The following is a 1,153,433-nucleotide window of genomic DNA, read 5'->3' on the forward strand; positions in this document are numbered from 1 at the left end:
GAGCATCTCCAATTTCATAGTGGAAAACAGCAACTCCCATTCTAGCTGGTAGCATCTACTTTTTATTTTACATGAGACTGGACTATTCAAAACAGCTCATCCACTGTGTCATAAAACTTCATAATAAATTTCACTATCTATAAAATGTTGATTAGTCATGCAGCAATCTGTAATAAAATCCCATAAATGCCACAAAGCTGCACCCTGCTGATTTACATTGCAGAGAAAAAAGAGCCCAATATAAACTTCATGCTTTATTGTTGCATTATTGCCACATTGACAATTACAGCAAATTTCTTTTGCAGTTATTTCAAGGTAACATCTGAACATCTCCTGTGCTTATATGCTATTGCAATGTATTTTAAAAGTATCAATAACTATCAGTAAGAAATCCAGTTCACCAGTTATGATTATTTTGGAAAAGGCAATGCTTTGGTAAGGACATCTATGTATAAACATGGATACCTCCCAACAATATATAGCTTTCATACAGAGACGTTTTCTAATCATGTACGAATTTCTGCCCTCTAAAAGCCACTAAAGCTATCTTAAGAGCCATATCTCAGTGTATAAACGTACATATCTATCTAAGTAATCAAAGACAAAAATCAGGTATTGTCTATATATGCTGTATATATTGCATTAACAATCAGGAGCAGTAGTTTGTAATTTGAGAGCATCCATGCTCCTAACTTTTACTGTCAGAATGGAGATGGAGTATGGCTTTCGAAACCGTTTCTACCTATTACAAGACATGGAGCAGAGGTACCCAGCCCCACCTCACCATGTGCCTCCACACTGAGGTTTAGTCTTCCACTGCAGCCAGTGGAGCCAAGAGTGATCCAGCTCATCCTGAAAGGCTTTGGTCAATGATGCCATACCTAAGCTCTGCTGACTCTCCTGACTGCACCACCACTGACAACACCAGGCTCTAGATACTCCTTCAGGCACAGCACGAGGCAGAGCTGAATCCCACCCAGCTCCCCCTCAGGCCAGCAGGTACCAGAATGGACTGTGATGATCTGCTCCATTGCTGACACAGCACACGGACAGCTACGGCTGCACCACCAGCTGCCTCCTGTCCTGCGCCTGCAAACATTCCTGCCAGCAAACCATCTCCTGCAGAGATTCCAAGAGGCTCACAATGCTACCCTTATGAATGAGTTGCTCAGGTGTGAATCACTTGTACGCTCATAAGCAGCTACAAACAAGGCCTCTGCTGCACCAACATCAGAAACAGAAAGCAGATTTGAAAAGTTACGCATATTCTAATACAGAATAATTCTTACAAACAACACTCGTTCCTTAAGGCAAGTATGGTTTCTAATCAAATTGAAAATAAGGACTGCATATGTAGATTGTACATCCTTCCTTGGGTTTAGAATAAATATGTCCATGAATGTAAAACATCATTTCCATTTCAAGCCTACGAAGAGATGGAAATGTCAGGTGCCTCGCTCCCACATGAAGTGAGTTGCTCCACATGTGAAAAGGGCCATATTTCCCATTATTTCGTTGCTGTTGTTTTAAATCAGCTACTCAGGAAATAATTATTAAATCTACAGAATTTTTAAAAAATAATAATTTTTAAACTTTCCTCACTGTTTTTTTTAACCATAAATGAACTGATAAAGCCCCAAGTGACCCTAAAATATCACTGATTTGCCAGGTGAATGGCTGCAACATTAGCTCCCACTTTTTGACCTCTTTAGAAACTTTATAAACCTGGAGGCTACCAAAGGCTGTATTGTATTTATAGTCAGTTAAAAACAGAAGGACACTTTAAAATAGATAAAATGTATAAAATTTTTTCCTGGTTTTTAAAGACGTGAGTTACGGAAGGAAAATGTTAGAGCTAAGTGATTTTGAACTGACAAACCACATGATTTAATTATCTGGTAAAAATAAAACGATTGCTCTATTTGGAAAAACTTTCTTTTTACTCCCTCATATCACTACTGTATTTCAGAATAAGAAGTCTAGGAAAAAAAATGAGGTACAAAAGAGATTGGATCATAAACATATTTACTAATGTTACCTCTTAGTTTCAGAAGGTGATCTCAATCCTAAATTAAAAAGGATTTTTGACCAACTTATTTTAAGTTCAATACAGAGGTCATGAACTCCTTCAGCTTGTTATTGGAATGTGAAATCATCACCTCAGAAATACAGCCCCCAGTGAGACCCATGAGATTACAAATTAGTTGTCTACAGCAGCATTCTTGTAATTCTGATTTCTCTCTCCTCTCCATTCCCACAGACAACTAGAGGGAAAAATCTCAGCAAGATTGTGCGAGTGCAGAGGAGTGTAAAGAAGATTTAGCTGGATCTCTGCCCACATGAGAATGTATGGTGGCCCTATCATCATCTCCCTGGTTGAATCCAGAGGGCACTGGGGTGTAGCAGTGCAGGATACTGAAGGCTGCAAGGGTTCTACATAATCAAGGCATCCACTGACTTCTGTCTCAACACACCCAACAAACTCCCTCCAGACAATAAAGGTACCAGTACAAAAGGGCTGTTCTTCCTTACTGGCTTAGCATAAAAACTACATTAACTATCTGCTATTGTGAGTCCACAACTAAAAGTACAAATTTTAAGCCCATTAATCATATTATTCATAGTGAAGTTTTTAGCTTGGCAATAAGAAAATCTTATAAAAAAGCACCCCTGATCAGCAAATACTCAATACAGAATTTTCCATCTGGGCTAACAACTGAACAATGTCTTCATTCTTATTAACCCTTGAGAATTAAAGTAAAAGAAACAGCGTATTATTTTAGATGCCAATTTTACAGATTTGACAGTGTGAATACTAAAGGGTTTTTGTCTTCTCTTGAAAACATTCACTGAGAGCAGGTTGGCAGCGATCCTGACAGGGAGCTCATTTGCGAGGCTGGTGGATGTGCTGTTTGACGTGCTGTGGGTGAGGAAGCTTTTCCACAGAAGGATGCGGTTTCTGATGAGCCACCTGAGCTGCAGCTGGAGGGAAGTCTTTATCACCCTGTTTGAAGAACACAGCAGGAAAAGTTTAAGGAATCTTAAAAGTGTACTTTCCAGTTCAAATTGATGTAAATTCTAAAAAAATGTGAAATTCAGATAGAAAAGAGTGTTGCATGTTACTTTGGAGTCCCCCTGCACAGATTCTATTTTTTTATTCTTTTTTGCCAACTTCAAAATTTTTCTTATGCAAGCTTTACTTCTTCAAGTTACACACACTATCCAATAAAAAGGTATCTTAATATGAACCTAGGGAGGAAAAAAAATATATATCCTCAGATGTGTTTGGTTTCCAAAAAGCCACTAGAAAGAATAGAATATTTTTAAAGTAAGTTAAGGCAGCATGAAAAATACCTGCACAAAAAGACGACCGTAGGAATCAGAATTGTAAAATGGCCTGGGTTGGATGGAACATTAAAGATCATCCAGTTCCAACATCATGCCATAGGCAGGGACACTCTCCACCAGACCAGGTTGCTCAGGACTCCATCCTGAGGGATGCAGTTAAGTCACCCCAAAGCCTTCTCTTTTCCAGGCTGAACAATGCCAGTTCTTTAGGAAGAAAGCAGGATCTAAAACTACTTATGATTCAAATCTCAGGGACGGCTGGCTTTTAAGTGTAACATGCTCTTTTAACCAGGTCTGCTAGTGTTAGCTCTCAGGTGCTGCTGCTGGGCAGTCTCAGTCCAGGTGTAACCCATATGTGACCTATTTACCATTGCCATTTCTAGGGTCAGTCCCATGAGGCTTTCAAAAAGCAACAGAAAACAAAATACTATCAGTGTTCAGTGACAGGGGGACAACAGCACCACAACTTCCCCCTTCAGAAAGTGGGACAAACATATCATATGCCAGAAACTCTGGGCATTCCACTGGCTCACAGGGCAACAATGTTACACTGTTTTGTTTTGGTTTTGTTTTAATCAGGATGTTAACTTGTTACATTTTATATTTTTTTCTCTACTCCAACTTGCTTCCAGTGTTCAAAAACCTGGTCTCCTCACACTCGACATTTTCTGCCTTCTCTCCCCTGATGCTGCCAATTGCCCATTCCTTAAGGGCTAAGGAAAATGGCATCAGCTCACTCTTTCCACCTATGGGATATGACACAAGCACAGCATCTTACCGTAAACCACACTACAACCTCCAGTGATGTAAGATAACCACCACATAAAGCCATGACAAGACCCTGCCACAGTGCACAAATTACTGATCACAGGATTAATAGCTAGTTAATACTAAGGATTTACAGGTCCTGCCTGCTCTTAAAGTCCAGGGAATAACACCCTGAATGCCAAGTACCCCAAGGCACATATGGCAGCCGAAACACACTATCTTCAAGCATGTAACCTTACAGGCAGGAGGGCTGCTCCTCATCACAGATCAAGCTACAGCAGCAGTTTAATATGCAGCCACTTCCAAAGGAAATGAATACAGTAATATCTAGCTTAGATATAAAAAGATGATCCAATAAACTTAAAGTGCTAAAATTCAAAGAAAAATATTGGAAATTATTTCAATGGATAATTTCAATTTCACACAAACTCAGAAAGAATGCTCAAAGGGCCTTACATGAATATAGAAAACACAAAGCCTCCTCTCACAAAAGAGGAAGGGGTATGAAAAAGATTAATTTTGCTCTGATTGGAGGTAATTCTGAAAAGCTTACAGTAATTTTGCTATGACTGAGAGAAATTTACTGATAATCTTACCCTAGCAATGACACCGGAGATGAACACCGCTGGCTTAGGTGGGCTGAAAAAAAGAAGAGAGATTATTTGTATCAGTTATTTAGAAAAAAAAAAAAAAAAAGGTGGTATTTTTGGAAACTGATTAATATTTCAAATAGACAAGACAAGACAAATTTCCTCTTCAAATGACTACTGCCTTAGTAGTACTTACTGCAGCCAAAACCAGATCTTTAGGTTTTGGCTGCTATTGCTTCACATTGATTGTGACAGCAGTAAGAGACTAGTCCAACAATACTGCTTCTTAAAGCTGAGTCTTTGTTTGCATTAGTTTCTTAATCCTCAAATTTTATACATAAACTGCCAGCAGTACTTTAGGCTTAGTGCATTTGTATTGCACAATGAAAACTGTAGCTGGACTAAAGTCACTGCTGTGTTAGAGAATAAAATAAATTTCAAGTTTACATCTGTCAATTGAATGAATGAGGATTCTGAGTCTCAGTAAGAGCAACGCACTGTACTTTAAATCACAGATTTTCAAGCAGGTAGTCTACTCTTTTTCTTTTTCTGTTACAAGAAAAAGAAATGTGTCTGTAATCAAACAAGTATTAAAAAACATAAAGCAAAGCCTTTCCTGGTTTCTCATATGCAGACCCTCCATCCACACCAACAGGAATAGACTCTCCACAGCCAGAGTTCTCTGTAGCTTGGTCAGCACGAGCCATTGGTTTCCCTGGGTCACTATCTCCTGAACTGACCACCTCTACCTGGAGGCCACAGCACAGCCACATCCAACTGCTCGCCCTGCTGGCACTGCCAGCGTCTGAATTACAGACACTCAGCAACCTTAGTGCCTCAGGGCAAGTGAAACCACACATCTGCATGGAGTCTGCACAAGTGTTGGGACCTGGAGCTCCAGAGAATCTCCACAATAGGGGTAATTCTCCTGTAAGAAAACCATGTAACGTGAGGCACTACAGAGGGGAGCGGAGTGGGGAGCTGAAGGTGTCCCTCCCCCTGAGAACATCTGTAACTGAGGACTCAGAGCAGGTCCATTAACCTGGACCACAAGAAGGGTTCTACCCTGAGATGTTACAGCTCACGAGGCTGGACCAACGCAAAACACACACAAATCAAATGACTTACTAGAGGAATGATAGTGATTACTATGATGCACTTTACAACTACATAGCTTGTAAAAATTTATTAACATGATGTTGTGTGAAGTTAGGATAACGAGCAGCACAGTATTAGACTTGTTATACTGAACTCATAAATATTGCCTGGGCACTTTTTAAGTCCTGGTATTGCTACTCAGTCTATGAACAGCCTGGTTATTTAACAAGGCTCAGCAGCCCTCCTAGAAATTTTTAAAAAGCTAGAAAGACAAGGTTAGAAAAAAAGGAGAAAGGAAGGAAAAAAAGGAGAAAGGAAGAGAGTTCTGCTCTAAAATACTTCCATGGAAGAATAACAGTGGTATTTCCTGCCATGAGAAATAACATTTTAATAGCTGTATTAGACTTCTTCAATCCAATTTTCTGTCAGTACAAACTAATAACGAGCAAAGATCAATAGCAAAACACTTCCATTTCATTCTAATTATACTGAGCCAATTAGTATGTTACAGTCTGCATGAAACCTACTGGATGCTGAGTAACAAACTCAAAGAAATAACTCTGACTGAGAAAATACAGATGTACTGCAGTGTCTCAAGGTAAAGTTCACACACTTATACCATGACATCATAAAGGAAATGAACAGTAAATGAAAAAAAAAAAAAGTATAGCAATTTATTCTTCAACTATACATGGAATCTGGCTTTAGTAACACTCAGAGAAACTCTTTTTTGCTTGACATTGTATTATTAACAATACTGGGCAGTGAAAAAGTCAAATCAGATGGATGTTTAAAAAATATTCTTAACATGACCTTTCAACGTTCATTATGCTTTGATGATGTATGAAATTCCAATCAACATTTCCCCAACACAGCCTGTATTTGCTGAATGTGCCACGAGCTGTTCACCAACTACCACCTGCTATGTGGTCCATAATTCTTGCTTTAAAAACAAGTGCAATGCTCCATGGCTTTGGCCAAAAATTAAAAGCACAAGGAATCTCTTGCATAATGGTAATTTTGAACACATCTTTTACCATTGCAAATTGCAAAAGTCTGCTTAGAAATCCTGGTCTCATGTTGAAATGTCATGCTATTAATATTCACAGGACCCAAACTTGCAAGTGAAGTGTTAAGTCTCCCAAGTACATGATAGAGCTGGATAGAGTTAGAATATTTGGCAGATTTCTGTACTTATTTATTTTAATTGTATGTTCTTTTGTCTCAGGAATTAGGCTGAAGATTCTGTAAAGATCATTGTCATTTTCAGGTAAGCTAAAATCTAGTCTGAGGTTTATGCTTCAGGTAATACTTCAGAAGCAGCTAGCACATCTTTATAAAGAAGACAAAAGTCAGCAGTACCATTTTCCTAGTAAAAACTACATTTTTCATACACAAAGCCTTCATCTTGAACACCATCATGACATAACATATTCAGCCTTGTTTGTATGCAGTGGGCTCTGTGACTGTCTCTAGTTACACTGCCTTGGAAACAGGACACTGATTAGGGCTCTCCCACAGGTGTGTGGTAAGCACCGAAACACCTGACTTAGGGTTCATGTGGCACATTCTAGGATAGTGCTGACACCCAGAGAACAACCTAACAGGAAATCAGAGTTGCAAAAGGAATGTACTCTCAGATGCAGCTGGAATAGTTTTCTCCTTGACTTTCCCCCTTGTTTGTCATCTTCATGGATTTTTGAGTGGAGTCTCCCTGCTCCATACTAGATTTCCAGCTTTTAAATGGAAGAACTAATGGGAATGCTGACCTGGCTTCCAGCTCAAGTGCCTCTACCCTCCATCCAAAGATCTTACAGAAACCCTGGCATTTGTTTCTGGCTGCCTCAAGTTTCCATGATCAGCTGTATGTGCACACAGTAATGAGGCTTCACCTCTCTATTTAACTCATTACACAGGAAAAATGCTTTGCTCCTACAGAAGACACACCACCTTAATAGGAAGCTCATTTCAATGTATTAATTATCCTTGTAGCAGGGAAAAAGACCAAAAGCTGGCCAGAAATTAGCATGATTGAGCGCATTGCTATTTATGTCCTATGTCAAGCCACTGGCTTTCCTTGTATTTTTACCAGATTACATTGTTTCAAAAAAATCCTTAAAAAAATTAATATTATTCATTATCTTTGATGATCTATAGAACCAGAACCAGGCCACAGCATATATAATCACACATCTATACTAATGAAGAATTTAACAGATCAGAGAAAGGCCTGGATAACCAGTCACTGATTCATGCTTTAATTTCATTCCTAATGAGAGAAAGCTTTCCACAGATGAACTTTGTCATAATAAATTCAATCTCTACTGCCAGACTCCCAAACCATGGACTTGTGGACACAGATTAGCTGCCAGGACCATAACTCTGTAATTGCACTCTGGGACATCTACTGGGACTGCAATGTTGCAACATCACTCATTATCTTTCCCAAGAACTTCCTGAAAATAGTAACGAAAATGGAGAACGGGCACAGGCTATCATTGCTACATTTATAAAACACGTTTAAGTGCTTTAAATTCTATTGGTGTTTTATACAAAGCACAAGTTACATTTCTAATATTTTGTAAGCTGTGATGGTTGTTCTGAGGATATACTTAATCTGATGAAAATCGGTTTGACAGATGTTGTTTTGAAGTTGCAGTATTCCTTTGTCTAGGCATCAGTAAACAAGAAAGCAAAAAAAATATTTTCTGACAAAACCTGATTTTGTTTATACATATATGTGTTTTACAGCTATTTAATGCACACATTTATTTAAAGTTAATGAATAGTCACAGCTGATACTTTGTAAGGAACACAGTTTTGTGTTTGCCAAGACTAGTTAGTGTTTGTGTCAATACTTTCAGGGCAAATTCTTATTTTGTTATAACATATGGAGAAAAAGAACACATCTGTTAAGAATGAAGTGTTCAGAGAACTTACCCTGATTTTACATGTCCAATGCTGCACCTGTTTAACATCAGATTCTCTACTGGATTCATTTGTCCTGACTGTTCAAATAGAATAGATTTCTATTATTCCATAATACTTAGCTTGAATAAGACCTTTATCTGACATGGAAGGTAAATCACAAAGAAGATGAAATAACTTGAAAAGATCATTAACTAGATGAAATGAGGCATTAATAATACTAAAATCTTATGCCTTCACCTTAGAGGGATTGGTTAAACAAAGTATGACAGACATACTATAACGACAAACACAGTGACACAGGAGGAGTTACTGTGAAATCTCCTAGGGGCCACACAACACACATTGGACAGATGAATATTTATCCAACTCCATTAAAACAGAGAATCTGACTAAATCAGTTTTCTAATACAAAAGGGAAATTTACATTTATCTGTATCTCTATCTATAAATGCAGTGAACGTGTGCACATATGTGCAGAGGCTGTGCATGTATGCACACAGAGATGACACAAATTCACAGCTGTTTCAGAGTGGTCCCAAATGCAGAACAAAGCAGAGCACATTGTGGGGGAAGGATGAACACCTGCAGCCACTCTGGAGTTTGGTGCATCCAAATTGCCCACTGCATCCCTTACCTGATGGGATGGATTGGATCTAATGCTGGCTTCCAGCAACAATTTGAACAGCAGATCCAATCTGGAGGAAGGACTGTGAGCACTGCTCACAGTGCAATCCAAACCAAAGGGCTCCATTCAGAGTTGACAAAACCAGGAAACACTCCCACACATCGTTCCTGTCCACACAAACATAAAAGCTCCTAATATGGGAAGTGGGTCTCACTGCAGCCAGACAGTGCAGAAGATGAGTGCCCATGTACACTGGTGATCAGAAAAAACAAAATAACATACCAACACAAAGAAAGAATGAGAAAAAGCAATAGTTAAAATAGTAGCTCACAGTATACCTCAATTAAAATATGGTATTCAGGTCAGGAACACCGTAAGTGAAGAACAAGAGCAGAAAAATAGATGGAAAAAATAGCTGAGAGAGCACAAAGAACTCACATAAGGAGACAGCTAAGAACTCTTTGCATACGGTATACAAAGGAGTAGGTAATATTGCTCTCATTTACCTTCTTTACAGTATAAGTAGAAAAGTGACACTTGCAGAGGACTACATTTAAAATTATTAATAGCAGATACATTTAAAATAGAATTAAATGTAGAACCTCCTCAAAATACGGCATCAATCTCAAAATTTCCATGATGCCAAAATTCCAAACAGGTTAGCCAACTTTAAAAAGGACAAAATTACATAGATGCAAGGTTTTGTTAGACTGGATGATTTTTTTTTGTCAAAATATGTTAGACGAAAGTTAAATCATTAAAACTGCATTAAACTAATCTTCTAGATGGAATGATTCATATTTATGATTAAAGAATGGGAATGATTCATATTTATCTTTTCATATCAGGTGGAATTAATGGTATGTCTTATCACTGGTGACCACTTTTTGTTCTTTTGAGTAAGCCTGGCAAACAGATACATGGAATCTATACGTGTTTTTCAAAGACTTTGGAACCACAAATTACACAATCTTTTTTAACTATCCAAGAATAATGGTGGAGTTTGTGACTTGGTGTTTCCTTGTTTTAATCAAATCATTCACTGGCATGTACTGTGAATCATAGTTGGCCTATAGCTGTGGAAAGCAAAGGACCAATTTCTGTGTAAGGCATGGAGAAAGCAAAGCAGAAATTCCTGCAAACCAAAGAGATTACAACACAGAACCTGGAGCTGCACCCAGCTCCCTGACCCTTCAGGCAAAGGCAGCACACAGACAGCATACCCTTGCCTCTCCAGCACCCCAAAACAGCAGGGACTTGAAAAATGAGCAGAACCTTCCACTGAACAGCTTGCCCTTTACTTCCCTGCTCACTTCCGAAAAAACACCATTCACTTTCCTCACTATTAACATAGACAAGCAAAATGAAAGCTGTGTATGAAATACTATGACCTGCAGTTACCCACTGATCCCCAAACTGCTCCCTAATGAGAGCAAGTTTTGAGGGTTTTTACTTTTTACTGGCATTATATTCACTCCATGAACAGGTTCTCCAAGTATTCTGAGCAGAATTTCCTTTTCAGTCAACAAAACTTTAATCCTGCCCTTCTATTTCTGCAACTGAAAGTATTGTGCCCAGTTGTTCAAATCATTCACCTTAATATTCAAGGTTGTTTGGGAATTTGTATTTTCTGGTTATGAAACATGAACGTTAACTAGTCTTAGTTTCCATCTAATGCTTCTCTAAAGATGTCCAGATATGTCATTACAGGGGTGCTTATTTGAATTTACAGAGTTGCATTTGATTTTGGCATTGTCTGCAAAAATAAATTCCAAGATGATTAAAACCACACTGAGATGATTAAAATCACACTACTCAGCAACAGAATAAAACTAACAAGCACCCTGCTCATCAGCTTGCTTGAACTAATTTCCTAATGGTTATAATATATTTAGGTTATTAATTTTCTGGACAGAAAAGTAATAATTAGTCTGACTGACTACCAGAGGGAAATGTTTTAGCTGATTGCATGGAGACATACAGTATCTGATATTCTATGATAATTTATTGTGTTGAGGTCATTTATGTGCCAGAGCTTTCAGATCTTTAAGATCATCCACAGGATGGCACTGTTGAACCTCAGAGTCCCCTGTAGATGAAGCAGGGAACAACCTCAGAAACATCCAGGTGCTGCAGCAAATACTAAAACGAGTAAAAAGCAGTACTTCCCCTTGATGACAGATCTTGACGAAACACACTACATACACAAAAATACACAACTTTCTTACACATACCTACAACGGGTGCTACTTTGGGATACAACTTTCCTGCTCTTGTGTCTTAGGCTGTGCCCCGATAAACCCCAAGAGAATGCAATGCCCTATCAGAAAATTTTAATTACTATTTGTTTTGCTATTCACATACAAGAAAGTCGGGTGTCCTGATCTTTTAATGAGGTGGTAAATGACTGGCCATTACATTTAATAGCAACTGATTGACATTCATTATTCTTACATTCACTATTAAGGCACTGCAGCATATGGCCTGATTAATCTCACCAGCCTCTCATTCATCTTTTGTTTTAGTTCATGTATAACCCATAAAAGGAAATTATTTAAGAAAGAGATCCACCATCTCTTATCTATACTGTGGTACATGATATTGCTATCAGAGAATAAATTTCTCTTTCATGCTGCCTTCTGATCACAAAATGAAGATTTAAGTATTTCACCTTTTCCATAGACTCGGAGGATTTAGAAATAGTCCACAATTCTCCAATTGCTGGTTGATTTATAAAGGTTCCATCCTGTTATTGCAGTATCTCCATTAGCTCTTCGTGAACATCAATGGCCAACTTTTCACATACAGCTACTGCAGCATTAGCCCACTTTTAGTAATCTGTAACTACTTAACTGTAGAAAAAAGAGAAGTATTTCTTCTTCTTGAAGTAGACATAAGTAAGTAAGTGCTTACATAAAGTAAGTAGTGCTTAAATGGTGACACCACTCCAAGGAAACTCTAAAATAAAGAATAAAATAGGGTAGACTTCAAGCATTTGCAAAATTACCAAAGACCATGGCTCAAAAGGAAGAGAAGACCAAATCTTCCATGTGTATGCCAGGTGCTGAAGTGCATCCCTGTGCATGTTCCCATGACAGCAATGCACTTCCATACTGAGAATATCATGACCATGGGCCTGCACTGCAGTATCTTGGCTACAGAGATGTAGGAGCCAGTTGTGGCACTGTTGTACTCCTCCATCTCTCAGCAGATGAAAGATGGAGTGCAACTGGAAGAACAGCTTGATGCTGTACTAGGAATACAGGATGTCAATGCAGTGAGAAAAACACAAGAAAATAGAAGCTGAGAAGGTGAAAATCTTATAATTTCTGCCCAGGTGAAGCTGTGTTTGTCTCAGAGCCACACAGCAATTGCCCAAATTTCCCAACCTCTCCTGTTAAGAGCTCATTACCTGAATCTTGCTCTCCAGTGTTCCACAGTATTAATCACTCAGTAGATGTGCACCTCTCACTCTCCTACTGCTTTGAGCAATTGCAGTATCATTTCTCATTATCCCCAAAACCAGTGCAGACATGAAGTCAAATATGCAGGCATCTGCACATGCACAAATACTACATCACCATCCACAGCCATGCAACTGTAGTGAGGAGCATTCTTAACCCAATTTTACACTGTGTATTCTGAATGGTTTCCATTCTACACTCGCACCTTACTGTTATGTGAAGCTCTCCAAAACAAATGTCTCTGCCCAGAGCACAAGGGACCATGAGGAAGTTCTTGACCATTTCTACAGACCACTCCTGGGGAAGCTCTGAACACGATAAAGGATGTTGGAAGGTCATGAAGATACTCTAGTAGTATCAGATCCCAGCTGAAGATTGTGTAAGCTGACTGTTCTTGGCCAAAAACTCGCTTTAGTTCAAACCCTGCCAAAGTTATCGACACAATTTTCCCTATTCTCCAGTGGCAAGTGGAGCCATAAATCATGTCATCCAGACATAGAAAATGTTCTTTAAGTATGCAATTTTATATTCAGAGCTCACACAGGAGCAACAGAAGATGGAATTAAGAAATGTTTTTAACTTAACAGCTTACTTTTAATAGCAAGAAACCCCCTAGTCCCTAATACGCTTAGCCCAGATAGGTTTTTACTATGACACAAGACAAGGAACAAAGTTCTCTCAATGGGATTCAGACATGGGTGCATCTTTGTTTAAATGAACTTGTTGAGGTGCAATTTCTCCACAGAGAAGCTGACCTCCATTGACCTGAGAGGAAGCAATCACACAATTCCTCTACTACGATTACTATGCCTGTGCTGAGAGGTGGTGGTTGGAAAGGCAGCCTCATTCTCCATCTAGAAACATCCAGTCAGCTGAACATTATCAGAAAAGTCTGTTTCTTCCTTACATATTAATTTTATGGGTTTAATCTGGAAGGTCAATATCAGACATTACTACCATCATCTGCAAAACTTCCACTGTCAATGGGACTGGAACTTGGTGCTATGAAAATACACAGAAAATAACCTTCAGGAAATCAATAACAATAGGATTCAAAGCATTGCAATCTGAAGGATGTCACGAGGAGTTCTTAGACACTAAGCTTTCACTCTGTGTGAAATACATGTCTAGCTTTGTAAAGTGATAATAGAAGCCATGACAATTCAAATGGATAACAGATCAATGTGCTGTTAAATCTGAATATAGTACTAAAGCAGTACCCATTCATTTCAATGGGATGTAGAAATCTTAAAGCAACTACAAACTCCTGAATGTCAATACCAGTAGTGATTTTTCTGTTAATCAAGGAAGAATGACTGCTACTTTTCTAATTCAATCTCTTAGATCTGCCACTTCCCGGTGTTCTATTTGTTTGAATGGCTTTAGGAACAGCAAAAGCAGTTCATTTCCTTAAAGAAGCACCATAGCACCTGCAGGATGGCAGCTGACTACCTGGCAGCATTACCTTCTACCATACAGAGCATGGTTAGACTACATTTTTTCTGTTTGTGATGCACATCTTTGCTTCTTTGGGACAAACAGATCAGCCTCTCTGAGGAAGGAAAATAAAACATGCATGCACAGTCTCATCTGAGCTTAAATTTATTAAGCAGCAGCAGTACTACTGGTACTTTATGCTGCTAGTTTGTACTAGTATTTTATACTGGTCATTTCCGTGCACAGCACAACAGAAAAGAACAAAGATAAACTAAAAATTACTCATTTTACTTTATCCCCCAGCTGGTGGGACAGTTCTAGCTAGAGTACTGTCTAAAGCTACGTTTCTATCCTTCTAGCTGGACGGCGTCCTCAGCAAGAACACAATTATTCCTAAATAACTGCCTGGTGGCAGTACCTTTGACCACTGCCTGGATGTTGTAACAAATGACAATATATTAATGGGAACTGACTTAAGAAATCATTACCCTACTCACCTTTGAAAAGTGTACCTATCTAAGTATCAGCTTTGGTTGGATTAGCAAAAATAACAATACCATTCCTCTGTATGCTTCAAAAACCCGTTTCTGTCGTCCTGTGTACATTTGGACATAGAAGCATTATAATTAATGGCTTTTTATTTACTAATGAAGTGGGACATGCTTTGTAAAAGCCTATTAACTATTTACATGCTATGTAAAAGCCTATGCAGAGATCTCTCATGACTCAGGTAATTTTTACTTTTATGTAGTTCAGTGGAGTCCCAGTACATTAGTGTGACGATTAATGAAAACATACACCACCATAATCAGATTTTCAAACAATTAAAAAGTGAAAATAGCTATTGTCACAATAACTACACCATCTATCATACACACAACCAATTTGTAAACACTACTTTTCATAACTTTACATAATGTGGTGTGACTCACAGCTTGTTCTTTTCAAATTTTCCTATTTGAAAGAAACATTTTGTAAATAGGAGCAATTTCTTCTACAAAAATGTATTTTCTATTATTTTTCTCTTGATTCCATTACATTTCCTTATTTCCCCTCCCACCTTTAAGACTCCTCAATATCTGGGACATAGAGCTAAACATGTATGGAATGCTGACTATTTTAAAAGTTCAGTATTAAAACACATCCCTGTTGAGTTTTCATTACAAAAGCAAGCGGTTAGAGGGAGCTCAAGATCTGCAGGAGCAAGAACCAGAGGAAATTTTTCAATGGTACTTTTTTTGGCAGAGGGTACAGGGGAGGTAATGATCCTGTCCTTCTCTAACAGCCTTTTAGCCCCCAAGGACTTGATCCCAAACCAGTAGTTTCTGTGGTTGTTTTTAATAGCAACACATTAACTGTGCAACAGTGGCAAGTTACTCACCAAATTCTTTATTTTCTATAATGTGATGACTTTGGATAATATATTCCCAAAGTCAGTGCTTTCCTGAGAAAACATCTCTGTAACTTGTAGCATAATCACTTCACATGTAAATACATCAGGAATTTGGAACTTGTAGCAACCAAATTTTGCTGCAGGCTGGAGTGTAAGATGATGCACTGCCTGATTCAGCTGAACTCTTCTGAATTCACATGATCTTAGACACAGCTGAAAAACTTTGCAACACAAAGTCTTAAAAATACTTTAGAGGAACAACAGCACCAATTTAGATCTTATAGTTCTTCCTTTTTTTTAAATCAAAGACTCAAGGAGAAGACAGAAAATATACTGCCCTGGGATTGCTAAGTCAAAGGACACAGGAGAAGATTCAGATGGTTATCTTGCTTTCATCAGAAAAACATATCATGAAAGCATGAGAGACAGTGTAGAAATGATATTGACAGAAATGCACGTGTCTGAGAAAGGCCTCAGATTCCATTAAGGCTCTATATTCTGGTTTGATATCTTACAATGCAGACAATCTTAAAAAACTGAGTCCCCCCAAAAATATCCAAGTTTTCATTTAACTGAAAAGTAGAGGTATTATTTGAATATTTTATTCAGAAAAGAGATGCAAAACACAGAATAGCAAAGGTCAGCAGAGTGCAACAACTCGAGAAGCAGCAATAATGTATTTTGGCCGTCTATCTGTTGTCAGTTCTCAGTCTCTGAGCGACTCTCAGAGCACCTACTCATGGCAGGGGCAAATAAGTCATGAGGCCAGACTGCATTTGAGGCTGCTCAGACACAGAAAGCTGTGGTTCAGTGAAAATCTATTCTCTGAACAGGGGCTGAAAAAACCCCAAACAATTGCATTACTAAAGGTTTTTTGGTAACAACCAGACAGCTGTGACCTCAAAAAGCTCAAAATAAGAACACAAGAAACGAAATTGATGTCTGAGGTACTTACTGCTTCTGCTTGTATTCACATATAATCCTCCTTTTACATTATATTCTGAGATCACATTTAATAAACTGATACATGTAAATTTTTGACCAACGAACAAGTTTGCATACTCCTTTCACATCAAACGCCTACCATTCATCCTGTGACCACCAAAAAAAAAAAAAAAAAAAAAAAAAAGCAAAAAGAGCAGGTGTAAAGTGAATGTCCTTAATTTATCAAAAGGACAAATAATTTTCTAATTTTCATCCTCCATATTTATGGAAAAAATCTCCATTAACCAACATGGCATTCCTATTATTAACCTGCACTGTCAAGAGAGGAGACAGATTCTCTTGTGTATTCTTGCTCTGAGTACTTGCTGCTATGACATTAAAATTGACAGAAGGGTATTGGGCTCCTGTCATATTTATTTAAAATCTTCATACAGAAGAAGCCCACAGAGACATACCCTAGGCACCCAGATGACAGCAATGCTATTGCTGCTACATAATGGCCAGCTGCAAACTGAAGTTTAATTTCATTTTTGCCTATCAGAGGGATCTCTTCTAGCTACTTCCAGTTGTAAAAAAAGGTCCATAAATATTACAGCACCAATCCTCATTCGTAACTGTAGCACATCAAAAGGAGTAGAAAGTAAAGCATGCAGGAGCTTTAAGGGAGAATAGCAAGTTTTGTTGTGAAGCTCTGCTACAGAGAACAGCAACACTTCCTGATGCAACACAGAGGGGATAGTAGCACAATCCAGAGCTCAGAAAAAACATGGTGCAATCATGCAACTTGATCCGTGAACAGAAGTAAGAAGAGAAGGGCCCAGTCCTCCCAGGTTCAGGAGTTTATTCAGTACTGGGCAGAGGTACAGTACGAAAGAAAACTGCAAGGAGAGGGAAAAGAAAGGGAAAGGGGAAGGAAGAAAGAACATCCTCTCCTTTGGCCATACTGCTAAATATGCATCAGGAAAAACTTCCTAAAACACAGTGGAAGTGTAAGCTCCTATGACGGGCCCAGATAAAAGGGCAGGAGAGATATCCAGGGATATGCTCCATGTCAAGCACAAGCTATCTTATTTGTAGACAATAGTAAGGCTAGAGAAAGCCCATGAAAAGACAATGCAAGGATGCCACTGATCTGCCTATGAAGTGTTTTGATGTAGGCACCCCAGGGTATCAGTGACATGTTGCCATGGACTTCCCACCTCATGCAGACAAAGGGCTCGGCCATGACCTTGTTACATAGCATACAAAGGGACACAACACTGGTGCACAAATATTCTTTCTTCTCCCCCTTTTCTGTGTGGGTGGGCTAAGTATAATCACATGCATGCAATTCCCACCCCCAATCCCCTTCCCACCACCAAACGCCTTCTCCCCAACACCAGTTTTATAGTTGTGACATGTTGAAATGATCCAAGTGTCTTGTAGCCAATGCAGAGATGAGGAACACAGCAATTCTTCTGAAAGACCATTAAAAAGCAGATTTGCAACTCATACGAAGAGCACCAATAAGCTATCAGCAGTAATGAACTACCAAACATTTATGGATTAATTTTGGTACCTCTGCTATTTCCTGAAGCCCAGTTTTCATACAGACCACTGGAGATCCTCAATCTTTTATGAATCAAAATATTACTACTTCAGCAGTTGAAAGAGGAAGGCCACAACTCTCCACAACAGAAGAAAAATGAATGGAGAATTTCCCACTCTCTGTATCTGCCTGTGCTGGCATGACAGACCACACTGTGTGACAGAAAGCAGCTACCTAGCATTATGTCAAAGAGAGAGCTATGATCACCCTTGGAACTGGCAAAGTCATGCTGATTTTAGCCTGCATTCACTTTGCAGAGCTTCAAGTAACAGTAGGGTGTTAACACCGAATGGAAATACTCCAGAAAACATGAGCAAGCCAATTCACTATTACAGAAGTCCAGCCTGAAGTAATTCCTGTCTTTCTCTAGGTCTCACTGACTGGCAAGCAGCCCCTCATAACTTTCTCATAAACCACTCAATACTCAGAAAATTTCATTTTTTATTTCACCAAATGTTATCTCACTGTCACTCTTGGCACATGAAGCAATTTCATCATCTGTTACCATTTCTCTTAGGTATGGTAATCTTGAGGAACAAATTAATTAAAAGCTTAAACCACACTGACAGGTGTGACTTCAGTAGCAGTTTTTTAATCGAAATGCATATTTAGAACTTCAGGAAGGCTGGTAATTATTTCAGGTAGGTCAGGCTTTAGATCAAATCAAAATATTAACATAGCAACGTGTAGGTGTAATTTGGTGATGTTTATGTCCTTGGAAAATCTAAGGAAACCTATTCAGCATCTCAACTATTGTGCACATATCGCAACAGTTTCAAATGCAGTTTGTAAACTTGAACTCTGGCTACTTTCATTAAAATACCCTGGTGCATTTTTCAAAGGGCTCAGGCCTTCACAAATGTGACTGATTTAAACAGGGACACCTGTACCTCTGGAAACTGAGTGAAGATTATTACATACAGCACTTGCACTTGAAAAATCACTTCTGAATTTTCAGTAGAATGTGTGACTGAGCCTGCAGAAACACTATCACAGAAGCATGAGAGAAGGGAACTATCTGATATAATCCTCAGGGAATATAGGAAAAGAATTTGAGCACAAATTCTTTGAGCATAAACAGGATAGTGCAAAAGAGCTGGATGTTCACCTTCTCACATGTGCTTCTTTACTATTAACAAATTGGATGTAATGACGAGGAAATACAGTATTGTGCAAAATGTGGACTTGACAGCCCAAGAAGATCCTAATCCTTTTAATCACAGAACAGGCAATGCAAGCAGAGGCCAACTCTAACATTGTTGCTAATGTGACCTTGTCCCTGGACCTGCACTTCAGTTTCTTCCCTAGAGGTTCATCTGGCTGCAGCTCAGGCTCAGTTAGCAGGGCTTGTAAACAGATGCCAAGCCACAGATAACAGTCCCATCACTGCAGCCTGTGCTGGGTCAGTGCTCAAAGCAGGCTGTCTCTCTGGAGGTTCAAATGACCATGGCAGCTGTTTTGCTCTGAAGATCACCAGCTTTTTCTTCCTTCATGGAGCATTTCATTGTGAATGTATATTTTTTTTTGCATTTATCTGGTACTAGCAGCTTACTGATCAGAACTCTGGTCACTTTAGACCAACACAGCTGTAGAGATAACCGAGAGCAGGTTCCACATTGTCTCATCTGATCATTTATAAGATGTGGGGATGACTATACAAGCCACACTCTGAAAAGGCTAGATGGCTCTCCTGGATCATCCTGTCTCCAGTATGTGCTGCTTGGGTGGCTCCTCCTGGATAGCAGCACAAAGGACAAGCACTTCCTCTAAGATCCCTCTTAGTATAGGTCTGCCACTACACTTCAGATAGAAATTGAAAATCAATCTTAGATTGTATCACTTCTTCAACCTAAGAGAGTCTTGGAAACACTCATTTCTAACCTATTCTCTGGATATACAATTTACAGACTTCATAAACCAAAACTGTCTTCAATGATTTGAGAACCAAGAGAGTCTAGACAGTCTAAAAGTCTAAAAGACAAACAACACTGAAAAAATGAATAAAACAAATTACAGAACTGTAATTACAGAGCACTCCACAACAGAATCACAGAAGGGTTGAAGTTGGCAGTGACCTCTGGAGATCATTTGATCCAATCTAGAACACAGGCTGCCCAAAACAATGTCCAGGCAGCTTTCTATTATCTCCAAGGATCAAATCAAGACTCAAAAATCTCTTTGAGAAATCTGGGCCAGTGCTTATGCTTAGCCACTCTCACAGGAAACATCTTTTTTTTTTTTTTTTTGACTGCTTTTCAGAGAATACCTCCTGTATTTCAGTTTGTGCTCATTGTCTCTGGTCCTGTCACAAGGCACCACTGAAAACTGCTGTCTCCCTTTTCTTTGTGCCCTACTTGTAGGTATTTATACATATTAAAAAGCTCTCCCTGGCTCTTTCAACCCTTCTGCACAGCAAAGGTGATCCAATTTCTTCATCATTTTTGTGGCCCTTTACTGAGTTGACCCTCTTCATTGGCTCCAACTTCCTCTTGTACCAAGGAGCCCAGAAGAGGACACAATCCTCTGGCATATCAGCCCTTCCTACCATTTTTATGTCATATGTAAACTTGCCGTGGGCACAGTCTGCCCCATCACTTGGATCATAAATGAAGACGTTGAAGACAATTGGACCAGATCCGGTACTGACCCCAGGGGTACAGTGCTAATAACTGGTCTCTAACTAGACTTCCTTCAACTGATCAATTTTCTCTGGGCCCAGCTATTCAAGTTTTCAACTGACCCCACTCTGCTCATCCAGCCCATGCTTCATCAGATCCTCTCTATGGAGATCTTTCTGCAGACAGCTGAAAGGCGGCCTGTCTGAAGCTTAGGCAGAAAGCATCCAAGGCTCTCCCCTTGTCTATCAAGCTGGTATTTTCATTGCAGAAGTTTATTAAGTTTATCAAATATGACTTTGATGAATCCATGATGACTTTTCCATCACTTTCATGTCCTTCTAGTACCTGAAAGTAGTTTCCGCAATTACCTGCTCTAACAGGAAATGAAGTAATGAAGTGAAGGCTGACCAGCCTGTAGCTCTCCGGCTCTTCCTGACTGCCTTTTCTGAAGTGCTTATAAACACTGGGAATTTTCTTATTATTATTATTCCAAGAGTTTCTGTTAGGTGCTTCAAGAAAACAAAAAAGTTATTGTAAGGGTGGAAAAAGTCAAAATTATGAATAAGCTATTTTATTATTCAAAAGATTTTAACTTAGCTGAATCTTTTAACTGTCAAATATAGTTCCATAAAAAGCATTCAAAACTTTTTGAGACATAGACATCAGATTATGCAGTGATTATTCTGAAATAAATACCAATGATAATTACAGAACTATGAACTCTTGAAGTAATCAAGATACCCATATTTACATTTTATGGTTTAGAATTAACCATGTACATGTACATTCCTCTAGGAAATACAGCAGATTAGTGAATTTCAGCAGGATTACATTTTGCTATAGATACAGTCTTAAAGGTTATTATCTACCAAAATAGTTTTTACGTAGTGCTATTGCACAGTAGAATTTGATTTCCTCCTTTCCTGCATTTATGAAGTCAACTTCTACATAAAACAATTCAACCATTCTAATATAATCATCTAACAGCTGAGAGACTTCTGGGGTATGGAAACTTCAGGAATTATTATATGGAGACATATTTGAATTAAGCAGCACATGCAACACTAAAAACATACTGTACCACTGATACAAAGTCTAGACAAATCTTGAGCTCCTAAAAATGGAAGGTTCATGTAAAATTTCTAGAATGTAGACAAACTGGAAAACAGTTGGCCTCTGAAGTCAACACTTCACCTTCACAGAAAATGTGTGGATTAAGAGACATTAAAAGCTTAACAGAAGACTGGTGAACTTCTGACTTGGCAGCAACTTAGTCAAATCCCATGAAAGTTAACTTGTAAACTGCTTTTTTTCCCCTGTTAGCCTTTTTACCCTAAAATAAAGCTGTCCAAAGGTTGGCTGGTTGCTGTTTAATCCCCTTTTGTGGGAGACTAGAATCATGATAGAGGAAGCAAAGTCTCTGTTAGAGTTACCAAAGTAAAATATAAGTAAAATGACTTTAAAAATCCAGTGACACCCCAAAAATAATTCTGCAACTGCAATATGTAAACAAAGGCAAACAAATGAAATTAGATCCTAGGAACTGCCTTTTATTTTAGTGGGCCTGAGATGCTTCATCCTGTTCAACCTTGGACACAGGAACCTGCAACATTCCCTTTAAAAGGAATACCTAACACCCTTGACATCACAGTTTGCTTTGGCTAACATGAATTCCACATCCAGGAAGAAATGCACATTTCATATATAAGGCTGATACCAAAACTTCAAGTAACAAGCTTATCTTACTCTAAGACACAGGGCCAATCTTTTTTCTATTGAAAACACAAAGCTTGTAAAAACATTTTTTTCCATTTTTACAATGACATAGATATCTAGACCTTAGGCTTTCTACTTGTCTATGTACCCAGGTCTAGTAATCTAATTAAAAAAAAAAAAAATCCAATGCATATCTAGATGGCTATTCCTGTGCTGTAATTTGACAGCATTACTTCATTCATTGCAGACAATTTCAACTATGAGAGCTTCATCCAAGATAATGTTTGTCTTGGTAAGAAGGAACCCCTTATCCATGGCAAGAAGTGCTCTCCAAGATGCTGAGCTGTTTGGTTGCAGCAGACTGATGATAATCTCACATGTTCTATATTACTATCCTTTGTATTAAAAAAAAAAACCCAGCAAAATTACCTCTCCCTGGATACCTTAAGACCAGCAAACTGATTAGGTAAGGGTTGTTTTCTGTGATCAACTGGTTCTTGCAATTCAGCTAAGGGAATATAAATGTAAATAAAGATCTTGAAGAGGTGCACAGCAGAAGTTACAAGGTGGGAGTCATAGGACATTACTTACTTAACATCTATATGTAATTCAGAACATATTACCTCTTAGCTTATTAAAAATTCATCCTGATACTTCTTGAAATATTCCTGTGTGATTGATAGCTGAATTGAAACAGTTCCAACCAAGACTTGACTTCCTCCATAGCAATAAGGCTGTCTACCCTCTTGCAGGTAGAAGTATCTACTCCATAAAGTTCAGATCCTCTGGAAAACAGGGATGTAGCTTAAGTCTTTGAATAACTGTCTTCAAGGGAAGATCAACTGCTCTGCCATACTCAGAGTGAAAGCAACTTTAATAAGATGTGGAAACGCCACAGCCTATCAGGGACTCTCAATTGCCACTTGTTTGTCAAGAACATTCTCTGTGGCATTTGTGCATGTGGCAAAAAAATGAGGTGTTGAGGCAACAGTCCCAAAAATGGGAACACACTGTTCCAATGATGTGACACAAATTAAGCAAGATGTGCAGGAATCTTAGGGCATGAAACAGAAGCCTGAGTATTTCAAATATATAAAGGTTCACAAGACCAAGAGGTCATCTAAATTTTCAGCTCTGTGAGGAGGTCTAATGAGATACACCATCTGTGCTTGCAGACAAGGCATTTCTGCTTGCAGGTATCTGCTCTGCATGGCTAAGGCGAAGTAAATACAGCTTCACCTACACAAGATTTGTCAAAGCTTCATGAGTCAAATGAGACTGTCCTGCAATTTTGGCAGACAGCAATATCCCCAAAAACAACACATAAAACACCAGCTATTCTTTATCACCACTGCTTCTATTTGTTGTCCCTACTATACACTGTTACAAAGGAAAATCCCAGGAGATCCAAGGGCAGAGAATATGAGCTTCACAGACCAGGCAGGCACAGATGCAGACAAAAAAAATATAAAAGATTGGGATTTGTGAAAAAAGGGGTAAAGACACCTAAAGCTAAACGGGAGAGAAACCTGACATAGAGTGATAAGTTATGAAATATAGGCTATAGATGATGAGGCTGATGAAGAGATCAGACTAAATTTTACAACTAATATAACTAATTTCTCTCCAGTATTCCTGGTGAACAGCAAGCTGAAGCATTTTCTAGTAGCCTATAAAGCTGGCTTTATTTTGTGCTGGAGATTAACCTGCTCTGCTGACACTAGACCACATTTGGAATAATGTATTCAGTTCTGGGCCCCCAAAACATCAGTAAAATAGTGGGAGCTCAGGGAGGGCCATCAGGGTGCTCCCAATGTTGGACCACTTATCCTCTGAGGAAAGGCTCAGGGAACTGGGTTTGTTCAACCTGCAGGAACAAAGGCTTTGGGAAAACCTAACAGCAGCTTGCCAATGCTTGCAAGGATGTTACCAAGAAGATAGAGCCAGGGTTTAAACAGTGGTGCCTGGCTGCAGGATGAGAGAACAGGGATAAGCTGAAAAAGGGGAGCTTCTGTGCAGAAAAACTTGCCATGAGGACAGTGGAGCAGAAGAACAGATTGCTTGTAGGGATTGCACAGCCTCCATCTCTGGAGATTTACAAGACCTGGCTGAATAAAGCCATGAGTATTCATTCTGGTCTGAGCTCTGCTTATCCCTGCTTTGAGCCTACACTAGAGATCTCTCTAGCCATCTCCAACCTGAGTTAACTCAGGATCCAGAGCCTGGACTGTATCCTTAGATGCCATGGTTTGCAAGAAGCTTAGAACTTTAAACCAGGCAATCTGCACCTAGCAATTGGTTTCTCATAGTGACCAATTGCAAAAGTTTAGCAAAAGTGCTAATGACTAAATGAAGTTCAAAGTGATCACCTCCCTGCTATTCATCTCATCAACAGCTCTTTGTCTTAATCTGTCCTCATCCATTATAGGAATTGGATGAGAGTCTCACCAAAAGTCTCACCGTGGCCTTTAGTGTCAGCACACACCTGAAATCACCTTCAATTAACGTACACTCCCATCTAGCATGTAACCAGTAGAAAACAAAATTCTGCTAATGGTATGTAAATTGTTTAAAATGAAAGAGGCTGGGAAACTGAAAGAAAAGTAGCATGAAGGGGTGTATGAACCAGATGTTACTTGCTGGAATTTAGATGATTCTATTCAGTTTGTCTACTAATACACAGAACTCACAAATTGCACTGAATGTTCAACTCATTTCTCTTATGTTACCCTCACATAAACCCTGTCTTTCTTCAGCAAACAAAACAGACCTCCGGTTATCAATGAAGATTACACAAGAGGTGCCCTTGCTGCAACAGCTGGAAAGGGTTTAGCAAAAAAGCTAGGGAATACTCAAGAAAGAAGACATCTAGAACTAAAGGAGTCTAGTAATTTCTTAGAAAATATCCCAAAGCTATACTCAGTAAATCACATAATCAAACTTTTCACAGATTAAACTTTCTTCTTTTTCTTCATAGTGCCCAACTTGAGATGTTCAATTCAATGAATGGCCAACTTGAGATGTTCAATTCAAGGAAAGGCTAATGCAAATAAAGGCAATAGGAGCTATAGCTGGAAAATACCAAGTACTACATGCAAACTAGCTGTTCTAATATGACTGCACCTTAGGGTTAAGCTGGCCAGCCCATTAATTATACTCTCTGCACTTTAACTTCAAACTTGGCTTCTTTATACTTGAAGAACATTTTAAAAATAAACTGATTCTGAAAGCACCACTTACAAGCACCATCAAAAAGCCCATAAGGAAATTATTCAGAGACTGCTGTGAAAAAAGATTTTTGAAATGTAATAAATAGGAACTAGAGCCACAGAAAATTCAATGGGTGTTATAAAAAGTTGGGCAAGCACCTTCTTAATGGCATCAATTCTGTGGAATAAAGCAAGTTCTGAAGAAAACCTGGAGAATTGTTCATGCAACTAAAGTTTGTCAGTGAATATATAGATGGAACAGATTTGACCCCAATCCTTAGGTTTTAGGGGATTTGTTTGACTGTATAAAGTCATAATGTTATTTCAAGACAACTTTTGCACATATGGAGCTTCTGAATGGTATAATTTCGGTGTGATGGTCTAATAAGTAACAGAAGTTAAATCTGAAACAGTTGTTATTGAATTCTCAAGTCTGAAAGAACTGACAGGTTTTCTGCAGCCCCCACTGCTTTTAAAAGAAAACACCAAAACAAAGGTCAGTGAAGGTTAAGTTGATTTCTTTTTTTTAAGCTTAGTTTAGGCTGCCCTAGTAATATTACTTAGGTTGAAATCTTTCTTGCAGCAGGGTAAGGAAAGGAGGGAAAGCTTTTTTTGCTCTTCTGAAGATTGCTTTCACAAGGGCTGCAGGGCTGCATGCAGCTCATTAGATGGTAAGCCTGCATGGGACTTAATCTCCAAGTTTGCCTTTAACAAGTGAAGTTGGAAAACAGATTTTCATCATATTAATCATCACACTGGGGAAGGTTAGCTACTTAAGCCAGAAGGGTAAGTGATAATAGTAATGAGCCCTCTGCACTGGCTAGCACTGCATGAGGTAAGCACACTGCTGACATCTTGTGTCTAGTTCCTGGCCACAAAGGAGAATGAGTGGAAGTATTAGGAGCAAATACATTTTCCTGCACTCCCTTCTGTTTCTCAAGTTTAATCCATTCTGCCATTCTAGTAAATCTTGATTTTGATTGCTTCCTTCCTCTCCCTCTTTCTATCCAGATCTTTATTAATTTCAGTAGGCCTATCACTCAGTATTGTGCCCTATCTAGAACAGTTCAGGGGCCTCTCTCACACTCAAGACAATCACCTTCCTGTTATCTTTTCAGGTAATAGTAATATTTTCTTCCAAGAGTCTCCTATTCCTTGACCCTCCCTTCTTTGTCCTAGAAAGAGATTCATCCCCTCAGGAGCTTTAATTCCTTTCCCTTATTATCTAGCTCTGATAAACTACTGCTTGGAGCCATTAGTCCCTGGATATTTCTACAGCAAGGATCCTCTGCTGATTTACATCTTGTTGCAGGATCAAAAAGGAACTTCAGAAAACAGAATATTTCCCTGCTGCCACTAACCACTACCCCTCCAGAGGTGCCAGCAGATTGCAAAAAGAGAGAAAAAAACCCAATTCCTTAAGAAAGAAACAAATGCTTACACATATTTAGGAGTCAACTCAACTTGAAAGCTCTGCTAAAAATCTTCCTGGTACTGTTGCGCAGTTTTGGCTGCTGTCACAAGGCAAGAGCCAATAAATGTTAAGTGACTTCTTCAGAAAATCAAAACAACTGCTGGAACAAAGCAAAGAGAAGAAACTGGTGGCAGCAGTAAAGACAGCTGCCTACAAAGACAGTACTTAGCCCAGATTCGTGCCTGAAGTCCTACCTTCCTGACAAACCACTGCCTTTTCTTTTTCAAAGCCAGTCTCACAGCAGTGTACAGCAAGCTGCTTTTAATTTCTGAGAGAGAGACTACATTCTGTGTCTGCCCAAAAGGTAATGCCTAATTACACCAGTCTGAAGCCATAACAATAAAACTTTGATGATTCATACAATTGGTTCCAAGTTTATCTATGTGATTTGCCAGGCAGTTATTTTCAGTCTTCACTTTGATCAGAGAAAGTGACCTTGCTGTCCTTTTAATATCAGCTATAAAATAAGCTTGCAATTAGTTCTTTAAAGTTCAAGTGTTTCTAATGAAATCTCTTATGACCAAAAATGCAAATTAATTCTTTAGTTCTACATCTCGGTAGTTTAGGGAATTCGGATTGCTCTCTATCCCGGATATACTTCAGTAGGGAAGAAAAACAGGATAAACATACTAATGTTACCAGAGCTAGCAATATTTTTATGCCTATGTTAATTAGCAAAGATTATGAAACAAGAGTACAACAGTTTTTAAAAGCATTTGATGAAAAGAGCACAAAATCTTGCATTATTTGTACATAAGCAAAACTTATAGGCAGCTGTTCCTAAAAAATGCATGTTTCAGCTCTTTCTTTCTCATTAATTCAAACAACAGTTAGATAATAGAGCTGAAAACGATTTTTGGTACCAATGTATTTATCATGTTTCCCAGCACATCAAGCTGTCAGACTAACAATTAGTTTCATTTCAAATTAAACCTGACAAGCAATCCCTTGGTGACAGAACACATACTAATTCAACTAAAACACATACCTCTTCTCTTTCAAAATACTGCTTCCATCAAGTACACAGCTTTCTTGATACTCATCCTGCTAGGTGGGACTGCTCTTCCTGTCATTCCAGAAATTCTTACAGCGAATAGAGCAAACCTCTTAGTTACCCTCAGGCAAACAAAACAGTTTTCTCTGCTCCCTAAAGAAGCAGATGTGAAATCCAGACTTAGGTGTCGCCATCATTCACTAGTGACCCTGCTAATAATGTACAGGAAACAAAACAAGTTCTCCTGTATTACCCTGTTAAATAAGGATGGCAACCCCTCTGAGGAACTGACATTCAATAAGCAAAATACCCTCTACACTTCATTGCTTTTCCTCAGACAGATTCTTCATCTATCCATGCCCTTACCCTTTTGCAGCTGAGCTCTACAAAGTGCCTTCAGGACTGAGGAACAATAGCCAAAGTCATGCAATGGGAGCACTTGATGTTTAGCTACCAGAAACCAAAGGACACTGAAGGACAGCTGTCTTCCCATATCAAATGAAAAGAAATACTCAAAGAAATGCCAGGAAAACCAGCCTTGAAGATTCAGTATTTTTAATTCAGTATCAGTGAGTGTTCCCTTTCCATCACAGCCTCATCTTGCCTCAGGAAGAGGTGTCAGACATACAACAGCAAGCAAACTGCACCAGAATCTGCTTATAAGGAAATTTTTTTCTACTGTATCATATGGAGGCTGGTATTTTTAACGAAAATGGTTTATACATAAATGAGACCATAAAAATTGCTACTATTTTTTTTCAAATCTTCCACAGCTCTTGTTTGCAATAACACCAAATCTCTACATCAAATGTGTTTCAGTTAAACATTCTTTTTGCACTTGGACTTTGAAAAGTACAGTCATAAGCTAGTCAATGGTCTGAAATTCCCTCCTCTCAAAATATAAAATAACATAGGCACTGCCTATAGACACAGAACCACCAAATGGTTTGGGTTGTAAGGGCTGTTTAAACATGATCTAGTCAAACTTCTGCCATGGGCAGGGACATCTTTAAGGTTGCCTTGAGCAGTCTGCTCAAGGTCCCATCCAACCTGATTTTGAGTACTTCCAACAATGGAGCATCCACTACTTCCCTGGACAACCTGCTCCAGCACCTCATGACCCTCACAGTAAAGAATTTCTTCCTAATATCTAATTTAAATCTACCCTTTTTCAGCTTAAACCATTGCCCCTTGTTGTAATTGGTCCAATTAAAAAGTCTGTCCCCATTTCTATTGTAAGATCCCTTTAGAAGAGGAAAAGCCACAAAGAGGTATCCTGGGAACCTGCTCTTCTCCAGGCTTAATAACCACAACTTTCTCAGCCTTTCCTCACCAGAGAGGTGCTCCAACCCTCTCACCATTTTTGTGGCCTTCCTCTAGACCAACTCCAACGGGTCCACATCCTTTTTATCTTGGGAGTCCCAAGAGCTGGACACAATACTCCAGGTGGCTGCAGACGTAGGTAAAACTTGCCTTCTGGGCTGCACATGCATATGTTCAGCTTCTCATGCACCAGAATCCCCACAAGTTCTTCTCTGCAGGGCTGCTCTCAATCCATTGATCACACAGCCTATGTGATGGCAATTGTCCCAACCTAGGTGCAGGACTTTGCACTTGGCCATGCTGCTCTTCACCATGTTCACACTGGCTCCCCTCTCCAGCCTGTCAAGCCCGCCAATCAATCTCAACACAATCCTTCTGCTCACTCAGGCATCAAGTGCCAAATGATCTGGCAAAGCTGATTATTTTTTTTAAGAGACTTGGAGTATGCCAGGTTTTCATAACCTCCTCACAACACTCTTGCAGCATGTTTTGTTGAGGAAACTCAAGTTCAGCAGCTGTGTTTATTGCACACCAGGTAATGAAGAACAGAACTATGAAGGACTTGCATTTAAAACCCAAAACTCCACAACTGATCAATGAACTTCAATAAGAACCAGCAGAGATCTCAACAGAGCAGTGGCATAGATGCAGAAGATTACTTCATGAATATTTTAAGGAACTGTGCAGTGGATACTGCTTCTCAGTGGGCCCTGACAGACCACACAGCACCACCTGCACTGGGGGTCAAAGATCCTATGTTTAAAGACAGGTAAAAAAAAAAGAAAGTTTTTAAAGCTGGTGCCTCCACACCTTTGCTTACCCTAGGAGTGTAACACCAAATCTGACTACCTTGCAGGGCTCCTCAATAATATCTTGTCTCATGTCAGATGGCCTAAGTACAACCCAGCTTGCAGTCTTTAAAATGTGCCTTAGGCCCTGAAGAATTTTTCCATATATTACCCAGAGCAGGAAACAGATACCCATAGATAACAGCTCAAGTGGCCTCTAGGGCAAATACCCAATTGCCTGCAATTTCTCTTGGATGATCACAGACAGGTGGGAACACAATCCAACAGTTTTCACAACCAATTTTTTTTTCTCAGAGATTGCTTACAGAAATGAACACTTATGCAGCTTCATTTTTTTACTATGACAAGATCATAAATTTAAGTTTGTACTTTCTAATTTACAATTGGGCTCATATAAAGCAAATCATTCACCTCTACGGAAACACGAGAGAAGTAGTCAACTTTGTCACCTCACAAATTTCTTTTCTCCTCAAGAAGGTATTTCAAATTGGAGTTAGAGGGTTAGCAGTATAGTCTGCAAACACAAAACCACTACAAGCTTGTTCCCGGCTAAGCTGAAAAGTAAGCACAGAGCTCCAATGCTCTGTAGATAACCTCAGGCAAGAGATTATTCCTCCTAGCTGGTGGAAGTAGGTTATTTCTCACTCAGGCTGCAGCCTAGACTCCAGTCATTTTATTTGTTAACCAGCACAAAACTGTGTTAGCCCATGTCCAGGGCTTGCAACAGCAGCAGAGCTCCCACCGCAGAGAAGATGCTTAACTGTTTTACTGTCTGACCTCACTGACAGCATGCTGTCCCCACCTCCACCCTTCTGCCTCTCCCTACCACCATGCCAGAGACAGGAATCTAGTCAAGACACAAAGGTGCCACATGAATATTTCTGACAGTAACAAGACTGCCATCAGCCTGAAAGTGTTTTAATCTGCAAGGCAAAGCAGGGATGACAGTGCAACTGAAGGGACTTTCATCTTCTATTTCTCATGTTGTTGTGGTATTTGATCATAAAAAACCCTCCTTATCCATAACTCGTGGATTAAGACTGAGGGAGATTAGCAAAACCAAAGTAATGCAGGTTCTTGCTCATCATGACCCTTATAGGAAAGAGCTGTAAACCAGGGCGGTCCAAGAATGGAAGTGAACAGGAAGGACAGCTCAGACCGACCTTCCAGCTTCAAGCTGGGTTTACACCGAGTGCTTGTGACCTTCTTCCCAAAACACAGTACCATCCACAGCCCAGGTACCAATGCCACTCACCAGCCTAGCTGACAGACTCTCAGTTAATTGCCCTACCAGTGGAGAGGAATTCCAGAACGGCATCAAACTCTGCAAAATTTTTGGATTAAAAAGGCCACTGAAAATTTAATAGAAAATGGTCGGCTGATGGCTGCTATATACAGGCATACAAGAGGTTTCATGCTTTCAGAAGACTCCTCTTGCCTCAGGAAATGGTGCTGTTGCTCCAGTTTAAAAATATTTACTTTTGAACACTGTTTAAGAAGTGTTTCTGGTCCCAGCTACTGCATGGGCACATGACAGACACCAGTTCTGATCATCTCCAGCTTGCCTGCAATTACCAGACGATGAGTGCTACCACAGAAGTCAATATTTATGCTGCCAATACCACTCCCACCAAATGTGAACTCTTCCAGGACATTGTATCTAAAAGAACATCTCCTACAAATGAAATATTTCAAGATGCCTAGCAGCAGATGGACCACAGACTTGCATCTTAAAAGAAAACCACCAGGGCTGCAGGGGCAGGTGGGTGAAGAGAAGTTTATTACTGAATAGGAAAAGTCATGAAAACCAAGTACTACACACTGAATTAAAGCAACTTGACTCTGCATAAAGATTTTCCAGGCTTCTTTCCATAAAGCAATACTTCATATCTTCCAATGGTTTACTTTAGGGAAGTGAAAGTAAAAGATGTATGCACAGAATCAAATTAAACTTTTACATCAAAACCATACATATCTTGATATTCATCCAAAGACTGACTGATCTTACTAAAATTTATTTGCAGAGTCTGTGCTAGTTAGACTAACCCATGGTACTTAAATTTTTCATCCATTTTTACCAAGTTGTTTTCTCAATTTTCATCTGGAAAAACACAAACATTTCTCCACAGAAGTCTCTGCCAAGAATTTTTTTTTTCTGAGAACACTTACATTTCCTTCCTTTTCCATATTTCAAAAGGTAAAACATGATTTTTAGGTGGGGTTTTTTTCCCTCCTCTTTTAGTCAAGCTTATTTTGGCAGATCATGAATCACCAACTAACACTGCAACTCTTACCTTCCTTCGTCTTATGAAAGAAAAAAATCAAACTGCAAAATGTATAAATTGAGGCTCTTTTCCTCTCTTCGCTTTTCACTCTTTTCAAACACTTCTCTTACTCAGTTTCACTACATAAAGCTTTCATGAGAGCACCACTTCTTCCCAAGACATCTCTCTATTGAAATAGCAGCTGATCTTAACATTAACTCGGGCTCCAATCAGCTGGACAGCGTGGGACCACATACTCCCCTCGCTGCCTCTCAGGGGGCAGCAGTCAGTCCTGCAGCAGTCCTGCAGTCAGGGCAGGAGATGAAGATGGAGCATGCAGACGTGTGCTCCAGAAATCTGCAGTTCAGGAACTTCCCAAGCCAAAGGCTGTGTCCTTGTATTGTCTTATAGCATCAACTGCATTCCGTGAGTTTTGTAATCCAAAACCTCTTTTTGCAGACTTTACTGATGCATTTCTGGAGTTCCTCACCATTGGTGTGGCATTTAACTAAGCAAACCAGATATTTACCATCAGCACACTTGAAGATTTCCCTGTTTATTTCCAAGGTCACTGACAACAATCAACTCTGTTACTGTTGCATAGATCAAGTAATATGTCCACCATTCCCATAAACACAGCTTTTGTTTATTCATACAAATCCCAATGCATGACTGTTTGCCCAGAAGCTTGGCTCAGCACTGCCTTCTCTACTGAAAGGTGTGACGCGCTATGGAATCTCCTGGCTGTAAACACTCACTGAAATTATGGCACACTAGACATCAACTGTGAAGATTCTGTAACTCCAGGGTTAGCAAACATCACTAAAAAGGTTGTGAAAACACAAGGGGGATGCCTGATGGAAATTTTGCTGGGAGGTTCTTTGCACAGACACTTTGTCCCATTTGATAATAATATTTTTCACCACATTTTGTAGTAATATAATTAAATTCAAATACAAACAAACAAATGCCACTTATCTCACAGAAGCTATTTATTTGCCAAGGTTTCTCTCAAGTATGTACATAGAAATAGCATAGAAAAGGAAATACTAAAAACAAGCAAATAAAGATTTTTTTTCAGCAATATGAATACTATTTTAGATTCAGCAGATGAATCTATTACTTAACAGCTTTGTTTCCATATTTTTGCATGCTATCTAACAAGTGTAATAGTATTAGAAAATATTAGCTGAGGATTTTCTAGTGAGAGAATGAGTGTTTTTTAAGGTAAAGTTACTGTACAATACCCCGAAATAGAGGTTTTATTTGTTGGCTAAATATTTAATAGGATTGGTATTAAAATATGAATCAATGATCAAGTGAAAAAAAAAACAAAACAAAAAAGTCTATTTGGCATGCACAGAATTCCAAAAAAATGCTAACAAGGCTCCTCAGTAGATAAACTGAGTTATCATGGGATATGGCAGAAGACACTCTTGAGAATCACAAACTGAAAATAGAGCAGAGGAATAAATCAAATATCATGATGATGGAGGTTAACAGTGGGATCCTGTAAGAAACTTGAAAACGGGTCTAAATAGATGACAATATATGCTAATGTTAGTGAATTATTCAAGACAAAAAAAGCCTGAATGTAAATAGTTACAAGAGATCTCAGAGGAATGACAGAACAATAAAGGGAAAGAAGAAAGATGGCACCATGATAAATGCAGAAAACACACACTGAGAAAAACAATCCTAACTGAACCCACATGATGATAGCCTCTACCAGAGTCATTAAACTCAATAACAAATGTTGGAATCACTGGGAAAAGATTTTTTAAATCAGCAGCTTAATACCTAAAAGGCATTTAAAAAGACAACTGGAACACAAGAACAATTAAGAGAAGGAAAAGAAGCAGAAAAATAAAACGATGTCAGTGCATATGTCTGGAGCAGGCTTTCACCCTCCACACTGCAATTCTAGTTATGCTCCCAAAAAACGAAACAAAAAGATAAAAGAGAACTCAAGAAAAAATATACAATAGAGAGGAGAATGTAAAACAAATACACTTATTCAGTATTTCTCAGTACGTAATACTTGAGGGACACAGGAAAAAGTTACCAGGCATGCAAAAATAAAAACTTTTTGCAGCACACACTACTTGGACTGCAATGCTGCCTTTTCAGGAAGGAGATCATCAAGGTGAGAAATGTCCATATGGTCGAAAAAGAGAGAGAAATAGGAACTAGGTCGAATGGCAGTAATTTGATTAGCAAGTTCCTAAGGAGTAATCTGGATTGCTAGATGCTGGGGGAGTTTATTGGGCTCATTGTACACCAATTCTTCTTGCACATTGCCCCAAAGGATCACCTGCTGGGGAGTGCTGCACAGGCAGAGTTTTGTGCTGGCCCTGCAGAGATATCCACACTCTTAAAAACTGAAGAGAGAGATTATAACAAGGTTATAACTCCCTCTTTCCTTCATTGTATTGCTACTTATTTATTGTTTTAGAAGACATGGGAACAGGCATTTCAAGACAGGGAGAAGTATGAAACATCCAGTGTCTTAAAAAGCTATTATGTAATCAACCTACAAAAATTTTTAAAAATCTAGAAAGGAAGACAAAATCTGGTGCATTAACTGTGAGCAGTTATCTTCCCTTTTCTCCTCCCATGGCAGAGGACAACAATGTGCATTAATTTGGCAATTTTCTCTTCCCAGTAAAAGGTATTAAAACCTGAGGGGAATTATGAAAACAAAACAAAACAAAAAAACACCCAAAAATCTTCTAACTTACTTGGTATGCAGCGATTTCCAAAAATATCAGTAAGATCTCTCATTAAACTGAGTTAGCAGAGATAAAGCAGAGAGAAATGGCAATAGTCAAATACAGAAATGACACATAAATGGCCTTAAAACATATGACTATTACTTATCTATTCCTGTTAGAACTACACAGCTCGTAAATAGCAGATTTATTTATTTCTTAGTCTGACACAGGACATTTTTATAAGAGAGCCAAGTCCTGATCATCAGACCAGCTAGTCTGTTAGCTCTGCATAGGAGGATGAAAGGTGTACAGGTCTCTCAACATTAAAACTCTTCTCAGGAGTTAAAAAAAAAAGAAAAAAAAGAAGGTGATTTAGGAAAATACAACAGGATGAGAACAACTGGTGACCACTAACTAATAAAGAAATAATTTCAAGGGTCAAACACAACACAAAACAAGAATTTGAACTAGGAAACAAGGTGACATAAAGAGAGATCTTCCAAAGAACAGCAGAAGGAATAAATAATACATTATCATCAGGAATTCAAGTTTCTCTAATAGTGATTGTGCATAAGATATGAAGGAAAAATGTAGTATTAAATTTCAAAGGCATATAGAGGTAATCCAAACCATCCCAATACAGGGAAGGAACCAAGCCAACCAGTGTTATCAGCCAGAAAGCCTGTGCTTGGAGAAAACAACAGAACAAAAAGCTCCACTCCTCAGAAGCTTTGTTTTGTTCTGGCCTTTTTTTCCCTATTGTAAACTGGAAGAAGAATAAAATCTTTCAAACACACCAGCAGAAACAGAATTGTGTAATCTCTGAAAACAGAGATTAATTCTACAGCAGTTTTCAAAGCAAAAAATAAAAATGCTAAATTTAATTTAGTCTAAAGTCTCTTAAATAGCCTTATGTGGAAGAATTTGAGGTAATGCTATTAGTGTCACTGTTGATACAAAACAGCATACACATGGCTAAATACACTATTCCTCTAGAATCACTGGGTAGCATGATACCAGAAATAAAGGAAGAATCACAGAAGTGAAAAATACCCAGTTAAACTTACTAAAATTTCATTCCATCACCTCCCATACAAAAGCAACATTTTAACAAACAAGCCAAATTGGGTTGTCCCTTAACTAGTTGATTAATTCCTTAGTGCTCCACAAAGTCAAAACATTAATACATTACATGCAAATAAAATTGCTCATTAGCAACAATAATATGTTGCACATGAGCACATATGTTAATAAGATGCATGGAAAAAGAAAAGATTTAAACAAAAATAAAAATCTCGCAATGGCACCTTTCATAAGTAGCATAATGCAAAGTACTGTTGATCATCCTGACAATCACTAAACAGTAAACACAGTTTACCACTGCGTGTTCTAAACACTCATATGAGGTTGAAGCCTCAGGAAACTGACCATCAGCACTGGAATGCAGTCAAGCTTATTAGCAGCATTCAAGGATGCACACAGTGAGTAATGAGATTTTGCTTACTGAATTATTTTGCACATTTTTGGTAGTTCCAAATACTCTCAAAAGAGACACTTCAACTTAAACACTTCTAGCAAAAAATCCAGCCTAGCTCTTCCATTGTAACACCCAGAGCTTTGCATTGATTTTTTTATTTAAAGAAAAAAAAAAAAAAAAGAAAAAAAAAAAAGAAGGCTTTAGAATAGGGTTTGGAAAGCAATGGGCAAACACTCAACACTCAAAGTACCTGGATCTCAAGGACTGTTTGATTCAGTACTGCAGTGTGAGGTGTAGATGAAGCCGGACATAACTTAGAGCTAGCCTAGTACTTAATTACAGCTCTAACAAGCTCGGGGAAAAAAAAAAAAGAAGAAAAAAGATAAATTTCAAGATTATTAGGGAAAAGAACTAACCACTTTGGTTGTACCCAGCAGCAACAAAGCCAGCTGCCCTTTGAATACAGTACCAGCTCCAGGCACTACATATATTCTAAGGAATAAGTCTCAGAGAAACTGAAATTCACCAGAACCAAGATGTGCGTGAATGTTGCTAAGTATTTTTATTAACTGTCATCTATTTAACATGACGTCTGTGACCAAGATGTGGTCATTAAAATGTTACACTAATATCACAAGGCAGCAAGCCTACTGCAGTGAACACTCCCTCAAAAAGCAATGTAGCGCAGTGAACAGGACTATGAGCTGCCACAGCAGACTAAATAAAGCTCTAATGATGACAATGTAACAAATGCTTTCAGTGTTGTTCTTATCTATCTCCCATGTATCTCTTGCTTCTAGTACCAGCCTTCTGGGAGCAGCTGGAAGTGAAATAAATTCCCTCCTGTTTGGAACAGCGACAGTTAAGAAATGATAATTCAAAGCTTACTTCAATATTAAGCTACTTCAAAGTTTGGTGCCTGATGCAGCTGAGACAGAAGAAACTTAAAGGAGACAAAGCTGCTACTGGAAAAAGGTCCCCCTCCTTGGCACACAGTGTCAATTGCATGCACCTCCTACTAATTTTCAGCTCTTGGTGAATTCACTTCAAACACAGGGTTTTGATGCTAAATATATGAGTAGCATCTGGTCCTCTGCAAGCTTTTTATAGGAGAAATTCATACCTTTAGCTTTAGAAATACTCTCAGTGTTGTTTAACACTTAAATAATAGAGATTTGGGCTCAGTTAGGACAGTGAAATGGCTTTGACTGTACTGGGTTTGAAAATTTTTGTGCTTTGTAACGCCTGTGCTTACAGACTGCCATAGTCACCTTCATCCCATGCATTCTAATACTTCAGAAAGATATTGACAGAAAAGAACTAGCAAAAATACCACACAAGCTATTAGTTCAAGATCATTGACTTTTCTGTACTGACATGGAATGCTGTACTAACTAAGCTGTGCCACGGTACAGACACTGCTTCCCATCCATTTTCCTCTCATTTATGACTAAGCTGTTCTCACCTTCCTCATCACACAGAATGCAAATTAAAGGCTTTCATTCTTTTAAAACCTTTTTTTCTTGGCTTGGCTGACAATTCAACTTAGCTTTCCAGCTAATTTCATAAGACAGCATATGTTTTTTCAGGACAGAACCTGGCTCTCGCTGAGCTGGATGGTGTTATCTTCTATTCCTTTGAGGGGGAGAAATATCAGATCTTTTTTAGTTCTTTCACACATGCACACAGTACTTCAGGAATGTGAAAAGAACTATCCATATAATGTCATAACTGGCACTTATACTGATGGATTTATCAACTTACTGCTTCAATCATCAAGAAATACTGGAAGCATAAAACAGTCTTTCAGAAAACTCTCATCCTCCTATATGAGAATGCTTCATTCATAATCTTGCCTAGCTTTTTCTCCATTCCCTACATTCACAGATATTTTCAGTTCTTAAATGGAGATATGCACAGCCTATTTTCTTGCTTTACAGTAGCTGTGCATTTAAAAATCAGTATTACACTTTCTATTCTCTGTACACTTAAGTCTGTTACTGCATAGGCATTTGATAGCATTCAACAGAGGTCATAGCAATTACTTTGCTACTTCTCAAAGTAAATGGTCATCTGCAGAATATATTGTCCTGAAAAATCACATGAACACAGCTAATATTGTTTTCAGGTTTTATAACTAATCAAAGTATATATGTATAAACTTCAGCAGATTTGAGCATCGGTTAATCGCAAAAAATCTAAACAAAAGATTGAGACAAAAAGATGAATAATAAAGTAGAAAAATGCATTGAAGACAATGTCACTAATGTAAAGAAGAATAGTGTAACACTATTAGGAAGCTATTCACTTAACTGTGAGGTAAATTTAAGTCCAAAATAATAAAGATAAGAAGGGGAAGGGATTTTAAAAAACGCCAAGCACTAAGCACGGACTCTTTTTTGGAAATAAAGGTATTTTGGAGAAGGTAGGAAGCTATTTCCCTAACTGTGCTATGTTCAGTGTTATGCTTAATAATATTACAAAATTATGGTTGCAATTCTTTGACAGCCTTTTTCCAGCACAACCTTCTTCTAACCTTTGGAATATTTAGCCAAGTAAAGAAGAAGTTAGTCACACAAAGCATTAATATGACCATTGGGTAACACCCAACATTTTCTGCAATTTGTATCTTTCCCAGAAACCACAAGCACAGTATTCACAGCCAGCTTGCTTTTCCATTGCATTTCCACCAGACATTTCATTTTTAAGACCAATTGCCTCCAAAGCTCCATATCCGAGTAACAGGAGTTTAAAGGCCAAAGACAGGAATAAAAACCTCTGAGTCATATCCATTATATCTATACATTAAGCAAATTTCATTTTTTATGTGGTGAAATGTAAAATGACAATACAATCTATGAACATAACCGCTTTTGTGCAACCTTATCAGCTCATGGAGGTGATGCAATCAGGCCGCAAAGAGGGGAAAAAAGAGATAGCTAGAAATATGGTGGAAAAAATTTGAATTCTGTCCAAGAAGAGGATGACAGATGCTTTTACAGAGTACCAGTTCATTCCTTCAGGGCTTCCTCCACTGACACAATAGCCCAAGGGACCTTTGAAGCAAAAGGGGACTCAGTCAGTCCTCCACCCACGAAAGCTGCACATTTCCTCTCCAGAAACTTAAGCAGAAGGTATAGCAGTCTATCTGTCCTGACCTGTGTCTTTCTTTTAACCTTAAATATTCATCACACTGAGTCAATGCCTACTTACATTTCCAGTACTTTGGTTTTACAAATATATGAACATAGGTAACGAGGTCTTTTTCAGCTTTATGTCGGTGAACTTCATGGGAGGAACACTAATGGGTTATTCACGCCAAGTATTTATGGAAGTTCATTGCTACACATTCACATTTATATGGGTTTGGTTTCCATGTTCTACAAGCTGCAAAGTTTTTGTGGGTTTTTTTTTTTTTTTCTTTTTTGTTTATATATAGAACTCTGAACATTTCCCTCTGTCAAAGTCCTCTTGACTCTACAACAAACTACATCAGAACCAGCTGGACTGGAATATCTTCATATGTAATGGAGACTACCTCCTAAAGGATGTGCATATAAGGGAACTGAACACATAATTTCCTAGGTCTTAGCTGAAGAGAAGTTATTCCCAAGCTAAAGGGTCAGAACTTTGACTCTACACTTTGTACCCCAGCTAAAACAACCAGAACAATAAAATACAAAGAACAGAAATGGTTTCAAACACTTCCATATTCAGAATGTAAACAGACATACAAACCTTCCCTAATGGATTAATTATATAACCAAATTATGTTTTTTTAAAATTCTGTCCGAAGTTTGGTCAACATGGGTCATGAAAAGGCAAAGACTAAGAATATTTTAATGACAGGACAATCTTCAGTGGCAAATTAAAAAAAAAAAAACAGAAATAATGCCTGTGACTTATTTCTTGTCAGTTGCAGCAGAGCAAAGTGAGGGAAAGGAAAAACAAATTTACTCTTGAATGGAAGTATATACCCGCAGCCAAGTTTTTGAGATTTTCATTGCACTTCCGAAAGAAAAAAACAGGTTTAGCTCAACTTGCATATTCAGACTTAACAAGTAACACTGAAGGATAACAGGGGCCTTTGACAACTCTTCTCTCACCATGTAACTAAGTCTTGAGAGTACTCTTTGACATACAAACACCCATATGCTTCATTAGCATAATTTTGTTTTTGAGTCAACAATCTAAATTACTCTCTTGTTTTTTTTTTCCTTTCACCCGATGGATGAAAGGCAAATACCCACTTAGTAAAAGTCAGGCATAATTTTGGGTTCACAATCTCCAGGTAGGCTTAAGAGACAAAACACATACAATTTACACATATATAAACTACACTAGTGTGTTTATCTTGAGTAATTAAATGATCAGTGGGTAATTACCCACTTTGTTTCAGAAATATAACATGAGAAGGCAAGAGTCTTTAAGACATAAAAACCTTTGCAGTTTATCCTGTTTGTTAAAAACAAGCCAGTTACTTTAAATATGTTTTTAATCCAGATCCTGATAGATAATTACAGTTTCTTTTTCTTGAGATCCCAGAGTGACAATTAATGAATCTCTTGTGCAAAAGTGAACATGTAGCTCTCAATACAAATTATCTGTCTTTCAGGAGTATTTATTATGTCTAGAGTCAGCTGCTGGCACAGGAATGCAGATGATACTGCAAATCTCAGTCAAACAGGCATTAATGGGCTTTTAATAAAGCCTAGGACTTTGAGTAGCCTATTTATTCCAAATAATTTCTATGACAACATACAATCCTGAAAAATGATGGTTTTGATTCATAACCATATTTCTATGTTTCACTCTCCTCTAGAATCACAAAAAAAGCTTCCAGCAGCAATCAGTATGACTGTCAGTCAATAATAACTGCAACTGTATCCAAAAAACCAAACCAACACAAGTGTTAAGAAATTACAAAACCCTAAGAAAAATCAGTAATTCATCAGTACAGAAGTTCAGCCAGACAGAATCCTAGCCCTGAACAGGTTGATCAAAGTCACTCATCTTGAAAAGAAAGTGGGCTGAGGATCTTACCACGCAGTACAGTTTAACACTGACACCCTGACCATGGGGGTGCCACTGGCTTTGGATGCCACACATATCTATAGTTCACCTACACCGAACTGTGCAACTTTCTTTCATTGAGCCTTCTCCACCATATAATCATATCCAGACATTCCTTTTTTAAGTAAAACTATATTTGTACTAGACACATAAAATTATTTCTGCTACAACTCAAGGCTGAGACCTGCCCTGCAGGAAAAGTTTAAATTTGTGCAAACGGTCTTATCACATATTGTTTTAAGGGATCGCAAATCACCACCCTGACAAGTCTCCCTACAATTTCATGAAATGGGAGGTTGTCGTAATTTTATTTTAGGAAATAGAATTGAGTAAAATACTTTGCAGAGTAAGTTACAGTAACTGGACTGCAAGTTGATAAACAACTGAGAAAAAGAAACATCAAAGATCTACCTGGTGAATGTCAAAGTCACCTTTATCATGGCACAGTTAGCTATGTCAGGGGTGTTTACCTATGTCAGCTTCGTTTACATTAAGACTAGAAACACTAATCCAAGTCTTTTCCTGCAAGCTGCAAAAACACCAGCTGTCTCCAAAGCCACAAATAGTTCTACAAACTGAAGTTTTCTTGCTCAGCAGCTGCTCAGATCTGTGCCATTACAGGGAGGCCATGTGCTCTCAGAGTTCCCAGAGAACTCTGGGAAAGACTGAGTTCTTCTTATTCCATTTTCTGCCAGTTCCACAAATCTGAGTTCAGATAAGTTTACAATGAGATTAAAGTAATGACTCATCCTAGCCTCCCCCTTCACACACAAATTACTCTTCTCTGTTTTTCTTATTTTCTCACCCCATTGTCAGCTGCCCATATCAGCTGACAGAGATTTCATGAAGGGCTGTTTGCTTCTTTTGACTTCAGATGCAATGGGACTAGAGATTGCATCAAATCAACAATACCACCTTCCAATGGCAAATGCTAAAACCATGACAAGTACAAAGTAAAAAACGCAGATGTTTCCATAACTGCTTAACAAAGGGATATAAATTACCAGCTAACTAAGCCCCAGAATACATATATATCGATGCTGGACAAAGTAGCAATGCTCACTTCACCCCTCTTGACAAATCCATTTCCCGATCAACCACCTCTCACGCACATCAGAAATCCAAAGGTTTTCAAACAGCACCATGAATCATCTGGAACAGACTAGCAGACACAAACTCTGGGGGACTGCACCTTCCAGCACAAAAGCAGCTTATGCACTGCAAACCTGATTTAATTTTGACTAGCTTATTCTGTCTATGGCTAAATACCTTCTTGCTCACATAGCTTGTACTGCCACCAGAGCTCTGCAAGTATTCCCAAAGGAGCCTACAATAGACACATTAAACCCTTTCCTTTACACGCACAAAAGGCTCTCAGTTCTACCAGGAAAACAACTTCTCTTGACTTGTAAACAAACTTATATTATAATTAATATTAATTCCCACCTAACTATGCTTTTTATGTCCTCCTGCTGCTTTCTTTCTCAAGAGGATTTTGATCAAAGAAATAAAATAGTTCAGCTAAATGCTTTCAGTCTGATACAGACTCAGAATAACTGTATGTATAAGTGCCTAATACAAGCCAATAATGTATCCTCTACATGAAAACTAAAGCAAAGGGCACACTCAAATTGCATATTTTGACAATCAACAGATCAGGTGGACAGAGAAATGGATTTTGAGGTGCCACAGCTAGTTAATAAGATAGTTCCAGAAGTCTTTAAACTTTCTCCTCTGTCTTAGAAGCATAACCTTTGCTCACAGTATTAAAATACAGTTTGTTTTTGTTAGCATCTACAGATCAAGAATGCACCTCTCTCCCAGTCATTCCAGCCTAGCTGCCTAGGCTTTGTTTCTCACTGGGGATTGGTCTCAGGGCATCCCTGAGGTGATGCTAAACTGACACACACATTTCAAGGAGACATCCAACACATGTCAACTAGGGCTGATCCTTCAGTCCAGATGACCAAACTAATTAATCTCTAAAACACACACAGTGTGAACATAAAGTGCTGAGCACCCGCTGCTTACCCCTACAGATGTGCTTCTTCTGTGTCACAGCACCTGCTACAGCAAACACACAGCCACAAAAATCAAGGTTAAATTTTAACTTTTCCCTGCACTATTTGAGTGAAACAGGGAAAACATAATCTTGTTTGAAGAAGGGAATAAAGCAGGTGCTGTGTTGTAAGAGAGGCTTAGATGTGTGAACAGGCACAAGAAGTCTTGTCATTTGGATCCTAACAAGGCTCCTCGCCATGAGGCTGGCGCGCCAGGGAAAGACAAGCAGGTATACAACACTGTGCTGGGACTGGCTGAGGTGGTAAATTCTCCCCACAGCAGCCCTCACAGTGCTGTGCTTTGCACTGGCAGCTAGAAACACCATGTAACATAAAACACACCAGTTTTGGCTACTGCTGAGCAGCACTTACACAGAACCTAAGCTGCTTCTCCAACATTATCCTCGCACCTGCAGGCAGTGGATAGACAAGATCTTGGGTGGGGACACAGCCAGGGCAGCTGACCCCAACTGACCAAGGGAATATTCCATACCATCTGCTTAGCAATAAAAACTAGGATAAAGGAGAAGGAGGCAGGGAGAATTAATTATTATGATGTTTGTTTTTCAGAGCAATCACTAACACATACTGAAGTCCTGCTTCCCAGGAAGTGATAGACATCATATGCTGATGGGACATAGTGGATACATATTTTATTTTCCTTTGCTCTCATGCATGGCCTTTGCTTTTGCTTTATTAAACTGTCCTTATCTTGACACATGTGTTTTTTTTCATCTTATTTTCTCCCTCCTCATCCTGCTGAGTAGGGGAGTAATAGAGCAGCTTGGTGGACACTGGCTGTCCAGTCAAGGTCAACACACCTCAAATAAAAGGATGTATCCCTTAACAAAGTTTAAATTGACCCAAAGATAAAATTTCTTACTTTAGAAAAAACTTGGCTGCAATACAGGCTCTTTCAACTTATGTGTCACAGTGCAGAATTACAAGATGATCAACTTGGTTGATGAAGAAAATTTTAATTCTCCTGCCTGGTATTTGAATTTATTAATTAAAATTACTTTTCCCTTCTCAGAAAGGTGTTTCCTATTCAAGTAAATAAACAGATTTGGGTTTATTTCTAGACATTTTCACAATGCTTATTTATTACCATTATTTTACGTGTAAAAGAAATATAATCTATGTCAGTCTACTTACCAAAACACCAGGAATGGTTCTCTGGTTTGTTTTTTTAACTTGAGCAAATAGCAAGGACAAACCCATGCCCTAAGTTAGTAGATAAACATTTCAGGTAAATACAGTCTTGGCTGGAAAAAAAACCAGCTAGCTGAGGAAAGCAGCACAAAACCAGGTGGCTTTTGTAAGAACAGAAAAAGAGCAACAGTCCATCGAACCTCCCTGCTTTCATTTCTAAATGGCAGTAATCCGATAAATCTAGTTAAAACTGCTACGTAACTGCAGTCTTAGTATCCTCCACCACCAAAACTGATAGATTCCCATCTAAAAAGAAAAGCAAATAATATTAATACCATATATTTTTACTTGTCTTTTCAAAAGCACCATAATGTCAAACACCGAACAGACATAGGATTAGGGGCCAAAGGGTAAAAGGAAACACCCCGCACACAGAAAGACCTTCATATATGGACTGCCTGCTTAATACCTGTGTCCAAATATGCCTAACCTCTATGTTCTGAACAGTCTGAATTGAATTATTTTAGGAAAGCTGAGATTTTACCTCAATTGTACTTTTTTCTCCAGCCTTCTCTTACACAGCAGGATCCTTTAAAGAAGGCTCAGCAATATGAAAGTTCCCAAATTCCCCAATTCTCCTGAAGGAGCATCCAACTTGCTACTGCTTTATGATACAAAAACAACAGCACCTTTGGTCTGCTAGTCACAAAGAAAACAAACTGGTGACAAGGTCCAAGGTCATGGAAATTCACTGTAGCACATGCTCAATCAAAGTGCTCACCTGCTGGTTTCCCAGTCTTGGTCATCCTTGTCTTTTTCTTCTTTGGCATCTGAATTGTGTGGGTGTTTCTGCACAATCCGCATCCCACCAGCTTTCACTGGAATGAAAATTAAATAGATAACAACAAACCTCAGTCAAATCTGCGTTAAGTGAAGAATGTAAGGATGACCCACCCTGCTTCCCTCCTGATACTTTGCATAGTAATGTAATAGTAAACACAGTTTGAAAAAGAGGCACAAAGTGTTAAAAAGTGGTAAGCCTAAAGAACAGCTACTTCAGGACCACATCTGCCATTCTCTTTCACATGATGCTGTATTTGCTTATCCTGAGAAGCTTCAGCTCATTTTACCACCTGCTTCCAATGACATTTTAGAAAACTCAAATTCTGTTTTAATTCCCCCTCCACCCCATACAAATTTGCAGCAATCAGAAGAAACTGAGGCAATGACTTGCATTAACACTACATGAAAGGCCACAAACCAAAGAAACTGACTTGTCGTTTCATGTTAAAAACAACATCTATAATAATGGTATTTACACAAAGAAGTACTTCACAAATAGCATCATAAAAAGCAAAATTTAGGAGAACTGTTAATTTGCATTAAGAACAGAGCTTTTTGGTTTGCGAAACATATGAGCATTTACAACATTTTAAATCCTTGCATCATTTAAATTTTAGAAATGATGCAAACATGAAAGCAGCCCTTTGAAACACAAAACAAGAAGTGAAAGCAGATCCACTTATGTGCATGACTTAACGACTCCAAAGTGCAATCTTAAACAGGAACCAAGCCAGGCTTAGCACTGCAGCTACTAAGCAGAGCAACAGACAGGTTGCTCTTGATCTGCTTTCTGGTTCAATAGTGTACTTTTCTTTTTATTCAACAATTGCTACACATGCTTATAGGACAGCACAGGATAAGATGACGCATCTCGTCAGCTTAATTTGATGGGTTACACTGCCATCAGCAACCACATCAGAAAACCACTATAGTGGTCAGAAGTCAATAAAACCACTTAGAGACACACTGGTTTGTCTTTCACAGTGCCTTGACACAGCATCTGCGGTGAGCCCTGGCAGAGGTGTCACAGCTGGAGCGAGCAGGGTGCCACAGCAGCAGTCAGAGAAGCTGCAGGGACAGAGAGGCTATGCTTCTGACAGCCCTCCTGTGTCCTGCCACAGAGGGAGCAGGGCACCTCACAGCTGTTCAGTGCTATCCCAGAAACCTAGACATTCGTCTAATTCCCAATTCTTAACCAGGACAGCAATGGAAAGGCCACTGCTGTGCATACATTTTACAGCCTAGATGAAGGAAAGCAGGAAAGAGAAAGTGACCTGCTCCAGGAGAAAGCTCTTTGGCCCTGTCTTTTAAAAACAGATTTTAAGTTCTGAGTGATATTTGAATGATAAACTTCTAATTCAATAAAGGTCATTAACTAAAGACAGGCAATCAACAGACAAACTCAAAGAAATATCTTTTAAAATCTATCAAAACTGTGTCCTCTTATCATGCACTAAAAAACCCCAAAACCAAATCACTAATCATTTTGTGTTCCCTCTCCAGCGTAAAACTTTAATTGGTGAAAAATGTTTCACATGGGACAAGGAAAGAAAGACTACATTTCTTTGTAGAAAACGTTTCTGTGTTGCCTGAAGTGAAGCAAAAATTAAAATTCCAATTAATTTTCCCTCATTCAAGCTCCTTAGAAATTTTTTTACAAAAGCAAACAGTTATGTCAAGTGCAGTCTTCTTTTAACATCTCAGTTAATCAAAGTACTGCTATGCTTTATTTACATTTATTTATAAATTATTAATTTATTTTAATTATTTTCTAAATTTAACATCATTGCACAGTCAGGACCTTTTACTTATTTGTTTCAAATGACTTTTCATGGAAGATGCTGTCTCCACAGCAACATCTGCTGGGGGGGTTACAAACAGTTCTGAACAATACACACAATTCCATGTCCTTCAACATCTAACAGAAAACTGGAGACAATGACACCTGAAGATTTAGTGCTAATTTAGATCTAAAATGCCTCTCCTCTCACATTGTTTATCATCAGGCCATCAGCCACTCCTTTTCTCTTTATCTGTCCCTGGAAAAAATACACAGCTAACACATTCAGATTTGCCTGTATGCAGAATTAAAAAGCAGGGATTAAAAAGCAAATAACCAGACAACTAAAAAGGCATAATAGTGTCTAATGCAGCTACTCAATTTTAAATGTGATTTTTTGAACTAATATCGTCAGGCATAGTATGTACAGCTTAAAGTACTTTGGTGCATAAATGAATTATATTTAGCAATCCAAGGTTACTGTGCAGAAGGAACCAGCAAACAGCTGCAATAATCATACGTATTTGTGAGACCAGAAGTGAAATAATTAGATAGCTTTCTGTACATATCTGCCCCCCATGACACAGCATGCTCATACCCAATCCAGTCAGGGGATTTAGCTTAAAATGATAAATACTCTTGCAGTATAATTCACCTTCCTTTTCAAAAGGTATCAGCTAAGCTACATTACCTCAGGGTGTGACAAGAGAAGAACTGATTACATCCACGAAGTTAATGAAAAACCCACTCAACACTTGTGAGATTTTTCGCAGGAGTTAGGAGGAATCATCTATTTCCTACTTGCTCAGCATTAACTACATAATTCGACAGATGCTTACCATGGTGATTTTGTCACTTAAAAATCATCCTTAAAAGAGCTCAGATTTCCTTATCAGTAAATAAAGGATTTAAATAACTGATAAACCACCTTCCAGAACACTGTCAAGATGGTAGTGTCCAGAAGTGGATAGTGTCAAACGACCCTGTGTTGGGATTAGGAAGAAGGCAGCTCCTGTGCTGAAGAACAAATGCAGAACTCAGGTGCTAAGGCAGGAGAGGATAGGAAATGGCTCCCTGGAGTGGTGACAGACAAGTGGCCCTAAGCCTTTACTAAAGGGTGAAATAAATAAGGGATCATTTGCCAGCACACTCAGAAGACCAACAAGTATCTGCTTCACTACTGAATACAAGTTTTGAATTTTAATTCTCATATGTCACGTTTTCCCCCCTCAAAAGGCACACAGGACTACCTTGTCAGTCCTGTGAATGCCAGCCTGTGTTCCTCATAAGGGTATGACTACAACTTCTGGAAATATTTCAAATAACTGTGTTAATCAATTACCACTCAAGATGATCTGGAGTCAGGAAGCATTCTACTTTTTCCTTCCTGCCCCCACTGTTGGACTCCTCTCTGTTTCTGAGACTGAATTCTAAAATAAACCCCACTGAGTTGGAGTGAGTACTGAGTGCCTAGAGAAGCACCACAGGTCAGGGATGCCCTGGCCCCAGCTTGCTCAGGATGCAGACCTGAGGCAGTCCTTCCCAGGGAAACCTTCCAGCTCAGCCCAAATCACCCACTGGTCACTACAACTGGACAGGAACTTTTACAAATCCAGAGTACAACCAAGAGTCTTAGCAGCTTTCCTTTTCCTTGAGTATGCATTCAATATTAAAATAAAAACTTATTTCTTATGTAGTGTGTAATATCATTCCATTACAACGATAAGATGTATGAAAAGGGAAACACAAAATATGCCATTGTACAAGATGAAGGGAGCATACATTAGTGTTAGAAGAGGAATTATTATAAGCCTTCATTTCACAGAAATCTCAGCTCAGAGCTATTTTGGATGTACAAAAAAGCACCTACTATTTTCACAAATCTATCATAAAACAAATTCACTATTAACACAACCAACTTCCACAGTATGTACTAGATGAACAGCTAAAGCATAATTACACTGATCTCTTCAGAGGAACTGTACAAACCTACTCAGCAATGTATTATGGGCACACTTGATCTGACAGGCAGATATTTAATAAAGATTAAGTTAGGGCCCTCTTAAATTTCAGAGGGGAGGTCAAAATCACTTCCTGCACTGAGGTCTTGAGGTTTCTTTCCATTTCATTACCCTTTGTCTATTCAAGTGCCTTTTCTTTTCCCTATGTGAAAGATCAATGCAGAGAGGAATGCAGTGCTGTCAGTAAGCAAGGGCCAATGGTGCACTTGAAAAACGACAGATTTGTCAATTTTGCTTTTAATTTGATGACCCAAATCTTCCCAAACTTACATGTCCAACATACTCAGTAGGGTAAGTCACATCTGTAATTACAGGTCTCTTTACAGAACTGTACGCAGCAAAACCTGAGCTTTTAAGCCATTTATCACAAGAGATTCCCTATTCACACATTTCCTTTGAAAGAAATTTGCCTTGTTATTTATGAATAAAATTCCACCTGCAATAATTTTTTTAAAGAATTTCTTACTTTCATTTTATTAAAACTTGTTTGCAGACTGATCTGCTGCATTATTCCAATATTCAATGATCTAAACAAGCTTGAGATAGAGGATTAAAACCTATCTTCAGCCACTAGAGTATATACTCTTGCTAGTCATAACACTTCTTGTGGATTTTCCCAGTGTTAAAAGACCAAAGTGCCAAACAGTTTAGAAAAATCTTCTTCCCGAAGCGACTTGAAGATATGGCAAAGCATTGGTTTTTTTTCTGGCCTCAATAACAGACTCAGTAATCACCCTCCTTCCAAAGACAAATGTGTGTGCATGATCACAAAAAATAGGAAAAAAAAAAAAAAAACAAAACAGGGATGCCTCAAACGGCACATAGTTGAAGGTGTTCTTCAGTTCATATGTGGACCCATGTTTTACAAAGAAAAAAACTCAAACTGAAACATTCTGATGGCAAAGGGAACCTGTACTCTACTCCAGTTGAGCTTGTACACTGTACATTGCTAGTTTCTCATGTGGCCTAGAGAGGTTCACTTCAGGTCTTTCAAAAATTTTTACCAGTTTCAAAAGACAGGTTTTGAAGCAAAACTCTCAAACATGGAACGACATCAGAAAATACAGTTGCAAAGCACATTCATTTCATCAATAGTGTAGCTGGAAGACAGAGCTAAACCAATGTAAGATCTTAATGATCCCTCCACTCTGAAGCTGACATGTACCTCAAGACAAGCCAGCTCGAGGAGCTAGAGCAACAAAAGCTGTCAGCACTGAAAAATGATGCTTTGGTTTGTTCCCTGAAGCAGCTCAGCCAGAGGCCAGGTAAGAGCTAACGGCCATGACAAGGGAGGCTGCAGGACTGGAATGACTGCTCAGCCAAGAGACTGACTTACCTGCACTGCTGAACTGTATCTGCCACGCAAAGCAAAGCCATTATTTCTCACTTCTATTTAGAGGAATTTCAGGTCCTCATTATAAAGAGCACAGAACTCAATTATGGTTCAACAGCTGTTTACAAATTTAGCTTTAAATCTCATCAATTGCTCTGAAATATAAACTAGTCATCTCGGGATTTTTTACTGAAACACTTAAAAAAAAGCTCACCACATACTTCACAGGGGAACATTCGATGACATATAAAGCTGCTGATGCAGGGACCAAAGTTCCCCTTTCTAAGAAAACTTTGTAAAAAGCAAAACTAACAGTACGTGAAGGAACACAACTTCGATTCTGCGAGGAACTGACCCCACTTGTATACAGAGAGGAGCTACCATCTGTGGATACCGGCAGATGAGCAGATGGCACCTCACTGGAGGTGACACACTGCAGCTCCCACCGTGACCCTCCACTCGCACACAGCAGCAGGACGGAAGGCGATGGAGCTCCTTTGCTGGGCACTTCTCAAGCACCTTTACCTGTTTCCTACCCTGCCAGGCCCCAGAATCGCAGCCAGGAGCGCGCAGGATGATCTGGCACTCACACCGCGATGCCCACAGGCAAAATGGATGCACAGAGCACTGCCGGTTTGCAGTGTCTGCTCACACTCAGCGTACACTCTGCCGGACCAGCCGCGCAAGCTGCGTGGGGCAGAGACCGCTCCCCTTCCCACCACCACCAGCCCCAGGCGGGGTTCCGGTGGCCTCCGCCGCCTGTCGAGGGCGGGATGCCGGAGAAGACAACGCTGTCTGCCTGCCGGGTGGGAGCCTGGAGATGCCAAGCTGCACACACCCGATGAGGCTTTGGCCACAACCAGCGCTCTCCCCGGGGAGAGGCAGAGCAGGGAGCGTCGCCCCGTCACCGGGAGAGGCTGCCGGAGGGCAGAGAGCGCCGCTGGAGGTGCTCCCAGGGCTCGGGCGGGGATCCCAGCGCACCTCCCGCGGCCGGAGCGCCGCATCGTGCCCGAGAAGTGAAGAGCGAGGAAACCCACCGGGGCTCGAACCTAGCGGGGCTCACACCCCGGGCTCGCATCCCCGGCAGCGGCGGGACCCGCCCGAGGCCGCCCTCTCCCTCCTCAGCCCCGGCGCGCCCAGGAGGGGACTTGGCGGGGAACCGCGGCCGCCCCGGCCCCCCCCGTCCCGTCCCCCGGGGTGGCAAGAGAAAGAGCGGAGAGACGGGAACCGGCGGCCGTACCAGCAGGAGGGTGTCCGGCCCGCGTCTCTGCTTTCTCTTTGGGAGGCGAAGACATTTTTACTGTGGCAGCGGCCCCGCTCCCGCTCCCGCACCGGGTACCCGCACCCCAACACGGCCCGGCGAACACGGCCCACGCCCGCCCTGTCAACGTGGCCGCCGGGGGGGCGGTGCCGCGCCGGGCGCCGGGCCGGCCCCGGCCGGGCGGGCGGGGACGTGGCGCCCGCAACAGGCGGCGTCTCCCGTGCTGTGGGGGCCGCGTAGGCAGCTGCTGCGGCCCGATCCGCCCTGTTGGTGAGGGAAAACGGCGCGGGCAGTTAACGACGTGGTTTTGAATCCTCTGCACTTCCAATAATACTTGTAATTAGTGACTAATTTTGGCAGTCTGCGCCTTGCGCTTTGTTGTGTTCTGCCAAACCGCCTATGTGTGAAGCTGCATAAAGAGCAGTGCAGTTTTTGGCTGCGGTAGCGGCAATTTTCTTCGTGATAGCTGGTATGGGCCGTGTTTTGGAACTGTGCTGGAGACCCTGTTGATAACTGGGGGCAATAAGTGCCCACCTTGCCTTTGCTTCAGACCTCATTTCCTTGCTGTTTGAAATTACAGAGCAGATTCACATAGTTTTAAGAAAATTTTTAAACACCTGAATCAGCTTTTCCAAGTCATGTGGAAAGGCACAGAGCATAATATCTGCATTAGTTATATTAGCAGCAAAGTGTAAACCATGCTGGCCATTCTGGTTTTCTTTTACAGTTTGAAATAAGAAAGCAAGTACCCCAAAAGATGAGCGTATGATGTTTGAAAGTTGACCCTCCCTGCCTCCGTAGTGGCATAGTAATATTTCATCACATATTTGTAATAGGGAAATTAATGTAATAATACTTTATTTATTTGCTATCACTCTATGTAACATCTATATTATCATTGCAAAAATATATGTGATGCGTAAATACGCATTTTGGGGTTTTTTTGCAACAGTCCAAAATATATTCACGTCATGGCATCCTTAACAGCTTGAATGAACAAATGTTGTAAAAATACTGTAACTAAGTTCTTACATTTTGCTGCTGGGTTGTTTCAATTTCTTACACATGCAGCACATTAAAGTCTCAGATTGTATTTTCAGCTCTGTCACCTTCCATGTAGCCTAACACAAATTACTCCAGTTCCTTTTCTAGTCTTTGTCAAAGTCGATCCAGATTATAATTTTTTTCTAGAGTAGTATTAGGAGATTTTAATGCTTTTTTTGGTCTACTTTCCTCTGAATTTGAACTAATTTTCACTTTTTCTTGGTTTTCCCAGGTTTGTTTGCTTTGGATTTCCAAGTGCTGATTACCGAAGTTGATAGAAATTTTTGCTGTTGTAGGTTTAATCAAAACCAGCTGTTATAGAAATGAAATGAAAGAAAAATGTGCTATATTACATTAGAACACCTGCAAGTTAATGATTTTTCTCTAAGAAACAGTTTAATTTAATTTCCTATTTAAGCACAAAGTTTTAGTACATGAAGGTGCACTGAGAGGAAGTATTACATCAAAGATGTCCTTTGGCTGTTCTTGCTACAGCCAGCAACATTTCTTCATGTTATGAGAATTCACGTCACCATTAACACAAGTATTTGTAGGAAGGCTTGCTGTGGCTTCCCAGCTAAAATACAACATCCACCTTGAGTATTTCTCAGAGACACAGGGCTGAAATTTCCTGAAAGTGCAGCTATGTATAAGGTTTGGAAGCTGGGATCTCAAGGCAAACCATACCAGTGCAGAAGGAGCAAGAACTGGAATATGGGGAGACAGATTGGAACAGTATAAAATGAGGAACAGGAGGACTTGGCCTTAGTGGATGTCCTGGTTTGACACTGGTGCGATGCCAGCGCCCCCATGAAAATATACTTTTTAAAATAATTGCTGTGAGATGTGATCAGGAACAGAGCAGAGCAGGCCCATCTTAGTAACTAAGGAAAGAACTTTATTAAACTACTACTACTACTAGAAAAAACTACAAACACTAAATCCTGGATGAAGACTTTCTAAAACACCCCTCCTCCTCCCACCTAATTTCCAAACAAACCCAACAGTGAGACGCCCCCCAGGATCCTGATCAAGTTGCCACCCTTCAGATAGTCGAATACTCAGTCTTTCAAGGGAGACAGGAGTCTCTCCTGTGCCACAGACCCCCCAGGAAACACAATTGCCACCCTTGTGTTTCCATGCCACACATGGCAACCACTCAGAGAAAATCTGCCATGGTGACACTCTCCTTTCCATGTCACAGTGCTCTCACCACCGTGCATGGACAGACTGCTCATAGGGCTCCTTTAAGGATGCTTTGCCATGGACCAAAAGAGACAACAGTTCAGTTTCTCATTTTGGGACTACAGTCCCCCCCATTTTCCCCTGGGGCTGAGGGTCTAAGAACAGAGGTCGTCTTCTCCTCTTCTTCTTCTTCTTTGAAGATAGAGGGCTTCTCCACACCTTCTCTCTAGTCCTCTGCTGGTAATCACTGAAACAGGTCTCCTGGCACACCAACGCACCACCCTAAGTGCAGCTTCTGTTAGGAGAATTTGGTTCAGTCTATGGCTAACAAGAAAAGTCCAGCCACAAGCCACTCCATCATCTCCTTTCAACTCAAGAATTTCTTCTTCTATCATCTCGGATCCCAGACTGTCTCTCTTCTACTTCAAATCAAGAAGGAGTAATATTTTACAAAGCCTTCATTTCCCAGGAAAGGGTTAAAAGCTCAGACTCCCTGGACGGCTGATATCTCTGCCCAGCAGCCGATTCCCAAGGCCAAGGCTGGGCGCCTTTCCCCCCCCTGCCTTCTCCTCCGCGCCGGCAAAGTTACAGGTACCGTCCGGACTCTCTATCTCTTCCCTCTGGGGGGGGGGGGAATGACAAAGACATCTCCGCTTCTCTCCACCCTTCCGTCCACAGGAGCTGGCTCGGTTCCAGTCCTTCTACCCCTCAGCTCACCTCGACCAGGCCTCATGGCTTCCCCTCCCCCACCCAGCCCCATGGCTGGGCAGGGGAGGTCTGCACAGCACCTTGACCGGAACCAAAGAGAGCGAGCTCTTGGGAGTTCTTGCTTTTAACCCCCTGTGTTCTCAGAGGCGTATCCCTATCTTCAGTGGTCACTTCAGGTGCCAATATCCAAACTTGACCACTGATTGGTTTGACCCAACTTCCTGAAAAAAAAAAAAATCACTTCCATGTCAAACCACGACAGTGGACCAGGAGACAAGATCAGAATAGGGGGTGGTGGAGGGGTAACATGAGAATTGTGAAGCATGGCAAATACCATGGCAGAAGGAAAGAAATGTTTTCCCTCAAACAATGAAGTAGGAACCAAAACTGGTTGAGTGAGATGAGGATGAGGATCCCGGGGAGAAGGGAGAGAGGACTGAAGGTAGGTCAGGCAGGAGCAAGCATGCAGAGCATCAGGCTTGTGGGAGGGAGAGGGGAGGATCTTTTCTGCTTTCCATGGTCTGGAGCTTCTCAGACTGACCTCTCTATAGATGTCAGTGCACATAATTACTGCTTTCCTCAAGAGACAGAGGTCTGTGCCAATGCTAAGTTTCTATGCTTGCAGAAGAATTATAGAGGTGTCCGTATGATACTGTAGGATAGAATTTAATTTTCAGATATTGTTCTTAAGTTGCTGCAAGAAAAGCAAAAGGAAGACAAAAATCCAAAATTAAAATAAATACATAAGTAAATAAAATGAGATTTGTAGAATCAAATACCTAAATGAGGAGATGCCGTAAAGTTTGTAAGTGGTACTTCTGTTTTGTGAAACAGTTTGATGGTTTCTTTGGCAAATGTAAGGCAACATGCGTTTTTCCAGCTAGTGGCCATAATGTTAGTAATAATCACAGCATCAGAGAGTCATTAAGGATGGAAAAGACCCTTAAGATTATCAAGTCCAACCATGGACTCAGGACTGCCCATGGAAGTGTTCAAATATGTGTGGATATAGCACTTGAGGACACGGTTTAATAGTTCACCCTGGGCAATCTGTTCCTATACTTTACAACCTCTTCCATGAAGATATTTTTCCTAATATCCAACGTAAACCCCCCCCCCCCCAGGAGAACTTGAGTCCATTTCCTCTCATCCCATTACTTGTTACCTGGGAGAAGAGACTGGCACCCACCTGGCTGCAGCCTCCTTTCACAGGTACTTGTAGATAGCAGTAAGATCCGCCTCCTTTTCCCCAGGCTAAACAATGTCCTGCTCAATTATGCCAATGTACAAGAAACAGAGAGGCATTCTTAGTGACTGGCAGTAAAATGCCAGGATTTTTCAGTCACTTAGTCATTTCCAGCAGGCCGGTTGTTTGTACCAGCATGCACAAATGGCAGCAAGAGTGGGAAACTTCATCGGAAAACAGGCAGAGGTTTTACAAAGTGTTGGCTGTGGAGTCACTTCCTTTGCCAATTCAGCCACGCCTGGTGCTGACACACTTTCCCCAAAGACTGTAGCAAAGGCAAGCCCCTACTGGAAAACGAGTGAATGACAGCATCACAGGACATTGAAAAGTAGCAGCACACTGAGGGAAGAGTAAATAAGACATATTGTTTAGGATATTTCATGTTTTAACATGTTTTGAAGATTGCTGGATGTTTTAGAATAGAAGTATTTTTGTGGAGGATTCCACCACATACCTCTTCAGTTCATGGGTAAGAGCTGGTAATAGACATCTTAAGTCTCTGTGACATTATCCAGCACAACCAAGAAAGAGAACTCTCCAGCTACTACTAATTTTAACTAAAATAGCAAGCAGAAAGAAGCTATGTCTTTTGTGGTGATGGTGCAGGCAAAAAAAAGCCAGCCAGCCAAAAATAGGAAAAAGCACTTTACAAATCCCAAATGCCAATTTAAAAAACAACCTGAAGAGAATTGTTAGGAAAGTATGCAAAAGCATGCATATAACAGCTATTTTCAGTGGCAGTTGGGCATTCGTAGCACTTTTAACAGTAATACCAGGTTCTTATTTTTTGTCCTTTATAGCCCAATGTTCAGTAAGTAAGTCTCTTTTAAAAATAAACAGTCTGTTGAACTACGATTAGGACACCATTTTTGTCAGTTTTAAAAATGCTCACCAGTACTAAACAGATGGCTGTAGTTTTTGGTGCTTTCACTTGGGGCCTGCAGCAAAATTTTGTGTTCTTTCTGAAAATACTGCCACACATAGAAAAGCAATTTTTGGGTTCAAGTCAACAGGAAATTATAATAGTGCAACCTAGGGTCACTCAGCATTTAAAAGACAGCTAACTGCTTTGCCACATGACTTCTGCTATAATTTCCAGCACACATATGCACATGCATGCTGTAAATCCTGGGAAGTACAATAATCTGCTCTGTTTAGCTACAGGGTAGGCAAAACTCTTTCAGTGAACAGGGTTTTGCTCAATTTATAGACAGGCATCAAGTCAGTGAAAATTACCAGCTGATTTTGTTGGTGCATCCAAGACAGTTTTGCCTGAAAGCAAGAGTTGTTTTTGAAATTTTGATTGTTGTATTTCAACAATATATTTTAAAATTTTGCTATTTTTAAACATTAAAAACCATGGGTAAATGAAATTATTTTCTCTTTTTATCTTATTTTTCTTTTTTCCCCTCCCCTGCCAGTTATTAAAAATACCAGGTATCCACATAGTTCTAATCCTTTGTGACATTTTTAGGGTACCTTAATTTCTGAGAAATGATAAAACAAACCAAAAGGTTTACTTAGGAATTTGATCCTTCACTTTGACTTTTTGAGTTTGTAGATCTTTATTTGTATATGTTGCCACGTACTACTTAAAAGAATGGGCTTAGTCTACTTAAAAGAATGGGCAGTTGTGAAAATTCCTTGCTTTTTTGCTTATGTGGAAATACGTAAAGCTTTTAGCAAAAGTTAAATAATGTCATTTTAGTTCCGTCTCACGTCTGTGCTAGACTGAGAAAAGGGTGATGGGTTTAGGACTGTGGTTTGTTAGGAAATGTTCAGAGATTGTGTAGGGTGCCACCTAAAAAGATGATTTTATTTTAATGTGCAGACTTGGGAAAATAGTTTGTGTAAGAGAACAAGCAAATAAATTTGATGCAAGGAGTAATTTGCTTTAGTAATGATTTTCTACCCTTCCCTTACCAATTGTCATTGCACAGACTCATTAAAGTTACTTAGGTTTCAGTGTTTGCTGGTTTCTCTGTATCTTGATGATCTGATTAATTCCATGTTGTTATTCTAATTGTACTCTTATTCTGACAAGAAACTCATATTTATTTGCTTTCTTGATTTACTAATTCAGTTTTCCAGGAAAACCTATATAATTAATTATTTTTTTCTTTAGAATTAGAATAAGTTTCCATTGGGTCAAACATAAATTTGTTGAGTGTTAAAAGTTTCTGAATTGAATCACAATGTAATTGTAAGGCTCAAATGCTCTTTTTTCTTAGTGTTTTATAAGATTTTCTTGGACATATTTCTGATATAAAGTATGCTACAGGTCTTTCTCACAAGAAAGGTAGAATGATGATGCTTTCAGAAAGAAATGTTGGAATGTTACATTGCCATTCTTATATTATATTGTCATGAAGTTCAGACTTCTAAGCTGTTATCAAATATTAAATCAGCATGAAAAGCAATTTCTCAGTATGGTGGATTACTACTGAGATATGAATCAAATTCAGGAGGCTTGTAGCAAATTAAGAAATTGTTCTGTATGCCTTTTTCACAAAAGCAGTCTGTTACTCTGTTTATATCTATCTTAGCTACAACTACTTTTTATATTTGCTCCTCCCCACTCTACAATAGTATTTTACTTGTTAAGTTTTAGACATGGTGCATGTTTGAGTGACATAATTTGTTGTAGGTTACTTTTCTTTCAAGAACAGATTGCTGTTTGCCATACGGCTGAACTAAAAACTTATATTGAGTTCACATGAGAATTCTGCCTTTAAGAAAAACCCAAATGGAAACCGCTATCACAATACATCACATCCTCATATTAAGCAAAAATGTATTGCTTTTCATTAAATGAAAATGAAGTTATACAAAAATGGCTTTACCACTATATACTAAAAGGAAAATAAAATAATAAATGTGTGTGAGTTTCCAGAGGCTTTGCCTTGCAAAATATTAATTCTTCCTCCAATGCAGTGCACTGCAGTTCTGCTTTAAAACGCTACTCATGATGATCCTACCACAGAATCCTATCACATTCTGATATGGAAAATTACCAAAGCAATTTATAGATTCAGTGGAAGAAAGGTAGAAAGGGGGGAGGAGGCAGAGGAAAGAAGAAAGAGAGAGGTGAAGAGAAAAAAAGAAGGAAAGTAGGGAGGGATATGTCTGCTTCAACAGAGAAAGTAACTTTTATCTTTTGGAGTTTTTTTTTATTCAAAAAGACCAGTGTTCTGCATAAAGGCCATAATTTTCATTATCCACTGCCTTAGAATGTTTAAGCAGAAGAACAGAAAATTAATTTGCCAAGACCAAACTAGTGGCAGAGATGAAAACAGAAGGCACTGCCAGTGCCCCTTGGGGCACAGTTCTCTCTCCATTGTCTCATTAATCTGGGACTTACTAAAGAAACAGTGTATTTTATCATGATAGAAAATGGGCACATCAGTGCTGCCCACTTAGAGAGGATCTTGTTCTTCTAGCTCTGTGGATGACAAGGCTTCCCTCCACCTGAGATAAATGTGCAGAGCCTCTTGCAGTTTTGGACTTTCATCACAGCCTCAGGATCAGTGTGAGTGGGGGCTGTGATTGCTCCTGGGAGTTACTGGTGTTCATACCAAATAAGGCTCAAGAGAATTAGATGTTGCACTCAGCAAGTGGGTCTTACCCACTTCTCCCTTTCTTTCCCATCCCATTCTGTCTTTCTGATTTGGACCTGTGCAATCTGTGCTTTTTCAGAAAAGGACAGAATTAATTTTGGTTCAAAAGTGAAAATGAAAAAAAAAGTCAAGCTGTTATAACTTCTTAGTGTTTACAAGAACTTTGGATTTGGGGGGGGGTTCTACATTTTATTTCTGAAAACAGTTAACATCAGAGTGGGGGGGGGGGGTTGTGGTTGTGATGGAAACTAAGAACCTGGCTAACAGCAAGCCTTGCAGTAAGCACTTAGTACAGAACTGATGGTTGCTTACTGTCCATATTTCATATTTAAAGTCAGATACCATGGTAAATAACACCAAACTTCATTGATTTCAGTATCTTCAAGTTCTTTCTAATATTTTACAAAAACTTTGCTGGCTTTAGGGGGAGTTTTGTATGTACACAAGTAAGTTGCTGCTAGCTTCTAGGAAATAACTTCTTAAGATTGTGGGTTTGACTGCTGCAGGTGCTAAAGGCTGCCATTAGCACAGCCTCATCATAGGTCAGCACCTTTCAGTACCTCACAGCGTGGTGTCTTTTAGCTTAGATACAAACAGCCACTCCTAAGGCAGGAGTGAAGTTGGTACTCAGTTTCCCACAGCACCATACCTGACACAGGCTGTGCCTGGCTCTGCTTTATCCTTCTGATACATCCAGACCTATTCTAAAAGACACATTTTCTTCTGTTAACTTTGCAGCAAACATATAAATTGCAAATTTCTGGTCTTTACACTCTGCATTATTTATTATGTTCCTTCCAGAGAATGTTAAGTAAAATACAACAAGAAATTATATATTGTGGTGTATATTTAGTCCAAATGTATCTTTGTCTAGAGTAATGTAGTAATTTTTTAATCTTTGAACTGATCTGAACACATACCTCAATTGTAAATCTACCCAATAATTTTCCTTTAGAAACACTACTTTATGTTGCAGAGAGAAGTAATTGCTAAACAGCAAAATCCTTTTTCAGTTGAATTCTAGATGCCAGATTTCTAACAATAATTCTTCACTCTTATTAGAAGGAGTCTCAGTGTGTCAACATTCTTATTGATGTTTTCTGCTGAATGCTTTGTTATATACTGAACATAATTAAATGGAAGTAGACTGGTATTTCATCACAGCTCAAGGGTATAAGGCTAACACATTTTTTTCCTGTTATCTCTCCAGTCCTCTTTCTTCTTACATGAAAAGAATGGAAAGTATCAACATTCTTTTAGTTTGGGAAGTTTTATGACCTCTCCTTAGGAAGCTGTAGCATTTGAACAGTGGTGGAAGGGCTGTTTTCCTTTTCAGTTGTGTGCCAGAATTTTGTTAGTTTTAATGAGTATATTTTCAAAGTACTTGCTGGCTGAGAGATAAAGGTTATAAGATGTTTTTAATGTATGTATCTATATTTTATTTTCTCTTTGCACAAAGATTCATTTTGTTTAGCAGTTTTCATTTTTTCCTGCTGTCCAGATTACATAATTTAAATTCTTCTTTATTTTTCTTTTTTTTTTTTTTTGTTGCTAGTATTACAGTTTTTTATACTTTCCACAGAAATCTAGTTTCATGTTCACCAATTAACCTGCGTTAAGAATTTATCAAAATATCATTAGGATGTTTTTCATGCTTGTGCTGTGTCAGTCTGGGATGGTGGTAATTCTTACCACAACTGCCCTTACGGTCCTGTGTTTTGGATTTGTGAGCAAAGCAGTGTTAACAGTGTTTGGCTGTTGCTGAGCAGTGCTTGCACCGGCATCAAGGCTTTCTCTATTTCCCACTCTGCGCCCCTCAGTAGGTGGGAGAAAGGGAAGTGAGCGGGTGTGTGGGTGCCTGGCTGTTGGCCCAGGTCATCCCACCAGAGTGCAGACTGTGGGAAGCTGAGTGCCAGCTTCACCGTGTCTTAGGAGAGGCTGCTTGTGCCAAAGATGATCGCCCTGTCAGGTACTGAAAGGTGCTGGCCTATAATGAGCCTGTGTTCATGGCAGCTCTTTAGCACCTGTAACAGTCATCCCTACAGTCCTAAAAGGCTTCCAGGAAAATTTGTTCCCCAACTTCTCCATATGGGGCTGAGTGGCCTGTTTTCTCCAGATCTTCCTTCTTGTCCCTCTTGAAGAGGGATTTGAAATTTACTTTCTTCTGTCTTCAGAAACCTACTTGTGATTGCCACACCCTTTGAAATGTGATAAAGAACTTGCAATGACAGCAGACAGCTGTCCCAGCACTATTGAATGCACCCCATCAAGTCTCATATGCTGGCTTAAGTGATTCCTAGCTCTGCTAGTTACCCCCCTTTACCATCAGTAATGCTTCAGTTGTATTGACCATTATTAAGTTCCTGGCATACCTGAGAGAAGCACATGTCAGTAAAAACTGAGGAAAAAAGAGCATTAAGTGACTTACCTTCTCTATATCCTTTGTCAATGCCTGCCACCACATTTTTGTGTAGTACTGTTCTTTCTTCCCTCCCTTTCCAGCTAAAACCTGAGGACAATAAAATGCCAGAGGCTTTCCACTTCCCATTTCAGTGCCTGTGCTGCACTGTGATGAATTACCAGAGGCAGTACCAGCCACCAGGCAACATACTTGCATTGCTTTCTTTAAGAAATACTGTCCCTGGGACTTGAATCCCAGCAAAATTGGAATAATGATGTTGGTCTGGTGAACTACCAATTTAGTGTTACAATTTGCAAGCCATGTTACAAGGCCATAGGGAAAAATGTCTGATATTGCCAGGTCAAGGAAAATGTGTATCAACAAGCACATTGAGGGTCACCACCATCATTTATGGACACTGTGCAAGGGTAAGAGGTAGCCTGAATGGATCATTCTGAATTCTTCACATTCTTTTGTCAATATCTGTGATAGAGGACGGAAGGTTCCCATAGTCCTCTTTTCAGAGACCTCATTTATTATTTTTATAGGCCATTTCTTTCCAATTCCACTGATTTTAAATCCTCAGCTGTTACAGTATTCCTGGTTCCCCCTGAAGGACAAGTCTGCTAGAAATTGTCTCTTGGAGTCATCCTGAAACAGCCTCAAGTTTACACGGGTTACCTGGGAAAGTTCTGCCTCCCCAGACTACCTCATCCTTCTGTCCAAAGGTTAGTGCTTCTTCCTTGCCTTTATCATCTACTCCTTATCATCCTGCTTGCCTTCTTTCATGGCACAAACTTATCTTGGTTTCCAAACCTGTGTCTAACACAAGTTTGAGAGTTTATAACCCTAAAAGAAAGTGCTCTGCACTGAAACTGAACTGCACTTCTGCTGTCATTAGCAGCAGCCATAAATCATGTTCATGCTATCATCCCCTATACATCAGTTAATTCCTGTTTAAATTCAACTGCAGGTTAAAAATGCATCCTTCAAAACCATCTGTTAGGCATGCCTCCGCTTCTGTAATCCTTGTTGCTGCCTCTGGCCTCTCCTTTCTGTGCTCTCTTGCTATCTGTTTCCTGTGCAGCAATGAAAATAGCTCCATGTGGTCCTCTTTCAAATATCTTTACAGAAGAATAACCAGTCCTCCATGTTGCTACTAGTTCCAAACACCTGATGAAAATCTCTTCACCAACAGGTTGTTCTGGAAGAAATGCCCTCTTTCTTTGCCCTTCTCAGCCCCATGTGCCAGTTAAATGCATGTTGTTTCGTCTGCTTCTGTTCACATAACCTTGGATTTTGGAGACAATCCTGGAATAAAGCTCTGCTGCATCAAACTCACCCTCAGCAAATGAAATATATATGATAACAATACAGCTCCTTTTTAGTCTCATGGGCGTTTATCATATCTCATGACTCCCAAGTCTGTAAGGAAAAATAAAAACCCAGTGTTGAAAATACCAAACAAAAAATCTCACACAATCCCCAAATGCTTGCACTCTGTCTCTTGGAGTGGTTTTTATGGCCTATTGCTCATACTCCTTGTCCCACATGAGCATTTCTGCTGTCCCTTCAGCTCTGCAAATGCTGAGAATCCAGCAAAGGTAATCTATGCCTGGGGAAGCTTCATCTGTTCCTGCAGAGGCTTTGGAATGCTGTGGCAATGTCTCAGAAGTGCCTGCATGCTGCACTGACCACAATTAGCTGCATCATGAACCTGAAATGAATCAAACCCTGTGCTACAAATATGTGTCAGCTGGGGAAACTCTTCAGACATCCCATGCCTGACTTATTCTGTGACTTCCCTGAGCTCAGTTGCATCAGGGATTATATCTGACAGACAGATGTGGCACAGTCCATTGTTATGTTTGTACAAAACATGAACGAAGCCTTAGGTGAAATGAAACTTTCTTATTAAAGTGTTAATATACACTGACTTCCAGAAGTATTTTCAGTTTTGATCAGGTAGGAAGAGAAGTGCATCAGCTGGTGATAAACTCATTAACAGTTTGCTAATACTGAAGCCAATGAGACAACTATGTCTGGTTTGCCAGAAATAAAGCAGCATTTTCAAAGGGGCATGGGAAATTAACACTCAAGAAAAAGGTCCAAAGTGAAGGAGCACTTTTCGTTTATGAAGTGAAAGTTAAAAATTTTGTGGGAAGATATGAGAAGATAACTGAGGTTAAAAAGATAATGGCATGGAAGTTTCAGGGAAACGTGCAATTGCTACTCCCCGTATGGAATGCGGCCAGCATGTCCGACCTCCCCCACACAATACAATCCAAGGGGGACTAAAGAGATGATGGAGCAGAGTGGAGACACCATGAGCAGGCTCTGCCAAAACCTTTGCAAAGGAGAGAACTCAGTGGTACTTTCCAGCTGATAAACCACACAGCAGCTGAAAACCAAGGGAGATAAAGGAAGATGTTCTGCTGTTGCATCAGCAAGAGTGGCAAAATCTTGGACTGACCCATGTCCCCCACCCAAGCTTATCTCAGGTACTATCCTGAGATATCTAGCCCCAAGATATGACCACCAGTCACCAGTAAGATGTATGACTAAAGTCACCCAAGCTCCACCTAAATGGAAAGAAATAGTGTAAAAGATAAGAGAGGCAAGTGGGGGAAGACTCCAGCTGGGATCAGTTGAGGGGCTGAACCTGTCTTCTCCCCCACAGAGATGCCTTTCTGGTAAAGAATTGTATTCTGTGCATGCTGAATGATCATCTTGAGACAGCCTTTACTGGGGATTAGCACTTCTTAGTATGTTACTTTGAATTACTATATTGCTTTGAGTATATATTTGCAGTCAGATATTATCACCAGCAATTTTAGAACCTTAATTCTCACAATTTCATTTATGAAGAGTGTAATTCTGTAAACTGTTAATGTAAGTATTTCAAGGGTTCTGGCAGTCACTGGCAGTGGGTAAAGGTATGGAGACCCATGAGGGGTTTCTCTGTTTGGTGTGTGACCCTGAACAAGTCAGTGTCTGATCTAGTGAACTGATCGCTGAAGGGTACCCCTATGGGGATGCTGACAGGCTGGCTGGGCACAAGGTCTGAGCATTCCTAGGTCTTGGCTTTCCTTGACTAATCAAACACAAAGGGTTTGGCTAAATCTCTCTTTTTCATCTGGTAGAAAAGAAATTTCATCCTTAAAATGTGTTTAAAGCAATATGTTATGAAAGGTAACATTCTTTCCTGAGCCAAGATCCCCTTCCGTGACCTCAGCCTGAGGATGTTTTCAGGTTTTTCAAAACTGAATCCTCTGTCAAGAGGATGTGAATTTCTAGTCTCGGCTGCCTCATGATGGGTGAGAAGAAACTTTAGAGCCAAAATAAATAATGACTAACGATCTGCATGCATTTTCTGTTTTTTTTAACACTCAGATGTCAGAAAATTCTGCAAGCACCTATTTTAAATTCTGTGAGCAAATATTTTTTTGCCTTTTAGTTTAGGCTTCAATTAAGGGTGATTTCAAGGTAAATAGCTAATGACTTAATCCCATAGGTGCAGCTAACCTTAGAAACAGTGTAGTGTAGTGTAATATCCTTGCAATACCCAGCAGCCTGTACTTTTTTTATTTTTCCATTTTAGAGCTTGTCAGACAGGGATTTAAGTGGAAGAAACATTGTCTGGTGACTTCAGCTAGTCAGGAAAGCACCAGAATAGTGGAGGAGGATATTTAACCTAAGAATTATGCCAGTTTCAGTGTCAAAGCATTTCCTAATACTGAATGAAAATATTTTTTTACATGTTGAGTTTCATAAAGTGAAAGGCATGAAGCACTGGGAGAAGCAGTCAGAAAATTGTCTGTTATAAATATTTGAACTCTTGCTGAGGTATCTTTTCTCCTTTGTCCTCCCTGGTATAGCTAAAACTAACATCTCTATTCAACTTAAAGAACCAGGTCAATCAACTGTTGAACACAGAGTGTTTGTCACCTAGGGAAATGAATAATTAATGTAGCTTCACTAATCTGGTATCAAAGGGAAGGAAATGTAATAGCAAATAGGCCTATGTGTAAGGGAAAAAAAAGGAAATAGCAACATTCTATCAGCTCTGCTTAAGTGATTCACACACATGAACCTGAGCTAAGGGTGCAAACTGAAATGCTTAGTGAAAATAGGCTGACTGAAAAACTAGAATAATTTCTTTTGCTGGGGAAAAAAAGTGAGATGAAAGAAGAAAAGGTTTCTGAGCCTGTTCAAAAGAAAGCAAGGAAAATATTTTCAGCTGAAGATTTTGGACTTAGAGAAGAAATCACTGCTGCCTGCTTGTATTTCTGTAACTTCTTCAGTATATTTTGCCTCTGAATGTAACTTAACCAAATCTAGAGGTATAAATCCATTTCATTTTCTATTCACTGTCAGAATATTTATTTTTAATGGTTCTTTCTCTATTAAAATGTAAGATGTGTTGGGGGGATGGTGGGAGAATATTCTGAAGATATTCCTAGAAGCTTGGTTAAATTTTTGAAAGGCGATGCTGTAGTCCAAATGTTCAAAATTGTTTTAGAGCCAGTACAATTCACAGAGAAAGTGTGGAAAAAGAAGAGTAAAAAAGGAAGCAGGAGCTGGTGAACAGGAAGTGTAACCACAAGAATATTTCTTGAGATCATTGAGGTCCCCAGAAGCTGCAGTGAAATTTATGCAAGTTTCTGTTTTACGAAACAACTGAAAAACTGAGCTTCCAATCAGAAATGTGGAAAGGATGGGGAACTCAGACTATAATGGAAAAATACTCTAGGGGACTGTATATACTTTTTTCTTATTTCACTGTGTATATTTTAAAGCCTTTTCTCCATGAGAAAGTTGCACCAGTCTGTTTAGGTGTGCAGTTTTAAATAAATAAGATTGATATTCCTAATTAAGCTGAAACTGATTTCTTCTCTCTTTAATTCAGGACAATGAAAAACTTGCATAAGCTATATAGAGTAAGAAGGTCTACACAAGAATCTACATTTGTTAAACAAGGTTGGTTTAAAACCGTGTTTAAATTGAATTAATGTATTTTTCTGTTGTGAGGAAGGCTTCCTGCATGTGTATTGTCCCCATGAGAGGCCAACCTGATGCAAGTATTTTACAGCTGTTGAGAAACAACTGAGGATTCACCATTTTTCAGAGAAGCACTTTGAAAAAGAAGCTGGAAATAATAAAATTTGTCTGTCTCATAAAAAAGTTGCAACAAAAAAAAGTCAAATACCAGCACCTCAAACAAACAGGAAATTCCACATACAGCACAAAATTGGATGACAAAATCAGAAATTAAATATACTGAAAGACAGAAGGGCCTGTTCGCCAAACACCTTTAAGGAAAGCATGATCATTCATAGAGTCAGAGGAACATCACATTTAGCTTGGTGAAGGAACCAGCTGACAAATTCAGAGAATTCAAAGCATGTCATGTTTATCTCTCTGAAAGGTGAAAGAAGAGTTAGTGGCACATCTTTGTTTTTAACAGGTTGAAGCTAAGTCAGAAAGTCTGCTGTGTTTGCACGTCATAGGCAAAGGGCACACGCAAAGTCATGTTCATCCCTGCTCTGTTCAGCACATAAGAGAACTGCATTCTGGACTTAAAAAAGATCAGTGTTGCATTCTGCTGCGAGGTGGGTGGACCATAGGAAATCTGTTATGAGAGAAGGAAACTGAATTCCTTTCTCAAAATCTTGATATGGAGATTTTCTCTTCTCCAGTGGTTCATATAATTTGTGAAAGCATAGTAAGCCATAGAAGGGAGTCTGGCTAGAAGACTCACTGCTCAGATGTAGGAAATAAAGCAAAATATAGAATTTGAGAAGAAATAAATGACAAATTTTGCAATATTTTTAATGAAAAATTTCCTCCTTTTACAACCATCTGTATGTTGCAATGAGGTGACCATGAGAGAATTATGAAAAGATAAACTATATGAGATTCTTTCAATAACATAGAATGGCAGTGAAGGGAGAAAAGCAATTCTGGTAATAAATGTAAGCTAAGGAAAGAAAGAAGGCATAGCTGAGAAATAAGAGAATCCATGAACTAAAAATACCTAGTGGTAGTAGTAGGAGACCATTACATGGCTGACTGCAGACTAATTGCATTTGTTCAGTCATTGTGAAAATGGATACAGATGGGATGCACAAGTTTGGAAATATCTTTCTGCTAAAGAGAAAATAAAGCACATGTTACGTGATAAGCCATTACCTCAGATGATGTTGGAGAGAACTCAGAAGATCATATGACTAAAGTATTCTTTTCTGCTTTAGCAGCTCTTGTAATTAAATTTACTAGTTCTTTTTTCCCAACAAAAAGAAATGGAGGATGATGATTGGGTTAGAAAAAGGAGGCCAATCTTAACTAATGAGATAGGTTTTTTAGTCTGCTACTGGGTAAAGCTTCCTTGCTTGAATCTGAACTTAGTTTCGTTAAAGTGTTAGAATTGGTTGTAGAGATTCAGCGGCTCAATGAGTGTTTTCCATTTTCTTCACTGCTGTGGTATTGCAAGTTCTTAGTAGGATGCCTTTGGAGGCACAGTCCAGATTTTACAAGCTTTTTCTAAGTAGAAACAGCTGGGGAAACAGCTGATATCAAACTTAACAATTCCTCAGAGGTCTGAATACATTCCAGATTAAAAAGGAGAAAAAGAAAAGCCCAAACCTATCTATCTTTTGTATCTGATTTTCATATACTGATAATACAGCTAGTGGCAACTGAAACTCACAGCTGTTACTCCTGACTGCTCTGATTTTATTAAATGGTTCCTGGAAAGTTATTTTGAGTCCCAGCAAATTTTGTATTGGTCAGAGGGAAAGCATAAAGTATAAAAAACTCTGTCTCCAGCTGCATAAACAACACAGTCTTAGTTCTCAAAATAGCAGGAGATGGCTGATGTATGCCAGGGAGGAAATCTGCCTTGCCAGTTAGTGTCCATCATTTCCCACAGTTCAGACAGATTTGCCACTCAGAGATACCAGGCAGCCTTTGGGCCAGATGGCTGGCACATCATTCTCTGCAGCTGAGGAAGGACACGTGGTACCCTTCTCTGGAGAAATCATGAGAGGTACAGGGCACTGTGTTTCTCTGAGCAGGGTGACTGCGACATTTAGCGTGAGTCTCTCGGAGAGCTACTTCACTCTTCCTCACAGGTAAATCAGCTTTACTGCATGCACTTTTCACTTTATTTGTCTCTTAAAACACCCTGACACAAAACTAGTACATGGTGGTTTTTTTGCAAAATGCTTTGAGGCTGATGGATAAAAGCAGAAAGAAAATGCAAAAGACATTTTGTGAATAGATTTAAGTCTGAAGATTAAAATACTTCTGTGTGGTGAGCAACTCTGAGGTATTTATGGTACTTCTTTAGGCTCTCTCAATTACCCAAATAAAGAGGAAGTGTAAGCCCTTGAGCTCTGGTAATTTAGCATAAATTTTCATTAATTTTGACTAAATTGCTACAAACTTACACAAGCCACATTAAGCCTGAAGAACAGGAAACAGCAGCAGGAAGGACCTGTCAGAGAAGACCTTATGGCCTTTGAAAAAGATCCTAGAAAACCATAGAAAAGATTAAAATTGCACCACAGAAACTCAGAAAATTGAATTGCCGGGGGAAAACGAGCTTGTGAAGAAAGGAACAATAGGGAGGGGAGACTGAGCCAGTGATAGTAGTTTCAATGTTATTTAGAAGAAAGAGGAGGTCAGACAGAGCAGTATACACCAAAGAATTGTGTCTGGAACTTCACAAATCAGAAGGAAGAGCTCACGTACTTGCTAGCAATAATCCACTTTTTTCACATTTAGCTGACAGCAACAGGGAAGACTGAAAAAGCACTCCTGCGGGTATATAACTGAGAAAGTTTAGAAAGCATTGCTATTCACTCTGAGAAAGATGGATTTTAAATATTTAAATAAATTTAAATGCAACTGTTCTGTTCTAAGTCAGAGAAAATCCACAAGTGCATCAAAGATGTGTGTGGGTTTTGGTAGCAGGCTTTCCAAGGAAAGGACCTGAAAAGCAATTACCTGAGATGTAATACCTGTCATGTCTGAAAACCAGGTGCTTAAGCTGGTATAACAAAGCCATTTTCCAAATATGTGGGTTGTAGCTGCAAAGGAGAGGCTCTAATTAGTCTTCACTGATGTGTGTCCTATGGAGTCCCAGCCTCAGCAGCCTTTGTGTGTTCCTCCATCTGAGCCTACAAATGACTAAGCAGAGATGCCTATAATAGGTACATTCCTAACAGTGACTCCAGAACCATGGCTGGCCAGGCCAAAAAAGAGCCACACTTCCTGGTTAGAAGCAGGAAGGGTAGAGCAGGTTAGAGAGGTTAGAGGTTAGAGCAGCTGTGTGGATGGCATATGTGCCTACAAGTCTGGTTCTCTGTACCTTGATATCAGAGGTGGCCCTAAGCAAGTCACTTACAAATAATAATTTGGAGAGAATCAGATGTATGCCATAATGCCTAATGTCACAGCTCTGAAGTTTGACTTATGCAGTTTGACATATTTACCTGTGTGGAAGCTTTTGCTCAGTAACAGAAATCAAAGATCCCATTTCCTCTGAAAAAACAAGTGGAAGATTCAAATCCACATCAGTGCTTTTCTAGGAGAACATTCTCAATAATGAACAGATCATTATCCCAGTGAAAGGGAGTAGGACAAGTCGACTGCTCCTGCTGGGACATGCCTCTTGGCTATACTGGCTGGAGCACACTTAACATAAGGGTCCATGTTATATTTAGACACAATTGTTCCCCTGCAGCTATGTCTCTACCAATGCATTGAACAGGGCTAAAGAGTCTTCTGTGGCCATGAACTTTTGTACATCTGTCATGGCTGGCTTGACCTGTGTGTATTCATGACATAGCAACTAGCCTTAAGCCTCCTCCCTGGGGTGTTTCTGTGACTCCAGGATGGAAATATCAGGTTTCTGCCTACCTTTTATTTCAAAGTGTCCGAGGCAAGGAGAGGGCTGAAAGGCAACTGGTTATTGCTGAAACATAAGCCACATGCTGCATGCATTATGATGGGGCATGACAGTATATAAAAATGGATTCGATTGCACAGTCCCGTGCAAGTGCACTGAAGGGGACAGTGCAGGTCAAACAGGTGTGGTACAGTCTTGTCCATGCTGCCTGGTGTTCTTGGTCTTTGGTTCCGCTGTCACAGAGGCTGTGGGTAGGTGTGGGCAAACCTGAGTTAGGGACTGTGCTAAGCAATGCGGCACAGGTGGGCACAGACTGCTCTTGAACGAGCCTCCAAATTTTGTTCTAATAAGGTACACAAGTGCCGTCAAAAAAGGATCAGTCCATGTACAAGAGCAAAACTTCAAGCATCTAAGTAGCTTGACTGCTGGAAACAAAAATGCTCAGTGGAATAAAAAGGAGCTTTTAAGACTCAGGTGCTTAAATTGTTTTCAGGCCTTTGTGTACCTCAGCATATCAGCAGTGAGGGTAATCACATGCCTGTCTGCTCAATGTTGTGAGGATGAATAACATACCGATTTTACAGGATTCAAATAAAAGAAAAATGAGGGCCAAACAAGGACTTTGAGCAGTTTGGCCATGAAACACAGTTTGACTGCAGTAATATCCTTCAGTTTTGAAGATTCTCTCAGCTCTGTCAACTGCACAATTGTAAATTGGCCATAGTATTGTGTTTAAATTTTCCAATTCCAGATATCTCTGTAGCATTTGAATAACCACTGAAGCAGTAGTATGCGCTTAAGCCCTTAAGCCATGTTCCTCTGATCCGCACTGCTGATGAGGATACCAAAAGTTGATATATGTAATTATTCTTGCACTCCCTCTTTTCATGTGAATCTCCTATATCACTCACCAAAGTCCTCAAAGTACAGCATGGCAGCCTCCAAGGTGCACTGAAATCCCAGGTGAGTTGGGCTGTCTCTATTTCATGCTATAAGCACCATGACAGCACTAGGATATAGAACCCCGTTCACCCTCCAGAAACTGGAGATTCATTGCAAAGTAGTGTGTCCTTCCCAGGCTAGGCTTAGTTCATGCTATTATATGCTGCATAACAATCTCTCTGATGCCAGCATTTGAGTTCTGTCAGAAATCTCAATTAGTTGTTTTTCCCTCTGTAGATCAGAGAAAACATTTTAGATGTCCTTTAGTGTTGTTTTTGCAGTGCCTTGAAATCTTTACAGACCCCTTCTCCTTCAGGCTTTGGTGCAGTTCGTGTAATCTGTTACTTGTTCCAACCACCATTCCCTGTGAAGGACACACAATAGAAGAACCGGGTCTTTTGCCCAAGCACATAGCATGGAAATACCTTTCTTATGAGGACAGGCTGAGAGATCTGGGTCTGCTCAGCCTGGAGAAGAGAAAGCTCCAGGGAGGCTTTAGAGCACCTTCCAGTACCTAAAGGGCCTGTAAGAAAGATGGGAAAAGCCTTTTAGTAAGGCCTGTTGTGATTGGACAAGGGGTAATGATTTTAAGCTAAAAGAGGGTTGGTCTAAAATAAATATAAGGAAAACATTTTTTACAGTGAGGGTGATAAAACAGTGGAGCAGGTTGACTGGAGAAGTGGTAGGTACCATATCCTTGGAAATATTCAAGGCCAGGTTGGACATGGCTTTGAGCTACCTGATCTACTTAAAGAAGTAGATCTCCATTGCAGCGGGGTTGGACTAGATGACCTTTACTGGTCCCTTCCAACCCAAATTATTAAGGGTTAATAACTTGTTTGAACTGGAGTCAGTGGACTGGACTGCAGGGAAATGGCAACTCTGGTTTTGAGAGCTACAAGCTCATTTCCAAGGTGTTGTACAGTTTACTTCATTTGTAAGAGTACTCTAACCTGTTCCCTGGGCACCCTGAGCCTGTTAGGAAGAACATTGCCAGCAGGTTTCCTTCTGCTCAGCAGCAGTGAGGCTGTGTCTGGAGTGCTGGTTTTCCCAGTATGAGATATTGGCATACTGGGGCAAGAGTGAAGAGCCAAAAAGACGATGAAGGGACTGGAGTGTGTGGTCACATGGTGAAAGGGTGAGAGAACTGGTACTGTTCACACTGAAGAAGACAAGGCCCCAAGAGGATGTAGATTAAATGGAGTCAGATTTTTGTCAGTGGTGCCCAGGGACAGGACAAGAGGCAATGGGCAGAAACTGACACACAGGAAATTCTACTTAAACCTGTGAAGAACACTTATTTTACTGTGAAGCTGAGGAAACACTGGAATGGGTAGTCCAGAAAGACCATGGAGTGTCCATCCACTGAGATATCTGGACATGACCCTGAGTAACTTGCTGTAGGTGACTGTTTTGAACAGAGGGTTTGGACTGGAGAGTCTTCAGAGGTTCTTCCAATTTCAGTGATTGTCTGATGCTGTGATTCTGTTTTATCTGTTTCCAAGGTATACCAGGGACACTACAAGAGATGATGAAGGCTGTGAAGTGCTTAAATACTTCAGTAATAGTGTGAAAAAATTACCTATAAAACCAAGTTTTGAAAACATAGTTTTCCCTGGAGAATACTGAAGAAAGGCTGGTGATGTCTTCATGCCTAAATACATTGCTCTTTAAAGTCTGTGCAGTTTCAGGTGTTTTAAGTACAGTCATTTGCTATTTGCTCAATTACAGAGATACAGTTCAGGCTGCCCAGGCACATTTAAGAGCTGTATCAGGAACTTAAAATGAATCAGTAACTAAGCGTTTTCCATCTTTGTTTTTGTCTTGTTTTAGCAACCATATTGCAGGCTGCACTGCCTAGATTCAATTCTGGTACAAAGGGAATTTATTTATTCATTTACTTATTGTAAGAGGAAATTGACTTTGGTGTGTATGTTAAATAGCACAATAGAAATATTCCACAGTGGGAAAAGCCTAATGTTAAGATTCATTGTTCCATTGTTTTCCTGTCATGGCATATTTAATCGTTGCCAAGCATTCTGGTACATTTTTGTAATGCCAAGGCAGATTCTCAGTGGAATGGAGTTTTTATCTATCATGTTAATGAATGGTTTAATAATACAGTAAGAAAGACTACTCAAATAAAATGCTTTAATGATGGATGTCAGAACAGTTTCTAGAATGGATTTGTTTTAACAAAGGCGAATGTGCTTTCTCAGGCATCTGTGGGATTGCTACTAATAAAAAGAAGAAGCGTCATTAAACTGGTAACATCATGTACTTTTATCACCCTTACTTTTTTCTTTTATTACATTTTACTAAATGTTTTTGGAACATAAATTGTAAAAAACTTTTTTTGTCACGTTGATCAGTGGAGTTGAAGAACTAGTATTCATTGCAGTGTTCCTCACAGCATGTTCTTGTAGCATGTTTTTAAATGTATCTAAGCCTCACACACACAGAAGTTAGAACACTGCTACTCTGTCTATTAGATTGATGTTCCTTGGGAATAATCAATAGCAAATTATGATATTATAAAAAATGCAATCAGTGTTCTGTATTTGAGAGAGTGTTATAAGCATTTTTGTCTTTGTTTGACTAGCAAGTCATGGCTGCATTTTAAAACTAACAGGAATAAAGTCTCTAAAAGGTAATTCAGATTATTACCATAAAGTAGTAAGCATCTAACCTTTATTACCCTAAGATACTTAGCACCAAACCTTTATTCCTAGTGTTTCTGTAAAGCTATAATCAGAAAAGTTATATTAATTTTTTTCTGATGCCAGGAACAGAAAGAAGACAGGTATGGAAAGGAGAAGTCCTGAGTAAAAGTAGAAAAAAGAAGAACAGAATTAAGGACACAACAGATACAATACTGAAACTCCTTATATTATAAAATAGCAATTCTTGTTGAATGCTTTCTCCTGTAATGTCATACTAATCTCTAATATCTTGTAGAAAACTGTTTTATTTAGCAGTCAATACCTGCACAATTTGTTTTGCTTTCTGAAGTAGAAAAAAAAGTTGTAAATTACATGTCTCTTTTATAAAAATATATCCAAGCTTTTCATGTCTTGTCTTGTGTATATCCTAGGTAATACACTGGGGAAGCAATCTTTCCTCCATGCATGAAACTCTCATTTAGGAGCATCATAAACCTCAGATTAAATTATTTACTCAGTCTCTCTGTGTTTTTGCTGCACTGGAACCATAGAGTTGCAAGCTTATATTAAATATATTTCAATTCAAGCTGGAAACTCTGCCAGAGGCCAGAACTTGGTGCATCAGATGGGAGAAGCAAGCAAACAACCCAAAATCTGATTGTGTACTACTAAACACCTAGGATAGAATTTTTATCTTCACTCTTGCTAAGATCATTATTAGACACGAAGCAAGTGACATAAATGCTTCTGTTCCTAACATTTATGTCTTATTTTTGTCCAAAAGGAATTTTTGGAAAGCTACTACAGGTAAAAAAATTATCTAATGTAGTATATACATATAACATGTGCACATAGGTACACATATCAGTTACATTTGTATTTGTGTATGTATATATATGTAGATATATCAAGTAATACACAAGCAGAATGTGATATCATTTTAGTCAGGCATAAGAGATTATTCTGAGAAATTTTCCAAATATTTCATTTCATTGATGAAAATAGGCATTTAAAGGTCAATTGCAAATTGTTTGTATTCCTTTTCTGTGTTTTTTTTCTGCCTTGACAGCTGTACTCTTAAATTTTGACAAGTTTCCAGGGGAACTAATGTCTGCAAATGTGACTGATAATTGAATAACACAAATTTATTTCCTAATGGTACTAAGCACAATGCACTTTCCTGAAATATTTGTCTTTAAAAAGTTAGTCTTCTTTCAATTCTATAAAATAAATATAGTTAGTGTTCATTATTGCACAAGTTGTGATTTGTCCATTTTTCTACCCCTCTAGAAAGCTGGAAGAAGATGTTTACATACAGGCCCACATAACTGTTTGGAAGGGATTTAGATATCTAAGCCCAACATGGCAACCAACATTATAAAGTTACCTTTTTTTTTTTTTTTAATATATTACTGGTGTATTTATGCTTATGAACAAACTTAGAGGAGTCTAAGTAATTTCAGGGCAAAGCCTCTTCAAACCTATTCATGCACAGTCTTGGGTAGCAGCCCTGAGACAAGTACTTGGCCACTTACTTTGCCAGAGGGACCTTGGCACAGGCACTGCCTAAATGCCTTAAATATTTCATTATATGCTCTGAGGTCAGCACTGGCTGCCATTCTCCTTCACTGCCACTCGCTTCTCCTCTTCTGCTCTGTGGTTAGTGCATTTGACTCAGCAATTTGAATTTGAGTCCCTGTTTTTACTTTCCAGATGCTGGTTTTAAGAATGCAGCTGTGGCGAGACATACATTGTATGATTTGCATCTTTTCTGTATTTAAAGCTTCTCCAAACTGCCTTGTAATTGATTGAATAAATTAAGCATGTCATCTTGGAAATGGGAAACTTTTAACAGATTTTATGATTTCCTGTATGGTATCTTATATATCCAGAGACCCCGAGGTTTCTTTCATCCAAACAGGTTCCCTGAGAGCAGGAATTATTCCTGCTTTACTGTGCTAATCCACAAATGCTGTTTTCCTTGGGAAGGTCATTTTCCATGACACCTCAAGCCTTGAGCTGCCAGCTAAAAATAGCAACAGGGAGCCCAGAAGTGCCAGTCATTTTTGCGAGGCAACTTCTTAATAATAGATTGGCTGCAGGAGGTACAAGTATCTGCAGAGCGAACCCATCTGCATCCTCTAGGGAAGGATGGGAAGGGAAGACAGGAGGCCTGTGTTGGACATGAGAAAGCAGCAAGGTCGTAAAAGAAGTTCATATGGCATAACTGTGGCACAAACCAAAAGCCTCTGGAGGTACAGGAAAGGTCAGCTGGTGGCAAACAAAGAAGGGTAGTGGTTGCTGCTTGGCAACTTAGGAGGCATCAGAAAAATAAGCTGATTGCAAGTTCATACAAACACATGGAGGCGATTTTCCATGCATCCTATAGCTCACCTTCTAAATGCCTTTTCCTTAGATGGTATGAAAGCTGGAAGTTTCAATGAGTTAAGGGTCAGCTGGACAATTCTGTAGGGAAGAAAATTAACTCAAAGTTAACAAGTACCAAGTCACCACACCTGGCTCAGGTAGTCACCGAGTCACAAGCTCTGGAACACTGGGAGAGAATTTGCTGAAACAGAGCATATTTTTGCAATTAGCATCTTGATATAGGCATTTATGTAGAATCAAGAATTTATTGTTAGTCTAGCTAATGTTTTAACAGTCTACTTTAACAGTCTACCGCAAAAATTATATAGTTTATCCTTATTAATTATGCCATTAAAATTGTTATGCAAGAAAATTATTGATAGCTATGCATTTTTTCTGGTGTTGTGTTTCATCTTTCTGGTGTCCCTCTAGGTGTCAAAATTGAGATTCGAGTATTCCTCAAGATGAATGGTGAGTCAGAGCAAATCATTAGCATCCTCAGCTCTCAGTTGGGCACCATAATGGGGGTGTCCCTCTTTCACTCCTGGAGTTTTCCTGTCACAATCACAACCTGCCTCCTTCTTTCTGCTTCCCAGCCACACAATGTGCCCTCCCCCCTCCCCATTGCCCCAGGAGTCCTATTTGTCCCACAGTGACTAGGTAGGGGTGCCAGCCTCCTGTCCTGGGTGCTCTCAGAGTGAAATCAGAGCAGGGGTGGCCACAGGCACGTGGCATTGAATGATTGCTGCCACCGTTAAGAACAGCTCATGCCAAGGCAGGACACACACTTCCTGGGGCCCTGCACTGCCAGCTCCAATGCACAAGCCTCTGGCCATTTGTTTGACGGCAAACCCAAAGTTTAGTGAGTTGCAATATGCTCATCCTGTTTTGATAATTTTTTCCCAGTTTTGGTCATCGTCACAAATAAGACACAGGTGGCTGGACTTCTGGATCAACCTAGTACAGCTGCTTTTACCTGCCAATGCAAGACTCCTTCAACTTAGGGCTGAATATCTAAAGGAAGGAGTCATGAAGGTGCCATCAGATCCAGAAAATCCACACCAGATCCTTTTGTTTCTCCATCCCTAGTCAACAGATATTTTTCAGATCACTTCCAGTCACTCTTGAGTCTCCTCTAGTCTCCCCCATAAAAGGTAATTTTTCTATGAAAAAAAAATTATTTCCTTATAATGACAGCAAAATAAGTTTTCACTTCCTCTTTGCACAGAAAAGTTCAAGTATGTCCATAATCCAAGGGGAAATAATCAGTGATCTGCTGCACCACTTAGAAATACACGGGTCTATAGGGCCAGATCGGATCCTCCTAAGGGTACTGAGGGAGCCGATGGAAGGGCTCAGCAAGACACTTTCCATCATTTACCAGGAGTCCTGGCTGAGCGGGAAGGTCCTAGATGACTGGAGGTTAGAAAATGTGGCAACCATCTAAAAGAAGTGCCAGAAGAAGGATCTGGGAAACTACAGGCCTGTCAGCCTGACCTTGGTGCAGAGAAATGTCATGGAGCAGGTCATCTTGAGTGCCATCACATGGCACATACAGGACAGCCAGGGGATCAGGCCCAGCCAGCGTGGGTTTAGGAAAGGCAGATCCTGCTTGACCAATGTGATCCCCTTCTATTGCAGGGTAGCCTGCTTAATGGATGAGGGAAAAGCTGTGGGTGTTTTCTGCCTGGCACTTTGGCACCACTTCCCACAGCATTTTCCTGGAGCAACTGACTGACTGCTCATGGCTTGGATGTGCACTCTTCGCTGTGCAAAAAATTGGCTGGATGGCCACTAGAGAGTGGTGGTGAATGGAGTTAAATCGGGTTGTTCGTCGGTCACTAGTGGTGTTCCCCAGGGCTGTGGTTAGGGCCAGAACTATTTAATATCTTTACAAATGATCTGGAGGAGGGGATTTAGTGCTCCATCCATCAGTTCTCAGATGATACCAAGCTGGACTGGAGTGTTGATCTGCTGGAGGGTGTCCAGAGAAGGGCAACAAGGCTGGTGAAGGGTCTGGAGCACAATCTGGTGAAGGGTGGTGAAGGAGCTGGGGTTGTTTAGCCTGGAGAAAAGGAGGCTCAGGGGTGACCTTGTTGTTCTTTACAACTGTCTGAAAGGAGGGTGTATAAGGTTGGGATTGGCCTCTTCTCACAAGTAACAAGTGACAGGATGAGAGGAAACTGCCTCAAGTTACACCAGGGTAAGTGTAGATTGCATGTTAGGAAAAATTTATTAACTGAAAACATGATCAGGTAATGGAAAAGGCTGCCCAGGGAAGTGCTGGAGTCACTGTCCCTGGAGGTATTTAAAAGATATGTCTGTGTGGCTTTTAGGGACATGTTTTTTTGGTAGGCTTAGCAGTGCAGGATTAATAATTGGATTCAATGATCCATAAGGTCTTTTTCCAACCTAAACTATTCCATGATTTTATGACTACCTCTGCAAAGCCTCAAGCCAGCTTTGCCTCAGGTTAGAAGTATAGATCCACATGATATCTTTAGTCAACAGTCATCATTTATTCTACTCAAGCAAATTCCCTCAGAAATCAATGGATTGAAAGCTTTGGAATTTGCAATAGTTGCAATAAAAATTTTGGTTACTAAATAAGCCTCCAGGCCATCCACAGTGCTTTCAAAAAAGGTGTGTTTTTCCTCACAATTCTAAACTTGCAGAAATCTATTCTATGGTACAGAGGGGCATATGTCAAAACAAAACTACAGCCTATCAATCTACTTCATGAGTAAATCTTTTAGAACATAAAATTTTACTAGTGCAAGAAATTAGAGAAGGTAGGGAAGGGGCATCTGCCTCCTCCAATGTGCAGGACAAGTCAAAATTGTCAGTGCTCCAACTTTGCTCCTTTTTAGTGTCTTTTGTCATTTTGTTTTTATTCAAACAGCGCAGTAAGTCAAATCCTCTAGGTGCAGAGAGATATATAGCCGCATGTCCACTACTGTTCCTGCAGGCCTCCCAGGATTCTAAGCCATAAACAACATAATGCTGCTTTGATACTATGCTTTAACTCCAGTCGTTTGCTACATTTTTCTCCAATCTTTGCTATTCTTGTTTAAAATCAAATTTAAATTAAAAGCGAGGGAAAAGAATAGCTCAACTTTTTAGTTATTCCTGGACTGTTGTCTAGAATTATGCTGTCAGACTCAGATCAATAATCACATCTGACAACTTCAAGTGGAGGTTTATTCTTGACTAAGGAGAAATAAAATAAAAGTTGGTGCAGACAAAGTTTATTTGTAGAATGACCATTTTTCTCTATTACCCTATATAGAGGTGTCACAGAGATAGACTGCATAGAAGACTCTGAAGATACTAAAAAGTCCACAAAGTGACAAAGTCCTTATTTATAGAGAGTTGAAATATTTCCCAGAGGTCTATCTTAACTGCAGCACCCTTTTTATCCCAGTGTAAACAGACCCTGATTTTAAAGGTAGAAGCCACTAATATGCATTTAAGTGATCTTCTTGACTTCTCACAGCAGAAAATTTCTCTTTTTCTTTTTTTTTTTTTTTGTTTTGTTTTGTTTTTAGCAGCCAACAAATACATTTCATTTTCAACACACAATGTGGGCAGAAGAAAGGCTCGGGGCACAGGTGCACCTGGCAGAAAGGACAGAATTTTGCTTTAGTGATTAAAATTGTACCCTATATTTAACAGTAGTGAGAAAAGCTCAGCAGTGAACTTCCATAAGGACAAAACTCTTTTGTCCTGTCTAGACAATTTTCCAGTCTATAAGGGGTGTAGATAAATTAAAGTAGAATTTATAGTGGTATTTAGATTTTTTTTCTTACAGTTAATATATAAATTTTTCACAATAATATTCCAACAAGTCCTGCATTTTGCTAACTACAAGACATGGGAATGCTACAATTACTATCGCTCCCACTATTCAAGTATTTTAACAGCTGACAAGTGAAAATTGTAATCTATACTCCCCATGGGGATAGTTTTGCAATGAAGAGTAGTGGTTAGGTTAAAGGGATGGTTAATGCATTTCTGGAATTAACATCTTAAATGTTTTGAAACAGCAAACACAGACACATTTCTTTTAATGATCTTTATGTTTACTGAAACCGATGCCTTGTGAAGGCTGACTGAAGCTAGAGGAAGTTAAAGAATAAAGTAGGTATTTATTAGAAGACCTCAATGGATACACCTTGGGCAGCACAAGAGCCCAGCCAGGGCTGCACCCAAAATGAACCCAAAATGGTCACAAAATGGATGAACGGTCATGGGGTCTCACACTTTTATAAGTTCTGGTGCATTTACATATTGGAGTTAATTGCCCAATTATAGCTTTAGGTTATGAAGTCCCATCCTTCTTGTTTTTCTCTCTTTAGTCCACATTGTTTATGCTCTTGGGCCTGAGATTTGGATCAGTTGTCCTCGGTCCCCAGCTAGAAAAAGGAATTGTTTTTTCTCCCTACTCTGTGAAGAGAGCTTAGTATCTCCTAATATGAATCTCAGAAGTACACAATAAAGCAGTACAGAATCTGAAAAATATAAAAAAGAATCTGAAAAATATAAAAGCTAAAAGCTGAGGCATCAAAAGCCATATACATTTTTATTTTTTGAAAGCATTTTAAAGTTTTCCCGTAGTTATTTGGTGTTTGTATAAACATTAATGTTTAAAATCTCTTCCTCATTTCCAATGCATCTACATAAAACCTTTTTTAGGGCAAGTCAAATTTGTGAAATCTTGTGCTTTTTGCATTCAACATGGTGAGAACCAGCTACTTTTATTCTGCTTGGTAACTGAGAAGAGCAGTTCCTATATCAGGAAGCAGGCAAGAATTCTTTCTTCTTTTGAGGTTATTTAAAAAACAATTTATTTTTCAATCACATGCATGCACTCAAGTTAGAGTGAGGCTCCACTTTAAGGGAAAGCTTATGAAGCAGAAATAGATCCTATATCCTAAAAATATTTCTAGGCTAATGCTTTAGCCACATTGAGATTTATGTTTGCACTTTAGGAGGGCCTTAATGTCAAGCAGATGGAGGAGTTCTTGCAGGATTGGACAAAGCTAAGATAAAAGCCAAAAAAACTCATAATGATCAACAGAGGGGTGGGGAAGGCAGGCAGAAAAAAAACTGTAAGAATGTGGTAAAAGAAAACATCTGTGAGAAATAAAATGACTGGGGTTTATTTTAATTTTAATTGAAAAATACCAGATATAACTTATAGAAAATGCTACAACAAGGAAAAATATAACATTATTAATGAAAGTCATATTTCTGCTATGAGTTTTATCAAAAGTTGTTACAAATAGCTGTCCTTCCTCTAACTGAATCTATATTTTTGTTTTTATTTTCTAGAGTCCTGGCAGGTACACAGAGGAAATCACAATCACACTGAAAATTTATCCATTCAGGAAACCTGTTGTAAAACAGATGACATTGGAGATGCCCCAGCTAAAAGGCAGCCAGTTCAATGATTGCAGCACGTTCCAATATTTGAGGTAGTCCAACTGGAAATAAACAAGGTACTGATCCTCCATCTAAAGAATAGATTCACATCAGGAGAAAACACTTGTGCTGATAATGTCTCATTTTGCTTACCTGTGGTAGAGAAAATTGAATTCGGAACTGATGCTAGAGAGAATGTCTATTAGAATTATGAGAAAAGGAGAGGCTAACACACAGAAGATTATTCAGACCCTTCTTAGGAAAAGGAGTATGAATGTTGTCCAAAGACTTCAGGGTTCAGCATACATTTTCGAGGGAAGAAGAACTACTTAAAAAATTGGACACATAGGAGAGATATTCCCTGGAGCATTTTACCAGGATTCAAAAGAGAGCTTCAACTGCATCCCAGCACAATCTGGAGAATGACCTACATGTTTTTCTGCCCAAGCAGGTAGTCAAATCAGTAGGTTAGAGGCGTGTTTATTCTCTCTCTAGTAGTTTCATGTGAAGTAGAGCTACTGTCACAGAAGAAACAGAATCTGCTTCACAATATTGTAAACCAGAATGCTGCAGCCTGGTGTCTTTCAAATTGTGGTATGCCCAAAAAAAATGAATGCTCCATTTTTTTTTCCCAAGAAAAAAGTTGCAAAAACATTGCTGCAGCAAAATATATTCTTTTACACAGCCCTCATCTCCAATGCAACACACTTTGTTTTGGTAAGACTTGTACTTCTTTTGGGATTTCTGGAGCCAGATGGTCGAAATATTTTCCTTCATAAGAGGTATATCAAGAGAAAGTTGAACCAAAAGATCCCTTTTTTTTTTCCCCCTTCCTTTTTGGTTAGGTAAGCTATCTGCCTGGCAGAGCCAGCCTGCTGTCTTGTGTGGATTCTTTAGGTGTGTATCTCTCCGTCTCCATGGTTTAAACAGAGAAACCAAGCCTGAAAAAAACTGTATACTGCCTCATTGATGGCTTCATGACACAAGTGTGCAAGATTTAAGAGTATGAGGAAAAAAGTTTTGACAGGCAGATGTTAGTGAAATTACTTCAGGCTCTACTGGAAGGTCCTCTGATGACAAAAATGTTGCCTAGTTAAAAATTTTATAGATATTCATGGTTTTCTTTGCTTACATAAATCTACCTGGAAATCTTGCAGTCGAGTTGAATTTATTGTGCAGAATAAATCTTTATTCTATTTTGCAATCTATCGTACATTTTTAGCATATGTATTTTGTAAATTTAGTGCATAATTTTTAGTGCATCAGTGTTCAGATGACTAGAGGCCAAGATGTTCTGATCTCACTATAAACTTTTCATTAGTTTGTCACAAAAAACTTGTTACTCTAAAAAGAAGACACTGAACACAGTAACACTAACTTTGCCTTGATGCTTTTTGCCCCCATGTCCCATTTTTCCAAAACACACAGCAAAGTTATAAAAAATTGAAAAGTAGAACTATTAATGAGTCTCTACCATTATGATGGGGTTTTTTTCTTTTCTGTTTATCAAAGAACCACACTGTTTTTTTTTAGCATAGCACATTTCCTTAAAGCATCTAATCATTAAAATGTTGACTCCAATCAAGGAAAGGGAATGAAATGTTTAGCCCAACTTGAGTCAAAACCTATTGAAAAATCCCTGCCAAAAACACAGTCTAATGCTGCATTCTTTGACCGTGCTTTCTTTCTGAGCAGTCAGCCTGTAGAGTTATCATTTCCAGCCAGATCTCACAATTCCCAGAAGATGGCTGCAGGAACTGGTGAGCAGCTAAAATGAGCATCAAAGATAAAATTACCAACACTATAGTTGAAATGGTGTGTGAAAAACTGGAATAAAAAAAGGTAATTAACTTTGAGACTACTGCCAGAGCAAAGGCTTCATAATGAGCTGTGCAGATTATTCAGAATTGGGGGATTTAGTTTTGTTTCTAAAATAGAATGCAGATTACCTTTTAAGTGTTTTCTTTTTACAGTCTTGTTTGTGAGTAATCCCATGAACAGCTGTTTAGCCCAACACTTTGAGCAAAGAGCCCAAATGACTGACCTGATGTAACCTCTCTCCAGCTACTACTGCTCATCTAGACTGTGATCAGAGAATTCCGCTACAATGCAATGACTGCAGTTAAGTAATGGATTATTTCTCTCCCCAGTTTTAGGACTTCACTGAAAAAAAATGTAGTGAATAGCTAGGCTGCTGCCAAAAGTAAAAAATACCTTGCTTCCTTAAAGGACAAACAGGAATTTATTAATTATGCCTGAGATGTGCAGGACAACATTGCAAAATAAACACAACGGATTTTACTATATGATATTTCACATGCATTTGACTCTTTTATACACACACTTAAAACCTTTGGATAGTGCAATTGTGTCCTCACGGTTAAGTCAATCTTCTAGATATTGGATTGTAAGGACATAGGCAGTAGCTGCACATGTATATTTCAGAATTAATTCTGCTTTTACTGTCCAAGTCAAGCTGGAATTTGAGAGCTGTTCCAGGTTATATTATTACCACACCCCATTATTAGATTCATTGGTGTCAGGAGGTAACAACAAATTCAGGCTTCTGAAAAGAAGCAAGTTTTAGTCCATTTATGCTACAGGTAAAGGCTTGTGAAGTGTACCAATTTCTGCCACTAAGGTAAATAGGGTATGAATATATAGACAGACATTCCCTGGTAACCAGATATTTTTTAGATGGATCTGCCCAGCTGTTGATCATCTTAGCAGTAGAAGGTTTATATAGCTGCTCAAGAGACATGAACAATTATCATGTGAAGACAGAACTCCCTCAGAATCCTCTTCACCTTCTGCATGTGTTTATACTGAGCTCTCAGTCATTGCTGCATGATTTGGTTTTTGTATATGGAAAGTTGGTACGGAAGTCTGACTTCAGTGTCATGTAATTTCCCCTGACATACAAAGGCCAAAATGAGAATGATGTGACACTTGTATTAATAAGGACTGGGAAATAATTATTTTGGTTTTGCAGTTCTTCAACCTTCTGCCCTGCTCTTCTCGTGAGTGAGTGAGTGAGTGAGTGAGTGATTTTAAGGAGCTTACAAACAGCTCCATTTAGCTGAGAACCTGATCCATGAATCAGGTTTCTGAATTAGCCCAGGCTAAGAAAGAACAGATGAAAGATGAATGGATGGAACAGAACAGTTGTGAAATTCTCCTTTTCCTTCATTGACTTAATAATGGGTAATGACTTCCCAGTCTGTTCCTGAACCATTTAGTAGAGTAAATATGATGACATATTTCTAGCTAATCAGTAATTATTATCTTCATATTAATTGCAGTTCATGAAATGTAGTGAAAAACCTCAGTGTGTTGATGTGTTGAAGAAACAAGGCTAAGCCACTCTATGATTTTGAAGCTTCAATTACTTCCTTGTTTTTTTGGCATATTATTTTGGGCTAGGCATATAAAAAAAAATAATAGCACAGATTGATATGGCTCATCCAGAATAGCAAAGCTCACAGTATAACCAAATTTTGACACTAAATACATAATATCCTAGTAACATCCACAATTGGTGTAAAGAAAGAAAAAAAAAAAAGGAAAAGTGTCTTGTCAGAAAAGGAAAGAACACAGAGTAATTACTAACTTGTTCTACCTCCAGCATCTAAATGGTTTTTGTTTTCAGCCTTGATCAGTTATTAAGAAAAATCAAGTATATATTTGATAATTCATTAATATTAAAATTAAATTATTTTGTAATGTATCATTAGTTGGACATTTAATATGTTGTACATACATGGGGTTGAAGGCAGACATATATATGCTAGGAGAACAAAACAGATATTTACATTTTCTAGAATCACTCTCATGCATCAAAATCATAAAGAGGCAAAGTTGAAGTACTGTAAGCTAAAATAATTTATTTTATAGCTAAAGTAATACTTGAAAGATAAAAATATTATACTGTAGTGACAAAGTCTTCTTTTCTGATAAGAATTCTCTCAAGGGAATAGTTTGTCATAGGAGATACTGGCCACTTCAACAGCACTGTGCTGACTGCTTCCTTATTTCAAATGAAATAAGTCACTGAGGTCTGACCAAGCCTGCCTGCCCTCTCAGGACTCAAAAGGATGAAATATGCTGTTTAGCTGGAGTAGCCCCTGGCATTTACAGTTTTTGCAATCAACAAAGGCTGCTTCTGCCAAAAAGATTACTTTCTGTAGCCTAGCTAATGCCTGAGAGCCTGTGTAGAACAATCTACATCCTGCAGTACACACACAAGTCGTGACTGCAATAACCCAGAGAAACCCTCTAGCACTCATAACTTAGTGAAATCTTGTTTCAAGCTAATCTGCAACCAGAATGAGATCATCATTTTCACTCTCAGATGCCCTGTTCCTGATAGAGAGTGCTAGGGACCAGACATGCACAGCTGAGGCAGCTTCAGGCCAATGTGCAAAATTCTCTTCTGCAGAGAATCCCTGTAATGAGAATTTAGAGACTTGCTGGACTTTCTGCTTGGAGGGATATTTTCTCTTGAAAGAATTAATTCCTTCCTTTTGAAATACTAAAGCCTCTATAATGAAGTAATCATCAGAACTGTAAGTCAAAGTGACAGATGGTCTCAGCTGCTGTGACCCTATAAGTAATATATTCAAGGATATCAATGAGCAGCTCTTATTAAATGTAAAACTTAGAAATGGAAAACTTCTCATCGAGTTGATCTATTTCCTGTAGTTTTCAGAGGCTTCAAAATGGAAATTCTACTCTGCTCTTTTGAGACCCCACCTGGAGGGCTATATCCAGCCCTGATTGCCCAATATAAGAAGGACATGGACCGGCTGGAGAAAGTCCAAAGGAAGGCCACAAAGATGATCAGAGGGCTGGAGCACCTCTTCTATGAAGACAGGCTGAGAAAGTTGGGGTTGTTCTACCTGGAGAAAAGAAATTCCAGAGAGAACTCTGAGCACCTTCCAGTACCTAAAAGATCCTACAAGAAAGCTGGAGAGGGACATTTCAAAAGGGCAATTTTTATGATCCAATTATTAAGAGATGCTTCTGCCCAAATTAAGGTGCAAACAAGATCATATGTCAAAGTCAATAATATGGATTCTATTCAACAGTGAATGTGAAGAGAGATAGAAAGATATAGGAAAGTGGAGTTGGGAGAGAAAAAGAGTCAGAGATACAGAATAAGCAGAAAGGTATCCCCACCCCATGGATCCAGGTGATATCCTGTTGGTCTTTCTTCTCCTGCCCTTCTAGGTGGTAGGGATCCCCAGGTCATTCTTCTGGGGTATGATCTTCATACAGTCCAAGTTCGGTATCCACAGGATGTAGATGCTGTGCCCATAACTTGGCATGGCATGTATATAAGCAGTTTCTTCCTTTCCTACAGTCTGTCACAGTGAGAATTTTTTCTGGATGCATTAACTAGAAGGTGATAAGCAAAACTGACCTCTGCTAGGCCTGGAATCATTGCCTTCTTGTTGCAGGTTCCTCTTCTCTGTGCATATCTGAAGTTCCTGCTGTGGTGGTTTATCTTATAGCAAATTCCTTTTTCAGCCTTGATAATGTTTAAAGGCAATTGTGATCTTTAAGTCTCTTACAGCATGTAGTGATAGGACAAGTGGCAATGGCTTTAAACAGAAAAAGTGTTGGTTCAGATTTGATTAGATATTGGGAAGGAGAGACACTGAAAGAAGTGGCCAGAGAAGCTGTGGATGTCCCATCCCTGGAAATATTTAAAGGCAGGTTAGTTGGGACTCTGAGTAACCTGGTCTAGTGGTAGATTCCCTGCCCATGGCAGTAGAGCTTGAACTAGATGTTCTTTTAAGGTCTTTTCCAACCCAAATCATTCTATGATTATGTTAAAAAATGCCTTCTTACCCAGTACATGCTACCTCATCATAACGGAGGACTTGTCTTGTGATTCCAAAAGCTACAGTATTTGAGGAAGTTCAGCTATGGCACAGGGTCTTTCAAGAACATCAGTTTGTAGGTTTGAAGTTTTCCTGATCTGTCACTGATCAGAAAGATTTGAACAGCAGTGCAAATGATATCAGAAAAATCCCATGTTCTTTGCTAAGATACTGAGGTTTTATTTTTGTGCTCATTGCTTAGAGGCCACATTTTTAGCACTCTTTGATGTGCCTGGATTTTATCTTGCTACACAAATCTTTGCTCACAAACTCTGAGGAATTCTCTTGGAGAAAAGACCTACCTAGCAAAAAGCCATCAGACCCTTGTTGCAGTCTAACTGTGAATTTATATTCTTGTACTGACAGTTTTATTTAGTAGGCATTCATATATGAAGGTCTCAGAGTAACTTAAATGTAAACCTAAGAGAAACCTAAAGAGAAAACCTAAAGAGAAACCTAAGAGAATGTGCATTCCAAATCAGACAAACCCATTGTAAGGAAAGGAAATATTTTTATCGCTTTACCTAGAAAACTCCCCCTCCCCTTTCTCTTTTTTGGTGTGTGTCAATCTTTCTTTTTTAGTTTAGGAATGGTATTCCCCAATTTAATATTCCTGCCAAAACACTCCAAAACATGCACTGCTTGCTCATTTCCCCTTGTCCCACCCCATTCTCTTTCCCACTGAGGCAGGACTGAGAGGAGAATTAGAGGCACAAAAGGTAAAGATCACGGGTTGAGGTAAGAACAATTTATTGGAAACAGCAATGGGATAAGAAAGCAAACAGTATCAGCTACAACATTGATAACGAAGTGTACAGATAGGAAAATGATTCACACACAGTTGCTTGGAAACTGTGGTACCCAACCACTCCCTTTGCCACCCTTACTCAACTGGAAGTAACCCTTCCCCCCGCTCCCAGCAATGATGTGAGGGAGTACAGAATAACCTCCAGGTCCTGGCCATGCCCCTCCTGGCTACTGCAGAAATTAACCCTGCCCTGGTGGGAACCAGGGTGCTGTCAAACACAGAAGAGCTCTGCACATGGAGCTTACTGTCTTCCTAACACTTCTTCCAACTTTTCAAATTCAACAGGGCAGAAGATATGTAAGTGTGTATCACCCATGTTCCTAACATACCCTTGGGGTGTGATATGTGCCATGAATATGCTGCAGGCTCCTTGCTCCCTGACTGTCTGCTCCTGGCGTCTCTTGAGCTGGACCCATCTTGACCCATTACAATTCCCCTGGCCTGGCTCAGTGGCTTCCAGGGAAAGAACAATCTTTTGCTCCATCCAGAAGTTCCTTCTGACTCAGCCTGCAGCAGTCAGGGCAAGACTGTGGGGTAATAAAATGCATGTTATGTAGTAAACCACAAACACGGCAGATGTCAACGGCCAAAGCTACTCACTTCCTTCACTTGTCGCTCTGTTGGTTTTGTAGGTCTTTGCACAAGAAATGGCATTCATTAATAGATTCATAGAATCTTTTAGGTTGGAAAAGACCTCTAAAATTATGAAGTCCAAACAATATTTTGGCACAGCCAAGTCCACCATTAAACCAGACCACAAAATGTCGCATCAAAACATCTTGTAAATGCCTCCAGGGATGGTGCCCACCACTTCCTTGGGCAGTGTGGTCCAGTACTAATAAATATTAACAGTGTCTGTTAGAAATACTGATCCTATGAACGAAGGACACCTATGCTAACACATCTGCAACAGAGACTTCATTCACAGAAAAAGAGAGGAGCAAATGTTCAAGCAAACTGTACATAAGCATCTAGAAGATAATGAAGTGGCACATCCAAAATGGACTTCTTAATCCATCCAGAATTACAAATCCTGTGTATATGGAGGAAGCATCAGAGTTCATATATCTTGTGTTTCAATAGGCATTGCCTTCCATTAGTCTATAATTAAGTTAAAGAAACATGAACTCCTACATGAATTAATTTTATGCAGGGGAAAAACTTTCTAGAAAATAAGACACTGTCAGAATGGGAGATATGCAAAGCAGCATTCCAGTAAGGGCTGATCTGTGTACAGTGTTTCATAAAATTTTCATGATTAACCTGAGTCAGGAAGTTTGGGGACAGAAAGTGGGACAGTAGAAACAACAGAGGGGAAAGTATGACTACTGAATCTGCAGATTATGTCAGACTAGGAAGGACCTTAGAGAGCAAGTTTAGGATTCTGGATAATTTTGTTGAATTGGATGAATATTCTTCAAAGAAGGCTGCTTACCATTAGGAATAAGAAGCTTAGTCAGGAAAAGTCCTTTATGGTAACATAGCAAGAGTAAGAATTGGCAAGAAATCCTTCTGTGGGGAAAAGAATTATAGTGAAGAATATAAGTCAGCAATGTCATGTTATTGCTAAAAAAAAAAAAAAAAGCAGCCCTAAACCCTCTATACTGAAAGATAATTTATATTTTTATATCTCTACATATGGGTAGAGAAAGAAAGGATTATATCTTAAAAGACTGAATTCCATTGCAGTCAGCATTGCCAGGGTCTCAGCAGGACGTCTATGTCCACTTTTGATGACATGCTTCAAAACAGTTGAGCAAAAAGGCATTGCAGAGAGAACAATGAGAGCACTATAAAATATCACCTACAGGGAAAAGTTAAGTCAACTGAGGCTATTTAATCTAGAGAGGAAAATGTCAAGGAGAGACTTAATAACAGTCTTCAGATGTTTAAAGACATTGCTGCTAAAAGCAAGTGAATAAGCTCTTCTTTATGTCTGTAATACGCAGGGGGATAAAGTAATAGGTTTAAACTCAGGAGGAAAGATTCAGGTTCCACTTCTGGATATCAGGCATACTACACATTCCCACTGAAAGAAGAAAATTTAAGAAAATGGAACTTGATTTATCTCAGCAAGGTGACTGCACATAATAGGGACACAGGGAATGATCAAAACTTTCCCGACGATTACTGAATTTGATGCTACTCCAAGCTGTGATGTGGAGAGAGGAAAGGTGAAGAGTACAGTGTAAATAACGTTGCAGAAGAAAGATTAAAGAGGAGAATTAGGAGGAAGTAGGTGAAAGGAAGCAAAGAGAAATAAATTAGGTGGTAAGGGAAAGTAAGGATGCACCCAGAAGATAAAAAGTTGAGGATGGATTTGAGAAAGAGAGAATCTTGCACAGAAGGTCTAGTCCTAGATGGATCAATTTAGAGGTCTGGGGTAGAGACATAGAGAAGTGATCCAAAATACTTATTGCCCCCCAGATTCTTCTAGATAACAGTGCTTTCTAAACACTTCCACAAAGCCCTCTGTTTGCATTCTTCTGTGCTCAGGAATGACTGTAAAACCACCTGGCAGTTTCATCATTTTCTTCCTAGTTTTCTCACAGCCCCAAGATTTCTCAGTCAGTGTTCTCAGAGGCTGACACTTGGGCAAACCCAGCCCTTTCTGTGCTTGACTTTGGGTGCTAGGAACTAATTACTTTGGAAAGTTTAGTGACAAGCATCATATAGAAGCACTATTCTCCAGTAGGAGTCTGGGGGATAAAGTACATTTCTCCATGGCACCATTCTGCTGGCTCATACCTTCTTTTTATTCCTGCAGGCTCCCTCTTTATTCACCCCATACTTCCCAAAGGCTGCAACATGGGAATCAAGGGAGCTGTAGGAAACAATGTAATTTGATGCTTGACTACCTCTTCCATCTGCAGCCTTCAGACACTGCACAGCAACAAAAGCCCAGGAGTTCTGGCAATAGCATGCTGGTATCTTCTACTGTTACTGCAGTATAAATATAAAATAATCATCGTAAACCTACAGAGTATAGCTAACACTACTTGAAGTAAGGATGTATAAACAGCACAGAGATGGTTGCCCCTTTTGGGCAGGTAGTTATATGCTCCCACTTTTTCTGTTGCAATGGAAGGGAATCTCTAGCCATGATGATTTGTTTGTGAATGCTAGTGTCAGTGACAAAATAACAGGGAGGAGAACTATCAAACAGCAAGCAAGAGGGAAAAAGTGTCTGAGCAATTTGCTTCCCATGGCACAAAGTGTAATGTTGCATATTTGAACAGCCAAATATTTAAGATCACACAGAGGAAGCATTTAGAGTTGGAAAAAAATCCCAAGTTCATTTAAGAAATGTGTTTCCCCCATTAATGTTTTCAGCCACATGTCTGTAAATCATTTATCAGCTAATTCTCTGCAGGTGCATTGTCTTAGAAGTACAACTTTCCCCCCTCTCAGCAACACTGCTTAATTTGATGAAAAATGTTGTCATGATGAGCTTCAATAATTTCCCTCTAGCCAATAATTCATTGAATTACAGCCAGACTAGTGCAACTTTATGAAATTAGAAAGAGCCCCCAACAAATTCTTCTGTGAGAAAAGGAACTGAACACTCTGGTGTTTAATTGCCTGGGAAAGGGGTAATATGGCTATGACACCAATTTAAACAAGTCACAGACCTGCTGCAGTTCTTGGGAGGTGGGGGAGTGTTGCTGCAAGCCAGTGTTTTTCACCATCTTAGAAAAAAAGTTATACATGAAATATTCAGAAGGCTCCAGTTTTTATCAAGCCTTCTTTATCATGCCTTTTTTTCCTTTAGGAAATGTTTTCTAGCTGGGTTATAATTAGGGTTAGTATACTTTTTCACAGCAATATTCATAGGGAAAAAAATCCTGATGGCATTAAGATCTGTCAAGATGAAGAGAAACTCATGAACAAACACCAAACAAGGTAAAAAGGTCAAACTAATAGCAAAAAAGTAGTCTCTGAATCTTGTGTGCAATAATGTTCTCGAAGACTGAACACAAAGCTCCACTTCTGTCATTTCTGCCCTTTTTGGCCTGCTATATCCTTACTTTTAAAATTATTTTCTCATCACAAGGGAAGAGAAAATTAAACTGGCCAACCCTTGGGTCCAGGAACTGTGCCTCTCACCACATCCTTTGTACACTAGAATAGCATCCCTAGTGTACAAAGAAAATGTTCTAATGAACTTATTTTCTCCCTCACTCAGACATAAAAGATAGTTTTCCTGAAGTGAAGCTGCTGTTAGAAGGTGCCATTGAAGTAAAGCAGCAGCAGGCAGCAGGTGACCATTATTTCTGAATTCCTGAGACAAGAGGAAATTATTTTCTTGTTTTGTACAGCAGACAAAATTCAGAATTTGAAAACAAATTTCAAAAGTCTTACAGTATGAATCTATGCTCCTGCTTTCATTTCATTCAGAAGGTTCTCTCTGCTTTCATTTCTCTCCTAAAGAACAAACAGTATTTTTGTTAAGGTTTCCTCACACAGGGATTCTGAAATCTCAGCTCACAGTCCTCCTTCACTTTTTCAGAAGGAATTTTCAAAATAGATGAAAGTTCTAGAAATAATTTGTCGGATGTCCCAGAGAATTTCCTTCATATCAGAAAGTGGGCAGTCTGCAGTGAGAATAAATTGTGTCTTGATTTCAACAGAATCATTAATTGATACATTATCCAACGCTAACTCTTCTTTTTTTTTTTTTTCCTTATGTTGAAATGATGATTTGTGTTTACTTTATGCATATTCAGCAATCCTTAAAAAACAAGCTATGTCTTCTACCCTTCCCAGCAATAGAGAACCATGTTCCATGATTTGACAAAACCAAATTACTCAAGGCTCATTTCACATAGGTAGAAAGAGATTTTGAAATCCCTCAACACACTGCTTTTCATGTAATCAGACAAATTTTTATAGGGAAGATTGTTCTTGAGGAAATAAATGTGAAATAACAGTAAGCAGCAACAAAATTCTTGGAAGGATGGCTAACGGGAGCTGTCCTGCATAACTGGCTACTTAAAGGATGGGAAGCTGAGCAGTGTTGCAAGACTGGACAGTGGTACTGGACAAGACAGTGCAGTGCTTCTACATGCCAATGGGAAGAGAAAAGTAGGGGATGGATGAAGTGACCTCAAGTTCTGTGCCCTCTTGTTTGCCTTGCTCCTGCCAGATATTTTCCCTGGGTAAACAGCATCCAAGAGCTCCACCATTTCTCCTGGGTGTTCTGAAAGCTGGTGACCAGGATGTGCCCTCAGTATGGCTTCACTATTCCTGCAGTGCACATTGGATCAGGGTTTGGAATTATATACTTGCAGCGAGTGCAAAAGAGCTGTCTGGCGTGTGGAGGTATGGATTGCTGATGTACTGCTTTGGACCAGCAGGCCAGCTTGTACTCTATGTGCTTCTCTTTAGGGAAGAAAAAAAGTGTATCAGGATGGCTTCAGATCACTAAGCCAGTGTTGGAATTGAGTCAGTCATTTCTGTGCATATTTGAATCGGTTACCCCACAGTTCTTTTAGATTTTGTCACTTTTTAATCTATATGACATGTTTGGTTGCCTGCATTGTCTTTGGTTACGTACTGTGTAGATGCTGAATCCTGTATATATTACATAGTTGTACTGCTGTGCTGGACAGAGATTTGCTGGATGCACTTAATATTGCCAAAAGCAATTTCAATACTACTAAAAACCATTAAAATGCAAACTGCAGGTTCAGTTATTACAGGAGACAGTATTGTGGAGGTTCTTGTTTGTGCAGAGATGGCTAAAAGTTCAGTATAACATGGTTTTCATGTGAAAACAAGAAATTCCTCTGATTTTGTGTGAGCGATTAAATTTTAAAGTTTTGCTTTCTGGTTGGGTGGGAATTTCTGTTTGGTTTTTTTTGTTGTTGTTGTTTTTCTCCCCTAGGTTTCACTAGAAGGTAATTTCATTCATTTAGGAGAACCAAACAAAGCAATGGTGCTGACAGGGGTCTGCAGTCAGAAGGAACTGAGCTTTTGTAGTCTGCAGGAGAAGAAAATAAGGAGCCATGTAATAGCTGCCAACAATACTTCAGGGAAAGTCACAAAGATGAGGAGACAAATTCTGCATAGCAGGCACAGATGATACAGCAGGGTGAAAAGGCACCAGTTGTATCTTGGTAACTTCAGATGGAATTTGAGGAAAAGAGGTCAGTGCAGCACAGAAACTGCGTACCTGGGAACATGGGAAACCTTGAAGATTTTCAAGAACTGGCCTAGCAAAGCCATAGCTGACCTGCAAATGAGTTGCTGACACTTGTGCTTTTAATGACATAATGGACTAAATAATTTTTAGAGGTCCCTTCCTGGTAACGTGACCATGATGCTTTGATTGCTTACCAACCTGTAGTGCAAATCAGACTTTTTGTACTATTAGCAATTGTAAAGCCAGTCTAGATCACCTATCCACAGGAGGTATAAGCACAATATTAATTTCCCAGAAGAATTATATTACATTTTTCCTGTTAAGAAACATTCCCACAGTTCATTTTTCAATTTTACCTTCCACTTCAGACACTTTAGGCACAAGATGTCCAGAATAAGGGTGTTTTCCTGAAATAAGGACATACATAATAGCATTTCTGCCTTCCCGAAACAGAAAAGTTAATATTGGCCTTCTGTTGATTGTTGTTATATTGAACAAGATTAACTAAGCACTGTTGTTTTTTTGCATAATGATAGCTACTAGCAGTGCCAAAACATCTTTCTCCACTGTGTCTGTTGCTACCCATAGTAAGAGTGAATCATTTCCATAATAAATGGGCACCCTAGGGCAAATAATGGAAGAAAGGGAGTATATATAGTGGAAAACAGAGGAAAGGACAAAAGCCATGATTCACCAAACATAGCAGAGGATGGGGGAAGATGAGCTATTAGATAAATTATGTTCTCTAAGGTCTAAATAAGTACTACCAGAATGTAAACATCTTCCAATAATTGTTAAAGCTGGTGTTGGTTTTGTTTTTTCCACTAATGAACAGAGTGGAATTTTCAGAAAATCACGTTCTTCAGCCTCCCAGGGAAACTAGACACTTTCATAATGCTTTTGATGAAGTGTCCTGGATCTCTGCCCCTGCTGCTTGCTGCACAGGCTAAGAAATTCCCAGTTCTTCTTTCAGAAAGAACTGCAGACAAGTTTTTGCAGCAGTTTTATTTCATTCACTGCCTTTGAGAGTATATATATATTGCTCATGGCAGAGGCACAACTCAGTAGCAAATTACTGAAGTCACAATTTATGTTTGGATTTTCTAACAGCAGAGTCATGCCTGACTCACTTATAAGTGTAGAGAGAAATAATATCACAAACAAACAAACCTGTGGATGTAAAGTTCTCTTGCAGTGTACAAATACAGGAAAGAGTCCCCGGTGAGTCCTGAACTGGTTTGTTTCTTGGGGTTAGCTGATCTAACAGATTATTTTTGTGCTGTTCTATGGTTCCTGTCAGCCAAGGGTGAACATGAAGGCCAGACATCTCAAATATTGTTTCCTCCTTTAGGAATTCCAGATTGTGTTCAAAGCTGACCTCTTCACTTCTACATGTTGTGGCAAAATGCTGCCTACAAGGCCCTGAAGTAAGAGCACTTCAGCTACCAGTGGTGGGTGCATTACAAAACCATCCCACAAAACTGAAGAACAGCACAAAGAGTTTTGGACATTAGGAAGATGATGGTATGGATGCTGTAATAACATATACAGTCAGATGTTCTCACACATCTTCACAATTAAGGAGAAGTTTATACAAGACTTAATGAGAATATGGGAATTTCTGCTTGTCTAATATGAAGCAGAGCAAAATACATTTTACAAAATACATGTGCCCCAAAACCCTTCTTCAGCTCACTAGTTCCCATGAGATAACATATAATGTATGTCCAGCTTTGCAAGACAAGTGATTTGCATTGGTCTAAAAAGTGACTGGAAAAAAGTCATGGTAGGAACAAGCCATTCATGGCTACTAACTCCAGAAATACCTGTTGTGGTTCAGGAATCCCTAGAGGGATAGCAATTCAGTTGGATGTGCTTGCACTCAGAATCGATTTACACTCCAAGCCTTGTTATTGGCATAAAGGAGTAGTTTAACGTCAGCCCTACTAATATTTTAACAGCCTAATAGTCCAAATTACTAGTGCATTTACAATACCATGCACTCTAAGTCCAAATTTAATATAGAGAAACCTCATGAGTAATATGTGGATATTCTCAGTTCAGTCAGGCAAGACCCTGGGAGACAGTTGGGAAAGAATGTAAATAACTCTCTAATCTCTCTTGTTATTCACATTTTTTATAGATATGTTCTGGTGTGAGATGTTTTTACTCTAAGACCAATGAAATTAATCCGCATGATGTTCCCTATAAATAGAGAGTTGCATTTGAAATAAATCGGAGTTTAATTCTTTGCCTTCTAACTTGGAGTCATTTTGTTCCCATCCTGCTCAACGGCGACAGTAATACAGTTAAAATTGTTTACAAGAAGATTTATTGATATCACCTTCTTTTCTCTGATGCTCTGAAGAACCTTCCAAGGGCTCTCTCAGGTCCAAGGTCAAGGAGCTAAGTTTCCTTCATAAAAGATGGAGTAGAATTGCAACAAGTAATCAGTGACCTGATGTATTTACTGTGAGCAGTATAAGGATGACCAGGGATCTCCTTCTTCTCAGCCTTGGGTCTCTTTGGAGATATTTTTATATAAAGTTTTATCACAGCCTGCCTCCTTCTCCCTGTTTCCCAGACAAAGTTTGGAGAAGCTGTTTGTCCCACAGTGACTACATCCTGCCCTGGGCACACCAAGAATAAAGAAAATGCAGGGATGCAACAGGCACGTGGCCACCAGTCAATTTGATGCCACAGCTAAAACCTGTATCCTTTTACTTCTTAGTGTCAAAAGTCTTATTTACAGGGTCACAACTAAAAGAAAATTTTAAGAAAATACTGTCATTGTTGTATGTTATCTTAGTTTATAGCCTCTTCTGTGTATGTTTGCTGTTGTCTGCTGCTGAATTGAGGGCCTCGGTGTAGACAGATGCCTGGCTTGCCCCACTGCAGCCCTCTTTATGTCTCTATAAACAGAGGTGGAGCCAAGAGCCAGTATCCTGTCAGCTGTACATAATGCCAAAGCCTCTTAGCCTTCCGAATTTTTAAAAACACCACCTAAAAAGCATATCTTTAGCAGGGATGCATTGCAGTTTGTGCTTCCTTGAGTATGAGAGTCTGACAGAACACAGGACACTGGTAGATCTGAAAGGAAGAAGGGCAGAATCAGTGAGATGTGGGAGAGAGTTTACAGAGCTGTGGGCATTTTTTGACCGTGAGGAGCATGATATAATGCTAAACGTGTGGAGAGAGACCAGGGAAGGTGAGATTAGCACAGGAATGCTGGTAGGAAATATGAGAGAGCTGACAGGGTGATGATTCCTCATGCAAGCATCATCTGATATCAAGAAGAGATCCATTACACATTTTAGTAAAGTCTTCATTGTATACCTTATTGACTCATCATAGAGTTCCTATTTGGGTACCCAACAAGAGTTTACATCTCTCAGCTGAAGATTGATAAATGCAATTGTAAATTATGTAATAAAATTATGAACTGAAAAAAAGAGACTACATTATGTCCCAACTGAGTCCTTTCTTGGTGCCTGCTGAAAAATGAAGGTTTTTGCTTAGGAGCAATGTATAATTTCAATGGTAAAGGTAATGGTTTTTCTTCATTATTTGCACTTTTGCTGTAGTAGTTGTAACGCACTTTTAAAGCATAAGTTTTAGAAGGTGATGACAACACTTGTTCCAAAACCTGAATCTTCTTAGCATCTCTCTCCTTCCTTTTCCTGTGACAACATTACCAGAGTGGCCAGGCATTTTTGTCCTGCTGCATAAACAGGAGTAAACTTCTTTATGGAGTAAAGACAAGTTATTATTCATTCCTTTGCTAATCTAGTCATTTCTCCACAGAGAACGATTTTCATGTTGCATTTTTTCATCTTCTACAATGCATTGTCTGGGGATGCATCCATCAAAAGAATGAGCTGGAGTAGCCCCTGTGAAATCAATGATTCAGATTTTGTGAATTTTTATTAATCTGACCCATACTGACTTTTTGATACATTTTATATTAAAATTGTGTATCGAATGCAAACATTTATTTTCACAAACAGAATGATAAGAAACTTCTGTCTGAATGCTTTATATGAAACATGTTATTGGGAACTTGCTGAGGTTATTGATCCAAAAAGAGCAGGGTAATAGGTCTGCATTTTTATATACTGCATATTGGATTCATAAGCCAATTCGTCTAAACAACCTGCTTCAACGGAAACAGTGTTAACTGTTACTTTACCTCTCTTATTAAATTACTTTCTAAATGAAGTATGTCTGATTAAATCATTTTAAAGACCAAACAAACAGTTCCAAATTTGATTAATTTGCTATTCATGAGCCACACTGAAGTCAGAAGAGGCTTTGTTTAGCAGTAAATTGATATTAAACAATGCAGGTTCATGTTCCTTCAGTATCACTGAAAACCCAATAGAAAATATGCCTTACTTAAATAGACTGACAAATAGACTGAATAGACTTATTTACACTGAGAAAGAATAGACTGACAAGTAATTAATAATCACATTTATTAGCTTCTTCTTGCCTGCACTGTAAAAAGTTAGGAATATTTACACTGAAATAATTGTTATTGCTGAGATGGAAAATTTGTAATCAATAGAAGAAGAGGGCCCATACTTGTGACAGTGTAATGCACTCAGTGGCGCTTTCCATGCTCACTTGAATGTCTTTGTGTTTGCCTGGTGTTTGCCACAATTTTGTCCTTTTCTCCCTACGTGAATTTAGCAACATATGTTTTTTAGATGTCCCTATCTAGGACAAGTATCACCCTTCATTTTATTAACCCTGTAGGGTAAGATATAAGGTCACACCTAGTGACTACACTGGCACTAGATATTACTAAACACAATCATAGAATTCACACTTTACCATTCTAAAATACATATCCTTGGTTTAAGGACAGCTGTTTAAGCTCCCTTCATAGTTAACTGGAAAGAAAATAGGTATCTCCAGAAGTCAATTCATTTGATACCAAGATGAATTCCTCTTTGTTAATGGGAAACTTAAATAACTAAATAACTACCTTAACTAGATTCCTCTTAGTGGCTGCAGCTTGATGGGATGTGTCTCATCTCTTTGTCTAAAGAAGGAAAAGAGCTAGAACCTCTACAGTCTGAAGTTCAATATGATGCATATTATTCTTGATGGTGAATGCTTGAAAATGCATCACTGATAACTCACCCAGAATTGCAACAACAGGACACTGAGGTTGCTATTTATAGTGAAGCTTATTATAATTTATCCTCCTCTGGTTGAGTGACCTTGGGATTTTTGCACATCAGACCCTTGAAATTGCATTTATTGCTTGGTATCTGACAAGGGAAGGAGACCATCTACATGCTCTAGTTGTTAATGTGGGCAGCTACAGTTCTCGACCTCTTCATTTGGCTTTTTACCCTTGCCCCGTGGCCACAGCAAAGCGTTATGACAGTCCCACTTTGAAAGAAGGGAGGAGTTACTGAGTTTCAACCTTGCACAGGTGCTGCTGTCTGGAGTGTCTTCTGTCCTTTACCCACCTCTTTGTAGTTCTTGTCTCTTTCCATCACAGGCACCATGAGCAAAACTTTCAAGGCAGGGTGTCACAACCCAGAATATGGATATGAAGATATAAGCATGGAAAACATAAAACTATGGACAGTGCTGTGAGCTCCCTTTATTTTGATCAAATACTCATAACCTCCCCCTCTGTTCCACAGAGATAAACTTTTGTTGTTGTTTTCTATCCAGAAGGTTTTTTTTTCTGTAAACTCATGCTATTTACCACTTAGTGGAAAATCAGGTTTCCAGGCACTTGCACATGTAGATGAACACATTGACACAGTGGTACAAGCTAAGGTAAGAGGGCATGGCTGTGGTTGGCTTAGACTGCCATGACCTCACAGCTGCAATAACACCTTTCTTGTGAAGGCATTTTGTGTACAACTGCCTATAGTTCTTAAAATGCCAATGTAAACATAAGAAAACCAACATAAATAGTCCTGCCAGTGAACCACCAGTAGCATCACGAGGTTAGACCTATTTTATCCTGAAGTTTCTCTTCTTTGAGGCAATTTTTAATTGAGTTTATAATTTCTGGGCATTCTGTAATCATTGATGGCTGTAGTCTCAACACACCAGTGCACAAGATGAAGTAATTCAAGCCAATTTCACATTTATATCTGATCTCCAAGTGATATATCACTTTTATCCAGAACTGCAGCATGCAACTGCAAAATGTCCAATTAATTATTTTCGGGCTTATGTAGTGCTTGTGATTAATACCCAGGTCTGAAAGCCAGGCTTTACATTCAAAGAGAAAGCCTTGGTTCCCAGAAGTGATTCTAATTCTCACAAGCTAAATGATCAGGGCATAAAAAGCAGTTTGTTCCCTGAGTTCCACTGTCTGATTTAAATGCCCCCTGCTTGTACACTGCTGAGGAGAGCAGTCACTTCTGAGAACAAAGGACAAACTTCTGTAGGGCCATCTAAGGCTGTATCTAGCTATTTTTCACAAAGCTTTCTCCAGGACCCTCAGCAGAAGACCCTTATGTTCAAAAAAAAAAAAAAAAAAAAGAGGAAGAAACTCACAATATACTTCCCAGCTGGCTCTTGGGTATGTGAACCTGAATCCTTGCAAATACTCCAGAGACATTATCTGAAAACTTGCTTACTGTGAAAGCCACTATGGTCTTATTGTTCTGTTCTGCAGCTCTGATATCTGGATATCTGAAAGGACAGCCTTGCACAGGCTCCCTCCGGCCAGATCATGCACCTCATTGTCCCCCCTCAGAGAAGGGGAATCTCTCCATCATCTTGTGTCTCCTGTTTTCCTTCCACACCGCTAGCATTCCTAGGAAGTGATGTTAATATCTACATTTGCTCTCTATTCTTCACACAGTTACACGGATTAGCACACTAGAGGCTTACAAGTAATACTAAAAGTTTAGATTTAGAAGGGTTTTTAGTCTTTTTCATTTCACATATCACTCAGTTATTTAATACCTCAAAATTATCACTTTGTTTCTTTCCTCTTCTTCAATTTGGAATAGACAGTGTAAAAGAAAATAAACTCTTGTTAGTTCCAGATCAACTCCCTGCATTTTCCTTTGTTGATTTAAATGGTATCAATTTCTTTGTCTTATGCACTGTGTAATACACAGTGTCTGTGGACTCCACAAATTATTTTCTGTAATCTCTGCTGAAAGGTAAACAGCTCAAAGTGCAGCATTATCTTTCCAAGACTGACTATTTCATTTTAAAAAAGCATATGTATAGATAACCAAATGGTAGGTAGCATGGGGCCTATTCATAATATAATCAGGCAGTTTCAATTTTGAAACACATTATTCCAACAGCAGCTTCCATCATTAATAAAAAAGATATTCCAGTTGCTGCTGGATATTATGCTATCCACGTTCTCTCTGCTTTGTGGATCAGTGGAGAATTCTTGACTCCAGGCACTTCTTTCCTGTCCTCTGTAGTTTAAGAAGGTGTCTGTCAGCAGCTTGTAGGCTGCATACAGAGAACCAAATCTTCAGTGGTTGTAGTTGCTGTGTGTTCTGACGGCAGTCCTTTTGCTTTCTGCCTCTCAGGAGATCCATCCAGGACCTGCGTAGGCTGCTTCGTATGTATAAGTTGAACTAGACAGACAACAAGGTTTCCATATCTCTGGATGCTCTTCAGCTGTTGTAATTATATCTAATTCCTCTCATCATTATTTTGAAGACTTGCATTATTTTCAAACACCCTGCAGTTATGCTCCTCTGCATCTGCAAATATGTTTCATAACAACTTCAAATATGCAGTCATGTTGGGAAGGAACTGTGACCCTACATTGTTCTCTGTTTTCCAATGTACCATATTAAATGACAGCTTTGAATTTTTCTGTGAGAGCCCAGATCCTTGATCTTTGAAAAGTCAGGAATCATGATTTGAGATGAAAGGAAATCAGTATTATAGGTTGAATTTATAAAGGTAGCAGACCATTTGTATTCTGTCTACTGTAGTACATATGAAAAGTGTATCCTTGTCCATCTCACATGACAGCAAACATGCACCAAATTGCATAAATGCATAAATGCATAAAAAGCATTTCTTCACTTTTTTCCTCACTCTTTTTAACTTATACTTTTTATGTCCTATATTTACCCAGCTCCCAGTAACTCACTCTAATCAGAAAAGGTCTTTGCATTGTTTGGTGTGCACCAACCCAGCATGATATTAAGAGTAATAAATGTATTAATATTATAATAAATTAAAATAAATATTAAATATATATAAAATCTTAAATGGATAAGGCTTTGTGCCTGCTGCTGCTGCATGTGAAAGTGAGTTTACAGCAGCAGTGTATGGCATAGATAGAGACAGGTGCTCTTTTGCAAATGCACATGACTCTGCTACCATAAGAGAAATGAGCTTTAAATTTACAGCAGCACATAACTTGTCGTGGCTCCATGGCACAGATGCACATCCACATGAGACAGTTCATTGAAGCACCTTTTAGACTATGTCTAATTTGCCTTTCTCATTAGCCAGGTTACTTGTTTGGTCATTGCAGCTCTAGAATGGTACATGTTTATTGTTTTGAATTTCAATTTCCAAACAAGGTGATAATGCTACAAGTAGATATGGGAGACAGTATCCCAAATGAAAAAAAAAAGAGTTTATGAAAGGAATCCTGAGATATTTCTTATTTATTTATTAATCAAAATCGTTGCTCTGTTCATTTTAGCTTTGCATTAGTGGCAAAGATATGTATTTTCTTAATAGAATTTTTTAACTCTTAAACTTAGAAAGAGTTTGATGTTACTCATTTGCTTTAAATATACATTTGATACTATTAAGAGCTGGATGATTACTGCTTGATACATAGTCCTAAAACTTCCTCTGAAGAACAGTGTAAGCATAGTTCCAACATTAAGAGGTAAGAGGGGACGTGTTTCAGAGATGTATTAGTCACATATTGGTGTCCTGGAACCTACATCAGCAAATCTTGTTCTGGGCTTTGGTCTTCTTCATAGCATTATGAAGCTAAATATTTTTTGCACTGCTGAAAGCCATTTTTAAACTTTTTGTTCATTTGTTTTTCTCAAGAAAGGTGACACCTTTTAACAAGTAGGCTTACAACCACAGAGCACTTTAAAGAGAAAATATGCTGCACATCACCTAGGCAGAATGCTTAGCAGTAATGACAGTAGGTTACTAGCAGGCTGCAAAAGCATTCCCATATAACAATCTGTCCAAAGACCACAAAACAGTGACATTTCACTTGAAAGTAGACCTTTCAGCTGTAAGTACGTTAATCATTATTCTGGAAGGTTGATTTGACTTATTGTGAGTAAATTTACAGAATGACCTAACCAGTTTTCCTGTCCACCAATCTGTTATTCCATATGTCCAAATCTACATCAGAGAAGTTTTCAGGAGACAGCAACACAATTTGTATGCTGAGGCATCCATCACAGCTGGGTCTGAGCTCTGCCTCCTGAAATATTTGCACCAGTGCCCACAATTGCCTCCCTCATCAGTGGCAACCAAATGAGCCTACCTATCAGAGTTGTTCTGCTGCTCCAGCTGAAGGGAAAATGCGGAGTGGTAGTCAGAGGTCTTAAAATTTGTAAACTTTCCTTCTGAGCCAGCCAGTTGCCAGAGAGATGATGGAAGGCACACAGCCCAGGAGCTACCCTAGACACACTATTAGAAAGCATTTAATGGTACTGGAGATGCTGCAATCTCAACAAACATCATATGTCATGCCTTGGTCTATTCTCTAAGAATGAAGACGTGATAAATGAGCAGAAGATCACTGAGACGCAGCAGTGCCATTTGCCTTGCTTTTTCAAGGTACTGAATGAAAGTTTAGACAAGTAGCTTCCTTGGAAGTGGATATATGTGGTTCCAAGCATTTACAGAGCTGCCAAGGGCATTGATTTGTGTGTCTATTTGGCCCATGGTTAAGAGGCCTATACTTGGCAGAGATACACATAATTCTTTGGTTCTTCCCCAGAAAACTGATTAAAAACAACCAAACCTTCCTAAAATAGTCTAAAATATCAATAAAAATACCTTTGTCCCTGTAATAGGACAGGCTATTCTTTAAAGCCAATCCCTAGTGTGCTCCATGATGATGTTTAAACAGTTGCTTAAAAATGCCACAGGCAAGCTAGGGAAGGAAAGCCAGCTGAGCCAGCTGCTTATCAAAGAGCAGCCTCAAAACAAAAAAGTCCAACTAACTGGACTGGAAACTACTTTTAGAGAGTTCTTCTGATTTTGGCCATTGCTATTTAGATAGAAGAAGGCTGTCAGTATTGCCTCCACTCAGAGACTCCTTCAAACAAAAGAGCAGCAGATGAGTGGAAGTCAATTTAGAGAAAAACAGTGTGATGTGATGTGATGTGATTGGTTTGCTCCTGAACCAGATAGAAAATTTCTCTTGCTCAGTACCTCTTGCAAACTGCTGTCTAAAGAATGATTTTGCATATATTTTTGAGTTTTTATGAAATTTACATTTTGAATATATAATTCAAAAATATGGATGCTGAGCTTTATTTATGCTAATAAACAATATATAGTTCATAAATATGTGATACACCATATATACGTGATAAATTACAAAGCTCAACAGAAGAACAAAAAAACCCCAAAACCAGCCAACCAATCAACCAACCAACCCACCAAAAGAAATCCAGCAAAACCTCAAACACCTTTGACATACTTTTCTGCTTTTCAGGTTAGCATTTATCAGTGCTTTTATTGCTTTCAACCTTCCTTGGAAAACAATAGTTGAAGTTCACTACAGACTATGATTTCTAAGACTCAGATAAATTCTCCTCTCTCTTATTCTCCTGACCTTATTCTGTGTGGTTTTGTAATTCCATCTTCCAAAAATTTATATGGGTCCTTAGCCCTTAAAAATGTTCCTTACTTTCCTAGATAAAAAGTTGCTTCTAGGCACACTTTCCTTTTTAAAAAATCACTTTTGCATATTCCTACTCTGTCTTGATATACACGTTGTAGGTGGGCGAGGCTGGAGCTTTTTGGGGCAATATTTATTGAAACCTACTCATAAATTTCATATTCTTGTTCTAGCACATAATTATTTCAGGAGATACATGCTGTGATGAGTGGTACAGTGTTTGTGAGAAGCCCTATCATCTATAAAACCACTTCTACAGGTAAAAAGCAAAGTAGAAATACATAGACATGTGTGCAGCTCATCCTGATAGACCTACTTGAGGTCTTGATTGGCTTGGAAGAGGAGCACTGGGTTAAGGACACTGGTAGGAGACTGAATTAAAATGGAGAAATGAAAGCACCTCTCTGGGCTGTGGGTGGTGAGCACCTGGTGTTCATTGCTGTGGGATATCGTGGAGGCAGACATGGTCAGCAGGTCCAGTGGGGAAGGGCAGCAGTCAAATTCAGGGTCTGCAGGTCCACACACACATGTCAAACAGAACAAGCAGGGCTGCACACCCTCTGGAATTTCTCACACTGTTCTCATTGATGGAGGGGCATGAGGAGGGTGGGCTGTAGATAGATAGTGGCATTCATATCCCACCTCTGTGAGACTGTTAATCTGCACCCATCGGGCATTTTATATATTCTTAATATATAATGTAGTAAAGGTAATTAGAAGATCTCAGTACCACCAGTTAATAAAATGTAGGCAAAGAGACAATTTATTGCATATTCAACAAAGTGTAAACAAAGAAATAGAAATTGTCTTGAATACTCTGAATTCATGGAAATCACTGTGAGTGACACAAAGTTAAGTAGATCGTCCAGCTCAGACATGAGCCTATCCACCAGTTAGGGTAACATCAAGAGGAATACTTGTCAGCTAATCCCTGAAGATAGGAACTGATTCATTCTGTATATAACTTGTTAATCACAGTATGACTTGGGTTGGTTTGCTTGTTTTCTGGCAATGTTTCTCTTGACCTTGTAGAAGAAGGGAATTAATTCACTGTGTATTTCTGTCACTTTCTACAAGGGCAAAGATGTGGCGTCTCTCTGTGTTTTCCCGGTCCCCGGGCAGCTCCGGCACCTAGAGCGGTACCACCTCCCTCTGGGACCCAGGATCACCACGTGTTTCCGGACTCGTCTCCATGCCGATGTCTGGGCGGGGTTGCCAGCGGATTCCTCACCACTACGAGAGAGAGACACCAGTAGAGTGGAGGAATGCCTGGATTCTCCACGCGTGGAAGGCTGAAAGTCCTTTATTATCACAGGGAGCTGCGCTGAGGCACCGCGACCTGCTCCCAGCTTGCACGTGAGGAAACACGGCCTCGGGCACTCCGAGGCGCAGGATTATATTGGGGAGAGAGCGAGGAGAACAGGGACCCTCCCATCCAATGGGGGCAGGCACCGTGTCAATGACGTGGACCACGGCACCCAACGGGGACACGGCCGGGCCAGACCCCGGGCTCTGGGGCGGACGGGGGATGGGAATTCGGAGTGAGAGGCACTGAACCCTCCGGGCAGGATGGGAGTGGTCACAGTGGAAGCTCTAACAGCCAGGGACCCGGAGTGAACAGCCGCGGGGTGGGGGGGAAAGGGGAACAGACACAGGGGGTGCACAGGGGTACACAGAACACGGCTAGCTAACAGATCAGAGCCCCTAACCTAAACCCCAAACCGCGATGCAACACAAAGAATTTAAAGGAGGTGCAGTGGAAGGTAGCTTCCATAAATGCAAATGCTTTTACTTCTGCTTCCATAACCATGGCAATTAAGAACTCAGGAAAGGCTGGTGTTTTCAGCTCCTTCAATACACAGATTTTGGCTCACAAAATAAAGCAGGTATATTCATGAACTTCTTGCATGTAAATGTTTTTTAAGTGTGTCTCTCCACTGGTCACGTCTGCCAACTATTGCTCTTTCTTGTTATTGCCTGGCACTGTAGGGAGTAATTTTTCTTTTGCTTTTATATTAGACCAGCTTGAGGACCCAGAGCTGAGCTCCATGCTACTGAGAGACAATGAACCATGACCAGTGAAATCTCCAGTAGCACATGTGAAGTCTTCGATCCAATGCTTGGAAAATATTTTATAATTACAAAACAGGAGTGAAACCCCAGGGTGTGATGGTGTATATGGCTTTGTATGAATACACTAAATTTTTCAACTTTTTACCCTAGTAGAAAACCAGGCTTTCAACAGCCAAATTGTTAGGAGTTATAGGGATTTATTGCTATTTTCTTTATGATTCTAGATATCACATTTAAGAAGGTAAGGTAAGTTATAAATGGCACTTCTAGCCACTGCATGAAAGAGAGGTATTTGGGGTGAGTTCTTTTCTTTTCTTTTCTTTTCTTTTCTTTTCTTTTCTTTTCTTTTCTTTTCTTTTCTTTTCTCTTTTATTTTTTTAACTTTGAATTTCTAATTTAATAAAGTCTTGAATATTTAGACATGTTTTGCTGTTCTGCTTTTCCTCCTCTCTGTGTACCTCCTATTAAACATGGGTACTGTGCTATGAGAGGTTTTTGATGTGGGCTTTAGAAGTTACTGCACAGTAATGCTGCTGATAGCTGTTTCTAGTGCTGAAACTCCACATTAAAAGGGAGTGACTGAAAAATAACTTAACATATTACTTCCACATGAAGTCACAACTATAAGAAATGTTTTGATGGAACTTTGTCTATAAACCTACTCTCCTACCCTAGTTAGCATCCAAAATTCTTGGGAATCTGACATACTTTTGTGTCAGGTCACGCCTAAATCATGCAACAAGACACTTCACACATCCTTGCAGGCCTTTGTAGATGCAGGTGCCTTGGATTACAGGATTAGCTGTAGCTAATTGTGGTGTCTGTGTTTGACCCATGTCTCAGGACCTGACTGACAGCAGTAAGGGTCAGCAGTAAATTCAAAGTTTAGCATTACTAATAAAACACTGGCTTTCATTCCTATCCAGAAACTGGGGGAAATGAAATTAAACTTTCAGTTCCTCAATGACCTAATCTTCCTCATTTGTGAATGAATTTGCTTTATAAAAGAGCAGAGCATAAAGGAAGAATATCCCCACAGATACATTTATACAAGGCATGCTCCATGGATCTCTTTTATTAATCTCTTCTTTCCATCAGATGCCAAGAGGAGAGGCTGTTCTACCTTTAAAGACATTACCAACTTCAAGCTCCTGTGCACAGAATCTGTCTGCATTGACAAGGAAGGGGACTGTAGCTGCAAATGTAAGGAAAAAAAGTGTTAGCATGTTCTTTAAAAAGTATCCATCACAACTGTGGTCTCATCAGCAGGGAAGCAAGTGATAAACATACTTGGCCTGGTAATGATGGATGGCTCCTCTGTGTAATGCTCAGGTACAACTGAAACATTTCAGGCAGCTCACCTCTGTCAGATCTCTCCAGTGATCACTGAACCTAGAGTGCAGCTAGGGGGAAAAAAACCCAAAACAACACCACAAAAAAAAAAAAAAAAAAAAAAAAAAAAAAAAAAAAAAAAAAAAAAAAAAAAAAGCCCACCTGGAAAGCATGAATAAGCACTTAAAATCTGAGGAAAACTGAATCCCTCCAGAAGCCAGGAGGACACCTTGGGGACTGAAAGCAACCCCTTCAACCCCTTGTTCGGGGTCTGCAAGCAGCACCTGCCAACACAAATGACACAGAGGGTGTCTTCAGTTTTTAATTCTGATCGTTTTACTACTTTTCAGTTAACTAGGTAGGTTTTACTGACATGGGACTGGTATTGTCTGTGTTTACAGGGAGTACCAAAGGAGATGAAAACAAATAATTTGCAACTGGCTTAAGGTTAAGGGACATATTCTGCAATGTTGGCAACAATACCAAACAGTGAAAAAAGAAGTTTACTTTGGCATCCCAGTTACTGTCATCAGCCAAGGAAAGCAGCAGAGCGTACAAGCAGCACAAGCCCTGCAAGGGTTCAGCTCAGCCCGCATGCAGGTGAGAGAATCACATCAGACAAAGCCATTTCACAATGTCACAAACAATGTCACCTCCAAATTCCTGAAAGAGGGGGCAGTTAAGGTGGCTGGTTTGGCCTGATGGGATTTTAGCAAAGGCTGTTGTTTTGAAATTAGAAATCCAGAACCTACTGATGTCAAAGCAGAGACCATGAAGTTCACAATAGACTACTGCCCAGATTAGCCATTAGACACTAGGTAATGCAAATAAGTAAGGACGTCAATTTTACTGTGTGACAGTTTTTTTTTTAATCTTAAATGCTACTGTTGGATTTGTTTCAGAGAAAAAATGAGAAGGCCTTGTTATGACTCAGTTGGAATAGGTCACTGAGTTTTGGGGCCGCTCATGATCTGGGTGCAATGCTGTGAAAGAAAGTGCACTCCTTGATTAACCTTCAATGAGAGTGCAAAGACGGGGACAGGCAGTGGGATGGATGTGCCTGAGAGAAAGGCTGGAGACCTCCAGATATGATTATTGGAAGCAATGCTGCCCAGAGACACTTACAGAGCAAGGACATGTAAATTGAAGCCTAATGGGACAAAGGCCCTTCAGCATTTACCACCTTATGCTCAAAAATGCATGTGACAGGTCTCCAGATGGTGTACAAATGTGAAGAGGATTTGCCTGGACCTTTTCCTGCAGTGAATTCCCCAAGCAGCTTTTAACCTCAGAAAAACTCAGGTTCATTACAATACTCCACTGCTCACATTTGTGAATGGAGACAGCACAAAGCTACAGATAGGGCTGCAATCCCAGACAAGGCAGAGCCAAGAAGATAGAGAAGGGTAAAGTCCTGGCAGGATTAGTGAGTATTCAATCAAATATGTGCTGTTTTTTCAAATACCTATAAGATTTTAACTGTCATAATTGAGTTGGGAATATTCCCCCAGCTACTTCTCAATGTATCAGTAGTGGAGTTGATTTTTTATAGACAAAATTTTCTTGCTTTAATTAGTCTTGAAATGTTGGCTTCATGACTGGTTTTCAACTCCTGCCTTCATTCCATACTACCTTTCTAACAAGCTCTTCCTCCAAGCAGCCTTCATCTCCACGTTGTAAGACTGTGGGTAATTAGCTGGAACTTTGCTGAGTTTATGGAAATCTTGTAAAGTGAAGTCATTATAATAGAGTTCAGTGCTTCAGGCACTTGCTTTTATTTGCAGAATTATTGACTTGATAAAAGAAACGGATTTTGACGAATTGATGGCGGTGGATACTTGAAAATTTCTCTCCAAAATGGTCTCTTAGTTAAGTGCAGAATACATTCCCTTATTTAAGGGCCACAGTGATGTTGTGGGTGGGACGTCCAAGGATATAGTGACAAGTAGGTACCATTCAGCTTAAGTAATAAAGCACACACTGCTGTTAGTTATCAGGCCCCAACAGTGGCTAAACACATGTAGTTGCATCTTGTTACCACTTTTTGTGGGTTCAAAATTGCCTTTAATCTAAAAACACACAAACAAACAATTATTTGCCTTCTCTAGTTTATTCAGTAGTGATTTGGGTGGTGTAAGGCAGGTGGTATATTTGAAAACTGAAGAAATTCAATGTTATTAATAAAAGACAAGCTTACAGGCCTCTAAAAATTGCATCTTCAGCTCCCTCCTACAAAAAGTTCTATCTCAGGAAGAAAAATCACTCCAAGGCAAACTGGGAATCTGACAATGCAGCTGTCTTCGTAGACTGTCTAAAGTGAAATTCTTTGATAGAATAGATAATAAAGGAAGGGGCACAATGAAACCAAAGAAAAATTTGGTATGTTTGCAATAACAACCGGCTGATGGAAAAGCTAAACAAGTGCTGAGTGAGTCAGAGTCTGGGCTCAGAGGCATAGCAGGTGTTAATGGGCTCCAGTGACAGAAGAGACTTTTGAACCAAAAGGTATGAAGAAGTCAGGCCAGATAAGGATGGCTGCCTGCTAAACTTCCACCTTAATGATCAGCTGATGTGGAAAGAAAATGAAAGATCAGCTCAGGTGCCATATTGGAAGAGGAATTGAAAATTAATATCTTGTAATTCCTAGTAATGCTATCCAAGGATATGTAATGGTGTTTAAATAAGAGAATCTGTAGAGCCAGCTTGTTCATCTGTCTTGCTAAGAGGGTTAATGTTGAGAACCAAAGGCAATTAATCAGTGCATGTTCTAAAATCTGTTTATTTCCCATGGGAATTGATTTCAGACTTGAAAGTCTTAGAGTCCTTATGGCTAAATAAAATAACTCAGTGCAGCATTTGAAGTATGCAAATAGTTTTATGACAATTGTAGCTCTTTTTCTTTCAGCAAAGCATTTGCCAACAGGCTATGAATTTGAATTTGTTCCCAAACCAATTTCAACATAATTTTAGCATAATTTTTGTCAGCTTGCCATGATGAGTATTCATTGTTTATTTGTGCCATATGAATATTCATTCAAGTTTGCAATGATGTTTCTCTCCACTGATTTGGCAACAATCACATAAGCAAATAATTTATTGAAGATGTAATTTTTAAATACATCTTTGGTCTGAAGTCTACGAAGAGCACTGCAGCACTGAGAAAGTTTTTCATCCAGACACTCTCAAAAGTATTTGTGTTAGTGCATTTGATGTTTGGCTTTTGACAAAACTTCATGAACCCGTCATCCTCAACTTGCCACCTCAGTGCTACGGCACAGACTGCAGTCACAGATTTGCATAACTGCTGAACTTTGAAGTACTGATTTAATAGTTTATTCATGGAGTGAATAGCCTACAATATACATAATTTAAGATTTTGTAAAGCATCTTGTGGTGCCTATAGGCATGGCTGTGTCAAGTGTGATGCTTATGTAATATACAAGTTTTCATCTAAGGCTCTTAAAGGCAAGGTTACCAAAAGGGATTTCAAGATAATATAGCATAATGAGGATTATTTGTTGGTTATGTTTAATGCTGAATATTTTAACTATCCAATTTCCTGACAGAAAATAAATTGATTTTCTAATGGAAATAAGAACTTTTCAGTTTTCTATTCACTTCTATCTCCTTCTTTACTTCCATATTTCATTTTATATTTTAAAACAAGAGAAAAAATTAACTAAAAGAGTATTTGGGTAGAATATTTTTTTGGCTGTCATCACATTTTTTATGTCTCCCAAGCCCACAAAGAAATCATGAGGTAATTGTGGCACTTTATCTTCTGACTATAAATTGATAATGACATGCAGAGGCTCAGTCTTATGGCAATCTTCTAAAAAATATTTTTTGTCTGAAAAACATGTTGATAAAAAGATAATACAAGCAATCCATAGGTGCTCTAAAGGGCTAGTGAAGTTTCTTTGATAAAATTCTCAGGAAGCATATTGTGAACTTCTCTGCAGTGATTCATTCCAGAGCTATTTTCCAGTTTACAGTTTCTCTGATTGTTTGAGTAGAACAAAACCTGGGAACAGAATAAAAATAAAGGAACAGTAGAACTTTTCCACCTTGGAATATATTTAGTGTTTGGAAAATTGAGAAATTTATCATGCAACTGGAATGGCATGTTTCTGTTTTCATAATTGCTCTGCATGAGATATTTGTAAAATAGCACATTTTGGGTGCAAACCAACTGCATTACAGTTGCTATGTTATCTTTTATCTTTTGCCCACTTTGTTGGCTGTTTGGTAAAAAGAAAAATCACTAAGCCTTATGTCCATGTTCATTGCCATGCTCTGAAGATAAAAAAAGGGGCAATGGGCATTGTTTATCTTCATTTGCCTTTTACTTGGATTAATGGAACACATTGTTTAAATTCCTGCTCAATATCCCACTTTATCCTTAAAGCAAGTGGCAACTGGTACTCAAAGTATGCAGTAGGTCTGGAAATGGCAATCAGACATCTGCTGTGTGTGGAAATGAAGGGGAGTGTGTGTCTGTATATACACAAATACCTAAATACACACATACGTATAAAAATGTGCATTCATATATGCATGTATCTGTGCACACATGCATGCACATGCAAGTATGCATGCATATTCTAGATTTTCAAAATAAACCCACAAATTAACCAGCTAACACATTCTGCTTAAGAGTTTTCTCTGATTTCACTGCTAATATTTCCATGTGAGGCTTTTTGTTTTGAAAATAAACAAGTATTTTCCTGTCTGTACCTCCCCCACTCACATTATCTTCCCAGACAACATAGTTTCTCTTCTTTATTTTCCATTTCATGTTCTTTCTCAAAGGAGAACCTCTGACTCCTCCAAAATCATAGGACTCTGACAGCTGTCTGCTCTTAACTGATTTTTTTTTTCTCTTTGAAATACAGCATTCCTGGCAGCCCAACACCCTGTACTGTAGCTGCATTGTAGTTTTATATTCTTCTCCACCCTCCACACCCATTAGTCACATTCTCTTCCCCACGGTGGATTTCTATGTTTATCTTGCTCACCATGATGAATTTACCCTGTGCTGGTTAACGATGTACTCACAGAGTCAATTCATAAAACTAAGTTAGGTATTTATTAAGAGCAGTGATGGAGAGGTGCAATTGCACCTGCCTTTTAGCAATGTGTACACAGACTTCAAATCATGCCTTCCTCAGACTTGGACTCACCAATTCCCATGCAGCCTAGTAGTAGATTTGAAAAATAGCTTGTAACGGCTTGGATTTCTCAGTTATTCCACTATCAGTTTATCACTGTCATATCTGTATGGCACTGCTATAAAGCCACCTGTGAAGCCATGTCTATTTCGTATTTTGCATTGGGGCAGTTGGCCTTGAGACAGCATCTCAAAAGCATTATTTTGGCCTGTGCAACTAGAAGGGTGTTTGTAAGATAATCTAGTTAATTAGCTCTGCTAGAAATCCCATCGATGCTCCTCCTTCCAATAAAGTAAAACGTCTTGGAGGGAAGTTTTTCATCTGCTTTCTAATAGAACCAGTGAACATTTGGGCAATATTTTATGTGTTGTTGTATGTGTAGGAAATGTGTCCTGGAGGAATTGATTGTAAAATCTGAGGAAAAACTTGCCTGAAGCAATGGCCTCCCACTTATTTCATGACAGGTACAAGTTAATAAGGAAAAATATAACTGCACTCCTGAACTTAATTTAGTCAGCAGTGCATGGAGCAATTAGCAATACCCAAACTCTTCCCTTCACCAAAAAGAAGAGGAAAAACCCCATCTATTTGAAGTGGTCTGAGACAATTCACTGAGGGTAGGAAGTGAGTGACTTCTCCCAGTTGTCCCACATGATTGTTCCGAAAGAGACAGCAAACTGGCAGCCTGCTCAGATGGATCTTTCAGTCAAAAACCATGTAGGTTTTTTTTTCTGAAAATCGAAATTATTATCTTTTACACAGTACTTAATTCTTAAAAGCTTGTGTTCAGAGCGGTTACTAAAATCTATTTCTGTACAAATGATGTGAGACTTTTGCAAGGTGATGAAAAAATATTTAATTACAAAAGAAATCTGAGAACTCTGTCTTTTCACAATTATATCAGAGCCTCCAGAATTTCATTTACCTAATTACCATCAAGAAATGTTTCAACAGTTTTGAGTGTAGGGTAGAAACTAGAAATGATAATTGCCCTGTTTTATGTGTGATACCTTGCAATAACCAGCAATTTTAAGTTATGGGGAATAAATAAGCAAATGAAACTGAGGCTGTGTCCTTTGTCAAGCAAAGGCCCTTTCTGGTGCCTGCTTCCCGCCTCTTCTTATTGCTCCCATCAGAGTTTGTTCAAAAACTGATGGTGGATTTCCCCTGCCTTTGTGTGGTCCTTGTTTGGAAGGGACATCAGGATGTTGAAGCATCCTCCTGCTGTGAAACAGGAATGTGACCTGGGCCAGCAGGACTGGAGCATAGCAGAGGGTTTGTAGGTAATATTAAGTGCTCTGTCCATTATTTTCTTGTTCTAGAATTGATCTTTGAAATCTTTATGGTCCAAATTTCAATCTGTGATGTTTTCATGAATCTGTAGATAACATGCTTTAAGATCAAATTGGATTGGTTCATTACCCATATCAGAATTGTGCTAAGTTAGATGCTGAAATAAACACTCACGTACCAAATATGCCTACACACACACACACCCCATGAATATATATAATATATATGAATGACAATGCACAATGCTTTAATAGCACTCTTACAGCATTCTGTTAATTTTATTTTCACTTCACCTCTGCATGCCAGCTTTAACTTTTGATTTCAATGTTTTGCCTTTTCTTATTTCAAAAAAACCTACAACTTTGTTGTAATATTAACAGAGCTGGGCTTGGGGGTTAGATTTTTTCTGCTTTTTTTTTTTTTTTTTTTTTTTTTCTTTTAGAAAAGAACTTTTACCTTGAAAGTGAGTTTATTATTTATAGATTCCAAGCCAGGTGTTGTAAATAGACATCAACATGATAATATAAAATGGAAATAAAATTTAAGAGACCAGAAACTGTTCCTGGAGAACTAGAGCTAAATCTTTTAAATATTTCAATTTTTTTTTGAGTAATAGTAAACAAAGTTATATTTTGTATGTTGGTTATATAGTCATTTTAGGACTGACTTTATGAGGAACCTGACTAAGTAATCCCCTAATAATGAAAAGTCAGTATTTCTGATCTTTGTGGGGTTTTTATAACCAAAAAGCATTAGGTTTGAGACATCATTATTTCTTAAGAAGCTCTGAAATGATTGTTGCCCAGTCGGGAGTGAAGGTGGCAAAAAACCCCCCAGCTGCACAAGAGACCAGACCACAACAACCTCTCTGCTGAGGCAGCAGTCCTTTAATGGAACTTATTGAGTGGTGCTAATTACACAATACTTACCCAAATCTAATCAGGAAACAACCATCTTTGGGTGACTGGGCAGAAACAGTTTCCTTCCCTGCAAGTTTCTTAAGGCTTTGATTCAGGTGGCTGACAGCAGCTTCTAGTGGAAAAGGCAGCTATTTCAAGTGACAGCTCTACTCCATACCTAGAGCTGAGCAAAGTAATTTCTATAATACATAGAAAACAGGAATGTCAACTGACCCTAACCAGATGAGTCTCACAAACTGTGAAAAATTTGGAGCAAAATATATAATTGAACTCCGTATAAAATAAAATCCCATCCTGTGGTCAAATATGTGAGAAGTTAAAAATTTCAGACAAGTAGAACTTGTGCCAAGAGGATGTTATCTGTTGTCAGTATAATATACATCAGATGTCAGAGAAGGGCCTGCTTGGTGAACCTGAAAGCTATAAAAGTCTCAACAGAGAAATTACAAGATGCTTAATGGAACAAGGTCCAATATTACAACTAAGGTAATATAGAAGCAACACAGGAAATTTCCACGACACCCATATGCACTCAGCTGAGCTGTGGTGCCCTGAATTATTCCAGGCTGGATTTTTGTTGTTGTCTCATCTCCTGCTCATGCTCATGCTCATGTTTGCTATTAGTCAGAAGAACATTACAAAACGGGATTGTCATACAAAAGTTTTTCAGGTCTTAAGTATAATATCTGGCATTTGGGCGCCAGGGAGTGTACAAGATCAGATCAACTTAAGGGAAAATAAAATAGTTTTAAGCAGAAATTCCACTGATTTACCTGGAAGTGACAGGAAACTGAGGCCCCTGTTCACTGTCAGGGCATGGAGTCACATTTTGCACTTCAAAGCCCAAGCGGGAAGTTAGGACTTTGAGCCTGAAAATAGTGCACAGTCCTGTGCAGCTTAACACCTACAAATGGTCTTGTAAAACCTTGGGTCTATTCATGAAGGCAGTGATACTCACATGCAGAAATATCTGCAGCATCAAGCCCAAATGATAAGTGGCAGTCCCAGACGTGGTACTTGTAATTCCCATTTCTCAGGCCCAGTTCTAACCATCAGAAGACTTAAAATGAGAAGGCCTGCTGTCCTAATTGTACACTGAATTGTGATCTTAAATTTTGTAAAATTGTTTAAATCATAATAAAAATAAAACCAGATTTACACAGCTTCCCCCCTGCCCCTGAAATCCATCTTATTTTTTTCCTCACTGAAAAATGTTTAATTTTTGTATTTTATCACAGTCTCTCTCTTTCAGAGAATAATACGTGTTTTCAAATTAGGAAGACTTGGACAATCCTTTCTTGCTGACTATAACAGGAAAAGGTCAGTCTTGGCTTGGGTTCTTTAAAATTTAAGCTCTTGTCCATTTCTATTGTTGTTGTTGTTAAAATATTGTAAGTATACATCCAAAATCTCCTAGAGGTGAAACAAACATCTGGTGCAGGAACTTCCATGCCAACATTTAGCCTCATGGCAATGCAAATTTAAGCCCAAATTTCAACTCAAAATGAAAAGGCAGAGGGACAGCAGGGATTCAGGACTTGTCAGGTTATGCTTACCTGTTAGGTTTCTTTCTATCATCTGCCAACTAATTAAAGTAACCTTGTCAAAAAATTACATTAACACTCAGGTGACATGACAGAGCTTTAGATGTTCTTGTTAGAGGTTATCCCATTTCTCTCTTCTTGGCTGCAAGTAGCCATTGCACACAGCTTTCTGCTGCCACACTGATATTATTTTCCATTGCACCACTGAGATATTGCAGAGATGATTAATCTTTCTTCTTCAGAAAGCCAGCTTCTTTTTTCTCTCTGCTTTCTTGTTGAATTTTATGCACAGCAGCTAGACAAAACAAGAGTTGCACAGTGGAAGGATTTTGGTCTGTAGAAACACAACATAAAGAGTGAGGATATGGTGCCCATTTTTGCTGGCATTACTACAAGCATACTGTGCCGCCCATCAGCTGTTTGGTAGAAGATGTATTTTATGAAAGAGGGTCAGGGAGAAATTTTTCAAAAGAAACTCATGTTTGCTAATGAGGTCTTCTGAAAAAATATCTGTCCCTGAAAATTATGTCTGAAGCTTTAAAGTGCTGAGCATTTTATAATTTTTTTAATGCTTGTTAGGTTTATCTGTATGATTTGCATTACCTTGATTCTTCATCCATGTAACTGTGTTTTGCCTCTTACAGACATTTGGGACTAAGGAATTGATTGCTGTCTAGAACACCATCACAACCTGAGAAAAATCACTGAGACAAACCCATTGTGTGGGCAAGAGGGCATCCTACTGCATACACCTGATCCTCATTTTCCACCTCTGATGTCTGTGATCTGTTAAATTCAATCAACAGAAATGGTGCAGAGTTGGAACTGTAGGTTGGTTTTCTTCAGAAAGCCCCCAGTACGGATATCAAAACTGAATTGGATAATAGAGTAGATTGTTTATGAAAAACTCAAGTAAAAGAGCCTGTTGAATTGAAAAGATTGGAACAATCACTTACATTAGTGAAAATATGGCAAGCAAAAAAGGAAGCTGAAGCAGCAGTGTCAGCTAAAAGTAGAGTTATCAGTGAATTTAATAGCTCTCCAGGGAGGAGGAAGACTCAAGACACAGAAAAAAAAATTGCAAGCTCGTTGAGGCAGGGGAACAAATGATAAAGGATACAAACACACTTGCTTATGTAAGAGTTAAATAAGGTATATTGGAAATGAATGCTGAATTAATTAGCAAAACTTGGAGCAATTATTTTGTAAGAGTACCACATGAAGAGAATGCAAGAGAGGAATTAAATCATAGAAGTCCAACTGGGGTGAGACAGGCTGTATTTAGAAGGAGCAAGTCAGAAAAACAGGTAGGAATATCAAAGTGATGAAAGTCTCTTGATGAAGTTTTTTTTTTTTTTGCTGAGGTGACTTGTTATGGAAGATATGTTTGATTGTTTTCCTAAGTCTAAGAAAGTACTAAGCCAATGCTGTAAAAGCTTAGCAGAGTATCTATTTAAATGTGGAAAAGTGTTAAGCTCAGCACAAATTATTCAAGTGAAATGGTGCTGCAGAATATGAAGGCTTGGCATAGATTACTGGAAGCATCTGTAGAGAGACTGAAATTTAGATGTGTTAGACAATTTCATGACAGGAGAGAGTGGAAAACTTGCTGTATTTATTTTCTTGAAAATGCAGAGAAAAAAGACAGCTACTGAAGTGGTTCTTGTAGAAATAGAAAAGGTGCACATAAGAGAATGAGAACAAGCAAGCTGGTTTGGAGAACTTTGTATCTGTTACCTTCACCAGAAAAAGTGATCAAAAGAGACAAAATATGAGGGGGACTACCACAGAACATGCTATCAGATAATGAGATGCAAAAGCTTGTGATGGCATTTCAGCTAAATGTTAACTATGGCAACACTTTCTTACTTAGACATGAGTTAGGGTGATTGTTGGCAAGACTGAAGCCTTGGCAGGAAATGAAAAGCATCCTCCACAAATGACAGCAAAGGACAAGACTTTAGAGGATGCAGTTCTAATACCTCTTTCTGATCACTTTTTCAGTGCGCTTTAGCTCTGTAGTGTAAGTGCAGCTCAGATTGGCTCTATTCTTTAAAGATTGTATAGAAAATCAGTGTGCTATAATTTCTGGAAATAATGCCATATAGTTGATCAAATGCTAAAATATTTAAGTTCAGCTCCAGACAAGCAGGGGGATTAAAAGAAAAAAAAGGCACAACTTCACAACTTCATCTGAATTGTATATATGCACCTCAGGACTGTATTAGTAGGACAGTCCTAAAATAACAGACAAAGAGACAATTGAGAGAGAGGCCATAGATTTCACATTCAAACAGGATTTAGAAACAAGAAAATTTTTAAAAGATAGTTAGTTACAGGCATGGTAAAAGATCATGCAAATGTTGCTGACTTCAACCAAGGAGAATCGTACAACAGAAGAACAGTGGGGATTTTTGCCTCTTTTCTAAAAATCTGTCATAATCCTAAAATGCTGTATTGGGAATACAAAACACAGGGGAAATGTATTTGGCATCTTGAACACAGGCAAATAACCTGTATTATAGACATGTTCCTCTTCTTGTCACAGGACAAATGCAGTCTCCACATATGGGAAAAATATGTCTAGACAGACAGTGGGGTGTTGGTGTCTGGTTCTCCCACCAGCCTTTGGAAGCCATCAAAAAGCTTTGTTCCAAAACCTTTGGTGCCCAAGCTTATGATCACATCGATCCAATTATGGCCATCATTCAGGCTGCATGTTAAATTCTTCATAAGACTGACATCATATTGCCTACTTTTGCACTTTTATGACTGGACAAAAGGGGCTGCAAGCTGCTTGTAAAAGCTGGACTTTGCAAATAAAGAGTCCACAACACACAGCAAATCCTCTATTTGTTCTGCATACTGCCACCAAGTATTGGCTTTGGGATTCTTATTTGTTTTGGGATGTGGTTTTGTGTGTGGGTAATCCATGCCCTCCCAGCTCTGCTCTACAGATACAGTGTGGTATTCTCATGATGAATTTATTTTACAGATATCTGTTGTCAGATAAAAGCCTTTTGAAACAGCGTTCTCTCTTCAAGCTGTTAACCCTGTGACTAGCTACCGCCTTGTTAGTTCTCTAGTACGTCATTTATTATTTTGGATTCTGTAATTATTTTCTCTAACATTAATCTAGCTTACAGTTGCCATCAAAAACCATGGATTTTGCTCACACTGTTTTTCTGCAAGAAGAAACAATTCTTTAATATGCAAATCAGAGCAGCAAAATTAGATGAATGTAGTCAGCATGCCCTTGAAGGAAAGAAAGGCTTTCATGGAAGACTCAAGGTTGCAGTTATGTTCCTAAGAATGATGAAAAAGCTACTTAACCCGTTAGAACAGATAAGGGGAAAATTGTTTTCTCATGAAAAAGAAATTATTCTTGTGTAAGATATAAACAAAAAATGGGAGCTAATTAGTGGAAGGGATGATACAAGGAAACTGAACTGTCATTTCTCTGAAATGCTAGAGGCTTCTCTTTCTTATTTTATTGGACATGATGGACATTCAAGCTCTAGTCAGCATTGTAAAACAACCTGCCCTCATACACACACTTCAGGAATCCATCTGGAAAATATCTTGACAAAAGAAGCCTTCTTATGCTAACAGGTGTTAGATTAGGCAAATACAATTAAGTGTGGTTACATCACTAGAAAAATATTGTGAACCATAAGGTTTGAAGCTTGTCATATAATATGGTCATAGAGATTCTTCATAGTTTGCTATGCAAACCTAGGCAAAGAAGATTTTTCTAATGAGTGCAGTTTCCCTTCAGGACTGAAAAGTAATATTGACTTACTGAACCCTCTTCAAGAAGTCCCTGTGCATGTGTTTTTCAGAAAGCACATATCTAGATGAAAAGCTCAGCTAAAATGTATGTTTGTCCTTATTCAGAACTTCTCTTTCCTCCAGCCTATACCACATCTCTGAAATCCAAACCAAGAGATGTTCCCTGCAACATAAAATGGTTATTGACTTTGACTGGATTAGTAAGTGAATCCTGGAACTAAACTTGACCCAGGACAAAAAGCTCTAGGCACCCTCTGATGTAAATCCAGTGTTAGGATCTCATTTATGCTTTTATGAAGAACCTTCAGAGAGTTTTATAAAGGATAAAACTCCGATGCCTATTGAACTTTATGACTTGATCACACTTCATTCTTAATGCCTCCTGAAAGCAATAGAAAGCCAGTTATGCATTATTTGATTATCACTGTAAGGCTTCAGTGAATTAATAGAAATTGCAGATAAATAGCCTGTTTCCAGAAAGATCAATATAATCCATATTGTTCTATTTAGCTCTATCAACATTAAGGAAATTCAATAATAATGCAAATCAATTATCAAGCACATAAAAAGAACATTCATCATCCTTTCAGGGGACAATAATAATGGCATAAAGAACACACATGAGAACAACAGTATTTGATTTCTTCTATCTACACTGAATTCTGTCTATATTTTAAAGCATCTGTGCTAATCAGAGTCAGCTTCATCAGGCCATAGGAAAAGGATATTCCATTCTGCTTTTAGAAAACTGAGCTCAACAAGAAAGGTTGGATATAGCAAAATCACCACCTGATCAAGTACAACTTTTTCATTGTCTTGTGGAGGTCCCCTTTGCAGTAATTAGTCTTCAACAGACATCAACAGGACTTTTGTTCCACACGCTACTGAGTCCTTTCCCATCGTATTCCAGCAGGAAGGAATGCCATGTGGCGTTTTCCTCTCCTGAAAGTTTTTGATTTTTTGATTTGCCCAAGGGAATTTTTCTTTTCTAGCAGAATGAAACAAAACCAGAATTGAGCAGTTCTGTGACTTTGACAGCTGAGTACTGATTGAAGCAGTACTTTATTAGAATAATTTTAAGGTACTCACCTATAAATTCACAGTTGTAAATGTGCTAGGAAAAAGTAACTCCCCTTCTGGTTTTCATGCTGGGACAGACATGGATGCTACACTGATTTACAGGTCTTGGATACTTCATGCTGCACACCAACAACTTGGCAACACTTCCTGATTTTTGATGTAGTTTTAGCATGATCTCACACATGTGAAGAACAGACACACATTCAGACCTAAGCTCATTTTCCTTGCCTAAGCTTTACAGGCTTGAGAAATGTCAGACTAGAGCTCCTTCTGCCCAGAGCATTCTCTTTTGGTACCTCTGCACTGAGGGGAATATGCAGTGTCTCCTTTACATATCTGCTGCGAACCAGTTAGCATCCAGTTCCTATTACAGGTTGCTTGGTTTGTGGGCACACCCATGCTCTTTAAGTGGTATTAGCTTGGTCTTGGATGCAGCTCATGTCCTCCTTTCCTCACTCATCACATGCTGTTCATGCCCTACATCTGCAACTGTTTTATTGGTAATACTTTACCCCTCCAGTATTTAGATGAGTATTTTTGCTCATGCTGACTGCTGACACCACACAATTGTGCAAGGCTAAGCAAAACCTCAGCTAAGACATACAAATACTGAGATGGCCAAAGAAAGATGGATAGCAGAGCTGCTGCTACAAAAGTTTCTAGGATAATTTTTCCATATACTGCTAAAATGGGTTAAACCCCAGACAAATCCACACAAGTTTTGGGGCTTAAACAATTCTGTTTTTGTTATAATGATCAGAATTTACCGTAACCGTACAAATGCATGATTGCCATTAATATAATTTTTGTTTGACAGCCTTGCAGACCTTGGAGTGTCTCTGTCCCATCGTCTGAGTTCAGTGAAGCCTTGGTTCACCATGGCTCTCTTTAGCTCTTGTACCTCTGCCAGTGCCACCCATGCATGGGACAAGCTCTGCTGCTGTCCTGCTGTGGCCACTCAAACTGTGCCAGAGGACAAGCTGCTGCAAAACCCTTGGCAATCCCATCTCCTTTGGGGAAGAGTGGCTGGTGCCTCCTGTCCTGAGCAAAGGCACTGAAATTCATGTCCAGCAAACTGCATGTCTAGCTTAGCAAGCAGCTGTGCAAGGATCTGGCAGACTCAGTGCATGTCTGCCTCTTCTGCAGGCATGTTGCCTTTCATCCTTTTCTGTGACAGACGGACCTGTTTTTTCAGGGGGCACTTTAAACCATCTCAAGGTCTTTGCCTTACAAGTCTCCTCCATTACATCAAACTGCTTTGACTTTGTTGAGGCTCAGTTCACTTCACTTCTCGGTGGCACTATTTAATATCTTGCTTATTGAACCAGGAACAGGAACTAGGCAAGTCTGCAAGGATGTGGGTGGTAGTAAGGCGAGCAGTGGGTACATTTAAGGAGGCTGCTAATAAAACACTGGCTTCAGCACCCTTAGAGGTGCTGAGGGGAAGAAAATTAGGCTGAAAGCTTTACTGCATGCAATAAGCTGAATTTCTCCCTTTGCCATGGTGCACCCTTTGCCACTGCAGTACCTCCACAAAAAAAAAAAGGAAGAGCTATGGGGCCATTAGACAGTTTTAGATGCTCCTAGTCCCATGCGGTGATTTATTTCAAATAGGCTGGGGCAGTCACATCTCCTTTCTGCTCTTCGAGCCCTGAGTGGGGTGGACAAAGGTCTTGGAGCAAGGATCAGGAGTTCAGTTGTGACAAGACGCAAAGCTGCTGATTTGCTTCCCAAGCACCAACTGCTCTGCTGAGATTTCAGGAAAATATTGTTGGCCTTTCAGTTGGGTTCCAACAGTGCCTAGACAGATGGTCTTATGAGAGGCAGTAAGTGTCATCAACAAGGAACAGAGTAAATCCCTGAAAGTAAAAGACTCACAGTTTTTCTAGGATAATTCATGATCTCTGGACATGGTATTGGAAACACAATAAAAGACTACATAGTTCATTTCCCACTTTTTACATTCCTCAGTCCAGCAGGTCAGGCTTAGTTGTGACTGAAGTTGTTCTGGTTTATAAAACTAGTTTTATTTTTAAAATCAAAGTTAATACAGCAGACAAACATCATACTTAAACTGTGGCATGTCAGAGACAAGATGAATGACAGCCATCATTTGTCACTTTATGCAGCAGCTACACAATCTTCCTGTCTTTTAAAACCTCTTTAACCTTAATTTTGCTGATTTGAGCAGTCATTAATTAACTATGTATAGTATACACTGCTGATAGACCTGGAATTTCACAGTCTATTAGAGTACATAATTCGCATTTACATCACAGTCTTGTTGAACCAAATCATTATCTTAAACTACACATGCACATAAAATTTTAGGAAATCAAACCAACTTGTCTCCAGCTGTATGTTTTTCCATTATCTTTATTAGTGTCACTTTTCTTTTCGCTTATTCAAAACAAATTCCAGAGATGGTTGCATCAAAAATGTTATTGTCCTAAACCATATTAATAAAAGCAAAAAAACAAACAAAAAAACAAAACAAAAAAAAAAAACCAAAAAAGGCACAAGACCTCCAAAGTACAGAGCTTAGCAATGGGAAGGATAGCTTACACTTTACTATGTAAACAACTGTAGAGTTAAATCTCCTGGTCTCTGGTTCCCAACTTTACATTCCCCTCTTGGTAACCGAAAAGCCACTACAGATGTCCATATGCTTTTCTCCTCGGTGGGGACTGTGGAGTAACCCGTGGTGAGGATGTCCCTGCTCGGGCAGTCTGCAGCCACCTGCCCAAACACTGTCCTGCTGTGTGCCCGGCCAGCGCCACGCTCAGGGCAGGGAGCTGTGCCCAGGCTTTAATGCGCCAGCAAGCCATGCATACTTAAACACCCCTTTATATTGTTCAGAACATACAGTCTAGGAACTGAGTTTTTTGGTTTTTGTTTTTTTTTTTTCATTACGTTACAGATAAACTGTGAGTGCAAAAGCAGATTAAGCTGCTGACATGCAAGCATTGGCTCTGCACCTGGGTTTTGGTAATTGGAGAGGACCATAGCAACTGCTGCGTTATTACAAAGAAACCAAAGAGAACAAAACAAACCCAAAAGGTAAGCTCTTAAACTATTCTAACTAATTCTTTACTGTGAGGGTGGTGAGACACTGGTACAAGTTGCCCAGAGAAGTCATGGATGTCCCATCCCTGGAAGTCTTTAAGGCCAGGCTGAATGGTGCTCTGAGAAAACTGGCCTAGTGGAAGGCATCCCTGCCCACAAGAGGGAATTTGGACTAAATGATCTTTAAGGTCCCTTCAACCATTTCATGATTTTATGAAGTGTTGCATTGCTACAAAAAAGACCAGAAGAAAAAAAAACCCAAAAAAAACCCCAAACAGGTCACCTCTTAAACCATTCTAACTGAAAGTAAAGCAAAAATCTGGACAGGAAGGTCCCTGGTTGAGCTGCAGGAGCAGAGTAAGGCAGCAGTGCCTGGTCAGCTGAGTCTCTTGAAGCTGCAGCACCCTCAGCACTCTCTGGCCAGCACCAGCCCCTTGGCCCCAGCTCACGTGCCCTGCCGAGGTCTAAGATGCTTCTGCCCAATTTTGCCTACTGTGCCCGCCCTTGAGCCCCACATCCTCCTGCCTGTGGTGCTCCCACAGGCTGTGGGCTGCCCCACACGTTGGCACAGCTTGTCCCTCTGAGCCCTGTGGTGGGGCACAGTCCTCAGGCAGCCTGTCTGTTCCCAGCAGCTTTGGCACAGCTCGCTCCTTTCACTCTCGCCTGTGCGCTGGTGCGTCTGTGCAACAGGAAGCCGACACTCTCTTCTTTCTTTCCCATGATGACAAGCCTGCAGTGGTAGCCAGGGTATTGGAAGTGGTGGCTGTCACATTTGGCAATGCAGCTGCTATTTGGCATATTTTGATTTGCTTAATGCTGCTACAGCACTACAGTGGGTGGTGCTCTTGCCCACATCCACAGACCTTAGGCAGAAACAAAAGCAACACAACATATTGCTCAAATATTGCATAGAGTGCAAATTCTCCTCCCTTCCTGCCACCCCAGTAAAAAACTCAAACCCAGGGTAGCTTAAGGAAAAGGTTGAGAGGGTTTGGGGTGGTGATTTTGTGTTTGTTTATGGTGCTGTTTTTCTGAGGGAAAGAGTAGAAGGCTTTTTCAAAATGGACTTATATCTGCTAAAGAAGATGTTAAGCTTCAAATGGTGGTAGAGGCTTTTTTTCTCTCTCTCTCTCCCTTGATGACAGAGGTAATAATTGATAGTGTCTGCACACAATAGCCTGAATTCCACAAATTTTCTCTTCAGACTTCATGTTATTAAACAAGTTACTGTCTCGATGTGTAGTTATCAACATTTTCTGTCTGTGTAACATTAATGTAAAATAAATAGATTATGTAAAAATCAGCCCTCATAGCCAGAGTTATGATTTTAATTGAATTTGTGAGAAATAATGAATCAGCAAACCACTACCATTTTGCTTTCTAGGTTTAGTGGCAAGTTTCAGATTTTACCTGCTTGGAAAAGAAAGGCATTTCAGCATTTGAAACTACTCATCCAGATACTGAAATTAACTGCAACTATTGGTCACTGTGAGAACTTTTTACCTCTGTCACTCTCTGAAAGCGGTGAAAGTAAAAGTGCAGAAAGGTAAAGGCTCTAGAGTAAATTTTGTCAGACAGGTACTAGCAAATAACTTTTTCCTCCTGTTAGCTATTAAAAGGTTGCAGCCTTTGATATGCTGGCAAGAGTGACCTTGATGTGCACATCCTTTGAGAAGGTTGTACCAATTCTTCACCTGTTGTCACTAGGGCCTGGTGAAGCTGATGGAAATCTTTCCAGAGACTTCCATGGGCTTTGAAATTGGATGCAAGCTAAACATTTACAGGTTGCAAGAGGTTAGCATGTGCTTTCTTCTGGCAAAGCAATACCAATGCTCACAGAGGAAGGAAACTGTTTTTTAAATTGCATTAAAGATACTAAAGCAAGTTTGATTGAGAATTGGGTTTAAGAATATTGAATTGAATTGGCATGGTGTCCTGCTAGAGCAGTGCACCTGGCTAGCACCAGTACCCATGCATGTGCCTTGCTGGACTTGCAGAGGGCTGAAGTGTGCTGCTCTTTTGACTGATGTGTCCCAGTTGAGATGGTGCAAAACCCAGGGGGAGCACTTGGAAGGAAGAAGTAGAAATGTTTGTGTTATGTGGAACTGTTTGGTTTAGCCCTCAGAAGAGCAGAGCATGAGTTGGAAGCAAGTGCTCCTAACACAGGTTGTCAGAAGGTGTGCGATAGCCAGTACAGCTCTTGTCTTCTCCTTTTGAGTTTCAGAACAGCCTGGAAGGTGGGGATGCCCCTCTCCTTCAGGTATCAACCACAGGCTTCAGCCCCTTTGCCTAGGGATGTAACTCAAATCTCTCCCTTTCAGCCTAAGTGTCTGAAACTGGCTTTAGGCCACTATTTGGAAACTGTCTAGTCCTTGGGAAAGAGCCAGGACTGCACAGCTCTTTGGCAGATGTTGGTGCCCATCTGTCCTCCAGGGAAAATGCTGGACTTCAAATTGAAAGTGGCTGCAGCTGCTTGACAAGCTCAGCCCTGGCTCTGGCAGCTGTCAGACACACACCTGCACCAGGTATTTTCCAGCTGAGAGAAAAGAGCCTTTGTAAGCTGGGCCCTTGGTAGGATTGGCCCCCATGTGCACCATGTGTCTGCTAGGGGGAACCTCACTCTGCCACTGAGGATGGTGGGGCAAGGGGCAAGTTTGCAAAAGGTGGCCTCTATTTTAGCTGATGTTTTGACCGAGTCTGAAAGGCTTGGAACTAAAGTTCTTCCTCAAGAGTCATCCCCCTCCCGTCTCCTTCACAGCAGTAAGCAGTCTCTCCCCACATGCCCAACATCTGCTGGCTGAATCTGGAAGTGCCCAGTGGTGACCTGTGACTTCTCTCTGTTGCTCCCTCCCACTTTTCTAGCATAAAGCTTTGCATCACACTGCTACCATTAAATGTTCATTACATTAACTTGATGGTAATATTTGAAGATCTTGCTGCATAAAATCTCTTGTTGAGTCAATTCCACTGTTAGTAATTACGGGTGTGGATCTGTCTTCATGCACACGCTCTGAGTGTATTTTTAGGCCTTTCTGTTTCCTCCCCCTGGTTCAGATTGCCATCTCCATCTCTCCCACTCATGATACAAGCAATAACTCTAAACTCAGGGATCTTTCTGTCTGCTGGCAGGAGAGGATGAGTAACAGTGACAGAGGAGATGAGAAAGCCTCCCGTGCCATGCACTGGCGTGCACAGCCTTTGCTGTGCCAACGCATAAAAAAAAGTCATAATTTCTGATTTGAGTTGCAAGTCTCCTGGTGAGATGCTTCTGCAAGCTTATGGAACCCAGGAAATTAATGTAATGCACAAGTAAATTAATGTTTTGCTCTTTGTTTCTTGGCTATGGTCAATGTAACCTGTGGCCAAGATCATATATTTTACAGCATGTTCCTATCCAGTGGCACCAGCCTTGAGGTTTTCAGGTTTTTTCTAGGGGTGTAGATAAACTCTCTCTACTAGCGGTGGCAGCTGAGCCCTTGCAGACATAATTAGGGGTGAACTGGGTGCTCTCAAAAATATCTTTCCCCTTGGCTGGTTGATGTAGAGCGGGTTGTGCTCATCAACCTTGTGGAGAGGGAGGGGACAGTGACTGACTTCAGAGCTGAAAGTTAGGTATCCAATGAATATTTGAAATACCCAAATCACAAGGATCTCCTTGCTGTGTGAAGCTGGGTAGCTTCTATGAAGTCAACTTCTGAGTTTAAACATACTGCACTATGACCAGCAATTCTCCACAATACAGTAGGATTTATTAATAGAAAATACGTCAATATGAGTTTGTCTTTGTACATGTTAGCAACATGTACAGTGAAACATTTTTTTTTCTCAATCTATATTGTTATAGTTCTTTTGTGTTATCTGACATAACCATTTATATTTTGGGCTTAAATATGTTATTTGTCAAAATGTACTTTCAGTGTTAATATACCTTTTAAATCATAGTTTATCTTTCAAATATTGAATTCATATTTTTTTTTTTTCAAATCAATATTGCTCATGTTAGTGCAAATTTGTTAAATCTTGAGATAGGTTAACCATTCCTTCCAGACCATAAACAGCATTTAATAAAACAGTGAGATTTATATAGCTCTACACAGCTGAACAAGATTCTAATACGAAGCTTGTTAAAAAAAAAAATCCGACATTTTACAGTACATCAATTGCATTTTATACATTTTTTTTGAACAGTTTTGTTTCTTCTCTATTTCTGTGTGTGATCTAGTACAAGAATGAAGGGAACAGCAATAGGTAATGATACTTTCCTCAGTATTAAAAAGAATGCATCATCATATATATCTTGCTCAGTATGGCGGCGGTGTTGTATTTCCTAACCTGGAAAAGAAACCAGGTAATTCAACACCTTCTCAGAACCCAGTACAGCAAGAGTGAACATTACCAGTTGGAGCACTTGCCACTACAGAAAAATGGAAACAAACCAACACAAAGTATAGACAAAAGGTATTTTATGCCACGTCATCAATCCAGAATCTCTCACTTGAGCAACGGTCAACATTTGACTCCAAGTAATTCCTAAGAGGAGCTGAAAGAGGGCAATGTGGGCATTTCAGTAGTTTGAAGAATGGAAATATATCCAACTTACAATAATCTCCTGTCCTAAGAACTTTGAACAGAACGATGCATCCCCTTGGCCTGTTGGCAAACCTGTGCCTGGAGAGCTGCACCAGCCTGCTGTTTGTCAGGCAGTCAAGAAGAACTTCCAGTTGCGAGTGACATTCTTTATTAAAAAAAAGTTTTTATACTGAAAATGTGCTTTGTTCAAAAGAGCACTGCAAATGTCACTTATTAAAATCAATGTAATAAATAAAATATAAACAACCTGTGTCCAAAACTATGAATAGTATTTTTATCTACCTCACTATACATCTGGCCCACTGTGCCCCTCCCACCCACCCTTTCTGAAATGTTTTAAAAATTTTTTTGCATGCTATTTTTTCCCCTTGTTTACTACAAAGAGCAAAGGTTACATATCGTACACTGGGAAAAGCTGCCCAAAAGATTAAACTATAGTCCTAGATTACCAATAAACCAATTCTACATCACAATACCCGCCTGCATGAACTACTTGGGCTGTGTCCTAAAGAGCAGGTGATGACTTGTGAGAGACTTCTCCCCCTGGGCACAGCCAGAAGTGTGCCAGGTGATGTTAAAACTATTACAGTGACTAACCACAGAAATGTCTGCAGCCTAAAACAAATTCCTTATTGGCAATTTAAGCAATTTACAACTACTCCATTAGTGGTGGGTCTTATGCTCTGAAAACTGTATGCTGAACTGTTTGTTGCCTGAATCACAGAAATGAAGAAATGCTTCTTTTTTCCTTCCAGCGTTACACGAGCTAAGATGAATATGCCAGCTCTTCTGGCCTCCTAGCCTATGTAGCTGTTCTTTACTTTTAAAATTAAAAAAAAAAAATCTCTGTGCCTTACACTTTTTAGAATTTCACTTTAAATGCAAAGAAATGGTCTTTATTATCATATTTGAGGAATGTGTTCTGGGTATTGAGTTTTATTTTTGGTATGGGTTAAAAGAAATGATTGTCCTAATGGTTCAAGAATTGGACCCTTCTGTAGTCTAAAGAGTTTGGAGAGTCCACATTAAAGTCTGATGGGTCTTAGTTTCTCATTCCCTCAGGGAGATGGCAAGATCCAACTCTGCCTTCCTTGAGCACTTACTGGTTGGTGGCTGGAGAGTAATGAAATTTCCTCAAGAGGAGATCAAAAGATGTTATTTTAAAGGAAATGGCACCTAAGGGTGATGGAGTTGGTGATAAAAAAATCAGCTACCCCTCCCTTTGTGAGTATGTGGCCTAGCAATGTTGAATTGCTGTTGATGGTTACGGAAGTGAGTAAGAGAAAGCACATACTGGAGTTTCCACTGTTTAAAAGAACTGAAAATCAAAAAAAACCCTGAAGCTTAACAAGGAGAACATTGGATGAAAAGAAGTCTTACACCACACAAACACACACACTCAAACACACGCACACAGAATACTATGCATACGTGGACACACACAAGTAAGAATGTGTATTTTTATGGCAGGTTCTTGGAAATAGACATTCTTAGCAAATATGGATGACAGATCAATTGTAATTTATTTTCTTTTAACACTGTATCATCATAAAGAAAACTGGTATAAATGAAAAAAATCTATTTCAAATATCTACATCTAAAATTTTAGGCAGTGAAAAAGCACTTTGTTGACAAGGAGTGTGGAATGATGAATGTTAATTGTCAGAAACTGCTGAATGCCTTTTTTTTGAGTTGCCACAAACAAAGTCACATATCAGAACAAACAATACTGCTAAATATTCCTTTTTGTTTTTTTTGATTTTTTTTTGAATTTTTTTTGTTAAAACGCACCGGGGAAAAGAAAACAAAAAACTGGAAATTCATACATCTTTCAAAATTTGAAATTGAAGCAATATTTAGAACCATAGATGAAGAAACACTGTGGCATTGGTGTAATATACACAATGCACTTTTTTTTTATCTGTAATGTACATCAAATACTTTACAACAATGCATTAACAAAAGGCAAGAAACATCTTGCTGTACAGAGGAAACCCCAAATGCAACTTGAAGCCTAGATTCACAATGGATGAGGATATTAAACAAGGTGTGAGAAGCTGTTCCCCATAAAGTATGTACTCTGCTCAGTAACTTGTGCTTAACTCTTGACCCAGATCCACTGTCATGTTCTTCCTCCTTCCTTCAGCCACGTTCAATATACAGCACTGAACTTTAGACTCTACAGGCCAACAGTAAAGTTGCCCCACACTGTAAAATATATATATGTGTATATATATTTCTTTCTAATTACTCCCAGGTTTAGCTTTCATATCTTTTAGCCTTCTAAAAAAATCTCTTAATTTTTTCCATACTGGTTATCTGTGCCTTCCTATGGAACAGGCTTTAACAAACTAAATTTGCAGGAAAAAAAATGTCTCGTGGTATGCATGCACATGCACAGTTCCTGGAGCTTTTGTATCTGCCCAAGTCTCAAACCCAGGAGTCGGGAGAGGCTGGATAGTGGCTTGTTTCATAGTTAAGTTCACTATAGGGACGAGCAGCTGAGTAGAAGTCGACGTAGTTGCCAGTTGACTTTAGTCCCAGGTGCATGTTGTATTCACTTGCAGGTGGACGATGATGTACTTGGTCCTCAAAGAAGGACTCGTCATAGTTTCTTGTTGAATTCTGAAATGACTGATATGGTTCATAATCTTTTCTGCTGGGCTCCTGTGGAACTGGCTGTGTTGAAACCTGAAAGACAGTAATATCCACAGCTTGTTAGATACAACTGATTGTAGGCAACAGGATGGAAGGAGTAAATCTCATGTTTCTCATGCTAAAAATATAAAATTGTGCATTATCTTAACTTCTGCTCAAAGTACTGCTTTAATAGTGAATTAATTCTACAGCTCTGCCTTGTAATTTTATTTCTTTAAATTTATTTAATAGCATTATATAGTTCATCCAGCATAGCTTATACTTTATTTTTGTAATTACAATCTGTGTGTAACTTGCAGCTGTATAATGCAAATATTGGTGACCAAAACTCATCCTTGAAGAATTAGAATATAATAAATTTACACTCCAAAGATGCTAAACATTTTGCAGCTGCCTTTGACTGAAGTGAAATTTAGAGGAAGAGGTAACACCATATCCTTAAAAACCATTTACAGTCTTCAGGGCACTGATATGAGAAAAGTGCCCTGAAATGGGTTGTTCTGCTACAGTGAAGCAGAAGCATCATCTTAACACCTCCTCAACAATTCATATTGACAATGTTGTGTTGTTGGTACATTCCAGCTAGTTACCTGGAAGCTGGAATGTTTATTATAAGCAGAAAAATAAATCTCAGATGGTCCTCTAATCTAAAGTTGCCATACTTTTTTTCCCAGACATCCCTAGTGAATCTCTGATTTTATAGTTGGGACTTTATTGAAATCTGATATGTATAAACACATGCTGACTATCCTAGAAGACTATCTTCTGCTTCAGGCCACCTCTGTAAGTTTGGGCAGACTTTGTGACTGCAAAATGATGTCGTCTGTCATTCCTCAGATGGTTATCACTGGCAATACCAATGCTCAGACACCGATGTGAGAACACTTTGTGGATCCTGATGCTCTGTACATGTTAGTAATGTTCCCTCAAGATGTCAGGAACAGTCACACTGCTATGACCCAAATTCCTTGATATTTGTCCAGAACAAATACCTGTATTGCACTCTGTGCAGGGATTGAAAAAGGCTGCCTAAGTTCACTACTTTTAGTAGTCCCACAAGTGATGTTACAAGTTTTGGCCCGATATTACAACTGCAGAAATGAGTGTAACTACTCTAGTTTCTATTTCTAGAACTGCTATCAAGGAGTAAGTGACCTTCAGGACCTCACTTCATTTCCCGTATTCAAACACCGGTGTTTGATTTGGACACAGGAATTCTACATGAAGTAATCAGTTTATTTGTGATGTTTTAAAATTTCTGGTAATTTTTTTTCCATTTCCATATACAATGTTGCACCAGTCTTTGGCACCAGTTGCACCAGTCTCTGGAACAGTAACATTTTAGTCTCTGTACTTACCTGATTATGTTTGAGATCTTCAGCAGGCGCACCATACGAATTCCTGTACAAAGTTGAGATTCCAGTGTTCTGAGCTGCAGAGAGAGAAAAAGCAGGTTCACCAAACATACCTCTTTGGCCTCAAAGTATTAAATACATCATTATATACATCATACCAAGCCTGTTTTCTATACACCAAAGTCTTTAAAAACACCTGCAGACTTTTCCTTCCACTGAACGGTCATCATCTTTGGTGTAAATACATCTCTTAGGTATTCATTTATTAATGGTAGCATGCTCCATGTCATGTTCATAACAATCTTGTGCACTTCTTATATGCATCAACAAAATATTTTCATACAAAGCTACCATTCAGTAATAAATTTCAGGTTATAGATGGGCTTATGTAACATGTGCAACAAACAGCAGCTGTAAATATTGAGATTAAGAAACATTTCAGTTCTTTCACTTCAGTTGGACAATTGTGGATTATTAATCGTACAGTCATTTTGCTTTCTCATGAAATCATTCAAGCATAAAGTGATTAAATATAAGCGACTAACAAGTTGTGTAAAAAGTAATATGTAGTTATACTGGAGAGGTCTGGCCAAGATAGTCTCAAATACATGACTGCCGTCACTTTCTTCTCAGATGTCCTACTACTCAAATGCACAGACAAAACTGAGCTAGAAGTTTGAAACTGGAAGTATTTATAAAGAGAAGGAGGATAATATACAGTCATTGAAAAATTTATTCCCAACCCCATCTCAAAAAACCCCAAATGAAAAGATAAGGGTTTTCCTTGTAAAGCTGACTCCGCTGATTTGTCTGTTTTGGCAATGTAGCTGAAGCTGAGTTTGCTGGTAGGACTTGAAAGACTGTAGTTATTTCTCATATTTGAAAGACTATGAAGGTAACATTTTGCGTGGCTGCTGCACACTTTTCATGCATTATTATCTTTACAGACATTCTAACGAATGGCTGAATGCTGCTATGAGGACTCTTAGTATAAAAGAACAGGCTGGAAAGTAAAAATTGAGTAGCTGTGAATCAGAGTCACGAATGGAACTGAAACATGTGGCTCATGACTACTCTCAGGTCTCTCTGAAATGGCAAAAAACCTGGAGGCACCAAGAGTGGCCTTTAATACTTTCACAGCTCAAAACTTGTGATGGCAAGCACTGAGCATCAGAGCTGAAAGCTGGATATGGGATCCATGCTAGTCGTATCACTAGGAAGAACCATGTTACCGAAGACGTAAGCACTTTTTCTTCCTTTGGCAATGTGTAAGCATGGACATCTGCATGTGAAACTTCCTCTACCTTTCCTCTCACCATTGCACCCTTTCTGGAGACAGGAATGGCATGGCCTTCAGCCAAAGCTGACTGCAATACATTAATTCTGGTCTTCACATCTGCCATGGGTTCCATGCTGAGGGTATAATTTTTGTCAGTTTGATGCACTGCTCCATGTTGCTGCTTTACAGATCTCAGATGGTTTTTCTTAAATACCTGCACTATGTGAAAACAGAATAAAGACAGGGGTTATATGGTGGCTTGATGAGCTCTAACAGCTGGAAAAAGAGATTTTTCATTTCATAACCATTAACTGGTAGGGGTGAAACTCCTCTTGTTCCTTGAAGAGCTGAATGCAATAACTAAGAAAGTGTAGAGTCCTCTGTAGGAAATGGAGAAGAACCCTGGAGGTCTCCAAGTGCAGCATGAACCATTTTTTTAAGGTGGCAAGATTATGAACTCTAGTGACAGATGCTGGTTGGGCTCCTCCAGTGGTAGACACTCTTAATTCTACCTGCATGCCAATAGGCTGTAACAGATAGAAATAGGTGAAATGATGGAAAGTAGCACTTGAGTAGTTTTCTTTGGTTGTCAGCATTAATGCCAAAGAGTTGATCTGCAGAGGTTCTCACTGTTCACATTACATTTTGTCACTTAAGGGAATTTTGAGACTTGACTGTTATTTCAGGGGGCTTCTTTATATTCCAGCTGCAGCCTCTGCTGTAGTGTTTGAAAATACCCCTCCTGATGAGTCTTTAGTATTAGAGAAGTTTGCATCAACATTGCTCTTTATGGTGCATCTCATGACAACATGACTCTCAGTAGTACAGCTGCCAGATCTTTCCTTGATATCATCTTTTTAATGCTGTTTTTCTGATTTTCTTGCTTGTTCCACAAAATGCCAGATTCTTCTCAAGATTTAAAGATACTCAAGTGTTTCAGATATCCATTTTGTGAAGTCCTACTTTTTGAAAATAAAATATTAAAGTGACATTCAATGTATCGGACTGTCACAGATGGAGGAAGAACTTCTTGTAACCATTTTGCTTTTATGAATATATGTGCCAAGATAAGTGGGTTTGAAGTTTTATGCATACAAGTTTCTAGTCAGACATGACTGAACATACTGAGTTCAGATAGGTCAATGCTGTTTCATGGTTGTTTGATGTCAAGAGCAAAAGACTGGTATAAGGTGCAACTGTAATATGAGGGTATTATAAAGAATCTGATGAAAAATAACAAACTAGACACATGCTAATTTGTATGTTGTTCCTCAGGCAATTAGACATTAGGAGGGAGGTCATGACCTTTCCATATTGATATATAAAAATATGTGGTACATATGTGCTGCTATTAGCCATGACTATTATAAACCTAGAAATAGTTTAGGGTTGGTGTGTAGCTGTCCAGTGCACTACTGTGACATTTGCACTGATGTGCTCACAAATGTCACATACCAGACTGAAATTTTACAGTCTCTTGCATCACGTATTCTGTGATGGAAAATAGATAGTTTCAGCTTATGAAAGTAGTTGCAAGTCCTGTGCTGCTGATTTCACTGCAGTGATGGGGATACAAATTCAAAAGTTTAAAATGAAAAAAAAACCCTCAAACCCTTAGTAATCTTTTCTTAAAGCAATAAAAACAATGAGACATAAAATGCTTCAAAATAAATGCCAGGAGTTCAAGAATAAAAATCTTGGCTTAGGCTAGCTTGGATGTTGAGGTAATTCTGATTCTGGAGGAAATGTTAAGTCAAGCAATGTAGCTGCTAGCAGTGAATGCAGCCCTGCTCCAGTACCTGCTTCTGAACATGCAGGTGGAATCCCTGGGAACTCCATTCCCACTCTGCCATGTTTCAGTGACCAGTTGACTCTTGCTGTCCAGAAGCAGAGGACAAATATACAAGAAAGGAGAAAAGGAGCTAGATGAATGGACAGATATTGTGTGGTTAATATCCGATTGTTCCTGGTAATACTGTATATTTACGATAATAATAAAATTGTAAAACAAATAGAAAGATAAGTCAATGAAATATTTAAAAAAAATAGCAAGAGAAGGGAAAGGAGTGAAAGGAGTAAGAAACAGAGATATTTCTGCAGCCACATTTCTTCACAGAGACGTGAGAACTAGCTGAAAATTAAATTAATAGAGGAGCGATCAGCGTGTGTGTTTATGTGCGTATTTTATGCAGTCTCTAAACATCAGTACATGATAATACTGAAAAGGCACTTTCTGGTAGGCAAAATAGTGAGCATTCTAAAATGAATACTATGATCAACCTGCAGTACTTTGTGGTTCAATTGCATACAGGACATTATAGAAAAACACATTTCTTTCTCCCTTCTGTTCAGTCTTCTAGGTGATACTGGTTAAAAAAAAAAGTCACATAGTTCCTTACAGCAGTTTTCTTTAAAGATGACAAAAACTGAAATGTATGTTACTCAGTGGTTTACGTGACAAAGATGTCATTGACCAAATTCATCCCCATATATCCCAGTCACTTGATTAATGGTTTAACATTCAGCTTTCAGATTTTGGAAGTGCTTATTCTGAACACATTTACAGACACTTTGGAATAACAAGATACTAGCTTTTTGCCCTTAGGAACATAAACTGACAGTAAGACAGGACAGCTCAGCTGGACAGGTAGTCATCCTCATCTGGTATCACACAACCTGCTTTTTCTGCTATTAGCAGCAAGTCTCCATTTAAAATAATTTAGTTCAACACAGTAAAGGAAAATGCTTCTGTACCTCACAAATCTTAGGTAACAGAGACCATTACCTGTCACTACAACTGCCACCTTCCTGCACAGTGAAAAATGAGGTTAAGGGCATGAGAAAAGATTACAGTGCATTATTGTTTCTGAAAGTAATAATAATAATAATAATAGTAATAATAATAATAATAATAATAATAATAATAATAATCCTGACCACCTGTAACACCTGATGGTGTTTTCTTTTGTGTTACAAATATGCATGGACTTGCCAGTAAGTTTAAATAACAAAAGTATTCTTGATTAATTCTCCACAACCAAAGGAAAAATAAATTAATCAGAAGTTTTTTTTCTGCTGTTGGAAGAGAAGACACAGCATGTTGACTGTGATGTACATATTAGTTCAGTGATGGAACTAAAAAAATAAAAGAAAGAGAAATAAAGGAAAGAGTCCCATGATGGTACACAGGAACCTTATCTTCCCTGGTCTGAAGGAAAACACCATGCCATAAATAACACTATCACGTGCACTAAATGGAATATAATAGTTTTTGTCTTAAAAATATACTTTAGGTGACAAAATTTTATAATTGGTTATTATTTTCTACAGAGAAGAGAAAATGGACAGTACATATAAAAGGCATCATAAACCTCTGAAGAGGGCAATGAAAACTTTGATACTGTGCCTCTTTTTTTATCTATCCTCATGAAATCAATGTAAGTTATCATCTTCAGCCAAACTGTTTACTTCATAGATTCTCCATTTTCCCCAGATGTTTCCTGACAAATCCTCAGGATGGCAGGAAGCCAACATTCCTACTTTGAAAATCTATCAAAAAAACCTTCATTTCAGTCCCAGCTCAAAGGTCATAAAATTTTTCAACTACAAACTGAGAAGAGCTTTGGAGAAGACCATGGAGACAGTCATGGATAAATTGGAACTACAGCTGAGGCTCTACGCTCTGTGTAAAATCCGTAAGTCAAAGAAAGCTTTGTGTAATACATCAGCTTGGCACAAAAGTAGAAGAGCAGATCAAAATATGTGTGTGCCAGGTGGAACCTGAGAAAACCTTCATCTAAGTCCCATCCATGCGGATGTATCAGCTACAATGCACTGTCTGATAGACAAAATGAAACACAGACATCACAAGAAACTTGCTACATGAACTTGTATTAGATCACTCAAGCAAAGACAAAATGTCTCACAAAATCACAAATACTGACTTTATATATTTTTTAAAATCAAATATTTATTATTTAATAAGCTACAACTATGATACACAAATTCCGTATTGAATGTTGACGAGCAAGACGCCTTCTGTCATTTTCTTTTGTTCTTATAATGGTGCTTAATTTGAGCTTAGACCAAACGTGCAGAGATATGGTGATCTGAAAGAGAGAAAGTTACCTGTTAATTCCACGTTTATTTGTACATTGGTCATGTAAAATTGTGAAATATTACACTTGTTTATTTGAATTAGTTCGATCTTTTCCCCCCTCACTGAGCTCAGGAGCTCGACAGACAGTTGATATCTGAGCATTATGCTAAGAGTTTCAAGTTTCCTTACTAAAAGCCCACCCAAATAATTGACAGAAATAGCCAAAGTACAAGACAATATTAGAGGAAAACACAACGGAAAAATCAAAGTGAAGTAAAGGTTGCTGAGGCAGTACAAACCTCACAATCTGAAAATTATACTGTGAGAGAAAGGAAATAAGGGAAGTAGGAATCGGAGAAGAAAAACACCACAGTAAAAAAAGAAAATGAAAAGGGATGTGGAAAAAGAAAAGCCCATCTTTTTAATGTGCAGAGAAACAAGACTACATGCAAGGAAACCCAAATTTTCAGCATGGAGACACTGTATTTTGGTGAACTTTATGATATAATTTGCTACTCTGAATTTACAGATACAGCTAGAATTTACAGATACAGCTAGAACAAAATACTGCCTTTTCCTTTTCAGCTTGATGCTCTTATTCCTGAGATTCACCCTTTATGGATCCTTGACAAATGGCTGAAAAAACTTCAGTGCTGTCCTTCTCAATCAACCAAGTAAGGGCCACTGAACTGTTATAGAAAACTACCTCGTGCAGCGACTATGAAACACTCAAAACATTACAGACACATAAAATGCAGTACCTTGACTGAATCTTCTGCACTTTCCCCACAGAAGTCATCCAGGACACTCCTTATTTCTGTGGTTTCCAAATGCTCTTGACCGTCATTCTTCTCTTCAGATTTTCACCTTCAGGCTAATTAACATTACATATTGCATTTTCACACAAGTTCCAAGGCTGCTCTTTAGGTCTGGATTACATAATCACATATAACATAGTAGATAACAGTGTGAGCACCTTCATATCCTGAATACAGCCTTGAAAGATGGATCTTATGGATGGATTGATGCTGAGTCACTGTGTTCCTGGTGAGCAACCCATTCTGTCTCTGAGCAAGACCTCTACAGAGGGCATGGGAGAAGGTAACAGGCATTCAGACTTCTGTGATTTTTTGCCTACCCCAAGGCAGCATTTGGAGAAGAGGAGACTGTGATGCTTGGTACTGAATAAAAGTGACAAAAAGTTCAATAATGGTTATATCAGCCTGTACAATGGTGATGGAGACCAACATGTATTTTGCAAGAGAATTCAGGAAGAGGTACAGCACTGGGAAAAGCACTCAAAATTTCTTAATTACTGAAATGCTATGAGATTAATGAGCTCACTGGGGAAGAGAGGCCTTCAGAGAAACCTGAAACAGATGCTACAACATACAAAGAAAATTACTGCATTTAAATCAGCCCTGCTAAGAAAGTAACGCAGATAAACTTTACTAAGAGCCACAAATTTCCTATGAATACTGACATACAAAACAAGGCAACTCATCCTGGAGAGCATTCCCTGCAAAAGACAGATGTTAGGGAACATTGCACAGGCTCAAATATACCAGTTAATTCAAAGTGATCAACCAACTTCCTTCTAAAATGAAAATAAATGTAAAACTGAAAAAGACATGCAAAATTGGATTTAGAGCCTTTCTTCTGTGAAGAACCATGCTGTTCACAAATCATTTTCACATACTCTTGTATTCATTCAACTATATCTTCAACTGTGTTTCTCAAGGTGGCTAAAACTTGGGAATTAACCAAAGCATGTTGACTCTTTTCCACAGTGCAGGAAGCCCAGGCATTCCCATAAAATCAGTGCTCTATCACAGCTGAGTTTTATACATGCTATGCAAGCAAAATCTCACCTGTCATGGTGTCTTTCCTAGAAGTGTGTTCTCCCTTACTCCCATGGTAAGTGGCGTTAGTTCCAGTTGATTCATAGTCTGTTTTTCTTTCTTTTAGGCTGATCATTTCCCGAGGTGAGGCTGGGGCACTTGCTAGATAACAAAAATGGATTTTTTCTTTTTTTAAACATATATGACTGAATGTAGGGTTTAACTCTTGAGTAAGCATTTCAGTAAAGTTTGTATCTCTTAATTTTCTAACATGAAGCTGATTGAAGAAACACTAGGATATTATGGAGGAAAAGAAGAGATGCTCTTATTTCAAGGGCAAGGCAAATGTGTTCATTGGACAATCAACTCCAAACATAATCTTACTTCTGAATGTTAAATTTCTTTTTACTTACATCCAACATCTAAGATCATCACTATTAAGGAAAAAAAATGTACAACAGTGTTTTTTTTTCTCCTTTTGCTTTTCAGTTTCTTTAACTTGTCAAAACTTTCTGGTATGGGCACTTCCATTTTTTCCTTAAAATAGTTACTTTATTTCCATTGAAAAAACTGTTAACTTTCAACTGTATGGGAAAAACCCTTATAAAATTGTTTTCTTCCCTTTTCTCTTGAAAATAAACAAACCAATTAAATTATTTGTATGGAAAAGGGGAGAAAAGAAAGCCTCTTTCCCGCTAGAAAACATATATCAAAGAATGCCTAACAATTAAAAGTAACTCAAATAATTTCTCTGTCTTTAAATATCTATATGTGTGAATAACTGCCCTTAGAGCAACAACTGCTACTTTAGGCTATTTTTATTAAAACTAAGTCCTTCATCACCTATACTCATGGTACAGCTAAAAGGAAGAAAGGACAGGTAACAAAAAAGAGAACTGGGTTTTATACTCAAGTCTCACACACTGGAGAATGTGGAGGTGATCACTGGCACTGATCATGAAGCCTTAGAGCTTGCAATGCTTAGGAAAAGGACAGAAGCAAAGGAAAAAAATAATGGCTTTCAAGTAAACTAACTACAATAGATTTAGGTGTTGGTAAATGAAGTGCACTTTCCCTGTTGTGGAGGGCAGGAGAAGGAGCACAGTGTGAGTGGCAGAGCTCCCTAGAGCCTTGTAAGGGCACAGTGGTACAAACATTACTAAAGTGCTGGTGCTTACCCCCACACACTTCCCTGCCTCCACCCAGGTATTTGATATGTAAAAAGAAGCTCAAAACCAGTAACAAGGCCTTTGTTCAAGAACGAGGAAAAGAAAAAAAAATTAAAAATGTAATACAAACTCTTTGAGAAGCTTGACCTTGAGGCATATCTTTCATCATCTCTGAATTACGTTACATTTTTTAGTTGAGCAACAGTGAAGTACTAGCACTCATCTATGGAGCAGGGAAGCACAAGTGATGTTGAATTCTGCTTCAATTGGTTTTGCTGGCCCTGGCCTCTGAATTTACAGAGCAAATGCAGGACAGATGTTCTTTCTTATGAAGCCATTAGAATTGGAGATTGCTTTTAAACTGTTTGCCAATAGTGATGTAAATCTAAAGCTGATAATCCGGCAGATATAAAAAACATGACGTTAAACTACCAAATCAGCTAATGGCAGCTTGAGTCTAACAGGGAGCAGGCCAGAATGCAAACCTTGAGAAAGCTGCTAGCAGAGAGACACATTTTGTTTCACGTTCTTTGGTAATGGTTATAAACACTCTGGTGTTTTGAAAACATTGACTGATACAGATAAAATCATCTCTCTCTGTTCCCTGTGGGAATTCCCTCGCTCTTTCCATGAGAGGAAAGCTACTTTCTGGGAAGCATTAAAATGCAGAAGCACCCTCTTTCAGACTTTTTACTGGAAGCAAAGATGAAGACTTTGGTTGATGTTAGACTGAAAATTGATATAATGTTTTTCTGCTCTAATTCTTAAAGGACACAGAAAAGTCTGTTATCACCCAGTACTAGGGATGGATGGGATGGTGTGAGTTCGTTTATTTTTAACTCTTTACCCCAAGGTAGGATCCAGTATACCAACATAATTCTTGACAGATTTTAATATGGAACTTAAGATCTCTAAGGACAGAGCTCACATAACTGCTCCGAGCAGTCTGTTCCAGTGATTTCTTTCCCCACTGCTAGGAAATGTCTGACTCCTTGCTGCTCATTATTTTCATTTGTCTGCTATAAAAGCAATAAAAGTTCACACCATTCCCCTCCACAGCTGGCTGTTACATGCTTGAAGACTTGGTGTATAACTCTTCCCACTGTCTCCATCTCACGCCCCTTTTACTTGAGTTAAAAAATTACAATTCATTCAGTATGTTTTCATATCCTAATTTTTCTACCTTCCAATTCATGTGTGCAACTGACAAAAATCCCCAGATAATTTCTACAGAACTTTAGAAATTAGGAAATGTCACCTAGTCAGACATTCTCCTTATAACTTATTTTTAAAGGATTGGTTTTTTTCCCCTTTGAACATTACCTCTAATTTCTCAGGATCACTTTGAATTTCAATAATTCAAAGAACATGAGTTTCTTCCAGGTTTATGTCACCCACAAAGGTAATAGGTAACTTTTGCGTATTATCTGGGTCATTACTAAAACTAGTGAAGAGTACTGGAACCAAGCTAGGCTCTAAGCACAGCATTCTGACATTTTGGCAATAAATTTCCTTGTGAATGGTTTTCATTAAGTTTTTTATTTAGCACACAGGATGTTTTCTGAACTGTTGGCTAGCTTGCCTTAGTCTTTTCCATAAAAATGATGTGTGAAAGAGTGTTACTGATCATAGGATATTGTACTTACTGACTTTTCTTTCTGCAGATTCTTGTAGCAGGAATTCATATGGACTTAATAAGAGCAATTGGTATTGATCAATGCTTGCATTTGATATGGATACTACCAGACATACAGCAACTTATGTTATTACGTAGAAATAGGTACTCCTAGAGTTAAGTAATATCTTATGGTCCTACTACCTTTGAGCTGTTCAGGTTCTGATTATTTGTTCCAGCAATTTTCTAGACTGACATTGAGCTGACTGGTATGTAATGACATGAGCTCTTCTTCCTTCAGAAACAGCCACTATTGTTTGTGCTTTTCCAGTCTTACGGTAACTGAGGATAGCAGTAAAATTTCATCCAAAATTTAGAGTAACAGAAGTGAGAAGATGGTCCTGGCAAGAGACAGAACTAATATCTCAGGGCCAGACATTTCAAGTACCTTGCACTTACAGTCAAGATGAGATTTTAGAGAAGAAAAAAAAGAACAAGAGCCCTTTATGGACTTGTGTAATGGCAGATTTTAAAAACAGAACAGCAGCTCTCACTGTACTTATGGCTACATTTTCACATCTCCTCAATTGTTGTTCTGCAGGACTAAGATGCAGCTTCTAGATAATTAACCAAATAATTTTCTTAAAAAACAAACTATGGCATAATGGTAATAATAAGTTTGGCAATTTTAATCTTAAACTCTTGGTGTACCTATGGAATGACAGCATTTGATTGAACAAGCAGCAGAAAGGCCACTGAAAGACTGACAGTGGACTCTGTTTATCTTGAAAATTTTTCACTGGGAATGGCTTTATCTAATGAAGGTATGTTTTACCCTGGAGTAAAGTGAGGCAAAGATTACCCTATTTCTAGATAGAAAAACTAATTTGCACTATGGCATTAGTTGAGATACTTAGATTAGTTCATTGTGCAGATCATACAGAATTGATAATAGCTGGTGTAAATATGCTATCAGTGTTAGGAAGATGTGTAGACAAATCTGTGAAACTTACATATGCATATGTATACACACGTACCCAGAATAAAAGTTGACAAAAAATGTAATGTGGGTTTTTAAATTTCTGCTAGAGTGTGCAAAATGGCCATAAACCACATAGTGGCTTTCATGACTAGCAAAGTGAGCACCAGAATTTCCTGGTGCTACCAATGGATGCCATTGCCCTGAGATCTAGTCAGGTAATCCCCAACAAGAAAGCATTTTGGGAGAATTTATGACAAAACATTATGGAATAATCCTTCTTCTGTAAAACTTTACCAGGTGCTAATGAAAAAAAATTAAAAACCTATTTTGAACAGGCAATTTGGTGACAGTAAAGAATACACTTTGTGCCCTTCCACCAGAGTGAACAACAAATCCAGATGTCAGGGAAAATGGCGGTGATGGGATTTTTACCTCTGGCTTTGCTTCGGCCTGGCCTTACCTGAGCGGTTGTTCGGAGACATGCGCACTGGAGAGATGGAGGGCGTGCGGGATGAGGAGTACGGTCTTTGCCGATCCCTTTCTATTGTTGAAGATGAGGCTACAAAGTGATACTGTGACCATCCATCCTGCAACACCAAGAATTGAGACAAAGGTCAGTGAAAACGCCACATGGTTCCCCGCTTTAAGCAGGGTATTTTTCTCTGGTGTTTTCACTACGGATACACCAGCAGGCTGCTGTCTTCCTCCTGCCACTGGATGGTAAATATAGTTAGTGGTACAGGATAGGATGTGCTGACTGTACTGACACAGCAAGATTAAAAATAAATGTAGAAAGTTCTATAAAATAACACATCTCAGAAAGACTCAAATTACTAACACTGTTTTAGGCTATTTGTTTAATAGCTCTGCCTTTTTTCCCACGCCTCTATTTTCACATTGCAAACAGCATTCTGGCTTGAAATATTTTCCATTTTATAGGGAGGTTTTGGAATAAGTAGATTGGGAAGTTCCAGGATTATCAGACTGCACATCTATTCAGCTTAGTTATACTAACTGCCCTTTTGCTCATACACAAGAGAAAAAGAATCAATGCATTTTCCTTGTTCCAGTTTTCTTCAAGGCATATAGAATGAAATTCTATTCCTTCTATTTAAAACTATGTTCATGGTGACGTATTAAAAAATGCAAGAAAGCAATACAAATACTAGAAACAGCTAGTTCAAAAATAAAAAAGGAAAGTTTAAATAATTAATGTTTTATTTCTGCACCATAATGTAATGCAATAATCCAAAATAATGTACATCACATTTTAAAAACGTATTACATATAGTCTGAAACTATCATGAGAGCATAAAATGACTTCTGACAGTGGTCTTACAAAATGACAGCATTTCAAATGCCTTCAGTATTGATAGATTGCAACTGTCTTTATCAGTGCTTAATGTTAAATCTAAATCAGTAACACTGAGATTTCCCAGTCTCACACAGCTTTAAAAATACCCACTTTCTGTTGGGCTCAGTGGAAATTGAGTCAAGCACCAGGCATGGTGCTAAACAGAAGTTTTGCAACAAAATGCTGAAAAAAATAAACACGATAAAACATTCCCAAAAACCAGTTGGCATTTTCCTCTTGCTCACAGAAGAATAATTCATGGTTGGGGTAGTAAAGACTATTCTCACCCCCTAACTCAGCTATTCCACACATCCAGCAATGAATCCCACACATCCAGCAATGAATTCCACACATCAAGAAAAATGCCTTTGCTCCAGGTATCTATCTTATTAATTCCATCCACAGAAACCATGGGCATCTGGATCTCTGAAGAGAAGATGGGTTGAAAATCCCCTTTCCATGAGACTCTTAGAAAAGAGAACTCAGAAAGACTGTGACACAGCAGGACAAAAGATACACTTCTTGTAGAGGGAAATTTTATAAATAAATTAGGACAGCCAGAGGTGACACCTAACTATGGGTGCTGAATGAATGTACTCCTTATGTAATGCATTTTTACAAACACGGGTGTATCTCAGCTGCAATTTCAAAGACAAAAATGAGGAAGAATGAAATCTGGGCTATGGCTTTTACAGTACAGTCAGGATTTCCCTGGAGTCAGCAGTGACTGTTTGTCCTCTATCACTCATGCTTAGGACACTTCACTGAACTGCACCTCATATTTAATCACAGTCATATAAGAAAATGTAAGGCAGAAATCTTGTTAATTAATAAAAAAAAACTTGAAAAAATAAATACTTGATCTTTTATACCACTTCCTTAAAGCAAAATTTTCTAGATACAACATTTCCAATCTATATCCTGTCTCCAAAAAGAAGTTTCTACACAAACCGTATCCTCCAAGCTAGAGGGAGGGTTCATGATAATGGAAGAAAAAATTCTGTGAAGCCCTTACTTCTTAAATCAAATTGGAAATTACTATACATTATATGTACATATATATAAAATACACGTATTTTAAAGAAGACATAATAGTTTATAGTTAGAGCTATAATGAATAGCTTAAGTCCAATAATCTTATCCAAGACTACAAGTAACACATATAGGCTTAATTTTTTGTCTCTGGTTGACAATAATTTGTGCATTCATTTCTCTATCATGAAACTGAAGGAGCAAACATGTAAGAAGCCCATGCCTTTATTCTGATGAAGAAAAATTGTTCTTCTTTCTCCTTCTCTGGGGTTAAGAATTTCTTACAAGAAAGGTGACTATATCTCCTGCTGTTGTAGTTTTCTACAATAGAACTTATTTCTGTTAAAAATAAATTTTCTTTTAAACAGATGGAAGAAGGGGAAACTATGAAGAGGGCAGACTTTAGATCTGACAAAGAGAAAAGGGATGCACTACTCATTACTCACTGCCTGCAAAAGAAGAGACATCAACCATGCTCACATAGAGCAGGGTAGAAATGTTTCCAGTTCTGTGGATCTGGATGCATACGTGGCCAAGTATACTCTCTTTTTGCATTCTTGTTTCCCTCAAGTAAAATGCTGGCATACTGTTCAGAAAAAAAGTGGCAAGAGTCTTCCCCTTTCTTCCTGTTGCCTATTCCATGGGTATCATATACATTAACACCTGCAGCCTGGTTCTGATGAGAAGTAGATGAAAATAATCCTTGATACCTGCACCATCCCACGGACTGTGCAGGATTGGCACATGGCACCAGTTTGGCTGTGCAGGACAACAAGTACTTTGTCGATGTTGCTTCCTCAGACACAGCACTGCGAGGTGCCCGAGCAGCAAGGAGAGCTGCTTTGGGGCACTAGCAATCTTTTCTGCAGTGGAGGTTTTCTCTTCTTCTCTTCCCTGCAAATTTTCATTTTTCTCTCTGGTGACAGTAGTGCTTATAATGAGGTCTTTAAATAAATTCTGCTACAAACTCTTAAGCTGGCAAGCCAAAACAGTTCAGTAAGACAAGTGAGGCAAACAACAAACTCTTAAGACAAGTTTAGTACTGACTTGGCATTGCCTTTGATTAAACAAGGCATACTCCTATCACTGTATGACAACTTTCACAGTGCTTTTCAACAGACTGTGGGCAGGTCCCAGACCTCACAGTATTTCAAAACCCTAATAGTTTCAAGTTACTTATCTTTAGCTCCGTTCTGCTGCAAGGAACAAACTTCTTTCCTTGTAAAGGTAAACAGTTTATAACAAATTTATTAAAACTATACCCATTAACAATTCTAAAACCTATTAGTATTAAATATTGAAACTAATTTTTAAGAGCCTAAAGGGGGTATTTTCAATTTAATGGCTAGATAAATACCACCTGACATGATGGCTGCTTTCATTAGTTTGTTTCAGGTCTACTGCCTGTAATGAAATTTAATTAAATTGACTTGGGTACTTAAAGGTACAGTATACAGCAGTGTCCTGCAGAGAAGAAAGCTAACTCAAGACCAAAGTATGTGAGGCTGAATTTAAGAAACCACTTTACTAGCCACAAATGTGATCTAGGAGAGGAAGAGTAAGACAAAAGGATTTGACAAATTGGAAAGCAACTCAATGCAATTCTGTTACAGAATGGATGTATTTGTGAAATGTAATGTTAAATGTATTTTGTTAAACTAATTAATAGGTGGCATCTGCACACTACAGGAGGACAGAGAACACCTAGAGTACAGAAATACCATTATACATCCTTCCAACACATTTTCCACTGGGCATTTGTCTATATTTTGACTATACTGAATATATCCATTATACTATTAGATCAATTATATTTCATAAATTCCAAATGTTAAAGTTTGATTTAAGTGACGTGCAGAAACGACATAATCCTCTTGGACAAGCTGCAGGATTAAAATTGGGATGGGAGTTGGATAATTGCTATAGAAAATGAAAGTGATATTGTAGTCTCTCTGAACACTTTTTACTGGGCTTTAGGGGTGAACAGGTTCATTATCTTCCTGCTCAACTCTCAGTCATTTTGAAAATAAATAATTTTCATCAGGCCCATGTGAAAATAATTATTTTGTCAGGGTGACTAATTCCGCCAAACACCTATAGCATGTGTCTCATGAAAATATAATTTGTTTTTTCTTTCTTTTCTGGATATTCTCTTCTGTTTAAAATGCAAGGGTGAAATAGGAATCAGATTTCTATTGCATTTGCAAGAATTTCAAGTTTTCAGAAGTCACTGGTAGTGGAGTCTTTGATTTGAGGAGAAGTTTTGTGGAGGTGGATGATATTAGACACACCATTTTCTCTCTTGTAGTACAGCAACATTGTGATGACTGAATTAAATTAAGTCCTGGTGGGAACTGACAACATGTTGACCCAACAGGGAACCAGAGCTCCTGCCTGAAGAATTCACTGACAATAGAGGAGTGAGGTGGCCAAGGAATGTCCAGGAGTCAGGAAGGGTATGGTGCCTAACCTGGATACCTCACAGCATCCACTCAGAAATCCCACAACAGTCTATGTGCTAATAGCCATGCAGCAAAAGTGAAAACAAGCCCTATCCTCTGACTGATTATGCTGATCAGCTTCTATAAGACACTGAGTTGAAAAGCACTGAGTGCTCTAGACAAACTGTACGATGTATGATGGCTGTGTGATGGCTCAGTATCTTTCAATGTTGAAGAGCACAGTCTGCTCTGACTCCTGGCCACAGGTGTTTGAACATTGCCAGGAACAGAGAAGAGCAACTTCCTGTAAATGGAAAACTCCTACTAGAGAGAAAAAAATAAAATGATACAAAAAATCCAATAAAAAAACAGCTAAAGCCTGAAAAACTATAGATCATGTGTCCTGCTTTTCTGAAATTTACAACCTTGCCAGCATGCTACTTCTTGCTTCAGGTCTGATCCTCTTGTACCCTAAATTAATAGACATTTTACAGACAACTCAAAGCACACAGGACCAGACTTGCTTCGTCATCCTACTTCCTTATCCATAAGCCACTTTTTATTGGTTCCAGGATATTAACTGAAGTAGTAACTGTTCTTGTAGTGGTTATAAGCTGCAGAAATGTGAAGTTTTGGTAGACAACCTCTTGCAGGGATCAGTAACTAGACCCACTGTGGTGTTAGAAGTAGGTGACACAGCAACAAGGCAAAGTGCCTGTAAGTATGTAACATAGGATCTACTTGCTTTGAAACTCAGCCAGACACTGCTCTGAGCTGCTGGCATTGCTTCCTTCACAAGCCAAAGCACCAATGTCAGGTTAAACGAAACGTCCTGACTGGTGTGCACCAGTGTGACGCCATCTCCAGCAAAAGATAAATCTGATGTGAATGAAGTCAAAGCAGAAATTACAACTGGATCAAATAATCTACATACATTGCCATATGAAAATAATGCGTATGACTGGACTGTGGTGAGAAATCTGAAATGGTCACAGGGCTGGGGTGATCCACGTAAATATCTCACGGACCTCTCACATAGGATTTCCAAAATAATGCATTTTTTACGATCACCAACAACCACCTGTAATTATTATTATGGTTTACAATTTGGGATCATATTATTTTGTTTTAATAAAAGAGAAAGAATAAATACATTTCCCAATGTTTCTCAAAAAAGATACAAAGTCAGCCCCGTGGCAGTAAGGGAGGAAGCTAACTAGTCCCCACCAACAGAAACCGTGCACCACTGGAGGGGGTGACAAGGAAATGTGAGCTGCTGAGAAAGAGATGGTGAGACAACTGTTCTCTAAAAAAGCCCCTGCCTTTGTACTTGAAGAGTATTTACTTTGGAAGAGAGATTTCAACTAAATTCTTACAGCTTCAAAAACTCTAGAAACACTCCTGAAAAACAAACCAACTAGTTTTAGATTGACTATCTAATTTAAACCCAAAGGTGTTTTTTAGTTTTTTCATTGAATTTACAAATTCAATTTGAATTTACTCTGTCAAATCCTATTAATAGTAAACAACTCCTTAAAGAATTGTTCTTTCTGGATTTGCCTGTGTTGCTTCCAGAAAAACTCAAAACGACAAAAGAATTCCTGGGCCTTGATCTGCTTTACAATGTATTACTTATAAACATTATTTTACTGCCATCAGTTACTCAACAATTCTAATGAGTATTTTTATTCCTAGGATTTTATCTTTTGCTTCCAAAGAGGTAAATCAAGATATATTGTTCAAGAGAACAGACTGATCTTGGAAGATCCTGGTGTTCTTCCTGCTTACACGTCTGTTTGGTTTAAATCCTTAATTCTGGAGTAATTTCAATTACTTCAGAAGGGCTACTGACTCCAAGTGTCGTTGTTTCCCCTCCTTCCTCAAAGAGTTATTAGCCAAGTGCCCAAAGTCAACAGACTCAAAGTGAAGACATGCATCACTGAAGCTCATCTTAAGTTGAGGATTTTAGTATTTGTGCTTATAGTCTCATTTCCACAATTTACAGAAGCCAGAAGATTATTTTTAGAAGAGAAATTAATCAAGTTTCGGGGCTTTAAAAATATTACATTAATTTGGATAAAAGAGCAGGAGTTGGTGACAGGATGAGAAGTTAGACAAAGTGGTTAAAGGAAAGTACAGCTTACTTCCCATGCCTTTTCATGATGATGACGAAGCCAGTTGTTTGCTGGTTAAAGGTCATCCTGAGAATACCACCCCTGTGTGAGCCTCTGAGGAAGGCCACCCTCTCCTCCTCTACACAGACCTAACAGGGGGGAGAGGATGGAGACTCTGCTGAGAGCCCCATGGAAGCGGTGCCATTGCTTGAGCCAAGGCAAAGCGCAGCTGCAGCAGGGCTGGGCAGGGAGGGACCAGGCCGGGCAGGTGGCAGAGCTCCACTGGAGCAGCCAGCTCTCCCAGGGACCCTCAGTCCCCTGTCCCAGTGCCAGATGCTGGGGCTGCCATGTTGCTCCACAGCTGGTGCAGCTGTGTGACACACGCAGTGCTTCCATCTCCTATCCGGTGCAGCGGGCTCGACCTCAGCACTTCTTATCTTCTTCCTCTGCATTTCAGTGTACAAATGGCTTTTCCTTGTAAGTGACCGTTTCTGCATCCCAGACACAGCAGAAGTTCAATTGCTTAAGAAGCCGAAAGACAAACAGATATTGAAATACGTATTTAGGGCAGCATGAGGCTTAAAGAAGGGCTCCTAGTCAGACAGTCATTAACTGCAGCAAAACTGTCTGGCACTGGCTGAGGATTATTAAGCTTTCTGTAGGGTCTTTGAAGTGTCATTTTCAGAATTGGTGGTTAAACTCATTTTTTTCAAAATGAGATACATACCTCCTAGACTCCATTTCGGCTTCTCTGAAAGCAACGCTATTATTCTCCCACTGTCAACATTCCACCTCAAAACAATCTACAATATTTTCTCTCCCTGTTTTTTTCTTCCATTGCAGTGCAAGGGGTACTATATTCTTCTGAGAGTATCATCCATTTTTCTTCTTTCAAAATAACACAGATGGCCTTGGTGACTTTTCTCTTTTTTCAAATGCACTTTTTGATGTGCATTGTTATCATCTTCTAATCACAGATCTTGTACCTTAATTTTACACCTCAACCCTTGATTTTAGCTATGAAGAGACACATGATGAGGGAGAGATAAGTGCTAATTACTTGCCAAATCTATTCAAGTGAGAAACAGCAAGGAAACTATCCCCGGTGGTTTGATAAAGTGCAAGTCTTGGATGTTTTAGGCAATCAGTGAGGCATTGCTTTACCTATCCATAATTAATTATTGATTTCCTGTTGTGTGAATTGCAAAGATGACAAGACCTAATCTGATGAATAACATAGCTGCAAGAAAAGAGAATTGTATGTGAGGCAAAGCATGAAGGACAAGACTTCAGATATGGCAGAGTTCATTATTCATTTTGCTAAGGTTATATGAAGCCAAAGAAGAAAACTTTAAAAACACTGCAATAACATGAAATACATTTGTTTCTCAAAGCATCATTTTGCCTCTTATACAGAAAAAAAATTGTTTTAATATACTTTAGAGGAAATGAAGGCAGTACTTGGCCCTTCAGCTAGAACTTCTGTTGTTCTATTTTCTCCTGCAAAATGTATATAAGCTAAAATTTAAACTGTTAGAATCACAAAATAACTATTCCTGCTTGTATCTTGTATGTACAAAAAATGTGTACAGTGATTTTTGATTTGTATTGTAATTTTCATTCCAGTAATGCAATTCCACCTATCTTAAGATGTATATGATCTAGAAATGCGAAGTCTGGCTCTTGGCCACAAAATTTCAGGAGAGAGACAAGTACTACTTTATGTTCAGGGTCAGTTTCTTAAATCTACCGTCCTTCCAAAGGCTAGAAACCAATCAACACCTCTTACTCTGACTTTTCATGCATTAAACCATAAAATCAACCAGATACACCTCTTCTATTATACCTGTGAGTGTAAAACATGGAAAAATCATTATCAGAGTGAAATTTGCACCATTCTCCCTTATGGTAAAGAACATGGTATATTGATGATACTGACTGTGATCAAAAGCCAAACTTTGGGAAGTTTGTGCTCCCCAAAGAGCAGCAGTGCAGCTGAAAACAGATGATCATTTTGCTCAAATGTGGAGCTGTCTGACATAATAGAAACCAGTGTCCCTTCAGAAAACTCACTGGAGGAACTCATGCTGTCCTTGGTTTTAGGTCAAAGGTTTGTGCATAATACACTTGAATCAGAGAGTTAGAGATCCGAGTGATTACTGCTAACCTGTGTGAGTTTAAGGATATCCTGCTTTGAGTATGTAGCTCACCAGCACACATGGACATTAATAATAAGAAATGCACTTTTTTTTTTAGTGATACACCTTTAACAGTTTCTGATTCACTATGTAAGTATTGTTAACTCAAAGAGAAACATACTATTGGACCAAAGATCACAATTCTCAATTTAGAGGATCTTCAACTTTCTCTAAAAGTACTCTGTTCAATTAAAAGTAATAAACCAATTCAGAAACTTCCAGTGAAACTTCTCATTTCTACTTTTTGCAGGAAGAAGTTAGCTACAGCTCTTTCATCAAGACAAACTGTATCAGCAAGTAAGGAAGTAAAACACTCAGAACAAAGCACACATACTACAAAAGAGACTCCTTTCAAAATATAAGGTTTCTTTCTTTTTTAAAGTCTGAAATTGCAGACATATTTAGGACATTTTTGAATTCTGTTAGCATTTTTAGGAAGAGAATAAGGAAGAAATGAGAAGGACTTCCTAGTATTTTTTCCCCCACCCATTATTAGATCATGTGGAACATCAAAGACCTGAAAGTAGGATATTGATGCAGCAGGTTAATATTTCATTGACCTTTGATTGAATTAACATGTACTGGCCATACTGAATACACACTTTTGACCTCCTTGTAGAACCCAGAAGAACGAGGATGGTGATAGTGCAAGTACGGCAATACAGCCAGCATCAGCAAAGACACCCACTGTTATGCATTGACTATCCCAGCTCAACTATTTACCTCTGAGACAGAAATATGCAGTGATTGACACAGGAATTAATTTACTTCCCTGCCCTCTGTGCTCCATGAGTGTGCTATTACTGCAAGTAAGACTTCTACTGATCTGACTCATTTGCAAAACTGTAAGCAGCCATCCAACACCATCCAACAATCCTGTTCAAGTCTGCTGAGAGGAACCGAGTTTCTCATCCATACTCTTAACTGCACATCTACTTTGATCTGTGCCTGATATGCAAATATTAAGCATACAAGTTAATTCAATATGACATTTTGTTCAGAATGGTAGAAATCATATTCCTTAAATGAATTTTGGAGAAAAATATTGACATCAATTAAAAAGAGTTTCTCTTTGCATGTATCTTTAAAACACCTTTGACAGTCTTTAGAAAGACGTCTGGTTTTTTTTCAGTATTGTACATATGAATCCAGGTAAATATTGTTTGCCATTAATTAATGTTTGTATTACTTTTAAAATACTTAATACATTATTTAAAAGGACTAAAAATGTTCCCAGTACCAAAATATATGTAGTTAATTTTCTTAGGTCTCTATATTCTATTCAAATACTAAAATCCAATTTTATTCTGAGGTACCATACTTTTGAAAAAAACATCTGTAGATGTGACCTATGCATAACCTTCTGGATTCTGGATGCCTCCTAATAGGTCTACCCTAAGGATATTTCAGAAACTTCAGTTATACAATTCCCTTCAGAAAGAAGGCTTTAAGTTATAGATACTGACTCCTGGGCTGCATTTAAAATTTTCTTTTCTTCAGAGAAGTTCAAAGGGAGGAGTACTTTGGGGACAGACTTTACACAGTATGAGATTAAATTTCTCTCTTCTAAATCTGGACATAGCAACCTTAGAGTGGGCTTGAGTTTTTAAGTGAACAACACCTCATCATTCCCTTATGTATCAGCTAGAGCTTACCATGAGACCCAGCGTCAATGCTGAGGATGCTTTAGTGTCACATATATATGCTGCATCCTAGAGAATTGTTTGGATAAACTTTGATTCTTTTCTCATTTGTTTAGCACCTCTTGAATCTAGTAGATTTTGGATGAGAACGGTGCCAGCTCCCATGCACTCCTTAGTGATTATGTGGAAGAATTACTACTAAATTTGGTTGTTGAATTATTGCTTGCTACAATGCTCAACGCTAGAGGGAAGTAATATCATGCCCTTAGCGCCCTCAGGGGAAAAGCAACAGTCAACCATAGCTGTAGATACTTTTTAAGTGCACAACTAAAGCCATTAAGGTTTATTTCTTTACACATTCCCAAGGTGTCTTTGTTTGGACATAGAATCACAGAATCTCTTGACTTAGAAGGGACCCGTCAGAATCATTAAGTCCAACTCTTGCTCCTGCACAGGACTACCCCAAAAGTCACACCATGTGCCTGAGAGCATTGTCCAAACCCTTCTTGAGCTCTGTCAGGCTGGTGCTGTGACCACTTCCCTGGGGAACCTGTTCCAGTGCCCAAACACCCTCTGGGTGAAGAACTTTTACATAATATCCAACCTATGGGTATTGTGGGCATCATACTTAAAGGCAGAGTCCTCTAAATCTACTCTGTGGTAGTGTTCAAGTTTTACATCAACACAGCCCGTTTGTGTGTACATGTACATAGAGGTATTTACCATCAAACACACAGATACGTTGTCCAACGGACACACAAGTATTTGTAAAAAAAAAACCAAAAAAACAACAAAAAAACACCTTTAGTTTTTCTCTAATTCTGCTCAGTTATCATACCTGACTTATTTAAAGATGTCATTCATTATTGAAATAGTACAAGTAAGAGCAGGTCAGTCTTCATGAAAAATGATCATTGGCATTGAATTTTCATCTTAGATTGCTAATAATATTTTCAATATCATCATAGACATGGAAAATGTTTTAGAGAGAAACATGTAAATACTGAAATATAACTAAAGGAATGGTAGGTGATACTGCATAGTAAAAAAATCTTTGCTGAGGGCATCACAGAGATTTTGACTATGTAAAATGCAAAATTAGTACAATAAAATATGCTTATTAATATATAGTAAATTTTGGAATCTGTAAGGATAAAACATTTGAGAACATCTCCTTCCAACAACTGATGTTGAAACACATGATTTGATACTCCTCCATGTGTTGCCATTGCGATATAGGTAAGAACATGAATATTTTGCATTGTAAAATGTTTTCTACTCTCTTTAGGCCATGCAAAGTATATTTTTATAATAGTAATCACTTGCTATCTTTCTAGTAGTGTTTGAGATTGTTAATAAACTGAAAATTAGAAGGACTACAAAAAAAATTACTTGAGATGATGAAAAAGCCAAGGAAATCAGAACATATTCACTTGACAACACAAGTGAAATGATAATTACGGGCATTAAAAGGAAATCAAAACAACATTCAGTTTCACTTAGCATTCTGTAATAATTTGGTCTTTTTAAAAATTGTTCTTCTTAAAAAAGTAGCCAAAAGATTTTGAATGGTAGCACAGCTAGGTGAAAACAATATGTGTTTTGACATATTACGAGATTTATCTCTATTTTTAAAAATTCTGGAGTGGTTTTTACATCACTTTTTTCCTGTGTGAGTACTCCTGACTACTTCTGCATAAGCCAAAGAGTTTGCTTCTAAATGCCAGTTCAATTTATTTGCACAATTTCCCCTTTAGGATTCGTGATTTTTCTCATGATATGTAAATTCCTATTGTATGAACAAATAGGGTGCTATTCAAGCAGGCAACTGGCAATCAAAAAGCCAGAAATGTTAAAATTTTCTTGTCAAAGGTTTGAATGATTCTTAAAAAAACAATCCCTGGGAAGGTTTATGCAATCAAAAGAGGAAGTAATTTAAATTGTGAGTTTATATGGTAATGCTGCCTAGGGAAAATTATGTTGAAAAACTAACATCAAGGTAAAAACGAAGTTCAAGACTCTCATATCATTGCTCACTGAAGAGGTTCTCGTGCCTCTAAGAAATAATGTGAAAAGATGATCATACTGTTCTTTTCTCTGCAGCAACTACCTGTTATTTGCTGAAGAATGCAAAATATGCCTTAGCTTTAATGATGAAAATCTTCGTACTTTTGCGTGCATTGGGATAGGCACACCTATCTGACATCAACACTGAAAAGTAATATTCAGCATAAAATGCAGAATTAATAATGCACACACACACAAATCAGTAATGCTAACTTTTTCTCTAGTAATGAATCCAATGACAATTTCAGGATTCAGTATTTTGCAAGATTGCCAACTGATAAAGAGCCACATTTAAAATGCTCAACTAAAGGCAAATCACATGTTCCATAAGAAAGAAAAAATGAAAGTATATATTTGTAGACTATAACTATTTTGCTATATTGGTTATAGAATCTCTTTCTACTAAAATTAATCAGACTATGCTTTAAAAAGGCTGGAGAGTATTTTACTTTGGCAAAAAATTTCCACATTGCCTTTATTTAAAGTCAAATTAGGACTTTGCCTAGTTCCTAATTAACAAAAGAAAGTAATGTAATATATCAGAAGATGAAATACTGGGTGTTTTAACTATATTCCTGTTAGCTAAGATGAAAAGGATTTGCCCTAACCTTGAAAGATATTTATGTCTGAAGTATTTAAATGAGGTCTTCTCTGATGTCTTCTCTTTTCCAGGCAAACTTAGTGCAAAAACCCAGAAAGATGAAAGAAATAGCATAGCTACTATGTTCTATGGGGCCAGGAAAAACATGCAAATTCCTATTTCCTCTAAATATTTTATCAGAGATAATATACAGACATATGTGTATGACTATATATATATACACACACACACATGCATAATGCAGACATAAACACAGTCACTCCATGGACTTACTAGGTTGTTGTGCGTATGTAGAAGGTATTTTGGTTTTGTCATAATGCCACAAAATAATATGTTATTATGGAAAAAATATTAAAAGGAAAAAAAAAAGAATACACTTGGTTAAGTAAATGGAATTTTAGTACCTCAAAATAAAGACTGCCTCTAATAAAAAAAAAAAGAGCCAGTTGTGCTAATTCTCATCACCTACAATTCTGTCTGAAGGAAATGTACATTATCACTCTTAATAAGTGTACGTTATCAATCTTAATAGAGACTTTGAAAATTAACATTTTAAGAATTGAATTGACTCTTGGACATACTGATTTTTCTATAGATGTGCCAGTTTACCTGGGGTCCCCTTATTGAAATGTCCAGCCATTGCTTTTTTTCTTAAGAGATGCTATTTTGCCAGAAAACAAAGCAATGTGCTTGATAAATTTAAAATGCTGCTGCAACATAGCGCTTATCAGCAGCCTCCTTTCCTTTGAAAGGCTGAGACAATCAGGAAAGAGATCAGAGAAATGCTAGAAAGATTGTCAGGGAACTGGATGTAATGCACTTGTCCCTCTCACTGCTATGTGCTGTCCTCAGGAGAGTATGTGCAAGGAAGGTGTGCGGAGTTCTGGTCTCTCTAAGTGAAGTGAGCCACTTTCCATCTAGAACCTACAGGGTTCAGTGAATTAAACTGTGCAACTTAAGAACATATTCTCCAGTTAGGCTTTGTTACTTTTGATTCAAAGGTCTCCTGAAGAACCGCTTTGGGTACAAATCTCAGTATGCATGAAACACAACAATTCAAGACTGGTCAGCTGACAGCCAGAATACCTGGGTTGGGGAATAGATTCTGGTTTCTTGGCTCTGGGAGAGAGTATGCTGAGCGTGCCATGACCCAGAGTCGTGGGTTGGTGAAAATCCTCTGTCATCAGTCACACTGAAGCTTGGGGACGCCCACTGCCATAAATCAATCAATCAATCAATCAATCAGTCAATCACTTATTAATCAGGTACTTGCATTTTCATAGTTAATATAAAATTGGGCTCTAGACAATGCCTTCTCTATAATGATACTTTAGCTTCATATTACTGAATGGGGTTTATCTTAAATTAATTCATCCTTTTTTTAAGAGGGTGACATATTAATCTGAAAAAGCTTTTGCCAATTGTACAGAAATAAATTAAGCCCCGCTGAAAGATCAGCACTGCAAAGTACATATGCTCATGAATAATCTGAACACATGAATAGTTCCTTCAAGTCAAGCCACTATTTCTGAGGAGTTATTATGCTCTGGATTTAGAATTTAGATCTTTAATGTAGGGTTTAAGTTCTGCACAGACCTTTTCTCTAGATAAGTTTACCTAAACCAGCTTCCTTTTGGGGGATGTCTGACTGATAATAATAACCTTACCAGAAGAAAATCCAAATTATGTGTCCCAAGTTTACATGATCGGACATTGTAATTAACATTTTTAAAAGGTGAGTAGGTATATTTTATTTAAGAAAAAACTTTAGATTCTAAAAGTCCTTGAGACTAAGGTTTGGAATTTTAATGCTGTCGATTTTCATGGAGCATTTAGTCATAAAGAACTTCTCATAAAGCCATCTTCTTATTATTCTGAAAGTCACATGAAAAGCAAATCTTCTTCTATATCCACATGGCCTTAACTGCTAAGAAGACTTCAGGCAATTCTATGTAATTTTTTCCTAACCAATGACAGACAAGGCCATCTTCAGAGTGACTCCATTAAATGCCTATCACAAAAGCATCCCTGCTGTAAATGGCACAATACAAGCTGAAGGACAACTGCCCTCAACAGCCTCCTGGGTTTCCAACATTGGGTGGTATTTTTATTCAGATGGCAGGCAAATGGGACAAACATTTCTAATATTCCGTGCAGAACAGAAACCTACCACAATAAATGGGAAAGAAAAATATTTTCTAAAAATTCATCATGACCTCTGCTTACACACTGGAAGACAAAGTAAATGTAAACATAATGATAGAATGTAAACACATTTTGTTGGAGCCTAAGTGGTTAGGCAAAGCAAACCAATTAACATAAAACATACTCTTCCTGACAGTTCCTCCAGCTCTTTAATACTACACACATTTAATGCTAATTGAAGCTTGTTTTTAGCTAATAAATTTTCTTTCATGTTAAGCTCATTTAGCACAACCCTTTTGCTCCAATTTCCTCATGTAATTTAACAAGCTATCTGTATTTAAGAGTAGTTGGCTATTTTCTTGAATATTGACATAGAGAAGAGTTTGCCAGCTAATGGAAATTTGCTCTCCTATAGTCACACCTGTATTTTCTCAGGTGTCCCCAAACATTCAACCAGTGAATATCCTAGAGACTGGAGCAGGGGACAGTGATACTGAGTCAAAAATAGGTGCCTTTAAAGAAGCCACAAAGTAGCTCCTTGCACCTTGGTTAAGAAGCTAAGCATAAATGGGGCAAGATCTCTCTTTCTGGATGCTGTAAGCAGTACTCATTTCCCCTGCTAACTCTGTAATACAGGTTGCCAAGACACTTGAAGAGGAGGGATGTACCAGGAGTTTGAAGCATAGGAACAAGCTGTGGGATAGCTCCTGTACCTTGTTTTTCCAACATGTTGAGCCACTGACCCACCCATGGGGCCTTTGGCCATGGGACCATTAAGGATGTTTGAAAATCAGATTTTAAGTAATTTGGAACAGACTCATGAAAACAGAGACAGATAAATGATAATTTATGAATATGTGTCTTGCTTGTAGAAAACAAAGAAGTTTGAAAATTATGATATTGTCTTTGGGAGACCATATTTCCTCCACCGATGAAAAATGTGATCACCTCCTTTCTAGAAATTAATCACACCAAATAATCTAATCACTGTCTATATGTGACTGAACCTGAACTTTGTTTTCCTCCTGGTGGACTTTTTCAGACTGGATTTCTGTACCAGCTATTGCTTGTAAATGAAACAGTATTTCCGATGAGCTCTTGCATGATGAAGGACCTGCAACTTTTGGGGTGGCTGGCAATTCCTTCATTTCAAGACTAAATTAATTGCTTCCTCTTTGTCTTTCAAGTATTTTTTTTTCCTACAGTTTTAGGACCAGAAATATTTATGCATTTTATAACTTTTCCTTGTTGGACATTGTTAGGATAGTGCCAACTTAACCACACCAGGGAGCAAAACTGATTTTTTTCCCTCAAAGCACAAGCTTACAGAGAACTATCTAACACTACTGCCTCACTCACAGATCTGAATGCTGTTTACTTTCCATGTCTTTTCCACGTCAGCCCAGCCTAAAGAGTCTTTGTGTCCCACTAAAGCCACAACACAGCTATGACCCGGAAATCCCCAGACACTGGATAGAACCTGCCAGTGGAGGCTACAGGTTGTGGCACGGCTCTGCAAACACAGTGCATAAGATATTGTGGACTTAAAGAGCATTCACACCAATCCTCAACTCTGGATTTCTGTCAGTGCAGTTTATTTCCTGCTGGCTGTAGGATGTTCCTTGCAATGTTGAGCAAAATTAGAAAAATGAAAGAGGTTTTAGTGTTTTTGCTGATCCAGTCACACTTGGACTAAATATATTTACTGCTACTGTATCAGCAGTAAACATGTATTGCCTTCTTTACCCATTAATACAAAGAATAATACTTCTTTTTGCAACTTCTTACTTTATTGTGAAGGTGTAGCTTTAAAATATGTCACAATTCAAACTATTTGGCTACATTGTTTCTCAAACAGAAGATAGGTGCTGCTGCTTTCACTTAACTATAATGGTATGCTTGAAATTTCCTTGTATTACAATACAAAATTGTGTCTCTGTTGGCCAATTCTTTGAAAGCAATTGTATAGATACTTTGGTATATGGGAGCAAATTGCTGATGCTAATGCAATGGGATTTACCTGCACTTCAAAAAAAGGCTGTGCAAGTGCAAGATACTGCAAAGTGCTGATCGTTATTACACTCCACATTCACTCATTTTTACTGGTACATGTATATTTTCATGGAACAAAACAAAGATTGCATTGATCCAGTATCTTTATATTACATAAGTAGCTGACTATTAGTATAATGCAAACGTCTCTAATTTTCCTATCACAAAATCATTGCCATTGCCTTCAAAAAGTGGTTAAACTCAGACAGCCGGTGTAAGAGTCAGCCTGTTACAGGCAAGATTAATAAATATTGTAATTTGATAAAGATAACTGTATGTATTTCAATAAAAAGGAGCATTTAAAGTTAACTATCTGAACATTCTGATTAAAATAAACCAGACTTATACAAGGCTTAACAGCACATATAATGGCATGTAATTAGTATACAAATATGTAGCAGAGACTGATCTTCATTTTAAGATTTTGGGTAGGAATTAAGTAATATAGACATAAATACAATTCTTTTTCTGATAATATACATAATCTGTCTGCTGTGAGTGTCCCGGAAGCTACCTCTAAATCTAGCCTGTCCTATTTTCCATATCACAAGTATGTATTTGTGGCCATGGAAAATGCTCCTGTAAGCATGCAAGGTACTTAGTACCTGAATATGCTTAGTATGTAAGTAAGTCCATCAACAGCAGTCACACCAGCAGTCAACAGTGTCCCTTAGGTAGCAGTAAACTCAGCAGCCAAACAGCACAAACATTAATTACCTCCTGCATGGAGCAACCCCAGAAACTGCTTTTCCATCACGACACATATATACAGACAGAAGGTTGGACACGAGCCAGATATTGTAAGAACCTCAAAGAGATTACGGTGCAGAACAGCCCAGCCTCTACAGTGCAGCCACCCACATGCACAGAAGTCAGGCTACGCACACTTTCAGTGTGTTACTGCCTTGGATCAAGAAAAGCCTACTCATGTTTGTTCCCACCTCTTAATGGGACAGTTGAGGACCAGCTTGTGACTTGGAACATGTTCACATATGGTATCCCTAGGGCTGCCAAGGATGACTGAAAATACTGGAAGTGAACAATAGGAGAGACTCAATAATCATCTTCCTCACTCCTCAGACTTGACACAAGCAGGGATGAGGCATGCAAAAGAACAGCATTTCACACAGAAGGTCAGCTTCTGCCAGCTTGAGATTTGGTGCATACATTTCAAGTAACTAAGCTATTTTCTTGTGCAGAATACAACACAGACCACACCACTGTGAACCTTCCCTACTTTACAATCCTTATGCCTCAGCCTTAACTAGGACCTGAACTGAAGATGCCACATGAAGTCTTAGCTCTCTCTGATGAGATTCCAAATACAAGTATCACTTACATAAGATGTGACATTCCAAGCAAGAAGACATTGAAGAACTAAATCTGCAGGCTCATACTCAAATGGAATGTAATTAATTTTGGAAATATTGAGCAAGAATTACTGTAAATGTTTTCATTTACTAAGTAGACACTTAAGTTAAAAAAGCTATATAGAATGTTGTTTCACAGTGTTTTATTACTCTACTGCAACTCATTTTCAAGAGGTTAGCAGGCCTGTGGGAATGGCATGGTACTATGGACTCAACAGACTGAAAACCAGGTATATGATGCCACTGTCTGTTGGCTGATTAGAAACAAAGCTACAGGTTTCTGTCCAGCTCCACATGTAGCTGGTCCCTAAGCACCACTCCTTCAGATACTCTTGTTTACAATCTCATGAGGAAATTTGGGAGCTGAAGGGCTGGAAATCTGGTATCTCCTCAGGAAAAGTTGAGGAGGTGTAAGAAGGACTGTTCCAGTAGGAGAGCTTACATAAGTTCAACGTACAGAGGATTTCACTCTCCAGGGCTGTCAGATCCAGCACCTTTTGTATGAATTTATTTCAAAATCAAATTCACATCCCATTTTCACCATCACTCATATTTTCAAAGGGCATTTTTATGTTAAAAGTAGAAATTAAGGAAAAAAATAAGAACTCCAAGTATCTGAAACTTTCAACTCCAAGTGAATTTCCAGTTACATAAACAAATGTTTTGGTCTAAAGTCTCTCAGCCCCCAAATTTGGGTAACAGTATGAAAGATGATAAATCTAGAAAAAACCCAAGCCTTACCTTCTTGTAGAGACTTCTCAGGTCTCTGTACTGCCACATACTATTGAGGACCTGAGATGCTGCTTTCACCACTTTAGGCGAATGCCTGTTACATACATACATTAAAAATGGAGAAAGAGAGAGAAAAAGAGTGAGAAAGAGACTGTTAAATAAAGGACACCATTCAGTCCAATTTTCAAATGCATTGCTACGGATTTAAACCCACAAATTAAGTGTGTTTCAAGTATATCGTAAGATCTTTGCTTGGCATCTTGTGTTTCAAGTATATAGTAAGATCTTTGCTTGGCAATGTGTTTTTAAGCAAGGGCAATATATCCTATTTCTATAGTACTAATGAATCAGTGAGGGGAAAAAACTTGTGCATCTCAGTACACACAGGGATTTCTGCTCAAAGCAGAAATAATAGTAAGAGGATTAGGAAGTAGTAATTGGCAAAATTGTTGAGGACCCAACTGACATTATGTATATCTAAGATATGCTACAACTTTGGCATCAAGGACAAGAAGACAGAGCAGAATTTCTTTCTTTGCAAGCTGCTGAACTCTAGCTCAGTACAGTGCACTCAACTCATTTAGCTCCTCTCAGCAGTGGCCAAAAGAAACTCTAGATCGGTAATGAGCACTGGTTTTGAAATGCAGAGCCAAGATGCAGAAATACAACTAATTACAAAAAAGTTATGATTAATTTTATTAGGAATCCAAATGCGGACTAGGATTTTGCTCACGCCATTATCCTTTAATGACTGGAATGCAATGTCGTGTTGAAAACCATGTAACGTCACGTGGTATTTCTCTTCAGACAAGTTTTGAAAGAAGGTCTAAACTATTGTTACAATCAGCTGGTGTCATATATTCCTGCTGGAATAGGTAATTAAAAAAAAATCGAGGGTATTCATCTCAGTGAGGAAGGGTCAAATAGAAAAGGACCAGGAAAATAACCCAGCCCATTAAGGAAGCATACACTGTGCAAGATCAAAAATACATTTAAAGCAATAGAACACTAGAAAACCTTGCAAAGGCCAAAGTCCAGAGTGAGGATTGATGGAGTATGGGGCAGTCATTGAGGTGATTTATGTTTTACTCAGAAGAGGCATACGGTTTGAAACATCAAAGAGAAACCAGAAAACCAGCAGCAATCATAAGTTGCTGCTTTGGGCAGGGGCCAGGATTTGGTTCATTCTGTGACTTCTGAGAAGAAACACTGGTAGGCTGACATGCAAGCTGGTAAAGCGCTGTTATGACACAACTGGTTCATTAATACAACATTTCCCTAGTAATTTATTTGGTGCTTTTTTTCCACTTCTATTTAATTTCTCACCCAGAGTGGAGCAGTAAGTGGGTAATTGGTCAGTAAACAGGGTTTTGATAAGCCCTTTCAAGCATAATTGTTTTTATTATACTTACAGCTGTACTGGCTAGTGGGGTGCTGGTAAGCATGGGGTAACCAGGAAAATAACTGTGATAACCATTCCATAAGTACTGAGGAGAGGCAGGAGCTATGTGAAGCTGATATGGGCTTGGACAGTATAAATAACCTTATGAACACCAGTTCTCTCATGCAGTCATACAGGGAGACTGCTCAAGACCTGGGCATATTCCAAAGGCTATCAGGACCAGCCCCAAACTACGGGCACTGACACATATCAGGATGCATGGCCAGCTCAGTATCCTGCACATTCAGAAGCAGTTGATTCATACTGGACAAAATTATTTCATACAGAAGTGATTTACTGTACTAAAGTGAGCATGTCAGAATTTTCTATCAGTCCAACAACCAGCAATTTCTGTTTTCAAACAATGAATTACCTGTAAGAAACCAAACCAAACCAATAACACACAGTACTGACATTTCTGAAAGCTGAAAATTTGAACTTTTACTTAAGATGGGCATTTGCAGCACTGTGTGTTGACAGGTTTTCTTGTTCTAGAACTGTGTAACCTGTAAAAATAATAATATAGGACTGCAGGTCAAAGTACTTGAGAGGAGGGAATGGGTACCCTTCCGTGACTTGGAAGGGTATTTTGGGATTACTCTGCTCTAGATTAATTAGAAATACATATATCACAGTTATGAGGTTTATTCAGACAGGGAATTATGCCCTTGTATCCTCCTAAAACTGCCCATGATACTTCAACAATTCCAGACTCAACAGGTATTAGTATTCTTTACCAGATAATGAACAGGTAGACAAATGCATTACTCTGAGGAAATACACATTCAGCTTAAGAGAAATGGATATGAACCTGCTTGCAATGTCAGTACATTTGATCTAGAAAATATAAATAAAAATTTAGGTAGATTCAATAATAACAAAATACAGATATAAATGAATTGGCAGAGCACGGGGAGCTCCCACAGCTGGAATCACATACTTGGTCACACTACTTTTTACCCCTTACAATTTGAATGCAAAAATGTTTCAGTAATGAATTTGGTATGAAAGGAAAAGGGTGACAATAGAGGAAAAGAAATGTGATTAAATTATATTGTCAATGCTCCAATCACATAGGTGACCATAAGTTCTCATACCAAATGTAGGGTGCATAAATCTTTCCTTCAGGTTGTGGCCTGGCTTTGTGGGGCTCTTTAAGAGCTCTGATGCTGCAGTAGGCTGTGTGATGACAGCTCCGAGTAGGTGGACTGATGGGTTTTGTACACTACAGTGAAGGCTTTTTGTTTTCAAACTGCCATAGTCCCATTGCACTATACTTCATCAGCTTGACAAATATGAGAACCAGGCTATCTGTTTTAGGCAAAAGAAGGATAAAGAGTGAACTCTTCATGAAGAGTGTGTACATAGCCAAACAGACAAGATGAAACCATAGCTGTTCTGAAAATGTCACAGCTGTGTGCAAGACATTTTTTTGCATCACAAAGCAGCCTAAAGGCTCTCTCAGAGCAACCAGTCAAAAAATCCATGGATCTATTACCAAGCTGGTGGCAGGGAAAAGGGTGCTGTGAAGAGGGACATTGACTTTACATTCTTCACTCCTAGATCAAGAGAAGCTGTACCAGAATTCGGGTGCATGTCACCACCTGCATGTCACACCTTGTGCAGGGTGCAAACCAACCACTCTGATCCCTAATGTTTATCAGGATCTTCTGCAATTGCTTAGAGGTAGGGGTTACTGTAGATAATTACTCTTCCTTAAAATGCACATGGAGTGCACTCCCTTCACTGTGGATGGCATATCAAAAATAAACCAAAGCAGACTTTTGATATTGGCATTGTCGGTTTCTTGTCACCCTTCACACTGGGCATGTGATTTCTGTTGAAACAAAAGGATTCAACTCGGGATTGCATAGATAAGATAAACACATTCAGGGCTAGTAACAACTACTGGAGAGGTTAAAAAGGTGCAAGGTGATTTGCAAAACATACTTGTCTCCTTTACTCTTAGATATGCCAACCAGTTTCTCAATGCCGCCAGCATCTCGTAAGGCCTTGGCATTCTCCATGTTTTTAGTGATGACTTCATGCAGAGTGCAGCAAATGGCAGTAACGGTGTCATCAGACATGGCCTTGCTTGCTGAGCTGTTGCTGTTGTTAGCGCCTGGCAGCCGGTGGACCAGATCCCTCATGGCATACTTGCCTTTGTTGAAAGAAAACGAAGGGAGAATTCAGAAGATGCAGCAATAAAGGGTGACGGAGAAGTACAGGGAAAACACGCAAGATTAATAGCACCATTTGCATCATTGCACATCATCTAATTGGATACTGGTATTAATTTGGAGCAAGCCATATTTACATGATTGCATGTTCAAGCATTTCTCACATTATGGACCCTGCTAATACTTCCATACTGCATCAGTCAGAGACTTCCGATATGGCCACATCACATCCGTAAGAGAACGGAAGTGTGATGGTAAAGGCCAAGTATATGCACAAAGATATCCTGAATACCACATTTCACAGAATTTGGCAAGTCCTCATCTCCCACCAAACAACTCACTCACAGCTTGTTACCATAAATTGAATGAGTATCAATTGTTAAAACCACAACAGTGAACACAAACCCAATGATGCTGTTACTTGTGAAAAGGTCTTCTCTGAAGACTTCTTCCCTGTACAAGGTTAATTCCATTCTACATGCAGCAATTTAACTGTGTTTAGTAGTATTAGACTGTATTGCTCAAGAGGATACCATCTTTTTCACACAACCTTAGTAGTATGCACAGTTCTGACTAGAAAAGGAGCCTTTCTGGCATCTATTCCAATCTGGCATTTTGTAAGGATTTACTGAAAAAAACACTAACCTCCAGAACTTAAAAATCTCCCAAAATGAAAAGAATTTTTAAATGGTCATATCAAACATTTAAATAAAAAAAAATTCTGTACAATATGTCTGGGCTTGATGATATTTTTCAACCTAAGTGATTCTAAGATTATTATAATTTTGCATGCTTAAATAAACAGATTTCTTTTTTGAAATTGCACCTAAAAGTCATGCAGTACTTGTGAAAATTATAAAAAAGCAGCTTCTGAGGATATATATCAGGATTAGCACCAGCACAGATGCATAAGAAGCCTCACATCAGTTCTAGAGGATTGCTATTATGGCAAATGGCTGCTCAATCCTTCAGTGTGATAAAGAGAAGATCAGAGAAGGTGAAGGCCTGATGAAGTTATTACTGAGGTCAGTGAAACAACTCTGAATCACCTTCAGTGCAGATGTGCTAGGAATTTGCATTGAGCAATCACCATGAGTGTATCATGCAGGATGAAAAGGACAGGAAATTTGGGAAATATAAACATAATTAGTAATCTAATCTACATTACATTTTGTGAATGATCAGGTATGATTATTGTATATAATATGGTAATTTAATCAGATTTTTTTGATAACTTAAAAATGTTTACACATAGTGTTTATGCATACTTATTAAAAATCTAATTTCTGAATTCATAAATTCAGTTGTTTGCATCCATATTTGAAAGCAGAGGCAAGAGGAAAATCACATCTTTTAACTTTCAGACATTGAACAATTTTTATTTCTCACAATTTTGCCTGATGTGGTGGAACTACAGTCACTCATTTGAACAGAATATTCATAATACAGATAAAAACTTAAATCTCTGTACCAAACTGTAAAGGATTATCAAATCAATTTTATGGTAATGTGAAGTGTTAGAAAATACTAACTCTATATTATGTAAAAACATTCCTGATTATAGAAAGCATTAGACTGCCTACAAAATGTGTACAGTAGGATTTGAATCTTTCCAGTGTGCTGCAATACCAATACAAATCCTGTCCTCAAACATTTTTATTTCTTTGAACTTAATATTTAATTTACTTGCACTGTTACAATTTTAAGCAATATTATTAATATCAGATGTAGAACAGTTGCTAGCACCTCTTTCTTTTTCAGAAATGATTTGCTTGAGCAAACTGAAAATCTTTTTCCCTACACATATATGAATCACTGTTGCAGAAAAGTCTGAAATGCTATTTTCACCTGCATCTGTCTGCTCTGTGCAACATGAACACATTAACAGCCGTATATCACTTACATTGAGTACTTCAGTTTGCAACACATATCAAATTCAGCTGGTGTTTCAAAATATAAACTATGATTTGATGTTGCTTCTACTCCTCTAGCGCAGTGTCTGCCACTGGTCGGGACTAAGTGTAAGTAGATGAATCAGATCAGTGAGACTTTCTGCTTTACTCTGTGCAAACATCCAGAATAGACCAATATTCCTATTTCTTTTTCGACCTCACTTAAATTGCAACAGAGCATCTCAGCACCTCAGTCCTCTGGTGGAATCAGTTCATAATAATTATTTCATTAGCAGCTAAAGATTACATCCCAGAACACTGGGTGTAAGGAAATCTGGATGGCTGTCCCAAGCAGATTTCTTTCCTGGAACTGGTCTAGTATTTCAGGCAGTAGTATTCACACCAGTACACATGCCTAGACACACAAGATGCTTCTTGCAATAAATAAAGGCTTTGGAGCTATCAGGGAAAGCTCAGTTGGAAAACTAAAACTGACACAGTCAAGCGGGCTATAAGCATTCTGGACATGCTAATGCTCAGCAGTTCTAATATTTCTGCTGTGCACACCCTTCAGTTAGGCATGAGAAAATCAAGTCAGTATTAAATACTTCAAAGCAATAAAACAGGCTTTTTATACATAATGTGTAACAGTGGGATAGTAGAGCATTCCCTATTCTGAGCAGTTGTAGTAATCCCAGCACAATATTACCAATCAATTCTTAATGAGAAGCATATTTAAAATAAAATATATTCTGAGTGGGTTTGGTAGGGTTTTTTAATTGCCTTCCCCTTCATTCTCCCCCAAGAATTGCTTCAAGTTTAGCCTTTGGATAGCAAGTACCAGAAGACTCACATTTTGTAGATCTAAAAATCTAGTCACTGCATTTCATCTGTGGCAGCTGTGCAAGCTGGTCCAGTTCGGAGACCCCCTTACCAGAACCTGTAATGTCAATGCCAAGCCCCCCTGCCAGGAGCTGCCTGCTGGGTATACAGGCCTCCCTCTCCTTGCTCTGTCCCCAGGAGGCAGTGAAAAAACAGAACTGCTGCTTCCAACAAAGCTGCTCACCCCTGTGGATAAAGCAACTGACCACAATCTGACAGGCGTCATGGTCAAGGACATCAAAATGTCCTTCCAGAGTTTCAAACACAGGTGGTGCACCAGCTGGAAGAAGAAGGGAATGGCTGAGCTACAGAGTTGATCCAAGTCACTGCTTAGGTGGGTCTTAAAACCTATTAACAAGTTAGCATATTTTCTGTGGTTTAAGTACTTCGAACACTGTGTTAGCTATGTGAAAATATATTGAAAAAGCAGAGAATTTGCTTTAATATAGAATTAAGACATGGAAATTGAAAGTCAAGGACTATTCTTTATACTACAAGATGTTTTTCTAAAACTATACATAGTTAACAAATCACTGTAGGACATCCACAGAAAAAAAAATCCATCAGTTATGGGTTAACTTATCTCAGTTATGCTCCTACTTTTTTACTACAGACATGAAGAAGAGTCATGTTTTACAGCATGAGCTATAGAAAAACTTTGCTCTACAGTGGTGTGAATGTGAAGTCCTCCCACAGGTACTGTTGCACCAGTCCAACACAACTGTGATCCTTGACCTCTGCATTGGTGTGTGTTACATTCTACAGAGCGTTTCCACTTAGAATTATGTTTCTCCATGTTAAAAGCTTCTTCTGAAAGCAGACTGAAATGTGTAATGGAAACCAGTGTTGGAATGTGTGGTGTTCTGTCTCGCCCCTGGAAAATGTATGGTTTATTCCAAGCCTGTGAGCCTCCCCTGCAGTATCCTGTGTCTGTAATCCCGTTGGCCCAATCTGTTCCGCGCCCACTTTGAATCTCCCTGTTCAGTGTGCCAGGGGTACGGGTCTCTCGCTCTCTCTCTCAGACGGTTCTCCTGGCTGGTGCTCTCTCAGCCCATCTCTCCCCCTCCCCTTTCCCCCCTCTCCCTCAGAAACCATGCTGCCTCCCGGGGGTAGGACCCCCAATAAACCCTCATCTAATGAGCACCCTCAGAAGCCGTGTGGAGTCTCCTTGCCTGCCTGCTGCTACCAGCGAACTCACAGCCTAGGGGGGCCCCCCCGGGGACACCCTGGAGGGTCCCCCGAAATGCGCCAACAGGAATGTCAGCAAAATGTTATCTAGCACTGCTATTATCTAGCACCACTGGTAGGAGAGCTGGGAAATTCAGCTTGCAATACAAGAAGCCTCCCTGAACGGAAGAAGTGAGAACTGATGAGGATGCTGGGAAGAGAGGCAGATGTGTGTGAGGATTATATCAAAAATAAATAGCCTTGTTAATTTTCATTAGGGTCCATGAAGAACTACTTTTATCTATTTGATTTTTAGAATTCATTTTTGTATTTGAACAACATTACACATTGTAAGACCCAAAACTGATTTGATACTTTTAAAGAGGATTTACATAATATGATTAAATATAGCCAACAGCTTAACAAGGAAAAAAGAAAATGTATTTATTTGTCCAATTTTACTCTTAAAGGAAGGAAGAAAGACATAAACTAGATATAAGAGGAAAAGGGTTATCTTGTGGGTGCTTGGAAGAGCATTTTTCTGATACTATACATTTAAAAGTTATTTTTCTTAGATAAGACATCCATCATTTTCATATTAAGATGATTCATCTAACACCATGTACTAAGTCTTTGACTGTAAGATGATAGCATCTGCTTATTATTTCAACAGTGAAGATTTAATGTCTTTTTCTTTGCATGATAAAAGTCTCAGCACCTTAATACCTGCCTTCATTACTTAATTCAGGAAACTTTTCATGTCAGAGGATCAAATAACTGTCCTAACAGAGATTCTGCCTTCAGAGCCAAGCAGTAGAGCAAACTATTCTTCTGGTAGATTAAACCAGAGCAAAATCATCACGGATAAGGTTCTACTTCTGGAAATTCTTCCCTGCTATTGCCTTGAGACAAATTTGCTGCTGTTGTAACATTGTAGAAACCACTTCCATTTTCACTCATCTCTTAATAATGCCTTTGACACATTGGCAAATTTATTTAACAGTTGTGACATGGTTCCTAGTTTGAGAGTACAAGATTAGGAAAATTGACCTATTAAAGAAACTAGAAACCCCAAACAGATATTAATTCCAACAAAGACCCCTGTCCTAGAGATAGATCTTCTCCTATAATTGTTCACTACTGTCCCCCTCCCCAAAGATATCCACTAATTCATATAATGTAGCTAGCTAATATAAAAATGGCAAAATGCCATCATACTTTGTTGTAAATGTACAGCTATCCTATTCCAGAACTACCAGTGCCTGTATGTCAGAATATGTGTGAATTTTCTTCTCTTCATTCTAACATGTGTGCTCCACTTAGACATATGTGGTTTTGGGCACTTTCGCCACCCCACTGTTTTTAATATTACTCAACATCAGTGTTTCACACACTTATTAAAAGAACAGGACTGGGAGAGCTTTTATTATTACTTTCAATCATTACTTAATAAATGTGCCAAAACTGTCTACTTAATGTGTATGGAAGAGATTTTGGTCTTAAATCAGTGTATTATTCAACGGGTAGTCTAATAAATTAGAGAGCATTCATCACATGACAGCAGTGGCAGAAACATGACTATATTTGATGGTTCATTCCTGCACCACGCTTTCCCTGTCAGATACCACTGTTCTAAGCTGTAATGTATTACCACTACTGGCACCTGTGTAGCACCTGGAACTGCCCTCAGGGTTCAGATGTCGGTGTACCAGAGGAGCCCTCTGTGTACTTTGAACACTGGAAATTTTCTAGTGTGTACTGAGATGCAAGAGGGGGTGTAAGAGCTCATAAAAAAAGAATGATTATGCTTATTGTAATATGTAGCAGACTCTGGACTTGGGCAATACAAGTTATAGTGTAGGCATCAGAGCAGCAGTCAACCCCATTTCATTTCAGAGGGTAAAGGTGTGTTAGTTTGCATAAGGAGATTTTCTTTCACCAGTGAAAGACTCAAGAGGGAAAACTACCCTGAATTTTAAAGGCAAAATAGACTAAGAGATAAGAAATGCTGTCATACTGGTTCTTAGACCCAAACAAGTGGTTTTTTGTGGGGCAGAGTAGGAAGCAAGCCCAAGAAGATGAAGCAGGGTAATGCTAGAGCAGCTGAACCAGGAGTAAAGGCAGCAGATGGAAGGAGACACAAACCTCTATCTTTGAAAGCAAAAAAGACTGCAGTACTGAGGCTGAGAGACACTTGACCCACTGAGTAAATGATTACTCCTCAGACTTTGGGGAGCAGCAGGAAAGGTGAGTGAAGAGTAAGAAAAAATCCACCTTATGAGGCAATATTGGTTTATAAAGATTTGTAACCTTTTGAAAGAAGATTTATAAAAGAAGACAGAGCAGCACAACCTGAAATAAGCGTCATCAGACAGCACTGAGTTTAATGCCCTCTTGCTCACGACTAAATGACATGACTGCCTCCAGACAGGCTTTCCACTGCAACCACCGAGCCAGTGACTTTGCTCTCCACTCGACTCTGAAAGATATGGTCTGTAGCAGTGCCTACTGCAGGGTACCTTGCATGTGAGGGACTGCAAATCCCACAGCTTGCATACCGCAATGCTCTCTTCCCTCTTTCGGGGACCCCTCATTTGACATGACTTCAGCTGTGGACAGAGCATGTTTATCATACTCTAAGGTAGCATCTGCTGACAAACCCCCATGGCCTGGCCTGTGCTGGCTCATGGTCTGTGATACTGCTCATCACAACACATCTGTTTCTTATTCCTAAGACCACTGTGCATGAATTGTTACTGGAAGAAGAAAGTGGAAAAACCCTGGAGCAGTAGGACTCAAGAGCATGTCCCAAGTAGCATGAGCCCCACCACTTCTAGCAAGTGTCAAAGAATGGACAATTTTGGATCACTTTGGGATGGAAGTTAAAAAAAAAAAAAAAAAAAAAGAAAAGATCAAACCATTTTCAGGCAAATAGGGAGAAATTTATGTGTCCAAACAGGTGGGGGCAACATGGTTTCAAATTCCCTTGGATACTTGAGATACCTGCACAGTTAGTAGATCGATGGAAGACGCACAGGCTTCTGGAAAAGCAGATGTAAACAAAATTGGATACCCTTTGGTCCTTGAAGTTTAATGCTTATCTCTAGGCACCTAGATATCATTCTCAATGTTTGGCCAAAAATGTTGATTAGGTAATCAGGTCCTTTTACTTCTTATGTTAGTGACATGCACAAACATTTGTAACCTCTGGCACTTCAAAATAAATATGTATTGCACTACATAATGGGAACTGACTATAGAACTACAATTATCCCTATCCAAAAAAACTATCTCCTCAGCTCAATCGTTTATACAGGAAAGAGTGATGACTTAACTTAAACTAGTTTTAGTAAGCAGCTCAAGCCTCATGGGCTGGAAGCCACTGTTTTAGCTACTTCACATTAAGCATAACTTGCCAATTAAGTTAGGATAATGAGTATTTGAGCAAGAGAACAATACCAGATATAATTTCCTTGCTTTTTTTTTTATTTAAATTTTAAGAGTCCGTAGAAACTTATTTTTTGAGACTAAAGAAAGAACAAAAACCATTAAACACACATGACCTCCTGTGCCCCCAAGGATCCAGGTGCACTTTGCTCAATGGCTACTGAGAATGAACAAAGAATCAGGTGGAGGTCTCAGATTCCCTCTTCACTTCAGATAAATGATACACACTTTCAGTTTTTCACCATCTCTGATGACAGGCAGCAAGATTTCCAGACATAAGATTGGTATTTGGTATGGACCACAACAAAGAGGAACAGTATCTTCCCTGGTGCATTATATGTGATGTGTCAGTCATTGATTTTCTTTTTTAAAAATCTTTTTTATCAAGAATAAATTCAGCCATCAGCAGTGCAGCATATAAAGCCCTACAGGGAGCAGGAATAGTAATCTTCTACAGTTTTAGGGAAGAAACCCTCAAACTACCACAGAGTGATGAAAGCATGTAGAACACCAATAACTGTGTGGCAATGTCAGTTGAGATTTGCTTGTGAAAGAATCAAATATCTACAAGGGTAACCAATATAGAAGCTTTTATCTTTTGAAAAAGATTAAAGATGTTAGTTCTGTATTTTGCAAAAGGTATGAGGAGAACAAGGAATGACAAAGGGCACATCCATAACAAGGATGAAAGAGCAGCATGCATAGAAACTATTAGCATTGCACAAAGACAAAAGAGAAGCATTTTGGTATTTTGAACCTGAACATGCCATGGGAAATCACAACTGGGTGTGTTGCAATCACTGCTTTTCAGCAATATGCTTTCTCAGACCCTTCACAGATTTTCTTTCTTGTAACAGCATTTTAACCCAGTTACCCTCCTTCAGCCTCTGTGAAGCTTCTCTTTCTGCTTCCAGAAACATAACTTTTCCATTTCATATATTTACTGCCTCCCTCTGGCTGATTACTTTCCTTGTGTTCAACTCATCTTCTCAGGGCTACCCCCTCTCCCCTCTACTACATGACTAATAATTTTTCTTCCTTGACCTGCATCCCCTCGAAACTTTGAGTATTAACTATGAAGTTTTCATCGTCCTTTGCCACATCTTGTAAATCTCTGCAACTGCCTTGTTTGCCAAGCTTTTCCAATCTCTCCTCATTTTGGTTTAAATACCTACACTTTGATGGTCAGCTAGATCCTGCTTTTGTCACACCCCTGCATTCCCAGTCCCACCCCTAACCACCACAGACTCACGCTTTTTAATGCTCTGAACTAAAGGACATTTTAGCTCGTTTGCAAGCACAGATTTTAGACTCAAAAGTACCAGATGCTATTGCTCTTGTACTACTCTTGTTGTGTCCCCTGTATATCTCAATTCCACAGGCAGCTATTTAATCTGCTGTTACTTCTAATACTGATTTTACTCCTCTCTCAATGGAACTCCTTCATATTCTGGTTGTTTCTCACACAGCGAGTCTACAGATATTCAGATTTTATACCAGCAGTTATTTTAAACTCTACAGATGAAGAACTTCCAGGGTTCTTTGGCTGACTATAACCTGCTAATTCATGTTCTAACACATGCTTTAAAGGCTAGATGCATGTCTGCACTTTGCACACAGAAGCACTTCAGCTGCTCTGTCGGGGGTAATGCCAAGGGTAGAAGCACTGCATTGAGACCCTGCTGAGCATCTCTGCCTCTTCCATCTTTGCTGCTGTCCTTTTGGCAATTTTCATGGGATGCATGCTGCCTGCCATGTGGATTTCTGAAGAAACCAGATGTCCTTCAGGAGCGTATATGTTTGCAGCAGAACAGTCAGAAGACGAATACTGAAATGGATTTATGTGTACCATGGCCAAATGGATTTTCTGTTTCATAACAACAACTCTCACCCACCACAGTGGATGGCTTCTGCTTTGCATGTTCATCCATGTATCAGCAATCCTCCCTCTCTCATGCTGGAGAAACGAAGCAACCATCAAACACAACCCAACTCAAGGGTGTGCTCTCTGACTTGTAATTTGGTTTATGAAGATGAATTTGGGAAGAGGTGCAAGCATTAATTTGTTGACTGTTTCACCCATGCTGGGACTATAAAAATGAGTCAGTTCAAGTTCAGCTTGACCAGCCTAATTATCTGCTGACCTGGTATGCCAAACAACTGCTGGGTCCACAGAAGGAGAAAATTCTCCACTAATAAGATTCTATTTGTCACCCTCAGCAGTGAAGAAATCAGCATTTTTAAAGGCAAACAGCCAGAGGTATTGCTACTCTTCTGCTGCTTCTGCTCTCTTGGCCAGAAAAAAGGATTTGAGTGGTGGCTTTGGCTGTCTCCCTTGCAGACTTAGCTCTGGAGGGTTGTCTGAGAACAAAAATGGCAACCTAAGGTTTAATTGCTGCTGGATCCAAGGAATTTATTCTTGCATGTCTGGGTTTTATATCTAGAACGAATGGAGTCCATGTGTGCAATAACTCAAATAATTTCCTTTCTAATTAATTTTGATTGCATTTCCTGCCAGGTATACAAAGTAGACAACATGTGGAAAGGAGTTGTGAGCCTACCTATTGATTCGGGTAGTGCAAATATATCCAATTAACCAGCTCCTTTACAAGCCAACAGATTTGTTTCTTGTTTAGACTGCACTGTCATCTTTCCTTTCATCTTTCCACTAGCCCAAGGTAAAAAAGATTCTGCAAGGGAAGTGATTCCTCATTTTAATTGCTGCAGGCCAAGTTTTCTGATTACTGGAGCTGGTTTTAGTCCCTTGCTATGCTCTTCCCTGCTCCCTGCAGAGAAGAGAGCTTTTGGACGGCTGAATTTTTAAAAAAAATATAGTCGTTTAATTAATGCTATGATTAATCAGTGATGCTAAAATGCTTTGAAGAGTAAAAGTGCTATGTGAGTGTTGAGTGGAATTTTAGTTTTATCTGCATTATTTTGTGAGATAGTATAATATTTTGTTAATAGTCTGATTCAAGGGACTTCAAATTAGGGCATAATGAAGAAATAAAAATGTAATCTATTTTTGGAAAAGTAAGTTTAGGATTCCAGATCTATAGCCTGAACCAACACCCACTGAAATGACTGAGCCTGTCTACCAATGTTAAAAGGTATGAAATCAGATGCAGAAAAAAATATCTTTTCTTTTCCACTTTGGTTTTATTTTGTATCCAAAACAGTAAGATTCTGACAGGGGTAGTCAGAGGAAATTGCAACTAGACATTATCCTATTTTAAGTGTCCATGAAGGAATTGCAATTTATTTGCTACTCTTTTCTGCTTCTTAACTTGTGCTAGAATATTGCCTGAAACTCAAGAAGAAATTTGTCCCCATGGTATGGTCTGAAAGACTGATTGTTTTTGCATGCTTTTATATACAACACCATGGTGAAAACATGAAGATTCTTTTACTTCATATTAAGAGAAATAAAAGAGATCCTCATGATCTACTCTGTTATCAAAGGTTAAATAAAAAGCATAGATGTAAATGTATTAGCTGAATAAATAAAATTTTGGTAATATGGTACTGTCTTTTGAAAACAACTCTTCCAACAGACATCAAAACCACTTCAAGTCATACTGAAATGTTCATCTATTCTGTAATTACTTCAGTGTTCAAGTATTTCTTAAGTCATCACCATGAAAAAGCTACATGGAATACATAGGATAATTAATCTGTGCATTATAGCATTACAATACTGAGGATATGTATCAGCATTTCACATTGCTTTATTGGGATATATAAAATAAAATAATTTATATTGCAGTTACAAAACACTGGTTAGTTTCTAAGGCTCACTGAAATCATACACTAACTTTACAGATTTAAGTGGTTGGGAGAATGGCATGAGGGAAAAGAACAAGTAAAAAAGAACAGCATCAGAAAAAGTGATGGGTGTTAAAAATTAGTTTTTAAAACTTTAAAGACAATTAATCCACAAATGGGTAAGAATATAATACAGTATTTGATTTTTTTTCTCTGCAATTTGCAATTGTTAGCAAGTATCTCATGGAAACAGTGTTCATCTGCTGAACTACTAATGTATCACTATAACTAAACCAGACCATCCTGGTCTGCTGCAGTAATGAAGGTATAAGTACATTTATTAGAAACAGGGCCTCTCACAATAGTCATGCAGAAAGTGGACATGTAGTTGGTTCTACAGGTATTTTTTAGAGGTCAATTAATTTTGCAAATATTACTAATGTTCTGACTCAGTTAAATTCCTGTTCCCTACAGTATTCTGTCTTCTTAGCAACACAGCCACTGGAAAAGAGCAAACTATATTGTAGTTCTATATTTTAAATCACCTAAAGCTACTACAATGTAAGACCTGAATACAGTAAATATGTGAGAAAGAATATGTATGATGCAGAGTCAAAGTAGGTTCTGTTTTCTCATAGGAAGGGCAAAAATGCATCCAATAACCTTCTTTAACAAATGAGTAGTATATTTTTGTTTTGACTACAACACTAGCAGTTCTTACATTTCTCATAAAACAATTTCTCAGCTCTTCTAAGGCATACAGTTCATTATTAGTTGTCTTTAAAGAAACTGCGTCAAATAAATCCTAGTCCCAGCTGATCCATCAGAGTAGAGATCTACTGGAGCACAGTTCTGTTTGTGCTTCCTCAGGAGGTGGGAGTCAAACAGTTCATAAAGTGACTTGGTTTTGGGTTGTGCTACTGCTGATCCTTTCAAAGTAGCAGCTCCAGGTGTCACCTTCATGCTAGTAACTGATCAAGTCTTCTCTCTAGTGGCCCTCAAAGAAACCTTGCCTCCAGACATTCACTTGAGGTTGCTCAGTGTCATTAAATTGTTCCTTTTTAAACCCAAGTCACAGCTGCTCACCTATAACGCAGTAACACATGGCAGGAGGATTCTCCGGACTGTGTACCTACTCAGTTTCCTTTTCTTACCTCCATGGAGATGCAGTTGGCCACGTGGCAAGAGTCAGAGAGTCCATATGTTAAACTTGTTATGCTGGGCTTCATCTCCTTCTTAGAGATAGGCTGGAGAGAGGAGACCAGCTTAAGGCAAAGACCATAATCTCTTAGATCCTTCATGTTCACTGACTTCTGCAACATTGGCTGACCTCAGTTACTTCCAAAGAGAGGGGGAGAATTGGGCAAATATTGCAAGGGTCCTCCTCCCCCTCCAAATTTATGGAAAAGACAAATCTGGCAGAGAGCAGCTGACACCCAGGCTCCAGTGCCTAATTTTAAATGATCAGAGAGCTCTGAAAGACTAGGGAGGAGTCAGAGTGAAAATTTCACATGTACTCAGCAGCCTTGCTTCTTCCCTGAGATGTGGCAGAATATAAACTACACTCTGCATTGCAGGGGAGGGATGGAAGATCAGGCTTGGAGTGCTGGAAAATATTTGATATAACAACAACAGAAAAACAAGGCTGAAAAATAAATGCTCTCAGCTAAACAAAACAGGTAACAGGTCAGATACAATGCTGACCTCCTAATCACAGGAGATTCAGAGGACAGTATTACCAAAGGTAAAATATTTCTTGATAGACTGCTCCTCTGAAAACTAAATCTGCAGAATGTCATGTTCCCTTTGTGAGAGCAACCTTGTTGTCAGTGTCACCTTGAAAAACTTTATACACAATATATGACTTTGCATATTCTCACCCTAATAGAAGCATTTTCCTCTAATTAAAATTACCACTGATGATTTGCTAAAATAATCCTGAGTTATGAAATCAAATTAATGTATAAAACATATCACTTTAAGAGCACCCTGAGTAGCACACAATCTAAGAGATCCTGTAACTTTTCTCCTGAGAGGAGTAAGTAATGAGACAATTTATTTTTCTCATATTGCACATTAGATCCACCAAAGAGCAGGTAAACTCTGAACACCACCATGGCACATTCTTTTGGTACACAGAGCTTATGCTGCAAAATCTGTAAATTTGGACTAGGAGCATTTTTATCTTTCTTAAGGTTGCAGAGAACTTCTCAGAAGAAAAGGTTACAGCCTGTACCTTGAATAAAATACAAGAACAGCCATAAAACAGCAAGGTCACTCACTGATTAATTAATTGCCTGATCTCCCTATGTTAGAAAGATTAGCCTATCTCTGTTTATATTCCCCAAAGGACTAAGTGTATAAAACTGAAATACAACCATGAAAGAATGAGGCCCCTAGCACAGTCAGGCTTGATTGTGGACCTTGATACTTCTAGTAAAATTGAAATAAAAATTTATGCAAATAATTTTCTTATGAATGTTTTTTTTGCAATTATGAGTAATTTCCTTATGAGTCCTTATGAACAGTCAAGGTTGCCAGGACTCTCAAGATAATCTAGTTTAACCCCTCTGCTGAATGTAGGTTCAGCTCAGTGTTCTCTTATACTCACATGGAATTTCCTGTATTTCAGTTTGTGCTGAGGAACTCTTGTCCTGACACTGGGCATCACCAAAAAGAGTCTGGCTCTGTCCTCTTTACACCTGCCCATCAGGCATTTAAACAAAGTATAAGATCTCATTGAGCCTTCTCCTGTCTGGGCTAAACAGTCCCTGCCCCCTGAGGCATCTCAGGGAAGATGCTCCAGGCCCATAATTATTCTTAGGGCCCTTTACTGAACTTTCTCCAGTATGTCTGTGTCTCTCCTGCACAGGCGAGCCCCAGAACTGGACCTGGTGCTCCATGTGTGGCCTCACCAGTGCTGAGTTGAGGGGCATGATCTCCTTCACTGACCTGCTGCTAACACTCCTGACAGCCCAGGAGGCTGCTGGCCCACTCTGCTGCTGGGACATGCTACTTACTCCAGGACTTTTTTAGATTTGTCTGGGCAATGAAAGTCATGGCAATGTAGTGGGTACAGCAAATGCAAGAGCACACTGTTTAAGCCCTTACCCAATTCTGGCCACTAACACAAAACCCGTGTAACCTGACCCCTAAACCTTACCCCAGCACCCTTCACTAAAACCTAACCTCAAGCTCTATTGCAAAGGCCAAAACCAAACCTGCAACCCTTTATCTTATCCCTACCCCACGTCCTTGTTCTGATGGCAGCCCTGCTGTTCCTAACCCTAATCCTAGCTCTCACTGTGACTCCCACCTCCAACCTACACCCCAACTGCTTATCAAAAAGTCTTCACAGAATTCCAAACCCTGACCCAAAGCCCTTTAGTAACTCTAAAGGCTAATCCCCCTCAACCTCCAGCCCTAGACCTACGCAGATTCCCAAAGCCTAAGCCCTCCTTCTTGACCCTGCACATTCAGCCCCTCTTCTGAGCCCAGCTCTCAGGTGCCCGTGCCCAGGAGGTGGGAGATAGGCAGAGGTCAAGGAGGACAGAACGCTTCAGCTGGATCCCTGGGGGTCCTCATGCCTCAGCACTTCAATAGGCAGGACCTGGAGGCTGGCATGTGACGCTCACACAAAGGGTGTGAGAGAGCTAGGCCAGCAAGGAAGGGGTGATTTTGTGGCTGTAAACAAGTTTTGGGTGTTAGACCATGCTTGTTAAGCCTTTACACTAACTCTGACCATTAACCCCAAGCCTGATTCCTAGCTCCTACCTCTCCCTCACCTCCTACCCCAATCCCAAATTCTAATCCTTGGCCCCAACAGCACAAATGACTTCTGGATCTATAACAAAACCCCAAACCAAGTAAGCCAGTAGAAGTAGAAAATAAGCTGACACAAATGTTTATAATTGTCAAAAAAGCCCTGAGTTTTTTAGCATGATTTTGCTCTCATAGAGTTAAGCAGGAGCAATGAGGTAAGGCTTCATTTATCACTGTCTCAAGCAAACATTAGACTTCACTATGTGAGAAAATTGAAGATTTACCTCCAGTTAGCCCTGCTTTGCCTGCAGCTCAAGCTAGTTCCCAGCTTGATTTAGCAGAAACACCCAATTAAAATTCCTGCCTCTGAATCCAATATGATGCAATGCACTAGCAAGTGACAATGGTCTTCACTTTAACAACTATGCTAAATACTCTATTTAAATGGTACCATTAAACTAAATGGATATTAAATATCATAGTGCTACTCCCAAAAAAAATCCACTCAAATAAATAAAACATTTGTGAAAAAACACAAGAGAAGGAGAATATTAGTATTGGCATATCAGCTTTTGAGTGAGACACAGTTAATAGCAATATTGTACTGCCATGCATTCATTTAAACATGAGCTCCTTATCTAATAGATAAACAGCAATACAAAGCACATTTGCAGTCACATTTTTGATACATTTGTATCAAATTTATAACAGACAAAGGATACTGAAAAGATTCTTTAAAGATCATTAATATAAAGCACGCTCTTACCAATTATGAGATATTCTACTGGGTAACTTCTTATCTTTGAAAGTGACTGAAATATATCCTTAGTACATATTAATTTCACACATTAAATGTAAATATAGTGAAGAATATCTTGGAACCTGGCCCACTTTTGAGCTACGAAATCTTCTTCTGAAAGCAAATTAAAGTAGATGGATCTGTCATTTATGTTCAAGTTCTCTTTATCCTGGAATTGCTTCTCCTTTCAGAGACTGAGTCTGATAATGCTGTCCTTATAATTCATAGAAGTATTTTACTTTATGTAGGTACACATGAAAAAATACTTTTACTAACATCAAGTACATTTAAAAATTACATGTAAAACCAGAATAACTAAGATTGGAAAGGACTTTGGGAGTCTGTCTAACCTAACCTCCCTGCCCAAAACAAATGCAAAACCAATGCAATGCAAAACCATCATGAGACTACTGCAGATCAATAGAAAACTGTTAAAAAATACATGCATTATCTCATATGTTTGACATAATACACTAGAAGGCACATATAGCCCCTCTGCTGCTCTCTGTCAAAAAGATTATTATTTATAATGGAAGAAACATTTAAATATGATGAATGTGTGTCTTCATGTATGCACATTTGTTTAGTCTCTTCTCCCAGTACAAATTTTAACCACAATTTTAAATACATAAAGATGACAATGGACTGCGTTCTTTTCGATATGAATATATTCTGGGATAAAAAGGCAGCAAGAGTATGCAAGAAGAGAGATTAACTAATACAGAGGAGAAAATATGTATTTATTGACAGAACTGGGATGGAAACTAAGATGGAACTGGTGCAAATAGGAGGAAAAAATGTTTGGACGGTGCTACTCAGAACAGGTACTAATGATTCATCGTTGAAATATAAACATTTATCAAAAAAATTCCATGGAAAATGTATGAATTAATTTCTGAAGACAATCTTCTATCCTGGATCTATATCTATACTGTGTCACAGTCAGTTGTATGGATAGAGACAAGGACAGAGGGTGAAAAATGTTTGAGGACTGGTTTAGATTTCAGTTATCTTGATTTTGGAGGATGGACTTCATTAAAGTCAAATGGATAATATTATTACACAGAAAGCAGGAGATTATTATCTGCAGAAATACAGAATGAAGAACAATTTACTGAGTAGCAACTCTGGAAGAAAGGATCAGGAAGCCAGAGAAGATTATAAGACAGGCATTACATCATAAGACAGGTGTTACAAGATAGGCTGCTGTGACAAAGACAGCTATCCAGGAGTATATTAACGACTATTCCTGGCAGAACATAGAGATGATATGTTCCTCTGTGCAGAGCTTATGGAGAAATACCACAACTAGTCTGAATGGCAGACTTCAGGAAAGACAGGTACAACCAGAATGACTCCAAATGAAAGCAACAAGAGTAGCTAAGAAGACAGACTGAACTGATTGCCATCTCAGCTTTAACTATTCAGCTACTCTACCCCTTCAACCTGCAAACAAGGAATGATTCTGTGTTCTTTTGGTAATGTACTGCAGTGACACCATTCTTACTCAGTGTCTTCATACACAACATACATGGCAGAGAAGGCTGCTACTGGAGACTGCAGGTCACCAAGAGATGGCAGAAAAAGCAGACTCTGTGGACATATGGCCCCACTGCATGTTTAGAATGAAGTCTTCATGTGATCTACTTAAAGAACTGAAACAAAGAAAATTGCAAGTCAAGTGTCCAAAATGGGAAGAAAGAACGGGTTCATGTGGTAAATGTTATTGTTACTGAATTTATGCTTGCAAGCTGCTCTCACTGGCCATGAAATAGAGTCGTTCACCTTACATGTGAGGTCGATCTCAGTTTCCCATTTTTTATTCAGTGAGCTAACTTCATATTTATAAAGGGTCAGTTAGGACTGAGAAACAGCTTCCTTCAATGAGATAGTCTGGATCTCCAGGAAGGGACTTGTTCTGACAGGTTTTGGGGCCACAGTACATAAAGCACAGCTTCACTGATTTCAGAAATGTTAATCCATGAGGCCCTGACATTACTGAGGGGCTAGGAAGCATTTTACTTTTCTCTTTGACCAAGAATGGAAGGGTTGTTTTTTGCAGACTTTGAAACAGATTTCTTGCTCTAGTCCATCTGGAATATACCCTGTGGTACAAAAATACTAACTCCAGCCCCCATGGAGCTCAACACACCATTTAAGAGCTGTTAAATACACCTCTTGCTGTGGCTGCAACAGTGTGTCTGTGGTTTTCCTTCTCATCCTTGAGCGCAGAAGGGCTTATAGGAATGGCTTTACGAACAGCATTAACATTATTGGGTTGATACTTAGGATTGTTGAACCTGTTCACTGAAGGTATTGTATCCATTCCACTGTCAAACTTGGGAAGCTGTGTGCTTTTGAAACTGGTTGGTGAGAATTGGGAGATTTTGATGGTGACTGTGATTTATGTTGAACTTCATTTATCAAGAGATCGTGTTTGGGTTTAGGACTTCCAAACTTGTGCTCACAGGGCCTTGCAGCACTAGGTAAGGTTTCATTGTAAAGCAGTTTTAAGAACGAGTGAGCATTTTCTGATTCTGTTAGCTCCTGTAACAGGGCCTTTGTCAGGGAAGCTTTTCTGAGGATAAAAAGTGAACCACACCATGTCCTCTCTACAGGATCTGAAAATTGTTGGCTTATTTTGAGGTGGAGGAGGGTCAAGCACAGAGTTAGCTTCAGAAAGTGGAGGCTTGTAATGTGCTGGGAGAGACTGGACAGGACTATCAATTGACTAAGGTTGTGTATGCTGTATTTTGAAGGAGTAGGAGGTGGAGCTGTAGCTTGATGGATTGGCTCATTGCACTTTTTACCGACAGGTCTATCAATTGATATAGCATCAGTTGGTTTCCCTATAGAATAACTGGTGAATCTCAACTGATTCTGCAAATGAATTGGTTTAGTGGGCTCAAAATGATGGCTGGCAGGAACCCGCACATAGAGCTTGTTTTCAAAACTCCTGCAGTTAAAATATGATATCTGCTTTTGGTAATACCCTGCATCTTCTTCAGGATCATACTGACTTGAGACCTTTGCTTGAAGTCTCTGTGATTCAGGGCCCTGTAAATATACTCCTTAGATGAAGTACCCTTTTAGCTTGTGAATGAATGCAATACTTGTTGGATGATAATATGATCTTGCAAAAGGAATGAACTGCTTAACTTCCTTGTATTTGGAAGAAAGGGAAAAAAAGAGATCCAAGACAAAAATCTAGATGAAAAATGGCAGATTCACAATATGAGTCCCCAGATCCAGGTCTCTGAATATTTTCCTTAGATTTTTTAATTGCACAATTCCTTGAGTATATTTGACCACCATCCTTCTTTTCTTGCTCGCTGTTGTCTGCTCCCTTTCTTTCAGAATCACGCAAAGCAGAAAGCTGAGACATCTTATCCTCCTCCACTCCTCTTCATAATCCAGGGAATATTCTTTCTCTTTGTTCACAGCGTTCAGGTGACTTGGCTCCTGGGTCAGCTGCTGCCATGGCCAGATGGCCAAGTGCCTACTCTGACTCACCCATCCTACAAGAGTTATGCACACACTAATGGGCCAATACTCAAAAGCACTGCTCTTTCTGGGAATATTACTGTCTGAACAGCTCACCTTGGATACTTTTTCCTGGGTTCCCACTGCAAATTAATCTAGGCTGTGCCCCAGGACTGGTTACAAAGCCCATGCCATCCTAACTTTCAAATTAGTACCACTGCTTCTGAAAGTACTTCCATCGGTTTTGTAATAATGATGTGCTTTTTAGAAATCCTTTTAGTGGGTGACATCTAGACATTTTCTGCACACTAATTGTCTCTCACAATGACAAAGCCACACATGATTATTCACTCACAGTTATAGAAACCAAGACAAGATAGGCCAATGTCCAACTCAAGAAGCCACCTAAGACTTAGTGTTTTTCTCCTCAAGAATGATTGAAGCAAATGAACTCTTCCAGCTTCAAGATAAGGTTTTTTTAGTATTTGCTTTGTAAATAATTTCATTCTCTTACTTTGTTTACTTTGATGGCAACTGTACAACTGATCTCTAGCCACAGGGCTCCAAAATGCAGTTGTTAATAATATTGCCAGACTAACTGTCACTTATCTCTTAAGTTTTAAGTAGAATTTAGAATAGAATGGGGAAGGAAAGAGACAACATTTAATTTTCATGAGAATGTGGGAAGGGTTACAGTGAAGCTAATCTCTGACTCTTAATCGATTTTTGTATTGTTTGAAGATTGAACTAGAGGTGCTGATCTTTTCTCTCTCTTTTAATAACTTTGCCTCAGCTTTGAAGTTCCTGTAAGCTGAGCACAGCTTATCAGAAAAGTCCTAGTGAATGAAAGATGCTTGAACAGGGCCACAACTGAACGAGATGAATTTCAGTCTCCCTAGGAAGAAGCTGAGCCTTTCAGTATAAAGCATATACATATTCAATCCCAAGGCAGAAGAATGGATTTAACTACAGTGGATAATGCACAGAAATCCATCCTCAGAACCCCCTGTCTCAAAGGCTTTGCTTGTGATTTACTTGGTATTTCAGATTGTTAGTGGCTCACAAGAGAGAAGGAGACATGGCCTTTTCTTTGGAGCTTGATTTAGACATTGTGGTACAGAATTGTACAGCAGAGGATAACACCTTTAGCTGCTGAAGATTTAATACCAATGTAGAGAAATTATAAATGCCAGTTTGCCAGCCTATCTGATACCAGTATATTCCAAAGGACCCTGCTTTTGTCTGTCCAAGGAACACAGCTTATCTGTTTTGCTATTCTAATTTTCCAGTACGACATGAAGGAATTCCCAAAACTGGTTGTTTTGTTCTGTTTCATTTTGTTTTGGGAGGGAGGGAGGGAAGGAGGGGAGGAGGGAAGAAGGGGGAGGGTGGGTTTTTAGTAAAGCAACAGTTTACAGTGGTGTAATAATACTAAGATAGGCTTCATAGTAGCTGGATTCTAACAAAATAAAAGAACTTTCAGGCTGTGGGCAGACCACCAGTATGCAAGTGTGAAATTTATCATTTTCAGCCGCGTAAGCACTACTGGGGCAAGTCAGAGTTTTTCACATCTCAGGTCGGCTGCTCACCTGACTCATTTGAGTTTGTTGTGTTTAATTAAATTTGTCTGTCAAGGGAAACAGTAATCTTTTTGCTCCCCCACCTCATTTTGACAGATAAGTCAGGCAGTGCTGATTCAATGTAGATGTGATGTGTTAATGAGGGGCTGAATAGAGCCTAGAAGCAGGAGGATATTGTGTCACTGACTGCGTCATGGTGAATTACCACGTGTTGTGTTAGGGAACTGTATTTTCTTAAATATGCTAAGTCAATCGGCTGAGAACCTATAATTTTCATAGTGAAAAGAAATTACACTATTAAAAAATGAACTGTATTATATAATATATTTAACATTAATTTATTTCTATTAAATATACCTAAGGGGGTTAAGTACAACATTTTCAAAGCATCAAAGTGAATTAATTGGCATCCAACTCTGTTTTTCATAATAAAGTATTAGTCCTTTAAAACAGTCCATTTAATGCCTAAGTCATGACTGAAAACAGAAATTCAGTTCTTAATTTACCATCAGGCACCAAAGAATTTTACCCAGATGTTATTAACATGGTAAGAACCACTTCTACTTTCACTTTACTCTCCTATTTAATTAATTGATTTAAAGTAGACTTTCTCATTGTTTGGCATTGTATGGTGATTAGTACCTATGCAGCCTACTCACTCTATCTTAGTAATGCTGCTTTGTTACTGAGTTGAATCCTGCTTCTCAGGAACTTGATGGAAAAATTTCTTCTAGCTCCTATGAGATGATTAAGCTGACAGCAACAAGATTTTTTCCTAGTTGTTGTAATTGTATGCCATAATACAATGTGTGTTTTACATGAAGGGAGTAATTTTCTATATGCACGTGTACTCCTTAGCACAGCCTCTCTTCTTTTTTGGTGCAGGTTAAAGGCTGGAATAAAACCTACCCAAATACATATAAAAACACACTACCACACATATATATAGTGTTGCAGTGTGTATATATTCATATAAATAAAAATTATATTAAAGGCACTCGACATCAATTTAATATGCTGATATTTTAGCAGATGATATTCAGAGGTGAATTTGAAGTAAGTTATTATAAAGGACAGAATAAAAACACCTTAGTACATGAAAGAGTTCTGATTCTGTTTCTTACAACCATTTTTTTCCATTAGTCTGAAATAATTTAAAATTCATGTTATTGCTACACAATTGAATTATGTATCAGATCAGAATCTATTAGTCTAACTATATGTGGTTAGTTTAGTTATAGGCATCACTGTTGAACAGTAGAGAAATTACCCTTATTTCCAATGATTTGAAAGTAATCAATTCCAAAGACAAAGTTAAATGTTAGGAAAAGATTTTTCACCCGCAGGGTGGTTGGGCACTGGAACAGATTCCCCAGGGAAGTGGTCACAGCATCAAGGTTGACAGAGTTCAGGAAGTGTTTGGACAATGCCCTCAGGCACATGGTGTCTCATGGGGATCATCCTGTTCAGGGCCAGGAGTTGGACTCGAGGATCCTTGCAGGTCTCTTCTAACTCAGGATATTCTGTGACATTCCACAGTATTTCCTTTTTAAAATATGCAAGTACAGTGCCTTACTAAAAATGCAACAAATGGAGCTACTATTACAATTCTCTCTAGTAAATAAAGCAAACTTCTGTGTTTAAGTGAATTTAGTTACAATTATCCTATTATATCCCTGATTCCACAATAAGATGGTTATTCCCTGAAGCTTATACACTGTCACACTGAAACTGTGGTTTAAAATTTGGTGAACCTTGTCCTGAAGTAACTGAAGTATCTGCAATGATGTTACTGAGGTTACAGACATTCAACTTGCATTTATCTACTTCTAATTTAGGAATTACAGATTTTACTCTACGCTGCTTGAAATAACAAAAATGCCAGTTTACCCTTACTCCATATAGCGTCCTTACTGAGATTTTGACCAGATAAGTAGATGATATGGTGGGCAGAAAACTGGCCAGACAAAAGGACTTCATCGCCAGTATGAAATCCAACTGGCAGATGGTTACTTAGAGGTGCCCCACAGGTGGTGGCACTGGGGGCAAGACTGTTTTACATCTTCATTAACAGCCTGAAGGACAGGACAGAAAGAAAGACTGTGAACAATGTAATGTTGGGAGGAGTAGTCAATACACTGGAGGGCAGGACTGCTATTCAGATGGACAGCTGAGCAGCAAACTCAAAGTTCAACAAAGGCAAATGCACTCAAGATTAAATAAGCCACTGTACCAGCACACAGATGGGTATCAACTGGTTAGAAAGCAAGTTTTAAAAAAAAATTCTGAAACCTAGAAGTGCTGGTAGACAAGTTGAGCATGAGTCCAGAATGTGCCCTTGCAGCACAGAAGGCCAATGATATCCTGGGTTTTATTACATGGAGTCTAGCCAACCCAACAAAAATATGATTCTTCCTCTCACTCAAACAATTCTGCATCTACACTACATGTAGAGTGTCACATGAAGTTTTTTTTTTCTGCCCATAACAAAAAGGCATTGCAAAATACTGGAACAAGTTCAGTGGAGCATCACAAAGACAGCTAGGGGACTGGAACACATGGCAGACAAGAACTGCATCATCTGGCCCTTAAAGGAAGGTTATGGAGAGATCTTGCTATTCTTTTCTTCTACTTAATGGAATGGTGTGGAGAAGATGGGGTCAGGATTGTCTTAAAGGGCTCCACAGTCTAAGAAAAAGAAGCAAAAGACATGCTGGAACACAGTAAATTCCAACTGATAAAAAGAAGATTAATTTTGCTATGGTGGTGGTCAAAAAACAGAACAGGTTGCCCAGGAAGGTTGATGAATCTCCATCTCATCAGCTGGATAAAGTCCTAAGCAACCTTCTGTTACTGGACCAGCTTGACCTTTGGAGGCCCCTTCCAAGCCAAACAGATCCAGTAATACCAAATTTTGTCTTTATTGCACCTGCAGACTGAAGCCTTCACTAAACCTTAAAAAGTTACTTTATTTTTAAGTGTATTTTCCAAAATTACCCAGTTAATTTTCTAGACTTACATGGACTAAAGGAAGCACAATAACATCTAGTGACCAAAGGAATTTCATAGTATATGCAGCCCAGACTATTAGCAATTACTTAACAGCTGAGACCACAAAGACAAGCAATTTTAAAATTCATTGTTGTTTTCTTCCCTGCACATTGGTCAAGGTTTATAAACCATCAGCAACAAGGACGGTTTTATTTACATTTCTTTTTGTAAGGTAGGGCTTGTCAGTCTACTGACAAATCTCAAAACAATCTCTTTAAAGGTGATTATGCTTGCTTAAAATCTTCATTCTGGAATATTGGAGTGATTGTATCAATTATATAGTTCCTTTGATAAAAAAAATAAAGGCCTTCAATTTTAAGTGCTAACAACATGCTGTTTCCTTTTGTCTTAACCTGGTCTTTCAAACTGCACTACTCATATTACATATCTATATAAAAAACATGGATTTAAGCATTAATGCATCTTAATGCTTTCCATCATTATAAAATATCATACATACTACATATATAAAATTACTAACTCTAGGGGGTAGTCATTGAATCTTTTTCATGTTCACACAACCTCTTGCATAACACAGCCACAAGAGGAAGCAAAAGGAAAATGGAAAACACAGTAACACTGAAGATTGTATCAGTAATACCAGATTTCAAGTAATTTTATAAAGATGCCATGGAGAGATCAATGGGGCTTTGAAGCTGATTCTGAAGGTTCTCTAGGCTTTCCTTGGGAAGAAAACTACATTTCTTTACTTTTGTTTAATTGAGCCCATCGAGATATTAAGTAGCAGTATCACAGTCTTACCTTATGGATTTATGATAATAAGGCCCCTCAGCAAATTGATTATTCCCTCACTTATCTCAGATGATGAGAATTTGTTACCCTTTTAATATTTTGTAACTGTATTACAAAACTGCTGCTGTTCAATCCCATTAGCTACAAGCATGAAACAGCAGATTTTGATTTTTTAAAATACTGCTTGTTAAGTAGGGGTGGAAGTGGATTTTTTCTGAAACTTATTTAACCAATTAAAAAAACAAGAGCCCATAAATGACCAGAAACCTAAGACATAGTGACAGTGCTTCCAGCCAGTCTCTGACAGTGCTTTTCGAGAGGTACTACATGTGCATAAAGGTACAATATTCATAGGAAACACAAGCATTCATTTATAAAGTCTGCAGCAAAAGACGATTATTCTACTTTCTGTAATTAAGAGGATATTTGAAGTTTTACTAGTGTTATCTGAAACAAGGGCCTTTAACACCAAAACCCGTAATAAATGATGGAAACAACCAGGGTATGACTTGGTTTTTACAAGTGAAAAAACCTTACATTGAAGTACTTAATGAAGGCCAATTAAACTGTCAGAAAACAGAAGCCTCTGAAGATGGCAGGCAGAAACCAACAAGTATTGTGACTGACTGCCTTTTTTATATCCGTCAAAGACTAAACCAACTCACGTACACAGGTATTGTGGCACAGAGTGCATATAAGCCAACAAAGAACTACCATCACCTTCTGCCCCTACTGGGCAAGTGCTAAGAACCAGGAATATTGTGTAAGCACCTAATGGTCAGGAATACAAAGAGTAACTAAATTCAAATTAAGTGCACTGAGATTTAGTTAAAATGTCAGTCGTAAGAACTCAGACATTCACAATCTTTCCTAATTCTGCATTCTTTGAACACTAACTCTCTGTTATCTTCTACCTTTGCTGTCCCGGTTTCAGTGAAGGACAGAGTTAATTTTTTGTAGTAGCTGTGATGGGGCAGAGCTGTGTGGGTGTGGCCAAGATATGGTGCTATTAGATCCTTTCACTGTCTTGGGCTTGAGGGAAAAAGAAAGCCTGGACATGGACAGTCTGTCCACTGTTTTGTTGCCTGCCCTGACTGGAGAGCAATTTTTGCCTGTAAGACATCCTCTTTTTGTATCAATTCTGTATCTTTTTGTTATCAACTTTGTTGCTGTTCCCGGTACTGTCCGTCTTCTTATCTCATTGTGGTTTCCAGTAAATTGCTCTTATCTCAGTTTGGTATGTCTGCCATTTGCCTCTCACTGGAGAGGATGGGGACAGGGAAGCAGCTTGTGGTTTTTCACTTTAGTGGGAGCACTAAATTAAGGAATACCATTTCTAAAGCCTGACAGTCACATTTTAATCCAGTGAAAATGAGACTTTCAATGGTGCATTTTTTAATCTAAAAGATGATGACAAACATACGGGCTGCATATTTGCAGGTATTTTATTTCTGTGTTAGCCTAAAATTAGTCCTCCTAAGGACTATGTGGAAGGACATAGCTTAGGTCCCTGTAATCAGAATTTTCTACCAGTGTCACCTTTGTGAATGGTGTTCGGGTTTTGTCCTTAAAATTTTCCTTTCCAAGCATTCTGAAACATGAAGAAAACAACTTTGGGGACACTAAAACAGAAGTGGAAGTATCTCTCAAAAGCCACGCGAAGTGAGAGAAACATTGTGTACTGCCCACTTCACCTGTCAACATCTAACTTGGGAACTAGGATTGAATGAGATTTTGCAGGAACAACTGCACTATAATTTAGTGAATGCAAGGATGTAGATGCACAGAGAAAATTACTGTTAACATGATTGAAAGCCATCTATAGGTAGTTTAATCAATACACATTCATCCTTCCTTTTCTTACTGGTTTAAATTTTTTCCATTTCTCAGATCCACCTTCAACATCTTTTGAAACTACAGTGCCCCTGACCCATTCCCAGGGTCTTCACACATGAGAAGAAAACGACACTCCTTTATCAAATGCTAATTTCTGCCATGTTCTACTCTCTTGCACTGACATGTGTCATGAATGGGAATTTGAATTTCTTCAAAGAAAAGCACTTTTAGTAAAAAATGCCATATATGTCACTTCTATAATTTAGAAGTCACTTAAGGTGGTATGTATTTCAGGGGAAAACATTATTTTGAGTCTTACAGAGAATAAAACTAGTTTGCTGTTTCATCAATTGAAGTTGATACAGAATAGGCTGGAAACATGTTTTGATACACTTATCTATTACTGTAAGGCTGTCACAAAACCTGGATTTTCAAAACTGCTTTTCCATTCTCATGGATTTAAAAGTGCTTTTAAAATTACTTTGGCAGTTTCTGAAATTTGCATTTCTACCTCTGTATATTTCATGTGACTAAATTATACGCACTTTTTAGATCAGAACTCCAAATTTTCAAAAGGTAAGTGGCACTTCTCAGCATGAACATACTGAAAAATAGAGATGAAAATTAATATTAAACTGTTTGAAATGTCAATCTTCTGAGTGAGAAAAGGAGATAAAGTTACAATTTAATTGCTTGCTATCTTGTGCAGGAGAACAGAAACTAACAGAAATTGTTTATCTCAAACAAAATATAAGGTGCAGGTCAGGGCACTTTCTTATGTGTGAAATGCACATCAGAGAAGTGAAAAGGCACATCCCTTGGCTGTTTTTGGAGGTGGTGGTGTTTTTGGCAGTCACAATTAATCTAGGCTTTCTTGGGCCACCTCTACCAGATTTTGCAACTTTTATGACTTGCACTCAGAATTTAATCTTAAATAATACTGAATGTCGATACAAAATGATAAAACCTGTAATAAAGACTTCAAGGTTTATAAACCTTAAAGCACTCTATGGCATCATTTAACATTACCATCTAGAGAAGCTGTCATGGTGCAATACTGAAGATGATTCTCTTGATTACAGCACTTAAAATAGAAATACAGGCATTTTACAGGCATTTCCCCACAGTTTATTATACTAGAAAGAATAGCTGACCTATGGCTGGGTTGTGGTCACAATTTGTGAAGCATCTTGACCTTACTATGACAGACATAAAATGATTCTTTGACTTCGCATTATAAGGAAAAACAGATATGTGAAAGTAGTATCCCCCATTTTTCTAGATTTGAATGTGCATGCAATTATTTCTGCTGGTTTGGGTGACAATGAAAAATTGTAGAGCTTTTTCACTAATTGCCCTTGCCAAGCCTAACGACCTAATTAAAGGGGAGCAGGACAGTGCTTAGTCTGTATTACCAGAACAACTTGTGATGGGATACTATTTCCCTATCTTCAGTAACACTAAAGTTGGCCACTGGGTCTCTGGCCACTTCTCTAGGTTCTCAGACATGACACATAAGATCAAACTGACACTGTAAGACACTGTAAGATCAAACATTTTATGTGATAGAGATAAGTGGGATGAACACCTAGAGGTGCCATGTTCTTTCTACTGTTCAGAAGCCCAGCTGACTACTTGAAACACCATTTTTTCAGATATTTCATAGAAGAGAAAAATCCCTCCAAATCCAGACAGCTGTACTTAGGCAATAGGAAATTTCACATGCAGAAGAGTTGATCTAATTCTGAAAGTGCCTGATCTTGAATTTTTAGTATCTTGAACAGATACTAAAAAAAAGAATTCAATTTTACCAATGCTAGTTTTCCTCCTAAATCTCTTCACGTGAGAGTGTTATTTAATAAGAAATGACTGAGGTTGAAAACCTTTTCTGAAAACCTTTTCTAATCTCTGTAACTACCAGGTCTGCTTGTAAGAAATATATTTCAGGAAACACAGAACAAAAAGCAACAAGCCAGTGGCTAAGGCACATGAAAAGTCAACATCTCCTTGACACAAGGCCTTTACACCGCAATGGAAAAGCTACTTAACATTTAAAAATTTATCAGGTTAAATTCTCAGCTAGCTTATTTATACAACACTAGAAACCAGTGAGTTCATATGTTGCTATACAGGTGCTATAAAACATAGTATGTTTTATTAATAATATTAATAGTTTAATTACTCCTTTACTAAGTTAACTAGCATATTTTTGTTCATTGATGCAGAGTAAGGAGCACCAGTTATTAATGTATGACAATACATTTAATTTTGTAAATCAGCTTCCTCAACTTCTTGATGACAGCCTGTTCTCATTCAGGTATCTGTTTATCGTTTTGCACAGCTCAATTACCGAACACGAAAAATGAAGTGCAATAAAAACTGACACAAGTTAAAAAATTGCAGGATATATTATGTCTTCACCTTCCTCTGAATGCATGCCTGATTAATGCTTTCTGGATTCTTCTGCATTGCGAATTTACGTCCTTTTAACATTCCAGTGACTAAGATACTTTATACGTCAATTAAAAATTCAATTAAAAAATTCAGTTTCTCTCACTGTCAGCAGATGCATGTGTGAGAAGTTCAGAAATGCTCACATCTAAAAATAAGAGAAAGCTGCATGTAGGCACTCTTAAGGGGGATGAAAGTTGCATGTTTGATTTAATCCTCTCCTAACACAACACCACATTCCCTATCAATGTACCTTACTAGAACTTAGCTGTTGTTCTTGTAACTACAAAATTGGGAACTCTTTTCACTTGGATTTATTACTAATTCTGAAACAAAATGCAACCATGCTATAGATAGGAGAACCCCACGTAGCTGTTAATACACCAGAAGAACCATGTTCTGCTCCAAGAATGCAAATACTTGATTCTGATGCATTTTCAGTCTCACAGATGAAAAGCAATCTTTCCAAACGTTGATATCACACTTTGAAATAACATACCTGACCTTTCTTTGAGTGCAAAGCTGGGCCAGATGACCCTGTGATGTTTTTTCCAACATGAATTATTCTGCAAATCTAACAATTCATTAGAGTTGCAAACTCCTGATACATCATTCAGTCAAACTTTCTCAAGTTTAGCAGTAAAACTTTGAAACAAACACCAGGCACCCAAACAGACTCACATTGCTATGAGATCACAAGACATACACTGACCAGTTACACACTTCTTAGATGGTTTTCATCACTAAACGACAGTGATATGGTAATACAGGGTAGCTTCCATCTTATCACATTTTAGACAAAGTAAGTCACTTTTTGTGAGTCTCTCAGTCACCTATAAGGCCATCCAGTACAGGTATCTTATCTTAGACAATGACCTTCTAGACACCTTGCAAAAGTAAGCAGTTTCCAGCACCCATTAGGTAATAATTTAATTGATGTGCCACTGTTGAATTTTTCATGTATAACTGTATTACTGACAGACAAACAGTGAAAAGAGGATAATTCAGTACTGACACACAGTCCCGAACTCAGGAAAAATTATTTAAAAATGACCCCTGCTACAGGCCCTGTTTCAAGACCTAATTTAAAACATTGTGAAGGCAGAAGAAATCATACCACTAACTTTACTGATACGAAGCAAGCCTTTACAATGAGAGCCACAGCAAGAATGTTTTGATTATTACAACACTTCAACTTTTCCCATCAAACTCCATAGAATCTAGAGCTCTGAACAGACACCTGGATTCTCTAAACATTTTAAGGGTATAGATACGCAAGGACTTGTTTCCTACACAGTACAAGAAATCAACAAAAACCTTTAAGTGGAACTGTCCTCCTTTTTTCCAAGGATAAGTGATTAAAATACTCCCAGTCTCTACAAAAGGGAAAAAAAATATTTTATTTAACTCCAAAAGTGAAGACCAAGAGGCTAAGAGAAAGAATAGTGCTTTTCAATCACTAGTACAATATTCCTCTTAATCAGCACTGACCCAAAATGGCATTAGAAACCACTGTCAGGATAAAATGAAAGGGACAGAAAGACTTAAAGCACAAAACTGTGCATTGAAGTCTTATACATTTTACCTCCACCTCTGCTTTCTCTCCAAGGCTCGTACTCTGTGGGCTTACCACTGAACAGTACTAATATAAATTCCAAATTTTCCTTCAAGAGGAAAAATCCTGTATTGTACATATTTTGCAGTACATGAATAGTGACAAATTTCTTATCTGGGGCAGCTAGAAAAATCAGCTTAACTTGTTTGAAAGACCACCTATTGCACTTTAAAATACCACAGTAATTGCCATTTAAAATAAAAGGTAAATGCTGTGCATACACAAGAACAAGGAAAATACAGATATTGGGGATAGTCATCCTTCAAAAATTTCAGACAGGGATACTCTGTACCTGCTTGTTTAGGTAGAATAACAAGTCACATAATTTTCAATTAACCGTACAATGCATAATCTCTTTTGTTAAAGAGGTCATGGATAGCAGCAGAGAGGAAAATGCTATCTGTCTTTCAGATAAAAGAAAGATTTAGTTGGCCTGTTTTCCAGGACTGAATGAGGAATCCTGATTTGGAAACCTTCTCACATGCAGAGTGGGTAGAGGGAACTGCAAGAAGGGAGGCTGCTGCACCAGTGCTGGCTGGGAGACTCCTAAGGACACAAGTGTACAGTGCAGGCTCAGGTAGCCCAGAGAAAGTTCCCTGAAAGTCCAGAGGACTGTGTGGAAGGTGTTTGAACCAGAAAGCCATTGAAGGTTGCTGGGGCAGATTGCAAGGAAATCATTCATCCTGCAAAAGATGCTGTTTACAGGAGGTGGGTTTACTTTCAAGGTTTTCTGCCCCATCCAACTGATCCAAGTTTCTTCTGATTAAAGAAAAGAAACTGCACTGAGTTAGCAATTTCTGAACAAAATGTGGCTTTGGAGAATGCAAGTTCATAGGTGCACTCACTGTAGGGAAGACAGTGGGACAGCTCTGGCATAAGGTGCTGGCCTGACTGGCACTGCCAGAAGCAAGAGGTGTGCAGGTAATCCTCAAGTTAAAAACTGCATTCCCAGCAGAAAAAGAATGTCATATACTCAAACTAAGGCACCACTATAGCCCTGAGGAACACAGAATGGTGGGTTTGTTATTCTACTTTCCCTTACCTTTTTTTGAGAGAAAGGGACAGATGAAGAAGAGGGAAAGAACATGAGGATGATCTAACTGCACAGAGGTCATCAACACAGCGTTCAGGGGACCTGTGGGATAAAAGTGATTTTCTTCTGCCTAAGTGAAAGTCAAAAGCAAATAAAAGTAATTTTTGTTAACTCAGTGACTTCTGCTGGGGCTGCGGGGAGAAGCTAACGGACCCATGGAGAAGTTTAGCAGAGACAGAACCTGCTTCAAGGAAGGAAAAGAAGCCTTCCAAAATGCTGAGCACATGAACAGAAGAGGAAAAATGTGGTACCAGAGGGACACAGGGGTGCTCTGCAGCCTAGATCACCGAAACCAAGGAAGAACCTAACAGGCAATATCAGTAGTGGATCTTTCTCTCAGCTGGGAGAGAGAAAAGGCTGAGAAACCTTTCCCTTGGGTGCTCTCTTGGGAAGCAACAAAGACTGTGTACAATTTTATGCAAACAAGGATCCTGGAAATCAAGTGAAAATGAATGTGGTCTAACCTGTGACCAGGAATGCACCTGGGCAGTGCGTTCAAGGAGAGAAAACTGGGTGTTGCCTTATATATTCCAGTACTAAGTAGGCCATATTTACCATATTTTTGAGTGCAATTTCATTTTGGGAAGGAGAAGGATGAATATGTCTGCTGTCTTGGCCAAGGGACACAAGGCACATTGAAAAAGCAACGAAGAAGGAGAAAAAAGAAGGTCCTTTTAAAGACATGGAGCAATGCCTGAAATGAAACCCAGGAAGAAGACCTCACTATAAATAAAGAAAATGTTGCTATGGGGATGGCTCAGATAAATTATAAGAGAAGCCTCGCACCAACCTTTAGCAATATAACATCATAATTGATGGATCTGTGTGAAAAACAAAAGAGATTGGTCAATTCAATGAAGTCTAGTATGAAACTTCTGGCCATTGAGAAAAGGGTCTTTTTGTTTGTTTTGTAGCACAGAACAGGTGAGTTTGGATTTTAGCAAGCTTTCTAATGTATTTTCCAGGTGCCTCAATACTGATTTATGGGCCACTTGGCAGCAGCAGAATTAAATATATCATTCTCTGGCACATTTCTGTAAAAAAAAGTCAGCCGGGAATGGAACAACTGCACCACTGCAAAGAAAGCTTTATAAAGGCATCAAAAACCCCCCAACCAACTCAATTCTAGCTATGTAACTTTACTATATGTACAGTTGGAAATTTTTCCTTTAAAAAGGGTTATTTTATGGGGAAAATTCCAGCTCGTGAGGCAGACTGTGTCACCAGAAGAACCTGATGCACTAACAAAAATCAGAAAGAGAAAAGATAAATAGCATGTAGATTTTGCCTAGGCAGAAGGATGTTTGAGAAACTACACAAGTTCCTTTTGAGGCTTCCTTTGCATAACAACAGCTAAGGCATCCTGCAATACATATACAATACATGGAAGTGCAATATCACAAAAATGGATGGACTACAACATGAGCTGAAATCCTTGACCACTGCTGTTATTTAGCATTTCTAAAACTCAGCTCTATGATAGGCTCTATTTGATAAAAAATACTAGAGAACAAGACCAGTAATGACCGCTATTACTGTTTCTTTGAAGTTCAATGATGAAAGCCAAAGAAATGAACATACAAAGATCACAGCTGAAATGGTTCAAGAATTATAATCATAACTCCCCTGTCATATTGGCATGTTTGGACTGTTTTAAAGACGCAGCAAATTACTATTGCAATTTTGAAGTACAATTTCTCAGAATAACCTTACAAATAACATAAAGCAGAGCAGCACTGTACAGCTGTTATTAGCTGGCTATGTAAACAAATACATTAGGCTATTATATTCAACAGACTGTTCTCACAATTTTTTAATTTATCTTTGCTTTTATGATGTGTTATTTAAGAATTTAAAAAATATTAAAATGTTGAGGTTGTGCAAATTTACTATGCATAATTTTACAGTATTTTGAATGGCACATCAGAATAAGCTCAATTTAAATATATAGTGTTACATTCCTAAATGAAATTTGCAGATCCAGGAACATTAGTACAATGAGAGATTCCTCCCAATATGAGAGGACTTATTTCCTTGTTTTAACAACTTGTAGAGCACTTCTGTAAAGAAGCATTAACCCTAAGATAGCACTGGATGCAAATAATAAACATTATGATCATAGTATCTATTTATAAAATTCTGTAATTAAAAGCAGGGAAGAAATATGCTGTAATGATAACAAATTAACAAGTTAGGAAAAATTAACAGAAAATATGCTCTTAATGTACAGAAGTAAAAATAATTTGGTTATGATTGTTGAAAGTGATTATTTTTCAAAGACAGAACATGAAAATAAAAGCTCAATGACCCACAGTGTTTGGATGAATTTCAGCTAAGAAAACCCACCAACTGCCTGAACAAAATAAAACTCCCATATGTGTGCTTACTGTACGATCAGAATTCAGGGGCAATAATGATTTACATAAATTATTGTCCTTTTCCTCATCAGCGTATTTGTTTGTGAAGCAAGAATCTCTCAGTTGTCTTGCTGGAGATACTAATCGTCCACTAAATTTCTGTAACCTTCTTAAAATTTTGATGACTTCTTACTTCATGACTCCAAAGTTACTTGCAATAGGTAATCTGAGGATCAGCAGGGGGTCGTCTGCTTAGATCATTGATCTGGAAGATGCAAGTGCTACTGCCAGCCTAAGCATGAAATGCTAAAGAAGAACAAAGCCATTGCTTTTCTTACAGAGATTACAGCCTGAGAGATCAGGAAACATTGCATGATGTTTAATTAATTTAACAATTCCTTGATATATACTAGCAAGCTGTCACATAAAATTGGAATATGACACACTAGAGAAAGAATTAAAGAAATTGTTCTAGAAACGTGAGAATAATTTTCATTGTGCTCATTCTGCTGCAAACTGGAAAAAAAAAGTCCCCAAATCCACAGTATATATAAATTGTTTGGAAAGAACATACCTATTAACTCTTTATTTCTGACATCTAAGGCCATGTTTCGTAAAGCTGTAGCAACTGCACATACCACCCGGTCATTGTCTATCCGGAGCAGCTCCACCAGTATGGGCAATCCTTTCTCTTTGCGGACGGCAGCGCGGATGTACACTGACCACTGCGAAGACACAGGGGAGAGAGAGTGGGAACAAAGTGAGGAATCCACCACAGGCAGTGAGGCACCTGAGCTCACAACAGAGTAAGGGCTAAAAGAGGCAACTGGATGGAAAACTCAAAGGAGTAAAAATAATTGCATTGATGATGCTAGGCAACCACTTGATTTGGCAATCAGCACTCAGTTTTTTTATGGTGACAGAGAAATTAAATGATGAATTGACTTCTCTCCCAGCACACCTGGTTACAATTTCAGGGCCCAAGTCTCCAGACAACTTACTTTTCACCAGTGTTTTGTATGCAACATCTAATGATGCTTGTTTACTGCTAAGCTAGCAATATTTGTTTTACAAAATATGTATCACAAAGCAAGTTCAAGAGGTCTGGGTATTCTTTATTGTTGCCATAAGTATTATTTAGTCTACAAACATGAAAACACTATTATAATTTCTCTTGTGAGTGTTAACATGTTCAGAAGGAAGACTGAGGATTACTACATGCCTGGTTTTGGCAGCTGTAGTGATCCTAACTGGAATACTATTGTACACTGAAGTGTTAGCCATCCTCTCAAGAGCTGACCTGAAGGCAGTGTGTGCCTGTGCTGTGCCTGGCTGCAGGCATCACGTGGCTGCGGGATAAACCCAGTGGCTGATTCTAGCAGAGAAGACTGTAGATATCTCCCACTTGACAGCTGGTCATGACACCACTGGCACAGCCTTGTCTTTGTATCAAAGTGAGCAGTATCTTCTCATGTAAACATCCTTTTTATCTGACAGTAGAAATGATGAATGGAATTGTTTACTTCTAAAAAACCCTTTAGGAGCTCTAAAGATTATCATGCCAGTGAACAAGGGATCTGTGCAGTGTGCTGTGAGTAGGAGATCCATCCAGAGCTACACAACTTGGAGCTCCCAGCACATAAAGGGGTGAAAGATCAGCTATACTACCCTGTTTTCCACTCTGCTGCTATGTCCAGCAGTTGCAAAACATGTAAACAGGACAGCAGCTGTGACCTTGTGGGTTTAAAGTATATGGGTGCTGCCAAAGTTAAGCTGTTTGGACACCCGTGGATGTACAAGTCTCCTCAGCAGAGCCCACTTCAAAACAAGCCATCCACAGGCACACATCCCTTTCACTTCATGATCTCTACAATTTTCATAAAGTTCACATTCATGCTTCTTGTAATGACAGTTGAAAGGAAATTATTGAAGCTGAATGTCTCCTTCCTTTCAGCAGTGCTGTGGCATGGATGCTTATCTTGCCATTGTACCTGGAAGGTGAAGACAAGTTCTGGAAGGCCTTTGCTTTTGAAATATTTCAAGTATTTCAGAAACTAGGATGGTAAGTCTTAGGATTTTCTGATCTAGATGGCTCTTCTCTTTTGACAAAGACATCCCACTCTAAAGAATAATTACATTGCAATAGCATTACTCCATAGCCATGCAGAGTTAAAAAAGTCAGCACATTCACTGTCAACAGACCATGTTTAACCCCTGCATATGGCCTCTACTTACCACAGCTGAGGAGCTCACTTTGAAAGCATCTTTCTATAAGACACATGCCCTTTATAAGTTTATATAAGATACATGCCCTGAATAGCAAAAACCAGAATATATATTTATGATAAAAACAGTTGATGTGGAGATATACAAGAACTACAATGCTGCAATATCTGTAGTGCAAATTCATTCCAGGTGATATGATTCAGGGGAAATTGGGAAAAAGGAAAACAAACCAGAATTTAAAGAGTATTTTTAATTAATTTTCCTCTGTAGTAACTATGCATAACAAAAGCCAGTTGGCTGGACTTTGCTGAAGATGAAATTCGTAACAGTTATGATAAGCTTTCTAGTCAGTTAAGTTGGACCAGGGGTTCTCAGCATCCCTAAGCATAATAATGTGCTAAAACATAAATGTGCTGACATTTTGTGCTGCAAAGCAAACAGCTTAGGGGAGGTAAGCAGGACTCTTTGTTGATCTTACTCTATGCTCTCTCCTCCAGTGTCTTCCTTAGAATCAGTGTATAGGATGATCATCAGATAAAGAACTAAAACAGATCTTAAGGATCAATGAGTTTAACAGGAAGTATTTTGTGAAAAAATTTATTACCTACACATTAATTTTAATGAGATATTAAATATAAAGGTTGCTATGGAAACAACAAATGGATATTTCTAACCTTCCTGGCTTAATAACTATGTATTTACCTGCCAGTTAGATGCATTCTCACCTGCAGCTGGGAAATGAGCAATACCTGCTTGCACTTAAAAAATGCTGTATTTTGTACATCTCTCCCAGGGGAAGCATCTGTTGTGTCTGCTGTGATTACAAGGTGACTGTCAGCATGAGAGTTCAAGATAGCAGTGAGAATATTTTGAGAAAAAAGTGAGCCTGTGTGGTTGAGGTGAGAGTTCAGGCTAGCTGAGAGTATTCTGAAAGATGCTGTTGTTCACTGCAGAAGTGTATCACAGATGTAGCATCTCCAGAGTGGGATACATGGGGAACCAGTGGGGGTGTTTGGTTTGAGAGAAAAAACCTTATCTATGTCTATTCCATACCAAGGAAAATAAAAAATAATCCTTTAGATTATTCGCTATATTTAAAAATCCTTCATACTAAAACCTCAGTAAACAGTTTTCTTTTGATTTTTTTTAGTCACCTACCAAGAGAAAACATAAGCACTTGTTTCATAAAGCCAGGTTTACAACAGACTTCTTGGGATGTAATATTTTCATCATCCATTCCAACCCAAAACTTAAGAGGAACAAATTAGGGAATATTTTGCTTTTAAGCCTAGGGAGAGCAGGAGACATTGTAGGAGAAACACTGAAATAACTCAGCATAAAAAAAAAAGAGAAAATATAAACCTCCTTACTAAATAAACGGCATGCAAGCCTTCAGGATCTCTAATGAACCAATTAATTTGATTATAACAGTAAAAAATAGAGCTCCAAAGCTTTCAAAGGGGAAAGATCCAGATATAATGTTTTACAGATGCACATATGCACACATACATATAAAACAATGGGAGGAGGACTACAGAAAAGTTATGTAGGAAACCTCTCCTCTCCCCTGTGTACTCCTCTCCTTCCCAAGCTTGTCTTTTTCCAGAGGATGTCATCCACTTTGGGAAAAGTTCACAGACTCCTCAATGTGTGATTTGCTATCATTTAATCTGCTGTTTCAAGTCATGAAACTTAGGCAGAAAGAGAGAAATGCTTTTAATTGTTTCAAGGGTCTCTGGAGAACTTTCCATGTGGAAAGTGGTATGAACTGTCTGGTTCTCTTTCCTTAAGCTGCCAATTAGGATAAGTCTCTGCAAGTAATTACGCTGCGCTGTGTGGATTTCAGGAAAGCTCAAATTGAGGTGCCTCAAAAGGCTATTTCTTTCTTGCAGAGAATGGAGAAATTGATTCAGCCTTGTGTATACTGATGATCCTTCCGTTTGCCTCAAGCCACCGTGCAGTGCCTGCAATTCCACATTGTGGGTCAATTGCTAATACGAGCTCAATGAAGTATAAAAGTGAAGAGATGAAAAATCATAAAAAAGAAAAGAGACAAAGGGTTTGTGGCCTATCATTAAGCAAATGAGGCACTCGGTTAATACGCTTAATCATCCTGGTACTGCACAAATCAGTGGCGGTGTCAATGCTCAAATAGCTGTTCAGTTTGTAAAGCAAAAGCATTCCTGTGGGAACAGCAAACACTTCAGCAGGAACAAGCAGCTAGAAAATAAAATAAAATCATTGTTGTTGCATCAGGTTGAGGCTAAATTATCAGAGACAATCACAGGAGCCACAGTCTGTGCATGAATAAATACACTTTACCAATAACGGAATTTGGGGCCATAACTACTACACATCACTTTGAAGGTACACAGTAGAGCTCTATGTCTGCTTTCATTAGTAGCTCCCTTTTAATTTTCATCGCAGTAATTAGGTAGAAAAATAAAGTAAACCTGCAAATTTTTTTTGTTTGTCAGATACCGTCTGCACAAGTGAATGCCTCTAGGGATTTAAGATTATATTAGGCTGAAATTCAAGAAAAGAGTAATTACTCTAGATAAAACTCATTTGTATTTTTCAGAAAAATTGAGAAGCATTTAATCACTTAACTCCTGTTGATGTTTCATATGGTTTTCTTTATTTCCCTATGAAGCAGCAACACAGGAGACCAAACTGAACAATGAAGAAATTTCCATCATAAAATGAGAAAGAAAAAAAACCTACCAAAATCAATTCCCCCCCGTAAAATGCAAGAAATACCAACAACTGTATACACTTGACATTTTGAATGGGTTCACTTTCCTGCCATTGACATCAGTGTTCCCAAAGTATCTGCAGAATATTTTGTCCCATACTTCAGCTTTGACTAGAATTTGGATTGTACTGGTACAGTTCAACACTGTGACCCAAAAGACTACTGAGTTACTGAATACTAAAGGGAACTATTGAGACGTAAACTACAACATGAAAGCTAAATCAGGGGAGCAGGCATGACAAAGCAAACTAAATTATTCAGCAAACTAGAGCACCAGGAAGATTAGAGAGACTTGAGGTCTGCTAGGAAAGGCTTAGAAAGAGTCCATGCTAACAGCAGTAAAACAGCAGACCATGAAAGAGAATTGCATGTTCAATAATCAAATATCAATGAGTAATTAATGTTCATCTCTGTCTGATCAGACTCAATGTAATATACCTATCAAGAAAAAAAGAAAATATTTTTATATTCAAAAATTACAGATCTACTTTACTCAAATAACTCTATTGGGATCCCTAAGAAGTCACATGACCTGACAAAGAGCAAAGCTCCGAAATCTTGGTTAACTTTCTGCAGTTTCTGAAGAGAGCAGAAAGAGACATCCCATGGATTTTCTGCCCCTGACTGCAGTGCTCTGTTCTCAGAAATTATCCTATCTGGTATACTACCAGCAAGTTCTCTATAGCTTTGTGTGGGACAAGAGAAAAGTATTAACTGGTTACTCTTCTCTTGCTCCACAATCTTAGTCAAGCTTAAAGAGAAAGGAAAAAAATCCAGTGGTAAAGATACAAAGTTAAGTAAATAAACTAGATAAAATAAAACTGTGTTAACAGAAGTTATCTGAAACAGGAAGGCAAAACTGGTAAGGAACTGCCCTTGCACCTCATCATTCTTGGTTCTGCAGTACAAGTAGGTATTGTGTTTCCAAAATGATCTGAGAAATTTTACGATCAGTTTTCCAAACATTATAACTAACATAATTAAAAAAAAAAAATTGGGACAAAAGTGACACATCTCATGGGAAGAAAACTGCTTATAGTAAGGGATTACCTTGAACATGAAGCCACTATGAACTACTGTGCTCCCATTCCACACACAGATGGCAATGCTAATTTCCTCATGATATCTGTGATACAAGTGTTTGCAGCAACAGGTCTTGCTTTTTAAATATTGTCCTGTCCTTTCAATTTTGTTTTCTGTCCTCTAGATCTCTCTTTAATGATTGATGCTGCCGCATTTATGAGGTGTTTCTACCCAGGTAAGAATTCCTGACAGAACAAAGCATTGGAATTCCTGACAGAATAAAGCATTGCTTATTTTAAAAATTTACTTTGTTGATTACATAGTATGTTATAAGTGGTCTTCTGCATTCCATCACATAAAGATTCATAATACTACTATTTTGGAGAAAATGCAAGCAAGCCTTTTCACTTTAATCCAAGAAAACTTTCTCCTGGAACAGCCTGATGAAACTTCAAAGGGTTAATATGTAAATAACTAGTCATCAAAAAAGTCTGGCAAGGAACCCACAATATGTCCTTGCCTGATAAGAGAAGACTGATAACCTAGATGTCTGCTGCTTTAGAAAATAATTACTCATTATCTTCAAGTGTCTGGATGGTAAGGCGCTTGAAACTCTTTCTCATACTACTCTTTGAAGCAGCTGCACTGACCTTGTGTCTAAAATGGTCCCTTTTATGTTTTCAGTTTCCTTATCTAATAATTTACTTAATGGAGCTCTTGCTCCTATGAGAGTCCGATTTCCCTTGCATGGAATTAACAAAATAAATGTAGTTGCTTGTCTGAGGAACAAAGAGCGAGATAGCATCTATCCTATCTCAAGAGATCATGCCAATGACCCATAAACACATTCACAAGGGTATTGTACCTGTGTATTAGGGAACAAAGGCAGGGACATTCAGCAGTCTAACCAAAGAGCCTCCTCATTCCCTGCTGAGTATGATCAAACATGGAACAGAAAGGAGAGGTGCTAGAAAGAAGCAACCAAGGAATGCTATAGTTTCATGAGACTGGTACTGACCTCAACAGAGCAGCACTTGCTCTTCACGTTACAGTCAAAGGACAAGAAAGGAGGAGGGTCAGCAGAACTGCTACCTTGGGCTTGCAGAGGACAAACTTTGGGCTGTGTAGGAGACTGGTTCACAGAGTACCTTAGGAGACAGTACTGAAGGGCAAAGAAGTCCAGGAAGGCTAGACATTGTTCAAGTAGGAAATCTTAAAAGCTTGTTCCAGTTGTTGAGAGGAACAAGTCATCCCTTCTAACACACATTAGAAGATGAGCTGGTGGGGAAAAGCAGCAGCCGGGCTGAACAAAGCTGGAGCTCAGGAAAACATGAACTGAGTTTTTCCCTCCCCTTGAGAAGAAAGGAGCTCAGGATGATTACATGAATGTTCTGAGGTTTCAGGGAGAAAATCAGAAGGGCCAAAGTCCAGCTAGAACCTAATCTGGCTACTGCTGTAAAAGACAACAAAAATGTTTTATAAATACAGCACCAACAAAAAGAAGGCTAAGGAGAATCTCAATCCTTTATTGGATGCAGGGGGAAACACAGTAACAGGGGATGAGGAAAAGGTTGAGATATCTAATGCTTCTTGCCTTTGGATCACAACAACCCCAGGCAGCGCTGCAAGCTGAGGGAGAGTGGCTGGAAAGTGGCCCAGTGAAAAAGGACCTGGGTTGCTTCTTGACAGTGGCTGAACATGATCCAGCGTGTGTCCAAGTGGCCAAGGGCATCCTGACCTGTATCAGCAATAGTGATGAAAAGGAAGTTGGCCATCCTGTCATTAAAGCAGATGAGGGAGTTCATAAAAGCCTGTAAAGTAACTGAGACAGAAGACTGAGTGCACAGAAGGCACTAAGCAAGGCCCAGAGAAGGTGTGCAATCTGTTCTGACGTAAGCCATTGTGTTGCCAGAAGAAATATAGTAAATCTTGTTTCCTGGTTTTAAAAGATAGGTAATGCCTATGTAAGTAATGATAGTTTTTTTTTAAAGGATCATATGAATGAGGAAATTATTTTTAAGGGTTTGATAAAACTAAGGAAATGCCACTTGTGGTGACAACACTGCTTTACCAGCTGCATGTAATAGCAAAGGTAATGTAGGACTAGAGGCAGTAGGCAATACCTGAAACACAGGACTTTTGCAGAACCACGGGAATTGCTTTTCACTTGTGAAGGGGACTGAGCACTGGCATAGGTTGCACAGAGAGGTGGTAGAGTCTCCAGTCTTAGAGACATTCAGAAGACCATCCGGACATGGTCCCAGACAACTGCCTCTAGGTGGCCTTGCTTAAGCAGGGGGTTGGACCAGATGACCTCCAGAGGTCCCTGACAACCTGAGCTCTTTTGTGATTCTATGAGTTCAGAGCAACAGGTCTTGCAATATTGAAGCAATGCCTGGCAGATAAACTGACATCAGCCTAAATTCAGCTGTCAGACACATACATACAGACAAAGTAATAAGCAGATATCCTAATATTTCCTTTCTTCCTGAGAGGATAATTTTATTCAGAAGGGACATAACCTTGGATGCTTGACATTGTTAACTTGAGGACATTTTGCATTTAACTTTTTACAGTCTCAGGAGATTTAATGTGTTAATAGCCAATTGACCAAGGTGAAAACTAAAAAGAACTTGCCACTTTTTATTTTCACCATCTAAGGAGAAGTACTAATGCCAGACTACATATAAAAAGATCATCTTTTACAGGATCACTCTTGTAATTTTAAACCATGTAATTTTTTCAATCCAAGGCATTAAAATAAAAAAATTATATGAGATTGCAGAAAGAACTTCTGGTTTGAAGAGTTATAGCAGGAGAGATATTTTTAATAAGCAGGCAAGTGTCTTCAGAATAGAGCTGAGAGAGTCAGAAAGTCTCCTTTTTTCTTACTCTACATTTTTGCACAAATTTGGTTAAGCACAAATTAAGTGGCAAAGAAAAATAACAGAGCTCCCAGTGAAAGTTAATACCTAATGGGAAATAAAGACTTTGCACTGCTTCCAAAGCCATGTCTCAAACCTTATTTGTTCAGGGAAAACTCCAGCTAAGATTGATGCGGAAAGTGTTTCCCTAGTTTTATTATTTCATATTTCTAAGCAGCTTTAGTATTCAAGTTCGCATCAAGTATAATTACAAAAAGCCTATTCTTTGGAAAAAAAAATCATAGAGTGGCAATGAGAGGAAGCAAAGCCTAACCCAATGGCCAGCTTTTCACGTGTTGCTCCTTCTGCCTGCAGGATGTTCAGGATATCATGAGACTACCACGGTTATGATCTGATGGGATAAAATGTTTTGGGAAGCAATGACATCTCTAAAACAGCAACTCTTCCAGTCCCATGCAGCAGCTGAACGCAGCAGAAGGTGGTAGATGGGTGCAGATCCAGGGCTGATAACTGCCCCACTGCTGTCAGGTGGCAGCACTGTGCTTGGAGTGTGTATTACTGGCAGACACCAACCCTGTCAGGAGGTGTCACAGGTCACTGTACAGGGCAGCAGCTGGACCTCAGGCAATGTGATACCCTGGCAGTGATGTGGAAAATGTTAATTTGTCCACTCTTTCCAAAAGACTTATGAATTGGCTGTCTCCATAGATATTATTCCAGAAGGGCCAATCCTATTTTTCATAGATGCATCAAGTAAGCACATGAACAAAAAAGGTATCTCTGTGCGGATAATTTTCCATGACAGAGATGGTTCTTCTCCTTCATATTCCAATACCAGTGTCCTCCTTAAGTGATTACATCCTGATGCAGAACACTGAGATGAACAAATGTCCGTGTTTATCTCAAACAGTCTCTTCCAAAATGAGTTCTGCTTTGTATAGAAGCTGTCAATCTTTTTCAAAACCAGAATATACACCAAAGTCAAGATACACAGTCATAGATTATTACAGATTTGTGTTAAATTTTCACATCAAAAATATTCTTCCTCCTACCTGACAATCAGTATCCTGTTTTATTGATAAACCTTCATTTGCGTGGCAAATACATTAAGAGATGCAAATCTTACACCAAGAGATGCTTGGTGTAATAATAATTGCACTGACCAAACATTTCATTAGTCATTATAAAAAACTCTCAAGTTTTACTTTGCAGATGGGTAATATATGTCAAGACTTTAGTCCCAAGCGTTTCATTTTGACATAGAAAAATCGTCTGTAAATATAAGTATGTCCCACTTTTTTCTTTTATGTTAGTATTTATTAGGCTTTAAAAGGAATTCCTGCAACTGAAGCAGTGCTAAAATTGTCCTACAGATTATGTTTCACCATGTGCATGTGTTGATTTTATGTGTATGTATCCCTGAGAAACTATACTCCTTGAAATAATGAAAACTTTCAGCCTTTATGAGCTATTAATCATTAAAGCTACATACATACTGCTTTCTTTTTGTGCCTGAAATTCTCCAAAACAGTCTAGGGGATTTAGACACATATTGTCTGTTAATTCTAGTGGTAGACATTATCTAAATCCCTTGCATAACTTTTTATTTTTTAAAAATTACTCAGGCTTCCTTTTACCTGCTCACATTCTCTCCATAATAGCACTAGCTAAGCACTGCCTGTGTTAAAAATATTCCCTCTTGGCTACCCAAGAGGATTAGACAGCTTTGTACCAGAGGAACCAACAGGGTGAAACAGCTAGGAAAGAATTGTGCAAGTGTATCAATTGCATTGTATTTATTTCCAGAAGAGACTGTATCTTCAGTAGTGTGTGAGCACACCTGGTAGGCTGGGTGCTTCATATAGTCTGTGATTCTTCTGGCATTAAAATAATGCTAATTGGAAAAAGCCCACAATTGCTATTGCTATTAATATTAATAGCAACACTGTTTATCTTCACACAGTTTGCTCTTCTCTCTCTCAGTCCATCATAAAGTTCTTCCTGAAAGAATTCGAGTAAAAAAAAAATTCCATTCTTTATACAATTACCATTTGTGGAGGAACTAAAAAAATTAAAATCTCCCTTAGGAATAACCTCTTCTTTTAAGAATTTTCTATCTTTTATTTCAGTCATTTTATATCTGGACTGCAGCAGTGGAAAGGAGAGGTCAAAAGGTGGAAACATCAATGCTTATGTAATCCCCAAAGAGGATTACTCCCCTCACAAAAATGGCTAGTATGACATGTGAAATTAAGGATATTCATTCTGTGTCTGCACATCCCTTGTAATAGAATTGGTGAATCTTTAGAAAAATAGAGCAATATGAGAACAACTCAGCTTTTCCCATGGTATCAGCACAGATAGTATTAAAGTCCAAAACCAGTTTTTCTAAGCCAGCACTCACCAAAGAGGTCTGCAGAGCCTCCCTTCCTTTCACTGTACACTTCTGCCAACTAAAGGATGACAGGTATACAGTTTTATTAGAAATGGGAGAAGGGACACCACTTGGATTTTAGCACTTCTATTAGTCCTGGCAAACGTGCATGCATTGTTTTCTCATTTGGACCAGGGCTACACCCATTCCCAGATGGACAGACGACATTTATTGCATTCTGCTGCCAGGATTACACCATCTGAAGCAGTCTACAGCACGAGAATAATAAAACCAAAAAGATTTTCAGGCATAGTGCTTACATAGGACAAAAATCACTGAACAGATACTTTGTTAAATCATTTTACATGTCACTGAATGCAATAGTCAATGACATATTATAAGTCTGGTGGAAAACCATTATAAAAAAAAGCCCAAAAATATAATATGCCTTGGAAGAGCTAGTGAGTGTGCCAACCCAACTTTCAATAAAACTTTATGTGAAAAAGAAAGCAATTTCTTAGTGTCAGAGCTAATATTTCAAAATGAATGCCTAATTAAATTGGTATTTACATACCACATATGAATGCCCAACTGTTTAAAACCCAACAGGATACCTTCTGAGACATAACTTTGATCAGTGCATTTCCCTGTACATGACTGTTTTCACTGTAAATGAGAAAAAATCCTGCTGAGAGTTAATTTAAAATCAATGCATTATAGTTACACCATAGGATTACACAGTTAGTACTTTCACCCAATTAAACCAGTTTACCACCAGGAAAGTTGCCCTAAAAAGTAAACAAAGTTCAATGTTGAATTTTACTGATCTGTTCTAAACCTGCAAGTATTTTATTAAATTTTTTACTTGACATATTGCAAGTAATACATAATTGAAAAATGGTGCTTTCGAACATAATTGAAAAATAGGATTAGCTGGAGTAGATTGCCTTGATTGCACATTTCCTCACTCATTGTATATAATTAGTCATATTATGAATATATTTTAATAATGCTTACTTTTTTAAAAAAGTAGATGCTAAGATTACTTGTGTTGGTGTCACATCATTTATATCTTGCTCTGCCATGCCCTGCCTTCTCCTAAGGGACAGAATGTCAACCAAGTTTCTGCACTGACGAAACAATATGGTTTCATTTGATTGCCACTAGTGGCATTTTGGGCTCATTTTTCACAGCTCTGTCACCCAGGTTCATAAAGAACTGCTTCTCCTCATTTTCCATATTTGGACATTGGTTTTCAGTGGCAATTTTTCTTACTTGACTTGACCGATGTGATCTTCGCTGCTGTATGCTGACATTTGCTATGATATGACTACTTAGGACTTGAAATACTATCTCAGACTTGACTTCAGATAGTTCTATGAGAACTGAAGATTATTCCACTACCAGAAGCAATTAGATACATTTATATCACCAACCTGCTGTCAGCTGTAGGGTGGTTTCAAAACTGAAGAGGAAATACGTATTGTTAATATTCCTACCTTCCAACTCCCAGCAGCCAAGTTCTGCAGTGCCCCCGCTGCCCCCTCCAGCGTGTCTGGATTTGAGCACTCAGAAAGAAGTGTGAGGTAGGGTTTGACTATTGAAGGGTGCCACAGCATCTGGATTCCTTTGGGTGGTTCTGCACAGTCTGGGAGAGGTCCTACGCCATCCCACTGTTGGAAAGCACAAATCAGACTGTCAGCAAGGAACAGTGAAATACATTTGAGAATTGCCTCAGTTGAAACTATAACATCTGTGAAGGCATCTGCCCATAAACAGATGTTCTCAATTTTTGCACATCATGTGATTCTTCATGGAGGAACCAAATTTCCTACTCAGCATTCCATACAGACGAGCTATAAGATTGGCAGAAATCCCAATGTTTTAGCTAGGTGACATAACAAAACCACTTCTCATTGTATGTATTTTTTTTTGTGGGGGAACAGAAGCCCAATGAACATTATCTTAGGAGGCAAATCTAGAATTTGCATGGGGAGAAGAGATTTTCTTTTCACATCCTTCGCAGTTCTCCACATTCTCTCTCTTCCCATGAGAAGAAAAACAACACAGAACGCCACTATGGAAAATGAAATCATTCAAGGCCATAAGCCCTACGTCCCATGAAAGGCACAAGTGTGACAAGTCTTCCTCAATGGCACAACTTCTGGCTTCTCACAATGAGAGTGCAGGAGGTATTCAGCCAGCTGTGTGGTCTGAGACTCCAATGCAATTTGTAGAACCAGCCCTCACAAAACACACTGTTCCTCTCATCACATACAGAGTTTTGCCATGAAAAACAACCCAAGTCTGATATCCAAGATGTGCAATATTTAAACCTGAACAACTGGTAGGTTATTGTACAAAACCCACTCTTACCAGAAATAAATACTTTATTCCAGGAGGATAGGGATTCTCCTCTCCAGTGGAGCACACAACACTTGCGCCTACGTACGAAACATCTCAAAAGGAAAAGACGCACACTTTCTTTTTGACTTTTAAACAAAAGTAAGATGTGGAATGCACTTTCAATAAAATTTTAAATGGAAAACTACTTATATATTTATTGTATATTTTGTTTTGTACAGATAAAGAGATGTTAATAATTCATGGCACTAGTGCAACTGTTAGGAACAAGCCTTAACTTTTTAATAAAATATCTTTTCTAACACTTCTGACATGCCCATATTGTGTAACAGAATAAAAAGTAAACCTTTTAGTACCTTTGGTGAGAGGTTACTTTGTCTATATAAACAAAAAATCTGTACCATAACATTAAAGGTCTACTAAACTGATAGCATAAGTAAAATTAACTCTTGGTTTAAATTTGCAACAGTTAATTTAACTAGTTATGAGTGTACAGTAATACTTGCACTGGGAAAGACCTAGAACCTCTTGTTTTCAGTAAGTATCAACCATAATTTTACTTACACTAACTTTAAAAATAAAATACATATATTTTAAGGGACAATCAATCAAGTCTTCCCTAATAACAACTAACCCAATTTCAACAAGGTTTTGTGTGATTAATACCTTTAGGAATGAAACCCACTATTCTTTTCTAAATTAAATCAGAGCAAACACCAAAGCGGAAAGCTAGAGGAACCATTTCATACACATGAGCAGTTACCAGAAAGCAGCTCAGATGTGAAACTCACTACACTGGACAAATGTTATCATAGTTTCAAAGAACTGGCATGGCAATGCCCAGTGATGGTTGAGAAAGTAGAGGACAAATGCCTTCTGGAGAAACAATGGCTCCAAATGACACTATTATGGCACTGGGTCTTGGAAATTTTTAATGCATTTCTGCCTTTAAACCAATAGATTGTTTTCAGTGCATGTGACTCAGTTCTTCTTTTTCCTCCTTATAAATCACCAGCCTTGCTAGAAATGAGTTCTTTTCAGCTCATAAAAATTACATTAAAGTCTGCTTCTTATTCTAACTCTCAGAATTCAATCATTCACACTGTCAGACTTTTTTTGAAAACAAATGAGACACATATCTTACAGGTCAAATCTGACTTCACACCAGGTTTAGGTTTTGCACCTTAGTAAGTCCACTAATGAATGACTTGTGATGTCCAAGGGCACCAGTTCAAGTCTCCACTAGTCTCATTCCAACTTGCACCGATTATGCATTATGAAACTAAAGAGTGTTTGCACAGGGTGTATTATTTCAAGGACAAAGCACACGAAATGCATCAAATTTATCAGATCTACCCATATGAGAGGGTATATGCCTTTGTGGGGGTATGATTTTTTTAATGCTCAGCTATTTACCCTCATATGACCCCAAGGAGTACTGAAAATCAGCTAAGTAGATATAAGTAGAGCTCTATATAAATGTTCATGCTGTGCTGGTACATATAAAGCACTAGAAATTATCTAGCAGATAAATTAATATTTAATGTTGTTTTGCCATTCTGCCCAGTAATGAGAAAACATTAAAAAAAAAGGAGACAAATTACTGCATTTCCCTGCCCTTCTTGCAACTCACTTTCAGCATGATTGCATTAATTTATCATCAACTTTGAGGGAAGACCATTTTCCCAAGATGCTGTGTTGCCTCAGAGTCCATGTAATAATGATGAAAATCTTTGGTACCACACATGCACGAGCAGTGAAAGCACAGGAAATTCAGTGACCCTGGAAAATGTCCTGCAGTGCTCTCACGTGTGGTGTGTGAGCCCAGAGCAGCTGAGTGGCTGCAAAGGGAGGGTGTCACTGTTCACCATATGGTGCTGGTTTTGGCTGGGGTAATTACCTTCAAAGTAGTTGGTATGGGGCCATGTTTTGAATTGGTGCTGGAAACAGTGCTGAGAAGCCAGGGATGTTTTAGTCACAGCTGAGTAACACTGACACAGCCTTTTCTGCACCTCATCCCACCCCACGAGTGAGGAGAATGGGGATGCACAGCGCTGGGAGGCAATACAGTCAGGACAGCTGACTCCAGCTGACCAAGGGGACATTCCATACCACATGGTGTCAGACTCAGAATATAAAGCTATGGGGAAGAAGAAGGAAGGGAGGACATTTGGAGGGCTGGGGCTTGTTTACCCAAATCATTGTTATGCATCATGGAGCTCTGCTTTCCGGGGGATGGCTGAAGATGGGAAGTGCTCTTGCCTGCCCATGGGAAGCAGCGAATGAATACCTTCCTTTGCTTTGCTTGCATGTGGGGCTCTTGCTTTCCTCATTAAACTGCTTTTACCTCAACCCACGCATCTTCCCACTTTCTCTCTTCTTCGCCCCCGCCCCACTGTGAGAGGGCTGTGTGGGTTTGGTTGCTGACTGGGGTTAAACCACGACACCTGCTGACTCTGTGGAAGCCTCTTCACTGCAGGGCTTAGTGGCTTCTGGTGTCTTTTGTGTAGCTGAGACCAGAGCATGAAGCTGTAGAGCCCAACTGCTGCAGGGCACGCAGAACTGACATGGGTAAGCAAAGAAGCTATTGCAAAGGAGATTTACCTGATCTTCATTCATTTATTTCCAATTTCATAAACATCAATCGCCTGAGCAAAAAAAAAAAAAAAATTCCCCAAGTGGTATTAGAGTCAATATCTAAAATAGTGGTTTAAGCATGGCAGAAGTTGCTTTGCAGTTTGCATTCCTAAATATTAATGAGCTGAGGCAGCATCCTCACTCAGTAAACACCTCCACCCAGTAAATTACTGGAAGAGTTACTGTACTGTTGCAGCCCATCAGGAATGATCAGGAAGGTCTATTTGAAATAGACTGAGGCTGCAGTAGGAGCCTCTGAAAAAGAGGACAACATGTAATTACTCTTCCTAGCTTATACCAAGGAGAAAAAAAAAAAGTTATAAACAAATATTCCTTCCAGGCTTCCCTCCTTCAGCTGAAATTACCCACATATATTGTGGTTGAAGCTGACAAACCACTTGTTATGTGGGTGAGATACAAATCTCTCATTTCCCGAGACTGGTGCAAAAAAAGGATGAAAGTCAAGAAAAAGAAAAAGCCAAACACCACGATCTTTTAAGAACAACAGACTTGTGATAGTAAGACTACTCTAATAAAATGTCCAAATTTTCATAATTGTAAGGGACTTTGAGAGGAGAAAAAGATAACTTATCGAGATGCTTTCCTGTGCTGCACAATAGATTATCTACCACCACCTTTCTCATTTTAATGAAAGTAAATTCGTATTTATAGTGCAATTCTATTAAATACCTGGGAAGGCTTCAACTCAGAGAAGTATACTCTGCAGATTTTGGGATTTGTACTAACAACCTCAAATTGGTGGGGTTTGCTTTTAAATAGGTATCACATGACAACAGGTTTTCCTGTGATAACAAAAAAAACCAGCATTTTATTTTAATCTACTATATATGAAAACTTCCTTTATCTCAGTCTGTATGAAATACCACTACTAAAATATCTAGGAAAAAATTAAAACAAACCCCAGCAATGTCTAGAACCATCTAGACCTCTCTCCAATGATCCTAGACATTTGGGATAGTCTGGTAACACTGCAGCTATGCTCCTTGAAGCAGCAGTGACAAAATTCATATGAGTAATTACACAGCGCTTACTAAAACCATTTCTGAAATGCCAAAGACTTTTAAATTAACATGTCCCCTAAGAAGACACTGATATCTCATCCTGCATGTCTCAGTGGCTGTGGCAGTCTCTGCCAGCTCTCCCTAGACATGTCAGTCCAATAACCTCTTTTGGACACCTTTGTCCAAGAGGTGAATTGGCCAATGCTGTCAAGAGTAGAAATCAGAAATTCAGCAACAAAAATACACCCAAGTCACAGAGCTTAATTTCAGAATCCATGCAGCTGACACTAAGCAGGCAAGAATACCACTGTTTACATCAAGTCAAACTTCAGTTTAGATATTCAGGCCTAAATAAAGGTGGTGAATATAAATGCAGGTGTTAACTGACACAGAGACTACAGGAGCATGGTGGGAGAAAGCAGACCTCATTGCATAAATAATGGTACTCCTCCCAGTTTGATGCAACAACATTTACAATTACAGGAAAGGTATTTGAAATGCTTTCAAAATATTTAAATATATTGAATCATTACAGTTAATCTCAGATATTAATAAATCTAAATTGTACTTTAAATTGTACATTACACTCTTAAAATAATGCCTTTATTGAACTTTTGTTGTCAATGCTTTTATTTCACTTTTTACTATTATGCTTAATATTAGCTAAGAAAAAATATTAATTCAGTTTGTACTTTGCTTAAAAACAGACCCTTCCCAAATGAAGGGAGATGGGAGTTAAAGTTGCATGCCCTTCTCCTCTCCACAGAAAGCTGAAGCTAATTGGCTTTGCAGTATCTTCCACAAACTGACAAATACAAATTATATTTAATAACCCTGCAGTTTTGACTTTGAAGACAAATTGGCCATACATGACACTGAGAGGCTCACAGAGTATCTGGGAAGATGCTGTGTTGGCAAGCAAGAAAGCAGAAATGGTTTTCAAAATGCTCTGTAAGGAATCGCTCAAGACAGTTGATTCTTGCTACTCAGTATTTGACATAATCACCTTGTGCAAGACAAGGAAGCAACAAGTGGAAATAATATTCTTTCTGAGCAAGAATGCATTGGCAACACAGCCTTTCATCCCTAATCACAGTTCACATTATTGGTTAAACCGAGGACCTGACACCAATTCCAGTTTCTGTGCTTATTAGCTTGGTATGGCTTGGTAGAGGATGAAGCATACTTGGTAAAACAGTGGTCTCACCACATGAAAAGACATATATGGCAGGTTTATTTTTTATGCTTTTTGAAATATTATTGCCTTAAACCTTCTATTTCACACAGATAGAAGAATTTATAGGCCATTTAGCAAGCATGCTAAAGAGGTGTGCCAGTCAATTCTTAATGATATATAACTTGAAATGTTGCTCTTATACCTTAAGGCACCTGACAGAAGGTGAAAAAGAAGGTCAGGCTCATTTCAGAAGTGTCACTTCCAATCAAAAAACAGACTTTGCACTAGATTCTGGTTTGACAAGAATGATCACAGATGGGGAACCTGAGGTGAGCATGAAGCCAAGAAGTCAACCTGTTTCTCTTAGAGAAGAAAGGAAAAGAAATGAAATTGCGCCACATGTATACATAATGGGCCGTGTAACAAGAAATAAAGTAAGGATTAATGACAACTCCCTGAAGGTTTTTTTTTTTACTGAAGTTGCACCATACACCTGATTTGCCGTAACTGCTTTGTCATAATCCTAATTTTTTCATACAAGTCAAAGAATAAACCTGTGAGCAGCGAGCATGCCAGCTGCATGAACAGCATTTTCAGCAGTGGAAGAATCAGTTTCCATTTGAAGAGTGACACAATACCAGGCAGAGAGGTTGACGTCTACAAGGTCCTAGTCAGAGATGAAGGGGTCTGAGGCTGGAGAGCTTATTGGGGTGAGAGTTCAGTACCAGCTGATCACAGGTAAGCAGCAGAGAAAAACTAAGAAAACAGCAAAGAATTTTGGTCCTAGAGGTTTGAGACAGAAGCCAAGTGAGTCTCACTTATTTTTTTTTTTTAATCCTTAACAGAAGTTTTGCTTTCTGAGTTTCCAACCAGTGCCATACCTATATTTTACCACAAACCTTCAGAAGGTTTGGGTCTCTTCTAACATTTAATTTGTGCGACAAAGCAGATGCCTCAAGAACCTCTATCAGCTCTGGTAAAACGATTGTGGGCTCTTTTAACACCACCCACCTTTATTCTGAAATGTGAAGAACACTTGTCTCCTGTGATCCTAAGGGAACTCCTTAAGTGAAGTAATTTGAAAGGTGTCATTAGACCTATGATCTGAACAAAGACACATCTCTTACTTGATTCCAAGATATACAGAAGTTGCCATTATAGACAACTGATAGACAACTGATGTCATTACTAAAAAATAAATTCCAGTTTGTTCTTGAAAGGCCTTTGAAAGAAGCCACATTTTATACTATCACTCAATTCTGTTCTTTCCTTGAAGTAATTTACATGTGACTACACCTGAAACATTACTTAGAAAAATTGGGATACTTGCTCCCTAAATCATAAAACAAAGAAATTAACTTGTACTTTCATTGTAGGGAAAACCCATGAGAAAGTGACTTTAATATCAAGCTTCCCCTGTTTTATGGCTTAAGAAACAAACTCCCCTGCTCTGTGAGGGATTTTTTTAAGTACAGAAAACTGCATCTTAATCCATTCTTTGTTTAAAATTATACATGTTTTTCTTTTGTAACTACAGTAGTTTTGCTACTATTTTTTTACTAACACTTTTATCCAAAAATAAAATATTACCTCATAAATGCACAAATGGAGTTCAAGAAAATACAAATAATAATGGAGAAACTAAGTTACAGCGATAGTGTAATAGGGAAATTTCAAAACTGCATTCACTAAAATCTGAACAATTTTCCTCCACGCTGTTTTGTACATCTTATATTCTGAGAAGGACTGAAACAGCAATTTTGTTTATCCAAAAATCCCATGGGCTGCCAAAAAAGGAAAAAAAGAACTATACCCTGAACACGAATCTTCTAGGGACGTAAAATGTAGCAGCCATGGACTGGATATGACTCCCCTGTACTGAGGTGTTACAACTGACAGAGATGTGCTTGTGCCCTGGGCTTTGCCTGAAAAGACAAAACTCTCAAATATTAAAGGAACCACAAAGACTAAGGAGCAGAAAGAATAGGTCTTTTTATACAGTTGGACAGTTGTGTCCACACTGGACAAGCACCTCGGAACATACTTCTGTGCTTATTTTTGCAAAATAAATGGACAAAAAAGTTACATTTATCCTTATTACAGTTTGAGTTATTTTATGCTATTAATCTAAATGTGGTTACATGAAAAATACTGCTTTTCTTTTCCATTTTTGAGGGTAAGTTGGGAGAGCTGTTTCTGGCAAAGTGATCTTGCTGCTATTGTTTTTAGTGGCACCCTAGTTAATTTGATAATATATTAACTTGATAATATAGTTCAAGTCATTTGGAATGTTCAACAATAGCTGAGGATTATGGGATGAAGGCTCACAAGGCCCCTTTAAAATTCCTGAACTGAATAATACCCACATGTGAGACTTTGAATATGAAAAGATGAAGTAGGATGTCTGGATTTAAAGGACATTAGATGAACGAAGAAAACACCATTAGAAAAATATTTCTAATACTTGTAATACAAAGCAGTCCTGTGTACAACAGAATCAGTTCTGGAAAGACTAAATTTATGTCCTTGCCACAGAAAAGCCTAGTGATCATAAACCTGAAAATATGTGTGTAGTTTTATTATTCCTTGGATTAAAAAAATTATATAAAAGTCTACCGTGAGGCCAACACTAACAGCTCTGAGGAGACCTTTACCATGCAACATGCCGATAATGAGCGCTCATAGAAACAGACAAAAAATATCTAAGAGCAGGCAAAAGCATGCACATTGCAAAGGTAGTGGGCCAAAAGAGCTCTGCTCTTTGGTCTGGAGGAGCAGAAAAATGTTTTTAAGGGAACCCTTGCAGTACAGAGAGGCCCTATGGGAATACTGAAGGAGTCAACAGTACAGAGTTAAAAGTATGACTCTCAGATCCAAAAGTCACAGAAGAAATAGAAGAGGAACACTTAAAAAAGCCTTTAGATAGTGAGTGTGTGTGCATGTGCTAGTAAACAGAGCATCAAAGAGCAAGCCAAGTTGCAGTGTGACGCATTCATACCCAGACACGCTATTTTTTGCTCCTGTCCTTTGAATAACTGCAAGCACAGTGTGTGAGAACTGTTAATTCAGTAACAGGGATGATGACTTCTTCATGGAGTAAAATTAGTTTGCTTCAACACTTCTAATCTCACTGTAGCCTAACACAGGAATCCCAACAAAAGGCTGTAATAAATTCAAGTTATCTGATGATAGGGTGTTTAACCACAAGAGTAAGTGAAATAAAAGTCTTACTAGTAATGAGTGTTGCAGTTTTTTCAGTATCCAAGTTTTAGCTTAGTAATGTTGCTATAACTTTTCCATATTAACACTATTTGGCTTTAGGGACTTAGGAATATTTTCAGTACTGGCTGACATCATTTATTATCCTGTGCACTGAACTGCTTACTCAAATATTTTCTTTGTGCAGTCTGAAACAGAAGTAAACTACAATGCAAAAAAGTGAGTAAGTGTAGGAAGAGGTGGAAAACTACTGCTGCCAGCACAGGATGTCTGAAAAAGCCCATAAATCAGTAGCCATTCTTATTGCTATTTGTTGTGTGTACAGATACAACAGTGTCTTTCTCTGTAATATAATTGTCAGTATTCTCCAAATTATAAGTTCTTAATGGGCTAAAAAAGGAGAAAAATACACTTTAAAAATCAACCCACCCAAAATTATAGCCTGTCAAATAACTTGAGGAAGCAATCAAGACTTTGCTTTTCAATTTTTCTTTGGCAACAACATTAAATATATCAAAATATGAATGTTTTTTTAACATTCACTCGTATCACTTGATTCAGTGCTGTACAGTTTTCTTTCAATGTGTAGAGATATGGTACAAGACTAACTTTGAAGCAAGTGAGTGTATATATACAAGCCTGATGTTTGTTTGCATTAAAGCCTTTCTACACACACATGGCTCTGTGGAAGTACAGTGTAAAGTATATGCAGATTACACTTTTCATTAGAAATGGCCTCCTTTCAAAGGCCATTTTACAGTATTTATGGCATTCACAGTGTACCCATGACTACAGTTTCCAGGTGCACCACATAATGTACAATTTCTCAAACAAACATATTTCATTACTCCAGAGTCATATTCTACTTTAAGCTCTCAGCTAATTAACAAGGACAACAGTTTTGTATATTATGCATCATGCATTTAATTTCTAATACAGTGCATTAATTATTTAAATTTTCAATTATGGGCACTTCAACTACTCACAACGCAGCTGAAAATAACTTTCATTACCTGATCTTGTGATTTCTTTTTCTTCTTCTTCTTCCCCCAGCACCCTGAACTCTCTGCATCTTTTCCATTGGCATCACCACAGAGTAATCCATCAAGTTCATCTGTTCCCATCTGCTGTCCCTGAGATGTTTCTGCAGCTAGCCTGTATGAGAGGTTCCTCAAAATGCACACACAGTTTTCAACGGTCTGAAAAGTAAGACAAAAAGAAAAATACAGAAAACAAAACCAGGAGAAGACTAAAATCCTCCCCTTGCTCACTCTGAATACGAAGCAGAAGGAATTTCATCTATCTTTGCATGTGCATTTTCTCAGCACAATTCTTATGTGCACATTTCTGAGTTAATCATAGGTTAAAGAGATTCAGAAATTTTTATGGTAACAAATCAGTAGTCTTGACAATACTTTTCTGTGAGTTTTTTTGTTGTTCTGAATTTCACACTGGAGCCCCATGTGAAACAGATGTCAAGGTAAAAAGTGATCAAGAGAACCTGAACACTCCAAATGTCAGGAAACTCCCACCTCAGTGAACAGAAAATGCTACAAACAGAAAATGGCAATAGATCCTGGGTTTTGTCCTTTTAAAACCGGAAAGAACCTTTTTTTTCTGGCAAAAAATCTATGTAAATTGCCATAAAATTGGGATCTGAGTTCCAATTCACAAGTACTTGTAGCATGAACAGATGATGTTTCTTCAGTCCCAGAAGTAGAACTAGAAATCTGTCTTGCACACAGATACCTTGTGTGCAGCCTTTCCCTTTCATCCATTTATCCTACTAATAGGTTGAGCCTTCTGTAGAAGATGCAAGCAGGAATCCATAAATGGATGAGGCCCAGTGGAGGAAAATTCATTTGTAATTCAACCTAATTTCTCCAAGTCTAAAAAAGTTCAGTTTAGACATGAAACCTACTCATTTAGTTGGTTCAATTTGGTTTGATTATGCCTAATAAGAAGGATATGAGCTTAATTTTGTGCACACAAGGAAAGCATAGTTAACATGTTGACATAGTTAAACATAGTTAACATAGTTAAAGCCATTCTCTATCTATTTTTATTTATTTCAACTGTTCCTAATGCTCTATGGAGATAAAAAGCAATAGCCACTACATCTCAGCTCTTTTGCTCCATTAACCCAGAATGCAATGACTGTGAGGCTTTCAGCTCTACCATATTCTGCCATATTCACCAGTGAGGCAAACAGATGGGGCTTGGCTTACTTTCACATATGGCATGAGCTTTTGCTAGGTATGCACTCAGCACATGTCTTTTGTGATGACATGAAGCTCCAGAGGTGACATCAAATTCAGATTCATCTATACAGGAATATTTATATATCTGTTTTTTAACATAGATGAAATGTCACAATTTTGCAATACAGTTGTACTAATTTGAAGTTTCTGCCAAATATATAAACACATGTAGAAATATGTATGTGTGTGTGTGTCTATGTCTAGAAAGTGTTCTTAGTGCACCTTTCATAGCTGAAAGCTTTGCAAGCATCACAGTAACCATAATTATTTTTCAAAGTCTGCTGCCTCTTTGGGTTTTTTTTAACACAAATTTTTTCACTTTTGGTATAGTATGCTGAAGTTGAAGCTTTGCATTTGTTGATTAGAATACTAAACTCTAATTTTCCTTTTAATAAATCATAGTTTTTGCATTTAAAATTCTCATTTTGTGGAAAACATAAGCTGAGCCATCATGAGGACAATGTTACCTTAAACTAAAAACTGATAAGCAAACTTCCAAGGCTAAAATTCAATCAATACCTTCTCTATTAAGATGAACTCCTACAAGCCAAGAAAGCTGGTTCTAACCACACAGCTGGACAGACTTCACTCATCCTTCACTTTCAAGGATCCTTGAATTCCTTATTTTGTTCTCAGTTTCATCATAAGTGGGCTAAGTACAAGCTCACTAGTTTTTCTACTCCAGCTACTTTTAAGCTACTGTGAAGCTAATGAAGTTAAAAACACCCGTGTGTTTGGGGGCTGCTCTGCAGGAAGTGGGGTAGTGGGGGCTGGCAACAGCCAAGTTTGCCCCAAAACATGCTGCCAGGTATTGTGCCTGCCTTGTGGGTTGGTGTCCTTCGAGCACCCCTCTACTAAACTTCTATTGATGAAAATTTGATTACAGGGTAATGGGTTGTGAGATTTTTTGGGTGTTTTGAGGGTTTTTTCTTTTCTTAAAAAAATAAAGCCATGCTGTTAGCCCAGCACTTCATGCTATGAACCTCTCTTAATTCCTCTCTGTGTCCCCTGAATTCACAGGCAAATTTCCCCTATTTGATTCAGATGGTAACCAGAGACTGCTGGAGATTATTCCTCTCAACTCTATAAACCCATGGGCATCCACAGACAACTCAGTGAAGTATTATTTTGAAATACAAGTCCAGTGAGCTTTGAAACTTTGCTGCATAAAAGGCTGCTCTCCTGCAATTCCTAGGGGTTTGCAAATGGACCAAGGTTGCCCTAGAGCAGCAACTGTAATTAATTTAGCACTGTATACTGAAAGCAAAAGAAACTGGCCCTTTTCTTCTTCTCTGGAATACTTTAATGCATTACAAATCTTCAATTTGTAAATGCTTGGACTCTTTTCAATTAGGGAGTACCTTTCACCTTTGGAGAAGCTTGTTCATATCCTAGCATTTTAAGAGAAGCAAAGTTGACATAATGAGGCATCTTAACACAGTTGTTATTGAAAGCATTCATTGATCCTCTTCAAAGAAGAAATAATGTTGGTTTTACTGCAAAACTGCCTATTAATTGCCCAATTTTTTTTTGCTTGTTTGCCTTCTAAGCCTACCTCACTCTCATTAGTTCTCATACTGGATACTAAAAATCAATTTTAAGGTAAAACTGGCAAAGCAATGTAAGGAACTTTACATGGAATATGATATATTTGCTCTTCTTAAACCAGTATCATATTTTCTACTTCAATAATTCAATGGAGAGGATAACATGCTTACCTGTGCACACTACACAGGTACAAATACAATGCTTAGCACACTAAAATAATATTTTTTTTCTGCTGAGCATTTCTGCAAAGCTCAGCAGAAAAAAAAAAGGAAAAGATGGGCTGAATTATGCTTTGCTAAGACATTCCTCACAATGCATTAAAAAAATATATAATGAAAAAATATTGCCTATTTATTGTCCCCATGTATCCTGAATACCTGTATTTGCTGCTGAAAAGACAAAGACGACAAACCTTACTATCAATTTCACTGCTCCCCAGAGCAGACTGGATCACGTACAGCAATGCATCTGTCAGGCCATCACACTCCCTCATTCTTCTGCGGGCCTCCTCTCCAGCAGAGCTGACATTCCTGCAAGGCAACAGCAAGGGTCACTACCTCCACGGCTCCCTGCCCACTGCCCGCCTGAAACCTTCTCACAGTTCACATACAGATGAAACACATGTTTTCTTTCTTCCTCTCATCACTTCAGAGCTGTGAATAATGGAGACAGCTGCAGATGAGCTCAGGAAATGTAACGCAGAGGGGAACAAATGGAAGACATCAGGTCCTCTACAGGATGGGGCTGAGTGGCCAAGCAGCATGCGCCCACCTGCATGGGGAGACTCATGGCCCACTAAAATTTGGAGAAGGGCTGATAATTGCCTTCCTTCCTGCCTTCCTCCCTCTCCTCCTTTTTAAAATATGCATATGTACATATAAACCAGGATTTTAAAAGTCTAGAGGTTTTGCCAAATACATCTCCAAGGAACTGAAGATCCCAGTAGTTAGGGTTCTTAACTTGAGAGAAAAATATTATCAGAGCATAATATAAAACACCTGCTGTTGCTTGCTTCTCATTTTACATGAGTGTTTCCTTTTCTCTTTCATTTTGAGAGAACATTAATGCCTCAATCTTCTCTTTACATAGTTTATTTTACATTGCAAAACTTAAGGCCTCAGATTATTATAATAATATTGTAATTATTGTGCTCCTTAGATGGGGCCTCATGGCCTTCTGAACACATTTATACAAATCCAATTAAAACAAAATTCACTGCATAACATTGTGTCATAAAATTCAAAGTACTGATACACAAAGAAACAAATAAGTAGGAATGAGCATTTACAAACAAAATTTATATTTGCTAATATCAAGTCTACCAGAGAAAAACTGCACGCAAATTTGCATAGCAGGTTTGATTTTGAAATGGGTGAATTAGCAATCTCAAGAAGAGGATAAAACTTCTGAGTCTCCTTCAGTAGGGGAAGATAAGCCTTTGCTGATGTGGCTTGTCTGTAGTTCATCTCTCCCCACTACTGAAGTTTATACAAAGAAAGAACATAACAAGCACACATACCAGACTGTGCATTCAATGCTAATGTGTGGAAATGGAAGGGAGGACATTGGCCCTTGAATTTGGGAAGAAGGCAAGGCACTTTCTATCTTTTATGCCATTTTCAATGACCTTTGCATTAAAAGTGGAAAAAGCACAAGAATCTTGGTAAGGGGGAAAGAATTTCAGATGGAGGAAGATGAGAGGATTTAGGGCTACATTTCTTTCAATTCTTTTTCTGCTCTATCTACTTCATCCTGTTCTGCCTCCTTAGTATCTAAAAAACCCCACCATTTTTATTCCCTCAAAGCAACATTCTTATAACTGGACAATCCCCCAGTTCTTCCAATGCAGGTTCCTAACTGACTCTGCCCCCTAAACATATATGATTTACTATCTAGACTTGCATCCCCACACAGTCCTAATTAACATACAAACTGGCCCAATTAATTCAATACTGTTCCTTTCACCTCAGCAGACAGCTTCACAGAAAACATATAGCCCTGGTATTACTAGAATGAATTCTTGTATCTCTCTAGCAAACAAATTCTCTCTCCTTGAAACCCCCCCATTTTTTGCCACATTACACATCAGAAGCCTGCCCTTCATAACAGCTTGCAAGTTTTGTGTTGTCTGGTTCCTCTGGTCACTGAACTCCAATGCCTCTAAGTCTATCTCTCTGCTGCTATAAGATCAGCAGGTGAGGGGTTTTCCTCCAGTTCATGGGGAAACTTTCTTCTGTAATCTAGGAAGTAGGGTCTGGACAACATCAATTGGAAAAACTCTCTCCCTGTGAAGTGATGGAAACTTCTGACTTACCTTTGTGTGGCAGAAATAAGAAGGTAAAAATATAGAGCATGGTTTTCCTCAAATAGTGCCTGTGCCCTATATTTGCAGGGCTGGGGACTCCACCTAAAGTAGAACAGACCACCCCCTTTTAAAGGCAAGAGCTCCACCGATATTCCAAAAGGGAAGCACATGTAGGAAAACCAGAATTGTGGACTCATGGAAAAGCTCATTGTGGGGTACATAGTGAGGACAAGAAAATTATTTGACTTCTTTCTGAAATTTCATTCTCTTACCCTCTAGGCAGATAAAGTCAGCAGTAGGTAGATAAATATAGATGGAGAGAGGGCATTGAGGCACTGGTGCAGATTACCCAAAGAAGTTGTGGATGTCCCATTCCTGGCTAGTGTTCAAGGCCAGGCTGGATGGGGGCTTTGAGCAATCTGGCCTAGTGGAAGATGTTGCTGTCCATAGTAAGGTGTTAAAATTAAATAGTCTTTAAGATGCCTTCCAACCCAAACCATTTTATGAATCTATGACTATGATGAAGAAAGAAAGTTGTATCCAGCCCTACAAGAGCAACTGCACAAATTATAATAGAAGGATGCTGAGGAAGAGTTCTCAGCACAGCTTTGCACCTTTCTTTGCACCATTATGAAAAAAAAAAGCTGAAATACTCCTGAATCCTTTTAAACAGAGACAGACCTTCAAGTCTGTACTAGAATAATGTGTCCAGGCTTCTTTCTATACTGAGTGCAAGCTTTCAAAATAGACTGATTTAGACACCAATAGAAAGAGAGAGATATAGTCTCCCTGATCTTCTCACTGAGGTGATTTTTCCTTCTCTCTGTCACAGCCAACTGCACGTCACCTTGACTGTCCAGAGCCTGCAGAGACTGTCAGCCTCTCATTCTGGTGAGGAGTTCACCAGAAACTCCTCACCAAGACAGCAGTGTAGACAACCTTATAGTCCCTGAGCTGTGAACTATCTGCCTCATTCATTTCCAGCAAACAAAGAATATGAGGCCTTTGCACAAAGCAATACAGACACACCAGGGGCACATCTTGCACAGACAATGCATTTCCTGGCTCTGTATGGAGGAGCTGTTGAGTTGGGTTCTTCTGTTTATTATCCTTTCTCATTATGCTCCAGTTGCTCCTGTAATCAAGACATGGATATCCTGAATTCCCATGACTGCCTTTCCTTTTCTTACAAAAGTCACTGTTTACTTTCTGCACTGACTCGTAGCTACTACAGCCCTCCCAAGATATGGTGGATTTATTTACATAGGAAATAGATTAAAAACAAGACAAATCCAAACCTTGCATCAGCATTTTGGCAGAAATAATCAGTTGATTATTTCAAAATAAATACATCCCAATATCTAGCTAGTCTCATGTCACCTCTACTGAAATAATCACTGTTAATTATCCACAGAGGGTCTCTAATATCACCATGTTCAGGCTATGTAGTTCTGCAAAAGAGAAACAAGTTCCAGATTAAATGAGCGGTCAGAGAAAACACGCTGTCGTCTCAATTTTATTTCTCATTGTTAACTTGGACATGCTGTAGCTGTCAGTGTGACAGGGAATAAGACATGATTTGTCATTTCTGAATTTATAGGTCACTGGGCAGATGTTAAATTGGAACTTTAGTAGTATCTACTGATAGTATGATGTCCCACTAAGTGCATATTTTTCCACTGTCATTTTTCAAACACGTGAAACCATGTTTTCTTGATGTCTTACAGGATGTGGAGATACGATGCACAAGTTTTCAAGGAAAAAATACTTCTCCATCCTAAATGCAGCCCAGCTTGATCACCCCGTACACTTTAATTCTTTGTGTCAACTCTACTCATCGTATATGTGAGCCATAGGCTGTCGTTTTGAATCTAACAGGGCAAGGAGTCCTTCAGCCTGCCATAAACCAGGAAAATGAATTTCAAATAGAATCCAGTCAGGAATACAAAAATACAGAGGGCTAAAGAATAACTCTCAATTTAGTTAGAAGGTCACGGTTAGACCTCTAAAACCCAGTTAATGTAGACGTCTTTTTCTCATGAGAGAAACATTAGGAACAGATAGTCAGAGCAAGAGCTCAGACCCATGGCTCATCAAACTGCTTTTCTGAGCAAATGGCAGATTGACTTGGCTAATTACCTAGGAATGGAACTAAAATAATCCAGCATCAGTTTCATGGGAAAATGTGTCAACTATCATATCATCACCTGAAAACTATTATCAGGCACGATCCTCCATACCTAGGGCATGTCAGTCTAAGGCTCTAGGGATATGAAGGGTGTGATATAAAGGAGTGCACTGTGCAGAACACACCTGACTCCTGTTAATACTGGCACTTGCATTAGTTATTCAATGCAATTGTCAGGCTTTGAGGTAGGGGAAGATGGGTGGTGCCAAGCAATTTCTTTCTGCTTTAGGGTCATTTTTCATACACTCATACAAACTGTGGGAGGTTCAGAGCAATGTCCTTATGATTCTAGGATAACTAAAGTCATCTGCCTTATACAGGGGAGGGACATGAATTTCTATGGAAAGATCATCCAGAAGGCAAGCCACCTCTGGATATGCGAATATTTAGCAAGCTGTTGACACTACTCCCAGTGGCAGTTTTATCCATCTCAAAGACAGAATTAAAGCAGCTGCACCTGCCTTCCCTAAGCATGCTCAGGTCATGCCAAGTAGTAGCAGCTACTAGTCTGCAGATTGCAGATCTCATTGCAGTCGTGCTAGATAATGGTGGAAAACAAATAATCTGCAATTAGCAAAGGTGAAATTGAGACAGGTATTCCTCAAAGCCCGATGATAAAAAGAGAAAGTATGTTTAATCTAATATATGTAATATTTTTGCCATGGACTGATTTAAGAGAGGACAGACACAAGAAGGATATTAGCTGGAAAGCACAAGTTATCTTCGGCATGAAACTTCAGGGCCTTCCAAATATATAATTATTCCAAGCAGTTTTGTGTAAGAGGGACTAATCATAAAAGCCTCAATTTTTTCCATCTTTCTACATGTTATAAGAGCCACCATAAAAAGATTTTTCACAGCAAGGGGGAAAGGTTTATATAAATCAAGAACTACAGCAACCCCATTAATATTATAGCAACTGTGATTACGTTTGCCTGAGGATAACTAGCAAGGGAAAAGGCCTCAGAATACTGAGTTACAACTGGCACACTAATTAATTTTCTTTAAATTAAAAACCCAAACAAACAAAACTCCACCCTGAAACCGACCTCCTCTAGATGCGCTCTTTTATATGCTTCCTGTTTCTATTTTTATCTGATTGACTGAGCATTTCTCCTTCAGGGACCAAGCCTTGTCTTGGGGGCAACCTGGCATCCCCAGTCCCATCAGGAGATGCCCTGGTGATGATCCTCTGAGCTGGTCTGCCATGTAACACATGATCCCCTAAGAGCTATTGCTTTCCCTGTACACTCCCAGCTGTTTCTGTCAGCATTCAGGCTCTTTGCTGCAAGGGTCTATTACAGTAACACAGACAGCAAAATGAAGCAATTTACACCATGCATCCATCAAGTGTGTCCAGTGTTGTCAGCAGACCCTCTGAACTGTACAATTCGAGGGGCTTTTCATAGTGGAGTAGACCTCAAGTCACATTGGCTTATATGTAAGTACTTAGTGCAGCCTTTGGACATGGAATGTATAGGTTAGATGTAGTAGTTCTGGTTACTAATGTAATTTTTACACAAATTCTGATTATTTATCATTTGTACAGTAAGACTTTTAAAAATCATCTCTTATTGCTGAAAACTAAACTAGCTGATAAGACTAGCTGATTCTCAGACAAAATAGAAATTTAAACAAGGCAGTGAGACAAAACCTAAGAAAACAAAAGATGGTTCATTCTTCATTATTAAGAGTTTTTAATTGTTAGGTTTTCAGTGATTATAGAATTACCTTATAGTTTGGAAGTAAAAATAAATTAAAATAGATTTTTCAGTCATTGCCACAGATATCATTTTACCTTTTCCTGATTTGAATGACAGTTCAGTGCAGTATCACCAAATCAGAAAGATTTCATCTTGCTAAGTATTCTTAGCACCACTTATAGCTTTCTTTATCAATAAACCGGCTGTCAGAATTTAGCAATCCTGCATGTGGATTAAGTATAACATAAGTTTTGGAGAAAACTGTCTTGTATTAATTAGAATAGCTTAACTGTAGTTAAAGAAAACCATTCTGTATCAACAAAGAATTTGGCCTGAGGTCTTTCTCTCTTAGGTATCAATTTCACTTTAAAACAATTCTTTGCAATTAGACAAACACCTGACAGTCTAATGTGGATACAGTCTTGGTTATTAACCTTTCTATCAAATGCTATGACAATGTTATTTAGCTTTGGTTATTCAGTTGTACCTATTGTTTTCAAAGCATCAGAGCAATTAGCCTACCAAGTCAAGCACTCAACAGTGCTGCCGTTTACTGCTGTGCTTCTGCATGTCCAATCCTAAGGCTAAATGCATTGTTTTTAATGACTGCTCTGTGTGATTTGTGAAGCAGTTGAGTCCTAACATAATTTTTGCTATTTTAATAGTTTTGAAAGATACACAACAGGAAAGCACATGAACTGCAATAAACATCCTAAAAGTAACTGTGTCTGTAAAACAAACCCAAAACCATCTCGATTTTTCTGGCTTGAATAGTTTTGATAAGATGGCATGGTATAATCAACCATAGCTTCATATGAAAGAAAAAAAAATTTCTAACTACCCCTCTCCTCTTTTGCCATGTTTTCATTTGATGTGCAATTCTATTTAACTACAATACACAGAATTACACAAAATGTATTGAGGGAATCTTTTAAATTATGATATAAAAAATCCTACCTGCATCAAATTTCTGTTTTGATATTTAATTTCTCTGACACGTAATATTTGGTTTCATAAAAATCACTGCACTCATTAATGCTTGTCTGTTTATACAGCTTTTAATACACCATCCATTCATTCAGTAAGAGCTAAAATATTGTGTCACTTACTGCCCTTGGGAAGACCCGCTCTGGTACAGACTCTGAAGGTCATAATGGGAATAATTTAAATATGTCAGCATCAAGACACTTTTCTCCATTTACAATTGTCATGTTGCTAAATGGAGCTCTAGATGTGTCGAAGACTGCAAGAATGTAAATACAACAGCATCAGCTTTTGATGATCCAGCATTAAATACCAGGATTAGCTCAGGCACCTCTGTCCTACAGAGGACTCTGCAGCTCTTACTCCAGGCATGGACTGAAGAGCAACAGGACAAGTTTGTGGGGAAGGATGGCCCTGAGGCTGCCAAATGCACTCCCCGCCACCAGCACTCGGTGAAACACTTACATGGCCAGTGGGAGCATGCCCTGAGGAAGTATTACTGGTCTCATTCCATATTTCTTTCCTGGCTACCTACTCTGGTCACTGTGAAAACTCAAAATTACTGTGCCAGATACTTCAGCATTGGAAAGTAGTCCATTTTCATTTTTCTGTTCAGCTTGTTATCTTATTCACAACAAAACTGATCAGACATAAACGGTTTTCAATTAACCTCATTCTACCTAATGTGTTTCAGGTTATTTTCTTCAATTGCTTATATATTGGTCTGTTTTGATGTTCTTAATTACCTTTCTCTCCATTAACCATTCAAGCAATCTCTAAAGTATTATAATTCAGATTATTTGTACATCATTTCTATGTCTACTTTTCTTCTCCACTGAAAGATGAAGCCTCTATTTCTCCTGTTTAGGACTGTGGGAAAGTCTTTGACTTGCATGAGCTGCCCTAGCAAAAATACCTCCACAAGAATAAAAATATCCCCTTTTTTATTTTTTGTAGGCTATAGTCTCAGGAAAAGCTTGGCATTATGACTGCATTCTTAAGAACAATTGAAAAGAAGCAGATGAAATGCTTTAGAGTTTGGAGTAAGCATCAAAGAAATATACTATCTGTAAAAGGTAGTAATTTACCATGTCTAAAATATTATTCTGAGTGCACCAGCATGCCTTACACTGCTGAGATCTCTTTATGAAATTGTTTGAATGTTATTTCTTTAATATAATTTTAGCTGTAAAGAAAAATCACTCTCCTTCAGTCAAAATTACAACATACACAACAGATGGGGAAAGGATTTTCATTTGTACCTGAAACTTGGAAAAGGAATTTAGCTAACTTCTCAGAGTGTGTGAAGTTTCTTGCCATCCTTTGGTGTATCTGACCTTTCTTTTTTATCTTAAGAACAACTAGTATTAACAAATAAAAAAAAAAAAAAAGTCTTAGTTTTGACAGCTCTTTCCCCTTGACTTAATCCCAGTGTAGCTGTAGTGCTTTTCAGGAATACATGCAAGCCTCTTTTCTGTGCACTCAGAAATATTTCAAAGCCTGAGTTGGTCATGATAAAAGGGCAACTTCAGAATCCAACATGGGGCTAAAATACATTCCTGACCTGATGCCAGGTTTTACCTGAAATTGGTTAGTACTAGTGGGCACGTTCTACCTACAGAAGACATATTTGACTATAGTAATAGAAAAGGACCAGACCATCACATAAAATTAACAGTTAATTAAAAATATAAGCACTATGCTTTTTCTAACAGGCCAGTTTGCTTATTTAATGAAACTCCTTAACAACAACAACAAAATCTATGAAGAAGTTTCACAAGTATAATTTCTGTAATCAGAAAAAAAAAACCCCAAATCTAAGAGCAAAACCTATGAAAAACAGACTTTGGATTATACTTTCTTAAAGTTTGTTTAAATATCTTGCAGTCTTGCACTAATTTGTGCATCCTTTCTCCCCTCTCTCAAGTAATGATGAACTCAGTACTAGATTTTTGGTACCCTCTGGAGCCATCCTCTACTCCATTCTAATAAGGCACTTAGAACTGGGTCTCCAGCACGCTCAGAAGTCTTTGTGTAAAGAATGTCATTGCACTACCTCTTAGGAGCAAGAAAAGAAGTGATTTGAAGCCCAATATCTCTGCATTAAAACTTTCTCAGCCATTTGAGTGTCTTGCATTGCAGTGAGTCCTGCTGTCCCTAAATTCTCTTAACTGACAACTATAAAAGAAAAAAGTGCTTTAATGCGTAAATTGTAGGTCCCTGCCTTGGTCTCCATTGTGGCTCATACAAACAAATGGAACAGTAAGAAGTCAGTTAGTTTACCAGAAAAACCAGCCCATTTAAATATCTAGTGAATGTCTGTTACATGGAAAACAGTCCATATGCCACATAGACCCACGTGCCATACAAATTCAGTTTAAGAGCAACCAAACACATGTAATAAAAAGCAAAGTGCCACAATTGTCAAACTCCTTCTATTACATGATGCAAGAAGAGAAATCCGTGATTCAGGTATAAACCTAGTAATTTTACATTTCCAAATAAACAGGCACTTTGAAAGGATGGGAAACTGAAATGAGTTCTCCTAGTTTGATGATAAAGGGATGTGAATGCGTTTGCATGCAAACACGAAAGCTACATCTTGAAAAAATAAAAAAAAAAAAAAAAAAAAAATAGAACTTATTTCAGACTCAGTAGAGCATCTGTATGAGAAAAACTACTTTAAACCCTGGGATGGGATACCATGACACTGTAATTTTGGTTTCTCACTCTTTAAAACAAGTATTCTACTTGGGCTACATGACAGTTTAGATGGGACTTTCTAGTTGTATAAATATGAGAATAAATAATGGTATTAGAGATGAATTTTGGATTCCATTTTGACATAAGATTCTACTTTCTATGCTCTGATTTTCACTTTTCCATTGGGTATGCTGATTTTTAAGTTGACGTTGTTTTTACTAAACCAATCCTGAAAGTACTGGATGAGGTATTACAACATATTGCATATTCTTTTTACATACTTTGGTAGACACTTAAGCTCAATAAGTCTGTTTGCCTCTGCCCTTAAGTTTGAAACATTTAAAAGCATTATCAGGAATGCAGTTCTTCTCAGGTCTTATAAATCAAAGTATTGGAAAGTTATACTGCTCTCTTGCTTTGGTTTTAGAACTCAGTGAAAAAGATAATTGCAAAAATAAGACCAGAAACAATGTAAATAGGTATATTTAACAAAGTTACCAATCAAACAATCCTATGAATAAAGATTAGGTTTCAGAAAAAACACAAGCAATATGCAATCCTATCAACCCGGAGGAACAAACAAATAGAGTCGTGATTACTCAAGTAAGATGATTCCCTTAACCTACAAAGCAATCTCCCTGTCACATCTGAGTTTCAAGTGCCTTCCTGCATCTATTTTGCAGTCTTGAAAAGCCATTATCAGTGCAGTGCCCTGAGAAGAAAGGAGGGTAAATCAGCTTTGGTTGTTGACTAATCAGATGAGCACAATTATTACAACACCAATCAGTTCATTAGATTATTAGCTTCATCTCTTTTTGATCAGCTACTTAGAAATTTTAATACAGAGGATAAGAAGTCACAAAGCAGAACACTTATTAGAGTATCAGAAGTATGAAATGCTGCTCTGAAACAAATTAAGTTAGAGCACAGCACAGCAAAGTAGAAGACATGCTTTTCATCTGTGTGATTGCCCATGTTCTCAGTGAATTGACTGCTATGGACATTTCTCTGGCTGGAGTCTCTCTCCAAATCTGAGAAGCGTCTTTCTCCCTTACCAAACTAAAAATCTTTAGAAATGCTGCTGATTTGCCATTTCTCTCTGTTCTTTGTCTAAACTAGTTTGCAGCATGTAAGTTCTTTTACTGTCATAATCCTGTCATAAACGCTCTGTTACCAGCTCCTCCTTCTGAATTTTCAGTTAGGCATCTCAAAATTAATTTATTATTTGCTCACATTATTTCTTTCTAGTCACATAATTAAATGATACTGTTCCTATGAAATTGCATTTTCTTATTTCTAGAACAATCTCTACCCTCAATTTTGTTTTCTTTATGCTTTAACTTCATTAAAGACATCAAGGTATCTATGCTGCTTCCCAGTAATAGCATCTCAGGGTGTTATGAATTTTTGAGCTAAATACCTATAAAAAAATCTCATTATCATAAATTGCCTAATTGTAAAAAAAAAATAATGTGATGAATAATAAATTACAATTCTTATGCTTTGTCCAAATGTACCTTCAGCATAAGAAATAGATATGTATGTTCATGTCCTATTTTCCTGACAGTTAACCTGAAATTGCCAGTGAGCATCCTGCCTCAAATTATGTCACATCATCCCACCTCCAAACAGCTTTACGTGCACACTGAGGGATGGTGAAAGAACTGACCCTCTAGAGTGCCCTTCAGCCTAATGAGTCACTGTGCATCACTGCTGCTTAGCACCATGCTCTAACCAACTGAGCTAATCTCAGGGCCAACCTGTAAAAAAAGAAGGGGATCACTCTACCACAGCCCTACTTACCCCCACCTAGTCCATGCCATACAGAACAATGAACAAACTCTGCTATGAGGGGTACTGTCCATGCTCTGCACCCCTCTGGCTGATACCCCAGGGATGGCATCTGACAACCTGGATCTTCTGCCACAACAAACTTCTTACAAGATCCTACATTGCCCTGTTTTGATGCCTCTCTTGTATGCCACAGGAACTGCTCAGGAGGCAGATATTACTTATTGTCAGAGATTTAATTTTTCCCTTTTAATTTTAACACATACCTTTTGAATCAATTTGCTCATTCCCGTCAAACTAAATGCCAAATTCAAACTTTGCATTGGTGCCTTAAAATGCTTGTGAAACTCTTGCATGTGTAGCAGACTCTACTGAAACATAAACTTTAAGAAATTTAGAGATTTTAGAGGAGCTAAGATTTTAGTAAGAAATAAGCTTTATTGGAATTAATTAAAATAAATGGGTAGGCCTTGCTTGATGAAGTTAAGAGTTAGTAGTTAACTAATAATTGATTGCTTGTCAACACAATGTTTAGTTGGCTGGGTTTGTAATGAGGAATATAGAAACTGACAAATAGCTTTTAGGAACATAAGACAATTATGGGCCTTTTCTGTTCCGAAACCAACTACAGATAAGAAATGGGAGTTCTACCAAGGGTTCATTTGTCACATTTGCATTGTGCACAAAAGGTAGAAAGGTCAGAATGAGGAAGACTTCATTTACTTCCTCATTTTGGAACCCCTCCCCATGAAAGGGACCACCGACCCATTTCAAGGAACAAACTACGCATGCTTAATAGCTTTTGAATTGATTAGCATACGAAGCGAGGAATGGGATGCACCAAAATGATGAATATGTATTTGTATTTTGGGTATTCAATACTTGTATGGATAAAAGGACTCTGTAATCACCTGAGGGGCGCGGTGTGTATTTGGGAGTTATCCCGCATGCCGCCCGGCGTTGTAATAAACATACACTTTCTAACTTTAAACTGTTAGAGAGTTTTTGTCCGTCACAGGTGGACATCGGTGCTAGATCAATATCCATATTTCTTTAATAAATCACTACTTTGTTATTTGCTTGGCCATGAATTATACTATTATGGTTCAGATATTTCCCCCTCCCATCTGCAAAGACATGCATTTAACACATTACTGTATTTGTCTCATCCTGATTCTTCCTATAAATTGCACCAAAACACTCGTATGCCGTGAAAGAAGAGGACACTTCACCCTCAACCCTTTCTCTGCCCCAAAAATATAATTTTCAGGAGCTGTGTGTATCTGATTGAGTAAAGTTTTCTGCAGAATCATTATCTCCTTTCTCTCCTGATGAACCTTTGTCCATCCTATTTCCATCAAGTTTCAACTTACATAAGAGGACATGTACATAGATACATATTTCTTGGACCAAGAGACTGAATGTATTGTGTTCTAGAAACCCACAATTCACCAGCAATAAAAAAAAAAGAGTGGGGGAAAAATTATGCAAAGTGAATAACCAGAAAAAGTTGAGAGCTGGTTTCAAGTACAAAGTTACTGGTACTGTGACAAACTTCAGCCTCGGTCTCTAGCTAATTATTCCTATGCTGAGGAATTTCTGCAGTTGTTTTTACTTTTCAGTTGACAATAATTCCCTGAGCAAGAGATACTCAGCACCATCAGTACTTGCTGCCATGTGACCTGCTTTTACAACAAACCTCACCTCTAACAGTGCTCTGACTGCAGTGGTGCTATGCACGGGAAAAGAATCATCTTCTGTATGCTTCATTTGCCAGTCAGACCAAATTAGCAGAAAGATAATTACAGCTTATAAAGGTGCCTGTTCTTTTATGAACAAACACTCATTCTAATTTTGTAATTATTATTTTACCATTCTCATACCAATTATTTTACCATTAATTGTCAGTTACTCGAAAACATAGCTTCCTCTGAAACAGTGCAAACACAATTCCCTGAATTACAGTGAATTTTCCTATATTAGGTACAAAGACTGCAAATTTTTTAATAGAACTTTAGGAAGCTTAGTACTTATTTCCCAGCTCAGAGAAGACTTCCATTGCCAAAACCTTGCTGAAATAAATATGTTAGTACCAAATACAAGACCATTTTTTCTTCCTTTCTTAGCAGGTGGCTCTGGTAAAATGACACTCCATCAAGACAGTAAGTGCATGAATCGAGTATTGCAATACTCCAGTTCCTTGTTCCTGAGTTATCTTTCTGCCCAGAGCAGATTGTCTCCATGTCCCTCCTCTGGACTTACTCCAACAGGTCCATGACTTTCTGATTCTGGGGGCCCCAGAGATGGATGCAGCACTCCAGCTGCTCTCTCAGGAGAGTAGTGTAGCAGAGCCACCTCCCTTGACCGCCTGGCTACGCTGCTTTTGATGCAGCCCAGGATACCACTGGGCTGTAAGCACACACTCTTGGCTCATTTCCAGCTTTTCATCCACCAGAGCTCCCAAGTGTTTCTTGGCAGGGCTGTTCTCAGTGGCTTCTCCCAGTCTGCACTCACCTCTGTGATTGCCCTGACCCAGGTGTGGCACCTTGCAGTTTGACTTGTTGAACTCATGAGGGCCCACTTCTCAAGTTTGTCCGGATCCCCCCTGAATGAGACCCCTTCCTTCTGTTTTGCCAACTGCACTGCTCAGCTTCATGTCATCTGCAAACTTACTGAGGGTGCACTTGATCACTGATCTTGAAGGGCACCAGTCTCAAGACAGAGCCTTGAGTGGCACCACTCATCACCAGTCTCCCCGGAAAGACAGAGCCACTGACCACAACTCTCTGTCTGCGTCCATCCAGCCAATTACTTATCCACCATGTGAGGCAGAGGTATTGGAGGGGCCTCAGCTGGGGCTCTGCCTCTCTTCCCTACTGCAATCAGAATCAGACAGTGATTGCGCTTTGCTGGGCACAAGCGCCACTCCCTGTATCCTTGGGCTCTGGCAGCAGGTGTCTCTGATCACAGCTCTGGAAACTTAGCTGTGTAAAACCACCAGGGTTTAGAGAAGGAAAGAACTGCACACCTGCACTCCAGAAACACACCCTGGCACCAATGGGTGCCACTGAACACTTCAGGAACATTCATACGGACTCTTCTACCGGAGGAAGCTTTGGAAAAGTTATCTGTATTTCATGTGCAGTATTTATCCTGCACTAACTTCCTCTGGAGACACGGGATCTATCCTGAGAGTATTTACTGGGACAATTACTGAGGAACAATGATTCTGTAGTTCTTTGCTTTCTGCTATTCCACAGTGTAGTCAAATCCCTAACACAAAACTCTTTGTAGTAATCCATACCTGGCTTCAATTTAATCTGCTTAATCTGCCTGCTTTTCACCAAACATATCTTGACTCTTCCCTCACCATTCTACATAAAATGTTGCTTTCAGCATCATGGTATTAAGCCACACAACACCACTGTCATCTGTTCCCTTGAGAATCTCCATGGAAAGCAGCACCCTGGCAGATGGAAAACACAAGCTTCAGTGTTTTGCCACACTTCTGGGTATGTGCTGGGCTTCTCCAAATCCTTCATAGGCCAGGCAGTGGTACTGCTGTGATGGCTGCAGCCAAAGCCACTCACATGCATGTAGGTGAATGCCTGAAATTCAACCCACACCATGAAATATTTTCTCAAAACATGCGTAATTAAACTGAGCTGTTAAACGTTTTTAATTCAGGCAGCAAAACCTCATACACCTATCTTTGCTATCTGTTATAGCCTCTTATAGGAATCACATAATGACTATCAATATGCCTCCTGCCCTCTTTCCCCAGATAAAAGTTATATCACTTAGGTGTTCAATGTACACATTTATAACCCAAAGTCCACTTGAAAACTAGCACTACAACCTGCCTCAGAAGATTCAGGCAGTCTGCTAGGCTGTAAACTTGATTTACAAATCTGCCCTGTTAACTGAACAAAACATGACAGCCAAAAAAAATAGCAATGCCAGAGAAGTTGATCACTGCTGTAACACCAGAAAGAACAGCAGTAAGAAACATAAACTCTCAAAGTTTACTTTAAAGATTAAGTGCAACCATCTTTATTTATTTAGACCAATGGTGAAGTCACTCTGAACAAAGAGCAGAGAGTTCTGGAAATACTTCAGTATACAAGTTCAGAGAAGTCCAGAAAAATATGGAAGTATCAATGAGATTGAAAAATAAGACCTAAATGTCCCAAAGTTGTATTAGTTAAGTAAAGTGATTAACAAAAAAACTACTGTATTTCCTCTATGTCCAGTTCTTAAAAAATTGTAGTATTAATATTTTGCATAGGATTTTAAAGTTTGGTTGCAATTTCAAGGGGATTTAATGGAATTTAGAGACTTACAAATGGCAAGACACTGTGAATGCAATGGTCAATACTTTTTCTCTGCAATTTCATCTTGATGTAAAGAATACAAAAAGCAGTTTGCAACTGCAATTCTGAAAGTGTCTATTTAAATTAACATTCATTAAAAATGTCCAATATTGTAACTGCACATATCAATTTAAAGTACCATCAAAATACCACTTATTTGCTTATTTATTAAGAGAATGCAAATTAACACTTATTAGCCTATGTGACCATAATTTATAAAAGATTTTCAAATACAAATCTTTCTCGAGCTGTTTGGCTGACATTTGAAAGTAATCATACTTGCAATTGCTAATCAGCTCATTGTTGTAACATGCTGTACAGAGCAGTATAGTTAGAAATTCAAGGACTGAAAACTCACATAATACCCAAATTAAGTTTGCCTCTGCATCCTTCACTCAACCCCCTTTAACAGAATGGTTGTTGTATGTTGTTTACACAGTCACTTTTCACCCCTGTAGGACTCACTGTGTGTAGGAATCCACCACACACAATGGATTTATTTGATGTGAATGACAATTTCGCTTAGGAGGGTTTGCTGGGATTGTTTTCTATTAGCCTGCTCACCTCTGTCAGCAAGTGCTCCATGATCAATGCAAGGGAAGATGAATAATGGCCCTGACATGAGAAAGGAGGCTAGGGAATTCTGTTCTTTTCCAGATTTTGTCTCAGAGCTTGTACCTCCTGTATTCCCAGTTTTCCAGGGGCTGGACTTGAAACTCTGGAGTCACTCACATAATCTTAGAATTGCTGGTTGGAAGAACCATTGGGAAGTCATCAGAGTCCAGCCTGCTGCCTAAGGAAGGATTATCAAGACCAGATAAGGTCAGCGGTTTTGCTGGAGAGCAAAAGTGATCAAAGGATGGACATTCCACCACCTCTCTGTTCCAGTGTTGCACTGCCTACCTGGTAAAGCGCAACATCCAATCTAAACTGTGCTGCTTTAGTCAGGATTTACAGCCTGTGCTAATAAAACAATAGGAGTAATATATATCATCAGCACTCTCCTTTCATCTACATGGACAAACACTTTATGACAGAAGGCAATCACACTCACTAAACATGATTTGCCAGTGGTGAATCCATACTGACTGTTTCTCCATCATATGCTTTGAAATGGATTAATAAAAAGTCATAATTCGTTTTTTTTTTTTTTTTTTTTTTTTCTGAGGTTTCTGAGATAAAGGTGATCCTCAGACTATTTCTGTTCTCCTCAAAGCCAAATTTTTAGCCTTTCTCTAGTTCTCAGTCACCTCCCCGAAACACCATGTGATAGATGCTTCACAACCACACCAATCAGCTTTTTTTGGAATACTCTTGGGTAAATTCCATCCAGTGTCATGGATCCAAATACATACACACACACACATAAATATGTATATTCTCCAAATAGCCCTTATCCTGTTGATGCCCATGGCTGCTTCTTCTTGCTCTTCTTAAAACACACTGAAATGTACTGGAGTCCAGGAGCAGGATTTGCCTGATAAAACTGTGTCACAACAGGTGTTGAGTTCTTCACTCTTTTCCCTTTTATCCATCACTAATTTGTCTTCCCCATGCCTTAATGGAGTTCTATTTTCTCAACTTCTTTCTCATTTTAGGATACATATGCCTGTAAAATCCCCTGCTGTGACTCTTTATATCCCAAGTTATCTCCCGCTGGTCTTTGATCTTCCTCATTTTATCTCCAAATGCAGCTTTTCATATTCCTTTGTTGTTCTGGTTTCCATTCTGGTTTCTTCTTGTGCTTCAGGAGACTTGCTGTTTACCACCAAGTGAGTGGTTTGGCCATAATTTCCAGTCTTCCTGTATAGCAGCATTATTTGCTCCCAAGTTCCCAGCAAGCTGATTGCTTTTTGTTTGGTGGTTTGGTTAGTTTTGGGGAAATTTTTTTGTTTGTTTTTGGTTTTGTTTTAATTCATGCACAACTTTCTCCTCTGAAATGGATTCACAAAGGATTCAAAATCCACTGAGTGTGTGACTGCCATGGATGCCATGATGCTGCGGTCAGGAGGAACGATCAAATACCTAGGCAGGTACGTGTAACAACCAAATTTCAACCTGGAAGTATGCCACTAGAGTTGAGAATAACAACCTGAATGTATAGTACAGGCCCACAGGAGGTTGATATCAAATGAAATAGTCTGTACTGCTGGCTGAATGTGCTGATGTGAACCTGCTGCAGGGCACACATACTCAGTGCTGCAAGTTATCTTCCACTTGCACTGCCAAAATCATTCCTATTTCCTGCCTGGGTATCAAGGACTGCAACAGCAGTACTGCTTCAGGTGAGACAATAGCAGGAACTGTGCTGAGGCCCCTAACTTCATTTCACACTAACTATGAAAAAAAGCAGTGCAAACTCTCAATTGGCATCTGCTGGAAACCATTCTATTTCTCATTGAAGATTTTAAACATGAAAAAATATTTATTATTGATGAAGCAGATTAATAATTTGTTTCTTACTGAATACATGAACTTGAAAGAAGGAACGGCACAAGGACAGACCTCCAGCAGAGAGGAGTAAATGTGAAATGATTAAACAGGAAAGGCACGAATAAGCCTAGACACCTGCCAAGAGACCCATTCCCAATACTGCTGCATGTCTGCAGCAGTGAAAACTCCAGGTATTCAGATGTCACTATAAACATGATCAATCTTCTTTCTTTCCTTATCCAAGAATAAGAAGTAAGGAAAGAAAGAACGAAATGTTATTATTAGTACTATTCAAAACCAAGAAGAAAACGGGTGGGTAGTTTCTCTGTTATCCTCATAACACATTCTTGCACTTAATTTAAGAATGGGGGCTATCAGGTTAATTTAGATTATAAGGAACAATGGATATAAATTATTTTTACTGTATGGCAGCTACCTGTTTTTGATATATGAAGGTCAGTACATGACAGTTACCACAGTATTAAATAGAATCCAGTTCCTGCATATTTTTAAAAATCTATTACATCTGATACAAGCTGTGGTTTGCATTAGAATCCCCCAAATTGCACTAAATGGAAAATACCTGAAGTACCCTCATACAAAGTAAAATATATTTACTTTGCTGAAGTATAATCAGTTGAAGCTCTCACATATTTGTAGGGGAGGAAATATAAATAGTATCTGAGGATTATGCTACTTTCACTTTGTAAACTCTAATCTTCTAAGTTTGCAATATAAAGATAATTTACTATAATGGTCTACCCAAAACATTGAAGAATGGCTGTCTACATAACACATCCACTAGCAATAAAACAAAATGAAAGGGCTCATGCTATGAAAAACTAACATTTGTTTACATAAATTAGCCCCTATTTAGTAATTACACTGCATGTCTGCCATAAGGTCAGGCAAAATGTAACCCTGGCAGAAGCGACACTGTAAGCATTATAATCTAGACAGAGATATGTTGGAGAATTATGGGGGATAATTAATCAGTTAATGCTTTCCATGGTGTTTCATGATATGTGGAGCCATGACTCTTGAATAAAATATTTGTGTTAATGCAATCACTTTCCACTGCCTCAAAACAAATTCTACCAACCCCATTATTCAGACCAAAGAGTACAAAAAAAAAAAAAAAAAAAAAAAAAAATCTATAAATACATACAATCCCCTCTAGAGATGCACGTCTTCCTGTTTTATTAGCAAGTAAGTATGTGTTTTCATTACAGATAATAATATTGGTGAAGTGCTTAAAGTACCTACATATTCAGGGGAAAAAACTGTAAAACAAACTGATTATTTACAGATCATTGTATACACAAATGTTACATACATATAGCACTAGTATGCCTCTAAACAACCAGTAACTCATTTGTTTTCCTGAAATCTTTCAAGGTGGAAACACTGCCTATTTATGTACTCCAGTTTTTTTGATTAAAGCCCAAATAGAAGAATAATAACAAGAAAATAACTTGGAAATCTTTGAGTAATTAAGTGCCCAAGGACTCTTTTAGCTGACTCTTCTATAACCTAGGTGAAGGCAAAAACAAAACTACCAATTCTCTAAAAGATAAAGGATACCAAAAAAGCAAACATATTGTTCTTGTAAAAACAGTTAAAAACTCCCATGTCATTTCTGTATAAAATTTCAGTTATGAAAATGGTATCATTCATGTGAATTTCCCTCCTCCCTGTTTCAGTGCTGGTGATTCCAGTGGCAGCCACATTCCTGTTGATTTTGCAGGTGGATCCTATGCCTTGCATCTGGACCAGGTGTCCTCAGTAACCTCTGCAACCTAGTGACAGGGAAGGGTGACAGGGTTCCATCTAAGACTGGGCTAAGGAAGACTACGCTGTTTCCAAACCAGATTGATATCCAGCACAGAAGATACCACCCTAGTTACATCACCATCCTTGATGTAAATTAATAAAGCTGCACCCTCCTTCTTGAACTTGTCTCAGTTGGTTCTTCTCTTAAATGTGTCCCAGTTGATCCTTCTGTTGTGCACAGCAAATATTCACACTAACTCACAAATGTTTGGTTTTGCTCATGCTCTTGGTGAATAAAAACAGAAACACTACTCTCTGCTCCGCTCCCTTTATCACGTGGGCTATAAAAAAGGATGACCTCCCAGTGTGTTAACTAAAAATGATTGTCCTTATTTCTGTGGGTTTATGAAACTTAAATACTTCTGAGGTCATAAGCTGTGCCCAAGGCCAGGCAGGTATAGATCTCTCTCCTCACTGACTGCGAGGGCCCACCTGTGCAATCAGACCGTGAGCACAGGCAGCTGACTCTAACGCCTAAGTGACTACCATGAGTGCAAACAACATTATGTATTTTCTCATATTTGCACTGATTAAAAGACCTTCCTTCTTAACATTAAGTCTGGCAACCAAACACAGCAGGTATCAAAATCAACTGAAGTCAAACAATTTAACTAGTCGACTAAAAAACTTCCCCGGCACAAATCAATTATATAAAGCAAATACAGGGAATTAAGTAAGTATTTTGTAAATAACTATTTTTATTATCCATTCTAGTGGGTATTTTTACTTCATGAGTGGTTTAAAAAAAAACCTAAACTTAAATTTGTGTGGGCACAATACATATATTGTGCCGTCTCGTGACCATCTTTTTTGAAACACTTTCCAAATATTGTTCTTTTGTACACAGTAAATCCAATACAAAGATGGATGAATGACGGCAGGGGGAGAAGAGGAGGGGTTTCACAATATTACTGTCCTTCAAGAGGAAACGCTGAAGCTGGAACCAACTAACTGTAATATATGACTACCTGACAAAAAGAAATGAGTTGTGAATGTAAAAAAGCTACACTAGGACAAATACTTGAAAAGTACTTTGTCACAGAAACTGTCTGCATGGAGTGGGCAATCCTAGCTAAAAATGCTATTGTAGAATCATAAAATGGTCTGGGGGGTGGACGTGGCCTTATAGACCATCTGGCTGCAGCCTCCCTGCCGTGGGCAGGGATGCTTTCCACTATCCCAGGTTGCTCAAAGTCCCATCCAGCCTGGCCTTGAACACTTCCAGGAATGGGGCATACCCAACTTCTCTGGACAACCAGTTCCAGTGCCTTACCACCCTCACAGTAAAGAATTTCCTTCTAACATCTAATCTAAACCTACTCTCTTTCACTTTGAAACCATTCCTCCTTGTCACTATATGCTCTTATAAAAGGACATCTATCAGGCAGATGTTAAATGTTTTCACAGCACATGCTTATGCATTTAAAATACTGGATTATTAATTTTTTTTACTCAATGTATGTTCTTTCTCAAGAAAACTTTCCCACCAGTAATAAAAATGTTGAAAATGCTGTATGTGAAGCTAATTTAGGGACGATAGTAGGAAATAAACACCTGAAATACAAACACCCCAGTATATTTAACTGATTTTTGAAGAGGGCAGTGTGCCACCTTGTTTTCTGTATTAGACAGAAACCACAGAAATATTCAACTTGGATAAAATTGATGAAATTAAACTGAATTAGTGAAAAGCATCACTTGCTTTTTACTTCCATTTTTATAGAAGCATCAATTTACCCTTAAATTAACTGTCCACTTTACTAATCCTCTCCGAAAGGGAGGAATCCATTTTATTTCAAGTAGTGGTCTTCATTTCTCAGTGTGCTCTTACTAGACTGCCCTCTCTTCATCAAAAGAGATCAACGAAAAATCTTCCGATGTGCTAAAACTCCTCTATGGAGATTTGCAGTGATGGTAACAAGAATACTTTCTCAGCATACTCACTAGTCAATGTCTCACAAAATATGATATTCTGAAATGATCTTCTGCTTTTCCAGGTTCAGCTCAGACATTCTGAGTGGACTGCAAACTAAGCAGGCATGGAAGTCTGCAGCGTGTTTCATCACACCCCTCAGGAGCTGTATTTTCATTTATTTACTTACTTCATCAGGAGAGTTCTTGGGAAAATATTTCCCAAAGAGATAAAAGTTGCAAAGTTTGTGAATGTGATTAATAGGGACTGCAGCTCTCGGGGCTTCAATGCTACACTTACTGCTGGAGAGCATTTCTTACCAGCTCTCAGTAGCTCACCAACTTGCAGACATGGGGAATGCCATCAAAGCCTTCTCTCAGAAAAAGATTTGAGCACTGCTTCACCTTGGGTTCCTCGCATTAATTACTCCTGTGCCTGAAGTCCACCAGTTCACATGCCCACAACATTCAGAAAGGAGGTGATAAAACGTTTACTCTGTGATGTTGGCTGGCTTATCCAGAAGGCTGAAGCAAGCTCAGCATACTTCAAATACATCTCTCTAATGCAAATCCTCAGACTGAGCAGAAACCAAATGATCCTCCATTCCTAGGCAAAGTTTCTTCAGATTTGAAGCCATTTATCAAGAGACAAAAAGGGCAAGTACAGTCTGCCTTTCCTTCACTATTCAGAGCCATGTGTTTTCACATGTTCCTTTTTCACATTGCCTAGTAAAGAAAATAGTTTTAGGAGGAGAAAATCTAGTCAATATAGAAATCAAGTGATGAGCACCAAAGAACCCAGACTTACGGAGTGTTATTTTATTATCTTTGGTGAAACTGAGTGGGCATATAAACTCTGAATGACTGTGTTTCTCATCTTTCTTGGGTAAATAAAACATCATCCTCTATCATCAATCACCATGACCATGAGTGGTGCCATAGAATTGTCACAATCAGCTTTTCTCTCATGCTGAGACAAATAATATCTCTGTGGAGCCAGACTAGATGAGTTTTTCAAAGTATCCATTCAAAAAGAACTACTTAGCATTTTTGATGGTCAGCAAAGCCACAACAGAGGTACACCTTGATTCCCAGTGACACTTGTGGTATTCTTCTCAATGCGCCCAGACAGCCAAGAAAAAAATGGCTCCATCTCTTTATCCTCCCAAACAGTGACTGCATGAATAAGCTCTAAAATACATGTGGTACCACACAGGCTTATTCATTCTTTTCACATGTAGGTCTATAATTCCCAGAAACAGTAAATTACTTAAATAAAGGAAGAACACACTCCTGCCATAGCAATAAGTAAATACTTCTAATTGTATGACACCCAGTTAAGCTGTGGACATTTTTCCCTGAAATAACCCACATACATTCATATTAAAGAGAATAAAATATGTCAATTGAAGAATAAGAACTAAATTTCAGCTAGGTCCTCAACTCTCAACATACAGGTCCAGTATTTCTATTTGGTATCCAAACATGAAGCCCCACTGACCCGTGAGTGAGTTTCCTTGTTCGTTTGCTCAGGAACCACTTATATAGTATTTTGAAGATGTGTGTTGACAGATCACGTTTTGGCTAACTGCAAAATCAGTACACTGGGAGTTTGTTCTGTGTTTGAAGGCAGAACAGCCCTCATTTGCAGAGCAGCCCAGCATTTCTTTTGTCAGATAAAATGATGCACGAAGGAGATATGCCACCAAAGCTTCTACGTTTTTAAGTAGAGAAAAGTAAAAAGCGGCTAGAATTATGTTGTATTATTTTTCAGACCAAAAAAGACTACAAAGGGCATTCCATAATACCAGTTTAAAAAAATCAATATTTCTGCTTAAGATTTTCATTAGGTTGAGTCCAGAATAGACTTCCAGAGCTACAAAGAATTTGAAGCATCAATTTGATATGTTGAAATAATGCTTTTACCAGGAATGCTGAAGAAGCATTAAAAGCACTATTATGCTTCAGAGTGCTATTTGAATGCCATTGCTATAATTAATACAGTATGACCTTGTATAAACCTTATAAATTAGTTCATGAATATGCAAATTAGGAATAACTACACTGTGAAGAAAAAGTGGGGTCCTTAAATATCTGACACAACTACGCATTTAATTCTGTTGGTACTTTTCCCTTGACAATCTTCTGAATAAAAATATTACAGTAGTAATCAGAGGACACTGATCTATTCCTACTAAAATCTCTCTCTCTCTCCCTGAGTCTTAACATTAGACTTTTATTTTAGCAACATTTCTGAACAATTGCAGCATTCAGGAAGGAACAATCTCTTTAATACCTTGCAGAAATTCACCTTCAAAACTTTAGGCTTAATTGGGATGCAACTGTTGTGGCCTCTCAATTGATTTGTGACTCTTTTCTAGGCTGGAACCTAGATTCTTGAAAAGGTGAAATGCACATTTTCCTGCAGACTGACTTTTTTTATTTCCTGTGCTTTTTCCCATTTTGGCTTGTGGGAACTGCTTGTAGTAACAGTCTCTCCCTTGAGTAGGTTGTCTGTGGAAACACACAATTAATTTGAGTTTTGTCCTAACTTTCCATTCTGACAGGCTTCTTTCTGACAGAAAATGTGGGCTTTCTGATGGACAAAATTGCATGGTCAGAGACTGAGAAGAGGTCCTGGGTTCTAGAAAAGCATGGAAAGTACCGAGGTGTGTTGGTGAGTCCAAAATCTCTATATCCACCATAGTATCAACAGAGATGGACAAAACATGACTGCTTTGTTAACAGGAGAAGAATCACAAAATCAGCAACAACAGTCCAGTACTGTTAAGAAGCCAGCTGCATTTATACTCAACAGCAGATATTCAGAGCTTGCAGCAGTCAGTAAAGACAGAAATGTATTATGGCTTCCATATTCATCCTTTCCATATCTGAATGTATACAACACAAACACACCTACACTTATGCATATACATACGTGTATCAGTTTAGTTTCAAATATGTTTCACATACACGTGTCTACATATATATTTCTCTAGGAACTGAACAGATGACAAATAATACAGTCTGTGTCATTTATTTGATGCTGTTTTCATGTCTTATTTGGTCAGTATGCAGCAGAATGTTCTATTGAAAACAGAGTACAGAAGTTCTTAAGGACAGGAGTCAGTAGACTTTGGATGTTTAGAAGAGAACTGGAGAAGAAATAAGACAGTGAGACAAATGCATTGGATGTAAATCTCAGTGAGATAGGTCACTCACCCGCAAACCAGTTGAAAACATTTGATATTCAAGTTTCACAGCTAACTGATAGTTTTAACAGGGCAACTTGCTCCTTCCAGAAGTTGATCTATCCAGAAAATTCTACTGGGTCAGTTAATTCAAGTCATGTTTTAAAAGCACTTTTCCCTTTTGCTCTTCTACTTTGAGAGCTTGTGACATGTTCCTTCAGTTGAAAAATAATTAAAGGTATTTTGTTAAAGGTTTTACAAGTAAGAAAATATGATGTAAGAAACTTGGAAAGATATGAAGCTTTCTAAATAAATAACTTCTTGAATGATACTCCCATACAATTTCTAATGGATGAATGGGGTGAAGATAAATATTTTAACAGGTCTTTGATTTTCACAATTGCCCCTGTATTTTCAGTGTATGATTAAAGATTAAATACAACATGGAAGAAAGAAAAATAATTTTGTGTCAAAACGCACATTAGAATTTTAAAACTATAATAAAGTCTTTAAATTCTTTAAAGTCCTCAGATGATATTCATTTCACTTAAACTCATTTTAAATTAATAGAAGAACAGGATTCCAGATTGTACATGAGGCAAAAATTCTTGAATTTTTTTTTCTCTGCCATTTTTTTTCAAATAAATCTCTGGACAGGGATTTATAGTTTTGTAACAAGTAACCTTGACATTTCAGGTTAAGACAACATTATCCAGTGTCCCTCCTGTTGATTTTTACATTTCAGACCGGGGATTGCAAACCCCCTCCCATTAACAACCGGGATTACAAATTCAGTTTTCACCCGACTATCCCTAATAAGTTTAAGTGAATCAGAAACTACAAATCAAAGATACAGTGTTTCCCTAAAACAAGCAAAGAGTCACAGCTAAAATACAAAAGGAAAAAAAAGAAGTCTAACTGTACCAGAGCTTAATGAGGTAAGGTACTAGTATCTCAGTGGGGAGGCAACTAAATTGGGTGATTACTCCAACATGTCACACTGAGGTCTGGCAATTTCTGAAAGGTGACTATTTAGATTAAATTTGTAAGTGATAGCCATAATGCTGTATTTAGATCTTTGAATTATCTAAACAATTTCAAAGTGTTCCAGTTATTAATTTGTTCCAACATTAATTTGTACAATATTGTATTAAAACTACTTTCTTTTTTCAAATCAGAAAAGAATGCAAAGTGCAGTTTGTTAATAACATCTTTAAGGAAAAGAGAAAATAGGAGAAGAAGGCCTGATATTGCTGCTGCTTTTTAAGTGATTTCAGCTGCATTACAGGGTGACTGGACTTATAGGCATAAGAATATGGTTAAGAAAGATAATGAGTAAGCATGAGTACTAAAAACTGTAAGTAATAACCAACTTTTAAATTGAAAAATCGTAAGAAATTATCACCAAAAAACTGAGAAAAGCAAAGATAAACAGAAAAAATAATAATTCATATACTGTTGTGATAAAAACACAAAATAAAGATCTGACTATTCCTGTATAATGGCCATTAGCATTGTATATAGGATGGATTATATTACATCACCTCTCAGATATTATTTAACGTTTTCAGCAGTGAATACACCAGACAAGCAAAGTCACAGAAGATTGATAAAACCCTTGAACCCAAATCCTCCTGCCATATTTGTTAGCATTAAACTATGTAATACAACATGAAGTCTCTAAAATCTGTTAACATTAGATATTCAGAATTTCTCAAGTTTCCTGAACAACACTACTCTTCCTCTGATACTGAGCACTGTCACTAACATACAAGTGACTTCACTTCCCAATGCAAGTGAATTTTAACTGCGTCCCCTCAAAATAAGCTCAAGCAAAGAAGAAAAAGAAAAGGGCAGAGGACAACCAAACCAGAGTCTTAGAAGGAATTCTCCCATGGAAGATGACAATGGACTTTCCATTTAGCAGATAAGAATAGCACAACTTCAGCCAGCAACCACATTACATCTTCTTGATTTACCTCCCTTGTTCACTGAGATCTTGAAATGGAAATACAGGCCTTGTAACTAGACTCAAGTGGAAAGTGTGAAAGCTGTTCAGTTTATTGAGGGTGGTGGGTATTTCACCTGAACAGAGCAAGACTCCAACCATCTTCACAGAATCTTCTAATCTTTTCATTCTGACACTTGCTGTTTCCTCCAGCCTACAGTCCCAGTATATTACATGAATTCAACAGAAGAAACCAGTTACCTTCTCAGGGGTGAGCTTGCACTTTTCTCTCTTGCACAATCTCAGATTTGACATTTGCATAGAGAGAGATATTTTCAAAAGTGGGGAAAAGTAAGCAAGAAAAGTTACCACTGTTGTGACGTAGAAGTAAGTCTCAACCCTCTCCAAATGTTCTTGCTCTGCCAAAGGGCATCCACACAGACTCAGTGGGATGGAACTGTCTAAAGAAGATGGATGGAGGCCAAAACAATATCTGAAGCTATTAGAGAGGACAGAAAGATGCATTTGGGAAATAGCGAGGGTTTGATATCAGAAAGATATTAAAAAGCTGTACTATGACTGAAGGGCTTAGAAGGAGGACCAAGCTGCTCAGGACAGCAGTTTGAGCTGCTGCTACAGCTACCTGGCAAGGATTCTGGAGTTATAATTTGCACAGTCTTTTGCAGGCAGATATGAGCTTATTTTGCACGAGCTGACCAGAAGCCATTCTGCTATGACAGCATCCCATCAAGCGCTTGGTAGTAAGCCTTGCTGCAAAGCAGTGTGTATTCCATCAGGCAACGTACCCTTCTCACGTGGCCCCAGTCCTCAGGCTGACCCAGAGTGCAGGCTACAGTAAGCTCACATCAGTTTGCAAATGGGCGTGCACGTACACTCACAAGAAAAAAAAAGAAAGAAGAAAGATTTCAAGACCAGTGTGCAATGAATCCATCAACTAAGAGGTAGGAAAAACTGAAGTTTGCAGGATCAAGGATGAGCACTGGTCTCTGAGAAGAAGTTGAGAAAAATTAACAGAAAGTTGGAGCTTATGGTGAGGGGAGATCAACACCGGACATGCTCACTCAGAGAGGGGACATTGTGAAGCCCCAGATTTGTAACAGAAGTTTCTTTCAGAGGCAGCTCTTTAACTGAGACACATTAAATACTGGAAATGTGAGACTTTTAATACAGTAACAACTTCTGTCACCTCCTAGCAATTATGGAAACTTTTCGTTGGTAGTGATTTGAATGCAATGCAACACAATTATATCATAAACTCTTTTCAAAAAAAGTCAAAACAACTCAGGTACAAACACCTGGCTTTGGTCACATACCCCAAGATAGCTGGTATTCACAAACTCACACCCGAGTCGAAGTCCAATACTCCAGTACTGCATTTAGTTCCATATTTGAAATATGGAAGTTATTATCTCCTAGCTTTCATTCTCTTCTGATTGCATATAAACTGTCAATAATATCTATTGCTTTTCCCCTTAACTTTTCAAATATAACTTTGGAAAGGGAGACATTTCATTTGATGAAAGAGCACAAAGACAAAAAGGTGCTTGGTACAGATACATAAAAAATATTGCTATTTTACTTTGCCTCCTATCACTTTCTTTTTTGTTTAGCTCTTTAATGTATATCTGCTTTGGATGCAGCATACAACATAGACTGCCTTACTGACACATACTATTCACTATATTATTTTCTGTAATGTATGTAAAAATATTAACTAATCTATTTTCATGTCTCTGGGATAGATTACAGATTATTTTCTCCAATATAGCTAGAGAAAAAAAAATCTAGACTTAAAACAACCTGCCTATTATCTCAAAACATTTCATGAAAATGATATGCATTAGAATTCAGAAATTGCTATGACTCCACCTTTTAGTAAGATCTTGTCAGAACTGAAACTCTTCTTACACATTCTACTTTCATTCTCACATTTACAGTAACTTTTAGGAATGGACAGATTAAATTGCACATATTAATATAAATGCATCTTTGCATTGCATATACAAGTTTGGCATAGAAACACAAACATAACTAGTTATCATATTTGCTAAGGATCTATTTAAGTCTTTTGGTTGAAAAATGTTAAATTGCATGCTTTCTTATTGAAATTCTCATCTTCCCAGAGCATAAAAAAAATCTACTTTATATATTTATCATAACTCCAGCAATGGCATCTGGAACTTTAGGACATGTTACTTCTTGTGAGCATCATTATTTTTTGTACTGATTAAATTGGATGTAATAGTGAGAACATATCAACTTTATTCAAGCAGTTGAGGAAACAGGACAAATCTACAAGGGAGAAAATATTTGTAATATACAAGCTTGGATGAAAACGGCTAAGACAAGAAAAACAGAAAAACCCCAACAGCCCTTCTAAGGATTGTTTTTAATGACTGGAAGCTTGTATGCTAATTGATTTCCAACTTTAGGTTTACATCACTGAAAGTCATCATCTTTGATGACCGACAAACCAATTATTTAGTTTATAGATGACTAAGAATGAGGAATACCAATTCAAACAAAAACAAGATGATTAAGGTAGAGCAAAGGTTTTGAAGTACTCACCTTAGGCACCCAGTGGCATTGCGCAGCACCTGTGATGAATGGAGCTGTATTTTATGATCATCCTGGAGCGGAGAGTTTTCCCATCCAGAGTGAGGGATGATCACTGCATTGGTCAACACTGCAAGGGCATCCTGGATGATTGGCATTTTCAGTGCATCACAGGAGGATAGATTCCAGAGAACTCCTACAAAAAGTAAAATGACTAATAATTAACACTTCTCCAAAAGAAGTTTGAATGTTTTTTTTTGTTTTAAAAAACCCAATCCAAACCAATATATTTCACGGCACTGATGTGTTTAATTTAGCCGTTTCTGTCAAAAATAAAACAGACTACATTGTCGATGGGGCTGAATGACACCTGCAAACTTTTGCAGTGGGAATACAACTTTAAATAGGAAACATGTAGTCACAGCAGCACTGGAAATTTCTCAGAGCACTGCCTAAAAACTGAGCAGCTGGTTATGATAGAGGCCTATGCAGGCTGTAAAGCACACATGGAATGAAGGGGTATTACAAGGAATATTTTAGGGCTTGGTCTTCAGATATCTTCCTTCTAAGTAAAATTAATAAAAACCAGTAGCAGAAAACAGGATCTAATTTACACTAAAATTTTCACTGTTGATAGGTACACATTGAGAGAACAAAACCTCAGCCTTGTGATCTTCACTGTAATGGAAGTAACTGTCTAGGCTTGTTAGTACTTCAAGCAAAAATAATTTCTCCACAATCTGATACAGTAGTACTTTCAGCAAGTAATATTATATTTTGTACATATTTAGCTACACAAAGTTAGAGAACACTGTAATTTTTACATGGAAACAGCAAGCTTAATGGTGCAACTAACAAGGAGATTTACTGGAGTTTAAAAAAACCAAAATCTCTTCCGTTTCAACTTGTAATGTGCCAAAGAAAAAGAAGAGAAATCAAGAGCCAAAGTTTTCTAAGAACATCTGCAAAGATCAAGGTCACTGCAATTGTGCCACATACAAGGAAGGCAAGAAATTGTTAGGAGCAAAAGACACACTGCTTTCCATTCCCATATTTACGTATTTGTGGTTTTGCAGGAAAAGCACAGGTGACTTTTGTGCTGTGCCAAGCGCCTGCTGCTGCCGGGCAGCTCTTATTGCTGGGGGAAGCTGGAGGACAATTTGCTGTCCTAAAGAACCAGTGGTCTTTATTTTAGCTCAGCACCCTTCCAGGAGTAGCTGGAAGAGGAAGCTTGCCTCATCATGCCCCTTCCCTTGCCAACATGCATCCTCTTTGGTAGAATCTAATCCTACTCCTCCCTACTCTCCTTCCCAAAGGACAGTAGCCTGGCCTCACATCTGACCTTGAGTGGCAAAATTGAGCTTTGGTTTTATAACTACCAAAGTTTTCAACCAAAAAAGAATTACTACCTTCATCATCATTGTATATAGGTTACAAATACAAACACTACAAAAAATCCAAGTGAGTGTTGTGGGAGGAAAATGCTGAAGGAAGGCCTTAGGAACACAGATTCAGATATTTATAAATACAAGCAGCAAGAACACTACTTGCTCGAGATTTTCCTTAGCATTCTTTGCTTTGACAGAGCAGTGCAATTAACAGGAATCAACTTACATTTTTGGATTTCCCTTTAAAATTAATTGCCTCTATGGACAGACTTTCCGTTATACCATTTCATGTTTAAATTATTTTATATGTAACTGCCTGCAAAGGTAGTTACACAGTTTAACATAAAATTTTGATCAGTATGCTAGTAAAAAAATCCATTAGCATGATCTGCATGAGGCAGACCAACTTTAGCTACCGACAAAAAAAAAAAAAACAGAAATAAGAAAAATGTTCATTTAAATAATGTTCATTTTTTCATTATGAATTACTGCTTTAAAGGGAAAAGAGTCTGTTTGAATTCTGTTCTGAAATTCTATCTTTATAAAAAGGAATTCCATATTTAAAGGAATAAAGACCTTCATAAAGATATTTATACTTGCTTTTCTATGTGTTCTTACTCTTGGCAAGCTTTAATGGCACATCTACTGTTCTTGAAATACTTGGCATTTTTCTGGGTTTTGTCAGTAAAAACAACAATACCTTGCCTTCTTTTTTTTACATTTATCTAGACAGGTGTAAATGATGTGCATGGTATAAAAGCAGAGAATCAGAATGCAAATCTTTCCCCCTTTAAGGTTCCATTTAGTTCTTATGCAAGACAATGCGCTGTAACTTTGTGAAAAAGTCCTATTTAAAAGTGAAGCAGAAGAGAGTGTTTTGATGGCAACAAAACAATACTTTGGGTTTCAAGAAGTAGTCATGAACTGGAAAAGCAGAAAAGAATACAAAACAAGCAAACATAAGAGCCCGGTCTAGTAAAATGCTTAAATACATGTATGCCAAAACTATTTTCTATTCACTTCAGGTTCTTGCTAATTTAAAGTAAACTCATATAAACATCACAGTAGTCAGCAATAGTTGAGACTAGAAATATTCTTTAAACCCCCTTTCTCTCTGATTTCTCTAACTGGAAAATTAAACCTTCACAGCAAGAGGATGATGGGGTCATCAGGCTAAAATGGCTTTATACCTTCTCCTAAAACGATTTTAAATCACGGCAGAAGCGAGCAAAATTTAAGTCAAGGCAGAAGCATTGCCCAGTAAGCCTGATGCCTTCTTCCAAATTTTTACTCCTCACAGTTTTAAACAGTGAGATAATCCTCTTCCACCCCAGAACAATGTGTTTTATCGAATTGTGAGACTGAATACTACCAACCACATGAACCAAAAATTTTCTACTGACATGTTAAAATTTATTCTTACAAGCAGTGCAGTCTGCTACATGCTGAGGTTAGCATTCTACACACCTTCTTGTAACCTTCTTAATTAGGAATTTAAAATTATGAAAGGGCACTGGCAATTCACTTCTCACTGTTTTTGCTGAGGATAACCTGGAGCTACATTTGTGTGGGGTCTGAGAAGAAGATCCATTGCCTGGACTTTACAAGAGGGAATAACAATAAAATAAATCCTTTACCTGATACATCTTCCATTACAGAGACACCTTTTCACCACATGATTCCAAACATATTTTCCAAGCGTCTATTCATGACATGCCCTTTAGGGTTACGGTAAGAAGCTCCAGAATACTCTGAAAGCCCTGCTTGAACTGGGTTTCTGAGCACAAGAAGAAACACTGCAATTGCCTCAGAGGTGCCTTGACTGACCCCTGGAGAATCTGCATTGTCGTCAGCTGCTCACAGGAAGGTAAGGGACTGGACTCACCAGTGGCTGATGCCAAAAAGTGGGATCCACCCAACAACGTAACAGTCCAACTCAACTGTTTACCATCCATAGACTGACTCTTGTGAGAGGTATGAAATAAAGAACTAATCAGTGCTGAACATCTCTTAATCACTTTCATTCATATCTTATCTCCTTCTTGCTTTTAAAGCTTGGAGGCATTCAGATTAATCATTTTGTGTCCCTGTTTTCAGATCACTTTTTGGTTATATTGGAACACTTCTGGAAAGACAAAAGCAGTTCTACCAGACTGAACAAGTCTTTTTGCAGGTTGAGGTTTTTCACCCTTACATATAAAAAGTGGAAATACAGTGAAAAAGTATCTTGCAATCACATTTTAAATTTAAAACTGAGAAGAAACTGGTATTGAAAATATTCAGTTGATTCCAGTTAGAAGATGCATTTTGGGTCTGAGTATTAGTCTAGCAGACATCAGAAGAAGGATTCTTAGAGAAGACTACAGGAATGCTTATTCTGGAGATCTTACTGCATCAAATTGCATCTTCTGGAGCAGTTTATCAGAGGCCATGCAACTGCTATGGTCAATGGGTTGCTCAATTTATTGGAGCAGTCAGAGTGAAAACCCCATATCTCCAAATCAGACTGGAGCTCAAACTTGTGCTGATTAAACACTTCAGTGCATTTTTATGCTGGTGTTTTAGTTAGGAACTGGTATATGTATATCTATAGTCAGATACAACTCAAGCCACATGCTATCTTATAAGTCACATGCTGTCCTTATAAGCCACATGCTATCCTTATTCCATTCAAAGTTAAGAAAATAGACATCAAAGACATCTATGCAAAAAATACTATCATAACAAGAGAACATATGCAAAACCAGGCAAGTCTAAACAACCATTTAGCTCATGATTCAATGTGACCTCAAATTATGACATATATAAAAAACAAACCACTCAGAACAACTTAGACTACAAATACAAATGGAAACCAAGAAACTGAAGAGTCATCTTTTCCAAAAAGCATTGCCCCTGCCACTATGTTTTTAAAAATAAATCATATGGTAAAAAGATTGTAAGTAAACAAATACTGTTTGGAGAAATGAGACTTTGATTCTTCTGAATATGGGATGTTTAAGTCAACTTTCAATTATATTAAGATTTTGCTTATTTCATATTCTCTGTAAAAATAAAAATCCAGAAGTATTCTAATACATCCAGGTTCTCCTCTTCCATGATAATTTAATAGTTTGGTCATGGAGTGATGCAGAAAACCATTTGATAGTGCTGAGAGTCTGCATCCCAGAAATAGAGACCAAAGCATTGGCAGGCATTTTTGTTTATGTGCTGAAGGCACAGAAATACTACTGGCAGTTTCCCTTATGAACATGACAATTAAGATTGAAATCTGAGTGCTAAATACCCTGCACAGAAGCCAAGGACAAGGGATCTTTTGCTGGAATCCTTAGGAAAAGCAACTTCTACCCCAAGCTCCCAAGTGTTAGAAAAGTCATTTGCTGGCTGCTGCTTGGAGCCCCTGCTGTAATTGCAAGGCTGCTCTGCAGAGCTGGATCTGCTCCCTGGCAGCAGATGTGGGCTCCTGATAGATTACAGCAGTTCTGCTGCAGAGATGCTGAATATCAGCCACAACATTTCTTAATACAAAGTGCAGTAAGACTTCACAACCAGCTCAACTGTCAAGGTGAGAAACTGGCTCAGTAACAGACTTTCTGTAGGAAAGAAAAAGTGGGTGATTTGAAAAGCTCTGGCACTTGAACAACACAAAGCTTAGAAGGAATCTCCTTAAAAGCACGCTGTGAAAGTCAGTTTAAAATTGGCATAACAGATGAGAACTTTCACCAATTTTCTTGAAATATTTATCTGGTTTGTGAATGAGTGCCTATGCATACCTTGCTGTAATTCACTGGTTGACAGGCACAGAGGTGGTTTGCTATCTGTGTATAAGGTGATGTAGGAAAAGTCTGCACTAAGAAATACTGTTTCAGTAAAAGCCATGAGCAGGCAGGAGCTTATGGAATGCTAAGCAAAGTTGCAGTAGTAATTTTTTTTGCCTTTTCATCCACTCATAGCCTTACAAGGGAAAAGCTTCATCAGAGGAGAAGGATTATTATGGTGTGTTTTCTTTTATCGCAAAAATACAGCTGATCGTGACTACATAAATGTACAAGACTACATAGAGTATAAAAAGTATAAATATTTCCTCTGAAAAACTACTCCTTCCTTTCTCAATTGCAGCTCTTTCCATTCCAAATTTACATACTAGATTTTATTAAAACAAAAAGGAGGGGCCAATTTTAGCATTGATTAAGACCAAGTTCCACCCAAATGGGATTGCATTAACAAAAGAGTCTGTATTTCTCTCATGGGACTAAATTTTGACCTAAGGTTGCTCCTCTTTTTCTGCTGTACACTGCAAATTAACACATAACTGTGGAAGGGAAGAAGTGTAAGCCAAGAATGTTAGAGAGTTATTAGCCTTCATGTTAAACAGTAGAGGAAATACTAGAAGAGTTGACCAAGATTACTGTGGAAAGATCAGTGGTTTCTGCTTAACTTCCCTTCCTGGCTGAGGAAATTCAATGAGTCCTGTTAAACACTGAAGCCAAACCAAAACCAATTCATTCTAAGTGACAGAAACACAGAAAAAATATATCAACTGCTTTCAAAAAAGGTTTATCCTAACACATGACTAATAGCAATGTAATTTCAAATTAAGTACTTTATTAGAAAACACGGGAATCTAACAAGGATGGATATATATGAATGGCAAGATGGTTTTCAGTGCTTACACCTGTATTAGTACCCAAAATCAAAACATATGTTTGATAACAGACCCTAATACAGAGAATAAAAATGTTGTAACTAAAGCTGAACGTTAAGTTACAGCTCTAAATACCAAACTCCTTTCTAAAAAGAACCAGTTAGAAAGTTAGTCCTATCTATAAAGTTGCATCTATGTGCAAAATGAAAGGCTCGGTGTATAGTTGCTAAACAAGAAAAAAGGAAACATTTACTAATCAAATTGTTGCCTAAGAACAAGAACACTGTAAATAACATTAAATGTAAATAACATTTGGGAGGGAAGAAGGGAAGTTGGCCTTTGAACTTAAAAACAACAAATAAAATTTTAAAAAATAAATAAAAAAAAAACAATTACTGGGCATAGTGAAAACAGTAATTTGACCACAGAATGAACATATTTCACCATAACCTCACACTTTTATTTTGTAAATGAAAAGTGAAATATTCCGATCATTTTCTAAACAAAAAACTATTTTCAAAATAAGATTAAGGTACTTGGTGTGGCAAATCTCAAACATTTCAAACTACAAAGTTGTTTTAAACTGCAAGCATTTTAATACTCCATCATTCAGGCAGGCCCATCAAAATTATATGTCCAGCTGACTTCTTCCAAAGAATTACTACTTGCTGAAAAAGTTCAATGCAGCTCTTATGTCAAGCCATATGCTGCAACAGATGTCCTCTATTTATCACACCAGATTACCCTGTTTGATATTTTCTCTTAAATTTAAAATTTGACTGAAGTAAAAAAAGAAAAAAAAATTATGTAGTATATTAACAAGCAAATTATGAAATCAGTTTCACCGGTCCATGAATTGAAACATGAGCAAAACTTGAATGTATTTTCCATAAAAAATGCATCTCGCTGTACAAGAGAAAAATCGTTACTTCCCACTTAGAGAGAAAAGGAGAGCAACAAGGGACCACCTTGGGTTTTGTGTTGGTACTGAGGGTGGTAAATGCAGGACAAGTGAGTGTGAATTTGCTTGGGAAATAGGGAGGACGAAGCAGGCTCTGATGGGAAAATGGATGAAACCACCCCCAAGCAGACTGGTAAGAGAGAGGAGAGGGACTCCCCTACCAGGAGCATCGCACTGCTCCCAGCAGAGACCTCAGCACCCAGTGACTTGTTCTCCTCTGCCACATTCACCTCCAGGGAAACAGGCACTGCAAGCCTGAGGAAGGTTTTGTATTGCTGTGTAACAGTACATTCCCTTCTACCTATAAAAATCCTTTGGATTTAACACCTTACACGATAAATCAGTGCCCCAGCCTGTTGCTAAGAAAGCAGGGCATAAGATTTGAGAAAGTATCTATTTTAACACATCTCCTTATTTAACTGGGAGCAGCAGGGGGTGAAGAAGTTAATCTGATGATTCAGAAAAAAGTTGAGAATAACTCTTCATGAAGACAACAGATTCTATCAGTGGGTTTTCCCATTTTCAGAGCCAAAATAGTGACAGCATATTGAGAAAGGGGGCAAAGATTGTTTTATAATTAGACAGTGATGTTGTAATAGATATGGTATAAAATGATCCAGTTGAACTGTCAACATTGTTTGCCTAAGTGTTATTTGATAAGACAGCATCATTTCTGAAGAAAAATTACACAATTTATTAAATTACTTTTAGATTTGCTGGTACATATGAACTATAAATAGGATGTGTTTTGAATGACTCTGGAATTTCTTGAAGATGTCACAGTCTATAGGCTGGAAATCAGTTTCCCAACATCATATGAGTGTAAACTGTAAAACCTTTTACCTTCCTGTTTTGCAAGGAAAATGACTACAAAGATTTGGTATTTTGGTGAGTTGCTCCACACTGGGTTCATAAGAAAACTTCATAAAATGACAATTAATTCTGCTCTGAATTTGTCTGAAAATCACTTCCACATTTCCAGAAATGATGGCAGTATTTTCTGTAGGTGATGCTAAAATCTGAAATTTAAACTCTGCCACACTGTAGAATCATACTGTAAAGTACAACACACAGCTGTGCCTGGCCATAGCACATCCACTGACTATGAAATGTCAGCCTATTAGTCTGGAGAATTACAAACAGTACAAAATACAAGTTTTAAGTATTTTATGAAAATTATGATGATGCAATCGTGATTTTTGGAGACTATCTGTAAAACCTTAAAGTAACTGATGACTGGGGTGGAAAAACAGAGTTGCCATGCAGTCCACTAACCTTGCCACAGGGTTTGTACTACCTTGGTGGAGCTGTTTGAAGTTGCGTTGGAGCACTTGGACCTTCAGTGAAATTAACTTGAGCAGCTGCTTCTACAGACCACATACCTTCATATATTTTGCTTTTGCTTAGCTTTGATAAAGGTCTGTATTTAGCCAAATTTTATCAAGATAGCAGTAACAAGTAGTATTTCGGAGTTTAACAAACCCTTGGTTTTCTTTTGTTCCCCCACAAGATTTAGATGTAATGGTATAAAATGATTAACTAGCCTGTGCAACGTTTTGGCTGTGAGATTAAACACATTGTTTCAAAAGCAAGCTGAGACTTGCAGGGGATTTGACTGAGTTAGGCATTTTTATTTTAATTCTCAGTGGCTCACAGAACTCAGGGTAGAGGTTGAAGTGAGGAAGTTTGCTTAAAATTATCTCAAGCAAAAGGAGGGAGTCAAATTACTATGTAACCTCTGTGAACTTGAAAGGCTCTTGAATAAAGAAATACTGAAGAAACTACAATATGTAATTCCTTGCTCAGCCACTGGCTTGGATCCAGAGTAAACAGACAGGAATTTTCATTACACAAATAATCTTCTTTATGTTGAAAACAACTTTTATTTAAGACACCTAATTAGAAGTAAATTACTTCATAAGCTTTAATCAACTTTTAAAATTGATTGTGGTAGGATATTGTACTTGCAATTACATCCATTTAAGCAGGGAGTAGGAAAGGTCTGTTAGAGCTAATACCCTTTAAATCTCCATTTTGAATAAAAATAATTTTTAAAGTACAAGCAAACTTTAGTGCCCAGGTGAGTAAATTTGAAATTTGTTAATCTTATCCTAAATCTTTTGTCAGAAAAATAATTCAAGTATGTAAGGCACCTGCCTTTGTGCTTGGCAGAGTTCCTCAAAACACTTGTTTGAAGTTACTAAAGAGAATTCGCTTAAGTGCAGAGCAGACACTAAGCAAGAAATGAATGAACATATTTTCCTGCCAAAATCAAAATCATCACTTCTGAAAGCAGCGTTCTGGGCTAGCAGTTATCTAACTCCATGCTTAACCTTTCTAATTTCCTTGATTTGACAGGACACAGATAATAGTGGCAGAGGAGCTGCATCGTAAGAGGCACTTGTGTACTTTCTGCATTTAGCCCCTATCTCCATTTTCTTTTACTACATAGAGTTATGGGCCTCAAAGAATATTTGGCAGTCTTGTTCCCTTAGCTAAGCATATACTGACCCATGACTATGTCAACCTTGTAGCAGCAGTCTTAGAGCATGATTATGCCATCATGACAATTTAAACACACATATATGGCTTTTCATGTTGTCTGGTTGAAAAGCTTGTGATAGGCAGGATATGTACCTGAACCTAAACATGTATTTTTATAATCTGATTTTCAGTTTGTGTAATGCTGAAATAATCTCTTTGGTTCCAAGAGCAAGCCACTTTGTACATTTCTCTTCCTACCTATCTTTTTACATTACATATCAAAAACTGCTAATTAATTAGGCCTTTCTCTGGTCAGGTTTCCTTATACTTGCATTGCTCCATTATAAAATTTGAATACAGTTAAGAAATGGGATACTTAGTATGAGCAATACCAGAGCCACACCTAATATAAACCAGCAAAGGAAAAGGGATATAATAGAGATTTAAGGAACTACATCAAGGTGAAATACCGTAAGAATACAGAACTCATAGAAGAGTTTGGTTCTTCTTTACTTAAGGCTGCAGGAAAGTAATCTCAGAATGGGATAAAAGAGCTTTTATCCATGTTCAAGTCAAATTTCCAGAGAGCATTAAGGTTACAAATAGGTGCCACCTCCAAATGCATGTTTATATCACAATAAAATTTCACATCTGTGTTTACACACTCCAGTAACTAAGGTAATGTCAAGGGCACTTTTGCAGAAAACTATTAAATTATTAAATTAAACTGCTTCAAGATCCTAAGTACTAAACAGTCAAACCTTTGCCATAGTATCATTAAATAAGATTGAGTATACAAAAAATCACAAGTGGAATACCTTACAAAGTCCAATTAGAAAATAACATTACAAATAGGAAACGATTGTAGGCATGTGACTTTGACTTTGGGAACCCCCAACAGAAGAACTGCCATTGTATTAGGAAGTTAAAAATTCTAAATAATTGGCCAGAATTACTTTAAAAAATGAAATCCAATTAAATCTTCCACTGAAGTGAGCTTAAAAATCCATTTAAATAGAATACTCCCTTAATCATGATTTACATATCACTGCAGACTCACTAACTTACAACTACACAGATTAGCAAAGGCAGATGCAGGGCTCAAAGTGGCCTTCTGGAGCGACCTGACCAATCTGTCAATAATTTATGCACATGCTAATAATCAGCATGCAATCAAAAGGAGGTTTCACCTGCAGTACTTAACTCAGACCAGACAGATCTAAGGTGCACAGCATGTAATTGCTTTCAGTGACACTGAGAGATTATCCATAAGGTTATAAACTCTTCCTTATAAACATATGGCAGCTACTACACTGAAACAGGACTATGTAATAAAATTGCATAACATGGGATGAAAACAGGGAACCAACTAGGCCAAAACACAAACTGGCCACAGCTGAAATTAAAGACAACACTAATGAATACTGGAATCCAAAGTCTGGGAAGTAAATGAAATTTCTCCCTGTCCAGCTTGACTGTGGGCTAAGGACACTGGGAGACCTAGTGCTTCTTTGAAAGAAACATGTTGCACACAGTATCTTGTAATGATTTGTAGGAATGGAATATATGACATTTGATTCACGTAATAAAAATGTGAATGAAATACACAGAGCCAGTATCTACCTATCCATATTTAGTATATATGTATAGTGTTAGACAGCCTCTGCTTTATAATTTTTTTATGTGATAATTTTAAAAATTTATATACTTTCAGTAGACAATAGTTAAATCTCTGACACTTTACTGTCAACCAAAATGAGCAGTAGACTGGCTGCTAGCACAGGAAAAAACAATTTCTCCTGACTTTATTTATAGCTGCAGCTCTTTATCATCATGTTCTTTCTAAAAGTGGATTATCCACTTTTACCTTTCAATCAGAAATGGTATTTACAGATTTTAAACAGGTGATGCAGACATACAAGGGTCTGCTTTAAAAGGAGTCTTTTTAATCCAGCTACATCATTGTTCATAGACAGAAAATGTCTTTCTAGCTGTGAAGGATCTTGTTTGTCAAAACTGAGAATAGCAGTTTAAATAATTCCATCTGAGACAGGTACCCAGTTAACCAATCAAGATGATGGAAGAAGGAGCAAGCATAAGTTGAATCACAGAATGGTCTGAGTTGGAAAGGATCTAGCAACAGCTGCTTGACCTCATCTTTTGCACAAGGCATCCATGGGATTCCGCTGTTATCCTTGCTAAAATGTCAGATTTTTCCATGTATTTTTTTTCCCTGACAGTAAAACAAGTACAAAAAATTATACTATAGAATTTTGTGGAAGGGTTCATAATTAACTTCTTAAAGGCAAGAAAATCAGAAATCAGTTACTCATTGTCATTATTACCAAGTGGAAACATTTCTTTCTACCATCTGCAGGATCTGTGCTAATTCTGTACTGTGTTCCTCTCTATTTATATTTATTAGAAAAGTGTTAACATTTAATTATTTTAAAATAGAAGGTTTTTATTTTTTCCTGTTAACAGGTGCTACTGTGGAAACTGGCAGCACAGTGCTGGGGTAAAAGATGGCTATGTTAAGTGTGGTACATTCAGCTTACACCTATTCATTTTCATTTACAGACTTACATTGTGATTCAGGTTTTCCTTGAGTCTCTGGAAATTACCAGAGGCTGTAGGCCATGCCAACATCTCTATTTCTATCAGAGTATTTCACTTTTGCACAAATGTATATATTCATGGGTATACCTAATTTTATCCATGTTCTTCTAGTAAAAACCTGTAACTGTGGAAGTGTTTCTGTATGAATAATCTTTCCATATCTTAGGAAGTATTTCCTGGGCATTAACATCATTTAATTTCCTAACAGCCAGGCAGCACACTTCCCTCAGAGCTTCTTCATGGGAGCCTGCACTGAAACCATTTCCTTGACATAAGACAAGCCTAGAAGCTCTAACACTTTGCTATAAGGTTATGTTCGTGCAGTCCAAAAATTTGAGCATGGTAAGGTTTTCCAGTATTAGCCCAAGACCTCTGCTGCTGTGGAGGAGAAAGACGAGATAAGGGGAAAAGTGAAAAAATTCTGTTTTGGAGAGATTATGGCAGAAAGAAATCTCCGGAAAAAAGCACAAGCCACAAATGGTGCCAAAGGCAATCCTGACAATCAAGGAGCTACTGGACTAGAAAGCTGGTCTGCAGGTTTAAATACCCTTCGAAAACCAGTCTTGAGATTGCCAGAAATTGAAGTTATAATCTACTTAGAAAAGACCAACAAGAAGGAAGAGAATGTGCATGTTTGAGGAAGAAACTAATATTAGAACTTTCACTCTGCTGGGCAAGTGCTTCACGGTACTAGGGGCAGGCAATGAATGCTTCACTACTGCCAGACAAATTGAGCTGCTAAAAAATGTCTCCAGGCCATATTTCTACCCTTGCAGCTGGGTGCCTACTCAGAGTGATTCACACCTTCATCTTGCCACATTTCTGGACAGGTCATTTACACTTGACAGGCTCAGTTCCCCATCTGCAGGACAGAGATAATGATACTGCCCCACCTAAGAGAAGTGCTCTGCAGACAAATGTGGATGACTATTCAGGGGCAGCCATGTCAGAACCTGTATGAATTCCTAAGGCATGACCTCTGTGTCCTCTCTAAAAGTAACAAACAAGAGCAGCTTTTATATAGAAAGGATGCACAATGAACATGAGATGGAAAGGCTCAAGGTATTATGTTTACTCCCAAAACAGACATTTGTTATTGTTTTCTCTGCATCTCCTCCAGGCTGTGGAGCCCCTACTGAAATAATTACCTTCCTGCCACCTCAGCTCAGGAAGGCAGATGGAAAGCATGAGGAACTTCTTATTTTTCTGTATGCCTGCCACCAAGTCAAATCTTCTCATTACCAAGGGAGCTCCTGCAGGAGCTACTTTTCATTCCCCAGAAAGAACAGAAAGAAGGAATTCAGCTGTCACACTACAAAACTTTACCGAAATAAAAAGGAAAGGAGAACTGATTCAGACGTACGACTTTAGCCTGTTTCCTAAGAGACGCAAGATGAGAGCTGCAGCTATGAGCCTAGCTTTAGAAGGAAGCTTTGCAGAACACTACCACAAACACATCTGCATTTTGAAAGCAAGGACCAGTGATCTGCATTCTGAAAGGAACAAAACATCTGCCTTTCAGAAAACATGGCACTGTGTGCCAGGGCAAGCAGTGGCCTTCTGGGATGTACTGGCTATTAAAAACAAACAAAAAACTCCAATACAAAAAAAGGTTCAGGAAAAAAATCTTGAAATATCACTGACTTTGATTCCATTCCTCAGGGTCACCATCTTGGTCTTCTCCCCTTTCATACACGTCCAGTAGTCCTGATGCTTACCATCCCTGGGAGCTGCATCTACCTGTACAAAGGCAGGTTACTGCCCACCACTGGTGGTCAGTACCAACTCCTCTTGGTAATAACACTTTGAGGGTGTATTAGAAAAGAAACATCCTTTCTTTCTGTGGGAATTTGGGAATATTTAACAGCATACAGTGCAATGGAACCAGTATATATTTTTAAATGACCTAATGACATTGTGTGTTCCATGGGATGGCATGGGAAGTGCCACGGTGACTGCTGAGGTGTATTAGCAGTTTGCCACTTACTACTCAGAATAAATAGGCAGAATGTTCCCTGGAGCCAGGATACTGACAACATAACCAAGAGAGAAACAAGTATGCTGAATATGAAACAGTGGTTACACTTTATTAGATCTGTCAGTAATTCTGTCACTCCACAGGAGGCACGATCCGAGCTCATGTAACCTGTATCTCTGCCCCATTAATCCTGACTAACAAGTAGGAGGTGACAACTGTTGTAACTAAGAAACAAAATTACATATAAAAAAAATGTACATTTAATAAACACCATGCAATTGATTCAAACACCCTCGAGGAAGGAACCTGGACCAAACAAAAGGATGATAATCTTATCAACTGTATCCTAAATAAGGCCTGATGTACAAGGGTAAGTAATCTCTGCACAAACATAGACAATAACATGTACTCTGATGATTTGTGACAGAAATGACAAATCTTCTAACATATTTTAGTAGGAAAGTCATAATGAAAATACAATTGAAAACTGGAAAGAGGATAATGAAAATATTTTTGGTGTATAGTGTTAAATAATCACCAAATAGAATGAAATCACAAAGTGAAAAATAAAAAAATATTACCTCGCTTCTGTTTTACATATTAAATAGGCTAGCTTAAGGGCAAGGTGAAAAAAAAACTCCAAATATTTAATATCAGTCCTGTTTGACAGCATTCCTGTATTCCTGAACACCACCACCCCTCCCCTTTCATTTGAATTTCAGGAAGGAAAAAATCAACACAATCTTGAGAAGACCAGATCCTCCTCCATCAAGAAAAGAAATAAACTACCACTACCTGCATGCTCTGTGTAAAACACATCACATAGCATGCTATCAAATTTCAGACAAAAGGCTTCAGATGATAACGTCCACCTCTCCAACACAGTTTTCCACTTTCCTATCAGAACCCTGAGAAAGGCAGAAAACCCCTGAACAAATCCTCCCTCTCACAACATCACTACATGGGATATAAAAGCAATGAGTAACAGTTTCTAAGTAAATTAGGTGAAATATAGCTTCTGCCTGGCCAGCCCTATGTCACACAGGAGGGAGAGCAGAGGATTCCCACCACAACCATGTGGTGGGAATATCCATGTGTGGAACACACCTCCCACAAGAGCACTCATGGCTAACCAAGAACAAAGGGAACTAGCAACAACAGGCATAAACCATACCTACATTGTAAACTGCATGATATTGGAAGCCATTCATACATTACATAAATCCAAAGGGCTTGAAAGCTTTTTGTTATGGCAAATAAGATGGTAATGAAATAGTTACTGATTGGAGCAAGTGGCACGCGGCACAGAACTGTGCTTGCAAGGCTGTCAGAGAGTTCAAACAAAAAATATTGAAAAATTCAAACCTGTGACCAGTTCTCTGATTTCCAAATCTGTAGTCTTGCGGAGTAACCGTACTAATGCTGGGATACCACCACAGTTTTTCAGAGCTATTTTGTTGTCATCATTTGCCTTCCCATATACCAAGTTTCTCAAAGCTCCACAGGCACTACGGTGGACTTCTGTCATCCTATGGTCCAATAGGTCCACCAGTAATTGTATTCCACCTTGTCTTCTTATCTGAAACAGGCCAAAGTGATAATCATACAGTTAGGCAATGAACACTAGTACGAAAAAATGCTGTCCAATGTAATTAAGCTGCGTTTTATGCAAGCTGCAGGCCAGCAAAGGTGTGCTGGTAACACCACAGAGCTGCTACATTTCACTGCCTTGATTCCTAGTATTATTTCCGTGGGAACATAACTGTACACTGACAAACCAGAACTTCTGTAAAAGCAGCCAAAATTAGTCAAGAGTGTTGCCTCATCAAGGTTTCTCATGGTTCGGCAAGGTTTGCCTTGGCAAGAGTTCCTTCTGTGCTGGAGAAACGTAGCCTCCTTCAGACTGTAACACATCACAAACTAGAGAAAAAACCACAAGGCTACAGCAAACAAAAAAAAGCACTTCATGTCATAAAGTTTTTAGGAGTCCTGCCTTTACATTTAATTACTGGGAATGGGAAGAACTACGGTAGTCTCAGTAAGAATATTTTATCAACTAAATTGGGATGAGCAATGATGAAAGGAAAAGGAGGAATCACCAGGAACGTAAAGATAAGGATGAGAAATAAATTGTGGTAAGCTTGTTCTAACAATACTGAGGAACACCCTTAAGTGATGCAGGAATAGAAGTTTTATGTGTACCCAAAGTAGCCTAAAAAGTAAGTTTCTAATGTGGTATCTCATGTAAAAATCATTCTGAAAAAAGCACAAAAAATATTCGAGACAAATTATCAAGAAGGTCAGGAATACCAAGTACAATTTATTATGAAACCATTTCAAACAAACACTTCTTTATTATTCTGTGGCACTATTTGTTCCTCACAGAGTAATCAGTCTTGGATCTAATTTTAAGAAACCACACAGGTTCATAACTAACATCCGAAGAGTACAATGCTTTAGCTTCAAATTACACAGACAACTCTAAAAAAGTCAAGAAGTTTCCCCGTATGTGTAGTTGGCTAAGGCCCAAAACAAGCCAGGCACTTCAGCTGGCTATTTCACATTCAGGACAACAAAAAATTTGAAATATGTATGAAGCAGTTTTTGAACGCCCATGTGTTCTTGGGGCTCTGCAGGGGGAGGTCTTAGAAGAACAAAACAGTTGAAGTACAATAAAATCTACTAGGAATTCAAGCTTCATTTACTAACTTCAAATCTTTATGTAGAATCAATTTATGGCATTTTATGGATCCAACACAAGCTTAAAAAAGGTGAAGTGCTGGGTCTTGTGTTACTGTTACAACAAGCCCATGCAAGGCTATAGGCTTTTGGAAGAGTGGCTGGAAAGCTGGCTATTGGAAAAAGAACTGTCTGCAGCAAGCTGAACATGAGCCAGCAGTGTGCCCAGGTGGCCAAGAAGGCCAATGGCATCCTGGCCTGTATCAGCAACAGTGTGGCCAGCAGCAACAGGGCAGTGATCCTCCCCCTCTGCTTGGCACTGGTGAGTACTCAAATCCTGTGCTCAGTTCTACAAGAAGGACATTGAGGTGCTGGAGCAAATTCAGAGAAGGGCAATGGACTAGGGAAGGGTCTGGAGCACAAGTCCTGAGAGGAGCAGCTGAAGGAGCTGGGGTATACCCTGAAAGAAAGAAGGCCCAGGGGTGACCTTATCACCCTCTACAGCTGCTGGAAACGAGTCTGTAGCCAGGTGGGAGTTGGACTCTTCTCCCAAGTAACAAGTGGTAGGACAAGACAAAATGGCCTCATGTTATGTCAGGGGAGGTTTAGGTTAGATATTATGAAAAAATTGTTCACCAAAAAGGTTATCAAGCACTGGAATGGGTTCCCCAGGGAATTGCTGGAGTCACCATCCCTGAAGATATTTAAAAGTTGTGCAGATTTGGCATTTACTGGTGGAACTTGCAGTGCTGAGTTAATGGTTGGACTAAACAATCTTGATTGCTTCCAACCTAAATGATTATGTGAATCTATGATTCACTTAAAATAAAGACTGAAAAGTGATTCAGGCCTTAGGGTTCCAAAATTGAGCTATATGCAATTACTTGCTGCTAAACCAGAAGTTCCCGCTTTCTTCTTCAAGTTTATCTGGCATAATCTTATTGTTTTAATAACAGCAAAACAAAAAAATAAAACAGCTGTGTTATCAAAAAGCATATACACCATGATGTTACAGTGTTGAATTAAGATGTTTTAATATCTATACAGTTACCACACAGCTTTGGTCCAAATGCCAAAGTGACAGTGTTTAAACTAGGGTATTTTTCCTTAAATAGGCATTATATCAGTACTCATATGCAACTTTCTGAGCAATATGCAGGCCACCTCAAAGACTACAGCAGTTGGCACTACATGATGCATGGAGAGATATGAATGGACATTGGTAAAATATATCAATTTCAGGCAGAAAAGTTCACCAATTTTTTGAGAGTTTATGCTTCTGCTGCTCAGAGACACCATGACATCTTTCAGTTTAGAAATGAGAAAAGCAGGTCAAAGAGAAAAGGTGCTGCAATATATATCACTAGTAAAGTATTTTCCATGTGAACAGGATGACTTGCAATTGAATAATTAGCTCATTTTTGCGCCAGAAAAAATTTTACCAAGTTAATCTGGGAGAGGTGGGGGTTGAAGCTTGCTTGTTTTGTTTGCTTGGGTTTACAATCCATTACCATCTGACCTTCATATAAAAATACATTTGCTTCCCCTACTAACCAGATTTTAAAAACCAAGCATGCTACATGAAGAGCCACCTACATGACAAAACAGATGACATTTACTAAAGAGACTAGGAACAAAAATTTATGCATCAATTCTACAAAAGGTGAATCAACCACAGAGCTTCACACTTCAACCTCGGAAAAGAAACAAGATCTGATAGAAAAAAGAATACAGTTAAAAAATACATGAGTTGCCTGGTGTGATGAGTAATATCAGGAACGACAGAATGAAAACATGCCAGCTGATCTTTGTGAATTATATTTTTAAACCACAATATGTTGAATGAATATTTTAATTGCTTTGCTGCTAAAAAAAAAAAAAAGAGTAAGAATGAGAAAAAGTATTACTTTGTAGAAAAAATCATTCTGTGTGCTACAATTCAGCTAAAGACTCAGAGGGCTCTGTCTCCATTCAGAGGGACTGTGTGCCTATGCTGTTTTTCCCACTCTTTCCCTTGCACATAACCAAGTGGCATCTCACGCTCCTCAGCAGTTTTTCCTGTGGATGCTCTCAGGTGATAGGTTTTGCTATCTTCTGCTCATTTCCAAAGGGAAATGTGTAGCTCTGCTACAATGAGACAGTATTCCTGAGCTCCACCTTCCCTTTCCAGTCACAGTAGCTGACAGCACACTAGTGTTCAGCTCATGCAGCTCCTCCTCTCCCAGGAACCTGAAGCCAGCAGCACACTGAAGTGATTCAAAGATAGTTTCTTAAAAGCAAAGGTATTAAATATTAATCTAAAATGCATTTCTGTCAGAAAAAAAGGGTAATACAACAGAAATGAAACGATTGTTACATAACACTTTACATAACTTGACAAAGTTTCTTAAGTTTTACTGAAGGAAGAACCTATTCTTACCTGGGAAATACAAGACTTATTTTACAAACTTTCTTTGAATTTCCAAGCTCAGATATTTGGCACAGTAACTGTGTCATGCCAGGAGAGATGGAGCTGATTGTTCCCAACTAGGAGCCCAGTTTCTGATGCTGTTTTTTATCTGGACTACTCTCTTGCTTTGTTGGTGGTTTTTTTTTTTTTTTTTTTTTTTTTTTTTTTTTTTTACAACAGGCCTTTATTCACCACAAGTTTCACCCCATCTTTGTGCTTCTATCAAACATCTATAGATGTTTAAAACTATACTCTCCAGCAGGTTTAAGTATGCCTGACAAACTGTGAGACTGAGATGGATGTTATCAGGATCTATTTAAATGTATAGAAATAGAGGCAAAGGAAATGAAATTATTTGTTCAAGTCATTTAGGGAGCTAAAAGCCACAGCCTGGAGGACAATTCTGACCTAGTCTCCTGGGGCAGATCTCAGCTAAGTTAGTCACAGCTCCAGCTCCAGTGAATTCAGTACTGCTACTGCCAAATGTCTTTGCCAAGAATGCGGGGATGGATGGATAAGCAGCAATTTGCACCAATGAGGCATCAAATTCCAAATCCCAATTTGAAACTTCTGTCTCTTTCCTAACTTAAGACGAAGAAAACATTTCTTAATATAATATTTACTGACATATCAGTGGTCGCTAGGTTACATCTAGGAGGAAAAACATATGTCAGAGTCTGTTTGCCTAGTAAAAACAAACAGTGGAAAACCAACTTGTCAGGAAATACAGAGGACCAACTCTATTCTCACACAGACCAACCCCAAAGTAGCCACTTCTGAACTCAAAATAATGAGTTTCAACTCTCCAGCACAATTGAGTATGTCCAGTTGCAAATACCCATCTTGCATGCATTGTCTCCTTTTTACACCATCTTTTCTCAAAAATAAAACAAGAGGATCAGAGGAGAAGGATTAACAATATCAACAAGGCTGGTTGAATCCGTGTTGCGTTGTTTCTCACAACTCTCTTAATCCATGGATACCGGTAATTTCTGTAAGTTATTTTCCTTCCTTTTGCTCACTGGAAATATTTTGTGCATGTCTTTGGAAGACACTGTTAGAGAGCTGTTAAATACAGAGCTGTGATTAGAAATTTATGCCAATCAAAGTGAAAACTGAAAGAACAGAGATTACATAAATTTTGGAAAAAAATATATTTCTATGGAAGAATGCACAGAGCTTCTTTCATCTGAGGAATCACGTGGGTTTTTTTAGCAGCATATTTTCCTGCTGAAGTTGGTTCTCTGCCATTAATGTCCCTGTTTACTTGCTGGCCACAAGCACTTGACCAGCTTCATTGATGCCACAACACAGCCAGACAGGACAGGAATAGGTGCCAGACTCTCTAGTACACAGATTGATAAAAGTGCACTCATGTCAGCTTGATGACAGTCTTCTCCTCTGGCATAGTATGAAGTTTTTTTGCATTACATCTGAGAATATGCATTCATATCCACACTATGAAAATAAAATTTAGATTCAAGAAGGGGTTCAGGCTGCTTCTGGAGGCAGTGAAGATGTCAATTATGTTCCTAGTAAGGACACTTAATCCACCAGGAGTTGCATATGACCAGCCTGAAGCATATGTACTGGTAAAAACAAGTCAATAAGACATTGATAATATGTCTGAAACTATATCTATATATCTATATATAGATTATCTATATATATTTATATATCTTGATTACTGTAAGATTTTAGCATATGAATTCTTGATAGCTTGCTTTCCTAATTCAATACAACAGATTGTCTGGATGTGTGGAAGAAAATGAAATGTAGGATGTGAAGGGTATGTAGATACTTGGAATGTACAGGCACCTGTTTTGTGAGGACATCTGCTCAACGGCTGTCCAGCGTATAAACAGAGATGAGACAGGAAAAGTAATAAACCACACTGACATACACAAACCCTGCAGAGCAAGAGACAACACCAAAGACCAGGTCTGGGAGGTCACTGCTCAATGGGCTGCTGAAAGAACCACTCCAAGGCTTGCAGAGGTTCAGCCTGAGCTTCATTAACTGGTAAAGTGGGTACACAGGGAGGAATGAATGGAAAGGTCCTATGGTAAAGAGCATGCTGATGGAATTGTGGCAGTGTGCCAGACTCACAGGATGTTTAGCAGAAGGGCAAATAGAGGAAAATGGGGATGTTCCAAATGTATGGAGGAGGAAAGACATGAGAAAATAGAAAGGGCATGATGAAAGGGATTGATCATCTGTAAATAAATTGTGCTTCAGCATGTTTGTCTGACAACACCCCTCATTTGATCACTGCTCCCTTTTTCATCTTCTTATTAATCCTAATTGCTAACAATGGCATTACACTAGTGAACCTTTACCTGGAATAGCTGAGAAAACAGGAGATGTGGGAAAGAGCTATCAGAGACACTGTGGTATCAAGGATAGATACCGGTGAGACCAGAGTGAAAAAAATGCAGGTGAGCAACCTCTCTTCATACCAAGCTATGAGAAATCTGGCCCTGGAACCTGGCTATTGCTTATAGCTTTCCAACAGCAGAAGCAAAGCTAAAGCAAATAGATTTTATCTGGTTTGACTCTCACTAAGGTTTTGAACCCTATTTTGAAAAATATTCTTTGAAATCTGTGGAGTGAAAATTATTCTATTCCTCCCAGCAGCAAAGAAAAGAAGCAAAACCCTTTCTTTCAATCACTCCATAAGGGAAATTGCCTCTTGCATCCCTTGTAAGGCTACAGAAAGTAGAGCTAGAGATACAAAAAGAAAGAAAAGTGAAGCTTCAAGTTTTAAACAGTTTAGCCAAAGACTGTTAGATAATGAAGTATTCCAAAACAGCCTAAAAATAATTTTGTGACAGAAACCAAAACACCCTTCCTCTTCTATTTATACTAAGCAAGTGGGTATCTGAGATATTGTTCAAATTTTGCCAGTAGGTATAACTGAAACATCCTTTTCTGCATTTAATTCTGAATACCCTGCCTTACAAAGTAAAATATAATGGAAACAGAAGAAAAGTAGGAATAGGTAAAAAAAAAACTGTTAGACTGACAGGGTGATAAAGTGTCCTGTTAAAATAACACAGTCTCTTCTTCCCAGTAAGACATTAAGTGTTCCACTATTAACAGCTCCACATTCCTAATTAAAAGATTAATTAATGGTTAGATGCTTACTTTCCACATTTTTCTTAATAATCACTATTGAGTAACTCTTCATCCAAAGGAGGCAAAGGAAACCTAACAACAATCAATTTTTTCTACACATCATAGATAGTAATTGCCAGTTTAATTGACATAGAACACTGCATCATCTGCCACTTATTCTGTGACATTTCTGCTATTAAGAAAGCATGTTTTAATATATCAAAACACAAGTATTTAAACACACACAATTATTTTTAATGCCACTCTGTTACATATAGAACAGAACTAAAAAATAACTGTCTGCTAGCACAGGTGATTTTATGTATGCAATAAATACCAAATTAAAAGGACAATTCAGTTTAAGTCTGCTTCTGGAATTAGTAAGAATTGGTTTTAGTGTTGTTAGATACTTTTTTTTCCAACCAGCAGGGCAAGCGCTAACTACTTCACATGTCAATGGATTTTCAGCAACTCCACCACTGTTGGAAGGAGAAGCTGCAAGAGCCAAACCAAATTCCCAGGAATTTTTAAATGGTAGCAGGCTGTGTAGTGGGACACTCTGACTACAGCCACTCTGCTCATCTCAGGCTCGCTGTGTGAGCTGGCTGGTTTGCCCACACAGACCAGGGCACTGCAGCAAAGGCCAAGATGGTCGCACAGCAACTTGACTGCACTGACTGTTTATCCACAGTATCCATGAAATTATTGTATTTCTTCATGTTCTTATTGCAGTTACAAATTCTCTCAGTTATTTATCTTTGCCCTGTTTACATTACTAAAATGACTTCCATCTAACAGGGAAAGAACCACACTATTTTTTCTGGAGAAGGGTTTGGAAGACAAGCAGCCCCACTGCTAGCTAGTTTAAGAGGGCAGACTCCTAGAACTTGAAATGGATGTGAAGGGGAGAAAAAACTCATCAGAACCGAATAAGGGAATAATATTTAGTGCAGCACATCTCTTAAGAAAAAATATACTGGTTCAAACTTTAAGTCCTCTCCATTATTTCTTCTGACGTGCCTATGGAACAGCAGGTAGACAATGCAAAATCTGTACATTGCAGATGCACATGAGATTTATTACAGACAAATTTACCTGTAACATCACAAGGTAATTTAGTCTCATTAGTGAAGTAATTTGCTACAGGTTTAAAAAAGTGCTGAGCAATTTCAGCTGAAAATAGAGCAGAATGTTATGCAAATTGCTGCATTAACTCCAAAGTCTAATTTGTTTAAGGTATCTAAATCAGGGTGTGGATGTAGGTCCCATTTAAGAATGGCTTTCTCGTTAGGACTTTTTAGATCAGATACAAAGGTAACATAAAGCTGTGAACAGGCAAAAGATGAATAAATTCAACTACCCATATATATATATATATATACAATGTTCTGCTTAAAATTAAATAAGAATTGCTCCCTCTGTGTTAAACTGCACTGTGTGGAGAAGGATGGGGATCTTTTCTTCTGTGTCTATAGAAACCAGGTGGGTGTTTGGTGGAAAGGCTGTGTGACGTGAGGATGAAAAGCATGGGATCAATACTCAGGAGCTTTTTTTTTTTCGGGAGTTGGTATCTTGTGTTACTGAGTACAGATTTTTTTTTTTCCCTGTGTCTCTTAAGTGACCTCTTTAGATCTTGGGATCTATGTCTGGGGTTGACAGAGGGTCAAAACCATTTTCTGAACAGGAGGAGACTCAAAATCATGTTCTAAAATTGCCCTGAGAAGGTATGAATAAATGTGTTGCTTTCTCAGTCAGTAAGCCTTAATGTATTCTGCTCTGTGACACATCTTGTTTTTCATGCTTGGTAGGAAGGCTATACCTATTATAAATCAAAGTTTTCATGTGATTTTACAAAAAAAAAAATCCCTGGGTAGGCATGAGTTACCTGTAATTGTAAAGCACTTTAATACTTTCAAAAACCATTACATTTGAAGGACAACACAAGTATCCTACTCTAATCACAAAGGGCTAGTGGGATCTTCCAAATAACACTTTTAACTGCAAGCACAGAGCTGACCTTTAGTGCTTGTCTGACTGAGAAGGCATCAGAAAAGCAATTTTCAATCCCACTGTTGAAGGCAGTATCTCCTAAAATTAACAGATTGGCACTGACCTACATTATAAACTGAGGAACACACATAAATATGATAAAATACACACATGCCAAAGCCCGCAATAGGTATTGTAACTACTCGATATTGATTCAGGGTCTTTGTTTTTCAAAAAATGCACAATGCTAAAGAAGGTTCAGCAGCATGCACTTCATAGAAAGTGCAGTAGCAATATTAATTTAAGAGGCAAAGACATTGGCATTACTCAACCAATCAACTGATTTAATACTGTCTGACATTAAAGGAAAAATTATGATTAACACCAACAGTTTGGATCATTTACTTTCTGGTATTTAAAAATGATTAAGTATCTATTTGAGAATGAAGGTTTACATTTATTATTGATGAAAAGAACTGACATATATACTTCAACTAAAAACATGCTGGTATTCCTATAACCAGATACCTAGTGAAGTTTAACAAGATAAAGAAAATTAATTTTTTTTAATGTAAAGCAAAAGCAAGTTTTTTAGAGATAGCAGTACATCGCTTCTTAAAAGATTTTAACAGCAATAGAAGACATCACCTCAGTGATGTATGAAAACTTCTGAAGTTGCAGTTCACTCTATTCAGTTAAGGATATCATAAATGGGATTTAGTCAATGTGAACACAAATATTATCTAGGAACAAGATGGTCACCAGTAAGACCAAAGAAAATGATTTTTTTTTCAATCTTTTAAGCCCAAACAACAAAACAACTCTGACATTTCAGCTCTAATTGGAAATTCAAGAAGTTCCTTTTTTGATGCTTGCTGTAGTTATCTCAGTTTGCCTCACAGAATAAACAAAAGGCCTCTTCTCAGATTAAAACTACATTTACCGTTTATTATGTCAAGCATCATACCTGATGATCTCTGTTCACAGGATAGTCTATACTGTGATTTCAATGTGAGGTGTTCTCTTCTTAGAAATTATGTATTATCCTTCAAAGAATCTCTCAGTCACATGAGACTCACACGTCTGTTTCACACTTCTGTCCTGAAGTATTCTGGGAGCAAGCTACTCTCTCAAAAGGTAATGAACGCATTCTAACAACATCCCTCTTTGGTAGGAAGTTCTGCTAATAGAACCCCAGGCACATAAAATTTAAATCCTTGTCTAAGTTCACAAAGGCAGGCTATGACCTGCAGTTTAATAGCTTCAGTGAAGCAGAAAGCTGCACTGCAGAATCTTTCCCCCATCTCCCCATTTATATGAGTTTTATAAATTAAGTAAAAGTCAGCACAAGTAAACACCTGCATCATAGCTAACACACTTTGTATTACCCACAGATCAATATGCAAAATTATATATATATATATATATATATATATATATATATATATATATATATATAAGTATGTATTACATAATAAATGAGTGTGTGTGTGCATATAAATACATATATAAATATAAATATGTACTGGTTTCAAGGTGGGCATTTCTGTTTTAGAGCCTTAGGTCTTTTTATGACTCTAAAAACCTGTGCCTTCTGCTGCCAACATTCTCAGCAGCTTAGTAACAGCCATCTCTTTGTATTTTTAAACACATTTTGAAGATCAACTGCCAGTCTTTACCTTAAAAGTTTGGCAGGTCCTTTTGGCAGGACTATGATTTTCCTTATTGAAATAATTTTGCTGCCAACCTTTTTAGTAGAGATATGTTAAGAAAGCACCAAATTACAGATATTGATATCAATGTACGTTATTTTATTTCTATATATAGTGTGCAAAGTCTTACTATGGCTTGCTGGATGATGAGAACAGTAATAAAAAATATGCTCTACAATAGGAAAGTGATCCTCTGCATTCACATATCAGCCTAATAAATCAGAGAAATAATTGGCAGGAGAGTTATGAATGGAAAGAAATCCATGGCATACACAGTAGAGCACCATACTGCTTGAAAAAGCTGCAAATGTATTTATTACCCATTCAAAATGTCATACTGGCTATGTCAAATGACACTGTCTTTCAGTGAATTACTCTTCTTTCCCTACCACCGAGTATTTTCAAATACAGAAGATAAAGCTTTTGCAAATGTTTTGATACAAATACAACATGCTTTCCTCAGACCAGTGGAGAGAGGAACAGTACAGTGCAATGCTCTTTCTGTGTCTGCTGCATACCACAGAAAGTAGCACAGAGGTATTCATCTTGCACACATAATACTGCTTTTTTTTTCCCTCTTGTAACTGCATGAAAATATTTTTCACCAGATAGTCACATTTGAATTTTTTTGCTTATCAAATTCATTGCCTGAAATTCTCTTCTAGGTGCTCATTCTGGCTGCCCAGAGAGGAAAAAGATAGAAACCTTTAGCCAGTATTCCCATCTCCAGTGAGGCAGACATTGTAGGAGTGAATGCTAAAACCCAGATAAACAGGGAGTCTAGGTTCTTGTCTAGACTCACTCCCTTCAGCCTGCAAGAAGACCAGAACCAGGCCCCTAAACAGTAGCAGAACAGAGGTCAAATGCTGCATCCCAAAGATGTTTGTGAACAGCTGCTACCAGCTTCCACGGTAGTGAATAAACAGTGGAGTCCAAAGAGCAAAGTTGCAATATTCAAATAAAACATGGACATTTGTTAACTACTACTGCTACTTAAACATATATAAAATTTTGGCTCACTTTCACTCTAAATAATTGTTGCTATCAATATCATAGAAAAAACTTAGAGAGAAACTTCTTGGAAGAATGGGAAAAATACTGTCCTTTTGGTTATTCCCTGGAGAGGGAACAACTGGGCAGTGGGAGGGGAGAAACACAAAAGAAGTGTAAAGCAGTGTTGAGATGAAAACACCAACATACATTCTCAGTATTAAGCCCATGATTTTGTAAAATAATATTTTAAGTCACCTTGTAAATTTGTTTGATTCAGTCTCTCTTCAAGATGAGAAAGAATAATATGTTACAAAACAACTGAAAACAGGAAGGCAAGAAAAATGTTGAATTTTTGCTTATCCAGCATTAACTCAAAAAAACCCAGCCACAGCTAGATGTTCCATCACATTTATTACATAATACACTCTTAGGTACTTCTTTTTAAAATCATGCCACCTTACATGACTAAAGCTTTTTTCCAACAGAAATAATTTTGAAATGAATGCCATAAACACAAAGTGTTCATCAAGATCCTTAGAAGAGCAGAGGATTAGAAGACAAGATCTGGCCCCAGAAATCTGCCACTACTTTGTTGTGCAATCTTCAGTTAACTTCAGAATTTAATATCCTAAATCTGCCTTTACGCGTTATAAGCAAATGTTACTCCTGCGGGGCTTGTCATTAATTCATTTATTGAACAAATGGAACATTTTCCTAATCTTAAATCAAGTGAAATATATGCCAGGTACACAATAAATCATTATTATAATTCAGGCACACTATCTTGATGATGAAATCAAGAATAACCAGAGTGTAAAATGCCACTTTAGTGCTACAGAAAGCAGATATTATGGGGACACAGCACAGCACTCAGTGACAATCATTAATACTCAGTCTTAATCAGTGTAAAGACTGTGCACAAAGCAAAGATGGACTCTCTCATCACAAAAGAGAAATATCATTAAATGGTATTGTATAAATAAGATGGCAAAACGAAATACAGAAATGCATTCAGAATTGCTTTTGAAAGCAAGACTGTCATTTAAATACCAGATAGAAGGTATACTTTTATGCTTTTTTCCTGTGAAAAAGTGAAAAGGCCTACCACTTTATATTTTTTTCTGGAAGTTACTACCAAAATAAAGACAATATATTAGCAAGAAAAAATTAGAGTGATATACTTTCATAAATATTATTTAGCAACTTAGTGTTGGTCTCTAGATCAAGAAACATAATTACAGTCCTTTATGTGAAGTGAGTGAAACTGGGTTTTTATTAGCACTGTAATTAAGACCACTCATATTTAGATGGTCTTAACAGAGTTAACATAGACTATTATGTCAAGACCAATGTAGCCGTTTCGGCCTCAACTGTTCTAGTTAATATTAAAGAGGAAGAATTTTCAGCAAAACTGAAAGAGGAGAGTGGATATCATGGAGATGGCATAAAGGGACATCCAGAGCAGACATATGAGACACTTCAAACCAGCACTGTAGTTATTGAAATGCTGTCATATAAACTCTCTTGTACACCTGTCAATAGAGAAGAGCTTGAAGTGCAGATATCACTGCTTTGCTCAGGAGAAACAAATCATTTATATCCACCTGTCTTAACAGAGAAAGAGAATTCAATCTACTGACTGCTGGAATGAATAAAATGGAAGGGAGCAGAGTGATCACGAGTAATTACACAGTGCAGAATATGGGATCAAAAAAAAAAAAAGAAGAAGAAGAAAATAAAAAACAGGTAGCAGTAGTACAAAACAAGGGCTAGTCTACTACTAAATTTTCTAAAAGATTTCTGTGGAAAGAAAGTGGAACAAGCCATAGTTAGTGTATCCAAGTGATGGGATTTTGATCATGTGAGAATAAAAGGACATTAATTTCTATTTCAAACAAAAAGTGGACTCATTTTTCAGCTGTCCCAGGTGTTTTAGAGATCTTCCAATAGGACAGGGGAAAAGATATCTTCAGCCCCTATATCCTACTTCAAATTAGTGGGACTGCAAGAATACCACAAGATGCACGATGCCAGGCAAACTGCCTGCCCATACAAAGTGATGGAATAGAAAATTCCTTGTTTTGCTGGGACAAATTAATTCCTTGGTTTGCTTTCCTAGCATGTGTAGTTTTTGCTCTCCTTATTAAACTGCCTTTATCACATCTCTTGAGTTTTTTCACTTTTACTTTTCACTTTTTTCACTCCTCCATCCCACTGTGGGGAAGTGAGCGAGTGGCTGCATGGGGTTTAGCTGCTGGTTGGGGTCAAACCATGACAGAGGAACAGCCCTCACAAATGTTTTCATCCTGAAGCCACGCAGGAGTTGATATTGACAGATTGATGCCAACTTATAACCCTTAAGAAGAATAAAAGGAAATAATAATAATAATAATAATAATAATAATAATATAACATCCCCATTTACAAGAGTGCCCATTGTCATGCAGGGCTAAAAATGGGCCACAGGTTTGAAACTTAGTCAAATGCTTTCACTATAAACTCTTTTTATTTCAAGCACATTTATGTGTACAGCTTTTACTTAACATATTCGTTATTTGTGACACTCTCACATATTTACCCCTTTCTCTTCTCTGTCTGATGAAAATGAAACATGAGAGTTTTTTTTTTTTTTCATGTCACAGCATAATATGAGTGTATTTGAGCCATAGGTATGCTAGAGAAAGCTACAATAATGGATACTCAAATTAATCGTTCCTGTCACAGTTTGGTTTTGTAATTATCAACTGCCCAGTCGACCAAATGTCATTTAGCAATTACAGGTCAGTTATTTTACACTTGAAGTTACTTCTCATGTAAGGTACATACAATACACCAGAAATACTGTAACAGTGCAGCCTCTCTTGGCTGAAATACATTCTTTAAGTAGTTCAAAAGCTCTTTGGAAAACTAACATTAAAATATAAATAAACTTTGAGGTAGAATGAAAAGTGGCATTCCTCATGCTGAAGAACAAAACCCTTGATCATAGTGGGACAAGGAGTAGTCATGTATCTATTTGTATGCCTTGTCTTCCTTGTGTCACTGTGAAGAGTGAGACTCCCTGGTGTTGTTGATGGTTCTGAGTCGAAGTTACACCTAACTTTCTCTCAATGTAAAATCATATCCTTGATAACAAGATGCCAAGAGTGGAAAGCCTTGTTGCAGAAATTATTTCAACAATGCAAACTAAGACAATTTACAAAAGACAAATCAAAGGATCATTTCCAAAAATGCTTTGAGAGTGAAGTATAAAAAACCCCAAACAAGCAGATTTTGTCTTTGAATATTTGACAGTAAATAACCCATCAATAAAGTCTCCCAACCTTTACTGCAAAACTATATACCATAACTGACTTCTTAGAAAACAAACCAGAGATCAGTAAGACCCTGAAAGGTAAGTCTTGTAAAATCGTCAATGAGGGCTTAGAAAATTAAAAAAAAATTCAAAGACTGTTTCTGGGTATGCCACTGGTTGCTGCTTTACTTCATTTAAGTAAATCCTACCAGTAAAATCTACACAGAAAGTGCATTGAAAATGGATTGCTTGACATCTGCCTGCAGAGATGAATACAGCTGCCCAGGGGGATGGGGGCACAGACCCAAACTGTACTGCAGTAATCCAAACACAGGTAAGCAAAAGGATGAACGTCTTAGTGTTCATTTTAGTAATCAGGTACAGGCAAGCACCTTTTAATAAAAAAAAAATCATCACTACAACAGGAAATTCCTTGTGAAGCCATTGAGTGAAGTAATTTCTCAAACTGTGAGATTTTACCCATAGAATTATTTTAACATATGAAAATTATGGTTATCGAAGTACTAACAAAATGTTTATGACCAAACAGGGAAGTAAAATTTCTCCAAAGGTATACAGGTGTTGTCTGCACTAAAATGCACTCAACAAATGCTGTAGAGTCTCTCTGCAATTACTACATTACTTTTCAGTATCACCTGTGAGATACTTCTTTCATTGAAATGAAATACTATGTCTGTATCTTCTTGTATGCAGAGATTAAAGAAGTTCTTATAATGTGTTTAATGTAAAACTGACAGTATCACCAGTGTACAAGCCACATTCCAGCCTTTAACTGAAGAAATTTTAGAAGTAAAAGGAGAAGAGCAAGGCTATGTATGGGAAAGTGAATCCAAAACTATAATTCTTATTCAAACACACAGGGAAAAAAAAAGAACATAAAGTCATTGTGTTAAAAAAGACCTTTAAGATCAAATCCAACCATTAAGCCAGCATTGCCAAGTCCACCACCAAACTATGTCCCTTAAGTGCCACATCTACATGACCAGCCCCTTTACCAGCTCTGCTGCCCTTCTCTAGACACGCTCCAGTGGTTTGATGTCCTTCTAGTGAGGGGCCCAGACCTGGACTCAGCACTCAAGGTGCAGCCTCACCAGTGCCGAGTACAGGGGGACGGTCACTGCCCTGCTCCTGCTGGCTACACTATTGCTCACACAGGCCAGGATGCCATTGGCCTTCTTGGCCAGCTGGGCACCTGCTGGCTCATGTTCAGCTGGCTGTTGACCAGCACCACATATATGGGTCCCTTCCTGCTGGGCAGCATTCCAGCTTTTCCAGTAACTCTTCCCCAAGCCTTCAGCACAGTAAGATAATATGTCTTCTCTCACTATCCCTATGGAAACAGAGGGGAATCTTGTGGAACACTGTAGAATTCAAATCAATGTACCCTCTGAGGATGATGTGAGCACTTCCAATCACCATTCTGGATCCTTCAAATACTATGATGATTTCTGTCAGTCAGCATGTCTAAAAGCAACATTATGGACTGTTTCTCCATCACCCCATACTAAGTACAAGTATTCCCTGGGAGAAAACCATGTTAGGAACAGGCATGTACATATCTTTGATCATCAGGAATCTAGCAGTGCAATGGATGACATCAAAGTTACTACAACAATGCAACTATGTGTATCATAAAGAACATAAACAAGAGACTAATGGAGTTTATGTCCACTGCCTGATATGTGAACAAGTAGGGTACTGTGCTGAAAGGGTGCTGGGCAAAGTCTAAAGAACTCAAAGAAAAAGATGTAGAAACACCTTTAGTTTAATGAAAAAATGAATGTGAATGATGGGCTTCAGCGAGATGGGAAAACAGATGCTTTCAGCATGCAGTCACTCAGTTTTTACAACTCCATGTGATAGTGTCTGGACTGATCCTTTTCTTCTGAAGGGAGTTTATAGAAATGCTCTCCAAAATAAAGAGGACACTGTCCAATTCAGCAGTATTTATTAAGGATGCAAGGGAAGGCTTCAGGCAGGACAGTGCAGCAGTTGCAGTTCTTTTATTTGGCATCTTTGAATTATTTTCCTGAGACGAGAATCTCAAGTGTTGTGACTTTGCTGGCAAAAATTAATTTCCTAGCTTGAGGAAGGGAATCATTGGTGCCAAAACCCCTGAGTGACCTGTTACACCTCTGTAGCTGATGGCAGGCTGCCATTTTCCATGAGAGCAAAATGGTGTTGGCGTGTGAAACTGCACAATTCAATCCTTTTATATGGTGACCTCATACAAAGGAGGAAAATGTCATTATAGGAAGAAAAAAATGCTGTGGAAGAATGAATCCTGTGTTTAATAGAATGTGCTCTTTTAAAGAAATGTTCTCTGCAGAGTATTTTAAAATGCTTCTCCTTTCCTATATCCCCTGTCTGTTCCTTCTTGGCATCCAGGAGCAGCTACTCTGGCTCTTCTCACAATCTCACCATTGTGGGTATAAGAGCCTCTCCTGAGGAGAAAAATGCCATCTGAAAGGGTCTTCTTGTGCTCTTCTGTCTGATAGGCTTTTCATTTGCTTTCAAATATCTGATCAAAACTTCTTCCCTCCTTCCCTTTTCCCTTTTAGTTACATTCTTCACTGTCACCAGTGAAAGAATTATTTATATAAAAACTTATTGAAGTATTCTGAGATTCTCAATTTTGGAATTATTATACCTAACTGTAATGGGCTGCCTGGCAATTTTTACAATCTTTAAAAATTTGCCCCACTATGTCCCCTTCTACATAGGTGTCACCTTCAGTGGTGATTGGTCACTATTCAAAAGGAGATGAAAAATATAACTATCAAACAATAGCAAAAATAATCCAATTTCTTCAACTGCATTCCAACGACTGCTACACCAAATAAGCACCCAGCATAGGGAATAAAGTAAAAGTAGAGAATGAGAAGCACTACTGAGAACATGTATAGCACCTGCCTTGCAGTCAGCAAGACTCAAGGAGACTCAGGAGGAGCATTTGTAAAAAACTTTCAGATTAGAGCAGCAGTTACAACTGTACTTTGAAATAAAGACTTGCACTGAATGTTTTTGAGCAGCATAGAAGTGGCAGAATCTGCAAGAAGTAACACCACCATCTTTATCAATGGCCAGTGTTTATTTCATTTACCTATTGCTGTTCTGCTGTGATTAGGGCTGACAAGGGAAAAATATAAATTCTTCCAGAAATATAAAAGCTAATTCACTCCAGAAGCTGGGTTTATTCTGTGAGAAAGAAAATTACTTCTGATAACCTTAGCATCCAGCCTGGGACATCTTCACATAAACAGTTACCAACTTTGTTTGAAGTACTTTAAGATAGAGAAGGGGATTTGCAGACCTCATTGCTAAGTAAGACTGAGCGGGACATTTACGTTGATGCAGCAATAAATGCACATTTCCAGTGACATCACCAAATTCATAAGCACACCTCTGATCAATGTGCTCTTGAAATAACACCTACCATAAAGAACATGGTCAGGAAGAGAAAAATAGCTCTAGTTTCCCTAGCCATGCATCCAACATTTTTACCAAGCATCTTTTTCTCAGATGTTTTCTGGAGAGCATTTCCACTTCCTTTTCTTGAGGGGAGGGTTCAGAAGAAGCAAGGGGTTGGGTGCCACACTTCAGCCACAGAAATTGAAATATTTTAGAAGATAAAAACATAATGGTCAAACCATAAAAGATACTAGGAATCTCCAAAATGCATATAGTCACAACTGCTGTTTTCTATTTCTGTCTGAATTTTAGGTGACACTCTTCCAACAAAAGGAATATAAGGTACGCTTTTTATTGGTAGGACCAAGTACATGAGGAGAAATTTTATACATATCCCACTAATTTATGAAGAGTAGGAAAAGTCTGCCACTATACAAAAACAAGACTGGAAGACTGAAAGAAAGGTTCAGAGGGCAGATCATCAATCATCTTTTTGGGTAGGTGATACAGTATAAATCATGTTTAAAAGAATAATAAAAAAAGAAGTATTTCAGAACAGTTATTTCCAGAAACTCTGGATGAAATAGCCATTAATTGCAGTGTGAGAATTCGATGCTCAATAGTGACAAAGGTAAGAGAACTTTTTTTCCCTGTCAGGTAACTCCAGAGTTAAAACTTTAGCAACTGCATTACATTTCAAATTCAATACAACCAGATAAACAAACTAAATTGTTGTATAATATTATTCTTTCTGTGCATGCATGATCAAGTATACACTAAAGACTAACACTTAAAAAATTATCTAGTGAATTCCATTTGCCTTTTCCTCAGTGCCTGTCAGGCACACAAAATAGCTGCAGCTATTCTTTACTTACACATATTTATGTTTGTCCTTTCTCTAGGATTTGAAAGACCACCAAGATAGATTCTTATCTTTAGCCCAAGTCCTTTGCTATATTAAAGCTAGGTATTTTGTCAAAGAGCAGTTTTCTCTGCTTCAAAAGAATTTTATGGAATTTTTTTGCTCTGTAATCTCAATAAGAGATTGTAAGGAAAATATGCTGTATCTGGTGCTTTTTTCCTTGTGTCAGAGCTGGCAAGATTCCCTGCAATCATGTGCAGCAGGACTGGAATGCTGCTATCATGAAGAAGGAATTCAGTATTAAATGTGGTCATTCTCAGACCGAGGAGAACTGGCCACAACACACAACTGTAACACAAATACTTTGCAGAAAAGAGAATTTTGGTATCAGTTTCTATTATTTAGGTGTTAGTTCAACTCATAATTCAGACACATCCTTAACAGTTATCACAGGAGTTGTCCCGGGCAGGTTTAACAGGACTGCTCGAGTTCCTCTGGCTAGATATATAACTTTGAAGAATCTGAGATATCTGTTGTGATAGGTCCTTATCAACAAGATTTTGAACTCTCACAAAAAAGGCTCCTTGAGAAACTGATTCAGTGGAAGGTCGAGCAGGCCCTAGGCACACTACTGAGCCATTTGGGTAGACCCTGATCCCAACAAGCAAATACAGAAACTTTTAGAGTGCTCTGCTGAGGCATGACCTAAACACAATAGGACTTATAACAGAGGTTGGTACATAGATAGATACAGACAGAGATAAAACAGTTTGATAATGTTGGGTGCTTTAGGCTGAAAAGCTCCACAAAGCATTAGGAAAGTATACAATATGTCCCATTATTTTGTTGTCTCACAAATTCCAAAGTACCAGAAGTTTGAAAGCATATTCTTAGATGAACTGTTTTAAGAAAGGTACTTTGGTTTGCTTCCATAGCAGTTTATGTTATTACATAGTGAGGTGTATATAAAAGTCCTGATTAATAACAAATGAAATGGGGGAATCCTGGTTTTATCTGCTATCCTTTCTCACAGAAGAAGGTCATTACGCTGCCTAGTGCTCTACTGTTGTATTTACCTACCTTCACCCTTCCAGCTCATGAGCCTGAAGCTTACAAAGGCTGGTGTCCAAAGGCTGCTGGGATGGGTGAAATCAACAATGATCAGACACCTTTTTTCCTATATAGTTAGCAACAGAAATTAAACCATCTGCCTCCCTCAAAAGGGACAGCTACTTGAGGGGTCTCAATCTATGGCTAACAGGAGAGAGCAGAGATTGTGCAATGAGTAAATTGATCTAATAATTTAACTGCCTATCTCAGAGATTTATCAGTTCTTTTACTGAAAAACTTATTTTTGAATACTTATTTCTGAACTTATTTCTCTCAAGTACAGACCGAGCAAGCAGTTAAAATTTTCAGTGATACCTGTACCAGAGTCCTCTTCTCCAGCGCACAAATATTCCTCACTTTACATTCATGCAAATATTTTTTTTTTTACTACATCTAAGATGTTTGAAGTGATGTTTGCAACCAGTGCAGTTCTGCCAATGCCAGCAGACTACATGCTTACTCACTACGGAATTTCCTGAAGATGAAAAAGCTGCAGGGAAGGTTCTATAGTGGGATAGATCCAAGGAGTGGGTTGTGATGAGGGTGAGGAAGATGAAATACTGGCAAGTCAGCATCACTGCACAGCTCTGACAAATAAGCAGTAGCAGAACTTGATCTCAGTTTACCTCTACATGCCAGGCTAAAAGGGGCCAGTACAGGCAGAGATTTATGTGCACACCACATGTCCCTGATTAGCAGTGTCTCTGAGAGGGCCAGGGGAAGCAGCTGGGGCTGCTAACGGCTTCACTCATTCAATTTTAATTGACTGCTGTGTGTTTGTCAGATCCCTCAGAGCTGCCTTCCTTCTGTTTAACTTGTGCCGAAAGCTGTGCTGGTCCCATTAACCACAGGGAACAAACAAGAAAGAAGTACCTGTCAGCTGCAGGTACAGAACAAGCTCTATACTGATGTCTGAATTACATTTTAGATACAATCTGCACTGAATTCCAAGATCATTGACAAATGAGCACCATTCAAGCTGCAAACACAGCCAAATTAAACCTATTCATACAATTATGCATTAAAGGATGCTTTGATTTAGAAATTTCTTAATTTTCATATTCTGTGTCTGTATTTAGTGTCTGGATGCCTCTCAGAGAACCCTAAGGAAATGCCCATGTGTTTCAGAGAGATCAAGACTATACCACTAGCTGATTACTGAACAACTATGATACAATGTTTAAATGGTATGTAATCAATCAAACTATTCCAAAGAAAATAAACAATGAGTTACAACACTATTTTATGTTTTTTTTTTTTTTCATTTTGCAACAGCAACAAATGACTTAAATGAAAGCTTTAGTAAAATGGGTCCAGGCATATATCCATGATGTCTCTTTTAAGTTTTTTAAAGCACACATAAATAACTGTCGATGATAAATAGCAGACAGCAGCACTGCCAGAAAAAAGAGTTTATAAATCTTACCTCTGCTTTTATTTTATTGTCTCCGAAACAGAGGTGCTGTAAGTAGGCTGCAGCATTCGACTGTACTGAGGGAAATTGATGCTGTAACATCTGTATAACTTCTGGAAGCTCTGGATCCCGCCATCCAAACTCTCTGTGCGAAAGCAAATATAAAAGATTCATCAAAAAATCTGCTATTAGTGGATCAATGTGTCAACACTTAGGTCAACAAAGAAGACAGAAATGTCTAAATAAAATCTTTTCTGCCCCCATTATTATCAAAGCGAACATTAAAATCAAATATGAAGTTATTTGTCATTTTAAACTGTACTCCTCTGGAAAAAGAATTATACAAAATGTAACCAGAAGAAGTAACTTTGTGGAATTAGTTCTCTAACTGATTAAGATTTCTAAATAATAAGGCTATGTGAAATCTTAATATAAGAAAAGAAAGAAAATACACGCTCATATCACCACAAATGGTTTGTTATGAAATACTAATTTGTAAAAAAGTAGTTTTTACTTATTGCTATCTCTATGCAATACCAATTGCTATCTTATATAGAAAGCAATGGCCAATTTTGTGTTTTGTTTGAGGTTTTTTTTTTTCAGATACAGTCAAAGTAAAACGCTTAGACATTTCTGGCCCAACTTGACCACTCATGTCTTTGCACTTTACTTTAATCCTACAAAAAATGAAACGCCATTAGCATCACATAAAAAAAAAATATTTCAAGTATGCTGAACAACTCCTAGTATGTATTATGCAGCTTCCAGACCTGAACTTAAAATCAATCTGTCACTTCGGGTGAATTTTTCCCCTCTGGGTTTACACAAAAAATCATTCATGGAAATGGCTTTGGACTTCGTGTCCCTAAAACTAGAGATACACACAGCCTCTCTACATGATATACTTAGTTATCATATGCCTTTTCCCCAAGAGCTTATTTTTTGTGTCATATAAATATTTTGACCATCTTCCACATAGTGGTACATTTTTAAGCTAAAAGAGGGAAATTAGGGAAATTAGGAAAAAGAGGTGTCTTACAAAAGAGTTCTCTGTTGCAGTTACCATGATCATTGCCAAAAAAAAAAAAACCCTGCTAGACCTGTTGCACACTCCAGCTAAATATTTGGACAAAATAACCCTGATTACCAGTCTCCCTAAATTATAAGGACTTTTCTGCACTGAGGACAAGTATATGTCACTAGAGGAATTCACAGCATCTCTCCAATCTGTCCCAAGCACACTTTAAATACTACAGTTCTCCACGATATTTCAGGGAAGGAAGACTTATTTTACAATAATAATGATTTGCTACAGAACAGAGGGATTGTCTGTTCTCTCCTCATATATGATGCTTGTCAGATGGAGAGTTGTCACTACAGTTGTATCTTTATGGAGATTCAGAATAGGAATATGAGATGTAAAAAAAACACTAAGAATTTTATTGGTTATTTCTCCTCTGACAAAATATAAGTTAACTCATGAATATTAGAATTCACATTAAACATTTAATACAAAGAAACCATAAAGATGTAGTAATAAAACACATACGGACTATTGGAATGAATTTTTAGATAATATGGACTGTTAGAAATCTCTGCAAGAGACATCTGCATAGGTTCAAAAAGATTTTAACATTTAATTGATATTTTGAGAAGTCAAGAAAACATTGTAAAAGGTATCAGGAAAGGCTACAAACTTCAGTAGCCGAAGATTGTGAACATCACATTTCCAGCTTACCATGACTCTGTCAACAGGTGAAAAGGAAGGGATTCACCGAGTGCACTTTTTTTTAATGTTTGAATTTGTAGAGATCATAGAAACAATGTTATCTGACAGGGTAGCTTCCTCTTACATTTGCTTTCTTTCAATTAAGAATATTAACACTTCCCAACAGGTTCTTCAAACCTATTAGACCTGCATTCTATAGAAACAGCTCTAAACAAACCAAAGACATCTTCCGAATTTTTTGTTTAAACAAAAACAAGAAATGAAATCAAAATCTAATAACCTAACTGAAGACAAATTAATTATCCTACTTCCATTTCTAATTTATTCTCATTTTCAATCCTAGATGTCAAATGCAGGTGTGAGTATTTTGGAGATCACACAAAATATCAGTAGAAAACAGCCTGAATGACAAGACTACACTATATGTTGAAGTGTGGGAACTTCTACTGACAAATTCTCTCACAAAGGAAATTTCCTCCTTCTCAACATGCATACTACTTAATCCATCCAAAACCAAACTAAACAAAAGGCCCATTACGTGCAGTAGTACATTATGGGCTCTAACCATCTGCTCAGGTTTTTCTTCCTCATTTTCTGGAATCCAGAACAGAACAGTCAATGAAGGAGCAAAAGGAAAAAGGTCCCTTCACCAAAGGAACTGTTGATTGTTCTGAGGAACTTGAAGTCTCTACACGGTATACTTAAGTATGAAAACAAGGCTTTCCCTACTTTTACCCTCTCATCTCCCAAAGCAGTCAGCATATGAGTGAGGTACAAACACTTGTTGCAAATGGATGTGTGCACATTGGATGTAAGTAGAAAATCAATTCAGAACAGAAGCCCTTAGCACTGAATACTGAGTTTGTTAAGTACCCAGTTTTTGGAGAGATAATGAACAAAGCAGGAAAAGAAGTTTAAAAATTTAGCCCTTGTATGCACTGTCATTTAAAGCAGATGGTCTCTAAGATGACTGTATTTTTAGTAGTTTCTAAATGAAATACAGTAGCTACATAAAACAAACAAAAACTTCTGTCAACAGTTAAGTCTGCCTGGATAATTGTGATAATTTTAGCCTGCCTTCAGGGCAAGAAACAGTAGTTTCTAGGAGTCTAAATTTTTCATTTGACTTATATAAGTTTTACAGGTGGAAAAAAATGAGAATGAAAAAGAGGATTTTTCTTTTAAGAACAGCAAGTTTGCAGCTCTATTAACATTTATTTTAAAAATTTAAATTTTTTTTTTTAAATTTAGCCTTATTATGAAAAGTTAGAAAGGCTACTTAATGAAGTAATCTGGCAGACGCCTGGAAAAGGAAGGAGGACTGTTATTCCTTAAAGACAAAGGCACAAAATGTATGTGGAACAATTTGCATAGATGTAGGGGAACATCCAGGCCATGCCTCCAAGCATACATACCTAAATGACAAAAAATATGTATTAAAATACAGAGCCAAACAAAAAGTAATAACTAGTAGGAAAGAGCTAGAATTAAGTGATTTTTTACTCCCTACCAACGAAAAGCAGTATTTTACAGAGATAAGATTAAAACAAAGTAGAAGGTAAATGAAAAATCCAATCTACCTTGATTTCTGTGAAACATCTGATACTGTGCCACATGCAAATTGATAAAACTCACATTTAGTAAAATAATAAAGTGGAATTAAGCAGAATTTGAAATGACAGCGAACATCCTAAACAAACAATATCTAAGCCTGTGTCCTGTATTAAAACATCACCATGCTTGCAAAATCTGAGTGAGGCAATCCACACAGATGGTGAAACAAGCTGAAAGGCTAGAGTAAATCTGAGGAGGTGCATGGCATTTTGAGAATATTAACAAAGTATCTGTGTGGCTGATCTGAAAATGAAGAGTAATGTAGTAGATGTTCATGCAAGATCTTTTGCTAATCTGCCACTCGCCTATGATTTCCTTGGAATAAGAACACTAATCCACTTAGGTCAGCCAAAGGCTTCTGATGGCAGTGTGAGTTTGTCCACAAGAGAATCCCAGCTGTGCAAGAACTTCACAGTCTGTCTGGGAAGCAGCATTTGCTGTGGACTCAAAATATTTTGGCAGGTTGTGAAAGTGCATTTTTTCTAGGAAGCACCCTTATCTGCGGAGACTGACTGGAACACACCAAGGTGTTCTAGCCTTCTTTCTTTGATGGAAACTGTGCTCTAGGATTGTAGGATTGATCTAATTTTGAATCCTGCAGAAGGTTTTAGCTTGAAGTGGTGACTGAGACAGATGTTCAATGGATTACACCAGCCTACTGCTCCTGCAGTGGAAGAGGACCCAAAGGGGAACTCAAAGCTCTATGTAAACTGGCAATACATATGCCTAGAGTTATCACAAAAGGCTACATTGTATTATGAACAACTGAAGAGAATCAACAACGTGTTCTACACAAGACACAACAACTCTGACATAGAAGAAGTAGCACCTAGAAATCCAGGCTGACTTAGGAAGTGCAAGTAATGCACTGACAACAGGTCCTGCTCCTGCTATCGTATCACATACACGTGCCAGGAAGTAAAAGGGATGCAAACTAAAAAGTGATTGTTTGTAATACAGCTGGGTGCATTGGCTCTGTGGGTTCACTTAGAGGTGCTGCTGAACACAGAGGATGTCCTGCATCTTAATATTTGCTTTAATTATGCCAGAATTTTCTTCTTCAGCTACTGAAAATGCTGATAGTACACAGAAAAGCAAACCTAAAAATCCTATTATATATATATCTGCACTTGTTTTAAAGAGGCTACTAAATGACTTTGTAAAACACAGGTCTCCAGCTGGTAACTAAGCATACTGATTGCTTCTACAAAGCATTGAAAGAACAGGTGTGATGGCTCTGTCTACTCTCCAGCCATTGGTCACAGTGAATCTCACGAGAGCTTGGGTTCTTATTTCTGATTTACATTATTAGAGCAGAACATTCACATCTGATCAGCCAGTTGGCACAGGCAAGCACCGACACCCAGAGCTATTCCTGTCTCGGCAGCATTCCCCAAAGGCAGTGCTGTGAAGACGCCCGCTATAAAGAACCATATGCTTGACAAAGACTGAACTACCACCAAGCATTTATCAAAGAAAGAGAATGCACAATTTTTTATTACAAGACTGTTTAAACCAAACTCATCTGTGTATTCCTGGCTGTCTTAATATGCATGTGTAACAGTCTTAAGGAAAAGTTTTCACGTGTGAAGTGGTGCTCAAAGGCAAAGGCAATCTGAGCTAAGAATATTTCCTCAATTTTTATCTCATATACATTGTGCATTGCTAATGCCAGTCTAAAGGACTTTCTGTTGAATTTATGCCTACAGACATAGACCCTTCTGTTTGCTTCCTCCCTCAATTCAATAAATAAAGTCTGAAAATCTCTTTTCCCTCATTTCAGAAAGGAGAGCTATGAAAATGGTTTTCTAGTAGTACTAAAAGAAAACAAACTACGTGTAGCTCAGGATCAAACTCAAGGAGAACTAATCAAAAGCCCAAGAGAAGATCAAAGAACTAGCTTCTCTGTTTAAAGGGAGAAATTAACTTCTATTAAAATATTTAGAAGGCAATATACCAATACTACAAGAATCTCTGTCTAAGGACTTTTCTTGGTACATTTTAAAAAAACAAAGATAAGATGTTAAACTCAACTAGCAGAAGAAATCAAGAATACTTAAACACAATCCATGAAAAATGAATGTGATAGAAAGAGGAAGGAGCCATCTAACAGCTCTTAACGTTTCCTTATTTTCTTTCTGTGGTGCTCTGACAGCTGGTCAAACACAAGAGAACACAGACTTATTACACTTAATTTATTGTGAGTTAAATTTGAAGTGCTTCCTTGAAGTACTTTCTCTTTTTCAAACACTTCTCCATACATATGCATACATATAGCCAGAGATTGCCAGCCCGCTCCGAATGATCTCCTACAGTTTAAGAGGAGGCAGAACCACTATACTTGCTTTGAAAATGGAACATATGAATACTGGGTAGCTTCAGCACTCAATTTTAGAAAACAAAATAGATATGTCAGTCTCTCTTCCTCTTGCCTTGGAAAACCCTCAAACCCTTTAGCATACTCACTTCCCTAGTCAAACTTGATTAAAGGAGTGTACTGTAACAAGCAATTGATCATCATCCTCAGACCCATGGTGACATAAACAACACATAAACAACCACAAGATATACTAATAGTCTGTTTGGGCCTAATGCAAACCCCTTAGGACAGAAATGAACCCTTATCAGCAGACAGCTCCCTATGCTTCCCTTTTCGTCCTTTCAAATTAGATAAGCCAAACCTTACCGGAAAAGGAACAAAATAATCTGACATAGTTTAGTCTAAATTTGGAAGCACCAGAAGGACGACAGAGAAAAGGCACTGAAGATGTAACTTCTATGAACAAAATTGTTAAGTTGTTATGAAACAAAGAAATATGTTACTGTTTATTCCAACCTGAAAACTGTAGCCTGTGTGGTGTGCTCCCTAAGGCTGATCACAGGTAATCCACCATCATACAGACTGAATGTGAACATCTCACCAAACATGTGATTCTGAAATCATGCAAATCTTTATCATTTTTTTCTTCCCCTAAAAGAGCTCTTTACATTTTCTGAAAAGCTGCTCTTGTTAGAGCTTTTCAAATTTAACATGACTGTTTGTAAAACAGCTGTAAAAGTATCTGGCACTCCTGCCAAAAACTTGGATGTTGTTCTTGGGTTATGACATTTGCCTTGGTTTATGCTTTCATGTGGCCTAAACTAAAACTGCCATGCAGTAGTGCTTACACAAATTCAGAACAATGTGGTTTTTAAAATCTATTTGTCTGCTAATGAGGTGCAGAGAAGGATGTGATGTACCAGCTGCACAGGATTCTTGTCCAGCTCTGCCAAGCAGCAATGGAGATGCTCAGCATGTCCCAGGTCCTTTACACAATCATAAACCTAGGGTCTCAGGGTTAATCCAGTACTTCAAACAATCACATCTTGAATACAGCAAAGGGCTAAAACTGACTTGTACAATGGTAAATATACCCTCCTGCAGTTCTGCCTTTGTATCGTTTACATTTCCTCTGATAAGGCATCACTCTTCTGCTATTTAGATTTTAGAATTAAAAAAAACCCTAAGAGGTGAACAAGTGAAGAGGCAAGATGAGAACTACTTCAACATAACAAAAATGGCCTGGAGGTGAACCATCTTTAGATTTTGTGAGCATTTCATTTAAGAGGAAAAGATTTTAAATATGATTCAGTTGAGTAAAGATTCTCTAATGACACTGGACCATGTGATACTATTTACAGCTCCAGGTTACTGCCTTCAATACAACATGATTATATACAGAGGAATAAGTATTATCTACTCAAGGTTACACTCATTTCATTTATAAATGTCTTTTTAATGAAAATGCTTTTATGAACATTTATGAAATATTTTTTCACTCTATATTGGTACTGATCTATATATTAATTCTCTCACACTTGCGAGGGAGCTTGCATTCCTTATTCTTATGAAAAAAGTTGCCTGTACTGTGAGGTAACCATACCCTCAGTACCTGGTGCAATGTTATCTCTCCTCTAGACTGTGTTTGGAGCAGGGACTTCAGTGCTTTAGACTATGTCTTACTTTCCCATTTGTATCACTTGGTTTGTTTAGTTTGTTTGTTTTAGTTAGAAAGTGGTATTTGTCTTTTGGGGCTGTGAAGCTGAAAGTCTTGAAAAACTTGCTTTATCTGTTCCTCTGCAGGTATTTGCATATACAGGGACTGCCTCTGCAAAAGCAAGTAAGAGGCAAATTAGCTAAGCTATCACGATGTCTTTAAGCTGCCTAATTTATCTTCTTTTTCCCCGTGATAAATAACATTTTCCTGACCTCCAACTACCAAAGGGCCTTACAGTAGCTTAATAGATTGCAGCTGTGAAAATATGCCAAGTTAACCCTTCCCTGGGAGACCAGCTTACACTTGGCCTCCCTCCATCTACATGAGTTCACACATCACAGGGCAGATTCCAGGAGATTGTGAAATGTTATTCACTGGCAGCACCGCTGTTACAGATGCAGATATGCTTTCCTCATAGATCAGAAAGGTGGAAATGTAGGCAGGAGATTAGAACAGTATACAGACCTAGGGGATTCCAGCCTTGACTCTGTCATGGACTTACACTGTCAGAGAGAATTATTTACTTTAATGCCTTTCTCTGAGGTTTGGGAGGTTTTCCACCTCCACAGACTCATATATCAAAACGGTCTCCTTTTCTAGAACTACTGTTCCCACTCAGAGGCTCCTAAACTGTTCTGTATTTCAACAACAGGAGAAAAAAAGGCTTTTGAGACTCTGCTCCTACAGAGTCTCATACAGAGAGACGGCCATAAGAAATGTATCATTTCTAAAGAACAAATGTTACTCCACAAACACCTGATTTCCCTAGGAAAATAGCAGAAGCATTTTAGAGAGGAAGGTATTTATTTTATTTTCCTACATGTATGAGAACACCTAAACATTGCAGCTACAAAAAGAGAAAGTGACAAAAACCAACAGGAGCATTTAAATATTAGCCTAACAGCACCAATGTTAATGATTTAAACCACACTCATCTGCAGGAGGGGAAGCTGGCACACAAAATATTCCCTGGCAGGCTCAAGGCATCCACATTGTTTTTTGAAATAACCAGAACCACGAAAAGTTCCCAAAAGATTTTGAGGCATTCCACCTCTCTCCAGTCAAAGATTTTCAATGTTGTGCTATTAAGCAGAATGAGTTTCACAATAAAGGACGTGACAACACATGGTTTGTCTCTCCCTGCTGCTCTCTTTGTCTGATCAAGCTTCTGGCTCCAGATCTCAAGTTCGATGGCAGTGACAGGAAAACCGCTTCTACCCTTTTCCAGCAGGGATGACAAAGTCAAGCTTTTTAAGGTTTAGGCAAATCAAGAAACAATGAAACTAGATGTTTCTCTCATGTTCTGAAATGTAAAGCTTGGACCTACCACTGCCTGGGTAACCTGGAGACTGCCACAGGAAAGCAGTGACCACTAATACTAAAAACTGGGTGCTCTCTGTGCGTGCAAACAGCATAAAATAGGAGACTCCAACAGAGCATACAGTTTAGCACAAGCTGCAGAAATACTTTTTACAGTTGGGGTGGGGCACCAGGAAAAGGTGTTAATCTAAACTAACAGAAAGTCTTAATCCTAAATACTGTGTTATCTCAGTCCTTAAATTATTACTCCACTGAGTGCACTACTGCCTTGTTTTCTTGTTGCACAGCAGAAATCCAAACCATTCTCATCCCCACACACACATACCAGGCATCATTCTTATCTATGCAACATTTTCCAGCACTCCCTGTTTTCCTGAGCACAGCAAACTCTACATAATAGGCATTCATTTGATGTTCAATAATGAATAATAAACAGTAAAACTTAACAGTGACTCAAGATATTGATAAAAACACCATGAGTTGGTAAGGCCAGAATTTGTCCTGAAACACCAACTCTGGAAAGCCAAGAAAAAAGCTTATATAAATTTCTAATACTGAATTTAAAAAAAAGAGAAGCAAAAAACAGTATTCATTTTCTTTTCTTACAACTAGACTCCTATTCAGTCTTTTGGAAACACTGAGGAATTAATTCTGTTCACTAAAATTGCAAGCTGTACAATACTATAAATGCACTTGAAATTGCTTTTCTTGTCAAAGGGAAATACAGACTAATGGTTTTCCCATGCTGCCTTTATTTCAGTTTTCATTAAGCATGGAAAAACTGATCTCCTGCATGCTAGCTTGATGTACCTTAATGTACAACCAACAATACAATGCAATAATGCAAGACATACTTGACATTCATGAGACAGAAAGTTCATGGAATCAGTAACAAAGGAGTTAAATTGTTAAAAAAATGCTCAAATAAAAGCTGTTGGATTGAAGAAAAAATATCCAACATCAATGAGTAGTGATATTCAAATACTATTCCTACTTCCCATCACATGCTTTTCATCTTCTTCAAAGCTTTGTAGAAATTCTAGGGAACTCTTCTAATGCACTACATAGGTATCATCATCTTCATGCCAAGCATGGGTAAAGAGAGACAATGCTTACATGACTCTCTGATAGAGGGGAAAAAAAAGGGCAAAAGCTAAAAGGGCTGCTATTAAATCCTCAGTCCTGCTTTTCAACTGCTGGAACCCAGAGAGACTGATACACCGTTAGCTAACTGCAAAAGGTTTCCAAGTATATAAAAAATGAAGAGAATCTGGACACAACTTCAGGAGAGTGCAGGACAAGAAGAGACCTTCTGGGCTACCAAAGCCAATCTGTGACTGTGACCCTCCTGCTCTTTGGCATGGATGCTGCCACATCCATTGCTTAAGCTAAAGATGGCTGCTTGTAGCCATCAACTGACTTGCATTTATATCAATCTTGGATCCTGTGGATATAAACTAACAACAGTTTCAGTTTATAAACAATAACAACAATGAAAGAAGATCTGTCACATATTCTTTCAGAAAAAGTGCTTTTTTTGTTATTGGTATTGCTGTTGCTAACTGGGTATTTCCATTTTGTCCTATTCTACACAAAGCATCAATATACACAATACATGTCCCACTTTTCTGAATACTGAGAAAACAAGGCTGTACTTCAGCACTTAAAGGGGGAAGTAAATGGAGAAAGGATGTTTTCTAGCTGGCTATCCAGCGTGGTAGTGTCTTTGATCTCTGGGCTACAGCATAACCCAGAGAGTCTTCACAATGACTCGAAAGTCAGCAGAAGAATGATGAGTTTGTCAGTGGTTAAAGTACTACCAAGTGCTCGTCAACACCAGAGAACTCCACAACGCTGAACTGATGTATCAGCAACAAAAGCAGACTAAGAACAATGAATCCCAGCTGAAACCAGGAAGTGTCTTACTAAAATTAATGCAAAAGCTGAATCAGAAAAAAAAAATTACATGGACGATATTCAGAGCTTAGTGCAGAAGTAGGCTGTATCTTTTAAAAGAACCTAAAAAGAAACATCTCACATGTATATTTGATAGTTTTACCCGAGTAAAATCCAGCTCACAGAAAAACACCCTTTGAATGAGGAAAACTAGCTCCTCCCTTCATTGCCATCCTGTCAGGATGCAATGGGGATGTATGTCTTCTATTCTTGAGTAAAAGAATGAGGCTGCAGAATTTGCTGTACAGCATTTCTACAGAAACGTTTACAGCTGATCTGGTGAAACACTGCATGTATCTAATAAACCCACTGGAGACAATAATCATGGTACTGACTCAAGGCAATTGCCCTTATTAATGAATGACAGATATATTGCCAAGGATCTGTCAACTTGGAAATCAGAATCAATATCTTAAAGAGGCCTTTGAAACTTGACTATATTAAAGGAAAATATGTGCCTCAATCTATCAAAAATCTTTCCTCAGCCAGTAGAAGTACAGCTATTGACAGAAAAAGAATCAGTTACTCATATTTTACTCAGTTGCTACTTTTATAGTGCTTATTTCTATGCAACATGTTCCGGGTCGATTTTTCATCTGATATCCTAAATTCCAGTGCCCATTACTTTCACTGATGCAACAATTTAGTTGGTGAATGACACCTTGCAATATATGTTGCCAGCAAGAAGTACAGACTGTGAATCGTACCTTTCCCTTTTCACCTCAGAGCTGATTTCTTTCAGACTTTGCTAATCTTTGCCTCCATATTTCCTTATTGGAACTGAAAGGACAACACCACTCCTTCAAACTTTGAAACTCTTCTCTCTCTGCTCAACTGGTAGCATCAACTGCAGCTACAAAATCCTTCAAAGCAGAAAAAAAATTACGTTTTTTACACGTATTTTATCCTGCATTTTACATTTTTGGTCATGTTAGAAAAAATATGTATGATTTGGAAATTCATATTGCAAATTCTTGTTGCAAATTCCAAAGCCAATTTCAAACATGATGAAGTTCACAGATTTTCAGCTGTGTTGTTTGCATGAGGGAGGCTGGAATTGGGAAAAGTCTGAGATTATTTAGGTTTGTGTCAATACTTGCTGTTCATAAGTTTTGTTCTAATGGCAAATACAAATTCACATAGGAGCTAGTGTTCTTGATATAACTTGATAAAAATGAAACTGATAGCCAATTTCATTAAAACTCACTGTGGAAAAGCCATGGAACTGTTCTGCAACAGAGGATATTATATCTGGTATTATTTATTTATTAGGGGAGAAATCACTATATAGGCTATTGAAATTATTTTTCTCTGTTTCATAAAAATATGTCCCTCTTCTACATTTTTTCATTTCAGCATAAGAAAGATGATCACACATTAAAGCCCTGTAGGCAATACAGCACATGAAGTTCAGAGCACACCGGACTTCAGTTTGAGATTGCACTTTTTAATCACTTCTTTAATTTATAATGGAGTCTTGTTTCACTCTGAAGTCAATGGAAGGCATATTATGCTCAGAGGTTTCTTAGAAAAATCTCTGTATATGAATTTATATGCACAAATCAAATTACTGTGTTAGATTTTCCCAGAAGCTGATACTAATATACATTAAGGAGAATGTTCTGCAGCCTTCATTTCACACTTGCGAACACCTGAGACATCCAGCTATAAAGGGTATTCTTGGAGCATATAAAATTACATGTTTGTTTGCGAACACCTCAAGGCTTTCAGTTTTTTAGATGGGGGTCAAGTAATTCTGCCTTCTTTGGTTTTCAGGACTGTACCATGACTACACACTGCAGTACTCTAAGAGGTATTTAGTCAATGTATCTGAGCATGAAAGTACTTTGTTCTTTCCTTCCTAAAGCCATGCTAAAGACTAATGTCAGCTGGCTGAAAAATACAAAAATTAAAGTTAGATATACACAGAAAATGAAGTCTCTATCTTAATTTGCTACACAAATTAAGAGATCCAAAACAACTTAACTTTTGTGGAGAGTACAAGACACTGATGCTGTAAATGCTTTAGTACGAATTAGAGATATATAACTGTCAAACTGGCAAACACTTGTTTTGGTTGCATAATAGATATTTTAAATAGAAATAAATTTTGTTAATTAGCTACTTGTGTCCATTGCAAGTTCAGAATAGGAAAACTAAGAAAAAATTCCAGCAAAACAATAATTAAAGAGAGATTTGGAGTATGCTCCCCATTGGCTTTGCAATATATTAATTTCTCAAGTTTTTGTATAACTGATTATATCTTTTTTTAAAATTTTTACAAATAAATAGCAAAAGTAATTAGCTGCACACTATTAAGTTAATGCACATTTATCTACAACAATTCAATTCTGACTGTGAAATAATCTTTCTAGCCAATAATTACACTCCAGAATAATTAGCATAATTTCCGCAGCACATTCTTTAATAAAGAAGCTGACATAAGGGTTGTTCTTAAACACCAAGGATATTCTAGACAAGTAGAAAAAGGGAGACAGGCAGAGCTGCATTAAACACCTATTATGTTACCAAGATAGTACATATAAAACAAGAGTATGAATTCAATAGTCTCTGTACCATCACAAGCATCTCAAGATGCTTTCGCTAAAGATAAGCAAAATACTTGAAGGATTTGAGCTGTCTCTTGTCCACTTCTCTAAAAGTGGTTCCACATCCTTCACAGCTCCTTCCTCCCCCATCACTGCATCTCATTCCCCTCATCAAGGGCAGCCTGCAGATTATTCATTCTCCCACTCTGTGTATTAGTTTCCTTCAGAAAGAAAATGCATACTGTCTGGCATTTCTTACAGTAACTTAAGCACAGGCAGTCAACTTCCACTGATCAGAGTCACTGTACGTGAAAACACAAATCAGTCTACAGGCTCATTTAGTCTTTGATTTCCTAGTGAGGATTTAGCAACCGGGACACTTACGGACATGTATTTCCCTGGTACTACCACACCAAACTAGTTTTCTATGGCAAATGCAGACAACGCATATTGGACAATAGCACCTGAGTACTGCTGTGCTTGATATTAACACTGAGTTTAGAGGAGAAGCTCTGCCTCCCTCAGCAACCCTCTGATACAACTTGTTCTTCTCCTGCCAAAGCCCATGATGTGCTGGGTGTCAGAGTTATATATCTGGGCTACAAAGTGTAATCTCAACCATAACACAAACAGTCACAAAGTCTCTCCTGACAGTGAAGAACTAAAATTTAAAAAAAAACCCAAACAAACTTTCTTGTGTCTTCACCTGTTTCTAAATAATGCTCATTTAAAATTAATTGTTATCAGAAGTGCGCTTGGGTTCTGTGAAAAATTTTGAACAAATATATGCTGTTGGTGAGGATGTCCTTGTACTCCTCCATAGCTATGAGTGGTGAATTTCACCTGCGAAGGATTGCCATTTATTGTGCGAGATGATGAAAGACTCTAAGATTATCAAAATCAGCAAGTTGATTTAAAACCGAAGTTCTATGTTCATGTAACTTCATAAAGGATTTAAATTTAATCAGGTTTCCAAAATGCCTAAGACTCTCCTGAAAAAACGTAGACTTCAGCTTTTAAATCACACAGGCACTTTTAATAACTTCACTTGCTCTAATTAACTTTTTATTTTGAGGTTAGTACTATTAGGCAAGACCAGGACCAAAATGATCTCTGCATACTAATTAGTCATGGACTACTGCTGCTGCAACATAACATAGGAGATGTCTTAGAAATTCAACAAAAATTCAGAGCAACTGATTAAACAGGTCTTGGAGAAAAACAAATCAGCAATACCTATTTCAACTAACTGCTTTCTTCAGGATACGTACAACTAGGTAAGTTCCGCCTGATTAGAATTTAAGATAAGGAAATACATTCTAAATTAGGTCCTAAAAGAATTTTTATTCAGACACATAAATGATGCATCAACTACTGTCTCGACACTATATAAACACAGCCCGTTCAAGAGGTTTAAAAACGCAAGGAAAACTGAAGCTGCCCTGCGAAGCTGCCCCGTCTCAGGAGTGATGCAATCCAATATTGAGGGAGCCCTTGCTTTGGCAGAAGCAGGGAGGGAGGGAGTGTGACCATGGGTAACTAGTTCTGCACCTTCAAAATCTGCTTGACCTTCAGGCCCAGAGCTGCTTAGGAGGATGCTCCTGGGACAGGCAGCTTGGGTCTAACCCAGCACCAGCCAGGTTTACTTCCAGCTGCAGCTGTGCAGCTCCCATCAGTCTGCATTGCAAAGCCAACAACAGATGAGCCTTCTGTTCTGTTCCCTTTGAACTGGAGTTCCACACAGCAGAAATTAAAAGCTGGCTTGTCAGAAGACAAGTATTACCCTTTTTTTGAAAGTAAACTTTACTTGTTATCATTAGGATTAGAACACATGAACAATAAACATCGTCACATTTTTCAACAGACTGAATTACCTTTTGTAATAAAATTTTACTTTAGCCAGCTGTTTGAAATCAGGTTATCTATAAAGATAGCATTGCAACCAAGTTTATTAAAATATGCTAATGGTTTTGGCTGCCAAACTACAAGGGCCTGGCTGTGAGTCTTTGTTTGTCAACTGCACATCCAAAATGAATGCACCGAAAATTACTAGCCAATTTTGAAAACCTTGATCTGCTAGGTTTGTCTTGTTCTTTCTCTCTGACAGTTATTTACCTCTGCCAAATTTTCCTTGCAGAACATCAGAGGACTAAGAAAAGAAGAAAGCAAATCAGCTTCGCCTTCAGTCCCACAGCTTTGAGTTAGGAGATAGAGTTATGGCTTGAAGACATGAGATAAAAGCAAAGCAATATATTCACAGCCACAAACTCCATGAATTAAACTAAGAAAAAAAACCCTGTAGGTCAGGCAGAGATCATGCAGAGTAAGCACAGCAAGAGACAAGGAAATGGGAGGCATAAATATATTGTTATTTTTCCATGTCATTTCATATCTTTATGCATCTGGTTTGCTACCTATTAAAAATGGCCCTTCTGAAAGATTTCTGAGACCTTGCCATAAAAATCACTGACTCCAGGGCAAAATGTTATTATCAGTGCTGCCACAGAAGTGCAGAGTAGTCACCAGACCAAAATGGTTTTAAAGAGGGTGAAGATCTAAGACAAAAAACCCCATCAGGAGGCAGATTATTGACTACTATTTGTTAAGGAAGCACTGTGCAAAAAGAAAATGAGAGAAGCTTAGTAAAATGCAATTTGTTTCACATGCCTAAATAAGTTCTGTTACTCATTTACATTGTCAGGTGTTCTGCCCCAAAACTCAAATTTCCTTGCAATAGAATCCTCATATCCTAGTTCTGAGAATTGATGCTGACTGGAGAATATAGGCATAACATGTATCTAAAGAGAGGCTTTAAGAAAAAAATCCTTACTGTATTAAAAATAGTCCCAGTGTTTGCAGCTGCAAAATGGTAAATTACAAATACTCACTGTGGACAGCCCTTAATAAAATGACACCTTAGGTCAGCATTTTACCTGATCTGTTACCACATTGTTGATAAAATACATGAATGACTCTCACAGCTGAACAATTGAAACTGGGTTGTTTCATGACTGTTTCAGCAAGTTAGACTTACTCTTGATTTTTCCTGTGATAATGGAATTATGCAGCAATTCAGAGGCTGAAAACTTGGATTTTGGTTCACATACACTAAAGAGCAATTTAATGACAAATCTTGAACAGACCTGGGATGTACACACATTATAGCTGAGTATTTATGTGATACCAATCACCAGACTCACCAATACCTATCAGCCTTTACTGCTATCTGTTCAGCAGTCTCGATCATTTACCAACTGGGAAACATCTAAATACTACTCCCACAATCCCACCATCTTCCTTAAAAATACTTTCATCATCCACTACAACCAGATAAGAAGCTTACTTTGCTAGAGAATGCTGCTGGCCTTGGAACTGATTTCCTTCTGCATCAATAAGGGGCAACATTTTGAAGAGTCAAAATTTTACTTATCAACATGATTTCTCAGCACTAGATTTTGTTTTCAGACATTTTGATTTTTATATTGTAGACACATACTTAGATGGCATCTTTTATTTAATTCTAAGTGATAGCAAAATTAAAGTATCAAATAGTTTCTTTGCTAACTGTTAACTTTGTTAACTGAAATTCACTGCTGTGTATTTTATTAATTGCAATTTATGTGTTAATAGCTTGACATTGCATTTTATCCAATGTTCTTTTTCTCATAAATGGTATCTACGACCATAAAAAGCACAGCATCAGACTCTCAGGGGGTTGCTTCATGAGGAAAGTCAAACGTGAATGAGAGAGAACAAGCAACATGACAAGCGATTTTCCATTATCCTGGAGAAGACTTTTGAGAGTTGGAGAGCAAATAAGCTGTGTGACTATTTAATGAGTAATTAACTGATCTTGGAAGGAGGACAAGAGTTTTATACAAGTGCCATGGGGTATCAATCAAGAGGTAACATTCACCCAGGAAATAAGAAACTGAACTAATCAAGCCATTTCCAACCTTTTATTTGCAGTTGTGTTGAGTAATCGTTAAGAACACATTTATTAGCACATTAAACCTTCTATGTCTTTCCACGACTATCTTCAGTGCACGGTAAAACTCATGAGCCAAATGTTTCTTGAGTTTATTGACATACTGCAGATCTACTTTTTTCCTGACTTCTACAAATTTCAAAATAAGGACCTTAAAGGAAAACCTGCCCGTGACTTCACCATTGTGAGGTGAAGTCACGAGCCGTGCCCGTGTAAAACATAACCTCTGGCTGTTTCTTTGGTAGGCAGACAACTGCCCATGATCTCCATGTGCGACTGGACTGACAGGCAGTTTCTTACACATCTGAGTGTTAAATCAAAGAACTATATCACACTTCATTGTGATGATTTGGCATGAGCTAAAGACTCCAAAGCCCTGTTGAAACTCATGAGCAGGCAACAGTAAGATAAATAACCCTCCGTGACAACCACATGTCAAATGAACCCCAGAGAAGAGCACAGCTCAGCCAAGAGGCTGACCAAGCCGCTCAGCATTCCTTTGGAAGGAAACCTGTATCTGTCCACCTGGACTGTGACTGGATCAGGGTGTCCAGCACTTGGAGATGCACTGACTGAAGTAGCTGCTGAAATGACCAGTACTGTTTCAGCAAATCCCACTTTGTAAAGGTAACAGCTCATGGATTTTTAAAAAGCAAAGCGTTCTTAATGTTTGTAATGAAATACCGAAGTTAAAAGTCTGTGATAATTCAAGTACTTCCTAGAGCAGTGATGGAGGTAAAAAGCAATAATTATCAATATTTTTATGCGACCTATTTTGAACGAGAATGCATTATGATGTCCTAAAGTTCACTATTGCTGAAATTCAGATGGGGCCTCAGAAGTGAGAAAGATCATCCAGCACACAGCTCAGTGACAAGGACAGTGATACAGTTAAAAAAAACTTATGGTTCTCTGTGAGATTCATTTGACAGTGCTGGAAGCTAAGGACTAGCCAAAGGAATATACAGAGAAACGAAATAATTACTTGCTTTCTGCAAAGGCTTGGTTTAAAGTATATTCAAAGCAAACTGGCCTTCAAGTATCTGCTGATATCTTATTTACCATTTCAAAGGTGTGCACAGACATGGTAAGTAGACAAAAGAACTTCCAGGTATTCTCTCTTCCCTAAAAGAAAGCAAAACCCTTATATAACTATCTGCTCAAAGAATGTTGTCCTAGTACTGGTAGATAAAAGGACATGGAAAAGTTAACAATCCATCAGTGCAGAGCAGGGAGTTACCAGATTTAAACTCAGCAAGATCCACTGAGACAAGCAGCAATTAGTTGTGGAACACTGCAGTCAGGGGACAGCTTTCTGAGCTGAGGATGCACACATGCATGCACAGGATGGAAAGGCTGTACCAGCAGCTCCTAAGACACAAGAAAGTGGTGCCATAAAACACCCTCAAGGAGCACTGAAATGTGCAGTCAGGCTTGAAAATGCGTGCTGCTCAAAGGTTTATTCACTTAATCATTAGGATTTCTGCATTTCCCCATGACCTTCTACTCTAGCTTTTAGTCTTTAAACAGAATAGTCCCTTTCCATATAGAAGATGTGCTATTATTTCAGTAAAAGATGTGAAAGTAGCAGAGATGAATTTTCTCCTCTTTTAAATAGTGACGGATCTTAGGTACAGATATGGAAATCCTTAAAAGTTACAGACACACTTCCCTTTCTAAAATTTCTCCATGCACATTAAAACCGACAATTAATAGTGCTAGATCTTGTGGAATGCACTAGAAGATAATGAGGTCCATCTGTCCAGACACAGAAATAGGGGAAAAAATAAAGGATCACCAGCTTTAGCATCCATTAACTTCAAAAAAGCATAAATATGTACACTGGAGGTTAAGCAAAAGAAGTACAGAACCAGAAGATGTCTTCTGCACCATTCAACTGGACCCTGGAAATCTTAAGTTTTTCTAGAATATATTTAACATGCCTTTTCTATTTTAGAGGAAAAAAAAATAAAACATTTCATTTAGTTTATAAATGATACTGATGCTCAAATACTTTGTATATTTTTAAGCTAACTGAAGAACAGAATTCTCTGAAGTGGTCGAAAAACTGGCAGCTAATATGTACAAAAGTCTTTACATTTTCAAACACGGCCATATAAAAAATATCTTTGCAACAGGAAGGAGGTCAAGCTGATATTGCCACTGCACTGAAGAGCTGTGTCCATACAAAGCCTTCTAACATAGGCTGTTGACATTTGGGAACAAGTGAGCTGTGTCATGCTTCACAAAACAAGTGAGCTAAGAAGAGCCATTTTTTAGAAGGATAGCACAGCCTTGTATTTGCACTATTAGAGAGTATTCTGAATTTGCAATGTATCAACTGCCTGTTGTTGATACAACACGTGCTTATGTGAGTTTTATCATGGGTAAAACAAGATGGACAGTCTATGCAATTAACATCTCTATATGCAAACTTTTGTTTTATATTTAGATTCACATACATTCCTGTGACCATGAATTTGAATCAGGTTTGAGAAACTTGCACAAGGAGCTATTTTGCTCTAAAATGTTTCTTAGCCCTGGCTATATATGAAGCAGAAACCTGCAAACACTTGCAGTTCTTCACAATAAAATGAAAAGTCTGCCTATGAAACTTTTGCCTTCCTTCTTACTGCAACAGAAAGAATATAGAAAACTGATAAAATTAATACTTTAGTTCTTTAGAAAAAAAATACTTTTAAGGTTTTAAAAAACATTATCATTAAGCATAGTGCAGAATATATCAACATATTTATTTGAATCTGTGAGATAACATCAATTAAACACTGTGAGGCAGCCACTGAACTTGGCAGATTTTAAGCTTCTGACAGGTTACCAGGTATTTTTCTTAATTTTCTTCAGTTCAGTTGTTTGGCCATACAGCTCTCTGACCACCCAGTGCCACAGAAAATTCGGGATGAGTGTATTATATTACACTGAAGCCCCCAGTGGGGTAGCTGCTGGCATTCTGGCTTAATAGGGAAACATGGGTATTTTAACTGCCAGAGCGACTCAACTCTGAGCACATGCCATTCGTGCACAATGACATTCTGTCAGCAAACTGTACCACTGAGCAATCCCAACGTTATTAGATTCTTAAATCCTAATTTGTTTCAGGTTGACATGACATAGTATGTTTCAGCTCCTGCTGTTAGTGATATTGTTGCAATGAAGAAAAAAACCCCATCTGTATCTTCCCACACAGTCAATGACTGTGAGAATCTGTGTGCTAATGGATTTTTTTGCTGCTCTGGAGTGTGAAGACATTAAAATATATCTCTACCACAAACAGCATGAATGAGTATTTAGATTTTCTAGTAGGTTTGTTGTTTTGTTTGTTTGTTTGTTTGTTTTGCTGTTGCGGGGGGTGGGGGCATGGGGTAGCATACAAACATACATTTTTTTCTAAGAAATTATGTTTTTCCAAAATCTTCAGTTTTCTCCACAGGTTTAATTTTTGAACAGTGCTTTGGACTGTGTAGCTGAGTCACTGTATTTGTTAATAAATGGGATGTTTTAAATTAGACTGGCACTGTTAGGACAGAACAGAAAATGGCAGTTGGTCATGGAGACCCACAGACATGATTTAAAAGTCTATTTGGGACACACTTCTCAACATCATTTATGACTCACAAAGTAAAAGATGACTGATGTAGGACTAGCACTTCCTTAGAAGAAAGGACAGCATGTGGTAAATCTGAATAATTACATTTAATAAAAAAGGTCTAATTTTATGAGTTGGAGGAAAGATACTTTAGTTAAAAAAAAGTATTTCACTGGTGGGGTAGATTTTAAGAAGACTGTGAAGAATTGCATGTGGACTAAAACCTTTTACTCCCCCAGAAATTAAGGTTTACAGCAGCTCTGACAATAACTGTAGCAGAAGAATGGGCTCTGATTCTTGATGCATGATGTGAAACCGTAATTTTTCATTTGCATCTAAAAAATAGTACAGAATGTATAAATTAATTCTCTGCTTCTGCTACTTGAAAACGGCAATATCAACCCACATTATGTTTTGAATGGTTCAATAGTTGTCATCTGGGTTTTTGGCCTGAAGAACTTTGTTAGTTCATCAAAACCAAGATCTCTGACTGCTTATTCTTTGAAAGTTTTCAGCAGGAAGTTCTGATGAAGATAAATGGATCTGAAACAGGCAGATGCTACTGGAAAATTTGGGAAGCAATTCAGGACTGACTATCTCAAATGGTTAGTGTCAAATGACACTCTGAGTTATATGTTACAAAGTAGGAAAACCAGTTCTGGGTTGAACTACCAGGTCATCTCAGGCACTTCTCAGCATCTTGTTACTGGCCACTAAACAACCATTTCACAGAATTCATACAATGTCTGGGTTGGAAGAGACCTTAAAGATCATCAAGTCCAACCCATGCCCTAACACCTCAACTAAACCATGGCACTGAGTGCCACATCCAGTCTTTTTCTAAACACATCCAGGGATGGTGACTCCACCACCTCCCCAGACCGACCGTTTCAGAACTTTACCACCCTTTATGTAAAAAACTTCTTCCTAATATCCAAACTGTATTTCCCTTGATGCAGCTTGAGACTGTGTCCTCTGGTTCTATCAGTTGCTGCCTGGAGAAAGAGACCAACCCCCACCTACCTACAGCCATTTTTCAGGGAGTTGTAGAGAGCGATAAGGTCACCTCTGAGTCTCCTTTTCTGCAGGCTAAACAACCCCAGCTCCCTCAGCCGTTCCTCACAAGGCTTGTGTTCCAAGCCCCTCACCAGCCTTGTTGCCCTCCTCTGGACACGCTCAAGCATCTCGATGTCTTCCCAATTTGAATGGAATGATCCTGTTATCACCACAAGACCCTCTTCATGCCTCCTATTGGCTTACAATGCTTCATATGTCTATATGAAGTCATGACTTTTCCATATACATCACTTTATACTCACCCAAAATCAATTTAAATGGATTTCAGTGTGGTATCACAATTTCTTTCTTAAAAACTCCATGTTTTTTCTCATGCACCACATAGTATTAGTATGTGAGCTAATCAGTTCTGCTCTTGACTGCCTTTTCTATTAGTCTGATGCAAATGTGATACAGATCTGAGCTGCCTAGACCTACTTGGAAGACCATCTGGAACACAGGCATCCTATGAGACATTTTGTGGGGGCTAAAAGAGAAACACTATAGCCTTCAGTTTAGCTCTTTTGTTTCTGAGTGTTCTTGCTACTCTTGGATGAACATTATTTAGTCCTGGCAATCTGTTATTCCTAATTTAGTGTTTGCTCCCCAATTTTGCCACTGATACATTTTGAGATACTTCCTATGATAAGTTCTTTTTCTCTTCTCTCAGAAATGCTTCTCAGAAGGAGAAAAAGCCAAAGCTTTTCACTTGCTCTTCAGTCAGCAAGTGCTGGCAGGGAAATTCAGGAAGAAATAAATGTTCCTCTAGTGTAACAAACACTGTGATTCACAGGCTGAACTAACTATTGGCAAAGTCTGCACAAGAAATCTGACACCGAGGGCATTTTCACTGAACTGTTTCAATACATTCTTCTTGCTCCCATGCAAGCTCTTGTCATTTCTATGCTTTGTCTGCCTTGACTTCAGAATGTCTGACTCCAGAACAGAACATCATTTTACATGATGACAAGGGGTAGATTTCCAGGTTAAAAGCTGGCCATCAATTGGGAATGGACATATATATCTACATCCTTAAGAACTGCAAGAATCAAATCCGAGGCAGTGCGGGCTAAGGGGACAAGCACGTCAACAGGTAGCACGTAAAGATGTGTCTCAAAGCTACATGACCAAATGTCTCATCATCTCTTATGCAGTAGAGGAGATCCGGAAATTTTCTTGGCAAACCACAGTGTATGAGAGAAGGGGAAACCTGTAAGTCTTACAGACCAAGATTATCCTGTCATTCTTCATCATGAGAAAAGGAGTAAAACGAGATTGGCAGATGCTGTGAGTAGACTTAGAAACTTCTGTACTGCATTAGGGATGGTAAGATGTAAAACCCCACACCAGACTCACTGAATCTAGCAGGTTTAGCACATTATGTTTTGGACAATCCCTGATTTAAGAACAGCATTTTCATTCATAGCATAGTGTATATCAGAGAAAAAAGGATCAAATTTAATACAGTGTCTCAAAAATTAAATTTATCAACATTTTAAATAAAATAATTTAGAACAAAATTTAAGGCTAATTGTAAGATAGTGAAACATTAAATTCTAAACACTATGAATCAGAACTTCTTACTAAGCCAGAACTCCATACCAACCTTTCTTGCTTCTTGTGCTTGTTCATATAAAATTTGCAATAGTTACAGGGAGGAAGAAAAAACGTGCAAGATGGGTTGAAGCACTCTCAGCTTTCCACGTTCTTCTGTCTCCTCAAGGAATTATGCAGACACAGATCAAATTCAGCATGTAATTCTTGGCAAACTTTGCTGTATTAATAAGAAGCAGATTCTTTCCTGATAGCAGGTGTAATTTGAATTAACCACAAGATGGAAAAAAACCAAAACAAACTAGCTAAGAGAACACACATACAAGACTAAACATTTTGGTAGTTTCTGGAACAACATATTAAAAGAAAAATAAAAAAATATCTGATTTTCAGAGGAGCTACAGTCCCAGTATTGAGCTGTGCAAGCATGTGGCACTTCTAGAATGCAATTCCCTTTAAATGTATTGATCATCTCTATTTTGTAGTAGTTGACTTTAATACATTGAACTTTGGATTTGTTTTTTCTGCTTTTGTTGTTTCATTGAAAAGATGTCATAAACTGGATTGTGACAAGGTCAATTACAAAAGTAATTCCAATTACATATTTTAATTTTAGGTTAATGAGAAACTTCATAAATATCTTTTTCACAGCAATAAAAGTTATGTGATCTGCTTCTTCGTTATTTTCAGATTTTGCAATTTGCTTCTCCAATGAAGAGTAAAATTTGATTTAGATAAACACAATTATTTACATTTTTTCAGCAGATGCTTCTCAGATGAACTAGAAAACAATTACACTCTGCATACCCAAAGGAATAGCAAAATTCTTGCAAACAGCAACCCATACAGAAAATTTTAATTTGCTTTTTCTTTCCTGTGTTAAATTTAACATAGGTGCCTGTCCATCTTCTGACTAACTCTGAAGAAAACCTTCCTGCATGTTATCCTGGTTAGTTTTCAAGTCAGAAAATTTCTTGCAGTTAACCATAGAAGAGTCTTGTAAACTACTGTATCTAAAACATCATACCTCTAAAATATCTGATTTGCCATCCACTCTCATTCTTCATAATTTTTTCTTCATAATCTTTTTTAAACACATTATCAGTTTGAATGTAACTACAAGGATTTTACTTACTGACTTTTCTAGGTCTTTCATGTTTCCCTGTTCTTCTGAGGTACTGCAAGGCAGACTTCTAAAGAACTGCTTATGGCTTTTATTGTTATGCTTCTTCACTCCTTCTTTGGCTTTTTTAATATAGACATCTCATTTAGAATGATCAGGGACAGATATTATTTCAAAAAATATACATTTTTCCATAATCTAAGCCAAAAGATTTAATAATCATGACTAATCTAAAGCCTTTAACAAGCTCTTGGAATAGATGACAACATTCAAACTGAAAATATGTGAATTAATTTCAGACATATTTCATGTGACACAGTATAAAATGCAAACCTAAATCCTAACAGATTTCATATAAACTCCCCAAAACACTAATTCAAATTGCAATAAGAAACACCAAAATTACAGATGCCTATTCAGTTTTCTGTAGTACAAAAAAAACCCACAACAGGATAATCATAATGAAACAATGGTCATAGAAGATTTAAAACTGCTGGAAATTTATAATTGAAGTCTGAAACAGTCCTTTAGAAAAACATCCAGGCTACAAAAGAATAAATACAGCAAGAGAAAATAGAGTAAGTAAATGAATCAATGCTGTAAGTCTTGTGTACTGGAAAAGCACGTGTCATTTACACATCTATATGTCAAAGTCTGTTCCCTTGGAACATTGCTGAATCATTCAGTGTTCAGCAGCTACGTATCCTCCCTTACGCAAAACTCATTCTGACACAAAGTGTCTCTGAAAACACAAGTCATCTATCCTGCACAAATGGAAACAGAATAATGTATTTTTATACTGCAACCAAACACAGATATGCAACCACAGTAATGAGAAACAAAGTATGACGATGTAAGATCAGGAACAGCTTCTGTGAAATACCTGAAGGAGACCACAATACCTACTCACAGATTAGGATGCTTCACGTCAATTGCAGAATGAACTCACAAAACTGCCCTTAGTTAAACCGGGAATGTCTTAGAATAACGGAGCGTGCATTCACTTTGCTTCTTTTGGTTGAGGATAATGAACTGCTCCAGTGGTCCTAAGTGGTTAAAGCTATTCAGCCCAGTGAGACTTCAGCTCACCATTTCTGGGATCAATCCACTGTCCACACACAGAGCTAATATAGGGACATTTTGTTTGGATTTTTGTTGGCATTGGTCCAGTCAACAACATGATGCTCTTGCTAACAACTTATTTAAGAATCCTGGTGTCAGTTCAGATAAAATAATGGGAAATGGCTAGGGGCCAAATCTGGAGATACCTCAAAGAAGGTGAACACACACAAGCCTTGCCAACTCCAAGAAAGACATCAGAAAATGGGGTGACCATGTAGCAATACGCACGTTATGGATAAGGGTGGCAAGATAACCTCAAGCTGTGACCTGACTCTCCCTTGAGTGTGATTGATTCCTAATCAGAGGATGCAGCTAGTTTTGGTCTAATTTCCCTGAACTAGGAAAGTCATGGTCTATTTGTAAATAACTTAAAGTTACAAACTTTAACTTTGTCCCTCTTGCATTAATAAGAAATCACTCACATTTTTGTGAGTAAGATTAAAAAGAGATTTTTACTCAGTTATGCACTGCATGTGGCAGGAAGAAGGAAGAGAAGGAAGGTGCAGCCAAAAAATCTGAAATTAGAAATGGGGCCCTTACTGAAGGTAACATGAGTCTTAGTATAGAGCGAGCAGAGCTCCTGGAAACAACAGAGGAGGTGAGCTGAGAAGATAAATGAACGTTTGGACCCAGGGGCAATTCAGCAACATCTGGAAATCTGCCAGTCAAGTGAAACACTGTGATACAGAAACCATCTTAAAGAACCACTGTAACTCATCCAGAAAGAAAAAAAAAGATAGGGCTCCAGCAAGTAGATGTCTGTTGAACATCTCATGTACAAACACCTGAACTGTAGGAAGGCAGCCTTGATGCATCATGATGAAGACAGTATCTCTGGGACCTTATCTGAGGGGGCTGGACCAAAGTAACTCAAGAGAAACACAATCCATGTGTTAGAGGTAGTATTTACAGAGACACTGGTGAGCAATCTGCTCTCCAAACACAGAAACCAAGTCCTCTGAGAAAGAGGATGATCAGCCTGGTCAGAAGATTTTCAGGAAGTTCAGGAAAGAAGACCCAAGTGCAGGCTGAAGCCCATGCCATCACATGGCAGGACATGGCAATAGACCACTGATGGCTGTGCTGAGGCCTTTTTATCCAAACACCAAGTATCCTTCTGTCCTGGAACCAGGGACCTATGATGAAGGGAAAAGTGGGATTGGCACTGAGGAACTAGGGTTTTCAAGTCCAGACAGCACCACACAGCCACTTACTTGCTGGAAGCAAAGGTCATATGAGAGGCACAAAGGTTGTGGATCACCAGGGAAGAAGCACTGGGTCTGAGAAGCCTGCATGTCTGCTTTCCATGGCTGCCAGTAGCACAGGGAAAAGGCAAGAGAAAGATTTTAGAGAGAAAATCAAGGGAAGCTGGAATCAAGGTCTTCCATGTAATTATGTACTTGTATACCATACAGGATTGCAAATGGACAAATGTGCAAGGATACTTGGCTAAAAAGTAGGGTCTCCTATTCATTGTGGAGTGAATTCTCCTTTGTATGAGACATTTGAAGCTAGACACAAGAAGCTCATTTGAATCTTAAGGGAATCAACCTGTTAGCATTTCAAATCCAGAAGGTCATGAAGGAGCTTCTTACTGACTACTGGGGGCTGGTGGAAGGAGGGGTAAAAGATGGAGGCTATGGAATAGCACATGGTCTAGGGTGGGTCTTATACTGATGAATACAAACAGTAAAGCTCCTGCTTAAGGAGTCCATAACAGAAAGTGCAATTCTTGCCTCTGATGATATGTAAGCTCTTGTTTGAGCTCTTGCAACTGAAGATACATTCCGCAAGTGACTACAATGTTCTTTGGTTCATAATCCCAATGAAACATGACGGCCAAAATATCCTCCAGCCTTACTGAACTTCAGAGGAGGGAGCTACAGAAGAAAAGATTGTTTTCATAAAAGGGGTAGTGAAGATACTTAATGCAGTATTAATGCTCCCTTATAATACCCTAAGGAAAAGACAATAGTAGCATGAATCATCTATAAAAAGGAGCCTGACAATAGGGGGAAAATGAGCAAAAAATATGAGGAAAGTTCATTTTTAAGATGTGCTTCTGAGATCTTTGAAAACACAAGCCAGTGAAGTTGAAGAATGAGGATGAATCAAGAGCAGGCTTAGCTCTTCAGCTCACTACAGGCATTGTGAAATGATGTTGCTCTTTCTACATTGATTGCATCACACCCACAAGATGTGTCAGTAATGGAAGAGGCATTTGCAGAGAGGTCAAGGATAACAGCAATGTAGTATTTAAACTGTTTTACAATGTGCAAAGTAAAAAAAAAACTATGAATGGAGAACCTGAACAATATTTGTGCTGTTCTCATTTCATCCCAAGAGCTGAAAATAAAAATCAATTTACTGAGATAGATAAAATGTCTGGTTTAAGAATGAGGTCACATCTGAACTGAGACTTAACATGTACCTAATACAGTTTCCAAATGCTCAGAAAGAGCAATTCATTATTTCAGTGTAAGCCTAGAACAGGAGCTAGGTAATTATCTCACTGAAGGAGTAAATAAAACTAGACTCTGCCAATGAGGAAAGGCCTTTGGATATTCTCTCTTTCCTGGCACTCTCCTACAATCACTCTGGGCTCTGAAGCTGACCCAAAAGGCAAAGCCACCTTGACCTGCTGCCTTCCCAGCATCATTCAAAGGTTGTAATTGAATGTGCTTCTGGCACACATCTCCAAAAGTGATAAAATCTGAAGAGATGGAAGCACAAGCTGGGAGGAGGAAGAAGCAATACTACAAGTTAAGATGAGAGACACATTTAGAACTCTTTGCTGAACTAATCATTACCTTTTAATCTTTGTTGCATAAGGATATATAGAGAACAACTCTCTGGACAGTGACTAATGAATACTTGCTATTTGGTACCAAAGCATCAATTGTCAAATCTTCACAAACAAATTATTTACAAAAGCTGAAGATTATGAAACCTTTGAAAAATTTTTTCACTGCTGTGAAAAAAAAACAAGGGGAAAGGGAGAAATATGGGAAGCTAAAAGAATAACAAGAAACTCTAAAGTAATAAGTAATTTAGGGAATTTAGTCTCCGGATACTTTTCCTTTAGAGATTTTGTACGACTTGTATGATCATTAGACTACTGAACTAGACAGTTCATTAGTCAAAATGTCTCTTGTTCCTCAAGAGTCTCATGGCCAAGAACCAGTACCTAAATTCACCAAATCTGTTAAAAACATAGCTTGCAACACTTAAAAACTTTAATTGAGTTTATTATCACTAGTGACTTTGTTTAGTAAAATGACATCAGTGGCATATGTAATTTAGTGAATATAACTTAGAAAAAGGCTGAAACAAATGTCAACTGACCATCACCAATGACTAGTATCAAAAACATTTTAGCTACTTTTTCAACCCTCTAGTAACTAATTTTTATTGAAATCATGCCCATAAACTTTGTGAAACGCAAACATATGCTTCCAGGCAAATTACTGAGCCATTTTTGTGGATTTCCAGCACTGATGACACGTCTATCAAGGTGATGTTCACCAACATCAATTCAAAGCGAGACAAAAGACATCAAGATCATTATGTGTGATCTTGAAACATGAGTGCTATCTCTTGTACTGCAGCTGAGTTAACTCAGGCAATACCTTGAACCCTCAGTACAGAGCTGGCACACATTTCTGGAGTAGAAAAGCCTTAGTGATTTAAAAGACTTGGACCTTTTTGATACAGCACTTGATCTTCTGTATTTTAGTCTACTTTAGTTAAGTTTGTGGAAATTAACTGCACATACGTAAGCAAGTAAATCCAAGCTAAATTTTCAAAACCTTCTATTACACAGAAGCACCACGGCTGCGTGATGCTTGGTTGCCAGCCTGGGTGAAACCACAGCTTAGTACATTTTTATTTTTACCCCAAGTAAATCACAACACACAGAAACCAGAGAAGTACTTCTAACCTGGGTCATTGCTTGGACTGTTATTATTCTTTTCCTGTTGAATCAAGAAGGTGTGATCTGATGTCCAACCATAGAAAATGTGGAGAGGAGACTCTTGATGACTCCAGAGAAAATATCGCGATACAAAAATTCACCCGTAACAAAACTAGAGAGAACACTGGGTCCCTACTATTATTTGAACTGTCTGGATGATCTCATCCTGAAGGGTAAAAATCTTACTGATAGTTTAACATTTTCATAGTGACTGAGCAGTACAGACTTGAGGCATTTTGAGAGACAACTAAAAAGATTATAGAAAAAGTCAAACTAAGAGAGAGAAAACAAGCATTTTATCAAGCAAGTTTCTTAATCTGACTGGAGAAAAAGAATTTTTTTAAGCTGACCTCAAAAACTGCAAAACTAACAAAGAGAAATCTCAGGATTATCTGGATAATATTTTAAAATAACTGTGACAATCTACATTAATCAATGCATATGAAACTTATCTTTCCAATAATTATTTGTCTATTGTTATTGCAGCTGATCAATTTCTTTCACTTATTTATTATAGTGCTAGTTTTTTTAGGTACATTTTCCAACTTCCTCATGTATTATCCCCACTTAGATACAAACACAGCAAGATGTTTTAAGATGCCAAGCAACAGATCCTCAAAGAGCAGCTTCATGATTTCAAGCAATGCAGGACTGTATGTAGTGAAAATGAAATCACATCAGAAATTTATTATTAAATCTGTAATTTAAATGTGTTTTCCTAGATATACACTCCTGAACATGTAACTGTATGCATTGTGAATTAATTTTTTAAGTGAATGGTTATTATTCCAGAGCAATCCCTCTATAAAGTGACTCACATAAATGCTATGTTACATATACCATGTAAACATCTGTTCAGCTTACTATGTAGTCACTGTTTCTTGAAAAAAATCTTCAGAAGAAACTGTAACAGGATCATTGTAATGACTGGAATTTTCCTGCAGGATTCACTAGAAATAATAGAAACAATTTGGTATAAACAATGGCACTCTATCTTCATTTTCTGAATTTTCTATTTATTACCAATAATTTAACATTTAGTGAATTCATATCTATAAAATATGAAGCTAGCATTACTTGCTAAATGCTAGAAGTACTTTTTCAATATGCATTATAGAAGCAAAGTTTTAAGATACTGTAGAGACTAAAACCAGCAAGATACACTAGCAAATATCAAGCAAATGTCAAGCATAATCCCATATGCAGCAGAGGATATTACTTAAATATTCTCTATTTTTTGAGACTGGTTGAACAGAAATTTTAAAAGAACTACACGAAAACACAGGTGAAGAAAGTAAATCTCGGTGTTTCGGCTCTGAAATTATTCTACTATTTTTAAAATTGTTATTAAAGCATAAATCCCAAACCACTTTTCCACGCAGAATGAAAGCAATAAGGAAGAAAGTCAGGCATGAAGATACCTGTTGCTGAAATAAATTTCCCTTCCCAAACAGCAGATGTTAGATAAATGCTGGTTTCTTTTCTATCCCCCAGATTCATTCACCACAGTGTTGGCAGGCAAATACTTGCTGCCTGAAGGAGTATCAGTGCAAGAAACACTTGGCATTCTAAGGTGCTGTAAAACAACTCCAGTTTTGCTGCTCCTGTGCTTGTGCTGATGAACTTCTGCATGACAGATTTTTCTGTTTTCCTGATAACTGTTTATGTTTTTGAATATATTCAGATGGCATTTTCACACTGCACAATGGCCAAATTCAATGGCTGCCTGTAGCCTCTGTTCTGCGTAAGAATCCATAATACTTTAACCATGCTCCCAAGCTTTCCAGAACATCCTAGTGACAGATAAAGCCATATGCCAGTTTTCTTTTTTTCCCTGTGAAGTTTTAACTCAACCCTCAACCTGTGATTTGTTTAAGTGCAGAACTGATTATTTCATTTACTGATTACAAATGACTAAAAGCAAAAGGCCCACACTTGCTCAACACTGTCACAGATTCTAATAGTTTTCCTTAAATCCCAATTTAACCTGTTTTTCCCCTCCCTCACAAAGAGCAACACATCTTTGTAGGAAAGGGCAGCTCCTTCTCCCTTCATCCATTAGTGGAAGCCTTTGAAATACAGCTCTCTGCACTCCCATCCTGCTGCCAGGGAGAAGGAATGCCAAGGGTCTCTTGTAGTACCATTATGTCCTACATGAGTGTCTCCATCTTTAAATAAATAAATTGACCTCATTTCCCCTTAATTACATTAGTTTGTAATTTCCAAGTCAAATACTATTCTGCTTTTTTTTTTTTCCCAATAAAAAAATCATCGTGCTAAATCACTTTGTGCTCTGTCCTGACTGGTAAAGTACAAGATTCTTCAATTCATAAGGTGCCATTTATGCAAAGAAAAATATAAAATAAAACTTAACATATGTTTGCATTCTTTCCAAATTAATAATGAAGATAGAGAGTGGGGACTGCATCAAACTCCTGGCACCATATGCTTTGCTGTCTATCCATACATCGCTGTCTTACCTTCTAAGCAGTGTTTAGCTTATTTTTCCTTATGAGATCCAGCTTTTACTTTAGTTGCTTTGAATTTGTGACAGGGAGTACCAACTGTTACACAGCACACAAAGGCTCCTCTGTCCAATTTCTTCCAGATAGGATGTATTTTTCTAATTTTTCTCAGGATTAAAGACTACATTGATAATCTTCAATTTTACAGTAAATTTATGTTACTTGCATGAACTTTACACAAAGCATGAATGAGTTTCAGTTTCACTGGAAACCTAGTTGAAGCTTCTCAGAAAATTCTAGACCTGTGTTCTAAATACTGATTGATTTGTAAAACTAATTTAAATGAAGAAAATCAAGGCTAATTAACTGATTCATTTTTAGCAATTTATCCTCAGCTTTTGTCACAGGACAAAGATAGCATCAATCAGAAAAAATCTCAAGTTTTAATACTGAACAGATCACAAGCCAAGATTATTTATGTTAGTGTACCGAGTAAAAAGTTTGAGGAACTCACCACTGAGCTCCAGTGTAGCAAGGATGGGTACATGGGATGCAAGTGAGGATAGGATGTGGAAGGAGGAAAGCAGAAATACTGCCTGAACATGCATGAATTGAGATGTGCAAGTAATGTCAAGGGCAATGAAAACAGCTCTTATTGCAACATTAACACCAGAAGATGAACAATGGAACCACAAATTTGTGGCTAAACCAGTAATCATAGGCATGGACAGGATCAAGGTACTTGATACCTTCTGTGTTAGTCTTCCCCAGCAAATTCTCCCAGGGTTTTATGTCTGAAGAGTTCAAAGAGAAGAGACACCGACAGAGAATAGTTTGCAAATAGCGAAAGACATGACAAATCTGATGCATGTGATGGTGCTGAGAGCCTGCTGGTGACCCTGAAAGTCTGCCATTTGGCATGGAATGGAGATTAGCTAATCTCCAATTAAGGTCCTCAATAACAGAAGAAAAACCCAACTACACTGGTATTTAAAAAATGGCAAATTGATAGGATAGCAAGTCTTTCTCTGGCACCTGGAAAAATCATGGAGGAAGTTGTCTTGAAAGCCACTTCTAGGCACATGGATCAGAAACAAATCTTTGCACTTAATCCAAAATTCCTCTGTCCCAACTTGTGCTGCTGCCTCTTATCCTATCTGGGGGCAACTTTGAGAGCTGTGTGGACAAACTTGAGGTTGGACTGGAGGAACAGACCAGCAGGAACCTCATGACATACAAAATGGACAAATGCAAAGTTCTGCTTCTAGGAATAAATACCTGCAATGGTACAGGTTGGAAAATAACTGCCTGGGGAGCAGGACCTAACAGCAACCTTCCTTTATGTAAGAGGAGGTTACACTGAAGGTTGACCTAAGCTCTTTACTGAGATCTATGGCTGAAGCACAAAAGACCATGGTCAAAAATTGAAATGAGGGGAGCTCTGACTTGGCATAAAGAAAGGAATGTTCAAAATCAGAAGAGTTAAGCACTATAAAACATTGCCTAGGGAGGCAGCATCTCTGTTCTTGGAGATTCTCAAGGCACACCTAGACAAAGCCTTCAGTCATCTGGCCTGAATTCGGTGTTGACTTTGTACTGAGAAGACCACTGGATCAGAACTTCCCAAGAGGTTACAGGGTGACAGTTTCTACAATCTAACTAGCTCTTTTCAGGAAAGCACTAACCTGTCAACGAAAAATGAAGAAAAAACACACCACACCCCACAAACCAAACCAAACCAAACCAAACCAAACCAAACCAAACCAAACCACAACAATAAAAAAATCACCACCAGTAGCATAGCCACCTTCTATTTGGCTTATATAATGTTTTCCAAGCTAGTTAGAATTAACAGCGGATTTATAAACAGTCTGAGTGTTTATACACTGCAGATTTTTCAAAACAGTACTAAGTTGTTTCCACTTTAATGATTCAAGAATTTAATAATGTTTACTTCATGAGATAGAAAACATTTACTTCTTTCTATGATGGTGCATAATTTCTCCAGCAACATGCAAGTAGCAAATTCAGCCCTTCACCTGTTTAGATGTAAACACAGTGGCATTAATGCCATTTTTTCTGCTCATTAAGACAGATACAAAACAATGTTTTGTGTTTTTCTGTGCAAGATAATGGAAGATTTTCTTACTGTAGATGGTCTGTGCAACCATGTCACAATGTAACCATATGTATGCTTCTAGTTTTTTGGCCAGCACTGGTACAGAAATAAAACTCATTAAATGTGTTTTGTTTACCCTTAATTTCATAGAAGTATGTGCACCAATTCCAAAATCATTATTAATGAGCCTTAGCAGAAGCAAATCTCTTGAACTGATAATGACTAGTTGTGTAAGAAAGGACTATTCACATGAGAAAGGAACACCAAATACTTCCCATGTCAAATATTATACCTTAATAAGTACGTTTATTGTGTCTTTACATGATGACTGAACAGGAAAAGATTTAATTTGAATTTCTCTTTTATAGTTAAGCTACAGGCTAAGCAACACAAACTGCTTTTTCATACTAAAAATGATTTTAACAATCTAACCAACTTCAACCATAAAGCTACTGAGAAACTGTAATTAAAACTACTCATAACTCTTAAGTGACCTGTTCAAAGGGATTAGAGGGGCAGATGAAAACATAAAGCAGTTTAAAAATGTTTGTGCTTTAACAAGTACTCCTTTCTTAATAATTCACTGACTTCCTAAAAAAAAATTCAGCAGTGATTAATACTTGCCTATTCTCATATAAATAGGAAAGAAAACAGGATATATAAGATGATTAAGTCTTTCATTAGGAATATTTAAGTTCTGAAGTATTATTAAAACAACCTGACTTTATGATGTTTGAAGGAAAAAAAATACCAACATGTAAATTTTGTTTCAAATTAGGGCAAAATTCCTATCATGAATTTTCTTTGATTAGTGAATATACAGGACACAATAAAATTATAAACCAATTATCTTTCCATAATGAATTATTGTAAGCAGTTTATTTTAGAAACTCATAATGCACATTAAATATTAACTCAAATAAAGAATGCAAACTGATTATTATTTATCTTTTTTTATGCAACCAGAAGGTTACTTAGAGGTTTCACATAACATAGCTACAGATTTTCAGCTCCTGAAGCTAAAACATGCGTTACAGAGATATATAAAATACTCCAATTTAAAATTTGTATTTAGTAGTGTTTGTCCTTAAAATTACTTTTTAAATGGTAGTCATTAATTCCTTTTATGATATTTACCATTTAACTACTAAATACTTAGCAGCTTTGTGTTAGACATTTATACAATACTAAAGCTACCTAAGTGCTTTGAACATGTAAACTATGATGAAGTGTTACAATAGTATTCTTCAACTTAATTTTGACTTCTCTCTGCTATATGTCCTACACTGCTGCAGTAAGAATGAACCCAATATAGTTTACTAAACAGTGTACAAATTTTTATGTCAAAACTCTGCCACCAATTTCATCATTTATGGATGATGAAGGAATAGGATGTGAATTATGAAATGCCACCATCTGACAAACAAGTCTGGGACTGTCAGCTAGCTACAGAAACAACTACTTTTTCCTATGTGCCTTACATGTTTTCCCTAGTTTGCTCCCTAGAGACAAAAATATTATCAAGGATTTGTAGCTCTGTAGATTCACAGAATCACAGAATATGCTAAATTGGAAAAGACGTTCAAGAATTATTGAGGCCAACTCCTGGCGCTATGCAGGACATCCCAAGAGTCACACAATGTGCCTGAGAGCATTGTCCAAATGTCTTTTGAACTCTGTCAGGCTTGGTGCTGTGACCACTTCCCTGGGAAGCCTGCTCCAGTGCCCAAGGACCCTCTGGGTGAAGAACTTTCTCCTGATATCCATCCTAAACCTGCCCTGACTCAGTTTCTTGTAATTTCTTCAAGTCCTATCACTGGTCATGAGAGTGAAAACATCAGTGTCTGTCCTTCCAATTCCCATCATGAGGAAGTTCCACACTGCAATGAGGTCTCCCCTCAGTCTCCTCCAGGCTGAACAGACCAAGTGACCTCAGCTGCTCCTCATACAGCTTCCCCTCAAGGCCCCTCACCATCTCTGTGACCCTCCTTTGGACACCGTCTGGTAGTTTAATGTCATTTTTATACTGTGGGACCCTAACCTGCCCACAGGACTTGAGATGAGGCTGCCCTAGTGCAGAACAGAGCAGGACAATCCCCTCCCCTGCCCAACTGGTGATACTGTGCCCGATGCCTCCCAGGATAGGGTTGGCCCTCCGGGCTGCCAGAGCACTGCTGGCTCATGGTCAGCTTGCCACAGACCTGGACCCCCAGGGCCCTTTCAGCAGCACTGCATTTAGTTGCTAAAAGTTTACTTTAAAGAAACTTGCCTCTCTTCATTCCTTTTACTCCTAAAAACAGTTAGTGTTTCAGAATAAACAACTAGAAATGGTAAAGCAAACATGAATGAAAGGACAGCAGTTCTTTGCCAAATGTGAATACTAACTTCACATGTTAGTATGTTTCTCTAGGAAAAACATATATCCTACATATAATTATATATGTGTATATAAATGCATAACTGTATGTATATTAAAATATATGTATTCAACTATATGCTAATATATGCATATATGTATACACATACATAAATATACACAACTTCTTGCAGTACTTTGTTTTAACAGGAGCAGAGTCATCACACCCCGTGGTATTTTTGCATCTGTTTACTCTTTTAATATGCAAAACCTGGATTGCTCGACTTGATCTGTTTCCTTTCACTGCCATTAGGATTCATGCACTAAATTAATTTTGTGTAGTTTTTATAAATACAAGATTTTTAACAGGTGATAATTATCTGCCACAGTCCAAGCCCTTTATAAGGAAAGAAATGCGTTTTGATACTGAGTCCAGAGCATACACCAGATTTTGAAAATTGCTGTGATTTGGCCCCACAATCAGATTACGCCTACATTGAATTAAAAGCCCCATCTCTAAGGAAAGCCATATGTTGTGGTCCTAGAGGAAGGTAATACACGTCTACCTGAAACAGCAGAAAGGTTTATTGTATCTTTGTTTGAAGTGTTGATCACAGCTGCTGAGACTTGTCTTGCATGGAACACACAAGAGTCATTTAGGTTGGCCAACAAAAATTGGGCTATCTTCTACAAGACTAAATGCTACAGCAAATAGTTATTAATGCTGGCAGAAATGTTTTGTTTGCTATTTTTTTTCAGAGGGGTCCATCTAACCTCTGATTCAGCATTATTTGATTCACAGTCATGTTCTTTCTGTTAAAGGAAAACTGTGATCCACATATTGATCCATATATCCACACATTCCTTCACAGATGTTAAACTAATACTTTGTTACAGTTAAACTAGAAGGTGCAATTTCTCTGAAGTGAATACTATGTTGCGAAATAACTACCATACAAACTCTTAGATACATACTTGGGATGTGCTCTCAAATAGATTGGTCATGACTATGTATGAGACCGACAAATCCTGACAAAAACTGCAGTCGAATAAAGACATCTGTAAATGGTGCATTAAATCTCAGTTAATCTTAATTCTGTGGAGTCCTAATGGAGATTTGGCTTTTTCAACTGATGGTAATGTCAGCACAGAGTGGAATTTACCTTTCATTCTCAAAAATTACAGCTGATTCCTACATCTTTTGGTCATCCTGTAGTCCCTGTGACAAATGTCTGAGGGGCAAGCCTGAATGGTGACATTCTCACTAAGATGCAGGGGGAAAAGCTGTCTGTGGTCTTCCAAACTTGACCTGGAGGAACCAAATCTACGGCTCAGTGGGCAGCTCAGAAACCAGATCCAGTCACCTCTTTTATGTTTTCCTGTCCACTACTCTGGAGAACACTGCAACATTGTGTCTGGAACTGATCACCTATTATAGGCTCCTAATACTGCTCAACCCCTTGGAAAGCAGCTGTGATTCCTAACATTGTGCCGTGGCCTCCATGCCCTCACCAGCAAGAGAGGGTAGAACAATGCTGTAGCCAATTCCCCATCAGCTCAAATTCTCGAGCATAGAGCTGTAAATCCAACAAGTCCAAGCACTGGTGGCAATTCCTGTCATGGGACACTGACTCTGTATGAGGGAAGTCCTCCCCTGCCCCTGCCAACATCAAAGATAAACTTTAAGAAATGTAACACCAAAAACTACTTCACTGAAAAGCATGCCATAGCCTGTATGCAAACAACCAGATGGAGAAAGGAAGCAACTTTCATTTGCATAACGACTTTAACTGGAAATGCTTTGCAAACACAGCATTAACAGCGTGTACTCTATCATTGTTACTACAGTGGCATCCCCAAATAGCACCGATGGGATCTAGGCCTCGTTAGAAGATGTACTCTATAAATGTATATGTAGAGACATAAACCATACTTTTAAAAAACCTTTCATCTATTACAGAATATCATCTACCCCAACTGACTATAATGCAAGGAGAGGCAACAGATGGTTCAGATGGCAACTGCAAACAAATTTTACAGACAACTAAACTCCTAAATATATCCGTTTTGAGATCTCCGGTCGCACCTTCACAATTCATAGTGTGTAGCCCCCTTAACCTCTCTATAAAAGTAACTATAGACTCCCTGCTTCTAGTTCAACACTTTCTCTGTCAACTGGAGTTTATCCTTGCTCCCTTTATTATTCCTCCAGAAGGGATGGAAAAGGTATGGAAGTCATGGAAAGATATGGAAATGGGTTTCCCTTAGCTACTGCCTGAACTAGGAAAAGACTGGACGAAATAGCAGCTGAAGCAAAATTCACACTAGGGGTAAGGTAATGTTTCTATGTGGTCTTGCCTTAATATTGCCTCCTTGTGCAATAGTATCTGGTAGGGTCTTGACCAGCCTCTCAAAGGGTCAAGGAACTGGAGCCTCAGGTCACTGAGACAAGTCTGTTGCCATGGATAAGAGTGGCAGAAGGGCACCGGTCTCCCTTTCTCCTCATTTGGATATCACTGCTCCTGATGCCCCATTTTAGTGGACAGTTTCTGGTTAGTTATGATAAACTATTTAAGCTCTCATTATTTTCACTGCTACTCTTTACAAAAGACTATCTAAAACTAATTACTATCTTGTAGAGGAAAAAAAAAATGGATCTTTTGTTACCTACAAGGAGTATTTCTAGGTGGTCACCATGAGAAAAGTGCAGAAAAGCACCATTCTATTTTGAGAGCCCGAGTCTGTTCTTAGCTTTTAGAAAACTGAATGTCTAACAACTGCCTCATATATTGTGCTCTTTTCCCCAAGATAAAAGGAATGTGGCATGTTAACAGGAAAACACACATGTGGATGGAGGCTCCTTTCTGCCCTCAAAGTCAGCTACTACCTACACCTCTTCCTTGCAGCATGGACACAGAGCACTAATTACATGTAAAAAAGAGAAAAAGCACATACACCCTAGGTCCAAATGGTGTCCTGAAACAAGATTATGCAGAGCTCATTCACTATCATACCTATAAGAGGACTGCAGCTTAGTTTGGTTAATAATCTTCAGTCTAGTTTAACAATGGAAGGTTTTATTTTATCTGTCATTGTGAAAGTGTACACAATTTAAAACATATTTTTAATTCTGAAATGTTTCATTAAGTAAGAGTTTGTTTCCTTTAAGTCCAAGTTATAGGTGTAATATCTGTAATTTAATTTTCAGTGCTGTGTTCTAGCAGTATTTTTAAACTGAGATGTTACACTGATGGACATTTTCAACACTGATTCCTTGGGAGAAACACAAGCAGCCCAGCCTAAATGAAACAGATACATTAGGGGAAAAGTGCTCAACAACCTTAAGGCAAGCAGAACAAAAAAGTGCCATTCATATACACCAGTACTTGTGTTAGGTTTACCTGATTTCTTAGCAGGCGTATTTGGAATTCTATATACCTGAATTGAGTTTTAAACCTAGTAAATCATAACAAATTCTATCAAAACCTCAGTAGCTTTGGGCAACATTTTCTTCCAGGGGAAGCATTGTAAAGGATCAGATCTGACTCTGCCTCAGGGACTATTTGTCTTCCTGTGCCAGCCTTCCTAACAACGAGTTGTGTTCAGATTGCAGAAAGGTGCATTCAAAGTCACCTGAAATTTAAACTGCTTTAATCTCCAGCTAATTAGAAAAAAAAAAAAAACAGAACAATGGATAAAACAGGGAATTCAGATGGTATTTTAAAAGTGTTGAAAAATAATGATCCAGTGGGGAATAGAATGCTTTCACAAAGATTAATGACAGAACCAGGAACTGTGTAGGGACCAAATGACAGCTACTGATGTTCAAAGTGAGCTCTTGGTACGTTTGCCCACTGCTTGTTACTCCCAAGCTTTCCATCTTGTTCTTCTTTTTAAGAAAATCTACCCTGCCTTTGAGTACTCCATGTAACAATACAGAAAACAGCCAAGACACCTTTGCTCATGGAACAAAAAGTTAGTAAACACTCTTTAGCAACAGACTGCAATACCCAGAACAAACTGGTCCATTTCATATCATCCACACTACTTTCACTCCTAAACTCTAAAAAAACATTAACTCATCTCAGATTCTTCATGTATGTGTATGTACACACACACACACACACACACACACACACACACGCACTTGTAACTTTTTTCTGAAGGTCCAGTCAAACAGCTGGCAATGAATGAATGGTCATCCTTGGATGAGTTCATAAACAAACTCAGAATGTTTAGGTTGGAAGTGACAATCAAAGATCACCTCCTCCCACCTCCTGTTCAGGGCAGGGTAAGCTTCAGACTAGATTGCCCAGGATTTAAACTTGTCAGGTTTCATGTCTTGAAAACCTTAAGGATAAAAACCACAGCACCTCTGAGAGCAACCTCATCCCAGCTTGAGCCTCCATGTGGTAATAAAGGATTTTTGTATAAGGTCTACATCTCTCCTGTTTCAGCCTTTGCCTTCCTCCTGTCCTTCTACCACACAACACTGTGAAAACGCTTCTCAATAACATTGTCCTAGGCACCAGAAAAGACATCACCAAAGCTTTCTCCATGAGCTCCATTCTCTCAGGCTCTCCTCATGGGACTTACATTTAGCTCCCTGCTCATCTTCGGCGTCCCCTTCAGTGAAGTCACTTTGTTTTGTTGATGTCTCTCCTGTATCAGGTGAGGGGATGTGCACAGTAACTTACATGTGACTTAACAAGGACTGGCCAGAGACAGATCATTACTTCCCTTCTGTCCTGGCTGTACCCCTGTTGACACAGCCCAGGGTGCAGCTGGCTGTCCCTGAAGTCAGGACACATTGCTGGCTCCTGCCCAGCTTGTGCCTGCCAAGGTCACAAGTCCCTTGCTGCAGAGCTACTCCCAACCAGTCAGGCACCAGCCAGAGTCACTGCATGGCCTTATTCCTTGTCAGATGCAGGACTTGGCATCTGTCCACCTGAAATTTCCTAAAGTTCCTCTGCTAACCCATTTCCACAGCCTCTCTAAGTCTCTCCGGATGGTGGCCTTGCCCTCAAGGGTATTAACTGGTCACCCTAATCTGGTGTCATCTACAAATTTGAATACAGTGTTTTCTATTATTTCTAGCAAGTTATTGATAAAGAAATTAAGCAGGACAGGTCCCAGGATATTTCACCTGCTACTGGCCTTCAGGTAGAGGATGTCCTTCAATCAGCCTCAGAGTGTGATCATAAACCCACCTTTCCACACACTGAGTTTCTGTCCCATCAACACCATAATATTCTAATGTGGACAAAATACTGTGGGGGTAAAGCCTTGCTAAAGTCAATTACATGAGCTGCTATTCTTCCATTCTGAAATCTAGTTAGTTTATCAGAGAAGCCAACCAGACTGGTCAGGTATAGCTTACCCTAAGTAAATCTACAGTGACTGTTTCCAATCATCTTTTCTTTCATATGCCCATTAACTTATACCAGAAAAACTCACTACACTGGACATTCACTTTACAGTTCCATTTAATTAACTCCATGGGTACATTAATTAAAAAAAGTCTAATCTTTAAAATAAAAATAAATTAATATTTCTGATGTCATTGGATATTCTGTGTGGTGAACACTCACCCCAAATAAATCTACTGTTACTAATTAGTTTTTAGACATCGGCACAGTTGTTGCATGGAAGGGCTCTAATCTTTGCTAATCCATGCAAGGAATGTAATGCCTGTGTTGGTCCTCACTTGTGCAAAGGTCTAGTTCCCAACATTGCAGTAAATAAACCAGCTCAAGAAATCATAAAGAATACACAGATAAAACATCTTTGTTGGAACAAAACCCCAAAGAAAGCCCTACATTGTCTTTGATTTCAAGGAGAGAAATCACATTAGAATGAAGCAGCTTACTAAAAGGAAGTTAGGAAGAGCAGCTAAATGGTCTCTCTACCATTGGTCAAGATTTAGCAATATTTAGTACACTATGCTTAAATCTGAGAAAAATGAATAAACCCTAGAAAGAAGTTACCATGGCTAAAAAGCAGCAAAAAAGGCAGAATTGGAGATTAAGAGAAAAGTTTTCAGAAAACTTGGGATTGTGCTTAAATGAAGAAACAAAAGTTTCATGATATGGGAAAATGACTCAGGGTAAATTAGAAAAAAAACTGGGAAGTTATATTCACATTCTAACAGAGGTTATAACAATACAGACATTATAGGGTGAAATGAAGTTTCTACTCCCTGGATGGGATGCAGTCAGCATACCTGACTTCCCGCACACAGTACATGCCACAGGAAACAAAATGAAGGGTGGAGTGGAGCAGAGACACCATGGCCAGATTCTGTGGAAATTCTTGCAATGGAGGGAACTTGGTGGTACCTTGTAGCTGATAATTCAGCTGTCCAGCATGGGAGCAAAATATGTATTGCCGTTGAAACAGCAACCATGGCCTGATCCCAAATGTAATAACCCACCCTAAGCTATCCGCCTTTAAAGTACCACCACCCCTCACAGAGCATGCGTTCTATATTTAATTGACTATGCCTTACAATTTACACCAATCAGTGACAAAATTACATATGACTAGAGTCACTCAAGCTCCACCTAAAATGCAAAGTAATAGTAGAAAAGTAATTTGAGAATGGGGAGAAGTTAGGGAAGACTCCATCCTGACTTCTGGGCTGAACCCATCCTCTGTTCCACAGGAATGTCTACTGGATAAGACCCAGTAATTTATGTGCAGTGATTGATTTTTCTTGAGATAGTTTTTGTTAAGAATTAGAGCTTATCTGTATATTGCTTTGTGTAAGTTTTGCAGCCGGGTATTATCACTGTCAATCTTCAAACCTTAAGCTGTCACAATTTTCTATTATATAGAGTGGTATTCTGTAAACTCTTGGTGTGAGTCCTTCAAGGGCGCCAGCAGTGGTCAGTAAAAGGTAAGATAATCAACTGTGGACACCTGGGAGAGGGTTTCTGTTATGCTGTTGATGTGTGTGTCCCTGAACAAGATATTTAACCCACCCTCCGACCCAGTGGGACTGTTTAGTGAAGGGTCTCCATAACGCCATACTGACAGGTCAGGCACAAAGGTCTTGGCTTTCCTGGGGCGCTGACACACTCATGAAACACAAAGGACTTGAGAAGATCTCCCCTTTGCACATGACACATAAAATAACAGGTGAAATACTGAAAATTAGGTAGGTCAAAGGAATGGCCAAATCAGTGGGTGAAGAAGTACCTTCACACATATAAAAGCCAATGCTAAATGTTTTTTAGCAGCACATATCAAGATTTGAAAACACCCCTGAGAAGTATGTGAAGGAATTGGCTGATGCTGCCCAGCCAGTCTCCGTGATGTTTGAAGAGTCACGACAGTCAGATGAAGTCCTAGCTGACTGGAAAAAAGGAAACATGACACACATTAAAAAAAAAAAAAAAGGGTAGAAAGGAGGCCCTTGGGAACTACTGCACTGCCAGTCGCACTTCTGTGTCTGGAAAAATCACGGAACAGAACCTCCTAGAAGCTATGCTAAGACAAATTGAAGACAGAGAGGTGATTTGATAAAATCAGCATGGCTTCACCAAAGGCAAGACTTACCAGATCAATCTAATGGCTTTTTATGATGGAGCGACTACATTAATAGACAAGGGAAGGGTTCCAGATGTCATTTATCTGGACTGCTTTAAGGCCTTTGACATGGTCCACCACAACATCCTTTTCTCTAAGTTAGTGAGATATGGATTTGATCAATGGACTGTTTAGTGGATGAAGAATTGGCCAGTTGCCAACTGGATGGTTGACTCTGTATGGTAGCAGTCAAGAACCTGCTGTCCAAACGGAGATTGTTGATGAGTGGTGTCCTTCAGGGGTCCATCTTGAGACTAGTCCTGATTAATATCTTCATGAATGACACAGACAGTGGAATCAGCTACACCTTCAGCAAGTTTGGAGATGACACCAAGCTCAGTGGTACAGCTGGCACTCCTGACGGACAGAATGCCATCCAGAGGGACCCAGAAACCCTTGAACAGTGTTCCCATGGCAACCTCATGAGGTTTAGCAACGCCAAGTGCAAGAGGTGCGGACCCTGAGTTGGGGCAACCCCCAGTATTGATACAGACTAGAGGATGAACGGATTGAGAGCAGCCGTGCCAAGCTGGACTTGGGGATCCTGCTGGATAAAAGGCTGCACATGAGTCAGCAATGTGCACTCCCAGCACAGAAAGCTAATTGTATCCTGGGCTCCATCCAAAGCAGGGTGGCCAGCAGGGTGAGGGAGGGGATTCTGCTTCTCTGCTCTGGTCTGATGAGACCTCACCTGCAGTGCCGTATCCAGCTCTGGGGGCCCAGACGACAGAAAGGACGTGGAACTGTTGGAATGAGTCCAACAGAAATTATTAGAGTTCTAGATCACTTCTATGCGAAAATGCTGAGAGAGCTGCAGTTGAGGACCTCTTATTGTGATCTTTCAGTACTTAAAGGGAGTGTCTGGGAAAACTGGGGACAAAGTTTTTAGCAGCATCTGTGGCAACAGAATGAGGGGAATTGTTTTAAACTGAAGGAGGGCAGTCTGAGACAAGATCAAAGGAAGACATTTTTTAGATGTGTTCCAGATGAGGATGGTGAAACACTGGAACTGGCTGCCCAGGTAGATGCCCCATCCCTGGAAACATTCAAGGTCAGGCTGGATGGGACTCTGAGCAACCTGGTCTATTTGAAGATCCCTGCCCATTGCAGGGGAGGTAGATGGCCTTTAAAGGTCCCTTCCAACTCAAACTATTCTATGATGGCATACACAATAAAAGAAATGCAAGAATGAAATAAGAGAACCTCGAGCTAAACTGTGCAACCTTCTGCTTAAGATTTTATGTGCATTAAGTAATGGGGCAGGGGGAAGATAGAGGAATGCTAATTAAAAAATAAGAAAGTTGCAGGAAATATTTGGGGAACCACAGGCCTGTAAAAACCTGGCCATATTTTTAGAAACTATTTTATAAAACTGAATTAATGAGCACATGCAACCACACGAGCCACTGGAAGCTTGTGGAGAAGCCAAGGAGTGCATTGTTTTTCAAAAAATGAAAAAAACTTGGATTATAACAGTTCTAGGAAAGTATCAGCTTCATACTGTGAAACATCTATGAAACCAGTATGTGATTAGGAAAACAGTGTAAGACAAAGGCACCATTGTCATTATCTTTACTTGCATATCTGTGGTACACACCTTGAATGCCTGGTTCTAACCTCCCTCTTGCAACAATAATTAAGTAAACCTTAAGGAAAATAGAGAAGACTATAAGGCAACACTAATAATTAGTGAGAAGCTTCCATACTATATACTTCAAAGTATACAGAGAATGCTTCAACCTATAAAAGAAATGAGTTACAGGACGTGTGGTAGAGATCTACACAATTATGGCTGCCATGGAGAAGAGGAATATGGATCTCTTTTTTAAAGCTGTGTTCAGTACAAGAACTGATAGACATCTAATTAAAATATCAAGCACAGGTTTCCCAAGAGATCTTCAAAGAAGGTGCATAGAAGTTGAAAAACTGCTTGAACACAATATGGATGCAAAAACATTTTGCATAGTAACAGCAGCCTTGTTCTGTCATCTTCCCTGGGTGCTGGCCTCTGTCAGAGGGGATACAGAACTCAAAAGCCCTTTGAGCTAACTTAGAATCACAATTCTGAAGTTTCATTGCTTGCTCTTCCAGAATGCTACGAGTGTACAGACCTCATTTAAAATCTCAGATCGAAGTCAACAGGAATTTGAGAGGAGGGGAAATAAATATACATATATATATATGCCCCTTGCATGCTTAATAGTAGTATCAATAAATAAAAAAGCATGGTGACTTCAGAGCAGAAACTCTGCTATGAAGAAATTACTTCCTCCATTGAGGATGCTCCTTTGAAGAACAGTTGCCTCTTAAATTAAGGGGGGCATTTAGCCACCTTAAGGTAGCTGATGAGGCGACCTTGTTTCAGACAGACTATCAGCCTGCAAGGACAGACTCATCTCCTGTATTGCTGCATAATATTCTTTTTAATCACTAATATCCCGCCTTCAGTCAGCTACAAAAGTACAGAAACATCTGCCTTTGTATAAAAACTGCATATCTAGTTCAACTATCTCTGTTTCCCTGAACTGAAAGAAATAGACACAAAGCAAGAACAACAAGAAACAGACACTGCTTTGAAACAGTAATTTCTTTCATTTTTCTTCATTTTTAATAGCATTTAACAAATCTAGGCTTCAAAAAGTTGCACCATCCAGAATTTCCTGACCAGAGTTTTTTCTTTAGTGGCAGTGGCATTTCTGGCTGCAGCTGAACTCCCTAGGAGGGTTTTGGACTTCGAACAGAGTATGTTATGCCACTCTTCTACTCTTATATTTTACCTGGCTAAATCTAACTAAAGGATAGTTATAATTTTAGAGATAAAAACACCCTCAAGAACATTTTGCCTAAAGAGTATGGGTTTCATTGCTATTGAATGATGAAATCAAGATAGGCAGTCTAGAAATAAATGACGTATTAGAAAAACTGAAGTAATTTTAAAATGGATTTTCCAGCAACAATGTAATAAGAATAGAGGAGGCCACATAGCTAACAAGCTTCATAAGCAGTATCAATCTAAAAACCACTTTCCAGGTTGTACAGTGTGATAAAAATAACTGATGTTTTTGAAGTTTATAAACTACTTTAACCTATATAAGGTAAGAAATGCTCAGAATCGACACAAGCTGTCTCCCTTTTGGTTTTTATGTAAGTGAAGTCTGTAAGCAGACCACAAAAAAATATTGTAGTAGGAGGGTGTAAAAAAACATGATGGGGAAGCCCCCCCTAGGGAAGTTGATTTTAATACAGATCTTGCACTGTACTCTAGAATATCACAGTGTTAAGAAAAATTAGTACATTGTTTTATCATCTAAAAGCCCAGATGGCCACCAAGGAGCTGTTATTCAAGATAAGCTCTAGCATCCCAGAGGATTTTCAGTTTAATATTATGAAGTCAATTATGCATCTGAAAAAGTCTGGCAACACTTTTTTTCGTCTTAAGTCTAGTTCATCTTTTTTAATGTATGGAGAGATATGGGCAGCAGTAAAAATTAGCACAGTACAGTTCTCATGGATAATTTCCTACGTGCTATATGACAAATCTGTAAGCGTCGTGATGTCTACTTTTCAAATGAGATGATATTCTCTTGCTGTACAGAAAATGTTCTCAAGCATGTAACAAGAAAACAATGAAAACTGCTAGTTTAGGTTGTGGTTTGTTTTTATTTCATTTTAAATTCAAATCACAGTGTTCAGCCTTCTTATGTTTAGAATTTTCTTCTAATAGTAATACAGTACCTTCATGTCTACATCTAACCTCTGGCCAAAATGAGAGGTATATAATGAACCCAAGAAGGTTTTTGTGGAAGCGGGGCAACAAGATTTCATATGCATTGCAATTGCTTTTTCACCAGATGATCCTATAATCACACATGGCTGAACAATGAAACTACAATTTGGAAGGCTACTCATAACTCATTTGTAAAAAAGGTGGTATTCTTACTCCCAAACCTTTATGGAGACATAAAGCAGGTATTCAGTCACCATAAATCAAAGCAGACACAGCTGATAATCAAACTCTATCAAGTAATCTAGAAAACTCCAAAAACCCAAACAAACACAAAAATCCCCTAAGAAAAAACCTTTAAGAAGTCATGTTCACCATTGAAAATAAACCCCAAACAAAATACTCCAGGTCAAGCCCCTTATCCTACTGCTCTAAACACTATCTACACAACTACAGGATGAGTTCACCCTTTATTCTCCAGTTAAAGTTCTGAACATGAACCAGAAATATGAGATAATATTACTACCTGTTAGAATGAATTAGGATAACAGTACCTCAAGAAATTTTCAAGGATTATTTCCATTAGCAGATAAAGGGATTAAGGAGAGTAAGTAAATACCTCTGGGTCTGAAGCAACTGTGGCAATACCATAAATGTGGATCACAGCTTTGCATGCATGACTGTAGAACAAATACCAAGAACACATGAAAGGGATAATGTAAAAACCCGACTTCTCTCAAAGTAGTGGAAAACAGAACTACAATCTGTGTCCAAAATTAGTGCTTATAACTGAGAAAAGCAACATTTTCCTTCATGGGTAAGGCTGAAACAGGAAAATACCTGAACAAAAACTATTACATACTAAATCATGACTGCATCCACAAGCCAAACTGGACCAATATATGCTGGAGCTGCACAGCCATTGTGACAGCCATCCTGTGATATGACACAGGCTGTGTTCTGTACTAGACCATGTAAATATAAGATAAGGGATGTCACATACTTTTTTATTCCCACTTTTCCTTCTCTATAACTACTATCCATCACACCTTTTATTGGACTTTAAAAGATTAAGTCTGTTTCTGTGACAAACAAGCAGCTACCCATGTATCACCTCCCTTAGGACAATCTGCCTTCTGCTGAAGATGACAGTGGACAGTAAGGTGGGTAAAATTTGCAGAATCAGAACCAACCCAAACTAGAAATAATGTACTTTGTAAACACTATCATGCAATCAAATACTCTGGAAGTCCCAGAGATAGGTATCTTTCGTTCACATCAACAAACAGATTTTCTTGACAACCTGTGACAATTTTTCTTGGAGAATTCAGTAATTTCAGTGTATGTACAAGCTAGGCAGAGTTTATGCTGACAATTCAAACTAGCTTTCAGTTATGGCTGCCTCACTCACCCACTGAGATAGCAATTGATAGCCTCATTTCTTGGATTGCTTCGCAGATCAATTTTGGTTCTGCACATTGTTATCAATACCCAGGCTGCCTGGCTCAGGTTTGCAATGCATTATTTATGCTGCCTGTGTAAAACTAACAGTACTGTACATACATCTTTAGAGACAAGGCATCACCTTCAACACTAAGAACTTAAAGAGGGGTTGTAAACAGTATATTTTAGAAATTTATTGTGAATCAGATACTATACCTTCTGTTAGAGATTAGTTAAGACCAAGTGTCCAAACAAAAAGGGTAAATTTTAAAATAAAATTAAGAAAGCCATTTCACGTGAGCGCATTGAAAAATTTCCTTCTCTCAGTATTTTATATTCCAGATACTCCTCTGATACTCCCTACACTCAAATTCTATTAAACAAAAACTTAATTCATGTATTTGAAATCATAACTTTGTATCTTAGAATGCAAAGACTGAAACGTAATTTTAAACCTTCTTTATTGATAAAAAGCTCAAGAAAGGCGCTTTGCTTTCTGAAGGCATCTATATGCTTCTTCAACCACATAAAAATAAAAAAATACAGAAAAAAATTGAAATTTGTCTGAAATAATTTAGAATATTTAAACTTTTTTGTAAATTCAGAATGAAGGCACAAAGACAATTGACATAAAAACACATTAAAATAACTTTAAGCCAGCAAACATTTAGTAATGCCATATTTTACTACTTCACAGGTTCGTATCATCTTCAACTTCACTCATCTGTTGGAACGAGAACCCTCAGACCCCTCAGCCTTTTCTGTGGGGAAAGGCAGACTTCATCCCTTGTTCTTGTTTTCTTGCTGCAGTTACTGAGGCCATTGATATAACCTGCAAGTAACTGCAACAAGTCACAGCTTTCAGGTCAGCCTTAATTCTGAAAATACTCATTAGCTATCCATGAAAGAAAATTCCTGATCCTTGCTTCCCCCCCTCATATGGCATTCCATATGGCAAACCATGAATTGCACTGCTGCAGTCTAACTACAACTTGTGGAGGAGACGGGGCATGGAGGAAGGCAAAAAAGGCACACTCCTCTATGTGCCTCCAACTAGCTTGAAAACCAAGAGGGTAAGTTTTTCAATGATACATGTCCAGTAACTTCGAAAAATGAATTCGAGACCTGCTTTCCTGTGTTGTTTCTGGAAGTCTGATATATACAAAATGTTCCTACCATTAACTAATTAATATATAATTTCTCAGCAGCAGCTTTCTACCAGCCGTCAGAGCTTCTTCTACCAACTCCAACCAACATGGTTGTGCTTATTAGACCTGTTCTTATCAGACATCTTTATCAGACACTGCCAGCTAGAGAACTGCCAATGACAATCCAAATACAAACTTATTATTTGACTAAACAATAAGTCAAATTGATATAGCCTAGGCATACTGTGTACAGTACAGCAAGGAATAAGTCCCTCAGTGAGTAGGTGTCTCTTCCACCACCAGATTTAAGTTATAATTTGACCTATAAGCTATTCTGAATGATGAGGCATTAAAGCCTTACATTTCACACCTGAGGTATCACCACACTGTCTCTTCTACCCTTCCTAGCATGTAAACAAATAAGAGCTCAGCTTCACTCTCTCAGCTACTCACACCACTTTCTGTAAGCATAATAAAATTCTGCTCCGAATTCTTCCTCTTTCAGCAGAGAAGTTAGAAGTTATCCCAATAAAAAACTGGCCAGCATCCTGCTCTTTGAGAAGAAAATAAAGGTGTGCGCGTGAAACAGAATTCCCACTTGCATCAGGGACCACTTTAGAGTCAAAACCCACATGAGATGAGATTGCTGCACACCCTGGCACAAAGCACATCACTAGAGGCTCTAAAAATTGTTTAAAAAAAAAGGAGAAATAAAGGAAGAGACCAACTGCTATTCCAAGGGAGTGTTATTTGACAGGACACATGCATGCTGCATTTCCCAAAAACATTAAGAGAGGAAATCCTGAATGATGTCTTACACATCATACTTCAAATTTGAAGGTTCAGAAGCCCAGGAGCCAGAAATACCTCCTAGGATGAAAATAAGTAGGAAACAAATTCCCAGCTAGGATATCGCTCTTGGAGTTCACAAGCAAGTCTACTTTACTGTAGGACTTAAAAGGCTTTTCTGCTTCACCCTTTGACAAATTTAGAAGAAACACATCCATGTCAATCTTCTGACCATTTTAACTCATACTAGTTTTATATCTGCCACCCTCCTACATATTTTTAGCTACTTGTTGAAAAATCACTCAGCTCTATCTATCTAGTTCAAGTGTCAAATAGAACAGGAAAGGAAGAAAGTACCTATTCTAAGGACTTCAGAGACTCAAGTGTTTGGCTTGGAAGTGAGGTAACACATGAGGGGGATTTTTCACTTGACTCTTACTAGGTTTGTATTCTTGCAATGCTTCTGAGATTCCCCAGTGATACAAAAATAACAAAAAAACCCAAAAAAACCCAGACAATTTATTACTTTCCCTAATTACTTGAGGTTCTATGGAGACCAGTCTTATGTAAAAAGCTATAAAACATAAATCTCTATTAAGAACATAGAGAATCTGCTTCCTACCCAAAAGAAGGAAGTATCATCTTATTTAATGTAACATACAATCCTTTAAAATTATTTTACAGGTCCTCAGCAAATGCAATTTTGAGTCTAAAAATTAAAACATTATTCAGGGATAAATGTTCTTATAAAATTTTTAATAAAAAGCAAACAAACAAACAACAGTACCACATCAGTCAATAATTAAATCTCATTTGAAAACAAACAACTTCGTTGTCCTAAATGGCAAACCTATCTTTTTACAACAAAGAATTTGGTCACATATATGTGAAATATACAATAAATACATATACTTATTTAATATGAATATTATTATTATTACTCTATAAAAACTAATACCCTTAAATAGTACTAGTACTCTTTCAAGTTTAGGCAAATCGAGGTCTCAATCATGCATCTTCCAGGAGGAGCAACATCTCCTAGCAAGCAAATTAGCTAGGACTTGAACAAATCCTACTTATTCCTTTACCTCTTTTGAACTGGAAAGCTTCTTTCCATCACAAACTTAGCCATGAAACAAAGATAGAGAACTTCAGTCTCACAGACCAGCTCTGCTGGGGGAGAGCTTCCAAATACCATACCCCTAGTAAGCCACCAGCCTTTCCTAGACATACCAGCTGATGCAAACCAAGTCAGAACTCTTGTCACTTCAGGATTACACTACCTTGTCACATATTGTGGTTCTTCATATAATATGCCTGTGGATGTAATTTGGTGCAGGATGTGTCAGTCTGGTTAATCACTGAACTGGATTTGTTTTACTATCCCAGGTAAAGTTTTAAGCTACAGCAACTCATTAATGTGAAACCCAGGCAATATATTCCTCTTTTTTGAATACTCAGATTATTTTCATTTCTTTTTGACAAAGCATCCATATTAACTCTGTATTAGAAACCACGGAAATAAAAGAGATTCTCTGTAACTGGCCTGTAAATTAAACACTGAAAATGACTGTGACTGTTCCTTGAGCTGTCAGTGAAAACCATCACAAATACCTGAAATAAAATGATAGTGAAGTTTCCACTTTATAATCAAGGATATCCCAAGGGAATAAATAAAACTAGCTGCTGCAATTGAATTTGCATATGTAAAATTTGCACTTCCTGAGCTTGTAATTTCAGACAACAGAGAAGATACTTTGGACAGACCAGCATGAAGACCTTAAAGGATATGTGCTTTGACTCTACCTTAAGTAGAGGACACAATGAACATGTATCTTTTCTGAAGGTGACACAGGAAATACCATGTCCTTTGAACATGAGGGATCAGTGTGAAGAATGCTGGAGAGGCTGGGGTCTACATCAGGCCATGTGCTTATCAGCATTTCACAAAATCATAGCATCACTGAATGGTTTGGGTTGGAACAGATCTTCCACTCCCCCATGACCACGGGCTATGACCTTTCACTAGACCATGCTGCTCAAAGCCCCATCCCATCAAGCCTTGAACAGTTTCAGGGCTGGGGCATCCCCAGCTTCTCCTGGCAACCTGTTCCAGTGCCTCACCCTCACAATGAATAATTTCTTCCTAATATCTAAGCTAAACATACTGTCTTTCAGTTTGATTTACACAAGGAATTTCAGCAGCAGCCAAGGAGATTCTGCTCACGCTGTTCTGATCCTAGTGGTTCTTATAAACCAAAGTAATCTAACATGTCTTTGAATAAAAATCACACCCTGCTCCTGTGCTCCATCTCCCCACCTACACACACATGCTGTCAGCAGACAGATTCAAGCCAGACAAACATGGATTACGGTTTCTACACATACATGCTACATACATAAATTGTATTTATTCTATATACAGAAAGACTGAAGTTTCCACAGGAGGTCTTCCACTGTCCTGTTGTTGCTAAAAATCCTGTACTCTGCACTTTCTCTTTTCAAGACATTCCATGGCCAGCACGTGCTCAAGCTAAAAGCCCTACTTAATATTACATACATAGATATATACACAAAAATATATGTATATATAATAATAATAATCAAAGATTAGCAAATACCAGTGTGGAGTAGTAAAGAAAACAGATGTTTTTTTTTTCCAAGTTAGCTAACCAGACTTAATAGTTGTGCACTTAAATTGCTATTCTATTTCAAAGATGTGGGGTTTTCATTCCAGTAATCAAGCTTTCAAATCAAATTTTATTTTTACAATGGTATCACGGGACTGTTGAATACAGTTGGGTACATTTACCACATAGTTTTCATAGATGTTCAAGGTCCTTCAGAGTTCTGCCCTTCGCTGCAGTCTTTGAAAAGCTCCTTTAACAACAACCTTGAGCATGTATTTGCCCACATTTTCCAAAAATATTTTTGCAATTTTCACATGATATCCTTCCTATGTGCTTTCACAGCAAACCTGTCCAGAAAGAAGCTACTTATTCCTAATCCTTGGCATAACTAAACAATTTAACTGATCTTGTTTTTAATCCTGCCTTTCTTTCTCTTGTTCTTCATCAGACCAGCTTTTCACATCTCATTTCAAATTGAATATGAGCTTTTTGGAACTGAACATGTACAGCAAAATTAAACCACTGGACCATTTAAATGCTAGCAAGATGTGCAGAAACAGTGGCATCAATCCACATTTTTACTTTTGGTTTGCATATTAAAAGGGGATACTGGCCAGTAATTCTCCAGGCAGTTTTCACAGCCTCCATTCCAACTTGCATCTTCTCAAGAGAGCTGCATCACTATCACTATCACAGGCACATATTGAGAGAGATACATAAATCTTCACACCCAGCCTCCTTTTCAATGGGATCCTAAGAGAATTCAGTATTACAAAGCCTAATTTTTACATGGGTGTGGGGAGAATGAAGAAGAAAACGTTCTTTGCCAAAATGTTCTTTCCCTAAGGTAAAAGAAACAAAGGCAGAAATAATATTTTTTACAATATTACAACACTCATGTAAAAGCAGCCATCTCTCTTCCCTCTGAACCTTCTAAACACTCAATCAGTCTTTAAATTCCCAGAAAACATAAAAGCTACATTTATTAATTTTAGCTTTTATTCTTTTTTCCTGGCTTTTATTTCAAAAGGGCATTGTTTTTTTTCTGAATTTTCTAAATAAAACCAAACACCAGCATATGAAACTCTTACTTGCTCTATTAAAATTTTATTTGCTTTACTTTTTTACCACTGAGAGCTCAATCTTTAAGACTTACAAGAATATCTAAAACATGTCTCTCCAGAAGTTTAAAATTTTTTAAGCATGATGCATGACATCCCAACTGAAACAAAATTCTTACTCTAGAGAAATGCTGACAGTAAAGAATACTTCTCATTACACTGACATCTTACCATTTGAGTGATAAGTCATTAGACTGTTATTATCCAAGAAATGTTATTTTTCTTGTTTAAATCAAGCAGCTTTATTTGTCTGAAAGTATGAGAAAAACCCCATCCCTGAACTGCTTCTAGCTGTTGTAAACTTGCTGAGAGACTCAACTGTTATAAGAGAGCTACAGGAAAACTACAAGACCATTTTAAAGGAAACAGGATGAAAATGTTTTCTCCACATTATTTCTCATTGCATATATTTTGTGAACTTGACAATAGCGCCTTTTAAACATTTTCTCCCCCACATACAAGATTCATGAAGTGGAGAAAAATATACTGATAAAACTCCAGACTCTGCTTGTACTGTGAACAAATACTGAACTTCAAACTATCATCACCAAATTCTTGAACCTCACTAGTTTACACTGTATTCTAACAAAATGTCACATGATAGTTTTATCCTCTTATTTTTTTAATCCAAAACTAAAAAATTGCCTCTTAATCACTGATGATCAAAACTCATGGTCAATATTCAAGCAGAATAGAAGTTTCTTTGAATTATTGCACTTACTCCATTCAAAGTCATGTTACAAAGTAAATGAAATTTCCTCTTTGAAAAGACTGCAGGATTTAGCTTATATTGCTTATATTCAGCACAACTGGGAGCACTGTTAAGTTCAGCTTTCCCAAGAAGCCTGCAACAGAAAGGAACTAAATCAACACCACATGCGGAGAACTGCATTTTCCAAAGAAGTTTAAAATGTTAGAGACATGAGCTCATAAATAGTTTTTCTTTAAAATGTTTCTGAAAACTACTTTGTGCATTTAATTATCCTTCAGGCTATACCAAAGTTCTCAATACAAGTGTAACAGGCTACCTTCACTATTCTGCATATCTCAGCTGTCACCTACCAGCTCTATCATTTCTCTGCCATTCATTCTATTCTTATTTGTAGAGAGGCAAAATAAATAAAGACTGCTCTGAAATAAATTTTAGTGAGATTGATACATTTTTCCCAACAAACTCTATTTTGAAGGAAAACAGCTCCATCAGTTCTTCCCTTCACCCTTCCAAAACATCTTTTTTTTTTCCTTTTAGCAATGAAGTGTACACTGTTTCTCGTCACGTGATCTTGGGAAACAGCTGAGAAGCTAATTACTCCTACCCCATTCTTAGTGCTAACAACAAAAAAAAAATTCACAAGATGAACACTGAAACAGAATGAAACTTAGTTATGTTCAATATTAATAAATAATAAAATCTAAAGCAAAATCTGATTTTATTTTAGAACAACAAAAGCAAAGAAGATGTAAGCTCAGTATCAGACAGTTTTATGTTGATGAATATGATATGAAACAGGAATAAGGCTTCTGCATTCACACTGCAGTTATTAAGTTACTCTGAGAAGCTGTCTGCATTATTATTACGAGGCAAATCTGGCTTAGTAATAAACCTACTGTGGATTAGGAACTATTAGGCTCAGTTCCACTGCACCCATGTGTACAACTGAAATGATTACAGGCATATAGGAGGTGATAAACAGGCTTCTCAATGAAAGAATTTCCACTTAGCTGACTTGAAAACTGATCATTTCCAACTCATAACTGGAAAGGAAAAGGTGGAGAGGTGTTCAGTGTACATTTCTCCTGAATTTCTTTGTGGAAGTCATGCACACACACTTTTGAAAAGAGAAAATTTCATGCAGGCCATTTCCCCCTGTGCAAAAAGCAGCCCTTTCCTCCAGTGAAGCAGAACATAATTGTTCTAAAGCCTCTCTTATCAGACCCAAGAACTGGTCTCCCACATTAACTGAAATAATTTATATAATCTCACATACTTCAAATGAAGCTTTTGTGCAACACTTCTGTACGGTTTTGTTTTTGTGATCTTGTTTTGGGTTTTTTTTTTTTTTTTTTTTTTTTTCAGGAGGGGAGATTCTGGTGTGTAAATCATGCAGAAGCAGAAAGGTAACAGATGGTTACTGGAGCCATGCCACAGAAAAAGCAGCGGCTGACAGGATCTGTTATCCCTTCACAGCTGCAGATAAAACCTTGACAGTTTAGGATAAAATTTCATTTAAAAAAATGTAGCTGCTGACAAATGAAAAAACATCCACCGGAGAAGACTATACAAAGAAGATTTCATCTTGCAGAGATGATTTCATGCATTTAAAAGAATTTCTAAATACATGACAGAGGAAATGCCTTGCTGAAACAGAGGTTCTGCAATTTGGCCAACCATGGAAAACTCAGGTAAAGGCACAGGACAAATCAAATGCCTTTTCCCCATTTTTTCCTGAAAAAGCTAACAGCAAAACATTTAAAAGATCCCCCTATGTGCCCATTTATGTGCAGCCAGAGCTTTCCAAGACATTTGACAGCTATTCCCATGCAGAAAAATGTCCAGCTTTCTCTATAAAAAGGTATTGGACGGAATCAGAACTATACAGGAACCTAAAAAGCCATAAAAAGGGAAAGCCCTTAAAGGCCAATTTCTTGCAGGATGAAAACAAATTCCTTTTATTTTAAGGCCATAAATCTAGCTATGGTGTAATGTAACACATACTATGTATGTAACCACCAGATCATTTCACCAGAAAAGAGAGGCTGCTTCTCTCTGTGAACTGTTGGACATAAATTACAACTGACTAAAACAGTTCAAATATTTTGTGTCTTCAGCTGCAGTAAACTTCACTGGCAGCACCCCCTGTTGTGAGCAGGCCCGGACATCCTGACTCTCTGCAAGCAGGGAACTCCTGCTTCAGAGCCGCTGCTCCAAGTTCTGAACCAGAACCGGCACAGCAGCAATATCACACAGCCAACAGGAAAGCACCAACACCTCTGAAAAACAAACACCTCTAGGTTGCTCCAGGCTCACCCTTTGCCTAGACTCCTAGCAGCCATCTCCTGGTCAAGAAAAGGGACCACTTTTCACACTAACAACAACAACTGGAGTAAGTGAGGCTGATGGATCATCATAGATTCCGAGAGAGAATCATAATGAAATGTTATGCAGCCCTGGCTAACAGGAGTTGCTTTTACTAAGAAACCTGTTACACCTGTGCTGTCCATACTCATTCCTCTCACCAACACACACACACACACACACACACACACACACACACACACACACGACCACTCTTCTTAAGCTGCTGCTATTAGGCCCAAACTTTCAAACCAAGTTTTTACAATCAAGATGCTCAAATTCAGGTAGGTAGAAAGAAAAACGCAGCATCAAAAAGAATAAAACAAAAAATCAGCCTCTTCTTCAAAAAGAAATCTATGAAATAAATGCATCATGTCCTCACATGGAATGAAAAGATTATCAAGCTAACTTCAAATGATTTCTAATGAGTAAAAAATGATATTAAAATACTTTCCTTAAAACTGTGTAGCTTTTGGTCATTTCCTGACATAAATTATTTGTTTTATCTTGGGACAGAGTTTACATAGCTCTTTCTTTCTCCACATGTGCATTCCTTCTCTACATTTTCACCTTTGGTATGTTCAGGAAACCCAGATATGTCACTCTTAGCCCTCCTTTGGGCTAAGGAAACCTGTCCATTTCATTCCAGGTCTTCAGCTATCCAGATCCTTCCACTTCATTAAACAGTGAAGATAAACATGACCCCCAGATTATTAATGGTAAATGGCAAGCTAAGCAGCAAGTGGTCCCAACTGATGCTGCAGTGTCTTAAAGAAACTAACCAACCAAAACCAAACAAGTAAAAACCCCAAATATTTCACAGTAAGTTTAGAGACTACGAGTTTCCCTGGCAACAATGGCTGCAGTTTTCTATGGGATCAGTGGTATCTTTTGCTTCCTAGGAAACCGCTTGCTTAATGCTAAGAATTGAGGTGAATCTGTGAAGCTCACTTATTCATTGAGCTCCTGGAGTGGGGCAGTGGGGTAGGCTGAGAACGAACAATCTAAATGAAGGTGGTGAAGATTGCCAGGGACCAGAACAAATAAAAGTTGGAGTCTGGACTTCACATCAGGCTCTGGTCCCAAAAGAGGGCTATGAAGATGGTGAAGGGCCTTGAGGGGAAGCCATATGAGGAGTGGCTGAAGTCACTTGGTCTGTTTAGCCTGGAGAAGAAGAGGCTGAACTGAGACCTCACTGCAGATACAACTTCTTCATGACAGGAAGAAGAGGGGCAGAAACTGATCTTTGCTCAGTGGTGACCAGTGACAGGACCCGAGGGAATGGCCTGAGTTGTGTCAGAGAAGGTTTAGTTTAGACATCAGGAAAAGACTCTTCACCTAGGGGTTGGGCACTGGAACAGGCTTCCCAGGGATCTCCACAGGACACAGCACCCAGCATGAGAGAGTTCAAGAAGCATTTGGACAATGCTCACAGGCACAGCGTGTGGCTTCTGGTGTGTCCTGTGCAGGGACCATTCTACTTCGATGATCCTTATGGGCCCCTTCTGACTTAGAATATTCTGAGTTTTTGTGATCTTGAGTGAGCTGGCAGAGATAGGTCTAACATTTTAAATCTACATAGAGCTGAAGTTCTTAAAGTCAAGTTTTTAATTTATAAAAGCTAAAAAAGTTCTGCTAGAAACTAATAAAAGTTGTTGACCATTCTTTCCTTTCAAATATTTTAGCTCTGCTCTACACTAGAGATATTTTTTTAGCAAATGCTTGATGTTACTATCTTACAGAACGTTCTGCACTCTCAGTGTTAGCTTGTTTCCTGCTTATAAAATAGCTATGGCATATGACACTTAGGTCCAGCTTCTGAAATTAACAATATCTGCATGGCAATTTATCTCACAATTGAGGATAACTTTCAGTTGCTTCTTTTCATGAAAAAAAAATGTGACTATGCATCCTGATCTTATATCACTTCTTTAAATTTTCCCCCATTCATCTTCTCCATCAATTTCCCTCTTCTCGCTCACACTGTATTTCCCATGAAAGTAAAAGCAAGATTATCTTTGAACTTCAATGCACCTTAATAATTTAACTTATTCTCAATGTCCCTGTAAAAAGTAAGATCATTATTATCCATTTGGCTGATGAGATGTCCAGGAGCTACTACTGAGAAGCTTCTTATGTGGTTTATCTTGCCAGAAAATCTTAACAGCTTACATGAGCCCAGTAAAGCCTGAAAGTATGATTCTTCTCCTTGTTTTTAATGTCTGGTTGGAAAATACACTTACAACATTTTCTGGCTCTTACAGTCTGTTATCACAGAAAGGCACCACACAGATTTTGCATCTGTCAAAGTTTGCAAATGAGCCACAGGATGCTGAGCAAAACGTGTGGCAAACAAAGGCAAAAACTGCACTGAAACATATATTTGCCATTAGAAGCTCAGTTGTACCATGCAAAAACCAGAAATGAGCTATGAACAGTATGAAGTACACTGTCCACTTGTTTCTTCTTGGATGAATGAGGCCATTAAAATACACAAGAGATGAAGAGAGAAAGAGAGGGAAGTGTTTTGTTGCTGTTCTTCAAGTGGATAATCAGCACTGGGGAGGAAGGGAAGTTAGAAATAACAAAACTTCAAAAAGGAAACATCAGTCTCCTCTCCCTTGAGCTATTAGAAATGCATTTACCACACTATGTGGCTCTCCTGCCAGCATCCTCCTGAACACCCTGCCTCAGTCACAAGTACCTAAGGAGCCTTTCACTTCTCTCCCTTCAGCATAATGGAAAGGAATTACTTTCTGGTAGAGGGAGAGGATTGGAAGAGCTAAACTTGCAGATCAAAACAACAGACAAGGTATAATCTCTCTCAAAATTATACCCTGCATACTGCTAAATAACCTGACAAATAAAATGACTACACATAATCTCTTCTACTCTGCTCATAGGTTAGGAACTGTAAGCTCTCCTGGACATACTCATCAATCAAACTACATGGACCCGCACTGTCCATGTTACTGTAATATCCTGAAAGCGTGGTGTTCCATGAGCACAACAGAGCAGATTTTCTAATAATAGGATGGGATTTCTTGAAAGACAGGATGGTAACATTACTGAGTGGCCTTCTGCACTGTCACTAAAATGGTACCAGTCAAAAAGGAAAGAAAGAGGGTAGTAAGGACTTCATGAGCTAAAAGCAGAGTCACTTCATTCCTGTAGACTACAGTTCTAAATAGATTTTTTTAAATTTTTTTGTTTATTTGGTTCAGTTTGGTTGGAGTTTTTTTTACTACCAAGCATTTATCCTAGATAAAGAAGGTTGCTAAACAATATAGGGCAAATTCCAGTGAGAAAAAATAGCAAATACAGGTGGATAATTCTGTACATAGAAAACTGCATTTTCTGTGCTGTGAGATGGCTCCACCTGTGCCCAACGCCTCCCTAGCCATTTATAAACCACCTCAATGTAAACAGTGGAAAGACAGGAACTGTTGGCACATACCGCAATGTGCTCAAATACACACAAAAATAAGTTTTACAAGTTCTGGGTATCAATTCTTTACCTCACCATAAGCTGACACTTGCAAGGACCAGTTAGATGCTTGTTTATTTTGCCATGCTCAAGCTGGAACTTAATACTCACTGGGAAAATCTTTTCCAGACAAGGTTTCCAGCTAGGTCCCGAAATCTCAAATTAACAAACTGTAGGATAGTCTATGGATTCCATCCTCACCTATTTTAAGGAAGCAAGATTCATCCTTAATTATCTTCATCAGGAAAGGAAAATAGATTGCTGTTTATTTTATCATAGCTGCTATGCTTTTTAAAAACTAACTTGTGCACTCAGTAAAAATTTCCACCTTCCATGTAGAAGAGATCTGTATGAAGAATTGCAATGTGCTTCAGACTTGCTATTCTTGAATAGGGTGTATTTTTGTGCTGTTTAGACTCTTCAAATTTATTCTTCTGAGGTCAGTTTTTCACACTGAGGAGGAGTATAGATTAAATCCTGAGAGACTGTATGATTTCTGTGTAAGGAAAGTAAACCTAGTATTTCCTTCTTATATGAAAGAAATACTTAAACACAGACCATTGGTTCTACCAATACAAGGGGTCTGGCTTGAGTAAATCTCATGCAAAAGAAAAAAACCCAAAAACTTAGGGTGTTCACAGGACCTAGAAAGTTGAACCATTTACTTCTGGAGATAAGCCTACACTGCCAAAGTTTGCATTCTCTAATTCACTAAAAGTGTGTTTCCCATGGCTACCCTACTACCGCCACCTCTGGAGAAACCTTCCCCTTTACCCTTAATTTCAGGTAAGGGTAAGAGGGACCAATTAAGAGAAAAGGAGAGCTGCCTGTCATGCCTTGTGTCACATAAAAGCAGGAAGAGTATCTGTAAGCTCTGTTCTGTTTCATCCAGACTGGGAATGTGAACTTCAATCTTCTACACCCTGCATTAGAGTGTTAGGCCAGAAACCCACCAATGCCACCACCAATCCCTCGGGATTCTGAAAATCCCAGCCCATGTCTCCGGCTTGAAAACAGCCGTATTGCACAGTGCTGTCACTAGCTACACCACAGTCACAGCAATGCCTTCCATCTCACTAGAAGTTTCTTTCTGAATGGACAACCCTTCCCAAAGAATCTACCAGAAACGTTCCCAACAACGTCCCACCCCTGCAGGATTATACTGTTCTTAATTCCTTAGACTCTCAGAGTGCCTGGCTGCTATTCAGATTTACAGCAGACTAACACTATTAATACTGAGACAATCCTTGTAACAAAGTGAGATTAAGTATGTGGAGAAGACTCCTGCAGAAACATTTAACAGGCCATGCTCCAAAGTCTGTGTGCTAATCTCATAAGCAGTTTTACGGGAGCACAGAAATTAAACTAGAGTTTATTTTACTTCTATCATTTTTCCTACAGAAAATGAATGCTTTCTACCTTGTATTTTGCAAATGAAATATATTTCTGGGGAAAAAAAAAGAGAAAAAAGATGAGTTTTGAAACTTACAGTTCACACAAAATGTTCTGATGTAATTTATATCCTTTCATAAGTGAAAAGAAATCCAGTTTAAAAGTTTAGAAGATAGACAGCATTATTATTTTCTGCTTAGGAGGAAATTAAGGTCAGCAGAGGTAATGAAATGAGAACTTGATTCTGAAAATGCAAAACTGACCAGAAACATTTCAGAGTATTACAGTTCAATCATGCATTTCCTGGAAAACTTTTGTCTCTGTGCTGACTTACACCCAGACAGTTCTAAAGGTGAGAACTGCTGCAAGATAACTGGGTTTTATTTTTTTTTCTTGTGAAGTTGCAACATGATTCTCTAATGATAATTTTTTTTTTATTTTTAAACAAGAGCCCAATCATTACTGCAGTCTATTCTATAATGAATAATGGACCTTTTACAATTTCATTCACCAAATTATCCCACTTTTTCTGAATAAATACCTCTAAAGGTTCTGAAACACATGGGAAGTAAAGCCATAACAGAAAGTTTTAAGTGCAGATCAGTATAATTCAAGGCAACATGAAAATGGACAGTGAGCTCTGAAAATCACTTTGCTAGCCATGGTGGAGTGTATTACACGTAATTCTTTCTGCTACCTCAACTTTTTGCCAACTTCTTTGCAGAAGATGGCCTGTGTATACGTGTGTAAATGAAAACAAGTGGGAAGTCACACAACAGTGAAGAACACCTGGTGACTGGACATATCAAACCACACAGTTTGAGTTCATAAACCAGCAAAACCACTGCAACCAAAAAACCTCATCCGTATGTATTTAAATGGAGGATATGAAAATGTTCTGTTACTGTTGTGTAGCAAGTGTAACTTAGCTGCAGTGGTACATGTACAGGGTTTCTTCCTAGGTTAAAACTTCAAAAATTAAGTAATTTATACACATTTGGCAAGTTCTGAATTTGAAATAAAATCTGGAAGGCACACATACTGACAACTGGATCCCAACATTTCTATTTCTAGGATTCCCCAGTGATCCTAAAATTTAGAAACAGACAAAATAAAACCGAAGAAAAAAATAATAACAAAATAATAACGATAATAATAAGTATACACAAGCCACAGGTAATTTGCTGGTGCCAACAGACAGATTAATCTTCCTTCATTGAAAGTAGGCTGGAAAATATCACATTAACATGTATTTCTGATGCTTTAAAATACTCAAGACTTCCCACATTCACAGTTCAGAAGAAACCAAATAATTACAAAAAAAAATATTATGTTCTTTCCCTCCTTATACCACACCTTCATGTAAGAGATTATGGTATGAAAAAGTTGATATCACAGCCCTAGTGCATATTTCGTGTCCTTTTTTTAATGGAGTAGACATAAAAGAATGCTCTGAAAAATCAGTCTGTAATGATATGAACTTTTCCATTTCCCATATGCAGAGCTTCGGTATTATTTCTGACAGTAATGTGGGACTTATTTCCTTTTTAAACAACAAAGGCTCACTCTCCAACAGTATAGATGTGTAAAGTTTTTGCTACCTGTCTATAAGCTCCTATGAGCTAACAGTCTACCTGCATAAATTAAAAATTATCCCCTGCCACAAACTTTATTGTAAACATCTTAATCCCCATTTTTTTTAAGTTTTTGTCCTAAACTTTAAGTTAATGAACATTGAACTACATTTTATGACAGTTGGATGATGCAGAACAGATGTTGAGCTAAAATTTCATTTGCCAAATGTCAGCTCAGAACACGTATTTAAAATCAAGAGTATCAGTAAGACAAACTACATGGTGAAAACAATGAAAAAAACAATCAATTACATCAGTGCCTGCCAACCATTTTTCTGGACCTCCAGACAGAAATTGTCTGAAGATTCCAGAATATTAGGTTCAATTTTAGGACTGCTAATTGCTTATTAGGGTGAGTACAATATCTTCTGGATAGCTACTTTTTTATCTTGAGCTGAATGACACACAGGAAATACTAATCAAAAGCCTGCAAATAGTGTGCTTTTGTCTTGCAGATTTTCCTCTGCCACTGAGGATTTTTTTGAACCTCTGGTTGGGCAGGTAGCCTTGGTGTCTGAAAATTATGCCTACTATTGCCCTCTACAATTTGTGACAGTCATAAAACACTCCAACCAATCAGCCAACAAAAGCAGCAGTATTTCTGTAAGGACACTTGTGACTTCTCAGTTGACAAAGTACAGCTGCTGACAAACCTGTGTACTTTTTTCTTGCTGTGTAAAATATAACTGGTAACCCTCTGGGGGCATATAGCACAACTCAACACAGCCACTGAAAGCCTATATTGCATTTGGGTTGTTTTCCTTTTCCTGGTGGTATCTCCCACATTCTACCCAAAGTAATTTCTATCCTTCCATATTATTTTTTGAAGTATCTGGAAAGGCTTTCATTTTATCACTTCCATGCTTGTAATATATTGGCATTTTTGTAATCTATTCATATAAATCAACATGTTAAAAGCATTCTGATTGCTTTGTTACTTTCCTACAAACTCCTTTCAAATGTTCAATGTCTTTCCAGTAGCTGAATGATCAGCAACTGCTGTAGGCCAAAGACAGTTTTACAAGTCAGTCTGCCTTGGTGGAATATGGTTTCTGGGGATTAAGGCATAAACTAATCAAGTGTTTTTCTGACACTTCTTTATCAGAATTATTCAAACCAACATGCAGGGGAAGAAATACTAATATGTACCACACACAGCCTATGGATCAAATAAATTAAATCAAGAGTAATGCAAATCTATTTACAAAAGTTTTGTACAAATTTCCAATCCATCAAACAGTGATCAGTAATAATATTTAATGATCCCCTCTAAAGGGTTTAGGAAGTTCATTTTATATCTAGATGCCCCCTCACTCCTATTTTACCTACAGAAATCAATACTCATGAATGTACAAATGGCACTACAAAGAAACAACCAAAAAAGAAGCAAATGAAAAATACTAACATATATCCTATACATTAACAGTAGCAAAGTGATATCAAAGGAATTGAACAAGAATAACATTTTCTTAAAAAGATATTATGTCTAAGACCTGTAGAGATACTGTAAATATGTCTTTCCTGTTTATAGGGAATAGCATTTTCAATGCCATCACACTTCTTCTATGAACATTTCATATAGATTACACTCATTTTTCATCTGATCTAGTGCACTCCTAATGTAACATTCTTTAACTTTCAATTTAACACAAAGCAAAGATCTTTTTTCTACATGGCCTCTTATATTCTGGAATAGAAATGTAATACCACCGTTTCAGAAAAATACTTTTCCCCTCTCATTACTAATGTTTGGTTTGGCACAGGGGGAAGAAGGGGACCAATTAGATACAATTTTTTTTTCAAATTTCTGCAGTTAAAGCTAAGGGGAAAAAAGTAAGGTTGAAGACAGAAGTGTTTTCAACAAGTGAAACCCTGAAAGCAGTGATGTTTCTGATGTGCTGTAAAATGTTATCTGCTGTTCTATTCCTGGGTGGAGAGAGAAAGAACTGCTATAATGCTAAACAAGTAAAGAGTCAGTTTATTAATTATTTTTTTTTTTTAATTTTGAGAAAGAAGTTTCTTCAAAGTGTTACTTAAAAATCTCCAGCATTTTTGTTGCAGGCAAATTTTTGGACTCTCCTATCATTAAATTACACATTACAACTAACAAAAAAATAAATAAATCACACCATCATGCCAAAGAAAAACGTTAGTATAAACTAACACTTTCAACAACTTTAAACTCAAGTTATCAAAGAGAATTGCTTTCTTTTCCCTCAGAAAACTGAACAGGATCACAAAGTGTGTTGAAGATTCCAGCTACCATTTCTGTTGCTGTTATCATGGAAGTCAAATAATCTCCCAGAAAATTCTCTCTCTAATCTTTGTGCCTGCTTGGGCTGTAAAGTTTCCTCCTTGGACCTTCCCTAAGCAGACTAGGATGGTCACTAGCCACCTTAAAAATTGTGCTAAATATTTGAAAAGCATGCACAGCAATAACCATTTCTGCAAAGCTGTAATCATACATTCTGTTACCACAGACTGGCACTGCAAGCCTGTACAACACATGGGATGAAACACAACCCTGGTTACATGTTGTTTTCACATTGCTCAGTCTCACTGCACATCACCAAAATATCCTTTTCTGCAGCATTTATAAACATTGCATGTAGACAAAACCAAGAATTGCAACAACTTCTGCCCAAAAAGCAACTTGAAAATTCAATCCACAACAGCTACAGAGTCAATAGTCACTCCACTCTTCCCATTTCCAGAGAAAATTACTATTCTTAAGCTTTTGAGGGGTGGCACTACCGAAAGCAGGCTAAACTAACACACATTCAAGACCACACCTATCATTTCATTGCACAGAACAGCTCATGAGAGCTTTCCATGGTGAAGCATCAGGACAATGCTGTCATGCAAACAAAGTCTTTCGTGTACCATCACAGGTGTTTTTTTTTATATCCAACAGCAGAAACACGCAAAGCAACCCGCAATTACAAACCTCAGCGCGAGCAGGAAATAAAAGACAATGAAGAAGGTTTCACCCACCTGGGGTCTTTCTGAATGCTATCAATGGAAGGTGACCTAGCCAAGGTCCCTTCGGGTGGGATGGCTGGCCCAGATTTGCTGTATGGTGATTCAACAGAAGGACAATACTGCAGCTGTCGGTAGGGGTCTGCGTAATTGGAGGCTGGGCCGGCCGCATAGCTGGCCCTCTGGAAGGTCGCGGTTGCGTTCTGTGTGCCGTGTTGACTGCCTGTGCGCTGTAAGGGTACGGAGTCGACACCAGGGGAAGATGGGGCTACGACAGGAAAGTAGGGACAAAGTAAAAAATTGAGGACCTGTTCACAGAAATGGTTAACCAGGTCTAGGCAGAGGAAAAAAAAAACACACACACATATAAAACGAGGGTTCAAAAAGAATGAGAAAAAAAACAAACAAAAAGAAACAAGCAACATTGTCATTTTCCAAACCTTAGAAGGAAATAACCATCAAACAGATTTCTAAATGACATGCCAGTTCCGGACTAGAAGATCTTAATTCCAATTAAACAGATTGGAGAGGTATTTTCACCTGGGGTTCTAACTGCACTAACACATGAAATGAAGTGCAGAAGCAGCATGGGAATATTCAAGCTAAGGTTCACAACCACCACTAAGTGAGGCTTTTGCAGTTCTTACAGGGGTGGAAGTCAGTGAGATCCACCAACAGGAGGAGGATCAAAGTAGGCTCAAGAGTCCAAACTGAGACAGATGGGTCTCCAGCAGAAGAAATACCCAGCCATCCCAGATTTGTAGCCCTGGTATACATAAAGCAGGTAAAACCAGACACCTGCTACTGAGAATCACTGCATATGCTTTGTTAACCCATCTCCTGGAAATTCACCTTAAGACTTAGGAGACTGTTATTGCTAACTCGGTTTGAAAAAGAGCTAAGCACAAGGTGACCATGTAGATGTCTCAATGTATGCCAGCAGTGGCTGCACTCATACACTACAGCTCAAGATTAATACATTACCAGTTCTGAGCAGCTTAACCAATAGCTTTAAACTGGCTTAATGCTTTTGCGACTCAAAAATCTTATTAATCTCTCTTGTAGCCCATTATCTTTCTCTTACAGCACTGGGTAGTGGAGATCCAGTCCACTGGATTAAACATGCAGTATTTTTGAACCAAAGTCCAGTTAATGGCAAATGGATTATCACTGCAAGGGCAAGAGGACCAATACCCACACGATCTTTGGCCTGGAGACAGATACAAATTAAATGCTGGCTCTACTCAGAAGAAAATTTGGACTGTTTGAAGTGGCACATGAACTCATGGTGGTTGCCATTTCCTCCTGTCCCAAGACAACATGAATACTTTTGCCAAAAGGAGTGGCCCAATTCCAGGGCTATTTTTAGCTGGGTCAAATTCATATGCTAAACTGCAGACAAAACCACATACTGAAGAGATAGGTTTTTATAACAGATTTCTCAATCATTTTTCATTGGCATGCACATTTAAAAGTAAATATTTAATGCATCATAGGTCCATGAAAGGGATTTTAAGCATTTTATCTCAAAGTGTCAGCAAATGAAATACAATGAGCTTTAAATACAATTACCATGTTTTTGTATGACCTTGTTCTTGTCAAAATTACAATACCTGAAAATTTTAAATTTATATTGAATTTATTTACTAGTTTTAATTTTTTTTCTTATGGTTCTAAAGTATTTAATTTTACAATAGCAAATATCATAACTTCATTCCAAACATAAGAAAGTGGGATCACCCACTTATCTATTACTCCATCCCTGGAAGTGATCAAGGTCAGGCTGGATGGAGTTTGAGCAACCTGATCTAGTTGGAAGGGTCCCTGCTCACTGCAGGCAGCTGAAACTAGATGACTCTAAAAGTCCCTTCCAACCCAAACCACTCTATGTACTAGTGTGTGTGTGTGTGTGTGTGTGTATATATATATACACATATATATACACATACACCTTCTTAAGAAATAAGTAATAAAGACACACAAACCTTTTCATAAAACTGCATCAGTTCAAATACATTAACAGTATCAGAATATTTATACATCCCATGCACAAATCATGCTAAATTCAGTGTTAGAAAGTAAGACAAACACCACATTTTAACAGATAATACAGAGTTCAAAACCAAAATCAGGTACCTTGTGAGAAAAAGAGTAATAAAACAAGTTAGAGAAAATACTAGAAATATTTTCAAGTGAAAAAGAGAAGATGCAATTGCATACTGACATAGCATACTCTTAAGCACCGTCATTCCACAGAATACACTACTACCTTCTGACAAAATTGTATGGGGAATTGCAAAAAACTCTACAACACCAATACTGCTGAAAACAAGAACTACATTGTAATGTTTATTGCTTTGCAAAATATTCCACTGTATTTCCTTCATCTTCTTTGCAAGACAGTTAAATGAAAATTGTGTTTGTTTTTAAATTATTTGAAAAGTTTTCTTTGTATTTTCTCCTTTGTCTTGTTATCAAAATAGGTATTTATATAAACTGAAACTGGCTGTCATCCTAACACCTACAAGCTTATCAAGTCACTCTGATTCATTTCTCAAATTACCTTCCCAGCAGACTGTCACTTCCTTATGAATTTTATCATAATGAACACAGAAATGTCATATTCAAAATATGAGAATGAGACAAATCTATGACTTAAGCATTCACAATTGTGTTTATTTGGACAGTATTATCCAGATCAACTAAAAGAGAAACAAAAAACCCAAACAATTACACATTAGAAAAACCTCTAAGTTGACTACATCCACTGTCATTGACTGTAAAAGGGTTATGCTTTAGCAGACATTTTTACCAAAACAAGTATATGTAAAACTGAAGCAAAGTCATCTTCTACCAATACACTTCTCTTGCTTAAACAAATCCCTTTGGCAGCGAAACCTACTGAGTGAACTGTGGCTCTTTTAGGCTATGGCAAACTATTGAGATCTCCCCTCTATTTAGCTATTCAAACAGCAGAGTGATTATGTCTAATGAAACAGATTTAAAAGTCGATTTTCTCACCCAGCATAGTAAATATCTGAGCACAGGGCATCCAGCAGACCCATACCTGGACTGAACCAGAAAGCATTCACATACCAGGCACATTTGCAGATGGTCATGCAACCTTTTAACCTGTTTTCCAATTGAAGATACTTAGCCCTTTCTCTAACTTTTGCATTTGACTGTCCTATCAAATCCAAGCCAGCTACACTTTGACCAGAACCAAATCAGTTTAGGTGAGATTACAAGTACAGGGTGTTTGCCCCAGCAAGGGAAGAGAGGAGCAAAAAGTAATTGCAACAGAGCTATTTCTGGAGAAATGGGCTGTTTTTCCCTCTCCCACCAGCCTGAGATCTGGCCTGGTTGAAGCAGAATCAAAGTCAAGTGACATTGTTTCCCTGGGTCTACCGCTGACTCTATTCTGCCTCTACATAAAGGTAAAACCAAAACTCATAATCACACTGTGAAGAACAGGTTTAGTTTTGTGAAGCTTGAAGGTAAAGGTGTCCACAAAACCCGACCTTCCTCTGGTCTTCAAAGTCCAAAAACTCACAAGGAGATCAATATTAAAATCAAATAAGCAGAAGGATTAAAAACCTTATTTATCCTGTATTGTGTCTTACAAAAGTGACCACCCGTGAAAACACTGCTTTCAATAGTGACTGCTCCCCTCACTTTTTAGGAATTTACCTGGATATTCAGTGGATTCTGAATGTCAGGTAAGTTTCTGAAGCTCTGCTTGCTCCTTTTGCACTGGATGGCCTCCCCACGGTTCCTGCTCAGCACAGTGGCTTTGCAGAGACACAAGGAGAGGCTGACTGGCACCCAATCTCCCCTCCCAAGTGTCCCACTCCAGACATGCAGGAGGGGCTTGCACGGTCCATGGTTCATGCTGGAGGGAGAGCCATAGCACACACTCTCTGCTGCAGACAGCAAAGACCCAGTACAAAAAATTACATGCTCAGTTGTAGGCCAATAAATTTTAAACTTCAATGTAAGAACTGTCCTTGAAAAGGAGAATTTTAATTTTGGGTTGAGAGAAGGGTTTGACTGAGAATTTCTAAAACGAGAATTTTCCAAGTGAGCATTTCACACTGTGCAAATAAAGCACTACAGTCTCAGTGATCTCAGTTTGTCCCCTTAACATTTAAGATCTTGCTTGAATTTGTCATGTCATTAATACCTAAAAGATACTGTATCATCTCAGCCACTCACTACTCCAACCAAAATCACATACTCATCAAACAGAGTATCTGGGGTACCACACAGACATTTAGTATGTTCTTACAAATGTTTGCCTACGAGAAAGAAAAGCCCCTGTTAAATATAATGAAAACACTCTGAAAACCTGATATATGCCCTGATTATAGTCCTCTTGATTGCAGAAATAGCATATAGAAAAGCCAGTCTTTATAATTTTCTTTGGCTTTTACATATTATTAACAAAAATATCACAACTTCTATATTAATGCTGGTAATTTAGGTGTATCACTAAATATGCTCATAATGTGATACTCAGAAGCTGAATTTCATCTTTTGAATGTTCTTCTCACATCTGTGGCAGATGTTAGAAATCATTATTGTAAAAAGCAAGAATGCCTTGTTCTAGGCAGGGATACTATTGCACCATACCCGAATATCTTAAGGGGATCAAGTTTGTATATGAACTGCCAAAAAGTTCAGACTTTCTAGAAGCCAGAGGACATTTTGCCAAGTTAACATAAGAAAGATCAGACCTTCAGAAATTATAAACTCATTAATGAGAATTATCTTGCTACACCTGCTTCCTGAAAATTACCTCACTGATGCTGCTGTTTGATTTGCAGGTATTACCTTGTAAAATTTCCCTCTTATTATTTGATATTAGACATTCAATTCCTGTGCTAACCTTCTCCTAGTTTCTTTCATGGACATTTCAAAATTATTTTCTTTGTTTTCTCCCTTTATTTGTTTTCTTCACTGATTTGCACTCGCAGTTGATTTATACCCTCTCTTGAAAGTTGAAAATTGGATCCCAGTGAGATATCTTTGCAGTGCAAAGTATGTCCACCATCCCTTCATGAGTTCATAAACTATATAAATACAGTGCATTCTGTTGGCACCAAATTTATAGGAAGATTTATAAAGCAGATCCTTTTCCTACCTAATATACTATAAAAATAACACAGTGCATTCTCTGTCAATTATGAAAAAAACTCATCAAGCTTGGGACATGCAAACACTTTAACTCAAAATGCTGAAATGAGTGTTTTAAGGCATGTACCAGCCTTTTTGCCATAGAAGTTTAAGAAAATAGATTTTAATCAAGCTAGTAGTGAACTGGCAATTCAAAGGAACAAGCACAAACAGTCAATTTTAATACTGTTCAAGATGCATAGTATTACATATAAGAATAATAAATTCTACTAATAATAATTTGCTTTGATATCATTTTTAGAAGCATTTTTCCACATGGGAAGTATAAGATTTTAGAGAAATACGTGGTTGAGGAAAACTGAAAATATTTACTGAAAGAGGAGAAAAATCCCTCCCTGTAATTGGTATTAGCAACTACCTCTAATGCTGTCAAGATTTGATAAAGGCACTGTCATATCCTCTGCTCAAAATACACATGCACGAGGATTTTTGTACTTCAGACATGCAAAGTGAGAACAAAACACTCACACAAAAAAAGCAAACACTACAGGATTTCAAGATACAAGGCTTCAGTTTAGACTTAAAATATTTAGGACCTTCTGCAAATACCAATAGCACAGGAGTTCTGTGGAGGTTGACATCTTTGCTATGTAACTTCTCATACCCAAACCAGAAAAAAACACCGTGAAAACTACTACAATTTTCTGTTTCTTTTGTTTTCCATTTGCTCCTCCCTCACTTTTCTGCACTCTTTATTTTGTCCTATCTAGTTTTTCTTGCAATCAAAATTCCAGTTTCTCAATTCTCAGCTAGAGACAAATGAAAAGGACTTTTCAGCAAATCTTCCTTCGCATCCTCATGAGATGGGCTCTTCACCAGCCAGCCAGCGAGCCTTTGATTTCAAACACATCAACCCTTCAGGGCTTCCAGGATTGTTCTGCCTAATTCTTTCTGCGGGCTCCAGCTTTCTCCAGATGCTCCTATTTTGTGTAAATCAGGGGAAATACAACCTCCTTCCCTCCCATCAGCTTCCCCATGCTCAGGTCCGTTCTTTAAGCAGCTGGTCACGGCAAACAGGTCTCCCTGCTGCACAAGGTATATCTTTTAAGGGAACACAGCACAATGTACAGGGGAAATGCAAGCAAACTAAAGAAATTGATACAGAACAGGATGGTGCATAGCAAAAAGGCCTCTTTTCCACCCACAAACATCTTAGTCATAATTTCCTCAAGTACTGGTTACACCTAGCTGTCACACCTACTTATAATTAGTATGTCTACAAGCTGGTGCAAGTAGGTATTCAGTAATATTTTAATCATCAGATGTTTTCATGACATGGTGAGGAGGAAGCCTTTTTATCAAGGCAACATCCCTGTCTACCAGATACCATCACAGGAGATTTATATTTTTCTCACTTTTCCATCCCATCTTCAAAACCACAGGTGGCTGTTTAGCTGCTACGCTCCTACTGCTATGGGAAATACTCAGGGCCTCTCAGAATTATTTAATAGGCTCATTGCCATTGCTGGCAGCTGTAAAGTACTAATCCTAATGAAGGTCAAAAACATATTTAAAGTCAGTGTACACTCCAACCAATCATCTCCTTACCACTGCAGTATCTACACGCCATTCTTTTGCAGAAGAATTCCTTCCAAGAGAGAAACCAAGGAAACATCACCTGTGCTCTGTAGATTGTGTTCAATGAGTCTTTCAATACAAAAACTGACAATCTTTGAAGTCTGAAGAACTGAACTTGCTACTGCACTAACGTGTCCTTTCAGTTCCATTTTCTAAGAGTGCTCTCTAGATCTAACACTAATTGTAACAGTAAGACTGAACACTCCTTTGCTTCTAAACCGATGTTTTTTCTATAATGCAGAGTCAGTCGAAGAAAATACTGCTTCCTTGGTTTCTGAGCTATTCCTCTATTTACATTACAGCTGTTACCTGGTTACTGTGAAGGCTTTTGTCTATTTTGTTCCACTTCAGTTTGCCCACTCTGACATTGTGTCTTAGTTCCTTTTTTTTTTTTTTCTTGTAAGGGGAAGTTGTATCACTGCCACTGCCTGACCCTCAGCATGGAAAATCATGGAATGGTTTTCTTCATCACCAATTTAGACTTGGCATTTCTTTACTACTAATTATTTTACTTATGGGTTCATTCAGTGATTAGCTTGTGTCAATTTGAAATCGCCTGGTGCCGCCAGGGTTGGCAATAGAAGCAAATGACTTTATGAATGAAGTAATCTATAAAGATTTTTGTACTTCAAAGCGAATGTTAATGCAGAAACAGGTAGATGAAGTAATTGAGTGAGCAGCAATGGTAATAGAATTTGTATTTTAGAAAACTGTATTTCAGTTCAACAGATATAGTGGCTGAGATGAGTGAGTTCCTGCCCAAGCTAATTTTGTAACAGTGCTTAAAAAGTCTTTAGTGAAGCCTTAAGTCCAAACCTGAATGCAGGCTCTTCCACAGCCAGGTTTGTCACAGGCTTCACCGCTGTGCCCCATCTCACATCCCCACACCCATAACCTTCTCCAATTCTACATCCTTCCCTCCAGTCATTTACCACCATGAGGTTCCAGAGTTAGTGCCCAACACAGCAACACAGCCTACATCTCAAAGGCTGTATTTCAAAAGTACATAGTTAAAGCATAATTCTAAAATCCACCTAGTCCAAGTGGACACCAGGGTTTTATGCAGATATTAGAATTTCAACTATATATTTTCAATTATTTCAGATTTCCAACTCAAGACTGGAATGATTTTCTTCCTTGTTTACAACCAGAGAAGAAGCCTCATTTTTCAAGCTGTCAATATTAAGAAATATAACGCTCCTTTCTATCTCCAGGAACTGACTGGATTTTAAATCTGCCAAATTTTAATCTCACTAATATATGCAACTTTCATTCTCAGGCTCAGCTTCCACCATGTTTTAGTGATGCTGCTCTGCAAGTAAAAAATGGTGCGTACACACAATGTGATAATCAGATGCCAACTTTGGCTGCTGAAGACGTTGTTGCCAAAATCTTTTCTCAGATTGTGTCTTCTCTCTCTGAGCTGCATCCCTCAGTTTAGGAAGAACATGCAGTTTAATTCATTTGTTACATGAGCATTTAAACAGCGAAATCAACAACTGCCCTTCCAGAATTTGACATACTAAAATTCATCATGGGAATTTCCTCACTAGAGATAAAATTCAACCCTGAGCAACGGCACAATATAGGAGACATATATATCACTTTCCTCCTCTTTGCAGTAATACATGATTACATGATTTCACATTCTGTGCGTGGGACAAAATGACCCGGTCACAGCAAATCCACACAGACCACACTGCTGCACATAAATGAGCCTACTGCAACTAAATCTCTGCTTTCACTCCTAAAACAACCTCCTCTTGAAATTTCTGAAGATTCCTGTCCATCTGGGCCAGCATAAAGCTGAACACATGGATGAAAGTCACAGTTAATATATAAAATGATATATAAATAGTATGAGACAATAACAGATTAACAGACTGCACTGCATCATGCTACAGCCATCAAGCACATGGACATCTCCTTCAGATTTTGACTTTTTCTTATTTAGGGCACTATAATCCAAAGTATTAAAGTGGCTACTAAATGGTATTTCTTAGAACACCCTAATAAACTTCAGCTATTTTAATTAGTGGTTTCCACACTGGAATAGGCAGTTGTTTTGTTATTAAGGTAATCACAATGGTGCTCCAGTGCCAGACCACATGATATGATATGTTCACCTTAAACATTAACCTAACTTCTGCAAATGATAGTTTAAAAGTTGTTGAACACATTTAAGTAAAAACTACTCCATTTGTCTACTTGTACTCATAAAAACTACATGTGAACTGCTGAAATTATGACAAAGGGATGGTTCTAAAAGTAGCCAGTCTTATATTAAGAAAAAAGAGAAAGACTACAGCTTGAGTAAAAAAAAATGGGCTGGTGATTTTTAAGAGTGCATTTAAATGTAATACTACAGAAGGAATGATCCTCTAAAAAAAGATTTAGTCATCTTAAAGACATGACTGGGTAGTTACTTGAGGCACAGCAGTGTTTTTGTTCAGCAAAGATTTACAAGAACGAGATTTATGAAAGGTGTTTGAATTGAATTTTTATTTCATGAATGACAACCTTGCATTTCTATGCAACACTGAAGTATACCAATGAAAATGGATGTCCTGCATCATTAAAATCTAATGTGATGAATCTTTAAACAGAAACTACACCTGTACAGTAAATAGGTGACAATACACCTACAGTTTCTGGCACAAACACTGTATTTTCTCAGTAGTGGAAGAGTGGATGAGATTTACAGAGTAGGTACTCCCCTGAGCAAGATTTTATAATCACAGCTCTCCCTCAACAGGTGGCAAAAGTCAAGGGGCACCTGAGAAGTGCTCAGACATGTTACAAGTCATTCTTCTATTAATAAAGGAGGATAGAAGAATTAGAAAAGATATGGAACAAAATACAAGCCTCTGGATGTATCCTGCTCATAGGACACAGGAAAGAGGTGATGGATACTAACCATTCTAAAAGGTTTCTATTCTGAGTACTAAAATCTTGACTGTATTCATATGGATGCAATTCCTCAATGGAACCCAATCATGGGCTCAGTACTTTGAAACAACAACTATTTTATTTCAAGAAATGCTTCTGCACTATAAGGGGGGATATTGCTTTCAGATTACAGACAGGATTCTGAAGGATTTTAACCTCCAGCCACCTCCCTCTCCATTCCTGTCCACAGGATACTGCTCAAGTTGAAAACAGTGCATTTTGTTATTCCTCTGCCAAAATTTTAATAGGAAGGAAATAAAATAGAAAATTATTTATCACAGAAGAAAAAAAAATCACTTAAAAACATATATGCAAGACTATAACACAGGTAAGACTATATGAGCGAACCTGGATCTGACAAACAAAATGGGATTATGACTTTGTATTGCTTTGAGGTGATTTGTTATTCTTTATGCAGATTACTAAGGTATTTTCTGCTCAATTTACTTTGTACTGAAGATTTGTTCCCTGCTTGCTTCCTATAATTCTCTCTCCCAAAACAATGTTATCGAGTGGATGTCAGTTAGGAGTACAGGTCTATTATCACAACATTACCAAACTGAAAGAGATGCAGTCGCAGGAATAATTTTTCTTTTTAATTTCTCTGAAAACATTATGTCCTATAGCCAGAACTCCATGCTGTGTGATTTATCAGCATGATCCTCAATTAATCTGCAGCTGTGCCATCACAGCACATCCATGTACAGCAGCTTGTGACACAACAAAACAACCTGTCCCCCAGCCAGAAAAAAAGTTACTACCTAAGCGGAAAGAAGCAATATTTGGTATTTATAATCTAACTCTTTTAGATCAGGAAGAATGAAAAAATAAATGGATATTTGAGCATAAAGGTCAAAGGGTTTAATCTAAATGGGGCAAGTGAAAGCTGATATTTCTGTTGCTCCTCCTTTTCCCCTGAATTAATAATTTTAGGGACAAATAAAGAAAAATATATATTTGAAACCAAAATTCCCTTTTTATTTTAAATGAAATATTTGTAATACAGGAAAGAGCATGTAACAGGTAACTTTTCATTAACAGCTAGATGACATTCTGAAATTAATTACTATACCAATGTACTCATTGGTGCTCCCTGTAAGAACCTGACAATATCTAACTCCATGTATACATCACATTTTTTTCTCCTCTAAGCCCCTTTAGATTCCTTTCACTCATTAATCTGAAGTCTATGGAATTAGAAGTGATACGTCTGGTTAACTAAATTCCAGTTCCCTGCTGAAAAGCAATACTTAACCTGAGAAAGGATAACTGTCCATTAACTGGGATATAAAGTGCCCTTTGGAAAATGCCACTGGTGATATGCAAGGATCAAACTTCTGATTCCCAAAGCTGAAGTTATGTTTGCACGCCTTACAGGTGCAGAAAACTGTGAACTAAGCCCTCTGTATGTGATTCATCATGACATTAAAACTGCAGTCCCTCAATGTCATTTTACATAGTTTCATTTTATTTCATGCTGTGTTAATTTTCTAAATTTTCTTCAGCATGTTTAAATCATAAGACGGCTTCAGTGATTTGAAAAAGCTAATAACAAACAAGTTACTAAGGGACCATCAAAAAGATATATCTCCAAGTAAAGTTCAAAAAAACCCCACTCGTATTTGTTTCAGGTATCATCTGAATGTTGAGTATCAAATGCAAGGTACAGAAAACCTGTGGTATCCATACATGTTGGGGGATGAAGGGATTAAGAGCAGCCCTGACAAGAAGGACTTGGGGGCGGGTAAGAGGCTGGACATGACCCAGCCATGGGCACTCACAGCCCAGAAACCAAACGTATCCTGGGCTGCACTCAATGCAGCGTGGCCAGCAGGGTGAGGGAGGGGATTCTCCCCATCTACACTGCTCTGGTGAGACCCCACCTGGAGTCCTGCAGCCAGCTCAGCACAAGAAAGACACAGACATGTTACAGTTGGTCCAGAGAAGAGACATAGAGATGGTCAGAGGGCTGGAGCAGCTCTCCTATGATGGAAGGGTGAGAGAGTTGGGGTTCTTCAGCCAAGAAAAGAGAAAGCTTCAAGGAAACTTGAAAGGGTACCTGAAGGGGGCCTGAAATAAAGCTGGAGAGGAACCTTTTAGCAGGGTTGTTGCAATAGGACAAGAGGCAATGGTGTTAAACAGAGAGGATAGAAAGAAGGAAGGGGTTTTTTTACAATGAAGGTAGTAAGGAGCAACTGGAACAGGCTGCCCAGAGAGGTGGTAGATGCCCCATCCCTGGAGGCATTCAAGGTTGGGTTGGACAGGGCTCTGAGAAACCTGGTCTGGTTGAAGATGTCCCTGCCTACTGGAGAAGGTTTGGACTACAGGATCTTTGCAGGTCCCTTGCAATTCAATCTATTCTATGACTATCATTCTATTTTAAGCTATTTCATAACCATTAAAAAATCCCAACAAATTTCAAAGGTCAAAAGATTAAGGTTTAAAACCTTAAAAACTATTCAAGAACAGTTTATCTGTAAAAGCATACAGAAAAACACTATCTGTTTGTGATAAAACACAACTACAATAAAGTAGCTTAACTGTTCTTGAAAGAAGAGTAAATCACTCTAAAGGATTCAGATGTCTAAATTTTTCATATGTCAAATTTTTGAGTATTGGAAAATTACTTCACAATATGTAAAAAATACATATTGAAATAATAACCTCTAAAAATTTCAAAGATATTCACTACTTTATTACACATTAAGATAAATATTTACAGTCTTGTGAAGATTAAGTACTTTGGCTCATTTCATGCATCCTTTGTAGCCTCATTCTCCTTTTGTATGGGACAACAAAGCAGGTCAGAGATATGACAAAATGTTGAGAATCAAAGAAAGGCTAAGCTGGACCAGCATAAAAAAACATGCAGCAAATCAAGCCCTTGGTTATTTCAAAGCAGCAATAAGAAGCCCAGGCAACACGTTCCTCCATCCTTGCTGTAAAAATCTGTTAAAAACAGTCCTTGGACCTACTCAGCAATTACTGTTCCCACAGACCTCTGGCTCCCTTGCTGGCAAGGCATGGCCATCCCGCAGCAGAGCAGCACTCCCTCCCTGGACAAGGCAAGGTCTCTGCTTCACTGTGACAGCTGCAGAGGGAGGGCAGGACAGAGGCAAGGAGATGGTGGCCAGTGCAGCTTTCCAGAAGCCATTCCACAATGCCATTCCACTTCTGTCTACCAGGTCAGTGAGATGGAAGTTTGAAGAGGTCAGGCCTTTCATACAGGGAGGGAACCCTCAGGGAGCAGGGGAAAATGACATGAACCTGGCTCTGAGAGCCTGGACTGCCCCGTTTCACTTGTGCAAAGCAAATGAGGAGAAGGTCAGAGCCATTTGAACACCCCCAAGAACCAAAACTAGCAATGTCCCCTCCCTGCAAAAAAACAAACCCAAACAAAGAGTACAATTCATTTTGTATAGGCTGTTCCTGCCTGGGGCAGAAGAAAAATGGGCATTTGGCTTCTCCCTCCTACTTCTCCTTTAGGTCATGAATAGAGACATGATCGTGACGACAGACACCTCATCAGACAGAACAAGAAGACAGCTCAGTCACATTGTGAGAAAGCCATCAGCCCAGTGACAAAAGAAGGACTAGGTTTTCTTGTACACCTTCTCCTTGGACACTGCTTAAACTCCAGGACAGCAAAAGCCCAGGCTAAGTGTAGCAGGCATGAAGCAGCAAATGCTGCCACTGCCACCTGGCTCCTCTTCCCATCCCTCCAGCAGTATCTAGTCCATGAACAAAGACTGCACTCCAGAAACAAACACTGCTTCTACCCTACTAAAGCAAAACACACTTTGCAGGAGAAATGTATCCTTACTACAAGCAGCACTTAAGGTAGAGCATCCCTTGGTGCAGACACTTCCTTCAGCAAATGGAAGTAAGAGGCAGGAGTGGGATGGAAGGCAGAGAAGAGGACAAGAGCATCTGTCCAGATACACAATGACAATTCTCACCTTTGGCAGTTTTTCCTGAGCTACATCACAGGACAATGAAATATTGTGCTTTTCCCTGCCACTGGCAAATGGCCAGGAGCAACAGATAACTCTTTCCTTTGAAAAGCAGCTGCCTTGGCTGTTAACTGCTCTCCAGTCAGCATTCTTCCTCCACACAAAAACCCAGCTTGCAAATAGACATATTTCTGCTTTGCATCTGCCATCACAAATTCCACAGGCCTCTTCTCTTGGATCAGTACTCTGTGCCATAGTGCCCAGGAAGTGGTGCAGCCTATGGCAGCACAGCTTTTGGGAACAGACATCTTCAGAGGTGCTGGTGTACTGGTGGAAGCACTCAAGCATCACTGGGAGGAATCTCAGGGAGATGGACCTGGCCTGAAGGAATGGAGGCCGTCAGAGAAGCCTGAGGGCAGCCTGGCAGCTGCCTGGACACACAGGGACATTAGGCAGCTCTGAGCGTAGCACAGGAAATGCTGCAGGAGAGCACCTGCCACAAATACGTTCCCTGATAGGTAACCCATTGCAAGAGCATGCCTGATAAGCCCTGCAATATCCCACCCTAAGCGACTCTAAGGAGACAATACAAACTTTTACTGATTAGCCTTCTACTATCCAACCTCCTTTCAATAAATCCTTCCTTTCAGGGTTCTCTTTAATTTCAGCAGATCAATTACAGACTCTTCATTCTCCTAATGCTCTCAGAATGGTCTTTGCAGTACCTTGCATGCCCAGTCTTCATCAAGGAGGCAGCTCAGCTCCGTGCACCCAGCACTCCAATGAGCACCAAGTGGTTGTGTAACCACATAAAGCTGCTGGACTTTGAAGTCCATTCAACTGTGACTGAACTGCGTCACAACACCTTCCCCATGGTGACCTTCGGGCAACTGAGACAGAGATCATTCTCAGGCTGTGCATCCCGAGACCATTCCTAAGCTTTATCCAGGCTGCCAGGGTTCCCCTGATGCCAGCGAGATGCACGTAGCCTTCACAGAACTGAGGAGGACAGGTTCACTCCTCCAGTGCATCCGTGTCACTTTTGTAAGGTTGGGGTCAAAAGTATTTGCCTGCAGCCCCTGAAAACAGTGAGCGCTCTTAAAGCATGAGTACTCTGCAGGTTATAAGATCTAAATGCTCACAGTTCACCAGCAGCACCAGTGCTCTTACACAGCAACACTTGCTACATCTGATAAAGTCGCTTGCTGTAGAGAGTTCAGAACAAGCACAGCTCTCCCATTTCTCATTCCTCCTGCCCAGACCACTGGGAATAGTACTCTTTCAAGGCTTTTACAAACTATCTGGAAATTACATCCTTTTTACAAAAGAGGGCTCATCTGTTTCTCTGAGGGACCACAACAGAAGCATGAGCTTCCAGACAGTGATGCCAGCCTCTGGAGGGTGACGACAACTGTTCACACAGACCCCACAGCTGCCAAAACTGTGCTCCTGAGCTGCAGCTCAGCAGTGACAGCCCACAACCAGAACTGTGAGGATGCTTTGTCCTCAAGGCAGCTACAGAAATCCCAGGCTTGAAAAATAGTGTGATTTTGCCTGTTTTGCCTGGTTTCATGTTTGACGTGGATTAAATGTCAATAACTATAGACTAAACCTCTAGTTCAAAATTCTAATTCTGCAAATAAGCAAACAATCATTGATTCCATTCTGGCTGAAAGGCAACCCCTCCTCCCTCTTAATTAACAGGCCTCTTCAAATTCCATCAGTGTTCATGTAAACATCCCATCAAATAAGCTTATCTCTACTATATGAATAATTCAAAACCTTTAGGTTTATGAGGAAAATCAGTAACAAACCTGCCTGAACAAAAATTATTAGTGTTATTTAGTTGTGTTACAAATACAAGCTATAAGTTGCTATTCAGTAAATAAATTAATTTGCTTTTTGTATTGTGTCTCAGTACTCCCTCCAAGTACATCCTTTGAGGCTTCCCATTTCAAAAGGAAAATTTCACACTTACTGCTTTTAGTGCAAAAGTTTGGGCTGGTACTTTTTATACGAGAGAAGGCATTACCCTTTGAAGAGCAAAAGGGATTGTAAAGTTAAAGCTTAACAAACAAAAGAGCTTTTACAGCTACTGCTGTCAAATTTGAAACATTATTTTTAGCTTAGACAGCATGACAGTAACACACCCAATTATAACTTACACTACAGGTACAGGCTGGCTGGAGAATGGAACAAGACTAGACCTGGGGAGACAGACTTGTGAGTGTTTATGGCTGAAAAGCTCAACATGACCTGGCAATTTGTGCAGTCCAGAAATCTAACCATGTCCTGGGCTGCATCCAAAGCAGCTTGTCCAGAAGGGCCAGGGAGGGAATTCTGTCCCACTGCTCTGGTGAGACCCCACCTGCAGTGCTACATCCAGCTCTGGGGTCCTCTGCACAGGAAGGACAGGGAACTGTTGGAGCAAGTCAAGAGGAGGCTATCAAGATGATCAGAGCGCTGGATCACCTCTCCTGCAAGGCCAGGCTGAGAGAGTTGCAGCTGTTCAGCCTGGAGAAGAGAAGGCACCAGGGAGACCTTAGAGCAGCCTTACAGTACCTGAAGAGAGCCTACAAGAGCAGGAGAGTGACTTTTCACAAGAGCACTAAGTGATAGGACAAGGGGGAATAGACTTAAACTAAAGAAGGACAGGTTTAGATTAGACATCAGGAAGAAATTCTTTACTGTGAAGGTGGTGAGGCAGTAGAGAAATTGCCCAGAGAAGCTGTGGACTCCCCATCCCTGGAAATGCTCAAGACCAGGTTGGATGGGGCTGTGAACAACTTGGTCTAGTGAAAGGTTTGCTACCAGTGACAGGGAAGATGGAATGCGATGATCTTTAAGGTCCCCTTCCTACACAAACCATTCTGTGATTCTATGAAGAATTCATCCTATCTAAAGCTACCAGGGGAAATGTTCAGACACGTTTTCTACCTTCAGCAGTGCGTAGTGCAGAACTATCACCATGCATTTCATTCTCAAGTGAAATACACAAAAAATACTAAAGTTAAGAACAAAAACATCGCCCAAAAACCAGTGAGTATATAGAGCAACTTTAATTTAGTTCACGCCATAGAGAAATTTTAGCTTACTGAATTTTGCTTACTGAAGGTTCATTTACCTAGAAGACAAAAAACTCTTGAGAGGGCTTTATCCTCAGTTATGTAAACAATCTTGAATGCAATATGTATTTAAGGGCTCATAAAAGGGAAAGAATTGATGTCTATAGTAAGTAACCATTCTTGGTTACTTTCCCAAAGTAAGTGAAATTTTCAAATTCAGGAATAATGTTCTTTAAAACCAAACAAAAACCCCATAAAATCCCCTCAAACCCCACAAAGTACAACAAAACTTTAAAAAACAACCAATCAAACAAACAAACCAACCAAAACAAAAAAACAAACAACCCACTAACAAAATTAAATGGTTTGCAAGTAGAACTAACTTAAGTTTTATTTCCAATGGGCAGTCTTAGCTGCAGACAAAAAAATTCCAGACTTTGGACAACATCTTTAAGTTTGCATTCCCTTTTCTTTCTGTCAGATTTGGAAAAGCATGCATCATCTTCATGATTAAAGCTATTTTTGTTGTACGCAAAGGGTGTGAACTATGGTGTACAAAGGAGCGCATTGAAGTCTTAAAGCTCCCCACTCTGCCATGACTCATGCACACAGAGTATACAGGCCATGAATCCTTGGCACATATCATCATGGAGTACACAGTACTCTACATCCCTCATATCTTACACCAAATAGAAATCTAGTCCTAAAATAAAAAAAACAAAACACAACCAATCAACACTTAAGAAAACCCAACAAAGAAAAAAAAAGAATTATGTGCAAACTTGAACTCATTTCTCTCCTTTCTGTTAATTTGAAAAAAATTGTATGATCTCCATCAGAAAGGATATGTTCCTATCGGTATTTGTGTTAAGAGTCAAGAGTCCGAGAGCTGATCCAATCCAGCTCAAAACTCCCTCTGAGCACTGACAGCTCTTCAGCCTGGCTGTGTGAAAGACTGACAGCATCTGCAGCTGACAGCTACCAACAGAGCAACAGAGTGATGGGACTGGCACACATCCATCTGCTTTTATTTCCCCTGACCCCGATCATAGGTGTGCAGGGTGGAAGACATAGGAGGATCAACCCAACAGAAAGCTGGACTGACGGGGTCTTTCATCAGAGTGAACCTGCACCAATGTTCAAATCTGTATCCCAAGTGGCAAAACAAAACTCACCTTCACAGGGCATGTTTCTGCTACCCATATGACTGTGGGGTTTGTTTGTTTTTTTTTTTTTTCTCTTTCCTTTTGAAAACCCATCTCCATGTGTAACCAACTAAAATCCTGTGTCCCAGTTTAATTCATGCTAATTGTTATCTGTGTTGACTAGGTTTCCTTCCTTACTGAAGTGCTTTGAACAGTACTGTCACAAGATAGCCTGCTACTTCAGCACAGACAACCAAAGGGATATTTTGCAAGCAAAACAAGAAACCCTTTTCAGGGCATGTCTGGGAAAGTGAGCATCATATAGGCAATATGAAGCAGCCACAGGTGGAACAGAAGGCTTAAAGTTCAACAGAAAGAGTAGTTTCACTCACTACCACTGCCTCCACAGCTCACTGATGCAAGCAGAGGTTTTTCTCCCTTTCATGCAAAGAATAGTAATTTTTCCTCATATCCATGTGTGACTCTAAACAAAACATGAGACTGTGATAGTTTCTTTAACAGGAGGGAAATGGTGCAATGGTGCTCTTCAAAAAAGCATAAAGCTGTTACAAGTATTTTGCTAGATAATTCTCTGGCTAAATTTCCTTTTTAAGACTTCCTCTTGTACTCTGAACACCCAAACTTGCATTATGTGTAGGACACGCAAAAAAATGTCAGATTTTCCCTTGGAGAAATGGGTTTTTTAAAGAAGTTAAAAAAATTGTTTTAAAAGGAAGTGAAGTATCTTGCTCTGAAAAGTGCACTTAACTTTTCCTTGATGAAAATAAGAGTGATCTGAAAATGGACATAATCTTCCCCTTTGATCAACACAGCAAAGATGAAACACCAGAAATACTTACAATTCCTAAGGCAAGTACATCTACATCTGCTTTGGGCTATTTTGGCTGTAGCATTTATATACTCTAATTATTTTGTGCATTAAATACCATAAATATCCCTGTTGATTTTTGATCTATTTGTGGATTCCAACATACAGCTGTATTTCATTTCTTCAAGTAGGACTCTTCATTCTGCAAGTAGGACTTGTACACCAATGCATTTCAGGGACAATCATTATTATTTATGGATAAACCAGTGTTGCTAACAGCTTTTCCCTATGTTATCGTTCAATTTTATGTCTGTGTACCTACACCAAAGCATACCTCTGTGGGACAGAGGAAGAAAATTTACTTATGATTTACTTTGAGAGCAAGTGAACAATCACTTAGCTTTATGTGGCAGGAACTTTGCAGTCCATTTGCAACACAAAAAATACCTTTGTAAGCAAAAGAAATCCTAGTGATTTCTTCAGAGACAACAGATCTTTCTCCAAGACAACAGACTTGATTAATAGAAGTATCTTCTCTCTCTTTTTGAGTAAGCTCCCTCCCCAAATTAGCTTAACCTACTGTACATGTGGCACATTAAGTATTTCTCCCTTGTATGCAGGTATCTGGGGTTCTATTGATAGCTGCCATCTGCAAAAGGTATTTTATTTGACTGGCATGCACAGAATACATTTGGTTAAGCACATCAGGAAGAGAAGAAGAGTTAGTAGCAGAGAGTAAGTTACACATCTCATAGAAAGACAATCATGCAGGTTACATCCACCTACCTGTACTAGTGCGATATGTGCCTGTGTGTGCTGGTTGCAGAGGGTCCCCCTGACTCTGGCTGAGACTCCTCATAGGGGGCTTCTGATAAACTCTGTCTTCGTAAATAGGATCTATATGGTGTTCTGGAGACTGCAGGGCCCTTAACTCGGAGCCAAGGTGGCTGTGCTGGCTGCTGTAAGATGCCCGAGACCCAGCTGCAAACAGATTTATAAGAGATGCTTAAAAGGGAGAAAACAAGAGACAAATACAGCATCTGACTATTAAAATTTTACTTGAAAGTAGCATTTAATAAAAAAAAATCCCCAAACAATGCTTAGTACTATGTGTTTTCAACATGCAAATAGAAATAGCAATCAAGGGCAGCTACAGCTCCACTTAATCCCTTTTAGCTGCATCATTCAGCTGCCTGCATCTACACTAAAATCCCATTTCTTCCAAGGAAACTACATATTTTGGTGAGATAGATATCATGATTATCGTCTCTTCTTAAACAGAGACCAAAGCACCCACCACCTCCTCTCAAAAATAATTAAAAAACCCCCAACTCTTCCCCCCTCAAAAAAACAAAAAAAAAATCCCAAAATCAAACTAAATCCAAACCAACTCCCCACTCCCCATTAAAAAAACTCCAAACAAACGAAAACAAACAAGAAAAGGCAAAAGCTCTACAACCAAGGAAGATCCTCAACTAAACGGGTCCAGGATTTGGGGAGGTAGGAGGGTTGGGGAGAAAAAAGCAGCAGCAGTCAGAACAAGTTTCACATGTTATGCCCATAGCTGAAGATCTACAAATGAAATAAGCTGGAACTGATGAATGGATGTAGTTTCACATAAGGCTGATCATTCGAATGCTTCTCAAAATTGCAATAGAATGGTGTGCCTTATCAACATTTTGTCTTCAACACTTTGAAAAAAAATCAAGTTGCTAAGACTTTCTACAACTTAAATATCTTCTGAGAATGAATAAATTAAACATGCCTCCTAGAGAAGTCATTTTAAGGATATAGCTTATTTCCTTTTTTTGTAAATAACAAGATCAAACATGATTTTATTAAAACATCTTCTTATTCTACTATTAAAAACAGATTATATTAGAACATTTCAAAAAGAGACTTGTGTATTTCCAGCTGTGATTGAAGTTGTCAGGTATTTCATCTCTGTGGTCTGTTATTAAGATAGGCAAGAAGAGTCATGGGGATGCCGTACAAACATTACATATTTTGAAGGTAAGAATAAAGTAAAGTAGGCAATAAGTATGCAAGTGACACTTTGCAAATGTCAGATCTATACCACAAAGTGGTAACATGCTACTTAAGTGTTTAGAAAAGCAATCAAAGATACAACTATTCTGGCCCTTGCTGCTAGTTCTGTGAGGTTGAAATCCTGGATGTAGGTGATGCTCCTGGCTGAGCTTGTACTGCTCAGACCATGGGTGTAGCCATTCCTGCTGAAAGCCTCTGCCACAATCATTGTGTTTGCAGTGGTTTTGTTGCATAAACATGCATGTTTTTAGTGGAATGCCCTATTTGCATATTTTTCCCTTCAAACATTTTCCAGCCTGACTTGCCATTAGGACATTGCTGAAAGTCATTCTGTTGCTCCCCTTATTACAAAGTCTGCCAAGAATCCCAGATATTTTATCTCTAACGACAGCAATTATCCAGAAAGTTGATATTACTATTAGAGAATTAAATTCTTCATGGTCTGTATTTTCAAAGTGCTCTTTAGCCCTGCACCCTTGAGACTGATTTTCAGAACAGCTGAACTGCTTCCACCAAGGTCTAGTATCCTTCAGAGTGGCCTGAAAAACAGCCTGTTGTGATTATGTCCTAATTTCAATGCATATTTGGCTCAATCTGTAGTAGTCGAAAATATTCAGAAAAATTGAGAAGAGTATTTCAGACATTTAAGACATTTAACAGTGTATCAACAAATCAGACTTGCTACAGAATAAAGAATTACAACTTATTCTAGAAGCACTACTGTTCTTTTGCCCACATACAAGTTAACGGTGGTTTTTGAACAATAGATTTTCTTCCTAACTCAGCTTCCTGTAAGCCAAAAGATTTTTCCCATTGAACTCAGTAGCAGTATAACCCAGATATCAGCATGTTTCCAAACTATAATTCATACTCTGCCAATAGGTCTGCACTTGCAAGTGCTGATACTAGTCTAAATAGAAGCTTAATATTAATTTATTATGCTAATATTGAACAGAGATTTATTTGCAAATTATACACGTAATTAAGACTTTAACACTACTGTACTAAACAGTAAGCACATGTATAACCAGAGAAACTTCTTGACCAAAGCATTTAACCAATCTAACTTGACTGAAAACAATTAAGTGGCAATCTAAAAACAACTTCAACGCATCTGAGTAACAACATTTTGACTGAACATCCCCCCCAAGAAGTTCAAGAGTTAAAACCCTATCAGGGAGTAACTGCCACTATCCCTCTAACACTTCAAGAAAATGAAGATTTCTACAGGTAACTAAAATATTTTCATTTTAGAAACTAAAGCACTCTCAAATCTCAGAAATTAAGGCCCTTTTAAAATCATGCCTCTTAAACACCTTAAGTTTTAAGCAAAAATGATACTTTTCTATATGAAATTTTACTACATTATTTCCAAATTATCAGATATCAATATTTAAACACAAAATACTACTACCCTTTAAGGTTCCTAGATCTAGTTAAAAAGACAATAAATCAGAAGATTTATAAAAAGATTTAAAGCTTAAAATACTTTTTAATGTTGCTATTAAGTTGGTATTAAAAGAACTAAAACAGCAAGTTGATTTAAGTTAAAATTTCTTTTCAATTGCTTCTAGACGTTTTTCTACGTATCAATTTATTCAAGTCTCAACTGAGGAGCAACAGGTTTTTATTGCATATTTTATTTAAATATTAAAATCAACTAACTAGTACCTGTTATACCAAGAGTTATATCCAGGAAAGGTCAAACAGGTAACTTGGGATTTCAGACAACTGAATCCCACCCCATCTACACACTCAACCCTCCACCATATTCTGTTGCTTTGGAAGGCACTGGAGAGACAGTAGAGATAACTGATCAAAACAAAGACCATGAACTCAAAGAATTGATGTTACTGAGAAGGAGAGGTCTAACAGGACTCCTGCCTGTATCACGGGTTAGCAGCCAACAGCTACATTCTTTCCTATTCAAAGCCACAAGCTGATCTGTATCACTGCCTCCAAAAATTGTTGCATTAAAGCAGTTTAAAGCTCATAGAGGCTGGAAAAGCTACCAGGTCAGAAGGGAAAAGCAGAAACCAGTATGCTACTGGGAAGCAACAGAAGATAAGATCAGCAAGGCCCATGAGCAGTCTCGCATTAAGGAAGCTCATCGCCCTCAGAAGTGGTTTCCCCAAACCTAGAGGCATCATGAATGCATGGCTCCCCCCAAACTGCACTCGCCAAGCCCAGTTCTTATCCAGCTGCCAGCCCTTCACCCCACTAATAGCACTGCACCTCTCTGGGTTGCCTGAAATCAAACCAGTGATGTGCATCAAGGCCACACACCTTTCTCCTACATATTCTGAAATGGACTCAGCCCTACTCCCTGACTAGCCTGCCCTGACAGCAACACTGTTTTTCTTTCAGAGACATAATCAGGCATCAAGCCCATTCACAGAATCATCTGTGCTCAAGTTCAAAGAAAAGTTATTATTAAACTTTCAGTCCTGCTAATCATTATTTACAGATGATGTATTCAGCACCAGAGCATAGCCAGAACTCTCATGATCATGGTGGTCAAAAAGTGGGGTAGTAGATTAATTTAAAAAGCCCAAACAAACCAAACCAATCCAAAACCACCAAGAAGAACTAAACCATTACTTAGGGGTTCAAGAAACCATCCATTAATCAATTATTCCAACAGTCCAATTCTGTTTGACAAAAGACTGAGAAATTATTTGATTGCAATGCCAGAGATGCATCACAGCAGAAGGTATCTGTACAACTCTCTATACAGCTCTAAAATAACTGTGAGAGGCACCAAATGATGAAAGTACACATTCCTACATGGGGTATTTCCTCTCTTCCCACATTCAAGAGGGGCTATAGAAAGAAGACATGAAAAGGGCAGTCCTATCAAATTGGATCAAAAAGTCAATCCCCACTCTTTACACTTTAAAAATATCCACCCTAATCACTAAATTTTTCCACATTAGTTAGATACATTCCTCAGCAGTATAAGGAAATAGTTGTTTCCTAAGAAAACACTCTTTTCTGACAAAGTCTCACTTCCCACAGGAAGATAAATACTGTAATCAGACAAGTGTAACATGAGAGAAATACACCAAATAATCTCTAATTGCTCTTCAGAACTGGTGCAGGCTGTCAAGAAAATCAATACAATAGACATGTTTGAGTGACACTGTTGATCTGACAGTTTAGGTCAATAAAGGAAAACAATATATTGGCATTTGTCATTGCAAGAAACTAAAGACCTTAAAATTACTGAAATTAATGGATCACAGGTATTGCATATGCTCTAATAAATCTTGGGCAGCTTTTATTTGTGCCTCTTTTGAAAGGCTTTATAACTTGTCATCCTGCCTTGCTGAAGCTTTAAGAAGAAGCCCTACAAAGTCATGATACTTTCTAAACATCTCTAATAGGAAGAGCATACAGTACTGTCCTCCTGTCCAGGATTTAAGAGCTCCTTGGAAACACAAAATATGCAAGTGATAATCTCGATGTTAAATAAACCCATTAAGATTTGACCAGATACAACATTCAGCCCTCATTCAGAAATCCCTGATCATTAAATACATTGATCAAGACTCCTGTTAAACAATTGCCTTATGTATATGATGGAGGAACATCTTTAGTGACACACGAGCTGAAGATCAACAACTACTGTATTACCCCTTATCAAGTACATGTTAACAACTTGATTTAATTAATTAAACTTTGTTGCAACCCCACACCTTTCAATACACAGCAGACCTCTGGCTACTTCAGGTTCTAAGTACCAAAATCAGACTGAACGCACTACAACACTTTGCACTTAGAAGATACATCTTTCTGACAAGGAAGATTAAAGATCCACAGCTGGCTGCATCAATTCTTAATTTTAAATATAATGACAACATTGCTTACACTACAAGTTTAAAAAAAAAACATCAAACAACCACCAACCCCAGACTATGGTAAAATTGCAATAAGCCCATCATTGAGATAAGAGCCTGCAGGCACAGAATCTGAAAGAGAATCATAGGAATTTCGTGGCTTTGATATGTTGCATGCTTTTCAGAGGACTGAAAGAACTTTTTGATTTAAATAGCACATCACGGCTGAAAACCCTTTTTGACATAAGCTTCTCTTAGATGCTTGTCCTGAAATGCTACTGTGAAATAAACAGTAGCATAATAACAATGCTACTTATTAAATAAATAATATATATACAGTAGATCAGGTCATAGCTTCACTGCAATTCTGAAAACGCAACATGTGAGAAAGAGCATATGAACAGTGGGATTTTCACTCTGAACTCATATGTTATGAAACCTGTTTCACAGACACTAACCTATTTTAATTTACATAGTAAAGAAATTGATGTGAACATAAGTGCAGAATTAGAAGTGAACAGGAGGAGAAGTGGAGTCAAACATTCACAGCTCAAGTTTTGATATGGACTTTGTTTTGTGCCAGAAATTTAAGCAGAAACATCTCCAAAATGCCTGCCTGAATGTATGCATCTTCTTATAATAACATCGGAAAAAGAAAGTATGATCTACAAGTAATATGACTATAAATAAAACTAATAGAACTCAGATAAGGGAAATGTAACAGCAATCTATGATGAAAACTACTGTACCAAAGAGGAAAAAACCCTTCTAACCTGACTACTGAAAGTGAATACAAATTGTTAAGACATGACAGATGGTTAAATTAACCAGTAAGACATGACAGGCCATATGGCAGTACCAGCTAATGCACACCTTTGTACATCAGCTTGGGCCCCTAGCACACCAAAGATCTGCAGTCACTAGAACCAGGACACAGTCTCCAGTTAATTAATTTTAACTGAGTTTAGGGTTTTTTTAAACACAGGATTCTCACCTGTTTAGATTTTACTACACACACAAATGTATCAAATTTTTCCTTCCCGAAATACTAGAATGGAAGATTAACTAATGAAAGCTCAGAATTAAAACTCATTTCTGTTTTTACACTTTTTCCATTCTCACTACATCATTCTCTCTCTGACTCAGGACTATTTGTACAGATACAGAAAGAAATAATGCCCTCAGTGAATTGACTAATTACACATGACATCTTTCAACTGATATCAAACTCTGGATGTCTGAAAAAAGCCCCACGGAAATACTACTTTGGCATCCTCAGCCCACACTATAGAAGCTCACCACCAAACAAAAAGTCTGCCCCAATATTCAAGTCCCCAGACCTAAAAGAACAGCCTTGCCTCACCTGTCAGTATCTTAGATTGCTTTTCCTCAGGTTTTCTCCTTAAAAGATTGAAGTGCAATACGATGCATGGTCTGGAGTGTTCCTTGCAAACTCTCATTGCACTGTCAAACCTATTAGCGGTGTCACCGTCAGGATACTGTCACGTTCAGCTCACACTGTGGAATTTCCCAGACAAAATTTGTCCATTAACCAGATTAAGTATCTTAGAAAAGTCTCCTCAAAACAGATTGGCTTTGGCTGCTTAAGGGACACTGCAAAACCAACATCTGAACTAAGGCCAGCAGTTTTCACATTAGTGCTAAAAATAGAGAAGGGAAGGAAGAAAAAAAGGGATTACACTTTTATAAGTGTAATGAACAGGCCCCATATAAACTTTAAAAATCATTCAATAAAGTTTATTGTGTCTTATAAGAAGTACCCACATAATTTTTATCCCATTTAAACTAACCAAATATTAAGTTAATAAGGTTTTAACCAAATGGATTGGCATCCATTACATTTCTCAGCACGTCTAAAAGAAAAATAGAAATATTTTTAAATAGTCCGTGACTTTAGCCATGCAAACTAATTCACTGTATTCTTTCAGTTATTATAATTCTAAGAATCTAGGGAAAACAGAAGGACAACACTATAAATTTGTACCTCATCCCGAGCATTTTCTTCTTTCTGCTACTGCCCTCGCTCTGTTGAAAAGCACTCACCTGCTTACAACATTTTATCAAAAATAAATTGCTAGTGGAAAAGAAAAGTTTTACGAGGAGAAAAGATATAAGAGGCAAATATAGCCAGGAAGAAATAGCAGATTAAATGTGACAGACAAGTTTAGGTATATAATTCCTATTTCATTTCTCATCTAGGGTACTGTCAGTGAAGAAAAAACTAAAAACAGAAACTGCCCCAAAGCAACCACCATTATACATCAACAATTTGCCTTCAGCTGGGAAGGAAGTAAATGATTTTTTTTTAAACCATTCAGCAAATTATTATACTGGGTGTTACTTTGTGTTTGTTTGTTTTTTCACTCCCTTCTCTTAAGCTCTGCCTCTTCCATGCCCCTCAACCCTGCCAATTTTACAAGAAAAGGAAAAAGAAGCCCCATGCACAAATGGAAACAGATGCTGCTATCTGGTTATACAAATCACTGTTCCTAACTTTCCTGCTTGCTACCCACTTTGAGTGAGGGCTGAGTGCCTCAGCAACAGGAAGATGTTACTAAGCAACACGGCCAAGCAGCTCTGCAGAAGCTGTTTGGATAGTTCACCACAGCTACATGACAATTGAAAACAATATTAGGCCTTTGTAGCAGCAGAGATCTTTGAAGTTTTGCTTATCTTGATCTCAGAAAAGATAAAAATTTATTATTTCAAATTCTGAACGCTAATAGTTGTGTGTTGCACCATGGGCTCTAGGCTGATGCAGGGGCTGTGGCAATGCATTCAACTCAGCAAGCAAAGGAATGAAATACTGGTATACCTGATTAGACGTGCCCCAAAAGCAAATATCCAGAAAAAAAATCCCTCCATAGGATAGACTGTGAAGCCCCGCAGTGAATGCTTCAATGACAAGGACTGCAAACCAAAGGGAAGTAACAGTGCATCCTTAATTCCCCAAGGCTGTGTCATCCTTCTTTCACAAGGCTGCACCTAAGCAAACCTGGAGACCCAATTTCTGCTGGTTAAGCAGCAGTGTAGGCTAAACATCCAAAACCCCAAAGGTCTTTGGAGGGCTAGAGACCACTTCCAGCAGCATGAGTGGTTTGCTAAGAAGCACTACTGCCTCCAGCAAAACAAATCAGGCACTATTGCACTAATGCTCGCTGGTGAAAATTTAACTTTCGGATCGTGTTTAACACTGTGGAAAAGCACAGCAGCTAAAACCCCCAGCAATTCTGAAACCTTCCCCCAAACCGTGCATCAGCTCAGTCAACCTTAAACAGAGCAAGTTCTCACAGCAGCTCTGGTGCAGGGGGAAGGGGAAAACCTTTCCACATCAACTCCTCCCTGCACAGGGAACAGAAATAATATCTAGAGCTTAAATCCAACTAGAAGTGAAATTCTCAAGATTTTCAGAGAATTTTTTAAGGAAGGTGCTTTTTGGATCAGTGGCTCCAAACAAAACAAAACAAAACAACAAAAAAAAAACAGTCACTGTGCAACACTCTGGAAAAGGTAACAGAAAACAAAACTCAGGTGGGTAATGAAGTGTCAAGTCTGCCCAACTACACCATTGCTCAACTGGCTTTTGCTGGGCAACCTGAATTCTTTATCTAATTGTAATGTCCTTCCTAGAAGTTCACCATTCCAAGAGGTGGTTTTCCTGCTAACAGGGAGAAGACAAACATAGTTCTAACAAATCTTGATCGCACATGCAGCTTTTAAAAAGTTAAAGTTAATTTATTATGAATATTCTTGCTTTGAAAACCTGTATTCCAGTTTCTGACAGACACAGCTGAAATTTCAGACACTGCATCTGGAGTTTGCTCACAGAAAAGTGTTGGCAACTTATCTTTTGTAATTCCTTTTACAAGAAGATTGCACATTATTAGAGGTCTGAACAATAGTAACTTTCGGAAATTTTATCTGTAACTCTTTGTATTCAAGCTTGCCTTTTATTAAGACAACAGAGACATTGGTAGCATTTGTCCTTTCATGTAAGGTCATCTTTGATAGAATGTTAAACACTTTCTCCTCAGTGAATAATTACTTGAAGTCCTTGGTTTCTAGACTTCACCATGACATGAGGTATAAGTATGTGACATTCCAGGAAAAAAAAATAGAGTTCATGATCTTTGTCTTTTTCTCAATGCCAAATTCAAGAAAGGGAAGATATCTCTGGATATTCTGTGATACTCCATTACTCATCAAGTTTTCACTATCCATTTGAGACTTGTTGCATTTAAAATACGGGAGTTAAAACACAGACGTTTTATTAAATGTTTACGTAATCAATTTGAACACAATCTAACTAAAGAATTTCGTTATGCCTGTAAAGAAGTTTATACAAACAATTACCCACTTTTAGAATTATGCTCAAAATATTATTGTACCATTATTCAAGCTGGTTTTAGGTTGTTTCCATTATGTACCTATTGAGACCTCTTCTAGAAAACTTAAAATAATCTATTGCTAAAGACATTATAATCTAAAGCAATTCTAACAGGGATGCTCTAAATAAAAGAAATGCTGAATGTAGAGACAAAGAAAAGGAATACTGTTAACACCAAGACACGAGTAGCTCAAGGACTTAAAATTTATGCTGAAATAATCATTGCATCCCATAAAATAAAGCTCTCTTTTATTTCATTATTCTTACTAATACAGCAATCACTCAATAGCATGCATTTAGTATCCAACTTCCAAAGACTCAGAAAAATACCTTAAGTAAAACTTTCCACAATAAGCAACAAGCAAAGGAGGAAATGGATGGCTACAGATTCTTTTTAGCAGGAACTTATTGTAAGGAGAAAAAAAAAAAGAAAAAAAAGAGAGCAGAGAAGAAAAGAAAACAACACAGCAAAGCAGACTGCAATTAACCGCATAAACTCAGATTACTGCTGAAAAGCATGGCCAGAAAAGGACCTTAGGCTGAAAGAGTGATGTCACTCCAGCAGAGAGTCCATGCTAAAATGAAATGGCCATGACAAATGCTGCAGGTGACAAATGGTGAAAGAAGGTCACTGGCAAAAGGAAAGCAGATCTAAGATAAGGAACATAAGAAATGTGTTCACAGCAGTTTACAATAAACTACTGGAAGTGTTCAGCTTCAAGACTGGCTTTAACAGTAATTTCAATTAGAAGAATGTGATTCATGTAGTCCAAAGGTGACAAGCACTTGAGGCATTCTGCAGTGTCACACCATTAGTTACTGGTTATTCATAAATGCAAATTGACACTATTTGCATGTCAAATGGCTGCCCGGACTGTGAAGCCAACACTTCCATGGCCATATGGCTGGCTGAAGACATGTGCATCAAGTTTTGCCTGATTTTACAAAAGTGGTCCAAAATCTACTGCCGACTGAAAAAAGCAGTGACATCCAATCACAACCTTGATAAACTTCAGATAAAAAGAGTTTTTCAGCTAAACAGTTAATTCTGGATTCACAAGATAGGATCTTAAGCATGGTAGAACACAAACTAGATCACTTTGGAGGAGATGTTCAGTTATGTTCAGCATTAGCTGATTCTTGCCAAAGGCATCTCAAGATGCAACACAGACAAGGATGACATGAGCAACACAGGAACTACAACTTCAGACAGAAAGAAACACAAAATTTCAATGAATAAACCTTGAAAACTTTGAAGATTGGTTGGAGACCTGACAAAGTGCAATCATGGCTCAGGGGGTCACTGTATTCACTAGGGCTATTGGGTTCAAATCTTTTGAGGGAAAATGGAGAAGCACTAGCTGACAAAGATGCTCCAGTCAAACACATCATGGCTGGTTAGTTAAAGCCCTAAAATCAAAGGCTGATGGTAAAAAGCCACTCAGAAGCCACCTTTAGCTCTCACTCCCTCCTTGGTCAGATGAATTATAGAAATACAGAAAGACTTGGGTTGGAAGGAACCTTAAAAATTAGCTAGTTTCAAACACCCCTCACCACAGGCAGAGATGAACTATCCTAAATTGCCAGGGACTCAGCTAATCCTGTCTTCTACCAAAGAAAGTAAATCCTTCATCAAAATAATTATTCCTACCAGGATTCAGCGCTCTTAACAAATAATCTCTATTTACTGTGAGAAGCTATGTAATCTAGCAGCCTCTCCTCTGTTAAGAAATGGAGGAAACACACTAAGTCAGGTCTGTGTACAGCAACCATCTTTATTTCTTGATAATCCATGCAGGACAGTTGAGAAGAAATGAAGGCTAGAAAGTGTCTCTTGCCTACAGAGGGTCATAACTGTGTACAGTTCTCCAGATGTGCGTACACTTCTCCTAACCCTGTGTAACACTCCCAGTTTTGCTTGTTATGTGAGGCCATGAAATATTCTATTATGTTCCTAATACAGGTGGCTGAGATATGCTGTACTCAACCAAGTCACATAGGTATTTTCCTACTCTTCTTTTCAGCCAAAGATGCTGAACATGGAACTAGCTTTTAAGTGTATTATTATTACCTCAGCTCCAATTATGTTCTTTCCCTTCCATATTTCCATCTTCCATCTTTCTACACAGGATTTATCCTCTCTTCAGAAAATGCCTCCTAATAATCCACTATCAAGAAGTTTCCTTGGCTTATTTAATGGTTTTGTGCCAAGATAATAATATGAAAAAGTATTTTTCAAGTAGACAAGAGTTCTCCCTGTGGAACTTTATTAGGAGTACCCTTCCTTTCCATTCCTTCAATCTTCAAAATAACAAACTGAAAATGTTCCTTTACCCAGGTCCCTGCCCAGCTACTCTCTTGGAAGAATATCCATCTTCTCTAGCTTAACTCAACATTTCCCAAGTGGCACTACAGAAAATCCATGCTCAGAGCCCTGACAGGAAATAGAAAGACATCAAATATCAACTAAGAAAAGGTCAGTAAGCAGGTAATTCCAGCACAATCTATTTTTGGAGAACTCCTGTTGCAAATTATCCCATTAACCATTTACTACCTTCATGTCTTCTATTTTCCTTTCTATCAGTTTATGTTGTAATGTCCAAAGAGCACTGTGATTAGCAGGTCTGCAATTTTTCTTTCACTCAGTCCTCCCTTTCTCCACAGTATATTAGCCCCAGATACACAGAGGACTGTCATCTTGTCCCCCTCCACCATCTTTTCCCCCACAACTATCTGAAAGAGTCCATCTCACCCTCCTTTACAGACCATGCTCCCAGGACTTTGAAGAGCTCATGACACTTTTTGGTGAACAAATGTAAACATGACTGCATTCCCACTGAACCAGGAGGCTCAGGAAAGTAGTGGGGTGGGGAAGACCCCATGGAGAGGTGTCATTTTGCTCTCCAGTGACAGGAAATCTACCCTAGTATCAGAGGGTCACAGCTTCTTCTCCACCCTTACTTTCCTCCCAGGCAACACTCTTCAAACCCAGGGACAGCTTTAGCTGGATGATCAAAAGCTTTTACTGCCTGAGAGCAGCACAGCTGGCTAGCTGATAAAAGGGATGCTTTGCACCTGGATTGGACTGAGAGGTTAAGGGGCCATAAGGCAAGACACAGACATACATTGTGGAGGAAGCAAATATAGAAGAGCATATACAAAAATTTCCTCAGAAAAGGGAGGATTGCATGAGATTTCAATCCACTTCTATTCAAACTAACATAGCACTTTTCTCTTAGAGCATTGCAGAATGGTTTGGGTTGGAAGGGACCTTAAAGATTAGTTTCAACCCCCTGTCATGGGCAGGGACACATCTTCACTAACGCACTGTAAGTTGCAACTTGATGTTCTTATTAAAAATCTATGTGATCCAACTGGCAGTTTGATATGTCATGACTTATAATTTTAAGACTAGTCATCACTTGGTCCTTCTCATTTCAGCATATTAAATTGTGACTTTTGCTTCTAACTACTTATGATAATGTACAGTTCCATGAATTCATTATCATTAGACAATATCTCTCTGTCCTCTCCAATACCACTTTTATAAAACCAAAAGGTACTCTCTTCTGGGTCCACATCGATGTGATCTTCGAATTTGACCCTATGATTACTGAAAAATTACCTCATTTATCTCCCATGATTGTTCATAGAACAAATCTGGCCCAGTGTAGCTTCTGGCACCTGTTACCACTGACAAATAACGTGTTTCACCCATAAGCATTCTGCATATGGCAAAGGCAGACATGGGCAACCTCTCCAACCAAGCATTGGCCTTAAATAAAGGGGCCTTCCACAACTGCCCATTTTGCCACCTTCTTTCTACCATGATTAATTACTCTTGATCAGAGGCACCTGCACTGCTTTAAAGAGAGTGTGTGCACACAACAACCACAAAGCCATTAGATATGCCAACAAATGAATGCTTATGTTACTGATGAGCTGCATACTGACTTTCTAAATCTCAGCTACTCCATCTACCCCTAACAGTTTCTGTGCCACAGCAACTGGAAAGAATGATGTTTTCCACCACAGTAAAAATGAAGGGCTTGTTCTCACATCCCTTAAATACCCCAAAACCATGATGAACATAAGATTTCTGTCATTTTTTATCAATACTTTTGCAACAAACAATTCCAGGCTACTGGATAACGCCTTGCAACAGGGTTTGAGACTAAGGAAGCTGCAAGTTTCACATGGGCATTCTCTGCCCAGTGCAAAAACAAGACAAACACAGGCATCCCATTTTAGACTGTACAGCAGAAATAAATCTTCTCCCTGCTGCCACATAAGACTGAGTATCAGAAATTTGATAGAAGGGGACCTTGCCTTTGCTTATACTCCCTATCCCATACAACAGCACTCTCCTCTGCTCTAAAGGAGTGAGTTTGAGGCCAAAGGCCTATAGCACAGAATCACGCTCCTGGTAACTGAAGAGGACAAGAGGTATGTGAGGACGTCACTGAGACCTGAAGGCAAAAATGGGTTGTAATAGGCAAGGATGAGACTTAGCCTCACTAGCACACCCTTAAGGCCCAAAGTTTGGATGTATAATCGTTTATGAGGCCCTATTATCTTCCTGCAATCTCATACTAAACAGAACACAGATCAATATAAGAAAGACAAGCATAGGAACTGCAGTGCCAGCACTGGTTAATGTATTTCCATTGCTCTAACCTAAGTTCCATAAAGTCAGGTTCCCAAAACACTGCTCTTTGACTTCATACATTCCATTGGATTTCAGTAGCCAAGCAAAACTGGCAAATTCCAGCTCCTTCATTTAACCATCTTTCTGCTAGGGACAGAGACTTCTCTGTTAGCTTCCTGTCAACTTCACCTCATTCTTGTCCTCCTGCTCAGCAGGTATATAAGCAAAGGCATTTCAAATTCTACTCTGATGCTTAAGAAATGTATTCTAGTGATTTGCATGCTTAAATTTGAATCCTGGCCTTCTTAGGTACACTGCTAAAGTTCAGGACCAGAGGCCAGAAACCACAGTTTTGGTAACCAAGCAACAGCACAGGCCTCAGTAGTCCCTAGAAGCATGTTATATTCACCAAAAATCCCAGAAACAGCCGCTGCCATACAGTTTCGCAGTCATTTGGTTAAAATACTTGCAGCTTTATACAAGTTGAACCCATTTTCACCAGTACTGCACACTGGTATTCTTTGCCCAAAAAGCTTGTTAGTCTGCAATATTATTTGATTTAACATCTCTCTGAAAGATCATCAGGAGGATCAGCCAAACAATGTCCCTTATCAAGAATGGGAAGCAAAGGGAAAGGTGGTGATCAGTGAAAAGAACAGGACCCAAGTTTAGACGTATTTCTTGTGTTTGCTCACACTGGGAGCCAACATCAAGTTCATTAGCTCAAAGATGCACATGGGGCTTCTGTATTTGGCTCTTGTCAATTACCCCTCTCCTACGAGCAAATTAATTTCATGTGATCTAAATCTGAAAGATACAGGAGCAAAAATCATGGCAATAATAACATATTTCAAAGTCATCCACCTTATTCCTTCTGCTTTTTTGCTGTGTACTGTCCATTGTGGATACACCTTTTCCAAACTGGAATTGAGCACTATTGTAAAGGTTCCAGTTGTAACAATTAGAAACATAACTGTTGCTAAAGAAATAGGTAGAATAAATGACAAAGAAAAGCAAAGTGAACATTGAATTGTATATTTTTATCAACTCCAAAGCAACACCAGCATATCTAACCTCCAGGCTGCAAGGTGGAAACAAGTAATTTTGTATCAGAAAGACACCAAATTCCATGTTCTGATTAATATCTGAAATATTGCTGGATATTACTCAAAATCTTCCACTTCATTTTCTTATCTGAAAGAAAGAGTCTCAAAACAAACAAGAGTAAAAGGAGAAGAAAAATCCCCAAGACTGCAGTGCCTGTCCCAGAACAAAAGAGTATTAACAGTATTCTCATGTATAAAGGCTCTGGCAGCAGATAAAGGAATTTTCCAGCTAATAATAACAAAGGAAAAAAAAAACTTAAAAAAAAAACCTATGGAAAACTACTTTGGTTAAAATTAATGAAGCAATTTGGTTCTCCCTATAAAAGAGATACTCATGGGATTCTGTAAAAATACAGAATAATTATGGGAAACAACTGAGTGTCCTTTCTGTTATGATCAATCATATAGATGGTCCAAGAGCTTATCTTAAAGCAAAAAAATGTCTAAGCATTTTTCTTCCTTGCCTGTCCAAAAATGTACAATGGCATATCACACCTAGACTATTTTATTAGCTCAGCCCTGTGTCTCAGGTGGGGATTTAAATGCACAGGGAACTTTTAATTCTGGGATGATTTAGATTCACTTTGACTGTAAGTTAACAGTAATGCAGCTCTTCTAGCACAAAAACAAGTATAGTGTGATTTACTGGAGACCTTTAACACTTAACAAGATAATCTTTTTAAAGATGACAATGAACTAGTGATATATAGATGATCCAGTATCTTCATGCAATAGAAATGAAACATCAGTTCACACTAGTAGTAATGTACATCAGTTATCCCATACAAAGTTGCTTAAGTTGTTCTGTGCCCCTGTGACTGCACACTGACATGCTTTAATATGTCAATATTCACCATCAAATAGAAGTCCTGCCATAAGCCCCAACAGGAAATCAGAGTTCAACACATCATGGAGTGAAAAGCTTACAGAAGGAGAAAAAGTAAAGGAAGGTCCTCAGCAAAGAGAGAGATGAGTGAGGCAAAACATATGAAGGAGCAGAAGGAACCAATTAAGACTCTGATAAATTTAGAACTCTTTGCTCAATAAGCAGTCAAAAGCATATTTTATGTATTAACCCATGCCACATTTTTATAAACTCATGTTATTTTAATGTTAGTACTAACACTTACATACAAACACTCCTATTCAGAAAGGAAAAATTCTTTTCCATTTTGATTTCACTTGAAAGTAGATTGTAAACACCAGGCTGAGCACTGAAGTTTTCAACACTGGTAGCAGCAGGGCTGTCTAGAGGGATGCTGCAGCTCTTGTTTCAGTGGAATGTGTCACCACTACATGAAAGATAGCTGTGTAATATTCTTTCAGTCTAACATTACATCAAGTGATTCACACCAACATTCATTTCTTAAACTTAACCTTTAAGTACAGCTTATGAAACATGGTGCAGTCTTCAAGCAGGATTATTATCCTTTGAGTTTTTTGTAATAAGGTAATGCATGAAATGACTTTCCATTGCTTTGTATGTCCCTAGTCTTCCCTAAACCTGGATGAAGAGGCAGGAGTGGCTTTGTAACATTGAGGCTGCTCCCAGCCACATAACCTCAAGCACAAAGCACCTGAACAACACATTCTGACTGCCTCCTTTCCCTTTGCTCCTCAGTACTCCTCTAGTACTGTCTGTCTGATTCTGCCCACCAGAAGATGCTTCAGAAGAGCATGAAGAGTGGACACCTGTGCCATGATCTGCCTCCTGAGTTTTCCCATGTTTCTGCTGCTTGCTGTCCTATACACTCACTCCTCCTTCCAGGCAAAATAGGCCGCTTTGGTGAGTTTGGCTCCCAGCAGCACTCCAAAACTCAGTCCAGGTGTGGAAGCTGCAAGAAGGTATTTACAAATTGTGCTTTCTGGATTTGGATTGCTGCTTGAACAGACGGTCAAATATTCTTTGGAGCACTGCAGAGCAGAAAACTACATCTAAAACTGTAATTGCAGATCATAGCAATGAAGCAGCTAGACCAAGAATAAACACAGCAAATGTACACTCACCAGAGCCACTATATACACATGTACACACACACACCCATACACACACTTGGCAGTGGCAGCAGCTCAAATATAACTAGACTAAAAGCCATTTCTGAAGACGTTTCTAAGGTTACTCGGTTAAAACTGAGTCATTGCACACTGTTGCATGTCTCATTTGAAATTCAGGATGAAGTCTAAGAATTACCATTTTTAAAATTTCAAGTTGTTTCATAATCAAATTTTTAGAAAATTGATATAAATAATGCCATATCCTCATTTAAGTTTCACATAGCTTATGTTTTGGGTCATCAATGTAACTTTTTACTTGATTTTTTTTTTTAAATGGATCTTACCTGAATATCTTCTTTTTTAAATATCTAAGTCTGGCACTGATACAGTTTGGCTTGTTTAGCACATTGAAACCCAGTAGTATTCATGAACTAGATAGCTCCAGGACAAATTTCTAGTATAATGCAAAAATAATTAAAACAAATGCATTATTTGTGTTTCTAGTAATTACTACAAATACTTATTTTTTTATTGCCAGATATAAAAAGATTACTTAGTATAGCATCATCCCTGTGATGACACATACATACCAATGCAACTTCACATTAATCACAGCAAGCAAGCCATCAATCAGTGCAATGTGACAACTGTTCTCCATTCTTCCTCCTCCTCTCTCTCTCAAAAAGCCCAAAAAACTTCAACGCATCTTTGGATGTTTTCAACAAGAAGCAAAAACACTATTTATTTGAACATTAGCTTTTCAAAATACAACTGCTTGCTCTCCTTCTCAGTAGGTTTGATTTCTAACACAATGACGGAAAAACTCCTGCAAAAACACAATATACTTAGAGCTGAAATTCCAAACCTATTCTGAGCAAAAATACAGAAAAAATGAAGAAATTAAGACTGCCTTAGTAGTATCTGTAACATCTGATCCTGGCTAACTCTAAAGCATATGCTAATTTTAAGCCTCTGAGTAGTCCACTGGCTTCAGTGAATCCAGTGAAAGTCTAGAAGATTAGTCAGGCACTTAACACTGCTAGCAAATGTGTAACTCTGGGATGGCAGTGAGGCCACGCGGAACATGCATAAGAATGGCAGTGGAAAATAAGGGGGAGGAGCACACAATAGGAAACCTTTGCAAAAGAATGGATCATGTGATAGAGCTCCTTTCAAGGACCACTTGAAAGGCATGTCACCACTGTGGGGAAAAAAAAAAAAAAGAAAAGGTATTTACTAACATACTGTTGCTTACACTGAGTCTTTGAAGTAGGAATACTTTCTCTCTCCAGGTCTGCCACCTGATACTTATTCAAGTTACACGACTTTCCATTTGTTATAAAACAACGAGGGTTTTTACATATCATAAAATTAAACCCTTAAGGGATGAGTGACCTGGTAGATTGTTACGCTTGTTCTGATCAGCCCAGCACTTGGCAAAGTTAGCGTTGCTTTATCAATTTTTACAAACTCAACACCTAACTCAAATGGTCAATCACTACTTCCCTCCCATAGGAAAATCCAAACAAAAATACACCAGCCATTTCCAAAATGCATGTATTAGCTATAGGCTTTTTCTTTCACCAAAGTCATAAATCAGTAAATCAGGCAACGCCCTGTAGCAGGCTTTAAAAAGATACAGGTTATGCAAGATGCAGAATTCTTATCAAAAGATTTTATTTAAAAGCAATCCAAGAAAATGAATGTCAGTTCCTTAACTTTTATTCAAAACAAAGTAGAAAATTCTATTAGGAATATCTATAGAAGCATTATTGGCCTGGAAGGCCAAAAGAGCCTAAAAATCCACATTTCAACTTGGATCTAGCTTTGGACAAACAGCTTCTGTAGCACTTCAGAATCATTACGCCAGATCTTAATTCCTAAGTAAATAAGTTTTGGACTAAGCTATCATCACAGATTTGATGCTGCAATGCTATAAAGATGCCTTCTTAAAAAAAAAACAACAAAAAAACAAAACAAAACCAAACCCCTAATACAAAACAAGTGTCAATGTTAACAGTCCATAAACAGGAAAAAGTACTGTGCCTGTTAGAAACTTCCCAAAGCAAAGACTTCTATCCTAGAATAAAGGTAAGAAAAATCAGGCAAATACTAATAGCTCACAGCCACAGGTATATAAGTTTAAAATCTATTTTTTCTCCATTCCCTTTACACTGACAGTTCCACCCATGTCTTTTTAGACTCAAACTCTTGCTATATGATGAAGTTAGAAAACTCCTAAAATACAAAGTCTGTGGCAATTCTAAATTTCCACTGTACAAAGGTAGTATTTAATACCTGTGGCCAACAGTGTGTTGGACTACAGCGGGAAGAAGTTGTATTAATATAAATGGTAAATAAACTGCTCAGTATTCTGAGACTCAGTATTTTACAACAGGTTTGATATAAGCATCCCGAGATCTTGAATTTCACCTTAATTTAATGATACTGTCACTTTACTCATTTGGAAATAAAAATATGGTGTTTTATATATATATATCAATATATAAAGTTTTAAAATCCCTGCCCTTTGAATAGGAAAAAAATCCAGCAAATACTTCTTACAAGGAGATAGCTCAAAACTGTATTTTGTTATTAGTTAATTCCATCTGTGTGTTTAGACACACAGGAATTATATAGGATGCTGACAACAGCTGGACTGGGGGAGGGGAGGTGGGTGACAGGAGAAAGGGGGGGGTGAGGTCTTCACTCCAGTAAGAGACTTGTGTACCTGACTGATAAACTCAGCCTAACTTCTTTATGTATCGTATTTATCTTCAAGTCTATTTATGTCACACAAGAGAACATATGAGCATAGCAGCTGTTACTATAGCAATGAAACTGAAAATTTTGAGAACACAAAAAACCCACCCCTGAAGGATGCTCAGTTTAGCAAAGAGATGGTTTAGAGAACAGCGCACCAGTATCTCACTTCTTAGATCTGCTCAAAGTCTGCGTTTACAGAGACATTAAATCAGCTGTAACAGCCTGTTCCCCAAAGAGCACTCGGAGCCAAATCACCGCTACCTCTTACTCGGCACGACTCGGTACACCGGGACTTCCTGCTAAGTAACCCCAAACTTGTCAAGTACGCCTGAGCCGCCTGTAAATCCGGGGAAGAGCGATTCCCTGCAAAAGGCTCAGAGGTTCTGATGGCGGCAGAGAAGAGATTCGCCATAGTAACAAACCCCCCACCCGCACCGCGGGTCCCGGCGGGGAGCGCGGCAAGCCCCGCACCCCGCGGCAGCACGCACACCTGCCCGGCGCCGGGAAGGCGGGACGAGACGGGAGAACTCAGGTACTTTGCTCAAGCAGTGGCAGGCAGCCTCTCCGGGCACGACTTGGGTTGAAACCCACCCGCAATTCTCCCAAGTGCCGTTCTTCTGTCAAACGCCCCCACTCCTTCCCTCCCGTCCTCGACCGGCGGCCCTGCCCCCCCGCCTCTCGCCGTCCCTCGCCCTTCGCCGCCTCCCTCCGCGGGCGCGGCGGCACCGCGCAGCCCCGTCCCCCGCCGCAGCCGCGGACCCGAGGCGCTGCCGGTCGCGGTGTTACCTGCGAGGGAGCCGGGTCTCTGCAGGGTGGCGGTGGCGTACAGCTCCTGGGAGTGCTTGCTGTACTGATCGGCAGCGTGAACAAGCCGCTTGGTAGGCGACAGGGTGGCGTAAGTGCCGATGGTGGAGCTTAACTGGTGGATAGGAGAGGAGGAAATGTTAGACTGGACGGTGGGCGGGGAGGTCACTCGGATGGGGGACGGCGACAGTCCCGCCGAGGAGACGACGATGTTGATGGGCGAGCTGGTGCTGTAGGACTTGGCCAGGCGGCTGGGGGACTGCTTCGGGGAGGAGAGGCGCTGCGCGGTGGCGTAGGCGGCGCCCTCGGCGGCGGAGCCGGCCCGCGGCAGCTTGGTGGGGGAGCCGCCGGGCTGGGCGGGCAGCGGGGAGCTCACCCGCTGCGCCGGCAGCGTGGAGCTGGCGTAGTAGAGCGCGGCGGCGTGCTGGGGCTCGGGCAGGTGGAAGGCGCTGCCGTGGCTGGGCGCGAAGGGCTCCCGCGGCTGCGGGGCGGCGGGCGGCGGCGGCGGCTCCGGGCCGCCCGGGTGGGCGCCGCGGCCCCCCGGGCCCTGCTGCGGGAAGGAAAGGCAGAGGCGTCAGCGGCGGCGGGCGCCCGGCTCCCCCGGCCCTGCGCGGGGCGGTGCGGGCCCTCCGGCCGCACGCAGCCCCCTCGCTGACCTCGAACCAGGCACCCGGCGCCCGCGGGATTACGGGAGTTGGTAATCTGCTAAAGCATTCCCGGCCCTTCAGGGGAAAAAACAGCCGCCGGTTCGGGCCGAGAGGCGTCGAAACTCCTCCCGAGGGCTGAAGCCGGCACCCGGCCGTAGGGCACAGCGCTCCGGGGCGCCGGTTCCGGAACGCGCTCTCCTGCCAACCCCTAAACCAGGCAGGGTTTTAGCCCCGGCTCAAATACTTACGTACGTACATATACACAGATAAATACACCCGCGCCCCTTTATTCTGCATACATTAGAGAAGAGCGGCCAAAGCCTTTAATCGAGTAACTTTCCTCGGTGTCCAGCAATCTGTGTCCCTACGAGGCGAGGCACCGCACTAGGAGCTCGTTGCCCCCCGCGGCCCCGACTTGGGTGAAGGGGCGGAGGGAGGGGAAGCCCGGGCCGGTGCACGCCAAGCCCCCTGGCAGAACGGCAAGCGGCCGCCTCGAGCTTAGTTACACGGCACGAAGGGGGCGGGGGGTACGGGAGGAGCTGCCTGGGCCGGGCGCTTCCATGGGCCGCATCCAGCCGGGAATCTGCATGGAGGAGGAGGGAGAGAAGCTCCCTGCACCGACCCGCTAGCCGCGAGCGAGGCAGCGCTGAGTTCCCTCTAAGACCAGTAATTGAGGGGGGCTGGGAAGAGGGAGCGAGAGAAAATCCTCGGGAGATGCTGCCTATGAGATATTGCGGTTCTGTGCCTGAGCCGCTTCTGAAGCCGCAGAGGATGGAGCTCACCCTCACACACAGGCGGCTCCCCGTTTGTTTTATCGGGGATCTTAGGCTCAAGAGATCATCTGTGAGTCTGGTAACGTTAAAATCCTCTCATAACTGCACCCCGCAGTGAGTGAGAGCTCAGCGCTCTGTTGGAAGATGCACTGTTGGATTCAGATACTATTTTCCTTCTGGTTAGGCAGGGGATTTACTTGAAACCTCAGAAAGTACTCTGGATCCCTCGGAGTTTACAGCATAGTTTGAATCCGTCTGACCGGTGCTTTGCCCAAACACACACATACGCCTCTCAGCTACTGATTTCCTTAGCCACAAGAAGCTTTAAAATGTGAATAACGAATTTTGTGACTCAATTCAAAGAGCTGTTGTGAATGCCAACAGTAGCATTGTTACACATTGAATAGCAATGTGGTTTTCCAGTAGCATCCTACAAAAAAATAAGTGGGCAAAAGCACCATGTTCCTGGTACGAAATTTGATTTATTTGCGCTAGGATATTCAATAAAGGATTTGGTCAGGAGCTGAGGACAATGTAATTAATCAGAGCAGAAAATAAACAAGATTCAAAATGCCAGAAATCTGTACTTCTTCCTATGTATGCCCACTGGAAATGTTTCTGTCTTTTTTTTTACTTTTGGAGCCTGCCCCTCATCTTAAATGCTTTGTGTCTGGAGGAAGAATATGTATTTTCCTAGACAGAGACAAGAAACAAGGCTTTGGAGAAGCTCCTCCTGGAGCTTTGCTCCCAGTTGTTAGTAGCATGGAAGAAGCTACCAGCACTGACATTGTTCAAGGCTTCTTAAGAGAGCACTGCCAGACCCAAACCTTCCTGGCTTTGAGGTTTTGCACCTCACAGAGCAATGGCTTTACACATAAGTGAAATGTAAACTGTTCCACTCCAGGTGCTCTGTATGGTGACTGCCAGGTGAGCTCACAGATGGAAGTAGCTGCTCTCTTTTGAGCTGGACTGTTTGGATTGCAGCAGCAAGTAACAAACACCACAGCTTCAAGTACAAGCATTGACAGTCTCAAAAATGGTCAACAAGCTCAAGTTGCTCATTTGAAAGGCTCCTAAGAAAAACCAGGAAGGGAAACTGTGGGAACATCAGTGCAGTTTTAAAAGCTACTTTCATGCTGAGCTACTTACCGTATATGCTTTAAACTGGAAAGAAGGACTAATCTTCAGCTGACTGTCCAATAATGTATTTGACAGGAGTACAGTTTTCATTTTCCAGGTTTAGACTATATGATAACAACTTTCATTAAACAAAAACAGGTTGGCATGACTTAAGACAATATGGGCAGAGCAAATTTTGCACTTAACAAAATGTCATTCAAACTAGCTACATTATCAATTGATAATTGTTAATAAATTTTACTTTTTGGACTAATAATAATAATAATAATTTAATATTTTAATAAGCAGTGTTCCAAAATACAGTCTTTTGCAATGTTACCAGTGCAGCAGTTACTTCTTCAGCGCACTGATAATGCATTGGTAACTTTAATAGTTTGCTGCTGATCCTAAGGGTTTTAGGCAAGCACTGTCATCATGTATACAAAATTTCTTTCTCTAATCTACTTCTACACTGCTTAATGTGTCAAGGATTTAGAGTAATTAATTTAAAGTAAACCAGTATTATCCCATATTCCTAATAAATCTCTATAAAGCTGGGGGCATTCTGCAAGCACTAATTCAAAAAAAACCCCAAAAATCCCATTTCATGATGATTTGTTGAAAGGAACAAGGTGTAGTGGTGGGACACAATAATTAAATGCTTAATTAAAAATGCAGTATATAGTACTTCCTAAAAATCTAAGCATTTGCTCTGTGTGAAGGAGAGAACTTATGGATGAACAGATTGCAATGACAACACTAGCATGCAACATTTTCTAGGATGTGACTAATCTCAGACCTGTCTTAAATGTACCGTGAGGTTCTTAGGATTTTTCAAAGGGCCAAGTGTGCAGTAACATTCTCCACACACCTTTTCAGAGACAAAATGTGGTTTAGTTTTTCATTGTGTTTCTCCCTGTCTGTGGCTTAAGACACACATAAAGACATGTCATTGTTCACCCTGCAATGTGACATACTTCATACGGAAGAATAAAATACAGTGGTATTTTTCCCTTATTTTTTCCATTTATCCATTATTTTTGTCAACCTGCTAACAGAACAGTGTTTAAGCTAATAAACTAAGCAAGTTTGCTTCTCAGTAATTATATTTTCTATCATCATCCTATTTCATAGATGTGAATAAAAATCAAGGACTTTCTTACTACAGCCCTATGAGTATCTATCCGAATGAAAAGTAGCCTTGCTTATTTGGATTCAATATATGGATTTTGGCATATCCTTTTTAGAAACAGGAATGTGTGAAAAAAACATGAGAACATTGACACAGCTATAAAAATATTTTCCCATTTAATGTTACTAAGAAGATCATTTTCTACTGATTCAAAAGAGTATCCTTAGCTCTTCATACAGAAAATTATTGGGGGTATCCAGTTAGATTATAGGAGACTAGAGAACACTCTTAACTGTTTTTTGCCTGTTCATTCAAGCATTTAATGTCCTGAATTCCAGGAAACTAGTTTTTTGGGGGTTGGTTTTTTTTTTTTTTTTTTTTTTTTTGGTTGTTTGGTTGTTCTTTCTTGTGTGGGGATTTTTTTGATGTCATTGTTTGGTTGTTTTGGGGGGTTTTGTTTGTTTGCTTGATTGTTTGTTTACAATCCAATTGATAGTTTAAATTGGAACTTTAACCAAGAAAGAGTAAATAAAAGACTACAATATAAGATTTCTGTTCCATGGAGTAGAATTGTGAGGGGCAAATAACTGTGTTGACTGATTTATTCTGCAGAAAATTTTTCATGGGTAAGAAATTACAAAATGGCAAGACAACTTTAAGTGAAACTTTGGGGTCTGCTACTAATTATCAGTCAATATATTGATTCTTGGAGATTGCTCCCAGAGGTTTGAGTAATTCTACATGCTCATCTTAGGTCTGGATGAACTTTAGTTTAGCAGTAAATGCCAGTGCCAGTTTTCAACTCATTTTGTTCTCTGGATCTCTTTGCCTTTAGAATCTCAAGTCACATCTGATGAATACTAACATAGTCATATACAGTATACTGTGGTCCATGAGGAGACCCTTTCTGTTGATTTTAGGGAGGATTTTCCAAGTTGTGTAGAAAACCTACCTCCAGGCCCCTTTGGCTTTTAAATATTGGTGTGGGTTGGTAGCTTTAGGCAGAAAACTCATTCATCCTGACTAGGGTTTTCTAGAGACATTTCATGGGTGCAGCTCCATTTCACAGTCTCAGTGATGTTCTGAGCTTTTTCAGAGACTGCTAGACCTGCCAGTCTGTTGAGGCCTACTTTTTTTCCTGTAAGCCCAAAGAACCTTCTATAAAGCTTCACTCAAGGCATCACTCTGCTGTGGTCTAACACCTCAATCAACACTCTTACAAAGGGTAGAAGAAGTAATGGAAATTGCATAACATTCTCTAGTCTTGGAATGCACCCTTCAGTCTTTGGCCAGGACCTATAGAAGGGCCTTTCTTCTGCAGGACTGCTTTAATGTAATTTGTAAGTTCCTGACCTGACTAGGAAGATGGTACCTATGTTCAAATGCTCTAATACAGTGACAGATGCCTGACTATACCTCTGGATCCCTCAAATATGGCCTATTCCATCTCTTTCTCCTGCTTTTGTTCCATTCCAAAATTCCAACACTATTAGGAAAATTTGTCAGCCTATCTGATCCTGCTCTCAAAGGTCATACATATAGATGAAGGTAGGTAATTGTAGCCTTCTACATCCAGAAACAGAATTGTGCGAGATCTTTTCAAAGTGTCCAGAGATGGTCCATCTCTGGTTTTAAAGCAGCAGTGAATGCTACAGTCATTACCTATGGTAGAATCAAAGCAGGATCGCAGATTTCCACTGCCATAATCTCTACTAGTGAATTGTTCTCCGAGTGCCATAGTAAGGGTAATTTATCTTAAGATTTCATCTTGTTTCCTTTATGACAAAAAAGTTCTTATGTTTATATTTGGAATCTGGCCATTGTCATCGGCCGTACCTACCAGAAAGGAAATTTTTATTTTGACTTTTGTCTGGGTAGGTTATCAAGCAGCCTGTTACCTTGTGACCAATATACAGTTTCTGCTTAAAAACTTAACACATTCTAGCACTAATTTGCTAGTGAGGTGTGGTGGTCTGATGAATGGAAAACTTATGACTTGTTTTATAGGAAAAAGGAGACAAGTTAGAACGCTAACTGTAAAATGGGTTTTCAAGACTTTTTAATCACCTTTAATTTCCATTTACTTTTTTCTTTTTAAGGTTTTCCAATTCTGTGCCAGCTTATTCAGACCAAAAGCATCAGGTGCAAAGGATTATACACAGTAGGGATTTACCTGTGTTGCTGCCACAGTCTCTGAAAAGACTGCAACATTACCAACAGCTAAACACGTCCTCACCCAGAATGTAAACTTCCTTTCCTGTCCCTTGCAAACACATGGCAGAGCATGCAGAAAACCACTCTTTTTTACATGCTATGCTTTATACTCCTTTGATATCATCACAAGATGATCATTCTCAAGGTTGCACTAAGTTGGACACTGAGTTTGAAAAGCAGTTTTCAGTGGGAAAGCAGAGTAATTCCCTGCCAGAGGAGCAGTTTTTGCTAAGAAATCCTATCCCACTGGTATTTAGAAGATAAAAGTTTTGTGTTCCTAAGTAGGCAAAGTAGGCAAAAGCACTGGAAAAACTCTATGATCTATAATGAACTCTAGCAAATTGACAAAAATGTTAGATTGCACTTTGCAACACTATACAGGAAGTCCCAAGACTAATTAGTTTCTCTTTTTTATACAATTGCATTTTCACAAATTGTTCTTGCTGTCACAGCTGGCCTTGGGACTATTTACATTTTTTTGCAAGCATTTGGACTATCACTCATGTTGAGAGACAGCTATATTCCTTGCACACAAATACCAAAGGAAATTATCACAATCTGAGAAGCTTCAGCTCCTGAGGCTTATTTTAATTATAATAGGTATAACAAAGCAATTCTTAGGATTGACTTCTTTTTTTCTCTGTAATTGTGGGATCAGCAATGGTCATATTCAGAATTTTTTAATTTTGACTTTTGAATTTTCCTCTTCCTGTTTACCTCTTTTAAAACTCCTTTCATATACTTCTAATGGTATTAATTAATAGTTTATATGGCAGTTTGTTAGTGTTTTCAAAATATATTTTAATTCATCTGAAGTTGTCAGGCATCCTTTGCAGCATCATAGTGTGAAAAATTATTAAGTTCTCTGAATTATTTTCCTGTGGGAATATCTATTCTACAATGTAGAGGAAAGTAAAAATAAAATCTATTTTCTGTCCTCTCATACCAAGAAAAACAAAGGACAGGAAATGTTGCCTTTCTAAGTTACTAATTACCTTTCTGAAGGAAACCAGTTCTCTCTGAATTTGATGGTTCATGAGAGCTTCTGAGATCTAAGCAATGCCTGATCAGTGTAATTTCAATGAAAAAAAAATCTAGATCATTAATTTTTCCCCATCCATATATTCATATTTTTCTATCAATGAGTATAATAGAATTTATATTAAGACTATAACTATTTCTAACCTTACAAATCTGCACAATTTTCCTTCCTACCCTTTAAAAAAAGAGATTCTTTCTCCTTGCCCTCTCACTTCTACTTTGTTTTTGTTACTGTTGCTTTCATAACCTGCTCCATTTCTATATTTTTATTTTTCCAGCCTCCTTAAAGACTGCATCACAGTCTTTCAGGCTAACCCCCAGGGTATGATGCTTTTCAAAAAGCACAACTCCAGATGATGCTATTTTCCACAAGATTCACTTGGTAAAACTGGCAGCCCATGGCATGGCTGGGTGCACACTTCACTAGATAAAAAACTGGCTGGGTGACCAGGCCTAGGGAATGGTGGTGAAAGGTTGTATCAAGTGGGTGGCCTGCCACAAGTGGAATTTCCCAGGGATCCGTGTTTTTTAATATCTTTGTCAATGGCCTGGGGGGATGGAGTGCACCCTCAATGAGTTTCCAGAAGAAAACCAAGCTGGCTGGGAGTGTTAATCTGCTAGAGGGTAGGCAGGTTCTGCAGAGGGATCTGGACAGGCAGGATCTATGGGCCAATGCCAGTTGCATGATGTTCAACAAGGTGAAGTGCTGGGTCCTGCACTCTGGCTACAACAGCCTCATGAAGCTCTGCAGGCTGGGGGAAGAGTGGCTGGAAAGTTGCCACTGGAAAAGGACACAGAGGGGCTGGTTGACAGCTGGCTGAACATGAGCCAGCCCATGTGCCCAGGTGGCCAAGAAGACCAATTGCATCCTGGGCTGGACCAGCAATAGTGTGGCCATCAGGACCAAGGCAGTGATCATCATCCTGTACTCAGCACTGGTGAGGCCACACCTCTAATCACGTGTGCAGTTTTGGATCTCTCAATGCAAGGAAAGACATTAAGGTGCAGGAACATGTCCAGAGAAGGGCAGCAGAGCTGGTGAAGAGTCTGGAGCTTCTCTTATGAGGAGCAGCTGACGGAGCTGGAGTTGTTTAGCCTGGAGAAAAGAGAGGCTTAGGGGAGACCTCACTGCTCTCTACAACTGCCAGAAAGGAGACCAGCTGGGCGGAGGTTGGCCTCTTCTCCCAGGCAACGACCAACAGGACAAGAGGAAATGGCCTCAAGCTGCACCATGTGAGGTTCAGGTTGGACATCAGGAAGCATTTTTAATTGAAAGGGTTGTCAAGTCACCAAGCCTGAGGATATTTAGAAGACATACAGATGTGGCTGTTGGGGACATGATTCTGTGATGGCCAATGCAGGGTTAATGGTTTGGATTCTGTTCTTAGAGGTCTTTTTCAGTGTAAAAGAGTCTATTAAAAACAATCCAAAAAAGTACATACCAAATTTGAAAATTAATTTAACTGTGCTTTATTTCATTTTTCAGTCTTAGAGAATAGGGAGCTTTGCTGAGAAAATTGAGAGAATAGAATATTGTATGTCTCTCAGTATCTCACAAACTGTGCAATGACTCTAATACTTGAAATCTCTTAGCAATTTAAGGCTTTGAAATTCAAATAACTACTTTCTTCTACAGAATCCTGAACTGCAAAATGTCCTGGTATCACACTGAGATGATCTGCTTTGCTAGGATGTTTAGCATCTAAACAGAGAAAATAACCTGTGCTGACCGACACAACCCAGTTAGACTTTGTTTAGCTACACAGGCATGAACGCGTCTTGAAATTGTTGTCTAAACTGAAGCTTAACTTTCTACTGAGAGGCTTTGACGTCACAGTGAAAAGCACAGAAGGTGAGAGGGTTACATGTCAGAGCCAGAAGAGATGCTTTAGACAGGTAGAGGGCTTTACAAAGTTTTCATGAATATCTGAGACAATCTTTCAAAATGTTTCAAATGTAGAGGCAACTGTCCTACAATATGTGGTGAAAAAAAGTATTTCCTACACTTGAGATGAGGCCATAGCACCATGTGATGCAGGGTATCCCAGGCACGTTTCACATCTGGTGTCAGCCTGGCTTTGTTTCTTTTTCCTGGCACTTACTGCTTTCAGTAATGTGGCAATGCTGGCAGGTCCTAGATTTTAGGATGGACTCCTAATCAGCACAGGCACAGAAATTTGCTTTGAAAATTAAATGCTTGAACATGCTATTACCAAAATATATATGCAAGCAAGTAAGTTAATCTGGCATGTATATCTCCTTGTTAATTAGGATTACTTCATTACTATGCAAGTCAACCCATCGGAGATTTACAAAAATCTAGATGATAACTCCACCCTGCTGCAGGTGTGTTGAACAAGACACAAAGTAAAGGCAGAAATAGGTGTGGGAAGCACCAAACAGCTCTTTCCTGGGAGCTACTCCACACAATTCCAGGTGTGAGAGACCATGATTGCTTAGGACACATACCTGGCTGTAGCTCTGAATGGCACCTCTGGCCTGACTGCTGCGGGACGGAAGCTGGGCGGACGCTGTTTCACCCAGGGCAAGGGTCTGGTTGCTGTGGTAGCTGGCTGAGTACTGGAAGGATCCTTCAGGTTTGGAATTGAGCTGGAGTGCACTCTGGGAGAGGAGGCTGGGCCCTGTGGGGACAGGATTTGAGAGCAGTCAGAAAGCCTCAGTGAAAGAGTGTACCTGTATTATCTGTCAAGTGAGTCTTGAAATTATCAGATATATCTGGCTTCAGATTTTCAGATTTTGACTTTTCAGTAATAAAAACACATGCATTACTTTGTTTCCTTACCACTCAGTCATCATGTTTAAGCAACAGACCACATTGCTTTCTTTGCAAGAAATGTATGGTTTTCACTGGTGAAGAAATTCTATGCCTGAACAAATCCAACCATACTATTTGATAGAGAAGTCCTGCTTTTCAACTCAGAGTAGTTGATGAGGGCTTTCCCCCCCTAAGGATAAGCCTTGTTTATTTCTCTTAATTATATCCAGTTGCTCTGCCAGAGAAATGCTAACTTGTCCCTCCCTAAGCCCCCAGCACATTAGATCTATTGATTACTGCCACTATCCTGTACACAGAGTGATGTAATACTTTGGTGCCTGTAGGGATGGATGGCAGCCTTTAAAATATTAATTGCTCTTCTCATCATTCAGGACACACCCTGATCTCAGTGAATCTTTGACGACTATTTTTCAGCTATCTTATCTTCCCCACCACAGCACTGCATAGCAGGAGAGCCAAGTTCAGGCAGTGAGCCTAAACTGGGGCTGCCAGACGGAATGGCATGTCAGGACCATGAACACTTTCCACAGTTATTTAGTAGTTCTGTGAAACTGCACCATGTTGTAATCTTCATTAGGTTCACGTACAAGTGATTTAGTTTACTACATGCACATAGCAAATTTTGCAGTTTTTCCACACAGGAATCAAGTGCACCTGCAGCAAATTTGCAGATGACACCAAGCTGAGTGGTGCAGTTGCCACGCCTGAAGGATGGGATGGCATCCAGAGGGACCTGGACAAGCATGAGAAGTCCAGGGAGCATGGGAATTCAATGGGAATCACGAGATTCCCATTCAAGCATGGGAATCTTGAGAGGTTTAACAAGACCAAGTGCAAGATGCTACTCCTGGGTAAGGGTAAACTGTGGTATCAACCCTGGTTGGGGGATGAATAGATCAGAGCAGCCATGCCCAGAAGGATTTGGACATGACCCAGCCATGTGCACTCACAGCCCAGAGAGCCAAACGTGTCCTGGGCTGCATCCAAAGCAGCATGGCCAGCAGGGCCAGGGAGGGGATTCTGCCCCTCTGCTCTGCTCTTCTGAGACCCCACCTGCAGTGCTGCATCCAGCTCTGAGATCCCAGCACAGGAAGAACATCTGTTGGAGCAAGTCCAGAGGAGGGACACTAAGTTAGATGGAGCACCTCTCCTATGAGGAAAGGCTAAGAGAATTGAGATTGTTCAGTCTGGAAAAGTAAAGGCTTTAGGGTGACCTAACAGTGGCTTTCCACCACCTGAAGGGAATCTACAAGAAAGATGGAGAGAGACTTTTTATAAGGGCATGTAGTGGCAGCACAATGGCTTCACATTGACAAAGTAGCTTTAAATCAGCTGTTAGGAAGAAATTCTTCCCTGTGGTGGTGAGGCAATGGCACAAGTTGTCCAAAGAAGATGTGGATAACCCATCTCTGTAAGTGTTCAAGGCCAGGTGGGATGGAGCCCTGAGCAACCTGGTCTAGATGAAGATGTCCCAGTCCACAGCTGGGAGGTTGGAATGATCTTTAGATGATCCTAAAGACTGTTTCTGACCCAAGACATTCTGTCATTCTATGATTCTACGATACACAGAGAGCTACATTAAAGAATACACACTTAATCCTCTCTCTGTCTTCACTGATGTTAGTCTCTTTCAGTGTCTGGGCCCAGGAAGTGAAATACTAGAGGAGGAAAAAGAGTTATACCTTGGCCATTGCATAGGTTACCTTCAACCCAACAGCTGTCATCTGTAGCACACTCAGTGTCTCCACAGGGATGACAGGTTCATCTTCTGGTTAGCATTAACAAGCTCATGAGAGCACAGAAGGTGACAAAAGCCTTAAGAGATGCGAAATGATTACAGTGATTTTGCTCCTACAGAACATGTGGTAAGTTCAGTTTTAAACAGACTCACAATGGAAACGTTCCAATGAATTTACCAGAAATAACTTCCAGTACATTCCTGATACAAAAGAAGTTTTTTTTATGACCTTTAAATCTTTGCTATGAGGATCTAAATCTGTTCCAAAAAGATTTCCACTTAGAAAACTTGCAAACAACCCCACCCCCAAATTACACAGAGAGTATTTTTTTCCTCTGGCCTAATTCTCAGAAATTGCAGAACCATTATAACTGCTATTTTCCAAATCCAACCTGAACTGCTCATATTATAAACAAATTGTAGTAGCCTATGTAAAGAGGAAGTGTTTGCATCTAAATGTAGACTGGGATTTTGACACTATTTTACGTATCAACACAATTTATACTGCAAAATCAACTGCATTCATCAGAACATTCAGATACAGGACAAATTTAGAATGTAAGTTCTGGTCCCTGTATTTTCATTACAAGTACAGAAGGAGGTAGAGCTCTGTGTATGCTGTGAGACCAGTAAAAATGTATCACATTCATAGGAGAGCTGAATTTAATCCTCTATGGGTGCTTATAAATTCAGCCTTTGGTACTTTCCATTCCCTGGCTCTGCAAATAAGGTTTATTTAGCATTTTCCATTTAACTGGTTTTGTTGCAAAATTTCTTCTTTAATGAAAGAAATACTTTCACTTTTTTTTTATTATTTTAAGAGCATAAGGAAAATACATGCTTAGTTCTAAAAAGATCTGTAGGGTTTATTTCAATCTTTTGGATTTTGAATTTTCACTGAGAATTTTTCTATGATCAAGTGATGAACAAGATCAAGTTCAGAAATTTCACAAAGGCGTAACTTTCCCATGAGAAGCAAAAGTTGCAAGAAGAAAGCAATTTTTGTGCATGAAAGTGTTTGTACTCATTCTGAAAGTAATTATGCTGTGACATTTCTAAAGCTTAAATAATGATTAAACTATCACATGCTATGAATGCAATATGTTTAAATTTTCATTGCATCTGGCTTTCAAGTGCTGCTTTCATATTACTGTGGCTCACTAGGGGATTTACATTGCCAGCTAGAAACAGATACATGGGTTCCCTGCACCATTTAGTTTAAACACTTCCATGCACTTAAAGAAACTTACCCAAGCCCTTGAAAAAAATAATGTAAAAAGTTTGGCACACATAATTTGAAGTTCACTAAAATACTGGTTTTATTTAGCAGTTTTTATTTTTTACCTTAACAAGCAGTAATGAACAATTAAACATACACACATTTCAATAATTACATAGTAATTTCAGAGAGACAGATATTTTAAATAAGCCTAGAATTTTAAATAAGCCCAGCCAATTGTAGAATAGAGTAAACAGCAAAGCCCTAAATCAAGGATCCAAACTAGAAGATACATTTGAGATCAATCAAAGTGACCATGAAAAAACACGAGTTCGTTTTTCAGGGACTACAAGCAGTCCCGCCTTGTCTGATAGGGAAAAGATGGATTGCTTTTCTCATTAACATTGAGATTTCAATCTGAAGGTAAAACCAAACCTTCTAAAGAGCCTGCAGTTCACTCAGAAGAGAAGTATGTGTCCTGTACACTGATGGCTCTTGACAATAATCTATCATTTCTTCCAGGCTAGAATTTAGTTCATCCAACTGTTTTTCATTTGCTTTATGAAGAGTTAAGGCAGCTGGAAATTTTCTATTTTCAGCTATGCACTGGAAATCACTAGTTAACTGCTAGCACAATTCAGTCTTAGCGGTTCCCTTAATGAGACATAATTACTGCAATTGTTCCATTTAAAACAAACACTTCAGGCTTCATAAGATTTAGTGTAGCAGATATTGATGATCTGTAGTATCGCTTTAAAATTTTGTGTTGTTTGGTTTCTATTTGAGTGTATGGGGAAGATATAAATACCTGTTCTCCCTTATGCTTTCACCACCACATTAAAAAAAAATCCTTGTGAAAGAATATTGATGTTGGATTATTCAGGGTTGATAGTACCAATTTTTCACTGATTCAGTTTGTGCCACTCTCCTCCTTTATTAAAACAGTAGAGGTAAGAGTGAAAATTCAGGAAACTTAGTCAGAGCCATCATACTGCAAGAGACAGCTCTGTGGGCTGACTTCAAATGATGGAGCAGGGTAGAACAATCAACTCTTTAACTTGTCTCCAGTTTGGAGGACAGATACTGCAGACAATACCTTCCTCTTCCTCTTAACCTTGAGCAGAGCAGTAAGCAAGCCTCCCTATGTTGCTCACCTTGACCTCTGTAACCCAGCTCAGAAAGGAGCTGGAAGGAGAGGGAGAGGGTGGTGTCTTGCTTGGGACACAAAGTGCACTTAAATGGGGGAAAGCTGCTGGAGCACAGAGAAGACCAGGCAAGAAGAGAACAGATGTAGATGGAGGATATGCTTAAATCAGGGAGCCAACCCACAAATAAACTTCAGAGGTGATGGAAAGCAGAGGACTTTTCTGGGAATCAGAGAAAGGAAACAGGAATTTCTTCTGTGGTTTGGAGGCCCAGGTGCTGGCGGGCATTGACAGGGTTAGAGGAAAATGACTCTTCCATTCAGGCAGTGAGGAGAGGGGGCTTTCTGGGAAGCGCTTTTCCTTAGTTTATATTACCCACCCCTCTTACTGCCAGTTATGCTGGTTATTATATGGCTATTATTTTTTGTATTTCAAGACTTACTAGTATAGAGCAATGGTACCTGAGAGTACCTTGCACACTTCAAGTCAAATGGGGAAGAGGAGCAGAAGCAGTGCTCTCTTACTAAAGAGAGCAGCACTGAAGCCCACACTTGCCATCTTCCTGCCACACTGCATTTGACAAAACAGTCTGACATTGCACTGACCAGCCTGATTCTTGGCACTGAGAACACTGCATGTGGCCATCAGTGTAACCTGGTGAGCTCCAGGCTCCAGACAAACCACAGCAGAGGAGAGCTTCCACAGCATCTGCTTGCTTCTGCCAATAAGGAACTGGGGGAAGCAGGGGGCCAGGGTTGCAGGGTGAGCCCCATGGCACAGCTGGGGCTGTGCTGTGCCCCCTGGCCTGGGAGGGACAGAGATCTTCACTGGTAGGATTCCTTCAGGGGCTATTGCATTTCCTTCTGAAAATACAATGCACAATGTTGCAATAAGGTGCGGTGTAGCTCTTTAAAACCAAACTAAGGAAGTGAGTGGTCTTAAATGATGAGACTATTATTAATTCAAGGACCTCACAGTAAGAGTTTATTACGGGAAGCAAAGTGATGCAAAGAATCCAGGCTACTATTATAATTCATGACTGGGTCAAAAGTGAGGAAAAAAAATGAAATTATGAAAACATTTGCCTTTTTAATTTTCAAGAGCAATATTTTCTTTGAAAATAAAATATTTTGCCTGTCATTTCTGCTCTCTTCAGACCATGTCCTCTTCCTTCTTACATTATTCAGAGTAAAAAAACAAAAATCAAACCAAGGAAACAACTTCACAACCTAAAAATTTAATTTTTAATTTATATTTTTAATAAATTATTTTTGAATGGCAAGTGTTTACAAGCAAAAATATTTTAAATGGCAGAACAGAAAAGTACTAAGATACTTCCCAGTACCTGCCTATACTGTTCTAGCTAAAAAAACCGAACCAAACCAAAAGCAACAAAGACCTAAGTGCATCAACACACTGAATTTTGATTCAATGAAAAGTCATTAATGCTGACTGAGGCTTCATTGAGAGATTACAAAAAATAGGCATCAGCACCAACAGTAGTTGAAAAGACAGGTATCTAGTTTGGGAGTCAGAGTTGGTGAGTCATCAAATGTTCTCTTCCTTTCCACCTGAGGGTAGGAACTTGTCTAGTGACCACACAAGTAGCAGAGCTCACCTGAATCCTAGCCCATGGTGGTCATAAGCAGAAAGCCAGTAGGAACTTGGGCTCCGAGGAGCTTACCAATGTCAGAAAATAAGCAATTTTCTAAATGCTGAGAGATTGCTTCAGTACACTGACACTGATTAGAGATGAGGGGCAATGAAGCTCATCCTATTAAATTTGTAATATTTGTAGTACTACCAGGGCACAAGTGAGGTTTTAAAAACAAACAAACACATGATGGAATCATAGAATTGTTAAGGTTGAAGAAGACCTCCAGGATCATCGAGTCCAACCTTTGAACACCACTTTGTCAACTAAACCACAGCACAAAGTGCCATTTCTAGACATTTCTTGAAAACTTCCAGGGATAGTGACTCCACCACCTCCCTGGGAAGCTTCTTCCAATGCTTAACCACCCCTTCAGTGAAAAATTTTTTTCCATTGTCCAACCTGAACCTCACATGGTGCAGCTTGAGGCCATTTCCTCTTGTCCTGTTGGTGGTTGCCTGGGAGAAGAGGCCAACCTCCGCCCAGCTGGTCTCCTTTCTGGCAGTTGTAGAGAGCAGTGAGGTCTCCCCTAAGCCTCTCTTTCTCCAGGCTAAACAACTCCAGCTCCGTCAGCTGCTCCTCATAAGACAAGCTCCAGACTCTTCACCAGCTCTGCTGCCCTTCTCTGGACATGTTCCTGCACCTTAATGTCTTTCCTTGCATTGAGAGATCCAAAACTGCACACGTGATTAGAGGTGTGGCCTCACCAGTGCTGAGTACAGGATGATGATCACTGCCTTGGTCCTGATGGCCACACTATTGCTGGTCCAGCCCAGGATGCAATTGGTCTTCTTGGCCACCTGGGCACATGGGCTGGCTCATGTTCAGCCAGCTGTCAACCAGCCCCTCTGTGTCCTTTTCCAGTGGCAACCTTCCAGCCACTCTTCCCCCAGCCTGCAGAGCTGCATGAGGCTGTTGTAGCCAGAGTGCAGGATCCGGCACTTCACCTTGTTGAACATCATGCAACTGGCATTGGCCCATAGATCCTGCCTGTCCAGATCCCTCTGCAGAACCTGCCTACCCTCTAGCAGATTAACACTCCTGCCCAACTTGCTGTCAACCATGAACTTGCTGAGGTTGCACTCCATCCCCTTGTCCAGATTGTTGATGAAGATATTAAATAGGACTGGCTCCAATCCTGGCCACAATTGACTGGCCACCAACTGGATGCAGCAACATTCACCACCACTCTTTAGGTCTGGCCATCATTCCAGTTTTTAACCCAGGGAAGGGTGCACCAGTCCAAGCCATAGGCTGCCAGTTTTTCCAGGAGAATGCTGCGGGAGACAGTATCAAAAGTTTTACTGAAGTCCAGGTAGATTAAATCCTCAGTCTTTCCCTCATCATCAAGGTAGGTCACCTCGTCATAGAAGGAGATCAGGGTGATGAACAGGACTTGCCTTTCCTAAACCTGTGGCGGCTGGGCTTGATGCCCTGATTGTCCAGTATGTGCCATGTGATCACACTCAGGATAATCTGTTCCATCATCTTCCCCAGCTCCAAGGTTGGGCTGATAGTCCTGTAGTTCCTCCTTCCGACACTTCTTGTAGACAGGTGTCACATCTGCCAACCTCCTGTTGTCTGGGACCTCCCTGGTCAACCATCATGATAACTGATGATAAATGATGAAGAGTGACTTGGTGAGCTCTTCTGCCAGCTCCCTCAGCACCCTCTGGTGAATCCCATCCTGCCCCATATAGACTTGTGAGTGTCTAAGTGGCACAATAGGTCACTCAAAACTTCCTCCTGCATTGCAGGAGGTCTATTCTGCTCCCGATGCCTGTCTACTAGCTCAGGGGTCTGGTTGTCCTGAGGATAACTGGTCTTTCTGATAAAGACTCAGACAAAGAAGACATTAAATACCTCAGCCTTTTCCTCATTCTTGGTGGCAATATTCCCCTTCCTGCCCAAATACTGTAATGGATGGAGATTTTCCTTGGCCCTCCTTTTTTGTTAATGTATTTATAAAAACACATTTTATTATCTTTCACAGCAGTTAACAGATTGAGTTCTAGCTGAGCTTTTGCCTTTCTCATTTTCTCTCTGCATAACCAAATTACATCTTTGTAGTTTTCCTGAGTTGCCTACCCCTTCTTCCAAAGGTCATAAACTCTCCTTTTCCCCCTGAGTTCCAGCAAAAGCTCCCTCTTCAGCCAGACCAGTCTTCTTCCTCATCAGCTCATCTTTTTGGCATATAGGGATGTCTTACTCCTGCACTATTAAGATTTCCTTCTTAAAGAGTGTCCAGCCTTGCAGGACCCCTTTTTTCTTAAAGACAGTTTCCCAAGGGAAAGTCTGATAAGATTTACGTAAAATCATTATTTGTGATACATATTTAAACTACAGGAGAGTAAGTTAAGGTTGCAGCAGTGTGGATTATATACTCAGAGATCTTTATAGTTTTTCTGCCTCACATTGTAGCACCATTCCTGTGTCACAAAGCTGTATAGGTCAGATGAATGTGGGTTTCTTGTAAAGGAGGAACTCCCAAAAAGAAACAACAGAAATTGCTCTTTTGGGAATATCACTGACAATCTATCCCTAGTGTCTGCCTGTCAAACATCTGAAAACCTGCTCCCGTTTCCTAATCCTTAGACCACGGTATCTTAGGGAATACTTCAAAGATTTTAGCTTCACAGTATCTAACAATTCAAGATAATAGTATAGCAGTAGTATGGTCCATCTCCAAAACAAATAAAAAGGCTGATGTATGAAATAGCATTCATGTATTACACTACAGAGCATAATTTAGTGTGGAACAAGTATTCGATTATACATTATCTGGTAGCTGTTCCATTATAAAATAAATATCAGATAACAACAAGTTACATACAGCACTATATTACTGCAAAATAATGTTATGATTAATTCAGTATTCCAAATCTATGCAATAATTACCTCTGCACTGGCTAAAATAATTACAGTACAAACAACAGAAACATCTACCTAGTCACCCTCCATGAGGTAATTGCATGTTTGTTACCTGAGTTTTTCATATGAAGTTACAAACAAAAATAGCAGGCAAGTGAAAGAAGGTTTTTTTCTTCTTGAGATTTAGTCAGTTGGCTTCCCATTTGCTTCTCCAAGTAAGTAGTAAAGTGTAGCACTACTATTGTGCTATACATCTCCATTTGGTCAGTCATCTATTACGATGCCAGTTCTAATTGACAAAGGAAATAGACCAAAACGTGCTCGAACGACCATTTAATTAGCTCCCATACCAATTATAAACAACACTTCACTCACCTTCGATCAACTGACAAAAGTAGTAATGATAAATTATAGAGTAAGTGTAAATAAAGTGTTTTTAATTAGTGTAATTAATCACTTCACACATTCTTCAACCTGCTTTGCTCATTTGGATAACAGTTGAAAGAAAAACACTGGCAAAACTCCTTTAATGTCCTTTAAACATTCATTTACAGAGTTAATACGTTGAGGTGCCTCACATCCCATCAAGAGGAGCCACCTCCTAACTGTTAGTATGTGCCTAATTAAGGATCTCAAATACCAAAAAGTCATCACTTACTTGTTTCTTCTGCCTCCCAGGTCATTTAGTTTGAGTGTAAAATATTGATTCCTACCCTACAACCTACTTTTTTGTTAGTTCATTAAAGTGTCTCTACTCCGAGTAAGCAGTTGCCAACCCCTCCTAAACCTGAGTTCTATTTGTTGCCCAGTTTTGCAAAGGAATGGATAATTTAAAAAGAACAGCATACGAAGAGAGAACTTCTGATGGTAACCTGCTGGTGTCCTTCCACAGTATCTGACATTAGATAAGAAGTGATGATAGTTGATGACAAGGTGGACAGACCTATTCCTGATGATACTAAATTCTTTGGCATCTCACTCATACATCCTGTTTTGTAAGTCCTGCTCCCAGAATTAAACTGCTCCGTCTGGAATGAGGAGTAAACTTTCCTTCCAAATCAGAAGGGTAAGGAACATTTCTTTGTCTGTTTTAACCCCCTCCGTTGCACTATATGCTATTTTTGAGGTCATCTGAAACATTCTTTGAAGAAACTCTCTCTTGCCAAGATGACATAGGATGGTTTTGGAGGAATTGAGTGAGCAGAAGGGATGCCCTGCAAGTACCACAGAGGGTGGCAAAAAGCAGTGACAATTCCACATAGGTACAGACCTTCTCCATTTTCTAGTCTCAAGGAATGTTGTGAGAAATGCAGAGGCACGGGGCAATAAGGAAAGTCCTTGGGAACTAGATGACAGAACTTTGTGGCAATCATAAAAAGAAGACATTTTTTTAATTAGAAAAGGGAGAGATTAAACCAAGGCAAAACTTAAGATCTGCAGTTGAAAACACAACTTGTCCACTGCAACTCATCAAACAGATTCTGTAGGAAAAGAAGGGTTTTCAAGGCACCTGTTAGTCTGACCTCAAATAGAAGATAACAAGCAGCTCTCCTATAACAACAGTAATAAGCATGACACCCATTCTCCCTCCAAATCTTAGACGAGAACTAGAATAGGTCTAGGAAAACATTTCAACATCTACCTTCTAGGAGATATTAAATATATCAGTAGATTTATATTACAAGAAAAAAAAAAAGCCAAGGCTACAATATAGCAAAGGAATTCAATACCCTAAATATTAAGAAAGTTGAAGGGCAAAAAAAGGCAGGGGGAGGGCAAGAGCAGGGACACCATCTGCATACTTAAAATGAAGAAATAAATGGTAATACTTTAAATGCTTAATCACAAGCAGCACCCTTGTTATGAACTAAACACATCTCTTTAGATGAGAGGCAGCACATCTTAAATGGGTACACTGAAAACAAACTTGTTTTACAAAAAAGGATAGTCATTTATATGCAGTGCCATGCTCTACTGGCATTAAGAGGGCTATGTTCTACCTACAAACACAGAAAAGGTCTTTAGTACTGCTATAGAATGTATTCTTAGGTACTGGAAAATAGGATTTTGTGGAATGAGTTCACAAGTGTGGAATAAGTTCATTTTCATCAAAGAATTCTATACATTATATACATATGGAGAAATGATGCAAAGAACTAGTCTGATACCATTATATAAGTGAACAACACAATGTTATCACTTATAACTCTCCTCCTGACCTAATTACTATAGGAAATAAAGATGAAAAACACTTTATTTCAACAGTAAGTGAACTGGAAATAGAAACTAGTTTCATTAGATGGTGATTATCTTATGCTTTATAGACAAGGTAACACTTCTGCCAATACTGTAAGAAGAAAACAGAGGCATCTTCTAGGATTTGAAATAATAAATCTACTCTAAGGGATAGCAAAGTACCATAAATGTCCACATGAAGTAGTAGAAAAGTATAAGACTTGAAGGGCATAGGAAAAAAAAAGGTTGCATTCCATCATAAGAGTAAATATTTCTTTTTTGATTCCTGGAAGGTTTTTTTTAAAAACCTCATGGAATAAGGTAACATAGCAAAGCTTAAGTAATCCTGACATGATAGGGTAACTTCAGATAGTGTGTATTTTGCTTTTTATACCATATCATGCATAGCATTACTCCAGATGTTTGTATGAAATATAAAACCAGCCAGATCTTCTTACATAAGCAATACTGGATAATGTTTGACAGCAGGAAAAATCTGGAATTCCATTACTAATGAGAGAAATTCTTGAAGATGGTGCAGACCAGGACTGAAATACATGCACTGAACAAGAATAGATCTATGCATATTTAAGCTCAGAATAAAGAACCTGGCCTTGTCTTTGTTTTTCTTCTGTTTGTTTGTTTTGGTTTTTTAACAAAAAGTCTATCCTCAACTGAGTTTAAAACCAAGGATAACCCTACTTATGCGAGTTTTTAATTGACCCCAAGATTAAAACAGTTTTTTTTGGTAGAAGATTAATCATATTTTATGAAATTATTTGCTAATCCCTGCAGATATCGAAATCAGATAGTCTCTGAACAAGATAATTTATCATTGGCCATTAGGACAACGAGCTTTATTGGAGCAATAGATAATAATACAAGAACAAGATGGGCAGCAAGGATAACTAAATTACACTTCTGCATTAAAGAAGATCTAAAGAGGTAAAATAATATCCTCAAGCCTTTCTGGTCCTGCTTCTGTGAAACTTTGCAACACTAGGAGTGGTAGAACACTTCACTGTGACAGAAGCTTGCTCTCTATTTAAATATCACTGTGGAACCACAGAACAGTACCTGAGTGGGGCTCCTTAATGGGATTAGATACATTTGTGAATGTGACCAGAAGGAGAAATTCGTGTACAGGAGGAGGTACTGCACGTTGCAACACAGCCAGGAAACTCCAGCTCAGAAGGAACTGCCATGTTTCCATTTGAGAAACACTGGGTTTTGGTATTAAAATTTGTCATTTTTTAATTTGTGTTTTCATTATCAGCCTCCCATTTTTAAAGGAATAACTACATTTAAAATTGTGCATGGGCTTTGTTTAAAGGAAAAAAAAGATCCGACCATATTTTGCATTACTAAATCCTAATTTTTTGAAGTATTTTCTACCTGTGAAAACCAGCTGCGAGCATCAAGTGTTTCTAGTCACCCTCTGTGCCTAGCACAGCCTAAAATTGCTATCAATAGTACTAAACTAATGTGTTCCCTTTTTATTATGAGGAAATAAAATCTAATGTTTATAGACATAACACAAACATGATGCACATGGAAGCTGAATGCATTATCTGAAAGCAAAATGAACAGACAAATCTCCTCTGATAGACCTAAATTAGACTGCTGAAAAAAAAAAAAAAGTGCCCAACAGCGTCTGATTATAAAAGCCTATAAAACCCCTTACAGATATATGGATCTAATACAAAAGATATCAGCAGATCTATTACACTATTATGTTGTTCTATGAACTTAACTACTAGCACAAAACAGATTTCCTCTTGTTGTGCAAAGCAGAACTCCATTTTTTCCAGACTTCTGACAGGCTTAAATCCTGAATCTTTTCTGTCCACAAAAGAAAATGACTATTTGGTCTCTGAGGTGAGGCAGTTCAGAATGTGTTTAGCTCTGCCTCAAAAGTCAATTAAAAAGTAAGTCAAAAAGGTCAAAATTTTATTACAATCTTTTTCATCTGCCAAAACCTCCTCTGCCATAAACCAGAAAGTATACCCTTCTGCTTTCTTTCTCTTGTCCAAACAAATGTGCACCACTCTGTGCTCTCACACTGTCCTGAGAAAATGCATTCCTCCATCTATAAAGCCAGAATGGAAAAAATGGAAGCAGCTCTCTAATCTACGTTACCACAGAAGTCACAAAAATCCTACTTGATTGAGAGCTGTGCAAACTGCATGCAGCACAACAGAAATCAAACCCAAATCCATACCTGCCAAAATTTTATCTTCCACATGCATCATTTTACATAGGCTAACAAGCCAACTACCTCTTTTTCCAGGGCTGCATCTCCACAATGCTTATGCTCACAAGCTGGCATCAGCAGATCCCAGAATTATGTGGCTCTTGGCACTCATGACTGTGCCAAATGTGCAGGCACTGGCATTGCCACTTGAGGCAGGAGTAGGGTGAGTGGTTTATCAGTGTGTCGTGGGGATGTGGGTGCATTTGTTTCCTGCCCTGTACTACAGGCACAATATTTACTGATGTTCTTTTGCTCTGTAGGTTTGGATGCCAAAAGCATTTCTTTGTTCTGCTCCTACAGATGCTACTATAAGTCACTGTCATTTCCTAACGAGTTTCAGTAGCTGCTTCCTGCAGTGGATGAGGAAACACCTGGTTGCTTGTAGAGGATTTGTGTTTGACACAGACTAAGCATTACCAACTGATCATTACCTCCTATCCATCTTTGATGTTGCTACTAATTGTTCCTGCTGTCCTGGTCTTGACTCTCATCTTTCCATGTCCCCCCTCCACGTATGTTTTACCTGCTGTTACTACTCTTTGCTCTTTTTTTTTTTTTCCCCCACTATTTTGTCCTACAGTACTAAAGCTAGATTATGAGGGGTTGTTTTCCTTAGGTGTGGATTTTGAGTCAGTTGCACAACATTAAATGACACTAAATACCAAAATCGGATTAATCACAGGAAAAATTCAGAGATATGAAGTAATATTAGTATAGAATTTTTATATAAACACGTTTCATCTTGCAGATATAAGTAAACTCCATGAAAATCTGTGTTACAGGTCACAGCACATTGAAACAAAAATTCAGCCTGTAGGCTGCTGTGAAGAAATTGAGGGAAATTAGAAATTCATTAGTTGCCATGTTCTCATAGTGTTACCTCTGGACTACCAACATGACACAACAATGCACATTCTGAGTTTGCTTCTAGATAATAGCAAAACATGTCAAAAGTCAGGATAGTGAGGTCACTTATATGCAGAAAATATGTGTGGGTTTTGGGAGGTTTTGATGGATTTTTTTTTGTCTCTTAGGATGAATGATCATCTGTTTTGGGGACAAGCACTGAGGCTTTATTGCATGCCATGTGAAAAAATAAAAGATAAAGGAAGAAGATAAAATAAAAGATGGGAATTGAAACAAGAAAGGACACAAAAGACAAGGATGTGGTAAGATAGAAATGGGTGGTTTAGGGAAAGATGATGCACTAAGAAAAGGCAAGAGAGCATAGGAAGGGGAAAGGCTGGATGTTAAGATGGTGTGAGTGTCTTGGGCTGGAGAACTTCCTGAGGAGAGGAAATTGCAAGAGGCAGCCTACAGAAATTTAAGTCCAACAATAAGGGCATGTACTGGGCTATCAGTTTTGAACAGCACTTTTGTCTGTGGCTTCTAGTGCTTTCCTCCTAGAAGCCTATAAACTCATCCAGGCATCTACCAATCTACAGAAGGGCTGCAGAAGAACTGAGATAATTGAAGCCCTGCACAGGAAGGTGCCCAGAGCAACTTCTGTGCCACCTCTGAGGAAACCAGGGAAAGTATAAACTGCTTCCCTGAACACTGATGGTTCATTCAGCCTTCACCAGGTTTCCTGCTTGCAACAACCACACATGAACTTGAAGACAGGCAGCAAACCAAAGAGTAACAAGATCAGCTGGACCTGAGTCCATCCTGAAGTAGATACCAAAGTCTGTCAGGAATCATGGTGGTGAAAGCCCATATTGTGACTCTGCTCCTAAGTTTGGTCTTTTCCTGCCTGCATAAGGGAAGCAGCCAAAAAGGAAAACTTCACTCAGGCTCTTAAAGTAAGAACACTGACATGAATTTACCAGGATGTGATATGTCAGCAACAAAGATGTGCCTATTATACCATCCTGATTCCCAGAAGGGCAGAGGTGATGGAGTACTGCATGACAGTGTTTGAGCTATATCTCGTCTTCTGATGCTATTCTCAATGCCTTTGAGCTCTGCCTGTGACAGTGAATGAAAACAATAGAGTCCAAGCTTAGGATGCTTGGTGCTGATGGAGCATTTCCTGAGGCAGCACTGACTGTAAACACTGAGGCTGAGATGTTAAGAGCTGGCTCTCAGCAGCACTAAAGCCAGCTTCATTTCATCAAATTCTTATGTCTTAGTGGGTTGTAACAATGAATCTAAAGAAGCTTTTCATGGTCAGCTATTTTGTAAAGACATTCATCTCCAGCTGAGGATTGCCCCTGGAAATCAAGTCTCTGTTTGTTATCAGCCAGTGGCTATTGCAATGTTAAATGCCTTAATAGTTATTTCATGCTCACATTTAGGGTGACTAGGGCCTCTGAAAGGGGAGATGGGTAAAGGAAATATCCCCATTTCTAAGAAATCTACATATTTAACAACTACTTCAAAAGGTTGCATTTGACTCACAGTTGAGACAATTCCTTTCCAACTTTCTCTGTGAGAACATACAATGAACAACTGTGAAATCACCCTTTGAAAAATGGTGTCCCCCTGTCGTGGTTTGACATGGAAGTTAATTTTTTCAGGAAGTTGGTATTCAAACCAAACAGTGGTCAGGTTTGGATATTGGCACCTGGAGTGACCACTGAAGGTATGGACACGCCTCTGAGAACACAGGGGATTAAAAGCAAGAACTCCCAGGGGAACTGGCTCTCTTTGGTTCCAGTCAGTCAGCAGGGAGTGCAGGCTCTCCCCTGCCCAGCCACAGGCTGGGTGGAGGAGGGGAAGCCATGCTACCTGAGAGAGGTAAGCAGGGGTGAAGGGATTGGAACCAAGCCAGCTCCCGCGGACAGAAGTGTGGCGAGAAACAGAGATGCTTTCGTCCCCCTTGGCCCTCCCCCCACCAGAGGTAAAGAGACAGAGAGTCCGACTGCACCTGTAAATTTGCCGGCAGAGGAGAAGGAGAAGTGGGGGGGAAGATGCCCAGTTGTGGGAGTTGGCATTCTGGGCAGAGATTTCAGCCGTCTGGGGAGTCCGAGACTTTTAACGCTTTCCTGGGAAATTAAGACTTTGTAAAATATTACTCCTTCTCAATTTGAAGTAGAAGAGAGACAGTCCAGGACCTGAGCTGCTAGAAGAAGAAATTTTTGGGTGGAAGGAGATGATGGAGTGGCTTTTGGCTGGACCTTTCTTGCTAGCCATAGACTGAACCAAATTCTCCTGCAATAGAGACTGCATTTTAGGGGGCATGCAGTGGTGAACCAAGGGACCTGCTTCAGCAACTACCAACAGAGGAATGGAGAGAACAGAGAACAGCTGAGGAGGGTGTGGTGATGCCCTCTGTCTTCAGGAAGAAGATGATCTCTGTTCTTGAGACCCTCGGCCCCAGGGGAGGAAGAAAATGGCGGGGGGGGGGGGGACTGTAGTCCCTAAATGAGAAGCTGAACTGTTGTTTCTTTTGGTCCATGGCAAAACATCCTTAAAGGAGCCCTATGAGCAGTCTGTCCATGCACGGTGGTGAGAGCACTGTGACATGGAGAGGAGAGTGTCACCATGGCAGATTTTCTCTGGGCGGTGCCATATGTGACATGGAAACACAAGGGTGGCAGTTGTGTTTTCTGGGTGCAAGAGAGACTCCTCTCTGCTTTGAGGGACTGAGTATTGATTATCTGAAGGGTGGTGACTTGATCAGGAATCCTGGGTGGTGTCTCAATGTGGTTTTGTTATTAAGTTTGAGGGGGAGGAGGAGTGTTTTGGAGGGTCTTCATCCTGGATTTAGTGTGTGTGTCTTTTATAGTAGTAGTAGTTTAATAAAGTTTTTTCTTTTATTATTAAGCTTGGGCCTGCTCTGCTCTGTTCCTGATCACATCTCACAGCAATTATTTGGGAAGGTGCATTTTCATGGGGGTGCTGGCATTGTGCCAGCATCAAACCATGACACCCCCTTTCAGAGATTTACTCCATTACAAACTGGGCAAAGATGACTTTGAAACCCAAAAGTTTTGAAGTGAAGATTGGCCAAAGGCTTGTTTTAGAAAAGATTAATGGAGTAAAGAGAGGCACTCAAAATGTCCAACCATAAATATTTACACTAAATTTATTATGATACTGACAAAAGTTTCCACAATAAATCAAAATTTCCTCAGACTTCATACTCTGAGAGATTTATCTGGAGCTATGAACTGTTGAGTCAGACACTGCTGGGTTTGCATAAATGCATCAGACAGAAAGATACCCTGTGTTAGGCACTTACGCTGCTTCTACTCTAAAGACTCTGATCCCGAAATGGAGGAGGGGCATGCACACTTCCTAGGGGTTTTTCAGCTTGGAAACATACTCAAACAACACATGATTTTATTAGTGTGTATGTTTACCAGGAGATCCCAAAAGAACACCTCCTTTGTGTGCACAAAGAATGACTAAGCTGGATAGCCCTGGCTCTCAGAGCAGATAATGAAATGGAAATAACTTCATCTGTCAAAAAACTGTGATGTCCACTGTTGCCAAATTTCATCACATTGAGCATGTCCAGCCATCTGACAGGTGGCAATTTCACAAAGCAAGAGGTATGGGATGGAAAACACATAAACAGACATCCTTTTACACATTCATTGTGTAAATAGTGCCTCTTTGTTTCAATGCATTTTCAGTATCTATGATAAAATCAGCTGATAAAAGTTGAAAATCATACAGGTTGAACAAGGAGTGCTTTTTTCAAGCTGAGATATCTGCTTTCCCACTGGGTAAGGAAGATCTCTCTTATTACAAAAAATTGCTGAAACAAAAGTGAATTAAGAGAATAAAGTAAGAGTTTAGCTTACTTTTCCAGCCTCTAAATTAGACCAGGGTTTTAAGTGAAATCCACATCTGTCTAATGCAACATCTGTATACAATTTCATGTGGTAAAATATTCCTGTAAAATAATTCTTCAGAGGGAAAAAAACCCAGCATCTAAATGGTGCTGCTACCTATTTGTGCTACATTGGGGCGAATTACTAAAAGAGTTGATATATTCTGGGATTGAGAGCAGAGTGGTAAACCATTATTTTTCTTCCCCAGAAGAACTTGGACACTCTTAACTGCCTGCATTTCTGTCAATATGTAGCATCCATGAAGTGCATTACGAAATGGCCTTAGCCAAGAAGATGGTATTATTAAATCTGCATTGTATTTATTCCCTTATCAGTGCTCTGAATTCTGCAATTAATCCTGAGCACCAGGACAAAAGGGTCACAGACATAAATAAAAATATGTATCCAGAAAATGTGGGGAAAAAAATTCATCTGGAGTACTGGTAGTGTTGTGTAGAAAAAAGCTGCAATCCTAATAGAAGCCTCTTGTTCTAAAAAATTAAAAACTGAAATTAAAAATGAATATTAAAAAATTATCAAGACAATTGGGAGAACTATACAGAAAGTTTTTTGATCCATGTCAACGAGAACTCTTCTACAGTCTGTGCTGTTGATTTAGAGAGCAAACAAGGAAGGTTGCCAAATGAAGTGATGAAGCAAGTGAAAAATAATGAAATTATTCTGTTTCAGTTAGAAACATAAACACTGAAAGTTTCATAAATCTGCCCCGTAATCCTTTAAAGACCAGTCCTATGGTCATTTTGTGGAGGCTGAAGCAAAGGAAAAAGCGTGGAAGGTTTAAGAATAAATAAATTAAAATTAGAGACTTCTGTATTAGCAGACATTTGAGCCTGTGGTTTAAGTTAGGAAGAAAGTGCCAATGGATTTGCTCAGTAATCTTAGAAGTCTTCTAACCCTTCTTTTTCTAATGCCATGACAGAAGGAAAAACCACTGCCTGTCTCCACCGCTGTAGACTCCAAGGATGCAGTCTATTCTGTAAAGGCTCAGTAAGCTTCAGCTAATTATCTCAGAAATTGTTTTGATGAAAGTGTCATGTCAGTCGTCTAATGTGGCATACTAATGACCCACAGGAATAAGGGGGCAGAGAAACTAATAGAAGGGAAAGAAATATAAACCAACTTCTCCTCTTGTTCCACTTTTACCTTACACTACCCATCTGTAAACTATAAATTTACAAACATGATCAGGAAAAGGTAGTTTGCTCTTTAAAACTGCTTAGAGGACTCCAGTTTCTCTGTCACAGAGGATGAACATCTAGGGGCCTCAGGCAGTTCATCAGGACCTTTCCCATTCATCTGCAGGCCAGACTGCAACCTTATTAAACCTTAATGACAAATGTCCTTAGCAACCAATCTTCTTAACTCAGACAGCTGTATATCTGTGTTTACTCTCTTTCCATGCAGCTTTCCACCTTTTCAATTGTTCTTACATATAATGTGAGTGGAAAAAAAGGAAAAAAAAAAAAACAAAACAAAAACAAAAAAGAAAGTGCATTGACAAGGCAGTAAAAGGAATGGATCGGAAGTAGTTGTGTGATGTTGAGACAGTGGTGCAGTGATGGGAAGGAGAGGAAATAATGTCTTGCTTCTTTTATTCCGCATTTTTCCAAGATTTCTAGTCAGAAATATTAATTTTTCGTCTCCACAGTGCATACTCAGCCCTCACAAAATTTATTTTCACATGCTTTTCCTCACTAGATTAAACCATTCTGCCATGAAAATACCTTTCCTGAGCTACATTCACTGTTCAGTACTGCTGTGTCTCCTGAAACATCCCTAATGAGATAACTCTGTCCTGAACTAAATTTCGTTCCTCTGCATGTTTCCTCACCCAGTGATTTCAGGTCCTGCACTTACTGTGCATTCCCATCCCTCTTCCATGACTCGTTTCCAGCATCTTATATGTGATTACATTGGCTTTCACACATCTGGTCTTTCCCCTGACCCTACTTAAGGTGACAGTTACTTATCTTCATTTATGCAAAAGCAGTACTTTTGAGTTCCCGTCAGAAAAAGGTAATGGCAGAAGAAAGAAATGTTTTCAGAGAGGAGCAGCCAGACAGGCTGGGTGTTACAGCAACGTAGAGCAGGAAGGAGGATGGATTGAGTGTTGTCAGGGTGACCCCTGGACCCTCTGTAGCTGATGTCTACTGACACTAGCAGGAGCCTGTATGTGCCTTCCCTCGGGGACAGAGGGGATGTGTGGACCACTGTTGTTCTGCTGATGATCCCCAGGAACACTCAGGACAAGCTGAATGCCCCTCTGAGGCCATAAAACTATGACATGTTTGATGTAAACTGGAGTGACATAGTCTTGACAGATCTAGAGCTACACAGAGATAATGAGAAATCACTGCAGTATGGGGAACTGCACCATGGAGATGCAGGCTCAGAGCTCCAGTCAGATGCAGTTTCTTGCATAATTCTGGAAGTTTCCTGACTTTTTGTCTGTCAGTTGTAGCTGGAAGCACATGGTTTGAGGAAGACAACTAAAACTGAGTTGGGACAGAAGAAAGAGGTGAGGCGGGCGACAGTGCAGGACCTCCCCTTGGCTGCATATAAGCTTGTCCCAGGGTCAGCTCCACCAGAGGAAGCTTGTATGAGAGCTTGCAGCAGTTATGAATCTGCTTGTCTGATAATAATTACTTTAAAACCAGTGATCACTCTGCTTTCATTTCACCAAAGAATTAAGTTTTATGTACTTAAGGTTTTTTACATTTGCTGATTCACACTCAGTAAAGATAATTAGCGAGCATCTCTATTAGCAATACAGAGCCCCTCCTGTGTAAGCCCCTTTCATGTGACTTGTCCCATTAGCCTTTTTTTCCTGGCTTTTATTTGCTACTAAAGGAATAGCACATGTGAAGTGATGTTTGGGATTTAGAGTATTATAACAGCTCACTGCTATGTGACGACTTTTTAAAACTAAGTCAGAGAAAATCAGAGTGCGTGAAACCAAATTGTAAAGATTCTGAGTAGAGACACACTAATCCTCTACAAAGGCAGGGCTACTGATAGATGAAGTCATTAGACTAGATGCACACAGTTCAGAAAAGGAAGCTGTGGTCACATCACTAGGCAGGCTTTCATATGATGATTTTAAAAAATCTGCTTCAAATGCATGGCAGGCAGGAAATGCTTTCCTCAGAGTCAGTCTTGTTACTTAAAATACAGTTTTGCAGTCAAACTGCAGAGAAGTAAACATAAGTAAAATTGTCAAATTGGGAGCTCAAAACTTAGAAAATGTCAGACCAAGGTTCCTTTTCTGAGGAGCTCTTCACCTCTTTCTCTGGCTTATGGCCAGTGCACACAATGCAAAATGGTTCAGTGTTTTTTACTGCATGACATCAGGTCTCCAAAAAAAAGCACCCTGGTGGATAACTTTACAGCACTCAATGTTTACTTCAGATACATCACAAATGGTGATTTTTTGAATACCTGTAAAGTGAGACATTTATATACAACTCATTTCCTATTTCAAGATTGAAAGGATTAAGAACTGAAGTGTCTAGGAAATGCAAATACTATGGTTGAGACATTACAGAGTGAGCTTTAAACTTCCTTTTTGTGTCATACTTCAAAGATTTGAGACTGTGCTCTCACAGTGTTCTGTTACAATGGTTTGTTCTCAACACACCTTCCTGGGAACACTTAAAACCATGTATCAGCAGAAAATACTTTAAATGATTTCACAACTATAACAGGAAAGCTTTAGGACACAAAGGAAGGACAGAATAAAATTTTAAGTGAATATGAGAGTTTTGTTTTCATTGTGTACGTGTGTTCTACTCGTTGCTTACAGATGTCAGAAGCATTCTCCCCTCTAGTATGCTGTTCCAATTTGAGCCTCAGTTTGGGGTAAATGAGGCATGGACAGAAAATGTACAAAATAGGGCATAATAACTGTTCTCTAATGCATTCATAAGAAATTCAAATTATGCTGTACAGACAATCTTGACTTTTGTACTTCTGATGTTTAAAACACAGTAACATTTTACCTGTCTGATGTGTTTGTAACATTTTACTTGAAATTCAAAAAAGACCCCCAAACCAGAAAAAAAACCCAGTATATGACATCCTAATTGTATTTATGAGTGATTAGCAGAGCTGCAACTGTTAGCTTTGGCATATAGATCTGATTCTTAATTAAACCCATAAATGGCAAATAGCAATCTAGTTTTATTACAAGCTGAGCCCAGAGCAGAGGAATAAGGGCACTGTCACAAAAGGCTTTATAAATATTTCCTGACAATGCAGAAGATCAAGCTTGCACCTCTGTGGTGAAGCCTGCTTCCTTGTGAGCACATGCACCTGCCTGTTCTCTCCAAACCTATGTTTCTTAGGGACAGTTTCTGTACTGTCCATAATGATACCACTTTTCCTTTTTCTGGCTGTCATTCTCATCACCCTGTTGTTCCCTGTCTTTGCACCTAACTCTTGCTCCCACAAACAGATCATCCAGCCAAGAAAAACTCAGCTTTCAACATTCTGTATGGACCTCCTGCTTCAACGAACCTTGATTCCTCTCCTGATGATCCTCTACAAATCCATGTCTATTGCTCCTCTTCTCTATCACTGTTTTCTATTTGCCCATGTTCTTTAGTCTTTCTACCTACTTCCTTCGACATTCTTCCTTCTACCTGCATTCCTATTTATGTTTTAGCTTATTGTGATGCTCCCCAGAAATATCTTTAGTATTAGTTTTCTTCATATACACAGACTTCACTCCATGTACTATCTTCATCTTTCTCTACCATTTTTTTCTTAGTTTCCATCTCTTAAGCCAGTTTCTGGCAGTTCTCCATACAAGTTGGCCCCACTCTGCTCTCAGTCTCCTCTATTGCCATCTACCCAGTTGCATTTTTCTATCATAAAATCATATTTTGAAGGCATTTTATTTTCCTTATCATGCTAGTCTGTTTTGTTTCTCCTCACCCCCAAATGAAGAAAAAAACAAGGGCTTACATTGTTTCATCATTTTCCCCATTTTGTTCAGATCAAGCAACATTTTAACAGATGTCAATCATACAGACTGTGTCCAGATTAAGCAAAACCATAACAAAAGTGTGAGTGACACTGTTGGTCCAGAAGTCTTGTGCACATGAAAAATGAAAAATTTTCTATTGTCCCAGGATTGCCAGCTTGAATTTGACAGCAAACCTTGTTCTAAAATAATGAAAAATGTTTTGACAAATTAAAATTCTGCATCCAATGTGCAATGTCTTCCTTTTGTCACCTGATGACCATATTACAGGTGATGACTTTTCATTGCTAGAGATGCTTGCAGAAGGTGGCTGTCACAGTTCGTCAGCCTTTTCAGATGAAGGGGAGATTTTCCCTCTTGATCTCAAGAAAGCTGAATTTGGGCAGCCACTTCCAAAGATGTGACTCAGTCAGAAGGTATTGGGTAGCAGGGATCAACTGAGCAAGAGGGGAGGAGATGTAGAGGAATACTAAAAAAAATAGCAAAGCCAGTGTCAGGAGCTGCAGAGGCAGGGAAGTGAATGTGGGTTTATATGTGGCAGAAGAGGACAGAATATCAGATAGGAGCCTGAGAAAAAAGAAAGGAATCTAGGGAATTAACCTGCCTTTTCATCACCTAGTGCTAAATCTGTTAACAGACCAGTTAACATGCTGGAAAACAGTCTCGGTATGACTCATGAGCACAACTGCTGGTAGACATCTGCTCTACAAACACATTGAGTGGCATGTCCCTTGTTCACTTTTGCTGTTGTGTAGCCTTGATTCACTTCCACAGTGGCTGGTTCTAGTCAACAATCCATCCACTCACTGCACAACTCTGCAAACAGAATGGCTGGTAAGTGACCAGTGAGCCAGTCTTGGAGAAAAGCCTTCACCTTTCTTGCGCCAGCTGCTGTTCTGAGCATTATCTTTAAGTTCACTTATTTCTGTCTGTGTATCCACAAGAAAATTTTAGTTGTAAAGAGCTACCAGCTACCTGGCGAAGTGGTTACAATCAGACTTCCCCACAGCCACCCAGTATGTTTCATTTTATTACCTTTGGATGGTGAAAAATTGCTGTTTGAATGTTGTTTTTATGGTGGCGATGCTGAAGTTTTGTAACATGACCTTATAGTATAGTAGAGCAACATTGCAATTAGAAAATATTTTCCTTTAAAATATATTTTGTGCGCTTGTTTTTCCTCCAAAAAACTAGCAGCACTTAAAGACATGCATTCAGCTTTAAAGCAAAAAATTTTTGGGTTCTAGAAAACATATTTCTAGCAACTTACTTTCACTGGCCGAATAGTCCTGTGGATCAAGTATCCCTGATTCCTGCAGCGATCTAATACAGGAGTCCACCAGCTCCAGACCAGTGGTGAGTTCATCTTCTATATCCTTCTGACCATCTGTAATGACATTAACGTAAGAGAAGAGCAAAAAGGTAAAGCCATTTACAAGACAAAAGCTAAAACCAGTTGTATGTGACTAAGCATTCACAGCTGATGAAGGAATGGAGGCCAAACATTCCCAGGACCTGGCCATACTGAAAATTGTGCCATCCTTTGAAAGTGCAGCCTTGGATTAATAAAAGCAAAATAAGAATATTTAGGTCTAGTAGTAAAAAAAGCTAGAGACACATTTAGCAATGCCCCTTCTTAAGACTCTGTATTAGTTTCAGTGTACTTTTTGTCAATCCTAACAACTTTTGCCAAATCTTGTCACTTTTATAGTACAGTTTTCACACACTAGCAATGAGAAAAAAACACACAAAAACCCCAACAAAAACCTCCACATACGTCAATGTGCTTGTCCCCTCTATCTTCTTTAGGTAAAAATTATATTTCTGGGAGAGAATGCAAGTAATACATATATGTAGTTAGGTACATTACCTTGTGTTTGCCAGTGAAACTGCTCTTCTGTTGAACTGGAAAGAAAAAGAAAAAAGTGATCATTTTTAATCAAATTGTTTTGTACTGTGCCATGAATATTCAGATATGAATCTATTCTGAAGGAACTGATTTAAGTGAAGAACACACTTAAGAATAAAAACTTATTCAGAATACATAATTTTATAAATATTTTAAATTAATTACTTGTACAACATTCATTCAGCTGGAAGGAAGCATCTTTATTTCTTTATCAGGTAATTTGAATCATACATGTAGAAATTGGCCTCTTGGTCTTGATATACAAACTACCCTATTTCAAAGCAAAATCATTAGCATTCTTCAACTTTTTGGATCCTTCCATTTGTCTGACTCTCCATGTTTATCAAGAAAATCATAAATTGCTTTCTCAAGTGAATAGTTACATGTGATTTCTGAAAGAAATTACGAGTGTGAGTCCTGGTTCTACTGATCATTATGTGCATTTTTATATTATTCAAATGTGCAGCTAAGTTAATTCAATTGACCTACACAGGAGAGAAAATTTAGATGTGTTTGTGCTTCTATGTATAAGCACTCAAGCAACAGAAGGTCTTGGTTTTAAAATAATGAGCATGCACACTAGAGGATGGGTTAGGTAGGGTTTGAGTTTTTTTCCAATGAAATGAAAGATACATTCAAATGAATGATAAAATAAATTGTATATTCAATTAGGCAATGACTACACTTTCCACCAAGGCATGTTCTGTTTATGTTTCAATATAGGTCTTTCTCACATGACAAGAATACAAAAAGACTTGAAGTTACTCAGTTCTACCCATTCTTTTGATAACAGTGAACTGATTATTACACCCATGACTGAAAGATTTTTCTGTACATTTTATAAGATACTTACAGGGGAGAACAACATTATCTGTTGTATCCATAAATTAAACAACAACAACAAAAAAAAAAAAAAAAAAAAAACAAAAAAAAACCACAAAACAAAAAACCCCAAACAAAACAAACAAAAAAACCACAAACAAAAAAACCCTATTTTAACTTTTCCAACAATAATTTTTTTTTTCATTTATTTTCTGATGTTGAGACTAAGTGCTCTTTTGGATGAGTAAAAGGATTTAAATCTCTAATTGTTTTCCCTTTTCCCAACAGATGAAATTAAATACTTCCTTGTGGAGGTTTATTTTTATAGTAAAGAACTTGTGTAAATTATTTGCCAGATTTGATAGTGTTTATAAAAGAGAAAAGAATTACTGTTTAATTTACATAAAAATAGCTCTAAAAGGACTTTTAATTTTTACCTGGCATCATAAATGTTAACCTGGCAAGTTCAAATCTATACATCATCATAAATTTCCTAATATCCACAGTCTATGGTTTATACTGACTCACTGTAGTGAGATGTTATAGATTAAGAAGCCAGTCCTTTGATGAGATAGTGAACTAAAACTCTTGCATTCAAGTCCACTGAAATTAACAATATCGAAGATAAGTGTTGCCAGAGTCCTCAGACAAACAATAATAACTGCGAAGTGCTGAACTGGATGAAATTATTTTAAATTACCTTTTGAAATGAAGTCCTAGTGGTGACTAGGGACAGTGACTCTTTTTGAAATAACACTTTTTCCAATTTTACATTCCTTTTGTCTGATTTTTAGATTTACTAAATAACTGCAGCTTCATCTGACACACTGAGACTTGAGAGCAATCTTCCTTTCTGTAATTAGCACAATCCATAATACGTAATGTACTACTTTCCACTCTAGAGTCCTTCTGCCAGTATCCAGATTTCTTTGTGATAGATATCACCTCATTAGCCAGAAAAAAAAGTAGTATCTCAGGTGGCATTCTTGCTTGCAGAATGAATTACTAGACGTTGCTGGCAAGAACACAATGATGTAAAAGCCTATGCCACCTCATCCAAATAAGTTAGAAAAGAAAATCAAGTTGTGCATAATAAGTAAATTAGCACTTCCAAGAATTCAAGCTTAGCCCTTTTTAAGTAGCAAACTTGTAGAAAATATAACAAAGGTCATTATGTTCAATGAATCACATCTGGCTGATTCGTAGTAATCCCCAGTATCACTTATCAGACTTCCACAGAAACACTGTACAGTATCCATATAAATCTCAGGATCACAATGAATTTTCACTACATTTTGACTTTTCCAATTTTAGTCATGCTTCTCCTCACCAGTACTGTAATAGTCTTTCAATAAATAATGTAGCTTTTAGAGTCATGATGGCAGATCCACCATCAGAATTTTTATCCTAATGCTACCTTCTTATTCAACATGTGGAACATGAACCAGGCTGAGCAGGGCAGTGGTGAGTCCCCATCCCTGGAGGTATTTTAAAACGTGTAGGTGTGACACATGGGACATGGTTTAGTGGTGGACTTGACAGTGCTGGGTTAATGCTTGGACTCAATGGTCACAAAGGTCTTTTCTGACATAAAACATATGATTCTCTGTTAAAGGTCTATTTGCTCCTACAAAGATATCAGTATATTCTGGTATAGAAAGAGTGCTGTTTTCTTTAGTTAAATTCATGTTCTTTAGCTTTTTAACAATCCAGTATAGCTGGATATTGAAGCAATTATTTCTTGGGTGCATTCCAATGCCAGAGCCTTGCAAACAAACATTTGAAGGGTTTCACTAGAAAACTTTATTAGAATTTGCCATTGTTTTAATCTAACTACTCTTTATTTTTCCTTTTCCCCTTTTTTTAACTGACCTTCCCCTGCTTTTGGTCTAAAAAAGATTCCTGACTGAAGCAACCTGACTTGTTTGTGCAGGAAACATTTAGGCTGTCACACAACTGTGCCAAATCTACTTGAGTGAATAAAAGGGCACACTTTTCTGTCCTTTTCTTTCAGGTGTTTCCCAGCTGCAAGAGATCAGTACAATTGACTGTATAGTTACATCAAATACATGAAAAGACAAAAAAACAATTAACAGAAATATTGTCTTAATACATTTTTCAGCATGTTCAGCAAAATATATTTTCGCTTCATATTTTTTTTCCTAAAGAAAAAATGCATTAGCAAACCACTTTTCTGAATATTCCTATGCCTTATTATGTAAGTTTGCAAATTTTAGTATCTTTGACTGAGGAAGATGAGCAATAAAATCCTCTATCAAGCTGTTCTGAGCTATGGTAACCTGAGCCCACCTTAAGAGTTTGAGGAAGGGATTTTACCCAGAACTACATTAGTATAGCATTAGAAAATCCTAGCATAAAAATTGACTGACCTGAGAACTCCAGCAGTTAGAATTACTACAGCCCTTCACCCAGACACAGAATAATAATTGTGATTTATTTCTTTTTTTATTCTTGGTAGTCATTGCATCCTGTATATACTTCAAATGTTCTAGGTACAAATAAGACTACTGTTCTACTTAATTCAACCTGACTTACAGAAAGAATCCTCCATCACTATTCAACTATGCAAAACTTGATTCTTCTGTGCTTATATTGTCTTTGGAAAATTCAATGTATTGAAGGAAAATCACAAGGAAGCTGAATAACTTAAGGATGAGAAGATAATGCTAAAACCCAAACAAATGAACAAAACACTTGACTAAACAAATGAAGAATATTATTATATATTTAGTTCTTGATGTTAATGTTTAAGCTAATGAACCTATTTTCTGTAATGATGCACTACGTTTAATGGATGCTTTACCTTTAATAACTACCTAGGAGATATTCCAGTAAAAATTGTTTTACCTCCCTAGGCAAGAATGAACAAAGTAAATATCCACAGAACAGTCATCTTGATTCCAGCTGAACTCACACGTTCCCATTTCTGCACGCATGTCATAAAAGCACCAAAGCAGTGACAACCCTCTGTGTGTGACCTTGCATATGGGGAGGGTGAAAGGCAAATGAGCACTGCACGCTGCGGGGAGCATCACCTGGGGAGCTCTACCTGCCTCTGCACAGCGAGGGAACAGCAGCAGCACAGAGCATTGCAAAAATGCAATTTTCTGCAGCCAGCTGAGGATGTCTGACTGTTACCAGCAGCTCTGTACATCAAGTTTATCCCTTTTCAGGCACAAAAAGAAAAATCCCAGACTGACCTACAGTTTGTCCATAAACGCAACAAACCAGGCCTTAGGGAGCCTTCATTTTTTCCTGTGCCTCAAGTCAAGTTCAACAAGAAGTGGGTACCCCTTCATGATGGACTTGATAGGCACTCACCATGATAAAATCAGCCAGCACTTGCACAGCAAGGTGAGTTAAAGACTATCAAACACCCCTCCCAGCAATTTACAGGAGTCAAAAGCAGTTTTGGTGGTGTAGCAGTGAATGCTCCATATGACACCAAAGTAATACTTTCCTGGACAATATTCACCAGCCATATTTCTGTAAAAGCAACCAAAGTCCTCAAGGGAGGTAACCCAGAAGTGGGGAATGCTACTGAATACTGTGGCAGAAGAAAAGCTGCCTGAGACATCCTCAGACTGTGTTGCTATTAGGGCCTGTACAAACACCCAAAGATTCACTTCCAAAGCAGGTGCTGGGAAGCAGCAAGGGCACCTTGGACTCAGCTGAGCTCCTAGAAGGTGGATGTGTGCCTGTGGCACTGGAAGCAGGAACAATGGTAGGCAAAGGTAAGTTACACCAAACCCCAGCCCAAGACACACTTTGCACACTACCTGGCCACAGAAGTACTTGCAGCATCACTTGGGTTTAGTTTTTGACATTACATGGCCTAATGTGAGACCAGACCCACTTCAGAGGAACGCCTTGATAGGTTTAGAACCATTCCGTGCAAGAAGGAGCTCCACTGCCCTGTACACACTTCTCCAGCAATAGTATTTACTATGCAGCCTGCAGAAATTCATTGCTCTTATCACATGCACAGCAGGCCAAAGCATTCATTGCCTTGCTGCTCCCCAGAAGAACACCACAGCAGAGAAACTCACTTCTTGTTGGGAAGGGAGGTGGGTTTTCTTTCATTCACTGTTTCTAGCACACTCCTTGCTTTATCACTGAGCCTGCATACAGGCTGCCAGGGCAAATTCACACTTTTGTATTCCTCTAATTATCCAAGAAATGTTTGTGTGCCTCTCCTTTGTGTGAAGTCATTCAATTACAGTTGTCACTCATTTTTTAAAAAAGTGCTATAGCTATCTGCTACACCAAAATATTTTTCTTATCTTCTAAAACAATTCATGAAATTATATCTAAAACAATTAATGAAATTATATATATAACACTACTGTAGAAAAGCTATGAAAGGATTTTACAAGGAGTTGTACCAGCACATGATCTTTTAAATTATTTCTACAATGGAGCTACAAAAACATTGCTGTATATAATTACAAGCAGATACTATCTCCCTGATTTTTAAATTGGTTTTTTTGTTGTGGAAGGTGGAAGAAAAAAGATCCAGAAGCATTTCACAAAAAGCAAAGAGGCTGAAAAACTAATATTCCATCTAAAGCAAAGGAGAAGCAGATTTTAAATCAGCAGCACATTTCAGGTTGTCTGCAAAATAGTAAACAACTTTTAGTATCGACTGTCTGGTGGGGAAAAAAACCAAACAACGTAAGAATAAATTTTACATTAAATAATCCTGCAAAAAAGTACCAGACCTTCAATAAATTGCCATAGTAAAAAACAATCCTCAAGAGCAACTTTTGGGTTTTGAGGACAATTTAAAATAACATCAAAATCTATGACATTGGTAGACACTCCCTTCACCTCTATAAATGTGATACTGTAGGCTCTCTCAAATATTGAATAGCAGCACTCTATTAGTCAGCTGTGGTATCAACTTGGCTACCTTATCAAGAAGTTGTTTTTTTGATGCTCCAACAAACCTTATCCAATTTCCTACAATGATCCTGAAAAATGTAAAAAAAACAGTCCAACAAACCAAAATAAATAAACAACACCCCCACAAATCCACACATATGTTACTGATGGCCACTCTCTTGTACCTTGAAAATTTCAAACTGACTTCTAAAATGATGACAAAGTTCTTAGCTATAGATGCCAAGAAACCATTCAGGTGGTTAATTCCCACCTTTATTAGCACAGCCTTGCTTCAAGTTCCTGCAGGGAAAGAAACCAGTCTAATTTTTTTCATAGAAAAATTATTGTTATTCCCTAGGCTTTATGAAATCAATAGCAGAACTTTGTGGCTGTGTTGTGAAAGTTTTGTACTTCTTTTCAATGATGCAGGGAAATATTTGCAGCCAAATTTCCAAACAGGTCACAAAAATCAATGCTTTCCTCTACATTTAGTACTTGCAGAAATTTGCAGACATGATTTCCTTTAAAAACAAGTTTTAATCTGCTCTAGTCCTATTTATATTTAATTTCCCTATGCTGATTGTGCTTTATAAAAGTGTTCTGTTTCTTCTTATTTAAATGTGATTTAAAGTTCAGGTGGTACACCACTAAGAACACTGTTCAAGTACACAGCATGCATGGAAAGGCACCTTGGAAAGCAGCCTTGCATTCCACACAGTGCACTGCTTAAGGGCTTGCAAAGCAGGTGCCAGAGACTGTTATTTAATGGATAAAGCATAACACAACCTGTTTTCCTGTAGCTTTCGACCATCACTCCTGAAATGGTCTACAAGAGCATCAATTGTGGTAAATTTTATTTTGTTACTGAATTAATTTCCCAGAGACCAAACCCCCAAAAGCCATTTACTTCAGTTTTGAAAGAACTTGGTCATCTAGGGAGAGAACACTTGGTTCTACACTTGCAACCAGCCAGTTTCCTTTAGCTTCAGTTCTGCAGACAGACCTGGCATGACAGTGAACCAAAAGAATTTCTTCAGAGTGGAAGCCTTCAAAGCTCTGCTGTTCTAAGGAAAAGAATTTAGAGGGTGATAGGTACTTTGTATATTTATTTAACTTTAAACTTGGACACAATAACATTAGGGAAACAAGTACCATGTTATTGCCCTGTTCTCACTCTTCCCCTGATATCCCTTTCATTCCAGACAGGCTACTAGGCTAGATAGACCCCAGTTCTGAATCAATACAACCACTCTTCTGTTCTTATTCAGAGAAGGCAAAATCAAACCAAATTACTTAATTTTGTAATTTCCCATTATTAATTAATTAAGAAAAAGGATGATGGTTCACAAAAAGAAGGAATTAGCTCAAGGCTGGATTTCTGTTAATACTGTTAGTTCTTCTGTTTTGTTTCAAACCTATTTTTATTTGAGAAAAGACCTCATTTCCCAAACTGAACATAGCTACACAGGAACACATTTAGAAGAGAACAGAATTAGAATATTTCAATTGCAAGGGACTTACAATGACCACTGAGTCCAAATTCCTGACCACTTCAGGGCAGACTGAAGGTTATACAGCAGGTTATTAGGGTCATCATCCAAAAGCTTCTTAAACACTGGCAGATTTGGGGCCTCAACCACCTCTCTAGGAGCCTGCTCCAGTATTTGACCACCCTCTTGTTAAAGAAATGCTTCTTCATGCCCAGTCTGAACATCCCCCGACACGGCTTTGAACTGTTCCTGGGTGTGCTCTGTCTCTGGATCCCAGGGAGAACAACTCAGCTCTTCCCTCCCTCCTTCACCTCCTCAGGGAGCAATGAGCTCACTGGTCAGCCATCTTAAATTTTAAATTTTGCCACTTCTACACAGCAGAGCAGTTCAGATAGCAGTGTCCTGTGATATTCCTTCAGTCCCAGTGGTGGTATTTGGATCTGATCCAAACCCAACAAGCATCTAAAATAGAATTAGAAATGGCAAATTAGAGAAATCAATAGTCGAGAGATAGAATTACCTCTGCCCTAAGGCAACAGAGCAGTCTGGTGCCTAAATCACACTACAGCCTATCAGTACCCATAAAACTGTGTTCTTCAAGCATGCCTTATTGACAACATCGCACAAAAAGTAGGATAGTGGTTGCCATGCTTTAAAGAAAACAGTACCATGCCCTAAAAGATAAAGTGAGGTCTAGTTTCTTCTTTGCCTCCTCCCTCTTAATCCAAAAGTTTAGTTATTAAAGCACTCATGCACAATGTGATGGAACCAGTTTTGAGAGATATTTTGTGAGAAATCAAAGCAGTGCCTAAGTTCAGTGTAACTATTGGACTATTCCCTGTCTTTCCTATTGAAACCTCTATTCTCTATAGGAAACAATACATTATTTTGGTTAAGAAACTCCATTTTAAAAGACATCACCAGAGTTACATTTCCTTCACACCAAGTTTTGAAAGATGCCTTCAGGGAAAATGTGCAGACAGTAGCACTGAGGAAAGGTATTTTCCCAGTGGAGCAGAAAAGGTTACTAAAGACCAAGGAGTGAGTGTGATTTTCTTGTAAGGTGCCTGAAACAACCTGTGTTTTGATGCTGGGTAAGACATTCAGTGAATATGAGATCGATTATTTTCTGAGGCACATAGTTCCCTACTTATTGTATGAGGACTGTGGATTGAGTGTTAACTCAAACCATGGATGCGTGGAGACAATCACCTAAAAATAAGAAATACAACACATTTTTTCAGTGTATTTTTGGTTCTGGTTCTTGGTACCATAACATTCATTTCCAAATAAATATGGTGTAATGTAAATGAAATTCCTTTAAGGAAACCTACTTCTGTAAATGAAGATATTGCAATTTTTTAATTCCTAGGGATAGCTAACTGCCAGAACAGGTAAAAAAGACACAGCACTAGTAACATGAAGCTCCTCATCTTCTCAATACCAACAAATTGCACAAGGATATATCTTCTGCAGAAGAGTTAATCCTTAACATGAAGATCAAGCCAAGATCCTCATGCTGACCATTGTTTTAGGTAAATTATGTAAAGTATGATCACACTTTATATGACTATTTCGGCTACAATATTTGTTCTGTGTTGTCCTTGGTAAATAATAGAAAGGGATTTTCTCAATGTCTTGAGGGGATGACTCATTTTAAATTCAGCACTTCCTTAGGGAAATAAAGCAGACAGAAGCCAAACGGCCTCTACCTTGAAGAAAGTGTATTCCATGCAGGAAATTCCCAATACACACACACAAAGCTTGTCACTGTGTGAAATCACACATCACAGCCCTTCCCAGTTCTTATCCATTACAGCCTCTTCACATTAGCTTTACTCAGCTGCTTCCAAGAAACCTCCCTTAACAGGGCTCCTCACCTTCGCCTCTTTCGTTGTAAAGAATTCTTTCCTTTTCTCTGCATTCCTTTTCTCCTCTACAAAAGAAAATACAGAACCAGGATGTTTTTTCTTCTTCTTTTTATTTAGCTACTTCCTTCCTTGCAGCTTATGCCTGTTGGAGCCAAGAAGCAAACTCCTACTGTGCCTCCACAGTGGTCAGAAGGCCCCTGTAACTAACAAAGAATAGTCTCAATGTCAATATATTGTCTGAATTTGGCACTGAAGAGACTGCATGGTAGTCACCTATACCTTATAGGTTGTCTTTTGTTTCCATATTCTCCACCAGATGTGTGAACATGAAACGTTCCCATGAAACAGAAGCAGATTCCATAGGAAGCAGGAAAGATTTTGTTGATCTTTTTTACGGGAGAATTTGGCAACGTTTGGTCCAGTCCCCACCTGAAGCTGGGCTACTTTCAAAGTACTGTGCTGGATATAATGTAGCAAGGCACATGGGAGACCCCATCAGTATTATGCTGTTCAGCATTTTTTCAGTTAATTATCTTTTTTTAATAGAGAAAATAAAGACTGATAAAAGGTGAAATTAGAAGAGTTTGGTAAATTTAGATGAAGGGAGCACACCTGGCTTTTATAATTCAGCAAGGCTGAAGAACAGGAGAAAAAGAAATAGACATAGGAAGCACATGTGGGACAAGGACGAACAAGTTCAAGCTGGTCACTCAAATTTTTGATGGAACTTAAAAAAAGTATTAAAACATCATGGAAGCATCCAATCCCATGCAATCTGAGTGGAGGTGTCAAAACTATACTCACTCTGCTATTAGAAGGTTGGTGGATAAGTTTATTAGAAAGAGCTGATATTCGTTCCAGATTCAAGGAACTGAAGGACAGCCCAGGATGGTGCCTCCAGTTCTTTATTTGAAATAACCTTAATCTGTGATGCTGGGAAATTGATGATTGTTACAGAGCAGTATCCACACATAAGTGATACCACCAAAACCACCAGGCAATAGAGTTTTCTAGAAGCAGCCAGTACCAAGAGTAATGTACATAAGAACTGATGAGTGGCACATTTACATTTCAGTGGATGAACATAAAATCAACAGAAAAATACTTTCTGCACCTAAAATGTTAGATGAATGTAAAGGTAATTGGGTCTGTTAGGCGGGTGATAAGCAGCTGGATCAACCCATGAAAAATGGCTATTGGTTTATAATTTTAGCAACAGGAGTGAAAGTTCTTATTTGTAAACTGTCTCTTTGTATATAGAGTTGACAAATTATCCAAGTAACTAAAATGGCACATGGTAATAACAGCTATTTAGCTATATGGATAACCTTTAATCACACATTTATTACTGAAAATGACTAAAATTATATTAATGCAAGCTGACAAAAAGTAAATGTAACCTTTAGACATATTGGGAGCATTGCTGTAAGCACAGAGTCTTTTTATTCTGGCTTTTTCTGCCACTAAGGTGTAGAGGGGAAAACAAGAATCAGTTCCCTATGAAAATAATATTTCTTCCATTATTCATTGCCTACCAGAAGAAATACAACACAGGAGACACGACACAAGTAAAACCAGGTTCATAGGTCAGACATTTACCAAAGACAGATGTAAGAAATATGCTGTATTTTAAAAATTATATGCAGGTATTAAAAAGAATATTCCTAAAGAGTAAAGGGATATTTTTTTAGAATTAAGAAGAAAATATCTTACAGATATCATACTAGTAATGCTGAAACAAATATTATTTTCAATCATCTTTATTCTTAGAATAATATTACAATATAAAATGTTATGAAAGCTACTAGACAACTAAACCAATCCTTTGAAATTTTGTTTTGTTAACAAAAGGATGAAATCACCTTTCTACTTACATATTCTTTACATCCAGAACTTGAAGTCTCACAAGATAGTTAAATATTGAATCTTTTATTTCATATATAATCTACACATTTCAATACTGAATTACTTCTGTTGCAATTATTTTCCAGTAGAACTCTATGTCCTGATCCAGTCCCAAAGGTCTGGCAACCAGGTGAACCATGAAGGGATGTACTCTATTAGCCAGAGTTAGACTAAAACTCTGACCAGATCAAAAAACAAGTGCTCAGTCAACTTTGGAAATCGTACACACAACTTTTTGTTCTATTTTGCTTTTCTATAACCCCTCTATTGCTCGCTGTCTGCATATTGAACCATGCAGCTGATATTGCTACAGCTGAATTACAATTTTTTTTCCTAACACTTGTGGCCTGTTTTGGACAATCTTACCAATATTCATGAAAACAAAAGCATGCCCTTGAATTCCATATTATTGCTCCGTTAAGCTGCAAAAAAGACCATCTTTCTCTCCACAAAATGGGGAGACCAAAGCAGAGTGTAAATTGGATAACTAGTGAAAGCCGCCTGTTACTTGTTTATTGCAAATTTTTCCAAAGCAAATGTGGCAAATACTAAAGAAGTGACTATATTCCCAAATATTACAGATTCTCATGTTGCATTGAAAAAAAAATGCAGGAGGCTTATCTCAATGCTTTTATCACTTGTAAATATTTAAGAGACCAATTAGTCTGACACTTATGGTAGCACTGAGTTCATATCTAAGAACCTTTTAATAAAATAATTCAACTGCAGAGATGGCTTGTTTGATAAAACAAAATCCTACCTACTGCAGTCCTCAAAGCACTTCAAATTTGAAAGTTGTAAAGCTTTAAAGTATTAAGACAGGGTAGTGATCCTCATCCTGTGCACAGTACTTTACTTTCTGTAAAGTCTGCACAATTACGCAGAAAAATGTTAAACTGTATTTGGTTAAATAAAAGCACTATTTTTGCTGCTGACTATGCTGAAACAGCACACAAGGGAAATGAAACTCAAATCTCAAGTAACTAGCTGAGCTTTACATGGGCAGATACAATTCTTTGAAAGTCCTTTGTTTTGGTGAAAAGGTTACTGAACCATAAGAATATTGAGTTCTTGGCTACCTATGCAAATCCCTCTCTAGGATGCCTCAACATCACTTGTTCAAAACAATTAATTACAATTCTTTCTTTCCCATGCCTGGTAGATCCAGAATCCAGTTAGTTTTCACAAAAGCCCATGCCACTAAGTAATATTTTCCTCTTCGTGCCCACCTAAATCACCATGTTCCATGTTCAGAAATACTGCATATACACAGAAGTTACCAGTTTTGCATTTATTTTATCTTTATTTTCTCTAATTACACCAAATGAAATTTCAAGGGGCTTTCAACTGAGTTATGCCATCATTCGCTCTCTTAGCTTCTTTCTCTTTGAATATCTTAATCTAGGCTTAAAAGCTGATTGTAAAATTGAGATTTTATATTACTTATTCGGTGCATCTTGGAAATAGTCCAATCAAAAAGCTAAATCTGTTCTCACTGCAAAACAGAGCTAATATGAAAAGCAAGGAAACCGATTAATTTTTTTTCTCTCTGAATATGAATCACATAAAATCTGTTCTAGACTTCACAAAATTAATTTTTCACAGTAGAGAAATGCTAAAGCTAAGAGTTGAAAACAATAATTTTGCTTAAGAATGCAATGAGTCTTGTGGGCATTTTGAGGAAAAACAGTATTTGCAAGTTAGATTCAGGGCTGTCAGTGTCAAGAGCAGAGACAAATTTTTACAGCCCATCGTGTAGCAAAACCTCTGCTCAAATCCAGATCAATGAGTGCTGGCTGGGAGGTATTCCTAGCCTTCAATTGTTAAAAATTGTATCCAGATCCTAATGCTTTTTTTTTTGTTTGTTAAAAAAAAAAACAGCGACTAAGCAAAAAGTTTATAAAGAAAACATGAGAAGACCCACTGATAAACAAAATTCTAAGAATCTCAATTTCAACAGTTTCTTGTGTTGAGAAATATAGTTGAATACAACCCTGTGGACAACAACTGGATAGTTTTGACTTCAATACACTGTTTTTTTGCTGTTAGGGTGGACTGGAATAGAAGTGACCTGTACAGAGAAAAACATTGTTATCTGTCCCGTTTTCAACAAGAATGGTGTTCTACTCAAGGATAATGGTAAGGAGAAATTGAATAATATGGTATACTCTATGTACCATGATGAACTATATTGTGTCCAGTCCATAAGTGAAATAAGCAGATGTAATCACACATTTTGTTACTCCATCAAGCAGGGGGTGGCAATTTCTAAAGAGACATAACAAAGTATCATATCTATTTAAGAAAGGAGGAAAAAAACCAAAACTAACAACTCAAGCCTAGGCTGGCTTCCAAAGTTAAAAATTGCTAAGAAGTCAAAAGGAAAAGAAGTAAATGCACTTGATTTTATTAAGGTTTCACAGAGCACAATTTATTTCAGGGAGTGAAAAAAAAAGGCAAAGTAGATCTAATACATCTGGGAATTCCATTGGGCATTTAACCCATTATCAGATGACATTGCCAAGTTAATAGCTTCAAAAAGAAAGTGGGAAAGAGTACAAGATTCAAACACTGCACATAAAAAGAGCCAGACAAGAGACAACTGGCAGTGTTAAACTGAAGCTGAGCAAGAGAGACACAACTCAGCATTCCCCAAAAGTCAGTCTTGGGGGAATACAGTTTTCCACAGAAGTATGCAAGACAAATTCAGGCAGTTTGAAAATAAGGCAAGATCAGTACCTGAAATGTATTAAAGCAGTCCTTTGGTATTAGATAAGACTGGACTTCTTGACCTCTGTCTAAAAGTAAATTCTACTAAAAATTGCATGTGAAATGTCAGTGATACACACTAATAGTGGCCAAAAGTTTTCTGTCCTATTTTTCTAGTCATTGTTTTCACCACTGAAGAAAAGAAAAATTTGAAAACACATTCTTCTGCAGCACTGTGAGCCCATAACACCTTTAAAATTTCCATATTACACATAAAGACTGCCTTCTCAAGATTGACATGTTCTATGAAGTCCTCTTTACAAGAACAAAAGTGTTTTTGAGAAGTAATACACAATTAAAATAACCTGCACAAGAATCCAGGTTGCACTCCATCACTGAGTGACTCCTGTGTGCGGGTCAGTTCCAAGCAGCTGCAGAGCACAGAGCTGGGGATGCTGACAAGAGGTGACCTTGGTGTGACAGCCAGCACCCTCACCTGCCTTTTCACAGGGTGAGTTAACCTGGTGCTGGGCAGAATCCAGAAACAGTGAAGCACATGAGTGAGCACATCAGCTGTAGTAGGAGAAAAGGATCAAGGATTCCCTGGTATATCTATGTGAGAAACACTCTATTACGGCACAAGGTGTTTGTACACATGGTGGGTGGCCTGACTGCCTAGTTAATTCCTTTCCACTCCAACACAAAACTTCAATATTGCTGCTACCCAGCACCTGTAGTCAAAGAGCTGTATTTCTGAAAACCTTTAACATGAGTTCCTTGGGGTTTTTTTTAGATTTTGCTCTGTTTCCTTTTTTTCAGAATTATTAATCTCCTCCTACCATCTCCTGCATATTACAATAGCATTAATGGCACCTGTGACAAGACCAAGCACACAGAAATCTCAAATACTATTTATCCAGTGAATAAATATATTTATTGCAAACAATTAATGGATCCTTTTATTTCTTCCTAAGCAGAGTTCAGATTCAGATTTTTACTCAGATTAGTAGGAGTTGAAGAAGGTAGATTACTATGCAAGTGAGGTTGTCCATAAAACATGAGATTAAAAATGTTGGTATATTAAGCAACTTGATTCCAAGTATATGAAGCAGGTATATTTGCACATGTCAGTACTTAGATTTGACACAGATTTAACTCCTATAAACCCAGAGCCAATGCTGCTTAGGAAAAGCAGGTAGTTCGTTCTGGCTTGTACAGTGTGTTTGGCATTACTGGCAGTGTCCTCCTAACCAGGACATCATATGTAAGAAGGTCTGGCTGCATTTAAGATCCAGTCTCAAGTTGCATTGCAGACAGGGAAAAGAAAACGTCAATGCAATCCCCATGTTTGCTTTGAAACTTTGAAATAATAACCTGGAGTCACTGGGACAGCAGAAACAGCAGGCCATGATACCATCTTCTCAGGGCTGAGCTACATTTTCAGAAACATATTTGAAAGAAAAGGATTCTTTCAACAACTTCTTCAGCCAAGGCCAATGAGACATATGTGGCATCGCCTGAAAACCAGCTGAAACTTGTGACCAGAAGCCTGCCTTCATGGCAATTCACTCTTTAGGGCACTGACACAAGATACGCATGTAACAGACAGGGCCACCTTTCTCACAGCTGCAGAACAACCTGCTAAGCAAAAGTGTGGCATCAGCTAAGTGAAGGGCTATCTGACATAAGATGGGCACCATCCCCTTTCTCCTTCAAGCCCTTTGTAAGTGTGCATTTGAGCAAAGAACAAACTCTTACTTCTGGGAGAAAAAAAATCCTTGTCAGTGTATAACTAGCTCAGGACACTTGACATAATTACTGTGTGTGGCAAATTCAGCCTTATGAGAGCAGCTGACTGCACAGTTATTCTGTAGTTTTCACTTTCTTTCATGAGGCTCAAGCTTTTCTCTTAATCCAAATAAATTTGTAATATCAGCCCCATTATTTTATGAAAGCCTTGACCACCTGAATGAGTCCTTAAAAAAAGCCAGGCCCTGCGATGATGTGGGTTACACCTGCCCTGAATTCAGCCTTCTTTCTCCATATCCCCCAATGCCCCAGTCCTATTTTATATCTTAAATGCCTCGGCAGGAATCCCCATCTGTCAGATTCCACATTGCTCCACTGCAGTGTATGTCACCTGTGTCTAACTTACTGCATCAGAGCCATCAGCCGGGGTGACCACAGCTCAGACACTCCACTATTGCCACCATACTTTTCTGAGCCTATCACACTGACTTCAAGTGCATTTCCATTTCTTTCCTGCTCAGTGACAAACTAAACGTAGTTAAAATGCTCTGCATTGTAGTAGCCAAATAATACTGCCTTCCTTAGGAGTACAAACTCCTCTCAACTTCTCAGGCAAGCAGACTAGCCAGCGTCAGCACACCTTGTTGGTCCCACTCGTGTACCGGCAGGTCATCCACTCCACAGCCACACTCTTGGCAATGGAAGTCACAGGCTACTAGACCTGTGAGACAACTACTCCCCCTACAAATTGGCCACGTCTATGTAGCAAGTTCTAGACATACTTACAGCAGCAAAAAAATATTTGATTAATTCTATAAGACTAGAATATGGCCCAATCAGTAGCTAAGAGGTTTATTTTTGTTTTATTTATTTATTTAATTAAAGAAGCTATGCTCACTCCTCACATCACAGTGTGAATCATATTGAAAATTAATTTAACCTTATAAATATTCCAGTCATAAAGGTTTTTTTCTATCCTTCTCTGACTTCCATGTAAAAATTCTATTCCACCATTTTATCAATTTTCAGCTTCAAGGTTGTGAGTAATACTTTGATTTTTATACAAATGGATTACTGGATCCACAGCTGTCAGTACAATTATGGCCAAGAACTTTGTAGCCTAAACAAAACTACAGAAACATTTAAATATAACCCACTTAAATGAATAACCAATAAACCAGTACTTCTGGTAAAAATAACATATTTCCAGGGAGACAGTTATTAAATATGTTTTTATTGTTCATCAAGTATGAACTTTGAAATTGTGAACTACTATGTATAGCCATATGTAAAATACAGATTAGGTACCGCAGCAGTAATTTTATATTATTATGTCCTAAAAATTCAATAAAGCAATATGTAAAGAGACATTTAAATAAAATGAGATATATACTTAAAGACTGAATACAGATAACAGTAAATTTAGGAGATGTTATATGTGTAAGGTAGAAGAGGAATATCGTGAAAATCAGAAACATGTGCTAGAGGTTATTTCCCTTTCAGTCAGCCAGACCCAAAATTAATACATTTGGTACTCAAAATGAAGTCAAAATGAGGCCTTGCATCTGAAAATCCTGCATTTCTATAGTATTCATAACTAGACTCACCTTAGTTTCCAAGTCCAATATCCTTTACATCTGAATGGTTGTTTTGTACCCCTTGTGAGAGTACAGGAAATTAAGAAGTGGTCTTTTGTTGTTTGTATACAGCACATCTATTCCTTAACATATATTGCCTCTTCAACAATTCAAGGGAAAGGCAGATGGGTGAAAATACCACATGAATTATATCAGTGCGGAGATGAGCATTTTGAGCATCATAATTTAACTGTGTAGATAATAGGACAGAGTGCAGCCTCAGCAAATTTAGAGATTATGCAAAATTGTGAGAAGTGTTTGAGAGACCAGGGGATTGTGTTGCCATTCAGAGAGATCAGATCTCAACAGACTGGAGAAACGGGCTGACAGAAACCTCACAAAATTCAGAAAGGGGTTAAGGAGGAACAATCCCACCAGTGCAGGCTGGGGTCTAACCAGCTAGAAAGAATCTTTGCAGAGAAGTCCTTCTGGTTAATAAGTAGCACACAAACCAACAACGTGACCTTGCAGTAAAAGGTGGCCAACAGGACCCAGAACTCTGTTAAGAAAGTCATTGCCAGTGAGCAGAGGGAGGTGATCCTTCCCCTCTGCTCAGCACGGGTGAGGCCACACATTGTGCACAGTGGGCACTTCTGGGCTCCCCAGGACGTAAGTACAGAAACATGGAGTGAGTCCAGTGAGAGGCCACAATGATGACAACTGCACTTGAGTCTCTGCCATGCAAGGAAAGGCTGAGAGAGCTGTGAGCTTCAAGAAGGAAAGGATTGAGGGATCTTATTGATTTGTGTACGAAACTGATGGAGGGGAGCAAAGAAGAGCCAGGCCTCTCAGTGGTACTGAGTGAGAGGACAAGTGGCAATGAGCTTAAATTAAGACTGAAGAAAATCCACTTAAACATGACGAAAATTGTTTTACACTAAGTAACTAGAAGAGGTTGGTCAGAGAGGTTGTGGAGCAAACCCCACTGGTTCTTTCTTAAGAAACCTGCTCTAGTGGACCCTGCTGGCACCAGACATTTCCACAGGTGCCCTGTAATCTTGACTGTTCACTGGTTTTACATCAGAATGTCAAAAAGATGGAGCACATTGGGATCTCAATGTGATTTAAAAAATACTCATGTTTTGTAAAGGAACAGGGAGAAAACTAAACCAATTTCTAGATTACCCTAAGACAATGTTACCAAGATCAGATAAATTATAAACTAGAATTTAAATCCAGGCATGCTGAAAACTGCAAAATAAATAAAATAACAAAAATGCTAAAAGATCATTGTCTTCAACCTTTACATGCAACATTGTGGCCACAGAGAAAGCATGAACTTTCTCTGTTGAGAAAGTAAAGCGTGAACTTGAAGTGCAGCTCTCAGCCCTTAACCACAGTGGTCCCCCTGGCTGAAGTGCTGTCTGTTCCACCCAACATGTACCCGGCTGTACATGCGAAGGAGTTAATGAAAATAAAAAGCACCTGCTTTTGGAATAGAAGGATGATACCAGCAGGTACCGCACTCTCTGACTGCTTAACAACATATGGCTTCATTTTGATCTAGACTTGTGGATGCATACATGGGAAAAAAATGTCATGTAAGTTATCCTTGCATGCCTCCTCCCCTGCTGCTTGCTATCACAATCAGAGACCTAATAAAGGAGGCTCTGTACCATTATTTTTCAAATTAAAAGTATTTTGAAGACAACATAGGCACATTTTTCAGAAGACAGAAAGTGATGTTCATATTTGCAAAAGAAAGTAGAACCATAAACAAATTTTTTAAAAGAATCTTAGCAGAAACCTACTGTCCTGGAACTCAGGCTCTTTTAAGGTTCAGAACTCAAATGGATTATCGTCCTATCATCTTATGGTCAGCTGCAAGAAACTGAGTTTTGATTTAAAACTGAAAAGACATCCTGAAAATAAGAAAGGTTTGCAGCTCCCAAAACCCCTTGCCAGCACATATCAACTTAGCTGGATCATAGGCAAGCATCGGAAATACCACTTCTATTTTCAGAACATCATGCATCCAGGATGAAAGCTGGGTTCCTCCCACATCTAAATTGCTCAGTAAATCTTATATTTCAAGAACAGTCTCATGATAAATGTCAATTTTGTGCTAACTGCATTCTGCAAATATTTAAATTGAGATGTGTACAAAAAAACAGGTATGGTTTTTAGAACTGAGGATGTACCTTAACCAAACAAGAAAAACATTTAAGCCATGTTTTTGTATACCCTTAAGATGAATTAAGAATATAACATTTCATACAAGTGGAATGATTAAATATGAAGATATGTGATACTACAAAATAATTACAGATAGAACTTGGGGAAAAAATTAATAGACAGATGGTCTCCACTTACTCTGAAAAGTTAAAAAAAATTATGATCATTCTAATCCCTGCACAGCAAACTATTTTTAAATTCCAGATTTTTGTGATGTAATAAAAAATAATCTGTTCAAATCAGATAGACATGGAAAATGAAAGCCTTGTTCATATTTTCTGCCAGTGTTGATTTCGATTAAAATTATCATTACCTGACACTTGAACTATTAGAAATCTTTTTTTCATGAAAAGTGTGACACAAGTACTCCTTCTAATTAGAACAGGGATTGCTAATAAATAGCATCTTTTATATATGAGTTATATCAGTATAGAAAAAAGAAATTGCAACTTTGAGACAAACCAGCTTATCATTCAAAAGAATCAAAATATTCCATTTTTGGGTTCTAAATCTCAGAACTGAATAAATATCTACCATGACTACACCTCTAAAACTGTCTGATTGTTTATAGTTATGTTCTTCTACTGTACTCAGCAGAGCACAGGCAGATGATAGGATAAGGATCTCTTTTTTTATTGTCTAAATTGGAATCCCAATTAGAAAGACTGTATCCCCAGCTAGCTGGTGGTCTGTGGATTGAATTGAGTGGGTAGCTTCAGTTCAATTTTTCCACAGACAAACCAATAATAACTAAAGAAAGACAGCTTGGTTATCAGTCTTAATACAGTACGAGGAAGGCCTGGAGACAATCACTATCTCTACAATGTTATATCATAACATGTATTCTTGAAATAGGCCTAAAAATTAGTACCTGAATATACAGAGCATTTTAGTCTTTCCTGTACTTAATATCCTGTTTATGAAGTCAATATATTTCACTTGTTTCTGGATATTTGTAATGCATTAAGAGAAATCAGAGGCCCCTTATAGCAAATACCATCTATGCAAAATTCTGAGGTGGTAGCTGTATCAAATAACAAAGGGCAAAATCTGAGCAGTACACAGTAAGCATTGCTGCTAGAAAGGCATCTCTAAGAAGTCTGGATAAAGCTACTGAAGATGCAAATACTGACTTTCTCTCGCTTGCAAAATATTGTCAAATCATTATGACAGTGAATGCACAGCTGTACATAAATGTTTAGTAATGATGATGGTATCCGTGCAAGAAATGAAAGAATATGGATAGAATAAGTGGCTCCAGAGTCAACTTGACAGAAAAAAAAAAAAGCTTCTTCTGCAAAGATCTATAGATAGTAAATAATATAACTGGTTACTGAAAGCTATTTTATTTTTAAAATATTTGAAGACATGTTATAGTGTAATCATTATGAAAAGGCCAAAGAGAATTCTGGCTAAAAAAATTCAAACTGCATAATCAAGTGGAGAATAATATACATAGATTGAAGGAATGTTTCTAAATGGAAACATCATGGGAATATATTTTGAATGACATTACTCACTACCCAATATTTCTTAAGATCCAGCTGCAAAAATCTGTAACATTTCTATTTAATAGCTGAAGCTATTGCATTTTACTTGGTCTACAGAATTCATGTCTCTCCTTGGTTGTCATTTCCTGGAGTAAAAGATTAAGCTAAAAAAAAAGTATTGGAAATAAATGTTTCAAGGAGCAACTGTGAACAGAGTATGAATCTTGTACTTCCCTATCAGCTACAGAGAACAAACTCCTAGAAGATGCCTGAAGTAGATCAAAATTTTGAAGGGAAGGAGCCAAACTCTGCCAGTGTTCAGAAGTGTTTCCTTAGAACTACAGAACAGTGAGATATATTCCCACTGTACGGCACATTCGCAAAAGTCACAAAATTAGCATGTAAAAGAAACTCCATGTTTGACAGAGGCAAAAGGCCATTCACTGGACAGTTAAAAGTAAGCACACACCAAAGGAAGGGAACTATTTTCTCCTGCTCCTATCTCTGAATATTACATACTTTTGAATTACTCATTGTGAGTACCATATAACTTAATCAGGCTTATCACCAATGAGTGTTGCAAAGTGCTGTGATGCTCTATTGTTCTTCCTCATGAGCACATTTGCCAGGAAAAATGAAAGTGATTACATGTAGAGCTCCCAGCAATGTGAACTATATGCAAGCATAAATATTTAATTTTCATATTGTATTTTTGCTAGGACTATAACATTGACACATGCATTATCTGCATGCTCCTGGTTCCTTAAGTGTTTTGGACAATTTCACATAAAAATAAGAATGCCACCTCATCCTGTAAAATTGACAAAATGATGATGCTATTTTTTTTTGATGCTGGACAAAAGAATTTAACTGAGAAAGGAGAACAAAAAGGTCTTAGCTTTATTATGAATGACTGTAACAACTGTTAATGTCAAATACAGCATCACTCACCAGAAGTGGCAAAGACATGTAAATCTTTGTATTTACTCTTTGAGGGGATCATCCACCCTACCAGCAGGCTCCCAGAGCAGTCCCTGTACCCTTTCATCTCTAGATCTTACACTGTGTAGTAATCCAAGCCATATGGCTCCTACCTACATCTCCTCAGCTGAACCCCTGAACAGGACAGTCAAGTAAGGAGAGGCTGCTTAGGTCTGTGAGCCCTTCACAACTGATTCTCAAGTGTAAGTCAGCCACCAGTGAACACTACTACAGGTGGTAGGAGCTGCTGAACTCACTGCTGTGCCTCTGTCAAGGCTGGTGTAGAAAGTAAAGTCTGATATTATGTCTGATGGTCAAAAAAAAAAAAAAGGCAAAAGGCAAGCTGCCCCCCTTTCCCCTCAGACTGGGTACTGTCACAAACATTGTGAACATCCTGCACACCTGCAGGCATATTAAAAGCTACAGAAACAGATTTGTCTCAACTGAAAAGTAATCTTGACACTGCAGTGATTCAAATGTGAGAATCTAATATATTATACAGTCCAAACTGCTTAACAATTTGAATAATGGAAAAGAGAAGATTGTGGGTTTTTAATGGGAACAAAAAATTAATACAGTTAATAGGTTAATATTACATTCAGTTAATAGGTTAATTTATTCCTGGATCCTATAAAAAGAATGGTGAATTATTTACAACAGATAGCAAATGCAACACCTTACAAAGCACATGAAGGGCAGTCACAACAATTCCAATACCGGCTCATTTGCCCATGATCTCAAATGCTGATTCCAAAACCCTTCTGTCTCAATGAATTTAAAAAAGGTCAAAGTTAATCTCTTGCACAATTTACACTTAGAAGATGATAAGATTCCCAATGAAATTTAAATCACACATTCTAGTTAGCAATTTATATTTAAGCCTGTATTCTGGTAAGACAATTAATTGTAAACATACTGACTGGCTGGACTATGCATGAACATTCAGGTACTATTAGGTAGTCTTGCTTATTTTCAAGAATACACTGATTATTAGATTATGTAGCTACTTTGTTCACATCACTTGTAGCCAAGTTATCAGACTATATGTTGGTTCAAACTGTGAATTGCTTTAGAGAACTCTGGCCCAAAAAAAAAAAAAGTATATTATTCTAAGCAGAAATTTGTAAACAAATAATGTCTGAGTAACAACCACGGAAGCTGAAATTCTTTTGAGGGGTTCTACAGCAAGAGTGAGGAGAAACAACTTTATGAAAGTCTTTTCCCAATTTTTGCTTTAGTCTACCTTATTATTCCACTTGTTGAATCAATTGGGACTTAATAGTCCCACCAATTTTCTCTTTGAAGTGACCAAGAGCTGGTCCCAAATGCCAGTCAATAACAGTTTACCAAGAATAGTTATTATCAAACCAATTTGATTGCCTTCCTAGATTTAAAGTTTCACATTTTTAAATTAATGGTAGATACAGTTTACACAATGCCATTCTGCATAATATTTTCAGATAGAAAATAGGATTGGGCAGAATCAAAGCACATGTAGAGAAATGACTGACATCTTCTGTAGCAAATGGGGACAGTATGTAGGATAGCTAACACTATTTTCCCTGATGAGCAGGAAGAAAATATTACAATGACTTTATAAAGCTTGCTGATGACTGGAATTGGCAAAATTATTAGATGTGAAAATTGTGATTACTTTCTTAGGTATAAATGTGTTTTATTACAGTCAAAATAAGAATAATTCATTAAACAATAAGGAATTCTGGCTTTTCCTGAAAAATGGAGAATGTATCTTGGAAAAACAGTTAAGAATGATTTCTGGTGTCATGGTTAAATATCTATCTAGTTAAGCAATATGCTGTGACAGGAAGAGCAAATTTAAAAACCCTGGATGTACAAAGAACATAAAAATAGTGGAGAAAATTCTATTTCAGTTAAAGGCTTCCAGAAATATTCTTGATATTCAAATATTGCTTAGAGAGATCAAATTCAAAAGGGGTCATTGAAAGAACTGGAGAAAAAAGTGAAGAATAATACAAATTAAATGGATGAAAATGCCTCAGCATGACCTATATGATTAAAAGGCCTCTTTTGATCAGTTAATCAAGAAGATTGAGAGGGTTTCTGATTATAATATATGAAACTTTCTCCCAGTCAAAGCATTAGAGTTTTCTCCTGGTACAGAAAGCAGAACAGGAGACCATTACAATAGCAAACTCTTCCTTTGAATAATCTGATATAAATATTCATGAAGGTACGTAACCACTAGAGCTGCAAACTACCAGTGGCACTTATTGACTCTCCAATCCTTAATGCCTATAAACCAAGAGTTTACATTTATCTGAAAATCATGTGAGGTAAACACATGTTATTCAAGTGTATATGAGCTGGCTGAAATGAAATGGCTTAAGGTAAATGAGAGGTCAAATCTGAACGCTCACAGGGTCATTTCTGTCCATGATACTTTTAAAGACTGCACCCAGTTTTTATCTCCGTAACAGGAAAAGTAGTCAAATCCATACACAGAAGTTAGTGATTATGTTGAAAACCAAAAAACCAATGGCAAAAGTCAGACATAGTTTCAACTAGTGATATTTAGTAAGAAGATTCTTGAACTCCAGTGGCATCTATAATGTCCTGATGGCCATGGCCTAGACTTCACATTCAACTTTTCTCCAGCTGCTCCTCTACCCTCTCAGAATTCTGCTCCACTTGAAAAACCAAGAGCGTGAAATTCTGTCTTTAGAACCAATTGCATAAGAAAGGCAATTAGTGTGTACAGCACAGTTCCCAAGTGCTCTATAAATGCCAAAACAAGCTAGACTCAGTTTATATGAAAAGCCAATTTCTGCTCTATAAAGTATCCAAATAATATGATGATGGGTGAAGAGGTAGAAGAAAAATGGGTGTCCTGAAGTGGCCTTTCTTATGTCACACGGGCTGTCTTCCAATTCTGACAGCCTTCTAGTTTTCAATATAAACCTGCTCTGTAACCATCAGAGAATGCTTTCAGTTTCATTCAGTGACCGTGACAGAGTATATACCTAACTTTTGCAGCCCCCCTCATAAACACAGAAGATATCTGATCCGACAACTAGGTGAGCTGAAAATTGACTTTGGACCTTAGCAATCAGACTGTCCTATTCCTCTCTAAGAGTTTCACACAAACATTTTCAAAGGATGAAAGAGCAACAACGCATGTGTCGGAATAATTTAGGTCTTGTATGCACTTGCTTAAGAGGTTCAGACTATTTACATCAAGTTTTCTTAATTCTCAGCCAGATATAGAATGAATAAATGTTTTCAACTGCTATAGGCAATCATGAATTGATGGGAAATCAGAAAATAATGAACAAATGAGGTGCTGAAATTCATAGCTGCAGATTAAGTGTTTATTCTTTATTTCTGATTTCACCTAAAGCATTATTATAATCACAAACACACACGTATGCTTTTCCATGTTGCTCATGAAATTGCCTGGATGATTACAAAGACATAAAGATTAAGTGCACTACAACAGCTTATTCTAACACTTGATTGGTTTCAGATAGCTGCAGGGCTTTGACAGCTGATACTTGGCAGATGTGCTTCCATTTTAATACTGTTTATCTCCAAGTGATCTACTTCAAGGTATTTGATCTTTTATTTGGAATGTGTGATTGTCTTCAGCAGGATCAGGCTAACCCTATGTAACCACTGAACTGTATGCACTGAACTAGAACTGTTAACTGTACAAAAAAGTGTACACTTAGCTTGTATAATCTTAGAAACAGGATTCATAAGGATAATTAATCTTATGACATCTGGCTCAAATGCTAAGACTTAATATTTTACAAGGTTTGTTTCTCTCTGTTCATGCTAGAGATCTGTGTGCTGTCACATGAGCAATGAATTGAACTTTGATGTTCTTTCTGTGAGAGCTACTACTAACTTTGTGGTTATACCTCTTCTCAATGTAGAAAAAGCTGGTGGGAGAAGGAACTTACCATTCTTACTCATCAGCCTTCTGCCCTCTTAAACAACTAAAATAATTTCTTAGTTAATTTATATTTACAACCAACACAGAGCTAGGTATACTTGCAGGTAATGGGAACAGCTCTTGTCCTGGATTTCAATAGAAGATGTGATTGTCAAAGTTACAGTTCTCTCTTTTTTTTTTTCCTACCAAAGGTTCACAATACCACTGGGATATTCTCAAAAGAGAAGCACTCAAGTATGACATTTGTGTGTGTTGCCAACAGCACGGTAGCAGTGATGTGTAAGAAAGACCATATCCACAGCTCCATGAGTGCTGATTAAAAAAAAAAAAACAAACAAAAACAAGCACAAACCTTCTGAACAGAAAGCCTGTAACTTTATAAAAAGCCAACCAAATCTGATAGATACTTTCACCTCCCTGTGCTATTCTTATTGAACAACCTTCAACAGTTTCAGTTACACAAACTGTTTTCTCACCTTTTCGTAACAAAAGACCCACTGCTTTTTTTAACATCAACAAGCAGAGAAATGACAAGACATCTTTCCATTTATGCTATTGTATTTGTTTACCTAAAAAAAAAATCACTCTTAGCAAATGTGGCATGTGGTGGTGATAAAGAGAAAATAGAAAAATAAAAGCTTTACTTTTTGAAGGCTGATATTTCAGTCCATGAAACCACAGTACAGAAACAACCCTGGAAGCACAGATGGAAATGCAGGTACCTCCCCAGCTGTCAGAATAATGTTCCTTGACCTCTTTCCACTCTAATGAATCTTCAGTTCTGTGCATAGTAGAACAGCCATCATAGGAAGTATAAAAATAAATCTCAGCTAAAATAATTTATATTTCTTGCCATTAGAAAATTCTCCCTTTTGGCTGGGGAAATGAATTGAACTTAAGTTTTCACACATTTTCTACCTAGAGCATTGAACATCTTTTCTGGGGGCCTTTTGGACATGACTGGAAGATACTTAGTACATTTTTTTATATACTAGAAAATATTTAGGCCAGCATGCCTTAGCTGGACAGAGCTGACCTCCTGAAGCTTGCAGTGATGGACTGAAAATATGACTAGATGTGTAAAGCTGTGTTCTAATATGCTGTTGATTCAGCTGGTGCCACATGCAGTACACTGGCTGTTCCACATCACACTGACAAGCTCTTAACCTCATGTGGTTTAGCTGATAGTAACAGTAAATTAAAGACAAGTTATGTCTACTGCAGCCAGTATTTAAACTCTTTGGTGCACAGTGCACTTGAGAAAAACTCCAGGCACACCAAAGGACACTCAACAAATGTCTGGGAGAGCAGTAACTTCACTGCTCTATGCATCTACCTGTCCAAACCACGAATGCCAGAGATGAGCTCACAGAGCCTTACACGCGTGAAATTGAAGGTAACAAGGTAAACATGAGCTACAATCAAATGTAACCACACTAAAAGTTATGTATCTTTCCAGGATTATCCAAAAGATATGATTATTACTATGTTGACCTTAAAAATATTTGGCTACAGGCCTCATGATACCAACTCGTCCTTATTTTGAATTACACTATTTTTCTGGACACTGCGATCCACAAGGAATGTGTTTTAATATCCTTCAAGCATTTCATGATAAATCTCAAAGCCAAAACTCCATTTCTACATTTCTACTCCATTTCTACAAAGCTCCATTTCTACAGAGCTAAAATTCCAGTCATCCATAAAGATTTCATCAAAGCTGTAGGATTTGACTGTGAGATAACAAATGTCAGAAGAGAAACGTGCACAAATTTTCAACACAGGAAAATAAGACAGGTATGTGCATGTTGGCTAGTCAGGACCAAATAAGCAGATTGTCCCTTAAAAGTATTTCAAGAATCACAATGGAAAAAGAAAGAAAAAAAACTTTTATTTTGCTTTGTACTACAAGTTATTAAACATTACACTTAACTTTATGAGATCTATACAATCAGGAACCATACATTTTGTCCCAAACTTGTGTGCTCTATTGGTGTGACAGTTCTTACATCTGCTGCTTACTGTTTTTAACTTTGTGTGTCAAAGCAGTATTTAGATACCAGAAGATTGGTCATTCAATTTATGTTAATGGAAATGCTGGGGAGAGTCAGTGCATTCGATTTCATTATTACAAACCAGTCTTTTTACATTATTATATCTATTTTGGGTAACACATTCCTTTTCTCTCTAAAATTCCTTCACAGGTGGACCCTCTACCACTTTCACTTGATTCTCTAGTGTGGTAGCAATGCTACTTAGATTTAAATCTGTAGCAGCTTTGGCAGTCTGGACTAAAGAACTTTTTTCTTTCTGAAACATAAATGCATAAATATGACACACTGTGATTTTAGTCTCCAGCACACAAATATCCAAAGGTCCTGCACTTGAAATGGTGTTTAAAAGTCCTCTGAATTTCAAATCTCCTGTTGATTACAGACGGTTGAATGTAGATAATGAATATTTGATTCCTATTTAATGCTTTATACTAGGCATTCACCTGATTGTCAGTTATTTTATTTCTGCCAAAATTATGCTTCATAATATTACCCCCAAACTGAAGTAATAGAAACCTTAAAGCAATTACTAATGCTGCTATCACTTCTGTGATTGCTTTAAAAATTAAAAGTTGTTATATATCTGTTCTCTTAAGAAAACATGTAGGCAAGTTAATACTAGGAACTAGTGGTTACCTAGTAAGTATTAAAATGAACTTATAACTAAGATATTGCTCTTGTTAAAGATGATTTTTTTTCAAAGACAGAAGAAAAAACGGATTTGAAATTATAACTTCCAAGGGATTTGGCAGAGGATTTTTTTTGTGTTTTTTTTTGTTTGCTTTAGTCATGAGAAAAGTCACTCGCGTGTACTTTAGCTAAATGCAAACAACAACAACCTCACCTCAAAGAATCCATTTTTTGTCTCTTTACATATAAGTTCTAGAGGAAAAACACTGGACTGGACCTTTGATATAAAGAGTAAAAAATACCCATAAGCATATTGCCCTCTATACTTCAGTTGAACTTGAAAGTTCATTTCTAACAAACTTTCTTACATCCTTCCCCATCTTGCATGTTTTAGACCCCATCTTATCCCTACATTTATAATTAATTTAGAACTGTTGTACCAAATCTTTTTAGGATTAAGACAAAATACATCAATATAGCCATTTTACTAGTTTTCTTTATATGTGAAAGTTTCAATTGTAATAGAATATAATTGCACCTTCCTGCTTCTCACCAATTTACAATACAGAGTGATGTAAGAGAATAATTCAATATGGCAAAGTATATCAAAGATAGGGCTTCCATAATTTTCAACATTTAAAAAATGCACCTTTCTTCTAATAAATTAATAAAAAAATATTTAAAAATGTTTAAAGCTACTATATTGAACAGAGAATTAAACTTTTTTTTTAATGCAGTAGTTTTTGTGTCCTAGATAGCTGTATTTATAGGACCATAGAGTAGGATTGTTGAAATTGGCTTGCAATAACAGTCAAATAATGCCAACTCGATCCACCTCCCTAAATTAGTTACCATCTTGCCACACTACAAAAGAGAAAGGCTTAAAAAAGTGTTTACAGCTAATATTTCTTACAGAAAAGTAAGACCACAAATAGAAAGCTTGCTTGGTATGTACCAGCAAGGTTTTTGTTTCTGTCCCTTCTAATAGCACAGTGGCCTAGCATTCTTATATCTTCTCCTGAAAAGTCACTATTCTTCCCAAAATACTTTAAGCATTTACTCACTCATCAACTGCTGTTCCTTGGACTTAAGAAATAGAAAATCAGATCTGAGAGCACATCTCCTTTGGCTTTAAAGGGACAGCATTCAAACAAAGCACATCACAGTTTCTCATTTCTTGGCTTATTCAAAGAATAAGAATAGGTGATAACTGTACCTTAAACCCAGTGCAACGTTTTTCATTAGAGAAGCAAAGTAATTTCCAAGCAAAAAGCATTTGGCAGCACAGATTTTGTACTGCTTGCTATGCTGTGGTCTCTTCTATTAACGCAAGGGACATCTACAGGCATGGCCATGCATATGCAGTGTTCTATCTCAACCATTTTTATATTTTAAGAAATGGAGATTCCTATCCCCGTTATAAACAAACTACTGTCTGCGGAAGGGAAAACTAGAAACCATAACTTCTTTCCTTTATGCATTTTCCTAACACACATCAGTGCTTGCCTCACAAAGTGAAGAAGTGACATACACTGCAGCAAAGTAGAGCTGGCAAACCTTACAGCAATAAGCTTTTTTGTTGTGGTGCAACTGTTTTCCCCTCCCCTTTAAAAAATGCTTCTTGGTGTCGCACATAATCAGCCTGGCACTGCCATCACAGTATTAACATCAGCTGCAGCCCAGGCAGAAAAAGTAACAAAAAGAACAAAAGCTGACAATACAAAAAAGCCACAAGAAGTGTGGCCTGGAGAATAACTGTTGCAAGTACATGTATGAAATATGAGGTCACAAGGGTCAGACAATTAGTGAAATTCAGATCATTTTTAAGTACCAAACAAGGTGGCATCAATTTGAAATACATGTTCATAATTGCAGAGGGAGAGAAAATGCAGTATTGAGGTTCTACAGCTTTTTAAACTCATTACTCTGACAAATACACTATTCTGTGACTTAACAGCCCTGCTAACTGTATGGCTAAGCTTGAAGAAAGAAATGATTCATGGGATATCTCAATGTTATAATTGATGTACCAAGTGATGTAACTGCCTAAGTAAAATCTACTGAGTATGAATGGAAAGTATGAATGGAAAGCAGTAGTAGTTCAGGAAGCTTCAGAAATCATATCCAAAGTGAGTGACTATGCAATCATCTTTTAGGGTAAGAGATGAGAAGACTCCCATGGAAGACATAAGAACATCAGCTTTTGTGTCAATTTTTGACCTGAATTTCATCCTCTAAACCATTCAGATCCTACAATGCTTGGTTTTCTGCATTGCAGCAAGTCATGCTTTGAGAGGAGAGCCAATTTATCAGAACAGCCATTGCAGATGGCACACAAGCCGCTTCTTCAAATCCTACACTACCACAACCATTTCTTTTTCTTCAAAGAACCTTTCATGTTCCTGGTAGTATTACTAGTTAATAAGTTTTAAAATTGCTAACAGAACTTCAGTTGTGGACTGGATGATTTCACTGATAGAACTTTCAGATCAGAACAGAAATATATAAGAGATCTTAGATGGTCTTCACATTATTTGACATTTCAGCCCTTAAAATTGGATTTAAACAGTAAAATTCAATGGAAATTAATTTTTGGAAAGTCCCAAGTCTTCCATCAGCTTTTTTAGACTGGATAGAGAATTGTTTTTAAGTAAATAAAGATTAGGAATGCTTGAATTTCCATGCCAATTGACTTTGAAGATGTACTAATGTTAATCCGCAAATCAAGACTTAAGACTAAATCACACTTTGATACATAAAAACCAATGAAAAACCCAATAACTTGTTTACTGCTAATCAATGTTCAAATCTCAGAACAATTTCTCCATAGTGTAAGGATGAAATGCAGTTACCTTGAGGGAAGCTGGTGAGGGGTAAATGCACTCCATTGAAACTTGAAATGCACTCTTATTTATTGAAACAAGAATATAGTTCTCTAATTTTTAAAACAGTACACTTCAGTTTGGGAACTGAGTACATCACTAACCATGATTACAACCACTGATCATCTGTGATTGAGCATGACTGCAACTGTTATATGTGGGGATATATTTGCTAAAAGACAAAAAAATATTTGAATAGAAAGTTCATGTACGATATTTTCATCTATGGCAGAATAAAAAGAGAAGGAGGATGTGTTGCTCAATTTACTAATAAATCTGAGACATTGGAATGCAATACTCTGAGGATGAGTAGTCATAACAGTATCAGATCATGTAGTAAGCAACTTTACTATACTAAATTGATAAAGGTTAATAATACTTAATAATGCTTTACTCACATTGACCTGTTGTATTAGTTGTACGAGCAACTATTACAGTCAGTAGGCTCTCCCAGACCATTAAAATAATTACTTTTAAATGCTTCTTTCAGCGTTTGCATATAAAGTACAGGGAAGAGAACAGATGTTTTCACTCTGTAACAATTTCTGGATATTAAAACTTGTAGAATATCTTGATAGTTTTATTGCAGATACAATGTTACTGATTTTGTGAAGTCTGCTTAATTACTTGTTTCTTACAGTTTTTTCACTGATTTTAAAGCATTTCTATGCAAACAGTGTTTCCTCTAGCTTCATTTTTCATAAATTCCTTGTTCACAAATTATTTTTATTTTCATTATTTTAACAACTTAATAACCCTTGCATTGATTAGTCTTTTAGGCAGCATCCACACCTGTGGCCAGATACAGGATTTAAAGCCAGTGTCCTTAGTTAAGGACACTGTCCTTTAGACAGTCAGTGATGAACTTTCATTAAGAAAGGTAAATTGGATTATGGATTATCTAATCTCCTTCAGGACTAGCCCATTTTATTTCCATAGTGAGCAGATCAGCAATGCTTCCCTGACCCCCCCTCCTCCAGTTCAATTAGGCCAAATTAAAAGTGGAAATTATACCATCAGACAATTTGTCACCTAAAGCAATACAGGATTCAAGAAATTTCCTTTTGAGAGACTAAAGCTGTGTGGGGTTTGGTTGGCTGTTTGTTTTTCTGCTTTCTATCCTTTTTTTCAGAGCAGCAACAGAATGGAAAGTATGTAACACGACAAGCTCCTTCCTGCACCAGAAAGACGTTTCCTTTAGTCAGAGGGTTCCAGGAAGTTCTCTGAGGAAAGCGTTACAGGCTGCCACCTTCAATGGTTTAGGGAAATGTGCAGAGGCCTTCACATTAAACTAAGGCCTTAAATCTTTGACCAGATCTTTCCATGGATGGATGGTAGCATTTCAGTATTCATCTTCTGTCTGCCCTAAGAGATGCCTTACATCTCTTTGTGGGCATACCATGTTACAAATAAATCTGCAGCTTATCACTTTCTCCTTTAAGACTCTTAATTTCTGCCTTGGCTTGCACCCCCATTCCAGGCTCTCCCCTCAGAACCTTGCTGTTACACCAGAACACAAGGATAACTTATTGTATCAACACAACTTTATGCAGGACCCCATTTCCTGTATCCCTCACTGAATGCAATGCAGGACAACCCACGGCAGTTGCTATGTCAACTTGAAACCCAAGTGAGGAGAAAAAATAGCTTGGGAATTTCAGGTTAAAAAGTAATGCAGTAATTTTTTTTAGAATTATTTGGTTATGGATGAATTTCTTACTGTTGTCTATATATATTTTTTTGCAATAAGGAGATGAACTTTATATATATATATATATATATATATATATATATAAGCATCTCTTTCATGTTATACAACTGGTATCTACATAGCTTTATGTTGACTGCTCCATCTTAGCAATACATGCGCATGTGAATGTGCAACTGCGTGTTTTCAAGGCCTGTCCTAATTCTACAGTGAAAAATATGCCAAGCAAACACTGCTCCATAAAACACCAAGAACCTACATTCAGTTAATTTCACTCTTAGCTAAGGCTTCACAGCTGAGTTACAGTAGATGTAAGACATCACACAGATCTAATTCAAAGCTACTTAAACAAAGACTTTTATAAGCCAGGAAGGAGTAGACAGAGCTAATACAAGCCTTAATTTGGTGGAGACACACTTCCTGCTGTTAGCTTTTCCCATTCCTCTCAAAGGTGTAGGGAACAAACCGAGGTGGTAGACACACCCACTGAGTCCTGCCTTAGCATCCATCTTGTCCCTGCAAAGGTCAGAGTTTACAGCTGTAGTGAACAACAGCAATGCCTACTGAAGGATTGCTACTAGGCAATCCAAAATAGTGTGCACCCCACCAACTTTACCTACTTTATGATCATGAAAAAAATAGGTGTAAGACCAGGACCCTAAAGACATCTTTCATGATGACAGACATCATTCCCTGAATTGGACATGCAGCAGCTCAATACAAGATGCCTCAATTTTTTTTTACTGGAGTCAATAACAAGGCTTTACAAAATGTGCAAGTCTGCCTAAAGATAAGGAAATCACAGCACATCTTTGTATTCTGTAAGATTTTGCAACTTACCATATTTTTCTCACAATTATTTCCCTTCAATGATGGCAACTATTTAACTTAAGATAAATGGACTTTGTGATTCCAAATCAGCAGTATCTAATTTTCACGTAGTTATCTGCCATGAAATTCAAACATTAACTATTTGTGACACCACTGAGGAGAGTGACTATATACGTAATTCAGAAATAAAAGACATTCACATGTATCAATTCAAATATTTACTTCTGTATCTCCCATCACAGAAATTTTTCTCTTCACACTTCGGGTATAATCCATATTTGAATTCTTAACTAAGAATTCAATAATCCATATTGAATTCTTAACTAAGTTCTGCAAAGAAGCCCTATAGCTGCAAGAGAGAGGATGGTGACTTCTTCCAAATACAACAAATTAAGTGCCCGAAAAGAAAAGGTATACACCAGGAATAAAAGGTTGCTTGTAAGAAAAGTCCAAGATCATACATACATACATACATACAGAGTTCTTTCCATTCACTAAAACTGCACTACTAAGATTTATGCTTTGCAAATAAATCCTATTAGAGATTCTGGGAAAGTAGCCATAAAAATAAAAAAAAAAAAAAAAGGAAGAAATCATTCCAACTTATCACTGTTCCTCATAAAGGTGACATACAATTTTCAGGACTTGCAGTGAGAAAACATGAATTGGAAATCACACAGTTGGTAAAGAGACACTTGAGAACTTGACTTCCCTAAAAAGCATTTGCATTATGGCTGATTTAACATATAAGATTATGTTTAGAGATGTTACTATATTTTTGTTTTAATTATAATTATTTATTTTTAGATTGTCTGGCCAAAAATTGCAAGGAGCGCCTGGGAGACAGAAGGAAGTGTGGCAATTCCAAAGGCATCCAGTAAGCTTTTTCCTCTCAAAAAGCATAGTTCTGCTAGAGTGAACAATACAGCATAACTGGATTAATAAAATTTTAATATATCTTACAATTAAATAACTTATATTGAAGCTACATTGTGGATAAATATATTTCCCACTGACTTCAGCATCAGTTTATGCTGAAATTTCTTTAGCCTAGTGACATTTGAAAGCAGCAAGTTTTATTTCTAAGGGAAATTGCCTGAGCTTACTCTATTATGACTTGACATTTACATCGCAGTCACAGCCTGCAGCTCCAGCCAAGATCAAACCCTCACTGTTCATGCCCATATAAATGTATGGTCCCTGCTCCAGGGAATTTAAATCTGAGGTTATCTGCTAAGCCAGCTACAGAAAACCAGAGAATCTAAATAAAAAATTACTAACGTAGCCATTTAGACAACTACAACCCTGAGGTTATAGTTACTGACATACAAAAGCCTGAAGGAAGATCTTTGTTACCCAAAGCAAAACTACTTTTTGCATGCAGCCCACATAATCTAGGTAAATATGCTTTCTATGATGGAAACCAAACAACATGGATTTGTTGTGTGGTCTAGTATTTGTATATAGCAGCTTTCCTTGTGCATTAACATCATGCTATGCTTCAAACCACTGAGAAAGAGTCATTAATTTAGAATTCAATTTATTTTACTTGCAGATGAAAGGTTTGCCTTACCAATTTTACTGAAGTTTTATTATGCTTGCTCAGATGAAAGCATACTTCTTAGAAAGGGTTTCATTTTCCATTTAAAAAAGCACACCTTGTTGAAGTCTACACTTGGGTCTTACATTTGATTGTGAAATGTGCCTTAATTTGATTTCTATGTTATGGAAACAGGGCAAATATTGAAGGGCTAGCTGCAAGTCAAAGACCTGGACTTTTCTCATAGTGCAAGGCAACTGAACAGTGCATTGTTTAGCTCTACTTCTGTATTAGTTGCTCTTAATCCCTTCTAAGATTCCTTTCTCAACTCCTACCCTACAATATTCCCACCTATATTAAAAAATCAACTTCAAATATAGATCAGTAAATACATATCAAACACACAGCTGCCAATGCTTAATCCTTTAAGTTATTTTACCTGGCCTAAAGTCAACTGCTCAATGTAACTGTGCAGCTTGCCAGTGAACTGTGAGCAGTTGGCATCCAAAATTCAATTTTATCCTATTTGGGAAGGTCACACAGTGAGACATTGATGAGGTTTCTCAACCCTCCCTCATTCTGTCTCCCCTGCATAGGTGAATTTAGCTAGAAATTCTCTGGTGTCAGATAAAACACTTTCAGGCACTAATAGCATTACAGAGACAAGGCTTTTTCAATCAGTCTTGCAGCAATTGCTGGTGACCCAGCCTGTTGTAATTCTGCAACTAAAGACCTATTCTCTCTTACATGACATTTCCTTAAGCATGCTCATGAAAGATTTTGCTGTCTCAAACACTTTTTTAGGCAAAACCTATTGAAACTATTGCTTCTTTCCTTGAAAACATTCTCCATAATTCTCAACAGTGTGTGTTTCCAAGTGTGTGTTCAAGACTCTAACACTGCCACTACGTCCAGTATTTTCTTCTATGCTCGGCCTGTTGTTTACATGTGGAAAGGTAGTGAGCAATTTTTCACAACTGTACTAATCTTTTGTAATTTATTTGCAAACTAATTCTCTGAATACTGAGGAAAAACAAAACACTTGGTTTTCATGGCTGGAGAGTTTTCACTTTAAATTTACCTGAGTAACTGCTTTCATATACTGTATTTGACATTCCTTCATCACTTTGGATCAGACAGAGGAAAATTAAAAAGGCAGGTATTTTGCTCAAACATAATTTTGTAGGGGTTTATAATTTTCTGGAGGGAAGAAGCATAAATATTAGAGCTGAATCTTAGTAGCTATAAAGCCTAAAAGACAAAAAACTTTACACAGTAGAATACACAATGTGAATTTCATTATTAGAATTTCTTTTTCTTCATCTTCAACTAAGTTTTCAGATTTTCTGTTAAAAGAATGCTTTCTTGTTAATCCAAATCTGACTTAAATTCTTGAGTTAACTTTTACTATTACACTTGGAATACTTTTTGCAATGCTATTTAAATTCTTTTACTGCATGACTGCATACCCCTGTTATGAAGAACTTTATTGGTTTGCTGGACATACTTCAAGTACTATTAAAGATTACTCAGGATTTTGTTTCACTAGTTATTTTCCCAGCAGTGAACACAAACTATTTTGTTGGACCTTTCACCAATCTTGATTTGATCAATTTTCATGCTTTCAAGGTTTTTTTCAAGTTACTTGCCAATAAAGTTGCTTAAATACTTTATTTATTAAGAAGTGGCTGCATCTTCTGCTTAGTTAGCAATGGTAGATGAACCTATTACAAATACTTAATGAATTAAAACAATGACTGAGGTTTTAACTATTATTATCATTTTCTCTGATTGGGATTATATCAACATTCATATTATTCATAGTGGTATCCTTTGAACTCTGAAAGCAATGAAGAAACTGAGGTGCCACTTTCAAGTTAGAGAAGTTCTAAAAGCTTTTAGGCTTCATGAGGAATTTAAAATCCACTATTACTATTACAAAACTCTTTTACTGTACGGTTTGGGTACATTTCAAACAGAGCCACTAACAGAACACGTCTCTGTCCCTGGCCCAGCCTATAGACAGATCTGTTCACCATCATTCAGATAAACACCTTCCAGTGTGCTCCCACTTGTCTTCATTTGTCAAAGTCTACTGGACCGTGAAGTCCTTCAAAAGGTTTGAATTCTGCCAGGGCTTCTACTTCATTAATGACAGCACCCTCCCAGTCACAGAAGAGGAAAGGGAAACTTCAAGAACAAAGTGATGGAAAAGACAGCGTCCCTCGTCCCTCCAGCCCAACTGTAAACAATTCTTTTTTGAAAATTAGGTCCATTTTGAAAAAAGAAAATACAGGTCAGTAAGGAAACCAGAGTTGCTCACTTCAGCTGGCTGCCCTAATGCCATCCCTGTCATTTACTCCACTGGACTCAACACAAATCCATAGAAATGCTAAGCCACAGCAACCTTTCTTTAGTGTTGCCACTTACCAATACTGATTGCATAACAAAGCTTTTTGCTTCATTTTCTCCTGTAGCTTTTGAAGGTATGTCAAAGGTGTAAAAACATTTTATTGTAATGCCTGTAATACCTACTTGCAGCTGTTTGAGGTGTCCATTTCTTTTTTCCCACCTCTACAAGACGCTGCCAATAAAGACTCCTGTTATCATGAGTGGTCAATTCATGAGCTGCCCAGACATGTCAGGAACACATCAGGCCTTGCAGTCCCTGCCCAATCTTCCTTGGTGCTCCCTAAACCTAGCCACAGCCTAGGACCCCATGTCAGTCCCCCAGGGCTGTCAGCCTCTACCGCAGTGATGCTGCATCAGGGCCGGTCTCCAGCTTCCCCAGCCCTGCACAGCCCAGCCATGGGCCCAAGTCCCAGCCTGACCTTACCCCATCCCCAGGGAAGTGCCCAATGCCAGGGCTGGAGTTTCTCCTGTGCCTCCCTCAGCTGCCCTGCTTGATCTGACAACTTCTAAGTTCAACACCAGCCCTAAATCATTGCCTTTTTTGCTGCCAGCACAAATCCAAGCCCGCCATAAGCGGCTCATGGGCACTGTGCCCCTCCTTGCAGTTTGTGTCAATGGAAATACCCACAATGCAGCAAAGCACAGACACTAGTAAACAGTTATTCAAAAAAACAACTCAAAACTAGCTAATTTAAATGTTTTGCCTTGTGTAACACTCCCAGACATACACAGATTTCACACAGAGCATGGCCAGTTGCTGTCTGAGTGGCAGCAGCAGCCTTTGCATGCACCCCTGCAGCAGTGGCCATGCAACTTGGGTGAGATCTCCAGATTCTTCTGCTGGATTCCCACCACCTGTCTGTTCCTGCACCATGTCTCCTAACTGTCTTACCTCCTGGCATCACCATTTCTGAATCCAAAGAAATGGCTTACAATGGATCACTTAAAATTACCCACATGCAGTTTGGAAAATTTGCTGGTTGAAGGCTCATGGTGATGGCCACTTCCAGAACAGCTGCAAAGAGAAATGCTGAAATAGCACAGCTCTAATTCTGAATACGGATAATCATTTTGGGCTATATACTTTCTGTACATGAAAAAAACTGTGCATATTTTAAAATAATGATGGTCTATTCCATTCAGCAGTGCTGCTGTAAGAGCAACCCAGGTGAGTACTGGAAGATTAGCAATGCCAGAAATAGTCTCATTTTCTCATGACAACATTGATTTCTTAGCAAGAAAATGGCAAGCTATTTTGTCAAATATTGCAAAAAACCACCAAGTTCAGACCCATCAGCTTTTGCCTTTTTTTTTTCTGAATGCTTAGGCACACATGCATAAGAAATTCTAGATCACTCTGAATCATCTAATGATCTAATGGTTTTGGGCTGGAAGATGTATGTAGTCTAAATGTTATGGAGTCTTTCTTGGCAAGACCGAAGGTTTTAAAATGCTAATCACAACCCACAAAACTCAAAAATCAAGTAGCACATTACCAACTCAGAGTAAGAGGTGATCTGAAAGTCAGTTTGCTAAAAACAGATGTTGATTCTAGGAGGGTCAAGCTAAACTTTCTTCCTTTTCAACATGACCAAATCATTTTGACACTGCAGCCATATACATGTTATTGACTTCTTTAAATACAAAATGAAAAATGCTCACATTTATATGCAGTGTATCAAACCTCACACTGTATCACAACCTATTTCACTTAACAGTCAAATACTTAATTTGTAGTTTCAATCACCACATTTATACTCTGTCATCTTTTGCAGATGTCTAGTTGCTCAAAAAATCTTTTAAAATACAGTATGAAAAGAAAAATAGTTCATCAAAATTTTTTGAGTCTTTGTATATACATAGTGACACAACGTGACGATCACAGTGCAAGAAACAAAGTGACTCTATATAGCCTATGAACAATTACTGAAATGCTAATAATCTCCTGACAATGTTAATAATTCTTTGATGGCTATGTCCCCTTGAGGCTTTCTTTCGATTAAACTGAAGTGATTGATGTTCACTTCAGAAGGGTAGAAGGTATTTAAGCACACTGGCAAGAAGAAACCACAAAACATGGGCAGTTAGTTCAGCTTCCTATATTTCAAAACACATTGTCTGATGAAAATAATTTTTTCTGGAATAAAAAATGAAACAGAAATCATTGCAAGGCAAAAAAAAAGAGAAAATGATGAAGCAAGATTGTTCAGTCACACTGACCAAAGCCCTTAAATATTCCCTGGAGTTGGCACCTAAATATTCCCTGGAGTTCCTGTGTCTGTTAGGCTTTTCCTGCCGAAGAGATGAGACAGCATTATGCAAATTTGCAGTGGGAAAAGACAATTTCCATTAGCAGTAAGGCCGCTAATTTTAACAGGTCTTCTGTAAAGAAAGAACTACTCACCATGTGGTGAAAGCATGTGCCAGGTACAAAGGGAAAAGTTCAAAAGTATTACTGACAGATATACCACTTAGTGCAGATGGTGCACACAGAATATTAAAAGCAGTGCTGCCATCTCTTGGTTGCTTTTGGCTGTAGTAAACAGTGAAACTGCAGAAATGAATGCCACAAGGCAATACTGTTAAGCAATGTTCGAATGACAGGACATGAAAGAGTGACATTCAAATATTTCAGTAAATGGGGCTATCCCTCCAGATTAAGCTTGTGCCTCCATATTTGCCATGCAGGAGACATGTATACAGTGGTGGATGTTTTTCCCCTTTCTCTTTTTGCCTTTGGGGTAATTTTAGTTCCTGAGAAAAGATCATATTTGGGTTAGACAGAAACAAAATATCTTAGGGAATATTTAGGACATTACCTGTTAAATCGTAAGCCTATAAGTGTACGAATCCTGCAGGAAAGATTTCTGCTGGGTTTCATTTTTTAGTCAAGAGAATACGTGTTCTACATTTCTATTTTTTTATATGTGTGCATATAAGTTTTTGCATATATACAAGAATGTATAAGCAATACAGTGGCCCTGTTACCTTGGAGGAATTAAAATCCATTTATCAATACTGCACAGATGTTTGGTCTTGCCATTCTGGCAGAACCCAAAAGGGAAAAAATTCCCAATGAAACATCAGAGTCATAGCCCTGTCTTCCCTTTCTTTCTGCATTTCAACTCCCTTGATTTGTAAACAAGGATTGTATTATATTTTCTTTCCATAGGGAAAAATACACTAAATCATGGCACAAGAGAAATCTACATCCTGTCTCTCTTATGAGGTAACACTCCTAATAGTCTTAAAACAGATGCTTATTGCCATGGTCCTATTCACCTAAGTTTTGCTTGGATATCAATTTTTGAGACCCTGAAAATAGTCCTGTCTAACCTACTTTTTAAGACATTCCAATGAAACAGAACTTGTGTATATATAATACTGGTGTGGAATATTTCCTCCCTACAACTCCAGCCTTTCATAAGTCCTCAGCTGAAAATCTAAAACTTGAGTCAGTCACTAGCTATCCTAAAAACCAGGTTAAAATGTTGTCCAGAGTAAATACATTAGACATAGTGAAAGTCACAAAATTCAAAAGCACTTCCTGAAAAATGTATCTCATTCAAGTTTGATTTCTTCATATAGATTGAAAATTATATCCATGAAAGAAAAAAACCCCCATCATTTATTATACCAAATTCAACAATGAAGTTGCTTCATTAGGTATTTTCTGTTACCCTTACAGGGCTCACACTGACTTCTCATGAAACTATAGAGAAAGTAAGGTTACAAAAGACCTCTGAAGACCATTTAGCCCAGCCCTCTGTCCAGAGCAGTTCCAAGTAGATCAGGTTCTCAAGGTTGTATTTGTGTGAGGATTCAATATAGATGATGATGAAATTCCATGACCAAAGTGTGCACCTGTTCCCAAACCTGACTGCTCTTGTGGTGAAAATAAAAAAATCCACAATATTTAATCAGAATTGGCTGTGCTGCAGTTTGTGACTGTTGCCTTTCATTCTGTCAATGCTGGTTCATGTCTACTGTACACCAGGGCCCCTGAGCTGCTTTCCACCCAGGCAGCCGCAGCTTTGCTTTTGGATGGGGTTATTCCATTTCAGATGCACAACTTAAATTGCGTGTAAAATGGAGAGAACTGGAGGACATGAGAAAATTGTCATGAGTGATTAAATTAAGTAGAGGGTTGAAAGATAATACTGAAAAATATTCTTTTCAATGAGTACCCACCTCCGGGGTTAGTTTTGTTTTGGGATTTTTTGCTTGTTTTGTGTATGTTTTGGTTTGGTTTGGTTTGGTTTTACAGCAGCTATTTGGCAGCTAATTTCTTTGTCACCAGGGTACAGGTGCAGGATGGGAAAGGCATCAGATTATCAATTATCTGATGTAGCAGGACAGCCAAGTAGGGAACTGCAATTTATAATATAACTGTGTCATACACAGCTTCCTGCTGCTTTGCTCCTGCATGGATAACACATGACAATTCAGCTGCCTTTAGATTTGAATGCAGGTAAGCACTTTGTGGTATTGGGGCCCCTCTGTAAGTAGTATGGGAGGAGAAGAAGAAAAATGAGAAGCCAAAACACAGAAATGAAAAAAACCTAACCATGATAAATAGAATTTAAAATCTGCCATAGATCAAACTAAGACATTCTGCCTAGAGCTGCAAAAGTATGCTAGTAATTAATATGTCAGGTAACACAAAAGAAGAAGAGAAATGCTGTGGTACTAAGCTGCATGGAAACAAAACCAAAACCTTCAGTACACTGTACAAACTTAACTGATTAAAATTACCTCAGTATCAGGAGATCCTGTATTATATATCAATATTGATACAGTCAAACAATTCAAATTGTGCACTCAGACATTTATATTTTTTCTTTCAATATCCCAGCATTTTTGTCTAAGGAGATATAAGCAAAAATAAGTTTTACATGAAGAAACATATACTTAAACCTGAATGGATATCCCCATCTACTTAGCTGCAGTTTTGACCTGATGTGTCCAAAACAAAAAAAGAATCCTTAAGTTTAAAGTGTGCTTAATTATTTAAAATTGGAGAAGTTGCAATAAAAATCAAGAACCACTAGGATATACCATTCTGAACCTTCTTTCTTTATATTACTGAACCAAATTTTCAACAATAAAAATTATAAATGGTCTTTCATCAGATTATATTGACTAGTCACAAACACAATGAGAAACAGACAAGCTGTGGGAGATGTAATATTATATTATACTACAAACAAATTTTACCTCTCAGTGATATCAAGAAGAATACAGAATCACCTTTTGTACTCAAATAATGCCGGTTGGAATTGTTTAAAATAATTTCTAAAGAAACCACAAATAATGCTTTTTAAGATATATGCCTGTTGCAGCATTTTACCATATAATTCAAGCATCATTTGCCTTGCAGTGTTTCAAATTGACTAGAGGCATCCAAAAGGCACCTTGCAGTATGGAAGTCATCAGATGTAAGAGCTGGGACTGATCAGCCTGGGGAAGAGAATACTCAGGGGGGATCTTATTAATGGCTATAAATACCTGAAGGGAGGTGCAAAGAAGATGGAGCCAGACTATTTGTAAGTGGTGACCAGGGACAGAACAAGAGCCAATGGACACAAGGTGAAACACAGAAAGTACTGCATGAACATCAGGAGACACTTTTGTACTGGTCAAGTAAGGACACAGCTTGCCCATGGAGTTTGCAGCATCTCCATCCCTTGAGACATTCAAGAGCTGCCTGGACATAGTTATGGACAAGTAGATCTAGGTGGTTCTGCTTGAGAGGTCCCTTCCAACACCAACTCTTCCATGAGACCAAGTAGGCATGAGAATAACTGGCACATAATACGGCACTGCTGTCACAGTTCCAAAAGCAATCATCCTGTACCAACTGTAGGAGCTAACGATCATATAAAGCTATCAAAATATTTGAAGAGATTCTCCGAGGTCTAAAGCATCATTTCTGTATGACAGTTGCTCATGTAGTTTTCCAGGGCATTATGTTTATTACTTTCAATAGCATTTAGGTCATAAATTAACCACTTTTCTGCAGACAATGTATTAACAAGAATGGTAATTACTATAGTGTTTTATGTACTATTGACCTTCTACAAGTATATAATCTACTTAACTACGAATTTTTATAACAGCATCAGTCTCTGACAAGACTTTTGTCACTTCTTTAGTTACAGTATCTAACCCTGGTAGTTCATCTGATGGATCCAACAATAATCTGGAACCAAGTTATCTACTTTTTCACGAGACACCTTTACTCTCATTAGTGCAGCAATGTACAGTTGTTATTGTGACTAATGGACATTATATGGAATTTTATGGGTGAGACAGTGGAACAGAGGCTAATGCCATAATCACCTGAAACTTTTTTTCAGTACCATTCCTATGGATTTTCCAGGCTGTAATATAGGAATGCTTGTTAGTTAGTATTAATTACTATTTTCACTGAAACTTGTTTCTTGTTAGGTATTTTCTTAGGAATCTTACTGACACTATTTCCTACTTAAATTAAAAAAATAAGAAAAATTAGGACAGACCCTAACTCAAGAGATATTTTCAGAAACTAAATAAGCAGATTTATTAATGTAAGACAAATAATAATACAGGCTGGGGGCAGAACTGTTGAGAATGAAATTAAACTCTTTTACTGCTGTTTTTTTTTCACAACAGGTATTACCTCAGTGCTCTTTGCGAATATACATGCATGGTTTTCTTATCTACTTGAACTTGAACTGTCTTGCACAACATATAAAATTTAATTAATGATGGTTTTCTCTCATATAAACTCAAGAGAGAATATTACTCTTCCAAAATAAATATGTCAATAGCAATGAGTTTAAAGGCTTAAAGCCAGCAGCACTTTAATCATTCACCAAGTGGCCAATAATAGTGGCTTAGTTATTGAAATTATTAACACATATGAGAGAAGAAACGAAAAAAAAATTCCTTAGTGCAGCCCTTAAATTCTCACCTTAAATTCACAAAATGTCCTATTTCAGAAAACTAGCATGACTTCCAGCATTCAACACAGCTCTTGGCTATCCACATGCAGCCTCTGAAACCTCTGCATCCTCCAGTGTCATGTCCCACAGGAATCCAGGTACTATCAGTTCCTCCTAACTGTCTGTTAACCATAAGACTTGCCTTAAAAAGAAATCAGTTGGTGTGGAAAGCGCTACAGAAAGGAAAAAGCTATCTCAAATTTGTCTCCTTCTTTCATATTGCCAGTATAAATATAATAGACAGCTGTATACTCTGCACTATTTATCTCTATCCCCTTCTATGAACTTCTCACAAGAGAGTTCCCTAGCTATAATGAAGAAGAAAATAAAAGAGGTGCTTCTATAAATTCCAAGATCAAGGAGTTTGTTATGAAATTTCCTTCAGTGTCCAATGTTAACCCATTGAAATGTACTATGTGAGGTCAATTCACTTTCCTAAAATATCTGTGAAGCACATTCCACAGTTAGAAACCTTTTACAGACAAGTTTCCACAAGCTCACCACCTTTAAGGATGAGCCATAAGCTTAAGGGCTCATGTTATCCACAGCTGTGATAAGGATAAAAGCAAACTTTCTAACAGCCAGGTACCAGTCTTTGATAGTGGCCCAATGGCAGATTTCTCCTAGGGCCTCATTTGAAAAAAGATCTGAGCCTGTCTCAGACAAGGTTGTTACCTGGAAGCCAAAGAAGAAAACCTACAAAGAGGGAACTGAAAACATTTCCAGGAGGATGAATGAGGCCCATTTTACGGCAACATGTGCCTCCTTCCTCCTCCAGGACAGAGACAAGTGTTTGCCATGGATGTGGCAGTGATTTCAACATATCAATGCATTTTCAATGTTTTTCTTCTACATCTGTCCTATCCTACTTCCCTACAATGCTAATGTAGAATGTGCATTTTCAGGAAGGTATATGTGTCCAGATCTGTGAAGCTTAAATTGTAACTGTGAATCAAAGACAAAATTATAAATCAGTCATGGCTGGGTATCAGGGATTTATCTGTGTGCACATCCAGGATGTCAGCCATCAGTTCCCTGGGTGGACCAAGACCTGCCATGCTTGGGTGAACACAAGTGACACCCTGGACTGATATGAGCCACTGGACTAAGTGATCTCTATGCTGGCTGTTTTTCAAAAAACAGCCTATCAATGAGCACACACTCTGTGCAGCAAATATATCCAGCTGATCAGACTATCTTAAATCAAGGAGAAATGTTTCTCAGTTAGGGTGAAAATTGATAAAGGCTATTTTCCCTGCCCCTACCCCACCATTCCTAAAGAGCAGAATGTGATTAAGATTAATTAACTGAGATATATTAACATGTTCAACCAATGGTTTGTCCTTTATTGCTTACACCCTGTACAGAAAAAAAAAAAAAATTCTCAGATGAAAAGACTGCGCTGGGTATTACTGAAAGAGCTCTCTGACTATCCAGGGAGAACTTCAAAGCATCACATGGTGGAGACTTTTTCATTAATCAAAAGGAAATCGGTCAATAAAAGAACACAGCACAATCACATTAAGTTTCAGTTTGAGAAAAATCACAGTACTGCTTAAAACATGTGTTTATCTAAGACTTCAAGTCTCCCCAAGTCCAATGCAGATTCACATCCTTAAATGTAAATTGGGAGTCAAGGTAGAACGAGGAACAGTTGTTCTTCACTGAGGAACTGGAATGTGAGCTGGTCAATTCAAGTACACTTCAGATACAAGAAACCCATAGCAAACAGCTGTCTACGCAGAAGCTAAAGAGCTACTTGAGGAGTCTTAGCCTATAATTTCCTTAAAAAAGATTGTTCAGTCAATGCAACACTAGGTGAAAAACGAAACCTAAACCAATATGTTACCCAAGACACAGCAAATACTATGTTTACACATTTTGTCCAGAAGGAGTTGAACTAAGGCTGTTTGACAAGTCCTATCTGCCACCAAAATGGCCACATAATCAGTGGAGAAATAAAATCATGTCATTGCCATTAACGAGAAGAGGTTAAAAGAATATCTGGACTGGTACACTTTCCTACATGCAGTTTAAGTTGTGTTTGTAGCATTACTAGGCACAAACCTATACCTTTGTGTAGTCTCCATTTTATTTCTAAAATTTCTAAAATTCTAAAGGGCGTGTTTATAATTATTTATAGTGAACCTATAATGAAACAACTTTCTTTAAAAAAAAACCTTCCATTTCAATTTCTAATAAACTATTTTTCTTTCATGCTTTACTACTTACCCATCATCCTGGATCATGTGAGATGATTCTATGGTTTATTAGACATCAATTGACCTTGGCATAACATCCACCACAGAAAAAAATTCAGTGAATGAAATTATGTTTAGCTATATGTGAAAGACCTAGACAGTTCTGATGAGAGAATATACAGTTTAATAGAGGTCCAGGCTTTGGGAATTGCATTACCACTTGCATCAGCCTAAATGATCCTATAACAACCATCTCACATTGACACAGCTTGCAGATTTATGCACTGTGTAGCAAAGAGCCAGCCTTATCACAGCTCATCCACTATCAAGTGCTTGGAAAAGATAAGAATTCATTTGCATTTTTAATGATGGTTCAATGTCTTGACTTCTTTGCAGATGCTACACTGACAAATATAAATTATAACTGCAAAAATTCACTTCCTCTAGGCTTACTACATATGTTTTGGGGATGTATTTCTTCAATAAAGATCAAGTACTTGTATGACACCAGCTGACACAGGTGAGTAATTATGCAGTATTTAAAGCTATATTAATTCTTTGATGGAGTATTTTAATATAACCTACAACCTCCTGGATCAGAGGACTGCAAATCTTATTTGTATTCCAAGTCCACCCTTTCAGTAAGAGAAATCACTAAAAAGGGTTGCCAATTGATATACAGAACACAGAAATTTTTCCCATCCCTTAATTTCATCCCTGTTCTGCCCTCATCAGGAGAATATGCATGGAAGATTGAAATAAATCAGTCAGTCACATTCATTTGCTAAATTACCTAGTTATTAATGATAGGTATTGGGCAGATTTTGATAGAGTTTCTCCTTTGCTTAGTTTTAACAAATATCCTTTGTTTCACCAATGTTCCTCCTCAAAAAAGTATAATAAATGAATGTATGATATCCTGATAGTAAAACATTCACAAAAAGAAAATCTAAGATACTGTTAATAAGTTATGCACCATCTATTTGACTTTAAGATCAGGATATGACCTTCTTACTACAAAGGTTTTAAAAAAGTAGTATAGATCTCCTGAGAAGATAAGCTGAGATGAAGAAGAATTAGCAAACATAACATAAACCACGTTGCAAGTCATTTAATTGTTTAGTTCTGATACATTTCTAGGAATGTACACTGAGTTTATACGATTTCTTAAGTCTGTATCCATAATTCTGTATACTCAGAATCAAACACTAATCATTCACTTTCACAATGTTAAGTCCTTATACTGTGTGACTATGGAACGATAACCATCCCTGCTCAAATCTCAATTGATTAACAAGACGGCAGCTTATCTTTTGAGGGATTTTCTAGGCATGGTAGATAAAGACATTGAGATAAATTCCATGCTGACACACATGATGTGCAACTTCACTGAAGGATTTGTACTTAAATCAGCTGAAGCATTTCGTATCATCAACATATGCGTTTTAGAGCAGCTATTTAAAAAATGCAACAGCAACTTCCTGGAGGAGCTTCCACAGGGAACAGCAACAGAAGAGGGAGGTTGCAGAGTGCTTCTTCCACAGGGTTCACTTACTTACAATTCCATGATACACAGGAACATCATATAGCATGTTCCACTGTAGTGACAGTTATATGCAATTTTCTCTCGCACTAATGCTTTGGTTATATACAAAAGATAGAAAAAGTGGAAGTAAATCACTGTTGACAGTGAATACACTGTAGGAGACATGTTTTACCGTAACAGTGATGGATGGACTGTTCAGCAGATAAGGAATTGCTCAGACGGTCATATCCAGACAGTAATGGTCAATGGCTCAATATCTGAACAGAGATCAGTGATGAGTGGTGTCCGTCCCTCAGAGGTTTGTACTGGGACCAGAACTGCTTAACGTCTACATCAACGACACAGAGGAATTGAGAGCACACCCAGCAAGCCTGCAGGTGGCACCGAGTTGCATGGTGTAGTTGACATGCCTGAGGAACGGGATGCCATGCAGAGGGACCTGCACAAACCTGAGAAGTGGGTGCATGGGAATGTCATGAGGTTCAACAATGCCAAGTACAAGGTTGTGTGCCTGACTCAGGCTAACCCCTGGTATCAAGAGAGGCTGGGAGATGAAGGGACTTGAGAGCAGCCCTGCCAAGAAGGAGTTGGCGCTGCTGGTGAATGAAAAGCTGGACATGAGCCAACAATGTGTACTTGCAGCCCAGAAAGCCAACTGTGTCCTGGGCTGTATCCAAAGAAACAGGGCAGCAGGTTCTGCCCCTCTGGTCCGTGCTGGTGAGACTCTGCTTGGAGAACTCCATCCAGCTCTGGGATCTTCAACACAGGAAAGACATGAAATGGGTTCACAAGACAGTCACAAAGTTGATTACAGGACAGGTTGAGAGAGTTGGGTTTGTCCAGATTGGAGAGGAAAGGGTCCAAGGAGACCTCACTGTGTCCTTTCAGTACATACAGGGTACTTCTTAGAAAGATGAAGACAGGCTTTTTAGTAGAGCCTGTTGTGATAGGACGGGGGTAAAGGTTTCAAAGTGAAAGAGAGTAGATTTAGATTAGATGTAAGGATGACATTTTTAATTATGAGGCTGGTGAAACATTAAAGCGATTTGCACAGAGAGCTAGTAGATGCCCCATCCCTGGAAATATTCATGGTCAGGTTAGGTGGGCCTCTGAGCAACTTGATCTAGATGATGATGTCCCTGTTCTTTGCTTGGGGTTTGGACTAGATGATCTTTAAAGGTCCCTTCCAACACAAACCATTCTATAATTCCCTAACAATGAAAATTAACAGCTGGATGTGACTCATGAAATTTAAGAAATTTTCTCAAGATGTGTCTGAAAATACAGGCACACATCACAATTTTATTACAGTAGGAAACCACAATTTTATTATAGTATGAAACTTTTTCTCAGTATTACCTACTCTGTTACTAAACACAATACTTTAAGCAGCAACAGTGCTATTTCACAAATGCATAGGCACATGTAAAACTTGGTAACACACAAGCTAATTAGTGTGTGTCCATCAAGAGAGGATAAAAACAAGTATGTATTTGTTGGACTGTATATTTAACAATTTTGTTAGCAAACAACATACTTGTTTTCTCAGACTTCTATCTCTAGATAGAAGAACAGATAGAATTACTAGATTTTTCCTCAGAAGTGAAATATATGACTTTTATTTTATACCCTTTCATCCTACAATGCAATTTCATTTGTGATTTTATTTGCACTCTCAGACATTCATATTTTACATAAAGAACTTAATATTTGTACACGTATTTTGAATCTTTCATATGAAAGAATAATTTCCATTTGATAAATCAAATTTTCCAGCTTTGAAAGAGATTTAAAGTAATTAGGCCTGCAACTCTTCCTTAAAACCAACAGGAATTGGTAACTTTATCAAGACTTCTTTGAAAATCTTAATCAGAAGATCAACTTACTAATTTTTAATTTTTTCTTCATTTACCTAATGTACCTTGTATATATAATTTTAAATTCTTATGTACATTAGCCATAATCTTTTTCTCCATATTTTTACAACTCTTTGTTTCTATTTTACATAATTTTCTCTTTGTGCTTTCATATATTTGCTGTGTTCATATTTCACTTAGGCCCGATAAATAAAGGCAAGTGCAGCTACCACTTGTGTATGCAGCACATATGTGTGCCTGTGTGAGGCACAGAATATGCTCATGCCTTTTAGGATAACTGAGAGAAGCATTCTTTGGCTCAGTGCTCTCAGCTCCACACAAAATGAAATCACAGTCTAAGTCTCTACCCTAGAAAGAACAAAAAAAAGGGAAGTAATAACCCAGGCCCATGGTGAGTTACAGACTTGGCATTGCAAAACTGAGGTCAAACTACAAAGTTAATTCCAAGTTAATTTCAAAGTTAAAATTCAAAAGTTAAAGTAAATTCAAAGTTAATTTCACAAGTTAAATCTTGTGAAACCAGTGAAGCAATCTCAGGCATTTTCTTCAGTCTCACACTCAGTCCTCTCAACCTTTAGACATCTATCCTGCTAGTTCATATATTCTTGGTTGCTTTTTATCACCAATGCACTTAATTTTACTAATTAAGTGAAGTCTGAGATTTTTTCTATTGGTAATTTTTGCATCCCTTTAGCCCAATGTTAAACAAAGATGACAGGCAATATCCACTGTATAGTACATGTTACTGTATGCATCAGAAAATTTTATCTGTAAGGTAAATTATTCACATACACTTCAGACCATGTAAAATAAATCTGAATCAATTCAATATAGCAATAATAGCTCCTTATTTTGGTGAAAATATTTCTATGCAACATTTGAACTATTTCAAAAATTCAATCAAAGAAGTCTCCATGTATGCTGTCAAAACCCTGGGCTTTTAGCAAAATACAGATGTAGTCATCCATTGCTGTTTATCTGACCTGACAGGCAACAAAATTCCACATAGCTCTGGTGTTCCAGCACCCCTTTATGAGAAAAAGGTTGCCTTCTTCTGCTGAAGACTCCACACCTGCCACTTCATTACCTCATAGATTTAAATAGGATTAGTTCCTACACTCCAGGAGCTCTTTGAATTAATTCAATTTCTTCCCTTTGACCTCTATGACGGAGCAGTAGTAAGTCTGCAGGTGGTAAGACAACACATCAGTATTGCTCATTGATTCTTTTTAATTTTTCAAGTAATTTTAGTTAGGCAACCTTAACACTGCAGTAGCTGATCTTTTTGCATTCAAATACGAGTACCGTACACAAGCACTAACTAAATACATTGATGGGATGGGATAAAATTTGACATTTTGGAATGGAGGAATTGCTACTAAATCAAATTTTTAGAGTGGTATAAAATTCTCATTTTATTAGAAGGAATCAATCAACCAGTGCATATTCTGATCTTTGCGTGCCCTGCAGCACAGCATCTGCACACAAACCACAGTTTTACTGGGGAACAAGGAGCAATTTTTAGTAAACACAAACAATATGAAAATTGCTTACGGAGAAAGGGAATATACACATACTCAAGTCATTAAAAACATGGTAGAAATGAAGTATCCCTCACAGTTCTTAGCAGTAACCTGATCACAGTTTCAATGTAGCACACTCAATAGCAGATGTATGGAAGACAACATTCTCTCAGATAAACTGGAATCATGAATATCAGCTTAAGTTTCTAAGAATTTAAAAGTCTTCGAAAAAAATGTCATAATTTTTCTTGTCATGTCTTCCCATACGCCCTGATATAGTATTTCAGAATTTAAACTGAGATGGAAAACAGATATGTACAGTTAACTTCTGTTTTATTCATGTACATCCTCTAGATGAAGAGTAAAATTTTAAAAGAGATACAGATATGACAAAGCAATGGAAAGGAGAAAATAATGAAGTAACAGGATAATAAACAGTCTCACTTTCTACATGCCCTTTACAGCCTTTAGAAATTTGAGATAGCTTAAGAGTCCACAGTGGATTACCAGTTTTCTACGTCAATCCTTCAGATTCTCAAAAGGAATATGTTTGTTACCTGCAACACTATGATTTTCAAATAAAAATCCTGGCAGTCTGGGAATTCATGCTGTGCACATACACATCAGTGCTGAAGTTTTGATTAACTGATCCAGAAAAGGGCTCCTAAGCAGGTCAAAATAACTCTCCCTGTCTGATGAATTTATTTGAAGGCTATAGACTCAATGACCATCAACACATTTAATATCAATATTTCAATGTTTTGGAACAGACTCCCAAATTCACTGTTGTCAAATGAAATCCTCAGATTTCCATTCAGTTTTCAGTGGTTAATTTGTTACCTAAAACGAGGAAATGACTGTTGAAACATGACTGAGTTTTGCAATGTCCATCATTTATGACATTTATGTGCCAGCAAAACCACAAAACGGGATTACACAGTAAATAACATCACAAAAACTAAATATTGCTCATGGTGGTGGAACCTCTGTGTACAGAGAACAGTGAAAAATTGAAGTCAAACAGTCATGTGTGAAATTTTACTATAGCTGATTTTTCAGAAATGGAAGGTTTTCCTCTTTCTTCTCAGCACAAATACATTGCTTCCATTCCAGTCTATGCTCACACCTTACACTTGCCCTCTCTTGAGAAGGCAGTCAGAAAATGTCTTTACTTAGTTTATGGATTTAAAAAAAAAAAAAAAAAAGGTGAAAAAAGCCAGAAGATCTAAAAATCCTTATTCTTAAATGTTTGGTGGTTCTGGAAGTCACCGCTTTCAAATAAATTGTCCATTCCAAACAAGGCACACAAGCTGAAGACCACGACTTTGACTTGTCATCTGTAGCCCCCGAAGTTGTTATAGAAAGAGTTCCAACTTTTGTTTGATTGTAATTGCAGGGTTAAACCAGGAAAGCTCCAGTGAAGAAATAGCAGTGAAAAATATGCTTAACTTGAAACAAATGTTATTAGCTCTTATCTTGAATTGAGGCCTTACTCTTTGACTCCTCAATTACAGAAAAGATTAAATTCAAGTCCTTTTGCTGCATCTACAGTCCTAAAATGTTTCTCGTCAGTTACTACTTACAGAAGAAAAACAGGCAGCAGTTAATCTTTAAAGAAAGCAAAGTTTGTCAAAATCTAAAGGCATTCTCCATAAATACTCAGTTCTCCTTCTCTTCCTTCTTTGTGGAAGCACCACCAGTTGTGTGACTTACGAAGTTATTCAAGCTATTTTATAGTATCAATGTCACACATTGAAAAAACATACAGATATAGGAAGCATAACTTTGGGGTTTTATCTGATGCTATACTGTAGCCATTTTCAGTTTTTCCTCTTCCTAACATATAATTGGAGTAGTCATCTATAAATACTAGAGCTATTTGTTTGAACATGAAATACAGATATGCACTACTATCCCAATATTTGTTGTTTTGAACTAGACATTTTTAATGAATGGTTTTTTTTTTCTCTCAAGTCAGAAGAAATACTAAAAAGAACAAGGATAATCTACAAAGTAGGTAATTGCAACCCTTGTCACTGGTCAAGATGGTTTTCAGTCAAAGATATCTTCTTCATGTCATAGAATTGATTGGGATGGAAGGCACCTTTAAAAATCTTCTAGTTTCAATTGTATGACAATGAGATGGACTAGATGTCCAAAACTGACGACAACTACTACTGTCAAAATTACATACCTGGATATTTGCAGATATTTAAAAGAAAAAAAAATACAAAATTAGTAATATTTCCAAAATTAGAATTCTTTAAAAACTGGCCATCTTTTATCAAATTCTCCTTTGAATTTTGCTTGTGTACCTCTTTAGTTACATATTTTTCCTTCTCTGCTTCAGTTTTGGTCTTGATTGTTTTTGTTTTTTTTCTGCATATGTAAGTTCTGATCCTGTTAAATAATGAGGTTTATTGACATACATGACCAGATGAAGTGGTCATCTTGGCAGGTATTGTCAAACAGAAGTCAACCGGTTTAAAAGAAAAAAATCACTACTCTTCATAAAGGTGAAATGCTGCAGATTATATGCATGAGAGCCTCCCCAAACCTCCACAGGCATAGAAGAAAACATCAGCACTGGAATTAAAATGGCAAGTCAAACCTTCTGAACTACTGTTATGGGGTGACACACATTAGTTACTTCTAACAGGATTCCTTTTTTTTATTACCTGTCTGTAAGAACTGATGTTTTTCTCTGAAAAAATGTTCAGAATCCCAGTTTAAGATGATGAATCTGATTTCCTGGATGTTGACAGTAGCCATGTGCTTAAAAAGCCAAAGAGCTTAACCTGTTCAGGGTTCTTTTGAAAAGATGGGCCCCACTACACAAGCGTAGAGTGCAGACTAGACTTCATGTATTTGGGATAGATACTGTGTCTGACCTCCTCTCGATGAAAAGACAATAAGGCTAACTAAACATAGGCTCACTCACTGAAGCACAAAAAACCATGAAATGTGCATTCTGTAAGAAACAGCATTATCTTTTCCAAATGAATGCAGAACTCTTTTTATTCGTGAAGTTAAAGAGAGTATGCAAAAATAATGAAGATTAAAAATATGCAAAAAGTAGCAAATTTAAATGCTTCAAACCTATCACTGAAATATTTGGTAAAACTTCTTCTGCCCTTTGAATTGTAGTATGCCTTAACCTTTACTTTAATTTACATATTGGATTTTAACATCTTTGAATCTTAAGAGAGTCCTGAACCTACTGCAGGGTTACAATGAATATTTAGTTATTAATTATTTAAATGCTATTATACCATGGATAACCATTTGTTCAAATAAAAGTGGCACCAAATAAGCTTGTTGCACCTTTCCAAATTGGTGACTAAAGTGCAGACGCTTCAGTCGACAGCTATTTGCCAATGGATTTAATCTCTTCCAGAGAATGCTGCCACCTCAGAAGACAATTTTGAAAAAGCAAAGACTACTTTGGTAATAAAGCAGAACAAGTGAAAAAAAAAAAAAAAAACTGGGTAGAAGTGGCCTAGAAACCCATGCTACTAAGTACAAAGTCCAAGGGCTCAAAGCCAATCTGTACAGTGGGGAAATATTAATTTTTTCTGTATATTTTGTATTTCATTTTTTCCTGGTCTAGCTTCAGAAATCACCTCAGAATCTGAGCTCTAATTTTTTAAAGTACAATAGTTACCTTCAAAGAGTAGGTGTCTTAGTTTCCATTTGGCCACTTAGAAATACCTGGATACTTCTTTAAATTTCTAGTTAAAAACAATATCAAATAGCTGCTAAAAAACCCCAAACAACAGAAAAACCTTTCAATCTATCACTTGTTCCAATTATGTAGCTATATATAATTTCTTTTGGACTCAATAAAACGTTTCTCTTGTACCTTGTTTATAAATAAGCTGGAATTACTAGCAAGGCATTGTAAACTAAATGTAAAAAGAGGCCATTGGCTTTAATCTGCTTTTGTAGTCCTCTATTTTGTCAAGATTTTATGCATGTAAAAATTATATTTTAGCAGAGAAAAGGAAAAAAGTTACAGAAATTTAAACAAAAAAATTTTGGCATATTTTTCTTATAGTTTTCTACTTAGCTTTGTTCTCCTTTCTTCCATTCTTCTGCACTTATAGAATTCAGCTGAAGCTTATTTGTATAATTTTACACTTTAAACCTTGGTGATGGGAATCCCAAAATATTTTGCCAAGAGTAAGAAAAAAATCAATCTAAAATAGGACACTGAATCACATACTAGTTTGAAAAACTAATTTCTTGTTCAGAATATATACTAAACCAATCATATGGCTCAGTTACCAACAGTATCGCACACACAGTCTGTAAGTGAGAACAGAATGAAAGAAACATGCAGGGAGCTCAGGTGTACACTGCAGCTTTAGAAACAGATAACTAAAACTATACTGTGGTAAATAACTAAATTTTTACTTCAACAGTTTACCAAGGCTAAATTCTTTGGATATACAATATAATTTAACAGTGTCATGTGTCAGAATTTAAAAGGATCTTTTCAGCACTTGTTTTAATGTTCTGTTTTCCAAGCATTTTGGGGGTAGAGGGCATAGGCAAAGAACAGGATAGTGCTAAAAACTTAGGTTTCTGTTTTATTTTTTAAAAGCATATTCAAATATGAAAGTTTTTATCAACAGGTAATAAGATTTCTAAAGTTAAAAGAACATTGTCAAACTAACAATCTGAAAATGTGCAGACAAAATGGGGGTAGTAAGAGTCTCTGTTCACAGGCAACTGTAAACCAATAGAAGGGTGAAAAACAAGACAAGCTAAAAAGACATGTCACTTGGAGGATTTCTACACATTATTTACTGGATAGATATTTGACAAATTCATCTTACTCAGCTTGTGAAGAAGTACAAAAGATTCAAAACATAATGTCAGTGTCAGCTTTTTAGTGAAAAACCCATCAAGCTGCAGTCCCGACAGCCATTCAATGTTTCTGCCTGCTCTGGTGTGACACTCAGAAAAGGCACTTGAGCAACCATTTAGTAAAGGGCACATTTTCTTGTTTCCCTGCACTTGCCCATTTTTGTATCACACAGACCCTTATTAGCAGGTGTGATATAACATCACAAAGAGAACTACCACTGAGAAAAGATGCCAGAATTACTTTGAGATGCTGAGGAAAACTTCCTCTAATCCTGTGCTTGGAATTAAGAATTTTCCTCACTCGTATTTGTCTCCAGAGAAGCAGTGGGAAATTACACAGAAACTAGGGAAGGTTGCTCAAATGAAGAAATATCAGCTTTATTAAGTTTGCTGGGTTACCAGCAAACCTGCATCTCTAGCAGTATTAAAACACTCTTCCCTTTGATTGTCTAGTGCTAACAGTAAGCCTTTAAATTCCAGAGTAATTAAGGCTGCAGCCTATTATTCCTTAAGTCAAGGGCAGCTTTGTTTTGCCTCTGCCCGAACTGTGATTTAGCAATTGCTGGAAAGCAACAAGCAGCTGCACGCTGAGTAATTCAGTGTCTGCTGGGGAAAGCTCTCATCATCCACCTCGTCGAGGCCTGGCCTCTCGGAGGTACGCTCCGATCCCTGAAGGGACCAGGCTGGAGGTTGTGCTTCCCTGCTGGGATGACCAGGAATGCCACTAAAAAGCAGATTGCCTGGTGGGGCAGGTGGCCACTGTAGGATGTGAGGTGTGGGGCAAAGAAGAGAAGCCAGAGGAACTCTGGAGTAGCTGGACATCAGGGGTAAGCAGAGCAGAAATGCAGCAACCCAAGGCAGGGGAAGGAGGAGCGGGAGAAAATGTTCACAGTTTACAATTCAAGGTCACTAGCTGGCATAAAACAAGCCCAGAAGGACTAAATCACTGCACCATGACACAGTAGGAACCACTTTCATCTTTCATCTCTGTGCTGTTTTCTTAGTAATCTGGAATTTTTCTGTATTTAAAAGATAAATTTTCTACCTTCTTTTTTTTTTTCCTCTGCCCCTTCTGCACTTAAGAACCCTTTTCATCTTCTTTGGGGACCTTATTTTTAGGAGGAAGACTAGGCTTGCTCATCTCACTTGAGTCATAACCTTTCACATCTAGCAGCAAGGTAACTTCAGTAAGGTTCTGGTCTGAGGAATGGTTTTCAAACCAGCTACCACATAGTTTCTGCCTTAGTGCCTTTTCCTCTAAGAAGCCACATATACAAAGATAGGATGATGGATTTTTCTGAAACAGAAGTTGGAGTACTGGAGTGGTATCATCTCATTGTCAGAAAGACTTAAAGACTATATTCTGTGTATGTATTTCAGATCAATTATCCTTGACAATAAACTACTATGTCTATAAATCATTTGGGTGGTCTAACACTTTCAGATTTTGTAGCACTTTTTCCCCAAGATAATTGAGGCTTCAGATTCCTTTTTACAAATTAAATTCAAGACAATGTTCTTTATTAATTGTAGTAGTCCAGGAATTTGGCAGCATTGCTTGAATGCACTCACCATTTCAACATAAAACTTTCCAACTGTACTTAAGTTGAACAGTTAAAAAAAAATACATAGCAAAAGTATTTTATTTTGCATACAAACCATACACCATTCAGAACAAGAACCTACAAAACAATTTTACAGCCACAAGTAAGTTTTCCTCATGCTTTTCTTTGTCTCTGGGGAAAAAAAAAAAGTTTTCCAAATTTTATTCCTGACTAGTATGCATTAACTTAAGTACCAAAGTAAATGTTACTTTATAAATATCTTGAAACTATTTTCTTTACTACAAAACCTCCAGCTTTCCTACTCCTTTCCAGTGCATCATTAATCTAGTTAGAAAAATAAACAAATAAAAATGAGTAAACAAAAACTACTGAGCCACCAAATGTAGTTTTCCCTAAACACACAGACAGTTTTGGTTTAAAGGACTTTGTGTTTTTCCTGAATTGCTTTGTGCTGTGTCATTGCTCTGTGCTGCTTTTCTACCTTTCTACATGACAGAAAATAGACCCTGACACCTGTCAGAGTTCCTGTTGATCACAGAAGTTCAACAATGTCCCAGTACATTACCAGAATAACCAGAAATCTATCATTAAGTTAATTATTTAATTGCAGAGAAACAAAAGCAGAGAAGGTAAGAAAAAACAAGCCTTAATAGCAGCTGGTGCCTTTAGCTGGGGTGAATGCCAGAGAAACTTTGAAGCACAAAAAACCCTCAGCAGTTCCCTGCAGACTCCCTGCCGAATGTCCCCATTATGCACAGAAAGCTTTGCATAGGCTTTACATGAAACACTGCCTTGATTCGAGTAATGAGGTCCACAAAAACATAACACTAAATATCTGTTCTGGTATATTCTGCAGGCAGGTCACAGTTGTCGGCAAGTGCCAGAAGAGACAGCTTTACTACAGTTGTCAGCAAGTGCCAGAAGAGACAGCTTTACACTTCCTAAAGTCTGCCCACTAAATTGTGCCCAGGATCCCATAAAGCTTCAGCCAGGAGAGCAAAGAGCCCAAGTTCATAGGGACAGGTGAGCCCGCTCCAGCAGGGAAAAAATACCCCATGCTTCATGGTTATGGAAAGGGGAAAGCGCTTCCCCATGGTAGTGAGCAGAAGAAATTGCACAGAAGGCACAGCTTGCTCACAAAACAGCAAGGCATCACAGCTACCTTGCCTTGCTCTAAAATAGCCAAGAGACATTTGCTAAAAAATATTTCCTGCAGCTTTTGCTGCTTCACAAAATTTGATATTACAATGTTGGATGTGAGAAGCTAATCCTAAAAGAAAGAAAAGGGAGGGAGCCTTCATTTATCATTTTATTATATGGTTTAAGACCATGTGAATGATGCTGTCACTTATGCTGACCATAAGGTTAGCATCTGTGCCAGGTAAAGTAAATTCAGTATTTGAGCTCCTGTTAATGATTTACAGAAACTTTTTTGTTGGAAGCATGTGGAATGTAAATAAGGAGAGGAGTCCCTCCCTAAGCTGAGCTTTCCTGGGTTGACATGACCTCCATGAGTCAGGAAAGTGATGAACAGAGGCCCTCACAGAGACCACCTAGCTTGCCTCCTGTCATTCCCCACCCACTACCTTCCTCATGGCAGAAGAGGAAGGAATAGTCTATGGATGTGACTTTCTGTAAGAAAATTAGATACTCTTTTGCTGATAAAAGCACATCCAGGGGGCTGAAGATCTTAAAATTATTTCCCTTGGATTTGCTCTGTGGCAGGGGTAAGCTACTCTGCCTACAGGTACTTGAAAGAAAGTGTCAGTCTCTGAAAGCAGACTTTCATGTCTGCCTCGTCACTAGTTGACATGTACGGTCTGCCTCCAACATCATACAGAGCAGAGATTAAATGTCATAGATCTGTGGATAAGCCGTATGAACAAGCAGTTCTATATTGTTTTTTAATTTTTTTTTTTGATAATTCTTGAACATTCCACGTCCTATGGAAGATATACCAGTAGGTTGTCCTTGGATGTGTATCAGAAATGTTCTTACTTTGTTAAACATTGATCAAAAGAGTTTTTTCATATCACTGCTACACAGGAGACAGAGGTGAGATTTCCCAGTGATTTTCTAGACTGCAACACACTCCAGGCCAGCTTTGTGTGGCAAAAGTCAGTGCTGAGACATCCTCGCAAGCCTCAAATAGCTTTTCAGGAGGAAGCTGGAAGAAGGTTTGGTGGCTCCCCTACCCTTTGTGCAGGAATGGCTGCAGAGCTGAGGCTGCCACACTTGACCACAGACCACGTGAGCTATGCTGCCACCACACTGCAGGTGCCTGTGCCTGGCCACCAACCCCACTGTCCCAGACCCAGACTGACTTCCCAGTCTGACACAGGAACTGCCTCATCCCTGTGTTCCCACCTGGGGACCTCTGCACTGCAGCTGACCCAGCTACTGCCTCTGGGCCTGCCTTTAGCAGGAGTCACTGACTGGTGTTTCAGGCTTCACCTCAGCCCTACCTCATCACCAGGAATTTGTCTGACCTCTTCACTGAACCTGGAGTGAACTCCTTTCTTCTTTGAACCTTACTCCTGTCTCCAGACCCACCCTGCTTGGATCCTGAGGGACGCGGCCCTGGATAGTGAGCCCCCCATGCTGCCAGGTTTGTTAGCACGCTCTGCCCTGACTCCCTGGTGCTGATGGCCAGCCATCCCTTGCTGGGGCTGACGGTCACGCTGGAGCTAGGAGTACAGACCGGATGCCCACAAAATAAAGGTCTGGCACCGGGTTAGAGCCCTGCTGAGTTGGAAAAAGAATCCAAGAGCATCCTGTTAAGTAGTAAGAAATACTATTTTGTACTTGAACACTGTAGCCTTTGTGAGGGATGCTGGCACAGAAGCAAAGTAAAACCTCTCAAACAGTCATTTCAAAAGCAGAATTTATACTCCTTCAGCCTGACATTGGGCAAAAGAGAGCCTCAGCTCCCTGCAACAGTTTGTGGTGTGGGATGATCCCACACGACAGGATGAGACTGCCAATGTGCTGACTAGTCTGATCACAAAGGAAGTCTTCTGGCCATGAAATTTTAGTGCTGGGCCAGTTAAATAGTAATTGAACATAACCAGTAAATTACAGTATCACCCTCTAGTGATATTAAAAGCAAAGTCACATACACAAGAAAACTGTAAAAGATTTCCGGTACCATGACTGAAGTTTAACACTGATGAGAAAATACACTAATTTTGACAAGGAAACAAGTGGTATGCTGTAATACATATAGAGATGAAGACAATCTCCAAAATGCTCAAATGTTCCATTCAATCAACATATTCAGAGCACTGTAAGTTCTTAACAGTTTTTTAAGATAGAGTCATCTAAAGGCACCATGATCCTGAACATCAACTGAGAACACTCAGTGCTGTGCTGTATCTAACAGTTATTGTAGATTATAACCTATATCGTGACACTGATACTTGACAAGTGAGCAACTTTATAAATTTGCATTGTCTGATCCTGAGTTGCCAATTTTAAAGTTGTCCCATACAAGATAATAGAATACATTCTTTTCTTCCTTCTGTTAGTTCACAACTTAAAATAATGTCATCCATCAAACCCTGATACTTGACCGAGCCATCAAAACTTGCATTTCCCACAAGTGATGCACCAAGTTCTAAGAACCATGGCCTGACAAAAGAAGGGTAAAATTGAGGAAAATAGAGGCCAACTAATTGTCCTTCATACTTTTCCACTGCAACACATTTAAGCTTATTAAATACAGTTCTTAAACCACTCCGGCTACATGAAACGAGTCAGAGCCACAGGTGCATAGCCCTGCAGACAGTTGTTGCTGAACTGCTTTTGTAACCTGCTTCTAGCACTGCCCTCCCAGAAGAGTCTGTGTTTTCTCCTCTAGCACTGCACACAACTGCAAGTACAGCAAAACACAGCACAGAGAAATCCAACCTCCCTGAGTGTCTCTATAGCTAGGAAAGAAATGAGAAAGCCCAGCTAGCTCACACAAAAAGCACAGTAGTCCCCTGGGTAAGGTGGCCCCTCAGCCCCCAAAACATAAGCAGTTCAAGTTCTTGGGCAGCTGGTCAGCAAAAAGGAATGTCTGCAAACACTGTCACAATAGATTTTGAGTTATAATTTAAACTCTCTCCTTCCCCCAGTGCTGGCATTTCAATTGCAGCTCAATAGGAACTTTTTTTTTCAGCAATTCCAGATCTGAATTAGTGTGTCTGTACTTTCCATGCCCAGAGCAAAAAGACCTAGACAGGGGATGAGCCAGTATGTACAATGTGCATGCCCTCTTTGGAATTAAGTATTGAGTTTGAGCAGTGATCCCTGAATCACTTATTCTGCCACAATAAGAATCCTTGAGATTAATCAAACCATTGAAAGAAAGATGTGTATGCACCTGGCTTTCTTCCCAAAAGGCACAGCCATGACCTTTTTCCAAAAAATAAAAATCAAAAATTAACAAAGCCTCCCCATCAGTGACACACTTCTTGGTATGCTCAAGAGAACCTAAAATATATATGGGTACTGAGTCGTACTTTTTGAGCTCAATTTACCAATAAATTAGATTGATGACTGGGTTGAAAAATGAATCTTTTCTCAAAGATAATCAAAATACATCTAAGCTGAGCACTTACTTTACTGTACTGATAGCAAACAAAATTGTTTTTCCTTTTGCTTGCCATTTAATACAGTGGAACAAAAATCCCTCCACTATAGCCTCAACACACAACTTGATTGTCTCATTATAAATATATGTTTTGGCTTCATCCTCATCTACTATTTTTGTTGATAAATTCTTCTGTTCCTAGAAAGGAAAAAGCAGGCTATTGTCAAAGACTGAATATCCAATTCAACTGTGTTCTCTTAAGTGTATCCAAAATATAATAAAAGCAGAGGTTAAATATATTGTTCCATTAGACTGTAACTGGCACCTTGACATGATACAACAAAATTATCACTGCAAGTGAACAAGAGTAGAGAAGTCTGCATGCTTTCAGAGATATATATTGTGTGTAAAAAAAAAATTATCAGGAACTTATGTTTGAGAATCTTGAGCATAATACAACCCATTTAAATATATTTATCTTTAATTTTTAATACCTCAATCTGCATAAAAATGATGACCCATTCTGAGAGCTGATCCATTCTGTTTGCAGAATGACACAAATGATTGTAGAAAAATAGTCCTGATCACCCTCTTAAGCATTGTAACTTAAAATATATAAAATACTATTAACCTTGGAGATCTTCAACATAGATACAACCTATTGCACAGTTTTCTCTATAAATATGGCATCATGCCGTGATCCATGCAGATCAATAGTTTGATGAGACTTTCTGAATTGGTTTTGCATTCTGTATTAAAAGAGTAGTTGGCAGATTTGAAGGCTGGTACACTTTGCCTGTAACAAGACTGGACATACTTCCCAATAGACACTTGATGACAGCAAAGAATGTGAACATGGAGGATCAATTCTGAATTCAAACCTACTTTTCTGGAGGACATTAGTTCCTACTCCATAAGGCTACCTATCTCTTCTCTAAGCTTGATCTCTTCCGCTTTATAGTGCCAAGCTTTTTTGCCAAGTCCTGTATCCACAAGTACTCTATAAACGTAACCCTGGCATCCCTTTCTTGGGTTGGAGGGAGTCAGACTCCATCTCCCTATATAGCAACATATATGTTCACTTTTTCCAGTTTTATTGTAACTCCAGCATCTTTGTCTTTTCCATCAGCCTTTCTCCCTTAGCTATGTAAATACAGTTCTGGCTATCACTAGCACAAGGTCAGAGGCTTGTTGTTCAGTCAGCAGCACGGGATCTTCAGATGTGTCTGGCTCTGCCTTGGTGGAAGCTGCTTTTAGCTGTGGCAGCAGTTGTCTGATGGACACATGCCTGTGCTTCCCTAACAATGGCTTCAGTTTGGGGGCACCCAGAGCACGGGGCTGGCACTCCTACATAATCACTGTGTAACAAACAGCCCCTCCAGCATAATGGGACTTGGGGAGGCAGTGTGCAGCTCCCCAACTTGGAAAGCAGGGGGAAGACAGGCTGTGGTAAGATATTACATAAAAATATCCCCAAAAGAGAGCCAAGACTGAGGAGAAAGGGCTGCCACCATGAACCTTGCTCAGCAAAGCATTCACACTGCTGAAAACTTGTTCTAATTGCCACCTTTCCTCTTAAGAAGCACTGAAACTTTCAGCTTCAGAACTCAGAGGAACACTGAAATACACACAGCAGCAGGGTGAAGCAGCAGCTACTTGAAAGTGTCTCTTGTATTTAAAATTTAAAAGCTATTTCCAACAAGGTTTTCCTTTCTTTAAAATTATTTAAACTTTTAGACAATTTAAGTATTTATTTGCATTGGAGAGTTCCTCTTTACATATCTATATGGTGTGTACCCTTTTGTTGATAATAAGATTTTGAGTCCAACAATCATCATTTTGTGCTGAAACAGATTTTCCTTATCTTTAAACTGTCTACCCACTTCCTTTGGTTCCCATCGACCTAGCCTAGATCCTTTTATAATCTTATGTTACTCTTTTCTCAAGTTGTGGTACACCGCTGCCTTCCTGTGTTGGCTTATCCAGTCCCAGCTTACCACTCACCCTCTTCTGCTCTTTACTTACTCTCCTTACCTTGCTACCAAATTCCTAAGCCTCTCACCATTCTTCACCCTCTGGGTGAAGAATCTTATTCTAATATCCAATCTAAACTTCCCATGACACAACTTCAGGCCATTCCCTCAGGTCCTGTCACTGGTCACCACAGAGAAGGGATCAATGTTTGTTCCTCCTCTTCATCTCATGAGGAAGTTGTAACAGCAATGGGGTCTCCCCTCAGTGTCTTCCACACTGAACAGACCAAGTGACCTCATACACTCCTCATGCAGCTTCCCCTCAAGGCCTTTCACCATCCCCATGGCTCTTCTTTGGATGCTAAGAGCTCAATGTCTGTTTATATTGTGGCACCCAAACCTTCCCCCAGCACTCCAGGTGAGGCCGCCCCAGCTCAGCGCAAAGCAGGACAATCCCCTCCCTTGTCCAGCTGGCGATGCTGTGCCTGATGCTCCCAGGACAGGGTTGGCTCTGCTGGCTGCCAGGGCAGAGTTAACTGAGACTCAATTTGCCACCAACCGGAACCCCCAGGTCCCTTTCCATAGCACTGCTTTTCAGCTTCTCATTCCCCAATCTGTCTGAACATGCAGGGTTGTCCCATCCCAGGTGGAGAATCCAGCACTTGCCCTTATTAAACTTCATATGGCTGTGCCTTGGATTAGTTTTTGTCTTGGACTATTCTTGACTTCCTTATGTTGCTTTTTCAGTTGTATGAAACTCAGAAGTGCAACCCGAAGAGACACAATAGTTTCACCCAACATTATGGGGACAAACAGGCTCCTTGGGGATCCTAGGCAGAATAATGAAGGCACCAGGGGTCAGGAGCGGGAAGTACCTGTGAATAATAGATGTGAATCCCCCTTGAGGTCAGCAAAATTTGTGATAAAATGTCATGTATGCAAATTCTCTGTAAATGATGATTCTAAAGCTTGTTCTAGCACAACCCTTAAGCACGCTCCAGAAGCAATGCCTTGGTAATTTCTGTCTAAATCTCCAACATACAAACTTACATACTTCAACATATCCTGTTGCAACCTTGCTGGATATACTCTCATGTGTATTTTTCCCATCAGAAAAATAATTCTGGTTTCATGAATTAGTAACCATGGAATTGTCAGTTCAGCCAAGTTCTCCCAAGCTAGATTTGCTTATCACACTTCATTTTCCCAAAGCATACTTAATGTAATGTAATGGATATAATAATATTCAGATGCCTTAAATTGTTCAACCATTCAGCTGTAGTCATTTGACATACACCTAGTGCTAAATCTGGACTGTACTAGCTACAGGCTCACAACAACTGCAGGATTTACCTAAGGCCAAAGGATCTTCCTTGGTATCTGCTTCTGTCTTCATAATTTAACAGTGTGTTGGGCAAATTGTGCTGTTGAATGTGCTGCACAAACATTATCTACTATTATTGCTAAAAGTGTGTGTGGTCAGCTATCTTTCCTGGCTGCTGCACTCAGAACAATTATCCAGAGGGAAGAGGAAGGGCTTCCAGGATGAGGCTGAAAGGCAGAAATGTCCAGAAGGGTGAGGCTCTGTTGAGAGCAGAAAGCAGACCTCAGCCATACTGCAGAGCGATCTCTGGGGAAAAAAAGCCCAGACCCGTAAGAGCTTAGGAGGAAATGTGTGGTACCTACTGAATCCGGAAAAATCTCTGAAAGCTGCTAGTGTACAAAAGCAGAAAGAAACAACTTAAAGTACAATAATACAAAGTTATTTTAGTACAAGAGTACTTACAGTACAAGAGTACAAGTTATTTTAGAACTTCCACCTTAATCTGCCTGTACATCAGCACTGAGACTTCCCAATTTCCACAACTAACATGCTCTAATTAGATAATCTTATTTCTAACAAAATGTATATTTAGGGAATAGAATACTCTCCCACTGTTTCCATTCAGTTTAGTTCAAAGTGAGCTGAGAGTAGTTCCAGCAGGAGGCTCAAAGTTAAATCCTAGACTGAGTGGTGTGTTAATATGGCATTTTAAGGAGCGTGGTTGGTGGTGGTTTTTTTTCTTAGAAAAAGATAAATAGACTGTAAAGAAAGCAGATGTGAGTTTTGTAAATTATAGGTAGAAAAATACAATATAAAATTTTTATCTTTATCATCATCCACGTACAGATACACAAAACCATATTAAGATTTGGAAAAATATTGACCTCATATGTAAACAGATTTTGGAAAGATGAATAGAAGAAGCATGATATTAGTGGTGCATTAGCTACTGTATCTGCCTATGAATATCATACTGATTGTAACATTTTGCTATTACTTTCTGAAGCTTTTTCATTCTTCTGAGAAGGTCAGAATAAAAGAAGAAAACCAAACACATATCCACTGTTTTTTTTCATTTGTCAAGACCTCCACAAGATATCTGACGATGTTTATTATCTGCTGCTTCTCCTTCAGGGCGTATTTTCATATTAGATTTAATTCAATCTAACAGCAGGCGGAGGCCAGAGGGGGTAGACCCGCTTTCTCCCTGCTTTTCTGACTCTTCCCTTGAGTTAAATTTAGTAATTGTGCAACTCTCTAGTGCCCCTCCTCAGCTTGCTGATCTAAGGGAAAACTCAGAGGTTTTCATGAGTTAGCTTTCCCTCCAAGCAGGGAACGTTTAGTGTGACAAGTAAAACTCAGGAAGCAGAAGGAGCACACAAAAAGTGATGTGAGCATGAGACAACTATTGCTCCTTTCAGTGGCAGTCAGTCATCATAAGATGAATTCATGTCCTTAGGCTGCATCTATGGTATTCTTTTCAGTCTTAAGCAGTAGTATCATTTTGAAGCAAATTCATGAAGTAAAGATCCTTTTGGAATGCCAGTTCAGTTTGCAGAATTGGTAACAGTTCATGCTAACTAGATCCTTTCAGGAGGAAACTTAGCTGAAAACATTGTTCCAGAGGTACAACAAATACTCACTAAAGATTCATATGACTTCCAAAAGATTCTTGATAGGGGCTCAGAGCTACTCTCTAGTGCTTCTTATACTACACTGACCAGGTGCTGCACTGTCTTCATGAAGATGAAAACCTTAGTCTTGGAAGACCTTAAACCACAACCAGACTTTGAGGGTAGCAAAACAGACGACATGTCTGTATTACAGAAATCCTGAGCTCATTTTCACATGGAAACACAGCACTTGAGCTTTGCACTCATTTGAATACCCCTACTCACAGAACCAGGATCATCACATGGGAGAATCCTTCAGGATAGAAGTCTTCAAGCCCTCAAGTACAGAAGACCCATGTGAATAAACATCCAGGGACACATCATTGGTCTGCTCAGTGCCCCACACTGTGCTGTGTGGATAAGCCCCTCATTCCTGCCAAGGAATTGAGCAGACAGGGGGGTGGTATCAGTCTACATACAGCTCCCGAAACAGTGAAACAACTGATTTGGTCTAGAATCCATCCAGGGCCCTGAGTCACAAGCATTTGGAGACAGGGCTGGGAACAGACCTGAATACAAGGTGTAGTGCACGTCCAAGAGGTCCATCCAGGAGAGAAGTTACCCATAACATATATTCACAGTCCACCCAGGTGACACAGCAATGCACAAGGCTGAAGACACAGCTACCTACAATGGACATTCAGTGCTCATCAAGGAAATGGGACTGGAAAAGGCACACCTACTAACTGGCTCTGTGCCCTTAGGACACTGACATTTGGTCTCAGTGTCATACATTTTCTGGCTGAAAGCTAGTCTACAGGACAGACATGGAAAGTTTTCTAGAAACTTGAGCATTATTAGTACACCATTCTGTGAATTCATCTTGCTAGAGGGGCAAGGATACTCACACTCTTCATTTATTTTCCATTGGCCCCTGAATGCCTTACCAATAGTATGTTGACAGCAGACAAAGAATGCTATCACAGATAACTTAAACTGCTCTGGGTAGGGTAATGAAATGGAAATGACATTAAAGATACCAGTGTATAGCAAAGTAATGGTGACACATTCATTTCAAGCATGACCTGCCTATACGTTTATGGAGTAACATAAGCAAACTGAAAAGCAAGTTCTGTGTCACTGTCACTCTCACAGCCAGTCTGCAAGTGCAGTCAACTTGTACATATCTCAGAGAGAAGAAATATATTGCTACTTGGCTGCAACACTTGGTAAAACTGACAACACTATCTATCAGAGAAGCACTATACATTTTCTGCAGGTGAAGCACTGGAATACATTCAGAAAGGATTTTCAGGTATAATTATTTCAGAGAATGCATAAATAGTTCCCATTAAGTAATTCCTGGCCTTTTCATTTGATACAGCTCTTTTTCTTTACAGTTACTCAAAAAATGTCTGTAAAAGCCCTATGTATATATTAATTTTATAGCTTTCACTGAAATGGGATTGTTCCTTAACACCACTTACATTTTATTACACAGTTATCCTGTGTACAAGGGAGCAATGACATGTGCCTTGCTACAGTACATCAACTGTCCCTGGTATGTCATTACCATGACACAAGAGCAAGCATAAATTTAAAGTATCAAGTGCAAAACAGATTAAAACAATGAAAAATTCGTAAGTGAAGTAAGAACCAAAAGGCACAGTTGGCCTCCAGTTGAAAAGAACTTGGCTAAACGGACAGTGATGGAGCTAAAACCAGACACCCAGAACTCCATGACAGGACAAGTGGTGGCCAAGTGCAATGAGATTGTAAGGCACATAGAGCCAGTCACTACAGAAATCTTAAAGTTGCCTTTATTCCCCAAGTACCAGTAGAACAACTCATAGTATCCAAAATATCCCAATTTTGAATGTATTTGAGTGCTATCTTTAATAATAATAAACTATTTGGAACATTTGGGCTTTTAGGTTTTTTACTTGTTTAAAATGTTTACAACATGTTTAAAATTTCAGAGAAAATCTGGAAACCAGTGAAGGACTCACATCACTTTTAAAGAACTGCCTGATATTATTTTCATTAATTGAAAACATAATTTTGATTCTCAGAAAAAAACACAGCTATTTACATAAAATATATTTCCAGTAGTAAATATTCTACAGCTCATGAATTCAGATGAAATATGAACATAATCATATGCTGCAACATTGAAAAAAAATTAAACTGAGCAGTAAGGCATTTCTTTTCTATGTTAAAAGTCAGAAATCCCTATGGTTGCCATAACTTCTAATAATGTTATGAGCTTGTTTAAACATACTTAAAAAAAGATATCTTGGGAAAATTATCACAGTATTTGGAATACCTAATGCAGTCAAAACTGGCATTTGAAGGCATTTTGAACTGCATTCAGAAAGTAAGCAATGCCATTTTAGATGCTGTATTTCCCATAAGAGGCTGGGTGTCCTCATGTATTTGAATCTTTTTTTCTTAACATTAATAGCTTTGCCCCCTAATGCTACCTAAAGGCCATCAAGATGACAGTGGAAAAGATAAGTCACATTAACTGTGCTTATTGTCCTATCAAAAAGTAAAGTAACTTTATGCCACATTCATTGCTTCTCCCCTGTGTTGCCATTTCTTTCACTGCAAGCTTTCTTTTCAAAGAGAACTGGCCAAGCCTTTCCAGGCAGTAGTTCATGGTGAATCCTTCCCATCAGGCTTCATGCTATCACACTGCAAAACCACAGACCTAAAAGATTCTAGTTTTAGAAAGTCTCCAACTTCAAAATAAAGGAGGTACCACAGTGTGACAATCTTGGCAGAGTACTGATGCCAGAGAAGAGAATGACTGCCTTGGCAGAACTGAATGCTTCATTCAATCCCTGCCCTTCCTCCATGCAAATAAAGCTCTTTTTTCCTTTTTTAAAATTTCTTCTTCTTCTTCTTTTCCTTCTTCTTTTTTCCCATTCCCCTGCACATGGGAACAAAAGAACTGAAAGAAGGAAATCAACTTGTCTCCACAGGGTACAGCACCTAGGTCCCTTCCTTTTAAAAAGAAGCATGACAATTCAGCAGGCAAGTAAAACTTCAATATTTATATCTGTTCAAATTGTGTTATAAAAAGCAATTAAGATTTCACCTCGGACCATAAAAATGGTCCATTAGAAAATAACCGTGAATTTCTGCCCTGATGCTCTTTACAATCTTATTCCTACAGATATTCAGGGGTCTCAAGTTCCACACAAGAGAACTTGTAATTTAATACATATTGTTTAAATTTAACTGTGACTGTATAGGTTGTTTTGAAGCCTCTGCTTTCTCTTGCAACTCCATCTTGCGAGAAGAACCAATGTCAACGCAATGCTGTAAGGTGGGTTTTTTTTCTGGTTTTGTTTGTTTTTTCTGTTTTGTTTTAATTTGAGATTAACGCCTAACCATGACACAGTAAGTTAAAGTAAATACAGAAGCAAATCTAGAGAATGTACTTTCAATTATGGATTTACTACTTTTTGTTCTGCTTCCACAGTTTTTTCATAAGAATGATGCAACATTTCAACAGGCAAAATCAAAGGTAATTTTCTAACTTCTTTACCCAAGCAATACCATTGAAACTAATGAGCGGTCAATGAATTCAAGACTGGCTGCAAGATTTGTATCTTCCACTAAAAGGCTTGCTACCTGCTTACAAGTCACATTGCATGGTATCCCCCTTTGAGGTTTCTCTACAATAAAATTAAACATCAGTCAAAATGGATTTAATGGATTAATTTTTTAATAGATTACTTGAAAACTTCAGCAACATTAGTGGAAGACTTCCAAACTGAGCAGTTCAAAGGAACCCAAGGCAGGAAGGCAAGCACATTTCATTAAAAGTCATAAAATTTGAGCTGCAATAAGTGCATGTGTTTGCATATAATATTCTATTTATAGTGACTATCAAGAAATGTAGCATGTAATATTTCTGACAGACCTTCATGAAAGTACTTTTTTCAGTCACACTGCCAGTATCAATGAAAGCATTACCATTTTTTCCAAACTACAATACCTATTCTCTTGTGTCCCTCGATTCTGACCCAGGAACCATTATTGAACTGAATAAATTAGCAGAACATAGAGGGGCCTATCATCATCATGAAGTGATGGAAAAGCTTAAGGGGATAAAGCAATTGATTGTTCTTGCAGAAGCAAATGACAAGATACTTCTGAAGCCAAAAGAGAAAGTGGTATGGAGATTCTAAAGGAAGTAGATTGGGAAATCCTGTTATCTCCTCCTAGATTAGTTGAGAACCAGATATGATCAACAGAGAAAAATAATCTCTGTCCTTTTAGACACGCCTTGTTTTTCAGAGTGGGTTAATTGGTAAGGATTTGAGGGCATTAAGACTTCAGGGCCCTTGGGTCTTGAACCTCATGAATATGACATCACTCCAATAAAGTAAATTGTTTACCTCAGACATTCCAGGGAGGCAAAACCATTTAATCATACAGAACAGATCACTGCTCATCAAAAGACCTACATCTTTGTAACATCAATAAAAGAGAAAAGGAGAGAGAGGAAAAAACTGTTATAAATATGACAAAAAGCTAAACTAGAACTGAAATGTAAAGAAAAATACAGAAGAAATTGAAAATATGACATTTCAAAAAGTACAAAAATGACATTAAGAATATTATTGCAGTTTCTTTCATGAGATCTGCTATATCTCACAAGATAATTCAAGCCATTTGAACTCTGAACACCAACAGTAACATCAAAATAACTTATTCCTGTGTATAATTTGAAGAAAAAAGCAAAATAAACCTTTACAATCCTATCTTAATAATTGGATTAGATTAAGAATATTTGGCATTATTACTGCTTAGAATCACTTAATATAGCTTTAAATTATAACAGGATAGAGTAAAAATAAAAATTAAAAAATCCAAAAAACTGTACCCCAGGCTGGCTGCACTCCTAAATAAGGATGTGTTGCTATCAAAACATTCAGTAAATGTAGTACTGTTTTTCACTAAAGTCAACATTAATGCACAAAACTCTACATTAACCATATCTTTCTAAATGACTAGCCACAATTGTATCTCTTCACTATGTGTATCCTGCATTGTTTTGAACAAAATAAAAGTAATTGATAACTTATATCTTCAGTAAATGCTTTAAATAATCAAAAATGCTTTAAATAATCAAATCCTGACAAGGGTTATATTATGCATGGTAACAGGGCCTTCTTTAACTTTTATTCATCAAGGGATAAAAATCACACTTATTGAAATATCCTTGATGTTAGGAGGTTCCTGTCACAGATTATTTTAATAGCATGACAAAGGGCATTTACTGTTATTGTATCAATATCCTTTTTTTTTGTTGCTGGGGCCTTTATTCTAAGCTGAATATAAAATGTCATCTAAATTCACTGCAAAGGAGTAAAGCAACATAGTACCAGTGTCTTGCTGAAGAAACAGAGATTAATATTGAAACAGTTGTTTATTCTGAAGCCACTAAAATAAATCCATTTTTAGGTTTTATTAGTACAGTTGGCTATAGCAAGATTTACATGGATTTTAAAAACAGTTCAAAATCAGAACAAAAGTGACTTGTAGTACAATTAGATTTTATAGTGGTAAGGAGGGTAGTGCACAATGTCCTCTTCAGATTAGTGCCAAAAACAAAGACTCATGGAAGGTGAAGTCTTAAAGTCTTTCTCTTCAAGTATAAATACAGTGCTTCTTAATTATGGCACTAAATGATAACACTACAAGGATGTAAGTTGAGAGGAAAGGAATGGAGAAGAGGTGGATGAGAAAATACCCAATAATAAAAGCACTAGTCTTCCAACATCTAAATTGAGGTATTTTTTAAATTGTAAACAAAAGTTGGGAAACATAAATGCTGCTACAGAAGCTGTTTCAGATTAACTTCTGGAATCTACTGCATGAGGTACACTTCCTTTTTCAAGAGCAGATTTATAAAAAACATTATGTATGGATAAGCTACATCTCTGGCTCATTTCTTTAACACGATTAACATGGACTGGATGGAGGAAATCAGAAAGCTTTTTGCAAAAGCCTTTCATAAATATACAGAGTTCCTTATGCCCTTACGTTTACATATCCCTAGGAAGCAACATGTAATATATTGTGATGCAATATATTTAGCAGACTAAGAAAGAAAGTGGAGATGATGATTACTTCAAATTATTAATAGGGTCTTCTGTTCTCATCAGGAATTTGCAATGATTATTTCATCCTAACAGCTACATTTATTCATTTACATACAATACATTTCATTGACAAATTATTTGGCCATGAGCTTCCAAAGATGTGCCAGAGCTTTCAGTGAATCAACAAGAAGGGGAAAATTGGATAGCTGAACTACAAAGCACTGATTATAACTGAATGGGTCCTATGAGTGTAATAAAGAAAATTCTTGTAATGTTCTCTATCTACTAGTCTGGTGTTCTGACTTAAAGTGGCTCCATATAGACTAACACTGCCAGATCGATGTTGCTGAAATGCTGTTACTGTTTCAGCTTGAAGTGGTTGAAATGCATTCAGATTTAAATACTACTTACAACTGGTTTTTAGAATAAACAAATTTCTCCATGAGTGATATAAAAGTGAAAAGGAATGGCATAATAGCACCCCAACTATACATGCCTCAGTTTACAGAAGGGAACTAATCACAATACAGGCAATACATGCCATTAAGGACAAGATCCCTTAAGTATTGATACCTACACGCAAAGTGTGGCATGAACCTACTGTAAAGATAACTGTGCACATATTATTCAGTATACCCATAAACCTAGACCAAAAATTAAAAGATTAATGATGACTCTCTTTCACACTGTGAGAATAGGGAAAAAGGCAGTGAAAGAAGGGGGAGAAGAAGAAAACTACAACTTTGATGTGGCAGCTGCTGCTGCTGCATTCCCTACAGGGTGCCTGATACTGTGAAAGGAGGACTGCAGCTCTCAGATGGTTTAGGTGAGGGGGAAACTCCCATCTGCCCATCTATAACTCCCTTGCTTATCTTGCCAGCACTACTGTCTTGGACTCCTTTCTTGCAGAGCCTGACCTAAAGCAGGACTATTTCTAAAAGGCATCAATCAGACTCTTCAACAGAAAAGTTATTACTACTTTGAGATTAGTCCTCCATCCCAGCACTCTCCAAAGTGGGGTGCAGATACTCCAGGCATTTCACGAGACAAGTCGCTGGAGTGCAGGAAAAAAATCTTCTTGTACCATTAATACATAAAACAGACATAATTTTTTTAAAAATTGTGTTTACTTCATTTTTATCTCATACTTTTAAATTTCTGGGGGTTTTATGGTTTATAAGGTTCATAATATATTAATACAGTAGTACACAAATGTAATCGATAAATAAATAACCATATATTGTGGGTGCATGCTCAAAAATGTTTTACTGATAGAGGCTCATAAACAAAAAGGTTTGGAGAGCATTGCTCAAACCCAGAAGGGAGCCTGGAAATACTGGCCAGAATCCATAGAACCTACTATCAAGTTAATCTTCTTGAAACTGTGGATTCACTGGTGGGGAGAGAAATGCCGTTGCTGTCAAGCTTGTTGAAGTCCTCCTGAAACTAAAGCTTTTCTACCAGCTACTGGTGCCCTGAAACTTTTTTAATGCTTTTTCTGATAAGCTTTGAAGAAAGCATTCTTATCTAAGCTGAAGACATTCCTTTCAGGTTAGTCACTGGCTCCTGCTAACCATTCATGAATACAGTCAAAAAAGTCAGTAGCTCCATTGGGAACATTTAAGGTAACTTTCATAGGATATTTAAAATTAGGCAAACTTCACACTGTACTCAGTTTGATATGAATTCTGTTGCAGCTGCACTCACAGCCATCTTTGTGATAACATGTATGTTGAAGACTTTCAAGAAAAAATTCAGAAAGTAGATTTAAATAAAAAGAAAATTCAACTACATAATCTTGATCTAGTTGGGATAAGAGAACAGACATATAAATGCAACATTTATACTAAATTTTCCTTCTCTATGCCTGGGGAGTTGGGGTATATTGCTCTATAGAGAGTGAAGAAGCAGTGACTTGATGTGTGCAAAAGTTTTTGGGTTTTGTTTGGGTTTGGTTTTTTTAGTTGGGTGGTTGGTTTTGGTCTTTGGGTTTTTTCATTATTTGTTTGTACAAACAAGCAGGGTAGAGAACAATGTAAAAATAGAAGGGGTAAAGGAAAGCCAGCAGGAGGCACAGTATTTATTCACAATTAGCAATAGCTGAGAGTACATCGATGAGTTGAAAGCATGAGGGATTTAAGCCCCTCTAAGTTTAACATATTGAAATATATATTGAAATATAAAATATTCCTTAACTGCTGAAGAGGCAACATGCCTAGAAAGCATCTAAAATTAGCCATTCAAGGTACACTGCTATCCAGTTCTGAGATGCCAGTGGAATAGAACTGTGTCCATTCATGCCTTTCAGGGAATTCAACTACATATACTAGTAATACTTCCTGAGCACTTCTGGTAGTCAAAATACTTGAGTATCAAAGAGTGCATAGCTCAGTTTCCACTACAGAACAATCACAGTCGCAGCAGCACCATTAAGAAGTTCATGTCAATCCAACAGAAAAGTATATGGACAACACAAAGGATAATCAGGATCAATCATCACATATGAGCAAGGAGAGAATAGCTAATAATTAAGAGCAACAGAACAGTCAATTTCTAAATTTAGGGTAAAAGGACAGAAAAAAAAACCCCACCCCCAAATTGTTTTTCTAAGTGAATTGGTAAGTTTTAAATTTGCTGTATCAAACACTACAGCTAAATAGAAAAAAGTCATCTTTTTTATCAAGACAAATCATAGCAAAACAGAAGATCCACTTTTGCTCTGACTGCAGAAATTAGTACTGTCAAGAGGAGTATATCTTTGAAAGCCATGACTACTGGGAAGTCTGTAACTTCCACCAATAGATTTCTAATGAAAATCAGTTTCTTAGGATTGCATTGGAAAAAAAAAAAAAACAACTATGCTTTTATTAAAATCAAGAACCCAAACAAAGCCACCTTAACAGAAAAATAACTTAATCATTTGCTAGGGATAGATAAAGTAGCCAGGATGAGGGTTTGGCTGCAAGCTTAAGTAACTGGTCCCATATCTGCACTGAAAGGTGAGCAGGACTTGCCAAAGCAAGGAAGTACTGAGAGCATGAGGTAAGAGCTTCATTTTGTCAAATTACAGTTTCTAGTGATTTAGGTGGAACTTAAATTTAGTCAGTGGAGAAGAAGAAAGATATCAGAAGAGTGGATGTTCAATACATAGCTCAAGTTTGTCTACACAAGGTCAAATGGTGAAAAGCAGAAGGTAGGGGTCGTAAAGGGAGAGAAATTACCCTGCCTGACTGCAAACGTTATTTGAAATATTTCTTTGAAATTCATCATCAGACTTATTTTTTTCCTCAAGAAAGCGATAAGATTGGTGTTGTTTTCACTGGTGAAACACACACATGAAAAAAGGCATATCTGGAATTATGGGACACCTTCAGCTGGCTGCATTTTGACTTAGTCCTCGTACAAATGCATTGTTACACAACTTCTGTTTCATGACCACTTCATTTCTAAACTGCTTGAGGGATAAGTCATGCTTGTGTGGAGGGACACTGTTGTTTACAGGACCAAGAGATTTCATAACTTCCAAAATGTGCATTAGGAAAAGAACTATCTTTCTGCTTGTAATAGCTGAAGGCAATCCAATGGAATGGTACTTGTTGAATTGCTCTGCTGCCTAATGTTGCTACTGTAAAGATTAATTTGTGTTCCTGTCAGGCATTCTTTGCTTCTTATTTCTCTATACAGCCTTCCAGACATGCAGGGATCCTAATAACCAGATCAGGAACCGATACACGGATGTGATGACTGCTTATAGCAGCAAATGAAGCCAGTAAGATCTGTTCAGTAATTACTCTGAGATTTCTCAGACTGAGTAGCCAGGATAAACGGGTATTTGCAACTTTAGTCTTTGATCCTCCAGCTGTAAGAAAAGAACATAGCTCCCTGACTCCTCTGCCCTATCCACCACTTCTGCTCTTCTCTAGACTTTGCCCCTGTTTTTTCCTCATCCTTCTTCAACCCACTCTTCACTTCTCAAATCTCCAGTTTTGACCAATCTACACTTTATAGACTGAACTTGCATTCTACCAGATGCCTCATCCACATTTTGAACAAAGGTTCCTCCCCTCTTACTTTCCCCCATACATGCATTAACTGGGATGTTAAATGCAGCTGGAAATCTGCTTCTTAATCTCTTGCCACTGGACTCAAAGGACACCTCCTTACCCTGACAACATGGAAGGAAGGATGGAATAACACTGAAGAGACTTCCCTCCAAGCTCCAGTATTCTGCCCCATCATACACCAGATTAGGTAGAAAGCAAAAAGCACTCTAGGAAAATAGGGAATTAGCTCCATAACTCCGTGCAAGGGTATGTTTAATTCCTCTGATAACAGCAATGTCCTTTGGTGCAAATTTATAAAAACAGCAAGAAAGTTGCTTAGCTGAAACTCCCTTCAAAACTTCAGTACGTGCATTTTGAAAAGGAAATACTCAACCTGGAAGGTGCAGCTTATCAAAATAAGGAACAACTGAAATCCTGGTTTTATACAAAGCAGCAGGCAACTTTAACGACAGATAGCACTCTGCCTCTGTCCATAGTTTCTCAGAACTGACTCCTTGAAGCACCTTGGACACTTGTTTCAATGATTGATGTCGATTGCCCATGGCCATTTTTACTGGCACCGTGTTACAGGATTTGTTCTCAGCTGTATTCTACATCTAAGATATCACAAAATCACTATCGAGAACTTTTGACTCACAAGCAGTAAGCACTAAAAATGAACTTTCCTGGGAAGTTTTATCAAACTTGCCTGCAAACACTCTAAATTCATGAACTTTTAATAATAAGGCCTTTTCTCTCAGTATATCCTCAGTTTTGTCTTCCTCCTTTTTCCTGTCAAAAACATTTTGACATACAATAAGGAAGGATGGGGACAAAAATAATGCTATCAAATTATTAAAGCAGTGCACAGCAAGGAGAGCTAGAAAGGCTGCAGAGAAATAGTTTTGTCACTCGGGCCCCCTTCTTGATAGATATTCTACATATCTTTAAGTTTCAAATGATAGTTTTTATTATTGTGTCCTTGGGCAAACTACTACAGTGCTTATCAACCCTTTATGATAAACTGAATTGTCCTGACTTTTCAACAAACAGCTTGTGAACAGCAGGCTGAACACAGAACTTCATTTTGGAAGACATAACCAAATTTTACATTAACAATATATTTCCTAAGATCAGCAGTGCCATGCATATTTCAAATTAGCCATACCCCAAGTGTCAGGCTTTCAAAAACACATTTAAATTGTGAATGCAAAATTTGGAAACAGTTTTCAAGTAACTTAGTAGTATGCCAAAAGTGCACTAAGGTAGAGAATTTAGTATTAAGTACAGTCTTCATTGGCTCACATATCAGTAAAAGTTGGTATGTAAAGTATCGGCTTTTTCTGTTGTCATTCTGCTTTTCTGTGGTTTTACTTATGTTCTTTTTCTTGTGTTATTCCTGTATGTTCCGTATTAATAAAACAGAAGACATAATGAAAAACTCGAGAGAGAATTTAAATGACAATTGGCAGCCCCATATAAGGCTTTCAGACTTTAAGACCCTTTCTTAGGATGGAAAAACATCCATATCCTTACTCACATAGCTTCTTTTTATTGAGATTAAACAAAAATCTGATACTTGATTTCATTAACATGCCAGTGTAATGAGTTTGGCAATGCTGAATATTACTGTGTTACTCCTCTCATAGAGATGGTATCTCTGGAGGCAAGCAGAAAAAGAGGGAGAGTATCTTGTAGAAGGGGTGTTTTAAAAGTCCTGTTGGAGTTTGAACCTTCAGAGACATATCTATCTGGGAATCATGTGATCCATACTACTGCTGTAAAAGATATGGATGTACCGTAAAAAACAAAATTACACCAAAGCCAATTGTTTGGACATATGCTGGAAACTTGCCTTACAGAACAGACAGAAGCTTGCCTTGCAAAAGAAGCTTATCTGCTCCAAAACTATGAAACCAGTTAGTTTTCGGCAGAGGATAACAGGACTAATCTAATAAAGGTTTTCTTGATATGTCTCATTGTGGAGAACCAGCACAAAGAAGCTACAAATATTCTAGTAATGGAAATACAAAAAAAAAAAAAATTGTACAACCTTTGACTTCATCTCATTTTTTCGCTCTTGTACCAATTTCTTACCTCAGTATTTTTAAAACCATTTCCTTCAATTTTGGACATACAATAAACATTAACTATTGATGTCAAACTGTGTAGGAAATTAGGCCTGGTACACTGTAACAGTTATGACAATAAGCAGAATCTGCCCATTCTACTTCTGGATAACTTATTATATTCCACAAAATTCTGATTTCCAAGATTTCAGAATCAGAGAAACATAGAATAGGCTGAGTTGGAAGTGACCCACAAAGATCATCAAGTCTTCCAATTCCTGGCCCAGAGCAGGGTACCTAAACAGTCAAACTATGTGCTTGAGAGCACTTTTTGAACTCTCAGGCTTGGTGCTGTGACCACTTCCCTGGGGAGCCAGTTCCAGCACCCAGCCACACACTGTGTGAAAAACCTTTTCCTGATATCTAACTTAAACCTCCCCTGGCTCAGCTTCTGTTGTTTCGAGCCCTATCACTGCTCACAACAGTGAAGAGATCAGCACCCACCCCTCCATCTTCCCATCATGAGAAGTGTCTAAATGCTGTGACTGGGCATGGAAATCAGTAACCCAATTTTCAGAAGTACTTCCAGCTATTTTCAGAAGGATTCCAGCTATTACCTAGCTGGGCACACATTAGCACAGTGACTATCAACCATCAGCTAGCAATCCTAGCAACCCAACAAAGTCAAAAACGTTTTTTGTGGTAGCTCAGTAAATTACTGGAAAAGATGAATGGTGTAGGGAAGAATCCCTCAATGACTTAGTTAAGCTATAGGCTGAAAACTGACATAGGAAAAACAACCCAAACAAACATCAAAACAACAAAACAAACCAAATCAACCTTTTAAAAAGTGGTAAACATTAAACCCACATTGTTCATTCTTAATTATGGTCTGACAAAGGCTGCTTCGGTTTCTTTTCTTCTGAGATAACACAAATGAACTCTTTTAAGGATTCTGAATGTAAGAAAAATACCATCTTTTCAACTTTTTTAAGAGAATCTCTGTGTTTTGCTGTTTTGTTTTGGTTTTTTGGCAGTGGTGGTGTTTTTTAAAGGTATTTTTTTGGATTCATGCCTTCCAGAGATAGCAAAGAACTCAAATAATGCAAACACGCTAATGAAAATCTTCTAGTACAACAAACTCTTGCACATTTTCCCATTGTTTTGTTCTAATTGAATGCTTCCTTCCAGCTAATTTCATTTTCATTCTGGCTTAACAGCATTATAACCAAAACTAGGTTTCCTAGCAAAGAATGGTAGGATGTTTTTAAGCTCTTCACCTTGAAACCCACAACATATTTTTACTAAGATGTTTTGCTTTATCACAAGCCCACACACGATAAGCTTTGCACAAGATCTAGAAATATAACTGATAGTACCATGCTTAACATTGACAAAACTCTCTTCAGGAGTAGAGCAATCTGCATCTTTTTGAAAGGTTCTACCTGACCTGGTCACTTATAGCAATATAAAATCATTGTGAGACAAAGGGTAGGGGGGGAAGACACAACAAAAAAATGCCTACAAAATGTTATCTTATCACAGCAAATTAATTCTGACCTGTGGAATTTGTGACAAATATTTTCAGAATCTTACATTTTCAAAAACCTGCTTGCTTTTATAACCATTTTTAATTTTACTTCAGATAAACTTTTTTATTAATTCAGTTGACAAAAGTTCATCCAAGTATGAATTGTTAAGCTTTACACAATCCACAATGATAAACAACAGTGTGAGAAAAAACAAAGCTTATTCAGCTTCTGAACTACTAAGCAAACACACATTGCAGAATGAGATGAATTTTGAGCTACAACATTCACTGACAAGTTTAGCAAAATCTTCTCTTCCCCCTGGTGAAATGCCCATCTCTTTAAAGAACATCACTTTTTAAAATTCTGTTAAAAATAGCCATACTATTGGCTTGTCTTTAAAAAATAAGTGCAAACATTTTAATTGACATTTTCATAGGTAATGATAAAACACTGATCCTTTTTAATTCTGCTCTGCAATAATTGTTGACTTGTTTTTTCTTTTTAAAATTTAGCTTTCTAATTTACATTTAATTAGAAGGATTTTTTAAGTTTTGTTGTCAAGTTAAAAGCTTCCCAGTAGCATTTGGAGATATTACCGTAAGCAAACCAATATGAAAAAATTTAACATATTTAACTGATAAATCTTGAGTTGACAAAGAACCACAATGCAGGCTAAACTATTTTCTAATACGTATTGAAATGTATGTTCTAAATGTATGATGGTGTATAAATTTTACTTGAAAGTTGCAGTGTGTTTTATACAGGACTGTTGATCAAACTCTTTGCATTAAAAAAACTCTGTCCTGTCCTCACAATATGACAAACACATCTTTGCCTTTTGGGTCATATTTAGCTCCAGAATCGATACTAACCATGTATTTTTCAACTTTGTTTTAATATCTATATTCTTATTTTAATACCCACATTCATAGGCAAAAGAATACACATTCACCAGTTCAGATAAGAGAGGGTTTTTTTCTGAAATACTTGAATAGAATCATAGAATATCCTGAGTCAAAGAGACACACAAAGATCATCAACTCCTGGCCCTGCACAGGACAGCCCCAAGAATCCGGCCATGTGCCTGACTTATCTAAATGCTTCTTGCATTCTGGCAGCCTTGATGCTATGATCACTATGGGGAGCCTGGAATTTGATGGGGAAAAAGAGAATACTAGAATACTAATATAACTCTATTCCCAGGATTTATGAAGAAATACTAATAAAGAACACAGGAAAATTTAGGTAGGAACAGAAAGTCCTTATCATCTCTATAGATGGGAACTCTAGAATCTATCAGTGCAACCTGTGACAATGTTTAACCAAACTGATTCTGAAAAACACCTTACAGCTAATTAATATGTTCTGTGTTCCAGCTTTCATCCATCACCTATCATTCTATCCCAATGCACCTCTGAGAACACTCTTGCCCTGTCTTCTGTACATCCTTCCTTTACCTGGTTGCAGTCAGAAGCTGGCCCCTTCTGACCCCTCTCTTGTTGTAGTTAAAACCCCTTGTTTCCTCAGCCTCTTTTCATACCCCAGGTGCTCTCTAGTCTTCCTGGCAGCCCTGCATAGAACCTGCTCCAGCATGCTGATGCCTTCCTTGTAGTGGGATGCCCAAAACTGGATATGGCACTCAAGGTGTATCCCCAAGAGCTTCAAACAGAAGGGATGAATCACTTGCCCTGATCTGTTGGCTACACCTTTGCTGCTGCAGCCCAAGGTGCAGCTGGCCTTTGCTGCAAGGACACACTGCTGACTCAGAGAATCACTGAGTATCACAGTAATTCAGAGAATCACTTAGGTTGGAAAAGACCTCCAAAGTCCTGAAGATCTTCTTCTGCAAAGCTGTTTTCTATCCCTGCCTGTGTTGTAAGAAGGGGATACTCCATCCCAGATGCATTTGCAAATAATTTATGAATTTCAACTTCATAAGGTTTCATTCAGCCCATTTCCCCAGTCTGTGCAGTCTAGGTTCCAGCAGCCTCACCTCTTATGAGGCTACTGGATTTGTCAATCCTTAAAATTAAATATCTACAAAGACTACTATACATCCTTTCACAAAAAGTCATCTAAATTAGAACTAACACCGATAGCTGTATAGGAAAATCATAATTGCAATTTTTTTTACTTGACCAACACAGCAACAGCTGTGTACCTATGGCACAGTGCATCCCAGCTATTTCTTCAATTTTCTTCAAATGAAGGATTTTATAGGTTTATCAATTAGACTTCCTGTACTTTTTATTTTCAGTGAATTTGCAAAAATTGTATCTACCTAAGGAAAACATAAGTTTCCTGGTAATGAAGTGTGAATAACACAGGCATTTCTAAGGGAATCAACTTTACTGGAAAAAAAGCATATACAAAGCAGGTATGTTTTCCACATTATTCAGTTTGTTAGACTGTATTTTTGCTACTTGTAAGATACAGAAACTTCAGCATATTGCTTCAGTCACTCAGGCACAAATGCCAGTCTATTCAAGAGACTTTCAGTAACAAATGGCACATCACTTCTACCAATTTCAGTAGCAAGTAGAAATGCAGTTGAGAAAAAGTCTATTGCCTGACCAATTTGCAAATGCTGTATTCAAAGAAGAAAAGTAGGCTAGGCTTGAGCTATGCTCCTCAGTTTGAACATTAAGGCTTTTCCAAAAAAAAAAAAAAAAAAACCCAAAACAACAAAAACCCAAAGAAACTGCTCAAAACAGTGATAAAGACTATGAAAAAGAAACTTAAGGATTTGCTAACAGTACATTTCTTTAACATGTACTTAAAATGATCAAAGATTGAAAAACTCTAAAGATATGCTGGCATCTAATTGCCCCCCAAACCAAAGGGGTGACAGACTGATAGGTCTGACCCAGAAGGAATAAGCACTTCAGCCAGAGAAATGGAGCAGCATAAAACATGGCTTGTCTCCTTATGGAATGCATAATGAAATTTTAATACTCAGAAGGCTGAGTAATGAACTGTTCAGAGTCTGCCAACAGGGAAACTGGGGAAGGGAAGAGTTCACAAGTTTTGGTCTAAGCATTTTATTCAGTTTTATCAGAAGCGACTGATTCTGCCTTTGGTTCACAGCCAACCACCTGTTCCTGAAAAGAATGTGCTCAAGTCCTTTTTAGCAAAATTCCTATTGAATAAAGTCCCCAATCCCCTAAAAAATTACTACAGATCAAGTATATGTCAAAGAATACAATGCTAAATAAACTTTCTCAAATCTGGATGACCACTGGAAAGTCAGCACAGCAGTCAGAAAGATACTTGACTTCATTTTGCATTTGTGTTAGTTCTAAGCCCCTCTAATGAGGTTTTAGAATTTTTTGGACAGAAGATTACTCATTTAATACATATGGGATAAACAACAACCCAACAATATTAGATTATTATTTATTTCCTCTTTACATCACTTGCCAAGTCTAAGGACAGTTATCCAACTGTAAGCTTTTGATGTTATCTTCTGCAAAACAAAATTTCAGGTATTTCTTAAAATGTTTTTAGCTGAAATGCTAGAAACTGCATATGTAAAACATTTCAAGGGCAAATTACATGTCAAAAATTTGCATAAAATCTCTTCTGTTATTCTAATCCATTATTCTTCTGTTATTCACAGACAGACTAGCAGTCCAATTATTAAACATCTTGAATAACTGGAGTCTCAGAACTCAGAGTCATCTGACCTTGATATCACTGATAACTCAAAAGTATAAATTTATCATTAAGAAAAAAGTTCGCCAAGGAAACATCTCCTGCACAACAAGAAATTTCCCAACCTTCATACCACTGACTAGAATAATCCTAAAATTAACAGCATTATTCAAACATACCTCATTATTACTCAAATGTATTTCAGATAACTTTCTTGAAATACAGTCATAACATATGTAAAATTTAAAGTGCTAGAGAAGCACACTTGACGTGCCAATATAGGCCGTGCCTAAATAATTTTAAGTAACATACTTTCTCTAACGTTAACAAATCTAGATGGTGACAAACATTACATAAAGTAAGAGTTTATCTTAAGGAGTTAATTCTCACCTGATTTCTTAAGAATGCTTACATTTAAGTCAACTTCATGTACAGCTTACACTGAATTAGTGAAAGATTTTTCTGACTTCTGCCATTTTAACTGAACTTGCATTCCATATTTTTGTTATATCTTTGGCCTTCTACTGAATAATTATTTCTTACTTATGGAAAAATCATTCACTTGATTGAAGGGTAGTTTGAATTGCTTAAACTGAGGAAGCAATCAATGATTTTTTGTATTTTTGCTACTATTATCACATAAAACCTTGCACTAAGTTTGGCATGTTATACTTAATATTATCTATTTATATTTCCACTGATAAAAAAGAACACATGCCTATACAACTTATTTTTTTCTCAATTCTTGAAACTCAAGTACCATCATGTTCCATTTATTAGGTTCACTGAGAAAACAAAGAAAAACACTCATGAAGAAGCTAAAAAATGCAAAGTCTTCACTTCCACTAAATTCACCAAGAGATCAGTTTCCTTTTGTTACATTTTCTTAACTAAACTTGTCATCCTCCAAACGACGTACCAGAACAATTTCTTAGAGTAAACCAATGTTCACACAAAGAGAGGGACTTATAACTCCTCATGAAGATGAAGATATACCTGACATTTTGAAGACAGGTCAGCAGCTTTACATAATTCATTCTAAACCTTTTAATACCTTGAATGGTAAAATTATGGTTAAACAGGTTCACAAAACTTATCAGTACATCTCATCAATTAGGAAGCTAAACATATTCAGCTGAAAATCACAGCTGTATTGGGGGTGGAAACAAGTTGCTGATAATCCATTCAAACTCCAGCAAATCAATGAATTCCAAATGTGACTACTATTTTGTTACATGAACAAAGAAGATACAAAATTGAAAGAAATTTTCTTTTTAAAAAGCAGGTCATAATGAAAATTTTCAAACTCTACTAAAATCTCAGGCTTCCTAGTGTATATTATTTTCACAAAAAAAAATCAAACTTGTTCTTGGTGATAATTCATAACAGCAACACAATTTACTAATTATAAAGATATCAACAATTTGTACATTACCTAATGCTGCTCATGCTTCCAGTTTCTGATCCAAGTTTACATCTCTCCAGCTGGCTTGCCACAATCTGACGTTCAGCCTCAAGTTCTCGAGTCAGTCTCTCAAACTGCAGTTCCTGAAAAAAAAAAGTTAAACAATTTGCTTTGACTTCTCTTGAGATAAGGAAGGAATTTCAGCACATAAAAATGAAATTTGTGCAAGAATTATTAGCTTAATATCTTATAAAAAAGTTTTGTTTTTTTCCTTTTTTAACACATTCAAAGTTCACATTTTTGTGGTGACACCAACTTGTTCCTTCATTTATTCTAACAATGTATGTCATAGAATAAGACTGTTTATCAGGAAAGGAAATTCTAAATATATTAAATAATTTGACCTACAGAGTCCATGCAGATCTCTCAGTAACACAGAGATGTTAGAAAACTGACCTAAATATGATCATTTACATAGAAGTAAAATTTGTGTAAAACAGTAAACATACAGTTTGTAAAGGCAGTAAAACATACAAAGAAGTACAATTTGTGTTACTGAAAAAAAAGTTGCTAAGTTCTGTGGATAATCTAATTGAAGTTTCTGCACTTAAAAAGATAACCATCACAGTATACACCAGTGAAAGAAACTAAATGGAAGGTGTGTTGATATGGCCTGAGCACAGCCTATTTTCTGCAGTTAATGATGTGCAGAAGGGAAATTCAAGTAGTTTTGGACAAAAGCTGTGCTTAAATTCCTACCACTAATTTAATTTATTTTCTTTTATTATATCAAGGAAACCAAACCAGACCTACTAGATAAGATTTATCCACAGAGCTTATAAAGGTACTTATAAAGTGTTTTTTTTTTATACACAAAAGATTCTTTTTGTATTAAAAAAAAAAAGAAAACAAATATAATTAAAATCTCCACCATTTCTCAAAGGGCTACATCCCTCACATATTGTAGCACTAGTTTTATCAAATAAAAAAATTAAATACCTTTAGGGAGTTATGGTTATTGTAAATTTGTTGAGTGTTGCTGCCCTTTCATTTTGATCAGTTACATTGCATCATTTCACAAGTAAACAAAAACATCTCTCCTGCCCCTTTTATTTAGGTTTGTTGAAGGCTTAAGGAGAAATATCTTGAGAATCCATTTCTCAAATAATTCCATTATCCACACAAATTAACCCATTATCTCCTTCTCCCTCTTATTTTTTCCCAAAACTATCTCCCTGTAATGCAGAGGTATGGGAGGGAGTCCCTTGAACAACTCCCTACCAAGGTGCTGGGCAGAACAGCACTGGAAATTACTCGAGTCATGACTTATGCCCACCAAGTGACTTTGAAGGACTTAGTATTTGAGAGAAAGGAAAAAGTGGTGGAAGTAGAGTAGGATTTATAAGTATTCGTTCTAAGTCCTACCTAAAACCTCTGACCAAGTAATCAAGGGTAAATAAAGGCATTAATTTTTTCAAATTTCTGAAATGAGGCAAAATGATAACTGAAATGTAAGAAGGAGCTGGCTGGTCATCATTTTGCTTAATCCAGCTGGATCACTCCTCTTTGTTTCTCTTGCTATAGTCATGGAATAACTTCTGCCCTGCACTATGAGTAAAGGGAGACATCTACATAGGCTATATTCAGCATGAAATAGCCAGTGATTACTTAAATGGCCACTGACTAGGAGACAAAGCCTGTTTAACTGTGAATTTATTATTCCAAACAAATCTATACAGAGTACAAGAATACCACTGAAAGTCAAATTGGTGTAAAGACCAAAACATCACTGCTCATTAAATGTCAACACTGCTGGAGTAATCAATAGTTAATAATATTCTCTGTACATTTTTGTAGTATGCAGAAACATCTTCTGCACTGTTGTCTGAAGATATGATTAATAAAAATCACCTGACAATACTAATCTATTTCATATATGCCTCCTTCACAGAGAGCATTTCTCTCACCTAGAAGAATCAATTGCCTGAAAAGCTGAATAGACAGTTTATCGGCTTTCCAAGAGTTATTATTCAAATCCAAGTCTTGTTTGCATCCTTAATGCAGAAAGGATTGTAATAGAAATATTACTAAATTGTTGAAGAATTAAAAATCAAAGTGGTAGAGTATTTGCCATGCCACCATGCATAAATCAAAGAGAAATTCTGATAGTATAAAATACCCACGAAAATCTAACTGAGCATGATGTTTACTTTCAAAATACAAGCAGAACTTTAACAGCTATTCTGTCCCACTGCATTTTTAAGCCACTGGATTCTAGCACAACGATGCGCTAGAATTTAGGTGCTTAGCATAGATTTTCACCCAGTCAGTTCAGCTCTCACTATCCCAGGTGAGGCAGGTCAGAAGTGCTCTTTGCCATGGCTCAGCATGGGCACTTGTTTCACCTGCCTAGTGAGAAGGTTCAGCTGTCCCCACAATGCTGCTAAAAGAATGTTAAGCACCAAGAACTCGGAAACAAATGCTCCTCACTCTCTATGTTGTCCACTTGCCTTTTCTGAGACAAAAAAGTGCAACTCCTTTTGTTCTTCAAGTCTAGTAGGAGTGCAAACAATGGTTCTCTATTTTCTCCCTTTTGTCCATGCTATACCAAGCCCGCTAAATACAGAAATGCCCCAAACCCATTTTATGGAAATATTTCAGAAGTAAATATTATTTTGCCTTTTTTTCTTCAGCTGTCTGGATTGTATATCTTCTCCAATCTTTTCTATGCTTTGCATTCCTTCAGTTACTCACTCTGGTCGACAACTTTTCCAGAAACTTCTGCATTTCCTCAGATAATACCCTTTTGATTACTTTGTCCACAGAACGTTTTTTTGCTCATTATTCTAGTCTCCAAAATATACTTTTCTACTCTTCACTCTGTCATTTATTTTTCTTTCCTACTTACTGCTTTCTGTTTTCTTCTGCTTTCCATCTTTCTTTCGTTTCCTAGCGCATTTCATGACTCATCCTCCACTAAATCTCTTTCAGTCCTATTACACAAAGTGCTACTCTACCAAATGCCCTAAACTGATTGTTTTAAGGAGTTTCTCTCATTCTCTCTCTCCCTGGTTCCTTATTGAGGAAACTCTTCTGTTCTTAAGATGTACAAATTGATGTTTCCTGGCTTCACTGCCAGAATTAAGTCCTGCCCTGCAGAGATGATTAGAAAAGGGCAGTTGTATCTACATTACTCCTCAAGCAGGAAGCAGAGATGTACTTGATCACTTAAGAAAGAAACAACCATGGGTTTCTAATACACCTAGAAAATGGCTAGAAAACATGAACAGGAACTTCACTACTGGCTTTTTAATTGCTACTATTTCTTACTTAATTATCTTCTATCAGACACCACCAGAAGTTAGAAATGAAAGAAAGGAAATAAAAGGTGGGGAGGTGGAATATGTGCAGAGCCAAAAAATTATAACTTCAAAAATTGTCCTCTACATTGAATTTAATAAGCAGTTTTCTTTGGTATTCCTTCATGCCCATGAAAAAGTTGCAGGTCCACAGGGTTGCCTTTGGACTGAAAAAAGGAAAGAAGAATTCAAGTAAGATTTGTGAATCTGTTTTCCCTTCATACCAAGAAATCCTGGCAGAAAACAAATTAATAAGCTTCCTTCTCTTTGTTTGGGAAGCAGTGAGAGTGACTAATATTTGAATAAATCAGTATGTTTAGATTTCAAGCAGCTGTCATAGTGCAAGAAGACTGAAACCAGAAATAGCACTTGCTTACATTTTATAAAAATAATCACTGAACCTGACTCCATCATTTGTATTATTTGTTGTGTTTACAATCATTCTCACCAGTTCATGCCACGTTGTATTATCTTCACAACTTTCTATTATTTATCTGAATCAAGCTAATCAGAACACCAAAATTTAAAAAAAATTACTACTCACTGATTATGCAAATCTGTTGTCAAGACAATTGCAGAATGAAGAACAGCAGAAACTACAATGCAACATCAAAATTAATTTACATAATAACATGTCAAGAGCAGCCTCAAGGACTGTGCTGCAAAGGGCAATAATGCCAAAGCAAGTGCCCACACAAAAGTACTACAAAGTGCAGTGACCAGCATGGCAGTCCTTAGCATTTGGTACCAAGAGGGGATGTGGGAGTGGGAAGCCACCAGAGATCACAGATAATGATGTGAATAATCCAGAGAAATCACTCAAGAGAGCAACTTGGAAAGGGAAGAATTTAATGATTACCTTATCAAATTGTTTTGAAGTGATAAAAAGTATCTGTTAGGGCCTGAAGTAATTTATGTTTAAAAAATTGTATTTGTCCACAACCATGGTGGGGTTTATTTTGTAAAAATAATTAATTATTCCTTAGATGGCAATTCAATGTACTTTCATTATCAGCATGAGTTTTGTATTTTATCCTCTGCAGCCACATAAGCTTCAAGCACAATATATGACTTGAGTCAGGTCATAACATTTCACAGTGGTCCAGACACTGAACAAGCAAGATGGAAATCTTCACAGCCTTTGGACAAGTTAGGAACTCCTGAGCTCAGGGCACACCAAACCAGAGGGGCATTTTGTTATTTTTTTATGCTTTTCATCTGATGGGCCATCTACTGTATTGACCCATTTGAATGTTGGGAAGGGTAAAATAGGGCAAAAGAAATTTTGCTGGTATTTGGAGTTGATCTCATTTTACTTCGTCCTTTACAATCTTAAAGTAATCCTTCAATCCTTTCTCAAAGAGAAGTATAAAGATGCTAAGCAAGAGACACAGCAAAATCAGTAGTGACAGTAAAAAGGAGCTAAAAAAAACCCTAAAAAAATCTAAATTTAGGCACAAGAGGCTTGCAAAATTATTGGGTTCCTAAGAATCTTTAAGTCACGACATTAAAAAAGGAGAAGTGTCTAGCTTTTGATTGCAAATACGCTATACAAAACCTAATTGGGGCACTGGTGATCATTTGAATCTTCAAATACAAACAAAAAGCAGCACTGATAATCCAGGTTGGGAATCCCTGGTGAGATGAATACAGGAAACCTGATTACAGCTACACAAACAAATAAATCGTCTCTGGGATTGAAGTCTTTCAGAGGAATATGTTAGAAACCACAGAACTTCAAAAAGTACACAGGCTGTAGAAGTGTACAGCATTGGCTCTGCCTTTTTAAAACCTATTGAACAAGAAAAAAAAACATACCTCAATTAACATCCCAAATATGTGTATATATATATATAGCATCATGCACAATTCCGTGTATTCCACATCTGTACACTCCACTGAATGCCACTACTTAGAGTGATGTTAGCAACAAACTATTTTTAACCTACTGTACCAAACACACATGAATAGCAAAAATTGGAGCATGTACTTCCTAAGGAAAACAGCAAAACCTACAAAAGCCTAACTTGGCAGAAATATAGGGACAGATATCATCAGACATAAACCAGACCTGACAACCCATCCTGTAAATAGAAGGAAAACAGTGTCTTCATGCTTTCAAAACAGGAAAAAAACCACCACTAGCAATGCCCCTGAACATCTGACACTAAATATTGTTCAAAAGCTTCAAAACTGGGCTTTAGAATGTACCAATCAATATCTTTCACATTCCCTACACTCTCCATTGTTGGACTGCATTTTCATTTGTTCTTTTCTTATCCTTTTTAACTGGATTGTTTCATGCTTCCATTATACTGAATAACATGAGGGATGAGGGGTGAAGGAAAAAGCTCACAGAACGGTAATTAAATAAGCAGAGAGGTGGCAGATTGAGAAACTCAGTGGTGGGTATGTACGTTCTTGCAAAATCTTAATGGAGAGATGACTGCACCTATAAGCAAGTCCAAGTTTCCGGGTAACCAACCTGAAGGAAGCAATTCATACACTGGGGGGGGCAGGACTACCATTCAGAGGAACTTTGACAAGCTGGAAGAATAGGCCAGCAAGAGTGTCATGAAGCTCATAAAAGAGAAACAAACAGTCCTGCACAGAGAATGGAATGCCATGTAGCAGTACAGCATCTCTCCAGGAAGACCTGGAGGTGTGGCAGACAAAAAGTTATCACTTAGCAGCACATTGCTGTGGTGACAATGGCCAACCACTCATTTCACTGCACTAACATGAGAGCCACTAGCAGAACAAGGAAATAATTGAACTAACTATTCCCTTTTATTTGCTACTCCTTAAGCTGCATCTTGAGTACAGTGGTTGGCTTTGGGCCACCAGGACACTACATGACGGGATTTTGAAGCAAGATCACCAGAGGGCCACAAAACTGGTCAGAAGATTAAAGTACACATTATACAAGCAGAAGGTGGAGGAATTTGGTTTGTTTAGTATGGAGAAGAGACCATCTAGGGACGATGTATTTTATAGAATCTCTAAGTCTGGAAAAGACCTCCAAGATTAAAAGTCCAACCTTTGAGCAAATACTGCCGTGTCAACTAGACCATAGAACTAAGTGATGCATCCAGTCATTTCTTGAACACTTCCAGGGATGACTCTGTTCCAATGCTTAACAATCCTGCCAGTGGAAAAATTCTTTCTGATGCCCAACCTAAGTCTGCCCCCTGGCACAGTTTGAGACTGTTGTGCCCTTGTCCTCTCACTGGCTGCCAGGAAGAAGAGACTGATCCTCACCTTTCAATAGCCTACTGTCAGGCAATTGTAAAGAGCAACAAGGTCACCTCTGAGTCTCCTTTCCTCCAGGCTAAACAACCCCAACTCCCTCAGCCACTCCTCATATAACTGACCCCCCAGACCCTCCACCAGTTCTGCTGCCCTCCTCTGGACATGCTGCAGCCCCTCAATGTCATTCTTGCAGGGAGTGGCCCAGAACTGAACACAGGATTTGAAGTGTCCCCTCACCAGTGGTGAGTACAGGGGGACAATCACTGCCCTGCTCCTGCTGGCCACACTATTGCTGGTACAGGCCATGATGCCATTGGCCTTCTTGGCCACCTGGGCACAAGCTGGCTCATGTTCAGCTGCTGTCAATCAACACCCCCAGGTCCTTTTCTGCTGGGCAACTTTCCAGACACTCTGCCCCCAGCCTGTAGATTGGTTGTTGCAGACTCACTTCTTTAAGGCGATTATAGTGAACACATCACCAGGCCCTTGCCAGGCATATGCAGCAAGCAGACAGGCAACAGTGACAAGCTGCGATGAAGTAAATTGTAACTGAACAAAAGGTGAAAGAATAAACACAAACAAAAACAATAATTTAAAAAAGAATCCAAAACCAAACAATGTGACATCAAGGGTAGCGAAACAATCGAACAGGTTGTACATATAGAATCTCCATTATTGGAGATTTCAAAAGTCATCTTCACATCTGATCTAACACTGAAGCTAGACTTGCTTGGAGAAGACCTCCAGAGTCTCTTTCAACCTATTTTCTCCATGATCCCAGAACTGATGAGCTCTGAATACTTTTTTCAAGGCTTTATATTAAGGTTATTGATTAGATCAGAGGCTACCAAATTTTCTCATCATGATGATTACATAAAGACATATTTCACTTGATGTAAAGGCTTGTATTTTATCAGCCTGAATTTCTCTAGCTTATTCTTTCACCTGATTTGACTGTTTTAGCACTCCCATGCTTCTTTACAAGAGATTAGCATGGCATCTAGGCTATTATGCATATGGATTATTTATGGGATAAAGAACTAGCTTTGCTGATTACAGTGTTTAAAAATAAACTATTCCTTCATTTTCATGCAAGATTACTTCAAAGAAGTCCCTTTTATGCCTTTAACAACTTTTATAGAAATAAGGCCCTATTTTATTTTCTATGTTTAGGATCCTGATACAAATATGGTGACAACTGCATTCCACGGCATTGTTTTAGCTCTCTAGGCATACTGCCCTGTTCCTCTGTGAATTGCAGGCAGGCCTTGCTCTCTGAAGGCACACTGCCCAACTGCTTGGACTTCTGTTCCTAGGGAAATTGCATTATTACTTTTCCAACATAATCACCAAAGTTTTTAAAATTCCAAATGGTCCTTTTTAATCCCATTTTTTCTTCTCTGTTTTATGTTCAGCTTCATTCTTTAAGCTAAGTCTTTTCTTCTTCTCATTAGTTTTTACATCCCTTGCCAACACTCCCAATGGCTCATCACTCACCATGATTCCTGTGCTAGTCCACTTCCTCTCAAGCAAACTACTTCTGTCCATAAAGCAATAAACTGTAAGTAAAAACTTTAAGTGTTAGGACAGGAGTAGGACTACTATGAGCTTTCTAATGTAAGTGCTGTGCTTCTCCACCCTCTGCAGCAGCAATTTAAGAAGGATGTAAGATTAAATTGACTTTCTACCTTACTAACTTTGACCTGCTTTAGGGCTTACTGTTATTATTCGCAAAGCTCAATGCAAAAGCAAAACAAATCAAAGTGGTAGGTCTTCTCCAAGGACAGCAAAAGAAGTAGAGCTGGAGTTTAGTAACAGACCCAGACTCTTCAGTCTTACATTGGCCCGAGCTTATTATTCTCCTTTACTTCTCAGCTGTCCAAGCATATATCTAAGTGGAAAAGAATAATTCCATTTACAGTAGCAGCTCTTGAAGCCTGTCTTTACATTCTCAGCAAATTTAATATACCAGACAAAACTGTGGACTGACGGCTTTTACCTTGATTTTCCAGTACATATCTGCAGAATAATTTGACTGAAGATGGAAGATGCTTAATTATACATATATTTATATAGTTTGAAGACATGTTAAAAGCAAAGGAAGTTGAACAATACGGTCACAAAATGTGAAACTTCTAAAAATGTCCTAGTCATTGAAGTACTAAGAAAGCCTTTTTTGGTTCTGACAACATCCACAGGTTCTAGTTTCCCTTTCTTGTCTGATGAGATCTATGCTCTGTTGGGCAATGTGCCAAGATGCCAGCATTAGCTGCAGAGCTGTCAGAGCACACCAGTGACACACACAACTTCTTGACCAGTCTGTCTACATGCTTAGGGATTTGAAGTCTTCTCCAGCATTTTATTCATTTGAGTTCTCCAGTTCCCTATCTATATGCCTCTGAACTAGTTCTCACTCCCAGAGTTTTGAGAATACACATCATCCTAGGCACAGGGAACAGATGGAGAGGCAGCATGATAAATCATTAGCTTTACACTTGTCCAAGATGGTCTAAATGAGCAGCCAACTTTTCCCTTTCTATTCTTCTACTTGAACTGAGGAAATTATTCTGGTGAATAATTTTTTCTTTTGATTTTCCTCATTTTATAAAATAGACTTATTTCTCAACACAGACATAGACTGTAAGTACAGCATATCCAAGAACACACTCCATATTTTGCAATAATCTGTGAATTTCTGAATTAATTAGGATACTAGATCTGAATATTGCCATGAGTAACTGTTAAAAAGCTGATCATTAGCAAGTTACTAAGAGATTCAAAAGTTATATAACAAAGCAAGATGGGCCTATTTTTTAGACAACCTAGCACATGCGAATGAATACCTATAGGATTTTTTTTTCTTGTCTTGAGACTAATGACTTAGAAGCTTGATTTTCTGCACACTTGAGATATGCAGTTTGCTACACTAACTGAATGTGGATGGACTTTCAAATAAATATAGGATTACATCAAAATTGTAAATTCAGCTCAAATACAGAGATGATAATAAACAAGAATTCTAGTATTCTAGCTGACAGTACACTGATTAGTCAAATAATTAATTTATTTCTGCTACTAAGTACAATTAAGTGCTAAAGAAAAAAATTCACAGCATGGGCTAAAAAAAATTTGAACTTAAGGACTGCAAACCCTTGAGATTCTCTCACATATGATTCTATGGCAGTAGCAGTTAACTTTAATAGCTTTTGAATATTTCCCCTTGTATTATATCTTTTATTACAAAAAAGAGAACTAGTAAAATAATTAGGTAATTCAATCCTTTTCTGGCTACCCTACAGAAATACCAGTTTCAGGAAATTCCCAACAGATTCATATTGTTCCTTATGAAAGAAAAAAGCAATTAGTAATGAAAATGTTAGTTTTAAGAAGTATCATTATGATCTTATTCTCCTAATTTCTGGTATGAATAGCTCATCTTTTGAACAAAGTAAAAAGGTTCTTATAATGAAATTATAGTCTAAAAATCACCTGTTTGAAAACAAATAGGCAAGGAACATGTATACTTCACGGTAACACTTGTAGTATGGGCAAGGATAGGTAGGGAAAGAGCTTATAATCAGTAAAACAAACAATCTCACTGAATAAAAATTCCTTTTATGGGTCGACATATGGGCTGATGCAATATTGAGTTGGCAGAGATATAGTTTGAAAGATGGATACAAAATGCAATAGTTCTGGGAGTCTTCAATTACCCCAACATTTGGTACAAAAAAAAAAGCAATAAAGTAATATGACGATGTGGCACATAAGCTGAATTTCAGATAATATCATACACAGATGCTTGGGATGCCCACAGGAAAAAATTAAATTCTTGACTTGGTCAAGCAAAGTAGTTTCACATCTTGCAGTTGAGAAGCCACCCTTATTGATCATTCTGTGCTTGAATCCAACATCCCCACAGAAAGAAGAGCATCTGCCAGTTCGGAGCCACATAAAAAGAGAAAACTGTAAGAAAAAATATTTTAAAAATTGCTTCAGGCTAAAAGTAAAGTATTTAAAGACAGTAGGGAAACTAATTATTGGAAGAGTATGATGAATATACAGAATCAAGGCAGTGTATCAAGAAAAGGTCAAGACATAGAAAGTTAGTGAGGGCAAAGGAAGCTGTTACTAAAAAAAAACCTCTATTTCTGAAAGTTGAAATCATCTTCAAGTGAAGAAAATACAATAGCGTAAATGTTGACAGGTTAAACATAAGAAGACAAGACAACACAATATGATTTTAAAGGACAAATAGCTAAAAGCATCAAAGCAGCCAACAAATACTTCTCCACATGCATCAGGAGCAAGAATCTGCCTGGAGAGTCTGTAAAACCACTGGTGAGGATATAAAAGGGCTCACTGAAGAGAAACCAAATTAATCCCGCATGGAAATTTTTACTATTTTATGGGAAATTCTCATGCTAAGAAATCACTAAGGGAGTATTATCAGAGGATCTGCCTGAAATTGAAGTGAATAGGTCATGAAACAAACTGACAAAATAACCTGTAGCAAATTGAAGACCAGATGGTATTTGCTCAACAGTTCTAAGAAACTAAGAAATACACTGCTTAAAAGTATAAGATATTGAATGCAATGCCAGTTTCAGGAGGATCTAGAAGACTATAGACCAGCAAACCAGATAGTCTTACTGGGCAATTATCAGAGTCTGTAACACTGAACAGAATTTGTGGCCTCTAACATAAACATTAACAAGTTATTTAGAAGGTTGCTGCAAGGATAAGTTCTTTCTTAAATAGGAAGTCAAATCAAGAAATAAATGGTAAATTCTTCCAGCTGAAGGTGTCCACCAGTGAAGTTCTGGTGCCATGTTCCACACTGCCTAATACATATAGAATGACTTGAAACAAGAAATGAGCAACAGGTCAACAAAGTTAGGCAACCATAAAAAGTTATGGAGGACAGTAGGGCTGAAGGGCAACAACACTTGACCCTTCTGTATTATCAGTGGTTTGCCATTTACTTTGTTGTTTCTTCTTGACACAGAGCTTTAGGGCCTGACATTACCCAAGAAGAGAGGCCGAGTGCCTCAGCCTTTTCTGTGCCATTTTTGATGAACTCGCTGGCCCTTATCAGGAGCAGAGCTATAACCTTCTAGTACTTCTTCTACTTGCTAAAATACTTGCAGAAACTCTTATGTTATTCTTATTATCTCTTGCTACTTTGAGTTCCAGCTAAGCTATTGCCTTCCTAATTGCATCTCTTTACACTGAAGCAGTACCTCTATATTCATCTTTGGAAGCTTGTCCCCTTTTGCACTGCTCCAGTGCTCCTGTGCTCATTTGAGCTCTTTTGGTAGTTTGGTGCCTTTCCAACTGATTTCTTTTTATGTCTGCTCCTTTTCCTGCTTAGGGGGATAGACTGCTCTTTTATACTTCAAGAAGCAGCTGGGAAATCTCCCAACATTCCTGAGCTTCTTTGCTGTCCAAGGCAGGTTCCCATTGGATCCTTCCTAGAAGTTCCCTGTCTGAGTTGAAATCTGCTTTTCTGAAGTTCAGGTCTTTATTTGATCACTTGTCCTCCTCAAGTATTTGGCCTGTATGACCTTACAGTCTCTGCAGCTGCTGTTGGCATTTTTATCTTCCAACAGGTCTTTATTGGTAAACATTCAGTTCAGGAGAGCACTGTTCCTAGTTGGTCCATCCACAACCACATGAAGAAGCTGTTCCCAACGCTTCCTGGAAATGTCCCAGATTGTTATGCACCACTATGCTGTTTTCCCAGAATGGCTGAATTCCCTCTTGAGAACCAGAGCCTGCGGCCTCTTGGAAGCGAAGGTTTGATCCACCTCTTCTTCCTCACCTAGGTCCATAGCAGACACCATGAGATTTCTCTCAACAGCTCTGATTTTTTACTCAGAAACACTCTACTGACTTGAAAACAGACGAAAGAAGATGACTCTTTATGTAACAGGCATGCTTTTGATGGTTACTAAGGATATCATAACTTCACTGGGTCATGGAAACCTGAAAACAGGTGGCTTTTGAGTATTAGAAGACAGTATCACACATTATGGCCCTGTTCTTACTCTTTAGTCAGCATATACTTGAGGTCATCAGTGAAGACAGTTCATCTGACCAACAATGGCTGTTCTTACTAGTGAAACATACATTTACTGCCACCAAACAGATGCAGAAAACATAATGTATCAGGTTTTTCTACAGAAAAAATAGATTTTCATCCTTAAAACATCCAGATTGGGAATCCAGGCTATTCTTTTTCAATACAACACTAAATAGATTTTGCTACTGAGTTCTCAAACAATCAATCAGAAAGATTCCAGATTTGTACTACTCATTGTAAATACAGCAATGAATAGAATAGTTATACTGGACTGGATTTGCAGTTATGCTTCTGGGAGATCAAACACACAAGCAACACTTGCTGCACTCCAGAATTACCATGCCTTACTAAGACAATTGTGCTGCTTCCACAATTACAGCACAGATTTCAGTTCAAAGACTACTCAGTTGCCACCAAAATGATGTCGAGGAAACTGTCAGAAGATGAAAAGGGAGAGAGGCATCTCTACAGGGATGCTCCTTACAGAGGGAATATCAAAATTACAAAGTAAGAGAGGCACAGGAATCATTGTTATTTTCATTGATTCAGGGGAAAGAAAAAAGAGGGAAGAGAGAGTGAGTAGAAATAATAAATGAATAAATTTGTTGTATGACTTCAATCAGAATATTTCATTGACAGAATTGTGAAAGTCACCTTAAATTCAAGTCTTTATTACATCAAAACACAGTCATCAAAACTGCATCTATCCCTGTGGAATGGGGTTCCTGCTAGGAACCTTCTAGCAGCGTTGATAACAGGTCCAAGACCTGTCTCAAATAATGCATATTACTAAAGCCCCTGATTGCAAATGCAGAACAAGCAAGGAGGAGTTGCAGCTCTCTCTTTCTTTCAGGAAAAAAAAAAAGGTTCATGATGTCACAGTATTGTAAAGGAAAGGCAAAATAAATGGAAACAAGCCATACATGCAGAATTTTAAACTCAGTGTTTTAAGTGAATTTAATGGCAGACAGGGAATTCAGATTAATTTCCAGACATGGTTTCTAGGCTGTGGTTTAGAGCCATACTGTTCTTTACCTTGCCTCCCCATCTTAAATCTGACATCTCTTCCCCCACTGGGAATTTGGACTGGGTAAAATGAGGCCTCTTTCCTCCCCACACCTGGCAGCAGCTGAATGCCACACATATTCCCTCTTCTGTGACTCCGGGCACTGTTTCCATGACAGCAATAGGAAAGCCATTCCAAACTGGTCTGGGAGGGAGGGAATGACAGTCACCCCTTCAGCAAAGCTCCCTCTCACCTCCCTGGACAAGGCATTCTGAGAAAAGAGGGACAAGAGTGAAACTGATTGCACAGCCTGGAGGGGACCGAGGGCCCTGCAGCACCATGCAGTCTCAAAATCTCTCTTCGTGCCTGGTGAGAGTTGCTGAGGTTCAAGCTCATGTGATGTGGTGGATGGAGTGCCCAGTTTTGCTGGTATGCAGCAGCAAATCTGGGATGTCCAGAAAGCATTTGGCTCTCCTGCCCTCCAGGAGCACACTGACTGTACAGCAGATGGATTTTTGGCCATTCCATGGCTGAGGGGAAGTAGAGATATGTACTTGCTATGAACTGAAGCAGCACAAAGGGAACCTTGTTTTTACTTCACAAATCAGAAATACCAAACCCATGGTACCAAAGTTTTAGCTGGATTTTTCAGCGTCTCAAAACTGTGCATGTGTTGGGATTACTTGTCAAAGCCATATGATTTGCACTGTCAAACATCTCAAAGACAGAAATGAGATGCAATGTGACACTTCTGAATGATCTTTGCTAGCCTGAAATAATGAGAATCTGGAATTGCAATCTCTGCTTACACAACATAACTAAGATGCAAGATTACTCTGTCTGTTTCCAATCCCCAACCTGCTCATAAACCACATAATGCATCAGCATTAGATATATGCCCTAACCATGCATGGCAGGCACCTTTAAAGGATCACAGAAGTGTGGAGGAAGGCAGGGGCCTCTGGAGGCCACCTTGTCCAATTCACAGAGGGCCATCCTGAGCAAGCTGTCCAGGACCATGCACAGGTAGTTTTTGAATATCTCTGAGGAAAAAGAACATACAGCCTCTCTGGGCAACCTGTCCAGTGTTCAGTCTCCCAGTAATGGTTTGTCTCCTGGTGTTCATACAGCACCTTCCATGTTTCAGTTTGTGTCCATTGGCTCTGGTCCTGTCCCTGGGCACCACTGAAAAGAATTTGACTCCCTCTTCTTTGCACCCTCTGTTCCGGTGTTTGTACATATTGATGACTTCCTTCCTCAAGCCTTCTTTACCCCAAGCTGAACAGTCTGAGCTCTCAGCCTTTCCTCAAAAGAAAGGCTTCCAGTCCCTTCATCATCTTAATGGCTCTTTGCTAGATCCCGTCCAATATGTCTGTGCCTGTGTTATGGTTTGACACTGGCGCAATGCTAGCGCCCCCATGAAAATGCACTTTTCTAAATAATTGCTGTGAGATGTGATCAGGAACAGAGCAGAGCAGGCCTAAGCTTAATAACAAAGAAAGAAACTTTATTAAACTACTACTACTATAAAACACAGGCATTAAATCCAGGATGAAGACTTTCTGAAACACTCTTCCTACCTAATTTCTAAACAAACTACAGTGAGACACCACTCAGGATCCTGATTAAGTTGCCACCCTTCAGATAATCAATACTCAGTCTACCAAGGGAGACAGGAGTCTCTCCTGTGCCACAGACCCCCTAGGAAACACAACTGCTACCTTTGTGTTTTCATGTCACACATGGCAACCGCCTGGAGAAAATCTGCCATGGTGACGCTCTCCTTTCCATGTCACAGTGCTCTCACCACCGTGCATGGACAGACTGCTCATAGGGCTCCTTTAAGGATGCTTTGCTAAGGACCAAGAAAAACAACAGTTCAGTTTCTCATCTCGGGACTACAGTCCCCCCCATTTCCCCCTGGGGCCGAGGGTCCAAGAACAGAGATCTTCTTCTTCTCTTCTTCTTCTCTGAAGACAGAGGGCCTCTCCACACTTTCTTCAACCTTCTTCTGTTCTCTCCATTTTTCTGTTGGTAGTCACTGAAACAGGTCTCTTGGCCCACTAACGCATCCTCCTAAGCGCAGTCTCTGTTGCGGGAGAATTTGGTTCAGTCTATGGCTAACAAGAAAAGTCCAGCCACAAGCTACTCTATCATCTCCTCCCAACTCAAAAATTTCTTCTTCCACCATCTCGGATCCTAGACTGTCTCTCTTCTACTTCAAATCAAGGAGGAGTAATATTTTACAAAACCTTCATTTCTCAGGAAAGGGTTAAAAGTTCAGACTCCCTGGACGGCTGATATCTCTGCCCAGCAGCCAATTCCCAAGGCCAAGGCTGGGCACCTTCCCGCACCCTCCTTCTCCTCCGCGCCGGCAAAGTTACAGTTGCTGTCCGGACTCTCTGTCTCTTCCCTTTGGGGAGGAACAACAAAGGCGTCTCCGCTTCTCTCCACCCTTCCGTCCACAGGAGCTGGCTCGGTTCCAGTCCTTCTACCCCTCAGCTCACCTCGACCAGGCCACATGGCTTCCCCTTCCCCACCCAGCCCCATGGCTGGGCAGGGGAGATCTGCACAGCACCCTGACCGGAACCAAAGAGAGCGAGCTCTTGGGAGTTCCTGCTTTTAACCCCCTGTGTTCTCAGAGGCGTATCCATACCTTCAGTGGTCACTCCAAGTGCCAATATCTAAACCTGACCACTGATTGGTTTGACCCAACTTCCTGAAAAAATTCACTTCCATGTCAAACCACGACAGTCTGTCTTGAACTAAGAAGCCCAGAACTGGACCCAGCGCTTGAGGTGTGGCCTTACCACTGAGAAGAGGAGAAAGATCACCCCTTGACCTGCTGGCAACACTCACCCTCCAGCCCAGGACACTAGTTACTTTCTGTGCTACAAGGGCACATTTCTGTCTCATGCTCAACTTGGTGTCCACTAGGACCCCTCAGGGCCTTTTTTGGCAAAGCTACTTGTCAGCCAGGTAGCTCCCAGCATGTACTGGTGCACAGAGTTACTGGGCATAGCCCTGTCTGAAACTAACCTTACCAAGGTTACTGAGTCAAACACATCATCCCAGAAGCAGCAAAAGTTGACCAGACAGTTGTCAGGCACAGTGTACTAGGTAAATTTTTTTCTGCCATCAAAATTACTCTCCCTCTCAGAATATTGCTGTAGTAAAAGAGAGCTTTTCTAGAACTTTTCTCTAGCTAATCAGAGTGAGACGTGTAGCTTCTTGCTAGTGCGCTAGGAATGGGTAGGATATCCAATTATGTCAATATGTGAGAATATTGGTTTATTTTCTGAACTGATCATAGATGGTCCAACTTGTCTTACCTTACGGGTCCAACTTGTCTTACCTTACGAAGTTTATTCCTCTCATCTCACAGACACTCTAATTTAAACCATAGCCTGTGCCATGCAAAACACTAACTTTCTGTAGTCTGAGAGCTGCACTGGATACAGTCCCGAGAAGCCTCTTTGCTCAGTAAGTCTGGCTCCTTGGATTCAGACCCTTTCGAGGAGAGTATCACCACACTGGAATACACAAGTACCAGAAACATTTGCAATGCTAAACTGTAAGAATACAAGAAAAGGTACTTAATTTTCTGGACCTGTTCTGTTGTCTGTTCCTTGTGTATTTTACATTATCCAATCATGTGACAAGCAAAATTTGACATCAGACTGATTTAACAAGTGCTGAAAATTTATATAGCACAAATTTATTGTTTGGCTTAAAAAGGGAAAGTATATATTTAGCGTACCAAAATCCTGATTTTGAAACAAATCTCACCTCTACTGAAGCTTTTTTAATATTGTGTTACTTTCCCATCCCTAAAGCTTGATTTCTATTTAGTAAAGACTGGTTTTTTCTTATTACATGGCTGGCAAAGCGTATATCCTTTCCAGAAGCAAAGTCGCTGAAATTAGAATGAAAGAAATAATTTAATGGGATGCACTTTACTTCATTTCCTCAAACAAGAGACTGCATTGACCAGGAAAGACATTTCTCTGGCTCATGTCCATTGCAAAGAAAAGCCAGAAAGAGAGAGACAGAGAGAGAGAAATACTGCATACCCTTCCTTGAATACATTCATGAAAAGTGGGCAGAGACCTTGCAACAATGTTTGGGATGTCTTTGACAACACCATTGGAATATAAAGTGCCTCTAACCAGTTTTCATATCTTTTTTTGGAAGAGCAAAGTCCTCCAACAGTGTAATACCACTTAAAGAGGAGGACTTTGAAAATTAAAGCCTTATAAATCAGTTTCCTTCCCTTTAAGAAGCTGCACAAACACTGCAGACAGTTTCTACCTTTTGTTCCTCCAGCTCGTGTTTGATACAGGAGCCCTTTTGGATCCAGTACTTGCATAGTGTACAGTCTCTACAGACAATCCTATTTGAAGTTTGGCAACTGGATTGTTGTCAGGACTGGACAGAGGGGGACATAACCTCCTGGAGGTAAGCCAAAGTGCATAAGTTTTGGGTTTTTTAGGATTTTACCTTCTTTTCCTGAATTCACAGAACACATCATTCAAGCCAGTGTCACAGGTTTTGTACCTGCTAGCGAATTTTCCGCACACCACTGCTTTGGGCATGTTTGGTGCCACACTGGACTATCACTTTCCTAGGAAGACAGGATGACAGGTGTCTCCATAGCAACTGAGTACACATGGCTCTGGATACAGTACCTCACATAAATAACTTGCAACTATGGGTTCTCTAAAAGAAAATACTCTACAGTTAGAATTCCACTAAAATGGAAACTACAAAATTATTTACAGTGAAACAAGCTTAAGCTTGAGAAGCAGTCGTGAGAAATAACACTCCAAATAATGGTTAGCATAAAAACTATGTGACCTAAATTATAATTTCAAATATTTCTAAATGAGAAAGCTTTGGATAACTCAGACAACTGCGACCACTGAAAATGCTAACTTTCTAATGACAATGACTCTATGCAAATGATCTAATTACAAACATCAACACACAATGCCTTGTTGAAAAACAGGGAGAAACATTTTGAGCAGTTTAGGAAGAAGAAAAAAATTACACTTTGAAAATATTACTATGCATATGGAATAATGAGGCCTCATAATAAATGCTGCATCTTATTTACTAAAATTTTGCTGTTTGAGGCAGATGTTAATTTTGTGCTGTATCAATTTAATAGCAGATAAACCCCCTTTCCTTTAAATGTTCACATCAGCTTCAAAATTATAGTTTAATACATTTTTTGAATTAATCTTACAAAGCACTATATTTAAATTTGCAAGCTGTGTTGATCTAGAATTTTAAGGAGTTCTAGTTGTGGGAATGAAAAGGGACAGGAGCAGATAATAGAGACAGGATGCCCTACCCAAGCCAACAGGACCTCCTGATGACAGAACAGCTGGATACACCACCACTTTTAATTATACATAAATGGATCTGAAGAACAAATACTCATAAGTTAAACATCTGTCTAAATATTTTCAGTAATTATTGATGCATTTTATATTCCATAGATCGAGTCAACATTCGATTTCAGTAATTTCAGGAGTAGCCATACTTCTGGCATAGACAGTACAGAATATAAAAATCAAAAGTAAAAGTTGTTCAGTTAGATAAACCTAGAGGTTTTTTTTTTTTTTTCTAAGGGTGACATTTGAAAAGTGTGTGATTTATCTTCTTCTGTCTGTGAAGGTCTGAAGTGTCCAGTCACACTGCAAGAATACCCTGTTGTATGTCAGAACCATAAAGCAATTCATCCCACTGTAGTCAAACCTAGCACTTCAATATATTTGGAAAGAAAGAGTTGAGGGAAAAAAAAAGGTTAAAAAAAGGTAAAAAATCCTGCAGCTAAGGCTGCAAAATATGGCTGCTGCAACAGGTGAACTGTTTTGCAAGATTAGCAGCCTGCCATAAAATCCTTCTTTGTAAGAGAGCAAACCACAACATGACAGTAGATAAACTCCATTACAGTGAATTTAAGTACAAGTAACCATGTAGACAGAATAAGCCAAACATCTGCCCATGTTTTTCCCTATACTTTGTTGATTTTGCTATCATCTGGACACATTATCCACATGTCCCCTGAAACCATGTATTGCAAATTTCCATCAAATGGTATTATACCTGCTGAAGAGGGCAGAACTGATCGACTACAGCTTCTCCTGCTGTTGAGCTCAGCCAACAAGCTGTTTCTGAATCCTGCTCATGTTTCAGTAAACTGGGCCAAATTGATTTTGTTTGTAAACTGATTTTTTAAATTAGTTTTCAAATTAATTTTTTAAATACTGTTTTTCAAAGTTATATTGTGCCTTACTGGTGCATGCTTCAAAGCTTCAACTAAAATCAGTATGAAGTGAACGACAAAAATCATAATGAAAATTCATTCCTTTATATATATATATATATAAACTTACGTCATGCATGAAGATATTCTGAAACAATAAGGACAGTGCTGCTAAACAGTAACGACTGGGCCTGCCATTCCCAGAAAAACTTTCAATCTGTTCACAATGCTTGTATTTATTTTTTTTTTCCAAATTCCCTTTCAAATATAACGATTTTTAGATGGAAGAGTGTTTTGGTATTTTTTTAATAAACCTACTCTGCCATTCAGAAAAATCAATCATAAATGCCAAATCCCAATGCTGACTGTCTCAAATCTGCATCTGACTTCTCCCTCCAAATAACAAAATGGCTAATTATTCTTTTAAAGCTTTTCATGAATATTAACAATAAAGGTTTAAAGGAAGGAAAGACAGCAACCCACACAAGGAGGTTGCGTAAGAGCTTGGAAAATGCACCTATGTCCAAATAAGAATTTCACTGATTTTATGGACAGTTGTTTTACAAGAGCCAATACTAATTAAAACTTAGGTTCTGTCTCTTTCCTGTCTTAAAATTGTTAAAAGATTACATTAGGAGGCCCATGTACAATAAAAGCCCAATCACAAGGCATTTTATAGTTTGTCTAAACAGATATCCAGAGTCTATCTGAAGGTCACAGCCAGCCAAGCAGCTTCTTTATCTGCTCTATCCTGCAGCTATGCCACAGCCACCCCTATTTGTACGACTTCCTAACCCAAGGCAGTTATTTCCAGAAACAGGTGTCTGGACACTACCTTTACATTTACCTAAGCTTATTTTCATTTTCAGGCATTATAACACAGATTCCAAAGAACTAAAAATAAGAATAGGAAAACAGTTGAGATTATTGTTACCAGACTTTCTGAGTTGAAGCCCCTGAACCCACTACAGAAGGAAGCAGTGCAATGAGATACTAATAGTGAAATAATGTCACAGATTTTAAGTATGCAAAATTGATAGCAGGGCACAAACTAACAGTAGGATTCAATAATACCCAACATCTTAAAACAAACAAATAGCAAGTATATCACATTTCGTCTGGAAAAAGAAAATCAGAAATATGCAAAAACCCACTTTAATCTTCATGCATATATAGACAAAATAAAGCCTTATTCAGATGGATGCAGGTGCTATTTGTGCATGCATTCCTGTTTAGGAGTAAATGAGTCCACAGCCATATATGCAATTTCTAACCATTTCAATAACTCAAAAAGAACTCAGAATTTCATTATAAAATAATTTCAGACACAGAATTCCTAATGAAAAACAACAAATAGTTCAATATATTACACCCCTAACTCAGAGAACTCTTCAAGAACCTATTAAGACCCATACATAACACATCAGTACGGAATGGCAAGAGTGAACACAGAACAAAAGTTTGGGAGAAGAAAGAAAGTGGTGCAGCACTGCTAGAATCACTGCTGTACTTGTTTACTCCCAATGCACCAATTATTCCTGGGGAAAAAAGCAAAGGGAAAATAATGACAAAGAAAACATTCTGTTGCATAAGCGACAGGAGACAACTCTCAGAGCCAGGAGACACAATGGAAGTAAGGCCATCCTGGAGTCTGCCAGAACAAACACCCTCCCAACTGCTCGAGACTTCCTCAACAGTCTGAGATCAACCAGGGAAACACTTTTAAGCACATAAACACTTAACCCCAATCTGATTTAACATCACCTGGCTCCTAGAAACACTGGCTGCTCAGCACACTAACCAAACTTGTCAAGTTGCTTCTGGATTTTACTCTCTAGAAAAGCACAGAAGTGCAAACTCAAGTCAGGGATGTCAATATTTTTCAGCTCAGATGCTGCCAGCTTACTAGCCTGGAACCTGACATTCCAGGTAGTAACAGAAATGGCCTCAAGTTGCAATGTAAGGGACTATCCTCCACTTGTGAGCACTTGAAAATGATGGGTGACTGCTTTGTAACTTTCTTGTCTACACATCATAGCAAAGATTTACACTCCAAAGTATGCAGAATTTTGCTATTATTTAAAACAGTAAGCATCTTATCCTATAAAACACATCCACTTCTGTCTTAATGTTAGCAGTGCAGGAACATGGATGGCAAAGGAGGCACAGCCAAATTTATTCCCTCTATTTTTCCTCAAACATCACCAAGCATGTTCACAAGGCTGAGATGCCTTGTATCTTTCCAAATGGCAAGGCTATAAATATAATTTCATACACTTGAAGCAGACTCCTGGTATTTCCAGAATATTAGTTCAGGTAACATTTTCTGCAAAGAGATAAATTCACATGTGTAATGCACATGCTCTGAAGCAATGCTATTATGTCTGTGTGCAAGTCATCACCAACACATGAACAAACTGGCAACGTTAAAAAAAAATGTATCACAATAGGCTAAAGAAGAGAACCTAAAGACACAAGTGTCAATAAGCTGTTATCACAAGAGTTTATCCATTAAAGGAAATCCTGTAACTTTTAAGGAATGTTTTCAGGTAAACCAGCACATAGTGTATTGCCATAGTCCACAGGAAAAAATCAAATTTTGCCCATTCCATTTGAGTGTAACCCAGTCCTGAGATGCCTACAGGGACATTGCAAAGGTGCTTTGGGTCTCATTCAATATGTGATAGATCTATCAGCCCTTCTGCTTTAATCTTTCCTTGAAAATGTCTACACATTTTTACTGCTCTTTTAAAATAATGGCAGCCTTTTTTCTTTAGTTGGAAGGACCAATATGTCAGCTAGATGTCTAAATGAAAAATATCACCACCTTTTAAGACTTTACTTTTTGTTTCCCCCTTCTCCTTACCTGCCTCCCTCAAGCTGTGACCTAGTGTTAGCTCTTCAGCGCAGAACTACAGCTACCAAGCAAATGAAGTTCTGGCCTACTCCATCAACTGAATCAAGGAGCATGTGACTGATTTACAGCAAGTTCTCATTGTACACAATTTACAGTATAGGCCAAACAGCTCATACAATATTAGAAATAACTTATTTATGATGTGCTGCACAGGTTCATTATGATAATTTAACACAAATTTTAAAATATACTTTAATCTACCATTAAACACAGTGAAAATAAAAGATTGTCAAACTAAAAGATACTGCAAAAATAACAATTTGTTAGGACTAATGTTGTGTGAAAGGCCACTCTTCAGAGACAGACAACTTGTGCAAAGAGCACTGAGGGAGTATATAGATACACATTCCAGGTAAAGTTCCTATTTAAATACAGAGCTAATTTGGACATGGCTAATTTTGATATCATTCTTCATATAATTCTGCACTTTATGTGTATGTACATGGGCTTTAAAACAACAGCAGAAGCTTATTTAAGACGGGCAATGGCACTTGAAAAACCCCACTTTTACTAAAAAAATTATTAACTTTTTTTGTTGTAAATACTTATTAGAAACAAAGTACATAGTGTACCCAGAGCAATAACTGCTTTACAGTTGAAAAGTGAACATTTCATCTATGAAACAAAATTTAAGCAATAGTTGTAAAAACACAGACAAAAAAAAAACAAACCAAAAACCCTCCAATAAAACAACAACAAACAAAACAAACCCAAAGAACATCAACAACCAACCAACCAAAACAAACAAACAAAACCAAAATCAAACGAAAACCATGGATTGCCAGCACATTACAAGAGCAGTAATGGGAGACTGGAGGTATAACATGACATTCTCAAAAGTGGATGCAAGTACTACATAAAACAAAAATGACTGAGAAATCTATACACTCCGCTAAGCTACTGCTGGAGGAAAATTCTCCACCTCTGAAACTACAATTTCAATACTTTTAATATTTTGGTACTGAATATACAGTCTCTGTTATTTGTGATGAAAATCACAAATCATTGGTGGACCAGAGCATATATAGACTTATAGTGAACTGAGGCATAAAAAGAATTATGAAGAAGGAATTATGGTTAATGCTGGGGTTACTCAATACTCATATGTAGTATTAATGTCAGACAGAAACAATTATATTAAAATAAAATTGCTCTAAATTCTTTTCTATATGTTTGTTCAATTAATAGATTAGGGAACACAAGTTATTCATCAGATCCTAGCACCAGCAAATCATTTACTGGAAACTACTTTTTAGGCATCTCTGCTTGGTTAAAATTAAACCCAAAATACATCAGTGTTTGAAACTTTATGAATGTCAAGCACACACCCTTCCAGTGCAATGTCTACCCTTGTGACTGTTTAGAGGGGAACAAATATGGTGAGGATGCCGTAAAATTATTTAGGCTAGCCCAAGGGCTTTTGCAGTTTATATATTATTGTCTTTCCTCTTTTAATTGCATCCTTAAGAGCACATGATTCCAAATAGAGTTTAAGCAGATAAAGCTGGTGACATTTCACCTCCTCCACAGGATATGCCAAGATGTGCGATAGTTTACCATGGCTGAAGTTACTTAAAGCAGCTGTTGCAGCAAGAGCACAATAAAACATACGGATTATATCAGCTCAGGCAAGTCTTCCATAACTACAAGGGCAACATAAGGCAACCCAACACAGATCCACCTCCTGATAAGTAAGCCAATTTTCACTAATTTCAGCAGATCTTGATACCTCGTTTTAAACCATCTGAGAACTTCTGGCTTTGACTGAATATCAAGCTCATTAAAAAAAAAAAAAAAAGTGTAAGTACTAGAGACAGATCACTAAAAATATTTTCTCTGATTCAGCAGCCACGAATTTCCCTCCCTAATGGCTCCGAATTTCACATGAGAACTGAGGAGCATCTCTCTCCCCAGCTAATGGCAGGGACTGGGCTGACAGGAGCTTTTTTGAAGGACTTTACCCATGTGACTGAGTATCAATTAGGTGGGAATTACTTAAAAAGAGTCATAGCTCAGCAGTATAGAGCTGTGAATACATAATGGCTTTGAATGCCACAGAAAGACAATGAAAAACAACAGAGCCACTGTGCAGACTGAGGTGGAGAAGAGGAGCAGAGACCAAGGACAAAGATGAGAACTCGCTCCTCACAGAAAGCTGTCATAGAGCCATTTGCACGCTTGACTCTCAATTTGAAATTTGACTACTCAATTTTTATCACATAAAAAACCAACTGAGAGGGTCAACTGGAAAGCCAAAAGAAATCTAACCTGAAATCAGGGCTGGGCAGACAGGTATCAATGTAACCTTAAAAAAATAAATGCAGAACAGTTTATTGGGATTTGAAGCATTTTGTTTGTTTGCTTAAAATCTCTGCTGTCATTCTATTTTAATTCTTTGTCTTTATCTATTGTCAATTAACCATCTCTTGCATTAGAAGAATGTTTTAGGATTTCTAAGCTAGTTTCCAGCAACAGCCTGACTTTCCTATTGCTTAAAGGGCATCTTGTGACAACTAAGGGTTTCAAAACTTTAGAAGATAAAAGCATTATTAGAAGGTTCAAGCTAGACTGGGCTCAGCAATAAAATACTGATCCTTCTGACCATGGCCATTAACTGCAAAAAACCTACAAGTAATATTTCCTCTTCACTTTTATATTGTTTTCTACATTTTAGTCAACAACACCCATTTGACATTATTGATGATGCAGTCATTTTAATCCTCTGTGCAAGAGATTTGTATCAGGTATGTCCCTTTTGCACATTCATGAACTCTGTCAGTTAAGAAAACTTGAAAGAGTTGGAAACACAGAAAAGCAAACTTATTAGACTTCAGATTTACTACAAATTCCAGCTGTGCAGTGGGTTGACAAAATAGAAATGAGAAACTGCACAACCTGTAGAAGAAATGCAGTTATTTATTTATAGTCTGCTGGGCCATCCAGTAAGCTGGACAAGCAGTCTGCCCTTCTCCCACCATGGCAACCAACATCATCTTCAAGCCACCGTGCATGCAAACATCACAAGGAATGGGTACCTGTGCCAGGTGAAATAGCCCTGAGCATATGGCAGAACGAGAGCCTATATATACTAGAAAGCAAAGGCACCTTCTGCCCTCAGTTTCCAATTTGACTGCTTGGTACCACTCCACACGTAGATATCCTTATGCAACACTTGTACAAAGCTAAGAGAATGACAATAATCAGTATTAATTAATTTATTTACTACACAATCAAAATATCTTAAACACAGAATGTACACCTGTTCAGTGGTAATATTATTTAAAAGAAGTCAAGCTGTCTTAAAAAAAAAAAAATCAGTATTCATCACTACTATGAAAACTGATGCCAGAACTAGGAAAAAACCCCAAAAATGTGATGACATCTGAGTGCTTGCTGATCACCAAACAATTTAATGTAATTGCTCAACAGTTCAAAAATATAATATTTCTCTGCCTATAGTTTTAGAATAAATTGTCAATCAATGCTTATTGCAGTCTCAATAGATTTTGACAGAATTCCTTGGCACAGAAGAGAGAAGTGCCCCAAGTCTTAGCTTCTCTGACAACTGCTAAAGCTGCAAAAGTTATTAGGCTTCAACATGTTTCATTCCACTGAGAATAAAATTTTTCAGGTTTATATGTATTCTTAACAGGAATTACATACAATGGTGATAATTCCATGAAAACATCCTAAATGTAAAAGTATTTTTCTTATTGACTCCGAAGTTCTGATTTGCTCCACTGTGCTGTGATAAAAGGAAGGACTTTTCCCGAATAAGATGGCTGTGCACACTGTCATTAGAAAATGTTAAACACAGGGTGTATTAAGTAGAGCCTTACTTCAACTGACTGAAATGAGAGTTGTGTTTCCACCTACTTTTTCTTTCAGACACCAAAAACTGCACATTTTTGTAACACTCAACACTGACAGAGATATTTTCATGTGTTCACAGCTGGGAGGACAAAGTTTCTACTTTAATTTTCAAGTTAGCTTTTTCAAAAGACAATTACTAGAATAAGCATTCTGAGGATGCCATACAAAGGCCTTGATCTCTGGCAGAAACTATTCATAATAGCATGAACCCCATGCTAAGGGTCTTCTGATGGGATCTCTTTGAATCTTAAAATTAAGTAGTTAAATTTGATATTAAAATTTCTACATCATCATTATCTACTAAAAGAAAGAAAGAAAGAAAAAAAAAAAGCGTGTGTTTGTGTGGGAAAGCTCCCCCACAAACAATAACCTCTTTCATATACAGTTTTAAATGTAGGGATAGTAGCTTCCATCAAATGCATTACATACTCTGCCATATGAATGATGTGCTCAGAGTCAGCATTTTAAATCTAGTCCATGCTGATAGATCAAGGCTTTACATTTTCTGTTACCTCTGCCTCTCATTGTAAGTCAAAGCAAGCACCTAGTTATTTAAAATAGAGATATATGTACAGCTTGTATACATGCATACACACAAATGCAGCACATCAGTATCATGGACCCAGCCAAGGAAGGCTGCTTAAAACATGCAAGGAGAGTTTATCATGGCACAAAGAAGTGTGTCAAGAACTTCTAAGTTAGTAGGTTATTAGGATGAATTTTTGCCAATGACAGAAAGCTGGTTTATCACACCTCTCAGTCACTTCAGCAATTAAAACACTAACTATGGGGTTTTTTCAGAAAAAGAAGAAAAATTAAATTATACCTTCTGCTTACAATTATCTTCATGAAGAAACGCTTAAGCTACCAAACATTAATAGCTAGTGTACAAACAACTCTTACCTGTATAATAAAATCACCAAAGTAATTCTGACTTTGCCTTGGACTTCCAAAAAGCACGAAGTACACACATGGTTGAATTAGCTCAGTTACTCAGAAATCAGTGGAGTAATACCAAAGATAGATTTGGCCCATTATCTACCTACACAGCACAAATGAATAATGCAAATGTGTATGCAAAGGACCATGAAGTATCTCAGCTTAGCAGTGCATTTAAAATGTATCACTAACTTTCAGCTTCTTGAAATATTTATCAACCCCAGGAGGTTCCACTGAGAGCACACTGTATCAGGAACTTCACTGAATTTTTATTTCTACACCTGACTCAGAGGACTTTAGAAAAGGAGACTGGAATTAACTGCTGTAACAACTTCAGGTACTGCTCTGACACCACAGGCTTCACGAGTACTTCATGAGTGTTTCTAAGTCACTTTAATGTTCTTCCCAGCGTTGAGACCAACTGGGGCCTTTATGCAGCACATCTTAGGAGGGAGAGGAAGAAAGTACCCAGTTTCTTCACAGGACTTCAGAAGCCACTAAAATTAAAATGTCTGCAATTAGAAAGCTATTGAAAGAATCCACAGTAAATGAGCACGCTTTAAGACACCACAATCAACTGAAAAAAGGCCACAGAGCAAGTTAAATTGTCTTACTAAAATCAGTCTAGTGGTACAAACTAGTTAAAATGACTAGTTGGATCAAGTGGGAAAAAGCCTGGATCAATTGCACACAGCACTTAAACTACTGAGCACTAGTCAAACATTAAATTTGTTTTACAAAACTCTTTTTGAAATAAACTTTGGTCTTGAAGTAATTACAGAAGTTCTATTGGTCTAATAAAGATGGGAACATCTGAAGAAAGATTAATATTCTAGATTACAAGAAGAAAAAAAAAAAAGGAAAAATAAACAAGCCAACCCACACCACAAATCATCCCAGCACTGAGCTTAACATTGAGTAGCTATACCATTTTGACCTAGAAAACCTTTTGTTTCCTACTTTAACTGATAAAAACTAACTATATCAGAAAAAAAATCCCCCAAATTCATGTATTTCAGTCCTTATGGACATTGGGAGGATCCATGTTTACTCCTTTAATTGCACAAATGCAGTCACCTAGTAAACAGTATTACTCCACATTAAGACATTCCTGCAGTGTTTTGATTCAGGAAAAATACATAAAAACAACATGCTCTAAAAACTCTCTTTTTTATTGTTAGCAGAGAGTACTAGACATAAGGAAGGGTGGTTTGTTTTTACATTTTATGTATTTCATTTATTCAGCCAAAAGATCAAACTACTGAACTGTTACCTTAACAAGCATACAGATCTGTGTCAAAGAAGGCTGTCGGGACTTTTTCCACACAACTGACTTCCACATGAAATTCATTTATTTAATCCCTTAAACAGTCAGTCACATTTCCCTGGAACTTGGGCAGCACCAGATGAAACTAGCAAGTCATAAGCATGCATTATTTTTACTATCTGTAATGAATTTCAAATTAGCTGATGCATCTAAAAAAAATCTATCTGAAAAGCTCAGTAAAGTCTGAAAGGTTAAATATAATTATAAAAGATGCAAATCTCGTTCTCACCTACATAAGACTATAAGTTGAAGAGAGATATCACTACAGTTGAGTATATGGTATTTTACTGAGAACATTTTCTAAGCTGAAAGTACAAAGCAACAGGTCTGCAAACTCAAAAGCATGCATCTACAGAAATACATCTTCGCACAATGAAGATCGGCTGGTTGAATTATTATAACTCAGTGGAATTACTTATAGCTTTGCTTTAGACGGGTCGCACCAAGAAATAACTGCGGTCAAATCAAGTGCTGCTGAATAAGAACACGAGGCATTTGGGGGAAATAGGATACTGAAGAGTAACATTTACTTTCTTGCCTTTCCTGTGTACTCTAAAATGCGGCCAAATTTTGCTACCTATTTATTTTTGGGTAAGAGACTTACAGCATTTTGAAGTCGAAAACGATCGGAAAGACATTCAAAAGTGCCGTTTTAAGACAAGCCATAAACCTTTCCACGAAAGCTCCCATTCCATCTCACACAAGCGATCCATCTTTCAGGCTTTACCTTTTGTCGCCCACTCGTAAATTAATCTCCTGAATCAGTTCGCTGCGCCCTGGGAAGCCTCCTCGCCGCCGAGCCGACTTTCCCTCCTTTCTGGAGCGGCGGCTCAAGCACCTTTACTCTTCTTTTTTAATGCCCCTCCTCTCCTTTTAACAATTACAAGAAGGAACTTGGGGACAGCAGCGGCCGCGGCCGGCTGTTCCCAGCGGCGGGCAGAGCGCGGGTCCGACAACAACAGGCAGCCCGCGCCGCCGTGCGCTGAGGCGGGCGGGGGCCGGGGGCGCGGCCGGGCCGTGGGCAAAGGCGGCAGCTGCCGGGCCCGGGGGCAGCGCGGGCGGGCCGGGGGAGGCGCTCCGCGGGCACAAAGGGCTCCATGGCAACGGCGGGACGAGCCCCCCGCGCCCCCGTCACCGCCGGACCCGCCCACGCCGCCCCCGGCGCGGCGATCGCGACAGCGGCTCGGGGAAGCAGCCCTCGGCGACACCGGCCCGGCAGCCGGGCGGAGGCTGCAGCCCCTGGCCCTGCCGCTGGCCCAGACACACGTCTTCAGCAATCTTTTATTTTCCACCGGTGTGCAGATCAGTCTTCACGCAGAGGTATAGTCATTAGGTCTTCTGATTGAGGGAAGTCGATAAGCTCCTAGTGAACAAACTGGAGGGCTGGGCAATCACCAACCCTGCGAAGTTTAACAAGGGAAAGTGCTGGATTTTGCAGCTGGGACGGGGCAATCCTGGGTCTATGGGCAGACTGGGGAACCAGAGACTGGAAATCAGTGCCAGGGAAAGGGCCCTGGGGATCCTGGTCGATGGCAACTCGCATCTGAGCCAGCAGTGCCCTGGCAGCCCGGAGCACCAAGCCTGTGCTGGGGGGCACCAGGCACAGCACGGCCAGCCGGGCAAGGGACGGGATTGTCCTGCTCTGCTCTGCTCTGCACTGGGGCAGCCTCACCTCGCGTGCTGGGGGCAGTTTTGGGTGCCACAATATAAAAAAGACTAAGCTTTTGGAGACCATTCAATGGAGAGCCACGGGAATGGTGAAAGGCCTTGAGTGGAAGCTGCATTGAGGACTGCATGAGGTCACTTGGTCTGTTCAGCCTGGAGGAGACTGAGGGGAGACCTCACTGCAGTCACCATTTCCTTGTGAGGGGAAGCAGAGAGGCAGACAGTGATCTCTGATCTCTTCTCTGTGGTGACCAGTGGCAGGACCCAAAGGAATGACGTGAAGCTGTGTTAGAGGTTTAGATTGGCTATTAGAATACGGTTTTTTTTCACCCAGAGGATTCTTGGGCACTGGAAGGCTCCTCGGGGAAGTGTTCACAGCAGCAAGCTTGACAGAGTTCAAGAAGTCTTCAGACCATGCTCTCAGGCACATGGTGTGATGTCTTGGGGCTGTCCTGTGCAGGGCCAGGGGTTGATGTTCCTTGTAGGTCCAATCCAACTCAGATATTCTATGATTCTCTGCAGAGCATAACTTCACACTGAATGGATTTAACTCCACATCAGAGTCTTACAGGTCTTACCAGTCTCTTAAATACAAAACATTACATTTTGGGGCATATATTCTTTTTTTAACTTTTAAACTTCTGCTTTGCAGACTGTATGACCTGAAGCTGTCAAATTTTAAAACACACAGTCATTTTTAAAATACAGACTCATCTAGAAAATAAAACTTACTTTTAGACGTGTGCACAGCACACAATTTTTAGATGTGTACACAGCAATGGGTGACAAGGTCACAAGCTAAGGGTTAAGTGCCTGGCCCAGCCTCCAATGGGGACAACTCTGAGGCTCCAAAGCACATTGCTAGGAACAAATCCATGTACAGCATTACTTGCCACTGAATGCAGCAAGACTTTGTGTGCACCCTGAAGTCTGAGAGCCGTTGGGTCAAGGATCAAGATGCCAAAGGTGGAAATGAAACTCAATCAAAATCATGACAAATTTCTACAACCCCAGGCAAGACCCTCATAGGTGTAATTATGCCCATAAAAGATTGGTGTTTTTTTCAGTGTGGTGCAAATGTTAAAGTGGTTTAATTATTCTGCTGAAGTCAAAAATATTTAACTTGCTTCTAAAAATTTCTTGCTTAACTACATTATTCAGTACACACATTGCCAATGGTCAACGCCTCTGTGATCTGAATGCTGGTGGAAAACAAGTGTTCTATTATTTTGTATATAAAGATCCTGTCAGGTAAAATAGCCTTCCCTTTCACATAAATATTATTACTCAAATAGTTTGTGCGAATAAAATGTCAGCTTAGGCTCTAAAATGAGCCCTTCCCAAGGTTTTTAATGTAATTTTTATCCCTATTTAAATTTAAAAAGAATTCCTTGCACACAGCCTTTGTCATTTGCTGCCAATGATTAGGTAAAAGGCTGCAGGACTGGACTAGAGGCTTGCATTTTAGCCTTTCCTTAAAATTCTGTATTCAATACAGATCTCAAAAAAACAGCTCCTCTCTACTTACATAGAGCCACCCCTTTCTCTGAACCCCAATGACCATGTACTTAACATCCCCTGTCATTAATAATTACCACTTTTGATTTGGAATCATAAAATTTCACTGCACAGTTCAGTAGCCTTCTCTCAGAATGTCACAATGAAGCTGAGATCACTTTTTTTTTGATTCAACAGGACATAGCATACATGTTGAGGAAGGAAAAGCAGCATTTCAGGGCCGGAAGGGACAAAAAAATAGCTGACTTGTCTTGGGTTTGTGTGTGCTGCGTGGAGCAGACACAGGTGCAAGGGTTGCCCTCAGCTTTCACCCAGAAGGGAGGGAAGAAACAGCACCAAAGCAGGTTCAAGGTTTAGCACTAGAAACTTACTTTAAACACCTGCTGAGGCCCAAGAAATAATAATAGTAGTAACAACTACAGTAATAATAACAGTAATAATAATAATAATATTAAAGGGCGCAATCAGCTACTTATCCCAGAAACTTTTGGAAGGTGAAAATCCAGCAGTTAGTTGTATTTCTAAAATTTCAAGGAAGTAAAATGTTGCTGGGAGCAACGGATAAGTCCTTTATTTTAGCTCCTGAATGGCAAACCTTCCAGCTCCCTTGTAACTCTGCCAAGCTGTAAGTGTCATTTAAGGAGAGCAATACAACAGCTTATTGTTGTTCTCCAGCACTGCTTAGTATGCAGAAAGAAGACTGTTTTTGATACATTAAAGGTCAAAAATAAATAGCAATTTAATAGGAAAAAGATCTACTCTACATGCAAGAGTATCTCAAAGGCATAGTTAATTACATAGCAGCCTGAGCATGTTCTCTTTTATTAAAATATTGTGAATGGCCATCCTGTTTCATTTCAATGAGCTAATATGCATCACCACCTCAGAAAAGCTCTGTTAAAAAAAATAAAAAAGAAAACAGGTACTATAAAGTTATTGCATCTATTTCAGCACTGCACAACACTCAGTACATTTAATAGAGAAATTTAACCAATCAATACAATTCAAAGGGATTTCACTCTCATTGCCAAAATCAATGATTGGTATTAAAATGGATTGCCACATATTCATGAACGAGTTGTTCAATCATTTGACATTTGTGCAGATTGCTATCTTTATATAAAAAGATTCTGTCTCATAAAACTGATTAATGAAAGTGGAGGAAAACTATTCCCATTTCAAACCCATATACTGTTACTGTATATGGGTAGAATACCTACTTTTTCTGAATCACAGAAACTCCTACACATTGATCAACTCCTTAAGCGCTCTGTTCATATTTGACTCATTGTATGCTGAAGTTGTGCAGACTTTGAGAGTTTGAACAGAGAGAAACTATAATTTATTCCAGACCTACTGGAATAAAAGGAAAACTGCATTTTAGCTGGAATGCTGAAAAAGGAGATCAGGTGTATGATTTTTCTTTCACTGATGCAACACAAGAACAGTTATCTCTGAACCACAATTCAGTGTTTTTATGCTAACATCCACACCTCACTTTAATCTACACAAGTGCCCATTCTCCTTTTTTTCATGTTGGCTCATCAAGAATCATTTGAAACATCTCCAAACATCAAGAGTGTGGATTCATTGTAATTTGACTAGGGTGGTATTTTGACCTAGATGGATTCATTGTAATTTGACAGAAAAGCATCAATACCGAAATCTATGTTTTCAGAAAAGATACATCTGTAAACATTTCAATGCAGTTGTACTAAGGCCAGAGTTAAGGGTTAGCTTGTGCTATCCTTAATGTGTGTAGTGAGCCAACACTCATGCACAGGATAAACTGCTGTACCTGCTAGAAATAACACTATTTCATTTAAATGAAATAAAGTAAATAAAGTTATTTACTGAGGTAGTTTCTGTACTGACTTGTGGAAGGGTTTTTTTTTTTCCTCCTAAAACTTTTCTAGGGGTCTCTGCTTTTCTTCTGCTTGACAATCTATGCATATGCAGACAGAGATTACTCCAGACTCTCTCCTTTTTCTCTACTAACATTTTCTGGTCTGGGACACTAAGTTACCATGAAATAGTCCTACAAATACTGAAAAACTTCAGATGTTTTTCAGAAGCTCAGGCCTCTGTCAGAATATCTTACTATATTTTACTCATGTTTCTCTCTTGATTTGATAACCTATGGAGACAACCACTCTAAGAATAAGCAAGGGGTTTGTGTGATACTGGGCATGGTGGCCCTGCAGATCCCTACAATTTTTCTTCCATGACATACTAAGCTCAGGCAAATTGAATAAACAGGGAATTTTGTTCTTGCATAATAATGAAGAAAACCTTTTTCAGAGTCTGAATACGCAGTAGAAGATAGCACTTATTTCCACCATCTTTTGCTCTTTATGTTCTGTACCACCAATGAATAGCGAAATTATTTTAAAATAATATTACAGGCCACAGAGTCTTTAAGACTTACTCTGTTTTCCTGTTTGGGGGAATAACCAGTTCAGTAACAGAAAGCAAGAAGAGAACATGCCTATTTGCTAACTAGCTTTGTTAAAAGAACTACTAAGTCATTTCCTACTACTTTGTATCAGCTTTGAAAAAAAAGTTATTGCTAAATGTTTTTAACACTCAGCAAGAACTTTGCAGAATATGAGCCACTTTTAAGTCATAGAGTAGAAAGCAAAACAATTTCAGAAGGCATGCTGAAGATAATCCCAGTTTTTTGGAGAGAACATGAATGAATCGCCTGGGCTATGCAGAGCCTTGTCACAGAAAGCTTTTCTGAGCACTGTATTAGAGAAGTGGGATGGGACAAAAGAGGGCAAAAAAGAAGTAGGTTATTCCACAGTGTAATCTGCATGTTTTTTTCCGTTGATGATTTAATCACAACCAGAACCATGGGATCTGATAGATAACCTTATTCTCAAGAAACCCACACTACCCACCTCTCATAGGTGTGCTCAGTGGTCAGTGCTACTCTGTGCTACTTACTAATCTTTACTTCTCACTATGGTAAAGATTAAATGCAAGCATAAAAAGGGGACACAGAAGCCATGACGCTGGGGATTTTTTTCCCCTTATTTTCAATTCTTGGTTGTTGACTTATGCAGAGAATATAGGAGAAATTGAAGAAATTCTCCCTCAAAATAATATTCTGTTTCTACCATCTGTGTGCATTAATGGCTATATTGCAATGAGCACAATGAGACTAGTTTGTAGCCTGCAATTTGTTTATAATATTTCATCCTGAACATCTATAGTTAAAACAGAAGAAAATTAGTACACTGGTAGGCATTACTGCTAGGTAAGTCATCCAGAATAGTTTCATTGCCTGTTCACAACATGAGAAAAATTTACTAGATGCCCAGTAATGCAGAATATAATGCATTAGGATAAGAAGAAAGAATCATAGATTTGTAGAATAGTTTTGGCTGGAAGGGATTTTAAAGATCATGTAGTTTCAACCGTCCCCTCCATGGGCAGGAACACTTTCCACTAGACCAGGTTGCTCATTGTGCCATCCATGTTGGACTTTGAACAGTTTCAGAGATGGGGCATCATCCACAATGTCTCTGGGCAACCTATTCCAGTGTTTCACCACCTACATTGTAAAGAATTTCTTCCTAATATCTAAACTAAACCTGCCATCCCTCAGGTTAGGGCCATTCCTCCTTGTCCTGTCACTACATGCCCTTGTAACAAAACTCTCTCTTGCTTTCCTGCAGGCCCTCTTTAGGCACTTGAAGGTGCTATAAGGTCTCCCTGAAGCCTTCTCTTCTGCAGGCTGAATAGCCCCAATCTCTCAGTCTGTCTTCACAGGAGAGGTGCTCCCGGCCTCTGAGCATCTTCGGGGACTTCCTCTTGGCTCAATCCAACAGGTCCTTGTCTTTCTTTTGTTTGGGACTCCACAGCTGGATGCAGCACTGCAGGTTCTCACAAGAGCAGAACAGACAGGCAGAATCACCTCCACTGATCTGCTGGTCCTGCTTCCTTTGATGCATCTCAATTGGAGATCTCAATTGGATACAATTGGCCTTCTGGGCTACAAGTGCATATTGTCAACTCACCAAGCTTCTTGTCCAGCAATGCCCCCAAGTCCTTCTCCACAGGCCTAGTCTCAATCCATTCTCCCCACAGCCTGTATTTGTGCTTGAGATTGCCCTGACCCAGATGCAGCACCTTGTACTTGGCCTTGCTGAACTTCATGAAATTTGCTAAGGTCCACCTCTCAAGTTGTCCAGGTCCTGCTGGATGGCGTATCCCTTCCTTCTGTCATGTTGATCACATCACTCAGCTTGGTGTCATCCGCAAAGCTGCTAAGAGTGAACTCTGTCCCAGTGTCCATGTTGCCAACAAAGATGCTGAACATCACCAATCCCAATACCAATCACCAAGGAACAGCACTTGTCACTGGTCTCCACTTGGACTACCAATTCACTTCCCTCACATCAAATTGTTAGTGAAGATTTCGTGATCAAAATTGATTTTTCAAACTTGATGCCAGTTCAGAGTTCGTGTTCACATCTGTCTAGGACAACTTTAACAAATGTAGGGAGGGAAGGTGCTTATGTTACTTGTGCATTCTTATTAAACTTCAACAATACAGAATGCTGGAAAACCAAATTAATGAGAGGATGTGCTCAACTGTATAAAATGTTGGAGGACTGGGTAATGTGGACTACTTTAACTTGAATGATAGGATCTTTTTTTGTTAGTATTTACTATTTGAATAGGGAAATCCTCAAAAGTTGCTGTATTTAACCACAAAGAAAGTCTAAAGCTGCATTGGAAAAAGATTAATCAGTATTGGAACTAATAAATGGAATGTGAAAATGTGCTATTACAGCCATGTACTCCATTGCTGGCATGGTGATCAGTGGCAGAAACAATTCATCATCACAACACAAAGCAATGTCTGTAACGCAGCTTCACTTGTTTCGTCTTGTATGATGTATACAAGCATCAAGAAAAGTTCAACATCTGTGATGCTGAAGCTTAGTAATAGTCAAACATTATGATGGGTTTTCTGTCAAACTAAAAAGAGTTCAAGACTCAATACTTTGCACAGAACAAGTGCACAGCAGCAGCAAATGTCATATACAGTCTTACACAGTGTCACTTCTTCAGCCTCCAAGTCACTTTGAACAAGTAGAAGGCTTTTGAAGTCTGACTTTGTGTCACAAGGCAAAGAAGAAATATATCCTTTTATCTGGGAATTCATCTCTGACCAGAAATAAAGACTTGCTGCTGACAACAGGTTGTTTTTCTTCTCTTTCTGAATATAAAAATACAGTATGGGTCAGGTAGCATGAGGCTGCTTTCTGCTCTCAAAAAGATCTTTAAAATGAAACTACACATTTGAAGAATGAAGACTTGGGTTTTCAAGCAAACCAGAATATAAACAGATTAGGAGCTGGTAATCAAAGTAACAACGCAACAGAAATCCATAAAGGGAGTGGAGAATATTGACAAACATGCTTTTCATTAGAAAAGACCTTTTTGCATTAATTTTTGAATTAAGAAAATCAATCAGAAGTGAAGATAAACTGACAGCAGCATGAGGAAGCAGCAAAAGTTCAACAGAGAGAAATAGTGCAATCAATTTGACCTTTTGTCAGACACTTTACTAACTCCACAGAAACTGGGTATTAAGCAAGTAGCCATAAAATAGGTTGAATTATTTAGCAAGTGTGGGACTTCTAAATCAACTCAGGCCATGATCTACCTGTGTCAGCAAATCCAACTGCTCTGGAAAACTGAGTCTCCCAGGATGAAGACATTGTTTGATGGGAGAGCAAGAATAAGGAGAAGTTCTTCAGGACAGAAAAGCCAAAATGTGTGTTCAATTCTATTAGCTAGCAGATGTAACTAAAATTTTAGATGGAAAGACAGAAGTGTTTTTAAAGTCAAACCTATGGAAGAAAAAAATTGGGGGAGAGTATGAATGAGCATAAAAGGTGTTTCAGGCTTCTCTTTTCATAGTTACACAACTCCACTTTTTGATAATTACTGCATGGTGTTGACTTTTTTTTTCACATATAATTAAAATGGACATTGTAAAATCATTGGGCAGAGACATAATAATGTTAACAACTCCTCTTTTTTCATGCAAAATTTCTTTGACAGCTTGGCATATAGTTAATCACTTTTTAAAAACTGAATGCACCCCAATGCAGCAGACCTAATTTTTTAATCTGTCAGCCAGAATTTGTCATTAACAAACTTTAAAAAACTGATTAAATACTTTGCTTTTTTTCCTCAAGCTTGTGCCTTGGCAATGGGCTGAAGAAAATGTGTATTTCCAGCAAGATTAATGAGCAATTATTGGTTGAGATTAAACTGCAATAGAGATTTAATGGATTTCTGTTTTGGCTGTAGAAGTACTCAGAATAAACTGATGAATGATTGCCACAAATGAAAACAAGTTAACCTGATCAGAAGGGAGTTGTGGAGGCTGAGGGGTAAAAAGAGTACCGATAAAAAGCTGGGGATGAATCTGATGTTCAGAAAGGTATATGAGACACAAGAGAGAGAGGCACCTGTTATTGACTGCACCCACCATTCCTTTCGAGGTGACAGCCATACTAACCTTTCCTTGCCACAGCAGTCATAACAGGAAAGAATTAAATCTATTTCAAGGAATTCTTTTGGACAATCATGACTACTTGGCTACTGGAGTTTCAGTTTAGATTTTTAATCAGATAAGGATAAAGGTGTCGTTTTGGTTTTGGTTTGGTGTGGTTTTGGTGTTTGGGTTTTTTTATCCTAAAAGCACACAGTGCATCTGTTCCATAAGTTTTATTACAGATATAGTGATTTTGTAGAACAAAAAGTTATGAAGTACAGTCATATATTACCATAGCAAGTACTAAAGGCCTCACATTCTACCTGTTGAGTATTTGCAGCAAAAACCAAGAAACAATGTTATGTACACCCAAGAGAAAGCAACTTGGACAATGATTAACAGACCAATTAAGTTACTTAAACTTCTGCTAACATTCTCCAGTCAATAAGACATTCACTCTAATAACTTAACAATGCTACATTTAAATAACATCCTTTTCACACTTTGTCTTCACTCTGCAGCTCCGTATTTTTCTTCTCTTCTCAGTCACTCCCTTGTTCTTTCCTGCCACTTTGCTGTCCTTACAGTAAATCTAATTCCCTTAAGGAAAAGCAAAAAAATCCCAGCAACACTCAAGCACACAATTCCTTCCCTCTGTTGGCATGTTATCTCTCTGCCTGTGTCCTCAAACAAATGGAACAATATTTTGTGAAGAAGTAACACCTACTGCCCTTTCTGCACACACTGTTGGAGACTATGTTGCTAGCTACTTACAGTGCAGTAAGCATGAGCCACAGTTTTATATTTTTCTAAATTAAACTTGCCTTCTAATTGCCTCTTTCCACTTCAAAATATGGCAGGAGGTTATTAGCACTCCAAAAACCCCAGTGTCCCAAAAACACCCAACTATTTCAATTCCGCCTGGAAGCCAGACCCACTGTTTCCTGTGCTACACCAACAGACTGCAGTGCCAGACCTTCACTGCCCACCAAGGGCACACACCCCTGCCCATGGGTGAAGGGGCTGAATTCCAGCTCTGTTTTGAGCACCAGGTGCTGGCTCCAGTGACCATCAGGGAGCAGCAGGGCTGAGCTGCACTGGAACAGGGAAAGGCATGCCTCCACCATGGACAGGGCAGTGTCCTCCCAAAGCAGGGTGCTGTCCTACAGCACCTCTTTTATTCTTTAAGTGTGACAGTCCACATAACTACCTACAATATCCTTCACCCCACTTTTATGTGCCCAGTAAACCACAAGTAACTTTGACCTAGTGGATCACTATTTTTCTGTGCACAGGGTGCTCCACCACAATATTTTCTTTTCCCTCGTCAGAGATGCCAAGAGAATTTGGTCATTGCCTTTTCCCATGCTGTGATGCAAATTTATTGTCTCCTTTCTTTTCATGGCAACACATTGTGCAAGAATTTCTGCTTGTGTCTTGGCCCATGCTGAGCTGTCTGTCAGCCTTTACACCTTGCCCACGAGTGTTAAATTCAAAATCTGTTTCTAAGCTTTTTGAGTAGCTGCCCTCATGTGATATAAAATCTATTGGTAAACCAAGCTGATACACTGGGTAGAAAACATTAGTGGAAACTACCGAGTGAATGTTTGCTCTAAAAACTTAAATTTATGAGACAACATTATCTCTATAAACTGGAAAGTGAAAAGTTACATTGTGTTGACCCACATAAAAGTTCAAACCCCCTACATTCAAAATATTTGCTAGGAGTGGGCACAGAAAGGTAGCAATACATTTCCCAGGATGTCTTAGTTGAGTAAAGAATTTAACCCTCTTAATGAGAACCTTTTTCACGCTGTCTGTATTTGTAAGAAGAATGGCTAAAGTCTTCCCTAACTCATGCCTCCTGAAACAACTTAGAAATAGCTGACATCACCATGTCTCATGGAAGACAGTTTCCTTCCCTTGGCCTCCAGAGTAAAAGGGTTGTCTTTTGGGTTTGTTCAATAACTGGTGGATAGGGCCTCGTTACTGTAAATGAAGTTGTCTTTATGCTTTGCTAGTTACGGAATTTCCCCCAGCTAGGATGTTATGGAGATTAAAAGCAAGTGCATGACAGAGAACAGGGACTTTCTGCATTCATACAAGCAATTGTATCTGCCTAAAAGAATCTTGAGACCTATTCTGCAGGTATTTGTGTAAATTATAATTGAAATTTCCTTCATGATGAGGAAGGTGATGCCTACTGCACATTTCTAAACTAAAAACACCTCACTGCACAGGCACATGCTGGTTTCTCCCACTTACAGACTGGGTTGTGCTCCTGGTGACCTAGGGAGAGCAGTTCTGCTCACTCACATGCAGACATACCCCATACATGTCAGCTGGAGCTGTTTTGGAGAACAAAAGAACTGATTCTAATAGACCTGCATGGCTTAGACAGCATCCAATTTGGCCTTTACTTATTCTAACAATAAAAATAATTGCAAATAAATGCAGAATCATGGAAGGAAGTTACACTTGCTTATGTTGAAAGGTCTGAAACAGGTAAATGTTTATGCAACGCTGGAATTTGTTGCATATAGCTGCAACATAGCTGCCATATGCATCACAGGAGTAAATCTATGAGCAGAAAATGTTGCACCCATTTAAATAAGCTTTTCCATACTTGAAATCTTTATGCAAAGGATACCTAGAGATTAATCTGCTTAGAACTTACTGAATATTATATTACTTATAGGTGTAGACAGTACAGCCTTCTAGCAGGTAATATGTGACAACCACTATGTTTTTAGAGACTGCATTAATACAGCAAGACAATAATAATCAAAAACTTATAGTTTTTAATGAAAATGTTTTTCTTATATTCAATAAAACAAGTAGACTTATCAAGCATCTAGAATTTCAAGTAGATGTAAATAAGTGATAATAATAATTGATAATCATGTCCACCTTTCTGCTCTTTCATTTTACTGAAGACAATGAAAAAATGAGGAATGCTTCAGTAAAAAAAACAATTCTTTTGCCAGCTGTTTAGCACTAAGTATTGAGCACTAAGTCAGTCTGGAGATTAATTCATACTACTCCATAAGCCTAAACCAAATTATTTAGACTGTGGGAAGGCAATTGAAAGCAGTGAGTAAGGAGAGCGTAGAGCCCAGTGAGGCGATTTCCCCTACTCTCACAGCCTGGGGGGATATTCACTTTTAGCATTACAGCAGGAAATAACAAACAAGAGCCTGTGGCGGTGTGCTCATGGGTAATCTTCCACTGAACAGGACGATAGCTTGGAAACACCATGTTAGAAGTCAGCTGTATTCCTTATACCATCCACCAATTCACACAAAACATTCTATTTCTGAGGTACATCATGGGTTTTGAAACATTCTGGGACCTTGATAAGAAAGACTGTGGATCATCCTGGGAAAAAGCATGAGCGTGTAAATCTCAGGTATTCAGAAGGGCAAGGCCTTTTCTGGGGTGTTTGTCTCTCCTTGACAGCTGGTACTGTTAATGAAGCCAGGAAGCGGTGAAGAGGTAGGAAGCGTTTAGCACTGAACACAAGGCTTCTTGCAGAAGGTGTCTGCTTGCTTGGTTTTTCTTGACTCTGCGACCTAACATTTTGAAGCTATTTTTCTTATTCTGCCTTTTCCAGTTTCTTTTCTCCATCCTTCACAGCTTTTGCTGTTTTTATTGGAGTGTCTCTCTAACTATCTTCCTCCATGCTAAAGTAAGGGCAACTATACTTTTCCTTTCCTTAAATTTAAAATAGTATGAGGTTCACATGGAAAATAACCGAATTACCACACAGTATTTTTCCTTTTAATTAAGATAACTACTTCACAAACCTACTGAATTCCATTTCACCTAAAAATGGCAGATAATTTTTTTAATTCAGGATTTGCATAAAACAGAGAAACTGCAAACTTCCAACTGAGTGTTTAATTAGCAAAAAATGACATGGCCTAGAAGACATGAAAAATTGTCTGTGGCCCAGACATTTTGTCATCTGCTGCTCTATCACTGGAGATATAAGCATCAAGTACCTTCAGAATTTCTCCAATAACAAAGATGTTTTAATCTATCTAAGTGAAATATCCAAGATTAAAAAAAAATTCATAGAAAGTACTGTGTGCCAAATGTGTCATATCTGTCTTAATGGGAAGATATTTTTAATTTGATAAACTTACCATGACCAATCTCGTAAAATAGATGCTGTCTGTATCAAGCAATTAAAGGTCACTAAGGAATTGTTTAAATGTTGACATTATTACATGGCCTTATAATATGCATGACTTGTAGACTTAGAGAAAATATATATTATTTATCAGATCAAAATACACTGACTCTTGTCTGGAAAAACACATTTTAGAAATGGGAATAAGTTCATAAGTCCAGAGCATCCCTATACAGTAAGAATTAATACTTTGCTATTGAAGACTGAAACAAGTCAGAGTTATCCTTATGGGCTATAGAGAATATTGGAATATAAAAATATAAAATTATATGAAGATAAAGACAACAATAACAAGAACTGCATATCAGCTTGGAGCATTATAAAAAAGGAATACATGGAATTTGCATAAGAAATTTTAAAGTACAAAGAATAGCACTTCCTTTCCATTCCACCATATATTATATATTTATAACCAAATGTGTGAAAAACAGACACACAATATGTAATACTTTATGTAAATCTGCATCAGTGAGAGAGGAGTTAGGGCTAAATGGCTGTGTAGAAGATAAGGAGTATTCACTTTTTCTGTTATCCCAAAGTAATTTACTCCCCAGACACAAAATGCCCATGGTGGCTTGGGGTCACTATAGGCAGTGGGAGGTATTAACATAATTTCATGGTTTCAGTTGATATCACTAGTGCTACTTACATGTATTTGTACAGTTCACAAGTTAGACATCATCTCTAGGAAGAGTTACACATCTCCTTATTGTTACATTAAAGCAATTAAATCTTTAATTCTTTCAGTGAGAAGGAACTGGAATTAAATTACAAAATGCCAGTTAAGAAGAATAAAGGCAATAATGCCCTTAAATAGCACACAATGTTTTCAATTTGTTAAACACTTTCAAAATAATTACAGCACAGTACATGTATTGTTTTAAAAATGGCTGAGATATAGCACGATAGTACTATGAGAATATGACACATGCCGTGTCCGGTTTTGTCTGTTAGGAAACAATATTTTTAATTTTTAAAAGAAGGTTATGTGGCTTTAGCAGTGTAATAGCCTTATAGATTGTACCTTTTGCATCAGCACTCAACCAAAATGGTACCGCCACGCACTGTATTTGGAACCTATTTTGTGGAAGGTTTTTGAAATGAACAAACCAGAAAATCTGTTGTTTGATAAAGGAATAAAGCTTTACTAGAGTATTAAACCCCCCCAAACGGGTAGGTATTAGAGACTTACTCTTGGAAAGAAGGAGAGCAAAGAATTAAAACCCCCCTGTGTATGTATCTCTTCCATAGAAAATTTGTTGCCTGAAGTCCAATGATATGAAATAAATAGAAAGAAAGGAAAATTTATTTGTATGATGGAAACAGTACTCAAGCCAACATCAAAAGAAAAGTGTACTCTGAGGCAATCATTTCCTAAAAATTGAATCTTTCCTTTTTTCCCTTCTTTTCCTCTCACAAACTTACTTCAACAGCCTTGAACTCTCTCATTCTCTCAAAAACAAACACTACAACACTGTTTCTTCATATTTATAGGGTCAGTGCTGCTATAAGAGATGAAGTGCTTGGGAAAACTACAGACAATGAGCAATGTCAAAAATTTGTGCTGCACAAGATAAATTTAAATATTTGCACCCAATCTCTCTTTTTTTTTTGAGGTTCTTTGAACCTCTGCTCTTCAATCTATACACACAAATGTGTCTGAGGAGGTGAACTCCACAAGGCCGATAGCACATGGCCATTCACCTGATTTGCACAATGTTTTACAGAATCACAGACTCACAGAATCAACTATGTTGGAAAAGATCTTTGAGATCATCAAGTCCAACCTATGGACCTAGCACCACTGTGTCAACTAGACCATGCTACACAATACCACATCCAGTCTTTCCTTAAACACCTCCAGGGACAGTGACTCCACCACTTCCCTGGGCAGCCCATTCCAGTATGAAATTACCCTTTCTGTGAAGAACTTCTTCCTACCTAAATCTCCCCTGGCACAGCTCAAGACTCTATCCTCTTATCCTACTGCTAGTTGCCGGGGAGAAGAGACTGTCCTTCACCTGGCTACATCCTAATTTCAGAGAGTTGCAGAGAGTGGTAAGGTCTCCCCTGAGCCTCCTTTTCCCCAGGCTAAACATCCCCAGCTCCCTCAGCTACTCCCTACAGGGTTTGTGTTCCAGACCCTTCACCAGCCTTGTTGTCCTTCTCTGGACATGTTCAAGCATCTCACCATCCTTCCTAAGCTGGGGGCCCCAGATCTGGACACGTCACTCAAGGTGTGGCCTCACCAGTGCCAAGTACAGGGTGGCAATCACTGCTCTGGTTCTGCTGGACACGCTATTGCTGATACAGGCCAGGATGCCATTGGCCTTCTTGGCCAGATGGGCACACGTTGGCTCACGTTCAGCTGTCTCAACCAGCAGCCCTAGGTCCTTTTTCATTGGGCAGTTTTCCAGCCAGTCTCCACCCAGCCTGTAGTGCTGCAGGGGGTTGTTGTGGCCAAGATGCTGGACCTGGCACTTGGTCTTGTTGACCCTCATATTGTTGGATTTGGCCCATCAATCCAGCCTGTCCGGCTCCCTCTGCAGAGCCCTTGTACCCTTCAGCAGATGGACACTCCCTCCTACTTGGTGTCATCTGCAAATTTGCTAATGGTAGACTCAATCCCTCATCCAGATCATCAATAAAAGTATTAAACAGGACTGGGCCCAACCCAGATCTCTTGGGGACACCGCTAGTGACTGGCCACCAGCTGGAATCGGCACCATTCACCACAGCTCTCCGGGTCTGGCCATCCAGCCAGGAGTGCTCCTGTCCAAGCTGCAGGCTGCCAGCTTTTCCAGGAGTATGCTGTGGGAGACAGTGTCAAAGGCTTTGCTAATGTCCAGGTATACAACATTCACAGCCTCTCCCTCACCCACCAAGCGTCTCACCTGGTCATAAATGGAGATCAGGTTGGTCAGGCAGGACCTGCCTCTCCTAAATCCATGCTGGCTGGGTGTGACCGTGGCAACCACCCTGTAGATGCCATGTGATGGCACTCAAGATGATTACTGTTCAAGTTATGAATGAAAGACTGAGATCATAGCGAAGGAAAAATCGAAGCAAAGGAAACTGGAAAAGTCTAAGTTCTGTGAATTTCATAAGTAAGCTTTTTCATAAGAATGATAAGTCCTATGCTGAATAAGGGCCTCTGGCCTTTATGAACTCACATAACAAGGAAGCCAGTATTAACAATCTAATTTCAGATTTACAGACAAATTTAGAAATTAAAATAGTTACCGGTTACCTTGCAACATTTTATTTCTTTGTATCTCATACATTTTTTGCCTTAATAGTGTTGTTTTCTGCCCTACCTAAGACAGAATGGGAAAATGTGTAATATGGACTTTTCATCTCTACTAATTTCCAGAGTCCTGCTCTAGTGTCAGCCTGACTTCTCTGTACTTTAGTGTATTGGTGCTTTGACTTACAAAGGTGAATAACACTGGGACAGACTTTTTGAGCAGCTTCTGCTAACTTTTTGTGCTTGGTTATTATATTTGCAGTTGAAGATGGAGAGTAGCACATTATTAATGTTGATGATGCTTCCAACTGGCATTGCAAGCTCTATGACTGGGGATGCTGAGCCAATTTGGACAAAGAGATTGACAGCAGAAAGGCAGTGATGCATGTACTAATCACAGAAACCAAGGGCCACACTGCCTCAAAGGCTAATTTTGCTTCCCAGCATGTCTCAGAACATTTCACTGCACAGGGTCACATAAAGAAATAGTACAGCACTGGGACCATTCCTGATGTAATTCAGCACCTCTTCGTTTTTCCCCAGAAAGGTTTTTCTTGTGTTTTAAGAGAAGCAGGATGCAGGTGGGGGAAAGAAAAACCATCTGAGAGAGCCCTCCATCTTCCTCAGCAGCGTACACAGGAGTAGAGAGCCTTGTGGTGCTGCTGCTCAGCGCTGAGAGATGTTACAATCTTCAGAACTGTCACAAGACCTAGAACAGGCTAGACAGACAGAATTTAAGGCAAAGGCCATTTAAGCTAATATCTCTTGAATCCAGCCCTCGTATTCTATATTTAGGTCAGAAGAAGGATTTAAATTATTTTCCATAAGAATTAATAAAACTACTGTAACACTGTGAAAATAATCAGAAAGTCATTGAGTACTGCTTCTTCAGAAGCACAAGTACACTGGATTCAAAAGACTTTTTCTGTATAGGCCCTCTAGTATTTACTCTTGGTGCCATCTATAGGTAGCCCTCACTGAAAAACATTAGTCCACTAGGACAGTGAAATGTGTAACGATCACTGATATATTTTTTTCTACTGCAGAAGCTGTCAGGCTCTTAGTAAGAACAATTAAAATTTTACTTGTTTTTAAATTACATCTATGCATGATTAATCTAAACTCAAGACTCCAACTCATCTTCTTTTCTTTGCATTTTTAGAATTCACTCAAACAGCCACTGAATGTCTGAACATTGAAGTTTTCATGTGATATGAGCAGAAAGTCAAGACAGAAATCTCAGTCTAAAATAGCTATAAAAGTTGAAAAACAATTTCTTCAGTCAGCATACCATACAGATGTAGTATTTTGTGCAAGCACTGTTAGGCTGATATGAACACATACCTATTTTGGAGTTATACCTAGGACAGGAAAAGAAAGCTTTCTAATATCCCCTTCCAAAACTCTTACACAGATAAAATCATCATCCTCCTCTGACCCAGCAAAATGAAAAGGGGAAAAATGCTTATTAATAGACCATGAAGAAAGGAACCTAGGAAAATAATACACTAAAGAACTTGAATGCACTAACTTAAGATGTAGCATCTTTTTCTTGTCTTGCACACATTTACTATCATGATGATTTAGCTCTTTTATGATGCAGGAGAGAAGAAATCTATTCTTGTAGTCTAAATGCAAACCTATATTTGCCATAACCTAAAAAAAAAAAAACCACCAAAAAAAAAACCAACCAAAATAACGGATCATATGCATGTGGTATGTTGCAGATTTCAATTTGTTTTATTAATCTAAAACACTTAAAGGTAAAACTAATAATTAAACCCATGGTACTTCTGCATTTTTCAGTTTAGGATCATGCTTGGTTTTGGTCTCTCAATTGAACTTGAATACTTTATACAAACCATGAACATCACCCAGACAATTTTTTTGAATTATAACCTTTAGGAATTGCCTAATTTAAATTATTACCAGGAAGAAATAATCTGAAAAGCTTTAGCTATGGTATATAAAAAGAGTCTACATGAGAAAGAAAACCTCTTTAGTTGACAGTTTAAGTAGGCTTAAGTGAAGAAAAGTAAAATAAATTGAGAAATAAGATGGAAAGCTTAAACAATAAAGAAAATAAAATTTTGGAGTATCTTTCCAGCATTGTACTGGGTTGTGCATCACTTCCTCTTTTTAGACTCTGTCTTTCTAAAACAATTCAATAGATCAGCCACGGCTTTTGAAACAAATACTAGGATTGTTGGCTGAAATCTTATGGCCTACAAAATATATCATGGACTATCAGAATGTCCCCCTTTATCCTTAAAATATATGAAATAAAAATCTGAATGGATGACAGCAGAGATATCAAATGAAGACATTGCTCATAATCATAAGTCTTTTTAACTTCATGTTACACCTTTAGAAGGGGTATATCAGCCTCAGAATGTGAATATAGTCAATTATTGTGTGTGCTCTGAAAGGTGTTGATGTAAACAGTGTTTTTTTCATGTAAATGTATAATCAATTTCATTCAAATATAAATAATTCACGATGTGATAGAAGTGGAAAGAGAAAACAAACCTAACAAGAAAAAAAGGGAAAAGAAATTTTAATATTACCACCCAAAAAAGTCTGAACTGATGTGTTCTTTTATATCATAACCAACAATAAATAACTTCAGTATTTTATTATTCGTTTGTAATGTATTTGCAAAAGATAGGCAAAAGTATAAGACATTCTTTTTCTACATGTGACAGTGTTGGCAGTGAATTGTTACATTTACACAGTGAATGACAAGCTCCTACCAACATTTACATGGCTTCAACGAGCTCTGTCAAGTACCCTCCTCTGACATCCTTTCCACCTACCATATATTTCCTGTTTTATACTTATCCTGGAGTCCAGATCATTTAATTAGCCAATAAATGCTATCAGGAAAAGGTTCGCCTGATGCTTTTTTTGACTGTTCAACTGCATGTTATAAACCGATTATTTGTTGCCCAGTGATGCAAACTGATTACCTGAGTTAAAACCCTTAATTAAATAGCCATTCATTAAACTCACAGTTAAACAGAACACATGATACGTTGTAATTAAAACAAATTGTTGTACACAATATCTTTTAATTCAATGGATTTATGACCTGTTAACAGTATATGAAGCTTGAATACAAAAGAAGGCTTGTGACTGAAGTGAAAAAAGGCATATACCATAGGCTTCAAATGGGAAATAATTATATAGCAATAAATAGTTATTATTTATTATAGCTTCTATTATTTTGTATCTCATTTAAACGAGCTCACAGTTACATCACTCACTGGGGCCACTTTTTAGTACCTGTACGTATACTATGCATTTTCTATGAGGTGATTGCTGCTCTCTAAACGGAACTTTTGACTAGCTCTGCCATCTACTATTATATACAGTAGAATATAACAATTCAGGTTCTTTTTAGCAGAATATAAATAAGCACAAAATCATTGAAATTCAACATTTAAGAATTTGAAGATGCTTCCCTGACCTAGTAAACCAGTTTCTTTCCGAGGCTTTTCCCAATATCACCATTTGTTTTTTTGAGCTCCAGCACAGCTTCCTTTCACCTCCTGACAAGACTCAGAGAGCTTTCTAACGTCACCCTTTGTCCCTGCAATTCTCCTTCCTGAACTATTCCTTTCCCTTATCCTTAGCCATCTGAAGCTAGTCAGGTCATCCTGCTCTTTCAGAGAGGAAGTTGTTTCTTTTTCATCCTCCCAGGACAGCACAAGGACCACTTGGACTAGACTAAATGAGACCTGGAAGGGAGGTAATTTTTATCACAGCAGGGAAAAAGGTAAGATAAAAAAAGCTTACATAACTCCATACAACAGAGAAAAAACCACTATGAAATATCTGGTTACCTTTGCCAAGGATACGTATGAAAAACCACAGCCTTTTTCAAAGGAAAAGTTATCTTCAAAACACAAGGCTTTTGCTGATTTGTTCTTCAACAGCCCCTTCACTGCCCTGTTGCACATAGGTAGATTTTCACCCACTTATGGAATAAACCTAAATCAACACTGTGAATTCTGTCAGTTTTCACAGATGAAGTGGTAAAGAAAAAGAGGAGGAAGAAAGTATAAGTCTGTCATTCTTCACACTAAAGGGAAAAATGACCCAAGAAATTGAAGTATGTTCTATGTGAATTTTTTATTAGAGGGCCCAGGAAAAAAAAAAAGAAATTGAATAAAGTTTGTCCAGCATGATCGCTGTATAATATAGAGTACTTGAGTTTTTTTATATTCAAAGTAGACAAATAATTTCCTGGTTGGAAGCTTCTGAATAATGGCACTTCCCTCTATTTTGAGTTCCTCTATTTTTTTTCTTCTGTCAATTAAAAATAACTTGATAAAAATAGCTTTATAAAGAATAACTTAATAAAATGCTTATAGTTTAATCCTTTAATGAGAATCAGCACATAGTACCAATTTTATTCAAGTGCATTTAAAAATCTTACCTACATACTGCTAAAAACTGAATTATCTGAAAGTCAAGTCAATGTCAAATTAAATCTTGCTTTTATCCTGTAAAAGAAGGCTCATGAAGATCCAAAGAGCTGCAAGACTAAGGCAGCATAACTAATAACTGAAAGCTAAGATAACTCACTTGGTTTTACTTTCAGAGTACAGTGCTCTGTGTGCAGCATGGAATTGGCCTTGCACCTTATCCTAAAATTTCGAGTTCTTATCAGCATGGCTGCCTGTGCTGGGCAGAGCCATGACCATGAAGTACACATCTCAGTTAAGTTGTAACCCATATTTGTAACATGACAGTACCAATGAAATGGTTTTCCTCGCTTGTGTAAAAATGAAGGCAAATCTCAGACAAACAGTTGTAAAGAAAGGTTTACAATCAAGAACACCCCATTACAAAGTTATATTAATAGAACGGACTACTCACAATCTCTCTTGACTACTGATAACTGCTATTAAGTTGCAGGCATAGTGCAACTCTGAACTTCATCAGTCATCATGAAATCTACCCTTTTCTCATCTTTAGCTGCGAGCATCAGTTGAAAGGTCTTCCTACGTGCCCTTTATTTACAATATTCCAAAGCAATCTTCCAATCCTACTGGACTACTTATCAAGGAGATACAGATCTGCAGTGATGAGACATTTGTCTGCCTAGGCATCAGAGTCAATGTGAAGTGAAAAGATCTGCACTCATTTTAGGAGTCTATATAATATATGTTTCTAAGTTACAATATTTATTTCCATACAAGAAGTAGTTCTCAGAATATACCAATTCTGCTAGTAATGGCATACATTACTTAGTACTCCTGAAATTGCTGAAATTGTGGCCTGTGCTAAAAAAACCAGTCCACTTCTCAAATGAATTTGCTCTTTTGTTACTGCTGTATTAAAAATGGTACACACAGTACTAGCAAAAACTAACCTTCCCTGAACCCCTGTTCCTTCACTGTACCCCTGTTCCTTCACTGTACCCCATACTTTTATCACCCTATATTTTTTCCTGTCTACCATTATCTCTCTCCCTCTCAGTGTTTGCCTCCATTCCACAGCCTTTCCCACTCAAATAAAACATCATCACAGAATTTCCACAATATTTCTTCTATTATTCTTGTTTGGTGTACCCCTCATGCTACGTATGTAGTGTATGTCCACTAAACTGTTCAGGATAAGATGGAAACTCTACAATTTTCTGTTTACCCAGTACCTAGAATGACTATGTTGAGCTTTGATTGCTTAGTCAATGTAACTAAGAAGTCTGGGATTATGACTTATGTGGAGTTAAATGATTTCTGTTACAGTAATATCTGATGTCTAACAGTTTTCATTTTTTTTCCTTATGTACATCATTAAGCAGGAAAATGTGGAGAACTGGGGAACAAAGAAATTCAGTGTCATAAAAGCAGTAACAAGAGAAAAACAAAAAGTAAGCATCTGGTACCTATTGCCTTGTCAATTGTGTCTCACCACCAAAATCCATGAGAATCGTTACCTCCTCTCAGGATGAAATTCAACCTCTGTATCACCAATATCCTTTTAAGTGCTCCCATTGGTCTTGCTGTTGATGCCCTAGCATCTAAAACTCTAAATACAGGATAGTGTATCAGTAACCACTCCGCCTCCAGCTATTCCAATAAGTGTCACAACGAATATGAGGAGCAGTTGAATTGACCTACATCAGTGCTCACTCACACAGTTATTTTATGTTCACAGCATTGGAACAAAGGGTTTGTTTGCTGTATTTTAAATCTTTGTTTTGTTAAATAACAACAATCTTAGCATTGTGTTTTCATTTATATATGCATGCAAAAAAAAAAAGTCAAAGGCCTTTGTTATCTACAAACATTTTAAAAATTTTTTAGTTCATTCAGTTTCCGGTCTTCTCAGAGTCTGAAATATGAGTTGCTATTCACATCTGAAATCTCTCCTTGGTTGTAAGTGAAAAATCAATAATATTATAGTGTATTAATATAGTATTCATTAGGAAAACACAGAAATCAAACAAAAGTAATGACATAAACCTGCCAACATAAAGGGATGATCAGAGTTTTTTCATAACATAAAGGAAAAAATACCTAAAGCATGAAAAAATAAAGGATAAACATCTTTAATGAGAACACTTATCTGTTTTCTTCTGGCCATCTGATTCTGAGAGAGATACAAGGCCAAAAGTCCAAGAGTATAGCCTAGAGCAGGACTTCTTGGTAAGGTAAAAAATGAAATAGTATTCCAATACCATAACTATTCAGTAAAAAATTGTCCAATGTATTTTCAAAAAGTAAGGCACCTTGCTTTCCAGAATCTGACCTTTCAGGATACAATATGGACTAGAAACATGACAGCAATACAGATTATGAGAGACTTTCAAAAATGATAAACTGGATTTGAGATTAAATGTCAGTTACAACATACCCAAGTCACAATTAAGTGTATTTATATGGCTAACACATGTACACTGGCTGAATTTTTTCAGGGTCCAAAAAATTGACCTGTAATGGGAACTGATAGTGTATTTTGATACTTAAAAAGGAATAACATCATTTTTACCACTATGATGAACTTGCAGCAGAAAGCAGATGAAAGACAGAAGACAAGAATGACTTAAAAACTACCCTCCCACCTACACTTATAGATTCTCACAAAATGCCTTCTTTGCACATCAAAAACCAAAGTTTTTGAAAGCTCCTAAATAAAGAAACACAAACAGAACTTGTTTGAGTCCTCTGCTTTGCCCCCATTCACCACCAGAGGAAACAAACTGTTGAGGATGTGCTGCTGAATCCTACTCAACCATCCTTTGCCAAAATGAATTGTTTTTGTGTAGCAAGCAAAATGCGTAAATTTGCATTCTAGAGGAGCTGAGCATCTTGCTTGCTTGACAATGGATCAAGAAGGGGTGAAAAACTTGTCTTGACCAAGCAGACCTGCATTTTGACAGTCTACTGACCATAACCTAAGCTTGTTATATTGTTCAGGTATTTCTTACATAACACAGTCTAAAACATTAGTAATTGTCAAGAACTAGCTGGCGTCAATTTAGCAATCAATTTAAATAACAGAATTTTTAAAATGATCCATAAAATTCATTTATAAGTTCAGTGTGATTCTCATCCATAGCAAAGTTTACAGAACTGCAAGGGGGATGTTGATATAAAAAATGTAAAGGCACCCTAGGAATCAGTAACTGTCCAAGCCAGCACACTCTGCCATGGCTGCAAAGGATGACAACAGCAATTAAAGGGACCACTCTGTGCACTCTATTAGATAATTATCCAGATAAGGTCAAGACTCACATTCTCCTCAAGTGCTCTGATAATGGTTTATTATAGCAGCCCATTTCAAGTCACATTAGGCTGACAGCTGGTGTATGGAATACATTTCAGCACAGCTGCAACAAAACAGTCTGGAGATTAATGGGGGTGGGGGACTGGCAGTCAGAAGGACAGGCTTCTTCTCTCCCCACTTCCTCCCCAAGGGCTGGGAGAGTGGCACATAAGGCTGCACTTTCTGTGCAATCCCAGCAGGATACACACCCCCAGCATGTGTTACTTCCATAGTCACAGGAGACCTGGGCACTAAACAGGCGCCTTCTGCATCTAAGCGTTTCTGCTGATGGGCTTTGAAAATAAAATGTCTCTTGCAGTGTTAAGAGTCTGCCCCTGAGATTCTTGTTATTTGCACAAGCCCTGCAGAGATACCATAGCCAAGTCCTGCAGTAAGGGCTAATTAATTGTTTTAATGAAGTCCTCTTTTCATTTATACTTTATTTTTAAACCCGAATTTTCAAAACAATATTGTAATTACTAAAAAGCACTTTAACACTGCTGTTAAAGATATAATTTTAAAATTAGTAATGCATATATGCTCTTGTAAAGCTCTAGCTAAAATAAAGAACAAAAAATATTTTTTTTTCTTTTACTGATGTTAATGAACTTTAAATTATGCCTATTAGTGCCGCTCTTTGACTTTCAAACACCTGCTGTAGCTGCAGACTTTATTCATTTGATATTAAGCCCTGCTTACAAGAATTTATTTATGGATGAAGTCTTCAGAGAAGGCACATTATGATTTCCCTATATAATGAAAGCCCTTCTTAAATTTTTTAGTATTCTGAGAAGACAAGATAACCAAAGTTAGCTTTGTAATTCCATATTTGAAGCAGTTAAGTGACCGCATTAACAAAAAGTTAAAAAAACCCAAAAACTTTGCACGTTTCCTCTTAACTTTACTGAGAGACGCTGAGTCTTCACAACTGAAAATAAAGTTACATTTTCAGCTTCTTTACTTTGATTAAATTCATCATGGCATAGTTCAGAAAATATGGTCAGAAAGATTTTAAATCAAATTTTCAAATGCAAGCTGCAGAGGTTTTTCACCTCCCAGGATTTTTCTTCCTAGATTAGAAAAGGAACTTGGCTCTCTGACATAAATGAGATTGCTCAGATAAAAACCAAATAGTTTGTACTCTCTTGAGTCTTAGATTTAACATTGTCCTATTAACTCCTCTTTGAAACTCTCTCTAAATGCCAACTAATTAATCCTTGCAACACAGTGGAAAGGAAATGCTGCATTTTACAACTGGGAGAAGAGAAGCAAGAACCACACCTGCCAAAAGAAGTGTGTAACAGCAGGTAGGAAAGCTCAAAGTTCTCTCCTCAGTCCCCATTACTAGATCTGGGCATCCTGCTGTACTGTGCACACTGACCCCATAGGCTGTCTGGCTCAATCATTTATCAAGAGCACAAAGTAAGTGGTGGCAGTGCACATGCATCAACAGTCTTGCTGTTACTGCATAATCTTTTGATTACACCACTCTGTCAAGTGACTAAAATAGCTGTCTTGAGACAGCATGCTATCTTGCAGCACACCTTTTGAGGTCTTGTAGTAATTCCCTTTGTAACAAGAAAATTACTCTCTCCCTCCAGTGATGGGATACTACCAGAACAGGTGGGCCAATGAAAGGGCTGGCTTCAAATAATTTCATCAGTCAGCCCTTTTCTCCTGTTGGGATTTCATGACAGATCATGACTGTTTGTTAGTTCAAAGTATGCTTTAGGCTTTTGCTAATGTGTCTACAATGCCAGCTGCCTAAATCGTGCTGATTTAAAAAAAGGAGTAAATATTATTCCAGCGCAAGAAGTTCAGCTGCCTGGTAACCATGTACAGCAGGATCTCCACTGGATGGCAGAATGCTTGAGATTGGCAGGGGCCTCTGAAGCTCATCTGCTCTAACCTGCCTGCTCAAGCTGGGACACACAAATAAATCAGGTTGTTCAGGACTGTGCCAAGGGAGATTTGAATACCTCCAAAGAGGGAGACTCCGCAGCCTCTCTGGGCACTCTCTGCCAGTGCTTAGCCACCCTCATAGTGAAAAAGTGTTTCCTGATGTTAACAGGGAACCTTCAATGTTTCAGTTTGTGCCCATGGTCTCTGATCCTGTCACTGACCATCAATGAAAACAGCCTGGGTCCCTCCTTGTTGCATCCTCCCTTTAGGTATTTACATACATGGATGAGATTCCCTCTGAGCTCCGTCCTTCATCATGTAATATTTCAGCAAGCAGCAGTAAACAAAAGTAGAGGTTTCAAGTATATACATTCAGAGTGAATGCAGCATGAACAGAGGTTGATGCATGCATATATATCAAGAAATAACATTTTTTCTTGAAGCTTAGGAAACCTCGCCCATAGCAAATTTTGACTTTAAAAAAAAAATTGGCTTCTTCCCTTATATTTATGACTGTTAAGCAATAATTCACAACCTAATTCACTAGTTTTATTTTGAATTTGAAAGCAAGAATACAAAGCTAAGCCCTTCCTGTGTTAAGCAATACATCCAGCAGCCCTGCCCATGAGGCACCATTTTGAAGATCCAAATGCACCAAAATTTTTATGTGATCTGTTAATAAAAGCTTTCTAAAATATTTAGACAATTTTTGTCTCATATCCTACAAATGAAACATTTTGTCCTTACAACAGTGAAAGTGTGTAAAAGCCAGTGTTTAAAATAATTCAAACAAAAAACTTAAAACACCTTTTTGACCAAAGTGCTTTGTATTTTCAGGGTCTCTCTCTTCACTCTATCAGCACGTACAGCTCAACACATTCTCGTTATAGGCATTTTCCTTATAAAGAACACCTGCCTACCCACCGATTATGCACAAGATTAAATGCTTCTAAGTATAGCTGCTGCCTTTTGCAACCAAGATCTTTTTTTAAAAATGGTGTACAGCAAGCCAGCTTGCCTTTTAGACATCTTAGACCTTGCTCTGCATCTCACTTTTATATCTTCCTCTTTCTACAAAGATTTCCTACAAACATACTACTATTTAGTTTCTTTCCACTTCTTAAAAGCAAAACAGTAAATTTTTTTTTTCTCATACTAAATTATCTTAAGTGAATAGACCTTTATCCTTATAGGAATTCAGCACATTACAAAGTGTTGGTTTTGTAAAACTTGATCTGTGAAGTGTTTGCAGTAATGATCCACTGTACATATAAAAAAAATTAGTGAGAAACAAAAGCTAAGCTGCATTTTACAGTGAAGATAGGTTTGAAAATCCTGTTGAAAACTCCTAGCATTTCACTGTTAAAGTAAAAAATAGGGGGAAATATATGATCCAGCACATTTAAAATAGCATGGTTATTTTTCTCCATCATAAAATTTGCTCCAAATCTTTTGCCAAAGTTAAACTCATCAGGACAGAGTTCCATAATGGTATCTGCAAAGGAAGGAAGGAACTGAATTAGGCTAGGACAAGAGTGAAGCTTAGTTTACTTGCTTTTTTATGGACAAAACATAGCTTGAAGACGTGGTTGCTAGGAAATGGAAGGATGGAAGGATAATGCACTTTCTCTGATTTTTCTCCTGGTAAGAAACAATTCTTTATTTGCTTGTCTTCTAGAAGGCAGAATTTCAGACATTCAGTGCTATGTGGACAGAAGCTGAGAGTAAAGTTGTTTATAATTATTAATAGAAAAATCTATTTCATACTGAAATAAATCATCTAACTTTACAGAAAACATTATGTTCAAAACCTCTGCTGATTATCATATCCCTGTATTATGTGCTCATGCTACCAACATTAAGGTTTACATTTTTATTATTATTTCTAATTCCTTAGCTGAAATACTTGCTATTGAAGCATACACTAACCAACTTTTGTTTTTTGAGAGTCTTACATACAAGAAACTTCCTTTTTACGTCACTATAAAGGATAATGTGTATCTTACTTCCCAACAGTGGGATATTGCAGGATAAATAATATCTGGTTATAAAGCTAAACTCTAAGACTGATTTTTAGACAGGAGTCTTGCGTGAGTGTAGAAAGAAGACCAACATAACACTAAACAAGCAAACAAACACAAAGAAACCCTAAATCCTGAAACTCACTGTTCTCTCTTCTATTTTGCTAAAGTGGAAACCACATCAGATTATATGGGACTTGGACAAATGCATCAGCAACAAGTAGGAAAGACTGCTCTTATCCAAGTTCTTATCATACTTCAGAATGGAATGAAATTCATTGAAGTCAACTAATTTTTTGACAAGAAAATTAGCTTTGGAAGTATTATGGATTATTTTTGTCGTATTTAACATGTAGCAAGGAAAAATGTTGCATCCCAGTGGAAGACCCTAATTAAAATATTCTAACAAATAACTTTTCATCTATAGTTGATTACAGTTCAAACATGCTGTAAGGGTTAACACTATTAGCAGTACCTATGGCATTTCCTCACTGTAAATGCACAAAATAGATAACATTGGTTGAAGTTGTAGCAATTATAAATTTGAATGAACTGCTAAAGTGGATTTATTGCATAGATCATTGAAATGTTAAACCAATTAGAACAACTTTTTTTAGCAGATTAATTCAGGAAAAATTCCAAGCAACGGTAAAGTAGCTCTTGGAAAATAATTACTAATACAGTAAATGGAATAATCAACAAAGATGCAGACTTAAAATGAAGAACAGTTTCCTCCTGAATAGATGGCACAACATGTCACCTGTTTGGGTTTGTTTGGTTTTGCTCAGCCTGGCTTTTGGTAGTAGGGGGCCACAGGAATGGCTTCAGTGAGAAGCTGCTGGAAGCTTCCACCATGTCCAGCAGAGCCAATCCTTGATGGCTCTGAAGATGGACATGCTGCTGGCCGAAGCTGGGCCAATTAGAGATGGTAGTAATGCCTCTGTGGTAACATATTTAAGAAGAAAATAAAAACAAAAGCACACACAGCTTTTTCCTAGCCAGAGAAGAGGAAGAGGTGAGAACACATGAGGGAAACCACATGGAGACACCAAGGTCAGTGGAGAAGGAGGGGAAGGAGGTGCTCCAGGCACTAGAGCCAAGATTCCCCTGCAGGCTGTGGTGAGATCATGGTGAAGTAGCTGTGCTCTGCAGTCCATGGGGATCCATGAGGGATGCAGAGATCCACCTGCAGCCCATGGGGGAGGTGCCCATGCTGGAGCGGTGGATGCTTGGAGGAGGCTGTGGTCCAGTGGGAGACCCAGTGGAGAGAGGGGGCCCTGCTTACAGGCTGGAGCATCCTGTCCTTGGAGGACTGCACCCCAGTGGAAAAAGAGACATGTCACAGCAGTTTTGGGAGAACTGCTGGTCATGAGATGGGAACCACACTGGAAAAGTTCACAGAAAACTGTCTCCTGTGGGAGGGGCCCCACAGTCTCACAGGGGAAGGACTCCTCTCCCTGGGCAGTGAAAGAAAACCTCAGGTGATGAACTGACCAAAAGCCCCACATCCTGTCTCCCTGCCCTGTCAGTGGGAAAGAAGGGAGGGGTTGGGGGGAAAAAGATATTTTAAAGACTTGTTTTATTTCTCATTATCCTCCTTTGATTCTGTTAGCAATAAATTCATTTTGTACCTTTAAGTTGAGCCTCTTTTGCCCTTGAAATGTTTTCTCCAAATCTTTATCTCAACTCATTAACCCTTTTTTAATAATTTTTTCTCTCCACTGCCCAGCTGTGGTAGGGGAGGGTGAGTGAGCAACTTTCCTGGGTGCCTGTCATTTGGCCAGTGTCAAACCACAACATCACCCTAACCAAACTATGTGCAGGACACTTGAAATCGTATTTTGAGGAAAGTAAACAAACTGCTACAGGAATGCTGGTACATACATCACATTTCTGCTGGAACTGTTTTAATTTAGAAAAACTGTAGCTACTCATCACTGAAATGTAGCCTCAAGACAATAAAGGACATAGAAGTAATAGGAAGGAAGAGGACACGATGTTTTAGTCATGGTAGTATCATAATAGCTATGAGGAAACTACTTCACTAACTAGTTCCAAATGCTCATCTAAGTAAATGCTCAAACTTTAAACAGCAAGAATTTGGGGCTATTTTTAGGCTAAAGCTAGGAGAACAGAAACATGGCAGATCACATTAGTTCTCTGAGAAAAACTAGAATTTTTGGATCCATTTTGTGTTACATTTAAAATCTATTTTGTTACAGATCACAGATTGCCATATTGATTAAAATCCGTAGTGGCATTTTTTGTTACCATCTAAATACAGCTTGGATGCTGCCTTTCAGAATATTGCAGAGAGTTTTGAATCTCTTAATGTATTTAAAAAAGGGCAGTCCAAAGTGCCAAGGCAAAAATGCCACACCTGAAAGGCAGGTTACAGTATTTGATTTAATACCACAGGGAGGACTAAGGGATATTGAACAGGCTGCAAGTTTATCACTTTCCAGTTGAGAGGGGTTCTGACAGGAAAACCCAGGTTGCACTAGGAATCTGCTCTAGTGTCAACTGTTCTTGATCTCAGCTGGATGCCACCATCCATGTCCCTAGCTGCTGTAGCTGGTCATGCTACAGCACAGGAGTTACACTCAAAATGTTGTAAGTCTATTTAGTGGTTTAAAAGTCTAAAGAGGCCAAGGCATGTGGCCACCAGACAGCTGCTGCCCCTGCTAAACCCAGCTCTCCCCAAGGCAAGGCCAGACATGACCTGATACACTGTCAGGTCTGCACCAAGCCTGTGACCTCCTATTGTCAAAGCCAAAATTGTATTTATGGGATTTCAGAGTGGGAGGGATGGTGGAGAATTCAGCACCAGCTCCTGTAACATCTGCTTTTGGTATATTTAGCCAAAACCAGACTTGAAATCTTGTGCAAAACAGAAAAAAAACCATTAGTCTGATTAGTGGTTTTAATTTGAAGAGAATGCCTGGCAGAAAGTCTGCTCCCACAGCACCTCGGCTCTTGAGCCAAGTTCTTAGTAGGGGCAAGGACTACAACAGCTGACTACAGCCTCTGAAGGGGAATATTTTTCTGGAGTAGACATTTGAAGAACTTCCTAGAAAGACTGCCTAATGGGACTTGGAACAATCCAGAACTGAGCGCAAATAACAGGGTAGGCACTGAGTTGGGGTTTTTCCTGGCCAGAGGCATAAGACTACAAGGTTCATTTCATTTCTGCATGGACAGCTCTTCAATGGCATCTCTGTCAATATTCCTTCTCACTGGAGTGATCAACACATGCTTAGATGGAGATTGTAGCTGCTACAGGGGAGTCTTCAGCATGCAGAGGCTACCTAGGCCCTGGCAGATGACAAGAATCACAAAGAACATACTCTATAATGCCAGACTGCACAAAGGCTGGCTAACAGTGGCAGAAACTGGACACCCATTCTGCATTTTTGGGATCTGTATGGGTCAGTCAGTTTCAGTTAAGAACAAATTGTTAGGTTTTTTAGGTTTGTTTTTTTTTTCTTTTTTTTTTTTTTAACTCAATTGCTCCAGTATGATTTGGCCAAGCGAATTCTGACAAGGCATTCCTGATATCCAAACACAGTATATTAAAATATGGAGGAAAAAAAATAATTTGGAAACTCTGGAAAATTTGGCTTCTGTCTTTTGTCATATACAAACATATGAGGGGTTAAATCTTGCCATTTAATGTTTCTCTTTCCTCTAGGAGAAAACCAGAAGTAAAAAATGCCATAGAGTTGGAAGAGTAAGTGCTTTGGATGCTCTTCTCTGTAATAGGAAAACCTTCATTAATAATTAAATCAAGAGATGAATCAATGAAAGACAGTAGGAATAACCTGATTAATAGAATATAGAAGTCTGACAGATTTTGAAAAACCATAAACAGGATACACATAAAGTACCACTTCACCTAGAATGTAAGCTATTTTGGTTTTACTTAGTTTCTTTCCCTGTATCAAATATGAGTATTATTTTTTTGGAACAAAATGTCTGCAGCAAGATTATCCAAAAAAAGTCCTGCTGATTTCATGAAACTTTAATTGGAACAGTATTTGCAAAGGCTTATCATATTTGAAAAGACTATTTTACTGATCCATTTATGCAGAAATTAGAAAGTTCATCCTGAATTGTTGTAATAACTATTACTTACCTCTGAATCAAAACCAGGAATAAAGAGCAAGAAATATGGAAATAACTGTAGCTTAATCCATCCCTTTGAAATGGTGAATGAAAAGGTTGGGTTTTTTTAATGCACTGTTATGACAGGATAAGATGGCACCTGTATGTTCAGCTTTCTGAATGGGTGGAAGGATTATTCATGTTTATTTAAGAAAAGACTCAGTCATCTTCACTTATCAAGGTAATTGCTTTTCTAGGCAAGTAGTCCAACTCTCTCAGCTAGGGCTTTCATGTGGAATAAAGTATAAGACACTGTGAATAAAGATGGCAGAAATTGGCACAAAGTCAGCATTTTCATCTCCTTTTGTGAGGAGCCAGTTCGTTTACCATATAAATTATCAACCACTTTTTTAATTTGCTTAGAAATTCATCAGTTATTTTTTTCTTTAAAAATCAATTGCAGCTGAACAGTAACGACTGCAATAAAACTAATTTTAAGTGGAAAAGAACTTCATTGACACTTTTGAGTAAAATCTTCACAAAAACACAGTTTTACTGCAAAATACATGTTCTGTGAAACCTAATGACCTTCTAGCATAATAAGAAGCAAATTTAATATGCATAAATTTGGAATCAAGTTTCAGCACAGAATTCTTTCTCATTCTTCTAACTGAAGTTTTTCAAAGATATAATCTAATGATCAAACACATCCTATAATCCAAATTCATTAGAGGTTTTCATTAATATTCATTCATTACATTTGAAGCACTCAGGTAGAGAACTGCAAGGACACTCAATTAGCAAGTGATCAGAAAGCAAAGAAGTTTCATTTGTGCCACATTTTAAACAGACCAGATATTCTTAAAATGTATAAAATACATTAGATCAAATTAACCCCTATCAGCCACTCCGGAACTGGCATCCCTAGGCTGATAGATGTGGGAGGCTGCTGGAGTGGTGATTTCCAACTGGAGGCCAAGATACAGACTGCAACTTAGGGGGCAACCAAAAAGGCATAATCACAAATAATTGCTGTTCTTTGAGCATTATCTTCAAAGCTGAGAGGGAAAAGTAGGAATCTTATTTCTGTTTCAGCACTTGCAAAGTATTTTTCACTCAAGTATCTACTTCATTCTCCTTTAGAAAAAATGGCTGGTATTCACTACTTCTAATGTACAATCAATATATAAGAAGTTCAATTTAAAAGGCATTCACTGTTAGGTTGCACCTTGGAATATTGAAACTCTTAAGTCATTTTACCAAATAGTAGGTGAGAGAGTATTATTTTTGCCATTCTCTTGCTAGGTAACAAAATAAGCCCTAAATAACTCAGGAAATGCCTAATCCTGGCATTTCCTAGCCAGGCGTATGAGCTTTCCAGATTACATACTAGCTTGTGTGTTATTTCAGACATGTACATGTATGTTACACATGTACAAAAATGAGTTCAACGTGTCAGTTGTCACAACTGAAGTACTGAAATTTATGAAAATCTGAAATAAGAATCCGTATACATAGATTTATTCCCCCTTGCTGTGGTCAGTTTCTTAACAAGTGCATTTGAACAGCCTCACAAAAAGTGAGAAAGACAACAGACTATACAAATGCATTATCTCTCTTGAAATTACTTTCTCAGACCAGCAACACTCTGACAACTTCTTACACAAGTAATCAGTTATCCTTGCTATTAAAAGCCAAGAGGTACAGTATATAATTACTTGAGTAAAAACAAGTTTCTAGACAGGAAACCACTCTCTATGAGCCTCTACTCCTAGGGAAATAAAGGTAAATAAATGCTGGTTATTTCTGGATTTTGGTTTGTATTGCTGAGCCTCATAGCTGAACTTCAGCCTCAGAGCTGAACTTGGTATCTCAAGGATTCACACACCAAGAATATTGTCTGTTGCCATTACTGGGAAGCCAAATGAGTTTTAGATGATAAAGTGGCCTGTCACGAGGTGAGAAACTGCTTCTCAACACACTGGAAGACATTTCAAGCATGACATTTTTAATTCAGTCGATCATATGTACCAAGAAAGCAACAAACATGGCACTAGTTCCACGGGCTTTTGAAATACCTTTTATGATACAATTACTTTTAAAAACAAATTAGAAATTATGTTGTTGAAATCACTATTCACTAATTTTATCCCCCTCCAAATTAATTACTGCCATGCTCCTGCAATTTATGTAATCTTCTGTAAGGGAGAAATCACTAGATTTGTATTTGAAAAATATGTATTTTATAATCAAAAGCAACAGCTGAGATAATTCCAGCTGAAAGGGATTTGGGAAAGACTATTTAGACGAAGATATGTAATGACTTTACACCTTACAGCTTTTTCCCACCAGGAAGGTGAGCGCTCATAACCTATGCTGAAGCCTTTTTATGGAAGCAGAAAATGAAAAATATAATTTTTTTTTCTTTTTTAATTTAAAGTAATTAAAATATAACCATGAGGGAATACTGTTTCAGGTAAGGACTAGCGAAATCTATGGCTCAAGGCCAACTAACAGTATGAAACTTAAAGTCACTATTCTGTAACACTAAAGGTGTTCAAGAAAGGCATTTAAGGAGGAAATTTCCTGTTTCATTTTCACAAGATACTCCAATTAAACAAATACCCCAGGAATAAAAAAACTGTTACATAACATTTGAAATTATTTCTTACTGCCCTGGAAAAAAAAGTGTTTGTGACTGACAGGTAACTGATGTCTTACTGAAGTAGTCAGGCTGTTCATTAACCTGAGACCTGTCACAGGAATGCTACATTACAGTCTGACACTGCTAAATTTTAAGACCCTTGCTGTGACTCCTTATGTAAGATTACCCAGTATTGCAGTGGATGGTCCAAAGCAGCCCTGTCTTTGTGCCTTGCTCCTGTAACAGGTGTGACTTGTTTACAATAACACTAACTTATTTTTAGATATTCTTGAAAACTCCACTTGTAACACCTGCAGCTGTAAACTTAGAATCCAGATTTTCAGGGATAGCATGTAAGGCTCAGATTCAAGAAAGCACTTCAGTAAATGTTTTACATCTGGTTTGAGCTTTCCTGCAATTCTTAATGGACTCTGGAGTAGATTTCAAAACCATCTTCTTTACTAAATGAAAAAAAAAACCCCACCGTGTGGACATTAGCTAGCAGAAAATAGAGTTCCCCTGTGGAGTGAGAACTGCTCTTATATTAAGCTCAGCAGGAAAACTCTCAAGTTCCCTGGATTGCTGGTACATTTCTCACTTTTTGCCAACAAACTTCCATTTGAAAAACCAGATAAAAATAGATCAACATTTCTAAAATAAAACACACTAAACTGATTCCCATCACACAAGCCCTATGACAAGGCAAGCAGTTAGGCAAATTTTGACAAATTTTTGAAATACTGGCCTGGGTTGCAAGAACCAGTTTGTGCACAGAAAATTACTGCAACAACTTATTTCCTCCTGACTTCTGAAAAAAAAATCACTGGTTTCAACCATCTTGATATTCAGCAGCTGCCAAAGCTTTTCCTTGTAAAAAAAAAATCAGTTATTTAAGTATCTACAATAAGGCTGAAGTAAACAGAAAACTTTCCTTATTTAAATACTGGCAATGTTCTTGCACAACACATTTGCAACAAAGAGTAGAAGTCTTGAAAAGAAGGTTGCATGGATATAATTTTATTGAACATCCTCAATGCTCAGGTAACAAGGGGTTGCAATGACATAGAACTAGATAGGGCTGACCAGGGCCTCTGCTGGACCTCTGCTGGAGCGCTGCTGTGTGATTACAAGCCAGAGCCTTTTGCTCAGCTCAAGCACTACACATTTGCAACTTCTATTCAGCTGACCACCAAGGGCTTGCAAGCTTGTCACACTGATTCTGCTTGTTACTTCTGAATGACCTCTTGCACACTGGAGTTGTGCATCAATGTCTGCTAACTTTAGCAACTACTCATATCCAAGATGGCTCCATTTTTCTGAGCCATTGTCATCCTACTGCCTCCTACTTGGTCCAGAGGTCCACTTCCCTTCACTATATAAAAGAGGCTTATAAGCAAGACAGAATCTTTTTACCTAGGCCTGTAGTGACAGGATAAGGGGCACAAGTTTTAAATTGAAAGACGGTAAATTTAGATCAGATAAAAGAAACTTTTTTTTTTAAATTATGAGAACATAAAATATGTTATGTGGAACAGGTTGTCCAGAGAGGCTGTAGATATCCTGTCCCTGGAAGTTCAAGGCCAGGCTGGATGGGGCTTTGAGTGACCTGGTTCATTGAAACATGTCCCTGTCCATGGCAGGGGAGTTGGGCTGTATGATCTTTAGAGGTCTCTTCCAACTGAAATGAAACTATGATTCTAAAATTTCATTTCTGTCTCCAAGGTATATATGACTGTAGGTCCTTCACAGATGACAGTTTTTAACAACACATTTGTTAGCTAAAGAAGGATAGAAATTTTGGCCTCAAAATGTTTTATTTTCAATTAATGAAAAAAAAAATGCACATTTGTCCAATTAATTACTGTTGTGGTAGGCTTTATCTGTCTTTTAGACCAGGTCAGTCACATTCCTGTGTGTACTCTGGAATGATGCTGAAGCCAACTGTGTTGTCTACTCATCCAGCCTTTTTATTTCTTCAGGTTTTTTAAGCAAGGGGTCAGTAGCAGCTACACCTATTCATACCAATCTTAGTTTTGGTTCTCCCTTGGCAATGATAGTAATAAAGTTCAATCAAACTCTTTCCTAAAAAACATATTTGGAAATAAATACTGTAATTACAATTTCTGAAATACAGCAAAATAATTCGGTTTCTTGCCTCAGGCAAGAGCTAATAATTTTCTATAATCAAAATTGGTACTGGTGGAAAAAGTCATCTTCCTTTCTAATATTCCTAAAGACTTTCTCTATTAAAAAATAAAAATCCTCTTATTTTCCAAAGACTCCCTAAAGGCAAATGGTCTTCTAAATTTCAAGAGTTTCTTTTATAACAAAAAGATTACATACTCAATAAAATCTTCCTTCGACACTGAGTTTCTATTCAAATAGACATATTCCATCAAGCAGTCTCCAAAAATTGACTGGAGAAGAGGCCCTCTCACCTGACTGAGATTTTCCAGCTCACCAATTTCACTGCTAAAACTCATCAGGTATAACCATTTCTGTTTTTTATAAAGAAAGGAAAAATACCCTCACTTTTTACTGCTTCATCCTTGAAGAGAGCTTTACTGTTTAAGCTTTAGTGTCTCATCCCCATCGGCTGCCATCATCAACCCATGTAGAAAACAACAATAAAATGAATTCACCCATAGAGGTCATTCCTTTTTCCTGTGATAATATGAAGACCCAGAAGCCTAGCAATGAATTCCAGAACATTAACAACCTGAATAAATTGTGAAGTACAAACCAGAATGAGTATAGTATATAATAATCATTTCACATGAGTCATGCACAGAGGTGCAGTCTGAAATCTGCAAAAATATCCTCTTGTTTTTACAGAGGAAAAAATGACAATGAAAGGAAATTATTGGTTTTTTTTATATACATCTTTTTCAGTAAGGCAAAATAAATTTTAAAGATGTGAAAAAGGTGTGAAAGAGTAAATGAAATACATCTGAATGAAAGCACTCCAAAATTGAAACTGAGAACCAGTGACTGACCCGAGGCTTCTGATTATTCCAGTTCCTTTCTCTCTCTGCCTCTACCCCCCTTCCTTTCTCTTTCTTTTTCTTTGTTCCATTCTGTTCTCCCCTCTTTTCCTTCTTTCCTCCCTGCCTCCTTCCCTCCCTTTTACTTCCTTCTCCATTTTGTGATAAACAAAACCAACAAAGCCAAACCAAATCCCAAAATCCATACCTAAAACTTGTTACTCAGCTAATTCCTGAAATAGACTTGTAATGACTCAAGCTGGATGACTACAACACAATTGCTTTTTTAATAGCACCATCTTTTGATCGAAAAAAACTTCAGTCAAGCCTGATCATCAAAATTATGATCTGACTAGACAATTTTCATTCATGGAGTTTTATCATTCTAAAATACTAGCATTACTTATGTGATAGCACAGAACTCAACATTAAAGAAACATATAAGCAGTCAAACTGTCCAAGCCCCCAAAATGATCTCTTGATGATTCAGGTTCAAGAACCCAAGCATGACTGTCACCTTAAGGTTTTGAGATTCATATAAGGAAGTAAAAGCAATGCATTCTGTAGATTCAGTAACTACAGCATGTTGAAGGCTTTCAAGTTGCTATTTCTTCCTCACAATATGCCCCTACCTCTGTTTTTCTTTTTTTTTTTTTCAAATACCTACAATTAACACCTCTGATTTATGTCTGTTTCAGAAATATACATTGTTTTCTGTTTGTTCATTGTTGCCAATTTGTAATTTTAGGACTGTTTGGTTGCCCCAGGGAAAAATCCTTAGCAAATGTGCCTCAAAGCAAAGGAATACAGTAAATATAAGCAGTCATAATTCTAACATATATCTGAGTAGTTGTATGTTTCCTACAGATTTTTTTTTCCAGAAAATAATGCTTTATGGATTTTGATTCCTTTGTTTATTTATTAATTCAGTTCCTACATTAAGTAAGTCAGGTGATATATATGACATGCAAATGAAAAAAAGTCATGCCTTGTTTAGCCTGTTATATATTGCAGTAAAATGATATTTGGCAGGAAACAATCTCTCTCGTGACAGAACTCACTCAATACAGAGACAAAGCACAATTTAAATTGGACAAATCAAGATTTTACAACAAAAGACATAAATTAAGTGACAGTCAAGGAATAAGTATTCATGACTTAATCTCTGAAGCTTGAAGAAGAAGTGATCTTTTTATTTATATTGCCAAACTCAATGTTAACCACAAGCTACAATCACATGAAATGAAGCTTCTAAAGAACTAAAAACCCCACTTTGGTTTACATGTTTGTATTTCCTGCTCATCCTGTGCTGATATAACAACAGCCGTGTGATACAACACTTTTATTCTACAAGTTCCAAGGGGCTTCAATTAAAATCACAGTTTAGATTTACCAGATTCACTTTAAAGACATGACATTCTTTTTCTTCCAGATGTTGCACTCCAATCAGAAAAAAGTCCACAGACTTATTGGAAGGGACAATCACAAGAAAGATACAAGATTTCAATCAAGTTAAGCAGAAAGATTTTAACCAACATAATAATGCTAAAAATACTGTGCTCTTCCTGACAGGCCTAAACTTCAGAGAGGAAGATTATGGTGTCATTTCCAATAAGTTTTTCTTTGGAAATAAGAAACAGTAGCACACCCTTATTATAGAAACTGAAAGTGATTACATCACATTACCATGGAACCACTTATGCAAAATGTGCAGGAATAACAGGAGAAACAGTAATCAGAAAATGTGTCATTGACTTTATAAAACCCAACGTTACCATTTCCTCTCTCCTCAACATGCAAAAAAGCTTGCTATCAGCAGTGATTTTATGGCTCTTTCTAACTTTAGAATTTTAATACTATGCACTTCAAAAACTGTATCAAATTATCCTTTGAAATAGAATGCTGCATAAATTAAGTACAATAAAAGGTCATGTTGCAGGAACCTCAGAATGACAATGCAAAATAAGGAGACACCTTTGTCTGTAATTGCTCAGCGCCTCATTTCCCCATCACTGAATCTATATTCTTCCACTGTAGTAAGGTCTGTGCTACTAGAAACTGTCATGGAAAAGCCAATGAGGAATAAAAAAAAATCTCTCGTAAATCACAAGGCAAATGGTAATAATTAATAGGACCTGAGGCTGAAAGAAGGTAAAACAAATCACTAAATAGCCAAGTGAATTCTAAACCCTTTATACAGTAAAGAAGGCAAATGCTGTGGAAAATTGTCACCATGTAATAGGAGATTTTCTGTGTGACCATAAATAGTTTCCTGACAATTCTTAATCCCAATGACTCTAGTTTTGAGCAACTGATTTAATAACCCTAAGTCACTTCTGCTCTCTTTCTGCAACCATTTTAAAAATTAACAATATCGTATTTGGTCCTATTGTCTTAAGTTTCATAAAATAGAATGACCAGGAGGATGTCATTAAACTTCTCTGAAATTCACAAAGCATTTCCTCACTTTCAAATAATATTTTACCAGCATCTGCATTTATTTCCTCCTCCAGAGTTTTTTTCCATAGGCATTTATCTCTGATGTGAAAGCCTGTCAAATTCTTTTTGAAATGTAAGGATCCTCTAAATTTTCCTTATCTTTCTTACCACTAGTATCTTCAAAGAACTCAAACAGATTAGCTCAGCATGACCTCTTCTGCCTGAATTCATGCTGGATATCCTTTATCAAACTGTTTACTAGGTGTGCCACATCTTTCTCAAAATAGGGGCTTTGGGATATTGTTTTTTTCATTTTACTCTCCCTTCAGACAACTATTGTGTCATCTAAGAAATCTCAAGCATTGTATTGAATATTTAATTAATCTTCATACCAGCAAGTGAGAGTTGAGCTCAGGGGTTTTTTTAACATTAGATACTTTGCAGATAATGCATATATTTAATAAAGGCTGTATCTATTCTCACTGTACTAATCTCAGGTCTGTGCACAGAATTTCTGTACCTGTTTGTTGCCTGTTTTGCCAGCACCATCTAGTTTCAGGTAGTAAGGAAGGTAGCCTATGTTTTGATAAATATCCAAGTCCTCTGAGACAGAGTTTCTCTACATGCACTTTTCAAGCAGCCAAGACTATTTGAGTTTGCGTTAAAATGGAAAAGATCCATACTCAGACCATCTTACAGTACCTGAGATTTTTGAAACTCTTCTCCTGAGCTGCATTTCACTACAATTATATCAGACTGATAACTATTTTTAGCTATTTCTAGCAATAATTTCAGGGCAGGAAAATTTCCTTGAGATACCTCCCACCAGATGGAGAAGTACATTAGCACAAAACTGCACACAAGCAGAGAAGGTAGGATAAGCAGGAGCACAGTGAACAGAAGCAAGACCTCTGATCTTACAGAGAAGAGAGCGCGTTCCTGTGGAAAGCCAAACCACAGCAGCAGATGTGGTTGCTATTATAAACAACTATAGTTCTAGTTTTCTCTTTCATTGTGTGACTTTTTCTTACATAATTTTAGCCTCTTGCCTCTCAAAACCCTTCTCACTTGCAATACATCTTTATTTATCTTCTATAAGGAACAAAGCATCTCACACCATATTTTCAGCCATAATACTATACATTTAGGCCTTTTTTCTGTTGTGATTAGATGATTAGGCCTGATTCTGTGGTGATTCTGTTTTTCTTTGCTTCTTCTTCCAATTAGAAATTCTTCTTTTCCTGGTTGCTGTCACCAGTTTACTGGTTGTCTCTATTTCATTCTTGGTGCTAATTCTACAGCATTACTACTAAATAATGGTGTGCAGTCACTTTCTTTACTTTGAATTTTAATATTCTCAGTGTGTTCTTAATTATAATAAGCAACAATTTTTTATGTTCCTTTCTCACATATTTTAGATTTTCAGTATGACTTTTGGGTATGGGTTACTCCACACTTACATATCTCTTTACTTTCCAGTACAGACCTTTCAGATGCTATGGAGTTTTCCTCAAATCATTCTATTTTCCCCTTTCCCTCAGAGTCCATTTTACAGAAGTCAAGTATTTTCCTACTACTGCTTGCAGAACCCATTTTTGGCATAGTAAATTCTAGGTGCTCTCCCAGATGAATGCATTTATTATACTTGACTCTTAGCCAGTAATTTTCCATGTCCAGTGTAGCTTTTGACTGTATTGATTGTTCAGCTTTCTGCATTTGACTGAAATTGCATTTGCAGCTTAGGTTATACTGTCAAGATGTCTGGTGCCCATTTTCTGAGAGGGATTTCCCTACATAAGAGGATATGCTTCTGGCCTTTTGTGCTCCCCAAGATCTGACTGCCAGAGAATTCTGCCAGCTTTGATTAGCACAGAGTCAGGAAAGGACATTCATTGGCATAACTGGAGTTGAGTTCCAGACCAAATGGCAAAGCTTGTTTATTCCCCCGTCATGTTATTCTCTCTCTCAATCCTCTCACTTTCTTTTCAATGCACTGTTCCTTTTGCACGCTCTTGTCTCTTAACTTCCTACTTCCTTTTTATCTATTTAAAACCAAGGAAACACTCTTTCCAGCTCATTCATTCTGTTGGAAGAGGATGCTATCCAGCATCCAACGCTGCCTAAGCTTTAACTCAGTGTCCCACCTTGGGGTTCACTCAGGACATCTCGCAGGGAATTGGAGGAGGCTGACAATGCCCTCGCACAACCCTTGGGCAGCATATTCTTGGTACCAGCTAGACCCTGCTGTGTGTACTGAGAAGCTCCTGCTAAGCTCTTGTGCTTGTGAGATCATTTGTGGGAACACAGTGAACAAGAGTTGCTTGTCTTTGTCCCTATTCTGTATTTAGCTGTCACCAATAACCTTTTTTTGTGCCAACTGTTCAGTGTTTGAAACCATTGTTCTTTTTTTTGCTTTTGCTTCCTGCCAGATTTTTCTATTACCCTTATAATTACCTACTTGAATGAATTTTTTTACTACCAATGTAAAATGGACTGGTTGTAAAATGGTTTAAATAAGTAAGTCATTACACAGTCCAAAGATATGGATTAAAGCTAGATTTTATAATACCAGTTGTTACATTTGTTGATGATTATACTTATGTTTCATAACATGAAAAAAAAAAGAACTATAAGAACCTCATAATAGCATAATAGTATCTAATACTGAAGAATGGAAGTATTATACTATTTTCTGATCAACTTTACCTAAAACAAATAACTAACCTGAATATAATGGAGTGTTTTACTTGCAGGTAAAATACGCCTTTTGGTATTATTCTCTACCCCTCTGTTTGGCAAAAAACTATAATAGTAATGTGTTCCTTCATTTCTTGCCTTTGTCAAGCACAAGCTCATACATTTATAACTGGTGACACCGTCCTACTCCTCCACACTCCCAGCCTCCTAAATACACCTTCTTTACCCATTTAATATGATGATACAGGCTTCGTACCACCAGCATAGTTATTTCTTCAATCACTTCTTTTTTCTTTGTATTTCTGGGTTGGTATGCTGCAAATAAACAGCTGAATTAACTGAATTTATGTTCTATGGGCAAAATCTGAAATTGGATCTCCACTGGGGTCAGCCTGAATAAAGGAACAATCATACTCTGATTTCAATGGCAAGCATCAGTCCTCAGTTCCATAGAAGTCAAAAGTGTTAAAAAGCAAGATCCCTACTATAAATGTAGATTAAATTTCTTTCCTTGTCATTTCCTGTCCTTTTATTGAGGAATTTGAGATATCTAAACTCCCAAATTAGAAAAAAAACAACAAACCACTAAAAAGAAAACAAAAGCCATCCAACCAACCAACCAACCAAAAAAGAAAAAGAAAAAAAAAATCCCCTAACCCTGAAAAAATCTTGTGCAGTGCAGAGTCTATTAAAATTTATTGTTTGGTAATCATATGAGAAGTTAGATTGCAAAAGATAGCAAAAAGGATTTTCCTCCTTTCTAAATATTTACAATCTTTTTGTAAGGAGAGAAATACTCTGGCAATCAGATAATTCTGTGTAAAAATATAAGCTGAAATGTCATTTTTAATAAGATTTATTGTTTCTCTCATAATTTATCACATTCAAAAGTAAAATTCCTAATGTACTCACTGGCTCAAAACCCAACAATGGTTATTTATTTATTTTTCTTGTACGGACTTGTTTGGATTTCTGTGAATACCTGCAGCAGTTTCTGAATCATGCATATAAAAAGCAAAAAAATCCCTATTCTCAGTGAGCATCCACACATACACACACACACAAAATACCCCGAAACAAACTAAAAATCCCTACACACCAGGCTTATCACTTGTCTACCATTTGCTGTGTAATAAAAAGATAAAATGTTCACTTCTATCTCAGCCAAGATTACCAATTCAGCTTATAAAATCTAAAAACAAACTCGTATTTATTTGAAGTTCTAAAGAATTATTTAAACTGCCCCTTTAATGTTCCCTCTTAGGCATTCCACATCTTTCAAACACCTTCTTGCATAAATGTTGATTGTAGTATATAAAGATGCTTTTTATTCTTGTTCATAGTTCTTTGATTTAAATCAAAATGAAATTAAGTCACTAAGTTTTGAAAGTATTTTGCTATTTTTTCCTATCCTTCAAAAAAACTTACTTCCTTCAGTCAGTAATCACTAAGACATATTTCACTTCACTTTTAAATGGCTGAATATGGATACTATTGCTAACTACATTTCTGCTAACTAGAGAAATGAACAAGGAAAGCCTTAGTGAGTTTGGGGACAAAATTAAAGGCTATCAATATGTGGCCCAAGAAGTAAATGAACAATTCACTCCATTTTTAGAAAGGAAAACTGTCTAAGAAGGAGTAAAGGAGAATGACAAGTGGAATGGAAACAAATAGCAATATTCTAATTGGAAAAAAGTACTGAAGAAAAAAATCATGGAGCTTATCATGTTCAAACCAAAACATGGTCAAATTTAATGACTGAATTCTAATGAAGCAAATATAATATTACTCAATGATGAATAGCAGCCAGTGCCTCGAGTGACCATAAAACATCATAACTGAGTTTCAGAAAGGAAAAAACATCTTATATACGACTAGAGATACATAAAACACTTGTGTTCATGACACAGATCAAGAGGTATTTTGTGCTTTTGTTGTCTTGCTTTTTGAATGGCCTAAAGAGCCCTTCAGCTGTGTGTCTTGATCCCCTTGCTCAAGCTGTGAGGGGAGTGCTTTCTAGAGCCTCAGTGGCACCATTTTCTCCACTCTGCTTATGCCATCACCCTTGTGGTGTTATTCCTAAGGCCTTTTACCTGTGCAGACCCCAACAGTGTTCTCTTGGTGGCTGTCCAGGGAAGGAGCTATCACTGGATAGCTCCTCCCCTCTTTTCATTGTAGATCTTGGTTTACATTTGGGCAATCAACATTGATTATATCAAGTACAAATTGAACTGCTATAAATCAGTGAAACTAATCCTTTTGTATTATGAAGGATTACTGAGTAATAAAATTTTTTTCAACAGTGAAATTTGAGTTATTAATATATTATTTCCCAAGGGCTGGTGAAAACATTTTGTAGTAAGTAACTTTATCCACTTTGGCTTCCAAGACAAAAAGAACTTAGAAGGTTTTTCTGAACTAAGCATTCATAAGGTTTCTCTGAACTAAGCATTCACACAAAATAGAATAATCTTGATGGTATATATGTGATAATTCTTATAACAGTTTATCAAATCTTATTTAATTTTATTATTAACAATTTATTACCTGAGTCTGAATTTTCATAGCTTCAATTTCTAAAGTTTGGATGATTTACTTCTGGTGGACTACAGATTAACCCTGTTATCAGGTATCTTTTTTCTAGGCAGGTACCTTTTATCATCCCCTTGATAAACTAATCAGATCAAGTTCTGTGAATCTTTCACAAAAGATTCTTCATCTTTGATCATTCTCATTCTGTAAATACTCTTAAGTTTATCAGCATCTTTCTTGAACTATTTACAAATAAGAACTAGTTAGTAAACTCCTGTAGGACTTAAATTAAAAACAAAGACACTCTTAAAATAATCATTCCACTCCAACTAAATAATAAGCTTGGCTTTACAGTCACACTTGGAACTGTCCCATCCTGGCTTCCAATCATTTGTCCAACAAATCTGACTACTTTGTCTGACTACTTTAAGTATGGTCTGAAATCTTTGTGCATACAAGATACAAAGATATATCTCCATAATGATATCTATCTTGTATGACATCTTCTTTGACCCTTCTGAGATAATACAGATTAACCTGTCTGTAAATTTGCTAGCCATGACTTCCTCCTTTACCAACAATAAGCCTTTTCTAATCATAGCCTTCATCCTTAAGGTACATGCAATATCTAGCAGGTAAGCAACAACCTTATTTTGTCATCTGGGACACTACAAAAACAGACTTACAGTAAAAAGAGAAAGTTTTTTGCTGTTGACTACAAATAGCTGCATTTGAAGGCTTTTTCCTGATACATCTGAAATTCATCAAAACCCTGTTTTTTATAATTATTTAATGCATGCTATTTTAATTTCTTAGGACAGAGGTAATATTAAATCAAGTGTATTAGGAAAGCCTATTCTAATGTTTCTGTCATGTTTATTAATGCAATTGGAGTTTAATTAAGAAAAAGTATAATCATCTTGTTTCTTCAGTTCTTAATTAAACAGCAATGATTCTGTTTCCCCTTTGAACACTGTAGTAATAATACTAATAACAACAATAAACCCCTCATTAATTAAAGTAACTTTTTGACTGTTAGTATGCTGTGCAATATCAACTCCTGTTATACTTCAAAAACCACTCTTTTGTTGCCTCAACTTTCCTTATTACACTTCTTTTTATAGTTTTCATCAGCTATTTTCTAAATGTTTCAGCTTCCATTAGATTGTGTTTACATCCAATGGCTTGAACATTTAATCTATTTGTGTATATATACATACGAATATACACATATTTTTAAGCTGACTTAGATTGCATTTTTCTTCATGCTGCTCTTTTCTATCCCAGTTTATTTCTATCTGGCATTATATTCTAGCTATCTTGAAAATTAATTGCTTTCCAATTATTATGTCTTCTTCTTTCTTAAATACTTCCTTCTAGATAATATGCCTTATAATGGTGAAAACGATTATAAAATTAGCTATTCAGAAACAGCACCTGTAATTCCGATTAACTTAGATTTTAATCTATTTCAATGCAATAAATAATAATCTGATATTTTATAGAGGTCATTTCATTAACCATTATTTAACAGGTCACATGCAAAAAATATCTTTCAATTATTAACTTAAGCTTAAAAAGTAACCTCTCCACATTTATGATCCAAGAACTCAAAGAATAGACTCTCTTCCCTTTGCCAGTCACAATTTGCAGTGGCAGGATGGGTTTTTTCAGAAAATCACAACTGAAAAATTCTGATGTATCCCACCCCATAGACGAGCAGGTTTTCATGTAAGCAGGTTACAAATTATTCGCAAGAATAAGAATCAGAATGGCATAATTGGGAATTTCCATTCTAGTACACAAAAAATGCTTCCCCATTCTGGGGAATCTACCATTGAAACAAACCTAGCTCCTAGTGAATTACTTAGACAAGGAAGATGTTGAGTTAGAAACACCAAATGTAGAACACATCTTGGAAACAGGTTTGTCTAAAGCATAAATAGGGAAGACGTATCACAGAGAAGAGATTTTAGTAAGAGTCACAGTCAATGGCAAATCACCTCTATAACTCTGTGAAAAAGAACCTCAGGAAACTGAGTTAAAATTTTTATTTTAAAAAAATAGTAATAAACAAGCAAAGAGTCTTGCTAAGGACACCATGATGGATATTATTAAGTCAACATTTTAAGGATTACTGCAACAAGAAAAACAAAAAATAAATTATAAGAAAAGAGATGGAAATATTACTTAGAAATTTATTTTTGCTGTAGAGTGTTGCATTCAAAACATAGAACTGACCAGTTATTCTCCATGTGACTGTTTCACAAGGATTAGGACTGTTTCATTTCCCTTTTACCACTGAAAAGAACAAAATACCTGAAGTGTTTTTTGCACTCCTCTCAAATATACTGATAAACTATTGCCATTGTTGTATTTCACTTCAGTTGATCATCATTATTTAATCCATATAGCTTAATAAGTAGGCTTCTTTTTATTTTCTATAGCTGAAGTACTGTAAAAATCTTCCAAATCTGTGGGTAGCTCGAGAAGAGGAGGGAGAAGCTAAAATAAGTTTAAGCAATTTTACGTTTATTCCTATCTTCTAAAGGGATTTGAGATGAATAACAGTTAGAAAACACAATGTGGGATGAAAGAATATCAGTGAAGGCTGAAAAAGGATTTAATTGATTATAATTTTAAGCTGTAGTAAAATAGAGGTCAATTAAATGAATGAGTTGCAAAGAAATATACTTGTAATATTAATATTAAGAATTTATTTAACACTTATCAGAGAAGTGATTTGCAAATAATTAATAAGTCTATACAAAGAACAAATTACATTGAGTGGGGGAGAGCAAGGTTAAGAAGGCCAGAAAGTTGATTTAATTCCATCTTTTCTTTTTTCTTTATTTTGAGCAGAATCCATTCCATTGTATTACCAAAACAGTTACCTTAGAATAGGGAGTTAAGAAGACAAGGAGAATTGACTATGGCTCAACAGGTTTGAACTACTATCTCATTTTAAAACACTTTTTGTCTCTTAATTACTAGCTTACACACAGCTGACACTGTTTTATTTTAAAAATTGAGAAATTCAAGTGTCAGAACAAAGATGTCACATATAAATGAAGTAACCTTTTAAGCTTGCAAAGAAATACTTCATGTTTGTACCGTAAACTGTTAAGATAAAAAAAGACAAAAAATTTATGTAAATGTAGGTTTTTAGTCAAGCATATTATGACCTGAGCCTGTGATTCAAATCTAATTGGAAGCTGTGTAAACCCATTAAACAGCTTAGATTGCTGGAAACAATACACTGAATGCAAGTGTAAAGGAAGTAAAACCAAGGGTGTTGGAAGCCCAATGCCTGAATATGTATTTCAGAAAAAATGATATCTGGAAAACTTAATTACACAGAGATATTTTGTGCTTGTTGGATGTTTGGATATTTTTATTGGGTTCTTTGGGGTTATTCTTTTTTTTTTTTTTTTTTTTACAGGAAATGGTAATTTCTCCATTCTTTTGGTAGAGTACAAGCATACAAGCAGAATATGCTTTTTTTTTTCTTTTTTCTCTCTTTTTCCCCCTTTTTTCAGGGAGGCTGTGAGTAAATTAGCAATCCCATTTAGATAAACAGTGCACTCTCACACCAAATTCTCCAGTTCACTTCACTGCGTTTCCTGTGTGCTTGCTCAGTTCTCAGAGCAGTTTTGAGAACAAATTAGTTTTCAGAAAAATCAACTAGAAGCACTGCACCGAAATATTCTAAAACTCTGATGGGGATAATTAGGTCCAAACTCCTACAGAGCTGACACTGCCACATACAACTTTCAGCACCACTAAAAGTTTGTAAAGCCCAGCAAACATGAGGAGGCTCTTCCACTACACCAAGTGACTGAAAGTTCTCTAACTATTCTTCAATTCTGCTGTTCCTTCTTCAGCCACACACATTTTCTGCTCTGAAACCTTTCTTTTCTTTACCTGCACTTTCTTTTACTGCAATCATCCCTGGTTAAACTAATTTTTGCTACTATTACCCATTATTTTTTTCTACATTTAACTACCTTCTGTCTTATAAGTCAATGGCCACTTCTTACCACTCTTGGAAAAAGAGAAATGGCTTCATCAATATGATATTACCTTATGTATCTTAACCTTTAAAAGAGGACTACAAGTGGCTTGGGCAGTGGTTCAGCTTGATGTCAGCATCAGCGGGTTTGTAACTTATGGCTGCAGTCCAGTGTGAGAGGAATATTCCATTAAACCAAAAAAGGTTTTTTTCTTGAAAACAAGGAATAATAATCATAATACAAGTAAAATAACTTTAAGTAAGATATTAATCTACTAAAAAGAGGGTTCAGACAGGACTACATCACTGAACCCTCCAGCTTATAAGAGATGAGCTGAGCTCTGTAGTTTGTTTGAACCCGAACTTCCAGGCTTTCCATGAGGGAGACCCTGTAAAGACCACACCATCCATCACTGAAGTATTATTCCTACATGCATTCCTTACATGTTTATCCTTGGGGTTGTGGGGATAATGTGGGTGACACAGGAAGCACAGAACCAGATGCGCCAATGGATCGTCATGAGTTGGGAAGTGCATGGACACTCAATGCACTCCTCCTTTTAACCTAGTGGTAGGTACACCAGGACACTTGGTCAGTAACTGCTCCTTATGCAGACTAGACACTGAGGAATAGAAAAGGTTTCTGTGTGAGGTCTGAGGTTCCTCAGACTAGAAGCATGACCTTTTGCATGGTGATTATCCATCCAAAGGTAGAAGACCCATATACACTCATAGCAGAGAGAGGTGATATCTGCTGAGGGTTGAATATATAGTGTGGAAAGATGGAAGCTCGTCTCTCTCTGGACAGAGAGACAAAATGTCTTCCTTATTGAGAGAGTTCTTTTCCACAGGTACAATTAACTAGTTCTGCCCTTGGTTTAACTCTCACCAAGAAGTTGCCATCTCTCCCAAGCCATGGACACCACATTCACACCCTTTTCAAGTCCCCCTTCCATTCTGTCTCGCAGCGCCTACATGCAGCACCTCTGCTGACAAGTAAGGCTTCTCCCCCTTGCTCCTAAACAGGGAGTGCTGCTCCCACAGTTCCTTAGTTCACTTTGCACTCCCACCTCCCTTCCTTGGGCAGTGACTTGCAGAGCTCCAAGCTGGCAACCAGCTACCTAGATCCTCTACTGATACACAGAAAGTGTAAGCACAGAAACTGTGGGACTGTGCCAGTGGATACTGCTGAGGCTTCAGGACTTCTGCACTAAGAGGTAAGGTGCATGGAGGGAGGAATTGCCATCAGGTAAGGGATTACTTGTGAGAGCTCAATAAGTCTGTAGAATCTGCTGCACTGCATCATCCAAGGCTGCTGCAGAGCTGGCTGAAAACATAAGAAAGCCAGTCAGCTCCACTTCAAACCAAGGGAAAATCATGGAGCAAGTTCTCTTGGAGCAAGTTTCTGGGACGTGAAGGACAAAGATCTATTTCAGTAGGAGGCTGGTGTAAATTCAGTCCTCCCAGCCTGAATATCATCTGGAAAATTTACAGAGATTTATGCCACTGACAGTATTTCCTATATAGGAAAATAAAAAGGCACTGGAGCAAGTGTCCAGAGAATGGAAGCATGACCTAACATTTTAGAAAAGATTTAAATACACAAGATATATGGAGTGCACCAATTACTATAATTGATAAAAAATATTCCAAGTATAAGCTCATTTTCTGCAATCTTATTATCACTGTGCAAAAACCAAATTACAACTAGAAAGAGCACATCTGCATGTATAATGTTGGCAGGTAATATGTATGTACTGCCAAGTAATGTAAAAGCTTAAAATTTAAAAAGACCCCCCAAGAGTTATAGCTTTTTATTCTTATCTTACAAGTATCAGATATTGTTCCTCACAAACATAAATAAAACTTTTTGAGTTGAAATTTTCATTAAGAGAAATTATAAGCACTGAAATTATGCATAGGTGAGACCAGATGATAGTAGCAAAGGAACACTGAGCACTTGTATAAAGCTAATATCTAGATGCTTTAAGGCTCCTGTAAACTGTGATATGACAGAATGCCACTCCTAATGTGTGTACAGGCAGCTGGAGTACAGTGACAGCAGTCTCTAGAACCACAATTTTCACCGCTGACTCTGGATGTCTTAAACAAAATGTGGAACAAAAATAATGAAGGAAGGAGAAACAGGCAGGGGGGACAAATCCAGCAAATGTCAAACCCCTTTTTATGATATCCGAAACAATAACATCCTGCATATTAGTAGGCTTCTCGTTATCACTTCCACACAATACTTGAAGTGGAATTACATGAAGATAAAACTGAAAAAGAAATTTTCAGCTTCTTCCTTGTCCTTTCTCCAACAGTGCTGCTTCATCTTTTAGGTTCCCTGTGATACCATGACCTAGGAAAAACTGTTCTACTTTTCAGGGAAATTCCTCCTTGAATCAGCACATAAAGCTCTCTGCTTCAGCAGCATGTATGCTTCATTTAGCAGCCCCACTCAAGAGCTTCCTATACTAACAACTCTTTTGAAAATATAAAAACTTTAATATGTCAAAATAGCTTGGTTCTTCATTTGTCATTTGACAGTCTCTCATATCATATATTTTTTCCATGTACAACTAATATATTTCCCCTCTTGAGTTTTTGGGGGCTTTCATTGGGTTTTGGGAGGTTTGAGTTTTTTCATTTTGTTTTGGGTTTTTCTTATATATGTTATCATGCCTCTCAATCCATCTTCCTGCAACCACTGTTATTGGGGTTTTTTAAAATAATTTATGTTAAAAATACTACCTTTTTCTACTTGGCACCAACACCTTCCTTTATTCCCTTCCTACATTTGCTAAATTCAGAATTTTTTGTTTGCCTTGAGTAAATTTACAACATTTTGGGAGACATCAAGGTATGGGGTTTTCTTAGTACTTTATGAAGGGTTGGGAACCGAGTGCCACTGAAACAATGGCTATTATAAGAAGCCCTGACTACTTAATTATTATGTTGTTAGTAGTATTAGTATTAGCATTAACATTATTATTATTATTATTAAAAGAGCAGAACAGAAGAGCTTAGGTTTGGCCAAAAATATGAATGCTCAGATGAATTCTGTGTTCCCCTAATAATTTATGGGAAGATAGAAAGTGAGATTAAATCATTCAGTGTGCTAGATGAAAACACAGTTGAGGCAGAATAATCTGAAACTGCAGTACTGCCGACACTTTTACATGTGAGAAAGAACATGCAAACTGCTTACGATTAAGTTAATCAAACATTTGAAGCAGAGAAAGTTTGAGCTGAAAAATGAAGTTTTACTTAATGGCAATAATAATTTAGTGCTAGAGTTACTTCCACCTTTGGACTCTAGGGATGAATCAGATGACCTCATAGATCTCCTCTAGCTTAATTTTTTAATGATTCCTTGAAACAAACCAAATGAAACAATGTGAAATGACAGATTATACTAATCTTTCAATGAAAAATATAAATTCTATCCAATGCTGTATGGAATTTTGTTAATGCAGAAAAAGACATACAAAATAAATACACTGTGAAAGCTTATAATATTAAAACTTTGCCAAAAGCAGCCTCCCTTACTAAAATGAGCTATTGGGATTTCTGATAATATGTCTGGCTATAGCATATCTGTAGGATGGGTTAAAGGAAAAATAATTACCTTCTTTTGAGAACAACCTATCATACTGCATCATCTTACTTGGATATTGCAAATGAGTGTTGATGCTGGGCTCCCTAAAGCAATCCAACAGAAATAATCAAGCCTAATGCTGTGGAAATACAAGAAAAGAAAAGTCAGAAAAAAGACCGTGACCATCTGCAGCAGCTTGAGGGAAGCATTTTGACTATGGGTGGAAAAAAGTGAGAAGAATTAGCTTTGTTTTAAATCAATCATTTTCCACCATTTGAAAAAGCTTCTTCCATTTAAAGTCATTAGCCACAGCTAACAAGGCATCCACTTGATCATCGTCTCTCAATCTTTATGCCTTAAATTGTGATTTTCAAGACAATAAAGTAAAAGAAAAGGCTTTAATCCACAGTAAAACATTAGTTACTTTTACTCCAGTAAAATAAAATGCATGAACAATTACTATATGCATCTGTTTGGCTCAATGTATTATGCAGAATGAGGAATTTGGGACATGTGCTTAATAATAAATTCATACTTAAACTATGTAATCAAATGTGTGAGTGACATTTCTGAGTAAAGAATAAGAAGAATATGAGCAGTCTTCTACTGTACGATGTTGTCTACAAAAAGAGTTTCAAGCAACAATGAATTATTTAAAGAGATAAATTTTGGGTGCACCTGTTGACATTGAACAGGACTGTTTAATTCTGCTACTAGAACGAACTTGAGGGAATCTGAGAAAAAAGACATTCATCAGGAGAGACAGAACTGCACAGAAATTCAATAAAAACTACTGAGTGATCAGGCTTTCTGCTGTTTTCTAGCACGGAAGATGTCCTGAAATGCACCTTGGGGAGTTTTTTTCTCTCACAGACAGTTTACAAGTAGGTAGTTGAACCGTTAAAAAGAAAATGAGTTTGTGTAATTCATTTCTACCTAAATGTTGAGATAAAATGGATTAAATTATAAGACACAGTCATCAAAATACATTTTAAATTATGTAATCTTCCCAGATAGTTGCCTAGGTGTTATTTTTTATTTTAAAAATCCATGGCTTTCTTACTCAATTATAAATTGGGTATGGATAATTAAAGTCTCAACTATAGTAACTGTAGATTTCTTCATACGCATTTTATCCTTCTTCTGATGAATTTACATGTGAAGTGCTTATCTATATGGCAGTTAGATTATAAATAGAAAAGCACACTACATGAGAATGCAATAAAGATGATAAAAAGGACAAAAATGTATTTAGTCTGTTAGACACTTGAGCTAAATTCTAGCAAAGCATTTTCTTCAAAATTTTTTTCCTTCAAGAAGCTACTCACATCCTTGTGGTGAGATGCTACATACATGGCTGTGATCTCCCATGTATAATGTTAATTTTGACTGTAACTATTTACATACTGTCTGGAATCCTTGATATTAAAGTAGAAATTTGGAGAATGACCTTAACAGACTATTATTCTATTCTAACCCAGTGTGCAAAGGGTTTATTTTTCTCAGTTGCCTTCTGATAATGAGTAAGTGAACAAAAAATTATGTTTAGTGTGCAAAACAGCAAGGCTGCCTCTCAGACAACTAGGTCTGAACAGCTTGCTGGCCCCTGTGTAGGTAAATGCCATAATTATTGTCCTGGCCTTCCCACTGTTACTTAGTAATTCAATAATAGACCATCTGTAGCTCACTGCTAGTGAATCATCTTACATCGTAATACATTTTTTGAATTATCTTCATACTACTTAGTACATGTGATGTAAACATTATAAGCAAAATATTTAAGAAAGCTGGCTGGGCATCTGAGTAGCTGCTCCTTATGCTCCTAAAAGGAGGATTTATAAAATAATCAAAGCCAATCCATTTAGTAGAAGTACGGTTCAAGAGAGAATGCTTCTACACAGCCATATGCACTACTTGCTATTAATAAAACTGATGGCAATGAGATGATATTGCACTTCCTCTACATTACCAGGAACTTCAGAGATGTCCTTGCAAGGGAAATATACAACAGCAAGCAGACAGCCAGTTAAGTTCTCACAGCAGCCCTTGTCCTGGTATCTATATCAGATGCCAGTCTTAAACCATGCAGTCAAAAGCACCAGAACAGTGTATTTTTTCTCTAGATATCATTGCTGGGGCAAAAGCTGAAAGGAAAACAGAGGAAAAAGGCCCTACAACAAAAAATAAAATAGAGAATATAAAAGTTTCTTTCACAAACTTAAGCCATTAGAAAAAAGATTTTTAACAGTCTTTTTCCAAAACTTGGTAACATCCTTAGGAAAATGTAAATGTACTACAAAAAAATGATTTTTTTCAGGCCAACATCTTGTTTTCAAATCCTTCTTGGGATTTTGATCTCTATTCTTATTTCATACAAGTTTTATAGTCCTATTTTCCGCTCAACACAGCTACCCTCCCTGCCACAGTATACATTTGTGTAACATAGTAATCTTGTCCTCTGCTCCTTCCTTTTAGGCATTTCTTTTCTTCAGAGGATTTTTTAAGTTGGGGGAACAGGCAATAGTTGAAATACATATATAGATACACACATACACACACACACACACACACACATATATATATATACATCCCTCAGCAAATGCTGAGAAAAAAACCCCAAACTTTAACCTCAGAAATGTGCATCGACAAGAGACTAATAAGGCTAAGGTGGTTGGAGTATTTAATTTCCTCCCTGTTTTTAATGTATGAAGATAAGCTTTCAGGCATCTGCATATCTTAAATCTGTTTTGAGATTTTTTTTTTTTAATTTCTTTTTCTGCTTCTGGTTATTTGGAGAGGTTGGCTGTTCTTTTTCAGCAGTTCTCATAAATACATTAAAATCTGCAGAATAATAGGAGCATAAATCCTTTTTCCCTAATGATAACACATATTGTTATACTAAGGAAACACCAAAGTCCAATGGACCCAAAAATACTTTGGAGAAGCAACATCTGTGGAATATAACCTGGGAAGAGAGTAAGAGAAAGGACTATTTTGCTAGAGGCTGAAAATATTCAATTTGTATCCTACTCTACCTTGTCGAACTCAGGGAGCAACTTTATACTCACATAGGGCACATTCCTCCTCTTTCCTTAACTTTTGTTATCTCATTTTGGCCCTTCCCAGGGTCACAAGTCCTGTGCGATTTAGAAAATCTAAAAAAGTCTGGTTGCTGTGAATTACCCTGAAAACTCAGTCTTGTATTCCATGTATCTCTTGTGCTTCTTATTCTCTTTCATATGTTGTAGGGATCAGCAGGAGCAAGCACTTTTGTCTGCCTCAGCTGTTTTTCTTCAATACCAAGAAAAAAAGGCCTCCTGACATTCATTGGAAACCTCGAAAAAGTAACTTAAAATTTTCCAGGATTCACTGGCTAGGGAACAGATACGAGTGTAAAACCTCAGGGAACACGCGTGGAGAAGGCAACAGAGAGCTAGTGCCATCTCCTCCAGTAAATATCAGCTTTTTTTGTAATTTTTAGAGGTGCTAACAGGTAACAGCAAATGACCAAAGGGGAAAGGAAGGCTGTATAGGGGTAATAACACTGCAGAGAAACTCCTGAAATAGAAGCAGTAACCAAAAGGACACCAAGCTCTGGAGAAGTCCATGCGATGCCAGGAAATAACGTGGCTTCAAGCCTTCTTGTAGAGGCTGTACTGACCACTTTCTGAGACACTGAAGCTTCCATTAGAAGAAAGTGTCTTCAGCAGCTGCCCAGATTCAAAACAGTCTTCAGCTGGTGGAAGTCAATGAGGACAAAAGCTCTTCAGATTCACCTTCAGCTCCAGCAGCTTTCCCACTCAGGCACTGCGTGCCATATCCTTCTGCAGAGGAGGCCAGCAGAAGGACATGGGTGACAGTGACTCCCAGAGACAGGGCTCAGGCACATCAGAAAGTGAAAAAAGTGAATCTCCCTGAAGTAGCCGTCACCTGGTATTCCACCGAGGCCAGATTTCCCTCTTGTGTGATGCAGTTCAGTGTCACTCTCAGTACCAGGACTGAACCTCCCCGCCTCTGTTAGAAACTGCCGCAGAATTACATTACAAACTAGCACCTTCTCTGTCTCAAGCTTCTGCAGCACATGCTTTCCCTGGAGTCATACTTAGGCAGATCAGGCACTTGAAGGAACAGAACAGCAAACTGGGCAGGAAGAGCAGCTGTAGGCACACTTGAGTTAGCTTACCCATCACTTCTAATCTTCATACTTTTTAAAGGGCACTTTTAAAAATTGTATTGAGCCACATTACTTGAGACTTAAAAATCAAAGGTTTTTTCCCACCAGATTAAATGAACTTTCCATCAATATAGAAATAAAGCAGTTTTCTTATGCAATTTGGCCACAGAATTAAGATACAGACTCTTGACTTTACTGCTTCATCTCATTATGCAATGAGGAATTAAAATATCATTCTAATCCCTACTGACTTATTATTGGATTGAGTTATGAAAGGAAAAGTAGCTTCCCATAAATTTTGCAAAGATTTAAAAAGTTAGTTTTTTTTTTTTTTTTAAACAAAAAGATCCCCCCCAGCAGAATTTACCACTCAACAATGTGCAGGGTGCAAACTGACATATTTTGGTTTTCATCTGGCAGAGTCAATGTACAAACCAGCTACTCCTGGCTTATGCTGTTTTCTTAACTATGGGTCTCAAATAGCAGCAGTTTCTCAAAGCCATGCTAAGATGACAACAAAATAATACAGTTAATTTAATGCAGAATTTCTGAAAGGTTTAATAAATTTTACCACATCTAACCTACTTTATGAGGCTTAAACACATATGAGGCTTAAACCCAGGTTTTCTCATTTTTTATAAAGTCATTTTATCAAGCCCTTCTCTTCAAAAGCTGAAATTTAAGCCACCTGTGAAGTCACCCATCAAATCTTTTTATTTGCATAGTTAGAGAATTAAGATTTTCAAGATTGCATAATAGAAGTAAATTTTAATAAATCTGGGGTTCTGAGATATTTTCCCTCCCACTTTGATTTGACATTTTGCTTAGAGATGATCTGAAAAGGTATGATTTTCTCTATTGTGAAGACTTTTTATTACCTTGTTCCATCAGTCTACTTTATCTTTTGCAATTGTATTCAGCTCTCTCCTGAATGTGTTAACATTCTTTGATGACACATGTTCCTTGTATCTTTATTAAAATCAACACACCCTATTTCTCACCCTACTACTATGTCAGGTTTTTCCAATAATTTTCATGCATAAAAGGCTTTGGTAACTTCTCACAATGTCCCTATTTATGATTCCCATTGTTGTTGATAGGTCAAAGGTTGACTTCAGTGTTTATAATCTGTATTTCATCTGAAGCACTTATACTTGCAAGGGGAAGCTATATATTAAATAATCTCCAAGTGTTTAGGAATATAATTAGTACCTAGAACAATTGCTTCTGGCAAATGACGTAAGCCTAACCCAAGAACAGGCATCACAATGCCTTGAACATCTCTGTCAACTGATGCTCAGAAAATTTGAGGGTGATATTTAAAAAAGAAGTTTGATGGAGTGAGATTTTGGAAGATATGTTGAAGTTGAGCTTTGCAAAATGTGTAAGATAAATTTATACAATGTGAGGTATCTAAGCCAAGGTCAAAGAGTATTAAGTCACCTGATCAGAAGTTGAAAAGTGTAAGAAAATTATGACCAGCAAACCTAGGTTGGACTATAAAGTCTATCAAACATCTCAAGACAAAATCTGGTTGATGCTTATAAAAAGACCAAAAGACAACCAAATGTTATGAAAAGCAGAACAAAAAATCAAGAATGCAACAGAAAGCTGCCTAATGAAGATGCAAAATAAGGAAAACCTTTGGCAAAATAAAAGAGTTTTTCCTTTTTTTTAAACAAGTATCAGCAAACTCTACCTACATGAGGCTTGAGGGAGAAAAAAAAATCACAGACCACCTAAAAACATAGTGCCTTGGATTTCTGAGAAGAGAATGCTATGATCTCTCTGAGAAAAAAATATTGATGTGCATCAGATCATTGGAGTGTTAAAATTAAAGCACATTGTTCAAAAGAAGAGGCAAAAAAACCAATCATCCCTAAAAACCTCCCTCACTGTTCTTCACACTAAGTATTTTAATTTAAATGGAACAGGTGAAGTAGACTTTACAATGCTGTTTTTTCCATACTTTTCCAGGTACCAGCACTACAGTTATGTAAATTCTGTACCTATTACAAAATAAGCTTAAGGCAGATAGAGATTTTGTATTTTTCTTTCTCATTTGCTATTTTGTTAACTCCAAATTCTATGGATAATTGCTGGCACTTAGGTTTCTATTCTCCTTTACCTTCCATTACAAACAAAATCAATCTATGTTCCATAATTCCCCAGTACAATGCCATCTATATGGGCTACAAAATAGGACTGCAGCAATCTATTTCTGTTGGAAGACTTCAGGTATGTTCAACAGAACTTTTATTTTGTTACAGGGGTTAAACTTATCTCTTACTTTCCCAAGGTGTTTCACTGGACTGCTACTGGGCAAAATACTGACAAAATACAGAGCCCTACACAATCAAGAGTTCTCTCCATTGGTTGTTAGAGCAATTTTTGTTTGTTTATTCACTGGGTGGCCTTTTTTATGACACAGAATAGCCAAGAGCAATCCCTGCTTGTAGGGTGGAGTGATATGACATGGCTGCACGGAACATTGCATCCCAACAAAGTATCCCCATCTCGAGAAGCTCCCTCTGAACTTCTGTTTGAAGCTTGCCAGCTGCCTTACAGCATGGTCAGATAAAAGGGAAACTTTTCCGTGGGAAGCAACTATGCAGTGAAAATGGGATTTTCCTTTTTAACTAGTTCTGGATCCAAAAATAGTACCAGTAAAAAATCTAAGCTATTTGGAGTACTACTATAGAAGTGACAACAAACAGAGAGATCACGAAGATATCTGATTGAAATCAGTCACGAGCAAGATGCTTATGCACAGCACTTGTAACTTGAAAAAATTGTCTACTCCAATGACTTTGACCTATTCTTGCTGTGACAAGTTTACACAGTGTAACTGAAAAGGGTTAGGGGAGGAAGGGATTTATTTTTTAGACATGCACACTTTCCTGTACAATCTGTAAATAAAGACAGTACTTTAGACTATCCAGATGTCTGTACCACACATAAGAAATCCCCTAAAGTGAATCAAAACCTGACAAGTCTTACAGGTTGTGCCTATTGTTTGTTTTTTCCAGATCCATTTTTCTTCATTATTTTAATATCATCAGGTGAGAATAAAAACATTTTGTATATTAGGCATAAACTTTGTCAATGACAATTAACACTCAGCTTACATTGGTTTATTAGTGGAGAAGACACACAAAATATAGGGATGTACATTGTATCTTTTTAGCTATTCAAGTAGAAAGAAAATCATATTTCCTTCCTAAAACAAGTTTCAAAGTTTATTTTATTTATTATGCTGTGCCTTAGGATACCGGCCTTTTTAATTCACAGCTATTTGACACAGACAGAGTTAAAGTGATAATTAGAATCTCTTTTATTGATTTTTTTGGCTGGTAAGTAACCAACCTAATCTTGTTACATTCTCCCCTAACTTTGAGCTCTTTTATGATTAACTACTCCAGACGCATATTTGAATTGTGTAAACATGATTCATATTCCAGAGTGTAAATTAGTGTGACAATTCAGTCACTCTACTACATATGCTGAAACACTTGCTTCTAGTGTGCACACCTCTTGCAGGTACACAAGAAAGGGGACTTGTAACAAAGAACATTCAAAATGCTTTTGGGACAAAACCATTCTTTCTTTCCACTGCCTTTTACTGGTTTTTATTTAAGAGAAGATTCAGACCATGCACAAACTCTTAGGATTCCCAAAAGCAGAGAGAAAAACTTTACCAGATTATTGAAATATTTTGTAATGTGTATAGTTGACACAGTGAAAATTGGCCTCTTGTTGCTCCAGACGTGGAGTCGTACTTTGTAACAATCCTGAGTAGAAGGCGATGAAAGATAAGCCACTGACAGCTAATAAACTCTAATGCATGTGATTCAAACTGATATATTAAAGGAACCAAAAAACATATCTTCATTCCCAATGAGCATCTCACATAGAAAGGTGCAGCCTCTGTTTATAGGATGGCATAGCTGCACAGACACAGGACTCTACCAGATGATGAAAGAGCACCTGCCATACCAAACAGTGCTAACAAAAGGCAAAGGCACTGTAAGGCAAAGTCACTGTAGCCCTTGTGGTAAACTTGTGTCTGTTTCACACTTGTTGTGCCATGCTCTTGGACCTCAAACCCCCAGTCATTATTTAGAAAATTATGTAATCTTATACTTAAGTATAAATATGTAATAATCTTTTTCATCAAAAGCTAGCAAAATAAAGAGGCAAGAATTTTCTGAAATGATTGAGGTGTTTTCTGAATCCACTTAAGCAGTCAAAAAGTTGAAGTGTCTGGCATTCTTGCTTAAATTAGAAAACCTCTCAGCAAAATAGTATTCACCATGATTACATCATTACAGGCAAACAGTGTCGGCAACTAAAACCCACAACAAATAAAACCAGAAAAATTAAGACACTCCTATGCAAATTTTCAAAGTTGAAAGAATTGCATTTTTTCAAATCTAGGACACTGAGAAACCATTTCTAAGATAACTGAAAAAAGCAATGGAAATTACTTTTTCAATACTAACTGTATTACAGCTTACTGGCAGAAATTCTAAATCTTTAGAAAAATACTAAGGCTATTAATTTATCTCGGGAGAACTGACCAAAACAATTTCTGATTAATCTAAGACGTACAACTAGTTTAAAAATCATTCTTAGGTAGCAAAACAAATCATAGTTCAGATATAATAAACTTTATATAGCTAGATACTATGATGACAAAGCTTTATGTAATATAAACTACAATGTGTTCTTAAGTACAGCATTACTGCTGTTAGTTCATAACATGAAATCTAAATAATATTGAGTGGGTATTCAATGAGGCTTCTAAACAAATTCATTAACAAAGAAAGAAGATTACATGCCTAACTGAAATACCAAGAGGACAATATAGGTATATGATTTCATTTCCTGGTTCAGATAAGTACAGGTTTTTCATACACAAAAAATCCTAAATAACCCTCATGTTTTCATTATTGCCAAGATGAATACAAAAACTACCAGAAACCAGATAATATGAAACTATTTTAAATCTTTAACACAAAGACAGGTAAGACAATTCCCTTAAAAGCAACCCCTACAGAAACATCCATTATCATCATCACTGGACATACTATTATAGCTGCACATATATTATATCCACTGTTTACCTCAAATAACCTCAGTTTGAAGCTTTATATATGAAGGAAATTTATCACATTGAAACAAAGGAACAGAATAAGCATTCTGCCTCTCAGCATCGTCAGGAACTAATGTCTCAGCCTTTAAAGATAATATGTCTTTGGTGCAACACAGAAGCAAAGGCCACTTAAACTTTACAGCTGACAACACTGGTCTCCCTTTTTGGCCACAAAACAAAATATTCCTTTGTAGAAGGAGTTAAGTGATGAGGTAAATTAAACCATATTAAAATATACAATCAAAAATCATGACCACTGAGGAAAACCAGAATATACCAGATTAACACTTCTTCTTCATTACTGCTTATCTTGTTTCCTCACACTATGAAATCTGTCAGACAGTGCTATAGAGGCAGGATTTACTCCTTAATCCCATTTTACTCCAAACAATTACTCAATGCCACTCTGGGGCACATATTTCATATCCTCCTTTCTCTCACAGAGGGTTGAAATGCACTTGCTGAGATCCAAGCCCAAGCTGCTATCTACAATAAGGCTGCAGAAGCATTTACTCAGCATCCTCCAGAATGACTGTACTCCATCTTTCACAGATGGGTAAAGAGAGTGTTCTTTGCCAGATTTAAATGACATGGATCAAGACATGAAATGAAAACCTTCCATACAAAATTTTATGTTACATCTTCTTAATAACAAACCTAATTGCTCTGTGAATATTTTCAAAAATGTCATTGGAAACACAAATCTGTATGTAATTACTGTCAAAGAAATTGCATGAGTACGCCTCTTTTAAAAAAACAAATGTTTGTCTTTGGTTTTTACCATCCTTTAGTAAGTTAACTACAAAATCAATATATAAAGCACAAATGTAGCCTTTTTCAGCTGATTTGCCCTATCAGAAGACTCAGTGACAGGGAAGGGATTCAGAAACTGGAAGAAAAGCCAGGAAATACCCCTACAAGAGTTGTTTGTCTGGTGAATCTGAAAGGAGCAGGGATCAGTGTGGGATTTGAAGAGTACGTTTTATCAGAAGGTGCCTGTAGGTACACAAAGACCACAAGACATGAAAAGAATCAATATTATCTTCATCCAGAATTTTCAGAGCTTGATGTCTGAATTTAGGCTTGTAGATCTTTTTTCATTCACCAAGTACATAGTTGCTCTTAAAATGTGGAGCACTTGCTGTGTCCACTAACATCAATAACTTTAGAGTGTCCACTAACGAAAAACAATATACCTCCTTCTTGATGCAAATATTAAATGTCTACACAGAGGCTTAGGGCTTTAGAAACCAAGTTTTGAAATTCCCTGTTTTCCTTCAGTTTTTTCAAAACTGTATGTTCTCAGTTACATGACTATTTCATTTTGCTTTTATTCATGTAATTACATTACTTTGACTATCCAAGCTACTTCTGACTATTATGGATAACAGTTGTGTTTTCTCACCCCCCAAGCAAGCTTCACCTGTGTGTAGACTAGACAGCAAGTTTTAGCAGAAATATGAAAAAATATATATATAAAATATGAATTGGGGTGTGCTAAGAGAGAAATCACCAATTTACTAGCCAACATTATACTTCCTGTATTGGGAACTTAAAAGGGAATTTGTGAGGCTGGACCTGTGCTCTACATTCTCGCAACATTACAATTATAAAAAGTCATTAATAAACTTTAAAAATATCAGGACAATAAATCTGGTTTCTTTTATATTTCAAAAATAAGAATTATTTCCTCAGGCTTTTTAATGGTACAGAACTTGACAGCACAGAAATGAAGTGGTCTTGCTTCTCCACAGTATGACAGAGTTCAGATGAATCAATTATCAACTGGATTTAAGGTATTCTACAGCTGACATGTACAGATACTCACACTTCAAGAATATTGGCATATGCACTGCAGCTCTAAAATTACTGCAAGAAAATCCAAAGGGAATAGCAAGGATCTACCTACACACTTCCTTGCTTTCATGCCCACTCCTGCAATTAATATTTGTAAAAATAGGCTGTGACATCCACTTGTCTGCTCAGCAGCGTAGCTGCTCAAGGCTATCAGCAGGGACACTCAGGATTTTGGAACCATTTGGTGCCATGCTGCCACTCGTCAGGTCATCCATTTCCTCAAATTAACACCTGTGTGACATTTGAGATGCACACCCCAACAAGCTCTTTGCCCTTTCTTTTACAATGTCTGTTCCATTCCTGCAGTACTCTGGTCACATATCCCAAACCGTGCAACACCTAGCTCTGATAGCTGCAGATTGAAACTGCAATCAGGCTTCCAAACCTGTATTTAAAAGCACAAAAGCAGGATACCTTTTAAGTAGTATGGATGTCGATCACTTACCAAAATGTTTGCAGTTATGTAACAAGCAACTTCTAAGTATGACATAAGCTTTGCTATGCAAAAATAGAATTATTTCTGTGTTCAAATATATTCTGCCCTGAAGATTTCAGTGAAATTAAAGTGTGCCTTTGGAAAGCAGCTGTGATAAAGCACTTAAGGTTGTGTGGGCATTGGTGATAGGGCTGTTAAAGTTACATGAGTGCCCTAAGTGTACATTTCCACTTCACAATATGGCTCACCTAATTTTAGAAAAAACATAAATAGCTGAAACTTCATGTATCTAAATAAGGTTTGTACCTTGCCATATGTAATGGGCTTGATCTGATTCACTGAATAACTCTTCTAAATTACTACATTACTTCATAACTCCCCTTAAACGATGAGTTTTGGAATATTCAGTAACACTTATTGTCCTCTCTATTTCATAACAGATAAACAACATACTGTCTCTGTTGCGAGTGGGTAGTAACAAGACACTATCAAAAGAAAACATTTGATCATCACGTGGATTATAACTGTAGACATATTGAATATCACAAGATAGTAATTGAACATTGCTTAGATTATTATAATAATCATTTGGAACAGAATAACTGGTGATTCTTTCAGATAAATGTGTTACTACAGTGGTAGGCAGAGACACACTAGATAAGTAACTATGCAAAAAATCTACAGATGCACAGAACTGATAGTTTTCAGTGGTTCTTTTTCCTTTTTAGTAGAGTCCATATTTAAGATTCAGTAATCATACAATTTATAAAAGACTTGAGGCTTAGTTAAAAATTGTTTAAAAAATCATATTTTCCATACAGGTTTTCTAATTTATCTCTCCTTCTAAAATCTCTTTATTTTATGTAAAATTTCCAAATAAATATCAATACCTAAAGCATTAACTGGAGAAATCATATAAAAAAAATTCATTTGACCTCAAGTCCTCAACTTCCCTGCCCATTAATACAAAACACACATATAGGATTTATGAAAACAGAATCCAGAGAAAGACGTCTTTTTCTCCAAGATAGGTATCAGTAGAGAGTTCCAAAAAGAACAGAACTATGATTCTGAGTGTTTTTATTACTGCTAAAAGCACTAGTCAAATGCAACTTTTTTGTACTGCATCTATAAATAAACTGGGACAAATTGCAGTCACTTCAGTGGTGCTGAGGATAAATGATAACAGAAAGCAAAGATTTCACATTGTGTATATTCCATCATTCCTACAGAGGCAGTTAATAATGTTTTTCCACCAAGTGACTGTTATGTACAAACTGATGAGAGAAAGCCCACATAGAAGTCTCCTGTGTACCTCTTAAAGTGCAAGCTTCAACTGCTTCTATTTATATGCAGTTTCCCAGTTTTCACAAACATGCAGTGAGCATTCACATGAACTAAATATATATGGAATAAAACTCTTCCTCCGTCAGGAGATGGAAGCAGAGACAAGCTATAACGAAGGAGTTTGAAAACAGTGCCTAGGCATGCAGGGGATGGTATCAGGAAAGGCCAAAGCAGGACTATAGTAAGATTTGCAAAAGAAATGGAATACAACAAAGAGATCATTAAATTACTGGTAAAAGTGAAACAAGGAAAATGTGTGACTATAGTTGAATAGGATGGATGATTTAATGACAGCAGATATAGATACACATTGAGATAACTGATACCTCCTCTGCCTCCTTCTGAAGGTGAAACAAGAAGGTCTCCCAGTTCTCTATTTCCATAGGAAAAGATAGGAAAGGAGAAGAATTACTAGGCATGAAGGAGGATCCAGTCAATGATTACCTGAGAGATCTTGACCCACAGGTTGAACATGATTGGCTTCACCCAAGCATGCTGAGAGCTGTCTGATATTCAGATCCAGAAGGAACAGCTGGACAGTGGACTGTAAAGTATTGGGAAGGATACAGGGTGGATACAATTCTTGTCTTTGTGTTCATCAGAGGGTGGGGGAAAGGAGTGTCTCAGACCTTTTCATTTCTGCCTCAGGGGACTTGGATCTGACACCCCCACCTTCCAAAGCCATAGGCTCCTTGTTAGTGTACTGGAAAGGTGAGCTCCTTGCCTTGCCTTTCCATATTTGATGGAGCACAGCCCTGTTGCACTGTGGATGTGATCATTTCTGAGATCCAACCCTGCTCCTCTGAGCAGAGCATAGATGCCTGCTGAGAGGTACTCTGGCAGCTGGGATGAAACATGGAAAATGGACATGGCTGGTGCCTGAGACAGGTGTCCCCACCACTGCGATAGGTGATGTAAAACCACAAAGCTAAAGAAGCCTTCTTATTTTCTAGATATCTGATATCACATTCTCCTCCATCTGAGAACCTTTTGTGCCTCTGCTTTAGTAGAATCAAGATAATATTTAAGGAGGGTTTATAAATCTTCTAAAAATTGCGTGCTTACTAAAATTCAAAAGGCTTGTGCCAGTGATCCAATTTTGGGAGGGGGATGGTGAAGGAAGGGAAGAAGGGAGGCAACAAGAGGGGGAAGAGACTTTAAAAAAATGTTTTTCTTTGGGTTTGTATTTTTTTACTTGTTTATTGAATTTGGAGGTCTGTATTGTTTTCTTTTACTTGAAGGCTTAATCAAAAGCTCTCATCATGTTCTAATTACTAGATACATACACTTATATGATACAGGTACTATAAGGAATGAGCATTCAACAAAGAAATATGGCCTACAAACCAGTGGGATGTAGCTATATGCAGATTTGTATTTAAGCTTTACACCCTGTTTTCTTCTCTAAGACTTTAGTCTCTCCCTCTGCCTTTCTTAACTCTGTCACCATATGACAATCACTTGCAGATCCTTTGCAGATTTACTGAATTGAAGGAAATGGTCAGAGAGAGGAACAAATCCTAAATTTTGGTTGTGAATGAACAACTGAAGACAGGTTAAATAGGAGAGAACAATTTAATATATAAGCTGAGCTAAATGACAAACTACTTTTTGTTGTCCACTGATACACTGTTTGAGATACACACAGAAGACTAAAGAAGCACAAAACAGAAAAATGGCAATGTTTGAGCAGTATCAGCTTCTAAAATGACTTTAAAACATTGTGGGTAAGGGAGAAGGTAAAAGTGATGGCCTATATGTTGAAAGGGATGAGCAATTAGGGAGTGGAGCAGCATAGTTAATCAGCTTAAACTTAAGAGCTAGATGCTTAAAATTACTTTTCCCCACAGATGCCTTAAGCTGTTAAGGCTGAAATGAAAACTGTGATTTCATTCACGAGTCTCATTAAGCAGTTAAGCTGAAAAAATCCAGCTTCAGCCACTCCCACAGCAGTGCAGAAAAGTGGGGAGAAGCCCTTTGCAATTGTGTATTATCCTTGTTAAGTCATGGTGAGAGCAGTGCCACAACTGCTGGCTGCAATCCTCACATCTGCCCTGTGTGCTCATGGCCTCCTGAAAAAAAATACTTGTACTACACTTTGATTAATTACAAGATACATGGTTAAATTCAAGGATACTTGAATTTGTCAGTGCTATCGTCTTTGCAAACCAAATTCAATTACTTGAATACTCAGAAATCTAGCATTCGTGATACACGTCTGATAGCCAGCACTGTTTCCCTCCTCCAGAGACTGCTTCCAAACTTACACCGTTTTACTAGAAAGCTGCACTGAAATAATGACTGAAATGCCTAGCTTACTCTATATAAAGAAAATAATCTGCTTATGTTTACACTGTTTCCAGCCTACACAATCCCTCCCATCATACACACGATGCCATCCACCACCACACTATTTGTACTTGGCTAGCATTTCACTTAAAAATCTCGTTTAACTTCCACTTCACTGCTAAGGATCTATAAGGAAAAGGACACCTATATCTGAATTGTAAAACAATAATTTGAGAGAAAACTTCCATGTACATTTGCCTGTTTTGTTTTTACTTTATTCTGACCAGCACAAATAGAGGTATATCCATATGGCATTCTCCTACCAAACAAAACAAAGCTAAAAAGTATTAAAGCATTGTTTAAGTGAAGTAAACCTCAGTAAGCAATAGAGCACAACTCTTCTAGACTTAAGTCAAAATGTGAGAGTCTATGGTTTTGTTTTAAATCCTTGAAAGAGATAAATGCTGAGATGACTTTATTTCATTCAGAGGACATGATATGTAGGATGCTGTATAATTATGATGTGACAATTTTACATAGCAAATTGTCAACAGGCTAGAAGGAACAACTCTGTAAATATTCAATGAATGTAATTTTACTAATAATCATAGCTTTTGCCTTTCTACCACTCCTTCCTAGAAAATTGAGTCTCAGTGAGTAAATTACACTTGTATCCATTACAAGTCTAACTATTTGAGTCTAACTTCTTTTACAAAAAATTACTTCTTAATGAAACAGTTCAAATTTTATGGAGCTACCACTCACAATTCAATTTTGTGCTAGTATTTTAGGTTCAACTCCTCTCCACAAAAAATATTTCAGCAATGTTCCCTTTACTTACAAATCAATGTAATAGGTATAGAGTTAATATCTCATAAAGTACAGTGTTTTACAGGCTCAGAGTTATTGCACCAATTTTCTTTATGAGAGGATTAGTGTTTAAAGGTTTACAAAGTCTATGAAGCACGGAAGGTTGAAACAAAAGTTTTATCTTTTTAGTACTGCAGTTGAAAAAAAAATCAATTCAAAATAAAGAAGTTTGGTGTTCCTTTTTTTTTTCCTTTTCAAAAATATTTTTTTTAATTAAAACTTAATGATCTCAAGATGAAATAGAGCTTGGAATAATTTCAGCCCCTGAAACACACTTGAAGTTACAAGCACTTAAAAATCTATGGGTTTGGTAATGAAAACTGCATTTCAACATGACATTTTCTTATTAGCACTGTCTTCCAGACTTTCAAAAACTGTTTAAGCAGTGTCTGAAGTTTGTAGCTGTAAGTAACAGAAATGCAAATCTTCTCCTGATTCCCAGCAATCCATCATGAACAACTAGACACACAGGTGAGATTTGTAGCTGTATTTTTAATAGAGATATGGACAGGTTTCGATTTTTAAAACTGTAAAGGTAGGAAGTTCCTTACTGAGTAATCCCAGGTCTCCATGGCAGGTTTAGCTGTGTCCATTGGCACACAGCACTAAGATAAGCAGCTCTTAGTAGAGATCCACGAGAACCAAGAACAAGGTATTGACTTTCTTTAGGGCCCCTCTACAAAGGTTAGCCCTTCTTCAGTGAGGCCAACACTGAAACAGAGCCAATAAGGTGACTTATACCCAAGCTGAGTCTTAATTAACAAGATAGGTACTTAAATGATGGACCCAAAGCTCATGTCCTTAGAGATTTACCAGAACAGTCTTGTTGCATGTACAGGGAGCCATTTAAGTTGAAAAGCCATATGTGAGCATATCGACTTTTCTGGTTCACAGACCACTTGTGTGTAGAGCTTTACACACAAATGTAGGAGTTACCTCAGAATTAGCCAACCCATTTTTGTGCCTTGTTTAACACACACCATTTTGCATACGGGTGACCCTACGCCTGGGCAGCCACCAGGACGTGTGTGTGCTTAAGATTTCCTTATATCTATTTCTACAAGTGTTCCAGAGGACAGCTGCCTATCCAAGGGTACTGTGACACATGGTATTCCCATTGCATCACAGGTAACAGCATGCTGACTGTACTACAGAAAACTGCATGCTCCAAAATATTTACTGAAGAGGGCTATACACTAGAAAAAGTAGAGAATGTACCTAGGTTTAAATATATGTCTAATTAAGAATGAGGTGACAGTGAGAATTTCACATCCTCTTAGTCTCAGCTGCCTGCAGAGCTGGCTGTGACTGGGTAAACAAAAATTGCAAACTGACTCATTCATCAAAATAAAATATTAGCTTGCTTGTATAATTTGCATTGTATTTCAAGAAAATTACACTTTAATAATCACTTCTAACTGTGACATGACCACAGACTTCAGCTGGAAGTAATTTTCACTTTACTTCTTATCCTGTCATCAGAAATACTATGTGGCAAAACCATAGTATTACACTGTTCATTCTCTTGCTGAAAGGAATTTGAGACACTCCTATGCATATTGGTGCATTTACCTCACACCAAAATAATTTACTATGACTTTTTTTACAATTAGAAACACTACATTTTGCACCCCCATTTTCACTGATTTGTTTCTTTCCCACAGAGAAATTTTGCAGTCTGTTATTTTTGTAATCATTTCTTTAAACAACCAAACTCTTTATACCTCAGTATAAGTCCTACTGGCTGTGATGACATGACAAAACAAGTCCTGGGCTATTCTACTGCATCATGTTTACATACATTTTCATATGTATAAGTTCAGATGAAACTAGGTATCTACTCAGCTTTCAATGTAACTTAGTGCAGAACTAGGGTCTAGAACTGGGATAACTCCAAAAACAGCTGAAGTATCCCATACCACTTGAACACTCCCCTGAGTCAGTGAGAATCTTACAACTTCCTGCTACTCCTACCAAGCACCATGTGCTGGGTCACTAGGGTAAAACACCACCCAATGCAACAGAAATTGCTTTTAAGATGAATCAAACTGACTTTGGCTTTAACAAGAATTTAAATACTCTCAAAAAGTGCCCTGCTCCTAATTGTGATTCTGAAAGTTGGACAGACTGAGGTCTATCATTCCCCATAAACCATTAGCAAAGTGTCATTGGCCAAAATTACCTGTACCCATTTTCAGCTTGTTTAATTATTTTCTAGTCTATACTGAAAATGTGTTAGGTATTTTGATTTTCTGACCATGTAAAATTCTGCCATTTTATTCAGGTTTAGAAATTTCTGCACAAGTACAATGGTAGCCAGAAAAGTAGATTAAAACCTGTACCTGTGCTGGCCTGTCACCAATTCTAAGAAGGCTGTTATTTAAATGCAACTTTGACAGCAAATTAAATATTAGTTTAATTTGAAATTACACTCTAAATCAAATTTTCTGGTAGGGGCATTGAATGTTTGCTACTGAGTGATGGCTTAATTTATTTCTAACAGAGGCTTAAAAGATTTCTCATGTAATTGCAACTGAAAAAAAAAAGTGGAACAGAGTGAATGAAAAACAAAGGTCTTTTGTAGATATAGGAATTTTGGGCATTATAAAAATGGCTAGTTAAAATCTTTTAGAGACTCATAGGCCATGAAGTTGAAGACCAGAATTATCTTTTGAATTATTTAAACCATTAGGGAAGAGGAAGGGATTGATCAGAAACATTTTGGAGATTGCCTTTATATTTTATTTTACATGGTTCCCTGGAAATTGTAAAAAAAAAAAAAAAAAATTCCTCAACAGTTTCAGTCCCTGTTGCTACAGTAGTTACTACAGATATAAAAAAAGACTGGAGTCACAAAAATATTCACACATGAATTATGGACTTCTACTGACTGATCAATGCTCAAACCAGCTGGTTTCAATATGTCCCACCACTGGATATTAGGTCATTTATTTACCCACACAAACATGAATTTGGTAGGCCAAAATCATTATTAAAATGTAAACCAAAGCCAAAATCAAAATAACAACACACAGATATACAACTTGACACAAAAGACTCTATAATAAAGGAATGGAAGCAATAAGGCCTGGTTCTCTTCCTTCCCAGAAGCCAAAACCATATTTCAAGTACACATAATTGCTCATTGCTTCTACCTCCAAGTTTCTGTGTCACAGATTCTGCACTTCAAGGATTTACAAGAATGTGATATCACTCTGACCGCCTGGCATCCGAAGAGTTATATACTGTGTTTTTAAAGCAATGGTGTAATTACCAGTGTTCTGCTGATACAAATATTTAGATCAGTGATAAAAATATGTGGAGAGGGGCTGAGAAGAGTATTCTTCTACCTACTACACTGAAGGGCATGTTTATAAAAAGCACCAAAAAGTAATGGAGGGACTTGAAAATAGCTTAAAATACCAGTGGCTTCAGTGGCTGTTTTATCTTTTTTGCCCTCAACATTCCAAGAAACTTCAACAAGCAATCACCGTAATTTTGCCTTACATTATTTTTCCATTGAAGTGATTGTATTTCAAATAATATGTTGTATCCATAAAAATACTTTAACTGAGCTAAGGGTTTGGGTAGACTTGTTTGAAACCAAACTAGGAATTACTTCCTATTAGGTGCTTAATTATTTATTGTAAAACTATGAAAAAATAAATATTACTTCTGACAAAGATTTAGAAATGCTTTGTCATTTACTTCTCATACTTTAAACTGAAGTAAATGTTCATTTTATCCTTTGAGTTTAATGTAGAGATTCTGTGTCTTTACATTTGTAAATCTATTAGTATTGCGACTCTGAAATGAACCCAAGAGTGGTTTACTTATAGCTCAACAATGCTCAACTTCTACTTCAAAGAAATAATTTTAATAAACACACACATTAGCAGATTGACTGCATAGTACCTGCTTATTTGGTATGTCAATCATCATAAATGGAGACAGTTATTCTAGGAATTCCAGTACTTGAGAAACAGTAGCTAAGTTCAGACAACTTTACAGGCTATTTCTTAGCTTATGATCCTATGAGGAAGAGTTATTTCCCCTGAAATTCAGAGTTCTCTCTGAAAAACTCTCAAGAATAATAAGAAATCCTACTGTTATTGTTCCTGAAGGGATGCAGCAAATTTTTCTCATACTTTGTCCCTACCTACTACAAAAGGTAGGTAATAAATGAAGCCTTCAGTCATTTGTTGTGATATTTCCTGAAATATTTGCCTTTTACCAAAATATAATAAAAGGATCTTTTTTGCCTGTTTAGGAATAGTCACATGTTTGGTACTAAAAATCGTGTCTGGGGAAGCTGGTATTCTCCACCATGATGCAGAAAAAGAAATCTTTATAGTCTTGTTTCTGCAAATACCACCACAGTGGCACAAGGCAAGAGCCCATCCTGCTTCCCTTTCCTACAATGAATAGCCTTGTAGGAGTCAGATGTTTCTGTCATTACAAGGTATAATAATAGTAACTTATCAGTGCCATTGAAAACATGGTCACTTTTTGAAATAAGTTTAAAGAAGTACTTTGAAGTTCAAATGTTTGCAATGTCTCCCCAGCATTCTGCCTGATGTAATAGAAGAGAGATATTAAAGTATTTATTGCAACAAAAGATTAAATTAGATGCTTCCACATGTGAACCATGATGGAAAACATTCTGGTTTCAGCATATGCAAAAAACTACTATGTGTGAACAACAAACCAAACCATGCAGATTCCTTAGGCATATTTTAAAACTTACTAGGACTAACAAGTTCAAGTCAAAACATTTCAATGCTCCTTATCCTGCAGACAGCCAGCAGCTTATTGATCTCTCTGGTACAGAAGGGTTGCTCTTACAGGCTGGCCAAAGAAGAGACAGTGCTATAGGTTATGCTGGAAAAACAGGAAGTGCAACCCTCAGTGGAACACCAAGTCACCAGAACATGCCACTGTCTTGCTTCTTCTCAATTTACTGTCACAGAGTGTGTCAGCAACATCCAGAGGTAATGGATTTAGTGGGCAGAATTAAGCACTTTAGCACACATTCCCATAGGACTTGAAGCACCAGCCTGCCTTACTCCAAGACTTGAAGCAGAGAATAAAATTCCAAATTAAGAAAAAAAAAAAAAAAAAGCAAAGGCAAAACAATATTTTTCCCTCTTGAAACTAAAGCACATCATCTGTGTAAACTTCAATTTTTATTTATATATTCATACATGAATAAATTTTCCCCACTCTCCAAGGAAGGGAATACAACTTTTTTCCTACAGTGGGATAATTTCTTATTCTAACAAAACAAACAAACAAAAATTTATTTTAGCACCTGAGAGCTTTCACCTTTTTAAAATCTTACAGGTAAAAGGAAAGAATTTTTAAAAACTGTTGCCAGATTAAGTGGCGGGAACACAGGCACCTCAGGCAAGAATGTAATAAACAGCAATCAGATCAGAAAATATAATTTCAACTTTCCTGTTTTACTAAGAGCAAAGATAAAATATTTAGATGTTATTGCAAAAATACTCTTTTATTATTATTATATTTATTTGTTTCACTGAAACTGACACTAAGCAGAGGAAGTATAAATACAAACAAAACCAAAAAACCCATTTAAAAATATTGAAAATATTTGGATGGAAGATTTGTTCCTTCAATCCTTCTTTTCAGTTTCAAAACCTAGAATTGCAAGGAGGAAAGAATAAACAGCTGCTCAAATACTTGTTTGTTTATTAAAGTACTAAAGAAATATTCATTTATTAGTAATTTATTTACCTTGGAAATTAAAACCAAAAAGCAAGTAAGAAACCGTAATAGATTCTTTCTTTACAAGTAAATTTATGAATGATCTGTCAGATTTGATCTTTAATAGCATTCTGGGGAGTCTAATGCAGAAATCCAAAATATATGTTAAAAATCTACTTTTAAAGCTATCTTTTAAAGACGCCACACTTGCTATCTGACTGATAAAAGCTGATTATAAAACATTACAACTATTTTGGAATGAAGGCATGGTATTACAGTTCTGAACAGCACAGCCCTTCAGCAGCTTTTCATTATGTTCAAGTGAAGACTGCTTTTACACTAAAACCATCTTACATCCTTTTGTGTCTGTACAGACCATGCAGTCCTTCCTGCCTATATCAGCTGAAAGTCACTGTGCTCATGACACATAGCCAGTCCCACAACTTCCCTTTGTACACCTGCCATTTCATGTTTCTATCAGCTCCTTGCAAAGCTTAACCTGCACTGTGCCTTTGTGACTCTTGGAATAACAAGGCTGGGGCAAAGTCAGGACAGACACACGGCTCGTGTGAAAGCACAGGCTGCCTCTGGAGCGAGGCACAAGAGCTTCCTAACTCCAGTCTCAGGAGACAGATTGCTGCTCCCTGTTTACAACACTGCCTTGATCTGAGCTTCTTAGGCCAACCTGCACCACTGGGAGAAATCTCAGGGCAAATCAGCTTGAAATCCTCAAGGCATAGTTTTTGTGAACCTACAGAGTAGGAACAGCAGAAAACAATATTTACAAAACAAACACACACTGCACCAAATATGAATTATAAGTAGCAGTTCAACAGGTACAACCCCACTAGAGAGATATTCCCTCACTCCAGTCTTTATGCCCGCTGTGATACCGTGAAATTACCTAACTGCAGACTACAAAAAGTGCTCATTCTGGAAGCTTAAAACACATACTTCTATGTACACAAAATAAATGGTTTTATTTGGATAGCCAAGATCAATATTCAGGCACAACTGTTTCTGCCACAATTACACATACTCAACTGAGTGCATTAGGGTACACTTCTGTTACAGTAAGATAACTTAAATATGAGCAAAACTTTTTCCAAATTGTTCCAATTTTTAGAAGACAGTGGGAGCCCACACTTCTCACTGACTTGAAAAGACAAAGAATGCTAAGCATCTGAGAATTAAAGAGATTATAGGTCTTTCTTTGGTTTTGGGTATGATTTTTTTTTTTTTGCTTTTTTGGTTTGTTTTGTTATTGTTTTTTTTTTCCTCTTTTTCTTTTTTCCCCTCCAGGTTCTGTTGATTTTTTTTTCCCAAGATTCCCAGTGCAAAATTATTCCATTTTGAGAGAATCACTTGTATATTGGTTCTGGCAAAGTTCCTCAGATCTATAATCAAGCTCATTTTGTCCTGTTTTCATATCTGCAAGTAAGGATGATGAGGCAGTTCAGACTCATATCATTGCAGCTGTGCAACTACTTGTATTTCATTTAGCTTGCAGTGATAACTAATAAAATTCAATGAGCATGCAAAGGAGTAAATGAAGACAGAATGCAAACATTCAGAGCTCAGTGAAAAAAGACAGTAGATGCATGAGAAAAAAGTGCTTCACTCTCACAACTCTACTACACCAGCAGAAATAAAATAGCCTTGCATCAGATTTTGTGCATTTAATTAGTAAGATCTTTAAAAATAGTTTCATCTTCATGTTAAAGAAACAAATGTAAATTAATTTGTATCAGTAGGTTGTTAATATTTATAATCTTCACTGCTTGTCACACTGGAAATGGGTTGTGCAAGTGGTCCAGAATTGCTTTGCACACTGATTAGGTAATATGAAAGTTTTAGCTGTATTTTCCATTAGATTCCCTTTAAAACATTCTGCTGAAATACTTCCTTGTTGTAAAATGATTATTAGTCAGGAGCAAGACGTTACCTTGGAAGTTGAGAGACAGGAAGCAGGGGAAAGGAAGAAAGGTAGAATATTTCAATAATTGTGAAATGTTTCATCCTGAGCATGTTTGGAAAATAACAGTACTTTTTTTCAGAAACAAACAAACAAGCAAATATGATTTTGGACAATTCTTTTTGGGACCTTGCAACAGAGAGAACAAGAATGTGCAGAGTGTAGTTCTGTATTACTATATAATAAGACAGGAAAAATAACCTTGCTAACTCAGTTAAATAATCCTCAAAACGTTAGCTACACCTACACATCATACCACCACAGTCTCCAAGTCCTCAATTGCACATTATCTAACTTTCTACTGATACAGTTATTTTTATTAATAATCTCCTAAAGGTTATTATTTTGGTTATTTTAAGTTTATATTAACTAATAATTTGCTTTCAAATATTTCTCTCCAATTGAAGATATTTCTTTCTGGTCATTGAAAAAAAACCCAATTAAAAAAAAAACCACCACCACCACCACCCAACCAATGAACCACTGAGTGAGAATACCTTGAAAGACGTAAAAGCAATATGCTTTTTACCAAGAGAGAAATAACAAAAACTCTAATGAGGCATTAACTGAATTTCTCAATTTAGACTTTTTCAGCACCAGACTAGACTTTTAACATTCTATTGACTTTTTATTATTTTAAAATATAAAGAAAATTTCCAAATTCTTGTACAAATACATAGCTCAGATAAAGATGTCTTAAATTTGAAACCCATCTCAAGTTTGAAATTTATAAAAATCTAGACAAAACCCTCCAACAAGCCAAATAACTCGTTACATACTATAAGTTGTTAGTATAAAATATTCACATACGGGTTATTTGCTATATTTAAAATTTGTGTAATATTACACAAATATATCCTGCTTCCTTTTAAAACAGGAAAGTATGTTCAAACAGTAAAAGAAAAAAGAAAGCTGCTGTAAAAAGTCATAGGATTTGGATATTATATCACTTACATTTGGAAATTTATATGCTAGAATTGCTTTTGTACTTCCATGTAAGTATTTATTTTCAAGAATTAACTTAAGCATCATTTGAATCCCAGTGTTCAAAGCCATCTCTTCAAAATTAAAGTCAGGATTCTACTCAAATCTCTAAGACCTGTGACTGGCAAACAATTCATACAAGTAACTTCACCAGCTGTATTCTGATGTTCAGGTGAGTACAGTTATGCTCAAGGATCTGTGAGATTATTCCCCTCTTATTATAATATTTACACAGAAATTGCTTGAAAAATTAACTTCTAGCTATTCTTATGAATACAGCTACGTCAGCACATGACAAAGGACTTCCCAGATGCCTAAGTACAGCAAGTGTGTGACAGGGACATCATATAAAGAACTGAGTAACACTTTCCTGCCCAAGAAGTAAGATAATTTCATATTTATCATATCCAGACAAATAGATGTGCTTTATGATCTCCTTTTGTATAATTTCTTTTTGTACCATTTCATTTTCTAGTACCCCTGTAGGTAGATACCCTTAGTACCCTTCATAGCTCAGAAGACTGAACACAGCTTGACTAAGGCAGCTTTAGAGCATGGAGAAAGTGAAGTTCAGAAAATTGAATCCCAGAAGACAGCATCATAACAAGACGAAGTCTTGTACCTAGGGAATTGTGGCGTGATGAGAGGTCAAGAAGACACAGGTAGAGCACCAATCCTCTATAAGCCATTCAGCACATGCTGGGATCTAGAAGCAATTCATTTATTTCATTTTGAGAATGCAAGTGCTCAAAACCATGAGGAATTCTGATCACATGAAGCCACTTCAGGTCTTCCGCAGCATATTAACAAACGCAGTACTAGCCCTCCCAGAAACTGATGGTCTGTCAAGCCACTGAGAGAGAGCTACAACTGTATTATTTATGTTGCTCCATTACACAAGTGTGCAGATAAAAAAGTCTTGTTTAAAAAATCGTGCTCCTGGAGATTGTGCTAACTTACTATGAAAGTGTCAAAGATACTGACGATTAAGAGATTCTAATTCCAAAATTGCATGACATCATCCATAGGTCCTAGCAATAGGAAAGAATTTTACTGTCTTGGGAATAAAATGCTAATGGAAAAAGTAAGCTTTTTATACACTATGCAAGACCCTCTTTCAATAAAATACATCACACTAAAGAAAAGAAAATTGAGATATGAACATGATAACTGCATAGGAATTCTTGTGCTGCAGAACAACTTCATTGAGGCTAAAGTCAACCAGCAGAAATGCAAAACCTACTGAAAAAATAACACAACCCCAGATGATATCTGTAATCCAAAGCTAGGAAGTATCTTAGTCAGAAAGCATCTTCATTCATGTAATAACCAAGAACACTATAGCAAAATTACTTTAAATGGCCAAAATCATAGAAACTTGCTGTAGACAATAATGCTTTACAAGTTCATGAAAATGCAGAACATTAGTTTTACTGATAGTGATGCAACAGAAGGAATTGGAGAAAGTAAACTTTAACTGTGAACAGACTGCTATAGAAAATGCTTGCACATTAAACAATGTACATTAGCTGCAGCAGATTCTGCAGAAAATTTTATTATTATTACATCCCCCTTCTGGGCACTGCTCAAATGCATTGGATTATATAGAGTATGGCCCAGAATTGAACAACAGCACTCATTAAGAGTAGCGCAAAAGGTAAAGCAGCACTGTTGAATAGCATCTCAGTAAACTACAAGATGCTCACAAAAGCCCTTAAAGTACAGATTTTCTTTAAAGCACCAAGCATTTCTTAAGATTTCAGGAAGGAGGGTAGGAACAGGTATTGATATATGTCCACTGTATAAACAGTCTGATAAATTAAGCGGAAATAGGCCACAATAACACTTCTGTTTCCTGAAATCCTCATCTGACATGCTGACACTGGAACTTCTTCTAAACAACCCCTAAAAGAACAAGAACTGTATCTGACTTGAAACAATAATGTATTTTCATGCCAACCAGTTCAGTATCAGAAACGTAACAATCAACATACTCTATCCTAAAATCCATCATTACAACAATTACATTGTGTTTCTCCCTCAGCTCCAGGGAGAGCTGAACAAACATCAGGAAATATCTTGCTGAATCTAAGGATTAACACAAAGAATAGTCTCCTGCAGAACTGATCATGCATTCAAAAAGTGTTGGCTGTGCTCTGTGCCACTGAGACCAAGCAGTCACAGACAGCCAGTTTATTGCAGCAACATGAAATCATTCAGTTTCCTTTATTAGCAATATCTTGCTCTGGTTTCCAGCCTAATTATTTATATGCTACACACAGCCTATGAGGTGATTAATTTTCCTGCTTAAGGCCTAGCTGACTTGCCTGGCCTTATTTTCTGTGGCCTGAGGTCCAAGTCACATAGGGAGATCCAAAGTCTCTATGAATTAGCTCTGAATCCTCTGAAGGGAAAGTTCAGCCATCATGAGATAGGAATCTTTGCCATATTAAAGTGTGTAACATTGCTTTCATACCTGTTTTGCTCTTCTTCAGATATTCAACCTGACATAAGCAACTGAGAGAAAAGTGCCCTATCTCCCTTAGAGGACCTATGCTGTCTTTCTTGTACATATACACGCAAGCTGTCTGAAAAAAAATGGTAAATGCTACCTTCCCAAATTAAAAAAAAAAAAAAAAAAAGCTAATAACTTGGGGTCTCAAACCTATTTAAAAAGATAGATGACATCTTCAGGGTTGAAAAAAACCTACAACTTATCAAAATCTTCCAGTATTACACTCTGTGTTAGCTAATTTTCTTCTTTATCCACCAGTTCTGTTGGTTGATCTATTTCATTGCTTGCCACTTAATATAAAGAGTGAAAAGTATTGAAATTATACTGCAATGATCAGCTATCCTCAGTTTCTATCCTATTTTTAAAGCATTAAAAGCTAAGTAATCACAATGGCAGAAATGTTAAGCTACACTGCCCTCACTCACATTTTATTTTCCATGGTCTACATAAAAAATATTTAAATCATATTTTCAGTAAAATTGTACGTTATCAAAGAATCAATATAGAATCATAGAAATTTTGGCTGGAAGTCACTTAGTCTCACCACCCACTAAAAATATGATAATTTCCAACACCAGATCAGGATTTATATAGTTGACTGGAAAAGATCAAACTTGCAGCCTTTCTAGACACCTCTTCCATTACTACAGTAACCTCTTCATGAAGAAAATTTTCCTGTGTCCAGTCTGAACTCCCCAAGCTGTAATTTATGGTATTTCCCTCTGCTAAACTGCACACCACTACTGAGAAAAGTTTGGTGCCATCATCTTCGTCCCTCCTTTTGATGATATTGTGAACTAACCTAAACTCACACCCTTAGCCTCTGCTTCACCTGGCCCAGCTCCCTGAAAATCACAGCTCCTTAACCGCTGCCATTACATCATGTTGTCTATGCCTGCAACCAGTTTAGTATCTTGGACTCAAGATTTTGCAACATCCTTTCTGTATTGGGGGTTACCAAAACAAGGTACTGTTGTGCAAGAAGCAGCTCCAAGTAGGGATGGTAACAATTTCCTTCAGTCTGCCAGTCATGTTCCTCCTTCCTTCTAATGAAGCTCAGTACACGGTGAGTTTTGTCTGCAGTGCTGGCTCCTATTCAGCTTGACATTCTTAATGATCACAGGTCCTTTTCAGCAGGGCTGTGACTCAGACAGGTGCTTCCCAGCCATGGTGTTGCTCTACCTCAGATGCAGAATTTCAATCTGTTCTTTTTAAAAACATGGGTTTCCTATTGGCTAAGTCCTCAGTTCATTCAAGGTCTCTGAATGATTTAAGACTGAAGTTCAATCTGGCTTTCCAAGCATCACCCTAATTTAGTATCATTCATAAATTTGCCGAGGGTGCATTATGTTCAATTCTGTCATCCAAGTCACTGCAGAATTGAGTAGCAGGAGTGCCAGAATCAACCCTTGAGGTATTTTCACTTCTTACTGTCTGATAGCTGGTCAATCAGTTAGTTGGTAATATTGATTACTACTCTTTCAGTACAGCAGTCCAGACAATTTTCAGCCCACTCAACACCCAGCCCATGCTTCCTCAGCTTACTACTGACAACAGTGTGGGAGAAGGAATCAGAAGCCTTAATAAAGTTACAGTTTACACCACACCACATGTGCTCCCCTCATTCACAGTCAAATAAAACACTTGACTGCACTGCAAAAATCTGTTCTGACTCTTTCTAGGCAGACTTGCCCTTCTCATGTCTAGAAACAAGAGGACGATGATCTCCATGATCCTTCTGGAGACTGATACCGACCTGACACTGCCTGTGTATCTCTGTACCATTCTCCTTACTTTTTTAAAGGCTGCTATAAGATTAGTCTCCTAATTCTCAGGACTTTCCTCACTGACAATGTTTCCTCTTGGATGACAGCTGCCTTGCAGTATTATTACTTAAATGAGCTCTTGTCAGTCTTGACATAGACTCCCAAGAAGCTGAATACATCCATTTTCTACTAAACAGTCCTGAACTTGTGTCTCTGCCATTGTACTGTCCCTTGTCTGGGAACCACTGAAAAAATAAAGAAAATTTCTGCTATTTCTATGTTTCTATGTCCAGCATTAGAATGCCTCCAACATTCAACCATGAACCTGCAAATTTCCCGAGTTCCCTCCATAAAATACTTGATGAATCCTTTCTCATTATTTTATGCCTTCACATGCAGCCCCAAGTAGGCTTTAGCCTTCCTGATTTCAATTTCCTTCCTTCAAAAATAATGAAGGAGAAATTAAAGGCTCTATATGAAGCACTACAGCAAACTTGAATTCAACTTAAAGATCATAACAGGTTTAGGAACAAATTCTGTGTTCTTTGAAGGAATGGTGTAGGAAGGCTTTTTCTTCACTGACATAAGGCACCACATATAGAAACTTTTATCCAGCAGGTAATGTAGGTGAAAAATTTCTTAGAAGTCCCAGGGAACATAGCAGAAAAAGAAATGAAACCAAATGAGCTTTTCCTTCTATAAATCAACAAGTCTGATACTGGGGGTGGGGGGGAGGGGAGAAAGAAAAGCATAAAGCTGGTGATAACCTCTTTAATTTACCTATTAAAGTGAATGGAACTGAAGTACTCTTTCCCATATTATACATTTTAGTAATGAATAGAAACATTTTAAAATTTGCATCGCAATTTTTTATCTAAGCCAATTAATCTTGAACTCCAGGGAAAAAAGGCAATATTAAACCACAATTGCAAGGACACCCTGATGGCACCATTTGATGACTCTTTCAAGTACATATGTAGAAAACAAATCTTAAAAATAAACACAACCAGCTAGGAAGGTCTGTGTCAAGAATATTCAAATTAAAGTCAGAATTATTTTAATTTTAGTTGCTTGTGCTGCCTTTCGGCTGGGGTGGGCCTTTTGGCAAATCTCTAGAGCCTGTGGTCTGCACTCCTTCCTACACCACTTCTCAACCCAATGTGCACTACAGTGGGACACTCTGTCCCACTTTCAGAGACAGAGGCGTTACCTAGTGTTGTACCTGGTTCCATAATACATTTGTTGTGCGCATAGGATGAAAATACATTGCTAATTTATCTCAAGAATTTATTCACTGTTTATATAAGCCTTTAAGAACTAATACAGAATGTGAAAACTATGTAATTTTTGGATTTTCAAAGCTCCACCACCACATACAGTGGTCAAAGGTTTCAGAATGGTGCCCACGCACATGTTGCAGACAGAGCTGCTCCAAACTCCCTGTCTGTGGTTTCAGTCATACAAAAAACACAACCTATCCCAGGTTTTTCCATGCCTGAAAATTTTTAGCCAGTAGAACAGCATCTGGGAGCTGTACCATGCAGCTACCTTACTTTCTGGCAAGAATGAGTACAGTTTGGTTGGTCCCTGACACAATTTGTGCTAAACTAACGAACAAAAAACTAATCCAAAGAATCATCTATTTTCACAGTACAGGCCACTGAAAGATACAGTAAGAGAAATAGTATCCTCTATTTTCTAAGGTCTGGAACAAACAGAACAGCATAAAATGTGTTGGAAAAAGTTTTCTTGTGCAAGCACTGCTTTGTGAAATAAAAAATAGAAGTTTAAAAAAACAGAATTTAAAAAAGAGATAATTTAAGAGGTCCATTTCACCCTTCTAAACAAAATTAGTTATCTTGTATTAATTCAAAATTACTAAATTCTGGAATGTCACAGTTTTGAAGATATTAATTAATTAAACATGATTATGTTACTGGATAACAAAAGAATGCTGTAGATCTTCCATTTCATCAAACCTACTACAAAGCCAAGAATTTCCAAGTGAATCTGCTGACTTATTATGAAGAATCAGTCTTATTTATAGCATCAGACGTACTTACCCTCAAGAGGTCTGCCAACAAAAGCTTCAAATAATGACCTAGATTGACAATGAGCTGAACAAAGACAGATCTAACTACGTACAGGAAAAATAAAAAAGGAAGAAAAAAATCTGCAACTACTTTGAAACATGAAAACAGTATTTTCCAGCTGTAAAACCTAAAGCACTGAGCTACTTCAGAAAATAACAATACACTAAAAATATAAACAGAAGTTTACCAAGATGTGCTACTTTGTGTTAATCAGATGGGGTGAACAAAATATTTACCACTTTCAAGGCAATATACAGTAAAATTCTTAAACCCACTTATTTACATCAAGACTCTGAAGATTATAAAATACATAGAAGTGAACAGATAAAGTTGAGAAATTTTCCCATTCTGCACATTATTTTTGTAATTTTATTTTTCACTGAAAAAAATGTGTTGAAAATGGCCTAGCTATGTGAGCATGAACTAATTTTTTTCCTGGACAAAGGGGCTGGTAATGGTATACAAATAGCTCAATTTAAATTTATTTACAATCAGGTACATAACTGCACTGTGTTACTGTTGGGGTAGATGGATAATCATGACCATGGGATAACAGTGCAACATGAATTGCAGGTTAGAGTGATGGAATACCACACTAAGCAGCAAAGTGTCATTCCAGATTACTCAGATCATAATGTTGAAGGGCACTAGAAATCCAAGTAAGGAAAGATCAACCCAGACAGGAGCTAGTAATGTGTAAGACATGGGACTGTCTGAAAAATGAAAAGAATAATGCCTTTTGAGAAATCCAGGAAAAACAAATGTGGCAACTAAAGGAACAGAGATGAAATTTGAGAAGTACAGCTCACATTTTGAAGCAACTAAGGAAATAGACTACAAGCAGCTATCTGCTGTGTTATAATCCAGACTGAAGAAACTGAGGGAATACTAATAGAAGCAGAAGTTTTACTCTGTATGCTGTTGAGAGATAACCAGTGCCAGGTTTTGCTTACAAAAGTTGGCGTCACAAGTGATAATTCTCCAAGAAGGTAAATTTCTGCACAGGAGAAAACAAGATTTTCCAATCATGTGTTGTAAAATAAGGGGCCAAAGAGCTTTAACAGATCAAAGACACCCCCTCCCCACACAGCCCCCTACACACTCACAGCTTAGACACCCACAATGAAGGAATGCTCTGAAGAGATAAATAGAGGCTACATGACCTGAAGGCTCAGGAGAGAATAATGGCATGATTGATCACAAACCTTGAAAAGGAAGCCAGACTCATCTCCCTGCCAAGCGAAACCCAAGGGTGCCTTTGTTTTAGACAAACTGACTGTATCAGCAAAGAATTTCGACTGTTTGCCTAAGTGCCTGTCCCTGAATGAAAGGAATGTAGACCCAGAGCAAAACAAAACTAATTTCAGGGGTTAAGTTAGTTTTAGCTAGTTTTAGCTTCTGGTTGAAATAATGTAACTTCTGTATGTAGTGGCTCTGCTTATAAATTATCATCCTATAATTCTAATCAAGGATATCTTTTAGTCATAAAACTATAATAGGTGTTTAGATTATTGTTTTATGCTTTTCTGCAGAGCCCAGTCATGCCCTCATGTCTGGTCTGCTGTGATTCCACCTACAGTGAGTGACTGATGAAGTCCCAGTGCAACAGCAGACTCCAGGCAAGTGGGCTGAGCTGGGACACACCTCCTGGGAGACCTGGCTCACTCCTCTGTGGCTGCCAGCCTTGAGCTCCAGGCATGCAGGACACCTACTGAACTCAGGATGATGGAGGAAGGAATATGGTCCCCACTAGGGAGCTTGCTGGATAGCTTCATGTGAATGATATGGAACTCTTAATGAACCAAGTAACTCCTTTCTGAACAGAGTTGAGGCCTTCAGCTGACTTCAATAAACACATTCCTTTCTGGGGACTGGGAGATGCTCAGCACCATGTTGATGAGCTTGTTCTAAATAATTAAATTCCATTTATACCATATCAATTGTATGGTGCAATTGCTGAACTTCACTAACTCAATTGTGATTTGAGTGAATTGTTGTATCACTTTCGAGTCAAAATCCCCTGTAACTGCAAGTAATGTGATATTAATTAAACTTTTTACTATATATTAAAGAGTCCTCTACATGTATCTAAAAGAACGTGGTCAAAAAGTTTTGCACTATGACAAGGTCTCAACAAGATAAAAAGTTTAAGCTGCTATCATCTCATATCTACCCCTTAAAAAATACAATGAAAACTCTTAGAAAATAAAAAGGACAAAAATGTCTTTGGGCCTCAGGACTTGGATTTGCTCCTTGCATAGAAAAAGGAAACTCATTCATAAAAAGTAGCAAGGAATCCCCACAAAAAGTCTGGCTCCAATATTAGGCATGTTATAGGTTACACATCTGAAGCCTTCCTCCAAAACAAAGTGAATGAAGTTTTACCTAGAATGCAATGTTAATGCTGAGGAAAAGAATTATGAATTAAGCAATTAATTTGTCTAGAACTTTACTATGAATCTTCAAAGTATTTTTTTAAAGAATAATGTCCTTTGCTGGCCTTTTACCCCTGTACACTGGAAAGATCCTCATCAGAAGCAACCAGAATTCACTGGAAATTTCAGAGATAAACATATTTTCACCTCAGAGGAGGAAAAAGAGAGGTACATCCTCCACATGTTGAAATTGATTTATTAAGTTATTCTAAAATGGTTTATTCTTATAATAACTCTGTAACTCACAGACTAGGATTAGGTTCTTTTGGTAGTAAAGTACCTTAACTCTGGGTAAGACTTAAGTTTAAACTTAGCTTAGCATTTCCTGGGTTTTCATGTATGGGGATAAACTTAATTGTAGCTTATTTTATCAAAACATAACATGGATAGAATTCAGCCTACCCCTAAAGCAGTTTTACCTAGAAATACAAAAGATTTAAACTACCCACATGAAGATATAGTTTCATTTAGCAGTAAATGCATCTGGAGTACAAAATAATAGCATGTGAGAAAACACATAGAAACAGATCGGGAAGCACAATAGAAGTAGTAAAGTTTTCAAAATTACATGAGGAAGAAAAATTGCTAAAATAATTACAAAAATCAAATCTCCTTAAAAAATCCCATTTAAAATTTAAGTTTTAAGAGCAAGCTGCATGAAAAACACTGGCAAGACAACTTAAAGGAAACGAAGTCACTGTGGAATCTGGAAAGTGTTCTTTAGTACTTTTTTTCATTTCCCAAGAAGACAGAAGAAATAAAAGCAATCACTAACTGAAGCCTTCAAGTTTTGCCTTTTAAAAGCACCTAATTTTCTCGATAGAAGAGGTGTGATGGTTTTGAAAGCCATAGAACTTAAGCCTCAAATATTCTCTATGCAAATGAAAATTACTGTTGATGGATATTGCCTAATTCAAGTGTTGAAAGAGAAAAATGCTGAGAACTGGTTAGATAGCTAAGCCTCATAAAAATTGTAGTTTGCTTTTACAGAAAGAAGTGGGGAAGAGTTGTGGGAGACACACCCAAAACTTCCACCTCCCTGAACAACTATATAGGCCTATAATGTTGGGCTTTCTGAATAATTCCAAACATTACAGCAAAGTTGATTAAACTCATGGCCTGAAGTATATGTTTACAACAGCCATGCTAAAAAAGCCCAATACTTGCAAACAAGCTGATACATTGACCCAACTGCCCTTCACCAAAGGGGAAAGCAACACACTTGACCTCCAATAACCCAAAGCTGCCATCTCATTTTTTCATATTTCCAAACCACTCAGCTCCCCAGCAGCATTCCCCACATGGCTGCAGAATTACGTGTTTGCCACTACAACAGAGGGAGATGCGTCAGAACAGGAAAAGGCACTTGCTTGACTTGCTTCTTGTAAGTATTTTTAGCTCAGATCTCCCTCTCAAGTTACTTTGAGGTAAAATAAAGACTCTCTTCCACTACACTGGTTAAAAAAGTCAGGTTTAGGAGTAAAAATATTTTATGTTTAAAGAAGCCCTAATGAATGATACTAGAGAGAAAGTAATCAATGATCTTAAAAAAATTATAAATGCAATATATTAAAATGTTAAAAATGTAATATACTAAAATGTAAATTATGCTGGCATTGAGATCAATATTATTCCTTTCTTAGGGTACCTTTATTCCAAGTTTGAAATTATTCCACTACTGGCAAAAAAAATAAGCTAAGGCAGAAGTGCTTTTGGATTGCCAAAAGCATGTTCATATAGTGACTGTCTGATAAGAAAGGATACTTTGCCTTTCTTTGTGATGGCCTTTATTAATGCTTTAAATTAGCATTAGACTGAGCTGTGGCAAAGTGGCTTTCTATCCATCTTCTCTGAAATTCATGACTTTGAAATATTAATTTTTCAACATTACTTCAAGTCAAAATAGTGTCGTATTTTACTCTCATTTTATTCTGATAATTAGCATTTTCTTCCCTCTCTTCAAAGATGGTTTTGCTGGGAGGGTATATTGCCTCAATACTCTTCAATCACACTACATCTCTGCAGAAACCTTTCCACTTCCAGTTCATTTAAAACTATCCCAAAAATGTTTTGGATTATCACTGCAATCTTTTATCAGTGAAGCAATTTTTAGTTTCTTCATACTGCATCTCCTATGGCTACAGGGCCTTTGGCACAACCTAAAAGCTACAGGGTTCTGAACACTAATAACTCTTGCTTGTTGAGTTCTCCAGTCTTGCTAACTTCTGTTTCCTGAGAAACACAACACAAATACACTCACAGTTTCTTCAAAGAGCTGTATGAAAGCAGTCACAGACTAAATTAAGAGCCTGAGAATCTTGTGGAGCAGGCTGTATTACATGATTTCCTGTCATTTTGAGACAGTCATAACAAACAGAACAACACTATGTATTTGAGAAGGCTTCTCTCTCTTATTTTTGCAGCATGCTGTCTTTTTATACCTTCTTACAAAGTTTATGCCTATTCATTGGCCACAATAAATCAACATAATGTTCCTTGGTGTAAGGCCATCTCCACCACTGTTTTCTGCCAAAATCTACCTGCAGGGCCCTCATTTATCTCTTCTTCCCCTCCATATCTACACCAATGGCCTTGATAGAACTCCTTTCAGAGGAAAAGGCGACTCTCATCAGCTTCTCTCCTTCAACTAACTCTTTCTGACTCACAGACCAGCTGGTGAGCCCCCTCCACAATTTCCTTCTTCAACAGACAATGTAATGGTGTTCTTCAAAACTTCTCCACTCACCTTGCCATTTCCAGTAGCAGAGTTGTACATCTCAAAAGCAATTCCCATCAACCTGAAGATGTATCTGGGAAGCACTAGCTGTACTCCAAAGCTTCATATTTCAATAATGTGTTGGTCCAATCAGCAACTTAGAAGCATGGGATCCACTGTACAGACCTGTGCTATTCTAGAGTATATCATAGAGCTGGGCCCAGTTCTTGTCTTAATATATTAATGACAATAGAAGAAGAATATCTCTCTTGAATATTTTAAAACCCAACTGGAAACAAGGGACTTCTATAACTAAGGAAGTGAATATACTGACATGCTACTTAAGAGAAACTATGAAAGAAATATCTATTGATTGAATATAATTAGCATTGGTTTGAAATAGAGTTGCTAGAACTTTTAAAGGCAGAAACAGAGCCCTCTGTTTGAGGGCAAGCAAAACATGAATATATCATAATTGAACCTACTTAGAAAACCTGCTGAACACTTGATACTACTAGAGTAATTACTGGTACCCAAAAGAAAAGAATGGGGTTTTATTTCAGTGAATATTACATATTACAATATGGCATGCATTATATTAGGGAAAACAGTAATTCTGTAATCAGATTGGGTGCCCAAAACTTGGATGACTCTATGAAATATCACGACCTGCTGGTCAGACAAGATCATTTAACATCTCTTCTGGACTTAAGGCCTTAAAAAAAAGTCTGAATTGAAACATTCATCTAGATATGTGGGTTTTTTTTAAAGCTTCAATCATCATATAAAGACATGAGAAACACAACCCAGCAGAGCAAAGAAAAAAAATCTTGAACTCCTACAGCCATTTCTATCTGCAGTTTTACTTACACATACCTATAAAAGATGTGCATGGCATACATAACCTTATTTCCAAAGCGTACTAACACCTAATGTAAAAGTTTACTTAAGTCAGATATATTGCACTTATTTAATACTGATATTAATAATAACATTTAGTAATTATTGCCCTGTATGTGATTTTTAATATAGTTTCAAATCATAATTTCTTGACAAATAAGCAGCTCTCTAGTGGAAAAGCACAGTAAATATTAAAAGCAACATAAGCCATTTTAGAAAAAAACACATCTTACAAAGACAAAAAAAAAACCCAAACAACCCAACCCAAAAAACCCAAACCAAAAGCCACCAGCAACCATAAAAGCCAGACTTCTCTATTCTCTGGAATCAGCAATATGATTTAAAGAACCTATCAATCAATACTTATTTGAACAGTGTGAGAAATATTTCAAAAGGATTAGTCTAAACATTTTTCTTGAAAGGGTGAAATTAAGAAACAAGTATCGTTATTTGAAATAGGTCCATATAAAAAATATTCAAAAGAAATATTAAACATTGTCACAACTTGTTCTTTGCATAAGTTTTCTGAAATTGAAAACTGCTCTCTAAAACAGCCTACTACTAAAATGCTAAAGGAATCTAGAGCCACAAAGAAAATAAAAGAGATGTATGATGAAATTTCTGAGTTGAAAATAGCTGTCCATACTTCAAGATAGATCTTACTCCTAGGAAATTAATTTATCTCATCTTTTCCAAGCGTTCCTATAAAATCTGCCAAAACAAGCCTCTGCTAGGTCACTACAATTCCTCTCAGCTTCCAAAGGAGCAGTTTTCTGTATGCCAAGAACCAAGTACTGTGAACCACATATGTCTGGAGACTTCCAAGAAAAGCATCAGCTTCATTACATATTTACTCAAAAGGTTCCCCAGCAGCTATTTCCACCTTCAAAAGATCATCAACAATAGCTCTCTTCCCAGGATGTTTTTTAACAGGTGGACTCAGAAGTCTCTTTTGCAGGTGGAAATTCCCAATCAGAAGCACATCATACTTTTTGCAGAAATAGTTGCATCTATCACATAAATTAAGAGTCCTAATATCTCACATTTTTGTTGAAGAAGCTTTCCCATATTTGCAGATACAAAACCAGACAACAATATGCAAAGAGAAATGGTCTTATGTGTTATAAAACCTGTGAAGCATTGGGCCAAAGGTGTTTGCCAGTATATAATAAGAAAGAAAAAAACTCCTTCATGTATTTCATGGAAAACTGAAATTATGTCTCTATTGGTTGATTTCTCTTTAAAGAACTTGATACTGTCTAAAAAACCTCAAACAAACAAAAACCACACCAAAAAAAATCCCAAAACAACAGTTTTCTTTTTCACAGAAGTTATTTACTATTTCTCTTCATAAGGACTGCTCAAAAACAGCTAAGCCAAAGGTCACTGCCTGGCATCTCATGGTTTCTTAGACACATGGTAAATGATTCTGACCTACCCTCCAGCAGTGCTGTCTAACCTTAAGAAAGTTCACAGCAAGGGATAAAGAATGGATTCAAGTTCCATATCTATCAGTTCTGAGTAGCATCTCTGAAGTCTGAAACCCAAACGTGAATCAGCATGCTCGTCCAGAGGTAAAGCACAAATGAAATGGTCTATATTTTAAAGAAAGGAGTTCTGCATTTGCATTTCCCAAAATCAACCTAACTCTTCAACAGCAAAAAACAGATTTCTATTTCTCTTTTGACAGATACCCTCAGCTTGAAAAGCATGTGGTTAAATCTTCTCATCAAGTCAGGACACTCATGTGTGTCACTTTACATCTGACATAGCAAGCACAATTTTTTGCCCCAATAAAATTTTTAGACCAAATAAATCAGCTCCTCAAAATGTGACAGCACGGGGATACACGTTTTTCAAACTAAGCACAGCAAAACTTTAAATTTTCTGATATATCATTTAAGTTTCACATAGGAGATTCAAGTAAAGCAAATAAATACAACATTTATTACCACTTCTCTGTGCCTTTCATGTATCCTTCCCTCTTCAAAGACTGCAAATGACTTTTACTTTTTACCACAGTTTACTCTACTGCCATCACTTAGTAACAATGTTCTATTTATTTTATGAGAAGTAACACATGAAGTTACCCCAAGTGTTCCAAGGGAAAAATGCAAGGAAACATTTTAAAGCTAAGCATCGGCACAGAAAAAGAAAATGTAATATACTTGATTAGTTGAAAACCATCCTAATTATGACTGATATGTTGAAAAACACCTTAATTTCTCAATATTGACAGTACTTTTGAATAATTGTTATCTGTGTAACTCTAGTTATATTTTTGGCTACAAAGAGCACATAGAGCAAAATCACATACCAGACAGTAAAGTAATTCTTTCCTTCTTCTAAAAAGCAGGTGGCTACCCATTTAAACAGTCAGTTAGAAACTTAGCTTCATTTACTCCAATAATGGAGAATCAGTGCAATGTATTTTATCCTTCTGAAGACCAGGATTGTGGCATTACCTATAATTTTTCCAACAAAACATTAAATAATGGAAGTGTGTCAAAATACACAATCTTGTGGGGAAAAAGACATAGCCAGAAAGCAGGTTTGATTTGGGTCGGGGGGGGGGGGGGGGTTGGGGTTTATTATTACTACTATTATTATTTTTATTATTATTATGCATTGCTTTTGAGCTTAGTACAGTCTTCCAGCTTCAAGATAGGTCTGACTAGAGATACCTGCCAAGAAGCAAATTTCCTTGAAACACCTGTTAAATTTTGGTACCTTGTATCACAATAGTTCAAGACATTATCTTTTTAGTCAGCAGTACCTTAGCTTAACTAGCTAGGCTGTTCTTGGTGATAAGTGAATGAAGAACTACTTTATTACAGTCTCCTTTCTGCTGTGGTTCACAGGAATCATAAATAACTTTGCTAATATATTACCACTTGAAATCCTTTTCATCTAGTGGATTCAGCAGCAATTTCCTCTGGTACTCTATTGATTTATAGGGGTGGGAGGTTCATTTGTAAAACACATAACCAGGTATAAACTAGTGAAAATCACAACACCAAACAACAGAGAAGTTCTTGTCACTATTCCATACTGTGATTCACATTCCAACACACAGATAAGTCTTCTATCTATGTAACCTCCCATACACTTTTTCACTTTCAAAGAGTCAAAAAGTAAGGCAGGTATTTTTCTACAAAATAATGCAGTGACACAGGCTGAAACACTGGTACATGCCCAAGAAATATCATTGATATGGAAGAGAATACAAGCATCTAAACCATGGGCAATTTTCAATTCCAATGATGTGCCATAAATCTCTAGAAAAAACTCCACATTATAACATTTCATTTTTGCACTCCTTTCTTCAGAACAGAAAATATGACTAACCTCTACCACCCAAAAGAGAGAACTGGCATATAAAAACCAAGGAAGAGCAATGTTATAATTTTCATAAAACCTCTAAGACTCAAGAGCTATTACTCCAGCACTGAGAGGTATCATAAGCTGAATTCATGCATTAATTTAAATCAATAACCAGTGAATGTCTTTGGCAGGGAAAGATCAGTACTTGATAAAGGAAGAACCACTTTAAACACCTTCAGAAAGGACAAAGCTGCCTAAACGCAGCTGATTTTAATGTCTCTCACTAGAATTCCTGTCGATGCTGTCGAACTAAAGGAGGTAGCGACAAAGACCAGTTGTTTGCATTAACTGAAATATTAACCATCTCCTAAAGTACAAAAAGGCATTAAAAGCAAAATATCTGACATTCAGCCCACAAAAATTTACATTAAAATGTCCAAACCTGTCTTATTAGCATCAAACAGACCATCACATTAAAGACCTCTTCCTTGGAATTTTCTAATATTTTTGGTTTAATCATCCAAAACTGAGGGCCTCTATTTATACCCAGTTTTGCCCTGAAATAATCTCACATCAGGTTTTACACAAAACCCCCAAAAACATGTATATAAATTTTAAAATCCTAGGGCTCTTACTAATCCTTTAAAAATTCTACAATAACACATCTTCTCCACAATTCATTTGTTTATACCTCTTTACATGCCAGTATACTCTAACTCCACATGCAGACTGCCAATAATAAAAGGAGAGACATCAGAAAAGCACCATCCACAGTAAAGTGTGAAAGTGGAGAATAAAACGAGCAATTCAATTAAATTAGATTAAATTTACTGTAGGAAAGCTTACAGAAGTATACTAAGACATGAAGAAATGGTTAACGTTCTTTGCGATAAGCATTTGTGAACTAAATTATTCAGATACAAGCTATGAAAAATTTGTAAAAAAAAGCTCCAGTAAATCATACTATTGTTTTCCAGCCTACAGGTGCATCACGTGCCTACCTGTTCTTTGACTGAAGCTAGAATGGCAGAGGTTGTCTCAGTTTCAGAGCCATCACCATTGGATGTGTTCAACACAGGACTAAGGGAACTTGTCTTGTCAGAAGACGAGGGCTGGTCTGGAACAGGCATATTTTCTGCAGTTCATGGAAAAATAAAACAATGGATTTGTTATCATAAACCTGATAAATATCAGACTCATAAATACAAGAATAATAACACTCATTTAAGGTAAAAATTATAGAATATGCTTCTGTTCTGTACTGTAGAATGTATCACTCATTTAAAACATAAACAGTTTCTGAATTAAAAAAAAAAAAAATTATCTCCCAGTCTTACTCTGAAACAGTTACCATCAGTACATTTGGGAGGATTCAAAAAATTTATATATGTGATTTTTGTACAGTATTCCAGTGGCAGCGTAGAGCATAGAATTACAGTATCATGAAAGTAATGAATCATGAAACTCTTTGCAAAGAGAAAACCCAAAAATCATATATGAGAGAAATATAAACTATCTAGTGTTTACTTGCTAACACACATTTTTATTTAATATGTATTATATTATAAGCCTAGGTAACTTTCATACACTTTCTTCTAGTCTAGAAGGTGATTTTGCCAACATTTTATCTGAGTATTTTTATGTAAACAGCACACCAGTTGTTAAGCCATTTTTAAGATCTCTTACCAATAAAAAAAAAAAAAAAAGATTCTTAGCATTTGAAGGCATTTCTAGCATTTCTTTTCAGAGAGCAAAATAGTAGTGTGACTGTGGAATGATTTATCTTTCTGAAGGCTAAGCTATAGTGCAGTATCTCTGTTTAAATGTCACTATAGGCACATCTCCAGAGGCAGACACGTTGTGCCACATTCCAGAAGTAAAGGAGCAGAGAGGCAGCTTGCATGGTTATGCACAGGCACGATAGGATAAAATCATGTTCATGTGGGAGCTGGCCAGAATCATTCTGTGCACGAGAAGTGGCCCACAAGCTGCCAGCTGGATGGGCCTCATAAAGAGCAGTGGGGATAATCAGAGCAGTCATCACTTGCCTAAGAAGCAAAAGTTCTGCCTTGGCTCTATTCTGCTAAAATATATAATAATAGAGCTTTCTCTGGAAAAAGTGAGAAGACTGAAAACAGTAGGAAAGGGTAGTTGGTGAAAACAAATATAAAATTCAATTCCCAGCCCAGGCATCCCTGCATCAGTCTGCTATGGAAATTAGAGCTCTAAAAGAAGGGAAAATTACATTCTATAAGGCTTTGTCTCTGAAGCCACAGTGCTGCCCAAGAAGACACAGCTAGCCCAGCTGGGTAGCATTTTTCCAAAGCTTCCTGAAGCTCAAGACACTGGCATACATAGGCAAGACAAAAACATGAAAACACAGATTATTCATAAAAGAGCAAGTTATTTGTTAGAAGAAAATCTCCCTAAATCTCAGGCTAGGCTAGTTTGAAGAATGTGATTACATATAATTTTAATTAAAGAAGCTACATATTTTCATACAGCTTACTTTTTGTAAGCAAGTCTTGCTGACAATAGTAAATACCAAATCTTTGGCTCTGGTAATGCCCTTGCTCCAGACACAAACATTATTTTAAGTTAAACTAGAAAACCTTGGGGGACATACCTGCCTTCTTCTATCACAAGTACAAGCAGACCAAACAAAACTTCTTAACAATTCCAATACCTCAGTATAAAAGGACTTCTTGAATTATATTTTCTTAGTTTTTTTTAACAAAAGTACTGGCTTCTGTTATAGGAATTTAACTAATTTGTGACTTACAATCGAACTTGCTGCTGTCTTGTAAAGTACCACAGAAAAGACATGTAGGCACACACATATAAATCTTTATTCTGTTATCTTGCTTTCAAACAATTTTATTTTCTTAGTAAATTAATAATTACGTTACCATAGTAGAAACAAAAATAGTTTTTTTTCTTTTTGGTGTGGCTATTTACGTACCAAAAAAAAAAAAAAAAATTCAAATGACCTAAAAATTGATTTTGTTGCCGTATAGTTAATTCTGTAGAGTGATATTTGCAGGAATCACTGTAATGCAACACTCCTTGCTATCAACTCCGTAGCCCGTGGAGTCTGAACGAGCCCACGGCATCTAAGCCCATGAGCAGGGCCAAGAGCAGCAGTCCCACCTCCCTTGCATACACTCGCTCCAGGTGCAGGGAAGCCGTGCTTCCTGCTCGGGGCAGCTCACCGGGGCGACACGCGGAGCTGCAGCAGCGTGAGGCTCGGAGAACTGCATCCCGACACTGCGCTGGGCTGCGAAGGAACACCAGAGCCGTGAATGAGGCGCTCGGTGCAATGTTCTCGGGCGCCCTGGCTGGAAGCAGCCCCTGCTGCATCCCGCTTTCCGTGCAGTGCTGAGGAAGCTCTCTGGGAAAAGCCCCTTTCCCTGCTCGGCTCATTCCCACGCTCCCCCAGGGCTGCCGGAACCCCCCACGGCGGGGAGGCTCTGCTCAATCGGCTGTTCCACAAACACTCGCCCGAGGAGGTAAAACCCAGCGAAGTAAACGAGACTGGGAGTACAGAATTTCACAAAATCTTTGCCCTAGCACAGACGCTCCAGAATATTTCAAGTGTATTTGAGAGGGACTGCAGGGCTGCACTGGCAACAGGGAAGCCGCTCTGTGACCGAAACGATGCTGCTGGTACAATAACAACAGTTTATGTGAGTTGAAAACAATTGCATCCATGAGACACAGGCAGCAACTGCCTGCTGCTATTGTTAACTTATTTTAGGGCTATATTCCATTTCAATAAATTTTAATTTTTAGGCCATAAATATTTTTTAAATGCTCAGTTTTCACCAAAAAACGCTTCAATAACTGCTTTAGTAATCTACTTTTGCAAACATCAGTTTAAAGGGAAAAAAAAAGTCTGATTACACAATCAACTACTGTCCTAAAATGTACTTGCTTCAAATAGGCTCAATATCTGGACAGTAGCTAACATTCCACAATCACTGCATGTTTCCATAATTTTTGTGGTTTGTTTTGTTTTTTTGTTTTTTTTTGGTTTTTTTTAATCTAGATATTAAAAGAGGAGGGAAGAAAAAGAGAAAAAAAGGCATGCTGCCCATGTCCTCTTCATCTAGAAACAGAGAAATCAAAATAAATGTCTCTGACATTAAAATAAATGTTTTGTGCCCCTATTAAAATATTTCTTCTGGACAAAGAATGTAATTTCAAACATCACATGAGTTCATTTATTACTATAGTTTTTCAAGAGCAAAAATTGCAGCCAACAGCACTTAGTAGGCCAATGTCCCTGGATCTACAGCTCTGTGACATCCAGCTGAACTGTTGACATTACAGACTCTAACAGTTATTTTTTCATTACATAAATTTGTATGAGAAATACCATACAGAAACAAAATACAGAATGAATTTTCATAAGCAACAGAAACACTACTGTACTGAAGATACAGTAGATTTTAAAAAAAGCATGACTCAGCAACATGGAACAGTATTTCAACAGCAAACATCAACATAGCAAGCACTCACATTTGCACATCTGTTCAGAAATGAACATTTAATTTATCTCTGTCTTCAGCACAAGAAATTTTACATTGTCAGGTTTCAGTGGTACCTAAAGCTGCTAGTACTGTAGAATTACAAAAAATATGGTTGAAATGAGCCTCTGCACCCCTAACCCACTACCAAATCTCTAGACAAGGCAGATTTTTTTCCTGTCATTTCACATAGTTAACACACAGAACCAGTCCCACACAGCCTCTCTCACTGCAGCCTCTCTTAGCCACCTCCCTCTGCTCCAGGCTCCATTGGCCTTATCAGTAGAAAACTTGCTTTGCTGTTTAATATAATACATTTAATCTCCATTTCCTCCACTGTTCAGCATGGGCACAAAAAAACTTAATAATTCCATCAGTTGTCTTCAAAAAAGCATTTTCCCACATAATGATATTGACCATGGTACCTTTCCTTCTTCTCCGGCTTCCCTTCTCTAAAAAAGCCATCCCAATTCTTTTTATTTTTCATCATAAAGTAAGTTGCCTTTGAACCTACACTCCTGGGAACTTAGCACCAAAAACAAAGGGAAAGTTAGAGGGAGTACAAGAGGAGCAATAAAAGCTGAGCAGCTTAAGAGAGTACACCATAGCTGAGAAACTACTAGGAGTAACTGGGCTACATTTAATTTCCACAACAGCAACACTATTTTCTATCTATGCCACAAAAACACAGATGAAGTTCTGTAAGTCAGAGCATTAACACACTCCTGAGAGAACTGAATTAAAATCTTAGGCGATCATAGACAGATGAACAGGGAAAATACTACCAGCCTTTTGGGAACATACTGGGAAGTCAGACATACATAATTCATGGCTTCCCGTATTCCAAAGTGCTGGCAAAATTCTGCCTAGAGTTTCACCCTTTAATTTTTTTTTCCTGTCCTTCTAAGAGCATCTAAAACTTTATCTCAATTTAACGAAAAAAAAAAAAAACCAACAACCCTGTAAATCCAGACGAGACCATCCTCTCCCCAGCTGGGTGCAGGTGTCCCGGTGTTGGCTGTGCGAGCGGCCGGCGCTGCCCGGGCCGGCCCCAGGCGCTGCCAGCGGCTGCAGCGGCCCCAGCGCAGGGCACGGCTGAGCCCCTCAGCCCCGGGCGGGCGGGAGGGCGAGAGCCCCGGGGAAAGCCTGGGCGAGGGAGGGCAAAACGCTGCCCGGCAGCCAGGGCTGAGCGAGGAACAGCGAGCGAGAGACAGCCCTGCGAGCCCCGAGGGGACAGCGGGAGCAGGGACGGGGGCAGGAGAGACCCGGCAGGGATGGCCCTGCGGCCCCTGGGAGACCTGGCTGGGCAGAGCTTTCCCTGCGGCCCGGGAGACCTGGCTGGGCAGGGCTTTCCCTGCGGCTCCTGGGAAGGCCCCACGCTGGAACAGGGATAATGTGACGAGGAAGCCCGGTAGAAAGCTGCCTGGCAGAAATGGACCCGCCATCCGAACATGATCCACGTGTGCCCAGGTGTCCAAGAAGGCCAATGGCATCCTGGCTTGTATCAGCAATAGTGTGGCCAGCAGGACCTGGGAAGTGATTGCCGTGCTGTGCTTGGCACCAGTGAGGGCACCACGAATCCTATGTCCAGTTCTGGGCCCCTCACAGCAAGAAGGACATGGAACTGCTAGAGTGAGTCCAGAGCAGCTGAGGGAGCTGGGGTTGTTTAGCCTGGAGAAAAGGAGGCTTAGGTGAGACCTTATTCTCTACAGCCACCTGAAAGGAGGTTAGGTTTGGTCTTTTCTTCCAAGCACCATATGACAAAACAAGAGAAAACAGCCCCAGATTCTGTCAGGAGAGGTTTAGACTGGATATTAGAAAAAAATTCTCCATCAAAAGGGTTGTCAATCATTAGAACAGGCTGCCCAGGGAACTGATGTAATCATCATCCCTGGAAGTGTGTAAAACACATGGAGATGTGGTGCTTAAGGACATGGTTTCATGGTGAACTCATAGTGCTAGGTTAATGGCTGGACTCGATGATCTCAGAGGACCATCAGTTTGTACCTCTGTGATCCAAATCTTTATGACTAAATCACACAAATATCTGGCAACAGTAATAGCATGACATTCAAAACTGGAAAATAAAAGATTGCAAGACCACGTTCCCTCTGTGACCCTTGGGACGGCAGCGGATGCGGGATGGCAGACATCCTTCCTTGTAGGAGGATTTCATGCATCCTCTGAGGTAACATCCAATGTAGCTAGTTCCAAGGTCAAATTGCAAAAGTCTGTTCAGGCTGAACTCAGGCACACAGGTCCATTCTACACCATAAATAAATCCTTAGATAAAACAAAATATTTATAGGATTTAAAAATGCATATGAAAATGGCAATGTCAGATGTTGAGATTTCACTTAAAAGTTTAAGTGAATACACACTTTGCATAGGTTACGGGCAGAGATTTACTACACAGGGAACTAAAGAAGTATAGCCGTGAATATGTCATTGGTGAAAGCATTTTGGTAGCATAGTTTTCTAATTACACATTGCCAGTCTTTCTGCTCTTTCTCTGATGGGGTAGTTCCCTCTGCCTTTCACTGATCTTATTCTTCTCCTCCACATCAAAAAAAAAAAAACAAGCTTCATTCACAGAAAAATCACTAGAACTAGAACTTCACTAGAAATTCACTAGAATTGAAGTTCACTTCACTAGAACTAGTTCACTTCACTAGAAACTAGAAATTCACTAGAACTGAAGAAGCCACAGCACCAATGCTTAAAGGAGGGAATGTTGCTTAAAGAGGCAGACTTTCTGGTTTAACTATCAGATTGAAGTTCTTCTAAAAGCAACTTTGTTTATGATGCTTATGTAGTCTAACATTTTATCACTCTTTCATGGGTAGAAAGTACACATAGGTTAAAAAAACTCAAACCAACCAGCTCCACAATGTCTGAGAATCCATTGCAAAAGCCAAGTCAGCCACTACACTAGCAACTGTATCAAATAATGGAAATTAGAAAATCCAAATATCTTTCTTTAATAAAAAGATATTGCAGTAAGAAGCACGTACACAGCAGTGAGTTCTTCCTGTACAATGAACCATTAATCAGTGAGTGCATTCATTATAAAAGTGTAAGTCATGCTGTCTTACTGCACAGTAATCAAATCTGGCATGTTACTGAGCTCATCTGGAAGGCCACAAATGATACTGAAGTAGCCTTGGATAAGAATCAGTCACTTAAAATAATCCAATATGCAATCATGCATCAAGAAAACTTTTTTCTTCCTTTCCTCTACCTTACACATACTGTAGAGATTACTGCATGACTAGAATTTAATAATAGGCATTTCTATTGTTCCTATTAGAATTGCTCTTACCTTTTTATTATTGTTTTAAATATGTGAGGACTGACTGTAAAAATAAAATATTTTTTTTTTAACCTAAAACTATTCCTACACTTAAATTTACTGTTTATGATATCTAAACTAATATCATGATGTCAGAATGGCTAGTGTTAATTTTGTTTCTACCTGTTCACTGAGTCTTCGGATAAGCTAAGAATTCAGTGGGTATAAATGAACGATACAGAATTAAATAGGCCTGGTCATTCTTGCAAATTATTATATATATCACAAGTCATATTAGGTACAGATATGGATGGGGAAAAATACCCAAAATAGTAATTCGCACTATTACATATTGTAAAATCAATTCAAATATTATCACATATGACTGGTAGACTAACAAATATGTTTACATTACACTTTCGGAATAAGATTCCAACTGGAAGAAGTAGAAATTGGTGCTGCTTGAGAATTTAGATATGCAAATTATCGCTCCCAGTAGAAAGATGGCCCATTATTCCTCCAGTAATCTCAGACTACGGAGGTGACTGAAGGCTGAGATAGCATTGGCTCTAGACAGCAGGACGCATACCTACTAATGCTGCATTAAGTTCTTCTACAAGGAAACTGAATCATTGTGTGACCAGCAGCTGTGTGACTGTGAAAAAGATTAGAGTCTGTAAACATGGGCCCTCCCTCCTCCTGCACAAAAACTCTTTGAAATTGCAGATTTCTGGTACTGTCCTATCTTAGCTGACAAGCCTGGTTCAATTTGCGTCTGGGTAAGTGTTCTTAAAAATAGGTTGATAATCTCTTGAGTCAACAGGAAGATAAGAAAAACTGCCAGAACCTGCCAAATACCTTGAAGGCGAAAATGTCTTCTGATTGCCTAAGTAGTTATCACAACATCCTAAAGCATATATCTCCTATGTTGAAATTACTAAGGCAGGAAAACAGATTAATTAAAGGAGACACGATATCTTAAAGACCTTTGGAAAGGCTTAGGCTCAATTAAAGATCAGGGATATGTGGGATCAGTCAGCACTCCTCTTATTCTAGCTAACCCATCACGAGGGCGTTCCAAAGAGCAAGGGCTCTGTTTTCTTTCTGGGATTGTTCTTTGTTCACAGATCATCCATCTCCCTGCTCACTAAGACAGATGAGCTTGGCTTTTGTCTTCTTTTGTGTCTTCAGCTTGTTGCACTCAGTTATTTCAACCATACTGTATAAGTATTTAGGTCCTCTAAGGGTGTGAAAAAGAATTCTCTGGTTTAAAATTTAGGCAAAGTTGAGGTTCAGGTTTGTTAAATCATAAAATTTCATTTTCTACCCTGCTGCTCTTTGCAGACGTGTGGTAAAAGACAAAAAAAATCCCCACTGAAGTTAAGGATTAAGACAACTGTATTCTAACACCTGACAGAAGAGAAGCTATACTGGAAAACTTCCTTCAATATTTTCCTTGACTTAACCTGTTCTGAAGTCTGATACATAAATATGAAACACCTAAAATTTCCTTCTCTTCCACAGATGCCTGTCTCAAAAAGGCATTTCCTGAAACATTCCAAAGACTATAGATCAAGACAAAAAAGTTTCTTCCTCAGGAACACTCTACTTCTGCCCTGAGTCTTGATTAAAATATCTCTATTTTCCTGCTCTGCATAGAAGAAGCAAAATGAAGGGTCTTATGTACACAACAGCCTAAGGCCTCCACAGTTTGTATCAAATATTTTCCTGCCACTGTCTGTTGGGGAAGATGAAATAGGAAAACCTTATAAATATGATTGCCTGGCAAAAGATTTGGAAAATGCAGACATTGAGATGAGAACTAGATTTGAAATAACAAACCTTAACTACTGAATAACTAGAAAACAATTGTATAGCCAGGCTGAAAGCAATCCCCCCTTCTGATTAAACAATGCCCTTTACCTGCAGATAGGTCCAAGGGTCACATGGAATGCTCTGTCTCACCCCCCAATGTATGGTTCATCCTACACCTGTGACCCTCCCCTGAAGTATCAGGTATCTGTGACCCCATTGGCCCAAGTCCTGTTCCAGCCCACCTTGAAGCCCCCTGATAAGGTGTGCCCGAGGGACCAGATGCTCTCTTGGACCTTCCCCTGGGACCCTCACCTGGAACCCTCGCTCCCTCTCTCTCCCTCTCCCTCTCTCCCTGGGCCTGCCACGAGTTGTGCCTGGCAACCCCAAGCAGGGCCTTTCCCCCCTTATAATAAACCACATCTTCTAAGACCTGACTTCAGAGATCTCTCATCCATCCAAACCGTCCTGGAGTCCCGCGCTCTCTACAACTGTCTATGTTAACCAGTGTAAGAAACACTGGAATCTATATAAAACCTGAAGTCTTGACTAGTGCTTAAGCCATCTGCAATGGTTCTAAACTTTTTAGTTCAATATGATCCTGCTATTTTTTCTTTTTGCTCAAGTAATATGTCATAAAGCATAGCAGTTTTGCTTTTTGCTATAATGTTTACAATTTCAAATACTTTGAATTACTTATACAGCCAGCCTCCTTAAAATTAAACAAAAAATTCTAAACCATTCCAAATTATTTTAGCAGGATAACTCAGAAGTGCTTATGAGAAAAAAGGTACAGCATTTGGCCCAAAGGACCTTGAAAAAAGGCAAACACAGTCTAATTGTACATTCTTTGTTGTTTTTTTTTTTTCTTTCAAACCAGAGCCTGAACCACTACTGACCAGTACATGAAGATTTAAAGATCAGAGTCAAATCATAAAGCCAGAGCTGTGTCAGTTCACTACCCCCAGCCCCCTTCCATGTCAATTTATTGTAGCAACTGAATAAGTGATTAATCAGAACAGATAAACCACATGCTGCTTCTTCCTGCTTCATTGGTCCTGAAACCACCATCCTAATCTGTAAGGATTTACCCTAACCCGCTAGCATGACCATCTGAGAACTGAGCAACCTCCTCAAATTCTTAGGAGGATATTTCATTTGGAGTTAGTAATGCAATCATATAGAGAAACCAGCATAAAAATTCATCCTCCTCTCAGTATTTTAGAGACATCAGCATGAGGATTTACAAAAATTGATTTCAGTTTTGCCGAAAAATCTATTCACAAATCAAGCAAATTTGTTTCATTCATGGAATCCAATGAGAGAATATTGTTTGCTGCTCTTACCGAGGAAACAGGACTTCTTACTTCAGGGACAATGCCAATATCCTCAAGCATAGAGAGCAAAATGCACATCTACAAACAAAAGCCAGAAAGAGTCCTTACAATGAATTCCTAAAATCTTGTATTACTCAAATACCGTACGAGTAGGTGATATTAACATAATATTTTGTTGGGTTTTTTTTTCATCAGTTGGTTATTTATTGCCTTGGAGTGAATTGAAAAAAAAAAAAGTGGCATTACATTTTGTTTGTGGTGGAATGGAGTTAATTTTCCTTTTAGGAGCTCATGTGGCAACAATGTGATTAAAAAACAGTGTTTCAGCTACTGCTGAGTGGTGCTTGCACAGAATTGAGCCTTGTCTATTTCTCACTCTGCCCCTCAGCAGAGTAGGGAGGGGACACAGCCAGGACAGCTGACCCCAAGAGATCGAAGGCATACTCTATAGCATACAATGTCATGCTTAGCATATAAACTGGGGGCAGTTTCTCCAAAGTAGCTTTGCCTTGGGGGCTGGCTGGGCATCAGTCTGATGGTGTGAGTGCTTTTCAATCGTTACTTTTTTTTTTTTCCCCTTTTACTTATTGTCTTTATCTTGACTCACTAGAGGTTTTTTCCTCACTTGTGCCTGTCCAGTTCTCTCCCCCATCCTGCTGCAGTGGGTCACCAAGCAAGTGGGTGAAGGCTTAGCTGCTGGCCAGAGTCAAACCCCAACCACATCACAACTAATTCCTCCAAACACCACCATCAGTAATCAGAGGAAAAAGAAGTTTGTAATGAAAGGGATAGGGTCAATGGCAGAAACACCAGATAACACATTTTTATTACAAAAAACAGAAATAGCAAGGCAAAAGCATAGCCCTATGAGTCTGGGGCAAATAATCCACTAAGGTTCTTGCCAAATTAGACTCTTTATTACTACTACTTTAAATTTAAATTGCAGGCTGATTCATGCTGACTACTCTTCATGTCTCCCATGGCTCTGAACCTGAAGGAGGATAGACAGTTCTGGTATTGGTGTAATCTCAGGACTAATCTACTTCCTCACTAATTCCTGCAGTTAAGGAGCTTACTTATATATATCATACTGAATTGCACAATCCTCTTTGCCTCACATCTCCCTTTTATTAGAGCCAGACAGCAGAGGGCATATTTTCAAGCCCCATACAACACTCTGCAACCTACCTCCAGACTGACCTTCAGAGACACAATGTCTGGCAGGTAGGGCCACACTAGGGAACCAACACAGCAATAACTGGGTGGTTCTTTCCATGGCTGTACCCCTTAAATAAGGGGTTGGCAGATGAGCACGGCATCTCTTCACTTGCTACACAGCATGCTGAAGTAGGTATCTGCTGAGGTATGGATATCTGTTTTTTTAAACCTCTGGATGCACCTCCCCTAGGCAAAGATGAGCATGACAATCAAATATTTCCAGAGTGTTTTCCTGAAGAGTGCTGTACTCCTAATGGGAATTGTAGGTTCTTGTCTCCTCACTGCTTTTGATATGGGCTTATGCACTCAACCCAAGTTCCACAAAAAGTAGCAAATCCCAAATCAGATTCCTGTGTGAAGCTGGGATGTCGTATTACTCTTGTTCTCCATATATGCATAATTTCAAGTTTATCCACATAATTTTTGTCATCCATTATTTTGATTTTTTGGCTTCATAAATTCTTTACAATATTTTGAGAGTCTAGAGCATCTCCACAAATAACACTGCAGAATGGGAAGCTCCCTAAACAGACTTTATGACCAAGAAAGTTGGGACAAAAAAAAACTAACATTACAGAACTTAGGTTTTTTTTTTTTCCTTTGCTCTCTGTAGCAATTAGCATGATTTATGTCCAGACAGGATAGCTGTTAACATAAGCCAGTAAATGGTAAACAGCTCTGTACTGTGGCAAAAGCAGATGAAATATAGTCAGCTGCCTGTCCTGAAAAAGAGAATTGGTTTTGTGTGCTGAAGGAAACAGGAAGCCAAACTATGCAAACTGCCTGATGATCATCAAAAAGTGCAAAGACTCAGTATCAGGAACAGACTGTGAGCAGCAAGAGCAGCAAATGCAAATCAGGAAAAATCAAGATTTTAAAGAACTCATTACCAATGTTATATTCCCTGCCTAGACCTATAACTAAGGATATTTAATATTGCAGGAAAACAGAGTACAGAAGTGAGAGGTGAGAACCTTATGACTCTACAGCAAGATTAGGGACCACTTCACCAACATGTAGAAGACCTAAGCACCAGAGAGTGCTCTGGGGGACCCCATGACTCCACACCAGGTCTGCACACAGTCCAGCTTGAACACTGTGCTGACCCACCTGAATTCTTTCCTTGACTTCACTGTCACCCCTGCAGAAAAGAGAAGATGTATGAAGCCACCATTGCACTAACCTGCCCAGATTTTCTCCTGGACCAAATAATCTCTCAAATGGGATATCAAAATCATGTGACACTTATAACTGCATAAAATACTATAGAGTCACAAAGAGGCAAGGTATCTCACCTAAGATACAGCAGAAATCTAAAGGACATCAGAGTTGAATTTAGCTCTTCCCAGAATCAAACATCTTTGATCTGTATGACAGTATGTACAATTTAATGAAGAAAACAAACAGGAAATTCTATCAGTACAATGCCAGCCATTTTCTAAATTCTATACAGAGGAATATTTTATGTGCTCCCAAGCATGAAATCTGGATTTTCATAAAAATAAATACTGATAGAAATTTCTGCTGAAACATCAACTAATAAAGTCCATTAGAAACATAGTCATAAAAAAATTCAATAGAGTAGAAAACTGTTTCTGGAACTCTGCCTGCCAGAAAGCAGAGGCACAAGTCCTGTCATTAATGCATCATTTTCTGCTAAGTATACTTTACACACCCAAACCAAGTTTGAAAGTTTGGATTTAACTGAAATATACTTAAATCAACAATGACAATCTTTATAAGAATGTGATGACAACTGCACTTTCTTCACAGTTTCTCTGAAAGTTTGGAAATTACTAACCCTCTCACAGTTAAACTGAACCCAGTGTCCCTTCACAGTATGTAACTTCTGTTTGACTTTTTTTCTAGCCAAAAATTATACTATCCAGGAGATAGAAGACTGTAATTAGTCTAACTGTTTCAGCCTTCTCTCCATCTCACTAAAGGGGTATCAATTTACAGTGTTATCATCATACACGTATGTTGAGAGTATTCTTAAAATATATCAGTTAAGAATACATCATTTGCAAGGCTTATAATAGACTGGGTATGTAAAGTCTGTCTTCTTCCTGTTTTCTATACATCAAGTCAGATAATCTGTTAAATACTAGTAAAAATTGCTGGGGGAGAAGTATGAACAAACCTAAACCTTTATAAGACTCTCTCAGAGCCAATTGTTTTACAGTTGTTTTATGGGGCAGAGCAACCAACATCATCTCCCTGGACTTACTCAAAATTCTTGACGCTGTCGTGCACGACATTTGTATGCCAAAATAGGAAAGACATGGATTTGATGGATGAACCACTCAGTAGACAATGAACTGTCTGGATGGCAAAGGGTTGTGGTCTGTCTCCTTGTACAAGTGGAGACCAGTGACCAATGGCGTCCCTCAGGGGTTGGTACTGGGGCTGATGCTGTTCAGTGCCTTTGTTGGTGGCATGGACAATACCCTCAGCAAGTACAACACCAGGCTGGGTAGTGTGTTAGACGCAGGGAAGGAAGGGATGCCATCCAGAGGAACCTTGACAGGCCAGGAAGATGGGCCAATGCTAACCTCATGACATTGATCCTTATCAAAAAGCCAAGTGCAAGTTCCTACACCTGGGTCATGTCAGTCCCAGGCACACCAACAGGCTGGCTGGAAAAGTGCTTGAGAGCAGCCCTGTGGAGAAGGAGCAGGGGGTGATGGGTGATGAAAAACTCAACATGATCCAGTAGTGTGCACACACAGCCCAGAAAGCCAATGGAATCCTGGGTTGCTTCAAAAGGAGCTTGGCCAGCGGGTCAAGGGAGGTAATTCTTCCCCTCTACTCTGCTGCTGTGAGATCCGCCTGTAGTAGGACAAGGGGTAATGGGTTCAAACTGAAAGAGGGGAAATTTAGGTTAGACATTAGGAAGAAATTCTTAACTGTGAGGGTTCCTTTACTGGAACAGGTTGCCCAAGAAGAGTGTGGATACCTCAACCCTGGCAGTGTTCAAAGCCAGGTTGGATAAGGCCTTGGATAAGCATCTTGGTCCAGTGGGAGGTGACCCTGACCATGGCAGGGGCATTGGGAGCAGGTGATCTTTAAGGTCCATTCCAACCCTTAACATTCTATGATTCTAAGTGCAGAACTAGTTTATTCAAATATTTTTGTTGCTAAGCGATAAAAGATGGGAAGCAGATAAGGACTCTGCTGTTGCTTAAAAAGAAATTCTACCCAAACACAGGCTGACTAAGCTTAAGCAGGAGGAGGCTCAGACTGTTGGTTTGAACTGTATTTGTGAAGAATGTATGTCATGTTTTGCTTATCCACGGCCATTTTGCCTACAAGACCACAAGTGAAAAGCAACCTCACATGGCATCAATTGGCTGATCCTTCATAAAACAGTAAAGTGTCACCATAACTTGTCCAAAGGAATGCTCCTACATCAGAATCTTAATCAAATTCCCTATTTCAGTGCAAGGGATGTGTTGCTTGAAGAACCACAAACTCTCCTAGAACAGAGATGCTGGACCATTTTTCAGTGAGGATAAGTAAGCTAAACTAACATAGCAATATAAATTGACCTTTAATTATGATTACATTTTTATTGCACCTACAAGTATTCTGGGCAAGAGGACATACAATAATTTTCTTTGCAAGCCTAAAGCTAGGGCCTTCTTTAACAATGTTATTATATCACTGTCTTTTATTAGGGGCCTGTATACCTTCACAGGACTTGTCAAGAACATGTAACAGTACAAAATTTGGTTACTAAATAATGGGCCCATTATTAAAGGCTATGCCAAAATATCAGAAACAATAATTAAGTTGCAGTGGAAGTTAAGCATAGGAAGAAAGTCAGCTCTCACTTCAATAACTTGGGTTTAAACTAGCTAGCAGCACAGAACGGAAAATCGCCTGTGACTTACGTGTACTTGAATTTTATTATACACTGTGTAAATCTGTTTCCCTAAATCAAAGTTATTAGTGGTAACAGAAAAGAAATCAATATATTCAATTCAGTACACATCCTCCAGTATCTACTTCTTCCATTTATATAGCCCTACAAAGATACACTGCTCCTTTTTTTTCCTTAAACACTTTAATGGATCGAGAATGTATCCCAGTCTTCATGCAGATCGACTTCTTTTAATCATTCTTTCTTTCAAGAATACTATTTTCAAACCCACACTATTGTCTAAGTCTTCAACAGAACTAAAGCCAAATTACTGCAACATGTAAGTCCTTAAAATTGCCTTGCTGGGTTAAACTGGAGATGTGTAATAATTGTTGTCTCCCATTTTCATTGTGAGGTTGATTTAAGATAGCACTGAATTCCTTTGCGCTGGCTGGACTGGCAGCAACATCCACTCAAAGCAGATACATTTGAGTGCACAAGGAAAGACATACACGCAATTGTTTTAAGTTACACACATTTTCCAGTGCTGATTTTGGCTGTTTACATTACCTATTTTTATCTTCCTATATACATACTTTGAATGTATATACAGCAATCTACTTATATCCACAGAATCTCAGTTGTTTTTGTGATTCTAATTACATGTTCATCCTGTCAAATTACACATCATAACAGAAAATTAAATTTCTTCACCATAAAAAATGTTTCCAGAAGTTAAACAAACGTTATATTCAGGAATATACTGCCAGAGATATATCCCATGATACTGGGGAGGAGGCCAAGGATGTGGGCAGGAAGCCAAGAAAGAAGGTGCCACTCCTCCCTGTGCCTCTTCTTCCTTTCCCCTCTCTTGACTGGGAGAAGAGCTGCTTCCTGAAATAAAGCTGGTGAAGAGGGGAAAGGTGAGCAATGCAGACCTGAGACATCACAGCTTCTAGGAAAGCAGTCAGCAACAGCAGGAAGTCAAATTTGCTGGGAGCAGTTTTTAAAAGCAGTTCTGGTGGAATTCCATGATGTAAAGCTGGTGAGAAAGTTTCACAATTTTCTTTCTGGTTACAGACAGAGTTAGCAGTGTTTAGCACTTCCCATTTTAAGATCCTATTTTGAGCCACTTACACTTTTCACAAGCTAACTGTTTGGGCTGAAATACTCTATCCAAGCAGCTGTCTCGTAATTAAGATCACACACACACACTCCCCCCATCTTTAACTGTTCAGGCATTTCCAAACCTTGTGTTTCTGGAAAGTACCTTTTTCTGTTTGCATTATAAAAAAATCTCTCAAGAAAGTGGAATCTCTGGAAGTGTTTCTGTTCTACAGGGCACAGCAGTAAAATAATAATTTGTACTATAGGAATATCTAGAGCCTTCAACTACAAATGAAGATCCATTGGCCTGAGGAATTTGTACAAATTACAAAAAGACTAGAAAAAATATCATAAAAGCATAATATGCAGATCTCTACTGAATTCAATATTGTCAATCAAGCACAGAATTTTACATATGCAGGTATTTTCTTACTAAAAAATAAATTATTCACAAGGATTATTCATAAGTTATTTGATACTGTTATTTGATAAGATACTTGGGGCTTGTTAGTCCAGACATGCACAGGAAAAAAAAAATCCACAGGAAGTTTACCTGACTGCAGTAAAGCCAGCTATGAGAAACTGAGAGATTAAAAGTGACTCAAAACTGAGGTAATTAGAACTTCATGATCTCTCTAAAATAATTAAAGAAGCATTCTAAAACATTTTAAGTAAGTAGAAAATCATTAATTTATGACCAACAAACATATGCAAGATTTACTGAATGAAAATGCTAAACATAGTGACAGTACAAGGTTAGAAATAGCACTTCATTGGCTGTATTCATGAGTACTCATTTCTTTTAATAGGGGTGTCAGAATTTACCAGAGATGTTTGAATGTACAATCCCAAAAGAACAGTCATTCTAATTAATCCTCTAGACTTTAAACTTATTACATTGTTGTCCATAAAAGAGAAATCTTAACAACACAGACAGCTGTTTCCTGTCCTGCACCTTAAACCCTCAGATAAATTCTATATTTTGAGCTGATTTGGCATTGCTTTCATTGTTCAGCTGCAGGCAGTCTTTGAATGCTAAGCATTATTGCTATCACCTTTAGCCCAGGAGTTCAAGTTGGGCTTTTAGAAGTGCTTATCAATTACATGAGTTTTCTATGAAGTACACACAATTCTGCTGCTAGAAGAATGAACTTGCTTTCAATTACTTTCCAAAAGAAAAGAAAGAAGTAATACTTCAGATTTCATCTGGTTTTATATGAAGTAGATACAAACTCATGTCTGACTTGTCCTGAAGACGATTCATGTATTGCTAAGGGAGAAGAAAAGAGGTATGTATTCAACATCAATCTGCATTTAAGTCTAGCTAGCAATCAAGAAAAAGAAGCATAAGAATAGGAAATTCCAGTATACATTTGGAGTCTTATTTCACTGACATCACTGCTAGAGTTTCCACAGTCTCCCAATGCTACTGTGATGGGTTGACCTTGGCTGGAGGCCAGGTGACCACCAAGCTGCTCTACCATTCCCTTTCCCAGATGGACAGGGGAGAAAAAATAAGATGGAAAACAACTCATAGGTTTAGACAAGGCAAAAGTTTTCATGAGCACAAGCTAAGACAAAAAAAATTTATTCTCTACTTCCCTTTAGCAAGTAATGTTCAGCCACTTCCCAGGAAGCAGGGCTTCAGCACACATAGTTGTTGCTCCAGAAGACAAACATCGCAAATAATAAATACCACACCTTCCTCCTCCTTTCCTTAGCTTTTATATCTCAGCAGATGTCATATGGCATGGAATATCCCTTTGGATATTTTGGGTCAACTGACCTGATGTCATCCCCTCCCAGGACCTTGCTCATGCCCAGCCCCTTGACGTGGGGAATACTGAGAGACAGAGCTGATGCTGTACCACTGCTGCTCAGCAGTACCTGAAACACTGGTGTGGTATCAACACCTTTCCAGCCACCAATGTCTCCTGTGAGATATCCAGAGATGGGGAAAATGAAAAAAATGCACATACACACACACACACAAAAAACCCCACAACAAAAAAAAAAAAACTATAACCTAAACCAAATCCAAAAACCCCAAACAAGTAAGCCCCAAACCAAGCATCATCACTCCATTATGTCCTGCAATCAACTCACTCTGTGGTACAGATAGTGCTGACTTCATTTTTCCAACGAGTCATCACATCAGGTATGTATCTGCTCCAGATACGGGCTCCAGCTGAGTTATATTACAAAATTCTACACCAAAATAGACATTTGCATCAGCTACCATATCTAAGGATAGCTTAAAACAATTTTTTTTTTAGTTGGGCTCACTTCTGTTTCTCCCAGTTACTTCTGGGATATCTGAGAAACAAAAAGTGACACAGGATGAGTTTGAATGTAGAGATTTAAAACATAAGCATATTAAACTAGTTCTCCTGGAAGAGCTAGATGCCTTAAGACCCGTCCTAGTTAATAGGGTAAAACAGGTGCTTTGCAGAGTGATTAATTTTATCACAAGTCAAGCCTCTTAGGCAGACAGCATGACTCATGTTTGGGGATAGGAAGAATCATCTCTATTACCTGTAGCGGGTGCCTAGGCAACTATTTTAAACTCAGTGACTACCTTTTCAGGTAGCTAAAATTAGGTAGATGAATTGCATCTGAGATGCATAATAAATATACCAAACAAACAAGCTCATCAGGGAAACGCTATGTAATCAAAAGGTTATTCAAAACTTCTTCTGGAAAGATGAGTATAATTAGCCAGGACTTAGAAATTGTCCCTGACATAAAAACATCCAAGCCCAAGCTTCCCTGTATCTTTTTTTTTTTTCCCACACACAGAATTATCCATCATCTGAGATTTTTAGTACAATATTTTCAGCAGAAATATATGCACATGCAGATTCAGTACAAAAATAATTATGCTAAGTATGCAGCATTTATGATAGAGTTAATTGTTGGGTTTTTTTCCCTTTGGAAAATGAGATAATACTCCTCCAGTACATGGGAGGAGATTTTATTTCAAACTAAAATCCCTTACAGAAATGATATTATTTTTGCCCATTTTTAAGTTATGTCTGTATATTGAAATGTAAGAACTCAATCATGTGAGTGCTGAATGACAATAAGAACAAACCTGTTTTCCATAGTATAACTATTTTTTAAAAACATTACTTTACTTTAAGCTAAGAAGATGGATTTTAAAAAGCATGCAACGTAAAAAGGTGAATATTAAGAAAGAAGCAAATTAATTATTCATGTTAGAAGGGACCTCAGCAGGTTTTCCGATCCAACATCCCAATTCAAGCAGATCAGGAAAATCTGCTTTAGCCAGGGGATCAACATTCAAGACCATGTTGCTTAGGCTTTGTCCAGTTGGCTCTTGAAACATCCAGGAATGAAGATTTTATAGCTTCTCCAGGAAATCTCTTCAACTGCTTAATTACACTTACGGTGAACTTTTCTTTCCTGTAAGTCAAGCCAAAATATCTCCTCTCAATGAGTCAACCTCCAGCCATACATCTCAGCAGAAGAGCCTGCCTCAGTCTTCTCCATAATTTCCTCACAGATACAAGAAGTGGCTGCTACGTTCCCCCTAAGCCATCTCTGTCCCAGGCTTAACAAGTCCCATTTCTGAGCCTCTTCAGACAGAGCAAGTACTCCTGCTACTGGTCATCGTGGAGGCGTCTGCTGAGCTCGCCCCAATGTATCAATGTCTTTCCTGTGCTGGGCTGTCCCCCACACCTAAGCATGGCAGTCTAGGCACAGTCTAATGAGTGCTGAGTAAAAGCAAACAAACTCCTCCCTCAGTCTCCTGGCTGCGCTGCTATTAGCGAAGCCCAGAGCGCAGTTGGCTGCCAAGGCATCCTGCCAGCTCATGCTCAGGCTGCTGGTTACAATGGCCTACAGGTCTGTACCAGCAGAGCTGCTTGCCAGTGACTGCCCAGGATGCACCAATGGCCAGAGTTTGTCCATCCGAGGCTCAAGACTAAGTTATCTGCCTCATGTCACAAGGTCTCTGCCACCTCTCTCATCGAGCCTGTGCAAGCTCCTCTGAATGGCAGCCAGGCCTCTGAGTGCTTTGAGTGCACTTCACCATTTGTTGTGATCCACAAGCTTGTCAACAATGCCTTGCATCTCTGAATTTATGTCACTGATGAAGAACTAAAAAAGTCAAGATACACCTCTGGTCTGATGTTCCACACAGTTTTTCATCCATCTAGTAAGACCACTCATGTGGGCTGTAATGTCCCAAGCCGGATAAAACGATGCTGTGTCAGCCTGTGCCAAAGCCTTTCTTAGTCCTTCACTGAAAGTTTTGGGCAAACTGTAGAGATATTACACAGGATAGAAAGTTCCTTCATGAGTGACTACTTTCCTGAGGACAAACAAAAGCAGAGAGAGCAAGCTCTTTCAGCAGACACCACAGACAAATTCCAGGAAATAGGTGGGTTGCAAGCTAGGTTTTTATACATGTTCATACTGCTCATTCCTTTTTTTTGGATTACAGGTGGCAATGAAAGTTGCTAATGATATAAAATTGAAATATTACAGAAAATGGGAGAATTAGAGAGAACAGCAAAGACCCTTGCAAGAATAAATAACTGGTTAATAAACAACAACTTGAATCTTGAATAGTGTGAGCAGGTCTGGATCCCCTTTGTTAAAAGGATATAGCAGAACTGGAAAGCCAGAGAAGGGTGACAGAGACAATCAGAGGCAAGCAATGCCCCCCACATCAAGAATAAGGATGCATGTCAGAATTCTTTGGTTCAGAGAAGACAGAGTTGAGAAGATGAATGAGAAAACTCTGAAAGCCTGAAGGAAGGGTGGATTAGGAACAAACAGGGAGAGCAGATGACATGAGAGAGTGGAAAGTTCCACACAGAAAAAAGAATGGCTTTTTGTACATTGCTGAGCTGTAGAAGCTCTTGTGAAATGCTCCTGCAGTTGCTAAACACATACATAGTTTCATGTGAGAAAAATGCACCAAGATTACTAACTAAACACACCAAACCACACTTTTGCTGGAAAGTACCTGAGCCTGGCACTGTGCTAAAAAGGTAGGAAATGCACACTTGCCGTGTTCAGACCTTTTTTTTTCTGATCATTTATATTTGGCAATTTTTGGGGCAGGACAGTCAGATGCCATAGAGCTGTTCTCATCACAAAACTCAGGTGTCTACTGCTGTTTGAGAGGCCTTTGGGTAATCCTGGGTAATCCTGCCTGGAGTCCAGGTCACGCTCAGGAGAAGTCTCTTGTAGGTCCTGTATTGTATCTGCTATACTGCAACTGCAAAATCTTGGGCCATCTCAAATGGCATTAACCATCTATGTTGAGGTAACTGAATTGAGCCCTTCATTCCTAGATCACAGTGAAACAAGAGAAATATGCCACATAAAGAGCTTAATGCAAGGAAAATGTATGTATTTTTCATGGAAAGCCATTGTTTTTGTAGGGCACACATGATTCAGAGAAACCAGAGCTCACTACAGAAACAAGACATTTGTTTTTACTCCATGCTGTGGAGCTATGGAACAGGTTTAATGCATAACCAAAGCAGCACTGCAACCTCTCAGCAGTTGCAAGTTACAGAAATTTAAGCATTGAATTATGAAAAGCTGCAAAGGCTCAAAATAAAACCTTATTAACCAAATGTGATAAAAAAGCCACATAAGCTCATGAAACAGAAGTCAAATTGAGCAATATGAATATGGTAAAATAGGAAAGGAAGCAAAAAATATTCCCAAACACTCTGTGACCCAAGAATCTAAGAAGTGGCCAGCAAATTACTCAGAATTACTGGCAGGTAGCAGGGGAATGTGGCCAGAGCTCTCACTGAGTGAACCAAAGTTGCTTCCTTCAGATGGGCTGGTGTTCAGGAGTGGCAAGGCAAAGTGCCATCAGTCTGTCACATTAGACAAGCTCTCTGACTGCAACAATCACACAATATTAAGCTCTATTTGAGCTGGTGGATGTGAACTGAACTCTTTCTGCACAAAAAATCCTTGACACAATTTTGCATTCCATGTTTTATTATTGGGTTCAGGTATAACTGCTTTTGAGTCACATATTGCTGGATGATGTATATAATTTTTAAAAAATCAGAATTAGGATAACATTTGAAATTAGGAGTGAACACCTAGAGACTAAGGTCCAAACCAAGAAATCTGCAGGAAAACAAATGTAATTAATACTCATAATACTTAAAATTCTTTTACATTGCACATTTAGGATAAGTTATATGTACAGAGAGTGCAAATAACAAACTGATTACACCACGTTATTGAGAATACAGATTTAAATTGGTAGTTGTAATACCAAAGGTTTCCTCAGAAATGAGGTTTTGTTTGACTATTTGTATGAAGAATTTTTCTACTAAAAATAATAATTTTCTGAGCAGGAAAGCAATGGGGCCCACATAAATTACATGGCAGATTGTAGAAAAACAGACTCCTCTTTTTTTCACTTTAAAACTCCAGCTGTATTACCAAGCTTCTGGCTATCTGAGATAGCCCACATCCAGTACAAAGGAAGTCACAGTATTCATGGGGTGTGAAAACTGTGCTGTCTACTGTCAGTGAACCTGTGGCCTCTTGAACAAGATTGTAAGAGAGGTGCATCAGGATCAACAGCAGTACACAGTCTGCTTCCTGCTCTGTACTGTCTTTCTCAAGCATTCATCAACATCTGCCTACTGATAAACGATGGTCAGCCGGATCTAAACTGCTGGACTGAAAATAAAACACCTTTTCAGCACCATTATCAGCACTTTGAATTATTCTGTTTACAATGGAACTCTCCTCTTGCCCACAGCAGATATCTCAGTATAAAAATAAACCATTTATTGAAGTGATACTGCAATGATTTTCACAGCTATGGAATTTGTACTGAATAAATTATCTCTTATGGAACTAAAATTTTCCCTTTTACAGTTTAAAGTATGAAATCAGGCACATCGAAAGACACATACCCAAGATGATGCACAACAAAGATGAGTAGATGCAATGAAGTTTTATCATAAATCTAGGCTTTACAAATTCCTCTGTACATGTTTTGCAAAGCATTTACATATTTGCAGTATTATTTTTCTTAAACAAACAAAATTTGCAGTGCAACACCGTAGTGCTCTGCTTCAAAACACTTTCCTTTTTTTATTGTGACTTGGTTAAGAAAAAGATAAAACACAGGTATTTTACCATGCTTATTGTTTGCTTATTGGCATTAACACTGCTTCCTTTATACTTTACAACCACAAGCCTTGAGATCAGCTGGATAGGCAGACTACCTTGAATAGAAAAGAGAATTTCAGCAAAGTCCATACAAAAATTGCTATACTGGAAAAAGGAGGAGTGATTTTTAAATATCTTCTTTAACACTGACCTTCAAAAGCAACACAAAGCAGCTATTTTAGAAAAACATAAATACCACAATGCACTGCAAATTGTGCAAAAGCCTTCTGAAGAAATTCTTCCTCAGATATCAGATTTTATTGTAAAACTTACTATATATTTCATTTTAAATAGAGAATTCTGTGATTCTCTAAAAGTATCGCACAAGTTTATAAATCCTTCATATAATAGAATGTATATTTTTTTAAATGCCCTGTGTCTGAAAATTTGCACCTGTAGGGAGCAGCAGTTTTTCCAGACCATTTCCAGTTTTTCTCCAATAGCGACAGATATTGTTATGTGCAGAGTTAAAAATCCTACAAATATTATCTGAACTTCATCCACATATTTCTGCACTAATTCTAAACTGTTCATTATATTTATACCACATAAAGATCACAAACACATTGTTGTACATGGCTGTAAGAGTAAAACTTACGTCCAACTTGAGTAACAGCAACTGGGTCTCATGGAAATCAGTGTTATTAGACCTCAAGGAAAACAATACATAGTTCATTTGAAAACAACTAACTAATATGTATTGGCAAAGATCAGGAGAATATTAATGAAGTCTAGGATTTCAACATATATCTCAATTTCTTCAAAAGATATGAAGATAAAAACATTACTGGATAGAAATCCATATCCTTCTGTATCTGAAATTGTACTTTAATAATTTAAAGGAGGTGCTTACTGAGTAAATTTTGAGTGAAAATCTAGCAGTCCAGAGATTTCAGGACTGTAAAGGAATCCACTTATGCAGTTTGTCATGTCCAGTTGGAAACCATATGCCAAATAAACCATTTACCGGAGTAATGCAGCACTTATTACTGCTGTGAGGTGACTTGTGTTTAGTGTGGTCAAGAGATTGTCACAAGACACAGAGGAGTAATGAAATTACTAGTGACAGAAGCCAGTCTTTTTGAACAATGCTAACAAGACCAGGCAGAGAGCAGGACCTATTAAGTCAATAAACAAAGCAAGATTTCCACCAGAGCTGACACACAGAGATACAGAAAAGTGCCTCCCTACTGAGGACAGAGCTGAAGCAGGATGATGTTGAGAAATGCAGCATCTGAAATCAATTCATAGACTGCTAGCCAGAGATTGAAAGACAAATCAGAGAAGGAATAGAAGCCATAGAAGATGACCTTGTCACATTGACTCATGTCCTTTCACTGCAAAGGATCCACAGGCACTGAAGTTGGAGAAAATCACTGAGAGTGGGGATTTGTCTCTGCCTCCAACAGTGAATAAGATATACTTTCACAAAACCTTTTAGACCTATTTCAATTCCAAAATGTTCAATATACTAAATATTTTCTCAAGGAAATGCTGAGCTCTGTTATGTTGGGTAGACAGGCCACATTTCCGTTCACTTTGCAGTGAGAACACCATTTACATTTACTAAAAGCATGCTAGTTTTCATGTATTCATCTTCAAGGAATATTTAATCTCTAAGTATCTTCTCAATGGAAATAATTAACAACTGCAAAGTCTAGTGCTTTGATTTAACCTTTTTGAAACATTTAGCACTTGCACACAGTTGCAAGGCAGATCTGGTGAAATGAAGTATACAGTAATGCTATTTCACCTGGATACAAGGAATCACTTTTCTAGCTTGCTTAGTGCAATGCTAGTATTTCCCTTCCCTCTATCACTAAGACTAATAAAAAGAATTAATTTTCTCTCTCCACCTTCTTTCACTCCCTGGGGATATAGATGAGTCATGTCATTTGCACAAAAATCCATTTTCCAAGGCATCCAGTACATACCTTACAAGGAAAGAAGCTTGGCTGGGAAAGAAATATTTTCTGCTTTTGGGCATTTAAATTACCACAAATTATACTTCTGTCCTGAAGATGGAATGAAATGAAATTCACAAATTATTTATTTTACTCTTTACAAGAAAAAATTTCCTGTTTTTAGAAAGATTTCCCTTTTATTACTTCATTGTATTTATAGAGTTTGTTTGGGTTTGTTAACGTCTTTGTTTTATTTCCCCTTCCTCCTTGTCTGGGCATAAATGCAATCCTTTCTGCTTTTCATCTTTAATTGACTATTCCTTATTCCGTGGCTATCCCATGTTCTGTCTGCTACAAACCTATATTTGCAAACTGCAGTTGTATTTTTACTTTTTCATGATTTAGCTGCATCAATGTCAACAATTTGCTTCAGGAAGAAGTCCATTACCATGTTGTGGGCTAATAGTCCCTAATTAGTTGCACAATGCCCTTTTACTCTCTCTCTTGCCCTGGTTCTCATTTTGTGAATTGTGCCTTGTCCTCAAATCTGATAAATTTTCCTTCTCTCCAAAGATGACAAAAACATTTTAAATTTATCCTTAACACAAAGGGTTAATTCGATTTGTTTTAATGAGTCACTTGTCAGATGCTTCACAGAGACAAGAAAGATCCTCAAAGGCTTTCAGATAAAATTTCCTTGTAGAGTTTTCACCAGTGGGGATGACCAAGCCTATTTATATCTTCACCAAAACAACCTGATCTACAATGTCCCAAGTCCCTGCAGTGTGGAGATTCGGGGCTGCCTTTTAGATCCGCTTCACAGCATCACCGCAATGTCATTTGCTTTTCATTTCAACAAGATTGCTTAAACATAGACCTGCCTATCATATCTTGATTTTTTTTTCAGATGTAATGTTTACCTTTGTAATCCTCCTACGTTTATTTCAGAATAGTTCTGAAGTATTGAGAACATGCATTGCTTTTCTAAATGCTTCATTACTTCATTATGCCTTTCTCTAATTCAAAGATTTTGTTTACCTTATTCAAAGGCCCATGTGCATTTGCTCTTCTTATAAACCTTTCCACAGAATTCTTCTCAATATTTCAGCAATTAATGCCTCTCCCTCCACTCCTGCACCTTCTTCTACATTGGTTCTCTTTATGCATAAGCTTATCTAACATCTGTAATATCACCTTACATCTTTAAGTAAAGGCACATCCAGTGACAAGACATGAAGTGGTTTCTAAAAAAAGAGAAGTATTAACACAATTTGTACTCATCCCAAGAAATATATTTCAGCCTGATTAAAATTTATTCAGAGCCTGTTTAATTTTTCTCTTCTGAAACTCAAAGGCAAGAACCATGCCGTTCATTTCATTTGGAATGGCATAAGCAAGGTACAAAATAATTTCTGGTTTGACTTTAGTGTTCTTTTTCAAAAACATTTCACTGGTATTATATACAGTAGTATGATGGGTCTTTGCTGGTGGGTGGCTTTAAAATTACTTTGGCACTACTCTCATATTTTCTAACTACAAGTGGGTAAGAGAATACATGATATCCGTGTCTTATATAACTATAGATACTTTTTATAGGCTAACAACTATATTACCTTTAGCATAAATTTTATCCATGAACTGTGGTTCAAGAAAAACAGACATGATGTCCTACTTATGTTAAAATCCACTTCAACATTGCTTATTGGTGCAAGCACAGACAAATATTTCAGGAAGGCATTGCATTAAAAAACTAACTTCAAAATCAATCAGTTATGGATCTTAATATACCCAGTACTATCAAACATATTTAAAGGGCAGTTTCTCACATACAATGAATAGCAATGGTCACTTCCAGAGGCATATGCAAAAGGGGAGAGGGAAAGAAAAGAAAAAAGTAAAAAAAATCTTTCTTTGGACATAATCTCAATTGAAGTAGAGAATGTCAGAGATTTTTGCCTTCATTTTCTACTTTTTGTAACTCCAAGTCTCTTTACTGCCCTTGTCCAAACTCCAATGAACATTAAGTTTTGATTTCTGCATAATTTCCTATTTCTATGCAAATTCTCAAATAATCAGATACATAATTTGCTTCTCTGATGTACATGATGTTCTCTTTCCAGCAAACCCCTAAAATTTGCTTCACTAAGCTAATTTGAATAAATTTGTATTTCAGCCTTTTCCAAAACCATCTATGAATTTATTCCATGAGATTAGAAATACTCTGCTCAGTGCATAACATCCTACACTACTTCTGCTAGGGAATAAAAATCTTACGAAATTACAGGTAAAAATAAAAATGTGACACATGATAATGCTACACACAAAGTTGCTTTCCTAATAATACTGGGTTTTAGACTCTGACAAAGCATTTTGAACTGCAGGTCCACAGTGCACATACGCAAACAATTTAATTTTTTACAAATTAAAAAAAAATAACTCATTAATTACTGCTGAAGGCTAAACAAACTTCTCTTCTGTTTTCATTTTGCATTTCCACTTACTTCATCTTTCCTTCTCCCAGTTTTAATTTCCCTTCTCTCTTGCTGCCTGATGCTGAAGGCACACATTCTCACTCACAACAGAGAAGGTGCCTATCAAGCTCCATTTGCAAGGGTGGCTCAGACCTTTGATTTAATGCAGTAATGATTACAATGCTGTAACTCAAAGCACAGTGAGGCAGGCAGCTGACAAGCTGAAGTATGTTGACATCGAGAGAATTACTTGAGCGCTGGTTAAGCTTTTACGTCTACAAGGCCATGGTGAGAATCACCTCTAAACAATGGAAGGTTATGACACTTCAGGCAGATAAAGTAATAATTTTCTTTAGCTGCAGTGAAAACAGCACTTGCACTAGGCACTGATTTTTACTGTTCACATGCAGAATAAACTTTACCATGGCTTTTTGGCAATAGCTCCAGGTAGATGTAAAAATAATGTAAAAATAAGAATGCCTAAATCTACACTTTGAGACACAAGTGATGAAAAATATTCTTGAATAATTCTGCCCTAAGTTCAAAATAGGGCACTGAAAACCCAGTGCCCAAAAAGAGTACATTTCAAGTGAAAACTGGTAGGGGACTGGCATGACACATGGACACACAGGGACAGGCCACAAACAAAGCAAAAAAAAAAAACAAACCACTGGAACTTCAAAAAATTGGTCATATGTATTGCATCCACTGAGGTAAATTATGAACCCACAATTATTCATGAATTAGCACAAGTCTCTTTTCTGCAAATCAAAAATACACCTTAAAGTCTGGCACAGAATTCTAACAAACTAAAAGCAAGTATCATCAGATTTTTAACATATCTTAAGAATAATTTGCTTTGTGTATATTTCTGCACCAGCATGAGGAGAGATGTAGCTACAAATGCTGGACAAAATCATTCCTATCACAAGAGTAGCCAAACTGGGATCTTTAAACTGCCTCTCACTTGGATACTGCACAAACATGCAAGACACAGTCAAATTCTCTCAGGAAATTTAGCAAGAATAGAAACTAGTATCAAAGGAAATTTCAAAAGCAAAATGAAAAATTGCCCGGCAATCAGGTTTCCTTTCTTACAAAAGCAAGTTTTATGTTCTGTATCACTGTACCAGATGGTAACTGGAGTAGATGGACAGCGTTACAAAGGCATCTGATTTCCATAACATTAAAATTCCAGTGAATATACTGGAAGTTTACCTCCAGTTCATTTTTGAATTAATTTTAAATGAATTTTGAATTTTTTTCCAGTTGAGAGGCTCAAAATAGATGAAGAAACCAGTATCTATGATCACATAAATAAAGAGTGATGTAGGATGTTCTAGGAGGATGGAGAAGGGAAAACACCAGCATTACTTAAATAAAAGTGATAAATGGAAGATTTTGATAGCAGTATTTTTTAAACTCTGTGTAGGTGACTTAGTAAGGACCCTAACTGATATGGTTGCTTTGCATCAATTTCTGACTGATATTTTAAAAAAGAAGCAGTACTCTGACAGATGTCAGAGTCAACCCTAATGAAGAAGCTGCAGGTTTACAACAGCACTTCTGAAGGCAGAAGAATAGCGTTTAAAATTCAAATTTTGAATTGACAAGCTCAATTCTGAACTAGATGTGTGTACAGAAGGGCACAGTCACATTCATTTCAAAGGGGAAGAGGGGGAAGAAAGAAAAGGAATATTAAGAGTAACATTCTTTCAATTTAATATATTCTATTGGTTTAAATGTCATGTTATTTTGAAGCTTCCACAAAAAGAATATCTGTTGTAGGATGCACATTTTAGCACAAAATAAAACTGCTTCTCCAAGGCAATTATTTTGAATGAGAACCACAATTTCAACTTTTCATCTGGCATATATTTACAGAATATAAAAACAGAAACAAATTGGGCGGATGCAGATTCTTTTGCCCCCTTTAGACAGGATATTGTGCCAAAAAACAGTGAACTAAAGCATACTGTTCCTCTGGCCTTGCCACCTAAGCTGACATTTGCAGTATGCATATGCAGTACTAATAGGATAAAAGCATCACACATGCACCATTAATTCATAAAGGTATCACTTAAAAAAAAGAGAAGTGGAAAAAGGAGGGAAATTGTTTTAAAGCAGTTGATAGTCCCAGCCTGATTACAATTTGGCAGGGATTCCCTCCCCATTTCTGCTTCAGTTATGCAGTAAATTTGCAGTATTTCAACCAACCATGTCAGTCTGTCAAGAAACAGATGCCCCTCTTTTCAATTACTTCCACAGAGTTTGAATCACTTTGAGAAAAAAAAAATCTTGAAAGTTGGGGTACTTACAGTAAAAGACTGATGGGGAAGAAAACTCAACCACTCCTTTTTTTTTCACCTGTCTTGACCAGAGGGAGAATTTCTCAGCCATATAAATGCTGGTACAGCAGGAATCTATTGGGAAGCCCAACATGGCCACCATCCACAGTGTGCAACAGGTTTCACTTAAAGTTCAGGCTTCATTTGGCTGTCTGTTCTTTTCTTACCTTATTTTGCCTGCTTCTTCAACTACCAAGCTCCATGGCAACATTCAGCAGTAGCACAAGGATGGCTTGCTGAGTGGAAGAGATTTTAGTATGACTTAGAGCAGAATGCTTTTACATAATCAGATTTCCTTCTGATCATGGCCATAGCTACTATGCTTAATATCATGAATAAATTAAAAGTCACGAGCTTATATACTTTTTAAAGAATATACATTTACAGTATACTATTAAGCTTTTGCTTTCTCCTTCCAGTTTTTTTCTTTTAACAATATAAATTAAAAAGTAAAATTAGCTCTGCAGTTCTTTACAAATATGTACTCTAGATAATTAGTTTTCTAAAATAAAATCTCCCATTGATATTACTTGAATATATTGCTTAGCAAGTGTATATTTATTTTTAAAATATGTCTAAAATGCTTTAATTTAAATAAATATATATTTAAATTGTGTGTGATTATAGATTTTGTTGCTATAATAATTGTAAAAATGAAATTAAACTTAGTATAGTTGATCAGCCTATTTCATTCACTATTTGAGGAAATAAAATCATTTTACAAGATCATTAGCATCCAAAATTTGTCAAATACTGTGATCATGAGCAACTTCCCTATGAAGAAGTGCTGAGAGAATTGGTGTGGTTCAGCCGAGAAAGGAGAAGGCTCAAGGAAAACCTTTCTGCAGTCATGCATTATTGAAAGGCTTTTAATAAAGAGGGAGGTAGGCCTTACAGCAATTTCTGTAGGTATTGAAAAAAGGCAACAGTTTTACAAGGAAAGAGGGGAGATTTAGATTAGATATTAGGAAGAAATTCTTTACAGTGAGGGTGGTGAGGCACTGGAACAGGTTGTCCAGAGAAGCTGTGGATGCCCCTTCCCTCTAGATGTTCAAGGCCAAGCTGGATGAAGCTCTAAGCAAGGTGTCCCTGCCCCTGGCAGGGGATTGGAACTGGATGATCTTTAAGGTTCCTTTCAACCCAAACCATCCTATGATTCTATGACAACGTGACCCTCTTCCTTCTCTGAGCTATAACCTCTGCTGTACAAAAAGACCCCAAATTATGGACTTACAGCTTTCCGCAAAGGCAAGTATTTTTCCTAGCATTTATCCTGAACATATACCTCTCAGCGCACAACAATTTTTGAATTATATTCATACCTTCAGGTAGCAGACAAGCACTCCAACCTTTGCCCTCTCTAGTAATCTTTTTCTTAAAATTTAAAATTCAACAGCCTGTGCTCTAGTTTCAGGAGCTAGCTCTCTCTTTCCAGCTCCTGTGTTTTAGTTGAGACAAGGTATGGAAAGAAGGCAGCTGTTTCCACTCCTCTTGGCGTACAAGAATTTCATCACCGTTCAAAGCTAATCCTTGCTACTGATGGCTCTCTGCCACCTTCGATCATCTGGGCACTGCAATACTCCAATGGAAGAACTTTATATGCTGAATAAACTTAATCTAGAATGCACTCTTTTAGGACTAGCTACATTTTAAAACCAAATACCAAACGAATGTCATACCAAGCCTCATGGTTACAGAGTAGCACTAAGAAAGCCACAAGAGAAAACCAGCATTTTCTAATTTGATGCATATCCAAGCTCTTGAATTACCAAGGAAAAAGAAAAAAAAATTAGGTAACAAAAGAAACAGAAGGTGAAAATGTATTGTTTTCCAAAAGATAAAGGAACAAAAAGAAAAGGAAACAGAAGGTGAAAATGTATTGTTTTCCAAAACACAAAGGAGACAAAAGGAGGCGGTATATCTATAGGGACTGCTTAGGCTCTGAGGATTTCTTATAATGCTCTTTTTCTTAAGCATGGGAGCATATGAGGGAAGCCTGCTTCAAGTATTTCAGATTGTGGATTTATGAGTTTTGTTTAAGTGTTTTTCAAGAAGTAAATTCCCCACACGGTCTAGTGTTTCTCCCCTGGATAGTCTAAAACACAGTCAGCTTAGTGACATGGGATCCTCCAGGACAGCCCACCTTGCCACACCCCATGAAACACATATGGATGATGACAACAGCAGCACTTCAAACCTCATTCTCCCTGCATGACAGGGAATGCAGTGGAATGCTGAAGTAACTTTCAATATGAGACAAATGCTAAAGGGTGGGAGAAAAAAAAAACATTGACAAAGAACTGAAGAACTACTCTTCACCAGCCCAGCACAACAGTTCACATTCTGCCACAAGTAGAACTCTACCAGTTTTAGCATAGGAACTTTTGGAAACACTGCTGATGAAAAAGATAAGCAAATAAAATTTTTAAAAAAAGTAAACAATCCATAAAATATATGTTAAGTAAGCAAGATGTACGTTAAGTAAGTTACTTCAAAGAACTCTCTGGACAGTCAGAAAAAACACAGAAAATAAGAACAAAAAGAGGAGCATGCAGTATCACCCACAAGAAATATCTAGTAGCAAGAATAGTTTTCCTTCTGAGTTACTCTATATGAGGGTGAATAAAATGCAGACACAGAAGAGAAACAGGAAAGAGTGTTAGAAGTAGTTCACCCGCTAGCAAATCATAACAGAATTATGCTTAAAAATGTACTGTAGTATGTCTGTTCAGCTTATATGGGAGGAAAGGGAAGACACTCAGAGCTGAAATACATGCAGAAGAACACAAAATTTTGCCAATTTTCAAGACAATGAATTGAGAAAGAAGGATTTTTCCCTATTAGGAAAAGCATAATTATTTTTCCTGTCTGGAAACAAATGCTCTCAATAAATGAGACTGCTGAGTGCTTTAGATGCACATTATATATATTCTTGCACATAAACATTAAATGAACTGCTAAAATATAGGATGCCAGTTGATCATGCTCAATAATATTTTAATATCTTATAAGAAGAGGGTTGTTACAAGTAGTTTTATCGGTGGTGCTCTTAAAAGTAAACTCAGTAATAAAGTTATTGATCACTTCCATGTAAAGACAGCAGTTGTAAAAAAGTCTTAGAGCAGATGGGAGTCCCTCTAAAAGCACATGTTACTGACGAAAAATGTGTAAACAGACGTTCCTGTAATACAAGAATTACAGAAATTTGAACCTTACTCCAAAAATAGAATGAATAGAATAGAATTCTCTTTCTGTCAAAGCTTTAGACGGAAGCTTTGGCTCCACCAAAGCTTTCCCCTGTTTAAGGAAAAGCTTTTCCCTAGGTTTGAGGCATACTGCAAATACTATTCCAGATGCCTTTCTACTCTTGCCACTCCTAGACTCAGAAGTTCTCTACTTTTCGCAGAATTGCGGAATCACAGAATGAGCTGAGTTGGAAGGGACCCACAGGGGTCATCAAGTCGAGGTCCCAGAAGCCATCCTGATTGTTGATTTATATCACACTAATTCTTTCAATAGGTAAGAGTATGGAAGGAAGATGGGCTGACCATGATGTTACAGACATTGTAATTGTAACATCTGCATCATTCAGACTTCCATGATGACTCTGAAAACAATATTCAGCACAAGTGAACTGCATATTATATAGTACTTACTCAAGATCAGCTAATTTTCATTGTTTTGTCTTCTTTTTCACTATTTCCTTAAAATTTATATATCAGCAAGCTTAAGGCAATTTTAACACAGGCTCTAAAAATAATACTTGGTATGGGTAGATATTGAAGCACTTCATTTCAAAATATTCCAAGCACACATTAATCACATGCAAAGGTTGTTCAAATATATTCTTTGTTCGGTGACTACCCTTGTCCCAAAAGTGAATGATCAATAAAAGAAAGTCACGACCACAAAAAATCCACATTGTAACACTAAATCAACAGTCATTCAACCCACTTTGCATAGACTCATTTATTCAAAATCTTGCTTGCTTGCTTAACTTAATGAATTTACATTTTTGGTATCTTCCTCTGCAGGAGAACAGCAGTTGATATCACAGCAGTCCTGCCAGAGTACACACTGAGATTATGTGCTAGACTGTGACTTAGAGGAATCGGAACACAGTGAATGAAGATTCTGAAGGGACAAGAAAGAGAAGTAAAAGCAAGGCATGGAGTTTTGGAAAAAGGGCAGAAGTTGCCAGGAGTCCCTTGGTGCGGGATGTTCTGACAGGCAATCTTGAGGAGCAAAGAAAGCAAGCAGACAAGACAAAAGAAAACAACTTAGTGTCATTTGTCTGAGCCAAATCTCAAAGCAAGAAAATTCACACTGTGCCTGGTTTTTCTTACAAGGCCTAGGGAGTGCTCTTTTCTTCTTATGAGCTCACCAACTTGCTGCAAGGCAGCTTCCTGTTTTCTGTGGAACCAAATCTCCTAGGCTCTGCAGAAGGAAAAGCTTTTCCTCTTCTAACTGCACTAACTGCTGAGGACTTACCCAGCTTCTCACAGAAAGCACTAATCATCAACAGGGAGAAGTTTAAAAGTTTTCCCAAAAGAAGGGTAGGGCACAGAGTAACAACGACCAAAAAAAATTTTCAAGCCTGTCTAAGCTGATCATAGGATAAAGTCTAGATACCAAATTCCAGTGTATCCTGTTTACTGAAAGAGCACAACACTGATAATGATATTTCCATTTTTTTAATCTTAAATGTCAAGGAATTTAAGTTCCGCTTATCATGCACTACTCACAGCCTCCTTAACTACAGAAGCATCAAATACTGTGGCTTTTAAACTAAATTGTATCTGCCATTTTAGAAATATTTTGGGTGCTATTTGGGAAGATAACATTTCTATGGCAAATGAAGAAATAGCAACACTATTTAAAGTCAACTTAGTAAAGCAATTATCACTACCAGTTAGACTACCAGTTTTGTTACTACAGAGGAAAGAACAAGTAGTCCAAACTCATATCTACATATAACATTAAGGTCAAAAGTTTTAAATTTAGAAGTGTTTTATAAGGCACTTTGAATACTAATAGAATACAGCCAAATTTACAACAAAAATCATTGACCAAACATAAGAAAAACTTAGGAAATATCAGGATATTGATTCACTGCTCTTGAAAGCTTCCACATACTGCTTTTATAACTGATATTTTTTCCTCTGCTTGCTAAAGCCAAATCTGTCTCCTCTACCTTGAGAAGGAAGGCAGTGGATGAAAAAACAAGCATCACTCAATCCTTGGTGGTTATTCTTCAAGGGCCTGGAATTTCAAAAATTTTCTCATACATTTGAGAAGAGGGTCTGACAGAGATTTGTTGTTTGGAGTGTGAAAACACTGACAGGAAACTGAATTTTTCCAGCCTAGATCAATTTTTTTTTTAATAGCAAAATATAAAAAACTGCATAATATCAGTAAGTTGTGGATGACTTTTTTGTTTGTTTGTATTTTTGGTACACACAGAAGTCAGTGAAATGTTCCAGCGTGGCAAGGTGTAAAAACCTGCATCGTACTTTCCATAATATGGTATTAGGTGGGAGGTGAAAGCACAATACATGTTTTAGGCTGTACTGCTGCTCTGTGGCAGCTGGCAATATTCTGTGTGAAATGCCCAGTGCTGGGCAGTCAGTCTAACTGGCAATTCCCTGGATGCAATGCCTTTTTGAAGACTCGCTGTCTACCTTTCTCTAACCCAATCACACAAAGTTTGATGGGTTCCAAGCATTCTTGTTTTATGCACCAAGAAGGAGGGAATTCTTGGCAGATGCTACCTATCTCTGGGGTTTGCTACTGGCAGAAATTAAATTAAGAGCAAACTTGGCTATAATCGGAATGAATCACAAGACTTCTCTTCCCTGGGTTTCCTTCTGACTAGAGGCCATGACATCCTGAAGTAACATTCACTGAACAGATGCTACTCACGTCCCCATACTTCAAGCTGTAGGCAATGTGGGCAGTATCCTAATTTTTCTCTTTTTACAGGAAGTATTAACACCTCAAATGTGTAACACTGAGAAGTTTACACTAATAGTGTAGTGTCTGTAATTTTCTAAACATATCCAGCCCACATCACCTTATGAGATATTAACTCTTATGAAATGTTTCCCAAAGATCTAGTTATCTACTTACATTTTACATCACAGATTGAAATAGGAGAGAAGCATGGTTACTTCTAGAAAAGTACTTCATCTAAATTAAATACTGCCTCCAAGGAAAAACATAAATTATTTGCAAAACAATTCCACTGTCTGGAAAATAAAAACAAACCATAAACAAAACTAGCACAAAAACCAAACACCAAAAAAAAACACACTAAAAAAATCCTGAACCAAACACAAACAAAAAAATCAAAACCAAACACCTCCATCCTCCATAAACCACACTAAAGATTAAAATAGCTAAACTGCATAATAAACAAGTTTTACTTTTTCCTGTTTTGTATAAGCCAAGACAATTAAGGTAGTAATTTCTGAGTTCTGTTTAAAAAGAGATAAAAAGATTCAAAAAATGAACTTCAAGACCTAATTTTATATGGCAATATTGTCCAACAAAACCTTATGGAAATCAAACATATACTGTAATTGTAAATTATAATTCTTTTGAAACAGAGGGAAATGTTGCTGCAAACTGGATCATGTGAAGTAATTCGTACAGACAGTATTCTGACATAATGGCCTGTAAAACTCTTAACATTCTATTTTTTTAAGTTTACTTTGAAGTGCAGGAAAGATATCTCTGAAAACACTTAAGTAAACTAATAGGAAACAAAGCTGTTTTGCTAAGACAGTCCTTCCCTAAAAATGTCTTTTCTATAACATAGACATGGTGTCAAAGATAATTAAGTCACATTATGAAGAAAGGTCTTTTCCCCTTAAATCCAATTGATCAGATTATGAAATTACCAGGAATAATACAATAATTTATTTTCAACCAAGAATATCACTATTAATTCCATCTGTAATTTGTAATGCCTATTAATGATGAAATATTTTCACAGTGGTTTATAAGCCACAAACTTCCAGCTTTTAATCAGACCTTTGACTTTGATGAAAACTGCCAATCCTGCACTACCACCTCATTTTCCTCTCAGTTTGGCTGCCAGCAGAGGATGGAAATTTCTATGGAAGACCTATACTTTTATGATAGGTAAGTCTTTTGCCATACGCACAATGCACTTGAAGCATGATTGAGAGTCTACACAAGTATCAAAATTCTCCCATCACCTTTGTACTGGCATCACAAGGCTGCACTGCCCAGAGAAACCAATGGTCCCTCCTGGGTCTGGCAACCACAAAGCTTTAGAAAAGAATTTCAGCTTCTTTAATCATGAAGACAAAAAGAGAAACTATCTCTCCTATATATCCTCCTAAGGTGCTTAATGAATCATCATCCTAACATGTTTTACCTCAAAGCAAAAATAAGCACCTTCCATGCTCCTGATGAAATAATTTTTTTGGATACATATGCACATCAGCTGAGGCCTGATATTTGTTTTTGATAAATGTTTCATATTTTAATGACATTTATCTGGAATCATTATGTTGCTACAACATTCTTTTTTGCAGGTCAGCATTTTTTGTGATAGCCATCACAAACAGTACAGCCTGCTAATTTTATACCCTTGGAATTTGAATGTTTATTAAGGGGTTGTTTTAATTTAGATGGAGAAGAATAAAAGACTACAATAACTAAAATGACATCAGAGCTTAGGTGAGAGAACCCTCAAAGTAAAAATATTGAGAGAAGAGGTGATATGTTAGCCAAACCCAGACTCTTCTCTTTTTATAAAACCACTTCAGTAATAGGGACATATTTAACTTAGGAAAGTGTTTCAAATAGTGGGAATACTTAATTACTTGATTTTCTCAAAATCCAGCAAACACAGTGCAGCAAAGAGAAAGCATAGCTTGGGAACTCATTACTAAACCCACCCCAAAGTTTAACTTCTGCAGAGTTTGTTCCCTTCAGCTTGTGCTTATTAATATCATCAGGAGTACCTCCTTTTCAGTTTCACACCCACTAATGAAATCTGAATCCAGTTCAAAGAGAGATTGAATTTTTCTAAACTGATTTCCTTTTCTCTTCCTGGGAAACTGTTTCTTAACTTTGTTTCTGGTATCAGCAGTCACTCGAGCAAACATAAAAGCTATTTAAAACTCTAAGGAAGTAACACTGTCTTACAAAGGCAAAATATAAATGGATATGTTCACAACATCACCTAGAAAGACACACTGTTCAGGAACTGTTTTCATTTGTTCTTGCAATGAGTTGCAGGACCTGGCAATATTTCAGGTTTTTAGCTATACCCTTAAGTGGAACCCCTGAGTATGGAAAATGCTTTATCATAGCACAGCTTTGAAGGAAAAAATCAAATTTTTTTTCTCTTCTATAAAAACAAACTTCTCAAGAAAATATCCAAGAACTGCCTACTTGATATCTATGGTGTTGCCAGGAGCTGAAAAATTCCCAAATAAATGAGAAGATAAAAAGTAGAATAAATGCAAAATCACAATAAGTTCATTATCACTTATATTAAGAAAAGTTCATTTTATTTATATTCTACCATGAAAACAACTGATATTTTCTGTTCTTTTGCTGGTCTTAGAGCAAACATAGCCTAATTAATGCATTAAAAGCACTATTGTTTAAGGTAAAAAAAGACTTCATAATTTCATTTTCCTTTTTAAATTATATAATAATAAGGTGTAATACCAACATATATGCAGATGACAAATTTGCTACAAGCTGCAATTACTGGATTTCAACATTATGTCAATTTTATTTCATCTGCAATAAGATGTCATTGTAGTATATACATAGAGGTAGGACTTCTAAAATTTTCCTAAAGAAACATAACAGGTTCATTTATCATTGTACAGAGGAAAACTGAGCAAATAAAGAGTACATTAGTGATTAGACTTTGAATTAAGTATCAAATTATCAATAAGTGACTCTTTCTTTGGGGCTTGTTTTCAAGTCACATTAGCTTTTTACTTACTACATTTTAAAAAGACATAAAATTTATTACGGAAAAGGAAGAAACAAAAATGCTGTTAAAAAAAATAGAAAAAGATACCCTTCCTTTCCTGAAAGAAAGGAAGGGTAACGTATGCCAGCTTTTAAATAAGCATTTTTAGGAAGTCTGGGCAGGGGAGGGGAAGAGCTTGGCAGGTAGACAAAGGCCATTTTTCCCTCTAGCTTTCAAATGAGCAATAAACTAAAAGCTATTCACTTCCATCGCTCACTTAACATAGCACAGTCAAAGCAATGATTTCTTTGCTCAGATGAAATGCCCTTTAAGCATGCCCTAGATTTACAATGAATTCAGTGTGGTTTTAGCTATACAACTTCCCCTGACTTAAACGGAAAATGCGTGACAAAAAAACCAAGCAATTTTGTATAGAACTCCTTGAGATGATCACTATACCCATAAGTCAGGTTTTGGAAACCTAAGGACATCTCTTTTTTTTCCAGTTCATACCACTAGCAAATTGGTGTGCCTTTTTAATTTAAGTACATGTAAATTAAAGAATCACAGTAACTGTACTTCATCTACAACAAATACACACATTTAGATGATTAAATAAGGTGAGATACTTCTATTCACTAGCCAAGTAGTTTGATCAATTTATTATGTAAAATTAGATCTGAAAAATTAACTTCCCCTTTTAAAATTTAATTATATAGAAATACACAATAAAATATGGTATACATAACACAGCAGTGGTTTCTTTCATAGATCCCAAGAAAGAAGCTTTAAAATCCAACTTGAACAGCTAACACCACATTAATGAAATGCCTCCATATTACTTTCTTTTTCTGTTTATGCTTTTCAGGAACTATGATTACTTCAGTGAAAATACAGAAGCTTAAATAAAGTTAAAGGAAAAATAAGTTAAATTTGGTTTGTTTGGTTGTCCATTTTTTCTTTTTTTAAGTAACACACGTAGGGAAATTATTTTAAATTAATAATATCATCTGTTTGGTACTGCTCAGCTGAAGTTGAAGAAGACTTCGATGAGAAGCACTGTTGAAGTCAATTAAACTCCATGCATGAATGAGAGCAGCATAATCAGCTAAAGTAGATCCTTTATTATAATTTTTCATACTTTTGCATAAGGTCAAACACTGACTATGACTATTTAATATTTTAAGAACTACATTAAATACAATTTTTTTTTCAAAGCTATTGCAGCAGTGGAAGACATTTGATAACAAGTCTTTGTTCACTGCTGAAGCATTAAGAAATCTTAAAACTTCCCCAAAGTTCCTTATCTTTTACAAAGTTTCCCATCAGAAATGGAAATACTTTAAGACTTTAAGCAAAACCTTAACTGGAGATGAAGAATAATTTTTCATAACTATTATTCAAATATATATGTCCAATACTATTTTGTCTAACTTTTTTTAAGAGTTAGACTGAAAATAACTAAAATATCATAATCTGCAGATCAACACCTCAGTCTTGCCATCACAGCTGTCAGTGTTACCTTTGAATTTCTGATGGTAGAAAATCTTAAGGGAATTGTACAGCTAATGCTTTAGAAGAAAACTATGAAAGCATCCCTTTATCTGTTAAAAGATGGAACAACATAATGAGAAATATTCCTTCTTTTTTCATCGCTTCAGCTTTGTACTTAGAATATTAAAATACCAGGTTGGAAGAGACCTCAAGGATAATCTGGCCCAACCTTTCCTGGCAAAAGCACAGTCTAGTCAAGATGGCCCAGCACTCTGTCCAGATGGCTCTTGTAAGTGTTTGTCATTGGGGAATCCACCACTTCCCTAGGGAGATTATTCCAATGGGTATTGTTTTCATTTTGAAAAAGTTTCCTCTTATGTTCAACCAGAATCTCCACGGAGAAACTTGGATGCATTACCCCTCATCTTTTCCATGTGATTCCTGGTAAAAATGGAGTCTCCATATTCTTTTTAGCCAGCCTTTAAATAGTGGAACATAGTGATAAGCCTTCTTTTCTCCAGGCTAAACAAACCCAGTTCCCTTGGCCTTTCCTCACATGGCACGCTTCCTGGTTCTTTGATCATATTTGTGGCCCTTCTGTGGATTCTCTCCAGTTTGTGCACACTTTTTTTGTATAGCAGAAATCAAAACTGAATACAGTACACAGGTGTGGGTGCTGAGCAGATATATAGCTTGTTTCTGGAAATACTAGCAAGCATAAAAATACAGTAACTAAGAGACAAATACTATGAAGTGTAAAAATAGACTAAGAGACAAAAAAGGTGTCTAAGGAAGGGCGAGGCTGTGTTTTCAGAGGATTTTCAGTTTAAAAAGCCTGAAAATACATATCTGCAAATACACCCTACATATTACAGCCATGTTTATTTGTGCATACAAATGCATACACACCTACATATTTACTTTAAAGAACTCATTATATAGTAATCCACATCCTGTGACCCTTATGCAACACAGATTCATGGGAGCCCTTCCTTGCAGACTGCTTCTTTCTGTGCAGTGGATAAATTCAAATAGGTACATATTAATTAGTACAAAGATCTTTGAATTTCACTGTTCCACAGAAAGAAGGACACTATGAGAAAGGACTACTATGAGAAAGGAGTGTCCCTCACTTTCAAATGAGTGGGACATCTCATCTGGACAACTATGGGTTAAGAAAATAGTGGTTTGAAAAACTGCGGTATTGGTGTCCCAAATCCCACAAACATGTTGACAGGCAGCACTTTGCTCTTCAGAAGCTGTAGGACCACACTTGAATTCCTCAGTAAGAAAAGCAGGTCACCAGGAAAATAACTGTGAGGGGATGGTTATCAGAGGCTACATTGCTCCTTTAATCAACATGCTGGCAGATTTACTTTCCTCCTATATCTACTTTCAGGAAAAAAAATACTATGAAAACCATAGGGATACTGGTCTTAAAATAAGAGCTGTGCAAGTTTTCAAAAGGCATTGGGGCACATGTTCTCTACTAGAACCAGAAGGATGGGGTGAACACTGCAAGTGTGTTTTTCTCAGTACAACAATGTAAAGCAAATTACTTTCAGTAGCAAAATATCAGTGAATTTAAGAGGTAAGACCTAGGCGTATTAAGGTTTTCTCCTGTGTCATGCCAGGTGCTAAACTCACCTGGATGAATGAATTACATGTTCTTTGGAAAAAACTTTCCAGTCATAAAAAAGCTGACATCCTGGGCTTTCATATTATGAATATCCTATGGTCGACTGGGTCACTGTAAGTTTCCACTTCATTTTCTAATCATACTGTAGCCCAGTTTTCAGCCTACCACTAAGGACTTCATGTTTCTACCTAGAGAGCAATGAAGCTGATGAAATCTCTTCCTGAAGGGATCAGATCAAGTGAAACTAAATGGAAGCCTAAGTAAGAGCTCACTCTTTGCCTGCATTAGTAGCTCCCTATAGTCAGGCTACAGGGAATCTGATGATATGAATCTGATTCATTTTGAATGCTGAGTCCAAACGAGCCTAAATTCTAAAACATATGGAGAAAGTCCAAAATAATTTTTGCACTTTTTGAAATACACAGATTTCTAATTTTTGCACATTTCCTGACTAGAAAAAGAGAGCGTGTGGCTGCATCCAGAAATCACAGTGCAATGTGTACTTTAAACACAGCTGAAGGCTGCTCAGAACACAGCTCATGCTTGCAAGGCAAATAGAGCACATGTTGTGTGCAAGTGTCATTCTTGGTGAGAGTTAAATCATTCCATGTCACTTCAGGAGGTTTTTCTTGTACATGTAACAAATGTATATCCTATCTTTAGAGTGAGTAACAAAATAAAGAGGGAAAAGTATTGCTTAAATGCAGCCAACTTGCAGATTCAGAAATAAGAAAGGGAAAAATGCAAGGACAACAAAGAAAAGCAAAAGGGAAGAAAAAAACATACAGTTAATTGAGTAATTTCTTCCTAAAGCATAGTGTTGGGAGGAAATGCTAAAAAAAAAAGTGGGTTTTTTTTTTGTTTTTTTTTTTTTTTTTAATCAATGTACAGTTTACCACAACCATTCTTGGATTTGAACTGCAAGTCCTTACTTAGTCCCTGGCTCAATTCATTGGTGCTGCAAAGCAACAAGGCCAATTCCTTAGGCCCCAGATTACCAAAGACATAAAAGAAATGCCTCAAAACAAGAGCTCTGCAGATAGCGCAAGCAGTGAGCTGAAGAGGATGAAAGCTGTTTGATCCCCTCTAGGAAGAGGGAAGGAACTGGCCAGGAATAAGGCATATTGGTGAGACTGCTGAAGAAAGATAACACTGGCTGTTCTCTGTCTCCAGAGAAAAACAATACAAACCAAATAAACAAACCAATGTTCTTTCAAGAAACATTCTCTGTCCTCTACCTCTCAGATGATTAAAGTCAGCTGGAAAAACAAATTGAAAATAAATTAAGGAGACAGCTTTAACTTTATAAACTTCACAGGGACAGCAAGCAATTTTAAATATATGAATTCAGGGCAAAATGCCTGCTTAATGGCCACATTGCCATTTCCTCTTAGCACCTGTACCATTACAGGAGGTGCTACTCAATAATTGTTACTATTACTTTAAAAAAAAGAAGCTACCATGTTGGAATGCAGTTTCTGCTCTTGAGAGTGTTGTGAAAACGGAGTGGACGTCAATTAGTCATCCCAACACACAAGCATATGCTGCAAATTTCAAAACACTGTGTAATTAAAGAGACTGCTTTAAATTGCTCACATGTGGTGCTGCAGTTCACCTCTAAGGAAAAGTCAACAATTTTCAGCCTCTTGGTTTTAAACATTATTACAACATTATGTTTTTTCCTCTTCCTCCTTGAAGAGACGTGTTTCCACAGTCATGTAATTCTCTGACCTCTCTACAAATCCCTAATACAGGATGAAAACCTAAAACTCTGAACTTTATTATGCTGAAACAAAAAAGTCTCATGCACAATAGAATATCACATAAAGACAAACCTGATTTCAGGATGATAGTAATAATATTTTAGTATCAAAAGAGAGCATCTGAAAAAATACTATTTTCTAGTTGTCACAAATTATTGAATCAGAGAATGGTTTCAGTTGGAAGGGACGTTAAAAGTCATTTAATTCCAACCCTTCTGCTGTTAAACTAGTTTTCTCAAAGTCCCATCTAATTTGGCCTTGAACACTGTGAGGGATGGGAAATTCAAAGCTTCACTTAACATTACATTCCAGTGTTTCACCACCCTTCTTACAAAGAATTTCTTCCTAGTATCTAATCTAAATCTACCCTCCTCCAGCTTGATGCCATTCCCCCTTGTCCCATCACTACATGTCCTTGTAAAAAGTCCTTCTTTGGCTTTCTTGTAGCCCTCCTTTAGATACTGGAAGTCTTCTATAAGGTTTTCCCAGAGCCTTCTCCTCCAGATCAAACAACCCTAATTCTCAGCCTTTCCTCACAGGAGAGGTGCTCCATCTCTCTGACCATCTCAGTAGCCTCCTCTGGACTCGCTTCAACAGTTCCCTGTCTTTCCTGTGCTGGGACCCCCAGAGCTGGGTGCAGCCCTGCAGATGGGGTCTCACCAGAGAGCAGAGGAGCAGAATCCCCTCTCTCCCCTGTTGGCCATGCTGCTCTGGATGCAGCCCAGGACACTTTTGGTTTCTGGGCTGTGAGTGCACATGGCTGGGTCATGTCCAGCCTCTCACCCACCAGCACCCCCAATCCTTCTGGTCAGGGCTGCCCTGATCTGTTCATCCTCCAGCCTGGGTTGGTACCAGGGGTTGCCCTGATCCAGGAGCAGCACCTTGCACTTGGTCTTGTTGGACCTCATGAGATTCCCATGATGCTAACTTCCAACTAGAGACACTTCAGTCACAACTTGTGTGGTTTTTCCCAGGTATCAAGTATTAAATTAAGCAATTTTCCCCTCAAAATTAAGGCTGTTTTGTTATCTCCAGACCCCAAAAATGTTTAAGGTGAGATGAATGTATGGACAATTTTCCTGTATAATTTAGAAGGCTCCTTTAGAATACAACCAGCATTTTTGTATTTCAGAAGGGTTCAAAAGAAACCAGTGTCCTTAATGATTAAATAAACTGGAATATGAAATTGCATTATGGTTTAGAAAGAGACTTTAAGGTCCTGCTGAAGGAACTCTGGCATCCTTTTCTCATCTCCCTAGTTTCTTAACGATACCTTAATGAAGCTTTGAGATAGGACTAGTTCTATTTAATTAAAACTAACATTGCTTGAAAGAGAATTTTATTAAGAATAAGGAAGGTCATATGGCTGGGACTACAGACACTTGGATCCTTTCACTAACCACCTTAATTCACCTTGAGTGAATAACATTTTCTTTTCTCTTATCCATTTCCCTGTCTGTAAACCTGGGAGTTAAAGAAAAGGAAGAAGAAAAAAAAAACATACTGGCCACTGTTACAAAGTGAACAACAAAAATATTTTTTTTTTCCTTTTAAATGGTAAAGACATGGGCATTTCAGATAACAGGGGTCAGAATGGATTTTAGTTACATCAGCTTATATATCCAACTATTAACATATGCATTAACATATGAACATTTAAATCAATGTTATCAACAAACATAGTGCAAGGTTGAGCTCCCTTCAACGTAAGCTTAAAGCTGTTCAAACAATTTTGGAGGTGCTCCCTTTATTTTCCTGTTCTTTGCTGTAAACTGCATGTTGCATACCACACAAATTCATCTTCTTTTCTCTGTCTTCAAATAACTTGCTTTGTATTCTCCTATTAATGGATAGAATGTAGTGCCCTGAAAATATCATTTTTTTACAATGACATTAAACATTGCACAAAAATACAGCTAGATCAACTTCATTGTCATTGTAAAAAGTTCAATAATTAGAAAGCAAGTTGTATTGAAATAGACAGTAAATTGCAGTACTGAGTCAACTAGTGAGGAGGTCCAAATCCCCACTGGTTTTTTAATTTTAAAAAATCATACAGGGTGGAATTTAAATAATAAGCATCAAAAGCACTACCAAGTTTTTAAAATATTTACAGTCTTTATTTTATATATATATATTCGTAATTAAGAAACCTAGTTATTAAAACCTTCTACAGTACTGAAAAAGATCTTTTCCCCAGACAGTACATTCTGCTGGCCTTGCTCTATACAACAACCACAAATCGTGATTCAGATGTGAAAATGGTACCCTTGGCAGAAAACTTAAACTTTGCACTAGATGAAATCTGATCATCAAAATTTGGCTTTTGGCCCAGGAAAACTTACCAGCTGTTTAACCACACTAGTTTCAATATCCAATTTAAATATCATTTCACTGTCCAATAGGATCCAGTAAGTCTACTGAAATCTTCATAGTCCTGGATGACTATATAAGCTAAATACTTCTATTAGCCTGTCCTGTATAGTGTGCAATCCTATATTTATTCATTCGTTCAAAAGCCATGTCTGAGCAATGCAGTGTATCTTTGCCACTAATTCAGATGAAAAAGTCTGTTTCATTTAAGGGAGATTTTGCACAATCAACTCTTAACTTCATGTTATAAAAATTACAGCAGAAGAGTTTTGAAATTTAAACTGAAAAACCTTTACACCTTCTCTATAAGGGCACCTTCACAAAAATAGCACAATGGGCTTGGTTCAATCCATATCATTTCCCACTTAGATTCTGAATTGATTCTATAATCATATAAAACCAAGTTCAATACACAAGTAGAGCTGTTGCCCTTGCAACTAAAATGCACACAGTAATTGGTAAAGAAAAAGAAAAAAAAATTATTTTCTTTTCTGAGGTTCACTTCTTAGAAAGGTATTTTCTACAGTAAGTGACATTTCTCAGCATAATTCTGAGAATTAATCAGATTGGTTTCAAGAAAATGTCAAACCATTGCCCCAGGCAATGTTCTGAAAATTAAACTTACATTTCATTCTGTTCAAAAGAAATGAAATTCTTTTTTCTAATGATCACTTTTCTTTATATTAAAAATGAGCATATTTGCTGCTTAATATAAATATGCTTTCAATTACAATCAGCTTTACTGTCTTGGATATCTGCAATGTGATAACCAGAAACTTTGATTCTAATGTTCCACATAACAGGCGAGCAACAAACGTATTTGTGATACTGTTGCATTTAAGAAGAAAAAATAAAAAGTCTTTTACTTGATAGACAGTTTGGATGAACTCATTTTCATATGAATTGATAAATTTGCTGTAAATTCTGCTCAGCACTTCCAAAGGACAGGACCAGAGACAAAACCATGTATTTTGAGCACGTTCAATGAGATAGAGACCTCAAGCGGCAATATCGTACATCAGAGAAGACAGAGCAAAACAAACAGATATTTTACTCTCCCCTCACAACAAAAATGGAGTTAGCATGAAGTGTGGAATAGGGAGAAAAAAATGGGATGTGACCAGATACCATGCAGACAACTGTCAGATTCCAGCTATAAAACTAATTACACAAAAATGAGAAAGGAACAGCGGAAGAGAAATCAGCCCTGCAAAGAAAGGTCAAGTAGCTACCACGAGAATCTGTGCTTGGTTCAGGTGTCAGACTCTTCTCCCATGTCACAAGGAACAGGGCAAGAGGAAATGGCCTTAAGTTGCAGCAGGGGATGTGTAGTTTGGATACTTGGGAAAATTTCTTCACTGAAAGGGTTGTCATGAATTGGCACAGGCTAGTCAGGGAAGTGGAGGAGTCACCATCCTTGGTATTTAGCAGATGTGTTAATGTGGCACTGAGAGACACGGTTTAGTGGAGAACTTGGCAGTGCTGGGTTAAGTGTTGGACTTGGTGATCTTAGAGGTCTTTTCTAACCTAAATGATTCCATGAAATTCATTCATATGATTATGAAAACATCATGCTGACATGTACAGGCAGCAGCACGGCTATCTCACTTGCTTCTCAGAGCAGTAAATTGTCAGCTGGAAACACAAACATTGCCAGCAGCTTCACCCTGTTCACCACTAGAAGACCAGGATGAAGGTCCACTAGTGGGAAAACCATGCTGTGCAACTCTCCAGTAACTGACCTGACATTCTCAGTAGTCTGCCCTGTATCTTGTGTCTGAATCCTCTCGTCTCCAGTGACCTCATGCACAGACACTGCCACCCACCCTGTCTCTCTGGAAATTCACCCAGAACCTTCTGGTCACTCTAGCAGCCAACTCCTGATGCTCAGCACACCTGCTTCCCAAAGCCCTCAACCTCCTCACCAGCTGGAGTAATCTTGAAATGCCCTTCCATGATTTGCCCCATACCCTTGGGCAGTGAGTGCACAAAGACACTGCAATGGATGCTCACAGAAATGTGTGTCAACCCTAAGACATTAAGCTGAAATAATGGGGTTTCCCACCTGCCATCACATCTCTCTTCCTTCACACATGTGAAGATGTGTATTTTCTTACATAACTTCCTATTTTGAAAGAGAGTCATCAGATAAAGAACTGTAAGAATGTGTATGAAAAAGTGAAGCAAGGAATAACATCTTTTGTATCTTTACTTTTATGAAGTATTAAATATTTAGAATCAAGTATGAGGTAAAAAAACACAGTTGCACTTTATTCTATATTTAAAAGTTTATAAATATCTAATCCATTGTTTCTTCTAGCAAGTCACTCTACTGAAGAAAATGCAGTTTTCATGGTTTTCAAGTTCAGATTTTCTAGGAACCAAAGGTATTTCTTCCCCCTCTTCATCAGTTCTCAGCCCACCCCATTCCAGACTAAGGTATTGGCTGCTCTCATGTTCTTGGTTTTTATTTATATTGTTTGATTTGTTTGTTTTATTTTGTTTAGGGAAGGGAAGGAAAGATCAGTGCCCAGAGACATCTACTACTCCAGCAGAACCTTTATTTGCTCAGTTTTTCTGGGGCTCTAAAGTGTAGGTCTGTAATATTTACAATGACAAATGGGAATGGAAATAAGAAATGTAAGATGCCTGCTAAGTTGTAGCCTCCCACATTTTCATGTCAGGGCTGAATTCACTTCCCACAAGGAATTGTAATGGAATGAAGAATAGTCCAAGAATTTTTATGTCACTATCCAAGACTTAGCCACAGAAGCAAATAATTAATTTCCACACAGAGACTTCCTGTTCTCTAGTACTTAGATTCAAGTATTCTGGCCATTCAGTTTTAAACACCTATGTGTTTAAAAAGTTAAATTCTTCTCAATGCACCAAAGATAACTCTTATTACTTAACATGGAATTCCACCAACTGAAAGACATTAATGTCTCTCATTAACATGCTCCAAATTAAAAACAAAAATTTTAAAATCATTGTGTTGTTTTACAAGAAGCTTGAAAGTCCTTTCGCACAACTGCTAGGGAAATCCAACTAGAGCTTCTGAGAAGCATGACACTATATGGAAATAATAAGGTTTTAGAACAAAGGTGCATTTTTTTTTCCTAACCAGTGGCGTCTTACTCTTTTTAATATTAAACAAAAAACTATCAAATATTTTCTCATCTGAGCAAAGCAAAAACTTTATCCAAAATGTAAATATGAAGACACTATTTTCTCTTCTCTGATAAAGGACAGCATATTAGGAACCACAACAGGCATTTCTAGCAAATAGGCTAGACAGCTCATTACCTTGAGAAGCTAAATGAAGTACACAGTTGCTAGATTACCTTACCCTACTTGATTGATCTCATGTCTTCAGATAGCAAAACATTCTGAAAATCCTCTGGCGGTTCTATATTGTGCAATAAATATAAAGGCTCTTAAGAAGTATACACACAGACTGATAGGAACTGTCAAAAGTGAAGCCTGAGCTAAGACTGAGACTAGACATCAAGATTTATCCTCTGAGAACTTAGAAGTTCTATGGTTATTTGCTCAGAAATACACAGTAGTCTGCTAGTAAACACAAAAGTACCTTCACATTCCCAAAGCACACAAGCACCAGAGTTATGGGATGGAGCAAGACAAGGGGCTATGTACCACTTTGTGCACAGCAGCAGCTGGCATCTCCCAGACTGTCAAGGGAAAAGAAAACAGGACAGCTTTTGGGTTATGGGGATTTCTTATCCTCTTTTCTACTCAAAAAAATCTTCCAGTGTCCCAATAGCTGTTGGGGGGCAGGGTGAAGAGAAGAGCGTGGAGAAATAAAAAAACCCAGCATGTATTGTTTTTCTCCTGTCACTCTCTACCCTACCAGACCAAGGCTACCACAAGCACTACACTAAGAGCAGTAATCATTGTACTAAAAACAAAGGCAATCATGTTCAACAAAAACAAAAAGCAAAAACACACAATCAAACCCCTGGAAACACTTCATTGCCTCTGCAGATGGCCTTAAATGTTTAAACAAAAGAATGTGAAGTCATTTGTTTTAAAGACCTATTATGCATATTGCCATTCTTGCCAAGGAAAACTAAGTAAAGTTTTACACTATTCTAAATATTCTGTAGCCCAAGATCCAACTGCTATCCTGTTTATAAGAGAAAGGCTTGGTGGTAGACTGCAGGGCCAGTAAAAGTAACCTGTAAACATTGCACATAAGGAAAACTAAACAAGAATTGCTAAATACAGTATTTAAAGATCTCAGGATGTAACTCCATTCATACCAAATAGTCAAGTGATCTTCCAGGCCTTTTCTGGACATCATTCTGCAGTAAGCTCTTTGAGTTCAGTACATCTCTTCTTAATATATAGAAATCCATCACCTTCCTCCACCTATATCTCAATTCCTATTTGTTTCAAATACAGAACACATTTTTTCACCAGAGATCTGCAAAGACAAACCATGACCACCTGTGACCAGCTATCCTTTCAGAAACTGGGAATCAATAAACTCCATGTATTTGCCTGATATACTTCAACATTTTGGGGCTATCAATCTTGATATCAAAAGGCAATGAGAAAAATCTAAACATTCAGGGATTAATGTTTTCCTGCACTAAGCATTAAATCTTGTTTCTTTCACTATCTTTATACAAAGTATGACTGATTAAAAGAGACCTGTAAGTGCTACAACACAACTACTTCACTTTCAGCAGCAGCAGGTGACTTCAACTGTTTTTCATAGAATCAAAGGCTAAATGAGGTTGGAGAGTACCTCAGAAAATCATGCAAGCAAACCTCCTCAAACAGCGTCAGCCATGAAATGTGACCAAGTTGCTCATGGCTTCATCCATCTGGGTCTGGAATATCCCCAGGGTTAGGAGGCTGCCCAATCTCTCTTGGCAACTTGATTCACCTCCTGTCTGTTCTCATGGTCAATTTCTTTTTCACAAGAAACCAAATTTTCTAAACTGTGTAAATAATGCTGGATTTAATATTTGTGGTCACAGTGTATAATGATAATTATTTTTCTGTGTGAAATTAGTAAGGTTTTTACATAATAGTTCATTTAAATAATTATCTTTTATCTGATTTCAAAAAATATTAGTTTTAAATTTTGTTATTTAAGCTACTCATCTTTAGGTGACCAAAAATAATACCTTGTTTAGAAGCTCTTGTTGAGAAAACAAATCTGTCACTATCATGGGATGATTTTATTAAAAGTTCTAAAAATGCCAAATGTAAGATAAGTTGGAAGACGGAGAGATATCTTAGTAATGCTTTAGCACATGCATTCCTCTGTGCAAGGTACCACCATACAAATGAGCTTGAAAAGAGTGTTTAATGTACAGCACAGGAAAAATCTCCAAGAGCAGCCTAAACCAACCAAAGGCTGGAAAGGAATCAGTAAAAAATGAAATTTCTACAGCTGCGGAGGCAGGGGAAACACTTGGAAAACATCAGTTTTAAAGGTTGTGTCTCATGCTTGTAACCATCTGGACTGATAACATCCAAAAACAGAAATCTCCCACGGGAGAAAGGAAATACTGAAAAAATTATATATGCAGCTTAAGAACAGGACAGCCCTTTACAAACACAGGTTTGTCATTCCACAAGTTTATCTGAATTCTTCATTGCTGCCAGCCAAATGCAAAACCAAAATCAAAGAGAATCGGAAAAATCCAGAATAGAATATCTCATTTACCTTGCTAAAAACCCATCACTTCAGTGCTATCCACTAGACTGCACCTGAATAAAAAATGGAGCAAACAAAGTATAAAAAGACACTTGAAGAGCAAATCCTTCTATGTATTAAAATGTTTTCATTAGGTTATCTATTGTAACTAGTAAAAAATAAAAATCAGAAAATATTAGGTCATTTATTTTGAGTAATTTGTTCACAAGGACAGACAAAGCACCTGTCTGCAAAAAAGACTAGAATAAAAAAAAAAAATTAAATCCCATCACTGTGAAAATGTTTGCTGCTGAATTTATTACTCTCTACCCTCATTTTTTTGTGGCAAGGTCAAATGTCACTTTATGGCTGTGGTAGTGATCTCTTCACACTAACTAATTGCTGAGAAGGTTTCTACTGTCATAACAAAAAAAGGTCAGTGAATGACCAAAATCTGAAAAAAAAAAAAAATCACTCATTCATTAGGAAGAAAAAAGTGAACGAAAAAGGGCACTTCTGTGTTGTTTGGAAGATTCAGAGATTTCACTGTATACTACAAATCAGCCAAAGAATCATTAAAAATCATGTCTGATTTCCATAAAAAAAAAAATAAGGGACTAAGGTTAGAGGAATGAATAGAGTCCCCATTTCCCCCCTCCCATAAAGTGGGTAGAAAAATATATGCTCAAAATACATGCTTCAGCTGTAGCTTTAGCTAGCTATTTAAACAGAATATGCAGTAAAATGCTCAGAGACCTTAAGACCATCTCTTGGTGCTATGAATATTTGCTGAAATGAGGATTTCTTCAATTTTAAAAGGTAGTTCAGGAAAGCTAAGATACATCCAGAAAAATTATTCAAAATTCATAACCTGGAATGAGAACAGATATATCTAAGAATCTATAAATGCTCTGAAGAATAAAAAATATTATAAATCTCATTATGCATACAGTTATGAACAGGTATATGTCCTCATCTATGGAAACAGATTTTTCTTCAGAATTATATAATGACTATTGTTTCTCTCATTTATAATCAAATAAAATGAGAAATATAGCCTTAACTGGCACCACATTTTTGCCTTTTTTTCCCCCTAGCAATTCAGAATATAGACTGGCACACAATCAGGGTCTCATTTAGGATATGGATTTGGAACTCTCTCAGATTAAATTACTGGAATAAGGTTGACACCCACAATTTGATTTCAGTGATTTCAGTGTCTTCATTTGGGTGCCAGAATACTGATATGGACATTTAAAAACAATTTAATTATACTTAGACCTAAACCCCTTGCAAAGAGGGGATTACTTTTCATACTTACAAAATGGGACTAGCAATGTGAGTAGTAATAACCATAATTAGCAGTCTCAGTTCACAAATGAAACACTGTACAAAACTTGCATGTTATTACTTTTACTAAAAACTGTATAGATTTAAACCTTACAGATGTAAGCAGTCAACTTAAATATGTGAAGGACTGAGGTACATTACAGGCAAGGGAGAGCACGCCAGATTTACAGAAGCACTTACATACCTTAATTACTAGCACGGGAAGAATTATGTGCAATTTTAACCCCTCCAAAGCCAGGACAGATCACCTCACATATTCTCATAGTGGAGGCTGCCTGCCTTCATACCCTGAGGTAACCCTGAATACAGACCTAAATCCCTACCTGCAATTGCAATGCAGAGCAATCTCAGCACAGCATACCTGTTCCATATAATAGATCAATCAATAAAAACCAGGAATAGCTGGGTAAGTTGATATGCACAAATTAAAATGCCACTTAGAATTCTTCCCTGATAGCAGATTATATTTTACTTTGCAAGTGAAATTACCAAGAACTGTTCTTAAAATATTAAGTAGGCTGAATAAAAAGAATACCCCCTGTAAATGCTCCATTGATAAAATAATTAAAGCAATTATGTGTCTATCAAGATAACACTTTATATTAAATAAGGAACAGAATAAGGAAGGACAATTTTCCTCTGCTGAAAGCAGTAGTAATGTTGGCGTTCTTCTCTTAGGGCATGTCTTTATGTACATTTAAATATTCCAAAAATGGATCCCCATGGTACACATTGAATTTATATACACAGGTATGTACAGATGTGAAATTTTCTGCTCAGTGGGAAAGAACACAGATGACACCCATGAACTGAAATGACAGTGGAAACACAGTTAATAAATCCAAAGACAAACACATGATAAGTGTGTTAAGTTCTGATATCCATAGTACAAAGAAAGTGCACCGCAAGAGAACCAAGACAACACTTTCATACTGGAAAAAAATCCCTTATGTTTAAAATCAATTACCAAAACCCTGGTAGATTACAAACAAAACTTGATTTCTGTAAATATATGGGAAGATATAAACTAGACAGAAATATTACCTTTATGTGCTAGACCAAGAGGTGGATCTCAAGGACTGCTAGACTGATATTCTGAATGCATTTCAAGTCTTTAATGAAAAAGCTAATCATCTCCAGCAGCAGTTTAGCAAGGATGCTTATTCACAGTGGACATCTTGCTTTACAGGTAAAGTACTGTCTAAATAAGTTTTCTGAAAATGAAAGTTTTCAGAAATTTTTTTTCAGGAAAAAGGACACTTTTAGTGAAAGACAGGAGAACTTAGCTTTCCTTTCCTGGATTGAATTAATTTCCTGAAACTATTTCCTGCAAAAGATTTTTCCAGGTTTTTTTACTGTACTGCTGCACTTCAAAATAAGAAAGGGAGTTTAAATTAATAAATAAGAAAAAATTGAGGAAAAAAAAAATCTAGACTACCAAATGTCCCAAATAACAAAAAAACCCAAAAAACCAAAAAAACAAAAACAAACAAACAAACAAAAAAAAACACCACCAAAAAGACACCAAACAAACAATAACAACAACAACAAAGAAATCCCAAACAAACAAAATTGAGGACCAAGTGAGACTATGCCCAAAGCTACAAAAATTTGGGTGTGTGCAGTACCCTTGGAGGAATTAGAACATAAGTATCAAAATTTTTGTGAGCCGGACACTCAACTCCTGGGCAAAATAAATGCATTTTAATGAAGGATTATGCTATTACTCAACCTCAAAATATTTCCCCCTCAAGGTACATCAAATAGTCTTTGCTGTAATAAAAAGCAAAAGTTCCCTCTTTTGTAATTATAATATTTCACCTGATCTTAGGTAGGGCTTACCAATAAAAGTTAGAGTATCATTCACACAACCTTAAAAAAATCAGCAAGAGCCAAGAAAGTGAAATGATTACATTTGAGTCTATTTCATTCTCTCTCTGCATTTCTAATGTGGTGTGCAATCCCATGAAGGCATATTCTTGGAAGAGATCTGAGCTACTGATAAAATGAGATCAAGGATAAAAAGAAGGATAAAATGTAGGCTCTTTTGAGGTGTGCTTCCAGGGTTTTTTCATTCCCGCTATTGAGCTTATTTGTTTGGTTTTTAAAGCAAGTATGCATCATATAGCTATACAAGAACTTGTTTCATCTATAACTACCACCTGAATGAACAGAACAATCCATTATCCCAAAAACGAGCATTTTAGTATTATTACCAATGCAAACATACATTACAATAATTTTTGCATCACAGAAAGCAGATTATGGAAACCGGTTATATTTTATCACTGAACAGAAAGAATTTTGTGCAAATTCTGTTGGGTCTTTATTACTCAGAGGCCACTGATTCAGTGCAGGTGTTTCAGATATTTATCCATTTGAATTCACTCTTTGAATAATATAGTTTACATTTTAATTTTTTTTCTAAGAAATTACACTGATTTACTCTATTTAGCTGGATTCAAGTTCACCTAGTGCAACAACAAGGCATGTTTATCTTAGAGAGACTAGAGAAAAAAAATGTTTTGTTGGTTGGTTGATTTAAGGAAAAAAGGATACTTAGCAACACTTTTGTTTCTTTCAACCATAAATTCTAAGTTAAAACATCTACAAGGGGCCAGGCAACATTCCAAGAAATCCTCTGAAGTACAAATCATTGTATCTTTCTTGTAGCTGTTCAGTCACAGGCCATTCTGAACATTTAGAACAGATCACATCCTGGTAGAGTTATCTATTTGTCTGGTCTAGTCTGTTCCTTCATTTAACCAATAATTATAAAAATCCTAGGTCATGGTCAAGAACATTTAACTTCATGTTTCTCTCAGAGCAAGGGTATATGCCTGAAGCCATCATATAAGACATCTGAGATCTTACATAAACTGCTTAGCATGCAAAAAGACAAACCAAAATCCCCATAATTCCATTTTCCAAGGATCTCTTAGCTGTGTTTTTTTTTTTTTTTTCCTTTCCCTGTAAACACCAGCTAATACAATTGTGATGTTTTCATATTGTGTTCAGTGTCAGGTAAGGATAGCATAATTCCAGATGCTTTGTTCTGATGCTTAATGAATTCTATATCATCCTCTCACTGCTATCTTTGATTTTTCACATTCAGTGCATCCAGTCTTGAAAAGAAAAACAAAAAACCCACACAACCACAGTTTGGAAATTTGGAATAACAGCTATGATTTTTTTATAGACCATAAGGCTGCTGAAACAGTGACAACACAGATACTCCCTAAAATACATTCTGACATTTTTGTGTACATACTCATAACAAGAATGAATAATTTTTCTAACTTAAAATTCTTCTGTGTTTTTAGAGTAGAAAACACAATTGTTTTCATTTGAGGGTGCATCAAGGGGAAGAGGGGAAAAAAAACCTCTTTCCATACTAATGTTTGAGAATATCTTGAAATTTAAATTAAACTGAGCACGAATACTATTCAGCCCACTATCACACAAAATTGATGAAAGCATTGATTCAATATGAGTGCTGTTTCCTCATAAAAAGTTATCTGTATTTGGTACTTATTTTTCTGAAACTTGTCAGCAATAGGGAAGGAGAGCAAAGTTTTGAAACCAAGTCCATGGTGCAACAGGAGAAGAAATAAGAAGAGAAGAAAATTGGACAAGATGATGTTCACTATATCAGCAACCTTCACTTTGAATTTGAATCTTCCTCACACAAAAGCAAAGTCTGGAAAGTTTTATCTTTAATACAGAGTCATTCCTGTCATCTTGTAATTAGCCTTCGAGCTGCTTTTATGCATCCAAGTTCCTTGAACTGACATTATATAGAAAGAAAGAATGAAATTATCTCCATCACCTCTATCCCAATTCTTTTGACGTCCTTTGCTCCCTCCTCCAATAACAGTTCTGAAAACATTGAAGCATTGTCCTGAAAACTGTCATAGGGAAAGATTTGCAAAGTTATCCTTTTAAAAATGGAATCTCTATTGCTTCTTTTTTTAGAGCTAGAAAGCCTTCAGTACTGCATTTTCTGGCATCCTCTTCTTCCCCCTTTTGTTATTCATTATCACTTTGACTGATACTCCTACATCTTGTCCCCTTTGCTCTTGATTTATTTGCTCGTGGTCAACATAGTGTCCACTAGAACCCTATGTCCTTTCAAGAAAAGCTGGTTTTGAGCTGGGTGTCCCCCAGCATGTACTGGTGCTTACGGCTGGCTTTCCTGTGAGTTACTTAGCCAGGACACATTTGTGAAGTCACACAACAGCCTGCTCAAAACATGACTCAAGCTAACTGGAATGGTCTTCAGGCAGTAACTGTAGAGTGATGAACCAGAGATTAACTACATTGTTCTTGCTTAACATCTCAGCTTCTGTTATAGTTTAGCAAGTCCTACTTCATTTTCGTCTAACAAATAGGGTTCCTACAGTCATGCAACAGGTAGCCCTAGCTATGCATTCCTCAGTGGTTTGAATCTCTCTTTCTACTTGCCCTTGATGCTTTCCTTCTTAATACTTCCACCCTTCACTGCATTCATGATGGCACGTAAGGTAATGTAAACATCTTGTCCTACCCTAGAATAATTTTTCAGTTGGAGAGGGAAATGTTACTACTATGAAGCAGGAAGTAGAAAAATAGACATGCCACTAAACCCACAAACACAATCTGTGGAGGATGCATCAGTGTTCAAAGCAGAGCAGCTTTCCACTTCCCCAAAAGAGCTCACAGGATTTGTCATAGCAGATCACATTGCTACTCTATAAAATCCAGCTTGCTGCCTTCAGCACTGGCCAGTACCTGATGCTACACAGAAAAGTGAGTAGCAGCATATTGCACCTGGCTAATCTTGAGAGATTTGCTCTTTAATTGCTAAGCGAGCAGAAAAAAAAAAAATACGCCCTGAACTTCCTCTTGGGCTATGTAAGTCATTCTGCTCATGTTTAAATTTAGCAATATAGACACTTTCAGGTGACACTGCATTAAATGAAGTCAATTAGAATTAGCTTCTTGCATTTATTTGATAGAGCCAATTTAGATAAATGTTCAAGTAGCTACAAATAATATAGCTCTGTCTCCCATAAAAGCTAACTTACTAATGTGACATTCCTAGTCACTACATGAACAGGTAATGCTCAGGAATTTGTTTCATATTTCTTCCCCCCACAAACAAAAGGAAGGGTGCATTCCACAGGCATTCAGGACTGCTAAAATTGTAATCTGGGCTAGTATAAAATTACTGACCTTAACACTAAGGAGGTTAGACTAATTCCAAAACTCAAAAAAATATTTCCATGAATAATACTGCAGAAAATAACAACCATAACAAAAAATAATTAGGTGTTATCATATCCGGTGGTGCAAAATTTATCTCACCTGTTTATTGTTGCCCTTCCTTCCCCCTCCATCCCCACCTTGCCCCAAGTCCTTCCTATCTTCTATTTCTGGCTCTACCAGAGAAAACTCTGAACAGATAAATTTCCACAGAAAATATCACTCAGTGTATCCTGAAATAATACTGAGGCAGTGATAAGAAACAATGAGGACAGAGGAGCCACATTTTTGTAGTGAATGGTTACAACAACTATCTTTGACAACACGATATGAAAGTCATTTATTCAACCCAACACCAACATAATGGTTTCATGGAAAAAAAATGAGAACCCTTCATAAATTACTTCTTATGACTAAATTATGCCACATTCAACTCACATTTTTCTCAAGTTATCTCATTTGCTTTACAGATTGATGATGGTCTTCATCCCTAAGCCTCCATATTCTACAGGATAAACATTTTCAACCTACTCATCAATCTGTCACATTCCTCACATTTTATGACCCTCTTCAATTTAGTCAAACTACTTTTGTTGGCAGAGTAGGGTACAGTGCAATTGGTTTTCTCACCATTTGAGATAAACAAGATGGACTTTAGCCTTCTTTTCTCAAGTCTTTCAAACACTTTTGTACAGATATGATATTGGTCTTGGAAGGCTGCTTGTTTTTGTTTCTTTTTATAGGACTAGCTTTGGTAAGTTTTAAATGGACAATAAATAAATTTGAAGCCAAAGGAAAGCAAATAAAATTTAACGTATTTTTTCAGGTCAATGCCACTACATGTTTCCTCTTACAATTAGCCCCTTACTATAAAAAAATCTGCTTCAGGTGGATCACTTCAGCATAGATCCTTAGACTCAGGAAAGCAAAATTCAAAGTATTTAAAATCCTATGGACTGTCTTTAGTTTTCTGATATTGGCATCAGAAGAGGCTACTGGCATGGAAAAGACTGAGAATGCCTACTAGCTTAGGGCAAAGTTATCACACTGCGATCTTCCCCAGCAAGGAAGTGACAGATAGTAAGTGTCCAGATAAAAAGGGATTACTGTTTAGCATTGGTGGGTTTATTCTCCTCGCTGGTAACATTGTCTTAGTCATCAAGCTACTTGCTTATTTTTTTCCATCATGTTTCTGAAAAAGCCATTTATTTTTTTATTGTATTAGTTACGTAGCAATCACATATTGTCCAACCCTTTTAGATGTTTACAATCAACAGAGAACTTTATATTCAGCCCATTACAGAAACAAGAGCTACCTATTTTATATACAAAAGCTCTCATTTGTAAATGCTTTTGTCTACTAAGTGTTGCTCTAAGAGACAACAAGGTACTTGAATACACAGAGGAAAACTGAAGAAATTTCCAGGAACCTCTCACTCATCCTCTCCAATATGGGGAATTTGAAAGGAGGATATGGTATTTAGACAAATCAGAACATTTTGAATAGCCTTAAACACCTTTGGCTCTGGGTTTTTTTAACTTTAAAGTGAAGAATTTTAAAAGTTTCATATTCATTACATTTAGTGAAATAAGAGTTACACGTAAAAATCAAACCAAACTAAGGATAAGTCACAATGAAATTGCTAAATGTCAATCCTCACATCTTCACAGATGTCAAGATTGTTTGCAGAAATCATACCATCTGTGCTCTTCACCTTAATAAATTGGTGAGTAGCAATGCTGTACAAGCCAAGATAACTAACTTGCCTTTCTAAGATGATGTCCATGCAACATAACTTGAACATGTTTAAATGTACAAGAATAGAAACTTTGTAGTATAGTCTAATGTCTAAATGTCTATTTGGGTTGGAAATACATTTTTTTTTGGCTGACGAAAATCATAGAATGATAGAGTATCTCAGGTTGGAAGAAATCCATAAAGATCCTGGAATCAAGAATCTCACTGAACTCTGTCAGGCTTGGTGATCTAACTTTTTCCCTGGGAAGCCTGCTCCAGGGGCTGACCACCCTCTCAGTGAAGACCCTTTTCCTAATGTCTGCTCTGAACCTCCCCAGAGAGAGCTCAGATATTATAAGGTGATGTGAGTAGATAAATTCTTACGCCTGTCTAAAAACCACATGACGTGGTTTTTGGCATAATCTTGTGTCATCGGGTAGAAATGTATAGACTTAATCTGCCAGGAGTCTATACCACACCACAGTAGTTACAGTGACAATCAAATATTCCAAAACAGTGGTGTTTCAATACAGCGCTCAACACGGCCTAGTCTGTCTTCAACAGGATCAGGCAAATTACAGCTTTACACTGCTGAATTTCCCCTTCTCCTACATTCCTTCTGACCTGCAGAAAGAAAGACAACCATGTTTCAACATTTCCAGCAAACTCCATTCCCCACCATCATTGCTCTGCTATGGCTTTTCCTTTATGGCTATGCTATGCTTTTCCTTTATGGCCATACCCATCTCCTTAAACTGATGTTGTCAGTTTGGCTGTCAGCACTGATCGTGTCAGATATCCTAGAAATGGGTGCATTCAAGAATGGTAAAAAATACAATGTTACAGGATGGGATACTGCAAGAAAAGGACTGCATTACACTTATATTCTAGGAAACAGAATTCTGAAGGTAAACATTCAAAATTTGCCTCTGAAGCTGTAGTGTGTCAGAGTTCAAGTAATCCTTGTTTAGAAGTGTCAGAAGATCAGAATTTGGTGGCACAACTTGATCTCAAGTAGGATCATCACTGCTAACCAGATGGGAAGCCACATCTATCATGCCTCTGCAGTGGAAAGTTACTGAGGTACAGGATTTTTGAAAAGATGTTCACTTTTCAGAGTAAAGAGTTACTTAAAGCCTGAGGCTAATTAACATTTTAGAGGGGCAGGGGATAGAGAGTATCAAACACTGTCAGCAATGTTGTTTACAGGCTTGATTCCAGCAGCCAGGTAACTGGTCCAAGACTGACCACTCTTTTACACAACAAACCTGAACTAGTTCCAATGGGACTGTGCTATTTATGTTAAGGCTATAGCACAAAAATGCAACACCACATTTTGCAGCAAGGTGTAATTCATCATGACATATTACAAGAAAAAATTAGAAACATGAAATCCAGTGAAAAATCTCCATTGCATTTCTTAACCTGGAGACAGGCAAAGGGCAAAGAAAACTCTGATCATGGTTATACAAAAGATGATGACAAGATAAACCCTTTTAATGTATCTAATATTTTCTTCCATCTACTGTACTACGTAACTAAAATTGTACAGACTCCTACACAGCATTCTGGAAGTTTTTTGCTTTCTAGTTATATATCTTGTCATATTCATTAATTCATATATAAGGACAAAGTATACTGACAGGGATCAAAAAAACACCCTAAAATGGTATCCATCCTAAGTGCTTCTGCCAACAGAAGAGATGAACATGCCATCCTTGAGCACCTCTGCAACTGCACAGCTATCAAGGAACTGTCACCATGACACAAGCAGCAGGAGCTGCAAGGCCACTCTAAATTCAGCCAAGGACTGAAGAGGTCTGTGATACAGATGAGTAACAAAACTATGCAGTACTTTCCCTATTGTTCTTCATCATCATTCTGGAGTTCTCAGCCTTGGAGGCACTCATGTTCAGGATAAGTGAGACCCAGGCTTCCTCTCCTCCCATTGGGCTGCAAAAGTAATTATGGGATACGTTTTGAGTGATCAGGATTTCACACTATGCACAGGCAGCTTCTCAAACAACTGATTCTTAATTCTGCTACACATAGTTCAAACTGTCAGACTTGACCTTCACCTTTCACTTTCAAGTGCCCACCCTGTTTTATTCCTCTTGTATCTTTTCCTATTATAGAAGGATTTGTAGTTTTCCATATCATGGTTATTCAGCAATTCAACAGCTCCTTAAAAAGCTAATTTAGGATTAAATACCTCTTCTGACAAGTGTTACATAACATTTCCTATTTAAAGGCAGTATCAGTGCCAAATAATTTATGATTTCAGATTATCAACACTTCGAAAAAATGTCACCATTAAATTCCAAATTTATAAATTTTCTTGATCTCTTTGATAAATTTGTTACAGATAACCTGGAATTCTCCTGTGGGTGGTAGCAGAAAAGAATCCTTTTTCCTCATTTTATCTGCACTGTCTTACATATTTTTTTAGACATGGTCCCTGTGTTGGTACTGATGGCAACAAAATGTGAAATTTGACATCAATGCTGTTATCCATGGAATAGAGCCCAGTAGCCAAACTGTAACAGGGAAAAATGTAACTATTTTGGAGTAAATAATTTTTCATTTATTCTTTTTGGGTAAATAAAACTCAAATAGCCCAAGTCTCCATGAAGGTATGTATGAATAGGTCAATGTTCTGCCACCAGCTACCACGCTAACCTCAGCTGACAGATAAATGTCATTGTAGCAGACCATATTCAGTAAGTCCTTTACCCAAAATGAATTCCTTTTTCACTGCCATGACATATGTGGACAGTTCCTAAACTGAATCACAGCCATGTTCACACTAACATCTTTTACCACCACAGATTATTTCCACTATCTGACAGAAGTGAAACAACAAACTGCTGCCACTGTAGCAGGAGTTACACAGGCAGAGTTTTGGGTTTGACAGTGTTACTTATTTCACAAAGGAATATGAAATAAAACTTCAGCCAACAGTAGACTTGCCGGCTATGTTCCACTGCTAGAGTCTCATCACAAAGATTCCTCAGCTTAGACATATCCTTAGGAGACTTTTTAGCTCAAAAATCATAATATAGGTGGTAGTCATACCCAAGCCCCTTAGAAATTTTCACTTTTCTTCAACCCAAGATAAAGGCACTGACTTCTGAAAATCAGTTTTTTTGGGAAGGCTTTCTTTTGCAGGTGGGGTTTTTTGGGGGGTGGCTGCTTGGGGTTTTTTCGATGTTACTTGTGTCTCATTTAAAATAATTTTGGAAACAACAAAAACAATGTAGCAGAAATGTGTCACTTGATGGTGTTAACATGTTCCAGACTCTTGCTTGCAATGTGATGGGGAAATTCAGAGGAAGAAGGAAAGGAAGTACACTGAAAAGTAGACTGAACACGTAACACCTATAATTTAGGAATAAACATTTTTTTTAATCAAAACTTGATCATGCTTATATTCAGTTCCAATTTTGGAATTTTGGCAAGTGTGATACTATACTGAAACAAGCTAAAAAAATTATTCACGTTTAGATTCACCTGTCAAGAAAAGGGTTTATGCATAATAAAGGCATGTGCAAAATAGGCTAAGTCTCAGAATTTCTTAATACCATACTTCAAAGACATTTAAAAGAATCATTCTGGTAACAAGTGTTTGATTCTGGGTGGGAAATGATTTTCCAACTTATTTAGAGATGTTAATTAACCATCATAATTAACACTTCATTCTGAAGTTGGGTTAGGTTTTTTTGTCTTTTAATTGAAGCATTTAAACCTCAGTGACTCTGCCCACTCCCAGTATTTTTCATTATCTTAATCAGTTCTGGGTTTCAACCTCTGAAAAATACTTATCATTTTGAGCCTTCTATTACTGTTCCTTAACTTTTCTTTCCTTTGACTGACTGGTTGCAAATATACATTCCACACCTACACTCATATGCATCACCATAAAATCCTAAAGACATAGCAAAATAACCTTTTTTTTTTTTTTGATATATTTAAAAGCTTCGCAAAGGTATAGTATTAGAGCAAACTGATTGAGAGGATACAGATTCCCTTGGAAGAGTTAGGGTAATGCCAGTTTTCCAAGGTTCTTGACAAAGGAGAGGGAAATGGACTCAATTCTATCTGCATACTACATAAGGACATTTTTGCATACCTTGGGGGTGGGGAGTAGATATAAAGAATTTTGGGGACTTCAATTAAGACCTTGATATTTTGATATTTAAAGAATATCTGTTTGTCATTATTTTGTTTGTTTAAACAAATAGAATCTAAACTGAATCTAAGCTGAAAATCTGTTGAGTGCTAGTAAGCTAAGGTAATTATTCCATGTGCATAAAGTAATGCAAATACTCCTTAGATAAGTCTAATTTGGAGCATAAACTTGAAAGTTACTAATTTACAAATTTACTGGCTTATTTGTGGTTAAATGATGAGCCAATTAAACAAAGATTCTCGACTATCTTTTCAAAGAGCAGTGCTTCCAAGTCAGAATGTTAAAGCAATCTGGGATGGGAACTAATGAGGTTCAGCATCTCAATAATGCTTAAGTGACTTCTGAAGGAAAAAGTACAGCTGTTTTCCTGCTCAGAAAATCAGGTAGATACCTATAGGCCATATGTATTAAATGTCTGCAGTAACATCTTTGAGCTTTTTTACACTTTAATTATTGTACAGTTGTATAGGAGAAAATACCCAGAAATGTACTGCCTAGTCAGAATGGACTGCTGAAGCAGTACAAACTACATGCAGGGATTTCTGTATTTAACCTTCAACAACATTTAAAGCGTTCCAAGATGTAGAAGAGTTTGCACTCGTCCCTCATGACTAACAACTCCATAACTGCTGCAATACGTGCCTGAAGCAACACTTGGTCAGATCCACAAGCCTTGGGAGACCCAGATGTTGTCTGGAAGTCTGGCTATTATTGACAGAGGCTTAAGTGATCTTTTTCTCTTATTTCTCCCTCTAAGTGTCAACACACACTGACTGAGGTGTCCTGAGATGTATCTGACCTCACAGACAAAAAACTACCACTGAAAGCCATGTCACTGCAGTGCTGACCAAGTGACACATCAATAGAAAAAACAGCTTGTTATCAATAAAATGATGCATTTCCTTGAGAAACATCCCATCAACTGTATGCCCACGACAGAACTGAGCTTATCTTTCAAAAGCATTTGTAAAAGCAGCTGAAATTGGTTAAAAATGGCACACCACTCTATATGTCTCACACCTGCAACCAGCAGTACAGTCTGATAACTACTTGTGAGAACCCCCCCAGAAAGGGCCCTGGGTCTACATCTGAGAGAGATAACTCCTGTCCCAATGAGATAACAAGGTAATTTCCTAGAAAACTCTAAATTTAAGAAACAGGATAGTTTTGCAGGGAAGTCAGAGAATAAGAGCAATAGCAATCCAACCAGCTCATTATACAAGGATTAGAGATTATACATCATTGAGTAGTGCTTACATTAATCAGCCAGAGATACAACACTGTATTGGGCTCCTCTGCAGCAATGTCCTGAAACCTCTCAACCTTCTCATTTTCATAGGTCTCTTAAACAGGAGAGGGCAAATGTTTTCAACTGGGCCCTTTTAAAATAAAATCTTAAAATTAACAGAATACAGTGATACAGAGACTTATGAAGGCTTTTTAAAGCTAGCTTACTTAAAAATTAACAGGCAAAAAATGGTATCAGATAATTCAAGGAGATATGGAGACTGAAAGAAAGAAGACCAGGGAGGAGTGATCAATATAGTCTACTCACATTAACCTTTATTTAAGACACATTTCATTAGGAATGCTGTCTCATTTTTATATTTCAGCTCCACAGACTTTTTTTCCCTCAGTAGTGGATCTGAAGGGGAGGGGACAAAAAGATTTTACAGGGTTTTCCAAGGTTTGGAAATACATTAAAGTAGACTATTGTAATAATTTAGAGCTCTAAACTGCTGAATCAAGATTGCTACACAAGATTAAGGTGACAGACATTTGAAAAAAAATCCATTAATGCCTCAAATGCATTTAGTTAGGGAAATAAAGCTTAGATCCAGATTTGGTTGTACTCTCTAAAAAATAGAGAAAGAAGAATATATTTCTCAGAGAAAAAATATTAGTCAATATTAAGTCATGGCACTAACAAACATTTTTCCTCTATCACATTTGTACAGAGCTCCAATTAAAGACTTATTTAAAGCAAAAGATCTTGTTAATGGGTTGCTACTTTCTATAAAATCAATTTCAGTTCAGTAGCCCTGATTAAGTCTCAATTTATAAAAGTGGAAGGAGGCCAACACAGAAAATCGGTGTAACTCCCTAACAACATAGATTTTCTTTTTTAAGAGCAGTTTTGAAATAGATTACAAAGCCTTCTAATGAAAATCAATGGCATTTTAAAGTTAAAGAGCAATCAAAGATTTAAAATGCCAAAAATGGAAACATGTGCTTAAACTCTGATTTTTTCCTCGTGTGCTCAAATTGGCTTGGTCAGTTCATAAGCTCAAGGTAAAACAGAGACTTTTTGAACTGCCACTGTCCGACATAGGATAAAGAAAGATCTCCATAGACCCATGTGTGGAGTGATGGGTAACATCTTCTGACAGAGAGTCCATGGCTGATGTGAAGTTGTACTTTGTTTTCACCCACCCTCGAAATCCTCTCCCTGAGTATCTTCTCACCTTAGCTCACATGGCATTCATGCCCCACCCCACGGTGCTCTTCTCTCCTGCACCTGCAGCACCAGCAGTAGACATCAGAGCCCATTAGCAGCTTCACACTACTGGCCCTGGGGCTTGACCAGAGAATGCTTTAAATCGTTATGGGTCTGCTTTAGCTGTAACTGCAAATATTGATAAGGGTCAGGAAAGCAAGGGAATATTATTTCCTAGAAATGGACAGTGACTCTAGATATTAAGAGCAGTCCTGAGGAGAAAGTCTTGGAGGTCTGGGTGGACGAGAATCTTGACATGAGCCAGCAATGTGTACTTGGAAGCCAGAAGGCAAATAGTATCCTAGGCTCTATCCAAAGCAGCGTGGCCAGCAGAGCCAGGGAGGGAATTCTGCCCCTCTACTCTGGTGAGACCCAACCTGTAGTGCTGCATCCAGCTCTGGGGTCCCCAGCTTAAGATGGATGTGGAATTGCTGAAGCAAGACCAGAGGAGGACCACAAAGATGATCAGAGGGATGGAGAACTTCTCGTATGAAGGCAGGCTGAAGGGTTTTGGGGTTCTTCAGCCTGGAGACAAGAAAGTTCCAGGGCGAATGTGTAGCAGCATTCCAGTACCTAATGGAGAAAGCTGGACAGGAACTTTTTACACGAGGGCATGTAGGGATAGGACATAAGGTAATGGCCCTAAGCTGGAAGAGGGTAAGTTTAAATCAGACATTAGGAAGAAATCTTTTATAATGAGGTTGGTGAGACACTGGATCTGGTTTCCCAGAGAAAGCTGTGGATGCCCCATCCCTGGCAGTGATCAAGATCAAGTTGGATGGGGCTCTGAGCAACCTGTTCTATTGGAAGGTGTCCCTGCCCACATCAGGGAGGTTGGAACTATCTTATTTTTAAGGTATCTTCCGACCCAAACCATTCCAAGATACTGTGACTCTACAAAGACCTATTTTCTAGGAGACAGAAGATTCCTTTGCTACTGCTTTGTGCCAACTGCCATGATGTGCTTTAATCTTATGCTGTGACAATGGTCTGAGTGAATCCTTGTGCAACCACCCTTTGAGTCATTTAGAAAAGAAAGAGTGGCTGAACAGATTGCAAATTTATAAAGCCAGACCTAAACGGACCTGAGACTAAGGGGGAAGTTTGCCCCTCAAGGCACACAGTATCTCACCACTCCCAGAGGAGGGCCAAGGACATCAGTGATGCCCTGCCCCCCTGTCCTCAATGCCACAGCCGTCAGGACCCAGGCGATGTTACATGAGCATGACACAAAAGGAGTCGATTCAAGGACATTTATGAACAACTTTTTTTGAGTTTTTTTTACTCCAGGATAATCTGGTATTATTAGTCCAATTAAAATGAAACTTCTTGATTAGACCACCACAATTTCAATTAGACTAACAATAAATTCTTGTCTTTGTATATAAGGTGTGCTTCTTTGACCTACAAAAATATATCAGGTGTAGTGAAACACTGTACACCTGTAAGCAGATTGCTTAACTTCTGCTTTCTGTGTTCATGAAGAGCACAAAGCCCTGTTCTCTCCCAACAGTGCTCCTCTTCCCTGCTGTCCCTTCATAGTGGTAGAATGGATGGCTTAAGATTTTAGTTTTTATACGTTTCAAATCCTGTACTGCATTAGTGCATAGCTCTAAACTTCATATAATGTGTAGTTAACTGTCTTCACCTTTTGGTCAGACCAAACGATCCCTCTAGGCCTGTGATCCAAGGACAAACCACAGCCCCGAAAAGGAGAAACGAAAGTGAATTGGGAGGGGAGGAAACAACCTGGGGGTATATCACTTCATTACCTGAAGCTGTAATTGGAGAATTAACACCTGATATGCAAATAAACCAGTCATATCTGAAAACCTGACTTATGTCTGAAAAACTCATGACCATTGTCCATCTTGGGTGTAGCCTCTGTGAGGCTTTTGACTGCCCAAGGTGTATCTATGAAGGCCTTTAGTAAATACCCACATTACTGTCTTAATACTGTCCAGCCTCTGCTCTAAGTAGCCAGTCCAAGGCATCAGAATAACTAGCCATAGTGTCTTCCCTGTGTCTCCCCTCTATCTGTTGGCCAGAAAAACCAACCAACTAAAACAAAAAACACACACCTCCTCCACCACCATCCATTTTTCCATCCACAGCTAGCACAAGCACTGATCCCAAGGTGCTGTCCAACAAAACTTTACCAGGGGAAGAAGGGATAGGTGCACACTGCATTAATGCAGTCAAATGTAACACAGGGGTGCAGCATGTGTTAACAGTAGAGATGCTTTATTGATGCTTCACTGCGTGGAAAACATATGTGCTTGCCTGCTCTGGATAAACATGCTAACTCCATTTCGGGAGTTCTCATCATTCTGAATGAATGAAGGAATAAGTGAATGAATGAATGCTGAAATGAAGACAGAATACTAACAGTGCACAGAAAATTAATTTTCAGGAATCACCTTCACTATTGGGAATCACCTTCAATATTGGGAACTTTGTGCGGAATGCTGCATTCTTTAGAGCTTCCTTTTCAGAATTACAAATCTGAGAGATCATGTAAAATGTGTTAGCATAGGAACACCATTCTTCATGTATCATAGGAGATCAGTAACATTAGTCTATCAGCCTGAGATAGAAGCAGTTTTTAATCTCTACCAAATCTCCCACCTGCAGAAATAATTAACATTTTTGAGCTTTATATCACAGATTGAATTCGTATGAATTCAAAGGGACTCTTCTCTGTATAATTTAATAATTTCCTTTTCTTTTTGACTACTTAATGTATAACAGTGTATGTATCCATTACCAAACTGAATTAATTATATATCCAATACCACTGAATTAAGTTAAATTTCCTTCTGCTTACTAAACCTGTTCACGCACACACATGTCAATGTCTGAAAGTACACTACGTGAAATTTCACCTTCCCAAGATAATAATTTGTATATCTACAAAATATTTTAAATACAAGCTTATTAAAGGGTAACAACTAAAATCCTGAAGCATATAGAAAATGCTTTAGAAAATAAAGACCACAAACACCCTTACACTGAGTCCAAAAAAGTCAAGACAATTCCCAGAACAGAAAGAGGCGGAAGAAAGAGCTGGAGAACAAAGTATGTTGAGTAAAGACCTCATCACCTTCTCCATAAAAAAGCGAGGAAAGGAGAGGACAGGTAAGGGGAGAGGAAGGGAAGGGAGGATATAGTTCATTTCGCAGGGATCTACAGTGATTATCTAGTCCAATGCCTGACCACGTGAGGGCTGACCAAGAAGTGAATCCCATTATCAAGGGTATAACCAAATGCCAAATGTTTCCTTTTTTAAGGCACTGACAGACATGGGGCATCCATCACCTCTCTAGGAAACCTGTTCCAGTGCCTAGTCACTGAAATTTGGTCAGCTATAGAGTGATTAGATTGTTGGACCAGATGATCATTACAAGTCCCTGGCATCTGGAACAATTCTATGGTATGGCATGCAATTTTTTGTGTTCATATAGAAGACAACCCTTCAATTTTCCTACAGAGAAAGTAAATACATTTATCTAAAACTCTGGAGTTCACATTCAGATTCCACAGTCTTCACACGAAGCTGAGCAATTTCAGCACTGTGTATCTGTTCTCAGAATAGATGTAACTAGAGAAATACAATCTGTTTACTCTTCATGTCAGATCAGCCTAGTGTTTCTTAGCTTTGGTATGTCTCCCTGCATAAAACTAACTACCAAACTTATTCTCAAGCCAAATGGTTACTCCTTCAGCTTTCCACTTCTGTCCAATGGCTCGTGGCAACTTCTACCCCCACCTTCAGCACATATTGCCAGTCAGAAGAAACACCCCCAAGCACCACTCCAATTGTCCATCTCATTAAAAACCACAAGCAGTCTCTTCTGAAAAGGAATATTTTCCAGAAGCAAGGAACACAGAAGAACAGGATGTTCCTAGTGAATTTCTCCAGCACTTAGACAAAGAAGTCATGCATATTTGCATTTTCTAAAAAATGTGATCTACTTTAGGCTGAGGAAAACATTCAAGTAACTCAGTTTTATTTGACTAAAATATTTGATAATTAATACTTTGGGATTTTTTTTCTCATCTGTGTCCTTATTTGCAATATCTCCTTGTTCACAAAATAGGTTACTAAATTAAATGGAAATTTCTCATAGATGCTCAACCTGCCAATTGTGCAGCACTGATTTTTCTCTACAATTACATTTCACAGAGAAAATGCTTTGTTTTACCATTTAATTTCTATTATAGTAGCAACGAGGAAATATTAATTAAATATTCCCATTGCAACTATGAAATTTAAGCTCTTCCATTCTTTCACAGACAAATGCTCCCTTTTCCAGGTGGATAAAACATTTTAAAAGTATTTTACAAACTGTTAGTACTAGAATAAATGCCTCTGTAATGGTTTTTATAAAAGAAAAGCAAGTTTCACAGCCATTGTACATCTTTCCTTGGGCACCAGGAAGTCTGAGTCAAGTAAAAAGGACAGAACAAAACACTAATTACTGAAGCAATCCTGAAAGTAGGTGTTTGCTCAGAAAGGTGTAGCTTTTCAGCCAACTATACAATCTCTTAACCTGCTCTTTGTCTCACTATGTCATCTGTCAAACAGTGTAAAAAATTCCACTAAACAACAAAACGGTTTTTGTCATACTTGTGCAGTAACTGGCAACTTAAATCAAGACATTTCTGATTAGGACAAAAGTCCTACAGCAGTATGTGCTACATATATACAAATGCAAGGCATGATTATCTAAGGATGAGGAATGAAAAACACTTAAAGATGTGATTGTTGGCAAAAGAACAAGAATTTTGTCAAATCTTTGGTGAGGGAAAGTAGACAAAAGAGCAAAGTTAATTAGTTTCTGAATATAAATTTCCAAGATTTTTCTCTATTGTATTATTTGAAGGTCTGTAGGTTCCTGCAGATTTCTGCAGGTCGTTCTCATGTCCGCAATCCCACTGTTTCTTTTTAATGCCTCAGTTAATGAAAACAATTCCTCAAACTTGGTTTAATGAAGTAGGAAGCAAAGAAAGATCAGCAAAAAAAAAAAAAAAAAAAAAAAAAAAACCAAAAAAAAAAACCAAAAAAAAACAAAGAGAAACAAAGACTGGAAAATGGAAACTCATTCTATGCAAACTACAGATAAGTGAATGGAGCTAAGAAATTTAACCATATATATTATTCCTTGATATGAGAAACAAAAGATTCTTGTGTGGTATGGCTAAAGTACTGTGTTTATGCCATCAGAACGTATCTTACCACTAAAACAAAAAAGTTGCTGTCAAGATTGAAGGAGTTATAAAAAAAGAGAATAATTTCCAGTTCTCCTGTTACATCTTGAAGATCTTGCACTGAAACTTTGAAGTATTCCTTTAGCCATATTTCTGCAATAAGTCACTGTTCTCACAGTCATATCTGACATCAAGGAGGGAGCTAAAAAAGAAGCTGAAGCCCTTATACAACAGCAGCTTCCCTATGAGGTCAACTATGAATATTCTCATGTGCATGGCTTTGAAGTTTCATAAAATTATGAAATATCATCATGTTTAACAGTGAATGTATTTTTAATAATTTTGTTCAGCTGATGGCTGTACATATCCTCAACAACTTTTGAAATGACAAAAATTGGAATATTCTCATCTAGGAAGGACGTTCTACCTCCACCATCTTCAATTGCAAACCTTTTAGAGCTCCTATTCTAAAACACCTCTAAACAAACCCAGCAACTGACAGAAGTTATGATGGAAGCATATGAGTACCACACACAGTCCTCCTCTCCTTGTGACTGACATATTCACTGTAACACAAAAAGTCAACCCATACCACCAAAGGACTTCAAACCATGTCTGTTTTGCTTTGACCCAAATGCTCTCAGAGAGCCAGTCCTCAGTTCTCACAATTATAATCATAGACTCCTGTGAAATGGACATGGCCAGTCAGCTGCAAGTACCATGATCATTGTACAAATTAGGAAAGAAGCTTGGAACACAAATAGAATTTCTCAGAGTCCTCTAGCAACTAATTTCTAAATACAAACCAAAACATATTTAATGAGTGCCCCAGGACCTACTATTTATCTTGTCTCATTGACCCTTTTCCAGAAATGGGTGTTAAAAACTCCAAACAACTGCCATGAGCATCCAGAATGACAGTTTTCTTCCAATGACTTTATTTGGCTATGTTATTGAAACTGGTCATGTTTCTGACAATCAGTAAATACAGAATCATTGCACTGACTCATTAACATCATTATTAAGCAATTGCTTCACTGTGCCTTCCCCTGCATTCTAGAGCAGCATTTGCGTTATTTGGGACTACTTTAACATAAATTAATAGGCCCTGAAAACAAACGACATTAGTTTGAGTTAGAAGTTGTCTTCCTGCACACAGTGATGTCATTTTTGATCCATGCTAATAAACTATAATAAAGATTTTTTTTTCACCTCTTATCGTACCAGAAACACTCAGGAGTTTGGTAGCTATTTTGCCCTTTAGCACATGTACAAATTATAAGCTCGTTCAGAACAAATAGTCACTAAGTTCATCTGACATTACCTGTCACAAACATCTCATCAACTCCATTCTGATACTATTTCATTATCCCCAGAAATGTTTCAAAACAAGCATTTGATCATTCAGCATTAACAGACTGCATATGTGAAACATGACATTGTTCAGAATACTTAATCTTCTTTGTCTAAATGGTTTCAGAGTATTCCCACAAATTCCCATTACATCATTCAGGCCACTTATTAAATTCTTATTTTTGCTGCTTGTGTTTTGTGTTTGCTGGGGGGTTTCTGTTTGTTTGGTCATTTTAATAAAACTAATTCTAATTGATGCAAACAAATAAAATAAGACCATCTGAGTTGAAACACTTATCATTACGTGTGGAGGTTAGGGATCACCAATATAGAGACAGATAAAAGTAATCCAATGTAATCCAAAATCTTTAACACATTCTTTTATCACTCAGCTGAATAAAGGATCCCAAAATTAGAAATTAGTAGAGTGTTTGCTGGTTGATTATTCTTAGCTGAACACAAGCATTTGAGCTTACAGATTTAGGAAATAACCTTTTTATACAATTTTTTTTTTAAGAAAAACACGATACGATGCACATTGAATATTTTGTTTCACTGCAAGTGTTTTCAACTAGCATTGTAAACAAAGTAAACTAAATGGAATAACTGTATTTAGGTGCTCTTAATTGTATATTAAAATAAAACTTTTTTAGTTATGAACTTCTGTGATGAAGTAATAGATATAATCCATTGTTGCTGAGTAGGTCTCTGGGTTTTTAAATGGATGATTAAGTATGTAAGACCAAAACCAGCTGAAAAAAAGAGTGTATTTGCTTAATAGCATCAAATTTTTGCTTTTATAGTATACACACATAGGTACTTGTTTCTTCCAAGTGTTGTTTCTTCTGCTTAAAATACAATATATCATTGCTTTTTGCCATGCCAAGTAAAGACTGTACTAACTGTAGCTTTGAGGATAGTTTAAAACTTGCAGATACAGATATGCTTTCTGTCTTCTCCAGATGTAGCTTAGTCCAAAGAATGCAGCACGTGGAAACAACGGTCTTCCAAGTACAGACACACTGTGGTGACTACTAACATTTTTTTCTGCACTGAAGGGAAAATGAGAAATGTGTGTCAAACACCAACAAAGAGCATGCCAAGACATAGCCTATCCTCACTTGGAAAAGTTCATATGGAATATAATCCCTGTTTCAAGTTTTTGTTTTATAAAACATGTTCCTGGCAGATGTAGTCAGGGGTGTACTTCCCTTTCACTGTCCTCTGCATCCCACCCACCCACTTCTCCAAGGCTGGATGCTGTACCCACAAAACAGATTCAATATACATCAAATCTGAAGTGAAAAAGAGTGCATAAAGCTCTGGAAGTTCATTAGTATTTCTGGAATTCTGTTCCTACATCTGAAGCAGTCGTCACATATTTGCTATTAACATAAATTTATTCAAATATGAGGAAGCTGTTACAGCAATTCTCTATCTGCAGTTCTTGAAACATGTTGTGATGATTAAAAATCCCACATGCATTGAGAAAAATTTACAGTGCATAAATTTGTTGCGATACCGTCATACCCTATGCTCATTTGAAGCGCCCAAAGCACACTATGTTAAATTACACACTCCTGACTCTGTACTGGGTATTTTCTATGGACCATTGCATCCTGCCACAAACTACACTGGTCAGAAGTTTGCTAACTTAAAAAGCTCACTTTCATGGCATTTGGACTTCAGTTGCCTACACAGATTGTCCAGTGAAGTCTGGATTTTGAGTATTATTGAATGTGATTAAACACTGGATACTTTGTATGTGTATGAACACATTCCACTCCTGCTTGATGTGTTGCCCAAAGGAAAAAGTAGTCCAAGTATAATTTTTTTGCTGTCTGAAATAGTTTCCTTCTGACCTTATTACATCAAAGTATCATAAAGCTACTGCTCTAAATACCTCTACATATATGATACGCCTATTGACATCTCCAAAGGATGGGTTTTTTCTTAATCAGAGGAAAATCAGCTTACAAGAGGATGAAAACTCTGTGGAAAAGATCCAGTGATAAAGCACTTTTTCCCAGACTGAATGATGAACGGTTCCTGAATGTCAACAAAACCAGCAGCAAAGACGAAACCCTCTGTGCCCTCTTCCAGTAAAAAACATTCTTTTAATTTCATGTTTTATGACCATTCCAGGTTCTCAGATCATTGGTATTAATCAATCAATTATTGATCAATTGTCAGACTGTGACAGGACATAATTTTAAGGTTTGCAAATATAGGAAATTCTGAGCTGATACAATTCACACTTAGGTAATAGACAATTCTTTAGACTGCTCTGATTAGAGCACAGCAGTACTAATAGGTACAGAGTCCTCTCCTGCCTCCAGTGTTCGTCAAAACTAGGTTTTTTCTCTCTCATACTCTTGTCAAGTCTATGGTAGACTACCTGTAACTGTTTTTTTTATCTTCCATTATTTTTTCCATTTTTTAAACATATTGAAGGTTATTTATCTATTGACTTATTTTTAAATTAATGGCTGCAGCAAGCAGTCCCACCCAACTGCCTTTTTTAGGGGTGAACCACTGGCTTGTATTTTCAACCTGTTTCTTGTTTGCTACATTTGATGACCACATTTGCCTGCTAGTGGAAGACAGACAAGAGCTCCAAGGTCATATTCTGCATATATCCTGTGATTTACCTTACACTTGTTCAGTTATCCATTCTCTAGCCTGTAGATCCCAAACATACACCACTCCTCTCAGGGAAGTTGTGCCCTACCCTGATAATCATTTCAGCTTTCTGTACTTTCCTGATCACTGCTATACTTTTAGAACACTGCATAATTCTGGGGGTCAGAGGGATGAGTCTCTCAAAAACCAGAAATGTGGCCTCTTGAAAAATATTTGAAATCTTTTTCTTGATCAGCTACAAGGAAGTAGGCCTATCTTCTATAAACCATTACCTTTGACAGTAAATATTCTTCTTCCCAGGATCTTCCTTGGTGATCTTCCTTGGTTTATAGAATCAAATTATAAGTCGTGTTGGAAAGGGATTAGGTGGTCATCTACTCCAATCCCCAGAAAGCAAGAGTCAACTCTGAATTCAGATCAGGTTGCTCAGGGCTTTGTCAGGCAGGACTTGAAAAATTTCAAGGACAGAGATTCCACAGCCTTACTAGGCAGCCTCTCTCAGTGCTTAATTATCCTCACAGTGAATGGATATTTCTCCTTAAGACTGAACCTCTCATGTTTTGATTTATGTACACAGTGTCTCATCTTCTGGCCAAGAACCTCAGTGAAGAGCCCAGCTCTACTCATTTGATTGCCTCCTTATCTGTCATGGAAGGCTGCCATTAGGTTATCCTCCCCTTGAAACATCTCCTCCAGGCTGAGCAAGCTCTATTCCCTCATCTTCGCAAAGGATGTACGCTTCAGTTTCCAACTGTTTTGGTCACCCTCCATTGAATATGTTCCAGTCATTCCATGTCTGTCTTGAACTGGGCTGGCAGAAAGAGGGGAGGTGGTGTTGAAATCTCAACCCAGTGTTCCAGGTGGGTTCTGACAAGTGCTGACAAAAAGGGGAATAGAACACTTCCATCAGTGTACTGTCTAACACAGTCCAGGACACTGTCAGCTTTCACTGCTGCCAGGGGACACTGCAAGACACTACATTTGTCTACTGAACTTTAAACAAATTTGTTCATCCCTGGTCCACCCCTGATTACATGTGTGGCACAGTTCCATGGAGAAGCTTCTCTCTTTCTTACGTGTTTGTAACACTATCCTGAACTTGACTTCCTAGGTGCCACTACAAAATCAATTGCTATTGCAAAAAATTAATTAAAATTTCTCCTTACTTTATGGCTTAACAATGTTTAAATACAGCATGGAAACATGTAAGACCCTAACTCTGTTCAACTTCCACAACCACATCTGAAGTATTGGAGAATGGATCAACTTGAGCATTAAGAAGAGAGGGAGAACTCGCAGGCATTAAAAAAACCCCTGCCTCACCACAAGAGCAATCCTACCTTTTTTCCCTACAGTGATGGGGAAGTAATTCTACTGTTCATGAGACTGAGAAAAATGAGATTGTAGAAATTTGATTTCGGCTCTGACAGGTATTTGATTGGGGAGATTATAGGCTCTAAAATGTTTGGAATAGAGATTGTTACTTCAGCATTGCCTATGTTTAGGGAATATGTTTGCCAGACAGTAAACACTACAGAAGAATAAAATCATAGCTAAATAAAATGATAATTTAAATAGCAGAGATGCTTGTGTGAAATTTTTGTCAAAAATGCAATTGCTCACTGTAGTCTGACACATTAGAGGCTAAGTTCTTTTGCTTGAACTGCTCCTGACAGATTTTAATGTTAATTGGTTTGGGGAAGATGCCAGGCAAGCTAAGACATTTGCTGCAAAACAAATGTGAAGGAAATGTGGCTCAGGGTGCAGAGTCTCACAATTCACAACTGCAGACAACAAGCACCATTCTCTACAGAGAATGATGGAGTGAGACAAAGAAAAAATGAATTTTAAGAAGTGGCAAGTAACATGCAACTGTGCCACAAGATTTACATGCTGTACATTAAGCAGCAATAAAACATTAATTTCACTATAGTAAAAATGCTGACTATAAACTCCAGCAAGGTCTCAGCAAAAGCACAAAGCAGTTGAAGTCAGCAGGATCTTTTCTGTACACAAATTATCATTTATGGCTAGCAAAGAGAAAATACTCAAGAAGGTAAAAGTAACGGAAACTGACTTGTGAAGAAGTCCCTCAAAGAGACAACAAAGGTTGTCTCATGCCACATCCTAACTCAAAGCACTCATCCCACCTGCTCATTCCTCATGCCACGGCTGCAAATGCTAAGCTAGAACAACTGAACTACAGACCACCCACTTTTATTTTGGGATCTAACAATGTTATTGTACCTCAGTACAATTAACAGACCAACAGGGCCACTGTTTCCAAAGGAAGGGACCTTTGAACTGCATTCGCATGAAACACTTCTTGTGTTGGTTGTGAAGCAAGTGGAACCTCAGATTTCTCAGGGCACATTCAACCGACAGATATGCAATTTCAGGAGAACCCCTTCTCAAACAAGACACTTTGCAGAAGGACTTAGCATCGCCACAGGAATTGGAGTGGGGGAATCTTTGAATCACAAAGTAGTCTGGATGCCCAGTTCTGGTTCATTTTCATTAACAGAGTGTGCATTTGTCTATTTAATAGTCTCACAAACTGATGAAAAGTTGAAAAACATCTTTGGGTAAAGCTGCAGAGACATGGAGGTTAGCCAAGCAGATTTGTCCATCTGGATGCAGACCTGCTTCCCAGATCCATTAAGGAAACATGAGCACATGCGGTCTGCTGCCTATTCTTTGTGTTGCAGAATTTTAGTTCTGCATAGTCTCCTGCTCTTCTGTCTGTTTCTAAAAGCCAGCAAGAGTGCACTTTTCCTTCAAAATGAATGGGTAAAATACTTCAGTATTTTACCAAATAACCAAAAGTGCCAAAAAAGGGGAAGGAGTGGAGGAGAATGAGAGTCTTCATACAGTACTTTTGAGTAACAGCTAAACTAACTCTATTTCTCCAATGAGTAATCAATAAATCAACATAAAGAGAGCTCTGGCCAAAAAGACAAAGAAAATCACATTTGTGCTGAGTGCAGGAGCAGTGAAACACAGACATAACCAACTGCAAAATACCATCCTTCTCTTTCAGAAGAACAAATAGGCTACACCTACTATCAGTCTCTCTACCATTTACAAAGAAACCCCAGCTATTTATCCAAACACAAAGGCTCAAAGGCAACCCAGTGTTTAGCAGATAAAGGAAACAGAGAGATAACAGAAAAGGAACAAGAATTTTGTAACAGCAGAGAATGCAAACAAAAGTGAAAGGCTTTATTTCTCTTAAGAGCAATTGAGAATCCAATGAAAAAACCCAATTAAATTCTTCCATATATCTATTTTTTTAAAATTAATAGATCTTACAGTAAAAGTAGCTTATAGTAAACATTTGCTTAATTAATTATCTGTGCATACAATTCCTACATTTCTTTGAAAGCTAAAATTTATCATTAAAAAGTTGCTAATTTTTTTCCTTTGAAGTTATTTCCATCTTAAAAATCAGTGTAATTTTTAAACCATTAAATTAAAACTTAATAATAAAAAATAGCAGGTGGTGAATTTTGCACAGAACCACTGCCATCATGCCACCTGTATTTAAAAAAAAGTTTATTTATGAAATTGTAGTGATGACTTTCTAAAACCTGGTATAGGTCATACTTCTGTAATTTATTCTTTATATAGTAACAATTAAGCATTACTACTTGTCATTATAATGAAATGGTACCTAAGCATTGTAAGGGGATCATCTTTATCATAGAAAAAAAGTTTTACATACAGCTTACTTCATGAGACTGCTACTAATGAGCTATTATGAACTACTGCAAATTCATTAATGCTATTAATTCCCCCTGCCCCTCAACACTGCAGCAGAGACACACCTGACCTTTCCTTCCAGGACCATGTCCTCAGAAAAGGCATCTTCCATTTAACAGGGAACTAAATGCCAAATCAAGAAAATACCAGCTTGCTCAATGTGCTCTTCCATAAAAAATCTCCACTACCACCCATTTCAGGCTGGTCTGCAGGAATTGGTCTTAAATGTTAAGCAAGCTTACCTGTGAGATACAATTATTAAATATAATGGTTATTTAGCTCTACATTTTCTTTAGAATAATATTTCCAGATAACAGTATCAAGCCCAACAAATCATGTCTTCTAGTGGAGATGTAAACAGGATCTATTCTGTTCATGACTTTTCAGAAGAGAAACTAGAACACACGGAGATCTGTTTCATTATTTTCCCTTTTCTGGATGCAGTTGCTACACAGCTGCTACAGAAGCTTGTAAAAGAATTAGCAAGTCTCATATACTTGAAGACAAACACACATATTATATTGTGACAACATTTTACTCTGTGCCCTGACAGGTGAGGTTGAACAACTGGGCTGGCCCATGTGTTGCCATCTTGCAAATGTTTCACAAAACCATGCTACAAAACCAGAGAGCAGCATTTCTAGAATTATGTGGAGACAGCTGCTTCAGACAGGTCTCTCTGATCAGGTTGGGAATTCAAACTATTACCCATGACATTCTTAATGCTTTGGTTTACATGCAAATTATAAAATTCCAGTTGTTCTTTCACCTACATGAGAAAACCTCTGAACTAGAGAGGCACAAGCCTGAAAGAAACTAATCTGTCTCTGGAAGGGCAGGTGGGCAACAATTGTTTCATTTCCTATACACTGAGACTGCAAACCAAGAGAAAATAACCCCCCACACACCTTCAGCAAAGTGACCTAATACCTTTCAGGGCTTTTTAAGAAGCCATTGTAAGAAATACAGCACCATATTTGAGGCTGCTATAAGAAACCTGACAAAACAATGATTAATACAACCAGCAGCCTAGAGACAAAAGCTATGTCCATTTTAAAGAAATATTCATGGAACACATTGTAAAACCAAAATTTTCAGCAGGTGTAATCTGATTATGATACTAAAGTTCCCTGAAATCCCCTAAACTAGAAGAAATACAAACCAAATAATCTATATCACTGACAAACACAATTTTACAAACCAAAGATTTTACACTCTCAATTCAATGTAGGCTTTTTCTTTTTTCTCTTGTTTTTAATGTCAATTTTTTGTGGTCACTTATTTTCAAAGAAATTAGAAATACCTTACTTAAATTTTGTGATTTTCTCCTGCCCCTAGCACAAGAATCCTCTTAAGTATTTATAGGCTTCCACAGTAGAAAAATGAAAACAATGCTTCTATCCAAGATTAAGTCCAGATATGCTTTTTCTCAGCCAGCTCTAGTCTGCCAAGGCTAAGCAATTTCTGTCAGCCTTGGTTTTCACTAAGGAAAGTGTTTATTGCACGTGCAGTGAGTCAGTGCTGTTCTCCACAATTAGGGTTGACTGCCACAGGGGGACAGGCATCATTTACATGTCAGTGGTGTATCCACCCTCCTAAAAAGTCTGTACTTGAAGCAACAGAACATCAGAAAAATGTTGTCAGAAATCGTTACCATGCACACTCCGTCCCAAAAAAGAGTAAGAATTTTTTAGCAGCCTGGGCATGGCAACAGCAGACTCTCTCCCATTTAGCATCCATGAAGCTCAAGGAGATATTTGATGTCTGAGGCAGAACAGCTCCTAGCATGCCTCTTGTGTAGGGCAAATAGATGCTTTGCCTAGAATTGGTTTTGATTGTAGTTTTTTCATTGTTGTTTTGGGGTGTTGGTGGGGGTTTTTTTTGAGTTTTGTAGTTTTGGGAGCTTTTTTGGGAAGGACAGTGGTTGAGTTGTTTTATTTTGGTTTTGAACTTCTAAGTTGTTCAAATAGGGATCTAACAGAACTGTTGCAACTACTTCACTTGAATAGGGCTGACAGGTCCATGGATTTAGATTCTGTTATTTGGCATATGGCCATGTCTGCATAAATCCCTTGTGCCTTGATCTCCCAGATTTTCTGTCTTGGATATAGGCTCCATAATTGATCAGAGGGGAATTCAAGAGCAAAATAAGTTTCAAACAACTATCTCACAAGAAATATTACTGTAATGGGACTATTGTATAGGATATATTCTTCACTGGGCTCTAAAGTTTATTCAACACTAGGCAAGGACATTATTTAATAAACCATGCTGATGCATCACATGTTCAGCATTTCTGTAATTGAGATACTTTACCCAGGTAAGAACCAAAGTTCAAAGCCCCATTGAAGCCAGGCTCAATGGCTCTAATTAGTCTGTATGAAATAAGTCAGCAGTGCTGAATAGCATGAAAGCTACACTGCTTTAGGTAACACACATCATTCATAGAAACTGCCATGCCTTTCCATTCAAAGGTATCACACCATTTTTTAATTTAAGGATTTTGTAGAGGTATAAATTATATTTCATCAATTATTTCAAAACAGTCAAATGGAGGAATTAGAATAAAAGGATTCTTAGCATTTGTTGTTTATTTTGGATAGCAAAAGGCAAAGATAATTACTTGTGGTTCTCTTTTTTTTTTTTTAATACCAACTGTGTTTCAGGCAATTTACAAGCATTAGGATTGTTTTAAAATGATATGACCTAACATTTGCCAGATTTCCACTGCCAGAAAAAACAATTATGTGTAAAAAAGGTTTGAGAGATTATTATTAAAGCCTGTAACAGTCACAGCATTAAAAGAGTCCAAACACAGCTCAATGTTTTGCAACACAGCATTAAAGAACAAATGGAAAAAAAAATAATACCACACAGTAACAAAGACACTATTACAGCTTTCTGATTCTGAAAACACATCATCTACTCAGAGCTTCATAACACTACTTAGCAAAACAGGTATTCCATAAGAAAGGCAAAACACTAACAAAGAAATACTGATGAGTTTCACATAAGCTGTGAAAACAGCTCAACTCCCACAGCCACCTGGTACCTCCAAGCTCAGTAGCCAAGAGTCCAGCACATAAATAAAATCTCCAGATCCAGAAAACTGCAATAGCAAGGCAGTATCTGTGCAATATACAGTCACTGTTCAGTCCCCCAGACCAGGAAAAGTGAAGAATATAAATCATGGAAGAATCACAAGCAAGAGCAAGAATTAAGGATGTTAATACTTCTGTAATTGTCATAGAGAGATAGGATTTATACATCCTAAGAATCAAAAGACAGGATTGATTTTAAGTAGTATTTCACATAAAACTCCCAATTAATAAGGCCAAAGATGTTATTTTCTGCACAAAGCAAGGCCAAGAATTACATTTGTGAAGTCTCTAAAATCCAAAATTATTTTATTTTTCTCCCCACTGTGATGTATCTAGGTTTACATCTGCACCTTTAGCAAAAAATTTAAAAATCAGTTTAAATTAAATTAGATTAATTAAATTCAAAAGTGAATGGAGTCAAGCCTATCAAAAGCCTGGCTGCACAGAATGTTTTCCACCATATTTGGAACTCATTTTGCACATCATTTGATAAGCATCAACACAGAGTAAGACATTTTTCTCATTTTCAACTTTTGCTCAGTATCACTCAGTACAGAGAGTCAGACATTTACTTAAGGAGAAGTTTCTTCATTCTTTATTAAACATAGCTCCATATTTTCCTGTCCAAGGACATTGGTGTCCACCACACCTCCTCTCCCTCAGGCCAAATAATGCTATGCCATCTATACAGACTGGGACCCTGAAGTTAGTCAAGTTTAGTTGCAATAAATAAACCACAGTCTAGAGGCTTACACGCTTCTCTATCAGTGGGAGCAAGCACAATTGTCAAAGCCTGGAGTCAGTAACTTTCTAAACTAAGTTCTGTAACACACAATTTTTCTGAAGGAAAATAAAGAAATAAAGCGCTTGTGTAAGCACTTAATTAGGTAATGATTTATTTTAACCTAAACTATAAAGTTTCTCAACTACTGAAAATTAAAAAGCATTTAATTTTACTTTCTGAGTAAAAATTTTACTTGTTTTCTAACCCTGTGAGAAAGCAAGCTTTGACACTGTTAAAATGTGTAGGAAATACAACACTATATCTGTAACTCTGGGTTATAAAGCCTAAGTTAATATTGTTTCAATGCCATATGCATGTTAAATGTTTTTTCTATTGACAGCCATATTTTATAATTATTTGATGATCATGTTTTATAGTTATTTTTCTACTTATTGCAAGACTAGCCTGCAAAATGTGTGAGCATTTTACATCTTACATCGCTATGTAAGCATTTCAGGAGAAAAATTGTGCTCACAAAGCAACACAGGACTACCTTATTCTTTTACTAGTATCCTAGTCACTGGTTTAGATCTTCATTATGAAATTCAAGTTATCTTAACTCTGTGGTGAGAGTCCTCTCAGCATAAGAACATCTGGCAGGAAGCCAGCTTAAACAGTAAACTTCTCTATTCAAATAAAAAAATGGTACATTAACTTAACACTGGTTCTGCTTTGTCTCTCCTCACCCTCCTCTAGGATCTATGTTAAATAACACAATGCTTCTTTCATAATCCTGGTGAATAATAAATAGTAATCCTGATGGAGATTTCTTTGATGTTGTAGGAAATTGTATTTTAAAGGAATTTAAATAAAATATGTTAATTTGTGGCAAAAAATTAGAAATACCTGAAAAAATTATGAAAGCCAATAAGCCTGAGACTTCATAAGGTTGCCAGCATGCTAATTATTAATTTATGTTATAATCTTTATGTCTTCATAATAAATGCAGTATTGGATGGATTATCCATAGCATCTTTCAGACAACTGAATTTGTTCACCATGAGCAGGATGTATTTCCAATAGAATGACTTAAAAAGATCTCTCTCCTACTTGAGAATGTTTTCAGCCCACATCCCTGCAGCTAAAAGAACAGATGACTAGACTCAGACTAATAAATTATCAGTTTACTGCTGGTGAAAATACATGTAACACTTTTAGGAATTGATTTTCAAGTTAATTTCGTTACAGCAAATCAAAATCAATTCATGTAAACAACACACATTTTTTTCCACTGTCTATGTGCTTCAGTAAAGTCTACTCCTCCAGACTGATGTATGATGCCAAACATTTTTCTGCCTAGGTAGAGTATGGCTTACACAGGCATCCCACTGAATGAACTTTTCTAATACTATTGCAGTGTTACAGTCTCCAGTCTCTCAGACTTCTTTCCTACACCAGCAAGTAGATCCACAGTACACACTTCAGCAGCTTTGGGGGAACAGTGTGCACACCACACCTTTTACCTCACAACTGCATTTATTAGGAAGATGTAAAGATTACAAGGTAAATGAATAATCAGCATGCTGGCTCAGGTAGAACCAAGGCCTTGTTGTGACCCCTGTACAGACCTGGGGAACTTCTGCTACCATGCATCCAATATTATAAACAACAAACTACATCTTGTGTTGGCAGAACAAACCATCTTCACACCAATGAGAGAACCTTGTGAGAGACCACGTTAAAGAATAACTGAGAAATCCCCAAATTTAGAAATACTTCCCAGAGCCTAAGACCAATGACAGAAAAGGATTCTTCATGCATGAAGAGTAGGTTGTTTTGCAGAGATGTTATTGAAAGGAGGTACAAGTCAAACCACTGATTTCTTTTTCCTATTAATTCACCAGACTCATGGCAAGGGGTGGGAAAAAACAAAGCAATAAATTAACAGTTACACACTGATGAGACCAGTGATGGCTGTGAAATACATGAGTGTTTATAATTCCTTTCCAGACTTAACTTTTCACGTACCATGTATCTATTCAAACAAAAAGAATGGAGTCCTGAAAACCCCACAAGCAATCCACAGCTTATTTTCCCAAACATTTCAGGAAGATGAAGCAAAAGTTCTGCCTTTCTTTTCATTTAAAACAAAACCAAGAGCAACTTTTGTTACTGCTTTGACCTGATACCTATGGCATAAGGGTCTCCTGCAGGAAGATACAAACCAATAAACCCCCCTCCCTCCTCACACCCCACTCACACCCACCAGGCAGCACCACTGACACAAGCAGCGCTCCAGGAGCAATGCACTGAAGAAGCATAATAACATCTTGGTGATTGAGTTTCTCTGTGTGTGTTTTTCTGCTTTCATTTGGGTTTCTAAGTGTTTTTCCAGTACTTAACTGCTCACAGATGGGATATTTGCAAAAAACATATGCAACACCCCACTGAGACCCCATAAGACTGCCATAATCTTTAGTTACGTCAGGAGAAATGCATGCAATGGTTCACTGGTGAGCAGATGCCAGTTGCTATGTAGGGAATGTTATTCCATTATCGTGGTGCTCCTGCAGTAAAACTTACTGGCGAAAAAGGTGGGTTTGCTTTTAGCTGCCTTTACTCACTCACACTCTTGCTTTCATACCCAAATATTCACCAGCACCAAAACTCACTGGTCTGAACAGCCTGCCCAGTGGTGAGGCTGCAGGGTCAGAGTGCCACTGGCATCCATCCATGGCCTCCCAGGATGATCTAGGAGCCATGGTGCTCGCAGGATGAGTCCTCTTCCTGTTCGGATGGCAGCCATAGGCAGCTATGTGTGGCTTCTTCCAGCCTTCAGGAGCTGCCAGTGATCAATCTTTCCATCCTGAGAGTCACCAGGGCCTAATCATTGCCCCTTAACCCAGGGCTCAGGAAAAGCTGCATTTAGACTTGTCTCTTCCGATAGCCCCTTTTCTGCAATTTATTCCTCCTTGTGCTTTCATACCCATACATTCCTAATCAGATCATCTTTAATAATGCTGCTGGAATCCTCTGCATATGCAATAGGAGGGATCAGACCTCACTGGTTTTTCCAGCCACATTTCAGTCCATGGCTAGTACAGGAGACTACAGGAGGATATTTTCAGAAAAACAAAATCCATTCTGGGTGAACATGCAAAAACAGCCTATCAGAGAATTTTCTTCCTAATCCCTTTGTACCTCACAGACACCCTAAAGTATAAAGTCATATTTTCTGTCTTAATCCCATATAAGGAAACTTTTTTTTTTTTTTCTTACAGTTGTTTAAGGCCTGGTAATCTTTTTACTCTTCAAATCTTTTTTCTTTTTTACAGAAGTTTATAGCCAGTTACTTAATCCTCATATAAATAAATTAATCAGCCTTTTCTTATATGAGATAGGACTTAACATTGTAAGGTCCATTATTTTTTCCAGAAAGATATCAGCCAGGCATAAGAGCAGAGAGACTTCCCCAGTCCCGTGCACACAAATCTGACTCCCACTGCATTCACTGCTTGCAGCCTACTTACTGCACATTAGGGAGTAGAGTCCCAAATGCAGGACAGTGCATTACACTGGAAGAAGCAGCAGCTTCATATTGAAATTTTTATCACCATCTGCAAATGTAGCTATGTATGTATTTTGGCTTACTTGATTCTTTTCCAAGCATTCTTTGATATAATTCAGAATCAGCCTTCCAGCTGAACTGGTATCTTGTGCAGCTATAACTGATGCATTTATTCATTAGCTTTGGTAAAGCCCTAGGAACAGTGACAGCATGAATAATATACAAAGTAAAGCCCAACATGCTCTAGAAACACCATAGTTTATTACAGAAAGCAAATAAAATGGGGATGGGGAAGTTGGGTGTCTTCACCCTTTCTCTTTTTAATAAATATGTACAATCTACAATCTCGATAGGCAGGATAAGCAAGTTCCTTACTTTTCCCTAGACGTGTGTATATTGGAACATGAATGAGCTGAAATACGTATGGCATGTTCTATTCAAACACTCCCATAAAACTGCATAGACTTCTATTAACTTAAATTTAGAGAAATAAACTACTTGCATTTTAGTTCTAAAGTTTATTCATTCTCTGTGATCTCCAATAATTTTGCTCATAACTCATACAGAGGAAAGGAGGTCACACAAACCTTGTCAAAATATAATTGGAAGCAATAGTCTGAATTCATTAGTCCTATAAAATTTTAATTTAATCCTCCAATACAACACAAGACTCCAATACAAGATAAGAATATACGTATTCTTATCAAGCTGAAACACCTCTACAACTTTCAGCCAAATATCTTTCATGCATAGTGGGGCTTATCCTCTACACTAAATGAAAAGAATCCTCACCTGTAAGACCTTCTATACCCTCTCCTTTGCCTCATACAGAAGTTTATCTAGTATTTTTCAGTAAACGTCAGGTTGTATGGTCATTGCAGCAGTATGAATTTGGTGAGTTTAGGGGTAGCAGGGGCTTTGGGGTGGAAGGAGATCTTCTAGTGTGCTAACATTTAACTCTCATTCAAGGCAGAGGAAAAAGGCTTCCAGGCTGTTTCATTTTCTCACTAATGCCTCAATAAAATTAAAGATATATTTAATATAAAGACTAATGTCATAATAAAATTAAAATAGGCACAATCTTTACTAAAAGCTAAAACCATATATAAAAGGTTCAGTAAAGCTATAAAGAAACACAGATGGTTCTTTCCTTTATTTTTTTTGATTAGTAAAGAGAAAGAAAACATTTAATATACCAAATAATTCACAGAATTTCCTCCTTGCCTTGAGACTTACGTTCATTGTAAAATTACTCTTAAATAAATATTACACCATGATTTTTTGCTATTTATATTGTGGTGTTCCTTTAGTCAGCACTGTTTAAAATTCAATGTAAGAATTGCACAGCAGGGTTAAATGCTTAGCAAGAAAATTAAGAATCTTGATGACCTCCATACCACAGTGTTTCACAGGTTCCCACTGGACACTGAAATCACAGACAAATAAGCATTATATTTTTCTGAAGTTTACAATGGGAATAGAATAAAATCAATGCACATAATAAGTGATGAAGCTGGTTATTGAACCAGCTATTTCAAGTAGTATTTTAGTATTTTTATGCTAGTTTTTATATATCTGAACATTGTATAGTCATCTCAATATGCAGTTTTTTTCCTCCATAATGTATTATGTAGGTTTTTTTTTTTTTGATTTTTAAAAAAACATTTGCAGAGCAAATAGCAACACCCATGATTAAACTGAATTGTCTGAGATCATTAGGCAGGATATACACAGTCACTCCTTCATTAGCTCTCTCTTTGAGTAAATAACAATGGAAGTTATTTACATATGTTAAATATCAGCAGGAGACACTTTACTTACTAAAAAGTGGCACCATAAAAATAACTGTACAACTGCAAACAGAAGAAAGAAAGAAAGACAAAACATAAAAAAAAAAAAAACTGGAAAGAATGCAGTAAAGAAAAAAAAAATAAGACCCCAGCACAACAGCAAAGCCCCACACCCAGCTACTAAAACATCCAGTTGGAACAAAATTAAATATGTAATTTTACCATAGATCAAAAAGCTGATTCCTTACTTAGCCTCAAAACATCTTGTCTGAGCTAATCCAGTGCTCAGACATTTAGTAATGACCTATCAGGCATTACTATCCTATCCTGAAGATCCTTATGATCCGTATTCCTTCCAGGATTGTAGAATGGAAAAATCCTCCACAAATCTATGCAAAATGCAAAATGGGTCTATGCAGTTTGCTGCCATGACAGCTATGCCCAGCCACAAGGACTCTCCCTGCCAGGGCACACTTGAACAAAAGTTACTCACAGTCCTCCTCTTATATTCCTGTCTCCCACCCATCACTTAGCTTTTTTTTAACCAAGGAAGTACCTTCCCCCCTGGTAAAACCTGATGCTTTCTTAATGTAAAAATCATTCAGGTTTCTCTGGGGACCTCCTGAGAGGGGAAAAGTTCAGGGAGCTGTATGTCAAAACCTCTGTATATCACTCAGAGCTACATGGTCAGAGCAGGCACTTTCACTCAACTCCACATGTTTTCCTCACTTCTTTCATCCCACACACACAAACAGCTAGGCAAATGCTCCTGGATTCACTGTAGGCAGAAGCATGCACACAGCAGATGATGCCTACTTTGGAGGTGCCAGAATTGCAAGGATACATACAGAAACCACTTCCACCGTCAGCAACAACTTGGGTTTCCCCAGCAAGCAAAATATTTCCATCTCATACATTCCACTGCCTGCAGTGGAACAGGACATGGAACTGGGAAGCTAGAGATCTAGTACAACAGATGGGTAATTCATAGATAAGACCACCAGCTCAGAGAAAAACTCATTTCATCAAGTCCTGAAGAGAGCCCATACCACTGGAACCTAGCGCAAGAGGATAACAACCGGCACATTCTTTTCAGCTACAGCACACTATTATTTCCATAGAATGGTTTAGGTTGGAAGGAATGTTAAAGACTATCTAGTCCCAGCCTCCCTGCCATGGGCAGAGATAATTTCCAATAGACTAGGCTGCTCAGAGCTCCATCTAACCTGGCCTTGAAGGCTTCCAGGGATGGAACTTCCATAGTTTCTTTCAGCAATCTGTTCCAGTGCCTCACCACCCTGATTGTAAAGCATTTCTTCCTACATTCTTTCAATTTAAAGACATAATCACTTGTCCTGTCACTACAGGACCTTAGAAAAGGTCCCCCTGCAGCTTTCTTGTAGGTCCTCATTATTATGGAATGCTGTGATAGAATCTGTCTAGAGCCTTATGTTCTCCAGGCAGAGCAATCCCAATTCTCTCAGCCTGTCTTCATAGGAGAGGTACTCCATCCCACTGATCATCTTTGTGGTCCTCCTCTGGACTTGTTCCAATGGGTCAGTGTCCTTCTTATGTTGGGGGCCCCACAGTTGGATGCAGCACTGCAGGTGGGGTCTGAGCAGAGCAGAGGAGCAGAATCCCCTCCCCTACTCTGCTGGCCATGCTGCTTTGGATGGAGCCCAGGACACGTTTGGCCTTCTGGGCTGTGACTGCACATTGCTGGCTCATGTCAGATAATGAATCATGTCATTGCTGGCTCTTGTCATCCCCAAGTCTTTCTCCACAAGGCTGCTCTCAAACCATTTTCCACCCAGCCCATGTTTGTTCTTGGGATTGCCCTGGCACAGGTGAATTTTGTTTGCAATACTTAAAAATACAAAGACTCTTGTTTACACCAACTATATACATCCTCCAACACAACCTGAAAAACCATATTCCTAATATGAAGACACCTTTCACACTCAAAGTGAAATACATCTCAGCCAACAGGCTCAGCAGAGAGCTGGTATGTCACATCAGCCCTTGTAAAGCCTTAAAAATATTAGAAAGTTAGGATCCATACGATCCATGCACTTTCTGCTGAACACATGAAAAGGGCATATTTCACAGCTACAGCAGAAACCCAAGCTCCTCACATCAGCAAAAAAGCCCAGCAAAACACAGAAGCACAGAGCTGGCCTTAATTGGAGTCAGCAAGCAAAGATGCCTGGTTGGCATAGATGGACCATATAATAGGCTTGAGGCTTTGATAAATATTCACCCTCACAGACCTTTTCTTCACCTCCTCAGACAGTTTCCAAAAATACCATAGGAAGTTATTTGCAGCACAGTGCCTCTCCTTGGCCAAAGTTTTCTAAAACACTAAAGCCAAATATAATATTTTGAGTGGGGGAAAATCTAGACAATGGTGAAATATCACATTGAAGAGAGAAGCGCAGAATAGAACAATGTTTCAATAGGATTTTTTCACCACATTAAAATTCATCCAATACATAAAATGCAATGCCTCTTCAATTGAAACAAAATGTTTCATTTAACTTAAATTTTCTATTTTATCAAAATTTAAGCAACTCCACATCTCAAAAGTTTGCCCCTAATATAAATGGTATTCCTTTTCAGCATTTGTGATACTTAAGCTTACTAAAATATAACAAGTTAATATCTGGTAAAGATCATTTAATTTACAAAAGGTTGAAGGTTGCGAATGGGTAAATTTATTTAAAGATATACTTGAAAATTCACACTGACATTTGAACGTGAGTTTATTCTGTGCACACCAAAATAGCTTGGCTCTTTTACCTAGACACCTGAGAAATCACACACTTCTAAATAACAGCAAGCAGATGGAGTAATTTCTAATTTCCCAAAATTAGCTGCAGAAGCTTATTAAAGCCCTGTAGTAAATGTGCAACTTCATGTTCTTCCTCAAACTTCAAGATAAATATGACATTAAATGAAAGGACACATTTTAATATAACATTTAGGAACAAATTTTGACTAATTTTAACTGACTTCTGAACAGTGTCTGAACTGGATGCAAATGACAAATAGTTGGTGTTTATCTGCAAGTGTTGTTCCTGCATCATATATATACTCATCTGAACCTGAAAAAAATACACTCCATCTCTTCACAGAGTGGAAGCAGCTGCAATGACAACTCATTTTTGGCAACTTTAGTCCCTATCAACTTGTAGATAGCAGAAGCAGCCTCAACCACACATTAAAACTAATTAACAAACCCACTAAACTACACCATAGCAAATACAGATGCCAGCTTCATCAGCAAGAGCAAATATCTAACTCTTACACTGCATTTCCACAACAATTTTGAAGGAATTTTATGGCAGAGGTTAGTAGGCCTGTCCATCTCAGCTCTTCACATGGATCTCTCACCCCATATTTTTCAATTCATTGCAAAGGCAGGTAATTTGGACTGTGTGCATTAGACCATGGTATTAAAGTAAAACAGAATTAATTATTGCAGGAGGAGCATTATAATTCAGCAGATGCCACAATACTGAAAATAAGATTACATATCTGTGCAGTGCTGCACAAGGGAGATTTATGCATTTTCTTCCAAACTTCATGCTAGGCAGGAGAATTTTCTGTGTTCATTACAAGAGAGCACACTGTGATTGAGACCCCACAATAGGAGCAGAAGAGTGAAGTGCTGTAACAGCAGCATTAGCAGAACAAAGCAAGCCACAGTGCAAAACAAATCTTTTGCATGTGATTTTATTGCCTTGGTAGTGGAGGGACTTGAGAAGAACAGGGTTGAACAAATCCTGGTTCATGAGGAATAAAAAATTAAAATCTTGTCTAGTGAATCTGAAACTCATTACATCTTGAAATACCCAAAATTGATGAATTTTGGTCAGTCAGCACGGAATGCTCCAAAAGCATGTTAAAAATGAGGCAAACCACTGTACAGTGAGACATACTTGAAAATCCTGCTCAGACTTTTTCTTTTGTATCCTTTCTTGCACTGAGAAGGGAAATATGGTTCAAGAAAAAGCCAAGAGGTCAGGGCATGAATGCAACAAGTCCAGAAACCTGAGAGTGCAATAATCTGGAAAAGGAAGATCTTTGCTAAACCACCAGCAGCAGTTCTGAGGATCCCATACAGAGAACAGCAGAGAAGCCAGTGCTGCTACAAAGAGACATCAAAGGCAACCCCCATTCTCAGCAGTGGACTTGAGAAGGACCACAAGATTTCCTTTACCATGGACCAGCAACAGCATGTATACCCTCACTGCTTAAAAAAAACACATCCTTTGGAATGTTTAAATTAAACTAATGTGGCTCAGATGCAAGAGGAGCTTTTTCTTGATTCAAGCCCTACTCTATCTGAGATTACCGCTAGCACCATCACCCTAAACCCTGTTATCCTGGTAGGAATCAGAAAAAACACTTACAAATCAGACTACACAGCACAAAAATGTTCTTAAATTTATATGTTACTTTGTTAATCATCAAGAAGTAAAACCTCACAAAGCAAGTAAAGCAGGCTAGAATATTTCCTGTTTCAAATTATTCAATAATAATAATAATAATAATAGTAAGAATAAGAAGTCCTACTACATATATAATGAATATAATAGTAAAACTAAACTTTGTAATGCAAAGTGCTGTAATGCTGTCCCAAGCCAGCAGACAGAAAGCTGAATTAATCTCCGCTGTTACACATGGGCTTGTTAAACCGCAGCAGAGTGGAAACAAAAAGACCATGTTATTATCGCTCAGCGCTGCCACTGAGAGCCCAGTGGGGAGCCACGACACCTCACATGAACCACGCTTATTTCACAGCACTGCTGTTGGCAAGACCCTGTGAAGAGCATCTGAAACAAGTGGTGCAGTTATTCATGAGCTAAATGGATGCCAGAAACACCACAAAGAGGATAAAGGGATAGCAAAAGAAATTTGCACCTCTCTTTTCATCTGGCAGAACCAGTAGGTGGAAGAGACAGATCTGTTTCTCTCTATCTTGATGTCTGCATTGGCATAGAGGTTTTGGCCAAACCAGGAAACAGCTTCGGCTCTCACATCCACTCTAAAACTGAGAAAGAAGGAAGCTGAGGACTTTTTCTACAGCTCCACAGATCAATGCATGTATCCTCTAAATGATGAAAAACAAGCAACATAAACTGGAGCAAAGTCATTATACAGGATATATCCTTACAGCAGGGATAGAGTGGAGAGACTTTCTGTAACAATGACCTAGACAGATATTAAACTAGCAGGTGTCGCATACATCTGGGAGACAGACAAAGCACTACTAATCTCAAAGAAAAATAATGCAGTGTGATAACATGACATCTGGTCATGCACAATAAACACACTGTAAAACATTTATTCCTCCCTATTTGCTATGTAAGCAATGACTCTTTTAATTATCCACATCAAATCCAGGTTCAGATATGGCAGTGAAAACATTTGAAACATCTGGAAAATGTTTACACATGTATTTTATAGTTAGTAAAAAAGGGTGTTAGTGCTTGTGGACCTGATTCTGTCCATGGTTATCAAGTTTCCATCTTGAAGTCAATGGCTATCTGTGCACAGGAGAGAGCATGTTTTTTAAGCAGGATTCTAAAACTGAAAATAAAGTTCTACCAATGTCATTTCAAATCATGTTTGAATCTGACTTTGTTCTTTTGTTCTTTGCTTGAGCATTTCTGTACCCTTTTTGTGAGTTGCCTGGTTTTAGTCCATTCAAAAAAGAGATGGTCTTAAAATGTCTTTAAAAAAAAAAAAAATCATAAGATTCAATGACACCTTCCAACTGCTCAGAGCAAATGTCAATGTGGAATTAAGCATGTTTGGTCACCAAGAACATACATATTAACTCTTCTGAGTACAGAAGCATTTTTTTCTTAAAGTAAGCTAAAAAAAAAAAAAAAATAAAATCAACACCACCAAAACCAAACCAAAGAAGACCACACAGAACCCACCCCAACATTCCCATCCTAGTCAAGTTAAAATGCCTTTCTGAACTAGTCTGAACTCCACTAATAGCTAAATATATTACACTTATGGGTGTTTATTTAGAACAAGCAATTGGGTTCCTTAAACAGCCTTGAAAAGAATTCAAATTTTTTTATAGTGTATCATGCTCTCCTTGCTGAATTTTCTACCATATCTCCAAATGCTGACAAAATCCTGCTTAATGTGTTCTATAAGTCAATATATTTCACCAGTTTCAGGAACAACAACAACAAAAAAGTCATATTCTTACACTGTTTCACTTACTCTCACATTGAAACACATGTTTCACTCTGAAGTAAAGCTGGTACTATCACATTAGCTGCTAATCACTAAGTCCACTCCCTCTTCTGTTAAAAACAGAGTGAAATTTAATTGATTTACCATAAGGGATGGTTTAGAAAGCGAACTGTCAGCAAACTGGACTGAATATTGTCCTGATTACTTCAGCTTGGAGATGTTTCAAGACCCATTACATAATGCTCTTTTATTTCACCTGACATTGCAATTGCTCTTTCAAGCATGATTTATATAAATCGAGAAAGCATCTTGAGTTCTCCTTTCTGAAAGCCTTATCTTCAACACAGCAGTTCCCCTCCCTGCTTCAGAGTGACAGTTCTAGGCCCAGATCATGGTGCAGAGCTGGTCCCTGCAGCTGTCCAAAGACTCAATTCATTCAGAACACACAGCCCAACAGCAGCATAAAACCCATGTCTCTCTTGACAAAGCCCAAAGGAAAGGCTCAAGGAAAGGCTCACACACCATTTGAGTGACTTCACAATTTATCCACTGCTTAGAAGAGAACCTTTGTTGCTTTAGCCAAAGCCCTCAGAGAGCACTGTAAGAGGCAGCAGAGAGAACAAAAGCTTGACTTTCGGACAAGAAGATGGCTGCTCAAGGTCCACCAGTAAATAGTGGTATTTATGTAAGATATCGAAACTTCACCTCTGCCTCGAGGCACTAGGAGATCATTATCATAATTTCCTCCAAACTCTCTGAAACAAATACTAATAGTAAAAAAAAAAAAAAAAAAAAAAAAAAAAAAAAAAAAAAAGTGATTACAGGGCATACAGGGCAGTGTTAGCATTCTCTGAAAAAAGGATCCTATGAACAAAGACCGCTTGAGTAACAAGCTTGAGTAACCTAATACAACTGAAGGCAATGCCTCATCTCTCCAGGCAAAAAAGAAGCAGTCATGCACTGAAACATGGAAGAAGTAGTCCAAAGTGAAAACAGACTCAGAACTTCATTCTTGTGATAAATAGCCCAATGTATTTTTTAAAACCCCAAGAGCAGTAGTGCCTTTAAGCCAGGCTTCTAATTAGCCACACATAATTGAAATATGCAGCTGTTAAAATTCGGAGGATAAAAATAAGCACAAGAATAATTTTCTACTTGCACATTCATTTCTCTGTCAGTTATGAGATGTTCTATTTCTGAATGCCTAAGTTCCCTAAAAATCTGTTACTACTATGATTGAGGGAAAACAGAAAGAATTCTCATTATAATCTGATCCATTTCAATTTATAAGTGGAAATTAATTTTTTAAAATGTGACAGTTTTCATCATTAAACTCTTACAAGAACTACCTTGTTCTGAACTATGTATAATCACGTAACAAATAATTTCTAAACCATTTGAAGATGCCTAGGTTACACTGGTCATCACTCTTCAGAGAAAACATCATCACAAATTACCATTATATTTTGAGAGAAACCAGAATTTAAAAGATCTATGCATGTTGTCTTGGAATGAGCTGGACACAGGCACTCATGGAGCCCATGTGTTTCCTTTATTTAGGAAGCAGTAAAATACAAAATGTTACAAAAAATAAGTTGTTTGGCAAACTCCCCATTTTTCACAATCGCTACTATAATTTCTCAATAAACATTCCTAACACAATTTTACTAAATGCCCAGAAAAGTAACAAGTCTCACACTTAGCAGGTAACAAAATAATTTGTGCTGGATAGAAATCTTGGGAAATGGACAAGAAGGTAGATAAAAAACATTACATATTAATCAGCACTACCAAGAGGAGAAGGCTGGGATATACACCGGGATGCATGCCAGGATATATGGCTTTAACAGTAGACTGATATGACAGAAATGCATGAGAAAGAGCATCACTTTCTGTTGCTAATACATCTAGCTCTGTGAGTAAAAATTGATACAAATTACCCTTAATTATCTATCATTAAGAACAAAAAAAAACAAAAAACAGTATTATACTACATAATACATCAAGGTTCAGAAAAGTGGAACCTTAAAACTCGAGATTGAAAACTGAACTTGTAGGTGTCTACATTGTTAAAACAAAAAGCTACTCAGTAGTTAGATGGATTTTATAAAGGTTATCTGTAGTTTTTACTACAATCTTAGGAAGATATCTTTATTACTTATGCAAGAAAATTGGAGAACAAACTAGAAATACCAATCCCTTTTTTTTCCTCTTTAAAACATAAACAAATGTTCTCTTGCTCTTCATATCACGGTTAAGGCATTTAAAATTAATAAAGTTCAATTAGCACACCTGTGAAGCCTAAATTAAATTTCAGAAGTGCCAGTCAGGTAAGATGTCAGCTGCAAGGAGAAACATGCTTACTCTCAAATTGCAAACCCAAGCACCATCACACTTCAAAGGCACTGGTAACTTGTGTTCTACACACATGGAAGAGTGTAAGCCTCATAACTCTAGTTCCTTAAAATATTAGTAAGAAACTAAGTGGTACATACCTTTTTAAGTATTAGAATATTCAGATATTGTCAAGTACCAAAATACTTAGTAAGCCTGCCTTGATTGTAGAGTCAGGTTTAGAAACAAGATCTAGAGTTATGACAAAGAAGGTTCCCAAAAGGCCAGCAGGACCAGGGCAGTGACTGACCCTCTGTACTCAGCCCTTGTGAGGGCACACCTCAAATCCTGTGTTCAGTTTTGGGTCCCTCTCTGCAAGAAAGACATTGAGATGCTGTGTTGCATCCCGGGTTTGGGTTCAGATTAGGGGTTCTGATATATGTTAGTTAGCCAGTTCTGTGTACCCCTGCATATCCCCATATTCCCCCCACAGTGGTCCGCTCCGGGTCACTTACCATTGGAGCATCACCATGCCAGTCCTGTAACCACCCCCCCGTCCACTCCTGAGAGTTCTGTGTCTGTTACCCCACCCCTGCATTCCCATTCGTCCCGGAACCCAGCACACACCCGTGCTGCGCTCCCATCGGTTACCATGTTCCACATCACTCCCCCGTTGTCTGTCCCCATTGGGCGAGGGGGCCTTCCACCCCTGTCAGCCTGCCCCATATAAGATCCCACGTGCCCCTTTGTTCAGGGCCATTTTTGCCCGTGCTGGCTTGAGAACAGCTGCATTATCCACTGCTGCAGCCATGCGGGAATAGAGTTCTCAACCACATGAGCAGAGTGCGCCATTCTCTCACCCTTTGTCTTGCCTCAGCGTCTGGCTATGGCGTGGCAGACCCACGCAGAGGCACAGCCCTAGAGCTCCGCACAGACACAGCGGCCCCAGTCTGGCCGAGAAGCAGCGTGCTAGCCGGACACCCCCGCTGCCCAGGACCAGGGGGAAGAAAAGCGAAACGTCACAATGCTGGAGCATATCCAGAGAAGGACAACCAGGCTGGTGAAGGGTCTGGAGCACAAGTCTGATGAGGAGCAGCTGAGAAAACTGAGGTTGTTTAGCATAGAGGAAAGGATACTCAAGAGAGACCTTATCACTCTCTACAGCCACCTGAAAGGAGTCTGTAGCCAGCTGGAGGTCGGCCTCTTGTCCCAAGTAACAAACAACAGAACAACAGCAAATGGCCTCAAGTTGCACCAGGGGATGTTTAGACTGGATATTAGGGAAAAAGTCTTCACAGAAAGACCTGTGAAACATCAGAACAAGCTGCACAGGGAAGTGGTGGAGTCACCATCCCGGGAGGTATTTAGAAAATGTCTAGATGTGCTGCTGTGCGATGGGGACATGGGTTAGTGGTGGGCTTGACAGTGCAGGGCTGACGGTTGGACTCAATGATCTTAAAGGTCTTTTCCAACCTGAATGATTCTATGATTCTGTAACAGAAATGCACTATACAGAGAGATCCTTATGCAAAATGCAGAGGTACTTGCATTTCTGTCTGAACAGAATGTCATCATTTTAAGGCTACCTCACCAAAGCAGTTTGTTTTAGAAAATTATCATACAATAAAATTAGCAAACAACTGTAGCAGAGACAAAACCAACTCCATCTTCTGCAAATTCTGTTACCAGTTAACACTTTTTTAGTTTGCTTTCTAAAAAACCCACATTCATTATGGAGAAAGTCAATTAGCCAAGATTTGGAACAGACATTTATGACCCTTATTATTCTAAGACAAAGTTCAAACCAAACACACAGGCAAAGACGAATACAGAGAATCATCAATAGCCTACATCCAGTATCTTTTACTGTATATTAACAAGGATCCCATTGAAGCCAAAATCTCCCTTGTGCTTTTGAGAAGTAGATAGAAGTAAAAACATAAAAAACACTGAGAAAAGGTAATCAAAAGCTATGATTTGCCTTCTGGTGCTGGTTTTGTGGACTATTTCAACAGTAAAATGGAAACCTGATAGTTCATGAATTTCAGATGGTGAAGGAAGCAGGTCCTTAGAACGGCACATGAGATTTTGTTCATGATTTTAAATTTAATAAGGTTCTTACATTCCACCATCATGAAATGAAAACAAATTAAACCAGGGTTTACTCTACCTATAAATATATGGCTCTCTTGGAATCATCCCAGAACCAATGGTAACAGAAGCAGTAATATCAAAATTTTAACCAGTAGTATTACCTTTGGTGATTTAAGTAGAAATAAATGAGCCTTAAGTGTTCTTTCAAAAGGAAGGATGGAATTTACAACCAGCACACTGAACTAGTGAGCAACTGAGAACAATTTAATGAATAACTTCTGAAGTGCATTAGCTCATTAATGAATTCAGTAGTAAGGCCAGAATATGCTATCATTTGATATCCACAACACAATAGTTCACCAATCAGACAATTTATATATTTTAAATACATATATATTGCTTTCAAGAAATATATCCAGACAATTGTGATTTGATGGTTTTATTTCCATGATGAACTACAACAAGTATTAACAGTCTAAATTCATTTCTAAAATCAATTTGTTCATATTAGCCACCAATTCCAAATCTCATTGTTTTATTTGCTATGAAATCAAAAAGCCATCCAATAGAAACCACTTTCTCGGGAGGTACTAACAGTCTGCAATCATTTTATTCACCTGGCAAAGGAAAACAGCTTGAACTTCTTTATCATCTTCTGCAGGTATGCTTTCTAGATCATGATTCACTCCAGAAAGACCCTGTCAATACACCTGCAGTGTCTCAGCTGACTGCACTGAAGGGTGAGAATCCATAAACTTTTGCTGCTGTTTTTTGTTTTTGTTTTTTTTTTTTTTTTCTGAAATTGTTCAATTATTTTTTAATCCAATAAACAGCGTGTGATTTTGCCTGGGACAGATTCATCACTGCTCCTTTTTTCTTAATCCCCAAGTTTTGCTCTTCCCTAGAAATGACATCAGATTTTCTCTGCACTTGCATGATTAGCTTCATAAAAAAACCTTTTTGGTAAAACCAATTGATTTTATCAATTCTGCCCATTAGCCTTGCAATTCTAAAAAGTCAGTATTTTACTGGGATGATCTTTATCTTTAGCTAGTCTTTTCATCATATTTTCCCAGCACCCTATTCAAAATGAGCATGTCCAGTTAGGAATATATGCTACCCTTTTTTTTAAGAGAAGTTTTTTTCGGGCTCCTAAATCTGCAATGTTCTTGAAGTCCTCTTTAGGCAGGTCATGTAGTTGATTTACGTGCAGCACAATTTCTGTAGACTAAATACTGACCTTGAACAAGAACTATAAATGTCGTTAATACATGCATATTATTAAATTCCTTTGGAGATTATACAATCTGGGGCAAATCCCACTCTTTTTACTCATGTAAAGAGTTCCACTGATGGCAATAGAATTTTGAGAGTAATTATGAACAAGTCTTGATTGTGTTGACCAAAACACAAAGAACTTCTGTACCTTGAAGGGTAGGGGCAATGGTCCCAGGCCATATACAAACCCCCTAAACAATCATATCTTTCAGCAGAAGCTTCCAAATCCCTACAAAACTCTTCAGAACATTCTTCCCCAACTTTTAATATGTGCTGATAGTTGAAACTTTGATATAGCGCTTTATGTTTAAAGGCACATCATTACTGTCTATAACTTCTACAACTGTTGAGGTTGTGTACAAGGCTGCCATTGAGAAGAATTCCTAGCAATATTTCAACCTAAAATACATGAGCACGCCCAGGTATTTTTGGCACACCTACACAGAGAGAGACAAGAAACAAAGCATATGTCATGTCTCTTACAAGGTGCAGCAGAAGCAATTACAAGCCAATTGCTTCAGATAGTATCCTCATCGCCCCTAGCTGCAGATGATTGGCACTGATGCAGCTTGATACATTGTTCAGTTGGCAATACTTCGTCATGTACATGTTTAACTGCTAGAAAACAGTGTTTCTTAGAAAAAAAAAGAACTGATCTAGTTATTCTTAAATTCTAGCTACATGACAAGAAGTCAATTAGAAGTAACTACTAAGAGAATCTGTTCCTGGAGCTTCTACCCTGCACCAGTCTCCACTACTGAACTCCTCCTCTTCCTCCCTGTTCTGTTTTGGGGTTTTGGGGCGAGGGGGAGCTAAGGTTGGTTTTGGTTTTGTTTTGCTTCCCTTTAAAATGCAGTGTGTTCTTAATGCTAGCTGGACCTTTTAAAACCTGTCAATGGTGAAGGGCAAAATTAAGAGTCACAAAGGAATGGGAAAATCTACAATTTGTAGACATATAGAGCCTGCAGGTACAAGAAGCTTTGGTCAAATAAACACTACTTATCTTAGTGTATGCTCTGTGTGACATTAGAAACATGATGTATTATTCCCATTTGGAGAAATTATAAACAAAGATTAACCAAGCTTTTCTAAAAAAAGAATTCCAATGCCAGTCCTGTCAATCATACAGTTGGAGCCTAGTAAAAGAAAAAAAGCCTACAAAAAGATTATTACCACAGAGTAGAAAGACTTCAGAATCAAATTTAAATGAGCAGAGATTTTAAAGGTGCCTGAATTACTGGAAGCAGGAAGAGCTTTCAGGGCCCAGTGTGTGACCTGCACTTCTCCACTTCTGATGTTAGTAGTGCGGGACCCAACAGCTTCTTTAACCAAAACCAGTTTTTGGCACCCTCTAGAGGTTTTGCTCCCACAAAGAAACAATTCAGAATATAGATACTTATAATAAAATTTAGAAGAGTTGACAACCCAGAACTCAAGCCTTGAACAGGTGAAGCTTTTTAAAAAAAGGTTTATGCAAGAATGCAAAGCTGATACATCATAAAATCAATTCTAGTTCCATTCTTTGTGATCAGATTGCTCATCTCAGTCCATCAGCTCAGGACTTTAGGATTTGTAAGAACAACTAGAAAATCAGATGACAATTATTTCTCCCCTGCTAAAACATAAGGAATCACCACATAACTGTGTCTTTATAAAAAAAAAATATTTCACTTAGTTTATGAGAAAATTAAACAACTTGGAAGACAGATAGCAAAATAATAGATCACCTGTCTATGCAACACTGTAAAATAATATTCCAAACCTCTAATGTCACATGGATATATTTTTATAAAGTGGAAGTTACATTTTGTTCATGTTCTCTGAATAAAAGCAGAATTAATAGTCCATTTTGCCATCATTTTCCAGACACCTTCCCACAAAATCCCGTCCATTCAAAATATGAAGGAAAACGAGTTTTCTATTGCAAAACTGCCTTCTGACCTTTTGACCAAGTTAGTGTTAGGATGCCATTTTCTATACTATATAACCAGTATAACTAGTTCTATACTATATAACAACTGTTCAGATCTCAGTAGATTATGCTCTTCAGGTCCAACACAAATATGATCAGGAATGAAGCCTTAATTTTCTGCTATCATCACTTTATATCTAAAAATAAAGGGTATTTCAAGCAGATTTACACAACTTCCTAAAACAAAGCAGAAAGCATTAGCTCATTTTAGATGCTTCATTACGAAAGAAAAAATCCCAAAAAAACCATTCTGCAATCTGAATACTGAAGAAGCATTATCATCATCAATTATATCACAGAAATTCTGACTGTGAAGTGTTTATTTTTAGATTCATTTGAAATTGCAAGCCATTAATCCAGAGCTTTCCAACCACTGGTCTTTCACTGCAAATATCTCACCTTGATTTCCTTAAGAAAGCAAATTTAAAGAATCCCAGAACCCACAGATTAGGGTGTCCAGGGTATCCCAGGAGTAAAAGAAAAAAGGAATGCTATATCCTTGGCCCAGTTCTTTTATACATGTTCATTAAGCATCTGGACGCAGGACCCAAAGGAATACTAAATAAGCTTGCTGATGACACTAAATGACAAGGAGCTCTCGACTCCCTTGTTGAGAGATGGCAGAGAAGCCCTGCAGGGAGACCTCAACAATCACCAACCGTATGAAGTTCAACAAGGAAACGTGCTGGGTTCTGCACCTGGGATGAGACAACCATGCATGTATGGACAGACTGAATGGAAATGAGATGCTGGAAAGCAGTGCTGTGGAAAGGGACCTGGGGCTCCTGCTCAGTGGCAAGTTGAACATGAGCCAGCAGTGCCCTGACAGCCAGGAGGGCAAACTCTATCCTGGAGTTCATCAGGGACAGCACTGGCAGCCAGGCAAGGGAGGGGATTGTTCCACTCTGCTCTGCACTGGGGCAGCCTCACCTTGAGTGCTGGGGGCAGTTTTGGGTACCACAATATAAGAAAGGCATTAAGCTGTTATAGAGTATCCAGAAGACAGCCACAAGGATGGTGAAGGGTTGGGAGGGGAAGCCATAGGAGGATCAGCTGAAATCACTTTGTCTGTTCAGCCTGGAGAAGAGGAGACTTGAGGGGAGACCGCATTGCAGTCACAACTTCCTCATGAGTAGAAGAAGAGAAGCAGGTACCAACCTCTTCACTCTCTTGACCAGTGATAAGACTCAAGGAAAGAGCATGAGACTGAGTCAGGGAAGATTTGGCTCAGCAGGAGAAAGGCTTTTACCCAGATGTTGGTTGGGCACTAGAAAAGGCTCCCCAGGGAAGTGGTCACAGCACCAAGACAGTCTGAGTTCAAGAAGCATAAGGGGATATGCTCTCAGGAACTCGGTGCAATCCTTGTGGTGCCCCCTGCACAGGGCCAGCAGTGGAACTCAATGATCCAGACAGGTTCCTTCCAACATAGCATACGCATTTTCTATGATTCTATATATATATACTTCTCCAGTTCCAGTATGAGACTAATTTGAGACATACGCATCACTTTATTCAAATTAGACTGCTGTATCAGTGACTGGTGAAATGAAATGAAGACCAATTGTTAACAAAAATCATACAGCATCTGCTTTGGAGAAAACTGTAATGAGACTCTTGAAACATCCTGATGATGGCTCCTAAGGGACACAGGTCTAGCTACTGTGAATTCTGAATTTCAAGAGACTGGCTCTTGAATGCAGAAAAGGCAGTCTCAGACAAGGCTGAATCGTTCTGCACAGGCACACTTACTGCAGTCTTTTGGCTCTGCTGGAAATCATGCAAAGCTCCTTTACATCCTGAAATGTCTAAGTCTTCAGGCAGCATTAGAGTATTTCCTTTCTATCTGTCTGTCAAGAAACAAGCCATGGTAATGCAAGTGACATCCTTGGGATGACCACCATATTCAATGAACAATCTGACGACCACACAGATTCCCACTTGAAGAGAAACAAGTTGTTTACTGTGTTAAAAGCAAGCATTAATGGAAACACATCTGGCCTACACCCAAAATTATTCTATGGTCCTAAACAGCTTCCATTCCTGGTTTAAAGCCTTGTTCTTTGTTCAGTATTAAGTAACAGTTAAATTGATACTACAGTCCATTAATATCTGAATTTCTTTGAGACAATGGAGATGTCAATGCTTAAGTCAAAGAATGTGAATTATGAAATACAGTAGAAGTATGCACAGTTGTCCAGACACGGCTTCATCAGTAATGCATAGAATGAAAAAGTCACTTCCCTCTGAAGCCCAGGAAGCTGTTTGATCTTTTCTGCCATGAGAGCACATTGCTGCCATCCACCAGCAACTTTCAGATCCTTCTCTGCAAAGCTGCTTTCCAGCCAGCGGGCCCCAGCATATAACTGGCACAAGAGGTTATTCCAACCCAGGTGCAAAATTTGGCATTTTGACTTCATTGAACTTCAAAAGATTTCCTTCTTCTCTTTTCTCCAACCTGGTAACATGTTTCTGAACAGCAGCACAATCCTCTGGTGTATCATCTTATCAATCTGATGTATGCTCTGAGTTTTCTATCAGCTGCAAACTTGCTGAGTGCAGCTCAGTGTCCCATCGCTGAGATCAGGAACAAAGATGTTCAACAATACAGGACACAACAGAAATCCTTGGTGTATACCGTTAGTACCCAGCCTCCAGCTGGATGTCATGTTGCTGACAGCAATCCTTGGGCCCAGCAGATCTGACAGTTTTCAGCCCATGTCACTGTCCATTTATTTCTTCCATACTTTTAACGATTGAGTATGAATAGATTATGGAATACTGTCAAAAGTCTCCCATAAAGTCAAAATAAATTATACTTGTTGCTCTTCCTTTGTTCCCCAAGGTCATCATATCTCACCACAGAAGGTCATCAGGCTGGCAAAGTTTGTTTTCTCCTTCATAAATCAATTATGACTACTCCCAATCACCTTCTTGTCCTTCATATGTTTGGAAATTTTTTCCAGGAGGATTTTCTCCATCACTTTCCCAAGGACAAAGGTGGGGCTGACTTGCCTGTAGTTCTCCAGATGATCCTTCTCGACAGCAGGGATGATGTCTGCTTTCCTCCAGTCCTCAGGAAACTCCCATGATAGCCATGACCTTTCAAAGATAATTATTAGAGATTTTAAATCTCATATAATTAGTAGGTAAGTGGAATTTTTAAAGTAGATGATGGGCAGATGCCGTGATAAAGAGGATCGGTATAAACTCTTCCACTCTTCAGTGAGCAAATATGGCAGAAATGCATGAGAAAGAGAGAGATATCACTTTCTGTTGCTGGAAGAAACTATTGTCTAGAAGATAATTCTGAAGCAAAATCAGCCATTTATTAGCATTTGATCAGATATGTTCTTGCATCTGTAACAGAGTCCACTCCAGAATAAAAGGAAAGGCCCTACTTGAAACATCCTGAGACAGCTTGATAGTCACAGATCAATAATGAGATGCCAAAGAATTTCATGTTACCATGGTCATGATGAGTGAACCCAGGTTTTCTGTCACTAACAGCAGTGTGTGCCCTAAGTCAGGAAAAGCAGAATCCAAAACAAGCTAGCTAGTAGCTGAAAACACAAGAAATAAAGCCTAGACCAAAGCTTATGAGAGGAAACTAAATGATGTCAGGGAAAGGTGATGAACTGTGGAACAGTCTATTGGAAGTAGAAAAAAAAAAAAACAGATTTGTGGTCTAACCATTCCCTGAGTACATAAAAAATACCTATACCAAGGATAAAGGAGGTAATGTACTCTACTATATTCACCAACATGGGTAAACAAACTTACATTCTAGAAACTATGGGTTTTACACTGAATTTTCTCTTCAGATTATTTCAGTAGGGAACACTGTTGTCATTCCTGCTTTAGTTACCCTTTTGAAGTGTAAGTGGTTTGTTAACTCCACAAGCTTTTCTGATTGTAATCTGACAACCTAGAGGAACAATTGGATAAGAAAAAAAGACATGCTTTCAGCAGCTCCTAGAACAGAAATGTATAAAACCATAAGGAATAATTGCATTATGTACATGCTTTTAGGATAGTGATATTTAGAATAATTAGAAGGCAGATGTTCTAAAATTCACTGTGAATTTCAATAGACCATGCTATCAAGTCTGGCTACAAGTATATAAATGGATCAGAGTTGAGTAAATTAGATTTCTCCAGTAAATTAAATTAATTTTGCTCAGCAAACCTTCTTTAATTATTATATTGACTGAAAGAGCAGCAGCTACAAAAGCTACAACTAAAGTTTCATGGAATTTTTTAGGTTTAACACATTTTCTTTTTCAAATTAATACTGCATTAATTATGGTTTTGAGAATGTATTATATTGCTACCTGTAAATTATTCCAGAACAATAAACATAATCTATAGCATGTCCAAAAATATTATATATTCTTGCCATCATAGTCATTACCTATATTTGTTGAGATATTTTACTTTATTTAAAACTCATGAAGTGATAAAGGCAACTTTTACCTAATAAACCAACTACAAAGAAAAATCTGTGGTTACCTTTTGATCCAGAGTCAAAGCCCAGGGTGCAGAGCCATCTTGGCCCCTTCCCCTTCTCTTTCCTTTTTGTTTCTTTTGTGTTTTATTTATTTCTCCTTACAAAAGGAACACCAAGAAATACTATATCAGAAAAGACCACTTGTGTGAAACCATCTTAAAAGCACTGAGATATTTTCAGACAAATATTAGAATAGTATTAATGTTTTGTGAAAGTGAAAAAAAATGTTGAAAGATTGTTCAAATATTCTAGTGCAATTCTCTTACCTCTGCTAGTTATTTTACTAAAACAACCTCTAATTACTCCAACATCAACTTGACCCTTATTAAAAGAAGAAAACCTATAGATGCAGGGAATTCAAGCATTTGCTCCCCATCTTCCTGCTCTGAAACAGCTCCTTTTTGCTTGAAACAACAAACGACTGAAAAGACTACTATTGGTACCAAGCAAGGCTTGAGCAGAAGTTGTCTGTCCACTTCTCTCTTAGTACATAATGAAACAATAGCAACCTTTGCCTATAAATGAGTATAATGCCATTCCTTACACACTCTGTTAATACAATAGAAGTAACAGCGTAGTAAGGGACCAGCAGCAGAGTATTTGCTGATGCTTTCTAGGGCTTCATTATTCTTGCCAAAGCAAGTTCTAGTTTTGTTCTTTAAAATTCTCACAGAGAAGGGATCTACTACAGTTTACTTCTCCCCACCCCCACCTTGTTTACATCCCTCCAAATTACCCTCTTTTTACTTATTTTCAGTTTCTTACAGATGTAATAAAAGCTCACTAATGACATTTTCTGTTTTGGAAAAAAAGCCTCTTGCATCACATAAAATATGTTGTTACTTGTTTTGGAAAAAAACAGCTGAAGTCATGCAAAAGTTAACTTTTATGCCACCCATGCACCGAGAGCAGTGTAGCAAGAGCTTTTTTGCTTAAGCAACATGGAAAGGGCTATATGCTGTAGGAGACAGAGTACATAAGCAACCAGGATCCTATTTTCATGCTTGTTCCTGATCTATTATCAGCTTCTCTTGACTTGTTTTCCCTTCAGCAGTCTCGTTAGATAGGTTTTTTTAACTTTTCAGCACAAGGACCATCTGTGAGTATGTTTTGGACAGCACAGGTTCAACAGGGCTGTGATGCAAGCATGGTTGTCAAAACACTGATGCAATACCAAATAAAGAGCCACCACTATGTTTGATTGCTTAGATGAGTCCAGTCTGTTCCTCCATCTGCATTCTTGCATATGGTCTCTCATACATGGTGCAGTTAATGAAGCTGCAGCACACAGTTTTCTCAATGGGCCCCGGGAGGGAATTGGTTACACACCACTCTGCAGAGGCAGAGAGTGCTGGAGCATAGTCCAGCCTGTGGTTCTGTTTGTTATTGTAAAGAGTCACAGATAGACTCAGGAGTGTTGAGCTCACTGTATTTCATCATGGGAAACACTGGGATATTTGCAGCTAGCTTCAAGGTCCTGTTCTAATTTAGGGCTAAGGTCCAGTTCCATAACAAAATTAGCCTACTGAAATTCAGTAAAAATAAGAAGCAAATACTCTTCCACTCAAAAACTGAGAGGTTTGGTTTCCTGTAGGCAGAATGGTAAGAAAGTTTGAAACAACAGCTGCAAACAGGAATATTGAAGGAGTCTCCTGAGGCTTCCACTGTGAGCTAGCCTGCATCTAGAAGTAGCAGCTTCAGGCCCTTCACAATATTTTTTTGCACCATAAAATTATTTCAGGGGTAAAGTAGTATCATAAGCTGTAGAGCTTATTAAAATAGTAAAAAAAAAATTAAAAGGCAAGAACAGAATTCACAAGGCCACAGCAATTTCCATTATATTCTATTTAACCCATTAGTGACTGTTTCAAGACAACCAAATAAAATGTCCATTCAAAAGAAGGAATATATGCCTGTTACATTTTGGGTAATATTTGAATGTCATATTTTGGTACTACTGAAAGCTCTGCATACATCTTCAAACTCCAGAAGTCTTGGATGTATAAATGCTCAGACTTTAAATTGCAAGTCCCTTTTATTCTTCGCTTCTACATATGTATGAAAAATGTGAAGATTAAAACATCAGAAATATTGAACAATGTTCTATAAATTCATTCAGCAAGGTAAATCACCTTTTTGAAGAAGCTTCAGAAGGATTCATCTGCAAAAAAGAAAAGCTTTGTGCTGGCCTTCTTTTCTTCAACTGTTCCTGTGAAATGCAGATGTATAGCTGTGCCTCTGAAATACACTTTGTATCTAAAACCTGGCATTGTGATATCAATCACAAGTCCCTAACCCTTTCCTTTCACAGACTATGGACAGAAGTGCAAGCTTTGGATACTGATAACACAATCAGAAATAACCGTTCTTCTCCATGCTTCTTGAATGTACATATATTTATTTGTGGGATATTGCTATTCAAATAAAAGTTTTAAAATAAAAATGAGAGAGAATTTGGACTCCATAAATTTCCCATCATGTTGTTAGAAGTGTGGTAGCCACATGAAACTCAGATTAGAGGAAGTTCTTTACTGGTTTTTAAGCAAAAAATGTTTGTTTTCTTACAGTGAAACAAGAAGACTACAACTACTGTACAACCAACTTAAGTAGATGGTAAAAGAGAGACAGACATCCATCAGGGTCTGTATCAAGGTGCAGGAACATACTTAAAGGTAAAAAAGTCTACATAGAAGTGGTACAAGTTTTAAGTGGCTGTTTGAATTCAGACAAAAAATCAGCCTCAGCAGTAAGTAGTAGTGACAGCAGCTCAGCTCACCTGTAAAATTCATCGAGACCCTTCCATGTTGGAATGATATGACTTGAGACATGTTTTGGGTCAGCTTAATGGAAGCAATATCACTGCAATAAATCTTCTACTATTTCCATGGAGTTTGAGGATGGCTAAAATAATTTTATTTCTGCATCCTATTCCCTTAAATGTGCAACTTACTGTAGTTGATGTGAGTTAGAGATTCATAATGTAATTCACAATACCAGGTTTTAGACACAACATTTATTTCTGAAGCACAGCTATACACCCGCATTTCAAGACCATGTCACTTTTCCATTTCTCCCATTCCTCCTAGTCAACTCATCTTTTTAATACCCATCACTCATCCTCTTTTGTTTAGCAAAAACATGAATGCATTTCATAGTATATACAAATTAGACACTCCCAAACAAAACTACATGACCAAAAAAAACCCAAAAACCCCTTGTTTTTGGACATCTGGCAATACTATTCACTTATTAAATCCAAAGTGGAACCAAAAGACCACATTGAAGTAAAGATTTATTAGACAAGGATTTGAAAAACATGGATACTTGAATGTAATGATGAGAATATTAAGCCCTTCAAAAATCAGGAGTCCTTGCTTCTTTATTAAAGTATTTTACTGGAGGCATGCTAAACGCCTTATGAAAAAGTGAATTTAAAAACTGCAGAAGGGGAAGAATAAATTGCTTTATTCCCAAGAATGTGTATTTCCATAAACTCAGTCACCTGTTTTAGGAGATCTGTACAACTTCCTAGAGAGCAATTCCATTTGATGACTAGCATACTACACTATCAGGTAAATAAACCTTATACTTCCAGAACTACACTGTTCTACAGGTCAGGAAGAATGTTTCAGTAAGATAAGTTAGCTAAACCAACTTATATTCTGATCCTTCCCTTCTCTTTCACACTTCTCCACCATTTTTGCCCCCCCTTCCCCATAACTCATATATTGACCAAATAGTATAAAAACTGTTAACTACTACTGAGTTTACTTGTCATGCCTGTTTTATGATAACAGTGTAATAAGTGTAATTTTCTTTTTAAAAAACCCAAAACCCAACAAAAACCTCCACCAAACAAAGAAAAAGCTCGACCCACAAACCAACCAACCAAAAAATTAAACCAAAAACCACAAAATAAAAGCCACTGAAAAAGCTCACCCCAACTGTTTCATGACAAACATTATCTTGTGGAATTACTAAAGAGTCAAGTGAAAGAAGGTGAAATAAATAGAAAATAATATTTTTACTAAGGGACATCTAGTAAAACACAGGGGTCCCATGGAATTAGTTGGATTTTTGTTACCAAATTCAGCAAGAGTACAGCTGGGTTTTGCCTGGGGGAGATGACAACATTACATTGCTTTTGAGAATAATATGCAAGTTATGTAACGTGCAAGCAAGAGAGGAATTTTTACATTTGACAGAGGTGCAACTAATTCCATATGTGTTTAATGCACAAAAATAGAATATATGCATGCATGCATTTCTTAAACATGTTCAAACTCTATTTTGCTTATCTGTGCAAGGTGTTCTGTTAGAACTGATGCACTTTAGTAAATAAAACACTCCCAAAAATGTGTTTCTAAAAGTATTTGTTAGAAATCATAAGAATGGATCAACTACCTGTGTTGAGATTGAATTAGCATCTTTCCTATTCATTGACAACGTGACAACATAGCAGTTATGCCTTCCAGTCTGTCTCTCTGTCCCCATATTCCCATCCAGCCTTGTTTTGGCCTGCTATAATCAGTATCTCAGATCTCCTTCTTTGCTTTGGACACTATGTACAGTAAAAACAAACAAAAAAAAACCCCAAATGAAAACTAAACAAAACAAACTCCAAAATGTAAAAGCAATTTATATTGCAGACTTTTTGGCTCCTTGACAAACATCATTGCTCCAAGTTTGTTCTGTCAATAGATCACCAACGATCTGTCATTTGGGAACCTGAAATATTTACATCACCACTGATCAAAAGCCAAGTAGTTCCTCCCTGGATGTTTTTAGAGGGAAGAAGATCTCAGGCAGAGCAATCCATCAGCAATGTCAGCCTGAGGACTCCGGTGGGCAGAACACAGCTGTGAAGGAAAACCTGCACCCCCTCACTGGCCAGCTCTCCTCTGAGTAACTAGATATAGGGACTCCACACACAAACAGGAAAATCAGGTTCTTTGAAATGGCTTTGTTCAGCCAGCTTTCCAATGAAATGTCACCAGCGTGTTCAGGAGTCAGAGATGCCAGGTCTCAAAAATCCAAGATGTCTCAAAATCCTAAGAGTAGGTCAAGTTTATGTTGCACTTAACTGTCACTGTCAGGTACAGCGTACTCTTCAAATACCAGTATTGCACTTGCTCACAAAAAAAAAAATTAAAATTATTACGTACATAAATTTTATTCTGTGTAAAATTTTACCCACTCTAAGCTAAATTGAAGGCATTAAATATGATCAAAACCTGGAATTTTGTTATTACCACACAAAAACAGATGTCTCCTCTGCTGAGTTCAAATACTGTTTTTCTAATACACATTAAATAGAAGAAATATTTATTACTCACAACAAAAAAATCACATTTCTTACTGACTGGGAAAAAACCCACAAAACAAAACAAAACAGCAAGACCTATACATGCTGTCTCCAAGACTTAGGGATAGAAAAGTAAGAATTAAGTAGATTACTCTTGGCTACTTTTACTTAAAAGGTATTTATAGAGAAGGAACATGTAAGTCAACTAATCAAAACTCAACCTCAAGAAAAGCAAAGAAGAAATGTAAAAGTTACATTTTACACCATAGATTTCCACTTCATCCACATACAGCACTTGCTGAACAGATCTCTGCTACATAAGATACACAGAATATAAGGAAAAGTTTGTTTCTTGTTGAAATGAGGAGTATTAGCCATCCTTTGGGTGTTCATTATGAGAGTCTGCATTGAGAATTAAGTGCAAAGGATCCCAGTGGAAACACTCAGGGGCTAACAAACTTCCACAGTTTGACCAGAATTGCATGCTTTGGAATTTTTTTATTGAAAAAACTATATAATGACACATATTAGGATGGTCTATGTACCTGAGAGTATTAAACAATTGCTTACCAGAATAGTGCATTATGCTTCACAAATATACCATGGCTTCATGATACCAAAAATTTTTTGGTATCATGAGTCTGCTTTTAATGCCAGTTCTTAAAACTTGTGATTCTAAATTCACCCTTTGATTAGACATGCATGTTTCTAATTAAGCTCAACCTGTCCATTCTGCTTTGAAGAGAATAAAGTCAGAGTCCCCTAAGACTCCTGAGGCTCTGTGCATTAATTTACTTGTTCTTGGTAAAGGCAATAGAAGTCAGAAGTGAAAAATAAGTCCAGTAAACTGCCAAGCTTGTCAGAAACACTTTCAACCAAAAATACATACTACTGAACCTATAAGGGACTGTCATGTTTAGTATGGCTTTAAAAGAGGAATTGGTGTTGTCTATCTCCTACGCATTCAGCTGTAGGATGCTGTAAGTCATCAGTAAAACAAATGTATGTGTAGTAGCTAATCCTCGAGGTTTGTGGCAGATTACAACCCCTTTTTTTTTTTAACCCAGCATGGGCCAAATTTTATTATCTGAAAATCACACGGGCATAGCTGAGAAGGATCTGGAACTAACCTGGTGAGCCATAAGCAGGACAGGACTTCCAAACTTTTACTCAAAATCCTTCAGCTGGGAAGGTTAACACAGTTAAATGTCAGAAGAAAAGAAAACTGAAGCCAACAGTCTCCTGTTGATTTAATTGCAATGAATATTTCGAGAATGCATTCTATATTTTTGACACTTATAAAGATGTGTGGCAGCAGCTCTCTGACCACAGAGAGAAGCGCAACTTTCCTAGGCATTGTTCTGGATAAAGGTTGTGAGAAGATCAGACAAAAGAATGAGAAACAATTCTTATCTTCACTTGCTGCACCTGGTATTGTGAACATGTGGAATGTGTTACAGAGATTTGTTTACCAAAGGGTGGTTTCTTAATTTGCCAGTGGTGATAGTGTTTTAATTAAAGGACCAATCAAGTACACCTGTAGCAAACTAAGATATAAAAGAGCAATGGGTTTCTTAATAATAATATAATAAAAAGATTAATCAGCTTTCTGTAATACATGGAGTCTATGTAAGCTACTACTCAGCCAGGGGTCCCCTGCAGCAATACAGATGCACTATCACAATTCCAAGTTTTGCCCTTTCTACCAGCAGATGACATACATCAGCACTGCAGTGGAAATCCACATATAAAATCACATTATTCTTGTAACTCAGGCTTCAAAACCATTTGCAGCAAGAATTCTATGAGTTATCAATTACTGTCAACCTCCTTCATTAAAACACAACCTTTTTAAAATACTGAGAACTTTTTTGTTCTAGTCACTGCATTTCTAAGCACACTAGGTCAGACAAGGTTAGGCACTGAACTGAAGGTTCAGGTTACCATCATGTGGTGATCAAGGATACGGGTGTTTTATCAGAAGTACTCAGAAAGTATCAAATATGACTAATAATTTTGTTAAAATTTTCAAAAATGCTCACAGACTAACCTAGATTTTGATTTGTAAGAATTCACTAGATGTACCACTCTGTATTTGGTACCTACACTTTTTTGCAGACCCAGCTCCAACTACCCATGAGACTTCAATTTCTCGATCACACAGAATCTCACCTACTACAGTATCGTGCCATGCACAAATTAGATGACGCCATTAGGCACATTCAAAATTTGTCCTGAAGCTTGGTTGGCATATGAAATGTGAGAAAATGATGGTGTAATGAATGTCTTCAAGTACCTGCTTATTTAAAGAAACGACTCTACAAATTCTGGCATACAAGACAACAACAAGGTTTGTACATGCAAGATTTACGTGTTTAATCCTGAGGCATTTCCACCGCTGAAAACCTTTAACTTTCTGTTTCCTTAGATAATCATTCTCTGACCTAGCCTTCTGCCTTCTCACTCTGCTTTTCATTGAATATGAACATCCATATCTAATGTCATGACATTTTTCACACAAAAAAAAGCATGAAAAAGCTTTTGCCTTCCCATATGCCAAACAGGTAAAGCAACAGTCAGCCTCTTGTCAAGAACAATTTTTTTTTTGAATAAGCATATTTGACTGCAACAACAACAACCTTCTTTCGAAGAAACCTGATTACTACCCAGCCAACATGCCAGGATTTGATTCATTTATGCCATCTTCAGAAAAGTTACAGTCTTTGCTCACATAAATCTAAAATAATGTATACATTAAAAAAAACAACAAAAAAACCAAACCAAAACAAACAAAAACCCAAACACTCCCCCACCCCCCAAAAACCACCCCAAACAAACAAACAAAAAACCAAAGCTGCTTATAGATCAGCTAGCATATCAGAAACACACAAATTCATGAATTCCAGCATTTAGGTGGAAAATTGTTAAGAACTAAAAAGTTCACATGTTCTGTTTATAATATCCAGTGCATGTTTTCTTGCCTTTTAGACACCCAGCTTCAAAAATTGTAGAAGTCTCTTAGGAAGCAGGAACTAAAATACCTTGAAACTCATTGTCTGGAGCCTTGAGTTTACTTAGACCATCCTTGCTAGTTACCCTTCCAAACTGCTTACTGGTTCTGATGGAAAGCACATACTTTTACAGGATGAAGATCACAACCTAGTAGTCATCCTAGTGGAGCTAAAAGGTACAGCAATTTTCTACCACCAGACTGAAACTTATTCCTAATTATTTTCCCAAGCATCTTAGTAATTTGAATGAAACTATCTAATAGAAATCTGGTATAAATTAATGTGTAAGGGTTAAGTCTTATTCAGTGGGTTTAAAACAATCAAGAATCCCATCAGAATATATATTTACACTACCTGTTTATTTCCTTTGGCTCCCTTCAAAACTTCAGCCTTAAAGGGATATCTTGGCTACTTAACTGAATAACAACTGACAGTATTTGAATGGGAGAATGTACCCATGGCTGAAAAAAGAAGATGTTTATGTTACATTAAGCAGGGAAATTTAAGTTACACTGTCAGTAAAAGTAATTATCTTGACCAAAAGGAAGTTGCTCTACTGTGAAGATTTTTGGGAGATGATGAAATCAACTGTAAATTTGGCAAGGGAAAAAGAGTGGAAGACAAAAACACTGAAAACATAGGAGGGGAAAATGCAAAACCCTCTCCTACAGAATGTTTTATATAAAGCCCCTTTGGGTCTCAGATGTTCTTGATTTTGGATGCTACAAGTCAAGCTCTACATATTTGTGGCTTCGTAAAATGAATTAAAACAAGTGGAAAATAAAAGTTCATTATATAGTAGAATTATTACAATTAACATGATAAACCAAAACAAAATGCAACATCAAACAGGGTTATTTTATATATTAGTTTTAAAAAGTTAACATCATTTTGGCAGCTCTGAGAAGTACAAATGTTAAAAGCTTCATTAGAAACCTGGGAGTTTTCTTGGGGGAGTTTAGGTTGGGTGCTTTTTTTGTTGTTTTTTTTTTTTTTTCAGAAGCTTCAATAAAATAGGCAGCAGCCAAAAGGACAAGACAATATATTCTGTTCTATGCTTTACATGTCTTGAAGTTATTGCTTATTACTATAATAGAATTTTGTAAAGTAGAATAGGCAGATTAAGAGCCAGTAGAATGCACTAGAAGTCACCATGCCAAGAGCAATTTAAATAAATATTAAATGCTTTCTCTCATTGATAATGAAATGTTTCTCTCTTTCTTAGTTCTAGACTAAACTGACAGTTTACATAAGAAAAAAAATTATTAACATGGCAACTGGTTTACATAGAAACAAATAGCATATTTCCTTTTCAATACTATTGAATTTAAATTTTGTCCAGCATAATGCCAGACAATCTGGTCAGGCAATCTGCTCTTACAACCCATTCACTACACAAAGTTAGCACATCCCAAGGGGATAGAAGAAATTGTTTCAGAAATTATTTGTCATAGTGCATTCAGATTTCTTTCCAGGTGAGCCTAACTACCAAGGAGCCATTTAGCCAAAGGGTCGTGTGGTTCTGCAGTGTGTGAGCAGAGGACTACTTACCTGTCCTGCATGGAGACTTCCTATTCATATGAGAGAAAATACTTTTCCTGACATATTCCCATTAAAAAAGGCCAAAAATACAATGTTTTTCCTGGTATAATATCTTCTGTCATGACAAAAGCAATCTCTTCTTTAAGAGCAAATGTGATTTAGTCCTATTTGAGAGTCATTCTGTCATTTAAGAAATAAATGTTCTAAATTTAAAACTGCTGCCTCTATTAAGGTATGTTGTTTACTTGTATGTTATTAATAATTCTACTACTAAACTTAATATTGTGCAGGCAAATAAGCATCCAAAATTCATCCTCTAATAGGATCTTAGTGAGAACTTCAAAGAGAAAAAACAATCACTTTCATTTTTGTCAAATCTCAGCTGTAACTTCAAATATCAAACTCTTCATGACTTACAAGCCCAATCAATGAGCATCAAAACCACAGGTCCTTATTAAGTGAAGAGTGCTGTAATGCATTTTCTTTATCTTGCTGATACTCCTGAAAACAGCTGCTTTTAGGATAGAAACATATGCTTGAAATCCTAACAAAAATATGCTGGAATTTCCACAAGTGATCAGCTCTAAAAATCATATCACACTGAACCATGAAATAGAAATGTACCTGAAATTTAGTGCAAAATTTAACACTTATGAGTTCCGCTGATTCCGTTATCTGCTCCATTTACATGCCAATCTACACCCCTACCTAAAAAGGCTTCTCTTAAAAACCTTAAAATAAACTACTCCAACACTTCTTTTGTAGCATAAGTTGATTTTACATGTGTCTTGAGCAACAAATACTCAACACCAAACCATAGTCATTAAATTGCTACCATCCATCAGCAAAGGTAAATTATACAAATCAGAATTATGCAAAAATCTTTTTTCTAGTTGCTACTATTTCTATTTTGTGCAACTGTCTATTAGATTTCATTATGTGAGGATGAAATTATCTTGGTATTGTTATCAAAAAAACCCCACAGCAAAAGTCAGAGGCTTGTGTCACTGATGAGCTATTTACTGCTTTTAACATTTATTAAGGCACCTGACAAACAGAACTTGAGAATTGTAGCTGGAATCCTCTCCCAAAAGCATTTTTCTTACAACCCATGAAATGTCATGCAACTGGCATTTGGAAATAAATACTTAGCTTCCTACTAGCAGCTTTGGGGTGTATTTCCCTCAGTAGGTATACATAGCACAGCCCTTTACTCCTTTTTTTTTCCAAGCCTCTCTTATATAACAGACTGCAAAAACCATCTCTGAACAACGTGATCAAGATGTGATCTCCTCTTTTGGAACTACAACATTCAACATAATCACATTCAACCCAGTCCCGAGCTATTAATCAACTTCTTACTAATAACGATGATCGATCGCAAGTTCTCTGCAGTTTTGCAGCTGATGGTCAGTCAAGGCTCCCAAAGGATCTTGTCATTCACAGATCAAAATGAGACAGCTTCACCAACTCGGCTCAGAAATTAGTCTTACACGGTTTTTTTTTTTTTTTCTTTTGATCATGGTATACCATGGTATGATCATGGTATAATGTTTTGCTTAAATATCACAGTCATTCTAGCTGGTTTGGGTTTAGTGTTGGGGCTCCTCCCCAGATAACCTGTGTAAAGGCAACAAAAGCCCTAAAGCCACCTGAGTCTCAGAGGCCCACAAGTAGGATATACAGCAGCTTTCTTTGGAGACCTGCCCTTAACCCCTTCATGCCATATCATTTTTACACTGCCAACTAACTAGGCTGTCTGAAAAAGATAAACCCAGCCTACATGAGTTACATAATCAGTTTATTTTTTAAGACAGGATGAATATATCCTGAAGTACAGAATGATTAAAGATTTTTTCCCCTCTTTTGATTTTGCAAAAGACACAACAGACTTACATAAACTCCATATAATTCTGGGTTGTCCTCCCTCTGTCTTGAGGTACGTAAGTCTTGACGTACCCTATGGAAAGGTTTTCTATAAAGCAAAGCTCAGGCTGACTCACTGTTTTCACTTTACATATAGGCTACCTATAAAGACTTTGAAAATAAACCCACCATGTGAAGTTTTTACTTTACCTTGTTAATGCCAATGAAAAGGCATACATGTTTTAAGGGACACAGATATCTGTTACTACAGTCACTAAAGTTAAGAGCTGGGTGTTCAATAAAGGAGCCTCTTCGTTTCTAAATATTTTTTCCAAGTTTTGGATTTTTCTTTTCTGTAAAGCATAGGGTTAACCGTGACACCCTGAATCCAAACAAAGCACACGCTAACAAAGTATAAGAAAATGTAACAGCACAAGATACTGTATTATACTCTTCTGTGTATTCGTCCTTTCAGTCCCTCCAGGGGAAATTTAACGTGGTTTCTAAAATTATCCCTCTAACGGGTTTTTTCGTTTTTCTCAAAGATCCCTGGCCAGATGAATTTGTGTATTACATGCACTGCCTGTGCCGCTGCACCTCCTTCCTCTGTGGTGACTTGATTCAGCTGAAGCTACGATTTGACCGATCGATGCAAGCACATTACACACCAGAATAAGAGTAAGGTAAGGGTAAAGGAAAGAAAAGCGTCTCTCCTTTCAGCCATTAAATATAGATCAACGAAACATCACAGCGCACATCGCGGCTCCCCTCCCCACCCCCTCCGCCCGCTCCTCGAGCGCAAGATTTCGCAGACGGTGGCTTCAAAAGAAGAGCACACACCCCACACTCCCCTCCGCAGACACACACACAGACACACACACAGACACACAGAAACACGCAGCAGCCGTCTCTCGGAGCCGCCCCAGGGCGCGGGCTCCGCGCAGGGCCGGGCGCTGCCCCCGACCGCTGGTCCCCGAGCCCCTTCATCTTATTTCTCCTCTTCTTCCTCCTCCTTCTCCCTGGCCCATGACTTCACCGCCGTAACGAGCACATTAGTGCAGGGCGTCGGGAGACACTGTACCGCGGATGCCCTACATAAGCAACGACCAACGTAGCAAGAAAGGGAGGAAAGCGATGGAGGGGGGAGGCCCGGGAGAAAGAGCCATGAGGAAATAACGCACTTTGTTACCTTTTGGCTGAGGGCATAAACACCGCTCCTTGCAGCCCAACCCAGCCCGGCTGCATCGCCGAGGGGAGCAGCGCAGGACCCCGCACCAAGAAGAAATATCATGCAGGCGGGAAGGGTGTGTGGGGGGGAGGGGGAAGGACCTGGCACCATTACGGTGCCTGTCGTACTCACCGATCAGCGCCGATTCAGCCTGCTTGCTCCCAAACATATACCAAAACCCAACAGGAAATCCTCAGTCCGCCAAGCGAAAATGAAGCGGGGTAGCGGGGGCGGGGGGGGGCGAGCGACGGCTCCGGGCTTCACCGCAAGGTCCTGACCTTGCCCAGCTGCAGCATCTTCGGCTTGCCCCCCCCCAGGGCGTGCATGTGCGCCCGTGTGTCCCCGTGTCCGTGCGAGCGCGCCGATCCGGCTCCGAGGGGCTCGGCCGCAGGACAGCTGCCCGCTGACTGCCGGGGCGAGGAGGGCTCGGCATCCACCGCCCCGCCGCTGGGGCGAGGCGCGGGGCCGCTGCGGCGGCGGCGGCGGCTGGGGCAGGCTGCGCAGCGGCGCCGTAGCGCAGCGCGCCGGGCGGGCGCACCGGCCGCGGGATGTGGCCGAAGGAGACACAGCCGCCGCCGCAGCATCTGCCGCCGCCGCGCTCCCGCCCGCCTTGCCTCCCTCCCGCCCGCCTGCCTCCGCCCCTCCCGGCCCGTCCCCTCCCCAGCAGGAGCGCGCCCGCCGCGGCCGAGCAGCCGGCGCTGGGGGGGGACAGAGGGGGGCGGGCGGCCCCGCTACCGATGAGGCGCTGCCGCCTGTGCCGGGCGGGGCTGAGGTATGGCCGGGCCGGGTCCCCGAGCCTCGCCGCAGAGGGGCGCGTCCCCGTGTTTCCTCAGACCCCCGCGGCCGGGGCGGCTCTGATTTGCTGGGGAAGGGGAGGCAGGGCGGAGGGCGCAGGTGTGGGAGCGCACCCTGGGGCGGGGGTCGTCGGTGGGGAGCAGCCCCTTGGCAGTAACCGCGGCTCCTGCTGTCATGGGTTGGGAGCTTGAGGTCGGCCAGCCAAAACGGTGACAGCAACAGGGAAGCCAGAGCTCGTTCCCCGGCTCGTGTCTACCTCGGGTCTCTCTTCCCATGCTTGGGAAACCTAGGTGGGAATCCTACCGTGTTTTCAGAAGTCTTCTTGAGAGCAAATAGGGTAAGGAATATGGAAGTCATGTTTTACTCCTGCTCACGCTTAACCCTTCGTTGAGAAACTTGTGTGGAATGCAATTGCAGCACTCACCTGAAAGTTGGCACTCCATAGCTCCTTTCAACTCGCCGCTCGGAGTTTTGGTACCTAAACAAAACCACCCATTTTTTTGGGGGGTTGTTTTCCAGGGTAACCTCTGCTAATTCACGCTCGCAGCGGGCTGAGCATCAGCGCGGCACTGGGCACAGCCGCAGCCGCGGCGCCCGGCCAGCTCCTACAGCCGGTCATTTATTGCCCGAAATCGCGGTCCCAGCACCTGCCCCGCAGGGAGGGACCCGCGTGTCCCGGGCCATGGCCAGGGGCGGCCAGGCGGTCCGCTCCCGCGGGACACGGCGTTCCCATCCATCCTCCCCGCGCCCCTCCAGCCCCGCACCGCCGCGCCGGATAAGTCATGCCGGGCACCGAAGCGGGCTCGGCGGCTGCACCTGCGGCCGGGCTGAGCCGAGGCGGCAGCGGTACGGGCCGACCGCCGCCACCGGGCTGCACAGCGACTCGCTGCTGCCACCTCTCGCTTGGCGTTCTCGCAGCTTCCCCAAACTCTGCTGCGAGCAGGAGATTCACCTGGCCGAAGATCCCACTTCTCACCGTCGGATGATTGCGGTGGCTACCCCTCCCTTAATGCCACGGGAAGGCCGGAGGCTACGTCTTGTCAGTGCCAGAATGCCTTATTTTAGGCCTGAGGCCACTTTTTGGAGGGACAAGGGGTGTTTATTTCCATATTTATTGGACCATATAGATGACTAGTATGTGTCACCTAACTGGGTTAGGTGAAGGTGGCCCATCCACCTGTGACAAAATCGGTAAGTTACAGCTGAGGGTGATTCAGCCTGGCAGCACCCTTCAATGCCAATCTAGATTTTGCCCAGCTACTAGGACTTGTAAGAAGAGCATCTCTGGGCTCAAGTCTAGAGTGAGCCCAAAACCTCATTGTCAGGTTCCGGTCTGGCATGTCTTGATGCCTACTGAGTTGCAGCTATAGAGGGGAGCTCACTGGTGGCAGAACACAGTGGCCAGTCCAGTCTTGACTCGAGTAGAGAAGCGACCAACTAGCCCATTGTCCAAACTTTTGGTTGGACCAAAAGTTCATTTTTTCTGCTAAGTGCAAGACCCTGGGTTTGTGATTCCCAGCCTGAGACAGTCATGTAACTCTGAACTGAAAGTAGTGGATCACTCAGTAGTTACCTGGAGTCACTGTCTTACAGTTAAACTTCAAGATGTACTTGATAATAAAATTACTGGGTGCCACAGTATCATAGCTATGCCATAGCATCATGTGATCCACCTTCTGCAGCCCAGCCTCTTTTTCAGAGCTGAAAGATCTTTCAGTCAATAAAGGTAAAGGAGATTTAAAGACTAGTAGTAGGCTGTGTCCTCCTTCCAATCCCCCTCAAACATTCCCATGTAATAGGGACATTTCATGGCCCTGGGGACTGTACATATCTGACCTAATTGTAGGATAAGCAGTGTGGGCTAGTGAAGAATGAACCTAAGTTATCTGATTCTCCCCATGCTGCAAAGGTTACCCAGCTGGCTATACTGATCTGAGTAAAGTATGGAAGCTGTTAGCCTGGAAGTTAAATGTAGTAACAATAAGGATATATAATAATGTAGACTCTCCATAGGGAAAGTGAGGCCTGGAGACAGAAGGGTTTTGGAAGAATCTGGCAGGTGTCTGAAATCTGTTTTTCTCTCACAAAGTTTCCTCCTTTCACATCACAGTTTTACATGACAGGGATTTCATCTCAAGATGCTGCAAGATTCAAAAAGCTTCTCATTTTCCTGTCACTTTCCTCCCTGATTCTCCCTGCTGCATCACATTTTCAATGTTCCCTGATACCAGGTGAGGCCAGAGAAGGGGCCAGGATCAAGTCCTGCTTATGGGTATGGAGAAACGTAACATGGGAATTAAATCAGGGTTCAATATGACTTTTTACTGCTGTTGCTGCTGTCACAGAGGAAGAGTGAGGCAGATCAGTGAGGGCTAAGAATGTGGAAAGCAGTGAGATCAACTTCTGGAAGCAGTTGCATTCCACACAGCTTCTGGAAGAGGTCTGCCAGCTTTATTCTCAGTGACTAAACCTCTTCTTCTGACAAGCCAAAAGCATATGTAGGTGGAAGCTGTTCACTTTTTCGGTCAGTCTCAGACTTCTTGGATATAGACAGTCTGTTTTCTCAGGTTTCTCAGGTCTGTACCTAGAAGTGGTGTATCTATCCTTATCTTTGGTTAACTTCCCTGAGTGCTTGTTCAAATTGGAGTTTTTTATTTTTTCCTTGAGAAAGACGGAAAAAGAAAAGGAAATTATCATACCAAGGCAGATATTTTCTAGCATGGGAGCTGTAAAAGCATTTTTGCCATTTATATTTACCTGTTAGATTTACAAAGGTTCTTGAGCCTCCAATTTCTATTTGGTCAAAGTGCCAGCAAGTAAAAATTATAGAAAACAGAAAAAAAAAAAAAAAAGTAGTAACATGAATAGAGTTAAATGCAGTCATAGATTTTTCAGATAATTAGTCCTCCAAATAACTGTATTATGAAAAATAATAGCAATAGAACATTTTTCAAGTTTAGGCTCAAGGGTTCCATCTTGCAATAGCTGGTTACCAGTGATAATTTTCCCATCCTGCTAACTAAAAATATATATTTTTCTTTGTGAAAAATTCCATCATGAGGTAAAGGCTGAAGCTAGCAGTGGAGGTACCCAAGGAAAAGTCCATTAGTCAACAGTTGAGTCAACAGTCAGGACAAGTCATCTAAAATATGGGATACCTATATACTAGTTGTGTTCTGTCTCGAATCATATTTAATTTTTGTTTGATCCTGCTTGGAATGGACTTTGAAAGCTTGAATTTTTGGACAGAAAGGAAAACATTTCTGTTTTGACTTTTTTAAAGATTATGTTTAAATTTAAATGTATACTAAATAAGAATATTGTTGAGATCCTCTGTCATGGACCAGGTCCAACAACTTCTTTTTTCATACTGAAGTTAATGGGAACTTTCCATACTAAAAATGTAACTGAAGTGAAACTAAGTATATGTAATAGTTGCATGTTTCAGACAATCTTTAGCAAATCTGGAATAAAATTGGGAAAACTTGTTTTTGCTCTTTTTAATAAACTGAAAAATCAGTCAAGTATAAATAGTTTTTTAGTTTAGAGCTATATTTCAAAGAAGTTCTTGCAATTACTGCCTTATCCCTTCCTAAGAATTATTTCAAGGTGAAATTATTAAAAAATGTTGACAACATCCAATGAAATACTTTTCAGATAGGAAAGAACATGTTTCTTGAGTCACACAGTATGGTATCTTAATGAAACTAAGCTGGTAATGAATTAAAATAATTGGTCCGAATTTCTTCTCTTTTATTTGGCTTTGATGTTATCTTTAAAAAGTCAAGTCATCCTTGAATTATAGTAATACTGTATGTATTTTCAATTTCTCCTAAATTGTTGCAAAATATTATATAACAACAAATTACCCGTAAATCCTGGGATGAGGGTGATTTTCTATGCCACAATGATGACATGACAAGAGAAGGTTTGCATGATTGTATTTGCAAAAGCTTGCATTCTGATCTCATGAAAATATTTTTCAAGAGAAGTCTCCTAAAGAAATATAAGGTATTTTCAATTCTGAGGCACAGCTGGCTTTGACTCAGTCTGATTATGAGTAAATTATTGTTGAAGTGCTAAGCTTGACTGGCAATAGGAAGATACAATTGAATTTGTAGAACCTGTGGATTTTGTAAATGAATCTGTATTTGCATTGGAGAGTTGATTTTTTTGTACTGAAGACAACTCACATCCCTAGGACCTGACTGAGATTTTCTTATTCCCAGCTTCATCCATTGATGACCAAATAGGCAGTAATGAACAATATCTCTCTGAAACAGCTGTATTAAAATATTTTTGGATCTACCTTACTTTAAAAAAAATTGTAAAAATTATTGTTTAGTGAATAGCTGCCATTGGTTTCCTAAACAATTTAGCATTTTGAGCATGTCAGATTTTCACATGAAATTATACAAAAGGTTAAAAATTCAATTGAATTCAATGGTGTGTGTCAGTCATGATCAATCAGAGCTCCTATTCAAGGTATAGTGAGGGAATTACATGTTTTAATAATAAAACTTAATTAAAGAGTTCCTGATTAAGGAGCTAGTTGGAGTTTTACTTAACTTCACAGATAAACATAGTGAAAATATTAAGAGGGTAACAGAAAATGTAGGTGCTTTTTCCTATCAATTAAAGAGATCTGATTCAAAGAGGACTTGGGGTTTTTAATTTGTGGGGTTTTTATTGTTTTTGTATATTGTTATTTGGAATATGGAAGGCCAGAAGTTGAAATGAAAATTAACGTAGTGTAAAAATTGTTCTTTTCAGCATCCAGTAAAAAAAAGTTTACTGTTATAAATTCATATACCCTGTACATGAATAGGTTATATAAAGAGCTGATTGTTCTGAAATAATTTGTAAACATTAACCCCATGAAAGAAAGTACTTTCATTCTGTCTTCACGTCCCCCAGTATTACTGGTAATACCTGTAATGTGGTAACATATTACCAGGTAACACCTGGTAATTATCCCCATACCTGAAGTTTCTTGGGTATGCCACTGGTGCATTCAAAATATTTGTCCCACCAGTGGCACCAAGGCTGAAGTCACAGCAGGGGCTATCTGGAGAGCACTGATGGCAGTGTGGACACAAGGCCCTCCAGCATATCCTGCACATTGTGAGGCCCAAAATACTTAATTTCCTTTTGTTTCTCAGCTGAACTGTTCTGCACTTCATAGCTGTGAAGCAGATTGCCTTATACTTTGACCATAATTCTCTCTGTCAGGGCTCAGTTCACCTCAAAAAAGGTTGGACTGTGTCAGATCTTTTGCTTCATGCCTTCTACCCAGTTTTACCACTTTTTGCTACCAGCTATCTTGCATAATTGCCTGTTTCTGGTCCTATACATGGTTTGTAAAGAGGTGTGTTTGTCATCATCCCATAGTTTTCAGTAGCAAGCTTACCTCTACAAACTAAGTTGTATAGAAAGAATAAATTTCAGCAACCACTTGCTGCAGTTTAAATGCAGTTTAAATTCACATAAGAGTTGAAAGGCTGACTGTGCAATGGATGAGTACAATAATGAATTTTTCTATGAAAGTTTTCAACATCATGGTTTTCTATCTTGGAAATTAGATTTTCACCATGTTGTTTTAAAATGGAAATAGTGAAAAAAATCTGTGACACAGCATTTAAACAATTACAAATTGTTCAGCTTGGTGCCATTCTTAAAGTCTGTTTCTGTCTCATGCTGTTCTTTGTGATAGTTCTCAGCGCATCTTTTAAGTGCAGCAAGAAAATATGTGGTGCACAAGGGGCAGGATTTTTTTTTCCTCATTTCCCGTTCTACTCCTGCTCTTTCAATTTCAGGGTAACAGATTTTGAAGGAAAACTTGAGTTTCTTACCCTTTGCTTTTTCAGCAGAAAAATGAACTGCTTATTTTCATGTAATCCTGTTATGTAAATCTCTGTATTACAGCACACCTGACCTCCCTTGTGGTATTTTTAACTTAGTGGAAAACAGAAAGATATGTTTTATCAGCACCACCTGCTAAAATTACAAAGGAAAAGATAACTGTGTTTAGTATTTTCTTACCTTTTATGAAAAAATAAATAAAGTAATAAGCTGTAAAATAGTACCAAATTCTAAGAGAGAAATAAGATGTTTTATGATCCTCATGTAAAAAAAAAATATTATCACTATTATTATTTATCAAGTACTTATTAAAATGCATTTATATAAATTTATGTAGTCAGTCATTTTTGCTAAATTTTGAAATTTCCACAATTTCTCCCGTGTCTATACATTATGAAAACAAATGTAGCTGTTCAAAGGTAACATAGTCGGTCCCAGCATCAGTCCTTTTGGAGAGACAGTGCATGTATGCTGTGACAGCTCTGATGAGCTCAACAGCAAGAACCCATTTAAAGGGGTAAAACCTTTTAACTGAGTTACAAAAGATCTTTGACATTTTCCATGTCAAATCTGTCCCTAAAGTAAGTTACTTTTGTCACATGCAGAGTTCAGGTGGTAAATCTTCTCCGTTTTTACTCTAGGATATCAATTTAGAAATTTGTATTAGATTCACTGACCTTTGGTTATATTTAAGTTATTTGTGATGCCTGTGAGATTTTTCAGCTGTTATAAAGCATCTGAGAATGGTACTGTGGTTTTGGAAGTTTGAACATATTCTTTAGAAAAATATAGGTGAGCAATTATCCATCTTTGGATTCTTTTTTCCTGTTGTTTATTCTAATGAGTGATTGACAAAGTAGTTGCCAATTTAACCTAATACTCCATCAAGCAATTGTGTGACATACTGTAGGCTTTGATCCTTATATACTTAGCATGAATTTTATGGCTAAACTGTACTTGCATGCTGTCGAAGTAGCTGTTTCTTGTAAAAAATGATTAAACCACAAAACAAAATGTAAGAGATGTCAATATGCTGTTATTTCAGTAGTAGTGGCTAACCCCCCTCACTTTTCAAAAGCTACAGTTTTTGTTTTCACACACAGAGCTCAGAAAAAAAAAGAAGAATCATAGAATCACAGAATGTTAAGAAGTGGAAGGTATCTTAAAGATCATCTAGTCCCAGCCCCTCTGCCATTCACCTCCCAATGAGAGACCAGGTTGCTCAAGGCCTTATCCAGCCTGGCCTTGAACACTTCCAGGGATGATGTACCCACAGTTTCTCTGGGTAACCTGCTCCAGTATCTCACCATCCTCACAGTAAATAACTTCTTTCTAATATCTAGTCTAAATTTGCCCTTTCATTTTGTACTCATTACTCCTTGCTTCTTTATAGAATGCATTGTGGGCTTATAATGGCAAGCATTAATTTAAACAATTTGAAAATTTTATCCTTCACTTAGGTTTTATGTGTAGAAGTCAGTGTATTACAGTGAAGAAAAATACTTTTATGTGTAAAACATATTTCATCAGTGGTTGTTTAGCGAGTTGTTCTTCGGATATAATATTACCTTGGTCTATTATAAAAAAATGTGATCTGCAATTTTTACAGATCTAATAACAATCCCAAGATCGCCACAGTCATAGGGATAGCAGACAATTTGTGCATTTAATTTATATATATACATATATATATGTGACGTGGTCATTAAAACAGAGGGCTGAGGGTCGGTATAGTCTGTTACAGATCCTCACTGAGGCAGGATGTGTCTGTAGCTTCCACACAATGGGTTTCTACTGTTTCACTCACTGAGGGTATCAAACTTGTTAGACTAGACTGAGGTTTTTGGAAGAGGAACAAGATATAACAAGGATAGAAAAACTCCCCCAGTCTAGGCAGGGTACTCCAGAATGGGCAGGTACAAAGAGCCACCACAGCATGAATGTCTGTGAAAGGCAGACTGCCCTGACTGTGACTGTTTAACAGGCTTTGCCTCTCCCACTGGTTTGTCAGGGGGGCTCAGTTTTCCCCCTTATGAGTAACTGGCAAATAAATATGATGTTACTGGAAGAGGGGAAGTTGCCCACCAGATGCTGCAGATCAATATATATTTTTTATGAAGAATGACACAAACTAGGTATTCCTGACCATTTTAGTAAAAGTCCTGACTGCTCTTTCAGCTCAGACAGGCAGTGGGTGTTCATCGCCCTTCCAGAGCAAGGGGGAAGGCTATTCCACTTATATATCAAAGGTGCCTCCTTTGCCCTTAATTTCTTGTCTCTATAGATCTGTGATCACCTGATTTCACTTCAATGTTATTGTCTACATCAGCCAACTCTGTCAACCTTTGTTTTGAATCCCTAGCATTCTATAGTCAGTTTCATCCATTGCCTTAAAGCTCCTTAAAGATTCTGAAAATGTTTATTCTTTTCTGAAAGACCTGTGAGACTCTTTCTCCCTCTCCACACCCCTTCTTATCACTTACAAAAAGCTGATGGAACCTCTCCAAGGCCTTGAGTGATTTGTTCAGTTGGGTTCCCTCAATCTGTGAGCTGGGAGATCTGGTCATGGATATTATGTTATCTCCTTTTCCGGAGAGTCTGTGTATTGAGGTGGGGTTTATTACTTTTTCTGGTCTTCTATTTGTTTTTTGGGTTTTTTTTTTTTTTTTGGTTTTTTGTTTTTTTTTTTGAGAATGTTATCAAAAAATGTCCTTACATTACAAATGTCACATATCCATTATACTTCATACAGCTTTTACTTTCCACCTATCCTTACAGTACTTATCAATATTAACACAATGTTTGAGCAACTGGAGCCCATCTTCTTAGGACAACTGATCTAGATGAAAAAAAAAAAACTAAGCCTGTTCTTTCTGTTTGAGTCATTTGTTATGGGGATTCTGAAGGTAACATCACCTGGTACTTTTCAAGCAATACAATGCACTTTTTGCAGACTCTGAAGAGAGCAGCAGCTACATAAAATTACTTTGATTTTTACCAAGTATTTTACTGGTAGAATAAGTGCACTGTTATTAAAAGAAAAACACCCCTGGTAATAACAAATAACTAGCCACTTGGATTATATAATAATTTAATGTGAAGATTCAAAAACAACTCCAGTACAGTGAGCTTTTAAAATACCCAATAATCTTCAGACCTTTTAGTGATGCTTTGACAGTATTCAGCAAAAGCTGATAAGCCAAAATATTTTAGCTGCAACCCTCTACTTTTCCCAGGGTATCTTCCTGAGCTCTTTCTAGGTAATTTCCCTGCTCTAGTTTGTTATGTGAGAACTTGCTCATGTGACTTAATTTCACTTAATGTTTTTTAGCTGTGAAGCAGAAATTATTGAAAAAGCTCAGTTTTACAATAATTATCTTTCCCTACTGAAAGAGAATACTTGAGGAACATAAACCATTACGTGAAGGAAAAAGAAAAAAACAAAGGAACTGGACAAATTCATCTAAATTTTGATTGATTGAAAACCTTTGACCTATTGTAGACAATTTGTCAAGATATTCCATGTACCCAAACCCCTTCCCAGAGGCAGTTTACCCTTTCTTGTTGTGTCTCCAAGTGACACAAACCAGAGCTGTACTCACTTTAAGGTGTTCAGACTTTTGAATGAGCCAGAAATTTGACAGACTTCTTTGATCTAGAGCTCTAGATAGTAAAAGAGTGGGGAGGTGGTAGTTAAAGCCATTTTGGCCTTTCCAAGAATTACATCAGGAAAGCATCCTACATCCTAGATATAGGAAAATACATGGATGAATAAAAATAGTTTCTGAATGACATGGCATAGGCTTTTACAGCTTACAAACCCTTAAAATTCCTGTTGAAAGAATTGATATTGCATATTGCATAGTGTAATGCATATAAAAATAACATCTTCCTAGAAACTGGTGATTATTTTATTTATTGCAGATTGCAAAGAATTCACAGATTGAGATAATTTCCCTCTAAATTTGATCCTCACATGCTGAGCCAGCCAGCTAATCTAGAGATCAAATATCCACTAGGTCTACTGCAGATACATTTCAAAAAACTGGGGAAGGAATGGTTGCTTCTGGAGGCAATAGTAATGAATTATTGTCTAGATAACTATAGTTTGTTGACATGGTTTACCTATGGAGTGGATATCATTCTTTTCTGAAGTGTATTTAAAACCAGTAAATTCCCCAAATTAGATCTTACCTTACCTAAAATATTCAGTATACATAGATGATATTCATTTTTCTCCTTTATTCTTGGTATATGGACAACAGGACTATGTAACAGGTACAGTGTGAACACATGGATGGCTTACAACTGTGCTGTCTTTCAAAAACGGTCCTCTGAGAGTAACCTTTTCATGCTTACATAGTTTATTTCTTCCCATAGGACTGACTTCTAACAGGTTGATTTCGCTTTTTACTTGCACAACTGCACACTGCATTTCTAACTATTAAATTTTTTTAAATTGTGGGATCATCTCCAATTTATCAAACTAATTTTGAATTCTAAGTTTATGTTTCAACATTCTTGCAGTCTCACTGTATTTTCCATCATCTGTGCATTTAATAAGCTTGTTTTTACTTTAATATCAAATTCATCCATGACAAGATTGAAGTAAAACCAGATTCTGAGCAGACCTCTTCTACTGTGAGCAGTAATTCATTGATGGATACCTTTCTGATTACAGGTTTCCAAAAAGATTTACACCCACACTATAGCAGATTTATCCAGATTGTCCTGTAATAAATTTTGTCTACATCACATCTCCCTAACCTGCTTATAGAGTATCACATAGGGCACCACTAAGAGTTTTTATTATTCTTGTGATGTGAAACATATATCTATGTTCCTGTGTTTCCATTCTATCCAAAAGTTTCATCACCCCAGTGTAGGATAAAATTATATTGATTTGACACATTTTTTTTTTTTTTTTTTTTGCAAATCCACATTAGCTGCTGTTAATCCTGTAATCTTTCAGTCTCTTGTCTGCTTGGAAATGGTTTAGTTGCTTGTATCAAGGTTACTCAGGGCCCATGACGAAGCTGAAAAATCTGCAAAATCCCCATTAAATTGTCCAGCTCATTTCGTTCTATTGTTCTTAGGGTTAATCTAAACTGCTAAAAATGAGTTTATTTCAGCCATTTTATATAAATATTTTAGAATTAAATGTATCAGGCCCAGCTTACTTCCAAACAGTTATCTTGCCTAAAGGCAAGAGGTATTGTGAGGTATTCACACCTCTTTTCCCCTTGTTCTAGGCTAAGATCTTATCCCACTGGTGTAATAAATCATGAAAGCCAGTGATAATTGATGGGGAATTCTGGAAAGTCACGTTTCAAAAAGGGCACGAAATTCATGGGTTTTCTTCACTGTTGGGTAATAAGCAGGGATTTTTTTCCTACTCTTCTGCTAGCAAGCTATGCATATGTTATGGGGATACGTCTTGTCAGTTTCATGGGGTTTATACTTTGGTCTTTTGTTTCCATATGCTCATCTATGTTGTTTTGCATTAATCTTTAACAACCTGATTTTGTCTTCACTTCCTGGATTCATCTTTTGCTTGAGGTAAGTGAAGAAGTCATTAGTTACATCGATCGCTTCTTATCCTTCCCCTTCACTGCACTACAAAATTGTGTGAAAATATGACTACGGCTTAAAAGTCATGTGTGACATGACATTCTTCAGAACAGGTGATGCCTACTCAGAAGTGAATGTGACAGATAAAAAATTATCAGAGGGAGATATACAGCTAATAAAGCGTGAATTAGCTTTTTCTAAATCAGACGTACATTTAATTTACGTAGCATGCAGAGGCATTGGAATTGTTGTAGTTTATCAGTTATGAATTTTAAGATTATTATAAACATATTTTCTAGGAGAGCATTAATGCCTTTTTCAGTTTTCACCTGTTTTTATAAAGCCTGTTTTATAATCCTACTAGTCTGTTTTGCAAACAATGCTAATACCAGTCAATTATACTAGCTGGCATTTGACAAGACCTACAAACACCTAACAAATTACCAACTGAGTCACTACATGAGCAGGAATTTACGGCTATGAACAATGCTACTATTTCTATTTATAGGTGTTTCTGACTGATTTTGTTTTGATTACTTACACACACATGCACATAAGCGAGGCTCATCAGCTCATTGCGGCCTCACAGTTGACTCAGTCTGGCAGCTGATGCATCTACAGCAGATCAGCTGTTCCTTTGTTAAAAGCTGTCATTACAGCCTGTAAGAATTATTATAACTCACATTGCAGAATTCGGTATCTCTGGACAAGGCTGGATCCCCTTATACTGAAAGCATTAAATAGTGTCACTGTTTACATAATAAATGACATCTGAAAAGGCACAGTATCTTGGTATTTTGTAATTAAAAATACTAATTATATATAATACTTACTTTATTATGTAATATTAATAATATTTTCAATTAGTTCTGGAGAAAATATGACCTCTCACTCTATGAAAAGAAATGGTCTAACAAATAATATGAAAATAAATAAAAGATCTTATATTTGTGCTGTCATGCATGCAATCAGCGATGAACAAAGGAATGTCTGCATTACACACCTCAGGCTGTGAAATATTGCCACTTTTTTTTTGAGAAGAAGGGCTTTTAGGGTCCATTTGACCTCCCATTCTTTTTTTGTGATGCCATCAGAAGAGAGAACTCATCAAACCTCGATGTCCTGAGATCCACAGTAAAACTCCCATAGCATCTGCTTGTAGCCAGTCATTTCTTTTACTCTATCTTTTGACTCAAGACCTTTTATACCTTTTTTTTTTCTATTGGATTCACCTCTGATGTGCTTGATTCAAGAGGTGCAGTTGCTCTTGTGCAGAGAAATTCTTTACCATTTCAGCACAACATGCCATTGCACAAAACAGCTCTCTACCACACTCCAGCTCCTACTTCATGAAGCTTTTCCCATGCTGAGAAGAACATAAAGAACTGTTAAAATACTGAAGGTCGAATATGTGTTTCAAATTCACAGAGCTTAGCTTTATAGAGTGTAATACTCCCACAGGCATTGACTGAGAGATAAAATGAGCCAGGTTTAACTTCTAGTTTTTCTTACTTACATACCTGAAGAATATGAAGCGGAAGCTAGTCCCTGCTTTGCTTTTGGGAGTCAGAGCAGAGGTGGTGCTCCAGGATGCTGCCTGTAGCACCTACATTGCCTGTTACTGTCAGAAGCTATTGCTATCACAGGGCAGAGGAAAAGGGTGAGCCAAGGAAGGCTGGAAATGTCCATCAGTTGACCTCTTCTCTCCTACTGGTGATGAAGGAAACCATGAGAAGGGCCCAAAAAGGCAACACTGGAAAAGTGCTCGAAAGAAGGGCTCAAAAAGGCAACACATTTCCCCAGGAAAGCTGGGGAATGCCCAGCACTTCAAAAAGTCCCCATCTCTGGGAGACCTGGACCTCACATGTCACGTGGATGCTCTGGATACTGCAAGAAGATAAATGAGCTATGACTGGGCACCAGAAGGGCTGGGATGGAAAAATTGGCAGCACATGCTTTGGACATAGTCAGATGGTGAGGAGTATGCAGCATGCACAAGAGCTGCTCTCACCCTTGTTGTAAGGCCTTTCACCCTCTTGTCTGCCTAATTTTTGATGTAGTGGCAAGACTTGGCTCTGATTGCATAAGAACAGACATTTTTGTGTTGCAGGATACACTCAGGTATCATTTTGGACACCATTTGGCAGCTCCTAGAAAACAAATAAGGATTTTCAACCTAGACACAAAAATGAAGCTAGCATTATTTTCAAAGGCAAAAAATGCTGAAAGGTTTTTAATTTTATGTTTGAAAACCATCTTATCAGAATGTGCCAGTGGTTAATTTTCCTAACATTTTATGTGTGTAACACGAAGGGACAATAAAACATTGGGAAAGGTAAAAACAATCAGAGGTTGTAGACCATATGGTGAGGGCAGATCTAGAAGAACAATAAAGTCATCATCCTCTGGCCTTTAATGTTCATTTGTTTTCTGGTTGTTTGTAATGTGCCCTGTGGCAGCATTATAAATCTTCTTCCTGTGTAATAACTCTCACTACTTCTTTTCTTGCAATTACAAAAGGTGTTTTATTTTTATCAGCCATTCCAGACAACACAGATCCTATCTAATGTATATCTGGAGCAGTAAAAAGATTGAGTGTATAAGTGTCTCATATAGTGTGATACATAAAATCAAACATTAATAAAGGCTTTTGACAACCTCCATCTGTTTGATCTTCACACTTCTCCCTCTGCTTTTTGAAGAGATAAAGTCTTGAAGTATTTCAGCATTTCCTCTAACTCTTCTAGTCTGCCAATTTTTTTGCAGCAACTTCTCAGTTGCTTAGTCCTATGACCAAATCAGAGAACACTGTTTTTGTTGGGGTCATAGGTATTACTTTTGTGTCTCTGGAAAACACACAGAAAATATCTTGGAGCACTTCTGAATCTGACGATGAGCTGCTGCAAAGCATTGACTGTGGGGTCATGGAAAGTGTGACTACATGTACCGAGATGTAGGAGTAAAAAAGACTGAGAAATTCTTGAACAGAGTTTTACCCAGTTATAAAGCTACACTTGAACTGAAAAAAGAATTACCATTTCCTTGTTTCAAGCATAGACTATCAGGATAGGTTTTCTTGAGGCATTTTGTTGAATGTCCATGTCAGTAACTAATGCATGGGAAGTGTGGATCTTGATCACAAGAATTATTTTATCACCAGTTCAACCTTCTTTTACTCAAATTAGATCCAGAAAATTAAAAGTACCTAAATTGGTAGCTCTGTCTCTATACTTAGACCCTCTGACACCGTAAATATATTTTATAATCCTGTCCTGGAGTTCAAGCTAAAATCAAAATTTCCCAGGCTTAAAAATATCCCACCACCAACAATAAAAAACCAAACCCAAACATCCCCCCAAAATCAGGAAGTATAAATCCATAGAGTGAAAATGAGCAGGTTTTTGCATGTCTTCCACATATGACTTGCTGCTTTCTTGTAAGCACAAACATTAGGCTACAGTTTCATGCTCTCAGTGAGAGTAACGTAGGGGAAATAGATTTAAGATTCATACATAAGAAAAAAAAATTAAAACTATATATTTTGATGTGTGAGGAAATAGTCTGACAATTAAACACATCTCAAGAGCTTTCATATAAACCACTGAAGTCCTTGAAAAATTTTAACCCTTTCCTTGAATGTTTGGTTTAATACAAGTAATTATTTTCTTTCATTTGCTAAAAGTGATATCATTCTATTTTGAAAGATGATATAAAAAATGAAAAAAAATTATAATCAAAACTTGTACATATCATGTACAAGAAACCATTTAGTGATATTATAATGGCCTTAGCCTAATTCAGAATTTCTTCTTCATGAAGATGTATTCTCAAGTACCAGAGAGATGAAAAAACACTTCAGTGATTGTTCTTTGCTGTACTTTCATAGATGATATGTTGTAAAGAAAATATTTGTACCAAGTTTAATATTTTGTAGATCTTAATTCTAACATATGCAAGCAAGGTGAAATATGTTTTAAGAAGAAATAATAGAAGATAATATAAGAAGTTAAACCTATCTGTAGAATAAATGTATTACGCATTCCTTGTCATATAATCAAATTATTTCCCATGCTTTCAAAATATAGCACAGCACTTCTTAAGAGCATCAAAACCAAGTAGGACCAATAGGACCAAAACAAACATCTGACTGCTACTTATGAATAAAAATCAAGCAATCTTGTATTTCTTCATTTCCTCAAGGAAGAACTACTTCACTAAAATTTTAGCCCATGGTTGTACCAATTAACAATGTAAGAAAGTACCACTGGACTTTGAGTTGATGTCAGTGCAGAAATCACATTTTGTTAAACTAGAAGCTGTGGGTATTTCTGTAATTTCAAAAGGAGCCCCACTAAGGAGTCTGTAGATTAAAAAAAAAAAAAAAACAAAAAACAAACAACAGCATGTTTCTCCCACCACACCAGTTGTTTAACACTGATGCAAAACCAAATACAGTCAGAAGAACCAGTTAACCTATTCTCATTTCCTAGACTGGAACAACATCATTGCAGTTCCATTACAATTATATCCTTTGGAAAATTCCTGAGGAACTTTCTTGGTGAAGTATCTCTGAGGTAGTCTTTTCCTGAATCAATGCAGAAGGAAATGGCCAAGGAGTTTTCACAGGACTTTTACTATACCGCAGATGTCTCAAATAGTTTAAGGAGGTTTTCAAGAGCTGGTTGGACAGCCTGGTCTGTGTTGAACACTGACTGTACTTTAAGAAGGGAGCTGGGAATGAGTGATCTCCTAAGGTCCTTTCCTAAATGCATAAACTTATCAGTGATCTCAGTGTGATATTTGAAATGTCTATTTATGACAAACTAAGCTAATGTGTGATAAATATTCCATTAGTTATGAAGTGAAATTAGTTTTAGCAGCATTATTCACTTTTATCAGCATAGTTTAAAATGTGACTTCTGCACCAGATGTGATGTTGTGACAGATTGTTGGACACCTACAGAAGAGTGAGTAACAATTGTTCAAAGACATCAGTGCCACTAAAACATCCAAATACCTCCATATGTATTTGATCTATCTTTCCTCTGTATGGCAGACTGTCTCTTCTGTCTCTCCATTTTTTAAAATATGATATACTCTCAGGTCTTTTGTTCTGAAGTGATGTTTCCATATATTCTGCCAGGTCAAATTTCATTTTCTTGTTCTACTATATTATGATCCTTGAAAATATTTCATTTTTAATGACTGTAAAGAAATTGGAATATTGTCATTCTGTCTTAGAAACTGTATTACATTACATTTCCTTTAAATTCTAGATCTGCATATCTTCTATATCTGCTAGGACAAAAATTTTACAGTAAAATGATGGTTGAAAAAAATGTGGAACCATGTGTTACTATAATACAGAAAAAAATATTGTTCAAACTCAGATTTTTCTTATTTTCATGCATAATTTTGATTGCAATGTAAAAAATGTAGGCTCTGGGGAGCAGGATTGAGAAAGGGAGAACTTAAAATTCAGGGGTATTGAATGAGGTAATGTGCTAAAACCTCAGATATTATTCTGCTGTTTTCCATACATAGAATGGCATTGATCAAACTGCATTTTTCTTGTGCAGTAACTGATATGTGCTAGCACTTCTATAAAAAGCCACAAGGAATTCTCGCAGTAACAAGATCACTTCTCCACAAGACAATGAAACTTCATATGCACTTTGTCCATTGTCTTCCTGAATAGTCCTCCCAAATAATAATAATAAAAAAAAATGTAGAGAAGGACCTTCTTGCATTGTCTGGATAGGCTCTTAGTGAGAGTAAATGCATGTGACAGCACACCAAAGGGTCTCTACCTCTATCATCCTTGGCACTTTTACCATCATGCTTTGGTACAGGGCTCACAAGTGGGCATTGCTGTACAATCCACTCCTTACTGTTACTTATTTCCTTCTCATCTCTGTGTACCTCATCTTCCCTGATTCTTTGGAAAGACCTCATGCCCATATTCTTCCTCCCAATTCTTTCCCAACAGATGGCACAGGATAACTCTGCTTATTTTCTTTAGACTTCTTCAGACTAAACAAAGAGCCTCTCCAGTCCTTTCTTCCCGTTTTCTTGTAATTGCTAATTCCAGAGTTTGTTTGAAGTCTGTTTTTGTACTACCATTCCCAAGACTGCTTAGAATATGAGTACTCCTGACTTACCTGAAATCAATCTGGAATCATTCACAAATGGACCAGCATGAACAGATGTGTGAGTGCTTGTGCATGCATACGTGTGTCTCTGTGTTAGAGGTATAAAGAAAGGGGAGTTCCCATTCTCATGGGACTAACAGCACTTCAAAGTTCTTGAAAATGGAGAAAACAGAATTATCAACAATTTTCCTGATCCTGAGCAAAAATAAAAAGTCCCCCTTTTTATTTTAATGAGTGCTACTTTTTGTGTAGAATCCCTATCTGCAAAAAGATAATCTCCTGCTAACTGCTAATCACTTTCTTGTTTTTAAAACCAAAAGAAGACTGAGAATAAAACAAGTAACTATCACAGAAGAGTTTTTCTATGTGAATGGTTTCTTTTTGCTCCCTCTGTACTCCTTTTTCAGATTCAGAGAGCTTGTAGCACAGTCTGAATCGTGTTACAAAAAACTGCATAAATCCCCTCTGTGTTTAAGCAGATGGTTACTGCTTCACCTTTTTCTTACACATGATGCTTTGTCCATTATAATATCCATTTTGGCCAGATGGACGTAAGTCTGAGGATCCCTATCCATGAATGTTTGCCTACAGCAACCATCATGTGAGTGCACTGCTGAATCAATGATCAGAATTCTTAAGGAGAATCAATATGTTGTTTCATTTGATCTCAGATACCACCTCAGCATCCATTTATGTAAAGCTCAAAGGTCTCTGGAGATTACTTTGCACATCTATTTTTTTCAGAATATAATGAAAAATTAATTTAAATTGGCAAGCACTGTTGGGAACAAAAATCTGTAGAATTTTATGTATAGAAGAAAATATTGTAAATAAACTCCAGGTATGGGCGTGGCTGGTCATTCTACAAAGAATGATTTTTCCTTATTTTCACTCTACTTAATTCATTTGACTCCACCATATTTTGCAAATGTAGTGTACTGAAGAAAAACAGGTTTAAAATAAAAAACTCAGAACCAATATAAAGCATTTAATAAGGCATTTAGTTCTTTAAAGAATATAATATATTTTGAGCATTAGAGGCTAAAAAGGAATATGGATTAATTTCAGTGCAAAAACTTTCACAGTGATTTAAAAACATTACAAAATAAACAATTCACAGCTGGCTAGTACTTGCATTTTACAGTACTACATACCTTCAAACCAAAAAACCTTAGTTTCAGCATACAAATATACTAGCAACTAAATATATTATAGTTCCAATTGGCAAGGAAATCATTTATATCCAGCTTAGGGAAGTTTAATAATCAATAAATATCTGTGCTATTTCACTGTGATGAACAACCAGCTAGTGGAACTCCCTTCAACCATATAGCAAGCCATCACAAAGCAGATACCTTTATTTAAATACTTGTTAACTCAGGATTTAAATAGTTGTGCTATCTAAGGAGGAGACAAACCATATATTCCTATAGTAAAGAGAAACCTGTATTAATATAAACGAGTATGTGATACTGTACTAGGTGATATATAAATTACCAAGTGATGTATCTGACTCAAAACACTCAAACTTCACCTGCTGAAATATAATTACAGTCTTGAGTTGAGTCATATGCCCTGGAACGAATTCTGTCTAAAAGGAAACATAATAAATGTTTGAATGAGGTAAGAATTAAGACTGTGGCAAGACCATGAGAAGTGCATGATAGTGTAAAAGGAAGGTGAAATAACCTGAATCATGTAGGCAGTAGAGAATATGTCTAAGTAACAGCAAGTTGTAAATAATTAATGGAGAAATTTCCTAAGTGTTAACAAAATCATATGATTTCAGAATAATTTCATTTTGGGTTGTGCTGGTAATGCAGTCCCAGTACATATGTAAAAAAGAAGAATTTTTCATATTCTGTGATAACATTTCACACTGCAAAATTGGACATCTCTCTTTACCCATAGAAATTATTGTTCAGACATGATCAGGAAGACCCTTGGTGTTTTGCACTATTCATACAGTAGCAGATATAAAACACGTAGTTGTCCATAAGCCTCCCCACCTGTTTATCAAATTAAACTATATTTTAAGCTGCCGTAGGACTGTTTAAAGAGAGCTTGTATTTCAAATACATTCTCCATCAGTAGTCATGGGGGCAGCATAGAGTCTGTGGTTCACTTACAGCAAAATGTGGTTATTCTGAGCAGCATTCATTAGTCAGCAGCAGCTATATTCTGGCAAGGAAAGCAAGGGCAAAAACTTTTCCATGAATGGATGAATGTGGATTGGACAACAGCAGCTGCAGTGTGAACAGTACTCTTTTTTCGTGTGGACCAAGGTCCTCTTATTTCTCAGGTGAGTCTCAGCACTTCAGCCCACCTGCCACAGCCCAGGAAAGGGAGTTTGTTTGATGGTATGATTGAGCAGATCTGGGTCACTAGGGATTGCTCAGTTGTACTTGAGCTTCAGCACAACTGCCTTTATTCAAAAAAGATAAATAAGCATAGTGAATTATCAATATTCATATGACAACTCCGTTGTAACAATGTGTTAAACAGTAAACAGGTTGAACTTGAATTTCTTTACTGTTTCAGAGAATCTAGAAAATACATGTTAAAATAAGAAATAATTATTTACAAGAAAAAAAAAAAGAAATCCCACCTAATTACAAAACTGAAAACTATGGTCAAAGATCCCCAAAGAGTGTTTTTAAAGTGTCAGGATCTAGCAGTAAAAATATTAGTAAAAATGTTGCTGTTGGGACATATTTCATGACATGCTTTCATAGGGAAAGCAAGGCTATTTCTGTCTTTCTGTTCTTTGAAAGATGGTAGTTTTCTTATTATTTTTTAAAGGAAACAAGCACAAAATAAGGAAAAAGATATCTGGTAACAGAGGAGAGCTCTGATCCTATTTTCTTTTTTATCCCTATTTTTTTTAGTGCTTTTCACTGTCCGAGGCTGTAACTCAATCACCGTTAAGTTCTATCACCAAATTCATTCCCCTGAGTCCTGGGCAGCTAACAGGGAAGGAAGGCTTCACATTAATCAGGAAAGGGATTTTGTTAACTTTATAATGAGCTAATCTGGAAACACCCTCAGGGAGATGAGTTCAGGGATCAAAATCAAAGGCTGAATTCTCTGGAGTGAAAAAAACAGTTATTTGCCTTCTTGATAGTTGGGTTTTGTGTCCACCTGTTCCTTTCAAAGTGCCTCTTTAAAGACCATTAAAAAGGCAGTGATTAAGGGCAGATGTTGAACAGACTGTATTTCCAACACACCAGTTTGGGTTCATTCATTTCTTTGCTGCTTTTTTTTCTAGCTGAAGATGGTTTCAGTGCAGTCCTTTTATCATATCCACAGACAGATATAATTAGTAGTATTTTTTATAATTTTTTTCTCTCTTTTCACTCTCTTTGGAACTTTTACCCCACAGTTTATATTATTAATAGCTATCAAAACATTTTATAAACTTTCATTGACTTTGCAACCCATCTGCTCACAGTGAGAACAGACCTCATGAACCACAGTTATTACAGTCAGAAGATATAGATCCATTATTTTCTCAGTGTAAAGCTGATTCAAACTACAGTTAACAAAATTGAAAAAAATGAAAGTACTCACTGCTGCATCACTGGGCTTGACATTTCTAAATAATCTTAGCGTTTCCCTTGTCATTTCCACCGTCGCTCAAAGATCCAGGCTCTGGGAAGTTTTTCATGAAATTGCACCATTTTGAAGGAGACTACATAGAGTGAACAAGGGTCAAACCTGGACCAAAAGACGCTTGTAATATAAAGTAAATATCAATGGTTATCTCCGTGGTATTGCATAAATATAAAACTCAATATTATATCTCATGAATGCAAGTTGTGTTTGCTGATCACTAATCTCTTGAGTAAGGAATAAGACTTTGGTGAAACTCTGGAGTAGTGCCTGACACTGGAATTTTGCTGAGTCTTAGCAAGGTAATGCCCTCATCTCTTTTTGAAACAGAACTGATCCAGTAACATAGTCATCATGTTGCTTCTGTAAGGAACGCTAGAGAATTAACAAGTTGTTTAAGAATGCTTATTGCAGATGGTGTGGGAATCAGTCCAGATGCAAAAGAGATGAAACTCAGCTATTACTTCTCTTGTACTTGATCTTGAACTCTAGAAAGGAAAAACTTGCAGAAAAGTCACTTTGAAAACTCAGCAGGAGGCTTGCCTGACTAAAGCCTGCACTCTTAGGCCTGTAATTGCATAAATGTTAATTAAATTAGACAACTAATGAGAACTGACTGACAGGAGCTAAGCAGAAGTAAAGAGCAACTGCTTTTTGGGATTCTGCCACATATAGTCTTCATCCCACTCCAGCAACAATTCCCCATATTTCCCTCTCTTCTTTACTGAATGCAGGCTCAAACCAATATCCTGTCTAGCTTGGCTAATTCCCAAGATAAACAAGTCTTTTTATTCCCTGAGGAACAAGTTTAGTTGTGCTGGGGAATCAGGCAAGAGACAGGTTGACAAGGACAAAGAGAAAGAAGGTTCTTTCCCTCAGAGTCGACAAAGAAGAAAATGAGAGCGGATGGGAGCAGTAATGCCCCCAAAAGGTGAATGATGCCAAAGAGACTGTAAGAGAAAACTGAAAGTGAAATACTTGGGAAATACAAGGGCCTGCTACGAATATCACAAGTCTGTTTGAATTTTTCTAGTGGGCACTGCTGTTAAAGAACTTCCAGTCCTAAATCCAAAGAAGAACCAGAGAATGCAAAAATGAATTTCCTGTCATACGGAATGAGAAAGGCGGATGCAAGGTAAAAAAAAGAGATTCTGATAGAAATGAAGAAAAATTAATAAGTTGCTATTCTTGAGGTAAAATATTCCCACTGAAATAACCCAACAATAACTGAGCTACATGTGGAGGAGGAGAAGAAGAGCAGAGGAACTGAAATAATATATTAGTCAATTTCAGGAAAGGATTGCAACAAATTAGTACCACTGCAACAACATAAAAATATTCTAAAGATTCAAAGAACTTTAATCTGTGGTTCTTCATCTTGTAAATACTGCAAGTATTCATATTTATGTGCTTACCAGACTTTAAATCTCCTAGATATGGATAACACAAAAAATTATTATGAAGAATAAAAATGTCATTTCTGTTTGCAAAATCTAAATGATTTTGTCATTCAAGAGTGATACAATGTCAAGAAAAAAAGTTATTCTGAAGGGCTCATAAGTGCTAAGTACACAAACCAGTATCTTGGAGTTGTTTGGCTTAAGATCAAAAAGAAGTTTAAAAATCTAGGCTACTACATAATTCTTTCTAGTTCAAAATCATAGATTTGAGTTTTACAGAGGAATTAAGAGGTCAGACTGAGAGGATTGATGTGTCCAAGGCTCTGGAAGGATGTGAGGAAACATTTACAGTACTTGGAGTTTGTTGCCAAACACAAAGGAAATTCTGTAGGGCTCTAGATTTAGTTGAATACCTAGGCAGCTGAAACAGGATGGTAATAAAAAACTGGAAACTTAGAAGAAAAAAATCCTGAGAAAAGATTGATCATCAAAGAATCTTATCAGAAAGATCAGAAAGTTAAGAAAGAAAATGATTAAACAAAGTTGAGCTCATCCTGATCAGTGATGAAGGGTCAAAATAACTACAGGGGTAGATAAGCTAAAGCAGCATTCTGCTTCTCTTTGCAGAAGATGGGACATCACTGTTGAATAGATAGCAGGAATAAGATGGCTATGAGAAGGATGGTATGGAAACGGAAACTGAGGCATAGGAAATGCCAGGAGAAATTAAGGAGGTCAGATCCTCCTCATGGGTACCTCCTCAGTGGAGGAAGAGGAGTGGCCTACCTGGTAGGATGGTTTGCATCTTATTTTTTGATTTCCGAGTACAAAAACATAGTAAAGTGTGCAAGTGAGTCTAGTAGCAATGATTTTTACTAAAACCTCAATTTTTAAGGTATCAAAAATAGTTCTTGAAGCAGTAACTTTTCAAAAGAAATAAGTTATCTAGGCAGCTGCAAATAGATGACTTTGACCTCTACAGTGTGTGAGACTTGGAATATATTGTTAAATAAAAAGCAATTAAGACTAGAAAGGCAAATAAGAATTGGTATAAAATGCAAGTACAAGAAGGTCTTGCTACTATGGACCGATAAAAGAATTTTCTTCTATAAATGGAAGGTTCATGAAAAGGAAATGACAGTGGAAAAGAAAAGTTTGAGTTCATCAAGATGAGTCATAAGTTATCAGTGTGATGTGGTCCAGAGAAAGGAAATATAATTAAACATATCAGAAGAATTGGCAGGAGACTAAGAAATAATAATAAAGTCCTAGAAGAAAATTATAATGAAGAGTCCTACATACATTGTGATCATCCACATTCAGGAAAAAGAAATTTGCATTAAAAGGAGTACAGAGACTGCTCAGAGAAAGGGCAAAATTTCCTGCAAACAGTGACTAACAGAATTTGGTTTAATAATCTCACTAAACAAAGACTGAATGGCACACACTTGATCCCTCTGTGAGAGACCTTCATTTCCCTCTCTACTTTCTAGACCAAAAACCATGGAGGACTTTGTTATGCCGGAAGAAAATATTCATACAGGAAAAAGAAAAAAGCTCTATGCTGTGCACAAGTAAGTTTAGATTAGAATTAACAATACGTTCTTTAACAAAATGAGACTTTGAACTATCTATCCAGAAAGAAGTGGGGTGAGAAAATGAAGCAGTTGTAAGATAGAATTGGTTGTTTTATGATACAATTAAACCCAGCTGCTTGGCATAGTTGAACATTCATTATATTATCCTTGTGATTTTTTTATGACCTGCTTTTTATTGTACAAACAAGTAATTGTTGTACTATATTTATTAATTAATTGAGAAAGTATAGAAAAAATTAAATTCTCATAGGTCATCAATTAATGAAAAGAAATAAATAGAAAAACATATTCAGAAATATATTTTTATTAAACTGTCTACTGTATACATAGATAGAGGTATACTGATTAATATATGCATCTAGGAAAATTCTTTTTCTGTACCTTGCTATCAGGAGTCATACATTTATCATGAACATTCTGACAGTCATGGAAAGAAGAGTCCAGGTGGCAACGAGATTCTTACTAAGCCTTTTTCCTAAGCAGCAATAAAGACTGACTGTTGTGTCAATAATGAGCAAAAGAAAGATGCATTCCTTGCCCCAAAAAAATGAAATGAAGTATGCTATAGCTGTGCTTAACATCTTCCATTCCCCAGAAGGCACTTTCAGTTGTTCCAACAAATCCCAGTGATATTGCTTGCTATCAAATAGTGAAAATAAGTTCAGAAGCCAAGCTTGACATAATGCACTTCTTAATGTAGCCTGTATACACGGTGGAGAGAAGCATTTTAGATGCAGCGTGTCTTTCATTTTTTCTTTTGACAACCAAGCACTTGGGCCTCTGCATCTGATGGCTGGGCTTCTGCCTTGGACCTCACAGCTCATTAGAAGGAAGTGGCCAGGTCTGTAAAGAGTCCAACACTAACAGGTCAGTGGTTGTATTCTCAGCAAATAGGCTCCTGGAGCAGTACCCCTGGCTCAGTGGGGAGCAGATATATGCACACACAGTATTTATATATGTCCATATATGTATGGACAGTACACCTGCGGATATAGATACCACGTCATTCAGCCAGATGTGGAGAATTGTGTGAAGGTGCTCCAAACCACCAAAATAGTAATTGAAAAAGTACTTTCAGACAGTATTGGTGTTACCCAGGGTCTGAAGCAGCCAACTCTTCACTTGCAGCAGTATCCTAGGCATCTAAACACATTGGGAAGCACTGGCTCTTTTTCAAGCACACCTGCAAATGCCTTATAAGCCATTTCTTCCATTCTGAGTTCTTGTTTGCTCAGATCAAGACCTGAGTCATAACTCAAATGTTTAGCCAGACAGGATTAGGTATATATATGTTTTTTGAGAGCTTTCAAGTTAAAAACAAGCAGAAAGAGCTCCAGCAAGCTTTGCTTGCCTCAAAAGCTATCTGGTCACATGGGTGTCAAAATCTGCCTACCCTGGTGGCGGACACATACAAGGGTAAATTAAAATCTGAACTGCATTATGAAAAAGAGTACTGCTTAAAAAGGAGTGAAAATATATACCTTTTCCCCCCTTTTGACTTGTAGTTAATTTACATCCATCACAAGGAAATTTTTACAGAAATCTTGCATTTTATTTGTCTTCCTGGTTAGTGACATAAACTCTAATGAAAAATAAGGCAAAAATAATTGAAAATTAGTAGAAATTAAAAGTAAACTTCTGAAAAATAAATGTATTGTTCTTTCAATAATTTTAATATAATATTTTCCTCATAGAATATCATTAATTTAATCTACTTAGTAAGAAATATCACAACTATTTATTGAAACAAAACCAGTCTCAGGGGTAGATACATTTTTAGATCTGAAAGAATTTATGTCAGCTGAGACACACTGTGTTTTTAACATGGGATATGTTGACTCTCCTATCTGTAGTTGTTCTGACATATGAATTCATGGAAAGACCAACTTCATGACAACTTTCAAGTCTTTCAAGATGACAGATTAGAAACCTCATGGTATTTAGTGTAGAGATGTAGGCACAAAATTCTTTGCTCTATTTAGGCAGAAGCATTTGTAGCAACTATAAAGTAGAGCATCTTTTGCATTGCTCAGGCCCTAGATATTTTTTTTTTTGTACATGTGTGTTTTTTGGGACTGCATCCCTACCTGACTTCAGTGGCTGGCTAAGATATGTGTGTTACACCTCTTTTTGGGTAAAAGCTATTTTTCAGAGCTTTCAGTAGTCTCTCTCTGCCACATCCACAGATGTGCCTTAATGATATAGCCTGCCCTGCAGTGCTGCAGCCTTCAAAACCGGAATTTTGACATAATAGTTGTTAATATTAGAATCTGCTCTGTGCTATATTGAATCCTCTTACATTTTACTGTGTCTCTTTTTCTACGGTATCTCTTATTGGGGTGGCTAATTTTAATTTAACACATTTATCCAAAACAAAGAGTAGCATAAATAAAAACGCAAAACAGAGAGACATATTTATAAACAAATTAGATAATGTTTGCAAAGCACTTCAAATGTGGTTTGCTAAATCAGCACTACATTTTATCAACCTGAAATAATTAAATCATAAATAACTAGGTTTTCTTTAATTCTGCTTCACATTTTGTAGTCTGGCAAATTGTCAAGAACCATGACTGATTCCAGCTTTCACCAAAGCAAGGCATCTTCTGTTCAGCAGGAAATTAACTTTTGTCTATTTTTCACCCTCAAGTGGTACTTTGAATTTCTATAGTCCTTAAAATATTCATATTGTAATATGTATTTTACTTCATGTGGAACTTACTTTTAGGAATTCAACTTTTTTTCTTTTGTTAGCAACTTTTAATGACTATCTACTGAAGAAAAAGAATTAAAAAAAGGTTCACATATATATATATATTTAGTCTGAAATTTTACCATTTTGCTGGGATTTTTATGGATCCTCCAAAGTATTTTTGCCTGCTGCTAAGCACAGCTAGATATTCCATCTGGTCATGATCAGCTGTCCATATACAATCTTTAATGTCCCCTCTTTTCCCTGGACAATCATATTTTATCTGGTCCAGACTCATACAGATTATGAACCCTAAATACTTTGTTCAGTTACAGAGTGCCTATTATCTGAAAACAGATATTAAGAACTAAAAGATTGCCCAATTCAAAATTCACCATTTATATTCATTAGGTACAGCATGCAGTGGGAAATAACAAATAGCAAAGTAGAAAACAGAATTTGAACTAGAAATCAAAGGTAAGAATAAATGGAATTTCAGTTTTGATGTAAATTGAGAGCAGACAACACGACATTCTGAATGATGGTACTCTGGAAAGTGCTCTAACTTTGATGTTACAAACTCAGGAGCATTTGAAAATGCCAACTGCAGTAAAATTATGTATGTAATGATTGTTTTATACTGGCAGGTCACTCATGAGGAAAAATAGTTTAAATGGACCTTGTCCAAAATAAAATTCTTGTAATTCAGGACAGGGGCTCATACTGTTCATCACACTTACGTTGAGAAGTTAGTACACTCCCTTGGTTACATAACTTTCAAGGTTTGATAGTCAAGAAGATGTGTGCATTCAGATGGAGTTTTTTACTGATCTTTGCTTCCAAGAATTTTGGGATTTCAGGTGTAGGCAATCATTCATAGGCACAAAATGATGAAGCATACAATATTTTTGCAGTCCTTCAGAGCAGATTTTGGTTGAAACTGGCTTATATTTTACAATTGAAAGGAGTAGGATGAATGTAAATGCAGCATTGGGTTTTTCTCTGCCCCAGTCCTGGGCGGCTGGGGCTCTGGCTAGGCACGCCACTTTTCGATGAGACCGGGGCTGCTGCGTGGGTGCGGAGCTCTAGGGCTGAGCCTCTGCATGGGTTGGCTGCTTTCATAGCTGTGCGCTGAGAGGAGATGAAGGGAGAGAAAATGCACACCTTGTCCTGCGTGGTTGAGAACAGCTTCTTTCCCGCGTGGCTGCCACGGTGGTCACAGCAGCGTTCCCAGGTGCACGCGTGGCAAAATGGTGACTTGGACAAAGGGAACATGGGGTTAAATAGGGGGTGGACAGACAGGGGCAGAAGCCCCCCTCGCCCAGTGGGGACAGACAACAGGGGAGTGACGCAGACCATGGCAACCTATGGGAAGATAACGGGCGTGTACAGCGTCCTGGGCCAGATAGGATTACAGAGGTGGGGTGATTGATACAGAAATTTCTGTGGGGAAGAAGGGAGTGGTTACAAGATTGACAGGTGAAAGCTCCTGTAGCAGACAGCTTGGAGCAACCCATTTTGAGGGGGAAATAGGGGTACAGAGAACCAGCCTAACATTTATTAAGACCCCTAACTGAACCAACCTGGCATACAACATGTAAACTAAAAAAAAAAGTAAGCCAAACTTGCAACATTACACTTTAGATTTATTGTTACCTTTACAGACCATTCCGTGTTTTATAAGTCATTGTATTACTGAGTAAACTAAAGAAAGTGATTCTCAATAGTATTCTGTTTATGAGACTTTATCTTTTATTTTGGACAATCACATGATAGATTATTCATGAATTCTGTCATTAACCCTAATATATAAAATAGAGATGTTCCAGAAATTTCTTTCTAAGAATATGATGGTCATTATACTTATGTTCTGCAATGCAGTAATTAAGGTACATGACAAAGCTCTCATATACAAACAGCTCTCAATGTGTCTGTGTGAATTTAGAGATCATGGGCTCTATTTTCAGTGCATGTGTAATCACTGAGTTAAATGCTTGTGCATAAGGTTGCATCAGAGTTATTTAATATTTGCAGTCTGCTTATCTAAGCTTGTTGCAGGAGGAGAATCTAGTTCATGCCAGATCTACAGGAATTTTTCAGAGGTAGCAAAGTGTTCGGTGATTCATGGAATCAGGGTAGACTTACTATACACTTAAATACTAAAGAATCTGTCTTAAGTTTCAGGCAGCCTGGGACAATCTTTTTTGTTTCTGTTGCATGTGTGATACATATTAGACACATTCAACATCCAAGCATCTTCATACAATGCAGTCTAGAAAAGTGTACTACTTTGAAAAAAACTGTGGCTTTAAAAGCTGAGGTTTTGTATTTGTTGAATCAGTCTTACTCTTTTTGATCTTTTGGAGCTTTTTGATTTTTCATTAGATAGCAATGCACATTGCTAAAAAAAGAAGGAAAACACTGATATCTACAAAAATGTACTGTAGTTTATCTGCAGCTGATCCTTGATATCACATGGCATGGATACTTGTAATGATTAGAAAACTTTGGGTTCCTTTCAGCAACATCTACTATATGCTTTCTGCTAATATGAATGCATTTTCAGCCTTGTACCTGCTGTATGCAGCATATAACAGATTATCTGCTTGGAAATCAGATGGTTAGCTGAGTTCTCACCCTGTTTCTAGTCTCCTGTTGCTGTCTGAATTGCCAGGTTTCATGAGGATACTGTGATTTTCAAGCTATTACTTCATTTCTGCTCTCTCAGTCGAAGCTGGAAGACATCTGTTTTAGCGGATGTTTCATAAAGGGAGATCTTCCAAGGCAAACAGCAGCTGAGAATCATGATTCCCTGTAATGACTAAGATATCATATGTAGTTTCATGAGGATGGTGTAGAGAACTTCAGAAAGAAAAGGAAAAGCACATTTCAACAGAGTGGTGTCATCTAAATCTCTCAAGTACTGAGTGTCAGTACTGGACAATGCAGAGCAAATTAACTGAGGGAAAGGCCTGCTCTGATTTTCCTGTGTTGATTCCAGTTAACTCCAGTAATTTTGGTATCTGTGTCTGTATTTCATGATATCTTAGAATGTGACATTTGATAGATGCAACCAAGTCCATGCTCTGGTATATATATATATGTATTTTTTTTTTTTTCTGTCCAGGCTGTCCAATTGATACAATTGCCTTATCTATCCAGCAAGACTTTTTTTCAAAAGGTCTTTGAAATTCTGTTTCTGTTAAAATAAACATGCATTTAGCCACTACTTTTAGCAGATAAAAGCACTTGCAGCCAATTAATGTTGGCTTGTGAAAACAGTAATGAACTTTTATTTTCACTATATCTTTTTTTTTTTTATGTGAATTTTTCTGAAAAGGTAAGGCCTTTTTCTCTGAGTTTTTCAGTTGTTCTTTGATCCTCTTCCTTACACATCCCTGAATATCCTTGACAATGCAGCAGCTCTTTTACCAAATTTTTGTTTCTTTTTAAGAAAAGGCCTTTTGAGAAGCACAACTTTATTTTCTATTCAAGTGTGCTCTTTTTATGTAATTGTAGTCCATATAGTCAAAAACAACATTAGATGAATCCTCCTGCATTTCCCAAAATATTTGTATGAACATTAGTCTTAAAATTGGATAATCAAAAAATATGCAGGAACCAAGAGGTAATAAAACCTTTAAACCTTGAACATGCAGACTATATCACTGTTCTGTAAAATATATATGCTGTTCTGTAACAAATACCATTTCTTTAAGTTCAGTGTATGACCAGGTTTTCTTGAGCTCTTTTTATCAAGTGGATTAAAGAATAACAAAACCAGTCTTGGTTGGTTAGTTGGTGTGGTTTTTGTTTTTTTCTCATGGAGGAAAATCTATTTCAGAACTTGTTGAAGTTTATCAACATATATTCCAGAAAATTTTGGAAATTACTCACCAACAAACTTGATAGTAGATCTAAATACTGGACATTGTCTTAAAAAAGATGTTGGATGACAGTGTGAAAAGGGACAAGAGAGAAATGCAATTCCACCTTGTGAGGTTTTTTTTAATATTTCCAGTTTCTCAGAGAAGGGATCTAATCCAGAGAATGTCTAGGTTTAGCATCTATATGTGACTTCTGTACATTAAAAAAGGGAGGTATGGATAACAGAGATTGCTAGTGAATTGTGAGGTAGATAAAAAAAGCTGGTGGAAAAGGGACAGTTTAACAGTTGTAAGAAAGGAGAGGGATCATTTTTTGGTGATACTTGGGAATGGGATCCTGTTGAATAGATGCAGTAGTGGCCACCAGGTAAGGGCTGGCATGAGTTCATTTCATCATGGAAGCAAAAAAGATGGAAAGGATTGTCACTATTGTGGAGACATAGGAATAGAATGGTATCAAACAATGAAAACTCAGACACAGAGGGAGCCACAAACATCTGCTGTAGTTTGATCACTTGTCTAGAAGGAGACAAAAGATGACAGGGGGAATCTCTGTGCACAGTCATCTGGAGGAGGCATCTGAACTGTCCCCATGAGTCATGTGTGAGAAGTGCTGCTGTTTTAAGATAAGTTTGGCAAAACAGGGCAGAGAAAACTGTCATCTGATGGGGGTATAGAATTATCAGAACTCTTATTTGAGACAATGTCAGGACTTCCTCTGAAATAACATATAATGCTTAGATTAGTCTTTTTCATGTAACAAAATTCTTATCTGAAAGCAGCCTGTGGTTACTAGATTAATCAAAGGAGAAGACTATCCTAAGGAAGTGGAATTAAAAGCAGATGACTTGTTTTGATTAGTGGAACAGAGTCTGAGGGAGTCGTTGATCACTCATTAAAATAATCAAGTAAATTTCAGGAGAGAAAAATAGCTATAGAAATACAACAATAAACACCATCGTCAGCATCATCATTGTCATCATCATTGTCACTGTCTTCTTTCTTTTCTTCTTTCTTCTTTCTTCTTTCTTTCTTCTTCTTTCTTCTTTCTTTCTTCTTTCTTCTTCTTTCTTCTTCTTTATAGGTTTATGCTCAAAAAAAATCTTCCAAAACAGCATAACAATGAAGAATCATCTGAACATGTCGGGTTCATGGAAAAGACGACAGAACATTTGAAAAGTGAAGCAGAATCTCTGCCTGTCTGATGTATTGATATTTTAGGAGAGGATTGTTCTTTTTATATGCTATAAATGGATAATTATATTAATATGCTTCAGAAATTTTGTCTGTTGCCAAATAAGACCAGCTTAGTTTTTTAATCCATGAATAATGTGGGGTGCTTTTGTATTTGTGTTTTGTTACTTCTCAGGTTTTTTTTCTCCCTAAAGTATTTTCTTAATTGAACACAGTGGCAGACTGGAAATTAGTGATCACTAGTACTCTCAGGAGCATCAGTTTATCAGGTACTGTATTTTTGAGTCCTGCTCACTTGTTCAGGGTTGGACTGGAGACCATACTGGAAATCAGAAAGACTGTTTTCTTGCAGATCAAATCACAGAGAACATTTATTTATTTTTTTCTTCTTTTCCCCCCTTCTTTTGTACAATGCTGTGTTTTCATTTTTTTGTTTAGTTTGAAATCCTTTCTATTTTTTTTTTCCCTTTAGTAGTCATTATAGTTATGGCTATTATTATTGAGATTGAGATTATTTGGTTCTTCATAAGTTTCTGTGGATTACTGTTTTCTGTTAAACTTTCTGAAATTAATTATTTTATTGCTCAGTTTCTATGATACTAGAGTGGAACTAACTACAGAGGTGATTTTCTCCAATTCTGCTTGAAATCTCAGGCAGGGTCTAGGTAGGCCCCAAAGTTTTAGACATGTTACAAATTTGCTGTATTTCATAAGTCACACTCGTAAAATAGCACAGCATTATTTTATAATAGCAAAAGAACTGCGGCTCTTATAAATATTTAATTGACAGCAGTGGAGAATTATCAGAAATCATAGAGATATTTCTTTAAATTTGATTCTCAATATCTTGTAAGAAAAGTTAGGCTCCAGGTTTCCAGTATTGACATTTTATAATATCATATGAATATGACCTGCTTTTATTGTAAAATGTGTAAAAAATTCTCTAGTGCAAAGTACACCAATAGAGAAAAATAAACACGTCAACAAAGTGAAAAATGGGAGCAACAATATCTAGAATAAACTCATACTTTCACAAAAACATGGTTGTGGCATTCTAAATTCTTTCCCCTCTTCTGTAGTATTTGAATATTTGTAGCTGTGGTTTCACATGTTGATCTTTCAGCCCTTCTTTTTGTTATCTTGAGCAATTGGATATTTTTTCCATGATACGTATTGTTTTTCTATTATTCTACCCTCTCTTTCCTTCCTTGATGAGAGTATCATGTTTTAATATTTGGGTGTGTTTCATTACTTTTGGCTTTATTCTTGTGTTTTTAGTCTGCAGTACACTGGTTTTACAGTTTCTGTTTTACTTCTTGGTTTTTGGCTAAGAAGAACATTAGTGTCATATTTTCATTTTCTTTGCAAGATCTATGACCACAGTAGGCTGTTGGTCTTTTATAAATCTCTAAATTCCCAAGATGTAGAAAAGTGCTACATTACAATTCCCATATTTGCATGCTCTATTTTTACTCCTCATCTCTGTAGGAACTGCTTAGTCATCCCAGTAATTCTAACCCTCTCAAGATCTGGGTTTGTAATGGATTTTCCTCCTGAACTTCAAGCACCAAGCTAATATATTGGACACAACAGGTTTCTGCATCCTCTTCAGTTTCAGGTTTTTGAACTCATCATTCTAGGCAAATTTGATAGAAAATTTCCAGTATTTATCAAAGTTTGTTCCTCTGAAATTTTAACTGAATTTATTGACTCAAATGATAAACTAAAGTTTCCTATTCCTTTGGTAAGAATTATCTCACTAAAAATAAAACTAATATCATATTTTGTTGTTTTGTCCTCAATATTAACAAAGAAATATGTTTTGGTGCTTTTTTATCATACCAAGGAATGTGATATCTGGTAATACCCTTGCATGAATTTTCTAGAAGTAGGTTTAGAAAATTAAAATTACTTAATTGCCTACCATTTTACTGTTTGTCATGTAATTTTATGAACATTTCTAACCCAAGACTCAGTTCTCTACAGCAAACACTAACTCTTGGGAGATTTTTACCATTTCTCAACAAAAAATACTAATTTTGTACAAGACTTAAATTCTAAGTAATCAGTCATTTACACAAAATATCCCTTTGATTCTATTTTCATTTAAACCTATGTATTTTCATAAAGATGGCACAGACATAGGTTTGTGTTATACAGATCACAGACCTGCTTTCTGTCTTGGCTGGCAAAGAACTCTTTTTATATGCCAGCGTTATTTATTCAGGACATTGTGCCTGCATTTAGGACATTGACTTGCATTGTACTGTGATCTACAAGAGCATGAAATAGACTGCCTGGCATATATTGAGAGCTTGGGCTAAAAATAAGGTTTAAACAACATATTAGAAATGAAATTTTTCTTTTCCCTATTTTGATTTTTTTGCTTATTTGAGGCTGTTACTTCTACACCTATTAAAACTTGGTGTCAAATACCCAGAAAATCCTGGTTTTGCAATGGTCAGAGATCCCTGATTTTAGCTACTGAAAATAACATTAGTTAAACTCAGTATGATCTCATTAATCTACCCAGTCAGTCAAACCTGATGCTGTACTCAGGTCTCTTTCTCCCTTTAATTTTAATTTTCTTTGCTAGAGCTTTGTTCTTTAAATTTCCCTATATGAAAGCATTAAGAAGGAAGGAACATTTCGCTATTTTTCCCCTCTTAAAGTGAAAAATCCTGGCACTGTTTCTGTCACTAAAATTTTATAATTGGCTTGTCTGAAGTAGGAGGGGCTGAGCACAGATATAATTTTCCTTTAGGATTAATGTTCTATGATACATTTGTCTTGTGGGACCTTGAGAACTCAGGCTTGTACCTAAGGAGGGGAAAAAGCTAATTATCCAGCAACTAAACAATATTCTTAGCAGAAATGAAGACTATAAAAGGAAATTTTTTGTAATTCATTACAGCTTTTTTTTTTTTTTAACAAGCAAGTTCTTGCCTCTAATGGAGAGTTAGTGAAAGTTCAACCGACAAAAGTCTACCACCACATAGTAATTTATAAATATTAAATATGTTCATGACTAAGTAGAGAAACAGTAGAATACAGGAGATTATAATCCACTGTGTATCCTAATATTCTAAGTAAAATGCACGTGAAACCCAAAGCACATATAATGCATAGAGAGAAAACAAGGACCTAATAGAATAGTTTTACATAATGCTAATATGAAACAGGGACTGAAACTATTCATATGGTTAAAAGAAGAGATGAGGTGGGAAATTTTTTTTTTTACCTGCTTGGTGTATGAATTGGAGGCAGACGAATCGTATCTTTTGTTTTTCAGCTTTTAGAGTTTTCAGTTGCTTTTCAACTTTCAAAACACAGTGCTCAAATCAGTTGAGTTTGTCAAAGATATTTTCACATACTTAAGCATAATGGAGCTAACATGATAAACCATATTTATCTCCTTCAAATGTTTTATTCTATGTATGTATGGCTGCAGACTATCATATATACATATATTTGAAGTAATTTGCCAATAAATCCATAGTTATTCCTGGATAGCTCCAGTATTTGAAAAGTAGTATGAATTAAAAATAGAAGTATTAATTTTTAATTTATACTACTATTAAAAATAGTAGTATGAATTAAAATATTCTTTATTCACATTTGGGAATGGAGTAAATTCGCTTTTCTTTTTCTTTTTTAAAAATAATTTTTGTCATGGATTCCATTACAATTCATCTGGGATTGCCATAAATCACATATATGTTACCATGGATGCTCAATTACCAGCTTGCATAAGTCAGCTTTATAAATGAGGATACCAACCTTGCCATTGAACCTAGCAATCTGAAGCCTTTAATGCACTATATATTTGCCTAGTCCTTGTCAAATACATTTAAACAAACAAACAAAAAAAAAAACCTGGAAAAGCTGCTCTGTACTGAAACTTGTGGTTCCTGCCTGCCTGCTGTGTCTGCAACCTCTAGCTTTTTTTCACAATACTCTTCCTTAGAACACTGGGGAATTGAACCCATTTAAAGAATGAAACAACATATTCTTTTGTTCTCCTTTTTCCAAAGAGGGGGAAAAGGGAGCCTGAAGTAGGATAAAGGCAGAAGGAAGAATGAGGAGGCCAGATAAAAATAGGTGAGAAATTAAGTTAAAACAGTCTGGGTGATGAAAAGTGGGAAAAAGTGTGGTTAATCGTTGTGCACCACTAGTTGTAAATAACCCATGAGCAGTTTAGAAAGAATCTGTTTCTTATGCAGGTAATGTCCAACCATCTCATGTGACAGGAGAGGCTAACCTGTTGAAATACAGAGCAAACAAAAATTCAGACAAATTTGCAAATGACAAGCTAGTCTCTCTCCATTCCATGAAAGAGTTTTTTTGGACTTTGAGAGCAGAATCCTGGCTATGCTATATCTCCACAGTGAGAAGGATGGAAGGGAATGGGGCAGGAAGGAGCCAAGGCTGACAACCAGATGAACAGGATAGAGAGATGTGGGTATGATGGAAGGAAAATTGCTGGCAGGCCACTTCTCCTGGGGTCAATTGGGCAACACACACTCCATCCCCAGTCCCTCACACCCAGACACCCCTGGCCAAAGGAAAGTTCATGTTGTGCATTTCAGGGCCTACACAGGTGGCTTTGCTGTGAAGCAAGGAGGGCTACATATGTTTTATAATGTCAGCACTGGTGACACAAATCTTTAGTGACTTTATTTTTAAGGTTCAGAATAATATTTTGGCATGTGATCAGTACAAGTGCACACAGCCAAAAATTTTATAACTGGTAGTTTACGTATTTGCGTTTGCTGAACTGATTTTTTTTTTGTTCTTGTTTTCTCACAAAAAAATTAGAGTTGGTTATTCAGGTAGCTGAAGGTGGGTTCCTGTGCTATTTTAGTACAGGGTATGCTGTTTCCAGCTTCCACTCCAGAAGAAAGAAAGGCTTAGTGATTACCCCAGTCTGTCTCATCTATATTTCTCAGATATGCCATGTCATATTAAAGAGGCTAGATCTCCAGTACAAAAATAGCTCCTCATTATCTGTCTCCAGGATAGGCCAAGATCATTTGTCAAGTCCCCTATCAAGCAAATTGTGGATTTATTAAATGTTAATTTTGCTTTTTTCAAGAATCAGAGTTACTATGAGAAAACCAAAATATGTGGTACTGCAGTTCCTTCACAAACCTGTATACATAAGTACACACAGGCATGCCCATTTCACCCTGAAGTGACATCCAGCATGGTTAGTCTACTGTGAAATAAAGGAGTCCAATATCATTTACAGGTCATGTAAATATCAGGCTCAGCAGTTCCCTCTATTATGAAGTAGGCTGGGTTAGATTTACTGCTCCAGTGGGAGACCTCTGCATGCTCTGCTGGTGCAAAATAATCTACAACTGGTTTATCAGCAGATAAAATGGAATGGGAGATACACAGCTTGCCCAGTACCAGGAGTTGCAGGCTGCTTTTCCCACTTTTTTGTTATAACACCCATCCATAACACTTTAGTGTTTTTGGAATTAAACAAACCTTTTGTCTGTCTCCTCTGGGCACTGTCTGTATATCTCTGCCATATGGTACAGTGTGAGGCTGGAAGTGGACATCTGTTCAACCTTGGCTTCCTTCCTCTGCTGGGTGAGTCCAAAGTGATATAGAGCATGTATCCACACATTTCTCGACTGTTTAGGGCATGCTCTGTTCCAGCTAAAGACACAACATGGATAAGATGAGCAACCTGGCTTACGATTTTCTTTTGCTGACAGTTTTCAGTTCTTAACGAGGTTTTTATTTGATGAAGAGTGTGATTTACTTTCTCATTAATGTCTTTTCCTGGTCACAAATGGAAGCTTTCCTCTTCTAGTGCTGTGTTTTCTGAATCTCTGTGCTTCTTTATTCAAAAAATGCTGCTAAATTTGTCTTTCAAGACATTGATCAAAGAATTCAACAGAACTTAGTCATGCCAACACTTCCTTACAAAGATTTCATAATTTCTTCATTCAGAAAGTCACATTCTAATGTGGGTGTTTGCTGTGCAGAAGTGATAAAAATGTCCATTTTTTAACTTTATTCTTGTAAGTTCTGACTCAAAGTTGTCATCTGTTCCAGGTCATAATGCTTAATTGAGCCCAACAAGTTTCAAGATATTATCAGAGAAGAACAATTTCTTGGAATTACTAGTTGGTGATAAGTAACAGACAAAAACATATCTATAGGCAATACATATTCATTCATACTGTGAAATGAAAAATATCCATGAGAAGGTCCTTCTAATCTCATTACATTTGTTCAGTTCAAAAACTGCAATGAGGCGATTTACTGTGAAATCAGCCTCATGCTCTGCAGATCATAGGATTTTAGTTTCTGAGGCTTATTAATGCTAATGCAACATTTTTCATTTGCTTAGTGAGCTTTCAACGAACCCAGAAGCATCAGTTCAACACATCACTCCAGTACAAGATTCATTCTGATCAGGCCCAAGGAACATGGATTTTTGCCCATGTGGTTGGGCCGTGTGGGGAATAAGGCCATGCTCCTATGCTTTGCTGCATGAGGGTCCAAATACATTTAGCTGGTCTCCATTTCTGGTCACCCAGCAAAGCTGTTTTCCCTTTGGGAGCTACACAAACATGGTTTCTGCTCAGTGCTCGACAGAAGTTTTAAAAATGTTAATCCTGCTCTGAGATGTTACTTACGCCCTGGGAAGTTTTAACCTGAGATGTACTACACAGCAGCTCGTCTTTCAACTTCAGCCCTTTCCTATCCCATTGTAATTCTGCAGACTGGCTGAAGCCTGACACAGCTGAAAGCTGGTTGTGTGACTCTGTGGCTTTACAAAGAATGAAACATAAACAGATGTGTTGTTGCTTCCCTTCCACCTACACCTCCCCCCTCCAAGTCCTGTCGTCCTGATTTCTTAGGATTTTCTAAAGCCTTCTCATTTACATTCTTGTAGCAAACTTTCTCACACAACTTTCTGTAAACAACTTATTGTTTTGCATTCCTTCATACAGGAGGAGATATTTGATGGACTGATAGTTTGTCCAGTGTCTATGGAGAGGTGGCACTTTCACCCTCCAATCCAAGGGCATCTTTGCATCTTTCAAAAATTATAAATGTTGTAGTCAGAGAAAAATAAATTAGTCTCTTCATCGTGACCATAGCTGTGGTGTGTCATTTTTTCTTGTGTCCTCTGGTGACAAAGTCCTACCAGCTCTAGTTTTATTTGCCAAAAAAAAAAAAAAAAGAAGAAAGAAAAAAGAGGAAGAACTTCATCTTCTGCTTGTAAAATAAAGCTAATAAAACATTGGCAAAACAGCTTGAAAATATGTAGTTTTTAAAAGGCTTTTTCTTCCATTAGGTGACAAACCTGCCATTTAGAATATGCTTTTCATGAAGCATTTTTAAAGACAAGCAGTCCACAGCATGTGACTGAAAACCCTCCTGCAATATTTACCCCCGCAGCCCCCTGGAGTTACAAGGCTAGCCCAGATCTGAGAGAGCTTTGGGGGAAATATTTCAGGGTTAAGGCAAAAGATTCCAAAAGAAGCTCTAACCCCCTATGTGGTCTAAGATGTTTATTCCATAGATGGAAGAGGGAAAGAGAATGAACCAGGAAGGAACAGGGCATTATCTAGACCCCTGTTCAGGAAGAGCTAATTGGCTCCCAGCCAATTGGTCCATAAGGGAAGGAAGGGTTAAACTATAATGGTTACAGCTACAGGGATCTCGGGGAGGGGGAAACCATTCCCCAGAGCGATGCAACACCCTCCTGCTCATCTTCGCACCTGCTGGTAAGAATACTGCACATAAAAGGATAGCAAGCATTGGAAGGTTTAATTCAAAGCTGAAGGGCTGTTAAAAAAAATGTTTGATTTCAGAAATATTTTTGTGAGAAACCCCAGAAGTATTAACATATGAATCAAACATTGAAAAAAAAAACTCCTCAACATGGTACCATTCAGAAATCCCATTTCAGAAATAATGGTTAGATAACAAACCAATTTTCCTCTTCCATTTGCTAATCATTTAGATTGTGATTTGCATGAATTTCCCAATATTTCTTTAAATGCTTTTTTAAACACTAAATATTATAAAGTGGCCTAGTTTTCCATACCTTTGTCCTTTGTCTAATTTTGTGTTTCTATTTCCAGTGTGGACACCTATTATTATTATTATTATTATTATTGTTATTATTATTATTATTATTATTATTATAATAATCATAATAATCTATGTCTATGTTTATATTTATGTTTATTATGTTTATTATTATTAATATTATTAATATTTTATTGTAATGTTACTTGTATAAATGTGTTAAGATACACAAATAAAATCAGTACTTGGAGGTATTCCTAAGAAAGCAATAATTTAATAAATGCTGATAAAGAATTAACATAGTATGATATAAAAGGCATCAAAGTTATCACAATAAAGATGCTCTAAAGAACAGTCAAAAATGGGAATTAGGCAGTTATGTCTTCCTAGCCTTAAATACCCAGAGATCTTTGCTAATTTTAAAGGTTTAGAATCTTTTCCATTGCCTAGAACTTTTCCTGAAAACCTATGCTCCTGATCTCTGTTGAAATCATATAATGCATTATCCATACTTAATTATTTTATGCTTATCATATTATGGGGATGTAAGTAGTGCTGTTCATTAACCTCATTTCTTGTGATTATAAATCTGAAATTAATTCTATTTTATTAATTTTGGACATGTACAACATAATTGTGATCCTGCACATTACTTTTAATCTGTTACTGTAATTCTTTAGAGATATCACCCTTATTTATTCTGCATACAGATATCAGAAGGAGAAGGAATTTGTTAGCTGAGAAAAAATGAAGATGAAAAGGACTTGTGATGGAAGTGTGTCATGGTTTGACACTGGCGCCATGCCAGCACCCCCATGAAAATGCACTTTTCCAAATAATTGCTGTGAGATGTGATCAGGAACAGAGCAGAGCAGGCCCAAGCTTAATAACAAAGAAAAACCTTTATTAAACTACTACTACTACTATAAAAACTACAAACATTAAATCCAGGATGAAGACCTTCCAAAACATTCCTCCTCCTCCCACCTAATTTCCAAACAAACCCACAGTGAGACACCACCCAGGATTCCTGATCAAGTTGCCACCCTTCAGATAATCAATACTCAGTCTATCAAGGGAGACAGGAATCTCTCCTGTGCCACAGACCCCCCAGGAAACACAACTGCCACCCTTGTGCCTCCATGTCACACACGGCAACTGCCTGAAGAAAATCTGCCAGTGTGACACTCTCCTTTCCATGTCACAGTGGTCTCACCACTGTGCATGGACAGACTGTTCATAGGGCTCCTTTAAGGACGCTTTGCCATGGACCAAAAGAAACAACAGCTCAGCATCTCATCTCGGGACTACAGTCCCCCCCATTTCCCCCTGGGGCCGAGGGTCCAAGAACAGAGATCTTCTTCTTCTCTTCTTCTTCTCTGAAGACAGAGGGCCTCTCCACACCCTCCTCAACTTCCCTCTGTTCTCTCCATTCCTCTGCTGGTAATCACTGAAACAGGTCTCTTGGCTCACCAACACATCCCCCTAAGTGCAGCCTCTGTCAGGAGAATTTGGTTCAGTCTATGGCTAGCAAGAAAAGTCCAGCCACAAGCCACTCCATCCTCTCCTCCCAACTCAAAAATTTCCTCTTCCATCATCTCGGATCCCAGACTGTCTCTCTTCTACTTCAAGTCAAGGAGGAGTAATATTTTACAAAGCCTTCATTTCTCAGGAAAAGGTTAAAAGTTTGGACTCTCTGGATGGCTGAAATCTCTGCCCAGCAGCTAATTCCCAAGGCCAAAGCTGGGCACCTTCCCCTTCCCCTTCTCCTCCATGCCGGCAAAGTTACAGGTGCTGTCCCGACTCTCTGTCTCTTCCCTCTGTGGGGGGCAACAAAGGCATCTCTGTTTCTCTCCACCCTTCTGTCCACAGGAGCTGGCTTGGTTCCAGTCCTTCAGCCCCCTCGGCTCAACTCGACCAGGCCTCATGGCTTCCTCTCCCCCACCCAGCCCCATGGCTGGGCAGGGGAGATCTGCACAGCACTCAGACCGGAACTAAAGAGAGGGAGCTCTTGGGAGTTCCTGCTTTTAACCCGCTGTGTTCTCAGAGGCGTATCCATACCTTCACTGGTCACTTCAGGTGCCAATATCCAAACCTGACCACTGATTGGTTTGACCCAACTTCCTGAAAAAATTCACTTCCATGTCAAACCACAACAAAGTGTTAATGCCCAAGAACACACAGACACTTTGCCCTGGAACAGTGGTGCTGTCATGCTCAACAAAAATTTTATTGTGTAGATACATATGTTACTGTAAGGTTTTCTACAATGTCTCATGGGGTGGCCATCTGATTTAAGACCTTTTCCACCACAGATTCTCCTACTTCCTTATGTCAATCTGAAAGTCCACAATGTTTCTAGGGTTAGAAATCCTACAAGTGAATTTTAAAATGAATTAAGAATCTCATGGAAGAAAAGGAATATTAAAAAAAAAAAAAAAAAGGCTTAAAGACCAGAACTGATTGTATTAGAACTAGTATTTAAGAGTACTATATTTGCCTTTGAATGAGTAATCAATAGCATGTACTATTTGACTTGATTTTAAAAAAATCTACTGGGTCTGATCCATAAAGTCTCCTTTCTTTTCTTCCAGAAGCAAAACTATAGTCCCACTTTTCCAACAGAGAGAAGAAAAAGCAATTTCCCATACAGTGCCTTTAAAGACATGGGAATACAGGAAAGAAAAAGAAGGCATGTGGTTACTTTGGAGTAAACAGACAAAAAAGTCATAGACAAAGGATCGTAGGAGCTCTACTCCTTTGAAAAAAGCAAAACAACAGTTAAAAACACATAAAAGGATCTCAGCTTTTATGAGCTAGAAAGAATCCTAAATTAGAAGAAAAAAGTAAACAGGTTTTCCTAATAGCTTCTCAAATGCAAAACTTTGAGGATTCCTGAGTTACCAGAAGATTATATACATGTTCAAAATTTTTTATTGACCTCTTCATTTTTTTGGACCTAATTTTTTCAACTGTAAAATTATGATTTTTGTTTTCTAATTTCTGCGTTTTTTTAATACACAAAGGATCTACCTAAGTGGAAATACCATTCACCATTCTGCAGCGGGGTAGGGCACCTTTTGCTCTGTTTACCTCCCTTCTTTTTGTTTTGTAAGGAAAATGTGTTTTGTCACATTCATGAATTGCAGATCAGTTTCTCATGAACTGGCAGGACTGATAGCAATAGTTCCTATTCTAGCAATAGTCTAAAATTCCACTTCTTTCTCATTGTTTGTCTTTTATTTTTCCCCCTTATCTATTACTTTCTCCTCCATTTATGGGCAAAGCTGCCTGGAGTACTAGATGGCAATTACATTCTGCAGCAGATTTCTGTAAATTGGTTTACTTTTCAAGCACTTATAAGCAAAATTATTTTTGCTGAGAGATCGTCAACTTAGGGAAGACAAAATATGTATAATATTTACATAGTAGAATACACAGGCTCAAGATTAGAATGTGCCTATACTATTTACTTTTGTTAGATACAGTTATTCATCTTTGCTATATCAAAGTATTTTTAGCAGTCTTGTATTTCAAAGCCTAATTTTATAGCTAGTGCTTCTTTTTTCCGCTTAATCCAGTTGCCTTCTTGTTTACTCTGTGTTTAACTATCTTATTTTTCTTCATTTTTAGCTGCAATAAAATATGACAAACAGATTTCTAAAAATGCTCAATCTAGGTTAGTAATTGGTAAATCTGAAAGAGGTTGTACAAACGTGAGCATCTTGGTAAATCTCATTTACAAAGTTATTGAGTGTTTCATCCCAAAGAACCAAAGAGTTCTTGTTTCACTGTAATTGTCACTTCATGGATCATGAAATAATAGAAGCATGGAATGTTTATGGAAAGGATCTCTATGGATCATCTAGTCCAGACACCCTGTCATGGGCCGGGACAATTTCTGTCCGATGAGATTACTCAAAGCTCCATGCAACTCGACCTTGAACACTTCCAGAAATGGAACATACACAACTCTTCCAGTCTTTGTTCACATTGTAAAGAATGTCTTATATCCTCTTTCAACTTAAAACCATTGTCCCTGTCCAGTTAGTACAGATCTTCATAAAAAGTGTCCCTCCATCTTTCTTGTAAGCCCCATTTTACAGGGCTTACAAGAAAGGCTGCAATAAGATCTTCCATGAGTCTTCCCTTCTCCAGGCTGAACAACTCCAGCTTCAACAACTCTCTCAGCCTTTCTTTATTAGAGAGGTGCTCCAGCCCTCTGGTCATTGGTGTGCCCCTCCTCTGGATCAACTCTAACATGTCCATGTCTTTGTTGGACCCCAGACCTGGACTCAGCACTCCAAGTGGGGTCTCAAAAGAGCAGAGGAGCAGAATCCCGTTTCTCACCCTGCTGCCCTGGCTGCTTTGGATGCAGCCCTGGTCACAGCTGGCTTTCTGAGCTGCAAGTGCACATTGCTGGCCCATATGCAATCAGTATTCTGAAGTCTTTTGCTGCAGGGCTGCTCTCTATCCATTCTCCACCCAGCCTGTATTTGTGCTTAGGATTACCCTGACACAGATGCAGCATCTTGCACTTGGGCTCGTAGGACTTCACAAGGTTCACGTATGCTCATTTCTCGAGTCTGTCAAAGTCCCTCTGGTTGGCATCGCTTCCCTAAAGCACATCGGCAGATAACACCAAGCTCCTCAACACTGAGCTTAGTGTTATCTGCAAACTTGGTGAGAGTGAACTCAAACCCACTGTCTATGTAACTGGTGAAGATATTAAATAGTATTGATTCCAGTGTGGACCCTTGAAGGACACCACTAATTACTAGTTTCCACTTGTCTATTGAGCTGATAACTGTGACTGAACTTCAGACGTAGTCATCCAGCACAGTCCTTATCCATCTAAAAGTGCATTCATCAAACCCATGTCTCTCCAATTTATCAAGAAGAATATTTGGTAGGGGGGACATGTCAAAGGCCTTACAGAAATTCAGATTGATGACACCCATAGTACTTCCCTTGTCCACTGATGCAGTCACTCCATCATAAGAGGCCACTATCTTAGCCAGTTAATTTTCTCAAGACCCTGAGATGCATCTTCTCAGGTCACATGGACTTATGTACATTCAAGTTTCTCAGGTGGTCTTGAAACTGATCTAGAACCAGAAAGATTGCTCCCTCATCCCCTCTCTTGAGGTTTAGGGATTTAAGAGGTGTGGGAAGAGAGATTAAAACTGAAAACTGAAGGAGAAAAAATTTTAAGTACCTCAAGTCTTCTTCATGCTTGTTGTCATCAGTTCCCCTGTCTTATTTATCAGGACAGGTACTTTTATTTTCCTTTTCATATCAACATACATATAGATATCCTTATTATTCTTTGCATTCCTCACTTAATTAAGCTCTAACTGAACCATATCTTTCCTGATCCCAACCCTACATATCTAGGCAACTTGCTATATTATAATCAGGAAACCTGTCCTTGGTTCCATTGCTTGTGCATTTCTTACACTTAATTTGACCAGGAGGTCCTTGTTCAGGCATGCTTATCTCCTTGCCTTCTGTGCCTGATTTCTTAAAAAGGGAAATTGAAAGTTCTTGCGCTGTGAGAAAAATATTCTTTAAGGTCTGTTCAATCCTTTATCCCTGAGGGTAGTTTCTGGGTGGCCACATCCACTAACTCCTTAAACAGCTGAAAGTTTGCTGACACCATTCTTGACCTCTCTAATTACTTCAGCTATATTCAGATATGATTGTTACTCACAATACCTAAAACAATCATGAGACATTACATGAAAATATGCTTCTAGAAGCTCTGAACATTTTAAATAATAGCATACACTCAGAAGCTTTTGCCAATAACAGTAGTCAACTAAACCAACAGTACACACGTTAGAAGAATTAATATTTGACATTCCAATTTAAAATTAGCAAAAGCAATAGTGCACTCTTTATTTTTAAAATTATTGAGCAGCTTAATATTTTCTTTAATACCTGAGACCCATCAAAATGTTGTCCAATATTTACTAATTTATTTGGAGAAAATGAAATTAGATTACTAAAAATGAACAATATTGCAGTTCTACAGTTTTAAACTCCTCTTTTAAAATTTCCAGTATTTTCCTTGGATCTGGTATTTTTGGGGGGTATCTACTGGATTTGACGACCATCTGAGTTGAAGAACTATCTTTCATGACATTGCCAAACTCATAAAACTGAAAGATATTTTAAAAGTAAGCTGATTATTTTAGGATGATGGCCTCTACTACTTTTGCATTATGTTTCAGGAAATTTCTCTAAATTAGATACCGATAGTTTAGTTCAAATTTTGCAAAACTATAACTGATGTATTTTTCAGTGAAGAAAAAGAGAGATGAAGAGGCAGAGAGATGAAGAGATAACTGATAAAACTATTATTTTCATTTTATTTATGGCTTATATTTATTTTGTCATCTTAAATCAACTTCTCATGTGTCCCCTTTAATAATAATGCATTTTATAAAGGCTGCAAATAAAATCATACAAATTGATAAGACCGATGAAAATTTGAAATAGTGACATTTTATCATATTAAACGTAAGACAACCAGCCATTTTTTAAGGTTGCAATACCTTAAAACTCTGTGATAAAAGCTTGAAAAGGTACCTGGAGTATTGACATGATGGTCAAACACTCATAAGGTTGCAAAAACCTTCAAGAGATGCAATTAATTGCATAATCAATTATAGTGAGGTTGTCAAAACCTCAAGACTGAATTCAGTGGACCTGCTAACTTTTCTTAAAATTACTTATTTATTTTAATGGATTATTCAGTTTTTTTGATCTGTTTAGTTTTTTTTTTCTCAACAGCTACAGAAATTATTCTATCACATATGTTTATGTGCTGGGTTAGGAGCTGGCTGGGTGGCCGGGCCCAGAGAGTGGTCGTGAATGGTGCTGCATCCAGCTGGCAGCCAGTCACCAGTGGTGTCCCTCAGGGGTCTGTGCTGGGACCAGTTCTGTTCAATATTTTTATTGATGACATGGATGAGGGAATTGAGTCTTTCATTACTAAATTTGCAGATGACACTAAGCTGGGAGCTTGTGTCGATTTACCGGAAGGAAGAAGGGCTCTGCAGAGAGACCTGGATTGGTTGGATGGATGGGCAGAGTCCAATGGGATGAAGTTTAATAAGTCCCAGTGCCGGGTACTGCATTTTGGCCACAATAATCCCCTGCAACGTTATAGGCTGGGGACGGTGTGGCTGGACAGTGCCCAGGCGGAAAGGGACCTGGGGGTACTGGTAGATAGTCGGCTGAATATGAGCCAGCAGTGTGCCCTGGTGGCCAAGAAGGCCAACGGCATCCTGGCCTGTATCAAGAATAGTGTGTCCAGCAGGAGCAGGGAGGTCATTCTTCCGCTGTACTCTGCCCTGGTGAGGCCACACCTTGAGTACTGTGTCCAGTTCTGGGCCCCTCAGCTTAAGAAGGACATTGAGATGTTTGAGCACATTCAGAGGAGGGCAACAAGGCTGGTGAAGGGCTTGGAACACAAGCCCTATGAGGAATGACTGAGGGAGCTGGGGTTGTTTAGCCTGGAGAAAAGGAGACTCAGAGGTGATCTTATCTCTCTCTAGCTCTCTACAACTTCCTGAAGGGTAGTTGTAGTCAGGTGGGGGTTGACCTCTTTCACCAGGCAGCAACTGACAGAACAAGAGGACACAGTCTCAAGCTGCGTCAAGGGAAATATAGGTTGGATATTAGGAAAAAGTTTTTTACAGAAAGTGTGATAAAGTACTGGAATGGACTGCCTGGGGAGGTGGTGGAATCACCGTCCCTGGATGTGTTTAAAAAAAGACTGGATATGGCACTCAATGCCATGATCTAGTTGAGGTGCTAGGGCATGGGTCGGACTCGATGATCTTGAAGGTCTCTTCCAACCCAGATATTCTGTGAATTCTGTGGTTAGACTCAATGACCCTAAAGGTCTTTTCCAACTTAAGTGATTCTATGATTCTACAAATCTTGCTGATTTTAGTGTTTATAATTTTGAAATAAGAGAAAGTACTATGTATCTTTGCTACAGATGGGGAACCAGTGTATTCTTACACCTAAAAATCTGAAAGAGGAGTTAATTAAGAATTGCCTGAATTTTATCTACATCTCTGAAAAGAGATAGGTAAGTTTAGAAAAGAAACTAGAGATCACCAAAAAATAATTATACTACAGCTACTTTGCTACTTGAAATAGGAAAAACACCTGCAACCAATCACATGCATAATGCAGACAAAAATGAAAGGATATAAAAAATAGAAAATGCAAAATTTCTCCGTATAAGAAGAGAATCTACTTCTTCTGTCAGTCCCAGGAAAACAAAACAATAGACAGAAAAATATGCATGAACAACAGTTTCTATGATGTCATATGATGTCAGGATCAAAGTGGCCTGGGGAAGAATATGTAGAAAAGTTTCTCAGGTTTATCTTTGGGAGACTTTTACTTTAGGTTTTGTTCATTACTTTATGATATGTATTAGGTTCTCTAACTCTTGACCTGGCTTTAGAAAGCAGTTGTAATATATTTATTTTAAAAGATCATTAAAAGATGCAGTAGCTTAATAGTAATTGACACATTATTTCTGGATCTTTACATAGGAAACAGGTATCAAATGGTTTATCTGCTTGTAAAATAAAATTAAATCATAATATTACATCAGAAGTTTTCATAGATAGATTTTATTTAATAGAACATAAATCACATGTTTCATTCTCTCCCATTCAGTCTGAAACCTGCAAATCAAGGGAACAATATCCACAGACTCAAAATTGTAATTTATAAATACTGATTTTGAACTGAAACAGTATTTTAGAGAGTTCTCTAAGGCTACTATATTGTTTCTGAAATTGGTTGATGACTTTAATTTTATATTTACCTTTTGTAAATTTCATTTATCAAAAGATTTATTAAAGCACACTGAAGGTAATAAAGTGGGCTTCTGCTTTCTCCTTTACATTCATCGACCATTCTGTCAACCAGTCAGTTACTACTAGGAAGTGTTTTTGTGTTTTTCACAGCCACCGGTCATATATATTGTTCCAAATAACTTATTAACTTTGACAGACTTTTCCACCTCACTGCTCAGCATCTTTTCAAGATCATTAAAGACTAAATTAAGAATTATGGAGTCAAGTGCAAATCACTAAGGAATACTTCTGATAATCTTCCTCCCCTGTGGAATCTAACTATTTTTGCCGTTTATTTTCTACCTCTTAATAAGGAATTTATTTATTCATTTTAGTTGCTTCTCCACAGTCATCTTCATCTGTTTTAGTCTTTGTTAGAAGATCTTGTTCAATACCTTTTCAAGGTCAAGGTGCAATTTATCAGCCTTCTTGCACCATTCTGGAAGTGTGCTGATTGCTTTAGAGAACTGTACATTTGTAAAAACCATTATTCATTTGCAAAAGCCATATTGCTCTTCCCTAATTATTCATATTTATGAACCATAATTGTTCATATTTATTCAGATGCACATTAATTTCATTTTTCAGGCAGTTTTAACTAATTAACATGGTGGATGCATTGAGCTGCTGGTCAGTCCTGGGTTCCCCTGCAGCTTTCTGAAATAATTGATGTCATATGTGTCAGTCCTCTTCTTCCACACTGTATTTGAGACAGGGGTTTGAGACTTTTGTGTTTCATCTTTAAGTCTCCCTAGAGCCTAAAGAGAAATATTAATCAGACTTGCAAATTTTGTATTCTTAATTCCATTACTTCAATAACTTCTGCTGACAGTCAAGAGTATCCTTTAATGAGTCTATAGCTAAAAAACATGCTTCAGCTCAGAAATCTCCCTGAACTTACCCAAGTTAAGCAGGGATATAAACAAGTCATTTTTCTTCTCTGTTGTGGCCTCCTTTCCTCTGCATGCTCTTTTCATGCTTTGATTCATTTCTGTGTGCTACAGATTCCCTAGAAAGCTTCCCCTTCATCCATCTTTAACATAAAATTACCCTTAAATCTGAGATTTCCTTTTGTTGAGACAAAACTGCTTTGGCTTTTTTTGGGGGGGGGGTGGGGGAAGCTATGGTTGTTGTTGGTTTGAGGGTGTTTTGCTTGTTTGTTTGTTTGTTTGTTTGTTTTTTCAGTTACCCATATTGATTCATCTCCTCTTTAATAACAAAAAGTCTACAAAAGCCTAGTAGAACAAAACAGAAACAAGTAATCTTGGAATCAAGGGGGACTTTTACAGGAAATGTTCCCAATGTCTTAAATCTTATGTTTCCATTATATTAAAACTATTTGTACTTACTAATTTAGTCCCTGCAAAACTTGCAGCTGCCACACTTCCCTTACCTTTGCTATACAGTGCACAAGTACAGAGATGTAATTCATAGCATCTCTTATCTTTCCCTTGAAGAGTTAATAAATTAATTGCTGCTGCAGAGCAAACACTTCTCTTTTTTACCCTTCCAGCTGTGTCTTTCTTCATTCACTGGTTTCAGATGAATAACCTTTCAGCTGAAGTTTCTGTGAAATTTCCAGGGAGTTTACAATTCCCAAAGGATGGCTGTATGAACAATATCAGCTATACTATTACAATTATTTTCTCACTAACTTTAAAGGTAAGGGTTTTTTTTTTTGTTTGGTTGGTTGGTTGGTTGGTTTTGGGGTTTTTTTTGGGGGGGTTGGTTTGGGTTTTTAGGCTTTTTTTTTTTGGTGTATGTGGATTTTGCTACTTATTGCTTATTGCTTCAGGGCCCAGAGATGGCTAAACTACTTTGTGCTAGATGAGCTCCTTGGCAGTTTCTTTTCTTTTAAAGAGAATTATGACTAAGATAGGGTGCTACATTGACCGGCACAGACTTTCTGGAGTTGCATGATGCCACAAAGCCCCACCAGAGAGATGCAAACTCTTTTAACAAATGGTTAAAACCACATATGTATACTCTGGGCTATGATTGGAAGAATGATAAATTCATATCATCTCCATAGGCATTTAATGCAGACAATGCTTACCATTATTTCTTGATATTTGTTCACAAGGCCAGTTACTTTTGTAGGGGAACAACACCAAAGATTTTGATGGGAGGAGCTATAAAAATATAAATTCACTGAAGAGGAAAGAAAGATTTTTTTTTCCCTTTCCTTATATTTCATTTTTCCTTCCCTTTTCTTTTGAAACATTGATACTGGCCACGTGTGAATGCAGGAAACCCCAGAGAAGACAGCAATAGCGTTCAGATTGCATCAGTAAAACCAGTGACCCAAAATGTCAGCTGTGTTATTCTTGTTCTTATGCTGTCCTGGAGGGAATCTGAATCAGATGGATATGAGAACAAAACCACACCACTCAGTAACACACAGTTAAATTTATGTAATAAGGCAAAAAAGGTGAGTAATAAGTTCTATTCTAAGATTTCTGTTCCACAGCACTCAAGTAATTCTCACATAATTGAGGCCCTGCAGTGCAGGTCTGACAAGCACCACAGATCTGGGGCAGCACGACACTGGTTTAATTTCTCAACACATGGCAGCTGGCCTGAACCCTAACATAGTGGTTTCACCTTGGGCTTAGTCTTCACGGTGGCTGTGTTTGAGTTCCCCTTGTCTCCCCAGAATTGTCTTCACCATTTAGTGTTTTCTAAAATAGATTTGATAAGCTGCTAATCATGTAGCCCAAACCAATATCCTTGAGTTTCCTCATATTGAAGGCCTTTTGATGTTTTTTTGTCTTGATTTCTATGACACTCGGGTCTCTTGCCACCCAAAATGTTAAAAGGTTGTGAATTTGGCAGCAGCAATTTAAAGTTTATCTGGCCTTTTTTTTTTTTTTTTTCTAGTGTCTATAGTGGATTGATACAGTCAGTCATGGCTGTGAAGATATAAACAGGATCTTGTTTACGTGAGCAATGCTTTCAGGTAAGCTTCATCCCATAAGACAGACTCTGTGAAACAATACTTGCTGGCTTTGAAGCAAGGAAGAATTTTTCTTCCCAGTCAGACTGACTGAGACTTTGGGGCTTTGTTTATGTTCCTCTGTGGTATTGAGCAGTGGCTGTTGCCTAAGCCTGTCAATGAAAGCCTGTGTTTCTCTAAATGATTTCGGCTGGAGCATAAGCCAAGGGTGTGCTCTTGCTTTCCCTCCTTCTAACAGGGCCTCTGGAAACCTCTCTTGTTTGTGGCATGATAGTCTGCACTGCTGAGACTAGAGGAAGAACTGGGATCGTTTCACATTTTTGAAAAATATTAAGCTTAAAGGATCCCAAAGACCCAGTGGAAATGGTGAAGAAAGTGGCTAGAACCCTGGGGCAGGAAAGTTTGGCTTATTTTTTTGGGGAAACATAATAATCTCTAGGTATTCTTATTTGCTTTCCCAAGCTGAAATAATTAATTGGAAAATAAATGGCTTTTGTAGAGATGACAGCTCCTCCTGATGGTAAAATATGGCAAATAACCCTGGTAAAAATCAATATGGGCAAGCTATTAAACCCCAAACTATATTTCTTATTTTAATATTTTTTATTATTATTGAAGCCTTCTCCCTTGACCACACTGTCACTTAAAATATCACTATAATACAGGAGAAATATGGTTTTTCTATACTATTGATTGTGCTCTGCATGAGTATAAATGGTGTCACCAGATGGCAGGCAGATCAATAGGTCAGAACTTACTGATGATATAAAAATTGTTCCAGGTTTCAAGATAAATACATCAATTCTTTCAAATATGGTTGTAAAAAACTGCCCATCTTCTTTTTACATGTTGTCTTTAAGAACTAGAAAACAGTTACTTACCTTGCAGTCTATTCTGCCATGTCAGTTTTATTGTCTTCTTTCTGGTATGTGATGGAAAGGGTATATATTTTCAGCATGGAAAGGTTTAAGATATGAAAACACTAAGCCCTGAATAGCCTTTCATCAAAAAGAAAATCTCACATCCAAAGTCTTTTAAGGGAAACAAAACACTGAGGTACCATTGGAGCAAATGGATGCGTTCAAGTAAGAGATGAAATAGATATTTGAAAAAAAGACACATAACTCTTCTACCCAGTCCAGTAATGAAAACTGTCTCTACCTCAAGTTTAGCATCTTGCCTCTTATTTGTACTTAGTAGCAAAATCATTCCAAAACTTTAGATGAACAATGTTAGATACAGGACTGCATATCATAAGTCTGTAATCAAGAAAGGCCATGTGATGATAAATACTAAGGGTTGGCTTTAGACATGAGGTCAGCTCACTGGTAGAGCATTATTTTTAGATTTTGCCCAGAAAGGATCATTATGGTCCAATGATATAAAAACTTCTTTGTTCAGTATTCCAACTTTCTGTTATGAGAGAGACTAGACCACCTCAAGGTGACAAGGGCAGAACATTTGAATCCCACATTATTCTAGGTGACAGTTGCCAAGCCATTATATGGGGCTATTCATCAGCAAATTAAAAAAAAAAATCTTTTGAACTAATGGACATGCATCAGTAATAAAGAGATGAAAAATAAATCACAAAAAAGTAAGAACAATAAGTGATAATAAATAAGAATGGCCAATGCCATTTTAACTAAATGAAGAGCATGATTAACAAATCTATTTCCTTTTTTTCACCACTACTTTCCTCCCAAGTCAGCTGTTCTGTGCTTGACAATTGCAAGAGAAGAGAAAACAGATCAAAAACCTCAAGCATGCCTGACTTCTATTGATGAGAATAGATATCTTACCAGAAGAGTAAAGAAGAACAAGATTGGACCCCTTTTCTAGCTTACGGCTATATTATTGAAAAACATGAGATACAGAACTCAAAATCATTACTTAGTATTTAACCAAAAACATTAATTTAATGTTAAGATTTGGTGATGTTGGCCCAAATTGTACCCAGATTGTAATTTCAATGCCAGCAATGGTCTCTTCATCACCTTAGCTTTACTTCAAATTTCAAGCAGGGTCTTCATCTCCCTGAAAAACCAAACACTAAGCAAATCCATATTTGGGTAAGTTTTCATAGGCCTTTCTTTTAAAACAGAAAATAATCTAATCAGATCAAGTGTCTGTAAGTTTCTAGAAAGGTAACTTGCTTTTGTTGAATGCTGAATACATCATAATCTTGATAATTTCATCAGAATGGGTTATTTTTACAGGCAAATATTCTTCTGCCTCTAGATAAATGCCTATCTGTTTACTGAAAATAACAATTGAAATGCAGCAAAGATGGATTTTAAAAATTGAAGTGGTTGAAGTAAACCACTTCATTATCTGAATAAATATTCGAGGAGCAGTTTACTTTAATGGCTTTTTGTGTTCCATTAAATGACCAAAAGGACTTCAAGCTTTTTCTGATGTACTTCAGAATCAAGTATTCACTTGATTCTCAAAAAGTGGCATCATAGAATATTTGCAAGTGACTTGTAAAGTGAAGAGCAACAAGGCTGGTGAAGTGTCTAAAGAACAAGTCCTGTGAGATAGACAGCAGGAACTGGGGTTGTTTAGCCTAGAGAAAAGAAGGCTCAGAGGGGACCTTTCTGCTCTCTACAGCTACTTGAAAGGTAGGTGTCAGTCTTCTTTCCCAATAAACAAGTGACCAGACAAAAGAAAGCAGCCTTAGGTTGTGCCAGAGAAGGTTTGAACTGGATATTAGGGAAAATATTCTCCACCAAAAGAGCTGTCAAGCATTTGAACAGGCTGCCCATAGAAGTTGTGGAGTCACTATCCCTGGAAATATTTAAAATCTATGTTGATGTCGTGCTTGGGGAAACGGTTTAGTCATGGCTGTGGCAGTGCTGGGTTAACTGTTGTACTCAATAACCTTAAAGGTCTTTTCCAACCTAAACCATTCTAAAGAGTTCAGTTCGCTTGGATTGAACTACCCAGCATCACTCATCATGCTTCCAGCTGAATTAATAGCTTTTGTTCACAGACCTTGGTGGAGACAACTCTAAATGAATATTGAGATTTTTGTTTTGTTGTGTTATTTGTTTCTTCCAGCTACAGTCAGTTGGTAGCACATATTCAACAATAAAAATTGTTAAACATCCATTAGGAATGAGTGGCATGAAGCAATTTTACAGGTAGTCAGACAAGAATAACAGTTATAACCATTATATTCCTTGAAAGAGCCTTAGAAGTATAGTACTGTAATTATGGAAGCTTTCTTAGTGATTCCAGAAGTCTACTGAGTGTTATAATAAAGGGAGTTTATTTTCATCCTGGTTTCCTAAAAAGAAAAGTTTTATGCAATCATGTTGTCCATTTCCATTTATCTGTCTGTCAGTTTGTCTGTCTACCCAACAACTTTCAAAGAAGGTATCCAATTTCAACTAAATTTGAAGGCACAGCTGAGAACTCAAAGCTTTTAAGTTACAATGAGCTTCATACAAGTAAACTATTGCGTAGAAGTGGAAGGCTCATATTCGTGGTCCCTTGAGTGAAAGATCACAGTCTCAGTACAAGAAGTCTGTCTGACAACTGGCCCATTAGCATCTTCATTCAAATCCTCTGTAATGCCTGGTACTGCACTTGCTAGTCACATCAAGTTATTTCAGTGAGGAAAAGAGAATATAGAGCCATATCAAGCCACAAAAACTCACTGTTTCTTAAAAAAAAAAAAAAAGAAAGAAATAACCTGCTTCCCTGCTTTTGTCCTTCTTGATTCTAACAAACAATTAAGAATTTCTGTCAGTCAATAGTTCTAGCATGTCACTTATATCAGTATATTCCCTATCTTGAAATAAATTAGCTTTTTTTTTCTCATGTTGAAGCCTGATCTGCAGCTATAACTCATGGAATTGTCTTTTCATTTGCCGCAGATTAATTTCAATGTAATTACGGTAAAAAAGGGGCTGTTGTGATCTGAGATCATCATAGAAATAAAGGAGTTCTGAAATTTGAAAAATGGTTGGGAGACAATTATTAATGAACTATAATACTAACAATAGTCTGATAATTCTGTGTTTGATATTTGACAGTGTGAAATAAACCAGAAAACCGAATCTAGAAAAACTGGCATGATACAAGCACCTTTGACATTTTGTTCTGAAGTGTCAGTTTACAAACCTTGCTGCTCTAAAATTCTCTCTAGGATTTAACTACAGAAGTAATCACCAACTGTGTCAGCATCAAACTCCCTTCCCCTTTCAGCTTAAAACTTTCTCCTGGTGCTATTTGGTGGCAATGAGTTCTTTCAGTGAATGACACACAGTAGTACCAGATTAGCTACCCTTTTTTGTCTCCTGAAAGAAATGGCAAAGAGATTTACTGTTTTCTGCCATTTTTTCTCTCTGGAATTCATTGGGGTTTTTTATACCAAAAGGCATTTTTATTCTTCTCTAAGATAAACTTAGATGTTTCAGAAGAACTTCCTTTTGGCTTTTTCACTGCTTCTGCTTATTCACATTCCCTCTTACTAAGCCTGATCCTTATGTGCTGTTCCCCTTTCTAATTAAGATGACCAGAACTGAACACTGTAATGCAGTTGAGCTGTGTAACTGGTACCCAGCTCCTTTCCCTACATAGCTGTGCCTGAGTAATTGTATCTACCCCACAGTGTTCACAAGCAGTTCAGCAGTTCATCTTAACCTTTGGTGCTTGCTAACTCCATTTTTGCATGATCAGTACTGCACAATATATTGTGTTTACATAGCTGCCCTAAAAACCTTTAGAATGTATTCTGCTGCTGCAGGCCCAAACCTTTTTTAATCATGTCAGAACTTACTTTTTTTTCCTGATTATACTCATTTCTACATCATTAATTACTGTACTGAGTTCTTCTAGAGCTGGCTTGAAAATTTGTGCCTTTCCACAGACAGAAGATACTACAAATATTTAACATTTCTTTTTAATTTTTTTCAGACTGGAATTTGTGTACATAGTTATTTGATAGTTATTTGATAATTAGTGCTAATTATGTAAATTAGTTATCAGAAAATTACATTAAACCAACTTTACATTTAATGGCAAAACTGATAGGTGTGAGGTGAAACTGGATTACTCTGCAGCTGTATCCAGGCCTTCACAGAAAAAGAGAAAGTTAAGGCATTGGAACGGACCTTAAAGATCACCAAGTTTCAACCCCTTGACATGAGAAGGGACACCTCCCAGTAGACCAGGTGATTTGAGGCCTTACCCAGCCTGGCTTTGAAGACTGCCAGGGTTGGTGCATCCACAGCCTTCCTGGGCAACCTCTTCCAATGTCTCACCACTCACAGTAAAGATTTCTTCCTAATATTTAACCAAAATTTCCCCTTTCAGTTTGTACCCATTCTCCCTTGTCCTGTCCCTAAAGTTCCTGAAGAAGAGTCCCTGTTCAGCTTCCCTGGAGGCTCCCTTCTGATATTGGAGGTTTGCTATGAGATTTCCACACAATCTCCTCCATGATGAGCAGCCACAACTTTCTCAACCTAGGGGAGATGCTCTAATCCACTCACTGACTTCATGACCCTCCTCTGGACTTGCTCCAACAGTTCCATGTCTTTCTTATGCTTAAGACACCAGAACTGGAAGCAGTACTACAGGTGGGGTCTCACAGAGTGGAGTAGAAGGGCAGAATCACCTCGCTTGGCCTTCAGGCCAAGCCCCTTTGGATGCAGCCCAGGATTCCATTGGTTTTTTGGGCTGTGAGCGCACACTGCCGGCTCAGGTTGAGTTTTTCATCAACTGTCATCCCTAAGGCCTTCTCCACAGGGTTGCTCTCAATCATTTCTCCTTCCAGCCTGCAGGTATTCCTGGGATTGCCATGAGCCAGGTGTAGGACCTTGCACTTGGCTTCGTTTTTTGCTTTCACTGCCATTGCAAGGCTCCAAAAGTTTCATTTCTATCCTGCAAAGAGGCATGGCAGGCAGAAGATGTTACCCCAGTACTTTACTCATGGCATGTACCGACAGAGAGTCATAGATCTTGTCTTTGTAGCCTTTACTCCTGTTCAGATGCATCTTGATGGGAGCAATGGAATTACGCTGGAAATCCTGTTCCTGCATGCCTGGACTCATGACCTTGTAATTTGCTTTGAAGTACAAGGATGTGGTGTGAGCTCTTCTTTCTCCTACTGTGCTTAATCACAATTCAATTATTTGAGTTTATATTGATAAAACTTGAGCTAAGTTTCCATAGCAACCATAATGATCAGAACATTGTATTTTGGTATACAAACACTGTTCGTTTTGGAAACTTAAAATGAGATGAAACCAAGTAAAGAACATAGAATCAGTGGCTTACATTCACTAATTTAGAATTGGATACATCTTGCTGACCTTTACTTCAGTACCAAGTATTAGTGGATCTTTAGACTACCTATACATCTCATGGGAAGAGACAGGACCTTTCAAAGAATGATTTATTTCTCTCTAAAGTAGCTTAGATCTGATATATGAAGTTAAGCAACATCCAGCCTCAAAAATTTTTCATCTCATTGATAAATACCCTCATTTTTCACACTGATGCATCCATTGAATTCTAAATGATAAGCCTACCAGACATCTACCTTCTTGAAATTGGACTTCTGTTCTACAATCCACAGCTAATGACATGCAAGCAAATATTCAGTTTTCCCATCTGTTAAATTATTACAAAGGAAAAAGGAGGGTAATTGCTATATTTGAGGGCAGAGGAACACAGGATCCCAGTAGGATCCTATATGAGAATAATCATCCCAAATGTTAAGTGATTATATTAACACAGCTTATATAAATATTAAAATTTACATTAGATCTTCATTAACTTTTGCCATCTCAGTTTTCCATGCTAGTGGCTTAGATTGGAGGAAGTTGTCAAAGCCACAGTGTCTTTATTTAATATTAGGGTGCAAGCCTTTTTCTTAGCTGCCCTTTTAAATTCAGTTAAAACAAAACTACATTTATAGTTTATTTTAGCATAAATACAGACAAAGAAATTACACTCATAATTTTATGTACAATTGCTCATCTTTTTGTGTCAATTGAGATTCCTCTCATGTTGCCCTTCTCTCTTCATGCACTCTTTATACATATTTCTGAATTTATGACCATTTATCAACAACAAATTCTATGTTTACTCATAGATTTTCTATTCTCAATCTTGTACTGTACTCTTTAGAAGCTTTTATTTCCTTTAAACAAACACATCTTTAAAGAGCACCTAAGACTTTCTTCAAAATGCCTGTGGATGTTCAAGTTGAAAACTTGTGAAAAAATATGCAACTAATGACAAACTTACACCTTTCTCTGTATTTTCTAGCTTAGTTATACATATAACCAGTAAAAAGTCAGTCTGAATTTTCTTAAATTTGAAAAATTAGAAAGGCTTTGCTAAAAATGTTTAGCACTTAATTTCTAAAAGAAACTATTGTTTTCCTTGGATGTCCTTTCCTTTCGTTTCAGAGCTATTTTTTTCCTTTTTTTTCCTAGAATTGCTTTATGTGAGCATTATTTCTGATGCCCAAACTAAGAATGTTTCAGGATTCTTAGGACAGAACCTGGGAGTTTTGAGATGCTAGCTAGTGTCACCGGTTTGGACATTATGCTTCACAGACATATATGCTCAGAACTTGCATGATTTATCAGATAAGAAAGTAAATTGTGGAAACTAAAAGATTGACATAGTTCATCAGAAAACTGAAAAGCAATAAATGGAGAATTGAAAAGACATGAAACAATAATTAAAGGGATTAGAACAGATGAATTATGAAAATTTTGGAGAAATTTCTATTCTAGTTGTCTAATACTTTTGAAATCTTAATGACAATAGGTTTGAAAAACCTATTGACAATAGTGGAAAAGAATGGAAACATTAATTGGCAGCAGCAACAAGGCTTGACTTCAATAAGGCACATAGTTGATTTAGACAATTCTAAAAAATCCTGATTAGGAAATATTAACATCTGGACACTATTTACTTGTAGGAGAGTACCAAACATGAAAAAAATCAGCAATAAAATTAAATATCTTGAAATTCTACCTCTCTTGCAAGCAATTCCCAGTGAAAATTAGGCAGCTGAATGCTGTCTTATGTTCACTTCAGTGAAAAGAAACTAACACACTCTCTAAACTTAAACCGTGCCAGACTTCCATGCAGAAGAATGTTTTTGTTATAGTCCTTGTTAATTCTCCTGATAGAATGTCTTTTCCCTGTATTTTTTTAAGACTGGTAAATGAGATAACATTTAGGAATGGATGTGGAGGAAGAAGATAAAACTGTATTTTACAGTTTGTTCTTTGAGACAGCCAGAGAACACTTGAAAAAACAGATTTACACACATATATATTTAGTTTTCCAGCAGCAGAAGAAGAATTGGCACATCAGTCCTGGAAGAGTGTCTGACATAATTTCTTCCTTTGAAAAGATGACATAAATATCTTGCAAAAAAAAAAAAAAAAAAAAAAAAAAAAAGGCAAAAAATTAAAAAGGCAATCCTTTCCTTCTCCAGTAAAAGTCCAATGAAACCAATCAAAATATGATAAGCATAGCTGAACATTTTATCTAGCTCTAAGGACTGTTATGTGAGCATTTTGCAACTGTATTCCAAGCAAATAAAGTATTTAAAAAGGAAAGATACAGAATTCACATTTTACTTTCCTATATGATTTACATCTTGTTTCATTATAAAAAGAGTTTTTATGACAAAAGCCTAGAAACTTGAGGGAGTGTTCAAGCAGACTGATCACTACTATGAATGATTGCATTCAAGTTCAGGCAATAACACAGAAAATACATGCACGTCCCCTGGTCATGGAGTTAGGAAAGCATATGTAAATATTTTAGCTTTTGCATATGGTGGGAGTAGCACAATTGGTTTCAGTAAGTTTTGCTTTTTTATTTGATGCAGTTCCAGTGAAACTTTGTTAAAATATACCAGTGGCATAGGAACATCAACTATTTTCTAAGCTTCTCATGATAAATCTTAAGTAAATGTGTAGGGCTGAAAAAGTAAATGTAGAAGTATAGGTGGAAATAAATGTTTTCACATATTAGCTGAATCTCTATAATAGCCTTCTCCAGCATATGCAGCATAGGCATCAACCAATAATTGACAGACTTGTTTGTATATTATGTGCATTGTTTATATTGTCTATTCATGCACATTCTACTGGATGTGTTCTGTGACGATAAATCCAATTATATTAAAACTCTTAGTACATGGGGGATGGGAAAAGAAAAAAAAAAAAAAACATGCAGGCTATATTTGAATAGTCTTTCTTTGAAGCACAGCTAACCATAGGGAAAAAATGCGCATTTTTAGGTAGAATTAGTTTGCATGGGCAAAAATTAAATAACTGCTCAGAGAATTAATTACACCTTATTTCTGAACTTAATTAATTGGTAGTGTGTTATCCAGATCACCATGAGACTGAATGATGTTGTTGAAAATTGAATATATTCATTTCCTATGTAGGCAATCATAAACGACTCTGTGGAAAAGGTACTCAGTGTCAGCACTGAAAGCTCAGTATTATTTTTAAGTAAAAATATTTCTAATTTCAGAAATCATGTCATGTCCCTGCCCCTGATGTTTCAACTCTGAGAACAGATTATTGGATTTTACCTTCACCTGTTCACAAAATGTTTTGTTGTTTTGGCATCTGGCCCTGGAGAAGGACAACAATGCTCCACTGACCTCAGGCTAGACTTCGGTTACATTAGTTCTGCTTATGTCTAAATGTGCTATTTACAGTGGTTTCAAAGTAGTCAGGTTAAAATTAGCCAAGCTGCATTTAGCCATTATACTGGAAAAATACACACAAAAATCTAATTTACCTTGATATTTTCTTTCATTAATGGGCAAGTAAGGCAAAATTTTTTTACAAGTGTTTGCCTAGATTGTACTTTTGAGGACTGAAACTTTTACACATTTTAGAATTTGTAAGCTTTTTTTTCAACATCCTCCCATAAGATTAGTTCTTTTTTGTTTTAACTTCTTCTTCAGATTTATAGTTAAGCTATTTTAATGCCTTATTCCTGTCTGAAATGCCTTTTTTGGTTCTATCATGTCTTCTCTAGTCACACAGACCTTTGGGACCTTTGGGAGAATATTTAGCAGACTACCAAGGGAGAAATGCTTCAGAATGTTTCTTCTTAATTCTTCCTTTAAGTAGAAGAGGAGGAGACTGCATGGACTATGAAATATTAGAGTTCATCTTCAAATCCATGAATATGTGTAGATGACTGTAATATTGACCATTGCTTCCAAGGAGCCTTCCTGAAAGTCAGGCATCAATGCAAATGGCTTGAAAGAGCTTCCCTTACGCCTACTACTAGCTGTTCAGACCAGACCAAAAGGCAACCTGATGTTTTTGTGGACAGAGTTTGGTAGAGGATGCCTGGTAAAGAATATGAAACCAATATAAGAGCAATCTTAAAGTGATGCTGAACAAAATGTCCAGCACACAACTGGATAAACACATCATGTGATGGGTGATCAACTGGCTCACAGGTCGGCACAAAGGTTTGCAATGAATGAGATGACTGACATCAGATTGGCAATCTGTCACTAGTGGGGTTCTGCAGGGCCCCATCCTCAGCCCTACGCTCTTCAACGTCTTCATAAACACCTTGGATGCAGGACTGGAAGGGATACTAAGTAAGCTGGCAGATGATATAAATCTGGGAAGAGCTGCTGATTCCCTCCAAGGAAGGGAGGCCCTGCAGAGAGACCTCAACAAATGAGAGGGCTGAGCAATCACAAACCAGATGAAGTTCACTAAGGGAAAGTTAGATTCTACACCTATTACAGGACAACACTGGACAGACTGACTGAGGGTCCTGGTTGGTGGCAAGTTGAACATGAATCAGCAGTGCCCTGGCAGAGCTAAGCATGTCCTAAGGACATCAGGCACAACATCAACAGCCGGGCAGGGGAGGGGATTGTCCCACTCTGCTCTGCACTGGAGTGGCCTCACCTTGAGTGCTGGGGGAAGTTTTGGGTGCCACAATATAAGAAGGGTATAAAGCTGTTAGAGAGCATCTGGAGGAGGGCAACGATGATGATGAAGGGTCTGGAGGGGAAGCTGTATGAGGAACAGCTGAGGTCACTTGGTCTGATCAGCCTGGAGGAGACTGAGGACAGATGTCATTGCAGTTACAACTTCCTCATGAGGGGAAGTGGAGGGACAGGCACAGATCTCTTCTCTGTGGTTACCAGTGGCAGGATCCAAGGGAATGGCCTGAAGTTGTGTTAGGGGAAGTTTAGGTTGGATATTAGGAAAAGATCTTCATCCAGTGGGTGTCTGGGCACTGGAACAGGGTTCCCAGAGAAGTAGTCAAAACAGAAATCCTGACAGAATTTTACAAGGGTTTGGACAGTACAGTTGGGCACATGGTGTGTCTCTTGGGGAGGCTCCTGTGCAGGGCCAGGAGTTGAACTCATTGGTCCTTATGTGTGCCTTCCAACTCAGTTTGTTCTCTGACTCTCCAGTGTATCATTGTAGACCAAACAGTCTGAAACTCAGTGAAGCAGATGAAGGTTTTCAAAGTTACTCTGGGAAGTCTCAAAAGTTTTCATTGTTCATTGCTCTCAAACTGCAAAGTACCAGAACAGAATTAGAAGACTGTTTTTTATGTATAATTTTATGTAATTTTCCTGTTCACCTGTTCTCAGATTTCTAGGGGCTGATATAGTGTTAATCCAATTTTTACAGACAATGGTGCATTCATCTGAAACAGCCTCAAGTCCATATCTTTCCCGGGTTTTTAATTACGTTTCCTGTAGTCAGACTAGAAGTGTACTGGGAAGCTGTGTGGAAGGTTGTGGTGTCATGAGACCCAGAAGGGGTACTGGAAAGGTGACAGTAGCAGGAGTGTGTGGACATTCTCCACTAAGCATACGAAGGCATCTGGATTCCCTTGGTCCACCTAAGAGTAGAAGCACATTCACCATATTATTTATGGGCAGAATAACAGTTCTGTTTCGCTGTGCTGCCCAGGGGTAGTAATCAAGCACCAAGAACACTAGCTGCTCCTCCTATATAGCTCCAACTCATCCTAGGCTGCTGCTTTCTTTTCCCTTTTTTCTCTCTCAGGTTATTCCCTTTTTACTACTGTTTCCTATAAAATAAACAATATGTCCCTAATTACTTTTTGCATCATGTTCTGGTACATCTATCTGTACTCTAATCTGGTATTTCTGCTACTGTTATGGAGGTGTTCTCTGCTATGTACTACTGCTGATATGATTTTCTCAGTATCTTGGGCCTTGCAGAATTCCCATTCCCAAAGGTCCTTTTCACCTCCTGCCAAGTTTGCCTGTTTGTTGCATACCTGCTCCTGAGCCATCAGTGAAATCCAACCATCCCCTCATGACACTTCTGTTACTGTTGTTAGATTCCCATAAATCCATCTCATCATGTCCAGGAGCTTCTCTTGTCCAGTAGTTTGCCATGCTATTCAAGTAGGTAGGTCAAGACTCAGTCAACCATCACCTTGCAGTCCCAGAAAAGTAACAAAAATGAAAAAAAAAAAAAAAAAAAAAAAAGAAAAATCAGCAGAAGAGGATATTTCTTCAATAAACACACACAGAATATCAAAATGAGTTTCAGAAAAATTGCTTAAGGATGCTAATATTTGTTTTATCAAGTATGGCAATGTATTTTAGACCACTGTCTTGTTTAGAAGGAAGAATCTAATTTGTACTATGCTCATGAGAACAATCCCCACTGACAGAATAAACAGTGGAAGGAGGAATGATGCAGGTGTCCTTGCTCTCTGAAAGAAGAGGATAAAAGCAATGTGCTCCATTTGCCTTATTCTTGATGCATCACTGCCTTCACAAATAATAGCCTATGTGATTTAGTAATTAAATACCTCTACTACTTCCCACCTTATGTAATCACATTTAGTTTTAGTACTATAGAGCTTGAGAAGACCTTCTGACCCATCAAATATACCCAGCTGTGAATTACAGCCATCCATTTAATAAACATCTAATCTAGAACAGACCATACTGACACACCCTGAATCACAAATCACTTCAGTGCCTTAGAAATTAAGATCTTTAGTGTAAAAGTTCACAAAAATAGAAGGACGGGAGGAACAATCAAGTGTATCAGCAATCCCTATGTCAATAGAATGGCAGATAACGTCTTTTAGGTGAATGTGCTCTGATGAGACTGTGAAACCGATGACACATGGTGATAGAGAGGAAGGTAAAAATAACTTGGGCAACACAGCAGCAAAAAATACCACCTCATCAGAATGATGAGTTTTTCCATCAATTTTGTATCTGTGTAGTTGAGTACATAGAGGTGGTTCAATAATACCATGGAAAACTATAGTATGTACCTGAAAGAGCAGAAATAAAATGATGTAAGAATTTTTAACTTGCAATTTCTTTCCTTTTAAATTTACTGCATGATCATTTTATAGTTTCTTTTAGATTTTTGTTTTTCTTATAACTTATGAAATTTGATGTGTTGAAAGATATTAGAATGGTAAAGCCTCTGTAAGGGTGTATTTATGAAGGCAGACATTCTTTTAGAAATTCACTTTTTTGTAGGAATGTCTTTTATATTGCAAGCATTTTTTTGACAATGTATTTGTATTTTCAAAATAAATTCAGCACTTTGTTATTTGTAGTGCTTTCACAGCTGATATATAATATAGACACTAGCAAAATTATAAAAATAATATATATTAATTTTTCCTAAGTTTTTCTGACCTCTTCTTAATGACAATTTTTACTGTAAGTAACAATTATATTGTAATTTTGTTTACAGTTATATTTGTTTCAGTATGTCAAGCATGTAGGGGAGAACAGTAGATGGTAACATCATATGAAGAACAAGAGAAGGATATAGCTTTCTAAGCAACATTTTCTGTTTGAATTTGATTTCAATGATGCTTTCATGTACATGTCAATTCAGGTTTATAAATCAGTTGGTTTTCTGTAGGTTGTATAATTTAAATGCAAATCTTCTCAATTAATTGTTAATAAATAAATTGTTATAAGTAATAAAATATAACTTGTTGGTTTCCATAGTGTTTTTGAAATAGTGAAAAATCTTTTCAAATATTTATATATAGCAGATATTTCTCTTATCAAGGGGATTGTAAAGGTCAGGAAATTTTTTCCTAACAAACATTATTGTTTAATGTTTGTTCAAGTGGATCTTTGTCTGGGCATTTCAAATACTATCTTGCCATATTTCACTTTAATTGTACATTTCAATTATTATGAAGAGTTTTCAGTTAAATATATTTTGCATGGAAAATTATGCAGCTCCCAGTTTTTTCATATAAATAATCTGCAATTGCTGTCACCATTGTTTATGCTTATAAAATATTTACTTAGACGTGGGACCAGCTGAGGAGTATCTGTTGTTTGCGTTTGTACTGCAGTTTTTTGTGTTTCAAGAAAAAGCTTCCAATGCTTCATTTGCTATTTAAGTTGAAAAGTTTTTAAATAACTCATTTAAGAATGACAGAATCTATAATGAAAAATATGATGACATTTTACATAATTACTTGCAGGGTTACTTATTTGTCATCACTTTAACTTGAAATATAGATGTATCAGTTGACTTTAGGAAGGGATAAATTAGATGCCTGGATTCTGTGAGTTCCTAAGATATATCCAGGTCTCCAATCACAGGGCTTTTATCCAAAATATCTTCAGAAGGGAAATAAGGAGAATTCTATTGTACAGGTTTCCTCTCTGCCCAAGAGGTGGGTTAAAATAACTGCAGTCCCAATGGTTAAATTTCCAAAGAAAAAACCTGAAGAATATACTAAAGAAGTCTTAATTATGAATCTGAAAGTCACACGCATTGCTTCAGTAGCTTTAGCAACATGCCAAAGCAACCCATCTTGTACAATCAATTTCTTCCAAATATTTAATAATGAAAGCATGGAAAAATCACCAAACCTTACCTTCAGAAATGTCAGTGCTCTCTATATCATAATACTTATCTTGCAGCCATGACAAAGTTTCTTGTGGATGAAGAGTCATGCTTCAAGCATGATGCTCAGAGAACACTGACACCAGAATTCAGATTAGAGGTTGTTTATTCATAGTCATACTGGAAATTAGTAGTGCTGACTGGCAATTGTAGAAAGCAGTGACAAATGTTCACAAGGTCCAGAAATTGCATAGTGAAGATTTCCTGCACATTATGACTGTATCAAAGGTCAGCTTGTGACTCCCAGCACATGCAATAAAAACATTTAGATTCCAGAGGACTATTTAGCTTTGTCCGTCTTTTGAGATATGCTTTCAGAAAACATTATATCTTCTATGTTTTAGGAACCTACATATACCTACAGCTATGTGTAAGGAATATAGTTAATATAGTTAATGAGACATTACTTATTTCTTTTCAGAAATGAGATTTATGCAGGAAAAAAAAGAAAACTAAAAAGTCCAAAAACCTCAAAAGATTCAAGAAAAGATTCGTCAGCGAATATTTGTATTTTTCTAAAAAGGAGGCTTAGTCTTTGTGAATTATGAAGACTAAGCAGGGATAAATTTGAAATTTCATTTAACTTTTTTTTTTTTACTACCAATATTTACTTTTAATTAATAGTTTATTAACAAAATTTAAGCATAAGATATCACAGTAAAAAGAAAAACTGGGCAATTATACCTTGCTAAAGCATCTGTTCTCTTTGTTCAGATGAGGCAGTTTCATTTCAGTAATGGAATTGGCCAGCTCTGAATGGTTTTGTTTAGGACATAAACAACCCAGACATCTCCATGGCAAGATTAATTTTTTTGGCAGGTTTGATCAAACTTTCCACACAAATTGAAAGAATGTGAAAATAGTGCAACTTCTTCTTTCTAGATCCTATTCATTCAAATCACTGACATTTTAAAGAAGCAGACCTGGAGAAGCAAGAGATCTCAAACATCTTGGAACTGTCCTTTCGAAAAAAAAAAAAAAAAGAAATTAGCTCATTACAGTCACTGTAAATAGTCCATATTACTGTAGGCTCTCTGTTCTTGATGCTTTCAGGATAATACTACAGACCTCTGAAACTATGGAACTCCATTCATAACAATCTACAGAGCATCTCATAATCTTTAAGGTATGAATATCAATTAAGTTTGATATTATTTAATTTAACCCTGTCTATGACATCATATTAGCAAGATCTGTCTTACTGCAAACAAAGAAACTTGTTTTGCTCTCCCATCAAACTTATTTATCCCTCTCCCTAGACAGGAAACATGTCACATATATACACATTTCCACATCCCCCACAAAAAATTTCCTTTGAGATCAAAAGAAGCTTTGGGAAAGTAAAAAGACTTATAAAAAGATTATCTATTTTCCCTGCTGATGTATAAAGTTGTTTCTTAGCAGCAGTGAGTAAAAGGAAAGAATGAGAGGGTAGTAAAGTAAGCATAGCTAGGAATGGGAAAGGCCAAACAGAAAAAATATTTGCTTCCCTGTTTTTTTTTTAATAAAATTTATTCTCTCTGTGGGGGACTGTAATGCAGGTACTCAGTGCCTTGAGAGCTAGAAAGAAGCAGACCAACACATACAATTCTGGCATCAACAGGCACTAAATTTGACACAAAAAGGTGCCATTTAGAATACATTGTGAGATGAGAGCTGTTTTACTTAGTGAGTCTGGTTCAAGTCCAAAATAGTATGGGTGCTTAGAATTTCCTCCTCACAATATGTAAAAAGTTGGAAACTTGAACTTCACTGCAACTGTAAGGCTGTAATCCACACCTGGTTATTACAAGTACACTGAAAAACAGACCAGAGGGAGGTATGAGGAAAACCCTTATGGCTAATGCTATGAAAAGCTGCTGGTTGTATGCCTTTAGGATAACTCAGGTTGGAAAGAATCTCAGAAAGTTTCTGGTCCAGATCCCTGCTAAAGCAGGGTTGGCTGTGATATCAGACTAGAATACTCACCATTTTTTCTATGCTTTTGAAGGTATTCAGCAGCAGAGGTTGCATACAATCTCTGGGAACCTGTTCCTGTTCTCAGATTTTTTTTTCATTTATCAGGCTGGATCCTCTCTAGTTCCTGGCTTTGTCTGTGGTCTTGTGTTCTCCTATCAGACACCACTGCAAAGTGCCTGACTCTCAGAAGCAGAAAATGTTACATTGCCAGAAAAAGATCTGTGATGCTTTCGTGCTGTATGTTGGCTAAAAGACCGAAAGACATTTTCTGTTTCCTTGTAGTCTACACTCACTTTGAAATTGCCTTCTCAGTCCTGAGAAGCCATTATTCACATGTACAAACAAAACTTCTGCACAAAAGCAGTTCTTTTAAGAGGTCTTTATATATTTTTTCTGCTCATCTCAGAAGAGGGATTGGAGGTTGCCCATGGCTAGAAAAGTAAAAAGCTAAGTTATTTTACTTCCTAAAATTCACTAACCTTAGTAAGCAGTATATTAAATCTGTATTAATTTCAATTTTTCATCTGTAAAAGATTTTATTAAAAGGCACAGATAATGTTCTAAAACTGTTCAAGATGTTGATCTGCAATGACTTAAATTTTTTCTTTTTTTTCCTCTGAGGTTTAGAAATTTGCAAGAAATATTGGGCCAAGACAAAATTGGCAGAGATTAAGCTAATGTTTTCATTTGGAAGGAGATGGACACTGTTCATTGTATCGAATGAAGAACTTGCTTTTCTTGACCCTATCAAGTAGATCAGACCCTCACCTAATTATTGTTTCTGGATTTCACTCTCCTATCCAATTTGAATCTTCTGAGTATTCAGAGCTCCTGCTACATTTAGCTTTGGCATGTTTTCAGTGCTGCTATGAAAATTTGATAATTAATTTGCAATTTTTGTTGCTAATAGTTCATAAAGGTGTTTTAAAATGTATTTTTCTTGTTGTATGATTTTCAAGCCCTATGGTGCAATCAAAATATTGCTTAAATGAAGTTGTATCATATTTGCCATATCTTCCATTCAGTAAGCCTCTGTTCTGGTGATGAAGGACTTTGAGCCTCAGTAAATTCATACCTGACATTTGTTACACTCTTGAATTTATGTATATGCACCCCAATTACTTAAATAGTGCTAAAATCTTTCAAGGTTAATAGCCTCATATTTTCATTTTTATTTCCCCTGCTTGAAATATAGGTGTTGTGCTACAGCCCCCACACCTCCAAGACCAGGGCCATCATCCTGTAACTCCCAAAGTTAAACAGCATGAACATTTCCTTGGTCGACTCTTAAATACCTTATTGTAAACTCTGAAATGTGACTATCTATCCATATCTATCTATCTACCTGTCTGTCTATCTATCTGTCTATAAATGTGATTTATCTATCACCTTATCAATCTATTCTTTCCCTATATTGTCACTGTGTCATATCATTGTCACTACTGATAGGTTAAAAGGTTGGGTTGTGAATATCCTTCTTTACCTGAACATTGAAACAAAAAAAAAGACATTACAATTCTTAAGAAAAAAGGCATTAGCCCATGTCATTACAGGAAAAAAATCAGTATCTCATTGCTATAATGAAAACCTATCTATAATTCTGATTGATAGCTTACTGAAAAAGGTTCTTAAATTAGAATCCTGGTCCAAAGTAGCACCACATAGAGCACTAAAGAATGAGCTTTTAGCTTACTACAATAATGAATTCAAGAGGTATATCAAATTTTAACTAAGCAACATATACTGGTTTAAAGATGCATGGTTATAATACACATTAATCAAAAATAGTACCTGGCATATTTAAAATACATTTTTAATTTTTCAGTGCTTTCAGTAAGACATAATTCTTCCCGCTCTTTGTTGTTGTTGTTGTTGTTGTTGTTTTATTCTGTTTTGCGATTTTTTTTCCAAAATATACAAACGGTATGCTGGGACCTTATCTTTCAAAGAAATTCAAAAAGATCAAAATAAAATGTCCTTTTAATGAGCTCTGAAGTAAAACTAAAATTGGATCCTCATCCCTGTGAATTTTGAAGGAAGAAAGTAGAAATTGAAATATTATTAACTAGGATTAAAGGACAGCATATATACAATCTTCATGTGAGTTAATAATGAAGAAATTCAAAATGCAATACAGAATAAGATTTTTCTGAAACAATGTAGAAGACTTTGCAAATGGCTTTACCTAGACATGACTAAACCCACATTCTTTCTCACTACTATATTAAGGATTAATCAATCTGATTAACAATAATCCTCCTTCTGCAGCTTGTATTAATACAGGAGAATAATGTTCAATGCAAAAATAGCTATCAAAATTGTACATAAAGCTAATTTTATCACTTTCCACCTAATTCTATGCTTCAGCTATGTAAATAAAAATGTGAAGGAAAATGACATAGCTAATAAGACATCTACAGGAAATAAAGCAAATGAGTTCTTCTCTGTGAATGATATTTAAAAGGATATCTGCTTCAAAATATCATCACTAAAAGAATAAGCCCAAAACCCAATGTTTTGATGATACCAGAGTTTTCGAGTCTTAGCCTTCCCAAGATATCTTTCAGTGGCTGCTTCAGTAGAAGAATACATTGTAAATTGATTTTCAACCTTTTGAAAAAGGTCAGTAGCAGAGAAAGAAAAGAAAAACATTCTATTTTGAAACAGCTTCTACAAATACTTCCCACTTTCAGACTGTGATGTTGTACAACAATAAGAGTGTGGCAAAAATTAGGTTCTCTGGAGTCATGTACTTACACAGCTTTCCTGGCTGGTGTAAAGATGGGTAGTTGCCAAGGCAATGTAAATTCCATAGAGATTTCTTATCTGACTTCCTTCTCTTTTTCATCATAAAGAAATGTCATCTGGGCCACGGAAAGAATATAAAACACAGTGTTTCTTTATCTTAGAGTAGATCCTGTTATCTCAGAATATGTGACTTTTTGAAAAAGTTTGTAAAATAAACACACTTTCAATTTAAAAGAGAATGCAGTTTCCTTTTTCTTAGTGGAAGACAGCACATCCAATCCACCCTCTTATATATGGCAATTTTTTTTCCTTTTATTTTTCTAGTCAAGACCTAATTTACTGGGCCCTGGAGCTATAGATGCCTCTGAAGCCTTCTCTATTTTGTTGGTTAGGCTGTGAACAAAGAATTCTTTTGTATGTGATGCTCTAATATAATTTGGACTAAAATACTAGAGCATCAATTCAAGACTCAGCAAGCAAGCAAGCTAAATAACTGTCTGAATAGAAAACCAAGCCCATAATTCTAACATAAAAAATTGCAGAGTTGAATAAATAGACATTTGAGCAGTTATCAAAGCACTTCCAATAATGTATTTTTAATACTTTAAGAAATGAGTATAGAAAGGAACCAACATAGTCCCTCAGGCTATAAAGGGGCTTTATAGTCCCTTTAAGTGGCTTTTATCTTACAACCTGTTAGATTATTAGAAGTTTGTAATTATAACTATATTAATATTTCAAGGCTTCTTACGTCACAAAACCTTCAAACAAGTAAAAACATAAGAAAAACACATGGTAACCATAAAGAAGCTTGAAAATGTTAAATTCCATTAATGGCTTTCTGATCATGCCTTTTTGTATCCTATTTTAAATGGAGGCGTAGTTACGATTTTATGGTTCTATGTTCAGCATATAAGTATGGAATACAAAATGTAAAATATGTTACTGCAGACTCAGTGCAGGCATGAGCAATGTATAGGTGGCATTTAAAAATTATCAGCCTTGCTTGAATGGTTTTATGTTTGTGAAATAATTATGGAAGTATCAATAAAAGTATGGATTAATATGACAAATACACTGTTTTTAATTCTGTTCAAGAACATGAACAATTTGGTGATAAGATGAATGACAATTAAAACTTGATATAAAACCTGATATTTTTCATGTGACATCAATACTTCCGAAGTCTTGTGCACATCAAGCCATCACCGTCATTCCTCAAAGTTTCCTACATGTAGTGATTGCTGCAATACACAACATGCTATGCAGACGAGTAATTCTTCATTGTCACTAATGTCTTAACACTCTCCTAGAATGAGAGAAATTAATAAGGATCCAATGTCAGCTAAAATTAGTGTCTCTTGATGGCTCAGAGGACAGGGAAACTGGAAAAGATTAGTCCTGTCTCTTCGAATAGAAGGAAAATCTGATGTTAACTCTCAAGTGCTTCAACTGAATTCCCTTAATTCAGGACAAACTTAGGTTCTGTTTCACTAGAGTAAAATTCAAAGTCAGGCCTAGGTTAGTTCTGGACCCAAAGAGAAAGAATTCGCATATGGGAAGAGGCAGAGTTTTTTGATGGTTGTGGTCTTATTTACGTATCCAAACAAATGGTTATATTTCGGAATAGACTAGTACATCACGCACTAGGTTATTTAAAAAAATCTGCCATGATGGTCTAAGTAGGTACCAAGTATGAGGAAAAAATGATGGTATTTAATTGTCTGAAAGCTTTGCTGTGCTTTTTAAAAATCTGCTTCATCTCTGAGTCTTCAGCACTCTAGAAACAAAGTACTGCTTGAGTCACACTGCACTTCATCATAGAATTAGTAATACAACAAATGTGTGTTTAAAAGCATATGCTGTTCACACCTACTTCTTCCTATGAAAAAAACACTTGCATACATAAGGAGTTAAGCACCAAAGATATGAGCTATCCTTTTTTTTTGTCATGCCTCTTTTACTCTGAGAGTTAGCTAAGTGTGCTGTCTGGAAGCTGACATGCAGTGTGCTACATGTAGTAATTAGATTCAATACTTCTGCTGCAGCTTCTGGAAATGGATTTCTCCTGCTGATTTCTGATGAACACTATGTTAATGGGAAACTAGATAAAGTATTGGATTGTATGTAGCTGGTAATTTTTTTCTGGCAAAAAATAAATTATTTACACCTCTCTAAAGACTGTTTTAAAACACAAATGAGAATCTAACTCTGTTTAGTAACTTCCATAGAGGAAATAGAAATTCCTAAATAAAATATGTTACTGAACAATAAAAGTGAAATTCAAATAAATGCAAAATAAACGTGAAAATCAAACATTTTAAAATATTACAAGAACTTATGCTTAATTCAGAGTCCACCTCATACCTTATTGTTATGTACAGGAGTAAAAGAGAATTCTATTAGTTTTTAAATATGTGGAAGATGTGAGAAATACAGTGTAAGGTATGGCTAGAGTGACATTGTGTTTTTTCCTAAATGAAGTGAAAACTTAGGGTATTGAAAATAATGGTAATAACTCAAGGCAAAACAGTGACCCTCTTATTAGTATCACCAAACACTAAGAGAACCTAGACACTCTGGTAACGCTGAATTCTGATCATTGCTATAGTTCCTGGCTATCCAAATGTCATCCTGGTTTCACAGAGAATTTTAGGTTTGCAAAACGAATCAGTCGTTATCCAAATTTTAATCTTATTATATTTTTATTCTGCTGACATATCAAAGGCAATATATGGTAAAATATTGATATTTACTATTAAAATATGTTAGAAAAAAGTTTTTAATTAGAGGTGCATACAAACCATGACTTTTTAAATATTTATTAACTCGTTATTCTTTTATTATGCAAAACAGCAGCATAAGCCTAACTGCATGACTTAAAATCTGTCTAGAAAGAAAGGAAATTAAAGATAAAACAGTAAATTTCTTCACAAAATGTTCTCCAGAATTAATGAGATTGCGAAGAAAATTTTGTGACACATAATCCTTTGTGTAATCTCTGAGTTAAAGAAGGAGAAACAAGGTGGCTCTATTTTCTTCTGACTGAGCAAAGTTACACCAATAACCTCTTTTTAAAGGTAGTATTGCTGCTGCAATGACAGTTTAGGGATACAGGCAATACAAAGTTTACAAGTGTCATTAACACTTTTGTTACATCCACTGCCATAGATTGAAAAAAACAGAAAAGGTTTCAAGGAAACAAATCCTTTAGATCAATGAACAGAGGGAAAAAAATCTGAAAACAAATTGGAAGAAGCAGTGGGAATTTAGTTAGATACATATCAGTTATACTGTTTCTGAAAGATAGTGCAGCTGCTACCTAAGAAATGGAAAAATATTTGGGATGGGGGCAATGACTTCTAGTTCTCAAAAAGATCAGTTTCTGAGAGCTGAGAAAGTACCAATCTCCTAAAGCAAGGATAGAGACAAGTAGTTTATACTCTTTGTGATCTCTAGTTTTAGACTGTGAATCTTAGTACTTAAGGAAAAAGTTCATACAGCAGGAGGCTACCAAACATATGCTCTTAATTATCGATATACTTATTGGTGCTGCTCTTAAACCCTGGACTACTTTCCCTTTCTGCAGTGTTAATACTAACTGTAGGACATTCCATGTTAGGTGCTTATAATTCAGATTGTTCTTGAGTGTTAATTCAAAGGACTTGCAAAAAAAAGGCATTGACAACATTTTTCATAAACCTAAAAAAAACCCCCAACAAATAGGAGGAGCAGTACTAGCAAAGGTACTAGCATGTCCAAAAATTATTTGTAGAGTAAACCCCAGGAAATGAGATAAAGTATTCAGCCCTCGCAATGGAGGCTGGCCAGCAGGTAGGTTCTGCAGGGAACTGTGCTAGTTAGTTTAATCTTAGATGCCCATGAAGAGATTAAGCAGTGAAAGACAAAAATCTCCTAATATACCAGGTTACTCAGAACATGAAAAGTAAAATTGCAGGAGGTAAATTGAGAGGCAATTGAATGTCAGCTGAATCTCAGTGTGAATGAATATAAAGGAAAGAATGTGAGGAAGGTGGTATGCGAGTGTAACTGGGAAAGTGAAATGCTGGGATGGTTCACTGAATGGCCATATGCTTCCCTCCCAGGGCAGAGGCATATCCTCAGGGAAGTTTTAGCATTGAGAGCCCTGGTGAATGACCTTGGAGAGTCTGCCTCCAAGGAGATGGACTCTTAGACTCTGCCAGAATGACCATGCTGAGGAGTCAGTGAGGTGATTGCTTTGGGGGAAGTGTCTCCACAATGCATATCTTTATGAGTAATTATATGGCTTCAGTCAGGTGCATATGATTTGCCCAGTTTCTCAAGGTACTATGAAAGTACTCAACCCATCAGATGAAGTAGATTAGGTAACTTATTTTGCTCCTGAAACGCTAAATAATATCACTTGAAGTAGAGAGAAAAGAATAAAGAACAAAAGAAAATAAGAAAATGCCACTGAAAGTTACTAAGACTCTAAAGTTCCTATGGGATAAAAACATAGGCAGAAATTCTTGAGATTGGCAGTATCTCTTCTCAGATTTACAGCCAGTGTGTTGGGTTGACCCTGGCTAGAAGCTGAACAAGTCAATTGTTAGCTTATTTCCTACCCAGTGGGATGGGAAAGAGAATCAGAAGAGTAAAACCAAGAAAATATGAGGATCAAGATAAAAAATATTTTAATAGATAAAACAAAGCTCACATGGAAGCAAAGCAAAATAAGGAACATTTTCATTACTTCCCTCTGGAAGTCTCTTTCTCCCAGAAGTTATGGCTGATCATGATATCATGTGGTATGGAGTATCCCTCTGATAAATTTGGATCAGCTGTCCCAGCCATGTCTCCTCCCAGTTTAAACTAAAAAAAAAAACAAACTATTCCCCAGTCTCACCATAAAGAAAATACAGAAAATAGTATGGACATTTAATTGCAGGATAAAATGGGATTTCTCTAGACATGAGGAATGGTGGAGTGACTATCACTGGGAATTTTTAAGAAACCTTGATAAGCATATGTTAAGAAGAGATGGGTATGCTTATATTCATCCTAGGTCATTTACTCTTTCCTCTACCCTCTTAATTTCACTTCTTTTGTTATGGTTCATGATTTTACTATTGATGCCCTATAGGATTGTTTTTCCCTACAGTTCAGATAAAAGAACTGTCATTGTCAGGAGGTAAAAACTAAGATGTACGTGCACAAAAAGCTTCCCACTATCTTTGAAGTACCTACTTATAAAGTAAAATAACTTATGCAAGCACAAAGCTGCATAAGTTTGACATATGTTCATATGCTGTATTTCATGCCATTTGCTTTCAGGCTTTCCTTCCTACGTTTCATGTTCTATGTTACTTCAAATAACTGTCATTTCCCTTTCATGCTTTGTTTCCAAGGTCTATCATAGATTTAATTTATCCATTGAGAGGATGACGTGTGTGCTTTGTCAATTACAGCAGTAATGTAAACATGCTTTCTTGACTTTCAAATGCATGTTTGATTTGCAAATGGCAGGAAAAGGTAAAAAGATCACAAACAGTGTAATCCTTGCAATGAGGACTCATGAACAAGGTGTTCAATAAATCAATACAAATACAATTGTAAGTAATTAAGGTCTGGAACCTTGTTTCCTTAATCTGTTTTCTAGTCCTGGGCTGACAGGTGTAAAGTTGAGCATAGCAATGACATGTCTAGGTCAATTGGTCAGTTCTATGAAAGTTCCTAAGCAATTTTACATCGAAATACAAACTGCTAAAATTGTGACGTTATCTGTAATGCCTAGTGCAGTATATATGGTATATTTTTTAGGTACAAGGTTAAAAATCTTAGCTTGAATTACTGAGTAGTAGTAACGGATTATTACTTATCACCTTTCTAATTTCTCTTCTGTGTTAAAATCCTCTTCTAACACATGCTCTTGGCATATGTTTCCTTTTTGCTGCCAGGTTCAGCTATCTGAGAAGCAAAGGCAAAACAGAATACTGAGCAGCAGAAAGGAGGAAACAATTGCTATTCTTCCAGATTTTTGAGCACACCAGAGGCATAGCAGTTATCATGGTGCAGCAGAGGTACAGAAGGACACAGAAAAACCACTCAAGGCTCTGTGAGGCTGCTTGGAAACTATCCAAAAATGGTTTCAGCATGCTGAGGGTACATTCTTTGGTATCAACTGATATAATTGCCATTGATGCTTTTTCCTTGACAGAGCTCCATGGGAGTTATATCCATGTTCAGCTGCAGAGTTCTGGGGAATGCCTGGTCCCAGAGACCTCTCAAGTGTGAGATGTGCTTAGCTTGAGGCACTGAGTCACTCAGTGGAGGAGCTGAAGGAAGAAATGTACAGGTTGTGTACAGGGAAAATAAAATGAGGTTGAGTGAGTCTTCACTGAAAAATGGCAGAGACAGCAGCATGAGCCATAAAAAGCAGGAAAGGAGAAACAGTCTGAGGCCATCAGACTATTTCAGTATATGATCAAACAAACAGTGGAGGTTCACTCTAAAGATGGAGAAAGCTGGAAATTTATGAGTTCTGGTTCCTTCTTCACTTGAAGATCTGCAACTTTAGAAGACTTTTAAAGTAGGTGTAGAAAGCCTCAGAATCATGGGTCACAATGCTCATGTGTTACTTGAACTGCTAATATATTTTCTGGAAGGGCAATAAAGTGAGGTGCAAGAGAGCTAGGAGATTTCTAAAATGTATAGAAGACTTCTTGAATTTAAGTGATCAGTAAACCAGTTCAAATGCTTTCTTGGACCAGTTTTTTATTCCCAAGGAAGTAAAAAATGCTTTAAGATATTAAGGTTAAGGACAACCTTGGCTGCAGTGACTGTGAGACTATAAAGATTAAAATACTGAGAGAAGTAAGCAACACATGTGTCTGAATTTCAGCCTTGGACTTGAAAAGCAGATGTTCAGTTCTTGGTGGACCTGTTTGGCAAGATTCCCCAGGAATCTTGCCTGGAGTTCAAAGAGCCCAAGAAAACTGCAACAGACTCCTCTGGGGAGGCTTCAGTGACAGCTTACTTAAAGGGAAAGAATTGTCTGTTCCAACACACAGAAATTTGAGCAATCACAGCAGAAGGCCAGTGTGGATAAGCATGAAAATTCTGTCTGAAAAAAAAAAAGAAATACAGAGAAGTTGGAAACAGTCTGCTCAAAAGGAATAAAAAGGTATTGCCTCTGTGTGCAGTAATTTAGCTAAGAAAGCCAAAGGTCAGCTGGAGTTGAATACAGTGATGGAGGTAACAGAAAATAAGAAAGGATTTTGTAAATATATTGACAGCGTAAAGAAAGGCTAGGAAATAGGTCTGCTTGCTGTTCAGTGAAGCAGGGGACTTAATGACTAGGGATGTAGAGTACATTTTCTTTGCCTCAGCTTTCACAGGTAATATTTACTAGTGAAATATTTATCACATTTACTCAGGTATCCTAGGTCCCTGAGTCTCCTAGCAGAGTCTATAAAAGTGAAGCTCTACTCAAAGTAGAGGGAGAGTCTGGAATAGCTTAAGCCAGTTAGAAATTCAACAGCCTTGGAACCAGACGGAATGCCTCCTCCAGTGCTGATGGAGACAGCTGATGGCACTTTAGGAGTGCTTTCTGTCATTTCCTAATGGTCATGACAGCTGGGAAAAGTTCTTAATGACTGGCAAAAGGCAAGTGTCATAGTCATCTTAAAGATGGGCCAGAAGGGAGATTCAGTTAGCAAGCTGATCAGCCTCAAATCAGTCTCGTGAAAGATTTTGGAGCAAGTCCTCTTAGAAGCCACTCCCAAATATGTGATGGACAAGAGAGTGACAAGCAACAGCAAGCTGAGATTTGCAAAGGGCAAGCCATTCTTGAATAATCTCATGTTTTTTTTTATGATAAGATGCCTAGTGCGACTCCCAAAAGGATGGTAATGTATGTTTTATACTTTGACATTATTTAACAAAGCTTCTGACACCGTCTCCCATAGTTTGTCAACACATCGGTAAAAAATGGACTGGCTCTTAAGGTGGGTGGAAAATCAGCTGGACTGCAAGTCTCATGAGTTTTGATCATTGCCTAGTTCATCTGAAAGTCAGTAGCTAGTGCCCATCAGGGATCAATACTGGAACCAGCATTGTTTAATGTCTCTGTTAAATCCTGAAGGATGGGACAGAGTGGACTCTCAGTGAATTTGTGAATGATGCCAAATGTGGGAAGTGATCAGTATGTTAGAGGACATGGGCCCCTGGGCAGACTGGAGGAATGGTCTGACAGAAATGTCATTAAGTTCAGTGAAAGAAAATGCAGTCTTATGTCTAGAGTGCATCTATGCAACAGTACAAGGTGGGAACTGACTAGCAAGGAGCTCTGAAGAAAAGGACCCATGTTGGATAACAAGTTGAGCATGAGTCAGCAGTGAACCCTTGCAGCAAAAAGACCTGCTGCATGCTGGACTGTATTAGTAAGAGTGTAGCCAGAAGTTTCGAGGAGGTGATCCTTCCAACTTATTCAGTACATATCAAATTATATTTGGAATTTTGTGTCCAGTTTTCGGCTCACCAATGCAAGGAAGATACTGACATCATAATGCGAATCTAGTGGGGCCCTCCAAGATTGTTAGGGTCTTGGGGCACATGATGCACTAGGACAGACTGAGACAATATTGTTTGTTCAGTCTGGAGAAGAGAAGGCTAAGGGGAGACCTTATTGCTGTCCAAAGTTACTTGTGAGGATACAGAGAATCCAAGCCCGACTCTTCTCAGAGAGTTACAAGTCAGGATGAATGAGGAACAAGTTGGAGCATGGAAAATTCTGATTAGATAAAAGGACTATTTTTTGCTTTCCACAAGCTGAGGTAAAATGAAAGAACAGGTTGTCCAGAAACTGTCCCTGGAATTGTTCAAGACTTGACTAGACACAGCCCTGAGCAACATGATCTAATGAGACTTACTCTGAGCAATGAGTTGAGTGAGATGCCCTCTGGGGCTCCCTTCCAATCTAGATAATTGCATGATTCTACAATTCTACAGTCCTGTTAAAAGTAGACACAACCAAGAAACACTCTTCAGCTGACTTTTGTAGAGGATGAAGTAGCAAGCACAAAAAGATGAGAATGGGACAACTTCGGAGAAATAGGGTACCAGTGGTGGCTACCTTGGTACCAGTGGTGAGTTGTTAACTAATGGTCCTTCTGTACTTTGCAGTTACTACTTATGCACATGATGGAAACAATTTGAGGTACTTGGTGCTACAAGAAAATATTTAGGCCACAGGCTGGTTTTTTTTCCAAAAGACAGTATGAAGCAGGATTTAACATTGCAAATGACTGGGAGGTGATAACATGGTATTTCTTAAATACAACTTCAATGCAGAAAGAGCTTTGAGGTAAAATGAGGGAAGGTAAATACCTGTCAGTTATCACAACTCTAAATTTTCATCTGTGTTTATGCTTAAATGCTACCTTGACTTGGCTTTCAGCTTCAAGCAATTTTTGCTGCTTCATTCTTTTTTGCTTCACTTACATTTTTTCCTCACGCATTTGTGTTTTAAAGAAAGAATAAAGTGGCATTGTCAGTCTTCCATTTCAATTATCTGAAGTCAGAACTTTTTTCCTTAGTAAGGAATAGCATCTTTTCCTTAACTTCTACTCTGAAAGTTCATTTTGGAACCTCAAAATCAAGCCCTAACTTTCCTTGAATATTACACTTTGTCAGTGATTTAAAGGAGAAACTCTTGCTCTGTTTACTCTGTGACCATTGAATGAATCTGCAGAAGAAGTGATTAAGTAATTATGAAATATTAGAACTTGTGTAAAAGTCATCATTAATAAAAAGGAAACATATTCCTTATTCCTGAGATGTTTTTGTTGAATTATTGTTGGAATATGAATGGAAATTATTATTTATTATCAATTATTAATGGAATATGAATATGGAAAATGAAGCTGAACACCTGACTAGAAATTTCAGTGCTAAAAATTTGATGAAACTTACTTTTGTGTAGGAGCCCAAGCAGATAATCTCTGTCTTTTAGTAACAGAGAATTATGACTTTTCTACCAATAAGCTTTCTACATAATGAAGATCTCTTTCTCATTTGCCTTCTTCCTCTGAATATCTTTGTCTTAGTTTTTCTTTGACTTTTCTTCTCTTTTCATATACTGTGGTTTTCTAGAAACAGAATAAAAATAGATTTTTTGATGGAATAAAAATGAATTCTGCAGGGTATTTACAAACACAGAGCAAATCTGAGGAACTTGCTACAAGCTGGCAAATGTAATCTGAGCGCCAGCCAAGAAAAATTTCAAACATGCTCACAGTGTGAGTCAAATTCCTCAGATTGTTCTGATAACACTGCCAGTTGTTTTGCTCTTGGATTTTAGGTCTGCTACTTTGTGGTACCTTCTACGGAATGATTACAGGATACCAGAAGGCTTTACTTTTTTGTTTTTATGTAAAGTTTTTGTTCTGGAAAGCTGTACTACTAAAAATCTAAAATTACTCATGCTATCATTACAGGTTATTTTGCACATCTGAAAGATGGAATCAGTCTGTTAGACTTAAATGACCTCTGCCAGTGGCTCACCAAGCCAGTCTTCCCTTGACCTAGGACTTAAGGAGAAGGAATAAAAAGGGAAGAGATTACAGAGTTATTGTGGAGGGCAAGTTGATTTTTTTCAGATTTGTAGTGTAACTTCCCTGTCGTTTCTAATCACTGCACTGTCACTGGATTTGTCTGTTCTAATCAACTTAATCAACATGATGCAAGCACTCTTCCCTAGTTCTATTCAGTTCCAGTCTCTTGACTTCCCCCTCACCATCATATATATGATCACTGAAAGGATTGTTTTAGACTGCTACATTGCTCCAACTGGACGGGTTTCTACAAATTAAATCTAGTTAGCAAAAGTCACTATTTCAGTATATCCCCCTCTTCTTCTTCTTAACATACATTTACATTGGTAATATGTACTCTGTACTGACTTTATTCTACAAATTGTATGTTTAAGAGCCTTTTTTAGATTTTGTACCAACTTGTCTTATGCTGCCACTAGGTTAAAAAAAAGTATTTTACTCAGTTTTGATTTACACATGATTAATTTAAAAATATGATGCAACTATTGTTGCATCTAAAGCTATGTAATAGCTTTAGATATCTGGAAATATATTTTTATGCATACAATAGGTTTACTAATCCTACATCACACTTTGTAATCCTCCCCTAGGCTTATAAATCCTACTTGCTATATGTAATTCCTATGATTAATTTACAAATCATCCCAATAAGTCCTAAATTAAAATGAGTAGATTTGTAAATCCTTTCTTTGCATTTGAAGTACAGAACCAGCAGATGACTTGCAAATGAGGTCCTCAAAGCTTGACAGTTACAACTAAATCTATTCTTATTCATCTTCCTCCTCTACCGTCCCAACTTTCCCTGTAAATCCTGGTCATCGGCTTCTTTCATGAAATTAAGTTTTATTTAAACAGGGCAAATTGTGGAAATTTTCATTTGTTTCAATTGGCTTAACCACCTTGCTGTAATCACACCAGCTTCAAGCCCTCCCAACCTGAGCTCTACTGGAGAATGTGGATTGAACCAGAGACCAAAGAGAGCATGCACAGATCCCTTTTTATTCCTCTGCAGGGCTTTCTTGCCTTTATTCCTGATTTCCAAGAAGCAATTCAAGGAGCTCAAGGAGACAGAATAGCTGCTCTGGGTCTTTGTTTCTTGGATGCACAGAAGGAGAGGAATAGCTGGACAATATGTTTTACCTAAACTGTACTTCTCTGTGTTATCCCTTGCCTTTTCCAATCAGTTTCTAATCTCCTACATGACTTCTTAATTATACAGCTACACATTTGTATCCCCTTTTACATCTTCTATTCCTCTTCTTGCTGAGCTGTCCTCAAGAACACTTGTGACAGGGGCTTTCTTTGTAAGTAATCACTCTCTTTGCAACATGTAAGTAGGGATGGAGACAAGTTTTAGCAGATAGCCAGCTTCTCTGCAAAGGGGGTGGCAACACCATGTCCAAAAAAGTGAAAAAAGAAAATAAATCAGTGCTACACACCTAAGATTAAATCCATTCAAATTTTTTTAACAATGGAAGAAGCAGCTAAAAGAGAAGCCATGAACTAAGTTTAAAATCTTGCCTGGAATTTCAGGAAAGAAGACTGTATTTGCCATAAAGTTTCTCAGGCCAAAAGGAGGGTAATAGATTCAAAGAAAAAAACACTTTTTGTCTTTTTACATAAAACAGAGAGGAAATAATTTTATAGCTCAATTTTCCTGACAAAGCCAAAGAACAATTTAAGAGAATGTTTAGATAGAAGCATAATATACAAATACTTAAGTATTCAATAGTTAATTGCTTATATGAAACAGCTTATTTTACATTGATGGCTGCCTCAACATCTTGGTCATAGATAAGAAAAATATTAGTATTACAGTATAATTATAATTCCCGAATAACTGCAAGAATCTCCCATCTTTTTTCTTCTATAGGTTTCCATAGTTTTGTTTAACAAATTTTGAATTCGAAAACCTTAAAACCAATTCTGACCTGAAAAAAGATGATACCTTCATCATTGTATCTGGAATTTTGTGTCTGTTGCTTACCAGATCTTTTGAGTAGCATTACACTTAAAAGTGAAAACCTAATTGAATGATGAAAAGTTAAATTCATTTGAATCTAGTGAATTATCCTATTTATAATACTGCATTAGCCTATGCCAAAATCATCCCATCCTAAAGAAGAAAAAAACCTCTGCCCACCAAAACCACCAAAGTCCCAGTAATTAGTCCAGCTCAGTTTTATAATGAAATTGCTGTTACTATAACCACAAATTATAGTTTATTGCATCCCTGTCCTTGTTACTGACCTTCATAATTGTTAAAATTCTTTCAACTCAGTCAGTAATACTAATCGTGAGGCAGGAGAACCTAATTCTTCATATTCTAATGATTTTGTAACTGCTTTGACAAAGGAGAGAAATACACCTTTCTAAGAGAAAACATATTATGTAAAAACCCAATTTGTTTGAGGAAAAAATACCTCTGAAAGATAAAAGAGGATTTTTACAATACAATTGGAATTCTAGCTTTCTCCATGTTCTGCCTGTCAATATCATTATTTTATACAAACTCATGATTTAAATATTCTACGGACTGTAAAAATATATCAACCATCCCAGACTTTCTTTTATTTCTGATTTACTAGTGTAACAGAAGCAAGCTCAACATTAAGGTTTATAAAAAAATATTTCAAAACATTCCAAGGAAATGAAAGACATTCATTAGCATATACAATTTCTAGACAGAAGGTCAAAAATTCGTTGTAAAGACTAGCAAACAAAGAGAAGATATTAAGTAAAAGTAAGAGCCCTGGATTCATCCTTCCTCCTGCAGCCTTGGCTGCTGGAGCTCAGGGCCAGCTCAGAGTTAATGCAGCTGAGACCTGCCCCCTTCCTGATCAACTCACGGGGAGAGCATTTCCAGACCCATTTAACTTCCTACATGCTTCCAGCTTGAACCCAGAGGGGGACCTAGTATCTGGAACTAGAGCTGCCTGTGGTGCCCTCCACCCTTCCCTCACCATGCCCATGAAACTCTCCTGACATGCTCCTGTTTTGGTGTAGAACCACTTCATCACCTATGCTTGGAGAAAAATACTGCACAATTTGAAAGGGAGATAGGTTAAAGCTAAAAGTAAACAAAGATTATGTCTTAATACCAATGACTGGTGTGTGTGAAGGAATTTCCCACTTTTATACCCATCACATGAAATGTGCTTCCCTCAATTAAACATATACACTCATAAGAGGGTCAGACATTATCTTCTTTGTAATTAATAAGCTGCTTAGCATCTATATACAGGAAAAAATTAGATCTTTGTATTAAAAATTCACTTGCAGACGCTATTCTACTTTCCTGGCATAATTGATCAGAAATGTGGAGGAAACTAGATTGAGATCCATGCACCTGGAGAGAGGCTTAACACAGCAAGAGACAAAGCATTGAAGTGTTCCCTGAAACTTGGAATGAGGCTGTGGTGTTCCCAAGACATTTGGCTTCTCCCACACTCTTTTTACCCGTCTCTTTCTAAATGCTTATACAAAGAAAGGGAGGTGCATGTGAACCATATGGACTCCACATTTCCCCAGCCATTTTCAGCTCAGTTAGTCCCTTTATCTGCTTAGTCATTTTGTATCTAATTAATCTCAAGCCATTCCTAAATTACATTCCACCCTGCTCACTTCTAGAGCAGTCTAACCATTGTTATGTTGCCTACTCTGGATACCCTCTGCAAACACTTTGGCATTCTGTATTCTCCACCTTGACTGCTGTCTTGTTTTCTATATGTACTGATGTCAGTCGAGCAAAAGAAAGGTGTTTAAAATGGCAAACAGAGATGGTAGTTCCTTATTACTTTCCTCAGAAACCAAAAATTCTACTTCTTTTATCGAGCAGCAGGGAAGACTAGGCATATATTCAGATGGAAAACCTTTGACAGCAAAGCAAAGGTGTCACACCATATTTTTTGCAATTTACATACACTGGAGTGAAAGCTGTCATTGCATCATGTCATGAAACACTAATTGTCTTTGTGAATCCTTTTGTCACAGTCAAGAGTTTTCATTACTTCAGAATATTATTAATGCTTTTGAATATAAACTACTTGGTAATAAATCATAATTGTTAAGAGTCTCATAAGTATTTGTAATTATCTTTCAAGTCAAGCGGATCTTCAGACTACTTTACACTGCTGCTTAGCTTTCAAAATTGAGTGTCACATAAAAAAGACAGCACTTTAGTGTTTCAGTCAACTGTGAATCCATGGGACACAATTGTAGTGTGTATTTATGTTCTCATATAAAAATAAAATGAAGAATCCATTCAGTGCTTTTATGCCCCAGTCACAAATGAATAAAAGAGAAATAGAAGTAACTAGTGAATGAACAGTAAATTCAGCTCTTTTTCTCAGGAAGGCAAATAGTTTCCTAAACAATGCATATGTATAGATAAACAAGAATTATCCCTCTAACAGCCACAGTTATCCTGGACATCATGTACCAGTCTTCCTATCTAGGTAGTTTAAAATTCCTAGCTCTAGCCAAGAAATTGAGGTTGGAATTACTTGAGAAGTTTAAAACAACAAAAAAGTTAGAGAAAGACTACATTTACTTCCATTCTTAACTGCTGAACTGGCAGCATGATATGAAGCAGCCTGACTCCCTAAGCATAAGTTTTTCTTGTAAATAGATATGTTCTTGGGTCATGATCTGATTATCTTCATGTACACATCCAGAAATGGTCCTTTCCTATGACTGTCATAGAAAGTATTTCAAATTTTTGAAACCTGAAAACTCAGCTCTTACTTTACTTGCCTGAAGCATTTCAGTGTTCAAATTTACTGAGAGCGAGGTTTAATTTGAATCATGGCTAAAACTGCAGTAGTGGGTGTCAAAACTGCTGCTTACTCTAAAATAGGAAGTATATTCTGATGGGCTGGTATTATGCCTTGTACCACATGGGAATAACACAGCTGGAACCTCTCCTCTCACTTCCGTCAGTAGATGGCAACTCTAGGCATATCCAGCACTAAGAATTGAGATATGGAATTCATGAGTGGAAGAAACAGTCAGTTACAAACTTTGAGGTCTGAAGCCCAGACAAAGGCTTTTGAATAGGCCAGGGACAGTTCTTGGGCTCTGGAGTCAATAGGGAAGTCCACACTGGTGCACTTCCTGGCAGCCCTTACACAAAATGTGAACTGGAAAGAGTTCTTGGTTCGTACCATGCCATGAACTGGGCATTGACATAGAAAATGCTAGTTGACACAGGCTAAAACTGTCTCAAGGAATGTGCTAGAAATTAAATTATAAAGGTTATTTCATGCCATTCTTTCACTTTTCCCCAGGAAATTTCTGTTGTAAATATAGATGGAGGAGTAGGAGTGGGATTTTGAAAGATCTAGAGTTGTCCCATCTTAGAACAGAGACAAGAACTTCTTCTCAGAGTAGACTCACAACATGTCCAATATTTCAAAGAGAAAAGCAGGTCTGTGTTGTACTACTGGTTATTAATGCCCTCTAGTTCTCCTGATGCCACTCATGCAGCTGCAGATAAATTAGTTGGCTCTTTTCCTTAAGTAAAAGAATACAAGTCTACACAACAAATTTCCTATAAGAATGCTCTAAGTAAATAATATGCTGGTTGTTGGATTCTGGAAATATTTTCCAGCAATCTTATGGGTGATTTGACATTTGTGTAGATAATCCAAGGTCTGTTTGGCCAGAGACCAATCACAAATGGAAACTTAGACCAAATGTTTTAGAAAAGGGAACTATTAGTACTGTTTTCTGATTCAGGAAGTTCATCTTTTACCCTTTTACACTTCATTAAACATTCATACTTAAATGAATGAATGCTAAATATTCCAGCCATGTCCTTCTGAGGTGTTTCAATACATATGAAGTAAAGTTTATAAAATATGACACCTAACTGTGAGAAGAGGCTTCAGAACTTTCAAACAAACCTGGTAGTTGTGAATTCAGGTGGGCATCCATGAAGGAATTCTCTGTTCCTGTGTTTGCAACAATTGAAGAGGGGCTTGAAAAACTCCAGACTTTGGACTTATATTTTAACAATTTGAATATCTAAATTGTTTTTTTTATTCCAATAACCATAGAGAGTTTTACTCTGTGCTAATGTTTTCAGCTGGTGATGCTCCTTGTATACTTATCCAAGCCCTTGTTAAACTGCCATTCTCTAATTCCTCGTATTTCATAAATAAAACAGAGAATTTTTTGATTTGTCAAAAGAAAACCCCAACCAAAACAACGCCAGAAAAACCGGTTTACTCCTGTTCATCCTTCTTCTGGCAGGAATGTGGACAAAACAGAAATCTGTGCACTGGTCTGGGCTGTGGCATGCCACTATAGTAATAAATATGATGCATGGAAAAGTACTTTATCCTTCAATTCCATTTGTAGCAAAACACTTCTAAGAAATAATTTAGACATAAGTGAACATGCTTCTAAAATTCTAAAGTAAGCCTATTAAAAAATTTCTAATGAGCTTAAAACAATCCTTATCAGCCAACCTGTTTGCTTAATTCATTTGTTAGATTGTGTACCTTGGTAAGTTACCTATAGATTCCTCAGAAAAGCTCTGTTTATTCTTCTGGTTTACCTCGCCAGAATGCTTACAAGAAGGAAAACAAACACCCAGGAAACAAAGAGACCACTTATAAAAAGTTTCATTTTTTTCAGACAACAAAGATGCCAGACAGCTACTGCAGTTTAGAATCTCATCAGAAAAGAGACCTAGATGTTCATCTAAGCTTTTGCTTTATACAGCCAACACTGTTAGAAAAATCAACCTAAGACTGTCTTAATAATGTCACATAGATTTGCTTGGTTTGCATTTGGTTTTGCTTCCATTTGAACATTAATTACTCCAGGGAAAATGCTGCTTCCAGAAAAAGTAGAAAAGTTCAATTATTTAATTGAATTGATGATACAGGTGCAGGCACCAATAGATATCACAATTTTTTATTTCATAAAGTTATTGCCTAACCTTGAAAGAACTCTGTGTTTTAGAGTCCCAATTGGGAATAAATTTTGATTGCTAAGTATATTCAATTTGAATCTCAGTTTGAAGCTCAGATATTTTTTTTTTCTTGGACTTTCTGTGAGTACAGGAGAAAAGTTAGCTGTGATGAAGAGAGGGAAGGAGCGGCTTTTCAATTTACTTTGGGAGTTTGGCTATATAATATTTTCAGGGACCTGGAAAGACATTTCAACAATAATCTTGGATAATGACTTATTATGGCTATAACAAATGTCATTTTTAGAATTAATCCTATTAAAGCCTATGAAGGCTATGAATGCTTGTAAACCCCATTTTCACTGGAATTTAGACAATTATTTTTCAGTAATTAGCAAAATCTATATAATAAAACTTCCATGTTTTAATAATTGCACAAAACCTATAACTGAATTTTGGATACCACTGACATTTAGGCCATTTAGAGCTGTAACCATGGGAAAAAAAGAGAAACTCACAGGACTGATCTGTACTGTCAGCATAGCCCCAAAATTGTTTTTTAACATAACATGTATTGCAGAATCATGGAAGGGTTGAGGTTGGAAGCGACCTCTGGGGGTTACATGGTCCAATTCCCTTGCTCAAAGAGGGCTACTAAGACCTCACTGCCCAGCACTATGACCTTTTTTTAGTGTCTCCATGGATGATGATGTCACAATCTCTCTGGTCAAAATGAACTGGTGAAAAAGTGTGTCCTGAAATTTTGAGAGAACCCCTCGTGTTCCAGTTTGTGTCCATTACCTCTGGTCCTCTCATTGGATACCAGTAGAAAGAATTGTGGCCATTCGCTGATCTCTCCCCAGTGACTCCTTATCTCTTTTGTACTGGGGAACCCAGAACTGGCCATATTGTTGTTCAAGTATACTTCATAGGAATCATAGGAAAAATTAATTTGGAAAGGATAATTCAAGCTTGTAGTGCAGGACTAGATTCAAAGACAGATTAGTTTGCTCAGGACAATCTCATTTTAAAAACCTCTGAGGATAAGGATTTCACAACTTCCACAGTCTACCTGTCCAAGTCCTTGACCACTGCATTTGTTCATTAAGATATTTTTCTTATCTAGAATTTCTTTGCTGCAGCCTATGAATAGGGCCCATCTTTTCATTGTGCAGCTCAGAGATTTTTTCGTGTCCCTCTTTTGCATAACCCAACCTTAATGCAATGGACAGTTGCAATTATATCTCCCCATCTTTTCTCACTCCTATTAAATAAACAAAATTTCCTCAATTTCTTTATGTCTATATGATGTAATAATTTCAGTAATACTTCCTTTGACTGTTATTAAATACTTTATTTAGCTCAGTCTTTCGACTGTGTTTGCTTACGTCTATTGAATTGAGTTTGGATAAATTATATCAGTGCTTTCTTTGGGGGTTTTGCAGCAACTTGAGAAATATCAGTCTCCAATCAAGTTAAAAATTAGCAGGCTGACAACTGGTCTGAACTCAAAATTTGAACCTTAGGAGCAGTACAAATGCTCAGCTCACACTGTCTGGCTTACAACCTATAGCTGTGCAGAGCTAAAAATTCACTGCAGGCTTGGTAACACCAGCTATGAGGACTCTCCATTCTGTCTCACATGTCTGAGATTCCAAGTGTGAAGAGGAAAAAAAAAAGTACGAAATATAACTCCCACTACATTGTTTAAAAAAACAAAGAAAAAAAAATATGAGCATCAGTTGCAAATTAAATAAGGAATTATTTAATTTGCTAAGAATTATACACTCACAGGGGTTATCTGCTAGAGTTTTTTTCAGCTGGAGTTTGATAAATATCTGATATTAGAGAATACTATTGTAAGTGTAGGTGATAACACAACCTACGTGTTTTCCTGATAAGCAACCAAATGCAGTAGGCTACAACTTGATTGAATTCACGGTTTTGGAGTTAATTTTTATTTCCTGTGTTTCCATCTGCCTTTTATTTCCATGTATTTGCTTTAATTTAATTGATGAGATTTCTGCAGTTAAGGAAAGCAGGAGCATATGCCATTGTATAGCTGTCATTCCTGAGAGGAAAAGTATCTTATCCTCAGCTTTTCTGTTACCACATTGAATGTCGGTCTTAGGTCCTATGGTCCTCCCTGTAATGTTAGGACCTCCCTGTTAAGTTGTAGGACTCTTGCAAGACTAAGTTTCCTCAGACTTAAATGAACTTAAGTATCAGCAGTTACATTTTTCTGCAACCCATATTCAGTGGAAAGGCGCTCTATGCCTTCCTACCTAATACTGATGACAAGGGTTATTTAAACTTCCTGGCCTTCACTGAAGAAAGTTAATATTTATTTAAAAAGACACTTCTTAGGAAGCAGGGCTGAATAAGTGATTCAGTGTTTTGATCTGTTTTAAGTTCTCTGAATACAGGATAAACTTTTCCTTTTGTTAAAAAAAAAAAAAAAGGATATTTCCCACAAGATCTACCAAGATGTAAGTCTTTCCATGGCTGTTTGCTTAGTAGCTGTAGCTATTCTTTCTGAATGAGATGATTCACTATGTTTACCACATTTTGCAGAGCTATAGCACAGTCACAAGCTTCTATCAGGTGATTATTTCTCTCAGACAAAGTAAATATTCTTTAAGTTCATTTATGTTATTTCTCAAAGGAGAAAAAGTGACATTCTTGATAAAGAACATTGGAACTTCTACCTCATTTGAAAAGAAAGATATAATATTCACCTAAGGTATAGGAGAGATGAGTGGACAGAAACTGTCTGCTAAAAGGTAGTCTTGAAGTAAAATTTAAGATGCTCTATGATGATAATAAAATGCTGCTTAAAGAAAAGAAGTAGGCAGGTTTTTGTATTAAACTCAAAAGGAAAATTCTTTACCATGCCAATTACTACTTCTGGTTTTCATATCTCATATAGTCTAGTCAAAACTTCATTACACTGTGATATTTTCTTCCTTAACCCAGATAAAACTAAACTCACAAAACAAAACAAATTTATTCATAATTTAAAAATGTAAATTTGGGACTATTTTCTGTTAAGAAAAATTCCCAAAATTAAATTGTATCTAGTACTTCCTGGACAGAAACAAAGGAATATTTTGAGACACCTTTCTAGTACACTTCCTTCAGGTTTCACAATATGTAATGTTCCTGTAAATTGAACTAATAAAATCTAGGGGGTTGACAAGATTTTGCTACCTCACTATCTGAATAGCCTCACACAGACAAACCTCACACAGACTGATTTACAAAGACCATTATTCCTCTAAAGGTAATAGCCTGAAAAAAAACAAAGGGATATTGCTGAGTTAAATGGAAATGAAATTATAGAGTTGTGTGGTTTAAAAGAAGAAATTAATAGGATGATCATCTGTTCAGGTCCAAATAAGTACGTGATCCTGTTTGTCTTAACATAATTCACAGCAATAGTACCAGAAAAAAAAATCTTATCTTAAATTATGAAAGCACAATCGGGTAAAAATTAGGTGAAAATCTACTTTATACAATGAAAGAAAACTTATTCCTTAGCCACAATACAATTATTCTATTTGGATCTGATTTCGGTTTGCCATATGGCAATGTGGATTTCTATCCCATTAAAGTGTGCAATACCTACGGGATTCTGGCAGCTGAATCCATAGCAATTTTTAGATCTCTTAGGCAACCTCAGTAAGATGCAATATGTGATATTATAATTTTTAATTTGTTATCCTAGTACTGAAATAACATTGAATAAGCATTTGACAACAACATTTTCTAGTTTTAGCTGAGATTTACACTCATTGCCTAAATAAAACTCCAATCTCCACAGACAGAACAGAAAGGAAATGCTTGTTCAGAAATTAGTATTACAAGAAGTGCTGTTTTTTTCTGTTGAATTTCAAGGGATGATGTCAGTTATAAATAGAGGAATTTAGAAAGTTGACATTAGGAAAAAGCTATCAAAATGAAATTTTAAGATGGTGTGGATGGCATTCTGTAATACAGAAGCCCAATTTACTTGTGAATTATTTAAATGCAGCATTATTAATAGCTACAGCTTACAGAAAGCAGTAAATTATTGTTTTTCAATATTCCTAGTTCTGAGTGGTCAATATCCCATGTGAAAAATCCTGTAAGCCACAGAACAGCAGAAGGCTACCATGTTAGGAGTATAAATGATATACAAGAAGACAGGAAATCAGTCAATGGTAAGACCAAAAAGAAGATGGTGAACTAAAGGAGGGTCCTAAGAGTCTACAAAATGTTAAGAGCCTAAAAGACCAAATTATTATGGTGAAACTATGCAAGTGAAAAAGTCACTGGCCAAATTTTCTTCCCCCACTAAGCAATACTTGATATAATTGGCCTAATCAGAGAGGCAGAAATGGAAATCTGACTTTAAAATTAGAAAACTGGCAGTCCTGGATGAAAAAATAGATATTGTTTGCAAATTAATGACTTGGGACTGTAGCAGGTATAACAAGCACTAGGAGTGGTGTCATGGTCTTTTTGAACCTCTTAAATTTAAAGGACAATATACTCTGCAAATTAAATTCTACTTTTTGAGAAAATGAAAACAAACACTCAACCTTACTTGTACAGGCAAGCCAAACATGAATTCACTTCAGTAGTTCATGACTCACAAGTTCTTTAGCTTTTAACTCACATGCCAATGACAAAACCCCTTACCTTGCAAAGGATGGGAGTGCTCATTCTTCCTCCTCCCTAACAGCTCAGGTGTCCCCTGTGTCACACAGGAAAGAATGAAAGCCTCAGCAGTCTGATTGCTATGGGATCTGCTTCAAAATCCCCTTAGGTAAGATGATGTATTCATAACCTCAGGCTTGGAAATTTGGCCTATGTCATTTCCATAAATTAATGGACACAGAAGAAACTTCAGACAATTAATATGCAAGGATGAAAGATACAATGACAGGAGGAGGCAGCAAGCAGCAGGTGATAACAGCTGCATGATGACCTTCGTGCTGTCCTATCTGTCCTGTCCTGCCTACATGTAGCTCTCTTCCTGACCTAATGGTGCTGCTCCCAGCACATATCAGGTCTTAGTGTGAGCTGTGTATTAGGCCAAAACCCAGGCAGGAGCTGACTGAACAGTCAGAGGGAAGAGATTTAGATTTATATTTCTTTAGGGATATTAATAGACTACTCCTAAGCAAGACAGGCACTTACATTTTCATTTTTATTGTAATGCTGCTGTCCTGAGTAAACAGTGCTTTTCCTGGGGAGAACTCGCTGATCATTAATTGAACTTATCAATGTTCTCACAAAGGAAAAGTGCAAGTACCAATCTGAGTTTAGATTTGTTGAGATGATTACAGCATATTGCAAGAAAAAATTAAATCATGCAATTCCCCTTTTTCTCTGCTGAAGGCTGACCCCAGATATACTACAAAATGCAACTCTATCTCAGAATCATGAAGCTTATTAAAAATTTATTTTTTCCTATATCTGTGATATTGCATTGAAATGCTCTGGGCCTTTCTGCCCTTTGATGAGGGTATCATATGCAGACCTCAGCCTTTCTGGCTATCAGACTCCATAGAATTATGCAGGGCATCCCTGCTTTTCATCTGCACCCCAAAGCCTGTGTTTTAATATGTGGAGCTTGGTCTGAAGAAATGAAGCAAGTGAATTTGTTTGTTTGTTTGTTTGATCTTTTTTTCTGAGTGAGGGCTTTGGATTTATGCACTTTGGCTTTTGCTTAAAAGTTAGAGAGCATTTATCTGATTGAAAAAGCAATCAGATATTCCTGGCATGAAAAAAAATCCTGCAGCTGGGTAAGATCTCTATGTCCAAGCAGGCCCAACCTAGGCAGTCACAGAGAGTCTAAGCTTAAGAGAGACATCATCCAAGAAACATTAATCACTATGTCATGGTGTATGTTTTGGTATTGCTATTGGTTGTGCTGTAATGTAGACTATATTATAGTACTGATAATGATGCCTGTCCTTGGTCCTGAGGCTTGATGGGATGCAAGTCAGATCTCAGAACTACCCATCTACTGCTTGAATAACGGAGCATTAACATCTAATATCTCCTAAATCCACATTCTAGTTTTTCATCCAAACATCAATGAATTGCTTTCACCGAACAATTCCTTTTACTTTTCTCCAACCAATTGTCCAGAACATGTAAAATTTTCCTTGCATTAATTGTGGTTTAGTCATAGCAATGGCAATACTTTGCAGTATTGCAATAACCATGATTTTTAGTCTTTGAGTTTTCAGATTTTTTTTTTTCAATGTGCTTATATTTCAAGTATGCAGACCCTGTGGGCACTGGGGACTTGTAGTATATATATATTTACAAAAAATTGTCTCTCCTGCTATAATAATATGCTATATTAATTTTTGTCATACTAACTGGTCCTACAAGTAAGTTTATCTAGGTTAGGTCCAAATGAAATACAGCACTATCAAATGAAGCTGTTCTTAGAAAATACCAGACATAAATTTTTTAGTACTATTTTCCTCATTTTAACCAAATGGCTGTGTTGGTGACATTTTGCCTCCTAAAGGGCCTCCTAAAATGCCACACACACACATTCAGAAGTGATTCCTACATGCTGTTTAGAAACTGATTTTAACATTTAGAGGAAATTAGAAATTTGATGGTGGTAGGGGTTTGAGGAAAAAAATAGAGATGTTGTGAAGAGATTTGCATGCCAGGCCATGAAGAGAAAGCACCAGATAAGAAAAGGTCAATTATGCAGGAAAACAAAAAGAGGATCAAAAAAGAGATTGCTAAAAAGAAAAAGATCAGCAAGTAAATATATTAAGACAAAGATACAAAATACTATAAATACTCCTGTAACCAACTTCCAGGAAATCAGCAAGAGAGGCTGATTGCTGGGAACAGTTAAATCTCTTTTAAAACATTTGAATTTGTGACATGCAAGGGGTGTAATTTCCATAGCTTTTGCTAACTCCTAGTATATAGAGCACTCATCTAGATAAAAATCAAGACCGAGAAACAGTTTGAATTCCATTTGCAAGATGCAGAACAGGATTTACACATAACTCAAGTATCCTTTTCTTTGGCATAAGCACAGAATTTGTGTCAGTTTACCCTAAGGTCTTTTTGTGCCAATTAAATGCACCTCTTACTTCATTGTTGAGTTTAGTTTTTAGAGAATCTAAACATGGTAGCTATGGGAAAGATAAGTTAACTGCATCTAACTTGTCTAAAAGCATAGCAGATCCTTAATTCACAAGCCGATGTGTATGGTGGATATATAAATTTGTTTAAGTATTTATTTAACTATTTCACTAATAAACTTTTGAAATAAGCATTTTGAGCAGATCCTGAGTGGGTAGGAAATGTATGTGTTTCATAAAATACCTTGATTTTTATGAACTAAGCACAGAAGTAATTATTTTCCTTCAGGGATTAAGAAATCTCAGTCTTCAAGCCAGGAAAAATTTGGCAGGCTGACAAGTGGTCTGAACTCAAAACTTCAACCTTACAAGTAGTATGATGTGACATTCACATTCTCTGGACAGAGAGACATAATTCTGCCTCTCAGGAGAAGCACAGAGAGAAGAAGAGAAAACCATCTTTATCTCTGCTCCTTTGTTTTCTCCATGTGGAATTTGGTATGGAGATTGTTTATCTGAAGTGATTGCTTGATTGGATTCTGGTGAAGGTTGTTTGGGTTCAATGAGCAATCAGATCCAGCTGTGTCTGGGACTCAGCAAAGAGTCATGAGTCTGTTAGTTAGGTAAGAAGTAGGTAGAATAGGATAGTATCTCTTTAAATAGTATGTTAATGTAACATAGTATAATTTTTATAAAGCTATCCTTCAGCCTTCTGGTCTGCGCAAGACATCACCATTTCTTCCCTGAGTCAGGGTCTGCCGCGTTTTTTACTATAATATGAATTTTCAGCTCACACTGGCCTGCAACCCATATCTGTGCAGAGCTAACACACCACTACAGGCTTCGTAAGACCAGCTATGAGTACTGGCCATTGAGATTCTGGATGTGAAGAATTAAGCTTCTGGAAGACAAAAGAAGTATTTGTCATTTAATAATTTTAAATTATCAAATTTTCAAACATATGTAAGAGCAAAAATACATATATATGTATATATGAACAGAGAAATCTCACACAGACTGAATTTACAAAGACCATTGCATAAAGACTCAGAAACTGTCATAGCTGAGCACTTTAAGGAGAAAAACCACCATGTGCTGACCCTAACTCCCTGTCATCATGTTTACTCTGCCCACATCCTTGCCAAAGGGGCTGAAAATGTGGCACTAACAAGGGTGGAAGTAGAGGAATTGAGGATGAAGGAGTGAAGTTGAGACTTGGACATGGGGCAGGAAATGTGTTTGTTTGTCTTTTTGTTTCTCACTGTCAGAATAATAATATTTAGTTTCGTTAGCAACAAGTCATGTTAATTTTCCTTGAGTTGAGAGTGTTTTTCCCACATTGGCATTTCATAAGCAAATTTACAGTCTTAAACTTGACCTGTGATCTTTCTCTGCCTGTTCTTTCTGTTTTCTTTCCTTGTCTCCCTGCAGGTGAAAAAGCAACTTGGTGGGTGGGTGTTTGTCAGCTAGGTTAAATCAACCACATTCAGAAAAGACAGCTTTTATACTTGTAGAATAAGTACTGAAACTCCCAGAAGTTTTCATGGCACCCAGCTTTCACACAAATCATCTATCAAAATCATTCTACTTAATTCTGTTAATTTTTTAATGTAACATATTCTCAGTGTCAGATTGTTTAAGGAGAAATATTAACATGTGCATTTGGCAAAAGAGTGAGAGTGTTAGGTAGCCTTTGAGACAGGAATGAGTAAGTTAAACTTCCCATCTGGTATTTTTAAATGTTTAACAATATGCTCTTTCTCATCCCAGTCACTGAATTATGGGACACTTATTATGATGAAGTGTTTTATTTCTTGCATCTAGACTAATCTATCTCCTTTTAAGGGACACAATGAACGACAGTGCTTTGACAAGTACACCTGTGCCAGTGATTTTTCTGAATTAAAATTGAAGGCACCAGGCAGAACCTGCTGTAGAACCTTACCCTGGTCCCTGCCTAAATAACAGAATGCCAGCCCTGTGGATGGCTGCTGGCCCTATTTCCCAACAGACCCATTTCACTGAGATTCTCAATGCTATTGGGCTATGGGGGATGTTGGGAGGCAGAGGACAGGCAGAGCACACAGGATGCTGCTGTGGTGCAATGAACAACTGGCTCTGAAGCCTGTCTACAACAAGCCAGAGATGACTGGTCCACAGGTGTAGGACCTGGCCCTGCTTCCCTTGGTGCTGAGCACAGGTGAGACCTTGCAGGGCAGGAGGTCAGAGGTACTCACAGCCAGTTTCACTCATTAGCTCTCCACTCCTACCATAACAAAAAGCTTCTGTCTGCAATAATCTTAACATTCTCCTTGCTTTATTACTGGAAGGGTTAATGCTTATCATTTACTGCATGGTATAAAAGATTTCAGATAGCACAGCTGAAAAATATGTTCTGTTTCAATATTCTTACAAGTTTGCTTTAGTAAGCAGTGGCATTCATCTATTAAGAACCCTTGGTAGCTCTCAGCTATAAAGAATTCACGTTTTTTCAAGCAGGAAAATAAGGAAAAATATACTCCACACTTGATTTTCTTTTCACTTTGCTTTGCAAAACACTTAATTGGTGTAGGAAATGTCAGTCATTTCAATAACAGGGAGATACAGCTTGTACACTGGCCATTATTCTGTAATGTGTTATATCTTTTCTGCCTCTATACAATAGATTTCAAATGTAAAAAAAATAATTCTGATATACCTACTTTGCCTTTTCTGGGACAAACATTTACCTCAACGCTTCACCACAACCTGAGTCATGGAAATATAAGTGCAAAGTTTGCCTTACTAGTTTGTCAGTGCTTTCTGTTTTCAAAGGCTCACACAGAATTACAGACCAGCGCTAATGTCATTCAGAATGGTTCTTCTCTCCAAATGTGCCACATCCTCGTTTTAAGCAGCAATACACTTCTCTGTGGTAACTTTCCTATGGCTGATGCTTTATGAAATCAATGTGCTGGAAGATCAAGGGAGACAGTTCACACTTCAGGACTGATTCCTGGTTCCTGCAGTTCTGTGTAAGCTTTGAGCTACTGGCTGTACAGGTTAAGCAGCCAAGGCAGCTCTGTTATCTGATGAATTTTAACTATTGGCAGACCAAACAGGCCTTATTGAATTTAAAGACTGGGTTTATAGTGTATTTTTATGTAAAAAAGGCATTTCACATCTGAGAGGAGGTGATATTTTGTCCCTTTTTTTCCTCAGATGTGGATTTGAAACCCATTTTCCTCATAAAATATAATTAAAGACTGACTTGAAGCATCCAAATGTCTATAAGGCATAGGACATTCTTCCTTTGAAATTTTGTCCCAAAGAATAAGAAAGTTGTCAAATGGCTTTATGCTGTGAAAAAATGTATGTAAAATACGGAAGCACAGGGGATTCTGGCACACATGAATGTGTAGAATCCTAATGAAATAGATGAATATGGCCTAAGCAAATATCAGTTTTGATCCTTAAAAATTCATCATATACACTAACATAACAAATGTACAATTTTTGTTTTTTTTTTTTTTTTTGACCACAGACAGTGAAGGAAGTCAGGAAAATCAGCTATTAATTCAAAGAGGATAGTGCAGAGATGAATACCAAATCTATAAGCTGTAAATTTTAATATGGGGCAATAAGAAAATTAAAATAGAAATATATGAATACAAGCAAAATGTAAATGTGCACTCTTGTAAAAATTAATTTGATGGAAAGCAATAATGCATTTACAGCAGCTGGGAAAACTGAAGAATGTCCTCCCTACTTTAAGAAAGATAAAAAGTTAGACACTGAGGATTTTCAAGGAATCAGAATGATTAGTTTCACTCCAAATGAAATCAGCTGAAGTTGCTCTATTTCATTATAACATTAGGTTGACTGCTTGTAGAAGTATTTTTATCTGTAGCCTCATATTTTTAAATTTTCTGGCAAATAAAAAATAATACGAGATTATGAAATGTATCTCTAGAGAGATGGAAAACAAAGCAAGGAAGAAAAAGAAAGTTTTACAAGAAATGGAGAAGCAATCAACCCACCGAGTAAATGAAAGCAGAGAGAAAATCAGCAAAAACTAAATATCCCTACAGTTAAGCTGTAGTGAATTTGAAGAAAAATAAACCAACAAGGATTAAATCAGATTTAATTATTTAAATGCAAAAAGAAAACATCAAGACTATTGCACATTAAAACTTGCTTCTCCCACACCTTGATTTCTTCATTAGCCCTTGCTGAAGGTAGTTTATGTCTTGTATCTTCTAGAGAAGAAATTAAGAACTGTAAAATCACGTGATAAAAACGACATTCTGATCGATGTATTATGTGCTGAGAGAATGTGATGTCTGCTGCTTGTACCTGTCATTATCTTGATGCATTGCATCGTCAGTAGTGAGAAAACTGTTCTTTACTATGAAATCAAAATAGATTTCCAGAAAAATAATGAATTCAGAGAGGCATAAATTGTAAATAGGGTCTAACTTGCACATATAATGTAAAACATGTAGTAGCTAAGCAATACTGAAATAAATATGTTTTCAGCATCTGTGATTTCCAGATCATTAAGGTGCATGCTCAGAAGGAAGTTTAGACTTCAGCTTTTGTCTTAGGCCAACAGAAAAATTTCCAATTAAAAACTCATTTTAAGTCTACTCAAAAAATATGATATTGTCTTCACATGCATCTATATAAAATATTAAGGTTTTAAAAAATGTAATTATATTTGAAAGACCAAAGAACACTTTACGCTGCCAAGCATCATCTTTCATTTTCATCAAATTAATTTTGGTAGAAGTTCATTACCAAATTAAACCGTACCTGTCACAGTAAATCTTGAGGAGTTCAAATCTATGCCACTCCATAATTATTATGATTAGACCTCTAACTGCAGCCTGACTTCAACATTTAGGAATTTTTGGGTAAAAGTAAGCCTTCTTCTTGTCTTTCATTTAATGTATAGTGAAACCCAACAATTAATAAACCCAAGTATTCTTTGAATGGAACAAAAAACCAAACCAAACCAAAACAAAACAAACAAACAAAAAAAAAAAAAACACACAAAAAACCCCTACAAAACCAACACTACTCTGTGTATTATTGACAAAATACTCACTTTCTTAAGTATCTGCTGGAAGTGGCTATAAGGACACTGAAGGTAAGATACCTGATTGTAACTCAAAATACATGATTGGACACTTTATGATCTGTACAACTCAGCAAGAAGTTCTTCTGTCACCACTGAAATGAAAATTTAGTTCCAGACTAGGTCTGTTCTTCAAAATTATGATTGTATATAATCAATGGTGTTTTTATTTAGATATTCTTAATTTCCTGCTGGGTGGAATAGATATTGGTGTACTCCATGATGGGGTAAATATGGCTTTTGCAGCATGCCATATCCCACATCACAAGTGATGGTGAGCAGAGAGAATAATTGATCATGTAAGAGTGCACTGAGATGTTTTCATGATGTTTTAGAGGTAATGGTTACAGGAAGTTTGTCATTTAGACAGAGGAGGTTTCTCCATTGCTTATGGTTGTCAAAATGCTAGCAAAATATATCATAAAGTCAACTGCAGAACAGCTTTTGACGACTCTGAGGCTTTTGTTTTCCCTGATTAATGTACTCCCCAGTTGTTCCCCCACTTGTACAAGTTAGAACTGAGTCAGAGAAGCAATAAATGTTGATCAAGCCAATAAAAATATGATAATAAAATAATAATTACATTATAATTGGAGATTTACCTAAAGCTAAACTACAACATCTTGGTAGTACAATATGCTAACTGCCATTTCATTTGAGAAGAACAGAGGTTTAAATGAAAATGATGCATTTTTCTCCATAGCAAATGTTGCCACAATCCACGGAAATATTGTTGCATTTCTGATGTTTGCTTACTGCTGAACTTCTGGAAAAAGGAATTAATTATTTCCCATTTGATTGTTTTATGGACAGAAGTTAAATTCCATTGAGAATTTTTAACAACAACAACAACAACAAAAATAAATGCCAGATTCAAGGTATTTGAAGCTTGACACTCTGTCTTTATCTGATAACAATTTGAAGTTACCTTTCAGAGAGGTCTGTAATGAATTCCTGGAAAAGGAAATTAACCATTTATTTCCAACTATCTCTTTTTAGGTCAAAAATAGGTAAATAAACTCCAGACAAGTTAACATTCAGAGATTCCTGCAATGATCACTAGAAAGAATTGGAAGTTGAGGGGTTTGCTGTTATTTCTTTTCTTCCATCAAATTCTAAATGTATTTTCAAAAATTCTGGAGATCCTGCCTTCATCTGCCTGATGACAATGACATCTTGAAGCATCCCCTACCAGAGTGTTATCTCAATACACTGATATCAAAAGGTCTTTAAAAGTGTTCAACTTCCTGAAGCTAGTTTTATATAATAACCAAAACACAACAAACCCAACTGCATGTTCTACATATTGCATATTGTACAGGTTATGAGAAAAAAATATTATTAGCAAGTGAAACAATGGCTATCTCTTCAAATTTCCAATAGTTTTTCACATTCTAGTTTTAAAACCCTATCCAATGCATTTTTATATTGAAGTTTATGATGCAATACATTAATAGTGCAAACTTTGTAACTAATTTTTTCAAATCAGCTTGAAACAGTGGGGGGGAGGGGGTGAGTGGGGGAAGTCCTCAACAGCAAAGGTTTTCATTACCAGAAGCAATATTGAGACTGAAATATCCAAATCTTTAGCTCAGTTCATTCACTTCCTCCGGGTAAAGCTGCTGACCTTTCAGGAAAACACAAATCTAGTTTAAAGTTTTCACTTAAGCAACAGCAACAAAAGTGTGCAAAAACTGTCTGTGTGCAGAAAATATAAACTTATTGTTAAAACACCAGAAAATGTCAAGGAATGTCCTACGTGTTAGTGGTTCGAATTATCTACTATGTTTGAGGTTTAAACATGGCTTCTGGATACTAGAAATTATCACCAGTTCTGATCCTGTATAGAGAAATATTTTAATCTCAGAAACAGAATTGTTTAGATAGATATGACGCTTTAGAAGATTCCTAGAATAATAAAAAGGAAAGAAATTACTGTCTTTGCTATTGACTCTCTATTTAAATAGAAAGATCGGAAAGATACAGCAGTAACAAAAATTGACCTCAAGGGTTACTTGTTTGAAATTGATGCCTGATACACTGTAATCAAATCTAAGGAAATAACATCCTGAGTATCTTTGAAATGAAGAAAATCAATCAAAAATAAAGGGAAATAAAAACACTCCAGTTTCTTCATATTAAAAGAAAGAATCTATATTACTGTTGATTTGGGTCTAATAAAATCAGAAACAACTCTGAAAAACTCTTAAGAACTGTTTTAATTGAGTATATTTTTTGGCCTTGAAAACAATCTTAAAATATCTCTGAATCTGGATTATGAATGTAAGCTAAATGCTCCTGCAGTACAAGAGAGTCCTAAGATTTGACTTTAAAACAAGTTATTTAATGATGACCTGGGTGTAGCACAACATTGAATTTTCACAGGCTGAGGAAAAAAGAGAAAAATCTAGAGGAATTTCAAATACATTTTCCTCAAAGGGAGACCTTTAGAAGGTCCACTCAGTCTGTCCTATATGAAGGCAAATAATACTTGAAACCCTGTCTTGAAAGGTGTCTGGCTACCTCCCTCTCCCAAAAATCTGCAGTGGAAAGGATATTACAAAGTCACCAAGAAAACCCTTTTTCCTATTTATAATTAGCCTGGCAGGTTATATGCAGGTTGCCCAGGGATCTTGTGGATGTCCCATCCCTGGAAGTGTTCAAAGACCCGTGGGATAAGGCCCTAAGCAAGCTGGTCTAGTTGGAGATGTCTCTGCCCACAGCAGTGGAGTTGGAACTAGACGGTCCTAAAAGTCCCTTCCAGCCCTTAACATTGTAGGATTCTATGAAAACTTCTCTTAATAACCAATCACCTTTGATAAATATCTATTACCAGCCCTCTCTCTAAACAAAACAACCAACAGAGAAAAACTGACTGATCACTTTCAGGAAAATTTCCTTTTTTTAAATTTTTATGTATAAAACTTGATCTTTTGACTCAGTCTTTACGAGACAGTGTAGCAAATATTTTACATTGCTGCTTATGCTCTTTTTTATTCTCTTTGCTGTCAGTCTCTATATTCTTACCAACCTAGACATGGTATTTTGGAAAGGTGTCAGCATTGAAAAGTAGACGAAACAAATTATTCCATGCTGTAACAAGGATTCTGTTAATACTTTTTGAAAGTTGAGGTGTATTTTTCCCCATCTTCTCATTAATCTAACACTTGAGTATGTGGGGCAGTGCAGTATGAACATTCCCCGGTTTCAACTTGCAGAGTCCCAAGTGCCTAAGAACTTGAATAAGATGTGGACAAGAATAAACAATATGTGCATGGATAAAATATGTTTAAAATTCCCAGTTACTTTTCTTCTTTGAATGTTTGTCTGTGTATGGATTCACACTGTAGTGGTTCTTTTTCTTTTTTCCCTTTTCCTTTTCCTTTTCCTTTCCTTTTCCTTTTTTCTTTTTCTTTTTTGTTTTCTTGTGGCGTTCGGTTTTTCTCTGCCCTGGTCCCGGGCAGCTGGGGATGCCCAGCTAGTGCGCTGCTCTCAGTGAGACTGGGGCTGCCACGTGGGTGCGGAGCTCTAGGGTGGAGCTTCTGCGTGGGTCTGCCATGCCCGTAGCCTCATGCTGAGGTGAGACAAAGGGTAAGAGAAGTCGCACTTCCCCCACGTGGCTGAGAGCTGTTTATTCCCCGCGTGGCTGCAGGGGTGGACAATGCAGCTGATCCTGAGCCCGCATGGGCAAAATGGCGATTGGGACAAAGGGAACAGGGGATTAAATAGGGGGTGGGCCAACAGGGGTGGAAGCCCCCCTTGCCCAATGGGGACAGACAACAGGGGAGTGATGCAGAACATGGCAACGAATGGGAACATAAGAGGGGTGTGTACAGGGTTCTGGGACAAATGGGATTACAGAGGTGGGGTGATTGATACAGAACTTTCCGAGGGGAAGAAGGGAGTGGTTACAAGATTGACAGGTGAAAGCTCCTATAGCAGACAGCCTGGAGCAAATCTTTTTAAGGGAAAAATAGGGGTACATAGGACTGATCTAACTAACGTTTATTAAAACCCCTAACTGAACCCACATGGGATGCAACATTTTCTTTTTCTTTTCTTCTTTCTTTTTCTTTTTCTTTTTCTTTTTCTTTTTCTTTTTCTTTTTCTTTTTCTTTTTCTTTTTCTTTTTCTTTTTTTTTCTTTTTCTTTTTCTTTTTTTCTTTTTCTTTTTCTTTTTCTTTTTCTTTTTCTTTTTCTTTTTCTTTTTCTTTTTCTTTTTCTTTTTCTTTTTCTTTTTCTTTTTCTTTTTTTCTTTTTCTTTTTTTTCTTTTTCTTTTTCCTTTTTCTTTTCTTTTTCTTTTTCTTTTTCTTTTTCTTTTCTTTTTCTTTTTCTTTTTCTTTTTCTTTTTCTTTTTCTTTTTCTTTTTCTTTTTCTTTTTCTTTTTCTTTTTCTTGGAAAAATAGGCTAGTAGAGATATCACTCTTCAAGGCACCTGCAATAATATTGGCTTTGTCAGAATATACTTTGATCAATGAAGGCAGATCCACTTGGGTCTTAAACTCTGATCCAGATTCTCTTTGTGTGCGGATCTCTAACTATTGATCCAAATGGTCATTGAGGTTTTTCAGAATAGACAGCACCTTTGTAATAGGAGATAATTCCTGCCTTTAATACCTGTAATCAGGCAGGTGGGTTTTTTTTGTTGTTTGATTGGGTTTTTTTTTTTTTTTGGCAATGGAAGAGTAAATGACAGACTTGCAAAGGTTTTATTTAAAAAAACAATGCAAGAACTCTGTGCAGTCAACAGGCTGTAGCTCATCAATCAGCTGATGCTTACATCAGATAGCTAACCCATCTTTGGATGGCTGGGCTTTATGGAATTCTTTTCTTACAGCCTCTTCTTGCTGCATTTCAGGCAAATCTTTTTGTCATTCTTCTTAATAAGAAAACTTTTTACCCGGCAAGTAAATGCATTTACACTGATCCTCCTTAGCAAGATATGGTCTGCCCTATTGACCTTTACTGCTAAATTCATGAAATATACTATTGGACATTGGGTGTACTCTATTCACTCAATCCAAACAGCATGAGAAATATCTCAGTGTCTTATTTCAGTTTTGGATAAAAAAATGTCTCTTGTTGATTTCTACTTCTTACAAGTACAATTTTGGTACAACCTTTTTCACTATCAGCTGCTCAAGAAAAAGTGTAGAAATTTGTTGTATTGACACAGAAGACTGAGTCTATGCAGGAAAAAAACAACCCTTAAGGTCATAAATATAAAACTAGAAAAAAATCCCCTGTTTTCAATCATGTTAGTACCAAGTCACATTTTCACCTTAGGTAGAACCTTAGCTAAGCTGTGACAGAGGTTTCATTCATCAAAGAAATAATGTAAGAGGGATTACTGGATCTCCTACTAACGAGCAGAAGAAATATCCTTAAGAAAAACTGTCCTCACAGATGGAAAGAATAAAGAGGAATTTGCAATTGTATAAAGTATCAAGTTTAATTCTGTGCAGAAATAAGTTTTCCGGTTAGTAGAATTAGATTCACAAATCTCTAAAAATACAGTGAGAATAATATTGGAATGAAAGGAAAGAAAGGAAAAGGAAATGGCTGACACAGAATTCATACTTCCACCCTGAACTCAGTTTTAGCATTTGAAGGCAGATGTCTGTGTCAATTAGAAGAAGACTATACCAGCTACCAAGTATTAATAAAATCAGTGGTGCTGATCTTCCCCCTAGCTGGTCCAGGGGATAGTTATTTTGCTTGGGATTTAGAACATCTAAATTGGTATTGTGGCCCCTTTTATGGTACCACAAGCAGAACCTCTCGAAATGGTCATGGTGTGTTATCAATAACAAAGGGAGGAACTGAATCAAATCTGCAATTACACTGCTCTAATCCTGAGCCAAATTGACCCTTTTCTCTAGCAACCAAGATCCTCACAATGAAAATAGGAGCATGCATATAATTATCTCATTACAATATATATATAACCACTAATCTGGACCTAACTTTGCAGCGGTTAAGAAGAAATTGGTTGCATACTCAGAACACTTTGCCTTCTAGGGCCTTTTTCCAACCTCTTACTGCCCTGTGGATATTTCATTCACCCATGCCATTAAGAAAGTGGTAAAAGTCAGGCATAAAAAGAAACATAGATTGTGCCTGTAAAAGGAGTAAAACCTTCTTATTGTTCTTCCTGCTGTTCCAGGGGTTTGGATGTGCTAGATTCTTAACCTCTTTTTTTACGTAAGAAAACGGATTATTTTATCTCCAGTAAAAAACTGAAGGAATGGGTTGGCTTTGTAACTTACTCTCTATTCTAAGGCTGGAGCTGTCTTCAAGTAATTTTGCAAAACTTGGGAGGATTTTTTTCCAGACAAGAAGCACTGAATTTGCAACCCTGAGCAACCTGCATGGCATAAAGAAAACAAAGAGTTTCTTTCTAGGGAAAATATATAAAAGCTTACAAAAACTTACAAATAATGTCCATGTGTTTCTAGTTTCCATTCAGCAGTTGGACTTAGATGCCCAACAAGCTTCTGTTGAGACAGCGTAAGGTTATTTTTGACATCTCAGCTGAACAGCATCTTGCCTTAAAATCTGCCTTCTTCAAAGTTTCAAACAGTAAGAACAAATAAACCTTGCCTGTTCAGAGGAGGAGAAACTCTAATAGGAGACGGATTTCTTGCTACATCCAGCCCCAGAAAAGGAGAGTGAGCTTTTGCAACTCAGAAAGACATAGTAGGAAACAATGGACTTAGTGTCATGTAGTAGAGATGGGAACCTCTGATACCTTATTAACAAGAATCAGAAATTTTAATTTAGACTTCCTCTCTTTGACTTTTCTAAGCAAGTCACCCTCACTGCACTTGGGGTTGGCACCAGGGTCATTGAAGGGTTGTCCCCCTCGTTGACAGGAAAGTGTTCCTGCTGTTTGCATTTATAGGGGCCTCCATCAGCAGAAATCCACAGAGTTCAGTGCCTGCTGGAGATCAGACTCTTGTCTCAGACTGTCTGATATCTCCTTTTTAGCAAAGCACTGGTTCCTTTTAATTTATTTTGATCTTGTGAATATCAGATGTATTTTGAATAATTTTGTCCTTCAAACTAGAAATTCCTCTTAGACTGGCACTTTGTGCAAATCTTAAAAACATAACCTTGGTTATTTCTTTCTTTAAAGCCATTAATGAAAATATAATTTAGAACTTGGTTGAAGCCAGAACCCTGCAGTTATCCATCTGGAATATCTCCTCAGCTCATTAGTGAGCCATCACTATCCACTCTTAAGAGCACACACTGACTTGGGAATTTGGCTTATGCCCATAGTATATAACCTGGCCTTAATTATTTTCAAAATGCCATTTGACTAGTGCCAGAAAGATTACTGAGGTAATAATATATCTCAAGTATTACATTATCCTCATCTTCTAGGCCACTTATATTGCCAAAAAGTAATAGCAATGATCAGAAACAGTACATGTTTTATGCTGTTTTCATTCAGTTGCTTATAAATCTATAACTCAATGATTTCAGAAGGCAAGTTGAAGCGCTAAATCTATAATTTATTAATTACACCTTTTTTCCATTGATACAGTTTCTTTTGGAGGGTAAATTTCCTGATGTAGACACCCTAACTATTTCTTCAAGAATAACTGTGATATGGTCTCTATTACTTTTGAGGTACTCCAGAAAGAATTTTATCATTCTCTGGACATTTGAACCTCTCTAACATAACCTATGCAAAGTTCCCTTCCACACATTTTGTTGGACTGTGCCCTACATACTCTTTTCCAATAAATAATTAAGTATTTAATCCCACATTGCTTTCTTCCTTTGGTTGCTGTTGTTGCCTGATCAAAAATTTCATCTGCGGCTTCTTTTTGATAGGAGGTTTTGTTTTGTTCTTTCTCCTTTTATCTTCACCTAGAGAAATACAACAAATTTCCCTCTCACCTTATTTTCAGCTTCAGAGAGTGACTTCAAAGCATTCTTGATCTACAGTATAATATTGGTCTCCTTTTCTCCTGTTCATGCTTCCTGAATAAACTGTTTCTGTTTTACTAGACTTCTAATTCTACTAATTTGTTTTACCAGCTTTCTGTGATGTTGATTAACTAAGTTTTTTTTGGTTATAAAGCAGTATTTCAGATCTTTTCTCCACAGTTGCTCTGCTGTTTTGAGTTTCTCCTGATAGTTATACGGACAATTCCTAGGTCAGCACATCAGGGAGGAGTGTGCTTCAAAATAAATGCTACATGTGAAATGTTTTATAGTGAAAGTAGTTCTGATGCTTGCATTGACTGTAGCTATTTCTAATCATGGATCCCAGTCTGTTGTCTGTACCTGTATGTGAAAGCCACACCTTAAAGATACAAATGAAATCCACATCTATGGCAAGTCTCGCGGTGTCTCTCTGTGTTTTCCTGGTCCCTGGGCAGATCCAGCACCTAGAGTGGTACCACCTCCCTCCGGGACCTAGGATCACCGCGTGTTTCCGGACTCGGCTCTGTGCCGCAGTCCAGGTGGGGGTGCCAGCGGATTCCTCGCCACTACGAGTGAGAGACACCAGTAAAGAGTGAAGGAACACCCGGATTCCCCATGTGTGGAAGGCAGAAAGTCCTTTATTGTTGCGGGGAGCTGTGCAGAGGCACTGCGACCCCGCTCCCAGCTTGCGCGTGAGGAAACACGGCCTCGGGCATTCCGAGGCACGGGATTATATTAACGGGGCGAGGGGAGCAGGGGCCCTCCCACAAAATGGGGGCAGGCGCCGTGGTGATGACGTGGACCACGGCACCCAACGGGGACAAGACCGGGGCGGACCCCGGGCGCTGGGGCGAATGGGGGATGGGAATTCAGAGTGAGGGGCACTGAACCCTCCGGGCAGGATGGGGAGTGGTCACAGCGGAAGCTCTAACAGCCAGGGAGCCGGAGTGAACAGCCACAGGGGGTGAAAAAGAGGAATAGACACAGGGGGTGCGCGGGGGTACACAGAACATGGCTAGCTAACAGATCAGAACCCCTAACCTAAACCCCAAACCGCAATGCAACAAAGTCTCTGGAAACATAATGATATAGTGAGTGTCCTTAAGTCTCTCACTAAAATGACGAGTGCTAAGGATATCAAACATTTTTTTTATATCAGCTATTTAATCCTTTGTTTTGTTTATTTCACGGGCAATGGTTTCTGTGAGAGGTTTACTACATCTTCTAGCTTTTATAAAATGTGAGTTTGAAAGTTTTATTTAGGAGGATAGTGATCAATGGATAAGAGTCCTGATATCACAGAAAAGTGGTGTCCCTCAGGAGTCCATACTGAGACCTGTGATATTTAATATATTCATTAATGGCATAGAGGGATCAAGTGCACTCTCAGCATATTTGCAGATGACACCAAATTCAGTTGACACACCTGAAGAAAGGATGGCATCCAGAGGGACCTGGACAAGCTCTAGAAATGGCCCATGGGAATCTCGTGAGGTGTAACATGAACAAGTGAAAGGTGCTGCTGATCAGTATCAACACAGGCTGGGAGATGAAATTATAGGGAGCAGCCCTGCCAAGAAGGACTTGGGGGTGCTGGAGAGGGACATGACCCAGCCATGGACACTCGCAGCCCAGAGAGCCAAACATGTCCTGGGATGCATGCAAAGCAGCGTGGGCAGCTGGGCAAGGGAGGGGATTCTGCCCCCCTGCTCTGCTCTGGTGAGACCCCATCTGCAGGGCTGCATCCAGATCTGGGGTGCCCAGCACAGAGAGAGCTGTTGGAGTGAGTCCAGAGGAGGCACCAGGGTGATTAGAAGGATGGAGCACTGTTGCATCGTGGTTTGGGGTTTATTTTATGGGTTCTGATCTGTTGGCTAGCCGTCTTCTGTGTATCCATCACGCAGCCCCTGTGTCTGTTCCCCTTTCCCCCGCCCCACGGCTGTTCACTCCGGGTCCCTGGCTGTTAGAACCACTCCTGTGACCACTCCCCATCCTGCCTGGAGGGTTCAGTGCCCCTCACTCCGAATTCCTATCCCCCGTTCACCCCAGCGCCCGTGGTCCACCCCGGCCGTGTCCCCATTGGGTGCCATGGTCCACGTCATCACCATGGCGCCTGCCCCATTGGGTGGGAGGGTCCCTGCTCTCCTCGTTCTCTTCCCAATATAATCCCATGCTTTGGAGTGTCCGAGGCCACGTTTCCTCACGCGCAAGCTAGGAGTGGGTCGCGGTGCCTCTGCACAGCTCCCTGTGGCAATAAAGGACTTTCAGCCTTGCAAGCGTGGGGAATTCGGACGTTCCTTCACTCTTTACTGGTGTCTCTAGTTGCCAGAGCTGCCCGGAGACTGGGAAAACACGGAGAGACACCACGGAGCACCTCTCCTGTGAGGAAAGGCTGAGACAACTGGGATTGGTCCCAGGTGGAAAAGAGAAGGCTTTGGGTAACCTAATTGTGTCCTTCCAGGACTGAAGGGAACCTACAAGAAAAATGGAGAGGGACTTTTTCCAAAAGCATGTAGTAATGGGACTTTTGAATGGATTTAAACAGAAAGAAAACAGGTTTAGGTTAGAAATTAGGAAAAAAAATTTTTACCCTGAGGGTGGTGAGGCATGGGAACAGCTCCCCAGAGCAGCTGCGTTTGCCCTATACTTTGAAGTGATCAAGGCCAGGTTGGATGTGTCCCTGAGCAACCTGGTCCAGTGAAAGGTATCCCTGCCCATGGCAGGGGTTTAGAACTAGATGCTTTTTAAGATGCCTTCCAACCCAAACCATTCTGTGACTTTGATGTAGAATTGGAAGTGAAGACTTGAGATACATGTCTGTGGTCACAACTCCATGGAAACTCAAAATATGATTTACAACTCCCTGACTTCTGAAGATTTGGCACCAGAATTTCAACTACCACAGGTGAAGCTTTGGTTTTAAGTGCCTAAACCTGCAACTGTGGTGCTAGTGTTACATTTGTTTCAAGTTTATTATAGATCAGGGAGTTGTGCCATCATTGTGTAAACTTGGACCCTAATTTGGAATTCTCTGTACTGTACACAGCAATTTTAAGATCTATTTTGACCTCTAAATTTTTGTAACATATTTCACACCCTAAATCTAAATGAAGTGATATAAATTTTAGACCTAAATGCAATGCAGCTTAAAACATTTTAGTGGCAATCTTTGGTGCCAGAATAGAAACAGAAAAGCTTGTATGCCTCAAACAGATGGAGATATCCATCAAGTTGTTTAAATATTTATACTAAAATACATATAAAATCTATGTGTATGTTAGAAAACAGTAGTTAGGGAATGCAGTTTCATTTAAGAGCTAAGGCAGAGGTTCAGTTTGATAGCTCTCTGACTAATGAGTTTTCATATCATTCTGCTTTTCTAGCTTATATACTTTTAAAAAAAACTTATAAAATTAATCCATCTCTATAAATTGTCTCATTAACTTCAAGCTGATTCTTTTCAGGTGACACTTTCTTTCAGTATAAATAGCACTTAAGATTTTGTGTAACAGTTTGCAAAGTAAAGAACTGATAAAATTATATGTAAATCCTAGTCTACCCTGTGGCACAGACATGCATTTCTTTTTGTCTACAACATCAGCAATTTAAAAAAAATCTTAGATTGAGCTAAGAAATCCAGGTGTAATCCATAATTTGGATATTATATCCAATACCACCACTTCACAGTTGTGCCTCTACTTGCATTGACATTTTGCTCTATTGGTGTGTTTCATTCTACAAGCTGCCTACTTAAAATTGTTTGCCACATCCTCTTCTTTTCTCAATCACATGGGAAAGCAGATAGAGATCCACCAAAGCCTTGGACCACTAGTAGAGCCAAAGCAGATTTTGCCAGCCCACAAGCATATTTCCCATTAAGTGTCAATAAAACAACTCTTTAAATTGCTGGGAAAAAACCACAGCAAACCAAACATTGTGACTTTAGCATTTGCCCAAGGGCTTATGCTCACCTGAGTTGGAACAAGTTTGAGCTCACACTTTTAAAGACAAATTCCACTGTTTCTGGAAAGCTCAGAATGTTCAGGCTGCTTCACAGCAGAAGCTGTGCTACTACTGGGAACAGGGAGTTTTCAAGATTCATGGCATCAGATAGAATAATGGCCATGAGAGACTGCATCTCTAATCTAATAATGAAATAACTTGCTATTGCAATTTGCATTAAGTAGTTACTGAATAAAAATGAAATTACAATAGAGAATGCTCCTAAGTTACATCTGCTTCGAGTTCTTGGTGAGAAGAGAGGTTGTTTCCAACATGGTACAAAGAATAGGCAGAGGTAATTAGGTCTTTTTGATGCTCTTTAAGAAGATAAAATGTTAATACCATTCAGATATGTTTTCCAGGTTAGAAGTTGAACATGATTGTAGTTTAAATTCTTCCCTAGGATTTGAGAATAAGGTATTGTGACTCCTAACTTGCAAGGATGTGGAAGTCCTTCTTTGTAAGTGATGCTATGTTTATACCACATGCTACCACATAGTTCTGTATATTATGTGCAAATTATCTTATCATGGAAAAATTATGAAATACCTTATCCTTATTCCTACTGAACATATGTGTATGTATGTATTAGTTATACATATATATATATCACTAGAGAACAATCATGATGTAACTGTTTAGAAGAGTGGAAAATCAAGCCAGCTTTAGAGTTTGCTCATCAGTAGCAGATTTGTTAATGGTCAGATTTTAGCAGTCATCATCAACAATATGTGCACAAAACTCTTTGTCTTTTGTGAGTCCCACTCTAAATTAGCTGTCAGTATATAATACCATGGAGCACATGCCATATAGTTACTATCAGTGGGTGGAGCCCTTGGTGGATTTTAATTGCAGAGATCCCACTGATCAGGCTTGGAAATTATTCAACAAGAGAAATCAGAAATGAAATGAGCTTGTCTTCCTTCACTTTCTCCCATTCTACTCACTTGTGTTCCATGTGCTTGTGCAAGTGCTGTCCTATCACAAGAGGAAAGGCAGTTTTATCCCATAACTTTTATTTTGCCAGTCATCTGTGAGTATTTGTAAGGATGTCCCTTATGCTTATCTTGTTCTCGCTCTGGCAGCTTGAGTTGTCAAGACGCTTTTTATATGCAACCAGACCTAGCTTTTTTTGACTATTTGGTGAATGTATTACTCAAATATTTAAGCAAAGTTCTATCTGGCTATGCTATCACAGTATTATAATTACATACTACTGTTAATTATAGCATTTAATAGTTTCATATTTATAGTGTAGTTAATGTTGATTATATCTTCTTTAGTCCATTTATAGTTCATTGGTGTCACAGGCCTCTGCACTGGCTAAAATCTTATTTGTCTTGACTTATTTACTGTCAGTTTTTTTTTCTTTCCCATTCTACTGTGAAAAGTATGTGGCACAAACTTTTTGGACCAATGCAGCTCTTATGGAAAAAAACATCTACTTTCTGACTCTCTGCAGAGATGACTCAGCCTCTTTTACACAGTGAGCTTGCCATGGCAGAGCAGCTTTGCTTCTCCTGTCGTTACTTACACTGTGACACCTGAAGACAAAGATGCCATTTCCCATCTACTAAATGATTGTATCATTGTCTGTATAGAAGGAAGTATTAAGTTCCCACTAGGATCAGCACAATTGATATTAATGCCTCTAATGCTGAAGTGGTTTACTTATTTCTTTAATCAAACAGCCAAGAGAAAACATAATTATAATAGTACAAACGGGAATGGCAAACTAATCAAACCTCTTTAAAGTTCTGATTTTGCAGCTGTAATTTTGCCTGCTGTAGCTTAAAAACCTTTTGCCAAGTACTTAAGGTGCTCAAAATTTACAAACCAGGAAGGATGTGATTTTTTTTGGCAAATGTCCTCTGGATCTGCTTCAGATTTATTTCTCTTAACTGTCACTCCAGAGTAACAGTGCTTTGCTAGTTCTCAAAGTACATGTTTTACTACCAGAGGAGAAGAAATGCAGTTAGTAATTTCTCAGTCTAGGTGCATTTTCTCCTGACCTGTTCTGAGTTGTTAAATTGAAGTGAATAATGAAGGCTATCCTAAGCAAGGACTCAGTAAAAACTGCAAAGTAAATGGAAGTTTGGTTCTGTTTAATAAATGGTTATTCAGCAAGAACAAGGAGACAAGTCCCTTCTGTAAATATTACTCATTTGTTCAAGTGCAGCTTTCTCACTGCAGCCCCCTGCCCCTTGATCCTGACTCACAGACTGCTCAAAGAAAAAGCTGCTATGGAGCCATTGATCACGTGCATGTATTTTATGATAACCCAAAAACATTTATTTGGACTTTACCCAGTTCATCTCAACAGAAATTTTACATTGGGAGAAAATTGATGTCTCTGAGAAGGTTCTTTTTAAAACAAGTCCTAAGTGACATTTTTAAAAAAGCAAACCGAGGGAATGTCAACAGTTAGTCTGGGGTCAACCTACCAGCCCCGACTCACCTTCTGTGTCAAGGTGGGAAAGTGAATGTGTCTGCCCCAGAAAGAAGAACTAACCTTCACTGAGGTTGTTATAGACACCATTTAAAATTCTAAATAGTTAAAAACTGGCTTTGAAATCTGCCCATTGGTGCCTGCAGAGTGAGACTGCAGGTGACTATTCACTCATCCTCTCCTCTCATCTCCCTCTGGTCCTCATCACTTTCAGTATTTAGACTAAAATAGGGAACCTGCTGTCTACAAAGCCTTCCAGGTGCCTTGCCACGAGCAGCTCAGTCTTCATTTTGGTATTGCTTTTTTTCCTGTTTTGTCTGTCTCTATGCAAGGAGAGCCAGAAGAAATTAATAGCAAATTCAATCTAAATTAGCATTAATCTGAATGAAATAGAATGAAAGGATGGTTGTAATGTTGTAATATAACGGGTCCCAGAAATGGTATTCATACCTGTTTGGAATATACCAAGAATGGAAAGAAACCCAGGTTCACCTCTGCAGTCATGTGAACTGTGGAGACTTCCTTCTACAGTGCTCATTTATCCCTGTTTTATCAGGGATAAGAAACAGAATTTAAAACTGTGAGACAGCAAAAGATCCGAATTTCTTTTTAAATGGGCTGTGCCGTATCCTATTGTAATAGGTAAAATAAAATATTGAGATGTGAGAAGAGTTCTGTAAAGAAAGTGCCTTAGCCTTTCCTCATGTTGTGATCCCCTCTCAGAAAAACCCAAAGGGAAATGATGATACAGACACAGTAAACTTTCTCTGCTAATCTGCTCATTTGTGTACTCACGCATTTCAGTGAGACTGCTATGCTCCACGGGCTTGCTGCAGTTCTACAACAAAGCAAACAAATCACTTTAAACTTTCCTCTTTAATATCCTATTTTTTCCTACTCAACTATAATGTATAGTGTTTAGCAAGATTAATTTTGCCCAGAGTGAAAACTGAAGGAACAGCACAACAAATTTTTTGTGCAGTGCTTGCAAATCTGGTACAATACCCAGCTTTGCTTTTTGCACTACATTTGTCACTGCAAAGGCACTACTGAGGTGAAACAAAACTAGATCTTCATATCACCTTTTGCAGTCTCATTGAAATAAACACAATGCTTTCTTCCACAAAAAATGTGATTAATTCTTTCCGTCAAGAAGCACAATGTAATATTCATGTGATGAAAACTATCTTAGTCTACTCATCAAAAGTATAACTACAGCAGGGAAAGGGACTTTTCATTATTTACATAACACTGAAGACATTAATTTGTGTCTTTCATTTATCTATTATACTCTACTAATGAATAAATGACTAAATTGAATACCTCATTCTCTAATTGCAATTAAAAAAAGGAAGACATCACTCAGGGATACTACCAGAATTAACTTTCTTCTGTGGTTAATTTAAACATATGCAGTACAAATAATCTTACTTGAAGCAGATGGAAAGCTCAGAAACATTCATTCTGTTTACCAAAAAAAGATTTTGAGTTTACAAATACACAAATGTATTTATCTCAGGTTCTGCTGCAGCTAAATTGGGAAATTGTACTTCTTGCATATTTCAAAATTACATTTATTTTCTATTTCTGCAATCAATAACAAAGGGTAAATAAATACATGGATCTCAAACACACAGAGACAAACAAAATTTGTTTAACATAAAAGGGAAATTTATTTTAAAATAAAAAATAATATATTTAGGATAAAGCATTAATGAAATAACAGAAGAAAATGTAGTTTGTGTTTTTTTCCTAGAAATATCGTGTCACAAATCAAAGTCCAAGCCCTGCACAGTTCACATTGTTCTTATTCTAGCTCACTGCACAGTAAAAGTCCCAGACCTCACAGTTTGGATTTATATTGGAAACAAAATTCCAATGGCTCAGGTGATGATAAAACCAAGTGACCACTACTGTTCTTCTTCTATAGCAAATCAATTAATGAAAAGGAATCACTTAGGCCCAAGTAATATCACAGGAAGACTCATGGCAAGCACTAATTTAAATTACTCACTGGATCAATTACCAAATGTGCTTGGGACTAGGGAGCAAGGCTAGGCTTTCTCTCCAAGTGAGGAGTTTAATAAGTAAATATGGTAATGTAGGGTTTTAGATTTCATGAGCATGAACGTTGTGTCCCTGTCTGAGCTGCCGAGTGAGATTCTTTGCTGTGGAAGAGCATAGCTTTAGCAGGAGCAGAGGGATTCCCTGACGCATGTTGCACCTCACACACTCCCTCCACCAGCAAAAGAGAGGGGCAAGGCTTGCTATTGAAATGAAATGAAGGGGAAGTGAGGAGGAACGGCAGTGAACTTACTTCTGTTAGCTCAGCACTGACATATGCTGACTTCAAGTGCACACAACTGTTGTGCAGTATGTCAACATTGATTTAAAGGTTTGAGTCTTTGTCATCAGGTCAGCTAAGGTTTTCACATTCCTACCCTAGTCAAAATGCAGTTTTCCAGGTAACACATATTTCTTGTTGTTTTTTCTTTTTTTTTTTCCCAAGTGAAGTGGTTTTGTTTGCTTGCTCTTCAGTTGTGACATATTTTTAATGTTTTTTTTTAACTTCCAAAGCACTAGTAGATTATTTCTTATTTCATGTAAAACACAACATACATAACAATTTTGATCCAGTTGTCAATGTATCTCCCTTTACCCACTGCTGTATCTTTCAAATTCAAGGATGAACAATGAGGGTAGCTTTAACCCCCTAGAAATCAATTAATTTATCATCTGGCATAATGTATTTGAGACTAATAGAGTATCCTCAAGCAAGAGAGCTTCTCAAAATTTTATTCTTTTCCTTCTAGCAAGTGTCTACAATTCTGTCATCGTCTCTCTGTATCATAATGTCCATGTGGTGTATGTTGAATTTGCATTCAGGTCATGTTTCAAGTTGGAATATGGACTGGCATCAAGTAAGCATAAAAAAATTACAGTTTCAGCTGACCCAGAATTTCTCCAAGTGAAAGAAAAGATCAGTTCTGACACACAGCAACCTAGTATTTCCCCTTCTTACAGATTAGATCTTTATAAATCATAATGCCCATTGACATCCAGATAAACAAGTTTTCTCTCAGTGAAGTATTTTAAGCTTTCATTCAAGATCAAAACCAAATGGTTTTTATATCTGGACTCTGATTCTGGAGTTTTTGATTGTGGGCTTTGTAAAAATATTTGAAATTAACAAATTGCATTGTACACATATGATAATCTTACAGACAGTAAGGAAAATAAAGGTATTCATGATCCACCAAAGTTAAAGCACAATTCTTCCGTTAATGAAGACAGAAAGATCTTTAATCTTTCTATTAAGTGTTTCTGTATCACCTGCAATCTTGCACGAAAAATTCCATACATGACATGTAACATTAACAGAAATATGTCAGTAACTTAAAAGAAAAAAAATTCCTGTGATTAACTCCATTTTAGCATTTTAACATTAGACTTCTTAAAGAACAAAGTGATACAAGCATTGTAATATACTTTTCAGTAACGGATTTTGTCATATTTGAATAAACACTCTTACTGATGCTAAAATCTAATCTAATATCTATAACCTGCAAAGACAGCATTTTCATCAGCAAAAATATTAAAATAATTTTACAGGCCTATAGCTTACATGCATATTACAACTTGTAGAACATAGATTATATGATGAGGGAAAAATTTCTTTGAACAGATTTCTCATTGTTAGTTACCTAGAGCCTGCATTTTTCATCTGGAAAATACTTAGGATTATATAACGTTTTAGAATCTCTGCATATGCCACAATATTTTTTAATCACATGGAAAATGTGGTGCAAATCTGCAACCTCTAAAGCTGTGCAAGAAAAGAGAAGGCTGAAGACTGTGCTGCACTGAATAGTGAAACAAGACGTACTGCATGGTCAGAGTGATATATTTCACACACAGCTCTAATTTTCATAGCACCTTTAGATTGACATGATCTGTAGTTTAGAATAAGGACATTACTTTGTTATTTGAAACAGGTGTATCAGGGATCAAAGAAGAATGAGATCTCTCAAATCAAAATATTGGTTTTAAGCTAAGCCAGTGAAGTTATTTTCTCTATAGAGATGCAGCAACTGTGACTCTTCTTACGGAAGCAGTCTCATGAAGCCTTGTGTCTTTTTAAGAACTAATTTATCTGAGACTAAAAAATTTCTTTTCTTAGTTTACTTTTCTGGTGGGTTTTTTTTGTTTGGTTCGTTGTTTTTGGGGGTTTCTTGGGAGGGGGTCATTTTTGTTTGGGAGGGGTTTTTTGTGTTTTTTAATTCTCCATTTATTGTTTAAGGATTTATGTAGGAGCCTTGGGAAGGGAGTAATGATGGCAGACAGGGCAGTTGTTTGTACTTCTAAACAACTAGAAAAGCATTTCATATGACCAGGGGCTGCTACAGCATGCTCTGTGAGACTGCAAAATAATCTCAAATGTATGTCTCTCCTGAGCAAAAGCCTAACAGAGAGGCCTTTCCAATTCTCTGTTGTAAGCGTTCAAAGCTAAACTTTCAGGCAAGTGATTGCAATAAGCTTAAAAAAGTCCTTTTGTTGAAAAGCATCCCTAAAATATACAATTCAGAGGACTTTAATACAACTGGCTGTGTCTTAAAACACAACTAAAGGTAAAAAGCAGATTTAAGAATATTCAATTTTTCTAATAGGTATTACAAAGGGCCACATATGACCAATATGGCCTAAAAAGATATTGTTGCTGGTTTGTCGTCAAAACTGAAGTTTGCATTTCATCTTGGAATTCCACTGCAGAATATTTTCTCTAAAATTAAATTTCTCACTGTCTATATATGAAAAACTTACTGTATTGACATTAATTCTAATTTCTCAGTGACTATCAACGTTTTTTAATTAGACATTTTAAGAAATAGAGCCTGTTGTTGGAATGCTTTTTTGTACATGATAATAATTGACTGCCAGAGACATGTAAACTTGATACAGAGCACAGTGCAATTAAGCAAATTTTGAAAAATCAAGGAAATAAGGAGGAGAACTAATATTTTATTGGGGTAAACTAATTTATTGAAAAATATTTTTCTGCTAAGAAAGGATTCTGAAAATGATTAGAGGTTTTCCACCATTTTTTGTTAATTTCTTCTGAATAACTATATAAAACTTTGAATATAGACATAAGTTAATACATAATCATATACTAAAATGCAGTGAATGGATAGTAACTGTTCTAAACAGCTTAGCTAATTAGGATGGCATAATAAGCAGTTCAGGATGAAATTTTAAAATTTTGAATAATTTCTAAACAGGCTTTTATTTTTTTAAATTGACTTTCCTGCCAAATCCATTCAAAAAGAACATGTTACAAGTTTGGCTGACTTGAATTTTATTTTTCAGTGACAGTTTTTTGACTAAAACAAAATTTTTCTCTCCTGTTGCAAAATTTTAATGAATTTCTTATGTGCTAGCTACAAATGACATCTTGTTTTTTGTGGGTTTTTTTGTGGTTTTTTTTTCTTGTTTATGAAAGGTGTAGGGCATATGAATTTGTTGCTTTTAAAACCTGAAAGATCAAAAGTAATTACAAACCTCATTCTTATAAAATACTTTACACAGCAAAACACAGAAATAGCTATTCCTTATTGTGTTTTGCTTTTATAATTTCTTATAATTTCTTAGGAATACCCAAATAATACTTCTAAAGCATCCACTCACCAATAAAAAAATCCCTTGTTATGAGAATCTGAAAATATCTTCCTTACAATCTAGTGAAAATAAACATAGGGACAATGTTCTTTAATTTTGTGGTTGAATTTTACACTTAAATTTTTTCATGAAAAAAGAAATAAATTAGAAAACCAAACAAATTATTTTATAATATATGTCATTAAGAAGTACAAAAAAGTTAAAAACCTGAATAATATTAATAATAAATTATACTTCATCACTGTTGGAACTTGTTCCTAATTTTTCTTTTGAAATTCAATTACAATAAATTTCATCTGAAGGGATGATGTCGGATAGATTGAGCAGTATCTGACAGGCCTTTATCATCTTCACCCATCTTTTGGACTTATTTTGGCACAATTCAGTTGGATTACTCACCTCCTTCTGAATTCCCCATTTAAATAACAAGTTAATTCCTTCCTGCTTGCCAAGTTTAGAATGTTTTCCATGCTTTTGACTTTACTGCCTTTTTCAAGTCCTTTTGTTTCAGAATAAACAAGATTGTGCACAGCCATGAGACAAAATGGTACTCATCTTTACTCCATAGTTCATTTATTAATTTCATATTCAGAGAGTGAAATTAATTAAATAGAGGCTCTGATAAAGAACATGCCTTCAGGAAACCAGTCTTTATATTTATTTTGCTACTGTCATTTACCTAATGTCTTTTCCCCCTCCTCTAAAAACTAGTGGCATGTCTGGTGTCTCAGACTGGCATGTCTAATAACAGAATAAAATGTCTGTCTTTCCCAGTAACATCAGCTGGGCTAATGAAAGGTATAACTTTTCTCCACAAATTTTGTGGTGTTCAACTATACTGAGGAAAACAAATCACTGCAGGAGAAGAAACACTCACATTTAATTTTTTATTTTAAAACATATGTATATGTATTTATTGCACTCTTCTGATTATTATACTTAAAATGAAATATTCTATGCAACAACATTTGTATAATCCAAATGATCAGGCTCCTAAACAGCCACAGTCTGGTCTCTAATATTATGGAAAGCCATGCAACTAATGTTTTTAAAGGTGCACTGTATTTAAAATCACCTTCATTAATAGCACAGTTTCATTCCAACTGCCTTTCATGTTTTGCAAGTGTGATTAATATTTCTTCCCAATAGAAAAACTTCTTATAGCCATTCAATGAAACAAATTTGAAATGCAAAGATTAAGTTATACAGGAAGACAGGATGAAGAATTGTAAAATGGTAAATACTCAAATAATGGATTATGAATATTGGACTTTCTGTATTATGTTATGTTTTTCCTTGCATAAATGATTATTCACTTATAATGACTCCTACATCTTGCAACAAACCACATTGATAAAATTTGTCCATGATGGAAATATACAAAGCCATCTATTGCAACAACAATGGCTATAGGGAGAAACCTGAGGGGTGCTCAGACAATGGCCTGTTCTGTCGTGGGTGGCTTTATTGGGTTTCAGAACTATAAAACTTACTAGGAATATGTCTTCATTTGTTAGAAGATCTTATGGCTCTTCTTCTGACAAAGACTCATTAGTTCAGAAGTAGTAAGTTTGGGTAAAAGCAAATAAGGTCTGTGAAAAATTCAGAATTTCTGGCACTTAATGGAGCTTTCTTGCTTCAGAGTTTAAAAAAAAATTAAGCAACAGAAGACATTTCATTTTTCTTTTTCATTGGTTTATGTACTAAATCTTTGTGCTTTTGTCCTACCCACATCTACTCTGTGATATGACGGAAACATATTTTACATGAATTTGCTCGAAACATTTCCACTTAAGTGTTAAGGTATTCTTGATTTTACAGCATTTCCACTGTTATTTATGTTAGAAGAGTTTTCTGAAGTCTACTGTCATCCTTCTGATACAAAAACATCTACTATGCCACCAAAACTACAATCCTCTTAGCTTTAACTGCAGGTATTGTGAGATAAGACAGCCACTTGCCAACCATTGCCAGACTAAGTCTCTATTTTTCCAGAAACTTCAAAGCAGATATTTGCTACTGGCAACGTCCTGGGTTTGTCTCATAACAAATATCCAGGGCTTACATCATGTACATTTGAGTACCATAATAGGTAATTCTGTTGCTGTGTTTTACTGATAACCCAGCTGCCACGGTTTCTGGATGAGTATCAAAACTCTGAAATTCTGCACTGTTTTGTCATTGTTTTGGCCTGACAGCTGGGATAGTGTCTGAACCAGGTTGATACAGCCCCCTTTCCAAGATTTCAAACACATTTGCTCTGTTATTTGAAAGAAAGCTTCTTCTTTGCCTTATGTATATGAAGTGGTTCAGATGGGAGCACTCAGGGAATGTGGAAGACTCAGGGGAGTCGTGACTCCTTGAAGAGGCACTTCTTCACACATTGATATGGACAGAAAGCCTGCAGAAGGCTGAATATCGTCAAAACAGGTAGTGCCAAATCTTCTTGATGTTGCTGCCAGAGCCTCCTGACAGCACTAGAATTTGCAGTACATCTCTCTGCTCTGACCTGTTTAGAACAAGGTTTGTAAACAGCTACAATATTTCCTTTTTCTGAATAGTTTTGAAATACCACAGCTTAGAGGGTGTGATAGCTTCAAACAGCTTCTTGAGTTTTATATAGTAGCTGGCCCCTTGTAACAACTGTGGGTATCAGGGGCTCTGTTCAGCTAAATAAAAATAGCACAATGAACACCACTGAGACATTTTTTTTTTAATTTTATTTTTTATTTTTAAGCCATTTCAGCTCTATCACTACTGTACATTGTATAAACCCCAAGAACATGCCCGGCTTGCAACACTTTTGGGGGTCATAATTTTGTGTGATACCATTAGACATTTGCTGAGAGTTTGATTTCAGGGAGACATCATACATCATACCCAGTCAAACTTAAACTCACTGTCAGCCACACATCAGTGTCTCCACTGTGTCGTCCAGTTACCTGTGTCATTGAAAAGTTGCAGAAAAGCTACACCTCACCATACTGTCGGCACTGCATGAGTCATTCTTTGAAACAGACTTTTAATATCAGTGATTGTGCCTAAATATTTTAAGTCCTCATCTCAGTGAATGCTTTCCTTCTCTATATGCAATTTTGTTTAGACAAACCTTTTAGCCAATTGTGCTTCCTCATTTTACTCTTTTATAAAATTCCCAATGTTATTTCTGTATGTCATGGTACAAGAAAACTTTGATTCACCATAAATTGCAGGACCAAATGGCTCATTCTCAATCAGTGAAGCTTCAAGTTTTATTGAAATAATTCTTTACATTTTTTGAGAAATCCTAATGGTTCCTAATTTGAAATCTCATCATATCCAAGGAATGTATCTTCATGTATTAAAATTATCTGCTTCACAGTTTGTTTCATTTTTTATATATTTATTTCATATATTTGATTTCTCTGTATCCTTTATGTGATTTTACAATCTCAGTTATATAGATTAACATTTTGCAACTTCAGCTGGAAAATTAGGAAGTATACTGATGTCCTAGATTGCAAGGCAAGATGTATTCTATTTGCCATCTGCTGGAGGTGTGACAGTTATCTTCTGTTAATTGGGCAGTTTTCTTTATCTCTTCCACAAACCAGTCCTCCACCTGGGGAGACATCTGCTGTTAATGGCCTATTGAATATCACTGCATGACTGATAAATGTTACAGCATCCCACTGTGAGATGCTCTGCCCAGAGAGGGGAGCCAAGCATTCGTAGCTGGATATAATCTGAGTTTTTGGGACACTGGACTCAGCCTTTTCTAAGAGGAACAGCTGGGTTTTTCCAGTGGATCTTCAAAGGAAGATTACACCCTTCTACAGGATCACTGCTCTGACAGAACTATATCTGCCACTCCAGGAGGACTGCAGCCACCCCAATTTGGACTACTACCAACCCCCTGACCAAAAGGGTGACAAGTTGTATTCTGACTCTGTCAGTGGTTTTTCTTTTGTATTATTGAATGCATTTTGTTTTCTTTTTCACTTTTCCCAGTAAATTGTATTTCTGACTTGGAGTATCTCAAGGGTTTTGCTTTCAAACCAGAACAACTAAACAAAGGTACTTGGGCTACTTGGAGTATCTTATTACCTATTATCTGTATTGCAAGAGTCACATGCTAGGGAAGAAAGTTTCTAGTCACATTTCTAATCATAACCCTAAAAATCATGTAGGAGAGGCAAAGCTGGTTTATTCATAGCATAATGGACCAACAACCTGCAAACTTCAGTCTTCCTTTCCTGCCTGAGCCCTACAACATTTTCTTCCAAAACTCCCTATAACCTAGTGATCCCATGACTTCAAAAAAGCTGTAAAAACACGTGTCTCTCATGCTGGAAAACAATAGTCTCCTGCAGAGCACTTTGTTACTTCTTAACACCAGTTACAGAAGAGAAAGAAGATGTTATAATCCCAGTCCTAAAATCACAGAAGGATAACCTGGGAACTGGAACAAATTGAATTTTTGGTCTGATTATGCTGGAAGAAGAGTTGTTGCCTGGAGAATTTCCCAGTAGGAACACCTGGAGAAACATGGTTGAATAACTTTTGACAGAACCATAGATTAGTGCTGTTTCAAGGGAAGGAAAGCTGATGGAATGAAGGTCAAGGACAAAAACCACTAGCCAGGAAATATTTCTCTAATATACTCTGTACTTGTAGTGTTGCCCAAAACTTCATCTGAAAAGACATCAATGTACAGTAATGTTCACAGATGCACTGGGTGTTGTGAGGCAAATGAAGACAGTCTGCACTCTGGGTCAACATCGAAATCTGGATCTGAACACAATGATGTGGACAGGGAACCCCATTCCAGTGATAATGTTTTAATTTTTTGCTCCTCCCTTCTCTGGCTTCTTGACAGTGTTTTTCAAAGGGACTAATCACAACTTGTCCTTAGTAGCTCGGAGGAAACCTGACCAAAATAGTCTATGACTGCTTCTGGAGAAAATGAATAATATGTGGCCCCTAAAATAAATATGTACCCAGTCTTTATGTGGAAGCACACGTACAGCACTCTTACCCTTGTAAGGGTAAGGTCTTACAGACCTTATGGTACTACAACCAAAAAAAGCCACGTAAAGTGCAAGGCGCTGCCACAGAGAGTGACGAAGTGACAAGCCAAACTGACAGGTCCTACATCACTCACACATTACAGAGAGCAATGATATTGTCAAAACTAATCTCTCAGGTGTAGAAATTCCATTTCAACATGCAGTGATATGTCTCAGCCACAGTTCAAACCACGATCTAAAACTGTGTAAGGCATACCAGCTGCCCACCTGGATAACATCCTACAGGCCAGCAAACATCTGACTAACAGCCATAATAGCAGTGGGTTGTTCATTCCCACGCTTATCTGGTGCACTCTCAGAGGAGACCTTACAGTTTACACAGCAAGAACAAAAGTAATGATGTAAGATGCAATAGAGTAAATTTTCTCAGAAGATATGACAGCAGGACTAAGATTAAGTTTCCAAAGTACCAATTTTATTTATATATAATTCTGTAATGATATAACAAGGTATGTAAGCTGGCAATTGTAGAACAGTGTAAAGAGACTTTCATTATGTGATTGCAAGGGCCAATCTAATTAACATGTTTTGAAATGTATGCAATTTAGCAATGATCAGTTGTAGGGGGTTGACACTGGCTAGATGCCAGGCACTCACCAGAACTCCTCTATCACTCCACTTCTCAGCCAGGCAACAAAGAGAAAAAATAGCAAAAGATTCATGGGTTGAGATAAGGACTGGGAGAGATCACTCACCAGATACGATCATGGGCATAACAGACTCAGCCTGAGGATATTAACTGAATTTATTCCTAACAAGATCAGAGCAGGATAATGAGAAGTAAAATAAATCTTAAAAACACCTTTCCCCCATCTCTCCCTCTTCCCGAGCGCTATCTCCTCTGCTGCAGTGGCACCAGGAGATGGGAAATGGGGGTTATGGTCAGTTAATGAAATGTTTTTCCTGATGCTTCTCAGGGAGAGGAGCCCTTTCCCTGCTTCATCGTGGGGTCCCCAGCATGAGAGTCAGCCCTTGGGATGAACTTCTCCAGTGGGAGTCCATCCAAAGGGCAACAGTTCTCCATGTAACATTGATCTCTCTTCCATGGGGTCAGTACTTCAAGAACAATCTGCTCAAGAGTGGATGCCACATGGCCCCACAAGACCTACCAGGAAATCTACTCCAGTGTGGACTCCTCTCTCTGTGGGTTTGCAGGTCCCTGTCAGGACTCTGTTCCAGCACAGGCCTCCTATGGGGCCACAGCCTTCACTTAGGCATCCACCTGCTGTGGCTAGGGGTCCTTCATGGGCTCTCAGGTGGATCTCTGCACTCCCATGGTCTTCCATGGGCTGCAGAGGCAAAGTTTCTTCACTATGGTCTGCACCAGTGTCTGCAGGGAAATCTTGGCTCCAGCATCTGGAGCACCTCCTCCTCCTTCTGCACTGACCTTGGTGTCTGCAGAGTGGTTTTTCTGACACATTCTCACTCCACTGTTTTCTGGCTGAAATTAGCTTTGCACAATATTTTCTGTTTTCTTTTTTGAATATTTTATTACAAAGGCAATATTATTCCTGACTGACTCAGCCTTGGCCAGCGGTGGGTCCATTCCAGAAACAGTTGGCAATGTCTCTTCCAGGCATGGGGAAAGCATCTGGCAGCTTCTCACAGAAGCCACCTGGGTAGCCACTCTGCTATTAAATCATGGCCACACACCCAATCCACCAATTCAGTCCACTGTGTTGCTTTTAAGCATGAAGAAAAAAATGAAGTATAAACAGCATAATTTATTTCTCATCCTAATTTCCAGCATCACTCAACAACTTCAAAAGGTCTTATGAGCAACTTTGTCTTGAAGGTCAGGAAAATTGTTTAGAATTTCAATAGTTAATTTCTTCAGTTTTGTGCATTTATTGAAATACTCCCTATAAGAACACATTTCACACAATTCACACTATATATTCCTCTTTCACAAATTTTCAAATAATAAATGAATAAATAGAGAAATCACACAGGATACACTTAATCTCTCAAATATATTCCCACTTGGAATTCCAAAAAGGGATTTTCTCTAGGTTCTATAAGAGCATACTCCTCTTATATTTACCATTGGAGACCTAGCAGGTGCTTCAGTTTAGCTCAGGGTGGAGTGGGGAGAAATACTTCAAGCCAAAATATTTCTTACTAATTATTTTATTGCATTGTGAAAGTAATATTTTTCTGCTAATCATCACTACACCACACGCTTAATCTCTCTGGGCCTTGCCTTGCCCAGAACCTGCTGTCCTTGTGTCAACCTTTCTCCACCTCTGACTTTTCATGGGTCTAGACATATCACTGGAACAGAAGCAAAGAGTCCTTGGGGATTGAGAACATTACAGATCTGGAGTGGGTTAGAGACACACAGCTGTTCCCTGTGGTTCACTGAAAATCCTTGAGAAAGTAAAACACCTTTAAAAAGCTTAGACTCTGACATCCACCAGAGCACTACTAGATTTTGCTGGACAGTAATTAATAGGAGAATTTAACTTTTATTTATGACATTATAAGTTGTGTGGTGGAGTCAAAAACAACCATCATGGTGAATCACTGCTTCTGTGTAATAGACCTAGAAATGTTAAAGTTTAGTGGAATAGAGCACACGTACAGCATTAAAATAGAGAAACTCTCTACTGAATTAGAAGTGGAAATGCTTTTGTCTTCCCAAAAGAAGAGCAGCAGTGCCAAGTTCTACTGGTTTGCAACATTACTCTGTGTCAGTGCATCACTGAGCTCTGAGAAGCGTTCTACTGCCAGATATCCTTGCTGCAAAACAATGTGCTTTGCAGGGAGTTTAAGGGTGTGCAAGTCCACTGGTCACTAATATTCTCATAGCTCAAGGCTCCATTTCCACAATCCCTCTTTACCCATCCTGTAATTTAATACAAAAAAAAATGTCCCATAGTTCATCAGTCCCTTTTTTTCTTGCTGTCATTCTTCTGTCAAACCCACAGATCCATCAAGTGCTTATCTCAGCCTTTACAGACATGCTCCACAGAGAACATAATAGAAGAGTTATTGAAATAGGTTAGATCTGAGATTTTTAATCATCTTCTCTTCTATGCTTTCAATCTTCTATGCTTTCAATCCCTGCTTTAAGTAAATTCTTGCACTGTTCCCACTGTCTCCCTCTGGAAGCTTTCCAGTATTTAACTTGACAATGTATCCTTCCTCTGGAGAGTTTGAGGAGGTCTTTTAACTTTTGTAATCTAGGCACTATGATGAAATTTAGCTTTTTTTTTTTTTTCTTTTTTTTTTTTTTTTTTTTTTTTCTTTTTTTTTTCCCCTGAAGCTCCTAGTGATCCTGCTGGACTTTAGGATGGATGAAGAGGGAAGGGAGAGAAAAAAGTCCAAAAATAGGGCCAGGTTTATTTTATAGTCTATCTGAAAGGACCAAGCCTGTGAAAAAAGTCATAGAAGCTCTGGAAATTACTCAGCAGCTCTACATCACACATTTGAAGACTATGCAATATATTAGTAAATGAGAACCTGTTTATAAGATAGATTATGAAATGAATATTTAAAAAAAAATAATGATTTCACTTCAACAACATTTTATATAAATTTTGATTTTCATCAAGCTCTGAAATGTTTGATTTTGCTTTAGGAAAGTATATGTGTGGATATGTGCTCAGTAAAGATAGAAATTATTTTCTGTGTTACTCTAATCTCATTTAATTTTAATGTATTCAATTTCAGGATCTTTATTGCTAAGTACATTGTTCATACAATTTGTAGGAATTAAAAAAGAATTTTGTAGTTCAAACCAAGTTCTTCCTTTATTCAAAGGAACTTTAAAATTTACCAGCTAGAATAATTTTCATTGCAGAACAGAAATGTTATTGGAGAACAGTGGACATATAGAGGTGTATAGTAAATAAGCATCAGTTTTCATCAAACAAAAACCTAGGTACCTGAGATACTTCCCAAAAGACAGCAATTTTTTAACATCCTTTGCTTTTCTATAACAAGAAATAAACAGCCAATTTGACATTTAAAAAGATTGCCACTTAACATGTTAACAGTTTAGATGATATTGAAGAAAAAAATTAAAGAACTTCAATTTTGAATTCTCCTGGAATAGGTATAGAACTTGCAAAATTTGAAGAGTGACCCTAAAAACAAAAACACAGGCTTTAGCTCAAACAGTCCTCAAAATACAGGAAGTTTAAAGAATCATAGAATATCCTGAGGAAGGGACCCACAGGGATCATCAAGTCTCCAAGTCCTTGCCCTATGCAGGACAGCCCAAGAGTCACACCATGTGCCTGAGAGTGTTGTCCAAATGCTTCTAGAACACTGCCAGTGTTTGTGCTGTGACCACTTCCCTGGGGAACCTGTTCCAGTGCCCAAACAACCTGTAATTTCAGACCTAATCCTCCCCTGGCTCTCATTCTGTCACTGGTCACTAGAAAGAAAAGATAAGTACTTGCCTCTTCACTTCCCCTTGTGAGGAAGCTGTAGACTGCTATGGCATCTTCTCTCAGTCTCCTCTTCTCCAGGCTGGATAAGTCAGGTGACCTCAGCCATTCTTTGTATGGCTTCCCCACAAATATTTAGTTTTCAGTCTTACTCTATGACTTAGTGAGCAGTGGGTTGAAGCATATATGACCTGAAGTCCCTTCCAGATTGCATTATTCTGTGTCGTGTGGCACCTTTGAGAAGAAGATGCCAATTCAGAAAATTTGGATGTTCCAGCTCCAGCTGGAGACCCCATAAGCTAAAAGAATTAACACATAACTATGACTTAACTGAATCAACAAAAAAAATCTTAGAAAAAAACTCAAGTATTGGGGATTTTTCTGATACAGAAACTTTATCCGAGTTAAAATAAAAGTTAGAGAGGATTGGTGGTTGAAGTTACACAGCTTATAACTGCATCTTTGTTAAACTTCTGTAAAAGTAACAGAAAATAGTAGAACTTTCAGAGAACTTGAGGATGAAGCAGGTATAGGAGTCTCAAATTTTTTTCTTCCTGAAATTTTTGAAGAGACACAAAAGTTAGAGCAGTGAAAAAGAGACAACTGTTATCTCTCCAAGGAAAAGTTGGAGAAATCAAGCCTGATAGCATAGGAAAAAGTCAGTCCTTCCTATGTAACAAGTATTGGCACCTGTGAGATGGATAAAAGCTGTTATCTTATTATATGCTCTTTTCAGATAGAAAATCTGCGTCTTTACTAGATAGCATCTGAGCATGTTACTTTCTTGCCATGCAGGGGTAATACAAGTTTCTACATTTATCTTCTGTTTACCTGATAATGAGGTACCTTCTCTAATTTATCTCTAAGTTGTCTCAGTTCTAGCACATAGTGAATATAAAATATTACTTTTATTTGAGCAAGAAATGTGCTGAAGTTAAAACTGTCAATAAAAGAAACTTGAAAAAAACAAAGGGGATCTGCTGCACATTATGGTAAAACAAAAAATCACAGCATGTATTTTTCATGTTGCTCTTTATAAATTAAAGGCTCACTTACTACTGGCAAGATACAAGAAAAGCTCACAATGGGCTGTTCCTGATCATCCAATAGCCACTTAAGACTCTGAGAAGGAAAACACAAAGTGCATAGCTAAAAACATCCTCTGATTTACATCAGTATTGGAGTTTAAATTTATATTTTCAGCAAGGGTTCTTCTTTAATTCCGTGTTGCACAACATCAAGAAGATGTTGACTTTCCATCAAACAGATCTTGATCAGGCTGTTCACTGCTGTAATTTACTAGCTATGGTTGTTACTGGAGAGCTTCATGTAACTGATGGCAGTATTTGAATTAAAGATTATTGATGTACAATGAGTGATCTTTAAAAAATATCTCTGACTGCAGCAAGCAAGCTCTTCGAAGACAGAAATGTTTTCTCTTTCTCCCTAATACATTATTCATTAATAATCTGAGTGTATTAATTGGCTTATAACTTTGAAATAACCAGAGACTTTATTTGAATTATAGGCCACTGTGATCTTCATATCACTGACATTTATAATTAGTGAAAGAGCTTAGATTTTCTTCTGACTTGTGATTAGTCCTTGAGTATTTAGTCAGTTGTCAGACATATCTGCTCTGAAAGAATGAAGGAAACATTGAAGAGAAGAAAGGCCAAGAATTCTTCTGTGTGAATATACCTTTGTATAATTTTTTTCAAGTTCAGAAAGAATTGAGTGCCATTTTCATAGATGAAAATTGTGGCTTAAGAGAAGACTGTAGAAAAAGAATAATGAAATTCAGCATAAGCCAGCACTCTGGTATTTTTAAAATTGAAAAAAAAATTGTAAAGACTTAATGTATTTTACAGTGTCAAGTAAAGAATATAATGTCATCAATACTGAGAAAAATGTTGAAAAATGATATCTGAATATCTTTTCGCTACTTAATTTTGTGCCATTATTACTCCATTACATAATTGCTCAATAAAACATAAGATTTTACTTCAGCATACTAATGGGAGGGAATATTTGAAAAGACTGTTCCATGTTGCCAAAAAGCTAAAAGTTTTGTGCTAACACAATTACAAAGAAATGAAACAAAAAACACAGTCGAAGAAGGTGGGTACAGCCAAACCAAGAAGAGAAAGTTATGTAGCATTTTTAAGGAGGCATGAATTAATTATGGCTTGCAAAAAGCAAGCTAGGAGATTTCTATATTGACTTACATTTTTTGAAACTTGTGAGATATGAACTTTTCTGTCATATAATCCAATGCAAAGGATGTAAACTATGTTTTTAAGCAGTTTTGACCTCAGGTATTTGGAAAGCAAATAATTTAATTGAGTGCAGGTGTCAAGGTTTTGGTAGCAGAGTGTGGTGTTATATTTTAGTTAAATGGTATGCTCAGTCTCACCCCTGGAAAATGTAGGGTTTATTCCAAGCCTGTGATCCTCCCCTGCAGTATCCTGTGTCTGTAATCCCATTGGCCCAATCTGTTCCGCGCCCACTTTGAATCTCCCTGTTAAGTGTGCCGGGGGGACGGTTCTCTCTCTCTCTTCCCCAGCTCTCCTGGCCGGTGCTCTCTCAGCCCCTTTCCCCCTCCCCTTTCTCCCCTCACTCCCCTTTCCCCCCCTCTCCCTCAGAAACCATGCTGCCTCCCGGGGGTAGGACCCCCAATAAACCCTCATCTAATGAGCACCCTCAGAAGCCGTGTGGAGTCTCCTTGCCTGCCGGCTGCTACCAGTGAACTCACAGCCAAGGGGGGCCCCCTGGGGACACCCCGGAGGGTCCCCCCAAAACATGCCGCAACAGCAGAGAGTGGCTGCAGGGTATCAGTGGTGGGGGACAGTGAGGGGTGAGAGAAAAAGTGTGATAAATAGCCCTTTGAGACCTGAGGGGAGAGCAGTAGGAGCAGAGGAGGTGCTCTGGGTGCCTCAGCAGAGATGTCCCTGTGGTCCCTGCAGAGTCTCTGGTGGAGGAGATGGTACCTTGCAGCTCCTGGAGAGGCCCCATGATGGACAGGGCATCCACACTGCAGTGCCTGGAGAACCCCAATGTTTGGGTGGATATTCCCTGAAAGAACATTAGTCATGAAGTCCATGCTGGAGGACTTACTAAACCTTCCATGGGTCTTACTAGAGGACTTACTAAACTTTCAGGTTTACCCTTAAAGATTGCAGCTGATGAAAAGTATCTTGATTCTCACATCAAAGGTCTAAATAGCACATCGTGGTGTTACCAGTGTTTAAGAAAGGAAGAATATAACTCAGTCATCCTTTTGGTATGACTGCAGTAGCTTTAAGCAGAAAATGAAAAATCATTCCTTACAGACTTTGTCTATATTCATGATTTCATAACAGCCATCTGTTTTCAGCTTTTTAAAGAGAAATACTGCAGTTGGTTTCTTGTCTTCTGCAGAAAGCACTTCTGATCCCCTTTATCTTCTCTGTAGCCCTGGTCAAAGGTGAAAATAGGTAATCAAGAAGTGCAAGCAGTACAAAAGTTGTAGCAGCAATGAATTTACTTAGTGGGATACCATTCTTTTTGTTATTTTCTCTGCAATTATTTGAGCATTCTGTGAAGAGTGAGATGATAACTACAATGATTACAAATCTCTTTCTGAAGCAGTGGCAGCTACTTCTGAACCATAATAACCTGTGTATGATGTTGTCTATGTTCCCGTGTTTTATTTTTCTCAAGTGGATATAAAATTCTATTTGCAATTTTTATTCCGCATTATAAGATCCTGATGCAGTTCTCCAGAAAGTTTTAGTTTGGACTGACACAAGGTGGATTTTTCTTCGTTTCAAACTTCATATCTTTGTTACCTACCCTCTTTTTCAAGCACTTGTGGGTATATTGACTGCACAGTTTTATTCTTTTCCCTCACCATCTTTGCTCCTCCATGAGTCAACCTTTCCAGCTTAACCGCGGCTTAACCAGTGCAAAATAGGGCCTAAAGACAAGAGTAAATATTTACTGCTATATGGAAGGCATATTGGATTATTTCTGGAAAAGTGTGAATTACTTGCTCCGACGCACTCTGATAAGACTGTGAAATATCTACAGATATTTCACAGACAGTGAAAGGACTATGGATGTTGTCCTGGACTTCTTTAAGACTGTAAGAAATTCTGCGCACATCAGTATTCAAAATATGCAAGATATAACATTACGAAACAATTAAACATTGTCAGAATCTATTCTTTATTCACACTCAGAAAAGTATAGATAATATTTCACTGTTTGGATACAGTGGTGATACAGATAACCATCAAGAGAAATACAACAGCATTTTTTACTCATATCTTAGAGGGATCCTTAAGTCAAGTACTACTTGAATGAAAGCTAATAGAATTAAAATACAGAACTGAAACACATGTGGTAATGAAGGAAATACTTTAGAGATAGCACTGGAAAACGAAACCTACCAGACTAAATACAGTTGCAATATATGAAATATCTGAAGTAAAAACATTCAATTACTCTTGGACTATGATCTATACAGGGAAAGGATGAGACTTAACAGCTCCCCTTCTTACAAGATTGCCTCTGTCAGTTTAAACCCTGCACTCTGAAATTCACTAAATACCAGCCAGTCTCCAGGAATCCCCCTTCAAAGGAAACCTTAGGGCTTTCTTTAAATCCAAAGAAAACCCCAGGAGATTGCTACATTTCTTTTCCAGGTAGAATCGAAGGGTTGCAAGAAGAATCTGTTTATACTGCAGAATCTCTTTATACAGCAGAAAAGCTCCACAATAATTTAAAAATCTAAATATTAATAATGTCATAATCTGAGCTACTTAATAAGCTTATTAATATATTGTGCCATTCCAAATAATGTTGTGCTCTATCCCTAGATTCAATGGAGTAGCATGCAGTGAAGGACACAAAAAATATTTCACTCTTTCTTTCCCTACTCTCCTTCATCCCAGAGATAAATTTGACCAGAAAATGAAATGTTTGACCGATAGTAAGGCAGAATTATTTTGAAGAAAATGAGGCTCTCCAAAGATTAAGGAATCTTTCACATGCAGGGTGATTCTGGATCATGACATTTACCTGACTATATTGCACATAATTTCGTTCAGTGTTTTACACAGAGATTTCCAGTGTCATTGCCAATCCTAAACCTAGATGCTCTTTTTATCTTCCCTGGTATGCTTTTTTTCCTGAATTTCTGTAGAAAAATTACTGTATTAATAATTTATGTAGCATTACTCTATAACTAAAACAATTAAAAAGACTGAGGGAACACCTAGGAAGAATTTCAATTATTTCAAATTTAAATGCTTGACAGAATAATTTGGACTCCACATGAATGGCACATGCATTGGTGACTCATGCTACAAGGGGATTATGCAGTTGTGAAAATTTGGTTCCTGGTGAGAATCCATGGATTTGAGCTGTTAATCAAAACAAAGAGATTTCAGTTATTTTAAAGAGCAAGTATTTAAAAGAGAATGTATAAAGACAAGCTTTAGAATTTTAATAAATAACAAAATAAAAAAAAACAAGAGAAAAATAACAGAAGAAATACTGTATATTATAATATTAAAAAAAACCCAGAAGAATTCTATATAGAGTTATCTAGGTAGATAAAAACCACACCTGGTCAGTTACAATGTCTTTAAATGCACTAATTTAAGAATCAAATGAAACAAAATTCCACTTTGATATTTTACAGTAGATTATTCATCTCAAGGGCCTTTCTGTGTGTCAGAGAAACAACATCAACTGTAAGAGCTTAGTGATCTAAATCTAAATTATTTTTTGTCATTCCTGATTTAGGACCTAGCTGTCAGACTAAATTTTATTTTCCAAAAGAAATTCTATAATATATCTTTAGCTTTAAATATATTTTTCCCCATCTAAAGATATCCATTCACATCTAACAGAGGACTGGGACTAACAGGCATAAGTGAATATGTATATGATTTAGTGAAATATATTTAGGGGCATTTTTAGAGCTTTATTGAATTACAGTCCAAAGTCTAAACTGTTGAATTACTCCCTCATATTAGCATCATGTTAAAAAAATGCAGTATATATCCTACCCTTGGGGCAGAATTCTAGCATGAAAATTAAAAACAAATTTCTGAATTGCTCATCTAAATGCATCCATTTGAAAATACTGATGTAGAAATTAAAAAAAAAAAAATCACATAATGAATACATATTCTCCTTAAAATCTCCAGGAATGGTGCAATTCCGTTCCACTTGTAAATCACCTGAGCTAATCACCCCCTAAAATTCAGCAGGGAGGTTAAACCATTCTTTTTGGTTGTCTGCATTCTGGACAGACAGTAAGTCATATGATCTCAGGTACTGTAACACTGTCATATGACATGATGATGGAATTAGTCAATCTGCCCACAAGAAAATAATGCTCATCATGCAAGTGACTCTTAGTGCTAATTGTAACTAGTGAGAAAAGATTTACAGATATATTCATCTGTATACTAAGAGAATAAAGGGGAAAAGTTCAGACTCCTAAACTGGAGTGGATTTTTTTAACATAAACTGAAAACATTGTGTGAAGATCTGTTATTTCTATCTCCCCTAGACTTAGAAGACATAGGAATTTTCTTAGAAAAGTTTGATCATTTGACAAGCTAATTGCTTCAAAAGAAATGTGAGTGTTTCTGATTTTCTCCTCAATGCAATAATGCCTGGTGACACACTTAATTTCCTTGTTTCTTGAACCTTCTCTTCTCCAGGACGAAATTTTCTCTTCCTTCCTGTAAACAGGATTCTGAGTCCTGGATGTATCATAATCACCTCAGAAATACAAGTACCTTTCATTTAATCTCTTTTGGATAAAAGTTCTTCACAATTCATCAAAGTCTGCCTGGAAGAAAGAACAATGCTATTTCAATAGAAAAAAATGTAACAAAGATATTATATGACTTCTGTAAATGGGGTTCTGAAGGTAATAATTGAAAACTGCGGGTGATAAAATATAACCTGCATCATTAGACACTCTCATAAACAGTAAATTTGGGAAATGACATCTATGACACCATTCAATTGGGATAATCACTCTAGTTTTGCGATTGCTTTCAGTAAATTTAAACTTTCATCCAAAGGAGTCTACAATACTTAAGCCAAGGTCATTAGTAAATGCTAAATAAATTACTACACTGAGTGTGTAAGGATTCCTCAGTGTCTCTGATTTCCAGTGAAGCAATTAATAGCTCTGGTTTAGACACCCCAGGACTATCTTTGTCAACAAAATGCTCTCTTGTTTGTACTGGTGAGCAAAGCAATACTTTTCTAAAATCTCATCAGGTCTCTTTGTCTGTACAGGTTGAATATTTCCTATTAGCATTTTTCCACTGGAATGACAACAAGCATGCTTTTTCCAAGGTATTCTATGTCCTTACAGAGGAGCCATCCAAACACAACCACTATCATCTAACACCTTTGCTTATCCCAAGAATTAATGATGTAAGTTTATTTCACACTTAATTTAGCAACTAAAATAATTGGGGTAGTAAAAGCCTACAAATAAGGAGTGTCTTGACATTCTCTCTTTCCTAGTACTTATGAAAGCACAAAATGAAAGTAGCCATGATAGGACTTAATAGACCAGAACTGTAGATACAGATTCATTAAAAAAAACCTAAAAACCCAAACAAAAAAAAAAAAAAAAACCTCCTAAAAAACCAAAACCAAAACAAAACAAAAAAACCCAAACAAATAAACAAAGCAAACAAAAAACAAAAAACAAAAAATCCCCAAGTAGAAAGTAAAAGATAAACGCTAAACATGTTGGTTTACAGCACCAATGTTTGCATGGATGGCTCACGTGTAACATGTTCAGAGAAATATATTTCAGCTGTTAATGTCTAAGATTTGGGATAATTTAATCACAAATACTGGCAAAAAATTACAGCACCCTAAACTGACATGTCCAAAAGCAAATAAAATATTTTTTGAAATGTAACAATTCAATTCCTTAACACTTTCTTTCTGGCTCCAAAATAAAAGAAATGTATATTTCATAGTTTCAATTATTTCAATGCCACAAAAGCCTCAGTATCTGCTTCCACAACTGCTGAATTAACTTAAACCAGAAAACATTTGTTCTAAATATAGAGAATGACTGCTAAACTTCCACTCTTTGTTACCCATAGCAATCACTTGTAACTCCTGTGTACCACATTGAGACCTAAATCAGCATGCATTTAAACATAAGTTAATAGTTTTTTTCACAGCATCTAATCCTGATGGGCTTATTTTCTGCTGATTTTACTTAGTCAGAAAATACTGTTGATTAAATCCTGAAGTACCACAAAATAAGAGTGAGTCTTATTCAATGTAACTTTGACTTTTAAATTGTTCGCCGTTCTGTTAATGGCTTTATTTTGAACACAGTGTTGCTGTGTGGGCAGGCTCAAGAAACGGAACATTTCCACTAAAAGCTTGAAAGTTTTGCAGGGATTTAAGAGTTTCCTAGCAGAACTACCTTTGCAGCTCCCAGTTTAAGGTGACCAGAAAGGTCAGAGCTGAATGGCACTTACACAATGCACTGGTAACAGCACTGCAATGGGCATTAGCCACTCGCAGGCTCATTGAGAAGCAGTGGCTTGTTAGCAGAGAGCCAGTCCTGCTCTCAACAGAAATGTCTGGAGAAGGATACCACAGGATGCTTAGAAGCCTCAGCTAAAAGGTAGTAAAGGGGTGAAGACACTGCAGAAAATGGAAGATAGTTGCACATGTACGACCATTTAGCAAAGGAAATAATACCAAGCCACAGATTTTACAAATGAGAGCTGGAAGTTCATCCCATTAGAAAGGGATCATTCCTACTCAGATGGGGGAGTGGGTATGGGTAAGAGGGTGGTGAGATAGAGGGAGGAGAGAAGGAAGGGAGAAAGCTGTCCAATAAACCTTACAAGTTAGCTTCCTAACTCCCAGCTTTTGGATAAGTCTGAGAATGCAATGTGGAAAATGGTGACAAACAAGGGGCTGAGGGGAAATCCCACAACTAAGTTTCCAGCAGTGGCACAGTCACGAGTGCAGTAGGTTTTATCATCTGTGTCAAAACCAAAGAGCAGGCAAGGGAGAGTGGGAAGTGTTGGGCAGGATATATTTGAGCAGTGGGTTTATTCTACACATGGTACCCAGATGCCTATCCTGGAATGTCAAATTATGGTAAAACTCGCTCAAATCAGCTTTTTTGTTTTTAACTTTCATCAGCTATTTGTTTTTAACTTTCTGGATTTTTCTTCTTCAAAGCAGAATGCATCTTTCTTTCCAGGCTAATCCATTTGTTTCACACCAATTCATAGCCTTTCTCAAAGGTTCATAATCAAGGAACAAATCATAAATTAACTGAAGCAAAATAGTAGCTTATGGCATACAAAATTGGAAATCAGGTAACTTATGTTCTGCTTTATCCTTGAAAGAGCAGAAGTCATGGTGATTTGCATATTTAATTTTTGGCCAATTAGCATTAAAACCCTTTCTGTTCTCGTTCTCACCTGTTGTATCCATATTGTCTCTATAAAGTGAAGAAGTGATGGCAATGACAAAAATGTGGCTGAAGAAAAAAAAATATAGGAGGTAAGTATTACTAATGGCTCAGTAAAATTGCACATATTGTGAAACTGCTGTGTAGCTCATGTTCTCTTTCCCTGGCCATTGTCTTGCAATCCTGACTTGGTTAAATGTTTTATGACTATATGTACCTCCTGTTCAATGATTCTTTGCCTTCATTTCTTGAAAACCTTGTATCTTTTCCCTGATCTTCTTATGAAGGTAAGAGTTTTAGCTACTGGAATTTAAATATTTATTGGTTCTGTTTTGTTTTTGTTTTTTTCTAAATTGCAGAATCCAAGTAAGAAACAAAGAAAATGCCACTGTGAAGTTTAACTAATTTTTTTTTTGTGTTGCAGATGTCCTGATCTCAAAATTGTGTTGTTGACTGTTTTTGCTGCCACATTCTTAATGGTTATATTCTAGGAAAAATATAAAATCTCCTCAGATTTCCTTTATTAATAATTTCTTTGACTGACTAATGTGAACTGAGAATTTTTATGGATTCAACTACCTGCCCTAAATAGTTTGAGGCACAAAGGCTATTATGAGAACATATTGCATAGTAATCTAAATGATTATTTTAAAATATAAATGTATTTTATATTCAAGACAATATCTGTGTCTCCAGTCCTATGTGGATATGAGATTACTTTATAAATTGCTGTAATAATGATTATCTGATAGACTGGGAGACACTTTCATTTCAATTTTACTGGTAACTAAATTTGCCAGAAATAAATTTCTCTCAAGGGTTTATAAAAAAAAAAGCATGATAATTTCTTGAATTTTGCTAATCATATGACTATTTTTAAAATTTTAAAAGTAAAAATTTGTGCTTTACAAGACTCTCATATTTAAACATAAGCACAGAAAATATATGTGTTTATATAAAGAGATATGTTATATCATATCTATAGGATATAAATGAGGTGTATATGGTTCCTTTGCACATAAATATCACATGCACATATCATTTTGAACATATATTACACATAATACATGCATTATACATAAAGTAAGTACTATTTGTAAAAATGTTTTTGTAATCCATTTAAAAAATCAGAATTTCAAGTTCTTTATACAATAAAAAATACACACATTTAACAACATGTATATGTTTTACATGGTTTCCAATCTTGTTTCCTTCCCCTAGTTACTCACACAATTGCATTTTTGATTTTTTATTCTCCTGAAAGACATCTATATTGGTTCATGCACAATTATTCATGACTAAAACTTGAGCTTTTAACCGACACTTATTTCTGTAATCAGAAAAATAGCTATTATAACAAATTTAAACATTAATTGAAAGCTAATATTACAATTTATGTTCTCATTTCTGTGCTGTCTGGTAGCTTGTTTTCTTGTTATTTATTCTAGCTGGCCATTTCTGATATCTACTTTAAAAGACTTGCAATTAAAAAAAATGTAAATCAAAGGGCAATTCTAAGCAATTTTTCATACCAATAAATATTATATATATATATATATATATAAGTAAAGTATCTGATACATGTATATAAATATTTTTAATTATTTCCTCTCCTCATGTGTGGAATAAGTGAGTAGATGTCTAAAGGGATGCAACCCCACTAATTATTCAGACTTCCTGCACAGAACATTTCAGTGAAAAATTTGAAAAAAATATTACAGAAAAGTTCTGACCTACTATTTGTGATGAGACTCTTCCCCCATCAATGAGTCTGAATGCTGGACTCTTTCAGGAGTTTTTTTTTTTTTTCAGTAGAATGCCAAACCAGGCAAGTCGGAGCCCTCCAATGCTTTGGGAACTGGATCTAAGCTGTCCTCTGAGTGATGAGAGGGACCCGAAGATGCCCAGATGTCCCAGGCAACCCAAGTTCATCCAGGACTCTATTCTGTGTCTCTCTGGAGAAGCCCCAGAATTAGCTACTGAGCTAAAGACTGGGAAAAGCCTAGCAAATACAGAAAATCTTCACAATTACTAATATAAACTAAGAATGGTGAAGACAAGTCTTCAGAAAGAAAACAACTTTGTCAGTGCTGCACTGGCAAAACGCAAGCAGCTGCTCATCAGAAAATTGCTGTAGTCCCAATAAATGACTCTGCTGTGTAGTGATAACACAACATCAACTCTATTGCCTTTTGTATTTGACATAGCATCAGACTTTCACACAATGATTTTTTTCTGAACAGGAAGCCATCACACACATTATGTATATACTTAAAACAATTGTTTAGTGGCGGACTAGGAATTGCTGGGTTAACGGTTGAACTTAATGATCTGGATTTTTTTCCAGCCTAAACAATTTTAGGATTCACTGGGACACAAAAATGCAAGATAAAGAGTGCAATCAAAACCTCTTCATACACAGACTGTGTATGAAGCTTTGGCTTTGCAATGCAAAGAAATGAGGTAAAGGCAGGTAAAGGAGTATACTTCTGCACTCTCTATGCACTTTTCTGTTTCCAGCTATTGTTCAGGAAGAACAAACCCCTTTTATGTCTCACCCCAAATTTACTCCAAGAAAAGCCAGCAGTGTCATTCCCTTTCAGACTAAAAAAATCTGAACTTGTGTAATATCCTGTGAGCTGGAAAGGAGAAGGAGGAGAAACTTTTACAGAAGAGTGGAGTTCATCTACTGGGACAAAGTCCATTGCGCAGCGCCTATGCAGGAACTGAGTAGAATCCTACCCTTGTAGGATTTTTCTCGTGTAACTGTTCTTGAAACAAGAAGGAATTTGGGACTGACATCTTCTGTGGAAGGTGTTTATCCCATGGTCCTTTTGCAGAACCTTCTGCATTTGCCACATTTTAGGTGGTAATGTGCCCACAATCATCAAAAACCTCCCCCTGCATGACTAGTGATAAAGGTCACTGTTCTGGAGTTCTGACAAGGCTGTACTGGATCTTACCTCAGTGCTACAGTGCTACCAGTCACTTTGACCAAAACCAGAAATGTGGCCAGGGTCTGGAAAATTGGTGGTGGTACCTTTGTTGTTGATAAATGCTTTTTTTTTTTTATTATTTAAATAATTTTATAAGAAAAAGCTGTTGTCTTGTCCCCTTTTATTTTAGCAAGTAGAATCTAAAATGTGTGAATATTCCATCAAACTCAGCATATGTTTGTGCAGTTCATCAGTCCCAGTGCTAATATTTTGAGTTGAGAAGGCAGTCAGGGCTGAATCCCAACTACAAAATTATATGTGAAAAGATGTCTGTGCAGCAGCTTTGACACTTCTAGTTAGGAAAAGAATTCATGGCTTTTTCCAAGCTCCTGGCCTCTGCAGAGTACATACACTGAGATAAAGGACAAAATTCAGAAAACAGCATGACACTGAAGGGAGTGCTTTTAAAAGGTAGACAGTAGGTGTGAAAACAAAGGCATGTGGTCTGTCAGAAGCCTGGAGGGAAGAGATATAGTAGGGTAATATGCTTTCCAAACAAGGAGATAAAAGTTGGAAGTAAAGTAGATTTATTTGTTGATTGGATTTTTTGTTGTTGTTTGGGGTTTTTTTTTTACCAGATAGCTCAGCTATTACACTGATTGAGGTGTCTGTGCTGAGCTGGGCATGGTACATGCTATGAGCTGTGGGTGGATCTGAGAGTGGAGCCTGGCTGGCCCCAGGACTGCCAAGGAGCCAATTCCTGCAGGGAAAACTGAAGCAGCACCTTGCACGAGTTCTTAAAGAATGCAACCCTTTTTAAGTATACTGGCATGGGGCAAGTCCTGAAGGATTCTCCATCTCATAGCCATCTGGCTTAGTGCAGTCATGACACTGCGAGATGTTAGGGCTAAAGACAGGTGACATGCCAACAACCAGTGTGTTGTCTCCAGCAGCACTGAGCTACAGCTGGCCCCATCCTTTAAGTGAGGGGGAAAAGGGTGCCACCAAACCCCAGTTACAGAAAGTGAAGCATATATTTATTTCTTCTGCATAGTCATCCTTACAGAATCACAGAATCATAGAATCATCTAGGTTGAAAATGGCCTCCAATTTCACTGAGTCCAACCTTTAACACAGCATTTCCAAGCCCACAACACCATGTCCCCAAGCACCACATTTGCATGTCTTTTAAATAACTCCAGGGATGATGACTCAACCATTTCCCTAGGCAGCCTGTTCCAAGGGATGGACACTCTCTGTGGAGTAAAAGTTTTCCAACCAGTGGAAAATTGACTTGGATTAAACGCAGTTCTGAGAAACACAACTCAGATGGTAATAGCAATTCTCAATTGCAGAACCAGAAAAAGCAGCAGCACCTTGTCATCCCAACAAGAGCTAAACAGAAAGTGCAGTCAGAAAATGACATGACAAAGAGTATTCTCTTATTCTATTTGATCATGGTAACATATTTCATGATCTTAGTAACAGCTCACTCTTTAAATTCTTCCTATATAGGTTAAAAAAATGTAGGCTCAGGAAACTAATGGATTAATGTTTCACTTCAAGAGTAGTGAACTTCAATACTTTAATTTCAGTATAAACAGATGTCAGTCTGATACTCTTATCCACCCTTCCACATTTTTCAGCTTATAAGGAAAAATATATATATGCTTTTAAATTAGGGCAGTTGTGTACTTCAGAGCTGAACTGAAATGTAAGTCTGAGCTGAAAAAAGGCATCAGTCATGATACCTGCATCAGCTGGAGTGCAAATACAAAGCAGATGAATGTAATTGAAATTTCATTTTTGCATGGTCTTTGATAGTGTGGCTGAGAGGTCAGTTGTGATTTTTTAAGTATGGACCATTGTAACATAGAAAAGAATATCCAGGTACCAAATGGGGTAGCAGATTTCCATTTTCTACAAGGTTAAGGGAAAAAAAAGGTAAAATATCAAAGGAGTCAGTTTCTGGTTGGACTGACTCAGCTAGATTTATGTTGAATCAACTTCATAGTGATAGGAAGGGGTTTGCTTCTTTTGGGAATATCAAGAGGAAAAAAAAATCTCTGAAAACATGCCTAGGAAAAAAAAACATAAGGAAAATAGAATTTAAAAAAAAATTATTTTCCTGTACATTCTGGATGGCTTCTTAGCACATTCTAAGTTAGAGATTCTGGCTTTAATTAAAAAAAAAAGCTGAAAGATTGATAGCATTTTTCTCTGATTGACCAGCTGGGACTTCCAAAAGCTTTCAGTAAATAGCATGATGTAGCGCTATTCTTAAATAGCACAATTACTATGAAGTGAGCACTAGAAAGTTGTAAAAACTATTTGAATTCAGTAATAACTAAACCAGAACTTTTTTTATTGTAATAAAACCACACATAAAGTTTTGGTATACCATTGCAGCAGGGGCTTACTTTTAATTGATTATGATGAATCTCATTCTTAGTACAATGCAATTTCTTGGAGATAGATTGAAGAGCTGAAAAGTTAGGTGGAAAGAGATGCTTTTCTTAAGGTGCTAAAAGGCAATGCAGATAATTTTAAGGTTTAGCAATTGTAATGAAATTGTGTCAGAAAAAAAATCTATTATTGAATGATTAGGATATTTATGATTTTGAAAGTGTATTAAAATTTGTGCTTTTTCATATACTAAAATTTGGTAATTATACCTTAGCCTTACTTCATAGAAATATTTCAAGACAGAGTATACTGTCAGAGAAATGTCAGCTCTGAGTGAACTTAATTCTTAAGCTATTAAAGTGAGTTGAACTGTGCCATTGACCCTCGTATGTGTTATTTTTTTCCCAAAGAGTGAGTCACAAAGGCTGTTTAGGAATCTCATTTAAAATACTATTGAGATAAAAGTTTATAAATTTCTAGTAGACTGTTTAAAAAAGACCCCTCTTATTTATTAGGAAAACAACTTATTTCATCTCACCTGCATTTCAAATTTAGGCTGTCTTCTTTAAAGTTTTACCTTTTTCAGATAATATTTTCTTTCAAAGGCCTCCTCTCTTTCATGCTACCTGCCCTCAAGGTGCTTGCCAGGTATTTCAATTTTTGAGAATCTTGTAGATAGAGAACTGTTTATAAGGCCTAGATCTAATTTCTACTTGACATTGCAGGTGTCCACCATGCTGAGAGGAGGGAAGTGACATTTTCATGTAGCTTAAAGGAAAAATATTCTTATTTCAACAAGTCTAGCTTTCTAAAAGTTCATACATTAAGAATAATTTGTCATCTGAGATATAGGATGATATTAAAAAAAAAGGTGTTTATCATCAGTTGGCATTGCTGAATAGCTATCTTGTAGAGAAATAATCTGTGTTATACAATGCACTGCAAGAAGCCACACAAAATTTTCTAGCATTATTCTCCTTATGTTTTTAACACAATTAAAAAGCAGTAGACCACTAATAATTTTCTTTCCTATGAAAGTTTACTGTGCAATAATTGTCAGTGAAGTTTCTACGTGTTCCTCTGAAGCAGTGATGTAGACAAGGTGCTGGACTGGACAGGTGCCTGGTAACATTTAGATTCACCCCATACATCTGTAAGAGAACAGCCAACATTCTTAGGAAAAGATCAGGCTCAAACACACAACATTACACCATCCCCCCATTCATTTTTCATGTTGCATAAAGAAGTGAGTTGTCACTAAGATCTGTGGCAAACACCTTTAGAGTGGAGGTGATGCAAGGAAGATTTTGAAAATGTTAAAATTTGAGTGATTTAACTGCAATATAATTTTAAAATTAATGTCAACTGTCTTCAGACTATGTTTAAATTTTGAAATATCCTGAAGTCTGATCTTATATAGTCTTTTTAGATGTGGCTTTACATCATATCTGTAATTGTGCTCTCTTTTCTGTTCTCAAGCATCATTTTGATTCATCTGAAAATTACACCCCTCTTAATAGGTAAAATTCCCCGCTCCTCCCTCCAATAAAGCTGATATATATGTGAAGTTTTATTTTGAAGCGTTACTGCTTCTGAGAATATTGAAGAGAAATTAACTGAAAAAATAAAGTGATTTCATAGGAATACACACAGATTTATAGCTCTCTTAAATCTGTCTAGTGCACAAGTATAGTTTTTAAAATTTGCATTTAGATATACAATAAAGTTCTTTGGTTTAAAAAACTTTGACCTTAACTAATCAATTTATTTTTTGTCCAGAAACATAAATTCAGTTGACATAGGAAGGAATTCTAGAGAGAAGAATTAAAAAGATAATATCTTTGAGAGGAAAAGAAAGGTTATTAGCAGGATGAAGAGGCCAGGAAAGCAACTGGCTTGATATAATGGGAATCCGTAAAAGAGAAATGAAATGTCACGGATAGAAGTGTGATCTGTGGTAGGGTGATATGGGTGAAAGAAGCAAAAGTATCAGCACTGAATGGCAAGATGTAGATAGTAGAAATATCAAGTTAAAAATAAGGTAGGAGAAAGAACCTGTAAGAACTTTCACCTGAAACAGAGAAGGATAAGAGACGAGTGATTATGGCATGCTGTAATTTATTCCTGAACTCTAAAACTCTACTCTTCCCATGGAAAACTGATTTCATTCTCATATTTTTGTCAACAAACATTCAAACACATTTGACAAAAATATTCCAAACATGTCTGTTTATCAATAACTGACAGAGAAAAAATTTTATTTAACTGTTAAACTTTTTTTGTTTTCTTCTCAAATAGTTCATGAATCTCCACCCACATTTTTATGACAGGCTACACTATGCTAGAATGTATTGCTGTTTTGAGCACTACTCTGCTTCATCAGCTATTTCAGCATTTTCAGAAATTTGTATCTCCAGAGAGTATTCTGAGCTAATATTTATCCTGAAAGTTTTCAAGAAAATACTGAACCCTTTGCAGTTGCTTTCAAGAAGTAGCTCCCTGCAAAGCCAAAAAGAATTAAAAAAGCAAAAAAAAGAGTCAAAAATAAAGGATCAGAAAGACAGGTGCACCACTCCTAAGGAACTTAAATGACACCATTTTAGAACTCCTGTTTGAAACGAACATTTTATATGTTTATATATAGATACACATATATACATCTGCATGTCATTGTGTTTTCAGTTAGTGCGCTTGACAGATGTTACAAAGGTGTAAGATTTGATTGCAAACTTAAATCTCAGCTGTGATATATGAGAGATAGGAACTAAGTACTTGATAATCTTATTTGTCTTGTTAATAGGAATATCATTGCTTCTGCCATGTTTTGGGCATTCATCACAAGTGCTGCTATCACATCTGTGTGACTGCTGCACATAAAGTTAATGAACTAGTTTCAAGGCTCTATAGACATAAATTGGAATCATTTAAATACGACAGGCAGAAAACATTCTGTTGTGAGAAATAAACTGCCTGACAGAGGCCTAAGAGTCTAGGCTGCAATGAGTCAGCCAATACTGTCAAGTGACACTTGCCACAGCACTACTGGTGGCTCAGAAATTCAGAGTAGCTCAGAGGAAGCAATGTATTAGAGATATTATTTTTAATTAAAATAAAATTTAAAGAAATTAAGCAGTGCTGGAAGATCTAATGGCAGCTAGAGTAGTTCAGAGCAGCAGATTCCTGTAGTGTGGCATATGTTCACCGTGTCTTCTGTCCACTCAGAAATGGTACCATAAAAAGTCAATTTCTCGGAAGTATTTATATTGTTTCCTTTTGTTTGGGGAGTTTTCAGTGGGGTCATACCTATCCTGTGCCTTTGCACTTCTCAGAAGATGTTTATGGTATTGTCTTTCAGTCAGTTTCCTGTATTCCCTCTGTTGAAGTTTCAGAACTTGCCTCAGCTATTTTACAGAAGCAAGATCTAGAGATGAAACATTCCTATGACATTTGACTGAGTTCAGGCAGTGAGCTCTATGGAAGAGCTGAAAATATATCTAAAAGATTTCATCTTCATATCTGATATGTACATCAACAGGATGTTCATTGTCTGGAATCTCTGTTTCCTTGGTATTTTTCACCATACTGAACAGCAAGAAAGACACACCTGGAGGCCGACCTCCTGTTCTGGTGCCCTGTATGCGAAAGATCTAGGATACTCAATTTAAACAACATACATTCAGTGTATTTGTTAATCCAAGTTTCTAAACAATTTAGAAGATAATCACAGTGTGGATTATTATATTCACTTCAAACCTGAGTGAATTTACCTGTGTTTCTTTTCCAGAAGTGGTTTTGATTAGTTGATAAAAAAAAGAGCACTGGTAACTAATAAAAAGCAAAAATCTTAATGTTATTTGCTAAACATGTGGATCCTTCCTGGTCATTTACATGTCATTTTTCTGACAATTTGATTATGAAATTGAAAATTATTGGCAGTAGAGAAAACTGTGTAAGTACATACTAAGCTGCACATGGTTTGTCCTTTAGCGTGTAGAATTAAACCATCAGCCACTCACTACAAAATGTAATGATTTCAGTGTAAAATAATGTTTACTTGTCACTATCAGAAATGTATTAAGTTTTCATAATCCTGCCCTTTGGTTGTTATTTGGTTATACATCTTCTGGATTTCCCTATGTAATGGATTTGAGATTAAAATCAATCATATGATTGTTTTTCAAAAATAGTGTGTCCACTTGAGAAAGTTCCACACCTTTTCTGAAATTTTATGTTCTTTCCCTTAAATCAGCATGTGGGCAGAAAGGAACAAAAATCTTCAGGAAAAAGTGGTGGCAAACTAGCATATATTCTAAAGTATAATTGGGATGAGAGTTCAAAAAATGTTGACCATTGAAAGCAAGTTTAAGATATTCTTAAATTTCTTCAGAATCAAAGCAGCACAAAATATATGAGTAGTAAATAAAAAAGAACCATTACAAATCAGAGCAGCTCAAAAAGAAACGCTCAAAACATAACAATGAAACTGAGCATTATTCTGACATTTCAGTTTTTTGTGTGATAGTGGGGTAAATCTGGAAGTGTATTTGGCAAAAATTTTGACCAAGATTTCTGATCTGAGAGTTTTTTCAGAACATTGTTATTTTGATAGTCAGGCATTTTGCAATACTTGTGCTCAGTTTAATTATAGTCAGTTCATTCCCATGTGTATTTTTGCCAATATTGATATTTAGCTTTAACAACTTCTTTCCTAAGAGCTTCCCGTACAACATATTCCAAGCTCATACCCCTTTGCAATCCTTGTTTTGCTCATACAAATAAGCTGTGTTGTTCTACCAGAATCCTCTCCAAGTATGAACTCCACATTCTGCTGATGCTCCTTGTGCTCTTATATGTAGCTCTTCTCATTTCAATTTCTTTTCTTGAATATGCCTAGAACAGTTTTCCAAATGAGTTTGGTGTGGGACCTTGAACAATGGCACAAAAACTTCCTTACTTCTCTTGGAAATGTTTCCCCTGGAGCATCTTAGAATTGGATTTGCCTTCTTCACAGATGCATCACATTATTTCAGGAATTTGATTCCACTGAAAAGAACAATTAAATTAAAATGACATTGAAATAAGCTCATTCTCACCCTGTCGCTATATTGACTCAGTAAACAAAGTGCATTTTTTGCAGACATCTTTCCCTCATTATATATCAGATTCCATCTTTTCATCATAAAACCAGACTTTCCAGTTTAACAGTTTTATTTTCCCCAATAGATCTAACACGATGATCCTCCATATGTGAAATTCAAATGTGGTTTAAACAAAAACGTTTAGAAAGCATAGAATGAATTTTTATTGAGCCAATTCAGTTTGTTCCAAAACATTATGTTGGATGCGTTGCCTCTGTGGAAAGTACAGTTTTCAGAAATATACTGCAAATTACTTCAGGCTGATAAGAATATATTGAAAAACCAAAAGAAGTTTCTGTTGATCAATTTTATTTTGAAAATCCATAAGAAGAGAAGATATCTCCTTTGAAAGTATATAAATAAATACCCTATATAGTTTCTTTAAATCTGTTAAAATATTAAAATACTTATTGAACTATATTAATTATATTAAAGTGCATACATATCCATTAAAATCCAGTAAAATTTCACTAATGTGGAAGAGAAACAGTAGTGAAATGACTTATCTTAATAAAATGGACAAAAAAGACATAAATTTAAATTACGTGATGATAGACAAACATAACTACATGCAAATTACAGAAGAAGTTCCTAGAAGCCAATAGTATTAAAATAGGACAAGGATTACAATTTTATTAAAATATCAAATATATTGGGCTATATAACAATATTGGTAACAGAGACAACTTAGAATACTTAGACTGGAGACAAATTGAGAGAGGAAAGCAGCTGCCACATCAGCCTTTAACAAAAGAAAGACTACTTTTAATGGTTAATGTCTCCTTCTGAAATATTCAGATTTCTAAAAATTTCATTATGATGTTGTGATTAAAAAACTTCTTATGAAAATGATCATCATAAAAAATTTAGGTATAGTTAATTTGAAAGAATCAGGACAGAGGGAAGAAATTCAACTCAAAGTAGGTAAATGTACAGTTTAATACATTAATTTGTGAGTGTTCTGGTTTGAAAGCAAAACCAGTGAGAGACTCCAAGTCAGAAATACAATTTATTGAGAAAAGGGTAAAGAACAAAACCATGCAATAATACAAAAGGAAAACCACTGACAAAGTCAAGTCAAAGACAACCTGACACCCCTTTGGCCAGGGTGCTGGTAGCAGTCCCAGTTAGCGTGGCTGCAGTCCTCTTGGAGTGGCAGATGTGGTTTTGTTGGAGCAGTGGTCTTGTACAGAAGGTGTAGTCAGTCCAGTGGGAAACCCCAACTGTGTCCTCTTGGAAACCTGTGAAAAGGCTGTCTGCTCTGTCCAAAATCCCATAATATATCTAGGTGGGAATACTTAGCTCCTCCCCCCTGGGCAGAACATCTCACAATGGGCTGATGTCATTCTGAGTCATGCGGTGAGTCCTTGATCACCTGTTAAACAGAAACTCCTGGAGGGAGTTATTACTGAGTCATGTGGCAAGACACTGATGGGCCCATTAACAGGAGATAAGGAAAAACTGCCCAGAAGACAACTGCTACACAGATGGTAATAGAAAACATCCTGCTTCTCAATCTCGGACAGTGGGCAACAACAAACTCTTCTCCTTCAACAAACTAGAGAAAACAGTACTGAATGAAGGAAATGCATCACACGACTCAAGATTTATTGAAATATTAGGGAATATCACCTCACTGTTTTGACTGTCATTTGTTTCATTGCATCAATGTATCTTTACATTACGAAAAACCAGAAATCTTGTTAACAGTTCAATATGAAATGTAATAATATAAAACAGTGGACAGAAATGCATGAACTTCTAACAGAGCTGAACAGCTTAGCTTTTTATTCTTGATTTATACAATAAATAAAAGAAAAGTTTTTATTATGATTAAAATAAATAAACCAAGAGAACTACTCACAAGTAGAAAGAAAAGGAAACATGCTTTTAATGGGACATAGTAACTGGAAAAAAAAAAAAAAAAACAAACAAAAAAACAAGAGGGAAGCAATGACCAGGGAGTGTAGTACAATGTATGTTTAAACTGAAATATGTCAGCAATTTACTGTGAATAATAGGAGGGATGTAGAAAATGGAAAAAAGGGAAAATGGAAATCAACAGGTAATATCTAAATTTGAAATTATGTATGTTTATTTTGGAACAATTAAATGCACAGGGACTGTCTTGGTTTGAAAAGACAGGTGTCTGCCAAGGAAGGCTGAAGCCTCCCCTGAAATGGAAAATGTAAAACCATCCCTCTGAATTGTTTATAATTTTGAAATTAAGGGCGCTCTCAAGCAAAGATATGGGAGCAGGAAAAGCAATTCTTTATTAGGCAAGAAAATAAAAAAAATAATAAAATAAAATAATAAAAAATCAAATCAAATCAAATCAAATAAACAATGCAGTAATACAAAACAACACTGACAGAGTCAGAATACAACCTGACATCCTGTTGGTCAGGGTGTGTTGCAGCCTGAATTGCTGCTAGTAAAGTCCAAGGTAAGGAAGCAGAAAGGGCCTTTGCATGTTATCCACAAATGTTTAATTCAGCCATGTGGTGAGATGTTCAGAGTCCCAGGCATACACACATGGAGGGTCTAGGTTTTTCTCCCTCCCGAGGGGCGGGGGGTGACCCTTGTCTCTGGGCAGTACAAAGATTAAGGCCAATCAAGGAATAGGGAGGGAGTAGCTCAGGGACACAGGAACAAGGGAAGGAGCCAATGGGGTCTTAACAGCTTTTTGAGGGAAGCTTCTTGTGTCTCCCTAAACCAGGGAATACCCCCCAGGATCTCCACAACTTCCCCCTTTTGATATTATTAAGAAGCTTCTCTGAAAGATCAACTGAATCAACATAAAATGACAAAAACAATTAAAAGCACCTGTATGACAGTTTTCAAAATGCTAACAATTCTGAGTCTCCAATGTCCAAACAGATTTTCTTAGAGCTGGCAGGAGGGATGTGGGGTTTTCTTAGTATGGTTTATCAGGAAACCGAGTCAGGAGAATGTTCTTTCATCAGGGACTGGTTCTCTGCCACCTGTGGCAGTGCTGTTGGCTGTGATTAGCTCTGTAGGTGGTAGTGTAGGTGGTGGTGTGCCTGCTGGAAACTTTAAATAGAAATCATTAACTTTTAAGAAAAAGATGGTTACTTTAGGGAAACTTTTCTTTCTTTCCGTCCCAATTACCCTCCCTCTGGTATTACAAAGGAGCTCTGGGGGAAGGGATTAGTGGAGAGATGCCACGGGGAAAAGGTGGTAGTAATTTGTGGGAACATAAAAAAGAGGTAATAAGACAATGGAAAGGAAAAGGGGAAAGTGGGAGGGAGGCAGGGGTCCACAGGAATTGGTGAAGGGTATTACAAGAAGTAGGACTTATAAGACTGGTAGTTTCTTTCATTATGGAGGTGGACTTTCGGATGCAGGACAGATCATTGGTGTTCTGTGCTCTTCTTGTTTTTAGGCTTTTGCTAGGTCTTGATGGTTGTTGGTTTTGGGTTCTATTTCCTTGGCAGGTATGTGAAGGACTTCTATGATGTGGATAATATTTCACAGTTTTGCAGTTTGGTGCATGTTTATTACCTTGCTTTGGAACTCCACCAGGTCCTGTTACATTACAAGAAAGGTAATGTTAAGTAGAATACATTTGTTCATGACAAACTTCATTATTGCAAGTAAGAAAGTCCATAAGAGTATTTTTACTGTCCGAGTGTTATAATATTAAAAAAGTGTCATCTTAAAAAAGGACAGTTTGTAGTGACCTAATGATATTCTAGGATTAAGAATATAAATTTTGTAAATTAAAGTGAAGTTTATTAACACCAGTGGAATACCCAGGTACATATTTTTTACTATCTTGGCTACTTCACATATTTTCCATAGAAGTACACTAAAATGAATTGACCTCTCTGAGTCACTGAACAACTTTTACTTACTGGTCTGTAAAAAACCCAATCAATCAAAAAAGGCCTGAAGATACGTTGCTATGCATATCAACCACTTGTAACAGGTACCTGCATAACCAGGGAAAATATTTACACATCTGCCTTACTTAATTTCTTAGAGTTCTGCTTCTTATTCTCTTTTCTAAGACAGAGGAACCTGTTTTGGTGGAGACAACTAAAATCACCTTTCTGATCACAGCCCATTCAACCTGCAGGCCCACTCTCAAATGTGTCAACACACACACTTTTGTCAATGTAAGTGCTTTCCCGCTGGGAGCTGTTCTGAGTTGTACACAGAAAACAGACAGTGCTCAACAATATAAAGTCATTTCAGCAAGTTACACAGGAATGATTCAGATCAAGGATTGCTCCACCTCAGAATCTTCCTTCCAGCCATGTCCATCAGCAAACTCCTCAGACTGTTTCCAGGGAGTAGACGTGCTGCTAGGGGTGTCCCTGTTTTCCAGGTTATCTTCTGGGTTCCTCATTTCTACACTTCTGAGCCTTTGACTTTCAGTTCATTCTGTTGCCTACTTCCACCAAATTTATGGTCTTGAACCCTTTCTCCCCCCACCCTTCCAATATCTTTTAGTAACCTCATTCTCAGGGAGGGCTTTAAATACATGTTAGAGATTTTGGTTCTTTCAACGTGCAAAATAAAACTAATAAGCAGAATAGGTACATGCTAATGATTCAGAAAGAATAAAAACTGGGCAAGAGTACAAGATGTTTCCTCTTAATACCTTCCAGCCTTTCAAGTGTCATGAACTCAATGCCCTGATAGGATTTTCTTCCTGTGAATGACTCTTTAGAAATAATGTAATCTTCTTATTTTCACAACAACCTTTGGAAAGGTTGCTAAATGTTGCATGAAGACTCACCTCCTTGCTTGTTTTGACTTGACTCCTAATGGCTTTATTAATTGGATTTGAAAGGATAAGTAACAGCAGGAAGCATCCTTATGCTATTATTTTCAGCTCTTCTTTAAAAGTGAAATGTTTATCACAGGCTTCTTTCCCAGCAAGATAAGTTTTAGTTTGCACTAGTTTAATAGTCATAATGATGTCTTGCCTTCTCTCCTGAACTTGATTCTTCCTTTTCAATGAACAGCATTTCAATTCTGAGCAATATGTCGCATTGCCTGGTTACACCTCTGTTTCATAGTGCTGGACTGGCATAAATGAAGAGCCAATTTAGAGTTAATCAGAAATACCAAAAAGCAATCAAGGAAAAGCTATATTTGTTCTGTTCAGGATTATTTCTAGACCAATCATCAGTAGGAGTGATATGGGTTGGTGCACTGCTTTTTTGTCTTGCACATTTACTTGTACAATGCTCATTTATTATACACTTTCAGGTTAATGTCTTTGAAAGAGGTTTCGTTATCTTGAACTGCAAAAGAAAACGTGTTACTTCTCTATTGAAATATGTTACTGGTACTTTAAAATGTGGAAACTGTTAAAGTATAATAGTAATGATATTTTTATTTAAATGTATTACTAATTTTCCTTTTTAAATTTATGATACCTAGATTTGGTTATTGTGGAAGCTGTGGTACTACTGTTTAAAATGTACTTCACAATACAGAATGTAAGTAATTACCATTAAAGAAGAAAAAACTTTTTTTGTTTAAGAAAAGAACAACAAATGAAATTGTTTTATTGCAATTGTTTTCTGTCTAGAAAAAAATCAGATGATGAACATATTGTGGGAACAACAGTGGGAGAAAATTCATGGTGCTCTAGCTGGATCAGTGAGATTCCTTGAACTGCTTAACTGCTATCCACTCTGGCCCACAATTCTGTGAGACTTCTCAATTAGCATTATTTATTGCTAATAATTTACTTAAACAATGTACAAAACATCTCCTAACTATTTAGCTGCACAGAGATCATTTATTTGCACTTATAGAGCAATTTTTTCTGACTCTTCACCACCTATATATAGTGCTAATAGCCACATGAGAAACTGTGACTCTCTGGGTGGGATGTGTGTCTCTGGGATGGTCAGATTCTTCACCTAGGATGTCAATTTACACGCTGAAATGTGCCCATTGGTTTAGGTACAGCAGGAGCTGCATGAGATGGCTCTCTAGGGCAGTCAGAGAGATGGCAGCAACTGCTCAAGTACATAATTATGGAGGTAGCTAGGGGTTCAATTACTTGGTCTGATTTTAGTCCACTGTGCAAATTACTCCATTGCCTCATGCATATGAATAACTGTGAAGTTACTAACTTGAGGACTTAATGGCTTTACTGCACTATAGGTGAAAATAAGTGCAACACTGACACAGCTATGCCATAGTTAGACAGCAAGGACAAATTTTAATTTCATCATTAAAACTAATTTCCAACTTAAGTTTGGGTTGCACAGGACTAAACCACAGTGTATGACTGAATCACTCTGTGCATGTGTGGTTGCTGTATATGGCACTTGATCTCCTGGCTTGATTTGCAGTCATATTTGCATAGACCATTATGAACCTTCACTCACTGCAACAATGCAGATGTACCTGTTGAAGTAGCAGGTCTTTTGAGTCCTACAACTAATAAGCTATCATGAGTAAAAATAAGAAGTTGGAGAAATAGAAAAGATCAGAATATTCATAATATTTTGTCCACAATAAATAGATAGTCATAATCCAACTGAGTTTAAGCTTGCTCTAATACCATAGGAAGTAAGAGCGTTAGGAGATTTATTCATACCTTTAATTTCCATCAAACTGCTTCTAACGAGTAATTAAAATTGGGCAACTTAGCATGACTGGCAGTTTCACCACCCACTCAATAGCCCAACAAAAGGTCTTTGACTGCATATTGAACCAAGTAGTCCATCAGAAAACTTGGCTGAAATTAGTGTTTAAGAAATAAGGTTTATGCATACTTAGTCCACTCTCTTGAAAACAGTTTAATATCAGCCACTGAATTTTCCTAAACCAAATGATCTATTAATTCACATAAAATGCAGTCAGAAGTGGAAATTATGATGTGCTTGGCATGTATGAAATACTTTCTTCAGTCACACCTACATATCTTCATGCACGCACACATTATAATCTGCTTTGACTGATATTCTTATTCACGTTGTCTTCTGCCAACAGCCAACAAAAACTTCCAATTTTAGAACAGACACTTAAATGTGGAGCTCATGAAACTTAAGAATAGCACAGAATGAAAACATAGACGAAGGAGATTCAGAGCAAGGACTTATTTTTAACTCCCTCTACCTATACACTTGTATCTAAGGGACTCTCTCTCATTTTAAACTTAATCAGGCAAAAGATCATGTCAGAACACGAGTGAATATTTCACACTCGAATGTTTTTTAATAAATGAATGGCAACTACAACAGAATTCTCAAGCTGGATTTTTTCCCACCTGAGCAGTCCATTTGGAATCAATATCTTACACCATCAGTTTCCATGTTGCTTTAAAAATAGGTATTGAAAATTATTCAGAAAGTAATTTATCTCAAAAACAGTGTGGTCAATGTATAACTTTTCCACTGTAATACTATATATGATGGGCACTCCTGTATCTGTCTCTCCCATGGCATTTTGATTCTGCAGTCTTTTCACAGAGTTTGAGTTCTGATCAATAAACTGAAGTAATTTGCCAGTGCATTCTCTCTACGTTAAAGAACAAAAAAAAATTAAAAAAAAATATGTTAGAGGTTTGCATTTTTGCCACCATAAAATTATTCTGATAATGGTTAGATACTAGCACAGTCACAATTAAGTGAGTCACATTTGCAACCGATATGAGTGAAGGATGGGAGGAAAAGATCAAATCATCCTCATGCTTTCATAGGCAAGCTTTGGTTTAAGTATTTGTTACTCCTTTAAGGTTTATGCATTTTCTACCACATGAATAAGGACCAGGTCAGAGAATCATAGATTCATAGAATAGTTTGGGCTTGAAGGTACCTTAAAGATCACCTAGTTTCACTGCCAGTGCCATGAACAGGGACACCTCAAAAGCCCCATTGAGACTGGCCTTGAATGCTTCTAGGAATAGAGCATCCAAAGTTTCTCTGGGAAATCTGTTCCAGTGCCTCTCCAAGCTCACAGTAAAGCATATCTTCCTAATATTTCATCTAAACCTACTATCTTTCAGTTTAAAGCCATTCCCACTTGTCCAATCACTACATGACATTGTAAACAGTTCTTTCTTTAGGTCACCTTTAGGTATTGAAAGGTCTTATTAGGTCTGTAAAGAGCTTTCTCTTCTCCAGGCTGAACAACCCCAATGCTTAGACTTTCTTCACAGTAGAAGCACTCCAGCACTCTGATCCTTGAGTAAATTCATTTTACAGCCATTTTATGACAGCTACAGCACAGGTATTGGGTTCAGAATTAGTGAATATGGAAGGTGGATTACCAGGGAGGTGACTTTCTAATCCATGCTGTGTTATTCCTACTGCAGGATAGGTTTTGGATATTAGAAGGGAGGTAGTTCAGGCAGGGATTTTGACTTGCAGTTGTCTACACTGGTTTTCAGCTTCACTTCAGCTCCCAGTAATTTCTTTATCCAGTTTTTTTACAGCTGGGAATTGTCTTTACAATCCCGAATAGCTTAACAGAATCAGCAACTTTGTCATTTCCCTTTTCCAGAATCTGTGTCAGTATGATGAGCTCCAAGGAGCACAGCATAAATACCTATGGACTTTCTGCACTGAATTGTCTTTCACTGCAAGTGTGGCTATTCATTTATTCCTGTCCTATGTTTCCTAAGTTTTTATTAGCCTTTACCCTTAAAAGTACTTCTGTTTTATTTTCTGGAAAATGTTTGGTGACGTACATAAATGAAAGCACCCTGCAAATTCATAGGGAAGGTATTCAGACCTCCTTTATCTAAATGCCTGTTAATATTTTAAAGAACCCTCATAGTTTTGTGACTTCTCATATGCATCCATATGTTCCTTAATTCCAGTTTTTATCCATCTGTGGTTCCACTGGAGTCCTTTTTCAAAAATTGGCATTGTTTGAGCCACTTTCCTGTCCTTTAACAAGGACTCAGTTTTTTACACACCACGTTTTGTAGTTTGGCTATTTCACACTCGAATTCCTTTACAGCTCTGGGGCAGAAGCCACCTGCTCCTGGTGATTTCTTACTGCTCACATCATCTCCTTGATCCATTCACCTTTTCTGCCAATACTTCAATTTTAAACAAAACCTCTGACACTCTGTAAAGAAGTGTGTCTGTTTCTACACTTTAAACTCCTCCATAGTTAACACAAATGGGAAAAAAAAATCAGTGTTAACCATTGTTAACTTAGGGTATTTCTATATTGTAGTTACTCTATTACTTCTTAAGACTCTCTGGAAAGCTTCTGCTTTCTGTAGTGTACAAAAAATATAGTCTTTTAAAATACCTTTTTAATTTCTTAGCTTCCTCTACATTGCTGTTTACCTATTTCTCTTTATCACTTCTTAAGTCTTTACTAATATGTGTCATGCTTTTGCTCTGTGGCTCCAATATGATTCCTATGCTGCCTCTGAATATTGTTTTTTGTCTGCTCCTAGCTTTCTGTTTTTCTTGTAGATCCCCTTTAAAAAGCTGTGTACAGCTCTACTGTATTTCTCTTTTTGTTAACTTAATGAAGAAGTTGAGATGTGCATCTACAACTTCAGCCTTATCATCATACTTCAGCCTCACACTCCTCCAATTTGTAGCGAGGTGATTTAACTCCTCAAATGATACTGTGCTTCCTGTTTTCATTTGCCTCTTTGACTTTTTCAGCATGTTACTGGCACTGCCACCAGGCTAGAAAGAAATGTCTCACATTCCTTTTCTCAGATTTTTGGGTGTGTCTGAGGTAGCAAAGGGTAGAACTGAAAAATCAAGAAACATAATAGTCTGTTCAGCTCAGCTGCAACTTTTTGCATATACATGTTGTTTTTAAAATACACTTGCATTTTCACATGTGGACTCATTACTAAACAGAACCTAGGTCAGATTCTCATATCTTCTCTCCCTATACAGGAAATGCAAGCTTTCCTTGCTTGTCTCCTTATCCAGCCTTATCCCCCACATCAGCACCCACCCTTTTTCCTCTACTACACCATTCCCCACATATGGTTCCTCTTTCTCAGTCTCATTTTCTTCCCAGCTTTATTGCAGATGTTGTGAAACTATATATTCAACATACAGAAGTACTCAGATGCCATAGTTGTAATTTGTTGTTCAAACCAATGTGCGTGGATGTAGATGTCTAAATATTTGCAAACACCTTGAGCTGAAATAAATCAGAACACTTCATAATTCTGTGGCATTGGGTTGATATTTATCACCGCAATATTATATTGCAATATTGTAATGATAGGTCATACTGCAGTTTTCTTCCATTTTTAATGCTCTTCTTCAGAAACTTTCATATAATCTCTTTGAATTAATGAATATGACCCTTAATAACTGCAAGATGTGATATGCAAGTTAAAATAATTTTTTGCATATCCCTTTCCCATTTTTCCAAACCAAATACAAGGTCCAAAATAAAGCAATCTGAATGTTTTCCTCTCCTCTTTTATTTATATTAGCTTCATACTCATCAGATTTCTCAAACACTGTTTCCAAATGTGTCCTTTCAAGTTAATATTGAACACAAAATATACCTTCAGTCTATAATGTCCAGGTAAATATTACCCATCAACAGGAATGATACCTTATGCTCCAGATGTAAACAAACTCCTAGCACGAATGACAGCTGCTGTCCATCTGTCCTAGGAAGACTATCACTTACAAACCCCAGCTACAGTAATTTAATTTTAGGAATGGAATAAAATTCCTGGATTATTCCACTCTCAATTTTTGCAAGAAACAATGGTGTAGAAGTTTAGTTCACATAAAGCCTCAACCGCCAAGATGAAGGAAAAATCAGAGATGCCACAAGGAGCTGGATTACAGGAATTAGACAGTGTGCTGCTGAAAGGTTATATGAAACTCTACGCTTTGTCAACAGAAGAAACCAATGAAGGGTTTTGCTGGAGGTTGGAATACGTTTTGATGGTGAAATACGAAATTTGAGTACACCCTCTGGATGACCTTGTAAAGAAACCAAAAACAGTTTTTAAAATCAACATGCTTCAGCAATGAATGCTATTATCTGAGGTGCACAGCCTGCAGTGCCAGGCATTTGTGAAAACCTTTGTGAATCAAAAACCAGACATCCTAAGCATAATTTTGTCTTAAAGTGAATAGCAAGGTGTTTAATTTTATTTAATTATCTTATTTTTTCTTAATGTAGATTTCTAAATTTCATTATTATTGTGGAGGTTTTAGACTAATACCTACACTTATATTTTACCTTATTTCATTTGTCTTAAAGACGATTTTCTAGTTAATATCCAGCCATTTGTCCCAAATACATACGTTAAGTAAACATGGAGTATTTGAACAGCCATAGAAATGCTCTAAGCACAGCATGAATTTCCATGAACAGGAAGAAAAACTATGGTCTAAGATGATTTGATATTGTAGAAATCAGATGTATCTTCTGGTGATCATCAACCTCCCATGTAGGAAGGTAACATGCAGAGTTGATGAGACTCCGATCGTTTTAGCAAGACACATTAAAAAATACTTGAGATACATTCATCTAAGGTCCTAGGCCATCATCCAGCTGTCCAATTTATAGTACATATCTAGCACGTCAAATCATGAGATAGAAATGCAAAAATCAAGAAAGGCATCAAGAGAGAGAAATAACTCATATCTAATCTCAAAAGACAAGTCAATGCCTGTGGTTGGAATATTTATTAATTTTAAAATTATTTTTATGACTTGTATGCTTTTTTCCATGAATCCTCAATCAGCTTTGCTAGTTTTAATACTTTAAGTTCTGGGAGTTTGGGTTTTCTCACAATAACTTTGAAATCCTTAGAGCTGGCATAACACCTGTTTATAAGAATCAAGAGTAAGTCTCTCTTCTGACAAACAGCCAATGATCAGCATGATGTGGATATGGCTCCACAATGGCCACATTAACTGTCTCTTCTAATATGACAAGCTACATGTTCTTATATTTTTCATCCTTTCAGTTTAAGGGTTAAGTTCATACTGAGCTTCCATTAGTTCATACATTTCTCTTTCCTGCAAGCAATATTTTTATTAAAAATGGTTCCACCATCTAAATTTCTTTTCCTCATGAGCACATTTTAATGGTTAGCTTTCAGAATTTACTTGGCCTTTATTATTGCTTCCAAGCATCCCAAAGTCCCTTTTCAGTATATCAACCTCATGAGTGCTATTAAATTTCAAATACATTTCTCCAAGATCTGACCTTAAGATAATGCATTTGCAATGTCTAGCTTTTGATAGCAAAAGGCAAGAGGTAAGCAGGTTTAGAAATGGCTGTAGCAGTACTGGCCTATACCTCTATTCTTCTACAATCTTTTCAATTGTGGTGGTCACTAGTCAAGAGTGAGAAACATTGAGAAATACATCTGACAGTCCAGTAGTTTAACAGAAAACATTTCCTTGTCTGCCTTAGGGATAACTTTTCATGTAATGTGACTGAATATTTAAAAAGATTTATAAGAGTGGTGCAGTCAGCACCAAATATTAAAGCCAAAGTTGTATTTCCTTCCTGTGATTTTGTATCTTAATAGGCAACTGGTATTTACTTTAAACATCACTCTCTTAGGATAAAGCATTCCTCAAAAGGATTTATCACCTAGAAAAACAGTGCAGTTTTCACTTATGTCTAACTTACCTTCTGTTGAAAAGAGAATCTGAATTTCTGTGGAAACTTTGAATAAATCTTTAATAGCTGCTGGCAAGGAGAAAGGCTACTTCTTAGGTTACATTTCTGTCCCAATTAACTGCCTCTCGAGGTGGGTGCATCTGATTAGGCTTTTTGGCAAGCAGAATAAACTTCAGGTTAGTAACCTGGGGCAGCTCTTACCAGCTGAAGAAAGAGGACTGTGATGAGTCCAGCAGCTCTCCTGATCTATCAATTCACTTTCACTCTGAGGAGATGCTCCCCCTGCTCTCCCTGCAGCGCACAGTCTTGGGGGAAGGGGAGTCCTTCTGGTCCCTCCAAAAGTGCGTGGAGAATATTTTAAGAGGAAAAAATGTCAGGAGAGGCAGAACGTATCAAGCCAAGATTGTGGAGCAGATGTGGAATGAAACCCATAAAGCACGGACTAAAAAAAAAAAGGTGAGCTGGACAGGAACACACACAGATCTGAACCAACATGGCTGATCATACGTTCTCCATTTATTGTTTACAGACAGTAGTTTTTATACACTTCCAGATAGTTTACAATCGTGAGCACACTCTCATTGGCAAGCAAACACTGTTCATTCCTGTCTTAAGGTGGCTAAAGTTTCACACTGCAGACCTATACTAATTCACACCTAGATAGCTCAGTAAATTGTGTTATACCTTAACATGATTTCTGACTGCACCACAAACTTATTCTTAACTGTGCCACAGGCTTCAAGGCCTCACCGAGGCCCACATCTGAGGCCTAGGCTGGGGTAGCTCAACCTTCACTCCAAACATATAAATCATGAACATCCAGATCGTGACCTCTTTCTCTCAGATATTCCTCTACAAACCCAGGAGGTGGGTATGAGGCAACAGAAGCAATTCTTCATCAGATTTTTGAGGGAGTGAGCTGTTGTAGAACTGATGTTTCAACTACTTAGGCAAGATGAAAATAATAATGATTTTGAAACACATTATATCTGGGTGAGAATGGAGAGTACTGAAAGAAAAATGAAGAAGACTGAAACCAAGAACATAATCTGCCGAAGAATGTGCAGTATTCCAACCTAGTGATCAAGAGATTAATTTTTCATCTATTAAGAAGGGGCTTCTTCTGTCATACATACTGCATTATTGAAGCTTACAAATGTGTGATTAATGAAAATAATTTATGAAGTTCTAATGGAAAGTGTAAGGATTTGTGAATGAAACAAACCAATACTAAAATAAATATGAAAAGAGTAATGTAAAAGACTGTAAAGATGCAACATTATCAATTTACAGCACAACTAGGTCTTCAGAAAGAAGTGCTAACATGAACAGAGCAAATGCAAAATACAAATCTAGCATACATTTAAGGTAGGAAATAATTGTTCCCTTTTCTTCTCCCATATAAACCTTTGATGAGTTAACCTTGGCTGTCTGCCAGATGCTCACCAAGCTGTTAGCTCACCTCCTTCCTCAGCAGAAAACTGAAAGAAAATAAATGAAGAAGATCATATTTTAAGATAAGGACAGAGAAATCGTTCAACAATTACTCTCATGGGCAAAACATATTGGTTGGATTTGGGGAAGAGTAATTTATTTCTAATTAAAAACTGAGTCCTTTCCATGTGGTACAGTTCTCCAAGAATGGCTGCAGCATTGGTCCCCCACAGGCTGCAGGCTGTGCCAGAAAAGCTGTGTGGGGGCTCTGCTCCATTGACTGCAGTTCCTGCCAGAACCTTGCTCCTGCATGGGATCTCCATGGCCTGCAGCTTCCTTCAGGGCATATCCACCTGCTCCAGCATGGTCTCTCCACTGGATGCAGTGTGGTATTTTCTTCAGTATGGTTTTTCTGTGAACTTCTGGGAAACAACTGATTTCCTGAGAACTCCAGGAGTTGTCAGGAAATCTCTGCTCAGGTGCCTGAAGCACTTCCTCTCTCTCTTCCTTCTCTCACCTTGATGTCTGCAGGGCTGCTTTATTTTCCTTATCCCTCTCTCTGTCACAGAAGCTTTGTAGCATTTTTTACCCTTTCCTAAATACATTATCACAGAGGCTACAGTGGAGCTGCTGGTGAGCTCAGATTTTGGCCAGTGGTGGGTTTGGTTAGGAACCAGCTGGAATTGGCTGTTTCTGACAAGGAGTCAGCTCCCAGTCTCTTCTGATAAAAACCTGCACACCCCTATCCCACACCGAAGCCTTTAAATATAAACCCAATACAAAATCTAGTTCTAGTTTGTTTATTTTAGTCTGAGTGACATGCAGCTAATTCAGACACCAGACACTCACTTTTAATTTGCTTTTCTCTCTCAGAAACCCAGAAAACTTGTATTTATTTAGACTTTACAAGAGTACAAATCTATAGAAGACTGTGCATGCAAAAATGGAAGGTACAGGAGGCTAAATGGAGGTTCCTTTAGAAAATCTCAACCAAGAAAACAAAAAGTTAAAAACAATAAATCCTGTGTCTTCCAGCAATCATTCATTGTGCATTTTAGGGAATACATTTTTTTATCTATAACAGGCAGAATGTTTACAAGGAAGGTAAGAAAGTTTGCATTTATTGGAATTTCTCTGTCTCTTGTACTCAAGCTTCATTGGAAAAAATTTAATGTCACAAAATCATAGAATCATAGATTGGTTTGAATTAGAAAGGATCTTTCAAGATCATCTAGTACCACTTCCCTGTCATGGTTAGGGTCATCTTCTCTAAGATCAGGTTGCTCAAAGCCCTGTCCCATCTGACCTTGAACATTCCCAGAGGTGATGCCTACAACTTGTTCCACTGGTTCATCACTTTCATGGCAAAAAAAATTCTTTCAGAAGTCTTATCTAAATCCACTCTCTTTCAGTTTAAAACCACTGCCTTTATCCTGTCACTACCTGCTGTGGTTAAGTCTCTCTACACCTTTGTTATAGACCTGCTTTTTGAAAATATATTGAAAGTCCACACTAAGGTCTCATGGTAGCCTTCTCTTCTCCAGATTGAAGAATCGGGAACTCTCTCAGCCTGTCTTCAAAGGAGAGTTTCTCCAGCACTGTTGATCATTTTTGTGGCCATAATGAGGGAAACAAACACAGCAAAGTATGCTTAGCTTGTGGATTAAAAAATATAATCATAGTAAATCTTAAACACATTAAAAGTTTAGATTGTGTTTAGGAGGTTTTGAGGGTTCATTTTGCATGTGGGTATGTTGTTTTTTTTTTTTGATCTATTTCCCCTGCCCCTTAAATTTTCAAATTTCTTTCTAAAAGACTTTAAAAACAACTAATGTAATTTTATGATTCCAAGTTTACAGAATGTTAGAATATAAGTACCTAGACATCTTTACAGCCCAGATTTTTATCTGTTTACTTTTGCTTAATTGTGGAATTATCTATTATTTCTCTCCCTATCCTCAATTATTGTAGCTAGGCTTCTAAACTCACTCTTTAATTTCTTTAGAAGTATTTTTAATTTTATAGTCCACCTGAAAAAAGAAGCTAGTGAAAATTGTCACATATCAAAAGCAGAGAGCTCTTTCATTGGACTGTTTCTTGATCATATTTTCTTTATCTCTTAGACTGCTTTTTTTTCCTATTTGTTAGTGGGAGAACTTAACCAAATACAGAGGCTGGAGCAATTTTGCTTTGCTTTGCTTTTTGTTTCAAAGCAATACTCACTAAAGAGAAATTTTAGTACTGTAACAGGAGTGTGGACCTGAAAGAGATAAGAGAGAAATTCAACTCTCTTCTTTTAACTTCATTTTTCAGCCATGGTATGGATTTCAAGAACCCAGTGTTCCTAACTGCCCCTCCTACCTAAATCATATATTCTTAGCAAGGTGTGAAGACCCAAGCATAGAAGTCATCTGAGTGCTCATAGCTTTCATGAATTAACTTGATCACTCAATGATACATTTTATTTCATGCATTTTCACTTAAAACATACTATTTATATAGTTATTTCAACTTTTAAAAAATATGTTCCTTAAATAAAGGCTTTATATTACCAAATTTCAATTATGAATATAAAATCATTCCAGAACAAAATTTTCAATCAATATGAATTTTAGCTGATTAGTTTTTGATTTTTTTAAAATGAAAATATCCTATTCACATTAGGACAATTAATTAGCTTCACATTTCTGCCTTACCCTCATAAAGCTGGCTGACTTTTTAGGTACAGGAAAAGAGTCTATTTTCTAACGTGCATCTGAAGTGTATGTTTGCATTAGGATCTAAACCTGCTTAATACCTGATGCTGAAATAACCACAGAAAGTATTAAACAAGCATATGCATTCTACTGATAAAAACCATACTGTTCCTTCCTGAATGACATAATAATTAAGAGACAAACCTCTTCTTTTTCTATACTTTTACAGAGAGAGGAAACTACTGAACAGATTTAAAAACAAGAAGAGAGAGCTAGAAATGTTTGCTATCTGAATACCAGTGTAACTCGCAGTATAGGTCAATTTTTTCATAGAGTCACTGGAATTACTTTGACAAACATGAGAAACAGAAAGTTGAAAGGGGCCCTGAAGTCCAAGTACAGATAGAAGATCCTCCTATTGTAATCGAATTTATTTATGATGCATCATAACTGCTATATTGCATGAGATATATTTGGTGTGTGTCTTCAGGCTATACTATGTCTATAACTCTGGAGTACGTTAAAGAAGTCCTAGGGAAAAAAATGGTAAAATATCTGAAAGTAGAAATAAATAATATTTTTATTTATTTTGCTTCTGTCAATTTAGCCAAGTTCGGAGGTTTTTTCATTACTTCTTTGTAAGGGGAATGTTTATTCATAGCCATCATTTATTTGAGTTATAGGAAAGACAGACAGGTGTTTTAGACAGAACAAGAAAACTAGAATGAAGAAAATGCAAAATATAAACAAAAAAAATCAATGCAAAAAGTTTTAGATACAAGAATAAACTTGACAAATTAAATAGCATCCCCCCCCGCCCCGTAAAATATAAAAATATGCCGAAACAGTACTCCTTGTTCTTCAGGAGGAAATTGTAATGCTTTTGTGAAAAATTTAATATCACTTGAGGCACCTAGGTATAGTATACAGGTGTCTGAGGAAATCCCAAGTGTGCCTTATAATAGTATGTTCCATGAAGAGACCCATTTGCATTGAACATTTTCCTCATTTGAAAGAGATAAAGCACCATTATAAGATGAACAGATTATACATTTTAAATGTTTCTCTCCTGTGTATTCAGCTAGCTCCTTCATGGATAAAAAACTTTTGAGTCTTCAGCATAATATCTTCCCCTCCCAAAAGCAAGTAGCTGTATATTAATAATGTTTAGAGGCTTTAATGATGCTATAATATAGGCCAGCAGACCATCAGCAAGTCTGTAGTAAAATTTAATACAGACTAGGAGCACTGCAATGTTTACCTAATAAAATGCTCCATGCCAAGAGAGCAGTACTTTCCCTTGAGCAGAGTACAAAGAGCGAAACTGTCTTGTCACAGCTATTACTGAGACAGACTCAATTTTAACAATAGCTATGTATTGGCTTGTTTAGCCTATTTGAGAAGATTTCTGTTAAACTGCAAAATATTTATTATTGTTTGCTTATTAATTATGATAATAGGGTACAGAAATTTGATTCTCACTAAGAACTCCAGCTAAACACCACCACATCACACATGGAAAATTTCCTACATGCTCCTTTCCCAGTGCAGGATCAATTTTTGAAAGGATATTAAACAGAATGAAGAAAAAGAGCATGTGCTTAATGCCTTCTCTGCTCTTTTGTGCACACTTGTACCAGTACAGGTTAATGACTATTATCAGGTGTTTATCTGTGGCAAATGGTCAGACTTGCTACAGTCAGAACCTTAAATTTGATGTTTAAGTCAGAAAAGAATTGATGAGGCTGTTTGAGAAAAATATGAACTGGGTCTCTCATCCTGCATCTGCCTCAAGTAGGAACTAATGACTGAAAAATGTTTGCAATGAAACAGAGGACTCATGGCCTGATGTTGTTTCAGGAAGAGACAAAAGCCATTAGTCTCAGTCCCCCTTTACCGTGCATACCGAGCCTTGCTGTAAATCTGGTCCATTAAGGAGATAAAGATAAGCTCAAAGACCCTCTGGGATCAGACAGTCTTTACTGCCAGCAAAACAGGTGGAGGCAGAACTAAGCCTTTATTTTATCTCTTGAATCAACTGTAAAGTCTAACCGAAAATAACCAAGACACTCATGATCCCCATTTCTTTGTTAACTTTCTTACCCATAAGAATGGAAATGAAGAGAAAGAGAATATGCTTTACATGTATGACCACAGTTTCCAAAGCCCCACCTATGAAAGACACAATTGTTCCACTCCTTTGGGAAGGGTCAAAAATTATAGTATTAAAAAAAAAGTGAGTTCCAGGAGAAAAAAAGAAGAGCAAAAGGGGAAGCACTTCTGTTTGCTTGAGATCAGTAGTCAGACTGTATATATATGTATATAGTACTAATACATCTCTGTTGCTTTAACTTCTGTAGTGGTACATATTAACAGTCACTAATTAGTGAATTTATCACCGGCAATTCTGAACCTGTTGCCCTGTTGTTTCAATAAAGTGTATTTTTAGTGAATTTGGATTGTGAAAGTTCTTACAGAACTCAGCCAGGCTCATGGTATTGGATTGGTAAACTGTGCTATTTGTGAATCTGCACTCATGAAAACTATTGTTGAACATGGGTGACCAGACTTACAGTGTTGAATTGGTTATAATCAGAAATTAATCCAGACACACCCAGCCCCTTTAATCCCCGAGGCCCATCTGGAAAGCAAGGGGGTTTATTTTCCAATTGTCTGTACCCTTTTTGCACTATTACCCCCTCCTCACATCAGTGACCTGGGTAAATAGGTGTTGCCCTGTCCTCGGAAGCTACACTTGATTTACTATCAGCCTGTATTCAGACAATTAGTATTTTGAAAAGATACTTTCGCTTCCTAAGTGTAAGGGTCTGTTGCAGAAATAACGGGAATTTGACATGCAGTCAGATCAAAAATGCAATTTATTCCTGTAGCTGAGGGAGAGATCCTGGGACAACAGGTCCAGGCTTCGCTAGGATCAGCTCTGCCTGCATGCAGCAGTGACAGAACTTGCATACCTTAGGGTTACACAACACATTCTCCTTCAAAACTGGGTCAGATACATTAGATATGGTAAATGACTACAGATATCAAAGTCTTTCAGATACTGAGGGTCCATACAGGGCATTCTTTCACAAATAATTCACTCCTTTGATAAATTGTGCAGACCATTGGCTGCAAATGTTTTTTGGCTAGTGAGGCCTGCAAAAGGTCTAAAAAACAAAGGTCTAACTAACAAAGCTAGCTAACTGATATCCGATTAACACTAACTACATCCACAGGACATGTGCTGCAAATTGCAAGAAGAACAACCCAAAAATGTGTCTTCAGTGAAAGGAACCAGGCTAATTAACATCCATATCTGGATTTTGGTATAGTCTCATTTCTTTGATTAAATGCCAGACAAGAAAATAATCAGTGATGGTTCTATGATTTCATTCTATTGTATAATTAATTGTCATATTAGGGCATCAACATTCTTAGACTAGTTACAATTTTATGTCAAAATCCCAAATGAATTTATGGCTAGCTCTCATCCACAAAAACTGTTGTTCTTTCTATATGCAAGCACATGATTCACATTGATATGCTGTCATGGCTCAGGAGAAATAGAAATTTAGAAGAAAGAGGACAGTTCGCTATAGAATATGTAAGGATGTCTTCAGTCTTCCTTCCTAATTTCTAGCCTTAGAAAAGCAACAGACAGAGAAGATGGAAGTGAATGACTGAAAGTCTTTGCCTGCAGTCCAGGAGCAAATAACATTTGTCCATGCCCTGAAGTATAAATAATTAGTGAAAATTAGCAAGCCAATCCACCTTCCCTATCAAAGAAGAAAAAAACCTGTGCTTGAAAAATTAATGTACTTTCTATATTACAAAATTATTTGTAAATTTCTAATTTTTGTAGCAATTTGTCTCTTTACAGTCAAGGAGCAAAAGAATGGTGAAGAAAATGAGAGCCAGTGGTTAATTTAGGAATTACATCTATATATAGATATAGCTAGCTAGCTAGCTAGATAGATATGTATATAATGCCCGTCCATTACAGAATCTAAAATGTACAGTGATCTCAAAGTGTTTTCTCAAAAATATAAAGGTATAAAAAATTGTTCCTGCTTACCAAAGAGTATTTTTGATTCCAGCAAAGGAGAGAAAAATTCGTTCCTTCTGCCACTGATTTTTAAAACAGGAATGCAAACTTGTCCAAATTAATTTACAGATTTCATTACATATTTATGTCCCCTTCTTTTGTTTCTTTGAAGGGGAAAGAACATATAGAGGAATTGTTTAGCTGAGCTGCTTTTTAAAAAAGGAAGGTTTCTTTACTGAAGACATTCATTTTGAGAGCAAAGAAAAAAAAGGAAAAGAATTTTCTTTTGTTAGTATTTCAAGATACTATGCTAAAAATGTTTATATAGCATTAAATATATTATTTAAATACATTTTTTCAAATATATTTAAACTTTATTTTTGGAAACAAAGAAAATCCCTGAAATATTCATAGTTTCCTAGGTAGCCTCTAATCTAAATATGGAAGAAAAACATATGTTGGAGCACAGTTCAGGGCTGCTCGAGTGTTATACAAAGAATATGAGCACATAACACTTTTTTTTTTTTTTTTTTTTTTCCAAGAACAACAAACAAACTGGCTTTTTAAAAAGAAGGGTACCTGCAACGAGTGCTGTAACATCCCCGGGCAGCTTTCAATGCAGGGTCAAGTTACAATTCAGATGTGAAAAGCATTTCTGAAGTAAATCATGTTGTCCCTGTTTACTTCAGTTTCAAGTCAGCAAACTAACTTTTTTGCAATATTTGTCTCGCAACAAAAATAGGATCACGCTCCAGGAGCACACCAAATCTTTTGCTGTAAGCACCTGCTCTTTGGTGCCACATGATTTGTTAAACTAAACACAATTTGAGAGTCCCATGATTCTGAAAGTCAAAAAGTCATGAACAGTCCTTGCCATGACAGTTTCCCAGTTACAGGACTGTGGCTCATCTGCACTGTGTAGCAGAATTATTCTTCTCACATGTCTTGTTTCTCACCACTTCAGGTTTTGTCCAACAGTTTTCATGAAGATCTTTTCTGGTTTGAGAATGGAAAGGAAGATTTAATTATGGACCTAATGGATGATAAGGAATGGATAGAATATTTATAATATTTTCCCCCCTAAATTCCGTAAAGATATTACATACAGTAAAATCGTCATAGAGTTTGAAGAGGGAAATTTAGGTAAATACTTCTCAAGCAGAACATGTTTGCATTTTTTAATGTGATTGGAAAGCATTTGGGAATAATTTGACATAAGGATTTTATAGCCCAATGCAAAAGTGCAGCAAGATGCTAGCTGAGCTTATTCATGTTAATAAATTGTGCCTGAGAAACTCACAGCTACATGCTGGAATGTAGTGTCCCAGGCCCCAGTGGGCCACAGGCGTGAACTTCTGGTGCTCTTCGGGGTTTCCAGTCCAGAGCAGGTTCAAACAGTTCCAAGAAGAAGAAAAACCACAGTCTAGGGAACTTCACTGCCTCAGCTAGCAAAAAACTAACTAAAAGCAAAGGAGAGCTCTCTCTTGCTCTCCATTCCACAGACAACACAGTCCAGGAGAAAGATGCAGGGTAGCAAGTGCAGTCCCTGATAACAAACTCCACATTTCTTCTCTCCCCCTGCACTCTTGGAACCAGTCTTAAACGTGCAGAATTTAATATCCAGCATAAACAGAACAGACTATTGGGGATACAAGCATCATAAAGGCACCCCAGGACATTCCTAGTATGAGACATTGATGGCCTCATAATTAGGCAGAATGAGATTTGCTGCCCACCTTTCCTCCAGTTGCAAAGTGTAACTAAATAAACTTAAAAAAAAATGTTTGCTGTATGCCATATAAGAATGGCTGAGCTGTGGCTATCTCTAACATCTGAATCAAAGTTTTTCCATAGGCAGATATGTCATCAGGAAATTGTCCCTTTTCAGAACATGGATCTGGGTTGTAAATCACATCTCAATCTTTGTTCTTAAAAAGAAATGTAATAAAAAAGAGGAGGATTTCTGTGACAGTATTGTTGAAGGAAAGCCCCCTGTACAGCAATCTCCTCCTCATTTAATAACTACTCACAACTTGCCCCATTCTAGGCCTGCTTGCCTCTAGGTCTAGCAAGAAGAATTAAGTACTATTGCAGACCAGAAATTAGCCCTTCCATATGCTCTTCTTCACTCAAGTAAGGTAATTCCACTCAAAGGAAAAAATGCAAGTGGAAGAAGTGTGGCTGCACGTGCACAAAAGGGTGCATGGAAAGCCCTTCGGGAAATGCATTTTCTACAGTGATAGGCTCTTATATCGGCACAAAATTGGTTAAGCATGTTAATAACACAACTTGAAACATACTGCAAAACAAAAGCTGTCTCTGTGAACTGACTGGAACAAACAGTGGAGCAGGGCAGACCTGTAATCATCGCAGATCACGCCACACACTGCTGATCGTTGCCATGGCAACAGATGGTGTTCCATGACGTCACCGAAATCAAAGGGGGATAAGCAACAAGGGCAGACAGATACTAAACAATCTGTGGAAAGAAAAAAATTGAGCATATGCATTGAGCTACCTACAACGTGACACAAACCAAAGGGTAAAGGAAGCAGGAAAATAGAGCGCAAGATGCACACACAGAAATTTCCAGTGAACAAACGGACTTCATTGTAACCTTACAATTTTACCATGGAAATTGCATTTGTGTTGAGCATCTTTAGTCTTCCCTGATATTTTTCAGTAATATGATATGGGACAATGTGTAAAACAAGCTCTTCAGGGAAGTTAAGAAAAGAGCAAACTCTTTATATTTGTTTTACATTAGGGATGAGAAAAAAAAAGAGGTTTGAGTAACACTCTTACAGGGGGAGTAATATCTCCAGTGAAGAAAGAACAAGTAAATAAATGTCGTGGGGAATTGGAACCAAAACACTGCTAACGAGACTGTGAGAGTCAGCTGGCATGACAGCTTGCTGCAATCCAAAGAACGATGTTCTTACAGAACTTAGCATCATTGAAATCTAAGTATTTTCATAGATTTCTAATTGTTTTGTACCTTCATAAAAAAATTTGTACTTTGACTTTCAAGATATTAAAAAAACCCCAATTTATGATCCAATTTCAGATTTCCCAGGTTGCTGATATTTTTCTGCTGTTTGGTAGGGCTAAATTACCTGAGTAAGCCTATATAATAATTTAAGTAGATTGTTATTTTCAGATTTGTTTCCCAAAGAAGATATTTTGTTGCAGCTTACTTCTTGATAGCTTTTCTTCATTTACTGATAGAATTTTACACTGCTGTTTGATGTTATATTTTCGCATGGTCTCGCACAAATTGAATAAAATAACTGACCAATTATCAATAAAAAAAGAGTTGAAAGGAAAAGAATAAGTCCATGAAACAAAAAAGGATGATGAATAAGAAAAAATTGCCTTCAGTAGCAAGAATTCTGTGGAGAATGAAGTAGTATTAGTTCATAAAGGTGACTACTGTCTCAGAAATTTACTTGAGTTTAGCCATTTATTATTTTCAATGTAGTGATTGCTTCCACATGTTCCGTAATGTATAATGCAAAATATAGGAGTGCAATTCAGCCAAGGCAAAATTAATCATAGAAAAAGAAATATAAAAGAAAACAGGTGAATAAGAAGTTTAAGAAAAGTGCTTGGATACTTATATGAATAACAAAATTTATTCTTTAGCTGTGGGAATACATAAATTTCAAAATATGTCAGTTGTGGCAGAAGAAATGTGTTTCTTCTTCTTAGTGAAGAGACTTTTTCAATAGTTACTCAGGTTCATAAGCTTGTTTTTAACACCTACCTAGATGTATATGATCTAAATTTCCTTTTATTTTTTTTTAAGCACAGGTACAAAAAGACTACTAATCACGATGAAAAATTAGAGACTATATTATTTTCAGTGTGTAAAATTGCAGAACTAATAGTCCACCTTATGAATTAGGCTTCTGTAGGGAAGCAGGATTAGCATTACCAATGGAATGGGTTTGTATCAGGCTGACAATATGAGAATGTAATGGCATACTAACACGATGACATTCTTCTTTACATAGAAAACTGAAGTTTCATAATTTTAGAAGAAATTAAACTGTGGAATTAGAGATGGAGTAACTTGGTCTTCTCTTACAAAATAAAACAGAAATTCCAGTTATGCTTAAAATAATTAGGATATAAATTTTCTTTTGACTATGAATCAAGCTTGAAAATATTTATGTATTATAAATAGTCACAAGTCATATAATAGAGATTTTGTATATTTTAATAGTACTTTAAGACTGATATTGTGCTTCCACTTCAGGGCACTTTCAAAATGAATGAGTTACATGCAGTTTAGTTAATGCATCAGACATTTTTTATGGAGCTGACAAAGCCTTTTAAATTTAATTGGCATGTGCAAACTCTTCTCCATGTGTCCCCTCTTTAATTTTAGAGATAAGTTCTTTACAGACTGAAGAAACAATAAAGATGAAAGTACAAAAATATGTTACAAATTATATTCCAAAACCATCTCAAATACCATAATCACAACAGATGCTCATGAAGCCTTATTTTCTTTATTTTAAGGGAGAAAAAAACAATGTCAAGTTTGCTCCAGAGCAAAATAATTTATTTCCTTGGTTTTTGTTCTGATTATTCCATTGCAGTATGCCAGCAGGAAGGATTTTGTTGCTACTTTAGAGCAGTTTCTGTCTCTATGCATGTGTTAGTAAGCTATAGACAACATTTCTAAGAAACCTTAAAAAGGAAACCTCAAATGATTAGTTATGTATAAATACATAAGTACCAAGTAGACATTAGCAAATCCCATAACAATGGACTTTAATTAGTGTGTCAGGAGTAGCAAGTTTGTTATCGAGAAGAAATTATTAATGCTACAGGAGAGGGGAGGTTACTCTCTTACTGCTGTACTGGAAGACCCTAGAACTTCACAGAAGCTCTCTCAAAGTGCTGTACTCATACTAATCTTGCCACAAATAGCCCTACTGAATAATGTCACAGCTCACATGGTTAGCACTTAGAAGGAATGCATCCCAGCTCTAGGAAAACTTCAAAAGGGCAACTCCTGAACATTCAGTCCATACCTCCACAGTACTCACAGAGATGCCTGCACAGGGCTGAACTTCACTGAAATGAATGTAAACAAAGTTGCTTATCAGGTTGCAGAAGTGCACTATCATTTATGTGCTCTGGTTTCTAAAGAAAAAGAAAAATAAATTGAGATAAACCCTTTCAAGTATAAAGAAATTTCATTTTATTTGCTTTGCTTTTACAAAATGTTGTGTTTCCATAAAGAACAAAGCTGCAATTACTAAAGTAAGCAGCTTGTCTTTTAAAAGAACCCTACAAGGAAATTACCTGTAAAAAGGATCAATTCTGAGCAACTGCCTGCCCATGGGAAGTGGTGAATGAAATCCTTGTTTTGCTTTGCTTATGTGCATGACTTTTGCTTTCCATATTGAAATGTCTTTATCGCATCCCACAAGTTTTCTCCTTTTACTCATCCAATTCTTTCTCCCATCATGTTGGTGGGGGAGTGACCAAGCAGCTCTGTGGGGCCTACTTGTCAGTCCTATATTTTTTAATCAATTGATTTTAAAAATGTCCTGATTTACTGATTGGAACCCTTTAACATTGTGTCCTTTTTATAAAACTGGAAAATAGAAAAGTACTAGATTTTAACTAATGCTACTTGAGTACCATATTTTTTCCTTTGAGATTTCTCACACAACAGTGTTTCAGGAAGAACAATAGTCTCCATAAAGTTGGTTGATTCTATTTGGCTATCATGAAAATATTTTAAACTAAAATCCCAAGTACATGACAAGATTCCAACCACTCTTAAGCTGACTGGTTTCATTCCTTCACCTGAGATATTTAATTATCAATTAGAATGCAAAAGGCAACTAGGTAACTCTGCTGCAAACTGTCTTGATCCCCACAATTGGTTCTCTGCTGTCCAGCTTTTAAAATCGTTTTTCAAGTGTCCCGTATGTCCTGAAGGTTTATAAAATTGTCTTTTGTGGTCCAAAAGAGAACTGAGATTGCTGAGATAAATCAGCCAATCCAATGTGCACTTTGTAATATGAAATATGTGAGGGTTAGGCTATTTGGGTCAAACAAGCAACGAGAAAGCTAAAATTTTTGGGAGTGCTTATCTAGAAAAAGAGACCTATTTGTTTGTTTATTTTCTTTAGTTTATTTCATATTAATTATACTAATCATATTTCAGCTGAATTAATCTTAAATTTTAAGTCAAAACAGTCATTCTCCTAATTCAGAAGAACTGAAACAAATTTAAACATCATTAAATCCATGGTGTACCAAATCCTATAAGGATTTTGAAAACAGATCTTTAATGATAAGATTAGACTGGTAAATAACCAGAGGAGGCTCCTAGAACACTTATCTTGAAATGTGCTCTTAAAGTTTTATAAAAAGATTTTGAAAAAACAGGGATTTAATAATTATTTTATTTATAGAAATAAATTCATCATGAACATAAAAGAAGCAGAAAATATCTATTTTCTGGCTTCTCATAACGGAAGCACAGTTTGATCATTAATCTGGCACAGCTAGTTTTAGGACTAAGGTGAATTAGCGTAAAGAACAGAGATTACTCAGTAGACTACAAACTATTTTACTTACAAAGATAAGATAATGTACTAATTGCATTACAACTGTGTCTTTTTAATGATTTAAGACTAATACCTGCAACCATTTGACATCAGTCAGATGTTTGTGGGATGACACTGTAAATCTTGTGTTGAAGTTTTTGCCAGGGCTCAAGCATATATGTTAATGTTTTATCCATATTACAAGGCACAGAGAAGAAAATATTTAATCTGTTTAAATCAGTAATAATAACATTCTTATGTAAGAAGTATTTTAATAGACAGAAAATATTGGGAGCTGGCACTTAATTATGTTTTCAACTGAAATGCTTTAATAAAGCTGTGTGCAAAAAATTGTTTGTGGGGTACAAGACAGATCTAAAGTATCAAAACACTCAGAAGAACAAAGTTCCACCTGACAACTTCATTCAGAACTTTACTTCTGTAAGGCAGTTACTTGGAGAGATTATTATACTATTGTTTGGTTTTATTCATGTGAAAAGGATATATTTCACTGGTAACTGGGCTAAGATCACAAACTTATTCGGTCATGCTCACTACCCACACAAGAGACTGACCACAAGAAGTGATCAGGTCTGACCTTGGTCAAGAAACTCTTGGTCAAAACACCTCTGCTTGTTATCAATACAGTGAAAACTTAATATCTATAAAGTTGAAGCTGTACTTGAAAGAAGAAAAGCTTCCCATAAGGGGCTCCCAGGGGAAAAAAAAACAACAGTATTTTGGTCATAGGGAGATCTTAGAAGTGGTTTTTAGAAGTGGGTTGATTGCTTTTGAAGAATATGTATGGTGTAGTGCCTCTGGTGTCTCTGACAGAGTTTTCTTAGTGGTGTGGATGCAAATATTTCTTAGATAAATTTAGATCTCTTTAAAGACTTTAAAGAACCATCTCTGCATCTAATGTAGAATTCTTAATATTTCAAATAATGAAAAACTCCAAATAGAAGCAAACAAAAAATACTCTCCCTGCCCTACAGAAGTGAACTTATTTTCCTGTTATGCTTATGCTAAAACTAAAGGTTTAATCCTCTTCAAGAGGGTTTCAAAATCTTGTGTCCATTAAGAACAGGAGTGATATTTGTACTTACAAATTTCTCTGAGTGGTAGCACACAGCAAGGACACAGTGTGCTGCAGACTGACAACATCTAAGCAGAGTAAGTGGAGCCTTCAGTAATGGCCGAGTAATTTGCTTCCTTTTGCTGCTGCCTCATTCTTACCAACCCATGCTGTGTTTTCACATTTTGTACTCACTCATTCTAGGAGGGGTTTTCTCCTATGGTAGGTCTGTACAATGGCCAAGAAAATGAGATTCTGACAGGTACCTGTGGATACAATCCCTGTGCAAGTTATAAATAACAATGGCCAGTAATCTGAAAGCACAGGTTCATTTGATTGACATAGTAAAAACAGTCCTAAATGCTAATTTCCTTATTGGAAGTGTCAGGTAAGAGATGTACAATAGCCACATCAAAGCTTTTGGCATGGCATAACAAAGTTTTTCAGTTTCTGTAAATATAATATTATGCCACAGAAAGAGATATTGTTGGATATAGCTGATATAGCTGCAGAGGACACTCTGAGGGATGTTTTCAGTTCCATTACCAACTTCTGAGGGTAACACTGTTTTTAAGTACTCTAGAGGGCTTGGATTTCTAGGTAGCTCCATATGATGCTGAGACTCTTCTCCTTCCTCCCTTTCCACAGAAGGAAATGGGGGAAGCAGGAGGACCACAGTATCAGCAAGAATGTTTCTTGCCTGGGTGAATCACCATGACACTGACACCCATTGGATGTCCACTCACAGGTCAAGTTTAAGCCCTTTCTACAGAATTAAATGCATCTAACAAACTGAAAGAGCTAAGTTTCTGTGTTACAGCAAACGGCTAGGAAATGTGTCATTATGGCAGAAGGTTTGCACTTTAAAGAGGGACAAATAAGCACCTGAGAACTAGAAATTAGCTTCCTATATAAAATGTATTGTGTTTTAACTTACCCTGTGTCTCATACCAGCTCATGACTAATTTAACCCTCAGTATGTTGGAAATGGATTTTTATTGTAATGAAATGTGCTTAGTAAATGGTGCCATTAGTTTATCTAATGGAGTGTCCACATTCGCATCTTCAGGTGCAAGCTGCCTTCATTTTTGTTGCAGGGTAAGACTATAAGAAAACTTAACAGTATGTAGAAGATTGATGTGTTTCACTAGACAAAGAATGGCTTTTCAGGCTATGAAATCTTTCAAAAACTGATTTAGATTAAGAAAGGAATAACTGTTCTCAAGCTTGACTGATCAAAATCAGTACCAAGTGTTCAGCTGCTAGCTTCAAAATCCTGTTTGATGAGTTATTACAGAGAAAACTGAATAATTTTTTACCATTGTGTATTAATGGCTTCCTACTGATTTTTACCTTAATATTTCCTCATCTGCCTGCCTAATCATCAATTAATTCAAATGCACATGGATTTCTTTGTAAAACAAGTCACCTTCTGTGACTTTTCCTGCCTTATTTAGGAGCCATATGTTCCATAGAATCCAATACAAAGCAGTCATAAAAATACCTTCCTGCCTCCAATAGTGTGAATTGTTTTATGTTTGGTGACAATAACCTACTTCTGAAGGAGTGTTTGCAAGTGCTAATTAAGCACAACTAGGCAAAGATAGCAACATGCTTCAAAAAGCTATTTAAATGCGATTTAAAAGTAAAAAAAATCATCCAACAAGACAGAACTGTTTTACATGTATTTTATTAAATTATAAGCTTTTTGTTTCCTCTATTTCTGTCTGGAAACCACAGAATACCATATCAGCTAAGTGAAGCTAAGGAATACAGGAAATATTGGTCTTGGACTAGACCTTATAATTCCCACTCATCTATCATTTCGATTTTGCCACAGGCAAAATGACAGGCAAATCCTTCCAGAGGTCAGTGTTTAGGCTTTCCTGATAACATACTACTATGGGCTACATTATCCTGGTGTATGTCCTGGTTCCAGCCAGGACAGGGTTAATTTTTGAAGGGGCATGGCCAGGACCCAGAGGTTATTTCCTACCACCTCACCTCATTTTGCACATATGGAGGAAGTGGTTCTTATTTTTTAATCTTATTGAAATTGAAATTTTAATCCAATAATTATATGAAAACTAATATCAGGACATGCAATTTACATAGGAAACTAAAAATTATTACTAATATTTACATTTACAAGAAAATAAGCCTAAAACAATTCTATGTCTTATTTTGAAAGCCAAAGGTTTTTTGTAGGAATCTAATTTTTGGTCAGTGAGATCTGTAATCTACAAAAATAATTATTATAGAGAGAATGTCAGTTCCCAAGTTACAGTAAAAATCAAGGGGTATTTAACCAGAGGCAGGAGCAAAGTGATAGCTAAAAGTGTGGGAAGTGTGCAGATCATCCTGGGAGACTACCTATTACTGCAAATGAGCATGTTCACACAAAAGATAACATATACTTCCCTAGGTGGAGGGTAGAGGAGCTCAGGATTAAGTGTTCACCAAGCACTGCATCTGGAGGGCAATAGGGATGACTGAGAGAAGCAGACAGCAGAAACAAATCCAAATTATAGAGGTGATGGATAAAAACCCCAAACTTTATCTGGAGATTTAAAGAAGGCTTTAAAGAGTTTGCTGCAACCCAAAACTAAAAAAAAAAAAAAAAAAATTGTAGATGTTCTTGACTAAGAGCAAGCTTGAGAGAAAAGAACTGGCCTTACTCATGTTCCTTTTCATTCTGTTTAGTCTATTTGCAAAACTTCAGGAGGTTTACCTCATGTTGAAACAAAAATTGATTTTACAGGTTTTGATCTAAATATAAAAGTCTACTCGTACCCATCTGAAACTCAGGTCAGCTCTGGGTCTTGTCACACATAGACAGCAGTGAAATTACTCTGCAAAAGAGCCAAGTTTGATCAGTCTGTTTGGGTGGCTGCAAACAAATAACATCAAACAAGTGACCTCTACCCTTTCCCTCATCCAAAACAAATGTCAAAACATAAAATCAGTATTCCTGCTGAAATCCTTTTTGGCATCCAGTAAGCATGACAAATGATATCCTATGACCTATAAATGCAGTTTGCCAGACATTCTAGACATGTAACAAAACTTTCTAATCTTTCTAATTGCTAGCATGACAATATATACTATTAATTTTCAATTTCATTGACAACCTTTAACACTCAAAATAATCCAAATTAATTTAATCTCCTTCTGCACCCTAATTTAGTTCCAGCAAATATTTTAGTAAATACTTTGACTGAAAGCAGTGATACAGCTACTACATTGCTGCACCAGTTAACCCATATTTCATCCCTTTCACAGTTATACTTTGCAATTTAGAATTAAGTGAATTTCACCAAGCAGAAAAGTCTTCAATCTGGAGACCACAGTCATCATGGAGGTTCTAGGTCATCACAGAATTAAAGAACATGCTTTGTTGGAAAGGACCTAGAATGATCATGAAGTCCAAGTCCTGGGCCTGCACAGAACACTCCAAGAATTGCACCATGTGCCCAAGAGTATTGTCCAAAGGTTTCTGGGTGAAGAAGCTTTTTCTAATATCCAACCTAAACCTTCTTCCCTCAGGTCCTGTCACTGGTAACCACAGAGAAGAGATCAGTGTTTGTTCCTTCTTTTCCCCTCAGGAGGAAGCTGTAGCTGCAATGAAGTCTCCCCTCAGTCTGTCCTCCCGGCTGAACAGACCAAGCGACCTCAGCTGTTCCTCATACGGCTTCCCCTCAAGGCCCTTCACCATCTTTCCTGCCATCCTTTGGATGCTCTCTAAAAACTTAATAACTTTCTTATATTGTGGCCATGCCTTAAGTTTTAGCTTTTATATTTTTCAGATCCTGTACTGCATTAGTGCATAACTCTGATCTCCATATAGAGTGTTAGTAAATTCTCTTCACATTTTGGTCAGACAAAATAATCCTTCTAAGCCCGAGAACCAAGGATATCCTTGGCTACAGGCCCCCAAAAGTATAAACAAAAGTGAAGTGGGGAGAGGAGGCAAACAGGGGGTATATGACTTCATTACCTGAAGCTGTAATAGGAAAATTAACCTCTGATATGCAAATAGACCAAACTTACATATGTCTGACAAACTTGTGACCATTGTCCATGTTGGTTGTAGCCTATGTGAGGCTTTTGCACTGCCCAAGGTGTATCTATTGAAAGCATTTAATAAATACCCACTTTAACTCTGTCTAGCCTCTGTTCTAGGTACCCAGTCCAAGGCATCAGTGGAACCCATAACTGCCCCCAGCATTCGAGGTGAGGCTGCCCCAGTGCAGAGCAGAGCAGAGCAGGAAAATCCCCTCCCGTGCCCAGCTGGTGATGCTGTGCCTGATGCCCCCCAGGACAGGGTTTGCTCCCTGGCTGCCAGGGCACTGCTGGCTCATGTTCAACTTTCTGTTGACCAGGACCACCAGGTCCCTTTCTGTGGCACTGCTTTCCAGCTTCTCATTCCCCAGTCTTTCTATACATCCAGGGGCACCCTATCCCAGGTGCAGGATCTGACACCTTCTGTTGGTGAGCTTCATGTGGCTGCTCAGCCCTCTAATTTGTCTAGGTCTCTCAGCAGGGCCTCTCTGCCCTCGAGGGAGTCAATAGCTCCTCCCAGTTTTGTATCATCTGCCGACTCGCTTAATATCCCTCCCAGTCCTGCATCCAAATCATTTATGAAGATCTTGAAGAGCACAGGGCTGAGGATAGGGCCCAGAGGAACCCCACTTGTGACAGGTTCTCAGTCAGATGCCACTCACCCCATTCACTGTAACCATTTGTGCCCAACCCATGAGCCAGTTGCTCATTCATCACATGATGTGTTTATCCAACTGAATGCTTGGCATTTTGTCCAGAAGGATCTGTTGTGAGACAGGACTGGAAACTTTACTGAAATCCCAAAAAGTTTCATCAACTGGCTTTCCTTGATCAACTAGGTGAGTCACTGTGTTGTAGAAAGAAATCAGGTTTGATAAGCAGGACTTTCATCTGATGCAGCTGTGCTGGCTGTGACCAACGACTGCATTGTCTTTCAGATATTTTCTCAATTACTTTCCTAGGCATTGATATGAGACTATGGGCCATTCTCACAGCAGCACCATTTGCTGGCCAGGCCACTGCCCTTATTAGGAAGTGCTCACTGGTGTTAGTCAGCTGCATTGTAGAAAGCCTTGTAAGCAGGGAAATGTATAAAGAAATATGAATCAGCTCTTTTTGTGGTAACAAATGAAGAGTAACATTGTTACTAGAATAAATTAAACTCACTTTTTAGTAGAGGCGCACAGATCCTTCCCGCATGGAGCAAGATACTTGGTATTTCCTCATTACAAAAAATACACAGCTCCAGACTTCTGCCTGCATATATGGTGAGCAAGAAGCTATTGAAAATTTCTTGCTATGTGGGTAGACAGCAGTATTTGAACTAGTACAGAATGGATGTCTTGAGAATTAGCTATGTTATTCCTTTGCCATTATTTCCCTGCCATTAACTTGCAAGCTAAATTCTTAAACATATCCTGCCCTTCTTCTCAAAGAATTCAGTGGGAGCTATAATTCCCCCATGGGAGAGGATGGAATCTGCAAGCCGAGGTAAACAAATCTTCTCCAAGTCATGTGTGCGCATATTTCTGTATTTCTTATTCATGTCATCCAAACTCAGGATTAAGGATGAAACAAGAACAAACAGCTAAAAAGGTGCAGGAAATACATTTACCATCACTGGTCTAGACTCTTTTTATGTGTAAATCAGGTTGGTGCCAAACAGTCAAAGAAAATATACCAATTTGCAGCAAATCAATGCCTCACTTTATTCTAGGTTAGGAGCAAGATCATTAATATATTTTCAGTATTATATTAGAAATCAGTGATATTTTTAAAAACTTAGAATCTGTGAAAACGCTGGAGACATCTCTTTTTACATGCTGTATTATTAATGCACATTTCCAACAGGTTGTCTGTGCATTGGGATGAGTGATAATCAAAGGCAGATGTCAGTAAGGGACAACTCACCATTTCCAAGTGTAAAAGACAGACTATAAAACCAAAATATTCTTTTATTTCTTGAAAATATACAGTGCTTTTATGATCACAAGTCTTGCATAGCCATTAAATAGCAAAAGAAAATCAAACTTTTACAGCTGCTTTTATAAAAAGGAAGAAAAGAAAATCTTGTAAGTTTCCCTGTGATCCTGAGCATGATAGAAGAGAGGGATACAGAATTTCTGTGTCTTTAGGTGACACAGCATTGTTCCTTGAAGTCTTGTGTTTAAATGTATCTAGTAATCTGACCCAGACTTCTGACCTTTCTCTGCAGAAGAAGTGAACGCTAAAAAATCCCAAATTCAGAAAGACTGTATTTAATACATCTTATATGAGTATTTGACAGATCTGCCCTAGAAATTAAGAATCTGACTACCCTTAAACATCCCTGGTTGAAAAGCTTGAGAAAAACGACCTGAAGTAAGACCCTGAAGTAAACAAATAATGACAAGACAAAACATAAAGATACTTGCATATTCATGGATATGAATAAATTTTTCCAGCAAAATCCAATCCAGATTACATAAATATGTCCCATATAAAGCTTATACACTGACAAAGAACAGGTGGGTAGCAAACTGAAGAACAAGGCATCTGGACTTTGAGCACCTTATTCAGTTATAAATTTTTGTTTTATCATAATATTAGAAAATAAATAGAAAAATATTACTCTATGTGCTTCTGTTACCTTAGTAACTTTTTATTACAGCTGTCCATAAAAAGATTACTAAAGCTGAACCTCAAAGCAACATATTTAATGTGGTTAACATTCGAATATGTGGGATAATTATATGATTGAAACAGAAAACATGTATTTTTATCTCAAACAGTACTAAATGATTGACTGTTGCATTGTATACCGTCTTATCAATGACATTACTGCATTGATTCTTATCACAATAAAAAAAATAGTAATTCATGATGCATATGAGAAAGAATAAATTTTACAAAATGTTTTTGTTTGGGGCAAATGTAATATTATTTAGGATGTGAGAAAATAATTTAACTTCTTACTCCTCTGTTAAGTCATGTTATCAGTTATTTACAACAAAATAAATCCTGAAATACTGTACCAAGAGATTTGCAGCTTGCCTAATAGACACAATAAAGGAACATGATTTGTCCTTCAAACAAGAAAATACATGTGGTAGCAGGGGACATCTCAGGCTGAACTCTAGCCACCTGCTTTCATGATCAACTTTCTTTTCTGATTCAATAAATAGTTTTTATACTATTATGTAAGTTAGTTCCCTGCCACAATAATTTAGAAGTAATTTCTGAATAGAAGACTAGAAATAATAAAATCTGATTTAAGGTAAATTATCTTATTATCTTTGCCTGCTGATTGAACTGACCGAGATCTTATTTAGGTTGGGGTTCGAGGTGATAACTAACCTCTCCTAAATTTACCAGAGAACATAAAATTGAATTGCATAGAGTCAAAACTCTGGAAATCAAGGGAGATGATGTGTGTATGCAGTGTTTAAGATACACAGGGAAATGATGCAACCCTTAACTGTTAACTGATGCCTAGGGAATTCATTATATTTCTAGTCTGAAAAATGCCCAATAGTTAATGCCGCTAGGGCTGCTTTAAGACTGCGGTGGGACAATATGTCCCGTGCATTACATGGGATTTTAGTTGATGTTACCTCATGATCTTTAAATAAGAATGATGTTTCTGGTTGTGGCAATTAAAATTCTATTTTTACTGTAATTAAGCACACAAATTAGAGTGGGTACTTTCCCTGTTAGATTAGTTGAAATATTCAAATATTAAACACTGCAAGTAGCAATGATTGAATTCCACCTCTTTCATGGCCCCAAGTGTTAAGTGTTAAATGCTGTTATCAGTGAGAAACAAACTAAACAACAAATCAGCCAGGTTTAGGTACAATTGCAAATTGCAGTGCTATAATAGCAAATAACAGATGGGCTGCATTTCCAAGCCTGCAGCAAGAGAAGGATGGAGAAGGAGAGAAAAAAGATACAGGCTGAAGTGGTAAATTGAGATAACTGGGACTGATCCAAACAGATAATTGGAGATAATTCAAAAAAAAGAAGACAATTCAAATAAAAACAACTTTGTGTACTTCTGTGTCTCAATTAGGTCAAACAAAACAATGTTGTAGACTTACTTAAAGGAAATTTCACTTAGGCTGTCAAGAAAATAAGGTGAAATTACATGACACCAATGTGAAAGTCTGAGTTGAGTTGCAAAGAAGATTTCAGTGTAAGAGTTGGTTATAGACAAATAGAAATATAAACAAAACTGCCTTGGTGCCTACCCATGTTGGAGCTGAACACATTCAGACTTAGGTGGAAGAACAGAAAATTGGGCAGATAGTCTATCATTCTTTCTAGTGTACAAAACACTGTATGTTTCTCAAGACAGACTTCAGAGTTGCTTAAGCTGCTTAGACCAGAAGTGATGACTTTGTAACTGTTGCATAACTTCACAGGGAGTGCTTAAGTAAAATGCCATGGGGCTGGATATAAGAGGCAGCATGGCTTAGCAGGTGAAGTACCTGGCAGAGTTGAAGTGACAGCTTCTTGGTGTTATCAAGGCAGGTTATGAATGTGTCCAGTTGTGACAAGCACATTTCTCTCTCAGGATTTTTCATAGAGGTGCACAGAGAGGAAGAAAGAGTAAACAGTTTCTATTTCTGCTCCTTGTTTTTCTCATGTGGAACGTGTTTGGAGAATTGTTTACCTGGGGTGATTGCTCAGTTGGATTCTGGTGAGGATTGTTTGAGCCTGATGGCCAATCAGATCCACCTGTGTCTGGACTCTCGACAGAGGGTCATAAGTTGAGTTAGTTAGAGATATAGTTAGAACAAGTAGGTTTGTAGTTTGAATATCTTCCTTTATATAGTATATTAATGTATTTTAGCATAGTTATAATAAATAAATCATTCAGCCTTCTGAAATGGAGTTGGACATCATCACTTCTTCCCATTGGGTTCACCTGCATTTGCAACATCCAGTCATACAAATGCATAGCACCTCTACAGGAGCTTTTCTGATGATGCTTCATGTTTCTGCAGTGCTGTCCAGTATCATAAAACATATCCCTATTTATTTACACAGTGCAGGGTTGCATATAGAAAGGAGTTCAGGTCCATAAGGAAAACAGCTACATCAGTTCGGTACTGCTTGCAACCTCCGAGATAACCTTTTGGTGTTTGCCTCAGGATCTTTGATCTAGATCATGCTGTACAATACATGCTCCTGATTTTCTAGGGAATTTAGAGGCAGGGAAAAAGATGGTTTGAGTAGTTATCTTTTCAACTTGCTGCTCATCTCAATTTATGGACCTAGTCTAATAAACAGATTTTTGCCTGACACAAAATATTTTGTCCCAAAATGTTAATAAATTTTAAAATCAATCAAGATTTTGTGTACTCTTTACATTTCTTCCATTTTTTTGGTTGATAGAAAATGTAAATGCTGATTGCTTTACTTGTTTTGACTGTACTTTCACTATCATTAAAAATAAATATGCTTTCTCACTGCAACACGTTCTTTTAGCAGCCAGCAACAAACACAATAAGGTCCAGGAATACTATTCCTCCTCAGACTGCCTTTCTCATCTCCACCTATCTGGATCATTTTCCACTTTTGTCAACTATTACAGGATAAAGCAAGTTCAAACAATCATTATTGCACAAACCTGAATGACTACCAAATGAATTTTGGAATGATGCCTTTGTGTGAATCCCTATTTACAGGATTGTGACAAAATTAGAGCGATAGTATCTTTCCCAGAAAATCAATTTGCTTCTTTACAAGAAGTAAGGGGCTAGTTTGATGTAATAGGAGTTCACAGTTTTGAGATGAACGGTATATGATAAATACATAGAAATAAATATGGTTAAAATCTCTGAACAAAACACTGCACATAACTCTGAAGTTCATGTCCAGTGTATGTGATAGGAAATTGCTATGCATGAATTTACATTTTGATTCACAAGAGGTACTGAGCTAAAAAAATATGCTTATATGTTCGAGAACAGTAAGAAAGGGCAAACACACAGTTAACTAATATGAAAGGTTTTAAATGTAAATCAAAATCGTGTATACCTGAGTAATTCTTTACCTTTTAGACTCCCTACCATTCTTGATCTCAATGGAATTATTTCAAAGGTCTTTCTATAAAAGTCTTTTTTTCAAGATAAAGATACACTCATAATTTTAAAGGATATTGGTCTAAAATAATGAACTCCTAAAAGAAAGAAGTATTTTTTCTCTATTGCCTAGAATAGGGACACTTAGTAAGCTGAAATAAATCCATACTGATTTAATGCCTCCATATTTCCTTAAATATATAAAATGTAAAAAGACAGAATTAAGTAGAGAATGGTTCATAAGTTATATAACATAATACCTATAATTTTTAAAGTATCTATCGAATGAGGCAAAAGCTGTTTCATTAATTAGCCCACCAGACTTATCCAGAGAAGGTTTACTACACTTAGCAACAAATGTAGCAAGAATAATTTTCAATGTCAGCTTCCTGTGCAAAGGCCCAGTACTTCTAAATAATTTAAAACAAATAGAACTAACCTTCCAACAGATATAATATTACAGCTCAGGATTTGTTTGCTTTCTAAAATCTATAAGAGTATTTTTATTTTGTACAGTTTTCATTTATTACTATACATAGCAAAGTTTTATTTTCAACCTCTAAAAAAGATGAGGATATTTGTAAAATGAAAATCTTCCAGGCCTCTCATAATGCTTCAGATATTTTGCTGATCAAAAGAACCCAACAGTGAAAAATCCCTTTCAAATAATGAGTTTGGGGTTTTATGGTTGTTGGTTTTGGTTTCAGTTTGGTGGGTTTTTCTTTAATTTTAAATTCCCTGACATTTGTCTTTTTTTTTGTAACTAGTCGTTGGGGAATATGGATGGGTCAGTTAGGCTGCAGTCATCTTTGTGACAGAAAGGTTAAGAGACATTTAATGCTTCTAACAGTATGGAAACCAAGTAATCTCCAACAGTACAATGAGAGAAAATTACAAGAAACATATTAGCAATTTCTAACTTCAATGTAAACCTTTTTTATGTACTAAGAGATTCTCACAGTCTTCAACAATTTGAGTGACAGATTAGCAAATATTCCAAACACATGCACTGATTAGGCCAAAAGAAGTCAATATAACCAGTTATCTACTTGAATCTATGGATTTTACACATTGTTGCTGTTATTGGAGTAATTGTTTTGTAATCAGTAGTACACCACTTCAACAGATGCCATTCTCAAAACTGTCACAACTGTCAAAGCCATGCTTGCCAAACTATTAAAATTTAGAGGAGAGAGTAAGAAAATGTTTCTAAAATTTATAGCACCAAATGTCTTATTTTTTAATGGCATACAGCTCTGCAAGAAAATTGTGGAATGACACAAATAATTATCAAAGGGTTATGATTGAAGGAAAAAGTACTACAGTCAGATTGCATCACCCTTTATAGAAAGACCTTTGCCACAGCTAGTTCCACATGAAATAAAGAAAAGCTGTCCATTGAAGCTCAGCTGTTTCCATTAAAATAAGGGTTTCTCATCAGGCAGTAATTCAATCCTAATATTAAAAGCATCAGTACAAGTTCCTCTGATGTAACTTGAAATCCTACATAATAAATCAACTGCAAAACATTTTACCCTATGAATATTTGAAACTGTGTCACTAATTTTTTAAGTTTTCTAGTATCACAAAAAGATGAGAGAACACAAAGTCCTGAAATGCTAAATTCAGGATTTTATATTTTTTTCAGTGTTAGGAAGACTACTTCATCCTTATGAAATCTTAAAATTTTAAATAGAATTTCTTCCAATACAAGAAGTTCAGTTTTTTTTTTAAAGGTTTATTTACATTTAATAGTTTGGTATAATGTTTTTCTGCCCCATTGCTAAAGTATTAAATAAGCAGATCTTGAAAATCACAGAAACATAGGAATCAAAACAATTTAACAAGTTAATGGAATATGTTATGAAGCTTTTGAAGCACAAAGTTTCATAAAAAAACCCAAAACACTTAGACTTTGACTTCAATCAAATGAAATATATAATTAGAAAAACTGTCTACCCTACAAATAGCTCACATAATTGCTTTGGATATGTAGATCAGGATATAGCCAGGAAAAATATTCAGAGTCCGTAGAAATTCTGATAAATTCAGCCTTTATGCATGATGTGGGGAACCTGCTCTTCCCAGAGAACCTATTTAATGGTCTTTCATTGAATGAGCAAAACTGAACAGAATGATCTGTGCCCACTCCTGGCTTTGCATGGCAGGCATGGCAGAATGCAGGGGAATAAGAAATTTTGTCAATATCATGAGACATAATAATGCCATTTTTAAAATATGTATCAACTTAAAACCAAAATTATATTGTGGCAGTGACAAGATCATTGCAGAGAATACATTTCAGAAAGTACAGCCAGTTAAGAGAAAATTTATGAGACAGCAATAACTGTCTCAATAGCAAACCTGTACTTTTATGACCATGCTTAAACTATTCTGCTTTAAATGCTAAGACAGGTGGATTAATTTAGACAGACAGAAACTACTGTGTTCAATACAACTCATCCACAGCACAGTAAAACATTTCAGAAGGCATTGCTTCAATAGCATGAACATTATTAAAACTGACAAAAACTATCTGTTTTCTGGAAGCTGAGTTTCCCCAGCTATGACAAGGATGTATACAGTAGCAGCACCTATTTTATCCCAGACTATTTTTTTTCCTTCTCAAAACAAGACATGTGTCTGTGAATTTCTCTGGTCTTTGAACAAGTACAATACAGATCATCTGTGCTTCTCCAGGTTAGGACTGCAATCTTCATACTCAAATTAGTTGCCAATAGTCAGGAAGGCAAAATCATTTTAGGAATTTTGCCTGGAATTGATTCATCATTAGACACATTTGACTTAAATTTTAGACTTCAGAAAACATACATAGGCTTTCCTCTTAGGTTAACTGATTATTTAAAGATCAGTTATTAATGGTTCAACTTCTCTGTCCCCAGGTTAGACAGACAGCTGGTTAATCAGCAGAATGCTCAGGCATCCAAAAAGGCCAGCAGCATCCTGGCTTCCATCAGCAATAGTGTGTCCAGCAGGACCAGGGCAGTGATTGTCTCTCTGTACTCAGCAGTGGTGAGACCACACCTGGAATCCTGTGTTCAGTTTTGGGCCCCTCATTACAAGAACAATGAGATGCTGAAGTGAAGAGCAACCAAATTGGAAAATGATCTGAAGCACAAGTCTGATGAGGAGCAGCTGAGGGAACTGGGGGTGTTTAACCTGGAGAAAAGGAGGCTGAAGAGGGATTTTATCACTCTACAAATACTTGAAAGAAGGCTAGAGCCAGGTGGGGGTCAGCCTAGTCTCCTAGATAACAAGTGACAAAACAAGAGGAAAAGGCTTCCATTTGTGCCAGGGGAGGTTTAGTTTAGATATCAGGAAAAACTTAGTGATTTAAAGGCCATCAAGCACTGGAATAAATCACCCAAGGAACTGGTGAAGTCACTGTCCCTGAAGGTATTTAAAAGAAGTATAGATGTGACACCTGGGCACACATTTTAGTGCTGAGTTAATGGTTGGACTTGATGATCTTAAAGCTCTTTCCCAACCTAAATTGTTCCAAGTCTAGCACATTGCTAAAGGAGAGACTCTAGCCTGACTTTGGCCAGACTCCACCTAGAAGTATACAAATCAAGGGTAGTCTTTGGCCTTTCCCAGTTCATGGACACTTACAAAAAGCCCAAGAGCTTGTTGAAAACATTTTTCACTCAGGACCTCAGTGATGACACAGCTTCATGGAGTGTTTGTGCCATAAAGTACTTTCATTCTTCTCTTTTCAATATTTTATTAGTACTGCAGGCTTGACCCTACAACCCTCGTTCACTCAAAACTCCTATCAAAGTAGTGACTAGAATATGGGCTGGTACAGTAGTGAAATCTGCTCACGGTTCTTCCATTTTCAAACATCCTTGAAGAATATGTAGCTCACTTGAACTTGGCATGGGAAAAAGCAATATCTGATAAATTTTAAGGGTTTCACTATGGTCTATTTTTTATTTCTCAGGGTAGGGAAGGTCATGTGATATGTCCAATATTATTTTAATAGTCTGTCTTAGGAATGCCTCAACTTTCTCAAGAGGCATCTGGAATATGCATTTTATACATTGCAAGGCAACCAGATACAATTCCTGTTAGTGGAATGGCAATATTTCTCATGATTACTATTACTAAATACTCAAAGAATGATTGCTTATTGTTAAATTTTAACTCAGAGCATCACAGACACTGAGGGTCGGTTCACCAAGGTTTCAAAGTGCTTTCAAGTGATCTTGAAATTGTTTTAATCCGGAGAATACCACAAAAGAATAGTAAAGAAAACCAAAAAAAACCCTAGTGAGTAATGAAAAAAATCTTCCAAGGAACTTAGCTGACTTTATAAGAAAGTTGTACATATTCTGTGAAAATTTAGCTGTGACACAAATGGGGAAAATTTTTACTTATTATGACATTCTTTAAAGAGGACTTATTAAAAGATAAGTATAGGTGAAGACTAAGGGATGGATGTAATCTTGGTGGGAAAAATTAAAAAAACCAAAAAACCAAAACAAACCCACAATCTGAGACATCTAAGAAAAACAAATTAGCCTGAAACATCATCCCAAACATGTCAAATACAAGGCTGGTGAAAACTGAAGAAATATCCTCAGAAACTGCTGCAAAGAAAAGCTGTTTTAATTCCTTTTAATGAAACAGGATTATAAAAACATATTGCTAATTCAAAATCAAACTTTCCCAGATAGTGTAAATGACTATGGTCTTTATTTCCAGATACGTGTAAATTATCTGCTACTTGTATTGCCATTTTAGTCAGAGGGTTAAGGGCACCAATATGGAAATATGTTAGATTTTATTTAATTAGCTCAGTCAGATGACAAAATCAACTGAGGTAAACAAGAGTTAGGTTCGGTTTATTTTAACTAAAATGGGTCTCTAGAAGAGAATCAAATTCACAATTCCTGTAATTAGGCACGGAAAGACATATAAACCTTCAGGGGAGTAAATCTAACTGATTAGTCACCATTTCTTTTTGATCCTGTAATGCTGGAATAACAGATAATAGCTTTTCCATCAAAAGTGAAGATACCTGTCAATTGAGCTCTACAGTTCTTTGAAAATATAAAAATAGGCAAGTAAACAGTGAAAGAAACAGGTGATTTTAGTTCATTGCCCATGGAATTACACCTTTTCCCTGAAAAATTCCAAACCCACAAAAAGCATAGAGCCTTTTCACTAGGTAGTCAAATACACATTTGGCATCTTCTAAGAAAATGTGGAGCTGAAGGGAAAGGAAGAGTTTGAGGAATTTGGGGATGTTAAGAAAATAAAGCATTCCACAAACACTATCCTTTTATTTTTCTGCATGGTTAATGACAGAACTGTTTTTCAGAGTAAGAATTGTTATTCCTCTCTGTAGTCAAATTTCACATTGCTCAGAACACAATCAAGACTGAGATCCTACAGGCTGAAAAAACAAAAGAAATTTTCTGGGAGATATAAACTGAAAGAAAAAGAAAAAAATATGTAAGATAGATCCTTCACAAGATCAGACCACAAAAAATAATCATGTGCATAATATCTCACAGGAAAAAAAACAACATTCCAAAGTAAAATTTTCTGAAATGGATTTTCAGTCCAAGTGACAATGCTAAAGTGAAAATGTGCACCCTAAGAATGAGACTTCTGATGGAATATGTTTCTTCCATTAAAATGAATTTAAAATTCAATCTTGATCCTTTATTCCCAAAATGATTTTGTGGAGGACATTTTCATGGTTTATGTGCTGCCATCTTCTCTTTCAATTCTCAAGAAATTCCCTTTTACCTGCAATAAAAATTATCCTGTTCAAATGGAAATCATAAGGAATAGCATTGTCAAATGTGTCAAACTTAAGAGCTTTTCTTCTCACAGCATAATCTACCCAGTATTTCTTGCACACTACTGGGATGTTGATTTTTCCTTCCACTTCAGCACTGCAGAAACTTTACTGCCAATTTAATAATTTTCTTTCTAAGAAGTAACCTTGCTTTTTCTGATATTCTTTTCCTGGGTTTGTGGCAAGATCTTTCTAAAATCATAAATAAATGGGCAAACAATTTGGAAATCACAGTGAAAAGCCTTCTGAAAACTCAGTATTGCTGTAGAAATTCTCCACAGAGGTACATAGCTGGTGTCTCATGATTGCTCATTCTTGGAGCATTTATGGATGTCCTTATTTCTTTATGTTTTCTGGTTTTATAACATATTGTTTATAACACTGTTTAAAGTAAAGGAAAAAACATTTTTTTAATGTCTAGCATTGCTGCAAACAACTTAAAACAGCTTATGATGAGGACTTCTGGAGCAGAAAAAAAAATAAATACGATCCTTGAATCTACATATCAATATGCAAGCAGAGTTGGCTTATTTCATGTTTGTAAGGCAGATATTGTTTCCAAGGATGGCCCAAGTTGGAAGTTTCTAAAACAATAATAATTTAAAAAATGTTTAGGGTTTCACTTGAATATGCTTTATTTTGCTATCCTTGTTACAGGCCAAATCAGAAGAAACTCTTTTTTTCTGAATTGAATAATATCAAAAAATTTCTGAGATGAAAGGTGCTATGTAAATTAAAAAGCATTATGAAATGTTGTGTCTAATACTACACTGCTTTTTAAAAGCCAAATATTCTTACTTCTTGTCACTTGGCATATATCATTTAAATTAACCCAGCTTTCAGGTTTTCATTTTGCTTCTGGTCTGTTGGAAAATCTGTATTACAGTTTGTGAGAGTTGTTTGTTGTGTAAGTCTAAATGTGTAAATGAGGTCTTGTATTTCAGTTCCTTGCTCTAAAGCAGGGTCAGCTGTACCTACAGATACCACTACAAAACCTCATCTTAAAGATCTTGAATGATGGAGATTCTCCTTCTCTGCAAACATGATTTTATTTTCTATTCCATTCTATTTCCTTTTCCAATTCTTGTTGTGCAAACTGAACTGTGCTTGCTACAATATGAAGAAATTCTTTGTGTTCCTTATGAAGTCAGTTAAGTAGTTGCAAATAGTAAATGGATAATTTGTATAATACCTCTATATTTCTTTGTCTAGCCTCTATATTAAGCGTACCTGAAAGTATTCAACAAAGGAATTAAATACTCTGGGATCCTGTCTTCTAAACTAAGTTCTGTTGTAAAGCTTGTCAACATCCTTGTATAAATAATAATACAGGATTTTAAATGCTGGAGAACTCTCTTGAAGATCCTTCTTTGCCTAGGGTGAAGACTAACTTCTTATTCCTCATTGGAATAAGTTGTAACATTCGTTGGTTTACAGAGTAGCCACAGCCAAGAGAAATATCATGCTGTTCTTAAATTGCCTTTAATCACCATTGTGAAGAGGTGGTTTGGTCCACTTTAAAGAATCACCTTCAAATGTATTGGCAAAAGCAGGTTTTATTAAGAACTGTGAGACTTTAACAGAATTTGATGCCAATGTTCACTCTATCACCTATTACATAGATGAAACATACATAAAAAAAATGAGTTAGAATTAATTTAGAACAACTTAATAGAGACTGAGTACAAGCCTTAGATGGTACTATAAGAACAAATTTCTTTTTCTGCTTTTCTATTTTTACCCAGAAGAATATTTTTATCCAGAAGAACATTTTCTTATTTATAATAAAGTCTATGTTTCAGGAAACGCTGAAGGGTTGATGTAAATAATCTTCTTCCCTTCTAGTTTTTTTAAATATCAATAAATACTTTATGTCCCATGTAACTTAGTCAGTAACACTTTTCAAACCACTTTTAAATTAATGGGCATTTAAGTTATACAGTTGCTTTTTCTTAACTTGAGTTTAATTTGACTTTTTTGTTTTTTGGCAAGGAATAAATCTTCTGAATTAAAAGATTCAGATTGGACAGGGTATAATGTCTTTAATCAGTAAGGCTTGAAGAAAAATTGGTATCCCCCAAACAGAGATATTGCTATATCAGAGAAATTAAACTTGAATAAGGAAAAATAATTACTTGAGTGACATTGAATATTGAAAATTTACTTAATTTTTTTGTTGCAAATGACAAGTTTAGACATTGAGAAAGCAGAAAAAATTAATTCTGACAGTAGTGTTCTCATTCCCTAAGAAAGTAATCTTGAGAAATCATGAAGAAAAATACTAAGGTATAGGACTTTTTAAATTAACATTTTTAATTCACATTTTTAGCTATTTAGCACATATGTGTGTATGTGTGTGCATAAAAATGGTTATGACATTACTAATTATGGTTTACTGATATAATTCATTCAAATTTTTGCAAATGGAACATTAACAGAGAGAAATCAAATGCTTTATAAAGAAATCAGTGTGCCAGAGTCTCATCCTTTCTGGCCATGTTCCTTTGGACATTCTCCGAGTGGAAGATGCAAAGTTTAGCATCACATTTACTTGCATGAGATAGCTGATGTCAAATGGAATTTAGCAGAGTCATACAAAATATACTGAAAAAATAACAAAAATAAAAGCTACACTTACAAAAAAAAAAAACCAAAACCAAAAAAAAACCCACAAAAAAAAACCCCAAACCAATTGCAGTATAGGGTTTAATCACAACACCAATGATGTCCCAGTTATCAGGTTCTGCAACACACTCACCATCATGATTCTGGGTGTCCCCAGTTGCTGGAAAGGAGAACATGGTTTAAAACCAGCTCATGCTCATTGCTCTCTTTGAAATATCTTTGTTAGTTGCTTAGCTTTCACCTCTGAATTGGTCTGGGCCACATATTTACTTTCCTCACCCTGGTCTGGCTAGCACATGGAGACATTCGGGGTCATTTAAGGAACTTGGGGGAGAAACATTTATATTGCAGGTTGACGCACTGAGCTGTTAACAGCTGTTTATCTAAAACTTCCACTGGTCCCCACTGTGTCAAGATACAGACAGCTTCTGTGCAACAGCTGTCAGTCACACCCTGAAGTACTCTCTGAGCTTCCTGGGCCTTCTTCCAAATCTCCTCTGAGCCTTCTTCCAAATCTCCTCTGAGCCTTCTTCCATTGCAGGGTATTATTGGTTAGTGACTAAGTGACATAAAAGATATTATTTACTAGTAACATTTACAACTCGGCAAATTAAACATCCCAAGTATCTCAACATGTATTCTGGCTTCTAAATTAAATATTTTTGGCTTACACAATACAAAGAAGTTAATCAAATTATTAAAGGTAAAAAACTAGACAGGCTTTGATGAAAGATCTACATCACATGAACTGCCTTTTTATGCATTCATGAAATTATATTTAAATGATAAGCTGGTCTAGAACTTTACCTTTATTTTATCAGTTAGTTCCAGAAAATAATTTTTCCACTACCGTTTACATAACAATTGTGTTACTAAGAGTCAAATCCTAAGATTGTCTTGTACTTTTTGAAAAGAGTTGGTTAAGAAATTTCTATAAAAGCTCTGAGACACATCTTGCATCCAGTGAATGGTAACATCCATTAGAAACATCATCAGTACCATTGACAGTCTATTGAACATTTGCAACTGGTAGATTTTGCCCTTTTGCAAAAGGATATTAGAAGTATTAGAACTGCTGTGCTGCTGCAAGCCTATTCAATTCCAACTCTGAGGATAATGTCTAGAACACTGTTGCAGAATATTAAAGCTCAGCTCAGTCTAGTATTCCTTTTATGAAGAGGAGTTTTCCTTTCTCTTGTTCACCATCCACAGATTTTCTTTAAAAAACTTGGGGTTTTTTTATTCTTTAGCCTAGCTTATGCATTCATCTGACAAATCCTAAAAGTCAGCAATCAATGGCCATGTCTCAGTTTTGAAGCTGAAGCTTTCCTGTTCAGAACATGGACAAGTAACTTGTGAACTGTTTACATCATCCAAAACTGATCTAAATACAGATGTGCAGGAACAAAGATGCATAAAACACATGGAAGTACTGATAGAAATACAATAGCAGTGAAAATCCTAAAGACAGGTTCAGTCTGGGGAGTTTAATTTACCAACAGTTGTGTACTGTCAAAGCTGACCTGTGCTTGAATATCTTTCTGCTATTCTTTACCCTCAGCTTGATAAATATCCATTCAATGTATGAGTTCCATCCAGATATAATTAAAACACATTTTAAATACCTAAAATATATAAACCTAATTTCTTTTATTCCCATAGTTCAGCAGTTGCTTTGGCTGCGTACATCTCTCCTTATCCCCACGCCCAAATTCATGTCACTTGTCAGATCTAAGACAAAGAAAGTAAGAAATATGTCTAAATACATGGATGTCAAGGGAGTGATTTACCTAGCAACAGTAACTATGTGAAAGTTTTTCAGAAATGTCTGTGTATGTAAAGGTACCTTAATGGCTTGAATTTAAGAGGTTTGAAGAAATGGCTGGGAGGATTCTAGCAAAGCCAAGCATCAAAGACATGCAATTCACATACATTCCAGGAAATATAATGCCATCAGTTCACAAAGAAATTTATGCTCATGCTTTCAATAAATATTGTAAAGATTTTGCTCATAAATCTACAGTTAGAAAAGCATTATTTTACTCTGTACTACATTGGATAGAAAAAATGTGTGAGCAGAGGAAACATGTTAGGATAAATGTTTCTCTGTTCTAATAGCCATCATTTTTTAAAAGCTAACCACCATATAAAGAATTATCTGAACTGTTACAACAATAACCCTGAGAATAAGGAGAGGTAAAAAGCTGAGATGGCACTGAGATATATAACTATCTACTGCTGTGTCAGTAATGCACACTGCTGACCGATGGCCCAGGGGATCAAACCCTAATGTACAGTGAAGAGCTTTCTCTTAAACAAAGAGATTTTATAGATCCCACTAACAGAAAAGTGTGTTCCCATCAATTCAGCATAGTAACAGGTGAGAACAAGTTAAAATATCTCAAATCCAGAATAATCCAACTGAGGTTTTAATCAAAGTCATTGTGCATAAGGATCCATGCTATTTAAATTCTCTGTACAATCTAAAGCAGAATATCCAGGTGAGATCATAGCTCAGCAAAAAAAATATTCTTTATTTTTTCTTTTCTATTCCTACCTATTCCCTCTCTTTCCACAGATATTTGTCTTCTATTCCTGTAAATGCAGTGTCTTTTAAAAAGACAGTGTAACCGGAGTCACCAAAACTTTAATGTAGATACCCTGTAGTGAGCTCCCAATGAAAACTAGAAATGTTAAACTCAGAAAAATCTGCTTTTATTATAGAAAAGTAATTAATTTTTCGACTAGGAAAAGTTCAAATTAGATCAAATTGAACAGAAATAATGGAGAGGTTGCAGCTAATCCTGACCACCCTGCCTTTACTTCCAGGTGTGGTTTAGGCAACTTTCCAAACGGTAACAAACTCAGCATATTTCAGATTGGCCCTCCAGTCATCTCCGAAGGTACGTGATGTTCCTCTGAGGAGGCTCTCCTCTTCTTTCCCTGCTGAAGGCCCTAAACGTTTTACAAACTGAAAATGAACAAACTCAGTTTCAAGAAGTGTCTCTGTATCTGTCTGAGCCAATATTACAGAAACTCCCAGCTGAGAAAAAAGCAGCACAAAACACCACATGAGTGATGTTTCTTTGCTTCTTCTTCTAGGACATGTTCCTTTTTCTGGGAATATTTATTGTATTTTTCCTCTTCTATAGCCTTCTTCAGCCTGGCTTCTTAGGATCATTTCTATGTCTTCCTTTCCCACAAATGTATTTCTTAACTTTGACTCCTTGCATGCAGTTTCATTCCTCCTCTTCCCTAACCGTGATTCTAACAGCTCATCTTTCCCCTTCCCTAATCTTCAAGACTGAAGAGCTGTTCCTCTACCTCAATTAGTTTCTTCTATCAGACTCTCTGATCCCTTAATGCTCCTTCCATTCACCTTCCCACATCAACAGTCAATTCTTCTTTCTTTTCAGACTTTTCCACTGATCTTCAAAATGACAGAACATTGTAACAATAAAATTATAATATCAGGATCATAGAATTAACTAGGTTGGAAAATACCTTTGAGATCATCAAGTCAATCGATGACCTAATACCGCCTTACCAAATAAATCATGACACTGAGTGCTACATCCAGTTTTATTTTTAAATACCTCCAGGAATGGTGACTCCACCACCTCACTGGGCTGTTCTAGTGCCCAGTCACTCTCTCAGTGAAGTATTTTTTTGTAATTTCCAGCCTAAACTATCCCTGGTGCAGCTTAATACTGTGTCCTCTCTTTCTGTCAGTGTTTGACTGGGAGAAGAGATCGACCCCTACCTGGCTGCAACCACCTTTCAGGAAGTTGTGGAGAATGACAAGGTCTCCCCTGAGCCTCCTTTTGTCCAGGCTAAACAACCCCAGCTCCCTTAGCCATTCTTCTTATGGCTTGTGTTCTAAGTTCTTCATCAACCTTGTTGCCCTCCTCTGGACATGTCCTTCCTAAACTGAGGGGCCTAGAACTGGACACAGCACTCACGGTGCAGCCTCACCAGTGCCAAGTACAGGCAAAAATGTACATATATGACTCAATTCTTGATAATTTTACAAGTGACATGAGAATGTGACTTTGTCACTGTTTTCACATTTTTCAAATGAAATAACTACAGCTTGAGAGAATCTCAGGTAAAGAGGCCAACATCAATGGAAGTTCTACCAAGTAAATCAATCCTAAACACCAAAACAAAAGCATTTTATCTAAATTTGATAAATTCAGTTAGCAAGATTCTGTGGACAGCTCCAGTAGCCTTGCTATTACATTAAATTCTTCCTGAAGAAACATTTACAACCATGTATTTTAAAGCCCTCCATATTTTCACTTTCCAGAGAATTGGTTACTTCAAAATTCTGCTTTACCAACTGTAGCTGAGGTGCTGTGATTTCTGTTATTTGGACATTGACTTCTCCTCTTTCCTTGTCCCCTGTGATGTATTTTGCTTATTTAGTTCCAGTACATCGGTGGCTGGTTCTAGCCACATACTTGCTGCCACCATTTGTTTTATTGGTAAGAAGCAGTAAGTGACCGTAAAGGAGGTCCATGTTATGTGCTAAGAGATCTGTGATTGGGCAGTCTGGATGTAGTCTAGCCTTAGCACTCCCACCATGCATTCTCTTTCTTTTTCCAGCTGTTGTTATCTGCCCTACGATATTATTCTCTCTGTAGAGAGAGAATATACATAATAACATATATAATATTCTCTCCCTGTAGCAGGTGTGCAGGCCACATGAACTCACCTTGTTTGCCTGGATACTTCACCTCTTCTGACTAGCAGCAGAGGTTAAGTACTAGTTTGACATGGAGCTTAGGCTCATATCTGAATAACACCTCCTCTTCTCTTTCTCACACCAAACTAATTAAATCCAGGCTTTTCTCTGTATCTAAACCCAGAAAATCACACACAATCTTCTTGTTGTTCATTTAGCTGACAAATGCCGTGACTGGAGGTTAACAAGGTGTCTTAGAAAAAAGATACAAACAAAGAAATCCACAGGAAAAAAAAAATACCACCTTCAGAGTCAGCTAGTACTATTTTCCATGCTAGCAATGTATTCACCTGTTAGTAAATACTGGTATTTTGGAAATAACACAGATGTTAACACCTCTACTTTCCTTGTAGTGAAGAAGGCAGGAGGAGAGGCAATAATATCACCTTGGTTCTTAGACTGTTTAGAGAAGATTCTTGCCAGAATGGAGAATTACTTGCTCTTGTTGAGAAATATTCTAATTTCAAACTTCTACCAAGGCAGAAAATAATAGCCACAGATGAAATGCATCTCCACTGAACCATGTGTTCATGGGCAACATGAAGTCAGTTTGCATGAAGTCCCAGATCTTAAAAGTCATGGTATGTGTGTTTTGCAAAGGTTAATGGAAAACCCATTTGTGAAATACTATTTCTGGACTACTGTTTGAGACCTTGAATAAGAGTATTTTATTCACTATGGGCCACCTCTTCATAGCACCAATGTTAGTTTAAAAAAAAAAACAAACAAAAACCAGCAAAATTAAAAATACAACTAGAGCACTGCAGATATTCATAGATTTATTTTCTCCATTAAACATGTATACTATCTAATAATTTCATTTTACTTTAATTTTTTGTTAGCCATTGGAAAGTACTGTAGAATGTTATATTCCTTTTCATGTACCCATCACTCAATTTGTTATAAAAATTTCAGTACACATCAAAAAATCCAACCTTTTACAGAAATTTGTTGTGATAGATTTAAACTGCATGAAATTTTACAGTATTTGTAGAACTCTTAAAGTAATGTATTTTGTTTCCAGCAAAACAACTTCTTTCTGAACTACAAAGAGTGTTCTATACATCCCTTCAATAATGCACAGGGTATGTTAATAAAAGTTTTTGGGGAAACAGAGTAAAACACTTGTAAACGGTAAAAACACTTGTAAACAGAGTAAAACACTTGTAAAAAAGGGCATATTTTAAAATGGCATAGCATGTATGACACAAAGTTGTGTCATAAATTTAAAGTGAAAAATGAAAAGGGCCAGATGGCTCGTTTTATTCTTGGTTACCAATTTTATCTATATGTGTATGGGATTCATAGTAGGGTTTAATCTTTATTGGTAGCTTTTAGTGGTTATACTTTCCAAGAAAAATCATTTTGGTTCAGTGATTAAATTAAGGTTTCCATGTGGTTTATATTAAATTTATTATGCAAGCTTACCTTTTACAAGTATATTTAGTTGTGATCTCTGGTCGAAATCTACTTCTTGTCTTCAGGTTAGAAACCTCAAAACCTGACAGAGGGGGTGAAGATCTATCCACTGCTGCACAAAAACCCCACCTGTTTGCTAAGATTTAATTGCTGAACAGGATTCAGCTTTGACTTCAACACTGGTAATTTTTGCAGTTTGAGAAGTTACTCCCTATAGTAAAAATGCAGTGAACCCCAGCTCAGGGAAGAAATGATGATGTCTGGTTCTAGATCAGAAGGCTGAAGGATAGCTCTATTAAAACTATAGTATATTACATTAATATACTATTTAAAGAGATACTATAGTATTCTATATACTTCTTACCTACCTACCTAACTAACAAACTTGTGACTCTCTGCTTAGAGTCCAAGACACAGCTGGATCTGATTGGCCAATATTGAACCCAAACAACCTTCACCAGAATCCAATCAAGCAACTGATCACTTCAGGTAAACAGTCCCCATACCACACTCCACATGGGGAAAACAAAGGAGTAGAGATAAGAATTGTTTTCTCTTCTTCTCTCTGTGTTTCTCTAAGAAATCTTGAGCGACAGAATGATGTCTCTCTGTCCAGAGAGTGTGAATGTCACAACTACCCCCTGTGAGACTATTTGTGGTATGAATGTTTTGCTTATAGAGGATCACTGATTTAACCTGGTATCAATAACAACATAGTTCTTTTATAAAAGTATTGGTCCTTTTTATTAGCATGGCACATCTAGTTTGATAAGCCTTTATATATTACCTATGAGAATGAAGCTATACATATGGAGTGAGATGAATGACAAATTTGACCTTATTCTTACATGGATGGTAAACATAACAACAAGAATTTATCTTTTCTCATGGTACATGCATTCCTCTGCATGGCTTACAATTTGCTTATTTAGATTAAAGCTTTCATATAGTAATTTTCAAATAAGAACATTATTTTAACATTTAAATTGTTTGGATGATACAGTATAGTGTATTCTGGAAATTCATTTCATAAAAAGAATGTCTGTAGATATAACTTCATGACACTCTGAAAATTGCTTAATTGGAACAATTTTTTCTCCACAACATGATGTACCATTTAAATAATTTTACGGAACTAAATTTTGAATAACTGGGGAATGGGGAGGGTGTTCTTTGTACCTCAATTTTCAAATTTCTGAATGAGAAATAATAATCTTGAAACCTGCATGATATGTATTGCACAGCATGTGAAACTGACAGAAACATTTTTCTATCTTCTCTAATGGATTATGAAGCACTTGACTTTTTGCCAGAATATTTCCTAATTACTCGTTCAGCTCAGAAAAATCCATCATCATCCACCCAGCACGTCTGTATGAATTATCAATAAAGAAATCATCAGCTAAGGTGAATATGAGGCATGGATGTTAGAGTGCTGTGAAGTGTAGAAAACACTAAGATTTTTTAAAGTCCTGCTCTTTTCACTGAAATTAAAAGAAAATGCTCCCACTCATTTGTAATAGTACTGGCATCTCTTGTGTTTAAGCCATGAGATGACAGTTTCAGTGAAAAAGGTTTATGAGTTTGACTGACAGTTCAGCAGAGAGAAAGCCTTGAAGGTGGCACAGCTAGTTATTGTAGGATTGATATTGTAACATGACTTGAATAAATGGAACTGAAGAACAAAAGATAACAAAAAAAGTCACTTTGTTCATCAGCTCATCATTTCCAGTCCAACCTGCTGCAAATAGCACAAAACCAAAACTGAAAACTTGCTTCCTGTAAGCTCAGTCAATGCAGCTCCTCTGGCTGCTAGTAAGTGTTTCTCTCCATAAACACTTCCACTTTAAATGATTTGTAGTAATACTTGGGAAAGTGGTTCACCTAAGATATACAGAGACAAAAATAATTTCAAGGTTACAAAGTAAAAACCTAACTAAGGATTGAGAGATTTGGCTGCAAAGGAAGAAAGAAATGTTTCATGCTTCTGTATTTCAGGTAAGAGAGAAGACTGGTTAGTGCATGAACTATAAAAAATTCACATAAAACTGATACTTGAAAAATGTCATGTTCTCCAGAAAATCTGAGATCTAAAGCCAAAATGACCAACGAAGTCCTAGATCTTCAGAAGGGGCTCAGTATCTAGAATGATTATGGTTAGTGTGGTTAGAAGAAAAAAGCCATGGTAGCTAAATGCAAAATACCTTAAATCAGTTGTATGTGTGACATTAGAGCATAAATAACTCAGCTGAAATCTAGTATATGTTAACATTCTGGCAAATTTCACCTGCAATGATTCCTTTCAAAACCTGCAAAATTATTTGATAATCAAAACCAAGCAAACAAAAAAAGGAATTTCACTCGGGCTTTCTGTTTAAATTATCACTACACTTTTTTTTTTTCTGTTGAATAAAAGCACCTTTAGTTTCTTGTGCTTTGACCATTTATTGAGATACAAATTCAAGATACTTTGAATACACATTGAACCCTTTATCTATGCATTTAAAATCTTGTGCCTTTGCAGTGAGATAATGGATTTATTAAGTAGATTCTTTGACATATTCTGCAGGAAGCTTGTGGTTGGCAGCTGCAGCTGCATCTTCAGGGCAGTGTTGGAGTGAGGGACAATACAAAAACTCTACCTTAAGAGATGCCCAACATTATCCTTCATGCAGTTTAACTGGTAATGATTAGAATAAAAAAAACTTAATATCTGTAATGTTTTAGTGGTTGAACTCCACTCCGTTGTAAACTTTCTAGGAAATGTGAAACAGGAATAATGGATTGTAGTTGAGATCAAGTTATATCACAGCTAGCATGTTCACATAAGAGCATGATTGGTAGCCATATTTCCTGTTATAGTCACTAATTCAAGTGATCTGGAGATTTTTAATAATCTGGTTTGATCTGGTAAGATTCCTATCACTGGAGAAAGGAATAAGTTCCTTAATACACTTTAAAACTTACTTGATGGTATTGCTAATAGAATGATCTTCAAAACATTATTTCTTTTGCTGCATTACACTTGGACACCTGAAACAAAGCAGAAATATAAATTGGTGATCAATCTGTAATGAAAAATTTTGATGTCTTAATTTTCTTTTGTCCTGGCAAATTTAACAGGAAGATGTCTGAGTTCCAGTTCATACACAAAGGACTTTGTTATTATGAGGACAAAAGTATCATCTGTTCATGTGGACTACATGATGAATGGGAGAATTTGTTTTTAACAACCTTACTCTCTTCTGGTAACAGTTTGGCTTCCACCTTTATGCTATATTACTCCTGAATTTCATTACTTCATAAAGGCCATCTATTCCCAGATCAGTCACTGCAGAATTGTATCTCTGTTGGGTGTTTCTGGAAAATAGGCTTCCAGCTGTTCGGTCCTCAAAGAGAATAATATAGCAGAAAACCTTGGATGGATATCACAAGATCTTGTCCTATTAATTGTGGGAATCCAGGGCATCCCTCTGGCTGTCCTGAAAGGTCTGGGACCCTGGCAGGGGGTCAGGAACCCCACTGTACAGAGTCCGGACAGACACTGTCTCTGATCTCTATCCATGGAATAGATTTTTCAATCTTACAGGATGAATTACAAGATCTGAGTGTTTGATATAAGTAGCAATTAGTGTGGCACAGGTGCAAAAGTAGAATTTTAGGATTCTAGGTAAGGGATTCAAAGGAGGCAAGATGGAGGAAACTGGGCGTGCCTTGTCCTTTTTCTTCTTCTTCATGCCCTCCATGTCTCACTGTGGTGTTGGCATTTTTCTATTGGTTTAGGCTGGGGACACACTGTTCAACATGGGTTATAGGTATTGGCACGTTATTGTAAATATACCACACGTAGTTTTTGGTATATAATGTTTGTAACATCCCACTGAGGGGCAGAGTCCTGCACACTGTCCTGCAAGACAGACCTGCTGCAGGTCAGAGAGAAAACATTTTAGATAAGAAAGAATAAACAACCTTGAAAACCAGCACAGACAAATTACGACTCCTTCTTTGGCAGCGGGACTGAAAGACAGAGACTTTCTACAATCTCGGGAACATCTAAATATCACAGATCCTGACAATTAATATCATGGATATATCTTATATTACACTGACACTGCAACTCTTGTTTGAATCACAAAGTTGTAGAATTCCATGTGAATGAATTCCAAATGAATAAGTTTCTGAAAATTCATAGAGAGTACTAGCAAAGTTGTTTCTCTTTTCCTTTCTGTTCTAATCCATCTGGACAATTCCTTATTTTTCCATCTTCATGTAAAGAAAACACCTTGATAGATAATTTGGCATATATTTCAAAGTGTTAAATTCTCTTTAGCTCTTGTAATCTTTCTCTCCCTTGTATTGACCAAACAAATTACACAAAATAAGGATTTCTTACAATCACAAAATTATTTGGTGCATTGTAGGTAAGCAAAGTATCTTTAAAAAAACAAGTTTATTGAAGTTAGGTGGATGTACCATTTGCACACTGTAGATATGAAACTAATAACACCTTCTAAAAACATGCAAGGTTGAGTGATAAGTGTTCACTAAGTTCATGTCTCCCTGCATTTAAGGGTTGGTTTAAGCTTTATCCTTCAGAGCACTCAAAGCAAAACAGAGATATCAGTGTTAGGGTGCTGTGGTTTGACATAGCTTGGTTTTTAGTTAAGGTATAGACAAACCAACTACCTAGGGATTCATCATTTATTAAGTAAGTTGCTTCCTCCTTTCTTCATTTATGACCAAGCATGATGAATATGTGCTCTTTTTCAGAGACGAGGATGAGCAGTCCATGGCATGTGCTGTGACTTTTTTGCACACAGAGTTGGAGGGCAGAAGGAACCAATATACTCCAGGAGAGAGGGAAAGGCAGTTGTTGAGAGACAGCAGAGTGGGAGGGGCAGCACCCCCAAGGATAAAGGACATAGTCCCATGGTACACAAGGGAGAAGAGCAGCTCCAGTTATGTGGTTCAGTGGACCATTCAGATCACCAGAAGGCAGCTCCAAGACCAAGCTGGAAAGTCACGGAAATCAAATCCACACATCAGGAACAGTGAGATACACGGGTGACCACAAGCACAGGCACAGCTGTAATATAGCTCTGGCAAAGACAAGTCTAGGCATCTTGGCCTAAAAACATTTCTTGTACAAAGAGAAACAGGATTCTAAAAAGGCTTCTCACAGCCTTTTCCATCTGAGCTGTTTTCCCAGCACTCCAACTCTCATTTCCACAGCTGCACTGAATCAGAGCTGGCCTTGAGCACAGTCAAACCCCAGAGGGGAAGCAGGAGAAAACTCAGGACTTTGACATATAATTAGAAATGTTAATTTTTGCAACTGCATGCTATACCTGGTGCAAACAGTTACTACCAGCTGTCATAAACTGAATAAATTAATAATGCAGAATTAGTTTTATCTCCAGCATGCAGATGGAGTTGGTCTCTGAAAAAGAAATCCTAAACTCAACAGTAATTGACCTCAATGAATGAGGCCAGGATTTCATCCACAGAATTCAAATGAGTTTCCAAAGATCACAAATAGGTCCTAAAGTCCCTCTTGTATGTTATTGAAGAAGTTCTCATGCCAGTTAATAGTCTTGCATTGCCTTTATTTTTTGCTTGTGTTATGAATTCAGTCTACACTTGTAACAAAAACAAGGATAAGAATGACAATCTATTTACCTGAGGCTTCCAATTTGATTTGAAAATGGTACTTGCTTTTAAAGTACATCCTTTCTAATTCATTTTTTACCTTCTTGAACTTGATGTGACAAAGAATATAGCATGTTCCTTCTTATCATATGGTTTTGGCTGGGGTTGAGTTAAACTTCTTCACAATAGCTGGTACGGGCCATGCTCTGTGTTTTTGCTGAAAACAGCATTGATAACTCAGAGATTTATTTGTTACTGCTGAGTGGCAGTTACACAGAGACAAGGCCTTCTTCTGCTCCTTACCCCACCCCACCAGCAATGGTACTGGGGGTGCAGAAATATTTGGAAGGGGCAAAGCTGGGACAGCTGACCTCATCTGACCAAAGGGAAATTCTATGTCATGTTATGCTCAGTGTATAAAGCTGGGCAGAGAAGAAGGAAGGGGAGCATGGCATTCATGGTGATGGCATGTGTCACCAAGTCACTTCTACAAGTGATGGAGCCCTGCTTTCCTGGGGATGGCCTACACATGGGAATGAATGAATGAATGAATGAATGAATGAATGAATGAATGAATGAATTCCTTGTTTTGATTTTTTTGTGTGCAGAATTTTTACTTTCCCTATTTAAGTGTCTTTATCTCAATCCATGAGTTTGTTTTTACTTTTCTGATTCTCTCTCCCATCCCACAAGGGGACAGTGAGCAAACAGCTCCACAGGGCTTTGTCACAGGCTGAGGTTAAGACCTAACAGCATAAACCCAAAGATTTCATTATTTCTGCAGTCTGGATTAAAATATTTCATGGACTACATCTAAATGAACTTCTTAAGCTGACTCACACTGTGTCTCTAGTTTTATTTCAGGTAAGACCCAGCACATTTTTTCCAAAAGCTTAAGAGTTTTTGACAATGTTTTTTTATCTTTATTTTCAACAGCTTTACTCTTGGTTTTTATTTAGTGTTTAGTAATTTATTCCCAGAATTACTCTAGAATTTTCCTTCTTGTGCATTTTCAGTTCTTTCATAGAATAGTAGAATGGTTTGTATTGGCAGGGACAGCTTCCACTAGACCAGGTTGCTTAAAGCTCCTCCAACCTTACTTTGAATATTTTCAGTGTTCACAACTTCTCTGGGCAACCTCTTCCTGTGACTCACCATCCTCACCATTCTTCCTTCTCTCTTATATAAAAGTAATATTTTTCAGATTAAAATCTGATGTAAATTTGCCTTCTTCCTGTTTGTTTGAAACCATTGTTCTATCAGCCTAAAGTCCTATCAGGCCAAAAGTGTTTCTCCAACTTTCTTATAAGTTTCTTTTAGATATAGACAGGTGCTATAAGGTCTCCCGAAAGCCTTCTTTATTCCAGGTCAAAGAACCCCAACTCTCTCAGTCTTCCCAAGCAGTCAAAATGTTCCAGCCTTCTGATCATTTTTGAAGCCCTCCTCTGGATCTGTTCCAAGAGGTCTATGTTTTTCTTGGTCCAGGGACTTCAGAGCTGGATGTACCACTCCAGGTGGGGTCTCACAACAGTGAAGTTGAGGCACAGAACCAACTCCCTTGACCTGCAGGACATGTTTCTGTTTATGCAGCAAAGGATACAGTTGGCTCTATGGGCTGTGAGCACACATTGTTGGCTCACATCCAGTTTTTCATCCACCAGCACCCTCAAGCCATTTTCCAAAGGACTGCTCAGAATCCCTTCATCCCTCAGACTGTATCAAAGCTGGGGATTTTTCTGTCCCAGGTTCAGGGCCTTGCATTTGGACTTGTTGAATTTCATGAGGTTTTTATGGATCGTTCCTTCAGGCATGTCAGGTTCAGCACTCATCCTGGTGTGGCATCCAAAGTTGCTGGGGTTGTACTCAATCCTGTAGTCTGTGTAACTGATGACTGGTCCTTCTACCCATCCTTGAGGGACACCACTCAGAAGGGACTGTCATTCTGAATGGTGAAAGCTCAAAGTAAAGTGTTAAAAAGATGTTCCATATGATTCTCACATTTTCTTGGTGGTCTTGACGACACATGCTGTTACGTAAACTGCTGCAACAGCAGGTGTGCTCAAGACTTGTGAACTAAGTACCCATAATTACTGAGATAACCAGAGACAGTGATTTACTTTAACTACTCCCTACCTTTATGAGTAGCCGTAATCCCATCAGGCCAGGACCTGACCCTACTTTTAAGAGTTCTTGCTTTATGGTTGGTTGGTTGGGTTTTTGTTGGTTTTGTTGGGTTTGTTTGTTTGTTTGTTTGTTTGTTTTAAATATATAGATGGCATATTTTTTTGTGTGTTCTGGTACATAAAACACTTCCATGTTTTCGTCAGCTCTGTTTTTCTGTTTATTTTTTCCTATAATAAATAAGGCAAAATGTTATTTATAAATTAAGTACCGTAAGATGACGAAAATGGAAGAATAGAGATAAGCAAATCTGTAAAGAACCTCACAGAAATCGCTAAGAAACAACTGAAGCAACTGAATTTCCTAGCACAGAGATCAAGCAGGCTAAGAAACCTTTATTAGAAAAGAATAAAACTAATATTAAACAAGCTATTCATCTGGCCATATAGTGTTACATTGTGCATCAAAGTTGAATGTTGAAAATTAAATTTGCTATGCTATGTTCTTGCTGACCTTTTTGGTCATGTGACAGAAATTCAGCAGCTCTCCATGGTGCTCACCTCCAATCTTCTCAACCAAATAAAATGGAAAGAATCAGATCCTATTATCATTAAGGGAGTGGATAAGGTTATAAAGGGAAAATGATAAAAGGTGGCCAACTGTCTGCACTGCAAATTAGAATCACTTCACAACCAGGTCAGGACACAGCAGCACTTTAATCAAATTCTATACAGTTCATGTTTGCAGTATTGACAAATCCTAATTGTAATGAAATACTATTTGTTCCCTGGTGTTGAATGTTTCTGTAACGACTATAGTGATTTGAGCCAACTGAGCATATAATTCACTTTCTTAGTTGAGACTAAAAAGTTAAAAGTGAAAGCAATAGGAGAGAGGTGGAAAAGAGGGTAAGTATAGGTCAGATGCAGAGATGTTGAAAAGTCCTTTAAAAATTTTCTCTCCATAAAGCCTGTCATTTATTTTAACATCAGATTGTTATCCAAAGGTACTCTTGAAACTGCAATGCAAACTCAAAATGACACACGTCTGATGACATTATTACCTCTTGAAAACATTCATTATTATTAATTTTATTAATAGGCACTTATTTTTCTTTATGTAGTCACTATAAGATTACTTGGATCACTGCAAAAATGTGTATTTTGTCTGTTGACTCTTGAACATTTGTACTTTGGTTTTTTAAACTCGGGAGGTTATCTTAGTAGTCATGAGTATGATGCTCCAATAGAAATTCTGGAAAAATTCTTCAGTAACATCAGTCAAGAGTTAATAGAATCATAAAAGGTAGTACAATTAAACAATTTTATAAGATTGCAGTGTAAGTTTTTACATGTTCAGAGCTTTGTTAACATCCTTAGGAAAAAAGTATTCCCTGTATAATTGCAGTCAGGTTAATGGGATAGGTGTGGGATGAACTACCAGAAAATGGTAGCTTGTAGTCTAATCTTCCACTGACTTATTAAGGGCTTAAAAAAATTAATTTTTCACATCATGCCATAATCTTATCTAGAGCAACGATGTACTATTTGGCCCATTACTTCCAAATAGCCTGCTTAAGATGAAACTTAATATATTTTTGGTCGATCAACGTTAAGTGCGATCATCAAACACCTTACAGCCTGGTTGTATCTTTGTGGTGCTAATAACTATTTGCAGTGCATAGTGACAAGTATGTCAACCAAACAGAGCTGAAATAAAAAGAAACTTAATGCTTTAAAACTTACATAACTACTTTACTACCTTTAAAATAATCATATTTCTAAGGTGCTTGAAATCTATTATTCCTTTAAGAAACCATTTTAATATATTTAGATTATGTAATTCAACATGTGACATAGGACAGGAAAACTTATAAAATAGTCAATGTATATTTAACTCTTCGCAGATCAGATACTATAAATTTCCATCAAAAGTACTGTGCAATATCAGGAGTGACAATAAACAGCCAAAATTTTATGTTTCCATGAACATATCTTTCTCTGTTTCCCGGGCCTGTGAAATAGCTGAACTAATATAGAAAATAATGCCACTTACATCCTTATTTTCTTATACTGATTTTTGTTATAAATAAAACTTTAAATGAACAGTTAAAAAATTAAAATTATTTTAATCCAGAAAATTTCCATGATAAAGGTCAATTCTTTATCTCAATGAGGAAGCCAATTATTTATGACAATGTCCTTCTTGGTTCAAAAAGTCATTGTTCAATATGTTCAAAGTTTTGTTCCATATTCAAACATGCTGAATTTATATTAGTTCAGATGAAAACACTGAAAAAAAATGTTTTGTTGTTAGTGCTTTTCTTTCCCTCTTTTATTTTTTAAATTTTTTTTCTAACTCCCATTTAGAAGAAAGAAGTCTGAAGGAGAAATGTAGAAAACAAGGGAAAACTCAGAGCTGAGAAAGAGCTCTTCTTTTGTGCTCACTCACAAAGAGGCAACAAATCCAAAAGGAAAGAGAAAGGGCAAGAGAAGGCAACCTTAATCACTGAACTGTGAATTACCTGAACTGCTGATTATTTTTTCCAAAATTCCACCTCAGCAAATTATTCTGAAACAATTAAAAAAATGCTTCATCTATGGCAATGATAAAGGATCACAGTAGCATTATTTGTTTTTAAAAATTATTTTTTTTCTCACAATAAATATAAAATTCATATCCCATTCTTTGCTTCTGTGTAACTTTTCTATTAAGACCTTTTTTCCCTGGCTTCTTACTTGTCCTTCCTAGTTCTAAAATATGAAGCTACATCTTTAAGAAAAAGAAAACCAGGAAAGTAGTATTTTGCCACATAACAATGAAAGTTTAAAAAAGAAAGATTAATTTAAAAAGTAATTTTTCAGAGAAAATTTTCAACTGTGTTCTCTAACCTCTGGATACAAATAGAAAGTTGTTGAAGGAGTTTTCATTATCATTGTTCAGGACAGAGATCATCTGAGACAAGGAAAATTACGCCACAATAAAATAATTATTAAAAAAAATGAAACCTAGAGTAACATAAATAATTGATTATAGATGTCAATAAAATAATTATAAATAAAATTAATTATACATTTTTATACAAGAGGCACTGAAGAAAAAGAAATCAAGAACAGAAGACTAAGAAGGATGAGGCAGGGGTAAATAAAAAGGCAGCAAAATTACTTAAGAATTAAAAAGGAAAAATTAATTTCCCAAGACTAAAGAAATGGTACCATGTCCTCTAAAAGAATAAGACCAGGCCTGGAGTTTTGAAACATGGGAAAGCACAGAGATGAAGGGAAAAAAAAAAAAAAAACAACTAACAAACAACCAAAACCACCTGGTTCAGATCTGTAGAGCTTTTCTTTATGTTTGGCATATACAATATCACTAAAATGAAAAATATCTCCCCATAAGAGGATTTGAACAGTATCCATGGTGTTCGCTGCTGTTAAGAATATGAACAAAAGTTTTCTCACAAAGTTCATGAAAGTACTCTTTAGACTGTATATTTACTATGAGAAAGGTATTATACTCAGGAACATTGATTTATGACACGAGTCTCACAGTTCTTATAGCCAGGTATAAAGTCCTGACAGAAACAGCCATATGAATTTTCTTTTGAAGATAAGTTGTAATCTGTATACTTTTTGGTAATACTTAGTCTCAATTTAGAGTGATGCTATGTAGTTCTGTGAAATTTGATGGATTTACACCTTACTGGCTGAATAAAAAATAAACACTAGGATCTCCTTTGCTTACAAACTTTTACACATAAAGAAGTTTCAGATTATCATGATAACAACTGACTTTGTTTACTATTCCTCCTGCTCTCGTATTGTCTCTGGGGGAGCAAGATGTTCATTCATTGAATTTTGGAGGTACACTGTGAAGAAAAGAACTATGTTGTCAAGTGGTCAAGGAAAGGAGTATGTTGTGTAGTTCAGGATGGTCCTCACTTGACATAGCAACAGTGGCTTGCATTTCTCAGGGATTTTCTGTATGCATATACAGGAAGGAGTTTGTTTCTCTCTACCTTGTTCTTACCCTATGATCAAAATCGTAACCCTAGCCTCTGTGAAGGCATCAGAGCAAAAAGCAGAACACGAGCTGTTTCTCCTCAACTCCTCAAAGAATATCTGACAAAATAAGATGTATTTTGTGTGGCAGTCAACATTTGGAACATTTTATCACAATCTGGATTCAAGTATAGAATGAATCCTTTTATACTGGTTTTGGTCTTTAACCTGAACAAACTTGGAAAAGCATAAATGAGTAATACTGAGTGACAGCTATTCACAAAGGAGATTGAGAACAAACTGACATTATATTCTCTCTTTGGGTCACCAACCTCAAATTCTCCTGTGATCTGTAAAACAACATTTACATTGTGAACTTACACATTACTACCAATGACATGATTTTACTTTTTTAATGATGAATAGTTCTAAATTAAAAGCCAGGCAAGTTTCAGAGTCACAAAAGAGTTATGAAAGTGTATTAATTCTGAAGGTTCAAAATGAAAAAAGATTTTGAATCCAACATTATTACATCAAATATTTTTTACATATTTTAGCTGATGCTATGGCTTGATGTGTGGGGCAACCAGAATGATTTCTGAATGCTTGTGCTAGCACAGCAGTATTATGTCATTTGTGCCACTGCATGTCTAACAGGAAGATCTTTAGGTGAAGACAGGCTTGGCACAAAGCTAGGTTCTCTGGTTTGGTTTGTTTTTTTTTTTTTTTTGAGTGTATATGTCCTATGTATGTCTTCTCTACTGTCTCCATAGGAAAATTTTTATGGTAGTTAAGCAGAATCCAATTCTAAGCCTTTACTTTATGCTAATACTTAGTGTTGCTAAGAACCTTTTCAGGGACCCTCACATTTCCCTGATACTTGGAAATAGTCTGTATATGGATCATGCAGCTGTTTAAATAGCACACTGCGTGGGCAGAATTGAGTGAAAAGTTACATAAAAGAAGTCAAGATCTGAATTCTGTCTGAAGTTTGTTTTAGCTTACCTAAGTGACCAGCTGGGCATAGCAGACCAGGCAGTGACTGACTCACAGTGTTCCTTGTTCAAACAATTTCAGTCACGTTGAAATTGGTAATTGTCTGTTCTCTTCTCTCAGAAACATCACAAATTTCCTCTGTCTTCACTTTGAGATACTTTAAAAGTTTTCAGATTAACTATGCTTTCTTCCCTACCTTGTTTCTCTTCCCTGCCTCCTCTTGGTTCATTTTCCTGACTTCCAGATCAGGTAATCTTGCAAGATCGTGAATCTTGATTGAAATAAGTGAACATATTTCAGCTGTAGCTCTAGCACAGAACAAAATATATGGCTACTGGCTTGTCACTGAATCAGACAGAAAAAGTAGAATGATGATGAAACAATTAAAAATCTCCTGCAAGTACTGTTGGGTGTGCACACACTTCTAGTAGCTCAGTAAAGCACTTTGTGTTGCATCTATTGCAGCCATTTCTAACATTTCTGATATTACATGAGGTTTAAGATAGACAGAAGTGAATGGACAGGTGGAAACCAAGGATCTTCTCTGTTATCAAGCTGTGTCCTTGTCATCTGATATAACACAACTGGAGCAATACTTGCTTCCAGCCTTTATCATAAAGGGAAAAATGGTTCCTCCTGCCTTACACATAATCTTGGCATAGCCTTAAAGTTAAATATTTGCTCACTGTTTTGTGATTTAGTGGTTGGTGAATGGTAAAAATTAAGCTAGGAATACAAACTTGACTTGACTGTAAAAATGAACTCTGAATAAAAATTAAGACTTTTGTAGGCTTATTTCCAAACAGCATCCAGTATGTTGTCACAGATATTGTGCAAACAGCGTAAGAGGCACTTTGATTTCCTCTTTTTTTTTTTAATGATGAAGAAGCCACTGAAAATTGAAAAGAGGCTTATGCTTGTATGTAAAGCCATGCGTGCCTCTGTAACTTCAGCATGCTTGAAAAGCTAATTTTTCAGCTTCAGCAATAAGTTAAAAATGTCCCTGAATGGCAGCAGCAATGAATCTCCAACACACATCACTTGAATTTTTAAAAGATTGGCTCCAGGCTTTGAGAGCACAATGATGTTTTTCAGTTTTCGTAATGAAATAGGTGCAGAAATGCTTTTGGATTCTTGCCTTTGTTTACTTTCTTTTGTAATATTGTGGAGCTGTTGTAGCCAGCCAGTGTGAACTTTCAGTGGACTAAGTTTGCTTTAATTTTCCAAAGAGCTTGCAAGTTGTAGTTCAGTGTTTGCAAACAGTTTTTCTCCCTGAAGCTATATCCTGATGTCAAAATCTTTCTATCACACAGGTTAAAAAACATGGCTACCAACATGGCAGATGGGTAAAAATGTGCAAATGTAAATTTCAGGCATGTTTCTTTGCTTTCCTAACCACATATGCTTGATGAAAAAAAAAGTTGCAACCATCAGCTAATCTTAGCCATTACAGAAGGTAACATGAGTCTTATCTCTCTGTAGATATTTTTTATTTTTTTATAACAGATTTTCTGGTCTCCACTCTTGTAACAGAACTCAGGGTAACACATACTCAAGGCCCCTCTAGCTCATGCATTTTTTGTTGCTATCAGTTAATAAGAGATGAACACTTATTACAATCAAGCTTCAGAGACTTCCTCTCCATCCCTCCACCCTAAAAATGAATGTGCTTAAAACACTGTTAAGTCTTTCTTGCTCTTGTGAGGGAGTTTATTGAAACAATTAAGTTGCACTCCTATTTTTCTATTAGATATACAGTTGTGTTTCACAAGAAGACAGAGGCCAAGGCCATGAAAAATCTTTGGCCTCATGAATGAAACTAGAAGCATGCTGTCAGTCTTACAGCCTGAGATAATATCCTTCTAGGATAAAAGGGATGCTATCAGAGCAATGTATCTTTATCAGATAAATAAAAAATAACTCTCTCATTGTTCTCTAAACTTAATCTAATGGATGACAGTCTATTATCATGAGGTACAGAGGAAAATACGTGTAGTAAAATAGCTGGTGTCTGGACAGTGTTGATTTGTCAAATATTTGCTTATGATCTTTCTTATCAAAGCAAATAGGCTTTAGAGAATAAGATAACATGGCAATAAATGCTGTCTTAGGGTGATATAACCATGTGTTAACTCAGTGCCCTTAATGAAAATACTAATAACACACATTCAAAGTAAATGTCTTTGACCAAGGAGTAAGAAAACAGGATTATAGATTTATTCTATCATAAACAGCACCACTCTGTAGATATTTATGAATTTGTGGCTCACTATACATTGCATTACATAGTATAAAAGTACCACACACTCTTCTTCTTTTTCAAGCCAAATTAAATTTGATTCTGTTGCAGCTTTAGCTCCTATTCTGTACTAAATGAACACTGGGAGAAAGAAACAAAGCTTTTAATGGGTAAAACCAAGGAAATCCAGGAGTGTTTTTCAGCTCAGCATCCAGATAAGTGTAGCCACTAAAGTCTGTAATATGATTATTTATGATGTTAACAGAGTGCTTGTATCTTTAACAGTTCCAAGCATATATCTAAAGTTATTACATATACTGAAAGACATAATCTCACATGCAAGATCAGAATCTTCTCTTGTTGTCACGAGGAAAATGTTCTACTTTTTTTGGGTCTGGTGCAAAACATCACTACTCCTTTATGTAAATCTTTACCATTTCAAGGGAAAAATAGTTTTGCTGAATTCTAAATACTAACCAGTAATGGCACCATTTTACTATACATTATGATACAACCAGTTTCCAGAACAAGCCCATAAAGGTTTTACAACCTATTGAGGGACTTAGATTGTTTCAGCAGAAAAATCAAACCTTTGTGTATTCTAGAGAATATTTTGTCTTTCCTTAAAACAAATCACTACTTTAAAATGAAAAATTCTTTAGTTGAGTAGGATTTATTTTTCCAAGAAAGCTTTACCAAAATTAGAAAACTTAATTTTAGCTTATTAATTCAGTTTTGTGAACTTGTAGGGCTTTAAATAAATAAATGTCATTTCCCCCCCCAACACCATTATGGGTAGGAAATCAGATCAAATTCTATGTCTTGAAACACAGGATGGAAAGGAAGTTTTCTGTAACAAAAAACAGACAAAAAATAGTAGAAAACCCACATTTTCATGTGGTTCTAAAGAAGACTTTTTGACGCAAAGGGGTCTACGTCTCCAACTGCATTGTATTTCTCAAGTGAACATATACATCATTAGAGGAGCGCCAAACATCTGGTTTAACATAGGGTCTTTCTGTATGATGGAAGAAGGCATGATCTCTTTTCCCTTAATATTTTTACCATTACTTGGGTTCTCTCTTCAAATTTAGTCCCTAACTATGGTTTTGTTTCTTTAATAATACCTTTTCCCATAACCAAACTCTGAGTTGCCCCTGTGCTTCCTTTAAAAAGCTGATCCTTTGAAAGAATCAAGTAGCTGATATTGCTGGCTGCCTTTCTTCACCAAACTAAGGTATCTGATTACGGCATTTTCATTTTTTCCATTAGAATAAAAAATGTCTTCCGTTGATCCATTACAGCTTCTTTGGCAGCCATTAGAATTCCTGGTAGTTCTCAATCCATGTCATAACAAGGATTAATTTTTTTTTATACCTGCCTGAACTTACACCTCCCTAAAAATGATAGACTGGTTAAATATTCAGAATTTTTATTTCATCTCATACAATGTTCAGCTCAGTTGCATTCATCTAATTTGAAAATTAATCCTTTATCTGATTCTTGGAATATATATGTGTCAGCAAGTATCTAGTGTTTTTATTGGTATACTGTGGGCATTTATGTGACAGGATTTAAGACCGTCAGTTTTCTCAAGATGCGTCGCAAATAATTATGACGACTACTAGTAAAAGTTAACTTCTTTTGGATCTGGTAAGCAGCTATCTAGTTTAAGCTGAAGTCATAAGGCTAAGGTGTCCTTTGAAATTTGAAGTTTCAAAAGGTAGCTTTGATCCTTCTTGTCTTTCGATTTTGCAGCACACTGAGAGATATTACCAGTATGTCCACACCAAGTGGAACAATAGAAATGGTTTTATTTCTGGTTACAATTTCTCTCTTCTTCTGCCTTTCTTTCCTTCACAACTTCTGTAATCAATGTAGTCTGTGCAAGTTTCGATGATAAAAACTAAGGCATTTTATTTATTTCTTCCTTGCAGCATTTGGGGTTTTTCTCTAATTCATCTTCATTCTTTAATTCCGTAAGTTAGACCAGCTATAAAAATGTAACTCAGCACCAGGAATATGTTACTAACAAGTGGGTTTATGCCATGTGTATTCAATCCTATTAGCCCCCTTATTACATCTGTGCTGATTCAAGGAAGGTCAGATTTAAACATACCTTTTTTTTTCATAAGAAATTATTCCTACACAAAGGAAGCCTTTTTTTTTTTTTCAATATTAGATTCAGAAGATAGCATTGTGGGAAACACGAGTGATAGTGTGTTGACTTACACAATACAACCCCAACATCAGCCTTGCAGGATCATGGTAGAAGAAGGAATGTAGGCATTTGTGTTGAGGTACATGTCAATTTTCCCTACACTGAAGATTGTTCTGACAATAGCAGTTTTTAAGTATCTCTTGTAAAAACTAACACATAAGTAGTTCCTATGTTGAACAATACCCTCTGCTGACTTCAATGGCTTATAAGAGACTTCTACAATTAAGTCCAAATCTATCAAAATTGATCTGTACATGTTGGCAGGTGCCCTGAAAATATAGATATATAGATATTTTCTTTTCTCTAAAAAATATATATCAAAATAATGGTAAAGCATGCATAAAATAATGTAGTAATGGCAGTGAAATGGTGAGGAAGATGAACCTTAGTTTACTGCTGGTATACTGAAAATGTAAAATTTGCTTTTTTTTCTAGTGGATCCTTCTTCTATTTTTGGTTTTTCTGGTTGCTTTTGTACTATTTTCTACAATCTTTTCTTTGCAAACTGATAATCCTACTTGAAGCTCTTACAGAGTTTAACAATTTCTGTGGTTGTCCAGATTTAATAAATTTCTTTTTAGAAACATCATTTTGGCATTGGAATTAGGTTTTAGCTTTTTTCTTTCTGTAAGATGTTATAGGGTCTCTTGGGAAGGGGAAGATAAAGAGAGAGTGTGTAAAAGAATTTCTAGCCAAAAAGTCAGTGTTACAGTCAAAATCTCTTGATAAATTCTATTTTTTTTCCTCCTTCTTTGTTTCTTCAACTAACAAGCTGAAAATAGTGGCAATTCATCACACTTAAGAACAAAAGCAATAATCTGTCCTGTTTTTTTTCTGACTCTCTATCAACTTCTATCAGCTTAAGTCTCCTAGGATCCTTCTCACCAAAGAATAAAACCACTTATGCACTCTTCTTCTGCAGAGAAGCTTGTTTAAATCAGTCAGCTGAGAATTATGGCTCTGTTCTGAGACCCAGCATATGTGCCTAATTTTCTTGTAAACTCGAACCATTACTTTGCATTCCTTGAAAGACTGCATATATGCCTTTGTTGTATCACCAATACACTTAGCTGTTTAGTGATTTCTATCAAATCACATCAATAGTTTTTGCTTTCAATATGATGCTCAATTTTAATGCTCTTGCTAGTAATTTATATTGACTGCGTAATGATAATATTGTTGAAAGATCTCAAAGAATATGGAAAGAAGGATTCATCTCCAAACTCCCATGTCCAATACTCATCTTCTCTATCTCTATTTACAAAGTTAGTATTTAGCTTCCCAGAAGTCACGTGCTCATGCATGATCTGCCTTATTATCTATTTCCCCAGTTCCATACCTTCTTATTTCCACATAAATGTTGAGCTCTATTCAGACTATAATGATGCTTTAAAACATTTTGTCTTTTAAAAAATACAATATATAGTCTTTACTCACCCTGGAAAGGACTCACATTTTCTTCTGAATTTCTTGTCTTAGCAGTGCTTTTCAGCTGTGCAATGTAGCTATGCTTGATAGCTTATATCTTTTACTAGCACTGCTTCCATCAATATCTAAAGGAACTTTATCTTTCAGACCAAGATTAATATAATTACTTTTGCTTATATATTAAATTATAAAAATTATTCAAAACCAAATGATTGTTATCATTCTAACACTAAAACTCTTAAACCAGTGGACTTTCACTGTGCCTGTATTTTATGTTCATATCTGTAGGGCACAGGCTGTTCTCTCCTTGAAGTGACAAAGGTGAATTCTTTTAAACTGTGCTCATTTCAAGTTTCCTATCCACAGCCTCTTGAATGCTTTCAAAGAGAATGACTTCTAAAGGTAATAGAGGTTCCACAGGCTGAACAATAGCTCAAATCTGTTTTGACATGATTGAAGGGATTATGGTCTCAGCAAGCTTTTCCTTCTCATTCACAAGCTTGACCCTTTCCAGCTTCAAGTTTCTGTTTGACCTTTGATGACGAGGCTCACTGGTTTGAGAGAGGCATCACCTGTTCTGGATTAACATGTGCACAATGACACTCATAAACATAACATTGAGGAAGGCATAAAATTCATTGCTTTTTTTCTGCAACATCTTTTTTTTTCCTGTTTCAGGCACTAGTTCCTTCTATCAGACCTCAAAGGAAGGAAAGTACATTTATTCCCCCAAAAAGAGTCCACACATTGCATTGTCTAATTTACCAAACTGTCTGCAAAAGAGTGGCCTTACATTTTATATTATGAAGACCTTGACAGAAAAGGTCAGAGGCTCTGGCTGAAGTAGGTAAGGAATTTTAACACATGTCAGAAAGTTCTGGAGAGAAGACTGCAGGCATAAGCAGGTCCTCTTGGGAAATGACTACAATAACTAAAATTTCTTGGTGCTATCTTATAATGTGTCAGATATGTCTGTGCCTTATTAATGTCCCATTCTTACTAAGTTTCCACTAACATAACATTTACATGCATGCATTACATACTATTCCCTCTACACAAAGACACATGTACAAGCATGTTTCATCTTAATATAGTCAAGCCTTCTGAGCAGTAGCAAAATCTTTTCTGAGTAGTAGGCACGGTTACTAGAAATCCCCATTTCTTCTTTTACCCAGCTCTTTGCAATATCAGTCATTCCAGTTAGTGGAGGACGTACTGTACAAAATAAGGACAATTGAGCAAGCAAGACTCCCGTGTTGATTAAGAGTCTTACAGGCATGTAGTTAGATGCAGCCTGAACCAAATTGCAGCCTTCCAGATTCTCTGGTTCTGCTACAAGGAATGACCATAAAATACATTTTAAAGATGCACTGATGGATCTAGAAAGACTAACCAGAGATTGCTTACCTCTGGTTCTGGCCCTGTTTTGAAGCTCCTCATTTTTGCTGTAAGGCTAGGTCTGTTAAATTCACAGTAAATTGATCAGTTGTGTAGTTTTTTGTTGTTCTTTTTTCATAATCTTATGTTGTGTTCTCTGTGTCATGTCTCCTAGACAAGTGGTCTCAGTTAGCACTGTTTACTATCATACATGCAATGTGTCACAACACATGCCTTATGGGAGAGCAGCAATGAGCATCTAGTTCGCTTAAATAGAAGCCTGGCTCCCAAACGTGAGCTCTTGACTAAGAGATGTTTCCTTCACTGAGCCTTTCTGGGCATCCATTACCATGCTGGTGTCTAAGTTCATATGTAGATATTAGAGCTGCCTGGAAATTTCAAATGGAATATATGGCTGCACTTCTAGTTTTCTTATGAAAACATAATAAAATATAAAACTTTGTCTGCTTCTGTGAAGTGAAAAATCTACTGCTCGTCAGCTCTGATTGCTAGAACGCCTCTCCAAATATCCCTGGAGGAGGTGTGAGTGGGTGATATATGTCTTACGCTTTTTCTCATTTTTCCACACAAAGGGAATAAAAACTCTTTCCCCTCAGGAATGTTTGCTCACCAGACTTTATAGAACTGTCATTCTTTGAAAGAAAGCTGTATTTTCTTTTTGCTGAACTCAGTTACTAATAATGCATAAACAAAGTATTTTTAGGAAATAAGAAATCTCACTGCTATATTATCTACACTGTAGAAGGAATTATCTTCTATAATTACAGAATCGTAGAGTGATTTGGGTTGGAAAGAATCTTAAAGATCATCTAGTTCCAGTCCCCTGCCATGAGCAGGGAGACCTACCATTAGACCAGGCTGTTTAAAGCCCCATCCAACCTGGCCTTGAGCACTTCCAGGGATGAGGCATCCACAGCTTCTCTGGGCAATCTCTTCCAGTGCCTCAGCACTTGCACAGTAAAGAATTTCTTCCTAATACCTAGTTGCAGCCAGCTCTCTTTCAGTTTGAAACTTTTGCTCCTTGTCCTGTCAATACGCACCCTACTAAAAAGTCCTCAAGCTCTCTTGTTGTCTTCCCTGGAGTTTTCTCTTCTTCAGGCTAAACAATACCAATTCTCTAGCCCATCTTCACAGGAGAGGTGCTTCAGGACTCTGATCATGTTGGTGGCTCTTCTCTGGACTTGCTCCAGCAGGTCCACTTCTATCTTATCTTAGGTGGTCCAAAGATGGATGCAACACTTCAGGTGGAGTCTCATGAAAGTGGAGTAAAAGTGGAGAACTACGTCTCTCAACCTGCTGGCCACACTTCTTGTGATGCATCCCAGATATGGTTGGCCTATATTGTAATTATTTTCAAAAAAGTTAATAATTTTATATTTCCATTTAATTTTCCACTGAATCCCAAAGGTCTGCTATACGTGAAGGTCAGAATTTAGTCTGTCTCCATTGACAAACAATTCAGGAGAATGTTTGAGGAAATGTCTTCAGTTACAGCACAATGTGGTTGCAAGCAAGTAGAAGTAGGGAAGAGAAGGCATGTGGATTATATTTGCAATAGTAAATGAAGCTATTCAGGAACAGCCTCTGATCAGTCACTGATGCCACCAGCATGGAACAGTCTTTTCTATGAGACTATAACTTCTTGTATCATAAAACAAATCAGACTTGATCAGATTGAAAACTAGCTGACACAGATCCTGACACAGAACATATTTCACAGGCTTTAGAGAATGTTTGGAACTATGATCGTCTAGTACAACATGCCTGCCATGTTCTGCCATTATCTGCTGTTATTACACCTTCTTCTTTTTTTAAGAAATAGCCTGCCCCCACCCTCCCTCTTCCAATCAGATATAGGAAAAAAGTATGTTCAGTATAATTAAGAACTGGAGTCAGTTGCCCCAATTGACTGTACAATCTCCAGTTCTGGAGGCTTCCAAAACCCAACTGGACAAAAAACCTAAGCAGAGTTGTATGTAGAACCTGTTTTGAGCAGGAGGTCGGAGGTTGGAGGTTGGACTAAATGACTTCACAAGATCTCTTTTGTAGGGTATTTTCACTGTCTTCCCTTGGCAAATGGCCTGGATAACAGCATCTGCTGTGGTTAAGACCATGAAACTATTTAATGCCTATGTTGGGCTGAGTATGCAAAACTGGAAAAAATTTGCCCACAAAATATTGTACTAAATTGAAAGTCAGCTATGAGTTCCCAAATGTAAAAGGGAAATACATAAATCATCTGGAAATGAATAACCAATGAATTACACAAGGACTTTTTGAAATGGAACTGTAGTCAACATAAGAAAAAGTATGAAAGGAGCATGACGTTGTAAGATGTGAGTAGAGACATTGGAGTAGACACAGCAGTAGTAAAAACCTATTTTGACACTGCTAGAAATGATTGCACTGGCACCAATGTGGCCAGACAAAGCAGCCTGGTCAGATACCGTAAGCTGGTTCTCTCTGATCAGGGGTACCAGCACGGATTACTGCAAAGAGAGCCCTGCACCTTTCAGGGTGCGTGTGAGATCATGGGTGCCATCTCATGAGATGCAGGGAGCATCAAGAGGTCCCAGAAGGTGAGAACAGCCACAGCTCTTGAAGGATGAGGGTACAAGTTGGGGACCTGTAGCCCCAGACAGGGCAGGGGGTACTTGTAATAAGGAAGTGCTGTTAGAGAGCAGGGTGTGTTTGTACCACTCGGTATGTTTGATTAGAACTACTTGGGATTCATTATAGAGTTATATTTAGAATTGTGTATGGTTTTATTAACATTTTGTTTTAACTGCAGTATTAGCAATATTCAACCTGCATGTATAGATCGATTGCCGGTTAATTACATGTAGTTAATAAACTTATAAACCATTGGTTTAAACTGTGCAAAATAAATAGTCTGTCTTTGTGAGACCTTCCAACATGAATGATTCTCTGATTTTATTCTGTGATAACATTTTCATTGTCAAAATGTGCTTGGAATTTCTTTGGTAAGGCATTAGTTAGCACAGGTGAAATTCATGTCCAAAAACTTTTGCGTGGGTCCTTGAATTCACCAGTACAGAAGTAGGTAGTTACTTGCTGCATGTACCAGGCATTATGCCCTAGTAATAACATCCACATTTCAAAGGTAGCAGATTTTCTGGACCTAGATTCTGTATACACTTAAGAGCACGGTACTCAGTGGTGAGTTTGGGTTTGGGTTTTTTGTTTGTTTGTTTGTTTGTTTTTTGTTTGTTTTTTTTTTTTGGCATAGGATTGTTTGTTTGGCTTCTTTTGGGGTGGTTTTTTGTTTGTTTGTTTGTTTGTTTTTTAAGTGAAAACAAATCAACTGCAAGTGTCAAATATGGGGAACAATCTGATCTCTCAAATCTTCCTGGGTATTTAATCCAGTTTGCCTAGACAGTGCTTAGATTGTATAATCTTTTATCTGTTTTGGCATAACTGGACAGGTGAAAGGAAACAAAGGCAGAATTTCAGCCCTACAGGACTTGGCCCTTTCTTAAAGATTCTTATAAACAAGCCTACCATTACTCCTTAAGGAGCCAAGCTAATGTGTTTCTCCTTCATGTTTTTAAGATGCAATCCAGCTTTAGTATAAAGTAAAATTGAGATTATTCTCTCACCCCCACATGAGCATATGCATGTTTTTGGTTGTAAGAGCAGATAAATCAGATATATTCTTGAGCTGAAGATGCTCAGTCTTGCATAACCACTGCTCTGCTTATTTGTCTTTACATGGGAAAAAGAGAAGTGTTGTGTTAAAATCTGAAGTCAACAAGCTCAGTCTCCAGATCACATTGCTTTTCAAACATCATTACACATTGCATCTTTATATAGGCTGCAGGAGGCTATATTTTAGACTTGTCAACAGAGCTAAGAATCATAGCCAACACAAGAAAAGGTTTAAATTCCTGGCAGTACTGGATATTGCAGGTGCCAAAAGATTCATGGAGAAATGAGAAGATTAAGTAACAGACTTTTTGGAAAATAGAGATGAAAGTTTTGGTCAGGCTAAAGACACAAAAGTAAAATGAAACAAGCATTTAGGGAAAGAAATTGCCATGTTCGGTAAAAGGGGAACACATCTTTACACAGACAGGCCACAAGCACTTATAGCTAGTTTTTCTATCTTTCCTTCTTGTGAATTTTTTTCTCTTTCTGCTCTTTGACCTTTTGTTGTCTTACGGCATCATATAAGAAAATTCTCACAGTTGCATCTAACCCCCATTGAAAAGATGTAAAGCATCTAAGTGAAAAAGTCACTGAAAAAGAGAAGATTGGCTGAAGCAGAAACATGACTATTATTTTAGTAACACTGCTACATTTTATCAGCTAGAACAACAGTAAAGGAGATAATCTGACTAGATCTAGTAGTTAAGAAATTGTATGCACTGGAAGAAAAAAATCATCTTGCACCAGGGACTATGGGAATATATAGTAAATATGGAGAGCCAAACTATAAGTCTGTACTGCATTAACTCCCACATCTTGAAGCCACTGAGATTTCTGAAAGCCTCTGGACAGTATCACTGGAAAGTAAAGAACATGAGATGAATTGAAAAGCCAAAATAAAGTAGAATTTAAGGAGAAAACACTAGGCAATTGTTTAATACTTGCTTCAGGATTCTGAGCAATGCATTGCAATGTCAGTGCAATCAGAATGTAATAATGGTCATGCAAGATAAGCAGAAGAATGTGTTTCCGTACCATAGGTCACAAGTATAAAAGTCCAAATGGTGGTTACCTTGTCATTTGCATCTGAAAAAGAGAATGAAACTCCAAAACAAGACATGTGAAAAATTCAAGAACTGCTTGCTGCTGAAAATTGGTTTGAGCTAACTTTTATTTTTCCTGTCTCAAAGGGTTTGCTTTTCAGATTCCATCCCTGAAATTTCCTTCTTTTTCTTCTGAAATGTCTTTATCATTCTGAATATAGATGCTTTTAGTTCCAGCAGATATTTCTCTAATAAGCTTCAGTGGGTATGACTTATGTGCCCTTGGTGGGACACAGTTATCTGGTTACATTTCTAAAATTTATTTTTTAAATGACAGGTCGCCTACCCATACTGATATATCAGTGAAATTCTTTCCCTCTTTTTCTTATCAATTTGCCCATCAAAACTGAATAAATGTTTCTGGAATTAAAACCTTCAGGGAAACAGTTCTGGTGGTTAATGGACCATAAAATCTAATTCTGCTCTGGGACTAAAAAATATCTGAATTTGTCTTTTAATGCAATTTTTTTAAAATGTATCAGAAGAAATTTTATCAATAAGGCACAGTTTCCATTTTAACAATATCATTTTGCAAAGATGACCGCTGAGAGGGAAAAATTCAGACTATTTCCTTATAGATTCAATTTATTAATGTAGACTGCTATTAGCAGCTATTTCACTGCATCAGAAAAATCCACAGAGATCTTGTAGAATGTATGGATATTATCAAATCTGATTGCTCTACAAGAAAAAAAAAAAAATCTTTAGAAGTGTTTTGTTGAACTCCTCCCAGAATTGTGGAGTCTCCAGAGAGTAATTTAAAAGTTAGTGTTTTGTTTTCATTTTTGCATTCTTGAAGGAGTATTTCTTAATAACAAATAATGACCAATTTTGATTTCATCATCTAAATAGAACAAACAGCAGTTGTGGCTGTGCTAAAACATTAGTCAGTCGAAAGTCTTTTATTTTTACAGGATTCTGTTTATGTATAAAACAACTAATCATGAAAAAAGAATTCTGTATCTGGCTCTACAAGACTGATTGATTTATGTACCACTAAAAACAGAGGAAAGGCTCTAGCTGCTTTATATGTGTAGGAACATCACTCATTTCAATCACTGCATTGTCACTTTTAAAGACAAGTTTGTTATCCTTTCATTTTTATTGTTAAAATTACTGGCATCAGGGGAAAAAAGCATTTTATAGAGACTGCTCTCTAGAATAAGTAACTACTCTGAAGTTCACCTTTAGACTCAATTTTTTTAATGTTTTCTGCATGACTAATTTAGCATTCCTGTTATACATTATATCATAGCTTTAGCACTGACAGCTCAAAAATATAGATCAAAAAAAGAAGTTGGATAAGAATTTAATGCAGCTTATATACTTTTCATTCTTCTCTCACTTTTTATGATCTTAAGAATAGAGAAATTACCCTAAGTAATGGCAAGCTCTTAGAACAAATGCATGTAACAAACGTAAACATCAAAACATGTGTCATCATATTTTATAATATTATGCATAATCTGCTTCACTTTTAACTACAGGCAGTACTTAGAAGTTTATATTGACAGTGCAAGGTCAAATTAATAAATTTCATTTTCCTTTCCTATATTTCATAGAAAAAAAATTGGACTGATAATCAATATTTTCAGGTAAGGAATATCTTATTTAATAAAGTTTTCTCTATATAATCTGTGCTGTCCATAAAGATTTTATATCTAGCTATATTTTTGTCTGCCTGCCTCCAATAACAGCAAAGTCAGTGTAGAAAAATCAAATAATAAAAAATGAGTAACAGATCAAAACCTGAACATCACCATAAAAATTGTCAGTAAGCACCTACATGACTCTCTACAGGTAGAGACTTTCAGTCAGAATTCCAATTGCAGAGATCCCTTTAGGGACCTGAAAGTAAAAGAATTAATTTTTCTATGTATCTACTCCTTTCTTTCCTTGGCAAGCACTTTCATTGACAGAAGATAGCTCCTTCTTAAGGCAAATTAAGTAACAGCAGCTGGCAATGTATGATTCAGACAATCTGGGGTCTTGCATGGGTTCTGAAAGGTTCTTCTACCGGAACAGAATGATGATTTTGGGTAGAGGGTGTACTGACACAGGGTCCTTATTGAGCCTTAAGCCCATCATTGTTGGCACAAAATATTATCATATTAATAAAAATAGAAACCTTGCCCTCTTTATCTCTTCAACAGCCTACTGTCAAATATTACTGATGGTCTTTTAAGAACAGAATACATCAAAAATACTGAAAGTATATAAAGAGAAATAAAATTATTGAGGAAATAAAAAAATTTGAAGTCTACGTGTACAAAAATAAAGACTACACATTTGATGCATAGTATTGATTCATTATTACCAAATATTAAGATGATAAATGTCTCATTGCTGGGATTTATAAAAGGGAGATTGTTGTAAGGATATTTTGTGAAGAAATAAGTGTTTTCCATAGAATTCTACTGTCAATGCCATTTTTGCACATAGGATGTTTTCGTCATCATAAACTGCAGCATGTAAGCCATTTTATATGAGATTCCAAAGACTCAAATATTTTTCCACATCTGTAGCTGACTTGGAAGGCCAGAAACTGTTGCAGTAATTTCAGGAATATTTTTTTGAAAATGCATTTTGGGGTGCTTCCTTAAAAGTATTTTTTAAAATTATATTCTAACATGAATCCTGTCAAATGGACAGTATCTAAAGATAAAAGTCAGAGTACAAATGTAGAAGAGCTTACCTTGACTCTAAGTTCCTTTTCTGAAGTTCAATGGATTTTGAGTGAGGTATCTGTGCTTTTGATAACCTTTGCTGTTATATTAACTTTACTCACAAGAAATTAGGAAGAAATATAAAGGATTGCAGTGGCCTAATGTGAAATGATAAATATACATTATTAAATTAGAATGATAACATTCAAGTTGTTGTGTTCTAATAATACAACTAAGGCAAAATTTATGGGCAAATCATCACCTCATTGACTATAGCATTTTTTTACATGCATTGAATATCTATTCACAAGTCATGATCACAAAAAATCTACATGAACAGTCCAAATAGCAGTGACTTATAAGATACTTTTCAAACACACAAATAATGTACTAATGGTGGGAAACAGCAGACTAGTCATATTTATCATGAAAGCTGAGGGAAAAAGCCTGTGAATTATTTGCTGAGCTACATTTCTGGGGAGCAGTGAATCCACTTGACTACCACACGGTGGCATAGTCAAAGAGGAGTTCCTTAACATCTAGTTTATGACTTAAGTCAAACTGTTAAGTCAAAATTCCTCCTTTCCCTGAGAGAAGAAGGACAGTAAATTTCAGATAGTGTGCAGCTTCTATAAATCAGGATAATCTTTGCACTTTATCAGTGGTATTGATCAAGAAGATGGAAAGTTAAGCCATAACTATGCCTAGTGCCAGTGCCTTGCCAGAGATCCAATCTTAAGTGTGAGTATCAGGAAGAAATCCAAATTTATTCATGTGTACTTGAACAATTAAAATGTAATAGGGCTTTTGTAGTTACCTGACTGGTTGCCAAATCAAATTCAAAGCTACTCCTTACCTGCTAGCCCTTTTGGTCACTTTGTCTCTGTCAAAATGAACAACAGTACTCTATTATATTATTTGCACTAGCATTCACTTAATTTCAAAAATCTCTAAATAAATATTTCCACCATATAGCTGCCTGAATTTTTAAGCATTTTGTGAAAACTGAGTTGCAAATCCAGCTTCATTTTCTTGCATGCAATAGGTAATTTTATGCCTTCCTATTTGACACACAAATCTTTGCAGTTGGCCTACTCTTCTGCATTCTAACCAGGGCGACCCCAAAGGGATATACATAAAAAAAAAAGATTCTTAGAACCGAAAAAGAAAGAGCTTTTTATTTTTCTGTTCATCAAAATTATGGTTTGATATCAACATGAAAAAAGCAAGAGTCCTTTTAAGAAAACAAGTACTACTATTTGCTGACATTTTGTCAGGTACATAGTAAATGTTATCTTGAGGAAAACAGAAAAAATCTACAAACATTTTGAGAGAGAGCACTGTAAGTATAAAAGCCAACAAAAGACTACCAAAAACCTAGTTTTCACGATGGAAAACATACTGCACAGAAGTGAGACGATGGCTGTCAATATGCTTATAGCAGAAAGGTCACTTTACAGTTACAATAGCGTCACTTAACTTCCTTTTGTCCGAAGCTGTCAGCACAAGATAAATGCTTACATCCACCCCAATCACAGCATGAGTTTTATCCTGTGATGACATGCTTGCCAAAAACAATTATTTAAGCCTTACCTAGGTAAAGACACTGAAAAAAAAATACCTGGGTTAGCTTCTAGATGACTTAAACAATGACAAACTCTTAAATAGAAGCAGAAATTTAGGACCAGAATGTACGTAATTTTGTTTAATTTATTCTTATTTCCAGTCTGAGGGAAACTGAATCATGCCTCTGAATGAAGTTAGGCAAACATACAAGCTACAAGCACTAGTTCTATTCCCATGCCACTGAGTGGCAGAATTTCAGCCAAGTTTAATAGGAATATTAGTTGCAAATGTAAGTTCCATTTTCTAAGTCAAAGTGATGGATCTCTCTTGTGTCTTGAAGACAAATGACAATATTCGAAACAGAAAAGGGATGTGTCACATGCTTTTGTAAAATGCACTCTCAGACTTCAGATCTTTGCAAAACTGCAATCTAAGATGGATTATTAGGTATGGCATCTACGAATTCTCCATGCGGTTGGACAAATTAAAGTCACAAACTAATAGATTTATTCTTTTTTTCTTCATGGCCTAGTGGGAGTCCAGAATAAAATGCTGCCATGCTTTTTAATGTACTATACTGTCTTCAAAATTCTGAGAACCTAGATGGCCTGTGTGAAACCTCTCACTGGTATGTCTGAATGGTTTCTATTGATGGAGCTGGAAGATACCTTTGCCTCATGACATTCTGAATGTTTTCCAAAGCAATCTTGCAAGTCTTCAGAGTGCAAGGCCCTTCTGCTGTAAACTGCATTCACAACTTAGCTATGTAATTATCCTATTCCACCTCCTACAACAGATCAGGAGATATGATTAATTCTCTCCTTCCCACCAGCACATGATGCCCATCCACCTTCTAGAAAGTAGAGCATCACTATGATTGGTATTTGTTTTGGAAGACAAACACTTTAATAAGGAATTCCCCACCTCTTCCTCCTTTCCCTTAGCTTTTATTGCTGAACATGATCTCACAACGTATGGACTAAACGTTTGGTAAATTTGGGTTAATGTCCAGTCTACATTCCCTCCTAATTTCTTGCCCACAATTTTGAAGCTTCCAGAAGAAAAGCAAGATTGTATGCTTTCACCAAATTCAAATACAATCGAATCTTGTGAGGGCATGGCAGTGTGGTTGTCACTGAAGGAAATTCCAATAAATTATAAAAGTTTTCTGGAAACAACAGTTTTCTCTGCAGCAGCATTTCAGTTTGAAAGCATTCTCCTCTGTTTCTCTAAAACTGTTGAAATTATCCAGTACCAACTGTCTAAGGCTGTACCTCATATTGGCAGCATAATTTCTTTTTAAAGGATAGTATCTTGATGGTCCATGAACAGTGAACAGTTGCTGTGATGGTTGCAGTGAACAGTTACTGTGATAAAAGTATCCATGCCACAAAAAATTGAAAAAAAAAATTTATGAACTCCATAGCTCTTATCCTACTGGATATCTGGGTCTGTTTACACCTTAAGATAAAGAAAAAGATCTGTCAGTCTTTGGCAACATGGGCGTATTTTCTTCATGTAAGGTCCCTCCACATACTACTTCCACAAAATAAAATCAACTTTTAAAAAATAAGAAGTAATATTAACTCAAGGCAGAGAGAAACTGTTAGCTGCTACAACAGAGAACAGTAAGTGTCATTTGATAGGAAACCATGGGACTTTGAACTTCTGTTTCTCTTTCTCCTGGGTCATTTGATATCCCATCCATGCAGGTGAGATATGTAGATTTCACTGTTCAATAAAAAAAATTTCACAGCTAGATGCTGTTGTATTTTCCTGGGTTTTGTACAGTACATGGTTAAGTAGTACTGTGCTAAAGAATTTTTGGCATTTGGAGTAAAAATAGAATGCTCATTTATATGTGAACCTCTATAACAATACTGAATAATCACATTGTTTCAGCCATCTTCTTTAGTGCTTTTTCTCTATATTGTTTCTCTGTCTCTATTTGGACTCGGAAATATGGAGAAGGCTTCTTCCAGAAGAAATGGCAATGTCACTTCTTAAAATTAGTTGCTGAAAAATTGATTTAAAAAACAAAGGTTTTCCTGGTCAATTTCTATGATAATATTGTCAAAATTCTTCAAATTTTTCTATGGTTGTCTCTTGGTAGAGGAATTCCTTCTTCATTTTCAATTATGAGAAATAGCTGCTAATATTAGAAGCACAAAAGAGCAGATAAATAAAGATTATCTTTGCTTCAAATAGATTTTCCTGATTAGATCTACATCTCCAGGGCCTGTTTTAATTACCAACATAATAAGAAAACTTTTAGTATACTACATCTCCCTTACCATTCTGAGAACCCTGCTATTGGCATTTAGATTTTTTTTTCCTAGACTTCAATTTAAATACTTGTAATAAGAACACTTTGGAACAATTCAAAGCATGTTTCACCCATCTGACAAGGTATATAAATTTCAGACTGTATATTAGTTCACAAAGTAAGCTTATTTGTTCTTTTGGGACTCAGAAGACAATAATTACTCCACTTCAGTTTTCATTTTAAATCCCGGTGGAGGATTGTTTCTTTAATGGGAATGGATAGAGAAACCTCCAAATCTACAATAGGAGTTACAGCTTTCTATTCAGAAAGCTTTCTATTCAGGAAGTCCTATGCAGTATTCAAACTGCTGTTTCACATCTACTTTTTCCATGGTCAAGAAAGCCAATAAATAGGTATTAAAATATGTTGTATGGGAAAAGAAGTATAAGTCCTCCATTTGGCTTATTTTGCTTTTTTATCTATTTACTGTGGAATTCAAGAGTGCATTTCCTTCTAATTCTTTGTCAAAAGGAGAGAAAGATGTGAAAGCCATCAACAGGACTATGCAAAGATGTCGAAAAATATGTCTGTGTGAAAGAGTAGGATGTATAAGAAAAATCTTGGGTTTGTTTGTTTGTTTCAAACACCTAACCCACCCCCACCCCCATTTTCAATTTAGATAGTCATAGGTTTTGCTTTTAAATCTTAAAAACTTTGAGTTTTGTACTTTATTTCAGTTAGAAGCAAAATTTAGTAATGAAGTCAAGTATCTCAGTTATGATCACAATTATTTATAACAACTGAGAGTGGGATCTGAATAACAGAGAAATCAACAGAATGGATTTTTGGTTTCGTTTGGTTTTTGGTTTTTTTTTTTTTTTTTTTTTTTTTTTTTTTCTCCTTTTGTTTCTCTTTCTGGCTTATAGTAATTCTTCACTGCCCTGTCTCCACTGAAAGGAAGAAAGAGACTTGTAGATGTGGTAAAGTTCCTAACGTGGACAAGTTTACAGCTGGTGGAAGAAGCTGTGTGACAGGTAGAGAGGACAAAACCCACCCATATTTTAATTGAATCTTTCAGGGCACAACCTGATACAAATGCATTGGTATCAGTGCCTGAGTTAAAGACAGTCGCCTCCAAAACAGCTCTTAGAACATAACCAGAAATTAAATGGGCCCATTTAACGTCCTCAGAAAATCTCATTAGAGGGAAACCACCTGCTCTTGGGGGAAATGTAATTTCCTTCAGGTTTTTTGTCTATACGCTTGCTGACTGCTGAAGACTGATAAATCTGCTTCTGTGCACAAAATGCAGGGTAACTAAAACAGACAGGGAAATTTATCTAGTAGCTCTTCAGTTAGGCAAGTTATGGCCTTCTTGCAGCCATGCTTTACCACTAGCTGTATCTAATTTGCTGCTCACTGTCACCCTTGAGGAAGGTTTGGGATGTTCGATTTTCTTCCTTTCCTCTGAGTGTGTATAGTTCAGACTAGCTATTATAGCTATAATCAAGTGCTATTTCTTCCTTCAATGCCAAGTACAGGAAATCAGGGTTTTTTCAGACAAAATGTAAATCTTCAAATCCTGATGATGTGAAGAGAGGCAAGATTTCCCTTTAAAATTTTTTTATATGAATAATAAAAACATTATTTCAGCAATGTTTTATTATAAAATTAGCTCTTCCATTTTATAAGGAAAAAATAACATAGATGTTTCAAACAATAAAAACATGTTTTCTTTGCTCTTCTGTTGCACATAGGCTCTTTTCTCACAGGCACAAATCAGTAACTCTCCAATATTGGCTCTCTAATCTAGATAGCACTCATACCCAAGAACTATAAATACTGTATTTCATAATCTGTCTTTCTGCAGTTAGCCACAGCTGAAGTAAGCTGATGCCTATTCTTTACAAGACAGAAGATAAGCAACATATTAGTATGTAAGACATGCTGTACTTAGAGCTATTAAAAATCTGGCATAATGTTAATATGAATGCTGCTACACATTGTCTAGCACTCCTTATATCTGAGGTAGGATACACTATCACCTCCATCAACCATAAAGTCACTCATTTGGAAAAAAAAAAAGGTTGTTTCATGATTTGTTTTAGCTGAGAGATTGTCTAATGTAACAGGTAATTTCTCAAGAAATAGTGTTTGTGTCTGCATTAGAAAGACTTAAAAAAGAAATAGAAACAAAAATTACCAATCCAGTTGATAACTATGCATGCAGAAAGAATAAAGATTGATTGTACTAAAGAAAAGAATGCATTGTATTTTGAAAATCCATTGTTGTCTGGTATACTGACAATGTCACCAAACATTTCTGCTATTCCTAAAATCAAATTAAGTGTCCTGGAAAATACAGAGTAGTGAAAATTCTGCTGGTATTATGCTCAAATCCTTAATGTACAACAATGTACATAAAAATGTCCCACTGTACTCTATCTCACATATGAAGGTATCTTGCCAGCTTGCTGACACAATGAAAACAAAGAATCTTTGTTTCCAATTTCAAGTACATTGATCTACTATGAACAGACTAAAAGTGTGAAGAAAATAAGTTGGTTAAGAAACAATTATTGTGTTCTTCTTTTGTAATAGGCAGAATAACCTTTAGAACATCCTATGATTCATTAGTGAATATGTCAAGAACCTGTAAATAACACTTGAAGCTTGCGCTTTTTTTTTTCTTAATTAAACTAACAGTGAAACTCTTATCTCTTGAGGCATATTTTGCTGGCCTGAATATTTTAAGCAATATTTCATTCCTTGCAGTTGTTTTCACACTAAACATGAAGGTGAATTAAAAAAATAAAACAATTCTGTTCAAACTCAAAACTACCAGATTAAACATCTTTAACATAGCAAATTTGCTTGACCTACACCCAAGGATCAGACCTTTCTGATTTTTATAAGGCATAGTTTATTTTATATTAGTTGATATACATAGTCTCATCTACAGTGCTTTAGTAGCTCCAGTCATGCAGCAAAATGAGCTTTTTGCCTTTTTTTAAAATAATGAAGCTGTAGTTAAATTTTGATCTAAATTTCAGCACCTCCTTTCCCCTAAAGAGGCATTTATATGACTCTTGATGGTTTAGGAGTAGTTCTATTAACTCCTCTTCATGTGAATCATCGTTCATCATACAAACATGACTATTGGCATGCAGGACTCCTCCTCCCTTTCCTCCATTTACTTCTACCTTCCATTCTCAATTCCATCATGTTCTCCATCGTTTATTGATCAGGTATTTGAAAATTCCAATATTCCAATATGTAGTCTATGCACAAGGTGGGAAGGGAAGCTAACTAAATTCTTCTCCCATCTCCTTACAAACACTGAATTAACTGGATTACCTATTATTTTCTTTTAACTGTCTTGAAAATTCCAACCGGTGTACTTTGAGTGCAATCAAAAGCTTATTTGAGGAAATTGGAAGATATCAAATGTACATCAAGACCTTGGATCAAGCCCTTGTTATGTGGTAATCTTTTCTTTTTTGCAGTAACAAAATCAGTTATGACTATCCCCCAACTTTAAACTTCAACCAGTGAGCACTCTGCTCTGCTAAAGGAACAGATCATCAGAGTGCCCCATCAGTACACAGATAACTTCATTTTCACCATGAGAAAGCAAGGATCTACTTTAAATCTCATCGCTTCCTGCAATGGCCACTACCTGCTCCATGGTGGTCAGGAAACAGCCAAATCAGTGAAAAATAATAATTTAGGGTCAGATTTTACTGAGCCCTCCTTAAAGATGCAATGTCTTTCTTATCCCTTCGGACCACAAGCAAAATATCCTTTCTTTGCTCAAATATGCCCTCATTTAATCATAACAGTAGCAAGACATTTTCCTAAAGAAAATAATATGCTAAAGAAGCTAGAAGTTATTCACCTTTGCCTTTCTTTTCCACATCTATCATATGCTGACTACTCATTTTATCATGAAATGACAATAGAATGTGAGAAGTTTTAAAATACTTTGAATTCAGACAAACAGCTACCGTATACACATAATAATAGATTCAAAGGGAAAGTCAAACAAGTAAAACAATTAATAGACATACAAGAGGCCATAATGTGAAAATTTTGAAGTATTTTGAAACTTTTCATAAAACAGGGGAAGAATTTAATGAAAAACATTAAGATATTTTTGAAGAATGTGAGGTACTGTCAGGTTTCCCAGAGAAGCTGTGGATGTCCCATCCCTGCAATGTTCGAGGAAAGTTGGTTGAGGCTTTGAGCAATCTAGTCTAGTGAAAGGTGTTCTTGTCCATGGCAAAGGGATTGAAACTAGGTGATCTTTAAGGTGCCTTTCAACCAAAGCCATTCTATGATTCTATGAAGAAAAACAACTTAGCTGGAGCCAAAACCACAACAATAAGTTATGAACAACTTCAGACAACCCAGAAAGTACAGCCTCGTTTACATAAATATAGAAGATGTTGCTGAAGTATCCCAGGTTCCAAACACACTTTAGAAACCCAAGAGCAATACTAAGAAACACACTGAAATAACCCCTACCCAATCTCAGGAAAAAAGGTTCCTGTTCCTTACTGTTCACCAGTAAGCTCCTAGCTTTTTCTAAGTTATTTCTATAAATGGTACCATCTGCAACCTCATTTACATACTAGAAGAGCAGACTGAATATAACTTTCATAAGAGTGAATTTTCCTGGTTTCTATATCTATGTATTAGAAGTGTAAGAAAGTTAATCTGAAATATTTTCAGTCTGAACCCCATTGTCACTTGATTTACCATTTGTATTTGCCATGACTAGACCTGCACAAGATTTGTGGGCATCAGTATCAAAAACTATAACACAAATTTGTTTTATAATTTACACTAACACAATATAAATGTATTTATACTCTGATTTTCAGTGACTTAAGTGAACCCTATTATTTGTATTTTGTCTTCTTCATGGATCATTGAATCTATCTAATTTACATGTAAAATTTTATTTCAGTTTTGAATCTCTGTAATTCATTAACCTTGTGCATCTTGTCTCTCGAATCACACTGATTGAAACTGTGTCTCCTTTTTTTCCTATTTTTAATACTGACATCAGTGAATAATAGCAGTGCAAAAATCCACAAGTGAATTTGCATCTCTTTCAATCTATATATAGAATGTGAGATACGGTACATTACTGTCTCAGAGATGGGATCTGTGACACATTCCCCGTGGTCATTAGCCTTCTTGTGACAGCTGTTAGACAGTGGTAAGATTTTGGAGCAACAGTCAAGCTTTAGATGCTTCTGAAACCCTGGTTATCCTGCAGTAAGCAACCATTCATCCTTTGCTGATGATATTGACCCCCTGCCTGGTAAAGATAAATCTTGTTGTTTTTTGTGAAATGTTTAGGCTTCTCTTTAGCACTGAGCCATTGTCTCATGCTGTTCCTCTTCCTGCCTGGCTGATTTTGAGCCTGGGATAATTGCTGGAGAGGTCATAGACTTGCAGATGAAAAGAAAATGTCTATTTCTATGGTCTAGATAAGCACTCTTTGTTGGCAAAGGAGTTACTAACCTGATATATTACATGGTATACCTAAACAGGTATTGCCCTTTATCATTAAATACGACAGCCTGTAGTACAGCAGAGGAGGGGAAGAATGAGCTGTAAAACATTTAAATAACTTTCACTTGATGAAAGCAGGAGTAAATCTGGCCATGAGCATATTTTGTCTTTAGACACCTACATCTATCAAGGACAAGACAAGTTATAGGACAAAGATTCAAAAGAGAATGAAGCTAGTGAAGCAAACCTAATTAATAGTAATAGGATATTAAATCTGTGCTATATCACTGACTCCTTGTATCCATCTAAAGGTGATAACCAGTCATATTGTGTAGCTTGGCCTACACAACCTTTCTCAATCTGCAGTGCAAATTTATTAATGTGAATAAGTTATTAAATACATCACCTGAGGTAACAAATGTTGCAGGGTTCCTTGGGAAAAAAGCAAGTAAAGACAGATAAAAATTTTTAGACTAAAAATTCACTTTTGTGGTTTCCTTAAATTACAGAAGTCAAAAGAACTATTTCTTGTGGTTTAGCCATGAGAAGTTTATGATACCTACAAGACAGAGCTACAAGACAGTATTACCTATAATCTGTTGCAAATGATGATTAGAATACACATCCTTAAAAGAAAGTAGTGACTGTTTTTTCCTAGATGCATTATTCTAGTAGCCAAAAATAATTATCAGTTGAGTATTTGTGAGTGCTGCTAAGAATATAGCTTGAAAGGCATAACACATGACACGAAATACAAATGGAGTAGTTGTAGTTCTTTATTTCCAGAAAAATTAGAAGGCAAGAAAAAACTTTTAACTTTTCAAACTGAAAAATAAGAAGAGTGAATGTATCCTTCAGTAAATATGGTGAATTAATTTATACAGGAATTTTGTTTGTTTCTCTGGGGTCTTGAGGATGTTTTATTTCCTCTTTTCACTAAGAAAGCAAGAACTTCTTACAAGTAGTCTAGCAAAAAGCAATGTATTTTGTTATGGCTCAGAAGAAAATGTAGACCATGTTAGTCTTTTTGGCATAAACTCATGGCAGTGCTTTCAATTTATTTTTATATCTGAAATGGTGAGAGACTTGTTTGTCATTGCCATGATGACAGGTAAACACTCAAACTCGGATGCACAGAGCAGTGGTGCAGTCTCCAGGAGGTTTAAAGACATGACTGGATAAATCTCTTAGCAACTAGGCCTGATCTCATAACTTACCCTGTTTTGAGTAAGAGCTAAGACAGGATGACCTCCTGAGATCCCTTTCAAGCTTGAGCTGCTCTGTGATTGCATAAGTCTTGGAATGCGTCTGCAATCTTTACCATGACATGCTTTGCTATCTGTGGCAGCTGATAATTGTGTTACTTACTGCCTAAAGGTGTTGTAAAAGGAATGTCCCTGTGCTTCTTATATCCAGGCTGCTTCTTCTTCATGTGGGATCACAGAAGACAAGATAGCAAGAACTTTTTTTCATCATTATAAAGGATGTGGAAGAGAGCATCACCTGCTAGAATTAGGAGTTAAATTCCAGTTAAACCAGTAAGACTATAGCAAGAGTGTCCTCAGGCACTGACCACTGAAACTCACTAGAGTCCTACTCTTCCTCTTTCCATATGAAGGTACATGCCTCAAAAACCCATACTCAGTGTAAACTTTTATTGGAACTTTGACTCCTCATACTTTAAAGGAACTTTGCTTATATATTTGTTCCAACTCACATTGTGACAACCTTCTGAGTGCTCTCCCAGCTGCCACTCAAAAAAACACAGGATTGTTTCTGGGTGTTGTTTTTGGCTTACAGTGTAAAATCAAAGATTCCCCTCTATCACGTATACAGACAATGTATTTCAAAGAGCAACAGTTATGTGAGGTAAGCATCTTTGTTTACTTAGTCATAAAATTTCCATTTTTGATGACTGAGAAAGTGACCTCAGGTTGTCATCCACATATCTTTAGAAGAGCTGCCAATCAGGTTGAAGATTTTGCAGTCTGACAATCTAAGTATAAGCAAATAACATGACTTCTCAGTAAATATAGCTCATTGGTACCAACTAGAGAAAGTAATATTCAATTAATCAAGAAACCAAAATGAACTAAGAATTCTTCATTCCAGAAAATCTCTTGATGTCTGAGTAACACTCTCTGTAAAGCCTAGAATATGTTTTCTAAGCAAAAATGATTGATTTATAATATTTTATAAGATTAATCTTATTCAAAAACAGGACAGAAAAAAATTTATGCTACAATTTTACAAGAGAAAATGTATTACTTGTGTTACAATCAGAAAAAAAATATTTATGATGCATCAAAAATACAATGTTTATTGTATAAAATTAAATATAAACAGTAAATATAAACTGCATTTATTCCAGTTGTCATCAGTTAGTATAGCTTGTATTTTATTTTCTCTTTTTAACTACATAGATTATTATAATACACTGTTTTACTTTCTGCTTGGAAGATTATAAAAGATACTGTCCTCAAAGAAGAAAGATAATATTAGCTGAATGAATCATAATTGCCTACAGCATTCTAAACAGATGCAATTTGATGTCAAAATTTCTTTAAAAATGTCTCCACATTTCAAAATAAGTATTTCATATTTTGTTCCAAAAAATGATCCTCAGCCTTTGTACAAACTAGGTAGGCATTTATAATTCTATTATTTTGTGTTTAAAACATACAGTGCTTCTAAACAATCCATATTTTTCTACAAGGTAGAGGAAAAAAATCTCAACTCAAAGGTCCATCATTTATACTGTAGTTTAGCATGAGATCTCACCTCTCATTTCTTTCTCACCCACCCTTCCACCTAAGAAAGAGGGTTTCATTCTTCAGGTGGTACCAGCCTGATTTTTTCACCATTCCTTAGGTGTTTTAACCTTTTTATGTTGCTAAAGACCTTCAGTTTTCCCACTCTACAGCTTGCAAGCTCTGTACCTCTTCACACAATCTACTATGACAGTGTTTTCCCAAAATTTTTCTCATGCTGTAGTTTTGCTGCTGTTATTCCAAAGGCCTGGCTCCCACAGGCTCAGTGATGTTGCTACTTTAGTTACTTTTGGGAAGCAGTTGCCACTAGTGTAAGAAAGACCCATTTTTACCTTTGTTCTACCTGCTGCCCAAGATAAGCCCCGGTTGTGCTAGTGGGGACAATAATATGCATCCAGAAAGGTCAGCAGCCAGGCAGTGTGCAGTACCTGCCCTGATATCCTCAGCAACTGACCAGCAGGAACAACCAGCTGGGAAGTTGAGCAATTCCTGTTGAAAACTGTGTAGCTGCTAAAGCATTATAGGGAAAAACATCTAGCTGCATCAGAGAAAACATACAGGGAGGATGTTTGTCTAGGAATTCCTGTGCTTTTTTAAAGGGCTGTCTACTATGAAGAGTTTTCCCTTTCCTCTCTCTCTCTCTCTCTCTCCCTCCTCTTTCACTTTTTTCTCATATTTTTTCTTTATCCTCAAAGCAGCATCTGTCACTGATAGAATGTGTGTTTGCCATCAGCTGCAGACTGCTGTATTAAATTTTTGTGCATTTGAACCTGTCCCAACATCCTTTTCACAACACTGTGTACCTCTGGAACAGGTATTCTAGCTAACTTCTCTGACAGCTTTGCTCCAATGTTATAAGAACACCAAAACCAGCTTTTACTATGTCTGAATGTGATGCTGTTAATTTTCCTTATAGTACCTTGTATGATGCCGTGTTTTGGATTTTGAGCAGCTGTGTGGGGCTTAGCTTCCTACAGGGTTAGGCCACAGCATTGATAAGAGTTTTAGGTAGTCATTACGTTATTATAAAGTATAATATATAAAGTATATATTTAAAGTATATTATTAAATATAATTATATATATATATAAATTATAAAGTATTATACTTTAAAGTATTGACCTACAGCTATATAAATTCAATTATCACAATGAGAAAATTGAGAAGAAACAAAGGCATGGATATTTTCAGATACTAAATATACGTTCCTATGTAAATATGTAAATAAGTAAATAAATGGGTGTATATGCATACATAGATAGATTAGATATAGATATAGATATAGATTAGATATAGATATAGATATATAAAAGATAGAAGGATTCAACTCTAAAATAATTAAAGAAAAACTGTTTTCTCCACATCCACCAGAAGTTTCAGGCAAAAAAAAAAGCATTCCTATGATATTAGCACAGTATTAGAAGAAAGGGTTGATAGTAAACTCATATTGTCTAAGTCATTATGCATAATATAGTCACAGCATTTCAACTTCTGTTGAAAAATTATCCAGGAAAAATACCCTTCTCCAAATAAGTATCATCTCTAAAGAAAAAAATTACAACATGTTTTATGTAAAATTAATGGCTGTACATAAGACAGAGCTATCTCTTCAAAAAACTTTCAGAGAAGATTAAATTGGAAAAGAAACAATAATTAATAGACTCTTGATAACCTTAAGATCTCTTCCTCAAAAGAGTAATAGTCCCTGTTTATATTTTTTTAAAAGTATTTCCAGGGGAAAAAAAGGTTTTTGTTATATAGGATAGCAAAGCAAATTTTCAAAAAGCAATTGAGCTACAACAGCAGGAAACTGAGACAGGAAATCTCCACTGCATTTCCCACACCAAATGGTTCAAGAACTGCAAAGCATTTAGAACAAGAGCACTAAATCTTCAGTTTTTGAAATATAGTACATGTTTGAACATAGGCTGTAGTTATTGCATATTTATGAACAATAACCTGAAAGATTGATTCAAGGTATAAAAAGAAGGGGTATGTCACAATACACTGTGAGTGTATTGTGAACAGACACTTCTGGCTTTGTTAAGAGGATGAGAAACTATTTTTCTTTAGAAGCATATGCATGTTATTATCATTTTCATAATTCCCAACATTTTTGTCCTTATTCCAAAACCTCCTGCTGCTGCTAAAGATAAAGGTAACATTCCAGCCTTCTTTTGCTTCTATTTAAATAAAGCATAAAAAATCCAGCGTCCTCTGAGAGAGAGGACAGAAATCCTTCCTTTCTAGCTAGCTATCTTCTGTAATCTGGCATTCTAATTCAAATTAATGGAACTTGGTTGTTTTCCATAAACCAAGGAAATATCTTTATTTGCATTTCATAATGTGTTACATTAAATTCTGTGTTCTCATAATTACAAATTCAGAGAACTTAAATTTCACTATTTTTATTGTGCTGCATTCTATTTGCTTCCATAAGAGATCATGAAACCTCTGTCACTTATATATGCATCTAGGTGAAAACTTACATGTGGTATTGGAGGTTCTTAGAACCTAGAAGCCCTACTAGCTCTAGAAAGTGTTTTCTAACCTGCAGGGTTTTTTTCACTAAACACATATTCTGTTAAAAAATATTCAGTCAATGTATTCTAGATTCCTTTCCTGAATAGTATCAAATTCTTAGCTTACTTTAAAAGGTGACCTTCAGTTTCTGTCAGTTGCGGACAAGTTACTGGTATGAGGTGAATACTGATGTTGTATAATTTTTGTATATCAATATAAAAGTGTCTTGTAATAACCAGATACCATCAATGTCAAAGAACAGAAAGTAGCCTAAGATGACAGATCATGGGATAATCATTAGCAACTAAGCTATGGAATCATCTGTCTGATATACTCCCTCAGGCTAAATAGCCAAACCTGAGCCTCTGAGATATGAATCAAGCCAAGAGATTCTCAGTTTCAAAGACCATAAAGAAATTCACATTTCTTTTCAGTTGCTTACATAAACATGTAATATTCAGGCAAAGTCAAGATGGTTGTTTTTCTTTAGAAAAAGTTGAAAAACTAGCAATAGATAGGACAATGTACCAGAAATGTGTGGTGCTATCAGGTGAACAACCAGCTGCTGTCTCCTACCAATTAAAAAAAAAACCTATCTAGAATGTACCTTGAATTTTCTTCACAAAAAATTGTGGTTTAAATTAAAATTAACCTGGAAATTTCTTGTGATATCTCAGGTATACTAATATCTCAGATATTAGTAAAAACAGTGTTCTGACTGCTTTGTGGTTGTGCGCTACTTACTTCTATCAGAAACAAGGTCTGAGTAGCTCTGAGTAACAGCTATTGATAGAAATACAAAACCAACAAACAAAATAAGCCCAGAAACACCCCAAACAAAAAAAAAACAACAAAAAAAACCAACAAAAAACCCAGGACAAAACACCACCTCCAGATGCACTCAGTTGAGCTTTAATGGGTAAAATGCCAAGGAATTAAAAAAATGACACAATCACAGCTATGTTACAAAAAGTACAAAAGCTAAGAACTTATGCTACCAGGCTTGACCAATGGTTTATTTTCTTTTATGTAAGTTTCCTTTCATTTCACTGCAACAGTGAGCAGCTGCTATCTTGATTAAAATCATAATAAAATAAAGATTGTATGCTTTTCTCCACTGTCAAAGGAAGAATGGCAACTCTTTTTATTTTTCATGACAAGCTGTCTTTCTCCTTCTGAAAGGGCAAAAAAATTAAATAATCAATGAATTTCATCTTTATTTAGAAGTGAGCTTGTACATTATCTACAAGTCAGCCATGTATTCACACCTGTGAAGCCGAAATTGCAAAAAAAGAAATGAAATCTAATGAAAATTATTTTTTGGAAGTTATCCGTTCATTTCTCTTGGGCTGGTGTTTATCCAATTGCTTTATCTCTGTAGGGAATATCTTTGAGTATTAACTAAACCTTGGGCCCCAAACGCCTCTAAATCTGTATTTATTTTTGGGTAACTAGCTGTGCCTTCCGGGGTTAATCTTGTTCAAGTTCAGGTGCAGCTCAAAACAAAAAAAAAAAAAACTTCTTATGCAGCTAAAATATTCATGTCCTGCAGGAAAGCAGAGCTTTTTCTATTCATAGTACCAACGAAAGAAAAATGACTGCCCATTGGACTTTGCATTGAAATGGAGTGGTTACACTTCACATCAGTCTCTGTCATCTCTAGCTAGTGGTGTGTGTACTCCTACTCTTTTCATCACAGACTCCAATGAGTTCACCTATACTGTTTTTTGTCAATATTCTGTTTGATTTTGTACTGAAAGGGAAGAGGTAGCCTGATAAGATCACTTACAGTCAAGAGGAATTTCATTTGTTCCTCATCACCTCTCAGCCAGTAAATTGAGATTGATAGCTGATATTTTGTTTTGATTCACGAGTGTTATAATGCAGAAATCTATATGGCATTTAAGAAAAAAAGTTTCAGTTTGACTTCAGGGGAACATTCCAGACTTAATTAGAATATACAGTAGAGATACCAGCAGGAAAACCAGCAGTTTGGTTGACTCTTAAACTAGGGTTCTATGATGGCAAGATGAATCAGCTCTGTGAACACAGTGATGGAAATTTAGGAAGAACAGCAACGTCTAGTGAAGTTATTTCCAAAGCTGGAGTATAAAACCTTAGCAAAGCATATGGTTGCATTTATATATCCCGTCAAATTTTAATGGAGACTACTTTGCTAGTAAAAAGAAATATTCAGTGGTTATTTCCTAAGAGTCTTTTCATGTGAAAAGAACAATACACTTTTCCTAAGTTTCTTTTATTTCTTTCTTCATCAGAAACTTCACAGTAGAGCAGGATACCAGATTTCTCTGTCTTTTTGTTATTTCACACCATAAGGCTTCATTAAATCATTCTAAGAGAGTCTAGAATCTACAGATACATTTATTTTACTCCAAATAAATTTTGTTGGGAAGCAATAGCTAGATTGGTGTTTTAATGTGTTCATTTATTGGAGGCTTTCTACTGTAGACAGAAATTGTTTTCTCTAGTTGCAAGGCAGTCTTCCTTCAGAGCTAATAAATCATGTTAAGGAGTGAACTCATCGTAATAGGTATAGTTTTTCAGTTGTTTGCCTTCTGCAAATTCTCCTCAATACTTTTTAATTACATGTTTATGTTAACATTTATATGATTTAACACAAAACTACTTTAGCTTTGATTTGCATCCTGTGCAGGAAAGTATTTATCTGCAGACTGATTCTACCCTTTGTTATTTATTGAGAACTGACCTTGACAAGGAAGCTTGGATGGGCCTGATATCATCTTGAATGAGAATTGCTGCCAGGCAACCCATCATTCCTCTCCAGGGTGAGTGAGATGCTACAATATTATGAGTGCTCTACTGACTGCTGTGAACAAGCTAGAACTAAATATACCCATTGGATAATGATAGATAACATTTAGGACTTTCAACAAATGAAAAACAAAGCATGGAGAGATGAGATAGAAAGGGAGAAAATCTCTTGCCTTTCTGGGGACTTAATTTTGCTAATGAGAAAACCTAATTCCTTTATAGCAATACGTGCATACAGATTTACCAAAGTATGAGTTAAAATAATAACAGATATAGTTAAAAATGAAGAGATGCATTTTTTTCAATCCATAGTTCTAACTTATTGGCATAAAAGCAAATTAATGTTGAAAAACATTAATAGAGGTGTCAATTATGAAAAATTGAAAAGCCATATTTGTAATTCAAACAAAACTAATTGGACTTCTGAAGAGTAAAAAACCCCACTTTCATTCTGACTATTATTTACAAGTCATATCTGATGTACACAAAAAATAGATAATTTGACCAATGCATCCTATATACATATAAATCAGTACAAATTCATGTTCTACAAATGAAAGTGCACAATTTAATTACATCTGTGTAATTAAATTTCTAATATCAATTAGAAAATAATCAGTGTGTATATGTAATATAGTACATCATTCTACATTTGCTGCTACAGCTAAATGATATCTAGCTTGTAGATCTTGATTCTGTGTACAGCAGCATGCAAACTCATCTAGGCACAAAATCTGCTTCAAACCCCCTCTGTTTTCTCTACTCTGAAAGAAGAAAGAAGAAAGAACTCCAGCAAAATAAAGTGATGATGAATTTTATAGCTAGCATGTTTCTGAAAAGATAGTATACATCTACACATAATACAGACCACTTATAACATTAGAGAACATTTTATCTCCTGAGAGCAGAGTAGCTGTACTGAAGAGGTTCACTCACTAAATTTAAGAACACCCTTGAGCAGATTATTCTTCAAAAGCAAACAGTCCTCTGTGCTGAGAAAGGCAGTTTCATAGAGAGAAAGAGCTTCGTAGAGATCTTTAAGAATATCACACAGCAGAATGAAAGTCTAAACAGCAGTCTTGTTTTCTGGGAGGACACCAAACTGAAAGAAAGGGGAGATATCAATGTGATTAAAAAAAAAAAAAAAAAAAAAAGTTGGCCATTTAACCTCTTGCGCAGAGCTAATCTCTTTGGAATCAGAAACCCAAGCTCTAAAGCAGTACTTCAGTGGCAGAATATGCTATTTCAACACGATCCACAACCTCTTCTCCTTCTCCCAGAGAATACTGTATAGTGATTTGTCTGTTGATTACAGAAGAGCCTGATCTCCTAGGGAGTCTGGATCCATTCTAGAAAGATCTGGAGAAAAGACAACAATCCCATTTTGCATGGATACCGCTGACAGAGAAGAGCAAGAGAAAGAATCTGAAAGCAAATTCAGATAATTCAGAAGAAAGATGATAGTAAGTACAGCTATGTAAATGAAAAGATCCTAAGAAGTTCAAGAATCTTAGTGTCAGGCTCAGAAAGTGCAAGGAGTAAGAACTTGGATTCATCAGAAACCACGTTGTATTCATCCAACCACAGTGGAGTAAAGAGCATCTGTTAGGAAGGAAGGGATTTTAACTCAACAGTAGAATTAGGTTTCTCATGCTTGAAATAAAGAGCAATAGTTAAGTTATGGAAGAAGACATAAACACTCAAGCAGAGGAATTAGGAATGGTTGGGTGCTCTTCATACAGGATGCTCTCATGGTTTAGGAATGGTAGTCCACAATTAAGTGAAACCCTCCAAACCTCTTGCCACTCAATCACTTCCCCTGACCCCTTCTTGCAGCAGTCTGGAGAGGAGAATTGGAGGAACAAAAGGTGAATATCATGGGTTGAGATAAGACCAATTTACTGGAAACAAGAATGAAATTAGAAATTAATATTAACAGCTACAATGTTAATAACAGTGTTACAAGATGTGAATGATTCACACGTGAGTGCTCACCACATGGAAATCATGAATGACTGCTCCACCACGTTACCCAACAACAAAGACCCTTTCCCCCCAACCACTGCACATGATGGGATGCGGTATAGAATAACTTCAGGGTCCTCAGGGTCCATACCCCTCCTGGTTAATGCAAACAATCCTTGCCAGAACAAGGGCAGATGCAATGACAAGAACAAAATCAGCAGTATTTATGCTTCTGCATCAAAGTTGGAAGCTTAAGAAATTGTATGGATGTTAGTAGTCTAGCATTAAATGAAGACATATAATGGAATGCTGAATATTTATCTAATCAGTGGGAGATTGTAACTGGGTTACACAATGTACAGGACTAATGCTGAAATATATATGAAACATTGCTTGCCTCAGAAGTTAACAGAGTCCAAACCGATTGAAATTTCCAGTCTCAGATAGGAAGAGTATATTTTTGATGTATTTTTCTGATACCAAATGATGGTTACACTGGCTGCAATCTGCTTATAGAGATTAGAGGCAGGAAATACAGCAAGCATGATAATCTTGACTCCATTTAAACTAGAAAAATGTCACATAAGGCTCTAATGCAGAGACCACAATGTTTTATACACTGTCAATGACTAGCAACTGGATGGAAGCTTCACAAGGAAACTGAAGATAAAAGCATGCTACTCCAGGGGTGAAACTGGACTTTGGGCTGACCCACTAATAGCAGTTCACCCCATAATCCTTGGACAAGTGCTGTTCTGCTGCTGATCATGTAGCATCGCAATGAGGTTTCTCTCAAACCTACTGGGCTGCATACACCCCTAAACAATAGTTATGTTTTTTAGTATATTGCTATTGTCTTGCTCTATTTACAGACAGTATTTGTCAATTAGTCGAGGTATTTCGCTTGTCAGATTGTGAGCATATTTTATAGTAGTATATCTGGTACACTTTGTTTGTTTAGCTAACTGAATCTGCTTTTGGAAACTCACATTTATGGAAATAAAATTGTAGTTTACAATAATGGGAACCTCTCTGATTACAAGAATCTATCCATACTAGCAAATATTTTTATAACTATTGGATATTAGTTCAAAATCAGGAATGTAACTTCCTCCTTAGTTTATTTAACTGTATAGTCACCAATACTACTTCACACAGTGTATCAGAATGGAGGCCTAAGATACGTAGAGACAAATATATCTTTAATAATTTAAAATTCTCCATTGAGTAAGAAAATTAATTCAAATATTTTTGAAAAGTGCCACTATCTTTATAAGAATTTAAAATTCTGTTCCACAAAAGTTGGATTGTCCTTTGATTCCATATAAAATCTAAGTACATCAGCAACAGAAAGAAATGAACTGAAAAATTACAGATGTGTTGGCATATTGGAGTGAAATGATTAACCATGATTATATGCTTAGTGTAGATATAATTACTTGAAAGAATAATCATAATCTCCTGTAAAATTTTTACCATTTCTTATTAACACAGTATTTACTCCTTTCCGCATCCCACAATGCATATCCCAAAATATCTAAGCATTTTGCCTTTGTTTCAGAAAATGAGCAAACCATGCCCTGTTAAGATTATGATGGTTTAGTACCTGAAGTTTACAGAAATCTCTTAAAAGTATGCTTTCATAAGATGCATCTTGACTCCTTTCTTTTTTTTTTTTTTACAGGAAGTTTATATGTGCCTGCTACAAGAAGTAGTTTCTAATTCTACATTCTACAATTTTGAAGGTTGTGAAAAATATGTTTTGATTACTTGTGTTCTTATAATTCTATGTGAACAACATGGCCTAGGCCATTTTATTGTCAAGACTACTTTGTATCTTGCCCTGTTTCTACAGCTGAAGAAAAGCATGGTTGAAAATTACTGATTTTTTTTGCAAAGTTGCACTAACCTGACCCAATGCTGAACTTAAGGTTTGAGAAAGATTTGCTCTCTGCTAATAAAAATATTTTTCCCAAAATGGGATGGATAAGTTGTTTCTAAATAAACAATATATTAAGAGAAAATAAATTCTTCAGAAGACCAAGTATCTCATTTAGGTTAAAATTTATTCATTTCTACTCAGGGTTACCTAGCATTTACCTAGGTATCTAGTCCTTGTTAAAGGGGAAGACAGATTCTACAGACCTAGACATTTGATTTAGCATATAATTCACTTTGAAATAAATATTCTTATATGAGTATGATTCAATTTGAACTAAATATCTGGTATTAAAAAATATAAATCACTTTAATAAGTTGATGGCTTAATATCAAAAAAGTTGCAAGATTTTGTTTTCTAGACTTAACACCAAAGTTGGTACATGTTGGAGTCTATCCTAAGAAAGTTTTTATGTAAAAGACAGATGCTTCTGTTTTCTGTACTGCAAATAAACTAGAGCAAACTCTGTAGCTGCTTTTTTGTTGGTTTTTTTTTTTTTTTTTTTTTTTTTTTTGTTTGTTTTTTGGTTTTTTTTTTTTTTTTGTTTAGGCCAGGTATTACTGTCATAGCTATTAAACCTGATGCATCCTTTTAATTTGAATTTCAAACATCACTCCACAAGGATGTAAAAAGATTCATTTTTTTTCTTTGCTTTCTACTGTAAGTACTTTGAAGCAAACCTATTCTTGATCAAAACTGATGTCTCAACTAGAAAATCTACTCTTCATTTCCTAAATGAGGTTTGATACATCTAAGAAAAATGAAAATGCTAGTTGTGAGTGTGATGTATACATGTTTTATAGTTTATGAGTATTTGAAAATTTGGATTCCTTTTGTCAGATTCCAAAGCTACTTAACAATGGTCTCAAACTGAATTCTGCTATTAATGAAAGGGAATTTCCAGTTTTACCATAACTAGGCAAAATATATATATATATTTTAAAGTGTGTTTGTGCACACTTCATTCATGATTGAATGTATAAATACCTTTTAATGTTCAGCTCTTAGTCTTAATTCTCTATAATAATATAATTCATCGTATGCATACAGAAACATAATTCTCCCATGGGGATTCAATGACAGAAGAGCCAAATACCAGAGTGTGAATAGTATTGTTTTACATTGGTTTGTAATTTGAAGTCACAGTCCCATTTAACAAGTGGAGAAGTGATTAGAGAGCATAAATTGTACTTGTAAAATGAATGGAACAGTAAGAAGAAAGTGTTTTCTATTCATTTTAATGCTGTCTACTGCTAGCATCAATATAAAAAACATATTTTAGTAAAAGTTTAAGTCTGGGTAGGATGTTAATAAGGCAAGTCATCTATGGGACTTTAAAAATTCTTCATTAAAATGAATAGTTCTCATATGTTCACTCTATTCATTTCACATCCAATATCCCCATTAATTTGTGGAAGTCACAATTTCAAGTATGCCACTTGAGAACTGAGCTTAATGACTAGCATTATTTAGATGCATAAATGAGAAGAAAAATGTGAAAAATCACACTGGCAATTGCCATTTTCAGAGCATTTAAGAAAAAGGCTGTAGCACAAAAAAGGCCAAACATGAAGTTTGCCGATTGTTTTAGTTGCAATTTTCTGAGTCAGAAAGTACAAGCATACAGTGATGAAATCTCAGTCATACACACACACATACATGTGCACCCTCCTCTCTTCAGCTTTCAAGAGAGTGTTGAGCAACTAGCGAGGTCAGTTATTTTTCATCATTATATTTTTAATTGCTGTTTTATGAAGTTTTTTTCAAAAGCCTAGATGCAAATTTCTTTAAACTATTAGCCCTTGAGGCTTCAGAATACTGAAGACACAGACTGAAAACTTTTGTTTTGTATTTAAAAACAAAACAAAAACTACTACAAATCTAAATATCTGAATAGTAGTGATAATGCTAAGAAATAATTCATGTTTCAGTCATAAAAAAATCTCACTCTTTTGATCTTAAAGGGTATCCAATATAAAATTATATGATGAGCTGGGGTGCACTTAACAGATATTCACCTGACTTTTTCTGAAAAACCCTCCAGAGACATCTCATTGTGATATTTTCCTTTCCCCAAGCTTTCTGTAGTGCCTTAGTGTGTGTGCATACACAGGAACATGCAGAAATTGGAGCTTACTACTGCCATTTTCTATTCTTATCCAAGAATATTTTATGGTCTTTAGAATTTTTTCCATGAATGTTTTTATTGTTCTTTGTCCATTTGTTAAATTGATTTTACAAGCTTCTTTCATCTACTTTCAAATAGGACAAAAGGATTTTAGCCATACATGGCATCAGGTGAACACTTAAGAAATGAGAAGGCAAATATTATATCTCTGGTGTACCCTACTAACCTTGCAGCTCCACACATCACCCCCAACATAATATTTTATCATTCACAATCTTCCAGCTTCTAATACCTGTTCTCTTTTCAAGTAATCCACCTACTTTTTTTTCCCTAAAGTTACAGAAGTATTAGCTTAAAGCAAATTTTGGAGTTCATGAAGCCCATTCTACAACTTAAACAAGAACTACATCAACACTGCATCAAGTAAGTCATGGCTTTAATTAACTGAGTCTTAAAAATCACCCCGGACAGAGAATCTGCAGCCTCTCTTGGTATTGAATTACTCTTTTGGTGAAAAGAGATTTCCTGTTGGCTGAACTGAAGAGGTCTTTAAACTTTCATTATTCCTCACTTTAAACTTTCATTATTCCTCAGTATTTTCTTTTGCTAGTACTTCCTCCTTAGACTCTAATTTCTTTCAATTTTAACAAGATCATCTTCCCATCTCAGAGCTGTCTCTGTTGTGCCTCAGCGTTTTCATTTATGGCTGTGGATGCAGAAGTTTTCCCATTCCTTTTTTGGCATATTTCAGTGATTCTTTAATGATCTGTCCCAAAAGACAGAAACACAAACTCCTTTCCTAATTCTGAAGATAAAAGCAAGTTCTATGAAGCTTCAGCAATGCTACTCTATGAGGACTTCTCAAAACATACCCAAAGAAAATACTTGTTTAACAGATAAGAGACTTGTACTCTTCTAGAAATCTGTATTACCGTAGTCTATTACTGTCAAAGACACAAGGCATGAATATTTCACAAGAATTTGTGACCTTCTTCATGGTCATGAAGAATGCCAATTCTTAAATGCCAATTCTTCATACCTACAAGTACAAGGTACATTCCTCCAAGTGTTTTTCTCCAGATTAGATGTTTATGAATAAATGCTTTAAATGTCGAGAGACCTTACTGCATTTATCTCTAGCAGAGACCAAGAAAGGTTTCAGTGGTGCTAGATTTCCTGTTTCATGACTCAGGAATGTTATCTATTACATCTTCTCCCAAAATTTCTTGGTCCTGCTGTCTTGTACTACTTATAGTTTTAGGATTCATTTTATATTACATGATCAAGGATTGATCTCCACATTAAAACTGTCATTTCACTACTCAAATGAACAGACTTTTGATATTTTTTAGCTCAGAACTGTCATTCCTCTTTTCAGAATTTTTGCTATAAAGAGAATCACATTTGAACCTTTGATTATTGAGGAGGTTTAGCTCTAGGGCTGATGGTACTTCCTTCTAATGAAGATATTCCTGCATTAAAATCAGAAGGACAGAAAGACAAAGCTGCACCTGGGCTGGGGTAACCCCTGGTATCAGCACAGGCTGGGGGATGAATAGATTGAGAGCAGCCCTGCTGAAAAGGACTTGGGGGTGGAGAGGTTGGACATGACCCAGCCATGTGCACTCACAGCCCAGAGAGCCAAACATGTCCTGGGCTACATCCAAAGCGGCATGTCCAGCAGTGTGAGGAAGGGAGAGGATTCTGCCCTCTGCTCTGCTCTGCTCTGCTCTGCTCTGCTCTGCTCTGCTCTGCTGAGACCTCACCTGTAGTGCTGCATCCAGATCAGGGGTCTCTGCACAGGAAGGACATGACCTACTGGAGCAAGTCCAGAGAGAGCCAACAGGTTGATCAGAGAGATGAAGCACCACTGCTATGAGAAAAATCAGAGAACTGTCATTGTTCACTCTGGAAAAGAAAAGGCTGTGACCTTTGTGGGTGATGTGACTGGGACCTTCCAGTATCTGAAGGGAAATATGGAGAAGGACTTTTTGAAAGAGCAAGTAGTGACATGACAAGTAGGAAACGTGTAAAGATTTTCTTCCTTATATCTAATCTAAACCTACTTTCTTTATATTTTTTTTACTGAGACGGTGGTAAGGCTGCCCCATTCCTGGAAGTGTTCAAGGCCAGGTTGGATGAAACTCTAAGCAAACAGGTCTAGTGAAAGGTGTTCCTGCCCAAGGAAGATGTTTGGAACTATATGATCTTTAAAGGTTCCTTCCAACCCAATCTACTCTATGATTGTGATGAGGTAGTGGTATTTGACATTAGACATGGTACCTTGTAACTGACTCTAGACTTATAAAGCAAGTTATGTGTGACCATGTAACTTTTAATAAATTCACACTTTAAAATAAAGCTCAATTTCACAAACACTGCAATATGAAAATATAATGTGGTTGAACTTGATGAATAAAACTCTAACCATAAAACTGCTGAAATCAAACTATGAGGGAACTTTATTTAAAAACATGTGTAGTCATAAAATGTACATATTAAGCATCACCATAACATCTGAATCTGAAATGTGAACTGAGCCAAATGTGGGGTCAATACTCTTCTAAGCATAATGTGTTCACAGAATGAATATAAAACAATCATACAGATAGAGAAGATTTAGAGATAGAACCTAAAAAATATTTGGGGTCATACACTTCTACAGTCCAATAAGGTTTTTTAAGTTCTCTGGAAATTTTCTCATGTAAATAAGCAAAATATGTTCCCTTAATTTGGTTATTGGTTTGGTATGCAGTCTCTGAAAATCTGAAACAGTACTTGATTAACAAATGGTCTCTTTTCCTTTATTTGGTGACTGCCTCTATCTCTATGCCCCTTTCTCTTCTTTTAGCAGTTATATTGAAAGCTGAATATCCTTCCAGTATTAAATTACTAAAAATATGTATTTTCTTAATATTAATATAAAAAGATTTAAATTTTTGGTTGACAAGAAATTGCTGCCAATGAAAATATAAAAATAAACTGGGTTTGTAGTAGTTTTTCTAGAATCAATCTGAATTTTCACTTGCAACAATAAATGTGGTTTATTTTGCAAAAGTTTTTTTTTTAATAAAAGTAAAAAACCATGAAAGCAGTAGGGTCCAAAGGAATAAAAGATTTTTATGTCATCATCAACATTGCACTTAATTTGTGCAATAAAAGTAAACCTGACACAAAGTTTCTAGAAGTATATAATGAATAAGCTGATCAGGTTTTTTCAAACTCTTGCCTTTTTTAGTGTTTAGTAGTTGAAAGGTGAAAATTTGACAAGCTTATTGGTCCATTCCAAATTCACCAGTCCTGATTCTGTAAATTCAAGTAAACTCAGGCGGCTGCGAGAAGCTATGGATATCTCATTCCTGGAAGGGTTCAAGACCAGGAAGGATGGGGCTTTAAGCAACCTAGTCTAGAGGAAAATGTCCCTGCCAACAAAAGTGAAGGTTGGAACTAGATGATGTTTAAGGTACCTTCTAACCCAAACTATTGAATGATTCTATGTTTCTGTGATTCTATGAGATTTTGAGGGAATTAAAAGTCCTAGTAATTTTCTATTGTCCACCAAGTGCCACAAAATTATTGGTTCTATCCTTTTTTGTGGATCTTGAGAATACTGAATATGCATGTTTTTATCTTTGAATAAAAAGCTGTAAAATACTTCAATACCATGTTATCCAAAATATTTATTACAGTATTAAAAATAAAATTATTAAAACTGTAAGGAAGAAAGTAGCACAGAAAATCACGGGTAAGGAAAAAGAAAATATATTCTCAGCAGTACAACCATGTGACCTTGCTGTCATGAGGCAGGGGTAATGTGTGCTTTAAATTAGATATCTATGTATGTCAAGTTTGTGCAGTTAGAAGAAGGATTTTGTGGGTGTTGAAGATTTGCTTTGGTTAGAGGCTTTAATAACTTTTTCTTGTATATTTAAATATTCAGATGAATTGGTCTTTGCTTGTGGCTGACTGGGCAGAACAGACCTATGGCACATATTAGGCATCTAGAATATTAAAAATTAGGAATTCTCCTGGCATCACTTCATCCAATAAGAATATTAGTTTTCACCTTGTGTCAAAGCAGAAGAATCTCCAAGACAAATGACTCAGTTCATCTAGCTGGCTAGACTGACTTGACAGAATCCTTGTGAAAATGCTTCAGTTAACTACCTTTGGAATGACAGCAGGACAGAAATCATAGTTTCTCAGGCAGATGAGAGAAGACAGAGATCAGACAAGTGATTCTGCTTTAGTGTTCATAGTCCGTGGTTGTTCTAAACAAATATAATTCATCTTATTCTATTATCTAACTGCAACTGTGGGAATATTGGGCTTCCTGCCCAAAGAGATGTCCCAATATTTTCTTAGGATACTTTTTGGTTCACTTTAGAAAGTGTGCTTCCTTGCAAAGTGAAGGTAGGAACAAAAAGGTAGTTCACATTCTCATTAATATCTTTAAAGCTTCCTTTATCAAAAAATGAATCTAATCTAATCTGAAAAATGTTGAGCTAGCAAACTAAATTCTCCGACTTTCAAGAAAAACTACCTTATAAAGATGGAAGATACTAGACTAAAACTCTACCAAAAATTTTAATATAAACTCAGCCAAGGAGAGTTTGCACATAGAATGTCCCTACCTTGTACAGAGCAGATGAAGAAACAAGTTGCAAACCTTGAGAATTATAATCATCACTGTACCTGACGACTTGACCCTGTTGCTAAAGAACACTGAAGAATTTCTAAGATCTTACAAATCCACAATGTTGTAGGGATGGGCAAAGCAGTCAAGAAAGAATCTGTCTAATGTGTAGACTCAACCACACATTAGCCACATTTGTTGGCATAAATATTTATGATATATATATATGGATACCTTTGAAGCACACCAAAACCATCTTTGTCACGTGAATATCAACAATAAACAAAATCTGTAACTAAATAAACTGCAAAGGGACTTTTAACATGGAGTAAATGAAGCAACAACAGGAGAATGAAGTCTAAAAGACCTTTTATAACTTGGGACAGAAATTTAGTAAGGAAAGTCAGCCATATTAGCTGGATACCTTAGGCTACCTACAGTAATACCTCTTCATTTGAAATAAGTAAAATGAGCACTTAGAAATTTTTCAAGAGGATGGATTTCCAAGTTAACTGAATTAAGTAGCAGATGTAGTATTTGTGGGGTAAGACAAATGCTACAGACTTGTAAATTATGTAGGCTGCTTATGCTCCTTTGACGTAACTATCTAAATATCGTTTAAGACCAAGGTTACTACTTGAAGGAGCTTGGGGAAATCAAAATTTTCATGACTCAAAAGTTTGCAGAGATCATCATGCAAACATCCCTTTAGGATTCCTCTTTAATCTTAAAAACATTATCTTCTTCAAGGAAAAATCCAAACTTAGATGAGAAAGAAGGCAATTTTGAGATATTACTGTCTCCTTGACCACATAGGGGACAATGACAACAATATGCAGAAGAGGTCAGGGATTCTTTGAGATTAGGGCATACAAGAGAAATGGCAGACTTGACTTGCCTTATTTAAACCAGGGAAAGACCACAGAAGTTCTCAGAAGAGGTAGGGTAGTTTTTTATTTGGTCCTCACCAGCACAAGAATGTGATTCTAAAAGCTGATACTTGAGGCCAATTCAATTACAGTGACTGATTTTTCTAATTCAGTATTTATAGAATTACAGAGTGTCCTTATTTGGAAGAGACCACAATCATCTAGGAGACAAAAATCACCCTGCACAGGGCATCCCCAAGAGTCACACTGTGTGCCTTGAGAGCATTGTCCAAGTGCTTCTTGAACTCTGGCAGTTTTGTGTCATGACCACTTCCCTGGGAAGCTTTTTCTGGCATCCAACCACTGTCTGGGTGAAGAAGCTTTTCATAGTATCTAAACTTAGCCTCTTCTGACACAGGCCATTCCCTCAGTCCTGCCACCAATCACCAGTGAGAAGGGATCACTGCCTGCCATTCTGCTTTCTCATGTGAATAAGTTGTGGGCCACCATGAGATCTTTTCTCAGTGTGCTCTTCTCCTGGCTGGACAAGCCAAGAGACCTCAGCTTCAAATGGCTTCCTCTAGGACCTTCAGCATTTCTGTAGCCCTTTTCTGTAGCAACAAAAGCAGACATTCACTAGAGCTGCAGTCAGTTTAAAAAGGTGAGCAACATAGAAATGAACAAATTTCTTGAAAAAAAAAAAGGCAGAAGAAAAAGATAGGAGGTGAAAGTCTTCTCAGGCAGCATGGAAGTTACTTGTGGACCACACTGGAAACAAAAAATTATTGTGTGCTTCTCAGAAGCAAAAATCTTTCGAATCCTTATTGACAGGGAATTTACACTGTGATAAGCAAAGTGGTTAAAAAAGTAAAGACTTTGTAGATTAGATCAGAAATCTGACTGTAATTCCAAATAAAATACCTAGTAGTTGAGTATTCACATGTAAGAAATCATTACTAAATCTCATGTTAAGGGCAGACTGGCTCTTCTCCAAGAAAAACAGCAAAACCACATTAATTAATCACACACAGGTCTACAGTGATGCACAAAGAATAATTACTATGTATTCTCTGTTTATCCTTCAGATATTTTCAACTATTTTGTAAATATATGTGTGTACAAACACACAAACTTGTACATACATGTGCAGATTTTTTGAGAATAAATTGATTTCATAATTTCCTTAATCTTTGATGCACAGTGTACATTTTACTCTGTGGAAATTTTATCTAAAATCTCTTTCTTGCATGTTATTTCAAAGATAAATTTCCAATAGTTTTGTTGTTTCCACTATTTTTTCTTTATTTTCTGGAATTGTCCTTGCAAATGAGCTTAGCAAGAAAAATGTTCCTAAATTCCAAACTTTAAAAAGAAGGAAGAAAAAGTAATTATGCATGTAAATACAACATTTCACAGTTAGATTCTAAGTTGCTTTCACTCAATCAAGTAAGCAGGAAAAAATCCATATGGTTTGTGTTGCTACAGTGATGCTGTTTAGGTTTTGCCTTTTTTTCTATGTTCTCTATATTCTTCACACATATATTTATAGCTCTGTAGCCTCTTGTATTAGTGCCCAGTTTTCCCAGTATTTTTCCATTGCCTTTCCCTAGGCGGAAAAACAAAACAAACTCCAGAGCTCCAAGCCCCAGGGGGTACAAGATCCCAGCACTATCTTGGTTCTTCCTGGGAACCAAGGCCAAGGATAACTCTTCAGGATACATTTAATGGACAAAGTACAGCTAGTGCTTGGGGGGGCTCCAGAGAAGGGGCTTAACCTGGGGGGGAATTGCATCATCACTTGTCCTCCTAATTGGTGCTTTTTAGCACTTATGCTAATTTTCTGAAATCTATAAATGTATACTCATCCGTGTAGGGATGGGTTTTTCTGGACATCTTTCCGTAAATGCCTCTGAAGGCATTCAAATAACAATCCCCTTTAATGTTACCTCCTTACTAAAATTATCTTGAGTTTCATTTCCAGGTTGGGAAAAAGGCAACAAAAGTAAGAATCAAATAATTCTGCATACAAATCCAGTTAATTACTCTGGAATGTTGCTTAGACCTGCAAATCACAATACAGAGTATTCTTGAAATTATCTGAGTTAGTAACTAAATCTGAGAGGGGATGTGGAAAGATCGGGGAACATGCTCAGTTAAAGGGGAAGACCCACTTAGGAGTCACAAAGTGGGAAGACCTGCTGAGGGGTCTCCTTTATGCTGTTGGTGTGTGTCTCTGAACAAGTCAGCCAAACGACTCTCCATTCCAGTGAGCTGCTCAGTGAAGAGTCCCCTTAATAGGATGCTGACAGACTGGTTGAGCACAAGGGTGTCAGCTTTCCTAGGACACTGACAGACAAACCAAATACTAAGAGTCAAGGAAATCTCCCCTCTTCATGTGATAAGAGAAAAAGGAGTGCATTTAGCCTTCCTGATTTTTTAGATTTTTAACCATAGATGGGACAAGCTGCAGTCTGAAGCAAACACCATTGACTTGTTATTTAATTATTAGAAATCGTGTACGGTTGTCAGTTTAATGAAACCAAACTGACAACTGCTGAAAAATGACAATTGCAACAAGTTTCACTGATGATGAAGAGCACAAGCATCACTGGTGACAAACTGAAGGTAAACACCAAACTAGCCAAACAGCTTGTAAACTTGCTAAGTCAGATGTACAAATCACACCATTTCTTGTAGTAGCTCTACTAATAGTGAATAATTGAATCTGAGAAATTCAATTCTGTCCTGTTACTGTGATGCATATGGATTACCTACAATGCATCTTTTGCCTTTTTTTGTTGTTGTTCTTAACTCATAAATATTACTCAGCCATTATCTGTCCAAACTGAATGTTGGTACAGAAGGACATGTAGGATCAGATGTCTAGATTCATAATCCATACTGTTCAGAGTATCATCAAAAACACATTCAGAGGAAGGTCTGTGGAATATAAAATGCCTCTGTATGGCTTTCTATTTGAAATCAAAGTAGCCTTTTCATATCTTACATGGTGAAAGCCATGTAATTGCTAGATGACATATGAGCAGAACACCCAGGGCTCTTAGTTGTTTTTCACTGTATTGCCTTAAAAACATGACATACATGACATTCAGCAACAACTACTTTTTATAATTATCTTAAGTAGAATTTTTCCTGATTTTTCTAGTTAGTGTGGGTGAAATTATCTTAAAATACCAGTTCAGGTTTTCTAGACAGATAACAGCATTTAAAAATCTAAATCTCCAGATTACTGTAGCTTTTTTTTTTTTCTGTGTATATACCATACAAACACACACAGAAACACACACACACACAGAAACACACATACAGGCATGCATTTTGAAACCATGTAGAAATGATACTTGCATATTTTTCTAACTTGCAGAGAAAATTGTTATAGCTTTTATCGCTGAGGGTATGAAAAATTCAATATTAAATCATTTTGAATTAATGGGAATTTTTCTCTTAGGGCAGAAATAATTCTGTGTGGTACCTCCTGGAAGCCAAATAAGATGATTTCCGTCTCTGGGGAGGTGAGACAACAGCTTCACAGAAGAAGCTTTTTGACTGACTTACATTTAATTCCCAGTAGGTGTTTCATTTTCTCTTAAAGACTTAGTCATTATTTTTCCTTTTTACTCAGAACAAACATCTTTCTCTTCAATTGCAATAAAAAAGATCAAAACTCAAAGAGCTTGCTTTTTCATAAAATATAGGACATGCACAATTTCTTTCTAGAAGCAGTCTTTTGATTCATCTGAATGATGAACTAATACAGATGAATGAAAGAGAAGAATTAAATGTATGTTTCTGCAGGGCCAATGAAAATAGGAAATGTTAAAAGATAAATATATGGATAAGAAAAAATTCAATTTTCAACCCAGCTTATCTATTTTGACACATAACATTCCACAGATTAGAGTACTAACTGAAAAAAAAAATCAAATCTATAGGAGTAATATTAACAACATTATGAAGGGAATAAGAGAGGGGAGAGAAAAAAAAAAACCAAAAACATGGACTCTACCAGATAGATGCAAGTAGATGTTTGCAGGAAAAAAGTAGAGATACTGTAGGTAGACATAGACTGAGAACATCTAAAATCAGAATTCACCTTCTCTACAACATTAAACACACTAATAACATTACCACATTTCAGATAATCATATTAGAAACTTTAATTTTAAAAACTGTTCACTCATTGAAGTCCCTAAATCAGTAAGTGCTGGTATGAATATATAGTTATCTTTCATGTCTTCTCTCTTAGCAAAAGCTGTACAATCTATCCTTTTTTTTTCCACATATATTAGTAATACCAAATTTATATCCCATTCTGCATTTCTCAAGAAACAATATTAACATAATATTTTACATTCTCTCATTGTGAGAATAATAACCTATACAGAAGAGTTCTGTAGCATTCTCTGTTTTTTTTTCTTTCAAGTAGAAGGCAAAAAAATATTGATGCAGCTAAGCCAAAGAATAAGAATGCATATGCTCTAGGGGTGCTGTGAGAGTTTTCTATGGAGAACACCTGACATGAACAAAATGCATCTAGGTGGAGAAAGGTGCAAGCAGGTGTGCAATCAGCAACCAGTTCAAACTCATGAAAAGTGGGAAGCAGAGCCACAGGAATTTCAAGGGCTGCTGCTACAAAATATGAGCTAAATGATTAATTATGATGTTTGTTATAAATATGACTAAAGAGAAACTACAAGATTAAATCTTCTTCTAGCTTTTGGCAATTTTTGAGATCTTCTGCTGAATCACAAGCTACCTTTGCTTCTCAGATAAGTGCCTTTTCCTGACATACGCAAAATACCTACAGAGTTAATAACAAGCCATAAAAATTTATATTGCAATCAGATATTAGACTGTAGAGTTTTCCATGAAACAAACACAGCAGATAATCTATTAATTTGATACTATCTTTTCAGAAATAGAAAGAAACCAAAGAAGAAAACAAAACAAAACAAACCCAAACAAAAACAAACAAAACCCAAGCAAACAAAGCAAGATCAACCAATCAAACAAATCAACACCCCCTATGCCCCCCCCCCCCCAAAAAAAAAAAAAAGTAAGGAAAGAAAAGAAAAAACAGAGAAACTGGTAAACTGGTTTTGGAAAGCTACTAAAGAACTTGCCGAGTAAGAATATCCTGAGCTACAAAATGTTTCTAAAGTATGTTTTAAACTCTGGAAATTATGATCCCAGCTACCATCACTGATAATAGTATTTTGCTGTGTTTTTCATATTTTGTCAAATGTAGCTGTTAACCAACTCAGAAATCACTATGATTTGAATTTTTTTCATGTTCTTGCTTGTGACAGACTGTATATGTTGAAAGAAAAAGAAATAACTTTTTGGGTGGTTGCTGGTTTTCTTTTTCCCTAAATGGGCTTCTCTTTAACAGTTTTTATGTTTGACAACTTAACATGGCATGGAGAATATTGCAACTCATCTTTCTGCAATTTGATAGCAATGTGATATTTTCTAAATCAAGAATGTCAGCTTCCCTGAGCTTATTCCCCTTAACAGATTCTACATTCAGTGAGAAATGGATAACTACACAAATTTGTAAAACAGGCAATATTTCTCACCAAATTTCAAGTGGCAGACATTACTAAAAAAGAAAGTAATTGATGGCTGTAATTTCTGATTAAAGAAAGTACTAAGAACATTTTTGCTTATATCTTAATTTATTTAGAAATTTGTTTACCCCTTGAAGTCAGAAGGTAATTAAAGCAACAACATATCACCAATTCTTATCCAAAAATTAACAGTTATCTCTGTCTTCACAAAAAAAAAAAAAAAAAAAAAAAACCACCAAAAAAAACCAAAAAAACCCAAAAAAAAGCTATTTAGGAAACCATATTCACTGATTGTCGCACTGTGAATATGAAATTCCAGACTGATCCATGCAATGATACATGGATTAAAGTGCTGGTGTTGAGCAAGTATAAGCTAACAAATGCTGCCCTTCTACCAGAGACTGAATTCAAGATCTCCTTTTCTTCAAAGAAAAGTTCAGGGAAAAAAACAAACCAGCAACTCAGTCTACCTAAACTACCTAAGTTGCCTAATAAATTGTAAGAAAATATGTTAATCTTTGCCTATTAAATTTCTGCCAGCTTCTTGCTATTAGGAAATAATGTGTTTGTTTTAAATGACCCAAATAGGGTAAATAACATTTAAGTAGCAGATGCATACTATTATATAATAAGGAACTCCTGTCCTTTCCCTTTCTTCAGTATAAATACTGTGTTATGACAACACCCAATTTTAACATGAGCGCTAACTAAAAAAACATTTCCATGTTTCTTTCATCCATTCTCACATTGTTATATTGAAAACCCTTTTTGTCACAATGCAACAATCCTCCATAAATTTCTTCTTCTGATCAAAGTCTCAGTTCTATACACAATAACTAATCCACCAAAATGCAGAAACCTTGTTGTTCTTAAACATGGAATGAAAAACATTTTAAAACCCCTAAAACAACAAAAGCCGAAGAATCCCCAAACTGTAAATGTGACTCACTAGTGAGGAGGGAAATTTTGTGTCAGTTGTTTTTTATTTCAGAATCTTGCTATCTAAATCTGTTACCAGGAACAATTAGAAAATGTATAATAAGCACAGTCAGTTTCAAGTTTTAATTAACATGAAAAATATAAATTAAATGGATCCATGGCTTCTAATTCCTGGGGAAAAAATATACATATAGTCTTTTTCAATAAACGATTTCACAATATATTGAAGAGGAAAATACAAGCTTTCAAATAAATAGATGGTCAAAATAATAACCATATAACCCTACTTGTATTAATGGCCACATAATCTAACTAGTCACTAATAACAGGCTGATTTTATTAGAAGACACTGTTGGGACACCTTGTACTAGAGGAAAATGAATGGCTTCTTACTTCTACATCACTGAACTGATTAATAGATAAAAGTCTAGCCTGTAGTTTCGCACACAAAATGCAAAAATTTCAAAGTGTAACTATACAGCATGAAGAGGTTGCATCACTGGGTACTCACTAGAGAGATAAAAGCTAGAGTCCCTCTACTTGGGGTACATTTAAATTCTAGAAGTCTACTGATTTCAGATTGTTCTATATACACCAAGGAAAATCAATTCTACTTAAATGGTAATTACTGAAAAATTAATTTTTCAGTGCGTAGGATAATAAATTGCCTTTATAACAAAATCTATACAAATGAATATGATTTAGAAAAATTCCTTCTCCCTAGACAAATAATAGATAAAGTAAATTTTTGAGAAATTAGTCCAAGAAAGAAGAAGTTAATTATTTTCCAATAGCTCATCACACAGTATAAACTGAACTTACATTACAATGCAAAATACGAGCATTGAATTTAAAAAGTAAATATTTGAAGTTGCTAAGCAACAGTCTGTTAATTATATTGGTTCTGAAATGAAAGCAATAGACACATAAAACAAAGAAAACAAATGTACAATAATATAATCTATTTAATACTCAAAAAACCTCTTTTGTTTACAGAATATAAATTAATAAATATTCTTGACAACAACTTGATCTATGGTTCAATGAAATTTTCCTCTATGCATTGTTACTGTTATTTTGACTTCATTTTCAAAACATTAGTAAAAATGACATAACTAAGGAGTAAAAAGCTACAGAAAGATTGTCTTATTGAATGCAATTTCTGGGATATGCTCAAACAAAATTCATTCTATATCTAAGTATGGACACAGACTGATAGAAACAAGAAATAATAATTTATAATAAAAGTATCTATGCATATAGACTTGATTGTCCAAATGTATTTATTTAATCTCACTTTAAAAATATATGTTTGTTTCTTATAAAATAACATTTTTTATGAACATTTCTTCTTATAAAATAGCTGATCAAAGCCAGGTTGGATGGGTCTTTGAGCAATCTGGTCTAGAAGATGGTATCCCTGTCCATGGCAGAAGTGTTGGAACTAGATGAACTTTAAGGTCCCTTGTCATCCAAATTATTTTATGAATCTACAAAAGAAAAGAAGGATTTATTCTTCCTGTTTCTGAATCACTCAGGTTACAAAACGCCATGTTTGCAACTGTGTATCAGGGGACTGTGTAGGGCTGTCCAGTTGTGGAGCAGTGTAGCCACATTGAAGGAATAGCTGCGTCCCAAATCTGTTGATGCAATTGCTGAAGGTTAACCATTCTCCCTCTGAAACACTTTCTTCTTGTGACAAATCCCTTTCAGTGAGTGGCGAGAAGGGAAGTGGAGTCACTCTGCGAAAAGGAGTGTCCTATCCTCATGATGATTCTCAGCTGGAGATGTGCCACTAGACCCAGTCTGACTCAGTGTTTGAAATCTGACATTGAACTGCCTAATATGTCTGCCCTACAACTACCTGCATTTTCTCTGTTTATGTCATCATTTCAGTTCTTAAAAAGACATGTAGTTCTCTTGCAGAGCTTTCAATTTTTTCATTAGTGTAAGTAAATGAGGTCAAGACTTTCTGTAAAGGAGACAGATGACCAGGTAGGAAAGGTGACATTGGCCATTTTGTAATGTGCCTGACTGCAGTCATTGGGGCTGAGATTTTGTACCTCTCATTACCTGGATATACTGCTGAAGTGGATGAGGCCTCGCTCACCCCACAAAGTGAACTTCAGACCTAATATATAATAGAATTGTAAAATTTACTGAGTTGGAAGGATCCACAAAGATGATTGAGCCCCATGCCTGAACTTGTGTAGGACACTCCAAGAGTCACACCGTGGACCGTGGAGTGTTGTCCAAACACTCCTTGAGCTCTGTCAGGCTTGGTGTTGTGACCACTTCCCTGGGGAGACTGTTCCAGTGCCCAACCACATTGTAGGGGAAGAACCTCTTCCTGATATCCAACCTAAATTCCCCCTGATTCTGCTTCACATTGTTTCCTTGAGTCCTGTCACTGGTCATGAAAGTGAAGTGATCAGTGCCTGCCCCTTGTCTTCCACTCGTAAGGTTGTTGAAGAGCACTATGAGGTCTCCTCTCAGTCTCCTCCAGGCTGAACAGGCCAAGTGCCCTCAGCCAGTCTTCATAAGGCTTCCCCTCCAAACTGTTTACTGTCCTCTTGGACTTCTTTTTGATGCTGTCTTATAGCTTAATGTCTTTTTTATGTTGTAGTTCCCAAAGTGTCAATGTTTCACCTTTCATTGTTAACAGTGCATGCCAGTTTTTTCAGGGAGCTTCCTGACTGTGTGGAAAAATTCTTGGTCTTCTGTCCGTACTTTCAGATCTTTGAGAAGATATTTCTTTGATCTATCCTCCCTTTTTGAGTACACTTGACTTTTACCTCAGTTGCTACAAATGTTACATACATATATACATTTGTATTTACATATACAAATGTATATATAAATAAACATGGACATGTACTAGGGCAGTGGAAATGCTGGTATTTTATCTCAGATGACCTGGAGTAGTCCTTCAAGATGAACATCTGAAATCATTCATGCTTTTGGGATATATATATGTTTTAAAAAACAGAAAATGTTATGATGAGATTTTTTTCCCTTAAATAAACACAAAACCAAAGCAGCAAGGAAACCAGCCCCATTTTTTTTTCTATGTATTTTTTAATGTCCTATATATTTATTTTAAAGAAAAGAGAAATTCAAAGAACAATTAAGGCTCACATTCAATTCTCTGTAAGTATCCATAAGTGTTGGATTTAAGGTTTGTTGTTGATGTTGTTGTTTGGTTGTTTTGTTTGGTTTTGGTATTGGGTTTTTTGTGGGGAGGAGTGGTTGTATGTCAGCAAAATGAATAAAGCCAAGTGCCTAATGTGGCACCTGAACTTTCAAATGCATCATTTTGGATGTATTAATGAGGTATTTTTTAAGCTTACTCTTATTCTTCTAAGATAACAAGAAAAACTATCTGTCTTTAGTGTTTTATTTTTCTAAAAGGATTTCTCTCTGAATATTTTTTAAAGAAAATATGGGTTACTTGGCTCAGTCACTCTTTGGCCACTGGAATAAATAGTCCATTCTGATATCTTAGCTACATTCTGGGAGCAAGGCTCAACCAGCCGAGCAGATATTTTTAAAGATAATCATCAGTGATTATGAGAAGAAAATCCAAACTAAATAAAAACAAATAAATGTAAAAATATTTCCATTAAAATAGGAAAATGTACTTTTAATTTTTTTAGTCTTCCTTTGAAAAATGGGGAAACTGTCAATGCTTTGGAAAATACAGAGGACAAAGGAATAATTTTAGATTAATGTCCTCTGGGAAGCTGTGCAATGCATCCAATCATGCATCAACTTTAAAACTCTGGTACTAAAATACAGTACTGATCTGCAAAGAGCTGAGTAGCTTCAGAGACAACAACACTGTCCTGTTCTTTAATGAATGTTAGTGGATAGCATAAGACTTGCAAAAACACATCCTTAATTTTGAGCTTTGTTGCATGTGATATGCATCCTTGTCTCATAGAATGCTGAACTCTCAATGTAAACACACATAAATGCAACGTGATCCTATAAAATACCAGAAGAAATTGTAGACCTGTATTCTTACAGCTCCCACTGCCATTCAGCCACCATTCCTAAAGGTTTAAAGGAATGGCTTAATAGGCACCACCAGGAAAATAATTTCCTTATTTTAGTAATGATATTCAAAATCACTGCTAAAAATAGAATCAAAAAACCTCCACCTGAATGCTAAAAAGAAGAGAGTCAAAAAGAAGAGTCTGATAAAGCTATAAATTTTATTTCACAGAGCACTTTTATTGGGTTATTAATCAACAAGTTAAGTTATTAACCTATGAGTCAATTACAAATTTAGAGGCAGCCAAGCATTAGGAAACAATAAATGGGAAATGGGTTCAAGGCAATCCTGTTTATGGATTAAGGATGTAACAAATTCTATTTCCATGAACACAGTAGGATGCTGTCAGCAAGGACACCATGTTTGCTCACAATTAGCAACATTTTTCCAGTTAGTATGGACCCACAGGTACTATTAGCTAATTTCCCTGCTTTTACAATTGCATTCTTGACTTTTTGCTTGCTTTCTGTGTGGATTTTTTGTTACATAGCTAAGAAAAAAATCTGTCTCCTCCTTCACCTTGTTAAAAACCATGACTGCCAGAACACTTCCCTCACCCTGTGTAAATTCTCAGTCATTCTTGAGTAGTGTTATCCAGTACCTAGGTTGAGAAGTAGTTTTGTCCCTTTTGAAGGTCCCTTCCATTTCAACTGGACAAGACCTTAAAAGTAATAGCAACACTGACACTTAACAACCTAAGCCTAACAAAAGATAAAAATATTTGAGGGAAATTGTTTAAGTCTATACTTGATATTCAAATTACTTCCCCAATTCCATTGAAAGGACACAACACGGCTGAACTTTTAGCAAATGTGATGCTTTTTTTTTCTGCAGGTGTTTTTCAAGCTATTTCCAAGGAAAACTTTTGCAACAAGCAGTTAGCCATAAAGAACAGGGTCTAAACTTATGGTGCCTTGTCTTAATCCTAAAGCCTGAGAGGAAAATGTTGACAATAAATTCCTCATCATCACAAGCATCACTTCTTAGGAAAATATATTACCATTAAATTCCCTACACAGAGGGATATGGAACTATATGAATTATACATTGTATTCATTAAGTTTTTGCCTGTTTCACCAGCAGTGTTTCTGGATGCCCAGCACAATTCATCTCCCATTATCAGGATGAATATGGAATAAAGCAAACAAACTTTCTACTTTATAATTGTTGTTGGCAGCATTTAACATTTACATACATGGAATATTAACACAAGGGATACAAAGTCATTATAAACTAATGCTTTACAAAGTGGAAAGACAATATCCTCAGCATCACTCTGTACTGCATTTCAAATGGCACATTTCAGGCGATTTATGCTAATTTCCATCATTTACAGAACATAATGATACAAATCTGTTAGATTTCATAACAACAGCCTCTAAGTGTTTAGAACTATGAAGAACATGGTAATGTTCTCATTAACTCTAAGTCGAGAATCAAATTTCCATTTCTAGGCAGAACTGTTATTGCTTTGCTCATGATCCACCACACTTCATATTTCACAAGTTATAACAGCGCTGGTCAGCTCCATTTCTTTCCCTTAGTGGCCTCACTGAGTAACCCCAAAGCAATAAAGAGAGAGCAATTGATACTGATCTTACCTGAAGGAACTTGTTGACCGCTTTCTGGCTGGTATTAGCTGACAAAGGACAGTAATACCCAGTTTCCCTTGATGTGCTTAGGCACGTTAAGTATATACAGGGTTCATAGCTTAAGTCATTGATATATTGAAAGAAGAAGGCAATAGCACCGCAAATGTTTGCCTTTCAATCTGACATTATAGTGAGAAGGATAATGAACACTGTGTTCATAAGAAAAAGTATAGCTAAAGCAAGCAAAAAGCCATTATTTCTGAAGTACATGAATGCTGGGAGGTATTAGGAGAAAAAGGTCAACTGACTGTCCAAAGCCTATCAAAAAGGTTAGTTACATCAAACAGTGCAGCCAAGATATGTCCTGGATCAACAGTGGAAATACTTGTCTATTTATTCCTTCTTCTCATCCTCAAAAATTTTTATCAGTAGTTTTGAGTGGAATATTGAAAAGGACAATGACGAGTTGAATAGAAGCAAATTTGTTCCAGGTTATACTTAAGCACATTGGATTCATCCCATCACACTGACAAGGCAATGTACATTTACTGACCCATAACTGCAGATATATCACAATTATGTCATTTCCTAAACTTTTATTTGCTAAGGGAAATAATTTACATAATGATTGTTCACATCAAAGTCAATAATGATACAGCTGTTTTTCAAGGCTTTATCTTCTGAATCATTAATATCCTACGACTGCAGGAGTTTGCGTTATGGATGTTATAAATTTAAAAGCATAACCTAAATTAAGTACTTAGATACAATGATCAATCATTATACATATAAATAGCTTTCCATAGATTTGCATTTGGAGCAGAGAAATTACACAGCAGCTGTATCAGTGACTTGTCTGATACAGTTATTTGATTGATACACTCTATCTAGAAGAATAGCAATCAAAAATAAATTCAAGTTCTTAAATAAGCAAATTCTTAAGTGTTATTTCTACATGAAAGAGGAAAACAGAGAAAATGTTTAGGTTACCCCAAGAGTCTAAAGATAATTTATTATAGTAAGCATCAAGTACTAACACACTGTAGAAATTGAAGGTATTGCAGTGTAGCAGAGATGAAACATCCTCCAGCATATCAGTACCAGATCATTTTCCATTTGTAGCAGTCAATAAGACACCAAAGGTGCAATGCCACAAGAGATTACAGACTTAGAAATGTATAAATGCAACACTTAAAATTTGGAGAAATTGAAAAAGTATGTACTGAGAGTCATTCAGGTACTAACACTATACAACCATATTGGTTTACCCAAATTGCATTAATTTGATCATGAGAAGTATAAACAGTGGCAAAATTATCAATAATGAAATAATTAAAAGATTTTTGCTTCTCTTGTTACTAGCCCAAAAGACTTTGTGGAGGTACAAGAAAGGCTGTAAAGTGTATTATCCCATAACCCTTGGAACATTCTTTCTCTCTCTTGACTCCTTTTCATTAAATCACTTCTACACAAACAGACACCCATACCGGCCTTCTATCTGCCATGTGCACTTCTGGTAACCCTACTGAGCTGTGGCAAAGTGTTCTACAGTTTAACTCTGTTAGTAAAATCAATTTCTTTTCTTGGAACAGAAAGTGAACAGTTTTTCTATATTCATATTCCACAGCCTGTCATAATCTTAGGGATACCTGCATCAATCCTCCAGCATGACTTCACTGTGACTGGTTTCTACATGAAGTTGAACTATTTATTATCAGCTAGTTCCCTGTCTTTTAACTTGTCTGGTGTGCTGTATCTATCCACTAGCTCTGCAGTTTATTTTCATTTTTACTGATGTGCTCAGCAAATATGTCAGCTTTATTGAGGCATTCACTGTCCAGATAGCACCAGGAATGTGCTGAAAATTAAAGCTGATTGCCAATACCAATTTCTACCTTCTACATCTTAGTTACTATATTTCTTTTCATTTAGGAGTGGAGATCTGCTCACCTGTGACAACAGAGAGAAATTCAATACTGTTTGTCATTCATTATCTGTACAAACATATTCCTGAATCATCTTTTTAACATTGAAGAGAAAGAAACAGAAATATTAAGTAAATTTTAACAATGATGTAAAGAATGCAATAGATAATTATGTCTTAATAAGGCCACAAATAAATTATGCAAAAAGGATAACATATTAGGAAGTCAGGAATGACCGATTCTACATGAAAATATTTATAGCTGAAAACCTTCCATTTGAGAGTTTTCAAGTCAATCTGCTATGACTTCTTTGCAAATATTTAGTTAAATCCTTTTCATTGATAGTTTATGTACCAGGATTATTTGACTGACTTTATTTTGCATACTAATTGCTATTTTAGGCTGCTATTGCTCTAGAAAAAGCACTGTTAATTTTTTTTTTCACTTAATTCATTAAGAAATCTGTGTCATCTTTAATTTACTAGATAAAAAGATATTAATTTGAAAGACAAGATAGAAGTAGCACTTAAAAATATTTTAAGAGGAAAAGATGCAAAAATGGATTAACTATCAAAAGGTAGATGCTATCAAAGGCTTAGTGAATTTAAAAGTTACAATTTTGTAGACCCCACAATACTTATGGATTTTTTAAATCTTCAGTGCAATATAAACACTGAAATAGGAAAACACTGAGACAGGAGAACATTGAAAACACTGAAATCTAAACACTGAATTTGCAAGAAATGTCAATGCACAATGTAACCATTGCAGTATAAAACTGACATTATAAAAACAATATTTTCTGGTGCATAACATTTACAGAAATGAAAGACTTGATTTTTTTTTAACCTTATCCAACTTGCATGGTAGGCAAATTATACACTGGAAGGCTGAAGGAGAAGAAAAAGAGAAATATTGTTTGACATCCTTAAGTTTCAATCTGACTCCCTTTCAAAATTTAAGAAGGTTAAACCTTAATGTCAGTAATACCAAGAAGGACACTTCTTCACTTTATTACTTTTGTGAACTCTGGTTTCTTTGTTTAGGAGAAGCACACTGATAATCAAAGACTTCAATGAAAAACAGGAATAACAAGTTAGGAGAGAGAGCATTTGGTTATTATTGTCATCTGCTTTTGGGTACAACTTGCTATCAGCAACCCTTTTGGAATCATAAAATGAGTTCTACATGCACTTTCAATTTAAACTGATACACTTAAACTTGCATTCAAATACCAAAATATTATTTGCAGTCTTGCAGATTGATGCCTTCACACTTAAACAGATGGAAAAAGAAAGAAGAAGACAAATAACTGCAAACAAGCCTCTCTTTAGAAAGTCTAATATCACTCTTATGTCGTCTAGACTGTATGAAGTGCAAAGAGCTCACAGGGCAAAGAACTAAACTGTGAGATGAAGGAAATTGCAATATTTTCATGCATCTTGTCTTATTCTTCCTCTTTTCACCACAGCTAATTTTAAGCAAAGTGCAAACCTGCTAAAAGTTGGAAACTCATGGTGGTAAAAATTTTTGACATATGCTACTTCTTAATATTGGAAGCAGAACCAACTCTGACAGAATACTCCAAAAAGAATGAGTTTCCAAATTTTAATAATATTCCTTTGTGAAGCAATTTTTCAAATTAATATATCAAATATGATATATTAATATATCAAATATCAATTCAACTTATATATGTTTCTAGTTTTACTTTGAGCTGTCATTGGCTGTTACAATTAAGATTTTGTTCTTAACTGTGTCATTATTATTCTTCAAAACATTCTCTTAATCTCTATCTGATGGAACATGTTGATTTATTATGACCCGAAATAGTAGTCAATAAAAGGATCATGATTTAAAAACAAAAAAGAAGGAAAATAGATTGCTTTCTAGGTTATTAAAAAAAACATCAGCAACAAAACCAATTTCTAATTTGCCCATAAAGCATTGCTAAATTTTTCAATTCTTTTCTTAAGTCAATATTTTCTATTAGTGTTGAATTTTTACATTTAGTGTCACTTAATCTGAACAGTCACACTACTCCAGAACTTGTTCTTTAGACAGTGATCCCTCCTTCTGCTCAAGGAGGTGAGTCTTTTGCAAGGTGGTTCATTTAATGGCTTGTATTAATTACTTTAGGTGTGGCTTCAAAACGAAAAACCTAGCTGAAATGTGGATTTCCTTAACATTTGGTTTGGTGTTGGGGAATCAACGCCAGCTACACTAGCAAAGATTTGAGCTTTTTTGCCTTCTTCTGAAAGACCTGAACTTGTGAATGGAATGGGACATGTCTAGGACTGTAGGAAAGAAGTAATCACTTTTACAACTTAAAGTACAATCAGAAACCAAGCCTATTGAGATGTGAATGAAAATAAAACTAGTCTGTACCATAGAATGTCATGAGCAGCAAGGGATTGAAACACTTTGTTATGATTTAAGGACAACATGCACAGGCTGCAAAACTGTGCAGCTTGTGACTTAGGCGTCAATGCATCAGTCAGGGCATCTTGAGAGACCTAAAATGACTCAGATATAAATGATGGATGTAGTAAATAATTGTCCATGGAACCACTCCATCACATTCTCCTAAGAACAGTTCATCTTTGGATGTAGTTTTATGAGACAGAGCAAGAAGATTAATCCTAATTGATACAGCAGGCTTAAAGGATTAAAATACAAAATGATTAAATACAAATAAGCCTGGTAATCTAAAAATGATAAAAAAACTCATACAAAATAAAAGAATATATAATTTGATAAGTGCTAAGTGAAAAGTCTGTTTATTTTCTGTCACTAGGAAAAACAACCACCACAAATGTTTAAAAATGTAGTACAGGAGTATCAATGCCGTGTTTCTAGGAAAAAAAAAAAAAGGCTTACCTCAGTTCAGGGCAAGGTTATGGAAAAGATCAACCTGAGTGACATTACACGGCACATGCAAGACATGAGGCCCTGCCCTATGGATTTATGAAAGGAAAGTCCTTCTTAACCAACCTGATCTTCAAGATTGAGATGAGCTGCTCAGTAGATGAGGGAAAAGATGTGGATGTTGTCTATCCTGACTTCAATAAAATATTTGATGCCATCAGCCACAGCATGCCCCTAGAAAAAACGGCAGCTTGCAGCTTGGATGGGTGACTGTGGTGGGTACAAAACTGGCTGGATGTGCAGCCCCAGGGAGTTGTGATGAAAGGAGTTAAATCCTCTTGGCAGCCAGTCACCAGTGGTATGCTGTGTGTCCCCAGGGCTCAGTTTTGGGGCTGGTCCTGTTTAGTATCTTTATTGATGATCTGGATGTGGTGATTGAGTGCACCCTCGGTGAAGGTGGTATTGAGTGCACCCTCGGTGTGCAGATGGTATCAAGCTGGGTGGGAGGGTTGATCTGCTCAAGGGTACAGAGGATCTACAGAGAGACCTGGACAGACTTGACTAATGGAGTAAGGACAACAGCATGAAGTTCAATAAGGCAAGGCCCCTGTGCTTGGGTCATAGAATTCTTACTTGAAGTGACCTCTGGATATCCTTTAGTCCAAGCGCCCTGCCAAGGCAGGGTCACCTAGAGCAGGAGACACCGGAACACATCCAGGTGGGTTACAGCAATCCAGTGTAGTCAGGCTTGGAGAGCAGTGGCTAGAAAACTGCTCAGCAAAAAGGAGCCTGGGGTTGCTGGCTGGCAGCTGGCTGAACATGAGTCAGCGTATGCCTAGGTGGCCAAGAAGGCCAATGACATCCTGGTGTCTATCAGAAATAGTGTGGCCAGCAGGACCAGGGTAATGATTTTCTCCAGTCCTGTACTCAGCACTGATGGGGCCACACCTTGAGTACTGCATTCAGTTTTGTGCCTTTTGCTTCAAAAAGGACATCATGGTGCTGGAGCATGTCCAGACAGGGGCAACAAGGTTTATGACCAGTTTAGAAAACATGTCTTATGGGAATGGCTGAGGGAGCTGGATTTGTTTGGTGTTGAGAAGAGGAGGGTACCTCAGTGGGTACCTCATTGCTCTGTACAACTGAAAGAATGTTATAGTGAGATGGGGGCCAGCCTCTTCTGTGCGTGCAGAGAGAGGACCAGAGGAAATTACCATAAACTGAGACAGGGGAGATTCAGATTAGATGATAATTTTTTTTTTTTTTAACTCTTAAGGTGATCAGGCACTGGAATAGGTTTCCCATTCCCCACCAGAGAGGTGGTGGAGTCACCATCCTTGGAGATGTTCCAGAGGTTTCTGGATCTGGCACTGAGTAATGTGGTTTGGTGGCTTAGGGGTTGTAGTGGTAGTGTTGGGTGAATGGTTGGATTAAAGCATCTTGAAGGTCTCTTCCAACCTTGATGATTCTAGGATTCTATGATTCTGAGCCTGAATGTGTCCAGTAAATGAAAAAATCAGTAGTGGTTTATTTGTGTGTGAATGTGTGCATAAGAAAACTCATTACTGAGTTATTTTAAGCCACATCAAACCTGGCACAGCTCAAGCATTTAGGTTCTCAGGCAGAGAAGTTTGCCTTAAGTTCTCTGGTCCTTTTGCTTGTTTTACATACTTAGATGAGATGTCCTATTTATTTTTGTCTCGTACAGTATAATGTGTCATTCAAACAAACCTAACTCTTATTAAATATGTTGCAGTCACAGATAGTATTTTGCTCATATTCTACTGCTGCTCAACTGGGAAGCAGCTGTGCACCATCCCTTGGAGTAAGGCTACATATTGTTGTTCTAGTGCAACTGTGCCAAAAATAGCCCAGTTTCAAAGTTCCCAAACTTTCTGGTTTTGACAAAGTATAGATGTTAACACTAACCTTATTTATGTAGGAAATACCTGTAGGAAAGGCACTGACATTTTAATGGAGGATCATGGGTCATTACCAAAGAAATCACCTTAGTGTATTCAGCTATTTCTGAAATCATGACCATTCACTTGGTGTACAGCATGTCTCTTTTGAAAACATTTTGTACTGGCTAATTCCAAGTGCAACTGGCCCTGATGTCACCAGCTATGCTTTAAGAGTATGAAATACCATCATCACCTGAAATTATGACTATAAATTGGTCTGAGAATAAACTGCTATACCGGGAAGCTTGCAGAGCTACAATTTAGTTAAATTTACATTTTACACTTGAAGTGAATATGACTCAAGTTTTCAATCAGAGAAATGTGATATGTCAGTATATAGAGAGACAAACTGAACAAGTTTCTACTCCGATCAAAAATTTATAATTAGCACCTCAATGTGATAGGCTTATTTAAAACCAGACACAGGAAATTCCTTGGAAGACATAATGAGCTGCAGAATAGTTTATGGTGATTCCTTGTTGTTACACAGAGTCAAGAACTTTATTAGGAGAGAAAATTTCATTACTTTGCCATTTTGTAAACCCATGTGTTTCTCTGTCTTGAAGATCGTTCTTGTTTTGCTATCCTCCACTACAGGTAATGATAACATCAGTTAAAGCTAGGAAGTGAGGGGTTCAAAACAGTCGGATGGAGGAACTTCCTCTGGCACATTGTAATTAAGCTGAGGAATTCTTCACTGCAAGATGCTATGATTTTACCAGTCAATTAGATAAATTGATGAAATGAGAGTGCACTGTACAACCCAATAATTCTATACAAATAACAACAAAGATGTAATTTCTTGCACATGTAATCTCCAAATATTTTCTCCTTCCAGCTTGGTAAATCCTGAAGATGCATTACTTTATGTGTACACTTTTTGTCATCTTCATGCTTCTATATGTGTCCACAAAATAGTGGGTAGGCAAACTTCTTGCTTTCATGTACTATGTATGTCCTTATACCCTTACTTCCTCCCTTCTCTACTAGCTATGACAGTCTCCTGACTACCTTTAAGAAAAAGAATAGTTAAAAAAGAAAATAGAAAGCAGCTTTCTTTTATAATATGTTGTTCATATTGCTGTTCTTTCTTTTCAGCTGATATTTGGAAATCCAGGTGTGTCCTCATTTCCAAGACTTATGGTGAATAGATAACATCTCTCTTAAGAATTTAAAAGATTTTTAAAAAATTGTATTATAGTGAAATCCAATTATCTCACTGTTACAGAGTGAGAAGTCCTTTCTTGCATTAAGGGCTTTGGAAAAGAGTATTTTTATACTGGTCAATTTTCATACTGTTGATTTACTGTGCTCAATAGTGTGTGTAATTCCCATTTCTTCTGAAAGTTTCAGCTTTTATCTTGTGCCTTCAGTGTGTTTATGACATTTTCACTTTATATATAGATATCGATACTGCACATCAGGATTAAGAGGTCCATTTTGTAAGATTGTTTCATACAGAAAAAGAAACATCTTTTGCATAAAAATACATAAAAATAAATATTTCATATTTACATATTATTGCAATACATTGCTTTAAAACATTAAACCAAACATCTGAAGGCTATTTTACCTTCACGAATTCCTAGATAATTAAGTTTTATATCAACTTCAAAAGAAAACAGGGACATCACTGGCATGTGTTATACCATCATTCTTAAAAAAACTCAGGTTCATTTTTGGTATTATACATAAAATTATAGAATTATTTATGTTGGAAAAGATCATTAGGATCATCATAGAATCAACAAATCATTAATGTTGGAAAAGAGAGTATCATTTTAGGTTGGAAAAGACCTTAAAGATCAAGTCCAACCATTATCCCAGCATGGCCATGTGCAGCAATAAACCACAACTATAAGCACACACCTACAAGCCCTTTGAATAGCTCCAGGGATCGTGACTCCACCACTTCCCTGAGTAGCCTGTTCCAGGGCTTAACGACCCTTTGGGTGAAAACTGTTTTTCCAATATCTAATCTAAAAGTCCTCTGGCACAACTTGAGGCTATTTCATCTTGTCCTATCTCTTGTTACCCAGGAGAAGAGACCAATCCTCACCAGGACACAGCCTCCTGTAACATAGATGTGAAAAAAAATAAGGACACACCTGAGCCTCCTTTAGTCTAGGCTAAAGATCCCCAGCTCCCTCAGCTGCTCCTCACAGGACTTGTTCTTTAAATCCTTCACCTAGTTTATTACCCATAGACAGAAAAATGCATTTCATTGAATTTGAAGAAAAAAAATTACTAAGTAGAGCTTATTCCAGGGGATGCTAGTTGGTTTCAGTGGAAGTCTCAATAAGGCATTCACACTATCATGTCAGATTTGGAATTCTTACAGAGTAGAGATATTCATAAACCATACATGAGCATAACTATTTAAATATACATAGATGTGAACATTTTCAAAACTAAATCTTTGCTTATAAATTATTTGCAGATAGACATTCTTTCCCTTTGCAAGTTTAATGGAATTTTACAGCAAGATTTAAATACTGGCTCATTTTCCACTTTGAAAATTTTCACTATAGAATATTTGCTATTTTCTATTTTAAATTGCTATTAATGATGTACTATTTCATTGATTACATTAATTTAATAAAATTTTATTCTTTAAAAGAATTCTCACACTCATAATTTTAATATACTGTGTAGATAATGAGTTCCTAAAAATATGTCTAAAACCAGCAAAAATGTAATGCATTCGCAAATAATAATTTCATTTTTCTCCACTAATTCTCTTGAAAATAAAATGTGACTTAGCCAAGCATTTATAATCTGAGATACTGAAACCCTAATAGTTATTAGTAAAACATATTGACATTTTTATATTTCACTGAACTTTTTAAGAATATATTGTATTCATTTTTGCTTTGTCTTGATATTTAACCTGCTTTCTCTGATTTTGCAACATAGTTACTGCAAAACACGTTTTACAGGAATTTTGGTCAAAAAAGTAAATATTTTGCTAAAGGCTATTGCTGTTCTTCTCGTACATCTGATTCTTGCCTTGGGAAAATAAAAAACAAAGTAATTTCTGCAATACCACCTTGCTGGGGAAAAAAACCTCACTTTTGCTTGTGTATTTCCACATTCACGAATTTGATTGTTCTTTATAACCATTACTTTTCAGCTAATCCTTTTATTTTTCTTTTTTTTTTAGCCTCAACTGCGAATGGAAAAAACAAAAATTAGGAAAAAAAGTGTCATGTTATGCAATTCAAAGCTGTGATCCATGAAAATTATAACACAAAAAAATTACTAGAAAAAATAGGATTTTTTAAATTAATGCTCTGTATGACCAGTTCTTTCTGCAAGTTTAATAGAAACTAAATGCTCCACAGAAAGTGGACACCATATAATTCGCAGGATAACCAAAAAGAGATTTCGGAGCAACAATAATAAGGTAATGTTGATGCTTCACAAAAATGTCAACTTTCCTGCTCAGGGATACAGCATTTCAATATAAATAAATTCACAGGGTCAGTAAATATTAGAACAATTGATGACATAACAGGGAGAATAGAGTTCTTTTCTGGGATATAGCTGATAGCAGATAGTGGGGAGCAGCTAGAATTAAAAATCATTCAGAATCAAAGTACAAATTTTTATTTGCAAAATTATTTATTTAAATAAAGGAAGAAAAATGTCTCTAGCATCCTGCAAAGAGCATGAAAGCTGTTATAGTCTGAGCTCAACCTTTCCCCCTTGTTATGTTGATGCATTTGCACCCCTACTCAGCAATGGGACTGTAATTCTTTCTGTTAACAGCACAGTTAAAAGAATGGTACAGTAACAGTGTTTCTCAGGTGGAGAAAATAAAGTTTTTTCCTTTGCTGTTTTAGGTTTTAAGAATATTAATCACTCCTATTTACATTAGCAACTGTGGGACAGCACATGCACCAACTGTTGCATTTTCCTGAAAAAACCTTTTTACTTTATAGGAGAGTGCAATTTTACTTTATACTGGCAGTGCCATGGAAATTGCATGCACAGATATGGAGGTTTGTAGGCTAATTATTTATGCTCTAAAAAGAGAAAATCACTAGATATGACTCATTAGTCCTTTATTATAGCACATGCAGACAGACAGCCACCATACCGTTGCATAAGCCTTTGCTTTAAACAAAACTGCAAAATTCAAAATAAAACCAAGAATGACAGGAAAACAGGTGAGAGGATGACTTAAAAAAATAAGAGAAATGGAAACAGAGCTCTAGAATAGCATTTTAATGAGGTTTTTGTTTTAAAGAGAACCATATAAGAAATTCTGAAAAAATCTCTCTTATTCTATATCCTGGTGGATAGAAGTCCCCTGAAATTTAGGGAATAAAGAAGCAGTAGGAGAGAGGCTTATGCAGACACTAGCTGTCCAAAAATAGCCACTAACCTGGTGCGTAAAAGAATTAGAAAGATGATTGTAGTAGTTGAGGGCTCAGAACAGCCTTTTATTCCAGCTTTGGACAGCTAGAAACATCCTCCTTAGTCCTGCATTTCAATGAACGCTTAAGGGGGGCGTCTCACATACTGAGTCACTTTTCATAAATTTATTTAAGTGAGAAACTGGAACCCAAGAGAAGTCACATAATGTCTTTCAAATCTCCTCCACTCACTGCAAATGTCTTTTTGAGAAGGACAATTAACTAATTTTCTTGAGTATTGAATCCTCACAACCTTAAACAAAAATCACTTGAAGCTTAGGTATCCTAAGGAAGTGGAATTCTTTCCCTTCATGACTGATAATTCAGAGTAGCTTAACCCAGATGGACAATGCACAGCTGACTAACCTACTGGTATGGGGGTTTCTTTTATTATTTTGGTTTTGGTTCTGTTGGTGAGTCATGCATAGCAGCTTGCTCATTTTTCATCTTGTTCACATAAATTATAGTTGCTTCAGCTGTAGAAAAATCACCTGCATGTGTACCCCTTTGCAAATTTTACATTTTATCATAAACATCCAGGATAGCCTGTGCTTTTTATGTGTATCATTGAGTACTTTAAGGGCAATCCAAGCTGACAGATGCAGCAGAACCACAGATCTATACTTCCAGTTTCCTTCTCCAATTGTACAAAATGCTTTGATGCAAAGAAGCAAAATGATTGTTGACAGAATATATTTCATCCTGTGGTTAGCAGTACGATAAGAATTATCATAGAATATATTAAATATATAAGCTTGGGTTGGAAAGGACCTCAAATATCATATAGTTTCAACCCCCATGCCATGGGCAGGGATGCCACCCACTAGATCAGATTGCCCAGGGCCTCACCCAACCTGGCCTCAAACACTTCCAGGGATGGCACATTCACAGCTTCTCTGGGCAACCTGTCCTAGTGCCTCACTACTTAGTGAGTAAATAATTTTTTCCTAACATCCAACCAAAATCTCTCATTTTTAAAAAATTTTAAACCATCCCTATGAGTGGCCAAAGTTTATGCCTTCAGTTTTCTGGCATGTTAATGCTGGTGTCTTGTTCTTTCTCCATTTGATCTGCAATGAGACTTAAAAACAAAGCTTTCTTCACATCTGTGAATATAGGACATCTTTGGATGCTCTAAGAGACATAACAAAGTGTTATATCTTACTTTATGCAAATTGAGAACTGGGTATTGACTACCACCACAGACTCTTCCCTCCATCTTAGTCCAGGAGTTTCCCTGAGATATTTTCTTGCATCAAGACAATTAGCTTAAACTGATGCCTTTTTCTTAGTCCTCAAAATTAAGAGCCAGACATGGTTAAGGGATAAAAGGTTTTTACCTCGGTATTTAATAAGGATCCTTATGGTGCACCACTTTGCCAAGGTGGAATGCACCGACATGCACACACAAGATAGATCACATATACAATTTTATAGCTTTGATATCCTCCCATCCTGAGGAATTCCCCCCTGGATGGGCTGAACCTTAGTTTACAGGATATATTCTAGAGAGGTTTCTCAAGATAGCGTAGGGCTTTTTGGCCTCCAGCTGTGAGGCCTCCAGGATGTTTGGTCTCTTAACAGAATTCTAGGACTATGCTAGAAGTTATCAGACTTCAGGAATTACAAGTGTGCATGCTAGGAGTACTGAGGATACATAAAAGGTATATAAAAGAAAAGGCAAAAAATCATCTTGGCATCAATACAATGTCTTAAAAAAAGTAATCTTATAATTCAAAGACGAGCACAGTTCTGATGGGAATGTCAGCATAAGGTGTTGTGGTTTGGGTTGGTTAAGTCAGGAGTTTAATTAATGTTAGTTAGGTATGTTCCTTGTACACCCCTACTTTTCCCTCACAGTGGTTTGCTCCATGTTGTTTACCCGGAGATTTCCCGCCACTTGGATCCACAGTTATCTGTCAATCTTCTCACTTCTCCTGGTTTTCTCCTTATTTGGTTCCATCAGTCAAGGTTTGTTCACTCCCTGCCAGCTATCAATCAGGTAACCACTCCCAGCTTCTTCATGAAAGTTCTGTATCAATCACCCCACCTTAGCCTTTCTATTTGTCTCAGAACACTGTGCCCACTTCTGTTATGTCACCATTGGTTGTGAAACCCTATCTCATTTGTCCCCAATTGGACGAGACAGGTTTCCACCCCTGTCCGCCCACCCCCTATTTAATCTGCTGTAACCCTTTGTTCTCTGGCATTTTGAATTGCATCATGCTCAGAGGGCTTTTCCTTCTGACCATGCATGGGGGAATAAAACTTCTTCGGGCTCGCAAGCAAAGTGTCCTTCTCTCGTCCTTTCGTCTCCCTCTCAGCGTTTGAAGCCACCAAAGCTGTGTTACCCACACCGCATCATTACCAGGTTGGCAGACGCTGAACCCCTGGAGTGCCTGCACACATGGCGGCCGCCCGGCCTCTCACAGGCAGTGCCAGCCAGCGCTTCTCGACTGCTTGAGGTCGTAGCAGGCAGCCGCCGCAATATGGTTTAAATTCTGCTGTGGCATCAGATCCCATGACAGAGCAAAGTAGGAGGCCTAGATTGTTGGGTATAATAACAGCTGTCTGAGTCTTAGAAAAACAACATTCCTGCTTTATCTGTGCTAACTTGATTACACCAGAAAAGGCATGCCAATTCTACTATAACACCAATATTTTCTTTGCACTTGTATTTCACATAGGTATACAGTAAATTTATATTTACCTTATTCTTAAGCTGGTGTTACAAAAACTTTCATTTCATCTAGGTAAACGTATAAGGTAAGTTTCCATATCCACTTACTCTTTGCAAACTGAGGCACATATTTATAAATCTATCATAGGTCCATCAAAAATATTTTAACTTTTACTATTCTTAGTATTAATGACAAGAATATCAACTTATCACTACTGTAATATATATAGATTTATCAGATGACATGTCGTGCTGTCTGGGATACTAAAGCAATTTGTGCTGTTTGTCCTTTGCCAAAAATGCCAGATGTGTTAGATTCAAACTGATATTAAATATTTTATGTAAGATTGTCAACTCTGCCTCTCAGTATTCTTAGGAAGTTTGTTATCTTTAATTTTTTGGTACAGTTAGAAACTTACCACAAGTAAGAAATGGGCACATAGCTCATTCGTTTTCTCTCTCCAGCCTCTTTTTTCTGGGTGAGCTCCCCAGATGCCCAGATGTTCTGGCTTGTATGCAAGTAAGCAATTTATGTAGGGTCCTATAGAAACCTATACTTAATAACTAAAAGCAACTAAAAAGAGGGAGGGGGAAAGGTAGAAAGGTTTTGTTAAACTGTTGAGAATTAATTATTTTGTGACATCAAAATACCATCAGTATAACTGCCCAACTAATAATGTTGCAGCGTGCAGAACAAGACTTTAGATTGATTCCTAAATTCTGGGAACAAGATAGTTTACTATTTCTGAAGTTTTCTGGACTGCTCTGCACAACTACAGTGAAAACCTATTTATCACTATGTCACTACAAAGTTATGCCTATTTAACTTCAGTAGTTTCACTGAGTTACCCTGATAAATCAGGACCCTGAAGAGTGTAAGCTACTATAAAGGCCCATCTGTTGGACCGAATCACACCCTTTGCAAAACAAGAACACCTGTTGACTACAGAAAATTAACTTCAAATATTTTGTTATTGACTCCTATTAAGATGTATAGTAAAGCAATCAAGACCTTACAAGGATGACTTTCCTCACTACTGCATTATTGTGTAATTGAAAAAGCATAACAGAACCTCTGAAGAAATTAAGAGGTTTGAGGATCCTGTTTTAAGACAATCACTAGCACTGAAACTGCTTGAGAAAAAAAGCACAATTATAAAAAGAAATTAATACTTTACTGTCCCAGATGATCTTTAAAGCTCTTTCTTCTATGATTCTAAAGGCAGAATAAAATTACTATGTACCAGCATTTTGTTTCTTGGAAGTATGTAGAATAAATTAAAAGAAATTAGAAATGTCACAAACGTGAAAAGTTATATTATTATAGAGAGTTATATGAAAAACATACATGTGCTAATGTTATGTTGGTGTATGAAAGAGGGCATAGGGAATCTTCAAAGCAAATTCAAGGTACTATGAGAAATATTTGTTTACAGAATAATCACTTGAAATAGCCACGAATAGAAATGTGCTCATTTTAGTTTGAAAAATTCTAGTGGCAAGAAAGTCAAACATAATCACCAAAAAGAGCAAAAGTCTTTGAGAGCATTAAATTTAGAGTATTAAATTCCACTAAAACTTTAAAGTCTAACAAGATATATATATATATATATATATATATATATATACACATATATATACATAAAGCAAAAGTCATTGCTTCCTTGTGTCCTCATGTGATACCAATCTTTTAGTGAGGCATATAACAATTTTTAACAGGCACAAGCTTCATGAAGAAATAGTTCTTAAACTTCTATATTAATTCAGGATATCAATAATACATACAAGTAGACCAAACCTTGCTTTAGTTAAGTATGGTCACAGACTATAAACCAAGATAACGTCTTATTAGGTATTAATAGGATTTCTGCAATAGCCATTCTGCCTTCCTTATTATGAGGCAAAATAAACCTACCTTATTAAAATTTCAATTTAATTACAGCACTATTTGTATCTTTAAGTAAAATCTACAAAAAAGTTAAAATTACCATAGGAAAAAAATTGCAATAACAACTGCGTGTTTTTCATCTCTTTCTCAGCATTTTCATTTCAATTCCCTCTGATATCTCTCACCAATGTAGTGAAGGAGGAGTGCAGAAAAAAAACCACTTCTGCTAGAGAACCCTATTAAATGTCTGGGGCAAAGAACCTCATATCAGATCTGTAACAGATCTGAGAACCATGAAGCACCATGAGAAACCAGCAGCACATACATGGTTCATCTATGACATCAAACACACAGAGAAAACCTAATCTAGTCTTTTTGACAAACAGAGTCACAAATTCAACATAAACACAAGTCCTGGAAACAATAACTTTACAGTAAAAGTTAAAAAAATCAGAAGTATTTCAGTCAGGACCTACTGTAATAATCTCCAATCTTTCTTCAAGTTTATTGAGCTTTGTCCTAATCTGTACCCTGTATTTTGTGAGAAAGAAGTGTGAGAAAACAATAAATCAACTCAGAATTTTTGATAGTTAAAGCAGTACATTCCCAATGGTGCCATCACAAAAGCAGCCTTTGTGAAACCAAAGGTCAGGTTGACAGTTGGTAAGAACAGAATCCCATGGCTGGAGACTCATGATGAGAGTGTCTTCAGGGCTGCAAAACAGAAGGCTACAACATTTCCTCCTTTATCCCTCTGTTTACTGTTCAGTCTTCAGACAAAAATATCCTTGGGCTTTGCCTTGCTTTCCAGGGATTTACTGTGATCTTTCCTGGACCACAGGAGGATTCTTAGTCTATCATTCTGGAAGATCAAAAAATGCCAAGGTTGGTCCAGTTCCTTAACTTATCCTTCCAGAGTACAAATTCTATATGTACAAAGGAAGACTTTGCTATATAATTTTTTTTAGACTGTGACAACAAGAGATAACCAAATAACTTCTAATTACTCTTGCATTAAGTTTTTTGATGGAATTTCATAGGGTGCTTTGGGAATTTTTGTTGGCATTGCTAGATTAAAGGGTATAATGTCTTTGATTTAGTAAACTCTGCCCTTTCTTATCGTATTACACTTAGTATTAAAAATTGAGAGAGAATTCAAGCAAAAAACCAACTAAAAACATCCCTGACTTCAAGCAGGAACAAAAAATTAGTTTAAGAGACTTTTCAAGGCAATGTTTTCTTAAATACCCAGCAAAGTCAAGCAATGTTCAAGGGTAAGAAAATCAATAGTTGAAATCAGGATTAGCCCCGAAGATTAATTTTATCTGTTTCTTGAATCTACATAAGTTAAACTTACAAAATAACATCAAGAAAATAAGAAAATACTTTTTTTCTGGTGCTTTGACGTTTCTGAGACCATTCAAGAAGGATGGTCACAGAGTCACAGTTTTCACAGAATTATTTATTTCCTGTCATCTGTAAGGAATATTTTGGTTGCAAGAGTTTTTTTTTAATTACTTAGAACTAAAAAAAAAAAAAAAATAAAAAAATCAGGCTTTCATATTCTCCTGTTGCTCTATTATGCAGCCTTCGGCTGCATAGTGGAGTTGTCTGCAAGAGCCACTTTGAATCATACAGGATGAATAAACTTGCAGCAGTGAATGTCAGGAATAGAATTACTAACAACTTGCCTCTCCCCACAGAAATTATGAAAACTCTCTAGCTTCTGAACTGCATTGTTTGAAACTCTTAAATATTTTTACAATGCCTTCATTACTCTACATAGTGCCCAAAGCCATGTAGTTCTCCATCTCTGTTTGGCTAACCTTTTTTACATGGAGGCTTATGCAACTAGGAAATACATGGCTTCCATGCAGAATGACTGAGAAGCCCCTACAGAGAAATAAAAATTCAAAGAAATAAAAGAAATATTTTCAGAAGGTTTTCCTTTCTTTCCTGAGATGACTTTTTCTTCTTCACACAGGACATCTGCATTGACATTTAAATGAGGAACAAAAAGGAAGAAACAATTAGTTATTATTTGATTGATCATCACTCTCAAAATTGTTGTATATAAAATAAAATATTTTGGTGCCTTATATAAGAAATTTTCCTTATGAGAAAATTGTCAAGACCCAGAACTTTACTATGTTTGAAAATGCAAATGGTCCAAATACAAACCGTTACAAAAAAAATCCCAATCAAAACACAGACAACACAAAACAAACAAACAAGAAAAACAACAAGAAAAACTCACAAAAAAGCCAACACAAAGAGTATATCAGTTCTACTAAAATTGAAGTATTAGCAGCTCTTTCCTACTCTCATCATCTCCTCTTAACATTTCTTTGTGACTTGAACAGCACTAATTAGAAGGAAAGAAAAAGGCAAGAGTTGCACCTGGTGTGACCATCACAATTTCAAAAAAAATTCTGTTCTTTTTTTATATCAAAATAAAAGTCTTGTGATTGTCACTACTAATATTCTGTAATTTCCTTCTTTTTGTGAAGGCTTAGATTCCACATAATTAAGTTTATTTCCTTCTAATTTCTTCTGGTTTGCCCCAGTTGATCTTCAGATTTCTGAAAGGTGACTGCAAATCTACTGGAATTGTGAGGTGATGCAATTAGCTTTTTGCTCATAAAACATCGTAAAAAAATAGGAAGGCCTTCTTAAGTAACATGGAGGAAACACAGTCTGCAGGAATGAAGGATGTGAGAGAGGTAAAAAAAATCATATCTTCATCTTCTTCAACATGAAAACTAATTTCTTTTAAAGACCATCCATAAATAAAGCCTTGTTTTTCCAAATGAAAGGTGGTTGCAGGAGTATTTGCAGACTTAAAAACTCATTGTTTTTCAAACTGTGAGCTTATTTACAAAAGACTAAATGATAAGCACCTATCTGGTTGTTATCTATTGAAGGGATAAACAACATCTCTGACTACTCCTCAGAATGCAATGCACCTTGACTATATAGTTCATGCTAGATGGAACTGTGTAGGCTCTTGGGTTTTGCTAAGCATTATTTAATGCTTTTATCAGAAACAGAATAACACTTAGTCTTTCATCTTAATTATATTCTTGACAAGACAAAATGCATGATAGTCAGCTATTGAAAAATACATTTCTTTTAATTCTTAAAGGTGCTACAATTTTCCTTATCTCTGTAAGCAAAAAGTTGCACTGATATCATACATTCAAAGTGTTAAATATGTATTTTTTTTCTGTCATGACACTACAACAGTGTCAATAGGGGTCAATAGGCAATAAGTGAAGCTGCCAATCTCCATAGGTGTTGCATCTATAGTAAATAGATGTAATATATGTCCACTAGAGAAAAATTAGTTTCACGTGCTATTTTCCCAATTTGTATCATGCCATGGGGTAGGAAGTTATCTTCAGCAAGGTCTGTCATAAGCAAACCTTGATGGCTATATGTGAAAAATGAAGAGTGACATTAGAAAATTTCACATCAAGACTTTTTACTTTCTGTATTGTTTTAGAAACTGACAGGACTTCAGTGGTTTTCAGTATATTTACATAAATATATATGCAAATTCCAGCAATTTAGTTTTATCAATGAGGAAAATTCAAATCCCATTAAATTATATAACTGAAGATCCAGATTCCTTAAAAGTGTTAAATTTTACCATAATTTTAAGATAGCTTGCAAAAAGCTGTCTTTTATTGGATTTGATGCTGAATATTTTAGTTTATTCTTTCCCCTTTTTGTTTTGCACTTCAGCTTTTAACTTCTCCACAGCAACTCAAGAAATGCAACATTAATATTTCCACTAAGTCTGTGGGAATACCTTAAAAGATTTCCCTGTGTATCAGACACTACTGATGCATTTGACATAAGTTTATTCACAGTACAGTGTAGACTGAATTTTAATGCTATGAAAATATACTGCAGTGCTATAATCAGAAACTGTGAGACCACAAGTGGCAATGATAATTATGGTGGGTGTCTGTAAGTCACCACTAATTTATTTTCTGCTTACCTATGTAATTTAACCTTGATGTGACAAGGCCACCATTCTCCAAGTAATGGCAGCACAGGAGGAAGTGACAATGTTTATAACGTTTTATGATTAAGACATTTGTCAAATGGGAGTTCAGCTGTAATCTTCCCTGTCATTTCATTTAGTGACCCATTAACCAACCGAAGCTGGCTGCAATGTCGTTGTATAACCTGTGAGCAGAATATATTCTATACAGTGATTGCAACTAACATTATGTATTTTATTACTAACCACATCTAGACAAGAATTTTGCTATCATTCAGCCACAGGCTATAAATATATGCCATTCAACCATGTTGATTTGGCTCAGTATATTTGGCTTTGGAAACCTAAGGGCTACTTCAAGCATTTAAGATTGAGACAGAACAAAGGCTGAAGCTGACTAGACCTTTGAACGCAATCTCATCCAAATTCCACTAATCTATAGCAATGAAAGGCTTTTAGACATATCCCTGATTCATCCTGTAGGAGACTGCTTCTTCTCACATCTCAAACCTTTTAACAGCCAAGTAAGGAAAAAGCAGAAGGTTAGTCTGTGAGTCTACATTTAGGTAGATCTTCGTCAAAGAGATCTTGGCTTTCCTAAAACAGGAGTCCTTGTGTGGTCCTCCCATTTTGATCTTTCCCACTTCCTCTCTCCTTAGAACAGACAGCCCTGGTCTATGATACGTGGGGGAAAAAAAGTGTTAGCTGGTAATAGAGCATGAAACCAAAGATATGATCTCCAGAATTTATTTTTACTCTCCATTATGTTACCTGGAACAACAGCAAATTTTTACTGAACAAAACTGAAAGCCTTAACTTAGTTTTCATTAAAATCATTGGAATATAACAGACAATATAGAAATAAGTCTTAAGGGTAATATAAAAAAATTCATATAGTCCATTAATTTCCTTTGATACTTTAAGCAGCTTGGTGTTCCACCAAACTAAAAGATATAAACCTTGTTTTGCATTCCCCTGAAAATGCAAGTAATCTAAAGTCAATTCTCCTCAATGAATTTTTTTATTGTAATGGGTCCAAGATTATTTTTTCCATTTTTTTCTTATAGAATATTTCAAGAAGCTTACCTTCGCTGTTCTGCTTATACATTTAAAATAGTAATTCTATGCAATTACTGTTAGGGCTTCTGATCAGTCACACCTCTTTTATTTCTTTCTAGATCAGAAACAGACATTTATTTTCGGGGGAGAAAAAAAAGGCAACAGAATCTAAAAAGGCACACACAAAAAAGAGAACATGCTCCAAAACAACAAAAAAAAAAAAAAAAACCAAAAACCTGTCACTAAAGAAGCTCCTGCTTATTTTCCACATGTATTGATAAACTTAAATACTGACTGTTTTGAGAAACTGAATCAGTGTCAATCCTTCCAACTACATTTAGTTAGTTAATTTGTTAAACAATAGGCAAGAAACTCTATATATATATATACATATATATATAACTCTCTCTATATATATATATATGTATATATAGTCTATTAGTATATTTATGCTACCCTTAATTATTATGAAAGGGCAGGTAATGACAGCAAGTTCAAGATTCTTTTTCAGTTTTTTTAATATTCCAACAGTAGTAATAAATCTTAATAACCTCTCTGAAATCCTAGTACAGCTTAATCATTGTAGTATTTACTATATAATTGTTACGAAGAGCAGTATTACAAGTGTGGACAAGCTCGAAATGCTTTTAAGTCTATGTCATATTTGATAAACTCCAACTCTGCCCTTTTTATGAGGAAGCTACAAAAAACACTATTGTAGTAGACTCCTGCATCACAGTATGGTAATTTCAGTTTCTCTCCTTCTCAAGAGAATCTCTGAAATTTTGCTACGTTTCTAATCTTTGGTTTTGTGTGTTACACTGATAGCTGGCATGCTTATTAAAATACATTCTATATGAATTTTGTTAAGAAAATACATATTATGTATTACAGGATGCCTAATCCCTATTGTTAGGCAATTATAGCAAATATGTAAGAAACTGGGGGCAGTGGAGCTTTAAAATGATTGTTATGCTGAAAGACATTGACCTGTTCTACATGGTAAATACTCATTCAGAAAGAGGTGGAAAACATGACTGCTGCATACCTTTGCCTTTATTTTAACTTGTGTTGACAGTCTTATGGAATTTGAAAACAACACACTGTGAAGCATTAGAACATAATAAATAATGATTGCTTAACACAAAGAACTTACTGGGTCACAACTAGTTATTTAACAAGATTTCTGTAGGTGAAGTAGGAAGAGCTGTGATATGAAGGGATCATTGAGAGGCATTGAGAGTTTGGTATCAATTCTGTTGGTACTAAGAAAAAGAGTCAAAGGTGAACAATTGCATGAGAAATTGCTTTATTTTCTTCTGCATCAGGTGCAGAATTTCAAGGTTTAAGTGCTTTCCAAACATGATTGACTGCTAACTGAATTCAGAAGCTTTATTACAATTCTGGTTTGTATGTACTTGACAGTTGTCATCCAAGCTCTAAATTCATGTTCTTCATTTTCATTCTCAATAATGGCAGAGAAAATAAGCAGTCTGTTGTTTTCACCCTCTCAAATTCTTCTGAACTACTTTTTTAGAAGTTTGCTAATAAACTGCAGCTGGCTATACTCAAAGACATTCTCTCTGCTCTCCTCCCTCTTTGATCACTGAAGTGTTTTCAGACACTGTAAATTATTTATGGCTTATCTATTACTTCCTTGGGCTTTCAGGGTTTTGTGCACCAGTGGTTTTCCTGTTACCTCAGCCTTACTTCAGTAGCTCTTGTCATATCCTTCCAGCAAGACCCCAAAATTTTATTTATGTTTACTTCTCTCTGCCCCACTTGTGCAGAGATTTCTGTGCTGCCATGCCTTCAATGACTCAGGTCAGTTTCTAGTGTAACCCTCAATCTTAATATATCCAGCTTTTTCCCTACTAAATTTTCAGGTGTATTCTGGCTTCTCTTAGGTATTTTAAATATGGATTTTAATAAAAAATCTTTGTATTTGCTATATATTTAGCTGTCTGCTTTTCCAATTGTGAAAAGGAATTTTTCAAATTATAGGCAAGTTACTATTAGTTGCAGTTTATTCCTCAATGTACTCAGCATCCATTATTTTGTGTTTATTCCAACTGTAAATATTTTTATATTTTATCTAGACTTTTGAGCACTGATTTCTTCATTCAGGTTGTTTGTTGAACACTCGTGCCACTTGTTATGAACCACAGTGTATATCTACTTCATAAATGTTTGGTTATCTTCCAAGTATCCTAGAAAAACTGTGCTGCACATGGTTGCATCATTTACTTTAGTGATTTCCTGAATTAATTATATATTTTGAAGAACACAGATACATATAACAGTCACATATATACATCATACCTTTGTAAGCATAACAGGTTTTCTTTCTTTTGTATTCATTTCCAAAATGGTTTCTCTTTTTTTTTTTTTAGCAAGTATTTCTGCCCTCTGATTGAGTACTACTTTCCCTTCTAAGAAACAAAAAAAGATATATATCAGCTGCAATTAAAAAAAAAAAAAATTGACCTAAATAGATAGGTAAGGTTATGTTTAACATGAAATCTTTTTAGTGCAATAAATTTCACTTTTCCTGTCAGCTGCCCTACTTATCTTTGTAGGAAGGTTGCATGTTATATCTAATTTACAAATGAAAAGAATGGAAAAAAAGAAAAAAAAAAGAAAGAAAAAACCCAAAAAACAAGCAAACAAAAAAGGAAAGAAAAAACCCAAAAACACAAAAAGCCCATCAAACCAAGGGCACAGCTTAAAAATACAAATATCTCCTCACATCATACTATGTTCTGAGGAAGACATTTTTCCTGTCACCATGGGTCTAGCATCCCACTATTGAATTAAGCTGGATTATTGCCATTGGTTCATTTGGAATGGTTACTGAGTCACTTTAAGGCAATGGGGGAGATAAAAGAGCTGTGCAGTCTATCAGATGGATTATCTTTAACGAAGATAAACAGCTGTACATATTTTAGTTATAGCTATTATTAGAAGCTGATGTTGAGGTGATAATGTAATTAGTAGTGTTGTGAAATATTAAACTTAACATGCCGCATATTGATGTTTCTTCCTAGGAAATCCTTGATGCTTACTGTTTCTGTCAGACAAGGTAACATGCCTGAATATTTCATCTGACAGAAACAGCAACTCTGCATAAGTAGCTCTGGAAAACATCTAAACAGTGAAAAGGGGCAGCTATATATTTTTAATGGTGCTCATAAAGTAAATCCATTTTGTCCAGGAGCTTTAAGACTCTGTGTGAAGGCAATCTATACTCACTTAAGACAAAAATTATGGAAATATACATACAGATAATATACTGAAAGGGTTCATACTTGTTTCCAAAGACTGCTAACCTTCAAACTTCTCTGTGAGAAGTATTTAATGTATCCACTTAATGATGCTGTCGCTAAATAAATATACAAAATGAAAATGGCATTGGTTTCTATGACTTGTAATAATTAGATTATTAATATCATTTTAAGTGCCTTGTTTATGCACTGTTTTATGTTAATCTCTTTACCATGGGAAAAATCAAATGTGGTCTTAACCTTAAGTTTGCACAAGGTAGACTATGTGCTGTCACAGTCAGTCAGTACAACTACAAAAGTCCAGCAGTATTCAGTGTACTGGAAGACTTTGGTGTGCTGTAGAATCTTACTCACCTATAAGAAATAAAAGCCTTGCCTCAGTGCAGCAAACATCACTTTTCAGTTTGGTATTTATGAGTCCAGCAACTGGACAACTCCTTTCCACTCAACTTTCCACTGACTGTGGAGGTCAAGACTAAAGAATATGCTGCTGGCCACAAATTGTATAGCAGTAAAATAATGGGTAGATTACATATATTCCCTTACACTGCACATAAAATTGTGAAGACAAATCCATTGAGAACCTACAAGCCTGTCTACAATTAAATTTTAGCTTTTGCAGGAAATTCCACATTTGCATTTAGTTGAGTTTTTTCTCCAAGAACTCAATAAAACTCACTAATATTACAAGAAAACATGATTATGGAAAGGCAAATATTTTTATCTTACTGCCCCAGAGAGGCAGGGGGAGGAAATGGAATTCCCAAGTAGTTGGAACAACAGACCTAGTTGCAGTGTCTTGAAATTGTTCAGGCAAGGTTCTGACACCTATATAGAAGCAAAAACACTCTTTGAGAAAGATTATTTCAATATATAATAATATTCAGAAAGTTATGTGAAAATAAAAATGCTAATACCTTTTTTAAGATGAAAGAATTATGAAATAGTGTCTAGTAAGATTAAAGATTATAGCACTTCAACAGAAATATAACACTGTTATAAAGCACAAGTTAGTAGAGTCTACATATGCAAGAAGAATAATTTGATTAATTTCTTACTTATATTAAATTAATCACTCAGACAGCTAAAGAATTTTGACAGAACCCTTTATAAGATATTAGACAGTGACCAGAACCACAGAAGTGATTTCAGCACCAGATAAAGTAAGGAAAACCTATGCATTTCTGTCAAGCTGGAAAAGACAAAAAATAAATTCATCCATGTCTAGAAAGCAGGCAATTTGTAGCTATGCTCTGGAGATTGACCATCAGGAAACTGGAAGTTAATAACACAAGTGGAAGAATGAGGAATTGACTCCCTAGAGCAAGCATCTGATGAAGGAGTTTGAGACACCTCTGGTAGGCATTCTCTTCTTTTCCTGCAAATACCACGCAGAACTTCATCAGAAAAAGAATGTCCCCAGTTAGCTAAATCCTTCCTCTACCAATACAATTTAGTTGGATATTTGGAATCCAGCTATACTAAAGCATTATGCGGAGATCAGAGCAGCACAAATGCAAATAAGCAGTTGAACATTTTATGTGAAAGAATTGCTACAGTCTAGATAAGCAAAAAATAGTGGCCATCTTCTATATTCGTTCACTTTTGTGTATTTTGTAAATAAATATGTGTGAAACACCTAGACACACCTTATGGTGTAAAACCAAAACTTTTCTGTTACTGAGTGCCTTATTTCATTTGATAGCTTCAGTGACTGGGCTGGAAAGATGCCAGGTTGTGTGGGCCTGACAGTGGGGTTCTGTTGCAATTAACCTTATGCTTCAATGTCAGTGCAGCAAAAAGTACTGATACACAAAGTTTAACACCCAGAGTAAAGAATGTCTATAGCTATAAAAAAATCATATGCTTGGTCAGAGATTTAGCATATGTAATCTTCCTACACATTCAGAAGGATGTTAGACCGCCATATTACCAGCGAACTTTTCATACAGAAACCAAGCAACTGCACCACTCTGAGTTTGATTGTTTCCGCAATTTATTTTTTTTGGTGTGTCTTCTTTCACAGTCTGTTTTCTCATGCCTTTCATACTGATATCTAAAGGTCATTAACTTGTATCACATTATCAGGAAATGTTTATCACATTAAATTTCTATAATTTTAACACCAATATGATCCCAATGTACTATGTATGATTTTATTATAAGACTATTCTGTTTTTGGCAATTTCTGTATTGTCCCAAGGAACCACGGTGAGAGTCACGTAAACATCTAAACAGAGCTGTCTGCCAGTGCCCTTGCTTCCCATCTATGACTGCAATTAACAGCAGCACTAAGTGAGGATGGGACACATTAATTCCTGTGCCCAAGAGGATGCTTTTCACAGCACATCAACACACTGTCTTATGAACCATATGACTCATTGCTCTGTGACAACTGGCATTCTCAAACCCTGACAGATGCTCACTAACTTAACTTGAGAACTGAAATTACATTTTCTTATTGGAAAAAGTGAAATTTATGCAGATTTCTCATTCCTTCCCTGGTGAAAAAAAGTGAAAAGACCTTTCTGTCTAGTAAAGGTTCTACTAAAGGAAGCCTGAATTGGTTTTAATAGAGGAACTTAATAATCCAGGCATGTTGTAATGATAATGAGTCTGATATGTGATTGAAGTAGCATCAGCATATGTTACTCTAGACTACTGCAGAGTAATTTTTAATCAGGTCAGGATAATCTTAAATTACTTTCGTACAATTCCAAAGTCTGTGCTAGTGCATGTTTTTATATTGTTGACAGGCACACTGAGTGGGTGATGGAAAATAATATAAAGTTGCCACAGCACCTTCTGATATCAGGAAGGCATGTATTTGAAATCATCCCTTCTGATGATTAAACATCCAAGACAGAAACAGTAGTGTCCAAACCATAAATATATATAAATGGAGGTAATTATTTGAAAGGGGAATAAGAATTTAAGAACGGGAATGACAGATCAGTCAAGGCTGATTTTTTTTTATAATTAGTGCTTGATATATTCCTCTTCCTTGAATCATCTGTCCAGCTAATTTTAGTATCTCAAATATCCAGTTGACACAATTCTGCTGTTTAAGTGTCCCATTTTAGGAAAAGCAACCTCTAGCTTGTTTCTAACCTCTTGTCTGCTATTCTAATTTGGCACTCTCTATTTATTGCATCAGAAATCATACTGGATAATCTTGCTGAGCAATTGCCTTACTTTTTGTAGATCCTTTAAAATTCCGGTATCATTAGAAGCATGATTTCTAAATTTCTGTGTACAGTCTTAACGATAAGGAAGAATTTTTTTCTCCTTTTTTTTTTTTTTTTTTTTTAATCAGAGAATATAGTTAGATTGGTCAAAGCAGCATTCAGCTTCAAAATTTCAAAGCTGAATTTTACACTGGACATTGCACCACATAATACAATACTTGTAGTCTCTCATGATAGAAATACCTCCATTTGCTCTTATAATTTACAGACAGAGAATTAGATATTGTCTATTTTTAAACAAGAAATAACACACACCTCATTTATAAGAAATAATTTTTTTAAATGTGAAATGGTGGTCATTTCTAGCAGACAGGTTTTAACAGCAAATAAAATTTAGTTACATTGACAAAAGTTTCAATTTAGGTACCAATTTTTCCTTCCTTTTGAAACGAAACCAAACCTTAGCTCAAATATTTTGATATAAACATTAAAGAGCAGCTGCAAGTCTAAGGACAACAGACTTATTGATTCCAAGGTATGGGTAGGGTAATGTCTTATCTGTTAGACAGCTCAACACTTTGAGGTGACAAAGGATGCAAGTGGAAACCTAATTCAACAGTGGGAAAAAAGTGGGATCCTCACCATGTGATTTACTGATTGTTATTGCCTATTACACTAAAATATGTCCAGGAGAACTTTTGGATATTGTAAGCTTGTATTTCTGTTTTACCTGATTGAGCACTATCATAATTTGAGTTTCCTCAAAAACAGAGAGTGCCCTGAAATAAGTTTGCATATCATGATCTCTGAATACCAAAAGTCAGTTGTGGGAGACACGGAGCCTCTGTCCTGTCCAATAGGATACTCATTTTGAGACAGAAGGAAGTATTTTTAGCAGTGGAGAAAATGGGCAGCCTCAAGGGATACTGCATTTGCTGAAAAAGGGAGCACATTTGATGACATTAGATACGAGTTTGCAGAAGAGCAGCAGGAATTAAATAGGATTTCCCAGACTTTTTAGTCATCTGTTGGAAAGCAGTGTTCTAGGAGTGTATTTAACTGAAGGTTTCTAAATAAAAAAAAAACAAAAAACTCTTTGGAATTAGTAATACAAAAGGACAACAAACTTCTAATAAAATTCAGTTTTTGGCTGCTAGTCATATTTTGATTCCTCTCAGAAACAAGACAGAAGACAGAACAACTGTATTGTGTAAAAAGCTAATATCCTCATGTTTGAGATACTGCTTTCTTTCTCTTTCAGCCTAATCCAAAATATGATATTACTATCAAGCAAAATTTTCTTCTCTTGTGATACTGTTTACTGCTCCTCTTTGGAATTTTTTAGATCACCTAGACAGAAAAAATCTTGAACCTGCGAGGGAGCAGTATCTTATCCGTATTACCTCCCTGGTATCTTTTTTGCTGTTTTAACTAAGTGCGATGCAGCGAGAGATGTAATTAGAGAAACCAACAAACTCTTTTACAGCCTACAGATGATTTATTTATATTATTTCCTTTGACTCCTCTGCCATTTGCATGAAACTCACAATTTCACTCTTTCAAAATATTTCGAGCTTTGAGATAAAAAGGTCTTTTTAAGAATCCAGTTGTGTGGGCATGTAAAAAATCTGAATACAAATTTCCAGGTTCTAGTTTTTGACTGACTTATTTGACCACTTTAGTTCTGCATACCTAGATCCTCACCAGTAAGGCCAGTCTAATTAATGAAAATTCACTGTGCATATTAAAAATTAAGCCATATTAGCAAGTCCTTTTTAATTGAAATACCAATATGTGAGCTGATGACAACTTAATAGCAGATGGAATTCAATGAACCACAGAAAAGAAAAATTCAAAAATAGCTGACTCAGAGTGAGGTGCTGTCAGATGGAAAAATAAATGCAAGATGCTTTCCTTACATTTGATTAGAGGAAAATTAAAGCACATAAAAGACATCTTCACAATATATTGTGCTCTTAATAATGTGTTGTTGAGATGGTCCATGTGCAGAAAAAGTGAGTATCCCAACCTGTATGGAGGACTGGCATTTAAGTTGCACTGGAACAAACCTACAGGATTTGGATGCAGATTGCAGATGTTCATGCACGTAGCAGAAAGCCAGATGAGTTCAGCGCCTTAGAAGGGTACTGTGGGCTGGCACCAGAAAACTGCTGGGAAAATGGCTAGATGGTCTAAAAGCATAAACTCCCCAATAAACAAACCCCAAAACAGGGAAGATCCATGGTTAAATTTATTGGGAAGCTGTTAGGATAAAACTGATTGGATTGAGCAGTATCTTATCACTTTTTAGTATCATCAAAATCAATATCTAGACACAATGATTGGATTTGTGAATCCAAATAATTTCTTTCAATTTTAATTCATGTCTAAAGCAAGGACGCTTTCTATTTTTAGTCCTGAATACTTTTTTTGTAATGTGAGCAAATAAGAGTAGAGTCTAGCTAGGGTCATATATAAACCTGTGAAATCTTCATTGTTCCTTGAAAGCAGTAGTAGATTTAACACACTAAGCTACATTCCAAGTACTACCCTTGGTAATATAGAGTTAACACCTGTTGGTTTTGACAGAAATTGTATATACAAAATAAAAACCCACTTTCAGTTAGCTCTGCCCTTTGGGGCTATATTTAATTAACCTTAGGACAGAGAGCAGGGTTATCTGTCTCATCTCATAGACCAGCTGTAGTTCTGCTTCCACTAATAAGATATTTCAACCTTCAGGAGAGAAATCCTTCAGTAAAAGAGTGCTGTTAAATGCTTCTGGTAATATTCTGAACAGGATTGTTACTGAGTGCCCCATATGACACTGGAATTCTGGCACTGAGGAATAACTTGGTGTGAACTAAATTACTTTCACTCCTATCCAGGATATCAGAATGATCTGTGGTAGTTGCCCTTGAGCAAAAGGGCAAAAAAGAAAAAGGGCATTTGATCTTAATGACTTACTAGTTCTCATTAATGAGCAGGATATCCTTTGTGAATTATAAAAGGAATAATGAAATGAAAGAAAAATGTATTGATAAAAAGCAATTAGAATAAATCCCAAAGAAGACCAACTCATGAGAATATGGAAGGTGGTTTAAGGTTGAGTTGGTAGAACAATCATATACACATTTTCAATTACTTCACTTTTTTCCCCCAGTTGCTAGATGTGTAGATGGCCATGGTATAGTTAATGGGGTCATGCTATACATTATTTTTTAAATTTTTGTTTGAAATATCCATATTTGCAGCAGTTTTTCAAATGCTTTGAGAAACTATTATTGCTTTTTTCTTTTAAATAGCTGATAGAGGAAGAATTAAATAATTTCCAAAAACCTATTCAGGTTTTCTTCTGAAAGATTTAAATAGTGGGTAAATAGAACAATTAATTTTTAACCACATCCCAAGCTACTGAGGTTTGTGTCCACAGCTGCAGACACACACAAATTTGTAGATATTTACAGCAATATTTTATTCTTACAATTCACATTTCTCTAAAATGTCTTTAAATATTATTTTTGATCCTGTTAATTTTATATTTCCTAATAATCACTCATAAATACTAAACTGCATTAAATACCACCTAAATATTAGAACATTTAAAAAAAAAAAAAGGTTATCCGATAACTAGTGAGAAATAGCCAGCTAACCAGGAATCAAGAATAGCTAGAACTGTCATGTAAATAACTTTGCCAATCACATTTGTAAAAACCTGAAGTATTTCTTTTTTCTTTTTCTCTGTAGTTGAATTGGACCATGGTTGTGGTTTAGCTCTGGCAGCCAACATGCCCCATGCAGCCACTTGCTCACTGGAAGACAGAGTGAGAAAAATCATAGGTTGCAATAAAAAAAGTTTAGTAGGTGAAGTTAAATCTGCACATGCAATCAAAAAAGAACAAGGAATTCATTGCCCACTTTTCATGGGCAGGCAGTGTCCAGCCACCCCGAGGAAAACAGGGCCCCATCATTTGTAATGGTGATGGAATGAAAACACCAGAAGACAAACACCAGCAGTTGTCCTTCTGCTTTATCTTTCTTTCCCAAACTTCTGTTGCTGAGCATGATGTCACATGGTGTGGGACATTCCTTTGCTCAGTTGTGATGAGCTGTCCTGGCTGTGCCTCCTCTCATGTCTCCACTTGCTAAGCCCCAGCCTATTTGTCTGGAGGAACAGAGTGAAAAACAAAGACCTCAGTGTTATAAAAGATAGTAAAACAAAGTATAAGAAACAGCAAATATAAAAAGTATTTTAAAAATCTAAAAAAACTTATATGGATGAAAAAATGTTACTTAAAAATCCCCTATATTCCTAATCTTACCATTTTGAAATCCTAGTTTTCAGTTTTAATCTGTTCTCTTATTATTATTATTCTCAGATCAATAATATTCTAACAATTTTGAAAATAAACCCTTGCAAATGCCTAATTTATTAATATTTAAAAATTACATTCATTTTTAAAATAATTCTCATTTCAAACCAAAGTAAGTATATTTTGAAATTGGCTTAAATTGGGAAATAATTTGCATTACACTTTTGCATTGCACTTCAGTATTCAAGCTAATTAGGTATTTTTTTGAGCAGTCAGAAATTTTAGTTATTCACTTAGGCATATCTCAGTCAAAGGGGATTCACAAAATTGTGGATGTTAGCTGTGATGTCGTACTCTTGGTAAATACCCATGTCCACCATAGTAACTTGGACTTTACTTCAGTGAGGGCAGACTTTAGATATACACAGAATACTCAGTTATCAGGAACTTATTTATCAGGAAAAGCGAACATAATATCTTTAAGTCATTCCAATCTAGTAAATCAGTTCTGAAAGATCATGCTGATGACTGCAGGATCACAATCAATAATGTAGAAAATAAAAGAATCACAAGCTTAGTTCCAGATCAAATCTGGGTGGATACCTAAATTATGTAATGGTTATAAGGGGCTAAATCTATTAAAATGTTAAAAGCTGTATTTCTAAAGTTCTGCTCATCTGTTTCAAGGAAGCTTTGAAACTATTGAAGGTAGGAAATAAAAGGCTTTGTGGTTTTAGGTTTTGCAAATAAACAAATTTTATTTCATTTGTTTTTAAAATTAGTTAATTTTGGAGCTCTTTAGTGGTAAAATTCCTTGGTAATTCTTAGGCATACATTATTTGAAAACTATCAATGGATTTGTTTTATTTGCACTATTTTCTTTTAACAAACATTTTAGATAAGACAGATTTCAAGTCACATTCATCTTGGCAAACAAAGCTTATATGTATGTTTTCTTTAGATTATCTTAATAAATTATGCCCATGGGAAAAAAAAAGAAGCTTCTGAAAAATAGTTAATGAAAAGCTGCAGATTCTAAATCTTAGCAGAATTCTGTAATAGCTGTATTATAGAAAACAATATTAATCAGCTCAGAGTAGATTTATGTGCTATTTATTTGTAAGTCAGCAAACATCCATAACAACCTGGTAGATACTTCTAAAAGAGATTTTAAAATTTAATCACCTTTCAAATTTGATAATGCTGCCATTTAGCTCATCAAAATGACAGATTAAAATCCTCTTACTACTGTTTACATCATAACCATTAAAAAAATAAAAACAAATGAAAACCCCCCAAACAAACAAAAAAAAACCCCAAAAACAAAACTCCAAAACCAACTGTGGGGGAAAAAAAAGTATTTCTGGATTTAGTATTACTAGAATTATATGTAGATTATTGCAAAAATGTCAATTTTGAACTACTGTTCCAGCTATGGATGCAGAGGTGCCACTGTGCTCACTCTGAAGCCCCCTGGCTTCGCCTGCCCGGCAGAGGCACGGTCAGCAGCGGGGGACACTCCCCTATGTCTCGTGGCAGATTCGGGGAGCGGCTAAGACAGAGCGCTTCGCTGTCTGCCTTGTATGGAGGAGAGGCGGTGTCCGAAAAGGTAATGAGGGAGTCGACTCATGGCCGGGATAAGTCTCAGGTTTATTGTAAACTCCGAGAAGCTCTGAGTTCCATGTCCCTGCAGCCGAAAGTGAGTCACATGGCTCTCGCAATCACCTTAAGCACCAGGGTGGAGACAAGGGGGAAGGACTCCCACTGCCCAGTGGGCGAGTTCGGGGGAATGGAAGGCAGAGGGACAGACAGAAACACAAGCCAATGGAGGAAGGTTAAGGGAGGGACCGCTGGCCTTTGTCCACTCACTCGATGCCCAAGGTGAAAAAATTTGGGGGGGTGGGATTAGGAGCTGTGTGATGGACAAAGCAACAGGCAGGGGTGGCATTGGAGGAGGGGCGGGAGAGCTCAGGGTGGAACCATTGGGAGAAAATGGGGGGTGAAGGGGCAAACTATCACAGAACTGTTACAAAGATATAAAACCACAATACAACAACAAGGGATAGAATGATACTAGTTTCTTCATCCATTCTTTGAAAGAGCATGCCTGTTTTTTCACAAATGAGCAAGACTGAATAATTAAAGGGGAAGAGACAAAATTAAAGCAGAACTGCATGTGAATACAAAAAAATGTTGCTGCCAATAGAGAGTGACCTAAACTGGCATCTTGTGTATACCCAAAATTGTACCGATCTCTTCTTCACTCAACCTGTTCCAGCACTCAGAGCACCTAGCTGTAACTCCCTGGTTAAAAAAAAACTTCCACGCATTTCTCATCTGTAGCTGATGTGATCAAAGTCTATTGAGCTCCCAATTTAGTACAGATTCTTCCCTGGATCAGTAGATTAATAATTTTACTGCCATGTCATCTGCTTTTCAGAAGCTCACTCTAATGCTTCTCAAGTTCCCCTTGAAGCTACATTCACTGAAAAACTGGTCCTGCAGTACCGATTTGACATTCAGCGCGATAATTCCTAACTCCTTGCCAAACCACTTCCTGATGAATAATATCCATTGACTGTCTGCCCAAAGTCTTCACAGCTGCCCTAAGTCTAACTAAAACCATCCTATCTTCATGCTCAATTCCTTGCTGCAAGAGCAGTGCCTGCTTCTATATTACAATGCTGCAATCCAAGGTCTAATTTCTTACAACCTCAGCCAAACACAGCCAATTTTTAACAGCCCTGAATAATAGAAAACTTTTACATGGAAACTGGAAATATGGCCAGAACTGAGTCTTTCTGGAAACCAAGAACACATCATTTTCTTGCTCTACAGAGAAACACCACCAATAGTCACAGGAGCCCAAAATCAACACAACATGTTAAATTTTCACTAATTGAATGCAGCTGTGAATAGTCGCATCAGTGTGTTTGATCCTGTAAACACAGAGTTTTGAGAGCTGGCATATGCTGGCATAACCATTGCTTGTTGAATAAAGTATCATTTTGATCAAAATTTATAGTCAAAAAAGAGTTCCTCTATGTTTCATTTGATGTAAAATTTGAAGTTAATTTGTATTGTTGGTTGTCTATGGGTCAGGTCAGACACCATGGGAAACTTGATTAACAATGGATGTTGTTTTGACATTCTATTACATTCTGCTAAATAAAGAATATAGAGAATAATTCTGATTGCAGTACTTCAAAAAACTGTTTTCTTTTTCTTTTTTTACACTTTCCTTGTGCCACATCATATTGAACCTTGGTTATTAAAGTCTCCAAATAAATTGCTGTCTGAGCATTTAGAACATTTTTTAATCCTCTGAGCACTGGTAATCTACTTCATTGGCACAAAGCACTCCTAAGCACTGAGAAGCCTCAAGGAAGTTGTAACTGAAGTCTCAAGCTGAAGACATCTGTTCTTCACAAATATTCCCACTCTTCATGATGTTCTTCTGCATACCATTATTCAAACATAGAATTTGATGAGTCCTTAGGATGGACTAATAACAACCATCACATACCAATAAATAAAAGCACAGTCAGAATTCTAATTTCTTATGACAGTTTATGGCAGAAAGTCTTGAGATAAAGTAAAAATTTGCACTCTTAATTTCCCCAGATTTTTAACAGATACAGCAAGGCTTATATGATGCAGAATGAATAAAATACATTTGTTCAAGCATCAGAAGAAACAGCACAAAAAGGTTTTAAAAGGTAGCCTGCACTGGGAAGGAAAGGGCACCCTTCCCCAGGCACTGCTCTCTTGGGAGGTACTGAGGAAGATGTTGCTTATGACAAGACGACAAGACCTGCATTCTGAAAAGGTCACAGCACAGATGATTTCCTAGCTGATGACCACTACCCTCACACATGGAAGAAGAAAACAAGGTTGCTGCATGTAGTACACACCATCCTGTTTTTCTCTTTGCTCAGAAGAACAGACTATATACCCACAAGTGAGTAAAAGCATAAAATAGGCATCAACATATTCAAAGATTTATGAAAGCATAAATCGGCAAGATTCTGAGATGTGACATCTCGTGACTTCTAAGGGGTGTGAGAGAATTGTCCAGAAACCTTTTTGTCATCTCCCGTCAAGAACTAATGCTTTTCATATTGCATGCAAGTATGTGAGTGAGAGAGTGTGAATGCATAAAATCGCTTGCTTGAAGAACTTGTAAATAGATATCCAGCACTGAGTTTTACTTCACTAATTTTCCTACCATGCTATTGCAGTGTAGAGCCACATTATCAAGTTAACCAGGTCATATATTTAAGGACGCTATTGCTCCAAGTGATTATACTGTATTTCTTATGTTTATTCTCACAATAAAAGAAAGAAGATGCTGTTGCAAAGCTATGTAAAAAAAATCACCTTACTTAAAATAAATAATACAAAGGCTTCCAGTCATTTTCTTGCCTTAGTTTCAAACATTGAATTATTTATGTTTATTGCAAATATCCTTTGGTCATATGGAACTTTTAAAGTTACCAAGTAAATATTTCACATTTGGTCCACTTTCTTTAGGTAAAAAATCACTACTTAACTCTGTGCAACTGTGTCTTCCAGAAATCCAATTACTTCACTTTATCTTTGATGCAGCTGTACTCACTTCAGCACTCAAATTCACAAATATTAGCAAGAAAACTGTACAATGAATGAAATAAACTCTCACTTGTGTAATTTCCCTGAAAAGCAGTAATCAAAGTTAACCTTCCCAGTAGGATGTGACAGAAGTTCACTGATAATAGAAATACTGCTGCTTAAGGAAGTTCTCAGGGCTTGCAGACCCAATATTCATCATAGCTCTTCAAGAAAGGTAAATAGAAGTACTTGGACATCAGCATTTCAAAAACATCCATAGGCAAAACAAAAGAGATCAACAGTTCCATTTCCTTTATGCTTCTTTAAAGAATAACTGAGAAATATTTCATGCTACAGAGAATGAATGCTTTTAATAACTTAATATATCAAAGTTATATATTAAAAAAGGCAACAGTCCATCAAACAATAAAATATTAAGCATTTATGGAATATACCACCACATAAGGTAAAGCCAGTAAAACCTATAAGTCAGTTTTGTGTGTGAGCACTGTCTCACACACACACTGCTTGCTATACAGAAAAGTGATCAGCCTAGGGCCCAGACCAAGATCCATTACTGATCAGAATGCCCTTCTATTCCTGTGTAATTTTTCAGTCACTTAAATATAGATTGGCAAGAAACATATGTTTTTTTAGATGCTGGAAAAAATCTGAATCTGATTTCTCAAAATCTGAATATTTCCAAAATACAAAACCAGTTCTAACATGGTGAGTTTTTGTGCAAAACATTTATTTGCATTACCTAGAAAATATTCAGAAATTATAAACATTGGAATTAAACTGGGACTACTCTGGGAATGAGTTCATAGCTATTGATTCTATTTACTGGTGCCTAAATTATTGAATGTTTAGTCTTTCAGGCTACAAATCATGAAAGAAGCTAGATTTACAATAGATCTCGTCCATTAAATCTATTACTCAGAAACTGTTTTTCAGACTAAAAAAAAAACCATGCATCTACAGCTCAATATATCATCACCTTCACCAAGGACAGAAGTGGAGCTCAAAAAGGCAGGACAGAAAGAGGTTGAGAACTGTTCCAAAAAAAGCAGCTGAAACTACATAGGGACAAATGCAAGATTTTGCACTTAGTCAGAAATCACAAGCTTCAGAGTCACTCAGGACAAAAAAAAAAAAATCTTGAAATATTAAAGGAGATACAAAATCATTCCCCTGTTTTAAACCTAATGAAATCTCACTTGGAAAAAAATATTTTATTTAAAAAATAAATCTCTTTAAAATATATTAAAATTATTCCCAAATTACCTACTGAGGAAAAGGTAAATAGTGACCACTCTGTAACAGTTTAAAAATAAAAAATAAAAATGCAACCAGACAATAGGATAGATTTTTGGTGAAGCTACAGAACTTCAGTTGTAGACTGTTTTCATCACTTAAAGCAATGCATTTTCTGCTTTAGAAATAATTTACATCCTTCTCCTTTGCTTGACTATTCTCAGAATGAAAAAGGTTTTCCTTCTATCCAGTGTCAAATTCTTCTCTTGTTTCAACTTACATTGCTTGCCACTTATATTCCCACCAAATTATCATTTGTAGATTTTTTAGTCTGTCTTTAAGTTTCCCTGAACTCTTCTCCAGATCTGGCTCCTCAGTGTCTCCTCAAAGGCATGTGCTGCAACAACAGTGATCTCTGCTGTGTGATCTCTCCTTCCTGCAGTACATGGCTGGAGATGGGGGAAGCAAGGCAAAGTCCTAGGTATGGTATCCAAAATACCAGGCAGATGAGCTTAATCTCTTGACGTACTGGCTCTGTTCCTGGGAATATTGCCTGGGATATTGCTTGAGACCTCTGTAGTAAGGGCTTTATTCAAAGGCCTGGAAAGCATATATCCATTCTTATATCTTTGCAATGTCTATATAAACACATATACAAAACTAACACTGAATTTAAAACTCATTGTACTTTTCTTTACATTCTAGCATATCAAAATCAGAGTTCCATATAACTAATATTAAAACAAATTTATTAAGGCTAAATGCATTTGTACATATATAGACTGAATATCAGGATACAGACTTTCCAATGAGAAGTTACTGGTTTTGTTGAAAGTGGAGGCATGAGGCTGTCTATCAAGTCACTCGCTCAGGATTGTGTCAGGTAAATAAAAAGCAGACTGAGCTGCATCACAGTGGAGAAGTCATGCTGCTACAGGGAAGTATTTTTTCTGTAGGAGGTCACTTTGATGCCTTGAGTGTTGAGCTGGAACCTCTTTACCACTTTGAAAACTTTTATGCTACGTGTACTTGTTTATGGGATGGCTACCTAGGCACACAAATACTGTCTAGCAAATGGTAACTGGAAAATAGAAATCCCTGGGTGCTTGCTTTGCAAATGTGAGATGCTGGTGCACAGAAAAGGGAGGGAAGAGGTGGAATCAAAAGAAAGCAAATGGCAGTAACCAATATGAGAGTAATTTAATCAGTGTTGGTGAACTACTTTTGCACCCAACAGGAAAACTGAGACAAAAAGCAGAAGCTGGAACTACAAAATTAGTCTGAGGATGAAAAACAATTAAGGTTGTATGTATCACTTATAATTTGCAGTGGAGTGGAGGGGTTCCATCTTGCAAGGAGAGGTTCCAAAATTTGGAAGGAAGGAAACATCAGTCTTGTCATCCAGATGTGTAAGAAGGAGGATGTGGCGAACTATAAACTTGCTAGCCCTCAAGTTGATCTTTGGAAATGTGATAGATCAAATCTTTCTGGAGAGCCTTTCCAAATACCTTAAGGACAAGAATGCCATCAGGAATCAGCAACATGGATTTACCATAATGAAAATTTTCTTAATCCACATGATATGACTGACATGGTTGTTATGGGGATGGTAGCAGTTGTTATAAATCAGAGAAAGGCTTTCAACACTGTCTCCTGCTGGATCATCTGAAACAGAAGAATGAACAAGAATGGGCTGAAAACTGGCTGATCTGCTGGACTCAGGCTGGAGGCCAGTCACTAGTGATATGTTCCAGGGGCTGACCTGTTAAAATCCTTGTTAATGATCTAGAGAATGGGCCAGAATGTACACTCAACAAGTTTGCAACTTGTACTAAACTGAAAGGAGTGACAGATCCAGCAGAAAGTTGCTGTCATTCAGAGGTACCTTGACAGATTGCAGAATCAGGCAGGGAGGAATCTCATTAAGTTCAGTGCAGGGAAATGCCAAGTCTTGCCTGTGGACAGGAATAACCCTGGGCAGTAGCATCCAATGGGAGCTACACAACTGAGTTCTTAGGTTCAGCATAACCCTACTCACTATCACCCAGAGAAGGCTTTTTTGTACTTTTCTTTAAGTAATAATACTTAAAAAACAGGTCACTAAATTTAAGAATGATTTTAAGGGCTAAGTTGAACTTTCAAAAATGAAAATTTGTGTGCAGTATAGATGAAAGTTAGGCTTAGAGATCATAAAAACAAGGACACTCATTTTCTATCAAATCACCATCACCAACATCAAAAATATTTAGGAGACTGCCAAACTTAAAAATTTAACTTCAAAAAAAGGGAAAACCTTGTAAATGTCTTAACACTTTGGAATTAACTCTTTCATTATTCTAATTTTGACACATATTTTCCCTAGAAAGCTTTAAAAAATAGTGAAAGATATATTTCAAAATGTTTTTTGCCAAGTGTACTGGCTTTGCATGACAAGGCTTTTGGTAGCAAGGGGGTGCAGTAGTGGCTTCTATGAGAAGCTGCCAGAAGGTCCCCTCATGTCCTACAAAGCCAATGCCAGCTGGCTCCAAGATGGATCTGCTGCTGGTCAAGGCTGAGCCCATCAGAAGTGGTGGTAGCATAAACTGGCATAATTTAAGTAGGGGAAAAAAGCTGCTCAGGATCAATTGAAACTGGAGAGAGGAGTGGGAATATGTGGGAGAAAGAAATCTGCAGACACAAATGACACTGAAGAAGAAGAGAGGTGTGTTGCTCCAGATGTCAGAACAGAGATTCCCCTGCAGCCTGTGAGGAACAACCTGATGAGGCAAGCTGTCCTCCTGCAGTCCAAGGCAGAGCACAGATCCAGGTGCAGCTAAGGCTGGAGCAGGTGGATGCCCAGAGAAGTCTGTGACTCTGTGGGAAGTCCGTGCTGGAGCAGGTGGAACCTGTGACCTACCTGGAGCAGCTTGGTTCTGAAGGACTGCCCCCCTTGGTGGGACCTATGCTGGAGCAGTTTGTGAAGAACTGCAGCCTGTGTGAAGGACTAATGTTGGAGATGTCTCCTGTGGGAGGGAGTCCATGTGTGAGCAGAGGAAGAGTGTGAGGAGTCCTAGTCCTGAGGAAACAGGAGCAGCAGAGACAATATGTGGCAAACTGACCACAGCCCCCATTCCTTGTATCCCTGCATTGCTGTGGGGGCCAGAAGGTAGAGAAAATGGGGAATGAAGTTGAGTCCAGGAAGAAGGGAGGAGTGGAAGGTGTTTTAAGATTTAATTTGATTTGTCATTATCCTGAGAAATTATTTCTTATTACTCTGATTTGTTCAGTAATAAATTGAATTAATTTCCCCAAGTCGAGTCTGTTTTGCCTGAGATGGTAATTGGTAAGTGTTCTATTCCTGCCCGTATCTCAACTCAGCTTTTTACTATATTTTCTCTCTGTTGTGCAGCTGAGGAGGGGAGTGATAGATCAGCTTTAGTGGACAGCTGGATTCCAGCCAGGGTCAATCCACTACACCAAGTTTCAAATATGTTCACATCATGTTATCACACCATGTAGCTGGCAGCAGAGTATTATTTTTGATAATTAATAATGCAATGCAGCTTTCAAAACTCCCCAGTAATATCCCTATTAGTTATATGTGACTATTAAGCTCTTTTTGTGCCCTACTGCAGTATCTCAGGCAAAATAGCTGAACTCAAGTCCTTTCTCCTGAATACCTTTCCCAGAATGCAGGCTAAGGTTTGATCCTGTTTCAGTGGTGCTTTTGGGGCTACCAGGTTGCTAGCAGAGCTCCTGCTTGCAGCTCAGGTAAGACAAAGGTAAAATAGCCACGAAATATTGCTCAAGTACTTCTAATAAACATTGTGGCCCTGACTGGGAGACTATTGTATATTGAAGAGTTAGTGCTCCACCAACAGCTGTTCCGAGTGGGTGCTGGGCTGTGCTGGGTTTTACCGCATATATTACTTAGCCTCAAGGACTGTGCTGTGCTACACACATACTTTGATGAAGGATAACTCCAGTTCCCACCATGTTTTCAGAAGTACATCCTCTTGAAGAAAATGCTAAAAAACTCTAAAGGCAACAGTAGCAGCAAACGTCACCAAAACCAGGAATTTTGTTCAGAATGCTGATCCCTAACCATTCCCTAGCCTGTGCTGTCACTACAGGTTTTCATCATCAGGCATGTAACATCTTCCAACATACTATCACTTTTCCTGGACTATCAATATGTGGCTTTCTTTCCAAAAAGAACCAACACATCCTGAGATAAAACAATAAACAAAACTGTGAAGCCTATGTTAAAAATGTTGAAAATTGCTTAAAGCTATCATCTTCCCTTATTCTATTTCCACCACTGTTGTCCCTTCAGATCCCAGTCCCAGGATGCTACTGGTTACTAATGTAATATCTTCCAGCAAAAGATTTTCTGCATCACTTCAAGTTGATATCTTTAGTCATAGCATGATGATAAAAAGACAAAATTTTTAGTTCTATGTGACCTTGTTATAACAGTGAAACCCAGAATTGTAACTGATAGTATTATACAGGAACTAAATCCTATTGTGAATACTTTAAGAGCAAGAAAATGCCTCACAGCATTTTACTATTTCTTCATGTACACATCATGCACCTCTTTGGACTCACACAAACTCATGTACATGTACAAAAGTAATAATTTCATTACCTGAATTCCTAGTTCTCTATTTTATTGATATCCCAGGACTTCTCTAAATATGCATTTAGTTTCTAACATTCTAGTTAAATCCTTTTTAATGCAGTGCAGCACTTCCAAAGAGAAATAAAACAAATTAACTAACACCCCACACATCTCAGTTTATTTCCCAGATTATTAGAAAATAAACAGTTCAGTAAATTTACAAATAGTTTAATCCTTAACATATCCCTAATGCTATAAGAATAACACAAATAGAATGAGGTATACAAACTGGGAATTAAAGTATGGGAAACAATGAATGGCTCGAGAAAAACATATGCAAAAAACCAATTATCCGTTTGTTTTTGAAAGGGAAATCTTCAAGCATGAAGTATTGTTTAGAGATAAAAACCTCCCAGCAGGCTATGAATGTTCCAGTAGAGAGCACTTTTAAGGTTTTTGTTTGTTTGGGATTTTTCATAGTCTAGAAAGATCTTCCTTACCTATTCCTAATGGTTCAAAAATTGTGGCAGGAGAAAGCTAGAAACACGTGAGCTGTAGGATAGGCCAGAATTGCAGCTCTGATTATGCTATTAATTCTCACAGATATTGAGAGATCCCTATGGGTCATATTCAATGCTTATTGCTCTGTTGCTTGCCCTAATGTAGTTTTAATTTAGAGTTCTTTTTCTCAGTAAAAATATTGCATAGGTGAGAGAATTTGTCTACTTTGCTGTTCTTCTTTCTTTTGTACTTCTTGTTTCATATAGATTAAATACACTGGCATTGTAAATTCCTTTTCTCTTAATAGTTAGGCTATGTTATTATTAACCGAATCAACAGTAATTATGGAACATTTCAGCTAACAGAAAGCAGGATAAGAAGGTTTAAATTCACAATGTTATTAGCAACACTGATAGTAGAAGTAATAAAGGGTTTATGATTTTAGACAAGCCAATAAAATTCATGAGACTAGCACTTAATTAAAAGATCATAAACAAATGTTCTCTCTTCTTTCCGTGTCTGCCTTGACTATGTTTTAAGTCAACAGACGGAATACTGGTATATAATATATCAGATATCTGTGGAGAAAAGAGATTCATCCCGGCATATGGGTCCTCAGATGACATCAGCAACATCCAGTTCACAGGGTTTTTTTCCTCAACCAAATTTGTCTAGTATCAGCTGAAAAAAAAAAAATAGAGGGCTGTTGAAAATGTAAATACGTAAAATAAAACCCCTAGACTCAAGGACTAAAAATTTTGAGTAACCTTGCAAAAATACCAACTTTTCCTCATTGATTTCTGCCAAAATTATACACAATTCTATATAAAATTCTTGTTTATTTTACTTGATTATGGGGAAGCTCAAATTGTATTCTTAATCAGGACAGAATATTCTCACCCATTCTCTCATGTACTATAGCTTTACTGTATACTTGGATAACATATCCTCTACTGAGATTTTAGTTGGTTTATTATTTGGTTTTTTCTGACTTAGATGGTCCCAGACATAACTAGTGGCCTTGCTGTTTGTATTACCAGCAAGGTAATTTAAGGCTAATCTCGAATTTCACTGTATCTAGAGACAGTTAGCACAATTTCTGGGGTCACTTCTGTTGCAGGGATGTGAAATGGTGATGTGTTGTCTCTTTCCCACTCATATTAAAATATCAGAACAGGTGTGGTGATTTTGGCTGCAGTAGAGTTGATTTTCTTCACAGTGGCTATGAGGCTATGTTTTGGATTTGTGCTGAACACAGGGTTGATAATGTAGAGATGTTTCTATTCTTGCTGAGCAGTGTTTGCACAGAGCCAGGGCCTTTTCTGCTTTTTGCACTGCAATTCTGGCGAGAACACTGGGGTGCTTGGGAGGTGGGAAGGAGGAGACACAGCTGGGACAGGTGATCCCAACTGACCAAAGGGATATTCCAGACCATGTAACATCATACTCAGTATATGAAGTGGGAGAAAGAAGGAGGAAGGGGGAGATCATTTGGAGTGCTAATGTTCGTCTTTCCAAGTCACTGTAATGTCTGATGGGGACCTGCTGTCCTGGAGATGGCTGAGCACCTGTCCAACCATGGGAAGCAACGAAATAATTTAAATAATTTCTTGTTTTGCTTTGCTTGTGTGGTGGGTTTTGCTTTTTCTTTTAAACTGTCTTTATCTCAACCCTTTTTTTTTTTTTTTGACATCTTTATTCCTTCCCCTACACACTGGGCAAATCGCTGTGTGAGGCTTGGTTACTGGCTGGGCTTAAACTGTGACAGAAGGGAATATGCTATCCAGAGGAATGTGACACATCTGCCCCTAACAATTATCTGGGTTTCCCTTCTTTTCCGAGCACATATGAACATCACCAGATGACATAGAACTGGATAGTGCAGTCAAGGTTTCATTTTATCTGATATACATTTGGGAAGGGCTCACTCAGTGATATTTTAAATCTTAGGTCAGTCCTTCACATTTTTATACACACATTTCTTTCATGATTGAAGAGAATATTATATATATATATATTTGCAATAACTTCATCTATTTTCAAATACATTTTTGTGACCTAATGTGATTTTAAAGTCTGTATACCAGGTACTATGTGTAGCTTATATGATTAAATACACAATTACCCTATAGCGTATCAAAAGCTTCAACAGTTAGATGGAGTTGAGTCAAAATATATGTACAGTCAGAGTTTGAACAAATATTTTTGAGATAAAAACTTTTTAAAAATAGTCTTTTATCTTTCCTCTGAATTAGATCAATATGATATTCGTTTTACCATGCTTGGCAGTAAAATACACAAAAGTATCCAGCTGGTTTTATTTCAGTTTGCCTTTAAGGTTAGCTGGGGTTTTTTCCTTTACATTTTTAATCCCAGTAAATCAATCTTATTCAGACCCTTCACTGTCCCCGCTCATAAAAGGGACTGCTAAAAACTGCCACTTGAATAATATATGATTGATTATATCATGTGATATTCTCCTGCTTTATATTTAAACAATAGAAAGCCTTTAAACATCTCCTGCATGCTTCTATCAGTACAAGTAAGAAATTCCCTGAAGTTTGCTCTATTAGGCTGTGATTTAATCTATTTTTTTTTCTGTTTTTCTGTAGTTCTCATAAATCCAAAGCCTTCCAGTTATGTGTTTTCCTCTCCTGTTTTAAGATTCTGAATGTAAACAGGTCAAGCTTCAGTAATGTATTGATATTACTAAAAGAGTTACTTTTCTGGTATGCAACATTTTATTAGAAAACAAATGTATTTCCAATTTTACACTGATGAAAAAATACAAGAGTCAGCCAGCTGGATCCTGATAGCTGTAGCACATTAAACTAAACACTGGAGTACTTAAATAGTTATGTGGCATGTGCTACATCTCCTTGCTTTAATTTGGGGAGGTCAGATTTCACCAGGGAAAGAAAAATTATCTCATATTTAATAATATGGATTAGGAAAGAGTAATCACTTCCAAAGGGATTTGGTTGGAAATTCCCAAGCTTGCTAGTAAAGAACCAAGAATTCATCTCCTAGACATTCTCTCCTTAATTGAAAATTTTAACTTCTGGAAAATAACACAAGGCTGTAATTTCATGACTGCAGTTGAGACATTAATTTGGATTCAGTAAATTGTGTTTATACACTTACCATGTCAGTGAATATCAGCTTCAAATATTTAACCATGTACAAATTGTCTACTTTTAAATACTACTGCAATATTTCAGAGGAAAGCTATGGACCACTTACAAATTGCTACCCCATTTCCAATACATGCTGTCATAATGCAGAACTATTTAATTTTCAGTGGTGTCTAAAATTGGTCTAGTTCATGTGTGGTTTGTCATACGCCATTTTAGACTTACCTAATTTCTGCATAATACCAAACTAAACAGAGTTAACTAAGCTAACTTTTTATTACTGAGGATTCTATTAATTCCCTTTAATTTTGAAATGTATTGTCTTTGCACATTCTGCAGACACATTTTTGTTTCAAATACAGTGTTGTTTCCATGACAACCACAATATTAATGTCCAGCATGTGCATGAAGATGGCTGACTACTGACTACCCTTCTCTCTGCAAGAAGCGTCTCCAGGACGTTATAAGGGGCTATTTTAGTCTGGTAAAACTTAAGAAACACAGAATTTAGTAATGTACTGTACAGTGTATATCGCATGTCACTAGGACACAGTCCTCAGATACCACTTACTTCCTTCTCATTAAATTAGTAGGGGTTAAAAAGCTGAGAACCAGCCATGATGAGCTATTAGCTTTTGGAATGAAAGGCAAGGCACCTGTGTGTGAAACTCCTGCGTGCCACCAAAGAGAAGTATCAGTCAGAATCCAGGGGTTGTTATACCTCCTGGCACAGTCTCAGTCTACCTTAATGCTTTTTAGTTTGCAGGAGTTGAGATGCTACTTCAGCTTTCTTGCTTTGCAAATACAAGTCCGAGACTGTGCATTGTTGGACTGAGTCTGAGACTAAGTTGTTGGACTGAGTAAGATTACTCACATTACACTACACTCACGGATGTGAGCTCTCCCACATCCTCTAGAAAGACAACCTTTAGACATGGTTGTATGCTTGATGGACTCTGTCTATAATTGCAGGGTTTCCTACACAGTATCTTTACAGGTGTATTGAGCAGCCACATTGGCTAGAGGATGGATGGATGGATGGATGGATGGATGGATGGATGGATGGACGGACGGACGGATGGATGGATGGATGGATGGAAGAGACTGCACATCATTAAGACCTGTTACTTTATACTTTCCAAAGAAAAACAAGCACTTTTTTTTTTCTGCAGAAATCTCAAGCAGAAATTTGCTCCACTGTGCATGTCTAGCAGCCTAATTTCTCCACACAGAGAAAAATAATGTGCAATTAAAAAAAAAAAAAAAACCCAAAAAAACCCAGTGACTGTATCTGAAGCTTCTTCTTCATACCAAGACTGAGAATTAATATATTCCCTCTCTCCCAGTTCCTCTTATTATGCACCTCTGTTTCACATGAATAGTCAATGTTATTGTTAGCAGGTTCAATTAAACATTCTTCATTCTGGTTCCTCACTGCCTTAGGCACTAGGTCTCCACAATATTTCTCAGTTCTGAATAATAACATTTCAGTGACAACATCTCAGATAGAACAGAGGGAGCTACCAGGCAACAACCTAAGTTAATTTCTTTTTCCAAAGCAATCATCAATCATTCATTTTTCTGCAAAGAAAAGGAGTCACATTAACAAAGTGCACATATATCTGATATCTACAATTGATTTCCAGGAATAATCTGCATCAGAAAAAACATTTTTTAACTGTTCACAAAACTAGATATCAAAATATATTTTTAAACTAATACTTTCTAGTTTTGATTTACTCTGTTTCCCTTTTAATGTCATTTAATAGTTTAAATTGTCACCTGATAGATCGTGCATGCAGATATTGAACATGTATTCAGGTTTGGGTAAAAGAACATTCTGATTACAAATGCTAATCCAAGTCTATATAGTCATTAGTGAGCAGGAAAGGCCCACAGCTATAATATCAGGCTGCACTTTGATAGAAATATATTAAGTACTTGTTCAGAAGGTGGCCAGAGAGTGTTTTCAAAGGACATATCCTTTGAAAGGAAATATCCATGGAGTTACAACTTCTATTAGTGACGAACCAGGTACTCCTGAAGCCTGCCCACAATGTAGACCAAAACATTGGCTCATGCATCATGGTTTTTTCTTCATCCTGACCTTGTGTAGAAATATTTCATCAGCATTTGGACTGTCCATTAATTTTGAGGGTAGTGTTTCTACAGTATGTGACCTTGTTAATTACCTAATACTTTAAACTAACTCTTCTTACTCTAATACTACCACAAAAGTCATCCTCTTTTTTCTCTTCTTCAACATCTTGTCATTTGAATTCATTAAAAGAATTAGGGTTTTGCCCTTGTGAATGCCAAGGCTTAAATGGGAAAGGATTACTCTGGAAACTCTGGAACATGTTTTGCTAGTATGTGTGAACTTGTCTATTCAAGTATCCTGCACCTCTGTCACAAAAATGAAATAAACTCCTGTTGCTTGTCCCACTCAACATGCAAACAGTTTGGGATCAGAAAGTTCACAGCAGGCAGGATTATTTCAGATGGCACAGAGACCATAATACAGATCATCTATCCATGACAGGTACATGTGCACAGTATCAGCAAGGCCAAGCAAACCTAGTGTGAAGGCATTGCACAATCCCACCTGCACAAGGAATGAATGAGCACACTGCTAAACCCACAGAAAGTCATGCCCTTTCTGTCCTTCTTTGCAGCCATAGACCTCTGCAGAATTCCTACAGCAACTGAAAGGTCTTCCAGTCACAAATCCTGAAGGTTGTCGTTAGATCAAAGAATCCGAAATTTTGCCAATGTCAATGACCCTTGAGCCCCTTGTTAATGATGCGAGTTCTCCTATTTCTTTCATCGTTTTTTTTTCTGCCACCAAAGGGACTGAGCAGAACACTACCTGTGCACCTGTCCTATCAACCACTTGACCCAGTGCCCTAAACACCCTTTAAAGCACCTTGACACTCCTCCTTTCAATTTCATCACTGCCAGCCTGGAGTATTAGCAGTGGGTAATAATCAGAGGACTGAATCAGCTTGAGAAGTCTCTCAGTGATATTTTGTACCTGGGCCCCAGGGAGGCAGCAGATTTCCCTGTGGGATGGGTCTGGTCGGCATACGGGGCCCTCTGTTTCCCTCAGAAGGGAATCACCTCTATGATTACCCTTCCTTTCTTCTTGATGTTAAGGGTGGTAATCCGTTTTTTAGATGAGTCATAATTGGGAGGCTCACTGGGCAGATAATTTTCTTCTAAATCATCTGGCTGGAGATGGCTGGAGAAGAGGAGGCTTAGATGTGACCTTATTGCTCTCTACAACTTCCTGAAGGGAGGTTGTAGACAGGTGGGGGTTGGTCTCTTTCACCAGGTAGTAACTGACAGAACAAGATGACACAGTCTCAAGCTATGCCAGGGGAGGTATAGGTTGGATATTAGGAAAAAAATTTTCACCTAAAGACTAATAAAGTACTGGAATTGTCTTCCCAGGGAGGTGGTAGAATCACCATCTCTGGATGTGTTTAAAAAAAGACTGGACATGGCACTTGATGCTATAGTCTAGTTGAGGTGTTAGGACATAGGTTGGGCTTGATGATCTTAGAGGCCTCTTCCAACCTCATTATTCTGTGATTCTGTGATTCTGTGACTATCAGTGAAGAATCACACATATTCTGGTTAGTTCTGCCCAAAACTTGCAACCTTTACAACAACTACAAGACCTGCTTTTGGATTAGGACCTGTGGTCTCGTAGAATCTCATTGCAGTGTTTGACCTGCTGATTTTGAAACAGAAAACTAAGAGGGACTTCAGCATGCTCAGTGTTGCAGAAAACATCTATCTGGAGCATCTTAGTGACTGAGAATGCAGGAAAACTATTTCATAAGGAGGAGTCACTGCAGGATTGGGTCCTTTAGCTCATGTAAATCTTTCCTGACTTCACTGCCCTCATCTGGTTAAGGGCTTTTCCATCAAAATATTCATGAGGATTGCAGCAGTATTTAATCAGCCACATACCAAAAAAGCAGGTTTTAAAAATAGATCTGGGTTCTCTCCTACGCTTTATATGGCATTAACATATTTTCTTGCTGTACATTGGTTCTTTTGACTTAAAAAAAAAAAAAAACCACAACAAAATGAAATGCCAGAAGAAACAGTCAAACTAACCAACTCCAAAATCTATAATGGGTACTCCCTCTAGATCCAATCATATAACATTGACCATTTAATTCCAACCTCCGCACTCTCCATTGCCACACCATCTGCTTGGAACACAGATCATCTGATGAGGTGCAAAATTCGCTCTGCTAAACCACAGCCCCTTCCCAGCTGCTCTAGCATGTTCTCCACCTACCTTCGCTGTATTCTCACAGAGACTTTCTGGATGAGCCCTGGGCACCCACCACCCACACTCACCTAAACAGTTTCTAGATTCCACTATTTCAACCTGTCTGTACTATGCACTTCAGCTTGTAGGTGTTGAGTTAGACTTTGCTTGCATCTTTATATTAGGAATCTTAAGTGCCGTTCTCCTCTGTCTAAAGATAGATGGTAGGTATTCTTATGCAATGTTTGCTTTCTTATCATTGTGATACAATGGTGTGTTGGTGTTGCAAAACCTCTTTTTTGGTGGCAGGGGCCACAGAGGTGTCTTCAGTGAGAAGCTGCTGGAAGTTTCCACTATGTCTGACAGAGCCAATCCCTGATGGCTCTGAAGATGGATATTCTGCTGGCCAAAGCTGGGCCAATTAGAGATGGTGGGAATGCCTCTGTGATTTAAGAAAACAAAACAAAACAAAACAAAACAAAACAAAAAAAAAAAAAAAAAAAGTGGGGCACAGATCTTTTCTAGTCAGAGAGGAGGAGGTGAGAACATGTAGACACTGTGGTCCATGGAGAAGGAGGGGAAGGAGGTGCTCCAGATGCCGGACCCAAGATCCCTCTGCAGGCTGTGGCGAGACCATGATGAATCAGGTTGTCCCTCTGCAGCCCATGGGGATCCAGGGAGGATGCAGAGATCCACCCACAGCCTGTGGGGGAGGTGCCAGTGCTGGAGTGAATGGATGCCTGGAGGAGGCTGTGATCCAGTGAGAGACCCATGGAGAGAAAGGGCCCCTGCTCCCAGGCTAGAGCATCCCATCCTTGAAGGACTGTACCCTTCCCTGTGGAAGAGTGACGCACACTGCAGCAGTTTTGGGAGGACTGCTGCTCATGAGGGTGGACCCACACTGGAGAAGTTCATGCAGAACTGCCTCCTATGGGAGGGACCCTGTGGTCTCAGGGGAAGGATTCCTCTCCTAGAGTAGAAGAAGAAAACCTTGGGTGACGAAATGACCAAAACACCCACCCCCTGTCTCCCTGCCCTGTCGGTAGGTAGGAGGGATGGGTTTGGGGTAAAAAGGGAGTCTTAAGGTCTTATTTTACTTCTCATTATCTTCCTCTGGATTTGCTAGTAATAAATTTACTTTTTTACCTCTAAGTTGATCCTGTTTTTCATTTGGAGTGTTTTCTCCTGGTCTTCATCTCAACTCATGAAGCCTTCCTTAAATTTTTCTCTCCTCTGCTCAGCTGTAGCAGGGGAGGGCAAGTGAGGGACTTTCACAGGTGCCTGGCATTTAGCCAGTGTTAAGCCACAACAAATGGTTTTAGGAAAGTTCTGCCTCTCCCCAGTTTATCACATTGACCTGCTACTCAACATATCCAATCACAACATACCAAATCACAGCACTCAAATCATGAACTTAGGAAAGAGATAGAAGGGAGGATGAAAGGTGGAAAAGATTCAAGTATGAACTGCCCATCCAGATCTGCAGCCAGTCTGCTCATGGCAAGTTTCATAGACTGCAATTGCAGTGGGCTTTCTTTGAATCTGAAGATCCCTTCCCCAGCAATTCCACCTGGCTGTGAGAGCAAAAGACTGCTCTCTACTCCAAAGGCTGGAAATATGTGGAATGATCCTTTAAGTGCTCCTCCATTGCAACTGTAGAACAACACAACGGCATGAAGGAGTGCATGGAATTATAGTTTTGTGGAGTCACAGTGACTGCTTGGGTGTTGTTGAAGGGCAGAAACAGGTCCCAAGAGACATTTTAACTGCTGATATATAGCTGGGAATTATTTGGGAAGATTGGTACCTAGCATGGGCCAAGCTGATGCAAGTAGCATCTCTAACAACCTATTTCCATTGACGAACTTATTCTACTTATGGGGAATTTTCTCAGCCAATGTAATTAAATAATATAGCTGTAGTCCTTAGGTATATGCAGAGACAGTGATGATTAAACTAGCACTATGATTCTGTTTCCCAGCTATGTTAGTTTTATTCTGATAAGCCACAACCTCTGTGTCATTGTGAAATGGTTATAGAAATTATGTTCTGCATCAAAGATTAACCCAGAAAGATCTATAGGGAACAATACTATCATAACCATACCACTGTATTTATAGCTCCCTCTCATGGTACCTATTCTAAAATAAGCATTTCCAGGAAGAATTAGATTAATGTAATTATAGCTGTAAAAACTATGGCAGTAAATTTTCCATGCAGACAAATAAAGAATTCATATTGAACAAGAAATGTGTAAGAGTTGCAATATTCTTATGACCTTGAATTCCTGAGAAATCACATCTGTGATGATGATTGTAACCACACTGTAGGTTTTTTTAGTTTGGTTGTAGTGTTTAGATCATTAATCCATAACACGTGATTTTCTCAAGGACATATTTTATGCACCATGACCCTAATATTTAGATTGTGGATTAAAAACCAAAAGGCAATCACATGCTTTGTTCAAATCAGATCTTTGGTTTTTTGCTTTCTGACTTATAGTAAAATTTCTTAAGATTTTTTGAAGTAGGTAAGGGAGGTAGAGAAAGAAGAACTTGAATAGGAGTGGGAGAGTGGTGACAACTTTAAAGCTACATTTTTGATTTGAAAGACATGTGCATATTTACAATTAAGTTACCTCAGTACCAGTGTTTTACAGCATAAAAATAAATAGAAGCTGATTGAGGAGGAAGAGCTGAATCTTAAGTGGTCATGAAAGCTCTTTTCCAAAGTCTCATATCTTGCAAATATTTATTTAGGTTGCCATGTGCAACATTTGTACTTATCACAAACATGCTTGCAAATAAATTTATACAACCAAGTGATTATCAATAAGCAAACATAAAGGGTCATGAATAGGAATGAAATTATATGGTAGCATCTATTTATAACTATAGTTACCAGACAGCTTTAACTGCACTATATTTGGTAATTAAGTGGATGCTTACTTCTGTTATCTATAAGCAGACAGCAGGCTATGGAGAGAAATCTAGATAATGATGGTCCTCATTCTACCGCTCATGCTGATACTGACTTCAAAGTGAAGCAGTGAAAGAGGTATTTTGAAGAAAAAAAATTCAAGATTCTGAAGCAAATAAATGTTCCAAATTATATATTGTGAAGATTTATGTTACTCTACATTGATTAACAGTAGGGCAAAGAATTACTTCCATATTTGCAGCAGAACATAATTATTTACATCACTCAGAGAGAAAAGAGGCCATTTAGGTACAGAACAGAACACAGAAATTCAAAGTGCCTTCAACTGATCACAAGGAGCTAAAACTTAAAACTTCAGGTGATCAAGTACAAGGAACAAGGCTTTCTTGCACTAAGATCAAGACGCTTAAGCACTGTACAACTATTTCACAATAACAGTGTTCACAGGAAATCACAACAGAAAAAGAACTGAAATTTTGTCAGATGAAAGTGGTTTGTGAGGTATGAGATCAGAGATGACAGTGCTGATTGAATAAGCCCAGCTGCTGCCTGCTAGATTATTCATCGACAGAACTCTCTCAATATGTTTTCAGATTGTCAGGTTTCAACTCCTGTGAACTATTTTCCTTTGAAGGAGAGACACATAGCTGGAGATAAGTATAAAATCTGTGCACTGTGCCATTTAAATTAAACCTTAGGAGCAAACAATTATTCTGTAGCAAAAGTGTTATCCATTCGCTAGGAAATTCCATCCAAGAATTAGGGGTTTCCCCTGATGCCTAGAAAGGCTACCTGGAACAGAAGATAGACAGAGTTAAAGGAATAAAGTAGGTATTTATTAAAAGGCCTTCAAAGGACGCATTTTGGGCAGTTCAAGAGCCTGGCAGTGGCTCTACCCTAGATGGACCCAAGATGGACCCATGATGGATGCAAGGTGGACGACTGGTCATGAGTTTTTACACTTTTATAAGTTTTGATCTGTTTACATATTGGGGTTAAATGTCCAATTACAGCTTCAGTTTATGAAGTCCCATCCTCCCAGATTGCTTTCTTCAATTCGCCATTGTTTACACTTTTTTTGCCAGGAGCTGCAATGGTGTCCTTGGTTCTCAGGCTGTAAAAGGATTGTGTTGTCTAACTAAACTGTGAAGAGAACTTGCTGACACTTTATATGAAGTTCAGAATTACACACTTAGGCAGTTCAGAATCTGAAAAATATGATAGCTAAAACTTAAGGCATCACTCCCACTAAGAAGGTGGCAGGATCAGTAGCCCAGCTGAAATGCATCTACACTGATACATGTGTATGTACAGCAGACAGAAGGAGCTGAAAACCACTGTGCAGCAGGAAGACTATGACATAGCTGCCATCACAGAAAGTGATAGGATAACATGGTAGGATAACTTGTGCACAGAGTTGAGAATTTATGGGTAAGAATCAGGGAAGAGCAATGGTATGGATATCGTGGTGGCAGTCTCTTATAGACCACTCAACCATAATGAAGAAACAGATGAAATAGTCTATAAGCAACTGGGAGAAACCTCACCATAGGGAAGTAGAACTTATAGGATGAGATATCTGCTGGAAATAAAGTACAGCATAGAGCAAACAGTTTAAGAGCTTCCTGGAGTGCTTGGAAGATAACTTCCTGACACAGCTAGTAAGTGAGGCAACTAGGAGAGGTGCCCACTTGACTATCTTTGAACAGAGAAAAGACTGGTGGGTGATGTGATGGCTGGAGGCCATCTTGGGCATTGCGATAATGAGCTGATAGCTTTTGAGTTTCAAAGAAGTAAGAAGAGTCAGCAGACCTGCCGCCTTGGCCTTTGGAACGACAGACTTTGGCTGACTGGTTGGGAGAGTCCCTTGGGAGGCAATCCTGAGGGGCAGAGGAGCCCAGTAATGCTGGGCATTCTTCATGAAAGTAATATGGAAAGGACAGAAACAGGGCATCCCCGTGTACTGAAGTATGAACCAGTGGTGAGGAAAAGTATTGTGGCTGAACAGAGAGCTGTGGCTGGAACTCTGGAAAAATAGGAGAGATTTTAACCTTTGGAAGAATCGGATGACAACTCAGGAGGACTACTAGGATTTCATTAGGTTATTCAGAGAAAAAAAATAGAAAGCCAAAACCCCAACCAGAAATTAATCTGGCTACTGCTGTAAAAGACAATAAAAACATTTATATAAATACATGAGTCACAAAAGGAGGACTAAGGAAAATCTCCGTCCTTTTTTGGATGCAGGGAGAAATACAGTGGCAAATAATGGGGAAAAGGCTGAGGTGCTTAATGCCTTCTTTGCCTCAGTCTTTAAAAGCGAGACCAGCTGTTCTCTAGGTAGTAGCCCCCTAAGATGGAAGACAGGAAGAAGAATAAGGCCCCATTAATCCAAGGGCAAATGGTCAGTGACATGTTAACACCACTTGGCCTATAGGATCAGATGGGATTTACCCAGGGGTACTGAGGGATCTGGCAGAAGTGCTCACCAAGACATTTTTCATCGTTTGCCAGCAGTCCTGTCTGACTAAGGAGGTTCCAGGTAACTGAAAGTTCACAAATGTGTCATTTATCTATAAGAAGAGCTGAGCAGAGGATCCAGGGAACTACAGTTCTGTCAATTGGACCTTTGGTTCTAGGGAAGGTCACAGAGCTGATAATTTTCAGTGTCATCACACAGCACATGCAGGACAACCAGGGGATCAGGATCATAAACTCAAGATGAGTTTATGAAAGACAGGTCTTTCTTGACCATATTGATCCCCTTCTATAGCAAGTTGAACTCATTAGTGGATGAGGGAAAGGCTAAGGATGTTGTCTACCAGGACTTTAGTGAAATCTTTGATACTATATCCAATAGCATTTTCCAAAAAAAAGTGGCTGCTCATGGCTTGTGCAAGTGTACTGTTAAGTAAGAAAAAAACTGTCTGGATTGCCAGGCTTAGAGAATGGTGGTAAATGGAGTTAAATCCAGCATGTCACAAGTGGTTTTGCTTAGAGCTCAATGCTAGGGCCAATCAAGATTAGTATCTTTATCAATGACCTGGATGAGCAGATGGCATGTACCCTCTTTCTGTTCACAGATGACCCCAAGCTGGGCAGGAGTGTTGATCTGATGGAGGGTAGGAAGGCTCTGCGGAGGGACCTGGACAGGTTGGACCAGTGGGCCAAAGCTAATAGTATGAGGTTCAAAAGGGCAAGTTCTGGGTCCTGCAGCTGGGTCACAACAACCCCAGGCAGCACTACAAGCTGGGGCAGAGTGGCTGGAAAGCTGCCCCGTGGAAAAGGACCTGGAAGTGCTGGTGACAGTGACTGCACATGATCCAGCATGTGCCTAGGTGGTCAAGAAGGCCAAGGGCATCCTGGCCCTGTATCAGCAATAGTGTGGCCAGCAGGACCAAGGCAGTGATTGTCTCCTTTACAGACCATACCTTGAATCTTGTGTCCAGTTCTGGGCCTCTCACTACAAAAGAGATATTGAGGGGCTGGAGTGTGTCCAGGGCAGGGCAGCAGAGTTGAGGAAGGGTCTGGAGCACAAGACTCAGGAGGAGTGGCTAAGAGTTCTGAGGTTGTTTAGCCAGGAGAAAAAAAAATCAAGAGGACCTTATCACCCTCTACAACTATATAAAACAAGATTTTAGTGAAGTGTCTCTTCTCACTAACGAGCGAGAGGGAATGGCCTCAAGTTGCACAAGAGAAGGTTTAGTTTGGGTATTACAAAAAATTTCTTCATCAAAAAGGCTGTCAAGCATTGGAACAGGCTGTCCAGGAAAGTGGTGGAGTCACCGTCCCTGGAAATATTTGAAAGACGTAGATGTGGCACTCGGAATATGGTTTAGTGCTGGACTTGGTTGTGCTGAGTTAACAGCTGGACTCAATGATCATGAAGGTCTTTTCCAATATGATTTTGTACAGTAAGGCAACACCCAATAGATAACCCCAAGCACATGTAGTCACATATGAAAACTGAGATCTAGAAACTCTTTTGTGATTTCAGTTATCCTTTAATTTGCTTATACTTACACAGACTGAAACTGGAAAGCATAATTCCTTTCTTTTCCAAAGCAGCCCCACACAAGACCCAAACTCACAGCTAAACACTGCTACAGCTCCACCATCCATTCTTTTTAGCCTTGAATACAGTGCAATAATTTAGATTATCCAGGAGACCTCAGAGAAGAAAATATGGTTGAAACAAAACCAACAAAAACTTTTTTTCTTAGCAGTAGGAATCACTCTTCAGGTTATACATGCAAAATAATTGAGACTTCACAATACTTTTCAGCAGCATTTCCTTCTGACTGTTGCAGGTGGGAGAAGGAGCTTCCACAAAGCACTGCAGCTGAGTCTCTGCAGGTGAGGGCAGCAGGTGAAGCACAGAGCTGGCTGCTGAACCTAGTGGATAAAGGGCATTTGAAAGAGATCAGGAAAGGCAGAAAGGAAAGCAACCTTGGGTGAAGGAGAATTTAAAATAATTGTTTAAGTTAAAGGCTAAACACACATGGTATAAATACTGAAACTACATTTGGTATGAGAATTTGCAAGAGCATTTTGTGCTGGAATAGAAATTTAGGTGCTCAAAATAGAAATGCTTTATATTGTATAGCAAAAGAGACTTCAAAATTTTCCACTCAGTCTTTGGGCACTCACTCAGGCAGGGATTCCATACACCATGAGACTAATAAATAGAAATTTATTCCTGAACAGACCTTATTTGTAAAAATTCACATATCAATTCTCTTTTGGTTGAATTTCACAGATCATATATTGGAAAGAGCAAGTTTCTATTTTGCAAGACTTCATACCACTGAAAAAATGTTCTATCTTCTGTTGATGGCCTTTAGACTAATCTCTTGATACTATTTTGGACATAATTTTTCAATAATTTTTCAATATTTCAAATATGCTGATTTAACATGTACTCTTAATAGTAGATAAGTAAAATCACAAGATAGAGCAATGTTCCAGATGTCTAGCATTCTGCTGACATTAACACCTGTATGCTATGGATAGATATCTTGTATTTTATTAGCTTCAGCTTTTACCTGCATATGAAACACCATAATATGTCAGTGATACTGTGAGAAGAGTCATTATACAGTGACTACTAAGTGGTATGTTCCATCTAGATATCTTGAAAGTCACAAAGGCTCATTTGTCAGAAAGCAATACAATTATTTTTTCAAAGTGTAGATAACAATTATTTTATAGGAATAAGGTAAATATTTACAGTGGAGCTCAAGATAAAAAAATATTAGCTGAGCTGAAAGAGATCTTACTCAATACCCTGATACAATATGGCAATGTTTTGTTGCAGTGGTCTTAAATCTAGCTTCTCTCTGTAATCTTTATTAGGATGCAAAAATCTTCATATTGGTGTCTACAATGTCCCAGGTTTCTTCTCAGATCACTAATAAGTCCTTCAAAATAAAACAGCATTATAGATTTCCCTTATTTTCCAAAATGTATTAATAAATACATATATTTTAAAATCTGTATATATATACTTAAACAGTGACAGTCCTTTATGATTTAATTTCAGTATTATTTGTGCAAGATAAAAAAAAAAATCACATGTCCACTGAGAAGCTGCAAGAAGTAAATTTATCTCCTAAAATGAAGATTGAAAGGCAAATCATCCCAGTGTGTTTGTCTGTAGCTTATTATGTTTGAGAAGTGGATAAGCACATATTTAAATTGCACATAAATATAAAAAAAATTGATGTTTTAGACATGAGATGGACACAATAAGCAGAAATCATTATTTTTGACACAGATGATGGAAGATTTTTGTACCTGATAACAGTTTCAAGAAAATAAACAAATGCTCAGTTTCAGAGAGTTTTGAATTATGAAAAGATAATTGAAACTTACATCTTGATGCATGGTAGTTAGTGTTTTCTGTCTCTTTTAAAATAAATCTGTTTTCGCACTTCTACAGATATAGTTCTTTGGTCCTAAGTATACACAATTTGCCTGCTTTTGTTACCTAAGTACACAGAAGCTTGAAGCCCCTACTCAAATACAAGCTGAAATGTCAAAGTATTAGGAAAAGAAAAGAAGAAAACTAATCATTTCATTCTGAAATGGGACTTGCAAAGGACATTTAGAAGTCCAACAGAGTTACAGCAACACTATAGTACAATCCTGTAATACCTTTCACAAAGAATCTCTGAGTTCTCTTCAATTTAGCACAATTCAAAAAATCTTTAAGTAAAGTTTTTCTCAGCAGGTATATTTTGAAACAGCTAAGTTGCTAAGACAAAGACTTTTGAATACAAACATTGCATTTTTTCTTCAGAACAGCAATAATTATAAAAACATCCAGCTCCAAGATGTCCATGGTAGGCTCCAAGCAACAAAAGAAATGTTTCCTTTAATGACAGTTAAATATTAAATTGAAGTCATAGTAGATAAAATATCTGTAAGAAAACAGCATAATTTCCTAAAGAATCAGTATAAGATGAAGAAAAAGATATCTAAGAAACACAGAGTACTGAATGTCAGCCCTGATCACCAAGAGCAGCATTGTGATGGAAAAGATAGCATTGAAATGCAGTAAGGAAAATCTGGAGTGATATTATTGCTGAAGAACCCTCAGTTTTCTTGCTCTGTGTTTATTTCCATTTCTGCCTATCAAAGGCCTTATTGTGCTGTTTAAGGGAAAGTTTTGCAACAAATTTACAGTCATTACCAGGAGAGGTATCTACAGATGTTCCTATCAAAACAGTCTTTGTCAACTGTAAATTTTGCACCACTCAGAAAGAGTTGTGTTCATTACAATACAACGGTCCAAGGATGACTGAAGAGTGTCACTGCTTATTTAATCAAAAAGGGTAAGATTTGTCAGTTGCAAGATACTTTTCACTCTTGGCCTTCCAGGTGTTTTAGTATAACCACAGCTACCAATTAATCACCAAACAGATGTTTGCTCACTCCTTCACTCCTCCCCTCCCTTCTCCCCTCTCCCAGTAGGCTAGGGATGAAAATCAGAAAAAAGATAAAACCCGTGGCTTAAGAAAAAAACAGTTTAACAGTTTAAATATGGAAAAATACAATAATAATAATAACAATAAGCATATCAATAATAGCAATAATGATTATGATTAAATGGGAGAGAACAAAAAGAGAGGAGTGGTGCACAGTACCATTGCTCAGGCTGCTGACTGATGCCCAGCCTGTCCCTGAGAAGTGAATGGCCTCTCCTGGTCAACTTCCCTCAGTTAATATATTGGGCATAATGTTCTATGATGTGGAATATCCTTTTGGCCAGTTTGGGTCAACTGTTCTGGCCATGCTGTCTTCCAGCTTTTTTGCACCTGCTCACTGTCAGAGCACAGGAAACTGAAAAGTCCCTGACTTAGGGCAAGCACTGCTCAGCAACAACTAAAACACCAGTATGTTATCAACATTATTATCAACCTAAATCCAAAACACAGAACCACACCAGCTGCTAGGAAGAAAATTAACTCTCCCAGCAAAACCCAGGACAATGGTACTTTTGTTTTTCAAGCAGTGAAGAGTCAAAGACGTAGTGTCTTCAAACGTGTTTTCATAAAATTTCAGTGCTAAGGGGTTTGATTTAAAACAGGTACAGTTTGAACATTACTACTTGGTTATTTTCAGAGAAAACCAAATAAAATTAAATCTATTTTTAAGAGATCAGCATGATTGTAAACATTTCTGGAGTGGAGTACATAATATTTCCTAATTAACTGCTGAAAAACTGACTGACAAGAGTGCCAAAAAAAAATTTCTACTAGTTACATCACTTTTCATTATTTACCAGGATTATAGATGTAATATACAAGCCATATAAAATATAATCCCAACTCTGAAAAGCTTATAATCTTGAAGCAAGCCATACTGCCATAAGCAAGTAATAAATTAATATAAATATATATATACACATCTAACATAAAGGTCCACATGTTCCTAGTGTGAGTTGTTTTTTTCCTACTTGTTGTATCTCTACCTTGAGGCTTACAATATATAGGACAATATATAGGATCTACATACTTTGAAAGATAGTTTCTCTCTTCAATAATTTAACAACCAAAATATATTTTCTGCAGTTTCTCAGAATTCTTCAGAATGAGGGTAACTATGACAGACTATTTTGTATGGGAGTGAACAATGTGTATGTTGACCTCCTTTTCATTTCATGTGACAAAGTTGACAGTATGCTGTAGAAATTAGATGATGTACAAGTATAAATATACATAAAAATTCAGTTGCTAGAAGATACAAAGCATGCCTCATCAGCAAGTTTCTGCTGAGATAGAAGGGCATCTTTATCTGTCCACTTCCTATTTGCTCACTGCCTTCTACTTAGGGTCTGAGTAAGAGCTTATCACATAGGAAAAAAAAAAGAGGATTACTTTTAAAGAGCTCAATTTTATCCAAGTTTATTCTTGTTAAGCTTGACCACTGTCACACTCAGGTTTGCTGACTTAAGAAAACTAGGAAAGTGTTTTTTCCATCTAATATCACATTCTCATTCCATCTCCTTCTATTCCAAAACACATTAAGAAAAAATAGCTAAGTATGAAACTGGAAAATTAAGAAGAAAGGTAAATATAGTAGTGGAGAATCTGCAAGAAAGGACACTTTGGTATTTTTGTAAGAATTTCAAATTTTTATGTCTAGTCAATGACTTTAAAGACAGCAAGAATAACAGACATCACATCTTCATAAAAAATTGCTATGAATCAGTCCATAACCATGTTCTGCTGTCTTGAAAAAAAAAGAGGGGAAAAAAATATCGAAATAATCATTTCTGGTATTGGATAAAATACTTTCTGGTACTGGATGTGCGTTAACACTGCTACAATGGAAAGCTACAACTACCCATGTTAATTTTCATATTTGAGTACTATATGAGCCCTTCATATGTAAAAAACACCCTTCAGTCTGAGCAATCTGAAGCTTCATACTCTTGGAAGAAATAGGAGGAAAACAACAGAGAGCAGGGATGGTCCATCATTAAAATTCCTTAAAATATATATCTGTGCAATGCTATGGTACCAGTTCCACTTGCAGACAGAGAGTAGAGAGCTGAATAGGAAAAAGGGTGGCAATAGACAATATTTTCTGCAGTTCCTATGGTCTTAAAAATGAGAAAATATGTAGACAAAAAAAATTTGTATCAGCATCTACCACTGGCAATCAAAAGAGCTCTTCATTTTCATGATTTTCTTTCATGTTAGCTTATTTTATATGGATCATGCAAAGTGGGAAAGAGATGAAAAATAATGGAGGAAGGGAGGAAATGTCAGGGTTTGTCAAACTTTTGTCAGAAAAACCAGTACCAGTATAAGATTTTGTGAACCATAGTTCAATGTTAGTTACACTGAAAAAAATTAAGAGAAAATGTGTACAAAACTAAAAAATCCCCTGCCAAAACACTCCAGTTTTCTACTTTAATGTTTTCATAGTAAAATTGTGAGAAATCTTTGAAATAATATTTAAAAAAGCCTTAAATTCACATGAAGTTTAAGAATTACTTTGAAGAAGGATGGACATTTTTTTCTTGGGACATATAGACACTCATATAGACATATAGACACTCCTTTTATTCACATCAAAACAATATTTACACTATTTTGCACCGAACAATACCTTCTCTTAATTGTCAAAGTGAAAAAATATGAAAGGCCACTCCCCACATCAGTATTTCTGGCCAGATTTTTCCATCAGCAAGATTGCAAGACTCATAAAATTTTCTCTGAAAAATAGGTATATCCTATGCTATGATAGGGGTTTAGATAATTATATGCATATATTGTCAATACCAAACATATCACTGAGACCCAGTACTTTGAAGGTTTTTTTTTTTTTATTAATTAATTTAGGTTAAATTTACATTACTGTTTTTTTGGATTAAATATGGGTAACTTGTAATGTGAATGTTTGGAAACTGAATGGTTATAAACAAATATGTTCAACTTCAGGATGTAGTTTATGCAAGATAATAGACTGAACTGAAAGCAACATAAATTTAAATTAAAGTACATGGTTTGTACCAGAATTCAAACATTAAACAAACATTTCCTAGCATGAATAGGCACAAGAGCTTCAATCTCATTTCAAAATAGGGATTTTTATAAATCATATTTCATGTTATGGACTTTTTATAACCAATAAATCTATCTTTATTTTTGTCAATTAATATAAGTTTTGGTATTTGAACAGCTTCAGAAAAATACAACAGCAGCTGAGCAAGAAACGATCATTGATCCCACACCCTTCAGAATAGCGTGTCACAATTTATAAAAAGTTGCTTCTACCCTTGTGACCTCAATTAAAAGAATAAAAATTTTACTATTGTGAATTAAACTAACTTCAATGTTTGAATATGTAACTTCAGCTTTGTTGTCCTGGTAACTACAAAATGTAGCCTTGTCATGTAACTGTTCCATTTATAGTGATTATTTATGTGAGTGTATGGAAAATTACTATTTTCCTACAGCGAGTCCTTCTCACAATGAATACCTGAATATTAATCCCAAAATTTTTATTTCCATTAATATTTTTCACACACTTAAGTGATTTTACCAGAAAAACTTCATAAATGTAGTTCAACTAAAACCATTAAAAATATATGGTATTCAACAGAATATGTATTTCAAAGCTGTCTCTAAATGACTAATCTTGTAGCCTCCATATTCCACTAGACATATCATTTATGCAATTTTATTTTATTTCTGAATTGTGATAGCTGTGTTAGAGATTATTGAAGTTGATCCAGGATGAATCCAGATGTGAGCTGGCAGGAAATAAATTTATGCTATGAGGAATTAGATTATTTTTGTTCTGTATTTGACTTGTCATTGATTACTAAATTTTCCCTATTGAGTCCTATCTTCACCTCACATACAGCACAGATTGACATGACAGCTTCCTGCCAGGATATTACTTGAAGTCTAATGTTGTCTTCTTGTTAGGAAAAATAATGTCATTTCTAACATTCTTCAGTGAAGAAACTTATCTTTTCTTTTAAAAATTATGTATCCTGAGAAGATGAAATAAATATTTATGATGTATGTATTGTCCTGTAAATTCTTAAGTATTTAAAAGTTATTCATAAGCTAGATATTCCTTTAAAAACATCTTTATTCAGTCAATACTGGGGAAAAAATATTTTAAACATACTTGGCTTGTTTTTTGACATATATCCTCCTTGTGACGCCACAACAGTAATCTACACTGTTGCTGGTCAAAAACTATTCTTCTTCCATCAGAAAAGGAAAAGAGAAGGTAGGAGAAATAGTTGCAATTAGTGTATTATTTGTAAAACCAAGAATATAATCCTTTCTATTCCCAGCCCCATCTCTTTTAAAACAAATACACATTTGCCTATCTGTAAGGTGTATTATACATATATCTTACAACATTTCATATGCATTTCATCACAAATGATATTACATATTCCATGGATAGTGCACAGGGAAAAAATAAATTGCAACACTTGACACTGAATAACAGTAGTAAAAACATCTAAGTTTCTGTACCACTGCTACGGAGCTCTGATCAATCATAATTGCCCATAATTAGACCTTTACATCTAATTGCCGTATAAAATATCAAATGCTGAAGTTCTAACACTGAAAAAAAAAAAACTGGCTGCTGTCAGGGACCCTGTCTACAGTATGATGCTGGACATTTATTAAAATTGATACAAACAAGATACACAAAAGAAATACATTTGAGTGAATACATGAAATTTATACAACTCTTTATATCAAGCTGCTAATTAATACATGGCCACTCTGGTTAAGCACTGTTCTTTTGAATATCTTTGGTGGGTTTCCTCAGGTGATTGCAGAAAAACCTGTGATGAGCTGCACAGCAGCAAGTACTTAAGGAAATGGCACTGAGAGTGACACCATAATATTGTTTTTGGCATCCTCTGAAGCTAACAGAAGTGAGTTTGACAGTCCCATATGCTTAGGAATGCAGGAACTCTCAGGGGATATCAGGTGACCTTCACTCTCACCCTGGCAAAGCTAATTTTTCAGAATTATTCAGTGAAATAATTGCCAAAATGCTTTTCTGGAATATCTGAAAATGTTTGGTTTGTGCAGGCAAAGACTAGAGTGGGGAATTTAGATAAGATAAACGCAAGATTTTAGAACAATGCTTAAAGGTCTTTTAATTCACTTTGATTTTGTTCCAGAAAGACTGTGAGGTTGCTATAGAATATTTGGTCAGAGTTCCTAAAAGAGGGACTCTGATTTACTAAAAATGAAGTATACTATAAATCCTGGAGCCCAGACTAAGAAATGAGTAACACTGAGTCTAATGCCTTAGTGATTAGGAGAAAGGGATGGTTTAAGAAATATCTAGATGAATGACCAGGAATTATTTTAAATGATGCAAATATACAGGTGTCCTGTAAAAAATGCCATAATAACATTTAAAAAATACTTTAGAATTATTTCCACCAACATTTCATCAACATTTGAGTGACTCTAGTCAGAGCTGTAAATGAAACACATTTACATCTGCATGAGACAACTTTAATCATTGAGTCAATATTCTCATTGTAAGAAAAACAGACAAAGCTTCTGAAAAAACAGCTACACTTTCATATTTCTAAATATGAGACACAAAAAGTACAATGAATAACCAGCTGTATTCATATTATCACCACATTACTTGGCTTACAGTAGATTCTATAAAATACAACTGACTTTCAGGAAAAAAATATCTCTTGTAACTTCATAAGGTAAAGAATCTAGATCAAACTCAGACTTTTCAAAAGGTCTTAACATTTCAGATCTAAATAGACATTGTATCCTTGAACAGGACCAATTCAGATCTAAATAGACATTGTATCCTTGAACAGGACCAAAACTGTGAATTTCTACTTTTAAAAATTTAGACAGTGTAAGATTCCCAAATGAAAAAAACAAAACCAAAAAAATTATCTAAACTTTTATTGTATTTTTTCATTAACTTAGTTTTTTAGTTTTGTCCCTTACAGTTAAAGAACATATTTTGGACTATAACTACTAGAAAATGGCAACCCATATTTATAAAAGATATGACAGCAGACATGCATTGAAAGTTCTTTCAATTTTGCAGAAAAAAAATACACAAAACAATCTTTATTAGGGAAAAGTAAATGCAACTGGAAAAGACAGTACACCAGGAACTTACAAAAGGACTGAGATTTTACTTTGTGTAAATTGGAGAAATAGGGGGAGCTCAGCACAGCACTAGAATACCATTTAAAAGCTCTTCATCATAGGAGACATCATATATATATATATATATATATATATATATATATATATACAAGCCCATAGTCACGCCACTTATTCTAATTTTCTTTCTACTGGAAACTTTACTACTTCTTCCATGTTAATTTCCAAATTTTAGACTTCACAAGAAGGATGGGCTGTTTCTATAAAAGACATGGGAAATATGCAAGTCTGTATGCTTGGTGATGAAATGGCAGAAAGAAGTGCTACATTAAATCCAGAATTAAAAGAGACTACAAACTGTATGGAATAAAAAAGGAGTGAACAAAAGGAAACTCATGTAGAGTTTCTGCCACTCTGTACACACAAGTCTGGGATACTGCAGTCTCTCTGTAAAAAAATACTACAATCTCTGTGAAGAAGGAAGGTCAGCTTTTAGCTATTTTGCCATGCAGTAGCATTTGAAAGACCAAAATATCCAAACAGGAAGCATCATGAAATTTATTGGCAATGGCTCAATGAGAGCACACACCAGCAAAAACACTTAAGCAACAGCACTGACAGCTGCCTGCTGAGAGAGAATTCTACTAACAGAACACTTGGCTGGGAAAGGTAGCAGAAGAAAATAACTTCGACAACTGGAAGCCAATCATCTTTCTCTTTCTCAGAATCAATCTCACTGAGAGTTACAGTACGTTGTCGTAATGGGAGACACCACAAAAAATGAAAGAAGTTGATCAACAACAGCATGACTGGAAATTGCTCATCAACAGACATACTAAAAAGGTGCTGTGAAATATGGACAATTTTTTTCTCTGGGAACTGTGGTCCATATAACCCCAAGCCAAAAAAGTTGCATATATTCAAAAGTTATTGAAGAATTTTACTCTAACCACTAGGGTTTTATGTTTTTAACTGGAATCATAGACTCATGGGATTGTTTAAGTTAGAAAGGACCTTTAAGATTATCAAGTCCACCATTAAATTACAGTTGTGATTAAGAATTTGTTTTTCACTAGAACTTGTTACATCATTTCCTACTGATACATTTGAAGTAAAATATTGGAGTAAGTTAATAATAAAACTAGCAGTACATTATTAATCAAGTATCTGGGGTAAAGAGGATGTTTATTTATATTAGGGCGTGACTGAGAAAGAAGTTGTGGATGTGTATCTCAAATCAGCTAATGAGTATTGTCTCTGGTGACAGTCAAATACCAGAAAATAGGTATGTGTATTTGTCTTCTTTAGGGTGTTCTGTGTATTTGTTATACACTGGTTGTAGAATGTAAGAACATATTTTGAACTGTAACATCCTATTGAGTTACAAAGAATAAGGGAGTTTTAGCTTCAGTGAGACCAGATGTTTACCAGCTGTTCATATTCAGGGATGATCCTTACTCTAGAAAAGATACATAAGTATTTTTTAAAAAGTAAAGCATTACTTTTTGCCTTTAGCAATGTCGGTTGTAAATAGTAGTAGATGCAAAAACTACTTAGGATGTTATAAACAAATATTTAATTACCTTTTACTTCCCCCTGTTTCAAGGCAAAATAAGGCAACTAACTGTTAACAACAAAGTCCATGACACAGCCAATCAAACAAAAGAAACACTAAAACACACCATGTGTTTTGAATACCTAACACATTAACTCTATATAAAGAGAGACACAATGGGCCCTTGTTTGAGCTCTATAGCCCAGAGAGTTTACCAGATGAGGATGAGTTTCCCTCACATTCTGATATGATCTCTGGGCTGCATGCTTGAATTCTGAAGGTCACAGAAAGTGTGCCATAGCTGGGGGGAGGAGGGGAATGAAAGTGGTAAATGAACAATCATATCTGAGAAAAGAAAAAAGGTTGTGCTTAATGAATGTATTTATTTTTCTATGGCAACTGTTCCTGGAAAAAGCTTCTCCCAGACCTATCTGAAATTCATGAAAAGCACTATATTGTCCTCAAAAAGAACATACAGTCACATTGGAATAAGATCAAGCATCTCTCTTCTCTTAATTTTAAGGAGACACTTGAAAAAATCCATTCTTATATTTTCTGGCCTGGGAAAATGGAATATTGTCATTTGGAACTTGCTTGGGTACTTCCATTTTTTCTTATATATTATGAGGTTAGAGTATCAATCTTTTACAATTTTAAACCACAAGGAAAATTAAGACAGGAGACAGTATCACTGCCTATATCACAAGCATTTTCTCCTGGTTTGACTTCTTTTAGATGGGTTGGAAAGCCCCACATTAGCTTGGAAACTGTCGGAGATGTTTCCTATTTGTGGTCTGGATAAAGAGGAAAGGAAGAAAACATAGTCCAAAGAGAGGGGTGAATTGTTAAATAAGAAAATATACTTACAGTTAAATTTGAGGAACAAGTCTAGTTTAATTAATTGTCTTTGTAAAATAAAAAATGTCTCTCTTAAGTGAATACTTCACTGACATGATTCATTTTCTGTTAACCTAGATGGTTTTAACATTCTGTAGACAGTGCCAGTTTATGCCACTCATTCCCCGAGGATTAGATTTCATTATGTTTATCCGTAGCAGTCAGTGAGTTGCTATGCATGAAGATTAAATTATACTAATGGGACCATTCATGAAACAAAGAAAAAACATAATGAGGGAACATGGCAAAATATGAATTCATGGTGAAGTCCATGTACTTTAATCCAGTACTTAAAGATTTTCCTTTGCTTGCATTCCTTCCCCTTGCAAACTTAGATATCCACTCCCATCTTTAAATAGCCCAGTACCTTCTACTTGCTTTAAAGAGGTTTAGGCTGCTGTAAACTTTCTTAAACCTGAGTAAAACTTAGGTCGAAAAGGAAAGTCTATGGACATTGAAAGCCAGGAAAGGTGACACAGGAAGACTACAGAGATGCTGTTTGCCACTGTAGGAAGAAAGTTTGTGAGGCCATAGCTTGAGTAGCGTTCAACCTGTGAAGGCCAAAAAAAAAGGCTTTTTGACATATTTTAACATCAAAAGGAAGATTAGAAATAACACTGATCTAGTACTTGATGAAGTTAGTCCACCTTAAAATAGGAACAAAGACAAAGCAGATATGCTAAGTGACTTATTGAAGGAGGTGATTGTCCCACTCTGCTGCTCTGTGGCTTCACCTCAAGTTCTGTGTGCAGTTTTGGGCACAACAATAGTAAAGGATATGAAGATTTTAGAAAACATCCAAAGGAGGACTACAAAGGTGGCGAAAGGTCTCAAGGACTAAACTCTTGAGGAGAAGCTGGGATCACTTCATTTGTTCAGCTTGGAGAAGGCTGAGGGAAGCGTCGTCACAGTCTGCAACTTCCTCAAGGGAGCAGCAGAGGGGAATGTTCTGATCTCCAACCTCTGATTACTAGTGATAGTTCACAAAGAAGTGGAGTGAAGCTGTATCACAAGAAGTTGAGGCTTGGTATTAGAAAACAGTTCTTCACTGAGAGTGTGATCTATCACTGGAACAGGGTCTCCAGAGAAGGAGTCATTGTGCCAAGCCTGCCAGAGTTCCAGAAAATTTAGATAATTTTTATCCCCATGTTTTTTTGGTTTTTTTTAAGTCATTTTACAAGGAGCAGGAGGGTGGACTCAATGATTCTTACAAATTTATATATTCAATGAGTTTAAAATTTACCTAAAACAAATACATTACACAAATACTAAAAAATCTAGAAAAAAAGATTAGGATGAAAGACCAGTACAACTCTCATGTAAACAGAGGACTAAATATTCTGGTATGACAGCTATTTCTACAGCAAAGAAACTTTCACATTTATGGTAACAAAACAGCCATCTGCTCTGGGTAGCAGGTTCAAACTTACAAGACTTTCTTCTATGCATGTGTGAAATGTTTGACTCATGCAGTGATTCCTTTAGTTCCTGTTCACATGAAAGGCTCTCAATCATACCAGCCTAGATATTTACTCAGGTGCCAGATATTGTATAAGGCAATGGGCAAACTTGGTCTTACTTGTGCAATTTTTCCTGTAGCTTTCATTGATCTCTTTTATAGTTTTCAACATTTAGCTATGACCAACTGAGGCACCATAAGTATAAAAACCAGTTTTATTGTGGCTTTCCTTCTTTTTACAAATACAGAAATGGGGCTGCTATATGTTTTATTCTTTTTTGGTTCACTTGTTATTTATGCAGGGCTATCTCCTCAATAGAATGAAACTTAGTTTATAGCAGCTAAAACTGTCACTCCGGGCAGTATATTCTGGGTTTGTTTTTTGGCAGACGTTGTTTTGCCTTCTTTCTACTCAATCATTCTGTCTAATTCCATGCTCAGTACTGCCTCCTTCCAGAGTCATAACTGCATCCATGCCTTGAAATAGCTAATGTTTAAGCTTATGGTATTCACTGCATAAACAGATTCAATTCTCTCTTAACCTCATCCTTTTTTTTAATAGGTATTAATACTTTGACTTCTGTTGTGCTTTATTTTCTGTAATAGTTGACAAAATGTTTGAAGAGCAATCCATGATCATCCATGATCTTTCTCATTAGTACTAAGCTATTTTTCTGTAGCACCTTTGGGACTTTCATTACAAAGATAAGTGTTACTTCAGCTATAGAATCTTTCAAGCATGCTAGAATGAGTGGGATATAATACACAGCTCAGATGGCTAATACTGAAGCATGGGGATTGGCTTTTTTATAGGGAGTAGAAGTGGACTAATAACTCAGAGTTTTCATAGTGAGGAAACCTTCCTCTCATTTCTTCATCTTCCTCCTGATCTTGAACCATATTCTGCAAATTTCTGGCCCTTCTATAAGCTTCTTTAACATTATCTTGACAGGAAACAGTCAGAAAATTTCCCGCTACATGATAGTATTTAAAGTGGCCATGAAAGGGTCTAAGATATGAAAGGGCTGCCAAAAGGTAGCTGTTGATGGAGAAAGGCTGACTGAAACACCTCATTTAGCAACAGTGTATTGTCATATTACCTGTATACATTTTCTAGAACTGTGTCCTCTGTCAAGTAAACTTTTTAACAAGATAGTTTTTTCATAGCAAGATGGCAGATAGAATCTGTTCTATAAATGACAAATTGCCTCGCTGAATGTGTGACAGGGCTGATGCACCCAAATGGCCTCAAGAACTGAAAAGACCTTTACAGGACCAGGAACACAAATAAGTATTTTCTTTTTCCTTCCACAACTCTACCTTTTCCTTCCTTGTGGAAGGAAAAAAAGTGTAACCTATGCATCAAAAGAAGTCACTCTCATATCAAGGAAGATTATTATATAAGGGGAACAAAATCTGAACTAAAAAGATAGGCATGCAGTCATATCTTAATGGATCCCAGACAATGCATTCTGTCTGTCCTTATGCACAGCTGAGTATACAGTTTCCCCATGCCTCTATTTAATTACATATTTATTTTTATGAAAAATTATCTTTAACACTGAGAATATGTCTTCAAAGAACCAAATTTTAGCAAGACTTTTTGTCTGAACATGCAATATATATTCATCCATGAGTCTAAACAAGAACACACATGAAGTCTCAGTTTCATGACAGTCTTAGCTAACACTCTATTTTGCTGATGGAACTGATTTTTTTTTTCACTAAATTTAGGCAATTTCCTTTTGTATTCTCTGTGTACCTCATTCTACAAAGTCCGTGCACATCATGTGTTTTACACTAATGGTTTTAGTTTCAACCATTTTTCAACTGTGAATTTGTAAGGTGAAAAAGCATTTAATCAAGAGGTCTGTTACCACTCTAACCTGACAATAAAGGCAAAAAGACAAGTGTTACATCTTGACAATTTTCAATTACTTTATTAGATTTGAGAGTGGAATGGCAAGGTAACCTCTGTGCTCCTAAAGTTATTTGATTAACTTCCGAGATGAACCTTTGTTAAAGAGCTCTTATCTCCTCATAACATTTTCAGGTTTTAGGTTTATTTTTTCTAAAGTGTAAAAACAGTTTTGGTTTCCCCATTTGAAAGGCTATGTAACAAAAAAGTCAGATATTTAATATGAATTAAAGGATGAGTTTCAAGATATCAATCAGGTGTTTGTTTGTGGTTTTTACTTTTCATTTAGCTGATTGTTTTTCCAAGTTGATCTTTTCTCTCTGACAGTCAGTAAATAAATTTTACTGGTGTTAAGTTGTGCTTATTGTGTTCAATTTGAACTACTGTGTCCAATCAAGTAATGCACCATGTTATTGAACAGTCTGTTGTTTCTTTTTTGCTTTGAGTACTCAACAGTGTACAGAAATATTTTTTCTCTCAGTATTTTTCCCATATGACTCCTAGAGGAAACTTAAAAATTGCTTGAAGTTTTTTGGGAGAAAATACATTTGATACAATAAAAAGAGATTGTTCTATCTTGTAAAATCCAACAGTCTAATGCTTAAGGAGTAAAAGGTTAAGAAATTAAGGAGAAAAAGCTGAGAAATTTTCTTTATGAGAAGAAATTATATAAATTAATCTATCTATGGGAAGTTCGAGTATGGAAAATGTAGCAATTGCCAGTAAAAGCTTTCAATAAAATGACAGGTTGGAACTAAAAAGAATTTCTTCCATGTTTTTATCTTCTATAAACAAAAGCTATGAATGAAAGTTTGTTGCACTTAAAATATGAGCACTTAGTTCATGACATTAATTTATGCTTAACATCAGAACACATGGTAGTGATAGGAATGAACTTACAATAAAAATACTTGACATCAACTATTGAGATTTACATTTCCACATTTATTTCTTTACTTGAACAAAGCCTCCTGCCCTTCAAGAAAAAAATTTATGGTCCTTCAATTTATTTTTTTTTCTCCAAGCATTCACAAATGTGCTAATCACATTACTATTAGAAACAGTGTTCAGAGTGTCATTAAATTAACACTGTGCTTAAAAGTTTTTCCAGTCATATCCATCATACAAGGAAAAATCTGACTTTTCCTATTAATTATTATCATTCAGTCTTTCCAGGTGAAAGTCTAAAACTACATAGCAGAGACATTTTTCTGAACTGATGTCTCTCTTTAGTTAATTAGCCATGCTACATTTTTTAGTATTTTATTTAAAAGCAAAACATGTTTTGTTTTATTATATGGTATGATATGATTAAAAGGCATAAAAATCCAGGTTTATGCATGTTGTCTAATTACATTTTCTTTTCTCTCTTGGTCTTTCAAAATGTATGAAGAAGACAAAACTACTGCTCCCTGACTCCATAGAGCCATCATGACAGTATCAGGAGAAAATATTTTTATTTCAGTTCCTAATGGATTTGACTCCTGAGTAAAACCACTCAATAAGGAAAAAGCCAGGAATAGAAAAACCATTCATTACAGTGTACAGCTCATTGTGATCTACATTGGTATGGTCTGTGCTAAGTGGTTTAACACAGTATTTTAAAATGTTGCAGAAGTAGATTTCTTTTCAGATTTGTTTATTGTGCCAGATTCAGGGCTTGTTTAAGTTCACATTCCAGTTTAAATGACACAAAAGAACAGTCTATTTCTCTCAATATAGGAAAATTAATATTTCGCTTGACCCTGAAGCTAAATTTGGTTGAAAAAAGTAATGTATTTATTTACGGAGAAATTTTGTGTAATTTAACTGATAATTATCAGAAGAGGATTTTTTTTTTTTTTTTTTTTTTAATTCATAATGTAGACCTGGACACATGTGATGACTGCCTGCAAGACTACCACTCTATACCATAGTTTGCATGTGAAGTTAAGGGTGTCCACAAGTTAATAGATCAGATCTGAAATTTTATGTTATGAAAGACAGAGGCAATATGGAATCTTAACATATTTTTACTATTTTAAATACACAAATGTTTAAAATAATTTTATCACTTAAGGATTAGATATTTTTATTAGATATTTCTAATTCCCCTTCAAAATGCAGTGTGGCACTACATAGCATATATTAATATACAACAGAATTTTATCATATTGATTATATGAATCAAGTCAATTCATTACATGAACAGAAAAAAAGAGACTAAACCAAATTAGCATATATGTCCTTCTAGGTAATTTAGGCCTCTTAAACCAAAACCTATTCAGTAAGAATATATGATTTGGAATTTTTTAACTTCTTATGATGTTCTAATTGACTAAGACATTTTTTTTAAGTGTTTAAAATGGATTTCAGCTCACTGAATGAATTTCAAGTCTTCTGAGGCATCAATTTCTTGTTGCAAGGAATTTCAGGTGAAAGTATATATCAGGCTGATCTGTAGTTATGATGTTATCAAAAAACAATGCCACATGAAAAATCTAGAGGTCTCCTCTTCTTGAACTAAATATACAGTGATTTTGGAAGAGGATATTAACTCTGATTCTACTATTACCATAAAGGTTAGATACCACTCTTTTCATTCCTATTCCCTCTCATGGTTATGACAAACCAAACCCAAAAAACCAAACCCAAACCAGCACCATCCCTACACCATCTTTCATTTTGAAGCACTGCAATATCTCTTTACATCAAGCTCCATTCCTGTTTAAAACACCGTAAAATAAAACAGGTTTGGTCAATACTCCTGAACTGGAAAGGTGAAAGATGGACAAGAAAGTCTTCTCACTACTTTTCCAAATGTCTTAGAATAAAGATGGATGAAAACACCTAAAAAAATCATCAAGAGCACTGAGCATCCCATCCAGGTTTTCAGTAACACTGACTACTTGTTTAGATGTGGCAGGAGATGCCATGACTTGCCACTGTGTTATGGTTACACTGGCAGACTCTACTGACTGCATTACAGTTTTAAGTAGTCCCAGTTATTTTAGTAATGTAAAGACTCAAAATTTGTTATGAGATAGTAGTAGAGGAAATAATTAGGTTTGATGCATTGGGTAGAAACTGACATTTTCTCTGGCAGAAGGGAAGAATTAAATAAAATATATTCCTATTTCATGTGGTTTAAGACAAAGTATTAGCTATGGGATTCTTTAGTTGTCTGAGCAGGAATAAAATAATTCTAGTATTAATATTAATTCAGATCTGCTTTACTAAATTACAATAATGAACAAGTTATTGCATTGGACAAAAACCCCACAATTTTAAAGTAAAAAATAATGAAAATGTATTATTGTCATCTCCCATGGCTCTCTGATTCTCTGCTAAATGAAAAGCCAACAAAAAGTTGCACTACAAGTCTTTCTGAAGAGTGATCAATTTAAGTCAAAGGCCAAATAGACATATTAATTTGGGAAATACAAAGCAAGATGCAGTACTTGATTGCATTAAAGACACTTTTGTTGTTTGAAAGAGACACTTAGAAATGCAACTATTTTATTTTCTAGTAGCTCACATATATACTTATTTGTTAGTCTGTTTCCCATTAAGTTGTCAAGTCTGTAACAGAGTATTTAATGAGAAATTTTTATTTGAAATTTAAAACTTTAAAACTAAGTTGTCTATTCAGAGAGCTACCTTCAGGAACTGACACTTTTTGCTTTAGTTTTTAATTTAAAAATACCTTTGATGTATCCTGAAATAAAAACCTAACAGTTTATTCTGAGAAAATCTGCAATTCTGAAGTGATGGTATCACAGAAAATTATGTATAGTAGGGGTAAAAGACATGAATCTTATAATACCTTAAAAGCACATACAAGGTAAAATCACCGGAATGTTGTGGAAATTGGAATCAAGAACATTTAGCTCTAACAGTTTGCATTAGTTTAGGGAGGCACAGCTGCATTTGAAAAATAAAATCTCTGTCTGTATAAGATAGTCTGAGAAACTTGATACTCAATCAGACTTCAGATATTTCTTGACAAATTAGCTATTTTGTTTATATTTTTAAGTTCTTGGAAAAAGATGAGAGCTGAGAAAAGAGACCTGTGGTCTGGAAAGCACATCATGGGGTGTAGAAGGTGACTGGTAAGAGTGCCATTTATAATTCTCACTAGTAATGATTAAATAATATATATTAAATAAAAAAAGTCTGTGAAAGTTATCTCAGAAATTGGAAAAGTATATCTCCAAGCCCTTTATTCACAGAAAGAAAAACATTGTTTTCTTTTTTAAAGTGCTCATCAGACTTTTAGGAGATAACTCTGAAAAGAATACTTTTTTTTCATACGAGTAAAATAAATCTTATTGGGATGAAATAACACCTTAATTAAAAAAAAAATGAAACACAACTATAAGGACAAAACATATTATGTGATAAGGATGCATTTTCCTTTTACATATTGAAATGCAAAATAAAAAATGGGAAAACAGAGTTTTCAAATAGGTGTCATAATTTATGGAACTTTTGAAAACTCCTTCTGTGGCATCTATAATTTTTCATATTATATTTCTATAATAAACAAAAAAATTGCTTACAATGGGACTGAAAATCAAAAATTTGGCAAGAAAAGGTATAGCTTAAAAGAGAAAAATACTTTTCCAATAAAGAAATATTGTTCTCTTAGCAAATTTTAAAATGAGGAAGATATTTGAGGTTTTGTGCATTTTTTCTAGATTTTTAAATTATTTTGCCTTCCTTCTTTGCTCTGCAGACACAGATAACAGATGCAGCCTTTTAGTCTCTAAACAATACTTATTTGAGGTAAGGCTAATTTTCTAAAATTTGTTATTTTTTTACATGACTATCCCTTTTTATCTCTTTATCCCTCTATTTTCCCAATTTTTTTACTGTCCAAAGCACCTTGATCCTTTCCCTTGCATATTCTTCTGTTCCCTCTGTATATAATTTTATCCTACAATGCTCATAAAGCAAATAATTCTCAGAAATATTTTGGTTCATTATAATTATATGCTTAAAAGTGGGAAGAAGGTTTGAGTTTCTTACTATAAATTGTTACCTTTTGGGGCTCTTTTGGAATAATAATTGAGATTGTCCTCTATAAAAACTCTCCTTGCTTTGAAAATGTAGAATGTAGAATTTTAGAATGGAAATGTTCATTAGGCACATCATGCAAGTATTTCTATGTCCTTAGTGTTAAACTGCTTACATGCTAGGTTATAAAGTTATGTATATGTAGCAGTGGCTGCAACAATGATGCTGAAATCATCACTTCATTTTTCATTTTCCTTTTCTAGACTAAAGCAGATAAATGCTTCTTTCTGATGCTTTGGGTATAATTGCGGAAATTCTAACAATGGCAAAGTGCGTCGGCTACATGCCATGACCTCAAGCAGTTGAAATGCACCGGCTAGAAATGCCCATATGAGGCTGGGTGGCCACCACGTGAGTCCAGGTACTCCAGGGGTTGGCGTCTGCCTCCCTGGTAATGCTGATCACTGCTGTGTGGGTTACGCAGCTTTGGTAGCTTCACACGCTGAGAGGGAGACAAAGGGACGAGAGAAGGACACTTTGCTTGCAAGCCCGAAGAGTTTTTTATTCCCCCTGGCTGGGCCAGAACAAAGTGCTCTCAGTGAGATGCAATGCAAAATGACAGAGAACAAAGGATTACAGCAGATTAAGTAGGGGGTGGGCGGACAGGGGTGGAAACCCGCCTCGCCAGACTGGGGACAAACAAGATAGGGTTTCACAACCAATGGTGACATAACAGAGGTGAGTACAGCGTCCTGGGACGAATAGAAAGGCTAAGGTGGGGTGATTGGCACATGACTTTCATGAAGAAGCTGGGAGTGGTTACATGATTGACATCTGACAGGGAGTGAACAAACCATGACTGATGGAACCAAATAAGGAGAAAAGCGGGAGAAATGAGAAGATTGACAGTTAACTGTGGATCTGAGCAGCGGGAGACTCAGTGTAAACAACATGGAGCAAACCACTGTGAGGGAAAAGTAGGGGATATACCTACATACCTAACTAACATTAATTAAACTCCTGACTAAACCTACCCAAAACACAACAGCAAAATCTGAATGAGACAAATGATCAATAATCTTGCTCAGATTAATTTCTCTAGCTTTGGGTATCCATAGAAGACTTTTCTGTGTTATTTTGATTTTCTGTGTTGAGGAAAATTGTGGCTACAATGAGAGTGTTTTCAAAAACACTGGATATGCTACCCAAAAATCCCTAATAGGAAAGTACACTCTGTTGGGTTTTTTTTTTCTGGGTGAGAAATAAAATGATCCCAGTGAATTGGATTCCAGGCTGAATTTCAAGGACAATGTGTGTGTACACTGTAATATTTCAAAGTACTGGGAACTTCAACAAAAAAAAGCCAGAATTGGAGACCTAAACAAATACAATGTTTTGTCAGGAGCATGAAGTATTTCGCAAAAAGTATAGTTTGCTGGAATATAATTTCTGTTATATCTCTTTATATCTAGATTTAGTTATTTGAATTAAGACATCAATATTTAAAATAAAAAATATGATATGTTCTCAAATAGCTTAAGGTTCCCAGTCATAAACAGTCATTGTCTAAAACTAAGGTTTTGTTCCAACACTAATAATCAATTCTAGAAAAAGTTCATGCCAGCCTGAAGATTTCTTTGAGAAAAGGTTCTCAGTACCTATAATGTGACTGAAATGCAATCTCTCTACATAAAAGATGGGGGATTTGAACTGTGGAGTCTTATTCTGCTGTAAGTCTATCTTACCAAGTTGGGATTTCAGCATCTTTATTAATAATTTTGTACCTTAAGCTTTGCTTTCTCTTGGACTGCAGTACAGATGTCCAAAAAGAAAATGTTCCATTTTGAGTAGAAGAAAAAAATGTTCATTGAACCAAAACAAGCATTGTTTTTCTTCCAAGAACCTTTCTGTCCCTAATAAACTTTTGTTTTGCAGTTTTTACGACGTTCAAAACTTAGTATTGTTTTTTCTTTTTCTGCTTGATGAATTTTCCTTTAAAGCCTTAATTTGTAATTTAGCTATTCTAAATATGTTTCATATGAACATTTAAATAAGGAACTACCAAAATTTTCTGTATGGCTATTTCTCTCAACTCAAAGAAATGATAACAAATGGAGCAAGAAGACATTACATTGGGTGCACTAAATATACAGGAGATAATAAGTAGACTTGTAAATCTATAATGATTTCTACTCTTCCAATAAGGTAAGAGCTAGGTCAGTCCTGATAAAAGAATATGAATCCATCACTTAGGTCATGAAAACTGAAACCTAAAGTCTAAAGGCTTTTTGCAAATACTGAAAAAGATAAATGGGTACTTGCTCAGCTGTTGGGATATGTCAATTTTATTCAGTAGCCAGGCAGCAAAACAGCAGCAAAATAAATTTATGTGCCACAGAGGAATGGTGAGCTGACCATAGCTACTCAAACAGACTTGAAGTGATGTGGTCTGTTGCTACATTTTTTTGTCCAAAGGTCCTAACACATCCAGAAAAACACAGTAATTAAGGGGAAAGACATAAGGGCGAAAAGGAAACTTCATTCTCTTATTGCATCAGCCCATGCAATGCTGGTGTTTTGTCCTGCTTCAGGCTGACATCGCAGAAAAGGTGCAGTAGAACTAGCAGAAATTGGAAAAAAGCCTGTGAGAAGTATCAAGTATAGGGAATGGCTTCTACATTAAGACTGACAAAATTGGCTGTAATCATTCATCTTTGAAAACTGAGAACCAAGGACATAAGAAAGGCACCTGCTTTTCCCTAGGCATCATATAAATTGACTGTGGTCAATTTTTCACCTTTTACTAGGAGGCCAACACACTTTTACCTCATAGCCTGGAAAGAAAGGAACATTGATTGTGCAAGGAAAAACAAACTTCTGTTAAACTGAACTTTATAAAGTGGAAATTAACTTATTCCTAACTGAATCTGAAGTTGTCTTAAGATCACAATTTTTACCTGTAGTGAGAGTACCCAAGATATTCTAAATGTAACCATAGATTTTTCAATATGAACCTTGGTATTTCAATACCAAATACAATGGTATTTGGAATCTAATTATAATAAAACAGAAAAAGGAAAGAAAAGCAGAACTTTTGCCTACATCTGGCTACCCTAAAACACACATTGCTTCATTGAAAAAAAAAGTGTATTTTCTGAATTCCATGATTTTATGGAGTCTTTCCATTTGGAATCCACTTCTCTTTTGTTTTATATGATGATATTTCACTGTATTGAACCTGTCATTAAAATGGGATATGGAATGGAAAAAGTGCTCTGAAAATGTATTATTAAGTTTTGAAAAGTTGTAGGATTTCTAAAATAGCATTTTCAGACCACATTAAATGGAGCAGGCTGGCAAATTCTCCTTAGGCTATTACCATTATCAGCCACTGACATGAAATAATCCTGTAGGAAATAGTTATTTCTGCCCTTAGATTTTCAATCAATGACCCAAATTTTTATTTTCAAAGGGAAACAAACAGCATTCTAAGAAAGTTACTGAAAACAGTTAATACTCAGAATTTTCTAATAGACTTCAAGCAATACAGAATATTCTGAATGCAATTTTAGTCTTCAAACTATTAAAAATATATTTTTCTATTAAAAATTTAAGGCTGTCTATAACCTATATGTCTGTAGTAATCCTTACTTAGTGTCTGAAACAGCTACTTATTCAGCAATTTATTGAAGGAAAAAAACACCAATCTTTGTTTAATTCAAATGGCAAAGAAAATGTCTGGAGGCAAAAAAGTGTCCAAAGCTGACTTGGTCAAAATAAATGGGCTAAGAGTAGACATAGAAAACAGGGTTCAGCATATAAGATAGGTGAGTTTTGCTCTGAATTTCAAATAACTCTAAATTTTAAGATTTTAGACATTGCCATGTGCCACACTTACTGGCAGCTATGCCGGAACAAACTTCAACTTTTTTCCTCTGCTTCTAATGCTCAAAATATTACCTTTCATAGTTTTTCCCATATTGCAGATGCAGTGTTATGACACAGAAAAAAAAGAAAAATCAGGAAAAAAATAAGTGGCTTAAGAGAGTATTCCCAATTTTGACTTATTCTCATCACATTATTCACTGATTAGGAATAGATAAAGGGAAAAGGTATAGGATTCTAGTTTTTCTTTCCTTTTTTTAATGGAGCTTACACACGGGGGAAAAAAGGACTTTATTTAAAAATGTCACTTTGAGAAACATTTTGAACATATTTAGAAAATATTATTGGTCAAATATGGCATACCTTCTATTCATTTACTCTGTTAAATGGGAAAAGAAAGGTTGTTTAAACTAGCAGTTATACTGTCTGAAGTTATATATTTATTATGCATATCATATATTTTTATCTCATAGACATTTATAGTTATACACATATCTATTATTATATAGTATATATTTATTACCTATAAATACATATGCATATTTATGTCTAAGTCTCTGTATGTATATGAATGCATATGCTTTAAATACCTAGAGGCTTTCTGCCACTTCTCTATGAGATTTGAAAAAATATCCCCACCTATCTTCCACTTCTTTGAAGAAAGGTGTTATGGAAACACAGGACAAGTTTAGGTCCTGCTGAAGTTCTACATTTGAGAGAAAAAACACATCAGCAGACTTTAAGAAATCTGAAGCTTGGTGTCTACACTACAACTGCTTCATTCCCTCATAAGCGTTCTTATGAATAATATTTTTTTAATGATTCCTAATCTAGTCAAGTAATTCTCTCTCCTACTGGTAAGCTTATATTAAAAACATTGGTGTGTTATCAGGACTCTTTCAGTCACAGATATAAAACTGATCACTATATGAAGTGACTCCATCCAAGCTGGGTCCAGTGCAGTTATGAAAGTCTTGCCACCGCATAGTTAATGTGTGAATAGCTACAATCTGAATATTCAGAAAGGTAACTCAGTAGTGAAAAGTTTATCTTTTTACCTTAGTTTCTGTCCATGTGGGGTTCATTCTGAAGGTTCAATGGAATCAGATCACCAGTTACTTATTAATCTATCCACCCAAGATATTATATTAGTTATCATTATTAAATTAATCAGTTTAAATAAGTTTGATTGATCTTCTAATACATCTGATATTCCAGCTGATATTTCAGTCCTCCTCAGAATACACTAGTAATCAGAAAACATGAGTGTGGTGTGATCAGTAAGTAACAAAGGTCTCAGAAAAAGGTCACTTATATGCTTATGTACGTGGTAAAAATAGAGAAATGTGCTGACCTTAAAAAAACTCTATCTATGCCATCTCACTTTAACATTTCTTAAAGTTATTACTCCAAAACCAGACAACTTTTCTGAAGCATGCTGTGCAGCTAATAAAACAATTTTATAGAACTTTCTCACTTTATGGTTTTGATCCCAACCTTTGCTGATGAAAGTTGTTTCTTTCCCTAGACTACAAACACACAGAAAAAAATCCCCAAAAACGTAACAGCAAAAACCCCTTCTGCTAGTAGAATCTCTATACATATACCAGAACATATGCATGGTTTAAGGCTGTGCTGGATTTTCATTTAAGCTTATCTGTTTAGGAGAGAAACATGTCATTCATTATCTCTTGTGAGAAAAAGCCTAAAGATATTATACACTTTCATATAACATAATGTGCAGAAGCTCTTGGAATCACCAGGAATTAAGTCTTTAATACTAGATAACCTTTCTTTTTTTCATATTTTACAGAACAAAAAGAAAAAAATTGTGACCTCGAAATTCCCACTTTCAAAAGTATCTATAAATTCTATGTAAAATTTACATTGAATCCTAGAAAATTGCATTCTACGTTCATGTCATATAATATTCTAAAGGTGTTTATGTACAAAATTTCACCAATATAATCTGGAGTCAATTTAAAATATCTTTCTCCCTCAGCCATTTACTAATTTATCTTTGATGATACCTAGTTTTCTCACACAAGAAAAATAAGAACTTTCTGGAGGGAACCTGACAAAGACACACAGAGATGAGAAAGTGGAGCAATTCTCATATGAGAAAGGACTAGGAGAGCTGTCACACTTTAGCCTGGAAAAGAAGAGGCTCAAGGGGGGTCTTATCAGTGTATACAAACACCTGCTTTTGAGGGAATGAAGATGAGAGAGACAGACAGAGTGGTGGTGTGCAGGACAAGAGTCAATGGGCACAAACTGAAATACTGGAAATTACATTAAAACATAAGAAAACAGTTATGCTTTGAGAGTGGTGAGAGACAGGCATGAGCTTCCCAGAGAAGTGCTAGGAATGCTGGGAGATATTCAAAACCTAAGTCAGCACAGAATTGAGCAATCTACTCAAGTTGCCCCTACTTGAGTAGGGAAGCTAGTCCAGATGACCTCAAGTGGTCCTTTCCAACCTCAATCATTCTGTAATTCTACTGTTTTTTCACTTCTTCCTCCAGTGCTTTTCCTTTTCTCTTCCAATACCTGAACCTATCCTAGTCTTTAACTTTCTTTGGGCTGCACCTAAATCTCACAGAAAAAATAATGACACTATGCTACAGGGAACTTTCTGATTCACAAACACTTTTTAAGAAACATTTGGACATGAATTTGACTGTTTTCTTTCAAGGTAATTTTCATAATAAATTGAACCATGTCTTGTAATTAGGCTCAGAAATGAGGCAGCCTAGAACGAAAGTCTGAAAGGACTTGATGCCAGAGGTTGTTGCTCTATAAAGCAATACAAGTAACCTTTCTTTCCTCCTCACCCTCTCTGGACTTTCGTGAAGCTGATAAATTATAGACTTTGAAGCCAGTGTCAGTGTTGATCTGAGAACCTACCACCTCTCAGAAAAATGAATTTTCCAGCAGCCCAAATGTACAAAGTCTGCAATTGCTTCATCCCAGTTCTTGTTCACCTGTTAGAGCATGGAAAGAGCTACCACCACTCAATGGGAGAAATGAATCTTCCACTGAACTGTGAAGGAAGCATTTTTTAAAAGTGAACAATTCCATTACTTTCTCTTCTACATACTGCTTAAAGATGCTGCAGCATAGCAAATATGATTTTTTATCACACGCAGCAATAACACTTTGCATTCATCCTGTCCCACTTCTGTAGAACCTGAAGATACTGATAACTGGAAAATCCATGAACCTACAAAAATTACCCAAACACCTAGTTTTCAGGAACACTAGTGGTAACAACTTTTAAACCTGTTGTGATTGATAAATTTAAGTTAAATATTCTATTTTTTCCAGTATTTGGGGTTTTTTTAATGGTCATTTTAGGATAATTTTTACCATGTCTGGTACTTAGAAGTACAAACAGGTGCTAGGCAGAAAAACCTACACCTAAATAAAAGAATATATCTTAAATAAGTATTAGATAAAATATGTGCATTTTTATTCTTGATGATAATCAGAACTCAGTTTAATTTGGCAGGCTATGTGGCAGACCATTAATTCCATCCCCCTCCACATCAATTCCTCTACCCACTAAATCAAGACACCCAGAAGATTTCTTAATCATCAAGTTGAGATGCTCATACACTCTTTCCTGAGCAAGCAGTGGAATTGCCAATTAGTGGTGACAGGTATTTTGAAAACATACGCACATTGAGCAGCATTTGCTCTGACTGCATTTTTCTTACTAGTATCTTAGGAAAAGAAATCTCATTCTGCTGCTATAGTACACTATTATTCAGTGCAAATTTTCATAAAATATATACAAAGCCTAAATACAGAATTTTTCTTCAGAAAAGCACAGCCTAAACGTATTGACAAAGGAAAATTTTAAATTATTTTATTTCTTAATCCCAGCTACAGTGATAGGGCTACTCTTGAATCTTTGGATCTAAGCAACTATATTGGTTTAGGTCTCCCAGCTTATAGTGTTGAAATATAGTTTGTGTTTCATTCAATGGGATTGAGCATATTAATATATTGATTCTGTTAAAGAACCTGTAGAGAGATACATTATTGATTATAGTCACTGGTCTTCCATCTGTCTGCTGACTTCAGTCAAATCAAAGGATCTGGGAACAAATCACTGATCTGAGAATAAAGCCGAAAGTCACAAGTTTTATTGAGTACAGTGAAGGGAGAAGGTAGTTTTCCTCTTAATACTTTAGCATATGCCTGAATAAGCAGACCAAATATACTTTTTTTTGCATGAAATTTCAAGACGTTTCTAGGTTAGAAACCTGAGTAACATAAGATTAGTATAAGCATTGCTCAGTTCCAGTAATATTATGTACAAAATAATGACAGAAATATAAGTCTGAATCTCATTATAGAAGATTTATGTGTAAAACATGCTTGACATCACACAATTATTTTAATTTCTCTATTTCCCTTCACCTACTTTGGCAAGTTGTAATACACTACAGAACAAAATTAGAATAAAGTTAGTCTGCAGCAGCAACTTCACTTTAGTTACTATAACAACTGCTTTCTTGATCACTAGAAATTAAGAACTTAAATGTGCAACTATTTAATATTTTAAAAGCTGAAATAAAAATTCTAAAATGAATTATAAAATTATGGAATCATAGAATGTTTTGAGTTGGAAAGAACTTTACACATAATCTAGTCCCAACGTCACTGCCATGGGCAGAAACAACTTCCACTAGACCTCAACAACCTGGGGTTGCTCAAAGCCCCATCCAGCCTTGCCTTGAACACTTCTAGGGATGGGTTGTCCATAGCTTCTCAAGAAATCTGTTCCAGTACCTCACATCCTCACAGTAAAGAATCTGTTGCTTATATCAAATCTAAATCTGCCCTCTGAGTTTAAAATAAGTGTCCCTTATTCTGTTTCTACAGGCCTCAGAAAAATGTCACTCTTTCTTATAAGCCTAGTTTTATATATAAGGGGCCACAATAAACTCTCCCAATAGCCTTTCATTGAGTATCTCAGCCTGTCTTTGTAGGAGAGGTGCTCCAGCAACCGATTTCATGACCCTCTAACAGGTCCATGTCTTTCTTTATGCAGAACTGGACTGCAGAAGTGAATGCAGTACTTCAGGTGAAGTCACGAGGACAGAATAGAGGCAGGAGAACCACCTCCCAAAACTGCTGTTGATGCTCCATTTTATGCAGCTCAGAATACAGCTCGCTTTCTAGGCTGCCAGGGCACATTCCTGGCTCATGTTCAATTTTTCATCCCCAAGTCCCCTGCAGGGCTGCTCTCAATCCCTTCCTTCCACAGACTCTGTTCATACCGATGATTGCCCTGACCACGTTGTTGAACTACATGAGGTTCCCAAGCACTCACTCTTAAACTCTGTCAGGGTCCCTCTGGATGGTATCCCACCCCTCTATCATATCAGCTGTGTATTCAACTTGGTGTAACCTGCAAGCTTGCTGAGTTTGCACTCAGTCACACTGTTTATGTTGGTGCCTTTAGTTTTCATATTTTCCAGATTCTGTAGTACATTAGTATATGACTCTGAATTTCATACAAAGTCTTAGCAAGTTCTCTTCACAATTTAGTTAAACAAATCCCTTTCCAGCCTGAGAACCAAGGACAGCCATTACAGCCTCAGGCTCAAAAAGCATAAACAACAGCAAAGTGAGGAGAGCAAACTGGGAGGATGGGACTTCATAACCTGAAGCTATAATTGGACAATTAACCCCAATATGTAAATGGACCAAAACTTAAAAAGTGTGAAAACTTGTGGTATGCCATCCATCTTGTGTGTAGCTATGGTCAGGCTCTTGTACTGTCCAAGGTGTATCCTTTGAAGGCCTTTTTAATAAATACCTTCTTTATTCCTTTAACATTGTCTAGCCTCTGTTCCAGGTAGCCTCTCAGGGCATCAATGTAATTAAGAAGTGAAGTTTTTGACCTCTATAACACAGGTCTGGTGAACTGGAAGTAACTTCTCAGAAAAGAGATCAGTTAAGACAGCCAAGTAAAAAAACAGCACCTTTTTTGGCATAGATGAAAGATTCATGCCAGTCCATTTTGTCAGTTAGAGAAAAGAAAAAAATTCTTATACTCAACAAATGCTTTTTTGTTTGTGACAAAAGCCTAAAGAAAAGTAAAGAAAATAAGTACATATGAAAATTACATTGCAACTGGATTTTGTTTATCATCCCTAATATAGCTATAAAGATAAATATTAGTAGAAAAGGGACAATTATAGTCACTGGATTTATTCCTGTTATGGTAACCAAATACAAATTTAAATTTTTCTCTTGAATAAAATAAAGATTATATTGTTAATAAGATTTTCTTTAAGTACTTAAGCTGATGACTAGTGAAGAATTGCCTGAAGCACTTCAAAATTTCTTGTAGTAAAATGTGCTTATTTCAACTTCACAATGTCAGACTTGGAGAGGCATTGGTGTAGCACATGACCTAAAACTGAAACAGTTTGAGAAGCATTAAATTATTATTGTACTCTTCTCTTGTTAAATTCAATGATTTTTAAACAAGACAACTAATTTGGTGTTGCTTGATTATCTTCTCCTGAAACTTTTAAAATATCCTCACACAATGTAGAGTTTCTGTCAGACTTTTTCCTGTATATATGACCTGCTTTCCCATGAAACCAAAAATCCTCTAGTTAGTTCTGTGCCTTTTCAAAATCTGCTAGGTTTATATTCCTCCATCAAGTGAGATTTTTGTTGGACAGCACAATTTCCAGTCAAATTCAGGTATAAAAATTTGTTCTCCACATCCATCCAAATAGACTCATTGTCTATAGCAAAAAAAGGATTACATCACATTTTTGCTAGCTCCCTAAAATCTCCAATGAATATTAAGTAGACTGTCATGAATATTAAAATAAACTTAAAAGATGTTTCTTTATTCACTGAAATGAACAGAAGCAACTTCCTCCAGCAGCATGGGAGTACATTAGAAGATATAATTCTATACCTTTAGCAATTCATTAGAGGTTTCTAACAAGTTGTTACACTTAATCTGTCATGTTTATTCAGGCTAAAATACTCTGAACTACTTTATTATGTATCTCTCAGGTACAGCAAATGGTGTCTGGTAAGAATTTTGCAAGTCACCAGTTAATAAAAATGTTAAGAACTAGATGACCTACAGATAGATGGCCAGTGCAAGACTTAGAATTAATGGAGTTCCTCAGATTCAAAAGTGCTTCCTGAAAATCCCTTGCCAAGTGGTACATAAACCTAGAAACACTTGGATGCTTGCTCTTTATTGTATACTTCTGTGGGTTGTGATGTCCAGATTGGTGCAAAATCAAAGACAGAACTTTCCTGATGATAGAAGTGGGGAAGTTCTCATGCTCTCGCAGGGAAATGAGGTGTTAAACAGAGCAGTGAGATTGAATGATGTAGAATGGACTGTTTAAACTAAGATGGGGAGACATGACCAAGAAACCGCCAAAAATTTAATGGAAGTGTCCGCCTAGAAACATGCCTATAACCCAAATGTCTTTGGAAAGGCCCAGGAATAAAGCAAAGCAGTGGTGCAGAGAGGACCCCCATCAGAGAAGATCAAAAGCTGCACTGAGAGTGTCAGGATTGCCAGACTTCCCTATGGCACAGAGAGCACAGCTCCATGAGGAGCCTGCTGAATCAAATCACCACCAGCAGTACAAGAGAAAACTGTCCCTGGAGAGGAGATGTGTGTGCTTGTGTGTAGATATGTTTAGGGATAAAATCATGTGTATCATGGTCCAAAGAATGGTTGTATTTGTAATGTAAGCAATCTTTGCAGGGTTTTTAAAAAAATATAATATACCTCTGCAGGCTAGAGGGATATTCAGAGAGAAAGCTTTTTTATTTTATTTGCCTAATGTTATACAGAAGTGTATAAATTCCTAGGAACAAAAAGAAAAGTAAAAACTTCTTTCCCCTCTGAGTATCTCAACAAAGTTATGCTCTAGTCCCTATTAGTGAGTTTGAATTTTTTATGAAGCACAAACTGAGAAAGAGGCCCTTGAAAAACAAATGTTTGAAAACAAAAGCTGCATGTTAAAAACCTTCAGAACAGAGATATCCATGTCATTTAATTTATCTTAATAGTCTGACAGCAGCTCTTTTCTTTTACTGTAGCTATCTGAAACCATTCTTTATAACTAGAGCAGCTGGAAAATTTTCAGTGATCCATAATTACATTTCCCAGTGGCTAGCTGTAGGCACACCTCTGTAGTGTAGTGTTGGGTTCAAATCCTTTTCTGAAATGAAGAATGACTCACAGGTAAGTTTAAGACATGAAGAAAGCTGCTGTACTCCCAGCTAATCTTTAAATCACCCTTCCTTCTCCATGAATCTGCTGTAATTTCAGCAGCAAGTTATGAGCCATATCCACACTTGCTGGTAAACTGAACCTGTAGCTAAATTACCACTATTCCCCATCTCTGCTAAAGTATTATAAAAATGCCCTACAGATCCTTTTAATAGCCATGGAAGTAAAGCAAAACTGAAAGTGGGGAATATCATGCAGTTTAGTTATCTAGTCAACCTCTAAAAGAGGCAACCTAAAGAAAGGCTGAATTGGTGGATCAGGATAATGTTGACTGCTTCTGTTGTTTGAGTCGCATTTGTACTGTCAAAGTATCGCATTCTTAATGCACTTTTTAGACAGTCAGGTCACCCAGACTATAGTTCTTGTCCCCAGGGTATGCAAGAAACATTCAATTTGAGCAATATATTTTCAAATCTTCCTGTAGATATAACTATTAATATACAGGTATCTCCTCATAATTCTTGCACCATTAAAACAGGGAAAAATAATTTAAAAATAAATCATCAGAAGCCATAATGAGTTCAAACTGCTTAGACAATTCTGTCACAATAGATAAGGGTGTCTGACAAAATGTTGCTAATTGAATTTATTTTAGCTAGTATACAAAGAGAAAAGAAATTAAATTTAATTTAAAAATATTTGAAGTTAGATTACACTTCCATTTCCGCTACCTTCATAGGCAAAACAGTCTTGACCATGGGATTTTTCATGTCATTCAAATTATTGATAATTAACATAATTTTTGATTATTGGTTCAGGTACTGAGGAACAAAACTCGTGCATTTATACAGACATATAGGGTAAGAGCTTTGCTCCTGGCCTCATAGGCTCAACTTCAGTTCAACACCTCTCCTTGCCTTTTTTAGTCACCATTCCCACAGTTTTCAGCAACTGGCTCCACCATAGCCTGCAATACCTCAGGGGTCTCCATGCTGTGCAGTCCTTCAGGGCTCTTGCAGTCCTCAGACCTCCTCTAGCATGGATCATCCCCATTCAAGAACTTTTTTTTTCTAGCAGTATTCCCAGCAATGTCTTTTTCCCTGTGTCTCCTGAATTTTTTTCTCTGGTTCCTGCAAAATGTGCCCTTCACATCTCCTTGTATATTTCCATTTTTGTCTCCTTGCCTCCACCTTATCCTCCTGCCTCAACTTTCTTTTCGTCTCTCTTACTCCCTACAGCTACTGGTATTTCTTAATGATGTTAGAGCAGTGTTGCCACATGCTCCTCATCCTGAAATTCTGCGGTGCTGTGGGTTGTTTCTATCTGTTGCCAAGTCAGCTGGATCTGGCTTGACTGTCACAGGATAGCTCCTGACCTTTTCCCACACATGGCATTCTGCAGTTCTCAATACCCAAACCCTGTCAATAACTGCATCTTTGAGATGAAAAGGCCATAATATTTATAAATAACTGCAGAGAAGTAATAATCTGCCCTGAGATTTTCAGGAAATTAAATATTCCCTTATTACAGATGCAGGACTGCTATGGAGCAACAATTTTGACATCATTGAAAAGGTTGTTTATTAATTAATCTTAGTTAAATAATTTTCTCTTTCTAGATTTTTCTATTAACAGCTGAGGAAGGTAAAATAAGAAAAAAAAAACCAAAATGCTTAGTACCACAACATCTTTGCATCTTTTAGCTGCCTTCTGAATATATCCCAAGACAAACCTTCACAGAGGTATATTTATCCCCAGGATTTAAACAGTTCTTATTATGCATAATTTTTATCAAACATGAAAGACTTTCAAATTAATTAGACAGCTGATTAGTTGGTAAGCCTGTTTGTCATTGTTATCACCCCCAACATTTTTTACTGCAAACTGATAAGTTAAATACCTGATTACACTGAAAGTTAATTGGTTTTTAATAGAACAACTGCAGAAAAAAGAAGTTGTAAGCTCTGAGGTACATGCCAATCAAAATGTAATACAGTTTTTAACTGAAGAAGATTAACACATGCCACTTCACAAGGTTTGAACCTGCCTTCCTCTTCCCTGAGAGTTGCTTGAAGAGATAAAATTCTTGGCCAAGAATACACAGTGTGAATAAGATGCTTTACTTCTTTCTGCCAGAACAGTTCCTTTAACTTCAGTAGAATTTTACATAAGTGTAAGGCAGCTAAGACTACAGCAATTTATTAGATAAAGATCCCCTATTTTGGTAAACCTCTAGAAAAATACCTCAGTTAAACAAGAAAATGGGGAAATGGAAAATTAATTGATTATAATTTGAAAGAGAATATAAAAAAACTATGTAAAAGCTGTATTTCTAGTTTCTGCTAAAATGAAGGAAAAAAAACAAGAGTAAGGCTGGTTTCTTTTTTCAGGGAAGAAAAAAACACAAAGTGACTAGTAGCCTTATTCTTTAAGTATTAGGAGTCATTATGAACAAGCATTTTTCAATAATTTTTCAAAACTATTACAGACCTTGGGAACTGATGGAATGAATTCTAGGTAATTAAAATATTCTTAACCACAAAATTTTCAATTCTTATAAGTTTGTAAATTTTTGACATAAGTCATGTCAAAATTAATGTCAGTAAATATAGGTTTTAAAAAACATGTTTTCTTATTCTGGATTGTACTCCATTGAAACACAGAAAATGAGGTTGAATAATTTCATATTGAGACTATTAATCTGAGCATCAATTACCTTGTAGGAGCACTGTTGTCCTCCATTCCATTTCTGGATCTAAACTCATACACACACTCTCTAAATCTACTGCCTGCTCTATCCATACTCTAGCCATAGTAAGAGAGTTTGAAACTCTGCATGCTCGTATTTAAATTCTGTTCTACTCCTGTATTACCAGTTTTAAACTCTTTTTAAAGCTTCTGAATGGGTCACTGCTTTGCTCTTTTCACTCTTCTTTTACATTCCAGAGCCCTATTTTTTCAGGTTCTTTAACTACTGCTCTTCTTAGATTTTAAAAATATCTTCTTACCTTGATCAGTCTTCAGAAAACCAAAATGTTAACTATGTACATTACTGCATCGGTACTGCTCTTCTATCTAATGCCAGCCCAAGATATTCAGAGTTGGTACTTCTGATATTATTGTTAAAATTCTTGGCAGAAAAAAAAAAAATCTATATTCCTAAATTTTTTTCACGTGACCTCAAATATCCCCAATTAGTCAGAATTAAATAAGTCCTTAATTATTTTATATGCTTATGCTTCAGTTTCAAATACATACTATTTTTAGGTGTCCAAATAATCCATTTTTCTGCACAAAAGAGTAAAAACCTATAGCCTTAAAACTAGCCAAGTTTTCACTGAGGTACTTTTCCATAGCATGTTGGATTGCTCTGCTAAGAAAAACTGTTTCACTGTAACAGAATAGATAAAATAGCATTGAGATACATGTTCAAATTCATTCCAGTGATATCATAATAGTCAAAAGAGAAGAAATCTATCATTGCAATTCTAATTAGTTTTGTTGAATCGCCTGAGCTCTGCTAATGTTACTGATGTTCTTGTCAGATCTCAATTGTCTTAATTGCAGTGGTAAGATTCTCATGTTCTGAAGAGGCTGATAAATTTATGAGTGTATGTGTGTGTATAAAAGGCATACATCATAACATATGTTTTGCCTTTTCAGGAAAAAAAATAAATTAGGCATCAGCCTGTTTCATACAAGCCCTTCCTTCTCTAACTAGTGGCTGACTGAAGAATCACAAAAAGCAGCCTGTTCAGGTAACTGTGGCCTCTGAGAAACAAACACGAGTAAATAGAAAGGGTTTGAGAATATAGGTGATATCAGAGATCCCCTAGGCTGAAAAGATCAAAAAAAAAAAAAAGTCAGTATTAGATTTTGTTGAATGCAATCTTCAGAGCTGGGGTGATTAGTTTTTCAGCAACAAGCAAAGAATAAAACCCATGTATCTGGCATGCATAAACATCCTTATATAATGAAAATACGAAATACATAATTAGGGACACAAAGAAAATTATGTCTATCCCCAGCAAGTCTTTTTACTGCTAGTTGAAATATTTTTCTTTTTTTTTCTTTCTTGTGTTAGGTATGTATGGCAGAAATGCTCGCATTAAGCCAAACACCAGAACGGAAAGTGTACAACAAAATCAGATGTAACTAGTCCTTACTCTTTGAGATCTCTATCAGCTTAAGGGAATTAGAGCCTACCATTGAGAAGATACAAAAATCATGTGTGTACATGTCTGCATGTATGTATTTCCTGCTCTATCACAGCCTCAAAGAGCGTCTAATACTGCAGCACCAAGTCCAGGTAAATTCAGATGCAACTTAGCTATTTGTTGGAATGGTCAGTTTACATATAAAAAGATACTTTCTCTGATGAATACCCCTAATTATTCACCAGCTGCCTTAGATTTGGCATGTAATTATTCATTTGAGCCCATCTTTACTGAAAGTACGCAGCATCTGTTTTCAGATATATGCAGTTAATGTCTTAAAGGAGACTGTAAATAGGAAGTCAAAATCAGACAGAACTAATCAGATTGTAGTCAATTTATAGAATCATAAACTAAGAGAATGATAGAGTCATAGAATGGTGTGGATTGGAAGGGACCTGAAAGATCATCCATTTCCAGATGCCCTGCCATGGACAGGAACACCTTCCACTAGACCCGACTGCCCAGGGCCCCATCGAGTCTGGCCTTGAACACCTACAGCAATGGCGAGTACACAACCTCTCTGCGCAACATCTCAGTGCTTCATCACCCTCACAGCAAAAACATTCTCCTTTACATCTAATCTAAACCTACCCTTGCCCTTGCCCTCACAAGGCCACATCACCCTCTCCACTCTTCTTGTAATCTCCATTTGCCTTCTGGAAGGTGGTCTATGGTCTCTCTGGAGACTTTTCCAGACTAAACAGCCCCTATTCTCTCAGTCTGTCTTCATAAGAGAGGTGCTCCAGCCCTCTGATCAACTTTCTGTCCCTCCTCTGGACTTGTTCCAACAGGGCCATGTCCTTCATCCTTCTTGTGCTGGGGTCCCCAGAGCTGGATGCAGCACTGCAGGTGGGGTCTCACCAGAGCAGAGCAGAGGGGCAGAATCCCCTCTCTCACCCTGCTGCCCATGCTGCTTTGGATGCAGCGCAGGATACAATTGGCTTTCTGGGCTGTGAGTGCACATTACCAAGTCATGTTGAGCTTTTCATCTGCAAACGCGTCTAAGTTTTCCCCCCTGGGCTACTTTCTATATATTCTCCTCCAATCTCTAAAAGTACTTGATAAGAATTTAATACCTGAAAGTTTAACAACTATAAATAGCTGACAGGAATTTTTTCAGCAGCAGCAGAGTTTCATATGTTTTCTGGAATTTACACATTTTCAGTTTGCAGGAAATAATTTGGGGAGCTCTAAAGACTGTAAGAACAGGTATTTCTGTTAAAATTGCTGAAAAGTACTGATCATTTTCTTCTGCATTATATCTAGAGGATAATAGTCTGGCTGATTCTTTGTTTGGCCTCTGAATAGTTCAGAAACTCCGCTGTTACATTTGGAACCATGGACAGATCAGAAACACAGCTGAGAAAGCCTACAGAATCAAAGAGACTGGCAGCTGCAGCTAGCAGGGTGTGTGTCAGGAAAGTTTCTTCACTGAATAAGAGTGGGACAAAAGCATAACGGTGTTTTTTAATTCTGTTTGCAGACTCATGGATATGACTTCCATCTCCAGTCCTATGCTAGGTAGCCCAATTCTTTTTATGATTTTAGTCACAATGACCCAGTCCTGCAAAGAAAAAACAAGTACTTCACTTTATACCTCATTATGATATCCATGTGATGAAGTACTAACATAATTTTGTGGGCTTAAATTTGTTTGTCTAAAAAGCTTCTTTATGGTAAGAGGGATGAAACATTGCAAATGTCTCAGAGAGGCTGTGAAGTCTTGATCTTTGGTGATATTCAAAACCCAATTGGACACATCCTTGAGCAACTTGATCCAGCTAATCCTACTTCAATAAAGGTATTGGTCTATGCAATTTGCAAGCATCCCTACCAACCTTACCTGTTCTGTGATTTTGTATGTGATTAGCAGGGCCTGATATAATATGAATTCAGATACACTGGTTCAAACAGAGCAGGCATTGTACTCACTGCAACTAGAAGTATCTACCAAATGTCAATGAAACCTCTGTTACTAGTGGGATTTTTTCCCATTTGAAAAACTACAATCTGATTTGTCTAGTGTTATCAACTTCACCACATAGGCCTTTAAAGGCTTAAAGAATTGCCATTATATTAACAGCACAGTATCCTCATGAAGACCTCAGCTTGCAATTAGAAGTCTACAGCTGTTGAATGAGTAATTCTCAAAGAAGCTTATTCATTGACTTCAGTCCAGTGAGTAAGACTGAAACAATACATCCAACAAATGTGTTTCAATATAATTCTAAAAAGGCAGAGGCAGTAAGCTGACAGCTTCAGAAACAGCAGTGTAAACCTTTGAGAGCCTCCTGGCATAAAACCAAACATAAGTAATCAGAACAGCTGTGCAAATAAACTCAGAAGTCCTATTTTTCTTGACATCACACAGCAATCAAGAAATGTGGCAAAATGAGCAATTGGAACTGAGACATGCTCACTGCTATCAAATCAGCATTTCAGAGTGACTGTCAGCTCTCTTATGCCAATAAGGCAAGAAAGGAAGATGATATAAGGACAGTTTTGTGCTTTGTCATAGCAAGACGGATTTTAGACAATAAACCAATTAACATCTACAATATTAAGGTATAAAGTTTTAGAATATTTTGGAGGGGGAATTTGTTTCTTTTTGATGGGTTATTTTGTTCATTGTTTTACCCTCCAAAATTATGTGCACCAGCTATCTTCACCACAGGGAACACTTCTCTGTTTGTACATTTTGAGCCATGAGGCTTATTTCTCCCACTCCCAAATTAAAATTTCTCTCCCATTCCCAAATTTTTAGAAAAATGTATCAACATTTTCTTATTTCTTTTTTTCTGCACACTGAAATTGATTCTTCTAGCCTCAACAGGAGGACTAATTGCAGAAGGAGGTGCAAGTGCCTGATGGCAATTCAGGAGGCTCGAAGCCTTCCTACCAGTAGGTGGAGCAAAAACGTCATTAAATGTAGAGACAAACTTTGAACTAGGACTCTCTAGTCGCTCACAGCAGGTGTTCCTTTTCTGTTCTGTCTTCTAATGTTCCATCCTAGGAAGTTGGCCTAATGGCTCAAATTATTTTAGATCACTTAAAGCGTATAGAGAAGATTCTGTCTGATATAGCATTCAGAGGCATTCAGAGGCACAGCAAAGTAAGAATTGCTCTGCTGGTTCCTGCCTTCCTGATTGCTTGGCTTGTTTGAGTATGTGGGCAGAAGGACTGGGGACATGGTTCAGCTCAGCATAGCTGTGATGTATATTCATGGACTTCTGTTTAGCTGGCAGTTTCCTTGCTTGTAGCCCTTGGGTCAGTCTAACAGGTAATCTCTTTGTCCTTCAGCTCTTCCCCGTGCATTGCTTTATTTCCCAAAACACAGCTGTTTCATGCCACATCAGAGATAAGTCACCCACTGAAAACAAACTCCTTTTCCTATGTTGGTTTTGTTTAGTCAGGCAGGTATGTGCCTATTCTCACGACAAAAACATGCTACGAAATCATAAATCCATCAAATACACAGTCTCAAACATGAAGCTTGGGTTGATGTTGGAGGGTTGATAAATTTTTCACTCGGTACTCAAGAAGCTATTAGACAAAGTACCTTATCCACTAAAAGACTTATAAACTAAAAGAAATCACCTTTCAACTTTTTAAGCTTCTACAAGCTATGGATTAATGGAAATCAACATGAGACTTTCCACACAGAGAAGAATACCTACAAAGACTAACATTTAAACAGAAAACTTCACAATGAAAAGCCTTGTCATCTCCTGACAGAATCATGCCTACTGTTTCCAAGAATCATTCACAACAAAGCAGTGCTTTACATTAAACCACAGCTGAGCACCAGGATGCAAATATTCGAGATGGCCTTTGAAAAGGACCATCAGAGTCTTGAACAAAAATGCATTTAAAATTTTTATCAAGCATTAGGAACTTCTTGTCGCTAAAATCAGGTACCTCTAAACTCAAGTATTTCCTGATCAACTTTGAATGTTTTACATCTGACTCTTCAGAAAATATCATTATTGTAGCATTTTTTTTTTCAATTTTAGGTTGGTTTAGAAAATGCTAATGAGGCAAATTCACTTAATTTAATACTTTAATTCTTTAGTCAGCCAATATCAATTTCATCTTTCAAAACTAAATATATTAATTCAGTTTTGTTTCAATTAATTTGACCTATTAAAAAAACTGTATTTTTTTACATGACAGTATTAAAGGATTTTAAGTGAAAGGAATGATACTGAGAGAAATTCTTTCATAATTTTAACTACATTAAAAAATTTAAATTTAAGTGAAAAATATAGTTCTACTCATTAGAAGAGCAATAAGCCTGTGAAAAGGTCTGGAGCACAAGTCTTAGGAGGAGTAACAGCGGGAGCTGGACCTGTTTAGCCTGGAGAAAAGGAGGCTTGGGGGTCACCTTATCACTCTCTTCAACTGCCTGAAAGCCCAAATGTAGAACTTTATAAGCTCTCTCCTATCAAGCCACACGTTTAAGATTCAAAACTCACATGCACAAACTTCAAAACCTGGTTCTGTAAAGGTTTGTAATAGTTTCTAGAGCTATAAAAAAGGATAGTAAAGGGCCCTGGGGTAGGAGGAGATGAAATAAATTGTTAATGTCAGCATTTTGACTTGCAGTGAAGGGGAATGATGCTTCCATAATTTTAATAGCAATTTCATTCTTTATTTTATTTTCCTGTTTCTATGCCTTGGAAATACATATATCTCACCAGTCTATTGCTCCCGCTGGCTCAAAACAGCCACTGCCCATAATGCAACATAACTCACTTACATTTGACAGAGCAGTGACATTCAGCTTTCCCTGCTCCCAAGCAAGTCCAAAAAGTTTAAGGGATCATCAGAATAGTCAAACTACTTCAAGCCACATCTCAAGAAGCCAACAAAGGATAAAGGGAAATATTCAATACTGATTAAGAACTAGAAATACATAATTATTGCAAACAGCTCTCAATATTTCTTTGAAACCAGACTTGCTGTAAATTTCTGGAAGTATGTTATAGTAAATGAATTCTCTTCATAAGAATTTTTAAATATTTTTCATGTTTTAAAAAGAAAAATAGTTAAAGCCTATCTTCAAATTCAGCCATAAGGATGTAAAATGTTAATTTACCAAATAAATTTTTAACAAAAGAGTTAATGTATTTTACTACATATTTACATTTTACTACATATATTTACTACATATTTTATTAACATATTCTATTATTTTTTAACTGTAAATTTATTTTGTGATGATGTTAGAGAATTCAGCAGTAGTCATATTAATCCCTTTTGTACACGCCCAAAAATGCCATCATATTAATACAAAGCCCTTAGAGCTCAACATCTGGGAAAGCAATTTACACCCTGAACTATAAAACAAAGAACAAGAACAGGTACTTGTGGAAAGATGTGAAGGACAAGGAAGTCAGTGGAAAAAGCCAATATCAATTTGTCAAGGGTACTTTCCATTTGACCAATCTGGTTGCTGTCTATAAGAATTATTTTCTAGGAACAGAGGTTGTCAATTTCCTTGATTTTAGCAAGGCTTTTGACACAGTCTCCCATGACAGCGTTCTCACAGATAAGCTTGTAAGATCTGGACAGATGGACCAGAGATGGGTGGGTGTCTGGCTAAATTGTCAAGCTCAGGGGGTGGTGGTTAATGGCTCAAAGTCAAACTGGTAACTGATCAGGAATGGAGTTCCTCAGGAGATGATAATGATCTCATACTGCCATTGGCTACAAAATGGCAGAGGAGCAAGATTCTTTAAATCAGTTTTTCACACTCTTCTCCTTGGGTTGTTTATGGCTTCTTTCCCTCTTAAACATGTTTTCAGCTAAAGAACTTTTATAGGAATGAAGGTACAACTGTGGCAACTTTGAGATTATCACAATCTAGTTGCGCTACTTTGCTTTATTTTGGTTTTATTTGGGAACACCTAAAGGCATACCAAGCTCACAGTCTTTTTTTTTAACCACAGCTTGGCTAAATCCACATGAATAGCAGAACAAGCATAGCATACAGTCTTAACAAAATTTTTTTAAAAATATATTTGGACATCACAATTCCTTGTTAACATCCTTTTACTGACTCAAAATACTACTAGATCTGAATTCAGCAGGTTAGGAAATCATGCTCGTCTATGATTTTTAAAAAGGGAGCTGTTCACGTGATAACAGTAGAACTAGTTCTTAGAACTATTGAGGTTTATGTCATATTCCAGGGAACTGCTACAGAACAGAAAAACTGATTTCTTAAAATGTCGATACACAACTGTATCAATATTTTAACATTGGCATCTTGCCCTTTTTTCTCTCTATATGTTTCCTTTTCTTCAGGTGTAGTTTAATTTGATGTAATCTCTCAATTCCAACACTTTAAAGAATAAAAATTAAAAGGTCATTGACTGTAAAAGACTGCAAAAATTTAGTGCCTCATGCTTGCCTTAGCAGGTGACTGTAAGGATGTGTGATACCTAAATGAATTATTTGCACTTAGTGCTTGCTGCAAGCAACTTATTTCTGTTCAAGTATTCCAGCATCATAAGTCAGCACGAGGGTAAATGCTTTATTTTTAAGGTAGTTAAATGGACTCTGACATTAATTGTTCATGGGTACTTTTACAGAAAATTTTGAAACCCTGTAGAAATAATTAGATAGTTTTATTTAATTTTTGTATATGACATGATCAAGTCTGACAGATAACAGATACTTATTCTATGTGAAAAAGCTCCTAAATTTATGAAAGTGTAATTGAGTCTTAGAACTTCTGTCCATCAAAATTTTCACTCCACAACAGGAATATCAATAGTTCACCAGCACTGATTCAGCATTTTCTTTCCATTATTTGCTCTGTGGAAGGAGCTCTTTAATGGTCTGCTTCTGCTTGCCTGTGAGTTAGCTTTAATGTTTTTTTAGCAGGCATTTGTTATTCACAGTAAGAGGTTAGTATAACCTCTGTTGAATTTAAAAATTGGTAGCCATTGCTTCTGTAAAGGGAATTGCTTCTTTTATTTTCACTGCTCCTTGCTCTTTTCCACTTGGTTCTTGAAATGTATCAAAACACTGGATTAAGAGTTGAACTGAACTCTTTGTTCCACTAAAAGTAATGAACATCCTCTTAATGATTTCACTATATGTATATTCAGCTACGTTGGGGTATTTTGGGAAGAAGCCCCTCAGAGCAAATTTAAAAAATACTCCAGAGAAAACAAGCAACCCAAATTGCTTAAGAGCCTAACTTGGCAAACTACACAACCTCATATTGCAGAAGTTTGCAGAAAAACATTTAAGAAGGATAGCTTGCTATTTCTTTGAAACTGTGGCTCTCTGGTCACAGAGGAGGGAAAAAATCAGTTGTTTCTACAATAAGGCAACTGAACTTTTCTGTAGTGATTACTACCATTCTGGTGTAATCTTTCAACATACAATGTCGTGGTTTGACATGGAAGTGATTTTTTCAGGAAGTTGGGTCAAACCAATCAGTGGTCAAGTTTAGATATTGGCACCTGAAGTGACCACTGAAGATAGGGATATGCCTCTGAGAACACAGGGGGTTAAAAGAAGTAACTCCCAAGAGCTCGCTCTCTTTGGTTCCGGTCAGGGTGCTGTGCAGATCTCCCCTGCCCAGCCATGGGGCTGGCTGGGGGAGGGGAAGCCATGAGGCCTGGTCGAGGTGAGCCGAGGGGGCTGAAGGACTGGAACCGAGCCAGCTCCTGTGGACAGAAGGGTGGAGAGAAGCGGAGATGTCTTTGTTGTTCCTCCCCAGAGGGAAGAGACAGAGAGTCCGGACGGCACCTGTAACTTTGCCGGCACGGAGAAGAAGGAGGTGGGGGGAAGGTGCCCAGCCTTGGCCTTGGGAATCGGCTGCTGGGTAGAGATATCAGCCGTCCAGGGAGTCTGAGCTTTTAACCCTTTCCTGAGAAATGAAGGCTTTGTAAAATATTACTCCTCCTTGATTTGAAGTAGAAGAGAGACAGTCTGGGATCCGAGATGATGGAAGAAGAAATTCTTGAGTTGGAAGGAGATGATGGAGTGGCTTGTGGCTGGACTTTTCTTGTTAGCCATAGACTGAACCAAATTCTCCTGACAGAGCTGCACTTAGGGGGGTGCGTTGGTGAACCAAGAGACTTGTTTCAGTGATTACCAGCAAAGGAGTGGAGAGAACAGAAGAGAGTTGAAGAAGGTGTGGAGAAGCCCTCTGTCTTCGAAGAAGAAGAAGAGGAGAAGAAGACCTCTGTTCTTAGACCCTCAGCCCCAGGGGAAAATGGGGGGGACTGTAGTCCCAAGATGAGAAACTGAACTGTTGTCTCTTTTGGTCCATGGCAAAGGATCCTTAAAGGAGCCCTATGAGCAGTCTGTCCATGCACGGTGGTGAGAGCACTGTGACATGGAAAGGAGAGTGTCACCAGGGCAGATTTTTTCCAGGTAGTTGCCATGTGTGACATGGAAACACAAGGGTGGCAATTGTGTTTCCTGGGGAGTCTGTGGCACAGGAGAGACTCCTGTCTCCCTTGAAAGATTGAGTATTTGAATATCTGAAGGGTGGCAACTTGATCAGGATTCTGGGTGGTGTCTCACTGTTGAGTTTGTTTGGAAATTAGGTGGGAGGAGGAAGGGTGTTTTGGAAAGTCTTCATCCAGGATTTAGTGTTTGCAGGTTTCATAGTAGCAGTAGTTTAATAAAGTTCTTTTCTTTGTTATTAAGCTTGGGCCTGCTCTGCTCTGTTCCTGATCACATCTCACAGCAATTATTTAGAAAAGTACATTTTCATGGGGGCACTGGCATCGCGCCAGTGTCAAACCGTGACATACAATTATAGGACCAAATGAACCAGAACATCCTAAAATGCTGTCCTGGTTTAAGGAAAAATTTGGGAGGAAACCTCCAAATGGGATCTCTCTAGAAAAGCAAATTCAAGTGATCCCTCCCCCAACTAGTTTGGGAAAAGATTTCCTTGGAGAAAAGTGGAAAAAAAGCTGTTTATTTAGCAAGCAAACTACTCACAAGCATAAAAAATTAATAGTATTGAACAATAAAACCTCTCACTGTTCTGAAGAGATCGCAAATTCAGAAAGTCCTTGTAGTGAGGTGTAGCTCAGCTGACTCTGTTATCATTCCCTCCTGCACTGGAAAATGCCATGTTCTGGGCCCCAGTGGGCCACAGGTATGAGGTCGCAGTGTTTTTCTGGGTTTTCAGTCCAGACTAGGTTAGAACACCTCCAAGAAAAAGTAAAACCACAGTCCAGGGAACTTCTCTGCCTCGGCTAGCTAAAAAACTAACTGAAAACAAAGGAGAGCTCTTACCCGCATGTCAGTGCTGCAGACAACACAGTCCAGGAGAAGGAATATGGAGGAATGAGTGCAGATTCTGCAAATAAACTGCATGCTTCTTTTTTTTCCCACTTTGCTCTCAGAACCAGTCTTAAAGGTGCAGAATTTAATATCCAGCATAAACAGAACAGATAGTTGGGGATATAAGCATGATATAATCACCATAACAAAGACAAGACAAATACAATCATGTAAATTAATATTTTGACCATTGTACTGATAAGGATTTTTGTCTTGGTTTTTAGGTCTGTAGTGTGTGAGGGGTCAAACTGCTGAGTGGTATTTGTCAGGATTTTTTTTTAATTTTATAGCACCATATTACATTAAACTGATTCATGTGTTGGAAATAATTTATCTGGCCCTTATTTGTTGATATTGGCTGCATTCTTGCCATTGCTTAAATGGTAAAAACAAAGTTCATCTTTCAGATATTTAAAAATCCAAGCCCTTGTACTGTATTTTTGCACCTATACACTTGGAATTCTATCTATATATTGAAGCACAATTTATAGCATGAACATTTTATGTATTTCCTGCTGGCATTACAGTAATTTTGAACTAATTACCTCACGTATAAAACATGTTATTGAAACACTTCACTGGAAAAAAAACTATGGCATTACTGTACCAGGGTAAAGGAGCCATGGACAGAATCCTAACATATATGCCAGGATTTATTAACTTATCACTCAAAAATTACTTTGTTATATTCTATTACTATGTTATATTCTATTAAATTTCCTTCAAGTAGGAACCCAGTGTAAATGGTAGATTGTTTTGGTAGGATCCTCTCAGAAAATCAGAATACTGATTTATATACGAAATAATATTAATTAAAACTATAACAACTGTAACTAATAATTTTGTTTATAACACAATAAGCCACTTAATCTTTCTCTTTTTCAAGTTTCCAAAAGTTAGATGAATTTAAAACTCATTACAATATATTTGTTTTTTAAAAGCCGGTATATTTTTAGAAAGCTATGAAGTAAGGAATCTAAAAGGCATAACTATTTTTTTACACAGTGAGTAGTGAAATTCTGGAAAGTACTGCTATAGGACGCTGCAGAGGCAGATGTTACCAGCAACTTTAAAAAGAATTTATAGGCAATGGCTCTAGGATCAGATACTAAAGGGAAGAGAAAAACAGGTATCCTCTATAATCCTTTGGTGCTCTTTCAGCATCCACAATGTTGTGGTAGGGAAGGGATGATGTAAAATGGGAAAATGGTAAAAAAAATGGAACAGTTCCAAGCCATGGCTAATGAGCCAAAGTTGCTGTCTAGCACCAATGCATAAGGGGATCTTAGGAAAGGATGTTTTTGCTCACCTTGTATCTCCGTGAGACTTCAAGGAGTACAGATCAGTGACAAACTCTGGCCATCCGCACTCCGTTTCACCTTCTCTCAGTTACTCTTGCCCATCATCTCTTCCTCAAAGGAGTGCAAAGGCTTCACTCTCTCCTACATAGTGTTTTGCTGGAGACATTCCACAAAACTACAGTCATGTTGTTCTATGTCGAAAAAATGGGCATGGAGATATTGTTTTTTAATTGCATTTATTTTTTAAGTTTTATACAAACTATTACTTAAACAAGTGATTATTTAAGTAGGGATAGTCAGCGCATTTTCTTTTGATGCTGTTTTTCCATTAAAAGGAACAGAGGTCTCAGAATCACTGGTGAGTGATTAATCTCACTTTGAAATTCAAACTGGCAATATCATGTACAATACAAGTCAGACCTTTTCTAGAATGGCAGATGTAATGTGCAGGCCCAGAACTTCCTTTCTTCACAAGATTTTCTCCACACTATTACTATAGGCTGGCCTTAGTCCATTGCTGCTCCCTCACAGAAGGGCTGGTGGATAAAATCCAAGATGAGACAAAGTCAGCTGAATGGAACAGTGCCACCCAAGAGCTCTGGGAAGCCCTCCACTTACAGCCCACTCACTCAGCTGGTGTTAGCAGTGTGCACAACTACTCTCCAAGACTCAGTCTGGACATTGTCACTGCCTGGGTCCAATTCCTGGAAAGCTAATATTAATTTTCCTGGTGAAGGGAACTTCGGTGATATGGAAAAGAAAAAAAAAACACATAATCTGTATTGTGTGTATGCGTGTACACGTACCCCTCATTTTATTCCTCTCGGTGTGCTACCAAAGCCACAGAATTCCCTTGCCAGATTAAACCTGATCTTGTCCAGTCCAACTGTCTGGAGCACTGTGGGAAGAAGATGATGTGCGTGTGGGAGGAAGATTATTTACAGTCACTTGGCTTGTCACATCTTTGGAAAAAAACATTTCTTGCATTTCATCCTTCCTTGTCTGCTTATAGGCATGGACACATGCTGCCAAGAGTGTTACACTCTGTTTTCCTCCGGCATTCTTCCTTATACTTTTAACCACTTAATCCCTTGGTGGTTGATTTTTTTGTTGTTCAATTGGGTTTTTTTGTTTGGTTTCTTCATTTTGTTTTTTTTAGCTACTTCTCATAGTAATTTTTCACCCTCATTCTTTTCAGGAAGAGCTTTTTGATTGTCTCAGAAGAGGTGGATCAATTCAGCTCTAGCAAAACCTAGCACTAGTCATGAGCAGATCACGTAAGTCCCTCCAACATTAAAACCTTTCTATAACAGAATTGCTTTTTTGTAACTAGTATACAGCATTAGCAATGTCCAGCTAATACTGTGTAAATTAAGTGGCAGAACCACAGAGGTGGCATCACCAGGGGCAGCACTTCAATGTATGTGACAGATTTTATTTGCTCAAAATTTATTTCAGTATAGTCTATCTGATGACCTTAAAATTTGAGCCCCTTAGAAAAAAAACTTTTTATTTCTGAGTCACCTCAGCATTTGACATCCAGTGGCATTTCCACTTTACTTTCTTTTAAGAAATTTGAATCACACAAGTATCAGTTAAAATTAGTCTTTTTTTTTTTTTAGTAGCATTTTTTTTAGCCATAACACTTTCCCATTTCCCTCAGTCTACCTTAAGTCTCTGCATCCTTCTATTGATGTTCAGGTTTCCTCTATAGCTTTGCTGTACAGAGAATTATTCAGCCATACTATGGCCCTAATCCTGTCTGTTCAATCCATTTGTGTTTCTAGACAGGTTTCCAGTGCCATAAATTTGAACCATCTTACTCAGGCTAAAAGCTAATACTGACCTCTAGAATGTCAAGACATGTCTTATATGAATTAATATTGTCAATTAATTCAGAAAAAAAAAAAAATAATGTAGTTCTGTGTACTGGCTCAAACATATGCACTCAATATTATCACATACATGACCAAATAGTCCATATTATTGCAAATAATGAAAACATTTGCAAGAAAAAATACTAATATGCCAAGTAAATTATTTAAAATTAAGAATCAATGGAGTATTTGACCTCATTTTTTCTGTATTGTCTTGTACTTCTGGGTAGACCTGCTGGCAGCAGTCAGCTAAGTAGAGTTGATCCTTGTCATGGTTTGACACTGGCACGATGCCAGCGCCCCCATGAAAATATACTTTTTTAAATAATTGCTGTGAGATGTGATCAGGAACAGAGCAGAGCAGGCCCAAACTTAGTAACAAAGAAAAGAATTTTATTAAACTACTACTACTATAAAAACTACAAACACTAAATCCTGGATGAAGACTTTCCAAAACAACCTTCCTCCTCCCACCTAATTTCCAAACAAACTCAACAGTGAGACACCACCCAGGATCCTGATCAAGTTGCCACCCTTCAGATATTCAAATACTCAGTCTTTCAAGGGAGACAGGAGTCTCTCCTGTGCCACAGACTCCCCAGGAAACACAATTGCCACCCTTGTGTCTCCATGTCACACATGGCAACCGCCCGGAGAAAATCTGCCCTGGTGACACTCTCCTTTCCATGTCACAGTGCTCTCACCACCGTGCATGGACAGACTGCTCATAGAGCTCCTTAAAGGATCCTTTGCCATGGACCAAAAGAGACAACAGTTCAGTTTCTCATCTTGGGACTACAGTCCCCCCCATTTTCCCCTGGGGCTGAGGGTTCAAGAACAGAGGTCTTCGTCTCTTCTTCTTCCTTGAAGATAGAGGGCTTCTCCACACCTTCTCCAACTCTCCTCTGTTCTCTCCACTCCTCTGCTGGTAATCACTGAAACAAGTCTCTTGACCCACCAACGCACCCCGCTAAGTGCAGCTTCTGTTAGGAGAATTTGGTTCAGTCTATGGCTAACAAGAAAAGTCCAGCCACAAGCCACTCCATCATCTCCTTCCAACTCAAGAATTTCTTCTTCCATCATCTCGGATCCCAGACTGTCTCTCTTCTACTTCAAATCAAGGAGGAGTAATATTTTACAAAGCCTTCATTTCTCAGGAAAGGGTTAAAAGCTCAGACTCCCTGGACGGCTGATATCTCTACCCAGCAGCCGATTCCCAAGGCCAAGGCTGGGCGCCTTCCCCCCCCACCCTTCTTTCTCCTCCGTGCCGGCAAAGTTACAGGTGCCGTCTGGACTCTGTCTCTTCCCTCTGCGGGGGGATGACAAAGACATCTCCGCTTCTCTCCACCCTTCCGTCCACAGGAGCTGGCTCGGTTCCAGTCCTTCTACCCCTCAGCTCACCTCGACCAGGCCTCATGGCTTCCCCTCCCCCACCCAGCCCCATGGCTGGGCAGGGGAGATCTGCACAGCATCCTGACCGCAACCAAAGAGAGCGAGCTCTTGGGAGTTCTTGCTTTTAACCCCCTGTGTTCTCAGAGGCATATCCCTATCTTCAGTGGTCACTTCAGGTGCCATATCCAAACTTGACCACTGATTAGTTTGACCCAACTTCCTGAAAAAATCACTTCCATGTCAAACCACAACAATCCTGAATACCAGGTCCCAGGGAAAAAAAAAATAAGTTGAGTCATTAATTAAAACTTGTATTTCAGCCTATGTGTTCCTATACCCAAGAATTATGGGTAATCAAGTTTCTGGAAGAAAAACTAATCTTTTCAAGATCTGTTATTTTGCATACCACAATTACACAATGAAGCAGAAGGGACTGGAATATTGTAGTATTTGTATTATTGCAATAAGTACACCTGCATAAAGGACTTAACTATAATTACCTCCCAGGCCCCCTTATTTGGAAGGGTTGAAAGCAATCCCTCCATCCCCCCAGGAAACTTACTGCTCTGTTACTCAATTTTAATTGGTTCTTTTATTTTTTTAGCAAATATTTTTGGAGGTGCCAGCTTTTTAAAAATGAGAGCAAACATACCTACAAGGTATTTCTCCATCATGCAGAGAAGAATATCACTTTTGGATTAGATTTATTACTCTTCAGTAAAACACACATCAGTCACCATAAAGAAAAACCAAACCAAACCAAACCAAAAAACCCAAAAAACCACTCCCCCCACCCCAAAAAAAAAAAACAAAACCCAAATCCACAACCAACCAAGAGCAACAAACACCCAAAAAAAACCCACGCAACACTGCCAAAACCCCCAACAATATAATAAAAAAGAGCATGAGAGCTAAAAATTATTTGGATAGTGATGGTAAAGTTGCTTACTGAGGGCTTCTATGTAGAATTTTTTGATATTAGTTGAATGCAAATTTATACATCCACTGAAAATGACCCTACTAAAAGACTAGGTAAGAAACAGGAGGCAGCGAAGTAAATCCCTATATAGTCAAGTGAGACAATATGGAACAGATCCCACTTCCATCCTTTACAGTTAATCCAAATAAAAAAAAATTTCTTACTCCTAATCAGGTGAATCTGGAAATTTTAAAAGGAGCATAAGTGTAATTCCAAGCTCTTGAAAAATCCATTGAGACAGCTTATTTCTGGTTCTCCTATTTGAACAAGTTGCAAACTACTTGTAGGGGAAGCAAGCATAGATAGATTGATGGAGCATATTATGAGGTTTCTAGAAATAAACAGGTTACACTCAATGCTTGATAGTTCCCAAGGCAGCCATCCTTACACTCAGCAGACAACTCCAAGAAATGACTGCTCATCAAAGGGTGGAGAAATGCTGATATTTCTTATTAAATGAAGGACTGTTGCATTGCGGTTTGGGAAACTTTAGTGCTACCACTGTCATAGCTCCAGAGTGACAGAAAAATGTTCCCAAGAGCCCTTCAAAACAACATGCATCAATTGTGTTATCCCCCCCAATATAAAGGAGAAAATTTTTATATAAACATTAGTGATATGAGATTTTTTTTTTAAGGATATCAGCAGATAGAGGACTTAAGAGCAGTTAGCCTGCTTTATGAGTGACAAGATTCCTGAATGGGAGATAATTTTCAAGATATAGCAACTTCAAAGCATCTCTTTTGAGAGGAAAAAGTGAGGGAGTATTCCCAACTAACACCATTAGAGTAGTCCTTATTAAAACAATTCTTTAAAACAGCAGCTTTGAAGTTATGGCAGTGACCTGTTGGAGATAGTCTGACCAAGCCATCATACAACCTTAGCATCCTCTTCCTGGATGTACAGAAACTGTAATTCTGTGAGCTCTGGAATTACCAATGACTTTTTTCTACAGAAACATACTTAAGTTTGACCATGCAACTGTTTTACTTGTAATAAATTATTTCTCCTACCTCCCTGGCTGCAACTGTCAGTGAAACTTCATTTTTTATGTAAGTTCAACATTTAGAGACTGGTATTTTTCTTTTTGATTTGGCAGAAATGGCCCAAGAGTTTTGACAGTTAGAGAGACGCATGAAGAAACTTGTTTCTCTAGGGAAGGACTGAGAGTTCAGGAGAGACTTAAAGCTATTCAGTGTTGTACAGAAGATAATTTAACAATTCACTACAGAAAAGTGCTCTTGGTAATAACCTATTCCACATATTTTAATATCTATGGTTAGTATCTGATATGATCCGAGAATGTGACACCTGTGCACCAGTGACTGGCTGTCCTTTTCTAGATCATTTTTCTTCTGTTGAATCTGTCAGATTCTTGGAAGTACCAAGATGGTTCAAAGAATAATATATTTATTTAATCCAAGAAACTCATACATCTGTGGCTACATTTGGTGCTGCTAAATAAGCCAAAAATCTATAGAAGCAGATACAAGTTGTTTCTGCTTTGACAATTGTGACACCCACCAGTTCGTGAGGAGTGGTTCCACCTTCCTGGGAAATAATTTGGAAGGACAGGTGCAAATTTTGCTGAGAATCTGTTCCTGCTGCAATCTCTTACATTCTAAATTTAAGGGAAAAGAGACTCATGAACACTGGGAATTAAGGTACTAT

At 37.5% G+C, this 1,153,433-nt stretch overlaps 2 protein-coding genes and 3 long non-coding RNA genes across 11 annotated transcripts; 3 read left to right on the forward strand and 2 right to left on the reverse strand.

Annotated features, from left to right (window-relative positions):
* Nucleotides 1-242: 242 nt before the first annotated feature.
* DAP (death associated protein) lies at nucleotides 243-52,455 on the reverse strand. The gene is made up of 4 exons (XM_068196749.1): nucleotides 52,288-52,455; nucleotides 45,852-45,948; nucleotides 4,713-4,755; nucleotides 243-3,004 (listed from the first exon to the last, which is right to left on the reverse strand). The coding sequence occupies exons 1-4, from the start codon at nucleotides 52,340-52,342 to the stop codon at nucleotides 2,885-2,887; spliced, it is 315 nt and encodes a 104-aa protein (XP_068052850.1). The 5' UTR covers nucleotides 52,343-52,455; the 3' UTR covers nucleotides 243-2,884.
* Nucleotides 52,456-132,883: 80,428 nt separating this feature from the next.
* Nucleotides 132,884-771,520, reverse strand: CTNND2 (catenin delta 2). Of its 7 annotated transcripts, none has more exons than XM_068196795.1 (23): nucleotides 771,487-771,520; nucleotides 649,755-649,888; nucleotides 525,323-525,435; nucleotides 438,645-438,679; nucleotides 438,045-438,161; nucleotides 413,542-413,714; nucleotides 404,129-404,696; nucleotides 383,318-383,512; nucleotides 363,832-364,084; nucleotides 296,251-296,383; nucleotides 274,552-274,765; nucleotides 259,124-259,307; nucleotides 229,584-229,701; nucleotides 226,376-226,561; nucleotides 216,443-216,616; nucleotides 204,255-204,405; nucleotides 169,518-169,728; nucleotides 166,136-166,220; nucleotides 160,914-161,039; nucleotides 146,838-146,964; nucleotides 142,642-142,773; nucleotides 135,396-135,469; nucleotides 132,884-134,070 (listed from the first exon to the last, which is right to left on the reverse strand). In XM_068196795.1, exons 1-23 carry the CDS (start codon nucleotides 771,503-771,505, stop codon nucleotides 133,810-133,812), a joined length of 3,783 nt encoding a protein of 1,260 aa, XP_068052896.1. In that variant the 5' UTR covers nucleotides 771,506-771,520; the 3' UTR covers nucleotides 132,884-133,809. The 7 variants fall into 7 exon arrangements, with proteins under 7 accessions (XP_068052896.1, XP_068052890.1, XP_068052906.1 ...); XM_068196789.1 differs by lacking the exon at nucleotides 771,487-771,520 and adding an exon at nucleotides 770,400-770,656; XM_068196805.1 differs by lacking the exon at nucleotides 771,487-771,520 and adding an exon at nucleotides 770,229-770,386.
* On the forward strand, nucleotides 404,522-407,207 carry LOC137477633 (uncharacterized). The gene is made up of 2 exons (XR_011001112.1): nucleotides 404,522-404,719; nucleotides 405,105-407,207. It is a non-coding gene; the product is annotated as an uncharacterized lncRNA (long non-coding RNA).
* Nucleotides 497,882-499,450, forward strand: LOC137477625 (uncharacterized). The gene is made up of 3 exons (XR_011001108.1): nucleotides 497,882-498,004; nucleotides 498,406-498,504; nucleotides 499,037-499,450. It is a non-coding gene; the product is annotated as an uncharacterized lncRNA (long non-coding RNA).
* LOC137477558 (uncharacterized) lies at nucleotides 555,601-557,067 on the forward strand. Its single transcript, XR_011001047.1, has 2 exons — nucleotides 555,601-555,644; nucleotides 556,754-557,067. It is a non-coding gene; the product is annotated as an uncharacterized lncRNA (long non-coding RNA).
* Nucleotides 771,521-1,153,433: the final 381,913 nt, after the last annotated feature.

This window comes from Anomalospiza imberbis, chromosome 1 (assembly GCF_031753505.1).
Source record: "Anomalospiza imberbis isolate Cuckoo-Finch-1a 21T00152 chromosome 1, ASM3175350v1, whole genome shotgun sequence".
In the NCBI taxonomy this organism is placed as follows: Eukaryota; Metazoa; Chordata; class Aves; order Passeriformes; family Viduidae; genus Anomalospiza; species Anomalospiza imberbis.

What these genes read in the sequence shown, in the direction of transcription:
- CTNND2 (XM_068196789.1), bottom strand. Translation starts at nt 770,436, where the DNA reads ATGTTTGGGAGCAAGCAGGCTGAATCGGCGCTGATCG. An exon ending in GGCTGAATCGGCGCTGATCG is followed by an intron (nt 649,889 to 770,399) that starts GTGAGTACGACA and finishes CATGAACTGCAG; the next exon opens with AAAATATGCCTGTTCCAGAC. An exon ending in GTCTCCGAACAACCGCTCAG is followed by an intron (nt 142,774 to 146,837) that starts GTAAGGCCAGGC and finishes TTTGTTATCTAG; the next exon opens with CAAGTGCCCCAGCCTCACCT.
- DAP (XM_068196749.1), bottom strand. Translation starts at nt 52,342, where the DNA reads ATGTCTTCGCCTCCCAAAGAGAAAGCAGAGACGCGGGCCGGACACCCT. An exon ending in GGCCGGACACCCTCCTGCTG is followed by an intron (nt 45,949 to 52,287) that starts GTACGGCCGCCG and finishes TTTTCATTCCAG; the next exon opens with TGAAAGCTGGTGGGATGCGG. An exon ending in TCTCCGGTGTCATTGCTAGG is followed by an intron (nt 3,005 to 4,712) that starts GTAAGATTATCA and finishes TTCTTCAAACAG; the next exon opens with GGTGATAAAGACTTCCCTCC.